A 1,124,889-nucleotide genomic window follows, 5' to 3' on the forward strand; every position below is an offset into this window, starting at 1 on the left:
CGCTGTAGGACGTGTCGCATAGTGACATTTTCCCCTCCCTTAGGCTGTTGGCCACTGGGATTCTCTCTGCACTGTAGCTAGCAAAGGCATTTTGCAGCAAGAAGAAGATGGGGAGCGGGGGGTGGCATAGGATAGAAGGCCCAGAGGAGAAAGAGAAAAGTTTGGAGGAAACAAACTTATTTTGCTTCTAATTTTGACAATGTCATGCTTCTCTGTTGAAAACACATTCATTCACACTAGTTTTAAATCATGAATGCTTGACAGTCCAATTTTGACAAACACACGAGCATCGGTAATGCTAACTTTCTAGGAAAACCAAGGACTAGAATTTTGAGAGAATAATTCTTCACATTACAATAAGACAATGATTTTGAGCAGCCAGGCGAATAAATCTCACACTGTAACAAAGAGTCACAAAAAGCATCGTTGGGAATAAAGACTACACAGCTAAGTTTATGAAATGTGTGTGGCCTGAAGGTTGTCAGTTTGCACATGTTATTTGTTTTCAAGGGGGACCTGGTCTCCACAGCATTCATTCCTGGCCCTGTCCTGCTTTCCTTTCTACCTGCCGACTGAGCAGGTGCGCCCTGGACCTTGAGTATAGCCAGTATCTATACGGCCCTCGCTCCTTTATCTTTAGTTTTACTCGGCAGTTATTTAACCAGATACTTCCACATGGATATCCAATAATATCCACAATGAATCTCAATAACTTTTCCTGTACACTTTTTCCTCATTTTTCAGTCCTTATCTTAATTAATGAAATCCTCAGACTCATCCAGGAAGCTATACGATGCCACAGTAATAAAATAAACGTTATGCAGTCAAACTGCTTGCATTCAAATCCTTTGATTTTCTAGCTGTTACTGAATCTCCATGCACAACTTTTTCCTCTGTGCAATTAGAATAATAAAAATGCTATTCCCGTAGACGTGATATGTGGTCTTCATAGGACGATTTGTGTTAGGCTGAGCACAACAGCTAGGATTCAGGAAGGACTCCATAAATGTTCGCTCTTGTTCCTACTACTCTGCCCTTCTCTTCACTCCTAAATTTGCTCACCAGTTGGTCTATTCCACTCATCCCTGGCTTTTTAATCTGTTTGTTAATCAGTTTGCCTTCACCTTTTGATGAACACATCCCGCCCACCCGTGTTCCAGTACCACTCTCCACATTTGTCTTCTGACTATAACTTAGCCTTGATAATAACTTCTGATGACTCTCATTTACTTAGGACAAAGCCCTTCATATAGTATAGAAGACTGATGTTCAGTTTAATTCTCATCTCCTACCAGTCCCCATCACACCTTCCAGACCTTTCCATGCCTCTAGAACGCTCACCCGCCATTACCATGTCCTTCGTTTTGCCTTCCTTCCACCTGGCACACTCCAACCATTTTTAGGAACCATTTCAATGTCCGTTCCTGCAGGAAGCTTCCCAGAGACTCAAAGCAGAGTTATTCGCCCTTGTGCTTTCACTTCGCACGTATCTCTTTGAGCCTTTCTCACCTCTGTTTATTTTCTTCACGCATTTTGGAGGACAGCATGGTGGAGTGGAAATAGCAGAAAGTCGAGAGCAGCTCCGACTTAGCTGTCCATCTCCACGTGCCTAGGGAGAGGCCAGGCGAGGGCAGGTCGCTGAACACCTCTGACCTCGTCTGTAAAGGGAAATTCTGGCTCCTGCAAAATGGGAGTGTCGTGGTGCTTAACAGTGGTGTGTAAAGTGCAGTGCCTGTGGCTCAAAGGAGTAAGGCGCCAGCCCCACACACATGCTGGAGGTGGTGGGATCAAACCCGGCCCCTGCCAAAAAAAAAAAAAAAAATTGGGTGTGTAAGGTGCCGATTCCATTGCCGGCGACTGCTCCATGGACAGCTCTGTTGATCAATGGAGCTTTTCAAGGGACCAGAGTTTTATTTTATGGCTCTTAAATCCCTCCCTATCATTACAGAAAATCAACAATAATTTTTTGAATGAAAACATACACATGTGTACACACAGAACACAGAGATGCTGTTGTTAATTTTAAATATCAATCTCAGTAACAATGACCTCTAATGGATGGATACCACGAGCAGCCTGTTCATCGGCTTTCTGTTACTTCAGCTAAGAGTCTAGGCAAAAGAAACAACAAAAAACAAATCAACTACAAATTAACATAAGAATAAATTAGAACGGGGGAAAGTAGGAAGTAGAAAGAGGTCATTTGCTACATCTTCATTAAAATTATTTAGGTAATTAACATGAATCCTAAATTATAATTTCAAGAGAAAGGGTTTGCTTCCTGGTGTTGGGCTACTGTGCTACTTCACTAGTCTAACCCTGAGGTGAGGCATCCTTTGAAGAATATTTAAAATAGAATTGCCTATGACATCGGGCCCTCTGAAACATGGATTTTATATGTAACATTTGAAATAACTTAAAACTTCAGGTGGAATTAAGTACTTATTCCTGTTTATTCACAAGGTGGAATTTCCCTCAAAAAAATTAAAACATTCCCAGGTAGAATGGTCTATAATGATATAATTATGTAAATTCAGGCAAACAGTAAAGAAGGCGATGCTGGCCTCAAACTCCAGTGCTCTTTGCGCTGCACCCTGATAAGAGCCACATGTTAGAAAAGAACATTCCTCGGCTTTAGAATTGGAAACCTGGGTTCAAATCCCAGCTCTGCCGCTTCATGGCTGTACCAACTTGCTACATCATGCTTGCAAGACTGAATATGTGTTTCCTGGAAGAAGTGATACTCGTGCCTCCCTTATCATAGTTGTTTGAGGACTGGGTAAGATAAAATGGTTAACACCATGCCTGGCACATAGTGCTCACTAAATGGAAGCTGCCAGCTCTCAAATTACCTCTGTTCTAAACATATTCTTTCTGCCAAAGAACATAGTGTGGTCTGGCCTTAGGAATTTCACCTGCAGTAAAAGAGTAATATACTCACCAGCATAGGATATAATTATGACCCAGGGACTCCAATTTTATTTGCACCCAGATAATCTGCCAGAAATTGATGGCAAGGAGAGAAACCTGAAGCATCCCTTCTCCTCTGACACAAGAGAGTTCCACTCAGGACCTGAGAAAAGTGTCTAAAGAACCACCCGTAACTGTCCTTCAGCAGCTCTGTCCATGTCCACACTGAAGATGATGCTGGGCGTTAAAGGCATCAGGTAAAACACAGTGACGGAGTCTGGGGATCGGGACAGGGACCTGAAGGCTGTGGCGGGGTGCTCAGTTGCACAGCCTCCACCATCGTTACCACGTTATATGATGTGCTATGAAGCAACTTCAGCATCACACGGGCGAAGCCGGGGAGGGCAATGCACAGCCATGACTCTGATCTGAGATCTCAGTGAAGACCAGGAAGTCATCTGGGTGGCAGTTTTGGTAAGGGGCCATTCTGGCCCATGGAATAGCATGTGCAAAAGTAAAATCAGGGAAGACCCCAGGGAGTCTTTACAATAAAATCAGAATAACCTCGGCAGCAAGGTGCCACTGTTCCAGCCTTGGTAAGATCCAGAGGCCCACTGAGCGCTGCTGAGCTGCTGCTCTCTTAGTCAAAGAAAGCAGCCACAACTGAAACGTTTTGACTTGTTTGAGTCACAGACCACCGGAAAACAATGCTGGAACTGTGGCTCCCACAGGTCTATTTTATTATTCTCTTTATGGTCTTCCTAATTGCACAAGTGGGGAAGGGGCTGAAAGTTAGAACTGCCCAGCTTCAGGGCCTCCTACTGCGAAGTGACTTAGAAAACGTACAGTCCCCCAAGCAGGCGGAATCTACTGAAGGTGCTGGAGGAGCCGGAGCAGGACCTTCAGCTGATGAAAAGTGAGTTTTTTAAAACACCAACTGTGACCCAGGTCCGGGGCTGAAGGAAACTTTTGATTTATGAGCTGAGGAGAGCTGCTATCTGTATGTCCTCTTGAAGGCTATGCCAAGGTCAGACCTTTGTCAAGTAGATAGCAGGGGTAACAGAGCATACTGAACTGAAGGGGAGCCAAACTTGGCACCATATTCTTTGAGGCAAACTGTCTTTTCTTTCAGAGGGAGGCCATGAGCATCCTACCTGTCTGTGTGAAAACACACGTCCTTGCCAGGCCTTTTCTGGACACACCTACCCCGGCCTCTTTTTATTCCTACATTAATTATGCACCACACCGAAGTGACCGTCCAGGTATGCCATCTCGTCCTCACCCTTGATCACCTGTCCCCCAAACAGTCCAAACCTCACACCTCCTGCCTTTGTTATTTCTCATGCCCGTGTTGCCTAGAACATTCCCTCATTTACTTCAGACTCTGTCCTCTCTCCTCTCCTCAAACTTTCCCATTATATGCTCTAGAAGCCTACAGCTGCCATCATTCTCCCCTAAATCTTCTTCTCCCAAACATGATCACCTCCTGAAGACGCATTCATAGTCCGAGAAAAAATATCTAAAGAAACACCTGTAACTGTCCATCAGCTCTGAGGACATCCACACCAAGGACATGCCAGGTGTTAAAGGCGTCGGAGGAAACATAATGACGGGTGTCAGGGTATGGACCAGTGAACTGAAGGCTGTGGACTGGGTGCTCAGTTACCCCTCCTCCACAGCGTCACCACATTATATGATGTACTGTAAAGTAGTTAAGGGATCACACAGGCAGCGCAGAGCCATGACTTTGATCTGGTCCTGATGCAGAGTAGGAGTCTTCACTTCCTTCCAGCCTCTCCAGAGTCACTGTTTTCCTTCCCCACAACCTGCCCAGCATTGGCGTGAAAGGGAGGTGGGCCTGGCTTTGCTCTTTGCTGCCACTTCCAGGCCTTTGGCACTCCCTCCTTCCTTCCTCATAACCTCCCTGGAAGTACATGTCTCTGTGTCACTCACCCAACCAGCTGCCCCGCCCACTCATCCTCCATCCACCAACTTGACCACTCAGCTCCTTGACCACCTCTAAAGACCCTTCTCTGCCACAGCCTGAACATCAGCCACCCTCACCCATGGTCATACCTCACGTTACAGTTAGTAATGACGTACCTTACAGGTGCCATTACTAACGCGCCCGGCCGACTTTTCCCTCTTGGGCATTTTACTTTCTGATTGTCACGTCTTTGCTTTCTAGGTCACTCCCTTTAGCACCATCACTCCAATAATTCTCAGATACTCACTTCCACAAAAGTCTCACCCGGCCATTGACTTTGTAAGTTTTCAGTGACTGTCATCCTCTCATGTCACTGTTTCCCTCCTCAACTAGCTTAGTTTCTGTGGTCTCTTATCATAACAATTCTCTGTCTCTCTCTCTTTTTTTTATTAAGTCAGAGTCTCGTTTTGTTGCCCTCGGTAGAGTGCTCTAACGTCACAGCTCACAGCAACCTCAAACTCTTGGGTTCAAGTGATTCTCCTGCCCCAGGCTCCCAAGTAGCTGGGACCACAGGCGTCCACCACAGCATCCACCCGGCTATTTTTTTTTTTTGTCGCAGTGGTCATTGTTGTTTACCTGGCCTGGGCGTGGTTCAAACCCACCAGCCTCCACGTGTGTGGCCGCTGCCCTATCCACTGAGTCACGGGCACCGCCCATAATAATTTTCTTATTTTCATGCTCAGATCCCTGTCTTTTCTCTCCCACCACTGTTTTACTTATTTGAAAATCAAAAAAATCAACCCAACCATGGCTAAATCCAATTTCTGCTTCCCCTTCACCTGCACCTACAAAACTAAGTATGTGCAGCCATGGTGGCTTATGCCCGTCATCCCAGCACTTTGGGAGGCCAAGGCAGCAGGACCGATTGAGTCCAGAAGTTCCAGATCATCCTGGGCAGTGCAGGGAAACCTTGTCTCTACAAAAAAAATAAAAAAAAAACTTTAAAAATATTAGCTAGCCATGGTGCAGCACGCCTGTATTCCAGCTACTTGGGAGGCTAAAGTGGGAGGCCCTCTTGAGCCTAGGAGGTTGAGGTTACAGGTAGTTATGATCATACCACTGCACACTGACAGAGAGACACCCTTTTGCTAACAAAATAAAGAAAAAGAAAATAAATATGGCTGAGAGAAAAAGTCCATTGTTTAACTTGTGTCACTCTATCTGTATTAACGTGGCCCTCTTGGCTGCCATCACTGGTAACTTACCTTCCCACTTTCCAAGGTCAATTTCGTACCTCTCTTCTCAAACTTCGACAAACCTTTCCTCTTCTCATTTTCAATTGATAACCTTACTTCTGTATTTATTGAGAAAAAAAGCAGGTATTACGGGCACATGTCCCATCGCCCCACTTTACCAAACCGCCTTCCTCCGGCCGCAGCCACTGGGCAGCCAGGGCCTCCACTTGGAGCCCATCCCTCTAGACTTTCTCTTCTGCATTATCAATTGTGCTGTTTTTCTGTTAGCCCCACATCAGCATAGACCCCTGCTGTATAAGCCTTTTAAAAATTCTCTGTTGATCCTGCATTTATCTCCAACTTCTAGAGCATTTTTCTCACTTTTTAGAAAAAAAAAAAGTTATCTGAAATTGCTATATCTGTTTTTATGCCTTCAATTTCTATGTTCTTGTGAATTCACTTGAGTCTCTCTTTCTTGCTCAACACTGCACAGAAACTGCTCTCATCAGAGTCAGCTCTGGCCTTCAGAAGAAAGTGAGTCACCTGTCAATCTTCAGTCCCCATCTTAGACCCCTGGTAGCATTATGCCAGCTGCTCATTCCCTCATGTTTTAAAGCACCTTCAAACTTGGCTTCCAAAATATCACACCCTCCTGGTTTTCCCTCTATTTCACCGGACAGTCCTTAGAATACCCTCCTGTTTTTTGATGTACATGTTGGAGTGGTAGGCATCTCCTTAGTCTGTTCTTTTTTTAGCTATGTCTCATAGAGAATCATGGTTTTTAATATCATTTATAAATCCATTATTCTTAGATTTATGTTTCAGTCCAACTTCTTTTAACTCCAGCTATTTTACCTGGATATCTAACAAACATCTCCAAGTGACATTTCAGAAACTAATATGATTTTCCTTCCAAATATACTCCTAACCTATTACTCACCATCTAAGTCAAGTGTACCATCATTTACCTCATGCTTTAGGTAAAAAATCTGGAGTTATCCCAGATCACTTTCTTTCCTATCACAGTATCAACCCACCAGCAAATCTTGTGTATCCTGACTCCAAACCCTTCTCAGCACTCCCTCTTCTTGGTCCAAGCCCCATCAGTCTTGCTGGACTAATATCGCCTCCTACAAAGAATTCATTGTTGCCATTCTTATCTTTCTTCCTAAGATTTCTCTCTAATTAGGAGTCGAAGGGATCCTTTAAAAAGAAAATGTATATCCATTTATCCAGAAAAGTCTGAATGCAATTAAACTTTTAATTAATGTGGTTATTCTCCGCAATAGTTAAGTTCCATGAGTGCAGCTTATTTCTTTCATTTTACTCAATATGTTCTCCTTATTTAATATGTTCTTGGCATAGTAGATACTTGTCAAGTCTTATTTTAACTTAATGAATGAATAAATGAATGTAACTGGCAAAAAAAAAAAAAAAAAAAAAAAGAAAATGTAGATTATATCATTTCCTTGCTCAAATCTAAGCACGTCATCCCAGATTTAGAAGAAAATTCCAGGATCTTGCCATATTCCAACCTCCCCTCTCCAACCTCACTTGCCATCACACCTTCTCCCATCCATTCTGTGCCCCGCACAGGACTCCTTACTGTCCCTTCTTCTCATCCCCTTACACCCGGGACTTTGCACTTGCTTCTCTCTTGGTCTAAAATGCTCCCTCCTGGACACTGACATGGCTCACTCCCTCGCTGCATTCAGGTCTCTAGACAAACAGCTCTTCTGACCACCCCATCCACGCCTTATTCTTTTAAACTCCTCTGTGCCCTGCGGGCTTCCCCCCCTCTTACTGTCCGTGTGTAATGTAGACTACACGAAGGCGGGAAGTTTGCTGAGTTCATCACAACTTTGTGAATCTCGAATAACTTGGAAGATTAAAGGCCTCAATAAATATTTGCGGCATGAATTGATGATTTAATATTTACAGCTTAATTTTTTTTTATAAGATGTTCAGGGATGTTCTGAGTTGGTCCTTTTAATAGAAAATAATAAATGACCAAATTGTACTGTAAGTTATATTAGGGCTCTGACAGGCACCAACAGACCGAACATATTTCAGAGGTTTGGTTTCCTCTAAGAATGCCATTGCAATGAGATTCTAGTACCTACCATGAGGTTGTTTGTTGATTAGGAGATTGTGATGCTTAAAGTATAAGCTTTGAGCTCAGCATGGAGGCCCAGCAACTCTCAGAGGAAACATGTACAAAAGCAAACTTTCCATAATGCAGGAAAGAACACCCGTCCTCCACGTTTTTTTAAATGGTTTCATCTCCCATGATGAGATGAAAAATATATAGAATTCTTTTATGATAATTCATTAAGTGTACTTACAAACAATTAGAAAAAATGAGAACATTGAAAGAGACATCTCCTGCTTTCCTTGCTTTAAGCGAATAATTAAACTTATTCAAGCCACACCACTAATATAAAATTACTATGTTAAAAGAAAATAAATGAGATGAAGGTATTTGGCCTTAACTGCTTAGATTTAAGCGAAGATTTATTAACTTTTTGAGGGTAAGAACCATGTGATACTTGTCTCCTTCACAGAGATATTCAATTAATGTTTTTGAAGTGAATTAAGGAACTGCTTTATGGTGCAGATCAGAAGTTAAACTAAAAATTCAGAACAATCTTCTTAGAACTTGGTTTATGCCCAATTCAAGTTTATAATACATTAACATTAAGAGGTGATTGCTTTTTGAAAATCTTCCTTTTGTAAAAGAAATGTTTTAAGATTATTAGTTCCCTTGGTCTTTGTAAAATATTTGCATTATAAAATTGATTTTATGTATAATTTTTAATAGACAATATTTTCATGAACGTTTTACAAGTGTTAATGGAAGATAAATAATATGTGAGACACTCTTCTGGGTTGACAGTGAAAGATTTTCCAGAAGAATAACATTTTGTACCTGCTCTTGAGTTGCAAACTATCTGGACCATTGGTTAAACAAAAAGATGCCAGATGGGACCTGTAAAGGATGGCACTAGGAATTCCATGATGAGGATGTAAAACCACCTCATATTAAATTATGTAAACCACCTCAATATTAAAGTAAGAAATATTTGACATAGAGCAGGAAACTTCAAAGGGCATTTGACTTGCTTCTGTGACATCACATTGCATTTGTCTGAGAAATGTATCTTTCTACAGAATGTTTTCAGTGCCTTAAAGAGAGCACACTGATCTAAATGGTGGAGAAGTGGAATGCCCTCTGGCCCTGAGCCAGCTGACTTGCACATGTAGTGCTCCTGATGTGGAGCAATCTGGGAAGGGCGGCCTTTCAGTGTGCTTTGCCACCACTTACATATGGCTTCCAAACACACCTTTCAGGAGCCTTGGAGAAAAGGCACGTTACCAGTACGAAACCACCACTCTGAGGACTTGGTAATGCCGGAAACCTTGAAGTCGGCTACGAACCAGGGCCATTTTGGAGCAAGGAGATTCATCCTTGATGGCTGGTTGCTCCTTTTGTTCCTTACAGAGCTTCAAGAAGTATACTGTTGGGTGGTGCCTGTGGCTCAAAAGGGTAGGGTGCCGGACCCTGTAGGTGGTGGGTTCAAACCCAGCCCCCACCAAAAGCTGCAAAAAAAAAAAAAGAAGTATACTGTCCATGAACCCTTTTTTTCTTCTCATTGTAAACTTGGCCAAAATTACCAAATATTTGGTAATCCGTTATGGTATCAGAATGCACCAATAATCCTTCTTTTTCTCTCCATGAGCAATTATCTTTGGAATTCAATTTCCTGTCTTACTAGTATAGATCTTTTCAGATACCTATCATGAATGTTTTTAAGCTTATTTTTTAAAAAGAGCAGAAAGATCTGTGATTTAAATTAGAGTAGAAACTATGCCAGAGATAATGAAGGGATTTTGGTTTCTATTTTCGAACAAATAAAAAGATAAATGTGATAACTCTAAAGAATGTTTTTCTACCAGGCTTTCTAATAGTTATTTGGTTAAATAAAAACATGTTATTTGCAGAAATAGAAGGGCCACTCCTCAACAGTGTTCAGGTACTGCCAGGTAAATTAAGGCACGTGCAGTGACCTGCTCATCAAGCCACAAAAATCATACATTTTAATTCTCCGAGCAGGTTGAAATATTAAAGTCAGCTCCCATGTAGAGAAAGAAAAGGCCTTTTTGCCTTTTCTCTTAGAAAATAATTCAAATGACTAGGAATTTAATAATTAACTTAGGACATTTAACTCTATTCTACTTGTCTAAGATTCCCAGGAAATGATCTTTTTCCTTCATTGATTCTATACCTGGAAGGAAACTTGGTGAATTAAAGCTACACAACTGGTATCTGCAGATAGAAATAAAGGTCATTGTTCAGAAGAAACCAGTCTCAAATGAAAACAGCATTCTACACGGTCACATTCACAACACACACACTTGACCCCAGGTGAGAAAGTAGGCCATTCCTTATTTCTTATTTATTTATTCCCTGGCACAGTCAGACCACATGACATGCTTCTTTCACCAGGTATCAAAGCGAAATCACGATGAGACCTTTCAGAGCTGCTGGGAGAACACGCTACCCAAGGCGACAGCAGCATAATAACCATGGTCAATAGGCAAACTCCAACAACATCTGGGTTTGGATTTGCTTTTATGTTAAGGGAAGCAGATTTCCTCCAACTTTAATAATCCATAAGAAACAGAAATCACAATATATTTAATCCAGTATCCACCTACAAAGAGTTAAAGAAGTCAAAGTTCTCCCCCAGTTCATCCTCTTATTCCATAGACATTTTGAAAATAAAGCGACAAAATAGAAATGAAAGAGTGTGAGAAAGAACACAGAAATGATTCAAATGATTTCAAATCCTTTTAAACATCATCAAGATTGCATTTGATCTATCAGGCTGGCTGCTGTAGTTCTCACCACTAAGACCTTGCAAAGAAACTGGTTGTACGTGGTTTAGTGTTCCAAGGTTAATCTAGATCTATAAATGTGCTCATGAGTGTGTGTGTGCTTTGAGTCCATTCTATAAACAACGACACAGGACAATTCTCTTCACTGGTAATAGTCTCTGGAGTCCAATCGTGCAGACTAGCAGGCAGGTGCAAGTTAGGTCTCATTGCAAAATGGACATGGTAAGGTGAACAGATAATCCTAGAAACGGTTTGGGGAGATTTTTTTCTATTATACTGGCCATTGGTCCCACATAATCAAAAGTTAAATATACAGGAGTCTACAGATAAACGGAGGCCCCCTCACTTCAGTTTGACTGACCAAAGAAGAAGGTCAAAGTGAACCATTTTCAGACAGCTAAAGAACTGAATGCCCAAAAAAATAAAAAAATCTTATTGTTTAATCACAAAGAAAATAACTAATATATCTATTTACATTGTAAATCTTTTTATTGATTTTACAGAAAGGAGTTTTCCCTGATTGGTTTAGTGGTATCTGTGGAAAGTGTTGGACTCTTAAAATTAAAATTAGTATGGGGACTTTTGAGGGGGAAGCGGTATTCCACATCAGACCCAAAGTGTCTGTGATCAAAAATTCCTAGAGCAAATTTACTCCTCTCTCTGAGCTATAAGAGATATATTTTTCAGCAATCATGGCTAACAGCTTACTTTACAGAACATAATGCTTTTAAGACATGGATTTTCATATGTAAAGAGATTCAACTAGGAATAGATTTTGTATGATTTAGGTTTTGCAATGAATATTTAACATTCAAAAAACTGGTATTTTCTCCCTGACAGGTCATGAAAGGGCTCATATATTTTCACATTCTACATGTTCCATCTGCCAAGGCCAATTTTCTTATTTACCAGTCACCTGATATCAGCATCTTTGGATAATATTTTTCTGACAATGATAACAGATTGAGAAAAACTATCCATCTCATTGGACTTCAATTAAATAGTTTACTCCAATTGCTGGGAATTGGCCAGGACCTGGTCCAACTAGGGAGGGGGTGTATATTCCTATCGAGTTTAGTCATCAGATTGTTATGATCAGTTTTTATTCCACAAGAAGAAACTCTGTTGCAAGGCCAATGTATATGTTGCCTTTTAAAAAATGACCACACTGACCCATGAAATGCAAATAAAAAAAAAATAGCAAAAACATAGCTAAGGTGATGGTAGTTTTGCCAGACTCTTCTAGCAATTAAATTCTCCCCGCACATGGGTATACAACAATTCCTCCCGGAAAACACTGCAAAACATTTTATCAAGGATCACTGCTAAACTGATTGCACTGTGGGAACTGACAGAGATCAGGCTCCTCAGAGTGCCAATTTCATGCTCCAAAAGAGAGCTAACCCCAGGCAAGACCTTCACCTCTTCCAGGAATATGGTCCAGGCGACCTGACACTTCCCTACTGAAAAGTAAGAATATTCTTGGGAAGTAGCAGGTGACTACAGAAGAAATAGTATGTTTTTTTTGTTTTTTTTTTTTTTTAAGAAAATAAGACTTGTTACAGAATCCAGTATATTCTGTGAATGTGGTCATAACATAATCATCTCCCAAAGGGATGACGATAACGTAAGACGGTAAAGCCCTGGGGGGATTGTAAAGTGGTTATTCTGTCTGTTTTCTTCTTCTATCTGGCTTTGATCACCTGATAAAATTGATCCTGTAAGAAGTCCGGCCCTAAAGCCTTACCTCTGTTTTTACATGATACTTAAATCCAAAGTATTTGTTCCATTTTTGTTTTTTTGTCCATAAAGGAGTTCTGGCTGTAGGTGATCTGCTCCCAAGAGCCATTCAACAAGAAATGCAATGCTAGTTGAGCTTCTGGAAGGTGACAATAATAGGGGAGGGGCATTGCCTAGTTCATTCCTGGTTTAATCCCAGTGGGAAAAAAAAATCGTCACTTCTGCAGGTGTGAGAGACGGTCTGTGAAGCACTTCTAAAATGCTGGCGGGAGACTGCCTTCTGTGTCGTGGTGGCATTGTGGGGCTGATAACATTCCCCACGCAACTCTCTTTCCAGCAGCCTCTCTGCATCTAATCCCACGTGGTAGGAAGCAGGGGACTAGAGAGGCCACAGATACATCAAGATATAAAACGACAGTGAAAGGAGGGAAGTAAAAAAGTAGGAATACAGGGAAGGGAAGTTAAAAAAAAAAGAAATTAAACAGAAATGTGACAGAAAGGGCAGGAACACATGTGCATGAGGAAACATTTTTAAAGATCAGGTTATCTGTAAGATCAACCAAAGTGAATGGCAGCAAGATGGGGAAGCCGGGCTGGTTTTATCCCAGGGACAGGCTGCAGCGGCTAACGTTTTTCTGTGCACTGTAAACACATGACCTCTGTACTGTGTGCCACTGTGTGGGGCACCCGGCGTGGCAGCGTAGCTGCAGAGTGACAGTGTATGTGGCTGTGGTCCCCTGTTAACTCTATTGCTTGAAGACAGACAGAGCTTCCCTAGCGTTGTGTTTAAGGCAGTTTGCTCTTTGTTAGAGGAGATTCCTTCAGCTAGTCATGTCACACTCATCGGCCATCCGCTTCCTGTTTCACTTCTTCCCCAGGTGAAATATCACCACATTGGTGAGCATCACAGAGGTCAGAGTGCAAATGACGACGGGGGTGGACACGTCACCAGAGTGAGCGAGAAGGGAAGCCAATACCTGCTACCTATTATTGCTGAGAAGTCACCTTGGTGACTTGGATATGACCAATAAGTCTCACAGTGCCTCCTTAAGTGCACAGAAAAGCATTTCCATTTAATTTAAGCTAAATTCAGGGAAGTTTGGTGAACAGTGACATTAATGTTTCATGGCTTTTAAGACAAACTCATATTGCTACAGCTGTGTAGCAGCAGCGACATGTGGGCAGAGTTTCTGCTCTCGCAGCTGCTGCACAACAAAATTCAGATCATCAGCCCTTCTTGGATTGTTCAGACTTACGAAAATAAATAAAGAAACATGAAGCATCAACCACAGAAAGGAATCAGGCAAACCCCTGAGCAATAGTAGAGTCTCCAGAGATGTTTTCAAATGCTAACCTGAGGATCACTCTGTGCTTTGGAGGTTTTATTTTTATTAATTACTTTTTTTTTTAATTCCAGAGAGGAAAGTGGTATTTTTTTCTTAAAAATTAAGTGTTGGCATGGTATGAACTTGGGAAGCAACTCACAAATGAAAAACACAATTCACAATCTGAAAGTGGTCTAAGTGGGCTCATTTTTTGGTGTAAGGAAATCATATGGTGGCAATTTACCTCAACTCTGGGGAGAGATTCTGACCATCAAATATGCACACAATCACCCTGCCACTTTCTCCAGTAGCCTCCTGTTCTGACAAATAATCTGAAAATCACAGATGAGTCAACTCTCTAAACTACGGGTGTTGGTATCTCCTAGGACCTGGGCAATAATCTTGGTCCACACTGCAACACTCTTCTCTCTGTGTCCTACTGTTCACTGGCATAGAAAGACCTTTGCCTGTTATTCACACCTGCCTTCTAAAGGCCAAACCATTTGGTGCCTAAAATCTCTTTCCCCCTCCCCCCCCCTTTACATAAGCATCAAATATGTTCTTTCTACAAATTGGTATACAGGTGCCATTTAATCAGTTCAAATTTGGAAGCTACATCTTCAAGGGTCCAAGAGAGCTCACTCCCCCCGTGTTTCCCCCCTTTACATATTTTTTATAAGACATACAGCTTAATTAATTAACAAACTAAACAGCTTATATACTGGTAATATATTACAGATGGGTTTATGTCAGAGTAATAGATCACATGGAATGGACCAGGTGGTACCCCAGTGCGCGAGGTCTGGGAGCGCCCTGAGGACACTGACAGCAGCGTCTCTACGTAAGTAGCGCCGTGTGAATACAGACACATGCGGGTCTGTATCTACATCCATCTGACTAGGCCAAAGGAGCAGGTAGATGCCAGATAGAGACACACACATGCTGGATGGGGCCACTGCACACCTCGTCATGCCATTTCAAAGGGCAGTTACAGGTTGCTGGTTTTGCAGCCATTGAAATTATACTTTAGGGAAAGGCTTCTCTAATTGTGTGTGATTTGCCTTCTGTAGTTAAGCATCATTGGAAGAAGACCAAAGCGAGAGCAACTAGAAGTTAGACACGCATTGGAGCTTAGCTGTGATACAGGGCTCTGGGGAGAAGCAGGCTGAAAGACTGGTTTTGATTTTAGGCTTGGATTCGCTCCCTTGCCATTTCCTTGATGTTGCGTGTCTGCGTGTGTGTGTGCGTGTGTCTGCGTGTGTGTGTGTGTGTGTGTGTGTGTGTTCCATCACATCATCTCCTGAAGAACGCTGGGTTTCGTAGGCAGGCGGCTAGTCACCTGCAACAACCCAGGGGGCCTGCCGAAGCTTCCAGGCTGCTGTCAGTGTCGGATGCCAGGGTCTGGTCAGTGGACATGGAGGAGATGTCGTTGACAGACGAGGATGGAGGGAGACTCTCGCTGCTGTTCACTGCTGCACCTGTGCTAAGAAAATGAAGACCAACATGACTAAATCTAGAACCAGCCCATGGCAAGGCCACGCAGGATGCACAGGGCAAACCCAGCAGGAAATGTCGGCTCCATCATTTGTATGGCAAACTTTCATAAACCAGTGATGCTAGGGGACTCCACTAGACAGTGACAACCAAAGCAAATCAAAGTGGAGTCCCTGGTCACAAGTTATTCACAGATGAGTGCAAGTAGTTACCAATTTCTCTCTGTGTTAGAAATCATTTATGACACTTTAAAAAAAAAAACCCACTAGTATCCAGTCACACCACCTCCCTAATATTGTAATTAAATTGGCCTTGGGTGACATTAAGGCTCTTGCAATTTTTCAAAGCTCTCCAGAGACTGTCAGGGATAGGAAAGAACTGGTTTATGGGTAAGACAGATGAGCAAAACTCTGAGCGTAACCATCTGAGCCTGGTTGCTTTTACTGCAGGTAGCTTTACAAACAAACAAATGTAAGGATGTTTTCCCAGAAATAAGGGCTGAGGTAAAGTCCAGAAATCGGAATCACTTGGAGACTATAGCTCTAGAGAAAAAAGGCATATAAAGCAAACATTACTAATCATCATTAATATGACATCAAACTTAAAATACATGTAAAAAGCCACGTAGGACTTTAAATAAAAGTAACCAAAAGGAGGGAAGCACACTTTTTGATTATTTGCTTACTTTTCCGCTTACCTGGGAACTCTAATAAGAATTTTTACTTGGAAAAAATTATTTTATTTATCAGTTTTGTGGGACTATAAAGATGTTGAAACTCTGAGCAGAAACTTGCTCATAGTAATCACTCAGCCAAGGCTTGCTGAGAACAACAGAAGAAAGATAAAACAAAAGTATTGTAAAATATAATTAAACCACAGCACCCTGGAAACAATTTACTTTTTCTTTTTATATGTATGTTCTTTATACCTAAACAATGTGAGAGGTAAAATGCTTGCTTCATGAAAGAGTTCACTATCAAAAATATCTGTACTAGAATCACCTAATCAAAAAGATGAGGAATTCTCACTTGAAAGAATTATTCTTATTCGAGTGACAAATAATAAATCCAAAAGAAGTTACAATGGAGTTATCACCTAATAAATCAGAAAAACAAAACTAAACTAAATTAAAGAAGTGGAAGGATTAACAATCTTCCCTGTTCCTGGGGTGGAACTTTCTTGCCTGTGAAATAGTGTGATGAAAATGTGACCGTACTGGAGAGAAGGTAAACACCTATACAAAGGGGGGTTACACGTATTTTATGTGTATTTTAAAACTGTATTTGTTGATTATAAATATATTTATGTAAACTATGAGAAATATGAAAAAATACGGGAAAACCGATAATGATATTCACTGATCTTTAAATAAATGCTAAGCATTGTTAAACTTTTGGTATATTTCTTTCCAGTCTTTTTGCTAGGAAGCTTCCCTAGTTGTGAGAATTTAATACGTATCTTAATATTTTCACATACAGAAAAGCTTAGGCATTTTTCATGCTCATTAAACTCCTAACATCATCCATACTTAATCTTAAACATCTCTGGAGGAGATTTTTAAAGTACTCTTATTTTTATCTTCCTGCCAATAATTACTCTCACTATCAGGACGCATAATATAAAGTTTTCTGGCTTCAATTTATTCCAACTTTACTTAATTATACCCCTTAAAGATAAGGTGCAGACCTAGCTCATTTCCTCCCATGACAAGATTTCGTCTGCTAGCAGACAGCCCTGGATTCTCTCACAAAACCCAAATGCCTAGTTCTCCCCCTCCCCAGTTGGGATTAAATTATAGCAACAGCCTTCTTGTTCTTTCATAAACTCTGGTTTTCATAATTTAATGTTACCATGAGGGACTCTGCAGAAGTCTCTTCAAATTTTTCATATCCTTATTCAACAAGGGTAGGGATTAAAACTGAGCACAGGACTCTAATAAAGGCCTGATCAATGTGGGTCCGATGGAACAAGATTGCTTTTTTCCCTTCCGTCTGTTTGTCTCCTGGATGGTAGACCCCCGTACTGTGGATGGCTTTCAAATCATGTGCTACAGTTCAAATTTAGTTTTGACTTGAGATGTTAAATGATGTCCACATAACTTTTTGTAATCACCTTATTAAGATATAATTCATATATATAATTTAGAAATTTAATCTGTACAATAAAGGTTTTTTAGTATATTCCCAGCATTGTGTAGCCATTGCCCCAATTTCATAGCATTTCGTCACCTCAGAAGGAAATCCTATACTCCACTCCTCGCCTACCCTCTAGCCATAGGCAATGACCAACTTTCTTTCTCTACAAAATTACCATTCTAGACATTTCATACAAATGGAAGCATGCCATATATAACTGTTTGTGACTGGCTACTTTCTTATAGCACAGTATTTTCAAGGTTTTTTCAAGTTGTTGCATGTATCAATACTTCATTTCTTTGCACATGGCTGTGTAATATTCCATCCCATGGATACGTAATATTTTGCTTGTTACGTAATGAGCATTTGATGAACCTTTAGGTTGTTTCAGAGTTTTTTGCTGTTATGCATAATGCTACTATGAACCTTCATGCACAAGTTTTGTGTGGACATGTTTTCATTTCTCATGGGTGATATGTCTAGAAGTAGAATTTCTGGGTTATAGAGTAATCTATTTTTAACAGGTATGGAATTTCCAAACTGCTTCATTAAGTGGGTGTGGTACTAGTTTACGTTCCAACTAGCAGTGTATGAGGACTCCAATTTCTCCACATTTTTGCCAACACTTACTATATGTCTTTTTTATTACACCCATTCTAGGTGTGTGAAATGGGGTCTCACTGGGTTTGGTTTGCACTGCCTGATTACTACCGATGTGGAGTGTATTTTTCATGTGCTTTTCAGTCATTTGTGTATCTTCTTGGCAGCAAATCTACTCAAATCCTTTGGCCATTCTGTAATTTTAAGAGCTCTTTATATGACAGTGACAAGTCCCTTATCGTACTTGATCTTAGGCCGAGAAGTGCTTCCCTTATCAAATACATTATTTTCAAATGCCTTTCTCCTATCTTATGGGTTGTCTTTCTACTTTCTCAAAGGTGTCTTCTGAAGAACAGATGTTTTTAATTTTGATCAAGTCAGATTTATCTATTTTTTTCTTTTGTCATTCATGCTTTTGGTATCATATCTAAAATCTAAGAAATGATTTTCTAACTCAAGATCATGAAGATTTACTCCTATGTTTTTGTTTAAGAATTTTATAATTTTGGACCTGACACTGAATTCTATGATCCATTTTGAGTTCACTTTTGTTCAGAATATGACGTAGGTATCCATCTTTATTCTTTTTCATGTTGGTATCTAATTGGCCCTGGACCATTTACCAAAAAGACTATTCTTTGCCCATGAAATTATCTTGACATCTTTGTCAATAATCAATTGATTATAAATGTGAGACGCTCAATTCCATTCCACACATCCATTTGTGTATCTTCAGATTTGTAGTAAGTTTTAACATCAGGAAGTGTAAATCCTTCCAGTGTGTCCTTTTTAAAGATTGTTATGGCGATTCTGTGTCCCTTGAATTTCCATGGGAATTTTAAGATCAGTTTGTCAATTTCTACAAAAAGATAGCTATAATTTGGATAGGTAGAGTGTTTAATCTGTCAGTCAATTTAGGGAATAGCATCAACTTGACAATATTAAATCTTCTAACCCATGAAGAATAGACTGTCTTTCCATTTATTTAGGTCTTTTTTAATTTCTTCAAATAATGTTTTATAGGTTTCAGAGTACAAACTTCTCCTTTACTTTGTTAAATTTATTCCTATTTTTTCGCTTGCTAGTGCTACTATAAATGAATTTCTATCTGTACATCTGGTTTATTTGAGTAAGACATCCCCGTGGTTTGGAAACTAAACTGATCCAATGATGGCCTATGCATCTTATGAATGTTATAATTAATCAAAGTGCCAGTGGAATAAGCAATATTTTTGCTAGCATGCTTTTTAATTTAAATTATGAGAAAAAAATCATTTTGAAAGTTGTAAAATAAAGTTTTGCCATAATGCAAACAACAAAAAAAAAGTATCTTTACATAATGGTCTTGTATTTCTCTTGAGCTAGGCTTTTTCTCCTATCCTGGCTGAAGCTCGTTATGTAGATATGTTCTTACTGTCACGGTTACAGCTGAGTAATGATCCAAATAAGACTGAGATAAGGCTCACTGAGATGAGGCTCCTTACAGATACACAATTTGATGTTTACAAATAAACACAAGCCACCACAATGACAGCTAGAGAAATTGCACAAAGAACATTGGGGAAATTTCCCCAGCAACACACAAATTTACGTGTATAAACAATATTGAATGAAGGCGGCAAAAAAAAAAAAAAATAGCTTTTCATCTGCTCCACACACACAGAGGATTATGCCGCAGCTTATGCTTATAACATACCCGCCTGCTGCACTTATTTTAATCGTCAGCACGCTTTCAGCACACTTTTAGAATATTCTGAGTATTAAGCCATCCGAGCCAGTCCCCCAGGATATACAGTTTTGCTCTATGGTTACCTCCTGTTTCTATTTCCCTTGTTTCTTTTCACTTCCTTCCTTATCCGTCTTTATTTCTCCTGTGTCCACAGTGTCTACTGGCGAGTACAAAACTAAGTGCTCAATTTAACAAACAGTGTTGAGTGCTTTTTGTGTGTATCTCCAGGTACGTTCTGTGAGGGAAAGCAAGTTTCTCCCTGCTGTCAAGCTAATGAAACTGATAAACTATTTTTGGCCAAAGGGAATCCTTTGGTTTTCCCGTCATTCTCCCTTTCTCTTCAGTCAGCTCTCTGTAATCCATCTCTGTGTTGGAATGATCCTGCCCTCTACTTTACCAATGATGAATGCAAATTAAAATTAAGATTCAAATACTCAAAGTTCACAGTCTGTCAGAGCCTTCATTGTGTGTATGTCCAGGGTTCCTTAGACTACCGTTCCTGGTTTTATACACATATAGCACAAATTTGTTACGAGAATGGCAGAAAGCTGAGCTACAGTCCCTTTGCTATCTATATAATCCTGAATATCTGGGCTTGATATGTTTAAATAAAAAATAAATTAAATTATTGTACTGTGTTAGAGACATAATCCCATGGTGGGGAATAGGGTTCACTTTGGGGGAAGGGAAGGCTGTACATTAAAACCACCTTGTGAGTGGGCGGTGCCTGTGGCTCAAGGAGTAGGGCGCCGGTCCCATATGCCGGAGGTGGCGGGTTCAAACCTAGCCCCAGCCAAAAACCACACACACACACACACACAAAAAAAACCACCTTGTGAGCTTTATCTTTGATTTAGAGATTTGGAGAAAGCTCTGCCCAGCCTGGTGCTTGGCACTCTCGTCATGGTTAATTCATTGTTGCTGTGGGAGCTTCAGTCCTCAGGTGGAAGAGGGGTGGGTGTTTAACGAACTGAGAGTTGATGAATTAGATGACCTCCTATATTTGTTGTAGCTCTCACATTCTGTAACAAACGCTTTTAGAAGAAAATTAATTTCTATTCATGGACTGCTATTCCCTCAGTAATCTTTACAAATCAATTCAGGAAGCAAGCAGCTATGCCATCCTTGGAAATAAATCACTGTGCAAGTGGAATCAGATAGCAGAAGGGAATACAATTTATTTATTTAGAAATGCATTTGAGGTTTAGATTTATTTCTTGTTGATATACAATTCCATCAATAAATTTCGAACATATAAATTATTCTGCAAATGCACATTCAACTTCCTATTTACATTTTAAAAGCATCACTATAACATGGGTCTGAGTATCAGAACCACTTTATCCCTGAGAAACTAAATTAACTTCTTCCTTGCTGCAGGACTCCCCGTGTTGGCGTACCTGAATAGGAAGAGTTTGTGCTGTAAAATTACTCCATTCTAGCTATTTAAAAAACTAAATATGCCAGGCAAACATTAATGGGAAAAGAAGAATGCAAAAAAGCTGATTTTTCCAACACCTTTCATTTCAGTAATTGCTTTTTCTTTCCAGCATGGTCTACTGTGCACACACATAGAGGTGCACCAATACAAATTTAACAATCAACTCTCAAGGAGAAAACAAATGTCACAATTGGCAATGGCTGCCAATTCCTCCATGGCTAATTTCAAGCTACCAATATACCAACCGTAAACTCCTAGTTGAGAAGAAATGTACACAATTGGCTCTTGTGAGTGGGGAGAGTTGGTGTCAGCACATGGCAGCCCTACAGTCTCTCTATCATGCACACAAATATATCATATCGAAATGTCATATAATGTGTGGTACGCATATGATTTCTCAACTTTTTTGCAAATGCACATTTAACTTCCTATTTACATTTTAAAAGCATCACTATAATATGGTGATAGTAATGCTCTTAAGTTTTCTTTCCCTCCCTCCTTCCCTTCCTTTTTTCCTCCCTTCTTTCTTTCCTTCCTTCATTCCTTGTAATGCATATTTTTGTTTTAAAACCGTGTAGTAAAAGATTGAATCCATAATCATTTTAACTCTAAGTTGGTTAAGTCAGTAAACTATTTTTGGGAGCATATCATTCCTACCAGCAGGAGCTAAATGTAGTTTAAGACTGAAGAGAAGTCATCACATTCTCTAAAACTCCTTGTATTCAGAGCATAGATTTTAGGGCAAATATTTTAGCATTAATAAGTGAATGTAGATGTTTGAAGTAATCCTAAAGCACATTATGAGGATCAGCTAAATATGCATATATATGTATAAGAAAGTATGTGAGAGTCTGTAGATAACAAACTAAAAGATTGTTTTAACAAACTAAAACTAAAGATTTTCCAGGCTGACTTTAATTAGACCCCAACGTGGTAGATGCTTCAACTATTGGCACATTAATTTTGAGAAGAGTTCAAACACTGAAAATGAATGAGGAAAGAAGTTTTGGCTGGAGGGATTCCTGACCTCTGCAGTAACCTCATAGTCAAGGGGTCATTATGACTCTTCATTTTGATGAGAAGAATTTACCCTTCAACCAGGTCATGTTGACATTTCTTCAGGATTCATTACTATCTTTAAATAAGTTATGAAAAAAGTTTTGGGCTGAATCATTACAATCAGAATAATTGGAATGAACACCATACCAAATACCAAAAGCAATAAAACTAAAATCATTATAGGGAATCAGTCATGTGATATGGGTCCATATGCTCGATAAGCAATGTTACTGATTGCAACCCTTACACAAAGGTGAAGAAATTGCACAAGTACCGGTTTACTGGTTATTCAATGAGAGTGAGTACCTGAAGGAGAAGGCTGGCCTTTCACTACGCCATTTTTAGTCTTTTCTTCTGAATTCATTACTTCCTTGTAGATAAGTTCTATAAGAAACAATTATCTATGTTATTATAGAAAACAAATTATTCCTTAGTTGATAGAGAAATTCATTAGTTGACGACAAATAATAACATTTTTATAGGGTTAAGTAAATTAAAAACCAAGTGGGATTCCTTTATTCCTCTCTCTCTATTTCCCCGGAATTGACACTGGGCCTGGCACAGGTAGGTGCTCAATACGGTGGTTGAAGAAACACATGTAAGAAGAATCCACATTTCACTTGTTTTCTGAATTCCTTGGGGAAACTTCTGATGCATTCTAGCTTCATCTACTAAGGACTTTAATGGTTCTGTTTTTAGAACATTCATTGTCCTTTTGAGTAGGTAATCATTCCCTAGGAGAGGCACCTATTCTCATGACTTTAAATTATTTCCAATCCCCATAATTTCCAGCTCTTACTGTATCTTTTCCCCAAACTCATAAAATCCAACACATAAAAAGATTTATTTTGCTCATTCCCAAACAAGCATCTGTTTTAGGCTTTCTTACTGCCAAAGTTAAGTTAGATGTGTTTGGTCCTTTTTTACTTTTCTCCCTTTATCTAAAAATCATTTAGCCTGACTCATCCTTGCTTTGCACCATCCTTTACAGGTAGTTATTTCCCAAATTTCTCCCTGTTTAGTCTTTGTCCTCCTCAAATGACAGTTATGTCCTATTCATAAACGCCGAAGGAGTATCTCAAAATTACTCAGACCAAAGCAAGACTTTCTCGTCTGCCGTCCGGCATCTTTTTCTGCTTGGTCCACTTCTGGCATACGCTCGCTTTTCTGTATTTACCAGGACCCTGCCACAGCCTTTGCTGCCTTCATAACATGTTTTTGCTTATTCCTATCCTCATTTTCCCCTTAGCTTCCCATTTGATATTTTCCTTTTTTTCTTCAAACTTACGTTTATTAATTCTTTTAAGATAGCTTAAAAGTTTCTTTCCTTCTGATCTTTCCTTATGTTCCTCCCTCTTTTTTATCTGATCATTTGTTATGGTCCACTTTGGTTTTTTCATATCTACTCTATTGTGTATTAGTTTAACAATTCTCCACAAGCTCAATTTGCTTTCTTTTTTATTTCACTCTATGTATAATCTTCAAGATGCAGTATGTGTTGGGAAACATTTTGCTGAAAAAGGAATTAATGTAATGATCCTTCCTTTTTCTTTTTTCACTTTAAAGAAGAAATAGGAAATAAGCCGCTTAGATACACATATTCTTTATTCAAATTATCAAGACTTAAAAATCCAGTAGCATTCCTGCATTAACTATCTTTTATTTCCTGAAGTCTAAAATAAGCTCAGAATCAACTTTAATGTTATGTTTCTTGTGATAATTTTAGGTACAAACATGGGAAGTTTAATTTTAAAATTCTGAACTGAAGCTTGCCCCCCACCATGGCAAACACTTCAACAATCAGTACTATTTAAAAAGCTGTCAGTAGTTAATTCCCTTCATTCTTGAGCAATTGCAAAATCACTTTCAATATAAACCAAAAGATGAAGTTTTAGAAACTTAAAACTGATCTAAAAGAACAACAAGCAGAAAATCATCTTTTAGTAAATTATTCTACAAGGAAAAGGCTTGAGGATACTTTCTGAGTTTCAATTAAAAAATAGCACAAAAAATTTTTAAGTAGAATCACCTTTCCATTCTTCAATGGTGTGCTCTCTTTCATCCAACTGTTTGTCATATATCTGAGGTGGAGGCTGCCAAGTAAAAACAAACAATCAGCTTTGCACAACCATTGCATGAGAACACCTCCTCACTGACTGGTTTTGGTGGTCATCAGAATATTACATAAATTATGGCATAGTTACAGTAGGTCAGACATTAAAATTTCCACACACACGTATGGAGGATTCATTTGTATTGCAATATTTGTTGCTGACTAAATGAAGCAGCAGAACTCACATTCTGAAAGCTTACTTCCTAACATCTTCTAATCCCTGGTCTTTTAAAAAGCAAACAAGACACTAGATTACCTGGGTCCAGAAGCTGCTATCTACTCCTTCGCCCTGTAATAGAGCTGTACCCAAACTATCCCAAACTGATAGGATTTTATTCCATTTTTAGATCATCCCAGAAGAAGAATCAATCTTTTATTTTTCTTGAAGCATCACAAAATACCTATATATTTTGCTATGTGTCCTATATTTAAATGATTTCAAGCTTTTTTCCCCCTCAGGCAGAGAAAACTGCTAGGTGGCTATAGAGATGGGTCACTTTGAACCCCTGAGTAGTCCCCTGGTTCATCCTCTCCAGGAGAAATGAGGTGACAGGGCCTCCAGTCTGACTTACAAAATCAGCTGCCTTTTCCTCTATGGGGTCAGATATGGAAAAGGAGAAATTTTCACCAACCCACATGCCTTCCAGGAAGGAGGGTCTCAAATAAATTCCCTAACCTCTTCTTCCTGATATTTACTGGGGAGATCTATTGTGGTAACTAGACTATCTCCAATTCAGGCTAAGCAACATGGAGAAGAAAATCTCTTAGAAAAATAAGACACAAGGATACAGAGAAAGATGGTGCTGAAAAGTTACCCCAACTGGCACTGGGTTAAACAGTAAGAACACCTATCAAATCTCTGCTACCAGCACGCAGAGGACCCTAGAACTGGTTCATGTCCAACACTTCAAAAGCAATAGTTTTTGCGACAAAAGAAGAGTCACTCAGTAAGTGTGACTCAAGCCCATGAGAACATGGATCCATAAAAATGGCTATTACGAAAAGGCATGGACAAGATTTTCAAGGCCAGAGGCGCTTCAGCGCATGAGCAGCATCCTATTGCTGTAGTAGCCTTTCTGCAATGCATTGAGAATTTCTGGTAGCCAGAGTCATAACATACACAAACATTCACCTTAGCCCTGGCATGCCGGGGCAGCCTCACATCCTGTATATAAGAAGCTGGTCTGAAAACAGAAGACTTCATCCAGGTGTTCTGAGGCAATTTAGTATAATACTGAGGAGTAGGTAAATAACCACTGATGTGCCAGACTCTCCTTTAGCATCTCTGGTTGCTACTGGGACAGAAGGATTTAAACCAGCTCTTGCAGTTCAGATGCGGCTAACTGAGTACCTCTGCCAACTAACGTTATCCCCCTGACAGCCAAGCAAAATGACCCCAGGACAATTGTAAGAACAAGAAAACACTGACCACAGAAAGGTGAGGGGACTGGGATGATCAAGCACCTTTCTCAGGACCTGACTGAGGAAGGATCTTCCACCTCAAACCAAAAAGGACTCCAAGATCATAGCAATATGATGATTTAAGAGTCAGTGAGTCAAATGAAGTCATTTTTGAAAATCTGAGTAACTGTTATCTAAGGAAGCTACTGCAAAGACAAACTTTGGTTTTGTAAAGATGCTTTGCCAAGTGGTAGATTGGCGGCTTTGCTGCGGTTAGGTCCCTATCCAAGTAGCCATGTCTGGATGCTCACAGGACACCGTGTGCAGAAGCTGCAGAGCCCCCAGAGCTCTGTGCACTGTTGGCAGCTCCTTCTTCTGCTAACAATAGATTCAGCTCAAGAGCGTGCATAGCTGGCTTATTAATGCAGTGGGTTTTTCCATTCAAGTTTTAAAATTGAAAATGGCTCAAGAGGACAGATCCTGCCAAAGTTCATAAATGCCATTTTCTCTTTGCAACAAAGCTAGTTTGAGGAGATTTTCCTGAGAGCTTCAGTGTACAGCTGTTGCTGATACATAGAGTACAAAGTACATGGACTAATCACAAACTACAAAGAGAGAAAGCAAAAATCAAGAGGGGTGTTTCAAACACACTTGCAATTATAATTTGTGTTCAAGGGCTTCTGAAAATGAGCTCTAATTTTCAGATTTGAGTTTGGGATTTTTTTAAAAAGGAGATGTAAATGTCACCTACTGTAAAAGGGTACACTCACAGAAAGATGTCTTTAAATGACAATATTAAATAGTAATTGACCAATAACCCAAAGAGAGCAATGTTCCAATGCATACACAAAAATACACATTGATGTGCTTGGCAGCAATCATTAGCTTGTGGAGTGATGATTGATAACATTCCCTGCCTCCATCTGCTAAGGTTGGTTTTTTATTGTAGAGTAGTTCTCTTTCCCACTTTGTTAAATAGAAATGATTATCTTTTTCTATATAATGACAAACAAAAAATAAATGAGGAGTAGATATAAATAAATGCCTCAAAGGTATTTGTTAAGAGAATATTTTAGGAAAATATAGCACATTAGAATTATTTGAAATATGAGAAATTAAGGATGAAAGGAAATTAAGGACAGACAATATGCAAAGAGTTATTAGGGCTTATGAATCCCAACCCTTTGAATATTCTTCAAGAGACTGAAGAGTCCCTTTACGTTGTTTTACAAGGTCTGGACTTTACTTTCTTGATTGAAATTCTTACAGAAATTGAACCATGGATTCAAATGTATTCAATAACGTGATACAGATTAGATGTATTTTATATTGATGATATTACATATATATGTCCAAATGTTTCAATGAAATGAGAAGGAAATACATGAACTAGTACACAGTCACTAAGTTAGTTAATATTAGAATTAATGTGTTCTTTTATTAAATTAATTCCTTCAAATGGCTCATTCATGGGCATCTGACATGTGTCAGAATCAATTAGACATCAAGATTTCAAAATTGAATGTTACTGCCCACCTCAAGGAACTCACAATTTACTTGGGTTAAGCCTGGTGCAAAACAGGTAATTACAGACAACATCATAAATGCTAGAAATACGTATGTAGTATATGGGAACAGAGTGGTAAGACCCTAACAAACCTGGATTTGAGTCCCTATAGTCAGTGACACTTAACTCAGTGAGCAAAAGATATGCAGAAGCTCATATCAAGGTAAAGGCAGAAGGAGGAAGAAATGACTCTAGGCCAAGGGCACATGTATGATCCAAGGCACAGAGCCCAGGACACAGACTGGTGGGGGTGGGGATATGTATGTGTTTGTCTGTCTGTGTGCACAGAGAAAACTGAAAGAAGTTTTGTGATAATAAAATATAATATATGTGATTAGGAGTGACAAGATACAAGAGCTGTACCTAGAACTCAAACAAAGGCTAGATGACAAATGATGTTCTTGAATATCACCATATGGATGGAACAAAGAGTTTTCCTGAAGAGGAGGAGAAGCCATGGAAGAATGTAAGAGAATGAGATGGCCAAATCTGTGGCTGGGTTGCACAAAGACAATGTGCAAAGAAGGAGAGAGAAGAGGTGGGAGCTATTATATCACCTAGAAAAAATATTAAAAGGTCTAACCAGGGCAGGGAAGGTGAGAATAGATAAAAAAAGAAAAACATATTCAGAAATAATAAAACTGGTAGAATTTGATTTTTAATTTAATGTGAACAATGGGAACAAGTAATGTGAGTTCCTAATATGAGTTTCTAAATTGAGTAGCTGGGAAAAAGATGATGTTGGTGAAGCCATCTAAAGACACAGAGGATGGAAAGGGGAAGTGAGATTGGTAGAGAGGCAAGCCTAAAAGCTATGTGAGCAGGGGTGTCCCTTTGAAAATCAGTATATGATCTGAAGTTCAAAGGAATACTGTTGACTAGAGATATAAACATTGGAGAATGTCAGCAAGAGGTGTTTGTTGAAGCTATAAAAATGGGTAAGGTCACCCAGGGAAGTTATGTAGCTAGAAAGAGTAAGGGTTAATGTGGATCCTTGTCTGATATCCAGGTTTAAAGATAGGAAAGAGGAGGATAAGTTCAGTAAAAAGAGAGAGAGCGAGAGAAACATTTAGAGAAATACACGAAAAATGAGAATTATAATGCTATAAAAGTAAAGTGAACAGATTCAAAGAAGTTTTTAAAAATACATATTGAAGTCATGCGGCTAAAAAGTGATGGAATTTTATTAAAACTCAATTTAAAGAGTAATTCAAGGCAAATGTTAATAGATTTGTATCTAAAATAAAGGATAATAACCCAATATTTAAAGTTAACATCTTTGTAAAACAAGAACTAGAAATACAAAGTTAATAGGGCGGCCATATTTCCAGTTTGTCTAAAACAGTTTGTACTTTCTGCTCACTGCCCGTGTGGGATTAACAGCCTTACCCCTCACTCCTGTAAGTGTTGTGGTTGGAGGATAGATACGGGAGCAACCACATAGTGATGTGACAAGGCAAATTAGGGATCTATAGTACATGGTAAGTTGCAGATGGAGAAAACAACTAAATTACAATGTTTTTCTACCACTGAGGTCTCAACAACTGCACATGTACCCTTTGCTTCTCTAAGACCTTATGTCAGAATTTCGTTTCATTTTCCCCATTTTTAAGAATTTTAAAGACTAAGTTATAAAATATGGATCTTGGTAGAAAATACATAGACGAGTACAATTCTGTATAACAAATCTGGGATTGAAGAATATGATTTCTGCTGGAATTCTATAGAATTCTTGCTGTAGGCCATGAGTTCTAAGTAAAGAGATCTCTTTAAAAAGTTATCTATTCAATTTCTGATTCTCCTAAAGTAAAAGTTGCTCTTTCTTGTGACTTCATTTTATGTCATCTATTTAAATAATACTTCATTGAATAATACTTCATTGAGTAAAACGTGTGAATATTTTTTCTTAATCTTTAAGATAATTCTTTTCCAACAGCATCATATAATGTTAATAATGAAAGAGAATTCAGCGATTATCTGGTGCCACCCTTACTCAGTTTTCAAATGAGAATATATAAACTCAGAGAACACACGTCATTGGCCTATGATCATAGGGTTAATTATTGACAGAGTTAGAAATAAAATCTATGGTCTCCTATGGAGAAAGATGTAAGGAAGGAATTCTTATGAATTGAAGAAACATTAAATTGAATAATTTGATACCTCCTATAAATATTTATTAAAGACAAATTCAAGCCTGTCATTCTTATTTCTGTTCCATTTCCTCTCATTCTACACATGAAGCAAGAGTGGGAAACTATCATACAAGAAGTCGGCACTTATATTCTCAAATGTTTTTTGTCAAAACATTTTAGACATCAAGACCTCTGTACATATGACTCTCAAAAAAGATGAGAACCATATATGAAAAATCTAAGTTGCTTCAAGTTGTTCCTTTTATCCATCCTTGAGTCCCGAATTGACATTTTTTTCTACATTTTCTGTCTCATACGACAGTCATTTACCTTCTGCTTTGTCCTTCCTAACTAGACATCTCTCTGTGTTCTGTTGTCTTGTTGAGGATTTGTTGTTGCTGCTGTTATTGTTTTTAATCTTTTATTTTTAGTTATTATGGGTTCATAATAATTATATATATTGATAGGGTGGATATGATGTTCTGATATGGGCATACAATGTGTATTAATCAAATCAGGGTAACTGGGATCTCCACCATCTTCAATACCTTATTGAAGACGCCAATGAAAGCTTTAATAGCACTGCCTCTCAGTGCGTGCGTTCTCTATTAATTCAGCATCTGGACTCTGGACAAAGTAAGTAATACGGTGTCTTGTTGAAATACGGTTTGTTCTTCTTAAACCTGGCAGTTTGATGATTGAAAAAAGATGCACGGTTTATTAAAAGGCTTTAAGCAAGAAGGATATGTTTTAGTACAAAATTAGATCAGCAGGGTGGTGCCTGTGGCTCAGTGAGTAGGGCCCCATATACCAAGAGTGGTGGGTTCGAACCCGGCCCCAGCCAAACTGCAACAAAAAAATAGCCAGACATTGTGGAGGGTGCCTGTAGTCCCAGCTACTCGGCAAGGGAATCACCTAAGCCCAAGAGCTGGAGGTTGCTGTGAGCTGTGAAGCCATGGCACTCTACTAAGGGCAACAAAGTAAGACTCTGTCTCTAAAAAAAAAACCAAAAAAACAAAATTAGATCAGCAAATCCATTTAAGGAAATAATAAAAATTTTGATTCTATACTTTCATAGAGCTATACATACAGAATAAATTTTCTAAATGTATTTAAAATTTTTGATAAAATAGAACTTCTTAAAATTTTTACCTCTTAACAGGAAAATAAAAAATTAGAGTAACTCCCAAGTAGCACTAAATGATATTTATGTTCATGGTTTTATTTGGCTAATGGCATGGTTCTATTTTTCTCTAAAATTTTATATTCATTTTGAATAAAGAACCAATGTCAGTTCATTATGCCAAATAAGGTTCAATATCTGCTTCACAAATAGTCCTAGCAACAGCCTGCCAACATAATTAAAATGTAATAGCAATATGCACAACTATCAAAAGAATTGCTTAGATGTAATTAATTTCTATAGTTTTTCAATAACATGACCTTACATGCATTAAACAATGACCTGGTTTCCAATTACCAATAACCTAATTGCTTTCAAATAGCAGACAAATGACAATTTATAATGCACTATCAGTTCAGTTTTAGAATTGCTGCAGCAAGGTTTAGGAACTGAGGCTATGATCTCAAAGAGAAATTAAGCAATCAAATGCTGCAGATGAAATAAATGCCTTTTGAAAGTCTGATGAGTTAAGATGTCAGAAAAATAGTAAAATAATACTGAGTTGCATCTACGACTTGGTAATTGTGAATAGAGCTGCAATAAACATTCTGGTGCAAATGTCTTTGTGGTAAAAAGATATTTGTGGATAGAGTTGAAACACATTCTTCTTAATAAAGTATCTCAAGAATGGGAAAAAAAATATCCAATGTACCCAATACTAATATGAAACCAGTAAAACAACTACACACCCAAATGAATGATAAAACACAAATGTAGTCTAGGAAGGGGGAAAGTGGGAAGGAAGAGGGGAGGAGGGAGAATGATTGGCGAGAGGCAGGAGGGCAACCCGCTGGATCTCACCTAATGTGCACGATGTGAGGGCGTTCAGCACACCCTCTGGGAAAAGGGCCCAACTAAAACTTGAAATTCATCTTAGAATTGAAGACAATGTAACCTAAAATCTTGTACCGTCATATTAATTTGAAACAAAAAGAAAAATTTGCCATGGGCACTTAAATGCCGCTGAACACTTAAAATGGTCCAGATGGTAAATTTGATGTTAGTTATATTTTGTTACAAATTAAAAATTTCAATTAAATCTAAAAAAAGTTTAAAAAGCAAACAAAAAATTAAAAGATAGAAAAAGGTTAGAGAATGAAGAAAAAGAAAGTTTTTTTTGTACAGCTGTACAATGTGTTTATGCTTTAAGCTAAGTTTCATTACAAAAGAGTCAAAAAATGAAAAAGCAATTTAAAGTATATAAAGTAAAAAGGTTACAGTAGGCTAAAATTAATTTGTTATTGGAGAAAAAAATCTGTTTTACGCATTCAGTGTAGTCTAACTGTGCCGTGTGTGTGTACAGTCTGCAGCAGCATGCAGTGACGGCCACGGCTGCACATCCACTCACACACTGGCTCCCCCAGAGCACCTGCCAGCCCTGTGAGCTCCGTTCATGGAGCTCTTCACAGGTTCTAGCTACAAATCCTTAGCTGGCCAGATCAAATAAAAATATCCTTTCTAATTAAGAGAAAAAAGCTAAAACCCTCCAATGCTCTTCCCTCAAAGAAAGTCAATTCAAACAGCTATCTGCACACAAAAATGCCTTCGCAAGCACTGAGGAAACCAGATAAAGGATTTCAACACCTGGATTTATATGGAAATAAGAAAAGATGCATTGAAGAGAGTAGGAAGGACAGCCCTCCATTACTTATGTCACTCCTCCCTAACTTCAGGCAGCAGGGTGTGCAGAAAGACACCTTCCATGTGGGGAAAGGGGCGAAAGTCAGCATAAGACTTTGCTTTGCACCTCAACACTGGGCCCATCCCAGTAAAACCCAGCACCAAGCAGGCCTCCATAGCTCCAGACTCCAGGCTGATACCTGTGGTCTGAGCTTCCAGGCCCTCTCCAGAACCAGATAGAATCCTACAGCCCCAGACGCGGGGCCTATGCAGCAAACTTGGTCTCTGGGCCATCCCACTGCCAGGTCTACTTCAGCAGTCCCAGACTCTGGAACTCCCTAACACTGGTTAGCCCCCAAGGCCCCAGGCTTTAGGCCCATCCCAGCACCTGGCAGATACTCACGGCCCTTGTCACCAAACTAGCCCCCATAGAGCCAGCCTTTAAGCCAGCCTCTGTAGATATAGGCTCAAGGCCCACCCAATGTTAAGCCAGCCCCTGCAGTCCCAGTCTTCAGGCCCACTCAGTACCAAACCTGGCACTCCTGTCTTTATGCACTAGGTGTGCACTTGCAGACACAGCCTCTAGGTCTGCTCAATAAAGGTCAAGCCCCACCTTCCAGAATACCCCTTTTGGTCCTACGCTATATAGCATACCCAAGATCCAGCAGACCTCAGTGCCGGAGCCCACAGAACCAGACTCCAGGACCACCACTGTGTACCCAGGTTCCAGACTGCCCCGAAGAACTTAGGACCTAGATTGGACCTCACAGCTTTAGCCTCTGGGCTAGCACCTGCATGCCCAGCCTCTAGGCCAGCATCTGCAATCCTAGGTTCTAAACCAGACCTCACAGATCAGATCCAGATGCCATGCCTGCCCTAGTCCTACCCCAGCCCCAGGCTCCAGGCCAGTCTCCATGGTCCTAGGCTCCAGAGGACCATGTCTAAGGCAACAAGAGTGAAAAACCAAGGAGACAGGGAAGACAAATAAAGAAAGCTTATAGGATTTATGCGAGAATATCCAAAGCAAATTTTCAACTTATAGCAGTTTAGGAAGAGAAATACCAGAGGTTGAAAATTTATTTAAAGAAATAATAGAAAAATTTTCAAATATGGGAAAAGATATAAATATCCAGGTATAAGAAGGTCAAAGGTCTCTAATCAGATTTAATTCAAACAAGATTATACCAAAACTTATCATCACAAATTAAAAACAAAGGAAGGACCTGAAAGTACTAAGAGAAAAGTGAGAAAAATCTTTTAAAGGCATTCCCATAAGGCCAGCAGCAGACTTCTCAGCAGAAACCGCATAGGCCAGGAGACTGGAAGATACGTGGTGTCATCAAAGTGCTGGGATCTGAAAACTATCAATTAAAAAAACTATAACCAGCAAAAGCTGTCCTTCAGAAATGAAGGAGAGATAAAGACGCCAAGATAAAAAAGGGTTGAGGGAGTTTGTCACCACCAGAACTATACGACAAGAAATGTGAACGAGAGTTCTTCAGGCCAAAAGAAAAGGGGGCTAATTGACAGCACAAAAATGTATAAAAGTACAAAACCTACCGGAAAAGTAAGTACATAGTCAAAATCAGAACACTGTAGTACTGTACTGTAATGGCAGTGTATAAATAATGTATATCTTTAGTGTGAAGGTTAAAAGATACAAGTATTAAAAATAATAATAGCTACAATAATGTTCTAAGAGATATACAATATAAAAAGATGTAAATTGTGCATCAAAGATACGAAGTGCGGGATGAAGGATGGAGTAACAGTATAGTTCTTAATGCAATTAGAGTTAGGTTATTATCAGCTTAAAGTAGCCACATATAACTGGAAGATTTTTTTTGTAAGCCTCATGATAACCACAAAGCAAAAATTTACAGTAGACACATTAAAGATAAAAAGTAAAGAATTAAATAATAGCACTAGAGAACATCACTTAATCCCAAGAACAAACAGAAGTAGAGGAACAAAGGAACAATGAATCTAAACAATGAATCTACAAAACAACCAGAAAACAATGAACAAAATGGCAGAGGAAAGTTCTTACCTGTCAATAATTATATTGAATGCAAAGGATTACATTCTCCAATCACCTTGGGTATGAAAATAATTGAGGGAGCAATATAAAATGACTCCCAGATATCTGGTTATATCATCTGGATAGAAAGTAGTGCCACGAATTATAAGGAAGAGGAGGAATAGATTTTGTATGGGTAGGAGATCTACCCAGTTCAATCCTCAACATGCTAATATTGAGTGGCCGATTTAAATGCCAGAGACTGTTAGATTTATAGATCTGGAACTCAGGACAGCTCTCTGGGACAATATATAGACTTGAGTCATTTATGCTAATTAAAATTAAGGCTGTGGTGGAAGATAAGACTTCCAGGAAGAAAAGAATTTAGGGCTATAAGAAGAAAACTCCTGGGATACATAATTCTAAGGGAAGGGTAAACAACTCAGACCCAGCAATGGAGGGTGGAGGAGAACAGGAATGTTGTCACCACATAAATCAAGGGGGAGGTACAGGAAGGAGGGTGTGGTCAGACTGTTCAAATGGGCAGGCATCTCAGTTACTGTGAGATAATGCCGGAAAGGCTATGTTAACCACTGTGATAAAAATGTGTCAAATGGTTTATGAAGTGAGTGTATGATGCCCCATAATCATATCATTGTATACAGTTATGATTTAATAAAAAAATTAAAAAAAAAAAACAAAAAAAAAAACAAATGGGCAGGCATGTGAGATGACAATTTTCTTTATTTTCTTTGGATTTGACACTTTCTGTGCTTTTTTTAGAGAAAGAAGTTTCAAGGTTTGAGAAGTAAATGAAAATAATAGTGAGTAAACAAGGACTAATATTTTACACAGACTTGGTGATAAAGGTGGAGGGCACACTTCCATTGCTAAAGGCAGAGGTATAGTTAAAAAATGTTGGCTTTACATTCCTATCAAAATACCAACATCGTACTTTCAAGATTTGGAAAAAATGATTCTGTGTTTTGTATGGAACCGGAAAAAACCCCGTATAGCTAAGGCAGTTCTCTGTAACAAAAATAAAGCTGGGGGCATCAGCCTACCAGATTTTAGTCTGTACTACAAAGCCATAGTGCTCAAGACAGCATGGTACTGGCAAAAAAAAACAGAGACATAGACACTTGGAATCGAATTGAAAACCAAGAAATGAAACTAACATTTTACAACCACCTAATCTTTGATAAACCAAACAAGAACATACCTTGGGGGAAAGACTCCCTATTCAAGAAATGGTGTTGGGAGAACTGGATGTCTACATGTAAAAGACTGAAACTGGACCCACACCTTTCCCCACTCACAAAAATTGATTCAAGATGGATAAAGGACTTAAATTTAAGGCATGAAACAATAAAAATCCTCCAAGAAAGCATAGGAAAAACACTGGAAGATATTGGCCTGGGGAAAGACTTCATGAAGAAGACTGCCATGGCAATTGCGACAACAACAAAAATAAACAAATGGGACTTCATTAAACTGAAAAGCTTCTGTACAGCTAAGGAGACAATAACCAAAGCAAAGAGACAACCTACACAATGGGAAAGGATATTTGCATATTTTCAATCAGACAAAAGCTTGATAACTAGGATCTATAGAGAACTCAAATTAATCCACATGAAAAAAGCCAACAATCCCATATATCAATGGGCAAGAGACATGAATAGAACTTTCTCTAAAGACGACAGACGAATGGCTAACAAATACATGAAAAAATGTTCATCATCTCTATATATTAGAGAAATGCAAATCAAAACAACCCTGAGATATCATCTAACCCCAGTGAGAATGGCCCACATCACAAAATCTCAAAACTGCAGATGCTGGCGTGGATGTGGGGAAAAGGGAACACTTTTACACTGCTGGTGGGACTGCAAACTAGTACAACCTTTCTGGAAGGAAGTATGGAGAAACCTCAAAGCACTCAAGCTAGACCTCCCATTTGATCCTGCAATCCCATTACTGGGCATCTACCCAGAAGGAAAAAAATCCTTTTATCATAGGGACACTTGTACTAGACTGTTTATTGCAGCTCAATTTACAATCGCCAAAATGTGGAAACAGCCTAAATGCCCACCAATCCAGGAATGGATTAACAAGCTGTGGTATATGTATACCATGGAATACTATTCAGCCATTAAAAAAAAATGGAGACTTTACATCCTTCATATTAACCTGGATGGAAGTGGAAGACATTATTCTTAGTAAAGCATCACAAGAATGGAGAAGCATGAATCCTATGTACTCAATTTTGATATGAGGACAATTAATGACAATTATGGTTATGGGGGGGAATAGAAAGAGGGAAGGAGGGAGGGGGTTGGGGCCTTGGTGTGTGTCACACTTTATGGGGGCAAGACATGATTGCAAGAGGGACTTTACCTAACAATTGCAATCAGTGTAACCTGGCTTATTGTACCCTCAATGAATCCCCAACAATAAAAAAAAATAAAATTAAAAAAAAAAATGTTGGCTTTAAATCTTTGTTCTTTTTAATAAAAGAGCTAGAGCATGTTTACAGGGATGAAGTAATCACTAGTGGAATCTGAATAATAGGGTACACACACAACAGGGAAGGAAAAGACCCACATGCAGAAAAGATAAATAAAAATCATGGGTTTTTCTGGATCTTGTGTAACTAACTCTATCTCAGTATTATCTTTTTCTCCTCAACATCTTCATCTTCCTCGTATTATTCATACCTAGCTGATTTTCATAGGTTATCTTGTTTAATCCTTACAGCAACCCTCCTCTTCTAGGTATGCCGCTGAAGCAGGAAAAGATTGAACAATGTATCAGTAGTTGGTGTGGGCAATACTCAAACCATCTGAATACAAAATCTATGTTCTTTGCATTTTTCTACTCAACTACAATTCAACCTGTTGAAATAAACATATTTAAAGTTTTTGTTAGGTAAACAAAGCAAAAGAAAACAAAGGGCATAAAAGCCAATGCTATTCCCCAGGTGGAGGGAACCTCAAAAATGCTATTAATTCAGAGATACAAATGCTATTAATGTCAGAGATACAAATCTCCATGTCCACACAAGAGAGATGCCAAGATGTTCATTATACCGTGATGCTGCCACCTTGTGGCTGCAAAAAAAATTACGTAAGAGTTTTGCTCGAGTGTGAGTCCGTCATTTTCATCAAATTGCTCTAACCTAGAAATTCTCAACTATGGCTGCACATGGATATCGTCTGGAAACTTTAAAAATACTAATGCCTAGATCTCACCCAAGACATTCTAATTTAATTGTTCTGGTGTTATCCTTAGTTATCAGGATACATTAAAATTCCCCAAATGATCTAATGTGCAGCGACAGTAGAACCTCTGCTCTACCCACTTCTATAGTAAGAGCAGCAAGTTTTGTCATCTGCATAAGTATGCTTCACTTGTATAAGAGGAAAAGAAAATATTCTAAAGAAAGTAGGGCTTGTCTTTCAGTGTTCAACAGTATCTATTTTCCTGGTAGAATTAAATAACTTCTGCACAGAAATATCATTTTAAAGTACAGGACAAAGAAATGTGTGAATTGTAATCAAGGTGGACACAAGATTTGAGTCTCATAAGCAAATGCAGTCTGTAGGCCATTGTAAGAAAGAAGAGTCTCTGAACCTCTTGAATAAGTCACAAGTTTCCTGAAAGGAACAGTAGGATAAGCACTGAACTTGGGGCACCCTTGATTTGGATATCAGTAAGATGAGAAATGGCCAAGTCACTTAGTTTGCAAGGAAAGAGTTTCATACACCACTTTATTTAAAAGGTAACTAATTCCAAATATAGAAAGACTATCATACCAGATAATTCAACAAACCTCTCTTACAAACTTGCAAGGTGCAAAGCATCACATTATAATGTGCTTTATGTGGAAAGCACTAGTGTTGCTTGGAGACGTCATACCACTAGGTGACCAGAGGAACATTTGAAAGTTAGTAATGCAAATTTTAATTATAATGTGAATTGAGCATTATTAGGAAGCTTAATTAAGTAATGCTCTAATGGACTGACAAAGAAGTAAAACTTAGTTTTTCCTATTTTTCATTCTCCTCTATAGTTTTCTCAGAGGCTTGCAAATTTATTAGCCTTAGAACATCAAAAAGTGTATTCATGTCTTGAAAATGGAAATTCTGTTTCCTGTTCCTTGGAAATTAAATTTTTCTATGATTATTTAACTGAAAAGGCTCAGTTATTAGAACACCAATCACCTGTGCCCAAGTCATAAATCTTTCCTTTTTTAATTCATTCTTTTATCACATATTTATTAACTAACTACTGTGTACTAATCTTTGAATCCCATGCCCCTTTAAACCAAATTATTTACAATTCATGTTAATTATTAGGTTCTAATCATATCTTGAATCTTCTGTCCATGTTCACTCTCAAGCCACAATCAGTTCTCGCCTAGATTACTACAGATCTATCCCCTCCCTTCCATCTCCCTTTTTCTTTCTTTTTTTTTTTTTATTGTTAGGGAATAATTGGGGGTACAAAAAGCCAGGTTACACTGTTTGCATTTGCTGCACAAAGTCCCTCTAATAAGAGCGTCCCATCCCTAAGAACTGTGTCACACACGGTGGCCCCATGCCCCCCTCCCTCCTTCCCTCTCTTCGCCTGCCCATTCCCCGTCCCTACATCATGTACTAGCACCAATTGTCTTCATATCTAAATTGAGTACATTGGATTCTTGCTTCTCTGTTCTTGTGATGCTTTACTAAGCATGTATTTCAACTCCATCCAAATTAATACAAACACTATTTGATATTGGCCTGTTTAAGGTTTCTATTTCTTCCTTATTCAAGCTTGGGAAGTTGTGGGTTTCCAGCAATTTATCCATTTGTTGTATGTTTTCTAGCTTGTGGGCATAGAGATTTTGATACTTCTCATATATGACCTTTTGTATTTTTATAGTATCAGTGTAATGTATTCTTTTCCTTTTGGATTCAGCTCATTTGAATATTCTCTCTTTGCTATCAATTTTGTTTACCTTTTCAAAGAACCAACATTTTGTTTCATTGACCTTTGTATTGTTTTTCTGTCCTTAATTTCATTTACTTCTGCTCTGATTTTTTTTATTTCTTTTATTCTGCTAGGTTTGTTCTTATTTTTCTAGTTCCTTGACGTGAGATGTTAGGTTGTTAACTGGTGGTCTTTCAATCGTTTTGATGTAGATAGCTAATGCTATAAACTTTCCTCTTAGCACAACTTCTTTCATTTGTTTTGAAATTTTTTTAATTTTCATCTTGATTTCCTTATTGATCCAATGCTCATTCAGGAGCAGGTCATTTAATATCTATGTATTTGAATAGTTTTGAGAGTTCCTCTTGCAATTGATTCTAGTTTCATTCCACTGTAATCTGAAAGGATACCTGATATGATTTTTTTTTTAATTTATTGAGACCTGTTTTGTGGCCTAAAATATGGTCTATCTTGAAGAAGTTTCCATGTGCTGGTAAGAGTGTTTATTCTGCAGTTGTTAGATAGAAAGTTCTATAAATGTCTATTAGGTCCATTTATTCTAGAATCCAGTTTAAGTCCAGTGTTTCTTTGCTGATTTTCTATCTTGATTATCTGTCTACTTCTTTCAGTGGAGTGTCAACCAACGCCATCACTATGATTGTATTGTTGTCTAACTTCATTTCTTTTTTTTTTGCAGTTTTTGGACGGGGCTGGGTTTGAACCCGCCGCCTCTGGCACGTGGGGCTGGCACCCTACCCCTTTGAGCCATGGGCACCACCCTATCTTCTTTTTTCTTTTTTAGATCAAATAGTACTTTTTATGAATCTGGGTGCTCTGGTGTTGAGTTCATATAGATTTAGGATTGTTATACCTTCTAGATGAATTTATCTTTTATCATTGAATGATGACTTTCTTTGTCCTTTAGTAGTGTTGTTGATTTAGAGCCTGTTTTATCTGATGTAAGTATAGCTACTCTTGTTTACTTTCAGTTCCATTTGCATGGAATTTTTTTTTCTATCCCTTTACCTTGAGTTCATAAAAGTCTTCATCACTTAAGTGAGTTAAATATAGGCAGCTTTCCTATACTATGAACTAATAAATAACAGGAACTAAATCTTTTTATTAACATTATTAGAATTAATGAACCCTCAATGGCAGTATATAATTGAAGCACAATAAAAATTTAGGTGAATTACTTAAGTGAATTTGTTCGAGATGTGATGAGACCTTACGTCCAAGTCTTCTAATTTTTGACCCTAAGTGGTTTCCATTTTGCTCTACTGTTTCCCTCTGTCATGACCATGCTCTCCACACTACATAGTTTTCAGTCCTCCCTGTTACTCAGAGCTCCTGGGTTTGGAAAAGCTACTCACAGAGTACATGCAACCATATTTTAAATTAAGTCATTGTGAGCCAAGTATTTTTGCTTAGAGTTTAGCTAAGCCTTCCATTTGTTAGAGAGCTACTTATTACTGGGAGTGTGTATATGAGAATTCTGGAGAGTAATAAACTCTTGTTTGTTATTAAACAGGAATCACACAGCAGTGGAGCAAGCCTATTTCAAAAAAAGACTTGGTGACAGATTGCTGTACTATGGAAATAGCATTCTGGCACATATATCATGAAACAAAGTCATCAAAAGTGCTTTCTGCTGAACTTAGTCCAAAACAACCACACATCTGAGATAAGAAATATTCACACACACAAAAAAAAAAAGTCCCCAAGACATAGCTATTTTATTCCTTACTTTTCAACTGAGAAACACAAAATTAGTTCAGTTTTCAAAATGCAATTGATGATAGAAATCAGATTCTCCCTAGATTAGAAATTGTGGGAAGTTTCTTTAGGTTATCAACACAGGCATTTATCATAAACAATAAATTTCATTCTCTTTCATGAGATATTGTGGGCTGCTAGTCCACAAACGATCCTGTGAGTCTCCTATTAAACCTCCAGCAAACTTTGGAAGTGGTTTTTATCATTCTTACAACCTCCTTGCCATTAGAAAGGGACATAATAATTTTATTATAGCGCATATTCTGGGAAAGACCATAAACTTTTAATAGACTTGTAAAAAGGGAATGTAACCTTTTCAATATTCTGTCTCATCATTGGCTGAATCTATTCTACCTTCTCCTCACATATAACAAATGCCCTAGGGCCTAAACAATGGTTCATCATTTGGCAAGAAAATGTTCAGATTCAGCCTTCTCCTTGAATCTCAAGGTTACCATGATTTAGCACCCAAGAAAACTTCCTACTTAGCCTTTTTCTGATTTTTTTTTCTTTTGTAGCTCTTAAACTTCCAGTCTATAGTCTGTGGTCTATGTATAGTTTTAATGACATTCTGACTTTATCTCTGTAGTTTTCTTTTGAGGCTAAAAAGAAGTCAACAATAACATCAAAGGGTTTAATAACTTTGTTTTCACATGATCACATGTTGACTTTCACTATCATTAAGGATATGCTTTCTGAGTATGCTCCCCACCCCCCAGAATGTCAGACTTCTTAAATTCCTAACCTTGATAGCACCATCAACTCTAACTGAGACTTCTAAAAGAAGATGTTTGGTTAATTTAACTCTATGCTTTCCTCTGCATAGTGAAGATTTTAGGCCTTTTTATGTTTTTGTTCATTTGTTTATCTTTTTCATCTTTTTTTTATTTTTGCAACATACAACATAACACCTTCTTAGAAAATGGACAAAGAAGCAAATAAAAATCTCTGGAAACAAACATGGAGAGGGAAAGTAGATATTGCAAAGGAAGCAAGTCTTTAATTAGAAAAAATAAAATGGAAGCAAGATGTGAAGAATATTGGATCTGTTATTCTCATGCAACCTGTGTTATCCATTGCAGAAAAATACAACTATATAGCTATTAATATAAAACTGCCAACTTAATCCTTCCAGATCTCACAGCATAAGAAAAGAGTGAGTTACTCAAAAAGTAGATAATGGCTGTCAATTGCTATTTCTTCAAGAAAAGCCATTTCAAAATTGCCTAGGCTCACAGCAAACTATTTCTATAATGTCAATAATTTTTAAATATCACAATAAAAATTCAAAGCATAGTATTTATATTTATAAGTTATTTCCCCTTCCAACCTTTATCTTAAAAATGGAGGACCTTTACAGATGGAAAGGTCTTTTAATATAAATAAAACTTACTCCAAGGGAATAAGATAAGATTTTCTAAAAAGTACATTAAATCTCTTGGTTATGCCTATAATCCTGATGGGCAATTCTCCCAGTAAAATCAGCATTTTTTTACATCCCCTTCACCAAATACTTTCTCTACTAGACTTACTTCAAAATTTTAAAAATAAAATTTAGAGTAAAGGAACTCCAAAAATTTGATAAGACCTATGAGCTGTATCTCCAAGATATACATAATGACAGACATAATTTAAGGACATCTTTCAAAAGCCCTCAGAAGTTCATCCAAGGAATGCCCAGGGGTCATAAGAGAGATCAATGCTAGCTTGTGAACTCCTAAGGTCAAGAAAATGTTCCCCTTGGTTCTGTATCTGTAGCTCTGGTACACAGCAGAGGGATGCCACAAGTGCTTGTTACCTTGAATCGTGCAGGATGGGTATGTATACACTTGGGTATTTTTTAAAGGAGAAAATACTATTAAAAGGTTTATCATGCCATTAAACTTCATTGAATCTGAAAGCAAGGGAGCAAAAACAAACCAAAAAATGTTTCCAAGTAATAAACATAGTACTTAAAGCAAATCTTTAGGAACTTAAACAGGATTAAACACAAAATATGCATCTGCCGAGAATAGAACTAACATAGCCTTGAAATAAAAGAGTTTAAACATAACAATTAACATGTAGGCTTTGAAGAAAACACTGTCACCTCTAAAGAGCAGTTTATCAGAAAAGGTTCTATATTGAAAACACTCAAAATGATATAGGGATGGGTAGGAGTGCTTTAGAGCTGTCCTTCAATTTAATACACATCATGGTTAAGAGAAGATTCTGTTGTGACTGGTAAAGATTTAAGTCTAGTTTGATTACTTTAGCAATGTTATAGGTACTCAAACAAGGCACAAATTCTAATTATCAAAGGAATCACGTTTCCTAGAAATCAGCCAATATTATGTCCTCTATATACTTCAAGACAAAACTGTCTAAGAGATATAGATTCTCTCTTCTGATCCAATTCTATTCATTCCCCCTTTTAATTTTTCCTCTTAGTATAAGAGTATAAGATTTGGTGAATTTTAATTGACAGAACACCTTGGTCCTGCCAAATTCAAAGTTCTCATGTTGACTTCTTTGCTTATCTTTTAGGTTGTTCCTAATGGAGGAAAACATTAACTATTTTTTTCTTCCATGGTTTATGGATTATATCCTAAATATCCCTGTTCTCATTCTGTGGGTGGTGACCCACAGGAACTGTCTTAAAAGGCCATGGCATAAGGAAGGTTGAGAACTACTGTCCTAAACAGATGCCATAACTGGATAATTTCTTTCTTTCCAGGATGAAACATAAGAAAATAAAATACACTTTTTCACAACTGCCTACTATCCTGAGTTAAATAGGTGGATGTCACAAGACTTAAAATACTCCTAGGAGAGAAGAAATAAAATCATATATTTGGAAGAACCTGATAGGACATCCAAGCCCTAATTCATCCTTTTGGAGAGCCTCAGATATGGAATACTCTAGAAAAATAATTCCTGTTCCCTTTTTCTGTTTTAAAAAAAAATTCTCTTTCAGTTGGCTAGCCAAGATATTAACATAATTCACGGTCTAAATAATATATGAAAAGAAAATCTAGAGCATGGACCCCACTAGTCAATAAACCAAGTATCTCCTAAGAATGAACAACTCAACCATTCCAGTTTTTGACCACCTGAGACCCTTACATGTTTGGTGAATTCTGGATGGCACTGAATCAAAATCAAGAGAAAATTTTGCCAAAATGAAGGACAAAGAAATTAGTGTGTCAGTGAAGTACATATTCCTATTACAAGTCACGTAGGGAGAGAGGTTCTTAAAAGTAAGCAGCTAACTCTTTGTCTACAACAAACATTTTTACAAGTTCCCACCAACATAATACATAGCATCAAAACAATTCAAAGGTGATTCAAAAGATATCTTCTCTTTAATAGCTGAGGCATTGGGCAAGCATAATATAATGGAGTCATATCTTGCCTAGAAGGCAATTAACAAATTACTCACATTTTGCTGCTGAAAGAATACATAAGCATGAACAGATGGAAATTCAGAATTCCACAAATGGCAGATATTAGGAATTACAGACATTGATTTAATTCTCACTAAGCAAATGAAAGCTACAAAAATGTCAATTGCTCTTTCTATAATTACGCACATAATTAGAGTGCATCAAATTCATATCCATGGTGTAATCGTTCACATTTCTTCCGCCTTATTTCTAAATTTATATACATTTTAAGTCTAACAAATCTAGAGTTCGACTTCATGCTAAAAGGGTCTTCCATGACAGATAGAAGGCAGTAAACTATTTCTCAAAGTAAGTGTGCCCTGAGTCGCAGGAGCTTCTCCACAGCACAACGCGTGCTACAGTAATAAGAAATCCTGAGACTCAAAGACGTAGTCCTTGTGTTGGGACAGATGGAGAACAGCTGAGGAAGGAACCCAGCCAGTTTATTAACTCCATGTGAGTAGAACAAATCATATTTAAAATAATTCATAGGGACATTTAGCCTGAAAAACAGAATTTAAATGATGGAAGTTTTTAAATGGAGAGAAGAGAATAATATTTCACGTCATGACATCATTCTTTGTCTTTCAACCACCTGAAAACAAAAGGTCAATGTGACCTGCACCAAAGTTATCGACCAGACCGGTGGTGAGCTTCTGGGAAATATGTAGACTGATTGTCAAATTTAACATACATGAAAAATACTGTAACACCTTATGGACATGAAATCACTAACATGTTAAATATTTCAGATATCATTCTTAAGTTTTTTTCCTTGCTGTGAAATGGGCAGTTTGGTTTACTTGAGGAAGTATATAACAGACCTTAGATATTTTTGCTTGATACTCTTAAAATGCTAGGGACAGTCTGAGAAATCTCTTTGAAAATAATGCTTTTTATAAAGCTCCAAACATGACTTCCCTAAGAAAATTTAGCTGGCATGCTTTATCAAATACAGTGAGTGTTGTGTCTAGTAATAAATATGAAAGAAAAAACTCTTTGCAAGCTTTCCATATTGAAATACAAAGTAATAAGCATGATTCAAAAAAAATCTAAAAAACAAAGGGTGAATTGCTTACTTACTAAAAGTGGGTTCACATTAGGAAATACAAGGTTACACTCAGAGCAATAGGCATTGTGAAGGCCTCTTTCCCATTTATTAAAAGGAATAGAGGCTTTTTATACTTGCCAAATATTAGAAGAAACTAGTTTTCTTACTATTCTAATAAAATGAAGTTTTTCTTTAAAGTAATTTGTATCCCTTCAAAACATTTGTACCCCCATAATATTCTGAAATTTTTTTAAATTTTCAAATTCCTACCAAAAAACCCTTAAATAACTCAAGTTTTACAGTTGATTATTTATTTAAATAATTAATAGTTATTTCTACAGTTTATGAGTGTCCACTAAATTTTATGTAATATACTTCATATGCAAACTGACTTTTTTCTCAGGCAAGCAAAATAATGTTTATTAATTATATTAAGCACGTGTCCATATCCTGTGAAAAAAATCAGGAATCCAAAACAGTAGTTTCAGAACTTAAAATAAATTTGTTATTCAAAAACTGTCCTGAGGACATCCCCTAACCTTTTGATGCTACTCATCAAAGGAAAATGTCAATGACAAAGGCTTCAATCTCCTTTCCTCCCTGTGGGAGAGATAAAGTCTGTAAAGAGAGCCGCTTTCATTTATAACTCATTTAAATCCTCCCTTCCAGATAGTTCATGTTTAACTCACAGTGCTAAATTTAATAAAAAGATTATGAAATACGTGAAGCAAGCATGTGTATGCTGTATTGCATTGTTTATCTCCAAAAAATGGACAACTATTGATAAACTATTTGAATATTAAATGTATCAAGGTCATATTCATTGTAGCTCATATTTTTTTCTTATTCTTGCCTAAGTTTATACACAGTGAGTCTGGCAGAGTGTATGTAAATATTCATTTATAATTGAATATACATATTTTTTCTTTTTTTTTATTTATTTTTATTTATTTTTTTATTGTTGGGGATTCATTGAGGGTACAATAAGCCAGGTTACACTGATTGCAATTGTTAGGTAAAGTCCCTCTTGCAATCGTGTCTTGCCCCAGTAAAGTGTGACACACACCAAGGCCCCAACCCCCTCCCTCTGTCCCTCTTTCTGCTTCCCCCCCATAACCTTAATTGTCATTAATTGTCCTCATATCAAAATTGAGTACATAGGATTCATGCTTCTCCATTCTTGTGATGCTTTACTAAGAATAATGTCTTCCACTTCCATCCAGGTTAATACGAAGGATGTAAAGTCTCCATTTTTTTTAATAGCTGAATAGTATTCCATGGTATACATATACCACAGCTTGTTAATCCATTCCTGGGTTGGTGGGCATTTAGGCTGTTTCCACATTTTGGCGATTGTAAATTGAGCTGCAATAAACAGTCTAGTACAAGTGTCCTTATGATAAAAGGATTTTTTTCCTTCTGGGTAGATGCCCAGTAATGGGATTGCAGGATCAAATGGGAGGTCTAGCTTGAGTGCTTTGAGGTTTCTCCATACTTCCTTCCAGAAAGGTTGTACTAGTTTGCAGTCCCACCAGCAGTGTAAAAGTGTTCCCTTCTCTCCACATCCACGCCAGCATCTGCAGTTTTGAGATTTTGTGATGTGAGCCATTCTCACTGGGGTTAGATGATATCTCAGGGTTGTTTTGATTTGCATTTCTCTAATATATAGAGATGATGAACATTTTTTCATGTATTTGTTAGCCATTCGTCTGTCATCTTTAGAGAAGGTTTTATTCATGTCTCTTGTCCATTGATATATGGGATTGTTGGCTTTTTTCATATGGATTAATTTGAGTTCTCTATAGATTCTAATTATCAAGCTTTTGTCTGATTGAAAATATGCAATATAATTGAATATATTTTAAGCCTATTCCTTACTATGTTGTTTTATGAATTTATTATGCATTCAAGAGAACTCTGTAGAAGACCACCGGATGAGCTAAACCTAAGGAAAGCATAAACAATATAAACAGTAACTCATTCATGAAGTAGATTTAATAAAGCAAGTAACACAGGATATTCATCATCAAATGATATTAGTTTTTACAGTGAAATATATTTAAGAGAACTAAAAGTAAGTGGCAATAAGAAATGAGAATAATTCTCTACCATTATCTTCAACCACTTGAATTTGGTTTAAAAGTTTTAGATAGTCAATAGACTTGAATATGAATCTTTAAACTATAAATTAAATCTGTCCATTATGTAGTGTACAATTTAGGACTCTCTGATTTTCTATGCACTTAATGACTAAAACCTGGTCAGGATATTGTTTTATATTCAGAACCAAACAGTTGTTTAAAGATGATAGCCAGAGAGAGATGAGCATAATTTGTTAATTATAATTTAAAGCAGTTGATGCACATCTGGTTGAGGATTAGCAGATTTTCCTAGCAACTTAGTTATAACTGATTAACATTTAGAGGGACAAGTGATTCAGAGGCTTGTCAGGAAATAATGCACTAAGCAAGTTGAACAATCAAATAAAATAGATAGCTCACATTTTGAAAGGGTTTATATTTTTTTCTTCAGGTAATAAATAATAAGTTATCAAATATTCCAACTCAATTGAAATTTCCATTCTCTGTTAAAAACCCACCAATAGCAATGAAAGCAAGGAACTTGTGTTTTGGATTTTGTTCTTTCAATTCAATGCTAAGCTACCATCAGCTAGGTCAGGGTGGGACACAAAGTTTAGGCTTAATAAATAGAACGAAGGGATAATTTACCCACTGGGCAGCAGAAGAACAGAAGGAAAGCAATCTAAAGGAAAAGAGAGAGCTAGATCCTTTCACTCCCCTCACACTCATGCCGCCAGCACTGCTTCAACAAGCTGGGAGGCTCCTCAACAGCCCTGTAGCCAACAACTGAAAAAGTAACCCCGACACACCAAAGGAAGAGAGTTCACACAATGGCAGCCCCAGTGGGAAATACTCTTCTTCAACATTCAGAAATACTCACTCTCTCAGACTGGAAGAGTGATTATGATTTCTTGGGTGGAAACCACAATATACTCAAAAAAAAAAAAAAAAAAGAGTTATTTATGGTAATGTTTCCTTCACTTGACTGGGGAAACCCCTGGGCACCTTTTTTAACTTCCAAAGGCTTCTTCTCCAACATAAGTGTGCTCAGTTCTTTGGTTACTTTTCTTAGAGACTTCAGAGTCCTGAATAAATTAAAAACTATTAGGTAAGCGCCACTCCTGGGCCTGTTTGCCCGCAGGTGCTGTCCTCACCCTTCCTTCAGTCCTCTGTGTCTCAGGGAGCTGATCCCTCAGGCTGCGTTTCCCAGCTTTGTCCATCAGCTGCCTTAGGCCTGGACTCAGCCAACAGGAGTGAGATACTCACCAGAAATGGGGGACAGAGCAGGCCATTTCCTCTCATCCCTGCTCCAGAAGCAGCTGTATTTCGTTTTTTGTTTTTTAGGCCATCATCAGAAAATACTTATTTAGGTGTTTATCTAAGTCAGCCTGAAGCAGGGCAGCAAATGCTCAAAGAAACTAGAAATTCAGGTCTTGCCTTCTAGTTCTCCCCTGCAGGGGCTGGCCCACCCAAACACTGTGATTACTGGGAAAATTAATCAGCCAGGACTCAAGTGCTTTAGGAGGTTGTTGTTGTTTTTTTTCTTTTTCCCCTTAAGTGATTTAATGGCCACTGAAGGTGAAGATGAGTAAACAGTTTATAAATGTGCAAGCTGATGTTGACAACAATGCACCCATAATCACTCACCCCAATACTGGCATAGGCACAGGCACAGACTAAAGGTGACTTTCATTTATGATTAAGAATGTATCTGTGACTCCGGCTCCCACTGGACAGCTTGTCACTCCCATGCCCTGGCTTCAGTAAATTGTCTCCTGGATCTTAGGTTGGTAGCGGCTTCCTATTGGGGCTAGTCACGGGATTGGTCTATGAGTGTCTGCTCCTAGTTTTCGCATTGCAATCTGAGAAAATCCTTAGCTTTGCCAGTGTTTAAATGCCCTCCCAGGTCTCACGTGCTTAGCTTAGACCACATTTCTTCTGACTGCCCAGCTGGTCTTGACTGCTACCCAACCACATTGGTCCACGTATCTGCATCAGCTCTTAGCTGGATGACTTACTCAAACCAAGTGCTGCAGCCTTCTCTGCTTTGACCACAGGCTCCTGACTCCCTTCTCTGTCCTTTCTGATCCCACATCTGGCTCTATTCCATCCTCATCATTTTGGTTTTGTTCCTTTATCCCAATAGCTGCTCATGGTTTCAGAGCTGAGATTCTGAATGTTGATATTGCTGAACTGAAGCATAAAATCACTCTATAATGGTATCTAAGTACTCATTTAAATTTTCCCTTGAACACATTTTCAGACATAGGCAAGATAAAAATTCACATTTATATGTCACAAAAATATTGAAAATAACACATATTTCCTGCATCGCTTGTCATTCTTTCCATGCATTTTCTTTGGCAACATTCAGCAAGATAAAAAGGCAGACATGAGGGTGGTTAAAATAATATTACATAGTAAATCTGCTCAAAGGGTGTGAAATCTGTGATGGCCTGCAATAAAACAGCTTCATACAGTCAGGTTAACTTGTTCTGATAAATTCTTTCACTGTAGGCAAAAATAACTTAATCCCAAAAGTCATGAAATAGTAAACAATAATGTCAATAAAGCATTTAAGACCCCCTTAATTACCTTATGTTGTAAACAAACAGTAAATGTGTAATATTGCTGACAATTCTGAACTTATATTTTCTAAGTGTTATTTCCACTAACACTTGTGTTTCTCTGTTTTCCAGGTTATACTCTCACTGGGAATCTGAACAGCAGGTTTGTGAACTCAAGATCTATATAGGTATAATAAATTCCTGCCCAACTCTGCCCAATTCCCAAGTTAATCTTGAAATAGGTAAGAAATAGTAAGCAAACTCAACCCTGACCCTGTTTTCCTAATCACCCTTCACCCAAACTGTTTGAATTAGTAAACCTTTTCCCTTAGGATTCAGAGATGTCATGTCCTTATATTCTCATCCAAAATAGGCCCAGTCTCTACCCTAACTCTGTATTATAGCCATATGCCTTTCTCCAAGCCTCTGTTCCAGCATTGTCTTCTGGAACTTTTTTTTGGCTACCATGCAGAAAGTCCTGTGTTATCTGTCATCCCTCCTCTGGCTTCTCATGTACCTGGGGTTCACCCACTACAGAAAAGAATTTCTAGATGCCACTGCCTTACCAGTTTAACCTGTCCCTCTGCCCACATTCCCAGAGTAATGTTTCAGCCATTAGCAACTGTATCTGAGCCTCTCTGAGACGGGGCCTTCAACACAATGACGTCTACATCCTTCCTTGTAATCAAGAATCGAGGAACCGAGAAATGTCCTCTAATTTCATAAGCTTGTAATTGGCTTCTTTACGATGATTACTTTGAGTTTTGAAATCTTTGGTTTTGCATACACCTCTCCTTCTTGAATACACCTCTATGAACAGCCTCTCCTGCTCTCTCCCCCCTACCTCCTTGCAAGGCGTAGGAATTACAAGAATCTTTACTAAGGCTGCCGCATTCAGGAGCTTTCTCAGGGTGTCTGGAGATTTTGGTGGAAATAAAACTGTTTTAAATAATGGTTGCACGTTGTTTCTGTTAAATTCCTGTCCTGTGTGCCTCGAGGCATAGTTAATCTACTCTTCCTTGGCTCGGAGTTCACCCAGGTGCTCCTTAAGGGAGCTCTGCAGCCCTACCCTCAGGAGTTCCTTGGTGAAAGCCACCGCTCTACCCTAGCAAGATGCTAAACTCAAGAATCTGGTGAAAAACATTCAACAGAGCCTCCTTGTCTGTATTTCCCTCCAACAGCATACAAGATATTAAATCAAGTTCCCCCAGACAAGTCTTCTAGTTTCCCAAAGTAAAGACAGTTACAATGATGAATTATAGACTCCATGACATGTCTTCCTTAGCCAGGCGTTGTGGCGGGTGCCTGTAGTCTCAGCTACTCAGGAGGCTGAGGCAAGAGAATTGCTTGAGTGTAAGAGTTTAAGGCTGCTGTGAGCTATGAAGCCACAGTACTCTACCAAGGGGGACAAAGTGAGACACTGTCTCAAAAAAAGAAAAAAAAATTAAAAAATGAAATTTAGAAAACCTATAATGTGTCTTCGTTTTGGTTTAAACTGATGGCCCTGGATTCTCTTCTACTTGGCAAAGTAGAGGTGGGTATACACCAGCAAAACAAAAAGATCCAAAACTGTGTATGGGAACTAGATAATTTTCACTGATGATTAAAAAAAAGTTGCAGAATATTTCTGTATTTCTGCAGTTTCTTGGCCCACTAATCTATTTCATAAGATGCATATATCTTTTCCAAATATCAAAAGGTAGTAATATTAATATAGTGGTAATAGTAACAATGATGATAACAATTTATATGATCATGATCAGCATACATTATACTAAGCATTTTCTGAACGTTAACTCTTTAAATTCTCAGAACACTATGTGACAAATATGATTAAAAAGGAGAACTTTACTGGTTAAGAAAACTAACTTGTAGAAAGCTTAAGAAATTTGACCAAGTCCAGCTAGTAATGAGCACAGCTTTCATACCTAGGAAAATACAAATAACTCAGTACATTGAATCTGCATGTAATCTTTGTCCCACTGATTAGCACTGAGACAGAGTTAGCCACTTCTAATTGTTTCTTGAAAAAGTGTTGATGTTAAACCTGGCTTGTATGCAATATTTTGGACCTGTACTTTGTTACTCTGAACACTATTTGAATAAGAACTTGATAATAATTTGAGCATTTGTTACTTCAAAATCTTTGTATATTATTATGCAAATAGATCATTCTTGAGCTTGACATCAAATTTTTTTAATTTTCAAATTCATGTGTGCACCATTAATTTTTCTTCCTAGAGTTATGACAACATTTATGTGCTCTTCTCTTGATTTTGGTACTTTGGTAGTTTTGGAAATATGTAATAAGATAGCTTGTAACATGATTAACAGGCTAGTACACATAGCATTTCTCAACTCTTTTCCAATGTTCCTAAAAAAGTCACATTCTAGACCAGGTGCGGGGGCTCATGCCTATAATCCTAGCACTCTGGGAGGCTGAAGCAGGTGGATTGCCTGAGCTCAGGAGTTTGAGACCAGCCCAAGCAAGAGCAAGACCCTGTCTCTATTACAAATAGACAAACTATCCAGACGTCTTGCTCATGCCTGTAGTCCCAGCTACTGGGGAGGCTGAGGCAAGAGGATTTCTCAAGCCCAAGAGTTTGAGGTTGCTGTGAGCTATGATGCCATGGCACTCTACCCAGGATGAGAGCATGAAACTCTGTATCAATAACTAACTTAATTAATTAATCAAATAAATAAAATAAAAACATCACATTCTCACATGTTTTCTCTGTTATGCCCTGATCACTTGGCTTTATTTTCTCCATTGACATTTATTCTTCTTCCCTCTCATCTTTGACTTTCCTTCCTTCTCTAACATAATGTGAGTTACAAAAGCTGCTGGATCTTGATTTCCTTAATGCAGTCTAATCATGAAAATTCTGATTATTCGATACTTCCATTTATTTGGAATATAAAGATACACCAGAGTTATGTTGCAAAACAATCTTGTCAGCCCTGGCAAAAGACACATCACTTTCCTTATAGTCTTGCCGTGTATTCATGAAGAAAGGTCGTTTTATTTTAAGTGCATGTTCATAAGTAGCAATAAAGATACTAATTCTAAAGCTATTGCAGAAAGCATAGCTTACAGATTTGTCTCTCCCTAGCTGTAACCTCTGTAATATACATTGTAGATTAACAAACTATTCTGGCCCTAGGATCAGAATTCTAACCTATTCACTCCAATGTGTCAGACATAAGATATGTTTGCCTTTGTATGTGTGGGAATCAATGGTCCCAGCACAGATGTCAAATACTTGCTTGTTTTTCTCTGTACTAACTTCTTTTCCTAGACTTTTAAGCTCTATTAGCTCCTCCCCCTAAAATTCACATGTCCTATCTTGATGCTACCCATTGCATGACAATATTGAAATGGTTAGGAAAAAAGGAAAAAATCTCTAGACATGTTAGTATTCTAAGTTCTATCTTTTTATTATACCAAAATTTTTTTTGTAAAAATAAATTCAGAAGGGCAGCCCTGTGGCTCAAAGGAGTAGGACACTGGCCCTATATGCCGGAGGTGGTGGGTTCAAACCCAGCCCTGGCCAAAAACCTCAAAAAAAAGAAAAAATTCAGAAACCCATTGATACTTTTCCATAACATGTTTTTATAGATTCTCAGTAACTGTCTCTTTTACAGGCAGCATAATTATGAGTGAATTACAAATGTAGACTTCATGACTCTAATTAAACCCTAAGCCACAATCCATTAAACAGATCATATGCATTAAATTAGATGTAAGAAAAAATAAATAAACCACATGATTTGAACTATCACAATAAGTGAGAAGCAACAATTTCAAATAATTTGTATTTATCTAAAATTTTTATCAACCTAACCTAAAACAGTTTTTTAAATTTCATCAGAGTTAAAATCCTTATACTTAATTTTCATGTACATGTAGATTGTACTGTCTCTTACTTATTTCATTCTACTCCAAGAAATCTTTGAAAGTATGTCCCAAGTATGAGAGACTGAAAGAGGTTCTATATTTTAGTTGTAAGAAGACATAGTAGTTTCAAGAACATTATCGCTAAACTGGGGTTCAAACCCGGCCCCGGCCAAACTGCAACCAAAAAATAGCCGGGCGTTGTGACGGGCGCCTGTGGTCCCAGCTGCTCGGGAGACTGAGGCAAGAGAATCACATAAGCCCAAGAGCTGGAGCTGGCTGTGAGCTGTGTGACGCCACGGCACTCTACCGAGGGCACTAAAGTGAGACCCTGTCTCTACAAAAAAAAAAAGAAAGAAATATTTAATTATCAAATCAAGCAACTAAGAATTAGTTTGAAACATAATGAAATTTCAACATCATTGTAGAATTGATTAAGAGAGTAAATCTTAAGAAAATGTAATGAAGAATGATTACACCGCAGTTTGCACATTTGGGAGACTCATTTTTTGCTTATGTGTTTTCTCTGAAGTTTTTGAATGCTTAATGATTGGATTACATATGCGAAAAGGAGCTTGTGGAATATTACGTCTATAAAGTTCAATGTACCTAGTTCTCACTGCCGTCTTTCATATCTTCTGTAGTGAAGAATTATGTAAGTTTCGATCTAGCATCTCTGACACGGACAAGCACACAGTGAGGCAGAGGAAAAGAAACTTTAGGAGAGCAAATATATCCTCCAGCAAGAGTATCCCAAGGTAGAGAAATGCAAACAAAATTTCAAATAGAAGATTAAGAACATATTCAAACAAATAATCATGAAGGTATTATGTGAAAGAAAATGAGACACTTCAGCACAGGTATACTAAGAGTTTGAGAAGATTCTGGTGCTTGTGAGAGAAGGTCACATTACTGTAGTAACATGTAAACCCAGCACAGAAAGGAAATTCTAATCAGGAGTCCTAGAGAATACACATCACAGCAGGAGGAAAGGAGAAAGCTGAAGATATAAGAGATTGAAAAGAAGATATTAAATATTTGGAGAATATTGAATAAATAAAAAGTTATGCTTCCAAGAAGATTCTTAAACTATGTCTAGATTTAAGACATGGAGATATGTCATACGGGGATATTCAACCTGAATTAATGTCCTTTTTAAAATAATCCACTTCCTCTCATCTAGTTCATGCAAGGCTTCAGAAGGCATCAATAGTGCAATAACAGCTTTCTCACTGAAATAATCTAGGAATCAAGAACATATCAGGAACATGGAAGCGGAGCAGCATGTCCTCTGTTATGTTTTCCTACTGCTAAGCTTTCATTAGGAGAGGCTGATGGTTACACACAAGAGGAAGCGTAAGTGTTAGACATTTACTAAAAAACATGGTAGTGTGCTATGGAAATCTAAGGCTTGCTGGGCTAAATTTCATAGAAAGTACTGACATAGAAATGCATTTAAAAACACAGGCTGAAGGAAATAAGATTTTCAGGGGGCAGGTAATATGCCTTTGACTTATGAACTTTATGAAGGTCCTTAGTGTGTTCTTTTGACTTCTGGTCCTATTCAGTTTTGCCCACAAGCTATGATTTTTTTTGCAGTTTTTGGCCAGGGCTGGGTTTGAACCCGCTACCTCCTGCATATGGGGTCGGTGCCCTACTCCTTTGAGCCACAGGCGCCACCCCAAGCTATGATATTTTTGTGGAAGGAAAGGATGAGAAGCATATGCCTTACCGCCTCCACCTCGGCAGGGTCGTACCAGACGTTGATGTAGGGATGCTGTAAGGCATCGTCCACTGAGATTCTTTTTGCTGGGTCAATCACTAGCATCTTTGACAACAAGTCCCTGGCTTGGCTGGCTGAAGCATGGAATGAGAAAAACAAGCAGTAAGATTTTGATTTTAGTAAGGAAATTTATTGAAGGGCAAGAGAACTAAGGAAACAAAAAATCGAATGGTATCTCCTTTCTGAACATTAGGTAAATTTTTGATATGCTGGAAAAGGAAACACATTTCACACTGTCTCTGTGTGACTCCAAGTTGAAGGCTTCATTTGAGGTCTTTATGGGCCATAATGCTATGAGCGTATGCATTTATTCAAGTTTCTAAGTAAAATTCATCAACCTAGAAAATGTGTGTAAGTGAAGTAATCTGCTTGGGAAAATAGGATGAAGAGCACAGGAAATGCAAATGCATGATGTTGGATAAAGGTTGGATGGCTGTTTGACACAATGCATGTGTGTTTATATTCTCATTCATACAATGAAATATTAGAATTTGAGTATTTAAATTGACTCAAGAGATCAAATAGTAAAAGTTTCTTTTTTACTTAGAAACAACTTGAAGAACTGATGTAACAGAAATATTCAAACACTGGATTTTATTTGAACATTCTGTAATCATCAGGCATTTTTAATCAATGGAATATGATTTGATGAAATCAAGTAGCTAGGGACTGAAGCCAGTCCAATGAAACACCAGAAACTAATACAAAGCTACATGATATACACGTTATCATGATTAATGTTTTGGCTGTGGGCAGCAATAATTATAAAATTATATGGTAACAATCAGTAATATGTTTATTTAATAACATTGTTAAAAATATGTCATTTTTAATCAGTACAATTATATAAAATTTTATATGAAATAAGGTTTTAACAGAAATAAGTAATATCCCAAATCAATGTTTTTACTCAACTGACTTGAAAATTAAACAATAAAAAAATTCAGTTTATTCCAAATATGTGGTAAAACTATAAATTAAAGAGGATAAAACCTAAGCTGACTTTTTTCAAAGTCAGTGTGTTTGACTCTATGGACATGTATCAATTTTTATCTAATCAGTCTTTTCAGGTTAAGGAAACTGGGTTAATTGTACTGATTTTAAAATTACATAAAATATAAAAATCAAAAAAATAGCCACTATTGCCCCTCTCTAGAAGCAACTACTGTTATTATTGGCTATTTTTCCTAGTACTGTTTGTATTTTTCACACAATTTTGACCATATCACAGTTAAAATGTAGCAATCTTTTTTTACCTATCCTATAAGTATTCTCTTTTATTACACTTTAATAAATATACCTTTGAATGTTCTAAAGTAATATGAAAAGCTCGGCGCCCCTAGCTCAGTCAGCAGGGCACTGGCCACATACACCTAGGGTGGCGGGTTTGAACCCAGCCCAGGCTTGCTAAGCAACAATGACAACTGCAACCAAAAAATAGTCGGGTGTTGTGGTGGGCGCCTATAGTCCCAGCTACTTGGGAGGCGGAGGCAAGAGAATCGCTTAAGCCCAAGAGTTGGAAGTTGCTGTGAGCTGTGATGCAACAGCACTCTACCCACGGTGACAGCTTAAGACTCTGCCTCAAAAAAAGTAAAATGAAATAAAAATAAAGTATATATCATTAATATGAAAAGCCACTAGTTAAATCAGACTTGAGGACTTTATGTTTCTATTAGCCATTTTTTGAGAAACTCAGTCCAAACTTCTTGCAAACTAAACCTCTGAAGCTAAGAGAATAACAAAAAATACAAAAATACTTACACATTAATTCAATATTTAATTTTTCTCATTGTCAATGAGTTCCTAGTGGCCTAACAAGGCTGTGTTTATTTATTCATTGGTTGAAAGATCTCTATGAGTTGTAATACATTTTAAAGACTCACCTACTCCACTCCCATAGATTCTGCCATTCAAACCCATCCATGTATCAATACCTGCTCTTAGAAAAGGGGGGATACCAATACCAAATCATCTCACTAAGAAACAATCATCAATGCCACTTGTAGGAAATAAAATGAGAAAATTTTTCAAAGTTGTATCTTTCATTTGGGAAAATCTGTTATGCTCTTTTCCAAACACAGTAAATACATTTTTATTTTTAGTTATTTGTACATGATGCTTATTTATAATTTGCCAATTTTATATTAAAAAGTAAAATTAAGCCATTATCAATATATAAACTAGTTTATCATTGACAAAAATAACATAATTGTAGAGATTAAAATTAAATTAGAAAGTAAATGCCAGAAAGTTGGAATTACATTATGAAGCATGATATTTTATTTAATAGTTTTTCTAAAAATGTTGTCATCATCATTCAATAGTTTAATGAGAGCTTTCCTGTCTCTGTATTATTACAAGTGCTTTCATAAGAAGGGATGCTTTTGCCTGGCATGTCAGTTAGCATCATGAAGTCACGAATTCTATAAGATCTCTCCTTGGTATGCACACAGGTAATGCTGATCTTAAAAGCAGTAGTTCAGTAAGAATTTGGCCCATTATCATGAAGAAAGTTCATGGATGCTGCTGAAGGAAGAATCACCACCACTGTGTAATATGTGTCAAAAACACAGAAATAATGTTGCACATTTCAAACCCATTACATAAAAGTTTGGAGGAAATGAATAGATCCTGGAAAATTATAGTAGGACCACATTTTAGTTTCTCTGAATCATTTAAGTCTACCTTAGCTATTTGGATTAAGTTTTTAAGTTAATTAATTGTCCACTGAGCATGTGGGGTTAAATGTAAAGGATGTGTCCCCAATTTTTCTTGTTTGATAATTTACAGATACATTTTTAAAAATATTTTTATTTATTATATTTAATAAACACTGAGCATTCACAATGTGCCAGCCATTGTTCTAAGTGCTTGACAAACTATTAAGTCAATTAATGTTCCCAATAATTTATAAAGTAAGCGCTTTTTACATTCATTTTGTGAAAGAGCTCTATAAAAAGGTTAGGTAACTAGCTTGGAGTCACATAGACTTTAAGGCACAGAGGCAGGAGGGAATCAGATTATCAGGAGTGTCCTAAATTATAATAAGAACTTGAATATTATTATTTATATTATACTTATTCAGGGCCAAATTTATTCTGAGTCTCCCAATGAGACCGAGGCATTACTACTTCAATTTTCTGGATGAAGATACTGATATTTGTTACTCAATTACATAACTGCAGACAAAGTGGTAGAAAGAATTACTTATGAACATAGTGTTTATATTAAATATGTAGGTAAAATTCCATTTAGTATTCTAAAATGAAAATTTAGTGGTTAAGTACTTTCAGTGGGCTCCTTGGTGATAGAGACAGGAATATACCAATACCAAATCATCTCACTAAGAAACAATCATCAATGCCATTTGTAGCATAAAAACAAATAGAAGAAACTCAGCTACCTGCATCTCCAAGATTTTACAACTAAAAACTTGTGTCAAAAATATTTTTAGATAATAAAAAAGATTGGAATAATGATTTCACTGTATATTATTTTGGTCTTTTAGGATTTACTTCAAAAAATAATTTTAAGATTACAAAAAATAGACCCCAAGAGATAGTTAACCCACTCTATTGTCAAACACTTATCCTTTCCTCTGAATATACAGACAACTGTAAAATCTTTAGACTACTCCTGTTTGCAAGAAAAGTGTTTTAATAAATACCACTCCTTAACTTGAAATAGTTCAAGTTAAAGAAATGATGAATGGGCGGCACCTGTGGCTCAGTGAGCAGGGCGCCGGCCCCATATGCCGAGGGTGGCGGGTTCAAACCCAGCCCTGGCCAAATTGCAGCAAAAAAACAGCTGGGCATTGTGGCGGGCGCCTGTAGTCCCAGCTACTTGGGAGGCTGAGGCAGGAGAATCGCCTAAGCCCAGGAGTTGGAGGTTGCTGTGAGCTGTGTGATGCCACCGCACTCTATTGAGGGCAATAAAGTGAAACTCTGTCTCTACAAAAAAAAAAAAAAAAAGAAATGATAAATGATTGAAGTGATAGATATGTTAATTATTTGATTTGGCTATTTCACATTGTACACATGTATTAAAATATTTTGTATACCATAAATATGTGCAATTAGTACTTGTCAACTAAAAATAAGCAGAAAAGTGAGAAAGAGAGAGAGAGAGAGATGAATACCGTGTGCTTTTTTAGCCCATCACTGCACAGTAGTTCTCAAGTCACCCCTGAAGTGCATACCTTTGAGTTTATTGTGCTCGGAGTCCGCTGGGAAGAGGGAATCTGGAAAAAGCTTGGGAAAGGTGAGTCCCGCATACTTGGGCCGATTCTCCACATAGTTTCTTACTGTGGGTTGCAATTTTTTCATGAATTCTGGACATGGTGTTCCTAGTTGTTCAATTACCTTATTCCACTGGTCAATATCTGAGAATTGAATCATTAAGGAAAAAGCAAGTACAGAACACTAGCTCTTGCCTTTCAGCAGTCAGGGAGCTAACTCTTCTCAGAATCCTGAACAAGTAACACAATTCGAGTTTTATAAGGAATAAAGAATAAAAATGTAAATCAGAATTGTTAGGCAATGAATACTCTTGAAATTTAAGAACTCATATACATCGAGGAAACTGGAATTATTTAATAAAATAGGATATGAAAGAGTTGGTTTATAAAGATAAAAAGTTATTCAGATAACACAAGAAGAATCTCTTATAATGAGATAAAATTATGTTGTCTATTTTAAATTGCACATAAACTTTATGGACACTGTATAATCATGCAACTTAGAATTAAAAAATAGACTGACATATCACAGTGCTATTTTTATCCTGAAGTTACTTCAATTATTTATATTTTTTAAATGGCAAGTACACAAATATTTTAAATAATATTCATCTAAAGTTTTTTTTTTCTTTTTTTTTTTTTTTTGCAGTTTTTGGACAGGGCCTGGGTTTGAACCCACCACCTCTGGCATATGGGGCTGGCGCCCTATTCCTTGAGCCACAGGTGCCACCCCTCATCTAAAGTTTTTCTAAATTACCTTTAAGACTTTTTTCTTCCTTTCCTAAAACTTTGGAAATTTCACCTATCAATGTTTCAGCTCATATGTATTACACATGGGATCAACATAATTTTAATAGTAAACAACTCATCAGCACTTGCCAAAGACCTAAAAATTATATTTATCAAAGTAGTCATTTATTTCATCCCAATTGTTTCTACGGTTGATATCCCTGAATATTATTTTCAATGCAGTATGAGGGTGAACAGAAGAGATATTCAACTTGAGATAACAGATTTCCATCCAAGTTCATCCAAGTTCAGTAAGTACATTAAGCATGGTGAATTCTACAGGAAAAATATTACCTTTCTGAAAATTAATACCCTCAAAAATTATAGCTAGCATATAATTCATATCACTGATTGAAATTCTCTTTTTCACTATCATTAATATTTGATATATCAGAGCCTTGAGTATGATAAACATCACCCACAAAAACTTTGAAGAATCAGATGGGAACAACTGATTTCAGACAGACTTCCTGGCAATGTGTCAGTGAACACTAGAGACCTTGAAATTTCTTCTCCTGCACGGAAAGCCATCATCACTCCTATACTGTTTATGCTTTTTCAACTCTGATATGATAAGTTAATTAATGTAATATGCAGCAGTTCAAAGATCCTTGCCATAACATTACTTAGTTGAAGTTTATTTGGACTGAGAAAAAAGATGGGTAGTCCTGACCAAAGAGAAAATTAACTACATTAACAAATTAACTATGTTTGTAATGCAAACACATATATAGAAAATTGAAAAAGTTACAATCAAATTAATTCACAAATTCTCTTCTATCTCCCTTATAAGCTAGCTGAATAAAATTTAAATTACTACATGTCATCTCTGTTATTGGAATGAAACTGTATATGACTATGGACTATTAAATGAAATGAGAGTGGGAAAGAACAGAGAACATTCTTTTATAAAATCATAGCAATAATTCAACAAGAACATGTTTCAAGAAAAGTTTATCTAAATTATTATGTGTATGAGAAATATAGTGGTAATTCAGAATCATTATAAACGAAGACACTAAAACATTATGTGAGGTTAGAGTTACAAATTAATCATAGACAAAATCCACATTAATACCACGGATATATGTAGGCTACAGATACTTAGACTAATTTAAATAGAAAACATTAGTGTAGTTAAATAAGATGCAAGTGCTTATCATTGTAAATTATGAAAAGAAGCTCATTTTTTAATACAGTTAGGTTACCATGCCCCACCAAGCCGCCTTTTAATCATTTGTCAAACTTATCAGAACTCTGAAGTCTTAATCTCAGACTTACAATAGAGGCAAAAAACCTCAAATTTTCAGTAACGAAGTCATTTAACAAAATTGGCAAAATAATCCCGACACACTACTGTATTCTAGTTACATTTAGCTAAAGTTATAAAGTTATTTAGCAAAGAATTAATTGCTTTTAAAGTAGCATTCCCCCACAAAATATTTTTACAGTAAAGTTTAACAAGAGTCAAATATTCTAAACTTTGTTAAATAAGAACACTTAAAATGTTTCTTTTAAAACCATAATTATCTAAATTAAGGTTCAGTGTATACTTTCCTACTTTAGATTTCTTTCAAATGAAACACTATTATGCTTGATGCAATGGTTTACAAAAAGAAGAAAAGGAAGAATATTATCAACAATGAAATAAATGTTCATACTGCAAAAAAAAAAAAGAAGGTATAGTTATCTTTAAAAGCCAGTGCCTTTATTTTAACCAATATTAAAGTTTTTTCCTCCCATAAACAGGCATATGTTTAACTGGAAATTACTTGTTTGCCAGATGTTCATAGGCTCATAATAGGAATGACTAGGTCCAGCTTAGTTGAGCACATGATTTCTCTTTATAATCATATTTAATCAAATATAAGCCAAGACTGGAAGTCACACCTCATGTTTCCAAATTCAGTGCTCATTTCAAGCATTTTCTTTCTTTTTTTTTTATTGTTGGGGATTCATTGAGGGTACAATAAGCCAGGTTACACTGATTGCAATTGTTAGGTATTTTTCATAAGAAAAAGAACACATTTGGAATTCATGTAAGAAAATGGTTTTAATTTGGCCATTAAGTTGATGCTATACATTGTCACAGGCAATTTCTGTAAAGAATGTTGCTGAAGCTCCTTCTCTGGCCTATCAGGTCATCATTTTCCCATGAAACACTTACTTTTTTTTTTTTTTTTTTTTGCAGTTTCTGGCCGGGGCTGGGTTTGAACCCACCACTTCCAGCATATGGGGCCAACGCTCTACTCCTTTGAGCCACAGGCACCACCCTGAAACAATTACTTATATTAATATTTTATATACAAAATAAGATGGCTTTTTAAAAGGAAAAAGATCATCAGATTTCCACAATGATTATACTTTTTAAAATACATGAAATATTATCCAGATTTGATGCGTTAAATATGGTAAACTAGTTTTTAAAAAGAATGGCTAAAATTATTTTTATAAAGAGATTTATTTGCTTCAGAATACCCATAAGTCATCATTTTTATTCTACATAGATAAGAATCTGAATATTTATAGATCCTAGGTCTGGGTGGTTATCAAAAGTTATATTTTTGATGTGCTATTTCAGAAACTATCACCCTCAACATAAATTATCAAAGGCATTAGATACAAATAGAAAAAATCCTACATAAGAATTATTTCACAGTAAATTTCCTCATATGATTCTAAATTCACTAAATAAAAAAGTATATGGCAAAAGTTAGATTTTACAAGCAGAGTATGACAAGATACTGTGCAAATGTGATTATTATTAAGGTCTTCATAAATAGCATTGCAATAGGAGAATTAGAGTAAGTTTGAATAGTAAAGATGCATATCTGAAATCCTGAGACTGAAAATTATTAAAGTTAATATTATCAGTTAGCTAAGAAGTTACATTTCAATGTAATTCTCTTACTTTAGCTTCCTTTGCTGGGAAACTTTCTAAAATAATAATACCTTGAACATAACATAAGAAAAGGTCAACCTTTTGGGCTCCTTATTTGCACAGGCCCCTTACACGACCTCACCTTCTCTGGGTGAGAAGTCATAGTTATGAACATAATTTATACTATGCACATTTAAGCCTTCAGAAGCTGCTAAGTAAAATCATAATGAGCTATTTAATGACCTCATTTTATTGGCCCTTTGAATTACTATATCTTCCTTTTTGTTTTTTCTTCCATCATTGACTACTTTCTGTTATTATAAATGTGATTTCCAGAGCTGATATCCTCATAGTTTTTTACTTGCTTTTTACTCTGCTCTCCACCTTAAATCCAATCCTTTGTGCAACAATGTTCTGACCCCTATGTACAACTTAAAATATATCAGTGTTCGCCTCTATATTCTTAGCTATATGTTAAAAATAACATTGCCTAATAGCAATGGCTGTATGGAATAGTTCCAGGAAAGGATATTTTATATTGCAAGCCGACCAGCTGCCTAGGGAGCTGTATGGCTAGCCAACTGTATGGCTTCGCACTAGCTCTGCAGGAAAGAATGCTGTGATCTGCAATTAGTAATTTCTGAAATGAATGTACAATAGGGAAATCGAGGTACAACTGCCATGTGTTAGTCATCATAATATGAAACTGTGTTCCCCCAACTTGAGTATTCATAAACAGGGAACTTAAAAAAAAGAACCCTCTTCCCTCCTCACTAATCCACAAGGATCTGAGTCATTGGTCTGGGCTGAGGTCATAAAACACCAAGGCTAAGTACAGTCTTACCACCATCCAAGGGTGGTCCTTGGATTATATTTTGAGAAATACTAATGTAGGACATACTATCAGTTTCTTGTGAGTTACTAAGTCCAGATGTAAGAATAAAGGACTAGCATGCTTCAGCTTTATGACACAAATTAGAAGAGGTTCAAATTCACTAAACGTTTACTCCACATCTCTTTGCTATGGAAAAGTTGGGGTCATTCACTGGGAATATTTAAGGAAAGAAAAATTCTAATCTTAATTTCTTCTCCCCCTGTTACATTCCTGCAAAGTCCAAGGAAAATTATAGTGGGTAGCACATACAGGCTCCCAGTAGAGGGGGAGGGATTAAGCCATCATCATTATGAGCGAATCTAAGTTCTATACTGCTGTTAACTGTGGACTACTACCCAGGAAGAGTACAAAAGCTATTCAATAGAAAATTCAAAATATTTGACAATTTATGTCAGTAAGTATAGTTCTTCATGATAAAATTTGTTCTTAAAACAACTTTTACTTCTGGGGGCAAATGTGAAGGTAAGGACAAAATATATATATATATATATATATACATGTGACAGAGCCCTGGGCCTTACATTCTCGTGGTTATATTTTGAGCTGTTTGTTCTTTTAAAAAGGTTTTTAGGTTTTTTTCTTGAACATGGAAGTGTTCTATTCCATTCAAACATCCCCCTCAAATTCTGGTACATGAAATATGAATAAAGGACTTAATGTACAATTGTGACTAACATCTGTTTTCATTATAAATAAGCACAGGAAAAGGATCTATTATGAGCCAAAACACATCAAACTCTTAAGGCTCACAAATTAAGTAAAATGCTATTTATGGAGTGGCACTAGCCAATTTCTAGTGTGATCCTATGGAATATGTGATACCCATGAATAGCTTATTTAAGTTCGGACGGCAGCAATCTAAATTAATATGTGCTAAGATTCTTGTATGTTCAAAAGAAAGATGTTTTTAATTGTCTTAATTAAAATAGCATTTTCTACAAATTGAACTTTAGATTCAATACAATTCTGGCATTAATACCCATAGGGATCTTTTCTGTAAAAAATTAGCAAGCCAATTCTAAAATGTGTATTGAAGAGAATGGTGCATTGATAGTCAAGACACTTGTGAAGAAGACCTAAAGGAAAGTTCTTCAGCCTACCTAATTCAAGTGCATTACATGCATTGGTATTCACTAAGAGCCAGTGTGAGTGGCGCAGAGACACACAAACAGATCAGACGAATAAAATATAAAGCGCAGAATTAACATCTCTCTCTCTAAAATGTGGAAACACAACAGAGACATCATTACAGATCAGTAAAGAAAAAATAAGCTAGCCAGTAAATGAAACTGGAGTAAAATAAGCAGGTCCCTCTTTACACACACACAAAAAAATTGACTCCAACTGAGCTGAAGGCTGAAATGTAAAAAATTAAACTTTAAAACATGCATAGTAAAATTACCACGAAGAAACCAAGGGATTATTAAGACAGAAAAATGCATGAACCAAAGAAACAGATTACCAAATTCCAAAATCACTATAATATAAAATAGGAAAATAATCCAAATACAAAGGGGAAACATTAACAAAGATTGAGTGCAAGATCAAGAAATTAAAAACTTCTACTAATTAAAAGGGGAAAAAACAGCACAATAGAAAAAAATTCAGTTTTTTTGTTTTCTATTTAAGAACAGATATTTTACCAAGGAGAAAATATTAGTGACAAATAAACATACGAAAAGATGCTTAGCCTCTCTTGTAGTAAAGGAAATGTAAATTAAATCTCCATTTAAATAGTTCCTTATAGCTCACAACAAATCAAAAACAAATCTGACAATGAAATGTAGGATGACTACATACATAAAGTTACTTTGGAAATTAATCTGGCATTTGTTAGAAAGTTTAAAAATGTGTGTATCTATGACTTCAGGCATTTTTTATTAAGAAAAGCTTGGACATGTGCATTGGAAACATATATTCACAACATCATTGTTTATAAAAGCAAAAATAAAACAAAAAAATCTACATCTATTCCCAAGTCTATTTACAGGAGAGTGAGTTGGATGTAGAAGATTCATAGACTTGAATACCACACAGCAATGAAAATGAGTTGACTATTTCCAATCCAAACACGTGAATACATTTAAAAGTTATTAGGTTAAGGGGGCGGGGTGTTTGTTTGTTTGGCTGGGTTTTGCTTTGTTTTTTTTCTTATTTTTTTGGAGACAAGAGTTTCACTCTGTCATCCTGGGTGGAGTGCTGTGGCATCATTGTAGTTCACAACAACCTCAAACTCCCGGGTTGAGCAATCCTTTTGCCTCAGTCTCTGGAGTAGCTGGGACTGTAGGCCTGCACCACTACACCTGACTAGCTTTTGTGTTTTAGGTAGAGTGGGGGTTTTACTCTTTCTCAGGCTGGTCTTGAACTCCACCCAGTTCAGTCTCCCAGAGTGCCGGGATTATAGAAGTGAGCCACCACAGCATGCCAAATTTGTTTTTCTAACGCAAGTCACAAGATAATAATAACAGTATGGTATATGTAAAATACATAAAAGTAAAGCATATATTGGCTAATGATAAATGTACCTGTGGCACAAATATTAAGAACGTCAAGGAGGTACTGACAAATATTTAGGACTGTATTTACCTCTGGGAAAAGAAGGATATTGCTAGAGTGAAGCACTCAAAAATATTTAAAGGTATTGGTAATGCTCTAGGTAGTATAGTGTGTTCATTTTAGTAATCTTCAAAAGCTATACATTTTCAAAAGCTATAATATTAACTGACTTATATAGTATAAAACATTTTGTAATTTTTTTAAATAAAAATGTCAGCTATGATGAAATTTATTATATCTTTCCCCAAAATTACCTCAATAGTAGAATTCTAATTTTTGTAATTCTGTAGTTAAAAGCATATTTGCTTGAATAAAATTTAATTAATAAATTCTTTAAAATACATCTAATAATAAACTAACATATACATATATCAAATTTTAAAAACTGGCTATCTAAATTTCTCATTACTAAAAATAGTTATGTCAAATTTTTTCACATGAAAGATAAAGGGTATAAGACTTTATTAATATTTTAAGTTTTGCTGTTTAGTTTACATATCAATAAGATACGCATAGCTCATATTGTGAAAAGTTTTAGAAATATGTATTTTGAGAATGCCTTCAGATAAATAAGGATATGTTGATTAAAAATAATGTAACTCCTTATAATGCATTATATAGATATATATTATACATATGCTGTACCACCAGCTACATTTTAAAGTTTCTGTTTAACTAACAGATAATTTTCTTGTCTTTTCAGATAAGTCAAAGAATTAATAATCTGCCTTGCATTTTAAGAGGTTAACTTAATGATATCCAGTGTTCACAATTCATTTACTTTAAAAAGACTGATTGAAAACTAACCAACATTTTTGAAATCATTAAAAACCATGGGCTACATTCAGAAGACACACTTTAGAAAATGATTTCCATTTTCCCTCCTAGAAATTTGTAAATGTGTCCCCATACGAGAGCTCCAGAAAGAATTCAATATCAAAATAGCAAAGGCATCTAACATAACTCTGCAACACCACCAGAAGCATTACTTTTAAGAAATTTTTATACGCAAGTTAAAAAATGATACCAAAGAAATCTCTCCCAAAAAACAATTCTAAGAAATGTTAAACTGTACTCAATAATTCAGTTGTGGAAATTTGTTTTAATTTTCTTTAATATAAAATGTAAGAAAAATAATGGTAAACAATAATTTTAAATTACAGTGAAAGATTCACTTTAGTCATTGTTTATTCAACCACAATGAACCTCTGGAAAAACAAAGAGTAAATTAACAAATTGAGTTAATTTTCATCAAATTCTTCAAAATTAGCCAAAACTTTAAGGCTATTTTATATTCATTCTCGAAAGCAAAACACCAGTCTATAATTCATCAAGAATGCAAATTCCTTGTTTTTTTAGAAATGTGAAGGAATTTTGCCTTGGCTTTTTTACCAAGCCAATATATTGTCATATAGCACTAACACTAATGTGGTGAATTATAGATGTCATTTAGCAAAATGTATACATAGAAGCCAAAATGGTAATATAGATAGAAAGATTTTTAAAAATGTGTGTCATATATGTGATTAGAAAACAGGTTTTAGTATGAATAGTCAGGAGTAAAAACAATAGCTTTATTTTTAACTCAATGAAACATTTTAAGTTCTTTCATTTAACAAAAATTGAGTGCCCATTTCCGTCATTTCCAGAAATGTTTCTTTTATTTATTTATTTTTGAGACAGAGTCTCAAACTATTGCCCCAGGTAGTGTGCTGTGGTGTCACAGCTCACAGCAACCTCCAACTCTTGGGCTTAAGCGGCTCTCTTGCTTCAGCCTCCCGAGCAGCTGGGACTACAGGTGCTTGCCACAATGCCCGGATATTTTTTTTTTCTTTTGGTTGTAATTGTCATTGTTGTTTGGCGGCCCAGGCTGGATTCAAACCCACCAACTCCAGTGTATGTGGCTGGTACCCTAGCCACTGAGCTACAGGCGCCAAGCCTGGAAATGTTTCCTTTAATATGTGTACATACAGAGCGTATATGTATGAAACCATGTGTGTATACACACACACACACACATATATGTTAGATAGATACAAGTTTGCGTGGTGCATTACAGACATGATAAGAAATGTAATCTAGGCATTAGAATCAAGGCAAAAGCTAACCATAATGTGGTATGGGTATACTATATTAGTAATTTGATTTACTCTAGACATTAAAACCCCATTATTATAGGATCAATTATCTTTTAAGCAGAAGTTGTATCTTTAGTAGGATAAAGACATAATGTTTTTGTAAGAGATAAAGTGTAGTGGTATATTTATCTTAAGAGTAAGTTATTTATTTATTTTTTTTTTGTGGTTTTTGGCCAGGGCTGGGTTTGAACCCACCACCTCCGGCATATGGGACTGGCGCCTTACTCCTTGAGCCACAGGCGCCACCCTAGAGTAAGTTATTTTTAATTCTTATAATGGGACCCATTACATATCTATATACTAATCATATATTATTCCTATCTAATACTGTGGAGCCTCTGGAATATTTATTTGGTAATTATTTGATTACTTATACAAGTGATTTAAATATATTCCTTCAGATATTTGATAAAATCATTATTAATTAATGAGGTTTTAATTATTGCTTGTTAATAACATGGAGAAAATATGAGAAGAAATTAAAGATATTATTCCCATAAGCAAAGTGAATGAGAAAAGAATTTTAAAAGGGAATGAAACTCATATGCATACCTTCTGAATTTACATTAAAATAAACCATTTGTATTTGCAGGCAAATATGAATCTGATTAAAGGTTTCTATACCAACTGAATATTTCTTATGATATAAATGCATCAATCTTCATTGTTAAAACTAAAAGACTTTGTTATGTATTTTCCAACTACAAATATATCTCAATTTTGAAACATCTACAACAACAACAAAACTACTAGTTTGATAAGACTGAATTAAAGTGGACCTTTTGAAATCATGTTGATTCTTTCATATTTGATACTGTGTTATTCACGTAAATTCTTGCTAGGAGACAAAGTTACTATACCATAATGCCAACTTTTAAATACTTGACATTGGAGTCTCACAGAAACCCACTAAGGGCAGTGAGCATATACCATCAGCACTATTGCATTTGAAACAAAAAGTAATTAATTAAGAATGATCCATAGATACCACGGGCTGCTAAGAAGGATACGATCAGTGCCAGGAAACAGCACTGCACCTTTTATCATTTCTCCCATGATGCACCCTACTGACCACATGTCAACTGAAAACAAAAATGAAATGAAGATAAACAAGAACACAGGAATAGAACAACAAATAAAACACTGGGCTACCCATGCCATAGAGCCCTAGTCTGACCTTTCCCTGACTGGATGAGAGACGATTCTCATAATCAGGAGTGTTTCAAAACAGTGAAAAGGGGAGAACGCAGACTGCCAAGGCCCTTTTTTGCCCTATTACTGAGCTAACGATGCTACCCAGCGCTACCTAATGTATGATAATAATTACTTTGCAACTACAACTCAGTGATTAATTTTGTTTCTGATTTAAAAGGTCTAATTTGCATTCATCTACTAGAATCCTACTGATTTTTACTGTAAATTATTCTAAACTGTGCTAATATGGGAATCATGCAAATCAGTTTCCTTTTTATTTTTTTGTATACATATTTTAAAAAAACAACAAAGAAAAGCTGAGCTTCCAGCAACCTCAAAAGTGTTTCTTTTGTAAGACACATTTACTGTTATTTATAAAGATGAGTAAGTTTCTGGAAGTGAAATGCCGGTTCAAGAATGAATGCTGTGGAATATGCTGGCTCAGTTTCATTGACTCCCATCAAAGGAGTATATTTCTAAACAGGAAGCTTTTCTTATTCTCATAAATACAGTCGCTGTAAAATGGTAAGAAATGCTGGCTTTTAAAATGGAATGGTTCAACATGAAATAAACAGCATGATTAAAGAGCTGACACTTCTTCAGAGACTGAGAATCAAAAGAAATCTGGAATTTAAGGTGAAATTATAATGGTCTAATTGCTAGATATCATCTAGAACTTAAGATCAGGAGGCCAGAGCAGAGTGGCACCCAGGGAGAGGCAAATTTGGGAAGGCGAAGCAAGAAATGAAATCTTCCATTGAACTATAATGTTACTCACTTGTTCTTACTAGAATAATAAGGGATGCCGAGCATGAGCAAATAGGGAAAGCCATTAAGATAGCAGCACAATATAGTTTTGCTCCACTTACTTTTCAAATTACATCTTGTAATTTGGCAGTGACCTTAAAGAATTTCTCATGAGATTCTTTCCAATGTGAAAATCTCACTCAGGTTAAACCCAAAAGTTTCCATTGTTTGATTTAACACCTAAAAAAGTGATCACTGCAAAGAAATGGTTATAGTTTTGAAGGTAATGAGCACACCCTGAGAGGCAAATTTGTTTTGCTTCTATTTTAGGAAAGCAAGTGACATGCAAAGATATCGGGGAAAGATAGAGCAAACAGTTGCGTGTCCCGTCTTTATTAATGTGTACAATTTCAGGTAATATCTGTCTCGTAAGAAGTTGGTACTGTGAGAATCCCTGATTAAAGAAAAGAAAAAGAAAACATCTCTGAAAACATTTATTTTTAAATTGCAAGTATTCTTATCATACTGTTCAAAATTACCAGACTGACTAAGTTGCTATTTACAGTGTATTTCTTTCTTTTTTTTTTTTTTGGTAGATATTCTGGTAGCGATAGACAAAATACAGAGCTAAAAACTCAATATGCAGTGTTTTCTCCTGCCTGTCTTTATTCAAACATTTGGGAAAAAAAATAATGTTTTTGCTATGAACCTATCTGGGACGTAGAAAACATCTATTTTCAGTTCTTACTTAGTACAAAAAATGTTTTCTGCAATATATCTGGTGGACAATCTTTTCCTGTTCCAGAACTGATTCCACTACTTTCTAACTGTGTAACATTGGCATTTGAGACTCCTATTGGCATAGGAGACTACTTCTCCTCTCTAACCTCAATTTTAGGCCTTAAAATGTCAATGACAAATAACATTTGTAATGTAGAATTTTTTTAAGTAGTTAAAAGGATTATACCCAGTTAAAATCCTTGCACATTGCTTGGTACATGGTAAGTCCTCAATACATATTAGTTATGTGTTATCATATATTAAATCAGTGGTTCTCAACCTGTGGGTCGTGACCCACAGGAACTCTATTAAAGGGCTGCAGCATTAGTAAGGTTGAGAACCACTATGTCAAATACATATAAATTGGAATTACATATGGTAATCAAATATATATGAGAAAGGTTTGTTATACACTTATATAATTATATTTTTCATATATACATATATATTTTAAAAATCTTTCCAGTGATGAAAACTCACTACTCAGTAGGCAATTCATTTTATTGTTGAAATTACTTAGAAAGGTGTCCTACATATTAAATAACTGTTGACTCTACGAACTTCTCTTCACTGTCTAAACAAGCATTACTCTGTTTCCTCATCCAAATAACCTTAAAAATGTCTGAATATAACCTGTAATCTTGAGCCATTCCCCTCGTAAAACTGGATAAACGCCTTTAAACAATAGCATCAGCAACAGACGGCCTAAATGGAATCCTAGGCCCTCAATCCGTTCTAGACCACTGTTAGTTTAATAACTGGTGTTTCTCCCAGTCCTCTTTCATATGGTTCAATGGTATACTGATATTCCAAAGCAAAAGGACAGCATTCTGTGAAATTTATCTATGGATAGAATTCAAAATAGACCTCATAGATCACAGAGCCTTTGCATAAAAATAATTCAGAAATATAAGCTCAGATCTGAAATTCCGATGTACATATTGAACTCCATTTTCTTTATTTTAATGCATATTTCTAGGTGATAATACCCTGGGAATATTTCCAATTCCCATTTTGAGTTTACTCACCATGCACTATTCCTAGAGACTATTTTTATGCTATCTAAGTATGAAGCCTTATGCCTGGAAATGACAAGTTTTGTCATCTTGAATTACATAGTGCAATATACGCACATAAATTTACGTGTATTTTTATGTACTCAAGATAGGATTGCTCAAGATAAAGCCATATATGAAATATCATGAATTGTCATCCCAACCAATAGAAATAGGTAATAAAAGAGTTTGATGCTAAGTCTCGTAGGGCAGGGAGGTGGAATTAGTGGTAAGCCTTCCCTCTACTAATACATGTATGTGGTAGCATATATTCATATTGATATTTTATATATTAGCAAATCTTAATACTATATCTATATTTCTAATTATCAAGATGAGACCAGATTAGTTTAAGAAATTGTCAAGATAACACAGTAATTACTAACTGTGCACATATGTCAGAAGTAATTAGCAAATTTTGTCACTATTGGAAACTGGACTCTGTATTCTCTGAGACAATCTGATACAGTATTTGGGTCGCCATCAGAGTTCTGTGCATTAATGCTGCCCAGGTAGAATTCTGATTGTTTTTATGATTTTGATTCATCACATCCTTCCTCCCGTCATCAGCATTCCCATAGGCAGAGAACACATTGATTTGCAATTTTAACACTCAGATACTGAGCCACTATTTTTTAAGATGACAGGTTAAATAAGTGATGGTGTCACCAAAATGTGGTTATTAATTTTCTGAGTGAGAACTGAAAATCTCATATTACTTGTCAGAAATTAGCTTATACTTAATTATATAAGTCTGAGATAGAAATGATATAATACAGGGCCTGGTAGTTAAGTCTAACGAAGTAAAGAAATATCGCTATTTCATAACCTGAAAGTAATAGCTTGGATCATAATCCATGACTAAATGATTTTTGGACTACATGAACTTCTATCCAGCAACCTGGAAAGTGTTTCCTATCCAAAAGATTATGTGGCTCTTTTAACACAATTTTGGAGATTATGCTGCCTTTCTTTTTAACACACCTAATCATACTTTCATTTAGCACGGGATTTAGAGAAGTGCTTTCATAAATTTTCTTTCACTGAATACCACAAAGTACAATAGCAAGAAGGTTTAATATAGTTTTCTAAAATCAGAACATTTCTTTGAAAATTTTATGTTCCAAAAATAATAAATTAATTTTTTAACAAGATCACATTATTTCAAACGTCAGCTCAAAGATGGAATTATAAAAGACTACCTATGTGTGTAAATAAACTAAGAATGTATATATTTTGCACATGTATATGTAAGTAGATAAACAAGCAACAATTTGTGAAACACAATGCCCAATGTTCTAATGACAGCTCCCATTCTAATAAATCCTCTCTCACTCATAGTTTTCCCAAAATAACAATAAAAGAGTAGTAGGCAAACTAATGGTAAAAATACATATATTCTTTTAAACAGATTTAAAGAAAAAATAAATAACTAATTTTATTTCTAAAAACATGTTTGTTAGCTGGTGTTGTGGTGGGCACCTATAATCCCAGCTACTTGGGAGGCTGAGGCAAGAGAATCATTTAAGCCCAAGAGTTTGAGGTTGCCGTGAGCTGTAATGCCACAGCACTCTACCGAGGGTGGCATAGTGAGACTCTGTCTCGATAAATAAATAAATAAATGCATGTTTGTGATTATCTGCCTTTTGCTTATAGATGTGAAAGTATGCCTAGTAACGTTTTACATCCCAACTTTATGTAAAGCCCTAAGATTTATATTATTTGAGTTAACTGTGTATTGCCTTAATACAAAGGAACAGACTTAGACTATATAGTAAGGTATTAGTTGCAAAGGTTTATTAGGAAGAAAGCAATGTTATTTCAAAGAGACAAAAAGGATTAAGAAATATCTCTGTACTAGATGGATATAACAATCTGTACCCACCAATTTTTGTTCATTTTACTTTGATCCTTCTTAATTTTCATATTCAAACTTTAAAAAGATATGGCATTTGGTTAATTTGAGGTTGTTTTCTTTATTTCCTCAAATATATTTTTGGAAAACCATTCACATATTCCTTAATCCCCTGGCTCCCTAGCAAAGTTTATATGTGTATCTTTTTCGTTCTAATTAAAATTTCTTATTCTTTAGAGTAAAAGGCAAGAGGGGGTGTTTTAGCAGTCCAATTGTCAGCTTTACTTAGAGATACTGTACTTGAGGTCTAGAATCTTCAAATGGGTTCGGTGTGCCTGTCTTCAGCATCACTCAGGTCCAGAGAACTCTGGCCAGGAACTCTAGATTAAAAAACATTACGGGGCTTGTAAAAGAAGGGCCTGCAATGTGAGATAGAATGGAAAAACAAAGGTTGAAGAAAGTAGCTAAAGGAAGCAGGGTTAAGAAAAGAGCTTATGAAAAGCACACTGATATTATAGGAGCTTTTGGTAATCAAGAAGATGGCATGCCCTGGTTGAGGTCTGAAGTGGGTGGAGGATGTGAGTGACAGAATAGTTCTTAGAAAAAAAAACAAAAAATCATTGTAAAACTGCTTACTGTTAGAGTTTTAATGGAAGAAAAAAGTATGTATGAAAGGTAACATCATCGATGTATCTGTTCTTTGCACTACATAAAGAAAAGAATGGCCTGGCATATTTACTACTCTATCTTGAAAGGCCACGTAGGTCTAAGAAGTTTTAATAATACAACATACCACATTATGTCAACATATATGCTAGGAAATACGTTTTAATTATAATACTAGTGAAATTGAGTGTATGATAATATACAGGATGGACATAAAGTTCATGTTCAATTTAAATTAGGTTAACATAGTAAATTACACATGAACTTTATAGACAACGTGCATGTATAATTAAGATACTCTTTATACAATAAAAACAAGGAATCGGTCCCTTGGATATGTGGGTAAATTAGCAAACTAATGCATGGAAATGCAAATATATATTAATTTATTTTTTAAATTTTACTTATCTTGCCAACATTTTAATTCAGTAATCAAGAAAGAAAGCTTTGATACATCTGGATGACATCAATTACCAAGTATCTACAATATTGTTTCTCAAATGCGAAGATAATTTTAAGGTAGGAAAGTAGTTAAAACTTTCATCATACTCATCCAGAACAATTTCATAAGATCTCTGGATTTGTCGAGGCATTTTTCTATTTTTGCTTGGGGTTCAGATTAAAAAGTTTGGCGAAGAGAGAGGAATATGTTGATTATGATAACATAGTATGATCACATTATTTTTCAGCCTGGAAGTAATTTAATATAAATTACAATGAATAATCCTAAGAGAACGTCAAGAAAATCTCTGATTGTTTTTAATTTCTTAAAAATCAGAAAAGTAGTTATGTTGTCAATTAGCATCCACTAAACTTTGATATCACTTTCGAATGATATGAATGTCAAATGTGAGAACCATTTCAATATGCTAAGATATTGGTAAAAATATTCTCCTCATAAATAACCTTCATCAGCCCCTAGCCTTGCAACTAATGGTCATGGTTGAGTGAAGTTAATTCCAGTTGTCTTATCTCTCAATTTTTGGTAGGTAATCCTACTAGTAAAATGATAATTTCATTTAAAGATTAAGAAAACAATTCCACTCAAAATTCACAAAGCACATATAGTCCATGGTTTAATAGGGATTTCTACACTTTATTTATTTATTTATTTATTATTATTATTATTATTATTTTGCAGTTTTTTTGGCTGGGGCTGGGTTTGAACCCGCCTCCTCCGGCATATGGGGCCCGCGCCCTACTCCTTTGAGCCTCAGGCGCCACACTCTACACTTTATCTTTAAAGGTGGCCATAACTTAAAATATTAAATTATGATTTTAATTATAAGTAAAATGAACTAAGAACTTAAGTCAAAATGGAAACATTTTTAAAGAGACAACATTTATTCAAATTATTTCATTGGAAATTATTTACCCATATTTAAGTAAAATTTAACTTAAGCAAAAAGTTTTCCACTGTAAATGTCTTTATGCAACATGGCATTTTATTTTTAGGTCCATATCACATACATCACCCGGTTATCAGAGATTGATATATATGTAATCATCACCTGATATTAAAGAATACAGACTACAAACTGTTAACATAATCTACATTTTTTGTATAAAAGATTATTTACATTTCTACCATTACACATATAAATGATATAAATTTTATGATTGATTTTTATGCAATTTAATTTCCATAGCAAATATTTTAGAAGGACCTCAAAGAGAACAATTTTTGGAAGAATACAGAATTATGAGTGTGGTACTATTATCTTTGTTTATTGAAAGGTTAATTTAAGTTAAAATGGTTTTGATTTTTCCTAATTTTATTGGCTTTGAAATTTAATACTGTCAAAATAGGCACAAAGTAACTCTGACAAATGCTTGAAAAGCTAAATTAGATCTCAACCAACAAGCTTGCTCTGTGGAAATCAAGTGACATGTAACAAAAATGTCACATGGAAATGAGAGACCCTGTGACTTTTATTTTCCACTAACAAGTGTATTATAGAAATGCAGCTGTGGGACTTCATGCTGAGGATTAACTGAGAAGTTTGTCTAAAATGTATTATATCCCAAAGGAATATAGTTTCCTATAACGATATAAGGAAAACAGTTTCTACTTTTGAATAAAATCAGTACATTTAAGTATGAATGTAGATAATAATATTGTTTAACCACATTCGGTATCTAAGTGATCTCTAAACTTTAAATAAGTAATTTAACATAAAATAAATTTTCCTAAGTAGTCCTTTGAAATTGATGGTGAAAATGGAACTTCACGCTATTGGTAGCAAAGGAACATGGAATTAACAGTGATTTAAGACTGTAAGATTGGTTGTAAATAAAAGGCTGCATCTGGTCATCTCACATTCTAGACCAGGACTATCCAAAAGAAAAGTGACAGTCATGAATGCAAATCATATATGTGATTTTAAGTTCAATATCCACATTAGAAGAATAAGAAACAGGTAAGCTAATTTTAATAATATATGTACTTAACTCAATATATTCAAATATTATCATTTTTAAAACATAATATAAAATTATTAGTGATATATTCTATATACTTTTTTAAATATCTTAAAAGTCTTGCATGCATATTGTAAACTAGCTGTAATTTGAAGTGCTGAAATACCATGTGTGGCTAGCAGTTTCCCCAGTTGGCAGTCAATACATTATTAGTGGAATTTAGACAATATCCCATTAATATCCAGCAGAATGAATAAAAACCTAACCTAAATGCATGTTAATTATATCAACTTCTCAGTATCAACTTCTTACTGAGTAAATTTTTTGTATTATTGGTCTTTTTTTCCTACTTAAATAAAAATCACAATCTTTTGACATAACAAAGGCTTCCTTAGTAGAGCTTTCTTATCAATCAAAGGAATGGTTAATGGAATTATAGACCAGATTTGTATTGCCAATTTCCAAAAAATGCATATGTAATAAATATTTTAAGTTCAATCCTGAATTATCATTGCTAAAGTTGCTGAATATTATAATTAGATGTGCAATCGTGTTGTTAACAAGGTACCATTATTTGTGAACGAATATTTTCATGTTAAAACGTAAGCATTAATGTCTGTATGTTACGAACACAAATATGTACCTATTAGAGAGTGAACTTTTGGCCATTTAGGAAATATACTAGCTTATCTAAAATTCCAAATCATGGATGGCCCTTCAAGGAATTTCTAATGGAATCTATTATAAAACTCAATGATGGAACTCAAATCAACAATGTGTTTATAAAATTCTAAATTTGGTTGGAAAAACAAGTATCTATGTTTATGTCACATCTCCATATCAAGTGAGAGAACCCTAAACTCAGCCAAACTCAGCTGGAAGGAAAAATTATAACTATTTAAGGAGAATATGCTATATTGACTGTTAAAGACTCAATACAGTGTCAAGAGTAATTTAAATCAATGAAGCCATAAACAAAAACTTGGGATGTCAGCAAAGAGAGTACCTGAATTTTATATAAGCATAAAATTAGAAAGGAGTTAGAAAAATGATTTGTAAATAATGGCTTCTTTTTCTAGTTACAAAACTATTTTACTCATTTGTGGTCTGGTGGCCTCTATTGTTTAGGGGAAAGAGAGTATTGCTATTTAGAGTTACAGGCAAGGAAGTAATTTAAGAAGAAAAAAGCCCATTGAAAATTTAATTTAAAAAATCATTGCGGTATATAATCTTCAGTACTGATCAGATTATAGAAATCATAATTTTTTTTATTATAATGACACCACTTACCCAACTCTTTGCTTCTATCTTTACTCTCGTGGTAAAATCAGTATGTGTTTAAAGGGAGAGAGAACAAAACAGGTAAAGCTGTAGCAAAAGGCACAAGGATACAGTCCCTTCCTGGAAAGAGGATTTTGTGGCGAACCATTTCTCCCATGATGCACCCCACAGACCATATATCCACTAGAACAGGAGAGAAAGGGTAGTGAAGAAAATGGAGGAAAGTAAAGTTAACTAAGGTAATTGACTTCTGAAGGAGGAAGAAAAAGAACAGTTTGATTAGAAGGTACAATTTTCACCTCCCACCAAAAGTTGGCAAAAAAAAATGAATTAAAACCATCACTATACTATTACATTAACAGTCAGTGTCTAATGTGAAAACACAAGTGAATTTTTTTGTTTATTGAATGCCTTAGATTGTCTCAGTAATGCCACAAAGTGGTAATGCTCGTTTAGCAGTAGCTAAATCAAAAGTATCTCTGTGGCAGGTGACTGAAGAATTTTTAGTCATTTGCCGGACGCAGGAAAAAAACAATACGAACCTGTAAGTCTGGCTGTTTCCATTTCTATTCCATAATCTATTCAGTTGCATGTAATAGGGCAACAAGAGACCACTTTGTTTATCTGATGGTCCAAAATAAGGTACAAATTCAAGAAACTAAAAAATGACTGTGGTTTATAGGCAGAAAAATTGGAATCCCTGGTATTAGCTTTTCCTTCAGAAGTTATTCTTGTAGATAAACATCAGTTTTAGTTTCTATTTGAAATATTTTGAGAAAAAAAGATATATAATGAATTAGCACACACATAAAGATATCATCTGGAAGTAAAGTGAAAAAGTATTAACAGTGTTAAAAATTTGTTATATACATATATTTATTTCCAAATTGTCATACTTGCTAGGCAAACATGCTTTATCTTCTCTTACCAACTATTACCTCCTTCCAATTGGCTTTTTCTCAAGGATAAAGGAAATTTGGGGGCAGCAACATTAGGCTGGGTTGCTCTGAGGGCAGGAAGGGAGGTTAGGTGCGCAGGACAGCGGGGCATGCCTAATGTGGGAGCAAGCAGGGTTTTCTGTCTGATAACCTCCCTCCCATTGCCGGGAGGTCAGCACAGGGCGTGAGGCATGCCTTCTTCACCACCTTGGGAAGCCAAAAGACTGAGACAGCAACTTGCAACTCCTCCCAGTGAGGGAAGAAGAGGGGATTTTAATATCAAAACCAGGACAGGCAAATTCAGACAACTCCCCAGGTCCCCTGTACATTCTTGATTCTTGACTTTTCTTTGTTTCCCCTTTGACTTTTAAAAAATAATTTATGAAGACTGTGTACAAATACCCTCGTTTCTGAATAAATTAGAAGTGGGGGGAAAGACTTGGGAGGAGGACTTGATACATCTCTTCCAAGTCAAAAGGTCCTACAACTTTGACATTGCCCACCAAGGGCAATGAGTTTAAGAGCTGACTTTTTCCTTTCCTTTGCACAAAGGTATTGTCTGTCTTCTACTCTAGAAGTATGCAAAGAAGTTTTTGTAAACTTCTGTGGCCAGAGAAGAATCATAAAAGTATCTTCCCTGTAGCACTTGCATATAAAAATATACTATTTTTATAGAATTTATTTTAAAAATTACTGTAGGAACTAAACAGAATATAAAAATAAGTAAGAAATGTACTTTGAGTACATATGTACAATCCTAATTTGAAGCTATTTTAATTCCTAAGTATTTTAGATATGTTTTTTTAATGTGGCTTATTACTTGTCAGAAATATTAGCATCAAAATAATATATCATAATGCTTTCAACAGGTATTTAATAAATTCTTTATTTTAATCAATAAAATAAAATTATAATATATTTTAAAGATTCTTCTTATATCTTTTCAAGTGTTCTTGAATATTAGATATTATTTATGAAGGCAGAGATATCAAATTTAGTATTTTACCCTCTTCTGGTTTTTAGAATTTATAAAAATTTACTAGGCAATTGCTATGCTAAATATTACTTACAGGGCAGCTTAACTCAAATAATTTGGGTTATTTCAAATTGGCTATTTAGGGCGGCGCCTGTGGCTCAGTCGGTAGGGCACCAGCCCCATATACCGAGGGTGGCGGGTTCGGGCCCGGCCCCGGCCAAACTGCAACCAGAAAATAGCCGGGCGTTGTGGCGGGCGCCTGTAGTCCCAGCTACTCGGGAGGCTGAGGCAGGAGAATCACTTAAGCCCAGGAGTTGGAGGTTGCTGTGAGCTGTGTGAGGCCACAGCACTCTACCGAGGGCCATAAAGTGAGACTCTGTCTCTACAAAAAAAAAAAAAAAATGGCTATTTATTTAGTGTTTATGAAGGATTTGTGGCATCTTTTTACATCTTTCCCTAGGACCACAGCCATCAATCTAAGGAATGACATAAAAGCCAAATGGTTAAATGCCATAGATAGATTTCTTCCTGTTTTCACACTTACTCTGAACAGAACAATTTTCTCCATATCCACAGCATGTGTGCTAATCAGTATTCACTTGACTGTTTAATCAGACTCCATTTACAGTTCCTTTTAGCTTTTAACATTTTAGTGCTCTTCTAGCAAAGCTTACTTCTCAGAAACATTCTTCATATTTTTACTGAGAGATTCTCACCAGTAGTATTTTAAAAACTCTAAATATGAAAGCTGGCAGCTCTATTTTTTAAAAACCATATACGTGAAAGAGAACACCACTTTTGGCTATCTAAAATCTGCATCCATTTTATACATGGCCTTTGATGCTGCTGCTCAAAAGCATCCCTACCGTTCTCCTTGTAGCCCATTCCCAGGATGACTTCAGGGGCTCTGTAATAACGTGTCACCACATACGGAGTCATCATGAAGCTTGTGCCTGCTGTCCTGGCCAGTCCAAAGTCCAGGATTTTCAATGTGCAATCTGACTTGACTACAATGTTACTAGGTTTTAAATCCTAGGAGTAGGAGCAAGAGAAGAAATTAAAAAAACAGCGTCAAATAGAACATGTGATTGCCATCAACTTAATCAACATAGCAGTCTTGCAAGAGCACTGCTGGGGTTTCACTTGCCCGCAAAGCCCTATGGAAGGCAACCAATTACTGCTACAAAGACAGTAACGATTAGTTTTTGAATTTCTTTGAATATCCCCAGAAAGTTTTTTAAGCCCAGAGGAGAATTGTATCACCCTTTTTACAATTTACGCTCACCTCAGGAAAGAAAAAAAATAGAAAAACATTTTATATATAAATATATACATATAAAATATGTTCATACATATATTTATACATACATATAAATATATATGCACATAGTTCTCTAAGGAGAAACCTAAAAGATGATAGTAAATTATATAAATTTATATTTATATATGTTTTATAAATTTATATCATCTGTTAGGTTTCTCCTTAGAGAAATATAAATCTTTCATCTATATTTCATCTCTAAGTTTGACAGAAAAAGCAGATCAGGGCAGCTCTCTTCATGCTCTTAGAAACAAACTACAAAAACTAATTGTCTTATTCTAACAGCATGCATGACCTCTGCCAGTCAAGGAGGTACAAAGCATGAGGCTTGTCAGAGGCTGCCTCTCAATGAGCTGAAACATACATTCAATTTGATTGTAGAAGGACAATATAAATAGAAGTCCTTCTACATATCAGTGAACTACGTGCTAATCCTATTACCAAAGAAATAAGGAAATATATTCTATTTGACCAAAGCCCATCCATAAAGAAAATAATATGCAATTGCTTCTTCTCCTCTATAAAAACACCTTAATTATAATTCTAGAGTGGGTGTTCTTACCCTGTGAATAATTCCAGCAGAGTGGAGGTGCTTGATGCCACACAACATTTGGTATAGCAGGTAAGACATCCGCTCATGGTCTAATTCCATCTGAATCACCTGACATAAGTTGGCATCCATCAGTTCCATTACTAAGTAACTAGAAGGTAAATTACACAATGTTAGTTCCAAGTCACAAGATCGATGAAGTCCTTTGCTTTAGTCAGAATCCTCTCCTAACTCTGGAAGTCTTCTGAACTTCCCAGCTCTGGCTTTGACTGAATCAAGAATATGAAAAATTTCCAAGTATTGTATGTGTGTTAGCTATAGTAACTCCACCACAAAGTTACAAATAGAAGCAGCACTTATAAGTATATGGTTCATGTCCATGTATTTTTTACCTTCATCTTGCTGTCACTTTTCCCTATATACCCTCAACTCTTTCCTGAGTATTAAGATTACAGGCAAGTTGTGATCTATCTTTCATAAGAAAATGTGAGTAATTATAAACTGGTTTCATAGAAGTATTGAGTATATTGGATACTTTTTCTTCCATTCTTGAGATACTTTACTAAGAAGAACATTTTCCAGCCCCATCCATGTAAACATAAAGGAGGTAAAGACTCCATCTTTTCTTAAGGCTGCATAGTATTCCATGGTATATATATATCACAATTTATTAATCCATTCATGGGCACTTGGGCTCCTTCCATGAGTTGGCAATTATGAATTGAGCTGCAATGAGGAATATCTGGTGCAAATATCTTTGTTGCAAAGTGATTTTTGGTCTTTTGGATATATACCTAGTAAGGGTACAAGTCAAATCTACCAAGTATAGAACATAAATGTCTTAACACAATAATTAAGTAACTGAGGTGAAAGCAAACTAATTATTAGTTTGACATAACCATTCCAAATTGTATTTAAAAAATCAACACACTGTACCTCATAAAAGCATAAATGTATTCATGATCTATGTGTATATGACTTAATAAAAGGGAATACAAAACAAAAATAAATGATTAAAATTTAAAAAAAAGATTACAGGCAAGAAAAAATTCAGAATAACTTCTTCCATTAAATTCAACATTGTCTGTGTTAAAGACGACAACGTGCTAAGGAATCACTTCCTCTCCTCTGCTTAGCGTCACTATACTTCTAGGTAGACTGTTTTTGCACGTAATCTAAGGCACCACGAAAATAGAAGTAAAGAACAAAGATAACTTTATCATGTTCCTTTTATTACCGTTTCTCAAAGTGAATTGACTCACTCTGGAAAGCTCATGGAATCAATTAATGATAATAAATAGATAAGCCTCCTCTGATCGAACCAAGAGCATGGCACAATGAAGCACTGAGAGCCACCAGCCAGGAGAAGGCAGACTTATCTTTCCAGGAAGTAACACCACAAGCAGAATCCTTTCCACTATGGTTGGGTCCCTGCCATTGATCCCAGCTCTTACCAACCTTTGATTTCTACCAGGGATTTCATCTATTCGTGTGTATGGGCATGTCATTTCCCTTTGAGCTATCTGAGGGCTGTACTCTTCCTTCCTTCCTCCATGAGTTTTGTTACTTACACATCTTGGAACTCCTCCAGCGTTTTCTGGGGTGTGAAGACATTTAATAAACTAATAATCTGAAAGAGAGAGAAGAAGGAACAGAGGAAAGAGAGAAAGAAAAAAGAAAATGAACAATTTTAAAGGTATATTTGAACATATATTTATTCCAATTCAAGGTCAAGTGCTATGGTAGAAATAGAAAAGTTGAAAAAAATGTCTAGAAGTGTCTTGCAGAACATAGAAAAGTATACTCAGAAAGGTTATAAGATCTGTCTTCAGGTTAAGAATTCTTGGGCCAAGTCAGAGAAGATATATAACTGTTACACTGCTTTGGGGTGTGGTTCTTTAGTAGAATATAGGACTATGAAACATTAACCAAAAAGGCAGTGAACCATGAAGGGAAGCAGCAGTGAGACCCTTGGTCAGACTGGGCAAGGTGACTTTTCTCTTCCATATGAACAAAATGGTATTCTACTCCAAGGTTTTTTGTGTGTTGTTACTGTAATTTCTTTTACTTCTATCTCACACTCAAATATTACCTAAGCTAATACCCCAACAGAGAAAGATAAAACTTAGAGGATATCAATGTTGAATTCAGTGTAAAATTTTTAAAAATGTTTTCTAAATTCAATTCAGAACTTTTTGTTTCTTGATTTAATTATTTTATATATCAGATAGTAAAGAAATTTATCTTCTGAATAAATTCTATAAAAACCCTTTACCACATTTCTGAATAGATTGCATGCATAAATAATTCAAAATATTTTTCTAGCTAAATATTCTATACTAATGTACCAGAACAAAATGAACATAAAAATATACAGATAACAATCTTCCACTCACAAGATAGTTGCAGCCATTTTATGAAAACTGGATAAGTACAAGTTTAAGATTTAAACAGCTTCAAAGCATCAATAAATTTCAGTTAATTTCATGGGTGATATAAAAGCATATGGAGTAATAAAAACAAAACAAAATTATTTTAAACATCTGAGAAATTAGGTCAATTCTATGGGATGTTTTATGTTTGTTTTCACTTATTGAGAAATTACTGAGAAAAAAATCACAATATCATCAAGTATGCATAGACATGGCGATGCTTGTAACATTAGAAAAAAAAAAACCCAAGATCTTTTCCAAAGCAACCTTGCACTATAAAATATTCATATAGAAATAAAATTGTTTAAATTATCTTTAAACAATTTTGTTTAAATTGAATTAAAAATTGCTTAAATTATCCTTAAAACTTGTGATTAAAGTGCCTTGTTCTGTATACTTGGTTGTAGTTAGTTTTCAAAAATGGCTATGAAGTACATCTTTCATTGGAACATCTACAGTAGGTTTGATTCTCTATCAATCTCATAAAGTAATTTATTTCATTTTAATATTTGTCCAGACAAAAGTATTAGAGATTGTGCATAAGGTGTGTGCACATACACACGGTCACACAAACACTCCTTATAGATAGAAAAATGCTAACACACATCATCTGGTGTACAAATAATCTAGATAATCTAAATAATCTAGAAAATAACATTATGATCTTAAATAAATCAAAATGTATTATTTTAAAATATGATTTCTCAAGATTTAGTCCTTCCTAAATGTTCTCATTTTACCTTTCCTATGCTCTTGTTTTACTTTCTCTGATTTCCCTTTGAGAATTTCTCCACTGTTCTTTGTTTGCTCCCTTATGAATTTGAATTCCAACTAAAACCCAATTTAAAACTTTTTCTTTAGAAGGAGATCATCACAGTTATTTCCATTTCAGTTCAACAGTTTCCAGGCAGAAATCTCAGTCTTTTCACTCCAGCATCTTGAGATGCACAAATGCAAATCAACATTTGTCACGGACTGACGATCACATTAGTTGCTAGACATGAGTATTCATTTTTGAAATAGATTCTCCTCACTATTATTAAAAAATTCATGGGAATACATTACTGTTTCTTTCACTTTCCACAGCATTTATGGAGTTTTGTATTCTGACTGACTTTTACTTAGTATTATATGTACTAATGCAGAATTTATATTTGGTTATAAATGTGCTTCTGTAGACTTATGTGCGTACATACATACACACATAAAAGGAAAGTAGCAGGTGGGATGCTATTTACAAACTTCACTGCAATTGTGGACTCCTTTTTAGGTATCATAAATAAGAGTCCCAAACATTTTAGTTAAAAATGGGGAATAAGAGTCCCTAGAATTGGCCACATTAGTGAGCATTTCTCCACAATATATTGCATTACAGAATCTGGAATGGGGATTAAGGAAATATAAACATATGCATGAAAACTTTCTATACAGATACTTCATTTCTTGTATTCATCCATTTTCCTTTGCCCATGTTAAGTTTCATCCTCTTTATACCACAAAAATATATTTGTCATCTGGCTCATATTGCTCCTGCTTGATTTAACATATTGAAAGAACAACTTGCTTTAGTATATGAACCTTCTTAAGAGCCATCTTAAGAAGTCTCACGGTCATATTCATTGCATGGCGATATTAGAGATGGGTGTACACTTCATAAACTTTCTTTTCTTAGTGAAGACTTAGCTACTCAATGCATTTAAAAGGGTTATCCTAGTCCACTCCACACTGATAAATACTTTTTATCTTCTGTTTTTGCTTTGTTTACTTACTAGGACTGATCACTATCTGACAGAATTGCCTTTCTCTCTTCAGAAGAACATAAACTCCATATAAGCTGGGATTTGTATCTGCTGGATCCTCAGCATCTAGACTGGGCATTTAGATCTGTGGCTGATACATTTCATTTATTCAAAAAATATTAAATACATGTCAAATGACTGAATTGAAAAGGCACTGGATTAGAATAACAGAGAAAAACAGAAACACTGCTATTGGTCCTTATTCTCCTTATTTGTATTTCACATATCTTTCAACTAAACACAACATATTTGCTTCTTGTCAGTGCCACGGATAGAGGCTACCCTTAGGGCAAGATCCCTGGTTTATAAAACTGCGCCAATAATTCCATGTATTCTGTGTGATCTTCATACTTAACAAAAACTTTGTGGAAAGTGATGATAGCTACTATATTTTATAATAATCTGATTTATAATAAAATTATTTATTTTATTTTTAATAAAATAAAATTTATAATAATTTATAATGTAGTATTACATATTATGTAACATAAAATAATGTTTATCATACTTTATTAATACTAGTCATTATTAAAATAATGAATTCTCTTTACTTATCCTTAATAAAAAGAACTGAAGTGTTCTTTTACACTTCAGTGGCCTTTGCCAGTAATTAAAGGAGCTTAGACTGTGAAGTGAAGAAAGTCCTATAATGGTTTACCCAGCTGAGTTACAAGGAGAAAATCCTCTTTATGGTCCTATTCTGGGTGGTGCTTTGCAAATATGGAATTGCATCTTTGTCCAAATTGTTGGCTACCAAAAACAAGATGCCAATACATGACGTGTATATGGAAGAATTGGAGGCCAGCTCCAGACTATCACTAACACAAAAAAGAGATACATGATGAATGAAAACCTTCATCTGTTAGTAATTAAATTTAAAATTATAAAGAAATATAACATATTGTTCTGTAGGGTTATCTTATTTTGTTTTGTTTCTTTTTATAAAAACATGAAGTTCTCTCATTAATTTGAAGCAAGATAACCAAATATGGTTAATTTTGTAATGAGGAAATAGCTATAAACTTCATCCCCTCCACATCATATGGTTTTAAGCAAAAAGCTACCATGAAGAAAGAAAATCAAATTTAGCAAATATATAGGATAAATAATCTTAACACGCAGAGATTTCACAGTAAAGAAAGCGTTTCCTACTGAAGTTGGGCAACCTCCCACTGCCAGAGGCATAAAAATAACAAAACTCACGTTTTTATGGTTCACACACTTCATGAGGACCAGCTCCCGGTATGCTCTCTTGGCGTGTGTTTGGTTCTGAAAGGGTCTGCTGAGCTTCTTAATGGCCACATTTCTGTCAAGGACAGCATCATACGCAGCACTGCAGAGACCCAAGAGCAACCCAGAGTTAAGAACAAAAGATGCCTTAGAACTCCTGCCTACCTAACTAAGAGTATGGATAAAGAAATACTGCTGTGGAACCCTACCCATACTCTGTCTCCTCAGGTCACATGCTAATCAGACTGTAAGCAAAGATATGAATGACTTGGAAAAAATATTCCACTTGCTAGGAGAAGAGGAAAAGAAAGGGTAGGAGGAAAAAGAGGAGGAAAAGGAGCTCTCACCAAAAATATAACATATAATTGCAGCAGTCAGTGGGAAGAAAACAGAAGAAAGAAAAATGCTCATATTTCCCATTAACCTTGTGACTGGCAAGTCATTTAATCCCTTTAGGCTTGAGTTTCATGTCTATTAATATATCTAGGTTTTTCTCTATAAAAGTCTATTGCTTTGGTGTTATTTTATATGGACATTTATTCTTTTCTTATTCACAAGAACCGGTTTTTAATATGTGGCATTAATTGCTCTGAAAGCCAGGCGGCATGATGATGGAAGTGCACTCATTAACAATAACAAAGCTCAAAATACAAAATGCAATCAGGGGAACTTCATTTAAATACAAAGACAAAATTAAATGCTTCTATCGTTTGAAGCTTTCCAACTGTTTGGGAATGATAATTTGCCATGTTGTGAAAAAGCAATCTAAGCATATGGTACTAATTCTTTCATACTCAGAATACATGGTTTGGAGGTCACATGAGAAAGTGAGAAAGTCTCCTCTTGCCATTGTACCTAATGATGCATTTTCAGAATATTTACATTCCTATGACTTTGAGTTCTGCTAGCTTTTGTCATAGTTGCCAGAAAGGAATGCAGAACCAGGATCTTATACAATTGATTTATTGAATTGAAAGTGACAGTGACCAATTAAGGCTCATGCCACTGAACTAAACACCAAAAATAGAATTACTACCCTGTAAGACAATGATTAAGAATAAGGTTAAACAAAGTCTTAGAGTTCAGCTGGTTTATCTCTCCATTTAATATTCATTCCTCTCTAAAAATATCTTCACCAAACGTTTGACCAGTCTCTGCTTGCACACCTCCAAAAACACAGAACTCACTCAAGGGAGCTCATTCTGTTGTTAGACAGCTTTGAGAAAAGAAATACCATCATTCTAGCAGGCAGAGTTGTCTTTCTACAGCTTCTACTGACTACTGTTAGCCCTGCCTTCCAGGAGACTCAAAATTCCATTATAACAGACCATAATACATTTGAAATCTATTAAAGGACTGAACACAATGCCTGGCCTAGAGCAAGCACTCAGTAACTCTTAGTTTCTAAGAGTTTCTCCTAAGTCTTTTCATTCTTAAGCTAAATATCCTGCCACCACATTTATCAAAACGTGGTTCCATCACCACCTTGGTCAGTTTCCTCTAAATAAACTCCAGTCTGTCAACATTCTCTGAAAATCTGGATCCTGAACTAAATAAACATTGCTACTGAAGGCATGGAGTGGGCGGCACCTGTGGCTCAAGGAGTAGGGCACCGGTCCCATATGCCAGAGGTGGCGGGTTCAAACCCAGCCCCAGCCAAAAAAAAAAAAATGAAGGCATGGAGTGTTACTGAAGATAAGGCTAGGGCTAGCAACTTCTTATTCATTTCCTTCCTTGTTCATTCAACAATCCTTTTCTGACATGGTTAATGCAGATAAGTCTGTCCTGGCTTCTTTGATAATGACATCATACACTATTAACTCACAGTGAGGCCGCCTGAATTAAAAATACTGCCTTTATGGAAGGGTATATTGCACACCTCCTGAGAGCAGCACTCAACTACAACAAGGACTTTATCTAACAAATGAAACATTGTCACCCAATTGTTTGTACCCTCATACTAATCTGAAATTTTTAAAAAAGGAAGAAAGAAACAAAAAATAAATAAATAAAAATACTGTCTCTTAAAGAACTTGTGCTATCACATTACGAATGTCAGGATTGGAACTTCTGTATTTGTGTTTGTTCTTTTTAACCCACGAGTGGCAGTACCAGTTAAAGGAAAGAGTCAAATGGTAATGTATAATGACAACAGTGGATTTAGAAATATAGGAATTAAACTTACTTTCTAAAGTTAAGTAATTGTATTAGCAGAAAATTCACCTTAAAGAGAAAGACTGAACCTTAAGGTAAAATTAGCTGAAATCATTGAAATATTAAAAGTTAGTACAGTAATCAGTCATGAAGAGATGTAAGGGGTTGAAAAGTCAAACTCTGGCACTGCCTGACCAAACAGGGAAGTACCTCAAATAGGTCCAGCCATCTAGGTAGCCGGACAAACAGACATATCCGTGATGTGATTGTCAGAAACTACAGTCAGTTAGCTTCTGATCAGTCTTAATGGCCTGAATCCATCATCTGCAGTCCACATTCTACTAACCAGGCTCCCTTTCAGTATAAATATTGCTCAGATTTGGTCAGACTTACTGTAACATGTCTTATAATTTAATAAATCGGCAGCTGAGTGTGACATCCCCTACCTCATGCAGAATAACTGAGAAAATGCCACCCTCTGGGGGTTCTTGGTAGGCAAACAACTGGCCCATTTCTCCCTCCCTCTGGTATCTCCTCCTTGAAGCAATTTTAGTTATGAATTTCAGCTCTGCTGCTTACTAGATATGTAGCTATGGGCAAGTTATTTATACTTTCTAGCGATCTGTTTCCTCATATTTAAAATGGAGACAACAACAACCTGACAAGATTGTTGTAAGGAATAAAAGAGTGACTAATGTATCTATAGTGCCTCACCTAGAGTGAGGACTCAGCAAATGGTGGCTACTGCTATTTTAAAATCAATGTTCTTTCTAGATTCATTATGTAATGTAGGGCAGAATACAGTGTAAATTCCTATAGCATATGTAATAATTGGACATCTGTCTGCTAATCAACAGTTTTAAGTCTCTCTACTAATTACAAATCCCTTCAACTGTACCACCATCTTGACCACATTTTTAAAATTTGTCTCATGATATCATAAAAGACAGTGAAAAAGGCAAAAGCTTTGTTAAAAATCTAGATACATTACAGTGATACAGTTCTCTGACTTACCACTTTAATAAGCTATTTGATGTGATTTGTTTTTAATGAACCCCCTATTCCCAGTGATTATTACACCCCATTTTAATGGTTCACAGGGTATCTTTTCTAACCAATATAAGGAATACCGTCAAATTCCAATGTGTCTCTTATAAACCCTTTCTTCCCTCTAAGGAAATAAGAACATTTGTCTGTCTGCAGTTGTGTAGAATGTTGTGGTTTTGTGCATTGAGCTTCCATTTAACTCCATTATATTATTCCATTCTGAATTAGAGAGAAGTCAGAGTTACAGTATTTTGTTGTATATAATGTGCATTTTCATATTTATATTTTCAAGGGTGCCAAAGTGGCCACTCAGTGGAGTCTCCTCTCATGAAGATGCATGAGGCATGGAGTCAGAAGTTGTAGAGAAGTTGGGAGCACCTAAGGCAGCAGGTGAGAGGGATCTGGATGACCTTACCTCCCCCAACTTTCTCCTCCAGCTTACCCTTGTCTCCATATCCTCTCATTTCCTATTCCCACCCATGTCCGTTAATGGGAACATGGCCACAGTCACACGGCTGAGAAGCCTGGTGTGCTTATTTCCTGGGAAGCTGGAGTGAGGGGAAAGGGCCAGCTCTGCCTGCCCTGGGTTCTTGATGGTAGATACCTCCCAGAGGTGTATCTGAGAGGTACACCTGAGAACTCTGGAAACCTATAATGTTCTGCAAGTGCACCTATGAGAGGTTTGTAAGGCAGAAGTGAGGATGGTTGCTATCTTCTGATAGTTTTCATGGAGAAGTAAGGGTTTTGTTTTTTTTTCCTGAAGCAATGATTCTTAGATGAGAAGAGGAGTGCAAACAGAGGTAGCACTGGATTCCAGGTTCCACTCCCCAGTTGGTAGCATAATGGCATAGCTATGGCAAAAGCAGCAAATGCACAGTTCCAGGGCTATGATTCTTAATCACAGCTTTGATTGTATGTTTTGGAAATCTGCTGGTTTTAGGATAGTTTCAGAAGAGGGAGCTCCCTGGTGATTCAGCTCTCTAGTGTCTGGGAGTCATTCCAGGAGACTCAGACTTGAGCTCACTCCTCCACCCTTCCAGTGATTTTGCCAGGCACCCATTCACCATATGTAGTATTAAATCTCTGACTATTTAAAATGTTTCTGTTTCCTGTCATGAACCTTGGCTGACATCACAATCTTTCCAATTTTCTGTAAATCCTCAGTGATTAATGGAAGCATTTTAGCAAATGCATCTGCAAATTGGCATCATTGATGGTATACAGTCATAAATTGATGTCTGAAACTTTTCCATTACTCTTGAGTCTTTTTTTCCCTAAGAATCTTAGTCTATAAAATCTTCATTTTTCTATCAAATTTCCTTTCCTTTATCTTTATGCAGGTGAAATCATAGATAAGTCGATATGAAGATTTGCCAGCAAAGTTTTAGCCATTTTGTTGAAGACTTTCTAGCAATTTCTTGATGTACACTACTAACACACCTCCACCTCTACCAGTTCTATTTCTAAAAGAATGATATGGCCTTTTGTTGTTATGCTTCTATCATTTAATTATTTGGTGCTACTACAAAGCATGTTTAATTCCTTGTATTTATACACACACACAACTGCAGGCAAGTTTTGTTCTCAACTTATTTATCAATTATTTTTTTCTTCTGACTTTCACAAGTAACCTCTTATACAAAAGTTTTTCTTCCGGGAGGGTAGAACAAGATGTCTGACTAGAAACATCTCCTTACTAGCCACTCACAGAGAGGCAAGGGAAAGAAAACTCCAACCACCTCTGGCTGTGGGAACCCATCCAAGGATGTCATTCTGGGGGGCACAGTGGAGGAGAGTACAAAAGTCACCAAGGAGGCCTAGAGCTGAAGGAAACAAGCACAGAAGGCGTGTGCTTGGGAATAGGTGGGGACTGGCCAACTAGCCAGCCCAGAATACTGAGGACAGGAAAGGGCTATCCTGCAGTTTTTGATTGGGGCTAATCCTGCTCACTGGAGTGGCCTTGGAAGGCTTAAATGAGTGGGTGGACTCAATCAAGTGTCCAGCAGCCAAGATTGAATACCAGGTGGGTTAAATCTCCCATCAGCTTGCCTGATAACTGAGTGCTGCCATTGTGGGTAGGCCATGTGGAGAAATGGTCCACAGGGTCCTAGTGCATGTCTGTTTCTAGAGTGCTTGCTTAGCTTGGGCATCCACACTTGGGGGTGAGCTGAGCAGCCCCAGGAATTGTTCTTAGAGGGCACTGTGTGACATGCCTCCTGAGGAATCTGGTGAGAGCTCTGGGACCCCAATCCTATGGGGACTGAATTCTGACAAAGCAACCAGGCTGGGCCCTGATGGAAAGCAGCTAAGTCATGAAGACAGGACCTAATCTCCTCTGCAACTAGAGAGTGGCTTCTGGCCCTAATTTTTAACAGCAAAATCGGGTGTGTTCTCCATTTCTTAATATCACAGCACCACCTGGTGTCCAGGCTACATTTATATGTGTGTGTGTTATTTCTTTGTTTATTTCTTTTTTTGAATTGGTTGTATTTTTATTTTTTCACTTTTACTTTCTGCAATAGCAAGGTCTTCTCCATTTTTATTATGGTTTTTCAGCCCCTTTTATTCTCTCTTTTTCGTTTCTTTCCTTTTTTTCTCTCAATTGGTAGAGAATTTCTACTTTTCTCACCTTTCCCATATAAATTTCTCATACAACATCTAAAATATCCCTGTTTTTCCTTTATCTTATATAATTGTATTTTTATTTTATTTTATTTTATTTTTTATTTTATTTATTTATTTATTTTTTATTGTTGGGGATTCATTGAGGGTACAATAAGCCAATAATCAGGTTACACTGATTGCAATTTCTTTAGTTTTTTTAAAAAATCTTTTCTCTGAATGCTGAAGGGGCACAGCATTAGTTTGGCTGGGGGGTCGTGGCTTTGGTCTGGATCAAGGAGTCCACAAGCTCATGGGCTGGGTGTCCTTCTAGCTTTGGCCTTTGGAAAGACAGTATTGACAGGTCCCCACTGTGACATATTGCTGAATTCTTAATTTATTTTCTCTTTCCATATTTGATGGAGGTGGAGTCCTCTTTTTCCCAGGCTGGTAAGGATCTCCTGACTTCAAGGGATCTGCTCAACCTGGCCCCCAGAGTCCTAGAGTTGTGGGTGTGGCCATAACATGCTGCCATATAATACCATTTATCCTGTCATCTTCTTTCTCTTCTTTTACCTTCCCCCCTTTTTTCTTTTTCTCTTCTTTATCCCTTCTTGCTCTTTTTCCTTCTCTTCCTTTAGTTCTTCTACCAAAAGGCCACTTCACCACCTAAGCTCTGCGACAAGGTAATTTAAAGTGAATGAGGTAGTGAGAAAGAAAAAGTAGGGGAAGGAAGTGAACAAGAAGAAATCACACATAAGGAGGAACCAAAAGAAAAATTCTACCAACATGAAAAAAGCAGAGCACCACCCCAAAAGGACCATGAGGTAGCTACCACAGAAGATCTCACCTGCAAAGAATTAATGGTAATGACAGAAAGTGAATTAAAAATACAGATGACAACAGTAATAATGAGGAATAAACAGGAATTAATGAGAAAGTGGAAAAACAGAACCAAAACATGGATGAAGGATGAATATAGAAAGGATCTGGTGGAGCTTAAGGAGTTGAAGGAGTCAATCAGGGAACTTAAAAATGCAGTAGAAAATATCAGTAATGGATTAGACTATGGAGAATAAAGAATCTCAAAGCTAGAGAATAAAGTTCTTGAGATAGCCCAGGTAGTTAAAGAGGCAGAAAAGAAGAGTGAGAAAGCAAAGCATTCACTGAGAGAATTATGGGACTTCATGAAGTGTTCAAACATACAAATAATAAGGATTCCTGAAGGGGAAGAAGAAAATCCCAAAGGAATGAAAGCCCTACTTGAGGATATCATAAATGAAAATTTCCCAAGTTTCACTAAAGTTTCCAAAACACTCCTTTAAGTGGAATATCTAACCCTGGGTCAACTAAACACAAACAGAGCATCTCCAAGACACATTGCACTGAACCTGTCCAAATTCAAGACAAAAGAGGAAATTCTGCAAACCATCAAGAGTAAGCGCCAAATGACCTACAGGGGCAGATTCCTCACATTGACAGCAGGTGTTTTCAGTTGAAACTTTTTAAGCCAGAAGGGAATGGTCATATACCTTTAACCTTTTAAATGAAACAATTTTCAGCCAGTATTCTGTATCCTGCTAAACTAAGCTACAAAATAGATGGAGAAATCAAATCTTTACAGATATGCCAAAATTGAGAAAATTCACTATCATGAGACAACTAGATATACAGGGCATACTTAAACTTATTCTCCACACTGACCATCACAATGGGCCACCAGCAAACTAAACACCTAGAAATTAAGGGATAAAACCTCACTTCCACAATGGCACAAAGAATAAAACTAAGCAACTGACTTTCACAAAATAAGATGAATAAAACTCCACCACATTTATCAGTTCTCTCAATAAATATTAATGGTTTGAATTCCCCACTAAAGAGCACAGGCTGGCCAATTTAATTTAAAAAATAAAAAGTCATCCATACGCTGTCTCAAGGAAATGCACAAAGGACAAATTGAAGGGAAAATCTAGACTCAGGGTAAAGAGATGGACAACAGTATTTCAAGCAAATGAAAATCAGAAGAAAAGAGGAGTCCCAATCTTATTTTCAGATACAAATGGATTTAAAGCAACTAAAGTTAAGAAAGACAAGGACATCATTTCATTCTGGTCAAGAATAGAACATTTCAATTCTAAATATATATGCACTCAACTTAAATGCACCCAGATTTACAAAACAGACCTTCATTGGTCTGAGCAATATGTTATCACATAACATGATATTAGATGAGGACTTTAACAACTCTCTGGATGAACTGGACAGATCCACTAAACAGAAACTAAACAAAGATACAACAGAGTTAACATGACCCTTGAACAAATAGGATTAATAGACACACAGAACACTCTATCCCAAACCTAAGGAATATTTGTTCTTCTCATCAGCCCATGGAACATTCTCTAAAATAGATCATACCCTAGGATATAAATCAAACCTCAACAAAATTTAAAAAATTGAAATTATACCTTGTATATTCTCAGACCACAAGGTAATAATGATGGAACTCAACCCCAACAACAATTTTCATCCCCACACAAAGCCATGGAAATTAAACAACCTTATGCTGAATGGCAGTTGGGTCAAGGAATAAATAAAGGAGGAAATGGTCACATTCCCCAAACATAAAAACAGTGAAGCAACAAGTTACCAAAACCTATGGAATACTGCAAAAGCATTCCTAGGAGAGAAATTTATCATGTTAGATGCCTATATCCGAAAAATAGAAAAGGAGCAAATCAACAACCTAATGAATCATCTTAAGGAAATGAAAAAGGAAGAACCATCTAATACCAAACCTACCAGAAGAAAAGAAATAACCATAATTACATCAGAAATAAATGAAATTGAAAACAAAATAATCATTCAGACAAATAATGAAACAAAAAGTTGGTTCTTTGAAAAGAGAAACAAAATGGATAAACCTTTGGCCAAATTAACTAGAAACAGAAAGAGTTTGATCTCTAATAACCTCAATCAAAAACAAAAAAGGGGGGAAAGTAACAATAGATATCACAGATATTATCTCTGACTACTACAAAAAACTCTATGCATAGAAATTTGACAATTTGGAGGAAATGGACCAATACTTGGAATCACACCTTCTTCCTAGATTTAACCCATAAGAAATCGAGCTCTTGAACAGCCAAATATCAAGCACTGAGATATACAAAACAATAAAAAAGTCTTCCAAAAAATAATGCTCTGATCCAGACAGCTTCGTACCAAAATTCTATCAAACTTTCAAAGAAGAGCTTTTATCTGTACTACAGAAAGTATTCCAAAACATTGTGAAGGAAGCACAATGTTTTTCAACATAATGCATGAAGCAAACATCATTTGATATCCAAACCAGGAAAAGGACACAACTAAAAAGAACTACAGACAATTTCACTAATGAATATAGATGCAAAAATACATCTTAGCCAATAGATTACACATACACATTAAAAATAAAATCTTAGCCAAAAATACATCTTAGCCAATAGATTACACATACACATTAAAAATAAAATCTTAGCCAATAGATTACACATACACATTAAAAAAATTATACATCACAATCAAATAGACTTCATCCCAGGGAGGCAAGACTGGTTTAACACATGCAAATACATAAATCTAATTCACCATATCAATAGAAATAAAAACAAAGAACATATGATCCTTTCAATAGATGCAGAAAAAGCATTTGGTAAAATTCAGCATTCTTTTCTAACAAGAACACTTAGGCATAGGTGGCACATTTCCTAAACTGATTGAAGTCATCTACAAGAACCCCACAGATAATAACACACTGAATGGAGTAAAACTAAAAACTTTTCCACTTAGAACTAGAATCAGACAAGGATATTCTCTATCACCTTAGAACTAGAATCAGAACAAGGATGTTCTCTATCTCTACTATTCAACATAGTCCTGTAAGTTCCAGCTAATGCAATCAGGCAAGGTAGATAAAGGGCATCCAAATGGGGGCAGAAGAGGTCAACCTCTCGCTCTTCACTGATGATATGACCTCATACTTAGGAAAGGATATGGCCATAACATGCTGCCATATAATACCATTTATTCTGCCATCTTCTTTCTCTTCTTTTACCTTCCCCCCTTTTTTCTTTTTCTCTTCTTTATCCCTTATACTTGGACTCTTTTTCTTTTTCTCTTCTTTATCCCTTATACTTGAACCCCAGAGATTCATCCATAAGACTATTGGAAGTGATCAAGAAATACAGTAACATCTCAGGGTATAAAACTAATGTCCACAAATCAGTAGCCATTATATATGCCAATAACAGCCAAGTTGAGAAGCTAATTGAAGACACAATTACTTTCATAGTAGCTTCAAAGTAAATGAAATACTTAGGAATCTACCTAACAAAAGAGGTGAAGGAGCACTACAAAGATAATTATGAAACTCTAAGGAAAGAAAGAGCAGAAGACATTAACAAATGGAAGAACATGCCATCCTCCTGACTAGGAAGAATCAACATTGTTAAAATATCTATTCTACCAATCTATAGACTCAATGCAATCCCCATTAAAATACCAGCATCATACTTTGAAGAACTGGAGAAATAGTTCTTCATTTTGAATGAAACCAGAAATAACCCTGTATAGCCAAGACAATTTTTAGTAATAAAAACAGTTTGAGGCATCACTCTACCAAACTTTAGGCTATATTAAAAGTTAACAGTGATCAAAACAGTTTGATATTGGCACAAAAATAGAGACATAGACATATGGAATAAAATAGAAAACTAAGAGATGAAACCAGACACTTATACCCATCTGATCTTTGATAAACCAAACAAAAGCATACACTGGGAAAAAGAATCCTTATTCAATAAATGGTGCTGGGAGAACTGGATAACCACATGTAAAAGACTGAAACTGGCCCTGCACCTTTCACCACTTACAAAAATTGATTCAAGATGGATAAAAGATTTAAATCTAAGACATGAAATGATAAAAATCCAAGAAAAAAGTGTGGGAAAAACTCTTGAGGATGTTGCCTTGGGGAAAGATTTTATGAAGACTTCCATGGCAATTGTAACGACAACAAAAATATTCAAATAGGACTTAACTAAACTGAAAAGCTTCTGTACAGCTAAGGAGACAACCAAAGCAAATAGACAACCTTCAGAAAGGGAAAAGATATTTGCATGCTAAGAATCTGTAAATGGTTTGATAACTAGGGTCTATAGAGAACTCAAATTAACCAGCAAAATAAAAGAGCAAACAATCCCATCTATCACTGGGCAAAAGACATGAATGAAACCTTCTCTGAGGAAGACAGACAAATGGTTAGCAAACATGAAAAAATGCTGATCATCCCTAATCACCAGAGAAATGCAAATCAAAACTACCAAATGAGAATTACCCACATCACAAAGTCCCAGAATTGCAGATGCTGGTGCAGATGTAGAGGAACACTTTTACACTGTTGGTGGGACTGCAAACTAATACAGCCTCTTTGAAAGGAAGTATGGAGAATCCTCAAAGAACTCAAATTAAACCTCCCACAATCCCACTAGAAGGCATCTACCCAGAAGAAAAAAATCATTTAATCCTAAAGACATTTACATTACATTGTTCATCTCAGCTCAATTTACAATCACCAAGATGTGGAAACAATCTCAATCCCCATCAACTCAGGAATGGATAACAAACTATGATTTATGTATACCATGGAACACTATTCTGCCATAAAAAAGATGGTGACTTCACATCTTTTGTATTAATCTGGATGAAGTTGAAACACATTCTTATTAGTAAAGTATCAAAAGAATGGAAAAACAAATATCCATTGTACTCAATACTAATAGGAAGCCAGTAGACAGTCTAATTCATTTCCCTAGAGGAGAAAAACTCATTTCAATTCAAGTTCATGGAGGAGGAACAAGGGAGGGGAAAGACAGGAGGAGGGAAGCATTGGGTGCTCCCACTTAATGGGCACAACATAAAGGTGTATGCACACCTTTTCAGTGTGGGACACAACTACCAGAGGGACTCTACCTAACAAACACATACATTATGACCTGGTTGGTTGTACCCTCACATTTAAAAGAAAAAGGTTTTCTTCCTATATCATAATCATTTATTTGATATTTTTTCTTGTTCCCCTTACCCTTCACATTTAAAATGTACTTGATCATATTAATATGTTCATGGGGGGAAATAATCCCTAGGCATTATAAAAAGAACTTTGTTGGGGCAGTGCCTGTGGCTCAAGGAGTAGGGCGCCAGCCCCATATACCGGAGGTGGCGGGTTCAAACCGGGCCACAGCCAAAAACTGCAAACAAACAAAAAAAAAAAAAGAAAGAAAAGAAAAAAGAAGAACTTTGTCATTTAAGCAACAACAAAAACATCATTGGAGCATGTGGAACATCTTAAGCAATAGCCCAGCAAGTACATTCTGTCCAGAGATATACATCATACCCTCAATGCTTTGTTTCTATGATCCCATAGTCTCACGTGACCTTTCCAAAGGCTAGGACTGGAAACTATAGAACCATGTCATTGAACATGCCAAACTCTCCTCTATCTCAGGGCTTTGTTAATTGCTCCTCTTTCTGCCAGAAATGCTCTCCTTGTATCCTCACTTGGCTAACCCCATTTTTGATTCAGTTTACAGACCAAATTTCATCTCCTCAGAGAGGCCTTCCGTAATCACCCCATCAAAAGTTAACAGCCAATACTTTGGTTAGTTATTTTTTCATTGAATGTCTTGGTTGTATCAGTTTGGTTATATTTGCTAGGGATGCTTTTGATAACAAGTAATAGAATTCCGACTAATAACAAGTAATAAAAATATTCACTATATCATATAGCAGAAAGTCTAGAAGTAGACTTATCTAGGCTTCAGGGACACATTGTGACTTGTGTGGGCCCTAGGCACTTTTCTCTTCTTATTTTCTACAAATTGGTTCTCAGTGAGTTGACAACAAAAAGCAACAGCAGAATAACTCCATTAGTGTGTCAAAGGGCAGTATTGTAGGTACTGTGATGCACACAGATTCCCATCAGGAATAAAGGGTTTAATACCTCAGATGTTGGGAGTGCTGCTGGCAGACAGTCCCTTAGCTCTTAGTACTCTTTGAGGATGATCTCAACTGAAAACAGCTGCCTAACCCAGGTTACACTCTCTTCATAGGCCAACTTCGTTCAGTGACTGATGTGCAGATTACAGAAGCCTGGCCAATTCATGCCAACTCAGAACAGATGGTAAGGCTCATTCCATCTCCAGAACTCTCCGTGGGCTCAGCAGAGGTTTTTATTGTGACTGCACTTCAGCTGAACTACCTCTACTTTCTTCCCTCTTGTCTGTAGGTGTTGACCCCAAGAAACACCCTCAATTTCCTGCATGAAATCACTATCCCAAAGTATACCTACTATGGAATACTGACAAGCAGTAACTCATGGCCAAATACAGCAATATGCTGTGGAGCTCATCTGGATGCTTCTCTAAGTAAAAGGCAGGATCCAATTGTGGATAAAGATGGCTTGACTCTAAGCTCTGCATCTAGAAAAGCCATTTGATTTATGTATTCATCTAACCTAGATGACCAAGCTGAGTTATAGTTTTCAATCAAAACCCCTTTGTACTGGATGGACAACAGAGTTGAAGCACGGGCAACAAATACAGTTCAAAGCCAAGTGCTCAAAGACAGTATCAGAAGTAGCAGCTCTTCTGAACACTAGCAAATGCACTAGTATTTTATAGCCCTTCAGCAAACTACTGAAAGACCACTCAAAAGACCTTGCAAAGACTAAACACCTTGATGAAAACTGTGGGGTCAGGTAAACAAGCTCATCACCACAGAAAATAGATGAATAGCCACGCATGATGGCTCACACCTATATTCCTAGCACTCTGGGAGGCCAATACAGGAGGATCACTTGAGGTCAGGTGTTCAAGACTAGCCTGAGCAAGAGAAAGACCACATCTTTACTAAAAATAGGAAAAATAGTAACCAGGCAAAGTGGTGCACACCTGTAGTCCCAGCTACATGGGAGACTGAGGCAAGAGGATTAGTCAAGCTCAAGAGTTTGAGATGCTGTGAGCCACGGTGCCACATCACTCTACCCAGGGTGAAACAGTAAGATTCTAGCTCAAGAAAAAAAAAATTAGAAAATTTAGACAGGCATTGTGGTATCCACCTACATTTCCAGCTACTGAGGACACTGAGGGAGGAGGATTGCTTGAGCCCAGGAATTTTAGGTTGCTATGAGCTAGACTGAGTACATGTTTTCTATTCCAGGTGACAGAGCAAGATTGTCTTGCAGGTAAGGGTTAAAAGGAAGGGGAGGGTAAGGTAAGATAGGGGAGGGGAGGGGAGGGATGAATATAAAAAATAATGCCCGAGAGAAATGGAAGGAAGACTCTGCTGGAGGACTTGCTTCATCTCCATAAAATAGTGGGTGACAGTGTGTGCAGACTGCCTTGCTTGATTTTCTGTTATTTTTGTGACAAATTATCTCATGCCCACTCTGTGTTCCTTTTTGACTATCCAGTGGACCATTCATGTATAATGTAGCCCACATTTTAACATATAAAATCCACAAACCTGCTAGGCTTCTATTTGAGAGGATAAGTTGAAAATTTGGAAAATTAGAATTTGGCTTGACAAAGACTGGTCCATCCTCTTATAAAACATATAAGGAGCAGTCTGATGTCCTTATAACACTGATTTATTCTGTGGCAAAAATCTATAATTATACTTTATTTAGGTTTTTTTTATTTTGGATTATTAAGGGAGTACAAACATTTTTGTTGCATGGATACCTTTCAGAATGCTTAAGTCAAGGTTGTTGGTGTGCTCATCACCCAAATAGCACTCATTGAAGCTGATAGGTAAGTTTTTAACCCTCCCTTCCTCCCCACTCTTGTCTGCTTGATTTCCAATTACTCTTATAACTCTTTGTGCCCCTGTGTGTCCATTGACCAGTTCCCAATTATTAAAGAATACATGTGCTATGTAATTTTCCATGCCTGAGACACTTCTCTTATGAAAATGGTCTCCAGTTTTATCTAAGTTGTTGCAAAAGGTACAGCTAAGGACACAGTCAACAAACCAAAGAGACAACTTTCAGAAAGGGAGAAGATATTTGCCTGCTACGAATCTGACAAAGAGCTAATAACTAGAATCTATGAAGAACTCAAGCAAATCCACAAGAGCAAACAAATCCATTAATAACTGGGCGACAAACAAGAACAGAACCCTCTCCCAAGAAACAGATGAAATGTCCAAAAAAGACATTTAAAAATGCGCAGCATCCCTAATCATCACAGAAATGTAAATGAAAACCACCTTGAGATATCACCTAACCTCAGGGAGAGTAGCCCACATTACAAAGTTCCAAAGCTGCAGATGCTGGCAAGAATGTGGAGAAAAAGGAAGACTTACACTGTTGCTGAAATTGCAAACTAATATACTCCTTTTGAATAGAAGTATGGTGTATCCTCAAAGAATTAACAGTAGACCTTCCATATGATTCTGCAATCTCATTACTAGTATCTGCCCAGAAGAAAAAAAAATCATTTTGCCATATAAGAACATTTGTACTGAAATATTTATCGCAGCTCAATTCGCAATCACCAAGATGTCCATCGAATCACAAATGGATGAACTACAGTATATGTAAACCATGGAATACTATTCAGCCATAAGGAAAGATGAAGACTTTACACCTTTTGTATCACCCTGGATGGATTTGGAGAACATCTTTCTAAGTAAGGTATCGCAAGAATGAAAAAGCAAGTATCCAACGTACTCAAGGGTGGTATGAAACCAATAGAAAAACAACGATATGTCCACACAAGAGGGTGGGGGTCAAGGAAAGGGGAGGAGGGGGGCAGATTGATAAGTTCTCACCTAATGTGCACAATGTAAGGGTATACAGCACATCTCCTGGATGAAGGGCTCAACTACAACTTAATCTTTACCTTAAAATTGCAAACAATGTAACCTGATCATTTGTACTCTCATATTAATCTGAAATTTAAGGGAAAAAAAGAGCATAGTGTCCAGCATACAATTGGTCCCAGGTAAATAATTGCTAAACAAGTAAACTCATTGATGATCAAAGTAGTCCTGATGGTAAAGGAGCATGAATTTGTAGGTTTTAGAGATCTATAGACATGACTCAAATAGCCTCTAAATTAGAGGTTCTCAACCTGTGGGTCATGACCCACAGGAACTGTATTAAAGGGTCGCGGCATTAGGAAGTTTGAGAACCACTGCTCTAAATATTTCTGAAGTTATATTATTCTTTAATATTTATGTGAAATTTGTATTTTAATCCTATATACGAATGCGTGGCTTGTTTTTTTTTTGAGACAGAGTGTCACTCTGTTGCCTCAGGATAGAGTGACATGGCATTAGTCTAGCTCTCAGCAACCTCAAACTCCTGGGTTCAAGTGATTCCCTGACTCAGCATCTTCAGTAGCTAGGACTACAGGTGCCCACAACACCCAACTAATTTTTCTATTTTATTTTATTTCTTTTTATTTTTTTAATTATTTTCTTTATTAAATCATAACTGTACACATTGATGCATTTATGGGGTACAGTGTACTGATTTGATATACAATGAGAAATGCTTACATTGTACCGATTAACACAACCATCTCCTTACTTACTTACTTGCTGTGGTAAGACCTTTATACTCTATTCTCCTTTTTTTCTTTCTTTCTTTCTTTCTTTTTTTTTTTTTTTTTTTGCAGTTTTTGGCCAGGGCTGCATTTGACCCGCCACCTCCACCATATGGGGCTGGCGCCCTACTCCTTTGAGCCACAGGCACCGCCCTACACTTTATTCTTAATAGTTTTGAAATGTACCATTGCATTATGCACATTAGGTGAGGACCCACCAAATGTCCTCCCTCCTCCTAGCCCTCATCCTTCCTTCCTTCTGGATGACAGTTATGTTTTACGATTTATATGAATGTTTTTTTCCATTCTTGAGTTACTTTACTAAGAAGAATATGAGAAAGGGTCTTGCTCTTGCTCAGAATGGTCTCGAAACTCCTGAGCTCAAGCGATCCTCCCACTTTGGCCTCCCAGACTGCTATGATTACAGGTGTGAGCCACTGCATTTATTTTAATATAAAATCTCATTTCCCCACAACCCTTCATTGTCTCATGAAATCTGGATTCCAGGAAAGCTTGCCACGTTTATCTCATGGCTTTGAGGACTCCCAGCACACTGTACCTGCAACCATCCCCAAGCCCCCACCCCCATCTAGCCCCTACCCAGAGGCACAACGACGCCCATTTGAAAGTCAGAAGATTAACAAATAGATCATTTCCTTTTTTTAACCATAATGTGACCATTATTTTCATAATGTGACCAGTAAATGTTTTCCAAATATCAAATAGTTTAGTCCATTCATTTGGGCAGAAGTCAACTGAATTCATCTTCACATTGATACTATCAATGTAAAGCTTAAGTAAACCTAAATTATAAAGATGATAAACTGTTGACTCTAGATCAACATAGAACTATAAAGAAGCAAATTTTTATTTCATTGCAGTGGTACTCAAATAATCTTATAGAAGCTGGGATTTGTTTTTAAAGTTCTTAACACTTGTCATATACCAGTAACTTAATTCTCACTAAAAACACATGAAATAAGTATAATCTTGTTCTCATTCTTTTTACTATTCTTACAACTTTTCTTTGTTTTAAATTACCTAGAAATATTAATAAAAAGTCAATATTTTTACTACATATAGAAAGGAATACAGCATTATTGAAACAATTAAAATATAACTGATAAAACTGCAATTTTACACGGTGAGATTTTTTTAATTTACCTTTGGTTTAATAGGACTTAAGATTTTCTTTAAGTTTGTATTGTCCTCATTATTAAAGCAAAAACTATAAATATTTTGCAAGTCATTTCACTAAGATGGCAGTATCATTCTCATTACAGTGAATTCTGAAAATTAAAACCAGGAAAATTCCTATATGCTCTCTGTTTCTAATTTTATAATTAACTTGTTCTTTTATTACTTTATACATTTGGTCAACAGGGGGATAAATAATATTTATTTAGATGAATAAGAGAGTTGATAAGAGAAAACTTACTTCATGTTAGTAACTAGAATTTGTACTTACTTTCTGGACAGATGTTAACATTAACTTGCTGTATTTTTACAGAAATTTGCAAGCTAGTAGAGATTAAAAAAAACTGAGGCACAGAATGGATAAGCAATGTGCTCATGAAACAATTAGTGCCTAGGTAGAATTTCCTCCTGTTGGTGCTTCGTAGAGCTTTCTTTGTGTTTGTAAAGGAAATAAAAAATTGAGCGTCCAGGAAATACTTAGGAAAATCACAACATTTTTTAAAGAAAATCAATGTCTTTGAGAAATATGTTGTAAAATCAGACAAATGGCTAGAAAATTCTGCAATTGTTAGTTGTGTTTGTTTATTTTAAACAAACATAAAGATTGTTCAGCCAAGATTTGGTCTGCATAGTATTCTTCTTGCATAAACTATTTCCTTCAGGATTTTAAGCCAAGATTGAAAATTGGCACTTTGAGTCTATACACTGGAATATCTTTACACAATTATTAAAAAGTCCACACCAATCAAATGCAAGTATTGATTTTACCCCTAAATGCACGTCCTGCTCTTGCACTATCCACCTTTCTTCCTGTTCGTTAGTGTCATTAACAAGTTTACTGACTGCAAATGGATTTCCTGACCAGCTGGTTTTAACAGTCCTCACCCCTGCATCCTGCTTTTGTGGTATTGTGTGTACTCAGTTTAGGAACACAAGGCAGCAAACACGAATAAGCACCGAAATGGAAAAGAGGTTATTTATGTACCCTTTTATGATGCAGCCAAAGTTTAGAGAATGATCAGAATGCACCAGACTCACTTTAGCAATAATTAAAATTAAGGGGGGGGGGGAGGAAAAGCAGAAAGAGGGACGAGGGAGGGGGGTGGGGCCTTGGTGTGTGTCACACTTTATGGGGGCAAGACATGATTGCAAGAGGGACTTTGCCTAACAATTGCAATCAGTGTAACCTGGCTTATTATACCCTCAATGAATCCCCAACAACAACAACAAAAAAAATTATCTTCTTGTCAATGGTCTTTTCCTTGTCATTGGCAAAAATTAAAATGTTGTGTGGGGGGGGTGGGTATGTGTGTGCATGCATGTGTACATATGTATTTTAATTAACTACCTTATTCTAAGAAATCAGAACTGCTACAAAGGTGAGGTCACTTAACTTCTGTGTCATCTGGGAATATAAGAATAATACCTATCTTTGTCTTTTGGGAAAGTACTACAGGGGAATGGAATTCTACTGTAGAGTTTGTTTTTAATTTAAACTAATACTTTTGAAAATTAAGTTCACTTCACATTGTTGTGAGCCATCTCTTCATGGAACAAAAATTTACTGATATTCTACCATGCCTGTCTTTCTTTTTTTATTGGATATTTTCATTTGGATAAAATAAAAGACTTTACAGAGGTTAAATGTTAACAAATCATGTTACATGTTACAGAATCAAGCAAAAGCTTCCAAGCATTTATTGTAGTAGATACAGGAGAGCATAAATTAAGTTTCTTTTTTTTTTTTTTTTTAATTTGGCCGGGGCTGGGTTTGAACCCGCCACCTCCGGCATATGGGACCGGCGCCCTACCCGCTGAGCCACAGGCGCCGCCCAATTAAGTTTCTTATACTCAAGGAACTGTAACATACTGAGGAATATAGAATAGATTAAAATCAAAGTATTAGGTCAAAAGGAGAACATACTAGGAACTGATGGAAAAGTCTAGTTTCAAAGAAAAATGGAGAATGGCAAAGATAATAATTGCTGGAGAAATGTTCTTGAGGTGACTAAATGAAAGTGAATCTGGTCACAAGTGTAGGATTGACTGACATAGGATAAAACACTGTGCATAGCATCAGCAGAAAACGTAAATTAAATGGGTTCAGACGTTAGTCTGCAGGCAAATGTGGTGGTGGTACAGAGCTTATGGATATTCACTTTTGATGGCTTTTAGTTTTGCTGTGAAATAGGAGGCAATAATTATCAAGTGAGAAAGAGGATGGGGAAAAGCATGTTGGAGATTGAGGGAAGAGGTAAAAGATGAAATTGTCATTTAACACAGGAGGAATGCATATGGACCAGAGGTCTTGAACTCTGATAAATGCTCACTTACTCTTCCTGGGCTTAAATTTAGGAGCCATCAGGCAATGTGAACATTTTTCTCCAGGCTCATTCAGTTATCCTAGCGCTGAGGAGTTGGATTTAACCACCATTTGAGTTTTTTGCCAGAAAGGAAAAGGGAAAGGTAGTGAACGTTTATATGTAGGATTGATTACATGAGGGACATTATGAAAATTTTGAGATACACAACAGTTAAGAAACATAAAATCTTTTTTCTAATTTTTTTACTTCTTCTTTTTTTTTTTTTTATTAAATCATAGCTGTGTACATTAATGCAATCATGGGGCACCATACACTGGTTTTATATACAATTTGAAATATTTTCATCAGACTGATTAACATAGCCTTCCTGGCATTTTCTTAGTTATTGTGTTAAGACATTTATGTTCTACATTTAGTAAGTTTCACATGTACCCTTGTAAGATGCACTGCAGGTGTGGTCCCACCAATTACACTCCCTCCACCCATCCTTCCCCCTCCCCTCCCCTCCTTTTCCCCTTTCCTCATATTCTTAGGTTATAATTAGGTTATATCTTTAATATGAAAGCTATAAATTAGTTTTATAGTAGGGCTGAGTACATTGGATACTTTTTCTTCTTCCATTCTTGAGATACTTTGCTAAGAAGAATATGTCCAGCTCCATCCATGTAAACATGAAAGAGGTAAAGACTACATCTTTCTTTAAGGATGCACATTTTGATTATTCTCTCATAATAATCACTACAACATTCTATGCACTTTTGCATTCTCATAAATCATTTGAAAACACTCTTTCCACTCATTTTCTTCAGGCCCTGTTAGTTCACTTTCATAGGCATGAAAAGCTTCTTCAGGACTAGAGAACCCTCTTCTAGACAAGTGATTTTTACTGTAGGGAAGAGGAAATAATCACATGGGGCCAGGTGAGGACTGTGTCATATATTTAACCTCTGTGGCCTCCGGGAACTGAATGGTGATGTTGGCTGTGTCACTGTACACGCTGTGATGGTGTAAGATGTCCTTGGCTGCCATTCTTGAAGCTTCTCACAAACTTTAGGTAGGCACATTGCTGTGTACCACTGAGCAGTTCCTCCAGATGAACAGTTGGGACATGACTGCAGTTGGAGAAGAGAGTTACCACCACTTTCTTTCCAACACTTGGGGCTGCTTCACTTTTATAGGCAGACTTTTATGGGGTTGGGGGAGATTCGCACTGTCAACTGATGTTTATTCTCTGTGGCAAACTGGTGAATCCAGCTGTCATCACTAGTGTGACTATGTCAGAAACACGTCTAGACTCACCTACATCCAGTCTGACCAGCATTTCTTCACACCATTCAGCACAGAGACACTTATGCTCAGCTGTTAAAGCATGAGGCACCATTGGGATGAAATTTTCCTGACTCAAAGATAATCATGTTGGATTTTGGAAACTACCAGGAATCCAATCTGTAGTGCCACCTCAATGTCTTTAAATGTCACTTCATCGTTTTTGTGAATCAATTTTTCCTCAGTGGTGATGTTTGCGTCAATCACTGCAGTCACCTGACGGCCACTCCTCTCCTTGTCTTTCAGTGAAGTTCGGCCTCTTCTAACATCTTGAAGCCAGTAAAAAGATTGATGTGCAAGAAGGAGTAAAGTTCTTGAAAGCCTGCTGGAAATGCTTAAGCTTTTGAGACTAGTTTAATCCACTTTTAAAATCATGAAAATGGCTGAGGAAAACATCCCCTCTTTGGAAAGACCTGTGGAGAATCTTTAAAGAGCTAAAAGTAGAGTTTCCATTTGATTCTGCAATCCCATTACTAGGTATCTACCCAGAAGAAAAAAAATCATTTTGCCATAAGGACATTTGCACTAGAATGCTCACTACAGCTCAATTCACAATTGCCAAGATGTGGAATCAACCCAAGTGCCCATCAACTCATGAATAAATGAACAAAGTACAATATATGTATGCCATGGAGTACTATTCGGCCATAAAAAAAGATGGAGACCATACATGTTTTGTATTAACCTGGATGGAGTTAAAGAACATTTTCCTTAGTAAAGCATCACAAGAATGGAAAAGCACATATACAATGTACTCAATACTAATATGAAGCCAACAGATGAACAGCTACACACCCACACAAGAGAAAAACACAATTAAATTCAAATTGGAGAGGAAGGGGATTGGTGTGCTCTCACCTAATGTACACAGAATAAGGGTATATAGCACATCCCCAGGATGAAGGGCTCAACTACAACTGGAACTTCACCTAACAAATGCAAACAATGTAACCTAATTATACCCTCACATTAATCTGAAACTTTTAAAAAATAATAAAAAAATTTAAATAAAAAAATTAGAGAAAATCGTCATACAACAGTGTTCTCTTCCCAGATCCACAGCTGATGGCAACTGAGTGCCATGCGGACAGAAATGAATAAGGCCCTCCCAGGAACACCAACAAGCCAGGCAAGTTGAAACTCACGTGGGTGAATCAGAAAGGACCCTGCTATGGACTGTATTTCTTGGAAGTGAAATAATAGTCCATAGCAATGTCTGCTTTCTTAGTGACCTTCATAATATGAGGCACCACATCTAACTGTGTAAGGAAGAAAACAAGTTCACCAGGGTGGACAGAAACACAGAAATGCTGGCAGATTGTAGACTGAAGATATTTTATTTATTGAAAATAAAGTACTAATATCAAGTCAAATGTATCACTTCTAGAAAGAAAATTTTAAAGCTATTGAGATGTTACATTCTGATAATTGAAAAAGATATACCAATAAGATATAGTGGGTGTTTTTCCTTGTTTCGTGTTTATTGTCTAGCTAATAGGCCTACAGAAAGTTTAGGAGTCAAAGAGAAGTAGAGAAGGGAATAAATGTGGAGAATTATTCCTATAGAATGTGGGATTGACTTTGAGGGTTTAACAAAACCCAACCTGCACTTCAAGACTAATACATTGGCTTTGAAAAACATGGTTATGAAAAATCCTACTTAGCTGGGGATTTATTTTAGCACCTGTAATGGTTGCTATATTTTTTACAATGGGAAGTATAATTATCCCCTCATTTTTTATCCCAAACTACGGCTTTGTTTAAATTTTAAGATGGAAAATATGAAGAAAAGATAGAGGTCCCATGAGTTTACAATCCAATTACCGACAGCATGTTGTACCAAAAAATGCAATTAGTCCATTGTTTCAGCATAAATCCTCTTTATTGGCTAGTAAGTAATGCAAAATATTAATGCTAAAAAGTACTCCACTTGACACTAAAGATTTGTAAATCATGTTATTTATGAGTCAATGCAAATAACATTTCACATGAATGCTGACATGGGCTATCAAAATACCACCCTTTTTTTTTTTTTTTTTTTTTTTTTGTAGAGACAGAGTCTCACTGTACCGCCCTCGGTAGAGTGCCGTGACATCACACAGCTCACAGCAACCTCCAGCTCTTGGGCTTAAGCGATTCTCTTGCCTCAGCCTCCTGAGCAGCTGGGACTACAGGCACCTGCCACAACGCCCGGCTATTTTTTTGTTGCAGTTTGGCGGGGGCTGGGCTTGAACCCACCACCCTCGGCATATGGGGCCAGTACCCTACTCACTGAGCCACAGGTACCACCCCAAAATACCACCCTTAAATTATGGAATAGGACTTTGAAATGCTATTCCATATGCTTCCCAGCCAAAAATGTTTGATAAGAGCCAAGAAATACATTGAAATGTACCAGATAAGGAAAGGATTATCAAATATGAACTCAAAAAGGAGTACTTAACCAGTTACCTTGCTCTGCCTCTAGTCAGCAAATGATATACTCCTAGTCCCTAAAGGTCTCAAATAAGTTAATCGCCTGCCCCCCCCATACATACAGGAGACTCTTCCTGTAAGAAGAATTATATTATTCTTAGTTTCTAGAAATATTCATACTGATGCACATTGAGTTAAAATACTGAATAGTGGAATAGCTAGTCTTCTAACAATTTTATACTGTCTCTTACTAACTGTTGAAAAGAAAACTCAAACTGAACACATTTTTTTTGTGTGAGAAATACATTCAACCAAATATCTTTAGAAGACTCACAGGTAATACGACTTTTGAAACTATAGATTGACTTAATAGTCATAAAAAGGCATTTTTAAGACCATAAAGGTCAAACTGATTAATTTTTTTGTGAAGTTCAACAAAAATTTGCCTCTAATATGTTCTGATCCTAACTTCTATGCCAATTCTTTTACTTAATAAATAGCGTAAGATTTAAAAGAGCAGGTCATTCACACACTGTTTGTATTTAAATTTCCACTGTCTCTTTACACTGCAACTTCCCTTTTGTGGATACCCCAGTGTATCAGGTAGAACTGGAGGGGCTGCAGATGTTTTGAGATATGACTAAGGAGAAATTAAGTTGGGAATATGTCTATTTGGGTTCATTGGGTTATTAATGTTTCATAGTCATGCATTTAAATCATTGCAACTTTTCACAGTGTAGGTATGATTTCTAAGGACACATCTACCACCAGGCCTACTTACTGGGTCCCTGATCTTGTAACAGAAAGGGCCAGAGTCAGAAATCATATTACAATATGTAAATAGTAACAGACAACCAAAGTTTGAAATGTATGAAGCCAAAAGATAATCTGTAGACAACTTTTTCAAATATGATAGCCTGTATGCAAATGAAACTAGAAAATGTTTTTTGCCAAATTTGACAACAATTGTTAAGTATGTATATGACATTATCAGTAATGAACTGTGAGGCTGACAAAATGTTTTCTAAACTATCAACAATACAAGATATTCTTACCAACCATGGTAGGGGAGATGCTAAAATTTCTATTTTCTCTCTAGATAATGATATTATAAAAATGGGTATTATATCAGAGTTAAATAAAAATATTATCATTTTAGATTTTATGATTATGTGGTACCAACTTACTTCAATTTGTGATTTGTTATAGTTTATTTATTCTAAATAAATAATTCATTTTCATTCTTAAATTTGTATTCACAATTTTTCTTAAAAAGGGCCCTCCAAAATTTTATAAACTTAAAGCCCAACCATGGTATACATGTTCTTGTCTATAACATAAATTTTCATATGCCTGGAGCTAAAACAGTCTACCAGGTAAAACCAATAGCTAGAACAAAACTATTTGACTTTTCTCAAAGAAATATGCCTAGTCTTAGGCGTAGAGGAGAATTTGAACTGTAAGCAATTTTTTTTGTAGATGTTAACATATTTGAATCCAGCATACTGAACCAGAATTTTGGGTTCAGACTTTGGATGTAAAGCCAGAAATCTTGTTTGTGGCTCCATCTGAGATTCAGTCAGTCCCTACTGACAATGTAATAAATAAATTAAGTTATACTATTTCAGATCTAAACATGAAACTTCCTTGATCACCTTGTAGCAGTAAGTTCTCTGCTTAAAAGTATCCATAGCTTATAATAATGACTCTGAGTTAACAATAAACTACATAAACTTAGAATGGGAAGAAAACTTAAGAATTCATTTAATCCACCATTCCACCAAATGATCTGTGAAATACAACATCCCTAAGAAATGTTTATCCAGCCAGGATTTGCTAGAAAATTACCAGTAACCCTTGCTAACACTTTGGAAAAGAAAAAAGCCCCTGCTGGAGTGCTCTCACTCTGACAAAGTTCTTTAATAGCCCAAATCTACCTTCTACTAATTCAACACATGTTCTCCAGAGTCAAACTGGGTTAAATTTACTTGGTTATTGACACTTTGACTTCAAATATTTGAAGATATCTTCTGTCTCCCCAGAGAGTCAACCTCTCTCCAAATTAAGTATCCCCAGCTTTAATTTTAGTTCATTAATCATTCCTTTCCTATGTATATTTCCAAAAAGGTGGAAGTGAGCTAACTAAATTATGAATTCATAGACCACTAATGAAACCAGTCAGAGAAATTAAAAATGTCTAACTCAAACTTCAGTTAATAAAAATTGATAATCAAATCTTACAAAACTACATTAAAGTCCCTTCCCCTTCTCCCTACCTCATGATTATATCACCATACCACACACATAAACATTTTCCAATCTGTTATTTCTGCCTGATCTGTAAGCTGATAACAACTTTCAGGAGTTCTGAAGTCCCTCCTCCCCCCCTTAAATAAATAAAAGTAGAAAGTTAAGGATATGGAAAAATATTACCTTTAGTAGTAATAATCATTATAGTCTTTCTTGTTATGCAGATTAAATGAAATATATGTACACATTCTGACTTCAATTGTCTGTAGTTTATACACACATGTATACATGGGCGGGTACACACACACACACACACACACACACACACATAAAAACATTGGCTGGTGAGACTTGGCAATTATTTCCCAGGCTCCCAAGTTCTGCTTTCTACCAGGTGCATAATAAATACTTTGAAAAGTATCAGAAGCACTGCGCTTATTAACATTAATTTTCAAACAGGAAGAAAAAGCCAATTGTGCATTTCTCCAAATAGCCAAGAGTCTACAAATTAAGACTGCATTTTTAGCTTGGAAGACCTTTAATCATTGAACCAATATCCTAATTTTATATTAGACATGATGAAATTATGGCCCAAGGAAGTCAATTAATTTGACCAAAATCACACAGCTAATTTGCAAGTTGGTTTTGATGAGGCTTGTCCTGTGTTCCAAAGAGTTTAGCAACATCAAAACATCTAAGTCAAGTTCAGCATGGTTAACCACCTTACAAAAAGGATAACAATGCTGATATCTTAAAAAAAAAATTATTAAAATGATAATACCATAATGAACATGAAATACTTGACTACTGAACAAGATACTAAGAGATATAGGGCATGGCTCAGATGTAGTGACCCAAAATAATCCCCAGAACTTTTGCAACCCAGGAAAATTGTTCCATGAAGTCCACATCTTTGTTCAGGGTGGGGAGCAAATCCTGTCTTGAGCTTTGACAACATTCGCAGTTACTCTTTCTAGCCCACAGAAATTTAAAGCACCACGCTCTTCTCATTATAGCAAAGAGTGTCAGTACAGCACGCAAGGAGAAGCTAACAGAGACATCCATAACTAGATCCTCTCCACTAGGCCAAACTCTGGAAACAGAATGCAGGCCATGATTGCTTTCTGCTCATAATAGTAGCTCCAGCATCCAAAATGGTACTTGGAACATATTAGGTGCTAAAAAAAATTTGTTATATTGAACAGAATAGAATAAAATAGATTAGTTTCCTGACTCTAAGGAAAATGACTGTATTATGAGGAACTAACATGAAACAGAAGTACAAGATGGCTTTCTCTCTCAATATATTATTAATGCATATTCTTCTAATTCTCTAAGGATAATTATGTTTTATATGAAAAAAATCTTGCATTGGCAGAAGTTAAAATTCCTCTGGTATGTTTTTTGATAACCAAAGAAAATAGTTATCAGATGCTAAGCTTATTAGATAATAAGGCTGAAAATAGCATAGAATTGCTAAATTACTTTTTGAATATATATGACAGAAGTTAGCAGTATTTATATGAAAAGGTATGAAATTACTGAGCCCTTTCAGTGTGTGATCTGGGGGCAATTTTGATTTCTGCATGGAGAACATGTTATAAATTGCCACAGAGCATGCACTTAAAAGTTGGATTAATTAAAACATCTTCCATTCCATCACCACCAAACACATGAAAAAATGCTCATTGTCTCTAATCATCAAAGAAATTCAAAGCAAAACCACTCTGAGATTGACCCATATCACAAAATCTCAAATCTGCAGATGCTGGCATTGATGTTGAGAGAAGTTTATAGTTTATAAAGCTGGAATTTTATATTATTTGTACTGCTGGTGGGATTGCAAATTAATACATCCTCTATAGAAAGAAGTATGGAGAATTCTCAAAGAACTAAAAGTGGACCTTCTACTTCATAGCACAATCCCATTACTAGGCGTCTACCCAGATGAAAAAAAAATAATTTTAGCATAAGGACATTTGCATTAGAATGTTTATTCCAGCTCAATTCACAGTTGCCAAGATGTGGAAGCAAGCCAAGTGCCCATTGACACATGAATGGATTAACAAACTGTGGTATGTGTATACCATGGAGTGCTATTCAACCATAAGAAAAAATGGAGACTTTGCATGTTTTGTGTTTATCTGGATGGGCTAGAAACACATTCTTCCTAGTAAAGTATCACAAGATTGAAGAGAAAAGTATCCAATGTGCTCAATACTAATATGAAACCAATATATAAACAACCACATGTCGACAGGAAAGAAAAACACAAAGATAGTCTAGTGAGGGGGGGAAGAAAGGAGGGAGGGTGATGGGCGGGATCTCACCTAATGTGCACAATGTGAGGGTGTTCAGCACACCCCTGGGTGAACTGAACTTGAACTTTACCTAAACATGTAACCTAAACATCTGTACCCTTGTATCAATCTGGAAAACAAAAAAAAGATTTGCATTCCAGTTAAGTGGAGGTTGTTAAAAATAAGCATGTTTTTAAACATATAACAATTTTTTAAATAGCAATTTTACAATGTTCTATGAGTCCAGAAACACTATAGTTTATAAAGCTGGAATTTTATATTATTAATGCAGATAATAGATAATAGCATCTACCTCTAGAGGCATTTTAATGTTTCTGCATTGCTATGGCTCTTGAGCAAAGATAACTGGAGCCTAGTTAAAGGACAAGTCTTGAAAGTTAAAGAATTAAGAGAGGCCTCCAGGGAATATTTTATTTTAGGAAACTTAAATCTTTCTCTCTCTTCCTCACCCTCCTTCTCTCTCAGAAGTTGGCAGCTATATAGCAGTTCCTATATAAACTCTGAGATTCATAATTTCTTCTTGATAGTGCCAAAACCCCTGTGCATCTAAGGACATCTGGCTATTACAGCATTGTCCTGAACAGGATGAAGGGAACATGTGTAACTGATACGGTTATTGCCGTAAGTAACAATACTCTGCCTCTGATCCAGAACCTTTGTGTTTGATTTCAGGACAAAAATAAAAGAATAAGATATTAAAAAGCTATAAAAGAAGCACAGATGTATACACCCCACTGGACAAGCCTGCACACTATAGGCAAAGTAGCTGACTTTTAAGTTTCTATTCCCTACCTGGTAATGTGTTTACAGGAAGAAAAGAGATCAAAGATAAAACACTTCCTCCAATGAGTTTCATCCTTGTCAAAGTACAAAGAAAAAGAGAAGCGCAACATTTAAGAATGACTCTGTCATCAGTGATGTTCTCCGACATTTGTCCAACTTTGCCTTTAATTTCCCTTTTTTAGGTTGCAACATGACCAAAAGATTTCTTGGTACCTTCAAATTTCTGCCTCTATTTGACAATAAAGCAACATTAGTGACTGAACTTTATCCAAGATATCAAACATAGCTTATCATAAGCAAAAATAAGTGGTTTTTTCCCAATTTTCTCCCTTCACAAAGAATTACTGCCTCTTTTCGAAGCGTATCCCATTCTGACCTCCCTTCTTCCGCAGAAACTGTTCTCTAACGTAATGATTTCTCTTTCTGGTCTCGTCAGCATCTATTTCTTGCTGACACTCTCTCAGCTGTTTGCTCGGAGTCCCTCTGTCTTTTTCTCTCTTTCTCTTCCTCCTTTTGGATCTGTCATCCGTTTCTCTCTTTCTTACTATTTCTGTGTATTTTCTCTGTCGCCCCTACCGTCCCTGAGCGTCTCTCTTGCTGTCTCAGACTCTCTCCTGCTCTTTGCACACGCCTCGCCTCCACCATCCAGCAATACCTCTCTAACAGGGCAAACAGACTTTCCAACCACGGACCTTCCTTTCTCTCTGATGTTTTGAGCTCTCAATATGTAAGAGCTCTTCTTTTACCACCAACTCTACAGAAAAGTAGTCCGCCTAGAATTGAGAAGATAAAGCTGAAAACCCAGAGGTGAATTCTGAGGAAGAGAGTATCAAAATGAAGAGGCATGCACCAAAGTAGGCACAAACAAAAAAATGGAGACCAGCATATACTGGCTATATTTGGCATTTAGTTTATTGATAACTTAATATGAGTAGTTTCGGCAAAGCAGTGAGCACAGAAACAGATTCCAGTGGGTTAGGAGGGGATAAAAGGAAGAGAAAGCCTACTGTGCTAGGCACTGTTCTAAGCCTTAGAAATATAATTAAAAGCAAGTTTGACAATCTCTGTTTTAGAATCTCATGGGAACTGAGACAACATAATGAGACGATGTAACACAATGTGACATAAAGTGAACATAACGTTAACATAATGTGACAATGGAAATACAAGGTTATGTAGAAGCTGGTCAGCGGGGCACTGACTCTGAATTTAGGGGGTGATAGACATTCTAGACAGGACAAAGACTGCAAAATCCTGGCCGACCTCTGTTCCTTGTGCACACAGCTCCGCTAGATGATATTTGCAGCGTTCTGTACAGTTAGGCTGTGGCCATGTAGCAGAGTTCCAGCTGATAACTGTAAGCGGAAGGGAAATGTACCTCTTCCAGACCTGGCCCATAAAAGTTCTCCCAGGCTTTTATCACCTTCTGGCTAATTGTCTGGGACCTCAGACACCACAAGGTGAACATGCCTGAGTTTCCATCCATCTTACCCCTCAGATCACTGAATAGAACAGAAACCTTTCCTTTACCCACTCCTATCTCCACTGGACAAATAAGAAATAAACTTCTATTATGACTGAGGTTCTATCATCTTCTATTAGTCAATTTTTTTACAGCAGCTAGAATTATACTAATTTGTAAGAATTGAAGGATGTAAAGGAATGAGCCCAAGAAAAGTAATGGTGTTTGTGTGTTGGTATGTCCATCTCTCCACGAGACGGCAGGGTCTTGACATTCTCTATTCAGCTTTACGTCCCTGTGACACGTATGACAGTGTGAATTAGCAAGGCCAAGAGCTGCCTTCCCAGAGCTGGATTAGCAGCTCAAATAGTTATTTAATAAAAATAAACAAATTAGCTATCTTAGGATGGCATTGAATATTTTATTTTGTATTATTTCTACATTTCGGATTTCTCAACAATGAATGTAGACAACCACCATCATTTGCATTTTATTCTGTTAAGCCTACTCATCTCATTCTTCTCCAAATCCAGTAATGCTCCTCAAACACACAGCACTGATAAATACATCGCTATACTGACCGTAGCTGTAGTAATGGCACTCGTGTCTGATTTGTTATGCATTCTGTGAGGATGCCAGAAATATTAATTCATCGTGACCATCTCTCTGTTTTCATGTCATTTGTACATGAAACTTTGGAGAATATTTTTAGTAAATTTGTGTTGAGTCCTTAGATTCAACGTTAAAGGATTGTTTAACGATTATTTTAGAACACGTCATATTACCTTTGGTATTTAATATTATCAGATCAAATTTAAATTGGCATATTATTTAAAAAATAATTTGAAAAGTCAGTTAGGGTATTACCAGCTCATTCTCTATATTAGCCAAAGGCACAATTATTAGGAAAAGTTACAATATTCTAATTATTACATTAACATTTGCATAGAACAATATCTATTTCATGTAGCTGATGCCGGCCTCTATTTTAAGTGCATTTTATTATTTGCTGTATTACTCCTGGAATTAGGTGGTCATCCTATTTAGCTGGTACATAGTAGATACATATGCAAATCATACATACTAAGCATTGAAAGATTCAGCAAAAAACATGTCAACATTTCGGGTATTTCCATCATGCATCGGGTACTTTCTGAAATCTTGAGACTGTAAGGATGAAAAAGTCAGGATCCTTGTCACAGGAGATCATCACCTAGCAGCAGATGCAGGCAGCCTTAAATAGTACTAAAAAGATGAAGGGTAGCACAGACATGGAGGTACAACGTGCCGTGTCCATACAGAAGAGAGAGCAGTAGGCAGGGAAGGTGACTCAGGCTTCCCAGAAGAAAGGACCCTTGAGCTGAAACTGGAGGAGGAGTAGTGATTTCCCAGGGAGAAGAATAGGCATGTCAAGAAAATTAAGGTGGGGAAAATGACTTCATGTAGATACAAGGAGCATAAAAGTGACCAGCACATCTGAGTACAATCACCACTACGCTATTCTAAAATATTCAATTTTTATACTATAAGCATCTTTATAGGAAGTGTAGAGGATGGCCTACAGGAGGAAGAGATAAAGGGAGGAAGGATATTAGTTAATTACCCACAATGACAGTCCACGTGAGGTACGATGAAGACCTGGAAAGGGCAAGAAGAGACATTCCAGACACAGGAATAATTAGACTCAATCCTGAAAGAGAAAGGAGGTGACTGCGACCCCATAATTTCGAAATGAGGCAACTGAGACAATAAAGATCCCCAAATAAGAAACGTGTAATGAAAAGCAAGTTTGGGTAAAAGATCACAAAATTATCCTGGGCCTGCTGAATTTCAGGTATCTGTAGAGCAATCGGAAAGATGTGAGAGTACAGAAATAAATATATGGGCTGAGAACTTAGATTAAAATGTAGCCAGGATGATACAGAGGTAGAAGAAAGTAGGCACTAAACTGTGAAAGGAGATGAAAAGCCAAAGGAAGAACATTTTAAAAATGCAAATATTGGAAGGATAGACAAAGATGATCAATGAAAGACTGAAATAATGCTTGGTCATAGAGGTAAAGAACCAGAAACACGTGGCTTCAACCCAGTCTAGCATCACTACCACTCTCCCACCAGCTAAAGATGTTCATGACACTTCTCCAGATTCACTACATTGTTCTTAAATTTCTCCCACCTTGATCCAGTTCTGGCTTGGTTCTTGGGCATTTGCCTTCTATCACTCATTTAGAATCTCACTCTCTTTACAGTTGCGAATTGGCACCTGTTTTTCTGGATCCTTTTGCTCTGACTCCTGATTCAAATCTTGCCCTCATTAACTTTAGATTGGATTCTTTAAATGGCTTTCTGAACATCAAACTAGAAAAAGCGGTAACCTATCTAGCCAACACCCCCTAAGAACCTGGCCATGACCCAGGCCAGCTACAATAATGAAAACAAACATGTATTGACTGCTAACTAAAGCCAGGCACTGCATTAATTAATTCAGTTTGTTTTTTTTTTCTTTTTTCTTTTTTTTTTTAATTAAGTCATTTGTACATAGATCATAATGTACAAAGTTTTAGATTACATTGTTCTCACTTTCAGGGTAAAGTTCCATTTATAAAAGAGCCCCTCACCCAGGGGCGTGTTCTATACCCTCACAATGTGCACACCAGGTGAGATCCTACCTCTGCCCTCCTCCCTTCTTCTGCCAAGCATCCTCCCCCTCCTTCTTCCCCTCACCTCCTCCCCCACCCCATATTAGACTATATATGTGTTTTATTGTTCATCTGAGCATGTAATTGATAACATATTTGTTTCATATTAGTATTGAGTACATTGGATATTTATTTTTCCATTCTTGAGATACTTTACTAAGAAGAAGGTGTTTCAGCTCCATCCAGTTTAATACAAATATGTAAAGTCCCCATTTTTTTATGGATGAATAGTATTTCATGGTATACACATACCACAATTAGTAGATTCTTCATGGGTTGATGGGCATTTGGGTTGCTTCCACAACTTGGTAATTATGACTTGAGCTGCAATAAACATTCTGGTGCAAATGTCTTTGTGGTAAAATGATTTTTGCTCTTCTGGGTAGATACTTAGTAATGGGACTGTGGTATCTAATAGAAGGTAAACTTTCATTTCTTTGAGGATTCTCCATACTTCTTTCCAAAAAGGCTAAATCAGTTTTCAATCCCACCAGCAGTGGGAGTGCTCCCTGTACCTATTGCTGCGAGCCCCTTCTTCAGTCACAGGTGAAGAGACTGAGATCATGCCCGGGAAGAGGGGACCAGGATCCCCAGGTCTGCAGTCCTCACCACTGCCTGACATTACCTCTCAGTGTGCTGTCCAGTCCATCCAAGGAGCAGATTTTAAAAGTTCTTAGCTTTAAAATTCAAAGGAAGATGGAATTCAAGAGGAATTGGATATTTAACACTTCCAAACATTGCAGAGAAGCAAAAAAATGGGAGCTTAAAAAAGAAGCCAGTGGATTGGCCACTTAGAAGGTTGATAACTGGCTCTCCAGAGCAACCTACTCCATTTCATCACAGGGGAAATAGTGGAATTGGGACTGTTTGTGAAACAGGATAGAAGAGTATGTGGAGGCACAAACTTGAGACCACTCTACCAAGAAGTCTGATGATGAAGGAAGGAGATACAGTTTGAGGGGCGGGCATGTTCTAAACCATGTTTTGAAGAGGATTTGATGAGACGTCTTCCATAGGCAGAGGACAAGAAGCTTCTGTTGACACCAGTTTCAGTCGATGCCAGACAGAGAAGCTGCTGGGTCCCAGGGCCTGAGGATGGAATCACGAACAGAAGTGGGCATCCTTCCTGGGGTGCCCCTCATGAAGGGACTGATGGGGGGGAAGACTGTAGATGGGTAAGAGTTAGGATTGGGAAGGGGGAATTGACAGCTCACAGCCTGAGGCCATCTGTTTTCTCCGGAAAGTAGGTGGTAAGACCTTCTGGAAAGAACAGAGCTGGTGAAGTGGAATTGAGAGTCTGCATGAAAGTTGTAAAAGGATTATAACAGCCTCCTTGGGAATGGGCTAGGGAGCTGACAAGATGTAAATAAAATGATTGCTAAGCAGAAACAAGGGCCCAGTTCAGGAAAAAGTTAAGCTTATCATGGAGGGAATCAGCTATGATTATGGGATTTCTCCAGCTGGTCTCAGCTTTCCAGCAGGGAAGCAGAGAAAACGGCCATTTGGACTGGTTTGGATGAAAGCTGCAAAACAACAGAAGACAAGGAGATGAGGAAGTCAAGAGCATCTGAAAGTGTCCGGAATCATTCTTCATGGCTCCTGGCTAGATAGGGAAACAAATAGATCCAGCAGGAGAGTGACAGCCTCAGAGAACAAGGCCATAGAAGATGCCGGGAAAGGGCGTGGGAAAGGATGCTGAAGAAGAGGGATACTGTCACCATGACAACAATTTGGCTTCTAATTTTTCTCTGCTCCCTGATTCTTTCCATTTTTTTTTTTTTTTTTTTTTTTTTAGGTATCTTAAACCACCAGGCTGGTGAATTATTCAGCATTCTAGATGTACCCTGTTTCCCCGAAAATAAGACAATGTCTTATTTAAAGGTGTGCTCCCAAAGATGCGCTAGGTCTTATTTTCAGGGGATGCCTTATCTTTCCTGTAAGTAGGTCTTATTTTCGGAGGATGTCTTATTTTCGGGGAAACGGGGTATATTAGCTAGTTAAATTGAATTTCTCTCACTAGTCACTTGAAATCAAAAGTTCATTCAATGTATACCAGCTGCTAGCCCCTTGGGGGTGAGTGTGATAGAAGGCAGCTCTTCAGGGTAACAGTGACCACCCACAAGCCCATGGCTGGAGGACAGGCTAGAGTTCAGCCCCAATAAGTCCTTATGCCCTTGCTTTTGTGCAGGGCACACACACACCCCCAACCATATTCTGCTGTGTCCTGGGAAAACTCAAAGGAAAATTTTAAAAAATTTATTTGGGGTTGTATCTCCCTGGATTGGGAGTAAAATCTTAATTTTATGAAAGGGCATATTAGAATCTGCCATGGAAAATATTTCTAATGATACAAAATAAGAATGAGTAAATGAGAAAAAACATAGCTATGAGATCCCTATGTATACATTTCTAAATAAAAGAAACTCCACATCAGATCAAGTACCTGAGTGCTCTCTCTGATGGTAACGTAGATTCCCCCATCATACACACACGCTTAAAATGCAACGATTCAATGCTGGATTCATAACTTTGGACATGAAAAGTGAAACTCACTTGACAAGGTCAAATATTTTAAATAAATTTAAATCTCATATCAGGAGAGAGTATGAATTCAGGAGTAGAGAGCAGACAAAGGAATGATAGGCTGTCACTCGATCTTCCAGTTATAAGATATGCTCCTTTGTCCTTGGCCCCCACATTCAAATCTGTGATGAGAAAGACAGCTCAGACTCTATAAACAAAGAATGGTCTATAAACAGATGCTATAAAGGGCCAGAAGTATGACTTGGTGTAGAGAAAAGCCAACCACCTTCCCTCTAGGCTTATAAAAAGCTCCTCTAAGCCTTAGTATTTTTAGTTACAATATTTATAACACATACCTGCTCTCTTCATTAAAAATGACCAAAAAAGCTATCTTACCTACAGATGGAATGGACAGGTCTCTTGGAGCAGTAAATGAGAATGATTCCCAGGTTCTAAGGAACAGCAATTGCCATCTGTTATTTAGCATAATTTAATTTAACTGATAAAACTGCCTCCTTTCTGTGAAAAATGTTGGCTTTTCCAAAATGCACTGGAAAGTGCAGGATCAAGCCTTTAGATATTTATATTTGGGGTATAGTTTATTTCTAATGTAATCACAGGTACACTTTAATCTTAACAATTAACCAGGGTTTATACATCTGACAAAATAGTATATGGACCATAAATCTGTCTTATTTTAGCAACAAAAATATCCACTGATGGCCTAGAAGATAATTCCTAAGAGAAATAAGAATCAGTGCAATTAACTATTTAACCTTTCGGATTGGAGTAAAAACTGAAAAATAATGTGTTTACTAATTATTTCTTTGGATAGGGACATTAGCATTTATATCAACAAATGATTCACAGAGAAGACACAATCATCTATAAGTGAATGATCATCCATGGAAATTTAAAAACTATTTTTCAAATCTGCCAAGAGACTACAGACTCTTGCTGTCACTTATTACCACAGGGATGCAAATAAATTACAAATTAACTGGAGAACGAAAGAATTCAGAAAAATGTTCATAATACATTCCAAATAAAACATAATTTTAAAGACTGTGAAGTAACTACCCCTTCAGCACCTGTTATCACATTGACAATTATATATTTATACATATGAACACATGTATACAAAATATAGATATTTCATACACATAATTTTTTTTCTGAAAATACATTGCCATCAAAATTTTACCCATTGCTTTTCAAAGTACCACATCTCTGTGAAGGAAAAAACAAAACAAAACAATATTTACAAGTCTTATTTACTAATCAAGAAATATGGTAAATAAATATTTAGGACCTGTGCTGCACAAAGGGGACCAGAATGAGGAGCAAAAACGTGGAAGGGGAACCCAGTGTCTCTTATTCTGTCTTATTTCACTGGGCCACAACCACCTTAAACTTCTCAGAGTACAAAAGACGGTATTTGAAGCTTAATTGTCCTTAAGAAGGTTACAACTAAGGATCGAAATTGTAAAATTAATAGAAAATACCAGGGCTGAAGAATGTGCTGATATTCCAGATGTGCACCAGAGGATAATCATTTCTACCTGTCAGAGACTAAACGGAAATGTGTGATTAAAGCTGCATCATTTAGCATAATGGCTCCTTAGAAACTGCGAAATGGTCCACAGGAGCTTGAGTGATGTTTCCAGAAACAAAATAAAATCATCTGGAGCCCAGTGATCAAGACTGTTTATTTGGAAAACCCTCTGGTTGATTTAACTTATCTCTCTTTATAGTCTTAGCCTTGTAATCATAAAACGCACACATCCAAGTGATGTGGCTAAATATGGTTAGCTGCGTTTGTGTCACCATATTGCCAAATTTGAAACTAAAACTTATATATTGTAAATAATGTTGGTTGGTCAACTGAAGCCCAGGTGGAAGGATAGAGAAAAATGGTTCGAATTCTTCTTTGTTGGCCTCAAGGATGGAATATTAGTGAAGTCATTTTATTAAATCCCAAGGGCTCAACTATAATACACATACAATATACATAATCTGATGATTAAGCAACTATTACAATCAGATGTCTTCCTGAGTTACAAACGCTGACCTTTTGCAATTTTCCATTGCTAGAAACAAGTAAGAAAGTCTATCTTCGTTGAATCTACTAAAAGTCATGATAATTCCAAATTTAAAAGACAATTTCATTTATATAGCTTGTTGTTCACTCTCTTGAGTCCCATGAGATAATATTATTCTATTTTACAGATGAATGATGCTAGATTCTGAAAGACTGAAAGTCAAATACTGTTATTAATAAAGCACAATGGGGGGCTGGGCACAGTGGCTCACGCCTGTAATCCCAGCACTCTAGGAGGGTGGATTGCCTGAGCTCACAGGTTTGAGACCAGCCTGAGCAAGAGCGAGACCCTGTCATTAAAAAAAGCAGGGGCATTGTGGTAGATACCTATAGTCCCAGCTACTTGGGAGGCTGAGGCAAGAGAATCTCTTAAGTCCAAGAGTTTACGGTTGCTGTGAGCTGTGACGCCACAGTACTCTACTGAGGGTAACAAAGTAAGACTCTGCCTCAAAAAATAATAAAATAAAGTACAATGGGAAACACTTATTTGTTTGATATAAGTACTTTATACCATCATCACTAAAGATGATGGTATAAAGTATCTTAAAGTATCTGTAGCTGAATCTCTAATATTTAAATATGCAAATATTTTACAGACTTCTGAGAAATTACTTCATCAATTTGCCTCCCAATTTTCATCAGCAAGAAATATATATTAAATACAAAAAAAACCCCTTTCATTAAATCACACACCTTAACATGGCCAAGTTTAAATCTCTTTGGTTCTGGTACACACCATTTATAAATGGTCTCTGGCCTTTTCTAGCCATTTTGAAAGTACATGTTATTAATTGAAGGGTGATAAGATCAGAGTATAGATGGCATAGTTCAAATTCATCATCAAGATGGAAAAAATGCTAAAAGCATTAGAGTCGGTAATGCCTTTATTTTTGTAATGAAAATCAGCACATTAAAAACTATTATTATTTGAAGATGATTCTACACAGTGGTTTTCCTATTAATATTATTTTATTAGGCATTGTTGCAGTGCATTTTTGAGCATTCAGACAAATTCAGAGATTTTTTTGTTTGGTTATAGTTTTGTTGGTGTGTTTGGTTTGCATTTGCACAAGTGCACCGCTCTACCTGTAACAATCCTACCTACCCTGTTTCCCCGAAAATAAGACAGTGTTTTATTTTAAGGTGTGCTCCCAAAGATGCACTAGGTCTTATTTTCAGGGGACATCTTATCTTTCCTGTAAAGTAGGTCTTATTTTTGGAGGATATCTTATTTTCAGGGTAACAGGGTACTAGTACTGCAGAGAGGTGGGACGATAAGGATGCAAACTGTGCTCCACAATTAAACTAAAACAACTGCCCTCCCCTCCCCTCCCCACACCCACACACATACCCCTTTCCTTCTACATTCCTAATATCTAAGGCATAGGGGGAGCTTTGCACTCAGCCCTTGAGACTCCCTTGGGAATGTTTTTGACTATTGTACCTTATCACATTATCAATACCCTTAGAGAGACTCTACTCTGAGAACTTTGTTAACCATCAACTCCCCAAAGCTCACCCATGTTAGGTATATAGTAAGTCACATCTTTTCATCATTTTAAATCCTATTTGGGAGGAAACAAAGTTTAAACACATATATATTGATACATATGTACCAAGATAATATAACTGTGGTATCAAATGCTGGGCTAATGAGGGACCTTCCAGATAAAATGCTGTAATAAACTTATTTTCATGTACCACGGCGTTACTTATTAAATGTTTTCTTTCCTTGTCCTTCTTCAATGTAGGTCATATATAGAGAAATTCTAGGCTTCTTTCCAGTCTACCCTTACCTTGATTATACTTCTAGGACATTGCTAACCAGCTCACTATCCCCACCAGCATCCAGTTAGCAAAGGAAGGTCTTATGAGATAAGCCACAAACTATCTTTCACATTACAACATGTGAATGCATGAGGTTCACTGAACATGTATGGAAATTTAAATCTTAAATTCTTTATCTACATAGGGCCTTGTTACCATAGACCACATGTCGAAGAAAATTCCCTGAAATGATTTTTCAAATTTTTGTGAAAAACAAGACATATATATCCTAATATATCTTATATACATATTGAAAATATCATACATGATATCTACCAATTAAGACAAACTAATCCATTGGAGTAGCATGTATATACATATAGAATATGTAATAATCTTTTGTTCGCTACAGATTTGTTGCAGTAGTCCCACCTTATCTGTGTGGGATATAGTTCAAGACCCCCGTGAATGCCTGAAACTGTAAATACTACCAAACACTAAATACGATATGTTTTTTCCAGTACATACATGGATACATGGATACAAGGCTTAACTTACAAATTAGACATAGCAAGAGATTAATAATAATAACTAATAATAAAATAGAACAATTATAACAACAATTCTATTCATAATTTCACTGAAGGAACATTCATTTTTACCAGAGATCTTAGCAAGATCAGCAAAAGATTTGTGTTCTTTCTTCAATAAATTGAGAACGTTCACCTTTCACTTAAAGGAAGACTTTTTCAGCATCTCTTTGGCATATCTGAATTGCCAGCATCCCTACTCTTGAGCCTTGGGACCCTTGTTACATAAAATAAAGGTTACTTGAACACAAGCATGACAGCTACTCTGATAACCAAGACAGCTACTAAGTGACTAACAAGTAGGGAGTGTCTACAGTGTAGACACTCCAGACAAAGGGGTGATTCATGGCCCCAGCAGGCAGAATGAAGCAGGACAGAGCTAGATTTCATCATGCTATTCAGAACAGCAGGCAATTTAAAACTTAAGAATTGTTTACTTCTTTAATTTTTCTTTAATATTTGCAGACTGTAGTTGACCACAGATAACTGAAACTATAGAAAGTAAAACTGAAGGTAAAGGGGCACTACTACACATATATAGATTTATTCATTTAATATTATATATATTTCACGTAAGATAAACTAATCCACTACATTTTTTCCAGAGCATCTTATAACCCTACTTTTTCCAACTGTGATTACTATTTTAAAAAGTTTACTTAAAAAAATATATCACCTTACTTCCAAATATTTAATTTTTTTTTAGAGACAGAGTCTCACTTTATTGCCCTCGGTAGTGTGCTGTGGCATCACAGCTCACAGCAACCTCCAACTCCTGGGCTTAGGTGATTCTCTTGCCTCAGCCTCCCGAGTAGCTGGGACTATAGGCACCTGCCACAACACCCAGCTATTTTTTTGTTGTAGTTTGGCCGGAGCCAGGCTCAAACTCACCACCCTCGGTATATGGGGCCAGTGCCCTACTCACTGAGCTACAGGCGCCACCCCAAATATTTAATTTTTAAGGCACAGATTTTTTACAATTATATGCTTTCATCTGTATTGACCTGACATCTGTGCTGTAAATATTCTGCTCAACATCATCTTGCAAACTGAATTGGGGCCACTAACAAGCTAATGGTGTATGACACCATCAAGAAAAGAACATGGCTTTATTTTCTATCATCTAAAACTATACAACCAGCTCTTTTCAGTCAAAGAGCAGACCAACCTTGGCAAGACTTCTTTGCTAAACTTAGTTATTAACTTTTGCCACCAGTTTGGCTGTCAGTTTGAATCATCTTTGGAGAAATAAATGAGAAAATAGAAAATGTTTCTTGTCTTGGCAAAGAACAGCAGGGTGGAAGTGAGAGAAGATAATGAAAGCCCTGCTGCTGATTTCTTCCTATGCTTATTTTTGTTCTTGAGCTGGCTGTAGGAAAAACACCAATGAAACTCTCTTTTGATGATTGGGAAAATGTTCTGAAATGGTTCTTTCATCTGGATCCTGACCCTTGCTAAAAACTCATCTTACAGATTACTCTACAGTTCTCCACCTACGAGGCTACAGAGGAATTCTTAGCTCATACAGTGAAGCAAAATAATTCTCATTACTTCTGCTTCCATAGATAACCTTTTTTTCCCCTCAAAAGCAGAACGAAAATATTCATTTTTCCCAAAAGATTTCAAATTGGCTTTTATTTAATGGTTCTCAACAATGGCATTTTTGGTCTGTGGGCATGGTGAATGAAAAATCAGTATAGTATCAGTTTCTCTTGAAGGTATGTTATTATTTCCTTTTTTCCCCTGATGATAAGTAACAAACAGTTCAAACAGGGGAAAGAAATTGTAAGAACCAAATGATAAGGCAATTATAGTAGGAATGCAACTCCATTTCAGATATGTTGGGAAGGTGGAGATTCTGTGATACAGGTATCCATATGCCAACATTTACACTTGAAAAGCAAAATTTCTCTTGTATGTATAGCGTACAATTCTACAGTGATATGTGCAAAAAATAAAATGGATGACATCTCTTTTGTAATTTCTTCCTCCTAAATGAGTCACACATGCACTTGGTCTGACTCCCAGAGACCTCACACATCCTCACTTTCCAATTTCAACCAGGCACTATACTTGGAATCGTAGGTAACATTCAAAATATGCAAATCTGACAGTTTTTGTGAACGTAGGAAAGGCCTGAGGATTTCAAGAGCACGTCTGGGAATGATATGTGTTGTATGTGAGGTAAGTCACCATGGATAAAGGCAAGAGAAAGGAAATTAATTAAAAGCAGGTGAGTAGAGAAGATAGATCAATGCAAGGATAGATCTGGGAAAGAGAGCATTACAGATTCAAGCTACGATACGTAAACAAAGACATCTCAAAGTCTAGGTTGAGGAGGAGGGACAAAGGAGAGACGCCCGTATTTGTGTGCTGTAATCACAGTGGTTGTGTACATGGTGGAGTGGTCCCTGGAAGACGAAAGACAGGAATACACAATCCCCTTTTCACTCCTTCACCTTACTCTTTGCTAGGTGATATACCATTTTATTTCCTTCAACTATGAACAAAAAGACTAATAATCTTTGGAAACTCCAAAGCTAACATTTTAAAATTCAGATGTCCTTTTACTGATAAATTTACTGATAAATCCATTCTAAAACTGGATTTAAAATATTACTCAGGGATATTTTATTTATTGAAATGTATTTTCAGTTCCTTGGCTCACGGCCTCACTTCCTCCATCTTCAAACCTATGACCAAAGATGACTTCTGCCTCATAGAAGGAGAAATAGAGGCTCCAAATGTCCTATTTAGTAGAATAAAGATTTTAAAATCTTTCTGTGATAATCTGTTAACTTCCTGGGTAAACTGCTGCTTTGAATTTTAGGAGTCATTAAAAGTCTATCCCTTTCCTTTCATAGGCAATCTGCACTTTCTGTGGTGGTTTTATTTGAAGGAAGATGCTGCTATCCCAAGGAGCATTTGAGCATCTGAACTGAGTATCTTAAGCAAATTTTCTCATGTTAATATTCCACAACTTTCCATCAAAGAAAGGTAACCAGAAATCACTATGTTTTCTCTCTTCCCTGGTAAGTTTAGATTTATAGCAATATCTTAATATTAAAAATTTTACCATACCATGTGCATAGTACTGCTGCCAAAAAGGAAATCATCATAAATGTAGCTGCTTAAACAGCACACATTTATTATTTGATGGTTCTACAGGTCAGAAGTCCTCCAAGGGTTTCACTAAAATCAAAATGTTGGCAGAATGAGTTCCTTTCTGGAAGGGCTGAAGGAGCTCATTTGGATGCTGGCAGATTTCAAGTCCGTTGGGTTGTAGTGCTGAGATCCCCATTTTCTTGCTGAATGTCAGGTGTCAACCATCCCTACATCTAAAAACCAGCCACATTCCTTGGCTCACAGCCTCACTTCCTCCATCTTCAAAGCTAACAGGCAATTGTGTCTCATATTTCTCATCTATTCTTCATCTTTTCCTATTACATCTTTCTGATCCATTTTTCTGCCTTCTTTTTCTACTTTTAAGTGCTCATGTGATTATATTGTTCCCACCTAGATGATTTCAGGATCATCTCCCCGTTATTAAACTATTTTATGCTACAAAGAGGTTCACCTTATACTTATACCATGAAAATAAAATAAAAGTAAAATTGAAAATAAAAATGTCTCTTTTTACCTGTTTAAATATGTTTAGTAGTTGAAAGGTTTGGCCTATTACTAAAAATTTCAAAATGTTTTATCTTTCAAATTGCAAAAACCAACTACCTATTGACATTAGAAAAGATAGAAGTTTTCCAGGTGAACTTCAGCAAAAACCTTGGTATATTTGGCAAATGATATTTAAATCCTAATATTATGATTTATTAAGCACAACAGTGAAATTCTGCATTTGCATCGACTAAGTACTCAGACTGAACTTGTCAAAATGAAGTGAGGCATATTGTCAAATAGGGATATGAAATATAAAACAAAGGTTTAAAAAATAATAAAAATTGTCCATTACTATCATTAAATGTGTTGAAAAAGAGGTTTAAAATAAAAGATTTTTAAATTTTTATTTCATCCTTATCTTAAAAATCTTACCTTAAAAATGTTTGTGTTTTAAATGGACATTGTAAATATAGCAGTAACAAATGAATATATTATAATAAAAATCTTTTAAAAATAAATAAACATGCATACATAAATATAAGTATACATATACAGGCTGCATGTCCTAAATTGTTACTTATCATTGTAGGCCAGCAAAAATATTGAAAATTGCTAAGTTTATATTAAATATAGTTGGTTGCTGCCTTCCAAATTAAACTGTCTAAAATAATACTTATCAATTAACCTGATATCATTACTTTTGCAAGAGTTTTATAACAGCTAAATTAGATCTAGATTTTTCATGATTTCAATCAGCCACTCAAAAAATGTCATAAAAGAATAGTTAATAAGGAGCCCAGAATCTTCTTATTTTGGAAACATTAAGCAAATCTTTTTAAAACACATTTTCTAAATCCATAGCTTGATTTTAAACATTGAACTTAAAAATTGCAGGAATATTTAAAATATCACTAATGTCTCTCCAGTAGGTAGGGGGTTTCATTTGCTCATAAGACATAGCCTCTCATTTCTTCTTGTGAAACATAAAAATAAAAACTTTAAAATACATGAGTAACAACTGTAAACTTCTGGTTGTCTTGATTTCTTATGGCTTTGTATAACACATTTTTTTCTTGTGACAATATGTCATAAGCCAAATTTTACAATGTTAGCAAGTATGTAATGAGTCAACAGATAATTTTTATAATTTTATTTTTTCAGGATTATTTTCCCCTCCCAAGTCATGCTATTTATTTCTTTGGGTTTTATTTGTTAATGTGTTTGTGTCCAGTAGATGCACACTGTATGTTCCCTTTAAAAATAGAGCAAATTCATTCCACTTACCAAACTATTCCCTGAGCCCCAGAGCCAATAGGCTTAAGATTCTGGTAGCGCTTGAGAACTGTGAAGGTTGAGTCTCCCACTTCCACACTGTAGAACTGGTTGTCAACTTTGCTTTTGCTCATGTTGTAATGTTTGGCAATATATGACACATCCACTTGTTTATTGAATCCCTGTCAAAAAGGAGAGCAAAAACATGAACAAGTGAATAAGCAGAATGATAATGAGATGCAGAGAAGCCTATTCTTTTTTTTTTTGTAGAGACAGAGTCTCACTTTATGGCCCTTGGTAGAGTGCCGTGGCCTCACACAGCTCACAGCAACCTCCAGCTCTTGGGCTTAAGAGATTCTCTTGCCTCAGCCTCCCGAGTAGCTGGGACTACAGGTGCCCGCCACAGCACCCGGCTATTTTTTTGTTGTTGTTGCTGTTTGGTCGGGGCTGGGTTTGAACCCACCACCCTAGGCATATGGGGCTGGCGCCCTACTCACTGAGCCACAGGCGCCGCCCAGAGAAGCCTATTCTTATAATGATTACTAGTACTTAGTCATCTATCATCTAGTTCATGAAGTTTACATAGAAAAAAAGTGTTAATCCATGCAAGATTACCTGAAGTAAAAGAGCTTAGAAAAACAATGCAAAGGAATCGTTTGCAATATTAAAACTATTTAAAATAGATTAATCTTGGATTTGATTCACATAATCTGTTCTGAAGTGTTCCATTAAAACCATTCATTTGCAGAACAAACATCTGCTAAACACATACTGTCTCAATACTAGGCATTTCAGAATTTAAGTAAATCAGATGAGAGAGGATTGTGGCTCATCCATTACAATAGTCATACGAGGAAGGACAAATACTGCATCTATTGCCCTTTCTTTAAAAAAAACTGACATACAAACTAACATGAAATTTTAACAATTTTAATTAAGTAAATTTGAATTAAACAGTATTGACTTCTTTTGTTCTTATTAATACTAAAATGTCATTATCCTTCATGAAGTGTAGAGAAAATTTAGTAAAAGATTATTCTAAAATGCCACATGCCACTTTATTTTTTGAAGGCTTAGATTTTAAATATTTCAATTGTTGCATTTTTTGTTTATCTTTAAGATTTTAAAACTTTTTTAAAAAGTGGAAGTGGAAGGTTCCTACACAAAGAAATGATAAATGCTTGAGGCCATAAGGATAATTAGGTAATTATCGTAATTATATTATTATATATAGGGTGCCTATATCAAAGTTTGTCCTTAAAATTTTGAATGATTTTATATACACTATACATAGAATGCAAACATAATTATCCATATTTATTGTTTATACATAAATGATATTATATTGTACTTTAAGACAAATATTTCAAATATTTTGGATTCTATAACTAGAAGGGACCACACAGAATCATCATCCAGCCCATTCTTTGTGGCTCACAGGGAGATATCTACCCAGCAGTGATCCTCTCTTCCTGCAGATATTGTTCAGATTTTGAGCACCCACATTCTCTGTGGTTCCTCCTAAATCCCAGAAATTGGAAATTAATTAACCTAAACCAGTGGTTCTTCTTAGAGATGGGATTAATCCATTGAGGGGTTTAGGGAGATTTGTGGGCACATTTGGAAATGCCACAATGATGAAAGATGTGACTTATACACATATTTATCTGGCATATCAAAGAATGTTGGTGTCCTGAAATGAGCGAGACATTCCTACCCAAGTAGTAATTCCGTACACACAACTCTTGAATGTTCTGCCAAAGCTATAATTGGCAAAATACCTGCCCATAATACTTTGAGCTCAGAATCTAAACCACAAATTTTATGTATGATTTTGACATATAATGACTTGTCTGAAAATCTAATTCTCACATAATTTGAAGATTTAAACCATGTCAGGCTCTGAACCTCTCGGTTAGTCATATAGCTATTTTACTTGTAAAATTTCATCTCAAAATAAAAAATAGAAATAAAAGTACCATCTAATTTTCTCCTATATTCTCTTGGAAAGAACCCCAGGCAGCACCAATAATGTAAGGAGGTAAGTACAGTGGGGACTATATGAATATGGGTGGTGAAACTTGTGAATTCAGTGCAAGAATCTTGAGATTCCAGACAGTGGAGACAGACGTGAGAGTAGAATCCATGTGACAGGCACCGGCTTACGCTTGTAATATAGATGGCGGCAGCATTCGATACAAATGCACACAAAGTTCAGATAAAAAGGACTACAGGGAGTTATGTTGTTTGGTCAGAAAGCTGAAAATTGGATAATTTTTAAATGCAATCACAAAACATCAAAATTTTGAAGGCAGTCTGTGGAGCATGGTTTAGGAAATTAAACAGGGCTATTAAAAATCTGGGCCTTGCAGGCCTATTCAAGGAGACAACAACAGGGTTTAGAATTTAGACAGCAGAAAACAAGAATGCTGGTATTTTAACAATCCTTGATTGCAATTACAATCCTAGGGACCGCTCTCCACACCATGGACCATTTCAATTCTAGACATTTCCACATATGAGTAGAACAGCCTGATTAAAGCCTGCTTTTTTCCTGGCTGAGAAAGGTAAAAAAAGCAACTGGAGCTAGATTTTCAAATGAATTCATTGGCCAAGATTGATTCAGGCTGAATAAAGTAACTGACTTGCCATTTGTCAAGCTCTGACTTTTCTTTACATCTTTTTGTATGTTGGTTTCTGACCACCACAAAATCCTTCTCACATGCTCACCTCATGAAACCTAGGCAATCCATTTCCCTTTCTCCCACTGACCACCTTCCCTTTAGAAGTGTGGCTTTCCCAACTCTATTGCCTGCACGTACTAATCATTTGCAGTGACCTTCATGTTCCAGATGCCTAACTTAACACTGTGTCTTGTCACCACCCTATTCCTCTGGACGTGGCTGTGGCATTTCTAGCTATGTCTTAGTCTTCATATTACACTTGAACTCAACTATTGGACCTCCTCTTCCAACATTTCAGTATACATTGAGAGAAACCAAAGAAGTTTAACAACTCATGCCACTTTTATTTTTAAGGCTTACTCTAAGGCACTCTATTTAACATTGACAACATTTTAACCCAACAACCAAATATACACATTGTATACCAGGCACTAGGTCTGGCACTGAAGATAACAGCAAAGAAGAGGGGATCTCAGTTCAGAATAGAGACAACTGAGCAAGCAAGAAGTCAAAATCTCAGTGTATATTCCATGGCAGAACAAAGAGAAAGCACTGGAAAAAAGTGTCAACCTAATGACACAGAGGGCGGCTCTCTAAAAGAAAATGGTATCTATTCAGTGATGGGTAATTACAATGGGAATATGTGTGCAATAGCAAATTATGAGTGCATACAAGGACACGAGGAAGAAAAAGGGTTTTAAAGAAAAGATGGAGTATTACATAATTGTTTTGAGATAATTATCTTTGCCTACAAAGATCAATAAGAAGGGTGATGCCAGTCCCAGGTTAGATAGGCAATTGCTGGGCAGATGTTATCACAGAAGTAGTTTTTGTGCAAGGTTGAGACGGCCTTTGTGCAAAATTGCAGTTTTTGCAGAATTTCGAGATTGTTTTATTACCAGGCATTTCAGAATCCTTCTTATTCTGGCCTTCTTCTTTTTTTCTAAGCTCTATTTGTCAAGCTTCTTCTTCCTTTTCTTCTTCTTCTTCTTTTTTTTTTTTTAATACAAGTGACTTCATTTTGATTATGGCAATGTTCACAGCAGCAACTAACAGCTTGCATTCATTCATCACAATTCATTCACCTACTACATATAAAGCAACTACTAGATGCCAAGTCACAGATACAGTTGGTAATATTTGAGGAGAGACTAGATCTGAGTTTTCTCTAACGATATCCCTGGACCTGCCTTGTCACTGGTTCTCAAATGTGAATGTGCCACTCAACCATCTGTGATGCACAGGGGAACTGTGACAGGGCAACTTGAGAGGGGAACTTGACAAACAGGCACAACACCCTGGAGATTCTGATTCCAGCATCAGCACAGGTCCTGAGGATCTACAGATTACTAGACAGTCTAGGTGGTTCTAATTTGAGGATCTGAGCATCAGACTTTGAAGGAGATTGCCTTAGAGCGTCATTCTCCAAGTGTGCTTCACGGAACATCAGTGTCAGTATCCCCTGGACACTTGTAGAAAATGCAGAAATACAAATCCTCCACATTCAGAGACTCTGGGGGAGGGGCCCATAATCTGGGTTTTAATAAGGCCTTTCAGTACTCAGAGGCATGTTGAGAGCCACATATCAGGGCGGAGGGATGGCCTGAAGACTGAAACAGAGGACAACGCAGCTGCAGCTCTGCCTGAGTATTTAGAGAGTAGGACCCTTTCTATGCAGCAGAAATAACATGTCTATCTCTGCAGGAAGAAACATAACTTTGTCGCTCTATGAACTGCTAAATTCCATTGCTCATGGCACACAGGAAATGAAATCCAGAGCCCATATTAGGACAGGATTACCCTATCCTACATATCCAATTATTTTACATAGCCCCACTACCCCAGACTCAAGGGTTGAAAAAGTCTCTGTGTTTACATAGGTTGACAGGTAGCCAAGTACTATGAGGAAGTAAATCATCATTTTATCTCAGCAATTGCTCATATTCCTGACAAGTTCCCAGGGATTTTCTAGTGCATACCTAGGACAGAAGTTATTTTATATAATGGGGATATACAAACTTGGTGATATTTTGGAACAGTGATTTGATAACGCTTTGATACAAGGATTAAAACAATCACAGAGGAAAAACACTGGAAGATATTGGCCTGGGGGAAGACTTCATGAAGAAGACTGCCATGGCAATTGCAACAACAAAAATAAACAAATGGGACTTCATTAAACTGAAAAGCTTCTGTACAGCTAAGGACACAATAACCAAAGCAAAGAGACAACCTACCCAATGGGAAAGGATATTTGCATATTTTCAATCAGACAAAAGCTTGATAACCAGGATCTATAGAGAACTCAAATTAATCCACATTAAAAAAGCCAACAATCCCTTATATCAATGGGCAAGAGACATGAATAGAACTTTCTCTAAAGATGACAGACGAATGGCTAACAAACACATGAAAAAATGTTCATCATCTCTATATATTAGAGAAATGCAAATCAAAACAACCCTGAGATATCATCTAACCCCAGGGAGAATGGCCCACATCACAAAATCTCAAAACTGCAGATGCTGGCGTGGATGTGAGAGAAGGAAACACTTTTGCACTGCTGGTGGGACTGCAAACTAGCACAACCTTTCTGGAAGGAAGTATGGAGAAACCTCAAAGCACTCAACCTAGACCTCCCATTCGATCCTGCAATCCCATTATTGGGCATCTACCCAGAAGGAAAAAAATCCTTTTATCATAAGGACACTTGTACTAGACTGTTTATTGCAGCTCAATTTACCATTGCCAAAATGTGGAAACAGCCTAAATGCCCACCAACCCAGGAATGGATTAACAAGCTGTGGTATATGTATACCATGGAATACTATTCAGCTATTAAAAAAAATGGAGACTTTACATCCTTCGTATTAACCTGGATGGAAGTGGAAGACATTATTCTTAGTAAAGCATCACAAAAATGGAGAAGCATGAATCCTATGTACTCAATCTTGATATGAGGACAATTAATGACAATTAAGGTTATGGGGGGGGGAAGCAGAAAGAGGGATGGAGGGAGGAGGGTGGGTCCTTATTGTGTGTCACACTTTATGGGGGCAAGACATGATTGCAAGAGGGACTTTACCTAACAATTGCAATCAGTGTAACTGGCTTATTGTACCCTTAATGAATCCCCAACAATAAAAAAAAAAAAAAAACAATCAGAGTTTATCCACCAATTTTAGCAAATAAGAGAATTCCTAGTCAAAAAGAAACAATGCACACTATCCAAATAAAATACCCAATGCCCTGTCACATTTTCTAAAATATAAGTTATTCAGTGATCTTTCCTCTCAATTCGAGGGCATATAATTTCTCACAATACGATTGAAATTTTTCATTATAAGATTCGTGAATTCACGTACACCAACTTTCTTTCGAGTATCTTCTTTATACCTAGTTTTGAATTAAGCTTTAAGGTATAATCTACAAGTTAGAGAATATACCCTCAGATGCATCTTAAATAATTGGTAAAATTCTGTTTTAATTATTGGTTAAGCAGAGAGACATGAAGATAATAGCATTGGAAATTTCCTTGGATTCATGTCATAACCAAACATCTGATGGCAAATGTGTTGTGTTGAAGAGCTTCCCCCAGATCCCATCTGTGCCCCAAGCTTACAAATCTAAATTGAGTTTTGAAAAGTTCAGGACATATTTAATATAGTATATTTTATACTTTAGTTTCCATATAGTCATCCATGTCATGACTATAAAGTTCAAATATAAACTTTTCTCTATAAAATGTACCTGTGAAAATATGCCATTAAGTGTCTATGGAAAAATACCATAAATCCTAAAAATGGCTTTTCTGTAGTTCTTTGTTTTAGTATTTACCGAGTTTAGGTCATAGGATAAGAGAGCTAATGATTTGAACCCAAGAAGGGAAAAAACAAAAATTCATGTCGGGAAGGCATGACTAGCCAATACTCGTAATAGTTTCAGACAGAGATGCTGAAGTTTTAACAAAGACTAGAACTATCTGGGGTGCTTATAAAACACAGCTTTCTGAGCCTTAGTGGAAAGTTTCTGATTCACTGGGACTAGGGTAAGGGCCAAGAATGTATATTTCTAAAAAGTTCCACCCTTCGAGAAGCTCTGTTTTAGAGAACAGTAGATTTAAGAGATGTCGGCACGCAAAGAGAGCTAACTGGAGAAGCAAAAACAGAAAGCACAGATTGACAAGTCAAGGAAGCCTGTGGGAGTTAAAAATAACATCATGGTAGGGGAAGGAGGGAGCGGGGAGAGGGGTGGAGCAAAGGGGTTGGGGGGTCACAGTGTAAGGCACACCTCTTGGGGGTGGGACACAATTATAAGAGGACTTTACTTAACTAACGCAGTCAGTGTAACCTAATTCTTTGTACCTTCAGTGAATCCCAAACAATAAAAAATCAAATCAAATTTGATGAATAAAATTATGAAAAATTGATTTTAGGTAAAAGGGTCAATTAAAACACCTGTGCCATAAAAAAAAAAAAAGTCACAGGAGACTCTCCTTGCTATCAGTATTTCTTTAATAGGCCCCATCTCATTGATATAATACAATGCCTGATTGATGTTTTCTCAATTAGTTCATGGAAATAAGCATTTCATCTTCTATTCATATTAAATTTATACTAAAACTCTGGAGAGGGATGAATGAAAGTCATGGGAATTTATAAATGTTCATCAAGAGTATCCTTCCAGAAAAGAAATTAATGTGTTGATTAAGAGTTAATTATTAGGAAAGAATATTACACTTAAAACATTATAAACCACCACAGTGGTCACTTTTGGAAATCAGTACGGTCCAGAAAAGCTACATGTTTAGAACAGTCTATTCAATAGATTTAAGTGATTTTTAAAAAACTCATTCTTCCATTTACTATTACATTTGTATTTAAATAATCCAATAATTATTTCGATGTGGATATAATCAAATTTCCTTAGCAAATACTCAAAGCAAACTCATATCTTGCACACTGTCCTCTGTTTGCCAAAAATTTAAAGAGAAATTAAAAGGTTTTATTGCTGCTGGCATTTTAATAGGCATAGAGGAAATGTGAATATAATCTGTTCTGTGAAAAGACTGTATTTTGTACAGATCTGTAACAAAGGATGTTATATAATGAATTCCATCACCAATTCTGTTGCTAGTCTATGGCCATGGAATTTTGCAAAGAAAAATGTTCCATATTACTGATCTTATCCTACAGGTGTCCAAAGCCTTGATTACACTTTTCTCAAATACAATAACCTATATTTGAAGCACTTCTTCTTTGTTTCCATTTGTGGGTGACTGTCCTCTATTACTACTACTCAGTTTCTGAGCTTTTAGAATTTTTAGAGGTTGTTTTCTTAGTTTCTTTTGAGTGATAAAGCTGAAAATAGCACCAAACTGGATCAGTTTTTGTGCCTAATAGCTGTGAAACCTTGAGTAAACCATTTTATTCTTTCATTCATTTATTATTGATATCCTGCACAGTTCCATAAAATATTTGTGCAGTTCAACATAAAAGATATGAAAATAGTAAAGCCATTAAATCCAGTTTCAAGAACAAACGTCATGTAAAACAGGCTTGGAGATGACAGTTTTACCAGAGGACTTAAGTTATGAATATCTACTGCCTTAGGCACAAAACTTAGTGTCATACTTTTGGAAAGCCAAAGAAAAAACTATAACAATAACAACAAAACCACAGTGAGTGGCAAGTTTCAATTCATTAATCTCATAAAATACATCTTATCAATTCATAGGAATGATAAAATTTCTTAAAAATACATTCAATGGTTCTTTATATGTAAACCTGGGATCAAACAATAGCCAGTAAACAGCAATATTTTTAAAAGGAAGACGCAGAATACGTTTTATATGACTTACATATGATACCAAGGTTCAATAAGGCAAGGAGAGAAAGCAATCTACTTTCTGCATATCTACTACAGATGTGCCCTGCGTTCTGCTAAACACAGTAATGTGAATACCCAAAACAGATGGGGAAAGTGGCACAAAGAGAGATCTGTTAATTAACTGGCTCAAAGTATTAGAACTATTAATTAGTGGTACTGATTAATAGAAATTAACATTTTTCTAACTCCAAATAAGTGTACGTTTTTAACTAAACTTAGTTCTTGTTCAGTTAAAATAATTCAGAAAAGTGATAAGGTAGGCCAGAATAAAGCTTAGAAAAATCAAGAGAAATAAATGAATGACGTACCTTTCTCTACAAATTCTTTCATTTATCAGTTGTCTCAGCCTAAAGTTTAAACTTAACTGAACATTAAATAATGCAGCGTTGAAGTAGGCAATTGTGTGGTGATGGAAAGCTAGATTTTCATAGATACCATGAAATTTAAAGAGCCTCATTCCACTTATTTGTTAAATATGGAGCACCTATTGTGTCTGGTACGATTGAAGATTCTTTGGATATGAAATTGATCTATCTCAATAGCATAACCAAAATAATCAGCTACAAAATGCACCTCTAGAAAACCAACAGTATGGTAGGATATTGGCTCTTGAAAACCATCCACCAAAACTCGTGATTCTGCTTTTGGCACAAATGACATGGAGCTATTCCTTCTCATGGTCAACCAGCAGATTGAGTGGCTTTGTGACACTCCAAGATTGTTGCATAATGTCTGTTTGCTGTGGCAAAAAATCATGTGCTCAATCCATTTTAAATCTGACTCAAAATTATTTACCATGAATTTTAATGAGGAAGTTTGGAGACAATCATACTTAATGATACTTGGATTAGATTTTGTTCTGTTAAGAGTACACATCCTCCACTGTTTCTTGAAATGTTACTCTCTAAGGAGGATTACATCACGCGATCTACTTCACTTTTATATTAGTTGGTCCAGAGATCGTTCCTTTGTGAAATCAATGACTTATAAAAAATTAATAAAGCAGCAAAAATGTTAAAAGTTAAGTTTTTTAATCATTATTTTCAATTATCTAAAAAGTATAAAACAGCAAGCAATAATAGAACAGGTATGGCTTCTGCCTGCTTGTTTTTTATGTATAAAGGAAGAAAACTACTACGGCTTGAATAGCTACTAGGCACTCTGAGTGTTAGGATCCGGAAACCTGCTACAGGTCTAATACATCGTTTCATACAAGAACTAGTATTCTAATTTTGCAAATGATAAACTCTAAACTGAGAACTTCAGTCAAGGGGGAAAATTCAGCTTTTAACTTTAACTGTCTAGCTTAGAATCCTAACTGAGACCTGAGGCAAGTTCTTTATAACCTTAGACTTGGTTTCCTAATTTATGAAATGAGGATAAAAACCTACCTCGGGGGTACATAAGATAATCTATGGAAAGCTCTCAGCATGGTACAAGGTTACAGGAAACTCTCAGTTTATCATCATCATCATTACTATAATTATCATGATTATTATTGAGAAGTTAGATACATTTAAAGACACATAGCTAATTAGCAGTTTTAAAAAGCTTTGAACAAAGGTTAGCCTAACTCCTGACCCATAGGCAGCATCATAGAGCCATTCTCCAAGATACTGTTTTTCATCTTTCTCAACATGTACTTTTATAGCTACCTTGACCTTTCGTGGAATGAGTTAGAGATGTATGTAACCAAATAAATACTCAATTTTAGAGAAGGTAAACAAAAGAAAATAGAATGATACACTCTGGAACTGGTTGTAGAACTTAGACGACAGTGGACATTCTTCTTTCTTTGTTGTTTTAATTTCCGAATATCAGGGGGGTACAAAGATTTCGGTTACATGAATTGCTTTTGTGCTGTTTCAATCAGTTATGAGTGTGTCTCTCACCCAGCGTGCATTGTACCTATTGGGTAAGAGTTCAGACATTCTTCTTAATCTACTGAAAAATGCAGCCTATACTTACTCTGTATCCCACCGTCAGGTAATATATGTGTAGAAATGCAAAAATTATCTCTTAATATTTCCAAAGCATCCTATAAGAAAGAGTATTAAATTAAAAAACACAGTAGAAACCAAAATGGAATCTACGAATTAATACTTTTCTCATAAAATAACAATAAACTGAAAAACACAGATAATTCTAAGGTATTTTACAGCACAACTATCTTGAAAAATGTAAGCAATTACTTCATTTAATCTGGTTAATATCTCAACCATAATTAAACATACAATATCAAGTTACATTTTATCTTTTTCTTTTCTATCCTTAAGGGTTTCTATTCTAAAAGTTTTTGTTACATGAATACATTCTATAAGGCTGAAGTCAGGGTTTTCAGTGTACCTGTCACCAGGACAGTATTTGTTGTACCCTATAGGTAAGTTTTTACCCCTTGCTTTCTCCTGACCATCCCCTTTCTTGGATTCCAATGTCCTTTACATCTTTGTACCCATATGTACCCATCATTTAGTTCCCATTTATTAGTGAGAACATGTGTTTGTTTTTCCATTTCTGAGATACTTCACTTAGAATAATGGTCCCTAGTTAAATCCAAGTTGCTCCAAATGACATTATATTCCATATTATGGCTGAGTAACACTCCGTGGCACATATATAATATTTTCTCTATCCACTTATGTACTTATGGGCATTCAGGCTGATTCCATATCTTTGCAATTGTGATTTGTGCTGCAATATATATTCAAGTGTGGGAGCTTTTGATGAAATGATTCCATATGAGTAGATACGTCGTAGAGGGATTGCTGGATAAAATGGTAAGTCTACATTTATAAAATTTCTTTATAGATTCTGGAAATTAGTCTTTTGTCAGATGCATAGTTTGTTTCTCACATTCCATAGGTTGCCTGATTACTTTAATTATTTCCTTTGCTATGCAAAAGATTCTTAATTTAATTAATCCCCATTTATTTGTTTTGTGGATGCTGGATTTGCCTTTAGGGTCTTAGTCATAAATTCTTTGCCTACGCCTACATCTAGAAGAGTTTTTCCTGTTTCCTTCTAGAATTTTTATAGTTTCATGCCTTGCATTAAAATCTTTATTCAATCTTGAGTTAATTTTTTGTGTATGTCATGAGCTATGGGTCCTATTTCATTCTTCAGCGTGTGGCCATCCGATTTTCCAAGCTCCTTTTGTTAAATAGGTCATCTTTTCTCCAGGGTATGTTTTTGTCTGTTTTGTTAAAGGTTTCTTTTCTGGGTTCTCCATTCTGTTCCACTGGTCTATGTCTCTACTCTTATAACTGCACCACGCCGTTTGGTGACTTAGCCTTGTTGTGTAGTTTGAAGTCAGGTGATGTGATGGCTTTCTCCTGTACTTTTTTAGCCAATTTGATGAGTATATGTCTGGGAAATGTCCAATTTACTATGACTCTTCCCTGTGTTCAATGACCAGCCTGTATCTGGATATCTGAATCAACGGTGATAGCAGGGAAGTTCTTGGCAATAATTTCCTAAATAGGTTTTCCATGCTTTTTTTCTTTTTCTTCTTCTCCCTCGGGGAACCCACAATCCATGTTTTGGCTTGCTTTACATAGTCCCATATTCCTCTGAATGGTGGTTCATTCTTCTTTAGTCTCTTTTCTGCACCTTTGACTGACTGGGTTATTTCAAAGCCTTGCCTTCAAGCTCTTAAACTCATCCTCCTGCTTCATCAACCTTATATAGAAGCTTTCTGCTGTATTTCAACATTCCCTAAGTGACTCTTAACATTTAAAAAAAATTCTGTTATATCCTTTGTTATATTGTCTATCTCTTTAGTAACTTTTTAGGTTTTCTTCATTCATGTTCTGAAGTATTTTTCAGCTGCTTTATTTTGACTTTCAACTTTCTCTGTAATCCTGTTCATTCTGTTCATATCCTGCATTACATTTCTGACATTTCAACAATTCCTTGTGGTCTGGATACATTGCTGTAGGTCTATTTTGATCCTTTGGGGATGTTGACCTAGGTCATTTTTTTATGTTTGCAATTCTTTCCCTGGTTTTATCTCATTGGAAACCTCTTCTGTCAGTTCAGGGAAGACAGCTTAGCAGTGTTCTTGTTCTCATTTGCTAAGAACTCTCCTATTTAGTGAGAAGGAGAAGCCCCTTGAGGGTGCTTTTGTGCGCTATGGGGTCAGATGCACAGTGATCTAGTAATGTAGCTGTACCACATTGTCTAATTCCTCTGTGGTTGGCACAGTCCAAGCTAGTGCTAGGAGTTCTTTGTGTATAGTGAGGGGTGAGTTGGTCCCTCTGCCACTGTTGAATCCCCAGCAGGAGGCTTGGTGAGTCACCATCCACAGAGGTGGGCATTTTCCCTGTGGTGGTGGCTTTGGCTGCTTGGTGAAGCTGTCTCGGCAATGGCTGCAGGTGTCAGGGCTGTGGACATTCACTCCACCCAGGTTTAGGTGTTATGGTAGAACACAGTGGGGGGAACTTGTGGCTAGTAGGTCAGTGGTAGACAGCTGACCTGCAGGGGTGACATCATGTGGTGCCTCAGGTGCACCTGTGCACCTGGGGCCTGAGAGATTGTTTCACTGTCTGGCACATGAGGCCGTGGGAGCGTGGCCTACCAGCTGATACCCAAGCCAGGAGGTGTGGCCTGCCACACAATGTGTGAAACCACAGGAGTGTGATCTCCACGTGGCAGACAGAGCCAAGGGCTTGTTCTGTTGGCAAGTGCACAGGGCTGTGTGGCCTGATCTGCTGGTTAACTGGGCTCGCTTCTCACACAGGTCCTGCTGAGGCTGCTTCCATGGGATGTATCGAGTGGCATATTACCCACTCCATTTAAATTCCCTGGTTGCAGTGCAGGACACCTGGCTTCCAGTCACAGGCATACAAAAGCATCTGCTCTATAGGCTCTCTCCCCAGCCTGAGGAGGAGTGATGTGTGCCGGGTGCAGCAAACCTGATCCCTGTGTAGAACGGCGCTCTGGATCTGAGCGCTCAGACCAGTGTCAGCTGCAACAACCTGAGAACAGTGGCAAGCAGGTGCCATCAGATGGTATGGTCTCCAAGCAATTCTCTGACCAGTGCAGAGGCCCTTGGCAGTGAGGAGAGCTCCTCATAGCTCAAGTCACAGTGTCTATGGGGGAGCACAGGGCCTGAGGTTTCTCCTTTATCACTTCCCCAAGTGTAGGCATCTCCCCAGGTTCCTTCCAGTGTTGGCAAGTGGATTCTACCCCCTCATCTCCTTTTCTCTAAGTCTCCTGTTGCTCTTCTGATGATTTACAATGCTTTCTCCAAGACATCCATCCACGGTCAGGCATCTACTTGCAACTTTTAATCCTCTACTTGAGAGCAGTGTGTGAAAGCTGCTTCTATTCTGCCATCGTCTGTCCTTCCATGTTTGTATTTAAATTTTTATTTTTTTATTTCAATAGATTTAGGGGGTGTTTTTGCTATACTGATGAATTGTATTACGCTGAAGTCTGGTGCCCATCCCCAGAATAGTGTACGCAACATAACATAGATAATTTTCTATCCCTCACTCCCCTCTGCTCCCCCTTCTTTGATTTCAATATCCATTAAACCACTTTAAGACCATTTCTATGCATACACATCCACATCATTTAGCTCTGACTCGTGAGAACATGTGGTATTCGTGTTTCCATTCCTGAATAATGGTCTCCAGCTCATTCCAAGTTGCTGCAAAAGACATTACTGCACTGCATAGTACTGCTACAGCCAGGCAGGACTCCAGGGGACAGGCGTGTCACATTTTCTTTAACTACATGTTATTTACATGCAGGCTAAATCTGGTCACTAAGAAGTCACAGTACAACTTTTTTATGCTTCAAGCTAATCAATGAGCCAATATAGAAAATATTCATCATTACAGAACAGAATCCTGGGACCTTCCAATTCTGCAATTTTTAGTTAAAATCTTGAGTGAAACAAATGTACTTAGTTATGTTGCTACTTAATGCAAATAAACTACTTTAGGGAGAAAAGCTTTAGGAAAAACCCAGGGTAAAAGACAGAAATATAACACTATATTACTCTTTTAAAATTTGCAATAGCCATCCTCACATATGAACATACATGGGAAAAATCTACTGTTAAGCAATGTGAAACACTAATCCATAGGCTATCATAATAGTATAGGGATCTTGGTGATTTATTTCATCATATAACATATGTCACATTTTATAATGTTCACCTTGTCTTTGCTTAATAATTTACCCCCTTCATGTCAACATAAGAAGTATATACTTATAAGTATGTGGTTTTAGAAAATTAATTCAAAATTAAGTGTTATCTATCAAAGTAGATTTAGAAGAAAGTCAGAATTGGGTTTCCTTAATTAATACAGAGTGTCTCCCATTAAGAGGAGAAGCTAAAATAAAAAATTATTCCTTCATTATGTGAAAACTAAAATAGTAAAGGAAGAATTTATAGGCTTATATCTCAAAACCATGCCATTTATTTATTAAATCAAATGTCTTCAAATATATCCATGGTCAACCTACTAATCCCCTTAAGTTATGTTTATATCAAGTCAAGAAGCTAAATTGTGTTTTGGGGGAGTGCAGACAATCCCTCCAAAAACCTAAGCAGTCCTTTTATTTCACAGACCACCGAAAATTATTTCCAGTTTATTTGTTAGATCATACAAATTCTTCCTTTGCTCTACTCAGCCAAAACACTTTTTCTTTTGATGCTCTACCCTTCATTTTGGTATAAAAGTCTTCATTTCATCTTGTGTGGCCATCTAATGAAATGTAAAAATGTTAATTGTATATTTTCAAAGTCTTCGAAATAGAAACTTCACAGATCCATCAACTGAAATGAGTTGAAAAATCAAGTTACTTTAAATTTAAAATGTTTAAGCAAGAGTACTATTTTTAAAAACCCATATAATTCTGGAATCATATTTAATCATATTTTTGAAATGCCCTACACACTAGTAATCTGAATATCACTTCAAATGAAAGCATTCCATGGACTCTCCAGATCTCCCTTTTTGTACATCCCCTGGTTTGCTAGTTTCTAAGTTTATAAAAGGCTACATCAGCCCATAAAATATCTGCAAATTATCTGGAAATTTCCTAAGATTAAAGAGGAAAAACACTGTGCAAAAAAATCAGAACAAATCAGAAGTGATCAGTAATTTTGCTAATGAGTAAGTTTGTATTCAAACTGCAGCCAAAAAATTAAATATAATATAAAGCAAATATAGACACATAGAGATTTTATTATCCAGACATTAGAGTAGTAAAATAAAATTTATCTAGTCAACTCATCTAGTAATACTTTATATAAATTAAGAAAACATTGCTATAACCAGAAAAAAAAAGAAGATGCTTAATATTGGCTATCTTATCTTACAAGGTGCAATGCCAAAAAGCAGTTAGAACTTTTTAAAAACTGAAGGACAATTTTGACCATAGTAGCTCCACAATAAGACTGCTATTTTTTTTATGTCTCCAATAATATTTTGGACGTTGAACATCACAACCATCTTTGGAATTTATGTAAAAGGATTTTTTTCTCTACTGGGCTTCTTCACATTTAATCATGGTTTTGTAGTTTTTAGTTAACATTAGTTGCTATTCCCTTCGGACAAAATACCTCACACAAACAGAAAATATTTAAAAGTCCATAAGGAGACCAGCATAAGGGACTTCTGACTCCAGAATAAAATATATCTGGCTTCTGCCTTCTGATAATAGTGTTGTAAAGATCAAATGAAATAAAATCTTAATAAATTTGTCATATATACTAAACATTCATCAAGTATTGGAGGGTTTTGGTTGATTGCTGGGTTGTTTTTGATTCATTATTGTTTATCTCCAAGGTTTTGATCTCTGAGGAGTAGGTTTTCCATACGTTTATAAGCCTAACCACTCTCGACTGTGCTTTAGACTCCAATATATTTTTTAGGGGAGAAACCACCCTCTTTCTCTAGTTCCTATTATAGGTACTTAGTAAAGATATGTTGGAACAATGAGTGGTGAAATCAATATTTAATCAATCAAAAAGTAGATATCTCCTTAGCATAGAAGACATAAACAGCTATAAATATTTTCTGTGGCAAAACCAAAATAAAGCCCAGTCTTGGCTTAGTCCTTTTTATTTCTAGTGCTACTCAAATTATATTTGATTAATTAACTTGAACCCTCTGTGTCTCAGGCTTTCTCAAAATCAGAAAATCATTTAAAATTATTCATAACTAAATCATCAGATATTTAGAAAGGACAATAAATTAATAACTGTTAGGTAAATATTAGGTGATCTGTGATTAGCAAAGTAATATAATTAAACCTATTGACATGTATTTGTAAAATATGAAGATATTGAAAAATTGATTTAATTTTGAAATGCAGCCACACAAATTTCTCCATGGGAAGTAGTATTTTCTACTAAGTTTGTACTTCCCTCTACAAAAAGCATTTATTGAATATTTACTGAAATAAAATAAACTTCTGAGCTTGACAGTTAGGGATAAGGATGCCCCGGTCCTGCCCCAGGGCCAGTACCGCTGAGTGGAGAAAACACAAAGGTAACGCACACAGGACGAGATAAAAGCTGCAGATGCCAGTGGACATGTGTGGCATTTCCAACACACTTTATTTTTTGTGAATATATTTCCTGTTTAAAACCCTGATTCATCTGTTCAGTATAGTCTGCTGAACAGAGTTCCAAAAATAACATTTTTCACAGATTTTTTTTAATTCATAGAGTGAAATGTAACAGCTCTGCACCTCTGGTCAATTGAGAAAACAAGGCTAAGATTGCTTACCTACGTATCAGGAGGATCAAGAATTTTGGTGCTTTACATTCCCTGTCAGTCTATGTTTTTTAAAGGATTCGTACCACCGTAAGCTAAAGATTATTCTTTTATTGTCTACCACGTCAAAGAAAATTTTCTTTCCATAATATAACAAGAAACCTCTTGCTTGCAAAAGCTACTTGGTTGGGTTAAAACAAATTAGTAAGAGTTCCTTAAAAAGTCAATGTCCCACATTCTTCAAGTAATTCAATTAAGAATTAAAGTTAAAACTGTTATAGATAATGTACGTATTTTCTGTTGATAGGTACTATCCAGACAATTTTATTTTCTATATTTTCTGTAACTTCTTATGGATAACAGTGAAAAAAATTGGATATGTGACATAATGAAAAAACTCACAGACTGATACTGAAGACACCTGGACACACTTGATCACTAATTAATTATTGACAATTTACTTAAGATCTTTAAAGTCTGGGGGCAAACAGTTGAAAGCAACCTGAGCCCTGCCGGTGATCAGTTTAAACACCATAGCATACAGAGTACCTGTGAGATGCCCCATGAAATGAGACATTTCCAAGGAACACAGCTTAAAAGTAAACCCCAATAGAGAATCCTCCCTCTAAAAATAAATACATGATTTTCTTTAAATTGCTAAAGAAATAAGCAAGGCACAGAGCTATAGGAAAAATAAAAATAAATGTTATTATCAAGAAAAGTTCTACTTGTACAGTCCATAAAATTCTCCAAGTCATAACTGGAAATATTCTGCTTACTATGACATTTTCTAGATCTTTAAAAATGTTATATAATATGCACATATATTTCTATGCATTAAAAGCTCATGGTAAGCAAGAAAATACAGAGTCATTAACAGAGCTCATGCTTCACTTCTTTCCTTTATTTTTTTGCTTTAGAAAAACTTTCACTAGAAATATTCTGCATCCATATGCAAACCTTGGAAGTTAGTTGATTTGAAAAATAACTTCAACCTAAGCTTTTAATCCAAAACCTTTCTAGATTAAAAAAAGTGGCTGAAATTCAAAAATTATTTTTAATTGGTAATTTTTGAGCTTCAGATTTAATCTTTTTCTTTTTCTTTTTCTTGCTTGAGATTCATTGAGGGTACAAAGAATTAGGTTATACTGATTGTATTTGTTAGATAAAGTCCTTCTTAGAATTATGCCCCGCCCCCAAGAGGTATTACTTACCTGTGACCTTCTTTCCTCCTCCCTCCTCCCCTCTCCTGGCTCCCTCATTTCCCTATCCCCTGCCACACACCTTATATTAGCTCATCTACTGCCTTCATGCTTAGAATCAAGTACATTGGATTCTTACTTCTCCATTCTTGTGATGCTTTACTATGAAGAATGTGTTCCACCTCAATCCAGGTTAATACCCAGAAGAAAAAAATCATTTTATCATAAGGACATTTGCACTAGACTGTTTATTGCAGCTCAATTTACAATCACCAGATTTAATCTTGACATATGCAAAACTTGAACTTCATTTTGGGAGAATTTGCTTGGTTGGTTTATTCAGTGTTACTACTCAAAGAAAAATGGCTAGGATAATGGAGAGTAAGAAAAATAGTGACAGGCCTATTGCTTGTAAGTGGTGGTACCCAGATATTTAACCCAGAAATTCAAGCCTGACCATTTTCCACCAGAGCAGGATTGCAACTGATCACATAAACAAAATATACATTGTTCATTCATTCATTAAGCAATATCTGGTGAGAGGCTCCCCCATACCAGGTACTATCATGAGAGCTGCAGCACAGCATGAGCAAAGGACAGAATTTCCCTGCCGTGCTGGTGAATGTCCAACAACGGTCTGAGGAGGGAAGACGATGGGAAAGGGACTTATTTGTCATATTTGCTCATTTCCATAATGTAAATACTCCTACCATGACACATTTCAAGCTACTAATGTGATATCATTGAACTTGGATTTGGGTAGAGATGTGCATTTTCAACCAGTGAGCCTACGTAAGCTGGCTCCAGCAAGACTCTGGGAAAATTTCCTGTTTGGGTGCAAAAATGCATTGTTGTAGAGAGAGAAGCATCACACCAGACCTGCAATGTACATAGTATGTCAGATAATGGTCAATATTATGGAGGGGAAAAGGCAGAGAAGTTGAGTAGGAAGGGGCAATTTAAACAGAACAGTCAGGAATGACTCCCTTAAAACGACAGTTGAGCAAAGCCCTGAAGGTGATGAGGAAGGGAAGGAGGCCCTACTGCAGGGGGAGAAGATGAGGGGCTTCAGGATTTATTACAAGGATTTTTACCAAGTGACAAAGGTTTTTCTGTTTTGTTTTATTTTTAATCAAGAAGTGACCTGTTCTCATATTTTTCAAAGATCATTCTTGCTGATGCTTTGAGAATAATCCATTTGAGGGCAGACAAAGGTGGAAGTTCTTCCAATAACCCAGGCAAGCGATAAGAGTAGCATGGATCAGGGTGGTAGTGGAGAGACAGCAAGAAGTGGTGATATTCCAGATATTCTTTAAATATAGAGGCAAAAGAATTTGCTGACATGTGGAAATGAGGTATGTCCCAAAAGATGATTACGAGTATTTTGTTGTATGTGGAAGGATAGAGTTAGCATTTACTAAATTGAAGGAGACAATGGGATAAACAAATTTTGGAGGAAAAATCAGGGTTGTTCTGGAGTGTGTATAGTTTGATATGCCCATTGGATAGCTAAGTGGAGATGTTCAACAGGCATTTAGGTATATGAGTCCAGTGTCAGGAAGAGGATTAGATTAGAGATAAAACCATCTGAGTATTCAAGAAAGTGATAATATTTCAAGCACCGGGATTTACTGGGAATGCTAGGAGAGTGAATGTAAATTTATTTAAAATTTAGTCATCTATTTAACAAGCACATGCCAGCACTTTTTTCAATTATTTGCTAGTATAAACTCATGTAATTGTCATAACAATCCTAGGTATTGGGTACTGTTATTTTTTCCTTTTATAAAGAAGGAAACTGAGGCATACAGAGGTTAAGTAACTTGCTCAAGGTCACAGATAAATGGCTAACAAGTGATAGATCTGGAATTTCTAATCAAGGCAATTTAGCTCCAAAGTTTTTGTTAGAGAAGTTGTCTAAAGGCCCGAAGCTTTAGGAACTACAACATTTAGAGGTTAAGAATATGAGATAGATCAGTAAACCTTATTCACAGCAGGCAACACATTTTATTTCCCCATAGAAATTCTAACTCTGCTTGTAGATACAGAGACTAGTGCAAAAACAATGCTTTGTTCCTTTTATGCTTTTTTGTATTTTCTGTAACAAGCACATATTAATTATAGATTCACAAAATATTATATTAAAATAATAGAAATAGAAGAGTTGTTTTTTAAACTTTGTTTCAATGGATGCATGTCATTCTCTGTTTATAGCACAGCTCAATGAGAAGGTACAATGATAATCACTATTAATACTAAAGAGAAGCGCTCTGCTTGGAGTATGAATAGAGTTCACATACATTTACCGTCCAAACTGTAATAGTTCTTGAGCATGAAAGGGGCACTTATCAATTATTCCATGACAACAGGTTTAAGTTAGAACTACTCTAAACATACCTATAGTGACTGTAGTTATCAACAGGCAGCCTCTTCATTAAGGCTAGAGATTGTGCGAACACAGGGACCAGACTCTTATCATACCCATGCACACTACCAAACATTGTACTACCTTCTTAATGTTCCTTGTGGGTTAAATATGCCTTTGTTTGTCATTATTGATATTTACTCTTTTTACTACTTATTAGAACTAGGTATTAAAAAACAAACTGAGCAGCACGTGTTTGTCATTCCAGGTGGGTCCTAGAGATAACTTTATTTGGGGCTCATGAGTGCTTTAAGATGGGAAATAATAATTCAGCGGTCCCCCCTTATCCCTGGAGGATACATTCTAAGATCCTCAATGGATGCATGAAACCATGGATAGTACTGAACTCCGTACATATATATCCAAGTTAAAGTTCAATTTATAAATTCGAGATAGTTAGGGGCTAATAACAATAACTAGTAAAAAAAAAAAAAGAACAATTAAATAAAACAGGAGTTACTTGAACACAACACTATGATACCACGACAGTTACCCTGATAACCAAGAAGGCTTTTAGGTGATTAAAGGGACAGTAGCATCTACGGCATGGCTGTTCTGGACAAAGGGATGATTCACATCCCAAACAGGATAGCATGTGGTTTCATCATGCTACTCAGAACAGCACACAATTTAGAATTTATGAATTATTTCTAGAATTTCCCATTTAATACTTTTGGAAGGTCACCCAGAGTTGACCACAGGTGACTGAAACTTCAGAAAGCAAGACCACAGGTAAGGGGGGATTACTTCAGACTTCAACTATGTTGATGATTAAGCCTCATTTCAAAAATTTAAAAGAAATATGAAAAACTGTACATATAAATATAATTTAATAGGCAATCACGTTACTTAGCTATTAAATATTACATTTATAATCATTCAAAAATTGTCTTTATTCCTGTTCTAACTTAAATGAACTAGAAAAAGTCCAGGCATCCACTTTTACTTCCTTTTTTAAAATTATATACATACTAACTTTAGTATAGAATCGTATGTGCAAAATGGAAATACAAGGGAATATACTGTACCTTGTTTTACCTGTAAGGAACACACACCTGACAAAAGGCAATTTTCACATCCAAGGTTGGTTCACTGCAGTAGTATAAGAAATGGAGGCTCATAAATACCTATTGGGGAAAAAAATGGACGTGAATTTCCAAATCATGAATTTTTCATTACCTAATAGTATAGATTTTAACATCGTTTGAATTATACACATTATGTTGCACACAAAATATATTCAGCATAAACGTTACCTAGACAAGTATGAGGTACTTTTTACAAATTTTAAATATTAAAGAAGAAAATGAGGTAAGAATAGCCTATCTTTTATGGTGGTCGAAGTCATCACAATCACAAAGATGAAAGAAATTGGGTGGGTGCATCTTATTGTGTAGCCTGTTCAGTTCTGGGCATCTAATTATAAAAAACTCAAACATATGCTCAAGAGAATATGTACAAAGATGTTTAATGTAGTATAAAAGTACTATTAAATAAATATAATTTACTGTAGAATTCTATAGAGAACTTGGAATAATTAGATTAGAACTTAGTATGTTCACATAGATGAATTTTTCAAACATGATGTTGAGTGGTAGAAACAGCAAGTTCGTAAAGGGTATGAAGATCATTATATTAGCATAAAATTGCTAAATATACTAATAGGAAAACATAGATCGCTTTTAAGTACACAGAGTAAAGACAATTGGGCACCATCCTAACATCTTTTTAATCTTGGTTAGAAGAATTCAATTATACTATTTTCTGTATCTTTAAACTATTTTATAATTTTGCAAAGTTTTAAGAGGAGGAACAGTCACGTAGCAGTGGTAATGCCAAGTTAGGTATTAGCTTATTTGGGAATGATGCAGCAACATCAGAGAAACCCAGCTAAAATTCTGTTCACTTCAACTAAACACACTTTTCTGAATGCTTGTTGTGCACAAGACAATTCTGTGAGATGAAACCATTTTATAACCAGTATCAATGAGAGACTTCTGTTCCTAACAATATGATTGATTAAATATCCTGAAAATCATTCTCAAAGCTTCTAAAAATGTCCGATGAAATACACAAAACATCTTTTAAAATGCATAGAAGAACTGCCAAAAAAGGCAAGAAATGTTCTAAGGAGCAGAACACAAGGTGAAAGGATGCACACAGGGCGGCAGAGGAGTTGGGCTTCTGCCTGTCCCGGCCACCTGCTGGGGACTGGTGACCAGGACTTCGGTTCTCACAGGGCAGCACAGGAGTACAGGAACAAGGCTTAGACTACCCACAGTGGGATGTCACGCTGGACATACTAATTGAGCCAACGATATGAAGTTATTTCATGAACTTCAGGAGACAGAAAAATAATCCCAAGAGGAAAGAAGTTCTGAATTATAAAACAAAATGTTCTGCATCAAATGTTCTGACCTTGTGCAGATTTTTTTAAAGTTAAGGGAGAATGAAAGGATAAGGATATATAAGACATTCCTAAAGAAGAATCAGAGGAGTGTTTGCCTGGGGTAAGGGTGGGAATTGCTCTATCAGACATCAAGATCTATGGTAAAGCTGCAATATGTAAAAGCATGTGAGATTAATAGAGACAGACGATCAATGAGTAAAACAGGGAGCCCAGAAACAGACACATAGATACATACACAGAAACCTGATTGTGTTAGGACTATATCGCAGACATCTGAGGAAAGAAGGACTGTGCATTAAATCAGGCTGAGAAAATCTATCATTTCTACAGGGGGGGATGAAAGCAGACAGTTCTCTGTGGGCCTCACATTGCTGCACGTCTTTCAAACAGAAGCTCTGGCTGCCTTTGTTTGAGAAGACCTTCTCAAAGATAGCCTTGAAGGATAGAGACAGTAACTTCCTCTGCAGCAAAGGAGAAGTTTGATGACTCTCCAGTATAATAAAAATAAAGTATCTCTGGGGCAAAAGGTAGGCATAATTACCGCCCATTACAAGATTTTGTTTCCCTAAGGTTTCTCTTCAATACTGTAACCCACTGTGTGTGCAGTTGTCACCTGAGCTTTGCATCACCCTGCTGGACCTGTGGCCCCAGGAACTGTATGAAGGCTGACCCTTCAGCTGCTATTATTTCTGTGAGTGACAAAGACCTGTCCCAGGAATCTTACATTTTCCGCCAGAACCTGTGAACCTGTGGCAGACTAACTTGCGAGCCTGCAAGCAAAGTAACTTCTTAGACTCTCCAGAGTTCTTGACAATCCCTACCTCGGGTGGCATACAAAAAAATAATTCCTGACAGATTAATAACTCCAGGAAAGATCAAACTTTAAATAATACAGAGATATAGTTGACTAGGTCTGAGAAATACATCATAAGTAATATATGAATATGTCAAGCTTTAAAGAAAATTATTAATAAAAGACATCAAAATAATGATATATTCATGAGAAAAGAAGTTCACAAATTTGGAAAAAATTTTTGAGATAGCTATAACCAATGGGAAATTTGTTCAGAATCTATAAACAGCTTCTTTTTTTTTTTTTTTGTAGAGACAGAGTTTCACTTTATTGCCCTCGGTAGAGTGCCGTGGCGTCACACAGCTCACAGCAACCTCCAACTCCTGGGCTTAGGCGATTCTCCTGCCTCAGCCTCCCAAGTAGCTGGGACTACAGGCGCCTGCCACAACGCCCGGCTATTTTTTTGTTGCAGTTTGGCTGGGTCTGGGTTTGAACTCGCCACCGTCGGTATATGGGGCCAGCGCCCTGCTCACTGAGCCACAGGCGCCGCCCTATAAACAGCTTCTTAAAAATAAAAAATGACAAATACCCCAATAGGAAAATAGACCCCCCATAAAAGAGGAATATCATGGAAAAAGAAATATAACAAGCCCTGTAAATATATGTGTACAAGAAAACCACATTGAGATACTATTTTATGTCCATCAAATTTGTCAAAAACTGAAGAGTATGATAATATTTAGAATTTACAAGGAGCTTGAGCAAGTGAAAATATTTGTATATTGCTGATAGGTAAGGAAATTGGATAACTAAATTTAGGGGAAAATATAACAATTTAGCAAAGTTGTGCATAACCTCAATACATCTCAACTCAATACTCTACACATATTCCTAGAGAAACGCCTGTGTTTTACTACCAGGATGCAGGCATAAGAAAGCTTATCATAATATGTTTGTAATAGAAAAATTAGTTAATTAATTAATTAAAAATGAACACTGAGAAAAACAAATATTCTTGAAGAGAACGAAGTATAAGTAAATTATAATATATTCCGTTAGTGGAATACCATATAGCAAATGAAATAGCTGAATAGAATAAGTATCGACATGACAAAAATCTTTTAAATATGCCAAACAAGCAAAAACATGTTACGCTTATTCCCATTTATGAAACTTTGAACGTATACACAAATAATTTTTCTTCTCTTGGGGATAATCCCTAGAGAAAAATAGACCACCCCTCTCAAACAGAAGAGCCTAGAAACAGACACATGCAGACGTGGAAACCTGATTGTGTTAAGGGTTAGAGAAGGAATTGTTGGATCACTGGATAGGAGTATGTGTAACTTTTGAAAAGCTGCCAGACCCATTTCCAATCTCCTGCAACAAGATATGCAAATTCAGCTGCTTCACATTCTTGCCAATATCTGATGTTATCAGTTTCATAAACTGTTTTGATCCTCTAGTAGGTCTTTAGCAATATTTTATTGTGGTTTTATTTTTTATATTCCTGAGGACTAATAATTTTGAGAAATTGTTATGTTTATTAGCCATTTATTTACCTTTCCTGGTGAGGTGCCTTTTCAAGTCTTTTACTTACTGGATTGGGGACTGTGGGTAGGGATGGAGGGAGGGGGGTGGGGCCTTAGTGTGTGTCACATTTTATGGGGGCAAGACATGATTGCAAGAGGGACTTTACCTAACAATTGCAATCAGTGTAACTGGCTTATTGTACCCTCAATGAATCCCCAACAATAAAAAAAAAAAAAAGAAAAAAAAAAAAAAAACACTGCAAAAAAAAAAAAAAAAAAAATAGTTTTCTCTTTATTACAGATTACATAATAAATTTTTTTATCTATTCTAGACAAAAGGATGCATATATTATGGTTCATATATTATGAAAATTTTCTTTCAGTCTGCAGCTTAAATATTCAGCTTATTAATATTGTCTTTAAATTCTTAGTATTTGGTAAATTTTATAAAATTTATTTTTCATTTATTTTCCTTTCATGATTAGTTCTTTCCTGGTTTTGTCAAGAGCCCTTTGCCTAACCCCTAGTGCACAGAATACGTTCTCTCACTCTTCTTTTTAAGCTTAAAATTTTTTTTTATTTTTTTTCTTTCTTTTTTTTTTTTAGTAGTTGTTATGGTGTTAATAATCTGAATTTTTAACTTATAATGATCTAGCTTCAAATACTATTATTCCATTTCACATATAATTTAAGAAACTTACAATATCAGCCGTACCCAATTTTTTTGGTACCAGGAACCTGTTTCATGGAAGACAAATTTTCCAAGAATAGGGCAGGGGGAGAATTAAACAGGAGGCAGGACTCGGGCAGTGATGCAAGTGACGGGGAGCTGGGGAGTGGCTGTAAATACAGATGACTCTTCACTTACTTTCCTGCCGCTCACATCCTGCTGTACAGGCCGGTTCCTAGCAAGCCATGGACAAGAACATTTTTTGTACCAGGGACAGCTTCCATTGATTAAATGGAAGACAATTTTTCCACAGATGGTAGGAAGAGATGCTGGAGGGGATGGGACAGGATGCTGTGGGCGTGATTCCTAACAGGTCACAGAATATGATAATTCCATTTTTCTTTCTTATCCTTTGAGCTACTGATGTCATTTACCTTACTTATACATATGTTATAAACTATTTTTACTTTAAATAGGAAATTATATTTTTAAAGAAATTAAGAAATTACAAAGAAAAGTTTTTTAATATTTATTCATATATTCTGTGCATAGTCCTTATACACCTTTTTTAAAGCTTATTTTTAAGCATTTATGAGATTTGATTTTATTATAAATGGTATTTTTATTTTATTTACATTTTCAAAATGTTCATTGCCAGCATTCAAGGTCAGTAATTCCTTTGTTGCTCTGTTGTCTTGTAGCGTGCGTTAGGTGGGGAGTGTCCCAGTCACCATTTGATGTTTCCCTCGGTCTTCTCATAATAGTTTGTTCATGCTTCTACTATGAATATCAGATCATACAGTAACTATTTGTTTATATGTCTGTTCCACATTACATCATGACCTTCTCAAGGAAAATGACAGTGTTTTACTCATGTCTACAACCCCAGGGCCTGATAGCATTCTTAGTATATAGCTATTGTTGACTAAATGTTTATTGAATAAAAGGAGAATCAATTTTTTTTTATTGTTGGGGATTCATTGAGGGTACCAAGAACCAGGTTATATTGATTGCATTTATTAGGTAAAATCCCTCTCATAATTGTGTCCCACTCCTAAAAGGTGTGTCATACATTGTCACTCACCCCCACTCCCTTCCTGTCTTCCCTGTCTCTGTTCTCCCCTTCTCCCACGGGCCTCTCTTCTTCCTTCTGTCTGCTCCCCTAATCCCCCACCTCCCTCCCTCCTTCCCTTTATCTGCTCTCCCATTCCCCCACCACCACCATGTACTAGGTTAACTGTCCTCAAATGAGAATTGAGTACATAGGATTTTTGCTTCTCCATTCTTGTGATGCTTTACTAAGAATGTGTTCCACTTCCATCCAGGTTAATACAAAGGATGTAAGTCTCCATCTTTTTTAATGGCGGAATAGTATTCCAAGGTATACATATACCACAGCTTGTTAATCCATTCCTCAGTCAGTGGGCTTTTGAGCTGTTTCCACATTTTGGCGATTGTAAATTGAGCTGTGATAAACAGTCTAGTGCAAGTGTCCTTGTGGTAAAATGATTTCTTTCCTTCTGGGCAGATGCCCAGTAATGGGATTGCAGGATCAAATGGGAGGTCTCGCTTGAGTTCTTTGAGGGTTCTCCATACTTCCTTCCAAAAAGGTTGTATTAGTTTGTAGTCCCACCAGCAGTATAAAAGTGTTCCCTTCTCTCCACACCCACACCATTGAGATTCTATGATGTGGGCCATTCTTGCTGAGGTTACATGATATCTCCGGGTAGTTTTGATTAGCACTTTCCTAATAGTTAAGGACAATGAGCATTTTTTCATATGTTTGTTAGCCATTCGTCTGTCTTCATTAGAAAAGGTTCTATTCATTTCTCTTGCCCATTGATATATGGGATTGTTGGCTTTTTTCACGTGGATTAATTTGAGTTCTCTATAGATCTCAGTTATCAAGCTTTGGTCTGATTCAAAATATGCAAATATTCTTTCCCATTGTGTAGGTTGTCTATTTGCTTTGGTTGTTGTCTCCTTAGCTGTACAGAAGCTTTTCAGTTTAACTAAGTCCCATTTGTTTATTTTTGTTGTTGTTGCAATTGCCACAAAAGTCTTTTTGTAAAGTCTTTCCCCAGGCCGATATCGTCAAGTGTTTTTCCTATGTTTTCTTTGAGGATTTTTATCATTTCCTGTCTTAAATTTAGGTCTTTCCCCATCTTGAATCAATTTTTGTGAGTGGAGAAAGGTGTGGGTCCAGTTTCAGTCTTTTACATGTGGATATCCAGTTCTCCCAACACCATTTATTGAATAGGGATTCTTTCCCCCAGTGTATGTTCTTGTTTAGTTTATCAAAGATTAGGTAGATGTAAGATGTTAGTTTCATTTCCTGGTTTTCTATTCCATTCCAAATGGCTATATCTCTATTTTTGTGCCAGTAGCACGCTGTTTTGACCACTATGGCCTTGTAGTACAGTCTAAAGTCTGGTAGGCTGATGTCCCCAGCTTTGTTTTTATTACTAAGCACTGCCTTAGCCATACAGTGTTTTTTATGGTTCCATACAAAATGAAGGATTGTTTTTTCCAAGTCTTGAAAGTATGATGTTGGTATTTTAATAGGGATGGCATTGAATCTGTAGATTGCTTTGGAAAGTATAGACAATTTAACAATGTTGATTATTCCTAGCCATGAGCATGGTATGTTCTTCAATTTGTTAATATCCTCTGCTATTTCTTTTATTAGGTTTTAATAATTTTCTTTATAGAGGTCCTTCATCTCTTTTGTTAGGTATAGTCCTAGGTATTTCATTTTCTTTGCAGCTATGGTGAAGGGGGTTGTGTCCTTAATTAGCCTCTCATCTTGTCTATTATTGGCTTATACAAAGGCTATGACTTATGGACATTGATTTTATATCCTGAGACATTATTGTATTTTTTGATGACTTCCAGGAGTCTTGTGATTAAGTCTTTGGGGTTCTCTAAGTATAAGATCATATCATCAGCAAAGAGGGAGAGTTTGACCTCCTCTGCTCCCATTTGGATTCCCTTTATTTCCTTCTCTTGCCTGATTGTATTGGCTAGAATTTCCAGCACTATGTTGAATAGTAGTGGTGACAGAGGACAACCTTGTCTGGTTCTAAGTGGAAAACCTTTCAATTTTCTTCCATTCAGTAAAATATTAGCTGTGGGTTTGTCATAGATAGCGTCAATCAGTTTAAGAAATGTGCCACCTGTGTCTATACTCTTCAGTGTCCTAATTAGAAAAGGATACTAGATTTTATCAAATGCTTTTTCTGCATCTATTGGGAGAATCAAATTTTTTAAAGTACAAATCTAAGTTTTCTGATTATTTTCTCAGATTGAAACTTGTGAATTTTCAATAAATTTGATACTAACAAATTAAGGGTGAGATGTTTGCAGTAGTGAAAGTAGGAAGGAGAATCAAAGTACAGATAACCTCAGAAATGCCACCCAGCAGAGCTCTTTGGCTCTATACAGCTAAAGTGAGTGTGTGGAAAATAATAACAACCCGCCCTTTACCTGAAATGAACAATGTGCTTTAATTTTTAATGAATGTCTTGTTATGGAAAGCAAGCATCCTGACCTGTCCTTATTTGCATGACAAAGACTCCAAACGTAGCACCAAACGTAGCTGAGTAAGTCACCAAGTTGCTGCAGAACCTTCTTGTTCCATGAAGGGACATGAACAGAAAAAGAATGTGTACTTTAATCCCAGGGTGTTACGAAAAACCTGTCTGCTAATTATATTTCCTGACAGCATGGCAGAGAGCATTTTGGCACCATTGCATAGAAATACATAAATGATCAGGACGTTATCTCAATATTATTCTACAGTACAATTAGTGACAATATCTTGGTGCAATATAAGAACTATAAGTACCTTAAAAGGGAAAGAGATGATTATTTGGGGAGTTCCGTGCTTTCAGTCACGAGTTGTTCTTCTGGGAATAGCCCCATGTGTGTGTTCTTTGATATGCCCTACAGTGAGTTTCTCCTTATGTGCTATGGGAGGTCCTGGTCACCCTAGGCAAAGTAACAGGCCAAGTTATATGAATAATTTAGTATATTTCCAACAATAACATATAAACATACAAAGTACTCTCTTAGTACATTGTTCATATGACAAATGGAGGTAAAATCTCTAATTTTGATGAAAAGAACTCATTTTTTTTAAGGCCAAATCTCATTCTGTCACCAAAGCTATAGTGCCACGGCCTCTGCCTAGCTCACAGCAACCTTAACCTCCTGGGTTCAAGCAATCCTGCCTCAGTCTCCCCAGTAGCTCAGACTACAGGTGCACACCGCCAAGCTTGGCTGATTTTTCTATTTGTTTTAGTAGAGAAGAGATCTAGGGTCTCACTTTGCACAGTCTGATCTTGAACTGACCACAGTGATCATCCTGCCTCAGCCTCCCAGAGTGCTAGGATTATAGGCTTGAGCCACTCTGCCAGCCTAAGAATTCTAATTTTGATGACAAAAAAGTAAGTATGATTTGCAAGCCATTGAAATAAAATTAATTTTAATTAACATTAGAATTATTACCAAAAAAGAGAAGCAGACACCAAGCAAGGCAGTTAATACACAAAATATTCCCAATTAGTGTTTATAGATATAGGCAACACAAAAACACAAGCCATAATGTGTGGAAATCTGATTGGAAACAAAAGAGGGACCTCAGAAAGGAGAAGGTCTCAGTTTTGCAAATCAAGCCGAGTTTGCTTGAGAACTTTGAGGGCACTGCAAGCAGGTTGCTGTCATCACTATTTTCCCTCTCCCAACTCTGGTGAGATTACTATAGTTAAGAAATTACAATGGAGTAAGTTTACAGTTCATCTTTCTACTAAATGGTACACATTGTGCATAGCTTAAAACATAGAGTAGAAGAACTCAGTGAGTCATACAAATTGTAGTTTGTATGAGCTGACTTGAGTTACAGCACTGCCAGATTTTTTCCTTAAAATTTAAATGCTTTATTTTGTTATTATTCTTGCCATCACTTTCGAGTGGCAGAACTACTGGGATAGAACACAACAAGAAGTCAACACAAACTACCCTACAGCAACAATAAAAGCCAAAAGATATGGGAAAGAAATAAAAGTCGGAAGTCAGTGAATATCACATTAAATAGAATAAAAGGAAAAAATTCTGCTATGAACTGTCACAACTAAACCATAACATGGAGTTGAAAAGGATTTTTTAAGTGGTGAGGAATATATACCAAGAAAATTTAAACCAGAGAGAGCTAGTATCCTATGTTAATATTGTCAAAAGAGCTTTTAAGGCAAAAGCATTATTAGGAAATACAATGGTTTTTACTTAATGATAAAAAGAGAAATTTACCAGAAAAAATATAACAGTCCTGAACTTGTATGCACCTAACAGCACTGCCTCAAAATGTGTGAAGCAACAGAATTATAAGACTATAAAACAAAACTGAAAAATCTACCATCATAAGATATTTTTAACATATCTCCCTCAGCAATTAATAAAGTATGAAAACTTAAGTACAGTATATAGAAGTATAAATATAAATTTTGTTAACAATTTTATACAGGACTATTACAAAATTACAGAAATGTGACAAATTATTCTGTTCATTTGAGGGTGGCAAACTATCATAAAAAGATAGTATAAGACAAGAACTATTAACCAAAATTATATGTTAAGAAAAGTATACCAAAAAAAAATGGATCTATCATAAAAAGATAGTATAAGACAAGAACTATTAACCAAAATTATATGTTAAGAAAAGTATACCAAAAAAAAAATGGATTATACAATTTAAAAAAAATGGATATACAATTAATGGCAAAGTAGAAAGCACGGAAATCTGCCTTCCCAATTGTGCTGGCAGAATTTGTCTGATGTAACAATTTTGGAATACTGGAGTATATTAAAAGTTAGCAACTTCTAGGCTGATCTTCAGTAGGGAGACAGTATACAGCTATCAAAAACAATACAAAACAAAACAAAAATTAAAAAAATAGTAGCCTGGCTCAGCTCCTGTAGCTCAAATGGCTAAGGCACCAGCCACATACACCAGGGCTGGTGGGTTCGAATCCAGCCCGGGCCTGCCAAAACAACAATGACCACTACAACCAAAAAATGGCCAGGTGTTGTGGCGGGTGCCTGTAGTCCCAGCTACTTGGGAGGCTGGGACAAGAAAATCACTTAGGCCAGGAGTTGGAGGTTGCTGTGAGCTGTGATGCCACAGCACTCTACACAGGGCGACAGCTTGAGGCTCTGTCTCAAAAAAAAAAAAAATAGTAGCCATTGGGAAGGAGAAGAAACTGATTTCCATGGCCACAACATTATTCAATTTAAATTTCTAGTTTTCTTTCTTTTCTTCTTTTTTTTTTTTTTTGCAGTTTATGGCCAGGGCTGGCTTTGAACCTTCTACCTCTGGCATATGGGGCCAGTGCCCTACTCCTTTGAGCCACAGGTGCCACCCCCAAATTTCCAGTTTTCAACAAAAGTCACAAAGCATACAAAAATATGAAGATATTTTAGCTGGGAGCAGTGTTTCACAGATGTAATCTCTGTGCTTTGGGAGTCTGGAGGGCAGGGGGGAAGATTGCTTAAGGCCAGGAATTCAAAACCAGCTTGGGTAACATAATAAGACCCTGTCATTATAAGAAAATTTTTAAAAATTAGCCAAATATCTCTGTGAATATTGATGGAGCAATCCTTTAAAAAAAAAATACTAGCAAACTATCAGCAACAAAATACTTGCAATATTAACAAGACTATAAACCATGACCAAGTGGGATTTATTGCTAGACTACAAGGATGGTTTGACATACAAAAGTCATTCAATGTAATATGCTACATTAACAGAATGAAGAAAAAGTTCATGTGATCATTTCAACTGATACAGAAAAATCATTTGACAAAATTCAATACCATTTCATGTTTAAAAAAATCAACAAACCAGGATTAGGAGGAATCTACCGCAACATAATAAAAGCCATATATGCAAAGCTCACTGTGGCCATGATACTCAAGGGTGAAGATCAAAAGAGCTTCCTCTAACATCTAGATCAATACAAGGCCCAAGGACGTCTGCTTTCGCCACTTATATTCACCCAAATACTACAAGTTCCAGCTAGGACTATGAGGCAGGAAGGCAGGGAGGATTGGAAGGAAGCAGGGAAAGGAAGGAGAGAGTGAGGGAAGGGATGGAGTCCAATTGAAACAGAAGAAGTAAAACTATTTCTGTTCACAGATGCTATGATCTTCTACATAGAGAACCCTAAAGATTTCACATTAAAAAACTTGTTAAAACTAAAAAACAAATTCAGTAAAGTAGCAGTATATGTACAGTGTCATTCTATCTCAAAACTTTCATAGTGACTCATGTGCAAAGTGAACACACAAAAATCAATTGCATTTCTATATATTAACGATACACGGCCTTAAAAGGGAAATTATGAAAAAATTCTATTTATAATAGCATTAAAAATAATAAAATACTTAAGAATTGATTGAGGAAGTGAAAGACTTCCAGAATGAAAACTAAAAACCCTTGCTAAAATATATGTAAAAAGACACAAATAAATAAAAAGACATCTCATGGTCACAGACTGAAAGACTTACTATTAAGATGTCAATACCCGCCTAATAATATACAGATTCAATGCAAACCTTACCAAAATCACAATTTCATTTTTTTGCAAAAATAGAAAAATTCATCCTAAAATTCATATGGAATTAGTAAAGTATCACAAGAATGGAAAAGCAAGTATCCAATGTACTCAATACTAATATGAAACTAGTAGATGAACAACTACACACCCACATGAGAGAACAACTGAATTAAACTCAAGTGGAGGGGAGGAGAAGATGGAGGGGAAAGGAGGGAAAAGAATAACAGTTACAAAGAGGATTTCTAAGCTCTCACCTAATAGACACCACGTAGGGGTACATGGCACACTACAACTTGGACTTTACCTAACAGATGCAAACAATGTAACTTAATCATTTGTACATTCATATTAATCTGAAATTTTTTAAATGTATTTATTATAACACAGATGGGCATAATAATAAGCCTTAAACAAGAAAAAGAAATGAAACTTTGGGCAATTAATTTAAAAGGCAAAATGAAATCTTAATTCCTCTCAACAAGTAGTATTATTGCTTTAATTATGCATCCTTAGAATAACTAGGCCAACAGGGGCTATTAATTAGGTGAAATGTCAACTTGAATTCTGGAGAGGTGCTGAACTTATGCAAACGAATCCATCTCTTAAGTGATTGGACAAATCTAACAATATAATGAGCTGAATAAATTCAGAGGTCACTCCATCTTCCAGTCACTTAGCAACTGATTTGCAGTGAAGAGGGCAAGAGGGAAATGATTTGTAAAAATAATTAACCATAAACTCTGTAGTAGAGATAAGTGAAAAGGAGGCTGGAAATGGAAGCAGCTTTATCCAGGGCTTTAAGCCAACTCCTCCTGTAAGCAGGAAATTTATCATCACATAAAAGCCTCAGATACAAGGTTTACCACTCTTCCTTTTTATCCATCCATCTCTCTGACCCCTCCACTTTCCTTTTCCTATGGATAAACTTCAGGAATACACATGCTAACCTAAAGTGCTCTCATTGTTTCCACACTGGTTTCCATCTTCTGGTTTTACGAACAGATTTCTCTGACCAGCCCCTTTCTCAAGGCATAATTAGAACACATTCTTTCTTGCACAACTAAACTCTTTTAAAGTAAAGCACACACTATAAACTTGAATCACAAGGGCAAACATTTTGCTTAGTTGTTTTTAAATAGCCAATTCCATATCAAATAAAGACAAGAAGGTTATTTGAGAAAGTTGCCATGTAAACTCATCACAATCAAATGCTTCAAGCAGAATAAACCATAAATTTCCATAAGGTCGATGTTTCCTTAATTTATCCTTTTAGCCTACTTGCAGTGGATATTTTCAGAGAATACTTTGTATAATAATAATGTTTATTAGTTCAGGAAATATGGAAATACACTTTATTGTTATTTTGAAGTAATTTAAAAAGCTATCAGGAAACCCTTAACCTTTTAGAGGAAGATCATTTATTTAATGAAAACATAAATTAATAGACAACTTTGGAGATTTTTTAAGGTAATTAAGCATTGTATAGAAAAATATCTTTTATATTTTTAGATATAATATCAATCAATATTCTTGCTTTCAAACGGCTTCAATTACTTCCTAGTATAAACTAAAGCAAGTTATGTATTACAATCTAAGGTAAGGAGACAGAAACAGCCATCTATTGAAAACCATCTATGGATGTGACTGTCTGTTAAGTGCTTTGCGTAATAAATTGTTTTAATATTTTTCTCCAGAAATGTATATATGAATTACAACTTATTACCTAATCGTACAACGTAAAACTGCATATGCTTTTGCAATACTTGTGTTTAGAAATTTTATTCATATCCAATCTAATCATGAGTTGTATGTAAAAATCTGTTTTAAGATGTGGCCTACATAAATGTCAGTTATAAAATTGTAAAAGAAAAACCTATGTAAACAAAAGGAATTTTAATATGGCCCAAGACTAAGTAAAATGTTATGCTATATAAACTTAGTTTGGATTAATTTCACCTGTGGCATTTCATGATTAATTGAAATGTCACAACAACAGCAAACATGAAGCATTAGATGGCTGGCCTGTAATCAACTATCACTTACGAGAGTTACTTGTACCAAATGCTACATCCACAGCAAAACAAAACAAAACAAACACCCCCTCAAGAAAACTCCAAGCTTGACAGTATGTTATCAACCTGCATTTCTATCTAGCATCTGAGCATTTGGATCAAGACAAATGTGCCTCTTTTTGTTTATTTTATCTCTTTTATTTATGTCCCAATCCCTGCGTTCTCTGTAACTGTGTTAAATTTGTTCAGTAGATCCACTTGTGTGTTCATTGTGTCACTACATAAGGGGCTTTTGAAAGAACACTTTGTGGCAAAGAATTATTCTTTTTATTTTATTTATCATTTTCCTCTCCGAGGAACATGTCAGAAGTTCTTTCTAGGCTAGCCTACTGACTTCTACTAAATAGAAGGGGATTGAACAGTCAGAGTTCAAACTCCCAAGAAAAAGTCTTCTAGACTGTAGAAAATTCTGTTTGAAGCTAGAGAAGACATGAAAACAAGTTGTGGTCAAACAAGAGGGGTATGGAGGTGTAAATCCTGCAACATTGCCTGAACAAAACTCCATCCAGCATGTCACTCACTGGCTTTTACAGGTCAGTGGCTCCCCAGGAGTAACTCAAAACGTGTGAGGAAAATGCCCAGTGGATGGCAACTCTGCTAATTTATGCAGAAAACAAGGCAGTGTAGAAATTGCAGTAACTAAGCATATTCATAGATGATAAAACAGGCACATCCCTCACCCAGCCCCTCAGGACCGAGGCACTCCTTCCTCCAGCTGCTGGGAGTTTTGCCTACTGATTAGACACAGCTGAGCCTTTCTCAAACATGGCTTGTACTACAAGTAGCTTACTCTCCCCCATGACTCTGCAAGGCAAGGCATGAAGCCTTTATCCCCACCTCCACAACTGTGCCTCCACTTGGGGCAGTTCCTGGGGTCGTTCACACATGCCCGGGGGTTCAGCTGAGGTCTCCGGTGCCGCTGCACTGCAGTCTGGCTTCACTTCGCCCATGCTGCTTTCCTTGCCTCCTTATACGTCTTCCTCCTAAAAGCACACCCCCGACAAATCCCTCTTTTGCTTAAAATATGTTTCTCAGGGAGTCCAACCTAGAAAAGATGATGCCAGGAATAGTGCTAGGAAGCCAACTTAAACATGGAACTTTTAAGCTGGATAACTTGTCTAAAAAGAAGATACCATCACCAATGACAGGAAGAAAGGGAATAAGACCTACTCTGCAGTCAGAAGCAAGAATGATAGCTTTCACATGTGATGGGCTGGGGTGGCAGGAACAATACACAGGCACCTGAGAGGTTGAAGGGAAGTCATATACTATATAAATAAGGGCATATCACAGAGCTACAAGAGCCAAACCAGAAGAGTGGCCAAAGGTGAAATAATTTGAGCAAAATAATAATGTAGTACTTTGTTATAACCCAGCATATAAAATACATGTGGGCAAGGGACTTGAACAGAAGCTTCTCTGAAGAAAATAAGCACATGGCCTATAAACGCATGAAAAAATACTCATCATCAGAGAAATGCAAATCGAAACCACTTTGAGATATCATCTAACTCCAGTAAGAGTGGCTCACATAACAAAATCCCCAAACTACAGATGTTGGTGTAGATGTGAAGAAAAGGGAACACTTCTGCACTGCTGGTGGGAGTGCAAACTAATACGTCCCTTTTGGAAAGAAGTATGGAGAGTACTCAGGGATCTAAAAGTAGACCTGCCGTTTGATCCTGCAATTCCTCTACTAGGTGTATATCCAAAAGAAGAAAAATCACTTTATAACAAAGATATTTGCACCAGATTGTTCATTGCAGCTCAATTCATAATAGCCAAGTGATGGAAGAAGCCCAAGTGCCCATCAGCCCATGAATGGATTAATTGTGGTATATGTATGCCATGGGATATTATGCAGCCTTAAAAAAGATGGAGACTTTACCTCTTTTGTGTTTATATGAATGGAGCTGAAACATATCCTACTTAGTAAAGTATCTCAAGAATGGAGGAAAAAGTATCCAATGTACTCAGTACTATTTTATGAAACCAATTTACAATCGCTCACACTTTCACATGAAGAATAGATCACAACTATGGCCCAGGGGGGATGGATAGGGAATGGGGAGGTTAGATGGAGGGAGGGTGAACGGTGGGATCACACCTATGGTGCATATTGCAAGGGTACATGTCAGATCTATTAAGTATAGAATATAAATGTCTTAACACAATAATTAAGTTAATGAGGTGAGGGATATATTAACCAGTACGATGTTAACATTCCAAATTGTATATGAAATCAGCACAGTGTACCCCATAAATGCATTAATGTATACATGATCTACCTCTTTATGATTTGATAAAAAAAATACATGTTCGTGAGTCGATACTGTTATAAATAAATGATTAAACAAATAGATGAAAAAGAAAAGACAGATCTCCCTACAGAAAGTTTTCAAATAATTTATAGTGCTGTTTCCCCCTCTAAGAAGTAGAATTTAACTTCCCTACCACCTCATCCTCCTACCTCTTCAGGGTGTCAAAACAAAGATAGGCACCGTGCATCAGTCTTCCCACCAAAGACAATCTTTGTTTCTTTTTCACTGTTCTTAGGGAAACAGAACACCACCTTCAGGTTAGACTTAGCTTCAGTATTAAAAAAAAAATGCAAGGCTGAATTAACAAGAAAAACACAGCACTCAAAAACCAAGCAAAATATGGGCCTTTGCATGCATGATGCCTAAGCAAAGACTAAGATTCCATAATAAAGTACAGCTTGCAGATATAGCCTTTAAACAAGCAAACAACTTTGTTTAAGAATCCCAAAATAAGTGAGAAACAAGGTCCAACCTTCTCTTTACTCTGAACTATTTCTGTTCCCTGCCTCTCATGAGGTAAAATACCTAAGCATGGCTAGTGAGACATGATTGCCCAAGACTTCCTCATCTTGAGGCAGTGTGTAAAGGTATAGGTCATTTGGAGATCACTGCAGTGCTGTCAGTGGGAAATGGGACAGGGCAGTGATTGTAGGTGTTCAGAAACAGCAGAGTCCAGGATCCTTCCTTTCTTTAGGCTCTTGTATATGCTTTGTCTATCTTCGTCCTTGACTGGTCCTCCAACCCTCTGGAAGATCTTTCCACTGCCTAATGTCCTTTTACTAAATTCCTTTCTGCTTAACCTAACAAGAGCAAAAACAAAAACCTTTTGCAGAGTAGAAGTTATAAAAAAACAAGAAAAGATCCAATTAGAACCAATACAGAGACTTTCCTCATTCAATAAAGACTATTGCTAGTTTAAGTTATAAAATATTTTAAATTTAGTATAGGAGAAGGTCCATTCCAATAAGCAACTTCTAGAATAATGGTGCCAAAACACAGATTCAAACTACAAGGACAGAACTGAATAAGCTCAGTCACATAAAGTGAAAAAAGAAAAAGACCTCCATGGGAACTCTTCCTAAATAGGCCCACTGATCGAATGTTATGTTTGACCCTACAAAGAGCAAATTACACATTGTCATCATAGGCAAGTCATAACTTGTAGTGACTGTCCAAAACTGAAGCTTATTTTTCATGCCCTGTCTGATTGATTGGCTTCCTAGCTGAATTCTATAGGAGAAAACAATGAAATTAGGATGGAATTCATGATTTTGAACTAGACTCCAATAGGAATTAAAGTCTGTAATGCTAATAACTGATGTTACAAATCAGTAATACAGTAAATCTTTCTATCAGACAATATAGTAAATCTTTCTATCAGATAATATAAAATTTGAGAATTAAAAAAAGAGAACTAGAAAGTTTATCTCAAGCACAAATTTTAATGCAAGTAGAAGGGACACTTACTTAAAAACAAAATACCAAACACCCCAATAGATCACTCAGAAATACACATGCAGCTCTTTTCCACCTCCTTGTAATAGAGAGTCTGATTCCACTCAAGTTTGATTGGTGACAGCTTCAAAGCCTCTACACCCTCCTCCATCTTCTGCCCCACATCTGGGTCAGGTGGATGCAATGCAACATCTAAGAAAGCTGATAAGAAAACCCAGAAACTTCCCCCTTTGTTGATGACAGGAAGTTCACAACACACAGGCCCCAACCCATGCACACAGGAACCTAAACAAGCCTCATCCCTAGTCCCGATGAATCCCAAACTAGTCTTCTTTTACTGCTCTCTCAAGCCATTTTTGTCCTGCTTAGGAATCTGCCCTTTTCTCCCCAGAAAGCCTCATTATTTAAATAATGAGCATTTCATGCCCTCAGGGTGCATGTGTGGCAGCATCAGTCTTGACGTCTGAAGCTAATTTTGGTTTTGTGGGATGTCACTCTGCAGGGTGACAATAATTGGTGCAGAAGCAGGACGTGTAGACGGTAGCTCCCACCAGCACAGCCTTTCTTCTCTTGCTCTAGCTTGCTAAGTGGCCCGCTCCCTGTTGGAGAGCATTCTCTTTGAACTATTACCTGCTGGCTACCTTGTGCTTTGAGCTGTGTGACTCTGTGCTACATTTGCCGAGTCATCCCAAGCTTCTGTTATGGATATAACTGGCTTACGTCAGAAGTTTCATTATTTGACACTGAAGGACAGAAGCATTGGATCAGAGACCTCCTTAAAAGTGGCCCTGAATTACACATCTTGGCCTGGACCTATCTCTGCCTCTCAGATTAAATCATGTATCCTGATGCAAAATATAAGCCACGAGTGACACTAGGCTCACAAGAAGGATTTTTACCTTGAGACTATTGGGTATATGCTTCAACAAGGCCTTAAAGACACAGACATTCAGAAATCATAGGGAAAAAACCTGCGCCACCCCATGAAATAGCCAAAGGGTTAATTCAAACCCCATAATTGCTGGTATCCTTAAACCCTAGAAAGCAACGAGTGATGTGAAGGAAGTCCCCACCCTTAATATACTGATTATGCTCTCTGAAGTGAGACACTTACACATATAAACAAAATAGAGAGAACCTACTTTCCAATGAAGCATAGGCAGCAACGAACAGTAACAAAAACAAAAATTAATATAGGAGATGGAAACAAAAATTTAAAACAAGTAGATCCATACTTTGATTCAACTGGAAATCCAAATTTTACTAAAAGAATTTATACAAACAAAAGAAACTAAACAACTTTTGTGCTTCTGTAATAGAGGTTTTGAATTAACTTTAATGCATATTGAAATGTACCAAGTTCTAAGCTATCAGGACTTCAATCAATACTGGGACTCACTTAACAGTTACCCTGGCAGATACTACTAAATTTAAACATGGTACACTTTTTACTCTTATGGGAGTTACAAAATATAAAAGAGACAAATGGATAGGCCTCACCTTAATCACTAAAACTATTGCCTTGTCTAAATTACTCAAAGTCACAACATCTGTTGTTCTAAAATATCCTGAGGTGATCATGGACATTTTGACCCAAAGAGTACTAAATTAAAATTAGATTAAGTCTTTGGCACTTGCAATTGGCTTGGCAAAAAGGAATTGCACAGACTTTCCCCTTCAAAGATTATTATAAGACCTACTTAAGAAAAGGGTTATTATTGCCAGTATTCCTCTTTTAACAGCCTAATTTGGATTTTTCTTAACCTAAAAGAATAAATGGTACCTCAAGGGGAATTACTGCGGCCTAATGCTATGGTCCCACCAATTTAAGCCATCATACCCAATATTATTGAAATTATTGACTCTATTCTATCAGCAACTAGTAAACATTTTGCTGTTACAGATTTAGTTAATATGTTCTCTTCAGTGTCTATTGAACAACCTCTCAGCCAGTTTGCCTCCTCCTTTGAAGAGACACAATGCCCTTTTAGCTGGCTATCAACGGCTTACTTCATCAGCCGTGCCACAGTCATTGAAGGCATGTTCTAAATGTCATCCAACTTTCTCCAGGAGTGCAGGGGTTCCATCACATGATGCCATCCTCCTCCAAGCAGCTTCAGTTGAAATACTTATTCAAGATAATCAAACATTCACCAATGAGTTCAAAAGAGGGGATGGGCCAATGCCTCACACACGTGCCACAAAGCCTCATCATATTAGTTATGTTCCTGAAAATTATTTAGTAAGCCAAGGGTCATTCCCATCCTTGACACTGTCAAGAAACACCTGTTCACCCTCACCAACCAAAAGCCCAATAATTAAAGGTCTTTTTGGATATTGGAGAGAACATAGTCCACATTTACAAATTTAGTTAAGCCCATTTATGGTGTTACTCATACGGTATTCAATAGACTGAATTCTCTTTTGTATATAGGAGGTCTCACAATTAAGTTTAAAAACTCATCCTAGAACAAGTGCTATACACCTCATTGACGAATATCACTGTGGTCACCTTTAAAGTACCCCCCTTGGGAAGCTATGCACCAATGCCAGTTCCTAGCCCACCCTTCCAAACAATTTTGGCCACTTTTTTTCTGGAATAGCCATCAAAGCTATTGTTGTATTACCTTTGATGTCCTGAATGTCATCATAATGTCTTCCCTTCAATACTTCCTTAATCTTCAGGTAAAGAAAAAAGCTACTGGGGGACAGAGCAGGTGAGTAGGGAGGGCGTTCCAATACAGTTATGTGTTTACTGGCTAAAAACTCCCTCACGGACAGTACCATGTCAGCTAGCGCTGGCCAAGATTTTCAGATAAGATTTTCCTGTTTCGGGTAGAGAGCAAGATGGCGGCTGAGTAACAGCTTCCTTGCATCTGGGCACCGTGAGTCCGGGAAGATAGGACTCCAGGCATCTCTGGCTGGTGGGATCTGCCTATCATCACCCCTGTGAGGATACAGAGAGTCAGCGAGAGACTGCTGGACCCCAAGAGGAGGACTAAAACAGTGGAAAACCGGCAAGTGGTCACGTGTGTTCAATCGGTCTAAACCCGCCCGCAACTGTAAGTTCAGTAGCAGCAAGACTGCAAACCGGAAAAGCCTTACCTGTGAACTGGTTTAGGGTTTTTGGACTTGGCACTCAGTTGAACTGCCTTGGGGAGAGCCTGAGTGGGAATGCGGAGAACTTTGGCTGTTGTCTAGGGCCCCAGTCTGAGCCCATGAGACCAACGGAGCTAATAGTGTTTGGCTGTGGGCCTCAGGGAGCCATTGTAAGCCATCTGCCCCAGCAAGCTCCGCCCTCAGGGTCACAGAGCTAGAATCAGGTGGGAGCTGGTAACCCAGCAAGTAGCCTAAGGGTGGGGTCTGAGCCGCCTTGCAGCCCTAACCCTCAGGGGCAGAGTGAGACCTGTTTTGAAACACTGGGTAAGTGGATAGCCACTTCAGCAGTGATTCCAGTGACAAGCACTTTCCTGGGAAAGCTTCTGCTCAGCAAGTTTACAAGTTCAAAGTGCCTTTTAAGTGGGCTGAAGAGAGATTTAGGGTGTCAACCTGCTGGGGTTTAAGAAATCAGCAGCCTTCAGTCGTATCAGAACTGTGATTAACATCTCATACCCCAGAAGACCACGTGTTGCCCAGACAATATTCAACAACATATACATACTGCTTTGTTTTTGGTTCTGTTTTTTTTTTTTTTTTTGGTTTGGTTTTTTTTTTTGTTTATTTTGATGTTGTTGATGTTGTTTTGTTTGTTAATTTCAACCTTTTCCATACAGATCTTATTTTTCTCAATCTTTCTAGTTTAATTATAATTTCCCATTGCTGCCTTTTTTAATAAATAGAACTTCATTTTTGCTAGTGTTTCTACCGCTATATTTGGTTTTTCACCCAATATTATCCCGTAAAGTTTTCTGTTTGCTTGTTTTGGTTTGATTTATAACATTTTTGTCTCTCCTCTCTACTTGGTGGAGGTGGGGTACTGTGTCTGATCAGGTTAGCAAAGAGCTGCTGACCTCAAGGGAACCACCCAACTGGGAACCCCAGAAGGTGGTTTTTTTTAAGGTTGTGCCAAAGTACACTACTATACACCTATATTGCTCTGTCTCCCTCTTTCTGTGCCTCTCTTCTTTTTGTCAAAATTCCTTTTACCCACCCCCTCTCCTTTCTCGATTTTTTTTTTTCTTTTCACTCGGTCCTCCTTTCTTTCATCCCTATCTTGCTCTTCAACCTTCTCACCCTTCTGGTCCTGTACCAAAAGGACTCATCTAACCCTTAGTCCACAGGCACAAGAACTTAAAGAGCAAGAGGAAGTGAAAGAAAAAATTAGGGCAAGGAAACAGATAAAAGAAATAACTCATGAGGAAGAATCAGAACAAAACACCAGGCAACATGAAGAACCAGTCCAGAACAACCCCGCCAAGGGACCATGAGGTAGCTACTGCAGAGGATTCCACCTATAAAGAAATGTTAGGAATGACAGAAAGGGAATTTAGAATACACATGATGAAAACAATGAAAGACATGATGGAAACAATGAAGGAAACTGCTAATAAAGTGGAAAATAACCAAAAGGAAATCCAAAAACAGAATCAAATAAGAATGAACGATATGAAGAATATAAAAAGGATATAGCAGAGCCAAAGGAATTGAAACAGTCAATTAGGGAACTTAAAGATGCAATGGAAAGTATCAGCAACAGGTTAGACCATGCAGAAGAAAGAATTTCAGAGGTAGAAGACAAAGTTCTTGAGATAACTCAGATAGTAAAAGAGGCAGAAAAGAAGAAAGAGGAAGCAGAACGTTCACTGTCAGAATTATGAGACTTTATGAAGTGTTCCAACATACGAGTTATAGGAATCCCAGAAGGGGAGGAAGAATGCCCCAGAGGAATGGAAGCCATACTAGAGAATATTATAAATGAAAATTTCCCAAATATTACCAAAGATTCTGACACACTGCTTTCAGAGGGATATCGGACCCCAGGTCTCCTCAACTCTAACCAAGCTTCTCCAAGACACATTGTGATGAACCTGTCCAAAGTCAAGACAAAAGAAAAGATTCTGCAAGCTGCCAGGAGTAAGCGCAGGAGTAAGCGCCAGTTGACCGACAGGGGCAAATCCATCAGAGTGACCACAGACTTCTCTAATGAAACTTTCCAAGCAAGAAGACAATGGTCATCTACCTTTAATCTACTTAAACAGAACAATTTCCAGCCCAGAATTCTGTACCCTGCTAAGCTAAGCTTCAAAATTGATGGAGAAATCAAATCATTTACGGATATACAAACATTGAGGAAATTCGCCACAACAAGAACAGCTCTACAGAAAATACTTCAACCTGTTCTGCACACTGACCACCACAATGGATCAGCAGCAAAGTAAGAACTCAGAAATTAAAGGACAGAACCTAACCTCCACACTGATGCAAAAGATAAAACTAAGCAATGGACTCTCACAAAATAAGATGAATAGAATACTACCACACTTATCAATTATCTCAATAAATGTTAATGGCTTGAATTCCCCACTGAAGAGACATAGATTGGCTGACTGGATCAAAAAACACAAGCCATTCATTTGTGTCTGCAAGAAACACACCTGGCTTCAAAAGACAAATTAAAGCTTCGAGTCAAGGGTTGGAAGACAATTTTTCAGGCAAATGGCATTCAGAAGAAAAGAGGAGTTGCAATCTTATTTTCAGATTCATGTGGATTTAAAGCAACTAAAGTCAAAAAAGACAAAGATGGTCACTTTATATTGGTCAAGGGAAAAATACAACAAGAAGATGTTTCAATTCTAAATATTTATGCACCCAATTTAAATCCTCCCAGATTCTTGAAACAGACCTTACCCAGTCTGAGCAATATTGTATCTGATAATACCGTAATGACAGGGGACCTTAACAATCCTCTTACAGAGCTGGACAGATCCTCTAAACAGAAATTAAACAAAGATATAAGAGATTTAAATGAGACCCTAGAACAACTGTGCTTGATAGACGCATATAGAACACTCCATCCCAAAGATAAAGAATATACACTCTTCTCATCACCCCATGGAACATTCTCCAAAATTGATCATATCCTGGGACACAAAACAAATATCAACAGAATCAAAAGAATTGAAATTTTACCTTGTATCTTCTCAGACCATAAGGCATTAAGGTGGAACTCAACTCTAACAAAAACGCTTGACCCCACACAAAGGCATGGAAATTAAACAATCTTCTGTTGAATAACAGATGGGTGAAGGAAGAAATAAAACAGGAAATCATCAACTTCCTTGAGCATAACAACAATGAGGACACAAGCTACCAAAACGTGTGGGATAGAGCAAAAGCAGATTTGAGAGGAAAATTCATCGCTTTAGATGCCTACATTCGAAAAACAGAAAGAGAGCGCATCAACAATCTCACAAGCCATCTTATGGAATTGGAAAAAGGAGAACAATCTAAGCCTAAACTCAGTAGAAGAAAAGAAATATCCAAAATCAAATCAGAGATCAATGAAATTGAAAACAAAAGAATCATTCAGAAAATTAATGAAACAAGAAGTTGGTTTTTTGAAAAAATAAATAAAATAGATAAACCATTGGCCAGACTAATGAGAAATAGAAAAGTAAAATCTCTAGTAACCTCAATCAGAAATGATAAAGGGGAAATAACAACTGATCCCACAGAGATACAAGAGATCATCTCTGAATACTACCAGAAACTCTATGCCCAGAAATTTGACAATGTAAAGGAAATGGATCAATTTTTGGAATCACACCCTCTCCCTAGACTTACCCAGGAAGAAATAGAGCTCCTAAACAGACCAATTTCAAGCACTGAGATCAAAGAAACAATAAAAAATCTTCCAAACAAAATATGCCCTGGTTCAGAAGGCTTCACACCAGAATTCTATCAAACCTTCAAGGAAGAGCTTATTCCTGTACTGCAGAAATTATTCCAAAAAATTGAGGAAGAAGGAATCCTCCCCAACACATTCTATGAAGCAAACATCACCCTGATACCAAAACCAGGAAAAGACCCAACAAAAGGAGAATTTCAGACCAATCTCACTCATGAATATAGATGGAAAAATTCTCAACAAAATCCTAGCCAGTAGATTACAGCTTATCATCAAAAAAGTCATATATCATGATCAAGTAGGCTTCATCCCAGGGATGCAAGGCTGGTTTAACATACACAAGTCCATAAATGTTATCCACCATATTAACAGAGGCAAAAATAAAGATCACATGATCCTCTCAATAGATGCAGAAAAAGCATTTGATAAAATCCAGCATCCTTTTCTAATTAGAACACTGAAGAGTATAGGCATAGGTGGCACATTTCTAAAACTGATTGAAGCTATCTATGACAAACCCACAGCTAATATTTTACTGAATGGAGTAAAACTGAAAGCTTTTCCGCTTAGAACTGGAACCAGACAAGGTTGTCCTGTGTCACCTTTACTATTCAATGTAGTGCTGGAAGTTCTAGACAATACAATTAGGCAAGACAAGGAAATAAAGGGAATCCAAATGGGAGCAGAGGAGGTCAAACTCCCCCTCTTTGCTGACGACATGAACTTATACTTAGAGAACCCCAAAGACTCAACCACAAGACTCCTAGAAGTCATCAAAAAATACAGTAATGTTTCAGGATATAAAAATCAATGTCCACAAGTCAGTAGCCTTTGTGTACACCAATAACAGTCAAGATGAGAAGCTAATTAAGGACACAACTCCCTTCACCATAGTTCCAAAGAAAATGAAATACCTAGGAATATACCTAACGAAGGAGGTGAAGGACCTCTATAAAGAAAATTATGAAATCCTCAGAAAGGAAATAGCAGAGGATATTAACAAATGGAAGAACATACAATGCTCATGGATGGGAAGAATCAACACTGTTAAAATGTCTATACTTCCCAAAGCAATCTACCTGTTCAATGCCATTCCTATCAAAATACCAACATCGTACTTTCAAGATTTGGAAAAAATGATTCTGTGTTTTGTATGGAACCGGAAAAAAACCCCGTATAGCTAAGGCAGTTCTTAGTAACAAAAATAAAGCTGGCGGCATCAGCATACCATATTTTAATCTGTACTACAAAGCCATAGGGGCCAAGACAGCATGGTACTGGCACAAAAACGGAGACATAGACACTTGGAATCGAATTGAAAACCAAGAAATGAAACTAACATCTTACAACCACCTAATCTTTGATAAACCAAACAAGAACATACCTTGGGGGAAAGACTCCCTATTCAATAAATGGTGTTGGGAGAACTGGATGTCTACATGTAAAAGACCGAAACTGGACCCACACCTTTCCCCACTCACAAAAATTGATTCAAGATGAATAAAGGACTTAAATTTAAGGCATGAAACAATAAAAATCCTCCAGGAAAGCATAGGAAAAACACTGGAAGATATTGGCCTGGGGAAAGACTTCATGAAGAAGACTGCCATGGCAATTGGAACAACAACAAAAATAAACAAATGGGACTTCATTAAACTGAAAAGCTTCTGTACAGCTAAGGAGACAATAACCAAAGCAAAGAGACAACCTACACAATAGGAAAGGATATTTGCATATTTTCAATCAGACAAAAGCTTGATAAGTAGTATATATAGAGAACTCAAATTAATCCACATGAAAAAAGCCAACAATCCCATATATCAATGGGCAAAAGACATGAATAGAAACTTCTCTAAAGATGACAGACGAATGGCTAACAAACACATGAAAAAATGTTCATCATCTCTTTATATTAGAGAAATGCAAATCAAAACAACCCTGAGATTTCATCTAACCCCAGTGAGAATGGCCCACATCACAAAATCTCAAAACTGCAGATGCTGGCGTGGATGTGGAGAGAAGGGAACACTTTTACACTGCTGGTGGGACTGCAAACTAGTACAACCTTTCCGGAAGGAAGTATGGAGAAACCTCAAAGCACTCAAGCTAGACCTCCCATTTGATCCTGCAATCCCATTACTGGGCATCTACCCAGAAGGAAAAAAATCCTTTTATCATAAGGACACTTGTACTAGACTGTTTATTGCAGCTCAATTTACAATCGCCAAAATGTGGATACAGCCTAAATGCCCACAAACCCAGGAATGGATTAACAAGCTGTAGTATATGTATGCCATGGAATACTATTCAGCCATTAAAAAAAATGGAGACTTTACATCCTTGGTATTAACCTGGATGGAAGTGGAAGACATTATTCTTAGTAAAGCATCACAAGAATGGAGAAGCATGAATCCTATGTACTCAATTTTGATATAAGGACAATTAATGACAATTAAGGTTATGGGGGGGAGGAAAAGCAGAAAAAGGGACGGAGGGAGGGGGGTGGGGCCTTGGTGTTTGTCACACTTTATGGGGGCAAGACATGATTGCAAGAGGGACTTTACCTAACAATTGCAATCAGTGTAACCTGGCTTATTGTACCCTCAATGAATCCCCAACAATAAAAAAAAAAGAAAGAGAAAAAAAAAAGAATTGACATGGGCCATTTCTGAGCAGATGGTTTAAGAGTTTTCACGTGGTGTCACCATTTTTCTTTTCTGTGCCACAAGACCAGCATATCCCAGACAGGGCGGGTCCTTTAAACTGGAATGAAAGGAGTCTCAAAATAAGGATTTGGAGCAGACTCAAAGCTGAATGGGATGGACATGTTATGTGAACATAAAATAAACCTTTCTAGTTGTAAAAAAAAAAAAAAAGATATTCCTGTTTCTCTATCAATGTTTACTTGGTCTGCATTGCTTTTCTCAGTCAGACGATAACTTGACACACAATTTGACAAATTTTTGCAATGTTTTCATCAGTTCTGCTTGTTGCTGGCTGCCTTGACCTCTCTTCATCAGTAATACTTTCTCTACCCTCAGAAAAACTTTTAATCCAAGTGTATAATGCCATTTTCTTCATGGCATTATCCCCATAAACTTGGACTAACATGACACTGATTTCACTTCTACTTTTGCCAAGTTTAACAAAAATTTTAATGTTTGCTCATTGTTCTAATTCAAGCTTCGACATTCTCATGGTGATACACAAAAGGATACAACAACAGTAATGAATGCCACACATCAACACGAGCACAGCTGTGAGACACTATGTAAATTCAACTGTTCAGGTATGTCAACAACCTAGGGAAACAAATAATAATTTTAATACCCATGCAAAAATATAAATAGTTCAATATATTTTTTTTCTGTGTGGGCAAGTATTGACAGTAGGCTTGAGCCTGTTACCCCTAGAAAGCCCCGCTTGAAAGTTGGGCCCTTGGTGAGGTATAGGAAGTTGTGTTTGAAGAGAATTCCCACCATCGTCATAACTGATAAGAGAGTGCCAAAACTGTTTGGATAAACAACATGGTTTATGCTAGACATTTTCTTCCCATCTGAGAGTCTTAAATTCTGGTACATGCCAGACAGGGGGTGCCTACATGCTTAGCTACCAATAAATACCTCAGGCTCTAGTGAGCATCCCAGGTAGACATGTTGTCACGATCTTCTGCTGTATGAATGGGGCAAGTCCTGTGGGACTCTACTGGGAGAGGACTCTCGGAAGCTTGTGTCCCGTTTCCTTTGGATTTCATTCCCTGGGACTTCACCTTTTGCTAATTTGCTTTACATCCTTTTACTATAATAAATCATAGCTGGGAGTATAACCAAATTTTGATTCCTGCAAGTCCTGCAAGTCTGGTGGTGGTCTTGGGGAGTCCTCAATACATTTTCCTTATTTTGTCAGTAAACTAATAAGAGAGTGTGAATATATCATTTATTCCTGTTTTAAAATGTTTCTATTCTTGGTACCTACTGATATAAGCTTCATGGTTAAGTTTCTCTCCTATACATTCTGGGTAAATGTTTCTAAAAATATCTTCCCTGATAGATATGTAAATATAGATATAGATAAAAACATTGACATAGACATACATATGCATATACATTTAGAAAGGGAAAGTAAAGATAGAGATGTCTAAGAGTAGATAGAGTTCTCTGAGAATAGATCAAGAAAAATCTTTTTGATTGTGATAGCACGTAGGGTAACGCAAGTGGCATCACACTAATTAAATGTGGGATTTCAATTTGTAAAAGTTAAAAATATTTTTCATTACATAAGGATATCTGGTTTTCAGCATGTACTGACACACTTGGTCCTCACTGAGATGAGCTTGGCAGGCACAATTTTATAGAAAATAAATCTAAGTCTGCAAGGGGTTCACATGACAACTAAGAGGCAAGCTTCTAAACTATCACTTAGGTGTCTAAATAGCCTATATTCACTCCCTATGCAGAGCCAGACTTAACCCAACTTTTGATAGAAAGTTGTATTTCAAGATTATAGCACATTTTAAAATTCTTAGATGATGCCAAATACAATGAGGCATATAAAAAATAAAAGAAAAACTTAGCATGTTATTCGTGACAGGTAAAAAGATCGTTACTTTCAGTGGCCAGCATCACAGTACAGTCTGCCGGAGTTTAAGGTATTCTGAAATTCTTTCATAGGACACACGCTAGTATGGTAAAGGGTATCAAACCTTGAAAATATTTCTTCCTCTAAGGATTTTAACTCAACAATTTGAATTATACATTATTTTATTATATTTCTAAATGAGCTACCTAACAATGTAAAATTCCAGGAGAAAGTCATCACCTAATTTCCCCTCAAGAATTTTGAAGATAGTTCCAGAAAATAAGAAATTATAGATGTGCCTTAAATTTAATTCCTATTCCATGTTAGGAAAATGCAAGGAAGAGTTCCAGGTTCTATATTGCAAGTAGGTTTGAAGGCCATTTCCACAGCGAGAGTAAACCACTGGAGAGTATGATACATCCCTGAACAAGTCTCAGTATCATTTCAAATGACCATGGGCCCTTCATATGAGAACTGTACCTATACCTACCTAAAATCCAATTTACCTGGCTTCACTTGGTAACATATCTTCATTGGATTTGATGGATTACTTTCCTTGATTTTTTAAAAAATACGACTTTATGTGCAATAAAAACATATTGAGAATGTCACAATTTGTCTTGTCAGTCTTGGTAACACAGAGCCCCTGATGAGCCAGAAATAAGAATAGGCTCTCTCACACTGCTGCCCACATATTTGTTTTCCTGGTGACCACAAAAGTGTAAATCATACATTTCAGAATGTATGATTTGAAGAAAAGGATATATAGGTGATATTATTCTCAGGTATCTAAACGTGTTTTCGCATCCATCAGCAACATCAATTACAAGATAGGATCTGCCCTAAAAAACACTTAGACTAGCCTTGGGAATTATGTATAAGCAAACAAAAAGTCTCCAGAAACACGCCAAGAATGGCATTACCACATGAGGACAAAACACACACACGTACACACAACAATACTGATGTGGATCTGCACAGTCTGACCCCTGCCTGCCTCTCTAGCCTTATCTCCTTTCTGTTCTTACCTCACACTTTAATAACTCTATATTGCTTATTATGTCTGTTTTAAAATGTATCCTGGATTTATTTTAATCAGTTATGGTAAGACACATAGACTTGGAAATGACTGTCATAAAGGAAGAAGTTTATATTCACAGATCCTTAGAAATAGGAAGTACAGTGTTGTGCGGAGCCGGCAGAGAAGGAGCAGGGTCAGCTAGGAGGTTCATGCAGTTTTCTCTACCTGAAATCTCCCTTCAACGTACTTCTACTTTTTAACTTATTTTATAGTTTAAGACTGGGTTAAAATATAAATTCATCTCTAATCCTTGTCTGGTCATTCCTGCTATATCTAGAGTAGGAAACTGCCACTCCAGGGTACTCTCAAGATATTATAGATATATTTCTACCAGCTTTTTTACCTTACAGTTATAAATGCCTGATACCCACTGTACAATGAACTTTTTCAGGCAGGGAATACCTCTTAGTTATGTCTGTATCCCTAGCACCTTATACAGTACCAGGCACATGGTAGGCATTAAATATTTGTTGGATGAATAAGACAGATTACCAAGTAAAATATGGTTTCTCTCAACCTAGCTTTATGTCTTAGTTTGCATCCTTCAAGAACAACAATGTCTACAGAACACAGTTTAAATGCATATTTCAACTACAATAATTTTATTAAGTATAAGACTGTGCACAGTTCAGAACAGCAATATCCAATAGTAATTTTACAAGGCCTCTAAATTTACTTTCTTTCAGAGAAAGCAAAATCAAAAATTTAAACAAATACTCCATACTTCAACATTTTCATTGTGAGTTTGCAAGGCAACTTAATGTTGCCCATTGATATCCCATTGATCTTTTGATAATTTTAAACATAAAGATGCTACTTAAATCCCAACAGGAAGAGCAAAGTCACATTCATGACCCAAGCGAAAGTTTAATTTCTTTAAACTCTCATACTCTCAAATACAACAATCATGTACCATTAAAACATTTTACTCCCCACATTCCCAACTACATCAATTTTATACCAATGAAATATTTTCAATGAGCTAAAACTTGGTTATCGTACAACAATGGACTAACCATTGTGAAAAGATCATATGGGATCAATATACATGTGAGGTCATTAAGAAGAATCTACCTCATGCCCACCCTGAAAAGGGGAGCCTTATTACATTAGTAAATGTTTACCAAGTTTCAATCACATAGAAATAACTTTATAAAGCATCCCAAAATCTAGCCCTTTCTTTTTCAGTATCTATCACTATCTAACTTTTTTTAGTATCTATTGCTGTTCATTTTACAGGTAGATAAACTGATCCAGTCTGTGTTATAAAGTTAACGTACTTAATGGGTCACAAACAATGCAGAAAAACAACTGATTTTTAATTGTGAGCATGATTAAAATATTAAATATATAGGAACTAACTCTCTTGCACTCTGTAAAATGATTAATACAACTATTTAGGATTTTATTTTATAAAAAATCATACACATAATGTGCTTTTCAAATTAAAATCAAAACCACATGTTCATAAAATGCTTCCAAATTGTCAAAACTGAAAATAGCCAGTCATGATTTAGCAAAAAGCACTTCCCAGTTTTTAATCTTTAAGTGAGAAAAGCTACATTTATATAGTTTGAGTGATTACAAAAATATTTCCCATTGAGTACCTTCTTTTTGAAGGTCATTAATTCCGTTTTTAAATGGGAAATGAAGCATGTGAACTCAGAGTATTTATTACCATGTGACTTTAAATTACACCACTTAAATAAAATAGCATGTAACACAGAGAAGTTTGGTATATCTCTCTCCAAGGGAATGTTGAAAAGAACGAAAGATACATATATAAATACATCCTGATAACTTATTGTTTGTTACTAATTTTAAAAATAGACCATCTCTACTAATTTTACCTTAGAAAAATTATATTTTTATAGTCTGTTTACATATGAGAGCATTTGTGAGAAATCGTGAGGATAATTAACTGAATTATTGATCTATATTACTCATCAAACTAATACCTAAATACATTAAAAAATTAATGTACTTCTGTATTAAGGAAATTGTACAAGTTAATTTTCCTTAGTATATAACTCATTTATAAACTATTTCTTTAAAACAACCCTTGATTTCTTCACCTTTATTTTTAAGTAATTTAAGTTTCTGCAAGATATTACTACTTCGATGATTTTAGTCCCCAAACATGGTATAACGACATCTAGTCAACATTTTTATCACCAAATTTTATTGGCAATTATAAAGTCTATGCACTTTTAAATACTTGCTCAGTCTGCTTTCTGTTTTATTAATGACCTTTTTCATCTGCTCAGTTAAGAATGGCCGTTAAACAGCTCTGGGAAAAGTGGTCTAAAAATCTAGACGTGAGATAACTACAAAAGGCATGCAGAAGGAATATCACAATTTAAGTTCCATTTGACCATTTCATCAGAAAAATATGAATTGCTAGGCTTTAGAATCTTTAACTAAAACCAATGCTAACAGTAAAGCCAAAATTCAAGGAGGAAATTGTTCATTGTCTAATGAATTATCCTGGTTGTAAAAAATGATGTTTACAGAAGGTCCTATAATTGCATTATCAATATTTATGGTCCATACTCTATTATTGCCCCCAAAGAGATTTTGCCAGACAAAATACATACAATATTTAGAGCATACTTACACTAAAAAATTTATTTGTTGTTTATTTAAAATTCACATTTAAGTAGGCATCCTATATTTGTATTTGTTAAATCTGGCAACCTAGATAAAAGTGTATACTAATTTATTTTTTCCTCATGTAGGAATTAAGAAAAATCTTCATGTTTAAATACTGAAAAAATATGTATTCTTAGGCAAAACTGGCTACCTAATACGTGGAGCCTCATGCAAAATGAAAATCCAGGGCCCTATTCCAACAATTATCATTTCAAGAGGGTAACTGTAGAGCATTAAGCCAAGTGCCCACAAATCCAGCCCTGTTCTTAGAAATTTAGAACCCCAATCATTAGACTACATATAAAGCAAGTGCTGTAAGTTATAGAAAATATATAGATGAGTTCATTCTAACTGAGGTTAGTCTACATCAGGGGTTACAAAGCTTTGTCTATGAAGTGTCACATATTAAATATTTTAGACTTTGAGAGCCATGTGCTTTCTGCTACAAGTAATCAGGTCTGCCTCTGTAGCATGAAAACAGCCACAAACAATACATAAACAAATAAGCATGGGCTGTATCCCAAATGTATCACATTTGATCTACTAGCTGTTTTTATTTACAAAAATATTTTCCTTGTTTTTATTTACAAAAACAGCTAGTAGATCAAATGTGACCCATGGTCTGTAACTTGTTGATGCCTGGTGTACACTACAAACGTAAGTAGTGAAAATTACCAGTTTGTTAAGATTCTATGCAGATTAGCCTCTAAGGTAAAAATTTAGTTAGGGCATTACAATTGTGTCCTTGGGACATGAAAATATTTTTTCATAAATCCATTATAAAACCTATTCTTTATTTACATATCTTTAAACTATATTCAAACACTTAGCTCAATTAAGTCACAACCTCCCTCTTCAAGGTTCCTTAAACATACAGAGATTACCTAATGAAACATGTAGCATGTGCTCCCTTTCTCTTCCTCTTCTTATTTACTTTTTATTAATTCTCATATGCTTTGTTACTGGTAATATAACTTCAGAGTCAAAGGTGAGTCAAAGGGCATGAGGAGAGCCATGGATATGTGGCTATCACGGTCTGTTCTTTACTGAGGTGGAGACTTCACAGCTCACCACATAGGGTTGAAGGGGAAACTGTCTATAAGACTCCAAGATCTTGGTGTTCCAAGAGTTCTCATGCAATATAAGCCCTTGGACAGTAAATAGGTCAGGCAGTTGTTATTATTTCCCTTTTAAAGGTGAGACCCAAAGAGGTTCCATGTCTCGCCGAGGGTCATACATCAGAAATAGAAAAACCAGGCTTATGTTTCAGTCTTTTGAACTTGGTAGTAACTGACCTATATCCTGTAATAGTCACTTACCTTTTATTGAAAGTCTACTACTTGCCAAGCATTGTAATGATAATATAAATATATGTAAGATAAAAATCTTCTACTTTAACATCTCACAGACAAGTAAATAGTTAAAATGCTGTGAAGGAAGTAATTACCCCTGAATAGAAATGCAGCTATGGGGACGCAGCACTCAGCACCTGGCATCTGCTGCCCTGGAGGTGAAGAGTATGCTGAGGGAGAAGTTTCAATAAGAAAGGATGCTTGATTTGTGTCTTGGATTAGTACTGCATTGCTGCTGTAATAAATCACCACAAACTCAAACTTAGTGGCTTAAAACATCATGAACTTATGTACTATCTTACAGTTCCTGGGGTCAGAGGTCCAAAATCAGTCTCACTGAGCTAAAGTCAGGGTATTGGTATTGGCAGGGATAGCTCCCCCCAGAGGCTGTGGAGGAGAGTCTATTTCCTTGCCTCTTCCAGATTCCTTCTGCATTCCTTGGATTAAGGTCCCTTCATCTGTCTTCAAACACGACAGTATGACATCTTTAAATCTCTCTCTCTTTCTCACTTTCTGATTCCACTTTGGTCATCACTTCTCCATCTGCTGACTCCGAACCTCCTGCCACCCTCATATAAGGACCCTTTTGGTTAGAATTATCACCAAGATTATTCAGGACAACATCCCCATCGCAAGATTCTTAATTTAATCACACATGTAAAGTTCCTTTTCACCATGTAAAGTAACATATTCATGAGCTGTGGGAATCAGGATGTGGAGCTGAAGGAAACCTTATTCAGTCTGCCACCGGTCCTGAAAGATGAGCAGATATTAGCTAATTGGACAAGAGAGAAAAGGATATGACCAGAAAAAGGAATCAGACTTTTGATTCCTCCACTTTGGTAAGTTTAGATAGATGACAGCAATAACAAAAATTAATTAATGGAACCTGATTAAATTAAAAAGCTTCTGCATAGCCAAGGAAACGTTCAATAGAGTCAACAGACTACCTACAGAATGGGAGAAACTATTTGCATGCTATATATCCAATAGAGGGCTAATAACCAGAATCTACAGAGAACCCAACAAATCAGCAAGGAAAAAAAAAATCAGTCAAGAGAAGCTTTTCAAAAGAAGATAGACAAATGGCTGATACATACATGAAAAAATGCTGAACATCTCTAAACATGAGGGAAAGGCAAATCAAAACAACAATAACCTATCACCTAAATCCAGAGAGAATGGCTGTTATCAAAAGTCCCAAAACAATAGATGCTGTCATGAATGTGGAGAGAAGGGACACTTGTTCACTTTTGTAGGACCGCAAACCAGTATGACCTCTATAGAAAGTAGCATGGAGATACCTCAAAGAAATAAAACTAGAGCTACCATTTGATACTGCAATGTCACTATTGGGTATTTACCCAAAAGAAAAAAAAAAGCCATTTTATCAAAAAGACACTTGCACTTGAATGTTTATGGCAGCACAATCATGATAACAAAGACATGGAATCAACCCAAGTGCCTGTCAATACATGAGTGGATCAATACGGAAAACCGGTATATGTATACCATGGAATACTACTCAACCACAAAAAAATGATGAACTAACACTTTTGTAACAACCTGGATGAAAATGGAAACCATTCTCCTAAAGGCAATGTCACAGAATGGAAAAGCAAACACTGTGTTCTTACTATTAAATTGGAACTAATCAATCCATACTCACTCACATATGGAAGTAAAACTCAATGGATATCAAGCAGATGGGAGGGGTGGGGAGGATGAGAAAAATCACACCTAACAAGTACAATGCACACTTACAACTTTGAATCAAACTGTACAAAGGCAATCCATGCAGCCAAAACATTTATACCCCCATAATATTCTGCAAGAAGAGAAAAAAAAAAGACGAGTAGGTCAGATGATAAAATCATTAATAACGCCAACCTAAGAAGTTCAGGTTCCAAAATGAACCACAGAAGGATTTTAGGCAAAAGAGTGGCATCTAATATATGCTTTAAAGTTATATTTTGACAATAATACACAAGCTACAAGGGAACAAGAGGGATTCAGAGGAAGACTAAAAGAGGGAGGAGGGAAGAAGCTGTTGCGGGAGCTGAAGCACGGGGTCTGAAATGACAAGAGGAGGGAGATGGGAAGGCAGGCCCAAGGTAAAGAGATACTTAGGCAGTAAAATTAATTGAACTTGATGACATAAGGATATGAGAAAAAGAGGTAAAGAAGACGAATGGTGAATGGTGGCACCATTGACTAAACTCAGGATTCCAGGAAAAGGAGGGAACCAGAAGGTGAAGATGGTATGTTCTATTTCACACATGTTGAGTATGAGGTGCCTGAAAACTTTAATTGGGGAGACATTTAGTCATTCATCATAGACTTGGGTCTATTCTACACATGATCACCAGGGGAGTCTTGTTAGAATGTCACATCATGTCACATTCAGAGTATGGTCTAGCATGCTCAACCTCCCTGAACTTGCTCTCCACTCTTCTCTGCCTTACTCCCTTCCCTCCAGCACACTGGCAGCTTGTCTGATACCTCAGAACACGCCCTCTTAGGTGTTCTTGAACAATGCTCTTCCCTCAGCCTCAAACTCTCTTCTTGCAGACCCTCATGCCTCTTCTCCCCTGACTTGCTTCAAGGCTTAACTCACACATCATGTTCATTTTCTTGTGCTCCTTCACCTCCCCAACTTCCTCACGCAACCACTAGAAAGTTCCTCCATGGCAAGAAATGTTGACTTTTGATTCACTGCTACATATGGAACACCTACAACACTACCTGGCACATAGTAGGAACTCACCAAATATTTGTTTCATTATCAGTCTTGGAGTGTGAGAAAGAAGCCCAAATGGCAATGCTGGTTCAAGAGTCAAGCGGAGCCTGGTATTAGCACATCCCCAATGTTACATGGGTTTATACACTTTGCTAGATGTTTTTTATACCTCTTAGGCTACCAACAAAGAAGTATAAAATGGGATTAGTGAGAAAGTCTGTATGAAAAAGAGAAACAGAAAGAGGGACGGAGGGAGGAGGGTGGGGCCTTGGTGTGTGCCATACTTTCTGGGGGCAAGACATGATTGCAAGAGAGACTTTACCTAACAATTGCAACCAATGTAACCTGGCTTATTGTACCCTCAATGGATCCCCAACAATAAAAAAAAAAAAAAGAAAAGAAATTTAGCACCAAAAAAAAAACAAAAGAAAAAGAGAAACAAATTATTTATATACTTTAAGAAAACTAGAAAAATGACATCAACCACTGTGCACCCCTTACTAATTTGTGAAATTATAACATAGTCAGACAAGATGATTTTTAATTAACAATAACATGAAATCAACCAGAGAATGAGCTGAATTGTGTAAAACCTATGCAGCAGGAAATAGATGAAAGGTAAAGTTTCTTGCATTTGAGATGCCTTCAATTTCTAAAATAGATTTTAAAATATATTATAATTCATGAACACTTACTTGATCTTATGTCTCTATTTAATTATGCATAAAAGAAAGGGCCAGTTCTATTATTTTAGTTCACAGTAGTTCTTAATAGCATACTTCAGCATGAATAAGTGGTCTGCCAGCTGAGAAGCCACCCTAATAAAAGCAGGGTCCTGTAGGAATTGTAAAGTGGCTTATAATGCTTCCAGTGAACATCGGAAAGGGACCATAAAGTGTCACACAAAGTGTGTATGTGCATTTTGTGATTCCTGGAAGACATGTCAGCAAGGCAATAAAATGTTAGCAAGCAATTTAAAAGGCAGCTTTAGGAGGGATAACCAAAGAGCTGGGCTTCTTATTAAGTGCCCTTGCTTTTTTTAGTTTGAATTGCATCATGTGATCCCTTTGAGTCTGATAAATGTTCTTTTAGAGTCTACTGTGAAATTTGGAAAGCTCTAGATTGCTTTCCCATCCTTCAGCATTGATACAATATGTTCTATGTTACACTTTGCAATATCTAACATCTGGAAATTTTATCAAATATGTCTGGATATGCATATTTTCTCCTCTCCATAAAACATCAATACAGCTGTCTCTAGGAAATTTGCTTCACATTCTATGCCATTTCATACATCTAAACTAATGTTTGCCACCAAGTTCCTGGAAAATATGACTTAACGGTAAATCATATACAGTAGCCTGGGTAGCCTATCTCTTTTAATCCTGTGTACATGTCATGATACTAATTGTAAAGACTTTTTGTATAGCTTATGTTCAAGTGTCTCAAAGAGATTGTTTGCTAAGTCCATCTACGTACATGATTCTATACTACAAACTACAGAAGATGCATTAGCACAGATGTCAATTCTTAATAAGGAGAACGTACCTTTATGTTGAATTACTTATGTACTTGAGTATACCCTGAAGGGGAATGTTATATGGACAAGTAAAACAGTATACCAGTGACATTTATAACCATTGCTTCTTTTTTATTATTTATTTTATAACCATTGCTTCTAAAACCAGTTCTGCCACCAATTATACAATTTTGGGCAAGTCTGCTTAGTTCTTTGTGGTCCAATTTTCATATATGCAAAATGAAAGGGTAAAGTATATTATGTTTAAGAATCTAATGAAACCCTAAAATATATTAGTCTAAATTATTTTCTTGATATTTTGTCTATAATTCGTTTGTGTGGCTGTTTGGCCAAATACACACTCTCAGAATAAATGGGTACATATTGTTTCTTACTTTCCAAACACGACTAATAGGCAATTGTATGCTTTTCTACTCTATTACCCTTCCATTTAAAATTTGAAACTCACCACTGTACAGTGTATTCAAAATAAACCAGATATTCAAAAATAGACTCTAAAAGTCAAGTTGTTAAAGAAAGCAAAAACTTATATAATGAACACTTTTGTTTGCTTGCTTTGAATCTATCCCCTGCTATTGCCTTGTTAACACAATACCAATTTGGGCTAAAGAATTAAAAAGTGAGATCTAGCATGTCAATCATGATTACTATGTGTTCTTAGTAGTTTACATCTAATAATTCACTTTAACTTCTACCAAACAGGCTCAATGTGAGAAGAATGGAATGGTCAAGAGTACAAACTCTGGTGACCCACCATCTGCCTTCAAATCCTGTTTTATTTCCCTGCTTTGTGAACTTAAGCCAACTCAAACAATGTTTCCTTATTTTTAAAGGGGACAGTAACAGTACTGCTTCATAAGGTTAATGTGAAGTTTAAGAGGGTCTCTTAATTAGTAAGCCAATCAAGATCATCCCAACCACTTTATCATTAGGTGGTATTCCATGACTTCCATGATGCTCCAGGGTAGTATATAACCTAAATCGGACCAGTCAGACTATAGGTAAGAATGTTTACTCCATAGTGGGAAGTGAGGTTTACTCCACTTTCAGCTAGATGGAACGTGAATGCATGTTACCACCCGTTCTGCTAACAGCCAGCCATCTGCCATCATGAAGGGAGACAGTCTGAGGTCAAAGCCCATATGGATGAAGAAGGAAGGGCCAAAGGAATCATTAAGATGAGAAGCTGGCACCTCTATTTTACTACACCCTTACCCTGCTCTATCACTGCCTTTTCTTCTATGTAAGATAACAAATTCTTATTGGTAAGCCAATCTGAGCTGGGGTGTCTCTTTCTTATATTTGAAAGCACCCTGACAATTACTGTATGATTAAGCACCATATTTACAAATCCTAAATTGTTAGCAATCATTGTTCAATCTAACCTGTATTTTTCCTCTACCCTAATCTGTAGACCTGTTGTAATGCAACATTTATATTAACTCTCATTGAATCTCTACTGCCAAGTCATTTCCTCTCCTGGAGACTCAGTTATTTGACAAAGATTTATTGAACACTTACTCCATCTCAGGCACTGTTAGGCTTTGATTTAGAAAGATAAATGAGTCGTAGCCCCTACTCTCACAGAGTTAAAGTCTAGGAAAGGAGAAATACAAATAAATCAACAAATTACAATGATGGTGCTATAATATATAAAGACCACGAGTGTGTTATTGCATATGTATTTGGGTGTGTGTGTGTGTGTGTGGTGTGTGGCATGTAGGGGTTCTGAGAATAGAGAAAATGGAATTTCGAAGATGCTTTGGAGGACTTTATGAGTGCTTCCTGTAAGATGTGATATTTTCTTTGGGCTTTGAAGAATGACTAGGAGTTTGACAGTAGAGAAAAGGCAGTGGAAAAACCTGGTCAGCAACATAGAACTACGAAAGTGTTGGGAATGCTAGGGAATGGTGAGAAATGTTGATGTGCCTTAAAAGAAAGAAACAAGTGTTAGGATGTCAGACATGGCCCACCTCAAAAGTCCTTCTTCTCCTGTTCTTTTCCCTTCTCCTTTCTCCCCTTCTTCTCCCCACCCCCTTCTTCTTCTTGTTCTCATATATCAAGCAGAATCACACTTTTCTCCACTCCAGCCATCATTATCTCTGTTAGGTTCAAAGCTGTGCTTCTTTGGCTTTTCTATTGCTCCATCTAAGACTAGAAGCAAAAATCTCCAGAAATATTACCATACCATATTTATGAGATCTGATATGTGTGAAACCCTGGGGTTGGTTACTTTCTTAACAATCATATAATTTCTCGGTGCTTCATTGTTATTTCACTAATTATGAAAGTCTGCCTCTCAATCAGTTTTGAGGTATTATTTGAAAATTGCTGGTAGCATAAATTAAGTGTTAAATTAATTTGTTAACATCTTCCTAGATACAAAGTCTATTCTAACCCAAACAGTCCAGAACACTTAATAAGATAACTCAATAAATTTTATTTTCTAAATCTCAATTCATTATTCAACATTTAAACAATATACCTTTGCTGAGCACCCACCATATGCATATTACAAGTACTGGGAATTTTATGAGAATGTAGCCTAGAGCTAAGTGGATGTGAAATAATTAAATATAAATCTCAAATAGTTAAAACCAGAAAATATTTCCTTATGATTCCACAAAGGGAGTCTCATAGAGCTTGACTTCATCAATGAAGAGACCTCTGTGGGTCAAACTCTACAAAGCAACTCTTCGTACTCACTTAAACTGAGAATTGGGACGTAAGATCTGCCTTTATCATAAGGTAGGTTCTCCCCTTACCATAAGGTAAAGCCAACCCCAAAACTTCAACCTTGTAGAAAGAGATGTAGAGAAACAGATTGGAGACCCCAAGAGTAGTGATGCCTTTTTTCTATAATAAAAGCTCATAAATTGCAATCTTATTAAATATTTCAGAAGAGAACAAACCATAAATCTCAGCATTTTAATGCTGGTAAAAACCTAAAAGTAATATCAATAAAGACACTATTGGAAATCTAAATTTCAAACAAATTCAGAAAGACTTAGAGGGCTCTGAAATGGTTTTTTTAAAAGTAAAATTTAGCACAGATGAATATAAAATTAATCTGAATCAGCAAACAAAATAACAAAGAAAAAGTAATCTAAATAGACCCAAGAAAACTTTCTTGGCCATTTTAACCTCTTGCTTCTATTAATTCCCTAGTAAAGAAAACCTGAAGACTAAAATCAGAATGTTACACACACACACCATATGCTTTCAGATACATATAACAAAACCCAACAGTGGCTAAAATAAATAGAAGTTTATTTTTATAACTTCAAAAGACATTTGGAGGTGGGCGGCCGCTGGCACCAATTTAGTGGCTCAGTTATGTAAGGCCAGTGTCTCTGTGACTCTCCTGTGCGGGTTTCTTCATCATCACAAGACAACTGCTGGCCCTCTAGGCATCACATTCTTGGTAGCTGCTAAAACAAGTGAGAGTGGACCTGTGCCCACCAAATAGCCCTTGTGAATCTGGAAAGTGAAATATTCTCATATGCTGTCCCAAAAGATATCCACTTGGATAGAACATTTCACCTCTTTCAGAAAAAGAGGTTAGAAAGACGATTTTTAAAAAACTTTCCCAGCATCTATCATGGAAGAAGTCAGGAAAGAAGAGGGTTTGAAAGTTCCTTAAGGTTCGTTCACCTGAACCAGGTCTGTCTGTCTATACAGGCTGCAGTTTTTTGTTGCATATTGTGGGTTTCACCATTGCCAATAAATAGTGAATAAATTCTTACTGTATTCAATTGCATATTAAAATGTCCTCAAATGTTTTGAAGATAGACTTTGAGGCTAGGTGAGCACCTAATGACAACCTCAGTGAAGATGCTTACACCTTTTGGACTGTGTAGACTGCCTTTAATGGAACCATAATGAGAATGTGAAATAAAAATGCTCCATGACTGAACTACAAAAAGGGAGAAAACCACAGGAAGTGAGGATGGTTTGTGCTCAAACACAAAGCATCTAGAAACAATATCGGATGACTACGTCTCATCATTTTCCTTTGTCCAAAAGCAAGAGGAGAGACTGAATGATATTTCAAGGCCTTTTCATAGTAAATGGTCCAGTTAGACTAACTGAAATGCTGATCTTTACAAACCTTTTAAGGGAGCTTATTACATCCAAGGAGCCATGATCATTGATGAGATAAATCTGTTTGTCTTGGGCTATAAAAAGTTTTGAAGTGAACACTTCTCTCCAATCATCCCAGAGGCAAGTGGTTGATTTTAAATTGACCCTTGTACTACATTTGTGGTACAAAATACCTTAAGTACCCATTCAGTGGTCTTTAAAACATCCCAGACAGATAGTTCTATTCTATTTTAAACATTAACAGAGGGAAATTCTACAACCTCAAGTTAAATATATCACTCTTATTCCTGTTGAGCTATGATTTTGCTGTTAATATTGACTGAAAGTCTAGAGAACTTTGCTGTGAAAAAAATTTCAGAAAGAGGTAACATTTACCCAGCTTTGAAGTGAGGAATCAAATTATCTCCGAAAGTTTAATTAAGTTATGTCTCAATTTCATGGAAGAGTCATCTAGCATTCCCGACTCCTTAAATTTCTTTACTATGGAATAGAGAAACTTGCAAAGAAAGAAGAAAAACTTAAATCACACAGTTTGTGGATATTTAGCCATTGCTGTAAACAAGTCATGGACAATGCTTCCTGGGGCCTTAACAATGTACTACTGTCAAAAAAACATGTTCTCAAGGAGACAAACTGATTAATTTCACCAATAGTCATGAGCCACAGTACAACCAGGGGACATGACAGATAGACTGCAGGAGAAAACTATTCTTTTTCCTCTGTGGCCAATGTTGTAACTGTGAAATCATCGCTCGGAAGAAGTAAATTCAATCATGCAGGTAAAGTGTTGTTTTAAACCAATTGGCCAATAATTTCTCACTGAAATAAAACTTCAGGGAGCAACCCAGAGAGGTGAAGGAATTTCCCATCACCAAAGATGACTGTCCCCACATTAGAAGCCAAAAAACATTCTAAGTCTTTTTTAAAAATGTATCTTGGATTAATATGAAGGTATGGTTGATTAGGTTTCATAGTTTGCATTCATTAGGGATGCTTATTCTTAAAGCCATTGAGGAAAGATTACAATCTCCATTCTCAATGTTAAGTGAAACATCTTTTTTTAAAAGCTTAAAACAAATTGTTCCTTTTTGCAAATATTCTCAGACATACCAAAACACTTGGTATGATCACATTTATTCTTTGACTAAGGAAATGAAAAATATAAAAATGGAGGCCTGGGTAAAATAGAGAGTGGGTATGATGAAGAATAGAGAAATAGAGAAGGTCCTCCCGGCTCAGTTTTGCCTGGGATTATTGCGACCCTTGCAGTTTACGGATCGCAGTTCACCGTGGGTTCCAAAATAGATGTACTTGCTCTATGTACTGTGTATAGTTGTTAAAATATATATTTCCTGGAGTTAATGAAGAGCATGAATAGAATTTGATATGCAGGTTGTCTCTGTGGGCAACATCTCTCTCACTCTTTCTGACTGTCACTCTCCTTCCTCAGTGCAGCATGACCTTTCATAGGGTACTGAGTCAGAGGGAGGCATGCTCAAGTGGAAGAGTTCTTTCCTTTCTCAAGGCATAAATACTCCTGATAATACATTTTCCATTCAGTCTACCCTTAAGTAATGCCAGGAAGGGAACTTTGGAGACTCTTTAGACATGTAATTCAAGCTACAATCTCATTTGAATGTCAAATTTAAAATCTATATTGAGTATTTTTAAAAATCAAGATTCTCCTTGATTTTTTTCTGATTGTTAAATTCTAGAAAAGTTTATCAAAATCAATTTCCTATTTCTTGAGAGAGAATTGAGAGGGTTCCCCTTGCTTTGGCAAGTCCCCAAATATAAGCTAAAATCAGATCGCTAGGTAATCCAGCACTGCCTTGAGTGTAAGAAATAGTGTTCATCGCTTCTTAGATATCTTGGTTTTAATTTTCTCCCCCCTAAAAAAGCAGGTTCTTTAAGGATGGAAAATATGTTTTATTTATTCACAGCTTCAAACAGTCTCTGGAATGTATTTAGTCCTTAAAATATAATCATTCAAATAAAAAAGATGTAAGAGAATGCAAAAAAGGGGGGAGGATGGAGAACACAAGTGGAAGAAAGGAAGGAAAGCAAGTGCTAGGTGACTACTGAAGGAGCATTTATAGGCACCAGATGACATTCTATATTTAGGGACCTCCAGCACACTGGAATCTAGCTATTTCCCCATTTCCCCCACAAGTAATACAATATTTCATATGTGACAATATTGTCAGTGGCTTTTGTCTTCACAGTGAGCTCATCTCCAACTTGATTGAACCAGTGCTTTCACCACAGTGGATGAATGTGTCAGTAGCTTGCTCATCCTCTTCAGAGAATAGTGAAAATATACCTTCAACTAAAATTGCCCTCCTTATTTTAATTGCCTGCAGTCAAAACCTACAGAATTATAGCTATAATGAGAAAATTATAGCTAAAAAGTTATTTTATAAAATTTTCCATTCCTTAAATCTCCTGTTTTGAAAATGGCCAAAATTACCAACATTATGTTTCTGTTTTGCTTATCCTGAGAACTGAGAGTTCCATTACAACTAGAGAAAACAATTATTTCTATCTTCAAAATAAGATATTTATTTCAAAAAAAGCAAGTATTTCAATCTATTTAGTATGTCCCAAAATTTATTTTCTGAGCAAATAATCACATCATAGATAAACTAAAACCATAATTTTCAAATATATACTAACAGATAGCTGAAACTTCATGTATTACATTCCATTTTTAATGATTACATTAGGCCTTTTATAACAGGTGACTGGCCAGGCTCTCCCAGTTCCTCTACTTTTGTTTCAAATGTCTTTTCTTACTGTGTCATTTTAAAGAAGAAAATGTAGAAGATGTAAGACATTGGTATGAGTATATTCTGAACTACATATGACCAATGTTAGCATTTTTACTAATCTCTAATATTAACTTATTATACTGTGATTTGTTATCATCTAAAAAGTATAGTTGAAGAAGCAAAAGCCCAGTTAATTAAGATATCAGTTTAGGACAAGTTGTGTTATGACAAACTAGTAAATAAGATACATTGAAGCTTAATCTGCAGATAAAAATGGTAAGTATATATATGGCAAGTGTACTATATCCACTGTGAATGAATTTCCTAGGCAATCTTCATGAGTCCAGCAGAATGTCTTAAACATTATAAATCTGACTTCAGGGCTTACGTGATCCATTAATCACCTCCTTCTTTTCTTCCTCTTTACTATCTTCCACTGATTTAACAATAACTTTTCACCCAGTTCATAGTGTTCATTTTCATCCCTACCATCATGCTTGGTAAAATTCAATGCTCACATTGCTGACCAGTTCAATAATCTTGACTCATAGTTCTTTATTCTCAGTACCACTTATGACCTACCTCCACTTGACTTTAGGCATCCACACCTTACACCACTTTATATCACCCGTACCAATCAAGTTCATAAACTTGTCACTATGCCCTTATGTTGGCAGCACTATACCAACAACTCAGTAAGGTTTCATAACCTTGGTATATCAGTGTCTCAAATCTGTGTTCGTGTTGAGGTGTGGCGGTGTCTTGCTGAGTGGTGTTCATTATTGCTGTTGCATGTCATCGTAAGAAGTCAGAGCTTGAATTACAGCAATGAACAAACATTAAATCTCTTGTTTAAATTGGCAAGAATGAAGTGAAAACAGAGAGATGTTAGTCCAAGTTTATGGATATAATGCCATGAAGAAAGCAATAGTGTACAAATGGAGTAAATGTTTTTCTAAGGGGAGAGAAAGTGTCACTGATAGAGAGTTCAGGACAGCCACTAACAGGCAGAATTGATGAAAACATTACAAAAATTTGTTGAATTGAGCATCAAAATCATTGGCTGACTGAAGTAAGCAATGCAGATCAAGTAAACATTGACAGAGAAATAGGAAAAGTTTAACTGAAAATCGTGGTATGAAAAAGGTGGGTGCAAAAATGGTCCCAAAGGAGCTCACCAATGAACAAAACCATAGAGCTCACAGAGCACTGTGGGGGAATTTGTAGCCAATAACCAAATAACTGCATTGGAACACCCTCCCAACTCAGCTTATCTGGCCCCAATTACATTTTTCTTTACCCAAAGATAAAGCAAATATGAAAGGAAGACATTTTAATGATATTCAGGACATCAAGAATAATACAACAGCTCTGATGGCCATTCCAGAAAAAAAGAGTTCCAAATTGCTCTGAAAAGTGGACTGGGTACTAGCATTGATGCATAGCTTCCCAACAGGAGTACCTCAAAGGTGACCATAGTGATAGGCAGCAACGAGGTATGTAGCACTTTTTCTAGAATGAGTTCATGAACTTAATGGTCAGACCTCATAAAGTATAAAACTGCCCCATTTTCAAATCTTAAACTCCAAAGTCAAATTCGTTGAACCACATCCTCCAATATCAGTTCTTCACACACATTCCATATTCTCCTCTGCCCTTTAATCTCTCCATTTGGTCCTGATTCGTCAGTCCATTCCTACTTATTCTCTCTCTTTTCTACAACTAACCTAAGTATCATTCTGAATGCACTCTTGGTGAATCTCTGAACTCCCATTCTCCCTATCAGTTCATCACATATACCAGGCAAAGCTTCAGGCCTGGATCAATTCAGCTGTTTATTCATGCCTCTTCTTTGCCTAGACTGATAAGACCTACTAGAAAAAGGCTACCATGTATAGGTATGATGATGCATGGTAGGAAACTTCATGAACAAAATTTCAGCTTCTGCTGGACCCTCAAAATTGTTCTGCAGTCCTAGCCATTTCCTTATTTTTTTGTCCCAATGTAGCCATGTGAAATATCCCAGACTTTCTACCCTCATTCCCTACCTTATCATTTTTCACAAATAACCTTAACTTCTTACCTTGTAAACAAAATGAAAGTCATCATTTGCCTCTTCTTAACACTGGATTATAAACAACTCAATTTGTCCTTATTTATTTTTTGCCAGGTAGAAGAGTTCTTTCTCCATTTATATACCATTCTTCCTTGGCCATTCCATGACCTCAGGTGCCTCCTCCTATAAACCAACAGCCTCCTGTTGAGTCCTAAGTTTTTAACCCCTTCTATATTGTCTTTCATCCTCTACATCAATAATTACATTCAGGTGTCTTACATTTAATAATAAAATGGAGCAAAATATTAACGAACCCGTGTCCCTTCTGGACACCACATTGTATTTTCCTTTCCCCTTCCTACTTATACTGGTAGAAAGAATAGTCCATGCTTGATGTCTTTCTTTTCCCCACTTTACATTTACTCCTCTATCCAATGCATCCTGTGTACTACACTCATCTCATGCCACAAAACGTTGTTTTGTCTAGGTCAACATCAATTCCAAATTTCAAAAATCAAATGGAAACTTCCAGTCAGTATCTTACCTGGAACATATGGACCACTGTATCCTTTTTGCAATTACAGTATAATCTTTATAAGTTAACCACCCAAAGGACTATAATAAACTGATCAACAAATGGAGGTGGTCAACATAAGGAACTAGGCCTATAGACGGATAACATATGATACCATATGTTATGTATGTCTTATCTATGAAAATTAGGTCAAATTAAGGAGGTGGTGGGTGTTGATGTAGAGAGATGGTCGGCTATAGAGGTTGCACTTTATTTATGTCTCTCTCCCTTTACCTCCTTCAAGTCTTTGCTGAAACGCCTCTCGGTGATACTTACCTAGACTACTGAACTTAAAATTGCAACACTGACCACTGTATCTCAGTCTCTCTTACTCTGCTTTACTTTATTATTTTACTGTGCTTATCATCTTTAATAAAATATAGAATTTACTGATTTATTATGTTTTTGTCTTATTTCAGTAGCATATGAGTGAATTTGCTCTTTTCACTGATGTGACTTAATACCTTATATAAATTAATAGTTAGAAAATTACTTGTCAGAAGAATGAATCTCTTTGTTTCCAGAACAACAGTTTCTCTTGGCTTTTCTCCTGATTCTTGGGTTTTTCTTTCTCAGTCTCCTTTGCAGCCTCCTCCACACATCCTTAGCTCTTAGTGCTCTTCAAGTTTCCCTCTGTATATTCCTTCTTTGTTTTCCCCCTGAGAGATCTCATCTACTGACATGGTTTGAACTATCTCTTTCATGTTAGTTACTGAAATATACATATTTCAACACCAAATCTTTCTCTAAATTCAAAACCCATATATCTAACTTATTCCTAAATATTTATACTTACAGGTCCCACAAGAAACACAAACACAACATATCCAAACTCTCTTTCAGCCTCCAATATTTTCTTGATTCCAACCTATGACAGCCTTTCACTTACATGATTATAACCTAGATTTATATTTACATATTTTTCATAAAATACTGGTTCTAAGTTAAGGACAATATCTTACCTAAAATCCTCTGGTAGAGGTAAAAATAATCCTGCGGATTTGGAAGTGCATCCATGTTTATGCAACCAAGAAGTATTCAAACCACATCAAGAGAATTATATTTGAATCATATGAAAGGCAGATATTTCTGAGTAGATCAAGGAAGGCTTTACTTTCATTCCTTAGTGATATTTTTTCTATAACTTTGAATCATCATCAGGTAATTAATGACTCGGTATATTGCATTTTCTGTAATAACTATTTAGAGATAAAACTTTAAAACATCACCCTCCAAGACATTTGCATCTGCAGTGAGAATCATCAACTAGTAGCCATTATCTAACAAATTTAACCAAGATGATCACAGTTCAGTGATAAGCTATAGACTTATAACTAACCAATGCTATCTCTAAATATCAGAGAAAGTGTGATACAGGCAAAATGTGCATCATTCTAAACAAATATCACACATACAGTGGGGTTTAGTGAAAAAAACACTAATGTTGAAAACCAACAACCCAAGTTCAAATTTCATTTCTACCACTCATTGTTTGACTTTCCACAGGTTAATAACAGCCATTAGTGCTTCCAAGAGTTTTATATTTCATAATTCTCACAAAAACCCTATAAAACAAGCACAATCATGCTCCCCAGTTTCCAGATGAAGACACCGAGGAGGCCTAGAATTAACGTAATTTATCTAAGATTACACAGTCACATTTTAAACCCAGGCTTTTTGACTTCGGAAATCATGTTAAATGTCACATTCTGTTTTGAGGTTTTATCACTTATAAAACAGGAGTTTTATGTTTAAAATAGGGTTTTAATTAGAATAGCACACAAAATACTTTGCAAATTTTAAATTACTATGCAATATAAGATACAGAATTCCTAGTCCAGTAAATTGGTAAACTTCAAGCTGTGGTTTCTTATTTAGCATTTATACTGCATCACTCTCTAAATGAATTTCAGATTCTATTTCCTTTTGTAGTGAATGCTCTGAATTGAATTTCATCTTTGAGCCTTAAGAACTACTCTATAGGGACTTTGAAGATAACATTAAAAGTCCACTGAAATTCAGGAGGGGCCTCTTAGTCATCCTAGCAAATATTTTCCTTCATAGTTCACTGTAGGAAAATGTAATACAATTCTAAAGCTGTCAGCATTTTCTAATAATTAATGGGCCAATCTTCATATGTCATCCTTAAAAGGAAACATATGTGATTAGCATTCTATAAAAAATAAAATTCTATAGAAGTCATATTTTACTCGTATTTAACAAAGATATTTGCGAAACTTGGTAAATGTAGAATGTAAATGTTTTGGCACAGTAACTGAGATAACGCCGGAAAGGCTATGTTAACCACTGTGATAAAAATGTGTCAAATGGTTTATGAAGTGAGTGTATGATGCCCCATAATCATATCATTGTATACAGTTATGATTTAATAAAAAAATTAAAAAAAAAAAAGAGATTTAGTCCAATAAGAAAAATTTTTTCCAATGTTTGAATTGACTAGAACATGGATCATAGTTACATTTTTCATTTATTCATTTATCCCAACAAATTTTATTGACTATTTATTATGCAAGACATTGCTTAATTTTCTACAGTTGCAATGATGGGACAGACATGATTATGGTCTGCACAGGGTTTATTGTCCAGTGGGGAAATATTTTTTGATTAAAAAATAAGAGTACAGTGCAACATGAGAAGTAGAGTGTGCTGTAAAAGGATGTAGGAGAAGCAATTAATCTCTGAGATATTTAACACAATATTTGAATAGCCATGCTGATACATTTTATGACACAGAAACATGCCATCTTTTCAAGCCAGATATTAAGATGTCAACTAATTCCAAGGGCTACCTGAATACAGGACAAGACTACCTCATTGTCCTTCACTATAATAATAATTTAACAACAATTCATCACATTATCATGGACCAACTCTTTGAAAGATCCTGTTTGGTCACTTTAACAATTTAAGATCATTTTCTGGTACAAAATGGAACATAGGTTTTCTTTTTTAGCAACAAGAACTGAATTTATCTCTAGATGTACCAATCCCTAGTTCATGTTAACTGTCCCATGTCCTATTATGCCTCTCTCCAGTTTTATTTGATTCAACAAATCACTAATTAGAAGTGTAATATGTGTGGGGAGAGTGTTAACAATATATTTTCCCTTTCTCCCTTAGAATTTGATGTTCAATTCTCTTTCTATATCTGTTCCCTTGACAACCTGGTAAATTAGGTATGTCCACTATACTACTAAGCAGGATTGCTTATGGTAAAAATAATGTCTGATTGGTTAATTATATCTGGAAAGAGAGAAACTATAAATGAATGATAAATACTTGATGATGATACTATAGCTTTAGACTCTTGTAACAGAACATTCCTCCTGTAGAGATATAGAAGCCCTGCCTATGGAGTTACTATAAGAAACATTGGCTCTTGTGTGATATGTGACCCTTTCATACCTCCTCCGTGAGAATCATTCTTTCATTCCCATATTACCCAAAAAACCAAAGGACATAGCTCTTGCACTTCTGCATGGATGGCTACAAGGGCTGCTTCCATGGAAGAGCCACACCTGACCCTACCCTGCTGGCCAACTGGGTTCTTGTACCATGTCTTTCTTAGTGAATGATATGCCATGTGTGATTTGTGGTAATTTTATGAATCTCATTATTTAATAGAATTGCTATGATTTGAATGTGTCCCCCAAATTGCAGATCCTTAATCCTCATGGCAATAGGTTGAGAGGTGAGACCGTTAAGGGATGGTTAGGTCATGAGGACTCTGATCTCACACATCAATTAATGCCTTTATCACATGAGTGGGTTGTTAACATGAGAATGGGTTCTCCTGATACATAATTAATTAATCAGCGGTAAAAGAATAAATTTGGCCCCCTTTCTCCCTCCCTCTCTCTTCCTCTCCTTCTCTGTCTTGCACTCACACACATGAGCTTGCCCTTCTACTTCCACCTTCCACCCTGGAAGGCTCTTGCTAGATGCAGGTTTCTCAACCTTGGACTTCTAAGCTTTCAGAACTGTAAGAAATAAACTTACCCAGTCTTAGATATTCTGTTACAGCAACACAAAAAACAAAAACAAGAACCTAAAATGACTGTCTGGCTCTACCATCAGCGTTTATAATAGAGTAATCGTAGGCAATAGAACAATGCATAATCATTAAACATGCCAGGAAACTTCTGGTTGCCTTTTTTTTTTTTTTAAACATACCTCATGATTAGTCTCATACTGTGTATGCACCTGGTACAATAAGCATATTCCTGGCATATGGTAGAAATGAAGAATGTGTTGTTGGATGAATAAACTCATTCATAAGTGGATAAATGAATGACTTTCACTGACACACTGGATGAAGAAAACTAGAGCCCCAGCTCTCACGTCTCCTTTGAACCTAACCCAGCTTTTCAGTTGCCCAGCTCTGCCTTTTCTTTGCTTTTGAATCAAGTTTATTGATCCTCCACGTAACATCTTACACCAGCTGACTTCCTCTTGCACCTTCAGGTCTCCTCTCCAACTTCATAGAACTTAACGACATACTACCTTGCCCTCCAGCTTCCTTTTGTACCAGCCATAAGAGATTGGAGGAAGGGCATGCAGAAGGTTGGGGTATTTATTCCTCCAACTTCCTTCTTGAGCAGTAAATCAGGATGGTTGCAAAGTCACAGAGATGGCCTCTAAACACTGTCATCTCCAGGTTTCGGGAACCACCATCTTTCACCACTTCGGGCTTTTGAGTAATAGTAGCTGCCTCCTGTCACTTCCCCAGGAGTCGCCCTGCCTTTGCCTTGTTATTTCTCTACATCCTGTCCATGTGTTTAAATTAGTGCCTTTGCTAGTTATTCCTCAAATTACCAAATGTACCTACACTATTGCTTTAAGGCCTTCAACTATAATACCTTTCCTTTTGCTATTTTTCAAATCTCTTGTAATGTATTTTCCTGGTTCTATTGAGTCGTCTTGATTTGACCACAAGCCATAAGCATACCCCTATGAGTGCCCCTATTTTTCCTAGAATTACTCCAACCTTTAATGTTTATTCACTCCACCCCCTAATTCTGGCTGTACTTTCTCTGGTCCAAACTAATTGCACATAATACTGCCACTGCCACATAATACTGACATGACTGATAGGGATTAACTTGTTTTAGGGACATAGCAGGATATATTTGAAAATATAGGCTTTAGATTTGGCTAGATGAGAGCTTGAATTTCAATTCTAGCACTTCACTGGTGCCTCAGTGAATTGACAAAACTATCTGAACCTTCATTTTTTCTGCAGATTTCAAAGATTAAGAACTATCTCCCACTACCTGTGGGATTTTTGATTAACAATAAAGATGATGTACATTGATGTTTGGTATCTAATATTAATATGTGCTGGAAAAATAGTGGTAGATTATACAACTATTGATGACATATTGTAACCCAAGAGCTATTACAAAACACATTCCAACCAAGAAAAAATTTCCGAAGGTCGATTTAGCTATACAGAGAGATGTCAGAACTCTGTTTAGCTCAAAAATTTTTCTACCGTTTATTTCTCTCATGTAAATTCACAATATCAAATGATTAGTTATTGAGTATGATTGGTGCTTACAGAAAAAGGTAAATATTTTGTTTTTTTGAGTTGTTGGGGATAAAAAGAGCAGAAAAAACTGTAAGTTTGAGACCTTTTTGTCTTGATTATTATAAAAAGTGGTTTAATTTTGAAATTTAAGTTAACAAGAAAATACTACATTAATTCTATTCTGTTCCCTATCAGTGCAGTATATTATGACAGCCTTCAGAGTGTATAATTTTCTTTTGCCATTAAAGCTATTTTTTTGTAAAGTTGCCAAGATATCTGGCTCAGTTGCCATTCCAAATTAAGAATATGGTCTTTCAAAGTGCAAACATTCACAAAGTAAAAATCCTTTCCAAGGCAAACGAATTTCACACCACCCAAGAACAAGAAGAGACATGATACTTCTGTTTAGCTTCTTGGCGTACATTAGAAAGATCTTTAAATAACCCTACTAACTGAATCAGCCTCATAGGATGAATAGCTGGTGGGTTGTGAGTTGAGATTTTTAAGGATGCCAGAAGGGACTTTTTAAGTCCTCTTCCTTTCTTTCTAGTCTCCCACAATATCTGACGCTCCTTTGATAATAAAGAAAGAAACCTGATATCTCATAACAATGAATAAGTTTAAAATCCACAAAGTTATTAAAAGTACATTTAAAGTTAGATTTCCTTTTATTTTTTTCCTGATTTTGATAAAGGATGACACCGAGGAAGAAACTGGATGGTTAAGAATGAGGAAATTGGAAACAACCCTGAAAACAAAGATCATGGAATTCACATTTATTCTTCAAATCTTCCATCTATTCTCTTCAATATCAATAGGATTCATTGATAGGGTTCTTTCTGCTAAAAGATGTTCTCTTCTGGTTTTTGATCACCCTGAAATTTGTATGGGGATTCCGAGACTGTTCAGAAGCATTCCTTTGCACAACAGCCTTTAAAAAATGCTGGTATAGAGAATATGGATTCAATGTCACTATTAAACCCCAAGATGGCCTGCCAAGCTGTGGAACTGGTGGGTAACCTCTTTGAGTATTCATTTACATAACTTGAAATGCACTGGCTTTAATGACGATGACAGGAATGCCATTTTGTTTTGTTTCTGGCACCTGGGCACTCAAGAAAGATGTAGAGAACAGGAGAATGCTTATATACTCCTTCAACTCTTTAGGATATATGGAGTACAAATTGAGAGGTGCCAGAGAGGCAGAAGCTGCGGAAACTAATTTCAAGGGATTTTTTTGAAACACTGTCCACCAGCGGTGCTGCTCCTGTGACAAGGTGACAGCATGCCACCCCGTGTGCCAGAGCTCAAGATGCTCTTCTGCGTGATTGCCAGACCTGTTCTGACTTGGGTGAATAGGGGTTTCAGCTTTCTGAGCAGCAATGGAAACGAGGACATCAGCATTTTCACATCAACAACGTTGCTTCAGAAACTGAGACATGGATAAGGGAAAGGTGGAACAGCAAAATGTGGTACATGTGCTTGGCAGATAAATTCAACAGAGCATGTGAAGAACTTTTGGGGTTTCTCTGAAATGCTTCCTAGGCACATGAAAGAAACACCAGGGGAAGAGACGCTATCTGATAAATGAAGAAGAGGTCCAGTTTAGCAGGTAAACTGCTGAGAGTTCTCATGATATGTGAAATAATTCTGCACAGGCATGAAGATTTGTGCTTCTGGAGTCAGAGTCTCTGGTTTCAAATATGGCCTTGGCATCCAGCAAGTTTTTAACAGTCAGTACTTCACTTTCCTCATCCCTCCAGTGAAAGTAATAATAGCCCCTACCTCACAGTATTGCTGTGAGATATTATAGGTTAATACATGCAAAACAGAGTAATAACTAGCAATAATGGCAAACATTTGAGCATTATAATTTGTTCCCATTTTTAAAGACAGGCTTCTGATATCAGACATATCTGGAAATAGAAGTTAAGTAGCATCATCAAAGCCAAATAGATATTCCCTACTTCCTCTATTATTCCAAGTCAAGTATAGTAGCAATTAGTACACCTCATACAAATACCCACTCAAGTCACATAAAAATAAATAAGTAACATAAGAAATTTATTTGAAGCTTATTTGATTTTTGATTGACTAGTATATACTAATAATATCTTAGTAAATCATAAATAAACCAGGATTTTGAGAAGCTTGTGTTCACAACTCTGAAATTTCACTAACTCTCTTGAGTTTTGAATTGATTCTTAAATCCATATCTATACAACTCAGCAGGCCTATACGGTGCAAAATATTTTTAAAAAGCTAAGTAATGTGTTATATATAATATTAATGTTACACATGTATAATATTTATCTGCCAAATTATAATATTTTTATTTCAACCCTGATCAAATACATCTTTGGTGATATGGGTATGTATTCTTGTATTTTCTTTCTTTTTTTCTTCAAACAGAGTCTCACTCTGTCAACCTGGGTAGATGCCAGGCTAAAGCAATCCTCTTGCCTCAGCCTCCCAAGTAGTTGGCACTGCAGGTAACTATCACAATGCCCAGCTAGTTTTTCTATTTTTAGTAGATATAGGATCTTGCTCTTGCTCAGGCTGGTCTCGAAATTTTGAGCTCAACCAATCCTGCCTCAGCCTCCCAGAGTTCTAGGATTGCAGGCATCAGCTACCATGCCTAGCTGTATTTTCTTTTAAATAAGGGTTCAGATTTATTGGAGGAGCCAGCCTTTCTGGATCCTTGGTCTCCAGCCAAAGCTTCTATGTTGACTAATTAAATGAAACTAATTAACAGGTATGTAATTCACATGTAAATATATGCAATCATTTGGAAATAAATTAATGGCTCCAAAATAAATACTGTCCTGAATAGAAAGGCTCAAAGAAGTTACCAAGGCCTTCATTCTCTCCATAAGCTACTTCTTCCTCACCTAAAAGAAGAGATTAACCACTTGGAGGTCTTGAAATACTACTTGGTTTGAGACGTGCAGGACTGATGTCATGGTGCCAGTATCTTCCCATCCCCCTCAGTCACTATCTGAAACCCACCCACCCCAAATCATCTATTCAGTTAGGGAAGTCTCCACACGGCTCTAAGCATCCCCTTATCTCTCTCCACTCTCCAAAATCTTTCTACTTTGCCCTTTGGAATTCAAAGTCTTTCAACAGCAAACTCCTCCACCTGTATCCTCAAATTATTTCCCAACTTCTTGCTCTAACTGACATCTGGATCCATAAATTGAGATGTTTATGTGCTCTATTTATGAGGTTATATCTATGAACTCCTTACAATGTCCTCAGTGGAAGGGCTTTTATTTTATTTCATTTTGGTTTGGTTTTTTGTCTCATACCCCATGTTTCTCAGTGCCTAAATGCAAAATTATTTTGTTCTTTTTTCTCCCTTATTTTTTATAATATACCAAGTCATTAGAATCCTATTTCATTAGGCTTTATCATTCATTCATTTTTGATGCCAGGAATCTACCTCTTAGTCACTTTTCCTTCACATACTGGTGAATTTAGCACCCAGTGTGTCCCTCTTTCGTCTGCTGTCCTATTATTGTTCTCTCAGTGACTTCAACATCCACCAGCAACTATGCTGGCCTCTCAGTTCCTTGACCATCTTAGTTCCAACGACTTTTTTCCACCAACCTCACAAGGTTCTATCATCAGTAATTAAAATACCTTGAAAAATCTCAATTTCAAAATATCTCTTGCATCCAAATCCTTCATCGAAAACACATACTAGTATTTTCCCCCCACACTAAGAATCTCCAATCTTCTACCACTTTCATGACCAACACCCCATCCTTCACTCCATGCCTTTGCTTCCCTTTTATCCAGCATCCCTCATGGCCCAGAATCATAATCACTCTCTGATATGGTTTGATGACTAATTGAATTTGGAGAAGGGGGAGGGGACAAACAGAAAGAGAGAGAGAGGAGAGTCAGTGATAGCAGCAAAGTTTTAGAAGGATGGAGTTGCATTTTTACTAAGATGGGAAAGAGTCTTCTTTCATTGTATCTGCATGGAGAAACCCTGATCCTTGCTAAACACAATTATCCAATCATTCTCACCAGAATCAGAAATGAACACTGCTGGAGAAAATCCTTTCTACACCGATAGGCTCCCTTCCAATTTAAGTTCACATTTCTCAGCATTCCTAGAAGTATTCCATGGTTCTTTCCTCAAATTTTTACATTCCGGGTGGTGCCTGTGGCTCTGTCGGTAAAGGCGCCAGCCCCATATACCGAGGGTGGCGGGTTCAAACTCGGCCCTGGCCAAACTGCAACCAAAAAATAGCTGGGCGTTGTGGCGGGTGCCTGTAGTCCCAGCTACTCGGGAGGCTGAGGCAAGAGAATCGCTGAAGCCCAGGAGTTGGAGGTTGCTGTGAGCTGTGTGATGCCATGGCACACTACCGAGGGCTATAAAGTGAGATTCTGTCTCTACAAAAAAAAAAAAAATTTTACATTCCCACTTTCCTTAACGAAATACACTCCCAAAATCCATCTTCTCCACTATCATTTAATAAACTTACCTCATAACTCAAGAAAAGAGATGCAGGCAGGGTGCAGTGGCTCACACCTGTAATCCTAGCACTCTGGGTGGGGGGCAAGGCTGGAGGATCACTTGAGTTCAGGATTTCAAGACCAACCTTAGCAAAAGCAAGACCCCATCTCTACTAAAAATAGAAAAAAAAATAGCTGGATATTATAGTAGGTGCCTATAGTCCCAGGTACTTGGGAGGCTGAAGCAGGAGGATGGATCACTGAAAGGCTGCTGTGAGTTATGACGCCATATCACTCTAGCATGGGCAACAGAATCTTTCTCTGTCTCAAAAAAAGGAAAGGAGAGGAGAGGAGAGGAGAGGAGAGGAGAGGAGAGGAGAGGAAAGGAAAAATAAAAGAGATGAAAACTTCCATGCTGACAAATCCAATAATAAATTTTCAGTCCCCAAGGACACTTCACCTTGTCACTACCATTTACAGTTGACCATTCCCTCCTTCTTGAGAGTTTCTTCACTTGAGTTTTTGGTTCTCTGCCTAACTGCTCTGTTCTTCTGCGTCTCCTGCCTGACCTCCCAATATTGAAGTGCCCAGATCTCAGTCCTCTGATCTGTTCTCTACTTTCCTTCCCTAAGTTATCTTATTTCGTCTCTTAGCTTTAAATGTGATCTCATGTTAACTATTCCAAAATTCATATCTGTAGCCAAAATTTCCTCACAGAATTCCAGATATATGCATGTGTATAGATACATGTATTCAGCAATGAAGTATGTAGCACTTTTTCTGGCATGAGTTCATCAACTTAACTTCCAGACCTTGTATATAAAAAATATATTATAAAATGTCTGCAAAGTATCCAGCCATGTGATATGACAAATGGAGATATACGTGGCTGGACTGTGTGTGTGTGTATAGATACATATATAGCAGAGATACCTATAAACACACACACTATCCAGCCACATATGTCCCCATTTTTCATGTTACATGGCTGGATACTTTGCAGACATTTTATAATATATTTTTTATATACAAGGTCTGGAAGTTAAGTTGGTGAACTCATGCTAGAAAAAGTGCCACATACTTCATTGCTGAATATCACTGCAGTCACCTTTGAAGTACTCCCCTTGGCCATCTGGTGACTATATATATATATATATATACACATATATCATATATATATACATATATCATATGTGTATATACCATATATATATACAGTCATCCCTCTGTATGTGGGGGATTGCTTCTTGGTTCCAAGGCCCTTGTGTATACCAAAATTTGTACATACTCAAATCCCACAGCTGGCCCTGTGTAACCCATCAATACAATAAGTCATCCCTCCTTCTATGCAGGTTTCACATCCCTCAAATACTATCTTTTCCACTCAATTTTGGTTGAAAAGAATCCAAGAATAAGTGGATCTATGAAGTCCAAGCCATATTGTTCAAGGGTCAACCATATGCATATATATATATATATATATATATATACACATATTCTTTCCACATTGCCAATTGTCAGTCTAATCTCAAAATTAAGATGTGCAATACTTAATGTTTGTTTTTCTCCTAAAAACTTGGCCCTCCGGAGGTCTTTCCCATTTCATTAAATAGCGACCCCACCTATCTAAAACCTTGGAAACATTGATTCTCCTCTTTCTTTCATACACCAAATCTAAGCTGTCAGCAAGTTCTATCAGCTCTACTTTCATTATAAATACAGAATCCAAGCATTTTTCATCAACTTTACTACCTCCTGATCAAAAATACCAATATTTCAGGCCTAAATTATCAAAATAGCCTCCTAACTGGTTTCTCTTCTTCAGCCCTTTCCTTCCTAGAGCTTACACACAGGCAATGGCTAAAGAGATGCTTTTTAAAAATTAGGTCAGTGTATTCCTCTGCTCAGAATCCTCCACTGGCTTCTCGCCCAGAGTGAAAGGCAAATTCCCTCTAATGGTCTACAACATCCCAAGTCATCTAGTCCCTGCCTCTCCCACTGCCATTCTCCCCACCACCCCCAGTTCCTTCACACTCACCTCCTTGCTGTTCCTCCAGTAAGCCAAATATATGCCCACTTTTTGGCATTTGCAATTGTTTTCTCTCTGCCTAGAACTCTTTGTCCTAGATACCCACATAAATGGTTCCCCCCCCACACTTTCTTCAAACCTTGGGTCAAATGTCACCTTTTTAAAATAGCTTTCCATGATCCCACTAAAAAAATAGCAAACCTGCTCCACCTTCAGCACTCTCTATCCCCCTTCTGTTTTCACATTTATTCACAGACATGATCAACATCTAACAAACTAAAGTAGGTATTTATTTAATATTTGTCTCTCTATATATTACAGTAAAAATTCAATGTAGGCAAGTCTTTGTATTTTCATTTTGTGTGTGTCTTCCAACATCTACACAAATGGCTTGATTTGCTCAGGAAATTTTTATTGAAGTTCAATCATTGGAGCAATAACAGCTAAAATGGAACGGGTGCCCCATACATGAGTACATGGACTCATACACACGTACACATACACACAAGCTTCTCCTTTCGCCTGACGGTTGTCGTTGCTTTACATAGCTCCAATACCCCCCAAGTTTCCTAACTGGAAAATTTACTGGTGATCCTTGGTTCCTGTCTTTCTCCCATACCCTACATACAATTTTTGGCAAGTCATGTCCACTCTACCATAAAACAGATCCCACATCATGTCATCTTCTCCCCAGCTTCACTGCCATGACTTTATTTCCAGCTCTATCATCTTTCACCTGAACACTTTCAAGAGGCTCCACGTTGCTCTCTGTCCTAGTCTTACTGTCCACACAGCAACCAAAATGATAATTCTGAAGCATAAATCAGAGCATGTCTCTGTGTTGCTTCCCTTGCAGCTGGAGTAAAATCTAAATTCTTTACCTCAGTCCATGGACTCTGCATTAAAGATCCCTCCCTGCCTCCCAGCTCATATGCCCCCCACCCTGTACTCCTCACACTCATTGTACTCCAATCGCACTGTCCTCCTTAAACATCCAAAGCTCCTCTGCACTTCTGCTCATTTGCTGTTGATGCATACTACTCCACCTGGAAAGACTTTCCCAGATCTTCACGTTGCTGCCTTCTCACCACTTAAGTCTTAACTGAAGGATCATATCCTCCCAGAGGCCTTCCCTGACACTTCTAACTAAAGTGCCTGGCCCAGTCCTGTCACATTCTAATACATCACCTCATTTTTAAAGGCTTCATGGGACTTCTCAATGTACGAGGGAATGAATAAGTGAATGAATGAGTGGTCTGTCTCCTCTACTCTCTCATTAGCAGTAAAATATAAACTTCTTAAAGGGAAGTGACAATTCTGTGTTGCTCTCCACTACTTTGCCAGTGTTCGGAATAGTGCCCAGGAGAGGGTATTTTGTATTCAGTAATGATTTGCTAGTCAACTTCATAGTGTCCACTGACATTTTTAAATGGTTAAAATTCACCTTTCATGTTCAAGACATTGAGGTTATTTGAAGGTGAAAGTAACAAATACCTATACTATGCAATAAAAGGTTAGTAAACAAATGATTGTATGCAAAGTGATATTCTCTGTGTTTCTCTCCACACTTCCTAAACACAAACTACATAAATTATTAGAATCCGCTAGTCTACGAGAGTGAGCTATTAGGCTGCAGAGTGAGTACATTGCCCTGTCATTATGACATATGCCTATACTCCTTAATGTTTTTGGTTCCCGTCATTTTGACAAATTTAAATTTCTCTTTGCTAGACTCACTGCCTCAGATCTCTTCTTCCAGTTAATTCAAATTGCATCTTCTAAAATCTTCCCTTTTTATCACCATGACTATCTCACCACACTCCTTAAGTTCCTTCTCCAACTTCCTAGGTCTTAATAATTCAATTCAGAAAGTGATTGAGCGCCTACAAGCACATAGAGCCTGTACATCTCGTCTCAGCCCTCAAGGCCCTGTGTCTTTGGACCTACTCTCTCGCCTCAGCTCAGCCCCCTCCATTTATTCATTCACATCTGTTTTCCTCCCTCTGATCACTCCCATTCCCAGAGCACTTTTGCTTCTAATACTGCATTCCAATACTGTGCTCCCACCTGCTTAGCCAAACCCAAACTTAGTCCATTTAACAGTACATTTCTAAACAAGCATAGGTTATAAGAAAGCAATTAACCCTCAGCCAATAGGCAGCCCACTATAGCATGGAATTCAGTATTTGATGTTCATTCTTAAGGAAATATAATAGCAAGGTTCCTGTATAATAGTAATAAATATATTTAGTGATAAGATTCTGAATAAAAAATATTTGTACAGTGAGCAGGCTGAAACTTAACAAATTCAAAATAGTCATTTATTTTTTAAAGTAAGATATGTTATCCCTGACACTGTTTACCTATTAAATTGCATATTACAGTCCACAGATTCTGAAAAGTATTTTGAAGATATTATATCTACTTACAATAGAAAGTTTTATATTTTTAAATAAGAAAAAATACAAATATTATAAAAATATACCTTAAAACTAATTTTTATAAAAATTAAAATATTTTAAAAGCATTACACATATTAATTTATGATAGCATCCATTTAGGCAAAAAAAATTGAATGCAAAATTCTACTATGTTCTAATTCAAACTAGGATTTGGGATTTTACTGTTCAAAAGTTGCTCAGCATTCTGACATGAAATGAAGTGACTAGCTTGACTTAATGATATTCAACTTTTCAGTATATTTCTTAGGAGATAATCTTTAGTAACTCTGCTTAAAATAAGAAACAAGTGAAACAAATTGGGAAAAGGACAAAAATGAGTACCATTTCTAATGTGAAAAATACTATTGTAAATCTTGCAATATCAATCAAAATTTTAAAACAACAAAGTATGCCTGCCTAGTGTAACTAGAATTCTGTGTGCAGAAGAATATGGAAACATTAATAAAAATTTCTAGAATCCAGGTAGTTGCAAAATATATAAAATTAAAGAAGAAAATTCAAGTCCTAAGAAGTCTCAAAGGCTTATCTAATTGACTCATCCTAATAAAACAACAGAAATTAAATCAAATGTCTTTTGCATAACTCTGCCTTTAAGACAAAAATGTTCTTAAAACTTTCCCCCCCTTTCTTGTAAAATTTTGGATACACCATATTAAGAATTTTCATTCAGGTAAAATTAACAAAGTGAAATGCACAGACCTTCAGTTAAGTCTTAACTGAAGTATCATATCTTCCCAGAGGCCTTCGCTGACAGTTCTAACTAAAGTTCCTGGCCCAGTCCTGTCATGTTCTAATGTATCACCCCATTTTTAAAGACTTCATGGGATATATCAGTGTTCATGGGATATATCAGTATGTGAGGGAATGATACACACATACACCCTGTAACCACGGCCACAATGAAAATATCTAGCATCTCTGCATCCCAGAAAGTTTCCAAGTGCTCCTTCCAGATCATCCTCACACCCCATAAGCAGCCCCCACTCTGGATTCTGTCATCGTGGATGAGCTTTAGCTGCTCTTCCACTTCATGAAATGGAATCATGCCATGGGTATTCTTTTGTGCCTGTCTGATTTTTCTCAGAATGTTTTTCAGATTTGTGCATGTTGCAAATCACAAAAATAGACTAAGAATAGTCTTTTACCCATTTTCTTCGATTGGTTTGTTTGCCATTTTATTGTTGATTCATAGGAATATTTTTACATTTTGGTGAATCTTTACATTTTGGTGAAGATTGATTTTTATCAGTAGGTAGTATTGCTGTGAATTAATATGCCACAGTTTTTTATCCAAGTGCTTGTTTTTGAAATTTTGGGTTGTTTCCAGTATGAAACAATTATGAATAAAGCTGCTATGAACATTCATGTGCACATCTTTTTGTGAAAATAGACTTTCATTTCTCTTGGGTAATAAATACATAGGAGTGAAATTATTGGGTATATAGGTATACCCAATAGGTATATGTTAGGTATATGTTGAAGTAGGTATATGTTGATTTAATAATAAACCACCAAACTGCTTTCCAGAATTGTGCCATTTTTCTGCCCACCACGGTATATGAGAGCCCCAGTTGCTCCACATCATCACTAACATTACAATTTTTTAATTTTAGACATTCTGGTGGGCAAAAAAATGGTATTTCCTTGTGATTTTAATTTGCATTTCTGTGATTAATAATGTTGATCCTATTTTCAGCACACATTATCATGTCTGGGTCTTCTTTCGTAAAGTGTTTGTCCAAGTCTTTTACCCATTTTCTTCAACTAGTTTGTTTGCCATTTTATTGTTGATTCATAGGAATATTTTTAACATATTCTGAAAACAAATCCTTTGTCAGATTTTGTACTGTACATATCTTTTCCCAGCATGGGGCTTAGCTTTGCCTTTTTCCAACACTATCTTTTGACAACCAGAATCTTTACATTTTGGTGAAGATTGATTTACTATGTTTTTTTCTTTTATAATTAGTTCCTCTCTAAGAAGTTTATGCCTAGCTCAGGGTAGAAAATATGTTCTTTTATTCTTTTATTTTTCCCAAATGGTTTATGGTTTGGGCTTATATACTTAAATCTCTAATCCATCTAAAATTAGCTTTTGTATGGTATAAAATAGGCATTGAGGGGTTTTTCATACACTTATATTAATTATTAAGTTTTAAATGAATGATTTTTGCTGAGAAACATAAAAACACTTCCATACCTAAGATTAGTACTTAAAGATTAATGCCTTTTTTTTAACACTTTGCTAGCTTTTTATTGTTTTTCAATGTAGCTTTTATCAATATAAGAATAGTCAAAAAAGAAGTGAGATAAAAATGGTTCATAGGTCTAGGGAGAACAAACCACATGTGACATTTGTCTGTGACCAAATTTCACATTTTACAGGGATATTCACTAGGTATCCCAAGTCATAGAATGTCGAATAGGAAGATCTCACACATCCTGGAATCTGCATGTACAAAGAGCTAATTACATCATCTGCTGCACTTAGGAAACGCACTAGGCTTGACAAATGATTTGATCTTCCACCCAGACACTCACATTAGCAGCCATCTGCAAATTGTGCAGCTGCCCATTCTGGATAGTGGATCAATGGCACAGATAGTAGCCTTCTTTTCAATAAATATACTACAAAGCAATTTTTGCAGTGCTTTCTAAAAATGCTATAGAATAAAATGAAGTAACACTAAGACTTTAACATATTTAATTATAGAATCTCATCATTTTACTAAGAAATCTGCAATTTCTTTTTAAAATAAGGTATGCACCAACATTCTTGCTTTAGGGAACTATAAGTTCCAATGTAATAAAAGAAAATAAAGGCTGAGTGTAAGAAGAATTTTATATTTCCCAGGGCATAACAAAAGAAAGACTGTTGCTTTTGGCAGTTAATAAAGTTAAAACAAAAACCATACCTAATAGCAAAATTCAAAACTTCTCAAAACAGTTCCTATTTCATCCTTCTCTAAAATTCTGTAAATAAAATCGACCAGGGAATAATAGCAAACATGTTTCATTTTTATATTTATAGCATAGATATTAATTGGTTCATGGCCTCACAGAAGTCAATAAAATACTTCAGGAGAAACCAATATAAAATTTTGCAGGGGGGTCTGCTATCTCCAGAGAATTTACCACCAACAGTCACCAAGTCTAACTTACCACTATACATAAAAACTGCCTAGTAGTTTTTAGATCTACTTTCTGATAGGCCTGCATAATTATCAAATGGCCCTATTTATTAAATTCAATCAGAGGTAGGCACAATATTTGGCTTGTTGACTCTGCCATTGTTTTCAATTAATACCCCTTCCTTACACTCCCTTCCATTAAAATAACCTGGGAGGTAAAATGTACAATGATTTTCCTTACGCAGGAGCTGTAGGTTACTCTGTGTTCAAGAGGCACTGTTTGTGTCATGTTTGAAGAGAGCATTGTACAGTTTAGCATTCTAAGCATAACGAACCACTTGAGTTTCAAACCGAAAGTCAGTATTTGGAGAGCTACTAGTTTTACTGACACTTATCAAAATATAATATTCCAGTTTTGAGACAATCTTTGAAAATATTGTTTTGAAAATGGTTTTCTTCAAGTGGATTTTATTGATTTTGCTATAAAAGGGGAGGACAGATATATTTCACAAGAATTATATGTTAGAAAGGTAAGGAAAAAACACCAATATTTCTAAAACAGAATTTGTCTTAAGATAAATCAGTTTAAGTTATAATAATCTGAATTTTAGCTGGAGATATATATATTAAATTAATACTTGCCAAGACTTTCATGCAAATTAGAGATTCTGAGCAATCATGTATTAACATTGTTTGAAAATATTTGCCTTTCCTATATATAATTTTGATACAACACTGATCTAAGGTATTTTAGAATAGACAGCTAATTTATAATTTTTGTGATTTTGAAGCAAAGCTCTATAGTCAAAGAAACAAAGTCTAGCAATCAGAAATACTTGAAAATAATTCTAATTCCTCATCACAGCTCTTGAAAAATACTAAAGGAGAATCAATGTTTCTTTTAAAAAAAAATTTTTCCCCTCATTCCTATTGATTGCCAATTTTCTCCAACCCTGAGCTTTCTCACATCTTACTTTTAACATTTCCCCCTAAACTTCTTTTGGTAGCTTTGTTTCCTGATGGAACTTTCCCTTTTCTTTTCCTTCTTCCTTTTGATCCCCTGCTATTCTCTTTTTTTCTGAAGACAATATCTTCATGCAAGTACCCATACTTTGTTCTATTGTTCAGCCTCTAAAGATTACGCCAATCTACCTAGAAAATTGGTTAGGCAGGGAAACAGAAAAACATGCCTCCTCACACATTCATAATTTCTGTCCCCTTTACATAAATATCACCTCTCTTCAACAAGTCTCAAGATATTTCAAGGTACCCATCGTCCCAGCACACCTCACAACTAGTAGTTATCTGTCAATCAAACTTAACAGAAAGACTGAGGTGAAGCAATTTTCTCAATTAAATTGGAGATAATAAGGAATTTGGCTTAGAGCTCTGTCTCCCAAATTAAAATATTTCCCCAGTGAACACAAAGCCTTGCTAAGGCTTTACCTGTACTTCAAAACTGCTTTCACTGGCCTTAATAAATTTTATTCACTTTACCAAAACAAAAGATCCTGATTAAGAAAATTACACCTGTATAGGAACCATGTACAGTCCCTAAATTGTGCAACATGCATCCACTTTATCACAGGATAAATACGCAATTCTGATCATGATGGATTCTTAAACATGAAAACCGTTATCTCAATAACTACTTGGAGAATAAGATTATAGCCAATTTTGTGCAAAATGCAGGGCCACTAAGTCTTTCCTTGCCAGAATATAAAGAAGGTCACAACTCAAATATCTATATAATTTTTCAGATTGGATAAAAATGAAATCTACATTAAGGGAACATCTAGACAGTGACCCCAGATACATAATTCTACATGGCTCATGCTGGGAACATCACCCATGAAATCACATGTTATCAATGTGGAAGACCCAAAGGATACTGAATACCAGAGAAAGTTTCACTGTCCCACGAAGGACCACTATAGTGCTATATCTGCCCAGGCCTATGAGATCCTAATGTGAAATACGATTTTACAATAACTAAATACATACATATAGAAGCATAGAGTCAATGACATGTGCTCTGGCTTCCAAAGCATAAATATATATGAATTTTGAGTTTTAATTAAAAAGCCATATCCTTCAGCAACTTTCCCATGATAAAGTTAAAGCATTGTTTCATCTCATTTAGTCTCAATGTTCCTAAGAATATTCCTGTAATAAATATGTTATTTATATCTGATTTGGCAATCAAATATTGCTGGCACTCGATGCCTGTTTGGCCTCTTCAAAGTTGTGCAAGACCATAAGCCATATACGCATCACAGCTGTGTCTGGTTAAGCTTTGTGTAGACGCTAGAAGCACCCTCAAAAGCTGCTCAATAAATACTGTATAATTGAAAATATACTTTTGATCTTCATCATCATGAAATGTTTTTTAACTCTAAGTCTGAAAACTGTAAATATTTTTGGTAGTAATTTTGTGGCCTATATTAAAATTGTTAGGCTTTCTTCTATTTTGTTGAGTTTAGTCAGTTCATATTTAAATCAATCCTCTTCTAGTTCCTCAAGATCATTACACAATGCTTCTGTATTTTTTTATTACCTATATTTATATCATGCCCCCCCCCTACTAGCTATTATAAACTAATTTCAGTCTTTTCAAAGTTTATGCTCTTCTCCACTAATGTTTTTGAGTTTTTTTTGTTTTTTGTTTTGTTTTGTTTGTTTTTGAGACAGTCTCACTCTGTTGCCCAAGCCTACCTCACATTCCTGGGCTTACATGATCCCCCTGTCTTAGCCTCCCAAGTAGCTGGGACTACAGGTGTGTGTCACAATGCCCAGCTAATGTTTTCTGTTTTTAGTAGAGACAGAGTCTTGCTCTTGCTCAGGCTGATGTTAAACTTCTGAGCTCAAGCAATCCTCCTGCCTTGGCCTCCCAGAGCTCTGTGCCTTGCCCCCACTAACTTGTAATTGTCAGAAAATACTTCTCATTATTCACAGAGAAGTATAATCTGACTATACTACTCAGGGTACAGTCTAAGCTCCTACAACAGACAGGCTCTAAAACCCAGTATTTTAAAAAGATACATGCTTATTTGCTTCTAACAGAACATCACAAATGTAGATAAGCCATCAGTCACTGGCAGACGATCAAAACTTCATCTCTATCACCTGTTTGGACAGTCGGAAACCCACAAGTCAGCCCTGACTCTCCTTTCTCCTTCCTTGCCTGCCTACTGAAACATTAATAGCTAATTACCAGTATCTCCTCTATATTGTTAAAGACAACACTTTCTGTGGTCTTTACCGGTACGAGTCCTTCATGTGTATTAACTCCTTTATTCCTCATAACAACCCAGAGTATCTGGTACTATTATTATCCTCAACTTACAAATGTGACACCGAAGACTGGAGAGGTGAACGAATAGCTAGCATCACAATAGTAATCAAGTTGTAGCACCAGGATTGGGGCTCAAATTCTGGCTCTGAGTCTATGGTCTTAACTCTTAACCATTACTACAAACTGCTTCTTTATCCATTTGATAACTCTGAAAATTGCTCACATCTCACCAATATAATTTAGTTCACATTCTTTCTTTCCTGGCTTAAATAGAGTGACCTCTAACTAGTCTCTAAGGCTCCACTCTGCCCTCTCCAACCAGAAAGGTCTTGGAACCTGCTCATATCAGCTCATTAGAGCCAACTGTGTCCATTTCTTTTTATTCATCTTTACATTCACATTCACCAAATTCACCAGTATCATATTTGTGGCTTTAAATCAGCAGGGAGGATGGTGCTTGCAGCATAAAAACAATGAGCAACAACCACAAATTGCAGTTTTCTTCTTCCCCCCTAGTGAGCCAGTTTTTAAAAATTTGTTGCACACCATTCTCCAATGTATTCTTACATACCAGTAAAACATATTTCAATCCACAAGGATTAATTATGGCCTCGTGAATCTGGAATAGATGTTGTTTTTATGTATTCTTAGACAGCCTTGAACTTCCTCATCATATCACCTTGTACCACAATAGTTCCCTTACTTGTTTTATTCTCCTACTAAACTGAAAGTATTTCAGTTACTGAGAGTATTTCTTTCACTGTATCCCGAGCAGCTAGAACAATGCCTGACACATAATTAGAGTTTAACAAATATTTATTCAATAAAGGATTAAAATAACAAGTAAAAGTGCTTTTCCTAAATACTCTACACCACTCCTCTTGGGCAATATCCTCATTACTCTTTAACCCTAAATATATGAACCACACATTCCAGGTCATTATGAGTTATAGACAATCTATCAGAATCCCCAGATCACACTTTTTTTTTAAGCCTGCAATAAAGTTGACTAAGCTCCTAAATATTTGAAATAGCTACCCTCATCAAAGTCGCTGAAAATACTCCTTTGCATTTTATTTGCTCATATTGTACAAATTTGGCTTGGAATAGAATTGCAGCCTCAGCTTCCATCTTATAAAAGCCTTCTGGGAAAGAAAGTAGTTCTTGACAGCTAGTTTCTGTAGCTGGAGAAATGCCACAAAAAATCTAAATATGCTGCCATTCCTAAAAATAAACGCCCTTCCTCATTCACGTAATTAGTGTCGCTTTAGAAGCATTATTTCCACAGATGAGTACAGCATAATTAACGCAATGTACAAATCCTATCTCCATCTAGAATTTTGACATAGTCTATTTCCAAACTCCATCCCCTAAGAAACTTAATAAAAGGTTAATGTCTTTTTATTTACATAAATGATGTAATGTACAAAAAACAGAATATCTATTGTTTGTTTGAAATCGCTTATATCACCATCTGTTTATTTCAACTGGTAGCACATTAACAAACTTAATTTTATCTCATATTTAAATTACTTTAACTATTTCTCAACCCCTATTTTAACTTAGATACCCATCACTGATATAGTCTATTCAAATATTAAATCACTATTTTAAAAATATGTACTAGTAATCTACTGTGAATCTGGCCCTGTTTTAGGCATTAAGAACATAGAAATGAAATTGTCTTAGAAGATTCCTCTCCTCAGGGAATCTACATTCCAGTAGGGAAGAAGGATTGTAGATGTATGGACAAATAAACTACTTTCAAATGATAGTAAATGTTATAATAAAAATAAAGATAGTATTATGGAATGTCAAGGGTTACCAAGTCAAAGAATGGACAAAACAGCATGAGCTATTCTTGGTAGGATAATAAGACAAAGGATGACATATATAATAAATTGGTAGGATAATAAGATCTGAAAGGATGACATATATAATAAATTCCTATGGAAAGAAATTAGCCAAGTATATATTAGAAGGGAAAGTATTTTAAGGAGAAGGAAGAAAAAATTCAAATACCCTGAGATAAATTGGAATATAGTAGGTTTGAAGGACAGAAAGTCAGTAATGAAAGAAGAATTGTGTTTTTAATCCATCTACATCTCCCACAATAATTAATTTATTTTCTTTTTTTTTTTTGACGTATTTTTTTCTTTTTTTTTTTTTTTTTATTGTTGGGGATTCATTGAGGGTACAATAAGCCAGGTTACACTGATTGCAATTGAGAGTAAAGTCCCTCTTGCAATCATGTCTTGCCCCCATAAAGTGTGACACACACCAAGGCCCCACCCCCCTCCCTCCTTCCCTCTTTCTGTTTCCCCCCCCAAACCATAATTGTCATTAATTGTCCTCATATCAAAATCGAGTACATAGGATTCATGCTTCTCCATTCTTGTGATGCTTTACTAAGAATAATGTCTTCCACGTCCATCCAGGTTAATACAAAGGATGTAAAGTCTCCATTTTTTTTAATGGCTGAATAGTATTCCATGGTATACATATACCACAGCTTGGTAATCCATTCCTGGGTTGGTGGGCATTTAGGCTGTTTCCACATTTTGGCGATTGTAAATTGAGCTGCAATAAACAGTCTAGTACAAGTGTCCTTATGATAAAAGGATTTCTTTCCTTCTGGGTAGATGCCCAGTAATGGGATTGCAGGATCAAATGGGAGGTCTAGCTTGAGTGCTTTGAGGTTTCTCCATACTTCCTTCCAGAAAGGTTGTACTAGTTTGCAGTCCCACCAGCAGTGTAAAAGTGTTCCCTTCTCTCCACATCCAAGCCAGCATCTGCAGTTTTGAGATTTTGTGATGTGGGCCATTCTCACTGGGGTTAGATGATATCTCAGGGTTGTTTTGATTTGCATTTCTCTAATATATAGAGATGATGAACATTTTTTCATGTGTTTGTTAGCCATTCGTCTGTCGTCTTCAGAGAAAGTTCTATTCATGTCTCTTGCCCATTGATATATGGGATTGTTGGCTTTTTTCTTTTTTTTTTATTGTTGGGGATTCATTGAGGGTACAATAAGCCAGGTTACACTGATTGCAATTGTTAGGTAAAGTCCCTCTTGCAATCATGTCTTGCCCCCATAAAGTGTGACACATACCAAGGCCCCACTCCCCTCCCTCCTTCCCTCCTTCTGTTTCCCCCCCCATAACCATAATTGTCATTAATTGTTCTCATATCAAAATCGAGTACATAGGATTCATGCTTCTCCAATCTTGTGATGCTTTACTAAGAATAATGTCTTCCACGTCCATCCAGCTTAATACGAAGGATGTAAAGTCTCCATTTTTCTTAACGGCTGAATAGTATTCCATGGTATACATATACCACAGCTTGGTAATCCATTCCTGGGTTGGTGGGCATTTAGGCTTTTTCCACATTTTGGCGATAGTAAATTGAGCTGCAATAAACAGTCTAGTACAAGTGTCCTTATGATAAAAGGATTTCTTTCCTTCTGGGTAGATGCCCAGTAATGGGATTCAGGATCAAATGGGAAGTCTAGCTTGAATGCTTTGAGGTTTCTCCATACTTCCTTCCAGAAAGGTTGTACTAGTTTGCAGTCCCACCAGCAGTGTAAAAGTGTTCCCTTCTCTCCACATCCATGCCAGCATCTGCAGTTTTGAGATTTTGTGATGTGGGCCATTCTCACTGGGGTTAGATGGTATCTCAGGGTTGTTTTGATTTGCATTTCTCTATTATATAGAGATGATGAACATTTTTTCATGTGTTTATTAGCCATTCGTCTGTCGTCTTTAGAGAAAGTTCTATTCATGTCTCTTGCCCATTGATATAAGGGATTGTTGGCTTTTTTCATGTGGATTAATTTGAGTTCTCTATAGATCCTGGTTATCAAGCTTTTGTCTGATTGAAAATATGCAAATATCCTTTCCCATTGTGTAGGTTGTCTCTTTGCTTTGGTTATTGTCTCCTTAGCTGTACAGAAGCTTTTCAGTTTAATGAAGTCCCATTTGTTTATTTTTGTTGTTGTTGCAATTGCCATGGCAGTCTTCTTCATGAAGTCTTTCCCCAGGCCAATATCTTCCAGTGTTTTCCTATGCTTTCTTGGAGGATTTTTATTGTTTCATGCCTTAAGTTTAAGTCCTTTATCCATCTTGAATCAATTTTTGTGAGTGGGGAAAGGTGTGGGTCCAGTTTCAGTCTTTTACATGTAGACATCCAGTTCTCCCAACACCATTTATTGAATAGGGAGTCTTCCCCCCAAGGTATGTTCTTGTTTGGTTTATCAAAGATTAGGTGGTTATAAAATGTTAGTTTCATTTCTTGGTTTTCAATTCGATTCCAAGTGTCTATGTCTCTGTTTTTGTGCCAGTACCATGCTGTCTTGAGCACTATGGCTTTGTAGTACAGACTAAAATCTGGTATGCTGATGCCTCCAGCTTTATTTTTGTTACAGAGAACTGCCTTAGCTATACGGGGTTTTTTCCGGTTCCATACAAAACACAGAATCATTTTTTCCAAATCTTGAAAGTACGATGTTGGTATTTTGATAGGAATGGCATGGAATAGGTAGATTGCTTTGGGAAGTATAGACATTTTAACAATGTTGATTCTTCCCATCCATGAGCATGGTATGTTCTTCCATTTGTTAATATCCTGTGCTATTTCCTTTCTGAGGATTTCATAGTTTTCTTTATAGAGGTCCTTCACCTCCTTCATTAGGTATACTCCTAGGTATTTCATTTTCTTTGAAACTATGGTGAAGGGAGTTCTGTCCTTAATTAGCTTCTCATCTTGACTGTTATTGGTGTACACAAAGGCTACTGACTTGTGGACATTGATTTTATATCCTGAAACATTACTGTATTTTTGGATGACTTCTAGGAGTCTTGTGGTTGAGTCTTTGGGGTTCTCTAAGTATAAGTTCATGTCGTCAGCAAAGAGGGAGAGTTTGACCTCCTCTGCTCCCATTTGGATTCCCTTTATTTCCTTGTCTTGCCTAATTGTATTGGCTAGAACTTCCAGCACTACGTTGAATAGTAAAGGTGACACAGGACAACCTTGTCTGGTTCCAGTTCTAAGAGGAAAAGCTTTGAGTTTTACTCCATTCAGTAAAATATTGGCTGTGGGTTTGTCATAGATAGCTTCAATCAGTTTTAGAAATGTGCCACCTATGCCTATACTCTTCAGTGTTCTAATTAGAAAAGGATGCTGGATTTTATCTAATGCTTTTTCTGCATCTATTGAGAGGATCATGTGATCTTTATTTTTGCCTCTGTTAATAGGGTGGATAACGTTTATAGACTTGCGTATGTTAAACCAGCCTTGCATCCCTGGGATGAAGCCAACTTGATCATGATGAATGACTTTTTTGATGATAAACTGTAATCTATTGGCTAGGATTTTGTTGAGAATTTTTGCGTCTATGTTCATGAGTGAGATTGGTCTGAAACTCTCCTTTTTGATTGGGTCTTTTCCTGGTTTTGGTATCAGGGTGATGTTTGCTTCATAGAATGTGTTGGGGAAGATTCCTTCTTCCTCAATTTTTTGGAATAATTTCTGCAGTACAGGAATAAGCTCTTCCTTGAAGGTTTGATAGAATTCTAGAGTGAAGCCATCTGGACCACGGCATTTTTTGGTTGGAAGATTTTTTATTGTTTCTTTGATACAGTGCTTGAAATTGGTCTGTTCAGGAGCTCTATTTCTTCCTGGCTGAGTCTAGGGAGAGGGTGTGATTCCAAATATTGATCCATTTCCTTCACATTGCCAAATTTCTGGGCATAGAGTTTCTGGTAGTATTCAGAGAAGATCTCTTGTATCTCTGTGGGATCAGTTGTTATTTCTCCTTTATCATTTCTGATTGAAGTTACTAGAGATTTTACTTTTCTATTCCTCGTTAGTCTGGCCAATGGTTTATCTATTTTATTTATTTTTTCAAAAAACCAACTCCTTGTTTCATTAATTTTCTGAATGATTCTTTTGTTTACAATTTCATTGATCTCTGATTTGATTTTGGATATTTCTTTTCTTCTACTGAGTTTAGGCTTAGATTGTTCTTCTTTTTCCAATTCCATAAGATCTCCTGTGAGATTGTTGATGTGCTCTCTTTCTGTTTTTCGAATGTAGGCATCTAAAGCGATGAATTTTCCTCTCAAAACTGCTTTTGCAGTATCCCACAGGTTTTGGTAGCTTGTGTCTTCATTGTTGTTATGCTCAAGGAAGTTAATGATTTCTTGTTTTATTTCTTCCTGCACCCATCTGTTATTCAACAGAAGATTGTTTAGTTTCCATGCCTTTGGGTGGGGTCGAGCATTTTTGTTAGAGTTGAGTTCCACCTTTAGTGCCTTATGGTCTGAGAAGGTACAAGGTAAAATTTCAATTCTTTTGATTCTGTTGATATTTGTTTTGTTTCCCAGGATATGATCAATTTTGGAGAATGTTCCATGGGGTGATGAGAAGAATGTATATTCTTTATCTTTGGGATGGAGTGTTCTATATGCATCTATCAAGCACAGTTGTTCTAGGGTCTCATTTCAGTCTCTTATATCCTTGTTTAATTTCTGTTTAGAGGATCTGTCCAGCTCTGTAAGAGGAGTGTTAAGGTCCCCTGTTATTATGGTATCATGAGATATCATATTGCTCAGACTGAGTAAGGTCTGTTTCAAGAATCTGGGAGCATTTAAATTGGGTGCATAGATATTTAGAATTGAAATGTCTTCTTGTTGTATTTTTCCCTTGACCAACATAAAGTGACCATCTTTGTCTTTTTTGACTTTAGTTGCTTTAAATCCACATGTATCTGAAAATAAGATTGCAACTCCTCTTTTCTTCTGAATTCCATTTGCCTGAAAAATTGTCTTCCAACCCTTGACTCGGAGCTTTAATTTGTCTTTTGAAGCCAGGTGTGTTTCTTGCAGACAGCAAATGGATGGCTTGTGTTTTTTAATCCAGTCAACCAATCTATGTCTCTTCAGTGGGGAATTCAAGCCATTAACATTTATTGAGATAATTGATAAGCGTGGTAGTATTCTATTCGTCTTATTTTGTGAGAGTCCATTGCTTAGTTTTATCTTTTGCATCAGTGTGGAGGTTTGGTTCTGTCCTTTAATTTCTGAGTTCTTACTTTGCTGCTGATCCATTGTGGTGGTCAGTGTGCAGAACAGGTTGAAGTATTTCCTGTAGAGCTGGTCTTGTTGTGGCAAATTTCCTCAATGTTTGTATATCCGTAAATGATTTGATTTCTCTGTCAATTTTGAAGCTTAGCTTAGCAGGGCACAGATTTCTGGGCTGGAAATTGTTCTGTTTAAGTAGATTAAAGGTAGATGACCATTGTCTTCTTGCTTGGAAAGTTTCATTAGAGAAGTCTGCGGTCACTCTGATGGATTTGCCCCTGTAGGTCAACTGGCGCTTACTCCTGGCAGCTTGCAGAATCTTTTCTTTTGTCTTGACTTTGGACAGGTTCATCACAATGTGTCTTGGAGAAGCTCGGTTAGAGTTGAGGCGACCTGGGGTCCGATATCCCTCTGAAAGCAGTGTGTCAGAATCTTTGGTGATATTTGGGAAATTTTCTTTTATAATATTCTCTAGTATGGCTTCCATTCCTCTGGGGCATTCTTCTTCCCCTTCTGGAATTCCTATAACTCGTATGTTGGAACGCTTCATAAAGTCCCATAATTCTGACAGTGAACGTTCTGCTTTCTGTCTCTTCTTTTCTGCCTCTTTTATTATCTGAGTTATCTCAATAACTTTGTCTTCTACCTCTGAAATTCTTTCTTCTGAATGGTCTAACCTGTTGCTGATACTTTCCATTGCATCTTTAAGTTCCCTGATTGACTGTTTCATTTCCTTCAGCTCTGCTATATTCTTTTTATATTCTTCATATCATTCATCTCTGATTTGATTCTGTTTTTGGATTTCCTTTTGGTTATTTTCCACTTTATTAGCAGTTTCCTTCATTGTTTCCATCATTTCTTTCATTGTTTTCAACATGTGTATTCTAAATTCCCTTTCTGTCATTCCTAACATTTCTGTATAGGTGGAATCCTCTGCAGTAGCTACCTCATGGTCCCTTGGCGGGGTTGTTCTGGACTGGTTCTTCATGTTGCCTGGAGTTTTCTGCTGATTCTTCCTCATGGGTGATTTCTTTTATCTGTTTCCTTGCCCTAATTTTCCTTTCACTTCCTCTTGCTCTTTAAGTTCTCGTGCCTGTGGACCTGTGTGTCAAAACTGGTCTCCCTCTGCCCCCGAGGGTTAGGGCTGCAAGGTGGCTCAGACCCCGCCCTTAGGCTACTTCTTATTTTCTTTAAGAAAATGCATACTTGGCTGGGCATGGTGGTTCACGCCTATAATCCTAGCACTCTGGGAGGTTAAAGTGGGAGGTTCCCTTGAGCTCAGGAATTTGAGACCAGCTTGAGCAAGAGCGAGAGGGATCCCATCTCTACTAAAAATAGAAAGAAAGAAAAAACAGTCAGGCATTGTGGTGAGTGCCTGTAGTCTGAACTACTCAGAAGGCTGAGGCAGAAGGATCACTTGAACTCAGGAGTTTGAAGTTGCTGTGAGCTGGGCTGATGCCACAGCACTCTAGCCTGGGCAACAGAGTAAGACTCTTTCTTAAAAAAAAAAATAAAGGAAGAGGAACAGGAGGAGGACGAAGGAGCAGGAGAAAAAACTTATCCACAATTTTAATCATAAGCCTACCAAGCTACCAAAATGAATGCCCATGTGCACAACCAGGACGAGATGCACAGTGGCACATGGTTATATAGATTTTTTAACAATACAGATACAACAAAGGGAAATAACCTTAAGACTGTAAATAAAATAATAGCAATTATTTGGGTGCAGTGGCTCACATCTGCAATCCTAGCACTTTGGGAAGCCAAAGCAGGAGGACTGTCTGAGGCCAGGAGATCGAGACCAGCCTGAGCAAGACTGAGATCCTATTTCTACAAAAAATAGAAAAATTAGCTAGGCATGATGCTGCACACCTGTAGTCCCAGCTATTCTGGAGGCTAAGGAAGGAGAATCACTTGAGCCTAGGAGTTTGAGGCTGCAGTGAGCTATGATGACACCATTGCACTCTACCCTAGGTGACGGAGCAAAATCCTGTCTCAAAAAAAAAAAAAAAAAGGCAATCATAATATGTAATAAAATTAGGAAGTGATCAGACTTGAGATTTTGTTATCTTTATTTTTAATAGTACTTATTTATGAGCTTATATAATGTAATGTTTAGTAATGGCTGTATGTAACACCTAGCTGACAAAATTTCTTAGAATTTTACAAGTGGTTCTTGCAAGCTGGTACAAGTTGTCTCCAGCCCATCACTGCTCCATGCTTTCTCTAAGCAAGGGCTCTTTAATTGGCCAGAAACCAACAAAGATCTAAAGAATATTTAATTTTGCCTCCTGCTTCCTGCTGCCAAAATGCTTCTTTCTGCCCCTTATCCATCACCCACTGGAAAAAAAAATTTTTTTTTAAGGAAATAATAGTTTGAAGACATATCATTAGTGGTATATCTGGAGAAGTAAACTGGCTTATCTTTAATTCTTATGATTTCTTCTATATTAATGTTCTGTTTAAAATCTGGTCACAGGGCTCTATATTAGCTCTCAGCAGTAACAAGCTAATTAAATTGTTTAAAAAATTAACATAGAATAATATAATGAATTTAATACTAAAATTACTAAAATGCTTTTTCAAATGCCTAAGTATTGAGATAAAACTAATGATTATGTGACTAGATGGCTAAGTAGTTGGTGACTTTTTTTATATGTTCTTTTTTTTCAAATAAAAAAATGTATATTTTTTATTTATAAGTATACAGAGAATAAGAGGCTTAATAACCAGTATTACCATGTTCCAAGTTGATAAATCTAAGAGCATTGGCAGAATGGCAGCACATGTAACACTGGCTGGTAATGAGTATGTAATTTTATTTTTCCTATCCTTGGCCACATCTCTGTTATCAACCATCTAACTTTAATTTTGTTAACAAATAGTTTAAACATACTACCAACTTTTACTGTTAGAGACCTGAACAGATGTTACCATTTATTTTGAAGGGAAAACACATACACACAAACATGCAATCCTGCTCCTACAGATGCAAAAAATTAAGGAGAATTTACAGATGCATGTCACAAAAGTATAACATCACAATTTTTAAAAATATATTTACTTATATTATAAATAAAACATACAAATTACAAAAGATAGTGGCTTACACAGGGACAGTTTCCTAAATTTTTTTTTAACAATAGTTTGTCTACATCACTATTTTGGCAAGTGTTTTTGCTCATATCAAAATACAGATGTATGTTTTACATATGCAAAATTGTTTCAAATAAGCAGTATCATAAACCTAGGCTGACAGCCAAATTGCCCTGAGGGTCTTGCTAACAAAGGTAGCTTTCAAAAACAACAACAAAAAAATGGCCTGAATACCAATCAAGTATTCAGAATTGGCTCTAATTCACTGATTCCCTAGTGTGGTAATAATACATGTTGTATCAGAATAAGGATTGCCTTTGGCCATGGAGTCTACTCAAAAATCTGGATATAGTAGACCATTCATCTTTCAATTAGCTTATTATATGTCAGATGGAATATTTAGCTGTGTGTGGTTTAAGGAACCAATTATATTCTAAATCACAGAATCTTAGAAGTGAAAGGCAAAAGGCGTGATATTTAGTCCAAGAATCTGTATGTTGAAAGTTTTGCATTATAGCAAAAGCTGCTGGTAAAAAAATGAATAAAATTTACTAGATATTGCATTATAAATGTTAATCCAACTAAAGTGTCAAATAAAATATTCACTTAGCAACATGTTAAAATGTGAAGGAAAAATATAACTAAAAAACTAACATACATTCACTGTCACTGAGTGATCAATGTTAGCATCACCAGGAATATGACACGGCAACATAGGTACCCCCTGATAGAATACATTACAAATGGCGTTCTTCTCCCAAATTTGCAATCTCTATCTAATCGTGAGAAAAATTAGACAAGTTAAATTGAAGAATGATTTACAAAATACCTGACCATTACTCTTTTCGATTTTAAGGGTCAAAGAAGGACAAAGAGAAAGAAATTATCACAGATTGGAGAGGATTTGGGACATGGGAAGTAATACAATATGGGATCCTTGATTGAATTTTGACACACAGAGAGAACATAGGAGGAAAAACTGGAGAAATATTTAAAGTCCATCATCTGTTAAGTAACGTCTCAAAGTTAATTTGTTTGTTTAGGTCCTTGTACCATGGTTACATAAGGTGCTAACATTAGGGAAAACTGGGTGAAGATTATATGTGAAAACTGTCTGTACTATCTTTGTAAACCTACTAGTTAACATTATAATGAAATTATAAGTTTAAAAAGTACATAAATTTACTGTATAAATACTGTATAAATAAATACTAATAAATAAAATGTAGAGAAAAATAAAATGTGTGTATTTTATCATCACACCAAGCAAATGTTTGATTATTGATTTGTTTGCTAATTTCTTGTTTTCTCTTTTTCTGTCATGTTTCCTTTCCTTTTTTTTTTTTCTAAGCCTCTGAACATTTATCTTTGGTAGGGCTGAGAAGCTGTAGAGCACACACTCTGTAGCTTTGAGCTTCAGATTATATTTCTACAATTTACTCGTGATTTGGGGCAATTAAATTAACTTCTTGTGCCCAGTTTCTTTATGGTACAAATAAGAATAGTATCTGCCACATAGCATTGTTGTAAAAATACATGAGTTAGTACATGCAAAACATATGTTAGAGCACTGTGTGCCCAGAAGGGCCCCATTTGACAGAAGTACCAAAATTGTCAGAGGCAGAGTAATACCAAATAGAAATGTCTCTTACTTCAGAAACAAAATGGGAAAGCTGTTCTCCCAACTTTACCTTCTTATCCCAAAGAAGCTGACATCATTGGCGAGTAGCTCAACTATTCAGACACTTTTGGTTAGAATTTTGATTCCAGAAAATATAATGTGTGAAGGGGCAGCATTTGCAGAATCAAGGGAGCAGAAAATTCTCTGCTCCAACATTCTAGCCAAACTCTCCCTGAGTGGAAATTAGGCTATGTGTTCAACTGCCTATCTTGTTTGTTTCCCGCCCATCTTTCACCCAGGATCTTCAATGTTACTGCAGCTATATGAGCCACCATATGCTCTTCCAACAAATCCCTTTGCTACTTAAGTTAATAAATGTTGATTTGCAGCCAACCATAACCATGCTGTGTTTACCTAATGCCATTATCTGAAGGGAGCAGTATCCCTGAGCCTTGCCTATGAAAATGTGGTCCACAGAATGGACTGTGATTGAATAGAAATGAAGTATGTTGAGTTGATGCTTAAGACAATGGGATAAAAGGAAAGAAAATCCCATTGGATTGTAAGCTTTCTGAGGAAAGGCACACACTTTTTCAGTCACGTCCCAGCTGTTCATAATCCAAGTTCAGTAGTCCCAGTATAAACAGTAAACAAAGGTGAATGTCTATTATTCATGAGGATTTAATTGACTGTTATAATAATATAACTATTGATTAAACTAATGCAAAAAAAGGCCCACGATTTGTCCTTAAGACTACCCATCACACACTAAACACTGAAAGTTCAGTCTGTACCCTTTAAGGATACCTTATAATAAGACCTTGATGCTAAACAATGGTGTTGGCTCTCTTTGTGTTTCAATCTGGTGAAAATTTGGGAAGATGTAATTAATTACTGAAAGGCCTAGATTAGCATTTAAATGTTATATTACTTATGTGATAGATTCAGGAAAATTTGGAGGATCTTACAAGAAAAAAATCCTAAATTAAAACTTACATGATCAAATTATTGACTTACGCTAGTAGCTCAGTTGGGTAAAATTTCATAAGAAACTACAAAATAATTCTTAAATAGTTAAATATCTGAATGTACAAGCGAAATTCTTTACAATGGCTTGTGAAATTTAATGTGTGGCAAACTATTTATGCATTGCTAGTCAAGAATTAAGAATTCTAATGGAGAATCATACCATTGGTATAATAGTAAATGTTATCCTCCCAAGGAACATATTATATTGAATTTTTTAATTCATCTCAACCTAATTCTGGTAATTGTTTGATTTTGTATTTTACTATAGACTGTCTGGCTATTTAGACAACTGCAAACTAGCCAGAAAAAGTAGAAATGGAAAAATTTAAAAACTATACAACTATAAAATAGTCACAAAAAGGGAAACTGTAAGAGTAAAACCAGATCCTGAAAGAAACAATTTAAAATTTTCCCTGTTGTCAAAAGGGAAAGAGTACTCTTCTTACTTTAGGAAACTTGAAATTTTAAATGCTTTCTCTGTCTCTTTGAGACATATGTACATCTTTTTAAAAGCTTACTAAGCCTCTTCCCAGTTCTGCATCCCAGAAATGTATTTCTCAGAGACATTTCTTTGGCTAGGAGGATGGAGATTGTCTTGCCTCCCTGTCTCTGGAGAATCTAAGCCTGGGCACTTGGCTCCACAATGTAACTGTCTGATTGTCATAAAGACACAATCTTTTCTTTTGATAATGAAACATATTTATAATGATATTATAATTTATAATTATTTGATAAATTATATCTGCTTGCTATCCAAAAGAATTAGATTTCTTTCTCTCTTTACAATCTCCTTAGCAGATCACTTGTGCTGTGCATCCTGGTCTGATTTAGAGTTTATTCAATAATAAAACTGCTCTGTTCGTTTCTACATTTTTATAGAGAGGATTCACTGGTTTGGCAGAAGATTTTATATCCTTATATATATTTAATCATATTTCCTTAACCCAGCTTAGTAGTGATAGAGTACAATGGGTATAATTTCTACTTAGCGTCTCTCTAAATAAACTCAAGTCTAGTTTTTGGGAAGCCACATAGGATGTGTCATTTGACACAAAAAGGTTAAATAAAACAAAAACTGTCAATATAATCTACCAGTAGTGCAAGGTAGGGGAGACACAAAACTTCTAAATAGTATGTTCTTTTGATGTTAATTCAGCATTTCTCCAATACCAAAATAGGGCAAAGTAGAGAAATGCAATTCCAACACCCAAAAGTATAGTGTACTTGTGATATTATAGCAGACAATAAAACACAAACAAAAATTGGAAGAATTTGATAAAATAAATCTCCCAGAAAACTGGAGCTATGCCAATTCTAACTCATTTGGGTAGCACTCTAGAAAACTGCTGAGAACATTTTCAGCATTAAAGGTGATGATGTTGACAAGAGTCAGGGATCATAAGGTTTGAGTGAACACACACATGGTTTGCACAATGGAGAAAGAATTGTATTCCTGACGCTTTGTGCTAAAAAGCTCTTTGGTGGTTAGTTGCTTCTAGTGTTGGTTGTCAAAGAAAGACATTTTCTCACCTGTTTTTCTATTCTTATGTATAAAGTGTGTGAAATAAAGAACGTTTCCTAGACAGTGCTCTGTAAAGCACCAGTGTCTCATGAGGAATTCGAATTCCATGGGGAAGAAAGGCGGGTTCTCTGTTCGAATACATCAGGGAATCTCCTTCGTGGAGATTTAATATCTGGGTTAGCCTGCTAAAAGTTAAAGAAACACATTTAATCAGAGCTTCCCAAATTATTTAGCATGAATTCTCCACCCCTTTTTATCAATCATTCAATAATAATAGCTATCATTTATTGGCTATTATTTGTCAGACAGCTTTGTGGACTCTTTTGCACATATCATAATATTCAAGCCTCACTAAAAACATATTATACTATTCTTATTACCTGCATTTCACAAATGAAGAAACTGAGGCTTAGAAGGGTTAAGTACCTTGTTCAGGGACACACAGCTGGGAGAAGAAGAATGTGCATCTGGAAAGCCTTTCTATGGAGACTCCACCACTGCCTTTCCTTCCCTGGTGGTGAGTGTGAAGGCTCAGCCAGTTCCTTGCCTTCCATGCTATGGTTGGTTGGAGTCACCTTTCTTGATTTTCATGCCTATGAGCCTCAGTGTCATCATTTCATTGTCCTTTTTCTCTGCATTTTGACAACGCCTCTTAAATTCACCGTCCACAGAGCTCTGTGCCTCAGTTTCCTCATCTATATAGTAGGCAATTGTGAGCTTTAAATAAACAAGACCTACAGTGAAACCTTCTTTGAACAGTTACTTGCACAAGAGACCAGTAAATACTGATGATGCTGATGGTTATTTTGTGAATTATTGTTGTCATCACTGAAACTCTCCTTTTTTTTTTTTTTTGTTAAGACTGAGTCTCACTCTGTCACCCTGGTTGGAGTGCTGTAACATCACAGCTCACAGCAAACTCAAACTCTTTGGGCTTAAGCAATCCTCTTGCCTCAGCCTCCTGAGTAGCTGAGACTATAGGCACCTGCCATAATGCTGGGCTAGTTTTTCCATATTTAGTAGAGATCGAGTCTTGCTGTTGCTCAGCTGGTTTCAAATTCCTGAGCTCAAGCAATCCACCTGCCCTGGCCTCCCCAAGTGCTAGGATTACAGGCACCGCACCTGGCTACTGATTGTGCTTCTACACAGAGTCAGCCTTTTCAGGGATATAGAAAACAGTGTCTGGTAAGAAATGAATGATAGGATTTGACTGCCTAAAAATATTCTACATATACAGTAGGGGTTATGAATCCCTTGTCAGCATGGCATGGAGTAAGAGAGGAATGAAAGGTCTTCACACCTCTCTCAGAAGAAGCAGTACTACTCCACAAGACTTTTTTTAGTCTCATGCCCATGGCCTTGGTATGAATGCAAAGTCCTTAGAATGTAGCGAAAGTAAGTAGACAATTCTTGTTTTTATTCCTGCTGTGGTTTTTCATGTTTTCTTCTCTTTTTACAGACATGTAAGTTGGAAGGTGGAAATAAATGCATTGGGGTAAGCCAGTGATGTGCTATTTTTAACCAACATCATAAAATCTTGCTTTTAATAGCTATTCTTCAATGAAATTTTCATATTTTAAAAATACTTCTAAGGTTTCTTATTTGAAGAGAACAATTATATGAGTTTAATGTTACTTCATCTGTGCATTTTAAATAAGCCTAACACTTGCATAGCTACCATATTAGTCAGGATTCTCCAGGAAAGAGCCAATAGGATTCGTATATGAGATTTTTTTATAGGAATTGGCTCACATGGTTATGGAGGCCAAGAAGTCCCGTGATCTATCTGTGAGCTGGAGAATCAGGAAAACCACTGGTGTAATTCAGTCTAAGCCTGAAGGTCTGAGAACCAATGAAGCCAATAGTGTAAGGCCCAATCCAAGTCCAAAGACCAGAGGACCGACAGCACCAGCACCTAAACACCTTCTCCTAAGGCAGAAGAAGATGGAGGTCCCAGGTCAAACAGTAACAAATTTGCCCCTTCCTCTGCTTTTATCTTCTATTCAGGTCTTCAACAGACTGGATGATCCCCGTGCACATTAGAGAGGGTAATCTTCTTTACATAGTCTACCAACCAATTCAAATGCTAATGTTTTCCAGAAACACTCTCACAGATACACACAGAAATAATGTGTCAGTGTGTCACTAGCTGTCTGGGTATCCCTTAGTCTAATCAAGTTAACACATACAATTAATATTATATTATTATGGTTTTAAAGAACTGTGTGGGACAACAAATCAAATTATCAGTGAATAATGATGCCATTTACTGAGATGGAAAAAGATAAAGTGAACCAGGTGTTGGTAATGGGACTAAGAACTGAGTTTGGATATATTCAATTCAAAATGAGTAACTGACAGTGTACATGAAATGTTAAGTAAGAAATTGGGTACACAGATCTCGATTTTGAGAAGTGGGTCAGAAATAAAAAATTTAGGTGTATTTAGCCCCTGAATAGAATGAGCTAAATAGAGCAAAGAGAGAAAAGAAAATGATGACTGAGTTCTAGAGTACTCCAAGTTTGGAAATCAAGGGGAGAAGCCAGCAAAGGAGCCATCAACAAGGTAAGGTGAAACCTGGGAGAGTAGCCCTGCACATAGCAGAGCAATCAAGCTACTTGAACAAGAACTGCTGAAGAATATGTAATGTGAGAAGTAAGAACTGGCCACTGGATTTAACATGCTCTTCCTTCCTCCTGGACTGCTATTCCAGTTGTCCACATAAATGGCAGCCTCTATTTCTCCAGGTCTTTACTCAAAAGTTACTTCCTTGGTATTGCTGGCAATGGCCACCCTACCAAATTTCAACTCATTCCTCTTGGTACGTGATCCTCTTTCCCTGCTGTATTTCTTCTCCTCAACACTTCACCACTATGTAATAGATGAGATGTTTTACTTGTTTATCTTGCATTGTATCTATTTCCCTCATTAGGGTGATTCTTCTGAAGATGGCGGACTGAAGCCAGCTTTCAACAAAGGCTCCCGTCCAGAAGGAGAGTTAAGGGACAGGAATTTAGTAAGTATCCTGGTGGACTTGAGCCTCACCAAGAGAGAAGGTTGAAGAACGCACATCAACACCGCTGAGGCAAGTTGTGATCACAAGGACGCAAACAAAAGGTACAAAATCCACCACCAAGCGGACGGGAGTCCCCCTCCCCCATGAGACCAGCTCAAGAACCCCACAATTAAACAAGCGGGCAGAAATTAAAGGCCCTCCCACTACACTCCACGGGAGAGACCTTCTAAAAACTGGACCTACCTCCCCTACTGGGGTGTCGTGGCGTTCTCCTGCCAGGCATAAAACTGAGTAAAACTTTGGGAATCCTTCGCCGGCAACCCTCCCGGCGCTCCCCTCACGCCCATTGCGGTCTGGAGGCCTGTCCCCCAGGAGTTCGGATCCTTGGGTGATTTCTCAAGGGGAGTGGACAGTCCCCGAGTTGCGACTGGTCAGCATTGACTCTGAGGCGCGCGCGAGTGAGGAGAGGGCACCGGGCTGAGAGGGAGTCACGCCTCGCGGCACTTCCCTGCGGTGCAGTGCAGCAACCCTCCCCGGGCATACGGGGCCCAAGACCGAATAAGACTCTAGCCTCCCCGCTGAGAGCTGAGAACCCCTACTCTCACTCGGGGTCTGAGGGCCTATCCCCCAGGAGTTCGGCTCCTTGGGTGATTTCTCGAGGGGAGTGCACAGTGCCTGAGCTGCGTCAGGTCAGCGCTGACTCTGGGACACGTGAGCGAGGAGAGGGCACTCTGCTGAGGGGAAATCAAGCCTTGGTGGCACTTCCCTGCGGTGCAGTGCAGGAGCCCTCCCCGGGCCGTAGTGTTGCGTAAAACTGAATGAAACTCTAGCTTCCCCCCCCACTCCCAATCGGGGTCTGGGGGCCCATACCCCAAGAGTTCTGATTCTTGGGGGATCTCTTAAGGGGTGTGGACCCAGCACAAACTGCAGCCGCTCAGTGCTGACTCTGGGGCGCGGGACAGAGGAGAAAAGGGTCGCCTGAGTGCCCACACCAGAGCAGCAGTTCCCTGGAGGTAGATCAACAGCCGTTTTTTCTTTAACGGCAGAACGCTCACTTCTGGATATTCTGAGGCCACACTCCCTGTCTCCCTGGGCAACCAGAGGAGGCCACCGGTGAGCGGGGGATTTCCTGACACGGCAAACAAACCCGGGAAACTTCCAGGGCGGGGCCGACCCAGAGAGGTGTTCAGACGCAATTCTCCAGCAGCAAAGACATTTGAACTCAAAACAGCCCGTCTTCTGTAGGCGACGACAGGAACAGAGACAGAACCCCGCAAAGTTGTCTGTTCTGTTCTGTTCTGTTAGCAGCATCCATCAGGGACGGGGCTAAGCATGAGTGAACACCTCCTTCCCATCACCTGCATCAAACACTCAAAGATGTCAGGCCCCACCTCCTCCTGCTAGATAGTGGCAGTCTGCGGGGGCCTGGCAGACTTCCTTGTGATTCAGGCAGGTGCAAACCCCTGGAGTGTCTGTTCACTGCAGGCAACTGGGTTAGCCATCTGCAGAGATACCAGTGACTGGGTCCGACGGAGGGGCAAAGTGGGGAAGGAGACGTCAACCTTCCTAGACTGCTCTGTTTGCTGGGTGGCTCCTCCTGACTCCACGCTGCACTGGGGTGAGCCATGTCAGAGGAGTCACCAGGCCCCTGTGATCCAGTTCCCAGAGACCTCTTGAACTCTTCCACCCGAGACAAGAGCCGATTGAGACAGTTGATTCGGACCTTTTGAACTGGGCTAATAGACTGAGGACTTTTCAGGCGGTGCCCTGGGTGTGCAATTGTAGGAAGGTTTGATTCTCCTTTTCCAACTGGGGCCAGAGGTGGGCAGGCGGGGTGACTTAATTGCTGATTTTTCCACACAGCTGAGACTTCAAACCAGAGTAGAAGTTGCAATAGGATCGAACAGAAACCAGCTGAAAACAAGACAGAACCACTTTGCTCCACCACACTAGACAGGGCCCCAGTTTCTCAGGCCACAACACTGTACGGGTCCTTGATAAAACCCCAGGGGAAAAACCAAAGGGAGTAAAATAACCATGGGGCGGAATCAGCGGAAAAACTCTGGTAACATGAACAACCAGAATAGATCAACCCCCCCAAGAAAAGATACGGCAGATGTGATTGAAGATCCCATTCATAAATAACTGGCTGAGATGTCAGAAATCGAATTCAGAATTTGGTTTGCAGACAAGATTAATAAAATGGAATTAGGAATTCGAGGAGAAATTCAAAAATTGTCTCAAGAATTTAACGAATTTAAACACAAAACCACCAAAGACTTAGACACACTGAAACAAGAACTTACAGCCCTCAAAGATATGAAAAATACAGTAGAATCCCTCAGTAACAGAATGGAGCAAGCAGAAGAAAGGATTTCTGACATTGAAGATAAAGTCTTCGAACGCTCCCAATCTCTCAAACAGGAAGAGAAATGGAGAGCAAAAACGGATCACTCACTCAGAGAACTCTCAGATAATTCGAAAAAAAGCAACATAAGGGTTATAGAAATTTCGGAGAACGATGAAGTGGCTGCCAAGGGCACAGAGGCCCTTCTACATGAAATTATGAAAGAAAACTTTCCAGACATGCCTAGAGAATCTGAAATTCAGATAGCAGACAGTTTCAGAACCCCAGCACAATTCAACCCCAATAAGTCATCCCCCAGACATATCATAATTAGCTTCACTAAAGTTAACATGAAAGAGAAGATTCTCAAAGCAGCCCGGCGAAAGAAAACTATAACGTACAAAGGTAAGAATATTAGAATAACTGCAGATCTCTCTGCTGAAACTTTTCAAGCCAGAAGAGGCTGGTCATCAACTTTTAATCTCCTAAAGCAAAAAAACTTTCAACCCAGGATCCTGTATCTAGCTAAACTGAGTTTCATCTATGATGGAGAAATTAAATACTTCAATGACATTCATATGTTGAAAAAATTTGCCATAAGTAAACCAGCTCTTCAGGATGTTCTCAGACCTATCCTCCACAATGACCAACCCAATCCTATACCACAAAAGTAAACTCACTCAGAAACTTCGGATCAAACTCCAACTTCCACACTGGCGAAAGGATTAAAAATGTCCACTGGACCTTTGAAAAACTCGATACCCAAAATTCCACCAGACTTATCAATACTCTCCATCAATGTGAATGGCTTAAACTGTCCTCTAAAGAGGCATAGGTTAGCTGACTGGATACAAAAACTCAAGCCAGATATTTGTTGCATACAAGAGTCACATCTCAACTTAAAAGACAAATACAGACTCAGGGTGAAAGGATGGTCATCCATATTTCAGGCAAATGGTAATCAGAAAAAAGCAGGTGTTGCAATTTTATTTGCAGACACAGTAGGCTTTAAACCATCAAAAGTAAGGAAGGACAAGAATGGTCACTTCATATTTGTTAAGGGTAATACTCAATATGACGAGATCTCAATTATTAATATCTATGCACCCAACCAGAATGCACCTCAATTTATAAGAGAAACTCTAACAGACATGAGTAACTTGATTTCCTCCAGCTCCATAATCGTTGGAGATTTCAACACTCCCTTGGCAGTGTTGGATCGATCCTCCAGAAAGAAGCTGAGCAAAGAAATCTTAGATTTAAACCTAACCATCCAATATTTAGATTTAGCAGACATCTACAGAACATTTCATCCCAACAAAACTGAATACACATACTTCTCATCAGCCCACGGAACTTACTCCAAAATTGACCACATTTTAGGTCACAAGTCTAACCTCAGTAAATTTAAAGGAATAGAAATTATTCCATGCATCTTCTCGGACCATCATGGAATAAAACTTGAATTGAGTAACAACAGGAATCTGCATACCCATACAAAAACATGGAAGTTAAATAACCTTATGCTGAATGATAGCTGGGTCAGAGATGAGATTAAGAAAGAAATCACCAATTTTTTGGAACAAAACGACAATGAAGACACAAACTATCAGAACCTCTGGGACACTGCAAAGGCAGTTCTAAGAGGGAAATTTATAGCACTGCAAGCCTTCGTCAAGAGAACGGAAAGAGAGGAAGTTAACAACTTAATGGGACATCTCACGCAACTGGAAAAGGAAGAACATTCCAACCCCAAACCCAGTAGAAGAAAAGAAATAACCAAAATTAGAGCAGAATTAAATGAAATTGAAAACAAAAGAATAATACAACAGATCAATAAATCAAAAAGCTGGTTTTTTTAAAAGGTCAAAAAAATAGATAAACCTCTGGCCAACCTAATCAGAAAAAAAAGAGTAAAATCTCTAATATCATCAATCAGAAACAACAAAGATGAAATAACCACAGACTCATCAGAAATCCAAAAAATCCTTAATGAATATTACAAGAAACTTTATTCTCAGAAATATGAAAATCTGAAGGAAATAGACCGATATTTGGAAGCACGCCACCTTCCAAGACTTAACCAGAATCAAGTGGAAATGTTGAACAGACCCATATCAAGTTCAGAAATAGCATCAACTATACAAAACCTCCCTAAAAAGAAAAGCCCGGGATCAGATGGTTTCACGTCAGAATTCTACCAAACCTTTAAAGAGGAATTAGTACCTATATTACTCAACCTGTTCCAAAATGTAGAAAAAGAAGGAAGACTACCCAACACGTTCTATGAAGCAAACATCACCCTGATCCCCAAACCAGGAAAAGACCCAACAAGAAAAGAAAATTATAGACCAATATCACTAATGAATATAGATGCAAAAATATTCAACAAGATCCTAACAAATAGAATCCAGCAACACATCAAACAAATTATACACCATGTCCAAGTTGGTTTTATCCCAGGGTCTCAAGGCTGGTTCAATATACGTAAATCTATAAATGTAATTCAGCACATAAACAAATTAAAAAACAAAGACCATATGATTCTCTCAATTGATGCAGAAAAAGCTTTTGATAATATCCAGCATCCCTTCATGATCAGAACACTCAAGAAAATTGGTCTAGAAGGGACTTTTCTTAAACTGATAGAGGCTATCTACAGCAAACCCACAGCCAATATCATATTGAATGGAGTTAAATTGGAATCATTTCCACTCAGGTCAGGAACCAGACAAGGCTGCCCATTGTCTCCATTGCTTTTCAACATTGTAATGGAAGTTTTAGCCACCGCAATTAGGGAAGAAAAGGCGATCAAGGGTATCCATATAGGGTCAGAAGAGATCAAACTCTCGCTCTTCACAGATGATATGATTGTGTATCTGGAAAACACTAGGGACTCTACTACAAAACTCCTAGAAGTGATCAAGGAATACAGCAGCGTCTCAGGTTACAAAATCAACATTCATAAATCGGTAGCCCTTATATACACCAACAACAGTCAAATTGAAAAAGCAGTTAAGGACTCTATCCCATTCACAGTAGTGCCAAAGAAGATGAAATATTTGGGAATTTACCTAACAAAAGACGTGAAAGATCTCTATAAAGAGAACTATGAAACTCTAAGAAAAGAAATAGCTGAAAATGTTAACAAATGGAAAAACATACCATGCTCATGGCTAGGAAGAATCAACATTATCAAAATGTCCATACTACCCAAAGCAATATATAATTTCAATGCACTCCCTATTAAAGCTCCACTTCATATTTTAAAGATCTTGAAAAAACATTACTTCGTTTTATATGGAATCAGAAAAAACCTTGAATAGCCAAGACATTACTCAGAAATAAAAACAAAACAGGAGGAATCACACTACCAGACCTCAGACTTTACTACAAATCGATAGTGATCAAAACAGCATGGTATTGGCACAAAAACAGAGAAGTAGATGTCTGGAACAGAATAGAGATCCAAGAGATGAATCCAGCTACTTACCGCTATTTGATTTTTGACAAGCCAATTAAAAACATTCAGTGGGGAAAAGATTCCCTATTTAACAAATGGTGCTGGGTGAACTGGCTGGCAACCTGCAGAAGACTGAAATTGGACCCACACCTTTCACCATTAACTAAGATAGACTCTCATTGGATTGAAGATTTAAACTTAAGACATGAAACTATAAAAACACTAGAGGAGAATGCAGGGAAAACCCTTGAAGAAATTGGTCTGGGTGAGTATTTCATGAGGAGAACCCCCCGGGCAATTGAAGCAGCTTCAAAAATACACTACTGGGACTTGATCAAACTAAAAAGCTTCTGCACAGCTAAGAACACAATAAGCAGAGCAAGCAGACAGCCCTCAGAATGGGAGAAGATATTTGCAGGGTATATCTCTGACAAAGGTTTAATAACCAGAATCCACAGAGAACTCAAATGCATCAGCAAGAAAAAAACAAGGGATCCCATCGCAGGCTGGGCAAGGGATTTGAAGAGAAACTTCTCTGAAGAAGACAGGCACGAGGCCTTCAGACATATGAAAAAATGTTCATCATCTTTAATCATCAGAGAAATGCAAATCAAAACTACTTTGAGATATCATCTAACTCCAATGAGACTAGCCTATATCACAAAATCTCAAGACCAAAGATGTTGGCGTGGATGCGGAGAAAAGGGAACACTTCTGCACTGCTGGTGGGAATGCAAATTAATACATTCCTTTTGGAAAGATATATGGAGAACACTCAGAGATCTAAAAATAGATCTGCCATTCAATCCTGTAATTCCTCTGCTTGGCATATACCCAAAAGACCAAAAATCACAACATAACAAAGATATTTGTACCAGAATGTTTATTGCAGCCCAATTCATAATAGCTAAGTCATGGAAAAAGCCGAAGTGCCCATCGATCCACGAATGAATTAATAAATTGTGGTATATGTATACCATGGAATACTATGCAGCCTTAAAGAAAGATAGAGACTTTACCTCTTTCATGTTTACATGGATGGAGCTGGAACATATTCTTCTTAGTAAAGTATCCCAAGAATGGAAGAAAAAGTACCCAATGTACACAGCCCTACTATGAAACTAATTTGGGACTCTCACATGAAAGCTATAACCCAGCTACAACTTAACAAAAGGGGGAAGTGGGAAAGGGGGGGGTAGAGGGAGGGGGATCGGTGGGATCACACCTGTGGTGCATATTACAGGGGTATTTGCGAAACTTGGTAAATGTAGAATATAAATGTTTTGGCACAGTAACTGAGATAACGCCGGAAAGGCTATGTTAACCACTGTGATAAAAATGTGTCAAATGGTTTATGAAGCGAGTGTATGATGCCCCATAATCATATCAGTGTATACAGTTATGATTTAATAATAATAATAAAATAAATAAATAAATAAATATTTCCCTCATTAGAATATAAAAATCCATAAAGACAGAGATTTGGTTCTCTTCTATTCATTGCAGCTTTATTATCACCTGGAGCAGTGCCTGGCACCTGGCTGGCACTCGGTAATACTGATCAAATAGAAGAATGAATGAAACCATGAATTGCTATATGGGATGTAGGAGCCTTACAAAGTTGACATTTTTTTCTTTCTCTGTTTTTTTAACCAAAACTTATCCTTGGGTATAAACTCATCTTCCTCTAGTAAAAAGTTAGTACTTAAAGCAAATACTTGCATTTGTCTGGAAAATTTTGGAAAACTGTGCTAAAAACCTTCCAGACACTATGTAAAACATGGTGTTAGACTTTGATGATGCAAGGATATATAAGGCAGGGTTGCCACTTTGAAGAAACAGTCCAGGAGTGAATGAAGACTTGTAAATAGGAGGTACAACATGAGTGCAATTACAGACAAGACCACGAGAAGCTTAAGATAAGTGAGCAGAGGTCCAGACACGTAGAGAACCAGGTCATACTTCAACTATACCTGACAGGGAATATAACACCAAAAAAATCTGAAAAAGTCATTTGTTCACTAAATATTTATTGATTTTTTAGCATCATATTAAGTACTGAGGATATAATAAGCAAAATAAACACAACCTCTACATTTAAGGAATCCAATCTAGCAAGGTTTATAATCCTGGCCTTGTGTGATACCAGAACAGTACTTCAGGAATGCAGCCATCGAAATGCATTATAGGAGGGAGGGAGGCAAGACGGCCGACTGAAGCCAGCTTTCAGCAGAAGCACCTGTCCAGAAGGAGAAATAATGGCCAGAAATAACCCAATAAAGCAGAAGATCGGGCACTGAGCTGAGAGAGAGGATCGATAGGTTTGCATCACCCCTGCTGTGACAGGCTGGGACTCCAAGGAAATAAATTTCAGGTAAAAAAACCTATCCCAAGGAGGATGGGAATCCTTTCCCTCTCCCTCCAGGAGAGCGGCTTGCGGGCAGGTAGAGAACAGAGGATGTTTTGTTTCACCAAAGGGGAGAGAACAACTGAGGGCTGGGATTCCCTCCATGGAGAGATACCACTGCAAGCCCAGGCAATCTCTTGTCAGGGCCAAAAGTTGATCTAATATTCTCCCTCATCTTCCTGAATTCTCAATTCACCCTCCCCCCTCTTCTGGTGGTCTAGAAGACCACACCTGCAAAATCCAGAGTTTTTGGCAGATTTTTGCTAGGATGGGGCACCTCATGAGCTGCGGGACAGTTGAGCTGAAACTATAACTTTAATAGAGGCAGGGAGTCACAAGACAAGACAGACTTACCCCGTTTTGGAAAGAGCATTGCCTAGGTCCCATGCAACTGACCACGGGGGAGGGGAGCTGAGCTCCTGTGACCTGCAGCCCATGGCTGGCGACTCCTGCCTGGCTCCTGTGACCTGTGCAGCCTGTGGCCGGTGACTCCTACCCTGCTCCTATAACCCCTGAGGCCCACCCAGGCTGGGGACTCTGCTCTCTGGCTTCCCGCCCAGCTCCTATGGCCCAAGGCTGGGGGTCAAAGGCTCCATCCTCCAGCTCCCCACTGGCTCCTGTGCCCTGCACACAGCAGTACCCCATACCAGTGAGGCCACCTCCGAAAGTGGCAGCACCGCCCCTGACAGTGGTGGCAGCTCCATGGTCCCTCCCACTAGGGTCAAATTGAGCAGCCAGTGGACCCCCTCTGCCTGGATGCTGAAGGCCTTTTGAACTCTCCCACCTGATCGGTGTTTGTGTCAACCAGGACAATTGGTTTGGAACTCACCTGGGCCGATCACCTGGGGACCCACCAAGTTGTACCCTAGTTGTGTTGTTGTGGGAGTGTGGGATTCTCCCCTTCCACTTATCACCTGTGTGGGGGGGGTCTTAGTTGTTTATATATCTCCACAGCTGAGATTTCAGCCCAAAGCCACTGATTCACTAGGATTGGACAGAGACTAGATGAATACCAGTCAGCACCATCTAGCCCCACCATACCAAGCAGGTGCCCAGAGTTTCAGGCAATAGTTCTGAATGGAACCTTTGTAAAGCTCTAATGGAAAAGCCACAATCACTGCTCCCAGTTCTTTGGTAAAGGGCTGGTTAATTACAACTCCAGGAGGCCTCCATTCAATTTCACCTTGCCAGCTTCTCTAGCCAAACACTGAAAAATAATCATGGGGTGGAATCAGCAGGAAAAGTCTGGCAACATGAATAATCAGAGTAGATCAACTTCCCCAAGGAATGACATAGGAGACACAATGGAAGATCCCATTCATAAACAAATGGCTGAGGTGTCAGAAATCAAGTTCAGAATTTGGATTGCAAATAAGATTAACAGAATGGAGGTAAAGATGGAATTAAAAATTCAAGGAGCAATTCAAAAGTTGTCTCAAGAATTCAATGAATTCAAAGACAAAACCACGAAAGATTCTGACACATTGAGGCAAGAACTTTCAGCCCTCAAAGATCTATACAGTAGAATCTCTCAGTAACAGAATGGAGCAGGAAGAAGAAAGGATCTCTAACATTGAAGACAAAGCTTTTGAACGCTCCCAAATGCTCAAAGAGGAAGTGAAATGGAGAGCAAAAACAGATCATCCCCTGAAAGAATTGTAGGACCACTCCAAAAGAGCAAACAATTGCCTCATAGGAATCCCTGAAGGAGAAAGGGATGATCCAAAAGGCACAGATACTCTACTCCAAGAGATAATTGAGGAGAACTTCCCAAGCATGGCAAGAGATACTGAAATTCAGATGCCACACAGTTTCAGAACCCCAGCACAATGCAACCCAAATAAAGCATCTTTTAGACACATTGTAATTAACTTTGCCAAAGTTAATATAAATGAGAAAATCCTGCAAGCAGCCAGACATAAGAAAATCATAACCTACAAGGGGAAGAATATTAGAATGACAGCAGATCTTTCTGCTGAAATGTTTCAAGCCAGAAGAGGATGGTCATCAACCTTCAATCTCCTAAAACAAAACAACGTTCAGCCCAGGATCCTGTATTCAGCTAAATCGAGCTTCATTTCTTACAGAGAAGTTAAATACTTTAATGACATACACACATTGAAGAAATTTGCCATAACCAAATTAGCTCTTCAGGATATCCTCAGACCCATCCCCCATAATGACCAGCACAATCCTCTACCACTAAAGTAAACTCACTCTGAAATTCTTGACCAAAACCCAATTTCCACAGTGGTGAAAAGATTCAAAATTTCCACTGGACTTTCAAAAAACTTGACACCCAAAATACTACCAGGCTTATCAATACTCTCAATTAATGTGAATGGCTTAAACTGTTCTAAGAGACACAGGTTGCCTGACTGGATACAAAAACTCAGGCCAGATATCTGCTGCATACAAGAATCTCATTTTACATTACAGGATAAATATAGACTCAGGGTGAAGGGATGGGTATCTATAATCCAGGCAAATGAAAATCAGAAAAAAGCAGGGTTGGCAATTTTATTTGCAGATACACTAGGTGTTAAACCAACAAAAGTAAAGCAAGACAAGGATGGTCACTTCACATTTCTTAAGGGCAACACTCAACATGATGAGATGTCACTTATTGGGTGGCGCCTGTGGCTCAGTCAGTAGGGCGCTGGCCCCATATACCAAGGGTGGCGGGTTCAAACCCCACCCTGGCTTAACTGCAACCAAAAAATAGCTGGGCATTGTGACGGGCGCCTGTAGTCCCAGCTACTCAGGAGGCTGAGGCAAGAGAATTGCTTAACACCAGGAGTTGGAGGTTGCTGTGAGCTGTGTGATGCCATGGCACTCTACCGAGGGCCATAAAGTGAGACTCTATCTCTACAAAAAAAAAAAAAAAAAAGAGATGTCAATTATTAACATTTACGTGCCCACTGAGACTGCTCCTCAATTTATAAGGGAGATGCTAACAGACATGAGCAATTTAATATTGTCCAGCACCATAATAATTGGAGATTTTAACACCCCTTTGGCAGTGTTGGATAGCTCCTCCAATAAGAAACTAAGCAAGGGTGGCGCCTGTGACTCAGTAAGTAGGGCGCTGGCCCCATATACCGAGGGCGGCAGGTTCAAACCTGGCCCTGGCCAAAATGCAACAACAACAAAAACAAATAGCCAGGCATTGTGGCAGGCACCTATAGTCCCAGCTACTCGGGAGGCTGAGGCAAGAGAATCACCTAAGCCCAAGAGCTAGAGGTTGCTGTGAGCTGTGATGCCACGGCACCTTACTGAGGGTGACAAAGTAATACTCTGTCTCTAAAAAAAAAGAAAAAAGAAAGAAAGAAAGAAAAGGAAAGAAAGAAACTAAGCAAACAAATTCTAGACTAAACTTCACTATATAACAATTGAATTTAACAGACATCTACAGAATATTTTATCCTAACAAAACTGAATACACATTCTTCTCATCAGCCCATAGAACATCCTCCAAAATTGATCACATCTTAGGTCACAAGCCTAACCTCAGCAAATTTAAAAGTATAGAAATTATTCCTTGTATTTTCTTGGATCATCATGCAATAAAAGTTGAACTCACCAACAACAGATATCTGCATACTCATACAAGGACATGGAAACTAAATAACATTATGCTGAATATAATGAAGACATAAATTATCAGAACCTGTGGGATACTGCAAAGGCAGTCCTAAGAAGGAAATTTATAGCATTGCAAGCCTTCCTCAAGAGAACAGAAAGACAGGAAGTTAACAACTTAATGGGACATCTGGGTTTTTTAATTTATTTTATCTTATTGTTAAATCATAGCTGTGTACATTTCTGCAATCAAGGGGTACAATGTGCTGGTTTCATATACAATCTGAAATATTCTCATCAAACTGTTCAATGTAGCCTTCATGGCATTTTCTTAGTTATTGTATGTAGACATTTGTATTCTGAATTTAGTAGGTTTCGCCTGTACCCATTCTAAGATGAACTGTAGGTGTGGCCCCACCCATTACCCTCTGTCCACCCTGACTTACCCCCTCCCTTTCCTTCCCTTGGCCCTTTCCCCATATTCTTGTGCTATAGTTGGGTTACAGCCTTCATATGAAAGCTATAAATTAGCTTCATAGTAGGGCTGAGTTCTTTGGATACTTTTTCTTCCATTCCTGAGATACTTTGCTAAGAAGAATATGTTCCAGCTCCATCCATATAAGCATAAAAGAGGTAAAATCTCCATCTTTCTTTAAGGCTGCATAATATTCCATGGTATACCTGTACCACAATTTGCTAGTCCATTCCTGGGTCGATGGGCACTTGGGCTTCTTCCATGACTTAGCGATTGTGAATTGGGCTGCAATAAATGTTTGGGTACAGATGTCTTTCTTATATTGTGATTTTTGGTCTTCGGAGTATATACCTAGTAAAGGAATTATAGGATCGAATGGCAGGTCTAGTTTTAAATCTCTAAGTATTCTCCAAACATCCTTCCAGAAGGAATGGATTAGTGTGCATTCCCACCAGCAATGTACAAGTGTGCCCTTTTCTCCGTATCCACGTCAACATCTCCGGTTTTGGGATTTTGTTATGTGGGCTACTCTTATTGGGGTTAGGTGATATCTCAAAGTAGTTTTAATTTGCATTTCTCTGATGATTCAGGATGATAAGCTTTTTTCATGTATCTGAAGAACATGCATCTGTCTTCTTTAGAGAAGTTTCTCTTCAAGTCCTTTGTGCACCCTGAGATGGGATCACTTGTTCTTTTCTTGCTTAATACGTTTGAGTTCTCTGTGGATTCTGGTTATTAAACCTTTATCAAAGGTATAACCTGCAAATATTTTCTCCCATTCTGAGGTCTGTCTGCTTGCTTTACTTACTATGGTCTTGGCTGTACAGAAGCTTTTTAGTTTGATCAGGTCCCAGTAGTGTATTTTTGATACTGCTTCAATTGCCTGGGAAGTCCTCCTCATAAAATATGCACCCAAGCCGATTCCTTCAAGAGTTTTCCCTGTACTTTCTTCAAGTATTTTTATGGTTTCATGTCTTAAGTTTAAATCTTTTATCCAGTGAGAGTCTACCTTAGTTAATGGTGAAAGGTGTGGGTCCAGTTTCAGTCCTTTATAGATTGCCAGCACCATTTGTTAAATAGGGAATCTTTTCCCCACTCAATGTTTTTAATTGGCTTGTCAAAGATCAAATAACGGTAAGTAGCTGGATTCATCTCTTGGTTCTCTACTCTGTTCCAGACATCTACTTCTCTGTTTTTGTGCCAGTACCATGCTGTTTTGATCATTATCGATGTATAGTACAGCATGATTCCACCGGCTTTGTTTTTATTTCTGAGTAATGTTTTGGCTATTCGAGGTTTTTTCTGATTCCATATAAAATGAAGTATTATTTTTTCAAGATCCTTAAAATATGACAATGGAGCTTTTATAGGAATTGCATTGAAATTATATATTGCTTTGGGTAGCATAGACATTTTAACGATGTTGATTTTTCCCAGCCATGAGCATGTTTTTCCATTTGTTAACATTTTCAGCTATTTCTTTTCTTAAAGTTTCATAGTTCTCTTTATAGAGATCTTTCACGTCCTTTGTTAGATAAACTCCCAAATATTTCATCTTCTTTGGCACTACTGTGAAAGGAATAGTGTCCTTGACTGTTTTTTCAGCTTGGCTATTGTTGGTACTTACAAAGGCTACAGATATTTTTCTTTTTTTTTTATTGTTAAATCATAGCTGTGTACATTAGTGCAATCAAGGGGTACAATGTGCTGGTTTCATATACAATCTGAAATATTCTCATCACATTTTTCAACATAGCCTTCATGGCATTTTCTTAGTTATTGTATGTAGACATTTGTATTCTGCCTTAAATAAGTTTCGCATGTACCCATTCTAAGATGCACCATAGGTATGGCCCCACCTTTTACTCTCCCTCCACTAACCTCCCCCCTCCCTTCCCCTTCCTTGGCCCTTTCCTCATAGTCTTGTGATGTAGTTGGGTTACAGCCTTCATGTGAAAGCTATAATTTAGCTTCATAGTAGGGCTAGGTACATTTGATACTTTTTCTTCCATTCCTGAGATACTTTGCTAAGAAGAATATGTTCCAGCTCCATCCATGTAAACATGAAAGAGGTAAAGTCTCCATCTTTCTTTAAGGCTGCATAATAATTCATGGTGTACATGTACCACAATTTGCTAGTCCATTCCTGGGTCGATGGGCACTTGGGCTTACATGACTTAGCAATGATGCATTGGGATACAATAAACATTCTGGTACAGATGTCTTTGTTATATTGTGATTTTTGGTCTTCTGGGTATAAACCTAGTAAAGGAATTATAGCATAGAATGGCAGGTCTATTTTTAGGTCTCTAAGTATTCTCCAAACATCCTTCAAAAGGAACGTAATAGTGTGCATTCCCACCAGCAGTGTAGAAGTGTGCCCTTTTCTCCACATCCATGCCAACATCTCTGGTTTGGGGATTTTGTTATGTGGGCTACTCTTAATGGGGTTAGGTGATATCTCAAAGTAGTTTTGATTTGCATTACTCTGATGATTAAGGATGATGAGCTTTTTTTCATGTGTTTGTAGATCATGCAGCTGTCTTCTTTAGAGAAGTTTCTCTTCAAGTCCCTTGCCCACCGTGAGATGGGATCACTTGTTCTTTTCTTGCTAATACGTTTGAGTTCTCTGTGGATTCTGGTTATTAGACCTTTATTGGAGGTATAACCTGCAAATATTTTCTCCCATTCTGAGGTCTGTCTGCTTGCTTTACTTACTATGTTCTTGGATGTGCAGATGCTTTTTAGTTTGATCAGGTCCCAGTAGTGTATTTTTGATACTGCTTCAATTGCCCATAAAATATTCTCCAAGGCCGATTACTTCAAGAGATTTCCCAGCACTTTCTTCAAATATTTTTATAGTTTTATGTCTTAAGTTTAAATCTTTTATCCAGTGAGAGTCTGTCATAGTTAATGGTGAAAGGTGTGGGTCCAGTTTCAGTCTTTTACAGATCACCAGCCAGTTCACCCAGCACCATTTGTTAAATAGGGAATCTTTTCCCCACTGAATGTTTTTAATTGGCTTGTCAAAGATCAAATAACAGTTAAGTAGCTGGGTTCATCTCTTTGTTCTCTATTCTGTTCCATACATCTACCTCTCTGTTTTTGTGCCAGTACCATTTTGATCACTATCGATTTACAGTATAGTCTGAGTCTGGTAGCGTGATTCCTCCTGCTTTGTTTTTATTTCTGAGTAATGCCTTGGCTATTCAAGGTTGTTTCTGATTCCACATGAAACTAAGTATTATTTTTTCAAGATCTTTACACGATGACAGTGGAGCTCTAATAGGGATTGCATTAAAATTGTATATTGCTTTGGGTAGTATGGACATTTTAACAATGTTGATTCTTCCCAGCCATGAGCATGGTATGTTTTTCCATTTGTTAACATCTTCAGCTATTTCTTTTCTTAAGAGTTTCATAGCTCTCTTTATAGAGATCTTTAACATCCTTTGTTAGATAAACTCCCAAATATTTCATCTTCTTTGGCACTACTGTGAAAGGAATAGAGTCCTTGACTGTTTTTCTGGCTTGGTGATTGTTGGTATATGTAAAGGGTACAGATTTATGGGTGTTGATTTTGTAGCCTGAGACATTGCTGTATTCCTTGATCACTTTTAAAAGTTTTGTAGTAGAATCCCTAGTGTTTTCCAGATATACGATCATATCATCTGCGAAGATTGAAAGTTTGATCTCTTCTGACCCTATTGGATACCCTTGATCACCTTTTCTTCCCTAATTGCAATGGCTAAAACTTCCATTACAATATTAAAGAGCAATGCAGACAATGGGCAACCTTGCCTGGTTCCTGGTCTAAGTGGAAATGATCTCAACTTAACTCCTTTCAATATGATACTGGCTGTGGGTTTGCTGTAGATGGCCTCTATTAGTTTAAGAAATGTCCCTTCTATACCAATTTTCTTAAGTGCTCTGATCATGAAGGGATGCTGGATATTATCAAAAGCTTTTTCTGTATCAATAGAAAGAATTATATGATCCTTATTTTTTAGTTTGTTTATGTGCTGAATGACATTTATAGATTTATGTATATCGAACGAGCCTTGAGAGCCTGGGATAAATCCCACTCAGTCATGGTGTATAATTTTTTCGATGTGTTGTTGGATTGTGTTTCTTAGGATTTTATTGAGTATTTTAGCAACAATATTCATTAGTGATATTGGTCTATAATTTTCTTTTCTTGTTGGGTCTTTCCCTGGTTTGGGGGTCAAGGTGATGTTTGCTTCGTAGAATGTGTTGGGTAATATTCCTTCTTTTTCTATATTTTGGAAAAGGTTTAGTCATATAGGTACTAGTACTTCTGTAAAGGTTTGGTAGAATTCTGACATAAAGCCATCTGGTCCTGGGCTTTTCTTTTTAGGGAGATTTTGTATAGTTCATGCTATTTCAGAACTTGATATAGGCCTATTCAACATTTCCACTTCATTCTGGCTAAGTCTTCGTAGGTGGCATACTTCCAAGTATTGGTCAATTTCTTTCAGATTTCAGATTTCTGAGAGTAGAGTTTCCTGTAGTATTTGTTAAGGATTTTTTTAATTTCTGACAGGTCTGTTGTTACTTCATCATTACCATTTCTAATTGATGAAATTAGAAATTTTACTCTTTTTTTCCTGGTTAGGTTGGCCAAACGTTTATCTATTTTATTGATCTTTTCAAAAAACCAACTTTTGGATTTATTGATCTGTTGTAGAATTCTTTTGTTTTCAATATCATTTAATTCTGCTATGATTTTGGTTATTTCTTTTCTTCTGCTGGGTTTGGGGTTGGAATGTTCTTCCTTCTCCAGTTGCTTGAGATTTCCCATTAAGTTATTAAATTCCTCTCTTTCTGTTTTCTTGAGGAAGGCTTGCAGTGCTATAAATTTCCCTCTTAGGACTGCCTTTGCAGTATCCCAGAGGTTCTGATAATTCCTGTCTTCATTGTTGTTTTGTTCCAAAAATTTGGTGATTTCCTTCTTAATCTCATCTATATAACCCATCTATCCTTCAGCATAAGGTTGTTTAGCTTCCATGTTCTTGTATGGGTATGCAGATTCCTGTTGTTATTGAGTTCAACTTTTATTCCATGATGATCTAAGGAATAATTTCTATTTTTTTAAATTTGCTGAGGTTAGATTTGTGGCCCAGGATGTGGTCGATTTTGGAGTATGTTCTGTGGGCTGATGAGAAGAATGTGTATTCAGTTTTGTTGGGATGAAATGTTCTGTAGATGTCTGTTAAATCCAGATGTTGAATGGTTAAGTTAAATCTAAGATTTCTTTGCTTAGCTTCTTTTTGAGGATCTATCCAGCACTGCTAAAGGGGTGTTAAAATCTCAAACTACTATGAAACTGGAGGAAATCAAGTTGCTCATGTCTGTTAGAGTTTCGTTTATAAATTGAGGTGCATTCTGGCTGGGTGCATAAATATTAATAATTGAAATCTCATCATAATGAGTAGTACCTTTACCAAATATGAAGTGTCCATACTTATCCTTCCTTATTTTGGTTGGTTTAAAGCCTTTTGCATCTGTGAATAGGATTTCAAAGCCTGTTTATTTCTGTTTTCCATTTGCCTGGAACATAGATTACCATCCCTTCACCTTGAGTCTATATTTGTAGTTTAATATAAGATGAGATTCTTATATGCAGCAGATATCTGACTTGAGTTTTTGTATCTGGTCAACCAACCTGTGCCTCTTTAGAGGACAATTTAAACCATTCACATTAATTGAGAATATTGATAAGCTTTTCGAGAGGTCGGTGGACATTTTTAATCCTTTTGTGACTGTGGAAGTTGGAATTTGATCAAAATTTTCTGGGTGGGTTTACTTTTGTGGTGGAGGATTACGCTGGTCTTTATGGCAGATAGGTCTGAAAATATCCTGGAGAGCTGGTTTACTTGTGGCAAATTTCTTCAACTTGTGAATGTCATTAAAGTATTTAATTTCTCCATCATAAATGAAACTCAGTTTAGCTGGGTACAGGATCCTGGGTTGAAAGTTATTTTGTTTTAGGAGGTTAAAAGTCAATGACCATCCTCTTCTAGCTTGAAAGGTTTCAGCAAAGAGATCTGCAGTTATTCTAATATTCTTGCCCTTGTAGGTGATGGTTTTCTTTCATCTGGCTGCTTTCAGAATTTTCTCCTTCATATTAACTTTAGTGAAATTGATTATGATGTGTCTGGGGGATGTCTTATTCGGGTTGAGTCAAGCTAGAGTTCTGAAACTGTCATCTATCTGAAATTCAGAATCTCTTGGCATGTCTGGAAAGTTCTCTTTCATAATCTCATGGAGAAGAGACTCTGTGCCTTGTGAAGCCAGAGATACAGGCCAGAGGGTTGACATATGTTAAAAACTTATTGTCAGAGATCTATAGGTGTTCTGCCCTGTGGAGAAACACAGTTGTTACTTCATGCTGGTAAACTGAGTGAACACTTGAAGGTACTCTTACATTAACTCTGTTCCCCTGTGGCTGTTTTCGTCCCTATAAGACGAATATTGGTTTTCTTTTAATTATCCCAGAGCTCTCTGAGAGAGTGATCTGATTTTTCCCTCCATTTCCCTTCCTCTTTGAGAGTTTGGGAGTGTTTGAAAGCTTTGTCTTCAATGTCACAAATCCTTCAATGTCAATTATTCATATTGACAGAGTTTTTCTGTTGATTTCGCCTCATGATTGTTTTTCACCGTTGCCTCCATCCTCAAATTGGGGTGGTGTCTCTCTGAGATTTTACCCCGGGGGGATCACTCTAGTGTTGCTGGATCTTTGTAGGGAGTGACCCTGTGTAGCTCTTCTGGGGCTGCCCCAAACAGGGAGTTCTGCTTATGGGAGCAGCTACGGAGTTTGACAACCCCGGTTCAAGCAACAGGGCAGGGGGTTCTGGGAGTGCCTGATGCCCAGTGACTTTGGCACAGAGGGCCCAAGGCTCCAGCAGTCTCTGGCCAGGAGAAGGGCTCCATGCAGAGGCAGGAAGGCCTCTGGAGGGCACACGGCTACCAGAGTCCCTGGCCAGACGAGTGGGCCAGTGTGGAGGCAGGGAGGGTACAGGAGGAAGGATGCAGGGTTGCACGGTTCCTGGAATTCCTGGTCAGCGTGTGGGGAGGCCCGGCGGGTGGAGTAGCCTCACGGTGCAGCTCTTACTGTGGTCCAGGCAGGCACAGCTCTTCTGGAGGTTCGGGAAGGTGCTGGCGCAGCTCTTCCAGAGGTCCAAGAGGGTTCCAGCACAGTTCTTACCTGCGTCCAGGATGGTGCTGATTATGGGTCCTGGCACAACTCTTCCAGAAGTCCTGAAGGGTGCCAATCATGGGTCCCAGTGCAGCTCTTCCAGAGGTGAGAGGGTGCTGATCATGGGTTCTGGCGCAGCTCTTCCGGAGGTCTGGGAAGGTGCCTATCACAGGTCCCAGTGCAGCTCTTCCAGAGTTGGGAGGGTGCTGATTACGGGTCCCAGCATAGCTCTTCTGGAGTTGGGAGGGTGCTGATCACGGATCCCAGTGCAGCTCTTCCGGAGGTCCAGGAGGGTGCCGATCGTAGGTCCTGGCATAGCTCTTCCAGAGGTGGGAGGGTGCCGATCACGGGTCCCGGCACAGCTTTTCCAGAGGTTCGGGAGAGTTAATAGGACATCATAAGCAACTTGAAAAGGAAGAACATTCCAACCCCAAACCCAGCAGAAGAAAAGAAATAACTAAAATTAGAATAGAATTAAATGAAATCAAAAACAAAAGAATTATTCAAAAGATCAATGAATCAAAAAGTTTTTTTTAAAAATATTCAACAAAATTGATAAACCTTTGGCCAACCTAACAAAAAATAGAAAATTAAAGTTCATAGTGTCATCAATTGGAAATGACAAAGGCCTAAAAACAACAGATTCCTCAGAAATTCAACAAATCCTTAATGAATACTACAAAAAACTTTATTCTCAGAAATATGTAAATCTGAAAGAAATTGACCAATACTTGGAAGCACACCAACTTCCTAGACTTAATCAGAAAGAATTGGAAATGCTGAACAGACATATATCAAGTACTGAAATAGAATCAACGACATGAAATCTCCCAAAAAGGAAAAGTCTGGGACCAGATGGCTTCACATCAGTATTCTACCAAACCTTTAAAGAGGATCTAGTACCTATATTACTTAACCTTTTCCAAAACATCAAAAAAGATGGAATATTTCCCAACACATTCTATGAAGCAAATATCATTCTGATCCCCAAACCAGGAAAAGACCCAACAAGATAAGAAAACTATAGATCAATATCTTTAATGAATATACATGCAAAAATCTTCAATAAGATACTAGCAAACAGAATCCAGCAACACATCAAACAAATTATACACTATGACCAAGTGGGTTTTATCCCAGGGTCTCAAGTTTGGTTCAAAGTACATGAACAAAGACTATATGATTCTACTAAAAAACAAAGACCATATGATTCTCTCAATAGATGCAGAAAAAAACTTTTGACAATATCCAGCATACTTTCATGATCAGAACACTTAAGAAAATAGGTATAGAAGGGACTTTTCTTAAACTGATAGAGGCCATCTATAGCAAACCCACAGCCAATATCATATTGAATAGAGTAAAATTAAAAACATTTCCACTCAGATTAGAAACCAGGCAAGGTTGCCCATTGTCTCCACTGCTTTTTAACATTGTAATGGAAGTCTTAGCCATCGCAATTAGGCAAGAGTAGGTGACCAAAGATATACAAATAGGGTCAGAGGAGATCAAACTTTCACTCTTCACAGATGATATGATTTTATACCTAGAAAACCCTAGGGACTGGACCACAAAACTCTTTAAAGTGATCAAGGAATACAGAAGTGTCTCAGGCTACAAAATCAATACTCACAAATCAGTAGCTTTTATACATACCAATAATAGTCAAGCCGAAAAAAGTCAAGGACTCTATTCCCTTTACATTTGTGTCAAAGAATATGAAATATTTGGGAATTTACCTAACAAAGGACGTGAAAGATCTCTATAAAGAGAATTATGAAGCTCTAAGAAAAGAAATAGCTGAAGATATTAACAAATGGAAAAACATACCATGCTCATGGCTAGGAATAATCGACATTGTTAAATGTCCATATTACCCAAAGCAATTTACAAATTTAATGCAATCCCTATCAAAGAACCACCATCATACTTTAAAGATCTGAAAAAATAGTACTTTGTTTTATAAAGAACCAGAAAAAACCTCAACCACCCATGAGATTACTCAGAAATAAAAACAAATCAGGGGGAATCATGCTACCAGACTTCAAACTATAGTATAAATCTATAGTGATCAAAACAGCAAGGTATTGGCACAAAAATAGAGAGGTAGAAATACGGAACAGAATTGAGAACCAAGAGATGAGCCCAGACACTTATTGTCATTTGATCTTTGATAAGCCTATCAAAAATATAAGTTGGGGGAAAGAATCTGTTGGTGTAAATGCCAATGCTACAGCGAGACAGTCTTGCAGCCTTCAGGGATAAGCTCACTCCTGCAATGTTAAGAAATGGGGGCAAGAAACAGACTACATAGCATGGGATGGTGTGTAGCAAAGTTCTTTATTCGAGGGTCTGATTTTATATACTTCTAGTCACGTACACACTTAATCTATCATCTGTTAGTTTCGCCATTACCTCATTTTACCTACCCTGTTTCCCCGAAAATAAGACACTGTCTTATTTTAAGGTGTGCTCCCAAAGATGCGCTAGGTCTTATTTTCAGGGGACGTCTTATCTTTCCTGTAAGTAGGTCTTATTTTCGGAGGATGTCTTATTTTCGGGAAAACAGGGTATCTGAAATTAACTTGTTAAGGAAATATCCTATTACCACATCAACACAATCACTTCTGCAGTAAACATTCTTTTCTAGACACTGACTAATCTCTTGGGCAGGTATCTAAATAAAGATCACAAAGAAGAAAACAGCCACAGGGGAACAGAGTTAATGGAAGAGTACCTTCAAGTGTTCACTCAGTTTACCCAGCATGAAGTAACGACTGTGTTTCTCCACAGGGCAGAACACACCTATAGATCTCTGACAGTAAGTTTTTAACATATGTCAACCCTCTGGCCCATATCTCTGAGGAGGGGGCAGCATGCCCTTTGGCCTCAGGCTTAACGGGGTGCACAACTTCAGAGTACTGGCTTGTGGAATTTTAACTCCAGGCAAGTCAGCTCTGTGCATGCCTCAGGGGGGCCCAGGTCCCTTAAGCCTTTGTAAGAATAGCAAGCCGTTTTAAACTCACACTGAGTTCACTTTGTGTGCTTGATGTAGGATATGTTTATTTCTAAATATTATCCTACAGAGTCCCTATTTAACAAATGGTGCTGGGAGAATTGGCTGGCTACTTGTAGAAAACTGAAACTGAACCCACACCTTTCACCATTAACAAAAATTGACTCTCACTGGATAAAAGATTTAAACTTAAGACATGAAACTATAAAGATTCTTGAAGAGAGTGCAGGAGAAACACTTGAAGAAATTGGTCTAGGAAAATACTTTAAGAGGAGGACCACCTGGGTAATTGAAGCAACACCAAAATACATTACTATCAAACTAAAAATCTTCTGCACAGCCAAGAACACAGTAAGTAAAGTAAGCAGACGGCCCTCAGAATGGGAGAGGATATTTGCAGGTTATGCTTCTGACAAAGAGTTGATAACCAGAATCCACAGAGAACTCAAACTTATTAATAAGAAAAGAACAAGTAATCCCCTTTCATTGTGGGCAAGGAACTTGAACAAAAGCTTCTCTGAAGATGATAGGTGCTGGACGGCGCCTGTGGCTCAGTGAGTAGGGTGCTGGGCCCATATACTGAGGGTGGCAGGTTCAAACCGGCCTCTGGCCAAACTGCAACAAAAAAAAATAGCTAGGCGTTGTGGCAGGTGCCTGTAGTCCCAGCTACTTGGGAGGCTGAGGCAAGAGAATTACCTAAGCCCAGGAGTTGGAGGTTGCTGTGAGCTGTGACATCATGGCACTCTCCTGAGGTATCTCCTGTGATAAAGTGAGACTCTGTCTCTAAAAAAAAAAAAAGAAGAAGAGGAAGGTGAAGATGATAGGTGCACGGCCTACAGACACATGAAAAAATGCTCATCTTTATCATCAGACAAATGCAAATCAAAACCACTTTGAGACATCATCTAACTCCAGTAAGAGTGGGTCACATAACAAAATCCCAAAACTACAGTTGTTGGCATGGATGTGGAGGAAAGGGAACACTTCTACACTGCTGGTGGGAGTGCAAGCTATTATGTCCTTTTGGAAAGAAGTATGGAGAATACCCAGGGATCTAAAAATAGACCTGCCGTTTGATCCTGCAATTCCTCTACTAGGTGTATATCCAAAAGACCAAAAATCACTTTATAACAAAGGTATTTGCACCAGATTGTTCATTGCAGCTCAATTTATAATAGCCAAGTCATGGAAGAAGCCCAAGTGCCATCAACCCATGAATGGATTAATAAATTGTGGTATATGTATACCATGGAATATTATGAAGCCTTAAAAAAGATGGAGACTGTACCTCTTTTATGTTTACATGGATGGAGATGGAACATATCCTACTTAGTAAAGTATCTCAGGAATAGAAAAAAAAATCCAACGTGCTCAGTACTATTATGAAACCAATTTACAATCACTCACACTTTCATATGAAGAATAGATCACAACTATGGCCCAAGATGAAGGAGGGAGGAGGGGGGCCTAACAGGGGGAAGGGCGAGGTCAGTTCAAGGGAGGGTGAATGGTGGGATCACATCTATGGTGCATAATGCAAGGGTACATGTTGGATCTATTAGTATAGAGTATAAATATCTTAACACGATAATTAAGTAAACAAGATGAGGTATATATGAACCAGTGTGATTTAAGCATTCCTAATTCTATATGAAATCAGCACATTGTACCCCATAAATGCATTAATGTATACATGATCTATGTGTTCATGATTTGATAAAAAATAAATAAATAAATAAAAAGAAATGCATTATGGTCTGAGCCAGTCAATTCTAGTAGCTGTTCTACGCATCACGCCAGCCTGCCCTGCAGCAGTTCTGCCATGTTCTGGTAAGTGGTTCTTAGTGAAAACAGCCAAGCAAGCCTCACCTCTGCCCTAGTGGTTACAGAAAAAGTACAAGGTTTTATTTGAGCACAGTAGTCAACTGAGCTATACATTTTTTAAAAAAGAAAAACATGTAGCATTGGCATGTCAAAGTGACACAAGGCACTGGAAAGCCAGATGCAGCTGATGAAAATATTATAAATCATAACATATCAGCATAAATTTCTAGTTTTTCAGATAATTCATTTCTAAATACTGTCTGTATCCTACATGATTTATATTGCATTGATGTTTGCCAGCTTCCAAAACAAAGGGATCCCAAGGAACTAAATGCCCTTGGATTAAAGCAGGTTAAAGAGAAATGGACTAATTTTGTAAGGGCTAATGCTATAAATGTCTATAAAAATACAATTTGTGAGTCCAGTGTCAACTAATACGTGAATAGTCATATAACCTTTTCTGAAGAATTTTATAAATTTTGAACTTACAGTGAAAGCAATTTCAGGCAATTATAATACCTCCCTCAAGAGAAAAGACCATCACATTGGACTTTTTCTCACATCTTTCTGAGCCACCTTGTTTTTCCACTAATTAAGTCCATAGAGAGAGATACGTACTTCTCAGATTTTACAGTATTGCTGATTCTGATGAGTATCATAAGGAAGTCGACCACTTTATAAAGAACCTTGCAAGGTTTTCAATATTTGTCTAATTATTAAAGTAAGAATCCTTTTTTAAAATGGTATCTGGTATTTTAAAATAAAAAATTAAGGGAAACATGCAGAAATTTGTGCAACTAAGTGATGTCCAGAAAAATGAAACATAATATAATATCGACCTCAATGGCTACTAAAGAACTCTAATCTGTCCCTCCCCATCACCAGCAAAACTTTTTTTTTCCAGTTCTTTTTTTTATTATTATTGTTGGGGATTCATTGAGCGTACAAAGAACGAGGTTACACTGATTGCCTTTGTTAGGTAAAGTCCCTCTTATAATTGTGTCTCACACTAGCACACCTTTTAAAAGGTTGATGCATCATCCTCGTTTAATTCTGTTGACAACATACAGGAAGAAAAAGCATTTGAGCAAAGGACTGAGTAATTTCCTGGGATCAACTGTATTTGTGATGTAGAAATCATAAAATGCTTTGAACAATGCCAACAAATCAAAGGGCAGGGCCAGCGTTGGGAAAAGGGATGATTTGGGGCAGCGGAGGGACAGAGAAGGCTGTGGCAATCTATAATCTCATCGCTATTTTGTGATAAATCACTATTGTTTCTCTGTCCCTGCTGTCATGCTACAGCCCCTCTCTTATGAGAAAGGTGCACATGCATGAAACTAAGCTGGCAGATACTTTGTCAAGAAAGCCTCCACCAGAGTATACATCTGTCCGAAATTTCTTTCTCTCCACATCTATGATTGCCACTATATCTAGAGTTTCAGTACATCACGTTACATAAAATTAGATCTTCAACAAAATCTAAAACCTATTTCACATTTTCCATTTAAGAAGAGAATAAAAAGTGTGAATATATTTCTATGAAAGAATTAATGTTCTATTCATCCATTAAAAATGATGGAGACGTCACATCTTCTGTATTAACCTGGATAGAGTTGGAACACATTCTTCTTAGTAAAGCATCACAAGAATGAAGAAGCAAGAATCCAATGTACTCAGTTCTAATATGAAGCCAGTAGGTGATCCAATACATATCCACATAAGAGAAAAACTCAAATCAATTCAAGGTAGGGGGACGGAGGAATGAGGAAGCAGGTAGAGGAGAGGAGGGAGGGGTATTGGGGTTAAGGTGTATGACACACCTCTTGGGGCCAGGACACAACTATAAGAGGGACTTTACCTAACAAATGCGAACAGTGTAACCTAATTCTTTGTACCCTCAATGAACCTGAGCCAATTAATTTAAAAAAAAAAACTAAAAATAATAAAGTATATCTGAAATTTAAAAAAGCTCCAAAATGTCATTATCTATGGGTCAAACTTTCAAGTATATGGAAATATCAGATGTATAGAATACATGTATATTCACGGAATGAATGAATGAATGAATGTATATTCACTCATTGTGAGTTCCAGATAGCTTATGTGCCCATTGTACTTTGAGAAATAAAAACTTAAACAATATCCTCTAATTATTATGAAAGAAAGAGAAGATTGACATAAGCCTGAGTCTATTTGGTCAGGCCTATTTAGTCTGCTCAGCTGAAATCAGAGCACACACCGCACTTGCTTAGAATGAGTTTAACTTGCATCTTTTATTTAAGACTTTCACCCATGCTGAGTGCAATGGCATAATCAGAGCTCACTGCATCCTCCCACTCCTGGGCTCAAGCAATCCTCCCACCTCTGCTTCTCAAGCAACTGGGACTACAGGCAAGAGCCACTATGCCCAACCTCACATGCACCTTATGTCTGATGTAGTAACACTGGCACCCTCAGCTATACCCCCTTAGCTTGCCCCTCTCTACTACAAAGGCTTCTCATTGTAAATACCTCAGAATCTCTGCCCGAGGCATTTTCTTTGACCAAAGGGTATATGCCTGCCCCCCACACAGGACGAGTCAAAAGTATACAGTTAACACCCCAAGAAGCAGCTCTTAGTAAACACTGGATGCCGTGTCCATGGACATCGACATGTCACCTGGCTTCCTTCCTACTCGAGGTGATAGCTCTATAATACCCTATAGGTGTTTTCTACCAGAGTGCCCAGAGTTCCTTAGCAGGTTTGGGCCCAGGGTCTATCTGGTGAGTGAGTTGACAACACACCCTTTCATGTCTTCTTTTCCTTCCCTTTCTCAGAGCTCAGACCAGGATGGAAATAGTTTGTTGTCTCATCAGCCAAAGTGGAAGAACTGGCAATCCATGGAACCTAGGGGGAGGTCTCAGAAGGTATCTCCTGGGTAGTACAGTTAAACTAGCCCTAGGTGAAAGGCTTCCCTAGACCCGCCAACAGAAAGCATAAAAGCAAGTCTTAAAAAGGTCAAATGACCTTAAGTCTTATAACCTAAAAGAGTTTAGTTATGCACTAGGACAAAGCCCAACACTCAGATCCTCCTTTCACTTCTATATTACAAAGGAATAAAACAACACAATGTTCAAAATATCCAACTTCTAATTTAAAAAAAAAAAAAATCACTGGGTTGTCAGAGCAGCAGAAAAATATGATCCTAAACAGAAAAATAAAATAAATCAATAAAAATAGACCCAGAAATGGTAAAAAGGATGGAGTTAGTGACAAGTACCTTAAAGCAGATTTTATAAATTTTATAAATACTCATGTACTCAAGTATGTAGAGAAAACATGTAACAATGAGGAGAGAAATGGGAAACATTTTTTAAAAGACGCAAGTGGGACTTCTGATTATGAAAAATATATATATCTGAAATGAAAAATTCAAAGGAAGAAAAGTCAAGGATTCTGCTGACACATAAGGCTGATGGGATTCCCTCTCCCATGTTCCCCTCATGCCCCAGTCCTTGGGGCGTTGGCGTTGGCCTTTTCTCTGCCTAGAGCACAGTTCCAAGATGTCTACTTCACTTGCTCCCTCACCTCCTGAGGTATCTCAGATGTGCCCTTTTCAGTGAGGCCCTCCCTGCTCCCACTTAAGTATGTATTCTCCCCTCTTTCTCCTTAACCTCCTCCCTTGCTTTATCATCATCCAATTTGTTCTACATTTTTCTTTTGTATTTTTGTTGGTTTACTTCCCCACACTATAACCTTCATGAAGGCAGAGGGGTTCTTTTCCATTTTTACTGCTATCTCATCGATATCTAGAACAGTTTCCAGCACATAGTTGAGTGCTCAGAGATTACCTGCCGAATAAACAATGTAGAGAAATAACTCCAGCTCCTGCGCATATTGTCTGCTATGATACAAATTAAATAGAAAACGTGGCTTATAAAAATGCATCCTTGCTTTTAGTGTTGTATCTTCTAGTAGTCATATCTATTTTCAAATATTAATATGTGTATTTTCCTGACATATTCCTCTTCCTTTACTCTCTTACTAATACCCCAAGGACTATTTGTTCCCTCACCTGCTCAACGCAGAAGCCAAAACAAAGAATCTAGCAGAAGTGGCAAACAGAAAGATTTGAAGGCAATGTAAATTGTTCTGTTTTTTTTTTTTTTTCCTTTTTTGCTTTTTGCTCCTAAAGATTAGAGAACACTGGACTTGTGGGAAAGAGGAGGAAGTCTAGCAGTGACTAATAAAAATAAAAGGAGGGGATTAGGCCTCAGAAGGGAAGGGAGAAACAGAACCTCCCAACTGGGGGAGCACCCAGGAGCTAAAAGGAGCCACTGGAGACATCAACTCCTGAGCAGAGAGGTGGAGAATTTCTGTGACAATGGGATGTGAAGAAAAGCTCCATCCCTCTGAAAAAATGGAACTATAAATGGAACCAGGTAGTAAATTTTCTGTCAGAAGAGATTTTTTTTTAAATGTACATATCCCTATGAGAAAAATTATGAAATAGTATTGATGGGCAAACATAGAAGTGGAGTGCAGACATGATTTCCTTGGCCTGTAAACTACTAAGCAACCTAATCCACTATAAGAAAGATGAAAACACAGTAAAATTCCCATTACAGTTAGAATTCTAAACAGTTTCTGTTGTTTCTTCTACAATAAGTTCATGTTGAGAATTTCTTATATCTCAGTCATTAGATGACCCTAAATGTTTCTGACAATTCCTTAAAACAATTTTTTTTTTATTGTTGGGGATTCATTGAGGGTACACAGACCCAGGTTACATTGATTGCTTTTGTTAGATAAGGACCCTCTATTCCTAGGACATCTGCATTTAGATCTACTGATGTCTTCTCCTTAGTATTGGAAGAGTTCCATCTGTTAATCTGCTAAAGCAGTGGTCATCAGAATCCCCTCCAGGGCTTGTTAAATACAGACAGCTGGGCCACACCCTCAGCAGTTCAGATTGGTGGGTTTGGGTTGGGTCCTGAAAATTTGTATTTCTAACAAATTCACAGGTGGTGCTAGCACTCCTGGTCAGTACCACCTTTTAAGAACCACTGACACTTAACACCGGAGATGTATTTTTAGCAAATCCACACCATCTATCATACTAATATACTATTGCTTTGAATTTTATTCTTTTAATTTGATTGGTACTTAATTTACAAATCTATTGGTTTTATAGTTACATAAAAACTATAAGCATAAAGATATTATATAAGATTTTATGTCTGCGGATGTTATAATGAAATGCTATTTAACCTGAAAGAGTCACAAGCATCTCCGGCTTCCTTTAGCTGCTTTGTCTTTCTTGTATGCCTAGTCCCTGACACAGGATGGGCTCTCAATAAATATCTGTGGAATGAATAAGTTAAACTAAAGCAGCCTTCACCATTTTAATTCATACTGAATTTTTTACCAATTATGAAGATAAAAATTCTATATTAGGAAAAGAGTTTGCAAATGAAGGAGACATTTGTAGAACAAGGCTAAGGTTTTTTGCGTTATAACACTTGAATTTTCACATCATAAAAACAATAGGGATCAGAATGCTATTCCTTTTAGTTAGCAAGGGCTAAGGATAAAATTGAACTTAATATATAAATGATGAATTCAGGCCAAGGAAAGAAAGGCTAGTGACAATGATGTTTGAGGTATGAGGTACCGTTCCCCAGGAGTTTTAATGAAAAAAAAAAAAAAGGCAAAATTGGAATATTGGGAGTTGTTACACCACATACAGCATTATAGTAAATATAATATTTATAATAAATATATATAATTATATATTTATAATATATTATAATAAATATATATTATAGTAAATATTGAACACAAAATAACTAAGTTCAGTCATCATCATACACTGTATTTGTTATAAGATAATGTTTTGAATAGATGACTTATTTGTATACATCAACTTTCAATAGCTTTTTAACACAACATGCAGTGGAGAATAGTACTTTATTCAATACTATTTTTAACTTTTTAGAATTTTACTTTGTCTTAAACTGTTAACATTTTGGGGCCATCAAAATAAGAGATTGGTCATTTAAAATTAGTTCCTAAAAAAGACAAAAAGTCAGCAATTATGATGAAGACTCAAATGTGATACACACAGACATCATAAAAAGAATCAAGTAAAAAAGTGAAACACGGGCGGCGCCTGTGGCTCAGTGAGTAGGGCGCCAGCCCCATATGCCGAGGGTGGCGGGTTCAAACCCAGCCCCGGCCAAACTGCAACCAAAAAAAAATAGCCGGGCGTTGTGGCGGGCGCCTGTAGTCCCAGCTGCTCGGGAGGCTGAGGCAAGAGAATCGCGTAAGCCCAAGAGTTAAGAGGTTGCTGTGAGCCGTGTGACGCCACAGCACTCTACCCGAGGGCGGTACAGTGAGACTCTGTCTCTACAAAAAAAAAAAAAAAATGAAACACAAAAATATAAAACTATGTCTTTTTAGCCTAAAACTTAATATCAGGGATGTATTTTTAGCAAAACCACACCATTTATTTAATATTATACTTTGAATTTTATTATGTGTTAATTTGGTTGGTAGTTTGTAAGTCTGTTGGTTTTACCTTTTCATAAAAATGTAACAAAAAAAGTTATATTGAGTTTTATATCTGTACACATTTGAATAATTTTATAATAAAAATGATTGCTGATGAGCATTGTTCCCCTATAATTGGCTGCATACACATTATTCAATTTTAGCATTATTTTAAGTGCTTTTTCTATCTCCCATCTTGCATCTACTCTAATCCTTTCCCTCTGAGTCAGAGAAATGGAAGTAAAACACAAATCTTATCCTGTCATTTCCTTCTGATAAACTTTTCAATTGCTCCTTCTCTTTGTCTGGATAAATTCTAGGTTCCCTACGATAACAGAAGGTTCTTCTTGATCTGGCCTCCGCTTACTTCTCCAGACTCACGGCTGTCATCTCCTCACCTCCACCTCTTTTGTCCAAGTCACTTGGACCACCTGTGGTCCTCTGTGCTCTCTTTGGTATCAGAGCCTTTGTCTGGGCCATTCTGTCTGCCTGAAATGCTATTCTGCTTGTCTCATTTGACCTGCTTAATTCCATGTTTTTTCTAAGACTCAGCTTGGAGTCTTGGCAGCTACTCTCTAAATCCCTGCTAACACCTGAGATCTTGTCCATGTACCTCCTCAGCAGTCCAGATTACCCATCATGATATCCATCACACTCCATTATCAATTCCTGTTTTCTTGTTTGTGCTCCCCAGTAGTTTGTAGAAACTTCTAGAATATTATTTATTAAATTCCTCTCAAAATCTTGGCATACAAAAGACACTAAACAAACTCGTAGTACCACACTCTAATCAACTGACCTAACTGACCAGCCACACAAACTTTTATAAAATATAAGAATGGCACTCAATGAGAGAGTAACTAAGTCTGAATTTTTATAATTTTTAAATGAACCAAGCTACTATCAGATTAACCCCCACTATGGCCCTCTTCTAGCCATCAGGAACACTGGCATGCTGAGCTGTAGGGAATCACAGAAACCAGTTTCTGATGATGACTCGGCTCTTCAAAGACAACACCACAAGCACTTAAACGAAGAACTTCTCCACTCATCTCCTGCCCTGGAAGACAGAAGTCAAGAGACTCTGTCTCATTGTGTCCCAGAGCCAGGCACACAGTAGATGCTTACTGATTGCCTGTTGTAAGCTCGTCATGTCTTTTATCTTGCCATCAGTGTGTGATGAGAGTTCATTCAGATGAGATATTTATTCCTGAACATGCAGTGACTGCCCCAGACATAATTTTTACCATTCCATCGCCTTCCTCCTTTATTTTTATTCTCCTTCTTCCTGTATTCCACTTCCAAAAACTTAAAGCAGATGATAAGCAAAGGGGTTTTGATTTAGTTCTCTGTGGAGAATTAGGTAGAAAAGATGAGAAATACTTTGGGAAAATAAGAATTGGAAAAGCAGAGAATATCCTGCTTCTTTTTCCCTCATGAAGCCAATTAATAGTTGGTGTTAATGTCACCTCTAAACTTCTCCTTAGAAGAAAAGAGACCTGAAGGGCCCAACTCTTATCAGAATACTTGTGAGCTGTATCCTTCTTGATATGTGTTCAAAATTTGAATCAAGTTAGCAGTATAATAAATTAAATGAATAAATAAGACTAAAATAAGGAAATTTGTTTTTCAGTATAAAAGTAGTAACAATAATACTTTGTTTTACAACTTTAGGTATGTGAATATTCGTGAAAGGGAACTTTTTAAGAACTTTAAATAAAAATTAAAAGGGAAAGAGATTATAGACTTGATTTGGGCAACACATATCTAATTCATCTTACTACTTGGTGCTATAGTTTGAATGCTTGTGGACCCCCACCCACCACCACCACTACCAAATTCATATGTTGAAATCCTAAGCCCCAGCGTTATGGTATTTGGAGATGAGATCTTTGAGTAATACTAGGCCATGAGGGCAGAGCCCTCTACAATGGGCTTAGTGCCCTATAAAAGAGGCTGGAGAAACATCTCTCATTCTTTTGCCATGTGAGGTTATACAAAAGACAAGGAAACAAGTTCTCACCAGACAAGGAGTTTGCCACTACCTTGATGTGGGACTTCCCAACCTCCAAAACTGCAAAAAATAAATTTCTCTTGTTTATAACCCACCCAGTCTATAGTAGTTTCTTATAGTACCCAAAGCAGACTAAGACACTTCATAATTATCTTATCCAAGTTTCATTTCTATTGACTAGTCAAGACTAATCACCTAAAAGCAAAGACTAGAAATTACTCTATTATACCATTTACAAAGAAAGCCTCTAGGAAGGGGATTTAATTATAGTATTTGACAACAAAAACACTACCCTTAATCACTGTTCATGAATTTGGTAAATAGGAATACAGGATGGTAAACCATATTTACATCTTTTAAGAGCGATAATAATACATTTCTTATAAGAAGTTATGAAGATTAGTTAACATTTGTAAAGAATTTCAGAGGTGAAATACTTCCATTAATCACATGTCACTGAAATCATTAAACGGTGGGGATGACTATCCAGTGACATAAAATTATCTAACATTTTCATGTCAGGATTCAAAATTTGAGCCCCATAACCATGCATAAAAATACCTATAAAGCCAATGATTTGAAAGACCTATAATAGCATTCAGATTAATTTGGGGTTTCCAAAGGAAAAAAAATGCCAAATCTAGGAATGATATTATTAAGGCTGTTGAGCCACATTTGTTTTCCAGAATTTGATGTAATTCACAAATACCCAACTTAAAATTCCTAACAGTGAAAAAGGTTTATTTAGAACATAAAATACAGTAGAATCTCCAGAGTTGACCACTTCCCTACACTGACCACCTCCTTAAGTTGACCTAATTTCACAGACCAGACATGCACCACATGTATGTATCAGTAGAGTAGGCTTACTTCCTCATGTTGGCCACCTCTGTATGCTGACCAGTCTGTTACAGCCCCTTGGGTGGTCAGCTTACAGAGGTTCTACTGCATTTATTCTTTAGAGAGCAGAATCCACACTCCATGTGGTAAATTGTAGAGTTTTCTTTACATATCTTCCTTATAAGTAATAGGATATTCAGGATTGATTATTCCTAGAATTGGTTTGAACACTCCCCCCCCATGCCCTCCGGAATTTGGGTCAAGATAACTATTTAAGTTCACACACTGGTAGTAAAGAGTAAGAGTTTCTCTCACTCTTCATGACAACATCTGGATATTTTGAGGAAGAGAAATAAAATTATTACAGTATAAGAAAACAAGCTAAGCCTAGAGGAAAAGGAAAGCGACAGCTCTAAAAAAGATAAGCAGGGTATAGGCTGTGATTCAGAACAGTTTTGAACAAGTTCCCTAAAAGATCTAAAGCATGAGAGCAGGGTTTCTCAACCCGGGACATTCTGTGCAAAAAAAGCTCTTTGTTGTGGGGGCTTCCCAGAGCGCTGGGGATGTTTGGCAGCATGTCCAGCCTCTACCCATGAGATGCTAGTAGTGCTCCCTGCCAACCGAAATCAACTCCTGATATTGCCAAATGTCTGGGAGTTAGCGGACAGGAGCAGACAAAGTTTTCCCCAGTTGAGAACCAGGGACAGTATCTGACACAAGGAGAGGACATTAAACATAAAAAATGGCTGCCTAAAACAACCACTGGGAACTTTCACCACAAAGAAGTGGAGGAGTGGCCAGCCTAAGAGTTACAAATGCCAAATGATGTCACCAAATGCTATTATTAACTGGATCTACTAAATGAAGAAAAAATGCTGATTAGAAGAACCACCTAGGAGTGGTGTCTGCTGGGAACAGACACTTGGAGCTGCCGCAGCCGTAACTAACTACTAATAGAAGTCCACATCATATACTTAGCAGTAAGGGTCATGGTAATGGGCTATTATGCTCTTTAATGAAGGAAAGAGTCTAATAGGCTTCTTCCAGGAAATGTGATGGGCTTAAATACCAGGAACTCCTTGCAAGGAATTCACTGAGTTTCATTTGCGTCATCAAATATTTATTGAGCACTCAATGTAAGTCACGCCCTATGCAAGCTATCAGGAATATAATGATGAAAACAGTCTACCCTCAAGAAACTTATGCTCTAGAGCAGTGGTTCTCAACCTTCCTAATGCTGCTGCCCTTTAATACAGTTGAGAACTGCTGCTCTAGAGAAAAAAATAATTATAAGTCTGGTCCTCAGATTTATGGTATAGGGTGTGATCCAGGCAAAAAGGGTCCCAGTTCTCCACACTGATAACAACTATAAAGCTAGAACTTAAAAATCCCAGTACTCTTCATTTTTAAATAGCAAAAACTGCTCAGCTTTTTTCTCTATTCAGATGCTTTTATTTTCTTTTCTCTCATTTTAAATTTCTCAGACATTTCACTGGCATTTCAGGCAGCTGCTTTTTCTCCATTTCAGAGCAATCAATATATGAACATTTTAGAAAGCAAAAACGCTTCCCAGTTGCAATTTCATTTTTCTGCTGGCATACATGTGCACAATCGTTTGGATTTGCATGACGGTGCTAACCAGCCAAAGTCAGCAAGGCTGTCTGAAATAGCAGTTGACTCAATGATGATGGATTTGCTGTCATTTCTCATTTAGGCTTAGTTGCCTAATAATAACACGGCAACATTATTAATAAATTACTGGCAGTGCTTGTCGGAGAATGTGCAATCCAATTACATAATTTTTTTTAATTCTCTGCAGGCAAAACACTCACTACTTTTCCATATATGATTCACAGGCCCATCTTCAGTGGCATTGAACCACAGCCTTTGTAGACTACTTATTAGTATTCAGGATAAGAAACAATTGCTTGGAACAGGAAACACAGAAGCCAGACATTTGGCAACATCACACAGAGTTCACTGCTGAAGTCAGCTGGCGAAGCGATGCTGGACTGACAGCAACTGGCCTCTGTTGCCATAGAAATGGCTGTGAACTGTGTTAGCAAATAGTTTGGGTTCTCTCACCTGCCAGGACATAAATTCAGAATTTATTGAGGAATTTTAAGTCTACTATTTGTAAGTGACCTATTTATGAAGTAAATACTAGAAATCACTCTTTGCTTCAGAAAAAAATATTCAAACATTTGCAAAAATCTTAAGGTATCCAAACACAATTAAAGTTAATTGTGTGGAACATCTGACAAAAGCCACCTATCACTTGTTATAGTTGCTTATTTTGCCAAAAACTAGTTCTTAAACATAATAAGTAAAATAAAAATTGTAAGGAAGTTGATTGAGGTAAAGCTAATCACCAAGAAAAAGACTTTTCCAAATTCACAGTGAGGATTGAAGCTACTTCTAAATTTTGTTTCAAGCCATGTTCACTTTAAATTTCTCCCATATTTACTCATAGCCAAATGAGCCAAGGAAGACCGCCTCCTGCCTACTTTGGACTCAAACATCCCATTACGGGAATTCCTCTGTCTGAGTAATTATAATAATTATCACTGCTAATTTATAAATGCATAAAATATGACAGAAAAAAAATGTCTTTACTACAGCAATTCAGGAAAAAAGCCCCAGTGCAAGCCTCTTAGTCTCAGCTCTTTTAATCCATATCTTTTCTAGGTTATTCTGGCTTCCTTAATTTCTTTCCTCAACTCTTTACAATTTCATGCAAAATTATATTTTTTGATAAAGTCTAAAAGGAAAATATCATTTTGGTTTTCGCTCTATGCAGCCAATTCCCCCTTATCAATAATGCAAAAATACTCCACCTCTTGTGATTTCTACTTCTGTTCATCAATAAATATTTACCAAGCAATATCTGTATGTCATATGCTATACGCTTGGCAAAGGAAGAGGTGACACAAAGATGAATAAAACATGTTTCCTGCTCTTGAAGAGCTGGTCTAGTGGGAAAAACAGAGATATAGATAAATATATAATAATTAGGAAAATTTAGTTGTAAATGTAAATTAGAAGTATGGTTGGAACAATATGAGGTAAAAAGCTAATTTTGCTTAGGGAAATAGGTAATGTTACATGAAATGATATTTTCGCTATATCATAAAGGGTAAATAAGAGTGTTGTACATGTTAAAATGCAGGTACTAAAATAAAATTTTCAAAAAGTTAAAAAACATGGGCGGCACCTGTGGCCCAAAGGAGTAAGACGCCAGCCCCATATACCGGAGGTGGCAGGTCCAAACCTGGCCCCAGCCAAAAACTGAAAAAAAAAAAAAAAAAAAGATTTACATCTTTTGCTGGACAATATTCATTTGCATTTTTATGAACAGAAATCATTTGTATTGTTACAGACAAGAATCATCTGCACCACTATCAGTTTTCTACAACTTAATGTCAACCTCTACAAAGTCATAAAATAGTCCAAAAGGTAACAGAAAGTCAATCAGCTCTGCACACACTTACCAAATAAAAAATCTCCATAGGCTCCTCGACATATACCCAGTAATCTTTTTAGTCCCTTTTCAAGCCTTGAGCCATTTCTCCTGGCTATGAAAAGAGGTGTTCCAGATTTGGGGGAAAATACAGTAAAAATGAAGAGATATGTTTGGTTATGACTAAAGATGAAGCAATGGGAAGAGAAAGAAGTTCACAAAATTATAAAAAGAAGGGATAAAATGGGGTTTGGGGACCAAATTGTGAAAGATGTGACATGGAGAACAGTAAAGATTTTGTCCAAAAATAGTGGAAAGCTATTGAAGTATTTTAAATCTTAAGATGTACAGTTAAAGGATGCTTCTTTGTTTTCTCACCCCTAAAGCTTAACTTATTCAAATATACATTTTCTACTAGTATGCCTTGTTTTGGAATATTTCTTAATTCAATATTTAACTGTTTCCTATTTTTTCTAGACATTTCTTGAAAATGTCTCCATTTCAGACGCATAGACTTAATGATTCAAGGCCCTTGATTCTCCTCTAGCCTCTCACTTATCTCTTGAAGTATTTAACATGTGATATATAGTAGTACTTCTATTATATTGCTGTTTGTCTCATATCAAGAAAAGACTTCCATCCATAAATGCTAACTTAGAAAAAAAAACACTAGACTCTGGAATACTGTATCAATTTTCACTACATTGTTTCATAATCACTTCCCTGAGAAGGCTTATGGTTCTATTATGTAAGATAATAGTTAATTTTCAACAACTAAATAGCAGTTATACAGTAGAATGGAAATTATTAAGAATCAAAGTAAAGGTAGTTGTAAAATATGATGGTAAAGCAGAAAAAAATATTTCATTTTACTGTTGTTTATTTCAAGTTTTAATAAAAACAAAATCAAACAATCACTTCCTTTTTAAGACAAGCAGGAGTTTATACTGATGCACATGATTTTTTTAAAAATCCCCAAAATAGAATCAATCGTCATGCTTAATATTATCACAATTTAAAATAACACAACTGTCAAATAAAAAAAAGATAATGTGTTTTGTAACACTGGGACTTTATTTTACGTATACTAAACAGCAATCATGAAACTTTTTCTCCAGACCCTCTTAAAAATAATTGAGGACCCCAAATAGCTGCTGCTTAGGATCATTACAGCTATTAGACTTACAGTATCAGCAATTAAGCAAGAAAATTTTTTAAATATTTATTAGTTTAAATAGCCCTAATCAACACATTAAATATTAATAAATTTAATGTATTTTTATAAAAAATTACTATATTTTCAAAAACATGAATGAGAAAAGTGAGAGTGTTTTGTATTTTTTGCAAATTTATTTGATATCTGACTTCACATAAGACACCTCGATTCCCGTATTTGTTTTTGTACTCACTCTGTTGTGATACCCCATCTCACGTAGCCTCTGGAAAACTTCACTATGTATTCCTGAAAGGATGAGCATGAAAAAGGCAAACAGTATCTTTGAAGTGTTATGAAAAGACTCCTGGCCTTGCAGATCTCTTGCAAAGTTCTCAGGGATTTGCAGGGGTCCCCAGAAAACACTTTGAGAACAACTGCATTAATACGTTCACTCAAAACTACTTTCTAATCTGGCCATAAGCAAATTAGTTGCATCAGTTTAAGATTTCCAAAGATACCATTACTTGGTTTAAAACTGTTATTATGGTGTACTGTCCCCAGAATCATTATGAAAAATAGAATACAAACTATAATACACTGGCATTTTCTCTTTCAATAGTTCAAAATAAAAAATAAATTTCCTTAGGGATAAAATCAGTTAAGTTGTGGCATATATGCTATTTACTCTCAAAAATCTCAGCTATTAAAAATATATTTAACTTTAACTTTTTTTTTTTGGATAAAAATCCTACCAGGAAGGCCATGAGCATTAAAGCCACAATAATAACAATCCTCTCTGTGTCTTCATGGGGGGAACGTCTCATATTTGAATTATAAGTGTCCCAGGTAAGCTTAGGTTTTATAATTCGAACGTGAGTCTAGTAACCTCCTAAGTGTGTGCAGTCATTCAAATTGTAAACCATCACAAGATGGTCCAGACGAAGAAATGAAGTGTAACTAGGGTGATCTACTAGAGGAAAAAAAAAAAAAGCAAAATCTTTAGCTGACTTATAATGGCATGATTTGAGATTCCGGTTCTCTGTCTGAGCTAAATTTTCTCAAAAGGTTCTTTTAGGTCCATTAATTAAAACAATAAATGTCTTTAATATTGTGACACAAAACCTTTGTGACAGAGACTTCATGGTGTCACATTGTACAAAATTTCAGATGTGTTTTTGAGCATTTCTGATATGCACCTGAGAGGTACCTACGGAAATGCAACCCCTCTCCATCTCACTGGCCTAATAATTTTCACAAGGACCTCATACACATAATCTTGAGTATGGGGACTAGGGAGTTGAACCAGTGTTGTAATAATGACTTAAGGAACTTAAAGGGAAGTGCGAAGGGATAGAGAGATTCAGAGAGAAGGGAGTGCTGCAGGTTGGAGAAAGGGGAAGGAGTTGGCCTTGATAAACAGACATACACAGGCAAATAGGATTCAAAAGGTAGAGATGGGAACTAAGGTTGTTCCAAGAAAAAAGAAATAGCTTTAAAAGAGTGCAAAGACAGAAAACAGAAACATATGACTCATATTCAAGAAATAGTGAGAAGTCAGTTTGTTTGGGACACAGACTTACTGGGCAAATAGGGGACACTGATAGTAGAATGGTAGCATATTACAAAGTTGTTGGATTTCAGGATGAGAAGTTTGTAGGTAACTCTGAGGCAAGAGGGAAGCCTTCAAGATGTTAAGTAGTAGTCCAACAGGTGGCTTTAGAGAAAAGAAATGCAAGATACCAGCAAGCAGAAATTATTCCAGACAAGTCAAGAAACAATAAATGGGTCCTGCACTGGAGCTGGAGCTGTGGAATTATACAGGCAAGAGTCATTTTCCAGGCAGAAACCATAAAATGTACCAACAGGTGAATAGAATCATTAAGGGAGAATGACCTATCAAGTCAAGATACTGACACTAGCCTGTAGGATAATATTTAGAAATAAACATATCCTACATCAAGCACACAAAGTGAACTCAGTGTGAGTTTAAAACAGCTTGCTATTCTTACAGAGGCTTAAGGGACCTGGGCCCCCCTGGGACACGCACAGAGTTAGCTTGCCTGGAGTTAAAATTCCACAAGCCAATTCTCTGAAGTTGTGCACCCCGTTAAGCCTGAGGCCAAAGGGCATGCCACCCCTCTTCAGAGATACAGGCCAGAGGGTTGACGTATGTTAAAAACATATTTTCAGAGGTCTGTAGGTGCTCTGCCCTGAGGAGAAACACAGCCGTTACTTCATGCTGAGTAAACTGAGTAAACGCTTGAAGGTACTCCTCCATTAACTCTGTTCCCCTCTGTTTTCTTCTTTGTGATCTTTATTTAGATACCTGCCCAAGAGATTAGTCAGTGTCTAGAAGAGGATGTTTACTGCAGAAGTGATTGTGTTGATGTGGTAACAGCATATTTCCTTACATGTTAATTTCAGATAGGTAAAATGTGGTAATGGTGAAACTAACAGATGATAGATTAAGTGTGTATGTAACTAGAAGTGTATAAAATCAAATCCCTGAATAAAGAACTTTGCTACATGCCATCCCATACTATGTAGTCTGTTTCTTGTTTACCCTTAATAATTGCAGGAGCGAGTTTATACCCATAACAAAGTTGCTGTTCTTTCGCGTCTTTGGTCACGCAACACTAGTCCATTAGGGAAATGGTGCTATCATTAATATTAAAAAGGAAGTACATAAAAGAAAAAAATTGATTGCAGAAAAGAAAACTGTTATTGAACACGTTCAATTTCAGAATGAAGGTTAAGTAGGCTTTTGAAAATAAGGAATAGGGGAGGGGAGAGACAAGATGGTGGACTGAAGCCAGCTTTCAACAAAGGCTCCCGTCCAGAAGGAGAGTTAAGGGACAGGAATTTAGTAAGTATCCTGGTGGACTTGAGCCTCACCAAGAGAGAAGGCTGAAGAACGCACATCAACACCGCTGAGGCAAGTTGTGATCACAAGGACGCAAACAAAAGGTACAAAATCCACCACCAAGCGGATGGGAGTCCCCCTCCCCCATGAGACCGGCTCTAGAGCCCCACAATTGAACAAGCCGGCAGAAATTAAAGACCTTCCCACTACACTCCACGGGAGAGACCTTCTAAAAACTGGACCTACCTCCCCTACTGGGGTGCCGTGGCATTCTCCTGCCGGACATAGGGCTGAATAAAACTTTGGGAATCCTTTGCCGGCAACCCTGAATCCCCGGCGCTCCCCTCCCGCCCACTGAGGTCTGGAGGCCTGTCCCCCAGGACTTCGGATCCTTGGGTGATTTCTCAAGGGGAGTGGACAGTCCCCGAGTTGCGACTGGTCAGCATTGACTCTGAGGCGCGCCGAGTGAGGAGAGGGCACCGGGCTGAGGGGGAGTCACGCCTCGCGGCACTTCCCTGCGGTGCAGTGCACCAACCCTCCCCGGGCATACGGGGCCCAAGACTGAATAAGACTCTGGCCTCCCCGCTGAGAGCTGAGAACCCCTACTCTCACTCGGGGTCTGAGGGCCTATCCCCCAGGAGTTCGGCTCCTTGGGTGATTTCTCGAGGGGAGTGCACAGTGCCTGAGCTGCGTCAGGTCAGCGCTGACTCTGGGACACGTGAGCGAGGAGAGGGCACTCTGCTGAGGGGAAATCAAGCCTTGGCGGCACTTCCCTGCGGTGCAGTGCAGGAGCCCTCCCCAGACCGTAGTATTGCGTGAAACTGAATGAAACTCTAGCTTCCCCCCGCCCCACTCCCAATCGGGGTCTGGGGGCCCATCCCCCAAGAGTTCTGATTCTTGGGGGATCTCTTAAGGGGTGTGGACCCAGCACAAACTGCGGCCGCTCAGTGCTGACTCTGGGGCGCGGGACAGAGGAGAAAAGGGTCGCCTGAGTGCCCACACCAGAGCAGCAGTTCCCTGGAGGTAGATCAACAGCCGTTTTTTCTTTAACGGCAGAACGCTCACTTCTGGATATTCTGAGGCCACACCCCCTGTCTCCCTGGGAAACCAGAGGAGGCCACGGCTCACAAACCCGGAAGCCTCCAGGGCGGGGCCGACCCAGAGAGGTCTTCAGACACAATTCTCCAGCGGCAAAGACGTTTGAACTCAAAACAGCCCGTCTCCTGTAGGCGACGACAGGAACAGAGACAGAACCTCACAAAGTTGTCTGTTCTGTTCTGTTCTGTTAGCAGCATCCATCAGGGACGGGGCTAAGCCTGAGTGAACACCTCCTTCCCATCACCTGCATCAAACACTCAAAGATGTCAGGCCCCATCTCCTCCTGCTAGATAGCGGCAGTCTGCGGGGGCCTGGCAGACTTCCTTGCGATTCAGGCAGGTGCAAACCCCTGGAGTGTCTGTTCACTGCAGGCAACTGGGTTAGCCATCTGCAGAGATACCAGTGACTGGGTCCGACGGAGGGGCAAAGTGGGGAAGGAGACGTCAACCTTCCCAGACTGCTCTGTTTGCTGGGTGGCTCCTCCTGACTCCACGCTGCACTGGGGTGAGCTGTGTCAGAGGAGTCACCAGGCCCCTGTGATCCAGTTCCCAGAGACCTCTTGAACCCTTCCACCCGAGACAAGTGCCGATTGAGACAGTTGATTCGGACCTTTTGAACTGGGCTAATAGACTGAGGACTTTTCAGGCAGTGCCCTGGGTGTGCGATTGTAGGAAGGTTTGATTCTCCTTTTCCAACTGGGGCCAGAGGTGGGCAGGCGGGGTGACTTAATTGCTGATTTTTCCACACAGCTGAGACTTCAAGCCAGAGTAGAAGTTGCAATAGGATCGAACAGAAACCAGCTGAAAACAAGACAGAACCACTTTGCTCCACCACACCAGACAGGGCCCCAGTTTCTCAGGCCACAACACTGTACGGGCCCTCGATAAAACCCCAGGGGAAAAACCAAAGGGAGTAAACCATGGGGTGGAATCAGTGGAAAAACTCTGGTACCATGAATAACCAGAATAGATCAACCCCCCCAAGAAAAGACACGGAAGATGTGATTGAAGATCCCATTCATAAACAACTGGCTGAGATGTCAGAAGTCGAATTCAGAATTTGGTTTGCAGACAAGATTAATAAAATGGAATTAGGAATTCGAGGAGAAATTCAAAAATCGTCTCAAGAATTTAACGAATTTAAAGACAAAACCACCAAAGACTTAGACACACTGAAACAAGAACTTACAGCCCTCAAAGATATGAAAAATACAGTAGAATCCCTCAGTAACAGAATGGAGCAAGCAGAAGAAAGGATTTCTGACATTGAAGATAAAGTCTTCGAATGCTCCCAATCTCTCAAAGAGGAAGAGAAATGGAGAGCGAAAACGGATCACTCACTCAGAGAGCTCTCAGATAATTCGAAAAAAAACAACATAAGGGTTATAGGAATTTCGGAGAATGATGAAGTGGCTGCCAAGGGCACAGAGGCCCTTCTACATGAAATTATGAAAGAAAATTTTCCAGACATGCCTAGAGAATCTGAAATTCAGATAGCAGACAGCTTCAGAACCCCAGCACGATTCAACCCCAATAAGCCATCTCCCAGACATATCATAATTAGCTTCACTAAAGTTAACATGAAAGAGAAGATTCTCAAAGCAGCCCGGCGAAAGAAAACTATAACGTACAAAGGTAAGAATATTAGAATAACTGCAGATCTCTCTGCTGAAACTTTTCAAGCAAGAAGAGGCTGGTCATCAACTTTTAATCTCCTAAAGCAAAAAAACTTTCAACCCAGGATCTTGTATCCAGCTAAACTGAGTTTCATCTATGATGGAGAAATTAAATACTTTAATGACATTCATATGTTGAAAAAATTTGCCATAAGTAAACCAGCTCTTCAGGATGTTCTCAGACCTATCCTCCACAATGACCAACCCAATCCTATACCACAAAAGTAAACTCACTCAGAAACTTCGGATCAAACTCCAACTTCCACACTGGCGAAAGGATTAAAAATGTCCACTGGACCTTTGAAAAACTCGATACCCAAAATTCCACCAGACTTATCAATACTCTCCATCAATGTGAATGGCTTAAACTGTCCTCTAAAGAGGCATAGGTTAGCTGACTGGATACAAAAACTTAAGCCAGATATTTGTTGCATACAAGAGTCACATCTCAACTTAAAAGACAAATACAGACTCAGGGTGAAAGGATGGTCATCCATATTTCAGGCAAATGGTAATCAGAAAAAAGCAGGTGTTGCAATTTTATTTGCAGATACAGTAGGCTTTAAACCATCAAAAGTAAGGAAGGACAAGAATGGTCACTTCATATTTGTTAAGGGTAATACTCAATATGACGAGATCTCAATTATTAATATCTATGCACCCAACCAGAATGCACCTCAATTTATAAGAGAAACTCTAACAGACATGAGTAACTTGATTTCCTCCAGCTCCATAATCGTTGGAGATTTCAACACTCCCTTGGCAGTGTTGGATCGATCCTCCAGAAAGAAGCTGAGCAAAGAAATCTTAGATTTAAACCTAACCATCCAATATTTAGATTTAGCAGACATCTACAGAACATTTCATCCCAACAAAACTGAATACACATACTTCTCATCAGCCCATGGAACTTACTCCAAAATTGATCACATTTTAGGTCACAAGTCTAAACTCAGTAAATTTAAAGGAATAGAAATTATTCCATGCATCTTCTCGGACCATCATGGAATAAAACTTGAATTGAGTAACAACAGGAATCTGCATACCCATACAAAAACATGGAAGTTAAATAACCTTATGCTGAATGATAGCTGGGTCAGAGATGAGATTAAGAAAGAAATCACCAATTTTTTGGAACAAAATGACAATGAAGACACAAACTATCAGAACCTCTGGGACACTGCAAAGGCAGTTCTAAGAGGGAAATTTATAGCACTGCAAGCCTTCCTCAAGAGAACGGAAAGAGAGGAAGTTAACAACTTAATGGGACATCTCACGCAACTGGAAAAGGAAGAACATTCCAACCCCAAACCCAGTAGAAGAAAAGAAATAACCAAAATTAGAGCAGAATTAAATGAAATTGAAAACAAAAGATTAATACAACAGATCAATAAATCAAAAAGCTGGTTTTTTGAAAAGGTCAATAAAATAGATAAACCTCTGGCCAACCTAATCAGGAAAAAAAGAGTAAAATCTCTAATATCATCAATCAGAAACAACAAAGACGAAATAACCACAGACTCATCAGAAATCCAAAAAATCCTTAATGAATATTACAAGAAACTTTATTCTCAGAAATATGAAAATCTGAAGGAAATAGACTGATACTTGGAAGCACGCCACCTTCCAAGACTTAACCAGAATCAAGTGGAAATGTTGAACAGACCCATATCAAGTTCAGAAATAGCATCAACTATACAAAACCTCCCTAAAAAGAAAAGCCCGGGACCAGATGGTTTCACGTCAGAATTCTACCAAACCTTTAAAGAGGAATTAGTACCTATATTACTCAACCTGTTCCAAAATGTAGAAAAAGAAGGAAGACTACCCAACACGTTCTATGAAGCAAATATCACCCTGATCCCCAAACCAGGAAAAGACCCAACAAGAAAAGAAAATTATAGACCAATATCACTAATGAATATAGATGCAAAAATATTCGACAAGATCCTAACAAACAGAATCCAACAACACATCAAACAAATTATACATCATGACCAAGTTGGTTTTATCCCAGGGTCTCAAGGCTGGTTCAATATACGTAAATCTATAAATGTAATTCAGCACATAAACAAATTAAAAAACAAAGACCATATGATTCTCTCAATTGATGCAGAAAAAGCTTTTGATAATATCCAGCATCCCTTCATGATCAGAACACTCAAGAAAATTGGTCTAGAAGGGACTTTTCTTAAACTGATAGAGGCTATCTACAGCAAACCCACAGCCAATATCATATTGAATGGAGTTAAATTGGAATCATTTCCACTCAGATCAGGAACCAGACAAGGCTGCCCATTGTCTCCATTGCTTTTCAACATTGTAATGGAAGTTTTAGCCACCGCAATTAGGGAAGAAAAGGCGATCAAGGGTATCCATATAGGGTCAGAAGAGATCAAACTCTCGCTCTTCGCAGATGATATGATTGTGTATCTGGAAAACACTAGGGACTCTACTACAAAACTCCTAGAAGTGATCAAGGAATACAGCAGCGTCTCAGGTTACAAAATCAACATTCATAAATCGGTAGCCTTTATATACACCAACAACAGTCAAATTGAAAAAACAGTTAAGGACTCTATCCCATTCACAGTAGTGCCAAAGGAGATGAAATATTTGGGAATTTACCTAACAAAAGACGTGAAAGATCTCTATAAAGAGAAGTATGAAACTCTAAGAAAAGTAATAGCTGAAACTGTTAACAAATGGAAAAACATACCATGCTCATGGCTAGGAAGAATCAACATTATCAAAATGTCCATACTACCCAAAGCAATATATAATTTCAACGCACTCCCTATTAAAGCTCCACTGTCATATTTTAAAGATCTTGAAAAAACATTACTTCGTTTTATATGGAATCAGAAAAAACCTCGAATAGCCAAGACATTACTCAGAAATAAAAACAAAACAGGAGGAATCACACTACCAGACCTCAGACTTTACTACAAATCGATAGTGATCAAAACAGCATGGTATTGGCACAAAAACAGAGAAGTAGATATCTGGAATAGAATAGAGAACCAAGAGATGAATCCAGCTACTTACCGCTATTTGATTTTTGACAAGCCAATTAAAAACATTCAGTGGGGAAAAGATTCCCTATTTAACAAATGGTGCTGGGTGAACTGGCTGGCAACCTGCAGAAGACTGAAATTGGACCCACACCTTTCACCATTAACTAAGATAGACTCTCATTGGATTAAAGATTTAAACTTAAGACATGAAACTATAAAAATACTAGAGGAGAATGCAGGGAAAACCCTTGAAGAAATTGGTCTGGGTGAGTATTTCATGAGGAGAACCCCCTGGGCAATTGAAGCAGCTTCAAAAATACACTACTGGGACTTGATCAAACTAAAAAGCTTCTGCACAGCTAAGAACACAGTAAGCAGAGCAAGCAGACAGCCCTCAGAATGGGAGAAGATATTTGCAGGGTATATCTCTGACAAAGGTTTAATAACCAGAATCCACAGAGAACTCAAACGCATCAGCAAGAAAAAAACAAGGGATCCCATCGCAGGCTGGGCACGGGATTTGAAGAGAAACTTCTCTGAAGAAGACAGGCGCACGGCCTTCAGACATATGAAAAAATGCTCATCATCTTTAATCATCAGAGAAATGCAAATCAAAACTACTTTGAGATATCATCTAACTCCAATGAGACTAGCCTATATCACAAAATCTCAAGACCAGAGATGTTGGCGTGGATGCGGAGAAAAGGGAACACTTCTGCACTGCTGGTGGGAATGCAAATTAATACATTCCTTTTGGAAAGATATATGGAGAACACTCAGAGATCTAAAAATAGATCTGCCATTCAATCCTGTAATTCCTCTGCTGGGCATATACCCAGAAGACCAAAAATCACAACATAACAAAGATATTTGTACCAGAATGTTTATTGCAGCCCAATTCATAATAGCTAAGTCATGGAAAAAGCCCAAGTGCCCATCGATCCACGAATGGATTAATAAATTGTGGTATATGTATACCACGGAATACTATGCAGCCTTAAAGAAAGATGGAGACTTTACCTCTTTCATGTTTACATGGATGGAGCTGGAACATATTCTTCTTAGTAAAGTATCCCAAGAATGGAAGAAAAAATACCCAATGTACACAGCCCTACTATGAAACTAATTTGGGACTCTCACATGAAAGCTATAACCCAGCTACAACTTAACAATAGGGGGAAGTGGGAAAGGGGGGGTGTAGAGGGAGGGGAATCGGTGGGATCACACCTGTGGTGCATATTACAGGGGTATTTGCGAAACTTGGTAAATGTAGAATGTAAATGTTTTGGCACAGTAACTGAGATAACGCCGGAAAGGCTATGTTAACCACTGTGATAAAAATGTGTCAAATGGTTTATGAAGTGAGTGTATGATGCCCCATAATCATATCATTGTATACAGTTATGATTTAATAAAAAAATTAAAAAAAAAAAGAAAATAAGGAATAGGGGCTAAGGCTCAACTGTGTGTGATCTTTAGACATCTCTTTAATACCTAAACCTCTGAGGAGGGATAAGAATAAGTTTCTTACCTAAAATTTAAAAACAAATTGATTTGATCATTGTATCTACTTCCAAAAAACGAAAACATCTGACATTATTCTCTGCTTCTGCTAGAGTTTATTTAACACGAGTAGAGTCTTCCACAAAAGCTGCTGCCTTTCTTTGCCGAACTGCTATTGTGATTTAAAGATTAAAAAGAGGAGAAAGAAAATAAATCTGTAAGAGGCCAGGATGCTATCTCTATGCCTTTTTACATGAATTCCTGTAGGCCACCACCTCTTTTGAGAGTGAAAATGTGTCTTGGTTAAATTTTAAGTATCTATTTAGGTGCATCTATCTGAGAATGATACCTACAAGCTATTTACCTGAAGAATCATCAGGCTTTTAGCTTTGTTTAGAAACAAACTAGGGAAATAATTCATTTGTTCTGCTGATCTAGGAGAAGGATTTCAAAGCTATCTAGGATTGGGAAGGATATGACTTAAAAATGAATAACCAACCATCTCTTATGCCTATTTTGCTAATATGAACTAATATTCTATTGAAGGAGTTATTACAACTCTTTTTTTTTTTTTTTTTTTTGGAGACAGAATCTGATTATATTGCCCAGGGTAGAGTGCTGTGGCATCATAGCTCACTGCAATCTCAAACTCTTGGGCTTAAGTGATTCTCTTGCCTCAGCCTCCCAAGTAGCTGGGATTACAGGTGCCTGCCACAACACCCATCTATTTTTTGGTTGTACTTTGTTGTTTGGCTGGCCCAGGCTGGATTTGAACCTGCCAGCTCTAGTGTATGTGGCCAGTACCCTAGCCACTGAGCTACAGGCACCAAACCAAGTTATTAACACTCTTTATTCTGTTACTTAAACTGTATTCAGTGAACTTCATTTCATAATACTATAAACACTCAATATGGTGATGAATGAATTAACATATGGACAGCCTTAAAACAGCCCTCCTGGAACACAGAAGCTATTTAATTTCTGCTATCATCATCATTATACTCACCAATAAATAAAAACTTTAGACATTGAAATTTCTTTCATTTTTAAAATTGAAATATATATTCCACAATCCTCAGATTAAAATGGAAAAAAGAAATTCTTTCAAATTTAAAATCTAATCTAATGGAAGAATATTCTTTGCAGACCCTGGTATCTGGCCTCTAGTTGTTGTTGTTGTTGTTGTTGTTTAATTCATTTTTTTAACTTGCCTCCTTATTTTAAAACTCTGCTGCATGCTTTGTAGCTAAGATGAAAAATAAACAGAGCTGTAATGCAGTCCCATGCTCCCCACTGATGCTGTTCCACACAAATGTTTTCCCTTCTCCACGATGGCCACAGGCAAATCATGGTCAGATACACAGAGAACAGATGATCTCCTTGACTCCTCTGTGCACAAGCAGTGCATCAAGGTGTTAAGTGAAGGCCCATATGTTCAGGAACTAAAGACCAAGCACCACATGCCTTTGGCCACCTACCACCTGCGTTCATTAGCCTGCACAGTAATTGCATTAAGAATATGCTTCTAGTAGTACTGAAATAAATATAAAATCAACAACTGTGACTTTTGCATTTCTGGCCATGACCTAGAAATCACTTGTAATGGTTAAAAGTTCTGGATGCAATTGATCCCAGTTCAATTCCAGCATTATTACCACAGCGTGTGTGATACTGGTCAAGTTACTAACCCCTTTCTTCCTCAGTGATGACATCATAATATGGGGATAAGAAAGGACATTCTTCATTGAACAATTAAAAAGAATGAAGGAGTTAAGATGTGGAAGGAAGTTAAGGCAGATGCTGGTGTACTGTAAGTGCTTAATAAATGTAGCCTAAGCTTGCAGTGATGTGTGCCAGGCCGCAGGTAGGGTCAAAGATTAAGTACTGTGCCACTGTCCTTTGAACTGTTAGAATCACATGTCAGTGACATCTTTAGCAAATTTTTAATACACTCTATTTTGGTTTTTATTTGAAAATGAAGAGTATATATTACTTGAATATGGGTCATCCATTTATATAACAAGTAATATATAATTAAGTGACTTGATGAAGTGTAAAGGTTTCTGATCAATGACCATAGTACATCAGCTTCATCACTGGTAATTTCCTAATAAGCAAAAAAAAATATGATGCCTATATATACATCTAAAATCACCGGCAACCTGCAAATCCACTGACATGTTTTCACCTTCCTGAACTTGAGTTCTGTTTTCAAAGTGTAGTTCACTTCCTGGAAGTGCCTTTATGATGGCTCGCTCTTTGTCATTTGCGGTTTGTTTTCCTAATTTCTTGATGTGTGTGAGTTAGTGGTTTTTCTTCTCTAAGAAATATTATTTATTCCTTTTATGCTGTGGAATGCTTTTCATGAAGGTAATTTTAATTTTTTATTCCACATCTCCTACCATGACACAGGTCAGAATGTTACTTTGAAGATGGGCTATTACATAAGTTTCTGGTGAGAGTCCAAGGTCAGAGGCAGACCTAGAAATATACACTATGAAGAAACCAAATTCCAACCACTACATGATTACACAGTTTTAAGTTTAAAACACACAAACATGGAATTAATCATGAGGTTGGGTGTATTTATTCTCAAAAAAATATTTCCTAATACGCTAACAAATATAACACATATTACTTGAACAGTATAAATGTATTAAGATCAAAAAATGTTTCAACATTAATAAAGAAGTTTAAAAGATGAAATGTTAAGGAAAAGAAAGATATAAACCAGAAATTCTAGGTTCCCTTCTTATTACTGATTAGTTTTATGGGTAATCCAAGGTGAATCTTCACCTCTTCTGTGATTCTTAGCTTTTCCATCGTGACTGTATAAATTTTTTAAGCAGCACTGAACTTACATTATGGAATGCCTCTGGGAAAACTCTTGCTTGGAGTTAGAAGACGCCTCTCTTCAACTTTTGTCATGAAGAAAAACAATTTTTTTTTTTATTGTGTGGAGAGCAAAGGAAATTTTAAAAGACTATAACTACATTTCATCAGCAAATGATGCCAACTTCTATCTTTCCCTCTGTTAAAATAGACTATCAGGAGTAGGCAAACTTTTCGTGTTGGAGGGCCACATTAATTGGCTGTAATTAAATAAGGCTATATTCAAGAAACTTAGATATACAGTAGAACCTCCATAGTTGATCACCTCTGTATATTGACCACCTCCTTAAGTTGAACTAATTTTCATAGGCTGGACATGCACCACATGTACGTATTAGTACTGTAGGCCTAGTTCCTTATGTTGGCCACCTCCATATGCTGATGAGATTTTTATAATCCTCAAGCAGTCAACTTATAGAGGTTTTACTGTACTTAAAAATGTATATTATTCTGGGCGGTGCCTGTGGCTCAAAGGAGTAGGGTGCCAGCCCCATATGCCAGAGGTGGCAGGTTCAAACCCAGCCCCAGCCAAAAACTGCAAAAAGAAAAAAAAAAGTATATTATTCTATAAAAATCTAACTGGTATATACTTAGTAATTTCAAAAGATTAAACTTTTTATTAGTTTTAAATTTAAGTAGTCTCTTAATGAGTTTGTTTTGTCTGCTTTTTGTTGGAAAGCATTCAAAAATTTGGTTGCAGCATAGAGGACCACCATCTCAGTCATTTGTGATCATAAGGGCCTCTTGGTTAAAGCTTTATGCTATTAAATTTTCTGTGTATGTATGTTTAATGTTTATAAAGAATTCTAACATATAGAATTATTTTTAACCTATCAACCATTAATAAACATTTTTAATTTTTTAAATGTTTACCATGCTTTTTTTAATTTTAAAAGCTTATAATTTTTGTATTATAAATTACAATGGATGAGTATCCCTATGTAGTCTTTCATAACACAAATAAAATGCATTAAGAAAATTAATTTACTACAGAAATCAGTAGCATTTCTATATATTGGGGTAACAGTTAAGTGGAAAGTCAAATCAAGGACTCAATACCATTTACAATAGCTGGAAAGAAAATAGATTTCCCAAAGTCACAAATAGATCACTGGCACATTCAGTAGAGGTTTTCTCCCTCCAAAAGGAGTGCTCACTTCCACCCTTACATAGTATGATGCATTCTCTGACAAAGTTATATTCCAAAACCACATTTTGTAGTGTTTTCTGGGACATCACCATGGGTCTGGGCTGTCTCCCGTTTCCTTTTCTGTTGGAGTCTCTCCTCTAGTCTCAACTGCCCAAACCCCACTCCAAGAGGATCAACCTCCCCCATCTAGGACCTTCTTTCCCACATCTGCAGTTTCATTCCTGCTCTTCCCACCTACCCCAGAAAATGCCCACGGCCCTTCTCTCCTTAATGAGTCCTGCACCACCTGAGGCCAAACTCAAATGCTGTACTTCCAGGAAGCCCTCCTTTGAAACCCACTGTGAAGTCCTCCTTCTCTGAAATCCTACTGCACTATCCCTAAAATAGCATTTTAATAGCTCACTTCCACTAAGACAGGGTGAGTAAAACTTGGGTTAGAGGAAGATAAGTGAAGAGGATCTGAGACATAAGAACTAGGAAACACAGAGGTAAACGGGATGTAGTCAGAGAAAACCGAGAAGACTAGAGAAACAGGGAAGGAGAGGATCCAGAAGTGAAAAAGAACGGAGTGAGAATTAGAGCGAAACTATTGAAAATTAATTCACCTCCTCACTTGACAAAGATGGAGACATATGAGTTCTACATTTTAGGAAATTCATGCAGAATAAAATACTCTGGAGTGAGGAATGGAAAGTCCCATGTCCTCCCATGGCACAAATTTGAAGCAGTGACCTTAGTCACGCTTCTTTCACTTAATCTCCCGGTTTTTGAGCTAAGTGTTGACGTATTTTGGCAGCATCCTGAAATGAGCAGCTACCATACTTCCTTCTTCTTTACAGGTGGGATCTTCTCCAACCCCCCAAAAAAACCTGTTCAGCCCTTGAATAAGCCTAACCCAAAAATGCTGGAAGGGTTAATGCCCCGAGGGGTGACCTTCAACCAATAAGGACCAGCCTGGGCCTGAGGACAGCCAGCACAGAGGAACCTAATGTTTGCCTTCAGGAAGTCTGGCCCAACTGGCCAAAGCCAAGACCTCATCCTCTGTCTCACTTTCCCCTCTCCCTCACTCCCACCCTTTGAAATGACTTTCAAAATACACTACGTATACCCAAGACTTTCTCGGTCTCTGCTGCAGACCAGAATCGGATGCGGTGAAAAGTTGTCTCCTAAGGGGAGGCTCTTGACAGTAAGGAGAAGTAGTCAAATAGAAAGAGCAACAATGGTTAGGCATGAAATGAATGATTTCAGAATCTATAAAATGCAAGCGTCAAACCAGATACCTTATTCTTGTTAATCGTTAACATGGTCTTTAACTTGAAAAATATCTCCCAATCCCTAGTTCAGAAATGATGAGACCAAACAGGTAAGGTTCCACCACACCTAGATTATTGAGATGTATTCTAATCCCAGTCTATATTGTATTTTAAAACTTTAATGACAGCCTCCAGTATGTAATTAGATCCACATTTTCAGAGTTGAAGCATATTTCTAATCCAGTGTATTCTCAAATACACTGATCACCAAATCAAGTGGAATATCTATATTTATTGCCAGAAAGAATGCTATTAGTGCCTCAGAGTTTTGATAATAAAGTATCTATGTGGCTGGGTTTGCTAAATATCCTAAGTGAATTGTAAACTGTTTTGTAACTCTAGGTTATGCATTGCTCTCATATGTGACCTATGTACTTTTTAAATGGAGAGAGCTCTGTAAAAAAAAAAAAAATCAGATTAATTTTAAATGCCATGGTAAATCAAATGTGCATAATTCCATAAAATCATGTTTTAATCTATGATAACTAAAATATATCCCCCAATTACTGCATATGTTTAAGCAGCACTAAAGCATGTTTTGAGTGAGTCACGAGAACTGTTTAAGGAACAGCTTCTGACAATATTGTTTACAGATCAGAAAAACAGGAAATTTTGTGTTTGTCCTTGATATTTCTGTTCTGCTTCAGCTCTCACTTCTCAGGAGACTGCATCTCTTGTATGTAAAATATCTTAGAACATAAGCGAGTCAGCTGGCACACATTCTGCAGAGGTTCTATTTATAACTCGGAGAATAAGGCAGCACCAGAGAGGAGAGGTGAAGTTCTGAATGTCTAACATAAATTAATTGGCGGGGAGGAAGCAAACCAACCTGAATGCTGCCTGTACAGAAGTCTAAAGTCTTCTACTCAAGTCTCCTTGCAGAGTTTAAAAAGGGAAGAAGAGACAGTAATGGGAAGGCACTCCTGTGGCTGAATTCGGCTTCAATTCCATGCGTGTTCACGTGACTACCCTGTTCTCAGACTTCAGCAGCAACAGCAGAGATTTGCTGTTTGTTTCAAAGGGTTTGTGTCAGGTAAGGATTATCACCAATGCCACTGTAGCTTTTTATTACCTGCCTGCCCTTTGGCCTGTGGAAGCCCCATTCTCTTTCCTGTGGAATTTAAAGTCAATGATTGTGGCTTATTATGTTCAAAGTTATTCCAAATTTGAAATATTTAGGCCAGGAAATAGAAAAATGTTACTTTATATATCTCAGAAAAGAAAGGGAGTTATTTTTAAAAAATAGCTTGTATCATAGCAGGAGGTCCAGCAGAAGTCCATTGTACACGCTGGAAAGTGATGTTGACAATAAGATGTAAACTTTTTCTTTGTTCTCTTTTTTACAGTCCATTGGAAGCAAAACCTGTGTAATCCCTAAGTCTCTAAATGTGGTCTCCCAATTTGTTTTCATTGTTAATCCAAGGTAGCCAAGGCAAGGCACAGATCTGACATAAATTAGAAATAGTGTTTGTCAACTGTATGCCAAACATTGAACTAAGCGTTTATGTACATGATCACATTAAAACCTCACCAAATCATGTTGAGTGTCCTGAAGAACTAACTTGCCCAAGATCAAACGACCAACTGTCAAAAGCAGAGTTTAAACCACATTCATCAGATTTCAAAATCATAATCTCTCCTAAAGCAGTCTAACCAAATACTGAAAATTCCAGAGAGAAGATTATTAAAACTAGGAAAGATTTCAACTAACAATTCCCTGTCATAACCTCTGTGACTTTCATGCCTGTTCAGAAGAAATTTATTATTTCACACAATAATATCATCACAAATTATTTTACTATTTTATTCAATAGCATATTGTTTATTATGTATAGAATTGAAAAGTCGATTCTGCAATAGTTAAGGGAGTTGAACCACTAAATATATACATATAATACTCTGAAAAAGTCTGTGTGAAAATAATGCCTTTCTCAACCTGAAGAGAAATAATCTTCCTGTAAGAAATGCAAGTGCTATTACAAGAGTATTTCTTTGGTATCATTAGAATGCAGGACAGAACTAATACTTACTCTGTTACTGAGAAATTCTAAATAGTAAATCAAAACCATTGTACATTTGCTCTTTGAGGTAGGAAGTTCCCAGCAAAGGCTTTGGAGAAGCAACATCAACATCAGAGTTGAAGAGAAGGGCCATGTTTTACACAATAAGGGCTAGTTCAGTGTCAGAATAACAAGATACAAAGACAAAAAACAATATTTATGAATCAATTCGTATATACCAGGCCCCAGAACAACTCATGTATTATCTTAATCCATATGACAACACTGTCTGGTATGTATTTTTATTCCCATTTCACAGAAGAAATTGGGGTTCAATGTGGTTAAAAAATGCTTAAAGGATAAACCATGTAAATGGCATAATCAAGATTTGAAACAAAGTAACAGTCTGTTTTCAGATCCCTTAACTTTACTATGTTAATAATGTTCGGTACAAGGACATAACTTCTAAATAATTACTAGTAGGAAGTATCTAGTAAAAAAACGCAGTAGATACATAGATAACGATTACAGCTGGGAAACTGAGTGTCATTCATTCAGTCCCATCCCTCCTTCCTCAAGAAATTATTTTCTTTTCATTTTGCTCATGCAATAATCAAATAAATTATTATATTAAAAACAATATATTGTATCTCTATAAACATAGACTCACATTATCAGTAAAATTTATTGCATAAATTCTATCATAAAGAGCATTAATAATGAACCTGTTTTCCCCTCATTTCTTAGTCCCTTCGTCAAGAGATCTTCACTATGAATTCCTTGCATCTTCTAACGAATATGTCTTTACATACACTTTTGTGCACACACATACACGCAACCACAGTCTCTACTAAGTTCTCTCTTCATAGCAAAACTTGTCCATTTCAAGATGGCTTTTCTAGTTTATGGTCTGGACAAGCTCTCAGGCTTGAGCCATCACACTTTTTGCACATATTGACTTACAAATTGCATACTGTCTTGGACAAGGAATTGTACACAAAGGAAATAGAGGGTGGCACCTGTGGCTCAGGGAGTTGGACGCCAGCCCCATATACCGAAGGTGGCGGGTTTGAACCCGGCTGTGGCCAAACTGCAACAAAAAATAGCTGGGCATTGCAGTGGGCTCCTATAATCCCAGCAAGGGTGAGGCAAGAGAATCACCTAAGCCCAAGAGCTGGATGTGGCTGTGAGCTGTGACACGGCACTCTACCGAGGGCAACAAAGTGAGACTATGTCTCAAAAAAACAAAAAGGAATAGAGAGCTCAAGTTAGTTGCTAGTTTCCAACTCCCCTTCCAGTATAGTTTTACTTCAATTTTCTTCTACACTTCAGAGATTCCAACTGACTTGATTCCAACTTGAACTGGAAATACTTCTAGGAAGGACACAGTACTCTGCACCAATAATTCAGTAAGTGAGGTTTCACAGGGCACACAGTAAGTTTTCTCTCTTCTGAGATGTGGTAATTCAGGACCAAAAATAATAATAACTACCTTACTTGGTGCTCAAGCACTTTTACATGAAATTATTCATTTAATTCATAAAACAATCTTTCAAGGAAAGTAACCACTATTATCTCCATTTAAAAGAAAAAACTGAGGCACTGTAAAGGTCCCAAGTTTTATCCAACTAGTAATCAGTGGAGCCAATATTTAAATTCAGACAGTTTGGCTCTAAAGTCATGTGTGTGACTACCATACTATGCTGCCTCTCAAGTTTTATTTATTGAATTAACATCATCAACAAACAACATTACTAAAGAGCCCTGTTTATGAGTGCATACTATAAAAATGCATATGTTTAGATCTAGGAAATAGATTAGAGTTCCAAAAGATTTGACTGTATCTAAATTTTAAAATAAAAATTATAATATTGTTATTTTTCTTATAGTTTCTATGTAAACAAGTTTTTAAGTGAAAACAATTTGGTATAGAATATTTTACCTTAAGGCATTTCACTTTAGGCGTTTCCTTATACAATGACTTAGAGTACTAATATATGTGTGTTAGCTAGCAGCAAATGAAGTAAATTATACAACAAAGAAAAGAATAAACTTTTATAAAGCAGATTTTTTTTTTCATTTGTTGACCAGTTGAACACATACTATGTCCATGAAGCTTGTCAGAGAATGGTAAGAAGAAAATAAGAAAATAGCCTTACCCATAAGGATCTCTCAGTCAAAGGTATGTAGACATTTCAAAATTACAATTAACATTAAGGGCTATGCTATATCTGTAGGGCTATGTGGACCAAGAAAACAAAGCAATATTTTTACTGGGTGTGGGGAAGTCACACAGGCAATGACGTTGCAAAATGAATGTGACTTACTTCAGGAGACTAGAATTAGCAGGTATGGAGCATTCCAACAAGAAGGAAATATATAAAAGAACATGGCTTATTCAGGGAATGACCAGGGTCTTGGATTTCTAAGGGCAGGAGTTAAGGCCTGCAAGACTATAATGTGATTTGACTATTCTGTTAAGAAATTTGGATTTTATGAGAGTAAGTATGGAAGGCACACAAGCAAGGAGGAGACATGGTCTAATACATTTCAGAAAACTTCCTCAGCTGTCAATGTGCCTGATGCATTCACACCGTTGAGAGAGAGCAGAGGACCAACAGAGCCGTGATCACAGTAGCTCAGCTGAGAGGCAGTAAGGGGCTGAGCCAGAACCATGCTGGCACAGAGGAGGTGTGACAGTGAGACGGCTCTTCTCTCCATCTCCCAATGCCCCTAAGTGCTGGGAAAGGAGGCTATCTTACAGGCCCCCGGGTAACAGCCAACTTCCCTTCAGAGTAATATGCTACAGGGTCACATATAGTCAGGTCATACCAGATTTTTAAGATGAAATAGCTGAAAATCCAAACAAATTTATATCTCTTTTTATTATTGGGGAACAAATGAAGCAATGACAAATAACAGAACTAAATTACAAGCTACCATTCAGCAGGAAGATAAAATTGCTAATGAAATATAAGAGTAAATTGTTTATGCTAACAACTGTATGAATGTGCCTAGTACTATAGGAAATATATACACTTACTTGATTTTAAATCTACTCTCTGCAAGTATTTAAACACCTTCCTCCTCTTTATATTGCTTTCAGCATTCTTAAATCAACTTTAAGAACCTTTTTATATCTGTGTAGCAGGAGTACATATAACGTACAAAGACTCAAAGTCTTTTTATTTTATATAGTATGTAATCCATCTGGTTTAAAGTCAAATTCTTCATTAAATTTTACAAATCTTGGGAACTTTGAATATTCAAAGTGAAGTTTATCAAATAAGAAAGACCTTGAATTTTTTTAGTACAGATTATCTCACCCCGAGATTTTAAAAATCTTCTCATCTGAGGTTTAAAAAAAAAATGACTCTTTCTTCTTTAATCTGGGACAACTTACTACAGTAAAACCCCATAGAATTCCATCTTGTTCAATCTGACATTTTCCCGTGAATGACCAAGAGCACTACTTTCCTTTGCAAAAGCTTAAACATTTTCAAGTTTCTCTCTTGAATTAAATACAGTTCTTTGAAGGACAACATGATCTCAATATCCTGAGTAATGCTTAATTAATTAAATAGCATACATACCACTAGATATTTTAAATATTATTTCTTCTAAAATCTTGCAACAGTTCAAATGTGTCCCCTTCAAAATTCAGGTATTGCCATTGTGATAAAATTAAGAGATAGGACATTTAAGGTGTGGTTATGCTGTGAGGACTCCTTCTTGGTGAATGGGTTTAAGGCCCCCCTAGAAGAGGCATTGCACAGCATCCAGCCAGCTTGCCCCTTGAACTCTGCCATGTGAGGATTCAGTGAGAAGGCCCTCAACAGACACCAAATGCCAGCACCTTGACCTTGGACTTCCTAGCCTCTAGAATTGCAAGAAAATAAATTTCTGTTCTTTATAAAAGTAGCCTGTTGTATTCCATTACAGCAGCACAAAACACACGGCAACAAATTTCAATATTTATTTAAAGTTCATTAAGCATTAAAAACTCTATTTGTAATAAAACCTAGTCCACAAATGTAAACATATTTAAACATACCTTAATCAGCTGGTTAACGGGTTTTTAACGCAATGATCCCCCAGTTCTTTTTTTCAGATTATTACTAGTATAGAGATTAAAACTCACAGAATCTGGCAGCACCTGTAACTCAGTGGGTAGGGTGTGGGCCACATACACTGAGGGCTGGTGGGTTCAAACCCAGCCTGGGTCAGCTAAAACAGCAATGGCAACCACAACAAAAAAATAGCTGGGTGTTGTGGTGGGCGTCTGTAGTCCCAGCTACTTGGGAGGCTGAGGCAAGAAAATCACGTAAGCCCCAGAGTTTGAGGTTGCTGTGAGTTGTGACGTCACAGCACTCTACCCAGGGTGACAGCTTGAGACTCTGTCTCAAAAAAAGAAAAAAAAATCACACAATCTGGAAACATTAAATTGTGTTGTTATATCCCAATTTTACTTATATAGGGAGCCATCACTGTGTTATAAGAAAAAAGCTACCCTTTACTGTCTACGGCCTATACTATGGGCAAGGGCAAGGTCTTGAGCTCAGTCCAAGCCAATAGAAATGAGAGATCCTAATTTGGGACTTAGAACAGTGCAGCTTTTCTCTGCCTGTTCTTGTTACCTTGTGCTCCACTGCCATGCCCCTACGCAGAGACCTGGAGTATTTTATTCCCCTAGTTTTGCTGAATAACTTCATTCTCTAGTCTTCACAGGTAACCTCATTTCTATCTTCAGAAAGTAAAATCAATCGATAAATAAATCGCCCTTTGGAAAAATCCATTATATCTTAAAAATGTCCTCTATTATTTTAAAATGCAGATACTCAAAGTTATAAATATCACAAGTAATGAAGTCAGTAAAACAATTAAATCTTATTAGGATAAGGACTGGCAGAGGCATCTGTTTTCTAGACTTTTAATTTAGTGGAATTTAAAGTTCCTAATTCAGAAAAGTTCAGTTTGATGAGCCACCAAGGGCCAATTCAGGAATGTGCATGCCTGTGGCTGTGTGTGAATGTGTGCACACAGGTATCCTTATCCCTTAAAATGAGATTCAGCGTATGTTAAGTCATGTCAAGGCATATTACATTGTGCTTGTTCAGAATAATCGGTGTCTTTCTACTGGAATTAACATAATGGTGCTTATTTTCTGTTTTCAAGTAGAAGTTCATAAACTGTTCAGGAACTTGCTAGTTTTATGAGCTCATGCTGAGAATTTACCAAGTGGAATAAAAGCAGATGCAAGCAGCAGGCTTTCAAAATGAATTTCATCTTTGCTACCACTTTTCTCTTTCTGCTCTCCCACACGCAAGAGAACCTCTGGGCAGACTAACTACACAGACCACTGCTAAGGAGTTTTCTTTCATTTCTATAAGTTAATTTGACATAGTCATAATGATGGTAAGAATTTTGAATTTATTTTTGAAATCTTCGTCCTAGATTTATAACATCTAGCATATAACAGATGCTCAATAAATATTTGTTAAATGAATAATGGTTCAAAAAAATACCAGTGAAAACAATAATGGCAAGTATTCTATCAATGCTGTGGATAACCTATAAATCTATAAACTCAGAGTACACATTATAACTACCCATCTTTATGGGAAGCCGGGAAAGGAGTGTGAGGACAGTAAGAACAATGACTTCCTCGCTCCAGTGGACTATGACCACCAGAAAAGTTTTAAAACCAAAGCCTTTCTCAGGCTCTCACCAAAGTATGAGCCAGAACAACAGTCATTTCCAAAGTGGTAGAAATATCCGTACAACGTAGACAACAGTCTGAGCAGGAAAGGAACATACATTATCTCAGTTAGTGGCACACAGGTGAAACTCAGAACACAGGGAAAACTTTCTTCAAATGCAGAAAATTTCTCAAACATGATATACGCCCATTTTAAATATGAGTTCCCGCTGCACACTTTCATCAGCCTATAATTCAACGTAGAGACTCATTGGATAAAAGCCCAGACTAGAAAAACCACATCTCTGTTTCTTTCTCTCAGAAAAGGAAGCTAAGCTTAGAGCGTGAGAGGTGCTCTGGGAGAGCGCAGGGTCCCTTCACTCTGGCAATCTGTCACCAGATGGAAAGGAAAATGTTCTCAGCTGCTTCACAGCCTTGTTTTTCATCCAACTATAGATGCCATGAATTTTCTCAAGCAAATAGTCACTGAATTGTCTTAAAAGAGAAAGACTCAAACACTTCTTATTAAGAGCAATAAATCAATCGTGACACAAACCTCATGAAATATGTTTTATAGGTAATGTGAGGAAATGTGCAACATGAAAAGATTTAACAAGTACAATTATCTACAAGACCTATTTACAAGGAAAAAAAGCTGCCCCATACTGATTTTTTCCCCACAGGTTGTAATTATACTTTTGCTGGGTTTATAACTAAAATCCACTTAATCATTAACTATATCTTTCTGTCATTAATGTTGTTTCCTCTTCCCTTTTCCTTTTTTAAAGACTAAATGAGATTCTGAAGTGACTAACAGATACTTTCACATTTTTTTCCTAAACATGTATGTTTATCCCAAATAGCATGTTTTTCCCCTCAAAATATACTGCAAATATTTGTTTCAAAAAAGACCACATGCTAGAAATACAACAAGATTAAGGTATTAATTAAATGCCTTTTACATTTTAAAAATTCAATAAAACTTTTAAAAACTCTGTTTAAATAACATGTAACATTAAATATAGCTTTACATTTTAATGCATCATTTTTATCAATCATTCTCCCTCATTGGGAAGTTTGAGGTTTTTTTAAATTATTCTAAAAATTAGCACACCTTTAAGCGTCAGTAAAACTGCATAAAACTAGAAGAATTCTAGAAGAAAAGATTGGAAAATCTCTCATAGACATTGGTCGAGGCAAAGAATTTATAAAGATGACCCCAAAAGCAATCACAGCAACAACAAAAATAAACAAATGGGACTTGATCAAATTAAAAAGCTTCTGCACAGCCAAAGAAACAATAATTAGAGGAAATAGATAACCTACAGAACATGCTATACATCTGATAAAGGGCTGAGAACCAGAATCTACAAAGAACTTAAGCAAATTAGCAAGAAAAAAACTAACAACCCCATTAAAAAGGGTACAAAAAAACATGTTCCAGTGACATTTGTGACATTTTCCTAAGCCCTACTTCCTACAGAAAAATAGGCCAGTTTATGCTGTAACTTTCCACAAAAACTTTCAGAAGAGCTTCTTAATAATTTTGAGGTTATAGCAGACATGGTGATCCAACTAACCTAGACAAAAGCCTAGGGTCAAAATTAAACCTGATTTGAAGTTAAAAGGAAAAGTAATTTTTAAGGAAACTTCCTCAAGGCAATTCTTGCCATCTGTAATTTTACAGCAATAAATGGAAGGCAGTGAGCAAATGAAACAAAATGCACTAATAGATGGTTGTCATTTGTCCTGAGTGGAAACACTTGACCTGTGACTAGTTAAAATGTGTAATGTGTTTGTTCTCAAGGTTCTTAAAGAAAAATCACAACTATTATGTTTCTGTCCACGGATTTTTGCATCCAATTTGATTGCTTCTGTCTGATGGGTAATGATAGTAACGGATCATTGTATGGCTGCAGAGATTTTTTTAAGATGGAGTCTCACGACGTTGCCCAGGCTGGCTGCAAGCTCCTGGATTGCAGCAATCCTCCCTCCTCAGCCTCCCAACTGGCAGCTACTGCTCTGGACTACAGAAGTGCAGCCCTGCACCTGGCCATAGAGATCTTAAGGAAGCAACGAATTCTATAATTTATAATCAAGTGTTGCTTTATGATTATTTTAGACCTTACCTGCTTCCTTCTTCTAGAAAAAAAAAGTTTCTCAAGTTTTAATATTCCTCTCATAGAGAACTCTCTCTCTGCTCTACGCCCACTCCAAGTTCTTTCCACGATTTTTTCCTGTCCCGAGGAGTTAAGAATGCCCTGCCTTCTCTCCTCATGTCCCAGTAGACCTCTGGACAGCATCTTCTATGCTTGCTGTCTTCATTTCCTTGTCTCCAGGAGGTCTCTAACCTACTGCAGTTTGCCTTCGCAGTCCACCCACTGAACAGCAAGCACATTCTCATTAGTGACAAATGACAGTCAATCTAATGGACAGCTTAGCCTCGACCCTCCTAACGTCTAAGCAGTGACACAGCTGATGACTCCCTCTCTTCCCAGAGTTTCTGGACTTTGCATCCCCATGGCCTTCAGTAGTGTATGGATAAAAAGCCCACAAATTCTGAAGCTAGAATGCCTGTACTTAAATCAGTTCTGCTATATACTGGTCATGTGACAGTCTGTAAGTTACTTAACCTTCTGGGGCTCATGTATTTTTTTCATCTGTAAAATCAGGGATCACAGTAGTACCAACCTCTTGAGAAGATTAAGTTTATTTAATATATATAAAGGCACATAAAACAGTGCCCAGCATGTAGTCAATGTCATTTGTTTTAGCATTTACCATTTATATTATTTTCCTCCTCCTTTTCTAGTCACTCCTTTTTTTTTGGTGTTCATCAAGATTTATTCCTAGAACATCTCTTTCCCCAAGCTCTTCCCCCGTATCCTTCTACTTAATAATGGGGTCTAAACATAATCTTTAGCCCGTACCTATTTCTTAAATTTTAATCACATATAGGCAACTGCCTGCTGGATACCTCAACTCAGCATATGCATAGCTGAATTCATCTTCTTCCTTCTAAGCCTATTTTTCCTTCCTGTGTTCCCTTCATCTAAAACGGCAACCACTTCCCACACAGTTGTCACACAAGCCAGAAACAGGACTCATGCCTGACTGCAGTTCCACTCATCCTCTGACTGCAAACAAGCCCTGCAGATCCTACCTGCCTTCTGACAATCCCTTGGGCAATCCCCCTTCCAACTGCATTAACCTAATCCAGGCCACCACTGTGCCACTGTCTCTTTATTGTCAGTCTTAACCTTCTCTAAACATTTCCCACATAGCAGCAGAGAACACTCTCTGTATGCTCAAATATGTCATGCCTCCAACTCTTTTTATAAATTTTTCCATGTCACAAATGAACATGGTGCACAAAGCTCTTCACAGTGTACTCTGGCTTGGCAGACTGCTAAAGTGTCATTTGTTATCCCTTTTCCTCTTGCACAACTTGCAGCTCCTCAAATCTCTATTACCACTAGGACTTCACATGCTGTTTCCTGAGCCTAGAACCTTCTCCCACTCCACCAACTTCCTCCCTTCATCTGGCTATTCCTACCCAACCACCTTTTCTCAAGGAGACTTTCTCTGACACTTAAACTATGTTCAGTATACTTGAAATATGCTCATAAAAATAAAGAAAAAACCTAATCCCTCAATAATACTATTTCTCATGCTATATTCAAATATTGTAAGTAAACATATCCCATATTTGCCATATATAATGGGCACTTTTGCCCAAATTTTTGAGGGAAAAACAAGGATGGGCATTCTGCATGGGTAGCCCTAATTCTGTATCTGGATAAATTTTTTTGATTCTTTTATTTACAATTATGCATTAAAAGGTTTAACTCTAGAAATCAATCAAGATATCCATATGCAAAATAATACTCTGAAATATGGTATTCACAGTGGACTTCAAAACCCAAGTTTCTGTGATAGTTGATGGGCCAACCAGCCAACTGCAGCCTCTTGATGTGTCAGTAAACACCTCTGTAAGGCCCTAATGAAGAAAAAGTGGATGCCATGGATATAGTCAGCTGATAATAATTTAACACCTACAGCAGAATCAAGGAAGAATCCATTGCTCAAGTTTGTGACTGGATCCTAAGATCATGGAATGGTGTCAAGAAGGAAGTGGTTATGAAATCATAATGCTACAGATGGAACTGAGGGTGATGAAATTTACTGGAATGAGGAAAATGAATCTTTAGAAGACATCGGCATTGTAGAAATCGAAGATGATGCCTCTGATATTGACAGTGACAAAGAGCTCTTGATCGTCTATAATGTGTAAATATCAGAAATTATTTTACAGATATATAAAACTTCTTTTACCTTGTATTTGTTCTTGTGTTTTGTAATTATTTCTTACATAAAATTTCTTGTTCCATAATATGTAAAAAACAAATCCTGAAATTCTTTTAAAACACAAAGAACAAGCACCCAAATAGAAACAAATAAAAATTTGAATTGAAAGATTAAAACAAAAGATTTTTTTCCTGAAAGTTGGGCCAAAATCTTGGGTCCTCATACACTCAGAAACATGTTATAGTAGATGGCAAAATACAGTAAATTAATTACATAATTCCAAACTGTGAGACATGCTATGAGGGAAAATGTCTGTTTCTCTCATCAGACTATAATCCCATAAAGACAAGACCTTCTCCTCACTGAATGCCTAAAATAATAGTCACTCATAAATCCATAGAAAGAAGGCATATCCTCAGGGCTGACAGGAAGAAGTACCAAGGAAAGAGGAGGAGAGAAGACAGCGTAGTGGTCTGTCAAAACTCACTTGCTATATTCTCTGAGGCTTCATTGTCAACACCCATCTCCACACGCTAACCCTACACCTGTAATGAGATCTCCATAGCTTTGATGAAATGAAAGGAATCCGTAACATGGCTGAGATAATCCCTGATATGTATTTTAATTTGGTCAATAAATTTAATAATTTATACTATGGTAGACATTGAACTCTAGTCAAACTGAAAAAAACCACAAAGTTCTTAGAAGCTAAATGTATATGCAATTATATGAAACATGTATAAGATGTACAAACACGATATGAAAAAATAATTTTTAATGTGTAAAATTTGTCCATAACGACCCTGCCTTTGAGTGCCAGATAATAAAAGATGACCAGATAATTTCACTAAATCTAGAAATGATAGAGTACGAGCGTGCTTATTCTTTAAATCTGTTTGCTTGGTATCATTTTGCTCTTTCTCTCTCGCTCTCTCCTCTCCTTCCACTCTTCCTCTTATTCTTTTTTCTCTCCGTCTTTCTCTCTCTATTCCTGCAATATATAATGTACTATGTTACTCATATAAAGTCAGAGATGCCCCCTGAATTGAAAATTAGTCAAAGGAAATCATACTAGAGTCAAAAAAGATTTTCTAATATAAAAAGAATATTATAATTTGTGTTGAAATCAGTAGGAGAACAAATAATGGACGTACGAACAGCAAATGCCATACAGTAACCTTTAGAAAACAACTAGGACATGAAATTACTTCTATAAATTAATGTCAGATGATTTCTAAATAAGGGCAGAATCAATTTTATGGGAGAGATAACACAAAAGTTTAAAAAAATTTTTTAAATTAATGGTACGTGTATTTTGGTAAATCTAAAGCAGACAACTAACTAGAAATTGGTCTGGGCGGCGCCTGTGGCTCAGTGAGTAGGGCGCCGGCCCCATATGCCGAGGGTGGCGGGTTCAAACCCAGCCCCGGCCAAACTGCAACAAAAAAATAGCCGGGCGTTGTGGCGGGCGCCTGTAGTCCCAGCTGCTCGGGAGGCTGAGGCAAGAGAATCGCGTACGCCCAAGAGTTAGAGGTTGCTGTGAGCTGTGTCACGCCACGGCACTCTACCGAGGGCGGTACAGTGAAACTGTCTCTACAAAAAAAAAAAAAAAAAGAAAAAAGAAATTGGTCTTAGCTACTTAAGGCCCATTCTTAAGTAGAATTAAACCTTTCAACTTAAGCTTGACAACCTGACTATCTGTTATAAGAAATTCTTGAGAACTTATTTGGAGACAGAACCTGGAATAGAGGAAGATATTATCCAAAAAGTGCCTCAACCTATAACAAGCTTTGGAAAGGACAAACACGGAATTTTCGAGAGAAAGGGAAACACAGGTCTATGAAGCCATGCAAATCAGGTCTTTGCTCAGCGACACTTCAGGGAGGCCTTTTCTGGTACCTTATCTAAAATTGTAACCTTTCACCATGCTCCTGAGCCCACTTTCCTGCTTAATATTCTCCTTGACCTTTTCCACCATCTAATATACCACCTATTCAGTTTATTCACCTGGTTTGTTGCCTGTCTCCCTCCATCAGAACATAAACCCCATGGGGTCAGGAATGATTTTTTAATCTATGGTATTCGTTATTGTATTCCTGTACCTAGAGCAGGACCTGGCACATAGGAGACGTTCATAAATACTGACTGAATGAACAAGTGCAGGCACGTCTGTCCTTGCAGTGGTACAGTGCCTCAGGATGCATCCAGATCACCTTCACCTCTTACCACAGGTTAAATTCATAAACTAGTAGTAAGAGGTCGGTGATCACCTTGGTCACCTAGGAAGTGCTAGTCACACACGAGCCGCTTCACATGAACGCCTCAGAAATTAAGGCCTCTATCCACATTTACACGAGTAGATATCCAAAAGAAGGTGCGCAGTAAGTCCCTTCGTGTTTGAGAATCATAAAGTAGAAACCACCTCACACCAGAAATGGAAAGGGGGAATTCAAAGTGGTGGGAAGGTTGGGTCCTCAAAAAGTGGACATCTGCACCCACCACAATCAGATAACCCAGAGCAAGCTGGAACCTAGAAGGAAGGACTACGATAAATAGCCATTGTATCAGTGCCTAGGCCAGGAGCTGAAACACAGGGCTCAGTAATCTGCCACTTCCATTCCACACATACTGAAAGAAAATGTGACTCTCTAATTCTCTAGGGGATCAAATAACTAATGACACCTTGGGCTAAGGCCTGCTGAATATCACCCTGCATCCTCTTCCCTGGCACTCAAGGCCCCACTGATTTGCCCAAATAGCTGCCACATATTCCAATACTATCAGACTGGTCATTTCATCCTTATCATTGTCACCTTGTATGAGCTGTCCATTGCTCAAAATTTTAATTTCCTCCAATCCAATTGATACTCTTTCCTTAAGATACCATGCAAGACCTTATCTTCCCTCTGCCTTCCTTGACTAAACTAATTTCATACTGCTCTTCTTCTCAGATTTCCCAAGAAAATTACGAAAATTATGTCTTAGATTTATAGAGCACTTGAGACTCTGCAATGCACATATCACTGTTGGGTCTCCCAACTCTCCTTCCTTCTTGCTGTGTCTCGACCAAAAACCAAGAGTGCTTTGACTGCTCTGCGACTTGACCAGCTGCATGTTTTTCCCAGCAGACTTGAATCCAAACCAGGCCTGCAGCATTCCCAGGCACTGATTAAAACGCTGAAAGAAACTGGCCCTAGCCAGATTCCTTAAACCCTTACATAAACTCCATACCCTGATCCCCTCACTGTAGACACACCTGGGTAGAACGCCCCTTTCTCTCACTGTCCACTGTGAGGATTGCTGCACCGTTCTGTAAGTTCCCTAATAAATGCTTTGGAATGACACCCTGAGGTTTGGTGCTTCCTTCTTCAGAATCCCAACCATCCCCATCTCAGCAGGGTTGGGGACACTTCCTTATAGAAATCCTCCTGCCACTCCTTTATGTGTGATTTCAGCTGCCCATTCAGCATTCACATATGTCATCTAATCTATGTAAATAAACAGCAGAGTGCTATTTTACAGACCCATTTTCCCCTGTACTTGCCAGCCCCATGCCTTTCCACAGCTTGCTCTTCCCAATCCCGGTAGGAGTCACCCCGGAGAGCACACGCTAATGAGGAAAAAAATGAAATCCGTTTATTTTGTTATTCTGAAAAGTACCCCCAAGCATTTGTCATAATAACAACTGAGTTTCTTTGGTTATTTCAGTGATGAAACTGCTTGGTGATAATCCAAAGCAACCAATCTTTTCATTTTTAGTGTTATAATAACAAGAAGAAAATTTAACTCCCTGCTCTAATCAGACACTGTGCTAAATGTTTTATAGTCAATGCCCTCAAAAACTATGAAGTATGTGCTACATGCCCATTTTATAGATAAGGAAACTAAGTCTTGCAAGTGTTGACTAATTTGTCCAACATAAGCAGGCTGAGAATTTAAATCTGATCCACATGACTCAGAAGCCGAAGACCTTGGGTCCCACACCTGCAGTCAGGCGCTCTGGGCCATGAAGCCATCCAGAATATCACCAGAGATGTGAGGATCTGTGGCAAATGTGTGCAGCTGCCTGGGGCTTCAGGTAGAGCCCTGCAGTGAGTGAGGGAAGCAGCAGGAAAGAAGAGAAGCAGCCGGAGCAAACAGGGCAGGAGGCATCAGGCAGACCATGCTCTCGCCTCAGCCCCAAGACAATACCACCTTTTTCATGGCAAAAAAGACTATAACCTTCACTTCCATGCACCCTACTGAGGCTCCAGGTGTCCCTTTTAAGACATTGACTCACCTTTTGTCTTTAGTACTTACTAATCTTCACTTTAGCCTGATGTACATGTCATAGGAATGGATTCATGGTTTGAAAGGGACAGGACACAGTTATGAGCCTAACAGTCTAACTCCCCTCTCCAGAGACACTATATTCAACTTTTTATTTTCATAAGTAAAAAGGCAGTAGGTTATGGTGGGTAAAGGGACAGATTCTGTTTTACCACTGACTCCCTGTGGGACTTTGAACATGTTGTTTAACCTCTCTATGCCTCAATTTACTCATCATAAACAGAGATAACAAGGGCACCTACCTCCTTGGGAGGTATTGCGAGGAATAAATGAGATAACATGTGTAATGTGCTTGAGATGTTGCCTGGCCAAAATAAATTCTCTACAAGTATTATAATCATTATATAATGCGTGTGCCATCAGGATTATGAAAACTATAGGTAATACTCAATAAGCAACTATTCTAAGTGCTTTCCATTTATCCTTCATATAAACTTTGTAGAATAGATACTATTACTATACCAATTTTACATGAAACGGAGGCTCAGAAAGGCCCCGAAAGAGTTCGGAATTGCCCAGGCAGTAAGTGCTCGGGCGCAGCATCTAACTCCAGAACAAAGCTCTCAGCCATGTGCTCTTTCAACTGGATTAAGATATCCACCAGCAGATATTAAATTCATGCTCTGTGCCAGGCATCATTCTAATAAGTTGATAACTCTTCCCTCAGTTAATTTTCACAACCACCTTGTGAGGCAGGTGTTTTTATTGCTCCCACTTTACAAACAAGGGAACCAGAAGACCAGGCATTCAGTAACTCAGCCAAGATCACACCTCATGCAAGTGAGAGCTTACCCCATACTAAAAAGCAAACACAGCCGGAGTGCTACGTTGCATCCTCTGTGACCTAATGCCAAACAGGGGATAACAAGTTTCAAAAGGGAAACTCCCTCCTGGTATGTTCATCCAAATGGTTTCTAAGCCAGTGTGATTAAGAAAGAAACTCAATACTGTAATCATAAAGAAGGAACTGATTAAATGCTAATATATTCTGATTTGCCTTACTACTCAATCATTTTCCCACCTCTACTAGCAGATATTTTCAGTAGTCATTTTCCATCTGTCCTACACAATTTGAATAGAATAGAATTCACTATTAATAAACATGGATCAACTTTTCATAGGCAGAAATACCATTATTGTCTTTATTTAGTCCCTGACTCCAGGAGTTAGAAAAAATATGGGGAGAGATGGTGCCTGAATATTAATTCTGTGTGACTATGACAGATCAGAGAATCTGCCAATGATACACTCGGCCAAACCCCACATGAATTTACAAACATCGCTAACAATTGATGGGGCACTGAAGAGGACCACACAGTAGCCTAATAGACTCTTGGAATCTTCCTGCAAATTAGAAAAATGAGCTTTGGTTTGGTGAGCAGAACAGAGGCGTTGTCATCATCCAACACCCCCGACCCTCAGAGCTGTACACCAAGGGCTCGAAATGTGTTCCAAACAGCTATTGCTGGATCTGTAATAATATGGGGAGAAATTTTTACAAGTTTAGAGAGATGTGTTCAACAGCAAGGACCAAAACATACTGTTACAGATCTTGAGAAAAGATTAAGCATATGGGTCAAAAAAAAAGATGGGTAGCAAATTTTCTTTCAGGAGGATCGTGTGGGAGGAGAGTAATGTGTCACAGGAAATACTTGGAGATAGTTAAGTCAAAGTTATTGAACCCGTTATATTTACAGCAGAATTAATACTTGGCTTGCTAGGACAAAATAAAACCAATAGGAATATACTGTACAAAGAGACAATGAATAAAATTCAGATTTTAATGGGTTCTTCAGAATGTAATGAAAAGGATGGTGATCAATTGTGTGATCACAAATTAACCATTGAAAGCCAAATAATCAATTAACAAGGAATAGAAAAGGACCCTGATTAAGAAAAGAGATACATATTCATGATAATAGTTATAAAAATTGACCCCCAGAAAAACCTGGCAGTTACTGAGCAGCTGATGCTATCTGCCTTGCAGTCATTACCTTCACGGTAACTTGATGCAATCAGCACCATTATTAGTACCTTTTTACAGATTAGGAAATTTAAGCTTAAAGAGGTGTATGTGACTCAGCCAGGATCTCATGTCAAGTAGTAGTACTTGCACATAAATCCATGCACTCTAACTCAGGAGTTTACATGCTTGACCACTGTACTATACAGCTATCAGTTAAATTAATGCAAGCAGCCAAAACTGGTGAGCTACTGGGAGCAAATGTCTCCACTTGCACGGGGTAAGTTAGGATAATGTCCCTGATAGTAATGGTGTTAAGTGACCAGAATACAATGATGGAAATAATGAATAAAATTTAAATACTCTTAAAATGATTTCTCTACTAAACAGGAAAATATTGATAGTTTACAACAAGGAAGATTCATAATAAACAAAATGGAAGGGTCTTTCATGCCTGGATTCATCTTTCCTCTTTGGAATTGACTGGGAACGAGTTTGCTGTGTTGGCATTTTGTGGTAATGACTTTACTATTATTAACAATGACAATAGTTCCAGGCAGTATTTCATATTTACACAGCCGCCTTCCACATAGGAGAAAAAGCACCTGGCAAACATTCTCGTTTTTATTATTGATGGCTTAGATTAATAAAGCGCCTTTCTGTCAAAGAGCTCATTAATCCTACGCAGACTCCTGTGACACAGACAGGCGAGTGAGCCATTTCTATCCAAATTATCTGAACCCTGGGGGCCTCTCCATCTACCAGACTCCCCTACCCAGATTTCTCCTGCTGCCCCTAGAATTGTTCTCACACCCTCCCTCCGTCTATCTGCTCGTCCTGCCAACATTCTCTCTTCTCTTCAAACCACCTTCACCATCACCGCATGAATCATTTTCTTACATCTGCTCAGAAAACAGCCCAGGCTCTTCATTGCCTGTAGAAACAAACCCAAATTCCCTCCCAGACCATTCAAGGCCTTCCTCGTCTGGCCCAGTCTGTTTTCTCAGCCATATCTCTGACTTTTCTCCTTCACGCAGAGGTCACACAGCCCAGACTTCTGAACTCCAACCCCACTCTGCTCTATGCTCATTATGCTGCATTTTTTCCAGAAATCACCTTTCCAACCCCATCACTGACTACCAAAAATATGTTCTCAGTTCCTCTCCAATGCTCTTTTCTTTATGAATCCTACCTAACACCTCAGCTGAAAAGAACCACTCCCTCTAGCTCCTGAAGCACAAGTTTAACCTTTATTTACAGCACTTCCCACACTCCACCTAGGACTACAATGACTTATAAACGTGCATCTGTCTTGGCTCGGCGCCTGTAGCACACTGGTTACGGCAAGAGCCACATACACAGAGGGTGACGGTTTCGAACCCGGCCCAGGCCTGCTAAACAACAATGACAACTACAACAAAAAATAGCCGGGCATTGTGGCAGGCACCTATAGTCCCAGCTACTTGGAAGGCGGAGGCAAGAGAATCGCTTAAGCCCAAGAGTTGGAGGTTGCTGTGAGCTGTAACGTAACAGCACTCTACCTAGGGTGACATAGTGAGACTCTGTCTCAAAAAAAAAAAGTGCATCTGTCTTATTAGAATGTTGTCATCAACATTCATACAGTCAGGTCTAGTGTCAGGTGATGGGTAAAAATAAAGCTCTCTGCCTTTGTGGAGCTTATAATCTGGCAGACACTCTTGTCTATAGTACCTCATCCAAATGGCAAGATTTTCTCAATTTTTCCAAAGGTTGTACACAACAATACAATTCCAGATGCATAAAAGAGATGTTAATTCATTACACACCACAGATACTTTTCAGAATTGGTTCTCAAAATATAATACAAAGACCCCTGGGGATTCCCATGGCCTTTTAAGGGGCCTCCAAAATAGTCAAAACGATCCAAATAATGTGAAACATGTTCAACATTGTCACTCTGATTCTCTCACAAGTATATAGCAGAGTCTTTCAGAGGTGATGTGTGATATAACAAAAGATTGAAGAATTAAGTATATAGGAGAATTGATCTGTCTTCTGTTAAAACCGTTATTAAGCCGATTTGCAAAAATGAAAAACAATGCAACCTTGTCACTAAATTACTTTCATCTCAGAAAATATTTTTTTGAGAGTTTACACAGAAAGATAACCTTATTTATGTTAAGATTTAATGGGTTTACAATTGCTAATATCTTAATAAATTACATAAATACTTTAAAATATGTATTTTAATTTCTATATGTTAAACATCAGTGGCTATAACAAAAATTCTTTAGGTTTCTCAATAATTTTCAAGAATGTAAAGGGATTAGGAGATCAGAAAACTTGAGAAGTGTTGCCTTGGAGCAGTGGACTTACAGGTCTCTGAGAACCCCATCGAACAATGCCTGCATAGAAGTGGAGTCATTTATAATTGCACTGTTCCCGGACTTCAATCTCCATTTAAAAAACTATCCTATCCTATCCTATGTGTGAGATTCATTTATTTACAAGTTTTCCATCACCACCTCAAAGTCCCCTAGTTTGATAGTGAGGTGTTTAAAGGTAGAGACTAATTCTAACTTTACCTTTTCTACAGCATACAAGGGTGGCACCTGTTGCTCAAAGGAGTAGGGCACTGGCCCCATATGCCGGAGGTGGCGGGTTCAAACCCAGCCCTGGCCAAAAATCTACAGCATACAACACAGAATGTGCAGCCATAAATATTGGAAGGAGAGAAGGAAGGAAGGAAGGGAGGAAAGGAAGGAAGGGGGGGGGAGGAAGAAAGGGAGGGAGGGAGGGAACTATGTCTTACTCAGTTCTTTCAAGATTCTACCACAGTAATCTGCCCATTGAACGTGTCTCTTAACCTACAGTATGCAACACAGAACGTGTAGCCATAAATATTGAGAAGGAAGGAAGGAAGGAAGGACTATGTCTTACTCATTCTTTCAAGATTCTATCATAGTAATCTGCACATTGAACAAGTCTGTTAACCTTCATGTAAATGTGTTCCATTGGTATTACATAAAAGTGACAAAGATATCAATAGTTTCACCTGGAACACTAGTAAACTCACTACAGCTTAAAAATCACAATTTCCAAAGTTTTAAAAGATTCTTCTGATAAGCAAATCAATAAGCAAACATTTGTGCACACTAGTCTTTCAAGTTAAAGATGCAAACTTGGAAATGGATGTAGTTGGTTTGATTGACTGTGTATAAACTATCTTCCTTAAGGACAATAAATTCTCAGTGATTAGAAGTGACTTCCTCTATCTTATCTCTTGAGTTAGAGTAAATGAGAAGTTAGTACAATTAAGCTAAAAACAATAACAGAAGAAGAGTTAAAGTGAAATTGTACATGACAAGTCCATTTTAAAGATCTTTCTGAGCCCTCTCCTTCCCTTACTGCTGTCAATTAAGGTACTTTTGGTCCTCAGGAGTCCCTTTACTGTCTAAGGCTATCCTTACCATGGCGTAACTCTTGAGCTTGACCTAATAGATTTCATCTCCTGCTTTAATTCAATCTGTGCAATTTAACCCACATAATTTTTACAATTAAAAATAAATCTAGACATCATCTATTACAACTGTCTCATACACAGCTGAAGCTCAGCTAGGTTAAACCTTCCCAAGGGAATATTAATTCATGACAGATCATCAAGGTCTCTCCCTTTTCCAGAGACTACATGCTTAAAATTGCTAAATAACTGCTAAACCCCAACAAAGCACTCTGTTCTAGACCACTCTTGGTTCCCTTCCTGTACAAAAACTTTTCCTATATATTTCTTCAGTATCCTGCTATTTTAATGCATCATAGACATTTACCCAAGTGTGGTTATTATCCATGATTCAAAATCGATCGTCAATTCATACCTTATCTCAAGTTAGTTTATTAGGTTAGCAAGCCAAACAATTTTCCTTATAACATTTCTATTTTTATAGGAACAGTTGACGTCTTCAAACAAAAGAGTAAGTGAAAATTTCACACACTATTTCACACACAAGTTTAGAAGCAGAGATACTTGAGAACCAGAATGTGCTTTGGTTCCTTAAATTATAACACAGAGACAGACATCTATGCACAGGACCAAGACTAGAAGAGGTTCAACAAAGGAAATCGCCTTCCCTGTTACTCTCCACATTGTTAACCTGAACCTGGTCGACAAGAGAATAGTCAACAAACAAGTGACATGATCTGACAGACTCAGCAAGGATCTGCAGGGGATTTGTTCCAACTCCTCCCCCAGGATATTCAAATCCTCCGTGCTCAAGTCCATTATATAAAATAAAAATGTTTTTATATAACCTACATACATCCTCCCATACACTTTAAATCATCCATAAATTACTTATAATGACTAACACAATGTAAATTCTATGTAAATGGACTTTATATGATATTATTTAACAATGACAAAAAAGCATATATATTTTCAGTACAGATGCAACAATCATAACCCTAACTACATTTTTGATTTGTGGCTGGTCGAATCTGCAGACACAGAACCTCTGTAGGTACAGAGGACCAACTCTACTGGGCTGAAATTCACAAAAGATGAACTCTAGCTTAAATTGTTTACTACCCCCCATTTCACGTAGTTTATGCTTAACGCATTTTATTCCATCTTTTCAGGTAAATGAGTTTGACAGCATATATATATATACATATATATGTATCTTAATAAATTAAACTCCAAAGCGAAATTATGTCCATTAAGGTCAATAGGTGACTTTCCAAAAGTAATACTGTCAAGGTTATCCACATTCAAATTTGAAGGAGCTTTAAAGTGGGTCTTAGGGTTATAGCTCCAGGGAACCATCCAGGCCTTCCAAAAGTACAAATAGAAAATTTTGAAACATTTGGCATACATAATTTCTGGTATCTGCACTACAAATGATAAATTTTTAAATGTAATGAATGCTGTAAAACTGTAGACTAAATTTCCAACAAGTCCTAATCTGAATAAGTTTCCTATGTTAACCAAGTTTTCCTTAAAATCTTGTACTTTGATTTTATTAGTAGTTTCTCTGACATTGGTTATCAAAATGAAGAAGAACATGAAAGATGATAAAACTTTATGCAGATTGTTATTCAGCCTTCAAATAGGCTCCAGGAAAGTTCCAATTTTTTAAAAGAAAGCATTAGGCGGCGCCTGTGGCTCAAAGGAATAGGGTGCCAGCTCCATATGCCGGAGGTGGTGAGTTCAAACCCAGCCCTGGCCAAAAACTGCAAAAAATATATATATTTTCGTGATCTAACATCAAATTACTTGTGAACTTTAAATGGCAGCCCCAAATCCATCTTCCTAAGAGATACAGCCAGAGGGACAGCCAATCTTTAAAATTTTATCCATACTACAATAGGGGGGTGTCTTGGTCCATTTGGGCTGCAAAATACCAGAAGCTGAATAACTTATAAACAATAGAAATGTTTGTTTGTTTGTTTTTGCAATTCTGGAAACTGTCAAGTTTAAACTTGAAGCAGATGTGGTGTTTGGTGAGGGTCCATTTGCTGTGTCATCACATGCTGAAAGAGACTACTTAGCTCTCTGAATTACACTAGTCCAGATTGCCTTCACCCTCTCTACGTAATCATCTCCCAAAGGCTCCAAATCCTCACAGCATCTCCTTGGGTGTTAGGACTTCAGCCTATGAATTTGGAGAGTACACAAAATTCAGAATATAGTGTAGGGCTACTTAGGTTGGTTTTACCAAGGTTCAATATTCCTAAGGATTTAGTTTCCCATCTTGGTAGCTATGTTTCAACCATTGAGAAGCAAGACAGAATGGCACCCTATAATGGTAAATTACTGAATATTCTCTTATTTATCTCATTGGTAAGGTATTTAGTTTTGCATACCTATTATGCTAATTTCTATCTATCTCTTTTCACTTTGATTACTCTGTTACTATTTCTTGAAATTTTTGTACACTTACCTGGAATTCAAATCATATCAATATTTTAAGGCTCCATTCAGATCTAACTTTCAACTTTAATACCAAGAAGAATATAACATAGCAACAAAAAAGCTTGTGCTCCAAACTTAGACTCCCTGGTGAGGATGACGAGCTGCGTGACCTTAGGCAAGACACTAAATCTTCTGTGCCTCATTTTCATCACTTGTAAAATCAAAATGTTCAACAGAATTGCTGCGAAGATTAAATGAACTGCATGCAAAGTACTATGAACTGCTTGTCATGAAGTAGTCACTCGATAAATGTTAGTCGATATTGTAATTCTTCATTGCATATACAGCATATTTTAATGAGTGACAGAGTATATCAAAGATTCTTCAAGCAGGGCAGTTATATGTTAACAACTGCAGATCAAATAAAAAATCTGGTGGCTTCACTGGTAGAATCCCAGACAAGACAATAATATGCCAGGCTACTTAAACAGACCTGCTAATGATGTGAAAGGGGTCTGGATCATGACTGTGGCAAGAGATTTAAATCAAAGGCAAGTGATGAGAAATGTTTTGGAAATAAACTAGGTTGATTGTACTTTCGCTTATTAATTTTAAAATAAGGCAGTTGTTATTTCTTTGTACTTTTTGCCGGGTTGGTTTCTATTCTTATCCTCACACTTAGTAACATGTGATCTTTTGCTTACCCTCTTTTAGGTGCTTATTCCACATCTTTTTTAAAAAGTGAAGAATTGACCCAAATAAAAGCTGTGTTTTTTTAAAACCCTAAAATATATGAATCTCTAAACTAAATTCATCTCGTATTAAATTATAGAATCACAAATTGTATTCTTAGAAGCTAGCACAGTACCTGGACTATAAATATACATTATATGACAAATATTGAATCTACCTAGGCAATAGGTATTAAGAGTGAAGACTTTTTAAATCCTCCCTCTTCTTCACCCACCACTTCATTACCACAACCGGTTGCTGGTTACTTTGATTTATCTTATTATATTTTAACTGCAATAGCACCTTGACTGTTCTCTCTGGATCCAATTAAATCCTCTTGCAAACACTCTGAAAAACTGAAGAACTGGGAGTCAGACGAGAAAGACTTGGGCTTAGTTTAGATTCTTTATGTTTCTTAATTGTGTAACTCTCAGAAAGTCATGTGACCTCTCTAAACCTGGGTTTATCTACGAATCATGGTGGTGATATGAATTTTAAATGCCTGCAAAGTGCTTATCATAGTGCCTATTATACAGTAATAACTCAAGAAATGTTAGTTATTATTTTAAAGGACAAATCTTGAAAAGATTTGAGCATGCACTTCACAAAAAAGGATAATAAAATGGCCAATAAAAAATGAAAAGATGTTCTTCTTCATTAGTAATCAGCAAAATGCAAATTAATACTTCTGTGAGTACAATTATGTACACACCTGATTAACAAAATTTAAGAACTTAGAAATCAAGTTGTGGTGAGGATACAAAGTTTCTCATACACTGCTTCTAGTGTAAGTTAATGCAACTGATTGGGAAAAACATTTTATAATTATTAAGTAAATTAAAGGTGCACATACCCCCAAACTCAGCAATTTCTGCCCTTGATATTTATCTTATAGATGCTCTTGTATATATGTGACAGAATCTATATATTCTATTAATATATATAAATATAAAATGATTTGGTTCGTATAGGGCATATACTAACCAAATATATAAATGTTATATATCATATGTCATCTATTATATATATTTGGTTAATATATAAATATGAAAAGATAATATATAAATATTTCCATACAATATTTAACAATTCAAATGTCCATCAACAGTAAATGTATAAGTAAATTTTGGTATATTCACAGGGTAGAATACTATACAAAAATGTATATGAACAAACCACATGCATGAACATGGATAAATCTCACACTGTTTAGCAAAATAATCAGGTGAGTGAGAATGCATATGCTATGATTATGAATATGTGGAGTTGAAGCATAGGCAAAACTAAAGTTTATAGTGTAGCGGTGCATCCATAGGTGGAAAACCTACAAAGAAAAGCAAGGGAATGCACGTGACAGACAAAAGGTAGGACAGTAGTTAGAGATTAACTCTGGTGGACAATGAAAAATCTGCAATCTGAAAGGGCACACGGGCTTGCCGGTAGCCTATTCCTTAACACCATTCCTTATATGGTGTTTGGTTTCTAATTATTGTTTAACTTGTACCTGTTTCATACAAGTACAAAGTATATGAGTATATGGTGTTTGCTTTATAATTATTCTTTAACTTGCACTTCGTTTATATGAGTATACTCTTGTATGTGTATGAAATATTTCACAATTAAAAAATAAACTGATCATGGCATTCTTCCACTAAAATCTTTCAAATGCTCTTCACCTTGTAATAAAATCTAAATTCCTTTGTGTAAGAGATCCTTCGTGATTTGCCCTTGTACCCCTCTTCAGCTTCATCTCTGCCATTACCACTTACACTCCTGCACAGAAAATGATACCTAGTCCCCCCAAACAATCATGTTCCCTCAAACTTCTGGTCTATTGGAAAATATCCCCAGTGTGGACTGATCCCTCCTTTCTTCTGGCTAGCCTCTTACTATGCTTAATAGCTCACTAAAATATCACTTGCTCTGAGAAGGCTTCCTTGACTAATCCATACCATGTCTGCCTTAGATTCTCCTCTGACGCCCTTCCAGTGGCACTCTACGTCTGCCCATGTAACAGCACTTTATAAGTACTACCCTCCTCAGAATACATCTACCCCATTAACAGCACATTTTATTGTAATGTTTGCTTAATTAATTAATGTTTATGATGGAGGCAACATAATATATGTTGTTCCATCACTGGGAATAACACATAACTCAACATAACTCACAAGCTATGCGTTAGATCACAAGGCGGTCTATATATCTAGAGTTATATAAGCCAGTAAGCAAACGAAAGAAAGATATTGATTGCTAGTTCAAAACAGTTTCTTTGCAAGTCTTATGAACACCATTGTCATACTCTATTTCTCAAAGATGTTATTTGACAGATTATAATGAGTTCATCTCAGCTGGAATCTATTGATTATTGATTTTCGTGACTATGAGGCATCAAGTATTTGATTTAAAAAGATATTTTGCCTGTATGTGCTAATATTTTATAAAATGAGTTTTTGAAATTACTCCAACTAAGCAGACCTACTAGATCTATTTTTAATATTCTTTCAAGCAAAAGGATTTGTAGGCTAAAATGTTTATAAATTGAATTTTATGAAACTGTTATTTCTCTTCCCTTATTTCTGAAGATCTAAATTCTGTGTAGTGTACGTGGTTATGTGTGTGTGCTCCTGAAAGGAATTGAGCATCACAATTTAACTCAGAACCAATTTTTCTACTAAATGACATGGATTAGAAAAGCCACTTAAAATAATGGTACCCAGCTGTTACTCTGCCACATGAAACTGTGAATTGCAAAGATCATGGTGGTTGTATCACGGTCTTATATGCTGCACCCATCCACCTCAAGAAAGACTTCGCAACACTATCTGTAGTACTGTACTGTCAAACACTTTGTTCTATTGACTTCCGCTCTTTTAGTTGACATTATCTGAAGCAATATTTCTTTAGATACATATACTAAACCATAAGCAATATTTAATTGGTTGTGTCAACAATCATAGTAAAAAACATTTTGAAACTTGTAACTCACCACTGCCTATATGGTTTCTCATCTATAGGAAATGGCTCTAATTCAACACCTTCTTGCACGAGCTGTCATAGCAAAGATCTGAGATGGTCCTGCCGTTGGTGTTTCTCATAGTAGCCTAAAATTAAAGCAAAAAGATAGATGAGTACAATTTTAAGATTTAAATGGAAATGTTACATGCATTTAGAAGACCAAAAGACTAACATCGAAAACAATCGGTTCCTGGGTGGGCGAGTTGCAGGGGGGTAAAATTGAAACATCTCAAAGTAGTTAACACATCATAATTTAATCGCAAGCACAAGGACTTGGGTGTTATCAGCACCAGAACAGCCAGACATTTTAAAATCTGAACATAAACCCAATTGGTAACATAAACCCAAATTATTACTTAGGTGGATATGATATTTGGGATTTCGTGATATGGATTTGGCTAAGACGAAGCATCCCACTTGTCCTTGACGGGGAAGCTCCACTGGTACATGTGTTTGCACATTCTGCTCTTCACATAAGATTTCACTGAACTTTGTGTCACAGTTCCCCAATCTCTTCCCCCCATGACACTTAGCAGGGAACCTAGTGGGCCACATTCACTCAGTGAATATGTATCGTGTCCCTACTGAGTGCCAGGCAGAGTCAGTCCCTGGCAGAGGTGATAATTTAGTAGGGAATACAGGTAATGCAGGACTAGGCAATGTCTATGTTGTTTAAGTGCTGTGATGGCACTTCCTCCCACAAACACTGAATGAACATTGGCAAATAAACAGACGGAAGAGCTCTGCTTCACTACCCATGCTTTCAGAACCTGTTTCCAATGAGCAAGAAAAGGACAATTACTTTAAACAACTCATTTTAGGGAAACACATAGAGCACTCAACCAGGCAGGTTAACATCTGTACAAACCAGGATCGGTTTTACTTCTATGAAGACAAGTCACTGAGATGGATCTCAAGAACTTTTAAATCACTGCTGCTTTTTTATTATTATTATTCCTATCAGAAAAGTAGTAAAAAATCTGTTTATTGCTGTTTAGGCCACTTACAAATGTCTGATTGTCCCGTAATGGAGCTTCACCTTAGACCAGCACTCCACACAGAGTCCAGAGTGCGGTGGTTGCAAAGGCTTCTAAGGAACCTCCGGTCATTTCTTTTTCCATTGAAAGCTCCAATTTCCATTCCTAGGAGCACAATTTCCATAAGCCTATGCATTTTACATCTCACATTCACCAGGGATAGGAAGAGTGATGGCCATGGTGGCTAGCTATTGATCCAAAATGTCAAACTAGAAAATCCCTCACCATGAATAAGTAGGTGTTTGAGGTCTAACTTTTGAAAGCTAAAATGTGTCTATTTATGGAATTTCAATATCACCTGATGTTTCCTCTTAGAGTTTTTACCAAGATTCATAATAATAAATGAAGCTTCTCACCATTAAATACAGAAAATACAGTATCTACAGCATACAGATCTTTCATTTTCCCCTTGATTTGCTTATAGGATAAAATGTACTCTAACTGAAAAATCTTTAGGCAGAACCTTACAGCTTCATATGAACAAATAGGTGAATTTCTAAAACTGCAGGTTCCAATTCTAAATTACATTTTCTCTTTCAAAAAATCAATATGCAGCATGATCTTTTATCTGAATCAGCAGTCCAGTGTCTCATCTCAGACTTATGTAATGCAAGAGATACATGCAATATGCTCAAGAAACAAATGGATTCTCTTCTTCTTTACCAATAAACATCTGTCCTGGTGGTCTACAGGCTCAACTTCTTCCACAAGTGCTTGGTCCAAAGAAGAAGGTACAGTAACAGATATGGTAGGAGGGGGGCACTCAGCAAGCCTGTAGCAAACAGAGTTGTACCCTGTTCTTGTCATTAGTGAACACTTTCTGTCTCTTTTTGCATCATTGTTGCAATTTCCAACCAAAAGCTTAAAAGAGACTATAAGAGAAAATAGAACAATAAGGAAAAAATTTTAAATATCAAATTGTTTGCGCTTATTCTAACTAAATGAAGTCTCTTGCTGTGAGTCCATTACTCTAATTAGCAACCAAGCAATCATTTGATCTGAAGACACCAATCCAAATCCTTTAGATGTAGATGTGACCAAAGCCCAGAATGAAGGCAAGAAGGGAGAACATCTACCCCACTGTTAAACAAACAAGAAAACCCTTAATTTCTCTTTATCTCTTCTCATCACTAAAAAAAGACTTTGTAACTAAGCTTACATCCAAAGAAACATTCATTCACATGAAGCCACAACAAAACTTTAAAAATATATACATATGCCTTTAAATGTGGGAGGCTTTTTCAGATTACTTAGGTTAGGCAAATTATCTTTGCTTATGATATACCTATACGATATACTAACAAGAGAAATGCTGTGAATTTTCCTATACATTGAAAATGATTGTATTTTAGAGCATTCACAATAAACCCGCAGTTAATTACAACCTTGAAAAATATTGACCACATACTATGAAACCATTAAGTACCAACAGCTACAGACGTACCAGACAATGACAGCAAAAACACACTCAGTCCCTCTGGGATCTGTTCATAAACATCCCCTTCCAGCATGGCAAACACACTCCTCCCAACAGCAGATGCTGTTTTGAGGCGAGCAAGCAGGAAGCTGGAGGCAGCTGATTTTTCCACTCTCTTATAGAATTTCTTACTGCCTCATTATCAGAAATCTTTTTTACTGAAACTGCAAAGATTTTCTAAGAAAAGGAGCCCCTCAAATTAAAGACACTTTGCTACAGCAGGAGGAAATGATTATGCAAATGAGGAAGCATGATGACTCTGAGATTTAAGGTCATACCACCTTTGTCATCTGATTCTCGAGTCCCAGTGTGGGGGAGAGGAAAGCCAGTTTGCTCTGTGTGATAAAATAAGCTAATCCAACACTTTACGTCAATTTTTAGAGTAAGAGCAAGGTAGAGATGGGACTACATACCTGAGGCAGCAGAACTGCTACATCCAGACCGTCCAGCCCCTAAAATCCAGTGGTTCCCAAGTGGCATCAGAAGCTCGTGAGCTCATTCATGAATACAATTATCTATATTTACAACATATATGCTCAGATAAGGTGGAAAATTTACAGAAGCTTCTCTGAGAGAAATGGTCATTACTGCAACCATTTTAAATATGTTGATCAGCGCTCTGTGAGCTCTTCCAGGGTCTAACAACTAGCAGATTAGGGACAGAAGGAGATATTGGACCTTGAGCTGGCAATTCCTGGTGCACCATAACCATTTTCCTTAAATCTGAACTATGGCCTGTCCCATATGACTTAGCCTGCTTCTCCCTAGTTCCTTCATAAAAGTTATCTTCCACACAGCAGAAACAGGCAGGGCTGCCGTACATACACCGTCAGGCTCTGCAGCAAAGGAAGCCCATGTAAACAACCTTGTGATTGCCTCAGAGCCTACTGCCTTGGGATAAGCCATTCTTCTTCTGTGACTAAATTGCAGTTTCCTGGGAAGTTATATGTTTAAGGGGGCAAAAGCAGAGACTCAGTCTCCATCTAGATTTGAATGTAGGAAGAAAAAAAGAAAATATACATATGCATAATTTTTTTTGAAATATCTATAACCTGGAAGATCTTCCAGTAAATCACATTTATTTTGCTGAAGGCACAAATATATAAATTCTGATTAAACATATTGCCATGCTCATTTCTGATTTTTTTTTTCCAAAACAGCTCTGACATTTCTAGGGGACACAATATCCCAGCACAAAATACCTGGGAACCTTGCCATTAAAAAAAAAAAAAAAAAAAAAAAAGCTGCTTGCTGTGACTAGATCACTTTCTTAAAGGGACCCCTGACCTATATGACTGCAGTGACAGTGTTTCTTCTCATCTTGAACCTGAGCTCCATTCTGCTTTCCTCTCTCCTCACCAAATTTAGCCTAGAGTCACTCTGCAGGAGTAATGTCATTAGTTTTTCACCTAAAAAAATTGTGTGTGCGCGTGCGTGTGTGTGTACACATATATGCATATACACATATCATTCCAAATATTTTGGAATGTATTTATGCATTTTTACTAATGCATAAATACATTCAAAATATTTAAGTGACAGCTCTCAAGAAGCAAACATATATGCATTCTAAAAGACATTATTTTTTAATGTTTCATGGAACCCACAGCATTTCTCAGATGTGGACCTGAGGTCAGCACTCCTGACAAGCACGGCTGTTTTCACCCCCGCCCCCACCCCCGGCCCCCGGCCCCGCTGTGTGTGTGTGTTTTTCTCTTCCATTCTGGAGCTCTGCATTGGTCTAAAAGCCCCCAGTCACAGTAAGAATGCTCTCTCCCAGCCTCAGCTACCCTTCACTTCAAACAGAAAGGTTTCAACACACCCAAGTCTGGGAAGGGATGCTCTGCCCAGAGGAAAAGCTGGTGGCTCGGAGCCTCAGAGATACTTCACTTCATTAACCCGCTTCCACCCCACCTCTCCCAGCTCTCCCATCCTCCTTCTCCCGCCCCACCAGGAGCAATCAATAGACATCACCCCACCCTCCGAACGCAGATTGCAACCCAGAAGGAGCAAAGAGCTACCTACCATTCCGTGCGGAGAACTGCGATCCTGAGCCGGCAGCGTTTGCCCCAGAAACCCTCCCTACTTGCGTCCCAGTACCCACATTGCAAACTGTGATAAGGAGGAGACTCTTTGGAGATGAGCAGATTGTTTAAAATTAATGATGGACTGGTGATTTCCAAGAAAACACAATCTTAAACTCACTGAAGCCCTTGAGGATTGAGAGGTGAGGAGAAAAAAGGAAATTTGTAAAAACGAAAAAAGAAAAGAAAAAGGTAAGCACAGAACAAGCACCACCCACCCCCATAAAAATAAAAAGAGCAGGGGAGGTTGAAAGAAAAAAGCAGCACAGTGGCTTGCTGAATCACCCTCTTTCACTGCCTGGAAACCATTGTGCAGCGTGGTGCTGCCTGTACCATTGTGGAACCTACCGGAGGAGACGGACAGAGGCTTGGGGAATGGGGTTGCTATGGCAACCGAAAGGAGCGCACTTGACGTCAAAGCCCAGCGAGGTCTGGGAGGAGGAAGCGGAGGAAAGAGGAAGAGGAAAGGTCTGTGTGCTGCTGCAGCTACTGTGTTTCCCGGCGAAATGAGGACCGGGCACAATTGGAAAGGAATAGGTCTGCCAGCAGCTTGCACTACCTGGCGGGACGTTCCCACCCCGTGCAACCTGCAGCCCCGGCCCTACGGACAGCAGCAGCCGGGAACAAACCCCAGCCGACCAGAACACCCTTGGAAACGCAGTCACAGCTGCTTTCCAACTGTCCCACCAGTATCTCGAAATCTTAAACAAGTTAAGAGGTGGGAATAACCTCAGCGGAGAAATAAGCACTGGAGTGTCTCGTGAACCCCAGGGGCCAGCTGCACAGCACTATTCCTCTTCTGTTTTCATAAAAATTCTAAATAAATATCCACAAAACCAAACTCAACAGACTAATATTCAGATTGCAATCTGTGTATAGAAAGAAAATACGGATAACGTGAGTTAACAAATCAGCATTTTTTTTGTTGTTGTTGTTAACTGCAGATAATTTTCTGGAAAACTGTTACAAATTGCACTATTTGGGGAAAATACCTCAATTTTATTTAAGTAATTTTGTCTGCCTTTGATTCATAAGGATATTTTTAAAATCTCCATACAGTTTTAATATCTACACATAATAGTTTCTTGGAATGAGAGCAGATGGAATAGTGGAACAGTGAAACCACTGTTAAAAAAATTAAGTTTATCGATTTTTTGAAACAGGAAATTTTTCAATATAAAAGTTGCTTAAACCAGCCCCAGCTCTTGAACTTCTCAAATTGTATGGTCTAATCCGATTCCTTTTTTTTGGTTAAATACTTTAGAGGTAGGTTTCTGTTTATTGCAATCAGGTAGTGCTGAGTTTTATATGATTACATTTTATGTTTTTGCTTTTTTTCTTCCTTTTTGATATAGAATCTCACTGTGTTGCCCATGCTAGAGTGCTCACAGCAACAACCTCACACTCCTGGGTTCAAGTAATCCTCCTGCTTCAGCCTCCTGAGTAGCTAGAACTATAGGTGCCTGCCACTATGCTGCACTAATTTTTTCTATTTTTAATAGAGACAGGGTTTCAGTCTTGCTCAGGCTGATCTCAAACTCCTGAGCTCAAGGGATCAGCCTGCCTTGGCCTCCCAGAGTGCTAAGATTACAAAGGTGAGCCACCACACCTGCCCCTTTTACGTTTTTGAACTAGGATACTTACATGAACAAGGAGCTTCTTCCATACGTAAACATAAAAGAAATAACATGCAACAGATGTAAACTCAGCAGTGACTGTAGACATTGAAACACATAAACCTGTAAGGGACCACTATAAGGTTTTGTTGTTTCTGTTGTGGACCTTGCTTGTGTTATTTTATTCAGGAAGAAAACTTAGAAAAAGAAAGGATTGGGTGAGTTTTCTGTCATTCTAGTCCGTTGGATAAGTTTGGGGATGTCCTTTTGCTCTAATTTCAAGTTCAACAAGAATCAACCGTAACTTTTAGTCTTCACAGTGGGTCTACCTACAAGGTCACTATCTCATATAAAAATAGGGATTGAAACTGGATGAGGTGCCTCAGGCCAATAATCCTAGCACTCTGGGAGGTGGGAGGATCACTTGAGATCAAGAGTTTGAGACCAGCCTGAACAAGAGTGAGAGCCCATCTCTTCTAAAAATAGGGAAAAAACTACCCAGACAACATCATGGCACAAGCCTATAGTTCCAGCTACTTGGGGGGACTGAGGCAAGAGGATTGCTTAAGCCCAGGAGTTTAAGATTGCTCAGTGAGCTGTGATGACACCACTCTTGCCAAGGCAACAGACCAGGATACTGTTAAAAAAAGGGGGGGCCTATGGGGGTTGATACTCAAACAACTTTTTATACATAATACTTAGCATTCTGGCTTTTAAATTACTATATTTAAGTTCAGATACCAAAGGTCAGTTCCCTAATCCCACTTCTGGGTACACACCCAAAGAAAGTGAAATCAGTATATTGAAGAGATGTCTGTCTGCACTTACATGTTCATTGCAGCATTATTCACAATAACCAAGATAGGGAAACAACTCTCGTACATTATTGGTAGAAGTATAAAATGACAAAAGTATCCGGTAAATGGTTTGGCAATTTTTACAATATTAAACCTACAGTATGACTCAACAATTCTATTGACAGGTATTAGCTCAAGGAAATAGAAACATATGTCCACCCCCAAAAAAAGGTTATACATAAATCTTTATGCCAGCCTATTTTTTAATAGGCAAAAACTAAAAATAACCCAAAGTATATCAATAGGAAAACAGATAAGTAAATTATGGTGTACACTCAGTCCCCCATATTGGCAGGTTTCATATCTTCAGATTCATCCAACTTCAGATAAAAAATGTCAAGGAAAAAAAGCCGGTCATGGTGGCACCTGCCTGTAGTCCCTGTTACTCAGGAGGCTGAGGCCAAGAGTTAGAAACTGCAGTAAGCTGTGATGATACCACTGCACTTTAGCCTGAGCAACATAGCAAGACCTTATCTCTATTTTTAAAAATTAAGTAATATAAAAAATAACAATATGGCAATGAAAAATAAGAGAAGTTTTAAACACAACACAGTATAAACCAGGGGTCCTCAAACCGCGGCCCACGGACCACATGAGGCGGTGTGATTGTATTTGTACATGTTTTGTTTTTTTACTTCAAATTAAGATATGTGCAGTGTGCATAGGAATTTGTCATAGTTTTTTTTTTTTTAAACTATAGTCCGGCCCTCCAACGGTCTGAGGGACAGTGAATTGGCCCCCTGTTTAAAAAGTTTGAGGACGCCTGGACCATTTGCATAGCATTTACATCAAGGTAGATATTATAAGTAATTTAGAGATGATTTAAAATATATGGGAGATACATTACTGTTATGTGTCCATAATAATTAAAAATTTAAAAAATAATAAATATATGGGAGGATGTACATAGTTTAATGCAAGTACTATGCCATTTTACACAAGGGACTTGCACATCCACTGATTCTGGTATGAAAGGGTCTTGGGATCAATCTCCCTGAGGAGACTGAGGGAAAATTGTATTCAAATAATATGTACATAGGTCAATACCAAAGTTTTGAGACAGACTGTAATGATCCATTGTTTCACTGCTAAAAATCATGGTCAACAGCATCCTTTCTGATTTACCGCTGCAAGTTTCAACCTGCTTAGCTTATCGCTGATGCCAGGGGGGCTTCATTTGTTTCTGTCCATGTGGGTTTTACATTTTTGATTTTCGCATATTTCAAAAAACCAATCATCTTCATCCAGTAACTGTCAATTTTATTTATCTTTTAGTTTTATTAATGTCTTTTCAATTGATAAATCATAACTATATGTATTTATGTGTACTTATGAGGTATATTGTGATGTCTGGATATATACATGTGTACAATGCGAAGTGATTAAATATTAGCCGAGAACAATGACCATCACTTCCCATCATTTACATGGTGAGATATTTGAAATTTACTGTTAGCCATTTTGAGATATACACGATTGCTGACTACAATCACTGCTGTATAACAGATCTCAAAACTTACTCCTCCTACCTCTCTGAAACTTTAATCAACTGAAACTCTACTTAACTGAAAATCTTATTAGCCTGTTTTTCTTTTTAGCGTTAGTTACAAAAAGTAATAGATTCCAACCTTGCTTATATATTTTGGGGTGGATTTTACTAAATCGGCTTTAATTCTCAGCCTACTCATTTCAATAATATTTAAATATTATTATTTAATTTTTCTAAATTTATTCTATATACTTCAGGAAAATTAATTTCCTAAAAATTTGATTTAATACAATTTAATTTTTTAAAAAACCAACACCTAATTAGTTCCTTTTCCTTATTGTATAAAATCACCAACTCTTGAAGGTTGTCAATAAGATGATTTTATTTATCATTATATTTCTCTATTGCTATTTCTCAATCCAATACAATATGTTCGAGAGGCTTACTTCCTGCTCAAATAATTTTTTTCATTAAAAAGAGAAAAAAATAGAACAGCTAGCTATAGGGATTATTGTGAAATAGAACAATAATTGTGAAAAAGAACCCCAGGCACAAGGTTTGCATATAATTGCACCTATTATATAAACTCCCACAGAAATACCTAATTCCTTTGATTTGGCACTTACCATACTGTAGTTTGTATTACCATAAGTTTAAAAATATATAGTCTCATTTTATACTTGGCTATTACTTAATCCTCTTTATTTCCCAATGTCTTCACTGAAAATTCCCTTCTCCAAAAACCTAGCAGATCATCTTATATATATGATAGATGAGCAGAAAATATTTATGATTGATTATAATTATCTGTGGTTTATAATTCTTTTTACCAGTTATCAAAACATTTTATTTCAAATATTATTATGGAGTGTTAAGTTTTGATATATCCAGTATTAAAACAGATAACCTCTGTTACAATGTTACATATTTCAACTTTGTGTTGAGGTATAGAAACACTGTTTCAAATTCTTTTCAAAGTGCTTTCAAATAAAATTGTATTTAATATTAGATGTCTGACTAGAATCCTATCAGCACTATCAATCATAAGATTTTTTGAATGAAGAGTTCTAAATAAATAAATCATTATAAGTTTGCATTTTCAAAAGCATACAATATATTTATTATAGCATCTCTATATTCAAGTTTTATTTTATGGCATGTGTATGGTCTGACGTAGGACTAAAGATGTTCAGGAATATTTCTTACTCTCCAAACCAGGAGATTTCCCTTCTTTTATAAATACAAACTTTAAGATATTGCATTTTTCATAATGAACTACTGAAACATGCAACAACACAGATAAATCTCAAAAACACTATGTTGAGTGGGGGAAAAAAGACAAAAAAGAGTATATCCTACATATACCTATTTATTTATTTATTTATTTGAGACAGTCTCACTCTGTTCTCCTCAGTTGAGTGCTGTGGCATCTTAGTTCACAGGAACCTCAAACTCTTGGGCTCAAGCAATCTTCCTGCCTCAGCCTCCCAAGTAACTAGGACTACAGACGCCCACCACAATGCCCTGCTATTTTTAGAAACAGGGTCTCACCCTTGCTTAGGCTGGTCTTGAACTCCTGAGGTCAAGTGATGCACCTACCTCAAACTCCCAGAGTGCTAGGATTATAGCCATGAACCACTGCACCCAGCCAACATATCCATCTATACAAAGTTCCAGAACGTACAAAATTATTCTACGGTGATGGAAATAAGTCTACAGTTTTCTGCCTGATGGAGGCAGATAGTTAAGGACTATCTTGATGGCAAGTAGGATATTTCTGAAGTGATGACAATGTTCTACATCTTCATAGAGGTGTGAATTATCTGGACATGTGCATTTGTCAAAACTCCTCAGAGTATAACTCTTAAGATCTGTACATTTCACCATATGTAAGTTAAATGCCATTACAAAAATCTTTCAGTCAGGTGGCACCTCTGGCTCAAGGAGTAGGGTGCCAGCCCCATATACTGGAGATAGTAGGTTCAAACCCAGCCCCGGCCAAAAACTGCAAAAAAAAATTTCCAGTTAATTCCTAAACAGAAAAACATAAAGTGGAGCCAATAAATTCATGTTGCCAAAACTGCAAATCTGATCCGCTACCTTGAATCTTGATTTTGCAGAGCCAGCAATAAGAAATGCCACACTCAGAGTCACCAAGCAAAACCTCACAGGTAAGTTAGACAACTGATGGAGATTTACTAATGTAACAATGCAATATGGTTTTCCAAATTGGAGATGTTGTATGCGACATTTCTGAACCTTAAATTATGGGATAGTTTTACCAAGGACCAGTATTCTCCAAAGAGAACACGCTCAGGGAAATGTTATATTCCAACAGCATTACCTCACAGGTAAGTTAGACATTTGATGGAGATTTCCATAACAAACTGCTGGTGAGAATACAGACATTTAAAAAACATGCTAAATCGTGGAAGAAGCCCAAGTGCCCATCAACCCATGAATGGATTAATAAATTGTGGTATATGTACACCATGGAATATTATGCAGCCTTAAAGAAAGATGGACACTTTACCTCTTTCATGTTTACATGGATGGAGCTGGAACATATTCTTCTTAGCAAAGTATCTCAAGAATAGAAGAAAAACTATCCAATGTACTCAGCCCTATTATGAAACCAATTTATAGCTTTCATATGAAAGCTATAACCCAATTATAGCCCAAAAAGAAAGGGAAAGGAGAGAGGGAGGGGAGGGGAGGGGGGAGGTTGGGTGGAGGAAGGGTAATTGGTGGGGCCACACCTACGGTGCATCTTACAAGGGTATATGTGAAATTTACTAAGTGTAAAATATAAATGTCTTAACACAATAACTAAGAAAATGCCATGAAGGCTATGTTATCCAGTTTGATGAAAATATTTCAAATTGTATATAAAACCAGCACATTGTACCCCATGATTACATTAATGTACACAGCTATGATTTAATAAAAAAAATAATAAACAGGTTTTCAGAGAAGCCTGGCAATAAGCAGAATCCTGGGTTCTGCTACAGGGACCATCATTCGGTGTGAGGACCCAGATTCTGAAGGATATGAAAGTGCAAAGAATGGTTTCTGAATCCAATTCCCAAGTGCATTAATGGGGCTAACAATAAAACCGGGTAATGCTCAAAGGTCTCCTATCAAAATTTGTCCCAAAGTTAACTATCTAACTTGTCTCCATTGGCCAGGCACTTTTCAGTTTCTAAGACTCAAGTCCTATTTCCCAGGACATCCTTCAATCCCAGGCAACTACTAAATAGAGAAGGTGGTTGCCCTATCCTAGAATCCAGAATGGTATTTACCCCTTAGATGAAAGGTAAAAGCTCCCAGATGTGAAAGAAAAAGTTGCAAAGGAAATGATGAGTTCTTTACAATAGTAATGTCACTAAAGAAGAGTGTCACATAGCTGTGCTCTGAACAATTAGATTTTATGCCATAAATTACAATGGTGGCAGGAGGATGCAAAAGGTTTCCTACAAGCAAGCAAAATTTTCCTGAGATTGAAGGATGTCCTGGGAAATAGGACTCAAATTGACAGAACTTGGTGAGCAACTGAATATGAGGGTGTTATAGAGGGTTGTCATAAAATCTTTGAGTACTATGTCCACTATCACGTCCCAAGGAGGTAAGAACACCTTCCCTCAGAGAATCAGTCATGTACCTTTCATGCTGGTATTCATAAAAAAATGAAAGATTTACACAACCTGAAGAGAAACCAGGGTATCATAATGCTGTTGGAATATAACATTTCCCTGAGCATGTTCTCTTTGGAGAATACTGGTCCTTGGTAAAACTATCCCATAATTTAAGGTTCAGAAATGTTGCATACAACATCTCCCATTTGGAAAACCATATTGCATCGTTACATTAGTAAATTAAAGGTTTTGAGAAGCCCTGAGGTAAAGAAGTAAAGAATGCTATTTAAATTTCTCAAAATTGTTTCTCAGATGTAGCTTTTAATAAATATCTTTTATAATTCTGTTAGAATGGGAAACACATGGTCAACAGCTTACCATGGCCGTAACGATTTTCATGACAGTGAATTTAAAATACTAATTGTTGGCCAGACACAGTGGCTTAAGCCTGTAATCCTAGCACTTTGGGAGGCTAAGGCGGGTGGATCTCCTGAGCTCAGGAGTTTGAAGCTCAGTCCCTAAAACATAGCCGGGTGCTGTGGTGGACATCTGTAGTCCCAGATACTCAGGAGGCTGAGGCAAGGGGATTGCTCAAGCCCTAGAGTTTGAGGTTGCTGTGAGCTGCAAGGCCAGGGCACTCTACCAAGGATGACAAAGTGAGACTCTGTCTAAATAAATAATTGTTCCTAATAAAAGTAAACTTTGCAGCCTTTTAATTTCAAATAAGAGAAAAGGATCTACCTCTGCATTTGCTTTTTTTTTTTTGAACTAATAGATTTTATTTTCAGAGCAATTTTCAGTTTACAGAAACATTGAGCAGAAAAGTACAGAGAATTCCCATGTATCCTGCCCTCCTCCCACAGTTTCCCAGTTAACATCTTGCAGTAGTGTGGTGCATTTGTTACAATTGATGAACCGTATATTGATGCAGTATTAACTAAAATTCATAGTGAACATTAGGGTTCATTCTCTGTGCTCTGCAGTTCTATTAGTTTAAACAAATGCATAACGTCATGTTGCAATCACTTCTAATTTTTTTCTTGCTTAGAAGTCAATTTTACATTCAAAAAATAATTATGTTCACATCTAAAGAAGTAGATAAAATTGGTCTCCTGATAGTTTTTCCCAGTAGGCAGAACACTACTGCTAGAATTCAATGTCAAAAAAAAAAAAATGTACTTTGAAGAAACTTTTATTAAGTTTGTAAAAGCATTGTTTTTTTTTTTGTTTGTTTTTACTGAGAACCCCTATAACCAGAAAAATTACATTCCTTTTCAGCTAGATGTACTTTGATTCTAAATGCAGAATATCTGCTGCGGTGGGAACAGTTACACGCAGTTCTTCAGTATCCTGGTAGCCTTTTTTTGACAGTCTAGATTTAGATCACAAATGACAATGGTGGGGAGAGTCTACTTACAAAGTAATATTAAAGAAGCTTAAGCTTTCTCAGGTAGCAACAGCTTAAAATCTAATTAGTGTATTTGTCTTTTGATTAAGGATGCTAATAGAAAAATTGCCTTTTCTTAGAACCCCCCAGAAGCTGGTTGGTGAGATAAAGTGCTTCAGTCCACACACATCTGCAGCAATTCCAGTTTTCCTTATCTTTGCTTCACTTCACTGTCCCAGAAGCATGACAAAAGCATGAAGATATACCATGGATTACATTTGAGTTTGGACTGGAAACTCAACTTTTTCCCATTCTACAACAACTCATATCTCTATTAAAAGGGCTATTCTTACCTCTAACCCTAATGGTCCATCATAGTGCTCAAAAGACAGCCACTGAGGCAGGCTAAAAGGCAAAATATGAGCCCAAAATTCTGTAATTAATTAAAAATAAAATTTCAGTGTTCTTTTTTTACAGAGATTCACCATCACTACTAACTGAAATTTCAAATATAAACAAACCTATTTGTAAGTATTGTTATGAGAAGACTTTTACAATCACGTTATTAGTGAATTCTGGGTTTGTCTAATCAAACAATAGCATAAGTCATAGTAACACATAGTGGTAGTATCGTAACACTCAGAAGAGTAATAATCAGAGTTAATTATACAATACAGAATTTGGTGTAGTTAGTCATACCTTTTTAAGCCATTTTTAAGTTCATCATCATAAACTTGTCTGGTCTGAAAATCTGCTAAATTTTCAAATCATTGACAAAACAAAAATTCTTAGAGTATCCTAAACATTCCATTTAACCTATATTTTAATGTTATATTTAAGAGAGAGACGAGGGAATGGGAATCTGATTTTTTTAATTATCTAAATTCATGAAGATAGAGCAACACTAATAAAATTAAATTGAACACATGTCTTGTATATGTAAAAATATTTAAAAGATTTTTTAAAGCTTATTGGAGAAGAGAGGAGGGATCGGGAGAGGGAAGGAGGGGAGGGTCCGGTGTGGCACACTTCCTGGGGGCAGGACACAACTACAACAGAGACCTTACCGAACAAACGCAAACATTGTAACCTAATCATTTGTACCCTTATATTCATCTGAAATTTAAAAAAACAAATAAAGCTTATTGGAAAGCAGTATAGGTAGTGAAAAAGGTATTGGATCCATCAGTAGATTTTGTTTAAATCATAGCTATGCTATGTCCTGCCTGTGTGACCTGAGCTGATCACATGGCCTCTCCATTTCCCAATTTAGGAATTGACATAATGCAAATAATAATACTCACTTCACAGACTTCTCATCAGAAACAAATTAGATAATGTATCTCACAGTGCCTGGCACAACCCTGGGCATATGACAGTCACTAATAGGTAGATATTGAACATTCAACTGAATCTATTTGCAATGAGAGATGTGAAATCCAAACTAGATTTAAATTCCCTGGCATAACTTTGTAATCTATGATCATTGTCCAGTCACCCAGAAGCATTCATCTTCTGTTGTTTGATAATGTTCTTGAAGTGTATACACAAAAAATGATACAGTTGATCATATGTACTTGGCAGTGTTGAAGCAGCACTATATGACTAATAATAAACTTGAAGAAATATGAGCCTACTCGCCAGTCTACACTTGAGATACTATTCAGGACATCAGCGATTCTCACTGGAAATTTCCCTGAGAAAATCAACCGCTTGGTCAGCAGATACTCAGAGATATACTCTTTCACAAGAAGCAGAAAACCAGATTTAGGAAAAAAGAAAGAAACTCAGCAAAAATAGTACAGCTGTTGGAGCTGTGTGACACCCTTACATTTTAATTAAAATTAGCTCAAAAAGTAAATAAATCACTGAGTCACACATAAGTACAAAATTCTATGCTGGAGATTTAGAAAAGAAATCTGGGATAAAGTCTCCATCAAAAAAAGCATCTTACAGGGGTATATGTGAAATTTATTAAATGTAGAATGTAAATGTCTTAACACAATAACTAAGAAAATGCCGTGAAGGCTATGTTAACCAGTTTGATAAAAATATTTCAAATTGAATATAAAACGAGCACATTGTATCCCACAACTGCATTAATGTACACAGCTATGATTTAATTTTTTAAAAAATAATAATTCATTATCTTCACTTGGGATAATAAATCTATAAAGCAGTCCTTCAATGCAGAATAAAAACAATGAAGTCTAGTCTGGAGAGGGACAACCCCAACATGATCATGCACGCAGAAAATATGGATCTCAGATCCTATATCTGAAGAAGCTGTACAGTCCAATAAAAATGGAAATCTAACCCTCAGTTCCACTGTCCATGAGATGTTGGGTAGGTAGGTAGCAGCTCTCTAGATTTTGATTTCTTCATCTACAATGTATCAGATCTAGATAGTATGGTTCTGTAACAACATGGGAGAGAGAGTCTTAAGATGATTCTCAGGCAATGAATAAGAATACCAACAGTTGAACATTTAAGAATAGACTTAAAAGTAAGGGAAAACATATCAGGTTTGGGTGAAAGTAAAGAAATAACACTTTCTTACTTGAAGTCAGTAGGAAATTAATGGAATATCTTTGACCAGATTGTCTTCTAGGCCAGACATGCAAAACAAAAATTCACGTTGTAAATGAAAACATGAGGCAGTGAGAACAGCATCTATTTGCTAAAGTCCATTCTGTCTTTTTGAGAAGTTTGATATTTTCTTACAATAAGCAAGTTATAGTTGCTATTATTTTTATCATTAGTATCATCATAAACACATTATTATTTTTGCTACTATCAGTTGAAAGTATAGACTGTACCAGGAACTAGGCTAGATTTACAGATATCCATTCTAATCTCATGACATGTCTCGATCATTAGTGTTTAATATCTATTGATCATCCACTACATGCCCATCCTACACCATAGTTCTCACTATTATACCATAAAGCAGATAGAATTATTTTTACTACTTTATATACAAGCAAACTAACAATTAGAGCTTAAGTCATTTGTTTAGGGTCACAAATGACCACTAGGCAAGTCAGCACGTCTGTGTATATCCTGTGTTCAGAGAGGTTAAGAAAAAAATGCTAATAAACTTAAGTTATAAAATGTGTATCCCTCGTTTAGATCTTTGCACACATGCAGAAAGGGAGCACTGATTCATTGCCGGGTTGTTATTGTAGTCTTGTGTGAAACATATGGAAAACTGGCAGGCAGGGAAGCTACAAGCTTGTCAGTTAAGCTTGGAGAAATCCCCAAACACAAAGGGCAGAAGAAGCCCTTCAAGGATGTGGCATAATACAGCTTTTTAAAAATGTGACGTGGCTGTAAACTGCTGAGAAACAGCAGCAGCTAACAGAACACCTGGAATTACACTATAAGGAATGTGACTACTCTTTTTTGAGCAAAGGTTCAAAAGGCCAACTATGAATTTAAGAGACAAATTCTCAGTCTCTTCAAATACTTGCAGTCCCTAAACTGAACATTCACTTCATATACACAATGTGGAAGGGATATTAGTAGCAGTCTCTTCAACCACAGCTGTATTCATAGATTGGAGACATCATCTATAGAAATGAAATGAAATGATTTTATGAATGTATGCGTATATACACAAACACGCACACAAATGTGTGCATCCAGGCAACAAGTAACTCTTCGAATATCTACTGTGCATAATCAAGACAAAAACTCGTGCATATGTTGCTTCTGCTCTTTCAAGGAGCTCAATGATTTTAGACATGGGATATGAATGATTATAAAATAAAGTTTTTTTAATTGCTAAATCATTGGTGTTGGGAATAAAGCTTAGAGAAAGGAGAAATGAGTTCTAACTAGGGTGTTAAGGGAAGGCTTAGAAATGCATATGCACACACACAAATAGGCAGCAATGTATTCTAAAAGTTTTCAGGAACATAGAGAAGGAATCGGCCTGTGATAATGAAGAGATCACTGACCAAAGATCGATTAATATAACACAAATAAACACCAAAAAATCGCAACATCTTCCAGTGATGAATTTGGGATAGACAAACCAGAATGAATTTCAACTCCAAAAATATATAAGAATCAAGTGGAAACGATTTAGTTTTTTAACAGTCAAATAGAAAACACTCTCTCAATCCACAAACTACCTCCTTATCTTATGTAAACCTCACACAATTTTCTGTAATGAACTCTGGGAACTTATCGTTATAATGAAGTCAACATGTATGTAAGTCCAAATTAATTCCCTAAGTTGCACAACAGTTTAACAGTAAGTAATTGTCTACCAAGGTACCAAGCATTGTGCTACGGCCTTTAACATTTGTTCATTTACTCTGAAGAAACATTTATCAAGAACTTACACAATTAATCATATCCATTTTAAGACAGTTTCCTAAATTTTCCTAGCTTTTGATATAAGAACCAATCACTCACTTTCCCAAGGCTAACTCAGAATCTTTCCAATAAATATATTGCAGAAGAACATATGCTGTCACATCTTTTGAAAATAAAGAAAATTGCTTTAATCCATTCCTAAACTGAATCATTAAAGAGAAAATTATACCATTCTAAACTTTGCAACCATAGGAGACATATTTCCTTTGGGAAATTCTCCTCTTGGATGTCTCCTGGCCCTCCTGGGGGCGAGGGAGGTCTCTGCTGCAGAACAGCTCATCAGAGTCAGAGTGAAACTCAGTGGTTTATAAGCAAGCAGCTATTTCCAGTGCTGAGTATGCAACATGTCTTTCCTGAGTAAAGCCTTTGAACTCATCCAAATTCTACAGCAACTTCCCCATGTGGCAGCTATCTTAAAGAGATTGAAAAGGTCTTTCATGAAGTCTAGCTACTTCTTAAGACTGCTTTTGTTTCATCAAATTAACACTAGTACTCTGATGTGAGGAACATCCAGTGTCTCTATGGTTTAAACTCAACTCCTGCAGGGACCTCTGAGGCCAGGTGCCCACAGCTGTAGCAGCTTCCAGTAGATCTCTGCTTCCTGATTGCCAAAACACCTGGGCTTCTAGAAGAAAAAGTGATTCTTTTGAGTTCTGCAGAGATGCTCATCTGGCAATGAGAACAGCAGCAACTTCTACTGTTCTGTCAGGAGTTTCCCAGTCTAGCCTCAGGCCTTCATGAGAGAGGACCAAAGTCCAAGAAGATTCATAATCTAAAATCTTACAGTGGGGGGGTGAGGGGGTGAGTTTCATTAGAGCAAGGATTTTCTGTCTATTAATGGCTATATCCACCATACCTAGAAGAATTCATAGTAAACATTCAATGCATTTTCATTGAATGAATGAATAATGAGTGAATCAATTATTGACTAACACAGTCACTTATGAACAACATAAAGAGTAAACGTTTTTAAGTCTCCCAGCTTCTGCTGGTCCTCAGTAAAGCTATGATAATAAAATACATTGCATCACCTGTCTTCCCTGTGCAAAACCCCACAATGGCTGACAACACACTGGGAACAAAGTCCACATTCCTGATCATGGCCTCTAAGGCCCCACATGCTCCGAGCCCCATCTCCCTCCCTGACCTCGTTCCCTCTCCTCTCTCCCTCACTGGCCTCCTCGCCATTTCTCAGATGCCTCCACCTCACAGTGATTGCTCTTGCTGCTGCCCCTCTCCGGACACCCCTGTTTAGTGTGCACATGACTCACACCTCAGTGCATTCAGAGCACACTGAAAGGTCTTCTAGAGAGGTTTTGATGAGTCCATCTAAGGTAGTACCCCGCAAAACCTCTATTTCTTACTCAGTGGCTGTTTGGGGTTTTTTATAGCAGTTACCTGCTTCTGACATATTCATGTTCAAGTGTTTATTTCCTGTCTCCTCCTCTGAATTACATAAGGATGGGGGCAATGTTTCGTTTACCAGTGAATTGTCAGTACCCAGAACAATGCCTGACACATAGCAGATATGCTATGTAAGAATTTGGTGATGACAATTTTTCAAATTGGCTCTGACATCCTTGAAGATGGTGTTTCCTTTGTACCTGGCCTGGAATAGGTCTTGGGATAGGTACAGGGGAGACACATAAACCTCTCACGGACCCAATTCTAACAAAGATTGGGGTAGAAGTTAAACATGTCTATGAAGTGCTACAGGCAACATACAAACTATAAAGAGATAACAAGGAGAACAGGATTCTACCTCAGGAGGGGGAAAGACTTCCTGGAAGAAGTGAAATGTTGGCCTGAAAGAACTTTCCATAAGGAAGAGGCCATGTAAACATGTTCAAGGCAGCCTAGAACAGCCTGGAGGTTCCGGTAAAGAGCAGAAGGTAGTACGGTTGGAGCACCAGGGCACAGGGCCACGAGAGCGGCAGTGCACGTGTGGTGAGAGTTGGGGCTTTGTGGAAAAACAAGGAACTGACAGCTCATTTCCCATGTTAAGAATCTGGAACTTTATCCTGCCCATCAAAGACTGCTCCTTACAATTCAGCCTAGCAGGACCATTACTACTTAATGATCTGAAAGAAATGGAACCTAAATCCCTAATTACAGGCATCACAGCATTACTACCAGCATTTCTGTATTGTAAAAATTGTTTTGCATGTGAATAATGCCTGAAAGGGAACACAAAACAATTTGACTCCTTAAAGACTGGAGCTTTGTTCAGTGGGAAAAAGATTCCCTATTTAACAAATGGTGCTGGGTGAACTGGCTGGCCACCTGTACAAGACTGAAACTGGACGCATACCTTTCACTTTTAACTAAGATAGACTCTCACTGGATTAAAGATTTAAACTTAAGACATGAAACTATAAAAATACTAGAGGAAAGTGCAGGGAAAACTCTTGAAAGAACCGGCCTGGGTGAATATTTTATGAGGAGGATCCCCCGGGCAATTGAAGCAGCTTCAAAAATACACTACTGGGACCTAATGAAACTAAAAAGCTTCTGCACAGCCAAGAACATAGTAAGTAAAGCAAGCAGACAGCCCTCAGAATGGGAGAAGATATTTGCAGGTTATGTCTCCGACAAAGGTTTAATAACCAGAATCCACAGAGAACTCAAACGTATAAGCAAGAAAAGAACAAGTGATCCCATGGCTGGCTGGGCAAGGGACTTGAAGAGAAACTTCTCTGAAGAAGACAAGCGCACAGCCTACAGACAAATAAAAATGCTCATCATCCTTAATTGTCAGAGAAATGCAAATCAAAACTACTTTGAGATATCATCTAACTCCAGTAAGATTAGCCCATGTCACAAAATCCCAAAACCAGAGATGTTGGCGTGGATGTGGAGAAAAGGGAACACTTGGAGGGTTGGTTGCTATTTAATGTCTTTGATTTCCTTTTTTTTATTTTTTTATTAAGTCATATACACATAGATCATGAATACATTTATGCATATTGATTTCCTTCTAAAATTTGGTTTGCTAAACATCTGTTAAATGTTGGAGACTATTGTCTCCAATTTTAAAATTGCCACCCCTCAATGTAGGTCTGATTTCCCTGGTATCAGTATTCATGTCACATTTACTTGTTGCCCTTCTATAAAGTAATGAAGCCTTAATCTCTGCTCTGCACCAGTCTTAACAAAGAGAACAGTCCAAACATAGACAAGGACCACCCCTGACAAACTAGCTTTTTTGATAATTTTAGGCTCCAGGCCTTCTGATAATCAGTTTTTCAATCATAAGCCTTGAGTACATTCATCTAGTCTACTTGTTTTCAATTTTTTTAATGAAATCTTTTTTCCTTTTCCTCAAACTCTCACACAGAACCCACTATGTAAAAATCTATAAAGCTTCATTTTATTAATAATAAATACATTATGCACATTCAAATTTATACCCTTTGTTTATAGCAAAAAGATCATTGAGCACGATGTGGCTATTTTTTGAGCCAGATTTTTTTTTTCAATCCTGACTTAATGGATGACAGTTGTGGTTTGTCATTCCCAGCACAAAATTTGTGTCTGTGTTTTTCCTTAGAAAGCATTAAAAAACCAAACTGAATCTGATTCATTGCCTGCTTTCAGAAAAGAAAAAGAAAGAGAGAGACCAAAGCAGAGCTAGAAACTTCTAACCTGTGGGTCATTTACAAAAAGTCTAAGTAGACTGGAGATTGCAAACTCATTGTAGACTCAAGAGTTTGAGCCACATCCCATTTAGTTCATATGTACGTTTTTAAATTAGTTCTCATAGCTTAAAATTTTTAAGATTTTATTTAAAAATCTAGATTTCTGTCTCCTGTGTCTGTTTATCTTTAATATCTGTCTCATCTTTGAACTGAAAATCTTTTGAGGGTGTGGGCCATGAACGCCTGTTCACCAAGCCTCTAGCCCAGTGCCTGGCATGTGGCTCTCAACAAACACATGGTGATAACTGTATTATGAACGAAGGCGCTAACCTGCAGCCTCTGCGGCAGGACAAGTTCTTTGGATTATCATTACCTGAAGACAGGCACAAACTCTTTTCAGAGTTATGCATTTGATTCCTGTCATGATGATTATGCTGCTCGTAATGTTGGAGAACCAGTGTTTAAATTCAGTGCAAAAGGCAGTGAAGAGTAGTACTTGTATTAGAAGCATGGATCTAGAGATGAATCTGTAACCTAAACATAAAATCATATGGCCCCCTCCTGCCCCCGGCCAACTGGCTGAATGGACTGCCTGTTGGCCAAGGGGACCCCAGAGGAACCTGAGAAAGTGAGTTCCCAGCCGTGACAGGAAAGGAGGTCAGACATGGTCGTTATGTGCCCTTCTTTTTGAAGTTCACAACTGACCAGTATTAATATTAAAACAGAGATCATGAAGACTGACAAAACAGATACTCTGTGTCAATAAGATACCAAATTATACAAGACCTAAGGCCAGGCTTGGGAAGGGTTAAGTCATACCTTACAATCTATAAAATCTGGTTAAATAAGTTTGCTTTTTGCTGGCATGGTATCACATGACAGATAACCTTAGCATAAATATTCCTTCCTACTGACTCCAAATTTTTAGACAAAGCTTAACACTCTCAACCAATAGCCAACTAAAGAGTCCCTAAACCTATCTAGAATTTGTAAGCCCCACTTTTTGATGTCCTGCCAACCAATGTATACCTTCCTCGTACTGATTTCTGATTTTACCAGCAATTCCTGTCTCCCTAAAATGTATAAAACCAAACTGTAACCTGACCACCTCAAGCACACTTTCTCAGAACCCCTGGAGACTGCGTCTCCCCTAGCTGTGGTCACTCATATTTGGCTCATATAAACCTCTTTAAAATGTTTTACAAAATCTGATTCTTCAGTTAACAAATCTCTTGTTTTAAATCTCTGCTTCTTCAACTTACAACTTTCTATGTGATCCTCAACAAATTATTTGACCTTCCTATATTTTATTTTCCTCATCAGTAAAACAAGGATAATTAAAATACATATCATAAGATTGTTATAAAAGTGAAATGGAGCTAAGAATTTTAAAGTGCTTAGCACATACTCATCTTGCATAGTTTGACATAGTACTATGTTATATAAAATAAATGTAGTCTCAGGCAAACATTAAATGTCCTTCCCACAAAGTCTTGTTCTTTTGTTTGCTTTTTCTTTGGTGGCTACAAGACTGGAAGAGTCCAAAAACCTAGCAATAAACTGATCCCTCAGATGTGCTGAGTATTTACTCCAGGGCATGAAGCCAGCTAGTGACAAATCCTTCAGCCTTTCAGTGGTGCTAAGAGCCATGTGACCTGGGCATCCTGTTAGGATCTCCCTGTCAATTGAGCAAGCCCTTCCCAGTTAAGGATAGAACTTAACTCATTCTACTCATTAACCCTTTGAGCCCTCCTTTTTCCACTCAGCACAGGATGGATAGATGGATAGATAAATAATTTGTCCCTTTAAACTCCTTTCCTGATTTTTATTTTTATATTTTTCCTTGGAGTATCTTAACATCAAAAAGAAAACAATCATTAATTTTGTGAAGAATATGATATATTAACCAGTAAAATAAAATAAAATAGTATTATACTTTTATATTAATTCAAGATAAAATATTAACCAAGAATAATCTAACCAAAACTCCTAGACTTTTTTTCAAAGCCTAGAAATTTTACTTGTTTTTCTAATAGAAAATATAATAATAGTCCCTTCTTCAATTTTATTTTATCCTTTAAACATAATGTGCTAATGGTAGAAAAATATAGGAAATTCACTTTCTGAAAAAATTAAAACAATTACAAAGAGTTTGGTGAAGTACAAATAATTTATACCAAGAACTTTTTAAAAAGAAAAATTAGATAATCATGTCTAGAGATAACAGAATGTACTTCACACACAGTTAAAAGGCAAAAAGGCAAAATGTTTGACTAAAGTACCTAATATTCTGAAGAATTAAATGGCCTCATTTATCTATCGTCTTTGATTAATTTTTAATCCTTGAAATCTTTGCTCTGATGTCTCAGTAACTTAGGAGACACATCATTCCTTTCATCATTATATCTCAAATCTTCATGAGCTAGTTTGCACTCGCCAATTTCTACAGTACATTTAAACATCACAAGTGTTAGGAAAATAGAAAATCTCTCTTTACCCTTTACCATTATTCCACTTATCAGAGCCATCTCTAGAATCCAAAATGTTAGCTTGATTTTTTTCATTAGACTGTTTTTTTCATTTAATAACTTTTACTGCATGCCACCCATGTGCTGGGCACTATACCAGGAAGTGGGAAAATAGGAAGAAGAGGTCCCTGGTGTATCAAGCTTACATTACAATTTCCAGGATAAACAAGAACTAAAGCAGTTTGCGTATTCAAGGCAGAGAGAAAAGCAAGTGTAAGAACCCTGAGACAGGACAGAGCAGCAAGGAAGCCAGGCGCAGTGGCTCACGCCTATTATCCTAATAATTTGGAAGGCTGAGGCAGGTGGATTGCTTGGTGACAGGACTTTGAGACCAGCCTGAGCAAGAGTGAGACCCTGTCTCTACTAAAAATAGAAAAACTAGCTGGGCGTTGTGCTGGCACTTACAGTTGCAGCTACCTTGGAGGCTGAGACAAGAAGATCTCTTGAGCCCAAGAGTTTGAGGTTTGAGGTTGTTCTGAGCTATGCCACCACAGCACTCTACCCAGGGCAACAGAGTGAGACTATCTCAGGCCAAAAAAAAAAGGCAGCAAAGAGGCCAGTAAAGGATGGGATAATTATAGGAAATAAGGCCTGTAGGTAACCAGGGGTCATGGTAAGGACTTAACGAATTTTATTCTGTGCAATGGGAAGCCATGGACAATTGAGAGCTGGGAGGTGGCAGGACCTTTACTGACAGTACACCTAGGAGCAACAGTTGTGTAGAGACCAGAGTCTAGGGGGAAATACTGAAGGCAAAGAGGCAAATTAGGGCATTAGCTAAGGCAAGACATGACCATGAGTTGGGTGAGGATAGCAGGGGTAGATATATAGAGGAGTAATTGAATTCAGACTATATTTTCAATGTGAAGGTGATGGATTTGTTGATTGTAGGATTAGATGTACAAGCTGACAAAAGAGGTTTGTGTTTTTATTTACAGTGCTTTACAGATATCATGACAACTCATTTCGGAAAGTGTTAGTAGAGCAAGAAATTAAGTAACATATGCCCAAACTAAAAGAAAACAAAGTTTTAACAACTTCCACCAAAGCTAAAGAAAAAACAAATTCTAAGTAAGGACATCTAAATTGTTTCTTTATACATACAATGTTCTTGGGCATATCATTAGAATAGTAGGGATTATTTTGGATTTTAAAAGTACAGAAAAACAAAATTTTCACACTTTGATCTTTATTCACTTTATTTATTCATATTAGTTATCTTTCTCAGTGTTAGAGAAAAATGTTTTATTGTAACATAAAATAAATATTTCTATAATTAATAAGCAGAAGGAATGTCAAGTTATTGATTAGCTTCTGGGAAAATAATTGTCAAATTCCTATTTATTATTCTATCAACTATTTTATCTATCAACCACTGCTGGTTGTTTCTGACAATGTTACCAATCTAACAACCAATGTTAATCTATCATTTTAAAATTTAATGAGGCAAAAATCAGAAATGGCATAATTTTTCCAAAGGATTTCTTTACATTTAGTAAAATTTCAAAAACACTCTATAATTGATTTCAATAGTACTATTTATCTCATCTTACTGCTTTGCTAACATTTCCTATATACCTTTCCTTTTCTTTAAAATATAAACTACAGTAGAAACTCTCTAAGTTGACTGCCACCTGAGGGACTGTAATAAATCGGTCAACATACAGAGGTGGTCAGCACTGACACTGCCATGGGGTGCATGTCTGGTGTATGATTTTCATACAGGCCTTATTTCCTATAAGTCATCCATGAATTGCTGCCCAAGATTTTAAAGCGAGGAAAACAAATCTGAGACTTAAGCTTATAAAAAGTTGCACATAATGAATATGATTAGCTCCCAAGAGGGCTAAATCAAGAGATTTCCTATAAATATGAAACTGAAGATTTCAGAACGTTCAACATTCCATTAAAATTACCTGAGTATAATCTCCATTATGTCAGACTGGAAAGTGATAATTTAATTTATTGTATTCCATTTGGCCAGGCATAGCGGCTCATGCCTGTAATCCCAACAATTTGGGTGGCTGATGCAAGAGGATTACATTAGGCTAGGAATTCAAGACAAGCCTGGGCAACACAGCAAAACCCTGTCTCTACAAAAAAGAAAGAAAATGGGCACAAATAAAAGCCCAAGTATAATAAAGATAGTTTTCCTCCATGTTAGAATTACGTGTAGGGTTCTTGTGTAAGAAACAAAATAAACTTGAGGTGGGGAATAAAGCTATTTTGAGACTGTCCCTTGTGACATTGCTTTATAATTAGAAGGTGAATGCACCTTAAACCAGAGCAAGGATTGATTTGAAAATACCCCCAAAGGAATGTTTGTCTTGTCTTCTTAATTACTCCCTTCCCCTAGTTCACTGACTGGATGCAAGAGTCATCATTAATTTGGGACCCTCTTTGACTCTTGCCAATAATACCTGATGGTAACAAAAGTGTTGTTAGTATGATTCTACACTTTGTAGAATAACATTTGTAGAATAACCCACTTCTGAGAGTCTAATCAAAGAAAATTATCCAAAATATGGCAAGACTTGTGTTTGTGGCTGTGTTTTGCTGCAAGTAATAGAATAAGTATCTAAAAAAAATTCTAGCCAAATCAGAGTTTGTCTCTCATGACTCTGGAGGTGGCCAACTGGTGGCCTGGGTTCAGCTGCTCAGTGATGCCATCGATGTTGGCCTTCTGTTCTGCTTTGTCATTCTTAGCATATAGAAGTCAAAATCTAATATGAACTGATAGAAAAGCTACTTCTGGCCGGGCATAGTGGCTTATGCCTGTAATCCCAGCACTCTGGGAGGCCAAAGCAGGCAGATTGCCTAAACTCACAAGTTCAAGACGAGCCAGAGCAAGAGCAAGACCCCCATCTCTAAAAATAGCCAGGCATTGTGGCAGGCACCTGTAATCCCAGCTACTTGGGAGGCTTGAGGCAAGAGAATTGCTTGAGCCCAAGAGTCTGAGGTTGCTGTGAGCTGTGACACCACAACACTCTGGGGGTTGTGGAGGGTGGGGGGCAACAAAGTGAGACTCTGTCTCAAACAAAAAATACCACCACTAAATTCATCACATTACAAATAAAGTTCTAATATATGAATTTTTAAAAAAAGAAAAGAAAAGAACTACTTCTAAACAGCTCTTTGTGTTAAATAGATGGGTAAATTAGAATGCTGATTCTGACACAGCTATATGACCACATGCAAGTTACTCAACAGTTTGTTCCTCTGTAATCGGAGATAATGACAATATCTTGCCTTCATAGACATCTCTTCTGTGTTTATCCCTTTTGCCAGGAAAGGCAGAATAGGGTCACATATACATCCTATCAACAAGGGAAGCCAAGAAAGCATAAAATGGGATTGCTGACCTCTCAGCTTAGATGCAACATAACCATCCCAAAAGCACTGAGCTTCTGTCAGCAGGAAGAGAGGCAAATGGAGTTTGGATAGACACAGGGACTGCCGATAGGAGGAAGTATCTCCCTTCACCTCAAAAGCCTAAGACCTGTGGAGAAACAGGTTTGCCCTGGTTCAGCACTTCAAGGAGCAGATGGATAAGTCTCCCCATTTCTGGAAGTCAGTTAATTGGCCCATTTGGTTCTTTCAGGAATCTATGACTATGCAGAAGAATGAAACCAAACCCTCATCTCTTGCCATATACAAAAATCAAATCAAAATAGATTAAAGATTAAATCTAAAACCTGAAACCATGAGACAAAGAAAACATTGGGGAAATGCTTCAGGACATTGGTCTGGGCAAGGACTTCTTGAGTAATATCCCCCAAAGCACAAGCAACCAAAGCAAAATTGGACAAATGGGATTGCATCAAACTAAAAAAACATTTGCACAACAAAGGAAACAATCAACAAAGTGAAGGGACAGCCCACAGAATGAGAGAAAATATTTGCAAACCCATCTGACAAAGGATTACTAACCAGAACATATAAGGAGCTCCAACTACTCAATAAGAAAAAAAATCAAATAATCTTATTAAAAAAAATGGGTAATGGATCTGAATAGACATTTCTCAAAAGAAAACAAACAAATGGCAAACCGGTATATGAAAAAATGCTCAAAATCAGAGAAATACAATTCAAAACTACAATGAAATATCACCTCACTCCAGTTAAAATGGCTTTTATCTAAAAAACAGGCAATAACAAATGCTGGTAAGGATGTGGAAAAAGAGAAATCCTTATACCCTGTTGGTGGGAATATAAATTCATGAAATGCCTACGGAAAACAGTATGCAGATTCCTCAAAAACTAGTGACTCAGCAATTCCACTGTTAGGTATATATTCAAAGAAGGAAATTCAGTATATCAAAAAGATATCTGCACTCCCACGTTTATTGCAGCACTAGTCAGAATAGCCAAGATTAGGACTCAACCTGTGTGCTCATCAATGGATAAATGGATAACGAAATTGTGCTACATATAAAAGACTGAAATCCTGCCATTTGCATCAACACAGATGCAACTGGAGAACATTACGTTAAGTAATAGCCAAGCACAGATAAATCTTTCATGTTCTTACTCATATGTGGGAAATAAATACTAAAGCAATTTATCTCATGGAGATAGAGAGTAGATAATGGTTACTAGAGGATGGGAAGGGTAGAAGGGGTTGGAGAAGAATGAAGTGGAGATGGTTAATGGTAAAAAATATGTAGTTAGTTAGATGGAATGAACAACATTTGATAGCACAACAAAATGACTATCATCAGCAATAAGTTGGTGTGTACTTCAAAATAACTGAAAGAGTGGAAATGGAATATTCTTGACATAAAGAATTAATGAATGCCTGAGATAATGGATACTCCAATTATCCTTAGTTGATTAATTCACCTTGTATGCTGGTATCAAAACATCACATGTACCTCATAAAGATACACAACTAAATGCAATCAGTGTAACCTGGCTTATTGTACCCTCAATGAATCCCCAACAATAAAAATAAAATAAAATAAAGAAAAAAAAGATATACAACTATTATGTACCCATAATAATCAAAAATTTTAAAAACACTATAATAGAAAAGAAAATAGTCTAGCATGATGTAAACCCATAATATTTTCTAAATGAATAAATGAACTATTGAACTAATGAAATGAACTATTGAAATGATGTCTCATATAAAGGGTAGCCATAAAGTTTGTGTGCAATTGCACACTATTTTAAATTGCACACAAACTTTATGGCCACCAATAAAATATTCCATAAGTAACAAACCTTCATATTTTATGATAGTTTTCATATATACTTCATTTTCTAAGAGAACAACTCTTGTGTACGTGGAGGATACATTGTACACTATCATCTTTTGTTTTGGAATTACTAGGAGTTGTAAAAATCCAAGGTGTGTTAAAGGAAGATCTCTTGCCAAACAGTTGATTCTGCATTTATAGCTATTGAAGTGATATTGAAAGAATCTCTCTCACTCACTCTTTCTCTCTCTTTCTCTCACTTTTTCTCTCTGACTCTCTTTCCCCTAACCAATTATGAATATAGTTATTTATTCCTTATTTTTAAATGACAAAGAGTTGAAAATATTCCATTGAATAGTGCCTTTTCTTAAATTTAAATTTACTCATTCCAAGTAAGGACAGGCATCTGGCTTTTCCTTCCTCTTCTGGTGGAGCCATGTCTGAGTACTTAAATGCTGTAATATGCGTTATTTTACTATATACATAGAATTTTATTTCTAAATTCATTTACCTTATTTCACAGGTTAGGCATCATATTAATTCTTTGAAAATATATATGTTAGGTAGGTTATATTTTCTACAAAGTTCACTCCAAAGTAGTAAAAGATGATGGTAAAAAGATGGTATTATTAAAAGGGTGTATTGGGTTGGAGAGGATTGAAAACCACTATAATAGATCCTGCCTATCAAACAGAATGAGATGACAAAACAGAATGCAGGATTTATTTTCATTCTTTCTTTTCTTTCTTCTTCTGAGACAGGGTTTCACTCTGTTGCCAGGGCTTGGTAGAATGCAATAGCATCAGCATAGCTAACAGTAACCTCAAACTACTGGCCTCAAGCAATCCTCCTGCCTTGGCCTCCCAAAGAGCTTATAGGATTAAAGGAATGAGCTATTGCACCCTACCAAAATGCAGAATTTTCAAAGACAAAAGAAAGCTTCACAATTCTTTTAAAACCTTAAGTATTAAAAGGAGTCAGTGAAAGCAGAAAGAGGGATGGAGGGAGGGAGGTGGGGCCTTGGTGTGTGTCACACTTTATGGGGGCAAGACATGATTGCAAGAGGGACTTTACCTAACAATTGCAATCAGTGTAACCTGGCTTATTGTACCCTCAATGAATCCCCAACAATAAAAAAAAAATAAATAAAATAAAATAAAAGGAGTCAGAGTGTAGAGAGAAAAGAGAACTTGTAAAATAAATAAACAAGGTTTCTTGGATGAGAACACTATATAGTCTTTAGGGTCCCACCCCCTTTCCCTAGGTGTCACAGGCAGGATGCTACCTCCACTTCTAGTCTAGGGTAGGGGCTTCTATGAGACCACTTGGAAAGCTTCAAAATGTATTCTCTGCAGTTAGAGATGTGTGTGCCTTCCTCACATCTGAGAAAACTAAGGGAATTAGAGGAGACTGCCAGCAGGATAGATTGATTTGCACTCCAAGAGTAGGTGAGAATAATGGAGGCATGCCCAGATATGGGAACAAGGGAGAGACAGCCAACACAGCACAATTTGATGTCCTACTTAGCTGATAGGATTGCCTAAAAGGACGATAGAATTTCAGGGTGAAGGTCTGTGTGGAGTGGATCATGAATGCTGGCTAAGGACTCATGGAAGGGTGAGGAACTATAAGCCTAAAGCAATACATTTGTTCAGTCAAAGAAGCTTTCAATCTTCTGTCCATGTTGATGTTATCTCTGGTACATTTATATACTTGACTCTTTGAGAGATTAGCTCTCAGAGACTGCACCACACAACTGCTATTTGAGAGGTTTTGTTATTTGACCTATTTGCATTACCAGTGTGCAACATTTTTTAAAAATGTTAGAATGTTGTTTAGAAAAGACCCTTTTATTTTATCCATGTTTGATTTCATTCTCAGATATGAAAGCCTACATACAAATCGGTTACATAATTGAGGAAGATGAAATGAGAGATGCAAAATTTACGTTCAGTCCTATTTGTATATTTAACAGCTTATTCTTAAACACAAGTTCAGTGTATAAAATTATATTTGAATTTTCCAAAACTTCATGTCACCACAAGGCTCTGTAAGTATTATAGATCATCACTCTAATCATAGCAAAAAGCTCTGCCTGAAAAATTATCCTTAAAGATAAGAGCAAACAGAAACAAAATCCATTAATACTTTAGGTTCTTACCTTCTATTCATATAAGTCAGAGTAGTTCAGTCTTTAGTCATATCATGCATGGGTCTACATGTAAGTTTTTTAAGTACACCATAATTGAAGAATAATAGATCATCTAATCACTCACATCAAGACAACTGTGAAGTAGAGCATGAACAAAGGCCTGATTCTAAGGCATATCAGGACAGTGAGCAGTATACCTCTTGAAACAGTGAGCTTTCTATCTCTGGTGACACTCAAATGAAGGACATAGAAGAAAAAATTCCTGCATTGACTATGAGATGGCACTGGATGAAGCAAAGACAAATTCATATGCAACAAGATAGATAATATTATATATCAAGATGGAGAGGGTAGGTTGGGTCCTGTAGAGGAAAAAGCAGTGAAACCAGTGACATAAACCGTTGTCTTTTGACTACCCACCATGCATTCCCTCTCATTTCCTTCCAGAACAGGTACTCCTTTCACTTTCTCAGGCCAATTGCTCCAAGTGAAACTAACTCTGCCTCTGGGGTCCAGAACTGATGCACACCACCCCTAGCAGCACATTCAATATCCCAGTCACAGTGGCAATTTCAGGGCCGAGCATCAGACCTCTGAGGCTGGCCAATCGGGACCAGTACGCGCAGGTCCAAAATTCTCTCTGCAGCACCAGGGAAGTGCTGTATCTCTCACACCGGACTGGGTGTTACAATGCTGTGAGCCGGAAGCTCTGCAAGGCCAGCTGGCACAGTCAGAAAACGGAGCCAGCCAAGAGGATGCAGAGTAGAAAAGTGCACTCTGAGGATGCCACTGAGTGCAGAACCAAGACATGCCTGTTCGATGATGTAAGCCATTAAAGTCTTTCTTTATTCCTTTTCATTAAAGCATTTTGAGCCGGATCTTTTCTAATCTGCCCCTCCTCAAAATAAAAGAAAAAGAGGAAAAAATGGAGATGATAGTGTCCCACCAACCCCCAGGCCAACGGACGAGTCAGACACCTAGTAGGTGCTTAATAAATACTTGCTGAATGAATGGATGGAAGCTGTAAGCAGCAGGAAGAACCGGAGATTGGCTCAGAGGGGGAGAGAAAGGAGGAGGAAGTGACTGGTGGACAGTGTGTGGGTGAGGAGATTGCATAGCACAGGAGAGCTTTCTAGCAGCTAGTGCAAGTGTGAAAGTAACGGAGAGGGGTATAAAGAGAACTGTCGCAAAGTTTGCACTAAGGTAAGCTGCATATAGGTTTCCCTATGCAAAGAAAATACGTATGACCTAAAAGTCTATAGACTGTTCCTAAGGTTTTTGGAGGCAAAAATCTTTGACTGTGACCTCTTGAGAGGTGGCTTTGAGGTAGAGCACACTTGCTCTGATGAAGATTACCCACGTGTATCTACATCCTTTAAGTAGAGATCAAATTCAAATGTATTGATAAAAATAAACATACTTTGACCTGTGGTGAAGAGAAAAAAATAAAAGGAACTCCCCCCCACAAGCATACTTTCTTTGATTAGAAAGTTGAGATCACTTGACAAGATAATCTGAAAAGCTTACCCAGCATAGCTGCTGATATTTACTTCAGCTCAACTCAAACATTTGGCTATTGAACTTCATTTCTGACAGGTTCCTCTTCCATAGCCAATCAATGACTTAGCTTTTTTATTAAAAGAAAATTAACTTTTGCAAAGAAAAGGAAAAAGAGGCCAATTAAAGAATCAAGAAACTCTATTATTATACATGTATATTGACAGTGCCACTGATTTTCATAAATTTAGAAAAAGCTTCATGATTACCTACAACTCCTTATTTATGGTGAAAAATAAAGCAACACTTCTAACAGAACCACTGCCAGGCCACCTTTGACAAGCTGAATATTTATATACTCCCCTTACAGCTTTTCTCCCATTAAACTATGGCATTTTTTTCCTGAAGGAAATATATTTTTAGATTCTCAGAAAAGAACCAATCTATGTTGTGATGCATAACCTGAGCATCCTTTCCTTAAACTCTATGATATTGTCATTCACTCTGTGAGTCAAAGACTTTTAGCAAAATGGTAAAAATAAATAAATAAATAAATAAAAAGGAAAGAAAGAAGAAAGAAAGAAAGAAGAAAGGAAGGAAGGGGAAGGAGAGGGGAGGGAAGGGAAGGGAAAGGAAAGAAAAAGAAAAGAAAAAATTGATTGAAGGGCTCTCCATGACACTGGGGACATCAATAGACATGCCTCTAAGTTCCACTACAACTCTCTACATGACTTTGAGTGTCTTCTTTACTTTCTTTATGTCTCACTAAAGCACATAAAGTGAAGGATCTCTTTAAGGCTATTAAAGTATTAAAGACTCATTCTACTGTTGCAGTATCTATAGCATAACATTTAAAATATGTTAGTGAAGAGTAAGAACATCAGATGACTAATTAGAAATTGGAATTGATGACATTCAAACTTACTCCTCTTTGAACAAATAATAATAGGTCCAACTTTATAATGTTTCAGAATGAAAGCATTTGTTACTGGTTATTTTAGGGACAATATATCCCCAAGGGATATATCAAAATTGAGAAGATATGTATAGCTTAAAAATAAAATAGTCATTTATACTTTGTTCAAGTGGATTTTTCTTAGCTCCAAAATATTTGTTTTTACAAATAATATTAAAGAGAATTTTTAATTGTTAACAGTGATTTAATTGGAAAACGTTTATTTTTATATGTTTATGAAGAAGGTAAAAACAAAGCAAACTTCACTTGGAAATCTGAAAGTTCAGAAGATATATTACTTAAGGAAAGGAATGTTAGAGAAAATACTATAACTGACTGACATTCTAGCACATTTTCTGTCTTGAGTAGGATCTCATTTGTTTTGAAAAAGTGAAGTAAGGTTTGGATCTACTATGACAGAGCTTTCCAACCTTACCTAATCTTGGCTCACAAAGAAAACCATGTTTGCACCATGCTCCCAGATAATGGATGAAGTTGCTCCTAGCTGAAGTGACAGCTAAAGTTTCTGGGCCACCCCCTGGCAAAACCCAACCGCTCAGGGGATCAGTATCATCATGCATCGGTGCCCATTGTTGCACACTCTGTGGGGAAACTTTGTTCTCCAAAATTAAAGGCATGTAAACCTTATGCCATTTCTGGAAATCAGCTCAAAGTATATCTGTTCACAGCAATGAGTGACTAAAAATCCACTATGTTAAAAAAAATGATAAATAATAAAAGAAAATAAAAATCTACTATGTTACTGCAACACTATAAATATTCTATATAAGCTGTTTGGGGGCCAAAAAGTACTATAAACTCATACTTGCATAGAAAATCTTGGGCTGATACCTATGTTTTATAATCATACCAAAACAGAAGGTACCATTAATATTATAGCTAAAGTCTAGATCCTTATTTATTGGTTGTTATCTAATGTATTTAAAACTTCAGCTACCTTATATTTGGACAATTACCAAAATTAATCTCTGGCTATGAAATTAATAGAAATTTAATTTATTAAATTTATTAAACATATAATAAATGTTTTCTCCTGGTAATTCCTATCTTTTTAGCTAGTCATTTTGATTTAATGTAAGTATTAACTAACATAGCAACATTTTCTAAACCCATGCTTTTATGTAGCATCCAAAAATTTAAGAAGTGTTGATTTTTAAAAATGCAGACAGGGTTCACTGTCAGAAATATGGGACTTTATGAAGCGTTCCAACATACGAGTTATACGAATTCCAGAAGGGGAAGAAGAATGCCCCAGAGGAATGGAAGCCATACTAGAGAATATTATAAATGAAAATTTCCCAAATATCACCAAAGATTCTGACACTCTGCTTTCAGAGGGCTATCGGACCCCAGGTTGCCTCAACTCTAACCGAGCTTCTCCAAGACACATTGTGATGAACCTGTCCAAAGTCAAGACAAAAGAAAAGATTCTGCAAGCTGCCAGGAGTAAGCGCCAGTTGACCTACAGGGGCAAATCCATCAGAGTGACCGCAGACTTCTCTAATGAAACTTTCCAAGCAAGAAGACAATGGTCATCTACCTTTAATCTACTTAAACAGAACAATTTCCGGCCCAGAATTCTGTACTCTGCTAAGCTAAGCTTCAAAATTGACGGAGAAATGAAATCATTTACGGATATACAAACATTGAGAAAATTTGCCACAACAAGACCAGCTCTACAGGAAATACTTCAACCTGTTCTGCACACTGACCACCACAATGGATCAGCAGCAAAGTAAGAACTCAGAAATTAAAGGACAGAACCTAACCTCCACACTGTTGCAAAAGATAAAACTAAGCAATGGACTCTCACAAAATAAGACTAATAGAATACTACCACACTTATCAATTATCTCAATAAATGTTAATGGCTTGAATTCCCCACTGAAGAGACATAGATTGGTTGACTGGATTAAAAAACACAAGCCATCCATTTGCTGTCTGCAAGAAACACACCTGGCTTCAAAAGACAAATTAAAGCTCCAAGTCAAGGGTTGGAAGACATTTTTCAGGCAAATGGAATTCAGAAGAAAAGAGGAGTTGCAATCTTATTTTCAGATTCATGTGGATTTAAAGCAACTAAAGTCAAAAAAGACAAAGATGGTCACTTTATATTGGTCAAGGGAAAAATACAACAAGAAGACATTTCAATTCTAAATATCTATGCACCCAATTTAAATGCTCCCAGATTCTTGAAACAGACCTTACTCAGTCTGAGCAATATGATTTCTGATAATACCATAATAACAGGGGACCTTAACACTCCTCTTACAGAGCTGGACAGATCCTCTAAACAGAAATTAAACAAGGATATAAGAGATTTAAATGAGACCCTAGAGCAACTGTGCTTGATAGATGCATATAGAACACTCCATCTCAAAGATAAAGAATCTACATTCTTCTCATCACCCCATGGAACATTCTCCAAAATTGATCATATCCTGGGACACAAAACAAATATCAACAGAATCAAAAGAATTGAAATTTTACCTTATATCTTCTCAGACCATAAGGCACTGAAGGTGGAACTCAACTCAAACAAAAATGCTCGACCCAACCCAAAGGCATGGAAATTAAACAATCTTCTCTTGAATAACAGATGGGTGCAGGAAGAAATAAAACGGGAAATCATTAACTTCCTTGAGCATAACAACAATGAAGACACAAGCTACCAAAACTTGTGGGATACTGCAAAAGCAGTTTTGAGAGGAAAATTCATCGCTTTAGATGCCTACATTCGAAAAACAGAAAGAGAGCACATCAACAATCTCACAAGAGATCTTATGGAATTGGAAAAAGAAGAACAATCGAAGCCTAAACTCAGTAGAAGAAAAGAAATATCCAAAATCAAATCAGAGATCAATGAAATTGAAAACAAAAGAATCATTCAGAAAATGAATGAAACAAGGAGTTGGTTTTTTGAAAAAATAAATAAAATAGATAAACCATTGGCCAGACTAACGAGGAATAGAAAAGTAAAATCTCGAGTAACCTCAATCAGAAATGATAAAGGGGAAATAACAACTGATCCCACAGAGACACAAGAGATCATCTCTGAATACTACCAGAAACTCTATGCCCAGAAATTTGACAATGTGAAAGAAATGGATCAATATTTGGAATCACACCCTCTCCCTAGACTCAGCCAGGAAGAAATAAAGCTCCTGAACAGACCAATTTCAAGCACTGAGATCAAAGAAACAATAAAAAAGCTTCCAACCAAAAAATGCCCTGGTCCAGATGGCTTCACTCCAGAATTCTATCAAACCTTCAAGGAAGAGCTTATTCCTGTACTGCAGAAATTATTCCAAAAAACTGAGGAAGAAGGAATCTTCCCCAACACATTCTATGAAGCAAACATCATCCTGATACCAAAACCAGGAAAAGACCCAAACAAAAAGGAGAATTTCAGACCAATCTCACTCATGAATATAGACGCAAAAATTCTCAACAAAATCCTAGCCAATAGATTACAGCTTATCATCAAAAAAGTCATTCATCATGATCAAGTAGGCTTCATCCCAGGGATGCCAGGCTGGTTTAACATACGCAAGTCTATAAACGTTATCCACCATATTAACAGAGGCAAAAATAAAGATCACATGATCCTCTCAATAGATGCAGAAAAAGCATTTGATAAAATCCAGCATCCTTTTCTAATTAGAACACTGAAGAGTATAGGCATAGGTGGCACATTCCTAAAACTGATTGAAGCTATCTATGACAAACCCACAGCCAATATTTTACTGAATGGAGTAAAACTCAAAGCTTTTCCTCTTAGAACTGGAACCAGACAAGGTTGTCCTCTGTCACCTTTACTATTCAACGTAGTGCTGGAAGTTCTAGCCAATACAATTAGGCAAGACAAGGAAATAAAGGGAATCCAAATGGGAGCAGAGGAGGTCAAACTCTCCCTCTTTGCTGACGACATGATCTTATACTTAGAGAACCCCAAAGACTCAACCACAAGACTCCTAGAAGTCATGAAAAAATACAGCAATGTTTCAGGATATAAAATCAATGTCCACAAGTCAGTAGCCTTTGTGTACACCAATAACAGTCAAGATGAAGCTAATTAAGGACACAACTCCCTTCACCATACTTCAAAAGAAAATGAAATACCTAGGAGTATACCTAACGAAGGAGGTGAAGGACCTCTATAAAGAAAACTATGAACTCCTCAGAAAGGAAATAGCAGAGGATATTAACAAATGGAAGAACATACCATGCTCATGGATGGGAAGAATCAACATTGTTAAAATGTCTATACTTCCCAAAGCAATCTACCTATTCAATGCCATTCCTATCAAAATACCAGCATCGTACTTTCAAGATTTGGAAAAAATGATTCTGCGTTTTGTATGGAACCGGAAAAAACCCCATATAGCTAAGGCAGTTCTCTGTAACAAAAATAAAGCTGGGGGCATCAGCATACCAGATTTTAGTCTGTACTACAAAGCCATAGTGCTCAAGACAGCATGGTACTGGCACAAAAACAGAGACATAGACACTTGGAATCGAATTGAAAACCAAGAAATGAAACTAACATTTTACAACCACCTAATCTTTGATAAACCAAACAAGAACATACCTTGGGGGAAAGACTCCCTATTCAATAAATGGTGTTGGGAGAACTGGATGTCTACATGTAAAAGACTGAAACTGGACCCACACCTTTCCCCACTCACAAAAATTGATTCAAGATGGATAAAGGACTTAAATTTAAGGCATGAAACAATAAAAATCCTCCAGGAAAGCATAGGAAAAACACTGGAAGATATTGGCCTGGGGAAAGACTTCATGAAGAAGACTGCCATGGCAATTGCAACAACAACAAAAATAAACAAATGGGACTTCATTAAAATGAAAAGCTTCTGTACAGCTAAGGAGACAATAACCAAAGCAAAGAGACAACCTACACAATGGGAAAGGATATTTGCATATTTTCAATCAGACAAAAGCTTGATAACTAGGATCTATAGAGAACTCAAATTAATCCACATGTAAAAAGCCAACAATCCCATATATCAATGGGCAAGAGACATGAATAGAACTTTCTCTAAAGACGATAGACGAATGGCTAACAAACACATGAAAAAATGTTCATCTCTATATATTAGAGAAATGCAAATCAAAACAACCCTGAGATATCATCTAACCCCAGTGAGAATGGCCCACATCACAAAATCTCAAAACTGCAGATGCTGGCGTGGATGTGGAGAGAAGGGAACACTTTTACACTGCTGGTGGGACTGCAAACTAGTATAACCTTTCTGGAAGGAAGTATGGAGAAACCTCAAAGCACTCAAGTTAGACCTCCCATTTGATCCTGCAATCCCATTACTGGGCATCTACCCAGAAGGAAAAAAATCCTTTTATCATAAGGACACTTGTACTAGACTGTTTATTGCAGCTCAATTTACAATCGCCAAAATGTGGAAACAGCCTAAATGCCTACCAACCCAGGAATGGATTAACAAGCTGTGGTATATGTATACCATGGAATACTATTCAGCCATTAAAAAAAAATGGAGACTTTACATCCTTCGTATTAAGCTGGATGGACGTGGAAGACATTATTCTTAGTAAAGCATCACAAGAATGGAGAAGCATGAATCCTATGTACTCAATTTTGATATGAGGACAATTAATGATAATTATGGTTATGGGGGGGAAACAAAAAGAGGGAAGGAGGGAGGGGTGTGGGGCCTTGGTGTGTGTCACACTTTGTGGGGGCAAGACATGATTGCAGGAGGGACTTTGCCTAGCAATTGCAATCAGTGTAACCTGGCTTATTGTACCCTCAATGAATCCCCAACAATAAAAAAAAAATGCAGACAGGAGGAACAAAAGAATACATGGTATAACTGGATCATTACAAATAAAATGATTAAACAGTAAATCACTAGATAATGATAGTGTTAGAGGTGGGGAGGGATGAGTAGAGTGAGAGGAGGTTATCAGAGAGTAGAGCTAATATTACAGTATCTTAAGAAATATTTATTTCTCAAAGTTCTGGAAGCTGCAAAATACAAGCTGAAGGTGCTGGAAGATCAGTTCCTAGTGAGGGCTCTCCTCCTGACTGGCACACAGCTGCCCTCTCACTATGTTCTCGCATGGCAGGGGAAGGAATCTCTGCTGTCTCTCTCTTTTTACATAGACCTAATCCTATCATGCGGGCTATATTCTCATGGCCTCATAAAAATCTAATTACCTCTCAAAGGCCCTACCTCCTAACACCATCACATTGGGGGTGATGAAGCACTGAATTTTAGGAGAACACAAACATTCAGTTGGTCACACATAGGGTATACCATACTCTCCATGACATCTGTGCACTGGGGGCCCTTGTAGTATAAACCTATGGAGGTAATACTTCCAGTGTAGAGGACCTGGACCTCTTCTAGCCATAGCCACTAACTAGCCACAAGTGGCTATTACAGATTTGAAATGGGACTAGACCAGGTTAAGATGAACTATATGTGTAAACTACACACTGTATTTTAAGGACTTAGTTCCAAACAATGTAAAGTAATACACTAAGAATTTCTATGTTGATTACATGTTAAAATTATAATATTTGAATATTTTGAGTTGGTTAAAATATTTTAAGTTAAATAAAATTAATTTCACCAATTTACTTTTTAATGTGGCTACTAGAAAATTAAAATTAAATATGCAGTTCACCTATGGCTTATATTTTTATTGGATGGTGCCGGCCTAGAGTATAAACAGTGTGTGAGAAAAGAAAAATATAAAATGAACTCACAATAGAAAGAAAAGATGCTATGGAAATAGATCAGGAAAGAAACAGTTTCATTAAACACAATTAAAATGTTTATTAATTTCTGAGTGAAAAAAAATTATACATTAAGAAGCAGCCTCTGTGGTTGGCCTAACCAACTTAACTGTGTATGGTCCACAGCTTATGGATTTAGTCCTTCTTAATGGAACCTTTGGTTGTAACCTTTTTAGACTCCTTCGAATATTGTTACAGATAAATGGATATCTCTACTTCATGGAGTCTAACTGACAATTGCAAAAAATATGCTGGTGAAAAGCACACAGCCACATTATAACTATATATTTCACATAGAATTGCCAAAAAATAGAAGGTACTTCAAGGCCAACAACTTCAACTCTTTATTGTCAAGGGAAGAAAAACTTCATTATTCAAGACAGATAGTTATAACTTCTGTTTTTAAGATTTTCAACGTTGTATAAAGCATTGGTCTTTGGCTTCTTTGCTCCTTCTCAAGATCTTGGAAATTTCCAGGAGTGCTTATCTAGTTGCCCCTGAGCTCCTGGGCAGAAGATACCTTCTATCTCCATTGACTGACTCCACCTACAATTTCCTCCCTGGATAATACCCTCATTCTTGCGCACTTTCTACCTTTTTCCTTTTTCACTTAAAGAGTTGTGTTATCATTTATTTGACCATTAACTTTTGTAGTCAGTTACAATCTATTCAAATTTATTCTGATATTCAATGATAAGGAAAGAAAAGATGGGATAAGTTTGTGGTTTCAGTTTTCCAAACGTATTTCCCAGATAGTTAAGTAAGCTCTGAGTCTGTTATGACAAAAAATAAAACAAAAACAAAGTTCATAGCCTTTTCCTGTTCTAATCAATCACCATGCAGAAAATATGAAGCAGACATAGAGAACTGGTACCATGGGATAGTCTGAAATCTTTGAACTATTTACTTTCCACCCTTTATCTGTTTCCCTAACTATCGTCACTCTGAACACCTTCAGTTGTTCAATTTAGTTCTGGGGAGACAGAGATAGAGAAAATAGAGATAGAGACAGAGGGAGAGAGAGAGAGATGGACAGACAAGCAGAGCAGTCAACAAAAACTTAGTTCTTCAGATAATGAGGAAATATTGAAATTTGGTTTTTTGGGGGGGAAAAATGCCCATAGTATATTATTTCTAAAGACTCTCCAAAAAAGAAAGGTGACCTAAAGATCTTGTAGCTAATTATGACTATTTATTTATTTTATTGTATTTTTTTGATACAGAGTCTCACTTTGTTGCCCTCAGTAGAGTGCTGCGGCATCACAGCTCACAGCAACCTCCAGCTCTTGGGCTTAGGTGATTCTCTTGCTTCAGCCTCCCAAGTAGCTGGGACTACAGGCGCCCACCAAAATGCCTGGCTATTTTTTTGTTGCAGTTTGGCTGGGGCCAGGCTCAAACCTGCCACCCTCAGCACATGGGACTGGCGCCCTACTCACTGAGTGACAGGCACTGCCTGATTATGACTATTTATTACATGCCAGATGCTACTCTACCTTTCTAAGGGGATTAACTCATTTAAATTCATAACAATTCTGTGTGCCAGATAGTATTAGCATCAATGAACTCTTTAAAGTGACTGAAACTGAAACTCAGAAAGTAAAATTCCTTTTCTGCAGTCAGCCAGCTAATAAATAGCAGAACTGAGACCAAACCCAAATATATCTACACAACCCATACACTATTCCACCTCTCTTGAGGATGAATTCAAAGGCAAGTCAAAAGATTCCTATTTATCATGTACTTTATCTTATAGAAGCAATGTTCTTTATAATCAATAAATAAAATACACTCTCCACTTCTGCATTATGACTAGTTTGAGGGCAAGAATTGCAGTTATAATCTGTACCAAATTTGGCTTTATCAATTGGTTCATTCAAACTCACTGCTGAGCATCTAATGTGCTGTAGAAATCATAATAGGCACGGGAGTATGAGATGAACATGACAACCTCTGACTTTAACAGCCTTACAGTTTGAGGTACATTGACTGTACTATAATGTGACAAATCTTGTCCCGGTAGTATGAACCTAGTGCAATAAAGTCACAGAGGAGGGGCTTGGCGCCTGTAGTTCAACGGCTAGGGCGCCAGCCACATACACTGGAGCTGGCCGGTTTGAGTCCAGCCCTGGCCTGACAAAACAACAATGACAACTACAATCAAAAAATAGCTGGGCATTGTGGCAGGCACCTGTAGTCCCAGCTACTCCAGAGGCCGAGGCAAGAGAGTCGCTTAAGCCCAAGAGTTAGAGATTGCTGTGAGCTGTGATGCCGCAGAACTCTACCCAGGGTGACATAGTGAGACTCTGTCTCAAAAAAAAAAAAAGAAAGAAAAAAAAAACACGAGGAAACAGTTAATTCTACTTGGCGATACTAGAAAAGAATGAAAACCTGATAATGACTAAAAAAAGACAGTTAAAATTTTCCATTATACATATAAAATTTTACACTCCCTACCAAAAAGTCCACTTAAATGAGATCTAAATTAGTATGAAGAATGATAATCTTGAAAATATGATGTAGGTAAAGCTTTCCTTTATGGCATATATTGTCAATACACTGTGCCTACAAATATAAATAACATTTATTCATACAGATATATTTTCCATATCTTACAATCACATACAAAGTTAATGCTAGAACTATCACAATTTTGCCACTATGCTGGAACTTTTAATAATATGCCTTAGGGTTAGACAAGTTTCTGACAAAACTCACCTCTTCTCTAACATTATTTACTGATTATTTTTCCTCTTATTTATTGAGTGTTATTTATATTGCTTTTCTACCAGTGCATTTATTTCCCCATTGTTAGTACAGTTGCTCAAGATAAAATGTCATTATTAAGAGAAAGCAGACATTTTTCAGGCCCAGAGAACATTACTATAGTAATGTATTTTCTGCTTCCTCTTCCTCTCTTTCTCTTCCCCTCCAGAGTTTTAACTTACTGGGAATAGTAAGATACCAGAAAGGACACCACAACAGAAAATATCTTTTAATATCAAAATCCATATTAATGCACTCAAACCAGGATATTGTTGATAGCTGACTTGTTTTCTATAATAGATGTGCTTGAATCAATTTACATCTTTCACAAAAATAAAACATGATAATACACTTTCAAATTGCATAAGATGTTACTCAACATATTAACAGATGCTGCTCTCTCAAAGAAGGGTCAATAATGGGATTTTCTCCCTTACAGTTTCTTTGAAAGTCAATTCCTTCTAACTCAATGTCATTGTAGCAACAGAAGTTCAGAGGCTTAACTATAACATCTACTTATAAACTATAATTCTTCAATGAGCCGTATGGATGCTGTTATTCCTTGATTATTAAGAGTTTTATCAGATCTAATAAATACAATATCTGATTTTGTTCTTTCATAAACACAGTAAAAATAGATTGCAAAATCAAATGTGGGTCACTAGGTCAGTTTTCTGAGATTTAATAAATTATGATTTATGAAATTATAAATTACTTAACGTAATGTATATAACTACACACTTTATAAATGGAACTCTTTATTTTCCATTTACTTCTATCTCTATGACAGAACTAAAACTAAAGCAATGTATTGCAGGAAAAGAACTAAATTTTGAGTAAAACAAAACTTGATGGATAAAGTGTACAAAGAGTTTCTCATTGAACTCCAAATATTAGAACAGAAAGGAAACGTGCGTCATATTTTCTCTTTCATGTCTATGAATGATAGGTGTATTAGTATCATTGTCTGTATATGTCTGTATATGATACATATTGTCCGTATATGATATGTGTATTAGTCTATTTTTCACTGCTACAAAGAAATACCTGAGACTGGTATTTAGGTAAGTTACAAAGAAAAGAGGCTTCATGTCCATAGCTCAGTGATTAGGGGGCCAGCCACAGACACTGGGGCTGGCAGGTTCAAACCTGGCCTGGGCCTGCCAAACAACAATGACAACTACAACAACAAAAAAAAATAACCAGGCATTTTCAGAGGCAAGATGGCTGACTAGAGCCAGCTCCCATCCAGAAGAAGAGATAAAGGACAGAAGTTTATCAAATAAGCTGATGGTTTGGAGCTGAGCCAAGAGACAAGATTGAAGAGCAGCACATCATCCCTTCTAAGGCGAGTTGTGACCCCAAGGAAACAAACAATAGGTACAAAACCCATGCCAAGCAGACAGGAGTCCCCTCCCCCATGAGAATAGCTCACAGTGTACTTTCTACAAACAAGCAAGCAGAGTTCCATCTCTTCTTATTCTATTCCATGGGAGAGAGCCACTAAAAACCAGATCTCCTTCCCCAGAGAGGACCCATTAGTGTGCCATGGCACTCTCCCATCAGGCATAAAAATGAACATATACTCTACCCACAATTCTGAACTCCCAGCACTCCCCTCCACTCCCACCCCAAGGTCTGGAAGCCTGTCCCTCATGGAGTCCAGATCTTTGGGCATTTTCTCAAGAGGTATGGACAAGGCGTGGGCTGTTACAAGTCTGTGCTGAATCAGCAGCAGGGGTGTAAAGTGGGGACTGTGGTGCAAGGGAGCCATACAGGAAGGGGAGAAACAGTGCCCCGGGGCACAGCGCAGCGGTGTCAGTGGTGATATTTGGTGATATTTTGGAGAAACATTTCCATCTCTCTAAGCAACCAGAGGGAGCTGGGCCTCTACTCCAGTGGCAGCCAGGGGCAGAACAGATCTGGGATGGAAACGCAGGCCCTGTGAGCAAAGGGTATGCCTGAGGCAGTACCTGCCCTGGCAGGGCACAGCAGGGATGGAAACTAAAATACATGCATGTGCAGATGCAGCATACTCCCAAGGCTGGGCTGAGTTAGAATTGCTGATTTTGTGAGCCCAAGATGCACCCAGCCCCTAGAAGAGCAGAGCTAGGACAAAAGCAGGCATGGCAGTGGTATCAGCCCAGGGAGGAGCAGGAATTGAGATCCCCTTGTGAGCTCTAACTGCACCGGTCCCAACACAGAGTGCAGCAGAGACAGAGACACCAGCTCTGTGAGAATTGGCACAGCAGCAGTGGCACAGGGCAGGGCTGAGTCACAGTTTCTGTGAACTCAAATAGCACCTGGCCCACAGTAGAATACAGCCAGGCCAGAAATGCAAATTCTGTGAGAATATAAGTGGCAGCAACATCAATCTGGGGCAGGGCTGGAACTGAGTGACACTCCCTAGCTTCCCTTAAGCACCTGAGGTAGTCAGGCTTTGCTCCCCCTGCTAGCTGGTGGCAGAGGGTGGCAGTCTGGCTGAGGATACATAGATCACCCCATGACTCAGGCAGGTGCAAATCCCTGGCACATCTGCTCATAGAAGGGAACTGGGCCACATCCCTGTGGTGTTACCAGTGACTGGGTGTGACAGAGATGCAAAATGGGGAATGAGGCATCAACCTCCCTGGACTAACTTATTTGTTGGGTGGCCCCTTCTGACTCCACAGAGCACCAAAGTGAGCCACACTCGAGCTGCTGCTAACAAACTCCTGCTGTCTAGTTGATGGAGACCTTTTGAACTCTCCCACTTGAGACTTGGTGCTGACTGGGACAATTGATTTGGAACTTTTGACCTAGGCCAATCACCCGAGGACCATCCAAGGTGGTAACCTGGTTGTGTTGTTGTGGGAAGATTTGATTTTCCTTTTCCAGTTGTTGCCCATGGGGGACAGTGTATCTTAGTTGCTTGTATGTCTCCACAGCTAAGACTTCAATCCAGAGTTACTGATTCACTAGGATTTGACAGAGATCAGCTGAAAACAAGACAACTGACCACACCAAGCAGGTCCCCAGTGTCTCAGGCTATAGTACTGTATGGGTCCTTTGCAAAGCAGTAGAGGAAAACCTGCAGTCACCAGCTCTTGGGCAAAGGGCTGTTTAATCACTACTCCAGGAGCCCCTAATCCAATTTAACCTTGCCTGCTCATCTAGCCAAATGGTGAAAAATAATCATGGGACAGAATCAGCAGAAAAACTCTGGCAACATGAATAATCAGAGTAGATCAATTCCCCCAAGGAACAACAAGGCAGATACACCAGAAGATCCCATTCATAAACAAATGGCTGAGATGTTAGAAATCAAGTTTAGAATTTGTATGGCAAATAAGATTAACAGAATAGAAGTAAAGTTGGAATTATAAATTCAAGGAATAATTCAAAAATTGTCTCAAGAATCAATGAATTCAAAGACAAAATTATCAAAGATTTTGACACACTGAGAAAAGAATTTGCAGCCCTCCAAGATATGAGAAATACAGTAGAATCCCTCAGTAACAGAATGGAGCACGCAGAAGAAAGGATTTCTGACATTGATAACAAAGCTTTTGGACACTCCCAAATGCTCAAAGAGGAAGAGAAGTGGAGAGCAAAAACATATCATTCTCTCAGAGAGCTGTGGGATAATTCCAAACAAACTAATATTCGCCTTATAGGAACTCATGAAAGCAATAAGGTTGCTTCAAAAGGCCCAGATGCTCTACTCCAAGAGGTAATCGAGAACTTCCCAAACATGGCAAGAGATTCTGAAATTCAGATAGCAGTTTCAGAACCCCAGTGTGACTCAATCCAAATAAAGCATCTCCCAGACACATTATAATTAACTTCACCAAAGTTAATATGAAGGAAAAAATTCTGCAAGCAGCCAGATGTAAGAAAACCATACCCTACAAAGGGAAGAATATTAGAATGACTGCAGATCTCTCTGCTGAAACTTTTCAAGCTAGAAGAGGATGGTCATCAACCTTTAACCTCCTAAAACAAAATAACTTTCAATCCAGGATCCTGTATCGAGCTAAACTGAATTTCATTTATAATGGAGAAATTAAATAATTTAATGACATTCACATGTTGAAGAAATTTGCCATAACTAAACAAGCTCCTCAGGATATTCTCAGACCTATCCTCCATAATGACCAACACAATGCTCCATCACCAAAGTAAACCCAATCAGAAAAATAAAATAAAAAACAAAGACCATATGATTCTCTCAATTGATGCAGAAAAAACTTCTGATAATCTCCAGGATCCTTTCATGATCAGAACATTTAAGAAAACAGGTATAGAAGGGACTTTTCTTAAACTGATAGAGGCCATCTACAGCAAACCCACAGCCAATATTGTATTGAATGGAGTTAAATTGAAATCATTTCCACTCAGATCATGATCCAGGCAAGGTTGCCCATTGTCTCCACTGCTATTTAACATTTTTAACGTTGTAATGGAAGTTTTAGCCATCGCAATCAGGCAAGAAAAGGCAATCAAGGGTATCCACATAGGGCCAGAGATCAAACTTTCACTCTTCACAGATGATATGATTATATATCTGGAAAACACCAGGGATTCTACTACAAAACTCTTAGAAATGATCAAGGAATACAGCAGCGTCTCAGGTTACAAAATCAACATTCATAAATCTGTAGCCTTTATATATACCAACAATAGTCAAGCTGAAAAAACAGTTAAGAACTCTATTCCATTCACAGTAGTACCAAAGAAGATGAAATATTTGGGAGTTTATCTAACAAAGGACGTGAAAGATCTCTATAAAGAAAACTATGAAACTCTAAGAAAAGAAATAGCTGAAAATGTTAACAAATGGAAAAACATACCATGCTCATGGCTGGGAAGAATCAACATTGTTAAAATGTTCATACTACCCAAAGCAATATACAACTTTAATGCAATCCCTATTAAAGCTTCACTGTCATACTTTAAAGATCTTGAAAAAATAATACTTTATTTTATATGGAATCAGAAAAAACCTTGAATAGCCAAGACATTACTCAGAAATAAAAACAAAGCAGGAGGAATCACTCTACCAGACATCAGACCATACTATAAATCGATACTGATCAAAACAGCATGGTACTGGCACAAAAACAGAAAAGGTAGATGAATGGAACAGAATAGAGAACCAAGAGATGAACCCAGCTACTTACAGTTATTTGATCCTTGACAAGCCAATCAAAAACATACAGTGGGGAAAAGATTCCCTATTTAACAAATGGTGCTGGGTGAACTGGCTGGTAACCTAGAAGACTGAAACTGGACCCACACCTTTCACCATTAACTAAGATAGACTTTCACTAGATTAAAGATTTAAACTTAAGACATGAAACTATAAAAATAGAAGAAAAGTGCAGGGAAAACCCTTGACAAAATCAGTCTGGGCAAATATTTTATGAGGAGGACCCCCTGACCAATTGAAGCAGCTTCAAAAATACACTACTGGGACCTAATGAAACTAAAAAGCTTCTGCACAGCCAAGAACACAGTAAGTAAAGCAAGCAGACAGCCCTAAGAATGGGAGAAGATATTTGCAGGTTATGTCTCTGACAAATGTTTAATAACCAGAATCCACAGAGAACTCAAACATATTCTCAAGAAAAGAACAAGTGATCCCATCTCAGGGTAGGCAAGGGACTTGAAGAGAAACTTCTCTGAAGAAGACAGGCGCACGGCCTACAGACATGAAAAAAATGCTCACCATCCTTAATCATCAGAGAAATATAAATCAAAACCACTTTGAGATATCATCTAACTCCAGTAAGATGAGCCCACATCACAAAATCCCAAAACCAGAGATGTTGGTGTGGATATGGAGAAAAGGGAACACTTCTGCACTGCTGGTGGGAATGCAAACTAATACATTCCTTTTGGAAAGATGTTTGGAGATCACTTAGGGATATAAAAATAGACCTGCCATTCAATCCTTCAATTCCTCTACTAGGTATATATCGAGAAGACCAAAAATCATGTTATAACAAAGATATTTGCACCAGAATGTTTATTGCAGCCCAATTCATAATTGCTAAGTCATGGAAGAAGCCCAAGTGTCCATCAACCTATGAATGGATTAATAAATTGTGGTATGTGTACACGGAATATTATGCAGCCTTAAAAAACAATGGAGACTTTACCTCTTTCATGTTTACATGGATGGAGCTGGAACATACTCTTCTTAGCAAAGTACCTCTAGCAAAGAATGGAAGAAAAATTATTCAATGTACTGAGCCTTATTATGAAACCAATTATAAGCACCCACACTTCCATATGAAAGCTATAACCCAACTACAGCCCAAGATGAAGGGAAAAGAGGAAGGGGAGAGGAGGGGAGGGGACAGGATGGAGGGTAATTGGTGGGACCACACCTATGGTGCATTTTACAAGGGTACATGTTAAATCTATTAAGTGTAGAATATAAATGTCTTAACACAATAACTAAGAAAATGCGATTTCAAATTGTATATAAAACCAGCACATTGTACTCCATAATTGCATTAATGTACACAGTTATGATTTAATAAAAAAGAAAAATAACCAGGCATTGTGGCAGGCGCCTGTGATCCTAGCTACTTGGAAGGCTGAGGCAAGAGAATCACTTAAGCCCAAGAGTTGGAGGTTGCTGTGAGCTGTGATGCCACAGCACTCTACCAAGAGTGACATAGTAAGACTCTGTCTCAAAAAAAAAAAAAAAAGTGGGAGGCGGAGCAAGATGGCAGCCGAGTAACAGCTTCCTTGCATCTGGGCACCGTGAGTCTGGGGAGATAGGACTCCAGGCATCTCTGGCTGGTGGGATCTGCCTATCATCACCCCTGAGAGGATACAGGGAGTCAGCGAGAGACTTCTGGACCCCAAGAGGAGGACTAAAACAGTGGAAAACCGGCAAGTGGTCGCGTGTGTTCAATCCGTCTAAACCCGCCCGCAACTGTAAGTTCAGTAGCAGCGAGACTGCAAACCAGAAAGGCCTTACCTGTGAACTGTTTTGGTGTCTTTGGACTTGGCACTCAGCTGAACTGCATTGGGGAGAGCCTGAGCAGGAGTGGGGAGAACTTTGGCCTTTGTCTAGGGCCCCAGTCTGAGCCACTGAGCCAGACGGAGCAAATAGTGTTTGGCTCTGGGTCACAGGCAGACATTGTGAGCGATCTGCCCTGGCAAGCTCCGCCCTCAGGGTCCCAAAGCTGGAATTGGGTGGGAGCTGGTAACCCAGCGACCAAGTAGCCTAAGGGCGGGGTCTGAGCCGCCTTGCAGCCCTAACCCTCAGGGGCAGAGTGAGACCGGTTTTGGCACACAGGGTAAGTGGATAGCCACTTCAGCAGTGATTCCAGCAACAAGCACTTCCCTGAGAAAGCTTCTGCTCAGCAAGTGAACAAGTTCAAAGTGCCTTTTAAGTGGGCTGAAGAGAGATTTAGGGTGTCTACCTGCTGGGGTTTGAGAAACTAGCAGCCCCCAGTCGTATCAGAACTGTGATTAACATTCATACCCCAGAAGACCACGTGTTGCCCAGACAATAGTCAATAACATATACATACTGCTTTGTTTTTGGTTGTGTTTTTTTTTTTTCTTTTGGTTTGGTTGTTTTTTTTGTTTATTTTGATGTTGTGGATTGTTGTTTTGTTTTTTAAGTTCAACCTTTTCCATACAGATCCTTTTTTTTCTCAATTTTTCTAGTTTAATTACAATTTCCCATTGCTGCCTATTTCAATATTTAGAACTTCATTTTTGCTAGTGTTTCTACCGCTATTATTTGGATTTTCCACCGAATTTTATCCCGCAAAGTTTTCTGTTTGCTTGTTTTGGTTTGATTTATAGCATTTTTGTCTTTCCTCTCTACTTGGTGGAGGTGGGGTACTGTGTCTGATCAGGTTAGCAAAGAGCTGCTGACCTCAAGGGAACCACCCAACTGGGCACCCCCAGAAGGTGGTTTTTTTTTTTAAGGTTGTATCAAAGTACCCTACTGTACACCTATATTGCTCTGTCTCCCTCTTTCTGTGCCTCTCTTCTTTTTGTCAATATTCCTTTTACTCACCCCCTCTCCTTTCTCTATTTTTCTTTTTTTTTTTCCTTATCACTCGGTCCTCCTTTCTTTCATCCCTTTTTTGCTCTTAAACCTTCTCACCCTTCTGGTCCTGTAACCCTTAGTCCACAGGCACGAGAACTTAAAGAGCAAGAGGAAGTGAAAGGAAAATTAGGGCAAGGAAACAGATGAAAGAAATCACCCATGAGGAAGAATCAGCAGAAAACTCCAGGCAACATGAAGAACCAGTCCAGAACAACCCCGCCAAGGGACCATGAGGTAGCTACTGCAGAGGATTCCACCTATACAGAAATGTTAGGAATGACAGAAAGGGAATTTAGAATACACATGTTGAAAACAATGAAAGAAATGATGGAAACAATGAAGGAAACTGCTAATAAAGTGGAAAATAACAAAAAGGAAATCCAAAAACAGAATCAAATAAGAGAGGAACGATATGAAGAATATAAAAAGGATATAGCAGAGCTGAAAAAACTGAAACAGTCAATTAGGGAACTTAAAGATGCAATGGAAAGTATCAGCAACAGGTTAGACCATGCAGAAGAAAGAATTTCAGAGGTAGAAGACAAAGTTCTTGAGATAACTCAGATAGTAAAAGAGGCAGAAAAGAAGAGAGAGAAAGCAGAACATTCACTGTCAGAATTATGGGACTTTATGAAGCGTTCCAACATATGAGTTATAGGAATTCCAGAAGGGGAAGAAGAATGCCCTAGAGGAATGGAAGCCATACTAGAGAATATTATAAAAGAAAATGTCCCAAATATCACCAAAGATTCTGACACACTGCTTTCAGAGGGATATGGGACCCCAGGTCGCCTCAACAGTAACCGAGCTTCTCCAAGACAGATTGTGATGAACCTGTCCAAAGTCAAGACAAAAGAAAAGATTCTGCAAGCTGCCAGGAGTAAGCGCCAGTTGACCTACAGGGGCAAATCCATCAGAGTGACCACAGACATCTCTAATGAAACTTTCCAAGCAAGAAGACAATGGTCATCTACCTTTAATCTACTTAAACAGAACAATTTCCACCCCAGAATTCTGTACCCTGCTAAGCTAAGCTTAAAAATTGACGGAGAAATGAAATCATTTACGGATATACAAACATTGAGGAAATTTGCCACAACAAGACCAGCTCTACAGGAAATACTTCAACCTGTTCTGCACACTGACTACCACAATGGATCAGCAGCAAAGTAAGAACTCAGAAATTAAAGGACAGAAACAAACATCCACACTGATGCAAAAGATAAAACTAAGCAATGGACTCTCACCAAATAAGACGAATAGAATACTACCACATTTATCAATTATCTCAATAAATGTTAATGGCTTGAATTCCCCACTGAAGAGACAAATAGATTGGCTGACTGGATTAAGAAACACAAGCCATCCATTTGCTGTCTGCAAGAAACACACCTGGCTTCAAAGACAAATTAAAGCTCCGAGTCAAGGGTTGGAAGACAATTTTTCAGGCAAATGGAATTCAGAAGAAAAGAGGAGTTGCAATCTTATTTTCAGATACATGTGGATTTAAAGCAACTAAAGTCAAAAAAGACAAAGACGGTCACTTTATATTGGTCAAGGGAAAAATACAACAAGAAGACATTTCAATTCTAAATATCTATGCATCCAATTTAAATACTCCCAGATTCTTGAAACAGACCTTACTCAGTCTGAGCAATATGATATCTGATAATACCATAATAACAGGGGACCTTAACACTCCTCTTACAGAGCTGGACAGATCCTCTAAACAGAAATTAAACAAGGATATAAGAGACTTAAATGAGACCCTAGAACAACTGTGCTTGATAGACGCATATAGAACACTGCATCCCAAAGATAAAGAATATACATTCTTCTCATCACCGCATGGAATATTTTCCAAAATTGATCATATCCTGGGACACAAAACAAATATCAACAGAATCAAAAGAATTGAAATTTTACCTTGTATCTTCTCAGACCATAAGGCACTAAAGGTGGAACTCAACTCTAACAAAAATGGTAGACCCCACCCAAAGGCATGGAAACTAAACAATCTTCTGTTGAATAACAGAGGGGTGCAGGAAGAAATAAAACAGGAAATCATTAACTTCCTTGAGCATAACAACAATGAAGACACAAGCTACCAAAACCTGTGGGTTACTGCAAAAGCAGTTTTGAGAGGAAAATTCATCACTTTAGATGCCTACACTCGAAAAACAGAAAGAGCACATCAACAATCTCACAAGAGATCTTATGGAATCGGAAAAAGAAGAAAAATCTAAGCCTAAACTCAGTAGAAGAAAAGAAATATCCAAAATCAAATCAGAGATCAATGAAATTGAAAACAAAAGAATCATTCAGAAAATTAATGAAACAAGGAGTTGGTTTTTTCAAAAAATAAATAAAATAGATAAACCATTGGCCAGACTAATGAGGAATAGAAAAGTAAAATCTCTAGTAACCTCAATCAGAAATGATAAAGGGGAAATAACAACTGATCCCACAGAGATACAGGAGATCATCTCTGAATACTACCAGAAACTCTATGCCCAGAAATTTGACAATGTGAAAGAAATGGATAAATATTTGGAGTCACACCCTCTCCCTAGACTCAGCCAGGAAGAAATAGAGCTCCTGAACAGACCAATTTCAGGCACTGAGATCAAAGAAACAATAAAAAAGCTTCCAACCAAAAAATGCCCTGGTCCAGATGGCTTCACTCCAGAATTCTATCAAACTTTCAAGGAAGAGCTTATTCCTGTACTGCAGAAATTATTCCAAAAAATTGAGGAAGAAGGAATCTTCCCCAACACATTCTATGAAGCAAACATCACCCTGATACCAAAACCAGGAAAAGACCCAAACAAAAAGGAGAATTTCAGACCAATCTCACTCATGAATATAGACGCAAAAATTCTCAACAAAATCCTAGCCAATAGATTACAGCTTATCATCAAAAAAGTCATTCATCATGATCAAGTAGGCTTCATCCCAGGGATGCAAGGCTGGTTTAACATACTCAAGTCTATAAACGTTATCCACCATATTAACAGAGGCAAAAATAAATATCACATGATCCTCTCAATAGATGCAGAAAAAGCATTTGATAAAATCCAGCATCCTTTTCTAATTAGAACATTGAAGAGTATAGGCATAGGTGGCACATTCCTAAAACTGATTGAAGCTATCTATGACAAACCGACAGCCAATATTTTACTGAATGGACTAAAACTGAAAGCTTTTTCTCTTAGAACTGGAACCAGACAAGGTTGTCCTCTGTCACCTTCACTATTCAACATAGTGCTGGAAGTTCTAGCCAATACAATTAGGCAAGACAAGGAAATAAAGGGAATCCAAATGAGAGCAGAGGAGGTCAAACTCTCCCTCTTTGCTGACGACATGATCTTATACTTAGAGAACCCCAAAGACTCAACCACAAGACTCCTAGAAGTCATCAAAAAATACAGTAATGTTTCAGGATATAAAATCAATGTCCACAAGTCAGTAGCCTTTGTGTACACCAATAACAGTCAAGATGAGAAGCTAATTAAGGACATAACTCCCTTCACCATAGTCTCAAATAAAACGAAATACCTAGGAATATACCTAACAAAGGAGGTGAAGGACCTCTATAAAGAAAACTATGAAATCCTCAGAAAGGAAATAGCAGAGGATATTAACAAATGGAAGAACATACCATGCTCATGGATGGGAAGAATCAACATTGTTAAAATGTCTATACTTCCCAAAGCAATCCACCTATTCAATGCCATTCCTATCAAAATACCAATATCGTACTTTCAAGATTTGGAGAAAATGATTCTGCGTTTTGTATGGAACCGGAAAAAACCCCGTATAGCTAAGGCAGTTCTCTGTAACAAAAATAAAGCTGGGGGCATCAGCATACCAGATTTTAGTCTGTACTACAAAGCCATAGTGCTCAAGACAGCATGGTACTGGCACAAAAACAGAGACATAGACACTTGGAATCGAATTGAAAACCAAGAAATGAAACTAACATGTTACAACCACCTAATCTTTGATAAACCAAACAAGAACATACCTTGGGGGAAAGACTCCCTATTCAATAAATGGTGTTGGGAGAACTGGATGTCTACATGTAAAAGACTGAAACTGGACCCACACCTTTCCCCACTCACAAAAATTGATTCAAGATGGATAAAGGACTTAAACTTAAGGCATGAAACAATAAAAATCCTCAAAGAAAGCATAGGAAAAACACTGGAAGATATTGGCCTGGGGAAAGACTTCATGAAGAAGACTGCCATGGCAATTGCAACAACAACAAAAATAAACAAATGGGACTTCATTAAAATGAAAAGCTTCTGTACAGCTAAGGAGACAATAACCAAAGCAAAGAGACAACCCACACAATGGGAAAGGATATTTGCATATTTTCAATCAGACAAAAGCTTGATAACTAGGATCTATAGAGAACTCAAATTAATCCACATGAAAAAAGCCAACAATCCCTTATATCAATGGGCAAGAGGCATGAATAGAACTTTCTCTAAAGACGACAGACGAATGGCTAACAAACACATGAAAAAATGTTCATCATCTCTATATATTAGAGAAATGCAAATCAAAACAACCCTGAGATATCATCTAACCCCAGTGAGAATGGCCCACATCACAAAATCTCAAAACTGCAGATGCTGGCGTGGATGTGGAGAGAAGGGAACACTTTTACACTGCTGGTGGGACTGCAAACTAGTACGACCTTTCTGGAAGGAAGTATGGAGAAACCTCAAAGCACTCAAGCTAGACCTCCCATTTGATCCTGCAATCCCATTACTGGGCATCTACCTAGAAGGAAAGAAATCCTTTTATCATAAGGACACTTGTACTAGACTGTTCATTGCAGCTCAATTTACAATCGCCAAAATGTGGAAAGAGCCTAAATGCCCACCAACCCAGGAATGGATTAACAAGCTGTGGTATATATATACCATGGAATACTATTCAGCCATTAAAAAAAATGGAGACTTTACATCCTTCGTATTAACCTGGATGGACGTGGAAGACATTATTCTTAGTAAAGCATCACAAGAATGGAGAAGCATGAATCCTATGTACTCAATTTTGATATGAGGACAATTAATGACAATTATGGTTATGGGGGGGGGAAACAGAAAGAGGGAGGGAGGGAGGTTGGCGGGGCCTTTGTGTGTGTCACACTTTATGGGGGCAAGACATGATTGCAAGAGGGACTTTACCTAACAATTGCAATCAGTGTAACCTGGCTTATTGTACCCTCAATGAATCCCCAACAATAAAAAAAAAAAAAGGAGAAAAAAAAAAAAAAGTGGTTTATTTGGCTCACAGTTCTGCAGGCTGTACAAGAAGCATAGTACCAACATCTGCTTCTGGTGAGGGCTGTCAGGGAGCTTCCAATCGAGGTGGAAGGTGCTGGGGGAGCAGGTGTGTCACGTGGTGAGAGAAGGAACAAGAGAGGGAGGAGATGGTGCCAGGATCCTTCAAACAAGCAGTTCTTACATGAACTAATTAAGTGAGAACTTACTCTGTTGTGGAGAGGACCCTCTCCCAGATCCCTTCCATGAACACCTCCCACCAAACCCCACATTCAACATCAGGGATCAAATTTCAGTATGAGATTTAGAGGGGCCGAACATCCAAACCACATCAGTATAGTGTGTAGGAACGTATCTGCGATAATGGTCTGAACCTCATTATTCTATCTTCTATCAAGACTGGCTTTTACTGATTTGTACTTTAGATTCTTGGCTCCCATTGAAAACAATGCAAGAAATGGCTTTAAAACACTAGTTGATGGAACGATTTTGCTGAGATTGCTGGCCACAAGACCACTCTATACAAAGATCCACATAATAAATTCCTTTTATATCTTGAAGTCAGAAAAGCTTTACTTCCCATTGGGAGCTGACATATTTTAATGTTTTACTCTTTTTAATCATGTTTCTCTTTTTACTGTGGCTACCTGGAAGCTAATACCTTAATGTGTGACCCAAATTCATTGCATATAACACTATAATTTCCATGTTCTACAGCATATAGCCTAAAATATTCTCCTTGGTTTCACTTTTTAGATTTTTCTCATTTACATTTTTCTATTTTATTATAGATAGATAGATAGATAGATAATATAAGTAAATAAAATAATATATTTTATTTCTACTCAGTCTGACCCTAAACAAATCCCTTAATCTCTTAAATTTCCATTTTCCTATTATAAATAAAGGTAATATTGACAGAATGCTATAACTTGAAATAGGTTATTTATATAAATGTTTTCAAATTATCTTACAAATATCGGGATTTATTAGCTGCCCAAGAAAAGCAGTGTCTCTAACCCCAGTATTGGATATCAGCTACTGTTTTAGAGAATAGTGAAACTTCATTTAGGGAAACTAACTGTCCTCTTTTTCTCACTGTCCATCATCAGGGCCCCAGGGCTGGATGACTGACTAGGACGTGACTCAAAGAGCATCCTGTGCTCTCAACCAGAGTGATCAGTTCTGTAAGGCCACATGTCTCCTGCTATAAAAGTAGTCATAATTGGGATTTTTGCCAGAGCAAAGAGGAAACCTGCACTCTCACTTCACTGAAATTGTCCACAGTGAGATAATCTACGTCTAGCACTGCTAAGAGGATTTTTCCTTTTCACTTCCCATTGAAAATGTGCTTTAGAGTAAAACCAAACCAACATAAAGGAAAGCAGAATTGGGATGGCATTCTGATAATAGAGGTGCATGCCTAATCCAACCATATCTGAAGCCATCTGCACCTCTAGACACAGTATACAATTTATCCTCATGGGCTCTCTAATTCACAATTTCAGTGTAGGCAAATTCACAGAGCAGCAGAAACCTGCTTGATCATCTTGTAATACTATTTTGAAATATGTCCAATCAGTACAGAAAATATTTTTAAAATTTATGGACCAGGATATTGTTAAAAATCAGCAGCCAAACCTATGAGCAAAAAGGTCGAGATTTTTGAGAGAGAAATTCCTTATAACTGAAGTATATTAATCCAGTTTTTCTTAAAAGTTGATGCTGAACAGGGTAACCAAGTTTCACACATCTCATTAGGAGAAACCCCTGTGAGAGAGAAAATGGGGAGAGAGACAGCCAAGTCTAGTCACCTGACTGCACTGTAAGTCTGACCCTGAGTGAGAAAGCAAGAAAGGTGGAAGGGTTGTGTGGAAGCATCCTAGACTACAGTCTGGTCTAAGGAAGGTTCGGCAAGGCCACTGGGGAGGCCTCAAGCCCAAAGTTGGTCCATGTCTCCCTAATTTTTCTGTCACAGTTGGTAATGGGCTAGAAGCTGCCCATTGAAATTTAGCCTGAGGTCAAATGCAACACTGGATTTCAGAGTGCAGCAGCGGGAGCCCTCAGTTAATTATACTCTCTGTAGTTGGAAATTTTGCAATCACATTGCCACGGCTGACACCTATAGTGAGATCATGGCACAGAAGATACAATTAAAGCTACATAAGCCCTAAATATAGTATCAAGTGATTAATATTAAATTAAAAGAAGATAAGCAGGAACTAAATCAATTTTTTTCTGATAATTCGGAAACAAGGGATACTAATATGTTCATATGGAGTTTTGGTGCTGGATGATATGGGAGAGTTGATTACAAGATATAAAGCCTTGCCTAATTCTTAAGATGGAACCTCCCTTTCAATCTTCTTGATCATGTTTTTTTACCCTCCCAAGGTAAAACTTACCACTATGACATATCTAATACCCAAAACCAGTGTAATAATGCTGTCATAATGTCAAGTCTAAACTTGTAATTCTCAGTCGTAATCTATTGTGAACTCCCCAAATCCGAGCCCAGGTTTGCTATTTCTTTTATGTCTCTCCCAAATTCCCAGTCAAGATTTACGAATCAAGGTCCGGAGCCTAAATAATATTCTTTTTTGTTCACTGAAATGATTTTCACAGGGTGGGCACCTGGTAACTATATTTATCTGAACAACATGAGAGACAGTAGTGTATTATTTAAGAGGAAGTCAAGGAAATTGATACCAGTGCATGCTCTCAGATCTCCTCTCTCAATTAACTGTCCCTGTAAAAATTATGCCCTAAGGGAGAATACACAGATTCTAGGCCTGTTTTCTTGAACTCCAGACTTTCATTACTGCTGATCCTTGATTCATGGACTTTCTTTATGCTAATGAACTCATCAACACCTACTGCTTCATGTCAATTTTAGGTAATCCACTAAGCACAATGCTTTCTTATTTTTATGCACTGTAGGAAAGCAGTTTTTTGCTGTTTACAACCTTTATGGTCTCTCTACATTCAATTTTAAAGTTAAGTTCTGGCAATTTGAACCTCCCATTTTAAACCCCCTTTTAAAATGATAAGAAGCACAAATATTTCAGAGAAAGATATTCTTAAGTAGGGAGAGGCAAATCCACAGAAATCTCATCTCACACACTGAAAGGAATATTAAGCATACACCAACCACATAAGCCAGATGGGCAGTCTTGGTTTCAAATTCTGTCTCAGTAGCTAGACAATAAGAGTGGTTACATTGGTGAGAGGCTCCTGCTTTGGAGATCGCATGGTTCAAATTCTCACACATATATTTGGTAACTCTGTAATCTCGAATAAGGAGATAGGATAGAATGGTTTATGTGGATGCAATGAGAAAATCTCATAATCCCAGCAGTTAAGCATGATTCCTGACACATAATAAGCACTCAGTAGGTAATATTAGCAGGTAGCAACAGTTGTACTCAGTTGCTTATTAACTGCTACCATGGTGTCCAAACGCTGAGCTCCTTGTCTCTGATTGAATTTTTCTCCTCTGGGTCTTTCCTGTTTGTTTTTGGTCTGTTGGGTTTTTTTTTGTTTGTTTGTTTGTTTTTCTTTTTTCCTTGTTGCAAGTGTCAAAGAGAATGGGTCTTACCTATTTGAACCTGAAACAATCTAGCTGGTGTTCTTTCTGGGTATGCCTTCACCAATTATGAGTTCAATAACATGATAGGTAATACCACCCCTCATATTTTATAGAGCCACAGACTATGGTGTTAAAATGAAAGGAATTGACTGTTTAATGTGATATAATGTTGAGTGATGTGTGATAATTGGCAAATATCACAAATAACGGTTAGACAAAGTTGACTGTGTTCTATCAAGCATTAGTATGTCCATTTTATTCTCTAAAGTAAGATATTTGACTTTAGCCCAAAGAGGTAATTAGGTTTTGAAAACTCAGCCTCCCAGAAATCTTCTCAGCATTAAAGGAAGCAAACACAAGTTTGTATATTGGCACAATATGTATATATTAATAATTGCTTCCAAATATCCAATATAATAGAAAGCTTACACACAAATATTTAAGCAATTAAAGGTAATTTTCAACATATATCATAGACATAGATAACTTTTAAACCCCAGAATATGTGAGCATCTTATTTTTCACAGACCTAATCACTTTCTTTTACCTAGTCTAGTAACAACAGTCCTCAGTTAGTAGAGATTTAGATTATCAACTCTGTGACCTAAAATAAAAGTCAATTTCCTTGCCCGTAACAAGCAAATAGTAGAATCTCTATTCACAGGTGTCTTGTGAGAATTGAGTGAGGACTAGTCCCAGGAAGTATACTGGAGGGTCATTTTAACCCAATCCAGTGTAGTGGTGAGTCAGATAAATCATTGGGTTTAGTTGGAATCAATTAGATAAAGAGGAATGAAGGACTGAATTAGATTCTAGCTCTCTGCACTGAACACAGAACACTGAACACATAGTTTCAACATAGTTACAACTAACATTTCTTTAGAACTTCCTATGTGCTTGGCTTTGTATTAAATCACTTACAGCTTTATTACCTTTAATACTTAGAATATCCCTATCAGAAAAGTACTATTATTCTCCCAACTTTGTTTAAAAGAAGCTGAGGTTTAAAAAGTAAATGTTCCTGGGAAGATGGACAGAGGAAAATACAATCAAGAGAACAGATGAAGGGATTGGCCTTTAATGGAATAGGAGGCACTTCCCCATGCTTAACAGCAGAGACAAAGATGAATACAGAGTGGGAAGACTCATAGATTTTGTCTATCAATGTCATTCACCAAGTAAAAGGAAATAATAAGATTTAAATCCAGTTAGCAGAGTTGATGATTCCAACTACTTGATTACATTGTCTATCTACACTTAGCATACTGAATTATCATTACCTGCTAATCTGCCTGTCTTCCCTGTTAAGAGGTGGATTCCTTTAACCTCTAGATCCTAGTCAAGACCTGAGTGCATAATAGCACATAATGTTTATAAAATGGGTGAATGAATGAATAAAAAAATGACATTAATTTCATGTGCATGGCTTATTTTAAGAATGAGATAAAAAATATTTGAAATTAGTTGTATACATTTCATTTCATTTTAATTGTTAGGAAAATCTGGCCATAATTTAGGACTATTGAACATGATCTATTTTCAAGAAATGTCTTTTGCATTTTAGTTTTGGTTCGAGTTCTCTGGAAAGAGTGTTTATGAATACAACTGCAAATTTTGGTGATCATTCTGACAACCATTCTATCCCTCATCCATGTTGTAATATCATGTGGATCTAGAGCAGCTGGCTTTAATCTCCAGCTCCAGGAATGGAGTACATAATCTAGGCTAAGTCAAACGTTGCATTCCACCCTCCAAGCACTACTATGGGCTCACCTGTGAGCATGTGATGTAGTCTAGTGAGATCAGAGAAAATCTCAGGTCTTATCCTGGAAATTCTAACACACAGATAATCTTGTTTCTCAAAAATGTGTGATGTGCAGGTGCAATAACTAGAATTGTTCTTGTCACTTTACTGCCATGAAGAAATTCTGCTGAAGAAGAAGATGACATGAAGAGAAGTGTAAAGGCCAAATAATTCCAGGATGACTCAGTTAGTGTCTTGACCAGACTATGCCTGAAGTTCATATCACTGCCAAACTTCTCAATTTTATAAATAAATTCTATTATTTTGGTTTGTGCTGATTTTTTCCTTTGATGCAAGCTAATATTTCCTAATTGAAAGAGTGAAACTTTAAAAAGATCTTAGTTTCTATATCCTTTCTTTTCTAATAATTAAAGCCATAGGTATATTAACTATTGCCTTGGACCAATTTCTTTAGCATAAGGCCAATATTTTAAGACCCTATACAGGTCACTCTCACTTGTCCAACCTCACATCCAAATCTGAAGCCTTCTGCCTCTTCGGGCAACCGAGTCCTTGTCTGGTTTCCCATGCCTAATAGCTTCACAATCATCCTTTTCTGCTCTTATTAGACCATACTTCTCACCAGCATTCTTTAGGGGTTCAGGGTTTTGCCTCTCCACCCTAGCCAGAGCCTGGTGGCCTGCTACAGACAGATATTGCTAAGTCTAGTATCATGCTAGTGGTTGCTAAGATACATTGGCAACAAGTTACTTACACTCTTTCAAACCTTTACAAAGGACATTTCCCCAAAATGCCTCTTGAAAGACTAAAAGGAGCTTTGGCGCCTCTTGCGCCTTTTCTACTTCAGATAAACTAAGTGTGTAAAAATGTAAGACTGCAAATAGCCCAGTCACCAAAAACCAAAAACAGCAATGTAGCTACTATATTAAAAGTAACCGTATTGTTCTTGTTCATAAAACATATTCATCATGAGCCACAGAAATTCTGTGCATAAAAAACTGTTCCTGTGTAATTTTGTATTTTGAAATTTTCTCTAATGTTCCTAATGTATAGAACATAGTTGATATCTAGTGTATTGTATTCTCCCACACAAAATTGTGAATATTTAGAAGACAAGGACTCTACCGTCTGTGTTTTAAACAGAAGTTATTAAATTAAGGCTGACTTGGAGTTAGGAAGCAACTTTGCTGGGGGAACAAAATGTATAAAAATCTTTACCAATTTGTAAAGAGACTTTTGGATGATGTGATATGCCTCTGATAATGGAATTCTTGAGTCGTTTGCCTATTTGCATTTATTAGAAACATCCATCCTCTCAATGAGTGCTCACTATGGATGAAGTATCCACATAAGGAGCACAGTGGGAAAAAGAGCCATGATCTTATCACTGCACGTGAGTTATCTCTCAACTTACATAATTGCTATTCTTGCTTTACCTGCTTTCCAGAGCAAAAAAACTCCAAATGCAAATGGGAAGCTGATGAAGAAATTTGCCAGAACTCTGCCTAGCAGTGTTAGTTCATATTAAATTTTTCTTGGGGCAGAGAGTTTTAACATTAAGAGCTTAAATTAAGGCATTTGTATCTGACAAATGCCTGGTATAATTATCACATGGTGGTAGCAAAATCCTGTGGTCTGTGATCATGCCAATTTAGGAGTGGAAATTTAGTTATCAATAGTCCATGACCAATCAAAGTTGTCAATAAAACAAGAAAACTAAAGGCATAAAAAAGTCAGTTTAATGTTCAATGTCTTTCTTGCCTTGTGACTTCAGAATTATAGTTCTTTTGAAGGCAAATTGAATTCTCCTGTGAAAAACTGTAAGCCAGCAATATTACACAATAGAGCATTTGATAACTTTGAGGAAAAAAGAGGACTGTAAATCTCTGATGCTTTGTTCTCTTCAATAAAGAACTATTACAATCAGTAGAAAATAGGTAGCAAGTATGCATTTTATTTGGAGTAGAATATTCTTGCTGTAATCTGGTAAGATGATACCACTACAGAATCAATTATTTCTCCCCATACAAAATGTGGTTGATATCTGGAGTTAGCTAGCCCACTCAAAATTACTTAGGAGTGACTGCAATTTCTCTCATCTTTTCACAGAAAAACACTCAGGAGACAGAAGAGTAACAACAATTCAAAACAAACTTGAAAAATAAACTGAAGGACAACCTAATGACAGAAACTAGAGGAATTGAACAACAGTTACAAAGTAGAATGGAACTAGACAGAGAAATGTGCACCCAAATAGCATCTCACAACAATGTAGCATGTTGAACCAGAGCATGTGCTCCAGATTAGGCAAAGTTGAGTTCAAATTTCATCACCACCTGGCTGGATGAGCTTGGTAAAATAAAATCCATTTATCTTACATAAAGTGTGGATAATATCAGTGCCACTGTTATAGACTTGTGTTCTGCCCAACACATGAACTGAAGCCCTAATCCCCCATGTAACCATCTTGGGAAATGGGGGCGTTAAAGAGGTAATTGATATTTAATAAGGTCGTAGGGGTGGGACCCTAATTTAATAGGTCTGAGGTCCTTATAAGAAGAGGAAGAGACATCAGGAGTGCACAGGCAAATAAAAGGCCCTGGGAGCACACAGCAAGAAGGCAGCCATCCTGCAAACCCAGGAGAAAGGCCTCACCAGAACCACCCCCAAAGGCCACTTTGAACTTGGACTTCCGCCCTTCAGAACTGTGAGAAATAAATGTCTGTTATTAAAGCCACCCCATCTGTGGTATTTTCTGACAGCAGCCTGAGCAGACTCATCCAACAACCCTCTTTAAACCCTACATGCTTTCTAAATTTGTGTGTTTTTTTCCACTGTCATGAAATGTCCTATTTTCATTCATTAACCACACAGAGATTAAAATTAAGTTTATTAAAAACTTTGGATAAAATATTTGTCATGAAATGTACTAAAGCACTAACTTGAGATTCATCAAGTTCTAATAAATTATAAGGTAAAATTATCAACTGCAGCCAATCACAGCCAAGGGAACAATCAATAGAGTGAATAAAAGACAACCTACAGAATAGGTAGAAATATTTGCATGCTATACATCTGATAAAGGTCTGACAACCAGAATCTATAAGGAACTCAAGCAAACAACTCTCTCATTCTGTTCATGTCTTTTGCCCCCAAAAAGTTGGCAAAAGACATAAACAGAAGCTTTTCAAAAAAAGATAGACAAATGATCAATAAACATATAAAAAATGCTCAAGAAATCTAACTATCAGGAAAGTGCAGATCACCTAATTCCAGTGAGAATGTCTTTTATCAAAAAGTCCCAAAAAACAGATGCAGAGAGAAAGAAACCCTTATAGACTGTTGGTGGGACTGCAAACTAGTATAACCTCTTATGGAAATAAGTATGGAGATTCCTCAAAGAACTAAAAGTGGACCTACAATTTGATCCAGCAATCTCACTATTGACTATATACCTCAAAGGAAAAAAAGTCATTTTATGGAAAAGACACTTGCACTCAAATGTTTATTGCAGCACAATTCACAATTGCAAAAATGTGGAACAAACCCAAGTGCCTATCAAAACATGAGTGGCTTAAGAAAATGTGGTATCGATACCAGGGAGTACTACTACTCAGCCACAATTTTTTTTAAATGGTGAACTAACACCTTTTGCAGCAACTTATATGAAACTAGAGACCATTCTTCTAAGTGAAGTTCCCTTCTTTTGTTTTTAATAATGTTTCCTAAAGGCTAGATCAATTCAACCTACTTATCACAAAACTGTAGTGACAAGAATATTTTCAAAGACCCACTCAATAAGTCTTTACAAATTTGAAAATATATCTCTTTTTTACTGGCTTTAAGAATAGCTGTGGCGGGGAGGCGGAGCAAGATGGCAGCCGAGTAACAGCTTCCTTGCATCTGGGCACCATGAGTCTGGGGAGATATGACTCCAGGCATCTCTGGCTGGTGGGATCTGCCTATCATCACCCCTGTGAGGATACAGAGAGTCAGCCAGAGACTTCTGGACCCCAAGAGGAGGACTAAAACATTGGAAAAACGGCAAGTGGTCGCGTGTGTTCAATCTGTGTAAACCAGCCCGCAACTGTAAGTTCAGTAGCAGCGAGACTGCAAACCAGAAAGGCCTTACCTGTGAACTCTTTTGGGGTCTTTGGACTTGGCACTCAGTTGAACTGCCTTGGGGAGAGCCTGAGCGGGAGTGCGGAGAACTTTGGCCATTGTCTAGGGCCCCAGTCTGAGCCGCTGAGCCAGAGGGAGCAAATAGTGTTTGGCTGTGGGTCACAGGGAGCCACTGTGAGCGATCTGCCACGGCAAGCTCCGCCCTCAGAGTCGCAGAGCTAGAATCGGGTGGGAGCTGGTAACCCAGTGACCCAGTAGCCTAAGGGTGGGGTCTGAGCCGCCTTGCAGCCCTAACCCTCAGGGGCAGAGTGAGACCGGTTTTGGCACACTGGGTAAGTGGATAGCGACTTCAGCAGTGATTCCAGTGACAAAACTTTCCTGGGAAAGCTTCTGCTCAGCAAGTTTACAAGTTCAAAGTGCCTTTTAAGTGGGCTGAAGAGAGATTTAGGGTGTCTACATGCTGGGGTTTGAGAAATCAGCAGACTCCAGTTGTATCAGAACTGTTATTAACATCTCATACCCCAGAAGACCACGTGTTGCCCAGACAATAGTCAATACCATATACATACGGCTTTGTTTTTGGTTGTGTTTCTTTTGTTTTTTATTTTTTATTTTTGGTTTGGTTGTTCTTTTGGTTTATTTTGATGTTGTTGATGTTGTTTTGTTTTTTAAGTTCAACCTTTTCCATACAGATCCTTTTTCTTTCTCAATTTTTCTGGTTTAATTATAATTTCCCATTGCTGCCTTTTTCAATAATTAGAACTTCATTTTTGCTAATGTTTCTACCGCTACATTTGGTTTTCCACCCAATTTTATCCCATAAAGTTTTCTGTTTGCTTGTTTTGGTTTGATTTATAGCATTTTTGTCTTTCCTCTCTACTTGGTGGAGGTGGGGTACTGTGTCTGATCAGGTTAGCAAAGAGCTGCTGACCTCAAGGGAACCACCCAACTGGGCACCCCCAGAAGGTGGGGTTTTTTTAAGGTTGTGTCAAAGTACCCTACTGTACACCTATATTGCTCTGTCTCCCTCTTTCTGTGCCTCTCTTCTTTTTGTCAATATTCCTTTTACCCACCCCCTCTTCTTTCTCTGTTTTTCTTTTTTTTTCTTATCACTCGGTCCTCCTTTCTTTCATCCCTTTTTTGCTCTTCAAACTTCTCACCCTTCTGCTCCTGTAACCCTTAGTCCACAGGCACGAGAACTTAACGAGCAAGAGGAAGTGAAAGGAAAATTAGGGCAAGGAAACAGATAAAAGAAATCACTCATGAGGAAGAATCAGCAGAAAACTCCAGGCAACATGAAGAACCAGTCCAGAACCACCCCGCCAAGGGACCATGAGGTAGCTACTGCAGAGGATTCCACCTATACAGAAATGTTAGGAATGACAGAAAGGGAATTTAGAATACACATGTTGAAAAAAATGAAAGAAATGATGGAAACAATGAACGAAACTGCTAATGAAGTGGAAAATAACAAAAAGGAAATCCAAAAACAGAATCAAATAAGAGATGAACGATATGAAGAATATAAAAAGGATATAGCAGAGCTGAAGGAACTGAAACAGTCAATTAGGGAACTTAAAGATGCAATGGAAAGTATCAGCAACAGGTTAGACCATGCAGAAGAAAGAATTTCAGAGGTAGAAGACAAAGTTCTTGAGATAACTCAGATAGTAAAAGACGCAGAAAAGAAGAGAGAGAAAGCAGAACATTCACTGTCAGAATTATGGGACTTTATGAAGCGTTCCAACATACGAGTTATAGGAATTCCAGAAGGGGAAGAAGAATGCCCTAGAGGAATGGAAGCCATACTAGAGAATATTATAAAAGAAAATGTCCAAATATCACCAAAGATTCTGACACACTGCTTTCAGAGGGATAGTGGACCCAAGGTCACCTCAACTCTAACCGAGCTTCTCCAAGACACATTGTGATGAACCTGTCCAAAGTCAAGACAAAAGAAAAGATTCTGCAAGCTGCCAGGAGTAAGCGCCAGTTGACCTACAGGGGCAAATCCATCAGAGTGACCACAGACATCTCTAATGAAACTTTCCAAGCAAGAAGACAATGGTCATCTACCTTTAATCTACTTAAACAGAACAATTTCCTGCCCAGAATTCTGTACTCTGCTAAGCTAAGCTTCAAAATTGATGGAGAAATCAAATCATTTACGGATATACAAACATTGAGGAAATTCGCCACAACAAGACCAGCTCTACAGGAAATACTTCAACCTGTTCTGCACACTGACCACCACAATGGATCAGCAGCAAAGTAAGAACTCAGAAATTAAAGGACAGAACCTAACCTCCACACTGATGCAAAACATAAAACTAAGCAATGGACTCTCACAACATAAGACGAATAGAATACTACCACACTTATCAATTATTTCAATAAATGTTAATGGCTTGAATTCCCCACTGAAGACATAGATTGGTTGACTCGATTAAAAAACACAAGCCATCCATTTGCTGTCTGCAAGAAACACACCTGGCTTCAAAAGACAAATTAAAGCTCCGAGTCAAGGGTTGGAAGACAATTTTTCAGGCAAATGGCATTCAGAAGAAAAGAGGAGTTGCAATCTTATTTTCAGATACATGTGGATTTAAAGCAACTAAAGTCAAAAAAGACAAAGATGGTCACTTTATATTGGTCAAGGGAAAACTACAACAAGAAGACATTTCAATTCTAAATATTTATGCACCGAATTCAAATGCTCCCAGATTCTTGAAACAGACCTTATTCAGTCTGAGCAATATGATATCTGATGATACCATCATAACAGGGGACTTTAACACTCCTCTTACAGAGCTGGACAGATCCTCTAAACAGAAATTAAACAAAGATATAAGAGATTTAAATGAGACCCCAGAACAACTGTACTTGATAGACGCATATAGAACACTGCACCCCAAAGATAAAGAATATACATTCTTCTCATCACCTCATGGAACATTCTCCAAAATTGATCATATCCTGGGACACAAAACAAATATCAACAGAATCAAAAGAATTGAAATTTTACCTTGTATCTTTTCAGACCATAAGGCACTAAAGGTGGAACTCAACTCTAACAAAAATGCTCGACCAAACCCAAAGGCATGGAAATTAAACAATCTTCTGTTGAATAACATATGGGTGCAAGAAGAAATAAAACAGGAAATCATTAACTTCCTTGAGCATAACAACAATGAAGACACAAGCTACCAAAACCTGTGGGATACTGCAAAAGCAGTTTTGAGAGGAAAATTCATCACTTTAGATGCCTACATTCGAAAAACAGAAAGAGAGCACATCAACAATCTCACAAGCCATCCTATGGAATTGGAAAAAGAAGAACAATCGAAGCCTAAACTCAGTAGAAGAAAAGAAATATCCAAAATCAAATCAGAGATCAATGAAATTGAAAACAAAAGAACCATTCAGAAAATTAATCAAAGAAGGAGTTGGTTTTTTGAAAAAATAAATAAAATAGATAAACCATTGGCCAGACTAACGAGGAATAGAAAAGTAAAATCTCTAGTAACCTCAATCGGAAATGATAAAGGGGAAATAACAACTAATCCCACAGAGATACAAGAGATCATCTCTGAATACTACCAGAAACTCTATGCCCAGAAATTTGACAATGTGAAGGAAATGGATCAATATTTGGAATCACACCCTCTCCCTAGACTCAGCCAGGAAGAATAGAGCTCCTGAACAGACCAATTTCAAGCACTGAGATCAAAGAAACAATAGAAAATCTTGCAAACAAAAAATGCCCTGATCCAGATGGCTTCACACCAGAATTCTATCAAACCTTCAAGGAAGAGCTTATTCCTGTACTGCAGAAATTATTCCAAAAAATTGAGGAAGAAGGAATCTTCCCCAACACATTCTATGAAGCAAAAATCAACCCGATACCAAAACCAGGAAAAGACCCAAACAAAAAGGAGAATTTCAGACCAATCTCACTCATGAATATAGATGCAAAAATTCTCAAAAAAATCCTAGCCAATAGGGTGACACCTGTGGTACAGTGAGTAGGGTGCTGGCCCCATATGCCGAGGGTGGCGGATTCAAATGCTGCCTCAGCCAAACTGCAACAAAAAAATAGCCGGGCATTATGGCGGGCGCCTGTAGTCCCAGCTGCTCGGGAGGCTGAGGCAAGAGAATCGCGTAAGCCCAAGAGTTAGAGGTTGCTGTGAGCCGTGTGACACCACGGCACTCGACCCGAGAGTGGTACAGTGAGACTCTGTCTCTACAAAAAAAAAAAAAAATCCTAGCCAATAGATTACAGCTTATCATCAAAAAAGTCATTCATCATAATCAAGTAGGCTTCATCCCAGGGATGCAAGGCTGGTTTAACATACGCAAGTCCATAAACGCTATCCACCATATTAACAGAGGCAAAAATAAAGATCACATGATCCTCTCAATAGATGCAGAAAAAGTATTTGATAAAATCCAGCATCCTTTTCTAATTAGAACACTGAAGAGTATAGGCATAGGTGGCACATTTCGAAAGCTGATTGAAGCTATCTATGACAAACCCACAGCCAATATTTTACTGAATGGAGTAAAACTCAAAGCTTTCCCTCTTAGAACTGGAACCAGACAAGGTTGTCCTCTGTCACCTTTACTATTCAACGTAGTGCTGGAAGTTCTAGCCAATACAATTAGGCAAGACAAGGAAATAAAGGGAATCCAAATGGGAGCAGAGGAGGTCAAACTCTCCCTCTTTGCTGACGACATGATCTTATACTCAGAGAACCCCAAAGACTCAACCACAAGACTCCTAGAAGTCATCCAAAAATACAGTAATGTTTCAGGATATAAAACCAATGTCCACAAGTCAGTAGCCTTTGTATACACCAATAACAGTCAAGATGAGAAGCTAATTAAGGACACAACTCCCTTCACCATAGTCTCAAAGAAAATGAAATACCTAGGAATATACCTAACGAAGGAGGTGAAGGACCTCTATAAAGAAAACTATGAAATCCTCAGAAAGGAAATAGCAGAGGATATTAACAAATGGAAGAACATACCATGCTCATGGATGGGAAGAATCAACATTGTTAAAATGTCTATACTTCCCAAAGCAATCTACCTATTCAATGCCATTCCTATCAAAATACCAACATCGTACTTTCAAGATTTGGAAAAAATGATTCTGCGTTTTGTATGGAACCGGAAAAAACCCCGTATAGCTAAGGCAGTTCTTAGTAACAAAAATAAAGCTGGGGGCATCAGCATACCAGATTTTAGTCTGTACTACAAAGCCATAGTGCTCAAGACAGCATGGTACTGGCACAAAAACAGAGACATAGACACTTGGAATCAAATTGAACACCAAGAAATGAAACTAACATCTTACAACCACCTAATCTTCGATAAACCAAACAAGAACTTACCTTGGGGGAAAGACTCCCTATTCAATAAATGGTGTTGGGAGAACTGGATGTCTACATGTAAAAGACTGAAACTGGACCCACACCTTTCCCCACTCACAAAAACTGACTCAAGATGGATAAAGGACTTAAATTTAAGGCATGAAACAATAAAAATCCTCAAAGAAAGCATAGGAAAAACACTGGAAGATATTGGCCTGGGGGAAGACTTCATGAAGAAGACTGCCATGGCAATTGCAACAACAACAAAAGTAAACAAATGGGACTTCATTAAACTGAAAAGCTTCTGTACAGCTAAGGAGACAATAACCAAAGCAAAGAGACAACCTACACAATGGGAAAGGATATTTGCATATTTTCAATCAGACAAAAGCTTGATAACCAGGATCTATAGAGAACTCAAATTAATCCACATGAAAAAAGCCAACAATCCCATATATCAATGGACAAGAGACATGAATAGAACTTTCTCTAAAGACGACAGACGAATGGCTAACAAACACATGAAAAAATGTTCATCATCTCTGTATATTAGAGAAATGCAAATCAAAACATCCCTGAGATATCATCTAACCCCGGTGAGAATGGCCCACATCACAAAATCTCAAAACTGCAGATGCTGGCATGGATGTGGAGAGAAGGGAACACTTTTACACTGCTGGTGGGACTGCAAACTAGTACAACCTTTCTGGAAGGAAGTATGGAGAAACCTCAAAGCACTCAAGCTAGACCTCCCATTCGATCCTGCAATCCCATTTCTGGGCATCTACCCAGAAGGAAAAAAATCCTTTTATCATAAGGACACTTGTACTAGACTGTTTATTGCAGCTCAATTTACAATCGCCAAAATGTGGAAAGAGCCTAAATGCCCACCAACCCAGGAATGGATTAACAAGCTGTGGTATATGTATACCATGGAATACTATTCAGCCATTAAAAAAAATGGAGACTTTACATCCTTCGTATTAACCTGGATGGAAGTGGAAGACATTATTCTTAGTAAAGCATCACAAGAATGGAGAAGCATGAATCCTATGTACTCAATCTTGATATGAGGACAATTAATGACAATTAAGGTTATGGGGGGGGAAGCAGAAAGAGGGATGGAGGGAGGGGGGTGGGGCCTTAGTGTGTGTCACACTTTATGGGGGCAAGACATGATTGCAAGAGGGACTTTACCTAACAATTGCAATCAGTGTAACTGGCTTATTGTACCCTCAATGAATCCCCAACAATAAAAAAAAAAAAAAATGCAATTTGACTGCAGTATCTTCAGCTGAAAGGGTTCGAATTCAAACATAATATGAGCACTGGAAATGGCATAAATGTATTTATGATCTATGTACAAAAGACTTAATAAAAAAATAGACGATGTAAAAAACAAAAAAAAAGTATAGTTCTGGCTATGTGTGTCATTTTCTAAGTAAAAATATATTTGTATTTTTATTAATTTTTGGTTTTGCTTTTCTTCTCCTTTTCAGGGTAGTAAAATAATTGAAACGTCAACTTAGTAAACGAAATACCACCTACAAAATGTTGCTATACATACATATTTAACAGTTTATCTCTACACCATGATGTGTATTTGTGCACAAAAACTACGTAAATATCAACTAATCACACAGCATTATCTTACCTAATTACACAGTAGGACTCAAATCAAATGGGCCATCAGATTTGAGGGGCTTGCATTTTAAACAGTTGATTTCCACAAAATTTAATGTACTCATAAGTAGTAAAATTGAATCGTTTTAATTATCACTTAGTATTTAGTTTTTGTATGTACTTGACTTGACTTTAAAATTCACCAATATTGATGGATGATTTTTCAATGAAAACGAAATGAAGTTTCATAAGAGACTATTCATTGACATTAGAGAAAAATCTGTGACACTTCAAATCACCTCTCAGTGTGCCATTCCTGGTATATTTTCTTTTATACTCCTTTCTAGAAATCATTTCTGCTCGGTGGCATCAGCTAAGGTCTGTGAACATTAATTAGGGTATACCTCTCTAAGAGGCATTGGAGTTGTTAAAGAGAGTCTTGCAAACAAAAGAAGTAAGGAGTCAAAGACCATGTGATCCCTGTGGCGGCTGTGTCTCCTGATGTGCGCCTCTCAGTAGAGGTGCCTGCACTCACTCATTCAGTAGCTAATATTCTAAAACTCAGTGAATATGTGACCAGTGCTACACCCTCTCCTGGGATAAACAAAAAATAAAACCTAGTTCCTTCCCCTGAAGACCAAACAGGCTACCAAGGGAATGAGTCATAAAAGCAAACTGCAAACATACTGCAAGGGTTTGGTGAGGAGCTACCTTCCCCTCGAGAGGTACTGAGTCATGTAAGTTTGAACATAAAATACATGCTGAATGCCGTCCCCTGCATTGCTCACGTGCAAAACCAATTCTCCAATCCTGATCTATTTTCCTAAGTATTGTAATACATGACTTATCAAACATAGCTTACTCAGAAATGAACTATGTGCACAACTGAATGCTTGTTTTACATTATTAAGGAAAATGTTCTCCTGTTGATAAAACTTTTATATTAGCCACAGGCACTTCTATTGATGGCATCATCAGTGGCCCACACATCCAGGGAATAATGGTGCCCAGATAACTAATGAAAGACTAAATTTAAAAAACTGTCTTTAGGGAGGTGCCTGTAGCTCAGTGGGTAGGGTGCCAGTCACATACATTGAGACTGGCGGTTCAAACCCAGCCTGGGCCAGCTAAAACAACAATGACAACTGCAACAACAACAACAAATAGCCAGGCGTGTGGTGGGCGCCGTAGTCCCAGCTACTTGGGAGGCTAAGGCAAGAGAATTGCTTAAGCCCAAGAGTTTGAGGCTGCTGTGAGCTGTCACACCGCGGCATTCTACCAAGGGCAATATAGGGTGAGACTACCAAGGGTGAGACGCAGTCTACAGTCAGGCTATTCCTCTGATGAAATCCCATCAGTGGCTTTCTAGTGCTCATAAAATAAAGCCTCAATTCTTTACCATGACTTACAAGGATCAGTTTTTGCCTACTTTGCTGTTCCTGTTATGTGCCACTACCACCACCACCACTATCCCTTTCTCGTGCTCCACTCCCACTTCTCTGTGGCTAATTTCAAGGCTTTTGACGTCACTTTCCAAATATCAGTTTCTCAAAAAGGACTTCCCTGCCCAAATCAAGCCCTCCCTACTTCCTAGCCCCATTGTATTTTTTGTGACACCACCCTGTTTATTCCCTTTATAAGTTGATCCCAACAGTTAACTTTTTTTACATTATTTGTATATTTACTGGACATCTGTGCTGACATTAGAATGTGAGCACTTAAAAGCACTCATCTTTCAAGTTCACAGCTATGTTGTTCCTATCAATAAAGTAACCTACAACATGCGGGTTAGCAATTTTAACTGAATGAATAAATGAAGTGTTAGGGACCATAGTGAACATATTAAAACTCTAAGAGTGCTTGTATTTTTTAAAAAGATAAAAGTAGAAAACAATACAATAGGATGACTCTCTGATGTAAAATTAGCAGGCTTAGTTAATGGATATGCTTTGGGGTACCAGTTCCTTCCTTCCTTCCTTCCTTCCTTCCTTCCTTCCTTCCTTCCTTCCTTCCTTCCTTCCTTCCTTCCTTCCTCCCTTCCTCCCTTCCTCCCTCCCTCCCTCCCTTCCTTCCTTTCTTGACAGAATCTCACTCCATTGCCCTGGGTGGAGTGCCACAGCATCAGATAACTCACATCAACTTCAAACTCCTGGGCTTCAGTGATCCTTCTGCCTCAACCTCCCAAGTAGCTGGGACTACAGGCACCCACCACAACACCCAGCTAATTTTTCTATTTTTAGCAGAGACAGGAGTCTCACTCTTGTTCAGGCTGGTCTCAAAGTCCTGAGCTCAGGCAATCCACCCACTTTAGCCTCCCAGAGTGATGGGATTACAGGTGTGCACCACCATGCCCAGCCAACAGTACCTTTCTTGTACCTTCACTCCATCGATGCCAACGAAGGACCCACATTGAAATAAGAAAAAAATGGCTATGCACTATGTCTGCTTTCTGATGTGCCTATCAAAACAATATAAAAATCAAAATATCTTACTTCTCTTTTGCAAAGTAAATAATACACAATTTTAAACTTTACATATATTAATACCATTGGTACACTCAGTAAGCAAACAACAATATAATTATCTTTAGCGTACCTCCATGCAGGATAGGCTTACTTGTTAAAGTAAGCTTCAAAACAGACTGTCAGGCATACAAACAATAAGGTGAAAAGTTGTAAGGGTATATGATACACAGAAGGGTATGTGAAACTCAGCTGGGAGTGCTTTCAAAATGAGAACAGCCTGTTAATGAAAATTGGAAAATCCTAGCAGACAGGAATTATATTAGGAAGCAAAACACATTAAGGAGAGTATATTTTTAATGGATTTTAATTCTTTCTCCAGTTTTTGTTGTTATTTGCTAATGTGCTTTATGACAATCAAAAACTAAAGTTTATTTCCTCATTAGCTTCATTCTTTTCCACTGGCAGACATGAATTCTCTCCTTTTCCTAGATACTTACTTCAGAGAATATGGAACTAAAAAGAACACAGTAACTATATTTCCCCTGATGGTGTTACATATACATTAGCATCACAATGAAGTCAAAATCCTAAGGGTACAATATTCATCTTATGCAGTTATGAAGAGAAAAAGCATTCGTGGATAGTGACTTTCAAGGAATTTTTCTCGTTATTATAATATAACAGTTCTATGAAAAAAATACATTTGGTGGAACAAGGTGGAACAAAATAATGTAAACAGCCAAACTTCAGTGGCCTTCTTTTTCTTGAAAAGACAGAGCATCAATACAAATAGCAAAAGATAGTAACTGAGCATCTGTTATGCACATGACACTCTGTTTAGTCTCTGAGAACACAAAGAATTCCGTAGTAGTAAATAAGGATTAAATGAGAAATTAAACCAGCTAATGTATGGAAAGTAATTAGCATTTAATAAAGCTGAACAGTTGGTGGCAATGGCTGCTATAGCTGTTGTCCTTAATGGCTATAGCAGTTATGTGGTTAAGTTACAAAAAAAAAGATTATTTTTTAACATGGCCTAGATAGTCTAGAGGCCTTACACTTGAAAAGAAAATTCAGAATGTAATTTTGGGAGGGGGGCCTACTATAGGAATAGTGAGTATGGTGTGAGGCTTTACCTGCTGTGTGTTGTGATTACTAAGTATCCTGTTTCCTTGTGATGAGGGCTCCATATAAGTAATTAATGAGTAATATACATATGTTCAGGAGGCTTTCATTATCAGGCAAAGGATTTATCCCGTGAGGGAAAGAGAGTCAATATAATTTTAAGCAAGGATGAGGCATAGCTAAGTTTTTTTAAGAAAAATAAACTAAAAGAGTTATATACAAGATATACTGAAAAGGTAAAGACTTGAGAGATCTATAAACCAGTTAGAAAACTGTTGTAATGTTTACCTTAAGGAAGCAACTCTAAGAGATTTTTCCCTTTACAAGGGTGAAGGCGCATTATAAAAATATCTATGGTAATGTTCTGATAGTTCACGGAGTTCCACTAGACTTTACCTCCCACCCTCTTCAGACCTCCCACTTCAGACCCATTTTCTCAAGTCTTACATCCCCTGTTTCCATCACTTTGCCTCAATTCAGTTTCTCACACTATGTCCTGTCCCTCTGTGGAAGAGTCCTAGCTAGGCTGGCTGTCCACTCGCAGTCTGGGTTTCACTCGAAGAACCTGCTGCTGGAAACATACATGGTCTCCTTCACCTACCAATCCTATCCTCAAGTCCAAGAAATCAGCCTGGATTCCCTGCTAATCCAAGAAGATGAATCAGAAAAGAGAAAGTGTTAAAAAATAAAATAAGAAGAAGAAGAAGGGAAGGAGGGAGGAATTGTGACTAATTTGATATGAAGACAAAGGAAAGAGAAAAACTAAAGCTGACTTCAATGATTCAACCATAACTGACCATAAGAAATAGGTCTACCTGGCAGATAGAGATAGGAAAATAAATCTCAAAGGAAAATGTCAGAGCCAGGGACATTGAGCAACTCAATGAACCTTGTAAAGACTTTTGTAGGGAAAACAGCAGAACAAGGAGCAAACCCACGTTCAGGGTCAGGAGGGAGAAATATAACCAGCAAGGAGATAGAGGAATGACAAAGATAGGAAGGCATTTGGAGTCGTGAAAATCAAGGAAAGAATCAACGCTGAGAGGGAAGTACAATAGGGAAGCAGTCAACAAGAACAAGGACTGACAACACCCTTTTGTACCAACAGTTTAACTTCCCAAACATCACTTGTTGGTTTAACAGAATATAATACAGTGGCGGTCTCAAAAAATATATTAGTTCCAACATTATTTCTAATCTAGAAATGTAGAAGCTGCATGGATTAGTTTAGCTCATTTTGCAAAGTCTGAAAACATACATAATATGACATTTTTAAATATAGAATGACTCCAGGTATTTTTCTCCTTTTCTGTATAAAAAGAAATTTAGACTTTAGTAATTTCACTAAAATACTAAAAATATACCAATTTTCTAGTTTGGAGATTTCAGATTTTCTAATACCTTCTTTAAATCATACAGTTTTATGACTTAGCCTATGAATTCCCTTCTCTACATGAACTCTTTTCTTTCACAGCAGTGCCACAGAGAGCTTCATTTTAAATACACGTCACAAATAAGGATCCTTTATTCAGACTCAGTCTAAACTGAGCCATGCTAAGATTTCCTCATTTTAAATGCTTGTTTCAAAAAGTTCCGGCAAGGCAAGGCACGGTGGCTCATGCCTGTAATCCCAGCAGTCTGGGAAGCTGAGGTGGGCAGATTGCCTGAGCTCAAGAGTTCAAGACCAGCCCCATAACCATAATTGTCATTAATTGTCCTCATATCAAAATTGAGTACATAGGATGCATGGGGGGGGGACAGAAAGAGGGAAGAAGGGAAGTGGGTGGGGCCTTGGTGTGTGTCACACTTTATGGGGGCAAGACATGATTGCAAGAGGGACTTTACCTAACAATTGCAATCAGTGTAACCTGGCTTATTGTACCCTCAATGAATCCCCAACAATAAAAAAAAAAAAAAAAAAAAAAAAGTTCAAGACCAGCCTGAGCTAGAGTGAGATCCCCATCTCTAAAAATAGCCAGGCATTGTGGCAGGTGCCTATAGTCCCAGCTACTCAGTAGGCTGAGGCAAGATAATCTCTTGAGCCCAAGAGTAAGAGGTTGCTGTGAGCTATGATGCTGGGGCACTCCACTGGGGGTGACAAAGTGAGACTGTCTCAAAAAAAAAAAAAAAAGGTTTCTGTATTCTTTTACTTTTCAGTATTTGGGCCTCTCATTATTTAATATTAAAGAATAAATTAATTATGATCATTTCTTTTGTTTTTATTATTTCTCTTTATGGTATGCTATATTATTGTCAAGTATGCTAATTGTAACATCTATCAAATACAATCCTAGAATTTTCCTTCTCTTCAAAAGTAACTTTTAATTTTAATATCTAAAGTGCTTATGTTTAAGATAATTGTTCTGCTGCTATGGATTGGATATTTACACCCTTTTCAGAATAAAAGTGCAGCCAGAGTGTGAATTCCCAACATGCAATTCCCAACTATGATGCTGTATTCAACTTAAAGTAAATTAAAGAGTTTATTAATGAGTGAGCAGAAAATCTAGCCTCCTCAGGTTTTAGCCAGAGGCTAAAGAAGTTCATCTCCCCTGAATAAATTTTAAAGGGCTGGTGAAAGACAAAAATAAATTTGCATTTGGACTATATCTTAAAAGTTGTGCTGGTTACACATACCAGTTCCACAAGTCTTCCCCCTTTTGGGCACTCAGAAAGTATCTGAAAAACACATCAGGAAAGTTACACACTTACCTTTCTTTCATCCTGTATTTCCCAAAGGGGATGTGAGCACGGATCCCTATCTGTTTCTATGTTAAGGAATCAGATAGCTCTTGTACAAGTCACTTTCCCAGTTCAGCCATCTTTAATATAGAAATAATAGTAGTACACACTTCATATGCTGTTTGAGAAAACGAAATGGTTTAATGAATGTATAGGACTTAGCACATAGTAAGTACTCTGTAAATGTGAAGGGAAGGGAAAAAACATCTCCAGAAAGCCCACATCTAGTTTTTCATTTTCTTTTCAGCTCAATCACTTCTTTTCAAAAAAATGTTAAAGTATGTTAAATGATCAAACATGGTTTCCTAGACAATGAAAATTGTCTCTGTCACTCTCTCCTAAGTACACCATCACCTTTGGTAGCTCAGGGTCTAATGTCCTCCTAAATCTTCTCTGGCTGCCCGTAGTTGCCCCTTTGAAACTCCACTCACATTGCTATGGGTCAAAATGATACCTTCTTTGCCTCAGAATCTTCCTTCCTTCAAAGCTGTGAGAGAGCAGATGGTCTTTGAATTGTTTAGGAAGAGGGACTTTACCTCATTAATTAATCTCTGCATTCACAGCACCCATCTGAGTTCTATTTCATATCAGGTGTTTAAGGAAAAGAAAAAGGGGCAGGGGAGTAAAAGAAGAGGAAGACAGCTAAAATGTTTCATTGCAGACATGAAGAACAGGTTGCACAAAGTTCTCTATTTTATACTGGCAGTTTAAAAGAGGTGAATTAACTTGTATAAATAAATTTCTCACTTCGTATTTCTTCCTCAAGTAGGTTGGAAATTTAAACTCTATTTCTGTTTTTAGTGATTGCCCTAAAATATAAAATGTAAAATGTATAGTTATCTTAACATCAGAAGATATAATTCTTCCCTCCTTTTAATTTTTATAAGGACTTATGAATATTTCACCTCAGGCCACATCTTCCCGTCTTGAAAGTTACTGTTTTGCAGTATTTTAGCTTACCTTAATCTTTTCTGCCCCTGTCGAAAGACAAAATTACAACAAAAAATTACTTGGCTTTTATTTTTAATTCTAGAATCGGACAACACCTCGTTCTGTAAAATGGAAGGAGTGTTCTGATGACCTGAGCACAAGAGGTTGATCCATAAACATAAGAGGTGAGGGAAGCAGAAAGAGAGAACAGAAGGAGGACTGGTCATTTCAAAGTTACTTTCCTAATAGCATTAAAACAGGGGGACCTCCTTATTATGTTGATTCAGGATGATGAAATTTCCTATTTTTTGAAAACTGAATTGAAAGACAAATGCATAGATAGATAGAAATACAACATTCCTCATTTTTTCACTGACAATTATGGCTTGTCCCTCTGCCATGAGAGAAGTGCTACTTTTTTAAAAATAGAAATGGAACATTTTCCACAGTCCTTCCACATTTTAAAGCTAAGGAATTACATTCTTATTAACATTTCACAATTTTTTAACACAGTTTTCCTCATATGAATTTTCCTTACATGGAAGTCATGTTAACAGTAAGAAGAATGCTACTCAATACTTGAATTTATGTACCAAATGATAAGGAAATAGTTGCACATTATCTTCATTCCAGATAGACTGTGGCTTCTTTTTCACTTGTCAAGATGCAAATTTCACCATTCCTTTAGATATGTTCTGAGCATCACACAGCATTTACAAAGGTTTTTCTTTGGGGGGAAGGAGGTTGTTTTTACCATAGCAGGACTTCTGAGGAGAGAATCAGTATATGTGAATAATAATACTGTCATTCAACAAGGACTTTAAAATAACCATTTTTCTTCTTTTCAGTATATTACCAGTATTTTTCTTTTTCTTTTTTTTTCTTTTGAAAGATTATCTGGGCCTGCCACTCGCTTCCTCAGCACAATTGAACACATAATTACTATGTAAATTTGGGTTTCCACATGCTTCCAGAAGAACATAGACCATTTGGTGCTAGATATTTCAAAGCATTAATCATTTGGAATATGGTACATTTGACTTAATCTGTAAAATGAAGATAATTCTTATCTGCCTTGCAGAGTTTAGAATGTGGATTAATTACTTAATTTTGGTTAAGCAATTTAAACATGAAAAGTATTATATAAATGAAGGTAAGTCCGAACATTACTAAAACAGAAATTACGGAGCCTACTCTGCAGAGAAGCACAGAAATATCTTTTCCATTTATTATTATTCTGTTATTTTTATTATCATGCTTACTATTAGGTAATTATCTAATAATTTCTAGATTAAAAAACATAAAACAACAAGCAACTTTTTTTGTCAAGAGCTGATACATATATGTTTTTTTCTCCTTCACTAAAACATTATTGAATATATTACTGCCATTAAAATCTATGGTTTCCTAATACTGTGATACTGGCCTGTTTCATAAAATGTCATGATATGACTCAGACTACTGAAGTTATTTTTGGTTGGGAGAGAATTGTGAAGACACAGCAAGTCTCTTTTAAAAATTATCTGTGCGAAAAAAACTTTTTCATTATCTGCATAAAAGTTAGCTGTATATATTTAATAGATACAGATATATCTCTAAAAACAAGTCCCAAAACCAATGAAGAAAAAATGCACTTCATTTTAATTAAGGATTTAAAGATGCCCTACTATATAACCACATAGATCCCTGGTATTATAAAAGAATATTCAAAAAAATAATAATTGGGACTGTTTTCAAAGGTGACTAACTAGAGACATTGTTTGCCAGACTGCCCCAGAGGGAAGGTAGAATTACAGATGGAGGAGAGGGAAGAAGAGATGTAGATCAGGTGTAGATCACAGAGAGAGACCTCCTGAGACCCTAGGACCTCAGGAAGGACAATTGTGAAGCAGAGAAAAAAGAAAATAAAGGGGGAAAGATATCAGCAAGGATCAAACCCAGAGAGGCTTGGTGCCTGGTGAAAGAGTAAGGGGAAATCAATCTCTCCTTTCCATAAGGCTTCAGTGATCAGAAGGCTACCAAGTTTGGGGGGACTTTCCTACCCCCATGTGTCCAGGCACAGTAGCAAAAATGGACTTGGGGGAGAATCTGCATGATCCAGGAGCTTGAATATTTCATGTGGGGACCCCTCCAATGAGTGTCATGCTAAGAAGCTGGCTTTCTTTCATTTAGACATCGCCTTCCTGCTCCTCCCCTCCACACTGTAACCAGGGAAGCAGTAAGGGCTGAGAATTTGAGCAGGGACTAACTCTTCCCAACAACGGGTGCTACAGCCAGAGGTTTACTGAGTATTAATGCATTTGACATTAATTCATATTCCTGTATATATCAATAGTCCATTCCCTTTTTATTGCTGAGTAGCATTTTGCTGTATGGACATACCAATACATTTTAATCCATTTGTCAGATGAGAACATTTGGATTGTTTCCAGTTTGGGGACAATTATGAAAAAAGCTACTAAATCTATGTGCATATATGTCTTAGTGTAAACAGAAGTCTTCCTTTCTCTTGGTTGAATATCTAGAAGTAGTAGCATTGCTGGGTCACGTTGTAAGTACACTCAGGTGTCTAACATCAAAGAAACTGATGCACAGTTTTCCAAAGTAGCTGTACTATTTTTGCACTCCCACCAGCAACGTGTGAGAATTCTAGTTATTCCACATTCTGATTAGCACTTGGCATTGTCAGGTTTTGTTTTTATGTTTGTATTATGTATTCTAATACGTGTTTAGCATTATCTCAATGCCTGTTCATTTCACTAAACAAGTATTTGTAAGTACTGTATAATCTATGAAAATAATTCACCTTCTAGCTCCAAAATTTCTGTTCAAACATATTTTGAATTTCATATATTTACTTTTATAAGAGAATAAACACAAAAATCTCTAAAGGATATCCTCTCAATGCTCCTCAAAATGTATGTCTGAGAAGGAATTTAAATTCATCTCACTTCCCTCTGATACAGTTTGCAAAAATAAATATTTCAAGATATTTAACCACTGGCATAGCACAAACACTGAAGAATCAGAGTAGACTAAATGTGTCTATAGCCTGTAGACTACAGGCTAGATGTGTACCCCAGTCAGGATACATTAGCTGGACACTAGCGCTTGCTGACAGAACATACCTAAATCTCCAAAAATGTGTATGTACTTTGAACCGTAAATTTCATATTAATAGTTTATTATAAAAAACTAGTTAAGCAACATAAAGATATATATTTATACACACATGCATACCAAAATATGCTTACGTTCATCATAGTACTGTTCATGAAAGAAGAATGTTGAACATAACCTAACTGTCCACTAATATGAAATTGTTGGAATAAAATATAATATGCCCATACAATAGAGTATCATATGGTCATTTAAAATGACATTTCAAGTCTAGGCATGGTGGCTCATGCCTGTAATCCTAGCACTCTGGGAGGCTGAGGCAAGTGGATTGCTTCAGCTCAGTAGTTTGAGACTAGCCTGAGCAAGAGTGAGACCCATATAGTTGGGCATTGTGGTAGGCAGCTAGGTCCTAGTTGCTTGGGAGGCTGAGGCAGGAGAATCACTTGGGCTCAAGAAATTTTTTTTTTTTGAGACAGGTTCTCACTCTGTCACCCTAAGTAGAGTGCCGTGGTGTCATGGCTCGCAGCAACCTTAAATTCTTGGGTTTGAGCAATCCACCTGCCTCAGCTTCCCAGAGTGCTAGGATTACAGGCATGAGCCATGAGCCCAAGAGTTTGTGGTTGCTGTGAGCTATAACACCATGGCACTCTACCAAGGGCAACAAAGTGAGACTCTGTCTCAAAAATAATTAATTAATTAATTAATTAAAATGACATTTCAAGTATAGGTCCACTGATATGAAAAAAGTATTTACAATGAATCACTAAGAGAAAATGGCAGGTCATAAGAAATATTGCATGTTCCTACTTTTTTTAGAACATGTGCATATGATTTTGTTTGAAAATATTTAGGCAAAGAGTAGTAAGTATAATAATTTGTATTTTTTTATTTTCTGAAATGAACATTGTTTTAGCAATCAAGAGGCAAGAAGAATAAAAGCAAGCATTGCAAAGAAATAAAAACTTCATAGTTAATTACTAATAGTGATGGATGAATCACCAAGAAAAAGTTAAAATGTGTTTGGTATACTTATTAAAGAATGCAGATTTATATAAAATATTAAACTATTATGTTTAATTCAGCAAGTTTCATTTGTACAGAGAAAATCTCATTCCTCAGCAACACCAGATGAAGGAGAGAGGGTGTATTTTGAGTGCGTGTTTGCATGTGTGTACTGTGAATGTGTGTTTGACCATCTTTTTTCTACAAAGCAAACCTGGGACTGCCCAGGCTTTTTCACTTAGTCATAGAAAATTTCTGACCTAAAAGGCAATGTTCTGATTCATCCCAAGGCCAGCACCAGAATTGCTAAAATATTTTTATTCTTATTCTGCTACAAGCATTGAGTTCACAGAGGAACTCACGCTTCAACAGATTCCCTCAGCTTAGGTTCAGAGAGACCTACTTTTGCATTACATAGCTGCAGAAACCATACAAACCTTTTAGCCATATAGCACATGTCCCAGAGACATGCTATTTCACGATAGAAATTTCAGACTTCAAACTGCGGCTTTCATAGCTCATATGTCTGTGTAGATTGCTTTTCACTTAAAACTAGAAGCACAATGCCCAGAGGACTTTCTCTTCTTTAAATAGTCTCAGCCTTGCTGACAGCCAGAGCACAGAACAATGAGCATTTACCTAAACAGAAGATAATTTCCAAGTCATCCAAAAGCACTGTTCTTTTCAAAACAATATCAAGGCAGGTCACATCAACCTGATGTGCCATGGAGACTCCAGTGATTTAAAAAACATGGACAAAGTGTCAATCAGAGAGGAAACACCACCCACACTGGGGACAGAGAAGAAGCAGAAGCAACAAGCAGCCTATTCAAGGAGCATCCCAGTTCCCTCTATCGACCCCACTGAAGGCTCTTCCTGCTGCTTCCTGGCACTTGGTTCATGAATACAAACAGTAGTAAATTCCACAAGGATTTTGAAAAGATTACTTTAATCTAGGGACACAAAGGGAGGGGTCTCTTTGTGAGTTATTAAAATAGGGAGACAAAAATCAAAAGGCATAGCAAAAGTTGTTATATTCCCTTGGAAATGCTGATCGAAACCAAATCAGATTCTGGCTCTTTCAGAACAAATGAAACTAATGTTTTGTTTTTCTATTTTACCCTTGATCACTTGATCACCAAAGCAAAAGTATTCGTGGCATTTTTCAAATAAAATGACAGCTAGCGTAAGGAATGCTAACAGGTATATGTCATCTGCTTTGAGATGAATATGGTAGAACTTATAACAATAAAAACCCATACAATGTCATTTTTCAAACTTACCCAAATTCTTCAAATATTTCAATCTTATTTCATAGTAACATTATTATTATGACATTTAAAAATATATAGGTATAAGTTAATTTTAACTTCATAACAGCTACCAGATAAATATTACTGCCCCTATGTCAAAGAAAAGAAAACTAAAGCATGTGGAAATTAATTAGCTTTCCTAAGATCACACATACTTAACAGGTATTAATACTTTGATATATTTGCTTTAAATCTTTGGTTATTTTTAGAGATAAAATATTGTACACAAAGTTGAAGTCCTTGTTTTATTCCTCACTGATTTAATTCTTCCCTAACTCCCCAGAAGAAATTACTATCCTAAAGATGGTATGTACTCTTCGGTTACTTTTGTACTTACACACAATATGTATCCATAAACAATACATAATATTGTTTCATGTGAATCTGTTTTTTCACTCTATGTTTTTGAATACAGCCATTTAAAATCGTGTAAATTCAGTACATTCATTTAACTGCATTCTAGTACTCTCTTAAGTGAATATACCAATTAAATTATTCATTCTCCTAAAGACAGATATTTAGGATGATTCAAAGTTTTCAATATTAAAAATGATGTCACTGAGCTGACTTCCAGTTTCCAGTCCAGCATGTAAGAAGCTTAGAAGTCATTAACTTTATCCTAACAAGTCAGAAGCTAAACAAGTTGAAAGTCAAAAACACTTCTGATTCATCAGAGAAGTCAGGTCACAAAACAAAATGCTGCTCTGGAGAGATAGGTGGACACAGAGAACCCCAACATACTCAAGCAGAAACCTCCAGGGGAACCAGTGCCCAGCAGGAAAACTTAAACTATATTGATGCATTGCTGGAGGCTCAGAGTAAATAAGTCTATGAGTTAAAACCTCCAGGATGGGCCAGTCTTGGGGTGAAGGGTGGCCACTGCACACACTTATGTGAGTTTTACCTCCAGTAGCCCTTTCAAGTTCTCACAGTAGAGATGGAGAATAATCCCCTTGTATTTCCAGCCATGAGAGGAGAATGATTTTGAAATACACTAAAACATTCTGTGCTTCTGATCAAGACCCTCCCCCAGGAAACCTATTTACCAACTCCTACCTTACTATAGTTTCATCAGAGCCTAACCAACATGGAAAAAAACAAACTACCCAGCTCCAGTCTGCTCTAGCCTTCCAAGCTAGAGAAAGGGAAACACCCAACCCCAGCCTGCTCTGGCTATCCTCACCTGTTCCCACCTGAGACAGGAGGTGGAGAATGGACAGAGAAGCACTAGTGAAGTTCACAGACCAAGGACTCAGGCTCACTAAAAGAATGAGACCTAGTAATAGGACTATAGAACACTTTCCCCTACCACAAACACATGTACACACCCCTTACCACCACATCATTAAAGTCCCAATTTCAGGTACACCATGACCAGCTTTCAAGAAACAATACAAGGTATACTGGCTCAGCACCCATAGCATAGTGGTTACCACACCAGCCACATGCACTGAGTCTTGCTGGTTTGAGCCCAGCCCAGGGCCAGCTAAAGAATAATGACAACTACAACAAACAAATAGCCCGATGTTGCAGTGGGCGCCTGTTGTCCCAGCTACTTGGGAGGCTGAGGCAAGAGAATCGCTTGAGCCCAAGGGTTTGAGGTTGCTGTGAGCTGTGACACCATGGCACTCTACCAACGGTGACATAGTGAGACTCTGTCTCCAAAAACAAACAAAAAAAAATATGCAAGTCATACTAACGGCCAAAAATACAATTGGAAGAGACTGAACAGCATCAGAACTGCATGGCATAAATGTCAGAATTATCAAACCATGAATCTAAAACAACTATGACTAATATGCTAAAGGCTATAACAGAAAAACCAGAGAACACGAGAGAACAGATATAGTGTGGGAACAGGGTAATGTAAGCAGAGAGATGCAAATTCTAAACATAATTATAAAGATGCTAGAGATCAAAAACACTGAAACAAATGAAGAATGCCTTTGAAAGGCTGAGGAAAGAATTTCTGAGTTTGAGGATATGTCAGTAAAAACTGAAAACAGAAAAAGACCCCAAAACAAAAAAAAACAAAAGAGAATGATTATTCAAGAACTGTGGGGCAACTAGAAAAGGTGTAACACACATATAATGGGAATACCGGAATAAGAAAGAGAGAAAGGAACAGAGGCAATATCTGGAACAATAATGACTGATAATTTCCCCCAAATTAATGTCAGGCACCAAACCACAGATCCAAGAAACTCAGAGAACACCCAGAAGGATAAATGCCAAAAAACTACAAAAATCATACTCAAAAGCAAAAAACCAAACATAAAGTAAAAAATCTTGAAGAAATGCTTATACACTGTTGGTGGGACTCCAAATTAATATAACCTCTATGGAAAACAGTAGGAAATACTTCAAAAATTAAAGTAAACCTAAAGAAGTCATTTTATCAAAAAGATACCCACATGCAAATGTTTATTGTAGCACCATTCACAATTGCAGAGATGTAGAATCAACCCAAGTGTCCACCAATTCTTGAGTGAATTAACAAAATGTGGTGTATGTATACTGTGGAATACTACTCATCCATGAAGAAGGATGAATTAAGGCCTTTTGCAACAATTTGGATGGAACTGGAGACCATTATCTTAAGTGAAGTATCTAAAGAGTGGAAAAACAAATACACATGTACTCAAGAATCTAAAGAGTGAAAAAACAAATACACATGTACTCACTATGAAGTTGGCACTATCTAATGAGCACACATGTGCACAGAGGAAAGTAAAACTCAAAGAAAATCAAGCAGGGGAAAGGATAGAGGAGGGAGTGGGCAAAAACCACCCTAACAGGTCCAGTGAACACCATCTAGGTGACAGGGACACTTAATAACCCTACTCAAGCATAATAAAATTGATGTATGTGACCAAAAACATTTATTTGTACCCTGTAATATTATGAAATTAGAAAAAAAAAAAGAAAAAAATCTTGAAAATAGGAAAAAACACCTTACCTATAGAGCAGCAAAAATAAGAATTACATGTGACTTCTCAGAAACCATGCAGGCAAAAAAAATTAGGGATGTAAAAGTATTGAGAGGAAAAGAACCACCAACACAGATCCTGCAAAATTATCCTTCAAAAGTAAAAGAGACCTTGGGAAGCCGGGACAGGAGGATCACTTGATGCCAAGAGTTCCAGACAGCTTGAGCAACAGTGAAATCCAGTCTCTACAAAAAATAGAAAAATCAGGTGAATGTGGTGGTGTGTGCCTGTAGTGCCAGCTACTGGAAGGCTAAGGCAGAAGGTTTGCTTGGTCCTAGGAGTTTCCAGTTGCTATGAGTTATGATGATGCCACTGCATGCTAGCTCAAGTGACAGAACAAGACCCTGTCTCAAAAAAAAAGGGAGGGTGATGCCTGTGGCTCAAAGGAGTAGGGCGCTGGCCCCATATGCTGGAGGTGGCGGGTTCAAACCCAGCCCCGGCCAGAAACTGCAAAAAAAAAAAAGGGGAAAAGAGAAATAAAGGCTCTCTCAGACAAACAACTGGGGGAATGTATTACCAGCAGACCCAACTTGCAAGAAATGTTAAAAGAAGTTCCTTAGAGAGAAAGAAAAGAATACAGATCAGAAACTCAAGAGTTACATAAAGAAAGGAAAAGGATTAGAGAGGGGATAAATGAAGGTTAAAAAAAGAACTTTTATTTTTCTTATTCTTAATCTCAAAGACAACATTTTATCCAAAATAATAGCAAAAATGTATTTGATGATTGATTATAATTTATGAATAAGAGAAATAATGACTGTAAGAGGCTGGAGGGAATGATAGAAGTGGTAGGAGGGAAGAATTAGGAATACTTGGTTATTTCAAGATGCTTGCATCTTGTGAAGCAATTAGTATTATGTGAAGCAATTAGTATTATGTGAAAGTGGATTTGGATTAACTGTATATGTTTCTTGCATACTCTGAACTAGAGCAACCACTAAAAACAGTAGGCAACAACAGCAATGCCAATCTCACAGAAGCCATGAATACCAATTGCCAAGTGCTTTAGAAATTCTAAGATAAAACATTTGAGAATCATATTACCTAACAGGTCCAATAGAAATGTTTATTTAAAAAAACAACAAAAATAAAAAAAAAATCACTGTAAATATTCTTGCCCTTGTCTCCCTGATTACATGTGCATGGAACTGTTGAGTCACCCGTCTTCAGAGACGTTTTTCTCTCTGGTAATCACTACCACAGTATTCCCCAAAGTGCTGGCCCAATCTGTATTCCCACCGGTGGGTCTTAGTATATTTTCCCCATCCTCATTGATACTTACCATCAAAACTGTTAAATGTGGGGTTTGAAATGACATAGCACTTTAATTTTCCTTCTCCTAATCATTGATGTGGTTGATTATTTTTTCATGTGTTTGTTTATCATAAACTTTCTCTTCTATGAATTGCCTGTTACTATTTTTGCTCATTTTTTCTATTGGCTTGTTTGTCTTTTCCTTAAGGATGTGTAAGGGTCCTTTATATAGTATATATCCTAGACAGTCTTTTGTCAGTTCTATGTGTTATAAATATCTTCTCTCACTTTTTGGAACTCATCTTTTCCCTTATTTATGGTGCATGTTAAAATTTTATAATGTAAATTACCCTTCTAAGCAGAACCAAATGCATGCTATATAAACCAGGCTCTTGAACTACTCTTCCCTGTGTTTACTAGCTATGTTGTTATTAAATTTCTTTTCTTTAATATGTAGTATATGTACATAGCACAAAAGTCAAAATAAACAAAATAATAAACAGTAAATCTTTCTCCTTCCTCTGTTCCCTAGACACTCAGGTCCTCTTTTTTTGACTCTTTGAAAATAAAATATTTATATCTGTAAATATTTATATATTTTTCTACAAAAATGGCTACACCATTGTATTCCTCGAAGTGTTCCCATAAAATAAATATCTTATAAATACATAGATATGTCCACTGGAGATAATCTAGATTGTCAGTACAGGACATACAGAGTGGATTCCTTCTTTTTTATACCTATCTAGAATTCCTCATCCCTGGGGGGAAACTGTAGCCTAGTGAGTAAGAATGCATCAACTCTGGAGCTGATAGTTCCTCTATTCATTAGGAACAAGTTAATTGTCTTCTCTATGTCTCAGTTTCTCCTTTATAAATTTAAATAATAATATGATGTAGTTCCTACCTCATAAATGTTGTGGTGGAAGTTAAATTAGATTTCCTATATATAAAGAGCTTAGTATAGTACTTGGCACATGTACTATAAACACTCAAAAAACTTAGGCCTTTACTATTTTCACAAACCAATATTCTATTAAAGGATATTTGAGTTGCTTCCAAAAGTTTCTATTATAAACAAGGCTATTATAAATATCTTTATATACACTCATTTTACACACTTATGAGTTCGCTTAGTATCGGTACATAGGAAATATTCAGCAAGATCAAAGGTTATATGAATTTCTTATTTGGATAGATATTCCAGTTGCCCACCAAGGAATTTGCATCAATTGCTCCTACCAGTAAGGTATGAGTACGTTTCCATTAGTCTTGCTAACCATGTACTATCAAATCTTTCATCTTTGCCAACTTATATGTAGTGAAAAAGGTGGTAAATTATTATTTTTTTAATAATAATTAAAGGTGGTGAAGTATTTTTATCTGAGTCATTTTTATTTCCTTTTTGGTGAAAGCACCCCCTTTTTATTTGTTAGTCCATAATATTTTTGTTAATCGATTTATAGGCTGTTTATATATTTTTAAGTGTATCACTTTTTCATAATATATTTGTAATGTTTTTCTATGTTTATATTGTTTCTTATTTTATTTCTTTAATTTTCATAAAATTGAATTTAATCATTTTTAATGGATTTAGGGGCTTATGTCATTTGTAGAAAGGCTTTCTAAATAGCAAGGTTTTAAAACCATCTCTCATGACTCCTGGTATTCTAGTATTTATGGTGTTCACCCATTGTGATTTATTTGAGGGGGAAAAGGGATCACTCATGCTTCTTTCTAGAAGCTATCTGATTTGCCTTTAACAATTTACTGAATAAAACATTTTTTCACCATAAATTTGAAATATCACTTTTATATTAAATTCCAAGTGTGTCTGAGTCTATTTCATAGCTTTCTCTTCTTTCTATTCATTTACTAGTACCACACTTTCATTTAACATAGCTTTATTGTAGGATATACATACAATATTAACATGTGCTCTGCAACTCCTCCCTAAATTTTCTCTTTTTTTTTTTTTTTTTTTTTTATTGTTGGGGATTCATTGAGGGTACAATAAGCCAGTTACACTGATTGCAATTGTTAGGTAAAGTTCCTCTTGCAATCATGTCTTGCCCCCATAAAGTGTGACACACACCAAGGCCCCACCCACCTCCCTCCTTCCCTCTTTCTGCTTCCCCCCACCATAAACTTAATTGTCATTAATTGTCCTCATATCAAGATTTCTCTCTTTTTTTTAAATTTTATTTTATTATGAAATCATAGCTGTGGACATTAATGCAATCATGGGGCACCATACACCGGTTTTATAGACCATTTGACATATTTTCATCACACTGGTTAACATAGACTTCCTGGCATTTTCTTAGTTATTGTGTTAAGACATTTATATTCTACATTTACTAAGTTTCACATGTACCCTTGTAAGATGCACCATAGGTGTAATCCCACCAATCAGCCTCCCTCCAGCCATTCGCCCCACTCCCTTCCATCCCTCTCCCCCTTCCTCATATTCTTAGATTATAACTGGGTTATAGCTTTCATATGAAAGTTTCATAGTAGGACTGAGTACATTGGATACTTTTTCTTCCTTTCTTGAGATACTTTACTAAGAAGTATCCAGCTCCATCCATGTAAACATGAAAGAGGTAAAGTCTCCATCTTTCTTTAAGGCTGCATAATATTCCGTGGTGTACATATACCACAATTTATTAAACCGTTCATGGATTGATGGACACTTGGGCTTTTTCTATGACTTAGCAATTATGAATTGGGCTACAATAGCATTCTGGTACAAATATCTTTGTTATAATGTGATTTTTGGTCTTCTAGGTATATACCTAGTAGAGGAATTATAGGATTGAATGGCAGATCTATTTTTAGATCTCTAAGTGTTCTCCAAACATCTTTCTAAAAGGAATGTATTGTTTGCATTCCCAACAGCTGTGTAGAAGTGTTCCCTTTTCTCCACATCCACACCAACATCTCTGGTCTTGGGATTTTGTGATCTGGGCTAATCTTACTGGAGTTAGATGATATATCAAAGTAGTTTTGATTTGCATTTCTCTGATGATTAAGGATGATGAGAATTTTTCCATGTCTGTAGGCCATGCGCCTTTCTTCTTCAGAGAAGTTTCTCCTCAAGTCCCTTGCCCAGCCTGCAATGGGATCACTTGTTCTTTTCTTGCTTATACGTTTGAGTTCTCTGTGGATTCTGGTTATTAAACCTTTGTCGGAGACATAACTTGAAAATATCTTCTCCCATTCTGAGGGATGTCTACTTGCTTTACTTACTGTGTTCTTGGCTGTGCAGAAGCTTTTTAGTTTCATCAGGTCCCAGTAGTGTATTTTTGAAGCTGCTTCAATTGCCCAGGGGCTCCTCCTCATAAAATATTCACCCAGACCCATTTCTTCAAGAGTTTTCCCCGCACTCTCTTCTAGTACTTTTATAGTTTCATGTCTTAAGTTTAAATCTTTAATCCAGTGAGAGTCTATCTTAGTTAATGGTGAAAGGTGTGGGTCCAGTTTCAGTCTTCTACAGGTCACCAGCCAGTTCACCCAGCACCATTTGTAAAACAGGGAAACTTTTCCCCACTGAATGTTTTTAATTGGCTTGTCAAAGATCAAGTAACGGTAAGTAGCTGGGTTCATCTTTTGATTCTCTATTCTGTTCCATACATCTACCTTTCTGTTTTTGTGCCAGTACCATGCTGTTTTGATCACTATTGATTTATAGTATCATCTGAGGTCTGGTAGCGTTATTCCTCCTGCTTTGTTTTTATTTCTGAGTAATGTCTTGGCTATTCAAGTTTTTCCTGATTCCATACAAAATGAAGTATTATTTTTTCAAGATCTTTAAAGTATGACAGTGAAGCTTTAATAGGGATTGCATTAAAATTGTATATTGCTTTGAGTAATATGGACATTTTAACAATGTTGATTCTTCACAGCCATGAGCATGGTATGTTTTTCCATTTGTTAACATGTTCAGCTATTTCTTTTCTTAGAGTTTCATAGTTCTCTTTATAGAGATCTTTCACATCCTTTGTTAGATAAACTCCCAAATATTTCATCTTCTTTGGCACTACTGTGAATGGAATAGAGGCCTTAACTGTTTTTTCAGCTTGACTATTATTGGTATATATAAAGGCTACGGATTTATGAATGTTGATTTTGTAACCTGAGACACTGCTGTATTCCTTGATCACTTCTAAGAGTTTTGTAGTAGAATCCCTGGTGTTTTCCAGATATACAATCATATCATCTGCAAAGAGCGACAGTTTGATCTCTTCTGACCCTATGTGGATACCCTTGATCGCCTTTTCTTCCCTAACTGCAATAGCTAAAACTTCCATTACAATGTAAAAGAGCAGTGGAGACAATGGGCAACTTTGGTTCCTGATCTGAGTGGAAATAATTTCAATTTAACTCCATTCAATATGATATTGGCTGTGGGTTTGCTATAGATGGCCTCTATCAGTTTAAAAAATGTCCCTTCTATACAATTTTCTTAAGTGTTCTGATCATGAAGGGATGCTGTATAGTATCAAAAGCTATTTCTGCATCAACTGAGAGAATCATATGTTCTTTGTTTTTTAATTTGTTTATGTGCTGAATTATACTTACAGATTTATGTATATTGAAGCAGCCTTGAGACCCTGAGATAAAACTGACTTGGTCATGATGTATAATTTGTTTAATGTGTTGCTAGATTCTGTTTGTTAGGATCTTGTTGAATATTTTTGCATCTATATTCATTAGTGATATTGGTCTATAATTTTGTTTTCTTGTTGGGTCTTTTCCTGGTTTGGAGATCAGGGTGATGTTTGCTTCATAGAACGTGTTGGGTAGTCTTTCTTCTTTTTCTACATTTTGGAACAGGTTGAGTAATATAGGTACTAGTTCCTCTTTAAAGGTTTGGTAGAATTCTGACGTGAAGCCATCTGGTCCCTGGATTTTCCTTTTAGGGAGATTTTGTATGGTTGATGCTATTTCAGAACTTGAAATAGGCCTGTTCAACATTTCCACTTGATTCTGGCTAAGTCTTGGAAGGTGACGTGCTTCCAAGTATCGGTCAATTTCCTTCAGATTTTCATATTTCTGAGAATAAAGTTTCTTGTAATATTCATTAATTTTTCTTTGAATTTCTGAGGAGTCTGTTGTTATTTCGTCTTTGTCATTTCTGATTGATGAGATTAGAGATTTTACTCTTTTTTTCCTGGTTAGGTTAGCCAAAGGTTTATCTATTTTATTGACCTTTTCAAAAAACCAACTTTTTGATTTATTGATCTGTTGTATAATCCCTTTGTTTTCAATTTCATTTAATTCTGCTGTAATTTTATTTATTTCTTTTCTTCTACTGGGTTTGGTGTTGGAATGTTCTTCCTTTTCCAGTTGCTTGAGATGTCCCATTAAGTTGTTAACTTCCTCTCTTTCTGTTCTCTTGAGGAAAGTTTGTAGTGCTATAAATTTCCCTCTTAGAACTGCCTTTGCAGTATCCCAGAGTTTCTGATAATTCATGTCTTCATTGTCATTTTGTTCCAAAAATTTGGCAATTTCCTTTCTAATCTCATCTCTGACCCAGCTATCATTCAGCATAAGGTTATTTAACTTCCATCGTTTTTGTATGGGTATGCAGATTCCTGTTGTTACTGAGTTCAATTTTTATTCCATGGTGGTCCCAGAAGATGCAAGGAATAATTCCTATTCCTTTAAGTTTACTGAGGTTAGACTTGTGACCTAAGATGTGATCGATTTTGGAGTATGTTCCATGGGCTGATGAGAAGTATGTGTATTCAGTTTTATTGGGATGAAATGTTCTGTAGATGTCTGCTAAATACAAATGTTGGATGGTTAGGTTTAAATCTAAAATTTCTTTGCTCAGCTTCTTATTGGAGGATTGATCCAACACTGCCAAAGGAGTGTTGAAATCTCTGACTATTATGGAGCTAGATAAAATCAAGTTGCTCATGTCTGTTAGAGTTTCTCTTATAAATTGAAGTGCATTCTGGTTGGGTGCATAAATATTAATAATTGAAATCTCATCATATTGAGTATTACCTTTAACAAATATGAAGTGACCGTTCTTATCCTTCCTTACTTTTGTTGGTTTAAAGCCTATTGTATTTGCAAATAGAACTGCAAAACCTCCTTTTTTCTGATTACCATTTGCCTGAAATATGGACGACCATCCTTTCACCCTGAGTTTATATTTATCTTTTAAGGTAAGATGTGATTCTTGTATGCAGCAAATATCTGACCTGAGTTTTTATATGCAGTCAGCCAACCTGTGCCTCTTTAGAGGACAGTTTCAGCTGTTCACATTAATGGAGAATATTGATAAGTCTGGTAAAATTTTGGGTATTGAGTTTTTCAAAAGTCCAGTGGACATTTTTAATCCTTTTGCCACTGGGGAGTTGGGGTTTGATCAAAAGTTTCTGAGTGAGTTTACTTTTGTGGTAGAGGATTGGGCTGGTCATTATGGGGATAGGTCTGAGAATATACTGAAGAGCTGGTTTGGTCTGAGAATATCCTGAAGAGCTGGTTTGGTTATGGCAAATTTCTTCAACATGTGAATGTCATTAATGTATTCAATTTCTCCATCATAAATGAAACTCAGTTTAGCTGGATACAGGATCCTGGGTTGAAAGTTATTTTGTTTTAGGAGATTAAAAGTCAATAACCACCCTCTTCTGGCTTGAAAAGTTTCAGCAGACAGATTTGCAGTCATTCTAATATTCTACCCCTTGTAGGTTATGGTTTTCTTATATCTGGCTGCTTTCAGAATTTTCTCCTTCACATTAACTTTTAGTGAAGTTAAATATGATTTGCCTTGGAGATGTCTTATTTGGGTTGAGTCGTGCTGGGGTTCTGAAACTGTCTGCTATCTAAATTTCAGAATCTCTTGGCATGTCTGGAAAATTCTCTTTCATAATTTCATGGAGAAAGGCCTCTGTGCCTTGCGAAGCCACTTCATTGCTTTCAGGAATTCCAGTGAGGCAGATATTACCCTTCTTTGAATTATCCCAGAGCTCTCTGAGAGAATGATCCGTTTTTGCTCTCCATTTCTCTTCTTCTTTGAGAGTTTGGGAGCATTCAAAAGCTTTGTCTTCAATGTCAGAAATCCTTTCTTCTGCTTGCTCCACTCTGTTACTAAGGGATTCTACCTTATTTTTCCGATCTTTGAGGAGTGCAAATTCTTGCTTTAATGTGTCAAAATCTTTGGTGGTTTACTCTTTAAATTCATTGAATTCTTGAGACAACTTTTGAATTTCTCCTCGAAATTCTAATTCCAACTTTTGAATTGCTCCTCAAATTTCTAATTCCAAATTTTCCTCCATTCTATTACTCTTGTTTGCAATCCAAATTCTGAATTTGATTTCTGACATCTTGGCTACCTGTTTATGAATGGGATCTTCAGTTACATCTGCCATATCTTTCCTTGGTGGGAGTGATCTACTCTGGTTATTCATGTTACCAGAGTTTTTCCACTGATTCCGCCCCATGATTATTTTACACCATTTAACTTCCCCCCTGGAGCTTTGCTAAGGACCCGTACAGTGCTATGGCCTAAGAAACTGGGGACCTGTTTGGTGTGGTGGGGCTAAGTGGCTCTGTCTTGTTTTCAGCTGGTCTCTGTCCAACCCTAGTGAAACAGTTACTCTGGGTTGAAGTCTCAGCTGTGGAGAAATACCAGCAATTAAGTCACCCCACCCCCCCACAGGCAACAATTGGAAAAGGAAAATCAAACCTTTCTACAACCACACACCCAGGGCACCACTTAGATCGTCCTCAGGCAGTTGGCTTAGTTCAAAAGGTTCAAATCAATTGTCTCAGTCAGCACCTGTCTCAGGTGGAAGAGTTTAAAATGTCTCTGGCAACTAATCACAGGGGTCTGCTGACAACTCAAATATTACTTGCTCCGGTGCTCCATGTCAGAAGGACCTGCCCAGCAAATAGATTAGTCTGGGAAGATGATGCCTCCTTCCCCACCTTGCACCTCTGTCACACCCAGTCACTGATAACCCCGCAGAGCTGTGACCCAGTTGCCTCCAATGAGCAGATACTTCAGGGGTTTGCACCTGCCCTAATACCAAGGAAATCTATGTCTCCTCAGCCAGGCCGCTACTCTCTGCCTCTATCCAGCAGGGAAAGGTGAGGCCTGACAACCTGGGGCGCTTGATGGAGGCTGGGGGGGTTCACTCAGTTCCAGCCCCACTCCTGATTGATGTTACTGACAGAACAGAACAACTTTGCAGAATTTGTTTCTGTCCCAGCTAAATTCCCCTGCAGAAGAGAAGCTGTTTTGAGTTCACAGAACCTGCACCTTAGGCCCTGTCTTTGCTGCTGCCCAGTAGTTTGTATTCACAGCACGATTAGCTATCAGTTCTAGCCTCCTGCCCTCCTTTGTCTAGGCTGATGATGCCCTGAGGGCCGGGTGCGTCTTAGACTCAGTAAAGCAGTCCTCTGGTTCAGCCCCACCCTGAGAGTCTGCCAGCACTGCACGTGTTTTCTAGACCCCATGCTCCACCCAGGCCGGTACCACCTCAGGCAAACCCTTTACTCATGGGGCCTGCCTTTCCATCCCAGATCTGTTCCACCAGTGGTTGCCACCTGAGAAGATGCCTGGCCTCCTCTGGTTCCCCAGAAACAGGGGGTGTGACTCTGGAATATCCAGGAGTGAGCCCTATTGTTGCCAAAAATGGCTGCTGCTCTGCACCTTGGGGCACCACTGCTCCAGCGTGGTTCCCTCTCAGCTGACTATCCTCTCCTCACTCCTGTGCTGCAGAATCAGCACTGACCAGCAGCTGTCCAGGCCCTGTCCACACCCCTCGAGAAATCACCCAAGAATCTGGACTCCTGGGGGACAGGCCTCCAGACCTCAGAGTGAGAGTGGAGGGGAGTACTGGGAGCTCAGAGTTGCAGGTAGAGAATATATATACAGTTTTATACAGTTTTATGCCTGGCAGGAGAATACCGTGGCACCCTAGTGGGGGAGGTAGGTCCAGTTTTTAGAGGGGCTCTCCCATGGAGTGTAGTGGGAGGACCTTTGAACTCTGCTCATTTGTTTGTGGGGCACTCTGAGCCATTCTCATGGGGGAGGGGACTCCTGTCCGCTTGGTGATGGATTTTGTACCTTTTGTTTGTATTCTTGGTGTCACAGCTCACCTCAGCAGGGTTGATGTGCCTTCTTCAACCTTCTCTCTTGGCACAGCTCTAATCTGCCAGGTTACTTGCTAAATTTCTGTCCTTTAACTCTCCTTCTGGACAGGAGCCTCTGTGGAAAGCTGGCTTCAGTCAGCCATCTTGTCCCCGGCCTCTCTTTTTTTCTAAGAATTTTCTTTCTTTCTTTCTTTCTTTCTTTATTTATTTATTTATTTATTTATTTTATTAAATCATAGCTGTGTACATTTATATAATCATGGGGCATCATTCACTAGCTTCACAGACCGTTTACCAAGTTTCACATATACCCTTGTAAGGTGCACCGCTGGTGTAATCCCACCAATCCCCTTCCCTCTACCCACCTCCCCCATCCCTCCCCTCCCTTTCCGCCTTCCCCCTATTCTTAGGTTGTAACTGGGTTATAGCTTTCATGTGAAAACCCTAAATTAGTTTCATAGTAGGGCTGAATACATTGGGTACTTTTTCTTCCATTCTTGAGATACTTTACTAAGAAGAATATGTTCCAGCTCCATCCATGTAAACATGAAAGAGGTAAAGTCTCCATCTTTCTTTAAGGCTGCATAATATTCCATGGTGTACATATACCACAATTTATTAATCCATTCGTGCATTGATGGGCACTTGGGCTTCTTCCATGACTTAGCAATTATGAATTGGGTTGCAATAAACATTCTGGTACAAATATCTTTGTTATGATGTGATTTTTGGTCTTCTGGGTATATGCCCAGTAGAGGGATTACAGGATTGAATGGCAGATCTATTTTGGTTCCATGATCATTTTTCTGTATGAATTTTAGAGTCAAATTGTCTAATTAAAAAAAAAAAATCTATTGGCATTTTAGCTTCAATTTATGGATTAACATTTCAGGAAAAATGTCAGTTTCACAATATTAAGACTTCCTATCCAAGAACATGATCTTCCTTACCATTTGTGCAAGTGTTCTTTGTGTTCCTCTAGCTTCTTTATGTACATCTTGCAAATTCTTTGTTAATTTTATTCCTAGTTATTCCACCTTTTATCACTATCGTGAATGAGAATTTTCTTCTTTTCAGCTTCTGAATGTTGTGCGTTCCTTGTTTTTGGAGTTTCAATTACTTACCTCCAGATATGATCCTCTATGAACATTTCTTACCCCCATTATTCATTGGAATCATCTGAAACTCTGAGTTCACCAATAGATACTAACCAAAAACACAACAAATAATGCTATGAGTCTTAGCACATTGGAGGCCAAGACAGGAGGACCACTTGAGGTCAGGTGTTTGAGACTAGTCTGAGTAAGAGCGAGACCCTGTCTCTACCAAAAATAGAAAAACTATCCTGGTGGGGTGAATCATGCCTGTAGTCCCAGTTATTCAGGAGGCTGATGTAGGAGGATTGGTGGTCACAAGAGTAACATGGATCTCCTATTTATTTACTTATTTTAGGGACTTAAAACATGGGTAAATTCAAGTCAAAGAGTGTTTTCTTCAAGATCACCAATGAGTTTCAGTGCCTCATAGTCTTTCCATAGTGTAATATTTATTTATTTATATCTGAATTTACCATACTATAATGTGAAATGAAAAAGCTACCTGACCCCAGACAACTTTAACATGATATCTGGTCAAGTTTCATAGTTTCAGACATACTGAGTATGGTGGACCCTCAGTGAGGGTCTCTGCAAAATCCACTTTAGTGTGTAGGAAACTGACTTCTTAGCCAATACAATAGGCCAAAGGCAGTGGGATAATCACTTTCTTGATTAGTTTACATTATACAGGGAAGGCAGGGACATATTCATTCCTATGATTATATTACATTATATAAAACTCCATCCTAGCAGATTGGAGGGAGAGATTCTCCTGATAGCCTTGATAAAGGAAACTGCTATTTTGTAAGAGGGCCACCTGTCAAGCATTAAGCCTCTAGAACTGAGCATTGCTCTGGCTAACTCCCTGCAAGAAAACAAGGACCCTCAGTGCTATAACCTCAAGGACCTGAATTCTGCCAACAATCATGGGAGCTTGAAAGAGGACCCTGAGCTCCAAGAAGAAATGCAGTCCTGCTGAGTCTCTGATTGCAATGTTATAAAGCCTTGAGCAGAGGACCTAGCTAAATCGTATCCGGACTCCTAAACCAGGGAAATTGTGAGACAATAAATGTGTACTTTTTTAAGCCTCTAAGTTTGTGTAATTTGTTATAGTAGCACTTAAAAACTAATATACTAAGTCAAATAGTGGGCCTGAACATTACAACCACTAACAATAAATATCTCTTACAGTTTAGTAAATTTACTAAATGAAGGTTAGTCCTGAGTGAAATATCAGTACAATATAGTTTAATTCTCTCTCTAACTTTACAGTGTTGTGAGTAGAGAATTTCAGAATATGCCCAGATACTCCAAAGCTCAAAATTTTAATATATCCCTTGGATACAACATATCTCAAAATCTAACTTAAACATTATTAATCAGCATTCAGAATTTGACTAAACTGAAACCTTTTGTAAGCATTAATGTAAGATTCTATTTGAAAAAAGTATTACATTAATTTATAACTGAAAAATTGGGGCAAAAACAAGAGCTTTATTTTAGAATAATTTAAATTCTTCAGTTATTTCTACTTCTACCTCTTCAGTTTCCCCTAGAGTATAAATTTTGGTGTTTTTTTTTTTCTTTTTATGGTCAGAGATGTAACCACAATACCCTATACATAGTTACAGCTATAATAACATTTCCATGGAAAACCCAGTTTTCTAGAATTTCACATAATACAGTTATTTGAACATTACAACCCAGCATATGGGTTCAAACTTGACATTTACTGTCTCAGTATAAAAGCAAACTGTTCCATTTCTTTCAAAAGAACACTAAGATGTTGGCCTACAAAATAAAATGTTGGCTGACCGAACCCCCTTAATGCTTATAATCCTACAATTCAAAAGTATTCTTTCCACAAAAGTTATTTTCTTTTCTCCTCCCACATACTGTAAAAAGCTATGAAACTAGTGTCTGACATACTATTTGGATATAAATCCAAACCCTCAATCACTCAAAAAATGGATCATATCCAAATTCAAGTTTATAGAGATCCTGAGAGGTACAGGCAAGTGTTTCTAAAGAGGATAGAGATTTACAAAATCACAAAGACTGAACGGAAATTTTCCCCCACTGACGGCCAGACAGAAGCATAGAACACAAATGAGGGGACCAAGGCCAGATTCTGTTTGCAGAGTCCTCTACAAACAAATAGGGTTCTTTGGGACCCTTCAAATAAGTTATACTTATCATCCTGTTTTTAAGACTATATGTCCTACATTGTTACCTCCAAACCTTCCAGAAAGCCATGGTGATCCATGGAAAATTATTAAGTAAAATGAAATAGATATTTTGGTGTTGAGGTACTGAGGAAAGGGGGACCCTTACCAAACAACCTTGCCTTAGACTAGCACAGTAATAACCTCAATAATCATAGCCAACATTTCTAAGACATCGTACATGCAAAGAATTTTATAACAAGAGTAACTCAAATCAACAGTTGTAAGTTGTCATCTCCAGAACCAGATCTTGAGTCGAGGATTTCTGAGAAAATAATTTAATAAAAAAAATTTCCTGGAGAAGTGGGAGTGAGGAAGTGGGACTGGAAAGGGAAGAAAGCCGGGCAAAGGTGAGCTGCATAGGAGGAAGAGACTCAATTCCAGCAGAGTTCCAGTGTCAGACAAACCTGACTCCCATGTAACACAAGTGCCTGATGCCTGGGGAGCTAGGGAAGAGGAGTATTTATCGTCTATGGTGTCAAAGGAAGCAGGGTGCAGTGGGGAGTGGAGGGTGGTACATAAATTCCCAGGTACTCTTGGGTCTTGAGTGCAAAGCAGATTCTAGCAGCCAAAGGCAGGTGACAAAAAAACATCAGGTAGTGGCTTGGTTTAGACAGTTAATGTGGAGTCTGTCTGCCCAAAAATGGGAAAGAAATCTGAGGCGATATGGACAGAACATCTAATGCATAACCCTCACAACCACGCCATGAGGTAGCTGTTAGCTTTATATCCATTTTACAGATGAGGAGACTGAATGTACAGAGAGGTGAAATGAGATGCCCAAGAGACTGTAGCTGATAAGACAATAGCCTGGACTAGAAACCAGACCACCTGGTTCCAGAGGCACACACTTATCCCTCTAAATCATTAAACCACCTGCCCAAGGGAAATGGACAGAGACTCAAGGCAGAACCAAAGACATAGTTAGGAACAAAATGAAAGAGAATGGAGCACACCAAGAGTGACCAGAGATGCAGCCCAAGTAGATCAATGTGATCTTTGGTGGGAGAAGGCATTTGGTGTTTTCCATTGAGTGATTAGCACCAATCCCAACATTAGATGCTTGAGATACATGTAATAATCACTTTCACTCTAAGCTTGAGTGAGAGAGAGAAATTACTGTAGGCATGGAAGTAAGTGTCAGAAAAGGGCAAGAACAAAAATTTCTCTTCTCCCTTCCTTTTCCTTCCTAACTGCCACTATCTATCTTCCCTTACACACACACACACACGTGAAAGCTTATTTCTGTTTGTTTCTTATATTTATGGAAAATACTTAAAGAAAATTGGCAGAGACAGTAGATTCAACTCACCATAGCAAGGAACAAAGTCAGAATTCCCTATATACTAAGCTCGCCTATCAAAATAGCTTGGACAGCAAATGCATTTTTAATCAATCTCAAAAGCTAGTTGCTTTGATGCATAGTTTGAGATTCCCTGGAAAGATTTTTGTTCCATAAAATATCTCTTTTGTCAATCAGGTTACCACTGTCTACCATTAGATCTCCTTTCAATTGCATATTGCTGATTTTAAACTTACGAGTGTCTATGGGGTGTCAGCAGCAGAGTGGACTAAGGTGTACAGACTCCCCTCAGTTAGCAACATACACATGGATAAAACAGAATCCCCAAATTAGCTCTTCTACATAGCTGGGTGATAATAGTGTTTTAGAAAGTTAAATCTGAAATGCCAGAGATGAAGCAGGGACTCAAAGCCAAAGGTGCATCTGGAGGGCAGGGCCAGGAGAGAGGGCATAGAAAACCAACCCCTGGAACATACTTTATTCATTATGGAAAACCCAGAGCCAGAAGCAGCTGAATATCTGCTATCTTTATGTGCTAAATTTAGCAGCTGATATCACTGACATTTCACTTTGACACTTCTCATTTTATTTTTATTGTAAAGGTACACTCATTCTTTTGAACTCACATTTTGGCTTGTGATTACCTTTCAAATTTGGGAGAGGAGTAATTTTTATAAAACCATGGGTAAGTCAAAAGTTTGTGTTGTTTTCAAATATGAGTTCTGTCATGGAATCAATGCAGTGCAGACAGTCTAAACATCAATAAAGTGTTTGGAAAGGATGTGGCTGATGGACACACAGTACATCATTGGTTGGAGAAATTCCATTCTAATGATTTTAATATTGAAAATGAGCCACGTGGCCAACCTGAGACCATGATGATAGTTTTTCCACTAAAAGCTGCAGTAGAAGTGAATCCATCGCAATCTACCCCACATGAATTAGCAGCCAGTTTTGACATTACTATTCCAACAACATGGGATCACTTGAAACAAATCAGCAGGGTAAAAAAGGGTTCTTCATGAAGTAAACAAGTGTCAGAAGAGAAATCATCTTGAAGCTGGCCTTTCTTTGCTGTCACAACATAAAGGTGAACCATTTCTATACCATGTTATTACATTTGAGAAAAAATAGATTCTTTCTGACAATTGAAAGTGTTTGACACAATGGTTGGATAAAGAAGTGCCAAAACGCAATCCAAAACTGAATTATTTACCAAAAAAAGCTCATGGTGTATGTTTGGCGTCCAGCACTGGCATTTATCCACTTCATGAAACCCGACCAGTCAGTGGATGTCTACTCCAACCACTTGGATGAAATGATGAGGATACCAGAGATTAAATAGCTGAGAATACTCAATACAGACAGGCCAATCCTCTCACAAGACAACCCTGGACCATGTGTTGCACAAACAATGCTGCTCAAACCCTGGAAGCTGGACTGGAAACTCTCTGTCATCCATGTATTCACCAGACCTTGCACCAGCTGACTACCACTTTTCCTCCAGTCTTTGGACCACTTCTTCCAAAGAAAAATATTCAATTCTCAACAACCTTTGAAAAAAACCTTTCATGATTTCATTGCCACTCACTCTCCAGGTTTCCTCGCCACTGGCTTACCCAAGCTGCCCTAAGGTGGCAAAACTGTGTCAATAGTTTAGGCACATATGTTGATTAATTGTACTTCAATGCTTCAGGCAACAAAGCAACTAGCTGTTGAGATTAATTAAAAATGCATTTGTTGTCCAAGCTATTTTGATAGGCAAGCTTAGTATCAAGTATCTCTTGAGTGAGATATAAACTTTAGATTTGAACTCAGAAAATTCATATTAAATGACCTAATAGTTCCCATATAAATGGGAATTGGAGATATGACAGAGATAAAATTTAAAAATTGGAAGAAAAGGGGTGGAATAGCTAATGAATTCCAATAGGGTACTTGATTAACTAAAAAGTAAATGAATAAACTTAGGTCTCCATCTATATTCAAAAAGAAAGATCCCAGACTGGCCAAAAATTTAAATGTAAAATGAAAATCTTTTTTTTTTTTTTTTTTTTTATTGTTGGGGATTCATTGAGGGTTCAATAAGCCAGTTTACACTGATTGCAATTGTTAGGTAAAGTCCCTCTTGCAATCATGTCTTGCCCCCATAAAGTGTGACACACACCAAGGCCCCACCCACCTCCCTCCTTCCCTCTTTCTGTTTCCCCCCCATAACCATAATTGTCATTAATTGTCCTCATATCAAAATTGAGTACATAGGATTCATGCTTCTCCATTCTTGTGATGCTTTACTAAGAATAATGTCTTCCATGTCCACCCAGGTTAATACGAAGGATGTAAAGTCTCCATTTTTTTTAATGGCTGAATAGTATTCCATGGTATACATATACCACAGCTTGTTAATCCATTCCTGGGTTGGTGGGCATTTAGGCTGTTTCCACATTTTGGCGATTGTAAATTGAGCTGCAATAAACAGTCTAGTACAAGTGTCCTTATGATAAAAGGATTTCTTTCCTTCTGGGTAGATGCCCAGTAATGGGATTGCAGGATCAAATGGGAGGTCTAGCTTGAGTGCTTTGAGGTTTCTCCATACTTCCTTCCAGAAAGGTACTAGTTTGCAGTCCCACCAGCAGTGTAAAAGTGTTCCCTTCTCTCCACATCCACGCCAGCATCTGCAGTTTTGAGATTTTGTGATGTGGGCCATTCTCACTGGGGTTAGATGATATCTCAGGGTTGTTTTGATTTGCATTTCTCTAATATATAGAGATGATGAACATTTTTTCATGTGTTTGTTAGCCATTCGTCTGTTGTCTTTAGAGAAAGTTCTATTCATGTCTCTTGCCCATTGATATAAGGGATTGTTGGCTTTTTACATGTGGATTAATTTGAGTTCTGTATAGATCCTAGTTATCAAGCTTTTGTCTGATTGAAAATATGCAAATATCCTTTCCCATTGTGTAGGTTGTCTCTTTACTTTGGTTATTGTCTCCTTAGCTGTACAGAAGCTTTTCAGTTTAATGAAGTCCCATTTGTTTATTTTTGTTGTTGTTGCAATTGCCATGGCAGTCTTCTTCATGAAGTCTTTCCCCAGGCCAATATCTTCCAGTGTTTTTCCTATGCTTTCTTGGAGGATTTTTATTGTTTCATGCCTTAAGTTTAAGTCCTTTATCCATCTTGAATCAATTTTTGTGAGTGGGGAAAGGTGTGGGTCCAGTTTCAGTCTTTTACATGTAGACATCTAAAATGAAAATCTTTTACAGAACAGGTAGTAGAATATTTTTATGGCATTTGGTTAAAGAACATTTCTTAAGTATGGTATAGAAAGCACACACCACAAAGAAAGGGACTGGGACGACTGGTATGGCAGCTTGTACCCTAGTGAAAATATTTGCTATCCTCCCTCCCAGGATAACATGCAGGAGATTACATGCCCTCACCAGAGGTCACTTGTGTCAGCCAAAAAAAAATGTAACGATAAGGTGACATGTGCCTCTTCCAAATAGATGCTTTAAAAGCCTTCCTGTGAATCTGCTGTCTCTCTTTTCTGTCACACGGTCAGCATGTCCAAGATAGGAGCTGCTTCTTTAGCTAAGGTCCCCAGAGTGAAAAAGACATGAGCAGAACCTTCAACCCATGTGAATGTGAGTGAGAAAATACTCTTTTTGCAGCAAATTCTGAGACTTTGGAGTTTTGTGACCACGGCATGACTCAGTTTAAGCTGACAGAAACACTTAGCTACATTCAAATTGTTGAACAAAAATTATGGGACTGAGCCCCTGTACTTGTCCCCAATAGACCAGAGCAAATCAGAATGGAGTCACTTTTTCCCAATTGTCACATAATCAAACTGAACTCTGCAATGGGTCAGTTTTCCTTAAAAACAGGAGAGTCACAGCAACCAATTATAAATGGTTAACTCCAGAGAGAAAGATAAGAAAATAAAATAGATTGAGTGGGTTCACTGTTATTTAGAGTGTATATTTCCTTTAAAAATATTTTCGAAGCAACCATGGAAGAAACTATTGACATATGTTAAATCTGGTAGTAATTAGAGATAATGTAGTGTTTACCTGAGCAGCATAAAAGAGTCCTCCTCTGTTTTAACCCCGTAAAGAAAGTAACTTTATAACAATCAATCTTCTCTTTGCTTCCTGTCTTTCTTCTCTTTTCCGACTATAAAGCCAACCCCCTTCTACTCAGCTCATCAGAATACTCATTCCACTTTATAGAATGAGGTGTTGCACAACTCTAGAATTTCAAATAAAACCCAATTAGATCCTAAACTAAATTTGTTATAATTCTGTCAATTGACAAAATGTAAAAAGCAGTTAGTGGGTGGGTGGGTGAATGGATGGATGGATGGATGGATGGATAGATAGATAGATACCATAGCAAACAGATTAAGCAAAGATATTTCTATGTCTATAGCAACAAAGAATTAGTATACAGAAAAATGAAGAATGTCTACAAATCAAGTAGAAAATAAAAACAACTCAAGAGAAATATGGGTAAAACATACAAATAGCTGTACTACAGAAGTGAAAAGCTAAATGGTCTATAAATACACTAAGGTAAGCACAATCTTATTACTAATCAGGAAATAAAAACCAAAGTGAAAAGATATGCTAGTTCATGTCATGGCAGAAACTTTAGTCTGACAATATAAGGATCATAAAAATGTGGAGCAAAAGTCATGAACTACTGGGTAGGAGGGTAGATATAAATTGCTAACCACTTTAAAGAAAAATTTCACAGTATCTAGTAAATTGGTACAACCACTTTGAGAAGAATTTTACAGTAACTGGTTAAGTTCCAGAAAGTCTACTTCTCTACATGCTAGAGAAACGAAGTTAAAAGGAACATACAAAAAAGACCCTATTGTTTGTAATAACAAAAAAAAAAAATCTAAGTGTCTATGGGAGAATGGATTTTGAAAATTGAATATTCTAATAGGATAATGCCATATTATAATAATTAGAATAAATGATCTAGGGATCAACATGTATAGATCTCAAATACTCACCATTATTCACCATTACTCACCATTGAGTGAAAAAAGTTTAATATACATAACCTGTATGATACCACTCAGCAAAATTAAAACACATCAAACAATACTTTGTGCGTGGGGAAGGGGTGTGATAAGCAACAAAGTTTTAAACCACAAAAAGGAAAGATACATACGCACCTCAGTATAGTGGTTAACCTTGGAAGAAAGATAAGGAAATAAATTAGGTTGAATGGGTTCACTCTATTTGTAGTGTATGTTTCTTTTTGAAAAATATTTTTGAAACAAATATGGCAAAAAAAAAGTGGACATTTATTAAATCAGGTGGTGGGTAGAGACAATGTTGGATTTACCTGAGCCCTGTTATCCTGGAAAACAATAGTGGTTGAAGAGGTACCCCACAGCTACATTGTTGTATTCCAGAAAATGGCTTATTGAAAAGAACCACTAGGAAAAAAAAAAGAAAAATGAAAAATGAAAAGAACCAGAGGGGAGACAAGATGGCGGACTGAAGCCAGCTTTCAACAAAGGCTCCCGTCCAGAAGGAGAGTTAAGGGACAGGAATTTAGTAAGTATCCTGGTGGACTTGAGCCTCACCAAGAGAGAAGGCTGAAGAACGCACATCAACACCGCTGAGGCAAGTTGTGATCACAAGGACGCAAACAAAAGGTACAAAATCCACCACCAAGCGGACGGGAGTCCCCCTCCCCCATGAGACCGGCTCTGTAGCCCCACAATTGAACAAGTGGGCAGAAATTAAAGCCCCTCCCACTACACTCCACGGGAGAGACCTTCTAAAAACTGGACCTACCTCCCCTACTGGGGTGCCGTGGCGTTCTCCTGCCGGACATAGGGCTGAATAAAACTTTGGGAATCCTTTGCCGGCAACCCTGAATCCCCGGCGCTCCCCTCCCGCCCACTGAGGTCCGGAGGCCTGTCCCCCAGGACTTCGGATCCTTGGGTGATTTCTCAAGGGGAGTGGACAGTCCCCGAGTTGCGACTGGTCAGCATTGACTCTGAGGCGCGCCGAGTGAGGAGAGGGCACCGGGCTGAGGGGGAGTCACGCCTCGCGGCACTTCCCTGCGGTGCAGTGCACCAACCCTCCCCGGGCATACAGGGCCCAAGACTGAATAAGACTCTGGCCTCCCCGCTGAGAGCTGAGAACCCCTACTCTCACTCGGGGTCTGAGGGCCTATCCCCCAGGAGTTCGGCTCCTTGGGTGATTTCTCGAGGGGAGTGCACAGTGCCTGAGCTGCGTCAGGTCAGCGCTGACTCTGGGACACGTGAGCGAGGAGAGGGCACTCTGCTGAGGGGAAATCAAGCCTTGGTGGCACTTCCCTGCGGTGCAGTGCAGGAGCCCTCCCCGGGCACAAGACTGAATAAGACTCTGGCCTCCCCGCTGAGAGCTGAGAGCCCCTACTCTCACTCGGGGTCTGAGGGCCTATCCCCCAGGAGTTCGGCTCCTTGGGTGATTTCTCGAGGGGAGTGCACAGTGCCTGAGCTGCGTCAGGTCAGCGCTGACTCTGGGATACGTGAGCGAGGAGAGGGCACTCTGCTGAGGGAAAATCAAGCCTTGGCGGCACTTCCCTGCGGTGCAGTACAGCAACCCTCCCCGGGCATACGGGGCCCAAGACTGAATCAGACTCTGGCCTCCCCGCTGAGAGCTGAGAACCCCTACTCTCACTCGGGGTCTGAGGGCCTATCCATCCGGAGTTCGGCTCCTTGGGTGATTTCTTGAGGGGAGTGCACAGTGCCTGAGCTGCGTCAGGTCAGCGCTGACTCTGGGACACGTGAGCGAGGAGAGGGCACTCTGCTGAGGGAAAATCAAGCCTTGGCGGCACTTCCCTGCGGTGCAGTGCAGGAGCCCTCCCCGGACCGTAGTATTACGTGAAACTGAATGAAACTCTAGCTTCCCCCCGCCCCACTCCCAATCCGGGTCTTGGGGCCCATCCCCCAAGAGTTCTGATTCTTGGGGGATCTCTTAAGGGGTGTGGACCCAGCACAAACTGCGGCCGCTCAGTGCTGACTCTGGGGCGTGGGACAGAGGAGAAAAGGGTCGCCTGAGTGCCCACACCAGAGCAGCAGTTCCCTGGAGGTAGATCAACAGCCGTTTTTTCTTTAACGGCAGAACGCTCACTTCTGGATATTCTGAGGCCACACCCCCTGTCTCCCTGGGCAACCAGAGGAGGCCACCGGTGTCACGGCTCACAAACCCAGAAGCCTCCAGGGCGGGGCCGACCCAGAGAGGTGTTCAGACGCAATTCTCCAGCAGCAAAGACGTTTGAACTCAAAACAGCCCGTCTCCTGTAGGCGACGACAGGAACAGAGACAGAACCTCACAAAGTTGTCTGTTCTGTTCTGTTCTGTTAGCAGCATCCATCAGGGACGGGGCTAAGCCTGAGTGAACACCTCCTTCCCATCACCTGCATCAAACACTCAAAGATGTCAGGCCCCATCTCCTCCTGCTAGATAGCGGCAGTCTGCGGGGGCCTGGCAGACTTCCTCGCGATTCAGGCAGGTGCAAACCCCTGGAGTGTCTGTTCACTGCAGGCAACTGGGTTAGCCATCTGCAGAGATACCAGTGACTGGGTCCGACGGAGGGGCAAAGTGGGGAAGGAGACGTCAACCTTCCCAGACTGCTCTGTTTGCGGGGTGGCTCCTCCTGAATCCACGCTGCACTGGGGTGAGCTGTCTCAGAGGAGTCACCAGGCCCCTGTGATCCAGTTCCCAGAGACCTCTTGAACCCTTCCACCTGAGACAAGTGCCGATTGAGACAGTTGATTCGGACCTTTTGAACTGGGCTAATAGACTGAGGACTTTTCAGGTGGTGCCCTGGGTGTGCGATTGTAGGAAGGTTTGATTCTCCTTTTCCAACTGGGGCCAGAGGTGGGCAGGCGGGGTGACTTAATTGCTGATTTTTCCACACAGCTGAGACTTCAAGCCAGAGTAGAAGTTGCAATAGGATCGAACAGAAACCAGCTGAAAACAAGACAGAACCACTTTGCTCCACCACACCAGACAGGGCCCCAGTTTCTCAGGCCACAACACTGTACGGGCCCTCGATAAAACCCCAGGGGAAAAACCAAAGGGAGTAAACCATGGGGCGGAATCAGCGGAAAAACTCTGGTAACATGAATAACCAGAATAGATCAACCCCCCCAAGAAAAGATACGGCAGATGTGATTGAAGATCCCATTCATAAACAACTGGCTGAGATGTCAGAAGTCGAATTCAGAATTTGGTTTGCAGACAAGATTAATAAAATGGAATTAGGAATTCGAGGAGAAATTCAAAAACTGTCTCAAGAATTTAACGAATTTAAAGACAAAACCACCAAAGACTTAGACACACTGAAACAAGAACTTACAGCCCTCAAAGATATGAAAAATACAGTAGAATCCCTCAGTGACAGAATGGAGCAAGCAGAAGAAAGGATTTCTGACATTGAAGATAAAGTCTTCGAACGCTCCCAATCTCTCAAAGAGGAAGAGAAATGGAGAGCAAAAACGGATCACTCACTCAGAGAGCTCTCAGATAATTCGAAAAAAAATAACATAAGGGTTATAGGAATTTCGGAGGCTCATGACGTGGCAGCCAAGGGCACAGAGGCCCTTCTACATGAAATTATGAAAGAAAATTTTCCAGACATGCCTAGAGAATCTGAAATTCAGATAGCAGACAGCTTCAGAACCCCAGCACGATTCAACCCCAAAAAGCCATCTCCCAGACATATCATAATTAGCTTCACTAAAGTTAACATGAAAGAGAAGATTCTCAAAGCAGCCCGGCGAAAGAAAACTATAACGTACAAAGGTAAGAATATTAGAATAACTGCAGATCTCTCTGCTGAAACTTTTCAAGCAAGAAGAGGCTGGTCATCAACTTTTAATCTCCTAAAGCAAAAAAACTTTCAACCCAGGATCTTGTATCCAGCTAAACTGAGTTTCATCTATGATGGAGAAATTAAATACTTCAATGACATTCATATGTTGAAAAAATTTGCCATAAGTAAACCAGCTCTTCAGGATGTTCTCAGACCTATCCTCCACAATGACCAACCCAATCCTATACCACAAAAGTAAACTCACTCAGAAACTTCGGATCAAACTCCAACTTCCACACTGGCGAAAGGATTAAAAATGTCCACTGGACCTTTGAAAAACTCGATACCCAAAATTCCACCAGACTTATCCTTACTCTCCATCAATGTGAATGGCTTAAACTGTCCTCTAAAGAGGCATAGGTTAGCTGACTGGATACAAAAACTTAAGCCAGATATTTGTTGCATACAAGAGTCACATCTCAACTTAAAAGACAAATACAGACTCAGGGTGAAAGGATGGTCATCCATATTTCAGGCAAATGGTAATCAGAAAAAAGCAGGTGTTGCAATTTTATTTGCAGATACAGTAGGCTTTAAACCATCAAAAGTAAGGAAGGACAAGAATGGTCACTTCATATTTGTTAAGGGTAATACTCAATATGACGAGATCTCAATTATTAATATCTATGCACCCAACCAGAATGCACCTCAATTTATAAGAGAAACTCTAACAGACATGAGTAACTTGATTTCCTCCAGCTCCATAATCGTTGGAGATTTCAACACTCCCTTGGCAGTGTTGGATCGATCCTCCAGAAAGAAGCTGAGCAAAGAAATCTTAGATTTAAACCTAACCATCCAATATTTAGATTTAGCAGACATCTACAGAACATTTCATCCCAACAAAACTGAATACACATACTTCTCATCAGCCCACGGAACTTACTCCAAAATTGATCACATTTTAGGTCACAAGTCTAACCTCAGTCAATTTAAAGGAATAGAAATTATTCCATGCATCTTCTCGGACCATCATGGAATAAAACTTGAATTGAGTAACAACAGGAATCTGCATACCCATACAAAAACATGGAAGTTAAATAACCTTATGCTGAATGATAGCTGGGTCAGAGATGAGATTAAGAAAGAAATCACCAATTTTTTGGAACAAAATGACAATGAAGACACAAGCTATCAGAACCTCTGGGACACTGCAAAGGCAGTTCTAAGAGGGAAATTTATAGCACTGCAAGCCTTCCTCAAGAGAACGGAAAGAGAGGAAGTTAACAACTTAATGGGACATCTCACGCAACTGGAAAAGGAAGAACATTCCAACCCCAAACCCAGTAGAAGAAAAGAAATAACCAAAATTAGAGCAGAATTAAATGAAATTGAAAACAAAAGAATAATACAACAGATCAATAAATCAAAAAGCTGGTTTTTTGAAAAGGTCAATAAAATAGATAAACCTCTGGCCAACCTAATCAGGAAAAAAAGAGTAAAATCTCTAATATCATCAATCAGAAACAACAAAGACAAAATAACCACAGACTCATCAGAAATCCAAAAAATCCTTAATGAATATTACAAGAAACTTTATTCTCAGAAATATGAAAATCTGAAGGAAATAGACCGATACTTGGAAGCGCGCCACCTTCCAAGACTTAACCAGAATCAAGTGGAAATGTTGAATAGACCCATATCAAGTTCAGAAATAGCATCAACTATACAAAACCTCCCTAAAAAGAAAAGCCCGGGACCAGATGGTTTCACGTCAGAATTCTACCAAACCTTTAAAGAGGAATTAGTACCTATATTACTCAACCTGTTCCAAAATGTAGAAAAAGAAGGAAGACTACCCAACACGTTCTATGAAGCAAATATCACCCTGATCCCCAAACCAGGAAAAGACCCAACAAGAAAAGAAAATTATAGACCAATATCACTAATGAATATAGATGCAAAAATATTCAACAAGATCCTAACAAACAGAATCCAGCAACACATCAAACAAATTATACATCATGACCAAGTTGGTTTTATCCCAGGGTCTCAAGGCTGGTTCAATATACGTAAATCTATAAATGTAATTCAGCACATAAACAAATTAAAAAACAAAGACCATATGATTCTCTCAATTGATGCAGAAAAAGCTTTTGATAATATCCAGCATACCTTCATGATCAGAACACTCAAAAAAATTGGTCTAGAAGGGACTTTTCTTAAACTGATAGAGGCTATCTACAGCAAACCCACAGCCAATATCATATTGAATGGAGTTAAATTGGAATCATTTCCACTCAGATCAGGAACCAGACAAGGCTGCCCATTGTCTCCATTGCTTTTCAACATTGTAATGGAAGTTTTAGCCACCGCAATTAGGGAAGAAAAGGCGATCAAGGGTATCCATATAGGGTCAGAAGAGATCAAACTCTCGCTCTTCGCAGATGATATGATTGTGTATCTGGAAAACACTAGGGACTCTACTACAAAACTCCTAGAAGTGATCAAGGAATACAGCAGCGTCTCAGGTTACAAAATCAACATTCATAAATCGGTAGCCTTTATATACACCAACAACAGTCAAATTGAAAAAGCAGTTAAGGACTCTATCCCATTCACAGTAGTGCCAAAGAAGATGAAATATTTGGGAATTTACCTAACAAAAGACGTGAAAGATCTCTATAAAGAGAACTATGAAACTCTAAGAAAAGAAATAGCTGAAAATGTTAACAAATGGAAAAACATACCATGCTCATGGCTAGGAAGAATCAACATTATCAAAATGTCCATACTACCCAAAGCAATATATACTTTCAACGCACTCCCTATTAAAGCTCCACTGTCATATTTTAAAGATCTTGAAAAAACATTACTTCGTTTTATATGGAATCAGAAAAAACCTCGAATAGCCAAGACATTACTCAGAAATAAAAACAAAACAGGAGGAATCATACTACCAGACCTCAGACTTTACTACAAATCGATAGTGATCAAAACAGCATGGTATTGGCACAAAAACAGAGAAGTAGATATCTGGAATAGAATAGAGAACCAAGAGATGAATCCAGCTACTTACCGCTATTTGATTTTTGACAAGCCAATTAAAAACATTCAGTGGGGAAAAGATTCCCTATTTAACAAATGGTGCTGGGTGAACTGGCTGGCAACCTGCAGAAGACTGAAATTAGACCCACACCTTTCACCATTAACTAAGATAGACTCTCATTGGATTAAAGATTTAAACTTAAGATATGAAACTATAAAAATACTAGAGGAGAATGCAGGGAAAACCCTTGAAGAAATTGGTCTGGGTGAGTATTTCATGAGGAGAACCCCCCGGGCAATTGAAGCAGCTTCAAAAATACACTACTGGGACTTGATCAAACTAAAAAGCTTCTGCACAGCTAAGAACACAGTAAGCAGAGCAAGCAGACAGCCCTCAGAATGGGAGAAGATATTTGCAGGGTATAACTCTGACAAAGGTTTAATAACCAGAATCCACAGAGAACTCAAACGCATCAGCAAGAAAAAAACAAGGGATCCCATCGCAGGCTGGGCAAGGGATTTGAAGAGAAACTTCTCTGAAGAAGACAGGCGCACAGCCTTCAGACATATAAAAAAATGCTCATCATCTTTAATCATCAGAGAAATGCAAATCAAAACTACTTTGAGATATCATCTAACTCCAATGAGACTAGCCTATATCACAAAATCTCAAGACCAGAGATGTTGGCGTGGATGCGGAGAAAAGGGAACACTTCTGCACTGCTGGTGGGAATGCAAATTAATACATTCCTTTTGGAGGGATATATGGAGAACACTCAGAGATCTAAAAATAGATCTGCCATTCAATCCTGTAATTCCTCTGCTGGGCATATACCCAGAAGACCAAAAATCACAACATAACAAAGATATTTGTACCAGAATGTTTATTGCAGCCCAATTCATAATTGCTAAGTCATGGAAAAAGCCGAAGTGCCCATCGATCCACGAATGGATTAATAAATTGTGGTATATGTATACCATGGAATACTATGCAGCCTTAAAGAAAGATGGAGACTTTACCTCTTTCATGTTTACATGGATGGAGCTGGAACATATTCTTCTTAGTAAAGTATCCCAAGAATGGAAGAAAAAATATCCAATGTACACAGCCCTACTATGAAACTAATTTGGGACTCTCACATGAAAGCTATAACCCAGCTACAACTTAACAATAGGGGGAAGTGGGAAAGGGGGGGGTGGGTAGAGGGAGGGGAATCGGTGGGATCACACCTGTGGTGCATATTACAGGGGTATTTGCGAAACTTGGTAAATGTAGAATATAAATGTTTTGGCACAGTAACTGAGATAACGCCGGAAAGGCTATGTTAACCACTGGGATAAAAATGTGTCAAATGGTTTATGAAGTGAGTGTATGATGCCCCATAATCATATCATTGTATACACTTATGATTTAATAAAAAAATTAAAAAAAAAAAAAAAAAAAAGAAAAGAACCACCAGTCCTCGTGTATATTAGGTAAGACTCACAGATGTACCATTGTTTATTTTGAGACGAGACCAGATACAGACCCTCCAAATTCCCATTCTCTGAACTACTTGGCCCCACTGATCAGTTGGAACAAAATGCTTGTTAACCAAACTTTGATTTAGCTTCACTCCTTCTTCAGGTCCCTGAACTTTGCCCAGCATACAGCACCTTCCTAACAGACCCGCTTGGGAGGAGGCTGGCCTCAAGGTGAACCGTTCTCTAATCTACTATCTGCTCTTGCCACCCTTTCATCCTTCCTCCCCATGTCTGGTCATTACTAACCTTGTCACTCCTCTCCATGAAAGAAAATCCCTTTTTGTCTAATTCTTGAGATGTTTGCAATTCTTACAGTCAAAACATTCTCCCTGTTGCAGCAGTCCCTTTCTCCAACTTGCAATAATTCTTTCCAATAAAGTCTCTCCTTACTAAGTCTGAACTTGCTTTTTAGTTGACAATGGAGCGTATATACATTTTTGTACCTTAAAATATTTTGTAATACAAAATAGATATTAAAGAGCTTCTTATTAAATAAAAACAATGTTCATTTTTAAAAGTTGAAATAATTTTTTTTAATATTATAGCAATAAGAATAGGAAAAAACAAAGCAACAGAACTCATCTCATGTCTACTTTCTAGCAAAGCTAAGTAGGATTAGAATTCCCAATTGACCAGCTGGTCAAGGGACTCATGTGAAATACAACTAAAGAAAGTGGGAAAGACAAGACTCAGAGGGGCAAAGCAGTTGCCTTCAGATATTTGAAGGGTTGTTATATGGGAAGTGGAATAGGAAGTTTCTGTATGTTGCTAATAGAATTGTAATCAATACATGGAAGCTTCAGGAAGACTTCAGCACAATCTAGTAAGGAGCAGTCTAACAAAGGTGTCCAAAGATGGAATGGGTCACCTTGCAAGTTGTGAGCTCCTCACTATTAGCAGTGTGCAGACATCATTTGTATGCACACTTAGAATAAGAGCATTGGACAAGTTGTAGGAACACATGATCACACAGCTTCTGTGTTCTACAGTTCTGTCTACTGGGTAGTGCAGAAAGCACTTGGTAGTGAACTTTAAGAATCAAGCAATCTAGACCAGGCACGGTGGCTCACACCTGTAATCTTAGCACTCTAGGTGGCTGAAGCAAGCAGATAGCTTGAGCTCAGGAGTTCAAGACCAGACTGAGCAAGAGCAAGACCCAGTCTCTACTTAAAAAAAAAAAAAAAATAGAAAAAGTAGAAAAACTAGCCAGGCATTGTGGTGGGGTATCTGTACTTCCAGCTACTTGAGAAGCTGAGGCAGGAGGATCACTTGACCCCAGGAGTTTGAGGTTGCTGTGAGCTATGATGATGCCATGGCATTCAACCCCAGGGAGACAAAGTGAGACTGTCTCTAAATAAATAAACAAATAAATAAATAACATTTTTAAAAAAAGAATCAAGCAATCTCTTTTTGCCAAGATTTTCCAAATGCTAATAATTTCCAATTTCATTAAGCATAAATGACAAAAGAAGATAATAAATACCTCTTCATTGTGACATATATACTTTAACAATTTTTAAACATATATATTTATCTATTTCCATATTTAAAGTTTACAAAATTTTTTAAAGGGCTGCAAATAAAATCAAAACCATCAGTAAGAGAAAGAAGCCATTCTTTAACCAGAATATGCACAAAGAAAGAAACAAAAAGAACTCTAACTCCCAAACACCAGCTGTAGTTTATGCTTCTGACTTTGATGGTACTGTATCCATTTGAGAGTTTTTCAAAGACAAAGAATCAAAAAAAAAAAGTTAAAAAATGTAAATTCTCCACCAAAGAAGTCTTTGATGGCTGAACATTGGAGAATGCAATAAGAGGCTTTTTCTAAAAGCCACAGACAGAATATTCAAATGGATATATCAGCCAATCCAACATCATCTACAATACAAGGTTCTAGAATTGCAAAAGAAAATGATAGCTGATTTAAGATTTAAGCAACTCTTTTAGACAAAAAATAAAGACTGCTCTGCACGTTTGTTTGTCAGTTATTTTCCTGTTCCAGCCTTCATGACCATGAAAGTCACACAAGGGGTTATAATTACATTTCACAGAAGCTGTTCTTGTTTTAAATCTGCCCTTAATATAAAGCAGCCAACAGAGGAAATTATATTTAATCAGACATCTGGCTTCTAAATGAAGATGCATCCCATTTTTATTCTAAAATAATTTTAACCTGATTTGTAATTGAAACATGATGTTGATGTCATTTGGAGTTTCCTGTCCCAGAGAATGATGACAGAGAAAATATGAATCTCATAATATTTTCATGATTCAATATTATGCTTTTATCTAAACTCTGAAAAGGCTGAATAGATATTTTAACATTAACATCTTCTAGGAGAATTTAACCTTTTTTATTCATGAAGTTATGTTTGATTTAACCAAAATAAATAACATATTTGTTTATCCTATGCTGTCTTATTTTAATGTTTATCTATTTCCTTATCTTTTTAATGCATTCATTTTCTCCAGGCTTAATCTTCTCACATATACCTTTTTCTGTTAAAGTTTCTTTGCCTTGCTCTCATTTTATCTCCCCTATTTTTCTTCCCTTCTTCCTTTTTTCTCATCCTGTATCTTGCTCCTTGATCCTGTCTTTCCAACCAACAGGATCCATAGCTGTCCAATGCCAAGGGAAAAAATTAAACGTGTTGGGGGTTGAAGTCCCAGCTTCCCAAACCCAGTTGACCTGGTTCAATTATTTCGCTGAGCTAGAAAGTTCAACCAAGGCAGGATGGTAATCAACAGTAGCACAGGCAGTCTGAATAGAGAGTAAAGTAACTTGCACAAGTCTCAGTGTGACAAAGAGAAATTTTGTTTAGGAAGAACAAAGAGAAAGTTTAGAGCACTTCCCAAAACAGGTTGAAGTGGATCCCTCTCATGAAAGAGAAGGTGAGTGAGACAGAGCGGCAAAGGCCTGCAGGGGTACAAATACCCTCTCTGCTTCAAACCAGTTGCAAGTATTTCATTGGCATCTTTGGGCCTCCAGGCATTATTGCCCTTTTTTATAGGTCATTGATTGATTGTTTTATCTTGGTCATTAGTTACCTAAGTTACTTCATCAGCCCATCCTTTTATTTTTCTTTTCCTTTTTTCTTCTTTTTGTTTGTTTGTTTTTTAGAGATGGAGACTCACTTTGTCACCCTTGGCAGAGTGCTGTGGAGTGATAGCTCACAGCAACCTCAAACTCTTGGGCTTAAGAAGTCCTCTTGCCTCAGCCTCCTGAGTAGCTAGAATTATAGGCACCCGCCACAATGCCCAGCTATTATTTTAAAGAGGGGTCTTGTTCTGGTTCAGGCTGTTCTCCAACTCTTGAGCTCAAGCAATCTACCCACCTCGGCCTCCCAGAGTGCTAGGATTACAGGCGTGAGCCACCCAGCCCAGCCTCATACCCACATTCTATGAGCCCTCCAAACTTCCTGGTGCAAGTTCTCCTCTCACTCCCCTGTGCTTCTCAGAATGCTAGGTGAAAAATTGACTTTGCATATAGATCCTCTTATACTTCTAGAAAACTTCTATCATACAAGATAGTTTAAAAGTGATACGAAAAAATAATAAAAGAATTTCCAAATATACCAAAGCAAAAACCAGGTGACTCAAAGTCAAGATTGATTAGTTGCTATTACACCTACCAAACAAATCCAGGTATAAGTTCTATTCTTACTAAAATATTTAAAGACATTTTATTATTAATTGAGAATAAAAATACTTAGTACTTATAGTAGTACAATTGCAACAAAAATGTGATGGTATGGAAAAATTACCATTAAGAAAAAATTATTTCATAGCATTAAACTCATCTATTTTTACAAAACAAGATAAATCCATGAAAAGTGAATTCAGTGGATGCATGCATACAAAACAATATTTTCTCAAAATAACTGGCCTCTCATGTTTTCTTTATATTACACATAATTATTCCTGAGTTTATATTTGAAAAATAGAAATACATTTATAATTTAAAATAAAGTTGGTTATGTGAAAAAGGCTTTTTCCTTGAAATATAAAACATTTACCATGTTATTCCAGTTATCCACGTGCTATAATATAGATTTTGTGAAGATCACATGAAGTATATTTGCTAGCATGCATAATTAGTTGGCTTAATTAAAATGTCTGAAAGATGTTTTTACCTGCAGCAGAAATTGTTATATAATTACTACAATGTTTTTATCTTTTTTTAACGATGAAGAACCCAGGTGACTTCTAAGTACTTCTCTAATATGAAATCAAGGAAGATGACTTGAAGAGAGTAGAAACCAAAAGAATAAATAAAATACATGAAACTAGAGTAATTTAAAAAAAAATTGCTTTGAATAAAATTACAGTCCAGTCATTTGCTCTTTACGAATTCGAGTGTTCTGTTGAGGTTATTGAGAAAATTTGATAGCAACATTCATCAGAAATAAACTGATTTTATGTACCCAATTGAGTTAGGGTACAGGAGACTGAAGTCCATCATATATCAAATTCTAATATTATTTCAGCTAGTTTAGTCTTTAAATTAATGAACATTCCAAGTTTAAAAGGTTTTCTTTTTTGAAAAACAGACCTCTAAGAAATACATAAACTTACTTTGATAATAGGAATTCATTTGTGGTTCATTTAAATAACTCTTTTCAGGAGAGTAGCAGTACAGCTTCTACAAGTTTGCATTCCCCCACTGTATTTACACTAGTGAAAGCAACTCTAAGTGACAGTTATGGATCTTGTTGAGAGACCTTTAAGTACTCACAGCTTAACAATTATTCAATTATTTGTGAACATTTGAGAAGAGTGGTTTGGCACTGTACTCATACAATGAAGTAAAGAAACAAAATAAAGACAACAGAAAAAAACATAAAGTTACAAACTAAAAAGACAGGGTAAGATTCCAAAACATGTAAAGTCATTATACGATAAACTATACAGAGAGAAAAATATTCCCCTCCATTTTTCAGGGAAAATAACGTCACTTCTGATTCACTTATATTGGGCAATGAAAATGCTGTTTCTTTAGATGTCCTATCTAGGACCTGCTTAAACTTTAAAGTCTTTTGGTGGGCCTGTTGGCTCACACCTGTAATCCTAGTACTCTGGGAGGCTGAGGGGGTTGGATCACCTGAGCTCAGGAGTTCAAGACCAGACTGAGCAAGAACCAGACACTGTCTCTACTAAAAATAGAAAAACTAGCCAGGCATCATGGCTGGCACCTATAGTCCCAGCTACTCAGGTGGCTAAGGCAAGAGGAGTGCTTAAGCCCAAGAGCTTGAGGTTGCTGCAAGCTAAGACACCATGACACTCTACCCAGGGCAACAGAGTGAGACTCTGTCTCAAAAAAAAAAAATATATATATATAGTGTATATATGTATATATAAATATGTGTATATGTATGTGCATATATATGTATTTTTTTCTGAAACCACAAATACTGTAATTCTATTTGGAGATCAAAACTGGCTGTTTTGGGCGGCGCCTGTGGCTCCGTCGGTAAGGCGCCAGCCCTATATACCGAGGGTGGCGGGTTCAAACCCGGCCCTGGCTGAACTGCAACCAAAAAACAGCCAGGCGTTGTGGCAGGCGCCTGTAGTCCCAGCTACTCAGGAGGCTGAGGCAAGAGAATCGCTTGAGCCCAGGAGTTGGAGGTCGCTGTGAGCTGTGTGATGCCACGGCACTCTACCGAGGGCCATAAAGTGAGACTCTGTCTCTACAAAAAAAAAAAAAAAAAAACTGGCTGTGTTTGAATGGCTATCACCTGTCAATCTTAGAGGATTTTACCTGAGAGCAGCAGGATTGAATTTTTCAAAATGAAGAAATGAGTGACCTACCATAAAAGTTTCCTGAATTAGCAAAAATTCTACTCAAACTAGATTAAGTATTGAAAGATTTAAGTAAGTGAGGAGATGGTTATGTTAATCAGTTAGATGTAAGCATTCCACATTGTATTTCAAATCAGCACATTGTACACAGTTATGCATTAATGTACACAGTTATGATTTAATAAATGCATTAATGTACACAGTTATGATTTAATAAAGAACGTTGTTTAAAAAAGAAAAAGAATAGGAAGTAGATCAAGGGATTCAAAGTCAGAAAGTACAATCAGATTCACACAGCTGGGTCTTATAATTGGAAATGATTAGGAAATAGTCTTTCTCCATTCTCTCTGCTCTTCATGCATAGCCCCAAACTCCCAGCCTCCCAGCTCCAGCACATTTAACCAACTCCTCTGCACTTCTATGTCTCAATTCTCACTCCCCATCAGAGAGAATCTGAACAGGGTTCATCCAGGCAATGGTTTGGCTCTCCTTCGTTCTGACATCCACCCCACTCACTGAGCTTAGGGAGGAGCAGAAACTTGTAATTCATCTCTGACTGCAGAAAGCTATTCTTCAGTTTTGAAAGGGAAGTTCTCCAAGAAGTGAGATCCATTGGGCAGCAATAATGCTTATACTCCAGGGATAAAATACCAAGCTCATCCTACATGTTTCTATGCAAGTATGTGTCCTTTATTATTCATAAATAGGATCATGTACTACGTATAATTTAGCAACCTTACTTGTTTTATAGTGTGTTATATATATTATTTTTTTCCATTGGAAATTCAGTTTTATTAATTTCTGCATGTTTTTGGCATATCACAGGCACACACTATTTGTTAGAGATGAATGAAAAAGTTATAAACCTACATTTGGTTATTTTCCTAGTTAATGTGAAAAGCTTTAAAGGTTGTTGGGAATAACTCTGACAATGATTCAGTATTAATATAGCTTATTGTATACTCTATATTATATAATATATAATAATTGAGACTTCCAAGATTGAATCAATAGTGTTGGAATTAATATACTTATTTTATTTTATTTTATTTTAATGTTTGGGGTTCATTAAGGGTACAAAGAATTAGGTTATACTGACTGCATTTGTTAAAGTCCCTCTTACACTTGTGTCCTGCCCCCAAGAGGTGTGCCATACACTGTGACCCTCCATCCCCATCCTTCTTCCCCTCTCCCCACTACCTCATTCCCCTACCCCACCCCTTGCATTAGCTCATCTACTGCCTTCATATTAGAATTGAGTACTTTGGATTCTTGCTTCTCCATTCTTATGCTACTTTACTAAGAAGAATGTGTTCCAACTCTATCCAGGTTAATACAAAAGTTGTAAAGTCTCCATCTTTTTTAATAAATGTAATGGTATTCCATAGTGTACATATGCCACAGTTTACTAATCTATTACTGGGTCGATGGGCATTTAGGCTATTTCCACATTTTGGCAATTGTAAACTGAGCTGCAATAAACAGCCTAGTGCAAATGTCCTTATGATAAAAGGATTTTTTTTCTTCTGGGTAGATGCCCAGTAATGGGATTGCAGGATCAAATGGGAGGTCTAATTTGTGTTCTTCAAGGATTCTCCATACTTCCTTCCAAAAAGGTTGTATTACTTTGCAGTCCCACCAGCAGTGTAAAAGTGTTCCCTTCTCTCCACATTCACACCAGCATCTGCAGCTTTGAGACTTTGTAATACGGTCCATTCTCACTGGGGTTAGGTGATATCTCAGGGTAGTTTTGATTTGCATTTCTCTGATGATTAGGGATGATAAGCACTTTTTCATATGTTAGCCATTCGTCTGTCTTCTTTAGAGAAGGCTCTATTCATCTCTCTTTCCCAGTGATATATGAAATTGTTAGCTCTTTTGTTGTTGATTAATTTGACTTTGCTGGGCGGCGCCTGTGGCTCAGTGAGTAGGGTGCCGGCCCCATATGCCGAGGGTGGCGGGTTCAAACCCAGCCCCGGCCAAACTGCAACAAAAAAATAGCCGGGCGTTGTGGCGGGCGCCTGTAGTCCCAGCTGCTCGGGAGGCTGAGGCAAGAGAATCACGTAAGCCCAAGAGTTAGAGGTTGCTGTGAGACATGTGACGCCATGGCACTCTACCCCAGGGCGGTACAGTGAGACTCTGTCTCTACAAAAAAAAAAAAATAGCCGGGCGTTGTGGCGGGCGCCTGTAATCCCAGCTACTCGGGAGACTGAGGCAAGAGAATCGCTTAAGCCCAGGAGTTGGAGGTTGCTGTGAGCTGTGTGAGGCCACGGCACTCTACCGAGGGCCATAAAGTGAGACTCTGTCTCTACAAAAAAAAAAAAAAAAAAAATTTGACTTTGCTATAGATCTCAGTTATCAAGCTTTTGTCCAATTCATAATATGCAAATATCTTTTCCAATTCTGAAGGTTGTCTGTGTTGGTTGTTGTCTCCTTGGCTGAACAGAAGCTTTCAGTTTAATTATGTCGCATTTATTTATTTTTGTTGTTGTTGCAATTGCCATGGAAGTCTTCCTCATAAAGTCTTTCCCCAGGCTGATAGCTTCAAGTGTTTTCCCCACACTTTATTCCAGGATTTTTATTGTTTTATGCCTTAGTTTTAGGTCTTTTATCCATCTTGAATCAATTTTTGTGAGTGGAGAAAGGTGTGGGTCCAGTTTGTTACATGTGGATATCCAGTTCTCTCAGCACCATTTATTGAATAGGGATTCTTTACCCCAACGTATGTTCTTGTTTAGTTTATCAAAGATTAGGTGGCCGCAAGATGTTAGTTTCATCTCCTGGTTTTCTATTCGGTTCCAGATATCTATGTTTCTATTTTTATGCCAATACCATGCTGTTTTGATCACTATGGCTCTCTGTGCTCCCTGAACTATGACTCTAGGCAAAGTCCCCAAACCAAGTATGGCTGGGTTCTCTCTTTTTCCCCAGTTGTATTAGTACCACCATCTTGCTGCACCTCCAATATAATTATTTTAAAAAACTAATTTACCTATGGTTATGTGATACGATAAAACTCACATGATATATTTAAATTGGACTTATTACCAACAGATACCCAGCATAGATTTTGTTCTCCAAAAACATAGATATTTGCCAATATTATTCAGCACTTTCCCTTATACATCTCTGGCAAAGTCTACTAAGGATATTTTCATACGTCAAACATTACACTAGTCCCTTAAAATATTTGCTTCCTTTATTATCACCATGGACCAACCTCACCCTACAGTACCCCAATTTAGTGTACAGAGCTGGAAAGTGTGCTGAAGGCAAAGCATTGACTAATATAGCAGCTAAGAAAAGTGAGTGTTGGGGGAGGGGCACAATGGCCAACTGGAGCCAGCTTTTGACAGAAGCTCCCATCTAGAGGGAAGGATTATGACTAGAAAGTAGCCAACAATGCTGAAGGCTGGGAGCCGAGCTGAGAGAGAAGAGTGTTAACTGCACGTCACCTCTGCTCAGGCAAGCTGTGACTCCAAGAAAGCAAATTTCAGGTACAAAACTCATCCCAAAGGAGAAGTCTCCACCCCTTACCCTAAGAGTGTTATTTTTTTCTTCTTTCTGGCTCGCTGTAGGTTTTCTACAGGTGAGCAGCGAACTGAGAACCTCTTGTCTCACCCCATGGGAGAGAGCTGCAGGAAGTGGGGACTACTTAACCAGAGGGACACTACTGTGACCCTGAGCCCTCTCTTGCCAGGCATGAAAGTTGAACTAATGTTTTCCCTGCCATTTTGAACTTCCAGTCCACCCTCACCCCCTTACCTGACAGTCCAGAAGCCTAACCCCTGCAGAGACCGGAATGTCTACGGTTCATTGCCAGGTCCAGGCACTGCAAGGGCTGTGGTAGAAAAGCTACACTATAACAGTGAGCCCAGCAGTAGTGCAGACAAAGTGGGGAGGCTGTAGGGCTTGGCCCTGCTAAAATTCAAACCAGTCATGGGAGGAGGCTTGCGAGCCGTGTGCTCAGCCCCGCTGGAACCCAGTACACCATGCCCCACTCTGCCAGAGCCATGCACCCACCCAGCCAGAGCTGCCCTGCCAGAGACACACGCCCTGCCCAGCCACAGCCACTTGCCAGAGGCACCACGTGTGTGCCCTGCCAGAGCTGCGAGGCGCCCACCCTGCCAGAACCATGCACACCATGCACCCTACACTGCTGCTGGAGCCGTGTGCCCCACATTCCCAAAGCAGCCACCATAGCCACCTCCCTGGCCATGGATGCCACCTGGGAGCTACACAGGGACACCTCCCATGAAGATTCAGCAACAGTAGAGCAATCCCACCAGTGTCTAATCTTGGAGAGACACTGCCCCAACTCTGAGGACTGCCAGAGGAAGCCAGACCTCACACTATAGGGATACCAGTGCTGCAGAGCAGCTGGGGCAAAGGCACAGTGGCTGAGGGAGAAAATCATTTGCTGACTTGTTTTCCTCAGGTTCAGACGGAGCTCAGATAGAACACTCTCCAGTTGCCCTTGAGTACCCGAGGCAAGCAGGCCTCACCTCCCCCAGCCGGAAGGTGGCAGAGGATGGTGGCCAGGCTGAGGGGGCACTGAGGTTCCTTTGACTCTGGCAGACACAAAGCCCTGGCACACCTGCTTATTGGAGGGAGCAGGACCACAGCCCCGTGGGGTTACCAGTGACTGGGCATGAAAAAGATGCAAGGTGGGGAAAGAGATACCAGTCCACTGGTCCAACTCTGCTACTGGGCAGGCCTTTCTGACTCCACAGAGTGCCAGAGTAAGCAACATTTGAGCAGCCAGTAGTCCTCTGCTATCTAGTTGCTGGAGACCTTTCAATTGAGAGTTGATACTGACTGAATCAATTGGTTTGGAACTCCTAACCTAGGCCAATCACCCAAGGACCCTCTCAGATTGTGTGGCAATGAGAAGGGTTGGTTTTCCTCTCCCAGGTGTTGCCCATGGGGGGCAAGGTGTCTTAGTTGCTTGTATTTCTCCACAGGTGAGACTTCGAATCAGCCTCACTGATCCACTAGGATCAGAAAAAGACCAGCTCAATACAAGACAGAGCCACCTACCCCCACCACACCAAGTAGGTCCCCAGAGCCTCAGACTATAATACTGTATGGGTCCTTTGCAAAGCTATAGAGGAAAAAGCTACAGTCACCAGTCCCAGAAATATGGCAAAGGTTCTGGTTAACCACAACTACAGGAGCCCGCAATCCAATTTCACTTTGCCTGCCCATCTAGCCAAACAGTGAAAAATAATCATGGGGCAGAATCAGCAATGGCAATATGAATTATCAGAGTACATCAACTCCCCCCAAGAAATGACAAAACAGACACACCAGATGATCCCATTCATAAACAAATGGCTGAAATGTCAGCAGTCGAGTTCAGAATTTAGATGGCAAATAAGATCAACAGAATGGAGGTAAAGACGGAATTAGAATTTCAAGGAGTAATGCAAAAGTTGTCTCAAGAATTCAATGAATTCAAAGACAAAATCACCAAAGATTAAGACACATTGAGGCAAGAACTTGCAGCCCTCAAAGATCTGAACAATACAGTAGAATCCCTCAGTAACAGAATAGAGCAGGAAGAAGAAAGGATCTCTGAAATTTAAGACAAAGGTTTTGAATGCTCCCAAATGTTCAAAGAGGAAGAGAAGTGGAGAGCAAAAATGGATAATTCTCTCAGAGAGCTCTGGGATAATTCGAAGAAAACTACTATTCACCTTATAGGTGTTCCTGAAGGTGACTAGGTTGCTTCAAAAGGCCCAGATGCTCTACTGCAAGAAATAATCAAGGAGAACTTCCCAAAAATGGCAAGAGATTCTGAAACTCAGATAGCATAGCATTTCAGAACCCCAGCACAACTCAATCCAAATGAAACATCTCCAAGACACATTATAATTAATTTCACCAGAGTTAATATGAAGGAGAAAATTCTGAAAGCAGCCGGATGTAAGAAAACCATAACCTACAAAGGGAAGAATATTAGAATGACTGCAGATCTCTCTACTGAAACTTTTCAAGCTGGAATAGGGTGGTCATCAACCTTTAATCCTCTAAAACAAAATAACTTTCAACCCAGGATCCTGTATCCAGCTAAACTGAGTTTCATTTATAATGGAGAAATTAAGTACTTTAATGACATTCACATGTTGAAGAAATTTGTCATAACTAAACCAGCTCTCCAAGATATTTTCAGACCCATTCTTGATAATGAACAGCATAATCCTCTACCACCAAAGTAAACTCACTCAGAAACTTTTGATTGAACTCCAATTTCCACAGTGTCAAAAGTATTGAAAATGTCCACTGGACTTTCAAAAAACTCAATACCCAAAATACTACCAGGCTTATCAATACTCTCAGTTAATGTGAATGGCTTAAATTATCCTCTAAAGAGGCACAGGCTGGCTGACCGGATACAAAAACTCAAGCCAGATATCTGCTGCATACAAGAATCTCATCTTACCTTAAAAGATAAATATAGATTCAGGGTGAAGGGGTGGTCATCTATAGTCCAGGCAAATGGAAATCAGAAAAAAGCAGGTGTTGCAATTTTATTTGCAGATACAATAGGCTTTAAACCAACAAAAGTAAGGAGAGATAAGAAGGATCACTACATATTTGTTAAGGACAATTCTCAATATGATGAGATTTTAATTATTAATATTTATGCACCCAATCAAAATGCACCTCAATCTATAAGAGAAACTCTAATAGACATGAGCAACTTGATTTCCTCCAGCTCCATAGTAGTCAAAGTTTTTAACACACCTTTAGCAGTTTTGGATAGATCCTCCAATAAGAAGCTAAGCAAAGAAAATATAGACTTACACTTAACTATTCAACAATTGAACTTAACAGACATCTACAGAACATTTCATCCTAACAAAACTGAATACACATTCTTCTCATCAGCCCACAGAACATACTCCGGAATCAATCATATCTTAGGTCACAGGTCTAACCTCAGCAATTTTAAAAGAATAGAAATTATTCCTTGCATCTTCTCGGACCATCATGGAATAAAAGTTGAACTCATTAACAACAGGAATCTACATACTCATACAAAAACATGGAAGCTAAATAACCTTATGCTGAATGATAACTGGATCATAGACAAAATTAAGAAAGAAATTACCAAATTTTTGAAACAAAACAATAATGAAGACACGAATTATCAGAACCTCTGGGATACTGCAAAGGCAGTCCTAAGAGAGAATTTTATAGCACTGCAAGCCTTCCTCAAGAGAATGGAAAGAGAGGAAGTTAACAACTTAATGGGATATCTCAAGCAACTGGAAAAGGAAGAACATTCCAACCCCAAACCCAGCAGAAGAAAAGAAATAACTAAAATTAGAGCAGAAATAAATGAAATTGAAAACAAAAGGATTATACAACACATCAATAAATCAAAAAGTTGGGTTTTTTGAAAAGGTCAATAAAACAGATAAACCTTTGGCCAACCTAACAAGAAATAAAAGAGTAAAATCCCTAATTTTATTAATCAGAAATTATAAAGGCCAAATAATGACGGACGCCTCAGAAATTCAAAAAATCCTTAATGAAAATTAAAAGAAACTCTATTCTCAGAACTATGAAAATCTGAAGGAAATAGACCAATACTTGGAAACACACTACCTTCCTAGACTTAGCAAGAAAGAAGTGGAAATGTTGAACAAGCCTATATCAAGTTCTGAAATAGCATCAATTATAAGAAATCTCCCCAAAAAGAAAAGCCCAGGACCAGGTAGCCTCACATCAGAATTCTACCAAACCTTTAAAGAGGAACTAGTACCTATATCACTTAAACTTTTCCAAAACATAAAAAAGAAGGAAAACTCCCCAACAAATTCTATGAAGCAAATATCACCTTGATCCCCAAACCAGGAAAAGACCCAAAAGAAAAGGAAATTATAGACCAATATCTCTAATGAATATTGATACAAAAATATTCAATAAGATCCTAGCAAACAGAATCCAGCAACACATCAAACAAATTATACTTCATGACCAGGTAGGTTTCATCCCAGCATCCCAAGGATGGTTCAATATACACAAATCTATAAATATAATACATCGCATAAACAAACTAAAAAACAAAGACCATATGATTCTCTCAAGTGATACAGAAAAAGCTTTAGATAATATCCAGCATACTTTCTTGATCAGAACACTTAAGAAAATAGGTATAGAAGAAACATTTCTTAAACTGATAGAGGCCATCTACAGCAAACCCACAACCAATATCATGTTGAATGGAGTAAAATTGAAATCATTTCCACTCAGATCAGGAACCAGGCAAGGTTGCCCATTGTCTCCACTGCTTTTTAACATTGTAATAGAAGTCTCAGCCATCGCAATCAGGCATGAGAAGGCAATCAAGGGTATCCAAATAAGATCAGAAGAGATCGAACTGTCACTTTTCTCAGATGATATGACTGTATATCTGGAAAACACCAGGGACTCAACTACAAAAGTCCTAGAAGTGATCAAGGAATACAGCAGCATTTCAGGATACAAAATCAGCACTCACAAATCTGTAGTCTTTATATATACCAACAATAGTCAAGGTGAAAAAACAATCAAGGACTCTATTCCCTTTACAATAGTACCAAAGAAGATAAAAATATCTGGGAGTGTATCTAACAAAGGACGTGAAAGATCTCTATAAAGTGAACTATGAAACTCTGAAAAAAGAAATAGCTGAGGATGTTAACAAATGGAAAAATATACCATGCTCATGGCTGGGAAGAATCAACATTGTTAAAATGTCTATACTTCCCAAAGCAATCTACAGATTTAATGCAACCCCTATTGAAGTACCTCTGTCATATTTTAAAGATCTGGAAAAATTAGTAGGTCATTTTATATGGAAACAGAAAAAAAAACCTCAAATAGCCAAGACATTACTCGGAAATAAAAACAAATTAGGAGGTATCATGCTATCAGACTTCAGACTGTACTATAAATCTATAGTGATCAAACAGCATGGTACTGCCACAAAAATAGAGAGGTAGATGTATGGAACAGAATTTAAAACCAAGAGATGAACCTAGACACTTACCATCATTTTATCTTTGATAAGCCTATCAAAAATATAAATTGGGGGGGCGGCGCCTGTGGCTCAGTCGGTAGGGCGCCAGCCCCATATACCGAGGGTGGCGGGTTCAAACCCGGCCCCGGCCAAAATGCAAAACAACCAGAAAATAGCCGGGCGTTGTGGCGGGCGCCTGTAGTCCCAGCTACTTGGGAGGCTGAGGCAAGAGAATCGCTTAAGCCCATGAGTTGGAGGTTACTGGGAGCTGTGTGAGGCCACGGCACTCTACTGAGGGCCATAAAGTGAGACTCTGTCTCTACAAAAAAAAAATATATATATATATAAATTGGGGGAAAGATTCCCTATGTAACAAATGGTGCTAGGAGGATTTGCTGAAGACTCGTAGAAGACTGAAATTAGACTTTCTCCTCTAACAAAAATTGACTCTTACTGGTTAAAGGACTTAAACTTAAGACATGAAACTATAAAAATTCTTGGCAAGAGTGCATGTGAAACACTTGAAAAAATTGGTCTGGGAGAATACTTTATGAGGAGGACCCCCCCACACCCAGGCAATTGAAGCAACATCAAAAATACATTATTGGGATTTGATCAAACTAAAAAGCTTCTGCACAGCCAAGAACACAGTAAGTAAATCAAGTAGACAGCCCTCAGAATGGGACAGGATTTTTGCAGGTTATATTTCCAACAAAGGTCTAATAACCAGAATCCACAGAGAACTCAAACGTATTCATAAGAAAAGAGCAAGCGATCCCATTTCATTGTGGACAAGAGACATGAACACAAGCTTCTCTGAAGAAAACAGGTGCATGGTCTAGAAACACATGAAAAAAGGCTCATCATCTTTAATCATCAGAGAAATGCAAATCAAAACCACTTTGAGACATCATCTAACTCCAGTAAGAGTAGCCCACATCATAAAATCCCAAAACTACAAATGTAGGCATGGATGTGGAGAAAAGGAACACTTCTACACTGCTGGTGGGAATGCAAGCTAGTACATTTCTTTTGGAAAGAAGTTTGGAGAACACTCAGGGATCTACAAGTAGACCTGCCATTTGATCCTGCAATTCCTTTTTTTTTTGTTTTTTTTTTTTTTTTTGTAGAGACAGAGTTTCACTGTACAGCCCTCGGGTAGAGTGCCCTGGCCTCACACGATCCTGCAATTCCTCTACTAGGTATATATCCAAAAGACCAAAAATCACTTGGCAACAAAGATATTTGCACCAGATTGTTCATTGCAGCTCAATTCATAATTGCCAAGTCTTGGAAGAAGCCCAAGTGTCCATCGACCCATGAATGGATTAATAAATTATGGTATGTGTATACCATGGAATACTATGCAGCATTAAAAAAAATGGAGACTTTATCTCTTTTTATATGTTTACATGGATGGAGCTGGAAAATATTCTTCTTAGTAAAGTATTTCAGGAATGGAAAAAAAAATATCCAATGTACTCAGTACTACTATAAAACCAATTTATAATCACTCACACTTTCATATGAGAGATGAATCACAACTATAGCCCAGGATGAAGGAGGGAAGGGAAGCGGGGTAGTTCAATAGAGGGAGGGTTAATGATGGGACCACACCTATGGAGCATATTGCAAGGGTACAAGTCAAATCTATCAAGTATTGGGAGGCACCTGTGACTCAGTAAGTAGGGTGCCGACCCCATTTACCGAGGGTGGCATGTTCGAACCCAGCCCTGGCCAAATTGCAACAACAACAACAAAAAGAAATAGATGTAGGGCAGTGCCTGTGGCTCAAAGGAGTAGGGCGCTGGCCCCATATCCTGGAGGTGGCGGGTTCAAACCCAGCCCCAGCCAAAAACTGCAAAAAAAAAAAAAGAAAGAAATAGATGAGTATTGAGGTGGGCGCCTGTAGTCCCAGCTACTCAAGAGGCTGAGGCAAGAGAATTGCCTAAGTCCAAGTGCTGGAGGTTGCTGTGAGCTGTGACACTACAGCACTTTACCAAGGACAACAAAGTGAAACTCTGTCTCTAAAAAAAAAAAAAAAAAAAAATCTATCAAGTATTGAACACAAACATCTTAACACTGTGATTAAGTAAATGAAGTGAAAGCTATATTAATTAGTAGGTACACTCCAATTTGTACAGATAATCAACACATTGAATCCCACAAAGGTATAAATGTATTAATGATCTATGAATATATAACTTAATAAAAGAAAAACAAAAAAACTTGTTCATGTACAAAAAAAAAAAAAAAAAGAAAAGTGAGCATTCCAAAGAAGCTTGACTGGCCAAATAAATGAAGGGATAAATAAATGAGGAAATGCATTTTGACAGTTCTTCAAGAATCTTTATAAACACTCCCTTCTACCCTGGCACAAAATGAAGGGGAAAAAATTGGAAGGAACGATGATAAAATTTGTAGCCACAGGCTTTAAAATTTAATTTCCATTACCCTTGTGGAGTTCAACTTGTCAGGTACAGCTTTGAGGCTATAGGGGCAGAAAAAGTAATACCCTTCCTCACTCACCAAAAAGGTCATGTCCAATACTCTTATAACAAAAAGTAGGTTAACATAAAAGCATAACAACTTTATTTAATTAAAGTTTTACCTGGTTGATCCTGCCATTTAAAAAAGTTTTTAACTTTTATTTCCAAAAACATCTTCAGAAATAAAGCCCCAAAGACCCAGGAAAACCTTCATTTTTATGCTTAGATTTGATGAAGAATGAATGGACAGCCATGTAGAAATGTGATCAGACAGACAGGTAAGGGGCTGAGAGGGGAAATCTAGCAAGGCCTGAATGTTCACATCTTTCTTGACCCCACTGAGCATACAATCCTTCCTCCTTTGTATAGGGTATGACTCCTCTAGAATGAGGATCTTATAACCTACTATTGTTACCCAACAAAGAGAGTCTGGCCACCTGTCATTATCAGCCCATATGCAGAGATGGGGATAGGTCCACTATACTTCATTTGTCAGAAGGCTGGGATTCTGGAGAACAATGAGAGTAGCCTCTCCAAGACTGTCCTGTTTTTCCACTTATAAAATCGTAGCTTTATACATAAAAGTTCAAAGTAAAAATCAAGGCAATCTTTATCTTAAACAACAATAATTGGCATAACCCATGACCCATAATAAACATTAATCAGCATTACTCATGACCCAAAACAAAATTCCAATTCAAAAGTTAATCTGCTAATTCAATTGTCCTAAACTGCTCAAGATAGACACTCTTAGGTTAAAGCTGAATTTACAAAACAGCAAGAACAGGAGACATGAGGTGAAGGTCAGAAGGACCTAAATGGACCAGACCAGCTGTGTGGTCTCAGCACTAGCCTGAATGACTCCATCTTATTCTCACTACAGACGCTTTCACTATCAGACAAGAGAAGACAGAGAATTTCCTTATGGCAAGCTCCTTCCTATATAGAAGATGTGCGGGGGTGGGGGGGTAAGAGTAGTATTTCTAGGTTTTATGGCTATCTCTGGAGGAGAGGGGTTCTAATTTCTATGCCCCACCTTGGGGAAAAGGAACTCTAGTTTATATGACTTGCTGAGGGTAGGGGAAGAGGTAAAAGACAGGAGGGCAGGAGGAAGTCAGAGAGACCTTGCTTCTGGAGCATTCCAGTCTCCTTTAGTTCAAAGTACTCAGTAAGCCAAAGCATCATACTTGAGAGTTTTGTTTTTGTGCCCAAGCAAGCAAGGCCAAAGATTTTTTACTATGAAAGTTGTGGACATGAAGGAATAAAAACTTTTGACACTATTATTCCTACTCTCTAAAATTCTATGTCTACACCATGTCACTGCATAATTCCTCTTATTTATCTCCTAATTAGTCTCTATTAAAAATATTTGGTATTGTTCTCATCCATTATTTGAGCGTTGACCCTAGCTGAGATACTTAACAAACTGTTCTGGAAATCTTTCCCAGTGGTGAGTTAAGTGCTTAAGAAGACTTACTTGTTCTCAAGGCTGAGCAAACATTTAGTTCACTACAATGGACAGAGATTAAAGGCAAGTATGTGCTGCTGGAAACAGGTGCCTAAAAATGTGGTTGTCTTACAGTTTTAAGAAGGCAAGAAATTCAAGTTAATCCCATGAAACCATCTACTAGAAACCACCAATCTGACAAGCAAAGCAATACATACTTTCTGTTCAATCAGGTCTTCTGGATTTCTCTAAATTCCTAGCACTTTGAGTTATTTCCCTTTACTATTTTAAATTCAAGTGGAGGTAAATTGTGAAGGTTTAGCAATCATAAAAGGAAGCCACAGGAAAAAATAACAGTAATGAACAAGGAGGAACTACTGCAGCTTATTAGAAATCAAACTTTTCAAGAAATTTGATTTCACTTTACAATTAAGTACAATATTTCAGGAAGAGAAATTATTTTAATTGATTAAACGTTGACCTTATTTATTTACCAAAACTCTTACTGGCTTAATAAATTATAAAATAGGCATTTAATTGCTGAATTCTGCACTCCTGCCTAGTTCATTTGCAGGGGGACAGGGGATGTAGGCATTTTCTAATGACTTAAATTCTCCCTTGCACCTAGCACAGAAATAGGTGATTATGAACTATGAAACTCTGAATGGAAATTTTTTAAGGTTCCCCAAAGCTTAGTGCCACTGAATTTCATTTCAAATAATAGATCAACAACATAAATCCTACTAGTAGAATGAAATGCTAGGTTCAGTCAATGCCCCAAATACCACACTCCTCTTTCTTTTCCTTTTCTTTTGCTACTCCCTTTCTAGTTAGGTGCCCTGATTTGAAGAACGAGGAACAGAAACACAGGATACAGAGAAAGAAAGAAAGAAGAGACAGTCTGAGACAAAAGGAAGACATGGAGAGTTCCTGACATTCTAAAACCCCATGCCCTTGTTCCAACTATGAGAAATTTATTGTTCCAATAAGCATTGTTTTGACAAAAGAAATGAGCAGAAGCATCTACAGATTATGAAGGACAAGCTCAATAAACTTTAGAACTGATGTATAGCATATCATAATAATACTCCTCACCATTAAATCTGCTCACCCTGCCAGAATGTGTCGTTCAAATTTTACGCATGGGGCCCAAGAGAATAAGCCACAGTGCTCCAGCACTCTAGGTTAATGGCTTCATGAAAAATGAAAGTAAGAAAATTAAGATAAGATAAATCATTGCCACCTAACAGAGATTTGAGCATATTTAATTATAACACTTCCTCATCTGATTTTTTTTTCGCCTTTTTTCATGTTATGTTTTGCGTCAGGCATGCTACGTTCAGCTTTCCAGTGAGCTGATTCTAAGATTTAGACAGTGCTGGAAAGAACTGTGGCTGTCACAGCAGGGGTTAAAATGTGCAAATGCCTGTGGCAATTCACTTCTTTGACTAAGCTGTCAAAACATTTAAATGAAGTCCGGGTGGTTCCTCCCTTTCTCCACTATCCTCTCCCCAGCTGGGGCCCTTGGCACTGAATCTTTGTCAAAAGAGAAGCCCTAGTAAGATTAGCAAACTGTACCTCTCTAAAAGGATTTCCAGCCTTCTTTGTGTTGACTGTCATGTTTATTTCTTTATGTCTCTTTTGCAGAATCTTTGCTGATTATTTTCATTTTGATTTTGTGGAAATGCTCCTATTTCAGGTCAGTTAACAACTTAAAAAAGACATTACTTTTGGTTAGAAAAAAAATCCCAAAACTAGAGATTTCACTTTGTGTAGATAATGAGGAAAGCAAGCAGTCTGCAGAATCACTTTGTAATTACTTCTACTGATAAGTAAGAATATATAGCAAACTAAAGCGGAGAGACGTCACTAAACATGTTGCTGAAATTCTGAAATGTGTACTAGGGAACAAAGAGTATCAAGCTACAAACATCACCCTAACATAATAAATTATTAATAATTAGATATTAAAATAAGATATATCATATAATAAATATCTTGCACAAACATTATTAAAATAATGGAAAATATTCATTAAATGGCCCTACCAAGAACCAGACTCTATTCCTCTAATTATTGCATTTAATCTTGCCACGTCAAGTGTTCACGAGTGCCTACACTGCTAAGTCTTGGAATATCAAAATTAAAACCACCATCTTTGCCCTCTGACAGCTCACACTCAAGTGAGGAAAAAAAAAAAAACAGCAAGCAATTATGACTTGAGATTGTAAAACGGATGTATACACACTTACAATAGCATCTGAGGAAGGTCATCCTTTCTATGACTGAGGGAGGTGGAGATGTTAACCAAATATGGCTTTGTAACAAGGAGGGGTAGAGAGATTAAACTATTAAAGAGTTAGCCATCAGCACCCATAGCACAGTGCTTACAGCGCTGGCCACATGCACCGAGGCTGGCATGTTTGAACCCAGCCCAGGCCAGCTAAACAATAATAACAACTGCAACAAAAAAATAGCCAGGTGTTGTGTCGGGCACCCGTAGTCCCAGCTACTTGGAAGGCTGAGGCAAGAGAATTGCTGAAGCCCAAGAGTTTGAGGTTGCTGTGAGCTGTGACACCACGTACTCTACCAAGGGGGCTATATACTGACACTCTGTCTCAAAAAAAAAAAAAAGTTAGCCAGACAAATGTTGGAGTGGGAGCAAGAGAAGGAAGGGTAATTTTCCAAGCCAAGAAAGCAACCTTATAAAGGCAAAGTTACTGCAGAGCAACGTACTTTGAGGAAACACCAAGTTATTGTACTGTTAAACCTCAGAGTGGAAGATAAAGGCCAGTAATGCAAAGCTTAGTATGTCATGTTAAGGATCAAATTGCTCCAGGAAAATAGGCCAGGTTTAGCTGCAGAGCAATTGCAATAGAAAAAGAGTTGCTCAGAAACACAAAAATATCAGCAAACAGGCAGCAGATACTGAAGATGACAAATCCGCAGTGGAATTACAATCATCTGTCACCCTGGACCGATGACTCTGGGACGGAACTACAGTAATGCATCACTTAGCAACAGAGATGCCTTCCGAGAAATGCTTTGTTAGGTGATTCTATCATTGTGCAAACATCTCAGAATGTGCTTACACAAACCTAAATGGTATATAGCCTACCGTGTAGTGAGATTCTGTCTCAACAACAACAAAAAAAGAACTGCAAACAAATTTTAAATTTTTTCTAGTAAGTTGATCTTTTGCTGTTAACATGGAGATAGCACTTCTAAAACTACCTTTTTGGTATCGCAAATGAGAAAATGAATAATGTTACTGGGGGGCTGGATTCCAACTGTGAAAAAAGAAAGATAAAAATATGGAATGAGCTAAAGAAAACCCTGCAACTATAACAATAGAAATGTATTCAGATAAGAATTAGGAGTGGATACAAAATCTAGGGAGAAAAGTTTTATGAGGAGAGGGATAGTCCCAAAATATCTACTCGCAGATTAGTGGTTGAATGAGGGAAATAATAACTCTACAGTGAAGAAATCACTGATGAGATGATCAAATTAACATCACCAGTAAGGGTCAGATGGACAGTGTGTGCCTGAGACATGATATTCTGCGGACGTATCACTGATGTCACATAAAGCTAGGAAGGCGTGATCTAAGTCCAATCATCAGGAAACATCAGGCAAACCCAAGGTGATAAACATTCTATGAAATACCTGTCTTGTATTCTTTGAAAATACCAATGTCATGAAAAACAAAGAAAAGCTGAGGAGATCTTCCAGATTTGGGTAAAAATCAGTTGTGATAACCAATCCTGAACAGAATTCTATATTAGAAAGGGAAATGCTATGCAGACAGTATCAGGACAGTCAATGAATAGGATTATGGACTATAGGTTGAATTAAAGTATTATTTCGGTGTTAATTTTTGTGAGTTTGACAACTGTACTATGGTAACATCACAAAATATCTTTTTTCTTAGGAAATATACAATAAAATACCAAGAGATAAGAGAGAATGATATTGCAAGCTACTCTCAAATAGTTCATAAAATAAATAAAAATGTGGGGGATGGAAAAAGAGACTATAATAAAGCACATGTGGCAAGGGTTAAAAATTGTTAAATTTGGTTAGAGTATATTGTAGATCTCTATTATTCTTTCAAGATTTCTATAAGTTTGAAATTACTTTAAAATAAAACATTTTTCAAAAAAATCACATGAACAGACAAAAGAAATGAGAGGTAAAAGAGTTCTAAGCAATGTAAAGTTCAGGTCTTGATTTTAAGGTAGATGGCACATTAGTCTGAGGGACAGATGTCATTGTCCTCATTTCACTGAGGGAAAATTGGAGACCAGAGACCTCAAGATCTGAGGTCACCTAGAGAAGAGGGGAGGAGGAGCGAGGGGAGGTAAGGCCCAGACGAGGAAAGAGGAGGCAAATATTTCCCCTGCTTCACTCACGGTCTTCTTTCAGTCCCTTGATAGATGAGCTCACTGAAGGAAACGCAACTCCCTCACACCATCCCCAGCCTCCTCCAACAACCTGAACCTTTCCTCATCTCAGTAAGGCCCCAGTATGCACAATTCAGTAACATCAGCCACAGACATTCTCCTTTCATTGTCTGGGTGCAGCCAATGAAAAGGAAACTATTGTAAGACGTCTACTCTCACCATGGTTTTCCACAACCGTGAAACCATGGTAACTGTGGAGAAGGTGCCATAAGGAAAATACCTTTTTATTAGCATATAGTTTCAGCTTTAATAATCATGATTCTGTCTTTCTCAAGTTCCTTGCACAAAATTTTATGAATTGGAAAATATCCCGTTCCCCAGTTTTGCTATCCAGATAATAGGAAGATAATACTAGCTCTAGATTAGTAATCTGAGTGGAAAATAGTATCTGAGACTGTCTTGTGCAGCATTTTAAAATACTCTTTCAATATGTATCGTGTAATCACCTACACGACTTTATTCTATTAGTTTTACCTTTCCCAGTAACTTCTAACTTTGGTTTTGGAATCCGCCTGATGGATATCTCCAGAGTTCTTTATACTACACAATGACACTTAGAGTTAGGAACAGCCCCAGTAAAAACTGTAAAGCAGACAAAAATGTGCTCCAGCCTTCCTCCTCAGCACTTCTCTCTTCCATCCTCTCCAACCAAAGTCTTCACCTCAGGTTACATTCATGTGTAGATGGTAAAATAACCTGGGTCTTCCCCTCTCTGTGACATTGGACTACCTCCCACTGAGAGACAGATTCCATCTTTCTGCTTGTTGAATCTGGGCTTGGCCACATGACCAGCAAATGTGATATTAGGAAGGATGATGAAAGCAGAGGCTTGAAAAGCGCTTGTGCATTTGGGCTTGCTCTCTTGCTACACATGGAAACCTGAGCCCAGCACTTTTCAGGCCTGTGATAATCTGGTAGAGGACGAGAGGCCACAGGAGGAGAATCAAGATATCCTAGCAATAGCCAGCCAGCCAACCACCGAACCTGTGAAGGAAGCCATCGAGAAATAGTCAAGCCCCAGCTGACCCAGTAACTGAGCCAGAAACAGCAGGTGACTCATGAGTAAGCACAGAGAAGACTAGCTGGGAAACTGGTGAGCTGATCCCATACCTTCACTGGAGCTAAATAATGACCGTTTTTTTAAGCCACTTGGTCTCGAGGTAATTTCTTATGCAATAATAGATAACTGATTATAGACTCAAATCCTCAAAGCAAGTCTGGCTATTCACCTCCACCCCACTGTCAACCACCAACCCAATGACTGATCTTTTCACCACCATCAAAACTCATTTATTTCATATTTTAGGTCCTCAAAATTCTTGATTAAGCTGATAAACTAGTATGAATTAGAAACGTAATTAAAATGTAATAAATAATACAATGTACACATAGTCTCCAAAATAAGGCCCAAAAATAGACCTCCTCACTTCCTGTTATTCTTTCTGTTGTGCAACTTTCTCATGAGACCAGAGGGAAAAGGAAAGGCTTTCTCCTGAAGTAGCATTTTGAGAATTGTTCTCTTGCCAAGGAATAAAATATGCTCATCATTATATCCACTAGAGGTAGAGTCTGTCCAAATGTACTCAAGCCAAGAAATCACTGTTCTAACTCCTCTGTCTCTCTCTCTCTTCCTCCCCTTCTTTTTCTTTTTTGAAACAAAGTCTCAGTAGTCCTGGGTAGAGTGCTATGGCATCATCACAGCTCACAGCGGTCTCCATCTCCTGGGCTCAAGAGCTCCTCTTGCCTCAGCCTCCTGAGTAGCTGGGACTACTGGTGATCGCCATGACACCCAGCTAGTTTTTCTTTTCTTTTCTTCTCTTTTCTTTTATTTTTTTATTTTATTTTATTTTTTTTTTTGAGACAGAGCCTCACTTTGTCACCCTTAATAGAGTGCCATAGTATCACAGCTCACGGCATCCTCAAATTCTTAGGTTTAAGCGATTCTCTTGCCTAAGCCTCCTGAGTAGCTGGAACTACATGCACCCACCACAACACTCTAGGCCTCTCAGAGTGCTAGGATTACAAGTGTGAGCCACTGTGCCCAACCACTAGTTTTTCTACTTTTAATAGAGACAGATCCTCACTCTTGCTCAGGCTGGTCTCAAACCCCTGAGCTCAAAGGGATCTACTCACCTCAGCTTCCCAGAGGTTTAAAGGATTACAAGCATGAGTCACTGTGCCAGACTTCTAACTCCTCATCTCCTTTTCCTCCAGTCAAATCTGAATGGCTTCTGAATTAGTCCATTAATCTTTCTCCACCAAAACCAACATGTCTTGAGTGCTTTCCCACTCGTTCTCTGAACACTTACTCCCTTCAAATGGCCCTTTTTCTGTTCCACTGTCAGTGGTCAATCCCCTCCCCTATCTTCAACATCATGGATTAAAAAACTCTCCAAATAGCAAGCCATTCTGGTTTACATACTCCTGATACATGAGCCAGTCACAAAACATTCGTCTAGCCCACAAAACTTGCCTCCTGGCTAGTGTGCCCTTGTTCTTTCCTAGCTTTATTTACATATAGTACAATAAACAGAGTATCTGCTTCTGTTTAAAATGTATCCATTCTGTGTTACTTAGTTCAATGTAAACATTTCACATTGTATGTCAAATCAGTACACTGAACCCCATAAATGCATCAACATACACAGTTATGATTTAATAAAAAATAAATAAATAAAATGTATCCACTCATTCAGGAAACATTGAGTATTTAAGTCACTGAGAACCTCCTTTCTCCTGTCTTAAGAGTCCATGAGTAAGAAGTTCTGTAACAGTAAAACCTTTGTCCTCCCTCCCCACCTCCCTTCATTTCTTTCACAGTAAAGAAATGAAGTATATTATTGAGGACTTTGAGAAAAAGAATTGAAGAAGTTTGGCAGAGGCTCTTCTGGGTCTCACTGACTCTACTATGTGGTAAGTATGTGGACCAAATCCTAGCCCTAAAAGGAGAATCCTACCACCTTGAAAACTAAGTTCAACTACTGAGACTGGATGGCACATCTATGGAATATGTGTGTACTCTAATTCAATTTTTTTCTTTTATTAATGAAAAAGAAATGACTCCCTTCTACTTTGATCTCCACACAAAGGTACTGACCCAAGAGGCAGGTAGGGACTGGAGTTTCAGCCCAGCTTCTGCACACCAAGCCAGCTCCTTGGCCCCGTTCTTCTAACCCATTCCCCAGAGACAGCCCTGTACAATCATCTTCCAGGAGGGGGTGTTTCTTATAATTTATATGCCCAAAAGAAGAAAAAGAAAGTACCTTTTCTAGTCTGAACAGAGGCAGTGCTAACAGCAGCCTAATGGATTCCTATGTCTCTCTCTCAGTTGTAAGGTAAGGAAAGCGAGAAGAGTTATTTATTCAGCTCTAAAATGCCAACACTGCTATGCACCAAATACTGTGTCAGATAATAGGGGGATGGAAAATGAGTAGGACAGAGTCCCTGACTTTAAAACCTGTCCAGCTAAATGCTTTAGGAGGTCCTCAAAACCACTGTCAGTTGCGGTTTGTTTTGGTTTCTGCATAGAGATAAAGATGTAGACAATGATCTTTGAATGTCTGAATTTTTTGCTCCCCTCCCAGGATCCAAAGGGCTATCCCAGGCCTGAGGTGAGTCGTACAGACCTGAGTGTAGCACAAGGTGGCCTTGCTGTGATTGAGGAACACAAACTATAGACACAGGCAAAGGACATAAACTCCTCAAATGCAGGTGCAATAAAATTGACTTTGCAAGTTCATAGCTACACAGGGCAGGAAAAACAGTGGCACTCCAACACTGAGGTAAGCTGCCTGCTCAACACAGGTGTCAGGTCGTTGAAGATAATCTGAGGACCTGCCAAGGTTAACTGTTGCCATGTCCCTCTAGAACCTCTCTGGAAGCTCCATCTGCCATTGTGCTGGGGCGTTACATCCTCCTGACCCTACCTCTAATTCTGGAGGTTCTGACTATGAACCCACAAGCCCACCAAGATTAAAAACCCCAGACATTCCTGTTTACTGCAAAGCTGGGTGACTCAAAGGCAGTCTCACGGAACATTATTTCCCCACACTTCTGGCTCCAGTGTTTTAGTATAAAGATTCATCTTTCTCCTTAGGCCTTATCTCCCGGTATGAACAACCCTAACTTGAAACATGTAGGTCCATGTAGGGCAGCAGTTAATAATCTATTGCTTCACTTCTCAGTAGGAAGGTATGCCACTTAAATGCTTAAACTTAAAAAACCATTTACTGATGATTATTTACGTTGATTTCTTTTTTTTTTTTTTTTATTGTTGGGGATTCATTGAGGGTACAATTAGCCAGTTACACTGATTGCAATTGTTAGGTAAAGTCCCTCTTGCAATTATGTCTTGCCACCATAAAGTATGACACACACTAAGGCCCCACCCCCCTCCCTCCATCCCTCTTTCTGCTTCCCCCCCCGAAAACCTTAATTGTCATTAATTGTCCTCATATCAAAATTGAGTACATAGGATTCATGCTTCTCCATTCTTGTGATGCTTTACTAAGAATAATGTCTTCCACTTCTATCCAGGTTAATATGAAGGATGTAAAGTCTCCATTTTTTTTAATGGCTGAATAGTATTCCATGGTATACATATACCACAGCTTGTTAATCCATTCCTGGGTTGGTGGGCATTTAGGCTGTTTCCACATTTTGGCGATTGTAAATTGAGCTGCAATAAACAGTCTAGTACAAGTGTCCTTATGATAAAAGGATTTCTTTCCTTCTGGGTAGATGCCCAGTAATGGGATTGCAGGATCAAATGGGAGGTCTAGCTTGAGTGCTTTGAAGTTTCTCCATACTTCCTTCCAGAAAGGTTGTACTAGTTTGCAGTCCCACCAGCAGTGTAAAAGTGTTCCCTTCTCTCCACATCCACGCCAGCATCTGCAGTTTTGAGATTCTGTGATGTGGGCCATTCTCACTGGGGTTAGATGATATCTCAGGGTTGTTTTGATTTGCATTTCTCTAATATATAGAGATGATGAACATTTTTTCATGTGTGTGTTAGCCATTCATCTGTCATCTTTAGAGAAAGTTCTATTCATGTCTCTTGCCCATTGATATATGGGATTGTTGGCTTTTTTCATGTGGATTAATTTGAGTTCTCTATAGATCCTAGTTATCAAGCTTTTGTGTGATTGAAAATATGCAAATATCCTTTCCCATTGTGCAGGTTGTCTCTTTGCTTTGGTTATTGTCTCCTTAGCTGTACAGAAGCTTTTCAGTTTAATGAAGTCCCATTTGTTTATTTTTGTTGTTGTTGCAATTGCCATGGCAGTCTTCTTCATGAAGTCTTTCCCCAGGCCAATATTTTCCAGTGTTTTTCCTATGCTATCTTGGAGGATTTTTATTGTTTCATGCCTTAAATTTAAGTCCTTTATCCATCTTGAATCAATTTTTGTGAGTGGGGAAAGGTGTGGGTCCAGTTTCAGTCTTTTACATGTAGACATCCAGTTCTCCCAACACCATTTATTGAATAGGGAGTCTTTCCCCCAAGGTAAGTTCTTGTTTGGTTTATCGAAGATTAGGTGGTTGTAAAATGTTAGTTTCATTTCTTGGTTTTCAATTCGATTCCAAGTGTCTATGTCTCTGTTTTTGTGCCAGTACCATGTTCTCTTGACCACTATGGCTTTGCAGTACAGACTAAAATCTGGTATGCTGATGCCCCCAGCTTTATTTTTGTTACAGAGAACTGCCTTAGCTATACAGGGTTTTTTCCGGTTCCATACAAAACGCAGAATCATTTTTTCCAAATCTTGAAAGTACGATGTTGGTATTTTGATAGGAATGGCATTGAATAGGTAGATTGCTTTGGGAAGTATAGACATTTTAACAATGTTGATTCTTCCCATCCATGAGCATGGTATGTTCTTCCATTTGTTAATATCCTCTGCTATTTCCTTTCTGAGGATTTCATAGTTTTCTTTATAGAGGTCCTTCACCTCCTTCGTTAGGTATATTCCTAGGTATTTCCTTTTCTTTGAAACTATGGCGAAGGGAGTTGTGTCCTTAATTAGCTTCTCATCTTGACTGTTATTGGTGTACACAAAGGCTACTGACTTGTGGACATTGATTTTATATCCTGAAACATTACTGTATTTTTTGATGACTTCTAGGAGTCTTGTGGTTGAGTCTTTGGGGTTCTCTAAGTATAAGATCATGTCGTCAGCAAAGAGGGAGAGTTTGACCTCCTCTGCTCCCATTTGGATTCCCTTTATTTCCTTGTCTTGCCTAATTGTATTGGCTAGAACTTCTAGCACTATGTCGAATAGTAAAGGTGACAGAGGACAACCTTGTCTGGTTCCAGTTCTAAGAGGAAAAGCTTTGAGTTTTACTCCATTCAGTAAAATATTGGCTGTGGGTTTGTCATAGATAGCTTCAATCAGTTTTCGAAATGTGCCACCTATGCCTATACTCTTTAGTGTTCTAATTAGAAAAGGATGCTGGATTTTATCAAATGCTTTTTCTGCATCTATTGAGAGGATCATGTGATCTTTATTTTTGCCTCTGTTAATATGGTGGATAACGTTTATAGACTTGCGTATGTTAAACCAGCCTGGCATCCCTGGGATGAAGCCTACTTGATTATGATGAATGACTTTTTTGATGATAAGCTGTAATCTATTGGCTAGGATTCTGTTGAGAATTTTTCCGTCTATATTCATGAGTGAGATTGGTCTGAAATTCTCCTTTTTGTTTGGGTCTTTTCCTGGTTTTGGTATCAGGGTGATGTTTGCTTCATGGAATGTGTTGGGGAAGATTACTTCTTCCTCAGTTTTTTGGAATAATTTCTGCAGTACAGGAAAAAGCTCTTCCTTGAAGGTTTGATAGAATTCTGGAGTGAAGCCATCTGGACCAGGGCATTTTTTGGTTGGAAGATTTTTTATTGTTTCTTTGATCTCAGTGCTTGAAATTGGTCTGTTCAGGAGCTCTATTTCTTCCTGGCTAAGACTAGGGAGAGGGTGTGATTCCAAATATTGATCCATTTCCTTCACATTGTCAAATTTCTGGCCATAGAGTTTCTGGTGGTATTCAGAGATGATCTCTTGTATCTCTGTGGGATCAGTTATTTCCCCTTTATCGTTTCTGATTGAGGTTACTAGAGATTTTACTTTTCTATTCCTCGTTAGTCTGGCCAATGGTTTATCTATTTTATTTATTTTTTCAAAAAACCAACTCCTTGTTTCATTCATTTTCTGAATGATTCTTTTGTTTTCAATTTCATTGATCTCTGATTTGATTTTGGATATTTCTTTTCTTCTACTGAGTTTAGGCTTTGATTGTTCTTCTTTTTCCAGTTCCATAAGATCTCTTGTGAGATTGTTGATGTGTTCTCTTTCTGTTTTTCGAATGTAGGCATCTAAAGCGATGAATTTTCCTCTCAAAACTGCTTTTGCAGTATCCCACAGGTTTTGGTAGCTTGTGTCTTCATTGTTGTTATGCTCAAGGAAGTTAATGATTTCCTGTTTTATTTCTTCCTGCACCCATCTGTTATTCAACAGAAGATTGTTTAATTTCCATGCCTTTGCGTGGGGTTGAGCATTTTTGTTAGAGTTGAGTTCCACCTTTAGTGCCTTATGGTCTGAAAAGATACACGGTAAAATTTCAATTCTTTTGATTCTGTTGATATTTGTTTTGTGTCCCAGGATATGATCAATTTTGGAGAATGTACCATGGGGTGATGAGAAGAATGTATATTCTTTATCTTTGGGGTGGAGTGTTCTATATGCGTCTATCAAGCATAGTTGTTCTAGGGTCTCATTTAAATCTCTTATATCTTTGTTTAATTTCTGTTTAGAGGATCTGTCCAGCTCTGTAAGAGGAGTGTTAAAGTCTTCTGTTATGATGGTATTATCAGATATCATATTGCTCAGACTCAGTAAGGTCTGCTTCAAGAATCTGGGAGCATTTAAATTGGGTGCATAAATATTTAGAATTGAAATGTCTTCTTGTTGTATTTTTCCCTTGACCAACATAAAGTGACCATCTTTGTCTTTTTTGACTTTAGTTGCTTTAAATCCACATGTATCTGAAAATGAGATTGCAACTCCTCTTTTCTTCTGAATTCCATTTGCCTGAAAAATTGTCTTCCAACCCTTGACTCCGAGCTTTAATTTGTCTTTTGAAGCCAGGTGTGTTTCTTGCAGACAGCAAATGGATGGCTTGTGTTTTTTAATCCAGTCAGCCAATCTATGTCTCTTCAGTGGGGAATTCAAGCCATTAACATTTATTGAGATAATTGATAAGTGTGGTAGTATTCTATTCGTCTTATTTTGTGAGAGTCCATTGCTTAGTTTTATCTTTTACATCAGTGTGGAGGTTAGGTTCTGTCCTATAATTTCTGAGTTCTTTGCTGCTGATCCATTGTGGTGGTCAGTGTGCAGAACAGGTTGAAGTATTTCCTGTAGAGCTGGTCTTGTTGTGGCAAATTTCCTCAATGTTTGTATATCCGTAAATGATTTGATTTCTCCGTCATTTTTTAAGCTTAGCTTAGCAGGGTACAGAATTCTGGGCTGAAAATTGTTCTGTTTAAGTAGACTAAAGGTAGATGACCATTGTCTTCTTGCTTGGAAAGTTTCATTAGAGAAGTCTGCGGTCACTCTGATGGATTTGCCCCTGTAGGTCAACTGGCGCTTACTCCTGGCAGCTTGCAGAATCTTTTCTTTTGTCTTGACTTTGGACAGGTTCATGACAATGTGTCTTGGAGAAGCTTGGTTAGAGTTGAGGCGACCTGGGGTCCGATATCCCTCTGAAAGCAGTGTGTCAGAATCTTTGGTGATGTTTGGGAAATTTTCTTTTATAATATTCTCTAGTATGGCTTCCATTCCTCTGGGGCATTCTTCTTCCCCTTCTGGAATTCCTATAACTCGTATGTTGGAACGCTTCATAAAGTCCCATAATTCCGGCAGTGAACGTTCTGCTTTCTCTCTCTTCTTTTCTGCCTCTTTTACTGTCTGAGTTATCTCAAGAACTTTGTCTTCTACCTCTGAAATTCTTTCTTCTGCATGGTCTAACCTGTTGCTGATACTTTCCATTGCATCTTTAAGTTCCCTAATTGACTGTTTCAGTTCCTTCAGCTCTGCTATATCCTTTTTATATTCTTCATATCGTTCATCTCTTATTTGATTCTGTTTTTGGATTTCCTTTTGGTTATTTTCCACTTTATTAGCAATTTCCTTCATTGTTTCTATCATTTCTTTCATTGTTTTCAACATGTGTATTCTAAATTCCCTTTCTGTCATTCCTAACATTTCTTTACAGGTGGAATCATCTGCAGTAGCTACCTCATGGTCCCTTGGTGGGGTTGTTCTAGACTGGTTCTTCATGTTGCCTGAGTTTTCTGCTGATTCTTCCTCATGAGTGATTTCTTTTAACTGTTTCCTTGCCCTAATTTTCCTTTCACTTCCTCTTGCTCTTTAAGTTCTTGTGCCTGTGGACTAAGGGTTACAGGACCAGAAGGGTGAGAAGGTTGAAGAGCAAAAAAGGGATGAAGGAAAGGAGGACCGAGTGATAAGAAAAAAAAGAAAGATAGAGAAAGGAGAGGGGGTGGGTATAAGGAATATTGACAAAAAGAAGAGAGGCACAGAAAGAGGGAGACAGGGCAATATAGGTGTACAGTAGAGTACTTTGACACACCTTAAAAAAAAACCCACCTTCTGGGGGTGCCCAGTTGCGTAGTTCCCTTGAGGTCAGCAGCTCTTTGCTAACCTGATCAGACACAGTACCCCACCTCCACCAAGTAGAGAGGAAAGACAAAAATGCTATAAATCAAACCAAAACAAGCAAACAGAAAACTTTACGGGGATAAAACTGGGTGAAAAACCAAATGATAGCAGTAGAAACACTAGCAAAAATGAAGTTCTAGTTATTAAAAAAGGCAGCAATGGGAAAATATAATTAAACTAGAAAAATTGAGAAAGAAAAAGGGATCTGTATGGAAAAGATTGAAATTAAAAAACAAAAGAACATCAACAATGTCAAAATAAACAAAAAAAACAACCAAACCAAAAAAAAGAAAGAAATACACAACCAAAAACAAAGCAGTTTGTATATGTTATTGAATATTGTCTGGGCAACACGTGGTCTTCTGGGGTATGATATGTTAATCACAGTTCTGATACGACTGGAGGCTGCTGATTTCTCAAACCCCAGCAGGTAGACACCCTAAATCTCTCTTCAGCCTACTTAAAAGGCACTTTGAACTTGTAAACTTGCTGAGCAGAAGCTTTCCCAGCTTTCTCGCTGGAATCACTGCTGAAGTGGCTATCCACTTACTCAGTGTGCCAAAACGGTCTCACTCTGCCCCTGAGGGTTAGGGCTGCAAGGCGGCTCAGACCCCACCCTTAGGCTACTTGGTCGCTGGGTTACCAGCTCCCACCCGTGTCTAGCTCTGCGACCCTGAGGGTGGAGCTTGCCAGGGCAGATCACTGACAATGGTTCCGTGTGACCCACCGCCAAACACCATTAGCTCCGTCTGGCTCAGCGGCTCAGACTGGGGCCCTAGACAACGGCCAAAGTTCTCTGCACTCTGTTCAGGCCCTCCCCAAGGCAGTTCAACTCAGTGCCAAGTCCAAGGACACCAAATCAGTTCACAGGTAAGGCCTTTCTGGTTTGCAGTCTCGCTGCTACTGAACTTACAGTTGCCGGCGGGTTTAGACGGATTGAACACACGTGACCACTTGCCGGTTTTCCACTGTTTTAGTCCTCCTCTTGGGGTCCAGAAGTCTCTCGCTGACTCCCTGTATCCTCATAGTAGTGATGATAGGCAGATCCCACCAGCCAGAGATGCCTGGAGTCCTATCTCCCCAGACTCACGGTGCCCAAATGCAAGGAAGCTGTTACTCGGCCGCCATCTTGCTCCGCCTCTTACGTTGATTTCTTATTATTTTATTTTAGAATTGTTCAAACACAGACAAATATTTTTATTTTTTCTTACCAGCAGATAAGAACTGGTTTTTGTTGTTTGTTTTCTTGAGTCTCACTTTGTCCCCCTCAGTAGAGTGCTGTGGCATCATAGCTCACAGCAACCTCAAACTCTTGGGTTCAAGAGATTCTCTTGCCTCAGACTTGTGAGTAGTTAAGACTATAGGCATCTGCCACAACGCCCAGCTATTTTTAGAGATGAGGTCTTGCTCTTGCTCAGGCTGGTCTCAAACCCATGAACTCAGGCCATCTACCCACCTCAGCCTCCAAGAGTGCTAGGATTACAGGCATAAGCCAATGTGTCTGGTCTGGTTTTTTTGTTTTTGTTTTATCTTATACATAAGCTAGGGACCAGGACTACATGTGAATACCCTCTCCGGTTTCTAATTTAGGTCTCTTCCTTTCTAACAAGGATTCTTAACATCAAAACAAAACAAAAAAGTGTAGTCCCAGTAAGTAATTTATTTTACTTTTTCCAGTGGTTTGTCAATAACTAGAACTTCTTTTTTTCTTAGTCATAGTAGAGAAGTTTGCTTTAGACATTCAGATATGCAATTGAGTAAATTGGTTCACAAAATTGTAGTATATGAGGTCCCCTCCACTTTGGGCAAGGAAAATAAGAATCCTACCTTCAGATTCAGAGACCAATTACTAGAATAGTTGGAGAGGGACATGCAAATTACCCCAATGGTAGGTCTTGAGAAGGAATGACAAAGAGCTGGGATCCTGTAACACCCGCAGGCAGCTCAGCAAAGAAAGACCAAGAGTTTTAAAGGAAGCATTTAATACAGGGTATGTGGCAAATTCTTTCCCTCTCCCTTTCCCTTCCCTTAGCATCCTATATTTGAATACACATTCCCTACCCACCTTTAGCAAATAACAGTATTCCTGTCTTCTTGTTAGCTCTGCAGCAAGGTAGTGCTTCACTGTCTAGGCTTTGGAGTCAGATTTAACGAGTCCAAATTTCTGTACCACCATACATGTGAGCTCTGTGAGCTTGACAAGTCACTTAATCTCAACAGACCTCAGTTATTCTTTTTTTTTTTTTTTTAATGAAATCATAGCTGTGTACATTAATGCAATCATGGGGCACCATACACTGGTTTTATATACAATTTGAAATATTTTCATCAAACTGGTTAACATAGCCTTCCTGGCATTTTCTTAGTTATTGTATTAAGACATTTATAGTCTACACTTAGTAAGTTTCACATGTACCCTTGTAAGGTGCACCATAGGTGTGGTCTCACCAATCACCCTCCCTCCTCCCCTCCCCTCCCTTTCCCCTTTCCCCATAGACCTCAGTTATTCTTAAATGTAAAGTGAGAATAAGTTTTTCTTACTTCCTAAGGTAGAGGTTAAATGAGATAATTCAAGTATTTAAACTGCTGAGAACATTGTAGGTGCTCAATGATGGTATGTGCTCTCTTTGTCTCTAAGATTACTATGGTAGATGAAATTTCTCGAGACAATTTGATATTTAAGCAATTTGAACCCACCATAAGATTGTATGTTTTGTTCTTGTTTTAGGAAATATGCTGACAATACCTATTATTTCTAAGAATGAGGACACCTGAGAACTGTAAAAATGAATATTATTTATGGAGGTGCAATAGTAAGTTATTATTTGTCCAGTTGATCTCAACTCCTTATGCTACATCAACTTATCTGCATACACACACACAAAAAAAAATGTTCGAAAAGTCTCTCATCTACTCAAGGTAGTTACTCAGGATCCTCTTCTTTTTGCATTTCTTTTTCCCTGTTTATTTACTCCCAGATGTTAGGTTCTCTTTGCCTGGTCCTAGATTCTTGGATCTCACTCCACTTTAAAACTTGTCTTCAAATTTGATAACCTTCAGTTCAGCCTGTCATTTGGGGCCCTAGCACACTGGTTCGCTTTCCTCCTCAGATGACTAGGAAACCTCACTTCCTCTTGAATTTCTCTTTAGTTTTAAGCACCTATCTATGAATGATTGCCATGGTGGAGGAAGAACAGTTTTATTAGCTTTCTTGCTTGGTTGGAGGTTTTTAAGTTGTTTCAAGAAGAGCATGTTTAAGTGTTTATAGTCTCTTCTACCTCTTTTCGTCTAATATGTGGGTCATTATAAAAGTTTTGAAACCAGCCAGGCACACTGGCTCACTCCTGTAATCCTAGCACTCTGGAAGGCCGAGGCAGTTAGATTGCCTGAGGTCCGGAGTACAAGACCAGCTTACGCAAGAGTGAGACGCTGTCTCTAAAACAAAAACAAAAAAAAACTAGCCAGGTGTTTGTGGCAAGCACCTGTAGTCTCAGTTACTTGGGAGGCTGAGGCAAGAGAATCACTTAAGCCCAAGACTTTGTAGTTGCTGTGAGCTGTGATGCCACAGCTCTCAACCCCAGGACTACTGAGTGAGAGAGACTTTCTCAAAAAATAAAAATAAAAAAAGTTTTAAGACAGACCATGTTCTGGTCCATTATTTCACTTTCTTTTTTTTTTTTTTATTGTTGGGGATTCATTGAGGGTACAATAAGCCAGGTTACACTGATTGCAATTGTTAGGTAAAGTCCCTCTTGCGATAATGTCTTGCCCCTATAAAGTGTGACACCATTATTTCACTTTCAAGAAACATAGTTGACAGCATTATTTCTAATTCATCCATCCAAGTTTCAACTTGCTCAGCTTACAGTGTTGCTGAGAGAACTTCATTTGTTTCCATCTCACAGACTTTTATGTGTCTTGATTTTTCTGTATCTCAAAACTTTCCCAGTGACTCACCTACCCAAAAGAAGTAAGGTGGGAGATAGCCCAGCCTTCTCCCACCCCACGTGCTTTCTACCGGGAATGTTAAAAGTCCCATAATCTGGAAGGGAGAGAAATTTCAAGGCAGAGATGTTTTCCCTGTGCTCCTAAAATCATACCTTCTGCTCATATGTAGGATGAATGTAGACCTTACAAATGTAGGCATCTGGATGCTCCCAAGTGCCGGTAGATACTCTGTTTCTTTCTCCGGGTTCTCTAGGTTCTTTCTCCACATGGGTTGGTAATGGACATTCAGCCTACATCAGCTCTCTATTAGGTGTAAAAATCTCCAAAGAGTCATGGTTTCTTTTAGACTGACATCAGGGTGCAGGTAGGTTCAATCTTATGAGTTTTGGTAGGGAAAAGGAATATGGCGCTACAAGAGGGCAGTGACAGAAATGTGGCAGGACCCGCAGGTCTGCAAGGATGGCATGTTCAGAGCAAAACTCCAGGGAGAGACTAAGAAGAGGATGCGGTACTCAGCCTCCTTAAAGGAGTTAGCACAGTGGCTTTCCTCATGGGCTGAGGCTAGAGAAGAAGGTCATGCTCAGGTGGGTGGCAGAGGGAAGACAGCTAGGTAGGTGGTATGTGCACAAGCAAACTTCAACCCTGAAACTAAGGGAATGTGGACACTACGGTCCATCAATGTCTTGTTCTTTATCATTACTCTAACTTTAAAATGTTTAACATAATTTAAGCATCAATAAATGTTGAATATTTGTTCACTTATCCTCAACTTAATATTGATTAAATCTCAAGAAATCAAGTAATTTGAGTTTATTCCATGGCATCTTCCCTAAGAAACCTTGACCTTTAGTCTAAGATATTTTTTGAATATTAAGTTAGAATTAATATCTAGAAAAAACTAACCCAATTTTTTTAGAGGTCCAAGAAGTCAAGGCTCACTTTGGATTAAGCCTGATTGCTCCGGGATGCTATAACAAGTTTAGGCCCACCTCTAAATGAAGCCTAAAATGAGCTTGGTTTGCATTGAAGAGAGTAGAGAGAACTACTTTAGTAGTCCATAAGCCAATGATGTTTAATGATATGGTAAGATGATCAGTATTCACTTATAGAGCTATTATTAAAGATACTACAAACAATTTATTAATATTTTAAAAGCTTTTGTGGAGAATTTTAAATATACTCAAAAGTAGACAAAATGATACAATGAATTCCATCCAGTACCAACAACCATAAGCCTACAGCCAATCTGTCCTGTACACACCTCCATCTCTTTCTCCTGAGACTATTTTGGACTTTTTTTGTTTGGGTTTTTGGGGGGTTGGGTTGTTGTTTTTTTTTGAGACAGAGTCCCACTATGTCGCCCTCAGTAGAATACTGTGGTGTCACAGCTCACAGCAACCTCCAACTCTTGGGCTTAAGCAATTCTCTTGCCTCAGTCTCCCAAGTAGCTGGGACTATAGGTGCCTACCACAACGCCCAGCTATTTTTTGTTGCAGTTGTCATTATTTAGCAGGTCCGGGCCAGGTTCAAACCTGCCTGCCTTGGTGTATGTGGCTAGTGCAGTAACCACTGTGCTATGGGCACCAAGCCATCCTGAGACTATTTTGAAACATTCCAGATATCATACGATTTCATCTATAAATATTATAAATTTCATTTATAAATAAATTCAGGGTGAATCTCTAAAAGACAATTGCTTATCTCTAAACATAACTAAAATACTATCATCACACAAAATTTATTAATAATATCAAACATCAAGTGTCAACTTTTTGATTGTCTCATAAATCTTACAAATAGGTGTTTTTCATGGAGCTTATTTTAATTAGAATTCAGATAAGAGCCAGGTATAACGAATTCTTGCAGCATTTTAAGTCTCTTAATTTTTAGGCTTCATCTTCATCTCTCTTTTATTATCCTTCTTGCAATTTATTTATTGAAGAAATATGCTTTTATGTCCTGTAGAATTTTTTATAGTCTGAATTTGACTAATTACGTCTCCTTGGTGTATTTTAACATGTTTGTCCATCCTCTGTATTATCTGAAAATTGCTAGTTGAACCTAAAGGATTGATCAGATTCAGATTGAAAAATGTTTTACAGGGCGGCGCCTATGGCTCAGTCGGTAGACGCCGGCCCCATATACCGAGGGTGGCGGGTTCAAACCCGGCCCTGGCCAAACTGCAACCAAAAATAGCTGGGCGTTGTGGCGGGCGCCTGTAGTCCCAGCTACTCAGGAGGCTGAGGCAAGAGAATAGCGTAAGCCCAGGAGTTGGAGGTTGCTGTGAGCTGTGTGAGGCCACGGCACTCTACCAAGGGCCATAAAGTGAGACTCTGTCTCTACAAAAAAAAAAGAAAAATGTTTTACAACATATTAGTTTTTACCGAGTGGCACCTGTGGCTCAAAGGAGTAGGGCACCAGCCCCATATGCTGGAGGTGGCGGGTTCAAACCCAGCCCTGGCAAAAAAAAAAAAAAAAATGCACATATTAGTTTTTACCAAAAATAAAACCAAACTAATCTCATGTTTTGCCAACAACTTATTAACAAATTCTTTTCTCTGTAATCCAGACCAGGAGATAATACATAAAGTGTCAGAAACTTGAAATTTATAACTGAACAAAGAGTTTTGGTTTTTGTGGGAAAGCATGCATACTCACATACACATTCTACTACCACCAAATAAACATAAGGAAAGTTCACATAACCAAACACAAACCCCCAAAACTATAGGAACAACAAATGCAAATTAGCTGAGTATCTTAAGAATAACAAAACCTGAGATTAATAATATGCTTTCTAGCCATAAAAATTGGGGCATATTTGTTCAAAACTCTATGTTGTTTTTTTTTTGTTTGTTTGTTTGTTTTGGTTTTGTTTGGTTTTTTGGAGACAAGAGTCTCACTTTGTCACCCAGGTTAGAGTACAGTGGTGTCATCATACCTCATAGCAACCTCCAACTCCTGGGCTCCAGGGATCCTCCTGGTTCAGCCTCCTGAGTAACTGGACTATAGGTACAATCTGCAACCCCACGCTAATTCTTCTATTTGTAGCAGAAGCGGTGTCTCACTCTTGCTCAGGTTGCTGGTCTTGAGCTCCTGACCTCAAGCAATTCTCCAGCCTGGCCCCTCCAGAGTGCTACTATTGCAGGGGTGAGTTTTGGCACACCTGGCCAAAACTCTATATTTTTTTATTTAGAAATGAGCTTTATATCGGCGGCGCCTGTGGCTCAGCGGGTAGGGCGCCGGTCCCATATGCCGGAGGTGGCGGGTTCAAACACAGCCCCGGCCAAAAAAAAAAAAAAAAAGAAATGAGCTTTATGTTCCAGGTTTTGGGTCAGTTTTCCACAGCTACCACTAGAGGGAGGCCAAGATACATCTGAAAAACCCACACCTAAAAAAACAAGCCCTGAACCTGAAAAATTTACATTTTAAGTTCTTTTTCTTTCTTTCCAAACATAGTGTTTAGCCAATATTTAAAATTATTTATTTGCTGTACTGCACTCATGTGTCTCACACTTTTAATCCCAGCTACTGGCTGAGGCAGGAGGATCACTAGAGGAGTTGGGAGACCTGCCTGGACAATATACAGAGACCACATCTCCAAAACATGAGGAAAAAAAAAAAAGAAAGAAAGCCAGGTGTGGTGATGTGCACCTGAAGTCACAGCTACTCAAGAGACTGAGATGAGGAACCTAGGAGTTTGAGGCTGTCCTGAGCTATGATCGTGCCACTGCACTCAAGCCTGGGAGACAGAGAGATCTCCTCCCTAGAAATATCTTAATTAATTAAAAATAAAAATGATTTGTTTTGTGTTTTCCTAATAAACATCATACTAAAGTAATAATGTGGCCATTGTGTGTTCTGTACAAAGTACATGACACAAAATGTACTCCTGAAGTCTTCCTTCACCTCAGACCTTTATAAGCCATTGAAAGTACAAGAACCCGGGGTGGTATCTGTGGCTCAAAGGAGTAGGGCGCTGGCCCCACATGCCAGAGGTGGCGGGCTCAAACCCAGCCCTGGCCAAAAACTGCCAAAAAAAAAAAAAGTACAAGAACCCAAGTAGAAATTATTTCATGGTGATTGAATTAAGCTTTTTTTAGAGGTTCAAGAATACAACACCCTAATTCCCTTCCTAACTAATTATAATCATAAAACATTAAACTGTAAAATAAGTATAAAGACATCCAATAAACTTCTATTTTTCTAATGATAAGTAATTTATTCTTGGGGTTTGGGAGATAAATAACCTAGTTCTCCCCCTGAAGTAAAGTAAGTCAATACTTCTCTACTAGAGGCCTCAGCACACACTTAGCCTTATAGATAATCCAGCTCTGCTTCTCATGCTGCAAATAATTAGCTAAAAATGTCAAAACTAATCAATCTCTTCTTTTGCCACAAAATATGTACTCTCCTTATAGTGCTATTTCTCACTGCCAATGCCTGGAAGATTCTAAAAGCATCTAAATGACATTCGTGCTTTCCACCTGCTTTCCACCTTGGCAGACCTGGCAATGAACCTGTGCAGACATGCACTGAATGACTAATCTTAGTACCAAATGCAAATCCATCCTCAAGCTCCTCGGCTCTGCCAGGACATGAGACGGAACACAGATGGTGTGTAGACCACAGGGAGCAGGGTCAGTGCACTACACACCTGAGAAGCATACAGATGGTACAGAAGTTGGAGCTTTCTCATGGCAATTTTAAGTGTGCCTATAATCACTGATCATGAACAAACTCATAGGAGGAAGTATAAGCCACAACCTAAGGGAAATAAAATTCCAGTCCAGGGGCAAGTGGTACACTAAAGAATTTTTACCCAGCTCTGCTGGGGAAAGAGAAAGGAAGACTCTGATTTGTAGTCTGTCATTTCCCATGGCATGAATACTCCCACCCTGTCTAATTTCAGTCTACCAAGCATTGCATCATTAAATCTGGACTTGAGAATAGATGCCAACAGTCAACTCTTGCACACCACTCCTTGGTTCCTGTGCTTACAACATTCCTCTCTGGCCCACCCTGTGCAAATATTAGCAGCAGGCCTGATGGGGAAACTTCCTTTTCTACTCCTATGGAATCTGTGAGGATGAGTTTTCCATGAGCACAGCTGGATTCTTGGGCTGTCCTCACTTCTCTCTGGAGGTGAAAAATTGATTTATTTTATTGGTGTGTCAGGAAGAAGGAACTGAGTGCCTTAAGCTAAACCCCTTTCTCCCATTCATCTAGAGAATCTGCCTGGCTAGAGGCTAGAGAATCTGCTTTCTTCTTTGGCTGCAGTCATGAGATAAAAGTCAATGTCCTTATGCCACAATTTTCCCAGGACAGTCTTAGTTTCATTAGTAGTGCCCTCTCTAACTCTCAAAATGTCTTGGTTTGCACAACAAATTGTAAAGCAAAGCCTATAGGCAACCAGAAGAAAGGCTGCCTCTTTCTGGGCCCTGCCTTGGAACACACCCACTGTTACCACAAAACTGAGCCCCATTCTTCACTATCACCGTCAGTGGTCATAAAGCTGACATTTTGATCGTGATCAGCTTGACCCTTTATCTAGCTCTAATTATGTTCTGAACTCAAGCAGTAACCACAGAAGCATTATTATGGTGACCCTTAAAACTTCACCAAATTGAATGCCCTGAAAAATGACTGGTTGTGGCTTCTGGACAAGAAGAAAATGGAAATCTACACACGGAGATCTAAAAGAGACCAGGTCCATTCAGACAGTGACCCACAATCTCCCAAACCTAGGTTAAGGAAATAAAACATTAAAATTTTGAGTGAGATCTGATTCATCAACAACCCTGCCACAGTAAAAAATTTAGAATTAAATTGGGGAGACTTTCTAAATTCTAAGTCACCCTGACAAACATGCTCCATACACCATTCTGTTTCTTGTTGTCTACCTGTATGCAAGCTAGCCACCAGTAGAGGGACCCTCTCACCTCCAAATGCCATCCTTACACACCCTTAACCACACTTTTGCCCCAGGAATAAATTGCAAACTTTCTTCAGCCTCTTATCTGTATATCTATATAAATAAAGCTGTGGAATACCGAAGCAGTACTCAGAGAAAGTAAAACACAACACTCTTAATATCTGTGAAACATTTAAACATGCATTATTTCAGACTGCGTCTTCAAACTACTCTCTCTTCTGTTTTGTTGTTGTTGTTTGGTTGGTTGGGGGAGGATTTTGGGGGCGGGATTTCTGTTGCCCTGGGTAGAGTGCCATAGCATCATATCTCATGGCAACCTCCAACTCTTGGGCTCAAATGATCCTCCTGACTTGGCCTCCCAGAGGGTTAGCATTACAGGTGTAAGCCACTGGGGGTAGCCTACCCTCTCTTAAAGCTCACCTGACCATGTGTTTAATCCAAATGTGGTATTGATCATTTGCTTTTTAAAGGACATATCCAATTACAAAGCATCACAAAATGGATGTCCACATCCTCTTGCAAGTACAATTTTTTTTTCCAGACAAAATACTCCTTTCAAGCTAATAAGCCATTACCTATGCTTTCAAACTTCTCCCAACATCAGTGTCTGGGGAGTGAGGAGAGGATGACACACACACACTAGTAGAGGGCACAGTACAGAAAGCTGTCCACAGGGAAAGCAGCCCTGCATTCCAGACTGTCATAACCAAACACTTCAGAAGAGATTCATGCTGTCCTGGATCTGCCCAACTATAACCAGCAGCAGTTGAGTTGCAAGCACACCAGGAAGCTCAACTTAAGTTCATGACCAAAGGCAGGGCGGGGAGGAACACAGCAAGAACATATCCGGACAATTCTGCTGATGCACTTGTTGGTTCAGTTATTTTCTTGCCAGAGCCACACATACACACCCATAGGCGGTGCCTCCAGCTCACAAAATGCAGTAGAAATGTGTCAGTTCTTCAGTCATTATCAGCAAGATAAAAATCAAACCATACAATTCACTGTCCAAAGAGGATTTATTTTTGCTTTAGTTGTTAATTTTGGTTTCTTAATATAACCAAGACAACTATTCACCTACTCAAGATTCATTCTCTTCATTTTCCTTAAGGATGTGATTTTAATTTTATTCCAAGTAATGATGTATCCAGCTAAATGACTACATTTACCAACCTCTCCTAAAGCTAAGGATGGTTGATGAACAGTAAGTTGGCCTTTAAAGAAAGTTCCTTAAGACAAACAGCTAGAGTTCACTTTTTTGTCTTTCTTGCTTCCCTTCTGGAACGTGTATTAACATCTGGAACCCTAGCAGCCATCTTGGAGTATATGACAATCTTGGGAACAGAAACCACATGCTATGGATGGTGGAGAAAAAAAAAAAAAAGAGCTGGATAGGGTGGCTCATGCCTGTAATCCCAGCACTCTGGGAGGCCGAGGCAGGTGGATTGCCTGAGCTCAGGAATTAGAGACCAGCCTGAAAACAAGCAAGACCCAGTCTCTAAAAAATAGCTGGCATTATGGCAAGCACCTGTAGTCCCAGCTACTTGGGAGGCTGAGGCAAGAGTATCACTTGAGCCCAAGAGTCTGAGGTTGCTGTGAGCTGTGATGCCACAGCACTCTACCAAGGGTGACAGGTGAGACTCTGTTTCAAAACATAAATAATTAATTTAAAAAACCTAGGTCACTGAGACCAACTGAGAGCTACCATACCAGCCTCTCTTTAGCCTTTCCTTATGACAGAAAAAAATAAAATTCTATCTTGCTGAATTCCGGTCTGTATTACTAGTAGTTGCACGAAATTTACAGTTGGTATACCTGCTATCTGAATCACCCAAATCGTCTGATAATTGTTCAATACTACCTCACTTTGGGATATAGAAACAAAGCTTTAAAACTGACTATAATAGTTATTGCGATTTGATTCTCAAAACTAAAAAATCAGGTCACATAATAAGAATAGGTTGAATCCAATTATGGGAGAAGCAGATCAGCTTATTTGAAATCAGGGCTGTGCTGAACACCCAGATCAGATGATTCTATTTCAGTTATTAAGTTCAAGCACATTGCAGTAATCCTGACCTGATTTTCCACTTCATCAGGAAAAAGATAAGTTTGGGCACTGGGTAGTACACACTCTTCTAACCAGGAACTTCAGTTTAATACTTAATCTCTAAAATTAATTTCACAAAATGTTCTGGGTTTCCTGAAACTCACATTCCCCATAAACTTTGGGGGGTTGTAGTGATTACATCTGTGCTTCTTCCTCTGTACCCAGGAGGAAGCGTTACGAGCAACTTTATGCCACACAACTCAGCTCTGTATGTTTAATATTTGCCTTACCTAAGCCCTCTACATCTGTTTCCCCATGAAAGGATAATGCTAACCTTTCCTCCGAGGTATGTTATGATGTTTAATTAATGTTTACAAAGTATTTAGCGAGCCACAGATGAAAGATGCTAAAGAAGCGTAAAGCAGTATCATTTAGTCTGACTCATCGTTACCTGCCTAGTTATACGGAATGAAAGCCATGTTGCTACAGCCAAAAGAGTTATGGATACACATTAGGTCAAATGTAAATCCCAGAGCTACTTAAATCACATCACAAAGTAAATACCTGAAGCCTCTTAACAGACCAATGTGATTTTTTTGTGTACTAAGTATTTGAAACCTCTTAATATTTAAAAATATAAACTGATTACAAGGTTGGAGAAATGGTTAAAAAAAAAAAAAGATGCCTTTAGCAAACATATGAAATTCTTTGCACTTTATTGTGTAGATGAAGATTCAATCAGCAATGATGTGAAACTTTACAAATTGAAAAATTTAGCTTTATTTAATTCACTTGCAATTGAAAATAACAATAATGACCTAAAGTTCACAGGACAATGAATTGGCAGTCTTTAAAGTTTAGTCCAACTGGTATTTCTTAAGTTTCTCTGTGCCCTATGTTGAGGTGCATGTTATTCAACATACAGTCTTCAACAACTTTCGACTAAGTTTACAACTATATTTAATGAGTACATACAAAAACTTTTTTATATTTTCAAACCGAGGAATCATTTACACTATATATTCTATTCTAGAATATAAAACTAAAATTATCATTTATTGTGGGACATGGAACTCTTTTTCAGATTCAAACAGCTCTCTATCCTACTGCTTCCTTGCTGTGTAGGAGAATAAGAATTAGGAAATAGGAACAGCATGCCCACAACAGAGAAAAGTCAATTCAGCTCAAGTTGTGGGCAGGGGGATCGGTGTGGGCACCATGTAAGGGTACGGGCACACTTCCTGGGGGCGGGACACAACTCCAACAGGGACCTTACCTAACAAATGCAAATATTGTAATCTAATTATACCCTCATATTAATCTGAAATTTTAAAACATTATTTCCTTGGATGCAGTAGCCACATTTTATGTGCTTACTTGCTATAGGAGTCTAGTTGGTATTATTATTAATTGGGCAGCAAAAGTCTAGATTAAAGTTATAAACATGATTTTTGAAAGAGATGGTGCTTCAAGAAATGAAATAAATAAGTCAAGTGAGCAATGTAAGAAAAAAAGGAAATGGGAAGAGCCCTGCTGCTCCCCCAATTAGTTGGGGTAAATTTCTACCATCCATCTATATTGTACTCAAAGTATACTGTTCCAAAGAGAACTAAAAGTCTTAAAGAGAAAACAAATGCACACACATACACATATATTACTGAGCAAAGAATAGACTCCATGGCTGTTCCAAAAGCCATAGTGACTGGGTCCATCATGACATTATGTAAGAAAATGAAATCTTGGGCGGCGCCTGTGGCTCAGTCGGTAAGGCGCCGGCCCCATATACCAAGGGTGGCGGGTTCAAACCCGGCCCCAGCTGAACTGCAACCAAAAAAAATAGCTGGGCATTGTGGCAGGCACCTGTAGTCCCAGCTACTCGGGAGGCTGAGGCGAGAGAATTGCTTAAGCCCGGGAGTTGGAGGTTGCTGTGAGCTGTGTGATGCCATGGCACTCTACCAAGGGCCATAAAGTGAGACTCTGTCTCTACAAAAAAAAAAAGAAGAAAGAAAATGAAATCTTGACTATTCTCCACTTAGAAAATGAGTAGTTGAATTTTCTTCCAACTTCCAGATAATTTGGCCAATTTAGGAACTTGTGGCCTAGTCAGGTTTACTGGGAAGGTAAAAGAAACTCACATCTATTTCAATTCCCAAAAGCATAAAGTTTAAATTCTTCTGCATTTAACATAGAGACAATTACAGAATTTGATTAATCCCTTAACAACAACAACAATAACAAAAAGACAGGCAGGGCATTGCATTACAGAACTTTTACTTTTAAAAGTCCCATCTTAACCAGTCTAGATATGAAGGCACTCAATGTTAGGGTTAACCTAAAATCATTTTCTTCTACCTTTTTGATGACAACTTCTATCTCCATTTCTTTTCTTCTTCTAAATATGTTGTGACCCATATGATTACAACCTGTATGTCCCCCAAATACTTGCCACCCACCTCCTTTTACCATAAATTTTTATATCATGTAAATTATAATGGGAAGAATCCCCATCCAGCTTATGATGTAAAACTGGCACACACGCCCCCACCCTCACTCTCAAAATATCTCTGTGAATTCTAAAGCAGCTTACATTACTCTGAGTCACTTCTTCCTGGGATTTCTTGCTTCTGCTGATTTCTCTGGTGTCAGCACTTGTGCATGGTCCTTTAGCTTTACTCCATATTAACTCAACATGCAATGCGTTCCTTTAGACTCTCTTTGAAATTCACGGAACTTGTTTATTTTCCTTTACATCACTTCTAGAGCACTGTGTGCTGTGAGTTTTATTTTCTACTACAAACAGCTCAATAATGAGGTTAACTAAATAAAAAGTTTTGTTTTTGAAGAATTTTCATGATAGCTTTTAAATGTACACACCCTCCTCTCCATATTTCAAATTAAATTTCCCACTACATAAAATTCTTCCAGCACCTGTAATTAATATTCTTCTCTTTTTACATTCTTTCCTTTAGAATTCTTATCCAGTTCAATAACAAATGACTCCCACATTTCAGTCTTCAACTTTTATATCTCTCCTATATTCTGAACTTACATTTCCATTCGGAAAGACATTTTTGCCAAAATTTACCACAGACACCTCAAACTCAGCACATAAAAAATGTGAGGCTCAGTGTTCTGTGTGGGCCACCAGACTACAGAGTCAGGGGACAAATGTTTATTTTAGGAAGGAGAAGGATGTAAAGTGACTTCCTGAATGCCAGAAAGAGTTCGTGGCTTACCAGATGTTTCTGAAGTAGCTGAAGAGGGACTCCTGAGAGAGGATTGAAGAACAATAATTTATAGGTGAAGTTTGGGATCAACCTAGATGTCTAGAACTTCAAAGCTGGTAGGGCACGGTAGCTCACGTCTACAAGCCTAGCTCTCTGGGAGGCCGAGGAAGTGGATTGTTTGAGCTAGGAGTTCAAGACCAGCCTAAGCAAGAATTAGACCCCCATCTCTATTAAAAATAGAAAAAACTGTGTGGTGCCTGTGGCTCAGTGAGTAGGGCGCCAGCCCCATATACTGAGGATGGTGGATTCAAACCCAGCCCCGGCCAAACTGCAACAAAAACATAGCCGGGTGTTGAGGCAGGAACCTGTAGTTCCAGCTACTTGGGCGGCTGAGGCAAAAGAATCGCCAAAACCCAGGAGTTGGAGGTTGCTGTGACTGTGACACCACAGCTCTCTACCCAGGGCAATGGAGTGAGACTTGGTCTCAAAAAATGAGACTCTGTCTCTAAAAAGAAAATAGAAAAAACTAACCAAGCATGGTGGCACATGCCTCTAGTCCTAGTTACTTGGGAGGCTGAGGCAAGAGGATGGCTTGAATCTAGGAGTCTGAGGTTGTTATGAGCTATGACACCACAGCACTCTACCCAGAGCAATGGAGTGAGACTCAGTCTCAAAAAAAAAAAAAAAAAAATAGAACTTCAAAACCATGGCATTCAAAGTCAAAGGCATCATTTTCCCCAGACTCATACTGTTTTCTGACTTTTTGAACTCTGTTGACGGACAATATTCCTAGTCACACAATTTCAAAAATTCAACATTGACTCTTCTGTCTCTTGCAGCCCCATAATCTTCCAATTAGATTGGTTAAAATGAGTACCTAAAATTTTTCTCTATCCTTTGACTTTTTCATCAAATTCTCCTCATCTATTTCTGCTAGTTGATAACTTTTCATAAAGTAAAACAGTGATGATATAATTTCCCTATAAAATCTTCAAAGCTTCTTTACGACCTACCAAAATTGAGGGTATACTCCTTAATAACCTCCCCATTGGGAAATCCAACTGTCAGTTCTCAGGCCTCATCTTATTCAACCAATCAGAAGCATGGGAGAATTATCTCTAGCCTGATTTCTAGAATTGGTCTATTGCTTCAACCCTTACCTAATAATCTATTTCACAAACAGCCATGGTAGTGCTTTCAAAATGTAGGTCAGATTATGTCACTATTCTGAATTAAAATCCCCCAATGGCTTCTTTCTATTTCACTTAGTGGAAATTCAAAGTGCTTACAGTGACCTGCAAGACCCTACGTAACGTAGCCACCCAGTACCTGACTTCATCGTCCACCACCATCTTCCTAATCAGACTTCCGCCTTCCTAGTCTTCTTGTTCCTACCCCAAGGACAGAGAACATGCACCCACCTCTTGTGCTTTGCCATAGCAGTTCCCCTTTTCTCTCTGAGAAACGCAAGGCTCTCTGATTCATTCAAATGTCTATTCAAACATTGCCAACCAGAGTTTTTCCTCCACTCTAATTAGCATTCCCCTCCAGCCTGCCCACATCCCTGTTCTCCATAACACTTAGCATTGTTGGAAATACACCATTGAAAAGATCATAGTAGGGTGGCGCCTGTGGCTCAAAGGGGTAGGGCGCCGGCCCCATATGCCGGAGGTGGCAGGTTCAAGCCCATCTCTGGCCAAAAATTGCAAAAAAAGAAAAGATTGTAGTAATTTGTGTATTATTTTTTATTATCTGTGTCTTCCCAGTAAAATAAAAGCTCTCTAACAGGAAGATCTTTGTTCCCTTTACAGTTATTTTCCCAGATCCTACAAGAGCATTTTGCACTTAGTAGGTGCTTAATAAATATTTGCTGATTGCATGGGTGTCACAGAATGAACCTTCCTATGCAAATCCTATGCTCTTCTCTCCCAGTAGACCCAACCTGTGGGCCAAGGATCTGGGAGTATGTAAAAGGTTCTATAAATCCATATCCCTTCAATTATTTTCTATAAATTAATAGATAGTATTACTTTAAAACATTTATTAATTTAAAGTATATTTTATCATTACATATTTTCTCAGAGGATATTAATAATATAGTCAATTTTATTTAGGGACCTACCAATTTTTTCATTCAAGGGATTCTTATACTCAAAAATGTTAGGAACCCTACTGCCCTAGCCAAATAGAACCACTGTCTTTTCATCAAGTTGTCTACAACTATTCATACCTGTACCTTTGTTAACATTTGTGTCTTAACCACAAAGTTTTTTCCCTCCCTGCTCTCCCCAGCCCACCCTCCCATTACCTTGATCATTATCATCCACCCCTGAGTGAGCACGTCTCTGAGTGAGAGCTGGCAGTGAGGTACATGATGGCTGCCTGAGGAGAGGGGTAGGAGGAAAGAAGAGCCAGAAGGAACAAAGGAGGTGCTGGAAGATTCAGCTGGAACTCCCAAGTCCAACATCACCTGCCTCCAAGTTTGCACCCCATTGGGGGATTAAATGTTCCCAACAGAGCCCTGCCACCAGCAAAGCCCATCCCCTCTGCATTCCTTGCAAATATAATATGTAATTCTAAACTCTCAACTTTTTTTCATTATAGCTAAAGTGCTATGCCTACTGCTCTCTGGCAAATAGCACCCATATCTTCTTTGTTTTGGCTCAGCCTTCACCTATTTCTGGAAGTTTTCCCTGGCTAAACAATACTTCCTCCTCATCATTCCTCGATGGTCCTTCAGCAATTCAATAAACTATGTCTCAAACAAGTTTTCTACTCTTTGTCAACTTGTTTTCAAGTTTCCTTTTTTCATTCATTCTCTGTGAATCCCTACCTAGATGTAAGAGTTCCAAACATTTCTTTTATACATATTTTCCCATTATACTATAATGCCTCCTTCTGGGCCAGGTACAGAAAAGATACAGAAAGAAAGCCTGTGAACACACTGGATTAGCCTTGAGATGGACTCACAAACCTATGGGTTTGAACTATTCAAATTGTTCTAGTTTTCACATTTCTTTAAATCATGAAATAGCCTACTCACTGTGTACATATCTGTCAGATACTTGCCCAATTCATTCTCATGTCCTTCCTCAAGTGTATATAGTAGATGACTTTCTGGCAGAAGACTTTGTCCCTGAAGTTCAATGCAACAGACTCTCTTTGTTCAACTCCTTAATGAAAGACACAAGCGAGGCAGCGTGAAGACACAATCCTTGTTGTCAAAGAATTTATAATTATTCCTTTAAGAAAACATTTTAAAGCAACTGATATGTGTTAGACACTCGGAAAGGATACAACATAGAAAATGATACAAGCACACCTATGAACAAAAGACAGGGTACTAAATTCCACAAGAAAGGCAGGTGGTTATATGGAAATCTGGAGAAGCAAATATTAATTTAGAACTGGAATATAAAATAAGGGAATTCTTTATTGAGGAACTGTCCTTTGAACAGGACCATTAAAGAACAGGAGAATTTACATGAGAAAATGAAGGATATTCTAGAAAGGCTATTGTTTCTCAATCCAATGGTCAAAAATTGGGTTTTGAAAGTCAGAGGGCCTTGGTTCAAATTCCATTTTTGCCACTTACTGAGCATCCCAAGTGTCTTATTTAACTTCCGTTATAAAGTGGAAATAATATAGTTGCACATTTCATAAAGGACTCTTGGCACAGATTCTTAGCCACTCTTAGCACCAACTAAGCTAACTAAAAGACAGTACTTAGTTTGGGTTTTCCCAGAAGCAGATTGTAAGTCAAAGGTACAAGTACAGATGGTTTATTTGAAAGATGCCCACAGGAACCACAGTAAGAAAGTGAGGAAGGGAGTCAGGAAAAGGAGGTCAGCACATCCCTTAGGAACTGGGAACTTAGGAAGCCAGGGTCCACCCAAAGGGCAAGGGGACCAGAGAATTAAACACTAACGACAACAATCAAGGTTAGAATAGCTCCCAGAGTGAGGAGTAGAGACTAATTCTTCTGCAGAACAGGAGAAAGCACTCAGGCAAAGATACACAAATGCTCACAATTAAGGTTGCTGTACTAAGTGGTAAGGCCCAAAGGTATGGAAATGAGGCCCTGACCATACTACTACAATATGCATAAAAATATGAGCATATGCAGGGTGGCCATAAAGTTTGTGCACAATTTAAGTAGTGTGCAATTTATTCCTGCTCTGTTTACTATTATGATTGATGTAATGGTGTCAAAAGATGGATGAAAGTTAGCTAACCTTGGATAAATAGCCCATGGAACCACGTACGTTACCTAGTGAGCCCTTTGCACTCTCCATTTCCGTGAGTTGACTTTTCTACCCTGGGGGATCTCTTCTCAGATTCTTGGACTCCTTTCTTTTAGTGATTTCTTTTTTACTTTATTCAGGGTCTAATTTGGTTATAAGGCCACCTTAAATTAAGGACTTTGTAGCCCTCTTGGGACTAAAAGTTTTTTCTGGGCCAGGCACAATGGCTCACACCTGTTATCGTAGCATTCTGGGAGGCCTAAGGGGGAAGATTGCTTGGACTCAGAAGTTCAAGACCAGCCTGAGAAAGGAAACCCCATCTCTACTAAAAATAGAAAACTTAGCTGGACATAATGGCACATGCCTGTAGTCTCAGGTACTCAAGAGGCCTGAGGCAGGAGTTTCACCTGAGCCCAGGAGTTGGAGGTTGCTGTGAGCTACAAGGATGCCACTGGAGTAACAGAGCAAAAGTGTCTCCAAAAAAAAAAGTTTTTTTCTGGCAAGCCCTTCCTAGGAAAAAGATAAGTGTCCCTCTGGCCTAAGTACTCCGGTTTTTACAGAGTTTATATTCTGTCTATGAAGCATGTCTTTTCTGGTGAATTCAATTTTGGTTCTGTGCATTTGGCTTAATATTTTGTTTGACCTGCATCCCTGGGTTAAAATTTTTGTGAGTACTCTGATTTTAGTTTCATTTTGGTTTGGTTTTGTGTGGCCTATAAATGATTTGGCTATTTATTTCCCTTGTTTGTTTCTGAATATCTTCCAAGAGCAAATATACATATTATATATATATTTTTTTAAAGAGTCTTATTATGTTGCCCTTGGTAGAGTGCCGCGGTGTCACAACTCACAGCAACCTCAAGCTCCTGGGTTTAAGCGATTCTCTTACCTCAGCCTCCCAAGTAGCTAGGACTACAGGCACCTGCCACAATGCCCAGCTATTTTTTGTTGTAGTTGTTATTATTGTTGTTTGGCAGGCGCAGGCTGGGTTCAAACCCACCAGCCCCAGTGTATGTGGCCGGTGCCCTAGCTGCTGAGCTACAGGCACTGAGCCAATATACATATTCTAAAAGGTGAGTATGATATAAAACCCACTAGTATTGTCACCACAATCTAAACCACTAGTCCAAACTCCCTAAAAGAAATAGGACTTTCTTTGCTCTCCATAGATTAAAAAGAAATGGAATAGACGTCTCAAACATTGAAGCATGCCAGGCTTTCTGGGCATCTGGCTGGCTGCATACATTTTCCTCATGTATGTTTTTAAATCAATGGCCATCATAGTATCATTTCAACTCTCCAAGCTTGGTTCTTAGAACTCGATGAGAAACTGCAACCACCTGTAGAGATACATGTAGAGTCTTTTTAGTTTTCTATCTCTGTAATATTTTTCTGCCTACTCTGAAATTGTTGACTTTTTCACTTGTATTAAGAAATCGTACTGTTGCTAATTTCAAAAGCCACGTAAAAGTTTTCCTTAAGGCATTTCAACAAAGATAAAAAGAAAAGTCTTAAAGGGCTTTAAAATTAATGGCTTTACAAATTACAACAGGTCTAAGCAACCAACATCTTAGGTACCTCTTGGAAAAGTAAATTTAGGTTTGCCTGACTAATCTAATAATTGCGTAGGGTTATGAAACAGTTAATTGAAAGATCTATGTTCTAAAAGAAAAGAAATACATAAATGTTTATAAAAGTTAGGCTCTCAGATCAAACAAGTCAAAATCTTGGACTCAAATTAAAAATATAAGGTATCTGTAACTGGCATAAAAATTGCTTTTCCTATTATGCATGGGCCAGAAAAAGCTTTAAAATGCTGCTAAAATGCTGCCCTGCCCACACTAACTAGTCAAGCAAACCAGGCCAGCAAACAAAGGAAAGATTTGTTATTAAAAAAATTTAAGGCCACTTGTATATTTTGTTTTTCTTACACAATTCAGTCAGTTCTAGCTAAAATGTAAACATTTGAATATTACCCTTAACTCCTTTAAAATTGAGAAAGGGGATAAAAGACATTTTTTTAAACCCAAATCCTTAACCTAAAAATTTTTGTCCATTAGATTACCTATTAGCCTTCAACTCCTGGCCTCAAGCAATCTTCCTGCCTCAACCTAGATATTTCTTAAGGAATTTTATTCAGATTGGCTTAGATCAATAAGTGCTCATCTAAAATACGTATTAATTAATCCAAATGCCTTTTAGTTCATGTAACTTAAGGAAATATTTGATAAAAAATATGCTGGTTTCAGGAGCTTAGTGGTTAGGGCTCTGGCCACATACACTGGGGCTAGCAGGTTCAAACCCAGCCTGGGCCTGCTAAACAGCAATGACAACTGCAACAAAAACAAAAAAATAGCCAGGCATTGTGACAGGCGCCTGTAGTCCAAGCTACTTGGGAGGCTGAGACAAGAGAATCTCTTGAGCCCAAGAGTTTGAGGTTGCTATAAGCTGTGACACTATGGCTCTCTACCAAGGGGACATAGTGAGAATGTCTCTCTCTCACACACACACACACACACACACACACACACACAAAAAAAAAATTCTGGTTTGAAATATTTTGATAAAATACAAATGTGACATCTTCAAAAATTTTTTGTCAGTGAATAAAATTGAAGTCCTGGCCAAGTGCTGTGGCTCAGCCTGTAATCCTAGCAAGCTGGGAGACCAAGGCTGGAGGATCTCTTGAGCTCAGGGATTCTAGACCAGCCTAAGAAAGAGTGATACCATGTCTCTACTAAAAATAGAAAAAAATAGCCAGGCATTGTGGTGGGCACTGGTAGTTCCAGCCATTCAGGAGGCTAAGGTAAGACGACCACTTGAACCCAGGAATTTGAGGTTGCTACAAGCTAAGCTGACACCATGGCACTCTAAGGCCTGACCAACAGAGTGAGTCTCTGTCTCCAAAAAAAAAAGAAAAAGAAAAGAAAAAAAGACGAAGTCCTGAGATTTACAGCAATGTGGAGGATGGAACTGGAGGTTATTATATTAAGTGAAATAAGCCAATCACAGAAAAACAAATATCATAAGTTCTCACTCATATTTGAGCATAAAAAAAAAATGGGTCTCATGGAGATCGAGAGTAGAATGCTGGTTATCAGAGGACAGGAAGGGAAGGATAACAAACAAGTTGGTTAAGGGATACAAAAATACATTTAGATAGAAGGAAAAAGTTTTAGTCCTTTATAGCACAGTAGGGAAATTATAGTTAACAATAATGTATTCTGTACATCAAAATAGCTAGAAGTTTTATGATGTTCTCTACATTAAAAAGATAAATGTGGTTTTTTTTTGTTTTTTTTTTGAGACAGAGTTTCACTCCGTTGCCCTCGGTAGAATGCCCTGGTGTCACAGCTCAAAGCAACCTCCAGCTCTTGAGCTTAGGTGATTCTCTTGCCTCAGCCTCCAGAGTAGCTGGGACTACAGGCGCCCACCACAATGCCCAGCTGAAAAAAGATAAATGTTTGAGGCGATCATTATCCCCATTACTTTGATCATTACACATTGTATACGTATCAAAATAATCACATGTACCCCAAAATACGTACATATAATTGTTATATATATCAGTACAAACTTTAAAATACAGTTTTGTTTTGTTTTTGGGACAGAGTCCCACTATGTCACCCTCAGTAGAATGCTGTGGCGTTACAGCTCACAGCAACCTCCAACTCCTTGGTCTTAGGCAATTCTCTTGGCTCAGCCTCCCAAGTAGCTGGGACTACAGGCACTTGCCACAACACCCAGCTATAAAATGCCGTTTCTAATAACTAAAATCAATGAATTACATTAAAAATAAAGAACACTAATGAAGAAACTGAGGAATATATTAAACTACCAATTGGGATCAAGCAAAACGAAAATTAATTACATTAGCTTAGGTGGCATCATGGAATCCTAGCACATTGAGAGGCCAAGGTGGGAAGATCACTTGAGACCAGGAATTTGAGACCAGCCTGACAACAAAGCAAGACTCCATCTCTACAAAAAGGTTCTTAAAATTTTAGCCACGAGTGGTGGTGTATACTTCTAGTCCCAGCTACTCAGTAGCAGAAGAATAGCTTGAGCCCAGGCATTTGAGGTTGCAGTGAGCTATGATGACACCCCTGTACTCTAGGAACCCAGAGCAAGACCCTGTCTAAAACAAAAAGAGAGAGATTTTGTTTTCTTGGTTTATTGAAACTTTGTCTCTTAAACTGCCTATAGTTTACAATTTGGCAAGGTATGCTTTTGTGAACTAAGCAAAAACGTTTACTTTTTCTCCCTACTTGATCCCTCTAAAATTTAAAAATTATTCATGAGTATTCTTATGGTAGTATGTTACTTAGCTCAATAATTTTTTTTATTTGTTCAATAAAAATCATTTTTCTCTTTATCCAGCATACAATTGTACCAAATAATTTCTATGTGCACGTTTCCATGTGTTTACAATTGAAACAATATGCAGAAGTATCCACAAACCCACAACTACAGTTATAGATAGGAGAAACAGGAGATTGCTACTGGGGTGCTAGTCAAAAGAAAACTTAACTATTTTGTCAAGTTTCAATTTGGAGGGAGGAACATTGTTTATGTATTATCTGTGTAGTTTATACTAAATGTAGAAAAATTAATATGCTTTTTTATGACATTTGAATTTAAGAGTTGCTTCTTGAAAGCAGGCACCAAGACTGATGGGTTTGTACTTCCTACATAGCTTCACCAGGTAAACACATGTATGGTTTGCCTGGTAGGTTTTAGTACATGTTTATTACAATGGACATATGAATAGCGATAAAACAAGAGGCTGGAGTCAGATTGTAAAGTGCCTTAAATTCCAAGTTCAGTAGTGTCAATACATTTTATTTTAACATTTATGATCAATATCACATTTTAGTTCTATCCTGTTACATGACCAGAAGATGGAGCTCCAAACATTTAAAATTATTTTTCTTTTTTCCTGTTTTGTTGGAATCTTGATAGAGGTTGTATTTTTGGTCTTTTAGTCTAGTTCCTTTTCTTCCCTATCTAAACCCTTTGATTCTCATTTAGTTATCAGATTATCAAAACTCCCTTGCTGATTGCCAATGGGAGGAGTGACTAGATGAGAAGCTACACCCAGAGTCTGAGTTTTCTACCTCTGGGGACTCTTTCATTTGTGCGTTAATTCATACATATTTTTAGCCAATGCTCCCTAGTTTGTTCCTCCCTCTTCACAATGGAAAAGCCTACTTTATATAGGTACTGACAACCAGTATATCCTCATGGGAGGGAAATTTCCAACCCTACTATATGCAGACTGGGTCACTACGTGTAGGCATAAATGTGTGCATTGAGGAAAGAGAATGTGGCAGGGCTGGGAATATATATTTTTGGACTACCCTCCAGTTTCTATACTTTTCCAACATAAGTTCCTTATCTATAAACTTCTTCTTTGAGACCTCTAAAGACTCAGGGGAAATAATGAATTTTCTAAATTTCCAGAGCAGCCATTCAAATACCCTTATGTTGATCTTAGTATCTTTATTTTGTTCTTACCTGTATTTTGATATAATTAATAGTTATGTCTCTAGCTATTTATTCAACACTCATTCATTTCCCTACTTATTATTTCTACCGGTAAATTAAAAAATGTTTAAATTGAATTCATTTTCTTTCTCTGTTCCTGCTATAGTTTGGATGTTTGTCTCTTCCAAACCTCATGTTGAAATCTGATCCCCAGTGTTGGAGATGGGGCCTGGTAAGAGGTGTTTAGGTTATGGGGGGGTGGATCCCTCATGAATACATTAACAGCCCCCTGCCCCCACTTTCTCTTGCTTCCTGTCCCACCACATGATCTCTGCATATGCAGGCTCTCCTTCTGCTTTCTGTCACAGGTGGAAGCAGCGTGTAGCCCTCCCCAGATACACAAAATTGAATTTTTCAGCAATTCAAATTGTGAGCCAGACTGGGTACAATGGTTCACACCTGTAATCCTAGCACTTTTAGAGGCTGAGGTGGGTGGGTTGCTTGAGCTCAAGAGTTTGAGATCAGCCTAAGCAAGAGCAAGACCCTGCCTCTACTAAAAACAGAAAAACTGAGGCAAGATGATTGGTTGAGCCTAAGACTTTAAGATTGCTGTGAGCTATGATGATGCCATGGCACTCTACCAAGGGCCACAGAGTGAGATTCTATCTCAAAAAATAAAATAAATAAAATAAGTGAGTCAAATAAATAATTTTTCTTTATCAATTACCCAAAGGTAATTAGCCAAAGGCATTCTGTCTTAGCAATACAAAAAAACTACATACACCATGGAATATTATGCAGCCTTAAAGAAAGATGGAGACTCTACCTCTTTCGTGTTTACATGGATGGAGCTGGAACATATTCTTCTTAGTAAAGTATCTCAAGAATGGAAGAAAATGTATCCAATGTACTCAGCCCTACTATGAAACTAATTTATAGCTTTCATAGGAAAGCTATAACCCAGTTATAACCTAAGAATATGGGGAAGGGGGAGAGGGAGGGGAAGGAGGGGGGAGGTTGGGTAGAGAGAGGGTAATTGGTGGGATTACACCTATGGTGCATCTTACAAGGGTACATGTGAAACTTAGTGAATGCAGAATATGATTGTCTTAACACAATAACTAAGAAAATGCCAGGAATGCTATGTTAACCAGTGTGATGAAAATGTGTCGAACTGTTTATAAAACCAGTACATGGTGCTCCATGATCGCATTAATGTACACAGCTATGATCTAATACTAATAAAAAAATATAAAAAAAGAAAAAAAGGAAAAAAAGACCTAAAATATATAATAATTAAAAAAAAAAAACTACGTATAAGACAACCCCTTTCTCACAGAAAGCTCCTCTCAGCTTCCTGGAGATCATTTTTTTTCTTCATTGCTTACTCAGTATATAAATTAAAAACTTGGGTGGTGCCTGTGGCTCAAGGGGTAGGGCACTGGCCCCATATACTAGGGGTGGTAGGTTCAAGCCCAGCTCCAGCCCTAGCCAAAAGAAACCCTGCAAAATAAAAAAATAAATATATAAATAAAATAAAATATAAATTAAAAGCTTTGTAGTAATCACTTTTGAGTTTACTTCTATCTCACCTCTCATATACAGTCACCAATTCCTACCCATTCTACCTCCTCGGCATGCCCCAAATCCAGTTCTTGCACAACCATTTGTCGACTCTTTTCCCACAATATTTTCCGTAGTCTTCTAGTTACCTTAACTCCTTCCTACTTAAGTCTCCTAGAAAGTCTATTAACACAATATTAGGATTGCCAGATAAAATTCAGGGCATCCTGTATTTTTGTTAAATCTGGCAGCTTTGCACCTTACTCATCTTTCTAAACACATGTCTGATCATGTAACGATTACATTTAAACTCTCTCCCCTTTATATTATTGAATTAGTTTTCTTTTTAAGTTATTACTGTTGTTTTAATCTCCTATCCATTACTGAATTAGCCCTACGCTCTTTAGCCTATCACTCAACAAATATTTTATCTGATAACTGCCATTTACAAAATTCTGTGAATTTGTGAATGTTGTAGAGTATGCAAAGTAATTTACAGTCTCTGTTCTTAAGGAGGTTACAAGCTAGAGAATGATCATTGGGGATGAAGACAAGATGGCTGACCAGAGACACCAGCTGCCAGAGATCATCTCAGAAAGGAGGAAAAGTTTTAGATGAAAAAGAAAAAACAATCATAGGTTGGGTGTAGTTCTGAGGGGAAAATGCCAAAACCTACAAGAGATTCCAGAGGAAGAGTAGAAGAGCAGAACAAGAAAGGGCAAGATATCAGCAGAGGATACCACCACCCATAGCCCAAAGACTTTTAGCCCAATGAGAATGGTGGGTAGAGCAGTTCGTTTTTCCCTCCTCCATATCTCTGACATTGGGTGGGCTCCTGAGCTCCTCAAGAGCCTTTCTCCTCACATGAGCCCAGAGGCTGCTGCCACCAGTGAGCCAGGAACTGCTTAGAGTTAGGGCACAGGTTCCCAGACCTCCTAAGGAACTTTCTGCCCCCACAGACCCCAGCTGGGATGGCAGGGGCCATATTTCTTCACTATTCACCATGTACCTTTGTCCTCCCCAAGGAGCTACAACTTCTCAGGTTTTGTCATGCTCATTTGCACATAGACATTTCCCAACTTTTGCCCAAACTGTGAGATCCACAGGGGTCCAGTGAGTCCGAGTGATTTGCATGACTACAGAGACTACAGAGCCTAAACATTCTGGGCAGATGCCTGCCCAACCAGAGTGCTAGCCTTCCTCCATACAGACTATTTTCTGCCCCTTTCTCTCCCCAATCCCTGACCGCTTAGAGAGACAATTGAGCCACCCAACTGAGGTTTCCACAGAGTGTGAGACTCAGGTTTTTCTTCTTGGGGTCCTGCAACAGACCAAGGGGTGCTCAACTTTGAGCTCCCTGCTCACCAGCCCACTCTGGTGCTGTGTGCCCACAGTCCTGGGCAGGGCCCAAGGCAGAAGGATATCAATCCTGCTCAGGAATCTTGTGGACAACTGGAGACAAGTATGCTTCTCCCCAGCATGGTCAGGGATTGACCATCTCAGTCTAGAGAGGTAAGGAAGCCCTCATGGGCAGATCAGTAGGAGAGCACAGTGTGGATCCTAGCTGCAATATGCTGACAGGACAGCCCTTCCCCCATGGGAGAGTTGCACTCTCAACTCAGGCTGGGATCCTAGGCAAGGAACCTCCTGACCCAAATCACAGTCACAGGGAAGCTCAGCTGGCCTGGGCTCCAGCCTGCCAGCAGACACTGAGGAAGGGAGGGAGACTCTGGAGCAAAGAATGGAGAGAAGAGAAAGACCCACTGCAAACTATCAGTTTCTGAATCTCAGATGGACCTGCTTTGACAGGCTTTCTGGTTGGGTGAGGCCTCTTCAGCTTCTCCCTGGCAGGGCTCTACCCAGAAACTAGGAAGAGACTTTTGACCCCTGCTAAAATAGCTAAAATTCCAGCTTCTATAGAGCCTGAGGCAAGCTCACCCAACCCAGTTCCACCCAGCCACTCTCTCCTACTTGCATCTCCTGCAGCAGAGATTAAAAACTCATCTGGAAGCTCCAGGGTTCCACCCACCTCCTGGGGCATTTGAGTGCTTCTCCTGAGGTACTAGAGCTGATCACAGGACACAAAAACAGCCCTGAAGCTTATTCCTTCTGGCAAGCACCACTTGCTAACAGGGAGATCAATTTGCATGCCCTTTACACCATTTACTAACTCAACCTTATAGACTGTGTGTGTGTGTGTGTGGGGGGGGTTGTCCAAAGAGTGGCCATTTGGAGGAGCACCTACCCCTCACCACAGGAAAAACTGTTCTACTGGATCAGAGCCTACAGAAAGCCTAGTGCCTCGGCACACTGGGGTTTAGCCCCTTGCCAGATAGCTCTGCCCATCTGGAGAATGTATCATGACCCTCCTACCAGTGGCTCCCCCAGTAGCCAATAAACCAACATCTGAGCCCTGCTGAAGCTTTGCAAAGCCTTTCAGACTCACACAACCTAGCCATGAACTGCCTTGCTCCGCCTTCCACCTTAGTACTTGTGGAGATCAAGAAATCCTCTCAGAGCAACAGCTCCCTCCTAAAGCTTGGAGCACTCAAGAAATCCTGGAGGATCAAAGTCTACCACAGACACAGAAGAACATCTTGGCAGCCGGCTCATTCATAGAAATATCAACCCATTCATAGAAACATCAACCAATGACAGATTCAACAATGATGTAGCCCACCAATGAGTCTTCTAACTCAAGCAAACAGGGGGTGGCTGGTTCATACTCATAAGTACCACCTGTCACTGAGAGTAAGCTGGGGGACTTAATTCACTATAAACTGTTGGGAATAAGTGAAGACAGCAGGTCAGAAGTAACCCAAGAGGTTCATTAAACCTGCTAGAGCAACCCAAATGCAACACATGACTAGCACTCTTTTCCCTAACACAGTAAGGGACCAGTCTTTGGGGTCTCAGAGATAGGTCCATAAGCCAGCTATAATACCCTCGGCTCTTGGTTAAGAAACTAGAAGGAACCAGCAAAAAAATCTCTGGAAATTTGAAGATTCAAAGTGAAAACTCATTCCCTAAAGAAAATAATGACTCCTTACCAATGGATACCACCCCAAACAAAAAGATTAAAATGATAGATGAAGAATTATGAATATGAGTTATAAGAAAGCTCATAGAAATACAAGAGAAAATAGAAACCCAACACAAAGACGATGCAGGAAATGAATGGAAACTTCTCTAAAGAAATCAAAATATTAAAGAAAACCAAACAATTTCTGGATATGAAAAATTAATTCAAGGAATTGCAAAGCACAATGAAAAGCCTTAAGAATAGGCTTGATCAGGCAGAGGAAAGAATGTCAGAATGTGAAGACAATACCTTTGTGCTAAACAACTCAGAGATAAGAGGAACAAACAAAGCCTACAAGAAATGTGGGAGTGTGTCAAGGGGCCAAACATAAAAATCACAGGCATCCTCAAGGTCAAAAAAGAAAATGCACAAGTGTACTTTATTTGAAGGAATTACTGAGGAATATTTCCCTGGCCTTGCTAGAAATGTAGATATCACACAGGCCTCCTGAGAGAGTCACCCTAGAGAGGCAGTCACCATGACACATAATCATTAGGCTGGCCAAAGTAAACACGAAAGAGGCACTCCTTCAAGACATGAGGTGAATGAAGAATCTCTTCTACACCCCATTGCAGGTAAAAGGCAACACTAGTTTCCAAAGAGTGACTCCCTCATTTCCTCACCAGGAGAAAAATAACTACACAGCTTTTGAGTTTGAGGTAGGTTGGAGAAGATTAAGCTGAATCACCTGGCAGAGGTGGTGTGGAAAGAAGTGGTAAAATCGCCCCTGGGGGAAGAGAGAAGAAGCATCCCAAGGTGGAACGGGGACAGAATTTAGAGTTATCACAGATGGCAAGTCATAGTCTCTCCTGGAGCAAAGAATCCAGGGTTGAGGGAAGGTGAAGCTGCAGGGCATGACAAGGAGGCTGCGTGTTAGGCCAGGGAACCTCAGGAGAAAGATCCCTCCAGCCAGTGGGAGCGGGTGAGAGCAGCCTTTCATCTTCCCACTGGATCCCACAGCTATTAAAGGGAAACTCCAGCGAAAGAGGAGGAACCCTCAGTACAGAATGGTGCTTGGTATTTCCACACCAGCCCCTCATGAGTGAGGGCCCAGAATCAGATTTCGTTCGATTTGGAAAATGAAGCACTGTATTTTTCTTGTGTCAAAACGTTGCAGAAGAATTTTATGTTCCCTGAAGTTTATCCAAACTCTTAGACTGAAACTTATAGGCACTCACTCCTGGTTTACTTGTACAGGTAGCTAATCTACTGCTTGTGGGTGAATTTTATAGGCTTAACTGTCAGTGAGTAATCTTACTTACATATAGCTAGGAACTAAAATGTCTCCATGTGCCAACCAAAATCTTGTCAAATATAATGTTGTTTCCTAAGGTTCACAGACAGCACTGAACACATTCGTGACCAGGCACAATGGCTCACACCTGTAGTCCTAGCAGCTTAGGAAGCCAAGGCAGGAGAATTGCTTTTTTTTGGCCAGGGCTGGGTTTGAACCCGCCACCTCCAGTATATGGGGCCAGTGCCCTCTCCTTTGAGCCACAGGTGCTGCCCAAAGGCAGGAGAATTGCTGGAGCCCAGAAGTGTGAGAAGAACCTGGGCAATAATGAGATTCCATGTTTACAAAAAAATTTAAAAATCAGCCTGGGGTTGTAGTGTATGCCTGTAGTCCCAGCCACTTGGGAATCTGGGGAAGGAGGATCACTTGAGCCCAGGAGTTGAAGGCTGCAATGAGCTATAATGACACCATGGCACTCCAGCCTGGGCAACAGAGCAAGACTCTGTCTCCAAAAAGAAAAAATTCACATTTATAAAGAATCCACAAGTTTAACAAAACAAGTCTAAATAGAAAATGAGAACAGTTAGATTAATTTTTCTTTCTTTCTTTATTTATTTTTATTAAACCATAGCTGTGTATATTAGTATGATCGTGGGGCACCATACACTTGGTTCATAGATCGTTTGACACATTTTCATCACATTAGTTAACATAGCTTTTGTAGCATTTTTCTTAGTTATTTTGCTAAGACCTTTACATTCCACATTTACTAGGATTCACATATACCCTTGTAAGATGCACCGCAGGTGTAATCCCATTAATCCCCCTCCTTCCCCCTCCCTCTCCCTCCCTCCCCTCCCTTTCCCCTTTCTCCCTATTCTTAGGTTATAACTGGGATGTAGCTTTCATGTGAAGGTCCTACATTAGTTTCATAATAAGGGTGAGTGCATTGGGTACTTTTTCTTCCATTCTTGAGACACTTTACTAAGAAGAATATGTTCCAGCTCCATCCATGTAAACATGAAAGAGGTAAAGTCTCCATCTTTCTTTAAGGCTGCATAATATTCCATGGTGTACATATACCACAATTTATTGATCCATTCGTGTCAAACGCATTAGCAAGAAAAGAACAAGGGATCCCATTGCAGGCTGGGCAAGGGACTTGAAGAGAAACTTCTCTGAAGAAGACAGGCGCATGGCCTTCAGACATATGAAAAAATGCTCATCATCTTTAATCATCAGAGAAATGCAAATCAAAACTACTTTGAGATATCATCTAACTCCAGTGAGACTAGCCTATATCACAAAATCCCAAGACCAGAGATGTTGGCGTGGATGTGGAGAAAAGGGAACACTTTTGCACTGCTGGTGGGAATGCAAATTAATACATTCCTTTTGGAAAGAGATATGGAGAACACTTAGAGATCTAAAAATAGATCTGCCATTCAATCCTGTAATCCCCCTACTGGGCATATACCCAGAAGACCAAAAATCACACCATAACAAAGATATTTGTATCAGAATATTTATTGCAGCCCTATTCATAATTGCTAAGTCATAGATTAATTTTTCTTTCTGCTTTACATAGATGGTATTTTAGTGAAAAATACTAGTTTCTATGATTTCAGAATAAAAAAATTATACTTCAGTATGTGAAGTAACCTGTTCAGAATTCCACAAAAGAAAATATGCAGGAGTAACTGAGGTTTCATTCCTTATCTTTTTCTTTCTTTTTTTTTTTCTTCCAATCCTTTGCTTTGGGCTGCCTCTGAAAGGCTACCGGCATGTAAAAACTGAATAATCTGGTGTCAGATTGCTCTTCAAATTCTTCCCTTCTAATAAAGACCCAGTAGAGAAGTTCCATTCTACTTAGTAAGTGGTAACCTCGCTTCATTATCAAAATACCTTCCCCACTCTTCAACCTATCTCCATTTCCCTACATTTGCTCATCAGATTAATCTTTCTAAATTATAGCCTCGACCATTTTACTCCATTCCCCATCAAAACCTCTTAGTCTATTTATCATTCAATTCAAAGAATGTTTAGTGAGTACCCAAGAAGTTCAAGACATTGTAGTTAACATATACTTAACACATAAGCAGCACTGTCTTTAATAAGACAGAGCTGCTTCCAGGCAGTTGATAGTCTCCCCGGAGATACAGACATTTCCCAACCTACTATAAAGCAAAACATGCTAACTATTCTACTAAAGGTCAATGGGGATTGTGGCAAAGGAAAGGACAAAGCTGGTTCATTTTCTGGTGATAGCTATTACTTTCAAAATAATCTGAATCATTTACCTGTCAATAACTTCACTCCGGTCAGATACGGATGCTCACGCCTGTAATCCTAGCACTCTGAGAGGCTGAGGTGGGTGGAGCTCAGCAGTTTAAGTCCAGCCTGAGCAAGAGTGAGACTCTGTCTCTACTAAAAATGGAAAAACTAGTGGTGTTTGTGGCAGGTGCCTATAGTCCCAGCTACTGGGAAGGCTGAGGCAAGAGGATCACTTGAGCCCAAGAATTTGATGTTGCTATGAGCTATGATACTACAGCACTTTAACCAGGGCAACAGAATGAAATTTTGTCTCAAAAAAACAAAAACAAAAAATTTCACTCTGTAAACAGACTCCACTGACCTGCTTCTATCTCCTGCATTCCTTAAAGCCCCAGCCAAACTGATCTATTCAGCTCGAAAACCATGTTGCAGTTTCCACCTGTTTCTCCTAATGGCACCTCCTCTCGGTAAATCATTACTTCAGTCTCCTCTTCCTGACCAAATGCCACCCATTTACATACTACCTTGTTCTTGAAAACTTCCCTGGATCGAACAGCCTCTTGATTCTTTCTCTCCTTGGCTTGTGAGTCAAGTGGTCTTTCCCTCCTCAGTATCTGAATCACTCACTGGAGTCTTCCCTTCTACTGTTCTGAACATATAATAACCTCCATATGGCTCAGCGCCCATAGCTCAGTGATTAGGAAGCCAGCCACATGCACTGGGGCTGGCAGGTTCAAATGTGGCCCTGGCCTGCTAAGAACAACAATGACCACTACAACAAAAAAATAGCCAGGCATTGTGGGGTGCCTGTAGTCCCAGCTACTCAGGAGACTGAGGCAAGAGTTAAGCCTTAAGCCCAAGAGTTGGAGATTGCTGTGAGCTATGACGCCATGGCATTCTACTGAGGGCAACATAGTGAGACTCTGTCTCAAAATAATTATGATAATAATAATAATAACCTCCATATGTACTATTCCCCTGGGGCTCAAAAGTTTACCAGGTCCTTCCCATCTGACAACTCTTCCCCAGGCCAGGATCCCAGCCTCACACCACTGCCTCCGCCTTGTGGCTTGGCTCCTCATTGCCTGCAAGCCTTGCGTATACCAAGTTCTCAATCTCCAACTCTACTTCAGTAGCTAAGGGGTCAGGGCCCTTGTTTTGGCTATCTTCCCGTATTATTGACTCTGGACACTCTTCCCTCCAATGTGTGTTTTGTGTATCGTGCTATTTACCTCAGCCTATGAGGTTTCCTCAGGAATAAAAGTAAAAAATTAGCACAATTTGACTGTGACTACTTTAGGAATATAAGTACAGTGCCACAATATGGATAAAGCTTGATGACATCATGCTAAGTGAATTAAGTCAGACACAAAAGCAAAGATAAGGTACAATTCCGGTTTCACTTATAGAAGGTACCTAGAGTGGTCACATACATAGAGGAAAGCAGGAGCTGGGGGAAGAGAAAGTGAGGAGTTACTTTTTAATGGGTACAGAGTTTCAGTACAGGATAAACAAAAGGGTTCGGAGATAAATAGTGGTGAAAATTGCACAACAACATGAATGTACCTAATGCCAATAAACTGTACACTTAAAAATTATTAGCACATTGACTGCCACACTAGAAGAAAACTAATTTTCTTGGGACCATGATGTTTTATTAGGTTAAGATAGGTCAAGAGACATTTGAGTTACATATGTTTCACAAGGCCCCGGGCTCAAAACTAGCATAAATTAAATACAAGTCACATAGCAGTTAATGTGTCAAATGGTAAATTTTGTCATGTATATTTTACCAATAAATGTTTCAAATGAATCATTCAAAAAAGTACAACACTGAGGGTTTGGTAGAAAACCAAAATGGAGATCTCCACAATTACTCATTCTTTAGAGATTCCTAACAAGCTGGCTAAATATCTCCTTTACTATGATTTCATAAGACTGAGTATTTGCTCTGCATATATGTTTATTTTTTTTCTCTAATTTGTTTTAGGCCACAAAGTGCCCTGACTCTATTTTACTTTAAAATCAAGTATATAAGTGGTTCAGAGCCAACAGTTACTGAACAAATACATTTCACTGAAGTATTGCTTCCCACATTCCTATTGTTTGAATTTCCCACCTCCATGGACTTCATGCCCCATGGATTCAATGTCCTTTGCTCCCTGACTTGTAAGCATGTTCCTCCCACAAAAAAGAGAGAGACGAACCCATTTCCCCCAATGACCCCATTCCCTACCCATCTCACAGAGATAGAACCACTCTCTCTGTTTACTACCTCCCTAGGAGTCCTGTTGCCATTACTACTAAGTTGGTTTACCATACAGCTCCCAAGGCTCTTCATTAGTACTTGTCTTTCCCACCACCTGATGTTGCCTTATATCATTTATTTCCCCAGAAGGCAAAGGCACCATCTCCTATGTCTTTACTCTCTTTATGGTACCTTTGACTATGCATGCCACATTTTTTTGAAATATAACTAGAATGCCACACAGACATTTTCAGGAATCATAACATACTACTAATTCAGAAGAGAAACAAAACCTTAGCATTAAAATTAACCACAGAATTGGCCCAGTGTGGTGGCAGCTCACACCTGTAATACTAGCATTCTGGGACACTAGGAAGCCAAGGCGAGTGGATTGCTTGAAGCTCAGGAGTTGGAAACCAGCCTGAGCAGAAGCGAGGCTAAAAAAATTTTTAAAAACTACCAAAATTGTGGTGGGTACCTGTAGTCCCAGCTACTTGGTAGGCTAAGGCAAAAGGATCACTTGAGCCCAAGAGTGTGAGGCTGTTGGGAGTTAGGACACCACAGCACTCAACCCCAGGGTGACAGACAGAAACTCTGTCTCAAAAAAAAATTAGCCACAGAACTTCTTTAAGTATGAATCTATTTATTACTTTTATATTTTTCTCCTGTTTACCTAAGTTCCAACAAATTTCATGCAAGTTGTTCTCAGCGTCCACTGAATTTCATTTCAGCATCTCTTGAGGTTTGAATCATAAAGACTTAATGTGATGTTGGTTTGATAAATCCTGCTCATTCTAGTGAGAATTTCTACAGTGGTAACATTTGAGTACTGTTCTCCAATTCTATAATTCACTTAAATGTCTTTGATATTGAATGTTATGATGTATTGTAAAAGAAAAATAAGATAAAGTAACTGCCTATGATAGAAGTTTTATAAAATTTCTCCATGGGGTGGCTTCCTGTAAAATTCTTAGACTTTTGACCATGTTGTCAATCACTATTATAATAATTGTCTGAGCTCTACCTGCCCAAGTCTACCTAGGCTTTCATCCATTATAAAAATTCACCAAAATACCATTCTCCAATGAAAGAAATTAGGACTTCTCAGAGAAGTGCTAACTCTTTGGCAGGGGCAAAGATAAAATGAACCCAGAGCACCTTACAGTGCCAGAAAGCTCAAAACACAAGAGGATGGGAACATGTCGGAGGCACACAGAAGCCGACAAGAAAGAGCTACCAGTGGCCAAAGATGGAACAATTTGAGCAACAAAATAAATAATTTAGCCTGGATTATAACCCAAAGTATAAAATAAATACATATAAGTTAATACTAATATAAATGAATAAGTGAATAAATGAATGAAAAAAATGAAGGAAAATAGACAAATCTTTCTTACAGATGAATTTCAAAAAAAAATGTGTAAATATTTTTTCTCCTAGAAGATGAAGATTAATTCTCCACAAGCCTCCTCCCCTTTGAGTAGGTGCTAGAGTTAAGGTGACTTCCTTCCAAAGTAGAGAGTATGAAAATAGAAAAATAGTAAGTTTTACAATGGGGAAACCTGACAAGAGCTTATAAGGTTAACATCCCTAGAATTAGGATTAGTTGTGTAGAGTGAATATACTCCTGACATGATGTTATAAAAAGGGTACTTCTCTCCAAAAATTTCTAACTTCAATTTAATCATCAGAAAAACGTCAGATGCAACAAAATTAAGGGATTTTCTACAAAATATCTGATTAGTACAGCACAAAACTATGTCATGAAAAAGAAGAATGTCTGAGAAACTGTCACAGACCAGAGGAGACCAGGAAATGTAACAACTAATGCAGTATTCAGTGGGAAAACTAGTAAAATCTTAATAAACTCTGAAGTTTAATTAACAGTGATGTGCCAATGTTGGTTTCTTAATTTTGAAGAATGCTCAATGGTATTTTAAGATGTTATCAATAAGGGAAATGTAGTGAGGAGTATGTGGAAATTCTGTACTATGTAATCTTTCTGTAAGTCTAAAATTATTCAAAACTAAAAGCTTATTTTCAAAAGATCTGTTCATAGATTCTCCAGCCATCTTTAGAAAGCAATGATGAAATAGCTGACCCTGATCAGGTACAAAGTAGAAGAGGCCACTTTTCTCTCTGAGACTTATAAAATCAATACCACAGACTCACGTCCGTGTGTATATAGGGCTTAATATTCTTTTTTCTATCCTATTATAATTTTACTTTTAGGTCCATTTTTCCACTGTGAATTATATTGTTAACAAAAAAGAAAAAGCCCTTTGAAATTTGTTTCTGAGAAATTATCCCCTGAGATTCTCCTGCCAAAGCCAGCAAGTTTCAGAAAAGGTTTACAAAATTCCAAAATTTACTAGAAAATAACATGATCTAATTACTTCCTGAACAGATTTAACAGTTCATTCAACCCTTTGACAACCCTTGGGTAACCCACTTGGGACTCCTTCTACTGTGCTGGAGGCCTTAATGTTCTCTCTTTTTTAAATCTGTAATAGCTATAATAAAATCTTTTCTTTTCACTTTACAAAAAGTGGACAACCCAAGTATCACAAGAAGACACAGCCTAAGTTAAACATGTTCCTTTCTATCAACAATATTCTTAATCCAAGAACACATTTAAATGAATGTATGCATTATGTTATGAGACATCTATCTTTCCACATGCTCTTTAATTTACTTTGTAAGTAAAACAATCCTCAGGGGGGAAATGCATAACAAGAAGAGCTAAAAGAATTTGATCTACCAAATTCCCAGGACTACAATTTTGAAATGTTTTGCTTGTCTATTATGATATAGTACAAGATACTTCAAAACATTTTATCAAATCTAGTAAAGATAATCCCAGAAGATTTCTACCAAGTCTGTGGCCATTATGCTCTTAGGGAATAAAATAGACCCAAGGGAATGATGATATGTATCCCAGAAGAAGTCCACAGTGGGTCTCTAGTAATGGAATAAGGAAGAAATGTAACAGGGACATTTTATTTCCCTATGTCCCTAGAGATTAACCATTAAGAAGTTTTCTAGTCAACTGAGAATTGATGCAGGAAAATGGAGGTGATAGTCTGGCTCAAGGCAAGACTGAGGCAGTAACAGTTTCTATTTAATAGTTTAATGATACATAGAAAGGTATAGTCAATACTAGAAAACCTCTTGAACACTCAGCACACGATCTTCTTACACAATAGTTGTAATAGTAAATATGCTCATATAAATCCATGCTTTCTTTGGATAGTTTTTGGTTTTCAATGTCTAATTTTACTTGACACAATTCAAAGAAGTGAAGCCAAGGGTAAGAAAGGGCTTTTTTGTTTATTTTTCTAGAAGGAAACAGATGTGTATTAGAGAGCAATCCTTCATGTGCAGCTAATGTACTGCAGTCACAGAACCCAGATTTTCCTATCCTGAGGATTCATGTTTTAGTGATAGCTTTCACTATTTAATTTTAAAGTTGTCCTAAGCTGGATAGTATATACTTTCTTCTTTGAAGAAAAATTCAGACATGTTAAAATTTGACTTTTTCTTCCTTTATTTATATATGAATCCTCAAACAAATGAGCTTTCTTACACCTAGGGTTTTCTTCTCACCACTATTTTCAAAAATAAAAACATTGTGTATTTTCATTCACAAATGCAAACAATGTAACCTATTTGTATGTGTATTAATTTGAAATTTAAAAATCATGTATTATACTACTCAAAAAATAATTAGAATACATAGAATGATTTAGCAAAGGTTGATTTAAGTAAAATTATCTTTAAATCATATATATATTTTTTGAGATGGAGTCTCATTCTTTCACCCCAGGTAGAGTGCCATGGCATCATTGTAGTTCACAGCAAACTGAAACTCTTGAGCTGAAGAGATCCTCTCACCTCAGCCTCCCAAGTAGTTGGGAATAAAAATGCCTGCTAAAATGCCCAGCTAAGTTTTTTTCTATTTTTAATAGAGATGTTCCTCAGGCTGGTCTCAAACACCTGACCTCAAGTAACCCACCCACCTCAGCATCCCAAAGTGCTAGGAATACAGGCATGAGCCACCACACCCAGCTTTAAATCATTATCTTATTCCCATGGATGAAAGAGATAATAGTAAAAACTAGAACCATAAAGATCCAGAGGTAGCTCTTTTTTTCCCCTCTTCTGCTTTCCTTCTTTTCCAGAACAATTAAGTCCTAAGGCCATGAAGGAGGACAAGTAGGACAGACATTTGCACCAGGATAGGGAAAGACACAGTGGCCTGGAGGGAGGTACAACAAACGTCTTCCGAGGAGGAAGGTCTATTATGGATGTTCAAGGACAAGCCGAGTGAGAAGGGTTCCCGACATGAGTGTGGCCAGGCTCAGGGTGTCTTAGCCTGAGTAGGATGAAGAGGGAGTCCACATGTCCAGCAAGGGCAGCCCTGTAGGGGATGTTAGCACCTGTGTGAGGCAAAGAGGCCATTGTGAAAAAGGTAGTAGTGGCAAAGGTGCATGGTGCATAGAAGGGAATTCATCAATAAGTAAATGCATTAAGGTTAATGAGATCTATGAAGAAAATGAGACTGAACTTTGTGGTGATAGATTGGAACTGCAGGTGAATGGAATGCTTTTCAGTACAATTGATTATAAAATGTTGTTGTTTTCTTCTATGTTTCTAAATTTTCTGTTCTCCATATTGAATATGCATTATAATTATTTGTATTCCGAATATGGAGAGAGATAAATATTATCCATAATGCCCAGAAAAATAACATGAGGAAGCCCAATTAACATTAAAAAGACACGTCGTGGGCCTTTGTCTCCTGGCATCCTGGGCCAGCCACAGCAGCAGGCACGAGCTTGGAGGACAGTGTGGTGCGATGGGAAGAACCCTAGACTGGGCCTGGAGACAAGCTCTGTGGCCCTCAACAAGTCTTTCAACCCCTCTGAACCTAAAATTTCTGCATCAGTAAAATGAACAACTAAAGTCCTTTTCTGGACATGGTGGCACTACCTGCAGTCCCAGCTACTTGGAAGGCAGAGGGAAGACAAGCCTTTGAGACCAGGAGTTCCAAACTGTAGTGTGCTATATGATCATGCCTATGAATAGCCCCTGTACTCCAGCCTGAGCAACACAGCAAAAATTTCATGTCTAAAATAACCCAAACAAACAAACAAACAAAAACTACACACAAACCTCTGATGATATCACACAGAGGTCACCGACCTATCAACCACACCTTAGCTCAGGTTCTCACTCCTAGCAGTTCTTGGATATATGTATGACAAGACAAAATATCCCAGTTATGCCAGCCCAGGTCTTAACTTTCTGAAAACTTTCAACCCAACACTACAGACACTCTTTATTTCGCTTCTGAGACTGTAACAAACCAGAACAAGGTTTTCTACCTTGTTTTCATGCTATCTCTGTCAGAAGGGTTACTACAACATAGCATTGTCTGTCACAGAACAAAAATGCAGCTAGTGGTTTGACCTGATCTCAGCCCCAGATGCAGCCTAAGAACCCAAATGCCATCACACTAGTGGGTTCCCTATCTCCTGCTGCCCTGAGGACACTGCAGTTGGTCATTAAAACTGCAGAAGACGTGGACGAGCTTAGAGGAGAGGATCAGTGCAAGCAGATTTGTCACTGCTCTTTCAATCAGTGAAATCTCAAAGCCAGGGCGGCCCCAGGGGCTCAGTCTGTCCAGGTGGGAGAACCAGGACAGAGTCCAGAGGAAGTAGATGCACATAGAAGCGCACATTAAGAATGAAGCTGCAGGAATAGCAAAGAGCAAACTAGCAACTCTTTCTTTTTTTTTTTTTTTTTTTGAGACAGAGTCTCACTCTGTCACCCCTGGCAGAGTGCTGCATGGCATCATAGCTCATAGCAACCTCAAGTTCCTGGGCTCAAGTGATTCTCTTACTTCAGCCTCCTGAGTAGCTGAGACTACAGGCACCCACCACAACGCCTGGCTAGTTTCTCTATTTTTAGTAGAGATGGGATCTTGCTCCTGCCCAGGCTGGTCTTGAACTCCTGAGCTCAAGCAATCCACTGGCCTTGCCCTCCCAGAGTGCTAGGATTACAGGCATGAGCCACTGTGTCTGGCCCAAACTAGCAACTTTTATATCAGTTCAAAACTAACCATGACCTCTTCAAACTAATTTCTCAGCTCTTTTCTTCCTCTATTCCAAGATCCATGTCTTGTAACTTCCAATGGGGATTTTCTTGCTCTCTGTGTAACATATAATCTGTAAAAGTCCTCCTGGCTTAGATCAAACTTCCCATGCACTGGAGTGATCCAAGACCTAAGACTCTACACTAAACTTAACAAACACTAAACTCTCAAGGCTCTAAGAAAAACATAAGCCTAAACCCTTTAATTCTGTGCACTAAAATCTAACGCCCTGTATTCTGTTCATCTTTAATTTCTAGCCTAAGAGAAAAAATAGAATGGAAATGGATTAGGTAATGTATTTCAAGAAAAACTTGAAATTTTTAAACACAAAAAAGGGAAGAATGCATTTATTCAAAATAAATTCTGAATGTAGAAAAGATACAATTAAGCACATTTGCAACTTTGGCAAGTACATAAAGGGGAGTATGGGGAGTGTAAAAGGAATTAGACTGTGTGGGACTCAAGGTCAGTCCAAAGAAAACAGGGATGGGAATGTTTCAAGATGTGATCTGAAGAGATGGAGTGAGTCACTAAGTGAAGGAGAACAGAAAACACCACCCCCCAAAAAAAGTCATTCCACTAAAACGAAAAAAGCAAATAAACACACACACGGAAAAACCTCAAGAAACCACAAGTAGCAGTGAGGAAGTTTATAGAGAAAAAAAACAAAAAGAAAAACAAAAAAAACCCTCTCCATAGTGGTATATTTCTGGATCCCTTCCATCAGTAGAAATGTCATTTAAACTAAGACAGAAAAATAATAATGAGGGAAAAATGATTTGTCTCTTTGCCCAATTTAGTGTTGCTGATGGGGGAGTATGGGGGTGGGATTGAGGAATTCCAATAAAGAAGGTTGTCATCCTCAAAGAATATCTGAGAAGAATTTTCCCACAAGAGATTAAGTCATTATTCCTAAGCCAAGAGGTCATGCATGGTCTTTCTAGTCTCACTGGTATAATCACTAAGCAAAAAACAATTTTCAAATATGAAGTACGGGAGCAGGAGGTAACAGAAAGGATAAAGATCACTTAAATTAAAAACAAAAAAGCATCTGTATGATTTATGATTTAAAAAAAGTAAAATAACGCTGACGCTGCAGATGAGGCTGACGTTACAGTCTGTATCAGAGTTACTGCCTGCAGATGAGGCTGACGTTAGTTACAGACACTATCAGAGTTACTGCCCGCTCTCTGGTCTTACTGGAAAGGAAGCAGTGTAGGACGCCGCAGACATTTTCTAGTCATTTCTCCCTCTCTTTCTCTCTTCTCTGTCAGTTGCTTCAAGTCACAAATGTAGTTTTAATTCAGTGAATCAAAGCATCATCTGCACACACCCTCTACTTTCATTTATTTGACCAAAATTAATGAGAAATGCAAACTAATTTAATAAACAGAGAAAATATAAAGAAAACTAAATGTAGCCAGTGTGAGAGAAGTATAGTTTAGTGCTTATAAAAAGATCTTTCTGCTGTGTGTGGGGATTTCTGGTACTGGGTCTATCTGATAAACTTCAGAGACAATAGTTCTATTGAACTATTGAAAGGAAGTTGTTGTGACCAGATTGCTTCCTGTGGTGAACAAAGGGCCTTTGCTGATATAGCAGCTTCGTGGTTACAGACACAAGCTGGCAAAACCCTTGTCTTTCCAAACTGAAATTTGATTTTTGTTTTAAATTTCACTATTTCAAGAGAAAACAAAATGTTTAGCCTTGATTCCTAAGCAGAAATTTGAAATGGAAAAAAGGGGGCAAGCAGTGAAGCAATGGTACGACCACGTTCCTGGGTGTTGCTTTTCCCATAGTGTATTCAGAATATGAAGACGTCAGGCAATGAAGGAGCCAAACAGTATCACAAGGCCTGTGTGGGTATCTTTATAAAGCTGAGAACACAGGTATGGCCAAAGATACAGGGTTTTGAATTGAGTGCAAGGATTCATTTGCTTGAAAACTTTTTTTTTTTTTTTTTTTTTGAGACAAAGTCTTACTATATCGCCCTAGGTAGAGTGGGTTGGTGTTACAGGTCACAGCAACCTCAGACTCTTGGGCTTAAGCAATTCTCTCACCTCAGCCTCCTAGTAGCTGGGACTACAAGTGCCCACCACAACGCCAGGCTATTTTTTTGTTGTAGTCCTCGTTGTTTGGCAGGTTTGGAACCAACCAGCCCCTGTGTATGTGGCCAGCACCCTAGCCACTGAGCTATAGGCGCTGAGCCTGAAAATTTTAAAGGAGTAGAGTCAATGCATTAGGTTAAAGGACTGAGTCTTAGGAAATGAATGTGTAAAAGGATGTGACAGTTTATCTCTCCTATTGTTCCTTCCTTTCCCCTCACCCTTGGCATGCAGGAGATCTTTGCTAAGACAGAATAAAGTAAGTATTTTGGTAAGGATAGGAAAGCCTGAGGCACATGTGCTCTCCCCTGAGAACTTTCTTTAAAACCCCAACTTTTCCATGGTGATTAAGGTCACAATTAAAAGACCTCAGAAGAATTACTAAGATGACTTCTGAGGTTGCTTCCCAATGGCACAGTGTAGGACTCAATGGTAATAGAAGAAAACATTGGCATATCTTGATAGGGATGTCTCTAATGCAAACTATGCATGTGTGCTGCATTTTTCATGGTGGGCAAATAGTAGGTTAGTAGGGAGAAGGACTGCAGGAAGTCAGAAGCAGCATGAAGATCTTGACGGGCAGGCGGGATAAGGGAGGTTTAATGGGAAGGAGGAGCACTTCAAACCTTGTTTAGCTTCCACTCTGACCAGGGACATTTTGTCTTAGTGTTTATGATATCATGAGATATATACAAATACATCTCCAATACCTGTTTTTTGTTTTTGTTTGACACAGAGTCTCAGTCGCCCTGGGGTAGAGTGTAGTGGAGTGATAGTTCACAGCAACCTCAAACTCTTGGGTTCAAGCAATCCTCTTGCCTCAGCCTCCCAAGTAGCTGAGACTACACCTTAGGGCCTGCCACAACCCCTGGCTAGTTTTTCTGGTTTCGTAGAAATGGAGTCTCACTTTGCTCAGCCTGGTCTCAAACTCCTGAACTCAGGTGATCCACCCACCTTGGCCTCCCAGAGTGCTAGAAACAGGTGTGAGCCACTGCACCCAGCCTCTATATATGTTTATAAGATAGATACAGGTTTTCATCCACAGTTCCTAGCTCATAACTCCCACGTCCTTGCTACAGTAAACAGAACCTCTCTCTCTCTCTTTCTGGCCTTATTCTGCCCTTCCTTAACCTGCCCACGGCAGGAATCTAATCTGATTCTGAGTCAAGAAATCCTCATTCCAGAAGGAGTCCTGCCCCCTATGCTAGAGGGAAGAATGCTGTGCAGAGAGGGCAAGGAGAATTTCCACAGACGGGTCTTGCTGGGTTTGATCAGACCCTTTTTATCCAATCACATTTTGACACGGTTGTCTACAATAATGTCTATCCAATAGCCTCCATGAAAGGCCAAAGAGGACAGGGTTCACGGGGCTTCCAGAGAGCTGAAGACGTGGAGGCTGACAGAAAAGTGAGCAAGAACTCCACAGCGACAGAGCTCCTGTGCTCAGGACCTTCCAGACCACGCCCTGTGCATCTCTTCATCTGGCTGTTTATTTAAATTCTTTAAAATATCCTCTGTAATAAACTGGTAAATGTAAGTAAGTGTTTGCCTAAGTTCTATGAGCCCAGTAGTAAAGTAATCAAACCCAAAGAGGAGGTCAAGGGAACTCCAACTTGAAGCTGGTCCTTCACAAGTTCCAAAGACCTAGACTTGCCCCTGGTGTCTGAAGGGGGTAAGGGGCATTTTGGGGACTGAGCACTCACTGTGCGGGATCTGACTATCTCCAGGTACTTAGTGTTGGGATGGACTTGGAGGACACCCTGCTGGTGTCTTGCTGCTTGATTACTTGCTCAGTGGTATAGAGGAACCCCCACATATCCGGGGATCACAGAAGTTTTCTGTGTTGTTGTGGGGTAAAAGCAGAGGAAAACGCAGGGTGAGTTTTTCCTTATAGTGCCTAAATACATTCAAATAAAATAAACATTAATCTCATATTTCAAGAAATTAGTCATACATTAGATATGCACTAGAGAGTACCTGTATCATTCTTCCTTTGAAAGTGAAAGCAAACCATTGCAACAGAACTGGCTACATAATTTGTAGGGCTCAGTGAAAAACGAAAATGCAGGGCTCCTTTTTGAAAAACTACTAAGAATTTCAAGCTGGCTAAAATGGAGTATGAAAGCAAGCAAAGAGTTCTTCTAAGTCCTATGTGACTGTACAGGTCATATGCCCTCGAAGCCTGCCTACCCAACATTAAGATCAGGTTTGAATGTGTTCAGTCAAGGATTTAGAGGGGGTAAACCCTAGTTACAAACTTCCATTGTAAAAGTTTACTCTACCAGAGCACTGAGTGAGACTCTGTTTCCAAAAAAAAAATAAAAAATTATAAATATATTGCTAAATATCTAGTACAAATAAAAACTATAATTTTAACCTTACCTTATCATTGTGATAAAAAATTATCCAAAGAGTCCATTATTAATAATAAAGTACTCAAAATACAGTACTGTGTCATCACAGAGTGTACTTACACAAAACCTATTTCACACCTAGGCTACTGAGTATTGGTTCCAGGCCACAAACTTGTAGAGCATGTTATTCTATTAAAGGCAACTGTAATACAAAAGTAACTATTTGTGTATCTAAACATATCTACACATAGAAAAGGTATGGTAAAAATGAAATAGACAAGATAAAATGATACACCTGTGTGTGACACCAGGAATGGAGCCTGGAAGACTAGAAATTGCTTTGGGTGAGTCAGTGAGCAAATATGAAGGCCCAGGATGTTGTTGTACACTACTGTGGACTTTATAAACACTATACACTTAGACTATACTAAATTTAAAAACATTTTTTATTTCTTCAATAATAAATTAGCGTTAGCTTACTGTAATTTTTTATTTTGTAAACTTTTAACTTTTCAACTCTTTTAACTAAATTTAAAAACATTTTTTATTTCTTCAACAATAAATTAACCTTACTTACTATAATTTTTTATTTTATAAACTTTTAGCTTTTTGACTCTTTTGTAATAACTCTTAGCTTAAAACACAAACACTTTGTTTACAGCTCTACAAAATTATTTTCTTTCCTTATAATTTATTCTATAAACTTTTTTCAGTTAAAAATATTTTCAACTTTTTAAACTTTTTTGTTAAAAACTAATATATATTAGCGTAGGCCTAAACAAGGTCAGGATTATTAATAATCCTTCCACCCCCACATCTTTTCCCACTGGAAGGTGTTCAAGAGCAATAACCAGCATGGAGATTTTATCTTCTGCAATAACAATACCTTATTCTGGAATACCTCCTTAAGGCTACTTTGCAATTAACTTTTTTAAAAAAGTAAGTATGAGTACACTCTAAAATAACTACGAAAAAGTATAGTTTCATAAAACACATAACCAGTAATATAGTCATTTATTATCATTACCAAGATTCATGTACTATATGTAATTGTATGTCCTATACTTTTATATGACTGGCAGCCCAGTAAATTTGCTCACCCCAGCATCACCACAAACCACATAGCTTTACATCACTAGGTGATAGTGATTTTTCAGCTCCATTATAATCTCATGAGACTACCACCATCTATGCAATCTGTCATTAGCCAAAACATCATTATGTGGTGTATGATTGTAATGAATTAAACATTATATTCAAGTTAAGATAATTAATAGAATTAGCCATAAAAAGTTGAACTGAAAAATAAACTTTTAATTCAAAGGAATATAAAAACAATGCATTAATTATGTCATGATAGATTCTTGAGCAAATTTTTGCACAATTTTTTTCTACAATAAAAGCTATACATTAGTTGGAAAAATAATGAAAAAATAATTACATGCAGCCACTTCAAATAATTTCCTCTGACCCTTCATTTTCAATTAATTCTATTATTATTTGATAACTTTAAGGTAATCTTTGGGACCACCTTTTTTCCAGGGATATTTTAGTTAGTAATGATTTTATTTTTCTTTTTTGGGACAGAGTCTCACTATGTCGCCCTCAGTAGAGTGCTGTGGCATCACAGCTCACAGCAACCTCCAACTCTTGGGCTAAAGCGATTCTCTTGCCTCACCTTCCCAAGTAGCTAGGACTACAGGTGCCCACCACAACGCCCAGCTATTTTTTTGTTGCAGGTGTTTAGCTGGCCCAGTCCAGGTTCAAACCCACCACCCTCAGTGTATGTGGCTGGCACTGTAACCACTGTGCTATGGGTGCCGAGCCAGGAATGATTATTTTTGTTTTACTGGTATTTTAAATTCCTTTTCATTTTCTTTAATTTAATTTTTTTATTAAATGCTTTAATTTTTAATGTGTAAAAAAATGAAGACTCTTAAGTAGAGTTGCCTATATCACTTTTTTTCATGACACCCTACTATTGAATGCCTATATCATTTTAAAAACTATTATTTTCATATTCGACCTTTATAGAAAATAGCTGAACTAGAATAAAAATTGATTTTGCAATAGAAGGTTTTTAATATCACAATATAACTTCTGTTGAAATGCACATAAACATAAACCTATCTAAAGTGGTAGTGTTTTGAAGTCATCATCATTCATATCATTCAGCATCAAATATTTTTAAATAATAAAGTAGTGGTATTAAATGAATACAAATATCAGAATTTAGGAGATTTAAAATATCCCTACTACAAAAACAGTGGGTTACCAAAAACGAGTTTTCTTCTCATTGTTATGGTTGCATTGCTTTTGTAATCCAACTCCTTCCATCCATATACCCAGAAGTTAGTTTTATTTTAAGAATTTCAAGGTTATCCTTGAGAAAAGTGGAGATATTCTGTAGTATCAAAACCTTGAGGTTAAACTTATAAGTAATGAATTTTCAGATCAATCAGTGACTGATAAATATTTCCATTTTAAAATGGCCACAGTATGAGTCTGACATAAATGACTCTCCAACATTAGTTCATTTTTCATTCTTTGCCAGCACCCAGCTCCGGCTATGACATAACCATAGGAATGGAGGTTCACACACTATGGAACAAGATAAAAACACCCTGGATCCATGACACAGTGGAGTGCCAAATCAACCTTATACTAATTACTTCAAGACATTTACAAGAGAGACAAAAATATTTCTAGGCCACTATTATTTGGAGTTTTCTGCCATTTAGAGTACAAATATAATGCTAGCTAATAAAAGACTCTGTGTAAAAGGAGGGCTTTTTCAAATAGTGTAATCTGAAATATAACCTGGAAAGGTAGCAACACTTTTTTTTGTTTGTTTTTTTGTTTTTTTTAGACAGGGTCTCATTCAGTCACCATGGTAGAGTGTTGTGGTATCTTTGCTCACAGCAACCTCAAACTCCAGGGCTCAAGAAATCCTCTTGCCTCAGCCTCCTGAGTAGCTGGGATTATAGGTGCTCACTACAACACTTGGCTATTTTTTAGTAGCAATGAGGTCTTGCTCTTGCTCAGGGTGATGTCCAACTCCTGAGCTCAAGTAGGAGTCTTGGTCTCCCAGAGTTCTAAGATTACAGTGTGAGCCACTGTGCCTGGCTCAAGGAAAGGTAACAACACTTCTTATGTCTTAATAAAATATTCAATGAAACTGTTAACAATGATAACTTAAAAGGCAGATCACTTGCTAATTAAGAATGTAGTACTTGGGCCAAGTATGGTGGCTCACACCTATAGTCCCAAGTACTCTGGAGGCTGAAGTGGGAGAATTGCTTGAGCCTAGGAGTTCAAGTCCGGATAGTACTTCGGAAATGGTTAGAAAAAAATCAGAATACTGGTACTTGTTGGTTGCATCAAATTCTTACAAGCTTAAACTAGAACAAAGAAAAATTGAAAGGATTTCAGATCTCTCTAGTAAGAGAGGCCTGCCTTGCCTACATGAAAATTGAAAATCTGACAAATTAGAGCCTTCCAGTATTAAAAGCTAAGCCTTCTCTCTCCCAAGAGAAGCAGTTTTAAGCAATGTCTTAGAAACTACAATCTTACATATGCCCTGCCTTAACAAAGCTGAATTAATTTTATATTTTATTTATTTATTTATTGTTAAATCATAGCTGTGTACATTTGTGCAATCCAGGGGTACAATGTGCGGGTTTCATATATAATCTGAAATATTCTCATGAAACTGTTCAACGTAGCCTGCATGGCATTTTCTTAGGTATTGTATGTAGACATTTGTATTCTGCATTTAGTAGGTTTTGCCTGTACCCATTCTAAGATGCACCGTAGGTGTGGCCCTATCCGTTACCCTCCCTCCACCCTGACTTCCCCAATCCCTTCCCCTCCCTTCGCCCTTTCCCCATAGTCTTGTGCTATAGTTGGGTTATAGCCTTCATATGAAAGCTATAAATTAGCTTCATAGTAGGGCTGAGTACATTGGATACTTTTTCTTCCATTCCTTAGATACTTTCCTAAGAAGAATATGTTCCAGCTCCATCCATGTAAGCATAAAAGAGGCAAAGTCTCCATCTTTCTTTAAGGCTGCATAATATTCAATGGTATACATGTACCACAATTTGCTCCATTTGTGGGTTGATGGACACTTGGGCTTCTTCCGTGACTTAGCAATTATGAATTGGGCTGCAATAAATATTCTGGTACAGATGTCTTTGTTATATTGTGACTTTTGGTCTTCTGGGTATAAACCTAGTAAAGGAATTATAGGATCGAATGGCAGGTCTATGTTTAGGTCTCTAAGTATTCTCCAGACATCCTTCCAGAAGGAACGTATTAGTGGGCATTCCAACAGCAGTGTAGAAGTGTGCCCTTTTCTCCACATCCACGCCAACATCTCTGGTTTTGGGATTTCGTTATGTGGGCTACTCCTACTGGGGTTAGGTGATATCTCAAAATAGTTTTGATTTGCATTTCTCTGATGATTAAGGATGATGAGCTTTTTTTCATTTGTCTGTAGATAATACGTCTGTCTTCTTTAGAGAAGTTTCTCTTCAAGTCCTTTGTCCACCCTGAGATGGGATCACTTGTTCTTTTCTTGCTAATACGTTTGAGTTCTCTGTGGATTCTTGTTATTAAACCTTTATCGGAGGTATAACCTGCAAATATTTTCGCCCATTCTGAGGGCTGTCTGCTTGCTTTACTCACTATGTTCTTGGCTGTGCAGTTTGATCAGGTTTGATCAGGTCCCAGTAATGTATTTTTGATAACTGCTTCAATGGCCTGGGGAGTCCTCCTCATAAAATATTCACCAGGCCGATTCCTTCAAGAGTTTTCCATGCACTTTTTTCAAGTGTTTTTATAGTTTCATATCTTAAGTTTAAATCTTTTATCCAGTGAGAGTCTATCTTAGCTAATGGTGAAAGGTGTGGGTCCAGTTTCAGTCTTTCACAGATCGCCAGCCAGTTCACCCAGCACCATTTGTTAAATAGGGAATTTTTTCCCCACTGAATGTTTTCAAATGGCTTCTCAAAGATCAAATAACGGTAAGTGGCTGGATTCATCTCTTGGTTCTCTATTCTGTTCCAGACATCTATGTCTCTGTTTTTGTGCCAGTACCATACTGTTTTGATCACTATAAATTTATAGTACAGTCTCAGGTCTGGTAGCATGATTCCTCCTGCTTTGTTTTTCTTTCTGAGTAATGTTTTGGCTATTCGAGGTTCTTTCTGATTCCATATAAAACGAAGTATTTTTTCAAGATCTTTAAAATATGACAATGGAACTTTGATAGGAATTGCATTGAAATTATATATTGCTTTGGGTAGTATAGACATTTTAACAATATTGATTCTTCCCAGCCATGAGCATGGTATGTTTTTCCATTTGTTAACATCTTCAGCTATTTCTTTTCTTAAAGTTTCATAGTTCTCTTTATAGAGATCTTTCACGTACTTTGTAAGATAAACTCCCAAATATTTCATCTTCTTTGGCACTACCGTGAAAGGAATAGAGTCCTTGACTGTCTTTTCGGCTTGGCTATTGTTGGTATATACAAAGGCTACAGATTTATGGGTATTGATTTTGTAGCCTGAGACATTGCTGTATTCCTTGATCACTTCTAAAAGTTTTGTAGTAGAATCCCTAGTGTGTTGCAGATATATGATCATGTCATCTGCGAAGAAGGAAAGTTTGACCTCTTCTGACCCTCTGTGGACATCCTTGATCACCTTTTCTTCCCTAATTGCAATGGCTAAAACTTCCATTACAATGTTAAAGAGCAATGAAGACAATGGGCAACCTTGCCTGGTTCCTGATCTAAGTGGAAATGATTTCAATTTAACTCCATTCAATACGATATTGGCTGTGGGTTTGCTGTAGATGGCCTCTATTAGTTTAAGAAATGTCCCTTCTATACCAATTTTCTTAAGTGCTCTGATCATGAAGGGATGCTGGATATTATCAAAAGCTTTTTCTGCATCAATTGAGAGAATCATATGGTCTTTATTTTTTAGTTTGTTTATGTGCTGAATTACATTCATAGATTTACGTATATTGAACCAGCCTTGAGAGCCTGGGATAAATCCCACTTAGTCGGGAGAGAGATTAATGATGGTAGCCGAGTAACAGATTCCCTGCAACTGGGAACAGCGAGTCTGGGGAGACAAGACTCCAGGCATCTCTGGCCGGTGGGATCTGCCTATAATCATCCCTTTGAGGATACAGGGAGCCAGCAAGGGACTTCTGGACCCCAAGAGGAGGACAAAAATAGTGGAAAACTGGCAAGTGGTTGTGTGTGTTCGATCGACCCAATCACACCGGCAACCGTAAATACAAGCAGCAGTGAGACTACAAACCGGAAAGGCCTTACCTGTGAACTGTTCCAGTGTTCTTGGACTTGGCACTCAGTTGAACTGCCTTGGGGAGAGCTTGAGCAGGAGTGTGGAGAACTTTGGGCATTGTCTGGGGCCCCAGACTGAGCCACTGAGCTGGGCGCAGGAAGCCATTGTGAAAGAACTGCCCCGGCAAGCTCCGCCCTCAGGGTCTCAGAGCAAGGATTGGGCGGGTCAAAGTAACCTACTGACTGAGCAACCTAAAGGTGGGGACTGACCTGCCTTACAGCCTTAATCTGCCTTAGGGGCAGAGTGAGACGGTTTTGGCACACTGGAGCCTTGGGCTGTTGCTCTGGGTAGAGTGCTGTGACATCACAGCTCATAGCAACCTCAAACTCCTGGGCCTGGTGCCACCCAGACCTCCATAAGAGCTGTGCAGCGACCCCCAACCGGTGACCCGCACCCACCAGGCCTCCACATTCCCTGACCAGGAACTGCGGGAGCCACGCAACCCTGCATCCTCCCTCCTGTGTCCTCCCAGCTTCCACACTAGCCCATTCATCTGGACAGGGACTCTGGTAGCTGTGTGCCCTTTGGAGCCCTCCCTGCCTCTGCGCAGAGCTCTTCTCCTGGCCAGAGACTGCTGGAGCCTTGGGCTCTCTGTGCCAAAGTCACTGGGCGCCTGGCACTCCCAGAACCATGCACACAACCCCAGCCCTGTTGCTGGATACGGGTGTGTCACAAACCGGAGCTCCTTCCACAACCAGAACTCCCTAGCTAGAGCAGCCCCAGAGGAACTACACAGGGTCACTCCCTACAAAGATCCAGCAACAATAGAGTAATCCCGCTGGGGTCTAATCTTGGAGAGACACCGCCCCAACTCTGAGGACAGCCAGAGGCAACAGTGAAAAACAATCATGAGGTGAAATCAACAGAAAAACTCTGGCAATATGATAATCAGAGTAGATCAACTCCCCCAAGGATCAATGGGGCAGAAACAGCACAAGACCCCATGCACAAACAAATAACTGAGATGTCAGATGTTGAATTCAGGATCTGGTAGGCAAATAAGATCGAATTAGAATTCCAAAAGTTATCTCAAGAATTCAACGGATTCAAAGACCAAATGACCAAAGAAATGACACATTGAGACAAGAAGTTGCATAGTAGACACAGTAGACTCCCTCAGTAACAGAATGGAGCAAGCAGAAGAAAGGATTTCTGACATTGAACACAAAGCTTTTGAACACTCCCAAACCCTCAAAGAAGAAGAGAAATGGAGAGCAAAAACAGACCACTCTCTCGAGAGCTGTCGGATAATTTGAAGAAAACCAATATTCATCTTATAGGGATCCCAGAAGGTGACGAAGTGGCTGCACAAGGCACAGAGTCTCTTCTCCGTGAGATTATGAAGGAAAACTTTCCAGACATGCCAAGAGATTCTGAAATTCAGATAGCAGACAGTTTCAGAACTCCAGCACAACTCAACCCAAATAAGACATCCCCCAGACACATCATAATCAATTTCACTAAAGTTAATATGAAGGAGAAAATTCTGAAAGCTGCCAGACGAAAGAAAACCATTACCTACAAGGGGAAGAATATCAGAATAACTGCAGATCTCTCTGCTGAAACCTTTAAAGCTAGAAGAGGATGGTCATCGACTTTTAATCTCCTAAAACAAAATAACTTTCAACCCAGGATCCTGTACCCAGCTAAACTGAGCTTCATTTATGATGGAGAAAGTAAATACTTCAACGACATTCACATGTTCAAGAAATTTGCCATAACTAAACCAGCTCTCCAGGACATTCTTAGACCTATCCTCCATAAAGACCAGTGTAATTCTCCACCACAAAATGAAACCAATCCAAAAAAATTTTGATCAAATTCCAACTTCCACATTCGCAAAAGGATTAAAAATGTCCATCACTCTCTCGAAAGGCTTATCAATTCTCTCAATTAATGTGAATGGTTTAAATTGTCCACTAAAGAGGCATAGGCTGGTGGACTGGATACAAAAACTCAAGCCAGATATCTGCTGCATCCAAGAATCGCATCTTACATTAAAAGACAGATATAGACTCAAGGTAAAGTGATGGTCATCTATATTCCAGGCAAATGGAAAGCAGAAAAAAGCAGGCATTGCAACCCTGTTTGCAGACACAATAGGCTTTAAACCAACCAAAATAATTAAGGATAAGGATGGACACTTCATATTTGTTAAAGGTAACACTCAATATGATGAGATCTCAATTATTAATATTTATGCACCCAACCACAACTCACCTCAATTTATAAGAGAAACTCTAACAGACATGAGCAACTCAATTTCTTCCACTTCCATAGTAGTTGGAGATTTTAACACCCCTTTAGCAGTGCTGGATAGATCCTCCAAAAAGAAGCTAAGCAAAGAAATTTTAGATTTGAACTCAACCATTCAACATCTGGACTTAAAAGACATCTACAGAACATTTTATCCCCAAAAAACTGAATACACATTCTTCTCATCACCCACAGAACATACTCCAAAATCGACCACATCCTAGGCCACAAATCTAACCTCAGCAAATTTTAAAAAATAGAAATTATTCCTTGCATCTTCTCAGACCATCACGTAATAAAGGTAGAACTCAATAACAACAGGAACCTGCATACCCATACAAAAACATGGAAGCTAAACAACCTTATGCTGAAGGATACATGGGTTATAGATGAGATTAAGAAGGAAACACCATATTTTTGGGACAAAACAACAATCAAGACACAAATTACCAGAACTTCTGAGATACTGCAAAGGCAGTCCTAAGAGGGAAATTTATAGCACTGCAAGCCTTCCTCAAGAAAACGGAAAGAGAGGAAGTCAATAACTTAATGGAACATCTCAAGCAACTGGAGAAAGAAGAACACTTCAACCCCAAATGCAGCAGAAGAAAAGAAATAACCAAAATCAGAGCAGAATTAAATGAAATTGAAAACAAAAGAATTATACAACAGATCAATAAATCCAAAAGCTGGTTTTTTGAAAAGATCAATAAAATAGATAAAGCTTTGGCCAACCTAACCAGGAAAAAAAGAGTAAAATCTCTAATTTCATCAATCAGAAATGGTAATGATGAAACAACAACAGACCCCTCAGAAATTCAAAAAATCCTTAACAAATACTACAAGAAACTCTACTCTCACAAATATGAAAATCTGAAAGAAATCGACCAATACCTGGAAGCACGCCACCTACCAAGACTTAGCCAGAACGAAGTGGAAATGTTGAACAGGCCTATATCAAGTTCTGAAATAGCATCAACTATACAAAATCTCCCTAAAAAGAAAAGCCCAGGACCAGATCGCTTTACGTCAGAATTCTACCAAACATTTAAAGAAGAACTAGTACCTATATTACTAAACCTCTTCCAAAATATAGAAAAAGAAGGAATATTACCCAGCACATTCTACAAAGCAAACATCACCTTGATCCCCAAACCAGGGAAAGACACAACAAGAAAAGAAAATTATAGATCAATATCACTAATGAATATAGATGCTAAAATACTCAATAAAATCCTAACAAACAGAATCCAACAACACATCAAAAAAATTATACACCATGACCAATTCGGATTTATCCCAGGGTCTCAAGGCTTGTTCAATATACGTAAATCTATAAATGTAACTCAACACATAAACAAACTTAAAAATAAAGACCATATGATTCTTTTCGATTGATGCAGAAAAAGCTTTTGATAATATCCAGCATCCCTTCATGATCAGAGCACTTAAGAAAATTGGTATAGAAGGGACATTTCTTAAACTAATAGAGGCAGACCCACAGCCAATATCATATTGAATGGAGTTAAATTGAAATAATTTCCACTTAGATCAGGAACCAGGCAAGATTGCCCATTGTCTCCATTGCTCTTTAACATTGTAATGGAAGTTTTAGCCATTGCAATTAGGGAAGAAAAGGCGATCAAGAGTATCCACATAGGATTAGAAGAGATCAAACTTTCACTCTTCCCAGATGATATGACTGTATATCTGGAAAACACGAGGGATTCTACTACAAAACTTTTAGAAGTGATCAAGGAATATAGCAATGTCTCAGGCTACAAAATCAACACCCATAAATCTTTAGCCTTTATATATACCAACAATAACCAAGCCGAACAGTCAAGGACTCTATTCCTTTCACAGTAGTGCCAAAGAAGATGAAATATTTGGGAGTATACCTAACAAAGGACGTGAAAGATCTCTATAAAGAGAACTATGAAACTCTAAGAAAAGAAATAGCCGAAGATGTTCACAGATGGAAAAGCATACCATGCTCATGGCTGGGAAGAATCAACATTGTTAAAATGTCCATACTGTCCAAAGCAATATATAATTTTAATACAATTCCTATTAAAGCTCCATTGTCATACTTTAAAGATCTTGAAAAAATAATACTTCGTTTTATATGGAATCAGAAAAAAACCTCGAATAGCCAAAACATTACTGAGCAATAAAAACAAAGCAGGAGGAATCACGCTACGAGACCTGAGACTGTACTATAAATCCATAGTGATCAAAACAGCATGGTACTGGCACAAAAGCAGAGAAGTATATATCTGGAACAGAATAGAGAACCAAGAGATGGATCTAGCTACTTACCATTATTTGATCTTTGACAAGCCAATTAAAAACATTCAGTGGGGAAAAGATTCCCTATTTAACAAATGGTGCTGGGTAAACTGGCTGGCAACTGTAGAAGATTGAAACTGGACCCACACCTTTCACCATTAACTAAGATAGACTCTCACTGGATAGAATATTTAAACTTAAGACATGAAACTATAAAAATACTTGAAGAAAGTGCGGGAAAAACTCTTGAAGGAATCGGCCTGGGTGAATATTTTATGAGGAGGACTCCCCAGGCAATTGAAGCAGTATCAAAAATACACTACTGGGACCTGATCAAACTGAAAAGCTTCTGCACAGCCAAGAACATAGTGAGTAAAGCAAGCAGACAGCCCTCAGAATGGGAGAAAATATTTGCAGGTTATACCTCCGATAAAGGTCTAATAACCAGAATCCACAGAGAACTCAAACATATTAACAAGAAAAGAACATGTGACCCCATCTCAGGGCAGGCAAGGGACTTGAAGAGAAACTTCTCTAAAAAAGACCGACGCAAGATCTACAAACACATGAAAAAAAGCTCTTCATCCTTAATCATCAGAGAAATGCAAATCAAAACTACTCTGAGATATCACCTAACCCCAGTAAGAGTAGCCCACATAACAAAACCCCAAAACCAGAGATGTTGGCGTGGATGTGGAGAAAAGGGCACACTTCTACACTGCTGGTGGGAATGCCCACTAATACGTTTCTTCTGGAAGGATGTTTGGAGAATACTTAGAGACATAAAATAGACCTGCCATTTGATCCTATAACTCCTTTACTAGGTTTATACCTAGAAGACCAAAAGTCACAATATAACAAAGACATCTGTACCAGAATGTTTATTGCAGCCCAATTCATAATTGCTAAATCATGGAAGAAGCCCAAGTGTCCATCGACCCACGAATGGACTAGCAAATTGTGGTACATGTATACCATGGAATACTATGCAGCCTTAAAGAAAGATGGAGACTTTACCTCTTTCATGTTTACATGGATGGAGCTGGAACATATTCTTCTTAGGAAAGTATCTCAGGAATGGAAGAAAAAGTATCCAATGTACTCAGCCCTACTATGAAGCTAAATTATAGCTTTCATATGAAGACTATAACCCAACTATAGCACAAGACTATGGGGAAAGGGCCAAGGAAGGGGAAGGGAGGGGGAGGTTTTGAGGGAGGGAGGGTAATGGGTGGGGCCACATCTGTGGTGCACCTTAGAATGGATACAGTCAATTGCACTAATGTACACAGCTATGATTTAACAATAAAAAAAAAAGGAAAAAAAATACACAGGGGAAAAGAAAAATCCCACTTAGTCGTGGTGTATAATTTTTTTGATGTGTTGTTGGATTCTGTTTGTTAGGATCTTATTGAGTATTTTTGCATCAATATTCATTAGTGATATTGGTCTATAATTTTCTTTTCTCATTGGGTCTTTCCCTGGTTTAGGGGTCAAGGTGATGTTTGATTCTTAGAATGTGTTGGGTAGTATTCCTTCTTTTTCTATATTTTGGAAGAGGTTTAGTAATATAGGTACTAGTTCTTATTTAAAGGTTTGGTAGAATTCTGATGTAAAGCCATCTGGTCTTGGGCTTTTCTTTTTAGGGAGATTTTGTACAGTTGATGCTATTTCAGAACTTGATATAGACCTGTTCAACATTTCCACTTCATTCTGGCTAAGCCTTGGTAGGTGGTGTACTTCCAAGTATTGGTTGATTTCTTTCAGATTTTCATATTTCTGAGAGTAAAATTTCTTATAATATTCCTTAAGGATTTTTTGAATTTCTGAGGGGTCTGTTGTTATTTCATCTTTACCATTTCTGATTGATGAAATTAGAGATTTTACTCTTTTTATCCTGGTTAGGTTGTCAAAAGGTTTATCTATTTTATTGATCTTTTAAAAAAACCAACTTTTGGCTTTATTGATCTGTTATATAATTCTTTTGTTTTCAATTTCATTTAATTCTGCTCTGATTTTGGTTATTTCTTTTCTTCTGCTGGGTTTGGGGTTGGAATGTTCCTCCTTCTCCAGTTGCTTGAGATGTCCCATTAAGTTATTAACTTCCTCTCTTTCCGTTTTCTTGAGGAAGGCTTGCAGTGCTATACATTTCCCTCTTAGGACTGCCTTTGCAGTATCCCAGAGTTTCTGACAATTCGTGTCTTCATTGTTGTTTTGTTCCAAAAATTTGGTGATTTCCTTCTTAATCTCATCTATAGCCCATCTATCCTTCAACATAAGGTTATTTAGCTTCCATGTTCTTGTATGGGTATGCAGATTCCTGTTGTTATTGAGTTCAACTTTTATTCCATGATGGTCTGAGAAGATGCAAGGAATAATGTCTATTTTTTAAAATTTGCTGAGGGTAGACTTGTGCCCATGATTTGGTCGATTTTGGAGTATGTTCCATGGGCTGACGAGAAGAATGTGTATTCAGTTTTGTTGGGATGAAATGTTCTATAGATGTCTATTAAGTCCAGATGTTGAATGGTTGTTTAAATCTAAGATTTCTTTGCTTAGCTTCTTTTTGGAGGATCTATCCAGCACTGCTAAAGGGGTGTTAAAATCTCCAACTGCTATGGAACTGGAGGAAATCAAGTTGCTCATGTCTGTTAGATTTTCTCTTATAAATTGAGGTGCATTCTGGTTGGGTGCATAAATATTAATAATTAAAATCTCATCATATTGAGTATTACCTTTAAAAAATATGAAGTGTCCATCCTTATCCTTCCTTATTTTGGTTGGTTTAAAGCCTGTTGCATCTGCGAATAGGATTGCAATGCCTGCTTTTTTCTGCTTTCCATTTGCCTAGAGTATAGATGACCATCCCTTCACCTTGAGTCTATATTTGTCTTTTACTATGAGATTCTTATATGCAGCAGATATCTGGCTTGAATTTTTGTATCCATTCAGCCAACCTGTGCCTCTTTAGAGGACAATTTAAACCATTCACATTAATTGAGAATACTGATAAGCCTTTCGAGAGTCCAGTGGACATTTTTTTTTTTTTTTTTTTGTAGAGACAGAGTCTCACTTTATGGCCCTCGGTAGGCCATGGCATTGCATAGCTCACAGCAACCTCCAACTCCTGGGCTTAAGCGATTCTCTTGCCTCAGCCTCCCAAGTAGCTGGGACTACAGGCGCCTGCCACAACACTCGGCTATTTTTTTGTTGTAGTTCTGCCGGGGCCGGGTTTGAACCCGCCACCCTCAGTATATGGGGCTGGCACCTTACTGACTGAGCCACAGGTGCCGCCCCCCAGTGGACATTTTTAATCCTGTTGTGACTGTGGAAGTTGGAATTTGATCAAAATTTTCTGGGTGGGTTTACTTTTGTGGTGGAGGATTATACTGGTCTTTATGGAGGATAGGTCTGAGAATTTTCTGGAGAGCTGGTTTAGTTGTGGCAAATTTCTTCAACATATGAATGTCATTGAAGTATTTAATTTCTCCGTCATAAATGAAGCTCAGTTTAGCTGGGTACAGGATCCTGGGTTGAAAGTTACTTTGTTTTAGGAGATTAAAAGTCAATGACCATCCTCTTCTAGCTTGAAAGGTTTCAGTAGAGAGATCTGCAGTTATTCTATTATTCTTCCCCTTGTAGGTAATGGTTTTCTTTCATCTGGCTGCTTTCAAAATTTTCTCCTTCATATTAACTTTAGTGAAATTGATTATGATGTGTCTGGGAGATGTTTTATTTAGGTTGAGTCGTGCTAGAGTTCTGAAACTGTCAACTATCTGAAATTCAGAATCTCTTGGCATTCTGGAAAGTTCTCTTTCATAATCTCATGGAGAAGAGACTCTGTGCCTTGTGAAGCCATTTCATCACTTTCGGGGATCCCTATTAGACGAATATTATTTTTCTTTGAATTATCCCAGAGCTCTCTGAGAGAGTGATCTGTTTTTGCCCTCCATTTCTCTTCCTCTCTGAGAGTTTGGGAGCGTTCGAAAGCTTTGTCTTCAATGTCAGAAATCCTTTCTTCTGCTTGCTCCATTCTGTTACTGAGGGATTCTACTGTGTTTCTCGGATCTTTGAGGGCTGCAACTTCTTGTCTAAATGTGTCAAAATCTTTGGTCATTTGGTCTTTGAATTCGTTGAATTCTTGCAACATCTTTTGGGTTACTGCTTGGAATTCTAATTAGATCTTATTTGCTATCCAGATTCTGAATTCGATTTCTGACATCTCAACTATTTGTTTGTGCATGGGATCTTGTGCTGTGTCTCCCCCATTATTCCTTGGGGGAATTGATCTACTCTGATTATTCATATTGCCAGAGTTTTTCCTTTGATTTCATCTCATGATTGTTTTTCACTGTTGCCTCTGGCCGTCCTCAGGGTTGGGGTGGTGTCTTTCTGAGATTAGACCCCGGGGATTATTCTATTGTTGCTGGATCTTTTTTTTTTGTAGAGATAGAGTTTCACTTTATTGCCCTGGGTAGAGTGCCGTGGCGTCACACACCTCACAGCAACCTCCAACTCCTGGGCTTAGGCGATTCTCCTGCCTCAGCCTCCGGAGTAGCTGGGACTACAGGCGCCTGCCACAATACCTGGCTATTTTTTTTTGTTGTTGTTGCAGTTTGGCTGGGGCTGGGTTCGAACCAGCCACCCTTGGTATATAGGGCCGGCGCCCTGCTCACTGAGCCACAGGCGCCGCCCTTGTTCCTGGATCTTTGTAGGCAGTGACCCTGTGTAGCTCTTCTGGGGCTGCCCCAGACAGGGAGTTCTGGTTGTGGGAGCAGTTCCAGAGTGTGACACCTCCAATCCAGCAACAGTGGGGTGCACACTGTTCTGGGAGTGCCTGGCACCCATTGACTTTGGCACAGAGGGCCCAAGGCTCCAGCAGTCTCTGGCCAGGAGAAGGGCTCTGTGCAGAGGCAGGGAGGGCTCCGGAGGGTACTCTACCAGAGTCCCTGACCAGACCTAGTGGGTGGGTGTGGAGGCATGGAGGGTACAGGAGGGAGGACGCGGGGTTGCACAGCTCCTGGAGTTCCTGTTCAGGGTGTGGGGAGGCCCCGCAGGCGGGATATCCGTCCTGGCGCAGCTCTTACCAGGTTGGGCAGGCGTAGCTCTTACAGAGCACCAGAGCAGAGGGTGCCAATCGCGGGTCCCAGTGCAGCTCTTCAGGAGGGGGTCCCGGTGCAGCTCTTACTGGGGTCCGGGAGGGTGCCTATCACGGGTCACAGTGCAGCTCTTCAGGAGGTGTGGGAGGGTGCTGATCACGGGTCCCAGTGCAGCTCTTCAGGAGGTGTGGGAGCGTGCCAATCACAGGTCCCAGTGCAGCTCTTCAGGAGGTGTGGGAAGGTGCCAATCACAGGTCACAGTGCAGCTCTTCAGGAGGTGCGGGAGGGTGTAGATCATTGGTCCCCGCTCAGCTCTTCAGGAGGTCTGAGAGGGTGCCGATTGCGGGTAGTGGGGCAGCTCTTCTGGATGTCCAGGAGGGTCCCAGTGCAGCTCTTTCCGGGGTCTGGAGGGTGCAGATCATAGGTCCCGGCACCGCTCTTCCGGAGGTGGATTTCAGATTTTGCATTCTGCATCCATCTCTTTGTTTTAGTTGATTTCAGAGCCTCCATTAAGATGAGAACTAGGCACGAGCAGAACTCAGAGGCTACCAATAAAAATCAGAGTCTTCATGTAAAAATTACATCTAGACAAACCTTTGGCTGTGGTTACTTGTCTATAAAACTAACCATTAGTAAATAGACTGAAAGTCTACTAAATTTTTGACAAAAATTTACTGCAAAGAATTCCCAGAAAGCTAGCCTACAAAAAGGCTGTGATTATTCAACTCTGAAATAACACTGGACATCTAAATCTGAACCAGCACAAAGTAATGAATTTGATATGGTATATTTTCCAATGTTTACCTCAGTTCTGACTATGGAATATTATGAACAAGGAAGCATCTCCATAGGGCAGTGACTGGAGCTATAGAGGATTATGGGCAAGAGATTTCCCTAAGAGAGCCAAATCAGGGCTTCCAAAGGGGGTAGGGTAGGGACAGCTAACTCAGAACTTACTCTTCTCCCAGAAAAAAAGTCTTCCCTATTTCTGTACATTAAGATTGGCTGTGACTCATTCTCCCAAAATGGGAGTTTCTATTTTAGTTACCCTGTTCCTATTTCACTATGGTATAGGAAAAGGGATGCAAATAACTTATTAAAAAATATTTATGGGCCTCTAGACCAAGAGGAACCAAATATCAACCTGATAGAAAAGACTACCTCATTCAAATGTGACTGAGAATTTGGAATTGTCTCTCTTAGAAAGACAGCAACAAATGTATTGTTTATGTAGGAAGGAGAGTGCGTACAGGTCTCAGGTGATCTAAGGAGCAGACACTGGCAAAGAACAATAGCTATACTCTACTAAGCTCTGTAGCACTCTTGATTTTTATCCAGTCCATGGCCACCTGAAATAAAAGTTACATTTCCAAAACCTCCCTTGCAGTTAAGTACATAGTCCTCAGGTCATATAACTAAATTTTTACCAAGAAGATGTAGATGCAAATGATATATGCATTTCTAGGAAGTCACCTTATGGGGAAAAGAAATACATTTCTCTTTCCTCTACCTCCATGCAAACTGGAGGTTTGATGAATGGGGCTGAATCAGCCATTCTACACCGAGAAGTGACCTTGTAAATGGAGGACACACATAAGCAGCCGCGGTCTCTGGTACTGTGAGGTGCCATTTATATCAGTCATGGACCTCCTAATCTTAGACCTGTGCTATTCCATACATTATCCTTAGCCATATGCTATAACTTTTGAGCATTTAAAATATGGTTAGCTCAATGAGCTGTGCTACATAACATACATATCAGATTTTGAAAACTTAGTACGAAAAAAGAGTGTAAAATTTCTCATTAATTTTATGTTAACAACATGCTGAAATTTTAACATTTTGGTTATATTGGGTGAAGTAAAATATATCCTATAATTAATTTTAACTGTTTTTATTCCTATTTTAGTATGGCTACTAGAAAATTTTAAATTGTATATATGACTCACATTGTATTTGTACTGGACAGCTCTTTTCTAGACTTTTATATGAGAGAAGTCTTCTTTCTTAAACCCTTGTTATTGTGGATTTGCTGACACTCACAGTTAACCTTAATCACAACAAATTATCTCCAAATGCATTTTTAAAAATTCTACCTCAAGGCCAGGAGGTAGAGCTCAGGAGTTGGAGACCAGCCTGAGCAAGAGCGAGACCCTGGCTCTATTAAAAATAGAAAAATTAGCTGAGCATTGTGGTGGGCACCTGTGGTCCCAGCTACTTGAGAGCTGAAGCAGGAGAAGTGCTGGAGCCCAAGAGTTAGAGGTTGCTATGAGCTATGATGACACTACAGCAATCAACCTCAGGGTGACAAAGTGAGACTCTGTCTCAGCAACAACAAAATTCTACCTCAAATCTCAGACTTCTCATGTGAGCTCCAGATACATAAATTCAAATGTCTATATTTCCCCTTGGATATCACAAAGGCATTTTGTACTTACAAGTCTCAAACTGAATACATAATCTTTCTTACATATCTCCACCTATTGAAACCAGATTCTTTTCCACTATAACATCAGTGAAAATCATCATCCATCCATCCAGGTATGCAAGCAAGACAGCTAGAAGACTTTCTTAACATTTGCCTGTCTCTCACTCATCATACCCACCCCATCACGAAGTCTTAGAAGTTGAATCCAAAGAATCTCTCTATGAGTACAATTTATTGCACCACCATTGCTATTCTGCTGGTCTTAATCACCTTCGTTTCTTCTCTGACCTAATTCAATGCCTCTTAATTGATCTCCTTTACATTTAATATGGTTCCCTTCCAATCCGTTCCATTCTTCAAGCTATCACCAGAATGTTCTTTTCAAAAACGTAATCTGGATAGGAGGGAGACAAGATGGCGGACTGAAGTCAGCTTTCAACAGAGGCTCCCGTCCAGAAGGAGAGTTAAGGGACAGGAATTTAGTAGGTGTCCTGGTGGACTTGAGCCTCACCAAGAGAGAAGGCTGAAGAACGCACATCCACACCGCTGAGGCAAGCTGTGATCACAAGGACGCAAACAAAAGGTACAAAATCCACCACCAGGCGGACGGGAGTCCCCCTCCCCCATGAGACCGGCTCAAGAGCCCCACAATTGAACAGGCGGGCAGAAATTAAAGGCCCTCCCACTACACGCCAGGGAGAGACCTTCTAAAAACTGGACCTACCTCCCCTACTGAGGTGCCGTGGCATTCTCCTGCCGGGCATAAAACTGAATAAAACTTTGGGAATCCTTTGCCGGCAACCCTGAATCCCCGGCGCTCCCCTCCCGCCCACTGAGGTCTGGAGGCCTGTCCCCCAGGAATTCGGATCCTTGGGAGATTTCTCAAGGGGAGTGGACAGTCCCTGAGTTGCGACTGGTCAGCATTGACTCTGAGGCGCACGAGTGAGGAGAGGGCACCGGGCTGAAGGGGAGTCACGCCTTGGCGGCACTTCCCTGCGGTGCAGTGCACCAACGCTCCCCAGGCAACATTACGGGGCACAAGACTGAATAAGACTCTAGCTTCCCCGTTGAGAGCTGAGAGCCCCTACTCTCACTCGGGGTCTGAGGGCCTATCCCCCCGGAGTTCGGATCCTTGTGTGATTTCTGAAGGGGAGTGCACAGTGCCTGAGCTGCGTCAGGTCAGCGCTGACTCTGGGACACGTGAGCGAGGAGAGGGCACTCTGCTGAGGGGAAATCAAGCCTTGGCGGCACTTCCCTGCGGTGCAGTGCAGGAGCCCTCCCTGGGCCGTAGTGTTGCGTAAAACTGAATGAAACTCTAGCTCCCCACCCCCCACGACTCCCAATCGGGGTCTGGGGGCCCATCCCCCAAGAGTTCTGATTCTTGGGGGATCTCTTGAGGGGTGTGGACCCAGCACAAACTGCAGCCGCTCAGTGCTGACTCTGGGGCGCGGGACAGAGGAGAAAAGGGTCGCCTGAGTGCCCACACCAGAGCAGCAGTTCCCTAGAGGTAGATCAACAGCTGTTTTTTCTTTAACGGCAGAACGCTCACTTCTGGATATTCTGAGGCCACACCCCCTGTCTCCCTGGGCAACCAGAGGAGGCCACCGGTGAGCAGGGGATTTCCTGACACGGCTCACAAACCCGGGAAGCTTCCAGGGCGGGGCCGACCCAGAGAGGTGTTCGAATGCAAATCTCCAGCAGCAAAGACGTTTGAACTCAAAACAGCCCATCTTCTGTAGGCGATTTCGACAGGAACAGAGACAGAACCCCGCAAAGTTGTCTGTTCTGTTCTGTTCTGTTAGCAGCACCCATCAGGGACGGGGCTAAGCCTGAGTGAACACCTCCTTCCCATCACCTGCATCAAACACTCAAAGATGTCAGGCCCCATCTCATCCTGCTAGATAGCGGCAGTCTGCGGGGGCCTGGCAGACTTCCTTGTGATTCAGGCAGGTGCAAACCCCTGGAGTGTCTGTTCACTGCAGGCAACTGGGTTAGCCATCTGCAGAGATACCAGTGACTGGGTCCGACGGAGGGGCAAAGTGGGGAAGGAGACGTCAACCTTCCTAGACTGCTCTGTTTGCTGGGTGGCTCCTCCTGACTCCACGCTGCACTGGGGTGAGCCATGTCAGAGGAGTCACCAGGCCCCTGTGATCCAGTTCCCAGAGACCTCTTGAACTCTCCCACCCGAGACAAGTGCCGATGGAGACAGCTGATTTGGACCTTTTGAACTGGGCTAATAGACTGAGGACTTTTCAGGCAGTGCCCTGGGTGTGCGATTGTAGGAAGGTTTGATTCTCCTTTTCCAACTGGGGCCAGAGGTGGGCAGGTGGGGTGACTTAATTGCTGATTTTTCCACACAGCTGAGACTTCAAGCCAGAGTAGAAGTTGCAATAGGATCGAACAGAAACCAGCTGAAAGCAAGACAGAACCACTTTGCTCCACCACACCAGACAGGGCCCCAGTTTCTCAGGCCACAACACTGTACGGGCCCTCGATAAAACCCCAGGGGAAAAACCAAAGGGAGTAAAATAACCATGGGGCGGAATCAGCGGAAAAACTCTGGTAACATGAATAACCAGAATAGATCAACCCCCCCAAGAAAAGATACAGCAGATGTGATTGAAGATCCCATTCATAAACAACTGGCTGAGATATCAGAAATCGAATTCAGAATTTGGATTGCAGACAAGATTAATAAAATGGAATTAGGAATTCGAGGAGAAATTCAAAAATTGTCTCAAGAATTTAACGAATTTAAAGACAAAACCACCAAAGACTTAGACACACTGAAGCAAGAACTTACAGCCCTCAAAGATATGAAAAATACAGTAGAATCCCTCAGTAACAGAATGGAGCAAGCAGAAGAAAGGATTTCTGACATTGAAGATAAAGTCTTCGAACGCTCCCAATCTCTCAAAGAGGAAGAGAAATGGAGAGCAAAAACGGATCACTCACTCAGAGAACTCTCAGATAATTCGAAAAAAAGCAACATAAGGATTATAGGAATTTCTGAGAACGATGAAGTGGCCTCCGAGGGCACAGAGGCCCTTCTGCATGAAATTATGAAAGAAAATTTTCCAGACATGCCTAGAGAATCTGAAATTCAGATAATAGACAGCTTCAGAACCCCAGCACGATTCAACCCCAATAAGTCATCCCCCAGACATATCATAATTAGCGTCACTAAAGTTAACATGAAAGAGAAGATTCTCAAAGCAGCCCGGCGAAAGAAAACTATAACGTACAAAGGTAAGAATATTAGAATAACTGCAGATCTCTCTGCTGAAACTTTTCAAGCCAGAAGAGGCTGGTCATCAACTTTTAATCTCCTAAAGCAAAAAAACTTTCAACCCAGGATCTTGTATCCAGCTAAACTGAGTTTCATCTATGATGGAGAAATTAAATACTTCAATGACATTCATATGTTGAAAAAATTTGCCATAAGTAAACCAGCTCTTCAGGATGTTCTCAGACCTATCCTCCACAATGACCAACCCAATCCTATACCACAAAAGTAAACTCACTCAGAAACTTCGGATCAAACTCCAACTTCCACACTGGCGAAAGGATTAAAAATGTCCACTGGACCTTTGAAAAACTCGATACCCAAAATTCCACCAGACTTATCAATACTCTCCATCAATGTGAATGGCTTAAACTGTCCTCTAAAGAGGCATAGGTTAGCTGACTGGATACAAAAACTCAAGCCAGATATTTGTTGCATACAAGAGTCACATCTCAACTTAAAAGACAAATACAGACTCAGGGTGAAAGGATGGTCATCCATATTTCAGGCAAATGGTAATCAGAAAAAAGCAGGTGTTGCAATTTTATTTGCAGATACAGTAGGCTTTAAACCATCAAAAGTAAGGAAGGACAAGAATGGTCACTTCATATTTGTTAAGGGTAATACTCAATATGATGCGATCTCAATTATTAATATCTATGCACCCAACCAGAATGCACCTCAATTTATAAGAGAAACTCTAACAGACATGAGCAACTTGATTTCCTCCAGCTCCATAATCATCGGAGATTTCAACACTCCCTTGGCAGTGTTGGATCGATCCTTCAGACAGAAGCTGAGCAAAGAAATCTTAGATTTAAACCTAACCATCCAATATTTAGATTTAGCAGACATCTACAGAACATTTCATCCCAACAAAACTGAATACACATACTTCTCATCAGCCCATGGAACTTACTCCAAAATTGACCACATTTTAGGTCACAAGTCTAACCTCAGTAAATTTAAAGGAATAGAAATTATTCCATGCATCTTCTCGGACCATCATGGAATAAAACTTGAATTGAGTAACAACAGGAATCTGCATACCCATACAAAAACATGGAAGTTAAATAACCTTATGCTGAATGATAGCTGGGTCAGAGATGAGATTAAGAAAGAAATCACCAATTTTTTGGAACAAAACGACAATGAAGACACAAACTATCAGAACCTCTGGGACACTGCAAAGGCAGTTCTAAGAGGGAAATTTATAGCACTGCAAGCCTTCCTCAAGAGAACGGAAAGAGAGGAAGTTAACAACTTAATGGGACATCTCACGCAACTGGAAAAGGAAGAACATTCCAACCCCAAACCCAGTAGAAGAAAAGAAATAACCAAAATTAGAGCAGAATTAAATGAAATTGAAAACAAAAGAATAATACAACAGATCAATAAATCAAAAAGCTGGTTTTTTGAAAAGGTCAATAAAATAGATAAACCTCTGGCCAACCTAATCAGGAAAAAAAGAGTAAAATCTCTAATATCATCAATCAGAAACAACAAAGACGAAATAACCACAGACTCATCAGAAATCCAAAAAATCCTTAATGAATATTACAAGAAACTTTATTCTCAGAAATATGAAAATCTGAAGGAAATAGACCGATACTTGGAAGCACGCCACCTTCCAAGACTTAACCAGAATCAAGTGGAAATGTTGAATAGACCCATATCAAGTTCAGAAATAGCATCAACTATACAAAACCTCCCTAAAAAGAAAAGCCCGGGACCAGATGGTTTCACGTCAGAATTCTACCAAACCTTTAAAGAGGAATTAGTACCTATATTACTAAACCTGTTCCAAAATGTAGAAAAAGAAGGAAGACTACCCAACACGTTCTATGAAGCAAACATCACCCTGATCCCCAAACCAGGAAAAGACCCAACAAGAAAAGAAAATTATAGACCAATATCACTAATGAATATAGATGCAAAAATATTCAACAAGATCCTAACAAACAGAATCCAGCAACACATCAAACAAATTATACATCATGACCAAGTTGGTTTTATCCCAGGGTCTCAAGGCTGGTTCAATATACGTAAATCTATAAATGTAATTCAGCACATAAACAAATTAAAAAACAAAGACCATATGATTCTCTCAATTGATGCAGAAAAAGCTTTTGATAATATCCAGCATCCCTTCATGATCAGAACACTCAAGAAAATTGGTCTAGAAGGGACTTTTCTTAAACTGATAGAGGCTATCTACAGCAAACCCACAGCCAATATCATATTGAATGGAGTTAAATTGGAATCATTTCCACTCAGATCAGGAACCAGACAAGGCTGCCCATTGTCTCCATTGCTTTTCAACATTGTAATGGAAGTTTTAGCCACCGCAATTAGGGAAGAAAAGGCGATCAAGGGTATCCATATAGGGTCAGAAGAGATCAAACTCTCGCTCTTCACAGATGATATGATTGTGTATCTGGAAAACACTAGGGACTCTACTACAAAACTCCTAGAAGTGATCAAGGAATACAGCAGCATCTCAGGTTACAAAATCAACATTCATAAATCGGTAGCCTTTATATACACCAACAACAGTCAAATTGAAAAAGCAGTTAAGGACTATCCCATTCACAGTAGTGCCAAAGAAGATGAAATATTTGGGAATTTACCTAACAAAAGACGTGAAAGATCTCTATAAAGAGAACTATGAAACTCTAAGAAAAGAAATAGCTGAAAATGTTAACAAATGGAAAAACATACCATGCTCATGGCTGGGAAGAATCAACATTATCAAAATGTCCATACTACCCAAAGCAATATATAATTTCAACGCACTCCCTATTAAAGCTCCACTGTCATATTTTAAAGATCTTGAAAAAACTTTACTTCGTTTTATATGGAATCAGAAAAAACCTCGAATAGCCAAGACATTACTCAGAAATAAAAACAAAACAGGAGGAATCACACTACCAGACCTCAGACTTTACTACAAATCGATAGTGATCAAAACAGCATGGTATTGGCACAAAAACAGAGAAGTAGATATCTGGAACAGAATAGAGAACCAAGAGATGAATCCAGCTACTTACCGCTATTTGATTTTTGACAAGCCAATTAAAAACATTCAGTGGGGAAAAGATTCCCTATTTAACAAATGGTGCTGGGTGAACTGGCTGGCAACCTGCAGAAGACTGAAATTGGACCCACACCTTTCACCATTAACTAAGATAGACTCTCATTGGATTAAAGATTTAAACTTAAAACATGAAACTATAAAAATACTAGAGGAGAATGCAGGGAAAACCCTTGAAGAAATTGGTCTGGGTGAGCATTTCATGAGGAGAACCCCCCGGGCAATTGAAGCAGCTTCAAAAATACACTACTGGGACTTGATCAAACTAAAAAGCTTCTGCACAGCTAAGAACGCAGTAAGCAGAGCAAGCAGACAGCCCTCAGAATGGGAGAAGATATTTGCAGGGTATATCTCTGACAAAGGTTTAATAACCAGAATCCACAGAGAACTCTAACGCATCAGCAAGAAAAAAACAAGGGATCCCATCGCAGCCTGGGCAAGGGATTTGAAGAGAAACTTCTCTGAAGAAGACAGGCGCACGGCCTTCAGACATATGAAAAAATGCTCATCATCTTTAATCATCAGAGAAATGCAAATCAAAACTACTTTGAGATATCATCTAACTCCAATGAGACTAGCCTATATCACAAAATCTCAAGACCAGAGATGTTGGCGTGGATGCGGAGAAAAGGGAACACTTCTGCACTGCTGGTGGGAATGCAAATTAATACATTCCTTTTGGAAAGATATATGGAGAACACTCAGAGATCTAAAAATAGATCTGCCATTCAATCCTGTAATTCCTCTGCTGGGCATATACCCAGAAAACCAAAAATCACAACATAACAAAGATATTTGTACCAGAATGTTTATTGCAGCCCAATTCATAATAGCTAAGTCATGGGAAAAGCCCAAGTGCCCATCGATCCACGAATGGATTAATAAATTGTGGTATATGTATACCATGGAATACTATGCAGCCTTAAAGAAAGATGGAGACTTTACCTCTTTCATGTTTACATGGATGGAGCTGGAACATATTCTTCTTAGTAAAGTATCCCAAGAATGGAAGAAAAAGTACCCAATGTACACAGCCCTACTATGAAACTAATTTGGGACTCTCACATGAAAGCTATAACCCAGCTACAACTTAACAATAGGGGGAAGTGGGAAGGGGGGGTGGGTAGAGGGAGGGGGATCGGTGGGATCACACCTGTGGTGCATCTTACAGGGGTATTTGCGAAACTTGGTAAATGTAGAATGTAAATGTTTTGGCACAGTAACTGAGATAACGCCAGAAAGGCTATGTTAACCACTGTGATAAAAATGTGTCAAATAGTTTATGAAGCGAGTGTATGATGCCCCATGATCATATCAATGTATACAGTTATGATTTAATAAAAAAAAAAAAAGAAAGAAAGAGCTGAGTATAATCCGGACATGAGCAGGGGCCTAGGGACCTTAACCTGTACAAGGTATCCTAAAGTTGTTTTATTTTTCTATCAATTTTTATAAAACTTATTTCATTAATTATTAATCCTTTCCACTAAAAATTTAAAGACTTTTACCTTTCTATTTAAAGATATAAAGATGCATCTATGGGTATAGATATGTAACATGCCATATGTTCTAAGGATTATACCTAGAATTTATTGTTCTAGAAGAACCTTATAAAATTCTTATTATTTTTACTCATTTGCCATTAAAATATACAACTACCTGCATTCTAAAAAAAAAACAAAAACCTAATCTGGTCACATTATCTTTCATACTAAAAATATTCCAATGCTCTTAAAATAAAGACTAATCTTAAAAAAAAAAAACTATACAACTCTATATGGTCTGACTCACTTTTTCCTTACCCTATATTCCTGCCACATGATAGATTAATTATATTAGTTGGGACAGGCTAAGTGAAGCTTCAGTTAAAGATAATGTCAGGGGCTTACCTAAAATTTAATAAATGCTCACATAAAGTCCCCTGAGGCTCACGTTCCTCTGTGTGTTGGTCCACTTTGTAGGCTGCTTCAGTGTTACGGCATCTCCTTAGCAGCATATGCTTCCACAAGTACTTGGCAGGGAGAAAGGGCTGCGTACCTAAACACTGGTAATGCATCCTGCTTCCTGAAAGTGACGTGTATTACTTGTACACATTTTGTGGGCTAAAGCTAGCCTAATTTCAAAGAGGCAGTTAAGTGTAATACTCATTTGCCTGAAAATAGAGAATTTAGTAAAATCAGTAACAGTGCATCATGGTCGTCCAGATTTGTGGCAATTTGTAGTCTGACCTCACTCTTCTAATATTTATAGCAAAAAGAATCGGCAGTTAACTAACCTGTATATGTATATATGCTAGCTCATCAAATGAAACCACCTCATTGATATTATTTTTATAGAAATTAAAATAGTAGATCACCACTATTTAGTGATCATACACATAGCATATATGCTGAATGCAGTAATGTCATTTGTTTAAATATTGTTTTCCTTTCTGCCTAAGAATTTTCTAACTAAGTAAAACTAGATAAAAGAATTTTGGTTGTGATTTTAGGAATTGGTTTTACTCATTGGATAATTGTAATTGAGCTTGCCTCTTAACTAGTGAATGAAATTGTTAGAAAGACCATTCCTGATTTTGCATCTTTACTTCAAGTATACTTGATAAAGTATACTCTTCAAAAAATAACATCAGTTAAGTTTTCTTTTTCATAAATTTCCACTTGCAACTCATTGTTGCTATGACAATTTGGGCCTGAATTTTATTTTCATAGGTTTAAAGGTTGATAATTATCTCTGCAAATTTTGTCATTAGAGGATACCTATTATTAAAAATAATTTGAATGGATTAAATTATATCTTAAAAGGAAGCAAAGAGGAAGCAGGTTAAGAGAAAAAAGAAAAGAATACCCAGAACCTGCTTGCTGATAGAAAATTCTCTGTTAGTCTCTCACATTTCTGCACACTTTTTTTTGTGTGTGTGTGTGGAGACAGAGTCTCGCTATGTCACCCTCAGTAGAGTGCTGTGGCATCGCAGCTCACAGCAACCTCAAACTCTTGGCTTAAGTGATTCTGTTGCCTCAGCCTCCCGAGTAGCTGGGACTACAGGTGCCTACCACAACGCCCAGGTATATTTTGGTTGCAGTTGTCATTGTTGTTTGGCAGGCCCGGGCTGGGTTCGAACCTGCCAGCTCTCTATGTGGCTGGCACCTTAGCCACTGAGCTATAGGTGCCGAGCCTTCTGCACATTTTTGTGAGAAAAGGAACTGGCCTTTTTTGCCAGATTATTTTTCCAAGAATATTTGTGTAGTGAATAACCTTGGAAAAAGAGAGTTCCTCTCTTCAGAGAAAAGGGAGGCTTGTTTGTGTCCCAGCAGAATTAAGATAATGTTTCCCTCCTCAGCAAAAGTTGGGTAAGTTTGCTTGCAGCTCCCTTAAAGTCAAAGTTTCCTACAAGGTTTCTTATGGGAAGAGTCCCTCAGCAGTTCAAACCTACTGTGTGCAATGTTGGCCTGGGTCTGCATATCACGTCCATGAGACTTATGGGGGTAGAAATGGCATGAACATGAAGCTTATGCTACCTGTTGTGCTACAAGTAATTAAGTCCTTTTTCTCTGACCCAATAGTTTCATGTCTTTTGCCAATATCCACAAAACTGTGGCAAGCTAACATGACAGCTTTCGGCAAACAGAAAAGGATGCTGACAGACACAGATTTCTGGAAGAGAAAAGATAAGGGATCCTAAGGACTGAGTTAGAGTTTTTGGAAGACTCCCCAGGACCCAGTAGTTAAAACCCAGTAGTGGTAGGCAAGGGCAGATGCGATAAGTAAGGGTCTCCCACTGTCCTACCTGTCTAGAGTCTGAGCAGCAAGAGATGAAATTAAAAAGAGTCACCTAAATCGTATTTTAGTTACTGCTCACCCTCCTCTGAAAGGAATGACAAAGGGTCAAGGAGTCCCCAAAGCTGACAGAAGGCTTAAATGATCCAAAAACACTGGAACTTCGTTCTGGCTGAGCCATGAGTTGCTGCTTGGTCACTCAAAGTGGAAAACAAATGTACTTTGCTTCCTGGTACAGAGCCACTCTCTCCCCACACCTCCCCAGATTTCTCCCACCATCCCTTTTACCCTAACCTTAACTACTTAAAAGACAAAGGTAATTAACAGTAAGGTTAGGGGCTCTCCTTGCCCCAAGGAGGAACAAAAGCTACACGCTCACTTCCACGTATACCAGAGAACTTAAAGGAGGTAAAGGACCCAAAGTTCTGTGCTCTGTTGGATACAGATATCCAAGTTGCACATTCTACCCAGTTCCATGAGGGCAAGCAGTGCTCAGACTCACTTTGTAACGATTTGGTCCGGGTCTGCAGTGCAGATATTATGCTAACATGACCTTGTCTTCTAGGATGTCATCCACTCTTGGCTTTCCTTCTACTTCTCTAAGTACCTCTCAGTTTTCTTCAATGGTTCCTTCTCTGCAGAACACTTCTTAAATTAGAAATTCTTTGTTTTGTTTTTTTCTTTTTTCTTAATTAGAAATTCTTAAAAGAAATACAGGACAAGGAAGTAGTCGGGGGCCTGTAAGGAGAAATATATGAACTGTCACGATCAGAAGTAGGCTGAGATTTTTATATTTTCAAAATGAGGCATGTGTTGAAAATGAATGAAGGATACCATGTTAAATGTTGATGTCTTCCAGGGTTTCAATCGTGGTGGGTTATTCCTTCCACGTTTTTAGATGTATCATTTCACCCACATTCTAGAAGCTATTTATTGCAGACCAGCTTTGCAAGTGCTTGTCAACTTGGCTATCCCATAGGCTCTTCTACCTAATATATTTTTCAAAAAGACTGAAATGATCATTATATTCCTAAATATTCTAACATTTCCCATGATAGTTAATGGAATCAAGGCTCTTAAGTTTTCCAAGTAAGAAACTCATTCTGGAGCCCTGCCTCTTCTTACACCAAAATCTTGCCAATTTTATATCAGAATTATATCCAGAATCTGATCATTCTTTCTTATTTCTATATCCACTAATTCAGGTTCTTATGATTTCTGTCTAGACTATTGCCACATTGTCCCATCTCATCTCTCCCTCATCAATCTCTCCTGTAATCCATCCTTTAAATTTCTGTCATAAGTATTTTCTCACTAAGCAAACATAATTGAACCTTCCCCTTGTCTAAGGATTTTCCCTGATTCCCCACTAGCTACCCTATAAAAGCCAAACTCTTCTGTATGGGCATAGTGCCCTTCATGATGTAATCCCAATATACTGTTCCAATTTCATTTCCTTCCACTTCCCACCGCAACTCTAAGCTCCAAACCACAGTGAACTTCTCACATATCTTTTCAAAACTCTGTGCCTGTGCACATTTTGTTCTCCTTGCCTCAAATGCCCTTCTTCCTCTTCCGTATATAGCAAATTCCCATTCTGCCTTCCAGACTATCCAAAGTTTCCCTACTCTGTCAAGACATCTCTGGCTTTTCCGGAGTCTATTTGTTCATGTGTTTGCTTCCTCCACTAGACTGAATTCTATAAGAGTAGGGATCATAGGTTTTCACTTTTTAATTCTGAGTACCTACCAGAATGTCTTGAATATGGCTAAATAAATATGCTTATTAGCTTAATAACTTAATTTCTTATCTCAAGATTCAATAAATGCCTTAACCTGGAATCAATTCCCAAGTAACTAAATGTTAGTGTTTTATGTATTTGGCATATTCTATATTATATAAATTTTATTCTTTGAATTCTTCTTTCTTTTGGGGGGGGAAGGAGTGAACAGAGTCTCACTTTGTTGCCCTCGGTAGAGTGCTGTGACATCATAGCTCACAGCAACCTCAAACTCTTGGGCTCAAGCAATTCTCTTGCCTCAGCCTCCCGAGTAGCTGACACTAGGGGTGCCCACAACAACGCCCAGCTATTGTTAGAGACAGGGTCTTGCACTTGCTCAGGCTTGTCTAGAACCTGTGAGCTCAGGCAATCCACCCACCTCAGCCTCCCAGAGTGCTAGCATTACAGGTATGAGCCACCACACCCAGCTGAATCCTTCTTTCCTTGACCATCTTCATTGTGCTTATTTAAATAAATACTATAAACTGTCACACAGGAAATAAAACAAGTCAAAGTTTCTCTCCTTATTAAGAGTGTAGGCTGGGTACCCGTAACTCAGTGTTTAGGGCACCGGCCACATGTTCAGGGACTGGTGGTTTCAAACCCAGCCCAGGCCTGCTAAACAAACAAACAAACAAACAAACAAACAAAAAAATAGCCAGGCATTGTGGCAGGCACCTGTAGTCCCAACTACTCGGGAGACTGAGGCAAGAGAATCACTTGAGCCTAAGAGTTTGAGGTTGCTGAGAGCTATGATGCCACCATACTCTACCAAGGGTGACAAAGTTTTTTTTGTTTGTTTGTTTTTTAAGTGTAAGTAGTTGGGTAGGGAAGAATACTGAAGCTATTAGCTAAATTAAGAATGAGAAGCACCTATAATTATCCTTACATCCCTGAAAGTCAGGAAAAATCAAGAATGAGACCATGTGACTAGACATAAATGTAATCTCTAATAATATCATAATATACCATAATCTCTAATAATATCAAAATACCACAATCTCTAATAATATCACTATTTTAATAATAAAACAAAATTATTTAAGTTGAAGATCACAAGAAATAATTCCATCTACTAAGATAATATTCTGTTTACAGTATGGATTTTAATGGTATGAACCATAGCATTGCAACAGTCCATTGCATTTTATCTGGTCATTTTATCAGACTGATCAAACATCTCCAGTACCGTCTCAGAAACAGGCAGGAAATGAGGGGCAGGAAACAGTTCATGAACAAGGATGAAAAAAAGCAATGGAATGTATGTTTTCACATTTAATGTAGACTGGGAGCAGTTTGCTCATGCCTATAATCCCAGCACTCTGGAAGGCAGAGGCCAGTGGATTGTTTGAGACCGGCCTCAGCAAAGTGAGATCCAGAATGTACTAAAAATAGAAAAACTAGCCAGGCATTGTCACCTGTAGTCCCAGCTACTGGGGAGGCTGAGGCAAGAGGATTGCTTGAGTCCAGAAGTTTGAGGTTGCTGTGAGTTATGATGCGATGGTACTCTACCCAGGGCAATTGAGGCAATTGAGAGAGACTTCTGTCTCAAACAAACAAACAAAATATATATATATAAAAAACATATATGTATAAATACATACACATATATATATACACAAGCATGTATATATATATATACACACACATATTTATTTTATTTATTCATTTATTTATTTACTTTTTTTTTTTTGAAGACAGAGTCTGGAGCTGTCACCCTGGTAGAGTGCTATGGCTTCATAGCTCACAGTAACCTCCAACTCTCAGTGTCAAGCGATCTTCTTGCCTTAGTTTTTCTATTTTTAGTGGAAATGGGGTCTCACTCTTGCTCAGGCTAGTTTTAAACTCATGAGCTCAAGCTATCCACCAGCCCCGGCTTCCCAAAGTGCTAGGATTATAGGCATGAGCCACTGTGCTCATTAATATATATAGCGTATATATATGTGTATAAAAACATATATTTATATATATATAGATAGATAGATACATTTAAAGTAATCTGTTCTGTGTCCATAATGAAATTTGAGAAAAATCTGAGTTACCTACATCAGCTACCCTAGAAAATTATAAGTTCCTTAAGGACAGAAAGTTTCTATTTGTCCCTCTTCCTCTTTAGGTAAAGCATTCTAAATATACCTTTGTTGAATTATATTAAAAGGAATGCTTTACTCTTTCTTTATAAAATTCTAGATGATATCCTAATAAACCTTAATCACCTATTATCTGATATAACACACGTCCACCTAAAAGAATAAACAGTCTTATTTTTATCATTATATAATACTGAGCAGAAATAAATACAGAAGTATTTTTAGACAATCTTGAGGCAGAGGAACCTGCGAAGTAATTGCAGATTCAGTAACTGGAGATAAAAATAGCATATTTCTGTTAACTAAAAGAGATAATACATAAAACAGCAGAGAGAGGAGAAATATTTTTGTTTCACAGAATACAGAGCTGTGATTGCAAAAATAGTTGGATGCTGAGCAAAGCAAAAGTATGTTTATTTATTCATGACACTCTTTCAAGTGTTAGATGCAAAAAGAATAACTAAACCAAAAGATTACTTGGAATATGTCTCCTAGTCTTAAAATCTTTAAAATGTTTAATTTTTAAAAAATGAGAAAAATTAGAACCATTTTTTTTAACAACGGCAAAGAAATAGGTTATATGTTCTTACAATTTCATGCTCAGTCTGTATTCTGCTGTAACCTCCACTACTTATTTTTCTGAGTGGGCGGGGCAGTGAAACTCACAAGATTTGCCCTCTGGGACAGAGCCATTTAAAATATAATGTTCTTCCTACTCATCAGACACAAGAAAGCAGTGAATCATTCCACTTCTAACCAAAATCCAAAATTAAGTTGGTTAAGTGCATGGCTATCAACCTGGACAGTTAATGTTTACATTCAAAATTTGGGATAAAGAATAAATGAATTTTTAACAAAAGAAATATGAAGAGGACTACTAATGAAATTCTAACTAAAGTGAAACTAAATCTTTTTTTTTAAATAATGGCAACAGTAAATGTTTTAAAGATGTATTACTGCTTCCTGTTTTCCAGTCTGTCTTTTTCTTGACCACAGCTGGTATAAGATATAATAGTTCTAAAATAACAACCTCTCAAGTTATGTTATTGTAGAGTAGTTTTACAGCCCAACCCAATGCAAAATAAACATCAGTCATGAATTGTTCCCATGAACTAACATAAGCAAAGGGTATTGACTATCACTAAAAACTAGTACACTTTTTAAAAACTAAGAAAGGTTGAACTCTGAGATATGCCAGTTTCATTGCTAATTTATATCATCCAGGATTTTTTCCAACTGAGCAATCACTTAATTAGGAAATAATGCCTTAAGAATCTGTTTGGCTCTAGTTGTAATCATATACAAACTAATGATAAATTTAATGATATTTCAAAGGGTAAAATAGTTCATTTACTCAGCACTAGCTGTTTGTGTTTAAGGAAACCAAAATCCCATTTAGTTTCAGCCAAAAGTAGATGACTACTCTCTCTTCTTATTACAAAATGTAAGATGACTAACTCATCACAATGCTTTTGTTTTCATACTAGTCAGCTGCATATAAGAAACTCGGGAGGGGTGGCGCTCGTGGCTCAAAGGAGTAGGGCCCCAGCCCCATATGCCAGAGGTGGCGGGTTCAAACCCAGCCCTGGCCAAAAACTAAAAAAAAAAAAAAAAAAGAAACTCGGGAATGTTATGGGGAGGGGGGTGATGCAATAGGAGACATTATTTCTGAAAATGAAATTGCTGTTTTCACACATTCCTTCTGTTGGCTCCTAAATGCAGGCACTTTAGAGAAACATACTTCCCTTGACCCTTGATTCAGTACCCTAACTCAGGTAGAATTTAATAGTGTCTTTATTCTAAACCGGATGGTTGGTACCTCAATGCTAAATGGTTGCAACAAGTAAAATGTTTCATTATTTTATGTATGCCCAAGAAACTCTTCTAGACTTAATCATTCTTTTGAAACAAACACCTAATTAGTGTATTGATACATTACAGAGGTGAAACAAAAATTAAACAAAATGCACATTTTTTAATTCTAACTGTTCATAATTTCAATTTTCAAGTCAGTAGTGTCCTCAATTCTTCTATTAGCTTAGGCTAAAAGATTAAATACAAAGCACCTAAATAAAACACATTTGTGAACAAACTCGTAAATTTCAGTCACATAAATTCAAGGAAATGTATTCTTATTCAATGTTTTGGAATTTTTCCATCAGTTAACAAGTTCTCATATCCATCAACTTTAGTCCTAATAATAAGGTTTTGTACTTTGTGTGGTGTCTTTCAGGTTGGCCTTCGAAACCCTTTAAGGGCCTTAATTAGTTCTCACCACACCTCTCTGAGACAGGCTAGTTTTATTATCCCCTCTTTATAGTTGAGGAAATAGAGACAAAAAGAGATTAGCATGAGGTTTGCCCAGTGACGTAGAATAAATCAGAGACATTCATTGCAAGCTACAAAATTGCTCACCACTAAACATGCTGTTATCCTCTTTATTTGTTTTTCCCATCAGTGTCAATGTCTTAACGTCCTCAACACAAAACATTTTTTATTTAGCAACATAGTTGAGTTTTTTCACTCTGAAAAATTTATGTTGCCTGAGGATTTATTTTATTGCTTTCGCCTAGCTACAAAATGGGGTTTTGACATTATTTTGACATGTTGTAATGAAATATACAGGTTGGTACCCTGAGGATATTAGAGTATGCTTCATGTATGATTAGATGTAAAACTTTCAAAAGATGTGTTGCATGCTATATTGGATTGTTCAGAGGGACATTTTTGGTCCACAGAGACTATTCACCTTTAGAAATCTTTAGGTAATAATATTATGATACAACCTCATGAAGTGACTCATGGTGGCTTGTTCAGGCTTGTGTTCTTTGTGAACTGAAGACCTGCCATAAACCCAGTTACAACTAGTTTCTCTGCTATTGCATTACTTCACATTAACTGCTAAAGTAAACCTGCATATTCTTTTTTCTTTTGGTGTTCAGTGGTAAATGTCTGCTACTTAAGGAAAATGAAAAAAAAAAGGCCTATTTATCTATTACTTTCCTTCTTTTTTTGTTGAGACATTTCCAAAAGTTTATTTTCAATGGCTAGTCCCACAGATGACTAGCAACTTTTTCTTCTTTCCAAAGAAATTGTTAAAAAATACAGAAATTTAAATATTACATTTAATTTGTCCTGTCTAGTCTAGAGTAAAAGCTTATTGGGAGAGACATCTCTATTGTAAGATTTATTACAAGCTTAGATTTCTTATGCTGCCTGGTTTTCCTATGATGTCTTATTCCATAAAATTGCATCCAATTATGATACCAGCAAATTTCCCTACCACCTGCTCCACAATGAACTCTATTCTTTCTCCTGTTCTACTTAAAGTTTTGTGTTTTTTGAGATAGAGTCTCACTCTGTTGTCCTGGGTACAGTGCAGTGGTGTCATAGCTCACAGCAACCTCAAACTCCTGGGCTCAAGTGATCTTCTTGCCTCAGCCTCCCAAGTACCTGGGACCACAGGAACATACCACAGCACCAGGCTAGTTTTTCTATGTTCAGTAGAGACAGGTCTCTCAGTTTCCCAGAGTGCTGGGATTACAGGTATGAACCACTGTACCCAGCCAACTATTTTAGTTTTGAAATTAAACTACTCAAATATTTTCTATTTTAGTCTTAATACTCACTCAACTTCTTTATACAAAACCAGACAGTTTTTTACTTAGGATATTCCAGTCATATGATTTCAGCAGCAAATATTTTGTTTTGAAATTCTGCTAAATTAAATCATGATAATTTAAACTTGTTAAATTTCACACACATTACATAGAAAAGCACACATTATTTTAAGGAAAAATGACAAAGACTTTTCAATATAAATGAATAACTTATTTCAAGGTTTAAGATCAGAGTCACATTGATAACTGATGCTAGCAAACCTCAGTTGGTGGGGTAGACTTCCCAAAATCTGCCAGTGTGTGCCCATGTAGCTTGGATATGTTATAATCTTTTCTTTTTAAAATGGAAATATGCTCTACTTTCTTTAAATGAGAGTTTTCAAAGAAGAACCCATCTTCTTTCAATATTTAATGCAGTTAAAATGTAATTCTTCTTCAAAGGTTTGGATAGAATGAGTTACATTCCTGTTTCATATACTCCCAAATATTTATTTTAGGGAGTTGCTAAACCTGCTGGGTCTATCTAGACTCTTGAAACTAGGTCAATTTCACCTTTTGGGGCGAAGCACCATTCATCATCCTTATCTCCCAACAGTTAATCTGAAGTAGTTAAGTAGTAATATATTGGCATTCCTTTTTTTAAGTAATGCAGTATAAACTTAGCTTTGCAAATCAGGAAAAAGAAAATGTGCAGTAATCCTTACTGGCTTTGGAGTAGAAACTTTGAAAATTATTATCAGTTCAAAATAAATAACCTTCAAATCATTTTCACAGACTTAGTAGATCTCTCCTTGAGCAGTCCTATGACTTGATAGAATATATGTTACAACCGATAGCAGGAATGAAGCCTGTTTGTTGCTAGAGTCTGTGTCAGAAGCAGAGCAATGCACCTCAATTTCTGCTCATATGCAGTGCAAACCCTGTCCAATTCCTAGGTGATTCTGTCAGTTGCTGTGTATCATGAGTTTTCATATGAAAATATGAATAATCTAAAACTTATTTGTAATAGTGCTAATATTTCAAATAATCATTCTATCATGCCTTTACAGTGAGACTCTCATGTGCCCCAGGCATATTTGAACTCACTTTCAAAAGTTCTTTCATTTTTCACTAAGAGCAATTCAACAAAACCTCCTCTCTCTTATCCACAATCAACTCTTCATTGTTGCTTCCCCTGTTGATTTACAGTGAATGAAAAACTGTGTTGGTGTCTTAAGGTCTGATTTGTATGGAAAACTCGCTATGCTGGCTATATACACATTAGAACAGTGGTTCTCAACCTTCCTAATGTCACAACCCTTTAATACAGTTCCTCATGTTGTGGTGACCCCCCAACCATAAAATTTGACTGCTATAGCAACAAAAATAATTTTATGGTTGGGGGTCACCACAACATGAGGAACTGTATTAAAGGGTCACAGCATTAGGAAGGTTGAGGGAAATGAGAAAAGAAGGTAGATGGATGAATAGTCTATGCAAGGCATAATTACTTGAAAGTGAACAAGATGAAGGTGGATGAAATAGATAATAAAGGAGGATATTTACTCATCATAAGTACTTCTTTATGTCAAGCAATATACTGTGTATTGGGGAAACAAGAAGCAGACATAGTCCTAGCTATCAGACAATTGACACTCTAGTTGGAAGAAACAGAGTCTTTCTTTTTACAATTCTTGTTGAATCATTCATTTTCCCCTCATTCTAATTTTATCCCCCTAGTTTGGGCATTTATCACTTCCCTCCAGTCTCTGGTAAATTCCCACCACCTGATACTTTCTGGATCGACTCTTCTAGCATCTTTGTTTCTAAAATCAGATGCCAATCTACTCATCAACATTACCTACTTGCCAGGTGTGGTGGCTCATGCCTGTAATCCTAGTACTCTGGGAGACTGAGGCAGGCAGAGTTTGAGATCAGCCTGAGCAAGAGTGAGACCCTGTCTCTACTAAAAATAGAAAAACTAGCTGGGCATTGTGGGGCATGCCTATAGTCCCAGCTACTCAGGAGGCTGGGGCAAGAAATCGCTTGAGCCCAAGAGTTTGAGGTTGCTGTGAGCTGTGATACCAAAGCACTCTACCCAGGGTGACCAAGGGAGACTCTGTCTCCAAAAATCAAAACAAAAACAAAAACAACAAACAAAAATTATCTACTACACTCTCTCCACAGACAGTATGAGTTAAACTATTTTGCAAATCATTCTCTGTATATGAAACACACTTTCCCATATCTCTACCTTGGATTATATTGTTCCTCATGTTTAGAATTTTCTTTGCTGAAATCCTACCCATTCAAGGATAGCTCCTATGCCCTTTCTTCCATTAAGCCCACCTGGAATTCCTCCAGCTGAAACCACTCTTCCTCACCTAAAGGCTTCTTTGTATCACTCTCATGGCACCAAATACTGCCTTATATTGTTAAGTTTATCTCTTTATTCCCAACAAGCATATGAACCCCCCCACCCCCACAGAACCCTCACAATATGTCTTATCTATATTAGTACCCAGTAAATATTTGTGAGGTGTTAAAGGAATACTACAAGAGGAACAAGCAAGTGTGTATAAGATGAGAGCAAATAGGCAGGAGGAGATAAACATCATGAAAATCTTTGTAAACTGAAAGAGGTGAGGTTTAAATTTAATACGGACGAATGGAATTTTATTCATAATAGTATCTTCGTTTACTTTGAATTTCTCTTATAACCATCATTTCATTTGTTTACAAAATACGGGGCAGGTGAAAAACAATTTAAGTCAGTGGATAAAATCTTTGTGAAAATTCCAGGAAATAGGGCCAGACCCAGTGGCTCATGCCTGTAATCCTAGCACTCTGGGAGGCCAAGGCCAGTGAATTGCTTGAGCTCAAGAGTTGGAAACCAGCCTGAGCAAGAGCAAGACCCCATCTCAACTAAAAATACAAAAACTAGCCAGGCATTGTGGCAGGTGCCTGTAGTCTCAGCTACCTGGGAGGCTGAGGCAAACAGGTAATATATACAGAGTAGGGATCTGGACAAAGGCATAGTCATATCCCAGGCCACATAGATTTGGGAGGTCTGAGATTTCATCACACTGCTCAGGTTGGTGTGCAGTTTAAAACTTGTCAATTATTGGGCAGCGCCTGTGGCTCAGTGAGTAGGGCGCCAGCCCCATATGCTGAGGGTGGCAGGTTCAAACCCAGCCCCAGCCAAACTGCAACAAAAAAAAATAGCCGGGTGTTGTGGCGGGTGCCTGTAGTCCCAGCTGCTCAGGAGGCTGAGGCAAGAGAATCGCGTAAGCCCAAGAGTTAGAGGTTGCTGTGAGCCGTGTGACGCCACAGCACTCTACCCGAGGGCAGTACAGTGAGACTCTGTCTCTACAAAAATAAAAAAAAACTTATCAATTATTTCGGGAATTTTCCATTTACTATTTTTGAACCATAGTTGACTATAACTGAAAGAGTGGAAAGTCCAACTGTCAATAAGGGAAGACTACTATACATCTAACCTATTTACTTCTTTTTAACATAACTTTGCATAGCTTTTTATTTTTTTAAGACACTCTACCCTAGGTAGAGTGCCATGGAGTCATAGCACACAGCAACCTCAAACTCCTGAGCTCAAGCAATCCTCTTGCCTCAGCCTCCCAACTACAGGCATGTACCACAACACCTGGCTAGTTTTTCTATTTTTAGTAGAGACAGGGTCTTGCTCCTGCTCAGGTTGGTGCTAGCTGATGCTAGGATTACATGAGTGAACCACTACACCCAGCCCAAAGCAGGTAATATATACAGAGTAAGTACTCTGGACAAAGGGATGGTTCATATCCCAGGTGATAGGGAGTTGGGAGGTGTGAGATTTGGGGTGAACAGTCTCCTGGCCACTGAAAGGTGCTGGATATATGGTGTTTTGAAAAAGAAACACAAGGAAAGAGGAACAGGACTAAAAACTGTAAGTATTGCAGGAGTTGCCATCCCCAAAGCATCTTGTTTCAGAGCCTCTTACTTGCTTCTTCATTAAAGTTGTTCTCCATTCCCTTCCTTGAGACAAAGTATAGAACTTAAAAAGAATGCAAGCACAGAAAGAAGAGAAGGAACATTTGCCTGAAGTATTTATTTCTCCAGGAATGAAGAATTGCTGAGGTATCACCGATGTTTGCCTTTCTCCACACCCTACTTTGAACTGGGCAGGAGTCTGCGTGACCCCATGAAGGTATGGAACAACGGGGAGACTGCTCCTTCCCCTCTTCCATCACCATTGCACGGAGACGAAAAAGGCAGATAGTCTTTAGGCTGGAGTTAGGCCTCAGAGCTCCGAAAAGGGTGCATTTCCAGCAGGGCAAAACAGTCTTGGGGAGGAATTTTTCAAGTGTACAAGGTCAAACCATTCTGGAGAGTAACATAATAGAGTGTTTGCTTACACTTATGGAACAATCTACATTTATTCAAGCATCAGATGGTTGGGGAGGTTCAAGGGCCTCCCACACTGGAAACTGTGTTTAATGATTTGGCATCCTGTGAACTTATCCGACTGGCAGGAGGAAGTCTAACCCTACAAGTGTGCTTCTGTGAGAACTCTTCTGACAAATCCCACTCCCATTGAGAGCGCAGGTAGCAGCACATGTGGCAGCCAGATGGCTCCCCATGTCCACTCAGAACACGAGGTGGCAGGGACAGGGAGAGAAGAGGAATTTGTCTCTTACCGTATGCTAACAATATTTTAACCAAATCAAACTTACCTACATATGACTTTGTTTTCTAATAGTTTCTAAGCAATTCCTTTTTTATTGATGAAATGCTGAGTAAATTTTGAAAGTATACACATCTTTATTTTCCACTTTTCTGAAAAGAATAAATTCATGTTCAATTAAACTAAAAGTTTCAAATTCTGGCATTTTTATTACTTTTTGTAATGATTTTAAGAAAATAATGCATTTAAATCTTAAATATATATGATATTAAATAAATAAAATAATTCCTGACACTCTGGGAGACTATAAAGATGCCTTCAAACACAAATTTTCTCTAAAAGGTAGCATCTCCATGCACCCAAAATATAATAATTGATACAAAAAAAAGAGACATGGAGTAGAGACACAAAAAGATCTTCAAGGTCCTTCTGTTGTTGAAACCCAGAAGGGCGTTCAGTTTAGGTCTGATTCCTCTTTGCACAAAAACCCAACTGTTGAGAAAATGAGGATTTCCAAGGAAGAAAGGAATTTTTAATAGGATAGACTTGTGCCCCAGATGAAAAGGAGAAGCTACCTCAAATCCAACTCTCTGACTAAAGGATATCATGGGCTTTTAAAGAAGGGGCCATGTACCTTAGGACAGGTCACGGGGGCTATAGGCATTAGGGAAGGTTGTGGAGGATAGAAAATCCTGGCTTCAGGAAGTCTGCCTTCGGGCCTTCAAAATCTCAACTCCTTCATCTTAACATAAAATCCATCATTTCTAGAAAAAAAACTCAAAAGATCAAGTAGTTAGCTAAGGGCATAAAAAAGAATAGGGGTCATTGAAATCTGTTCATCTATATCATTTTTTAAAAATGATACTCAATTGTTAATATTTACTTTTAATTTTGTCAATTATAAAATTGTGGAAATTTGTTTTCTCTTGTGTTATATAATATCTTTGATTTTGCACCTTGGCCTACAAATTTTGAAATATTAATTCATTTTTTATTGTAATTTTGACTATTCAATTTTACTCTTATGTGAATTGTCTGTATAAGTACTTTACATCTTTTACATTTACAAAGATGGAGTTGAAACACATTCTTCCTAGTAAAGTATCACAAGAATGGAAAAAGAAATATCCAATGTATACAATACTAATATGAAACCAACATATAAACATCTACATGCTCATATGAACAATAAAACACAAATATAGTCTAATATGAGGCAGGGGGAGGAGGGAGAACAATTGGCAGAAGGAAAGAGGGCAAGTAGTGGGATCTCCCCTAATGAGCATACCGCAAGGGTGTATATAACATGCCCCCAGGGTGAGGGGCTCTTTGACAAATTGTAAGATATCATGGACTCTAAACTTTACAGAAAAAGCTTGCTGACCTCAGAAAAATTAACTGATAATTATAATATATAATTTGGAAAATACAACAATGGCAAATATACCTGTGACCTGAGAATTCAAGTTATTATAAAAAATACTGGGGGCGGGGGCAGTTCCTGTGGCTCAAAGGAGTAGGGCACCGGCCCCATATGCCAGAGGTGGTGGGTTCAAACCCAGTCCTGGCCAAAAACTTCAAAAATAAAAAAAAAATACTGGGGAGGAACACCTAAATCAGGTTGGCATAACGGTTTCAGGGAAGACTTCCTGGAGTAGGTGGCATTGGGTTGAATTTGAAAAGCTAAATAGGAGTTAACAACGCAAGGAAGGTGGGTAGAGGTGTCACTAAGGATTAGAAAAGGGACTTTAGTCACCTGTGGTCAGTTTGGGTCCTGAGATATGCAGATACCAGTATGGGATTAGATCTAATTAGTTTCAGCTGTTAACTACTCTTTCTAGCTCCACCATAGAGTCAGATCCACTTATAATCAGCTGTCTGATGGTGTTTTAACAAGTTGTGGAAGAGTTCTGTGAGCAAGGGGTGTGGTCCCTACTGAGAAGACACCATAATCTCTTCTTCTATGGACCTGGATCCTTATTACATGTTCTCTTATTTCTGTGGGAATGCTTTGTCTTCAGTGTGTTTATTGGTTGTTTTGTTGTTGTTGTTGTTGTTGTTGTTGTTGTTTTGGTTTTTTGCAGGTTTTTTTTTGGCTGGGGCTGGGTTTAAACCCACCACCTCCAGCACATGGGGCCGGCGCCCTACTCCTTTGAGCCACAGGTACCGCCCTACTGGTTGTTTTTTAAAGCTATATTGCAGCCGGTGTGGTGGTTCACACCTGTAATTCCAGTACATAGGGAAGCAGAAGCCTGAGAATTGCTTGAGGCCAGGAGTTTGAGACTAGTCTGGGCAATACACCAAGGCCTTATCTTATCAGGTGTGTAAGTCAGATGTTAGTTCCTGTTCCCTGGTTCTTTGTTTCCAGTAGTGAAGAATGGTTACCAAGTCGACAGAGTAAGTGAGCAAGACACATGGATATAAGCAAGCCAGATAGTAAGATTTATTAAGCACAGGATATAGAAAGGGTCGTATACTCTCAGTGTCAGTAGAGAGCAAACTGCTCCAATAGCAGCTGCCCAGAGTTAGGGTCTGTCCTTTTATGCTAATCCCTACTAATATGCCAAACTGGGGATTAGGGTGGAAATTTCCAGAATGGTGAGTCTTCCCCTTTTCTATCCTTGTGATGCATTTCGAATTTTTTTTTTTTTTTTTTTGAGACAGAGTCTCACTCTGGTGCCCTGAGTAGAGTGCTGTGGCATCACAGCTTACAGCAACCACAAACTCTTGGGCTCAAGTGATCCTCTTGCCTCAGTTTTTCTATTTTTCGTAGAGATGGGGGTCTTGGGTATTTTCAGGCTGGTCTCAAACTTGTGAGGTCAAGCAATCCACCCACCTTGGCCTCCCAGAGTGCTAGGATTACAGGCGTGAGCCACCTGACCTGGTCTATGTAAGGCAATTTATGAGGCTTGCTATGGTATTTATAAATTGTCAAGGCACTAGTTGGTGTGATTTTTACTATGTTAATGAGGATAGTTCATGTAGGGACATTGTCACCTCAACTGTGCACATGTTCCAAAGACCCTCTTTTGAGGCCTTGATGATGTCTTTACTTTGAAGTTTCTCTACTTCTTTTTGGTTGGTCAGTCCTTGAAGACTCCCTGTTGCAGACCAAACATCTGTTCAGTCCTTGGAAGCCACAGACATGTTATCTGTTCCTTTGTAGAAGCCCCCTCTGGTCAATTTGTTCCTCCTGTTGTAGATAAAGCATTTCCTGATGCCATCTGCTCCTCTTCCTCCTTATCCCTACCTAACAGTCTCTACAATTTTTTTTTTTAATTAGCTAGGAGTGGTGGTGCAAGCCTGTAATCCCAGTGAGGCAGGAGGATCACTCAAGACCAGGAGTTTGAGGCTATAGGGAGCTATGATTACACCACTACACTCCAACCTATGAGACCCCGTCTCTAAACAAATGAAGAATATTGTATTGTTTTATATAAAAGAGTAAAACACTTAAGTATCTTTAGTGATAGGAGGCTATAGCAAATAAAATGAATTAAAGAAACAAATCTTTGCAATGACATCCAAAGTTTAAAAATATGTTTCCAATAAAAGATAATGAATAGAGCGCATGAATGTGCTTACCCTTTCTCCTCCTCAAATACCACTACAAAAATGGCAGGAAAGATATTTTTAATAATCTCAAATCTTGAAGAAGAAAAAGAAGGACCAGAGATAAAATAACAATAGAGAGAACCATCAAAATAGATAAAAAGTGAAAAAACATCTGATCAAGTAATAATTGACCTGTTAGCAGACCAGACAAAGCTAAAAGTTAAGTATCTATAGCTGGGAAAGTCAAAAGCAAACTAATTCATTTCTGAAAATTCTCAGAAATTGGTGGTACCTTGTACCTCTAACACAGGGGGTCACAATTGCCAGTGGGGTTACACTTGGCAGGAGGCTTGCATAAAAGCCAAAATACGAAAGGCCATCTATCCCCCAGCTCCTAATAACCTCATGAAGCACGTGACCACCCTTCCACTCACACACACACCCCCAATTCAACAGAAATGAGAAGTTTACTCTCTGAAGATTTTGAACCAAAGGGACTCTAAACTTGAAGTCACCAAGAACAGGTAAGGGGTAGAGTGCTATACTAAAAACAAGAAATTAAAGAAATTTGTACTATGTATGGTGAGAACAACCATCCTCCCACTTAGTTCCCAGAATGGTATATGTAGGCTTGTGGGAGCAGAATACTGGAGTTTTCTATTCTGGAGAAATTAGTGAGATTTCTCTAAGACACTCAAAATGGGTGCCCCCTCTCCCCACAAATGGCTGTATATTTCTTGACAACACTACACTGAAGCCCAACACCTGGGTTTAGGGTCATATGGTAAATGAATAATTTATACAGAGTTAGCTACAACATGTTATAGGTCCCTTGTTCAAAAAGCAGGGAAATATCATTAAACATACTAAAATGTAAAGCTTTTTCCTTTCTTCCTTTGTCTCTCTTCCAACTTCCTTCCTTCCTTTTCGTTCGTTTGTTCGTTCCTTCTTTTTTTGAGATAGAATCTCACTTTCGTGCCCAGGCCAGGGTGCAAGGACATCAGCCTATCTCACAGCAATCTCAAACTCCGGGGTCCAAATGATCATGCTGCCTCAGCCCCCCTAGTATCTAGGACCACAGGCCCTCGGTATGCTTGGCTATTTTTTTCTACTTTTAGTAGAAGTAGGTTCTTGCTATTGCTCAGGCTGGTCTCAAACTCATGAGCTCAAGCAATCCTCCCACCTCGACCTCCCAGACTGCTGGGATTACAGGCATGAGCCACTGCACCTGGCCTATTTTTCTGGGAAAAGAAAAATTTAAATTATTAGTCTGAATTTTACCATCATCCTTATATTGCACAATGCCAGTTTTAAATGCAAGTGAAAGTGTTTAACTTCCATGCATAATCACCAAAATTACACAATTAATATTTTGTAGCTCATATAGGTATTAATAAATCCATTTTGTTCTTGCCAAAAAAGTGGAAATGCTACATGAAACTAACTCAGTTGTTTATTTCAGGTCTTGATATGCATACATTGTACCAACACTCCCTACTTTTAGCTCACTGGCATCATTACTTTCAACATAACTAATTGGCTAATACTGAGAAGTAACAGGAATAAGAAAGAACATGACAGGATTCCTTGTTCACTTGTGTATCTTAAAATGCCATTGTCATCTTTCTGCATTGGAAACAATTCTCATTCAAATAAAAAGCATGGCCTCTAGGGGCTATCGGTGTCCTTACTTACTCACAGAGGTATTAATAACAAGACTACCTTGTACTAGCATTGTGTCACTTAACTGCCATGCACCAACCATTGAGTCCCTTGGAACTCTGTGTTCATGAGGCACCTCCAACAGTATATGCAAGTTCTGGCAAACGAGGCAGCAAGAACTGGCAGACATTGCCCATGTTACGGCATTTCAAAAAACTTTACTTATAAAATAAGTTTAGAGGTACAATTATTAGTAATTTCAAGATAGTAACATTAAGTCAAGAACACAGCTCTTTTGACCATGAGGCCCTATGCAATTGGGTCTTATCCCCAAGAATCTGGGTCTACTTTTATAAGAAAGTGCCCAATGGCTGTACTATATTCCTTTCCTGTAGCAAAATTTGAAAGTTCCTATTGATTTCCATCTTTACCAGTGATTGGCAGTGTCAAATGTTTAAAATTTAGCCATTCTAAGTAGGTGTACAGTGATAGTTTTTTAATTTTAGTTTTAACTTGCATTTCCCTAGTCCATAATTATGCTAACCATTATGTGTTTATTTGCCACCTAGATATTTTCCTTAGTGAAATGTTTAAAGCTTTTGTTACTGGGTTTTGAGAATCTGAAGGTTTTTTATATATTCTGGATGTAAGTTCTCTCCTCTCCTCTCCTCTCTTCCTTTTCTTTCCCTCCTCTCCTTTTTTGAGACAGATTCTTGCTCTGTTGCCCCAGTGGCTAGAACACAGTGGTGTCATCATAGCTCACTGATTGCTTGGAGTTCTAGGCTCAAGCAATCCTCCTGCCTCAGCCTCCCAGAGTGATAGGATTACAGGTGTAAACCACCATGTCCAGCCTCAGTGTAAGTTCTAAACAGATATATTACTCACAAATATTTTATCTCAAGTGTGGCTTTTTAAAAAATTATTTCTGCAACAGTGTCTTTTGATGAGCACAAAGTCTTAATTTTGGTAAACTATAATTTTAAAAAATATTTTTACTTTTAATGATTATGGGTACATAATAGTTGTATATTTTATAGGCTACCTGTGCTGTTTTTTTGTTTTTTTTTTTTTTGGTAGAGACAGAGTCTCACTGTACCGCCCTCGGTAGAGTGCCGTGGTGTCACACGGCTCACAGCAACCTCTAACTCCTGGGCTTACGCGATTCTCCTAACTCAGCCTCCCAAGCAGCTGGGACTACAGGCGCCCGCCACAACGCCCGGCTATTGTTTTTGTTGTTGCAGTTTGGCCGGGGCTGGGTTTGAACCCACCACCCTCAGCATATGGGGCCGGCGCCCTACTCACTGAGCCACAGGCGCCGCCCATACCTGTGCTGTTTTGATAGAGGCATACAAGGTGAGGAGGAAGAGAAACAGGAGGGAGCAGGCTGTGGGACTTTTCATTCTCCATAATCATATAAGCCAAATTTTCATAACAATATCTCTTACTAATAGTATGGAGAAAGAGATCCATTATATTGGTTCTGGTTCTGGGCAGAACCCTACTACAGAAGTAGTTAAAGCAGTAATTGCTTCTTTGTTCCTAATTTTAAGAAAAAAGTAAACATCTTTCACCCTTAAGTATGATGTTACCTTTAGCTTTCTTGCAGATGTCCTTTATTGGGTTGAGGAGGCTATTATCTTCTAATTCTCAAAGTGTTCTTTTTAAATCATTAAAGGATATTAACTTTTTTTCAAATACTAAGATTATTTTTTCACATACTAAGATTATTTTTCTTCCAGTCTTTTGATAGGATGAATTACACTGATTATTTTTCAAATGGCAAACCAACCTTGCATTCGTAGAATAAACCTCATTTGGTTATGTTGTAGTAACTCAGCCCTAAACGTGAAATGGTAGATAAAAATCACATGTCATGGCTCGGCGCCTGTGGCTCAAGCTGCTAAGGCGCCAGCCACATACACCTGAGCTGGCGGGTTCGAATCCAGCCTGGGCCAGCCAAACAACAGCCAAAAAATAGCTGGGTGTTGTGGTGGGGGCCAGTAGTTCCAGCTACTTGGGAGGTGGAGGCAGGAGAATCGCTTAAGCCCAGGAGTTGGAGGTTGCTGTGAGCTGTGATGCCATGGCACTCTACCCAGGGTGACAGCTTGAGGCTGTCTCTCAAAAAAAAAAAAAAAAAAATCACATGTCATATGAAGGAAACTTATATGGAAAACAAGATCAAATGAACAGAAAAAAATGACATTTGGAGTAAACAGAATACAATGAATAAACATGCAAAAGGATCATAGTTACCTTTAAAGAAATAAGAAAATATTATATACTAAGAAAGATAAAATAATACTGTGTATTTTTAAAAGGATAATTCAAAGAACCAGAAAGTGCTCCTATAAATTAGACATATGATGTGAAAATTCAATGAATATAAGAAGGACGCCATTTAAAATATTTCTCAGAAAATATGGGAGAAAAAACAAAAAAAGGAAATTAGTAGGAAAAGCATAAGAAAATTCGTAGTTTGGCATTTAACTAATGGTAGCTTCACAAAGAGAGAGCACAGGTACTAGGTGGGGGTGGGGCAGACAGAGCAGTTATTGAAGCCGAATGACAAGAACATTTCCTAAATGGAAGGCCTGAATTTCCAGTGCCTTGCATAATGATTTAAAAACACCTATCACAGGCTCTTTATTGTGAAATTTCTGAGCACTGTGTTTGGGAGAAACTCAGCTTTGAGTAATTACATGAATACAATTATAAAAGGCTGAATATTAACATAAACAGAGATTGAGGTAATTATATTGAAAAAATGGTAGGGGAATGAGATAGCAGTCTAATGGATAAAACACAAAACTGAAAAGTTAAAAATATTATTTTAGGCTTGGTGCAGTGGCTCATGCCTATAATCCTAGCACTCTGGGAGGCCCAAATGGGAGGCTGACTTAACCTTAGGAGTTCAAGACGAACCTGAGCAAGAAAGAGACCCATCTAAAACTAGAAAAATTAGCTGATGATGCATGCCCCTGTAGTCCCAGCTACTAAGGAGGCTGAGGCAGGGGGATCATTTGAGCTCTGGAGTTTGCAGTTACAGTGAGGTGTGCTGATTCCACTGAGCTCTAGTTTGGGCAATAGAGTGAGATCCTGTCTCATAAAAGAGGGAAGGAAGGAAGGAAGAAAAGAAATCAAAAGAGCAAGCTGGAAGAATTAAAAGTAGTTGTTTCTATGAAGAGGTAACATGGAGTAGTAATAAAGGCCAGTGGACTACTGGACTACTGTTGTGTTTGTATGTGTTGTTTTTAATTTTTCTCTTAAAAAACCTGAAGAACAGTATGAATAATAAAATGTTTATTTTCAAATGTTAAGATAATCGTGAATGTTCAAATCATAGACTATTTTCAGATTAATAATTATTTCTCATACTTAAGAGTGTTTATTAAAATGAAGTTTATAAGAGTTGCCTCTCAGCAAGTGTTTGCAGTCAATGAAAAAAGAAAAATGTTGGGCGGCGCCTGTGGCTCAGTGAGTAGGGCGCCGGCCCCAGATGCCGAGGGTGGTGGGTTTAAACCCAGCTACGGCCAAAACTGCAACAACAACAACAACAAAAAGAAATAGCCGGGTGTTGTGGCGGGCACCTGTAGTCCCAGCTGCTTGGGAGGCTGAGGCAAGAGAATCGCGTAAGCCCAAGAGTTAGAGGTTGCTGTGAGCCGTGTGACGTCATGGCACTCTACCCGAGGGCGGTACAGTGAGACTCTGTCTCTACAAAAAAAAAAAAAAAATGTTTACAGAGGAAAGACTATGAAAAAAGAGAACTTTTGTCTCGATTGACATCTTGTACATCAAGTTCCAACTTGCAGCATAATAAAGCTGTTCAGACAGAAAATCCTGAAGATCCAGATTTGTTATGGAAAGCTATTCAGACCTTATAAGCAAACAAAAAATATAGTTTTACTAGATAATAATAGATTACTAACTCTATCATTACATAGAAAGAAACAATGAAGTCGTTAAAAAAAAAAAAAACAGTGGAAAGCAAGTTTATTCTTACTAACCATTTTTAAATTCAGAAGTATGATGTAATTTTTTAAAAACCCAAATAGAAAATACAAGCCTAACTTGGAAACTTACCCCACCCCCTATATAGTCTATCAATAACAATGTATCTTTTAAAATAACAATGTGTCTTTAAATTAACAGGATATATAGCAAAAAACAGGAAGAAAGTTACTGAACTCCTGAGACTAGTATAATAATACACTGGATCAGCAGATTATCTCACTCTTTACCCTCAGCAAAAGCAGAAACATGCAAGAATCTTTCACATCTCTATTTCCTTCCTCACATCTCTATTTTCTTTCCTCAGGTATCTCTTTTCCTGTTTAAAGTTTGTTTTTTTTTTTTCCTGACTGGGAAATTTCATGTTTCAAAGAGCAAAAAAATAATGAAAGGGTACACAGTTAAGAATGGGGATGCTGTCCCCATTCATTTCATTCTTCCTTGTCCCCTACAGATAACCATTTTTCATAGTAAGCATCCTCTCAGTGTTTTTTTATGTAAATACAAGCAAATATAGATGCATATGCATACACAGTATATAGATACGTATTTACGTATATACAGTTTTTCTTATATGTCTCATGTACACCCTTCCATATCTTGCTTTATTTCACATAACAATAATGTACACCCTTCCATATCTTGCTTTATTTCACAGAACAATGTTCTGAAATAACATTCAGTATGTTAGTTAAAGTTTGGCCACCTGACAGACATTTATTTAACAAATGAAAACATTTAAGTCCAGAGAAATGATATCTCTATTAAAAATATTGACTACCATAATAATTATTTAACAACTTTTTTTTTTTTTTTTTTTTTGTAGAGACAGAGTCTCACTTTATGGCCCTCGGTAGAGTGCCATGGCCTCACACAGCTCACAGCAACCTCCAACTCCTGGGCTTAAGCGATTCTCTTGCCTCAGCCTCCCGAGTAGCTGGGACTACAGGCGCCCGCCACAACGCCCGGCTATTTTTTGTTTGCAGTTTGGCCGGGGCCGGGTTTGAACCCGCCACCCTCGGTATATGGGGCCGGCGCCTTACCGACTGAGCCACAGGCGCTGCCCAATTATTTAACAACTTTTAAAAGTTTTTCAGTTCTCAGATACACTATAAGAAAAATACTTTTAAAATCAGGTATATATTTTCTGTGCTTTAAATTGTTTTTTAAATCTCTAGTGAAGCCAAATTAAAAAAAAATTTTGCTTCAGCAAGTAGCATGTTTAGAAACAAATTCAAAATGAAACAAAATATCCTTTGTATAAAAAGTAAATCAGTGGTCTAAATTTGGCTCAATTTTGTATTATTTTCCATACATTTAAATAGTAATTACTTAAATTTTAAGTAATATGCAGCTCTGTCAAAGATTTTAATTTCTCATATTAAAAACAATCATTCCTAATATAGTCAAAGATCATAAAACAAATTCTAAAAAATCTAGGTTACCACAATGAAATAAATTTTTTTCCAGAAAGATTTTAATGAGAGTTAAGGGGTTTGGGATTATGTAAATAACAAAATACTTCTGCCACCCCATGCAACATGGACAACTCAGCTGGAAACATATTTTTTTGAGCGGAGCTCAGAATGGGACTTGCTAGGGAAGAAAAAGAAAAACCACAGACATAACAATCGTATACCAAGTTAACCCTGTAATACCCTTCTTCCAGGGACTAAATGGTCAAGCAGTTTTGGTCTGAAAACAGTGAAGTCAAAGGAAGGTGAGAGTTTTCCTGTGGTTTTTTTCAAGATTCTTCAAGAGAACAAAACCTACTTTAAAGCCACAGGAGAATCACTAGTTTATGGTCAATGGTCTTTACATAGACCATCTCCTGCTCCAATTCAAATTAATATTATCTTTTGAGTATATATTAAATTAGTTGGCCCCTTTCTATTTTAAATGATAAAAGAAATTACTTTGTCTTTAATGGGTTCAGTTTATTTCCAGAAGACAGGGAGATGAACTAGCCGACAATGAGAGTATTATATCATATCTATCTGAATTTATAAGGCATATGAATGTCACTTGTCTGGGAAAAAAAAAAAAACGAAAAACAAACAAAAAACCACAGAAAGAACTGGAAAGATCAGCTCCATACCCCAAAACAGAGAGAGAAATAATTTCAACATGTATAAAATATTAGAAGAAATGCAATATCTACTGAATAAGCAAAACAAGAAGTCAGCAAATGTCCATGCACACGCTCCAGAGGTTGAAAAATAATAATGTGCTACTAGAAATATGGTAAAGTCTGTCAAATATCGATTATATCAGCTCTCTAACTGAGGAAATTCAAGAAGATTCTTCCATGAAAATTACAAATGTTCACAAGCACAAAAATAACAACAAAGAAAAACAGTAAGTGCGCTTATCAAAACGCAGTGGTATTTCAATCACACCAATTTTTCCTGGCAGGTGCTCACTCTAAATAAATTTGTTATGTTCACTCAATTTTATATAACCAAGTTATTTTTCTTTGAGTTGTGTGTCATTGTGCACGTGTGTGTACTTTCTGGTGAAGATGAAGTACAAGAACTCTAAATTCTTCATACAACTTCTATTTATATATCTTTGAGTAGACTATCAATTTCTTAAAACAATATTAATTGGACATACCAACTAAACTATATGTTCTTTTGTGTTATTAGCTGACATTGATGGGTTTTTAGAAATTACTAAAACATTATAAGTTATTATATATATATATCATCTAACACTGAGGTGGCATATGAATGAAGTAGATTGCACAGTTGATGTCCCTATAGGAATTTATTTTTTGTTAAAAATACTATTTATCAGGTGCCAACTGTATCAGGAATTCTTAGGGGCTTGATAGTGAACTGACAGGCCTTTCTTTGTCATCAAAAGTATAGGAGATAGGGGGTGGTGCCTGTGGCTCAGTGAGTAGGGCACCGGCCCCATATACCAGAGGTGGCGGGTTCAAATTTGACGCTGGCCAAAAACTGCAAAAAAAAAAAGCACAGGAGATAGTTCATCACTTGTCATTTGTAAAAATGAAAGTAACAACAAATACAAAATCCATATAAGAGAGAATAGAAAAGGGAAGCCAAAAGTTATCTCTAGCTCTTTCAAATTTTAAAACAATCTCTTTTGAGAAGAAAAAAATGTTAAGCCCAAAGCAAATTAGCTAATTTTTTTTTTGTTTGTTTGTTTTTTCACTTTGCTAGAAGATGGTATAAAATTAGCAGTATTTTCAGGGGCTATATACCATACTACTAATACAAATACATGCTTTTTAGAGAACAATTACTACAGTAGTATGAAACAGACGAAATCAAGCAAAAGTTTTTGGATGTACCATATGAATATAAACTCAAAAACTTGGTTTTACCAAAATTATACAAAAACCTCAACTTCATTCCTGTTCATATTTAAATACCTACCTTTTTGGATGTACCATATGAATATAAACTCAAAAACTTGGTTTTACCAAAATTATACAAAAACCTCAACTTCATTCCTGTTCATATTTAAATATCTACCTTGGTCCTTTGTTTCCCCTCCCAAAAGAGGCCTCTTGTGCCTTCATGATACTAAATTTTACTTTTCTTTATCTATAACTAGAGCAAGACTGAAATAATCATGTGTGTTATCTAAAAGAGTCCCACACCTATATTAACTACACTGTGGGGAAAGAGAGAGGGAGTGGCCTGGCACTGATAACTGTCAAGCCTAAATTGGGAAGTAAACCGATGGACCCTGGAAAACTAGTAATTTGATAGAAAATTTTCTACGGTAGCTGAGAAACCAATGATACTTTACATAAAATTTAATTTCTTTTACAAGATTTTTGCATATTGATAACTGCCATTTATGTTTTGATCTTAACTACTGTGGTTATAGTTAAACATGTTATTAATATAATTATTGAGGTGATATCAAAATTAATATATTATTTTATTAGAATGTTACTGTACGATATTGTTAAAAAAAGATAATTCATTTAAAATTGTTTTAAATTGGTATACCTCCTGAAGATCTTGCTTATTTTCTTAATTAGAGATTGATGGAAAAACTTACTGTTACTACATCTGAATAACTTGTTCACCCTCCCCTACCCCACTACCCTCAGGCTGGAGATACTACAGTAACAGGGGCTGACAGTGGCCTAGGCAAACCAACACCAATTTTCTACCCCTGCTTTCTGTGCCTCCTATTATTAGAGGCCAGAAAAGTTCAGTACGTGTTCTTTGCTTTCCTTACAATAAGAATAATTCTAGCCAACAAAATGTAAGTGAAAGCATTTTACTGGAGAGAAGTCTTTAAGGGAAATCTTGAATTTTTTTTCTACTAAAAAAAGTAGCAGCCTAGGCCAGACCCACTGTTTTTCCTCATTCTTTTGATCTTGAAAGATGACTGGATGCCTGGAATTGCAGCAATCTAAGAGTGCTGTGGCCTCACACAGCTCACAGCAACCTCCAACTCCCCGGGTTAAGCGATTCTCTTGCCTCAGCCTCCCAAGTAGCTGGGACTACAGGCGCCCGCCACAACGCCCAGCTATTTTTTGGCTGCAGTTTGGCCGGGGCCGGGTTTGAACCCGCCACCCTCAGTATATGGGGCCGGCGCACTACCGACTGAGCCACAGGCACCGCCCAACATATTTCTCTTAATTAAGGGGAATGGTACCCACTCACTCCTCCCCTCATCCCAGAATATTCTAATTATTACAGTCTGGCTGTTTGCTGAAAGTGTTGATGATCTCTCAAAGCATTTATTTGAATGAGTTTATGCACAAAAGTGCTTTCACTTTCAGATAAAGGATAGGGAATGAATGTGTATGTGCGCATGTGCAATAATAGTAAAAGTAAAGGTATGGCATGGTGACTATCTTCCTTCACCTCCATCCACATAAAGTAGTTCATTTCATCAGAGACTTTGTGATATCATGAACACAAGAACCACGTGACAAAGTGTGACACAGTAGTGGGCTCACTTCTACAGTCCAAGCCAGCCCAGCTCCAGCTCTTTAGGAGCCATTTGGGGATCAATGAGAGATAATCCTCAGGACACCAATTTTGATTCTGTCAGGGAGGCTATCAGCGGCAGTGGAAGTAACAGGAAACCCTCCAGCAAGTGATGTTCAGGCATTAGACTTTTAGAGAAGGTTTAAGTGGGAAAACAAAGAAACTGTACAGCGAAATATCTCTTACAGAATCCTAGAAATGTTGGCAGTAGGTAAGAAATTTTCCAGAGCCTAGAGGTCCTATGAGAGCAGAAGGGGCTAAATTTGCATTGTTAATGCAACCGAAATCTCATCCATAGCCCAACCTGTCCAAGCTGGTGAAGGTGACAAAAAAGGTGATTTTTGGCTAATATATAATTTGACTCTTCATCCAATTTAAGTCACCATTGGTGGTATTGAGTAGACTTTCCCATTAAGAGCACTGGAGAAGAGAGGATGATCATTCAAACAACAAGGAGGCAAGAGAATGCTTATTGAAACTTGAATAAATGGAGTATATTCTTTGATCAAAGAGAATAAAGTTTATTCTTCTTTGAGTTCATGTTAATGACATAGTTTAGTAACTGTTTTGTTGGAGGGGTCGAAAAGTCTTTTTTCCCTCCACACTCCCTGACTTTGTATGCAGTATTAGCATCTCTTCTCTTTGCTCTTCCCTGCTGCTTTCTCTTTTTTCCTTCTTCCCCCCTTTTTACAAACCCCCTTTCTCTCTCTCTTTCGCTTTCCCTCTCTCTGCTTTCCTCAGTAAAGTAAAAATAATATAAACAACCAACAAATTAACAACGGTTACTATTTACTGAACACAATGTGTACAAGATATTGTGCTAAGCACTATATGCAAATTTTTTCCAAATAATATCAAAACACTATTATGACCTTTGCTTAAACCATTAGATTGACTAAAGCTCCCCATTCCTTTGTAAAACACACAGACCGATGCTCATGGCTCTGAAATATTTATGGGGTATATTAACGGGGTATATCAAAACCAGCCTGAGCAAAAGCAAGTGTCTGTCTCTATAACGAACAAAAAAATTAGCTGGACATGGTGGTGTGCACCTATAGTCCCAGCTACTCAGGAGGCTAATGCAGGAGGATCGCTTGAGCCTAGGAGTGTGAGGTTGCAGCAAGCTATCATCATACACCAGAGATAGAGTAAAACCCTATCTCAGTAAATCCTTCCCCCAAAACCCCCAAACTAAAGGGGTATGTCATGGTATGTGTACACTTAGGTTTCCTCTAGATGAGTTATAACAAACAAGAGCCATTCATTCATTCCCTTAATAGTTAGTGCCTGAGTGCCTACTATGTGACAGGCTCTGTTCTAGGAACTGGAAATATAGCTATCAATAAAATGGACAAATTCCAGGCAGCGCTTGTGGCTCAGTGAGTAGGGTGCTGATCCCCATATATTGAGGGTGGCGGGTTCGAACCCAGTCCTGGCCAAACTGCAACAACAACAACAAAATGGACAGATTCCTGTCCTAAGGATGCTTACATAAAAATCATTTGTTTTAGGGTGGTGCTTGTGGCTCAGTGAGTAGGGCACCGGCCCCATATCCCAAGGGTGGTGGGTTCGAACCTGGCCCCAGCCAAACTGCAACAAAAAATAGCAGGCATTGGGGTGGGCACCTATAGTCCTAGCTACTCAGGAGGCTGAGGCAAGAGAATTGCCTAAGCCCTAGAGCTGGAGGTTGCTGTGAGCTGTGATGCCAGAGCACTCTACCGAGGGTAACAGAGTGAGACTCTGTCATTTGTTTTAGTTTCCCAAACTCTTAACAGGTTATTCTTGCTAATGTAATTAGGTAACTTAATTTTTAAATACGTTATTAAATGTAAGTGAAAAATGTATTTTTCTTTTTTTGGCCGGGGCTGGGTTTGAACCCACCACCTCTGGCATATGGGACCAGCGCCCTACTCCTTGAGCCACAGGCACCGCCCAAAAAATGTATTTTTCTAAAAAATGAAACTGACACTTAAAAATGGGCAAAGTGGTAAATTTTATGTTATATGTATTTTACCACAATTAAAAAAAAAAAGTTAAATGCTGTGGAAAGACAAATTAAGGTCACAAATTACCATGGCAAGAAAACTGGAATATATTACGCAAAGATAGAAGCATTCTAAACTTACATTGTTTCACAAGTATACTCAAGTTAGACATTCTCTTTAACAAAAATCAAAATAGAAAACTGTAGATTTTGCCTATGAGAAGTGTTTATGTACAAATGACAACCTAGAATTCTCAACAGCAGATGAATGGTCAAAAGGCTTTGGCATAGCATCAAAAGATTGACTAATGAATGTATAATAATAGTTTTTTAATAAAAATAAAATGTGTAAGTCATATACAGGTAATATTTTCTTTAACTTTTTAGAGTAGCTAAAGAACTATTCATCTTGGGCAGCGCCTTTGGCTCAAAGGGGTAGGGTATGCTGGAGGTGGCGAGTTCAAACCCAGCCCCAGCCAAAAAACTGCAAAAAAAAAAAAAGAAAAGAACTATTCATCTTAACAGTTTCAGCTTTCTAAGACAAATCTCTTTTCTTCATGGTATTGCCAAATGGGGCAAGTTCAGCATTTCCCCTTTTTATGTGACTGTCATAAGTCTGGATTTGGCCTTAAACTGATAACTAGTCTCTGTAGATAAGACCATTTTCCACCTAAGTTTTCTATTAGACATTATAGGAAAAAATGTAAAAATCAAGGTAATAAGCTTAAAAAGTTTTTTCTTTTTTTTTTTTTCTTTTGTAGAGACAGAGTTTCACTTTATGGCCCTTGGTAGAGTGCCATGGCATCATACAGCTCACAACAACCTCGAACTCCTGGGCTTAAGCGATTCTCTTGCCTCAGCCTCCCAAGTAGCTGGGACTACAGGCACCTGGGACTACAACGCCCGGCTATTTGCTTAAAAAGTTTTTTCAAGGTGATGCCTTGTTTTATTAAACACTCCAACTCCATCTGACAAAGCCTTTAATGATCAATTTTCTTGCGCAGCAATTCACTCTCATTGACAGTGTGAAATCACTCCTTTTGAAGCACATAAACTAGAAAGCTTAACTTCTGTCTTGGCCTCCATTTCTGGGAACACTTTAAAAAATCAAGATTAGGCCAGACGAGGTGACTCACACCTGTAAACCTAGCTCTCTGGAAGGCCAAGGTGGGAGGATCCCTTGAATTCAGGAGTTCAAGACCAGCCTGAGCAAGAACAAGACCCCGTCTCTATGAAAAATAGAAAAATTAGCCAGGCATGGTGGCACATGCTTTAGTCCCAGCTACTTGGGAGGCTGAGGCAAGAGGATCAGTTGAGCTTCAGGAATTTGAGATTGCAGGGAACTATGATGATGCCACTGTACTCTAGACTGACTCTGTCTCAACAACAACAAAAAATCAAGATTAGCAGCCACAAACCCAAAGGCACGTCCCTATGGATCAGGATTAGAGCATATTCATATTCAATTACTAAGTGTATGTTCTATCATGGCTCAGTTTAAAAAAACAGAAGGGTTATGTTTATTTGCCATATTGCTTTCCCCAAATTGAATAAGCAGTTACATAACTTGCCAGTACAAGTAGTAGAAATGAGTCAGAAACAGGACCAACCCTAGTAAAAGTCGTGAACTAGGCAGTTTGATTTCAGTGCCACACCCCTTTAGTACTATAGATACTTCCCTGATCCCCTCCCTTGGTGTCATCAGCCTGAAGGGGCCCCCTTCAGATCACATACCTCTTCTCCCACCAAATTCCTCTCTCTCTTTTTCTTTCCTCCTTGTCTCTCCCATTCATCACTGAAACTGACTTTCTCTCTTTCCTTCTTCCCTTTCATTACTTAAACTTTGCTGCTCCAGTATCTCTCTCCCTCAGGGTTTAAAGCGACAACTAACCTAATCTGATAAACCAATCCACACTAATGTGTTAAGAGAGAAAGCTAGAAGGTAAAGTGAATTTTAACCATGACCTTTTAAAGATAACGCCTTTGCAGTTTAACTCATTAATGACTAAAAGTGAGAATTTCCAGCCTAGGGAAATGTTTTGGTTCACATAAAGCCTCAAAGCACCTGGAAAATTAAGTAGGAATAGGGGACTGCTTTTAGCCTGATATGTAGCGATCCCTAACTACTTAGCCTCAATTAACTAGCTCTAACCAGTCCTGGTCAGTGTAGGGGCAGTGGGGAGAAAACTGGAAATGAGCTAAGAATCAAAAGAGTGGGCAAAGAAAAGTAGAAGTTAAGAGGAGCACCACAATTAATTTTTCCTGACTCAATATTTCATAGGGCTAGCTAGTCCTGGCACTGAAGAAATATTTTCCAAAGTTTATCTTCAGAATGAAAGAGTCTATTTTCCAAAATTATCTCAAGTCTAAAACATTCACTAATTCCAAAAACCCATATAGTCTTTTGTTCTCATTGTTTGATTTTTTTAAAAACAGTACTTTAAAGTGTGCAAAGAGTTTTCAAACAAACATTTCATTTGGTATTGCTGAATATTGAAAGAACATTGCAGGCTATCAGGTGTGGAACACATTAGCTATTCTCATTTCCATCACTTTATAAATGAGGAAGATACTCAAAGAAGTTAGGCTGGCTTGCCAAGATTTATACTTAGGTCTTTTGAGTACAAATGCTGTGCTCTTTTCAATGTACTGAGCTACCAGGCTGCCTCCAAATGTTTAGAGCTATCTATGCCATGGCTGTCATGAACTCCACATCTTAGGGGAATTCTCACATTTTAAAGAGGGTTCAGCTACTACCAAAAAAAAAAAAATCTGATAGCCCGGCATTGTGGCGGGCGCCGGTAGTCCCAGCTGCTCGGGAGGCTGAGGCAAGAGAATCGCATAAGCCCAAGAGTTAGAGGTTGCTGTGAGCTGTGTGACGCCACGGCACTCTACCCGAGGGCCGTACAGTGAGACTCTGTCTCTACAAAAAAAAAAAAAAAAATCTGTTTATTCAGTGGACCCGAGGGTAATTGTAGTCCTATCTGGTTTCCATCACTGGATATTTTCCCTAGCTAATTCTTGATTCACTTGGAAGTGTTAGTATTACCTCACAAAGTCTTCCTTAAGCACTGTCAGAGTTTGTGCTCCAATTACCTGCTCATGTTTTGATGTGTTAGTTATCTTGCTTCTGCTTCTCATCTGGGCAAATTTCCCATCACAGCTCTCACTCTGTAAGCAAGAAAGGATAATATGTTTCTGGGTTTAAAGCAGAGAAAAACACTAACATAGTTGGGACAAGCCAGAATACAAATATTTCACATTGAGATGAACACGAGAAGCCAGCTGGGAAAACATTACTATTTACAGATTTAGATTAGCCCAGAATTCATTTCAGCCTTTGAGGTAAAAGGTGGTACTTTGAAATCACTGGCATTTAAAGCACACAATCATAACACTTTGGAGAGATACAGACCCCTTGGTGAATTTATCAAAATCTATGGATAAAACAAGGTATAATGCAGCGGTTCTCAACCTGTGGGTTGTGACCCACAGGAACTGTATTGAAGACTGGCGGCCTTAGGAAGCTTGAGAACCACTGGTACAGTGGTTTGGGGCTGTAGTCCCAGCTACTCAGGAGGCTGAGGCAGAAGCATTAGTAGTTCAAGGCCTCGGCACACTATGACTGCACCTGTGATGAGTCACTGTAAGCAACATAGTCAGTTTAAGCAACATAGCGAGACCCTGCCTTTAAAAAGGGAAAAAAAGGTATGACACTTTCCCTAGAAAAAAGCACAGATACATATTTGGAATATTGTCCTGGGGGGGCCATTGGGGGTGGCTTAGGAGTCTCACATAAAATATTCCTGACTGAGAGTATATCACAGAATGTTCCCTAAGTCATGAACATCCTGAGTCCCCATAAGCCACTGGAAGCCCAGATAAACTTCTGTCATAGTCAGCTTCTTAATTTCCTTTGTTTCATTTTTTTTTTTTTTTTAAACAGAGTTTCACTTCGTTGCCCTTGGTAGAGTGCTGTGGCATCATAACTCACAGCAACCTCAAACTCTTGGGTTCAAGCAATCCTTTTGCCTCAGCTTCCGGAATAGCTGGCACAACAGGTGCCTGCCACGACTCATAGCTATTTTTAGAGATGAGATCTTGCTCTTACTCAGGCTGGTTTCTGAACTCCTGAGCTCAAGCAATCCACCTGCCTTGGCCTCCTAGAGTGCTAGGATTACAAGTGTAAGCCATAGTGCCAGGCCCTTTTTTTTACATTTTGATTTTATTTTTATTTTTTGTGACAGAGTCTTACTCTGTTGCCAGGCTAGAGTGCAGTGGTGTCATAGCTCACTGCAACCTCAAATTCCTGGGCTCAAGAGATCCTCCTGCCTCAGCCTCCTGAAGGCTGGGACTACAGATATGAGACACTATACCTAGCTAATTTTTCTATTTTTTGTAGAGATGGGGTCTTTTGCTCAGGCTGCTCTAGAATTCTTGGCCTCGGCCTCCCAGAGTCCTAGGAATACTGGCGTGAGCCACCGTGTCCAACTGTTGGGTACTTTTAAACAGAAATCAGATCACACTATATAGTACCTTGATTTTTTCACTAGATAATGGTTTTATAATTATTGTAAGTAGGATTCTTTCCATATTGTATTTTCTAACTGGTTATGGTTTATACATAGGAAAACTCTTGATTTCTTTATGTTAATTTTATAACTGGTTACCTTAACTCGTCTCTTATTGCTTCTAAGTTTTTCAGTTGATGCTTTTTATATCATTTGCAAACAAATGCCAGTCCTGATGTTTTTGCAGTATTTATTCTTATTTCTACGTCACATCTAATTGCATTGGCTATCGTTTCCATTGTTACATGGTGTGAAGATGAGCATTCTTGCCTTATTCCTGACTTCAGTGGGAATAATTACAATGTTTTATTATAAAGGAAGTTGGTAGTTTTAGTATAACATATATATTAAAACTACCTATTCCAAATTCTAATTTTTTTTTTTTTTGAGACAGTCTCACTTTGTCGCCATCAGTAGAGTGCCATGGTATCATAGTTCATAGCAACCTCAGACTCTTGGGCTCAAGCAATTCTCTTGTCTCAGCCTCCTGAGCAGCTGGGACTATAAGTGCCTACAATGCCTGGCTATTTTTAGAGATGGGGTCTTGCTCTAGCTCAGGCTGCTCTTGAACTAGTGAGCTTAGGCAATCCACCCGCCTCAGCCTCCCAGAGTGCTAGGATTACATGCGTGAGCCACCATACCCGGCCACAAATTCTAATTTTTATTAGCAATGAGGCTGGATTTTCAAAATTCCTGTTAGCATCAATTGAGATGCTCATACTGTTTTTCTTCTTTGATCCTATACTGGATACCTAAAATACTTTTCCTTCATTTTGGCATATCATTCATATTGTAGTGCTAGGTTCTATTTGTTAGTATTTTATTTTTACTTTTACATTATATCGGGAGATTAACCTGTAGATTTCCTTTTTGTGTACTCTTTAACAGGTTTTATTTGAAAAACAGCCTCTCGGCTAGTCCAAAATAGAGGGATTACTAGTGAGAAAGCCTTGAGGGTATCCACCTGAAATGGCCTTATTGCAAGAAAAAAAAATTTTTTTAAAAGCTTACAATACTGTGGCTTTTCTACTTTTGTAGAATTTATAACATTATACATCCTCCTTTCTGACATGAATTCACAAGCTATTGCAGGTATTATGAATATTGCTTAAACTTTCTTTCTGTAGCAAACAAAGGCAGATTTTCCATGAAAGTTTTTGTTCTCCTAAACCTGCCTCTCTCCCTCTCTTTCTCACCTCCATAGTAGTTGAATCAGACCATTTAAAAATGGGGGAATGGCTGGAAAAGGGGCTCCAATCATTCACTTCTGTCTCCAGTCCAATTAGGCTGACCTTCCTGTTACTGTATTTCCTTTCATCATTCCTTCTTGTTGCCACTCTTTCTCATCTTTGCTTCATTCATCCCTCCGCCTACCTTCAAAACCCTTCCTCCATAACCTGACTAATCCAACCTCTTTTGCATGCCAGACTCTCTTTTCTTCTACTGTACTCATAATTTGGCTGCGCATTTTAGCTATAATTGTTCTCAAATTGTTTCAAGAGTGCTAGTTTTCTTTCTTAGGCTCTGTGGCTGACTCCTTGAGGGCAGGGACCTTATCTTAAAATTCTGTCGAGCATTTTCCATTGTGTTTAGGCCTGTGAGTAATCATACCCTTGCAAGGCATATTTTGACTGAAGACATCCATCACAATTATTCATTTAGTAAATGATATAATGAAAACTCAAGTGCTCGCCAAAGGTAAATCATTACTATTAATTCTCTCATTTCATCATACATGTACGGCAGCCTCAGGGGCTAGGCAATTTAGGATTGCTGCTTTGACTTTCTTGGAGAAGCCAGGTAAGCCTCAGATCTCTCCATTTTGGATCCAGCCATGAAATTCAGATTCACCTAAAGGCTCAACATTGGGGGTCCCAGATTACATTTACTCCCACGTTCCCCTTCCAGAGTAGACACATTACCTAATACATCTGAGAGAGAACAACTAAAACTTTCAAAACTCACAAGATACTTGCTTGCTCATGAATTCAGCAAGGCTCCTGAGTAAACTATTGAAACTCCAATCTCCGAGCTTGCAAGAGGGGACTAGCTGCCTGGGATTTACCTCTGCCAAATGGTAGTGTGTATTTAAAAACAGAGGTCATTTCAGTGATTCAGCTAAACCTTTTTAAATTTAAGTTTTAAATTTAAAGGATTATGTTGGTTTCACGAATAAAATAACAAGACACTTTTTTAAAAAAATAGGAGAAGTTGAGTTTTCCTGCGGTCATGTGGGGCTCTGCGGCCGCCACACCTTTCCAGGTCCCTGGGTCACAGCGGCAGAACTCACCGAGCTGTTCCGTCTGCCCCGCCATTTCTGAGCTGCTATCTTGCTGCCCAGAGCCGGCACAGCCCCGCTCTCGCTCTCTCCCCTTCTTCTCACCCTTTCGAAGCCCACATCCCCGGGCGAGAATATGGAGACAAGGCTGAGACGTCAGGGAGGCTAAGGGGGGTGGGGGACAGTTGTGCATTTTTCACTTTCCTCCTCACTTTCCCCGGTCCTAAAGTTACGTTTCTGAAGTTGGAAGTGCGGGTGCTGTCGGCTGCATTTTCAACTTGCCCTAAAAGTAGGGTCCACCCTGCAGGGCTTAGGAACTTCGTCGCGCGGCCCTCAACCGGAGCGTCTACTTTGCCAGAGGAACGCGAAGAACCAGGCCCAAGGCACTGGTTGTCATGGGAACACGGGCGCTGGTCTCCCCAGAGACCTCTTCCCTGGGGAGGGGGCGGGGCTGGAGGCCAGACAAGCCAATGAGGTTGAGCGGAGCTCCCGGTTTGTCCTCCCGGAGCCCGGGAAGGGTTGAGTGACAGGGCCGAGGGGCGGGGCCGGCGCGGCGGCCTGAGGTGGAGCTGGAGCGGTGAGGGCAGCTCCCAGCCGCGGCGCTGAGGCGGGGGTGCTGCACCATGATCACGGTCCCCGGAGACCGTCGTGCTTGTGAGCCGCTCTCCCTAGCTCCCCGGTCCGCCTCAGCCCCCTCGGCAGCTCTCGGAGTCTGCCACGGGAATTGAGCTGTCCGCCGCCCGGGAGTTTTGACGAAGCTCTCGGAGGGGCTCTGAGCACAGGAGGGCGCAAGGGTGCGAGAGCGCGCTGGGGTCAGGCGGTCGGCGGGGTCGCCTCGGGAGGGGCGTTTCCGAGGCGAGGAGGAGGAGGAGATGCTGCTCTTCTTCTTGCCCTCCCCAGGCTCCTTCTCCGGCTCCTTCTGCCCACGCCCGCAACCGCTTGAGGGAGAAGAGGTGGTGGCTGTCTGCGCCCGCCGCGGCTGCCGGCCGCCCGCCCCGACGCCGCGTCCCCGCAGCCCTCGCCCCGCGCGCCAGTAGCAGGACGCGGTCTCTGGACTCCTGGTAAGGACCGGGGCGGCCCTGGGCTCGGGGCAGCGTGTGCAGAAGTGCGGAGCAGAGCACCGCGCGCTCGCTGTCTCCCTGCTCTGCCTGCTTTTTCTCCAGCCCCTAAATCCGACTCTTCTGCTGCCCCGGTGGAAGGAACTTCTCTTTGCTTTTGGTGGTGGGGTGTTTTCGTATTTTGGAGTGGGGGTGGAGTGACTGGAGTGGGGAAGAATGAGATGAAATTTCACTGCTAATTAGATAGATGGATCTCCTCCGCGGAAGAAAGGCGGATTCTTGGGATGAAACCCCAGAGGGGCAGTAAAAGATTGTGGGGTAATTGGGAGTGACATTGCCCATCCTGCTGCTACAGCTCGTCTCTCTGCGTGCTAGGGGAAGGGCTCCCGGAATCTGTTTCTAATTTCTGTAAATGATTGTGGAGATGGTGTGGTTAGAGGCCGCCAGAAGAATGTGTATGTGGAAAGGCTTGGAGAAGAGGGGGTGGGGTGGTGGGGAAGAGTAGGGAAGAGGGGCAGAGGAGCAGAGGAGAGACACTCACTGCTTGACGCAAGCTATTTTATTGCTTTTCTTTGCCTTGCTCGATCTAACACCCCTTACCCCTCCCCTTCCCTCTCATGACCTGATACTGTAAGTGCAGAAAGCTGGAAAGCTAAAGTTAAACAAAAGTCCAGAAAATTCTTACGAAGTTTAATTTCCTTCTGTTGTGAATATAATGAAGAAAGGAGGATGGGGAGAAATACCACTAAGAGAGATTTACAGCAATACAGTTGTCGTTGGCCTTATAGATATCTATGATCCACACCACTACACGCTTCCCACTAATAATCTCTTCCACTGCCTTGTGTCATTTTCGTCTAATTGCATCTTTGAAACAACAAACGCGGTGACTTCATAGGGAGCTGCCTGAAGCTGAGTTTACCTCTCAGAAAATGGGGCAATCGGGTTTGTTTTCAAGGCGGGACCTAAACAAAATGTAGGACACCTGATCTGTGGGATGGAGGGCGCTGGTAACTCATTAGGAAGATTTTATTTTCCCCTCCCTCCAGCAAGATTTTAAAATTTATAACTAGAAGAATTTACTAAAGGGTAGGGGGGAAAGTCTGTGTGTTATGAAACAGGCATTGGTATTTTCCCAATTTTTTGATGACTGGGTTGGCAGGGTCCAGGTGAAATTTTGCCTCGTGTTTATTGGCTGCTTGTGGTGGTGCTATGAAACAAATTATTTCTCTGTATACTATAGCTAGGAACAGTTTTTATTAAGTTACTGTGTATATTGATTCAGTGAGTTCATACAGTGTCCCACTGACTACTGTCAATCCTAATTCATTATACTTTTTTCATAACACTGTGTTCTAACTTTGATGTTAATCTAGAGGCTTTGTGGGAGTATCTGTGGGGAGAGGACAGGATGGAAGCTGGAATTAAAAACAGAAAAGTATCTGAGTTAATCGTTAAAAAAGACTAATTTCATAGTATCTTTCACTTTTACAGTTAAAGAATTATGACTTCCTTTGCCATTATGTAGATTTATCTTTAAATTTACATTTGCCCAACCCAAATTTTTACTTGCACGTAAAAGCTACTTACATTTTGGAATGTGATTACTATCATCCAGAAATATAAATGGCCATCATCCACAAATATTCATGTTACAATGAATATTGTAACACGTCACTCAAACCAGTGTCAATTTAAAGGATAGATTTTAATACTATGATAAGGATCAAAAGTTTTAAAACTTACATTGCTTTTTTTTTTTGGCCAGGGCTGGGTTTGAATCCACCACCTCCAGCATATGAGGCCCGCACCCTATTCCTTTAAGCCACAGGTGCCGCCCTACATTGCTTTTTTTTTTTAATTTTTGGATGGAATGCCTCGTAAATGCAGGATGTGAATATGAGAATTGGCTAGTCGGTTGTTGTTTTGGGGTACATGATATAGATAATGTTCCTCTTTAAATAAATGGAATTGATGTATTCTTTATTGATCATTAAGAGAAACAGGTCTTGCTTTGTTCCACTTTTGATGGGTTAAGGATTGGATGGGGAAGCACTGGAGCTTCTCTCATGGCAACTGAGTGTATATGTTTCCAGCTCATCTTATTGCATTCTCCAAATGTACTTGAGAAAAGGACTGTACGGGTTAAACTACTACTACTACTACTTTTTATTCTTCTTCTTTTGACAAAGTGTGTAATTTTTAAATACACTACAGAACACTTTCTGTAATATAACTAAATTATAGTTAATACCATTTGAAATTGAAAAGAAACACAAACACACTCCAAACCAGTACATTTAGGAATTAACCTTGCTAACATATTATTCTGGGAAAACTATGTGGCATTGGAAGTGTCTTCCTGTTGTCCTCTGACATATCTGAGTATGACATTTGAATTAAAGTCACCTTACAAGGTAGGGGCCCGAGAAAGGAGAAAAGATATTGGATCTCAGGGTAAAAGGATCAGTGCTGATGGAAAGAGTGAGGATCTGTTGCTCTGGATTTGCCTTTTTTTTTTTTTCCTGAAAAAAACCTTTCTCTTTTAATTTGAAAATTAAGATGGGTCCAACAACTCAACATCTAGTATTTTAAAAGATAGCTTTTAATGAGTAAATTGATAGAGGACTTTTAATGACCTAAGTTAAAGTTAAAAGTTTCATACTTGCTGTAAATATGTCACATCAAATCAAAACTACTTTGGGAGAAAAAGTTCCAATACTTTGTATTTCATGGAAAAATGAAAACATCTTTAAGACTCTTCCTTATCTTATTCCTTTTTAGTATCAGTCAGTATGCATAAGCATGTGATTCTATTCGTTCCAACCCTGTTCTCAAGAATGAGTAACTTTCACTAACAGTTTGTGAGGCAGTAGAAAAACGATCGTTTAATTTCTTAGGATAAAAAGATTGCAGCTCCCGAATGATCTGGTAGTATAGAAGCTGGTGTAGATTGGAACTACAAACTTAACTTGTTTTCCCCAGAGTTTCCTATCAGATGCATAGGAAATGAACAGGGACTGGTTCAATAGTTGTGAAATGTGTTTACCATTGAATCCCATTTTTTTTCTTATTTTTGTTTTGTTTCATTTTGGTTTCATGCTGGTAAAAATGGGAAAATTACCTGAAACCAACTGTCTCAAAGAGAATCCTTCTGCAATAGTATAAAGAATGTGGAAGACTCTTACTGTCTAACAAACATGTATACAAGCCTTAGAGACCTTCTTTAAGTTTACGTTTTCCATCTGTAAATAATTTAATAATATCTACCTCCTAATATAATTTGAGTATGAAGTTAAATAATCTGCAAAAGCATGAAGTGCAAGTGGGAAGTCAATATTTAGTTTGCTTTGTCTTTGCTAATCTTTCACAGAATTAAAATCAGCAGTCATAAAAACTGACTATGTACACAGATCATTCCTAAATGTGCAGAATGTGTAACTCATTTTTACGTTTCAGGGGTTTTGACCCTAATCTGGGTTGTCAAAAGTCCCTTTTTACCTACTAACCGAGAAATGTCTTTGGCTCAAAACTGCATCTGTGCTTAATAAACAGTTTCTTATTTTCTTTCTAGTTTAGTGGTATTCAATTCTGGCTATATCTTAGAATCACCTATAACTTTTTTTGTTCATTTATTTTTTTGGAGACACAGTCTCACTTTGTTGCCCTTTGTGAGTACTGTGGTGTCACAGCTCACAGCAACCTCAAACTCTTGGCTCGAGTGATCTCCTTGCCTCAACCTCCAAGTAGCTGGAACTACAGGCGCCCACTACAATGCCTACTAACAGAGACTGGGTCTCGCTCTTGCTCAGGCTGGTCTCAAACTCCTGAGCTCAAGCAATCCACCTGCCTCAGCCTCCCATAGTGCTAGGATTACAGGTGTGACCTGCCAGCTTCCTAGATATCTTTTTCTTTTTCTTTTTCTTCTTCTTCTTCTTCTTCTTCTTTTTTTTTTTTTGAGGCAGAGTCTCACTTTGTCTCCCAAGGTAGACTGCAGTGACACCATAGCTCACAGCAATCTCAGACTCTTGGGCTCAAGCCATCCCCTTGCCTCAGCCTCCCGAGTAGCTGGGACTATAGGTGCCTGCCACAACACCTGGCTATTTTTAGAGACAGGTCTTGCTCTGGGTCAGACTGGTCTAGAACCTGTGAGCTCAGGCAGTCCACCCGCCTCCGCCTCCCAGAGTGCTAGGATTATAGGCATGAGCCATCGCGCCCAGCCTTAGATAGCTTTTAATAATCTTTATGCCCACTTTTCAAACTAAAGCAGTTAAACCAGAGTCATGGTGGGGTGAGACTCAGGCATCCATATTTGTAGAAGCTCTTTGAGAACTTAAATTATAATACAGAGTTAACTTGGGAACCAACGTTCTAGACTCCATTAGAAGGTGAGTATAGAAAATTTAGTTTCCACAAATGCAGTGACATTTTTTTTTATGTTGTACTATAGTTCTTTCCTCTATGTAAACAGCAAGAATTAAAAAAAATATATGTCTCAGAATCATCTATGTATTTATGTCCGTCTATAGCCCTTTTTACTATTTGGATCAGAATTTAAGGTACAAATGTTTCCTTCCAGTTTCTTAAAGCTGCATTATTCAATGTAGTATCCTAGCCATATGGGAACATTTAAATTTATATTTTAATTAATTAAAATTAGATACAATTTAAAATTTTGTTTCTCATTTCCAGTAGCCATATTTTAAGTGCTCAGTAGCTACTTGTTTCTAGTTTCAAACAGCTTAAGTATGGAACATTTCCTCATCACAGAAAATTCTGTATTGCTTAGAGGTTTTGAAATTTGTATACCTATTTCCTATCATCTTGAATATATATATAATTCCACATATTAAGTAATTTCCTTCAGATTTTAATTAACAATTTATATAGTGTTATTTTTGAAAGTCATTTTTTTTTTACTGATAAAAATATGGATAAACAGAGAGATAAAGAGATGATTGATGATAGGCATATGTGGATAGATAATGGTAGTTAGATAATAGGTGGATTGAAATGTTATAGGTCTTTACATTTTCCAATCAGAAATGAAAGTCATTTTTTTAAAGTTAGGAATAATGTCACATTTCTGATATATAGTACCCCTTTCCTCAAATTTTTGTACCTAGTATAAGGTCTTCCTTTTCAGAGTTAACTTCCTTTTCAAGGAAATTTAGTGTCCTTGTTTTTATTACTTATATTGGGATGCTGTCAATCTAAAGGGTGGCTTAATTGCTCTTGTACTACAAAAGTTTTGGGTCTGGAAATGTGATGTCCCAAAACACTGAAAATAGAAATAATCATCATTTCAACTCAAGTACTGGGATTTGATTAAAAGCTTTCCTTTTTGGCAGAGATAGTTTTCTTTTTCTCCTTTATTTATGGAGACCCTTAGTTATAAAATGACATGGTTGAAATTTTCAACAGAAAACTGCTTGTTAATTTTATCCTGAGTTTTCCAGATGCAAGAGAAACTTTATTTTTTATTATCTTTTGAGACAAAGTCTCACTCTGTTGCTCAGGTTAGAGTGCTGTGGCATCAGCCTAACTTATTATCAGCCTCACCTCCCAGGAGGTGATCCTCTTGCCTCAGCCTTCCAAGTGGCTGGGATTACAGGTACCCACCCTAATGCCTTTGTTCTATTTATAGTGGAGATGGGGTTTCAGCTCAAACTGGTCTGGAACTCCTGAGCTCAAGGATCATCCTACCTCCTAGAGTGCTAGTATTACAAGCCACCACTTTCCTACGCACGCCCTTGAAAGAAAATGAGATTCCTAAAAATTTAAGATAATTGGAAGATAACACTGTCATCTGCTTTAAGGGTGTTTGCCACAAGTTAACTACTGATGCCGGGTTTAGAAGAAACTGTACTGTGTGGTTCATCTTAACTCTTCTTTTTTTTTTTTTTAATTTTTTTTGTAGAGACAAGGTCTCACTTTACCACCCTCAGTAGAGTGTCATGATGTCACAGGACTCACAGCAACCTCCAGCTCTTGGGCTCGCGCAATTCTCCTGCCTCAGCCTCCTGAGCAGCTGGGACTACAGGCGCCCGCCACAACGCCCGGCTATTTTTTGAACCACCACCCTCCATAGATGGGGCCGGCGCCCTACTCACTGAGCCACAGGCGCCGCCCTTAAACACTCTTCTTAACACACCTAAGAAAGATGTCTTTTAATCAAAGTTTTCTTAATTTAGTTAATACTTTGAGTAGAAATGAGAACAAAAATTAATATCTTTCTTTCTTTTTTTTTTTTTTGAGATGGAGTCTCACTTTCACTCTTTTGCTCTGGATAGAATGCAGTGGCATCTTAGCTCACAGGAACCTCAAACTCCTGGGTTCAAGTGATTCTCCTGCCTCTGCCTTTTGAGTAGCTGGGATTACATGCCTGCACCACCATACCTGGCTAGTTTTTTCTATTTTTAGTAGAAACAGGATCTTGCTCTTGCTCAGGCTGGTCTGGAACTCCTGAGCTCAAGCAATCTACCTGCCCTGGCCTCCCAGAGTGCTAGGATTATAGGCATGAGCCACTATACCTACCTTCAAAAATTAATTTTAATTAAAAATGTGCTGTCTTTGTAGATAGTACATTTCTTTTCTCATAAACACATGTTTTTTACCTACATAGATCAGGCAAATTTTGCAATAGAACATGTTAAAAGGATACCTGATGGAATTTTTTGTGTACAATATCATTTTCATGTTTTAATACTTTTTCACTTGGTTGTAATGTAGTCCATGGAACAAAAATGAAACATTCTTGTTGAATAATTTAAATTAAGATTAGAATGATTATATAATCTGAGATTGTTATAAAAATATTCAAAGTGGTGTTTTGTTTTGGTCTTTGACAAAGGATATAACCTGAGAATTTTTTTTTTTTTTTTTTTTTATAGAGACAGAGTCTCACTTTATGGCCCTCGGGTAGAGTGCCGTGGCATCACACAGCTCACAGCAACCTCCAACTCCTGGGCTTCAGCGATTCTCTTGCCTCAGCCTCCCGAGTAGCTGGGACTACAGGCGCCCGCCACAACGCCTGGCTATTTTTTGGTTGCAGTTAAGCCAGGGCAGGGTTTGAACCCGCCACCCTCGGTATATGGGGCCGGCGCCTTACCGACTGAGCCACAGGCGCCGCCCAACCTGAGAATATTTTTAAATAAGGAAATTATTTTCCAAAATTTAGTTTCTCTTAGTACCTTGTAATTTTTTTTTGAGACAGAGTCTCATCATGTCACCCTTGGTAGAGTGCTGTGATGTCACAGCTCACAGCAACCTCAAACTCTTAGGTTCAAGCGATTATCTTGTCTCAGCCTCTCAAGTAGCTGGAACTACAGGTGCCTGCCACAATGACTGGCTATTTTTTGGTTGTAGTTGTCATCGTTGTTTGGTAGGCCCAGGCTGGGTTCAAACCCGCCAGCCCTGGCATATGTGGCTGGCGCCCTAGCTGCTGAGCTACAGGTGCCAAGCCAGTACCGTATAAATATTATTTGGCTTCTTCTTTTTCTTCTTCAACCTTCCTAATGCCGTGGTTAATACAGTTCCTGTGGGTCATAATCCCCATCATCACATCACTGCCTCAGCTCTGCCTCCTGTCTGATTAGGGGTGGTGTTAACATCCTCATACCCACTGTAAACTGCACATGCCTGGCATCTAGGTTATGTAGTCCTTTTGAGAATCTAATGTCCCCTTCTTACTCCCAAATCTGTGGAAAATTATCTTCCATAAAACCAGTCCCTGGTGTCAAAAAGGTTGGGGACTGCTGGCATAATGCCCAGCAATATGTAACTTCAGTTATAATTGAAATCAGCATATTCACCTAAATTATCTTGTCTCAGCCTCTCAAGTAGCTGGAACTACAGGTGCCTGCCACAATGCCCGGCTATTTTTTGGTTGTAGTTGTCATCGTTGTATGTCATAGTTTATATCATATAATTTTTAGAGTTACAATGAAAAATCTAGAATATTAAATTTTAACAGCAAAAATAAATAAGTGGAACTTAATTACATTAAAAAGCTTCTGCACAGCAAAGGAAATAGTCTATAAACAGCCAACCTACAGAATGGGAGGGACATTGAAAGATTTTCACAAGTCTCTATATTTTTGTAATTATCTTTTTATACTGCATGAAAAATATTTAAAAATCTATGAAGCAGCAGTTTTTCAATGTTCCATACCATTATAATCTGTAAATTGAGCTAATAATTTTTATATAAACCATGTATCTATATGTTTAGATTGCCTTTCAGACCACAGACCACCTAAATGAACACTGAAAATGGTGTTCACTTAGGAAAAAATGATTTAAAAAATGGAAAGAATGTTAAGGTACTATCTGGATATTTAGTGTGTGTTAGGTGCTAGTTTAAGAAGTTGACACACAGGGTGTTATTCATCTTTACAACAATCCTGCTGAGGTACATGCGTCCTGCAGGGTAAATGCCATTATTCTTGTTGCAGATGAGAAAACTGAGGTTTAGAAAGGTTCAATGAGTTGCCATAGTCCATAGTGGAGCAGGCATTTGAGTCCAAGTCTGTCCTATTCCAGTCAGTTACCTTAACTGTAACTTCTCATACAAATAGTACCTTGAAAGTGCAAATCTTTTCAAAATGTTTAGATGCTCATCACAGCATTATTGTAGTGATATAAAATTGGAGACAACATAAATATCTGACAGATAAGGAATAATTAAAAATATTCTAAACCTTTGCATTAGAATTTTATGATCATCAAAAATTATACAGATAAGAAACTTTTTATAACATGGAAATACAGTGTTAAATAGAAAAAAACTTAGTAAATAAAGCATGATTATAATTGTAGTTTTTGTTTGGCTTTCTTTTTTTATTTTTTGGCCAGGGCTGGGTTTGAACCTGCCACCTCTGGCATATGGGGCTGGCACCCTACTCCTTTGAGCCACAGGTGCCGCCCTCTGTTTGGCTTTATTTTTTATAAAAACTTTCATTTTAAAGGTGCTAGAACAAAACCAAAATCTCCACAATGGTGATACATAAGAGAAAACAAACCTGTTCTAGGAGTAGATTAGACTGAAGAATTCATGATGTACAGAATCTAACCTGTTGAATTTAAAAACAAATGTATTTTGTCTGACTTTTTTTCCCCTTAAATATGGAGGAGGCTTACTAATCTCAATGCATTGCATTATTTCAGCCAATTCTTTAGACAAACTAGAAGGTATACTTGAGGCAGGGTTACATTTTTTATAAGAATGTTTAGGTAGTAATAATGATAGTATACAGTATAAAATGTACTATTTAATATAGTAAAAACTTAATTCCTTAAAACAATCTTATGGCAGATACTATTATTAACTTCTTTTTTTACAGATAATGAAAACTGAGGTGGAGTTAGATTAATCAACTTGTCCAAGGTAATATAGATGGTAGGCAAGAGTTTGCACATAGGCAATCTGGTTCTAAAGCCTATGTGCCTAAACACTACATGTTAAATATTTTAGCAGTGAAAATCATTTATAATTTTTATTTCTGAATTGGCAGTAATGATCTTATTAAGGTGTGGCCTTTAGAAATAGTTTATAATCAAGTCTCCATTCCTTGCTTGGTGCTTATAAAAATTGTGCTTTGATTTAATTAGTTGACAGCTGTTATTTACTGAGCTCCAAACTATTGGTGACTGCTAACAAAGTTTCTTTTCTTCTCTTTTGAATCAACTCTTTCAGTAGGGTAGATGCTTTGTATGTGGTGGAATAAAATGTGCCTGATAGGAGAACTACAAAAGTTTCTAAATTTTAGTTTATCATAAACTAAAATCCATTCAGTCATTTGGTTGTTGTTTTCTCTTTTTTTGGAGATGTGAAATTTGTAACCTACAGTTCTTTCAGGCAAAATTAAAATCACTACTAACCCTTTCTCTCAATTATCTTCACATCCATTTTTTTTTCCATTTAAGAGTTATGTACCATTATCCCCATGCAAATTGTTTAGAAGATCATGCAGTTTATTTATTAAGTGAAGAGTTGTCCTCTGAAGGGGATAAGTTGTGCAGACTTGAGTTTTTTTTTTTTTTTTTTTTTCTTTTTTGTGGAGACAGAGTCTCACTTTATGGCCCTCAGTAGAGTGCTGTGGCCTCACACAGCTCACAGCAACCTCCAACTCCTGGGCTTAAGCGATTCTCTTGCCTCAGCCTCCCCAGTAGCTGGGACTACAGGCGCCTGCCACAACGCCCGGCTATTTTTTGGTTGCGGTTTGGCCGGGGCCGGGTTTGAACCCGCCACCCTCGGTATATGGGGCCGGCGCCCTACTGACTGAGCCACAGGCGCCGCCCCAGACTTGAGTTTTTATAGCAGATAAAGTTTATTATTTTTAAGTATTTTATATTTTTTTAGGTTAAGCAAAAGTTGTATTATGCTTATTGCACAAAGTTCAAAATGTACAGATTACAAGTAAGTCATCTTTCTACTCTTATCTCCAGATCCCTTCTCTACTGGGCCTTTCTGTATCTTTTGTTTTCAATAATGTCACCAAAGCCAGGTGGGAACATTAATGATAGACCAAACTGATGTTAGTCTTTCTCAATGTGAAACTTAGTATGCTAAAAAATTATTGGCTTTTGAAAAAAAAATTATACAAATAATGGCTTCCATTTTATATATTAAATAGCGTAATTCGTTTTTCTGGTTTTCTTTTTTTTCCCTTAAATTACTTTATTAGTCAAACATTTATCCCACTTTTAACCTGTTAATTTCCTTCTTTTATAAGCAGTTAAAAAATCTGTTAATAAAAGTACTAATTGCTATCTTGTTTTAAGTTGAAAATTTTCTTCTAACTGAACTTGATATATTCAGAGTACAATTAAAGTTGGACAATTTTATGATTAGAAGGACAACTATTTTAATTTTTTCATTTTTAGAGTGCTAAGTGCAAGGAATTGAGGTGTATAGTTTTGTTTTGTTTTGTTTTGAGACATTCTCACTCTGTTACCCTGGATAGAGTGCTATAGCATCATAGCACACAGCAACCTAAACTCCTGGGCTTAAGGGATCCTCTTGCCTAAGCCTCCCGAGTTACTGGGACTACAGGTGCCTACCACAATGCCCGTCTAGTATTTTCTGTTTTTAGTAGAGATGGGGTCTTGCTGTTGCTCAGGCTGGTCTTGAACTGCTGAGCTCAAGTAATACACCTGCCTTGGCCTCCTGAGTGCTAGGATTATAGGCGTAAGCCACCATGTGGCCAAGTGTATAGAATTTTAAAAAATATTCGTCATTCAACTTTTCTTGGTATAAGCATAAATACTGAAGACTAAATATGGGATTACTTTTATGTATCTAAAATTTGGATTTTTTTCCTGCTTAAGTGCATTGAGAGAAAAAGTATACCAGAACATAATTTTCTGATAACATTATTTTAGCTTTTGTATATATGCTTCATTGTATGTTCCAAATGTGAACAATAATATCTGAATTGCCTATGAATTTTTAAAAATAAATATTCTGGGATACTTCCTGCATCCCCAGAAATCTGTAGTTTAAAATGTGTCCCAAAGATAGCTTTTTTACTAATAGTAGAAGACAAGTACTCTTTCAAAGTATTTTTCTAGGAATCTTATCTCCCCTTTAAAGAAAGTAGATATTTTGGTCAGGCTTTTATGCAGTTATTAAGTTAAAAATATAAATTAGGGGCTGGGCATGGTTGATCATGCCTCTAGTCCTAGCTACTGGGGAGGCTAAGGCAGGAGGATCACTTTAACCCAGGAGTTTTAGGTTGCAATGAGCTATGATGATACCACTGTGCTCTAGCCCTGGCAACAGAGTAAGACTCTGTCTTTTTTAAAAAAAAAAAAGAGGCGCAATGGCTCATACCTACAATCTCAGCATTTTGGAATGCTGAGATGGGAGGATCACTAGAGCCTAGAAGTTCTAAACTATCCTGGGCAATACAGCAAGACCCTGTCTTTACAAAAATGAAAAAAAAAAAAAAATTAGCTGGGTGCAGTAGCATACTCTGTAGTCTTAGCTACTCAAGAAGCTGAGGCAGGAAGATTGCTTGAGCCCAGTACCTCAAGGCTGCAGTGAGCTATGGTTAGGTCACTGCACTCCAGCCTGAGCAACAGAGTGAGACATTTTTCAGAAAAAAAGAAAAATACAGATTAATTTGTTAGGATATTATTATATATACCCTAGATCAAATGCCATTAGCCTAAATACATGTAGGGGCAAAAAAAGCCAGGGGCAGTTAGAGGGCAGGGAAACAATAGGGAGTTATAGAAACTAGTTAACTAAAAAGTTCAGCTCTAGCTGAAGTGGGCACTTACTGCCTACTTTGAGCACTGTAACATCCAGTTTGTTTTCATATGAAATCTCTCCAGTTTGTGAAGTCTACTAATTTGTAACTGTTTGCCACAATTCATATTTTGTCGTAGCCGTGCCTGGGCCATTATCCTATAAGCCCAACAAAACATGTCTACAGACCAAATACACCCATGGGCCACCAGTGTGCAACCTATACCTTAGATTATCTTAACAACCTTATATTTGCAAGAACTTGTTTTGTTTTGACATATATTAAGAGATAATGGTGATAATAATGATTCCAGCTATCTGCTTTGATTAATATTTCACCTTTGCATATTAGTTAAGTAAATAATTGGATTGTTTTTGTGGGAAGAAAGGAGAACAGAAGACTACTTCCTAAAATATATGGAAGATGATTGTATATATCAGAGACTTGGTTTCCATTATTTTTCTTAGAAAAATTTTATTCTCAACCTCTTTAATTCTCAAGCTTTGCCATTCTTTGTCTTTCTGCCTTCACATTCAATGTTTCTCTGCTCTTCCCATGAATGTTCTTTTCATTTGCAAGAGTTATAAAAGAAAAATCTTTCTTATAGAAAGTCTATGGAAGGAAAATCACTTTGTAACTGACTTAGTTGCACAAACTTCCAGGCATTCTTCCCCATAGCATTAAAATTCCTTAGCCTTAATACTGTTTCTTTCAAATGTGCTTTTTAAACAGAAGAATGACCGCCTTCAAGGCAGTTAGTGAAAAGGCCCACAGAAACAATCTAGAGGGGCAACTTTTTAACCACGTAAGATTTGACCCCAACCTCAATCCATCAGGGATGACCGAACTGAGAAGCCATTTACAGTGACTTTGTACAGAGAAATAAGCATAATAACCTAGTGAAATTTCCACTTCTAGCCAACATGGACTAACAGGGATGAGATTTACCCTTCTGCCTTCAAAAACTGAAATATGGACAAAATACATGAAACAATAATTTTCAAGATAGTTGGCATCAGATAATAAAAGATACCAATTCCTGAGAGGTGGAAACAAGATGAACCCTATGACTGCCACAGAAATTGAGAGAATTTCCAGACTGTGACGCATTGTGGAGAAACCAGATGGAGAATTGTAGACTACTGGCGTTCAGGAAATGGAGCTGAAAGTCCAAGGAGATCAAGGCAGCTAGAGTTAACAGGATAGACTACTGAAGAGATGAGAACTGCAGGGAAAAGCCCTGGGGATCCAGGAGGGCCCCTTTAAGCATTCAGCTGAGTGCTTAATATTATGTGTGTGAAGAAACTACTAGAAGCCTGGGAAGGAACTACACACAAAGATAAGAGGAAATAGTTCTAGTGCTCACACAGCCCTAGGACTAGTGCCTGCTTTCACAAGCAAGACTTCAAAGGCCGCCTGGGCATGGTGGCTCACACCTGTAATCCTAGCACTCTGGGAAGTGGAGGTGGGTGGATTGCTTGAGTTCATGAGTTCGAGACCAGCCTGAGCAAAAGCAAGACCCTGTCTCTACTAAAAATAGAAAAACTGAGGCAAGAGGATTGCTTGAGCCCATGAGTTGGAGGTTGCTGTGAGCTATGATGCCTTAGCACTCTAACCAAGGCAACAGCTTGAGATTCTGTCTTAAAAAAAAAAAGATTCATAAGACCCCATGTAGAGCTTATAAATAATCTTGCCCAATAGTAGGGAGTAATTAGCCCTACATTGCCCTGGACAAGCCCAGCAAGTTCTAAAAATAAGACCTGAAAAGATTAAATGCCACAGTTTTCCATATAACTTCATATCTGAGCAAAACTCAAATATTTACAACCATACGGCACCCAACAAAAGTAGAATTTACAGTGTATGGCATTTGATGATTTTTAGGTATGCAAAGAAGCAGAAATTATGACCTGTAATGAGAATGTAAATCAGTAATCAAAACTGACTCAGAACTGCACAAAGGTTAGAATTAATAATTCTAATGAAATGATTCTAATGAAATAATTTTTATAACTATATTCTGTATGTTCAAAAGTTAAGTAGAAACATATCAAACTGCTAAAGACTCAAAAATGAACAGAATATCAGTGAATTGTGGGATAACTTTAAATGGTTTAGTGTATGTAAAATTTGAATCCCTAAGGAGAAAGCAGGCATGATAGAAGAACTATTCAAAGAAATAATGGGGCTGAAACTTCCATAGATATGGTGAAAACTATAGGCCCACAGATTCAAAACTTTACCTCAAAGCATAAGAGACATAAAATTACACTAAGGCATGTCATATGCAAACTGTTCAAATCCTGTGATAAAAGAAAATCGTAAAGGTAGCTGAAGAAAAAACACATTATGCAGAGGAACAAAGATAAGGATTATAGTACATTTTTTTAAAACAATGCAAATAAGAAAGGGTTGTAACATTTTTAAAGAGCTGAAACAGTCACCTAGAATTTATGCCAAAAGAAAATACCTTTCAAAAACAAAGATGAAATAAAGTCTTTTTTTTTTTTCAGAGGTATAATAGTGAAAGAATTTACAGACAGCAGATGTGCACTACTAGAAATGTTAAAGGCAGTTGTTCGGGCAGAAGGTTACAGACCTACACATTAAAATGAGCACTGGCAAGGATAACTACATTGATACCTTTCTTACTATTTAAATATCTTTAAAAGTAATTGATAAAAGGGTAAGAAAAGTAAATTAATAATCCTTCTTTGTAAGAATCCTAAATTTCAGGAATGAATAATAGCTAATATTTTGAGTACTTGCTATGGATAAGGAATATTACCTATGTTATTTAATACATCTAACAACTCTATAGCTGAATACTATTATTGTTCCCTTATTACCTATACAGAAAGTGATATATAGGAAGATGAAATAACTTGTCCAAGATCACACAACTATTAAATTGATAAACTTGGACTTAAATTCATTCTGTCTGACTGTAAAGCTTGGGTATTTTACCATTTTGCTGTGTTACCTTCCCAGGGGAAAAGGAACTTATATAGCTCAGGGGATAGGCCAAAGAGGATCATCAAGTAAGGGTCAAAGGAAGGAGTAAAGAGGGCTTGGTAGATGTCCTCAATTCCTCACAGAATAATCACAGATTATTTCCTAGTTCGATACTCCAAGGCATTCAAGTTGGCACTTTTAACTATAATATTTTCCTTAATGTAAAATTTACACAGATGCGGGGGCCAGTGAATCCAGGTCTTTGTTCTAGTTTAGCACAGGTTAGAATTTGCCATCTGAAGTTAAAGAAGGGGGAAAAACACGTATCCTCATCTGCCTCAGGGAGGCAATGAACCTCTCTTCTCAGATGGCTGGCCCCTTGCACCATCTCAGCCAGGTTTGTTCCAACTTTAAAAAGATGTTATTAAATGAAACTGAGCATGTTTCTTTTATTTGGCTCATGGTTTTGGAGAAATTTCTAGGGAAATTAACCTTTAAAAAAAAGTCTCAAAGAGTAATGCTTTCAGATGACCTTAATTTTATAGAAAAGTTTTTTTGGAAAGCATTTATAAGGATTCATTGCAAATGATAAAATATCTTATTTTAAAATGTTGAACAGTAAGTCTAAAAGTAGGAGGTTCAAAGGTTTGTTATGAATTTCATAAGGTTCCCAGGTTACTCTTTCTTTTCTGCTTTTTCCCCTCTACAGTTGTTCTGAATATTATTTTGAATTCTTAATCTTTATCCTCAGTAGTTGCAACAAATAATGGCTGCCACAGTTTCAAGTATTGCCTGTGGACATCCCCCTGGTTAGTGTTAACGGTCCCTAAGAATCCCACGCTCCATTCCATGATTTGCAAGAAGGACTCAGCACAACAGATTTATTGGATACAAAGAAGAATCAGCAAAGGGAAAAGGCAGTGGAGCTGTGTCTGAAGGAAACCAGGCACAAACTTGCAAGAGTCCTCTCCCAGTAAAGTCACACAGGATACGTTTAATTCCCTCAGCAATGAGTTGTGATAACATGTGCAAAATGTTGTCTACTGGGGAAGCTCTTTAGAGATGCATTGCTGAAGATTTTTATTGAAGGCTGATTATGTGGGCACCCTCTCCCTACCACTTACCAAAATTCCAGACTCCCATAAGGGAAGCAGGTGTTCAACATAAACCACATTGTTTGCACAACCAGTGTATACACAGTGAGCCACTCTTAAGAGTTCTGGGAGTGATGGGAACCCTTCTGAAATCTTAGTTCCCAGATCTCAGCCACAAGCCAACCTTGTGAGCAGGCCTGCCAGGTTAACTGTTTTCTGCATAGCTATACAAAGAATAAAGACATTTCCTGTCATATATGTTTTCATTAGGAAACAAATCTTTCTCGGTTTCTCTCTCGCTAGATTTCGTCTCAGTACCATTAGCTACTTGCTTATATCTTAACAGCAGTCAGGCTGTTAAGTTTAATATCTGGTCTCTATATTGGAAGACAGATTCTGCCAACAAGGAGGAAGAGCAGGGAAAGTAGGGGGATAATGTCTATCAGGACACTGAATATTTTTCTAAATCATAATTGTCAATCCAAACATTTTTAAAGGTAAATTGGTAAGAGATACATGGCTAGGGAAAATAAGCACCATGGCCATTTACTTTTTGTATAAAACAATAAGAGGATAATTTTTAGCAACTTTTCAGTTAGAGTAGCTTTTGTTGTATTTTAATATTCAGAACAGATTTGCAGAAAAAGTGTTCAAGACAAGCTGGGTGCAGAGGCTTGTGCCTGTAATCCCAGCTACTCAGAAGATTTAGGTGGGAGGACCACTTGAGGTTGGGAGTTTGAGACCGGCCTGGGCAACTGGGGAAACCTTCATCTGTACTACATCATCAGCATCAGCAGCAAACACAGCGGCATGCCCCGGTTGTCCTAGCTACTTGGAAGGCTGAAGCGGGATGATTGCTTGAGCCCAGGAATTTCAGACAGCCTAAGTGACATGGTGAGAACTCGTCTCAAGAAGTAACACCAAAAAAGACAATGTTTAAGATGAAATCTTTATCACCAAACTTCCAAGTTCCCAAATTATCCCCATTTATAAACAGAACAAAGTAACATCTCTCTAAATTGCTCTTAGTTTGACTCATTAAAGAAATTGTTTTTATTAAAACTATAATATTGTTATATATTGTTACTATAATTTTATTTTCACTTAAGAGTTTTTGTCAACACTATTATATGGTTGATTTTTCCCAACTGGCTGTTCTTCAAGAAGGATCACCCCTTTTATCATAAGAAGTTTCACCATTTCTCAACATAATGCTTTTGCCATGGTCGATTAAATAAATAGTTTAAGGCAAAAAAGAATTAAAATTATCAAATGATTCTAAAATGGGTTTTTACCATGAAACAAAAGCCATCAGAATACATTTTCTGATATGAAGGTTGTGCTATTCTGGCTTTGAATTAAAATAAAACATCCCAGTAATGGAGAAGATAAAACTTCCTTATCCAAAACTTGCAGTACTAAAGGAATGCTACCAATTCCAGTAGGCATTGTTTGTTTTGGAAGTACCTCTAACCCTAGACTGCTAATATGTAAGTTTAGGTTTAGCTTAAATGCCCCTCTAAAACTTCAGACCTAAATATTATGCTTGATTGTTGAATTAAGAAAAAAACCTAGTAGGAATATACTTGCACTGATTACCTGAGATATAATTATTAATTGAAATAAGTGATTGTCAGCCGTATTCTTATTCACTAACAAGTGTGAATCTGCTACTGAATTATGTCTACTAGTAATGTATGTTTCACTACACAATTTCTTTTTAGCTGATTTTTCAAGATCCTATTAATTGACCTATTAGCTATAGATACTAAGAGTGATTCATAGTCTACTGATTGGAACTAAGGACTTATGTTTTGTTGGTCTAAGTAAAATTTTAGAAGGCAAATGCTATTGAATTGATTTTGTTTTTTGTTAACCCAGTACTTTTAAGAAATTACATAATGACTATACTAATAAAATCTGACAAGTCATTTTTTTTTTTTTTTTTGTAGAGACAGAGTCTCACTGTACCGCCCTCGGGTAGAGTGCCGTGGTGTCACACGGCTCACAGCAACCTCTAACTTTTGGGCTTATGCGATTCTCTTGCCTCAGCCTCCCAAGCAGCTGGGACTACAGGCGCCCGCCACAACGCCCGGCTATTTTTTTTTGTTGTTGCAGTTTGGCCAGGGCTGGGTTTGAACCCGCCACCCTCGGCATATGGGGCCGGCGCCCTACTCACTGAGCCACAGGCGCCGCCCTGACAAAGTCATTTTTAAGTTGAAACATAAAAATGGTCAATAGCTGGGCATTGTGGCGGGCGCCTGTAGTCCCAGCTACTCGGGAGGCTGAGGCAAGAGAATCGTTTAAACCCAGGAGTTGGAGGTTGCTGTGAGCTGGGTGAGGCCATGGCACTCTACCGAGGGCCATAAAGTGAGACTCTGTCTCTACAAAAAAAAAAAAAAAAATGGTCAAATACTGTTAATTTTTCATATAGTTAAATCTGATAATTGTATGGGTATATTTCTACAAACATAGGTACAATTGATTGTTCTTAGTTATTCAGTAGACTATGTGTTTACTCTGTTTGGATTCTCATTTTCATTCTTTGCTGTCAACCTTGAGAGTTATTACTTATAATAAGCAGGAAGCAACTTTTCCGAAAGTGACTGATATAGGAACATGCATTTATTATAGCATTTTATAGATAGTATAGGTGTTATACTTGGAAAAATATTAGAGGTCTTCTAAGGTCACCCCACTCACTTAATTTAGAAGAATCTCCATGCCATCCCTCTCCAGATGGTTACTTCTTTTCTGCTTAACCACCTCAGGACATTATCTCAAGTATCTACATTATCTTCTGTATTATTAGAAGATCTTTATACTGGACTGAAAACTACCTAATTTTAACTCCTTCATCTCAATTCTGCATTCTATTAGGAAAACCATAGAAAGACTACTTCCAAATGGCAAATGTTTTAATATTAGAAGGTAGACATCGTATCTCCTTCCCCAAGAGAAACAGTTCCAGCTATTTCTGAGTCATAGGCTCAAAATTTTAAGATTTGAAGGACTGTAAGAATTATTCTAGTGATATCTGATTTTCAAGGTCTGAACTAGTTTCAGTTAGGATTCCCTGTGTTGCCTGTTGTAGTATTTTATAATGAGCACTTACAAGTATTTTTTACATGGCTGTGAGACTGAGAGAGGATAAATGAGATTTGGGCTTACTGTTATGCAATAAATATTTGTTGAGAATTTACTTCATGCCAGGAACTGTCCTAGACATTTGGAATATATCAGTTAACAAAAGAGACAAAATTTGTCCTCATGAATTCTACATATTGTAGAATGTGTCGTGAAACACATTCACTAAAGATTAGTTCTTCTTTTTTTTTCTTGAGACAGAGTCTCACTTTGTCACACTTAGTAGAGTTCCTTGGCATCATAGCTCACAGCAACCTCAAACTCTTGGGGGAGAGATCCCTTTGCCTCAGCCTCCTGAGTAGCTAGAACTACAGGCACCTACCACAACGCCTGGCTGTTTGTAGAGGTAGGGGCTTGCTCTTTCTTGTTCAGACTGGTCTCAAATTCCTGAGCTCAGACAATCTACCTGCCTCAGCCTCCTAGAATGCTGAGATTACAGGCATGAGCCACTGCATAATTCTATAATAATATTATCAGGTATTATAATGCTATCAAGTATTATATCATTGGATAATGGTTCAACAGACTGAATAGGCCCAGATTGAAGTGGTCAAAGAAAGCCTCTCATTGAGGTAGCAATTGATAAAAGAGCTGAATGAAGTGAGGAGGCTCAGCCCTGTGGGTCCTTGAGACAGGAGTGTTCTAAACAAATGCTAGGGCTTAAGAGTTAACTATGGTTGGAATTGAGTGTGTCAGGACTGAAGGGGAAAGAAAGTAGCTGAGGTGGTGAGGTAGCCTGAGGAAAAACCATTTAGGGAGCTATAAGCAGGAGTAAGGATATGAGATGTTTTCTAAGTGTGACAGCAAGTCATGAAGCAGAGTAATGATGTGATCTACATTTTTGAAGTATCACTAGTGCAAATAGACTGTAAGGGGATAAGAGAGGAAGCAAAGAGACCTGTTTTAACCCTATTGTCATAGTTTTATAGAGCTTCACTGTCCAATTCATCAGTAGCTACAAGTCTCATGTGGGGTATTTAAATTTATATTATTTAAAATTAAATATGATAAAAAAATTCAGTGCCTCTGTTGTTCTGGCCACATTTTAAGATTTAAGTCTTAAGTGTCTATAGATGGTCCTCTCAGCTTAATTACTTTTTGAGTTTACAATGGCACAAAAACAATAAGCATTCAGTAGAAATCATACTTGGAATTTTGAATTTTGGTCTTTTCTTGAGCTAGTGATGGGGGTAGGATACCCTTCCAAGATGCTAGACAGTGTCAGTGAACCACAGCTCCCAGGAGCCATGCAATCACAAAAGTAAACAACTGGTACTGCACTTGACAGTGTACTGTATTCAGTAAATTACATGATACTCAACACTTTATTATAAAATAGGCTTTGTGTTAAATGACTTTGCCCAACTTAATAGGCTAATGTGGTCTGATCATGTTTAAGATAGGCTAGGCTATCTTAGCCTGTGGTGTTTATTAGATTAGGTGTATTAGGAGCTGAAAAAACTTTGATTCTAAAGAAAATAAATGGAAGAATAAACCCAAATAATTTCATAAGTCATAGATGAAGCATATAATAAATCTATGTATATTACAGTAATTGCAACAATTTCAACTTGATATTTGGAAATAGTCAAAATTCTACTTAAATTGTTCTGTCCTGAAAATGATTTTGGTATTACCAGTTTCCATTTAGAAATGATATACACATTTCAGTTTTTAAACATATAATTTTATATTTAAACAGTGCCATGAAATGTTCATATATACAGAAGCTTTCCATACAGAATCTCCAAATCTTAAGAACTTTTAATTTCCTAAGAGGAGTGGAAAAGGGGGTTGGAGAAGGGAAGAGTTCAAATTTCAATCACCATAACACATTTCCATATTTCTTCTTTTTGGGGTTTTTTGTTTGTTTGTTTGAGACAGGGTCTTGCTCTATTACTGGGGCTAGCGTGCATTGGTGTCATCATAACTTATTGCAACTGCAAAGTCCTCAGCCTGGTGAGGTGGCTCACTAGCACTGTGGCCTATAATCCTAACGTGTGGGAAGTTGAGGCGGGCAGATTGCCTGAGCTCAAGAGTTTGAGACTAGCCTGAGCAAGTAAGACCCTATCAGAAAGAAAGAAAGAGAGAGAGAGGGAGGGAGAGAGGGAAAGAAAAGAGTAGCCACTGTGCTCCAGCCTAGTCAGCATAGTGAGACCCCATCTCTTAAAAAAGAAAAAAAAAGCTTTATCTAAAGACGTTTGGTGCAGTGATTCTTTAACATTATTGTTTATGGGAATTATCTGAGTAGCTACAAACTCCTGAATACACCTGGACAGAAAACAGATCTTTGTGGGGTGGGAGATGGGTATATAAGCAAATACACACATGTATGAAGCATTTGGAACAGATTTTCAGGACTACCTCACCAAACCATTGGTGAGGCCATTAGGCAAGAAGTTTTCCACCTAACTTATTTCCTCCTGCACACATGCTTTCTCCCTTGACTTCAATGGCCAGATGAAATCTCATTGAAAAGGTAATCATTCTTGGGAGGCACCTGTGGCTCAGGGGATAGGGCGCCAGCCCTATATACCAAGGGTGGCAGGTTCAAACCCAGCCCCAGCCAAACTGCAACAACAACAACAAAAACAGCCGGACGTTGTGGCAGGCACCTGTAATCCCAGCTACTCGTGAGGCTGAGGCAAGAGAATCACCTAAGCCCAGGAGTTGGAGGTTGCTGTGAGCTCAAGGGCGATAAAGTGAGAAAAAAGAAAAAGGAAAAAAAAAAAAAAGAAAAGGTAATCGGTAATCATTCTTTAACCTTTAACCTTATCTGTTGATCCCTACCTCCTCCTGTACCTTCAGCGTCTTTACTGGCTCTTCTCCTTAACATATAAGCACTATGTTTCTTACATCTTTAAAATCAAAGCAAATATCATCTAATCCCCACCTTTGAATTTGTTATCCTAACTTTGCTCCTTTCATCACCAACCAAGCCTCTAGAAATTAGTTTACACTTAAGATTCTATTACTTCCTACTCTGCATCAATTTCCCTTCACACCTTCTACTTGACTGAAACTGTTTTTTTTGTTTTTTTTTTTTTTTGAGATAGAGCCTCAAGCTGTTTCCCTGGGTAGAGGGCTGTGGCATCACAGCTCACGGCAACCTCTAACTCCTGGGCTTAAGCGAGTCTCCTGCCTCCGCCTCCCAGGTAGCGGGGACTATGCCACAACGCCTGGCTCTTTTTTGGTTATAACTGTCGTTGTTTGGTGGGCCCGGGCTGGATTCGAACCCACCAGCTCAGGTGCATGTGGCTGGCGCCTTAGCCTCTTGAGCCACAGGCGCCGAGCTGATTGAAACTTTTTAAATATAGTTATCTGTGATACAGCCATGGCATTTCTATGTAGTTTGAGATTGATAATGATGAATAACAATTTTGATGGTTATTCTCTATTAGCCCCTCAACCAAAGATATCACATGCATCTCATTTAAATTCTTGCCAGCATCTCGTGAGATAGGAAACTGTTAATAACTTGTTTTGAGGATAAAACTGAGCCCAGTAATATTAAATAATTTGCCAAAAGTTATAGAGCTAGTGATTTGAATATAGACAACCTGACATAAAAATTCACTTTCTTGGCTCGGTGCCTGTAGTACAGTGGTTACAGCCCTGGCCACATGCACAAAGGCTGGCGGGTTCAAACCCAGCCTGGGCCAGCTGAACAACAACGACAACTGCAACAGAAAAATAGCCACGTGTTGTGGCAGGTGCCTGTAGTCCCAGCTACTTGGGAGGCCGAGGCAAGAGAATTGCTTAAGTCCAAGAGTAGGAGGTCGCTGTGAGCTGTGATGCTACGGTACTCTACTGAGGGCAACATAGTGAGATTCTGTCTCAAAAAAAAAAAAAAAAAAAATTCACTTTCTTAATCATATGTTCTGCTGATCTTATTGGAAACTTCTCTTTCATCTTCTCTAACATAACAATCTTCTGTTTGTTTTTTTTATTTTTCAGATTATTTCTTTGAAGTTACCTTTGCAGGCTCTTTTTTCTTCTCTGACTTTTAAATGGTAGTCTTTAGTTTCTGTATTTGGCCCTTTTTCTTTATACACTCTTCCTGAGTGACTTTGTCTAAACTGTTGACTTTGGGCATTGCTTGCATGCTGGTCATTCCCAAATCTGTCGTTCCTGATTTTTATTATTAAAAAGTTATACTCTATGAGTGAAAAGATCTTTTAAAAATTCACATTTTGTAATTTGATGGCATGACTTGAAATTTGTTAATGTCTTTCCATAGGTTTCAGCGTCAAATCCAAACTACCTAGCAAATCACGAAAATGCCTTTCATGATTCTTAAATACTACTGTAACCTCATCTTTTATCTTCCTTCTCTTTCTCTAAGTTGATCTAAGTAAAAATTTGAATACCTCCTATTTTTACACTTCTCTCTTAATACAGATTATTTCCTCTACATTGATAACCCTTGGTATCTTCTTCATCTATCTTCCTCTTATTTATTCCTTTCTCCCAGGGTTGTCCAACCTGCAGCCCAGGGACCACATGCAGATTATTCGAGGACTGTTTTGCTTGTCTGTAGTGTCAGGGAGAAAAGTATACATAGACCTTTTTTTTGCTTATCAGCTTTGTTAGTATTTTTTAATTTAATGTGTGGCCCAAGACAATTCTTTATACTTCCAATGTGCGGCAGAAAAGAAGAAAGATTGGACACCCGTGTGACCTGCTCTCCCCCTCCCAATCTTAGAATCATTTCTAGAATTTTTCTGGTCTGATTAAATGTTCCTTTTGGAATTCTATGGCACTTCAAGCCATTGTAACATTTAACACAACATATTTTAATCATTTATTCTCTAACCCACTAGATGTTAAGGTACTTTTTTAGCATCAAGCACCACTCTTATTCACCATTCTTATTCCCAGACTCAGTATAAAACATACCATATAAGATGTATTCAATGAATATTAAGTAGCAAGTTAATGAATTTATTGATATGCTTGGAGTTTATTTAGTAATCAGTGTGGCCTTAGTGGAGGTTTAGGAGAAAAATAATGATATGATGACAACTCTGCTTTGAAATTGCTGATTTAGAAGTATGAAGTAGATGGGATGTAATTTATACTAAATTAGTCTTTTTTAGTGAGGCATCAGTAGATAAATAAGGAAACCAAGATAAAAATTTTGTAGTTCTTATTATAACTACTATAGGCTGAATTATGCCCCCCCCCCAATTTACATGGTGAAACTCAAACCCCTAGTATCTCAGAATTTGACTGTCTTTGGAAATAGGACCTTTAAAGAGGTAATTAACTTAGAGTTTAGAGTGAGTTCTAATACAATCTGACTGCTGTCCTTATTAGAAGAGGAGATTAGGACACAAAAAAAGTCAAAGCACAGGGGGTTTGAACTTGGTAGCTATGGTGATAATTTCATTAATCTGTATGGGATAGTAAGAATGACTAATCTGGAGAAAAAGATTGTTTTAGTTTTTAGATTTATAGAACTTGGTACAAGAACATGTTATCTATCCAAGCAAAAATATATAGTACACAGTTAAATTGAAACTCTAGAATTTGGAATGAGGTTATCTAAATAATAGAGATAGTTTTAGGAATAAGCTACCCTAAGATGATTAGGCAAAGTCTTGATATCATATACCTTCTTCAGTAGAAACTGGATGTAGAGAACACTATTCTTATGAGAATGAGTGGAGCTTGTATGAGTTAAAAATATGTTTGATATTGAGTAGCATTGACTAGGAGATGGTATGGTATCAGAAATTAAAATCAAAATTTTGACAAGTGAATTTTAGAGGAGTGTATTTTTCCAATGTGAAATATGGTAATGTTAAATTTGAATAACTTATCATAAGTCATTTTGTTCTTATTTGACTGTTAGCCAGAATTCCTTTATCTTCTCATGTAAAAGGGCTTAATTACTTTTACATATTAGTCATTCTTACTTATGACAGTTGCATAAGGCATAGTGTATTTAATTAAAATGAAAATTATTGGCATAAAAGCTGTGCTTTTAGAAACATAGCTTTTTAGATAGAGTTAATGGGATTGCTACCCAATACCCAGGTCATTACAAAAGTTTTGAGACAGGCTGTATTATAGTCCACTATTTCACTTCCAAGAAATAGTCAACAGCACCCTTTCTCATTCACTTATACAAATTTCAACTTGTTCAACTTACCATTGTAGCTGGGAGGACTTTATTTGTCTGTGTAGATTTTATGATTCTGGATTTTTGTATATCTCAAAACTTTTGTAATGAATCACATAAGGGAGTTCCCACACCATGTTGTTTGAGATTAAATTTATGGTTTCTGCAAATCATACCATTTCATGTCATTATAAGCAACAATCTTAGTTGTCATAATTCTGTGAGATAATACTCAGTATGACTATCTCATGTCACTGCTTAGATAATAACAATTAGATTTTTAGGCAATGCCTATAGGTCAGCAGCTAAGGCCCTGGCCACGTATACCAGGGCTGGTGGGTTCGAACCTGGCCTGGGCCTGCAAAATAATTACAACCACCACAACAACAACAAAAAAGCCCGGTGTTGTGGCGGGCGCCTATAGTCCCAGCTACTTGGGAGGCTGAGGCAAGAGAATCACTTAAGCCCAAGAGTTAGAGGTTGCTATGAGCTGTGACACCAGGGCACTCTACTGAGGGTGACATAGTGAGACTCTGTCTCAAAAAAAAAAAAAAAATTAGATTTTTAAAAACTGAAATTTATAAAACATTTCCTTTTTTTTTTTTTTTTTTTTTTTTTTTTGAGACAGAGCCTCAAGCTGTCACCCTGGGTAGAGGGTCGTGGCATCACAGTTCACAGCAACCTCCAACTCCTGTGCTCAAGTGATTCTGCTGCCTCCGCCTCCCAAGTAGCTGGGACTACAGGCGCCCACCACAATGCCTGGCTATTTTTTTTGGTTGCAGCTGTCATTGTTGTTTGGAGGGCCCAGGCTGGATTCGAACCCGCCAGCTCAGGTGTATGTGGCTGCCACTTTAGCCGCTTGAGCCACAGACGCCTAGCCTATAAAACATTTCAGTATAGAAATTGGGTAATATCAAAATTATTTTTAGAATGGAACAACTTGAGTAGAATTTTAATTGACTTCAAATATTAAGTTAAAAGTTTTGTTGGAATTACTGGAGTACACATAGATTTATTGTGCTTCATCTGTGACTCGTAAAATCATTTGTGCCTTCTCTTTCATTTATTTTCTCTAGAATGAAACTTGTTTCTACTCCTCATTAATGTCAAATGATACCTGCTACTTTATTTTACTGCAGTATAAATTTACCTAAAGCTTTTTAGATTTAGTAGACTTTTAGGAAAGGACAGGAAGAGAACACGGGCATCACTTTCACCTTGAATATTTAACTTCCAGTATTTGCTCAGTAGATAGAATTTGTTACTTTCTGCCTTCTAATACCTCACAGCTGGCTTCTTCTCATCAGTATGGCTATCACCTCAGAAATATTGCCTGATCTTGGGAATGCTAGTAGAAAATCAGAAAAGTAGCAGGCAGTTCATTTATAGGCTGTCAATTGTCTTGTTTTACTTCATTTCGGAGTAGACTGTGCTTCGGTGAACCTTTTTGGACATCTAACATTATATCCCAAAAAATATGTAATTCTCTTTGTCAGTTAAAGCATGAAGTCATAGGGTTGTGAGAGGCTAACTAAAAAAAAATAGCTAAGTTACCCTGATATCTCCTCTTATGAGGTCCTTTAAAATGGTCTGAAATCATTATCTACATTTTCTTTAAAATCTATACCCAAGTTACATTAGTTTTCCATTGCTGATGACAAATTGCCACACATTTAGATTAAAATAACACAAATGTATTATCTTATAGTCTGTGGGTCAGCAATCTGGTTTAGGTTAGCTTGGTCGTCTGTTCAGTCGCACCGTGCTGAAATCAAGATAGTCAGGAAATCTCATCTGAAGCTTTGAGTCTTCTCGGCTCACTGGTTATTGGCAGAATTCAGTGCCTTGCTGTCAGCTGAGGTCTCTGCTCTGCTCATCAAAGGTCTCCCATCAAGTCCTTGCCACGTGGCCCCCTTTAGAGGCAGTTCACAACATGTTATTAGCTTTTTCTTTCTTTTCTTTACTTTTTTTTTAATTTCAGAATATTAGGGGGTACACATGTTTTTTTACACGCTTTGTTTTTGGTTGTTAGCTTTTTCAAAACCAGTGGGAGAATCTCACAAACTTTGACATTCTTTCCAGTTTGCTCTAACAGTCATGTAATGTAACCTCCTGAAGTGAGCGACTGTCCCATGATACTTGTAACTGCCAACCACACTCAAGGGGAGAAGATTATACAGAGTTGGGTACACACTAGGTAGAACTTGCGGCCATCTCAGAATTCTGCCTACCCTAGTCTGCCTTTTGGGCCAAATTATTCATGCCCTCACGAGCAAAATGCAGCCCCTCTCATGATTCCAAGCTTTTCATCTCATTAAAGCATCTGCTCAAGTTTCAGAATCTCATATAAATCCACTAAATCGGGTGTAAATGAAGTTCTTAAGTGTAATCTGTCTGTGAACCTGTGAAACTAAAGAGAATGCCCCAACACAAAGTGTAGAACAGGCATGAGGTAACAATTGTAAACATTCGACTGTCTACAGCAGTGGTTCTCAACCTTCCAAATGCCTCTACCCTTTAATACAGTTCTTCATGTTGTGGTGACTCCCAACCATAAAATTTGTTGCTATAGCAATGAAAATAATTTTATGGTTGGGGGTCACCACAACATGAGGAACTGTGTTAAAGGGTTGTGGCTTTAGGATGGTTGAGAACCATTGATCTACAGGGAAAATGGAAAGTAAAAAAGGAGTCACTGGTCCATTACTGTTCTGAAATCCAGGTGGGCAGAGGCCAGCTGGAATTTGCTTTATTAGGTATCAAGGCCTAGGAATAATATTTCAAGTCTCTCAACTCTGCCCTCTGAGTCTTGACTCTGCCTCCTGAATTATTCTAACTTTTTCTAGAAAGATGACACATATTCAGAGCTGAGGAGTTTTATCACCTTCTTCCTGCCAGTAATTTTTGAAAGTAAGGAGTGTTTGTCAGACTCTTTCCATTTTATATGCTTTCTGTTCTTTTTAGTAGAAGCTAGCAGAATTTGTGTTGTCACAATTTCCTTAAGGACTTGGTTTGTGTGGATTTCTCAGGGATTCATTCCATTAGACAAAAGCTAAACCCATAATTTTTTTCAAAAAATTCCTTTCTCTGTCTTTGCCTCTTGCTGAGATAACAAATTGACAACTCTTAAGCTTAGGAGAGCCCTTTAAAATCTTGAAAGGGCCTTTTGTGTGACTGAATCTTCTAACCTTTCTGAAATTTTAGCAAAAGGTCATCTTTTCTCTATCAAGCTTTTGGCATCCATTACTGACTTTTATCATCTTTTGCTATCTGGGGAGGCTGGTCATGTTCAAAATCATTTAGTCCTGGTTTCTTTCTCTTTAACAACTCTTCCCTCAATTTATTTCCACCTCTACTTGCATTTTACTATAAGCATCAAGAGGAAACCAGACAGTACCTTTAACCCTTCATTTGACTATATAATATGTATAACCAGCTTTGTCACTTACAAGTTCTGCTTTCCATATAACTGTAGAATGTAATGTCACTAAGTGTTCTGCCACTGTATAACAAAGATTCCCTTTCCTCCATTTTCCAATTATCGATTATGTATTCCTCATTTCATTTCCTTCTGAGCCCTCACCAGCAGCATCCTGATTCAAGTCCAGATGTCTATTTAAAAATTTTTCCAGGGAAGTTAGGTTTTCTCTATCATGATTCTCAAAATTCTTCTAGTTTCTTTCCACTACCTAATTCTGAAAACACTCCCTCAGTTTTAACTATTGTTACACCAGCACCCCACATTCAAATATCAAAATCTGGATTGCTTTTCTATTGCTGTGTAACAAATTAATGCTACAAATTTGTTGTAGCAGATTAAAACACGAGTTTATTATCTCACACTTATTGTTGGTCAGGAGTCTGGGCAGAGTTCTCCTTGTCAGGATCCCACCAGCTTGAAGTAAAGGTGTCAGCAAGGACTTCAGTCTCCGCTGAAACTCAGAATCCTCTAGTTGTTGGTAAACCACAGTACTTGTGATTTAGGGCGATTTTCTTGCTGGTGGTTGGCTGGGATCCACTGTCAGCTCCTGTCCTACAGGAGCTGTAGGTCCTTGCCTACATACAACGTTCACAGCATGAACCTTGAGGGACAATCTCTGAATTTTGCCCACCACACTAATTTGTTTTTCACGTCATAAAGGACAAATAAGAATTTTTTTACTTGTTCTTTTGTGCTTTATCTATATTTTGTTTCGTGTGGTGGCTGTCCATTCAGATATTTTAAGTCTGTATTTCTGGAGGAAGATCAAATTAGTGACTAGAAAGGAAAGCTGATGTAGAAAGACAATACGTAACAACAAAAGCCTTCCATTACATTGTTTTTTGTTGGTATCTCCCAGTTGGTGAAGAGAAAGAAAAAAAATGAGGAATTAGGGATTTTCCCCCTTGTTTATGCTTTTCTCCCAAGTTTAAGTGACAAAGACTAAAGAATTTGAGTTTTTCCTTGCTATTTGAAGCTGTCCTTTGAAAGCAGGGAACAGGCATAAATGATTTCTATTTAGATAAGTAGTTGACATGAGCCAGAGGCCCAGAAAGGGAGTTTAGACTTGCATTTATTTTAGTTTCTCTTCTTTCACAGGGAAAGGATAACGGAAAAGTTGACAAATACTAAAAAACTAAACATTGCTCCAACTTCCATAAAAATATTTAATTCATGCTGTTTTCTACCTTAAGGCAGAATTCAATTAAAACTTCACTGACTTTTTACCTCTTTTTCTCCTTAAAATCCCAATTTTCCTTAGTTTTTTCCTAAGTATACTAGGCAATAATTTTTTTCTACTGATAATCCACATCCATTAACTGAATAACAAATTTATTTTCCTTATGGCTTCCTTAATAACATTTTCTTTTTTCTATAATGTAGTATACAATACATAACACATTCAAAATTTGTGTTAACTGATAGTTTATTTATCATTAAAGCTTCCAGTCAATAGGAGGCTATTAGTAGTCAAAAGTTATAGGCAGATTTTTGACTACACAGAGAGTCAGCTCTCCTAATTGCTGTGTTGTTCAAGGGTCATCTGTATATCCAAAAGAATTAAAAGCAAGAACCATATTCATATTAATCATGGAATAATTTATAAGAGCCAAGAACTGGGAATAACCCAGATGTCCATAGATAAATGGATGGGTTATGAAAATGTAGTATATACATACAATGAATACTATGTATCCTTAAAAAAGAAAAAAATCCTCCTTCATGCTATAACATAGATGGACCTTGAGGTCAATTAATCTAATCAAAATAATCCAGTCACAAACAGACAATACTGTATGATTCCACTCATACAAAGTATCTAAAATATTCAAAATTATAGAAACAGAAAGTAAAAAGTTGATTATCAAGGGAAAGGAGGGGAGAATTAGTATTTAATGGGTATAGAGTTTCTGTTTTACAAAGTGAAAAAAGTTCCAGAGATGTATTGCATAATGAAGTGAATATACTTAACATTATTGACCTATACACTTAAAAAGGGTAAGATAGTAAACATAATGCTATGTTTTTTTAACTACATTTAAAAAATGGGAGAAGATAACTTTTACAAAACAAATAGATCATTATTTTTTTTAAAAAAAGCATGCGTTACTTGGGATTTAGAGTTGGGGGTTAGTTTCTTCTGACAAAAAATCTTCATGGGACAAAGAAAAGAATTGCTGTTTTAAATTTGGTTTTAACAGCTTTATTGAGGTACCATTGATATATAACTGTGTACAATTTGTTAAGTTTTGACATTTGCATGCACCTATAAGACCACAATCAAAATAACACATCTATCACCTCCATATGTTTTCTCATACCATTTTTCAACTTTTCCACATCCCTCTCCATATGACAGTGCCAACTTCAAGCAACCACTGATTTGCTTTCTGTAGCTATAAATTAATTTGCATTTTCTACAGTGTTATATAAATGTAATCATGCAGCATGTATTTTTGGGGGGTCTAGCTTTTTTTCGGCATAACTATTTCAGATTTATACATGTTGTTGCATGTATTGATAACAATGGTTATTGCTGATGTGTATTTCACTGTGAGCATATACTAAGGCTTCTTTTTCTACACTGTATTCACCTGTTGATAGATATTTGCTTATTTCCATCTTTTAACTGTTCAAACTAAAGCTGTTATGAACTAAAGCTGTTATGTATACAAGTGTTTTATGGTGACATATGCTTTGATTTCTGTTGGGTAAACAGCTTGGAGTAGAATGGCTAGGTCATATGCTAGATGTATATGTATAAACTTTCTAAGAAACTGTAAAGGGTACCATTTTACATTCCCAATACCAGAGAGTTCTGTTTACTTACATCTTTATCAGCACTTAGTATGGTCAGTCTTTAGAATTTTAGACAGTCTGATAGCTATGTAGCAGTAGTTCCCTGTTTTATTTTTGTTTCCTTAATGTCTAATATTGTAGATCATTTTTTAATGTACTCATTTGCCATCCACATATTTTCTTTAGTGAAGCATCTGTTTGAATCTTTTGCCCATTAAAAAAAATTAGATTATTTTCTTATATGTTCTGATATAAGTCCTTTATCAGTTATGATTTGCAAATATTTTTCCCTAGTTTGTGGCTCATATTTTCATTTATTTTAAATAGTTTTTTTCAAATAGCAGAGATTTAAATTTTGATGAATTCCAGTTTATCAGTTTTTTTCTTTTATAAATCATGCACTTGTGTGTCATAACTACAAAAACACTGCTCAACCTAGGTCACAATGATTTTCTCCTGTTTATTGGCTTCCAAGGTATGATTATGCACACAAAAAATTATTGAAAATTATTTTTAAATGAAAATTCTTATTTTTTTATTGTTAAATCATAGCTGTGTACATTAGTGCAATCAAGGGGTACAATGTGCGGGTTTCATATACAATCTGAAATATTCTCATCAAACTGTTCGACATAGCCTTCATAACTTTCACAGTCTCAGGGTGAGGCATTTTCTTAGTTACTGTATGTAGGCATTTGTATTCTGCAGAAAATTCTTATTAAATTAAAACTCTAAAACCTATTTCCTAAGATGTTAAGATCAATTTAATTATTTTATTCTACTTGTTGAAAATTTTAATATGCACTTTTAAGGGACCCTTTGAGTATATAATCCCATTTTCAAATCTAATCAATTAAAATCCCGTAAATATTTTAAACCGCATTCATACACTTAAAAGCCAATTTTTAAAATATTTTGTGTATCTGACTGACAAAAAAACATACCTAAGTACTTAAATAAGTCTTCTAATGAATGAAGGCTTATAAGACTTATGTCTAGTAAGACTTTAAAGTTCCTTTGTATGTTCCAGTGTCATTCTACTTTTATTTTATTTTTTGAGATAAGGTCTTATTCTGTCACCCAGGCTAGAGTTTAATTACATCATCGTAGCTCTCTGCAGCCTAAAACTCCTCCATTTAAAAAAATAACATGCAAATCTCAAAAGAAATAAATTAATAAAGTAAAATACAAGTCTTAACTATTTCCCATTACACCATTTAAATTGGAATCACAAGGCTAATCTTCTGTTAACTGACCTATTTCTCTTAGCTAAAATATCACATGTGTACAAATTCTTTAACATGAAGAATACTAAAATGCAGGTTTACTTCTTTCTAGACTTAATTGTGACTTTTCTTGAATTAAAGGATGCTTACAACTTTGGGGATTGCCCTCTCAACTTATGATGGTTTCTTAAAGACCAAAGAAATCCTCAGTCGGGATGTTAAGTGAATCCTTGCCCCAAACGGGTAGCATACACAGAGTTCTATTTATAGCTGTTCTGTTCTTAAAACAAGGTTCTCTTATAGCCCTATTTCCTTAGATTCAAGTTAAACATTCCTAATTAGTCTGCCTCCAGACAGGTTATTATATTACTTGATTGGATTCAGTTAATTTGTTTACTATTTCATTCTGTTCTTAATCACTTTTTTTTTTTTTTTTTTTTTTTTGTGGTTTTTTGGCCGGGGCTGGGTTTGAACCCACCACCTCTGGCATATGGGACCGGCGCCCTACTCCCTGAGCCACAGGCGCCGCCCTGTTCTTAATCACTTTTGTGTGCTTCCTATCTGTGAGTGCTACAATCCTGAAGGATTAAAATGACATCTGTTTGAATCTATCTGTGGCTTTGATTCTGTGTGCAATTTTAAGGGCATACCAATCATATGTTTGTTAACAAAAACAATAATTGCGGTTATGTAATATAATTAATTTTTCTCATTTGAAGTTCTTTCCCCAAATGTTCTAGTAATCAAGTAGGACACAACTTTCAAGGGAATAAAAATATATTAATATGGTTATTTTTATTATGAAGCATAACCTCTATGATAGTGAAATAGTGCCAGTCATATTTGTACCTCAGGTTATTTAGTACTATGTCTAAAGGGAAAAATTGAAACAATAAACTTTAACATTTTTTAAATAACTAATTCTTTCCTCATCTCTTGGTTGACTTCAAGCTTTTTTCCCTTCACTTTCTTTTCTTTTCTTTTTGCACTTTTTTCAACGTCTGCATTTCCTTTTTTCCTTTGGAGCTAATGATCTGAAAAGCTGTGGTAACTAGGTATGTAAGTATAACTAAGAGAGAAAGATGGTGGTCATGGGCCTTTCTGTTGTTTCTTTTGCAAGACTACATTAAGTCTTGAGCTTGGATGATCAGGGTGAGGTAGTTCATAAAAAAATCTTAATATTCTTTTCTAGCAAAGCTGTAAATGAAAAATATTATGTCTATGCTGTTACCTTGATAATAACTTTGAAAAATAAGTCTCCATTCAAAGCTAAAAGTATCTCCTGTCTGTAGCTGAGATTAGTTGTGGTGGGAGGCAGTGTGTTTAGCTTGTCTTTTTGTTGTTTATGTCCTCTTGCCTTGGCAAGTTGCTGTATTTAACCCCATCAGGACCTGAACTGAGAGAAGGAAGAGAGAGGTAGCAAGGCAAATGTGATTGTTTGGTTTTGATTTTGGTTTTGGTTTTTTATCAGACTCCTGTTGTAATATGATTTCACAGCTTTCACTCTTTTTGAGCATGTGTTTGTCATGTGTTTGAGGCTGTTGTGTGTATACTTCTGCGGGTTGTTCATAGTCCTTCACTACATCTATACGTACTCCCTGTGAAACTCCAGATAGATTTTTCTTCTAACTGGCCAGTGTTCCCTAATCCTTCTAACCCTCACCCAGGTTTTCTCTCAGGCCATTCTATAGTAATAATAATTCTAGTTCTTCTTCCTTCTTTTTCTTCCTTTTCTTCCTTCTTTCCCCCTACCCCCTTGCTTTCTTTTTCAGGATGGTGCTCTGGGTACTTCAGGAGGTATTCTGGGTAGGATATCTTTTTTAACAGCTTTTTGAGATATAATTAACATACCATAAAATTCACCCTTTTAAAATATACCTTTAGTGGTTTTTAGTATATACAGAGTTGTGCAACTATTACCATTATCTAAATTTTTAGGGCGTTTTCATCCTCTGAATAAGATTTTTTTTTTTTTTTTTTGTAGAGACACAGTCTCACTTTTTGGCCCTCAGTAGAATGCCGTGGCCTCACACAGCTCACAGCAACCTCCAACTCCTGGGCTTCAGCGATTCTCTTGCCTCAGCCTCCCGAGTAGCTGGGACTACAGGCGCCCGCCACAACGCCCGGCTATTTTTTGGTTGCAGTTTGGCAGGGGCCGGGTTTGAACCCGCCACCCTCGGTATATGGGGCCGGCGCCTTACCGACTGAGCCACATTTTATCTAGCTCTGGCTGCCCCTTGTGTGGCCCTGCCTTCTGGTCGCTCTCCTCCCTTGACCTGAGCTGGCTCCTGAGACAGCATGCTCCTTTACTGTTCTGTGCCTCTTTCCCTTGTGGCTGCCTCAGGGTGATAGCCACGTCTTTAGATTCCTCAAGTGTATATCAGGCACCTTCTGCTGCGCTCCCCCAACTCCAGGGAAGAGGTAGCAGGTATTCCACGGGTCCCATTCAAGCTTCTTGAGGAGAAAGAAAGGCAGCTTCCCACACCCTCCCACTCTGGAGGAAACATGAAAATCAGCACAACTCTCTTCAAAGAAATTCTTCTTGTGCAATCCTCTCTGCTCTTTATACTGTGTGTAGGCTTTAGAGCTATCTAACCGGTTCTCAGACATAATGTAATACTTTGGAAATTTGCTACAGGGTAGTCTTTCTCACAAGTCACCTTGGTATCTGATTGCAAATAATATCTTTTTATTTTTTACTTTTTCATTTTTGTAGACAGAGTCTCACTCTGTTGCCCAGGCTAGAGTACCATGGCATCATCCTAGCTCACAGCAACCTCAAATTCCTGGGTTTAAGCAATCTCCTGCCTAAGCCTCTTAACAGTACTAGGATTACAGGCATGCCAGGCCTTGTTAATTGTATCGTGATGCCTCTGTTGAAATTTCAAAGTTATGGGTATGTTTCATATAAAAGATAATAACTCAAATATCTCTTAAAAAGGAATGAAGCTTCTGTTTTCTCCTTGAATAAATATGCTATTGTATAATAAAGAACATAAGAACCTAGAGATTTTTGGTGTAGACTGGGGGTCTAATAATCACACTTCTTGTACAAGTTAAATAAATAAATAAAAACCCTTTTGGCTATTCCAAAAGCAGTATCTTACATCTTCCCTTTTAACTACCACATTGTAGACAGAAGTAGACACCCCTCTGAGGCATGCTTTAAGCATAAAATGTTAAACATTTGGAAAGGAAAATGTAAGGAGAAGGCTGGCCTCACTTATAGCTATAATTGTTTTTTTTTTTCAGTCTAGATTATTTATTGCAAATGTAAACTACAAGGAAATAGCATTTCTTGTTAGTTGAGTAAACAAAGTCAGCGTTTGCCTAAAACAGATGTTTTTATAGGTTAATTTTAAAATTTAATGCAAGATTTAATTATAAAAGAAAATAAGTATTTAACATTTTTAGCTCCCTCTAGCTTTTCCAAATCCATCTGCTTCTGCCTACCAATAGATAAACACTATACATTATGTTTAAATTAGTTTGGTCTGTGTAGAAATCTTAGTAATCGCTGTAGATAACAGTTTTCTTTTTAAGGAGTGTTAATTCAGGAAAATGTGAGGATTTTGACTAGGTGCATTTTTCTCTTCCAACATAAAAGTAGAATTATTAAGCCCATAGAAAATCTTAAATTTTATCACTATATCACCTACTTAATTGAATGCAATTAGAAAAAATTGACCATACCAAATGTCACCACAGAGACACTTTTCTGATCTTTTGTTAGTTCAACTTCTGTAGAGTCTTGATTACAAAGTATGTTCACAGGTATAACCTCTTTGTTTGGCGTAGCCACCCCAAATGTCATTTTTATTGTTATTATTCCCATGTTACAGAAGGGAAACTGAGATTTAAAGGTAAAATGACTCCCAGGGGAAAAGGCGAATTGGCAGCAAAGCAGGGTCTAGAAATAGTTGTTTCCATTTGGTGCAAACTTTATAGTTACAGTGTGTGTGTATTTTTTTTAAGATGGAATCTCACTCTGTTGCCTAGGCTAGACTCACATAGGTAGTATCAGCCTACCTCATAGCAACCCTAAACTCCTGGGTTCAAGTGAGTCTACTGCTTCAGACTCCCAAGTAGCTGGGACTTCAGGTGTCCACAATAATGCCTGTCTAATATTTTTTCTATTTTTAAGTAGAGATGGGGTCATGCTCTTGCTCAGGTTGGTCTCAAACTCTTAAGCTAAGTGATCCTTCTGCCTTGGCCTCCCAGAGTGTTAGGATTATAGGTGTGAGCTATCATGCCCAACCAGTTATAGTATATTTATTGGAGATAATAGAAATCAGTGAGTGAATGGAAGAAATGTGTTGCATATAATTTCCAACTTCCCTTACCCTGACTATAGCGTCTCTTCTCTACCCTTTTTATCTGGGATGGATAGGATGAAACCTGGAACTGAAATCTGAAAAGCCTTCAGTTCAATTAGACTGCTTTGGTTTAATTATCTGTATTTTGGTGCCTCCTGCCACCCTGGAGTTTCTATCTTCTCCCATGAAGTAGTCGCCACCACTATTCTCCAGTTCTGTCACTGGGGTTGATTAGAGCAAGTGATTATTTTGAGAGTTTTTTTACTCCAATTCTTTTACCTTCGGTAAGTTTACCACTACAGGACTTTTTTTTTTAATTTATTTATTAATTTTTATTGTTAAATCATAGCTGTGTACATTAGTGCAATCAAGGGACAGGACTTTATTTAGATCAAAGGCCGTAGTAAGAAATTAGATGGGGCTCATAGTCTGTCATTGATGCAGAGGTTTTACTACTGCAAGTGCAGATAGGTTGTTACACCATCTATTTCCTTTTGTTTCCCAGGTAATATGCACGTGTCACTAGCTGAGGCCCTGGAGGTTCGGGGTGGACCTCTGCAGGAAGAAGAAATATGGGCTGTACTAAATCAAAGTGCTGAAAGTCTCCAAGAATTATTCAGAAAAGGTAAGGGGTTTTTTTGTTTTAAATTGTGAGTATTAGGTAGCTAAAAACTCAGAGATCAGAGTTTTCTTTCAGTATTCTTGTGCCATTGTTTTAACAGCCCCTAAAGGACATTCTGAGGACGTTCTTAGAACCATTTATTGGATAGAACTGCTAAACATGGGGAGGGGGTGCATGGGAACCTTTTGGAAAGATGTAGGATTAACTGCTGAGTACAGGAAGGTGAAGAGCATAAGAAGAGTATTTGGGGGACAAATGATAGAGTTTTGTTGTTGTTGATGTTTTTTCTAATTCAGGGAGAGGAACTTTATTTTTGCTATAACCTAGATATTTGAAGATATTTGATTACAGTTAGGATTAATCTAAGGAATATTTGTTTTTTTAATCTAATATTACTAAAATAATGGCTATTTTAAGTAAGCCCTGTTGATTTGTTTGTTTCACTTTAATTTTTTTAGAAAATTTTTAGAAAATTAAAAAGTATAGACACTCAAGAGTGTAGGACAGGTAGCCATGCTCCAACATGTTGTTGAAGGAGAGATATGTTGGTGGCATTATTCAGTTAATTAATAATAGTCAATTAATATTTAAGAAATATCTGCTACTTGTTTACTATATAGAAGATCCAATAAGTAGATGCCTTAAGGGATTTATTCAGATAAGGCAGATGCATGTGCAATGTTCTCCACTTCCAAACAGTGTGCCAGGTGAGTGACAGAGACAGTAGGTACTACAGATGTTCAGAGGTGGGAGAGAGAATACCTCTTTTTATTATACTAATGGCAAGATCTCTGTGCAGGCTATGACTCATAGAATATAAAGCATGTTGCATATTGTGAGTACCTAACGGTTTTTTTTCTTTCAAATTTCATAATGTTATAGAGATTGAATAGTTGAATATAGAATTCTTGTCATTGATGAGACAATTATTGCATGACATACTGACTTATTACAAGAAAGAGATTTACCAGAGTTGATGTAAAATTAATTGTGAGGTAGCTATATCTTAAATGCCGTCCAATGGGAGCTGGTTATCATAAGACCCCAGTCTAATTCTCAGATTGTCATTAATACTGATACTGATTGAATTTAGCTTCAATCTGTGAAGAGAAATTGAATGTGGCTTCTTTAGCAGTTTAAAGATTACCAACTGTTATGATTGGTAATTGGAAAATTCTATTTATTTGAAGGAAACAAATGCTTATGTAATTTATGTGAAATCTATGATTTTTCATTTCTTGTATTTAATAACACACTGTTTGCCACAGGTTCTTCAGTCTTTTGTATCAAACTGAAATTATATATTTTGGATGAATGGTGGTGGTTTTAGTTTTCTAGTAAACACTTTTATGAATAACCCTGGGAGTGTTGGGGGAGGGGAGATGGGTAAATACAATGATCTCTAAGTTTGTTTGTTTTTCTAAGATGTGTTCTTATCAATGGCTTTCCCCCCACCCCAACCTCTCTCATCATCTTGAATTGTAGGTTGCTCCTGTTTCTTTTTCACTATATGAGTACAAGCATGCTTTTGTCATTTCTATAAGAGAATGCTGGAAAGAAACATTTCTGTTGGAGGATTTTGAACAAAGATTAAGAAAATTATTTGTTTATCTTTTTAAGCCTCCCCAAATTTAGGGTATTAGCATGTTTTCAAACAAGCTCATTGTGGTTATTATTCATGAAATAATGATATCTAAGTATGATCTTGTTGAAAGACACCATCTTCCCAAATGGCTTTCTTTTCAGTGGAAGAGCTATGTAAAACTTTTAAGACTCATGCATTTCCAGACATTTAGATGGTAGTTATGATAGGTGGTTCTCCTTCTGTTGTAAATTTCTTAGTTCTATTGCTTTATGTTTATGAAAACATGCAATCTGAATGACTACTTCTTAGAATTTTTAGAGATTTTCTCATAATCTTACACATGGTCTCTATTCTATGGTTTTTGAAAAGAATGTGTATTTTCTATTTCTAGGTATAGCTTAAGTTTGTTAATGTTTGTGCTTTAAATTTTTTTATATTCTTACTAATTTGTATGCTTTATCTGCCAAATTCTTAGGGATACTTAAAATCTCTGACTATGATTATGGTTTTGTATGTCTTCTGTAATTATGTATTTTTATGTAATTTTATATGATACATACAGTGGCTAATGACTAATATAAATAGAGTAGGTCTTTTATAAATATGCTTTTGTACCTTTTTACAACTCTTTGCATTAAATGCTACATAATCTCTTTTAATATTGCCATGTTTACTTTTTCTTGCCATTTACCAGACCCTTAATTGAAATTCCTCCAGAACTTTCTTTTCCTCTTTCCTTATTTTCACATCCTCTGTGTTTTAACTTAGTTTTGGGAGCGGATTTTTTGTAAATAGTAGATAGCAGAATTTTAGTTTTTTACCTACCTGAGGAGTCACTATTCTTTAATTAGTAAAATAAATATGGTGTGGAAATGAAAGTTCTGGCCTTATAAGTCAGAGATACCATCTTCCAATAAGTCACCAACATGACAAGCACAAAGGGAAGGAGAGGCACCCGATTTATGCTCTCTGGGCCTTTTAGAAAACATGGAGCTGTCCTTTGGCCACATACTTGGGAATCTACTAGAAAGGTGATATTGTAGACATCAAGGGAAGGCAGAAAGTCATACTGCACAAATGTTACCATGGCAAAATTGAAAGAGTCTACGGTGTTACCCAGCATGCTGTTGGTATTGTTCTAAACAAACAAGGACAAGATTCTTGCCAAAAGGATTAATGTTCATATTGAACAAATTAAGCCAGGCGTCCTCAACCTGCAGCCCACAGGCCACGTGAAGTGGTGTGAATTGTATTTGTTCCCGTTTTGTTTTTTACTTCAAAATAAGATATGTGCAGTGTGCATAGGAATTTGTTCACAGTTTTTTTTTTTTAAACTATAGTCCGGCCCTCCAACGGTCTGAGGAACAGTGAATTGGCCCCCTGTTTAAAAAGTTTGAGGACGCCTGAATTAAGCACTGTAAGAGCTGATTAGCTTCGTAAAACGCATGAAGGAAAGTGATCCGAAAAAGAAGGAAACCAAAGAGAAATGTACCTGGGTTCTACTGAAGTGTCAGCCTGCTCCACCCAGAGAAGCTCAGTCTGTGAGAACCAATGGAAAGGAGCCTGAGCTGCTGGAACTCATTCCCTATGAATTCATGGCATAATAGGTATAAAAAATAAAAGACTACTATAAAAATATTTCTCTTCATTGAGTAGAATTGTGGTGTCCCCTTCCCAAAGAAGGATTTAAATCAAATTTTAATTAAATTTTACCTACCTGAGGAGTGTTCTAAAGAAAAGAAAAAAAAGTTCTGAGGAATTTCAAATAAGGGTCTTATTATGTTATAACTTACATATTGTATGTCTCTTAGTTCATCTTATTAACTAACTGAGAGGCATACATAGCTATGTCAGAATAAAACACATGCATTTAAGGTTTTAGTTGTTGTATCATGAAGAACTCATGTAGGGACTCAGCAGGCTTACATAATAAAGAACAATGCTATTCTCCTACTCATTTCTGGATAATCTTTAGACGTGAGGTTATTGTTGCCTTGGAAAAGTTAGCTTACATTATATTGCCCAAAACGGTGGGGGGGTTTATTGTTGTTAGTTGTGGACCTATTGCTTTCTGCAGAAAACAGCTTTTTCGAATCCATGGGATTTTAAGATGTTAGATTTGCTGACTAGTTGGTGCTAAAATGGCCTCTTCATAACTGAGTCTTAATTTTCTTGACTTAGACGAGGACATAAATCTCATATAAATCCCTTTATATATAGTTACTTCTGGTTCCCTGTTTAACAGAATAATAATTAATGAAATGAGTAATTCAAATAAACAGTTAAATAGATAATAGAGTCCCTCTTAGAGTTGTGTCCTTACTCAAAAGGTGTGCCATATACCCTTACATTATGCCCATTAAGTGAGAGCATACTCATTCCCCACCTTCTTTCCTTCTCCCCCATCTTTTGTTCCCCCTCTCCCCAACTTGAAATATACCAAGAGTTTTTAAGGAAACTGGAACTTTAAACACTGCTAGTGGGATTATAAAATGATACAGTTTTATATTTGGAAAACTGTTTGACAACTTCTCAAAAAATTTACACCTGCTATATATATATATACTGTAAGGTACTTATCCAAAAGAAGTAAAAACATATATCAATAAAAAGTTGTACATGAACATTCATTGCACATTTCTTTGCAGTAGCCAAAAGCTGGAAATAATCCAAATGTCTATCAACAAGTGAATGAATAAACAAATTATGGTGTGTTCCATATAATGAAACACTACACACAATAAAAAGGAGTGAACTAATGATACATTCAACAACATGGATTAATCTCAGTATAATTATGTTGAGTGAAGGAAATCAGACAAAAAATAGCATGTTCTGTTTGATTGTATTCTAAAATTCTAAATAAATAACAAACTAAGCTATAGTGACAGAATAGATCAGCGGTTGCTTATGGATGAGAAATGATGGGAGGGAGATAAGTGAGAGATTATAAAAGAATGAAATTTTTGAAGATGGCAGATATGTTGATTTTTCTTGATTTCGATGTATATTCATATGTTAGAATATCAAATTGTATTCTTTTAGTATGTGTAGTTATTATTTGTCAGTTATTCCTTATTAAATCTACTCAAAAGAGTATCATAAAATATTTTCCAAAAAATGTTTAATTTTTAAATTTAGAGCTTGACCATTTTTCTTATTAATTTGAAACTGTTTTTATTTTTTTGTTGTTGTTGCTGTTTGTTTTTTTGTTGCAGTTTGTCCGGGGCCGGGTTTGAACCCACCCCCCTCTGTACACAGGCCCGGCGCCCTACTCACTGAGCCATAGGCGCCACCCTGAAACTCTGTATTTTTAAAAGAAAAATTTTGTCTAATATAATACTATACCTGAATTTTGAGCCAAAGGTTTATTTTTCTTTTTGTAGAGCAAGCAAAATAGATGACTTACTTTTTGTTTTTTTGTAGAGACAGAGTCCCACTTTACTGCCCTTGGTAGAGTGCCGTGGCATCACACGACTCACAGCAACCTCCAGCTCTTGGGCTTACGTGATTCTCTTGCCTCAGCCTCCCAAGCAGCTGAGACTACAGGTGCCCGCCACAACGCCCGGCTATTTTTTTGTTGCAGTTTGGCCGGGGCTGGGTTTGAACCTGCCACCCCATGGTTTGAACCATGGGGCCAGTACCCTACTCACTGAGCCACAGGCGCCGCCCTAGATGACTTACTTTTAAAGATAATACCTAATTCTAATAACAGAATTATCTAATAAGTATATTAAAATTATATTACTGAATTTGGTATATTAAAATGACTAAAAATATTTTTTAAAGCCATGAAAAAAGTCCAGGACACTGAAAATTTTTAAAATAGGCAATGTTATAGGATGAATTGTATTTCTCCAAAATTCATATTGAACTCCTAACCTCCAGTATATCAAAATATGACTGTTTTTGGAGATAAGCTTTTTAAAGAGGTAATAATGTTAAAATGAAGTTAGTAAGATGGGCCATCCCACCTTAGGGATTGATGTCCTTATAAGAAGAAGAAATCAAGACATAGACATAGACAAAAGACCAAGTGAAGATGTAAGAAAAGACGTCCACCTACAAGCCAAGGACCTCTGCAGGCATCTTAACTTTGGATTTAAAGAAACCAAATTTGCAGGCATCTTAACTTTGGATTTTTAAAGAAGTCCAGAATTATAAGAAAATAAATTTCTATAGTTTAAGCCTCCCTGTAGTACTTTATTATAACAGTTCTTTTTTTTTTTTTTTTTTTTTGGCCGGGGCAGGGTTTGAACCCACCACCTCCGGCATATGGGACCGGCGCCCTACTGCTTGAGCCACAGGCACCGCCCTATTATAACAGTTCTAGCAAATTAATATAAGCAGAATGAAAAAAATTAAGTAAACATTCTAGAAATGAAATGTATAATATAACTAAATTTAAAACCTCAATGGAACTCTGCAACAGATTAAACAAATTCTTTTTTCTTCATAAAGTGAAAATTAGTAAACTCAGACAATAGTGCTGAGGAGATCACCTGGATATTAAAAATGTGAGGGGGCTCAGGTTCATGGAGCAGCGAATGAAATGATCCAACATACCTCTAATGAGTTCCAGAAGGGTAGAAAACACAACAATGCATGAAGATACAATGGTTGAGAATTTTTGAGAACTGGTGAAATATATATAGAGATCCTCACGGTCTAAAATTAAGTCGTAATCAAATGAATAAAAATAAGTCCATGCCTAGATTTTTGAGATTGTAAGTATAAAAGATCATAGTCAAGGAGAAGGTTTTTAAAGCAATCAGAAAGGAAAAGAAAGATGAATAACCTACAGAGAAAAAAGAATTAGGTTAATACCAAAACTTCTCAACAGCAACAATAAAATCAGAATTTGGTAGAATTAAAATTTTTCAACTGCTTAATTTAAAAAAACATAAAACTGCTGTAAGAATATTTCATAATTATCTACAAAGAAAAATTATCAATTTAACTCAATATACAATAACATTGATCATAAATAATTTAATATTTGCCAGGTGCTGCATTAAAATTGAAAAGAAACATTGATATTAACTTCAATGATGTATTTTATTAAATCCAATATGTTAAAAACTATCATTTTACTGTGTAACCAGAATGAAAAAGCATTAAGGTATTGTACTTTTTTTTATTACTATCTAAATCTATTTTACCTTCACAGCACATCCCAATTCAGACTCTAAATTTCACAAAAAAATACTTAGTGAAATTTCCTAAAATATGAAGATGAAAAAGTAGATATATATAACCTAAATTGTTGTAAGCATACTTTGAAGTTTTCCAGTATTTTGTGAAATATTCATTTAAAGTTAAAATTAAAAAATCAGTTCCTCAGTTACGGTAGTCACGTTTTAAGTTTTTGAAAGTCATATGTGGTTAATGGCTATTGCATTGGAAAGTGCAGATAGAATTTATTATCTTATTAAACTATGGTTCAAGATTAAGGTCAAAGCAAAAACATTTTCATGAGAAAGCTGAGAGTACTTACCATCAACAAATCCTCATTAAAGAAATGACTAAGACTTTTTTTTCAGAAAGAAGGAAATATAATCTAGAAGGAAGAAGAAAGGTTCAAGAAGGAATGATAAGCCAAGGAATTAGTGAACTTGATGGTAAATTTAAATAATCATTGGTTGTATAAACAACAAAAAAGATGTCAAAATTAAAATTATAAATAAAATAATAATACTACATCTGTAAGACTGGTAGAGGAGCCAGGTGTTAAAGTCTAAGGATTTGATTTTGTTAATAAGAATGATAAGAATATTGACTTTAGAGTCTGCAAAGTAAAATATCCTTGAAAATTTTAAGAATAGTTATGAAAGAAAAAAGAGAGAAAGTGTTCAACTTCTAATCTGGTAGAACCGAAGGAGAATAAATAACATAATTAAATGCCTAAGAAGGGAGACAAAGCATGAACTTCAAATTGGCTTCCTGCATTTTTCTAAGCCTTTTGAGGAGATGCAGAGTGTTTTTATGAGCTAAAAGTTTTTGAGTAAATCTTTATGTAGTGTATGCAGTGTTTTTAAAAGACCAAATTATACTAGTCTTCTTATACTACATTTCTAATTATAGTCATAATTTTGTTGATTAAGAGATTGCATCAGGCCAAGGAAAGTAGCTCACACCTATAATCCTAGTGCTCTGGGAGGCTGAGGCAGGAATACATTTGAGCTCAGGAGTTTGAGACCACTCTGACCAGGAGTGGAACCCTGTTTCTATCAAAAACAGAAAAAATTAGCTAGGCATAATGGCCTGCACCTGTAATCCCAGCTACTAGGGAGGCTGAGTCAGGAGGATCACTGGAGCGGAAGAGTTTGAGATTGCTGTGAGCTATGATGACGTGACTGCATTCTAGCCAAGGCAAGAGAGCAAGACTCTGTCTCAAAAAAAAAAAAAAAAAAGTGGGTGTGTCAATTGTCTTTGACATGCTACATCTCGTCCTGAAATCATAGGCCAGAATTAACAGGTCTTTCAAGTTAAATGTGTTTGAACTAAATACTATTTGTTTTCTAGAAACAAACTATAAAACATAAAGTTAAATTTAATACCTAGCATTCTTTAAATGAATAAGGTATGTTGTTTGGCAAGTGTACAAAACACTATACTAAACTTGCTCTTTCACAATACACGTTTTGTTTAAAATTTTTTTTTTTCCAATTTCTCCTTTTTTTTTTAGGTTTAAAATTATTTTGACTTTAGACGTTCTAAAGAAATAATTTTATAAATTTAAAGAGTTATACAGTTAGAGGGAAAAGTAGCAACAGGTCACTTTCTAATTCCATCTTTGATGATGAATATAATTTTATTCACTGTATTTGTTATTTTAATTTTCATACTTAACAGATTTTATTAATGTTGAAGTATGACATATACTATAAATAGCATTATTCTTAATTGTACAACCTGATGAATTTTTATGAATTAATATACTCATAGACCTACCATGCACATCAAGATATAAAATATTTCCAGTACTTGGAAGGCTCTCTCATGCTCCTTCCTAGTCATTTCTTTGTTACCAAGGGTAATCACATAGATAATTTTTGCCTGGTTTTAAATATGTAAATAGATGTAAGGTGTGAACTCTTATGTGTCTGACTTCTTTACTCAACGTTCTGACTATGAGATTTATTCATATTATGTAACTAAGGTTTTTACAGAAAACATTTTACAATCATTTCTCATTTCTTTTTTTCAAAAATAAGAATTAAAAAGGAGATTTATGCCTTATATCATTTAGTGGCAAGTTAAGATTTTTACTTTCTTAGAATGATATATGTCAGTTATAGTTAACATTTTTACAAGAAATGTATGATAATATTTCTTTTAAAAAAAATCCAAAGAATCTTCATTTCCCTTCACTCTTTGAGAAGGAAAAGATCTTTATAATGTAAGCAGCAAGGGAGTGCAAGAGGGGAGCATATCTCAAGAGCCCCCAAGATTGACATTAGTAATTATTTTTATAAATAACCCTAAAATTTATATGAAACTTTCTTGAGTAATAAACCCAAAGTACAGGCAACCAAAGCAAAATTAGACAAATGGAATCACATTAAGCTAAAAATCTCCTGCACAGCAAAGGAAATAATCAACCAAGTGAAGTGACAACCTGCAGAAGGGGAGAAAGTATTTGCAAACTACCCATCTAACAAGGAGAACTAGAATATAGAAGGAGCTCTAACAACTCAATAGAAAAAAATCAGATAATCTGATTTAAAATGGGCAAAGGATCTGAATAAACATTTCTCAAAAAAGAAAGACATACAAATGGCCAATAGGTATATAAAAAAATAGTCAACATCAACTATCAAAGAAATGCAAATCAAAACTGTAATGAGATAACCTCTCACCTAACTGGGTGAGACTTTTATTGAAAAGACGTTCAGTAATGAAATGAAAAGACGTTCAGTAATAAAATGAAAAGACTTTTATTGAAAAGATGTTCAGTAATGAATGGAAGTGAGGATATGGAGAAAGGGAGCCCTCTTATACAATTGGTGGGAATACAAATTACTGCAACCACTATGGAGAACAGTATGGGGGTTCCTCAAAAAACTATAAATAGAACTACCATATGACTTAGCAATCCCCCTGCTAGGTATATATTCAAAAGAAGGGAATTCAGTATATCAACAAGATATCTGCACCCCCATGTTTATCACAGTACTATTCACAATAGCCAAGATTGGGGATCAACCTTTGTCCAGCATCAGATGAATGGATAAAAAAATGGTGGTACATATGCACAATGGAATTATATATAGCCTCAAAAAGGAATGAAATCCTGTCATTCTCAAGAACATGGGTGGACCTAGAGAACATTAGGTTAAGTGACATAAGCCAAGCACAGAAAGACAAATCTTCCACAGTCTCACTCAAGCATGGGAGCTAAATATTAATCAGTTGTTCTCACGGAGACAGAGAATAAAATAGTGGTTTCCAGAGGCTGGTATGGGTAGTGGGAGGGGAGGATAAAGTGGGGATGGCTAATGAGTGCAAAAAATATAGTTAGATAGAATGGACAACATTTGACAGCACAACAAAGTGACTATAATCGACAATAAGTTACGGTGTACTTCAAAATAACTAAAAGTGAGATTGAAATGTTCCTAACACAAAGTTACGTTAAAATTACATAGTGATGGATATCCTATTTTCTCTGATTTGATTAATTTATGTTGTATGCCTATATTAAAATGTTACATATACCCTATAAATATGTACAAGTATTATGTATCATAATAATAAAAAATTTGAAAATTTTAAATAAAATTTTAAAAATACATTTTTCATAAGTAGCATGATTATGCAGAATCATTTCATCACAAAGTCATTTCCTCCTTGGGAAACTGTTTTTTATTCTGGAAACTAAAAATATATACTATTCTTCATTGACTTTTTCATTCTGTTCTCTAAAAATGAAATAAATTTCAGCCACTCTTGATGTTATTGATTTTTCATCTTTGTATAAATTTTGTGCCCTTGAAAGTAAAATTAAATTATTTAGCTAATTCTTTAAATTTTGTTTTTCCTCCTCCCTGGTTTTTTACAGATAGCCAAAGAAGAGGAAGAACAAGATTTCATTTAACTTAAAACTTACACATGCAAAACAAAACAACACCTTCTATTTTAAAAAGTTCTTTACCATTAAACTTATTGCTATTGCTAATTATCTCTGTTAGTTTATTTTATCTGGCAACATACAATGCGGCAGCTGTATGAAGTACAGAGGCTAACTTGAAGTCATTAGGTGGCAAACAGAAATGGCAACACTTTAAGAGGCTTGGCATTTTGTTTCAAAATTGCAATGTTAGGCGAGCAGTAAGATCAGAGTCTCACTATGTCACCAACCTCAAATCATGATTTGCCATTCATGATTAACATTTTTATGACTACTTAAATAAGATGGTAAAAAAATACATAATTATATTTTTAAAAAGAAACCACCTTCAAGCAAACTATTTCTTACAAGTCTGCAGCTTGAAATATTATGTATATATGAAGTAGTTTTGCTCTCAAAGTTTGATTAATCTTTAAGGAGATAAAAATTGATACTAATACATGAACTTTTTGAGAAACTGGTTGTGTGCCTAATGACATTCATATATCAGACCGGGTAAAAGAGATCAAAGGGGTTCACATCTATGGATATTTATTGTATTTATAGAATGTGTTGGAGAAGAAACAAAATGTGTAGGAAATTAATTTGTATTACGGTTTAGGAAGAAGACAGAAAAAGCCAAATGAAAATATAGACAATGTTTACTTGGGTGGTAGAGAGGAAGAAATACCTGAACTGAGGCCTCTATAAAAAAAAAAAAGATAAATTAACAAGAGAAAAAGCAAAGGTATACATTTATAAAAATTTATAAGTTTTGTGGGACACAGGAGCCTTCAGAAACAAAGACCTAAGTAAATAGATATTAAGTAATTAATTAATTTAGTTAGTTAGTTTGAAACAGTCCTGCCCTGTTGACCTGGGTAGAATGCAGTGGCGTCATCATAGTTCACTACAACCTCAAACTCTCGGGCTCAAGCAATCCTCCTGCCTTAGCCTCCTGAGTAGCTGAGAGTACAGGCCCATGCCAGCATGGCTGGCTAATTTTTTCTATTTTTAGTAGAGACAGGGTCTTGCTCTTGCTCAAGAGTGTCTTGAACTCCTAAACTAAAGGGATTTTCCTGCTTCAGCCTCCCAGAATGCTAGAATTGCAGATGTGACCACTAAGCCCGGCTACCTCACACATACATTGAAGAGATTACTCTTTCAACAGTTTCTGAAATTTTTCATCAGTGTTTCGTAGTTTTCTTTTTAGAGATTTTTTTCTTTTTCTTTCTTTTTTTTTTTTTTTTTTGGAGAGAGAGTCGCACTATGTCCCCCTCGCAGCAACCTCAAACTCTTGGGCTTATGCGATTCTTTTGCCTCAGCCTCCCAAGTAGCTGGGACTTTGTTTTTCTATTGTTGTTGTCATTGTTGTTTAGCAGGCCTGGGCCAGGTTTGAACCCACCAGCCCCAGTGCATGTGGCTGGTGCCCTAACCACTGAGCTACAGGTGCTGAGCTCTTTCTAGATCTTAATCACTTCTTTAGTAAAGTTTATTCCTAGATATTTTTTTTTAGTTTGTTATTAATATTGTAAATGAGATTACTTTCTTATTTTTTTCTTCTAATTGTTCACTACTGGCACATACCGATGTTACTTTTTTGTGTGTTAACTTTGTATCCTGCAACTTTATCATTCCTAGTAGTTTTGGGTAGTGTTTAGGTTTTTCTAAATATAAGATCATATCTGCAGTTATCCATTTTAAATGTCTTTTGTTTCTTTCCCTTGTCCAAATTGAAGATAAAGGGCATCCAAATTAGAGAAGAACTATTTTTACCAATTAAAAAATTCACACGCAGAGAGGCTGAGTAACTTATTTAAGATCAAACCTAGGATTTGAACCCAGGGATTCTGACTTATTCTTGCTGTATTCTCTCTGTTAATTAAATGAAACTACATACTAAATTACTGAAGTCAGATATTAAAAAGAATGAAATGAAGCTGACAATTTTTCTGGTATCTTTCCAAATCTTCTAGAGGAGTTTAGAGATTTGGGAGATTAGTAAGGTCTAGGACTTTATACCAGAATATAAATTCTTGAGAATGAAAGCTTATAGAAGTTTATTAAATGATGTTGAGTGATTTACTATACCAAGAAAACTTACATGATGTAAAATGTCTTTAAAGGGACTGTCATCAATTTACATTTTTATAGATATCAATTCTAATCATTTACACAATTTTATTTTCAAGAAAAGATTGCTATTAGAAAAATAGAATTTTAAAAGTAGTAACAAAACAGGAGGAATTAATAGTTTTAATTTGGAATCAGATTCTATCATATACTATTATATAATTTCCAGTTAGCCTTAAATAATTTATCACAGAACTTACTGTCAAAAAATGTTAAAATACAGGATAATTATTCTAAACCACTTATTTTGTATTTGCACATCATTGTACCCAAATGATTGTTTTAACAATGTATGCATTTTTTAAATTAAATCATAAACACATAGATCATGTATACATTAATGCACTTATAGGTTACATTGTGCTGGTTTCACATAGAATTTGAAATCTTTACCTCACACTGGTTAATTATCATTAAGTAAATCATCTCATTTACTTAATTATTGTGTTAAGACATTTATACTCTATACTAATACATCTGACATGTACCCTTGCATTATGCACCATAGGTGTGATCCCACCATATAAACACAAATGAATTTTTTAGAGAATTCTGTACTGTAGAGTGACTTCATCAAATCTGTCAGTTTGGAACAGTGGCCTCTGTATCGTTTTTTTCCAAACTAATTAATAGAAAATGTAAAATAGGAGGACTATAATTTCTTTTCTTATGTTTGAAGAGGCAAAGGGATTTTTTTTTTTTTTTTTTTTTTTTGTGGAGACAGAGTCTCACTTTATGGCCCTTGGTAGAGTGCCGTGGCCTCACACTCACAGCAACCTCCAACTCCTGGGCTTAAGCGATTCTCTTGCCTCAGCCTCCCGAGTAGCTGGGACTACAGGCGCCCACCACAACGCCCGGCTATTTTTTGGTTGCAGTTTGGCCGGGGCCGGGTTTGAACCCGCCACCCTCGGCATATAGGGCCGGTGCCCTGCTCACTGAGCCACAGGCGCTGCCCAGGCAAAGGGATTTTTAAGGTCAAAACAGTGTCATTGTTGTTCTAAGTCCCAAGACGATTTCCTGATACTTTCCATTAGTGTTCCCTTACTGAGTTTGTTGCCCAGTTACCCTGTAGGTGGAGGGGGTAAAAAAAGGTGTGTGTAGGGGTATAATCTGAAGGAAATGGTAAGACCACTTAGGAAAAAAATGTATGACTATGAAGTGGTGGTTCATGGATTTTAGTTTAAGAGAACTTTGGAAAGATGCTCTAAGTTATTTCTTAGTATATCAAATTTCTGCTTATTTCTAACTTTGCCTCTAGCCACTTGAAATTTTAAGTGGCTTTTTCTGTGGATATTGGTAAAAGTCTATAAATAGAATCATTTAACTATTGGAATCAGTTCATGTCAGATTTACACTTTCATAATAATAGCACTGTTGAGTACAATCAACATATAACTAAAGCATAGGACATAAAGTTACAAGCTTCTGGAATCTCATTTTAAAACATTCTTTTGTTAGCATTCTTTGATTTTGAATACATTTGTTTAAATTCCTTCTGTTAGACAAGAATGGTGAATTAAAGACCCATTCTAAAAAATAAAAAAAAAAAGACTGATTCTAGCCAGAACTCTAAATTCCCTCACTTACAGGTTTTCAGATGCTTTACAATTTTGTTTTAAAATATATTTTATGGTTTGATTATGGTTTCTCAGGAATTCAGTACTTAAATGACTTGTGTATGTGTGTGTGTTGGAAATTGCTATGGCAGGGTAGTTGTCACAGTTGCTTTAGCTTTATTACAAGCTATTTAAAAATCACATTTGAAAATATTTTTGTCATTTCTCTGTGTGGGTTTTTTTAAAAAGCAAAAGTCTGACCCACCTTGGAAATTCTGTTTCTCACTGATCTCCACCATTCCTGAGACCAGAATTCCTGCTGTTCCTTGTACAGACTTAGCAATTTCCTGACCACATGCCTTTGCTCTAGCTTTTTCTTCCCTTTGGAAACCTACTCTTGCCATGGTTAAGTCCTACCCATTTTAATGGGTCATATATAAAAAAAGAAATTAATTATTGTAGTTGAAGTATATGTCCTCTTAACTCCCTTTCGTATTATCTGTTTTTCTCTTAGACACTTTGTACTTCATGTCTTGTATTTATTTATACATATTTTTTATCTCTCCTAATACTTTGGATTCTATTAGCAAATGACCTGTAATGTTGAGAAGAATATGTTAATATACATAGTACTTACAATGATGAGGTACTTTATATATTCAATAAAAATGAACAGCTATTAATAAAGCAAAATTTTAAATATATAGTTCCATTATTACACAATATATGTATCAAAACATCATATTGTACCATATAAATATGTATCATAATTATGTGTCAAAAACAACAAAACTTATATAAAAAAACAAATAGTTCTTTCCAGGTAATAATAATTGTATTGACCTTGGTTGTGCTGGTACGTGAATAAATCTCTTAATAATTTCAGGGTAGGTAATAAGGAATTACAGGTTGCTTTCATCTTCAGCAGTTTCTGGTTTGTGCTAACACGTTGAGGAGGAGATAAGGTCAGTCTGTAGCCAAGGATAAGGAAGAGGAATGGCTTTAAGTGCCATTTATTAAGCCAGTGACTCCCAAAATATATCCACAGTTCTTTTTTTTACAGATATATCTACAAGTCTCCTGTTGATAGTTTAGAATATATATATACACATATATATTTTTCAGGTTAATGTGAGGGTACAAACAACCAAATTTGGATTTGTTAGGTGGAGTCCCTCTTGTAGTTATGTCTTGCACCCAAAAGGTGTGCCATACACCCCTCTTTTCTGCCCATTCAGTGGGTATATCTGCAGCTCTAACTTTTCTCCCACATTCCAGATCAATGGCCTGATATACCCATTTGAATATCTAACAGTTATCTTAAATTTAACAGGTCTCAAAGTAAAGTTCTACTTTCTACTACCACCTCCCAACACCAATCTCAGCAACCTGGCTGAGAATCTTCATCTTCTGTATCTCGGTTGATGGCCTTCCAGCCTTCCAGTTATTCAGATCAAAACCTTAGTGTCATCCAGACTCCTCCTTTCTGTGGTCACTGTCTCTAAAATAAGTTCTATTTCCAAGAGCTTCTTACCCACAGTTACTACCACTGTGGTTGTAGACCATCATCATCTCACACTGGATATTAGTACATTGGCTTTCACTGGTCTCCAAGAGTTTATTCTCCGTAGTTGGTAATTTTGCACGAATTTATTTTAGGCTCTCTTATAATGTCTGTGATGTGAAATCTTTTGTCAAGAAAAGTGTTGTTCTGCCTTGTTTGAGTTCTTTTCTATCTGGATTGTGTATTGTTTGTTCATGAAATACCTAACCAAAGGCTTTTAACAGAAAATGGGTAAACTATACCCAACTATACCTAGGATTACCAGGTAGATGTTGTGATGATTTATTGAAGTATATTTTGCTGTTTCAGCCATCTGATGTATTGTTAGTTGAGTTTATGAGGATCATTAATCTCCAACACTGCTTCATTGCAACATAAGATGTGTTGACTAGTTAAAAGGTGGTATTCATACATATTTTTCTTCTTTAGCACAGTCATTAAGGATATGTCTCAGATTCAGGAGTTTTTTAATCTTTAGAGGAAGAAGGAATTTTAATAGTTTACTTTTTTGTTATTTTGGGGTTTGGGGGCGAGGAATATTTGTTTGTTTTTGAGACAGAGTCTCACTCTGTTGCCCAGGCAGGCTTGAGTTCCATGGCATCAGCCCAGCTCACAGCAACTTCAAACTCCTGGGTTCAAGTGATCCTTCTGCCTCAGCATCCTGACTAGCCAGGACTACTGCCTGGCTAACTTCTCTATTTTTTGTAGAGAGGAGATCTTGCTCTTGGTCTGGCTGGTCTTGAACTTCTGAGCTCAAGTGATCTTCCCACCTTGACCTGCCAGAGTGCCAATTAATAGGCATAAGCTACTATGCCTGGCCTAGTTTCCTTTTTTTGACAAAAGTCTAATTCTGATGATCTTGACCACAGATAGAGATTTAAAAGCCAGAAAATACGATTCAGTTCTGATGAAAGTTATTTTCCAGGAAAGCATAGATATTGTATGTGTGTTTGATAAACTGTTCTATGAACGTCTGTCAATTTATTATCATTTGACATATAGTGATATCACTATAACCTATTTATATTGAATAATATAAATATTGGCAGTCACAGGCCTTTTGTGACTTTTCAATAGCATTTTCTTGAGTCTGTAAATCACTTCACCTAGCAAACCTTAAAGCTTAACTTTATTTTATTATAGGAGGATACAGTGAAGTTCCTTCCAATTAGTCTGTTTTGTTGAGCCTAGCTTTACTTTTAGGAGGAGGTCTCTTGAATTCTAAGGAATTTATTTTCATTGATACTCTTAAGCACAAGCTCTGAGGCAAACATTAAACAAAAAATTAAGAGACCCCATTGATCACATTTGGTAGTACAGAGCAGGTCGCTTGACAGTCTAGTGAAATAATGAACAAATGTAAACAAGGCAAATCCAAATTCAAGCAAAATATATATTTTGACTCAAAAAAAGAAACTTTCATTGAAGTTAGAAATTTTATTTGATGATCCAAATTTGATGCATTTTCAAAGGAACTGATTTCTAATCATTTCAAAACACTATCTTGTAAATCATAGACAGTTGTTTATCTTGGGGTCCATAAGTGGGTTGTAAGTAGATCCACTGAACTTCAGGAATATACAAAAAGAGTTTTACAGTATGAGTAATGTCCTTGAAAGAGAGACCATAGCTTTTTACCAAATTTTCAAAGTAATTCATGATCCAGAAAAAGTTTAACAACTATTAATTCTTACCCATATCTATATTATGACTGTGATAAAACACTTGAACCAAGTTTAATTCCATGACCAACAATAAAAGTTCTCTATTTGTAGTTTCTAGGATCTTCTATTGAGATTTGAAAGGTTAAGCTCAATCAAATGTTGTTAATAATGTTAGCAGTTGTATTTACATGAAACCCATTCTTTTTGTACCATGTTGATTTGATGTATGTAACTATACAGTAACATCTGTATAAATAGGCTGGGATATCCTTTGAAGTGATTTTTTTTCTTCTGATTGTAATTTTAAACAATTATCTTTTTATTCTCTTTGTATGATGCAATTACAACCAGTAAGCATAGCTGATCCTGCTGCCCTTGGCTTCATTATTTCTCCATGGTCTCTGCTGTTGCTACCATCTGGTAGTGTGTCATTTACAGATGAAAATATTTCCAATCAGGATCTTCAAGCATTCACCGCACCAGAGGTTCTTCAAAATCAGTCACTAACTTCTCTCTCAGATGTTGAAAAGGTAACTGTTAAATCTTTTTTGTCTGATTTTTGTTTTAGATTTTGATGGAGGTGGGGTAAGGAAAGACAATGGACTACCCTGCTTGAAAATTTTACTGAATTTCAAATGATCATGTATTCAAAGAAGTTCGTATTTATTTTATCTGAGAATTCAATACAGTTCTAAAAAATTTATGAAATTAAAAAAGTATGAAAAAAGTTAGCTTTTATAAGTATGAAAAAAGTTAGCATGTTTATAAATATGACACACTTATTGAATGTCTGCTGTATATAAAACACTGTGCTCATGAGGAAAATACAGAAATAGGAAGTTGATTCTGATTAATATGTATAGAACAATCTATAATATAGCACAGGCTGAAACAAACACTATTTAACAGGGTAAAGCGTTTTGAGAGTCTGTCAGAGGAACAGTTAATTTTTAGTGTAAAACAATATCACAGAGAAGGTAGCATTTATGTTAGGCTGTGAAGATGAGTAGAATTTAGATAAGTGAAAATAGGATTCTATTCAGAGTCATTTGTGTGGGCGGGGGCAGCCTGGTTAAAGGAAGAAAAGAGGCTGAATGTCAAAATGAAGAAAGCAGATTCTCAGGTCCTTCCCCAGACCTATTGAATCAGACACTTTGGACATAGAGCCTACCAACTTGTGATTTATCAAGCCCTTCAGGTGATTATGACACATGACAAAACAAAGTTTGGGAATAGTTGTTCTGTGCCATATCTGGCAATTAGGAGGCTCTCAACATTCATTGAGTGCATAAAAATGATTAAGGATTTTTTAACCCAGAGATGTCTGTGATTTGTTGCTAATAAATGTGTAGCCATACAAACTCAAAGGTGTGTTGCTAAAAGGAGGTGGGTAGTACACATAAAGCAGCTTTTAGTTCTTCACCAAGATCCAGAGATGAATGTATGGGTGGTATCTGCACATCAGACTGTAGTTTCTCACCAAGCCTGTGTTTTGTGGTCAGTAAGCCAAATCTGTGAAGGCTCTCCATGTGCTTTTTAGAAAATGGATATAGAGGTACAAAGCATTCTGGAAGATTCTCAGTGATAACAATTTTACTATTATCCTATTTTCTTTTCTTTTTTTTTTTTGACTTTTTTGTAAAGACACAGTCCTGGGCAAGATAGCGTCCTCTTGCCTTGGCCTCCTAAAGTTTTGGGTTTATAAGCTTGAGCCACTGCACCTAGCCCAATTTTCTTTTTCTTTTTATCTCTCTCTTTTTTAAAAATTTCAGATTAATATGAGGGTACAGATGATTAGCTTACGTTGTTGGCGTTTGTTAGGTAAAGTCCAAGTTGCAGATGCTCCCCTCACCCTCTCCCCCACCTCCCCTCACTTCTCCCTTTCTTTCTTCCTCCTCTCCCCCACTTGAATTTAATTGTGTTTTTCTCTTGTGTAGGCATATAATTATTCGTCTACTAGTTTCATATTAGTATCACGTATATTAGAAACTTGCTTTTCCAATCTTGTGATACTTTACTAAGGGGAATGTTCTCCAACTCCCAATTTTATTTTTCAACAAATATTTATCAAATGGGGGCTCTGGGGAGAATTCTGGTTTTGTCACTTAAAAGACATATGAATTCAGGCAATTTATTTAACCCCTTTGTGCCTCAGGTGCCTTATCTAGAAGGGTTAATAATTATACTTACCTCATGGGGTAAAGTAAGATAGTTAAGAATAAGAAAGTTAAACAAGATACTGCTTATAAAATACTTAGAACAGTACTCAGCATATAGTAAGCATCCAGTAAGTATTAACTATCACTATTATATGTCAAATGCTATCCTAGGTCAAGGAACAGAGAGGTAAATGGGGCAAAGACTCTCTGTACATGGAGTTTACATTCCAGTATGTTATAACAAAGATATTTTTACATTGATGAACTTCCTCGACTCTCTTCTTTCTTTGTCACATTTTCTTTGTGTTTTCATAGCTGATTCTTCCTCTTTCATATACACACTTAATTGTCTAAATTTCTCAAGTTGATTTCTTAAGTCCAGCTGTTCTGGTCCCTTCCTCTTCAACCCTATTTCCAGGGTTCTCATTAGGCCTCCATTTCTCTTCTCCTACACTTTTGTCATAAATTTTAACCCCGATTTCTTCTTCTTGATTGTTCTCCCAAATACTCTCAAATTGATTCCCTTTATCATGTTACTTTTCTCCTAAAAACATTTGTTAAGTTGCTCTCTCTCTCTCTCTTGTTTTTTTAACCCAATGAAGTACAGTTTCCTTAACCAAATGTGAAAAGTTCTGGTCCCATCTGCCTTCTGATTTTTTTTTTTTTCAGATATATAGGCTGTACCAGTGATTATTAGACAGGTCCTGAGCTTTTTGGCTTCACTCTTTTGCATAGTAATGCTTTTTCCCCTCATTTTCACATGTCCACGTCCCATGTACCATCCATTCTTTCAGTGAGCATCAATTGAGGAGCTATCATATGCCCATGCTATAAAAGGCCCTAGAAGTACTAAAATGAATAAGTGGTCCTTAGTGTTAAAGGACTAGGAGGCTGATAGAGAGTCAGACAAAAAGGAAATAATGGTGATGATGATGATATAGGGAATTATACACAATAGTAGTAGATCTATGCAGAATATTCAGAGAGCAGAGAGAGAGAGACATAATTTATGTTTTAGGTCTCAGCTTAACTCCGTTTTAAGTTTCTTCTGAATCTTCTATAATCAAAGTAATCTTTTCTTGTCTTCAATTTCCTTAGCACAAATTTACCACTTCTAGGTGCATACATAAACATTCATGTATCTCTCCTTTTAGACTTTTAATTCTGGGAAAGATTATACAGATTAAAGTAGTATTTTCAACTAGAGGCAATTTTACCTCCTATGGAAAATTTGGCAATGTTTGAAGACAATTTTGTTGGCCATAATTGAGAGGGTCAGGGTCCTACTGGCTCATGTAAACATGTAGGGTGACAAGTTCCAAGAATTCCAGGGCAAGTTTTCAAAGCCAGAGACTCAGGAAAGCTGATGGTGTAGTTCTAGTCCAAGTCTGAAAACCAAAGAACCTGTGGAACTGATGGTTTAGCTCTAATTCAAAAACTGGCAGGCTTGAATCCAAGGAAGGTTTTAATTTGAGTTCAAAGGAGGAAAAGGCTAGTATCCCAGCTCAAAGACAGGCAAAAAAAATTCTCTGCTACTCAGGGGAGAGTAAGCCTTTTTGTCCTTTTCAGCTCTTGAACTGACTGGAAGGCGCCCATCTACATTAGGAGAACATTCTGCTTTACTCAGTCTACTGATTTAAATGTTAATCTTATCCAAAAATACTGTCATAGAAAAACCTCGAATGTTTGACCAAATATCTGTTCCCGTGGAGTTGATACAGCTAACCATGACACTGTATATATAGTTGATCAGCAAGGGTACAATTATATAACTTAGCTTTAAAAATTATTTTATTAGAGTAATGTTACAGAGTGGAGAGAGTGAGGAGGCTGCATCTGGCTCCCGCTCTCACAGCCATTACAGTACATTGAGCTCCACAGAGACAGCGCTGGGGCAAGTGAGAGCCGGACGGGCACTGTGCAACTCTGTGCCTCGCTGAGGAAAATAACTAAACATGAGCAAAGGAGATCCTAAGAAGCCAAGAGGCAAAATGTCATCATATGCATTCTTTGTGCAAACTTGAAGGAGCACAAGAAGAAGCACCCAGATGCTTCAGTCAGCTTCTCAGAGTTTTCTAAGAAATGCTCAGAGAGGAGGAGACCATGTCTGCTAAAGAGAAAGGAAAATCTGAAGATACGGCAAAGGTGGACAAGGCCCCTTATGAAAGAGAAATGAAAACCTATATCCCTCCTGAAGGGGAAAAGTTCAAGGATCCCAATGCACCCAAGAGGCCTCCTCCAGCCTTTTTCTTGTTCTGTTCTGAGTTATCGCCCAAAAATCAAAGGAGAACATCCTGGCCTATCCATTGGTGATGTTGCAAAGAAGCTGGGGGAGATGTGGAGTAACATTGCTGTGGAGGACAAGCAGCCTGATGAAAAGAAGGCTGCAAAGCTGAGGGAAAAGTAAGAAAAGGATATTGATGCATACCGAGCTAAAGGAAAGCCTGATGCAGCGGAAAAGGGAGTCATCAAGGCTGAAAAAGGCAAGAAAAAGAAGGAAGAGGAGGAAGATGAGGAGGATGAAGAGGAAGATGAAGATGACAAAGAAGATGATGATGATGAATAAGTTGGTTCTAGCGCAGTTTTTTTTTCTTGTCTATAAAGCATTTAACCCACCTGTACACAACTCCTTTTAAAGAAAAAAATTGAAATGTAAGGCTATGTAAGATTTGTTTTAAACTGTACAGTGTCTTTTTTTGTATAGTTAACACACTACCGAATGTGTCTTTAGATAGCCCTGTCATAAATCACAGCAACCTCAAACTCTTGGGCTCAAGCAATTCTCTTGCCTCAGCCTACCAAGTACGTAGGACTATTGGTGCTTGCCACAACACCTGGCTATTTTTAGAGACAGGGTCTCGCTTTTGCTCAGGCTTGTCTCAAACCTGTGAGCTTAGGCAGTCCTCCTGTCTTGGCCTCCCAGAGTGCTAGGATACAGGCATGAGCAACTGTGCCTAGCCTCACTTGAGGCTCTTTGAAAAGGTGTTTACAAACAAGGTTCTTTGAAAAGAAGTCTAAAAAGAAGTGTGATACTCAGATTCTGCACTATAGTATCTTGAACTTCACACACATTTTAGTAGCTAAGAGGGGATAGTAAGATGTGTTTTTAAAAAAGATTTTTTCCTTCAAGGAAAACAAACAAGCACCTAACTATGTAACAAAGTAATATTAGTTAACTGCTTTATTATAAATACAGATGTTTTATCCTGTTTGAAAGTATTTTATGGCATATATGATGGAAAACATCATCTCTGGCTTATCAATGATGGGTAGACTTTCACTGACAGAGATGGAGAAAAAATATCAACGGAAAGAACAGCTCAGGAAAAGTTGAAAAACAGAAGGATGTGTTTTGCCAATAGGAAATTATGTAGTAGTCTTAAGTGTTTCAGTTATGATAGGGAAGGAGTGATGACAGAAAGAAAACTTTAAAATCTCCTCACAAAATGGAAGTGGAAGCAGATCAGAGTAACCCTTGAATGTCATTATAAAAACTTTAAATGTTTAAAAATTAAGAGTCATGAAAATGATTGGAAAGTGGAATAACTTTTATAATTTAGGAAATAATTTAAAGAGTAAATTAAAGTGCTGTGAGATTATAAGATGGGTACCCAGTTTTATTCATACATCTCACTGATTTTTTACAGAAGATTTGAAATACTGTATAGAATTTAAAAATAAAAAGGAAAAATAGGAGCAGAGTGAAATAAAGGCAAGCACATAAGATGAAATCAGAGGAAGGTTGGTGCAAAAAAAAAACACATGATAAGAATTCAGTATTGATAGAGATGGGCTAAAAGTTTAGCTCTGAATCTCTTCACAGAAGGAAAAAGGAAAGATGATTATATATAATTGATAACCTTGCTTCTTGTCTCACAGAGAAAAAGTAAAAACAGTTAGGAGAGACTTTTCCCAAGATACTTTCACCACCTTCCCTCATAAATTCCCACCTTCTCTGCCTCCCTCCTTCCTCCTCTCTTTAACTACCTGTGCTTCTTTGTAAAGCCAGCTACTCCATCTGTGCATTAGCTTCCATCTCCTCTTGTCCACTCAACAGTGTTGCTCCAGAAATCTGCATTCTTTCTCACATTTCCAGATTTCCCTGTTGGATCCTTCCTATCAGCACAATTTTATGTTGTCCCCCCACCCCAATTTTTGAGAAACAAAGCAAACACCACAAAAGGAAAATCCTCTTGATGCAGCCTCTTATCACTGTGCTATGCTACCTATTTGTAGTGAGAGAAATGCTAATCAAAACTGCAGTGAATTTTATTCTCTCTTTTCAGATTGGCAAAACCTCAAATCTTTATAACACATTCTATGAATAAGGCTTGTGGAAAAATCCTTACATGTTGCTGGTAGAAATGCAAAACAGTACAAATTCTATATAGGGGAATCTGACAATATGTATCACAATTATAGATGATTTATCCTTTCATTGATGATCTCTGAGAATCAGCTCAAGAGAAATATTTGTATGTACAAAAAGGTTATCACAAGGTTATTTGTTGAAACATTATTTATAATAACTAAAGTTTGAAAAAAATCTTAATTAAACATTAATGACAGATTGGCTAAAAAAATGCTGCAACCATATAATGGAATTTTATGTAGCAGTTTTAAAAAGATAAGATCTTTAAGCATTTATATGGGAATATCTCTGTCGATAAAATAAAAATACAAAGCATATAGTGATTTATAGTTTCTACTCTTTTATAAAAGAAGGGGGGACAAGAATACATATTCATATTTACTTGAATTTGCATAAAGAAACTTTAAATAAAGGCTTAAAAATGATACTCATGAAGGTTGGGCTGAGAATACCATAGAATTATTATTATTCAGCCATAATAAAGATGAAGATTATGTATCTTTTGCAATAACCTAGATAGAACTGGAGACCATTCTCCTAAGTGAAGTATTACAGGAATGGAAAAACAAACATCACATTTACCCACTGCTAAATTGGAACTAGTAAGTTGATGTCTACATGCTTACATGAGAGAAAAGCTCAGTGAAATTCAAGCAGGAGAGGAGAAATGAGGAAATGGTTGGGTAAATTCCCACCCAATAGATACATTGCCCAGATATGTAGCACACTACCCGGGTGTAGGACACATCTATGAATTGGACTTTAACTTTACAAATGGCAACTATGAAATCTAACTGTTTGTACTCCCACAACCTGAAATTTAAAAAAATAGGATGGGCTGAGGAATTAGAAAAAAATCTATTCCAATAATTTTCATGCTCTTATTTTCTATTTTAAGCTCTGAACTCTTATGCAAAATGTAGAATGATGGTTTTCTCATATAATGTGTTATATTTTCTTTGGAACAAAAATTCTGAATTTATAGTACATACTAAATTTTTTATTTTATTTTACCATAAAATGATTTTTAAAAATTCTGTCCCTAGATCCATATTTATTCTCTTGGAATGACATTGTATTGGGGGGCTGATCACGAAGTACCTCAGAGTCAAGTAAGTCAAGTTTTTACGTTTGTCACACTTCATACATTTACACAATTTTACACTTTTAAAAAAGCTCTTCCACATATTTACATGTGCTCTACAGCATGCTGTCAGACATACGAGCATTTCTGTGTTGGTTGTTCACATTAATAATGTGATACTTTCAGAATGAACTAATAAAGTACTAAAAAAATTAATTTTAAGATAGTTATTCTTAGAATTGTAGCACTTGTTAATCAGGTTTCAACAATTCAGTTTGTGAAATGGAGCTGGCCTCTTCAAAAGTTATAGCAAGAGAAATGAAAGTTTTATTTCCTTTAATTTAATGACTGATAAAAAGGATTATAAATATTTTTGATGATTTACACTAAAAGTATTACCTTTTTTGATGCAAAAACTGTAGGAATAGTAGCCTAGATTTCAGAGTATAGTGTAAGAGAACTTAGTTACAGTATAACCTCTGTAAGTTGACCCTCCCACACATGGGAGTGTAACAAATTGGTCAACATAAGGAACTAGGCCTGCTGTACTAATATGGTGCATGTCCAGTGTAAGAGAATTTAGTCAGTTTAAGGAGGTGGTCACCACAGGGAGGTAGTCAACTATGGAGTTTCTACTGTACCTTTTTCTGTTAGCATTTTGGAAACATACTTCACTACCCCTGCCACAGAAGACCCAGATATTAAATTTATTAAATTAACACTTTTTGAGGTCTTAAGCTCGGATGACCAATGGACTGCTTCTAGTCATTATTTTCTAAAATAATTTCTAAAGATTAATATGATATAGTATAATAATATAGCAGTAAGTAATGATATATGTAATATTACTACTTATAATATAGTACTAAGTAGTAATTAAAAATTTTAAAAAGCTATATTTCATCAGGGCAAAGATATATACAGAATTATATTTTAGGCATTTAGAAGTCAAAAATAAAAATATCTGGCTTTTTATTACAAATAATTAGATATATTTATTCTTATTAAATGTAAGAAATAAGCATTTTAGGCTTTAATTAAAATCAGAATTTCTTAAGATGTATAAAAGATAAATGACATTCTTCAACTTGATTTGGTTTCATTTTACATCATGAAAAATACTGTCAATTTTCATTCTCACTTCATTTTTAATTCTGTAAATACAAATGAGAAAGTTAAATTATTACTGGAAATATTGATGTCATTTATTATGCAACCTAACTTAGCATATTGTGTAAAATATGATAATCGTCTATAATTAAGACTTTATACTCTACTGATAAGTAGAAATAATTCAGTATCAGTAATATATAAATTAGAGAGGAAATATAAACTTGTGTTTTATGATCAGAAATCATAATCATTTAGAAATATTTAATACTACTTTAAAAGTATTTACTGTCTACCTAGTGTCAGACACTGTATTAGACATTTAGGACTATAGTGACCTACACCCTATGTGGGCTATTGGAAGGCAGACAGCTAAACAGGCAATAACAACATGATGCCGTGAATGTTATGTTAAGGAAAATGGAGGTGTGCCTTGAAAAAACAGAGTTGGAGCTTCTGGCTAGACTTGAAGGGTGAGATCCGGTTTCTTAGAGAACATTGCATCTAAGCTGAGACCTAAAGGATGAAATAGTATCCAAATGGATGAGAAGTGGAAGAGTTATAGAGAAGGCATTTATTGGAGCAAAGTGGATAAACCAATTTAAACTACCATTATCATGGATGTGAGTTTCAGTTGTTCCACTCCTTACCAATACTTTGTATTAGTAAACATTTTATTTTTAACCATTTTATCGGGCATGTAGTGGCTTCTTATTTTAGTTGTTTTAATTTATATTTCTTAGTGAATAATGATGCTGACCACCTTTTCGTATGCTTATTGGCTATTTAAGATATAATATTCTATAAAATATGTTAACTAATTTTAAAAAACTCACTTCCTGGCTTCTCTGACCAGCATAATGATAATTTCATTTAAATGATCTTGGATCATGGCAATATTTAAAATCTCCTTTAAGTTATTGTATGAGTATCAAATTATGTAAGTTGAATGTATCACATTTTATTGATTATTAGGAAATAGTTTATTCCCCTATAATGGGGAGTATATATGTGTGTGTGTAGTAACTGTTTATCAAAGTATTTAAATAACCAAAGACTTGTACTTCTTTATCATACCAACAATAACAACAACAAAAAAAAAGGCCTAGAGTTTTTCTCTAAAACTTCCCATCTAGGGATGTGTAAGTTAACCCTCTTCTGTTAATAATTTTTCTGGGCTATGAAAAGGTAAAATGCAGGAAGGTATATATGCTAATAGAAAAGGAATTCATTTCCTCCAAGTATGTGAAGTATATTTAGTGTGCTTCCTGTGATTTCTAGAATTATTTGTCTTATATTAAAGAAAAGACTTACTAATATTTATTTTTTCTCTTTTTTCTTAAATGACTGAGATGAGTCAACACTAATATTTGTTAACATGGCTTTTTCTTTCTTTACATTCAGCCTATCAAGCTTGGAGACCATCTCAATAGCATACTTCTTGGAATGTGTGAGGATGTTATTTATGCTCGGGTTTCTGTTCGAACTGTCCTGGATGCTTGCAGCGCCCACATTAGGAATAGCAATTGTGCACCTTCGTTTTCCTATGTGAAACACTTGGTAAAACTGGTTCTGGGAAATCTTTCTGGGGTAAGCTACAGTTGTAAAAGTAAATATAGTCATATTTTCAAATTTAGTACCATATCACAAAATTTTCTTTAAAGATACCATATAGGTAGCCTCTTCTCAATAAACTCCAGAAATGGGGAATTGAATTTTTTGTTCTAATGTAAATTATTTGAAACAACACTTAAAATTTAGAAGCCCATTGAGTTACTCCTCCTTTAGAACTGTATTCCCCCCAAAATTGTAGAATCATAGCATGTTTAAGCAAGAAACATCTGTTCTGCCTCTTTCTTAGATCTTTCCCTAAGATCTAGCCTTTTAGCAAGTTGTTCTGAGGAAAATTCATTAACATGTTAAATGGGCTTCAGAATAATTAAAATTCCCTTTTGTTTACATATCTTTCTTTCTTGGCCATTCATTTGTCTGATCTCCTAGGTATTCGCCAAACCTTCTCTTACCTTCCCACCTTCTCTGGACACTTGTATCTGGTGTGTAGAGAGGATCTATGCTGCTCGTATCCCTGTCCTGTCATCCCCAGACCTGGACTCTCTCATTTTCTCTCTTGTCTTGGATGTGATGAATATATTAAACTCAAGAAAATAAACACTGTATCTGACAGTCCTACCTGTGCTGTGCATTTCTTAAACTATATTCTATCCTGTTTGCTTTAGTCTGGATGCTCCTTGGTACCTGATCTATATCTGCACTTTATCTGCTCCTACTCTTTGATCCTCTGTCTTTGTGTGGGTTACAAATTTGCCACTGACATGTAGTGTTCTTGTTGGCTTCCTCTCAGTTTTCTTATCACTGAGGGTTTAGTTCCCCTGCATTAACTAAGATATTGGATGGCTGCCAGGAATCTATCTCAATTCCACATATTTTTGCCAGTTTATAGGAAACCAGCCCAGAGATCTTCTAAGTGAATACTTTGTAAATGGTTCTCCATGAAACCTTTGTAGTTCTATAATGAAGGGGAATAGAGGTATTTTGTCATAGGCTGAATGAGTAGGATTCGTTGTTGCCTACTACCTATCTTTAACTAGAGCAGCTCCAGGTTGATTTGATTTATTTGTATTTCTGCATGTGATTTCTTTCAGAACAAAGATAACGCACACTAAACTGTATTACTAACTTTCAAAAGACACAGGCATATGGATGAAACATTTCCCAAATTTATTTGGTATTGGAAATCTTTTTTATCGAACTTCTTATAGCACTAATATTCCAAAACTTCACTTTATGGATGAGGAAATGGAGACCTGAACAGTTGTGGAATTTGAGTCAGTCCAGGGACTTTTCTATTCCACCTTACCCTCTCTAAAAACTTTGTGTTGTTTGTTGATTTTGCTCTCATAGTGAAATTGCTAGCAATGTTATTTTCTGTCTTGGCATAAAGAAATATTCCTCTATAGAAATTGTTGTTTATCCAATAATTGCACATATTAAATAACAAATTTCCATCCCTTAGAGGTTTAGCATTTTGTTCAGTTTATTGCAATGGATATTTATCACTCATCTGTAGATGAAACCTACCAGTAGGGGACAGTGCATAGTGTGTGCCCCTTAATAACAGTGGAGAACTCTGGCACACGTGTACTGCCTCTCAAGTCTTCAGCAAGAGGATTTGCTGCTGATGTTAATTTTATTGTGTTGAAGCTATTCACTTTGGCTTCTCTGTACCTGTTGACTCTACCTTTTTAAACAAATGAAGGTGTTTTTATAAAGAAAAGAAAAAACCATAGAAGATACAAATTTGAATAAAATATGATCTAGGAGCTCTTATCTAAAATGCTATCGCTATTTGTTTGATTATGAAATGCAAAGAAGGCTATGAAGAGTAAGGTAGTAAAAATGTAAAAGCTATGAGAGTTTGAGGGGATTGTGACTACATTGAAAAATAGCACTTTGATCTAGATCCTGTAGGCTTAGAGTAATCTTGGCAGATGGAAGTGAACCTGGATAAATGCTGTGAATTGAGAAAGAATAGGGTATCTTTGGGGGAACCATAATCAGTCTGATGTAGGATGTGTTGTGGGAATATTTAGTGAAAGAGAAGAATAGAGGAATCAGTTGGATTCAGCATGTAGAGAGCCTGGTTTTATAAAGGCCAATTTTTGCTAAGTATAATAGTATTCCACCCTACCTTTCCGATTTTCTTCCCAATCTCCTAGATGTCACTGGACAGAATAACTCCAACAACTACTTTTTTTTTAAGTGTTTACTTTGACCAATCATTGTACTCAGTGGTTTGTGTGTACCATCATATTCATTCATCATAACAACTAGGTTAAAAGACATGTATCCTCGTGTTAGAGATAATGAACTAAAGCCAAGAAAGATTAAATAACTTGTACATAACCACACATATGGTAAATGGCAGAGACATGATCGGAGCCTGAGTATCTCTGACCCCAAAGCCCATGCTTTTAGCCATCATGCTTCTTTAAAGCTGTTGTTGCCTCCAGGAGCTGATCAAATGAGTTAGTCTTTTAGTTAGTATGAAGTTCATTCTAAATGACCATAATTCTTACCTAGTTGAAATTAATTTGTTCTTCTACTGATTTAATATTAAAATATTTTGACCTCTAGTTTACTTATCTGTAAAATAGGAATAACAGTACATGCCACCCCCTACATTACGAACAGTTGTTAAAATAATTATTTCAGTATTGATGAGCTGTCATATGGTTCTTAGACTTTTTTTGCTATTTTTCCTTTTATTTGTAGCATGAGGATAATATCTTCCATATGCGGTTGTTTTGAGGATTAAATAATATAAAGTGTATCATCAAACACTTAAGGCAGTGCCTGATGTACAGAAATTACTTGATGTAGCTATTATTAATAGTGACTTTAATACAGGGACTCCCAAAGATGCAGGATGTTCACTGTCTTTTTCAGTCACTGGTAATATAGTGTAATCTGGCCTAGCATCATTTTTACAATTTAAATGATAACATTATTTAAGTCTTATGTGTAGGAAACAATGCTTGAGCCTTAAATACACTGCCTTAGGTTTTTAATCAGTCATGCTCAAGCAAGTTTCACTAATGGAGTAATATTAAAAATATTTTTTTGTGTGTGTATATAATATATATAAGCAACATGTATACGTGCTTTTGGTTCCAGATTTAAGTAATTTCTCTTCACCATTCTGTCTCCTTCCGTTTATAGCTCCTTGCATTTATATCATTTTTCCTCTGATCGGTCATCTGAATAAATCAATATTCTGTCAAACTTTTCTGTCCCTTATAATGGGACCTATAGTTTGACCTAATTTGACATGCTTATTTTAAACAAATACCCTTGCTTAAAGTTATTATAATAGTTTAAGACTGCTTAAATATTTTATTGTAAAGGAGATTAAAAAGAGCATTGATTTAAATTTGTCATCCCCCAAGGTATAAATTTAAAGACTTAGTATTTCTCAACTGTAATTTCTGGCAGCCAAAACCTGGAAAATTATTTCTGAAAATAATTTAAATCCTTCAATCCCTAGTTATAGTGAGAAAACTTTATTATACTAGAAATAATGTGGTTTCTAAATTATGATTTAACTTGAGAGATGAAAATAGTTATCAGTTTGGCAAACAAAACAAAAAACTTTAAATTTACTGTTTTCAAATGGAACTCATTTTAACTTGCTTAATTTCCTTTTGTTCCCTAGCTTGCAAATTACTCTTTGGTAACTGTTTCTTGCCTTTTTTTTTTGGAGGCAGAGTCTTACTATGTCGCCCTCAGTAGAGTCATGTGGTGTCACAGCTCATGGTAACCTCCAACTCTTGGGCTTAAGCAATTCTCTTGCCTCAGCCTCCCAAGTAGCTGCGACTATAGGCGCCCACCACAATGCCCAGCTATGTTTCTTGCCTTTTGATTTTCTGAAAGTGAATTGGCTGGTATTGGGCTACATAAATCTTATCCAAGGAATACAAATTATTGCATAAAACAGTAGGACATGGAGTCTCTTAATGCTCCAAAAACTGTCTAACTAGTGTCATTCTATAGACAATTACCATGAAAACAAAAGGGAGATTCTTTTATCAAACTTGATTTTTGATTACCTGTGTACAGACCGATCAACTTTCCAGTAACAGTGAACAAAGGCCTGATCGAAGCCAGGCTATTCGAGACCGATTGAGAGGAAAAGGATTACCAAAAGGTAAGAGTATGTTAATAGGAAATTTCTAGGCTTTAATCTTATTCCATTGTTTCCTTCACAAAACTATACTTACCTGGCTTAGAAATCTGATAATTGTGACTATGATTAGAACATAAGCCTGCAAAGTAAAGGCAGGAATAGACATAGCTACATTAGTAAATAACTTCATTAAAGTTTTACAGAAAATGTTATTAATATAGTCAGGACTTCCACAATAAATTATTGCCCTGTCCATCATTGTTATATCAATAATACCATTTGTTCTATCATGGTATTTTATATTAAAAATATGTTTTAAATCATGACCAAATAAACACATACATATATTTGTGAACATAAACCCAACTAAAATAGAAGTTTCAGAAAACAACATTTTCTTGCTGTACTCTGATATTGTCTATTCTATTTCTTTTTCTAAATGCTCGTGACAACCTACTAAATTTCATGACTGACTAATTTTATCACTCGGAGTTATCAAATACTAGGTTATATCATACTTAGTAAATAAAACTAGTGATGAATAGTGGTTTTGCTGTTTACCAATAGTATTATATAATTGAATCCTATGACAATTATTAAATTGATTTTAAAGAAAAGAATGGTAATTCCAAACATTTGAAATAAAAGTATTTAAATAAATGTATATGACAATTTATTTTTTCATGTTAAGTTTTAGGCTTGGCTTATTTATAAAATAAACTTTTGATTTTGCTAATTATCTTTATTCTTCTCTCATCAAGCAATATTGAGAATCATCATGTAAACATAACAAAAATATTTTGTGAATGAACTATTTTATATTTGGGAGATAGGGAAAAGTAAATGTAAAGTTTGCTTAAATATAATCTGTATTCTAATCCAGATGGTCTAGTAAAACAGATTTAAAAATTAAGATGTTTAATTTATCAGACCATTAGAGCACAGCTGTGTTACTCAAAACCTGTGAGAAACTCTCATTGTGAAGACTAAATATAGGCACTTGATTATTTGAACCAAATGGTTTTTAGAATTCAGAACTCTAATACCTGATGGGAAAGAATGTGTCCTAAGCAAGTGTGCTACTTAAGAAGTCAAAGAAAAGCAGTAAAATTGTTAAGGAGTAGTTTTATAAGGATACAACTAGTTAAGTCTGTGTTTTGGTGCTTCCATTTTACTTACTGTGAATAAGGACTATTTTTCTGAGTTATTTTAGCTTTCATATTATCAATATATTAATAACTATTTTGTTCTGGTTAGATAAGGTTTCTTTCCTAATACTATTACTATTTCATAGGAGGGCAAAAAAACACACAGGTGGATTTTTTTTGACTTTTTACAATGCCTTGATGGCAATTAAAAAAATACTTTTATTCATTTTTGCAAATGTTTCCTTACTATGCTTGTGTCACTATATATGGAGACACACTTTCTTCTTATAGATAAAAATCTGTTTCCCTTTATATACTATACTAGGATTTGAGATAGGAAATAATGTGAAGCTTGGTGCTAAGAAGAGCAGCCAATGGTTAATCCATCAAATGTTCAGTCTTCTGTTTTAGAACTAAATAATAATAGAAAATTATAGATGAATGTCAGTAGTGAGCTGAAAACATCTTTTTCAAGGGGACATAATGAACACTTTAATAAGTGAAACATTTAATTTAAAAGATATTATTTATTGGCTGGGCAATGTGGTTCACACCTATACTCTAGCACTCTGGGAGGCTGACGCGAGTAGATTGCCTGAGCTCATGAGTTCGAGACCAGCCTGAGCCAGAGTAAGACCCCCATCTCTAAAAATAGGCGGGCATTGTGGCAGGCGCCTGTAGTCCCAGCTACTTGGGAGGCTGAGGCAAGGGGATCACTTGAACCCAAGAATTTGAGGTTGCTGTGAGCTATGATGGATGCCATGGCAATCTACTGAGGGCAACAAAGTAAGACTCTGTCTCAAAAAAATTAATTAATTAATTAATAAAAAGATTACTATGTTTATGGATTGAAATACCTAATATTATTAAGATTATCAGTACTTCTCAAATTAATCTATAGAGTCAACACAATCCTTGCCAAATTCTGATAGTCTTATTTTGTAGAAATGGAAAAGCTGATCCTCAAATTGATGTAGGGGCCTTACAAATTATAGGGGGCCTTAAATATGGGTAGCCAAAACAAACTTAAAAAAAAAAAAGATATTATTTCTCTTTTTATCTTCTTCCTATTTTGTTCCTCCCTCTCTTTTCTTCCCTCCACCTCCCTTCTTCCTTCCATACCTCCCTTCCTCCTTCTTCCATATGTTTCTTTCCTGTTCTTTGTTTAATCTCTTTCTGGAGTTGCCTGCTATCATCACTTTCTACCATTCAGTGGCCATGTTATAGAATTACAGTTTGATTACTGGACTCTTACTAATATACATTGTTGTTTTGTTTTGTTTTTTGAGACAGAGTCTCACTTTGTCACAGTGGGTCGAGTGGCATGGTGTCATAGCTCACAGCAACCTCAGCCTCTTGGGCTCAAGCGATCCTCTTGCCTCAGCCTCCTGAGTAGCTGAGACTACAGGCACCTACCACAATGCCCAGCTATTTTTAGAGATGGGGTCTCGCTCTTCCTCAGACTGTTCTGGAATTCCTGAGCTCAAGTAATTCACCCACCTCAGCCTCCCAGAGGGCTGTTTATTACTTTTTGATTCAGTAAATATTATCCATCCATCATGGATCTACAGAAATAAAAAAAGATTTCCCCTGCCATATCTTAAATATTAGCAAATGTTAACATAGTTTAGATTATATTACTTTCAGTGATTCAGAGTCTTAGTATTTCAGACATTAATTATAATTAGCATTTTACAGATAGCAATTTTAGAGATTGAATTTAATCTATACTACTGTATAACATATATTAAATAGCAAGTTATTTACTTATCATTTACATTTATACATTATAAACGTTAAGCTTTCTGGATGCTAGGGATAGGAAAAATCTCTAGTACATTAAGTACATTAGTTTTTGTAGGTGTCCAGTGAATATCTATTGATTGAATGCGTGTAAAAAAAGTTTTATAAAAATATTAGATTTTGAAATGTAATATATTTATAATTCTTTAATAGTCTCACTATTGTGAGACTTACTAATATACACGTGACCCTATGACTTATTTATTTAACCTATTTTTTTCTTTTTTTTTTTAATTATTATTAAATCATAGCTGTGTACATTAAGGTGATCATGGGGCACCATACACTGGTTTTATAGATCGTTTGACACATTTTCATCACACTGGTGAAATATTTAACCTATTTTAGACATTAAGTTATTTGCAAAATAAAGAGAAAAACTAATTCACCACTTGGGCTCATATTATTAGGCCATTTTCTTATAAAAAAACATTAGATATTTTAAACCAAATTTTAATGTCTTTTATTTGTGATTTTTGTTTTTAATAACACTAAGAAAGATGTAGCATTATTATCTAATAGTTCTTTAGAATTCTTATGATTAACAGACTATCCTCATACAGCTAATGAAGTATTGACTGCTATGACTCTACAAAATTAATGGAAATTAAATCCTTAAATAGACTGTCCATTGATTTTATCTGATAACAGTCGTATTAGAGAATAAAATCTTTGTTGGAGAAGAAAATCTCCCCTATATCAATACTCAAGAGAATTGTAAGAAATTACTTAAATAAAAGCTTTCTTTGGATCAAGTAATGGAAGAGGATTTTTCAGACCTTCTTAGCCATTGCTTTCTACAATAGTATTACACAGGCACTCTTTTGATTTACCTTTTTTAAAGCTTCATTTCAATCAACAGAATCAAATATACTAATTATAGCCATTACCAAGCAAAAGTAATTAGCAGCTGTAGTCAGTAGCAGACACCAATTTCAAAAGTTTAAGATTGAGTAAAAAATTATCTCTTAAAGAAGAAATATTCTTCTAGGACACTTGGACAGTGCCAGTTCTTGACTGTAAGTGGTGACTTGCTGCAAAGTAACCCTGTGAGACTACATGAGTAGTAAAATATTCTCTTTAATGTGTATCAACCTAAAATCCTAGCCTAGTGACAACATTAGTTTGTTAGGCTCCTAGCCACAGTCATCATTAAAGAAAATGTCAAAATATGCAGTGAGATACAGAATTAGATGAAGTAAGCAAATTTAGGGATGACGCCTGATATCTAGTGATTTAATTGCTCTACTAAAACTTAGTAAAAGTTTTCATGTATGAGTAAATGACCTTAAAAGGTTCTTCTTATATTTTACCTCTGATATCTATCACAGAAACTAAGGCCTAAACTAGTGGGTTGTCTCCCCCAACTTTGTTACTTAATACTATCAATACTGATAAAATGGCTTCAGGGAGCAGAAAGAAATCAAGCATTTCCTGCCAAGCTTAAGGTGAAAACTTACACCATTATCAGATCAGTGTGATGGTGCTTCAGAACTTGGATATATTGGTAATATCATGTTTCGTTCTTTCCTTTTTTTTTTTTTTTTGGTATTGAAACACTTGTGAGGACAGATGGGGAATTGGGGAGCCTCTTTTAATATTGAAATGTCATTTTGAGAGATACTATGAATTTTTGAGTCTGTGTGTAAGGTGAGGTGGATGATGCTGTCCAATTTAGGATAATGTTAATCATGTATAACAAAAACAGTTAAAATACAATGTACTCTTCAAGGAAGTTTTTTTTTCAATTTAAAATAAATGGTATGTGTTTTATTACTAAGACTTTTTATGTTCTTGAAGTGTTTTCCATGGAATACAAAAACAAAATATTTTATTTACAAATAAAGATTATTTATTGTTCCCCATTTAGCTTTTTAGCAAGCTATGTATTCTCTAGAAGGAAACGTTAGAAATTAATTTCAAAGTGAACGCTTATAATTGTATGTAATCTAATGTTGTCTGAAAACTCTCCCTGCACTCAGTCTCCCCAAGAGGTGGAAAATCCACTTACAGTCACCACTTATCCTATTTGAACATTGTGGTGCTCTTTATTACAGAATAAATATAAAACTTTTATGGGACCTCTTCTGACCTCTGGTTTCATTATTTCCTGTAAAAAGAATTTTTAAATCCTCCCTCAGTAGAAAATGATGTGCTTAGAAAAATAAAGCAGAAATAGAAAAGAGAGTCAAAATTTAAGATTTTATATTGCCTTTGTTCAGAAGAGCTCATCATAGTTCATATGTGTTAGTCCATTTATCCTATAATCTCTAAGAAGATATAATAAATTATATCCACATTTTTGTCGATAAAGAAAATGAAAAATAGGAAATTCAGTGGCTTAGGAAACTTATGGTTTGAGTAGAAAGCCAATGTTAAAACCCAGGTCTGTTGACAATAATCGTTCTGGTAGATTATGCTATCTAAATTGGCTTTAAAATGTTCAAAATGCTGTGTAAATAAATCATCCATTCTGCAAGCATTCTTTTGGGATCTATTTTGTTAGGAACTGGAAATACAGAAACAAGTAAGACGCAGTCCTTATATTGTTGCTCCAGGTAGCGGTAGGGGAAGCAAGTGGGGGAGACGACAGATATATAATATAGTGGATAATTTTAATATAGTGAGACAAATATAGTAAGTCCTGTGTGCTCCTTACGTATAGTGGAACTCTTCTTCCAGGATGAGGAACTATCGAGGAATGTTCTATCTGAAATAGTAGCCCCCATTCAGTTTTTAGCAAGCTGCGTATTCTGTAGCTCTAGTAGCACTGCTTTCAGAAAAAGCATTAGTTTTAATTCCTGTGATCAAAATTGGTAGTGAGCACGGCTATTAGATGTGCTCAGTTAATGATTTCAGTGTTATTTATTGCCTATTATGTAAAAGAATCAGAATAGCCTGGACACAGGTTTAGAGAGATTTGGAAAGCAGTTGAAGAAGTTGCACTTTTATCTAATCTGAAATACAGTTATTAAGTGTACTAGTGTTGCTAGTGTTAACAACAGTACATGATCTTGGCTGGTGTAGCAGACATAAGCATCTAATGAATACGAGTCTAGAATTCCATGTTTCTCCGAACTTACATGGCCACATTCTATATTTGAACTCTGATTTTGCATTCCTAGATTAGTGAAAAATTTCCCCTAGTGTGTTGGCAACATAAAAACAATTATGATGCTAAACACATATTATAGCATCTCGTTGTTTAGTGAGATTTATAAATGTTAAAACTGAATTTTTATTCAAAATATTACATATTTTATTTCATATAAAGAAACCTCTTTTGCAGAAGATAAGAATTTTATCAACCTGTGATGTGTTAATCAGGCAATTACATAGTCAGTTGTATAGTTTAAGGTAGTGAGCACCATTAACACGGCAAAATGCACGGGGATTTCTGCCAGTTAGGAATATTTGATTTAAGAATGGTGTGTTTGTACCAGCTGAAATCCACCTCTCTACAATGTACTTACATACCCATACCTACGTATGTGTCTCCTTTTTCCTCCAAAAGCAAACACAAGCAACATTAGGCTAACAGAGTCACTGGAGAAACCATTTAGTTCCAAGTATCTCTTTTTGACCACTTGCTTTTTTTTGCTTCGTTCATACTCAGTTCCTCTCTTTGATGCTTTTATGATTTATAGCTCTTAAAATTTTACTTTAGACCATCTCTGACGTATGTGTGTGTGTGTGTGTATGATACATATATATGTATCATTTTGAATTTTATTTCACACTTTGTCAACTTTTTGCCCAGTGTCCTCAGGAGTATAACTATTCTCCCCAGCTTTCTTCCGTTCTAGCTCCTCTATTTTGCCATCCCTTTCCTGGTCCTGTTGGTCACAGAAGACATCTTAATCATGACTCAAAATCATCTTTTATAAGTTATTATCAAGAGTTTTCATTAGCATTATAATGTTATTTTAAACATGCAGAGGAAGTTGAACCACAGTTAAATTGATGTATGTTGTAGAAAAAGAATAGAAAATTAGTGAAACCTTTTAAATGAAGTACTTTCATTTTAATTTTGTACTGTCTTACAGAATTTAAAATGATAACTTCCTGAACTTTTAATAAACATGGACTGAAATATTTTGATATCTAATTACTTTGTACTAAAACAATAAAAACCCAGCATCTATAAAGCAGTAGTTATCAAGAGCCACTTTATTAGCAATTAGTTTTAGTCTCATATGGCTAGCGAGAAGACTACCTCTCTTAAGAAAACGTGGCCTTAAAGTGAGACTCTGTCTCTACAAAAAAAAAAAAAAGAAAACGTGGCCTATTCATACCTTGTAAGTAAATACTAATGACCTAAAAGACAGTGATCAATTTACCTGTTACAAATGGAATAGACTTGTGATACATTTGGAAAGTGATCTATTTATATTACAATTATGTCAGGGTAGACTTCTTTGAGGAAATCATTAAAAATAAAACTATAGGATGAAAAGAACTATTTATGAAAAATGTCTAGGGTAGATAATTCAGGACAGAGGAAAACTATGTACAAAGTTCCTAATCTATAAGAGAGCTCAACAGAGAAAAACCTGTTACCTGGGTAGAATGAGGGAAGTAGAGATGAGACTAAAAAAATTCAAGTGGCAGACTCAAACGAGTTCAGATTTTATCAAAAGTACAATAGTACGCCTTATTAACACTTATTAAGCAAGGTAGTAGCATCTTGACATTTACATTTTAAAAAGATAATTTTGACTGCTGAGTGGAGAATAATTGGATATGGATACTAGAAGAAAGAGGGAGACCTATTAGGAGGTCATTGCAATGACCTAGTTAAGCAATAATTGAGGATAGGGGATGGCAGAGGAACTGGAAATAATCACATGAAGTAAGATATGAAGTCTGACAATTAAGTTTGCAAACTCACCCTAGAAAAGAGACTGCATACCTCACTGCTGAATATCACTATGGTCACCTTCAAAGTACTGCCCTTGGGAAGCTATGCATGGATGGCAAGTGCCTAGTCCACCCTTCAAAGCAATTTTGGAATTCTTTTTCTGGAATGACCATCAGAGTTGTCATTGTATGGCACACATAATAATGCAACAACAATAATGAACACCACTCAGCAAGACACCACCAACATATCTACACAAACACAGCTGTGAGACTCTGATGTACCAAGGTTATGAAACCAAACCAAGTTGCTTGTATCGTGCCACTAGCATATATGCAAGGTGGCAAGTTCGCAAACATAATTGTCATGTCTCTATGATGACTGCTTTGATAGCATTCCAGAAAGAGAGTTCCAAAACTGTTTTTGAAGGGTGGACTAGGCACTGACATCAGTTCATAGTGTCCCAAGAGGAATACTTCAAAAAGGTGACCATAGTGATATTCAGCACTTTTTTTAGAATGAATTCTCAAACTTAATTGTTAGACCTTGTGTCTTTGAAAATTTAGTTAGCACTTACTGATGTAATTCTTGCTTATTCTATAGTCTTTGATGTTGTTAAAACCAGTAAGCCATTCTACTTTGTTACAATTGAAAAGTATTGATATAGTGTCTGCAAGAGGAAAAAACTATTTTAGTGCATGATGGTCTGCTATGAAAAAATTAAATTTCTTATACAATTTAAACACAATCAAATAATCTGTATTTCAATCCCAATAAAATGTTTTGAGGACATGTCTAATTATAATAAAACCTTGATACTTAAGAATTCCAAATTCTACAATCTTTTGTTTTTGTTTTTGTTTTTGTTTTTTTGGAGACAGTCTGACTCTGTTGCCCTGGGTAGAGTGCCATGGTGTCACAGCTCACAGCAACCTCAAACTCTTGGGTTTAAGCAATTCTCTTGTCTCAGCCTCCCAAGTAGCTGCGATTACTGGTGCCCACCACAATGCCTGGCTAATTTTTCTATTTTTAGTAGAGACAGATTCTCACTCTTGCTCAGGCTGGCCTCAAACTCCTGAGCTTAAGCAATCTACCTACCTCAGCCTCCCAGAGTGCTAGGATTATAGGCATGAGCCTCATACCCAACCATTCAAATGTTGCAATCTTACTTCCACCCAGAATATTGCACAAATTCTTTATGTCTTCTCTAAACATATTTATTTAAAGGACCAGAATACCAGGGCTTTATACTGATGAATGTTTGAGTTATACTTTTAGAAGTTAAAGTAGTTCATTATGCATTCTTTTATTGCCCCAAATCATTTCTTGGGTAAACCAGATAGTATCAGAAATTTCTGCTTATTTTTTTAAACCAAATAAATCACTTTTGATGAATGTAAAATAATACCACTCAAAAAGCAAGTTCAATATATTATTGATTTTATTAAGCGAGATTGGACTAGGAAAAGTTAGGGAAACACTGCATCTCTTCCATCTTTTATTATCACCCTTACCACTATCCTATTTCATCTCTGATCTTCCATTTGGAGAATGTAGGAAATTACCTCCACTTTTATTGTCAATAGTGGGTTACATTCCAATTTATTTTGTAAAAATTCTGTGCATACATGATAGATTCTTATCATTCCAGGAAGAAGCTCTACTTCAGATGTACTAGATATACACAAGTCTCCATTCTCTCATCAGACCTTTCTTAACAAAGGGCTTAGTAAATCTATGGGATTTCTGTCTATCAGAGACTCACAAGATAAGGAAGATTATCTCAAGGACATTTTATCAGATAATTCTGGGCATGAAGAATCTGAAAATATGTGCTCCCCTTACCAGTTCAAAACCAGTGGCCCAGAAAAAAAAGTTATCCCTGGCATTGATGTGCTTCCTAAGAAGAAAATTTGGGCTTCATCCATGGACTTGCTTTGTACAGCTGACAGAGACTTCTCTTCTGGAGAGCCTGGCACATCCCTGTGCTGTCACCCTGAGGCAGTTACAGTGCAGACTTCAACCACTCCTAGAAAAAAGGAGGCAAGATACTCAGATGGAAGTATAGCCTTGGATATCTTTGGTCCTCAGAAAATGGATCCAATGTATCACACTCGAGAATTGCCCACCTCCTCAGCAATATCAAGTGCTTTGGAACGAATCCGAGAGAGACAAAAGAAACTTCAGGTTCTGAGAGAAGCCATGAATGTAGAAGGTCAGTAATTTTGTGTGTGCTTTGAGAGAGAATTGAATTGAATTTGGAATTGTGTTTTGAAATAAAAAAGGGTTATTAAATCATTCCACAAGTCTTATTTTCACTGCCAAACCTTTGAACCCAAATTAGTATCTTCTCTGTCAATTTCCATGTTTCCTTCCACCAAAATCCTGGTCAATGTATTCTGCTTCCAGAAAGTTATCCCTACCAAATATGCCTGGTCCAATCACTGTAGAGCTTCTAATTATTTTGGGTAGTATGTTTTTAGATTGTAAGCTGCTCAAGGGCAGGAGGCATATTTTCTACTTCTTCCACAGAACCATCTGTCATGTAGGCTTCAGGATATGATTGCTTTATGAAAATGAGAAGTTAATCAAAATCAGCAATCCCAAGGAGCCGAAATAGCATGGTGATGGGGAGAAGCTACCAGCTTCACAAAACAAAATTTAGGGCATAATTCTAAGAGATTAGGATCTGCTTAATCTGGAATAAAGTTTTGAATGTGTACTTGTAAAGTATTCTTTAGGTGTGTAGATACAGAGTCAGATAGCCTAACTCTGAATTAGTTACTCCATTTAGTAGCTAGGTGATCTTTACTTGGTCTTCATCTTTCCAAGTCTAAGTTACCCCAGCTATAAAATGGGTTTGGCAAAAACAGATTAATTATGTAATGAATGTAAAGTGATCCATATTATATTATTAGTATGAGGAGCATAAAAGCAGCTTCGTAAATGTTATGCTTCTTATTCCAAAGTTCTGTTTCGAAACACCACATTCACACACAAAATTCAATATACTGAATATAATAAAATTATGTTCTAGACATATAGAGAATATCTTTTGTATAAATAGATACAAGAGAAAACCAATAGGAGAGAATTTTCAGTCTAATTCTATACATCTTTAAGATTAAAACTTCATAACTGCCCTTGACTCCTAGACAAATCCAGGGACATAACTGATTAAAGGAACTTTAAGGTACTTTCCAGTTCAAAGAAAAGTTCATATTCTTCTTTAAAGTTATTGTTTCAGTATATTTTTTATTCATAGACTGCCTTTATTCTTCTAAAAGTCTGTTGTCCCATTACTTACGGTTTTTTTTCCTGCTTTCTGTTTTCTTGAGAATAAATGCAACAAAAGCAGTTGTAAGACATCTTCCACAGTCTCTCATCACCACATCTCCCTCAGACCTGTATCTACCATTACTTAAGTTTTAAGCATAGATCTGAAGCAGAACATACTAAGTTGTGCTTTACTTATAGTAAAAGAGGCAATTTTTTAATTCAGAAATGGCAAATTAGTAAAATATTTTAGATTATGTGCAGAATTATTGACTACTTAATTGATACTATAGGTTTATATGTAACATGCATTTTTTAAAAATTAGCCAACATTGTGATGGTTGTATATAATCTCAGTCTGAAAACTTTCAAAGATAGGAAAAAAAAATTTAGAAATTTGTTTTATGCATAATCTCAATATTTAACTTTTGTAATTGTGACAGCAAAGAGTGGGTATTTCCTATAGCTTAAAAAAAAAAATCTTCCCTTTCATGCCTATTTAGGGTTGCACAACAGCTAGTATATGAATAATGATGAAATCTGGCCTTCTTATGAGACATTATGTCTCATGTACACATTTACGTAAAGAAATTTTATCCATTGTATGTATACAGGGAGAAGAATAGCCCCCAATGATTCAAACAGATAAATTCGTTATGGTTTCAGTGAAGATACATATCAGCCTAGTTGACTATTTCTAACATTTAAAAGGTTGAGTAGTATCTTCTTAAAAATGTGAATATTAATATCATAATTCTCATGTATAATCTAGTTTCAAAGCTTATTTTTCTTAATATTTGGTTAAGAATGTATTAGTAAATTTTGAGGATTTTTTTTACATTTGAACCTTGGTTTGAGAGTTAAACAGGAAGGATATCAAACATTAGTAGAAATATATTTAATATGTTAAATTATGCTATTGTAGTCTTTAATATATTTTTGAATAAGTGGTTTCTTTTTATTACCTGTAACAAAATACATTAGACTGTTGCAGCACATGGTCCTATTATCTTTAATAGGACCTGTGTATAAGGAAAACTCAAGTAGATCAACTTGTTATCAAATATGCTTTATATCTGCAAAGATGATGCATAATCCGCGTAGGGTTTCATTTGTTCAAAATGTAACTACTTATTATATATACTTCCAGGTTTAGAAATTTTAAATTTGTTATGTGATCCAGAAGCAAAGGAAAAGCTTTTTAAAAAAAAATATATATATATATGCTTTGTATTCTTTGAATCAGGAAAATTTCTATCCTCAAATTTACCTTTTGAACAATTTTCAAAAGCATGTACTGTCAAAAGAACCTACCTATTTTTTCCCCTCAAAGGATATTTTATAACCAAGTTAAATTAACAAACCCTAAAAATGATGGTTTATTATGGAAATATGTCACCTTAAATAAATCTCCCATTATTATGTGGTAACTTGCAAATAGCAATGATTATTTGCTTTGGACTAAAAACATTATTTGAAAGAAACATTTAAGGTTTAGAATTCAAAAACTATAATTCTTAGTAGTTATTTAGAGTAACTTGATGGTTTTATACTGTGCTGTCTTTTTCTGAAAGTGAAGTAATTTGTCTTAGCTTTGCGAACAAGAGTGCAGATTGGTAACATATAGATTTAGCTAGTATGCAAAGACAAAAAAAAGCAGAAAATCATATAAATCCCATTTATCTCATTTAATTCTCATGGAGAGTAGGCTCCATGGACCCTTTTTAAGTGTGATAAATCAAGCAGAACAGTGAATGTCATTAATGTGCATTTTATTGTATACATTTCCTTTATAAATATTTGCATTTTAAAACTTTTAAAAATAAATGTTCTGTACAATTTTTGTGATCTTTAAATTTGTCAGTTGCTGATGAGTTTCAGTAATTTTTGAATTAGAAGAGGTCTTCTGGCACGTGTTGTCTACACTTATTGTTGGGCTTGTACAAATTTAACAATTAACCAAAGTCATGGAACTAGTTAATGGTAGAATTGCCATCATTTTGGAGCTTGCAGATTTCCATTATGGATTTTCAGAGATTTAATCAGAGAATTACTACTACTTACAATGTTGCTTCTAAATTTTTTTTTAAAGATGTGTTCCAGTGCTCACCGAGCTCATATAAAAACTAGAAGAAACAAAATTGCTGAATTTCAGTTTGTTCTTCAAAGTGCAAGGAGGGTCATTGAGTTAATAGGAAGGAAAAACAGTTGTCTCTTTCAACCCCTGATACATGTCTTTTTCCTGAGCCCAGGCTCCTTCCTATTGAAAGAGAATCACCTCCATAGCATTTCCTTAGCTAGCAGCAACAGTCAGACAACTAGCACAGGGGATAACAGACCTTAAAATCGTGGAATTTGGAACTAGAAAGAATTTGGATACCATTTAAACCAAATAGATCATTTTCAGAGGTCCAGAGAAGTAGACTAATCGCCAAAGGAAATAAATAATTCATAATTCATAACAGAGCTATGTTTTGAATCTAGGTCTCTAGAGCCCCATAATAAAATTCTTTCACTCTGCCATCCTGATTTCAGGAGATCTTAAACATTTCAATGTAGTGTTGGGAAAACTTTTTTTACCAGCTGGAATGTTGGACATTCAACTAACTGTCTAACAAGTCCCTGAAATCTCTTCTTAATAAAATTGTATCATTTTTAATACAGTGAAATGAGATAGTGTTTATTATGAAAGAAAGGCTACAAATGAGCCATTTTTGGTTCTTTTTGTAGTAAACCACTAAGCACAGGGTTTAAGATGGGTTATGTTTTAGGGCAGCACCTGTGGCTCAAAGGAGTGGGGCCCTGGCCCCATATGCCGGAGGTGGTGGGTTCAAACCTGGCCCTGGCCAGAAACTGCAAAAAAAAAAAAAAGTCATGACAAGATGGTTTATGTTTTATATACTATTATAGGGGATAGTATCTGACAGTGTTCTGCTATGATAGGATCTTTAAGGTGGTTAGTCCTGTAGCTGACAACAGAGGAGTAAACTAGCATTGGTGCTTTGATTTATTTCAGAACAAAAGGAGAATGTTAGGAATAGAAAGGATATCAAGAAAAAAATCATAGTTAAAATTGAAAATTATAAATATACAATTATGATGGTGATTTTTGAGTTAGCACTTAACCTTTCAGATAGTTGTCCACATACAAGACATACAGCAGTAGGAAAGGAATAGGAAGAAATATAACTTAGGTTTCTCTTACAGAAACTTGTTTTAAAATTTGATATCACTTTCTCTGTTTTTGCTGTATTCTTTTAAACCCACTTTCTCCCTGCCCCCCATCAGAATAGGACTGGCCTATTCTTCTCTCTTCCTTTCTTCCTTATTCTCAGTATTTTCTTTTCTACCTTTTTCTATTCCATCTCAAGATCTGTGAAGTTATCTGTTTTCTAATGGGAGTATCTTACAAATGCCTTTGTCTCTCTTGTTATGCACCTACCATACACACCCCATCTCATGCTCTGTGGGTTGGCAGTAGATTCCTTATTATGAGAGATTGACTTGGAACCAGTATTGTGAGTGTAGTATGAACAGTGCTCCCACACCCTGGGTGGGGACCATAAATAGATTTTGGTTCCAACAGTCAAAACTCCTCTGTGTCCTGCATAATATTAGAAAGGAAATTATGAAGAACAGATAAAACTAATGTCTACAAAAGTGGCTGTGGTTAAATGTTACTTATTTAATGAACTGTTAGTCAGTGTACGTCACATCAAAATTAAATATTGTTTCCTTCTTTGTAGTGCTCTGACCTCTAGTCCTAGCCTAGTTTTGTCATCCTGGGACTACCCTGTGAATACGGCTAAAACTCTGTGTTATGCAACTAGATATATGTAAACACTCAAGTATGTGAGCCCATTCTCATTATTGAGGCACCTTCATGTTTCATCTGAGAAGAGTAAATATCAAAGTATGCAAGGGGAAGAATTCATAAATGTTATAGTTCATCATGTGTGATACTTCTAATATCTTACAATTTATGGAGAAAGATACATTTTTTTTCAAAATTTATCTTTCTTTTTTAAAATCCCAAACTGATAAAGATGAACTCTTTCAACTTTTATTTCTTTACCTTATTTCTCTTTGAGTAACAAAAGAGCTAAAATAAATAATACTCAGTTTCTATTTTATTTATATTAGTTCCACAGAAATAAAAACTTACAGAAGTAAATGTGAATAATCAGGGACTTCATGTGATATTGCCAAAATCACATGTCTTTCAGTTAGTGATTGACTTAATTTATTCTACTGAAATGCACGTACATCAGTATCCCTGAAGAACACACTGTTATAGCTAGAATCAACATCTTAGGAAGAATTAAGTGTGTGCTGTTTTTCTAGGGCTGGATTTTAAAGAGATTGATATTTCAGATCAATGTTGTCCAGTAGAATTTCTTCCATGGAGGAAATGTTCTATATCTGCACAGTCCAACTTAGTAGTTACTAGCCACAGATGACTATTGAGCACCTGCTATGTGGGTGGTGCAGCTGAAGAGCTGAATATTTTATTTTTCTTTAAATTTAAGAAAACTAAAAAGATTTAAAAACGAAATTTACATGGCCACAGGTGGCTAGTGCCATCATATTAGACATTGCAGCTTTAGACCATTCTTAGATAAAATTAATCCAATGTAAAATACCAACACTAAAATGGGATAAGACTGGTTTTAGAAGCATTTGAGAAGAGGTGAGCAATAAATCATTCTTTAGGTTAAATAAGAATATTGTTTAAACAACTGAGAATAGACTTGTATTTTCTTCTTCTGTTTTATTCATGTGGGAAAATGAAATTGCATTTTAAACACTAAGAAAAGTTAAAGGTGAAACCAACATGCACTTTCCAATGTCTGTATTCATGATAACATAATAGAGTCTATAGATTTAATATGCAACTTTGTCAGAAATTAAAGACCTAATTTAAATCTACCCATAGCATGATTCATAAATACCCAGGTTGGCTTTGACATAGCCACTTCGACAAGTGTGTATTGAAATGTCTTAAGAAAAATTGAAATAAGTATCATTACAATTTTTAAGACTCATCAATTTTAATATTAAATATTTCTTCATTTTATCTCAGTCCCTTTGTCTCTCTTTTTGTCTCTCTGCCATGCAAGTCTGAATACATTTCTTCTCTGCCATCAGCCATTTAATAATGTCCCATCACCTGAGCGGGATAAAATTCGAGCTCTGTAGGACATCATGCTTAATACTCTCCATGATTCTGGAGATACACACACTGGCATAATTTGTGTATTCACTTACGTGTGCATGGTTCCATTTCAAGGATTTATCTTGACACTCCCTGAGATGTTCCTTGATTAAGGTCCATAAAGTTAATCTCAGAATGGTTGTTTCTGCCCTCACTCAGTGCTGATTATACCTTTTCCCCATAAATGTCAATGTTTTTCTCATGGCATTCAAAAAGGAAAGCAATCAGTGACAGTCAATCTTTGTGTAATAAAAATTCTCCCTGTAATCTTCAGTGTGAGATGTTTTGATGTTCCAAGTTAACTAACATTTTCAAAGAAAACCCCACTCAGAGCAGTGCATATATATGCCCTACATAATAGATGTAGGACTGGGGTGTTTTCCTACATTATATTCCCCTTAGACTATAAAACACTCAGGTCAAAACCAGATGTTAAATAAACTATTAATATTACTAACTCTAGAAGGAAAAGAGTTGTACTCCTAAATTCTGGACATTACAGAGTTAACTCAAATGGACACAAAGGTGATCCCAGAGAGAGGGGATTGAGATCTTTATTCTAACATCCTCTTAATAGTCAGTACAAATGTGTTTACTACCAACTGAAGAAGTCCATCTATGATCCTGGGACCTTTGCTTTCCTGTCTTTCTCATCACTCACTTTCTCCTGTTTGGATCCAAGCAGATACACAGGCAGATCAAACACAAAGCCCCTTGATCAAAACAGCTGTCATTCTCCTACTAGAATAACTTTCCCCCTCTCCCCACCAAAAGGGCTGGTATGAGTTCCCTGTCAGATGTGTCAGTAAGCCTTTACAGGCACCCATCAATTGCCAACAAGAGGTTTTCCAGAGAGAGTGCCGCCTTCAGAAAGGAAGTAGAAACTTACAAAGCTCTAATATAAAAAGTGGTGAGACCCTGACTATGCTATCTGAATCCTATCTGAATCTCAATCTGTACTTGCATAAGGTATAGAAATACAGGAAGGCAGTTTCTACAAAAGCTTTGAAAAAGGGAAATATTTTTTTACTTCCAAAACATGACTAAATGGTTCTTTAAACTCAGAATATCGGGTAGAGAAAGGTTCCCAATGAATTTAAATGTTATTCCTTACAAGATTTTCAGGGAACTGTATCTTACTGAATTTTTTGCTAAGCCATTTGAAATAAAAGCTGTAAGAATCTCAAAAAATATATATACTCTCCATGATTCTGTCTCTCTAGTCTCATCTTTTAGCATATCCCATTTCATACCTTACTCCCACACCATATGCACATTCTCTCTCTCTCCCTCTCCCCCTTTATCCGTCCTCCCTCCTGTCTTCTTTCTTTGTCTCCTTCTCTTTCTCCCTTTCTGCCTTCCCACCTCTGTGTATAGAGAGAAATAAAGAAAATAGGGTATGTATACATATATGTGTATGTATGCCTATCTACCTACCTAAAGGCAATTTTGTTTTATTTTTTTAATGGAAAACAAGGCAATATTTTAATAAGAATTTCATTTGTTTCTAATAATTGCCACCAAGGCAAAAACCAAAGGTATCTAGACTCAGGGAAACTGAAATAAATTCCTTCAATTCCAAATAACCTATTCTACATCATTGTGGTAAAGCTGAATGTACTCATATGTGGTAAAAGTTTTTGCAATTCTATTTCTGAGTAGTATTCTATAATTATACTTTTCTGTTTTTTATTTCAGAATATTAGGGAGTAGATGTATTTTGTTTATATACTTTGGTTTTTGGACAAATTGAGTCAAAGTTATAAGTTTGCCCTTAACCTATGCATTGTACCCAATAGGTCTGATTTACCTGTCCCCCCCCCAGCTTGATTTTCACTGAGATTTACTTCCACAGGTGCACTTAAGTATTGATCGATTAGTTCCAACTTGATATTGTATACATGTGTTTGTTTCCCCTCCTTGTGATGTTTCACTTAGAGGAATGTTTTCCAGTTCTAGCTAGGTTTTCACAAGATGCTAGATCACCATTTTTTCTGTGACCAAGTAGTACTCCATGGTATGCATATACCCATTTTATTAGTCTATTCATGTATCAATGGGTACTTGCCTTGTTTCCACATCTTTGCAATTATGAATTGTGCCACTATAAGCATTTGAGTGTACGTGTCCTTTTTATAAAATAACCTTTTTTCCTTTAAAGGCAGTTTTATATTTCCATGCAGCAATCTGCCTTAAGACTGTCAAAGCTTTCAGGTGTTGCCTGGTTCAGGAATCTTTCTCTCCTTCATAGTTTAGAATGATGGCCTATGTTTTTAAATTGGCCTAATCTAATTAATTAGCATCTGCTACTAGACCTAATGTGTAAGGGATACTAGTTTACTAATATAAACTGAATACTGCAATGTGGCTATTAAAATATACAAAAAAAGACTTTTTGTATTGTTAGGGCCCATATCCTTTAAAATGTGGGGTTTTACAGAAGAACAGAAATCATTTTACCATAAAGATATTTGCACCAAAATGTTTATTGTGGCTCAATTCATCATTATCAAGTCGTGGAAGCAACCTAAGTGCCCATCAACCCATGAATGGATCAACAAACTGTGATATATGTATACCATGGAATACTATTCAGCCATTTTAAAAGATGGGAGACTTTATATCTTTTACATTTACCTGGGTGGAGTTGAAATATATCCTCCAGTGTACTCCATACTAATATGAAACCAATATACAAACAATTGCATGTGCATATGAAAAATAAAACACAAATATAGTGTAGTATAGGAGGAGGGGGGAGGACAGTTGGCAGAAGGAGTGAGGGTTTGTGGTGGGAGCTCAATGTGCACTTAGTGAGGGTGTGTAACATGCCCCCTGGGTAAGGGTCTTTTTTAGAACAGGAACATTACCCTGGAAGTGAGAACAATGTAACCTAAAAATTTGTGCCCTCTTATTAATTTGAAATAAAAATAATGTGGGGTTTTAAAACGCTTTATAGTTCTACACTATAAAATCAGTCATTTTTATTTAGTTCTCTTTGAAACTTGTATGGGTAAAGAAATGTCAAGCTAAGTAGCCATTTAGTTCCTGCTGTTGCAAACAGCTAAGTCTCACTTTCTGCATACTACTCGTCTAATCTTGATTATGTGTTACTTTAAAATAGTGTTTTTAGATTACAGTTTGTGCTGAGAATGACCCCTCAATTCTTGCAGCCCAACATCCCCATTCTGATTTCCCCAACCTGGTTCTTTTGATGCCATGTAACTATTTAATTCATTCACAAGAGATAATTTATTGTGTGAAGTCCCAGTCCTCGGTTTTGTAAACTACCCGAAACGAATTCCTCACCTGCCTTGATTCCCTGCTGCACCTATATCATTCCTCAGATTTAGGTTTTTCTCATGGTCTACTTTCTTTAGTGCCAAGAAAAAGCCATGAAACAATTCTAATTGGTTCCACTGAAATTCATGCATTCCAGCATTTCATATGGTTTTCACTGACCCTTATCGACATTCTTCACAACAGAATTTCTTTTCTCTTCTTAAGCTTCCAGCCAAACCAGCTCCTAGGAAGTCATTAGTCATAGCTATATATATATATATATATATATAGATAATGACTTCCTATAATATATATATATACAAGGCAATTTTCTGACATTAGTATCTTGGGATTCCCTCAGTATTTTCACTTTTTCCTGTGTTCATCATTTATTTCTCTTACAAAGGAAAGATTTTTCCTCCTTGCCAGACTAACTATTTCATGTGTGTTCTTCTTTCCATCTCCTGTTGCCTTCAGCACATTTGTTTTTATTAGTTTTTCCTATTTCCATTTGCAGCTTCAATCTCCATGACTCCACAGACCTATTATTCATTATTGAAATGAGACACAAACATTCCACTGTCCCCAAAAGACCCTGATAACTCTATCAATTTTTAAAAATCTTTTTTCCTTTCCCAAACTCTCAAACTTCTTGAAAGAATAGTGTATTCATTTTCTCAACTTCTTACTATAGTCCTTCTTTAAACCTCTCTGATTTGGCCTCTGACCTGTTTGTGCAATGAAAATAGTTCTCTTGAAAGTCGCTAGTGACCATTATGTAATATGAGGATATTCATTGCTTTACTCAGGAAATATTCACTTTGTGCTTGCTATGCATCAGGTACATGCTAAGTACCAAAATGCCATTTATTAATAAGAAAGACAAAATCTTTTTTGTCACAGAACTTTAGGTAGAAGGAAAAAACAAGTACAGAGAGAACTACAGAGTAGTGGACGAGTTGCAATTTTTAACCATCAAGGAATATGAAAGTAAAAGAGCACTGTCTAACCCAGCCTTTGGGGGTCTTAAAAGCTTTTAGATAGGCAGTGAGGCATCTCTTAAAGGGGCTTCTCGACTCAATCTAACAGAACTAAAAATCTTGTCTCAAATTAAGTATTTGTGTACTTGTTTTCTACCTTTCAAATTCTTTGGGGTTATCTCTGGGTTTTCTATCTTATACATAGTGGCATTTAACAGAGAATTACATATAGTAAGCATTCTAAACCGTTTGCTATTGGTGATGCTTATATAGCATATACTCTGTTTCTTTGTTCTAAGAGCTTTGTGTGTGTTAATTCATTTAATTCTCATAATAACCCTATGATATACACACTATTATTATGCGCCCTTTTTGGTTGGAAAAAAAATAATAAAGTTGTGGAGAGATTTAATTACTTTCCTAACGTCACACTAACTGGTGGTGGTGCTGAGATTCACACTCAGGTATTCTGGCTCCAGAGTCCATGCTCTTAAACAGTACACCAAACATTATTTGAATACAATCCAGCAACTGCTAAATTTAAAGCAATGTGTGAAATGTTCTAGTACTGTAAGATTAAATGTAGTATCTTATTCGATTTATGTGGAACAGCTAATGAGTTTGCTTTGTGATGTTTTTGTTTTAATCTTTTAGAACCAATGCAAAAATACAAGACTTATCACAGTGACATCTTTAGTACCTCCAGTGAAAGTCCATCTATTATTTCCTCTGAATCAGATTTCAGACAAGGTGAGACATATCTTGAAACAAGCAATATATTGTTCTTAAGATGTCAAAAAGAATAATTCTATATAAAATGTTTTAATTGTAAAAAGCTATCAGTTATCTATTAGTAGTATTACAGCAGCTAAATAGCACTTTCACCAAACAACAATTTGTAGTCATTTTCTTTATGGAGGTAATAATTTATTGTCTTTAAAAATAACATAACTGAAGGGACAGAGCAAGATGGTGGACCAGAAGGATCATTTAGCTGAGCTCTCTTAGAACGACTAGGGAAAAAGAGAACCCAGCCATACCTGGCAGGGACCTTACCCAGAGTCATAGCTCAGGTAGCACAGTGAGGATGTGGTGAGCTGGATACAGCGTATAATCCAGAGTGATGGAAATCTGATGAATTAGGCAAGTTATTGGGATCAGATAGCCCCTACAGAGGTATGAGATGAGAGGAAGCCTTTCCAGAGTTTCAGTTGTTGGGGGAAGCTGCACATTGAGCGGAAAACTTGGAAGAGTGGGCAGACTTGAACAGCATACAGTAACTAGATTTGAATGTTGATTGGAGTGGACTTGCCATAGGTTTGGTGGCTGGTGAGGCAGCCATACTGAGAAGGTCTCAGTGGCCAGGGGCTGCCATTGTGGAAAGGTCTTGAGAAGGTCTTGGCAGGGGCCTAAAGCACAGCCATCTAATTCCACCTGCCAGGATCAATTACTTCAATCTTTTGACAGGCTGAAGGACTCCTGCACCTCGGTATCTGGGTTCAGGAGGCACTGTGAGACCTGCCCCTGAAGGATTCTTGTAAGCTTTAAGATCCCAACCCTGCAGCATCTGAATGCAAAGGAAACAATCAGGCGATCACTTTAAGTGACTAAGTTTGGAATAAGGATCATAGAGGTTGTTGGCTATGCTCTCTGTCTCAAAAAAACCCATATTGCAACATATTGTTATCAAGAGGAAGGACTTCTGTTTATTTGGCCATGAGAAAGAGTTTGGCTTTGTTCAAGGTGAGGCCACTTCAACCCCTAATCTCTGAGACAAGGTAATTTGAAGCAAAGGAATCAGTGAGAAGGAAAAAGGAGGACAAAAAGCTGAATTAGAAAAAAGAATACATGAAAAGGAACCAACAGAAAAATTTGGGCAACATAAAAAACCAAAAACAGGAATGCCCCCAAAGAACCATGAAGCAGCAGAAGACTCCACCTATAAAGAATTAATGGACTTGACAGAAAGGGAATTTAAAATATGGATGATAAAGACAATAAAAGGAATGGACAAGAAAATGGAAAGACAGAAACAAAAGTCTGACAAGAGATATGTAGAATATAGAGAGGATATGGCAGAGCTTAAGGAAATGAAGGAGACAATCAAGGAATGTAAAGATGGAGTAGAAAATATCAAAAATAGGTTAGACCATGGAGAAGAAAGAACCTCAGAGCTAGAGTATAAAGTTTTCGAGTTTACCTACATAGTTAAAGAGGGAGAAAAAAAGAAAGAGGAAACAGAACAGGCGCTTCGAGAACTGCAAGACTCCATGAAGCATTCAAACATACAGAATATAGGGATTACTAAAGGGGAAGAAGATTGTCCCAAAGGAATGGAAGCCTAACTAGAGACTATCATAAATGAAAACTTCCCCAGTTTTAGTAAAGACCCCAACACACTCCTATCAGCTGGATATCGAACCCCAGGTCATCTCAACTCAAACAGGGTCTCTCCAAGACACATTGTAATGAACCTGTCCAAGGTCAAGATGAAAGAAAAAATTCTGCAAGCAGCCAGGAATAAGCACCAACTGACCTATGGAGGCAGAGCCATTAAGATGACAACAGACTTTTCAACTGAAACCTTCCAGACCAGAAGAACATGATCATCAATCTTCAAACATCTTTAACAAAGCAATATTCAGCCCAGAATTCTGTATCCTGCTAAACTAAGCTTCAAAATTCAAGGAGAAATCAAATCAAATCTTTTGTGGATATTCAAGCACTGAGGAAATTCTCCACAAGACCAGCTTTACAAGAAATACTTAGACCTATTCTCAACACTGACCTTCACAGTGGATCACCAGCAAAGGAAACACCTGGAAGCTAAAGGTCAAAACTTAGCTTCCACAATGGCACAAAGATAAAACTACACAACAGGCTTTCACAAAACAAGATGAATAGCACTCCACCACACTCATCAATTCTCTCAGTAAATGTCAATGGACTGAATTAACCACTGAAGAGGCACAGGCTAGCTGATTGGATAAAAAAGCTAAGCCATCCATGTGCTGTCTCCAGGAGACACACCTAGTCTTGAAGGATGAATCAAGACTCAGGGTTAAGGGATGGAAAACAGTATTTCAAGCAAATGGAAACCAGAGGAAAGGAGGGGTTGCAATCTTATTTTCAGATACAAACAGATTTAAAGCAACTAAAGTTAAGAAAGACGAAGATGGACACTTTATACTGGTCAAAGGAACAATCCAACAATAAGACGTTTCAACTTTAAATATTTATGCACCCAATTTATTTTTTATTTATTTTTTTTTTTTGTAGAGACAGAGTCTCACTTTTATGGCCCTTGGTAGAGTGCCGTGGCCTCACACAGCTCACAGCAACCTCCAACTCCTGGGCTTAAGCGATTCTTTTGCCTCAGCCTCCCGAGTAGCTGGGACTACCAAGTAGCTGGCGGGCTGTGGCGCCCGCCACAACGCCCAGCTATTTGTTGGTTGCAGTTTGGCCGGGGCTGGGTTTGAACCCACCACCCTCAGTATATGGGGCCGGCGCCTTACCGACTGAGCCACAGGCGCCACCCAATGCACCCAATTTAAATGTCCCAGATTTATGAAACAGACCTGGATGGATCTGAGCAATATGATATCCCATAACACCACAATACTCTGGGACTTTAACACACACACACCCCCCAACAGAACTAGACAGATTCTCTGTACAAAACCTAAGCAAGCAAAAAAAAAACTAAGCAAAGATACAAAGGACTTAAATGTGACCCTAGAACAAATGGAATCAATAGACATTTACATCCCAAAGCTAAGGAATATACATTTTTCTCATCAGCACATGGTACGTACTGCAAAATCAACCACATCCCAGGATACAAATCAAACCTCAGCAAAATTAAAAGAATAGAAATTATACCTTGTATCTTCTCAGAACACCAGGCAATAAAGGTGGAACTCAACTCCAACAAAAACATTCATCCCCACACAAAGACATGGAAAAAACCAAACTACGCTGAATGATCGTTGGGTTCAGGAAGAGATAAAAGAGGAAATCGTTAAATTCCTCAAAGATAACAACAATGAAGACACAAGTTACTAAAACCTGTGAGATACAGCCAAAGCAGTCGTAAGAGGGAAATTTATGACATTAGGTGCCTACTTTCAAAAAACAGAAAGAGGGCACATGAACAAACTTATGAACCATCTTGTGGAACTGGAAAAAGAAGAACAATCTAATCCCAAACCCTACAGAAGACAAGAAATAACCAAAATTAAATCAGAAATGAATGAAATTGAAAACAAAAGTATCATTCAAAAAAATTAATGAAACAAAAAGTTAATAAATAAAAAGGTGATAAAAAATAAAATTGATTAATGTCTGGCTACATTAACTAGAAGCAGAAAAGTAAAATCTCTGATAACCTCAATCAGAAATAATAAAGGGGAAATAACAACAGATGCCACAGAGATACAAGAGATCATCTCTGAGTATTGCAAGAAACTCTATACCCAGAAATTTGACATTGTGAAGGAATTAGATCAATACCTGGAGTCACACTCTCTCCCCAGACTTAATCAATAAGGAATAGATCTCTTGAACAGACTGATTTCAAGAACTGAGATCAAAGAAATAATAAAAAAATTCCCAACATAAAAAACAAACACCTAGATCCATCAGAATTCTATCAAACCTTCAAAGAAGAGTTTATACCCATAATGCAGAAATTATTCCAAAGAATTGAGAAGGAAGAAATCATCCCCAACCCATTCTACAAAGCAAACATCACCCTAATACCAAAATCAGGAAAAAAACCAACTTAAAAAGAAGAATTTCAGGCCAATTTCACTAAGGAATATAAATGCAAAAATTCTCAATAAAATTCTAGCCAATAGACTACAGCTAAACATTAAAAAAAAATCATTCATCATGATCAAGTAGGTTTCATACCAGGGATGCAAAGCTGGTTTAACATACACAAGTCCATAAATGTAATTTACCATATCAACAGAAGCAAAAACAAAGACCATATGATCCTCTCAATAGATGCAGAAAAAGCATTCAATAAAATTCAGCATCCTTTTCTAATTGGAACACTTAAGAATTTAGGCATAGGTGGCACATTTCTTAACCTGATCGAAGCCATCTATGGCAAACCCAGAACTAACATTATACTGAGTAGAGTAAAACTGAAAGTTTTTCCACTTAGAACTGGAACTGGACAAGGTTGTCCTCTATCGCCACTACTATTCAACTTAATGCTGGAAGTTCTAGCCAATACAATCAGGTAAGAGAAGGAAATAAAGGGTATCCAAATGGGTGCAGAGGAGGTCAAACTCTTTCTCTTTGCTGATAATATGATCTTATGCTTAGAGAACCCCCAAAGACTCAACCATAAGACTCTTGGTAGTGATCAAAAAATACAGCAGTGTCTCAGGATATAAAATCAATGTCCACAAATCAGTAGCCTTTGTATATGCCAGTAACAGCCAAGAAGAGAAGCTAATCAAGGACACAATTCCTTTCATAGTAGCTTCAAAGAAAATGAAATACCTAGAAAGAAAATTGCGAAACCCTAAGAAAAGAAATAACAGAAGATGGCTCAGTGCCCATAGCACAGTGATTACAGCCCAGCCATATATACTGAGGCTGGCAGGTTCGAACCCAGTTTGGGCCAGCTAAAACAACAATGGCAACTGCAACAAAAAATAGGTGGGCGTTTTGGCAGGTGCCTGTAGTCCCAGCTACTTGGGAGGCTGAGGCAAGATAATCACTTAAGCCCAAGAGTTTGAGGTTGCTGTGAGCTGTGATGCCACAGCACTCTACTGATTGTGACATAGTGAGACTCTGTCTTTAAATAAAAAAAAAAGAAAGAAAGAAATAGCAGAAAATATTAACAAATGGAAGAACATACCATGCTTATGGCTGGAAAGAATCAATATTGTGAAAATGTCTATATTACCCAAGCAATCTATAGATTCATTGCCATCCCCATATTAAAATACCATCATCATACTTTCAAGATTTGGATAAAATAATTCTTCCTTTTTTATGGAACCAGAAGAAACTCTGTATAGCCAAGGCAATTCTTAGTAATAAAAACAAAGCAAGGGATATCACCCTACCACACTTTCAGCTATACTACAACGCCATAGTGATCTAAACTGCAAGATATTGGCACAAAAATAGAGACATTGACATTTGGAACTGAATTGGAAACCATGAGATGAAACTAGTATCTTACAACCACCTGATGTTTGACAAACCAAACAAGAACATGCACTGGGGAAAAGAATCTCTGTTCAATAAATGGTGTTAGGAGAACTGGATATCCACATGTAAAAGACCAAAATTGGATCTGCACCTTTCACCACTTCCAAATATTGATTCAAGATGGATAAAAGATTTTAATCTAAGACAGAAATAAAAATCCTTGAAGAAAGCGTGGGGAAAATGCTTAAAGATAGTGACCTGGGGAAAGATTTTATGAAGATTGCCTTGGTAATTGCAACAACAACAAATTAGCAAATAACCAAAAAGTCTGTACAGCTAAGGAAACAACAACCAAAGCAAACTGACAACCTTCAGAATGGGAAAGATTTGCATATTATGAATTGGACAAAAACTAGGAACTACAGAGAACTCAAATTAATCAACAAAAAAAGACTCAACAATCCCTTATGTTACTAGGCAAGAGAGAAGAATAGAACCTTCTCTAAAGAAGACAGACAAATGGCTAACAGACATAGGACAAAATGCTCATCATCCCTAATCATCAGAAAAATGCAAATCAAAATTATCCTGAGATATCACCTAACCCCAGTGAGAATGGCCCATATCACAAAGTCTCCAAGTTGCAGATGCTGGCTTGGATGTGGACAGAAGGGAACACTTTTACACTGCTGATGGGACTGCAAACTAATGCAACCTTTTTGGAAGGAAATATGAAGAATCCTCAAAGAACTCAAATTAGACTTCCCATTTGATCCTACAATCCCATTACTGGGCATAGACCCAGAAGAAAAAAAATCATTTTATCATAAGGATATTTGCACTAGATTGTTTATCGCAGCTCAATTTACAATCACCAAAATATGGAAATAGCCTAAACGCCCACCAACCCAGAAATGGATTAACAAACTGTGGTATATGTATACCTTGGAATACTATTCAGCCACTAAAAAAAATGAAGACCTAACATCTTTTGTATTAACCTGGATGGAGGTGGAACACATTCTTCATAGTAAAGCATCGCAAGAATGGAGAAGCAAGAATCCAAAGTATTCAATTCTTATATGAAGGCAGTAGAGGAGCTAATACAGGGAGGGAAGGGAAATGAGAAGTGAGAAGAGGGAGAAGGGTGGGGGGTAACGGGGTATGGCACATCTCTTGGGGACAGGACACAATTATAAGAGGGACTGTATCAAATCTAATCAGTGTAACCTAATTTTTTGTGCCCTCAATGAATCTCAAACAATAGTAAATAGATAAATAACAAAATGAAAGAAGAGAAAAATTATAACTTACCATGTTATTAATTTTATTCTATGAATTTGATTTGTACAATTATATGTCTGGTAAATGCTTGAGTTTAAATGAGATTATTCATATTTTTATAACCTATGCCATTATTTCTTTTTCATTCATAATTAGTTAGAAGAAGCGAAGCCTCAAAGAGGTTTGAATCCAGCAGTGGTCTCCCAGGGGTAGATGAAACCCATGGTCAAGGCCAGTCACAGAGACCTAGGTATGCCACATGAAAAAAACAGTAATAATGTATTCCCAGTGACAGGTGTTTGTTTGTTTGTTAGAGTCAAGTAGTTTTGTTTTTTTTTTTCATTCTCCTCTTTTTTTATTCCGTTCTTTTATTTTTTTTTCATTTTCTTTTTCTCTTCCTTTCCCCTAACTCCCCTTTTCTTTAAGTTCTCAGATTCATCCAATTACATGAAAGACAAGGTACTGGAATGTTTTAAAATAAGAATTGGCTCTGGTTGTTTATAGTTTGTGCTTGATTTTTAAGTTGTGGTAAAATAGTAGGAAAGTTATGGTATGGCATTAAAAAATCAGTGAGAAGATAGTAAACTTTGATTTCTAAGAGAATACTACCTCTTTTGAAAGGTTGAAACAGGCTCAACCAGGAGGCTTTCAGTAAGTATTTATTTGTTGAATGAACAATGAGTAGATTACTACTAAGTAACCTATTATGTAAAAAGTTAATTATTCACTATATCTTTTCTGGCTTAAAAGAGGTTATTTGTTATTTTTTTTAAAGCCCAACTTAACTTGTTTAGAGTTCATTTTCATAGTGAAACACTTAGCAAATTTCTTATAAGGTGTTAGTATTATTCTTGTGCTAGACTTAGAGTGGTAGTATTATAGTTGTATATTGATGTACTTTGTTTAAACTGAAAGGTATAAGTCAGTAGTGATAAGTACCCTTATTGTGTATGCACAGGTCTCTCACCCGAACAAGAGATGTTATTGTTAATGCTAAGCATTATTTCAAATTTTTAATATGATACAGTATGAGCCAGAGGTTACTTCGGAATTTACTCCCAAAGTATGGGTGTCCTTTGAAGTTCTATATTTCAGTGTGTTTAATTCAAGTGCCACTAAATAAAAACAAATCATTTAGAAATTAACAAGAACTTGCCCCTTAGCTAACTAATTCTGCCAGACACCATTTCATACCTGTAAACTATTAATAGATCAGGTAAGCCTAGCTATGTGATTAAAACAGACAATTTATCCATGGTTTAGAGTCCACGTAATTAAATACTTTACACTAAAATTATTTAATTAGTGGTTAAAGTTTTATTAAATTTATTTCTTTTATTTTGGTTTTCTTTTACCTTTTAAAATAGTTGATAGTGTTTTATTTTCTTTGATGAAAGCTCCCATGAGTATTTACTTACCTAAAACAATGTTACATTTGCATGACAGCATTTTATATTACCATTTCCTTGTGATGACCCCATATTGATATTTTGATAATTTTGAACAAAGAGGCAAGAGACCAAGACAGATTTATGCTTGATATTACACTTTTTTTTTTTTTTTTGAGACAAGGTCTCACTCTGTTGCCTAATCTATAGTACAGTGGGATCATCATAGCTCACTGCAATTTTAAACTCTTGTGCTCAAGCAATTCTCCTGCCTCAGCCTCTGGAGTAGCTAGGACCACAGGCACATGCCATTACACATAGCAATTTTTTTCTTTTTTAATTTCTTATGGAGACAAGATCTTACTATGTTGCTCAGGTTGGTCTCACACTCCTGGCCTCAAGCAATCCTCCCACCTTGGCCTCAAGTAGTCCTTCTACCTTGGCCTCCCAAAGTGCTAGAACTAGGGGCGTGACCCACCATGTCTGGCCTCCCTAGAGTGCTTATTGAAGAAATTAAAAAACATTTAGTGTTGAACAGCAATAAGAAACCAATATTCAGTTGCACTAATCTCAGTGTTGAATTGAGGGAGAATGTTTTTTTAGAAGTCACTCTTTTCAATGAATCTAATTTGGAGGAAATTTATGAGTAGTTAATATTATACACTTCATACCTGATTGAAAGCTCCTGTTTTCAATAGAAGCAATAGAAATAGAGATAACAACTGAAAAAAATTATTAGGATTATGTGTTAACAATTGATTTACAGGCAGTTCAGTTTTAAGTTTGCTACGTAAAGACATATTCACTCCCAAAAAATTAAGTCATTTTGTGAGCCTTATTTTAATTTTCATAATAAGGAACCCCAAAAGTGTCAAGATTATGAAAAAATCTTAATTTTCACTGTTTCCAGATTTTATTTAAGGAAATATTAATATTAAGACCACCTTAGGTTGTCAAATCTGTGTTTTAGGGATAAACTATCTTTTGTTTCATACTTTATAGGAGGAAAAACCCTATATGGTGTTCATGGTGTCTGAGTTATATATAAGTATAGATAAAAGACAAATATTTCAAGAAGCAGATTGTTAGGTGCATGTATGTGTTGTCTAATGTAAGTTGTTAAACTATACTTCTTTTAACTACTTTAATCTTTTTTCTGCCCACAGAAATGAACATTAACTAAAATATTGTCTAAATTCCTTACTTAGCTGTAGAATTTTCTGAATGTGTACAAAGATTTCTGATAATATCTTTAACATGCTGGTACATAATCAGGAGGTCCTGTTTTGTTCTTTAGGTCACATATTTGTAAGATCTATAAATACTTCAGTATTTGTATATGTCTCATGCTTCTTTATAAAAATTTCCATTCCCTTTAGCTAGGCAAAATGGCAAAACAGACCCAGAAACTGCTATTGATTTGTATCATAGGGGTGGGGGAACCTTAACAGGAAATTATGAGTCAGATGCAACAGAATGAGTAATTTTTGTATTCTGGGCTATCAAAAGTGTCTTTCAGTGACCAAAAAGGATATTCAAAGCCGTTTTCAAAGAGAATCTCTAAGTCTTTTTATGTGTTCGCTTTTGAAATACGATTTATACATAGCACATTCCCACTGCTTCTTTGCCTCTCTGCTTATTGAAGAAGACTATTTTTTCCTGACTCCAGAGTCAGAGTTGGTTTTGTTTCTTGTGTTTTGTCTCTCGAACTTATAGTAACATCTACCAGATACTGTATTGGGAACAGTAAAATAATTTGAGCCAGAAGGCTAATATACTTGGTATAAATAATAGTTTTAAATTTAATTGTGTGGATTCAAGCTCTTATTATCCTTAAATCTCACCCCTCTTATGTGACACATGAACCATAAAATTATATTCCATTATTTACTGCACAAGTAATTATTGAGTTACTGAGCACCTACCATGTGTTAGGGTAATTTGGAGACTAGAGATAGAGTTGTGAATAACACAATCCCTTAGCAAATTTTCTAGAGATGAAATAGCCAACAAACAATAAAAAAGTAAGTAAGGCATATAGTGATGGTGCTTTGAAGAAAAATGAAGCTGTCTAAGGGGATATGGAGTATAGGGATGTGATGTCCAGATTCTGTTTTATATAGGTAATATGATCAGAGATGGCATCTCTTAAGGGATGACTTTGAACAGAAAGCTGATTGGAATAAGGAAGTAATCCATGCAGATACCACACATCGGCAGGAAGGGTATACTGGCAAAAAGAATAAAAAGGTCGGGCACAGTGGCTCACACCTGTAATCCCAGCACTGTGGGAGGGAGGCTAAGGTAGGTGGATTGCCTAAATTTACAAGTTCGAGACCAACCTGAGCTAGAATTAGATCCTGTCTCTAAAAATACCTTGGCGTTGTGGCAGGCATCTATAGTCCCAGCTACTCGGGAAGCTGAAACAAGAGAATCACTTGAGCTCAAGAGTCTGAGGTTGCTGTGAGCTATGACACCATGGCTCTCTACTTGGGGTGACAAAGTGAGACTCTGCCTCAAAAAATAAATAAATAAAAGGCTTGGCACTATAGCTCAGTGATTAGGGTGCCAGCCACATGTACTGGGGCTGGCGAGTTCAAACATGGACCCGGCCTGCTAAATAACAATGACAACTACAACAAAAAAATAGCCAGACATTGTGACGGGTGCCTGTAGTCCCATCTACTTGGGAGGTTGAGGCAAGAGAATTTCTTGAGCCCAAGAGTTTGAGGTTGCTGTGAGCCGTGATGTCACAGCACTCTACTGAGGACAGCATAGTGAGACTCTGTCTCAAAAAAAGAAAAAGGAACAAGTGGAAAGGCCCTAAGGTATAGGAGATGTGTTGTGTGTTAGAGGAATAGCAAGAAAGGTGGTGTGGCTACAAGAGAATGAGTGAAGGACAGAGTGGTTGGTAACCAAGTAGCTAAGACTCAAATCATGTCAGGCCACAGAAACTAAGGTGAACACTTGAGATATTAGTCTAAGTGTAATGGGAAACCATTGGATTATTAAAAGTTTAGAGAGCCTTGGTCCAATTTGTATTATGATGGGATTATTGTGATTTGTTCTGCAAAGAACAGTTTGTAGGAGTAAAAGACCAGTGAGGAGATAGTTACATAAATCCCTTTGAGAGCCAAGCATAGACTTTAGTGATGAAAAAGAGTCATATATGGAGATATTGAAGGTTATGCCTTTGGAATTTACTGCTCAATTGACTGTAGGATTTGCGTGAAAGAAGAATCAAGAATGACTCCAAGTTGTGACCTAAACAGCCACTAAATGATGGAGAGAAGATTAGATTGGGGTGGGGTGGGGAAGAAGTATCAAGAATTAGGTTTTAGAAATGTTAGGCTAATGATGCATATTAACATCCAAGTAGAACCCTCCTTGGGCAGCACCTGTGGCTCAGTGGATAGGGCACCAGCCCCATATACCAAGGGTGGCGGGTTTGGACCCAGCCCCGGCCAATCTACAGCAAAAAAATAGCCGGGTGTTGTGGCAGGAGCCTGTAGCCGCAACTACTTGGAAGGCTGAGGCAAGAGAATCGCCTAAGCTTAGGAGTTGGAGGTTGCTATGAGCTGTGTGATGCCACAGCAGTCTACCGAGGGTGATAAAGTGAGACTCTGTCTCTACAAAAAAAAAAAAAATCCAAGTAGAACCCTTCCCTAGGCAGGTGAAAAAAATTAGATTCCAGGGAGAGATTGGAGTTGCCAATATACATATTAAAGTTGAGGAAATATATAAGTAATTAAGACCATGTGACCAGATAATATAAAATAAAGAGTGTGAACAGAGATTAGAAAAATCTGGAGGTCTGAGCATTGCCTAACAATAGAGATTAGAAATGAAGGAGAATCCAGCAAAAGGAACTAAAAAGGAAGAATCAGTGAAGTAGAAGGAAAATCAGGGAAGCATGGTTTCCCAGAAGTCAAATATTTCAAGAAGGGGAAGGATTGAGCAAAATGTCATATGATGCTTAGAGGTCAAGTAAAATGAAATTTGAAAGTTACGCTTTGGTGCAAATAACATGGAGGTGAGTCATCTTTGTGACCCATTTTGGTGGGATAGTGGAGTTAGAATTTGATGGGTCTAAGTCCAGGAGAGTGTGGGAGATGAAGTGAAGATAAAGTTTAAATGACAATTTTGAAGAGATTTACTCTAAAGGATGGCACAAAAATGGGGTGGGATGTAAATTGGGATGTGGAACTCAATGGAGGATTTTTTTTATTCTAAGTAGGAAAGTACAGCATATGCTAACGAGAATAACCTATTGTATGAGATTATTGATAATTGCAAGAGCAAAGTCTTTGAGTGGGAAGAAGAGTGGAATCCCATGTACAGTAGAGGTTTTGGTCCTATATGAAAGTGTAGGAGATTTATCCATATGGATATCTGTTTGAGAAGTTTTGTGACGGAAGGATGAGGAAATTATTTCACCAACAAAAGTGAGGAAAATCATCAATTGAGAGAGGAAGAACAGAGTATTGAAGCTTTGAGAGAAGGAAGAAGATGTAAAGTAGTTCTCCAAGACAAAGTGTCCCCAGTGTTGAGGGCCTACTGAGATCATCAGCATGGTTCTGCAGTTTCTTGGGAGGTAGCAATCTCAAAGTCTTGGGCTCAAATGATTTTCCTGCTTTAGGTTCCTGAGTAGCTGAGACTAAAGTGTGCACACCCATACCTAGATAATTTTTCTATTTTTGTAGAGACAGGGTCTCGTTCTTTCTGAGGTTGGTCTTGAACTCCTGGCTTTAAGCAGTCATCCTGCCTCAGCCTCTCAGAGTGTTAAGATTATAAGCATGAGCCACTGTCCTGGCCCAAAATTCTTTTTTTTTTTTTTTTTTTAATTGTGGGGAATCATTAAGGGTACAAAGAACCAGGTTACATTGCTTGCATTTGTTAGGTAAAGTTCCTCTTATAATTGTGTCCTACCCCCAAGAGATATGTCACACACCGTAACCCCCCACCCCGCCCTCCCTCTCTCCATTCCCCCATTTCCCCATTCCCCACCCCCACCATGTCCTCATATCAGAATTAAGTACATATGGATTTTTGCTTCTCCATTCTTGTGATGCTTTACTATGAAAAATGTGTTTCAACTCCGTCTAGGTTAATACAATAGATGTAAAGTCACCATGTTTTTTTTAGTGGCTGAATAGTATTCCATGGTATACATATACCACAGCTTGTTAATCCATTCTTGGATTCGTGGGCATTTAGGTTGTTTTCATAATTTGGCAATTGTAAATTAAGCTGCATTAAATAGTCTAGTGCAAATATCCTTAAGATAAAATGAGGGAGGTCTAATTTGAGTTCTTTGCAGATTCTCCATACTTCCTTCCAAAAAGGTTGTATTAGTTTGCAGTCCTACCAACAGTGTAAAAGTGTTCCCTTCTCTCCACATCCATGCCAGCACCTGCAGCTTTGAGACTTTGTGATGTGTGGCCCAAAATTCTTGATAGAGCTGATGAATTATCTCAAAAAGGGCACTAAAGGGAGTGAGCTAAAATAAAATAAGAATATGTAGAATATGGGAAGATAGAAATAGGAAATTATGGAGGTGGAGCACTTATTGTTAGTAGGCAGCATGACCACGGAAGTAGGTCTTGGGCAGAGGCAGGAAGGAGACCAGAGTGCTAGAAGACTCCTCTGTATATATTACTACCACCACGAATGGTGACAGGATTATTGGTGCTGACTATGTCAGGCACTTAAGTCTTTAATAAGGAGAAATGACCAACAGGACAATAGTAAGTGTTATAATTTCATGTCATGTATTTGAAAAGAGTTGCGAGTTATTGGAAGAGAGTCAACAGTGGTCTGAAAGCTGAAATAAGAATTAAAATTAATCTCTTCCTGCCTCTAAGGCCAAATGGTATAGGCCTGTAAGAATAAAACAGCCCCTATCTGAAAAAAGTACAAGGGAAAAAGTCTTCAGAAAATGCTGGAATATTCAGAGAAGTGGACTATGCACTGAAAATGGGACAGTATTATAACAATACATTAAAGTACAACTGAATGTTACCATGTGCTGTGATCTATTTCTTCCCACAAAACATTTCTGACCCAGTAATATGGGGTTTTTCCTCACATCAACAACCAATTCTCCCTACTCTTTGGACACTAGCTCAGTGTCCTACAATTTAATTCAATTCTGACACTAACAACCTACAGCTAGCATCAGAATTCACAGAGTAAGGGTTCAGTCCAACAAGACTGACCCCATTTCAGATGCCAGTTATAAATTATGAATTCAGCGGTTCCTAAAACCCCTTCCTTAGATTTGATAATATGGTAAAATGCCTCACAAAATTCAGAAAGCACTTCACTTACATTTACTGATTTATTATAAAGAATAGTATGAAGGGTAAAGATGAACAGCCAGATGAGGAGGTGGTGTATATATAGGGCAAGGAAGGGTCCAGAGTGTAGGAGCTTCTGTCCTGTGAAGTTATGGTACATCGGGATTTTTTTTGTTTGTTTTGTTTTGTTGACAGAATCTCACTCTGTTGCCCTGGGTAAAGTGCTGGGGTGTCATAGCTCACAGCAACCTCAAGTTCCTGGGCTTAAGTAATCCTCTTATCTCAGCCTCCTGAGTAGCTGGGACTATAGGCACCTGTTATGATGCCTGGCTAGTTTTTCTATTGACTAGTTTCTCTATTTTTAGTAGAGATACAGTCTCACTCTTGCTCAGGCTGGTCTTGAACTCCCGAGTTCAAGCGATCCAACCTCCTTAGCCTCCCAGAGTGCTAAGATTACAGGCATGAGCCACCATTCCTGGCCAGGGTATGTCATTCTTCTGGCATGTGGATGTATTTGCTAACCCAGAAGCTCTCTGAACCTTGTCATTTGGGAGCTTTTATGGAGCTTCCACTACATGGGCACAATCAATTATTATTAACTTACTCTTCTAGAGATTTGGGGGGCAATAAGGTTGAAAATTGTAGGCTTCTAATCAAGGCTTGGTCTTTCTGGTGACCCCATCTGAAGCTATCTAGAATTCCACCAAGAGTTTCCTTATTAGGATAAAAGAGGCTCCTATCACTAAAGAAATTCCAAGAGTTTTAGGAGCACTATGTCAGGAACCAGGGTTAAATACCAAATATCAGAGCAAAGATTCTCTTAACATCCTTGTCACTCAGGAAATTACAGGGGTTTTAGAATTTCTTTATCAGAAACCAAAAACAAATATTAAATATATGTATTATAATGCCATACTGTGTAATGCAAAGATTCTTCTTAGATGAAAAGATAAAATTTGTTTAAACTCTTGCTACCTTACTTAACATGTAATTTTCTTGATTAGCCTTAAAACAGTTTTTCTTCCCAACCCTTATTCTTCAGACAATATGAAACACCCCTTGAAGGCACCTTGATTAATCAAGAGGTCATGCTAAAACGTCAAGAAGAAGAGATGATGCAGCTGCAAGCCAGAATGGCCCTGAGACAGTCTCGGTCGAGCCTTTATCCAGGAGACACGATCAAAGCTTCCGTGCTTGACATCACCAGGGATCCCTTAAGAGAAATTGCCCTAGAAACAGCCATGACCCAAAGAAAACTGAGAGTAAGCTGATTCTCAAGCTACTACATCTAAACTTGCTCTCACAGGGAACTGTTGGGCAAAGTACTTTTAAAAAAAAGTTCCTATTGGTATCTTAAGGTTGCCTGTAGATGAAATTGAAATCTCTATTAGTTTCCATTGGGATTAATTATCTTGTTGGTTGATGTTAAAATAAGTATTCAGCTGTTTTTATTATTTTGTTTTAGAAATAACTTAGATGGATTTAGAGTTGCAGGGGTGTCTAACCTTTTTTCTTTTCTGCTGTACATGGAAAGAATAAGAATTGTCTTCAGCCAGTTGGTAAATATACAAACACTAACAAAAGCTGATTAACAATAAAAAGATCCATGCATACTTTGTGATATCTGACACCACAGATAAGCAAAAAAAAAAAAAATTCTCACTAAGTCAACAGGTTGAACACCCCTGCTTATGTATCTGAACTGTATACTTTAAAAGTATATTCATGACCATTAAAATCAACTGGCTCTATTCAGCATTGTAGGGAATTATTTTTTAATATTAAGAAATTTATTATCTCACACACTGAGAAGATCAGAGATAAAAAGTTCAAGGTTGATTCGGGAGCTCAAGAATCATTATCAAGTACATTCCATCTTGCTGCTCTACTCTCCTCAAAATGTTAGCAATAGTTTGTTATAGTTAAAAAAGAAATAACATTAGCTCCAAGCATAATATCCTCGTGTTACCATGTCCAAAGATAGGAAGGAACATGTCTATATCTCATATCTTGTGGGAGGATTTTTTATGTTTATTCCTCTAGTTGGGGTCTTTTTCTTTCAACATAGGATCTTAAATATAAATAAATATATATATTTTATATATATATATATGCTCCAAATGAATAGTCTTCTTTTCTCACATAAAACATATTGAATATTTTTTAATTTCTGTAATATTAGCACTATAAAGTTCTTTGACTTTGTACTATAATCTCTTTCATCAGTTTCTAATAATTGGGCATTTAAAATATTGCTAATTTGTTGTTGGTGTTGTTGAAAGCAACACTCTGATGAGCATCCCTATACCCAAATCTTTGCAGATAAATTCCTCTAAGTAGAATAGCCAAGTCAAAGGCAGACGCTTTTTAAGACATTTGATATATATTGTCAAATTGTCCTTCCAGAAGTTTATGCCAATTTACTATTCCTATAATATCATGGCTGTTTTACCATGTTTATACCTACCTTAAATATTATCATTCAGTTTATCACTACCTCACATGTTAAGGTGAGGTAACATCTTATTTGTAATATGACTTTAAAAATAATTATTCAAAAGCAATATAAATATTAATGAAAGTTATAAACTCTAGAATATATTTTTTCTTCTTAGTTCTATACTGAGAAAGTATATTACCCTATTCTGTTTCAATTTTTGTTGATTGCTTTAAAGAATTATCTTGAAAGCACATTTGTATCCCCTGAAATTGATAGAATTCAAATTTCCTTCATAGTATTCTAAGCAGAAAAAAAAGGTATTGGGCAGTGAAAATTCCATTGAACTACAAATTGGAAGACTTGTATTCTTTTCCTTAAAATGCTGTTATGTAACTTAATGTAAATTTTTAAACCTCTGGGTATCATTGTGTTAATTTTTTACTTTTTTTATTTATTTATTTATTTTTTTTTTGTAGAAACAGAGTCTCACTTTATGGCCCTCAGTAGGGGGCCACACAGCTCACACCACCTCCAACTCCTGAGCTTAAGCGATTCTCTTGCCTCAGCCTCCCGAGTAGCTGGGACTAAGGCACCCGCCACAACGCCCAGCTATATTTTGGTTGCAGTTTGGCTGGGCCGGGTTTGAACCCGCCACCCTCAGTACATGGGGCCGGCACCTTACCGACTGAGCCACAGGCGCCGCCCCATTGTGTTAATTTTTAAATGTGAGATTGGGTTGTAATTTATAAGACACTGTCCAATTTTAAGGTTACTAGATTCTAATAAAATATAATTATATACATATATATTAAAAGGAAGAAATTAAAGCAGGTCTCATCAGTTCATTATTATACCAATATGTATGTCAGAATTAAGCAATAGGTCGGATGTCATACAATACAGTGTGGGCTTCCAATATAATAATTCAGTGAACAGCATAAAGGACACACACATATATACATACCTTTTTCCTAAACCACAGTTTTAGAGAACTAACCTAAAACTTTAGTTCATATGCAATTTGTAAATTATAGATTGTACCTTTACAGCATGCCACTGTCGTGTGTCATCTCACTAAAAACCTCTGTTTCCTTTTTAGATATTCAAATTCTGACTATTTCAAAGCAAATATTTCTTTACTAGAGACATGCCATATCAGTGATTAGATAATTTGGACTACTAATCATTAAAGGACCACATAGTGTTCTTTTCTGAAAAGAGCAGGTGGTTACATTTTTGAGGCTCAAAAACAATACTAGTATTTGGGGGAACATTTTCACAGTTGAATTAATATTCTTTCCCCAAACATAAGCATTTTTAGCTCTTCCAACCCCCCACCCCCCACACTTCTTTTTGATATAGACACATTTTAATTTGTTCATACCCTATTTCCCTAATTGATCTGTATTACATTTTGGGCTTCCCATATTATTTTTCCTACTCTGTTTCTATTCTTGTTTAAAATGTGTCTTTTTGGTTCATTGAATATTAACAAACCCTTAACAGTAAACTTTTACTTAACTGGAATCTGTCACATGTTCCACACTCAATTAATTGAATAGAATTCCCACACCAAGCAACTAAATGAGCTGTACAGACAAATGCAAAGAAGAAACCAGTAAAAACAAAACTTCATTAGTTCAAACACATGCATGTACACATCACCTGCCTTTAGCCTCAACATCAGTCTTGATTTCATTTTACCTTTTGCCCATTTGGACATAGATTGAATATCATTCTCTAAAGTATTCAGATTCTGTTCACTATATGCATTTGCAATATTAAAGCTAATCGTTATGAGCTTGATAATTCTATATTACATCAATAAGTAAGACTACTGTTTTTTTTTTCTGAGAGTCTGAGTCTGTCTGAAGGCCAAATAATGAAAATTCTATTAAACGGTAGAAAGTTAGGCCTTATGTTTGACATCACTGGTTAGAAAACATAGATAAGGAAAAACTTCTGTTCAAACTTAGCATAAGCTACAATCCATTCCTATGCTTGATAAATTCTTGTATGCTTCTTCATTAAAAGTTAAAAGTTTCAGCATTTATTTTAGATCATTTTGTTCTAATATGGTGGTTTTATATGTAATTTATTTTTACATTTTTTCAAGGAAATGGCTAGAATAAATATTAAAAACTTTTTTACTTATGTAATTTGCAGAATTTCTTTGGCCCTGAGTTTGTGAAAATGACGATTGAACCATTTATATCTTTGGATTTGCCACGGTCTATCCTTGTAAGTAATAAAATCAATTCATGTCACTCCTAGGAAATAATTTCACAGTTTTATTTTTAAAAATGAGTTAAAATTCTTATAATACTTATTTTAATAAATGCCATTTTGTTTCAATTGCAGACCAAGAAAGGGAAGAGTGAGGATAACCGAAGGAAAGTAAATGTAATACTTCTGAGTGGGCAGAGACTGGAATTGACCTGTGATACCAAAACTATATGTAAAGATGTATTTGATATGGTTGTGGCCCATATCGGCATAGTGGAGCATCACTTGTTTGCTTTAGCCACCCTCAAAGGTACCGAGACATTAAATTCAGAGTACAGCATGAAAACTTGCCAATAAGCAGACTTCCTATACCTGTTATTATACCATCCTTATTTTGGGAAATAGTAACTAAATGAAACTCCCTTCCTTCTCCTAACTATATACATTATTTTAGTAACTGTATTTGTTAAGTACCTTCTGTATCTGACTGTGAAGATTGTTTTTTTAGCTATGGCTATATAAAAATAAATTTTAATCATTGTATTTTAGGAACCATTTTATGTTAGTTGCGTGCATACACACACACACACACACACACAGATTTATATACTCTCCAGTTAGTACCCTAATATGAGTCTTAATATGTAACAGGACCCTATTTCTGAATTTCCTTATCAATTTCTTAGGCTGCTATCCTAAAAGCACACAGTGCCTTTTTTAAAATGATAGTTGATAACTGAAAATTAGTCATTTCATTTATCTTTTAAACATTGCATCCACTTAACTCCATGACATTCATAACCACAGTATTCTCAGAGCACAATTTCAGGAGAAACCTACTTACTAATTAGAATTGCCATAGCAATAGGAAACTCTTTGGAATTAATCTTCTTTCTTTAATAAATCATAATATTTATAAATTACTGTTCAATATTTCAGATTCCTATTTACCTCAAAATTTAACTGGAAAAGCTTAGACAACAAAGTATCATAAATGACAATTGAAGAGTCAAATGATCCTGGAACTCTACAAGATCATGATAATCTTTTTTTATCATAAAATAAATATTTCCTTCAACATAGCTTATTGAATTCATGTGCCTTACAAATGAATAATTTATTCTGTAGAGTCATCTAATAAATATTCAATTAGTACCTACTGATGTTCTATCACTATTAATTTTACTTTTAGACCAATTAGGTAATACCAACTATATAAAGATATTAATCAGAATTTCTATTTATAATACACCTAATTTCTTATACATTCTGGACAAAACAGATTTTATTGAAATATCTTTTTGTTTAGTGAGGCAGTAATAATTCAAAGATGACATTGAGACATAAAAATACAATGGTGACTTTTTTTTCATTCCTCCTATGCCAGCCAATAGGTCAATAATAAACAGATGCTAATATTTATTGAATGCTTAGCATGTGCTATGCTTTGCCAAGTGTTTTGTTTTGGTTGTCATTTGATCCTTATAATATCCCCAAAAAGCAGGAACTATCACTATCCTGATCTTATAGACAAGAAAATTGATGTCTAGAGAAACAACATAATTTTTTCAATGTCATTTAGATAGCAAATGATATAGGCAGGAATTGAATCCAGATCTCTCTGGTCCATTCTTAAAAGACTGAGTCATACTGCCTTTCCCCCTGCCAATATGCACTCCTCAGAGCTTCCTTCCATACCTCTCGACAGTTTTGTTTTATTCTTGTGTGATACTATTTTGTGCAAGTCTGACCCAAAATGAAGAAATCAGAAGAAAACATTAAAGGATTTTATATTTTACCTTAATGTTTTTCTCATTCTGTTTCAGATAATGAATATTTCTTTGTTGAACCTGATTTAAAATTAACCAAAGTGGCCCCAGAGGGATGGAAAGAAGAACCAAAGAAAAAGAGCAAAGCCACTGTTAATTTTAGTTTGTTTTTCCGAATTAAATTTTTCATGGATGATATTAGTCTAATACAGTGAGTGCACAAAAGTTTCTTGTTTGCTCTTTTGACCACTGATCTTTGGACTCTTTAGCTTATTTTTACTCAAGTATTTGATTTTGATCAATGATAATGTCTTTTTTATCATAAAAGAATTATTTCTTTCAACATAATTTGTTTAATCTTTACACCTTAAAAGCTTAATAACAATAATAAGTCTTCTTAGAAACTATATACATATGTCTATAATAAAAATCAATATTCAAAATCAAAAGCTTAGATGTTTGTGTGTATATTTATTTTTTCAGACATACTCTTACTTGTCACCAGTATTACCTTCAGCTGCGAAAAGATATTTTGGAGGAGAGGATGCACTGTGATGATGAGACTTCCTTATTGCTGGCATCCCTGGCTCTCCAGGCTGAGTATGGAGATTATCAACCAGAGGTAGGATCTATGTTTTTCTCCTGAACCACTTTTGTATTGGTGCACTTATACTTGGCATAGTTACTAAACCCGATTGAGGTGTTCGATGTTTAGAAGATTCTTTAGGCTACTTTGGTACTTCAGAGTGACCAAGAATCCTGTGTATATTTGTTATATAAAATCATGCAGCGTGGAATTTGTCTTTTCTGTTGAAAGTTATCCTGTTTTGTAGTTAAGGAATATCTAACACTTAGCACTTCTTCTCGCAAGTTTTAACTAATAGAGACTAGACACAGGAATTAAGAATCAAGTATGAATTAACGGGGTCTTCTATCTTCCACACAAAACCACACATCTATGAGCTGGGAACCCAGCAGGACCCACTATGTGTAGAACTTGCTGTGTTTAAAGCCTAATGTTCCTTAATATAAGTGATCTAAGAGCAATAAAGGCCAAGAGATTGTGCCATTGGAGTGGTGTCCTTTGCAAAATTAATCCTAAACTATAGTAACATAAGAACCTTGAATATCTCTCTTCTCAATTTTGCCAATCAGTTCGGTCATTCAACCTCACTAAAAAACTAATGCGTTTCCTCTAAAACTCATTCCTCAGAGAGAGAATTAGAAATAGTAATATTTCATCTCTTGGCTGAAGTAAGAACTTTAAGACAGGAGGGTAAGTTTACTCTAATAAAAGGCAAATTACAAAAATATTCTTCTTTTTAGGTTCATGGTGTGTCTTATTTTAGACTGGAACATTATTTGCCTGCCAGAGTAATGGAAAAACTTGATTTATCCTATATTAAAGAAGAGTTACCCAAATTGCACAATACCTACATGGGAGCTTCTGAAAAAGAGACAGAGTTAGAATTTTTAAAGGTAAGCATAAATGATTACCAATTATAAGCTTTGTACCTTTTTCAAAATAAGAAGTGTTGGAGGACACATGTACAAAAGTTCAAGTGCCAATCACTGACACTGCATTCTCTCCTCTCAGTTATTGCTGACAGGAACTGTGAGGTTTTAATTTTCATCTTGTAAAAGAGAGAACTGAAGCTCACAGAGGAAATGTAATGTTCCTAAAGTCAATGACTAGTGTATGGGGCAAAACTATGATTTGACCCCATATGTATGTGGCTATGAATTCTATGCTTTTACCCTATTCCACACACTCAAAATCAAAATGCATTATAAAGAAGAAACAATTGAATTTGGTAAATGGCTGAATGTGAAAGTTCGCATCAGTTCTAAAATTATTTTGTTTGTGTTTTCTCAAAAGCCTTAAAATTCAATTGTACCCTTTGAAAATGGTCTTTCCACTAATTGCCAACCATTTACATAGTGGGTAGAAAGTCAGAAAAATTGATTTATGTACAGTTCTGCCACCAGCTTCCTATATGACCTCAGATAAATAGTAGTGCATTTATCATGAAGAAAAACAAATATTATAAGATAGTGGTCTATTGAAGAGAAACTTTTAGAATGTTCTCCTGTTTTAGCTCTCTAGGATGTAAACAGTATTTGCTGCTCCATATTGAAAGGAGCTAGGTTTCCCAGCTCTATAAAAATTTAAAAAGGGGTTTCACTTCACAGACATGTCACCTTTAATCTAGGATTCATTGTAAGAAAAGCAAGGTGGTTTGTTTTGCTTGAGTCTAAATTTAAAGATACTAAATTACGAACTTATGTTTTTCTTAGTTATTACATTTTTATTCTTATAACAAATGTCAAGTTATATTGGTAAAAGTAGAAGGCAGATTAACACAATGAAAAGAATCTAAGGGTTTGCAGGCAGATAATCTTGCATTTGAATTCTTACTTCAGTAATTGGGTGCCCTTGGACAAAATATTTAAAATCTCTGAGTCTCAGTTTTCTCCCTGTAAATAGCATACCTAATGCATATTTTTTTGCTCTACACCTTGTAATAGTATGCTTATTACCCCTTTTCTCTTTAACTTTAGCATCTTTCTTCTAATCCAAGGTTTTAACACAACTTTCTAAGTTTAGACTTTTACTATATATTGAATTGCCTTTGAAATACTTCTGTAGCTTTTTGTAAATCTGCTTTACTGAGGTGTAATTTACATACTATCAAATTTACTACTCTTATCTTTTCAATCCAATGAATTTTTTTAAAATGTATACTGTTGAACAGCAATCTTTTGCTGAGTAGTTTTTCTTTGTACAGATATACAACAATTTGCTTATTCTTTCATTGATAAATATAGAGCTGCTATAACTATTCCAATATGCATTTTGCTGTGAACATAGTTTTTATTTATCTTGAGTAACTAGTTAGCAGTAGAATTTCTAGTACCTATGGTAAATATATGTTTAATTTTTTAAGAACTTGCCAAACTGTTTTTCAAAGTGATTCTACAATTTTACAGTCTTGTCAACAGTGTATTAGAGTCCCATTTGCTCCACATTCTTGACAGCATTGATATTTTTGGTCTTTTTCACTTTTTCCCTGGAACTGTGTGAGTAGTATATATTATTATGGCTTTAATTTGTATTTTCCTCATTACTGTTTATGTGAAGCATCTCTTCAGATGTTTATCATTCATTTATCTTCTTTGTTGACATATCTAATATAATATTTTTTGCTTATTTTTCTATCCAGTTATGTGTTTCCTTACTATTGAGAAGTACATGTATTCCGGACACAAGTCTTTTATCAGATATATGCTTTACATTTATTTATCTCCCAGTCCATGGCTTCCCTTTGTATTTTCTTAACATTGACTCTTGATGAGCAAAGTTTTTAATGTCAATGAAGTCTCCATTTACCAATTTTTTCTTTTATGGTTTATGCTTTTTAATTCCCACTTAAGAAATTTTTGCTCATTTAAGTTACTGAAATTTGAGAAGTAGTAATTACTGATGGTCCCAACTTACAAAAGTTCTGCCTATAATTTCCCAACTTTACAATGGGGATATTAAATGCATTTTTTACTTAAGGTATTTTTGCCAAGAGGTAACCCCATTATAAGCAAAAGAGCATCTGTATGCATGTTTACTATGCATACTTTTGGGTCTCAGAAAAAACACCCAAAAAAAGCTGCTGAGCACTGAACCAAGGCCTTAGAAGCTGCCTCAGAATTAAGGCAGCTCTCCTGTTCTCTCCTGCTTTCTCCTGCCCATACCCCCAGCACAGGGTGAAATTTTACAGTAATATTTCCCTTAGCTGCCTTACAACCTTACACACCAAAGAGAATACAATTGCCTTTCATCTCCTCCCTCAAATTTTATTATCTATCCCAGGAAAGGAGACTAAGGGACATAACCAAACCTGGAGGAACTTTGTTCTGCCTGTTGGATTCATGCAACTCTAAAGAGAAACATTTATAAGTTAATATTTCTATCACTTATTCATATTCCCTAAAATCATTTACTGTCCCCCTAAAAATCACCTACAGCACCTCTCCCGCATTTATGTCTCCTTTTTGAGGAGGGCATTTAAACCTCAATCACCTCACCCCTGTTTGAGTTTCAATTTTATACCTCCCATGTTTATCCACACTAATTATATTCATATGCCTTTTTTCCTCCTTAAAAAAAATTTTTTTTGCTCACCCTAAGATCACAAAAAGTTTTTAAATTTTATATTTTAGCTCCTAAATTAGGTCTGTAAACCATTTTGAGTTAATTTTCCTGTATTAGGTGAAGTGGGGTTAAGTATTTTTTTTGTTGTTGTTGTTGTTTTGGCATGTATCTAATTGTTCCAGCAACACTTGCTGAAAAGACCATCCTTTTCCACATTAATCTGCACTGGGGCAGCTTCAATATCTTTATGTCGCCATTTACCAAAGTATATTGCTGTGGTATGGTATTGTTCCAACAGGTCTGCCAAAGACTGACAGAATATGGAGTTCATTTTCACCGAGTACACCCTGAGAAAAAGTCACAAACAGGAATATTGCTTGGAGTCTGTTCTAAAGGTGTCCTTGTGTTTGAAGTTCACAATGGAGTTCGCACATTGGTCCTTCGCTTTCCATGGAGGGAAACGAAGAAGATTTCTTTTTCTGTACGTCCATCTAACCTCTTTTTATTTATTTTTTAAATGAATGTTATTGATTTCCAATGTAACACATTAACTGACTTTCCTTAAGTAACCTTTAGACTCTGTCATTCAGTAGAGCTAATACTATATATATATTAATACTGTTTAACTTTCCCTTCTTACTTGTAGGGAATTATTGTTGAGATTTTGTTTCTGTTTTTTTCCAGAAGTGGTCTTTGAAAAAGTATTACACATTCCTAGCTGGTTATGTGCTCAATTAACTTTAGTTAAATTACAACCAAGTTAAATTCTCTGTTAAGTTAGAGCTTATTCTAGGGTCATAATTCATTACACGGAGAAATCCCCCTAATGTTTTTAAGATAGGTGATTATTTCAACTCCCACAAACTTAGTCTAGCTCAGTAGTAGATTACCCCATAGTAACTATTATTTTAATCTCAGTAGTCCAGAGATTCACTGGATTTGATAAACTAATCCCAGGACTTTCTATGTTAGATTTTAGTGTATACTATCTATTGGAGGTTGGAGATCCTAGTTCCCCAAACCCAGTTGACTTGATTCAATTACTCGGCTGAGCTAGAAAGTTCAACTGAGCATGGAGGTAATTGAAAGCAAAAAAATAAATGGAAAGTAGAAATAAAACTGTAGCAGCACAGGCAGCATGAATAGAGAGCAAAGTAACTTGCATAAATTTCAGTGTAATGAAGAGAAATTTTATTTAGGAAGAACAAAGAGAAAGTAAAGAGCACTTCCAAAGAGGGTCGGATCCCTCTTAGGATGGAGAGGTGAGAGAGAGATGCACACAAGGGCAGTTACGGAGGTATAAATACCTCTTAGAAATAGGTTGTAAGTCCTTCATTTGTCTCTCTGCACTGACAGTCATTATTGCCCTTTTCTCTTGGTCATTGATTACCTAGGTAACTTCATGCTCACATTCTTTTCCTTTTGAGCGAGAAAAAGTTGAGTGGTGAATGATCCTATGGGCCCTCCAGGCTTCCTGGTTCCACAGGCCAGGTTTTCCTCCCATCCCCTTGAAGCCCCTCTCTTAGTGTCCCTTCTCACTATCTATAAAGTTAGAAAAGTGATTTTTAGAAAATAACATGTAAAGCATAGTGAGCTATAAAAGCATATTTTGAAAAAAAAAACATTTTGATTTGACATAGTTGGGATATCTGAACATTGATGTGTTATTAGCAAACCCCAGAGGCAAATCAAAAATATGTTTTTATATTTGTTTTCCTAATAGTAGTTAAGGACAAGAACTACTGACAACTTTAGTTCATATCTGGGCTGAAATATGCTTTCATCAGAGCAATTTTATAAAGATAGCAAGGTGCTGAAAGACTTTGAATAATCTTTAACCTAGAGACATTTGAAATCAGTTCTAGACCTAATGGTTAATTGATTAATTTCCTATGAAACCCAGAGGTACCACCAGGATTACCAGATAATAATGTGTTCTCTCAAGAAAGCCCATGCCACTCTTCCTAAGATTGCCAAGACCAAGAAATGACCTGAGTTTAAGTTACCTTCTCCCAGGGAAATGTTGGCACAACAAGTATCTAAAGGAAACTTTAAATACAAATTCAATATGGACAAGTTTTGAAAAGACTGCAATCAAATAATTAGCATTCAGCTCTGTGTCATTTGCCAGGTTATCACACCAGCCTCCATACATAGAACTAGCAGTGATTAGTCTTTAAAGTTCTGCAATAATAGAGAAAAGATCACATGCCCACGTAAACTATTCCTATATTTAACTACATTTACTTATCCTAAGTTCTTTCTCTAACATAGAGCTCTTTTTCTTTCTTTTTTATTTTTTTCTATCCTCCTTTTTGTTTGCTACTAACTTCTGGGGAGATACTAACTTCAGCCTTTTCTTCTCTCACAGCTGAGTCCCCTCAGGCACATTTTCTGTCAAGTCCATTCATTTACCCTTAGAGAGAATCAACTATTCTAATTTTTTCAAACATATGCATCTTTCTTACATGTTAAATCATCTGTAGTATCACTTTTTATAATTATTATGAACTTCTAACTGATCTTTGACATTTTTTTGTGTGTGACCTATCCCCCCTTTACTGCTTTTGGGTGTTCTTTCATAGGTACCAGGTCTGGAGTTCTTTTGACTAATATACCTTAAAGATTCTGTCCTTCATATTAATGCTTGGACCAATGAGAGAATTTTACAACTGTGCAGTTCAATGTGCTTATAAATTACTTGACAATGGTTAAGTGCTATGTTTGTTAACAAAAAAAATTCTTCAACTGTTTGAAGAGTCACTAGGCTGATTATCAAGATACTATTTTGAAGCCCTGTCTTTAACTCCTCGCTAAAACTTACTGATTTTCATTTTTAACAAAGAAACCAGTTCAGTCACAGAGATTTGATTGGCAATAGTGTCTAGCTAGATTTAACAATGTTATTTTGTTTCTATTGCATTTATTATATTTATTTTTATAGCTGAATTCTATTTATGCTTAGTGGCATTGGTTTTCTTTTCTTTTTTTTTTTTTTTTTTTGAAAATAACTGGGAATTGGGCGGCGCCTGTGGCTCAGTCGGTAAGGCGCCGGCCCCATATACTGAGGGTGGCGGGTTCAAACCCGGCCCCGGCCAAAAAATAGCCGGGCATTGTGGCGGGCGCCTGTAGTCCCAGCTGCTCGGGAGGCTGAGGCAGGAGAATCGCTTAAGCCCAGGAGTTGGAGGTTGCTGTGAGCTGTGTGAGGCCACGGCACTCTACCGAGGGCCATAAAGTGAGACTCTGTCTCTACAAAAAAAAAAAAAAAAAGAAAGAAAATAACTGGGAATTTATTGAAAAGTAAGCACCTGCTAATGTTATCCCCAAAGGGAAGAGGTACAATAATCAATAATAGCTGAGCCATACTATTTTCAAATGTTAGCTGTCACAAATTAAACATGTTAATATAAAAAACTTCAGATTTACTTCTATTTATAGAGTGTTACAAAGTTTCTTTAAAGCGAATTCATTTAAGTAAAAAAAGTCAATTGAAAAATTTTCAAATAATCAAGACTAGAAACTACGAAGGTGATACCTGCATGATTGACATGTGGGCCGTACTCTATCATTGTATCTTTTGTAAACCTACTAAATTTGACTTTTCTGTACCTATTTTTGTAAAGTAAAAATAAGGGATGTGAAGTAGAGATGATAATCTGCAGAGCAGCCAAGAGCTAGAGTATAATCTAACTGAACTTAAGTAATTCTGCAGAGACATTAGTTTTAAATGCCTGGTGTGTTGAACACTCATCTTTTAAGGAATATGGATCACCTGCAAGCCTCACCATATAGGTCACACAGGTGGGGATGCTCTGTCACCCAAGGGACATTGATTTTTCAAGAAATATCAGGGAGCTAAAACTGATTTGTGATCCTCCCATTTTCCCTATATTTGCTAAAAATATTAATGCATTTTATCTCTCAACCAAGGAGTTATATTATTCATACCTCTCCATTCGCACATTTTCTTCAACTTCCCACAATATCTTTCTAGATATGTGCTTCCCACATTCTACTTAACTGAATCATAGCTCTTATCATTAAATATTATTAAAAGAAAATTCTTGTTGAACTTCAGTTTTTTAAAAACCAATAGAGTAGAACAGGTACTTCTTATCATCTCTATTTCAAATAGTTTTTGTGTATGAAAATATCCACATAAACTCAAAATATTAATAATCTTATTAAAGGAAATTGTTTTCCTTGCTATTGGCTGATATAGGCAATCTTATTTAGGCTATAATTTCTGAAAGTGGAAAGTTATATTAATTTATTTCCTGAATTTGTTTATAATAATATGCCACATAAAGTTTTTGGTCAACTGTGAACCATGTATACAATGGTAGTCCCATAAGACTATAATATTGTGTCTTTACTGTACCTTTTCAGTGTTTAGATTTGTTTACATAAATACCTGCCATTGTTTACAGTATTCTTTACAGTAATGTATAATACATGTTTGTAGCCTCTGAGCAGTTGGCTATAATATATCATCTAGGTGTACAGTAAGCTATCCCCCATAAGTTAGTGTATGTACACTCTGTGTTTGCACAATGACCAAATCACAAACAATGCACTTCCAAAATACATCTTCATTGCTAAGCAGTTCATGACTTGCATACGATTATATTTTCTATACACATATTTATATTAGATGTAGGTCAAAAAAATGCCTCATAATGGGAAATATAAACAATATCTCTACTTTTAATAGATTATAATATTTGGTCATGTAAAAAGATCATAAGAAAGCATTCTAATTTTGAATACCCTTGATTTACATTTCAGAAAAAGAAAATCACATTGCAGAACACATCAGATGGTATAAAGCATGCCTTCCAGACAGAAAACAGTAGGGTGTGCCAGTACCTGCTGCACCTCTGCTCTTCCCAGCATAAGTTCCAGTTGCAGATGAGAACAAGACAAAGCAACCAGGATGCCCAAGATATTGGTAAGGAAAAGCAAACTATTTCAGATGACTTCAGGGGATATGCACAACTTTTTCCAGAAATTTTAAAAGAACTACTGTGTTTAGGACAAAAATATATAATGTATATACATGTTAAATGTCTAAATCAAGCCTATGGAAGTGTCACAAATGAAGCTGAGATTTCAATTTCAGATTTATTTTGAGACAAGCACCCCAGATTATTTAGTCAGTACTTGTTGAAATGTCTGTTTTGTGCTTGGCAGTAAGCTAGTTGATGAAAACATTTCAAAAGTTTGGGACGTGTTTTCTACCCACAGGAAACTTACACACTATTTGGAAGATAGGACTAACACACATGAAATAGTAATACACAACAGAGGTTCAAGATTTTAGTAAGAGCTTATATCATACAGGCTTTATGATCTATACTACAAGATAGAAGACATACTATAAGAGAAGAGAGAAGTCATGGGCTAGAGTACTGGAGAAGTGACATTTGAAGTGGATTTAAAGAGCTTTCTAAGTGAGGGAAGGAACATGGGAAACAAGGCAGAGGAAAGGGGGAACATGCACCCAGGTCAGTGAGAGGACATACCATACATTGTGACCACCTGCTAGTTCTCCTTGAGTGCACCTCTCTTCTGAGACTGAGATGAATAACCACAGCACCCAAAATAAATGCTCAGCAGAGGGGTTTCACATTCTTTTGAAAAAAGGAGCCAGAAGAAGAAACTGATTTGACTCCCAAAAATATATCTCAGTCAGAACTGAAATAGTTATAGTTTACTCTACAATTAAAGATTAAAGTTATATAAAATTCCATTCTATGCAAGTAAGTTCTTATAAGCTTAAGCAAGACACTTTGAAGTATATGATTAAAAAATTTAATGGAATATCACTGATGAGCTTGTGCAGCAGAGTCCTATAAATTCTTAATCCCAAATTTCTCACATTCTAAAATCTCAAGGAAAATATTTTTCTCATTGAATCAGACTCGAGTGATGGCAACCTATGAATAGATGTTTCTCACCTTTTCTAAATCATGATGGGGATGGAGTTTATATGCTTATTTAAAATGAAGATTCCAGGAACCTACCTGAAACTTGAAGAATCTTAATCTTTGGAAACTGGGTCCTTAGAATCTGCTTTTTAACAGGCTTTCCTTAGTAATGATTTTTATGCATGCTAAAATATAATAACTATCACTCTAAAGTAACCTCATTCATTTCTTATACTGAAGAACAATGTAGAATAGCAATTAATAACATGAGCCAAACTGCAAGTGTCAAGCCAGGCTCTATTACTTATAACCCCTAAAACCTTAGGCAAGCTACTTGAACTGTTTTTGGTTACTGCTCTGTAAAATGATTATGATAGTGATAATACCTAAATCATAGGTTATCGTGAAGAGAAAATGAATTCATACATGTAGAGCACTTTAAAAAGCACCTGGTAGAGAGCAAGTATTAAGTAAAATATTCATTATTGTGGCTCAAGCGGCTAAGGCGCCAGCCATATACACCTGAGCTGGCAGGTTCAAATCCAGTCCGAGCCCGCCAAACAACAATGACGGCTGCAACTAAAAAATAGCCAGGCACTGTGGTGGGCACCTGTGGTCCCAGCTACTTGGGAGGTGGAGGCAGGAGAATCACTTGAGCCCAGGAGTTGGAGGTAGCTGTGAGCTGTGATACTACAGCACTCTACCCAGGGCGACAGCTCTGTCTCAAAAAAAAAAAAAAAAGTACATATATATATGTGTATATATATATATATATTCATTATTGTTATTATCATATCAACATTTTTTACCATTACCACAGTAATAGCAAAATAACTGGTTAATCTGTAGGAAGTTCATGGGCTAACAAATGTGCACTACTTTATTAAGTTCACTGAATATTGGTTCTAGAAAGAACCTTAGAGGTCATTAAGTCCAGAATTTTACTGAACTGCTTAGCAATGAAGTTTACTGACTTCATGGTTAGAAGTCATTCTAACCAAGTCCCTAGTCCCCATTCCTAATGTAGTATACTTTATGTTGGATGAGTTTCCCAAGAACTGATTTGCATGGAATTAAATTAAGAGTAATAATCACTTATTATAATACTGTGAGATAACAGAAAAAATGACAATATTAAGAAAGTATATAAAATGGTACAAAGGACTGAATAATAGCAGAAACAAAAATGAGACAGTATGGATTACAGACTGAGTGGGGAACTAGTAAGCCTTTGTGTTCAGATCTAAAACATTTATGCTAGGATACAGGCATGTTCTAATGTCCTTTTCCATACTAATGAACCATAATGGAGTCCTGTCCAGGTGAAATGCAGTAGGACAGACCAGATAAGTGGATGGTTCATGATCCCATCCCATGAGTATATTTAAGTGAGCAATATTTTAAGTGCTGTCCAGAAGTAGGTTTATGAACAAACTTGAACAGCAAGTCCTAATATGTTACCAAAGCAGGCAAAACCTAAACTGAACTAGTTGTCCTTATTCTTTCCAAAGTTTAGTCTACATTTTCCTTAAGGATGAAGAAATCTATTAGATGTAAAGGCATTTCCTGGGAATTGAACCTTCATAAAACTCTGTATTGGTTCTTTGATTAAAAGCTGCTAAGTAAAAGAAAATAGAAATAGTGTTACTTGCTCTAAGAAAAACTCCATTATTTTAAGTTAAAAATGATTCTGGAAATTTTTAAGTGAAGTTCTTTTTTTAAGGTCTTGTTTTAACCTGCTATCTACTTGTACTTCAGAGAAAGAACATTGAATTTTCTTTTTATTAAATAAATAAGATATATTTATTTAAACTTCATTCTGATACATGATTATTACAAATCTTCGATGTTTTCCTACCTATTCATGCCTGAGATAAAATACAATTATTAATCTTCCTAGGAATTAGAAGATAAATGAAACAGAATCTAAATATCTAATCATTTTACATTTTCTTTTTGTTAAGGTGGGACCCTTGAGGGAGTCATTTTCTTTTTAAAAGGAAGTTTCCTCTACTGTTTTACACAGTGTTCAAGATTCATTCCATATAGAATGCATTTCAGGGTTATTACTTCCTAGGAGTGATCAAAGGGAGTGTCTTATAATATGTGCCACTAAATGCATGAACAACTAAATCATTAGACAGTCTCTGCTCCTGTCCTTTATTTATATCTGCCACAGTGCTTTGGTTAACAGTGCAAATGTTAAAATATTGATATGACATTGTTTCTTACACAATAGAATAGCCAAACACTTGTTACATAATGTATTCCTAAATTTAGCCTCAAAAAGAAGACCTTGGATATTTTTTTGGGAGCAAAAGGAGTTGAAGCACAAAGAGTTCTCTATCTCCCTGATCATATTAATTTATAGATCCAAAACAGAGAGGAGCCATTTGGTTCTCCCATGGCTCCTTTGTCTCAATTGAATAATTAAATCAATAAGGTGGAAAGATGAGCTTGACATTGTAATGAAATAACAAATAATTTACCTTAAAAGATTTTTGGGGGAGGGGGCAGCGTTATTAAGATATAATTTACATACCATATAATTCACCCATTTAAAGGGTACAGTTCACCATCACCATACTCTGCCTTAAGCTTTTAAAAGTATAATAATCAAAAAATTTTTCTCTGGGCGTAACTCCTCTGCATAGCTTCTTTTTCAGGTATATATTCACCATGTCAGCCCATCCACATTTCATCTCTCCATCCTTGGCTTGCTGTTATTTTAGCAGAGACACTACCAGGCTTGAAAATTTCTCTGTTAAATGTCATTCTTATTTCTAACTGAAATCAGTAAGGAATTTGGGGTCAGCAAGCCTGAGCCCAAAATATTACTGGAGCTATGAGAATCACTAAAGGAAGCAGGAAACACTGAGTTGGCTGCAGCATTGAGAAAGTTAAAAGGATGGAGAGATGGTATGAAAACCAGGGTCTTCAAACCTTCTTTTAAACAAAACCCTGATTGCCATACTGTAAAAGCTACCTGCTTAGGCTGGCAACCAAAAAGATGAAAAACTGCATGCTGTCTTTTATTTTTTAAAATAATCCTTCTCATAAAGGTACTGTACAGTGTTTCCATCATATAAAGCAATCCTATTTCCTTGTAGAGAGAGCTTCGTTTAGGAGCCTGAATCTCCAAGCAGAGTCCGTTAGAGGATTTAATATGGGACAAGCAGTCAGCACTGGCAGTCTGGCCGGCAGCACCCTGAACAAACTTGCCGTTCGACCTTTATCAGTTCAAGCTGAAATTCTGAAGAGGCTATCCTGCTCTGAGCTGTCGCTTTACCAGCCATTGCAAAACAATTCAAAAGAGAAGAGTGATAAATCTTCATGGGAGGAAAAGCCTAGAGGGATAAGTAAATCATACCATGATCTCAGTCAGGCCTCTCTATATCCTCATCGGAAAAACGTCATTGTTAACCTGGACTCCCCATCACAAACCGTTGCAGAGTTGGTGGGAAAACCTTTTCACCAGATGGCAAGATCTGACACAGAATCTTTGGCAGGATTATCAAAACTTAATAAGTAAGAATACGATTAACTTACCAAACTACCTATTGAGAAATTCTGCATTTCATACATTTGTTTTTGTTTTGACATTTTATTATTTTCACCATATTTTTTTTACATTGACACTTCCCTCCTACCTTCCTTTTCCCTCTTTAGTTCAAAGTCTGTTGCGAGTTTAAATAGAAGTCCTGAAAGGAGGAAACATGAATCAGACTCCTCTTCCTTTGAAGACCCTGGTCAAGCATGTGTTCTAGGTCAGCATAAACCAGCTTACCTTCTTTGTTCTGTACCTCATGCTCAGAGGGAGGTGAATGAGTTTGTGTTAATTATCCAGAAATTATTTTGGATTCTATGTCCTAACTGCCAAAACTGAATATAAACTTTTAGGTTACTTAAAATGCACCAAATCAACAGTTTACTTAACAGGTGATTGCTTCATGGCACAGACTTTCCCTTAGCTGCTTCTTGGTCATGATAGCCAGGGTGGTTGTACTGAGAGAACCCAGTCTTACACCATTACATTGGATCACCTTCTTTTGGCTTTTCCTTACAAGCCTATGTGAGTGGTTTATGGTAATGCTATATTTTTTGAAGAAAGATTTATTTAGGATGCTCTCAGCTTAGCCTGAACAGAATTGTCTCTAAAAACTTAGATAATTTTATGAAGTGTGCTATGGTTGGAGACATAAACTCTTAGTTGATTTACATTTGGCAGATTAGAGGCTATTAATTATTTAAGATGCTGCCTTGTAAGATAAATAATACAGCTTTCCTGTTGCCTGTTGCATCTTGAAAGGGATATACACCATAGTCAATCTTTCAGAAGAGCAGATGTTTAAGCACAGATATCTGAACTACTACTCAAAATATGACATAGAGTGGGAGACAGGGGAAGCAAAGATAGCCCCTTCTGGTGTTTTACTATTTAATTCCGTCCTTAAGCCTAAAATTTGCTAATTTACCCCTAATAATGCAAATTTTAAAAATTATTTTAATCCCACAATTTGACTGGGGGTATGTGGAATAAATGAAGTCACAAGAGAACTCTGTAGTAGATAAATACGTGTGGAAATCAATATTACTTTATTAATATAGGCTTTCACAATTTTCAGAGATTATACTTTCATCAATCTAAGTTTATTGGTTAAAAAAATTAAACAGATAAAAGGCAAGATTTCATCCAGTAGGTAACCCTGTATGTTAGAAATAGTCTAAGAGACTGATTTGCTTTTGTTTGTTTGTTTTTGGAGACAGAGTCTCCCTCTGTCACCCTGGGTAGAGACAGTGGGGTCATCATAGTTCATTGCAACCTTAAACCCCTGGGCTCAAGCAATTCTGCCTCAGCCTTCTGAGTACCTGGGACTACAGGCAGTGCGGGCCACCATGCCTGGCTAATTTTTTCTATTTTTAGTAGAGACAGGTCACTCTTGCTCAGACTGATCTTCAACTCTTGAGCTCAAGTGATCCTCTCACCTTCTCTGGAATTCCAGGCATGAGCCACTACACACCCAACCCAATTTTTTAGGAAATAACTTTTCAAACTATGTTCACATAAAATGGGATCTCATAGATACTAACCTAATCTCATTAAAAAGGCTTTGGTCTACATGAAAATTCATCACATAGCAGAAGAAGGATAGAAAATATTTTATAGAAAGACAGATAAACTCAAAAGGATAATCTTTTGCCTTTTTAATTTAAATTATTCATTCCTATTGAATATTAAATTTTCTTTTAACATTTGGACAAATGCAAAACTTATTTCAGTTTCATCATTTCATATTTGATATAGTAAAATACATTTGTGGGCAGAGCACTGTGGTTCCCACCTGTAATCCTAGCACTCTGAGAGGCCAAGGTGTGTGGATTGCCTAAGCTCACAAGTTCTAGACCAACCTGAGGCAGAGTGCACTTCGTCTCTAAAAAATAGCTAGGTATTGTGGCTGGCACTTGAAGTCCCAGCTACTTAGGTGGCTGAGGCAAGACAAAATCACTTGAGCCCAAGAGTTTGAGGTTGCTGTGAACTATGACACCACAGTACTCTACCAAGGGAGACAAACTGAGACTCTGTCTCCAAAAAAAAAAGAAAGAAAGAAAAAGAAAAACAAAATATATTTGTGTTTAAGTTTGCACTGCAAAACAAGACAATATGCTTAACCATGATTTTAAAATTGTAAAAAATGCCCATTGTGGGAAGACATTTTTCTCAATGTAAATAAAAAATGATGTTGCTGCCTTAATGTTTCAATAAGTTTTTATGAACTTATCAGAATTACTTCTATATCTAGTATCTGACCATCTTATAAAATGTCTAATAATTTAATTTATACCACAGGAATGACTATGCATAGTTCTGGAAATTCTTCATCCCAAGTCCCCATTAAAGATAATGGTACGTTTACCCAATATTTTTCCCCTCGTTTCCATCATATCTTTTCTCTTTTCTTCTACATTATGACATAGGGTTGGACCTAACAATGAAGGTCTTTAATTCCATCCTGAAGGCCAAGAATTTAGACCTTACATTGAAGTCAAAAGAGAGTTGTATTTTTCAGCATTATTTTCATGTGATGGGACCTGAACCAAAGAAATGACAAATTAAAGCTAAGGGAACTAATTGAGAAGCTAAAATAATAGTTCAGGTGAGATTTAATTGAGGCAGTTATTTTAAAGGGATGCTTGAACTGAACCCTAAAATAAGATTTATTCACATAGAACAATAGATATAAGCATTCCAGATCAAAGATGTAGCATGATCAGAGACGTGGAGACTTGAGAGAAGATAACAGATTTAGGGAACTGTAAGTGTGTGAATATGAAGACATATGGGATCCAGGGAGAAGCTTGAGAACTAACTAGAGACCAGTTTTACATCTTATCTGAATATTATGTGGAGAAATTAAAGATTTTAAATGTTGAGATTGAAAGTTGTAGGAAGAAAACCAAAATTTACAGTGACTTGAAAATCAGTGGCTTCAAAATTACCGTCTCACGGGTAGTGCCTGCGGCTCAGTGAGTAGGGCACTGGCCCCACATACCCAGGGTGGCAGGTTCAAACCCAGGCCCAGCCAAACTGCAACAAAAAATAGCCGGGTGTTGTGGCGGGCACCTATAGTCCCAGCTACTGAGGGGGCTGAGGCAAGAGAATCGTCTAAGCCCAAGAGCTGGAGGTTGCTATGAGCTGTGACACCAGGGCACCCAACCGAGGGCGATAAAGTAAGACCCTGTCTCTTAAAAAAAAAAAAGAAAAGAAAAAAAATTACTGTCTCACAACAAATAAAATTCAGGATTTAGGTTGCAGAGTACCTTCATATACGAGTATGTTATCTTATTTGGTGTTTCCAATAACTTTCATAAGTAGAAAAGAATGTTTTGTTACTACCTATTCACTCCTTTCCTCCAAAAATATTTTTGTTTTACTCTCAGATTCTTAAAATTGAAAAGAATCAAAAGCCCAGTGAGAAAAAAGTAAATATGTTAATCAAAATTAGTAATATAGCTAAACTTGGCATAAGTTTAGTTCTGATTTTCCTAATACGCATAGCTAAGGCCAAAAGGAAAACATGAGAGTAAATTGATTAATATGGAATAACTGTTTTTTAAGGTCAGAATTGTCAGACACCTGAGTGCTACTTTGTATAATTTTCATTCTCTAGTAGAAATACACATACAAATTACTTCAAGAAAGAAAAAATTTTCTTAGAATTAAATTTTTTTCCAAAATAAAAAAATACACAATATCTTAAATACTTATAGCAAATGAAGAAGGGTATTTTCATCTTCTTGTTTTTAAACACCAATCTTCAAAAAATGTGAGGTCCTATCATTAAAGAAAAAGTTATTGAACTTATACTTAGACCTAAGTTGCTAAGTACCAGGGTCTTCTATATAAACCCTACATGATATATCAGTTTCAGATGATCAAACTTCTTACATGGACTGAATTTAAAGCACCTAATTAGCATGTACATATCATAATGCTTATTGACTAGCAAGCAATTATTAAGTGCTTACTGTGTACAAAGTACTGTTCTAAGCACTTTATGTTTGTTTCTCACTTAATCCTCACAAAACCCTACAAAGTGGGTACTACTGTTATTTTCTTTTCACAAATGAGAAACCAAATTATAAGAGAGGTTGAGTTGTGCAGAAGGTCACAAAGCGAGCAGGTGGTAGAACCACAATTGGAATGACTGTTTCCAGAGCCCACTCTCTGATGCCCCTGTTAGACCACCTCCTAGTGTGATAATGTCTAACTATTTCTAGGTATTATTTCTCCCTGCTAAACTTTTGAAAGAAGCTGGATAATAATTTATTTAAGAATGAGAATTTGAAACGTGTTTTAACTTAGGTTCTGATGGAACCGAATATGAATTTACATTGGATATCCAATGTGCAGGGTAGTTTCTGTCTTTAAACCTTTAGAAGCCTGATCTCCCCACCTGCTCTGTTCCCATAAGGTGTACCCCAGTCAGTTTGCTGACAAGGCTGTGTTTTCCTCAACATTCTCTCTTGAGTCTGCCCAAATAACCTACATCAGTGCTCTGCTGAAAATCAAGTTTCCACATAATCAAGCATGGCAAATTTGTTTTTCCAAGTAAAGGAACTTAGGATCAGAAAGTTAAATTACTAGTCGATGAGTCAAAGGTAGGATTTCTTATTCTAATTTCAGCATTCTTTCTGTTGATCAAGATTATTAAATGCAAGTTATAAATGAACATCAGTTAATATATTATTAAATTAGCCATCAATTAGAACAAGGATGAATATATTAAATTCAGTCTTAACTTTTATGGCATCCAGAGATTCTTAAAGAATGTGAAACTTGAAAGAAGTTAAAAGAAAAAAGCATGAGTCTTTAGTTTCACATTTTGAAACAGAGATATGGAAAAGATTCTAATCTCTTGATTATGATTTCAGAAAAAAGGTTGCTCAGCTTTTCAAAACACACACTTATAATATTCCTTCATAGGAGTTGATCCTGCCAGTGGCATATGCTTATTTCAGACACTAAGCTATGCACGTTTAAGTACATGTGACTGATTAAAAAAAATACTGAAAATATTTTAAAAAATTTTAAAGTAAGAAAAAATGTAAAACTTATCCAAGAATTATGAAATAGATTTTTAATGCTTTTTTTTTTTTTTTAATGGTTTTTGGCCGAGGCTGGGTTTGAACCCACCACCTCCAGCATATGGGACTGGCGCCCTATCCCTTTGAGCCACAGGCGCCGCCCAGATTTTTAATGTTTCTTGTTACACAGCAATTGAAAATTAAGTTATAGATCAATTTGTCATTTTGCTTCCTGTAGTGTCCAAACCCTAACTTTACAATGGTGCAAAAGTGATAGGCATTCAGTAGAAACTATACTTTGAGTACCTGTAGAACCATTCTGTTTCACTTTCAGTGCAATACTTTATAAATTACATGAGACATTCTATACTTTGTTATAAAATAGGCTTTGTATTAGATGATTTTGCCCAACTGTATGCTAATGTAAATGTTCTGAGCAAATTTAAGGTAGGCTAGGCCAAGATATGATATCTAGTAAGTAGGTATATTAAATGCATTTCAACTTACATATTTTTAACTTATGATGGGTTTATTAGGACATTTAAAACCTAGCAAGGTTATGTACTTTTCTATTCTTAGTTGGGATAAGGAACAATGTAACTCAGGAGCCTTTATTCTCCCCAAGTCATTTTTTCTTTCTTCTTCTTTTTTTATTCTGTATTTACTAAACTAGAATTTTGCTTTTACAGGAACTACATCCCTTCAGACTTATTAAGTCCTATAGAATAATCAATTTCATCAATTTCTAGGTATCCTGATTTCTGGGCAGCAGGTGGTTAAATCTGAAACTGGGAGGAGAAAATGAAAATCCAAAGAAATATCATTTAATCACTTTACAAAGCACATTTTAAAATCTCTTCTCTCATACCACTTCACCAGTGTGGTCACTTAAATACCATGCTGATTTCAGTTTCTCATGTGACCTAACCCTTTTGTTTTATTTTATTTTATGATTTTTATTCTACATTAAGTTTTATTTGTTCTAACTTATTACCTATTTTAGGATAAAAGGGTCTTAAATACTTAGATCAGCAGTTCTCAACCTGTGGGTCGTGACCCCCTTTTTCTTTTTGCAGTTTTGGCCAGAGCTGGGTTTGAACCCGCCACCTCTGGCATATGGGGCCAGCGCCCTAGTCCTTTGAGCCACCGGTGCTGCCTGGTTGTGACCCCTTTTTAACAATGAAAGTACATTGCGGCATTAGGAAGGTTGAGAACCACTGACTTAAATAATCCCATTAAGGTAGCAATTAAATAATGGATGGGCTTTGCTTAGGACTACCCAATATGTAAGGCTCTTCACACCATTGTTCAGTGATTTTTATTATTGTTATTATGAATATATATTCATCTATTTTATGGATAAAATTATTAGAAATGCCAAATTACTATTACTCTTATAACTAAGTTTCAGTCAAAAAGAAATAACAAAACAGGAGCATATTCATTACGGCAGTGGTTCTCAACCTTCCTAATGATACGACCCTTTAATATAGTTCCTCATGTTGCGGTGACCCCCAAGCATAAAATTATTTTTGTTGCTACTTCATAACTATAATTTTGCTACTATTATGAATTGTAATGTAAATATCTGATGTGCAGGATGTATTTTCATTGTTACAAAGGGATCACGACCCACAGGTTGAGAACCCTGCACTAGGGAAACTAGCAAACTTTCACTAATGTGGTGCTTAAGATTCACTCCTGAGAAGAAATTATTGCTGTTATCATTTTCTGAAATTGAATGATTTTATTTGTAGAATATGAAGTACCATACTTAACATCATTTAAACATCATTATATGTTGTATAGGCTCTGCGCCTGTAGCTCAAGCAGCTAGGGCGCCAGCCACATACACTGGAGCGGGCGGGTTGGAATCCAGCCTGGGTCTGCCAAACAACAATAACTACAACCAAAAAATAGCCGGGCGTTGTGGTGGGCACCTGTAGTCCCAGCTACTTGGGAGTCTGAGGCAAGAGAATTGCTTCAGCCCAAGAGTTTGAGATTGCTGTGAGCCATGATGCTACAGCACTTTTCCCAGGGCGACATAGTGAGACTCTGTCTCAAAAAAAAACAAAATATGCATATGAAGCATTAAGGAAATTCTGGCTTTACACCTCAATGAGGCCATAACCTCTAACTTTCAGAAATCTTCATTATCCTTGAGAAGGATATAGTGTTGAATTTGAAGATTCAGTTTACAGATACATCTTTCTGAATATGTTGAACTTACTCCCCACAACTACCACCACCTTCACAAACAGATCTCTTTGAATTATCAAATTGCAGTTGACATTAAGAAGTGCGTGTGGGTGTGTGTGTAAATGCTTGAACTGCTAAGTTTGTGAATTAACTTTATTAACATGGCAATTAAGTGTCAATGTCTATTGGGTTAATTAAGAAGATATTTGGAAAAAAAGAAGATAGTTGGGAATGATTAGCCTACTTTATATAAAAGCTAGTCGAAGTAAGAAAAAGTAACTTCTAATTCTGATGCTGACATTCAATTTATTTATTTAGCATTTGTAAACTATTGACTTTAGACATTTTGCTAGGCAATGACACTAGCTATTATGTTGAACAGGTCACAGACTATTATTCCTCATCTGCAAAACAATTATTAGAAATATCTTTACTTACCTCATGTGATTATTCCACAAATAAATTGTGAAATAAATGAAAGTTCTTTGAGAGTAGATGTGCTGGACAGGGCATTATTAGTGGAGGTTTCAAAAATAGATCCAGTTTCTTCTTATTGCTGTTTTACTCAAGAACTTACTAAGACTATTTTACTAATTATAAATAAAAATGTCAACCGTTTATTAGAAGGAGATTCTTAATATATTGAGCACTGTCAAATTTGGAGTCAGTTATGAAGTAACAGAAAGATACAGAGTGAGAAAACCTAAATTGAAGTTTCAGCTCTGTCTTGTATTAGCTTACTAAGCTCAAGAGGTCAAATCATTTAACCTCTTGAGATTTATTTAATCATATGTAACTGAAATATATTTTAATGGAAATAGTTCATGAGGAATAAATGGGATAATATATAATCACTTTTAAATCTGTGAATCATTATAAAAATATAAGATAATAATACTAGTAACCTTAAAATAAAACTTTTAAGTGACCAAGCAATTTATTAACAATATTTAACATTTAAATTGTAACAAGCTATAATTTTAATGCCTAAATATATTGTGTTTATTTTATTTTAAAATTGTAAATTCTCAGTAGATATACTACGCAAAAGATGGAGCATAGTGTCCTCACCAGAAAGGGAGATTACGTTGGTGAACCTGAAAAAAGATGCAAAGTATGGCCTAGGTAAGTCACTTTGAGTTTCTTGAAGGTCTGTGAGGGTTCATAGAGAAGTCTAGCTTAGCATTGGCATTGAGACACCAGCCACATACGATCAAAATACTGGCTGCCCACCCAAAACCCCATCACTCAAGACGTGTCTCGCATGTGTTATCTGTTAATCGTATTTGATATCAACAATCTCCACTTTTCTGTGTTCTAAGTGAGCTAATCATTAGTCTTTGAAAGCATCAGTATCACGAAGATCTTTTTCAAATGTGGTGTTTTACAGGATTTCAAATTATTGGTGGGGAGAAGATGGGAAGACTGGATCTAGGGGTGTTTATCAGTTCAATTACCCCTGGAGGACCAGCTGACTTGGATGGAAGCTTAAAGCCAGGTATTTTATATTTTGGCAGTTTTCTAAACACTTACTGACAGGCATGAATTTGCAAAGATGGCAAAAGTGGATCTTAAGCCAAACAAAAATACTCAGAAAGGGATGACATTGCTAAGATTTAGAATGAATTTCTCTTTGTTGTTGAAAATCCTGAAATGTCTATTTATACAGGAGACCGTTTAATATCTGTGAATAGTGTGAGTCTGGAGGGAGTAGGCCACCATGCTGCAATTGAAATATTGCAAAATGCACCTGAAGATGTGACACTTGTTATCTCTCAGCCAAAAGAAAAAATATCCAAAGGTAATGTTGCAAATGTCTCTTAGTTATGTTTTCTGTTTCGCCTTCCACAAGCACTTCAATACATTGGCCCAATAAATTAGCTTTAAGGTTCTTATTTCCTTTCTGGCAATTTGATATGTGTAGTTCTAATTGTTTTAATTTTATGCACCAGCGTAACCTCTTCATCACTCCTAAGATTTTGTCTCATTCCTCTTTAGTAACACATGCACAAAAAAAGGATTCATTGTGCAAAATTAATGTCACTTACGTAAATTCTGATTATTTAGTGTGTTCCATCTCTTCTTAAGTCAGATCAGAAATGGAATTCTTTAACATCATGTAGTTACTATTATATAATAGTTATCTATGAAGTTAGCTAATCATTGTGTAGTTAATATTATATAATAGCTATCTATGACAGACTTTCCTGCAGCAAATTATTAAAAGGAAAAAACAACAACAAACCAGAAATTTAAAAACGAGACTGTATCATTTTGTTTCATAATCCCTGTCAGTCTATTGTGGGAGAAAAAGCACTTGATAAGGGTTAGATGACCTGAGTTTGAGTCTTTACTGTGCCACTTATTATTATAGCTGGATGACTTAAGTCATTCTGAGCCACAGTTTTGGTTTTTTATTTAAAGAAGAGACAGGATCCCTGGATATAGGACACAACGACAATTCTGATTTTTGCCTGTCTTGTGTAAAATATATAACCTTATGGTTTGTACCCTCATATTTATCTGAAATAAAGAATAAAAAACTAATATGCATTTTTTTAAAAGTGAGAGAGACAGTAATCTCTGCCCTCTGTTATCTACCTTACACAAAGTTATTAGGAAGATCAAGTGGTAGACAGTGTTTATAAAGAAGTATACATATCCCCTGTGCAGCAGAACAGCGCAGTGGGAAACAGGGAAGGCTGCAGAATTAGTGATCAAATTCTATCTTCACCACTTAAAACTGTGTACCTGGAGCAAATCACTTGCATTTTCTAAGCTTCATTTTGTTTATATATTAAATGGGGACTCTAAAGGTACTTATCTTAGATATAAAAATTAAATGAAATAATGCATAAGAATTAGCACATTGCCTGGTATTAAGCAGTTAAATGAGAGTGCTGTCATTATTAATAGTACTGTTCAAAAACATTGAAATGTTAGATACATGTAAGTTACTTTCATCCCAAAGATACTGAGGAATACCTAAAGGAATTAGAAAAAATTAGCTGGAAAAAAAGTTTAGGTAGTGAATTTTAAGTATAACTTTAGATATGATAAAATAGAAGATAAAAACAAACTATTCATATAATATGTTGTGACATAAAAATTTACTATATTTTATATAGATGAGTCATTTTGACTCATTTCTTCTTTACACTAAATACGTATGTTGTATATATACTACGTGCATATATAAATATACATTAAGCATTTGTTATTATGAATAAACACAACAGAAGGTAAATGTAAGACACCTCCACTACCCACAAGAACCTTATAATCTAGTCACCTTAGGAAAAGGAAGACAATTGCGGTTGGAATGTAGTGTACCTCTGATTCTGAAGCAGCCAAGACCAAAAAAATTTTTTAAGCAGAATGTTGGGCCAGTTGCAGTGCCTCACACCTGTAATCCTACCACTCTAGGAGGCTGAGGTGGGTGGATTGCCTGAGCTCACAAGTTCAAGACCAGCCTGACCCTGTCTCTAAGAAAAAATAGCTGGGTGTTGTGGTTGGCGCCTGTAGTCCCAGCTACTTGGGAGGCTGAGGCAAGAGAGCAGCTTGTGTCCAAGAGTTTGAGGTTGCTGTGAGCTATAATGCTACAGCACTCTACCAAGGATAACAAAGTGAGACTGTCTCAAAAAAAAAAAAGCAAAGAAAATGATAAAAGCAGGATTTTGAGTTTCATTATTCACCATTATTTTAGAAAAGAAGCATGTGGACTCAGAATAAATTTATTTCCCCTAAATAAAGCTCTAAGGGATTTCCATGTTAATTGTGTTTTCAGTAGATGTATTATAGAAATTCATTCATTTGTTCATATTGAGTATCTGTGAGGTACAAGACATAGACATCTGCCCTCATGGAATTTATTTGTCCCCATTTATTAAGGGGACAAGCATTGAACAACTAACAAGACAGATTTTTAATTATACCAATAATAAGTATTATCAAGAATCCAAGATGCCAAGAAAGCATATAACAGAGGAACTTTACCTAGCATGACCAACAGAAGAGGCTTTTCTTCTAGCAGTTTTGTGTGATTATTTTTTTACTATCCATTCTCCATAAAAATTAAAAGCACAATGTTCAAGTATAGTTCTGTGAAATTGTTTCTTCAGAAAGGTAGATTAATTTTATTATGGTATCTAACTATTCTGCAGAGTCCTTTGAAAAGAATTAAAACTTAAAGAACCTGGGAAATTACTGGTGTATAGCACAAACTATCTCTTGCAATTATTGACCACCCAAAGAGGAAGGTTTTCATTTTTGTTGTTCTTGTTTGCCAAGGTCTTTAAATTTATAGAATGCATACTACTTATTAAAATAAATTCAATTTATTCAAACCTAAGAAATAAGAAGTAAAATACCCTGTTTCTTAGGGAAATTCTTTAGTGTGTATTTAGCCTTCTGTGTCTTATAGAAATATGTGATGTATTGCATATCCATACATATTTGACATACCTTATATCTATGTATGTATGATATGCATACTTAAAACAATAAACACACACTCATTTTTTTGAAAGATAATTTGTTTTATACTCTAAATATTCTGTAACTTGCTCACTCAATATATTCTGGACATTCATGAACATACACATCTTTTTAATGTGTGTATATATATATTTTTTTTTTTTAGTTCATGTCTTTTATTAACTCATATATAATTATTTGTCTTCTGGTTTGTTGAAGCAGTAAGAAAGACAACATATAATGTCTATAGAAGTGGCTGCCCATAAAAACTCCAGCACCACACTCATCTGAAGGACAATCTTGACGAAGGGAACTAATTTTGTCATTCTCATCCACCTAATAGTATTTCAGGACAGCCAGCTTAACCTTCTTTCTCTTATGCTTATTCTTCTTGGGAGTAGTGTAAGACTTCTTCTTCCTTTTCTTAGCACCACCACGAAGTCTTAACACAAGATGAAGAGCGGACTCCTTTTTAATTTTGTAGTCAGACAAAGTACGTCCATCTTCCAGTTGCTTGCCAGCAACAATGAGTCTTTGCTGATAGGGAGGAATTTCTTCCTTATCCTGGATCTTGGCCTTCACATTTTTCTGTGATATCTGAGGGTTCAAGCTCGAGAGTGATGGTCTTCCCTGTAAGGGTTTTTACAAAAATCTGTGTCTTGGTGGTGGTTCCGATGGCAGATCGGAAAAGCGGCCTTATATTTATAGATGTATCAAAATTTACTTAACTTTTCTTCTATAGTTATACATCCAAGTTAGCTATAATTCTACTACAAATGTTGCTCCAACAAACATAGTGGTCTATACACTACTGAAAATGCGTAGTTAGAGGTTACATACCTAGAACTAGGTTATAGAATGTATACATTAAAATTTTGACAATTGCCACCAAATTGCCCTACAGACAGTTTTATCAATTTATAGTCTAAGTAAGTATAACAGTGCACTTCTCACACCACCAGTGGTAGTGAAAATGGTCATTCTCATTTTTGTTAGCCAAATAGAAAGAAAATTATATTGACTTGTGTATCTGAGCAAAAGTGAGAATATATTTATTAGTCATTCGTATTTTACTCCAAATTTCCAGTTCACATATCATATATTTGTTCTATGGGAGTTTTTAAAATTTATTTCTTAATAAATTTTATAACTTCTTTGTATATTAGAACCTCTTTGATCATTTTTTGTTGTTACAAATACTTTTTATTTGCTTATTATGCTTTTAGTTTTATCCTTAGTGTTGCTTGCTTTATAAAACTTAGTTTTTTATAAATTCACGTCACTTTTTTCCTACATGTCTCCTGTAGTTTGTGTCTTACTTCATAAAGCTTTCTTAAATGGTTTTGATAAGAACCCTATATAAAGCGTGGCACCTGTGGCTCAAGCGGCTAAGGTGCCAGCCACATACACCTGAGCTGGTGGGTTCGAATCCAGCCTGGGCCCGCCAAACAACAATGACGGCTGCAACCAAAAAATAGCCGGGTGTTGTGGCGGGCACGTGTAGTCCCAGCTACTTGGGAGGCAGAGACAGGAGACTCGCTTGAGCCCAGGAGTTTGAGGTTGCTGTGAGCTATGATGCCACGGCACTCTACCCAGGGCAACAGCTTGAGGCTCTGTCTTAAAAAAAAGAACTATATGTAAGGTATTTGGAGTTGCCTTCTTTAATAATTACTTGGGAAAAAATGCAATCTGGTAGGGCAATATAAAGCAAATGGACAAATAACTGTTTAATAAGTACCAAAGATATTGAAAACTCAAAGAAAAATGTCAATTACCTCTAGGACCAGGAAAATCTTCACATAGGAGACTGGTTTGAAATAGGTCTTCAAGAATGGAAATGGGGAGTTAGAGGAAAAGGTGTACACAGTTCAACAAAATCACAAGAATAAACAGAGAGAGTAAAGGAAATGGAAAGAACCTACTATTTACTGAGTCCTCCCTAGTGGTTTCGGGCTTGTGGGTCAGGTGTTTTACATCTGTTATCCTTGCAAAATCCTTCCAACAATCTGTAGGGAACATTGTGTATGTGAATAAGCACAAGCATGTCTGTCCCTAACTTCTTGTCTTCACTGATGGGTTTTGACTTTTAGTGCCTTCCACTCCTGTACATCTTGCCAATGGGATGAAAAGCTTCATGAAGAAACCTTTCTACATGCAAGACAGTGCTATCGAGTCTTCTTCCGAGGACCACCACTGGCCACGTGGTACTCTGAGGCACATCTCAGAGAGCTCCTTTGGGCTGTGTGGGGGCCTGCGGGAAGGAAGCCTAAGTTCTCAAGATTCTAGGACTGAAAGTGCCAGCTTGTCCCAGAGCCAGGTGAATGGCTTCTTTGCCAGCCATTTAGGTGACCGAACCTGGCAGGAATCACAGCACGTCAGCCCTTCCCCATCTGTAATATCCAAAGGCACTGAGCAAAAGAGGATCTCCACTAATAGCAACCGAAGCAAAACTAAAAAGCCAGGCGTTTCAGATGCAACAGATTACTCTGACCGTGGAGATTCAGACATGGATGAAGCCACTTACTCCAGCAGTCAGGATCATCAAACACCCAAAAAGGCATAGTTTAATCTTAATCTTTTGAGGTCTTTTCACTTAACAAAACAAATAGCAGCAAATATTATAATAGAGCAGAATAATCTACTGTCAGCTTCTTATATTATTCTGTAAAGGAGGAGTAGTTTGTGTCTTCTGCTACTAACTACTACTGCATTTGATGCTAACTTTCAAAGAAATTAAAAACTTTGAATACTAACCCTAAAATGGCTGTTACTCTGTGAACTTGCTACCTGATAACACAAAGGACAAAATATGCAGGTTGTGATTTTCTTACAAAGTGTTCATCTTATGCATATTTAATGTTTATATTAATATGAGAACTTCAATACCTGAAAAAATTATGAATAGTGGTTGAGCCTACTCGTTATAGAGGTTTAAGTTTAAAAATATAACTTGATATATATTTTTGAAGAAAAATGAAAATATTCTGTAAATTTGGGGATTTAGACGGGGACTATGTAAAAGCCAGGTTCAAACTAGGTTCTAGCTAGGTGTTTTCCTTGTCATATCTAGACAAGAAAACTGAAGCAAGTCCTTTACTCTTTGGGCATCAGGGATGCATTGGATCAGATGATCTCTAAGGTCTCTCTCAACACTCATGTTCTTTGCCAAGACTATCCTTAATATCTTGTTTTTTTTTAATTTTTCAAAACACATATATTTGTCTTCTAGTAGTAATTCATTTTGACTCTAACAAGAAATCCTTTTTTGTTTGTTTTTCTTTGTTAAGGAATCTTCCTCTTCAATGAATATATGCAACAAAATGAATTTTAAAACTTTTTCTTCATCACCTCCTAAACCTGGAGATATCTTTGAGGTTGATCTGGCTAAAAATGATAACAGCTTGGGAATAAGTGTCACGGTACTGTTTGACAAGGTTTTCAAATGTTTTCTTAATTTTCAGCAGCCTTTGTATACCAACTTATTTATTGAAATATTTTGCTTCAAAAGGAATACTTGTTAAATATTTTTAGCATTTAAAAATTGAATCATAGCCTAAAGCTTTTTAAAAAATTGGTTGTCCTCATCATTCATTTTCTCCTGCATTTTAAAAGAAATAAGACAAATGCTGCCTCTTATCCCATATATTTCATACTTGCTTAATCTGAATATAAGACTTCCAAAATATAAATCAACATATATGCTTTGTATACATTTGACAGTTTCTGTGTGAACATAGATTGAGATGATCCATCTTTAACCTACAGCATGAATAGTTAAAGACCATGTATATTTACATAGACTCTCTCCATAATTATGTAATACACTGTAAACATGTCTACTATCTTAAAATTAGAAGTTCCCAAGGAATATGTGTGTTTTAAGATAGTTAAAATATGAGTATAGACTACTTCATAAAATTATTTTAGAATTTTACTAATGCATATGCTATTCCCAAGTTGTAATGTTATCTTTATCACATTTGAAGGCCATTAATAATTATGAAAAGCCATTTGGAAACATAGTAGAAATAGCACTATAAATATATTAAGGTCAAAAAGAAAGCCTAATTTTCTAGTACATTTTAAAATATTATAATACTTTTTCTGGTAACGGCACCAGCCACATACACCGAAGCTGGCGGGTTCGAACCCAGCCCAAACCAGCTAAGCAACACTGACAACTGCAACAGAAAAATAGCCAGACATTGTGACGGGCGCCTGCAGTCACAACTACTTGTGAGACTGAGGCAAAAGAATCACTTAACCCCAAGAGTTTGAGGTTGCTGTGAACTGTGACGCCCTAGCACTCTACAGAGGGTGACATAGTAAGACTATGTTTAAAAAAAAAAAAAAGAATGTTATTGTCTTCCTATTGCAAAAGTAGATAAAAGCTGCCTGTCCTCAAGAGATAGAAAATTGACTCATTAGATCTCATCTATATCATAAAAAATTCCTCTACCAAAGCCTTTTTAAAATGAAAAAAAAAAACACATTTTTTTCTTGACTTATGGGATTTGCTTTCAGATTAGCAAATATGATCTAAAGAATATTATTTCATATACTTCTTTTCTGGTAGTTATGTTCTCACATTAATTTTGAATAAATAGTTTTGACTTTCTGCTTGCTATAATGCATGATATAGACTTACAAAGGAAGAGCAGTTCTTCATAGAGTCAAGATTTTGCATGTTGTTTTTTTCTGAATTGAATGCAGAGTTTTGCTAAAATATACTGCTTTAAATTTGAAAACTTAACTACCAATATTCTTAGTTGAAATAATTATACATGCTAATGTGATGCTACCGCTTTGGCTGGCAAATTGAATCCTAAATAGGGCTCAGATTTGAAATAGAGTGTGAAATTGTTCATATTATAAAATAGAATTTTCTTTTTGTTGTTGTTTTCTGTTTAGGGAGGTGTGAATACCAGTGTCAGACATGGTGGCATTTATGTGAAAGCTGTTATTCCTAAGGGAGCAGCAGAGTCTGATGGCAGAATTCACAAAGGTATAATCTTTGCATGTATGTAGGAATTATACAGATGAATATCACAACAAATAGATAAGAAATTACAAAGTTGATATAGACCTTCAAATTCATGTATTTCTTTTTTTTTTAAGGAGTAAGCTTATTTATTTATTTATTTATTTATTTTTGCAGTTTTTGGCCAGGGCTGGGTTTGAACCCACCACCCCTGGCATTTGGAGCCGGCGCCCTACTCCTTTGAGCCACAGGCACCACCCTGTGGTGTATTTCTCAAAATAGGAGGACACTCAATTATAAAACTATAACATTACGAAACTCCTTGATTTCAGAAACTTAATTCCCGTGTATTTTCTAGAAAATATCTGAATAGTGTTTCATTTCATGTTTTGCATCTGCTAAGAAGCAAATTGCCAGAGACTGGGGAAGGGTTAGTGCCATTGTAAAAACATTGACATCTACGTTTCTGATAAGAATTAAGTAGGGTCTTTCCTCCAGTCTCTTGACATTTGTATTTCAAACTTTTCTCATGATTTAAATTGATTTTTGTTAAGATACTGTTCTAAAATACACCTAACATTAGCCATAGAATTGGGAAAGAAATTAAATGATGTATTAAAGAAACTCTGTAACACAATTTTGTCCAGAATTTTTCTGAGACTCTCCTCAAACAAATTAATACGAGATATGGCCACAAGTTTAAAAACATGTAGAATCTTTATTAACAACATAACTTATAGGTGATCGTGTTCTTGCTGTCAATGGAGTTAGTCTGGAAGGAGCCACACATAAGCAAGCTGTGGAAACACTGAGAAATACAGGACAGGTAAGAGCTCACTCTACCAACCTTTTAAGACACCTTAGAAAAACATAATGTATGAACGGTATCAGTTTTGACTGAGATGTCTAAACGTGTTAGTTAATTGGGAAATTAAGCCTGATTCATGTAACCATTCTAAGGAGTTATTTCTCCTCCCAAATTGAGAAGCAGAATTATAAGAAAAGGTTTTTTACTGAGGAAGTTGACTTTCTATATCATATTTAGTTCTTATATTACAACAAAGATCTGATGGGAGAAGAGTAGAGATTGCATTTTTTTTTAATTTTTTGTAAACATCTACTAATTTCTAGTTATTTTACCCTAGTCCTTCATCCCAAAAGCTAAATTCATTATGTTCAAATATATTTGGGGTCAAGGAGTTTACCAAATTATTTACAATGGTTTTTGTATTATAGTATAATGGTGATTTTTTTCAAATACATAAGTTTTCTATAGCATGTTTATGTTATTGTCGTAGATTTCTAAAAAGATTTTTTTCTTTTTAATCATGTATCTTTCCATACAGAAAATAATGAACACCTGATTTTGAAAATTTTATTCTCTTATTTTTGTCCCTTTATTTTTTTCTTACTCTAAATGATTTTATACCATCAACTGTTCAAAGTCCTGAAAACTCATCTATTTTCTAATTCTTCTTAATTAATGAAGTGCTATTCCATTTACTTAGATGGTTCATCTGCTGTTAGAGAAAGGACAGTCTCCAGCATCCAAAGAACATGTCCCTGTAACACCACAGTGTACCCTTTCAGATCAGAGTGCCCAAGGCCAAGCCCCAGAAAAAATGGTGAAGAAAACAACTCATGTTCAGGACTACAGCTTTGTTACTGAAGGTCAGGCTTTGGGAGACTATAATCTCACCTTTAAATTTTACTTATTTAAAAATTGACTTTTACATGTTAGATTACAGTTCATGCCCTAGTTCTTTAATTAGTCTTGTCAAGGGTATATAATAATCTGATGCAGCACCATAAAGCATTAAAAGACAGAAATGTATTTGCAGCTCATAGCGAAGTTATACATGATTAGTCATTTAATAATGCCTTAAAAAGTTGCAAAAATCAAAAGGGAAAAAATAAGCATAAATGATTGCTAAGACAGTTTCAACGCCATGTGAAACCTTGACTCTTAGATTTTCTATATCTCTATTTATCTTTATGGACTACTGGACAGAAATTCACCTAGTAGTTCCCAGATACAGGTCTTTCTTACAAACTATGCTAACCCTTGAATATATCACTAATTGGTAGTAAAATAAGAAAATTAAGAGTGATGTATTAGTGAATTTCTCATAAGGCTAAATGTGTTCATAATACCAGGATACCCTTTACTCTGAGATTCCATCTATCTTCCTCTTACAGAGTCTTTTATTTTATAAGTAATGGTGGTGTTATACAGTCATTATTTCATATTGTATTTTAAATCCCTTTTTGATTACATAAATGTTAGTAACTCTGAATCAGCCCCAAAAATAAGGAGAAAAAATAGCCCAGACAAGATTTTTTCTGGGTATGAAAATAAAATTAACATACTCACTTTATCCCACTGCTCCTTATTTCTTCCATCATTCTTTCTTTAAATGTGTTTTTAAATTATTTTCTGGTTATTGTTCTTTTCATCTATTTCGCTGATGAGAATTTTGTTGGAATACCGTTGCAATGTATCTGGATTAAATTATACCTCACCAAAATACTACAGTGTCTACTTACTTCTGCATCCCCTCATCTAACATTAATTTTGTTCCTTACCATCTCTCTCCCACCAAATAACCAAATTTCTTTTTTTTTTTTTTAAGTATTTCTTTTTTATTTATTTATTTATTTATTTATTTGCAGTTTTGGCCGGGGCTGGGTTTGAATCCGCCACCTCCGGCATATGGGGCCAGCGCCCTACTCCTTTGAGCCACAGGCACCACCCCCGAAGAACCAAATTTCTTTCAGACCTCTCCTGCCCTAGATTTTTCTCTGTTTTCTGTGTTATTATACTGTCTCTTAAAACAGATGGAATTGAAGTATAAATTCTGAAAACCCTGCTTTCAGAACTCTCTGTTCAAAAATTTAGTTCATGCAATTAGTTGATGATAAATTAAGATTTCGCAGTGATAGAAAGAGACTGTAAAATAGGATTGATTATACTATAAAGGTACAATAAGTATATATACAGTTATAAATATTGGGGGGGAATTGGTTTTTTTAAATGTGTCTAAAAATATGTGTCTGTGTGTTCATCTTAAACATAACATATTAAGAATACTTAAATTTTTTTATATCTTTTTTCCCCAGAAAATACATTTGAGGTAAAATTATTTAAAAATAGCTCAGGCCTGGGATTCAGTTTTTCTCGAGAAGATAATCTTATACCTGAGCAAGTGAATACCAGCATAGTAAGGGTTAAAAAGCTCTTTCCTGGACAGCCAGCAGCAGAAAGTGGAAAAATTGATGTGGGAGATGTTATCTTAAAAGTGAATGGAGCCTCTTTGAAAGGACTGTCTCAGCAGGTGAGCCTGTAGAATACATATAGATGATAAATGTATATATATGCAATGCTATATAGAATGTAGCATTTTTAATGATGAGATAGATTGGCCTTTCAGGATGGCTTTATAATGCTGGTTTAACTGTCCCTTCATTTGTCATTCATGGTACCCCCAGGAAGTCATATCTGCTCTCCGGGGAACTGCTCCAGAAGTGTCCTTGATTCTCTGTAGACCTCCACCTGGTGTGCTACCAGAAATTGATACTGCTCTCTTGGTGAGACCTATGCAAACTAATTTATATTTTTGTAGAATATAATTGTAGCAATTAACTAATTCAGGTGTAGTGGTTTCATCATGGGTTGATCTTCTGGGCTTTATATGTAGCTAGGAGTGGTGTGTGTGTATGCACTTAACCTCCTTAAGTATATTCCATATTTATAATATAAAATAATTCAGTTTACTTTCTCTTCTTTCCTTTCCAATTCCAGCATTCTAAGATTTCAGGAATTTGTTTTCTGGTCATAAATAAAAAAAGACAAAGTAATGGTTACAAAAACCTTTTGTCTATTTCTTCATTGAACCAATTCAGGAAAAGTAATTCTCATTCTGAGCTAAAAATGAAAGTTACTTAAGACTTTTAATCTCTGTTGCCCAGCTAGAGGATAGAGGCATCATCATAGCTCATTGCAACCTCCAACTACCAGGCTCAGGCAGCCCTTCTGCCTCAGCTTCCTGAGTAGCTGAGACTGTTAGGCATGCACCACCATGCTCAGCCAATTTTTTCTATTTTTAGTAGAGACAGGGTCTCGCTATTGCTCAGGCCTGGTCTCCAACTCCTGAGCTCAAGTGATCCTTCTGCCTCAACCTCCCAGAGTGCTAGGATCATAAGAATGAGCCTCTGCACCCAGTCTTTAGCCTTTTTTTTTAATACTAGAAGTCACAGAGCAAGGGCTATGTTTACCCATTTCCCTTTCTTATGTCAAGGAATAGCTAAGGGTTCCAAACTAACCTATTTTCATGATAATTTACAAATTGCATACTGACAGATCAGAATCTAAACGTAGATGAATACTAATATAATTAAAGAAATACTGCCTTTAAGTTTACTTAAAATAGTCTTCCACTACCAGTGAATAATAACTTCTGGGTATAGAAGGTAGGATTATCTGGGCCAGAAGCTTCAACCCTTTTATTGGGGAAAGGGAAAGTATTAGGAGAACATTAATAGCAAAGTAACATTTCTGTAAGATGCATTATAAATAGCATTTTAAAAGACTACATTAATTAGAATCTCAGTCATTGAAGGGAAGAACTGAATAGCATTCTCTTGATGAGTATGTCAATTAATATCAGCTTCTAGAAAATAATTCGAAAATATTTAAGTAGGCTTTTTAAAAAAAAAAATCCTACTCACTGAGCCACAGGCTCTTGGAGGGTTCAAACCCAGCCCCGGCCGAACTGCAACAAAAAAATAGCCGGGCGTTGTGGTGGGCGCCTGTAGTCCCAGCTGCTCGGGAGGCTGAGGCAGGAGAATCGCAGAAGCCCAAGAGCTGGAGGTTGCTGTGAGTCCTGTGACGTCATGGCACTCTACCGAGGGTGGTAGAGTGAGACTCTGTCTCTACAAAAAAAAAAAAAAATCCTATGTTCTGACAGTCTAGAAAATTACAGGGAAATAAAACAGGTGAAAATTATAAAGAAGTCCTCCTAGATTTCTCTTAATAATGCAAAGCTAGAAATAATTCTTCAAATAATAAAAGAAGGCTGAAATAAAGATATAGCCATCCATAGGACCATTATCCAGCTATTACATTTGTTTCAAAGCATAGTTAAGGCCTTCAGAAAATATAGATAGAAACCCAAACTTTGAAATATAATATACAACCCTAATTTTGATCTAACTGTAAATACAGTATTTATAGTTAATTTTTAGAAATGAATATTTCCTTTAGTGAGCATAAATTACTTTTAATATCAGAAGATCAATTGAATATTTTAGTAGACAGCACTTGGATTTCAAGAAGTTCATTTTTAATTAAATGCTTCAAAAATTAATATAAGTGTGACACTCTAATCTTTTCAAATGTATTTATTACAGACCCCAGTTCACTCTCCAGCACAAGTACTTCCAAACAACAGTAAAGACTCTTCACAACCATCATGTGTGGAGCAAGGGACTAGCTCAGATGAAAATGAAATGCCTGATAAAAGCAAGAAATGTTGCAAGTCCCCATCCAGAAGAGACAGTTATAGTGACAGCAGTGGTAGTGGAGAAGATGACGTAGTGAAAGCTCCAGCCAAGATACCAAACATGACTTGGAGTTCAGCTCTGCATCAGACCCTAGGCAGCAAGGCATCACAGGAGCAGAGTCAAGAAGAAGCACCCAAGACTCAGGAAGATACTATTTGTGCCATGTTTTACTATCCTCAGAAAATTCCCAGTAAACCAGAATTCGAAAACAGGTATTACCCATATTGTGTGAAGCACTGATGGCAACTAGCTGTTGTTAGTAACTGTTAGCAACAGACATTTCTCTAAGAGTGGAGTACATCTGTCTGTAAACTTCACAGGTGATGACTCTGTTGGATGTCTTGCTGTCATGACTGACAGCTTTAGTTAACAAACCAATAAGCTCTCTGAGCCTTCCTTTCCTCTTGAGTGTATTTACTAGTTATCGAGAAGTTGTCTATATTTCATATCAGAAAGAGAAGAAAGAGACTTATTTAGGTAGTGATACAGTAGGAAAGCAGGAAGCAGAAATATAAAGGGAATAGGGCAGAGATTTTGCAAAAGGTAAACACAGAAGGTGAAATGATTAAAAGTATAGAAGCAGGTTTCTTGTACCCTCAATGAATCCCCAACAACAACAACAAAAAAGTATAGAAGCCAATTGCAATCAGTGTAACCTGGCTTATTGTGCCCTCAATGAATCCCCAACAATAAAAAATAAAAAATAAAAAAAAGTATAGAAGCATATAAAGGGGAAGACTACATCTACAAGTATACTTCTAATAGTTACGCATGCATTTTACGGTTTGGTTGTGTCTGTGTGTATCCAGATCCAGCCTTATTTTCAGGTTTCATCTTTCTTTCTAGTCTTTCATTCGAAGTTACTATAGGAGTAAGATTTTTTTCTTTTCTTTTCTTTTTTCTTTTTTTTTTTTTTTTTTTTTTTTCTGAGACAGAGTCTCAAGCTGTCTCCCTGGTTAGAGTGCCATGGCATCACAGCCCACAGCAACCTCCACCTCTTGGGTTTAAGCTATTCTCTTGCCTCATCCTCCCATGTAGCTGGGACTACAGGTGCCCGCCATAACGCCTGGCTATTTTTTTGTTTGTTTGTTTGTTTTTTGTTGCAGTTGTCATTGTTGTTTTAGCTGGCCTGGGCTGGGTTCAAACCCAGCAGCCCTGGTGTATGTGACTGGCATCCTACTCACTGAGCTATGGGCCTTAACTCTTTTCTTAATTCTTCTTTTCTTTGTTATGTTGAAACACACATTAAGCTTCTGATAACATTAGCTTATCCTTGAATTAACAACTAGAAATCAAAAGTACATTAATTTAACCTATCTTACTGATTTTATGCAGCTTAAAGAACTTCAAAATGTAACTAAAACACTAAATAAATTAATGATGACATTAGCAGGTGATGTGGAGTAAATTTGTAGTGGCTAGGATCCAATCAAATTCAGACAGGCATATTTATTAAGCATTTCCTGTTGTAGCACAAACTTACAGTATTGACATTGAAATGTATCTGAAAGTGGTCTTACTTCTTTGTCTCTGTAGTAATCCTCTTTCTCCTCTACTACTGGATGTACCTCCTGGGCAGAGTTATCAATCCCAATCAGAATCTGCTTCCTCTAATTCAGTGGATAAATACCACATACATCACACATCTGAACCAACTAGACAGGAAAATTTAACATGCCTGAAAAATGACTTGGAAGACCACCTTGATGATTTTGAGCTGGTGAGTTATTTCATTTGTATTTTTAAATTCCACATTTTCCCAAGGAAGATTTAGGCGCACACAGTTTCCCTTTAGTTAGAGAAAAAGCTACTTTTAGAATTGCTTCATATCTGAGTCTATTAAATGAATAACATGTCTGGTATGTTTCTCTGCTGAGAAATTAAGGAAAGGGCAAAAAAACCTGAGTATGAATCCTGACTCTACCACTGATTTGCTGCAAGATAACAGATACCAGTGGACGTATCACTTAATTCTAAGTCTTAGTTGCTTTGGCTATCAAATAGAGCTGGTAACCTTACAAGATTGTAAGTTACTGTAGTATCTGCTACAGAGACTTAATAAATATTATTTTTGTCTGTTTTTAAAATTCTCATTAATTATTTAATTTCTAATCAAATTCCAATGTAATTTTTCTCCTCCACAATTTTTTGGTGTGGCCAAATAGAATTTACATTGTTGTAAGAGCCCTAGAACTTCTAAAGGTACAAATAGATTTAACAACAAAATTTCCAAGTATAATTTTCTTTACATTGATTAAAAATCAGCCTTTTAAAATACTGGGTTTTTTGTTTGTTTTTTGAGACAGAGTATCACTTTGTCACCCTTGGTAGAGTGCTGTGGCATCACAGCTCACAGAAACCTCAAACTCTTGGATTCAAGCAATCCTCTTACGTCAGCCTCCTGAGTAGCTGGGAGTACAGGCGCCTGCCACAACGCTCAGCTATTTTTTTTTTTATTAAATCATAACTGTATACCTTTATGCATTTATGGAGTACAATGTGCTGATTTGATATACAATGTGGAATTCTTACATCAAACTGTTTAACATAGCCATCCCCTCACTTACTTATTTGTTGTGGTAAGGTATTTATACTCTACTCTTAATAGTTTTGAAATGTACCATTGCATTGTGCTTGCTCTTGCTCAGCTGGTCTTGAACCTGTGAGCTCAAGAAATCCACCTGCCTTGGCCTCCCCGAATGCTAGGATTATAGGGGTGAGCCACCACGCCTGGCCTTAAATACTGTTTTTATTATCTAAGTAATAAACATTTATTGCAGAAAAATCATAAAGAAGATTAAAACAACTTATAATCTTACCATGCAAAAACCATTAACATTTTGGAGTTAATCTTTCTAGATACTTCGTTTGCCAATAATACAGGGGTAGGGATAGGATCTGCATCTTCAGTGTCATTCTTAGCAGTAGTGTGGAATAATCTTTGAATGATTTTTCTTAGGAATTGGTCATCACTTAAGTAAATAACCTCTGTGTCTCAATTGAAATCTTTTAAAAATATTTTGCTTATTTATACAACTAAATGAATAAAGTTGTGATATTTAATCACCTAAAGACTTGATATTTTTACTAAAAAGAAAACTTTCTTTGTGCCTCTCAACATCTATCTTGGTTGTTTAGAAATACATGAAGAATTTTTCTGAACCTTACCTCCAAAAAGGATTCTTTGATCATCAAAGTATAACTACCATTGTGTCCTTGTTTATCTTGAAAATATAAAGAATAGAAGCACAAGTAGTTCTGTCTGTGCTATCTCTAGGCAAACACATAATGTACTTAAATCCAACTTGTACATAGAGGGCAGTGGAGGAGCATTCTGTCTAAAGTTGGACAGACCTGCCTTCGTCACTTAGACAAGTTAACCCAACCAAGTTAGGTTTGGCTTTCCCCTTGGTTAACCAGGGGAAATAATAGTCATCTTTTTGTTTGTCTAGGGGGCAAAATTGACAAGCTAAAGGAATCATTGTTTTTCTCTCTTAGGAAGTAGAACTCCACATTACCCTAATTAAATCAGAAAAAGGAAGCCTGGGTTTCACAGTAACCAAAGGCAATCAAAGTATTGGTTGTTACGTTTATGATGTCATACAGGATCCAGCCAAAGGCGATGGAAGGCTAAAACCTGGGGACCGGCTCATCCAGGTGAGACATACAAGATGAATGGAGGATGTGTGCAAACTCAGCCAAAGAGCAAGCTGGGGCTGGAAAAGGAAGAAAACAGTTGAATTAATATAATTCTGTGTTTCTCTCTATTTGGTTTAGGTTTGCCTTCTCTAACACTTAAAAGTAAAAGACTAATATAGTTAACAGTTTTTAATTTGAAAATCCTTTTAGTCTCAGTAAAGGCATACAACAAGCTATCTCATGTCTCAGGGACAGAAAGTTTCTTAAGTTACTGAAATGATACATTTCCTGGATTAGCAAAATAGTGAAACATTTATCAGGGATTTTACATTATTATTTCATTATAATGGCTGATCATTGTGCCTATGATTTCTACAATAAGGGGATTACCAATAAATTAGAAACCACTCTTTAATGTGAATCTCCTGCTTGCTAATATATGTTATATAAAAAGTTAGGGAAATTACTGTATTTTGGGGGCAATTTAGCTTCTTATTTCTAAGAATTGTGTTCCTAACTTGTCCCTTTCTCATTTTTGTAGGTTAATGATACAGATGTCACAAACATGACTCACACAGATGCAGTGAATCTGCTCCGAGCAGCACCCAAGACAGTCAGATTAGTTCTCGGACGAGTTCTGGAATTACCCAGAATGCCAGTGTTGCCTCATTTGCTACCTGACATTACATTAACATGCAACAAAGAAGAGTTGGGTAATGAAAATTCAAGCTTTGTGCAGTGTAATTTTCTTGTCTAGATTCAAAGTAAGTGCTCTCGTTACTGACAAAACAAATATTTCCTGTTCTTTCAAGGTTTTTCCTTATCTGGAGGTCATGGCAGCCTTCATCAAGTGCTATATATCAGTGATATTAATCCAAGGTCAGTTGCAGCTGTGGAGGGTAATCTCCAACTATTAGATGTCATCCATTATGTGAATGGAGTCAGCACACGAGGAATGACCTTGGAAGAAGCTAACAGAGCATTAGATATGTCACTTCCTTCAGTGGTGTTGAAAGCAACAAGGTACTCGGCAATAATTTGTGAGTTGTGTATGTGTGTGTTTTAGGTTGTTGATTATATTTAGGTACTAAACTAGTAGGACTCAGAGTTAGAACAGATTTCTTGGTAGGAAATTCTGAGAACACTAAGTGGATAAGTGTTTGGATGTGTTTGCAGTTAAGAGGGTGGTTACCACATTATCAGTTGGCATGTTTTCACTTGCAAGTAACAGAAAGTACAACTTAACTTTGTTTAAATAAGAAAGGGTATGTGTGGGTTTATATCTGAAGTTAAGAAGTTAGAAGATAAGGTAATCATCAGGAAAAATTTGATCAGGACTCTGGCCCCATTTCTTTGCTATTTTTAGTTCTCTCTTCTGTGCATCATTTTCCTTTATGAAAGTCAAATAACTGCTTCAGTTTCTGCCTCACACCTGCATACCACACCACTTAGAGCAATCTTCAAACAAATTTCACCAACTGAGAATGTAAATCAGAATAGCCACTGTGGAGAACAGTAGGAAGGTTCCTCAAAAAAACTAAAAATAGAGCTACCATATGACTCAACATCCCACTGCTAGGTATATATCACTATATCCAAGGGATATTTACACTCCCATGTATCTTGCAGCACTATTCACAATAGCCAAGATATAGGGTTGACCTAAGTATACATGAGTGGATGAATGAATAACAGAATATTCTTCAGCCATTAAAAAGAATGAAATCTTGTCATTTGCAACAGTGTGGATGGAACAAGAGGACATTGTGTTAAGTGAAATAAGCGAGGCATAGAAGGATAAATTTTGCATGTTCTCACTCACATATGGGAGATAAAAATTAAACAAACTGATGAAGATAGAGAATACAATGATAGTTACCAGAGGCTAGGAAGGTTAATGGGGAGAGGAGTAGGCGTGATTCATGGGCACTAAAATAAAATTAGGTAGAATGAATAAGATCTAGTATTTGGTAGCACAGCGAGGTGACCATATAGTTAATAACCATTTATTATACATAATGTATATTTTTAAATAACTAAAAGGGTAGACTTGAAATGTTCCTAACACAAAGAAGTGATAAATGATTGAGTTGTTGAATATCTTAATTACCCTAATTTAATCATTATACATTGTGTATCTGTATCAAAACATCACATATACCTTATAAATATATATGTAACTTATGAATTTTATTTTTAAGTAAAAATTTTTTAAAAGGGGGAAAAAATCTTACCAATCGCTACTATTAAAGTAAGTATTGTGTTCCAGTTGCCTTAGACCTTAAATTAAGGTCAGTCCCTGAGTTGGGGTGAAGGACTAAGGATACATAGATGGTGCTAGACTTACAATGGAGTTATATACCGATAAACCCACAATAAGTTGAAAATATCATAAGGAAAAAAATGCATGTAAAACCCCTAATCAACCAAATATCATAGCTTACTAGCCTCATCTACCTTACACATTCTCAGAACACTTAGTTTACCTACCTTACCATTAGGCAAAATCATCTCACACAAAGCCTATTTCATAATAAAATGTTGAATATCTCATGTAATTTATTGAATATTGTACTGAAAATGAAACATAGACTGGTTGGATGCATTCTCAAAGTGTGGTTTCTACTGAATGTGGATGACTTTTGCACCATCGTGAAGTCAAATCATCCTAAATCAGGGATTGTCAGTATTAACTAACCTAAGCCTGTCATGGCCCATTCCCAGAGCTCAGATGGAGTCAGTACTACACAAACCCCCGTCTGTCACCGGGGACGCCTGGAACTACCACATCCACTATTACCTCATAACAGTTTCACATTATAAAAAGTGCTAATCTCAACTTTTCTTTCAATTATCATGGAAATAAATTGAGAAAATGTTATGTATTATTTTCCTATTCCTGTAAAAAATTACCACAAGTTTAGTGGCCAGAAGCAATACATATTTATTATCTTAAGAGTTCTGGAAGTCAGAAATACAAAATGGGTCTCACTGTGCTAAAATCAAGGTGTCTGCATGGCTGCAATCCTTCTGTAGGTTCCAGGAGAAACCTGGAGACTGCGTGTATTCCTTGGGTGATGGTGCCTTCCATCTTCAAAGTGAGCAATTGCAGAACCCTCTACTTATGCTGTCACATCCCTTTCTCTGCCTCAAACTTTCCTGCCTCCCTCTTTCTCTTGTTAGGACCTTTGTAATTACATTGGGCCCACCCAGATAATCCAAGATAATTCACTCATATCAGAATTCCTTAACGTGGTCACATCTGCAAAGTCTCTTTTGCCATATAAAATAACGTCTTCACAGGTTCTGAGGGTAGAACATAATCATTAGAATGTAAACATGTAAACATCTGGTGGGGGGCATTATTCTGCCTACCACGATGCACATGAATCCAGGCTTTCTAGATTACAGACTTAAATTATATACAGAGAAATTATACAGTTTTGTTTGTGAATTCTTTCTTTGAAAATATGGGAACTTGATATTAAGTCATTGATAATGAACTAATCTGTTCCTTGTTAACCTTTAAGTTAGATTGTGTACTTTTTTCCTTGAATGTAATCCATGGCCTGACTACTTTGTATATGTCTAAAAATTGGATTGGTATACAGTTATTTTCATAGGTCTGAGTGTGAATTAGTGGGGGAGGAAGTGTTTAAACAAGTTTGAAAATATTTTTGTGAAAATTAACATTTCTGCCAACTGTAGATTTAGTTGAATATTTTGCCTCAAAATTAGTGGAGCACTGAAGTCACTTTCTTCCATGCCTGAATTCACTTTCTTTTGTTCTTCTGCTTTTATCTCAAGTGTAATCACTGAAGATATAGCAATGGCAGTTACAGGTACTTTCCCCTTCATTCTTCTTCTAGCTGTCTTGCCACTATTGTATATATCTGCCCTCTCTTACTAAAGTCCAACTGAAGCAATAGTGGAGGGAACATATGTTTGTGGTAATTATCTGCATGTCGAGAACTAGCGTGTTATTTTTTTTCTTTTTCTTTTTTTTTTTTTATTAAATCATAGCTGTGTACATTGATATGATCATGGGGCATCATTCACTAGCTTCACAGACCGTTTGACACACTTTCATCACACTGGTTAACATAGCCTTCCTAGCGTGTTATTTCATGGATGGTAGCAAGAGAAGTAAAACTCCTGGATTGGAGGTGAAAGACTTTATTACTAATGCACAGCAGGCAGCACAGGCATGGTGTTGGTGTCAGTTGCACTTGTCCTCTAAGTCCCACAAGGATGATGTATGTAGCCTAGTGTATTCCTAGACTAGGTGGGTTGTACTGTGGAAGAGAACTGCTGCAAGAAGAGCCTTGGGAACCTGCCATTTTACAGCAGCTTGTAAGAAAGCTTGTTTTTGTTTGGGGAGAGAAGTTACCTCATTCCTCAAGGTTGGTTACTGCAAACACAACCTTGATAAATAGCCCAGATAAAAAGACATCAGGGCCTTGTATGATTGGGCTACCCAGCAGAACATACAGGGATGCTTAGAACCCATGGCCTATTGCTTCTTACACCTTAGGTAACCTCCCTTTTTCCTCAAGTATCAGCAACAAGATGACATTATAATCCTCTATTTCCAAAGTGCTGTCTTTTTAGCTATTTTCTACTCGAGGTGATATCATTCTTCTTATACTGCTTTGAATATAAATGTTTAGATTTTCACTTTTATCTAAAAGAACACATATCCAGGTATTTATATGTATAAAACTCAACGGTCTGTGACTTCTAAGTTAAACTATCCTTGAACTATCAACTGAGTGACAATGAACTAAGTTATTAGGTCATGAATATTAGCAGTGTTTTAAATGGAAGGGGAGATAGCGTGATGTGTTGAACTGAAGCCCAAATAAAGATTATGCAAAGAACTGATTCTTACCCTTTTTGAGTCAGCAGTCTCTTTATCCAGAAAATACATAGAAGACTGTCCACCTGGTCTGTAGCTCCAGGGAGTGGCTGGACTTCCTGAAGCTCATTCAAAATAAAATTTCTGAAGCTAGTTATCAGATGGTTCAAAGGATATTTAAACAAATATCTTAAATAATTTGTAATTGTCTTTTCTTTTTTTACAACACAGAAATGGTCATCCAGTAATTCCCAGTTCAAAGGGGTCCACCATTTCAACTCCAAAGTCAACCAAAGCCAATGGTAAGGCTATATTCATTTTATGATAATAGATGTAAAAATTCTTACATATGTTTATATTTTATTTTTTATTTATTTTTTTGGCCGGGGCTGGGTTTGAACCTGCCACCTACATCATATTGGGCCAGCGCCCTACTCCTTTGAGCCACAGGTGCCACCCTATATGTTTGTATTTTAGTTAACACATAATTGTACAGATTTATGGGGTACAGTGATTTTTTTTAGAGAATTTTTACATCTAGTATATTAAGTTAAACATGTCCCTATTTGTTTGTTTGTTTCAGATTATTACTGGGGTATAAATGTTTTGGTTACCTGAGTTGCTTTTGTACAGTTTGAGTCAGTTTGTAAGTGTGCCCATCACCCAAAGAGTGTGCATTGTACCCATTTAGTATGAATTTATCCCTCCATTATGTTTTACCACCAGATGTGTACATGGGTGTTCATTGATTAGTCCATTTTAATAGTGAGTACATGTGGTCTTTGTTTTTCCATTTAGGTTTTAACACTCACACAGTATCCGTAATAGGAACTCTCTTTCAGTGACAGGAAGTCAAAATGGTGCAACCATTTTGAAAAACAGCTTGGCAGTTTCTTAAAAATTTAAACATATGCCTACAATATGATTCAGTCATTCCACTCTTACACATTTACTCAAGAGGACAGTAAGTGCTGTACACAAAAACTTGGACAGAAATGTTTCTAGCAATTATCCTCATAATAATCAAAATTTGAAACAACTCAAATGTGCCAGAACTGCTGAAAGGACAAACCAGTTATAATGTATCTAAACAATGAAAAACTGTTCAGTAACAGAAAGGAATAGACTTTTGGATACATGTAACAAAATATTTAAAATAACCTCCAAATAAATATGCTAAGTGAAATAAGCCATACCAAAAAAAAGAGTTCAGATTGTATTATTCCATTTATACACAATTGTAGATAAAGCAAATTATAATGAGAGAAAGCAGATCAATAGTTACCTGGGGATAAAGGGACAGGAGGTAGCAAGGGAAACAGGACGGAGAGATCACAAATAAACTATTGTGTTTCATACGATTCCAATATGATTTTTTTGAACCAGTGGTTTATAATTGAAATACTTTTTTAAGAAGTTTCATAATGTATCTCTTCCAAGGAATATTTGAAGATGTTCTCGGACTCTGTAATAATCACAAAATTATAGAGATTTATCTATAATAATTCCATCTCAACCTTCATCCCTCTTGGTAGAATCATTTTTAAATTATTCTCAAGTAGAAGTCTTTAAATATGTTTACCTGTATTTGTTTATTTCTTTCTTTTCTTTTATACTTTTATGAACTGTGACACATTTTTCTAACGCTATTGAAAATACAATTTAATGAATCAAAAATTATGTTCAAATATGTGACTTTTTTAACTGTAAGAAAAACATCTACTCATGTTTAGTTTATATATTGAATTGCTGTACTGATAGCTAAGCATTAAAATCATCATTTTGTTTGGAAATACATTAAAAGGGGTGGGTGTGGTGGCTCACACCTGTAATCCTAGCACTCTGGGAGGCTGAGGCAGGTGGATTGCCTGAGCTCACAGGTTGGAGACCACCTGAACAAGAGAAAAACCCCAACTCTAAAACTAGCCAAGCATTGTGGTGGGCGCCTGTTAAGTCCTGACTACCGAGGAGCCTGAGACAAGAAAATTGCTTGAGCCCAAGAGTTTGAAGTTGCTGTGAGCTATGACACCAGGGCACTCTAGCAAGGGTGAAAAAGTGAGACTCTGTCTCAAAAAAAAAAAAGAGAGAGAGAGAAATATATTAAAAGTCCTTTTCAGTTGTATCCATACCTTGTTTTCCTGTGTTACATTGATAGTCTTTATAAAATGAGATAAAAGCCTTGCTATCTTCCCTTAAAAAGTCAAGTGAATATAGCTTAGCACCTGTCATATCACGCTCATTCAGCTGGGATAATTTATATTCAATGTCTCATTCCAAACTGACCTTTTTATATAAATAATTGTCTTTTAAGAAATTGGCTTTTTCCTTGGGATAAACCCTTCTTTAACATTTGATTTTAAGTCACTCTGTGATAGGATGTCTTTTAGTGTACTAATGAAAATAACAACATCCCCAGAAATGTGGGTTTCCTTTAATAATTTGGGAGTCTCTGTTGTGGTTTTGCCTGGCTCATTCGCCTACTTCCCTTACGTGCTGTTATCCTTTTAGGTCATCACAGTGTAGATTTTGAGCCTTGTGGCCAGCCTGCCCTCACTTCTAATAATTCATTCTCCAAGGTAAGGAAAAGTCCACCTTCTTTCTTTTGTGTCATCCCTCCTTATCTAAATAATCAGCATGTTTGTGTTTTGAACCAAACTGATTTCATATTTAAATATTTGTCTTTTTTGGATATATGCATTGATAATAAGGATATATTTTAGTGAACTAACAGGATTTGCTAAGTAAATCACCCAACACAGAGCCCTTGACTACATCATATGGCACGCACTCAACTCTTAAATAAGATAACCACTTAAACAGATCACTTTAGTGCTGGAATTTTTGATTAATGTGTACAGTTTGGGGTTGTTTTTTTTTTTCTTTTTGATTGTCTCTTACACTACAGGAAGAAAATAAGAATATAATTAAGAGTGGAATTTCTCCTTTGGTTTATTGTCAGTAGTAACCATCAAATATCAAATCTGTGCAATTTATAAGTAAGAACCGAAGTGGCAAAAGAGATAGGTTTACTTGCTTTTGAAAGACTTAGAAAATACTTCACCACATAATAAAATGAGAGAGCTCACTTCATTTAAGATTAGCACAAAAAATCTGGGGGTGTTTTAACAAAACTGTTTTAATACAAAATTAAATTTCACTTTATGCTTCCTTTAAGTCTACATATGTCTTATTTGGCTAACATTCCTTTTCATGACTTTCTTTATGGCACATAATATACATTTATAAAATGACCAGAGCTGAATCTTCATTTCATGGAATTGTTTTTTCCTACACACATCCCACACAATCTATTCTGAATCTTGTTACTGGAATGGCTTTCCATGTGAAATACAGGGCTGAGAGATTGCTTTTCTAGTAATCTGAAAACATTATCTCAACATCTTTAATGTAGGAGGAGAAAAATAACTTAGTGACCAGATGCCCAAAATTCTATGCCTCTCATCTCGCTATGTTATCTCACACATGTGATTTGGTTAACAAGTCCTAAAAAAATATTGCAACAGCAGGACTTTAAGGCAGAAATTTTTAGAGCACAAAAACAAAAATTTCTGGGCATTTGTGTGTTTTAGAATTGAGCTACAGCAACACTCACTATTCTCTGTTTTAAATATCTTCCATGTCATGTAGCTAAAGCAACTGAGTTCTTTTTTTTTTTTTTTATTAAATCATAGCTGTGTACATTAATGTGATCATGGGGCACCATACACTGGTTTTATAGACCGTTTGACACATTTTCATCACACTGGTTAACATAGCCTTCCTGGCATTTTCTTCATTATTGTGTTAAGACATTTACATTCTACATTTACTAAGTTTCACATATACCCTTGTAAGATGCACCGCAGGTGTAATCCCACCAATCACCCTCCCTCTGCCACATCCCCCCTCCATTCCCTCCCTTTCCCCCTTCCCCCTATTCTTAGGTTATAACTGGGTTATAGCTTTCATGTGAAAGCCATAAATTAGTTTCATAGTAGGGCTGAGTACATTGGATTCTTTTTCTTCCATTCTTGAGATACTTTACTAAGAAGAATGTGTTCTAGCTCCATCCATGTAAACATGAAAGAGGTAAAGTCTCCATCTTTCTTTAAGGCTGCATAATATTCCATGGTATACATATACCACAATTTATTTTTTTTTTTTTAAATTTATTTATTTATTTTTTTTTTTTAATTTTTTATTTATTTTTTTTTTTTTTGTAGAGACAGAGTCTCACTGTACCGCCCTCGGTAGAGTGCCGTGGCGTCACACAGCTCACAGCAACCTCCAGCTCCTGGGCTTACGCGATTCTCTTGCCTCAGCCTCCCGAGCAGCGGGGACCACAGGCGCCCGCCACAACGCCCGGCTATTTTTTTTTTTGTTGTTGCAGTTTGGCCGGGGCTGGGTTTGAACCCGCCACCCTCGGCATATGGGGCCGGCGCCCTACTCACTGAGCCACAGGCGCCGCCCTATACCACAATTTATTAATCCATTCGTGGATTGATGGGCACTTGGGCTTTTTCCATGACTTAGCAATTATGAATTGGGCTTCAATAAACATTCTGGTACAAATATCTTTGTTATGATATGATTTTTGGTTTTCTGGATATATGCCTAGTAGAGGAATTATAGGATTGAATGGCAGATCTATTTTTAGATCTCTAAGTGTTCTCCAAACATCTTTCCAAAAGGTATGTATTAATTTCCTTTTCCACCAGCAATGTAGAAGTGTGCCCTTTTCTCCACATCCACGCCAACATCTCTGGTCTTGGGATTTTGTGATATGGGCTAATCTTACTGGAGTTAGATGATATCTCAAAGTACTTTTGATTTGCATTTCTCTGATGATCAAAGATGATGAGCATTTTTTCATATGTCTGTAGGCCGTGCACCAGTCTTCTTCAGAGAAGTTGTTCTTCAAGTCCCTTGCCCAGCCTGTGATGGGATCACTTGTTCTTTTCTTGCTTATACGTTTGAGTTCTCTGTGGATTCTGGTTATTAAAGCTTTGTCAGAGACATAACCTGCAAATATCTTCTCCCATTCTGAGGGCTGTCTGCTTGCTTTACTTACTGTGTTCTTGGCTATGCAGAAGCTTTTTAGTTTGATCAGGTCCTAGTAGTGTATTTTTGAAGCTGCTTCAATTGCCTGGGGGGGTCCTCCTCATAAAATACTCGCCCAGACCGATTTCTTCAAGGGTTTTCCCTGCACTTTCTTCAAGTATTTTTATAGTTTCATGTCTTAAGTTTAAATCTTTCATCCAGTGAGTCTATCTTAGTTAATGGTGAAGGGTGTGGGTCCAGTTTCAGTCTTCTACAGGTTGCCAGCCAGTTCACCAAGCACCATTTGTTAAATAGGGAATCTTTTCCCCACTGAATGTTTTTAATTGGCTTGTCAAAGATCAAATAACAGTACGTAGCTGGATTCATCTCTTCGTTCTCTATTCTGTTCCAGACATCTACTTCTCTGCTTTTGTGCCAGTACCATGCTGTTTTGATCACTATCGATTTATAGTATAGTTTCAGGTCTGGTAGCATGATTCCTCCTGCTTTGTTTTTATTTATGAGTAATGTCTTGGTTATTCAAGGTATTTTCTGATTCCATATAAAACAAAGTATTATTTTTTCAAGATCTTTAAAGTATGACAGTGGAGCTTTAATAGGGATTGCATTAAAATTGTATATTGCTTTGGGTAGTATGGACATTTTAACAATGTTGATTCTTCCCAGCCATGAGCATGGTATGTTTTTCCATTTGTTAGCATTTTCAGCTATTTCTTTTCTTAGAGTTTCATAGTTCTCTTTATAGAGATCTTTCACATCCTTTGTTAGATAAACTCCCAAATATTTCATCTTCTTTGGTACTACTGTGAATGGATTAGAGTCCTTAACTATTTTTTCAGCTTGACTATTGTTAGTATATATAAAGGCTACTGATTTATGAATGTTGATTTTGTAACCTAAGACGCTGCTGTATTCCTTGATCACTTCTAAAAGTTTTGTACTAGAATTCCTGGTGTTTTCCAGATATACAATCATATCATCTGCGAAGAGCAAAAGTTTGATCTCTTCTGACCCTATATGGATACCCTTGATCGCCTTTTCTTCTCTAATTGCGGTTGCTAAAACTTCCATTACAATGTTAAAGAGCAGTAGAGACAATGGGCAGCCTTGTCTGGTTCCTGATCTGAGTGGAAATGGTTTCAATTTAATTCCATTCAATACGATATTGGCTGTGGGTTTGCTGTAGATGGCCTCTATCAGTTTAAGAAAAGTCCCTTCTATACTGATTGTCTTAAGTGTTCTGATCATAAAGGGATGCTGGATATTATCAAAAGCTTTTTCTGCATCAATTGAGAGAATCATATGGTCTTTGTTAATTTGTTCATGTGCTGAATTATACTTATAGATTTATTTATATTGAACCAGCCTTGAGACCCTGGGATAAAACCGACTTGTCATGATGTATAATTTTTTTGCTGTGTTGCTGGATTCTGTTTGTTAGGATCTTGTTGAATATTTTTGCATCTATATTCATTAGTGATATTAGTCTATAATTTTCTTTTCTTGTTGGGTCTTTTCCTGGTTTGGGGATCAGGGTGATGTTTGCTTCATAGAACGTGTTGGGTAGTCTTCCTTCTTTTTCTACCTTTTGGAACAGGTTGAGTAATATAGGTACTAATTCCTCTTTAAAGGTTTGGTAGAATTCTGACATGAAGCCATCTGGTCCTGGGCTTTTCTTCTTAGGGAGATTTTGTATGGTTCATGCTATTTCAGAACTTGGTATGGGCCTGTTCAACAATTCCACTTGGTTCTGGCTAAGTCTTGAAGGTGTAGTGCTTCCAAATATTGGTCAATTTCCTTCAGATTTTCATATTTCTGAGAATAAAGTTTCTTGTAATATTCATTAAGGATTTTTTGAATTTCTGAGGAGTCTGTTGTTGTTTCGTCTTTGTCATTTCTGATGGATGAGATTGGAGATTTTACTCTCTTTTTCCAGGTTAGTTTAGCCAAAGGTTTATGTATTTTTTTGACCTTTTAAAAAAAACAACTTTTTGATTTATTGATCTGTTGTATAATCATTTTGTTTTCAATTTAATTTCATTCTGCTCTAATTTTGCTTATTTCTTTTCTTCTGGGTTTGGGGTTGGAATATTCTTCCTTTTCCATTTGCTTGAGATGTCCCATTAAATTGTTAACTTCCTCTCTTTCCATTCTCTTGAGGAAGGCTTGCAGTGTTATAAATTTCCCTCTTAGGACTGCCTTTGAGGTATCCCAGAGGTTCTGATAATTCGTGTCTTCGTTGTCCTTTTGTGTTCAAAAAATTTGGCAATTTCCTTCTTAATCTCATCTCTGACCCAGTTATCATTCAGCATAACGTTATTTAACTTCCATGTTTTTTGTATGAGTATGCAGAATCCTGTTGTTACTGAGTTCAACTTTTATTGCATGGTGGTCCAAGAAGATGCAAGGAATAATTTCTATTCTTTTACATTTACTGAGGTTAGACTTGTGACCTAAGATGTGATCAATTTTGGAGTTTGTTCCATGGGCTGATGAGAAGTATGTGTATTCAATTTTGTTGGGATGAAATGTTCTGTAGATGTCTGCTAAATCCAAATGTTGGATGGTTAGGTTTAAATCTAAAATTTCTTTGTTCAGCTTCTTATTGGTATATCGATCCAACACTGCCAAAGGAGTGTTGAAATCAACAACTTTTATGGAGCTGGAGGAAATCAAGTTGCTCATTTCTGGTAGAGTTTCTCTTATAACCAACCATTCTGGTTGGGTGGATAGATATTAATAATTGAAATCTCATCATATTGAGTATTACCCTTAACAAATATGAAGTGACCGTTCTTATCCTTCCTTACTTTTGTTGGTTTAAAGCCTATTGTATTTGCAAATAGAACTGCAACACCTGCTTTTTTCTGATTACCATTTGCCTGAAATGTGGATGACCATCCTTTCACCCTGAATCTATATTTATCTTTTAAGGTGAGATGTGACTCTTGTATGCAGCAAATATCTGGCCTGAGTTTTTGTATCTAGTCAGCTAACCTATGCCTTTTTAGAGGACAGTTTAAGCCTTTCACATTAATGGAGAATATTGATAAGTCTGGTAAAATTTTGAGTATTGAGTTTTTCGAAAGTCAGTGGACATTTTTAATCCTTTCGCCACTGTGGAAGTTGGAGTTTGATCAAAAGTTTCTGAGCGAGTTTACTTTTGTGGTAGAGGATTGGGCTGGTCATTAGGGAGGATAGGTCTGAGAATATCCTGAAGAGCTGGTTTGGTTATGGCAAATTTCTTCAACATTTGAATGTCATTAAAGTACTTAATTTCTCCATCATAAATGAAACTCAGTTTAGCTGGATACAGGATCTGGGTTTGAAAGTTATTTTGCTTTAGGAGATTAAAAGTCGATGACCACCCTCTTCTGGCTTGAAAAGTTTCAGCAGAGAGATCTGCAGTCATTCTAATACTCTTCTCTTTGTAGGTAATGGATTTCTTACATCTGGCTGCTTTCATAATTTTCTCCTTCATATTAACTTTAGTGAAGTTAATTATGATATGCCTGGGGGATGTCTTATTTGTATTGAGTCGTGCTGGGGTTCTGAAACTGTCTGCTAAGTTTCAGAATCTCTTGGCATGTCTGGAAAATTCTCTTTCATAATTTCATGGAGAAGGGCCTCTGTGCCTTGCGAGGCCACTTCATCACTTTCAGGGATTCCAAGGAGGCAGATATTAGCCTTCTTCAAATTATCCCAGAGCTCTCTGAGAGAATGATCCTTTTTTGCTCTCCATTTCTCTTCGTCTTTGAGAGTTTGGGAGCGTTCAAAGACTTTGTCTTCAGTGTCAGAAAGCCTTTCTTCTGCTTGCACCACTCTATTACTGAGGGATTCTACTGTATTTTTCCAATCTTTGAGGGATGCAAATTTTTGCTTTGGTGCATCAAAATCTTTGGTGGTTTTGTCTTTAAATTCGTTAAATTCTTGAGACAACTTTTGAATTTCTCCTCAAATTTCTAATTCCAACTTTTGAATTGCTCCTCGAATTTCTAATTCCAAATTTTCCTCCATTCTATTAATCTTGTTTGCAATCCAAATTCTGAATTCATTTCTGATATCTCGGCCAGCTGTTTATGAATGAGATCTTCCGTTACATCTGCCATATCTTTCCTTGGGGGGGGTTGATCTATTCTGGTTACTCGTGTTACCAGAGTTTTTCCGCTGATTCCTCCGTATGATTGTTTTATACCATTTGATTTTTCCCATGGAGCTTTGTCAAGGACCCATACAGTGCTATGGCCTGATAAACTGGGGACCTGTTTGGTGTGGTGGGGCTAAGTAGTTTTGTCTTGTTTTCAGCTGGTCTCTGTTCAACCCTAGTGAAACAGTTAACTCTGGGTTGAAGTCTCAGCTGTGGAGAAATACCAGCAATTAAGTCACCCCGCCCCCTACAGACAACAATTGGAAAAGGAACATGAACCCTTCCTACAACCACACTCCCAGGGCACCACCTGAATAGTCCTCAGCCAATAGGGAGATTGGCTCAGTTCAAAAGGTCCAAATCAATTGTCTCAGTCAATACCTGTCTCAGGTGGGAGAGTTTAAAAGGTCTATGGCAACTGGATCGCAGGGGTCTGGTAACTACCCAGATATGGCTTGCTCCGGTGCTTCGTGGAGTCAGGAGGACCCACCCAGCAAATAGATCAGTCTGGGAAGGTTGATGCCTCCTTCCCCACCTTGCACCTCTGTCACACCCAGTCACTGATAGCCCGGCAGGGCTGTGACCCAGTTGCTTCTAGTGAACAGATACTCCAGGGGTTTGCACCTGCCTGAATCACAAGGAAATCTATTTCTGCTCAGCGAGGCCTCTGCGCTCTGCCTCTATCCAGCAGGGGGTGGTGAGGCCTGACAACCTCAGGTGCTTGATAAAGGCTGGGGGTGTTCACTCAGTTCAAGCCCTGCCCCTGATTGATGTTACTGACAGAACAGAACAGAACAACTTTGTGGGAATTTGTTTCTGTCCCTGCTAAATTCCCCTGCAGAAGAGAAGCTGTTTTGAGTTCCCAGAGCCTGTGCCTCAGGCCCTGTCTTTGCTCCTGCAGGTTTATATTCGGTTACCTGTCAGTTCTAGCCTCCTGTCTTCCTTTGTCTATAGGCTGACGATCCCCTGAGGGCCAGGTGCATCTTAGACTCAGTAAAGTGGTCCTCTGGGTCAGCCCCGCCCTGGGAACTTCCCACCTCTGCGCGTGCGTTTCTAGTCCCCACGCTCCACCCAGACCGGTACCACCTCAGGCAAACCCGTTACTCACTGAGGCCTGCATTTCTGTCCCAGATCTGTTCCGTCGTGGTTGCCACCTGAGTAGATGCCCGGCCTCCTCTGGTTGCCCAGGGAGACAGGGGGCGTGGCTTCGGGATATCCAGGAGTGAGCCCTATTGTTGCCAAATGACGGCTGCTGCTCTGCACCTTGGGGCACTGCCACTCCCGTGTGGTTCTCTCTCAGCCAACTGTCCTCTACTCACTCCCTTGCTGCAGAGTCAGCACTGACCAGCTGCAGTTTAGGCCCTGTCCACACCCCTCGAGAAATCACCCAAGAATCTGGACTCCTGGGGGACAGGCCTCCAGACCTCAGAGTGAGAGTGGAGGGGAATGTTGGGAGCTCAGAGTTGCAGGTAGAGAATATATACAGTTTTATACAATTTTATGCCTGGCGGTAGAACACCATGGCACCCTAGTAGGGGAGGTAGGTCCAGTTTTTAGAGGGTCTCTCCCGTGGAGTGTAGTGGGAGGACCTTTGAACTCTGCTTGTTTGTTTGTGGGGCACTCCAAGCCATTCTCATGGGGGAGGGGACTCCGTCTGCTTGATGATGGATTTTGTACCTTTTGTTTGTATCCTTGGGGTCGCAGCTTGCCTCAGGGGGGTTGATGTGCGTTCTTCAACCTTCTCTCTTGGTGCAGCTCTAATCCACCAGGTTACTTGCTAAATTTTTATCCTTTAACTCTCCTTCTGGACGGGAGCCTCTGTGGAAAGCTGGTTCAGTCCTCATCCAGCACCGGGGAATATTCCAGGTGGGCCAGTCTTCCTTCCTCCCTCCTGGAGGCTTACCAGCAAAGTCAGCAACTGAGTTTTCATGTATTTCTAGTGTTATTCATGTCATATAGCATTTATTGTATTTTAAAATATCTGTACTTGTTGAAAAAAAAAAAGAATAGTGTTTCCATTAAGTTAACATAAAACCCTAGAAACCAGGACTTTCGCTGTTTATGGCTGCCAACATTTTGTTGTTGAAATTAAAATATTAAAGGAAGTCTATTAGATAATGTTCTGTCCTTGAATATTAATGTCTATGACTATCTCAATAAGAATGGAATTTCACAATCCAGTGAAGCTTATACATTTCTTTTACATCTCCCATGTGTCCTTTTTATCTTTCTTTTCTTTTTTTTTGCAGTATTTTTTGGCCAGGGCTGGGTTTGAACCTGCCACCTCCAGCATGTAGGGCCGGTGCCCTACTCCGTTGAGCCACAGGTGCCGCCCAGTGTCCTTTTTATCTTAATAAAAGGAATAAAAATCTTCAGGGCAAACCACAACCTTTTATTTGTATAAAATTAATTTATTCTAATATCTTAACTTGGCATTTTTCCAAGTTTTTTTTAAATAGGCTATATTCTATGAAATGCTTCACAATTTACCATTGTTTAGAAAATTACATTCTATTCAATAATTATTTTATAATTATGAGTCTGTTATTTTTCCTAGGCTAACATAGGCCTTAAAATAGATTTGAAAATCTATATACCTAGCAGATGGTCAGGTTGCCTGATTGGAGTCTATGTCCATTTAACAGTCCCATAAATACTTTTTTTGATAGCAGCGTCAGTTTTATTTTTGTACATATTTTAACAATTGTCTTTAAAAGTCTTATAAAATTACATTTATTGTAAACACAATTTTATATTTAAATTTTAAATTGTTCTCTTTGTGTTTACATAGAAATTCATTTGGAAGATAAATACTTTAAAAATGATTTTTCCCCTTTCAACTTCTAAAGTTTTTTTTATTCTTTTTTTATTTATTTATTTTAAGACAGAGTGTCGCTTTGTCACCCTCGGTAGAGTGCTATGACATCATAGCTCACAGCAACCTCAAACTCTTAGGCTCAAGTGATCCTCTTGCCTCAGCCTCCCAATTAGCTGAGACTATAGGCACCCACCATAACAACTGGCTATTTTTAAAGATGGAGTCTTGCTCTTGCTCAGGCTGGTCTCTAACTCCTGAGCTCAAGCAATCCCCCAATTTTGGCCTCCCAGAGTTCTAGGATTATAGGCATGAGCCACTGTGCCCAGACACATCAACTTTTATGTTCTATTAAACTTTTTTTTAAGTATATGGAAGACAGGTCTTATAAAATATGACTCAAAAAGAGCTTTCTGCAGTCAAATAAGTTTAAGAAATGTTACATAATAGAATTCTCTTTTGGCAACTCAAAATTTATTTTAGTAAGCTTTGTGAAAATTCTTTGAAAATACTGATTTTAATATTGTTTTGCCTAGTGTTTCAGGACATTTTTGTTGATGCAAATCTCCACCCCTATATACATTTCATTGTACTGATATTTGCTAGAAAAACATTGATCTAAAGGTGGGGAGATGTATTAATAAAATTGATCTTGTATAAGGAATAAAAGGAGAGGGGCGATGTGCAGTCCCTCCCTAATCCTAGACTTTAATTAAATAGTAATCTAATGATTTGCTTTGGTTTTATACTTTAGGTTAATGGGGAAGAAATCATTGAAGTTTTGTACCCTGAAGGAAAACGTTCTGCTTATCAAATGAAGGGATCAGCAAATCTGACTCTGTCCAAAGGTAGTTTTCCAAATCGGTCATCTAATAACTCTAAATGCCCTACTAATTCAGGTAATAAAGATATAGTAGGTATCCTCACTCATTTGCCTTACATGTTACTAAAGCTTTAAAGGGAAAGATTATTAACTCAAAGAAGCAAAAGAACAATGCACAAAGGTCCAGCATTCATTCTCATCTCTGAGACTAAAACTTTTTTTGTTTTTGTGAGACAGAGTCTCACATTGTCACCCTCAGTAGAGTGCTATAGCTCACAGCAACCTCAAACTCTCGGGCCCAAGTAATTGTCTTGCCTCAGCCTCCCAAGTAGCTGGGACTTCAGGTACCTACCACAATGCCCAGGTATTTTTAGAGATGGGATCTTGCTCTGACTCAGTCTGGCCTTCAACTCATGAGATCAGGCAATCCACACACCTCGGCCTCCCAGAGTGCTAGGATTACAGGCGTGAGCCACCACTCCGGGCCTTTAAAACAATTTGTAAGTGATTGAAAAAAGAACTGTTTAATTTAATAGTGTTTCTTATATTTTGTGGAGTAGCATGTTATAAGCTACCAAATAATTTAGAAAAATATACCTTGAAGATGATTTGTCTGATTTATATTCTTAATCCTTGTAACATAACTTTTGTGTTTCTTTCATGGATACTTTGAGATTTACTTAAGAAAACAAACATGAAATTATTAAGTTCTCATGAAAAGGAATATCATCAACTTTGTAAGTTGCATTTGCGTGATCTTTGGTCATAGCAACCAGAGTAGTTCTAGAACTAAAAATGATCGCATTAGCATAAACTACTTTTCCAGTCATAGCTACTTTTCAGAGTGAATACTTAAAATTTTTTTTAAGTTTTGCATTCTTTTTTTACATTTTTTAAATTATTATGGGTAGGTCATAGTTGTAGATCTTTATAAGGTATGTGTGATGTCTTGATACAGGCATACAAGGTAAATTAATCAAAGCATGGTAATTGGAGTGTCTATCACTTAAAATTCGAAAAGACCTAGCAAATTGTGTCACTTTCTTATGCCACTATTTATAAAGTAAAACCTCGTGTGAATTATTGCTTTTCAAGAATCATATGTACAGGAAGATGACATTTATGCAGACCCTCAAGAAGCTGAAGTCATCCAGTCTCTGCTGGATGTTGTGGATGAGGAAGCCCAGAATCTTCTAAACCAAAATAATGCAGGAGGAGATACCTGTGTTTCAGGTAGATGAAACAGATAAATAAATTGGCCCCCTAAGGAGTCCAAGGCCATCTCTAGAAACATTATTTCTATAAATATGCAATGGATTGGTATCTTCCCCTATCTTCATTAGTGGGTAGTATTTCAGAAATAAATTAAGATTTGTTATCTCCTATTTTTCTCTTCCATATTTGTGGGTGGGTTACATTATTAGTGAGATTTTAGAATGTATTATTGACATCACGGCTTTTACTTTTAGAAGTGATAGTCCAGCCATTTTTACCAGTTGATAATAAGCCATTCTTAAGGGATTGTCATTTTAGTAGTTAAGCTGAACCATAACTTTTATACTGCATGTACAGTGTCATTTATCCTAACTGTTTTAGTTAGAACATTGAAAGTATTCATGGATATTGGTCCATAGACTACCTTCATTTGAAGGCAAATGAAAAGTTTTCTACTTCTTTAGTAGAAAAGCAATTTTATTAATTCCTCTTGGCCTATTTATTTCTCTCCCAGATACATTAAAGACAAATGGGAAGTTAACAGAAGAGAGAGCAGAAGATACGGACTGTGATGGTTCACCTTTACCTGAGGATTTTTCTAAAGTAAGAATAATTTCAAAGGGGACAGGGGAGGTTGGGAGGAGGGAGAAAAATTGGTGGGACCTCACCTATTGTGCACAATACAAGGGTACATGTCAAAACTATTAAGAGTAGAGTATAAATGTCTTAATACAACAAATAAGTAAGTGGTGAGAGGTGAAGGCTATGTTAACCAGTTTGATGTAAGCATTCCAAATTGTATATAAAATCAGCACATTGTACCCCATAAATGCATTAATGTACATAGTTATGATTTAATAAAAAATAAGAAAATAAAAAAGAAAGAATAATTTCTAGATAAACAGCATAGACTACTATAACTTGTTAGAATTGTATATCTTAATCGAGAAGGTGATGGGATTATTGTACATTTTACTAAAAAATTACATTTAGGGAGAAAATTGAGATTAATTTTATTTCTTATATTAAAGTGTCAGCCTTTCCCAATGAAAGAATAATAACTCAAATTCCCTCAAATTAAAAAAAGAAAGAAAAATTAAATAAATAATTATTTTTCAAAAATGTAATGCTAAACTTTTCAAATTCTTGTTTAAAATCTTAAAATTTGATACCTAGAAATTATTCTAATGAAAAATTATTAGAGGAAAACTAATCTCTTTGCAAGCCTTTCACAGAAAGAAATGTAAATCATCAAGATAAATTGAATAAGCTAAATAAATGGAAGAATATTCTGCATATGTATGGAAAAGCGAAGGCCAAGGATAGCAAAGACACTTGACAAACACAGAGGAAATTTTTTTTCCCCAAATGTCAGATGTGTTATAAGACCACAAAAACTAAGAGAGTGGTGTTTGTGCAAGGATAAACAAACAGACCAGTGGAACAGAATCCACGCAGAGAGGATTTGTGAATTTGTGATTGTGACAAAGATGGCAGTGCAGAGTAGCGGGGAAAGCGTGACATTATTCACAACCGATAGTGAGTTGATTGTCTATCCATATGGATAAAAAAATAAACAACTCTTATCTTACACTACATACACAAAAATCAATTCCAAGAATATAGCTCCAAATGTGAAAGGCAAAAAATATTCTTGACTTTATTGATGTAAGAATATTTACGACTTTGAAGAAGAATATATTTCTTAAACAGGAGGGGAAAAATGCATCAAGGATTCTTAAGATAAAATGCACTAAAATAAAAAACTCTATTCACCAAAAGACACAATTTAAAGAATAAAGGCGCCTCACAAAGTACGTATTAGAAATTTATGTAACTGACAAACGGTTTGCATATATAAAAAGGACTATAAATTGGAGTGAAGGTCTCGATGTGTGACACATCTTTTGGGGTCAAGACACAAGTATAAGAGGGACTTTACCTAACAAATGTAATCAGCATAACCTGGTTTCTTGTACCCTCAGTGAATCCCCAACAATAAAAAAATAAAATAAAATCTTAAAATTTGGGGGACCAGGTGCAGTGGCTCACACCTATAATCCCAGCACTTGTGAAGAACCTGAGGTCACAGGTTCGAGACCAGCCTGAACCAGAGCAAGACCTCATCTCTAAAAATAGCCAGACGTTGTTGCGGGCACCTATAGTCCCAGCTAATTGGGAGGCTGAAGCAAGAGAATCCCTTAAGCCCAAGAGTTTAAGGTTTCTGTGAGCTATGATGCCATGCACTCTACCAAAGGCAACAAGTGAGACTCTGTTTCACAAATAAATAAATTAAAATAAAATCTTAAAACTTTGGATCTTCTGGGACACTGAACAAAGAAAAAAATATGAAATAGTAGATAAATTATATTTCCAGTTCCTCAAACTCAGCATCATCCTATTTCTACAACTAATCTTGCTTATACTCTAGAATAATCACCCTCTTTATCCTTATTCTTTCTATATCACGTTTTCAAAATTGTCAAAACTACACTGGATTGGGTTCTGACAGTAGTTATCATGCATGCACATACAATCTCATGTAGACATGATTATGTTCATTAACCATTTACAAATAACATGTATATATACAAGAAAGCTTATGGCTGATGAATATGTATTTCTTTTTTTTTTTTTTTTTTTTTTTTTTGAGACAGAGTTTCACTTTGTTGCCCTTGGTAGAGTGCCATGGCATCACAGCTTACAGCAACCTCAAACTCTTGGGCTTAAGTGATTCTCTTGCCTCAGCCTCCCAAGTAGCTGGGACTACAGGCACCCGCCACAACGCCCAGCTATATTTTTTGTTGCAGTTGTCATTGTTGTTTAGCAGGCCTGGGCCAGTTTCGAACCTGCCAGCCTCCGTGTATGTGGCTGGTGCCATACCACTGTGCTCTGGGCGCCGAGCCTGAATATGTATTTCTTAATCTATGAAAATGATTATACAAATATTGGGTATCTCAAAATATGGCATTATCTAATGGTTTTACTTAAGATATTCTTTCATACTATCAGAACATTAATAATTATTAAAATAACGGGCTCTTAATAAAGCTCTCTGAACATTTTGTACTGATGACTTTGTTGTATTTTTATTGATAATAACATTAAAAATGCACCTTAAAATGTATGTTCAGAAATCTCTTAACTAAAAAATAAATAAATAAAAATCTTTAACAGCCATTTCAAATATATCACATCAGATAGTTTTTCTATAATATAGATTCTCATTTATGCTAGGCTATAATAATATTATGTCAAATCAGCTGGGTGCCCGTAGTTCTGTGATTAAGGTGCCAGCCACATACTCAGGGGCTGGCGAGTTTGAATCCGGCCTGGGCTTGCTAAACAACAGTGACAACTAATAACAAAAAAATAGCTGGGCGTTGTGGGGGGCATCTATTGTCCCAGCTACTTGGGAGGCTGAGACAAAAGAATCGCTTAAGCCCAAGAGTTTGAGGTTGCTATGAGCTGTGACACCATGGAACTCTACCAAGGGTGCCAAAGTAAGACTCTGTCTCAAAAATAAAAAAAACAAATTATGTTAAATCCTCATTGTAAAAACACACATCACATAGAATTATTTAAAAATGTAAGTCCCTTTTTAAAACACATTCCTATATTCATTTTAGGTAGCTTCTATTAAAACTTTGGTTTCTAGAAGAGAAGGGAGGGAAGGGGCTTAGTAAATTTCCACCCTAACAGGTACAAGGTAGGGGTATTTGGTACACCTCCTGGGTGAAGGACTCAGATACAACTTGGACTTGTCCTAACAAATGCAAACGATGTAACTTAATCATGTGCACCCTTATATTAATCCAAAATTTAAAAACAATGTTGGTTTCTACCTATCCATTATGCATATAAAAACATAGATAATTGTATACATATGTATTTTTTAATATAAATTTGATCATATGGTTCCAAATTTTCTTTTCATGTAATTGGTGATTACCTTCTTTCTACATGAGTACATATAAATTTAATTTATACTTTCTAATGCCTTCCTGTTGTTTATTGCATGGTTATATTAGGATTTATTAAATTGGCCATCTATTGATGAATTTTAAGTTTCTTATTTATTATAAACCACAGTGGAAAAAAGGGCTTGTATTTCTTTGTTCTCAATTAATTTTATAAAATTTAGGTGGCTGCATCTACGGTGCATCTTAGAATGGGTACAGGCGAAACTTACTAAATGCATAATACAAGTGCCTACATACAGTAACTAAGAAAATGCCATGAAGGCTACGTTGAACAGTTTGATGAGAATATTTCAGATTGTATATGAAACCCGCACATAGTACCCCTTTATTGCACTAATGTACACAGCTATGATTTAACAATAAAAATAAATAAATTAAAAAAAAAATTTAGGTGGCTTGTGTACTATGACCACTTCTCCAGAGACTCTGCCGTTTCCTGTTCCCACCTCACCCCATCCGCATTTTAAAGGTTCATATTATCTGTTTGGTCCCTGTAGGCATTTGAGTTTGCATTCTGCCTTATTCTGCTCAAGTTGCTCTAACAAAATGCCATAGACTGTATGTCTTAAACAGCAACATTTATTTTCTCACAGTGCCAGAGGCAAAAAGTCCAAGGTCAAAGTGCCAGCAAGGTTTGTTTCTGGGGAGGCCACTCTCCTTGTCCTGTAGATAACTGTCTTCTTGCTGTGTTTTCACATGTCCTCTCCTCTCTGTGGGCACCTTTCTGGTGTCTCTTCCTCTTCTTACTATCTATAAGGACATTAGATAGAGGCCCCATTTTTGTGACCTTATTGAACCTTGATTATCTTCTTAAAAGCTCTGTTTTCAAATACATGGAGACTTAGGGCTTTAACCTATTAACGCCTATGAAGAAAATAATAATAAATTTTAAAACTAATTTTAGGGGGATATAATTCGTTTCATGACAGGCTTTGCTTAACAGTTATAAAATATTATTAAATAAAATTTTATTCAAAGTAGTTAACAAATAAAAGTTGTAGGCATAAATTCAAACAAAAATGTACAAGTCCTGTATTGTGAAAACTTTAAAATTCTACAAAGAGATATAAAAGAAGTATTTAGGAAAAACATTTCTTGTTCTTTGATAGAAAATTTAAAATTTAAATTCTCCCTAGATTGACCCACAAATTAAATATGGTCTCATAAAATATTTCAACATTTTTTTAAGGAAAAACAGGATGACTTGCTAAAATGATTCTAAAAATTACACAGAAGAATTAGCATGTCAGATTATTCAGAACAGATCTAAAAACTAAGCTTCATGGAAACAGAGTATTTCTACTAGTTATTAGAGAATATCATATAATTTTTTCCTACAACGAAAGTGCAGCTACATCCTGTAAGTTTGTGCATTGAGAATACATTTTGAGCCTGTCCATCCTTACAAATAATAAATTAGAACTACCTGAATAAATGAGACTTCTGCTTTAGAATCTATTTTAACTAATGGTAAGCAAAACAAGGAAAGTAAGAAAATAAATTTAGGAAAGGAGTAACAAGGTACTTAGATTAAGGCTAGGTGCAGTGGCTCACGCCTGTAATCCTAACACTCTGAGAGGCCGAGGTGGGAAGATCACTTGGGCTCAAGAATTGGAGACCAGCCTAAGCAAGAGCAACCCCATCTCTACTACAAATAAAAAAAGGCTCGACGTCTGTGGCTCGAGCGGCTAAGGCGCCAGCCACATGCACCTCAGCTGGCGGGTTTGAATCCAGCCCAGGCCCATCAAACAACAATGATGGCTGCAAAGAAAAAAATAGCCAGGCATTGTGGCAGGCACCTGTAATCCGAGCTACTTGGGAAGCGGAGGCAGGAAAATCGCTTGAGCCCAGGAGGTGGAGGTTGATGTGAACTGTGATGCCATGGCACTCTACCCAGGGTGACAGCTTGAGTGTCTGTCTCAAAATAATAATAATAATAATAATAAGCCAGGCATCATGGCACATGCCTGTAGTTCCAGCTACTTGGAAGGCTGAGGCTGAAGGATCACTAGAGCTTAGGAAGTGAATGTTAGTAATGAGCTATGAAGATGCCACTGCACTGTAGCTGGGGTGACAAAGCGAGACTCAGTCTCAAAAAAACCAAAATGGGAAGTGAGGGAGGAGAGATGTTGTCAAATGCTGCAGACGATGGGAAGCACAGCTCTCAAAAACATACTTGACCTGACACTCAGGTAGGAGCTGCAGGGATAGTCCTGCACAGAGAAAAGACCATGTAAAGGCACAAAGAGAAAGACGCCATCTGCAAGCCAAGGAAAGAGGCTCAGAAGAACACAGACCTGCCTACACCTTGGTCCTGGACTTCTAGGCTCCAGAACTGTGAGAAAGACATTTCTGTTATTTCTGTTACAGTACCCAGTCTGTACTACTTTGTTATGGCAGCCTTAGCAAACTAACACAGATGAGTATAAAGTCTTCAGATACCGCCCACATCTCCGTAAGAACTGCAACATGACCGCGACTGGCACCCGCCCAGACCTCCATAAGAGCTGCAGCGCTCAGACCTCCATAAGAACTGCACTGCGACTGTGATCAGCGCCAGCCCAGACTTCAGTAAGAGCTGCGCCATGACCCACGACCCATGCCCCCTGGGCCTCCCCCCACCCTGACCAGGAACTGCAGGAGCCATGCAACCCTGCATCCTCCCTCCTGTATGCTCCCTGCCTCCACACCGGCCTGCTCGTCTGGCCAGGGGACTCTGCTAGCTGCATGCCATCCAGAGCTCTCCCTGCCTCTGCGTGGAGCCCTTCTCCTGGCCAGAGACTGCTGAAGCCTTGGGCTCTCTGTGCCAAAGTCACTGGGCGCCAGACACTCCCAGAACCATGTGCACCACTCCCCACCCTGTTGCTAGATCCAGGTGTGTCACACTCCAGAGCTGCTTCCACAGCCAGAACTCCCTGGCTGGGGCAGCCCCAGAGGAACTACACAGGGTTACTCGCTACAAAGATCCAGCAACAATAAAGTGATCCCGCTGAGGTCTAATCTTGGAGAGACACCTCCGCAACTCTGAGGACAGCCAGAGGCAAAAGTGAAAAACAATCATGAGGCGAAATCAACAGAAAAACTTTAGCAATATGAGTAATCAGAGTAGGTTAACTCCTTCAAGAAACAATGGGGTAGACACAGCACAAGGTCCCATGCACAAACAAATAGCTGAGATGTCAGAAATCAAATTCAGAATCTGGATAGCAAATAAGATCGAATTAGAATTCCAAGCAGTAACCCAAAAGATATCTCAAGAATTCAACAAATTCAAAGACCAAATGACCAAAGATTTTCACACATTGAGACAAAAAGTTGCAGCCATCAAACATTTGAGAAACACAGTAGAAGCCTCAGTAACAGAATGGAGCAAGCAGAAGAAAGGATTTCCAACATTGAGGACAAAGCTTTCGAACGCTCCCAAATTCTTCAAAGAGGAAGAGAAATGGAGGACAAAAACAGATCACTCTCTCTCAGAGAGCTCTGGGATAATTCGAAGAAAACCAATATTCATCTTATAGGGATCCCCGAAAGCGACGAAGTGGCTTCACAAGGCACAGAGTCTCTTCTCCATGAGATTATGAAGGAGAACTTTCCAGACATGCCAAGAGATTCTGAAATTCACGTAGCAGACAGTTTCAGAACTCCAGCACGACTTAACCCAAATCAGACATCCCCCAGACACATCATAATCAATTTCACTAAACTTAATATGAAGGAAAAAATTCTGAAAGCAGCCAGACGAAAGAAAACCATCACCTACAAGGAAAAGAATAGTAAAATAACTTCAGATCTCTCTCCTGAAACCTTTCAAGCTAGAACAGGATGGTCATCGACTTTTAATCTCCTAAAACAAAATAACTTTCAACCCAGGATCCTGTACCCAGCTAAACTGAGTTTCATTTATGAGGGAGAAATTAAATACTTGAATGACATTCACATGTTGAAGAAATTCGCCATAACTAAACCAGTTCTCCAGGATATTCTCAGACCTATCCTCCATAAAGACCAGTATAATCCTCCACCACAAAAGTAAACCTACCCAGAAAATTTTGATCAAATTCCAACTTCCACAGTTGCAAAAGGATTAAAAATGTCCACCGGACTCTGGAAAGGCTTATCAATATTCTCAATTAATGTGACTGGTTTAAATTGTCCTCTAAAGAGGCACAGGTTGGCTGACCGGATACAAAAACTCAAGCCAGATATCTGCTGCATATAAGAATCTCATCTTACATTAAAAGACAAATATAGACTCAAGGTGAAGAGATGGTCATCTATATTCCAGGCAAATGGAAAGCAGAAAAAAGCAGGCGTTGCAATCCTATTCACAGATGCAATAGGCTTTAAACCAACCGAAATAAGGGAGGATAAGAACGGACACTTCATAGTTGTTAGAGGTAATACTCAATATGATGAGATTTCAATTATTAATATTTATGCACCCAACTAGAATGCACCGCAATTTATAAGAGATACTCTAACAGACGTGAGTAACTTCATTTCATCTACTTGCATAGTAGTTGGAGATTTTAACACCCCTTTAGCAGTGCTGGATAGATGCTCCAAAAAGAAGCTAGGCAAAGAAATTTTAGATTTAAACTTAACCATTCAACATCTGGACTTAACAGAACATTTCATCCCAACAAAACTGAATACATATTCTTCTCATCGGCCCACGGAACATACTCCAAAATCGACCACATCCTAGGCCACAAATCTAACCTCAGCAAATTTTAAAAAATGGAAATTATTCCTTGCATCTTCTCAGACCATCATGGAATAAAAGTTGAACTCAATGACAACAGGAACCTGCATACCCATACAAAAACATAGAATCTAAACAACCTTATGCTGAAGGATAGATGGGTTTTAAACGAGATTAAGAAGGAAATCACCAAATTTTTGGGACAAAACAACAATCAAGACATGAATTACCAGAACCTCTGGGATACTGCAAAGGCAGTCCTAAGGGGGAAATTTATAGCTCTGCAGGCCTTCCTCAAGAAAACGGAAAGAGATAAATAACTTAATGGGACATCTCAAGCAACTGGGGAAGGAAGAACACTCCAACCCCAAACCAAAGTCAGAGCAGAATTAAATGAAATTGAAAACAAAAGAATTATACAACAGATCAATAAATCTGAAAAGAACAATAAAATAGATAAACCTTTGGCCAATCTAACCAGGAAAAAAAAAGAGTAAAATCTCTAATTTCATCAATCACAAATGGTAATGATGAAATAATAACAGACCCCTCAGAAATTCAAAAAATCCTTAACAAATACTAGAAGAAACTCTACTCTCAGAAATATGAAAATCTGAAAGAAATCAACCAATACTGGAAGTACGCCACCTACCAAGATTTAGACAGAACGAAGTGGAAATGTTGAACAGGCCTATATCAAGTTCTGAAATAGCATCAACTATATAAAATCTCCCTAAAAAGAAAAGCCCAGGACCAGATGGCTTTACGTCAGAATTCTACCAAACCTTTAAAGAAGAACTAGTACCTATGTTACTAAACCTCTTCCAAAATATAGAAAAAGAAGGAATATTACCCAACACATTCTACGAAGCAAACATCACCTTGATCTGCAAACCAGGGAAAGACCCAACAAAAAAAGAAAATTATAGACCAATATCATTGATGAATATTGATGCTAAAGTACTCAATAAGATCCTAACAAACAGAATCCAACAACATATCAAAAAAATTATACACCATGACCAAGTGGGATTTATCCCTAGGTCTCAAGGCTAGTTCAATATACGTAAATCTATAAATGTAATTCAGCACATAAACAAACTAAAAAATAAAGACCATATGATTCTCTCAATTGACACAGAAACAGCTTTTTATAGTATCCAGCATCCCTTCATGATCAGAACACTTAAGAAAATTGGTATAGAGGGGACATTTCTTAAACCAATAGAGGCCATCTACAGCAAACCCACAGCCAATATCATATTGAATGGAGTTAAATTGAAATCATTTCCACTTAGATCAGGAATCAGGCAAGGTTGCCCATTGTCTCCATTGCTCTTTCACATTGTAATGGAAGTTCTAGCCATTGCAATTAGGGAAGAAAAGGCCATCAAGGGTATCTACATAAGGTCAGAAGAGATCAAACTTTCACTCTGCACAGATGATATGATCGTATATCTGAAAAACACTGGGGATTCTACTACAAAACTTTTAGAAGTGATCAAGGAATACAGCAATGTCTCAGGCTACAAAATCAACACCTATAAATCTGTAGCCTTTATATATACCAACAATAACCTAGTACTGCTAAAGAAGATGAAATATTTGGGAGTATACCTAACCAAGTACGTGAAAGTACTCTCTCTCTACAAAGAGAACTATGAAACATTAAGAAAAGAAATAGCTGAAGGCATTAACAAATGGAAAAACATACCATGCTCATGGCTGGGAAGAATCAACATTGTTAAAATGTCTATACTACCCAAAGCAATATATAATTTTAAGGCAATTTCTTTTTTTTTTTTTTTTTATTGGGGATTCATTGAGGGTACAATAAGCCAGTTACACTGATTACAATTGTTAGGTAAAGTCCCTCTTGCAATCATGTCTTGCCCCCATAAAGTGTGACACACACTAAGGCCCCACCCCCCTCCCTCCATCCCTCTTTCTGCTTCCCCCCCATGACCTTAATTGTCATTAATTGTCCTCATATCAAGATTGAGTACATAGGATTCATGCTTCTCCATTCTTGTGATGCTTTACTAAGAATAATGTCTTCCACTTCCATCCAGGTTAATACGAAGGATGTAAAGTCTCCATTTTTTTTAATGGCTGAATAGTATTCCATGGTATACATATACCACAGCTTGTTAATCCATTCCTGGGTTGGTGGGCATTTAGGCTGTTTCCACATTTTGGCGATTGTAAATTGAGCTGCAATAAACAGTCTAGTACAAGTGTCCTTATGATAAAAGGATTTCTTTCCTTCTGGGTAGATGCCCAGTAATGGGATTGCAGGATCACATGGGAGGTCTAGGTTGAGTGCTTTGAGGTTTCTCCATATTTCCTTCCAGAAAGGTTGTACTACTTTGCAGTCCCACCAGCAGTGTAAAAGTGTTCCCTTCTCTCCACATCCACGCCAGCATCTGCAGTTTTGAGATTTTGTGATGTGGGCCATTCTCACTGGGGTTAGATGATATCTCAGGGTTGTTTTGATTTGCATTTCTCTAATATATAAAGATGATGAACATTTTTTCATGTGTTTGTTAGCCATTCGTCTGTTGTCTTTAGAGAAAGTTCTATTCATGTCTCTTGCCCATTGATATAAGGGATTGTTGGCTTTTTTCATGTGGATTAATTTGAGTTCTCTATAGATCCTAGTTATCAAGCTTTTGTCTGATTGAAAATATGCAAATATCCTTTCCCATTGTGTGGGTTGTCTCTTTGCTTTGGTTATTGTCTCCTTAGCTGTACAGAAGCTTTTCAGTTTAATGAAGTCCCATTTGTTTATTTTTGTTGTTGTTGCAATTGCCATGGCAGTCTTCTTCATGAAGTCTTCCCCCAGGCCAATATCTTCCAGTGTTTTGCCTATGCTTTCTTTGAGGATTTTTATTGTTTCATGCCTTAAATTTAAGTCCTTTATCCATCTTGAATCAATTTTTGTGAGTGGGGAAAGGTGTGGGTCCAGTTTCAGTCTTTTACATGTAGACATCCAGTTCTCCCAACACCATTTATTGAATAGGGAGTCTTTCCCCCAAGGTAAGTTCTTGTTTGGTTTATCAAAGATTAGGTGGTTGTAAGATGTTAGTTTCATTTCTTGGTGTTCAATTCGATTCCAAGTGTCTATGTCTCTGTTTTTGTGCCAGTACCATGCTGTCTTGACCACTATGGCTTTGTAGTATAGACTACAATCTGGTATGCTGATGCCCCCAGCTTTATTTTTGTTACTAAGAACTGCCTTAGCTATACAGGGTTTTTTCCGGTTCCATACAAAACGCAGAATCATTTTTTCCAAATCTTGAAAGTACGATGTAGGTACTTTGATAGGAATGGCATTGAATAGGTAGATAGCTTTGGGAAGTATAGACATTTTAACAATGTTGATTCTTCCCATCCATGAGCATGGTATGTTCTTCCATTTGTTAATATCCTCTGCTATTTCCTTTCTGAGGATTTCATAGTTTTCTTTATAGAGGTCCTTCACCTCCTTCGTTAGGTATATTCCTAGGTATTTCATTTTCTTTGAAACTATGGTGAAGGGAGTTGTGTCCTTAATTAGCTTCTCATCTTGACTGTTATTGGTGTATGCAAAGGCTACTGACTTGTGGACATTGATTTTATATCCTGAAACATTACTGTATTTTTTGATGACTTCTAGGAGTCTTGTGGTTGAGTCTTTGGGGTTCTCTAAGTATAAGATCATGTCGTCAGCAAAGAGAGAGAGTTTGACCTCCTCTGCTCCCATTTGGATTCCCTTTATTTCCTTGTCTTGCCTAATTGTATTGGCTAGAACTTCCAGCACTATGTTGAATAGTAAAGGTGACAGAGGACAACCTTGTCTGGTTCCAGTTCTAAGAGGAAAAGCTTTGAGTTTTACTCCATTCAGTAAAATATTGGCTGTGGGTTTGTCATAGATAGCTTCAATCAGTTTTAGAAATGTGCCACCTATGCCTATACTCTTCAGTGTTCTAATTAGAAAAGGATGCTGGATTTTATCAAATGATTTTTCTGCATCTATTGAGAGGATCATGTGATCTTTATTTTTGCCTCTGTTAATATGGTGGATAACATTTATAGACTTGCGTATGTTAAACCAGCCTTGCATCCCTGGGATGAAGCCTACTTGATCATGATGAATGACTTTTTTTGATGATAAGCTGTAATCTATTGGCTAGGATTTTGTTGAGAATTTTTCCATCTATATTCATGAGTGAGATTGGTCTGAAATTCTCCTTTTTGTTTGGGTCTTTTCCTGGTTTTGGTATCATGGTGATGTTTGCTTCATAGAATGTGTTGGGGAAGATTCCTTCTTCCTCAGTTTTTTGGAATAATTTCTGCAGTACAGGAATAAGCTCTTCCTTGAAGGTTTGATAGAATTCTGGAGTGAAGCCATCAGGACCAGGGCATTTTTTGGTTGGAAGATTTTTTATTGTTTCTTTGATCTCAGTGCTTGAAATTGGTCTGTTCAGGAGCTCTATTTCTTCCTGGCTAAGTCTAGGGAGAGGGTGTAATTCCAAATATTGATCCATTTCCTTCACATTGTCAAATTTCTGGGCATAGAGTTTCTGGTAGTATTCAGAGATGATCTCTTGTATCTCTGTGGGATCAGTTGTTACTTCCCCTTTATTGTTTCTGATTGAGGTTACTAGAGATTTTACTTTTCTATTTCTAGTTAGTCTGGCCAATGGTTTATCTATTTTATTTATTTTTTCAAAAAACCAACTCCTTGTTTCATTAATTTTCTGAATGATTCTTTTGTTTTCAATTTCATTGATCTCTGATTTGATTTTGGATATTTCTTTTCTTCTACTGAGTTTAGGCTTAGATTGTTCTTCTTTTTCCAATTCCATAAGATCTCTTGTGAGATTGTTGATGTGCCCTCTTTCTGTTTTTCGAATGTAGACATCTAAAGCGATAAATTTTCCTCTCAAAACTGCTTTTGCAGTATCCCAGAGGTTTTGGTAGCTTGTGTCTTCATTGTTGTTATGCTCAAGGAAGTTAATGATTTCCTGTTTTATTTCTTCCTGCACCCATCTGTTATTCAACAGAAGATTGTTTAATTTCCATGCCTTTGGGTGCGGTCGAGCATTTTTGTTAGAGTTGAGTTCCACCTTTAGGGCCTTATGGTCTGAAAAGATACAAGGTAAAATTTCAATTCTTTTGATTCTGTTGATATTTGTTTTGTGTCCCAGAATATGATCAATTTTGGAGAATGTTCCATGGGGTGATGAGAAGAATGTATATTCTTTATCTTTGGGGTGGAGTGTTCTATATGCGTCTATCAAGCATAGTTGTTCTAAGGTCTCATTTAAATCTCTTATATCTTTGTTTAATTTCTGTTTAGAGGATCTGTCCAGCTCTGTAAGAGCTGTGTTAAAGTCCCCTGTTATGATGGTATTATCAGATATCATATTGCTCAGACTGAGTTAGGTCTGCTTCAAGAATCTGGGAGCATTTAAATTGGGTGCATAAATATTTAGAATTGAAATGTCTTCTTGTTGTAGTTTTCCCTTGACCAATATAAAGTGACCATCTTTGTCTTTTTTGACTTTAGTTGCTTTAAATCCACATGTATCTGAAAATAAGATTGCAACTCCTCTTTTCTTCTGAATTCCATTTGCCTGAAAAATTGTCTTCCAACCCTTGACTCGGAGCTTTAATTTGTCTTTTGAAGCCAGGTGTGTTTCTTGCAGACAGCAAATGGATGGCTTGTGTTTTTTAATCCAGTCAGCCAATCTATGTCTCTTCAGTGGGGAATTCAAGCCATTAACATTTATGGAGATAATTGATAATTGTGGTAGAATTCTATTCGTCTTATTTGGTGAGAGTCCATTGCTTAGTTTTATCTTTTGCATAAGTGTGGAGGTTAGGTTCTGTCCTTTGATTTCTGAGTTCTTACTTTGCTGCTGATCCATTGTGGTGGTCAGTGTGCAGAACAGGTTGAAGTATTTCCTGTAGAGCTGGTCTTGTTGTGGCGAATTTCCTCAATGTTTGTATATCCGTAAATAATTTGATTTCTCCGTCAATTTTGAAGCTTAGCTTAGCAAGGTACAGAATTCTGGGCTGAAAATTGTTCTGTTTAAGTAGATTAAAGGTAGATGACCATTGTCTTCTTGCTTGGAAAGTTTCATTAGAGAAGTCTGCAGTCACTCTGATGGATTTGCCCCTGTAGGTCAACTGGCACTTACTCCTGGCAGCTTGCAGAATCTTTTCTTTTGTCTTGACTTTGGACAGGTTCATCACAATGTGTCTTGGAGAAGCTCAGTTAGAGTTGAGGCGACCTGGGGTCCGATATCCCTCTGAAAGCAGTGTGTCAGAATCTTTGGTGATGTTTGGGAAATTTTCTTTTATAATATTCTCTAGTATGGCTTCCATTCCTCTGGGGCATTCTTCTTCCCCTTCTGGAATTCCTATAACTCGTATGTTGGAACACTTCATAAAGTCCCATAATTCTGACAGTGAACGTTCTGCTTTCTCTCTCTTCTTTTCTGCCTCTTTTACTATCTGAGTTATCTCAAAAACTTTGTCTTCTACCTCTGAAATTCTTTCTTCTGCATGGTCTAACCTGTTGCTGATACTTTCCATTGCATCTTTAAGTTCCCTGATTGACTGTTTCATTTCCTTCAGCTCTGCTATATCCTTTTTATATTCTTCATATCGTTCATCTCTGATTTGATTCTGTTTTTGGATTTCCTTTTGGTTATTTTCCACTTTATTAGCAGTTTCCTTCATTGTTCCCATCATTTCTTTCATTGTTTTCAACATGTGTATTCTAAATTCCCTTTCTGTCATTCCTAACATTTCTGTATAGGTGGAATCCTCTGCAGTAGCTACCTCATGGTCCCTTGGCGGGGTTGTTCTGGACTGGTTCTTCATGTTGCCTGGAGTTTTCTGCTGATTCTTCCTCATGAGTGATTTCTTTTATCTGTTTCCTTGCCCTAATTTTCCTTTCACTTCCTCTTGCTCTTTAAGTTCTTGTGCCTGTGGACTAAGGGTTACAGGACCAGAAGGGTGAGAAGGTTGAAGAACAAAAAAGGGATGAAAGAAAGGAGGACCGAGTGATAAGAAAAAAAAGAAAGATAGAGAAAGGAGAGGGGTTGGGGATAAGGAATATTGACAAAAAGAAGAGAGGCACAGAAAGAGGGAGACAGGGCAATATAGGTGTACAGTAGGGTACTTTGACACAACCTTAAAAAACCCCACCTTCTGGGGGTGCCCAGTTGGGTGGTTCCCTTGAGGTCAGCAGCTCTTTGCTAACCTGATCAGACACAGTACCCCACCTCCACCAAGTAGAGAGGAAAGACAAAAATGCTATAAATCAAACCAAAACAAGCAAACAGAAAACTTTACGGGATACAGTTGGGTGAAAAACCAAATGATAGCGGTAGAAACACTAGCAAAAATGAAGTTGTAGTTATTAAAAAAGGCAGCAATGGGAAATTATAATTAAACTAGAAAAATTGAGAAAGAAAAAGGGATCTGTATGGAAAAGATTGAAATTAAAAAACAAAAGAACATCAACAACGTGAAAATAAACAAAAAAAAACAACCAAACAAAAAAAAAAAGAAAAAAATACACAACCAAAACAAAGCAGTTTGTATATGTTTTTGAATATTGTCTGGGCAACACGTGGTCTTCTGGGGTATGAGATGTTAGTCACAGTTCTGATACGACTGGAGGCTGCTGATTTCTCAAACCCCAGCAGGTAGACACCCTAAATCTCTCTTCAGCCCACTTAAAAGGCACTTTGAACTTGTAAACTTGCTGAGCAGAAGCTTTCCCAGCTTTCTCGCTGGAATCACTGCTGAAGTGGCTATCCACTTACCCAGTGTGCCAAAACCGGTCTCACTCTGCCCCTGAGGGTTAGGGCTGCAAGGCGGCTCAGACCCCACCCTTAGGCTACTTGGTTGCTGGGTTACCAGCTCCCACCTGTTTCTAGCTCTGCAACCCTGAGGGCGGAGCTTGCCGGGGCAGATCACTGACAATGGTTCCATGTGACCCACCGCCAAACACTATTAGCTCCATCTGGCTCAGCGGCTCAGACTGGGGCCCTAGACAACGGCCAAAGTTCTCTGCACTCCCGCTCAGGCCTTCCCCAAGGCAGTTCAACTCAGTGCCAAGTCCAAGGACATCAAAACAGTTCACAGGTAAGGCCTTTCTGGTTTGCAGTCTGGCTGCTACTGAACTTACAGTTGTGGGCGGGTTTAGACAGATTGAACACACACGACCACTTGCCGGTTTTCCACTGTTTTAGTCCTCCTCTTGGGGTCCAGAAGTCTCTCGCTGACTCCCCGTATCCTCATAGGAGTGATGATAGGCAGTTCCCACCAGCCAGAGATGCCTGGAGTCCTATCTCCCCCAAGTCACCGTGCCCAGATGCAAGGAAGCTGTTACTCGGCTGCCATCTTGCTCCGCCCTCCAAGGCAATTTCTATTAAAGCTCCACTGTCATATTTTAAAGGTCTTGAAAAAATAATACTTCGTTTTATATGGAATCAGAAAAAACCTCGAATAGCCAAGACATTACTCAGCAATAAAAACAAAGCAGAAGGAATCAAGCTACCAGACCTCAGATTGTACTATAAATTGATAGTGATCAAAACAGTATGGTACTGGCACAAAAACAGAGAAGTAGATGACTGGAACAGAATAGAGAACCAAGAGATTAATCCAGCTACTTACCGTTATTTGATCTTTGACAAGCCAATTAAAAACATTCAGTGGGGAAAAGATTCCCTATTTAACAAATGGTGCTGGGTGAACTGGCTGGCGATCAGTAAAAGACTGAAAGTGGACCCACATCTTTCACCATTAACTAAAATAGACTCTCACTGGATCAAAGATTTAAACTTAAGACATGAAACTATAAAAATACTTGAGGAAAGTGCAGGGAAAACTCTTGAAGGAGTCGGCCTGGGTGAATATTTTATGAGGAGGACTCCCAGGCAATTGAAGCAGTATCAAAAATACATTACTGGGACCTGATCAAACTAAAAAGCTTCTGCACAGCCAAGAACATAGTAAGTAAAGCAAGCAAACAGCCCTCAGAATGGGAGAAAATATTTGCAGGTTATACCTCCGATAAAGGTTTAATAAACAAAATCCACAGAGAACTCAAACATATTAGCAAGAAAAGAACACGTGATCCCATCTCAGGGTGGGCAAGGGACTTGAAGAGAAACTTCTCTAAAGAAGACAGATGCACAATCTACAAACACATGAAAAAAGCTCATCATCCTTAATCATCAGAGAAATGCAAATCAAAACTACTTTGAGATATCACCTAACCCCAGTAAGAGTAGCACACATAACAAAATCCCAAAAGCAGAGATGTTGGCGTGGATGTGGAGGAAAGGGCACACTTCTACACTGCTGGTGGGAATGCACACTAATACGTTCCTTCTGGAAGGATGTTTGGAGAATACTTAGGGACCTAAAAATAGACCTGCCATTCAATCCTATAATTCTTTTACTAGGTATATACCCAGAAGACCAAAAATCACAATATAACAAAGACATCTGTACCAGAATGTTTATTGCAGCCCAATTCACAATTGCTAAGTTATGGAAGAAGCCCAAGTGCCCATCGACCCAGGAATGGACTAGCGAATTGTGGTACCATGGAATATTATGCAACCTTAAAGAAAGATGGAGACTTTACCTCTTTCATGTTTACATGGGTGGAGCTGGACAATATTCTTCTTAGCAAAGCATCTCAGGAATGGAAGAAAAAGTATCCAATGTACTCAGCCCTACTATGAAGCTAATTTATAGCTTTCTCATGAAGGCTATAACCCAACTATAGCACAAGGCTATGAGGAAAGGGCCAAGGAAGGGAAAGGGAGAGGGGAGGTTAGGATGAAGGGAGGGTAATGGGTGGGGCCACACCTATGGTGCATTTTAGAATGGGTACAGGCAAAACTTACTAAATGCAGAAAAAAGGGAGATTCAAGTGTCAAACAATAATAGCAAGATATTATCCATGTAGACCTGTGATTGTGTCATATACAAAATAAAATACACACCAGTTAATCAAAAAAAAAAATCAAAATGGTACTTAGAAAAAAACATGAAAAGGTTTCATTTGTATCAAATTCTAAACATGTTTAAATAGCTATGGCAATATTCTTCAGCAGACAAATCAAACGAGACAAATAAGATTAATCTCCATAGCTGAAAGGAAGAGCTAGTATTCTGGAATAATGTTGTGTTTAATCTTGTATTTTTTGTGTGTGTGTGGTTTTTGGCCGGGGCTAGGTTTGAACCCGCCACCTCCAGCATGTGGGACCGGCACCCTACTCCTTGAGCCACAGGCGCCGCCCTTCATCTTGTATTTTGAGACTATTACCTACATTTTAGTACTGGCAAGTTTTAAGAATTCTTTAAAACTTCTGAAAATAGCTTAGTTTTTTGTAAGTATATCACTTGGGGATCACCCTAAACAAATTGTAAATTATCAACTGAATTGGTTCTAACAGTCTATTCTATAACCCTGAAAGTTTCATCACAAAAATATAGGAATATCTTCTTAGAAAAGAAAGGTTGTTCCTCTGATAGATGTATATTCCTTGTATTTGTCATTCTATATCATGATTGTCTCTACACTTTATATTTCTTAGTGAAGTACTTTAATGTCAATGTCTTATTTAATGCCAATCAAATGAATGCCAATCACATACATTATTATAAATCATTATCTGTAGTTTCAAACCTATTCATTCAGCTGTTATTGAATTTGTCTGACTTATTTTGCTGGGAATGACAGGGTAAGAAGAGATGTCAAGGTTACTGTCCTAAATGTGCTTTTATAGTCAGAAATCATGTGTACTTGGGAAATGTACACACGTAAATAAGTAAATGCAACTTTTTAAAAGCTATAGAAAATATATTCTCTATTAAATGTATATATAAAGTTCAAAGGGGCTTATAAAAATAAGAGAAATGGTAGGAGCTACGCAGGAGTAGTGAATAAAATTATCAAAAAGTCCTGGATTATCATTTTGAAGGTATTTGATAGGCGAGTTAAAATGGGAAACAGCATTATATGCTATGGCACTGTTTTAAAAAAGGCCTGTATCAGCCTGGAGCAATCAGGGCACTAAATCATTACAAGAAGGGATTACATGGTATCTTAAAAGCTAGGGGTTAGCTCATGAAGTGACTTCTGTGCCAAGGAAACTGGTCCTTTCACAGCTCTAGCCACATGACTTTACTGACTTAATGAAGAGAAGAAAGACATGTCCTCCAAAGATAAGGCATCATTTTGCTGAAATAATGTTTCCTATGTTATTTCTAATTCTGGGGGCGGAGGTGGGTTAATGCTTTTAATTTTTTAATCAAAGAATAATGCAAAACTTATTGTGACTGTCCGTCACCTGTAGGACAATCATGCCTTGACTGTAGGATCCAGAAAGAGCTAGTAATTTGTGCATTCAACAGTGTAATCCCACAGACACCCATGATTAGAAGAGCCCTATAAATTTTTTAACAAAAGAGCTTTTATTTCATTTGGCTCTGTGCACTACAAATTATGTAGCTGGTCCTAGATCCAAGAGATATCTTCTCTACTGTCAAGTTGCTAGATCTGGATTCTTTGAGCTGCAGGATTATAAACCTTTAAATGGGCTGGCCATGATAAAAATCTTATATCATTTCCGTAAGGCAGTACCACAGCTTTCTGCTCTTCCAAAAAGCCTACAATCCAGAATAAGGAAAGAATGAAGGCCAGTCTTCTTAACCCAACCCTCTCCCAATACACAGGTGAACTTTGCAAAAATAGTGGGAATTAGATAATGCAAGTATCGCTATAGCTTATTTCCAATTGTGTTTTACCTCATCACTTTCATTTAATAATTCTCTTATTAAAATTTTCATGTTAAAAATATATGACACGTGGGCGGTGCCTGTGGCTCAGTGGGTAGGGTGCCAGCCCCGTGTACCGAGGCCCCAGCCAAACTGCAACAGAAAATAGCCGGACATTGTGTCAGGCACCTGTAGTGCCAGCTACTTGGGAGGCTGAGGCAAGCAAATCACCTAAGCCCAGGAGTTGGAGGTTGCTGTGAGCTGTGACGCCATGGCACTCTACCAAGGGCGATAAAGTGAGACTCTTGGTGCATTTCAAAATCATTGCACACTTATTAGATTCTTAGAGCAGGACTGTATGGGGAATAAGAAATCCAAATGCCTTTACTTGAAAAAAAAATTGAACCTCAACTAAAATAATCAGCTTCACAAAATAGATGAAGTATAAGAAGCTTTCTTTTAGTTGTCATTTGGTAAAAACAACTTACTTTTTTCCTTTCACCATACAAGTCCTCCCTTTACTACAAATAAATTAAAATTGTTATGAGGATAACTTAATTATAGATACCTTTTAACTGTAAAAGTCAATAACTGAAAAGTCATAATAAAGGTATCACTCATTAAGAAGTGAGATAAGCTTCTGCATAAGCACAGATAGGTACTCAGTAGCATGAAGCTTACACTCTAATGGAGAAAAAAAGAGAAAAATCAAACACAAATAAATATGTAATTTATTACAAGTTATGATAAGGTCTATGAAGTTTGGGGTTTTTATAAAGTGCTACAAAAAAAGAATAGCCAAGGATACCTACTTTAGATTGTTTGGGTAGGGAACATCCTCAGGAAGAAAAAGCACTTAGATTGAGTAAAAATAAAGTATCCACCATCAGATGGGCTTTGTGGTAGGAAAAGATGAATAATTTTGAAGAACTAAAAAGCCCATGGATTTGAAGCCTAGCAAGTGAAGAGGATATTATAGAGGTAGACAGGGGGCAGATATTTCAGGGCTATAAAACAAAAGAATGTCATATTTGTTAAGATAATTTATCCTGCTAAACATTGAAATGTATAATTTACAGACCATTTAAGAACACAACTTGATCACCTAATAATAGTAAACTGCTCCTGCTGCATTGGATCTCTGAAATGCAGTTGAAGTGCATTGAACTGAACTCATACTCAGTTGAAGTGTGAACTGATTGATCTTTGATAATAATTTAACACATTTGAAACTACCAAGATTTTCTTGAGAGCCATTTTCAGATTTTAAAATTAAAGTAGTATAAAAGTTATGCCAAGTGTACAAATATGAATAATTATTAATTCTGATTGTTTTCTTGCTTTCTCTTTACCACACTTTATTATTAAAATCTCTTATATAAGAAATGAAAAGAAAGCCAAAGGCCAGGCACAGTGGCTCTCACTTGTAATCCTAGCCATTTGGGAGGCCAAGGCAGGTGGATTGCCTGAGCTTAGGAATTCAAGACCAGCCTGAGCAAGAGTGAGACCCTGTCTCTACTAAAAATAGAAAAACTATTTGGGTGTTGTGGCAGGCGCCTATGTTCCAAGCTACTAGGGAGGCTGAGGCTCAAGCTACTGGGGGTTGCTTGAGCCCAAGAGTTGGGGGTTGTGTGAACCATGATGCCACAGCGTTCTACCCAAGGTGACAGAGTGAGACTCTGTCTTAAAAAAAAAAAGAAAAAGAGAGAGACAAAGAGAAAGAAGAGAGAGGGAAGGGAAGGAGAGAGGGAAAGAAAAGTTGAGTGTGAAGATGACTAAGCAGGACCAACAAACATTCCTAGGCCACTGAAGAGGCCTCAGTCACTGTTTGGAGTATTAATTGAATATTAACTAATACATATTAAATTGAATGTCATGTGTCTGTGATATGAGGCTGAGCAGTAAGAGTAAATATAGGAAATGATACACAGGAAAAAATTAAACATGAGGTTGTTTGTCTTTTTTGTTACAATGGACTAATTTGATTTTTATTTCTCTTTATTGTAGTCTACCAAAATGAATGGCTGTGAAGAATATTGTGAAGAAAACGTAAAAAGTGAAAGGTAAGAAAATAATTTTTCAAAGTGTCTATAACATTTCCCTTATCTTTTTTCCCCAAAATTCTCTCTACATTTCCATTTTTTCCAATAAAATTAATTATTGAGTAAATTATAGAAGTATGCTTGACTATTCAGAATGTTTTAAATTTTTTTACAAAAAGGTTCTACTGACATGTAAAAATGTGTTTATTATACAATTAGCAATTATCTCTTAATCATGGGGGAAAAAATGTAAGAGTGGTCTAAACAGGAATGTGCCAAAAACAATAATGATAGTAATTATCCTCTTAAATTTTTAATTTTCATTAATAACAAAATAAAACCAAAGGTTAGAAACTTTTTAAAAACCTACAAAAATTTTTCTTTTGGCAGTTTCTAATATAAAATGAGATCTTTTTAGTAAACTTGTATATCCAGGAAAGGTTTTATGTATATGTAGTTGACCCAAAAAAGTGATTGTATGTGAATTTTACTTCATATTAGATCATAATCTGATAGTCAAAAGGTGCTATTTGCATTTTTTTAGAAAAGCAAATTGACAGTGAATTTTTGACTAAGTTAGACAGGGGGTATATGTTATTAATGTAGGAATGCATATACCTAACAATTAGCAAATATCCAAAAGAGGTATCAATTAACAGGGACCTCTTATGCTTTGTTGGGCAAGGAGAGAGGAAGAAAGAGTAAATTAGTGTAATCTCTTTGGGAGGCACTTGAAAACACTACTAAAATATAAATTTTTTGCACATTATTAATTTTTGGATGGACTTTTTTGTTCTAACATCTCTAAAATTATGAAGGGTCTTATATGTTATTTCTTTTTGATGTAAACAAAATAATCACATATCTTACAATAATAGGGGTCATAGGTTCAAAGAAATGCGGCGTATCTCCTTCAACCTAGCCATTTTATTTCTAAGAATCAACCCACTCCCATATATGTGAAAAGACATTTCTATAAGAGAATATTCTTTTAGAGTATTACTATAAACAGTTTGTAATACCCTAATAGAGACAACAAATTAGGGAGGTACTCATGCAATGAAATTCTAAGCAGCTGTCCAAAAGAATGAGATAAAAGGGAATGTGATCGAAGGCCCTTCAGAATACATCTTGCAAACAAAGGATAGCTGCCCTTCAGGGATTCAATGAACTTCAGATTAAGATATTAAAACAAAGATAAAATTTTAAAAATTAAAAGTACTATAACAGTAGAAAATAATACAGTATAAAAACATTACAGTATAACAACTATTAATATTTATAAAGCATTATATTAGATATTAAGTGATATAGAGATGATTTATAGTATTTGAGAAGATCTATGTATATATGTATATGCAAATACTACACTCTTTTATATCAGACACTTGAGCATCCACAGGTTTTGGTATCCACCAAGAGTTCTGAAATCAATCCCATGCAGATACCAAGGGATGGTTATTTAGAAAATAGAATCATTATTGCTTGTAAGCCTTTTGGCTAAGATCAAGTGTAGAAAATAGAATCAACCTCATGTATGCAGAGTTTGCAGATTAAGTGTTCACTGTGACCCCCGGTGAGCTGGAGTAGAGAGAAACATCCATCACAAAAGCAGTGTAATTGCTGCCTGGTTGACATTTTGGGAGTGTTAGTCCATGTCCTGCCTTGATGGTGTACTAACATCCTCAATGCACTCTGCTTTGTTCTCCTGAGTATCAGAAAGTGAAAAATGCATTCAGGCTTTTCCATAATCCTTTTTCATCTCCCTTAGAACTGAACTCCCACCTAGTTTCTCTTTTCTAGCCATCTACCTTCACCAGGGATGGCATCTGCTGTGTACTAAGCAGCTGTTCAAAAGAATGAGAAAAAACAGTGAGAACTGTACAGACTTGCATTACATGAAGTGAGTGCCCAGGGACAGGAGTGTCCTTCTGGCTTTCAGTTGCAGCAAAAGATTGTGTTCATCCACAGGGACTTCTTTAAATAAAGTAAGTTGCATCCATATGATGCAATTCAGGCAGCTACTGAAAGGAAGGAGGGAGAGCTATCCTCAGATACAATTATCATCTCTTATCCACATTGAAAGATGGAAACAAAACTATCACCTTCTCCATCCTAAAAAAGACTCCTTCAGTCTAACATTTAAAGACTTAGGATCTGTTTGAGGGTAAATTTAAATCCGTGTTAAACTATTCTGTTCCTCAGTTCAATTTACATCTAACAATAAACGTTAAGAAGAAGAAGAAGAAAAAGTATCCAATGTACTCAGCCCTACTATGAAACCAGCCCTACTATGAAAGCTATAACCCAATTATAGCCCAAGAATATGGGAAAAGGGGATAGGGAGGAGAAGGGAGCGGGGAGGGTAATTGGTGGGACCACACCTACGGTGCATCTTACAAGGGTACATGTGAAATTTACTAAATGTAGAATACAAATGTCTTAACACATCAACTAAGAAAGTGCCATGAAGGCTATGTTAACCTGTTTGATGAAAATATTTCAAATTGTCTATAAAACCAGCACATCGTACCCCACAATTGCATTAATGTACACAGCTATGATTTAATTAAAAAAAAAAATGTGGATTTGTAGCCGGGTGTCATGGTGGGTGCCTATAGTCCCAGCTACTCAGGAGGCTGAGGCAAGAGAATCACCTAAGTCCAGAAGATGGAGATTGCTGTGAGCTGTGACACTACGGCACTCTACTGTGGGCGACATAGTGAGACTCTGTCTCTAAAGAAAAAAAAAAAAAGAAAGAAAGAATTGTGGATTTGACCTGATTCTTTGTATCCTCAGTGAATCCCCAACAATAAAAAAAAAAAATTAAAAATAAATAAAAAAAGAATTGTGGATTTGGTTTTTTTAATCGAATAATCTATTTTAAAATACTATAGCAATTGTAGAGAAAGTAATTCAAGGCCATAATATTTAAGTTTATTTTGAGGACAAAAATGGACAAAATATTACAAATACGTTTTGTTGTCATAGCTTAATTCAGAAATCCCAAGAAAGGAAGACCGATGATGATGAAGTAACACGGGGAAGTGATGAATTGCCAATAGAGAGAACAAACCACGAAGATTCTGATAAAGGCAAGAACTTTATTAGCAGTTTTTTCCTCAAAAACTATGGATAGGAAAGCTAAATGTTTAAAAATGATAATTTTCAGAATTATATGTATCTGATATTCTAACATATGTGTACATTATTTGGCACAGAAGGTTAAATCACTTAGACAAACATCAACATTCCTTGATATGACTAAATATTACTGGAAGCCTAAAATTCTCAGTGACTGGGAGTAAAACATATAAATAAATTTTAAATACTTTCAGTGGAAACATGAATTCACAACTTTCCTATCCTGGAATGAGAAGTCAAGGGGCACATTTTATTTATAGTAAAATAGAATAGCTCGAAGATACAGAATTATTATTATCCTTAAATTCCCAACCTCACCTTTTAAGATCAAGAGATTAAGATTTGGTCTGTTCTATTACTGCCTTTTCATTTTATTACTTAGCCAGAGAGTAAATAAAATTCTACCTAGTGTTTTATTTATTTTGCATAAGGAAATGTTATATTAATGTAATCAAAGAACATGGTTTTGTCTTCTGAAGTGTTTGTTTTTAAAAGAAATCAACAAAGTTGAATTAACGTTCCTTGACTTAGGTAGACTGTTAGTGTATGCATGGTGTTCTTGCCCAGCAATGCAACAAATACTCATCTATCCAGGCTTTGAGCTCCTATTGCATTCAATTTATCTCAGCTGCAAAAGCTGACAGTCATTTCATATGAGTGAATTTTTTATTTCCAACTAGCCTTTGTCCCAGCTACATGTTAAACTTCTTAATGTGTCTTGTACCACAGTGCCTAGCATCATTGTTGCCTAACATTAGCTGCATCTTCAGAATGCTTTAATCAGGCTCGGCACCTGTAGCTCAAGCGGCTGGGGTGCCAGCCACATACACCAGAGCTGGCAGGTTCGAATCCAGCCCGGGCTGCCAAACAACAATGACAACTATAACCAAAAAATAACCAGGCATTGTGGTGGCCAGGTAATCCCAGCTACTTGGGAGGCTCAGGCAAGAGAATTGCTTAAGCCCAAGAGTTTGAGGTTGCTGTGAGCTGTGACGCCGTGGCACTCTACCGAGGGTGACATAAGAAAGAAAACGCTTTAATCAACTAACAGACAAAATTAAAACTATGCTTATGCAGGCTCTAGCAAAAACTTTCTCCTTCTAGTTTTTTCTAGGATAATAGTTGCCTTTTGTTATAAGTCATTTCCATAGAGCAGATACTAGATTAGACCCATAGCTCTTCTAAGATACTTATTTGACTCAACTCCTGAAGAACCCAGGGGAATTTTTCATTTGCTTGGAGAAAACTATCAAATGCCAGAGCTGCCAGCACTGAGTGCCAAAGTTGGGTGGTGAGGAGAGAAATCATTGTTCCTAGAGCAATCTTCCATGGTAAGAAATTTCTGAAGTCTCTCTCTCCATCTTTTCCCATGTGGATAGAAGCTAATTTAAGTACAAAATAACAACAGGGCTATTTTCCTCATTATAACAATGCCATCTGAGTCAAGAGAAGTAAAAAGGAGCAATATAAACTCCTTTAGAAACTATAAATAAATAAGAGTCAAAAGCCTTAAGAACTTCTGAACAGCCAGTGTATTATCTCCTTAAAAGTTGGGTACATTGATTCAGCGCCCATAGCACAGTGGTTATGGTGCCAGCCACATACACTGAGGGTGGCAGGTTTGAGCCTGGCCCGGGCCAGTTAAACAACAATGACAACTGCAACCAAAAAATAGCCAGGCATTGTGGCAAGCATCTGTGGTCCCAGCTACTTGGGAAGGTGAGGCAAGAGAATCACTTAAGCCCAAGAGTTTGAGGTTGCTATGAGCTGTGACATCACAGAACTCTACAGAGGGCAACATAGTGAGACTCTGTCTCTAAAAAAAAAATTAAAAATTGAGTATACAAGTCATGTCACAGCAAAGATTTCCCTGTGTTGATTGTGTTTGTCAGCATACCTGTTACTCCTATTGCCTTACTAATCTAATTCTGTCATATTTAAAGATTCCCCCTTTTTAAAAATAGATAAGGTGAGAGTAGCTGAAGTCATTTCATGTATCAGTCAAGTATGTTTTGGAGGGAATGGTTTTTTAAGAATCAGTTGCTGCTGTCTTTCTGTTAGATCACCCCTTTCTGACAAACGAGGAGCTCGCTGCTCTCCCTGTCATCAAAGTGCTTCCAGCTGGTAAATACACTGGTGCCAAGTTGAAATCAGTCATTCGAATGTTGCGGGGTTTACTAGATCAAGGAATTCCTTCTAAGGAGCTGGAGGTAAGTGGCTTCTGCCCATGGTTCTCTCTCAAACAAAGTTTATGGACTTATTTGTAAGGAAAATGTGTCTTGACTAGCTCAAGATTAGGAGAAATTTTGAAAATGTCTACTACTTTCCAATTCTACCTTCCAACTATAAAAGCACCAACTTATCATACTTAATTTTTCTTATTAGGATCCTAATAATATTAATTTAAAAGGATCACACTTAGAACTTGATGAAAATTTTCTGAAGATTATACTCCCTGCTTTATCTATAAGGATAAAAAGTTAAAAAAAAATAAAAGCCAAGTATCGATTTCAAGCACCCACCTACTTCCCGATTAATACGCAATCAATATGGTTCATCATTAACAGCAGTTTCTAAATTAGTACAGCTCTAGGAGTATGCACCCCAGTTCAAAGCAGCATTAGTTCAGAGCTCTTGCTCCTGAGATCTGTGGCATCGTCCATATGTACCACTAGGCAAAAGAGAAATGCAGAACTGTGGTTTTGAGGTTGACCTTGCTCCTCTCCTTCAAACCATCTATTTATTTGCCCCCTTCCTGAGCTTTGAAGCCAGTGTCCAAATTTTTTAGTGCTTCTGCCATGTGCTTGTTGCTTTCTATATATTCTTCAAATTGTTAATTCCATCATACAGATTTGGAAACTGAAGCTCACAGTAATTAAGATATAATCTTCCTCTCCCCAAATCTCCATTTTGCAGAAATGATTGCCACTTTAAGTTCTTGGATTTAAATGTCACCATCAGAGAACTTCCATCACAACTCTTACAGTTTATAAGGGTTTCTCTATCATAGCAGCTTATTAATTTCTTCAAGACATATATTACAGTATTTATTTACTTCTTCATTGCCTCTTTCTCCCAATAGTCTATAAGGGCCATGAGAGCCAGAATCTTATCTTCTTGCCCACCACTGTATTCTTAGGACTTAGTATAGTGCTTTCCAGGTGATGGGCATTCAGTATTTATTTTTTGAGTAAGTGAATGAATGAAAAGTGAGAAAGAGTTGACTTTAGAACATAGGACTATCTGACTACAACACTACCACATGGAATTTTCTCTGACCCCCGGAGACAATACTGTCAAGAAATTGTGCTCATCACTTTAAGGCAAAGTTGTTTTTATAAATCGTACTTTTTTCTAATATATAATTTCAAATGCTTTTAAACTGATATTAAAAATTAAGACACAAAGTGCTATCTTATAGTTGACTGAAACATGTTCAATTAAAGATACTAGCAAGTGGCTTGGCACCCATAGTACAGTGGTTACAGCACCAGCCACATACACTGAGGGTGGTGTGTTCAATTCCTGCCCTGGCCATCTAAACAACTATGACAACTGCAACCAAAATAGCCGGGTGTTGTGGCAGGCACCTGTACTACTCGGGAGGCTGAGGAAAGAGAATCTCTTAAGCCCAAGAGTTTGAGGTTGCTGTGAGCTGTGATGCCACGGCACTCTACTACCGAGGGCGACATAGTAAGACTCTGTCTCCAAAAAAAAAAAAAAAAGATACTAGCAAGAATATATTTTAACACTACTTTATCAAATCAGTATTGATTTTAGGCTTATTTAGGACATCTCTATTTCTTTTTTTTTTTTTTTTTTTTTTCCAAACAGAATCTCACTTTGTCTCCATTGGTAGAATGCCATGGCATCATAGTTCACAGCGACCTCAAACTCCTGGGCTTAAGTGATTCTCTTGCCTCAGCCTCCCAAGTAGCTGGAAGTATAGGTGCCCGCCACAGCACCCAGCTATTTTTAGAGATGAGGTCTCGCTCTGGCTCAGGCTGGTCTTGAACCTGTCAGCTCAGGCAATCCACCCACCTCAGCCTCCCAAGGGCTGGATTATAGGCATGAGCCACCATGCCTGGCAACATCTCTATTTCTTAACACTAAAAATCAGCAGCTAAGACCACTGCCACCTCCTTCTGCCACTCCTGGTGGTGCTTGTGTGCTTGTTCAGTGCAAACCTGGTACCTCTTTTGTGACGTGGCAGCTGAGGAGACTCAGACGTTTGCCACGGCAGATGAAAAGCCTAAGGAAGGAGTCAAGACTGAGAACAACAATACATAAATTTAAAGGTGGCGGGACGGGATGGTTCTGTGGTGCAGTTTAAGATTAAGAGGCATACACCACTTAGTAAACTACTGAAAGCCTATTGTGAACGACAGGGTTTGTCAATGAGGCAGATCAGATTCTGATTTGATGGGCAGCCAATCAATGAAACAGACACTCCCACATGGTTGGAAATGAAGGATGAAGATACAATTGATGTGTTCCAACAGCAGACAGGAGGTGTCCACTAAAGAGGGAATCTGCTACTTTACTCCAGAACTCTGTTATTATAGACCAAGATGACATTCTCAGTTACAAACTGCAATTTGGTTCAACCGCATCCTGACTACTACAGTACAGTTTTCTCTATTCTTTTCATTTTCCCCTTCCCTATTCCTTTATTGTACATAAAGTAACTGGTGTATGTGCACAAGCATATTGCATTTTTTAAAAGCTAAATGGCCAACAATGTGTTTTGATTGACATCAGGTGAAGATGGGTTGGGGAAAAATATTCGTTCTGGGAAAATATCCCCTTTTCTCCATTCGTGGCACGCTCATCTGCTCTTATCTTTACATTCCATTAAGTTATTTTGCTCTCACTGTTTTAACAAAACAACATGAAAAACCTTTCAGACCTTGTTCAGTTGGAGAATTTTAATGTTTTTGTTTTCATTTATCATTGTAAAACCAAGGACAATTTTATAACTTTTTTGTGCGTAGCTGTTACATGTAAGGCAATCTGTCTTTAAGTAGGGATAAATTACTCTAAAAAAAAAAAAAAATGAATCCTAGATAGTTTTCCCTTTAAGTCAAGCATCTTATTGTTTAAATAAACTTCTTGTTAAAAAAAAAAGTCAGCAGCTAATTTCCACTCTATACATTTAAAGCATAAGCTGAATTACTGCTTATTTCAACAAATTTAATTTTATTGCCATTTTTGCTTATAGAACCTTCAAGATTTAAAACCTTTGGATCAGTGTCTAATTGGACAAACTAAGGAAAACAGAAAAAAGAACAGATATAAAAATATCCTTCCATGTAAGTTTCAATTTTGTTTCAAGTTGAATGTGTGCTTAATATAATTTAAATTGATTTAAAATTTCCATGCCAGTTTAACCTACCTATCCCTCATGTAAACATGTGCATAAACACACATTCAAAGATTCGCATCGGTAAAAGATAAATTTAGATATTTAATATTAATTCCCTTTTAAATTATATGTATTCTGAAAGTTAATTATTCTTAAATATCTGTTAAGATATTCCTGAATTTTTACTATTATATTTTACTTTAATATTAAAGATTACTGATACCATATCATTAATTTTAAAGTCTTTTTTTTTTTTTTTTTAAAAGTTGGCTTCTGGATGAGCAATTTTTTTTTTTTTTTGGATTCTTACATCACAGTTACCATCAATTTCTTCACTGATTTCTAGAGAAATGTCTACAGTGATTAATTGCTGTGCACATGCATATACATACGTGTGCAGTGATACCACCACACTATATTACACTTTGAATCATTTCAGATACCAGAAGGAAATATAAGCAATTGTTTTTACCATGTTTTATCCATTTCTCCAACCAACAGTGTGATATTTTTAAATTATGTGTGAATATATGTGGCCCAGTAGTTCAAGGCCAACATTGGCAACATATAGCAAGAACCCATCTCTAAAAAACAATAATTAAAATGAGAGGGAAGTGTTTGTAATTTCATCTATGATTATGAGGAATTTCTCAAGATCTTTGACTCATGCTATTTTTAAGACTCTTATATAAAATGCGTAATTGATATAGACCACTCTGTTTTGTGGTGGGAAATTCACAGATGATGCTACAAGAGTGCCTCTTGGAGATGAAGGTGGTTATATCAATGCCAGCTTCATTAAGATACCAGTGGGGGAAGAAGAATTTGTTTACATTGCCTGCCAAGGACCTCTCCCCACAACTGTTGGAGATTTCTGGCAGATGATTTGGGAACAAAAATCCACAGTGATAGCCATGATGACCCAAGAAGTAGAAGGAGAAAAAATCAAATGCCAGCGTTATTGGCCTAACGTCCTAGGCAAAACAACAATGGTCAACGACAGGCTTCGACTGGCCCTTGTGAGAATGCAGCAGCTGAAGGGCTTTGTGGTGAGGGCAATGACCCTAGAAGACATTCGGGTAAGCAGATTTAATCTTTCCATTTAGCCAGGTGTATCTTGGACTGGATTCCAAGGCTGGCATATTCCAGGCCTGGAAGCTTTCTGTGATTATACCACCATTATTTCTAGAAAGACAGTGACTTCCCGGGTCCCAATGCAACGGAACTATTCTTTCTTTATCTAAGTTTAAATGTGGCTCTCTTCATATATTCTGCCAGATAGTTTCCTCCAATATGTGCTGTATTAAAATGAAGATGAAAGCGCAGGACTTTTAATGTGACCATTCATCATCCTTTGCTTAGTGATAACACATAATGGCTCAGAAGCTACCTGCTAGAAACTGGGTGTTTTTTTTTTTTTAAGGTCAACCTCTAAATAAACTCAATAAAACTTTCTAAAAACCTATAAGTAGAAAATATTCCCTCATAAAGACATATTTAGGTATATTTGAATAATTGTAGCATAAACAGTTGTCATTCAGGTAATTCATACTGAATTAATTGAGGCTGAATTAGATAAGTGATCATACCTTAAGTGAAGCTGCTGCTATTTCCTAACCTCCCACACTCCCTCTCCTTACTGCACTCCTGCCCCCCGTAATCCTAGTTAGTTGTGAATGGAGTGTTCCCTATTGGATTGATTTTACTTCTACAGAAACAAAGCACATCAATTCAGTTCTATTGGTGACATGTAGAATTGGTGTCCAATTCTATTGGAGTCTGAGAATTTCCTTCATGATTTTTGATTTGTGATTTTACAGTATATTAAAATTTTTATTCTTTTTATTGATTTATACTCTTTTTATTGATTCACCTATTAGTCTGGCACTAATAGGCAAATCATTATAACTCAAATGATTTGCTTGTTTAATCCACACATTTTTATAGAGCTCAAACTTTGTTATGGGCTCCAGGGATTCAGCAGTTAACAGCACAGACAAAAAGAAATTCCTGGCCTTAGGGAGCTCACTTTCTAATGAGAGATGCTAGTGTAGATAGTGCTGTAGAAAAAAACACAGCAGGAGAGGAAGATTGGTTGGGGGAGAGTGAGAAGTGTCTATAATTTTCAACAGGGAGTGAGGGAGGGCTTGAGAAGTAGTATATGGGAAAAGGCTAAAGGAGTTGAAGGAGCAATGGAGGGGTTTGGGGGCAAACAGGCCATTCAGAAAGAGAAGTGCAAATGCCCTGAGATCAGACTGTGCCAGTGTATTTGAAGGACCACAGAGAAGGCCATTTGGCTGGAGTCAAGTGTCCATGGGGGAGAACAGGAGGTGATTAGGTCTGAGAGGAAACATGGCCAGATTATGAAGTATGCGTAGGCTATTGCAATGACTCTGACTTTCGTCTGGGGTAGATTTGGAATGGAGTCACCAACAACAGTTGTTATCTATATTAAAATGTAATTTGTTTTTAGGGCTTTCAAAAAGTAGTTTTTAACCAATATTTAAAATGTGAACCTAGCAACCTTCTTGATAAAGGCCCTTTGTGTGTTTCTTTTTTTTTTTTTTTAAATATGGAACGCTTCACGAATTTGCGTGTCATCCTTGCGCAGGGGCCATGCTAATCTTCTCTGTATCGTTCCAATTTAAAAATATGGAACGCTTCACGAATTTGCGTGTCATCCTTGCGCAGGGGCCATCTTTGTGTGTTTCGTAATGGAATCTTTTTGTCTTGCCACTTTTCCTTTGATCTAATCTGATAGACAAGTCAAAATTTGAAAGGAAAAATAGTAAGAGCTAATTGTATGAACAATGTAACATGCCAATTATCTACCTATTCTGTTTACAATTTCAGACAGGAGAGATACGACCTATTTCTCATTTGAATTTCACTGCCTGGCCAGACCACGATACACCTTCTCAGCCAGATGATCTGCTCACTTTTATCTCTTACATGAGACACATCCACAGATCAGGCCCAATCATCACTCACTGCAGTGCTGGTATCGGACGTTCAGGGACCCTGATATGCATAGATGTAGTTCTGGGATTAATCACTCAAGATCTTGATGTGAGTACTTGATATAGGCTGAATGAGCATTTGGTAGAAATAATAATGGAATCTAATTTTTAATAATATGTTGTCATCTTGAGATTTTTTTAATGAGTTCAATACCTTCATTTTCTCATTATTTAAAATTATATTTTAGTGAACATTGTTATTCAAGACTGCATAGGCTATAATCAAGAAAAAATAATACTTCAATTTTATATTGTTTTACTGGGGTTTTTTTTTAAAACCATGTATTCAAGAACCCCTTAAGCAGTATTACATTTAGCCCTATATAGTGTTTAGGCTATTATATAAGATAAAATCAATATTGTTATCCCACTTTAGGGATAGAAATTTTTTTTTTTTATTTTTTTTTAGAGACAGAGTCTCACTTTATCACCCAGGGTAGAGCGTTATGGCAAGAGAATCACTTAAGTCCAAGAGTACATTGAATACTTTTTTCCTCATGCTTGAGACGCTTTACTCAGGAGAATATAATATGTTCAGGGAAATATTCAGGGAACATAAAGATACTTTACTCAGGAGAATATGTTCCCTGAATATTTCCCTGAACATATTATATTCTCCTGAGTAAAGCATCTCAAGAATGGAGGAAAAAGTATCCAATGTATTCTTGGACTTAAGCGATTCTCTTGCCTCAGCCTCCCGAGTAGCTGAGACTACAGGCGCCCACCACAATGCCTGCCTATTTTTTGTTGCAGTTTGGCCGGAGCCGGGTTCGAACCTGCCACCCTCAGTATATGGGGCCGGCACTCTACCCACTGAGCCATAGGCGCTGCCCAGGGATAGAAATATTGAAACATAAAAGAAAGTATGTTTTTAAAATGGAAAGCCTTGGGGGTAGCCAGGCATTGTGGCAGGCACCTATAGTACCAGCTACTTAGGAAGCTAAGGCAAGAGACTCGATTGCTTAAGTCCAAGAGTTTGAGGTTGCTGTGAGCTGTGACACCACGACACTCTACCCAGGGCAACATAGTGCGACACTGTCCCCCCCCCAAAAAAAAGCCTGGCAGGGTTTTGTTGTTATTATTTATGAGTACTAAATGTATATTGTTATGCAAAATAATGCTAAATAGTCTATCTCTAAACAATTATTCTCAATTTTAAAAATTACTGAAAGAATATAATCTTACTTTTGAACTTAAATTAATATAAACCTTACTTAAAATGCTAGAAAAACTTACTGTATAAATATATAATTAAAGTTATTGTTGCTTAAAGGATTTTTGTTAAAAGCATTTCTATCTTGTGCTTTATTTTCTATTATATCTGCTATAATAATTTAAGTAAGACAAAACCAAATAGTCTGTTTCTCCCTTATTTCAAACTATTAAATGTCAGTTAAAGCCAAAAGATCTGGAACTTTATTCTGAAAACAATGTATAGGGATGTAGTTTACATTTTTTATTGTAATATTAGAAATTAGTCAAGTTTCCGGGAAAAAAGAATTTTTGTTGGTGATTTTCAAATAGAATAACCTAATTCTAATTTAGGCACCCTAACCTAATCCTAATTCTTAGAAAGATTAAAAATAAGAACACCAAGGCCGCGCCTTTGAGTCAGTGAGTAGGGCACGGGCCCCATATACTGAGGGTGGTGGGTTCGGACCTGGCCCCTGCCAAACTGCAACAAAAAAATAACCGGGCATTGTGGCGGGCGCCTGTAGTCCTGGCTACTCAGGAGGCTGAGGCAAGAGAATCGCCTAGGCCCAGGAGCTGGAGTTTGCTGTGAGCTGTGACACCATGGCATTCTACCGAGGGCAATAAAGTGAGACTCTATCTCTACAAAAAAAAATAATAAGAATACCATTCCTCTACTAGGAGTATATCGAAAAGACCACAAATCACTTTTCAGAAAAGATATTTGCACCAGATTATTCATTGCAGCTCAATTCATAATAGCCAAGTCATGGAAGAAGCCCAAGTGCCCATCGACCCATGAATGAATTAATAAATTGTAGTATATGTATACCATGGAATACTATGCAGCCTTTAAAAAAGGTGAAGACTTTCCTCTTTTATGTTTACATGGAGGGACCTGGAACATATTCTCCTGAGTAAAGCATCTCAAGAATGGAGGAAAAAGTATCCCATGTACTCAGTACTTCTATGAAACCAACTTACATTTACTCACACTTTCTTATGAAAGATAGAACACAACTATAGCCTAGGATGAAGGAGAGAAATGGAGTGGGAAGGGAGGGGAGGTGGGAGGTTTGACAGAGAGAGGGTAAAAGGCGGGACCAAACCTATGAAGCATAGTGCAAGGGTACAAGTCAAATCTGTCAAGTGTAGAACATAAATGTCTTAACACAATAATCAGGTAAACGAGGTGAAAGCCTTGTTGATTGGTTTGATGTAAGCACATCAGATTGTATAAAAAAAATCAACACATTGTACCCCACATATGCATAAATGTATTCATGATCTATGTGTATATGACTTAATAAAAAAAAAATAATAAGAATACTAAACATGGGCGGCGCCTATGGCTCAGTCGGTAAGGCGCCGGCCCCATATACCGAGGGTGGCAGGTTCAAACCCGGCCCCGGCCAAACTGCAACCAAAAAATAGCTGGGCATTGTGGCGGGCGCCTGTAGTCCCAGCTACTCGGGAGGCTGAGGCAAGAGAATCGCTTAAGCCCAGGAGTTGGAGGTTGCTGTGAGCTGTGTGAGGCCACGGCACTCTACCAAGGGCCATAAAGTGAGACTCTGTCTCTACAGAAAAAGAAAAATAGAAAAAAACTAGCTGGGCATGGGGCACATGCCTACAGTCCCAGGTACTTGGGAGCCTGAGGCAAGAGGATTGCTCAAGCCTAGGAGTTTGAGGTTGCTGTGAGCTATGATGCCACTGCGCTTTACCGAGGGCGACAAAGTGAGACGCTGTCTCAAAAAAAAAAAAAGAATACCAAACATTGGCTTGGTGCCCGTAGCTCAGTGGTTAGGGCACTGGCCACATGCACCAGGGCTAGCGGGTTCAAACTCGACCCAGACCTGCTAAACAACAATGACAACTACAACAAAAAAATAGCTGGGCATTATAGCAGGGACCTTAGTCCCAGTGACTTAGGAGGCTGAGGCAAGAGAATCAAGCCCAAGAGTTTGAGGTCACTGTGAGTTATGACACCCCAGCACTCTACCGAGGACAACATAGTGAGACTGTCTCAAAAAAAAAATACCAAATGATGACTAAGTGATCAAGTCACTTTGTCCAGGACAGTGTCCTTAGGAGAAGAAGGAGGGTAACAGCATTTTACATAAGCCATCCCTCTGTGATCTTCTTGAGGTTCAAATTCAATTGCCCTTTTTATCTAACATACACTCTGTTTCCTTTGGCAGTTTGATATCTCTGATCTAGTGCGCTGCATGAGGCTACAAAGACACGGAATGGTTCAGACAGAGGTGAGTCTTGGTTGGGTCTCCTAATGAGGATTTTTGTAAAGATTCTAATATTTTTAAAGTTCCTATTAAACTATTTCTCTTTTTTGAAGGTTCTTATGTTTTATCATAAAACCAAACATTTATTTCAGTAAAGGGTAATTTTTTAAAGCATGAAAGTTAATTAGGAAAAAACATTAAACTTTATCATGTCTTTTTAAATATTCCCCTTTAATTTAAAAAATGAGGAAATGCAATTTCTGCACTGAATAGATTACAAAGAATGGGATAGCAAGCTGCGGCAGAGATTGGGAGTGGTACAAAATACTATATAATTAATGGCATTCCTTCCTAAGAAATTTCCAACCTAAGAAAGAGAAGGTAACAGTCTTGCCACAGAAATTCCCCAACAGGGAGTGGATTTCATCACCATTGGCTAGAGAATAGCCAGGAAGGCTGCAGTTTTTAGCTTAGAGAAGATGCTCTGTAGACAGGGTAAATGGGTGGGGCCGCATTTCCTCTCATTTTCATTTCCCCTACTTGAAATCAAACCATGGAATTTATCAACTGCTGAGGTGTTTCCTCCACAGGGAATGTGTTATTTAGAGTGTCTGTCTTCACTGAAGAGTTCCACCATCCTTTTTTCTTTTTTGTTGGGTGGAGGGTGGGAGTTAGGGGAGGAGATGGAGAAGCTATATTCATGTATCTATAAATTTGTGTTTTCTGCCTCTTAAAAAATTTAGAAGTTTGGGTGGCACCTGTGGCTCAGTGAGTAGGGTACCGGCCCCATATACCGAGGGTGGTGGGTTCAAACCCAGTCCTGGCCAAACTGCAACAAAAAATAGCCAGGCATTGTGGCGGGCGCCTGTAGTCCCAGCTACTCGGGAGGCTGAGGCAAGAGAATTGCCTAAGCCCAAGAGTTGGAGGTTGCAGTGAGCTGTGACTCTGTCTCAAAAAAAAAAAAAAAAAAAAAAAATAGAAGTTTATATCTTTAAAATTAGAATTTGCCTCCTTTCCTTTTATATCAGCCCATAAAATTTAATTCAAATTAAGTCTCCTAAATATTAAGTTGATTTCCCTGAAGTAGGGAAAATACATCAACTGGTATAAGCACCTCTTAAGACTCTACAAGTTCGTTTGTTCATTCATTTATTCAGCAAATATTTACTGAGTGCCAGCTATATGCTAGGAGCTCTGGTAGATCCCTGGAACACATCAGTGAGTAAAATAAAGATCCCTGCTAGAATGATACAGACACTGTAGCTGGGTGGTGATGAGGATGACAGACTATAGACACATTAATATGAGATCTCTGAAGGTAATGAGTGCTTTGGAGAAAAGAGAAGTAGAGATTAGCTGAAGGAATCCATCATTGCAAATTGGAGGGGCAATTTTAAATAGGGTGTTGTACCACTGAGAAAGTAATGCTTGGGCAAAGATTTGAAGGCGGTGAAGATGGGGTTCATATGGATACCTTCTAGGCAGCATGGACCACCCATGTGGAAGTCCAAGGTGGAAATAGGTCTTGTGTGTTCAACAATAGTCACAGTCAGTGTAGTTGGGGAAACAAGAGAGGGGTAAGGTTAGAGAGGAGGTGAAAGGGCCATGACTTTCCTCCAAGTGAAATGGGAGCCAGGGTAGGATTGTAGCATGATATCACGTACATTTTAAAGCACTACTCTGGCTGCTGGGTTAAAATGATACCTGATCTGGGGAAGAGAAGGCAAAATTAGAAGCAAGAGGTCAGTTAGGTCAGTTAGGAACCCCGCAGGGTGGCTCAGTCTGGAATGGTAGATGTGGACATAATGAAAAAAAGCTTTATGTGAAGTGGATTTGCTAATGAGTTGTATGTGGTGTAAAAGAGAGAATCAAGGATAATGTGGAGAATGTGCAGAAAATGTGGAAAAGTTACAATACAGATAAGCAGAAAATAAATTGAAAAGACCACTTATATTCCTATTTTCGGAGAGCTTGTAATGGTTTGGGGAAATATTTTTATATCTCTTGTCCAAAATACATGGGTACACACATTCAGGCTTACACATACATGCATGCAACTATTATAAGTTAGATTTAACTGTGGTTTATTGTGATTTTTTTTTTATTTATTTTCAGATTCATTAATTACTTGCCAAATAACAGAAAAACTCAGATCCCTACACCATTAACATAATAAAGAATTTCACCAAGAGTTCATTTTCAAAAACTTAGATTTCCATACTTTTGGCCCAAAATATCTCAAAAAAGTTATTTTACTAGCCTCAACTATTAGCATTTTGACATTTTAAAACATCAAGTGAATTTAATAAAAGAAGAAAGTTTTTTAAATGGTTATTTTTCCATTAAATATTATCAAAGCATAAAAAAATTGAAGTAACATACCAATCTGAGACAACTTCAGTTAACACTCTGGGATAGTTCCACCCTACCCCTCAACCTTTTTCCCTCCTCATTTAGTTAAGCTAATTTTTATAACACCACACAATTCTATATGCTGCCTTTTATATCTAGCATTCCAGCAAAATTTTTCCATATTTCAAAACCCCTCAACCATCACTTCAAATAATAGTATAGTAATGCATATGTCTATGTATACGTAGACCTCTATAGTTGACTACCTCCCGACATTGACTGCCTCTTTAAGTTGAACTAATTTTCTTTTTTTTGTAGAGACAGAGTTTCACTTTATTGCCCTCGGTAGAGTGCTGTGGTGTCACACAGCTCACAGCAACCTCCAACTCCTGGGCTTAGGCGATTCTCCTGCCTCAGCCTCCGGGACTACAGGCGCCCGCCACAACGCCCGGCTATTTTTTTTTTTTGTTACAGTTTGGCCGGGGCTGGGTTTGAACCCGCCACCCTCGGTATATGGGGCCAGCGCCCTGCTCACTGAGCCACAGGCACCGCCCAAGTTGAACTAATTGTCACAGACTGGACATGTACAGTATGTACTTATCAGTGCAGTAGGCATACTTCCTCATGTTGACCTTCGCATGTTGACCAGTTGGTTACAGTCCCTCAGGTAGTGAACTTACAGGGGTGCTACTATATGTTAAAAGAACACTACTTCTACTGTGTTTTCATATTTTTTTTTTTATTAAATCATAGCTGTGTACATTAATGCGGTCGTGGGGCACCATACACTGGTTTTAACATAGCCTTCCTGGCATTTTCTTAGTTATTGTGTTAAGACATTTACATTCTACATTTACTAAGTTTCACCTGTACCCTTGTAAGATACACCACAAGTATAATCCCACCAATGTGTTTTCATATTTAATTATCCCCAATGAGTTCATTCCTGGGCTTTACTTAAACTCTTAATATATAAATTACGTATATTTACTATAATAATATTCACATTATACATCTAAAGTCTTCTATCTCTCTTTTTTAGGATCAATATATTTTCTGCTATCAAGTCATCCTTTATGTCCTGACACGTCTTCAAGCTGAAGAAGAGCAAAAAGAGAAGCGTCAGCTTCTGAAATGAGAGGAAAAGAGCCTTCTGAATGTTTCTACTCCCTCCTTAGCCTCAGTAGACTCCTGCTCTCTCTCTGAAATAACGATCACAGAGCAGCAAGTCCATACAATATCATTGTGCTTACTCTCTTCTTAGAGGAGTATTTTTCATTACAGTACATAATATTGAAATGCTGTATTTTTACAGCTACTTTAACCTCTGATAATTATTGAAAAACATTAACACTAACTGAACAATGCGATCTTAGGGATAATTAAAGGCAGCATTTGATTATAGTGGACATTGTTACAAGGACATGCTGAGTCTATTTTTCATGTATTATTCTTGTTTATAGCAAAAATTTTTCCACTATTTTAATAAAGTAGAGTTATTTTATAGGGGACACTTGAAACCAGTATCTAAGCTTTAAATGACAATAATATGGCATAGAAAAAAGTAGCAAAAGTTTACTGTATCAATTTCTAATGTTTACTATATAGAATCTACTGTAATATATTTATATACTTTTTCATGAAATGGAGTTACCAGTTATCTGTTTGTAACTGCATCATCCATTTGTAATGCATCATCTCACTTTGTAAATAAAAATACACTTTAAAACACAACCAAAGCTGACTACAAACAAACATTCTCAATGTGGTTTTTGTTTGGGGGGTTGTTTTTCATTTTGTTTTATTTTGAGACAGAGTCTCACCTTGTCACCCTGGATAGAGTGCTGTGGTGTCAGCACACAGCAACCTCAAAATCTTGGGCTCAAGCAATCCTCTTGCCTCAGGCTCTGGAGTAGCTTGGACTACAGGTGCCGCCACAATGCCCAGCTATTTTTTTTTTTTTTTAGACAGGGTCTTTTGCTCAGGTTGGTCTTGAATTCCTGAGCTCAGTGTGTTATTTCTTAACAACACCCCAGCTTCCCATCTGCCTACTCATGCCAGCCACAGGAAGTGGGGGTGTTCTCAGAAATCCTGGTAGATCTCCACTAAGGGCCATATGAGGGTCACCTACAGCCTTAACGGTAGCTAAGAAGAAATTCAGACCTGTCTTCTTCCATCTACCTCCTTGGGAGTGACACCAGCTCATCTGAGGCCAACTCGTATAAATCAGAGTACTTTCAAGTCCTCATCTCAGTCATACTCAGATGACCAAGGAGTAATCAAAGAAAATGTCATACTACCTAGCGGGGTATATTTGGTTCTGCCAAATGGGAAGGAAAAGAGGTCAGCCTCAAAGACCTTAATGGTTCTCTGATTCTCAGTACTGAACTCTAAATTTCACAAATCCCAACAGTATTTCTCCAGTCAGCTGTGAGTGACATTCCAAGATCCAGGAACTCTTTAGGATCATTCTCATAAGATTTTGCACCAGTTCTCAGGTAAGTAACATGAATTTCTGATCTTACCCAATTGCAGCAACTTGCTGAGACCAATGCCTGAGAATTTGGGGCTCTCTGAAGGCAGAAAACACTATCAGTAAATATACAAAGCTCTGTGGTGACATGTTCAACTCCCCACTAGATAATGGGTTTGAATCTTTACCTTGGAATTGGCTCTGAATCTGTCGGAAGCTTCACCACCACCATTTCCACTTCAACCAGAGGAGTTGTTTTGTTTTAAACTTAATTTTTATTAAATCATAACTGTATACATTTATGGGATACAATGTGATTTGATAAACAATGTGTAATGGTTAAATCAAACTAATTAACATAATCATCACTTTCACTTATTTTTGTGGTAAGACATTTATAATATACTCTTAGTTGTTTTGAAATGTACCCTTACATTGTGCACATTAGGCACCTTCAGGAATCAGAGTTTTTATAGACTGAGTTGTAGCTGAAGCTTTCATTTGGTGGGGGAGATTTCTGTTGCCTTAATGGCATTTGGAAATTCCTGCTCTGAGTGAGTGAGAATCACGAGACCTGTTTTCCTGTCACAGGCACATGAAACTAGGCCAGCAGAGAAGGAGCCGCACAGCTGGAGGTGATTAGCCACCATCAGGAAGTCGACACAGAGGAGAGAGGGCAAAGCTGGAGGACACTGCTGGAAAGAATGCATCTAGGAAATGGAAAGTGTGGGGAGAAAATGCAGGTTTGGGTTTACGGCCCCTGAATGGAAACTTTATCATAGCAAACATGTTACTGCCCTTATTTGAGATCTGGATTCACCGCATGGAGTGGTGTGAGTCATTCTCCAGGGCCACTCTGATTAGAAAGGAAGGCAAGGGCACAGAGCCAGGGGTGGCACGGGAGGCAGTCAAATATCAAATAAGTAAATGAAACTCAGCTCTTAACACACCTTATATTAGCTAAGTACTAAACGATATAAACCCAAAATATATAATGGCTCAAACATAATAGTTTATTTCTAGTCTATCAAACTGTTCTGGGAAGGTAAACACAGCAAGGCAGCTCTCCTTCCCTCAATTTTTAGGAACCCAAGTTAATGGGGGTTCTTTAAACACAGAGCTTCCACGGTCTTCTGAGAATTGAATGGGAATTGCCTTCTTCCCCAAGGAGGACCACCTGTGGAGAGGTTTTATGATCTGGGCCAGGCCTGGAAAAGAATCATCAGTGTCATCATATCAGCAAGGACCTGACAAATGATGGCTCCTGAATACAAGCTGGAAAATGTTACTGGCTATTTACTTGTTTCCCTGTGACAAGCTCTATGCTGTAGAAGAGGAAGCACAAATTATAATGGAATATATTTATGAAACTGAACTAAACTATATATTCCAAAGAAGGGTATCTTTGTACAGTCCTGAGCATTGCAGAGTGGAAACATAATTTTATCCCAAAATCAAAACTTTAGCATATGTCATGGGCAGAAATATTTCTGAGTTATCATGATAAACAGGAAAGAAACAGCTGCTGAGAAAAGATCAGATTCTTTTACATTTGTGGTTCCAGAAAGCTTGCCTGGTCTTTCAGTTTAAAAATTATTAGTTATCCAAATGTAATGTAATAAATTCAAGAAATTAAAAACTATAGCTTACTACAGATATATTCCAGTCATAGATAGATTAATAGTGAAAGAATGAGTTCTCATTTAATTCAGAAACATTCAAAGTATCTTATCTTGTTATGGTGGTGATAAATGTAACAAATTATGGGCTGGCCTGTATAATATTTTAAATACAATCTAAATTGTACTGTATCAATTTTGGGTTGTATTTGACTGCAAGTAACTAAAACTCAAACAGGCTTACAGAAATCAGACATTTCTTTTCTTAGGAAACAAGTTCAGAAGTAGGCAGTTGCTGGGATTGATTCTATAATAGCTCAAGAATATCAACAGTTTATAATTTTTCTGGCCTTTCCTTCATGGCATGGATGTGGCTGCTGCAACACCAGCTATTATACCTGGATTCCAGAAAAGGAAATAGGAATTAACAAGGAGAAAGGATCAGTCAGGGCCTAGGCAAAAAGCAGAATTTCCTAGAAAGAAGCTATCTTAGCAAAAACTGTTTGCATGCCCACCTCCAGCATTAAAGAATTTTTAGTTAGGCATAGTACTTTACCGACCAAATCTTAGTCAATTCATAAGCACAAAGAAAGCAATGGATATGGGTAGCAGTAAGCAGTGTGTGCCTTTCCAGTTTTGTGTCAGGTTCCACAATTCCTTAGTCCAGTGATTTTCAACCAGTGTTTCATGAGAGGTGTGCCATGAAAATTTTTAATGATCATTAATTAGATTATTTTTGAAAGAAGTTCAAATACAGTAAATATATTCTTTCATTAAATTTTTTTTTTGATCAACATAATTTAAGTGTGCTGTGGAAATTTAACTGCAGGATCAAGTGTGGTGTGAGATTAAAAAAAAAAGGTGAAAACACTGCCTTATTCACTAACACTGTGTTAATCTTTTAAGATCTTCCTAACCCCTAAAGTTATCTGACTTTGTACCTGTTGAAGAGAGTCAGAAATAAGAAGTATTTGAAAGTCGCCTTCAGTTTGGGACAGGTTTAGAAACAATTTTATTCATTCAACCAAAATTAGGTACATTCCAAAGGTTATGCCAAAGCCTCCAGACACTGACCATGTTGCCAATGTATTTGCTTACAAGGAAGCTTTATCCAGCAAAATGAGGATGACTGGACCTTCGGGAGGGGCTCCTCATGATGGGTAAAGTACATGCAAAGGCTGGTGACAAAGATGTGATTCCCTAAACTAGGTTAGGCTGAAGAGCCCTTTCTATACAGGAGTATTTGGGACTGCACAAGAAAAGAGGAGGTATAACACGTACTGATCACTTCTCGTGCCTCTTATCAGATGTTTTCACGTTACCTCCGTTTCAGCGTGTTTGGGACTGAATGTATTATCATCTTTTTTAAGAAAGGAAACTGAAGCCCCGAGGATTGTCACTTCCCAAGGTTACCCAAATGACCAAGGTAAGGGTTCTATTCCAGCTCTGACCAGCTTTAACCCACAGCTCCAGAGGTGTCCTACTATACCAACATTTCAGTGGAATCCAACCAGGAGCCCTGGCAAAGCATGTTCTTTCTTTTTTTTTTTTTTTTTTTTTGTAGAGACAGAGTCTCACTTTACTGCCCTCGTAGAGTGCCGTGATATCACACAGCTCACAGCAACCTCCAGCTCTTGGGCTTATGTGATTCTCTTGCCTCAGCCTCCCGAGCAGCTGGGACTACAGGCGCCCGCCACAACTCCCGGCTATTTTTTTTTGTTGTTGCAGTTTGGCCGGGGCTGGGTTTGAACCCACCACCCTCGGCATATGGGGCCCGCGCCCTACTCACTGAGCAACAGGCGCCGCCCCGCCTGTTCTTTCTTCACTCTGCTGCCAGGGCTGTCCAGCTGACTTCTCCAGACGTATGCACTCTGCTTAACGTTATTGCTCCAGCCCCACTCATGAGTTTTATAAGCCCCCAGTTTTTGTCAACTCATGATTATTTATACCAGTTATAATGCTATTTATTCAAGGAATCTTTTTTTACTTATATATATATATTTTTTTTTTTTTTTGAGACAGAGTCTCACTATGTCACACTTTGTAGAGTGCTCACAGCAACCTCAAACTCTTGGGCTTAAGCGATTCTCTTGCCTCAGCCTCCCAAGTAGCTGGGACTACAGGCGCCCACCACAATACCCAGCCATTTTTTTTTTATTATTATTAAATCATAGCTGTGTACATTAATGTGATTATGGGGCACCATGCACTGGTTTTATAGACCGTTTGACATATTTTCATCACACTGGTTAACATAGCCTTCCTGGCATTTTCTTAGTTATTGTGTTAAGACATTTATATTCTACATTTACTAAGTTTCACATGTACCCTTGTAAGATGCACCACAGGTGTAATTCCATCAATCATCCTCCCTCCACCCATCCTCCCCTGTCCCTCCCCTCCTTCTCCCCTTCCCCATATTCTTAGGTTATAACTGGGTTATAGATTTCATTTGAAAGCCATAAATTAGTTTCATAGTAGGGCTGAGTACATTGGATACTTTTTCTTCCATTCTTGAGGTACTTTACTAAGAAGAATATGTTCCAGCTCCATCCATGTGAAAATGAAAAAGATAAAGTCTCCATCTTTCTTTAAGGCTGCATAATATTCCATGGTGTACATATACCACAATTTATTAATCCATTCGTGGATCAATGGGCACTTGGACTTGTTCCATGACTTAGCATTTATGAATTGGGCTGCAATAAACATTATGGTACAAATATCTTTGTTATAATGTGATTTTTGGTCTTCTGGGTATATACCTAGCAGAGGAATTATAGGATTGAATGGCAGATCTATTTTTAGATCTCTAAGTGTTCTCCAAACATCTTTCCAAAAGGAATGTATTAATTTGCATTCCCATCAGCAGTGTAGAAGTGTTCCCTTTTCTCCACATCCACGCCAACATCTCTGGTTTTGGGATTTTGTGACATGGGCTAATCTTACTGGAGTTAGGTGATATCTCAAAGTAGTTTGATTTGCATTCTCTGATGATTAAGGATGATGAGCATTTTTTCATATGTCTGTAGGCTGGGCACCTGTCTTCTTCAGAGAAGTTTCTCTTCAAGTCCCTTGCCCAGCCTGAGATGGGATCACTCGTTCTTTTCTTGCTTATACATTTGAGTTCTCTGTGGATTCTGGTTATTAAACTTTTTTTGGAGACATAACCTGCAAATATCTTCTCCCATTCTGAGGGCTGTCTGCTTGCTTTACTTACTGTGTTCTTGGCTGTGCAGAAGCTTTTTAGTTTGATCAGGTACCAGTAGTGTATTTTTGAAGCTGCTTCAATTGCCCGGGGGGTCCTCCTCATAAAATATTTGCCCAGAGTGATTTCTTCAAGAGTTTTCCCTGCACTCTCTTCTAGTATGTTTATAGTTTCATGTCTTAAGTTTAAATCTTTAATCCAGTGAGAGTCTATCTTAGTTAATGGTGAAAGGTGTGGGTCCAGTTTCAGTCTTCTACAGGTCGCCAGCCAGTTCACCCAGCACCATTTGTAAAATAGGGAATCTTTTCCCCACTGAATGTTTTTAATTGGCTTGTCAAAGATCAAATAACGGTAAGTAGCTGGGTTCATCTCTTGGTTCTCTATTCTGTTCCATACATCTACCTCTCTGTTTTTGTGCCAGTCCCATGCTGTTTTGATCACTATCGATTTATAGTATAGTCTGAGGTCCAGTAGCGTGATTCCTCCTGCTTTGTATTTATTTCTGAGTAATGTCTTGGCTATTCAAGGTTGTTTCTGATTCCATATGAAACGAAGTATTATTATTTCAAGATCTTTAAAGTATGACAGTGGAGCTTTAATAGGGATTGCATTAAAATTGTATATTGCTTTGGGTAATATGGACATTTTAACAGCCATGAGCATGGTATGTTTTTCCATTTGTTAACATTTCTTTTTCTTAGAGTTTCATAGTTTTCTTAGAGTTTCATAGTTCTCTTTATAGAGATCTTTCACGCCCTTTGTTAGATAAACTCCCAAATATTTCATCTTCTTTGGCACTACTGTGAATGGAATAGAGTCCTTAACTGTTTTTCCAGCTTGACTATTGTTGGTATATATAAAGGCTACCAATTTATGAATGTTGATTTTGTAACCTGAGACGCTGCTATATTCCTTGATCACTTCTATGAGTTTTGTAGTAGAATCCCTGGTGTTTTCTAGATATACAATCATATCATCTGCGAAGAGCGAAAGTTTGATCTCTTCTGACCCTATATGGATACCCTTGATCGCCTTTTCTTCCCTAATTGTGATGGCTAAAACTTTCATTACAATGTTAAAAGAGCAGTGGAGACAATGAGCAACCTTGTGTGGTTCCTGATCTGAGTGGAAAAGATTTCAATTTAACTCCATTCAATACAATATTGGCGGTGGGTTTGCTGTAGATGGCCTCTATCAGTTTAAGAAATGTCCCTTCTATACCAATTTTCTTTTTTTTTTTTTTTTTTTTGTAGAGACAGAGTCTCGCTGTACCACCCTCGGGTAGAGTGCCGTGGCGTCACACAGCTCACAGCAACCTCTAACTCTTGGGCTTACGTGATTCTCTTGCCTCAGCCTCCCGAGTAGCTGGGACTACAGGCGCCTGCCACAACGCCCGGCTATTTTTTTTTGTTGTTGCAGTTTGGCCGGGGCTGGGTTTGAACCCGCCACCCTCGGCATATGGGGCTGGCGCCCTACTCACTGAGCCACAGGCGCCGCCCTGTACCAATTTTCTTAAGTGTTCTGATCATGAAGGTTATGCTGGATATTATCAAAAGCTTTTTCTGCATCAGTTGAGAGAATCATATGGTTTTGGTTTTTTAATTTGTTTATGCTGAATTATATTTATAGATTTACGTATATTGAACCAGCCTTGAGACCCTGGGATAAAACCGACTTGGTCATGATGTATAATTTCCCAGCCCAGGACAAAGAACATAAGTAAAAATAAAGAAAGACTTGGCACCTGTAGCTCAGTGGTTAGGGCACTGGCCACATACACCAAGGCTGGTGGGTTCGAACCTGACCTGGGCCTGTCAAACAACAATGACAACCACAACAAAAAAAATAACCAGGCATTGTGGTGGGCACCTGTAGTCACAACTACTTGGGAGGCTGAAGCAAGGGAATCATTTAAGCCCAGTATTTGGAGGTTGCTGTGAGCTGTGATGCCATGGCACTCTACTCAGGGTAATAGTTTGAGGCTCTGTCTAAAAAAAACTCATGGTAATGCTCATTTTAGCTCTGGGAATCTCTGCTAATGTGCAACTCTACTAACCATGTTCACTGCAGTTGTCTGTTCTCTCCCTAGACGACATACTCTTGAGGGCAGGGTATGAGGACTACCCTCACTACTTCTGTGTGTCCCATGTGCCTGTGCATAGCACAGACTAGCTTCTCAATACATAAAGATTTATCAGCTGGATAAATGGGAAACTCCAATAGCAAAATAGCAGTTGAGACAATCATGTCATAAATCTGCATAGTTCACTTTTATATAAAAAGTGCTTGTGGAGCTGAAATTTCACAGGGCTCCTTCTGCACTGCCACCAAGGCTTCCTGAATAGTTGTGAAAATGCCATAAAAATTATCATCATATTAACCTATAAGTCATTGGGAATACTTAAATTGTAAAACTTTAAATCTCAGACAATACACCTTCTTACACATTTCAAAACTTACATATAAGAACAGGCACAAAACAGCCAGGCACAGTGGCTCACACCTATAATCCCAGTACTCTGAGGGGCTGAGGCAGGAAGATCACTTGAGTCTGGGAGTTTGAGGTTGTTATGAGCTAGACTGAGGCCACGGCACTCTGGCCTGGGTGACAGAGCAAGACCACATGTTAGAAAAAAAAAAGGCACAAAATGGAACCAAACAGAGTTCCAAAAGAAACATATTATAGAAGAAATTATGGGGCAGTGCCTGTGGCTCAAGGAATAGGGTGCTGGCCCCATATACCGGAGGTGGTGGGTTCAAACCTGGCTCCGGCCAAAAACAGCAAAAAAGAAAGAAAGAAAGAAAGAAAAAGAAAGAAATCATGGGATAAAGATGGTATTTCAAATCAGTGGAGAAAGATAAATGGTTCAATATATGATGTTTGTATAATTAACTATTAAAAAAATAGATTCTTAACATCATACTGAAAAAATAAATTTCAAACGGAATGAACACATTCATATTTGGTCCCCAAAAGCAGTAGAAAAACATGAGAAAATATTTTTAATAATATCACACAGAGGATGGATTTCACCTACTGCCAGGTACCATTTATTGCATGGGAAGACAAGAAGTACAAACAGCAGCTAGTAAACATGCTACATAAGGCCCCCAAAAGAACTCCCTGAAAGGGGGCAAATAATTCTCACAAAGAGATCCTATCACAATTTACAATCAACACAAAAAATATAAATATTCTAACATTTGGTAGATATCAAGGTCAAAAAATATTTTTTAAGATTAACAAAGTTGAATATGTAAAAATTATAAAACTGCAGCAAAAGACATTATAGAAAAACAAAAGATAAAAGACAGAGTGAGTAAAATGTTGATGATACATAGGACAAATACATAGTCACTATCAGGTTAAAATCTATATATTAAAAAGGAAAATATCCGATAGAAAAGCAGGCAAACACATGAACAGGTAAATGATAACAAAAAATACTCTACTTCAATCATTTTTAATGTAATTTTAAATGAGATGTTTCACCAACTCGAAATCTGTCACTACACTGATGAGACTGTGGGAAAACTGGCCCTCTGGGTGGTGTAGCACAACCATGGTTCCCAACTCCACAGCTAGGACCGGGCGGCCCAGCACCACAGCCTGAGCTCCACAGCCTGAGCTCCGCCCCCTCTCCCATGCCTCTATGCCTGTCCGTGGAAAAATCATCTTCCATGAAACTGGTCCCTGGTGCCAAAAAGCCTGGGGACTGAGGCAGTACATTACCAGACAGCAATTTGTCCAACATTTCAATGAGGAACTGTCCTGGCAGTGCAGGCTGTGGGACGTGCGCCCATAGAAATGTTGGACACAAGTCAGAGCAGTGTGGCAGCACTGTGAGTTGGATGCTATCCCAATGCTTGTGAACAAGGGTGGATTAAATAAGTTACAGTGCTTCCGTGCAATGCAATAATTCTACGTAGCCGCTATTCTAAGGAATGAGGTAGGTCACTGGACAAGTAAAGATGTTCTATAATATGTCATCAAGTGAATTACTGATGGTAATATACAGGATGATCTCAGTGGTTTTTAAATGATACAGGTATATACATTGCTTAGAAGAATATGCATGTGTTTATCTCTAAACAGTGAAAATACCAAGCGTTCAATTTTTGACCGCCTATCTTATTTAAATTGCCTCTAAACTTGAATTGCACCTACAATCAAGAAAAGATTTTCAAGCCCTTGAAAGCTGTGTGTTTCCTCTGCAGTCTTCCAAAGCACCTGCCCAAAGTAAAGAAGCCAGGTATTGTTCACCACATGGGAAGACAAGAACACACAGGCAGCTAGTAAATATGTTGTGTAAACTCCCAAAGAACTCCCTGAAATGGGCACAAAATATTCTCAAAAAGTGATCCTATCACAATTCACAATCCACACAAAAATGTAAGTCATCTGACATTTGGCAGTCACACAGGCTCTACCAAGGACATTCACACATGGGCTCCACGCTGTCTTTACTGGCCACTGAGGAGGAAGGAACTCGGTCTACCCTGAGGAGGTAGACCGGTCTACCCAGGAAGGAACTCAAGTCCCCACTATTCACATGAAGAGAGGTGCTCAGCTGCCTCAAGAGCTGTGTGGCAATCCTCTGGCCCCGATGGCCCGGGAGTTACAGCACCTTCTTCTTTCACTTCCAAGAAAGAGCTGGCCTCCTTGGAAAAAGTGGACTTCTTCTTAGAGCAGACTTCTGCACAATGTGGGGTCTTTTTTCTCTGTTTATTCTTCAGTCTCCTCTTGAATGTCTGATATGCTAGGTGTTAAAACATACAGTCTTGAGAATCATTTTAGCAAACAGCAAAAGTTGGTAACGTATGTATACTTGTCAATGCTTTGGGGATCTGTTTGCTTTGTATCATGTACATAAACACACAAGGAGGAGAGAGAAAGCTGTGCAACAAAATGATTCTGTGTATCAGAAGGGCTCTTTCTGTCTGGAAGGGGCCATTTGTGATGAGACTGACTCATCAGGCTGCTGCCAGCTCATTCATTCACCCAGAAAGCAGATTCCTGGGTTGCTTACTGAGCCCAGCATTCTCCTGGAGCTGGGACAGAATGGGAAGGAGTTGGACATGACTCTTCCCTCACAGCCTCACGGAGGCAGGGAAGAGAAACAGGGCCCTACAACCAGGAGCTTGACTCTGCTAGGATTTCACTCACCTCATAGGAAAATTAAACTCCAAGTATTCCTTACATTGTTATACCAATTGTCAGATCTGTGATCAGTATGTAATCAGCCATATCAACAATCATTGAATCACTCTCAGAGTTTGCTCTCTGACAATAGTAAAAATTTACAGTGGCCAAAGATTAAAATATGTATGCATACGTATACATATAGTTTTTAACTTATTTTCTGTGAACCTACATTATGACTGTCAAATCAATGTACATTTGGTTGCAAAGACAGGTAAATATATATCCTAGATGTGTGTATTTATGTATAGTACTTCAATACATATTTGTATTCGTATCGTATTTAAAAAATATTTCACAGCTATTTAGCACAAATCTTAGTTACGGAAACACTGAAATAACTTGACATTTGGCAGACCTCAAGGCTTTTAAAGAAACGTAACAAATAAATGCTTGAGTTCATTAAATGTCATTTTTGAGATTAGTGATCACTCATGGAGACCTTGTCTAACATGGCCTGAAATCTAAGTTCTGATAATGCATTGATTTTTGTGAAGCATGTTTATTTATAATTATAAGCTCTCTTTCAGATTTTTAAAAAGTATTTTTCTGTGAAATTCCCACTTGTGTCAAAGTATCCTGTGCATGTACTTTATCGTCCCCAGAAATATCAGGCTAAAAACGTATCACAAGGACAGTGCACCGTAAGTTGAGACCAAAAAAAACATCATTAATTTGGGCTGACCAATTTTCAGTAAAGTGCACACAATGGAAGTTCACCCACCTACAACAATGAGAAATCCATTCAGCAGTTGGAATAGTCCGTAGGCCAACGGGAAGATGTACATCTGGGCCAAGTGCTCAGCACTAAAGGACAGCTGGAGCATGGTAATGCACATCTGGATATTCTGAGCTCCCGTCTCTAAGGAAATCGTCCTGCACCTACCAAGGTAAAAATGTTCAAGAGTTATATACTAGCAATAAGAACTATTCTTAAATTTTCTGATATGTATTAGAACAAACATTAGCTACGGAGCTCAGGCCCCTCAAAGGGTTTCCTCATTCAGTAGCTATTTGTTGAGTCCTTCTCTGTAGGGGGCCTTCTGAGAGGCACTGTGAAGTAGGACTTTGCAAACCCTTCCCTAAAGAATCTAGGTAAAGGGCAAGATGCACACACAGGAAAGGTTTAGTAAAGGTTCGGTAACAATAAAAAATATATAAAAAATAAAACAATACAAATTAAAAGGTTCAATAACAATACAAGTAAAATTTGATTGAGGGCCAGGGAGATGCTTTAGAAATTCAGGAAAGTGGCAGACGTGGTGGGAGAAGGCGTCACAGCGGAGGAGTGAGTTTAAAGGACAAAAAGAGTAGAAGTTTTAATGTGAGGGACAAATGGTTGAAATTAAAGTTCCAGGGACAAGAGTCATTGCATATACCGTAAGCCAATGTGCATGGAGTGGTAGGCTGGAAGAGCTGAGAACGGAAAGTTGAGTTAGAGATACGAAACAGTACAAACTGAACAACACTGGAAAACAAACACACAAAAGCCCTTAAATAAAAGACAAATGTATAAAATCATTGTCTTTGGTGAAAAGGTTTAGTAATAACTTTCCTCTACTTTGCGTATTTCATTGGTTTTCTTTCTGATAGTGGAAAATTAAATCTCACTTGAAAAAAACAAAGGAGAAACAAGTGGGGAGACACAGAGGACCATGGCATCTGGGTTAAGCAGTTACATCTGTCTCCAGTTTATAAAGGGAGTCTGCAGGGTTTTCTATTCGGAAGAGAAGGGATAAGACAGGTGTTTCAGAAGATGAACCAGCACCTACTGAGTATGCGCAAGCTGGATCGGAAGGCAAAGGTGACTAGCATGTGGGAGTAAAAACATTGTCAGTGGTACGGGGCAAGTTCATATTTATTCCACTTACCCTATTCTTTGCTACCCTTTCCTCCAAGTACTCTCATTCCTTTCAGACCCTTGTCAATAACTTAATGTGATTAAGCTACAAAGCCAGAACTCACACTTGGACCACTCACAAGGCAAATGATGTATGTTGGGCCATCAGGTAAGAAAAGACAACACTGTTGTCTACACCTTGCCACAGGAGTACTTTCTCTCCAGATCCAATTATATTTCAACCTCTCAATAGTCTGCGTTCCTATTAATTGACTTTAGAAACAAACTCAGGTTCTAATCCTAACTCCACGTTTTTCTAGCTCTATGAACTTGGTCGAGTCTCTAAGGATTTGCTCAACAGTATAAAGAGGACAGTGACAGTATCTTGGGTTATAGTAAAAAAATCCATGAGATACACTGGATGGAGCCTTCCCCAGAGCTTGGTATAATTGTAAATGTTCTTCCAGTGGTTTGAAAGTAGCATAAAACCAAGTAAAAATTCGCAACCTCCACCTTTGGGATTTAACTACATATTTTTCTTGTCTTTAATAATTCTTTTCTGCTTTTAAATGTTGTACATCTTATTGAAAAACTTAGATAATATACCAAGGATATGTTAAAGAAATAAAATTAATCTCACTACTCCTAATTAAACACTTTTACCAAATGGTGTACTTCTTCCAGTATTTCTCCATGCATAGAATTCTTTTTGCTTTCTTCTATGGTTTGATAATAAAAATGCATACCCTTTTCTATTCTTTTTTAACTTAAATTTATCTTTTGAGTATTTTCAAAAATCAATAAAACTGATGCATCTTACCTATCTCATGGCTACATACATTGTGAATCAAATTTAAGTAACTCCCTACTGTTAGATATTTAAACTATTTCCATATTTATATTTATAAATAACACTGCAATTAATGCATTAACATATTAATGTTTGTGTGCATATCTGATAGTGCTAGTCTCAGAACAGATTTTTTGTTTTGTTTTGTTTTGTTTTTGTTTTGTTTTTTTTGGTGGTTTTTGGCCAGGGCTGGGTTTGAACCCACCACCTACAGCATATGGGACCGGTGCCATACTCCTTGAGCCACAGGTGCCATCCCCAGAACAGATTTTTTTAATTAAAGTTACTGAGTTAACAATGATAAATATTTATAAGGCTCTTGATATAACACTGAATTGCCTTCCAGAAAGTTTACACACACACCTCTTGATGTCTCCTCTGTCACTGTATGTTAATGCTCACCTCATTATGGGCATACCAACATGGAGTATTATCACTTTTGATATTTCACAGTCTTTATAAACTATAAGCCCCCAACTTGTAATGATAATGTTTAAGACAAACTCATATCTTAATTCTCAAGATAGTCTCCCTTCTCTTCCTGCCTCTTGTTACTAGAGGTTTTTTGTTTTGTTGGGGTTTTTTTGCAGTTTTTGGCCAGGGCTGGGTTTGAACCCGTTACCTCCAGCATATGGGGCTGGCACCCTACTCCTTTGAGCCACAGGCGCTGTTGTTCATAGTTTGGGGTTTTTTTGTTTTTTTGTTTTTTTTGGTCTTTAATTGGTTCAGGTTCATTGATGGTACAAAGAATTAGATTACACTGTTTGCATTTGTTAGGTAAAGTCCCTCTTATAGCTGTGTCCTGCCCCCAAGAGATGTGCCATACACTGAGACCTTCCATCTTCCTCCTTCCTCTCCTCTCCCCATTACTAGAGGTTTTTAAATATTTAGCACAAACAATAGATAAGGACTTAATCCCCTGAAACTTGCTCATGCCCTAGAATAATCTCTAAATTTAATGAAACAATCTCACTCCTCCTAGTTAATTATTGGAATAAGAAGAGAAGTGTATCCAGATCTCAACAAGTGATATAAATACCCAATTCCTAACTTCACAAATTACAACTTCCCATCAATTTGGCCTTTGTTTTATTTGCATAAAGAATGATCATAATCTTTCTACCCTCCTCATGCTTAGTCGTCCTGTTCTGCAGGACAAAACTCTCCGTATCTTCAAACACAGCTGCCGCAAAGGCTGCCAGTGGTGGTGTGTTTAATTTACCTTTCTCAAAAAAGTTTACACATAATTTAACTGTACCTTTGCCAAGACTGGTGGGTAAGAAGTGCCAGCAGAAAGCCTGCGATATGGCCGATCAAGGGAAAGATGAAACTGATGGTGAGAAGGGTGACATCCGAGTTCCAAAGTCCTTTCGCTAGCAGTGCACCAGCGACTGTGACCACCAGGAAGAGGATCCCACCGACGATGGCCCCAACCTGTAGCAGACCAATAAAATGAGCACATGCAAACATCACAGGGGGCGGGGGGTGCCATCAAGGCTCTAAAATTCTTGGAGCCTAGAAATATTTGAACAAGGAGAGGACTTAGAGACAACTGAATCCAATTTCACTTTATAGAGGAGAAACCTGAGTTCCAAAGTGGTCAAGTGACTCAGCTACACTAGACATTGATGCCATAAATATAAATGTTATTTTATGATCAATATCTTTTCCCTTCAAGCAAAGGTTTTTCCGAGAAGGACTGGACGATAGAGTCTTTCACAGATATGACAGAATTGTGAAATAACTGGGATCTGAGAATAAGCTTCTAACACCCTCACACCTCCAAGGCCTCTGGATGGAAACCTGTCACCTGAGTCCACACTGCCTGATAATATTGGCTGCTGCTCCCACCACCCCTTCAGTGGAGTCCGTTTTATCTGTTACCTGCCCTTCTCTCCCTGCAAGGACTTCACCCTTTCTTCATTAGACAATCTGAGCTAAAGTTCATGTGACCCGAGAAATACCAACAGAGACCTCTATCTTCTCCCAAATAGATACTGCCTCTTACTTTTGTTGTTCTACAGGGAGAGGAACAGAAACAAAAAGTCAACAACACCAACAGCAAAAATGCTAATAGTTACAGTTTTAGATCAAAGAGGAAAGCGTAGCCTAGGATATTTTGAGAAAACCAGGATTTTGGCAAGCTCCCATCCACGCCATGTACACAGCAAACCATGTCCCTAGTTACAGCGTCATCCTTGATTTGAAATGATTCAGAGCGTGAAGAAAGGTGGTCATGGGGAACTAAGCAACCAACAAACAGGCGAACAAAACAGCCTCAGGTACCAGGGCCCATTCTCACTGCTCACATACAGACACCAACCAACAACAAGGCCTCTCCCAGCAGGAAGGCGCTGAAACACAAGAAAGCCACTGAATACCAAATGCCCTCTTCCTCTTTCCACCAGAAAGGGATTTCAAAGTTTAAAATTCATGAAGTGCAAATGAGCAAAACCAAAGTTTGTTCAGAAAATGTGGCAGATCTAAAATTAATATAGGACCAAGAGCAGAGAACAAAGATGTACTAAAAAATTAAATTAGCCTAGTGTTTGCTAAGGTGCTGTGGAATATTTATGCATATTAGAAAATACTTTTGCCACAGATACTGTGAAATAGCCAAAGGAAAGAGATTTTATATCTGCTCTTTACAGGTAATAAAAGAGGCATACAGAAAATTTATCTGGGTTTTTTCCCTTGACACTGACAGAGGATCTGGAAACAACAAAATGGTGATTTTTTTTTTTTTTTGTATGTTGTTGTTAAATGGCCTTTTAAGAAAAGTAATCAAAGATAAAGTGTTTGAAAAGTAAGGAGTTTTCATTGATCACAGGAGGGCTGTCCTGAAAGTATCCAGCTAAGCAATAAGAAAACTAGAAGGCCGGGCACAGTGGCTCACGCCTGTAATCCCAACACTCTAGGAGGCTGAGGCAGGGGGACTGCTTGAGCTCAGGAGTTCAAGGCTAGCCTAAGCAAGACTCAGACCCTGTCTCTACTAAAAATAGAAAAACTAGCTAGGCATCATGGTGGGCTTCAGTAGTCCCAGGTATCAGGAGGCTGAAGCAGAAGGATCACTTGAGCCCAAGAGTCTGAGGTTGCTGTGAGCTATGACACCATGACACTCTAGCCTTGGCAACAGAGCAAGACTTTGTCCCCAGAAAAAAAAAAAAAAAAGAAAGAAGGAAAGAAAAGGAAAACAGAGATATACATGGCCAGATACTTTCCAGAGTTGACATCCCTAGTACTCTCTCCTTGTTTTATTAAAAATAAAAATCATAAGCAAACACTGCCACCTTAGAAAATTTCTTCTACTGAAATAATAGATATGGAGATGAAGAGACTGTATTCCATGAGTACAACTAAAAAGGAGACTGAAGATCAGGTGTGCACCATCAACATCAAAGTCACCCACAGGCAACCCAAGTGCACGGGCTCATGCCTGCCTCCTAGAGCCCAGTTGGCATGTCTCTTACAGCCCCTCTCCTCCTCATCTCATTGTTGGTCTTCTGGAAACTGAGGAAGCAGAGCCCCCTGGTGCCAGCACAGAGAGTGGCCGTGTTCTGTCCCATGGAGCCAAACAGGAAGAGTTGCAACTGAGTCAGACCATAAACCTCAAACTAAAATCAACAGAGATTTACTTGCCAAACCTCCAAATAACCCCAAATGTTTTAGTCTTCATAAATGTAAAATACTCTTCAACTCTTCCTGAAAGTGCATAGTATCATCGTCGATGCTTTAAATGACCCCATATTACAAAATGCCCCAGGATTCTGACATCATGATTGAGCATGCCTCCTCTGGAGGTATTTTTAAAAGCCATTGAACAGGAACATTTGTTTATTTGTCCAGCAGCCCTGCAAAGTCAAGAGGAGGCAGGAAGTTGAGTGACACCGCTCCACAGCGAGGCCGCTCAGGGCTCTGCACACCATTTCCCTTAGAGTCTTACTCACATGGTCTGCAGCCCTGCTCATGTACAAACTACCACTTTAGAGATGCCCTCAGGAATTCATCTGCAAGATGGCCCTTGCCCCTACTTTTCTAAGAAAACTGCCATATTCCTGAGCCCTGGGGTTCCATTGGAGAGCTGATCCAAAACAGAGACATGCGAGGAAAATTGCTGGGTGTGGCGCTGCCTCTGAGCAGCTCCCTGATTCCAGCATTGCCTACTCTGCCTTCCAAGTCCCTGAGTCTGAGGATGTGCTGGCAGTGATGTGGAGTTGCTTACCTTGAGAATGATTTTGGACTGTTTAGGCCACCTGTAATTCACGTAGATACCGATGGCCACAGGAATGATCAGGGACGCCAGGGTAATTCCTACAGAGAAGAAAAAGCCATCAGCCGGTCTCCCCTCTCACCTAAGGGCCCAGCCTTTCTCAACAATTTCTATTTCAATTAGATTACAGCTTTAACTGAAGCTGCATTTTATTACTGCATCACCCTTCAAAAGTAGAGCAGATTTTTTAATCTTGGAAATAGTCTTTGAAGGGTATATGATGATATCCATAGTTGCCACCATCCCTGGACTATCTTTTCTCTCTCAGAATCCCTCTGTCAATCACACGGAATTTTAAAGACAGATACAGAAGGGTTAGAAAACAAGAGGACCATTTTAAGTCCATGAATTACTTGGTTGCCACGTATGAATGCCACCCCTCTATAACCGCAGCTATTATTTCCCTAGCTGAGGTCAATGGGTCATTTGCTTCACTAAGTAAAGAATATCTATTGCCAGGCACAGTAGCTCATGCCTGTAATCGTAGCAGTGTGGGAGGCTGAGGCAGGTGGATTGCTTGAGCTCATGTGTTCGAGACCTGCCTAAGCAAAAGCAAGACCCCTCTCTCTACTAAAAATAGAAAAACTCAGGCAAGAGGGATTGCTTGAGCCCAAGAGTTGGAGGTTGCTGTGGCTATGCCATGGCACTCTATCCAGGGCAACAGCTTGAGACTCCATCTAAAAAAAAAAAAAAATCTATTACTCACACCCGTAGTCCTAGCATTCACTCTGAGAGCCCAAGGTGGGTGGATCACCCGAGCTCAGGAATTTGGGTCCAGCCTGAGCAAAAGCAAGACCCCATCTCTACTAAAAATAGAAAAATAGAAAAATTGTGGTGGGCTGAAGTCCCAGCTACTCAGGAGGCTGAAGCAAGAGAATGGCTTGAGCCCAGGAGTTTAAGGTTGCTATGAGCTATGACACCATGACACCCTACCCAAGGCACAGAGTTAGACTTGATCTCAAGAAAGAAACAAAAAGAATATCTATTACAGACATAGGAACAGTAATTGTTATACTACCAAAGCAGTTTCTCATAGCCAGGTAACCCAAAGATGGAATAAAGAATAAAACACCTTTTGAATTAGCACAAGCAGATAAAGGCATTGACAGCAGCGTCAGTAGAGCAGAGGAGACTGCCCCCTGGCCAGCAGGATCCATACTGACATTCCCAGTGCCTCTTTCCAAATCTGGCCAAAGGTCTACAATATTAGCTGCAAAGTTACATGAGTCACTCATAACATTTTGAGTATAATTGTTTATGATTGTCTTTCAGAACATATCATCAAAAACAGGATATGTGGGGCGGTGCCTTTGGCTCAACTGAGTAGGGCGCCAGCCCCATATGCCAGAGGTGGCGGGTTCAAACCCAGCCCCGGCCAAAAACTGCAAAAACAGGATATGTTATATAACTTACTAATCAGAAAAAGTGGCACATAAGATCATGGTTTCTACATTAAGGCTTCACTCAAATTTTACAAATTCAATGGTCTCCAGCTATTATCAATAGATGATTCCAATTATGGTTTTGAACCCTGGGCTATAAGCCCTCAAGCTGCTGACTTGAGCATCCAGACTAACACTTTTAGAGATTTTGTTCTAAGAATTAATAGTTTCTATCCCTTCTCCAAAGACTCTGACCACACTAGAATAGGCAGATCATTTCACCACGTTTCTCTTCCAAGCCTAGTAAGTCCACAGAGATCTTTAGAGAAAGGGCAGAGTTTATGTGACATAACACTCAGGAGAAGAGGCAATGAAACAGATCTGGGCATGGCTGTGACATGCAGATGAGTTTTGATCGTCAGGAAGAATCATTCACTGTCCATCTAAAAGGAAGTCAGGCTGACAGGCAGTGTGGCAGGCAAAGGCATGGGAACTCAGTCTAATTAGAGCCACAAGATCCAGGTAACGTTGGACCAGAAAAAGTCCAATTGCTTCATAGTCTTAACTATATAAGGGTGTGGCTGATTTATTTTTTTTTTTAAAGTAAGTTCTCTGAGTCTGGGTGTGGTGTCTCACACCTGTAATCCCAGCACTCTGGGAGGCAGAGGCGAGTGGATTGCCTGAGCTCACAGGTTCAAGACCAGCCTGAGTAAGAGCAAGACCCTGTCTCTAAAAAACTAGCCAAGTGTGGTGATTGGCACCTGTAGTCCCAGCTACCTGGGAGGCTAAGGCAAGAAGATCACCTGAGCCCCAGGGTTTGAGGTTGCTGTAAGATATGATACCATGGCACCCTACCGAGAGTGATAAAGTGAGACTGTCTCAAAAAAAATAATGAAAAGAAATTAATTACTCTGGCTTTCTTTATTTTCAAAAAAAAAAAAAAAACTCTTATAGGGGTTAAGAACTTGGACTTTGCAGGCAGATTCCCAGGTTAGAATTCTAGGTCTGCACTAACTGGCTTTGTCGTCTTGGTCAAGTTACTTTAACTTCTCTAAGCCAGAAAATCTAGGAAATTGGAAGACTAGTAATAATAGAATCTATACTTGACAGTTATTTAGTGAATTGGATTTGATAGTATGAAAAAAAAATCCCTACATAACAAGATGTGTAATTAACAATAGCTATTACTGTGAGTACTCCACTGCACAAGCCCAGTACAGACCTATGTTCTGATACGGAATGGTGAGATTCTGCTGAAGATTCCAGGATGAGGAGTAGACATAAAGGCAGAGTGGCATCATTCCCAGGGCAGCCACCGTGGAACAGGCTGTCATACTGATGCTGAAAGTAAAATTAATATGATTCTTAGGAGGGAGAGTTGGAAATTAAGAATTTAGTCTTCAACAGAAGCAACTCCTAGGATAGAATTTCTTTGAGATTATATGAGGTAAGCTCCTTGGAACTTCCTTCTCTAATATTATTCAACAAATAATGGCTGTCTTTTTGCTCTAGAAAACGATTTTCAGCATTATTGCCATGTATAAATTAACTCATATTTATTTAAGTATCTATTAATACCTGTCCTGAACATTCTGCCAGGCACTGTAGGATTCTTTTCTTATATACTTCTTTTTATTGAGATATAATTCACAGATCATAAAATTCATCATTTTGAAGTATACAATTCAGCAGTTTTTAATATAGTCACAAGATTATGCAAAAACGGCACTATTTCCAGAATATTTTCATCACCCCCAAAAGAAATCCCATCCCCGTTAGCAGTCACGCCCCTTGCCCTCCTTTCTCCTTCCTCCTTCCCCAGACCTTGGCAAACATGAATGCACTTTCTGTCTTTATAGGGTTACCTATTCTAACCATCTCCTATGAATAGAATCATACAATATGTGGCTTTCTTTTTTTCTTTCTCTTTCTTTCTTCCTTTTTTTTTTTTAGACAGAGTCTCACTCTGTCACCCTGGGTAGAGTGCTGTGGTGTCAGAGCTCACAGCAACCTCAAACTCTTGGGCTTGAGCAATCCTCTTGCCTTGGCCTCCCAAGTAGCTGGGACTACAGGTGACCAGCACTATACCCAGCAAGTTGTTTTTTGTTTGTTTGTTTGTTTTTTCTATTTTCATGAGGGACTGGGTCTCACTCTTGCTCAGGCCAGTCTCAAACTTTTGAGCTCAAGCAATCTGCCCTCCTCAGCCTCCCAAGGCGATAGGATTACAGGTGTGAGCCGCCACACCCAGGTGTAGGCAGCCTTCTTTAGGTGTCTGGCTTCTTCCCTGAGCACGATGTCTTCCAGATTCATCTATATATCAGGTCTTTATTCCTTTTGTGTCTTTATTCTATTAACATGCTGTAGTGCATTGATTTTTCTGCATATTGAATCAACCTTGCATTTTGGGATAAATCCCACTTGTCCATGGTATATAATCCTTTTTCTGTTGCTAGATTTAGTTTAGTAGTATGGTAGTATTTTGTTGAGGATTTTTGCATATATTTTTTAATTTTTTTCTTTATTAAATCATAACTGTTGTACATTAATGCATTTATGGGGTACAATGTACTGATTTGATATACAATGTGTAATCTTTACATTGAACTGATTAACATAACCTTCACCTCACTTACTTATTTGCTGTGGTAAGACATTTATACTCTATTCTTAATAGTTTTGAAATGTACCATTGCATTAATTTTTGCCTATCTATTCTGAAGGGATATTGGCCTGTGGTTTTCTTTTCTTGTGATGTCTCTGTCTAGGTTTGGTACCAGAGGAATTAGAATAAGGCAAGTTAAAATGCCACAAAGCTAGTTAAACACCTGCCTAGTGTGAATTGTTATTAAGTATCTGTTAAGAAGTAACCCAAAAACCATATGCCATAAGATTCCCAGTAGAGTAGGGATCTATATTCATTGACCCTCAGACAGGGTAAGGTGGATAGAGCAGGGATGGGTTGGAGCTATCCTACAGAAAGGGAATAGATGTAAGATACTAGACTAAACTAAAAATCCTCTTCCGATTTTGATATCATATGAGCCTAGATTAGAAATTAGAATTGAAGCAGAATGATGAGTTCGAATAAAAAGTAAGACTTGAAAATAATAGTGTAGCGGACAGAAGAACTGAGTCACTTAGCACCAGTTTGAGGGAACACATTAAGTTAGAAGTGATAGTGGGATATCCAGTCTTTATTGAACAAGCTTGGAATGATTTCTAATAGACAATTGGTCTATTTATCGTTATCATTATTGAGATTGTTTCTAAATTTAAAAAGCTGTCACCACTAGACACACAAATCTGGCCACATTGGGAAGTAAAATATGAGTTCATGAGCTAAATGAACCAAATCAAAATGGTGTAGCTGATAACCTTGCGTAAACATAGCTTTACCAAGAAAACAGGGGAGAGAATCAGAAAGGAGCCTTGGTCTTTGTGAATAAACCATGAATAGTTCCTCACAGACATTTGGTTTGTTTATTTCTGTCATTATTGAGATGAATTGTCTCTGATAAAAAAGCTAACACATTCTAAGTGCCACAAATCCTGAGGATTTGCAAGCAACTAATGTCTGGAAGAAGAGTGGTTTGGTTTAAAGCCCTCAAAACTATGTATCTTGACTACTGCTATGGTCTGAAAGTGTCCCTCACAATTCATGTATTGGAAACTTAATCCCCAATGTAACAGTGTTGGGAGATAGAGCCCTTTGGGAGGTATTTAGGTCATACAAGAGCCATACTCGTTAACGGATTAATGCCATTATAAAAGGGTTTGACCAGGGGAGTTCTTTCTTTTTTGCCCTTCCACCTTCCATCATGTGAGGACAAAATAAGAAGGCCCTCGCAAGACAATAGATGTCCATACCTTGATCTTGAACTTCCCACCATCCAAAACAGTGAGGGAATAAATGTCTAGTCTCTATATATTACCCAGTCTCAAGAATCCTGTATAGAAGCACAAAATGCACCAAAACAATCATTATGCTTGTATTGCATTATATGAACCAAGTTATTCTTCATAAATTTATAATAGATCCTGTTTTTATTTTTTCCAGATATAATACTATTTAAGTCCTTACATTTTTAATTGAAGAAAAGGATGAGGTGGCACCCGTAGCTCAGAGGGTAGGGCGCTGGCCACATACACCGAAGCTGGTGGGTTCGAACCCTGCTAAACAACAATGTCGACTGCAACAAAAAATAGCTGGGCCTTGTGGCAGGCGCCTGTAGTGTTAGCCACTTGGGAGGCTGAGGCAAGAGAATCACTTGAGACCAAGAGTTCGAGGTTGCTGTGAGCTGTGACACGGCACTCTACCAAGGGCGATGTAGTGAGACTCTGTCTCAAAAAAAACAAAAAAGAAAAGAAAAGAGAAGAAAAGCACTTAGCGGGCAGTGCTTGTGGCTCCAAGGAATAGGGTGCCAGACCCATATACCGAAGGTGGCAGGTTCAAACCCGGCCCTGGCCAAAAACTGCAAAAATAAAATAAAATAAAATAAAATGGATCAATAGCAAAACAACCATTTAAACCCTTAAAAAAAAAAAAAAAAAGAACAGAAAAGCACTTAACGACGTTACTAATAGTATTTTAAGGCATCCCCAGCTCTGCACTGGGGAGGGGAAGAGGAGCCCATGATACGTGCAGAGACAGAGCAGAGAAACGGGTGAGCAAAACATCATGTTCTACACTATACACATATATAAGTTTTAACTTGTCAATTAAAAATAAATTTTTTAAAAAGTTGGTGGAGAGTGAGCCTTGAGGTTATATTTCATGAAAGCTAAGAAAAGCTCCCAAAGGCAGGCTAAATGCCAATAAAAGACCAGGGAGGACGGGAACCTACAAAGCAGATTTAGAACCATTCAACCTTCCCCGCTGTGTGCTGCTTTCCTCCCCGTATCTATTCCTTCCATCTCTTCGTTCCCACTGCTGACTCCCAAGCTCAGGCTGTGTTCTGTACCTATCTGGGTGATAGAACCAGTAAAAGAATACATGAGTAAAATTAGAGGAAATAGGATAAGTAGAAAAGAGATACCTTTCAAAACAAGAAAATATCTTCTCTTTCAATTGCTGGAAAAAAACCATACAATCTGTTTAAGCACATATAAACTGTTTGCAGACGCTGTGCTCAATCCATGCTCATGGCACAACTGAGTGATAGAATGAGAGGTGGATAACCCTCCTGTGCCACCAAGGAGAGGAAAGAGACTTTCCATGTGTCTAAGGGCTATGACCAAGATCACAAGCATCCTCCAGCACTTCACTGGGTCCTCAAGTCATCTGTCAATCCCCCTTAGAATACATTAACACCAATGGCTCTGCCTAGAAAACAATATATCTATGATTACCTTAACATTGTCTGCCAGAAGAATGTTTATACTCTTGGCAAAGCAGCATCTGTTTTACTTCCATAATATTAAAAATACTCCTGTGTGGGCAGCGCCTGTGGCTCAGTCCGTAGGGCGCCGGCCCCATATGCCGAGGGTGGCGGGTTCAAACCCCGCCCCGGCCAAACTGCAACAACAACAACAAAAAATAGCCGGGCGTTGTGGTGGGCGCCTGTAGTCCCAACTACTTGGGAGGCTGAGGCAAGAGAATCGCTCAAGCCCAAGAGTTGGAGGTTGCTGTGAGCTGTGTGAGGCCACGGCACTCTACCCAGGGCCATAAAGTGAGACTCTGTCTCTACAAAAAAAAAAAAAAATACTCCTGTGGGCTTGGCGCCTGTAGCTCAAGCTGGCTGGTTAGAATCCAGCCCGGGCCTGCCAAACAACAATGACAACTACAACCAAAAAATAGCCGGGCGTTGTGGTGGGTGCCTATAGCCCCAGCTACTTGGGAGGCTGAGGCAAGAGAATTGCTTAAGCCCAATATCTAATTCTCCTAGATATTGCCAGATTTCTAGAATGGCTTGTCTTTTTCACTAGCAATAAATGAGAACATAGGAGTTTTTTTTTTTTTTTTTTTTTTTGAGACAGAGTCTCAAGCTATTGCCCTGGGTAGAGTGCTGTGGTGTCATAGTTCACAGCAACCTCCAACTCTTGGGCTCAAGCAATCCTCTTACCTCATTTTTTCTATTTTTAGTAAAGACAGGGTCTTGTTTTATTGCTCAGGTTGGTCTCGAACCAATGAGCTCAATCAATCCACCTTCCTTGGCCTCCTAGAGTGCTGGGATTACAGAGCACGAGCCACCACACCTGGCGTTAAGAAGCAAATATTTAGCTGATTTTCAGAAATCCAGACTTTGGCCAGGTGTAGTGGCTCACGCCTGTAATCCTAGCATTGTGAGAAGCCAAGCTGGGAGGATCTTTTGAGGCCAGGAGTTCAAGACTGGCCTGTACAACATAGCAAGACCCCAACTCTCCAAAAAATAAAAAACATTAGCCAGGTATGGTGGCACACTTCTGTAGTCCCAGCCACTCTGGAGGCTGAGGCAGAAGGATCACCTGAGCCCAGAAGTTTGAAGCAAGCTACGATTGTGCCACTATATTCTAGCTGGGGTGACAGAACATGACTCTGTCTCAAAAAGAAAGAAAGAAGGAAGAAAGAAAGGGAGAAAGACACAGAGAAAGAGAAAGAAATCCAGACTTCTAAAATTTACAAGTATTTGTCTACACTCCTCTCTTTTATCTTTTTTTATAAGCAGTCCTTATATTTCATGTTTGCTAATTCAATGAATACAATTTTTCTTTCATTGTTTTTCTTTTTAAAGGACACATATGATATCCTTTACAACTTGGTTGCTTTTTTTCCCCACTTAATCTATCACATACATCCTCTCACATCAATGCATTTAAACTCATTCTTTTAAAAAAAACTACAGAGTGAGCCATAAGCAAAATATGCCTTAATTGCTTCGATCACTTCATTAATGATAGATAAGTTGCTTTTAGTTCTTTGCCATTAGAAATAATGTTACAATAAACATTCTTATAAATATTTCACTTGAAATGATTCTTTTATTTCTGTAGATTCCCCAAAGCGGAATCACTATGTAAAATGCTGTATTTTTTATTTTAGTAGATACTGGCAGATGACTTTCTAAAGAGATTATTGCATTTCACAGTTGTGTCCGGTGTGGATGTGACCCATCCCATCTGATCCTCATGACAGCATTCAGAAATTCGTCTTGCTCTTGTTTTGCTGCACTCTGACAGCCTCATAGAGAGAAGACTCTTTTCAATAAATGGTGGGGGACTGTGGTGCATCTTACAAGGGTATATGTGAAACTTAGTAAATGTGGAATGTAAATGTCTTAACACAATAACTAAGAAAATGCCAGGAAGGCTATGTTAACCAGTGTGATGAAAATATGTCAAATGGTCTATAAAACCAGTGTATGGTGCCCCATGATCGCATTAATGTACACAGCTATGATTTAATAAAAGTAAATAAATAAATAAAATAAAATAAATGGTGGTGGGGAAATTAGACAGTTTTTTTGGAAATGAATGAAAATGTACTGCTATCTCTCTCCATATACAAAAATCAACTCAAGATGGATTAAACTGTAAAAATACTAGAAGAAAACCTAGGGAAAACTATTCTGGACATTGGCCTAGGTAAGGAATTCATGACTAAGACCTCAAAATCACAAGCAACAAAAACAAAAATAGACAAATGGAACTATATTAAACTAAAAAGCACAGAAAAAAATACAACAGAGTGAACAAACAGGTGCTTTGTGCTTTTCTTCCAGCACAAAGGAAGAAAATATTTGCAAAGTATGCATCTGACAGGGGCTAACATATAGAAATGATAAGGAACTTGAAAAACTCAACAACAAAATAATCCCATTAAAAAGTGGGCAAAGAGGTGGAGCCCATAGCTCAGTGGGTAGGGCACTGGCCACATACACCAAGGCTGGTGGGTTCAAGCCTGGCCTGGGCCTGTTAAACAACAATGACAACTGTAACCAAAAAATATAGCCGGGCATCATGGTGGGCACCTATAGTCCCAGGTACATAGGAGGCTGAGGCAAGAGAATCGCTTAAGCCCAAGAGTTTGAGGTTGATGTGAACTGTGATGCCACAGCACTCTACCCAGGGCGACACGATGAGACTCTATCTCAAAAAAAGAGAAAAGAATAGAAAAGAAAAAGAAAATAAACAGACATTTTTCAAAAGAAGATACACAAATGGCCAAAAATCAGATTAACATGAAAAAATGCTCAACAGAGAAATGCAAATTAAAGACACAATGAGGCTTGGCAGGGTGGCTCTCACATGGAATCTGAGGTAGGAGGATGAGGTGGGAGGATTGTTGAGCTCAGGAGTTGCAGACCAGCCTAAGCAAGAGGGAAACTCTGACTTTACAAGAAAAGAAAAGAAGAGAGGAGAGGAGGAGTGAGTAAGGAGAGGAGAGAGAGAGGAGAGGAGGTGGGAGGGGCGAGGAACAGGAGAGGGGAGGATGGGAGGGAAGGAGGGGAGTGGAGAAGGGGAGAAGAGGTGAGGAGAGAGGAGAGGAGGGAAGGGGAGGAAAATCATCCAGGCATCATTGCATAGGCCTGTATTTCCAGCTACTTGGGAGCCTGAGGCAGGAAGATTGCTTGAGCCCAGGAATTTGAGTTTTCTGTGAGTTTTTTGCAGCACACTGCACTCAAACAAACTAAAGAAACACAATGAGATCTCATCTTACACCAGGAAGAATGATTGTGATCAAAAAATAACATACTGGAAAGGATGCAGAAAAAAGGGAACGCCCATACACTGTTGGTGGGAATGTAAATTAGCACAGCTTCTGTGGATAAGAGTCTGGAGATTGCTCTAAAAACTAAAAATAGAACTACCCTTCAATCCAGCAATCCCATTACTAAGTATTTACCTAAAGGAAGAGAAACCATTATGTCAAAAGCATGCCTGCACTGGCAAATTTATCGAAGCACTATTTGATAGCAAAGATGTGGAATCAACTGAAGTGTCCATCAACAGGTGACTGGATAAAGAAAATGTGGTGTATATACAAAGAACAGAACCCTATTCAGCCATAAAAAAGAAGGAACTCATGTCTTTCACAGCGACAGTTCCATCAAACTGAGGGTCATTATCTTAAGTGAAACACTCAGAAATAGTCAAAGACCACATGTTCTCACTTATACGTGAGAGCTAACTAATGTGTACACATGGGCATAGTGAGTGGAATGATGGACTCTGCAGACTCAGGAGGGAAGAGAAGGCATGAGAAATTACTTAAAGCATACAATGTACATTATTTGGGCTCCATCACCAAATAATGTACCCCAACTTCATCAGTATGCTTTATATCTATGTAACAAAGCTGCACTTGTAACTCCTAAATTTATACAAATAAAAATAAATAAATAAATAAATAAGTTTTTAAAAAGCATTTTCTGGGCTTGGCACCTGTAGCACAGTGGTTACGTCACCAGCCACATACACTGAAGTTAGCAGGTTTGAACTCAGCCAGGACCAGCTAAAATAACAATGACAACTGCAACAAAAAATAGCCACGCGTTGTGACAGCACCGGTAGTCCCAGATACTTGGGAGGCTCAGGCAAGAGAATCACTTAAGCCCAAGAGTTGGAGATTGCTGTGAGCTGTGATGCCACAGCACTCTACCCAGGGTGACAGAGTGAGACTCTGTCTCGAAAAAAAAAAAAAAAATATATATATATATATATATATAAATGGAAACTCTACTCTAGACCATCAATAAATAACTTTCTTTTTTTCTTAAGCAAATACCAGACTGTTTCAATTACAGAGTGTTTTCACAATGTGTTTTCCTGTATGATACGGAAAATAAATTTTTTGTTTAGCAGGCCTGTAAAGGGGTGGAACCCACAAGCCCTGGAGCATGTGGCTGGCACCCTAACCACTGAGCTATGGGTGCTCCTGGAAGGGAAAATACCTTACATAAATTTTCCTTTTCTAATTTTTCTTAGCAATTCTTGCATAAATTTCATTCGTATGAGATCTAAAATTATTTATTTATTTATTTTAGATCATTCTGTTAAGAATGTTTACTTTAAGGAAAGACTCCTTCCGGGCTAGAGGGTGGTGTACAGGAAGAAAATCATTTACCACAACTTTCAAACCTCTGTATCCATGAAGAGGGTGTCTGGGAAGCTTTTCTAAAGTCTTAGCCTATGTTAGTGCCACATTCCTTGGTTCTCTCTTACCAAATGCTGAACAGAATTCCGTAATTCACCACTTTAATCTTGAACTTCTGGAGAACTAGCACAGAGTTCCTCCCTCTTCCCCTACTGTATGACTTTCCCTCAAAGGGCAAAAAGGGAATAGTCATAATTATGGGAAGCAAAGAGATCTATATTAGATTAATTCTATATTCTTGACTCCCTAGGCTATTTCTTCCATCCTTAATATAATCTTTTAGGTCACAATACTCACAGTAATGGTAGAGGATAGCAATAGATAACCTGGTACAAAAAAAAAAAAACCCCTGGTACTCTGCCAACTGTTACAAACACCAACAAAGCTGGAAAAGTACCCAGCAGATGTGTGTGAGTACAGGGAAAAGTCACATCTTTTATTTTCTGCCCTGGAATGCCACTGTAGCATAAACAGAGGACATGCCTACCTGGATCTCTCGACTGCTCACATACAGCAAATTTGCTGGCAAAATATAACTTCAATATAACAAGATTCCACTTGCATTAAGAAGAATGGCATCATCATCTCCAAACAATTACAGAGGACAAGGAGACAGATACAGCAAGTCTGGGCAAACAGGTAAATCCTGAACCCTCCCTTTTAAAAGGGAAATTACATACAGGCACATTACATTGAAATGCACTGTCAATAACATTTTGCAACTGGGTTTTAAATTATTCAGATGTTGTTGTTCTCATTTCAAACCCATTAAATCACCATTTGGATCATTCCCCTTAGAGGCAGCGCTGGGGAGGCAGACAGGAAAAGCAGAGGTCACCAGAAGCAGAAAGAATGGAAAGAAAGGCAGATAACAGGAAACAGGCAAAAGGGAGACTAGTGACGTGGGCAGTCAGCCAGGCCGGTCTCCACACTGACCTGAATTCTGTGCAGAGCTGCCCCAACGGCCAGAGCCTGTCATACAAGGTCTGACAATTAAGTTCAAAAACTTGCCACCCACTGTGTGCTTATGTTGGTAGCACTGTACAAACAAGGTTGATAACCTTGGTATATAAGTGTCTCACAGCTGTGTTCATGTCAACACAGGCTGGTGTCTCACTGTTGCTTTATCATGTGGGCCTTTGTGGTTGCTGGGCTTTGACTTTCGTTTCTAGGGAAGTTTTATTTTGCTGGGAGTCTGTGTACAAGGTCTGACAATTGGGTCAGAAGAGATCAAACTTTCACTCTTTGCAGATGATATGATTGTATATTTGGAAAACACCAGGGATTCTACTACTAAACTCTTAGAAGTGATCAAGGAATACAGCAGCATCTCAGGTTACAAAATCAATGCTCATAAATCTGTAGCCACTATATATACCAACAATAGTCAAGCTAAAAAAACAGTCAAGGACTCTATTCCATTCACAGTAGTGCCAAAGAAGATGAAATATTTGGGAATTTACCTAACAAAGAACATGAAAGATCTCTATGAAGAGAACTATGAAACTCTAAGAAAAGAAATAGCTGAAAATGTTAAAAATGGAAAAACATACCATGCTCATGGCTAGGAACAATCAACATTGTTAAAATGTCCATACTACCCTAGCAATATACAATTTTAATGCAATCTCTTTTAAAGCTCCACTGTCATACTTTAAAGATCTCAAAAAAATAATACTTCATTTTATATGGAATCACAAAAAACCTTGAATAGCCAAGACATTACTCAGAAATAAAAACAAAGCAGGAGGAATCATACTATCTGACCTCAGACTATACTATAAATCGATAGTGATCAAAACAGCATGGGACTGGCACAAAAACAGAGAGGTAGACGTATGGAATAGAATAGAGAACCAAGAGATGAACCCAGCTACTTACCATTATTTGATCTTTGACAAGCCAATTAAAAACATTCAGTGGGGAAAAGATTCCCTATTTTATAAATGGTGCTGGGTGAACTGGCTGGCGACCTGTAGAAGACTGAAACTGGACCCACACCTTTCACCATTAACTAAGATAGACTCTCACTGAATTAAAGATTTAAACTTAAGACATGAAACTATAAACATACTAGAAGAGAGTGCAGGGAAAACTCTTTTTTTTTTTTTTAGAGACAGAGTCTCACTTTATGGCCCTCGGTAGAGTGCCGTGGCCTCACACAGCTCACAGCAACCTCCAACTCCCGGGCTTAAGTGATTCTCTTGCCTCAGCCTCCCAAGCAGCTGGGACTACAGGTGCCCGCCACAACGCCCAACTAGAAAACTCTTGAAGAAATCACTCTGGGCAAATATTTTATGAGGAGGACCCCCCGGGCAATTGAAGCAGCTTCAAAAATACACTACTGGTACCTGATTAAACTAAAAAGCTTCTGCACAGCCAAGAACACAGTGAGTAAAGCAAGCAGACAGCCCTCAGAATGGGAGAAGATATTTGCAGGTTATGTCTCCAAAAAAAGTTTAATAACCAGAATCCACAGAGAACTCAAATGTATAAGCAAGAAAAGAACGAGTGATCCCATCTCAGACTGGGCAAGAGACTTGAAGAGAAACTTCTCTGAAGAAGACAGGCGCACAGCCTACAGACATATGAAAAAATGCTCATCATCCTTAATCATCAGAGAAATGCAAATCAAAACTACTTTGAGATACCATCTAACTCCAGTAAGATTAGCCCATATCACAAAATCCCAAAACCAGAGATGTTAGTGTGGAAGTGGAGAAAAGGGAACACTTCTACACTGCTGGTGGGAATGCAAATTAATACATTCCTTTTGGAAAGATGTTTGGAGAACACTTAGAGATCTAAAAATAGATCTGCCATTCAGTCGTATAATTCCTCTACTAGGTTTATACCCAAAAGACCAAAAATCACATTATGACAAAGATATTTGTACCATAATGTTTATTGCAGCCCAATTCATAATTGCTAAGTCATGGAAGAAGCCCAAGTGCCCATCAACCCACGAATGGATTAATAAACTGTGGTATATGTACACCATGGAATATTATGCAGCCTTAAAGAAAGATGGAGACTTTACCTCTTTCACGTTTACATGGATGGAGCTGGAACATATTCTTCTTAGCAAAGTATCTCCAGAATGGAAGAAAAAGTATCCAATATACTCAGCCCTACTATGAAACCAATTTATAGCTTTCTTGCTATAACCCAATTATAGCACCAAAATATGGGGAAAAGGGAGAGGGAGGGGAGGAGAGGGAAGAGGATGGGTGGAGGGAGGGTAATTGGTGGGACCACGCCCACAGTGCATCTTACAAGGGTACAGGTGAAACTGACTAAATGTAGAATATAAATGTCTCAACACAATAACTAAGAAAATGCCATGAAGGCTATGTTAACCAGTGTGATGAAAATATTTCAAATTGTATATAAAACCAGCACATTGTACCCCATAATTACATTAATGTACACAGCTATGATTTAATTTTAAAAAAAAAAAGGGTCTGACAATTAAGTTCTCCTAAAAAAAGTGCTACATATCTCTTTGCTGAATATCATTATGTCACCTCCCAAGTCCTCCCCTTGGGAAGCCGTGCACCAACGCCAGCGCCTAGTCCACCCTTCAAAGCAATTTGGAACTCTTTTTATGAAATGGCCATCAAAGCTGTCATTTATACTTGACGTCCTGAATGTAATTAAAGTGTCTTCCTTTCAATATTTCCCTTATAGTCAGGTAAAAAAAAAAATGTCATTGGGGGCCAGATCAGGCAAGTAGGGAGGGGATTTCAATATGGTTATTTGTTTACTTCTAAAAACTCCCCCACAGACAGTGTCGCGTGAGCTCTGTGCTTCAGTTAGTCACTGAGCTCCTTCGGGACCATTTCTCCACACACCTTTCTCATGCCAAGATTTTCAGTTAAGATTTTCCTGTTCCAGAGCAAAAAAAAAAAAAAAAGATTTTCCTGTTCCTCTGTCAATGTGTACTTGGTCTATTATGCTTCTCACATCAACTGATGATTTTGACGCACAATTTGATGAATGTTTGTGATGTTTTCATCTTTTCATCCCATTACTGGCCACCCTGACCTCTCTTCAGCATTGGTTCCTTCTCTCTCTTAGAAAGATGTCTAATCCATTTGTACACTGCTATTTTCTTCATGGCATTCTTGCCATAAACTTGGACCAAGATGTCCCTGATTTTACTCCAGTCTTGCTAAGTTTAACAAGAAATTTAGGGCGGCGCTCATAGTACAGTGGTTACGGCACCAAGCACATGCACCAAGGGTGATGGATACGAACCCAGCCCAGGCCAGCTAAACATCAATGATAACTGCAACAACAACAAAAAATAGCCAGGCACTGTGGCAGGTGCCTGTAGTTCCAGTTACTTGGGAGGCTGAGGCAAGAGAATCGCTTAACCCCAAAGAGTTTGAGGTTGCTGTGAGCTGTGATGTTACAGCACTCTAGAGGGTGACTCTGTCTTAAAAAAAAGAAAAGAAAAGAAATTTAATGTTTGTTCCTTCCTCTAATTCAAGGTCCAACATTCTTGTGATGGCACACAACCACATGCAACAACAATAATGAATTCCACTTGTTCAGACATCGCCACACACTGACATGAACGCAGCTGTGAAACACTGATATATAGGTTAGAAAGCTTATGGAGTTGTTTGTCCAGCACTGCTTACGCACAATGAGACAAGTTCATGAACTTAATGGTCAAACCACATATCAAGTCTAACTATTTCTGCACCCAACTTAGGCGCTCCAAGATTTATAAAGGAAATTCTACTTGCTCTAAACAAAATGATAAACAACAACACTGATATAGTCAGGGACTTCAACACCCCACTGACAGACTGGACAGATCCTGCAAGCAGAAATTAAACCAAAAGAAATTTGGACTTAAACATGACTCTACAACAAATGGGCTTTTCAACCCAATACTACTGAATATTCTTTCTTCTCATCAGCTCATGGATCATTCTTTTTTTTTTTTTTTTTTTTTGGCTGGGGCTGAGTTTTAACCCGCCACCTCCAGCATATGGGACCGGTGCCCTACTCCTTGAGCCACAGGCGCCGCCCATCATGGATCATTCTTCAAGATTGATCATATCCCATGTCACAAAACAAGCCTCAACAAATTAAAAAAACTAGAAGTCATAGCAAGTATCTTTACAGACCACAAGGGAATAAAAGCAGAAATCAATTCCAACAGAAACATTCATTCCCACACAAAGTCATGGAGATTAAACAATTTATTGCTGGGGCGGCGCCTGTGGCTCAGTTGATAAGGTGCCGGCCCCATATACCGAGGGTGGTGGGTTCAAACCCGGCCCCTGCCAAACTGCAACCAAAAACAAAAATAGCCGGGCGTTGTGGCGGGCGCCTGTAGTCCCAGCCACTCGGGAGGCTGAGGCAAGAGAATTGCTTAAGCCCAGGAGTTGGAGGTTGCTGTGAGGTGTATGATGCCATGGCACTCTACAGAGGGCCATAAAGTGAGACTCTGTCTCTACAAAAAAAAACAATTTATTGCTGAGCTATAACTGAGTCAAGGAGAAGATACAGACAGAAATCAATAGATTCCTTGAAAAAAATGACGGGTAGGCCACAAACTATGAAAACTAGTGGGATAGTGCAAGAGCAGTCCTTAGAGGGAAAATCATTGCCTTAAATGCTCACATCCAGAAACCAGAAATATCACAAATCAACAATCTAATGAATCATCTCAAGAAACTAGAAAAGGGGGTGTGGTGGCCCACACCTGTAATCCTAGCATTCTGGGAGGCTGAGGCAGTTGGACTGCTTGAGCTCAGGAGTTCGAGACCAGCCTGAGCAAGAGCGAGACCCTATCTCTAAAATAAAAACAGCCAAGCATTATGGTGGGCATGTGTAGTCCCAGCTACTCAGGAGACTGAGGCAAGAAGATCACTGGAGCCCCAGAGTTTGAGGTTGCTGTGAGCTGTGACTCTGTGGCACTCCTACCACGGGTGACAGAGTGAGACGCTGTCTCAGAAAAAAAAAAAAAGGAACTAGAAAAGGACGAGCAATCTAATTCCAGACCCAGAAGAAGAAAATAAATAAATAACCAAATCAGATCAGAACAAAATGAAATAGAGAACAAAAAAAACTATTTAGTAGATTAGGGAAGCAAAAGGTTGATTCTTTGAAAAGATAAATATAATTGATAAACTCTTGGCCAGATTAGCCAGAAACAGAACTGGAAGATCTCTAATAAGCTCAACTAGAAATGAAAAAGGGGGCTTGGCACCCATAGCACAGGGGTTACACAGCGCCAACTACATACACCCAAGCTGGTGGGTTCGAACCTAGCCCAGGCCAGCTAAACAACAATGACAACTGCAACCAAAAAATAGCCGGGTGTTGTGGTGGGTGCCTGTAGTCCCAGCTACTTGGGAGGCTGAGGCAAGAGAATTGCTTAAGCCCAAGAGTTTCAGGTTGCTGTGAGCTGTGATGCCACAGCACTCTACCGAGGGTGACATGGTGAGACTCTGTCTCAAAAAAAAGAAAGAAAGAAATGAAATGAAATGAAAAGGGGGAAATAACATCTAATACCACAGAAATACAAAATATCATCACTGAATATTACAAAATCTCTATGCCTAGAAATTTCTTTTTATTGTTTGGGATTCGTTGAGAGTACAAAGAATTAGGTTACACTGATTGCATTTGTTAGATAAAATCCCTTTTATAATTGTGTTCCACCCCAATGCAATACACTGTGACTCCCCCATGCCCTTTGCTCCTCCCCTCTCTCCACTTTATGCCTAGAAATTTAAAAATATGGAGGAAATGTACAAATTCCTGGAATCAACTACCTCCTGAGATTCAACCAGGAAGAAACAGACCAATATCAAGCAATAAACAGAAACAATAAAAACACTTTAAACAAAAAAAGTCCCAGACCAGATGATTTTATACCAGAATTCTACCAAACTTGCAAAGAAGAGCTTGCACCTATATTGTAGAATCTATTCCATAATACTGACAAAGGATGAAACCTTCTCCGATTCCTTCTATGAAGAAAAATCACTCTGTTACCACACCAGGAAAGGGTACAACAAGAAAGAAAGTTACAGACCAATATCTTTAATGAAGATGAATGCAAAAATAATAAAATCTTAGCAAGCAAAATTCAGCTGCACAACAAAAAAATAATTCATCACAAACAGGAGGGCTTCATCCTAGACATGCAAGGCTGGTTCAACATAAGCAATTCTATAAATGTAACTCATCACATAAACAAGAGTAAAAACAAAGACCATCCTCTCAAAAAATTCAGCAAAAGCATTTCATAAAATTCAGCAATCTTCTTTGATGAGAACTCCTAAGAAAACTGGCATAAAATAATTGAGTATTGTGGCAGGCACCTGTAGTCCCAGCTACTTGGGATGCTGAGGCAAGAGAATCGCTTAAACCTAAGAGTTTGAGGTTGCTGTCAGCTGTGACACCACAGCACTCTACTGAGGGCAACATAGTGAGACTCTATCTTAAAAAAAAAGAAAGAAGGAAAATTGGCATAAGTGGGACATTCCCTAAATTGATAGAAACCATCTATAAAAAACCCACAGCCAACATCAAACTGAACAGAGAATAGTTGAAATCATTCCAACTTAGAACTGGAACCAGATAAGGATGCCCACTATCACCACTACCATTCAGCCTAGTGCTGGAAGTTCTAGCCAAAGCAATCAGACAAGAGAAGGCTATTAAGTGTATACAAATGGGGCTATAAGAGGCCAAACTACCACTCTTTGCTAATGATATGATCTTTTACCTAGAGAACCCCAAGGACTCAACCAAGAGATTCCTGGAATTGATAAAGAAATATAGCAATGGGCTGGGCATGGTGGCTCTCACCTGTAATCCTAGCACTCTAGGAGGCTAAGGCAAATGGATTGCCTGAGCTAGAGCGAGACCCCGACTCTAAAAATAGCCAGGCGTTGTGGCAGTCACCTATAGTCCCAGCTACTTGGGAAGCTGAGGCAAGAGGATCACTTGAGTCCAAGAGTTTGAGGTTGCTGTGAGCTAAAGATGGCCATGGCATCCTACAGAGGATGACAAAGTGAGACTCTGTCTCAAAAAAAAAAAAAAAAAATACAGGAATGTCTCAGAATATAAAATCAATCAGTAGCTTTCATATATGCCAACAACAATCAAGCTGAGAATCAAATCAAAGACACAATTCCCTTCACAGTAACGTAAAAAAAAAACAAAAACTAAATACCTTGAAATGTATTTAACAAAGCATGTGGAAGATCTCTATAGAAAGAACTATGAAACACTGAGAAAAGAAATTGCAGAGGATGTTAACAGATAGAACGCATCATGCCCATGCTCAGGAGAATCAGTGCTGCTAAAATGTCTATACTACTAAAGTGATCTGCAGATTCAAGGCAATCCCCATTAAAATAGCCAAGTCATATTTTGCAGATTTTTTTTTTACTGTTATTTGCATTTATTTTATGTTGCACCTATTCTTGTGCCATTAGTTTTTGTTTCTTCGCTTTCTTCTGGGATATCTTTTTCTTCTGTGCTACCTCCTCTACTGGTTTGGGAATAATTTGCTCCTACTCATTGAGGATCATCTTGATGTGGTGGGGGAGCTCATATATGGGTTAATGCGAACATGAGCTCTGTAAGTTCAGTGACACATCTCGGGTACTTTGTTCACCTACGTTTGTTCAATGACCAGAGAATCTACATCTAAACCCTTAAGTTCAGCATTACTCTCCACATTTTTAAGCATGTGTAGCAAACTTTCAGCACTCCTATTGGGCCACCAACCCCGTGTCCAGCCCCAGTGTTTGGCCTGGGCACACCTACCAACTCTACCATTGTAACATCAGAATGGTACACACTGTTCCTTTAAAATGACATCCTTCAGATATTTAGTGGTTTTTCATATATGCATACCCCTGATGATCTGGCAGTTTCATGTGTGTTCTTAAAGTAAACACGAAGATTTGAACCTCTTGACTTACATGACTTTGTGGGGTTTTCTGGGTCAAGTGAATAGCGAACCATTTTCACAGATCACCTGAAGCCACTTAGGGGAAGAGATATTTTGCAGATCTTGAAAAAATAGTTCTACACTTTGAATGGAATCAGAAAAAAAAAAAAAAATAGGCCAAGCACAGTAATCTCAGCACTCTGGGAGACCAAGGTGGATGGATTGTTTCAACTCAGGAGTTGGAGACTAGTCTGAGCAAGAGCAAGACCTCCATCTCTTAAAAAATATAGCCAGGCATTGTGGCAGGTGCCTGTAGTCCTGGCTTCCTGGGAGGCTGAGGCAAGAGGATCACTTGAGCCAAAGAGTCTGAGGTTGCTGTGAGCTGTGAGCCATGGCACTCTACGGAGGGGACAAAGTGAGACTCTGTCTCAAAAAAAATGAAAAGAAAAGAAAAGAAAGAACCAAATAGCCAACACAATTCTACAAAAAAGAAAAATCCAGATGCATTACTTTATAGACTTCAGGATATACTACAACTCCATAGCAATCAAAACAGCATGGTATTGGTATAAAACATAAAGAGACCTATGGAATAGAGAATCTAGAGATGAAACCATTTTCATATTGCCATGTGATCTTTGACAAGCCAAACAAAAGCATACACTGGGAAAGGAATTCCTGTTCAATAAATGGTACTGGGAAACCTGGTTAGCCACATGTAAAAGACTGAAACAGGATCCACACCTACCACTCACAATGGAGAAAAGATTTAAAACAAAGGCATACAACTATAAAAAAAAAATTCTAGAAGAAAATGTGGGGAAAACTCTTGATGATATCAACTTAGGGAAATAAGAAGACCCCAAAGGTAATTATAGCAACAACAACAATAAATAAATGTGACCTGATCATTTATTTATCCTGCATAGCTAAGAACATAATCGACAAAGCAAAGAGACGACCTTCAGAATGAGAGTAGATACATGTGCATGCTACTTATCAGACAGAGGGCTCATAGCGAGAATATACAAAGAACGCAAGCAAATCATCAAGAAAAGATAAAAGAACCCCGTTAAAAACATGAACAGAAACCTTTCTTATGATGCTAGACTAATGGCCGACAAACACATGGAAAATGCTCATCGTCCCTAATAATGCAAATCAAAACCACATCGAAATATCACTTAACCCTAGTGAGAACACCCCATCATAAAATCCCAAAGCAACAGACGCTGGTGTGGATGCAGAGAGAGAAGAACACTCAGACACTGTTGGTGAGACTGTGAACTAGTACAACCTCTATGGAAAGTAGTGTGGATAGTCTTCAAAACACTATAAGTAGGGCGGCACCTGTGGCTCAATGAGGAGGGTGCCAGCCTCATATTCCAAGGGTGGCAGGTTCGAAACTGGCCCTGACCAAACTGCAACAAAAAAATTGCTAGGTATTGTGGCAGGCGCCTGTGGTCCCAGCTACTTGGGAGGCTGAGGCAAGAAAATCGCCTAAGCCCGAGAGCTGGAGGTTGCTGTGAGCTGTGATGCCACAGCACTCTATGGAGGGCAACAAAGTAAGACTCTGTCTCTTAAAAAAAAAAAAACTATAAGTAGACTTACTGTTTGATCCTGCAATCTCACTAGATATTTACCCAAAAGAAAAAAAGACATTTTATCTAAATAAAAACAATTGCACTCAAATGTTGATAGCAGCACAATTCGCAATCACAAAGATGTAGGAACAACCCAGGTGCCCCTCAATATATGAATGAGTTAATAAATTGTGATATATGTGCACCATGGAATATTATGCAGCCAGAAAAATATGGAGATTTTGTATCTTTTATAACAACCTAGGTGGAATTGGAGACCATCCTCTTAAGCAAAGTATCACAAGAATGGAAAAACAAACACCAAATGCAGTACTAAATTGGAACTAGAAGATTAACAACTACATGCTCACATGAGAGAAAAACTCAATTAAATTCAAGTAGAGGGAAGAGGACGAGGGGGTGGGTTAATTCCCACCCAACAGGTACACTGCATGGCATATTGCATTCTTCCCGGGTAAAGGACATACCTACAACTTGCACTTTAGCTCTATAAAAGCAAACTATGTAGCCAAATAGTATGTATCCCCATATTACTCTGAACTTTAAAAAATAAAAAACATACTAGCAATCAGGTAAAGCCTATGATGTGTCTCTTCCCAAATTCATAATTACAAATAAAACCAATTATATTTCAATTAACATATCCAGTTATTGAACAAGTGGAGGCCATGTGAATATGTGTACTTTTTAACAGAATAAATAACAATATCCGGCGTCAGGTCTAATTGCCGTGAATTGAAAGTAGTTGCAGGAAAACAGCCTACTGCATGACAAGAGCCATCCTGAAGTGAAACTTCCACATGGCCACTGTTTGACTCCTGCATACCAAGGGGATCTGCAGTGAGGTCCTTAAACCATGCCTGTAGCCTGGATAACCCCTCATAAAGATGATTATCTAACCTCCCTGTGGTCACAAGGTTCAGCAAGACAGTAGTGAGATGTGACCTTTACCCTGGAAGTTTGCTTATATAAAGGATACTTTCAAGGGGTTAGGTGCAAAGATCCACCATCTTGAGACCACTCAAAACATGGCTTCTGTTCTTAAGTCCCTATTAAATATGTCTGAGAAACTAGAAAAAAAATTGTAATGGAGAGACAGAAGGTGCGGAGAAGAGTTATGAAGAAACAGCACTGGACACAGAAAGAGATGGTGAAGGCCTGAGGTCAGGAAGCGGCCCTGGAGACAGACAGGAGGCAAAAGCCATGAATGGCACAGCACGAGCATGGGCCACGGGGCTCAGCAGTGGATTGAGTGATCAACTGAAGATGACAGCAGTCACAGGGAAAGGGAAACACTAAGCTGACAAGCCCAGGTGACAGGGAGAAGAATCAGTCCTGGCATCTGACGCTCAGATGCAGAACTCAGTCAAACCTGGTTCTGAAATGCCCATGTGGGGTGAGCTCGTGGAGGACTGGAAGCAGACCAGATGAGCATGCAGGGAAGGCGTCAGAAGCACGTTTGGGGTTGTCCTCAGAACCGTATCTCAGTTTCCTCATTTGTGAAAAAAGATGTTGCATTAAATGCTCACTGATTTCACCCAGAATCAAAAACAGAATTACAAGCAATGACTATCCACTGAGTTTTGCTGAAAAGTGATTTGCGCCAGGTGTGGTGGCTCACACCTGTAATCCCAGTACTTTGGGAAGCCAGGGCAGGAGGATCACTTGAGGCCAGAAGTTTGACACCAGCTTGATCAAGAGCAAGACAGGTCCTACAAAAAAATAGAAAAATTAGCCCGGCATGCACCTGTAGTCCCAGCTACTTGGGAGGCTGAGGCAGGAGGATCGCTTGAGCCCAGGAGTTTGAGGTTTCAGTCAACTATGATTATACCACTGCACTTCAAAAAAAGTTATTTTATTGGTAATCAATTGTGAAGAAACATAATGAACTTAGTTATTGCTTTATACAACAATATGGAATGTTCTCCTCTTTGAAAATTTACTGAAAACTAAGATTTTGTTACTTTTGTTTCTATAAGCTTTTAAAAATCTATTGTATAGTCCCCACTTTAAAACTTCATTTTCAGGTGGCGCCTGTAGCTCAGTGGGTAGGGCACAGACCCAATAAACGGAAGGTGGCGGGTTCAAAACCAGCCCCAGCCAAACTGCAATAAAAATCAGCGGGGCACTGTGGCAAGCGCCTGTAGTCCCAGCTACTCGGGAGGCTGAGGCAAGAGAATCATCTAAGCCCAAAAGCTGGAGGTTGCTGTGAGCTGTGATGCCATAGTACTCTACTGAGGGTGACAAAGTGAGACTGTCTCTAAAAAATAAAATAATAAAATAAAAAGACTGCATAAAAATTTTTTTAAAAAAACTTCATTTTCTACAGTTTATGTTTTGCTTGATTTTTATTTTGTTTGTGAGACTCAATTAAAATTTAGAAAGAAAATATTTATTGCATGCCTACCATATGCTTTGCATGCTGTAGGTGTGTATATATTTTTTTCTCCTAAAAATATAGTCTTGTGAGCAACAAATTTAACCCCATTTTACGAATGAGGAAATGAGGCTTAGATAGGTTAAATAATTTGACCAAACTTAAAAGCTAATTAGAGTCGTTGGCAAAGGAAGTAAAATCAGCTTTATCTTTCATTTACTTCTTATTCATTAGTATGTTTATTACAATATTGACTAGTAAGAGATGAAGGTAATAAATGTCCTCTTTCCCAGAACAGAAGTGTTTGAGAGCACTGTTTAAAGATATATGCTTCTGCCAGGCATGGTGGCTAATGCCTGTCATTTTAGGACTCTTGGAGTCCAAGGCAAGTGGATTGCTTGAGCTCATGAGTTCGAGACCGGCCTGAGCTAGAGCGAGACCCTCTCTCTTCTAAAAATAGAAGGAAAAAACTAGCCAGGCATCATGGCAGACACCTGTGGTCCCAGCTACTTGGGAGGCTGGGGCAAGAGGAGCGCTTAAGCCCAAGAGTTTGAGGTTGCTATGAGCTGTGATGCCACAACACTCTACTGAGGGTGACAGAATGAGACTCAAAATAAAAAAAAAATAAATAAATAATATTTATGCTTCTGCTCAAAACAGAAGATCTAGTTGCTAAATATCAACTTATTTAGCTTGCTGCTAAATACAGACTGATGTAAAACAGATGTGAATTCAACTCTGTGTCCTGCCATACTCATTTGTAGCAGCTGGCAAGCTACTTAACAAAACGGAATGACAATTTTCTCAGCTATAAAATACAGGATAATAAAAGGTCACTTACAAGGTTATTATGAGAGCAAAGAAGAAAATATGCATGAGAGCATCTATCCCATGCCTACCAGGGCATTTAATAAGTATCGGTTTCTTTTTTCGTTCTAAAAACTTTCAGCTTCTGAAATTTTTCACTGGTATATGAACTTCGTGCAAAGAAGATTTATCGTTTCCAAGTACATTAATAATCAAGACTATTGAATTTGAATTAGCAATGCATTCAAATGCATCAGCCCTGGTGGTAAGATATTTAACTCATCAAGTTATCTTTTTTCCAAATCTCATAGTGGGTAACTAAAAGGCATTGCCTCATGAAGGTTAATTCTTAGTCCACACGGTAGGAGCCCATTAAAATTTACAGGTGACATACGTTCCAAATGCTAAACATCCAGCACATTCAGGGAACTAGAAACCCGTCCCTGCAGCTGACTCTCACTGATGTCAACTCCCAGATCCGTCATGACCTCTGATTCATTCATTCATCATACAGTAAAGCTCGACTAAATGGCATCCACACAAAATGAAGATCTAAGTGTATATGCAGCTCTTCCCCTGGGCAGGAGGCAGAACAGAATGTTCCTAAGTAAGCAGAGAACCTTAACAGACCATCGTTTTTACCTCTTTCTTTTCTCCAAAGCTGGTCCCTCTATTCTTTCCTCAAATGCTCTTTTTCCTCCTATCAAAACATGTGCTCCAAAATGTATGTGATTAATTTGCCTCATTAAAGTGTAGATGAATGATAAAGCTTAACGTCTCCCAGGGCACTTCTCTGCACCATAATGGGGAGTAAGGTCAGTGGGAATGAGAGTCAGTGATGAACGCCGAACACCCACAAAGCTACAGGAAGGAAGGGTCGTAGTCACGGGAGCCTTCGTGTTGCTCCCAAGTCAAGCTGACAGACCAGCACTGGCACCTAAAGCAGGATATGTCCATCAGACGCCCTGAAAGCTCCTTGATCCAGCCCCCAAAATACTTATTTCCTAAGGTGAATATTCTGACAGCACGTCCTGATTAAAGTTAACAAGGCCCTGGTCCTGTTATGCCACCAGCATGATGACTGCTCCCAAGCCACTACCACTGACACCCTGGGAGACTGCTGTTAGAGACCCTGTGTCGGGGAAGACAGGCTCGTGCTCAGCGAGGGCCATTGGTGAGATGGAGACCTGCCTCTGCTATTACGCAGGGACAAATCCCACCACTCAGAACAGTTTGCTAACAAAGCAAAAGATGAGCACAGCAAAGTAAATTTTGAGCTCAAGATGGAGCTCAACACGTCTCTGTTGTGTTTGTAATGTTTCCTACTAGAATCTCCACCAAAAGATGGGAAGAGTTTTTAAACTTAGAGGGTCAGTTGTTCCTCCCAGGCGGGATCTGGGAAGATGTGCTTCCCCAGCTTAGCTTACCTGAGATCCATATCGCCACCAACCCAGAAGCTGAAAATGTTGGAGATGGTTCCCCCTGGGCAACATCCCATGATGAGAACAGCAATGGCTTGCACCGGCTTCAGAGTGAAACTGGTGGCCAAGAGATAAGCTATAAAAGGCATGAGCCCAAACTGGCAGAGCAGTCCCACGGCGATGCCCCAGGGTCTCCTGATGTGCGACCACAGCTTCTGGATCTCCACGGAGCATCCCAAAGAGAACATGAGCAGTCCCACCATCACAGCCGACAGCACAGTGAAAACAAATTCAAGGCTCCCCTGTGCCTGCAGCAACACAGGCAGCTCCTCCTCTGAGCTGTTGGCAGAGCACGCTGAGCTGCTGGAACAATTTACTCTCATCTCCTCATCTCCTTAAGGCAGCGTTACAAATGAACATCAGCCAGGACGTCTGGGCAGGTCTATCCAGCCACATTTTGTAATAATGCAACAAAGTCACATGTGAAGAAACATTCCAGTAGCTATTGGCCAGCCAGGTGATTCACCTAAATCTGATCGATTCATTCACAAGCAGCATCATGAAAGTCATTATCAGGCACACAAAACACAACAGACTGTGGTAAGTGAGACTTTCTACTTCTGTTCTTAACTCACCACTGAATATTTACGTGAAATGAGACACACAAACACATTGTCAAGAGGAGTGTCCGGGATATGTCGTCAGCAACGCATTGTGTTCCAGGAAACTGGGTTGGATTTGTCAAGACATAATTTCTCCAAATTCAGTAGGGATTTCAAAGAACCAGGATGCAATGTTATGCAGAGAGAAAGACTAAGTCTGGGGGGAAAAAAACCAGGCCCGAAGCCAAAGCCATGCCTCATAGCCTTAGCGAGCATTTCTATTGGAAATATTAAAGCAGAAAGAGGCCAGTTAAGGAAAAGCCAAGAAGGACCAAGAACCATTTCAAAAGAGGGTCGGAATGAGTCTCAGTTTTTCTTCTTTCTATTCCTATTAGAATTTGTGCCTAAATCCAGTCAGTAAACACCTATAAAGGCCAGGTGCAGAGGCGCTGTAATCCTTGGGCTCTGAGAGGCTGAGGCAGGAGGATCCCTTGATCTCAGGAGTTGGAGACCAGCCCTGCAAAAGGGAGACCCCGTCTCTACCAAAAAGAAAAGAAAAAGGGTGGCGTCCGAGCTCAGTTGGTAGGTTCAAAGGCTGGTGGGTTCAAACCCGGCACGGGCCTGCTAAACAACAATGACAACTACAACAAAAAAATAGTCGGGGGCGGCGCCTGTGGCTCAGTCGGTAAGGCGCTGGCCCCATATACCGAGGGTGACGGGTTCAAACCCGGCCCTGGCCAAACTGCAACCAAAAAATAGCCGGGCGTTGTGGCAGGCGCCTGTAGTCCCAGCTACTCGGGAGGCTGAGACAAGAGAATCGCTTAAGCCCAGGAGTTGGAGGTTGCTGTGAGCTGTGTGAGGCCACGGCACTCTACCGAGGGCCATAAAGTGAGACCCTGTCTCTACAAAAAAAAAAAAAAAAAAAATAGTCGGGCATTGTGGCGGGCACCTGTAGTCCCAGCTACTCAGGAGGCTGAGGCAAGAGAATCGCTTGAGCCCAAGAGTTGGTGGTAGCTGTGAGCTATGATGCGGTGGCACTCTACCCAGGGCAACAGCTTGAGACTCTGTCTCAAAAAAAAATAGAAGAAAAGAACTAGCTGGGCATCATGACAAGTACCTGTAGTCCCAGCTACTGGGGAAGCTGAGACAAGAGAAATCACTTGAGCCTAAGAGTTTGAGGTTGCTGTGAGCTATGATGATGCCATGGCACTCTACCCAGAGCAACAGAGTGAGACTTTGTCTCAAAAAAAAAAAAAACTGTAAGAATAATATGATATTAAACACCTAATTATGTCTGATGAAACATATAAACTCATTTCTTCACCCAAATAAATTCAAGAAAGCTGCTCCTTTCTTTTAGAGGTTAGATTCTGCTTTGAGACCCCTACCCCTGGGCTTCTGGGGGAATCTTGGGAATTCTTCAAGGGAAGGCAGTAAAGAGCGAGATCTGGAACCCAGACAGGGTCTGAGGGCAGCCTCTGACTGCTGAGTCCAGGGGCCCCTCGGTGCATCCTGACCAAGCACCATAGGTGAAACCAGGCAAGAACAATATGGTTCCATGAACCTGAACCTTTGAAAAAGCAGGTGCCACACCCTATCTAAAAGACAGTAGAAAGCTTATTGTGGGGCACAGGCTGGTAACAAGGCACACTTCATAAATGCCTCTACCTGTCTGGAGAGATCTAGCTAGCCATTGTTTATTCTCGGATTGGCAAATTCTTTTCCATGACAGAATGCTCAGGGCACTTTGACTGTATAAAAACTACAAGTTGAATACAAATGTAAAGTAAATTCTATCTACTGAGGAAAGGATAAGCTGCCAGAGAAAAACACACCCTGGAAGCAACTCTTGACCAGAGAACCTATGCAGAGGTGATAAATGGTCAGCATGAGAGTGTATGTACAAAGAGCAAGCAGAGGGTGGCTCAGTGAGTAGGGCACCAGCCCCATATACCGAGGGTAGCGGGTTCAAACCCAACCTCTGCCAAACTGCAACTGAAAAATAGCCGGTGTTGTGGCGGGCGCCTGTAGTCCCAGCTGCTTGGGAGGCTGAGACAAGAGAATCACGTAAGCCCAAAAAAGCTGGAGGTTGCTGTGAGCCGTGTGACGTCATGGCACTCTACCGAGGGCGGTAAAGTGAGACTCTGTCTCTACAAAAAAAAAAAGAGCAAGCAGAGAATGGTCACTGAGGGGTGGGAGGGGTCTCTGGAAAGCTAGGGGCTGCCAGTTTGGATTATGCAGAGGTGTGGTCAGGCTGAGAGGAAGGAAGGAAGGAGGGAACTGACATTTTCTCAGCACTTGTGGGTAACAGGGAAGGGCTAGGTGCTTTATACATATGTGGCTGTGTCTGGTAAGATAGAGCATGGTCTCACCCAAACTGCAGTGCAGTGGCACAGTCATTGCTCACTATAACCTTGAACTCCTGGACTCAGGCAATCCTCCCAACTTCACCTCCTGAGTTACTGAGATTTCATGCATGCACCACCAGACCTGGCTTATTTTTTTCTTTTTCTCTTTTGTAATGACAGGGATCTCACTATGTTGCTAAGGCTGCTCTTGAACTCCTGGCTCAAGCAATCCTCCCTCCTCCGCCCCCCAAGTGCTGAGATTTTAGACATAAACCACCAAACCCAGCCTATTTTTTTTAATTTATTTATTTAGCAAGAGAAGGTATCAAGATACTTCTGTCTAGATAATGCCAAAGCTTCCCATAGCAGACCCTCTTTGCTTCTAGAAAGAGTTGTGTGAATGGCCCTTTTTAGTTATACAAATTTAAGTTGATAGAAACTTTTGTGGTTTGCTGAACACTAAGTGGTCATAGCTGAGGACAGAGAATTGTACAAAATACATTTGCAAACTGGCCTTAGGGAGCCTCCTTGGGGAAGGTAGAAAGGTGACCTTGGCCATTTCCCTTTTGAAATTTAACATCATCAGAATTTCCCAAGTTAATGAGGATGCTTTCAGTGGAAGTCTTCTGGCAGGAAAAGATGCTACCATGAAAGAAAGGGGCATCTTGATGGGCAACTGGTTCCTCTGTCTCCAGTCACTGTCACAGGATGATGCAGGACACAATGACTGAGCATGTGGATGTGACATGAAGAGGAGTCATCTGGAGAGCCTGAGCTTGGGTGCCACCCTGTGTGCAAGGATTGGGCCAGAGAGGCTGGTGGTAACTGTGGCACACTGGACTAGGAGGAGGGGCACAATGCATCAAGAAATCCCAAGAGAAGCAACAGAGGTCTTTTCAAGGAGACCCCAAGGATATACCTGCCTGGTCCTCTCCATGGTGACGCAGCTTTTAGGAATTTGTAGACTTAACTTCCTAGGACCTGGAAATTTCCACTTCTGTGAAATCTTGTAGTTCTCTTGGGGCTGGAACAGCTTCTCCCGCTTGATTCAAACTGACCAATGAGAAAGGTACCCATGGGTTGGAACGTTTTGACTGGAGGTAAAAAGGGAAAGATCAAACCAGTCGGGGAGTGCAGCCATTTTGAATTCTTCTAGGTCGTTTGCTCCGTTGGCTGAAATAAAGCCCTTCCTCTTATACACTCAACATCTCAACCCAGTAAAGCTGCTCTCTACACTTCAAAGGCAAAGCAAAGGGCACAGGGGCGTCTCTGTGCAGCCTCTGTGACCCCGGCCAGAACCAGTTTATGGTCAGTGGTCTTTTATCAATAAGGAATGCTAGTCAGATGTTGTGTCCAAACTGGAAAAAAGAGGAGTCCGGCGCCAGGTGGTCGGATGAAGTCAGTGGTGGAGCAAGTGTGCCTGACCTTTCACCCCATCATGGTTGGGAATTCAGTTGGTTGGAGGGCTTAGAACCTTATGTTTATTTCTCACGGCTAAGAAGTGACTCAAGGACAAAATCTCAGATGCGGCAGGTGGGACAGAAAACTCACACGACTTTTCTGGGAAAAGTCCAGCAATATGTACTAATAACCTTTGTTACTATAAGTCTAAGCATTTGTCTTAATAAACAAGCTTCAATACTGGCTAAGATATATTACTTCTTTGGGACAGATGCTCCTATTTATACTGGCATTGTTATCCATAAAGATGTTCTTAAGAGGGACTTTACCTAACAAATGCAATCATTGTAACCTGGTTCTTTGTACCCTCAATGAATCCCCAACAATTAAAAAAAAAGAAAAAAAAAAAAGATGTTCTTGTTGCTGGGTCCAGTGGCTCCCACCTGTAATCCTAGCACTTTGAGAGGCTGAGGCAGGAGGACTACTTGAGGCCAGGAAGTGGAGACCAGCCTGGGAAACATAGTGAGAGCCCATCTCTACAAAAAAATAAAGAAAAAAAATTAGCCTGCCATGGTGGTGTGCACCTGTAGTCCCACCTACTTGGGAGGTTGAGGCAAGAGGATCACTTGAACTTGGGAGTGCAAGGCTGCAGCCTGAGCAACAAAGAGAGACTCCCACCTCTTAAAAAAGAAAAGCCATTCTTATTTATTATAACGTTTTAAAAGCAGATAACCTGGAACAACCAAAATCTCCAAAGACAGATTGATGAAGTAAAATATGGCACAACCATACGATGAGATGTTATGGAGCTATTTAAAAAGTAAACGTCAGGCCAGGCATGGTGGCTCACGCCTGTCATCCTAGCACTCTGGGAGGCTGAGGTGCTTGGATTCCTTGAGATCAGGAGTTTGAGATCAGCCTCAGCAAGAACAAGACCTTGTCTCCACTAAAACTAGAAAAAAAAGCCAGATGTTGTGGTGGGCACCTGTAGTCCCAGCTACAGAGTCTGAGACAAGAGAATCACTTCAGCCTAAGAGTATGAGGTTGCTGTGAGCTGTGATGACAATACGGCACTTTAACCAGGGAGATGGAGTAAAACACTGTCTCCAAAAAAAAAAGCATTCGTGGTCCTTTTCCCTGCAATCGTTTCTGGTCTAAACTTATCAGATGAAATGTTTTTAAGATCATAATCGTATTGGCAGGCCAAGGAGGGTGGATTGCTTGAGTTCAGGAATTCAAGAGGATCTCTTGAGCCCAAGAGTTTGAGGTTGCTGTGAACTATGACACCACTGCACTCTACCAGGGCAAGAAAGCGACACGCTGTCTCAAAAAAAAAAAAGTCACTATCATAAGTTTTCATTGCCTGTTTAAATCCTAGGATTACGAGAACATTTATTACACGTGATAACAAATGAGATGAATGGAGTCTGTTACTCATGAAGACAGATTATTGATACTGATTTTCTTTTTTTTTTTTTTTTAGAGACAGAGTCTCACTTTATGGCCCTTGGTAGAGTGCTGTGGCATCACACAGCTCACAACAACCTCCAACTCCTGGGCTTAAGTGATTCTCTTGCCTCAGTCTCCCGAGTAGCTGGGACTACAGGCGCCCGCCACAACGCCCGGCTATTTTTTTGGTTGCAATTCAGCCGGGGCCGGGTTTGAACCCGCCACCCTCGGTATATGGGGCCGGTGCCTTACCGACTGAGCCACAGGTGCCGCCCGATACTGATTTTCTATGCTAATAACAACTACCATACATTGAGTCCTTCCTATGTACCAGGCTCTGCGATAGGCCTCTTAGGGAATTCACTCCATCTTCCCAAAAACCCTATCAAGTAGGCACCAGGATTACCCAGAAGGGAAGAGAGGCTCACTGCCATTAAACAACTCTCTGCAGACTAAGCTAGTAAACAGCAAGGCAAGATGACAGACACTACTCCCAAATCCACACACTGTCTGTGAAAAACAAAATAATATGAGTTCATGAGTTCATTTAATTAAAATATTATTCTTGCCACTCAAATGAAACATCCCAGCCCTTCACTACTATTTACCTTACTAAACCTTTAACTCATGTGCTCTACAAGGTGTTCAACCCAGGTGCACAGTAAATATGTTAACCAGTGTTCTGGAAGAACAACATCCATGCTGAAAAGGACAATATTTCAATTTACATGTCTGAGTAACTCTTTTCAGAATGTTTGATTCAAACATTCACGATCCTAAACACAAAGAATATTTCCCATCACTTAGTATAGCTTCTAAACTGCTTTACAGCAGCCTCTGTAAGGAACACCTAAGCAGAACAGATCCTCGGACACATCAGCCAGCTACTGCCCAAAAGGAGGATGGAACCAGGGCAATTCGGACAATTTACAATAATATCTAAGTGGCATTTCATCCTTTCCTCATACACTGTCAACCACAAGTTAAACCTAACGGCCATAGCTACAAAGCATCAGAAGTGTTTTTCTCCACCCTCAATTGCTAGGCCAGAAGGACACATGCCTAGTCCTCCAGCCAAAATTCATCAGAATAAAGAGTGTTGTTGAGCTTAAGCATTTCATAGGAAAACCAGAATTTTTTTTTTTTTTGTAGAGACAGGGTCTCACTTTATGGCCCTCGGTAGAGTGCCGTGGCCTCACACAGCTCACAGCAACCTCCAACTCCTGGGCTTAAGCGATTCTCTTGCCTCAGCCTCCCGCGTAGCTGGGACTACAGGCGCCCGCCACAACGCCCGGCTGTTTTTTGGTTGCAGTTTGGCCGGGGCCGGGTTTGAACCCGTCACCCTCGGTATATGGGGCCGGTGCCTTACTGACTGAGCCACAGGCGCCGCCCGGAAAACCAGAATTTAATACGAAGCATCTGGTACTAACCTCTGGCCTTCTGATCGGACCATTTCTAGCTACAATGCCTGGGGCACTTTATGTGCTTAGTAAATATTAGCTATTGTGGTGGTGGTTGTTATTAATAACATCTGTTGCATCTATCCCAAAAAATAACAATGTCAGGATCAAAAAAATAATTCTCCTGCTTCCAATGTTCTGATTTGTTTTTCAAATCCTTTTTTTTTCTTTTTTAGTAAAACCTAAAAAATTATTTTAAATACTACAAGGGTCTGGAGAAGACAAAAATATATACGTGAAGGCTGTCCAGAAGCTATCTAGCCATTTATGTCTGTTTTTCACACTGCATGGATGAGCACTTTCCGGGTAGCTTTCATATACTTATCATGTGATCCCATGATAGAAGAAGACCGTCATTAGGAAATAATCCTTCTCTCATTTCGAAGGCAATGGTGTCAGCTGTTTGCACTACTTGTGTAAAATCATCTCAGTGCTAGAATTCTGACCATCACTCTCCTGCAGTCCTAGAATTCTAACGTGGGTTTTAAACCAACAGAGAACCTAGAGAAGGAAGTGATGATGTAGGTAACTCAGGGTAGGAAGAGTTTGGTCATTTGTTGGCTTCGAGGTACTCTCGTCTTACCTGCTCTACACAGTTGGTGAGAGCAGGCGAGTGAGTTCCTACCGGAAACAGCCACCTGATGAGGAATACCTACAACCATCAGGGAGGGGGAGTCTCCTTCCGGCACTGGGAAGAAGCTGCTTTGACAGAGAGTTGAGGTGATGGAGTTGATCTGGTGTAGGGAAAAATAGCACCTGCAACGGAAGTCTACAAAGGAGATTCATTTTAATGCTGTGAAAGTTTCAAAGTGAAAGCAAGTGCTTGGAGAGGAGGTGGATGAAGAGAAGCAACGGCAGGGACTGACATGGAACAGGGTATGAACGGGAGGTAGGAGCCTCTAAGGAGGAAAATTCCAAAATAGGGCGCGAGGCTCCTGCGAGAATGGCCTTATACAGCCTTCGTAAGTTAAATTTTATTTTTTTAGAGCTGGAGTTCAGTGACATGATCATAGCTCACTGCAGCCTCAGACTCAGCCTGCCAAACAGCTGGACTGAGGCATACACCACACACTTGGCTGACTGGTTTTTTTGTGGAGATGAAAAAAATGTTGCCCAGGCTGGTCTCCAAATCCTGGTCTCAAGTGATCCTCCTGCCTCAGCCTCCCAGGTAGGAGCTGGGATTATAGGTGTGAGCTGCTGCACACAGCCGAGCTTTCTCCTTCTATAGGGATCAATTAAGGGAAATAGGTTACGTCCTTTGTTACAAATAAAGGAAGACAAGGTCACAGAGTTCTTTCCAGGTTTCAGTACACTGGAAATGGTCCTTCTTCCCAGAAGGCCTGCTGCAGCTCAGGGCTGCCAGAGAGCTGACAAAGAAACCGATTTTATTCCACAGTTTAGTAGGGAGCCTGCTTGCTCCAAACAAGCCATATTCTTCAGTGTTATTTTTCTCAGTAACAAAGCTGCTATTTGGATTTCCTGTTTGTTCTTTTGTGTCATTTAACGTTTGGTTCAAATCCTAGACAGGGAACAAAGGCATTGTGGTTTTGGTGTCCCTCAAAACATCTGACACATGTGACCAGAAGGCCAAGGTACATGGCCGTGGGCCTGGTATTCAAGAGGTGGGCAGAGCATTTGCACCTTAAAAATTTCCAGAAATTGGGCAGTGCCTGTGGCTCAAAGGAGTAGGGCACCGGCCCCATATGCTGGAGATGGCAGGTTCAAACCCAGCCCCAGCCAAAAACTGCAAAAAAAAATTTTTTTGCCAGAGATTATTATGAGGTAATGGTGCAGTTAGATTTTTAACTACTTTACAGTGGTGCAGTTAAATTTTTAACTACTGTGAGCTGCGGGAAGACACGGATGACACGTGATTTTCACATTGGTTCGTCACTGAAGATATGGCAGCTCTTTGGGGAGCTTCTTTTTAAAGAAAGAAGCTTGCACTGAGCAAATAACACATAGGCCTCACCCACCTTAAGTAAAGTTTTTTTTTTTTTAATTGTTGGGGATTCATTGAGGGTACAAGAAACCAGGTTACAGTGATTGCATTTGTTAGGTAAAGTCCCTCTCACAATTGTCTTACCCCCAAAAGGTGTGGCACATACCAAGGTCCCACCCCCCTTTAAGTAAAGTTCTTTATCAAAGATACAGGTCTCACTTAGCAAAATGCAAGCTGAAAGTGGGCTCAGCAAACACTGGCTGCGTAAGGACCAGGTAAGCAACACCTGCTAGTCTTAGTGAACAACACAAGCTCCCTAGGTGCCTGAGGCCTCAACAACAGCACACAGTCTACACAAGTTCTCACCAGATACCAACAGGCCACACAAGCAGCCAGGTCAAAGGTGGGCCAGGCAGGTCCACACGAGCTTACCAGCACAGGCTTCCAGAAGAGGATGAACTTTGAAGTCTCAGGCTTAACTGTCAGTTCCATTCCTTTAAAAGCTGTCTTACTTTTGATAAATTACAAATCCTTCACCCAGCCATTTGCAAATGTGCCTGCGTAAACATGCACCGAGAAGCCAGCCATTTCTCTCCCTGGAGTATTTACGTCACAGAGAGGACAGCACATGCCCACACAATGCTCAGGACAGCTTCCTGTGTGAGCACTGAGAGCTGAAAACAACTCAAATATTTACCAGTCAGTTCATGGATAAGCACAGTATGGTTTATCCCCACACAATAGAATACACTCAGCAATAAAAAGACACATCCACGCAACAACATGGATGGATCTTAAAACATAAGAAATCAGACCAAAACAACAGCATATACTGAATGATTCCATTTCTATGAAATTCTCAAAAATGCGAACTTATCCATAGTGCAGATAGATATCGGGTGCAGTGGCTCACGCCTGTAATCCCAGCACTGTGGGAGGCCAAGGCGGATGGATTGCCTGAGCTCACAGGTTCGAGACCAGCCTGAGCCAGAGTGAGACTCCCTCTCTATTAAAAAATAGAAAAACGGAGGCAATAGGAGTTGGAGGTTGCTGTGAGCTATGATGCCACAGCACTCTACCCAGGGCGACAGCTTGAGACTGTCTCAAAAAAAAAAAAAAAAAAGATTACAAGGGATACAAAAAACTCTTGGGGTGACAGTCATATTCATAGCCTGATTGTGAGTATAGTGCCACAGATGTAGACATCTGTCAAAACTCACCAAATTGTGTACCTTAAACAGGTACATTTTGTGTCACAATTATACACCAAGAAAGCTGACAAGGTATGTCACAGAGCATATAAGAAGAGAATAGCAAGAATTAAATCCCCTGAGCACACTCTTTAGAAATAGCACCTTTTCGACAATTTTTTGTTTGTTTTTTGAGGCAGCGTTCTTGCGCTCTTGCCCAGCCTGGAGTGAAGTAGCTCAATGACAGGTCACAGAAACCTCAGACTCCTGGGCCCAAGGGATCCTTCTGCCTCAGCCTGCTGAGTAGCAGGGACCACAGGTATATGCCGCCATGCCCGGTGAATTTTTCTTATTTTTTATAGAGACAGGGTCTTGTTATATTACCCAGGCTGGTCTTGATCTGCTGTCCTCAAATGATTCTCCCACCTTAGCTTCCCAAAGCACTGGAATTACAGGCATGAGCCACTGCTCTCAGCTACTTTTCAATAATCTCTAAGGTAGTAGGTGTCCAGTCATTCATTCAACGGATACTGACAGAGTATCTATCTGGGTAGGTACTACTGCAGACACTAGAGACACCACAGAGAAATGAACTGCAGACAGTGACCTGAGGGGTTAAAACAGAGTGTTGTCGCTGAAAGTGCCTGGGTAGAAGGAAGGGCCAGTTTACCCAGGGTGGTGCCAGGAGGCCTCCCTCAGCAGACACTAAGACCTCAGTGATTAGAGGCAGCCCTGCGAAGATCCAAGGGCAGAGAATCTCAGGGAAAACACACGGCAAATGCAAGGGCTCCCAGGCAGGAGCGAGTCTGACGTGTCAGAGAACAGAAAGTAGGCCATGTGCGCCCAGCGGGAGGCCGCGAGTGGAAAGAATGAGGTCAGAAAGGCAGGTGAGTGTTGGACGGCACAGGAACTGCAGGTCATGGGAAAGGGTGTGACTCTGGGGAGGACAGGATCTCTTGGGCAATGCCATGACTGCCATTTTTAAAAGATCACTGTGACTGTTGAGGGTAGGCCATAGGAAAGCCAAGCCTAGAAGAAAGGAGGTCTGGTTTTGTTTTGTTTTTGAGACAGAGTCGTACTCTGTCACCCTGGGAAGAGTGCCATGGCATCATAGCTCACAGCAACCTCCAACTCTTGACCTCAAACAATCCTCTTGCCTCAGCCTCCCAAATAGCTGGGACTATAGGCATCTGCCACTGCATCCTGCCAGTTTTGCTATTTTTAATAGAGACAGGGTCTTGCTTTTGCTCAGGCTGGTCTTGAACTCCCGAGCTCAGGCGATTCACCCCCCTCGCCTTCCCAGAGTGCCAGGATTATAGGCATGAGCCCTGCCCAAGAATGTCCATTAAGAGGCTTTCTCTGTATTGTAAACAATAGATGACAGTGGCTTAGATGAGGGTGACAGAGGTAAAGAAAGAAATGGGGACGTTTGGGACATACTCAGGGTACAGCCCATGAGAGCTGCTGACAGATTGGACTGAAGAGGAGGTGGGCAACACAGAGGAATCACAGATGACCCCTCAGTTTCTGGCCCAAACAATGGGATGGAAATGGTGCTGCTCCGCCCTCTCACTCACTCGCATCCTTAAACTCGGCTGTCCTCTGATTTCTATCTGTCCATAATGATTGAGTCAGAGCTGTACTTCACTTCCTTAATAATGTCATTTGTAGTACTTCATCACACCTGGATTACTGTTAGAGCTTTTAACATGAAAGACAGAGAAAAATAAACAGAGGAAACACATACTCCCATACACAGGGAGAAGTTTACTTTGTATCCTCAGAGAGATAAGAGAAGAGAAGTGATCATGAATAAAATGGGTTACCTTTAAAAAAAAGAAGGGCAAAAATTCAAATAAAAATATGATAGCAGAAATATAAAACGTATGATGGTTAAGTCTTGGCAAGATCCCAGCTCTACAAAAAATTAAAAAATTAGCTGGGCATGGTGGGGCACACCTGTAGTCCCTGCTACTCAGGAGGCTGAAGCAGGAGGATAATTTGAGCCCTGGTGTTTGAGGCTACAGTGAGCTATGATGAGATGCCACTGCACTCTAGCCAGGGCAACAGAGACCCTGTCTCAAAAAAAAAAAAAAAAAATACAGCGGTTAGAAGATAAAACAGAGAATCTCCCAGAAATTGGAGGAAAACGTAAAAGAATTTTTAAAAGGAAAAAAGTGAAGGGTAGAAGGTTGAACACTACATATATGAATAACAGTACCTCTAGAACAGATAGTAAAAAAGAAAGAAAGAAATACCTGCCATTTCTATATAATTCAAGGTTGTTTTCTAGAACTGACGGACCGCAGCTCGGTGCCAGCCACATACAGGCTGGCGGGGTTCGAACCTGGCCCGGGCCAGCTAAACAATAATGAACAACTGTAACAAAAAATAGGCAGGCTTTATGGCGAGCACCTGTAGTCCCAGCTACTTAGGAGGCTGAGGCAGGAGAATCGCTTGAGCCCAAGAGTTGGAGGTTGCTGTGAGCTGTGACACCACTGCACTCTATCAAGGGCAACATAATGAGACTGTCTCAGAAAAAGAAAAGAACTGAAGGGCCGAGAGGGTACAAAGAGAGTCAATTCCACTGGATAAAGGGGAAGAGCGAGTGACACTGTGTTAGGGCTTCCTCCCTGCCAGGCCCTTTCCTCACTGCTGCACATATTTGACCCATTTACTTCTCAAAACCATTATTATCTACTTTTTACAGGTATAGAAATGAAAGCCAGGAAAAATTAAATAATTTGCCCAAGACAACACAGCCAATAAGTGATAGAACTGGCATTCAATCCCAGGTGGCCCACAGCCTACATCCAAGACTCTACGTCACTTGCCGCACTGGATGTGAACAGAGACACACCACAATTCCTACCAGAATACCGGCATCTAGAAGACGACGCCAGATAGGGAAGATAGGGAAGGTAGCTACCAGAGGGAAGAGGGGCTCCAGGAAAGGATCCAGAGTAAAAGGGACTTCAGAATGCTAACAATGATAAAAATGAAAAAGAAATTAACAAAGCCTTCAACATTTCATAGGTACATTATTCCCAACCTATAATTCTATATTCAGCTAAGCTATCGATGACATCTGAGAATAAAGACTTTAAACAATAAGATCTCAAATTTCTTTTTCTCCCAAGTAGGCTTTCTCTGGTAACTACTGAAGAACGTGTTCCACCAAAATAAAGGAGTATATCAAGAAAGAGGATGACCAGACACACAGGAAACAGAGGCATCTTCACAGAAGGGAGTAAAGTGAATCCCAAGCAGGGAAAATGAGGAAATACATAGACATTTTGCTCTGAGTATGGAAACAAATAGTCCACCTTAGAACAGGACAGACTTCTTAGCGGACATCTCAGCAAGAAGTGACAGAAAGCATCGGAATGTTTCGGGAAGACTGACAATTGGTAAAGAGCTTGATGTTAATGAACAGACAGGGTGGCCATAAAGTTCGTGTGCAATTTTAATTTGCACACTATTTTAAATTGTGTGGGCACCCTGTGCAATGTATTTCATGACAAATACATTGAAACTAAGCAATTACTCAAGCCAAAAATGTCTAAATCCTGCAAAAAAGAAAATTAATCATAGTTTCCTACATGGCTCAGTTGTGAAATGTTTACACAGTGCTATGATGTTTATGTCTCCCCTAAATACATATGTTACAATCGTAACCCCCCAAGATGATAATATTAAGGTGGTGGTTAGGTCAGGAAGGTGGAATCCTCATAACGGGATTTAGTATCCATATCAAAGAAGCCCCAAAGAGCCAGCTAGTCCCTCTCCCTGTAGGGACACAGGACACGGGAAGAAGGCACTGTCTGTGAGGAACAGGCCTCCACCAGGCTAAATCTGCTGACTCCTTAATGTTGGACTTCACAGACTCCAAAACTATGTGAAATAAATTTCTGTCGTTTACAAGCTACCACGTTTATAGCATTTTGTTATATCAGCCTGAACGGACTAAGACACATAGTCACAAGTTGTTAACATTTAGGCTCAGCACCCATAGCTCAGTGGTTAGGAGCCAGCCACATACACTGGGGCTGGTGGGTTCGAACCTGGCCTGGACCTGCTAAACAACAACAACGACAACAACAAAATAGCCAGGCATTGTAGGGGGGCACCTGTAGTCCCTGCTACTTAGGAGGCTGAGGCAAGAGAATTGCTTAAGGCCAAGAGTTTGAGGTTGCTGTGAGCTGTGACGCCATCGCACTCTACCCAGGGCAACATACTGAGAGTCTGTCTCAAAAAAAAGAAAAAGAAAAGAATGTTAACATTTAATACTGATCTTAGGAAAATTATGACATAATTAAACTACATATTTAGAGGGAGAAGGAAATGTTACACAAGTGTACAGACATTAGGGGAAAGAAAAAAATACTATCTTATATAATGGGAAGTCAATAAATTATGACTAAAAAGAAAAAAAGCAAGCAGCAGCAATAGCAGTTTATTATTTGTGGACAATAAAATAGGTAACAAATAAAATAAAAATAATTTTTAAAAAGTAAAATTGACTCTGTAAGAGGAAAAAATGTGTGGTGGAGGTATAAGGAACTACTGTTTTCAAAAACAAATCTTCATTTAAACTAAATTTATAACTGATAATTTTTAAAAAGAGAAACAAATTGAGTTCCATCAAAATTAAGAGATTTTCTCAAGGATATACAACTCACAGGGAGTGAAGAGAATAGAACCCAGATATACTATCTAAAATCTAGTGTTTTCTTTCTATGACTACCTTACCTAAATCTGATTTTCTAAAAATTAAGACAACAACGTCAGATGCACTGTTCAGTAGACTTGTATATTTTAGATATGGAAATATTTACAGTTTCCAGGGTAATGACTGTAGGTGTTAACCCTGGTAGTAGATGAATTAATAACAGTGATCCTAAAAGAATATAGGCCACTCAGTGGGATGTGAACTACGAAAATAAATATACAACATGAATCTCTTTACAGACCAAAATGTATGTTGATACAGCTGGATATTGTTAATTTCTTAAAGAAAACAATGAATTGGTTTTGATTTCCAAAGAAATAAAAACATGCTGAGATTTTTGCTGAAGACTAATCTTTGGCTGTGTAATCACAAAATGGACTTTTCCCACATTTTAACCAGTTAACACCTCGGCTGTCAGAGTATAATAATAATAGCCTAGGTGGAGGGAAAAAATTAGTCAAAATAGCAGAAAGGAACAAACAAGAAAGGGTACGTGTGTAAACAAAGTGGGAAGGAAGGGTAGACCAGGAAGACAGTGAAAGTTCCAGCTCCCCAGACCTGTAGCTGAGAAACTTTGGGAGTGTTCCTGGTTGGCAGATAAGCATGTCTCCTACACAAAGCACACTGGAATTTAATGAGGGAAATTTGAACTAGGAATGTGGAAGTTCCACGTTCTCAGAGTCACTGAGCCATAGCTACATACCGAGCCTGGGTTCCCGATAATGGATCACTAAATCAAATGAGTCACTCGCATGAAAACTCCTGAGAGCAAGTGCTCTACTTTTGAGCCCTTGTGTCGCAGGTGGAAGAAAGTATCAGAATAATCCAGATAATGGCTTCTATATATTTTAAAGCAGCAACTACCAGACTTAATTCCCTAATTTAAGGTCCAACTATGGCCCCTACGGATGATAGCTCCCTAGGTATGCTTCAATTGGTCCACAGCTTTATAAAATTAGAAATATTTATAAAATCTGCATTTCTGTAATTACAGATGAACTCATATGATATCCCAAATTTATTTCAAAATAATCCAGTGATAGAGACTGAGGTGAAAAGTGATTGAACATAAGTGAAATAAAATTGGCTGTGAGTTGACAAATATTATAGCTCAGCAATGAAGACATGGAGGTTCATTCTTATTTTTACTGCTTTTGTAATGTTCAGAATTTTCTTTCTGTTTTTTTTTTTTTTTTTTTAGAGGCAGTCTCACTTTGTCACCCTCAGAAGAGTGCTGTGGCATCACAGCTCACAGCAACCTCCAGCTCTTGAGCTTGGGCGATTCTCTTGCCTCAGCCTCCCAAGTAGCTGGGACTACAGGCACCCGCCATAACACCCGGCTATTTTTTGTTGCAGTTTGGCTGAGGCCAGGTTTGAACCTGCCACCCTCGGTATATGGGGCTGGCACCCTACTCACTGAGCCACAGGCGCCACCCAAAGTTCAGAATTTTCAACACTAACAAGTTGTTTGTGCTCTTTTTCATCTTTTTTCCAGCTTCTCTTGAAAAATTGGAGGATTTTCCCTGATGCCACTCCAGCATGGCATGGACAGGCCAGAGCCGAGAAGCCACTGCCCCTTTGGAAGAAGGACGTGCTCTCCACTTCTCTAACCCCTCTACTCATTTTATGTCTTCACTGGTCCACTTTGTTCATCTGTGCCACTTAATTGATAGAGGATGCATGGGTTTGCAACCCCGAACTTATCCATAACCCTAAATTCCCAGAGTGATACCAACATATCAAAAATTGTATATTTGCCTGTAATCCCAGCACTGTGGGAGGCTGAGGAGGGAGAATCGCTTGAGCTCAGGAGTTCGAGACTCGCCTGAGCGACAGTGAGACCCCGAGTCATGAAAAAAATGGAAAAACCCAGCAGGGCGCCGCGGCCAGCACCTGTAATCCCAGCGGCTTCCGGAGGCTGAGGCAGCGGGCTGAGGTTGCGGTGAGCTACCACGCCCACTGCACTCTGCTCAGGGGCATAGGGTGGGACCCTGTCTCAACAACAACAACAAAAAAATGGCAGAACAGGAAGCCCCAGATTCTCAGTCCTCCCCCCCAAAAAAAGATACCAGTTGAACAGAAAACACAAATCAAATTGCTTTTATAAGAAATCCAGAAACAAGTTAAGAGGTTACAGCATCCCAGGCAAGTGTAAAGTTAAGAAGAGATGCATTGAAGTGAGTAGAAAAATGTATAGCATTTTACCTGCCTTAGCACTTCCTCTCCACTGCACAGGGCAGCAGAGTCAGGAGGAAAATCCCAAGCCTGCTTTCTCCCAAAGGAGGGAAGGAAAAGAGCAGAGTGTGAATCCAATGTTCTGGTTGTTCAAGGGCTGCTCAAGTAACTGGATTCTGTCTTCCTGACTCAAAACACTGACCGGAATGGCAGTTTTGATGCCAACTTGGGGGTCACTAAGAACAAAGACGAGCACCACAGTTTATCAGAGCACCAGAGAGACTGCAGGACAGTCAACAGGAAGGGTCAACACAGACAACAGGAAAAGCAAGAGGTTGAGATTATGTGGCCCTGTGAAAAAATGCACAAACATTTTAAACTGGGAAATTACACACACAAGCCAGAGAAGATACATTCCCAGAAAGATTTGAAAAGTCCTCTTGTATTTTAGTCAACCTGATTGATAAAGATCTTCCCCTGCTGAAGCCAGTCTCCAAGGACTAGGAGAGGTGGCTTCTTGTTCAAATGCTGAATCTCAACAAAAGATCACAAGGCATGTGAAGAAATAGGAAAACATCAATCAACCAAGAAAATTAATCTCTAGAAACCAATCCCAAAGAAAGGTAAGTCTATGAATTATCTGACAAAGAATCCAAAATAGCCACCTTTTTTTATGTTTTGTGATATTTCTTATTTCAAATTAATATGAGGGTACAAATTTTTAGGCTGAATTGTTCTCACTTCCAAGGTAAAGTTCAAGTTGTACCAGAGCCCTTTACCTAGGGGGCGTAGCCCTTCACCCAGGGAGTGTGCTGAACACCCTCAGCTTTGGGCACATTAGGTAAGATCCCACCAACTTCCCTCCCTTCTCCTGCCAATCATCCTTCCCCTTAAAGACGCTCAGTGAGCTAATAGAGAACATAGACAAGAAAATCAGGAAAATATGCATATACAAAATTAGAATATCAACAAATAGAAACTATTTTTTAAATCTGGGAGCTAAGAATACAATCTGAATTTAAAAATGCACTAGAAGGTTTTAACAACAGACTTAATCAAGCAGAAAAAAGTCAGGGAAATTGAAGATGGCTCCTTTGAAATTATTGAGTCAGAGAAGCAAAAAGAAAGAATGAAAATGAAAAAATACTAAGGAACTTAAGGAATGCCATGAAACAGACTGATATGTGCATTACAGGAAACCCAGAAGACAGAAAGAGAAAGGAATTACAAGCCTACTTGAAGAAATAATGGCCAAAAACTTAACTTCCCTAATTTGATGAAGAAAATAGACATAAGAATTCAAAAAGCTGGCGGGGCGCAGTAGCTCCCGCCTATAATCCTAGCCCTCTGGGAGGCCAAGGCTGGTGGATTGCCTGAGCTCACAGGTTTGAAACCAGCCTGAGCCAGAACAAGACCTGGTCTCAAAAAATAGCCAGGCGTTGTGGCGGGTGACTGTAGTCACAGCTACTCGGGAGGCTGAGGCAAGAGAACTGCTTAAGCCCAAGAATTTGAGGTTGCTGAGAGCTGTGATTCCATAGCACTTTGTTGCACCGAGGGCAACAAAGTGAAACTCTATCTCAAAAAAAAAAAGAGGACGGGGCCTGTGGCTCAGTGAGTAGGGCATTGGCCCCATATACCAAGGGTGGCAGGTTCAAACCCAGCTCCAGCCAAACTGCAACAACAACAAAAAAAATAGCAGGGCTTTGTGGCGGGTGCCTGTAGTCCCAGCTACTCAGGAGGCTGAGGCAAGAGAATCGCCTAAGCCCAGGAGTTGGAGGTTGCTATCAGCTGTGTGACACCACAGCACTCTACCAAGGGCAATAAAGTGGGACTCTGTCTCTACAAAAAAAATAAATAAATAAAATAATGCTTCTGACAAGGAGTTTCCTCTTCCTTTGCTGTAATTTTATAAAAATCAAAATGAATAGCACAAATGACTCAACTCCAAATGCATTTTCATCTACTTACAAGGCTGTCACTCCTGGTACAAAGGAACTAGAGCACAGCATGGAACCCAAAGATCTGTTGGAGCTGTCCACTAACCACATCAAAGGGCACTGGCTTGGCCACCCGTGGGCATTCGTACGTCTACACTGAACTTCACATAGTGAAAGATTCAGAGACCCTCATCCCTTTTTAATGGAGGAAGCAGAGTACAGATTTGATTACAAGATGATTGTCCCCAAAGTGGAAGAGGTCTCCTCAAACCAGCTTGACTTTCCCGTAGGCTAAGTTGCATTTCCTCAGATGCATCTTTTTCATGTTTAAGTTCATTCAGGCGCTTCAGTTCATATTCCCTTTCAAGTTTGATGGCTGAAAAATAAAACACACAAAACAATCTGACTGACATTTCTCACCAGACATAATTAAGCCCAAACTGAGTATCATGCAGCAAAATTCACATTCTTGAAGGATAAACAAGATGTCAGGGCTACAGATAGGAGGTATGGGCATGCATGTTTAAGCATTTCTCTGCTAATAAATAAATGGTACATGTGGTTTACAATTTATTAAAGCAGAACTTAAGGAACTTACATTCTGCTGAAGGGAGGAAACCATTCCCCTTGGCCTTATGACACGCAAGCTTTATAGGGCTACCAAATGCAATTTCTTCCAAGAAAGGCAACTTGATGGTGGCTAGGTTTGTGTACCAACTCTTTGTAAGCAGTGCGAGATCCCATGGTTCCTGTCTGGATGAAAAGTTCATTGAGGGCGGTGCCTGTGGCTCAAGGAGTAGGGCGCCGGTCCCATATGCCGGAGGTGGCGGGTTCAAACCCAGCCCCGGCCAAAAATCACAAAAAAAAAAAAAAAAAAAGGTTCATTGAGACATCCACCTACTGCATGATATACAGAACACATCTTTTAATTTTCAGTTCTTTTTGTCATTAGACATTTTGGTTTACAGGGTATCCAGGATTTTCCAAAGTTGTAACTCCAGCCAGGAAAAGATACCTTATACTAATTAACATAGAGATAGATTGAAAAATGGCCAGAAATTATGCTGAGAATTCTTTTTTCTTTTTTTGAGACAGAATCTCACTTTCATAGCTCATAGCAACCTCAAACTCTTGGGCTCAAGTGATCCTCCTGCCTCAGCCTCCCAAGTAGCCAGGACTATAGGTGCCCGCCACAATGGCTGGCTAGTTTGTTTTTTTTTTTCTTTACAGATGGGGTCTCGCTTGGCTATGCCAAGAATTTTTTTTCTTTTTTTTTTTGGTACAGTGTCTCACTTTGCCACCCTTGGTAGACTGCCGTGGTGTCACAGCTCACAGCAACCTCAAACTCTTGGGCTCAAGTGATTCTCTTGCCTCAGCCAAGTAGCTGGGACTACAGGTGCCCACCACAACACCCAGCTATTTTTAGAGATGGGAGTCTCACTCTAGCTCAGGCTGGTCTTGAACTCCTGAGTTCAAGCAATCCACCCACCTAGGCCTCCCAGAGTGCTAGGATTACAGGCGTGAGCCACCTCCCCTGGCCCATGCTAAGAACTTTTGTTCACAGTGCAGCCTCCCTGGAATCAACCCATTCGTTCCATGTAAGAAAATATAGATAGGAACTGTAAACCCCTAAGTCTTTAATGGCTCATCAAAAATATAGTACTGGGCTGGGTGGGGTGGCTCTCACCAGTAATTCTAGACCTTCGGAGGCAGAGATGGGAGGATCCCTTAAGCTCAGGAGCTCAAGACTAGCCAGAGCAAGAGCAAGACCCTATCTCTACTAAAAATAGAAAAATGAGTTGGGCATAATGGCCAGCACCTGTAGTCCCAGCTACTTAGGAGGCTGAGGCAGGAGAATAGTTTGAGCCCAGGAATTTGAAGTTGCTGTGAGCTAGGCTAACACCACAACACTCCAGCCCGGGGCAGTAGAGCAAGACTCTGTCTAAAAAACAACAACAACACTATGAACCTTAAATTGTTTTATGTCACTTAATTCTGAAACAAAATATGTCAGCTCTGTTTTCCAGCTGCAGTCAGCATGAGTTGCAGCCTCACACACAGGAAGAAAGTGAAGTGCTCTGGTCTGAGCAGGGGGAGCGACCGAGGTACACACAGGCCGCCTCTGTGTCTGCCTTCTCCACCTCTGTTGGTGCTTTTTCATGTAACTTTCAGGAGTGACTTACAGTCTACAATTATTACAGAGGTACCACAAAAATGAGTTTATAAGGATGTTCATTGAAGCACTGTTTTACAAAAAACATGGAATCATCTTGAGTGGCACCTGTGGCTCAAGGAGTAGGGTGCCAGCCCTAAATAACAGAGGTGGTGGGTTCAAACCCAGCCCTAGCCAAAAACTGCAAAAAAAAAAAAAAAAAGGATGAGCAATTAAACAGTTAATGTTTATATAGCAGATACTATATATCAGGCCCCATTTTAAGCAGATCTGCATTTCATTGCTACAACCACCCTAGGAAGGAGGCAGGGCTGTTATTATGCTCATTTTACACATTAGAAAACTGAAGAGCAGAGAATAACTTGCCTGAGAGCACAAAGCTGTTGACTGTGAAGTTGTAATTTAAGCCCAGAAAGTCAGAGTCCAGAATGGGTGCTCTTATTCACAAAGCCATACAAGATACACAGGGGTGGGAAGGATATGGGAGGAGCAAAGTTTGACATGATTCCATGGGTCAAAAAGATATACATGTGTGTGTTTATACGTGTATGTGTGTGTGTGTGCCTTATACAGCAGCAGAAATCCTAGAAAAAATATAAGACATTTTATCTCTGAGTGATGCTCAGGAATAAGAATGGGTATGAGAAATAGTATTCTTATTTTCCTTTCAAATGCTTCCATAGTGCTTGAATGTTTTTAATGTATTATTTTATAATTTATTAAAAACATTTAGCCAGGCTCGGCGCCTGTAGCACAGTGGTTACGGCACCAGCCACATACACCAAGGCTGGCGGGTTCAAACCCAGCCTGGGTCAGCTAAACAACAATGACAACTGCAACAAAAAAGTAGCCTGGCATTGTGGCAGGTGCCTGTAGTCCCAGCTACTTGGGAGGCTGAGGCAAAAGAATCACTTTAGCACAAGAGTTTGAGGTTGCTGTGAGCTGTGACATTATAGCACTCTACTGAGGGCAACATAGCGAGACTCTGTCTCAAAAAAAAAAAAAAAAAAAATTTTTTTTTAGCCAGTGGCTCACACCTGTAATCCTAGCACTCTAGGAGGATCGCCTGAGCTCATGAGTTTGAGACCAACCTGAGCCAGAGTGAGACCCTGTCTCTAAAAAAAAAAAAAAAAATAGCTAGGCATTGTGGTGGACACCTGTAGTCCCAGCTACTTGGGAGGCTAAGGCAAGAGAATCACTTGAGCCCAAGAGTTTGAGGTCACTATGAGCTATGATACTGTGGCACTCTACCCCAGTTGACAAAGTGAGACTTGGTCTCAAAAATAAGTAAAATAAAATAAAAACATTTAACCAAGGAACGCCCAAGGTAAGGAGTTACTTTATCAAAGGAACCCCATAGAGTGCTACCACCGTTCTGTTCCTCTTAACACAGCTGTTCTTATAAGTAGTGTGATATCAAATATTTTTTTAAGAAGATAACAGAGAAAGCCTTAGTACTGCAGAGATTATTGATGATATAAATAAAATTCTATAAAAATCAAATAATCAGTGCTTTAAATCATCCTCCAAAAACAGGAAAATTTTTACATTAAAATTATGTTTATAATGATAATTAATATAATAGGATTTGCCTGTCGTTCAAGGTCTAAACACACACTGCACTGACAAAACTAAACAAAATGCAACTGCACTGACAAAACTAAACAAAATGCAACAAATGCGGTGGCCCACACCTGTAATCTTATCACTTGGGAGGCCAAGGCGGGTGGACTGCCGGAGCTCACAGGTTCAAGACCAGCCCAAACCAGAGAGAGACCCTGTCTCTAAAAAATAGCTGGGCGTTGTGGCAAACACCGGTAGTACCAGCTACTTGGGAGGCTGAGGCAAACGAATCGCTTAACCCCAAGAGTTTGAGGTTGCTGTGAGCCATGACACTACAGCACTCTACTGAGGGCCACAAAGTGAGACTGTCTCCAAAAAACAAAAACAAAACCATAACAAGTCCTCTCTGATTTTCCTATAGCTCCAGTTTTATAACTTTGTAGGGAAATTCCCCTTACTCCTTAGAATACTGTCAGTAAGAAAAATTCAGTTGACTCATAAGGGTAAATATGTCATAATCTGGGGCAAAGGTATTAACAAAACAAAACAAAATAAAACAAATCCCAAAATTTAAAAAAAGAAAAGGCAGCACAATGCCAGAGTGAAACTACAAGGTGATAGCAACATGTGCTCACCATAAGCCAGGCCATGTGCAAGTATGTTACACACATCACATACACAGCCATGGTGACATCCATCCTACAGACGCAGATCAAGACCCAGAGAAGGTCCCCTAAAAAGCCAGAGTAGGGTCAGGCTTGGAGCCCAGGACTAAGTCTTGATCAGAAATCCCGTGCTGGGCGGAGCCTGTGGCTCAAAGGAGTAGGGCGCTGGCCCCATATGCCGGAGGTGGTAGGTTCAAAGCCAGCCCCGGCTAAAAACGGAAAAAAAAGAAAAAGAAAGAAATCCCATGTTGTCTGTACATGCCAGCTAAAGGGTATAGAAAGCAAAACTGACCCTTTGTGCCAGCTCATTAAGTGCTCTGTTAGGACACCTAACAGCAGAGCATTTTAGGTAGATTTGGCCTCTGTAAAGTATTTTCAGATAATGCAAGGAAACAGAAAGTGCCATGTTGTCATACAAAGACAAACTCTTTCTCCCTAGTACTTCTTTTCTTTCTTTCTTTTTGTTTTTTTTTTGTAGAGACAGTCTCACTTTACGGCCCTGGGTAGAGTGCCATGATGTCACAGGACTCACAGCAACCTCCAGCTCTTTAGCTTCCACGATTCTCCTGCCTCAGCCTCCCGAGCAGCTGGGACTACAGGCGCCCACCACAACGCCTGGCTATTTTTTGGTTGCAGTTCAACCGGGGCTGGGTTTGAACACGCCACCCTCGGTATATGGGTCCGGCGCCCTACTCACTGAGCCACAGGCGCCACCCCCTGTACTTCTTTTCTAAAGAACTTTGAAAGTATTGTTTTTGGCCACGCAGATGGATCACGCCTGAAATCCTAAGCACGTGGGAGGCTGAGGCAAGTGGATTGCTTGAGCTCAGGGGTTGGAAACTAGCCTGAGCAAGAGCCAGACCCATCTCTGCTAAAAATAGAAAAATTAGCCAGCCCCGAGGGTGCCTGCTAGTCCCTGCTACTCAGGAGGCTGAGGCAAGAGGATTGCTTGAGCCCAAGAGTTTGAGGGTGCAGTGAACTATGATGACACCATGGCACTCTACCCAGAGTGAGGCTCATCTCAAAAAGGAAAGTGTTTTGTTGTAAAGATGACGTACTAATTTATACATTCTTATAAAAACAGTTGCCTTTTAAAAATCAATCCCAGACATCTGAAAATACCTCATATAGTCCAATACCTCATGGGGAGCATGGGGTGTCCAGTACTTTGATTTTAACAAGGACGTTTCCCTCCGGAGTCAAGGCTAATCGTAATAAAAATACTTACACCTTAGGGCAGTGCCTGTGGCTCAAGGAGTGGGGCGCCAGCCCCATATACTGGGGGTGGTGGGTTCAAACCCGAACCGTGCCCTGGCCAAAAACTGCAAAATAAAAAAAAAAAAAAAAAAAAAAACTTACACCTTAAAGCAACTGCCCCGGAAAATGTTTTTCACTGTGTTCTTTCTTGGCAAGCCGTACGCCATGGTGAGTTGTTGTCCGGTTTCCTTACATAGGTGCCTGATGTAATGTCACAGATATTCGGCTCGCTTTGCCTGAAATGATTGCAAAGCATCTAATTAAGGGCTTTCACTTGAATATTTTCATAGCCAAATAAAAAGATTCAGGAAAAAACATTTCTGAATGTCAGAAAGTCCCTAACAAGTATTCATTGAACTTGAACCCCATGTGTAAAACCTGCGTTCTCTTTTGTTTCCCACGGACTCGGTCTATCCTTTCTTGCCACCATAGGAGGAGAACATGCCAAGTAAGATCTGTCATGCTAACACAGGTTTCGGTGTTGTGTCATGGTATTTTGTCCTTGCCCGAGCCTGCCAAACCAGCTCAAACTCCGCACCACCAAATTTTGTCGGATCTAGGCGACGTTGAGCAATAAACGGCTTAGCCTGCACAGTAACTTTCAGCCCCAGTTCTTTAAACAGAGCAATTCTTCTCCCTCCGGTTTTCCCTCATTCAAAAAACTGAACTTATAAAGTGGCAACTCCTAGTACCCCTCCCGCGACCCGACCCCGCACAGGCTATGGGACGAGTCCCTCCCCTTCCCGGGCGTGCAGGTCTCGGCGGGAACCGGTTCCCCGGAGGGCGGAGGCTCCGCCACCCGCAGAGCCCGCGGCGAAGTCGCAGAGGGGCGGGTTCCAGCCCCCGCGCCTTCCCCCGCCGGCCTCATTCTTCCACCCGCGGGCACCGGCGGGCCCAGGGGAAATCCCCGCGCGCGCGTCCCCGCGGCCTGGTTACCGCGGCTCGTGCGTGTGGGTGGACCGCGGCCGCGCGGCGAGGGCGAGAGCGCGCCCGGCTAAGGGCACATGGCCGCGCACGCGCCGCGGGCCCGCGCACGGGCCCACGCCTCCCTTCGGCTCGGCGCCGAGGGCCGGGCGGGCGCGCGTCAGCCGGGGCCGCGCCATAAAGGGCTTTGCGGGGCCCGAGGTGGGGGCGCCAGGCCGGGCAGCGAGCGCCCCACCGTCCGCCGGAGCAGGACCGAGGAAGGGCGCGCGCTCGACGGGAGGCGCCAACGAGCGGAAGAGAGGGCCGTAAGCCAGGCCTGTCCTCAAAGGACAGTTACAGACGTGAGGGGTTGTATGAAGCTTCCCTTAGGGGCGCCACTTAAAAAAATGTGCTCTGCCGGGCACGGTGGTTCAGGTTTGTGATCCTCGCACCCTGGGAGGCCGAGGCGGGTGGATTGCCTGAGCTCAGGAGTTGGAGTCCCGCCGCGGCAGGAGCACGACCGGGTCTCTACCAAAAATAGAAAAATCAACTAGGCGTTGTGACGGACGCCTGCAGTCACAGCCGCTTGGGAGGCTGAGGCATGAGGATCACTTCAGCCCAGGAGTTTGAGGTTGCTGTGAGCTGTGACGCCACTGCCTTCTACGCAGGGTGACAAAGTGAGACTCTGTCTCAAAAAAAAAAAAAAAAGTGCCCAGTTTCGATTGGTGACCCTTGAGAAGCAGAGGCCGTGGCGTTGGTGTGCGCACAGAGCCCACATGTGGAGCTTTACGTGCTCATGTTGAGAGCAAGACAGGAGCAGGAAACGTGGGCTGATGACACTGTGTTGACTCAATGTGAGTCTGTATTTTAATGCATCAGGTGGCCACCACTTAACGTCAGCATTTCCGTATTGCGTGAGGAGTCAGAACTGGTTTGGAGTTTTAGCCCTGCCACGTAAGATTCAACCCAAAGATTTTGCATATGTCACTTCTCTAAGCCTCAGTTTCTTCATCTATAAAACAAGGGTAATAATCTTCCAAGGTTGTTGTGACCTTAAAGATCAGGTCTTTAGATTCTCTGCCACTTAAGTGCCTAATTGCCTAATTGTAAGCCCGGGAACAACTTTATGAAATAGGCAAGGGGGATACTGCTTATTATGCCAATTGTAGAGAGTAAGGAGGAGCTCGGGGAGGTTAAGAAACTGACAAGCTATCTCTGTTACTAGCTCCTGACTAATTAGGATAGGCTGGCTGGCAGGGTTGACCCGCCTTTACAACATGATTAAAAAAAAAAAAAAGTCCTTTTGTTCCTCCCAGAAACTTGTAGGTTAGGACTCAACTTGTTTTTTGGCATTCTCTTCTGGTATCAATGGAAAATGAGCAATGAAGGGGGGAAGTGGGTGTTTTCTCTTCACAAAGTTAATGGTAAAGCCTTTAATGGATTATGAGAATAATATAGTAGATTTCAACTTGAATTTTTTAATGAATTAGCATAGAATAGGGAATAAAATGAGAGCACATCACACTAGTAAGTATAAGCAAACATTGTTTTGTGGAACTTTCCTTTCTGTTGTGTGTATATAAGTGTGTGTTCAGGTTTGATGTGAAATATAGTTCTTACAGTGGATTTAAAAAATTGGAAAGTTGGGCAGCGCCTGTGGCTCTAAGGAGTAGGGCACTGGCTCCATATACCAGAGGTGGCGGGTTCAAACCCAGCCCTGGCCAAAAACTGCAAAAAAAAAAAAAATTGGAAAGTCACTGTTTTAGATCATTTCACTTTAGAAATAGAGATAAACAGAGAAAGGTATTATCTGTGATCATATCCAGATAGAAAAGAGAAAGACCACTTTAGAGGTGAAATGCCTCACAGATCTATGGCCTGTTCCCTTTTTAGAGATGAAGAAACAGGTCCAAACCTGCACTAAAAGAGATCAGACAGCTATGATTTCTGTATGTGGGAACTCTGTTTCCTGTATACATATAGAATTTCTGATAGTTTAGTTATTTCCTGTGACTCACTTTGAACAAATATGGTGGAAGTTACAGTATATGTCTTTGAAATAATGTCATAAAAAATATTGTGGCTTCCTTCCTGCAGTCTCTCTTTGGTCACTCATGGTAGAAGAGACTGGCTGCCATCCTGAAAGGACACTCAACCTGCTTAGAGGACAAATTCATGTGTAGAGGAATTGAGGTCTTTGGCCACCAATCATGAGAGTGAGCCATGTTGGAGGCAGATTCCCCAAGGCTCAGTCAAGCCTTTGAATAAGGCCAGCTGATGCCTTGACTGAAACTTCAGGAAAGACCCTGAGCCAGAACCCCACCCCCACCAGCCATGCTATTTCAGGATTCCTAGGCCTAAAAAAATTTAAAATAATAAATGTTCCTCATTTTAAGCCATCAAACTTTTGGGGTAATGGTAATATAGCAAAAGACATCACTTAACATACCACTAAATGTCTTATTGTGGAAGGAATGTTATACAGTGAGGAAATGGCCATGTTTTTATAATTGAGATTAATGCTAAGATAGAAACGAACAGCAAAACACATTATGCTTGGCTCGGCGCCCATAGCACAGGGGTTACAGCGCCAGCCACATACACCGAGGCTGGCGGGTTTGAACTCAGCCTGGGCAAGCTAAACAATAATGACAACTGCAACTAAAAAGTAGCCAGGTGTTGTGGTGGGCATCTGTAGTCCCAGCTACTTGGGAGGCTGAGGCAAGAGAATCGCTTAAGCCCAGGAGTTCAAAGTTGCTGCGAGCTGTAACACCACGGCACTCTACCAAGAGCAACATCGTGAGACTCTCTTAAAAAAAAAAAACACATTATGCTTTACAGACATTTGCTGTATTGCTAATTCGGCTAAATTTGATCCAGAATCACTTAAGATCCTTAAATACTATCAACACACACACACACACAAAAACTGGTACTCAAAAACACAAACACCAATAAAGAACTGATTTGTGCCCACCCTCCCATAATGACTGTTTCACTATTTTCTTTTGAAATACCAAACTCTTGGGCTGGGTGAGGTGGCTCACTCCTGTAATTCTAGCACTCAGGGAGGCCAAGGCAGGTGTATTTCCTAAGCTCACAGGTTTAAGACAAGCCTGAGTCAGAGTGAGCCCATCTCTGAAAATAGCCAGGCGTTGTGGCAGGCGCCTGTAGTCCCAGATACTCGGGAGGCTGAGGCAAGAGAATCCCTTTTGCCCAAGAGTTTGAGGTTGCCGTGAGCCATGAAGCCACTGCACTCTACTGAGGGTGACAAAGTGAGACTCTGTCTCCAAAAAAACCCAAAGAAATACCAAACTCTTTCCAAAAATTATTTTCTCTCTCTCTCCCTCCTCTTCTCCCTGCATCCCTTTATATCTCCATCTCTATCTCTGTCCATCTCTCTCTCCCTGTTTTGCTGGAGCCCTACACACATTTTCCACATTGACCAAACTCACCTATTCCAGAAAGTTAGCAAGTGTCATTTTAATTGGTTAAGAGAGCATTGCTGCCACCTAGTGTTAAAATTAAGGTATGAAAAAGAAGGCAAAAGAGATGCTAATCCTAACAGATAACACAAAAACAGTTAAGAGTGTGATAACATTCACTATATCTTGGGTACTGTTCAATGTATTTCATATACAGTGCCTCATTTCATTGTCACACAATAGATGCTACTATTAATTTAGTGATAGGATTGTAGTTAGAGAAGAAAACATTGAGGCACCTCAAGCATGAATAACTTTATATATATATATATATTTTTTTTTTTTTTTTTTTTGAGACAGAGCCTCAAGCTGTCACCCTGGGTAGAATGCCATGGCATCACAGCTCACAGCAACCTCAGACTCCTGGACTCAAGCGATTCTTTTGCCTCCACCTCCCAAGTAGCTGGGACTACAGGTACCCGCCACAACGCCCAGCTATTTTTTGGTTGCAGCCGTCATCGTTGTTTGGTGGGCCTGAGCTGGATTCAAACCCGCCAGCTCAGGTGTATGTGGCTGGTGCCTTAGCCGCTCGAGCCACAGGCACCAAGCCATGAATAACTTTTTCAAGGTTGTTGAATTTGAAAACAAGACTGCCTGACTCAATTTTTTGTACTCTCCTCATCACACTACACTACACATTCTCCCAGGATTATAATTAGGGCAAGGTTGTAGGTTATACATTTGTGAATATTTTTGTAAATTCTCTTTTCAAATATTCTGATAATTTCTCCTGATATACATACATACATACACCCTGTATATGTGCGTGCAAGTACTTAGTCATTCTGATTTCATTTCTTTTTTTTTCTTTTTTCATTGAGGGTTTCATTGAGGGATTCATTGAGGGTACAGTAAACCAGGTTACACCGATTGCATTTGTTAGGTAAAGTCCCTCTTAAATCGTGTCTTGTCCCCAAAAGGTGTGGCACACACCAAGACCCCACCTCCCTCCCTCCTTTCCTCTCTTTGCTCTTCCTTTCTGATTTCATTTCTAAGAGTGATGTTTAATTTCCTTTTTTTCTGTTTGTTTTTTTTTTTTTGAAACAGAGTCTCACTCTGAGACCCTGGGTTGAGTAGTGGCCTCATCATAGTCACAGCAACCTCAAACTCCTGGCTTCACATGATCATCCTCCTGTCTTATCCTCCTGAGTAGCTGGGACCACAGGTACCCACAATGGTGCCCAGCTGATTTTTCTATTTCTAGTAGAGAAGGGGTCTGGCTCTTGCTCAGGCTGATCTCAAACTCCTGAGCTCAAAGGATCCTCCTGCCTCAACCATCCAGAGTGCTAGGATTACAGACATGACCCACGGTTGTTTTCTTATTTTCTTTCCTTTTTTTTTTTTGAGACAAGAGTCTCATTTTGTCTCCCTGTATTGAGTGTCTGGTGTCAGACCTCACAGCAACCTCAAACTCCTGGGCTCAAGCAACCCTCTTGCCTCAGCCTCCCAAGTAGCTGGGATTACAGGCGCCTGCCACAGTGCTCGGCTAGTTTTTAGAGATGGAGTATCAATCTTGCTCAGGCTAGTGTTGAACTCCTAAACTCAGGCAATCCACCACCCCCCCTCAGCCTCCCAAAGTGCTAGAACTACAGACATGAGCCACTATACGCAGCTCTATTTTCTTTCTTTCTTTCTTTCTTTTTTTCTTTTGAGACAGAGTCTCAGTTTGTCACCCTTGGTAAAGTGCTGTGGCATCTTAGCTCACAGCAACCTCAAACTCTTGGGCTTAAGCCATTCTCTTGCTCCACCCTCCCAAGTAGCTGGGACTATGGGCGCCTGCCACAACTCCTGGCTATTTTTTGCTTCTACTTGTAGTTGTTTGGCAGACCTGGGCTGGATTCAAACCCCCCAGTTTAAATCATAGACATAGGCCAAGCACAGTGGCTCACACGTTTAATCCAAGCACCTTGGGAGACGAAGGCAAAAGGATCAGTGGAAGCCAAGAGTTGGAGACTGGCCTGGTTAACATAGCAAGACTCTGGTGGCGCCTGTAGCTCAGTGGGCAGGGCAGAGGTCACATACACCGAGGCTGGCGGGTTTGAACACGGGCCAGCTAAAACAACAATGGCAATTGCAACAAAAAAATAGCTGGGTGTTGTGGTGGGCACCTGTAGTCCCAGCTGCCTGGGAGGCTGAGGCAAGAGAATCACTTAAGCCCAAGAGTTTGAGGTTGCTGTGAACTGTGATACCACGGCAGCTTAAGACTCTATCTCAAAAACAAACAAACAAAAGAAAAACATAGCAAGACCCTGTCTCTACAAAAATAAAAATAAAAAATTTCAACAGGGGCTCAGCATCTGTAGCTTAGTGAGTAGGACTCCAGCCACATACACCAAAGCTGGCAGATTTGAGCCCAGCCTGGGCCTGCTAAACAATGACAAGCCCAAGAGTTTAAAGTTGCTGTGAGCTGTGACACCACAGCACTCTACCAAGGGTGACATAGTATGAGACTCTGTTTCAAAAAAAAAAAATTTCACTGGAGTGTGGTGATGTCTTTGGTAGTCCCAGCCACTCGGGAGGCTGAGCCTGCAGGACTGCCTGAACCCAGGAGGTCCAGGCTGCAGTGAGCTGTGCACCACTGCACTCTAGCCTAGGCAGCAGAGTGAGACCGTATCTCAAAAAAGCAAGTAAATAAATAAAATTTTTAATTAAAACAAAAGACAAGTTTTGCACATTGGCAACATCATGAGGTTTATCCAAGGCAGGATTATTGCTAACTGAAAACCCCACCGTGACAACATGAAATATAATCAGCCATGGTAATTTTTGGCAATCTCTGCGGAGACTGAAAATAAGAATGAATGAATAAGTAAATAAATAAAACAAAAAACCGTTGCAGCTAACATTTTTTTCATGGCTGTTTCCAAAATTTCTCTAGTAAGGACACCAATTCTAAGATAATGATAATATATCTGCAAAAACTTTAATATCATCAAATAACAGCACCGAAAGCCCTCAGGATTCTTGACCCTTTTCTACCTGCACCTTTCTAATTCTCTCAGCCCTCTTGCCACTCTGTCACTTATTTTCTCCGTTGTTTCCTTAACTTTGTATATTCATGGTCCATTCACTCTACTTCCGTGCTCAGTGGCTCTGCTCTCACCACCATGTCTCCTTGGATGGGTCCCAAATTTGATTCCCTTCCAGCCTTGGCTTCTCTCCTGAATTCCTATCCTGCATTCCCATCAGTCTGTGGGACTTTCCTACCTATCTTGTTCAAACAAAAATTTCAATGTAACCAAGATGTTAATTCATCTCCTACTCACTGAACTATCTCCTTTGTCTTTTCTCTTTTTGGGAATGGCCCAGAGTCTCCCATGAGCCAGGCTTCAAGCAGTGGAGTCTTTTTTTTTTTTTTTTGAGGCAGAGTTTCATTTTGTTGCCCTTGGTAGAGTGCCGTGGTATCACAGCTCACAGCAACCTCAAACTCTTGGGCACAAGAGATCCTCTTGCCACAGCCTCCCCAGTAGCTGGAACTACAGGTTCTCACCACAATGCCCAGCTAGTTTTAGAGATGGGTCTCGCTCCTGCTCAGGCTGGTCTCGAACTCCAGAGCTCAAGCAATCCACCCACTTTGGCCTTCCAGTGAGCCGCCTCACCCGGCCTGGAGTCCTTTTAAAGCATATTGCCAGCACCTACTCCATACTAACCATCATTCTTGGCCACTCTACATGACATCGGATCCTCACAAATTAGAGAGGGAAGAAGATAATTTCCCTGGCACAGTTAAGGGGACAAAAAAGAGTTTAAAGGGCTATAAAATGACTTGTAATTGTATGACTAGCAAGTTGCAGAGCCAAATTTGAACCCAAGTCAGTTTCATTCCTAAACTACCTCCTTGGAGTTCCTGGATCCCCTGACCTGCCTGCAGTTCCTGTGTCCATCAGATGCCTATCACATCCTTACAGTAACGTTCATCCACCCTCCCATTTTGTTCGTGCTAGATGGAGTGGGTTTCTGTCTCTTCAAAGAACAGAAAATAACAGCTGCAGCCTGTCTCTGGGCTTCTCCATTCTTCCTAGTGGCAGAAGTTATAATCTCCCAAGTGCCGCATACTTTGGGAGCCAAAGCAAGTCAGAATTCATTACCTTAATCTAAGAGCGTGGTATGTGATTAACAGCCTAGGATTCTCCAAAGGACAAAAGCTGGAGCAGCAGGAATCCCTGGCTAGACCTCAGCCCGGCACCATGAAACCTGCATCTGTCAAAGAACATCTCACACCAGGAGAGCTCGGCCCCTCACCAGTACATTTGAACTCCTCCACTGGGCAAGCACAAAATATTAGTTCTAAGAATAGGGAAAAGGTCTTTCTGTACACATCTTAATATAGGAGGCCTGTGGGGTGTTACAACCCCAAAGGGTACTTCATCCTATAAAGGACTAATTAAAACAAAGGATTTGTCTGCTTCAGTCCAATTGAAGTTTTGATTTCATGCTGACTTATAACATTAAGAATGTATCATGATTGAAACTGTATTAGAGCAATTAGAAAGCTGAGATAAAAATCTCTATTTATTAACTCAATACTTTTTAATGAGTAACTTTTTTTTTCTTATGAGACAGTCTCACTATGTTACCCTACTTAGAGTGCTGTGACGTCACAGCTCACAGCAACCTGAAACTCAGGCTTAAGCCATTCTCTTGCCTCAGTCTCCCAAGTAGCTGGGACTACAGGCACCCAGCACAATGCCCGACTATTTTTCTGTTGCAGTTGTCATTGCTTAGCTGGCCTGAGCTGGGTTTGAACCTGCCAGCCTCAATATATGTGGCTAGCACTGTAACCACTGTACTATCAGCACTGAGCCAAGGAGTCACATTTTATTGATTTTTAAAATACATTTTAGATCACATTCAGCCAACTGTGCTGATGCATGTCTGTATCTCAGCTATAGGTGAGGAGGGAGGATTGCTTGAGTCCAGGAGTTCAAGGCCACACTCCAGCCTGGCCAACATAGTGAGATTCCTGTCTCTAAAAAATAAAAGATTTCCAGGCAGCACCTGTGCTTCAGTGAATAGGGTGCTGACCCCATATACCGAGGGTGGTAGATTCAAACCCGGCCCCAGCCAAACTGCAACAAAAAAATAGCCAGGTGTTGTGGTGGGCGCCTATAGTCCCCAGCTCCTTGGGAGGCTGAGGCAAATGAATCTCTTGAGCCCAGGAGTTTGAGGTTGCTGTGAGCTATGATGCCATAGCACTCAACCAAGGATGACAAAGGGAGACTCTGTCTCAAAAAAAAATTTTATAAGCTAATTGCAGTGTTGCTTCTCTGGGAGCTAGCAGGAGAATTACTTGAGCAGGAGTTGGAGGCCAGCCTGGACAACATAGCAAGACCCCTGTCTTTAAAAAATGATTTACATTTTTAATGTAATGTAATGTAATTACATTTTTAATGATTACAATAGCAAAATGTACAAAGACCCATAATTCCCCCAAAGCCACAAAGCAGCAACATGCCACATATACCTACTGTTATGGACTGAATTGTATCCCCCCAAATCATATATGAGGTAATATATGATCATATATATACACATATATAATCATATTTGGAAATAGGGCCTTTAAAGGTAATTAGAGGTAATTAAAGATAAGTGACGTTTTTAAGTGTGGGACCCTGAACCAATAGTACTGATGTCCTTATAAAGAAAGAGATCCCTTGGTGGGCACGGTGGCTGACACCTGGAATCCACCACTCCAGGAGGCCTCAGCGGTGGATTACTTGAACTCAGGAATTCAACACCATCCTGACAAAGAGGGAGACCCTATCTCTACTAAAATAGAAAATTTAGCTGGGCGTTGTGGCAGGTGCCTGTAGTCCCAGCTACTTGGGAAGCTGAGGTATGAGGATCGCTTGAGCCCAAGAGTTTGAGGTTGATGTGAGCTATGATGATGCCACAGCACTCTACCCAGAGTGACAAAGTGAGTGAGACTGTGTCTAAAAGAAAAAAAAAAAAAAAAAGGATGCCAGGAGTGTACCAGTAGAGGAAAGGCCAGGCGAGGACATGGGGAGAAAGCTGTCGTCTGCAAGCTGGGAGACAGGCCTTGCCAGGAACCAACTCTGCAAGCATCTCAATCTTCGACTTTCATCCTCCACACTGTAAGAATGTGTATTTTTGTTGGTTAAGCCACCCAGTGTGGTGTCCTGTCCTGGTAGCAGACTGATGCAGCTACCAACTCACCACTCTCTTTTGTTCCCATTGCTCTGTCCCTCCTTCTCTGCTTTTGTCCCCTCCCCTCAAAAACACTAATGTGTGATAAAGAAGTTAAGTGATATATAGGAAGGGTGATTTTAAAAACAAGTCCACCAGTTCTTGGTTACATTTCCCTTTGAGAAGCTTAATTTCCTCCCCTTAAGTGGGGGCCGGACGTAGCGACTCCCTTTAACAAATAGAACAAGGCAGAAGTGACAATGTAAGACTTACAGACTCAGACATAAAAGGCGCTGTGGCCATCTGCACATTCTCTTCCAGTACTCGCTTTGGGGGAAGCCAGCGCCATGTTGAGCCATGCTACAGAAGAGCCACAGCGACAGAGGCCTCCAGCCAACAGCCACGTGACTTAGCTGACTCAGAAGCAGATCCCCCAGCTCCACTGCAGCCTTCAGAAGACTGCAGCGCTAGCCAAAATCTTGACTGCAGCCTCGTGAGAGACAGTGGGCCAGGAACATGCAGCCAAAATGCTCTCAAATTCTCGGCATATAAAATCTGCAAAACAGTTTTAGGCAGGTGTGATGATGTACACCTATAGTCTCAGCCACTCAGGAAGCTGAGGCAGGAGGCTCCCTTGAGCCCAGGAGTTGCAGTGAGCTATGATGGTGCCACTGCACTCCAGCCTGGGCAACAGAGCAAGACTCTGTCAAATAAATAAATAAGGAAATAAAATGTTTAAGGCAGCAAATTGGAGTAGTATGGTATTCCCATAGACTACAAACACAATGGGCTAGATTTCTCTTACATAAGAAAGAGATAAGATTTAGAAGGAAAGATACGGGAATGAAGAGGAGCTATGAGGAGAAACGCAGGAATAGGACGTAGTGAGAAGCCCAAAGGCTTTTACTCTCGGAAAGACGAGGTTAGCAACTGACAGAGACTGTGGAGGACAAAGGGATGCTAAAAGGTATATGAGGAAAAATTGCTCCGCTCGGCGCCTGTAGCTCAGTGGTTACGGCGCCAGCCACATACACCGAGGCTGGCGGGTTCAAGCCCTGCCCAGGCCAGCTAAACAACAATGACAACTGCAACAGCCGGGTGTTGGGAGGCGCCTGTGGCCCAAGGAGTAGGGCGCCGGTCCCATATGCCGGAGGTGGCTGGTTCAAACCTAGTCCGGGCCAAAAAACAAAACAAAACAAACAAAAAAAAACAAATAGCCTGGTGTTCTGGCAGGTGCCTGTAGTCCCAGCTACTTGGGAGGCTGAGGCAGGAGAATCACTTAAGCCCAAGAGTTGGAGGTTGCTGTGAGCTGTGATGTCATTGTACTCTACCGTGGGCGACAGAGACTCTGTCTCAAAAAAAAAGAAAGAAAAACTGCTGCCTTCTATGGGAGAAACAAACCTCTTCTCCGTTCCATTGAAACTTTAAGATCTCTATAGTTCTTAAAAAAAAAAAAAAATCCAACTCGTCCCAGTCCTTTAATGCGTGCTCAGACTAATGAAACACTTGTGCGGTGTTTTTGCTTTTTGTTTTTTGTTGAACACAGTCCCACTCTATGCCCTGAGCAGAGTGCAGTGGCGTCACAGCTCACTGCAACCTCAGACTTGGGCTGTGGGCATCCTGCTGCCTCAGCCTCCAGAAGCCGTTGGGATTATAGGCGCTCGCCATGGCGCCCAACTGGGTTTTTCATTTTTTTTAATGAGTTGGGGTCTCACTCTCTCTCAGACAAGTCTCTGTACTCCTGAACTCAAGCAATTCTCCTGCCTCAGCCTCTCACAGTGCTGGGATTACAGGCAGGAGGCACTGCGCCAGGGGAAACACTTGTTTGAGTCATCCCTAGTATATTATTTTTCTTTACCAGATATTCAATATCCAGTTTGCCTTACCACTGGATAGGGGGGTGAGGATGCCTAGACAAAATTTTGGCCAATGGACCTAAGAGGAAGCTTCTGGGAATTATCTTGTTTCCTGCTGAGTACAGAAACACTGCCCCTTTCCTTTCTGCCTGTCTTGAAAGGTAGTGTGAAGCCACCAGGCCACCGTCTTGTGCCAGTAGGAAAACAAGGTCAAACACGGAAAAATACCATTAGAGGATGGCTGTGCTGAAGGACAGAAAGTACAGAGATCCTTGAAGGTATCACTCAGAGGCTGCAGCAGGCCTGGCTGGCCTAGCACTGCTCTCCTTGTTAAGTGACAGTGGTACACATTCTTTTTTGCTGTTGCAACTTAAGCCATGATTAGTATAGTTTTGTGTTATAAAATTCCTAACTAATATAGTCAACATTTGCTTAAAAGTGGTACACTCAAGTGGGGCAAGATGGCAAGTATGGCCTGAGACATGCTCAAAGTCCCCTTCCACCCCGGCTAGGAGACCTCCAGCCAGCCAGGTACTGTGAGCCTCAGTTTCTCATCTGCAAGATGGAGATAATTATACTGAGGTCACAGGACTATCACAGTCATTCATTCATTCATATATTAAGAATGCCTTCCCTGTATTATGTAACAAATATTAATCCTCATTATTTGGATTTGGAAAGTGAACACTTAGTATTCAAAATCTTCAAAAGCAACAATCTACACAAAGATGTGAAGACCACATGTCAACTATCTACTCAGAGTTTACAGTAATGTGCTGCTGTAATCATGAGATCTTGAGCAGACATGAAATGAATGTGGGGTTTTTTTTTTTATTGTTTTGGGTTACTTTGAGGATACAAGAATTAGGTTACGATGTTTGCATTTTTTAGGTAGAGTCTCTTATAATTGTGTCCCACCCCCAAGAGGTGTGCCATATCCCCTAACATTGTGCCCATCATATGGGAGAATTTGTTTTTAATTCTTCAATGAAGAAAATTTTAAACAGATACCAAAGCAAACAGATTCATATGATGAATGCCCATCTACCTATGACCCAGTGTCAGCAATTCTCAACAAATTTTTAATCTTGTTTAATGTGTTACTTGCCCCATAAATGTGACTTTTTTAAACTCCTTGATTGTCGCTTTAATTCTACAAAAAATTAAATATGTGTGCATATCTCCAGAACCAGCTATTTTTTGTGTGTGTTTGTTTTCCTATATTTATTCTGAATGTAAGACCTCAGGCTGAGGTCGTAATAATTGTAGTTGGGAAAGCATGGGTTCCAGTTCCACACTTCCTAGCTCAGGTAAGAAGCAAGTTGCTTACTTTCTCTGAGGCTGGGTTTTTTCATTTTCAAAGAAGAGGTGAGCAACAGTCTTGACCCACTCTGCAGGGTTACTGAAACAGCATAACAAGGGTGAGTAATAGCTCCACAGCCCTGACTAGCTGGGCACTGCCCAAAGCACTTTTCCTGCAACACTTTATTTGGTTCTTGGCACCTGGCTCTTGCTGCACATTCAGTAAATGTTCCTTTTTTTTTTTTTTTTTTTTTAAAGAGACAGTCTCACTTTTGTCACCCTTGGTTGAGTACTGTATCGTCACAGCTCACAGCAACCTCCAGCTTTTGGGCTTAGGCGATTATTCTTGCCTCAGCGCCCCCACCCCCATAGCTGGGAGTACAGGCGGCTGCCACACTTTTTGTTGCAATTTGGCCGGGGCCGGGTTCGAACCTGCCACCCTCTGTATATGGGGCCGGCGCCCTACCCACTGGGCCACAGGCGCCGCTCAATGTTCCCTTGCAGTCCCGGAGGCAGGTTTGGCTGCTGTAGAGGTGACCGGGAGCAACGCCCTCCTGGGAAGGGCTGAAGGCACGGAAGAAGGCCTTACCAAATTGAACGGCCTGAGTGCTGGGCGTAGCAGGGTGAGCGAAGAGAGGTGGCCGATGTTAGGGGGATAGGCGGTGTCAGGGAGAAAGGAAAGCGCCGAGGGTCCAGCCCCCTCACTGGCCTAGCGCAGGCCCGGCCCCTTCGCACGGCGCCCCCTGCCGGCCGTGTGGCCTGCTGCCCTCCCCGCGCCGCCCAGCCGCAGGTTTAAGCGCAGGCCTAGCCCGGCTGAGGCCAAGATCTGCATCCGTGCCAGGGTCCTGCTCCGTTCGTTCCTCGCAGCCACATCGTGCCCCTTACAAAATTGGCATCTGTTAGGAAATGTCAGGCCGTGGGGTGGGGTGGGGAAGCTGGCTGGTGACCTGAGGTTGGCCCCAGAAAACGCGCTACCCCCTTTATCCAGGAAGACAAGCCCGAACACCTGATTCCTGTTTGACCCTCCTGAAGACAACGCTCAGTCTGTAATTCAGGACTAGGTTGGGTGCACCGCTCCGCAGTTCTCACCACCGCAGTGGGGTGAGGGCTGGCTGACCTGGAAACTTACCCGCTTCTCAGGAAATGCTCAGGTCAGTCACGAAGAACTGGGGATGGAATCTAAGGGTGAGGAAGGGACGATTTTAAAACCAATGTGTGTTAGAGAAGGGAACATTTGCTTTTTTCTGTTTCTCTCTCCAGGTTTTTGTGGGCTTTAATGTAGAGTAAATTGAACGATACTTCTGGAAGGGAGATCTCTGGAGTCTGTAAGAATCGATTGGGGAAATGATTCTTTTTTTTTTTTTTTTTTGAGATGGAGTCTCGCTACATCACCCACCATAGAGTATTGTGGCGTCACAGCTCACAGCAACCTCAAACTCTTGGGCTTAAGCGATTCTCTTGCCTCAGCCTCCCAAGTAGCTGGGACTACAGGTGCCCACCACAACGCCCGGCTATTTTTCTGTTGCAGTTGTCATTGTTGTTTAGCAGGCCCAAGCTGAGTTCTAATCCGCCAGCCTCAGTGTATGTGGCTGGTGCCCTAACCACTGAGCTACGAGTGCTGAGCCAGGGGAAATGATTCTTAAAATGCGTATTCCCAGGCCCTGCCACCAAGTATTGTGATTCACATATTCCGGGATAGCAGCCAACAATCAGTTTTTAAAAATAAGTGTCCCAGGGCGGCGCCTGTGGCTCAGTCGGTAGGGCGCTGGCCCCATATACCGAGGGTGGCGGGTTCAAACCCAGCCCCGGCCAAACTGCAACCAAAAAATAGCCGGGCGTTGTGGCGGGCGCCTGTGGTCCCAGCTACTCGGGAGGCTGAGGCAAGAGAATCGCTTAAGCCCAGGAGTTGGAGGTTGCTGTGAGCTGTGTGAGGCCACGGCACTCTACTGAGGGCCATAAAGTGAGACTCTGTCTCTACAAATAAAAAAAACAAACAAACAAATAAGTGTCCCAGGTGATTCTGGTTCAGATGTTTTTGGACATTTCTCCAAGAGTCGCCCCAAGATGCCTGGTATAAAATGATCAGGAAGTCTTGAGAAAAACACAAAGTCCCTGGGCCTCCTGAATTTTAACTGGGGTGGGGGAGGTGGAGCTCAGGATTCTGCATTTTAAAAACCCTTCCCAGGGCAGCACCTGTGGCTCAAAGGAGTAGGGTGCCGGCCCCATATGCTGGAGGTGGTGGGTTCAAACCCAGCCCCGGCCAAAAAAACTGCAAAAAAAAAAAAAAACCCTTCCCAGTTAAAGGTTTATTGGTAAATTTTAAGAACCACTTGCCTAAGGAATAATAAAAGTTCTCTGGGAGGGGACCATGACCATGACCATGACCATGACTATGACCTATTTCTGCTGAATCTCATTAAGCTACTCTGGGGGTATGTTCACAACCCCAAGACTCAAGTGAGGAAGGAGAAAGAGATGGGATCCTGAGAAGACCTGCTCCATTCTTGCTTTGCCTTAAGCACAATCTTCTTCACACAGAGATGTTCAATAAATGTTTGTTGAGTTGTTTTTAATGTATTTTCCTTTGGAGAGCCATACTTTCAACATATATATGTATATTTACATGTATAAAGTTGGTGGTGTCTGGACAAGCATGTATGTGTGTATAGGGTCGGAAGCAAATGAGGTGGTAGCAAAAGAAAGTGGGTTTGTTGCATGGAATGTTGTTCAAAAGAAAAAGAAAATAGTTTTGACAAAAGGAAGTGAGTTGCTGAAAAGACTTGAGTTGTAGTTAGGTTCTTCTAGAACTACAAGTTCTAATTTTGGTTTACTTCCTCTCTTGCCCCAGGATCTTAAGCAAGCTACTTTCGTTTCTCTGTTTGAACAAGACATTTTTTTTTTTTTTAAGGAATATGCCTTGTGGAATTATTTTAAGAAGTAAGTAATAAGAGATTGGAAAGCAGCTCTTCCTCTTAGCCAAAAGTATGCAGAAGAGAATTTCCACCATCTGGACCAGTTCAATAAAAGAATATTTCTCAGATCAGCACAGTGGCTCATGCCTATAATCCTAGCACTCTGGGAGGCGGAGCGGTGGATCTCCTGAGCTCACAAGTTTGAGACCAGCCTGAGCTAGAGCGAGACCCTATTTCTGAAAATAACCAGGCATTGTGGTGGGCGCCTGTAGTTGCAGCTTGCAGCTACTTGGGAGGCTGAGGCAAGAGAATTCCTTAAGCCCAAAAGTTTGAGGTTGCTGTGAGCTATGATGCTACAGCACTCTACTGAGGTTGACAAAGTGAGACTCTCCCTAAAAAAAAAAAAAAAAATGTTTCTCTCTCTCTCTCCACTAAAAATCATTAATTTAGTAAATGTTCATTGGGGATCCATTATATGCTAGAAGCTGTGATGACTTCTGAGATAGCAAAAAAATACAGTCACTACCCACTATTATTGGAGAATCTAGAGAATTCAGGGTCTGAAAACAGAATTTGGAGAGAAAATCACTAACCAGCCGTCCTAAAGCACTAGCACGGGTAGGCTGGTTCTAGTCTGGGATCCAGCTGGAAGTCCAGCTGTCAGAGTGGAACCTTGCAGCCTAGGGTCGCTCTTGGGCATCGGGGCTTGTACTTGGATGAAACAGAGAAGAGCAAGGACATATGGACCCCAGCACCACCTTTTTGCCTATCTCTTCATATGGTAGAGAGTGGAGAAAAGCTGCCATATGCAATCTGTCTTTCTGCCACAACAGTGCTGCTGGTTTACTTCTACCCACCAAATCACATGCAAAGCTTCCCTTTTTCCAACTCTAACACAAATCATAAAAGGAAGAGGATTCTGGGAACTGTAGTTCCAGCTTGGCCAAGCTGAAAGATCATTCCCAGGAGGCCAGTCTGAGCAAGAGAGCTTGTTCAGATCCCAAGCTATTTGCAATTCCTCACAATCTCTGTAGGTGATCCCCTAGGTCAGCATTAGAACGTTCCACCTACAAAAAACTGGCTGCGTGAAGGTAGAAGTCAACTGGTAAATAAATGCACGACTGACACCCTAATACAGCAGCCACAGGGGCAGGGGCAGCAACTGAGGATGATCACTGAATGGCTTGGGGGGTGGGGGAGTTGTTTTTCTTTTTGTTTTGTTTTTTTTTGAGACAGGGTCTCCCTGCGTTGCCCAGGTTGGAGTGCAGTGGCCTAATTATAGTTTACTGCAACTTTAAACTCCTTGGCTGAGTATGGTAGCTTACACCTGTAATGCTAACATTTTGAGAGGCAGGACAGTAAGATCCCTTGAGGCCAAGAGATTAAGACCAGCTTGAATAACGTAGCAAGACCTCAACGAAATACAGGGTGTCCAGGGTGCAATTTTATTTTTCTTACTTTTTTTCTTTTTCTTTTTCTTTTTTTTTTTTTTTGAGACAGAGTCTCACTTTGTCACCCTTGGTAGAATGACATGGCATCATAGCTCATATCAACCCCCAACTCTTAGACTCAAGCAAGTCTCTTGCCTCAGCATCCTGAGGAGCTGGGACTACAGATAACGCCCACCACAATTCCTGGCTATTTTTAGAGATGAGATCTTGCTTTTGCTCAGGCTGGTCTCGAACTCATGAGCTCAGGCAATCCACCTGCCTCAGCCTCCTAAAGTGCTAGGATTACAAGTGTGAGCCACCATGCCCAGCAAAAATATAATAAAAAAATGATTTAGGAGGTCTGGGATGCCCATCTGCTCAAGTATTTATGAAGTGCTTACTATCTGCCACACAGAGTGAGACATCCTACTAAACTCTTCATGAGCCAGACACCCTTCTACCAGTACTTGCTTACACACCCCAGCTTCCCTTCCCACTTGTACCAGATTCCTCACAAGATTTCCAATAAATAAAAGCTGGTGATAAAGGAGTAAGAAAGGGCCCTGAGCCTTGTGACAGTCCCAAACTCTGAGGTTTTATAATCTTAGTCCAGAAGGATTGATCATAACTCTTTAAGGTGATTTTATTAAAAATAGAATTTTAAGGAACTAGTTTAAACCAAAAGAGCCATTAGAATAAGGATACTGGCTTCTGCCAGGGACACGAGAGCAATAGCGCAGCCCGCCCTCAGGCAGGGTGTGAAGCAAGACGGAAAGCCAGGAGCGTCCAGCAGTTTCCTTTCTGCCTCTCTCTGCATCTGCTCCTTCTCCTTCAAAGCTGGGTTTCTCTTTTCTCCAAAGCACAAGATGGAGTGTAGCTGTCCCTCCTGAGTCTAAAGTTATGGTTTGAAGCACATGGAAACTGACTTTCAGTCCTAATGAACTTGGGTTCAGTGTCTTCTCCTGAACCACTTAGACTTGATGGTGAAGGAAAGAGAGAGGGGGAGCTTCAGAGCAAGCCTGCAGCGCCGGGCCCATCCCCAAGGGGGAGAGGGGAGGACCACAGACTTCATGGACATTTCCAAAGGTGTCAACACTCTGGCTGGCTTTTTGCTTGCTTGCTTGCTTTTTTTTTTTTTGAGACAGAGTTTCACTTATTAACCCTCAGTAGAGTGCCATGGGGTCTGTCACAGCTCACAGAAACCTCCAAATCCTTGGGCTTAGGCGATTCTCTTGCCTCAGCCTCCTGAGTAGCTAGGACTACAGGCGCCCACCACAACGTTGGCCATTTTTTATTGTTGTTGCAGTTTGGCCGGGGCCGGGTTCGAACCCACCACCCTCAGTATATGGAGCTGGCGTCCTACCCACTGAGCCACAGGTGCCGCCCAACACTCTGGCTTTCTTACAGAGGATACAAGGTTAATCTAACATCAATCAAGTGCAGAGAGATAAATGACTTCCTTGGGAGACTCCAAAAATCAAGCTTGCTCTTCAGCTTCTTAGAGAGAGTGACAGGAACTGCAGGAGACAGTGCTGTCAAAGGCCTAAAAACATGAGCAGTGGGGAACTAAGTCAGGATCAGTAATGAAGCAAAGTATTTCCACTAGTACAGCTGACTTTGTTCATGCCCTTCCCAAACCATTTCTCCTCTTCCTTGCTGTTACCGCTCTAATTTCATTCATCTTTTACTTGGTCATATGCTTGTTATTTTTGTTTGTTTTGTTTGTTTGTTTGTTCTTTAGACAGCCTCACCATATCACCCTCAGTAGTGTGCTGTGGTGTCACAGCAATCTCAAACTCTTGGGCTCTAGAGATTCTCTTGCCTTAGCCTCCCAACTAGCTAGGACTACAGGCACCAGCCACAACACCCAGCTATTTTTAGAGATGGGGGTCTCACTTTTGCTCAGGCTGGTCTCGAACCCATGAGCTCAGGCAATCCACCTGCCTCAGCCTCCCAGAGTGCTAAGATTATAGGATTATAGCCACACCTGGCTTGGCCATATGCTTGTGTGGATACTAGATACTTTCTAAGCCCCTGAGCAGGAATAATGCCAAATACAAGATTAGTCCAGCTAGTGAAGATGGTGCTATGCCCTTAGGCACACTGAGTCAGGCTTGCACAGATGATATACTCTCTGTGATGAGACATGAGGTAAAATTGACCAGAAGCGTCTGGAAAATGTTTGCTCACTCCTAAAAAAATGATATAAGGCTAGGTGTCATAACTAATACCAATAATCTCAGCACTTTTGGAGGCCAAGGCAGGAGGATCACTGGAGGTCAAGGGTTCAAGACCAGCCTGGGCAATGTAGTGAGACCATTCTCCACAAAAACTTAAGGAGACTGGTATGAAGGCATCGTCCCCAGGAGTTCAAGATTACAAGGTTACAGTAATCTATGACTGTGCCACTGCACTATAGCCTGAGTGGCAAAGCAAGATCCCATCTCTGTAAAAAAAACAGATACAGGACAGATGTAGAGATTATCCCTTTTCTCCTCTATACCAGATTTCTCTGGATATTGGACCCATCTGGAACTGCTGCAGCCCTCTTGTGATCATGAGGAGAGGTACTCTAAGGAAAAAAAGAGGAGAGGAAAGCTGGAAAATGGAAAAAACAGGGTGAATGACAATGTCATTAATTGAAGTAACCATCTTAGGTGCCATTATACATTTATACTTCCTATGTGAGATAAATTTTCATATTTTTCAAGCCAAAATGATGCTTCTGAAGGCATCCTTACTAAAACAGAGGGTATGGTGCAAAATAGGAAATAAGGCTACAAAGGCAAACAAATCTGATCTCATATACTGAATGGGAGGTAGACTTCCTCATAAGAGCCCTCAGAGCTAGCTGACAAAATTATGAGGAAAGATATTTTCCAATAAAGACTTTTTTTGCCCAGCCAAATTATCATTCAACTGTAAAAGTAGAATAAAAATATTTTAATGGCCAGGTGTGGTGGCTCTCCTGTAATCTTAGCACTCTGGGAGGCCAAGGTGGGTGGATCACTTGAGCTCATGGGTTCGAGACCAGCCTGAGCAAAAGCAAGACCCTGTCTCTACTAAAAGTAGAAAAACTGAGGCAAGAGGATCGCTTGACCCTGAGTTGGGGGTTGCTGTGAGCTATGACGCCATAGCACTCTACCCAGGGCAACAGCTTGAGAAAAAAATATTTGAATGCATACAAGGTCTCAAAAAACATATCTACATTGAATTCTTTCTAGGAAGCTCCTGGAGAATGAGTGTCTCCAAAATGAGGGAGTAAACCAAAAAAGGGAAAGATGTGGGACCCACTAAACAAGACCTCTACTGTGAGAGGACGGTAGCTGTGAATGAGGCTTTGAGGGAACTTCTGTAAGGGACAAAACATAAGGCCGGGCTCAGTGGCTCATGCCTGCAATCTTTACACTCTGGGAGGCCAAGACGGGTGTAGCTTGAGCTCAGGAGTTTGAGATCAGCCTGAGCAAAAAAACACAAAAGCAAGACCACATCTCTACTAAAAATAGAAAAACTGAGGCAAGAGGATCACTTGAGCCCAAGAGTTAGAGGTTGTTGTGAGCTATGATGCCACAGCACTCTACCCAGTGTGACAGCTGGAGGCTCTGTCTCAAAAATAAATAAATAAGTAAATAGACAAGGAATAAGTCTCCAGAGGTATTTTTTTTGTTTGTTTGTTTTTTAAGAGATGGAATCTTTATTTTTTTTTTTTTTGTAGAGACAGAGTCTCACTCCATTGCCCTTGGTAGAGCAACCTTCAATTCCTGGGCTTAGGCAATTCTCCTGCCTCAGCCTCCCAAACAGCTGGAACCACAGGCGCTGGCCACAATGCCCAGCCACTTTCTTTGTTGCAGTTTGGCCGGGGCCAGGCTCAAACCAGCCACCCTCAGCATATAGGGCCTGCACTCCACTCGCTGAGCCACAGGCACCACCCAGGAGATGGAATCTTAAAAAAAAAATAAAAAAAAGAGAGAAGTGGAATCTTGCTGAATTGTCCAGGTGGGTCTTGAACTCCTGGTCTCAATAGATCTTCTCATCTTGGCCACCCAAAGCACTAGGATTACAGGTGTGAGGTAACGTGCCCAGCCAGGAAGTTTCTTTTCTTTCTTTTTTTTTTTTCAGAGACAGAGTCTCACTTTGTCACCCTTGGTAGAGTGCCATGGCATCACAGCTGACAGCAACCTCCAACTCCTGGGCTTAGGTGATTCTCTTGCCTCAGCCTCCCAAGTAGCTGGGACTACAGGCACTGCCACAACACCTGGCTATTTTTTTTGTTGCAGTTTGGCTGGGGCCAGGTTCAAACCCGCCACCCTCAGTATATGGGGCCAGTGCCCTACTCACTGAGCCACAGGCACCACCCAGGAAATTTCTTTAAGAAGACAAAATGATGTAAAATATCTGATGCTTGTGAAATGATGAGAGGTGTTTTACAAAACCGACAGAAAATCTGAGGAAAAAGAAGAGTTAAGCAGAGTTAATACGCTACATGAATGAACTTGGAATATAATTTACATATTTATAAATACTTACAAATGTAGATTTGCATAAAGTTGTGATATATTTTTACTGACAGAAAATCTTGATGGGAGGGTGGCGCCTGTGGCTCAAGGAGTAGGGTGCCAGCCCCATAGGCCAGGAGTGGCAGGTTCAAGCCCAGCCCCAGCCAAAACTGCAAAAGAAAAAAAAAAAAAAAAGAAAGAAAGAAAATTTTGAGGGGAAGAGTGTATGTGACTGTTAATATAAAAGCAAGAAATCTTCTGTGGCTCAATGGAATAGGGTGCCAGCCCCATATGCCAGAATTGGTGGGTTCAAACCCAGCCCTGACCAAAAACTGCAAAAAAAAAAAAAAGAAAGAAAGAAAGAAATCTTGGCCAGGCGTGGTGGCTCACTCCTCTAATCCTAGCACACTGGGAGGCCGAGGTATGTGGACTACCTAAGCTCATGAGTTTGAGACCAGCCTGAGCAAGAGCAAGACCCCCGTCTCTAAAAATAGCCAGGCATTATTGTGGCAGGCACCTGCAGTCCCAGCTCCTCAGGAGACTGAGGCAAGAAAATCACTTGAGCCCAAGAGTTTGAGGTTGCTGTGAGCTGTAACGCCACCAGCACTCTACCCAGGGTGACAAATGAGACTTGGTCTCAAAAAATAAAAAAATAAGTAAAAAATAAATAAATAGGTTCAGTGCCCATACTCAGTGGTTAGGGTGCCGGCCACATACCCTGGGGCTGGCGGGTTCAAACCCGGCCTGGGCCTGCTAAACAAAAATGACAACTATGACAAAAAAATAGCTGGGCCTTGTGGTGGATGCCTGTAGTCCCAGCTACTTGGGAAGCTAAGGCAAGAGAAATCACTTAAGCCCAAGAACCGTAATGCCATGGCACTCTATCCAGGGCGACATAGTGAGACTCTGTCTCAAAAAAGAAAGGAAGGGAGGGAGGGAGACCGGGTGTGGTGGCTCATGCCTGTAATCCAAGCACTCTGAGAGGCCAAGGCAGGTGGATAGCTTGAGCTCACAAGTCTGAGACCAGCCTGAGCAAAAAAGCAAGACCCTGTCTCTACTTAAAAAAAAAAAAATAGGCTCAGTGCCTATAGCTCAAGCAGCTAAAGCACCAGCCACATACACCAGAGCTGGTGGGTTCGAATCCAGCCCAGGCCTGCCAAACAACAATGACAACTGCAACCAAAAAAAATAGCCAGGCATTGTGGCGGGCATCTGTAGTCCCAGCTACTTGAGAAGCTGAGGCAAGAGAATCGCCTAAGCCCAGGAGTTGGAGGTTGCTGTGAGCTGTGATGCCACGGCACTCTACCCAGGAAAGCTTGAGGCTCTGTCTCAAAAAAATTAAAATTACAATTAAAAAAAAAAAGAAAAACTGAGGCAAGGGTGGCACCTGTGGCTCAGTTGGTAGGGCACTGGCCCCATATACCAAGGGTGGCGGATTTAAACCTGGCCCAGCCAAACTGCAACAAAAAATATCTATGCGTGTGGCAGGCACCTGTAGTCCCAGCTACTCAAGAGGCTGAGACAAGAGAATCACCTAAGCCCAGGAGTTGGAGGTTGCTGTGAGCTGTGACAGCACAATACTTTACCGAGGGTGAAAAAGTAAGACTCTGTCTCAAAAAAAAACTGAGGCAAGAGGATCTCTTGAGCCCAAGGGTTCAGGTTGCCCTGAGCTGTGATGCCACAGCACTCTACCCAGGGCGACAGCTTGAGACTCTGTCTTAATAATAATAATAATAATAATAATAAATAAAAAAGAGAGAGAAATCTTCAGTCATAGAAAATCCTTAATTTGGGCAGCGCCTGCGGCTCAGTGGGTAGAGCTCCGGCCCCATATACTGAGGGTGGCAGATTCAAACCTGACCCTGGCCAAACTGCAACAACAAAAAAAGAGCCGGGTGTTGTGGCAGGCACCTATAGTCCCATCTACTCGGGAGGCTGAGGCAAGAGAATTGCCTAAGCCCAGGAGTTGGAGGTTGCTGTGAGCTGTGACACTACAGCACTCTACAGAGGGCATTAAAGTGAGACTCTATTTCTAAAAAAAGAAAAAAAATCCTCAATTTAAGAACTGAGAGCAGGTACAGTGGTGCGTGCCTACAGTCACAGCTGAGACACGAGGATCCCTGAACCCAGGAGTTTTGAGGCCAATCTGGGCAACATGGCCAGACCTCATCTCTTAACAAAACTAACATACAAAAAACAGCAACATAAAAGCATTTTATTTAGAAATGCAAGATAAAATACAAAAATAATCACCAATAAGAATGAAAGTTGCAGCCTCCAAAGGCGGGGTAATTGTGATGGGCAAGGGACAGGAGACTACTATTAATAAGTGATCTTTGGAACTTTGTTTTTCTATGGGTGTGTTCAGCTATGATAGAAAAAGTTTTTTCAAGGACAGTCTATAAAAAGCATCAATCTTTTGTAAAAGGGAAAAAGAAAGGAGACTTAGTGTTTAGAAATGTGAAACTACCATCCCAAAATACAGGGTGGGAATAGTCTCTATTGATTGTAGTAGATTATTCCTCAGGAGGGCATGAAATGCCATCTAAGGAATGCAAAGTTTATCCTCACAGCAACAGGATTGAGGAATCAGTTTGGTGTAGCATCACCAGATTTATGCATAAGAAAAAGGAAATCAAGGCCAGATGTGGTGGCTCATGCCTAAATCCTACCACTCTAAGTGGCTGAAGCAAGAGGATTCCTTGAGCTCAGGAGTTTGAGCCCAGCCTGAGCAAGAACAAGACCCCATTTCTACTCCAAATGGAAAAATTAGCCAGGAGTCATGGTGTGTACCTGTAGTCCCAGCTAAGGCTGAGGCAGGAGGATTGCTGGAGGCCAGGAGTTTGGGGGTGCAGTGAGCTATGTTGATGCCACTGTGCTTTCCCTAGCTCATTAGTTTTGCGGAATTAATCAGATTGGCATAATTCCTCTTATCCCACCCCCATCCTACTCTTCCCATCCCCACTCTTGGGAATATCCAACACACAGGTCATAGATCTATGTCTATGGTTTAATTAACATAAAAGTGCTGCATATTAACTTCCCTGCTGGTATATGGGACTGGAAAGCCCCTGGAATGTCACCAAATCCCTGGAAAGTTTTCAGAGCCCTTTCTTGGTTTTGTTTATTTCTGTGAGTGATTTTCGCTGCTCCAGCATGCCTTCTGACCTTCCCGGTGAGAGGTCTGAGTGCTCACAACATGCCAGATGCCAGACTTTTCACTTACATTATCTCTTTTTTCCTTAACACATCACAGTGTGCAAAGGAGAAGCCAAGGCTCGGCAATGTTAACAAAGCTCTTGCCCATACCTTACTTACCTAGTAAATCCAGAGCTGAAATCAACCCTTTTCTTGGTCTTAATCCAAAGCTTGCTTGGTGCCTGAATCACTACAAGTCCTGTGCTCTCACTATAAGCAGCACCACTTTCTGCCTTCCTTGAATTCATACGTCTCCCAAATAGTCAGTGCCTAACTTTGTCTGTAAATTGCATTGCCTGTTCTTAAAATGGTATTCAGAAACCCATATCTGGGCACAGTTTTGCTCATTGCTATTGAGATGTCACTACTCCCCGTTCTTCTCAAGGGACAGTTAATCAACATGAGTGTGTATATATATATATATTTATGTGTGTGTAGGTATATGAATATGGATAAAAGTTTGTAGAGGCTGGAAACAGTGGTCCATGCCTGTATCCTAGCACTCTGGGAGGCTGAGACAGGTGGACTCAGGAACTGGACCAGCTGGAGCAAAAGCCAAACCCCATCTCTACTAAAAAATAGAAAAATTAGCCTATAGTCCCAGCTACTTGGGAGGCTGAGGCAAGAGGATTGCTTGAGCCCAGGAGTCTGAGGTTGCTGTGAGCTAGGATGCCATGGCTTAGCACTCTACCCAGGGTGACAGAGTGAGACTCTGTTTCAAAAAAAAAAAAAAGAAGAAGAAGGTCGGGTTCTGCACCCATAGCTCAGTGGGTAGGGCACCGGCCACATTCACTGAGGCCAGCCACTTTGAACCCAGCCCAGGCCCAGGTAAAAACAACAATGACAACTGCAACAACAACAAAAAAATAGCCAGGCATTGTGGCAGGTGCCTATAGTCCATCTACTTGGGAGGCTGAGGCAAGAGAATCGCTCAAGCCCAAGAGTTCGAGGTTGCTGTGAGCTGTGATGCCAGGGCAATAGCTTGAGACTCTGTCTCAAAAAATAAAAATTTTAAAAAAGGTCAGGCTCGGCGGATAAGGTGCCAGCCACATACACCTGAGCTGGTGCGTTCGAATCCAGCCCAGGCCTGCCAAACAACAATGACAGCTGTAATCAAAAAATAGCCAGGCGTTGTGGTGCGCGCCTATAGTCCCAGCTACTTGGGAGGCAGAGGCAGGAGACTCGCTTGAGCCCAGGAGTTGGAGGTTGCTGTGAGCTGTGATAGCACACCATAGCACTCTACCCAGGGCGACAGCTTGAGGCTCTGTCTCAAGAAAAAAAAAAAAATAGCCAGGCATTGTGGCGGGCGCCTGTAGTCCCAGCTACTTGGGAGGCAGAGGCAGGAGACTCGCTTGAGCCCAGGAGTTGGAGGTTGCTGTGAGCTGTGATAGCACACCATAGCACTCTACCCAGGGCGACAGCTTGAGGCTCTGTCTCAAGAAAAAAAAAAAAATAGCCAGGCATTGTGGCGGGCGCCTGTAGTCCCAGCTACTTGGGAGGTTGAGGCAGGAGAATCACTTGAGCCCAGGAGTTGGAAGATGCTGTGAGCTGTGATGACACGGCACTCTACCCAGGATGACAGCTTGAAGCTCTGGCTAAAAAATAAATAAAGGTGAGTAATATAAACTTTATTTTTCAACCTAAGCTTCATCAAGTTCAATACACTTAGGTATGGAATGACATAATCCATTTGCTCTATCCCTAAAAAACTGAGGGTGCTGAGAATTTAACCATGTCCATGCAGCCTTTTTTACTTTATGAACTGAAGAAAATTGGGCTCCCTTTAAGTATGTTTTAAGATTATGAAACAGGCCAGGCATGATGGCTCATGCCTGTAATCCTACCACTCTGAGAACACAAGGTTGGTGGATTGCTTGAGCCCAGGAGTTCGAGACCAGCCTGAGCAAGAACAAAACCCCGTCTCTACTTAAAAAAAAAAAAAAAAGAAAAAGCCGGGTGTTGTGATGGGCACCTGTAATCTCAGGTACTTGGAAGGCTGAGGCTAGAGGATCACTTGAGTCCAAGAGTTTGAGGTTGCTGTGAGCTATGATGCCATGGGAGACAGAGTGAGACTCTGTCTCAGAAGATTAAAAAAAAAAAGGGATTTAGATATTCCACCTAGAAGTGGCTGCCCTAACTTACTGAAAACTTATTTATGGTGCCTGTTTTCATCTGCTTAAGTCACAATAACAAAATGCTATATAGACTGGGTGGCTTATAAACAACAGAAATTTACAGTCATGATCACTTGCTGATGCACACATCTGAGAAATACATCATTAGGTGATTTCATCATTATGTGAACTTCATAGAGTGGTCTTACACAGGCTAGATGGTACAGCCCCACTGCACACCTAGGCTGTATGGTGCAGCCTGTTGCTCCAGGGCTATACACCTGTATAGCATGTTACTGTACTGAATACTGTAGGCAACAGGAACACATTTACAATGGTGAGCATTTGTGTATCTAAGCATAGAAAAAGAACTGCAGTGCACTAAGATGTTTGATGGCTATGACATCACTAGTTACAGAAAATTTTCAGCTCTATTATATATATTATATTATATCATCATTGTCTATGTGGTCTGTCATTGACCAAAATGTCCTTACATGGTACATGACAACTCTGGAGGCTGAGAAGTCCAAGATCAAGTGCCTGTAATCCCAGCACTTTGGGAGGCTGAGGCAGGAGAATCGCTCAAGCTCAAGAGTCTGAAACAAGCCTGAGCAAGAGTGAGACCCCGTCTCTAAAAAATAGCTGAGCATTATAGTGGACACCTGTAATCCCAGGGCAACAGAGTGATACTCTGTCTCAAAAAAGAAAGAAAAAGAAATGTAATGTGTGGTGAGGTCTCTCTTCCTCAAAGACAGTCTCCTTTTCACTCTAGCCTCACATCACAGAAGGGGTCCTCTTCTATTTATAAGGGCATTCATTAGTCCTATTCATGAGGGCTCTCTCTTCATGACCTTACCATTAGTCAAAGTCCCTAACTCTAAATACCACCACCTTGGGGTGAAGATTTCAATCTATAAATCCGAGGGGCACACAAACTTTCAGATCACAGCAGTCCAGCTGTGAGACATCTTTAAAGGTGGGGTTGTGACTTGCAAGATGCCAGATGTGCTTTGAATGTGCCGTCTCCTCCACAGCCAGATACGAGAGTCCAGAGATCAAGGAGTGCTGGTGGGAGTGGCCTCTCTCACTATTGTATCATACAACCCACTCAAAACATTTTTGCTTCTCATCCTGGCAACTCTGAGATTTGCTGATTTAAAGATCTTTGTTCTAAAAAGAGGAATGTTTCCACCAGAGACACCACAACGTATCCACTGAATCTGAAGACAGGGGTATAACTGGCCATCTTGAGGTGCTTGTGTCCCAAACCAATAGGCATAAAAAATGACCTCTATACTGCTGGAGCGATTGATTTCATTTCATTTCATTTATTTATTTATTTTGTAGAGACAGAGTCTCACTTTATGGCCCTCAATAGAGTGCCGTGGCCTCACACGGCTCACAGCAACCTCCAACTCCTGGGCTTAAGCGATTCTCTTGCCTCAGTCTCCCAAGTAGCTGGGACTATAGGCACCCGCCACAACACCCGACTATTTTTTGGTTGCAGTTTGGCCGGGGCCGGGTTTGAACCAGCCACCCTCGATATATGGGGCCAGCGCCTTACCGACTGAGCCACAGGCGCCACCCTGGAGCGATTGATTTCAATAGCCAAGAAGGGAACTATGTTGCTGCTAAACCATGAGCACAAGAAGACTGTGTATTGATTTCAATAGCCAAGAAGGGAACTATGTTGCTGCTAAACCATGAGCATAAGAAGACTGTGTATAGGACCCAGGGGATTTCCTGGGGCATTCTCTGGAAGTCCCATAGCAGGCTGCTGGCAAACTGGAAACCCTGGAATGCCAATCCCATGGCTCAGTTCAAGTTCAAAAGCCTGAGAACCAGGGAGGCTGATATACAATTCCCAAAGGCCTGAGCACCTGGAATGCCACTTGTATAATTCTTAGAGTTTCAAGGTCGGAAAGCCTGGAGTTCTGATATCCAAGAACCGGAGGAGGAGCGTGTCTCGGCTCCAGGAAAAAGACAGAGAAAAATCTTTTTCCCTTTTTTGTTCTATCTGCATTAAACTTCTCAGCAAGTGGTCAAATGGCCACACCATTAGTATTCTGTCTCTCACTTTTTCATTTTTTACACAACCAGGCTGAAAATTTTCACAGTCTTTCTGTTTTGTTTATCATTTAATTGTAAATTCCATCTTTAAGTCATTTCTTTGCTTTCACATCTTACTGCATGTGATTAAAAGTAACCATATGGCCGGGCATGGTGCCACACGCCTGTAATCCTACCACTCTGGGAGGCCAAGGCGGATGGATTGCTTGAGCTCAGGAGTGGAGACCAGCCTAAACAAAAGTGAGACCCCCTTCACTACTAAAACAGAAAAGCTAGTCGGGCATCGTGGTGGGTATCTATAGTCCCAGCTAATTGGGAGGCTGAGGCAATAGGATCTCTTGAGCCTAAGGGTTTGAGGTTTCTGTGAGCTATGACGCCACAGCACTCAACTCCAGGGAGACAGAATGAGGCTATCTGAAAGAAAAAATAAATAAATAAGTAAGCATAAATAAATAAATAGGGAACTCTCTTCTACCAAATATCTTATTTTTCTACTCTTAAATTCTACCTTCCATAAAGCCCAGGACATAGGTATAATTTAGCTACTTACCCCAGTTTCTAATAAGATGATCCTCTTTTCCACCTGAGCCCTCGCCAGAATTACCTCCCACCTTTTTTTTTTTTTTTTTTAATAGAGACAGAGTCTTACTTTATTGCCCTCAGTAGAGTGCCCCGGTGTCACACAGCTCACAGCAACCTCCAACTCCTGGGCTTAGGTGATTCTCTTGCTTCAGCCTCTCGAGTAGCTGGGACTATAGGCGCCCACCACAACGCCCGGCTATTTTTTTTGTTGCAATTTGGCTGGGGCCGGGTTTGAACCCACCACCCTTGGTATATGGGGTGGTGCTCTACCCACTGAGCCACAAGCGCCGCCCCAGAATCACCCTTGATTTTCCATTGATGGCAAGGTAGGCTTTTTCTATCCCGCTCCTCCAGTGTTTTTTCTGTTTTTTGTTTTTTTTGTAGAGACGGAGTCTCACTGTACTGCCCTCGGGTAGAGTGCCATGGCATCACATGGCTCACAGCAACCTCTAACTCTTGGGCTTACATGATTCTCTTGCCTCAGCCTCCCAAGCAGCTAGGACTACAGGCGCCCACCACAACGCCCAGCTATTTTTTTGTTGCAGTTTGGCCGGGGCTGGGTTTGAACCCACCACCCTCGGCATATGGGGCCGGCGTCCTACTCACTGAGCCACAGGCGCTGCCCTCCTCCAGTGTTTTCCAAGCTCTATCCATTACTCAATTCCATAATCACTTCTAGATATTTGTCAAGGCGACAACCCCACTTGGAGTACCAATTTTCTGTCTGAGTCTGTTATGTGCTGCTATAACAGATCACCACAAACTGGATAATGTGTAAACAGTAGAGGTTTACTTAGCTCACAGTTCAGGAGGAGGCTTCATCTAGTGAGGGCCTTTTTTCTGTGTCATACATGGTGGAGTATCATGTGGTGAGAGTGTTTGTTTCCTCAAGAACAAGAAGGGACCAAACTCGCCTTTGTAACCAACCTACTCCTGCAATAACTAACCAACTCCTTCAATAATGACATTAATCCATCAGTGAGAGCAGAGGCTTCATTACTTACCTGTTATAGGCCCTATCTCTCTTTTGTTTGGGGGTGTTTTGTTTGTTGGTTGTTTTTGTTTGTTTGTTTGTTTTGAGACAGTCTCAAGCTGTCACCTAGGTAGAGTGCCGTGGCATCACAGCTACAGCAACCTCAAACTCCTGGGCTTAGGCGATTCTCTTGCCTCGGTCTCCCAGGTAGCTAGGACTACAGGAGTCCGCCACAATGCCCGGCTATTTTGTTGTTGTTGCAGTTGTCGTTGTTTTAGCTGGCCCAGGTGGTGTTCGAACCCACCAGCCTCAGTGTATATCGCTGGCACCCTATCTACTAAGCTATGGGCGCTGCCTGTCCTTTCTTTTTTTTTTTTTGAGACAGAGTCTCACCCCATTGCTTTAGGTAGAGTGCCCTGTCATCACTGTATCTCACAGCAACCTCAAACTCCTAGGCTTAAAGATCTTCCTGCCTGAGCCTCCCAGGTAGGTGGGACTACAGGCATTCACCACCACGCCCAGCTTGGTTTTTCTATTTTTTGTAGAGATGGGGTCTAACTCTTGCTAAGGCCACTCTGGAACTCTGAAGCTCAAGCAATCCACTCACCTCAGCCTCACAGAGTGCTAGGATTATAGATGCGAGCCACCACGCCTGGCCAGGCCCTCTCTCTTAACACTGTTGCATTGGGGATTAAATGTCCAACACATAAAGTTTAGGGAACAAATAAACCATAGAAATATCCAACAGTAAACAATAATAGGCAACTATAACAACAACAAAAGGCAGGAATATTGAAGACTCAGACACTTCAGGGGTGAAAGTTTAGGTCACTCCAGAAAGACACAGATCAGCTGAGCTTCTGGGTGAGAGCAAAGGAAACACAGAATAGACAGTAGAAGAAGATTATAAATATCACCTGCGGTCTCATAGTCAGTTACAAAAACAAAGGCTCTGATAGCTTTGCATGTTTTTTCTTTATTTATTATATGAATATGTTTATTTGTAAATATTAACCATTTCCTTTTTTTTCCATGGTATTATGTCATATACAAGTTGTAGGTTAACTTTACAACTTAAACTGTAGCTAATGTAATTTTTTTTTTGAGACAGGGTCTCCCTTTTCACTCTTGGTAGAGTGCCGTGAGATCGTGGATCAAAGCAGTGAGCTATGATGACATCACTGCATTCCAGCCTGGGTGACAGAGAGTCTGTCTAAATAAATAAATAAATAAATATTTAAAAATAAAAAGGTAGAGGACAGGCCCAGTGACTCATACCTGTAATCATGGCACTCTGGGAGGCCGAGGTGGGTTGAGCTCACAGATTCAAGACCAGCCTGAGCAAGAATGAGACCATGTCTCTAAAAATAGCTGGGTGTTGTGGTAGATGCCTGTAGTCCCAGCTACTCAGGAGGCTAAGGCAAGAGAATCGCTAGAGCCCAAGAGTTGGAGGTTGCTGTGAGCTATGATGCCATAGCACTCTACTGAGGGTGGCAAAGTGAGCCTCTGTCTCAAATAAATAAATAAATAAAAATAAAAAGGTAAATCATAACTCTCATACAAATATAAAATAAATATGTGCGAGAGGTGAGAGGTCTTATTTATGTCATTATTGAGGGAACCAGAAAGCTGTTACAACTAGATCAAAGGAGAATCCAAAGAGCCACACATTTATAGACAATAAGAAATGCTGGAATGTAGCCGGGCGTTGTGGCAGGCGCCTGTAGTCCCAGCTACTCGGGAGGCTGAGGCAAGAGAATCGCTTAAGCCCAGGAGTTGGAGGTTGCTGTGAGCTGTATGATGCCATGGCACTCTACCGAGGGCCATAAAGTGAGACTCTGTCTCTACAAAAAAAAAAAAAGAAAAAAAAGAAATGCTGGAATGAATTTATAAAAATAAAGCAAAATGGTCTAATCACAGGGAAATAATCAGTTATCCTCCACCAGACACAGTGAATTTCCATTTCCAAGGACTAAAATCATTTACATTATTATTGCTTGTCTATAAATTACAGAGCTATAAAATAGCCCAAAAACCAATGAAAGGAAAAGATTACCAAAGTGTGTCCAAGAGAATATTTGATAACCATACACATAGAACATGAATGGATACGGACAGAACGGCACTGAGTGAGAAACGAGTGGAGTGGCACTGTGCCAGTCTGTTGCTTCTTAGCTCCCGGGCATCCTTCTTTTTCTTGCTTTGAATAATTGATCTAGATCTGGACCCCGAGAACATTTCTCATTCGCCAGCGGATGCGATGTTAGGCCTATCAGCAGAGGGCACTGGAGGGACACTGCAGTCACAGCAGAGGCGGTGGCTTCCCCTCCTAGCTCTGTTTGTTCCTGTCGTGTCTCCTAGGGGACTCAGATCCCAGCGATCTTCCACCACACCAGTGGATGGCTTCCAGCTCACCCTCCCGGCATACGGCTGCACACCACCTCTGAAGCATTCCGGTGAATTTCTCTGCCATTAGTGGACTGCAGCCTCACCCTCTCCAAGGAGATCTGAATTGTGGCCTCAGGATGAGGCCTCTTCTAAGTTTGTTCTTCCCTTGGGCGTTCTCCCTGAACCTGAAAGGTAGTAGTGCTATTTACATTGGCTTTCTTTTTTTATTTTGTTATGATTAATGAATGAGGTACCTGCATAGATTTGTTACCTGGACATATTACAGAGTGGCAAAGTCTAAGCTTTTTGTGTAATCTTCACCAGATTAGTGTATCAGTATCCATTAGGCAATTTTCCATCCCACACTGCCCTTCTGCCCTTCTGAGTACCCAGTGTATACTATTCAACTCTTTTTTTTTTTTTTCTTTTTGAGATAGAGTCTCAGTCAGTCACCCTGGGGTTGAGTGTCATGGCATCACAGCTCATAGCAACCTTGAACACTTAGGCTCAAGTGATCCTCTTTCCTCAGCCTTCCCAGCAGCTGGGACTACAGGTGCCTGCCACATGCCCAGCTATTTTCAGAGACAGGGGTCTCACTTTTGCTCAGGCTGGTCTCGAACTGAGCTCAAGTGATCCACCCAGCTAGGCCTCTCAGAGTGCTAGGATTACAGGCGTGAACCACTGCGCCTGGCCCCAGTTCCACTCTTTATATCCATGTGTACTCATTTACTCAGCTCCCACTCACAACTGAGAACATATGGTATTTGAATTTCTGTTTCTGAGTTGTTTACTTAAAATAATGCCCTCCAGGGCGGCGCCTGTGGCTCAGTGAGTAGGGCGCCGGCCCCATATACCGAGGGTGGCGGGTTCAAACCCAGCCCCGGCCAAACTGCAACAAAAAAATAGCCGGGCGTTGTGGCAGGCGCCTGTGGTCCCAGCTGCTCGGGAGGCTGAGGCAAGAGAATCACATAAGCCCAAGAGCTGGAGGTTGCTGTGAGCCGTGTGTGACGCCACGGCACTCTACCAAGGGCAGTAAAGTGAGACTCTGTCTCTACAAAAAAAATAATAATAATAAAAAAAAAATAATGCCCTCCAGTTTTATCCATGTTGCTCCAAAAGACATCTCACTCTTTCTCAAGGTTAAGTTGTTATTCCACAGTTTTCATGCATGTGTGTATCACCTTTTCTATACCCAGTCATTGGCTGATGGACAATTAGGTTGGTTCTATATCTTTGCTATAGTGAATAGTACTGCAATAAACATATGAACTTAGGCTTCTTTTTGATATAATGATTTCTTTTCCTTTGGATAGATACCTAGTAGTGAAATTGCTGGGTTGGATGGTAGATACATTTTCAGCTCTTGGAGAAATCGTCATATTTTTTTCCATACAGGTTGTACTAATTTATATCCTAACCAACAGTGTATAAGTGTTCCCTTTTCTCCACATCCTTATCAGCATGTTTTTCTTTCTTTCTTTCTTTTTTTTTTTTTTTTGAGACAGAGTCTCACTTTGTTGCCCTGGGTACAGTGCCCTGGCCTCATCATAGCTCACAACCACCTCAAACTCTTGGGCTCAAGTGATCCTCTTTCCTCAGACTCCAACTAGCCCACCACAACACTTGGCTATTTTTAGAGATGGGGTCTCTCTTTTGCTCAGACTGGTTTCAAACTCCTGAGCTCAGGCAATCCACCCGCGTTGGCTTCCCAGACAGCTAAACTTACAGGTGTGAGCCACCATGCCCAGCCCTTTTTTTATTTTTTAATAATGGCTATTCTGACTTCAGTAAGACAGTATCTCCTTGTAGTTTTAATAAGCCTTTTTTTATTATTAGCAGTGTTGAGCTTATTTTCATATGCTTGTTGGTCATTTGTTGTTGTTGTTTTTTTTTTGGCAGTTTTTGGCCGGGGCTGGGTTTGAACCCGCCACCTCCAGCATATGGGACCAGCGCCATACTCCTTTGAGCCACAGGCACTGCCCTTTCTTATTTTATTTATTTATTTTTTTGAGACGGACTCTCACTGTGTGGCCCTCAGTAGAGTGCTATGGCATCACAGCTCACAGTAACCTCACATTCTTGGGCTCAAGCGATTCTCTTGCCTCAGCCTCCCAAGTATCTGGGACTACAGGCGCCCACCACAGCACCCAGCTATTTTTTTCTTGTAGTCATTGTTGTTTAGCAGGCCCGGGCCAGGTTTGAACCCGCCAGCCCTGGTATATGTGGCTGGCACCCTAACCACTGAGCTTTGGGCCCTGAGCCGGTCATTTGTATTTCTATTGAAAAATGTCTATCCATGTCCTTTGCTCACTTCTTAATGGTATTCTTTGTTTTTTTTCTTTATCTTTATCTTTTTTTTTTTTGAGACAGAGTCTCACTATGTCCCCCTGGGTAGAGTGCCATGGCGTCATAGCTCACAGCAACCTCAAACTCTTCGGCTTAAGCAATTCTCTTGCCTCAGCCTCCCAAGTAGCTGGGACTACAGGTGCCCACCACAACACCCGGCTATTTTTTGGTTGTAGTTGCCATTGTTGTTTGGCAGGCCTGGGCTGGGTTCAAACCCACCAGCTTCCATGTATGTGGTTGGCACCCTAGCCACTGAGCTACAAGCACCAAGCCTCTTTAGTTTTTCTTTCTTTTTTTTATTGGTGAGGGGGAGAGTTGCAGCCATCATTGTTGTTTGGCAGGCCGGGCTGGATACGAACCCTCTAGCTCAGGTATATGTGGCTGGCTCCTTAGCTGCTTGAGCCACAGGAGCCGAGCCCAAAACTTAACCAGGTTTTATTTATTTATTTATTTATTTTTGCAGTTTTTGGCCAGGGTTGGGTATAAACCAGCCACCTCCAGTATATGGGGCCGGCGCCCTACTCCTTTGAGGGGCTGCCCCTCTCTTTGTTTTTTTCTTATTGAGTTCTTTCAGTTCCTGGACTCTGGATGTTAGTCCTTTGTTGCACAGTTGTAAATATTTTCTTGCATTCTACAGGTTGTCTATTTACTGTGTTGATTATTTCTTTGTTTGTGCAGAGCTTTTTACATCTTTTGTGTGTGTGTGTGTGTGTGTGTGTGTGTGTGTGTGTTTTGGCCGGGGCTGGGTTTGAACCCGCCACCTCCAGCATATGGGACCGGCGCCCTACCCGCTGAGCCACAGGCGCCACCCTGTGCAGAGCTTTTTAAATTAAGTCTCATTTGTCTTATTTTTGTTGCATTTGCTTTTGGAGTCATAAATTCTTTGCCTAGCCCAATGTCCAACAGTTTTTCCTAGGTTTTTGTCTAAAAATTTTATAGTTTCAAGTCTTACATTTAAGCCTTTTTTTTTGAGACAGAGTCTCATTATGTCGCCCTCTTTAGAGTGCTGTGTCTTCATAGCTCACAGCAACCTTAAATTCTTGGGCTGAAGTGATTCTCTTGCCTCAGCCTCCCTAGTAGCTGGGACTACAGGGGCCTGCCACAACACCCGGCTATTTTTTTTGTTTAGCAGGCCTGGGCTGGGTTCGAACCCTCCAGCCCTGGTGCACGTGGCCAGTGCTCTAACTACTGAGCTATGGGCCCTGAGCCACATTTGAGTCTTTGATACATCTGAAGTTAATTTTTGTATGGTGAGAGGTAGAGATCCAGTTTCATTCTTCCACATATGGCTATCTCTTTTTCCCAGCATCATTTAGTGAATAGGGTGTACTTTCCCTAGTGTATGTTTTTATTTGCTTTGTCAAGTATCAGTTGGTTATAGGCTTCATTTCTGGGTTCTGTATTCTGTTCATTGATCTGTGTGCTATTCTTTAGAGTTATGTCTTAACCTCTCTTAATAGTTAATTATGTTTTATTAGTTAATAACCTTTATATTAAACTTTTCCTAATAAGTTATGGATGTAGGCTGGGTGTGGTGGCTCATGCCTATAATCTTAGCACTCTGGGACACCAAGGCAGGTGGATTGCTTGAGCTCATGGTGTTCAAGACCAACCTGAGCAAAAACGAGACCCTGTCTCTACTAAAAATAGGAAAACTGAGGCAAGAAGATCGCTTGAGCCTTAGTCGGAGGTTGCTGTGAGCTATGATGCCACTGCACTCTACCTAGGGCAACAGCTTGAGACTCTATCTCAAATAAAAAGTTATTGATATAGTTTTGTCTTCTTACTGATACAACCATAAACTTTATTTTCCCCTTATTTATTTGTTAAAGTTGTCAAATTTGTATTATTAGCCTAACAAAATAAATACATTAGCATGCTTTTAGGTCTTATTAATATTTTCTAGGATTTTAGTTCTAAGGTTTTTTTGGGAGGGTGTTTTTTTTTTTTCTTTTTGAGACAGAGTCTCACTGTGTCACTCTCAGTAGAGTGCTGTGACGTCACAGCTCACAGAAACCTCAAACTCTTGGGCTTAAGGCTTAAGCGATTCTCTTGCCTCAGCCTCCCAAGTAGCTGGGACTACAGGTGCCTGCCACAACACCCGACTGTTTTTGGTTGCAGTTGTCATTAATGTTTAGCAGGCCTGGCCCGGGTTTGAACCCTCCAGCTTTGGTGTATGTGGCTGGTGCCCTACTCACTGAACTACGGGCGCCAAGCCTTCATATAGGGCTGGTGCCCTACTCCTTAAGCCACAGGCGCTGCCCCTTTCTTTCTTTCTTTTTTTTTTAAGGTATTCTAAGTTTCTCTTTCTCTTTTCTTTGGTCCTATCTGATTTTTCTTTTTTAAGGCTGTAACAAATTTTACTTAGATTCTTGGTATCTTACCTCTGATGGCTCCTATAGTGCACCTTGATTTTTGTTTCTCTTCTCATTTCAATACTTCCTCAAAAATGCTTTCAGTGTGGGGCCTTGTGTTTCAGATTTTCTGAGAACATGTATGCCTGAGCCCTAATGTCAGTTTTACAATGCCTTTATATTTGAATGAAAATTTAGCTTCAAATGACACTTTACTATTGGTGGAGGGTAGGGGAATCAGGGAGCGGGGAGAGGGCAGGAGGATGGAGGTCATGGTATATGGCACTTGTCTTGCGGGTGGGACACAATTATAGGAGGGACTTTATCTAACAAATGCAATCAGTGCAACCGACCTCTTTGCACCCTCAATGAACCCCAAACAATTAAAAAAAAAAACACAGGGCCAGTGCAGTGGCTCACACCTGTAGTCCTACCACTTGGAAAGCTGAGGAGGGTGGATTGCCTGAACTTACGGGTTCAAGACCAGCCTGAGCCAGAGTGAGACCTTGTCTCTAAAAATACTGGGCGTTGTGGCAGGCACCTGCAATCACAGCTACATGGGAGGCTGAGGCAGTGGGATCATTTGAGCTCAAGAGTTTGAGGTGTCTGTGAGCTAAAAATGCCATGGCACTCTACTAAGGGTGACCAAGTGACACTCATTTACATTTGAAGAACTATTTATTTAGAATTTTAAGTATAAAATTCTAGGTTCAAAGGTTTTTAGAGGGGTACTTAATAAGTATTATTCCTTTGTCTTGTTATAGCCGGTATGCTGTTGAGAAATCCAGTATCAGCATGCTCTTGGTTCCTTCATGGATCACATATGCACACTCTCTCTTTCTAGAGGGTCTCAGAATTTATTCTCTGTGTTACAATTTTTTTTTTTTTTTTTTTGAGACACGTGCTCACTTCATTGCCTTAGTAGAGTACAAGGACTACAGGTACCTGCCACAACTCCTGGTTATTTTTCTTTTAGGAACACAGAAATTTTTATTCTTAAAAAGGATTCCATTTTTAAGACTGTTCTACTCTTTACGGATAAACCAAGGGGAAATTTGTAGTTTGGTGTTAGTATGATTTAACTCATCTGTCATTTTCGCTGGTACATCTTTTTAATAAAAAGAGTAGACCTCAGGCTCAAAGCCTTACTATTGGTAGCTCTTTTTTAAAAAAAATTTTTATTGGGGCGGTGCCTGTGGCTCAAGGGAGTAGGGCACCTGCCTCATATGCCAGAGGTGGTGGGTTCAAACCCAGCCCCGGCCAAAAACTGCAAAAAAAAAAAATTTTTTTTATTAAGTCTTTTGTACATAGATCATAAATACATTTATGCCCATTTCAGTGTGTTGATTATTTGTACAAATTGGAGTACATCATACAGCATAGCTTTCATCTCATGTACCCAATTATAGCATTAGGACATTTGTGTTCTACACATGATAGAACCAACTTGTACTTGCAATGTGCTTCATAGTTGTGGTACCCCTACTATTCCTCCCACTTTATTTTCTTTTTTATATTAGAGACAGAGTCTCGCTTTGTCGCTGTGGTAGAGTGCCGTGGCATCAGAGCTCATAGTAACCTCCAGTTCTTGGGCTTAGGCAATTCTCTTGCCTCAGCCTCCTGAGTAGCTGGGACTACAGGCACCCGCACAATGCCCGGCTATTTGTTGTTGTTGTTGCTGCAGTTTGGCTGGGGCCAGTTTCAAAAACCTGCCACCCTTGGTATATGGGGCCAGCGCCCTACTCACCAAGCCACAGGCGCTGCCCTTCTGGTTATTTTTAGAGACAGGGGTCTCACTCTTGGCTTACTCTGATCTTGAACTCTTGAGTTCAAACAATCCACATACCTGGGCCTCCCAGAATACTAGGATTACAGGTGTGAGCCACTGCACCCGGCCTTTCTGTGTTACTCTTAAATTCCATCATAAGGAGCTGGATGCAGTGCTATAGGCCTGCAGTCCCAGCTACTCAGAAAACTGAGTTAGGAAGATTGAACCCAGGAGTTCAAGGCTATAGTATACCATCATTGCATCTGTAAATAGCCACTGCACTTCAGCCCAAACAATAAGCAAACCTCCTGCCTGAACCTCCCTAGTAGCTGGGACTATATAGCATGTACCACCATGCCTGCCTTCTTTTGATTTTTAATTTCTTTCTTTCTTTTTTTTTTTTTTAGAGGCAGAGTCTCACTTCATTGCCCTTGATAGACTGCTGTGGTATCACAGCTCACAGTAACCTCCAGCTCTTGGGCTTAGGTGATTCTCTTGCCTCAGCCTCCCGAGTAGCTGGGACCACAGGCGCCCGCCACAACACCCGGCTATTTTTTTGTTGCAGTTTGGTCAGGGCTGGGTTTGAACCCACCATCCACCCTCAGTATATGGGGCTAGCGCCCTGCTCACTGAGCCACAAGCGCCGAGCCTCAGACTCATTGTTTATGTACTGTCTATGGCTGCTCTTGTGCTCTCCTGGCAGAGTTGAGGAGTTGTGACTAAAACCATGTGGCTCACAAAGCTCAAAATATTTGTTATGTAGGGCGGTGCCTGTGGCTCAAAGGGGTAGGGCGCCGGCCCCATATGCTGGAGGTGGCAGGTTCAAACCCAGCCCGGGCCAAAAACTGCAAAAAAAAAAAAAAAAAAATTTGTTATCTAGTCTTTGTCTAGATAACAAATATTTTAAGCTTTGGTAGGAAAAAGACTAGATAATAAATATCTTCAACGCCTATTCTAAAAGAAAGAAATAATGTTGGCCAGGCATGGTAACTCAGAGTGTTGGCCAGGCATGGTAAATCCTAGCACTCTGGGAAGCTGAGGCAGGAGGATTTCTTGAGCCTGGAGTTTGAGACCAGCCTGAGAAAGAGCAAGACCCCCAACTCTATTAAAAATAGAAAAATTAGCTGGGTGTTATAATGGGCACCAGTAGTCCCAGTTCCTTAGGAGGCTGAGGCAGGATTGCTTGAGCCCAGGAGTTTGAGGTTGTTGTGAGCTAGGCCCAGGCCATGGCACTTTAGCCTGGGCAACAGAGTGAGACTCTGCCAAAAAAGACAAAAAGAAGGAAGGGAGGGAGGGAGGGAGGGGCGGTGCCTGTGGCTCAGTTAGTAGGGCGCCGGGCCCCATATACTGAGGGTGGTGGGTTCAAACCTGGCCCCAGCCAAACTGCAACAAAAAATAGCTGGGTGTTGTGGTGGGTGCCTGTGGTCCCAGCTACTCAGGAGGCTGAGGCAAGAGAATCGCCTAAGTCCAAGAGCTGGAGGTTGCTGTGGGCTGTGACGCCACAGCACTCTACCAAGGAGAGACATAATAAAACTCTGTCTCGAAAAAAAAAGAACATGTCCTTTAACCATAGAAGAGCTAAGTTCATATTCAACCTCTGGCTGGGCATGGCACTCTACTGAGGGTGACAAAGTGAGACTGTCAAAAAAGAAAAAAAGGGCGGCGCCTGTGGCTCGGTGAGTAGGGCGCCAGCCCCATATATCCAGGGTGGCATGTTCAAACCTGGCCCTGGCCAAACTACAACAACAAAAAAATAGCCAGGTGTTGTGTCGGGTGCCTGTGGTCCCAGCTACTCGGGAGGCTGAGGCAAGAGAATTGCCTAAGCCCAGGAGTTGGAGGTTGGTGAGCTGTGACTTCATAGTACTCTACAGAGGGTGACAAAGTGAGGCTCTGTCTCTTAAAAAAAAAAAAAAAAAGAAAAGAAAAAGAAAAAACACAAACAAATTCTACCTCTGCTATTTATTTGTTGTGTAATCATGATTAAGATGATTGATCACTCTGAGCTTATTCTTTCTTTATACATGAACTAGAAAATATACATACTTTTCAAGGGGATTCAATAAAATCCTTTTTTTTTTTGAGACAGAGTCTCACTATGTTACCCTTGGTAGAGTGCCATGGTGTCACAGCTCACACCAACTTCAAACTCTTGGGCTTAAGTGATTCTCTTGCCTCGGCCTCTGGAGTAGCTGAGACTAGGTGCCTGCCACAATGCCCAGCTATTTTTTGTTTGCAATCATCATTGTTGTTTAGCAGGCTCAGGCCAGGCTGGAACCTGCCAGCTTCAGTGTACGTGGTCGGCGTCCTACTCACTGAGCTATGGGCACCAAGCCAAATTAAATAAAATTGTATGTGTGAAATGTCTGACAAATACTAAAAACTCAGTTAAATCCATTTATGTGTATATATACACATATATAAACATATATATGTGTGTATATATATATATTTGGGGAGAAATATGAAAGTTGTGCTCACATTGTATTTTGCTTCATATTCACTGGAACTTTGCAAATTGCTATTTTAAATGTCAAATTAGTTTAACAATACAATTACATGACTAAAAACACTCATACGGGCGGCGCCTGTGGCTCAGTGAGTAGGGCGCCGGCCCCATATGCTGAGGGTGGCGGGTTCAAACCCAGCCCCGGCCAAACTGCAACAAAAAAATAGCCGGGCGTTGTGGCGGGCGCCTGTAGTCCCAGCTGCTCGGGAGGCTGAGGCAAGAGAATCGCGTAAGCCCAGGAGTTGGAGGTTGCTGTGAGCTGTGTGACGCCATGGCACTCTACCCGAGGGCGGTAAAGTGAGACTCTGTCTCTACAAAAAAAAAAAAAAAAAACACTCACAATCCCCACTGGGATGGGATTGAGCCCTAGTGTGAAGCAATGAGGAAAAACTCACACACTCATATAAAACTCATATTGTATTTGTTAGAAAAAATGATGTCAGGTCACCAGGAACCAAAGTGTTCATCATAAAAGAAAGACAGCTTTTTAATTATAATAATTCTGCTCCTGGCTCTTACAGCACACTCACATTTGCATAGCTGTATCCCAGGTACAGACATATAACTAGGAATTTCTCTTTTTTTTTTTTTTTTTTTTTTTTGTGGTTTTTGGCCAGGGCTGGGTTTGAACCCGCCACCTCCGGCATATGGGACTGGCGCCCTACTCCTTGAGCCACAGGCGCCGCCCAACTAGGAATTTCTCTATCTGCCCACAGTCTAATCCTGGCTTTCTGTACATTTTCTTCCATGCCCTCAGGGAGATTATAACTGCAGGCTTACTGTCTCCAATCCATTTTCATATGGCAACCACAGTAATCTTTCTAAAATGAAACATGATCAAATCAATCTCCTGTGAACTGCATTTAGAAGGAAAGGAAACCCCCCCAGGTTGGCAGGCAGGGCCCTTGTCATCAGTTTCTGGTTGACCTTTCTTGGTCTTGTTTCTTATCACTGCCCCTCATGATTTTTGCCTTGAAGTCTTGCTCTGCTCTTGGTTCATGTTCTTTTTTGGGAACTGGCTCTTTCCCCACTTCCCTTTCATACTTCCTCCTTCCTTTTCAGTGCCTGCTCCCTTTCCCATCTATCCCACCTTCCCCCAAGAGTAGTTGGCTATGTTTTCTTTTTTCTTTTTCATCACAAGTCTATGCTCTGCTTACTGTTTGGTCAGGATTTATTTACACTTTGGGGAAAGTAATGAATGCCCTTTGAGATACACATGGAGTCATTTTGGAGCAATGATTTAAAGTGCTGGTTTGTAATGCACAGGTCTTGCTGACAGCAGAATCTGGGAGGACCTCAGGTTAGTCAGGCGACCTGTGTTGTGATGTTGGGCACATTCCCCCACCTTACCTCCACTTTAGTGTTATGTTCTCTGTCCTTGGACTGATTAGGTGCTCTGAGAATACATTCTATGAGCTTGTATGAGTCCTAAGGGTTTTATTTGTTTGTTTTGAAGTTTTAAGTAAAATCAGGGCTGACAATTATCTGGTAACATCCCAGGAGCCTTCACAGGAAGAAGCAGGTAAAAAGTACCATCATTGTTTTAAAAAGGGAGATTTTTTTCCCCTCAGTTCTGTTTTCTTTCTTTTATTTTTTAATGTTTAATTTTTCATATGCATTTTTTTCTTGTTATGAAGAGGACACATTCCCTAAACAATTTGGGGAAAAAAAACAAACAAAAAAACAAATGAAAACTGTCCATAATCCCAATTTCCAAAGAGCCAGTGTGAACATTTTGGTGCATTTTCTTTCAGTCTTTTTAGATATATCACAAATCATAATTCATATTGTGCATAATAGTTTTGTATCCTCTATTTTCTCCTAAGCTTGCCTTTGTGTCTTGTCTTCATGAACATTTTTTTTTTTTGAGACACAGTCTTATTTTTTCACCCGTGGCATCATAGCTCACAGCAACCTCAAACTCTTGGGCCCAAGCGATCCTCTTGCTTCAGTTTTCATTTTTAATAGAGTTTCACTCTTACTCAGGCTGGTCTCAAACTCATGAGCTCAAGCGATCCACCCACTGTGGCCTCCCAGAGTGCTAGGATTACAGGCATGAGCCACTGTGCCCGGCCTTCTATGAACATTTTTTTTTTTTTTTTTTTTGTAGAGACAGAGTCTCACTTTATGGCCCTCGGTAGAGTGCCGTGGCCTCACACAGCTCACAGCAACCTCCAACTCCTGGGCTTAAGCGATTCTCTTGCCTCAGCCTCCCTAGCTGGGACTACAGGCACCCACCACAACGCCGGCTATTTTTTGGTTGCAGTTTGGCTGGGGCCGGGTTTGAACCCACCACCCTCGGTATATGGGGCCGGCGCCTTACCGACTGAGCCACAGGCGCCACCCCTTCCATGAACATTTTTAATGTGCACATAATATTTCATTGAGCAGACATATCTGGATTTACATAACCCTTCCTTGGTTTGCAGGCATTTTGACTGATGCCAGCTTTTTTTTTCTTTCTTTCTTTTTTTTTTTTTTTTAGAGACAGAGTCTCACTTTATCGCCCTCAGTAGAGTGCTATGGCGTCATAGCTCACAGCAAACTCAAGCTCTTGGGCTTAGGTGATTCTCTTGCCTCAGCCTCCCAAGTAGCTGGGACTACAGGCGCTGGCCACAACATCTGGCTATTTTTTTGTTGCGTTTCGGCCGGGGCCGCGTTTGAACCCGCCACCCTCTGTATATGGGGCTGGCGCCCTACTCCCTGAGCCACGGGCACCACCCCAGCTTTTCTTTTTTAGAACTACTTTTGATGCATATCTTTGTTCATGAATCTTTCTCCATCTTTTGATTTTTTTTATGTCTATGACTCTTTCAATGGCTCTATCTGTATTGCCTGGGCAAATAGGGATAAATGCTCCAGAAACTTGCTGAGTGGCTTCATGAATTCTTCCTGAAATTAAAACTTACTCTGTCTTGCATAACTGAACTGATCACGTGTCAGAGGGAGGACAGTGGCTGGGTGGTAACTCTGACTTTCAGTCCTTATTAAGTCTTCACTTGCCTGCAGCCTCCTTTCTTTTAGATGTGACCTAATTTTCATTCTGTTCTTTTGTCTGCATGGCTAATAACGACATTGTCATCAACAATAATAACACCAGTTCAGCTACTGTTGAATGAACTCTTACCATCTGCCAGGTACCGTGCCCTCTCTCCTTCCATCCTCACAAGAATCTCTCTGAAGTAAATATTTTTGACATTTTGCAGATGAGAAAACTAAGGCATAAAGAGGTTAAGTTCTCATCTCAAGATCAGGTAGGAAGTAGGATTTGCACCCAGCTTTTCTTTCTTTTTTTTTTTAATTTTTACATATACATGTATTTATTAGGTTTCCATTTTTTTGCCTTCACAAAATTAAAAAGGCTTAAATTTTAATAACAATGTTTAAAATAAGGATTAGAAACAAAAACCTCTTAAAGAACAAATGAACATAAATAGTTCTGTTTTCTTCTTTTAAAAAAGGCACTAATGTCAGAGACATTCTTCACCTTAGCAGAAACATAATCTGAAATGTATATAACTAAGTTGTCAAAGATTAGGAAAGAGCTAAGGGGGCGGTGCCTGTGGCTCAGTGAGCAGGGCGCGGGCCCCATATACCGAGGGTGGCGGGTTCAAACCCGGCTCCGTCCAAACCTCAACCAAAAAATAGCCCGGCGTTGTGGCAGGCGCCTGTAGTCCCAGCTACTCGGGAGGCTGAGGCAGGAAAATCGCCTAAGCCCAGGAGTTGAAGGTTGCTGTGAGCTGTGTGACGCCACGGCACTCTATTGAGGGCCATAAAGTGAGACTCTGTCTCTACAAAAAAAAAAAAAAAAAAAAGAAAGAGCTGGCGGCGCCTGTGGCTCAGTGAGTAGGGCGTCGGCCCCATATGCCGGAGGTGGCTGGTTCAAACCCAGCCCTGGCCAAAAACTGCAAAAAAAAAGGAATAGCTGGGCATTGTGGCAGGTGCCTGTACTCCCAGCTACCTGGGAGGTGGAGGCAGGAGAATCACTTGAGCCCAGGAATCAGAGGTTGCTGCGAGCTGTGATGCCACAGCACTGTACCCAGGGTGACAACTTGAGGCTCTGTCTCAAAAAGAAAAAAATTTCCATAATAATGGAGGAAAATGTAGCTAACAAAGCTAAATATCTACAGGTCTATTATGTAATTATGTTGGTTTATGTCTTAAAACATACATACATACAAGGTAATCACTAGTACAAATAGCCTGTCTATGAACAATTTATATAATGTGGGCTCGGCACCTGTGGCTCAAGCTGCTAAGGCACCAGCCATATACACCTGAGCTGGTGGGTTCGAATCCATCCTGGCCCGCCAAACAACAATGATGGCTGCAACCGAAAAATAGCCAGGTATTGTGGCGGGTACCTGTAGTCCCAGCTACTTGGGAGGCACAGACAGGAGACTCGCTTGAGCCCAGGAGTTGAAGGTTGCTGTGAGCTGTGATGTCACAGCACTCTACCCTGGGCAAACAGCTTGAGGGTCTGTCTCAAAAAAAAAAAAAATTTATATAATGTGAACTAAAGAAAAGGGAGAAAGTCCCTTGGTGTGTGTCACACTTTATGGGGACAAGACATGATTGCAAGAGGGACTTTGCCTAACAATTGCAATCAGTGTAACCTGGCTTATTGTACTCTCAAGGAATCCCCAACAATAAAAAAAATAAATAAATAAATAAAAAGAAAAGAAAAGAAAAGGGAGAAAGTCAACATTTAAAAAAAGCTCACTGGTGGCTCAGCACCACACCGACTAGGGTGCCAGCCTAGAGCTAGCTGGTTCGAATCCAGCCCGGGCCTGCCAAACAACAATGACAACTGCAACCAAAAAAAAAAAAAAAAAAAAAAAGAAAGAAAAAAAAATAGCCAGATGTTGTGGTGGGAGCTGAGGCAAGAGAATCACTTAAGCCCAGGAGTTGGAGGTTGCTGTGAGCTGTGATGCCACAGCACTCTTCCCAGGGCGACAGCTTGAGACTCTGTCTCAAAACAAAAAGCCAAAAACAAAAAAAAAGTAAAAAACTCACTGGACTGTAATCCCAGCACTCTGGGAAGCCTAGGAGGGTGGACTGCTTGAGCTTGCAGGTTCAAGACCAGCCTGGGTAAGAGCAAGACCCGGTCTCTAAAGATAGCCGGCTGTTGTGGCGGGCGCCTGTGGTCCCAGCTACTCGGGAGGCTGAGGCTTGAGAATCGCTTGAGCTCAAGAGTTGGAGGTTGTGACGTCACACCCTCCACCCAGCGCGCGCCAAACCGAGACTCTATTAAAAAAAAAAAAAAATCACTGGAATGGCTATTGCACTTTTTTATTATAAGAAAATTATTATTACTGTTATTTTTGAGGCAGAGTCCCATTATGTCGCCCTCAGTAGAGTGCTGTGGGGTCACAGCTCACAGCAACCTTCAACTCCTGGGCTTAAGCGATTCTCTTGCCTCCGCCTTCCAAGTAGCTGGGACTACAGGCGCCCGCCACAACGCCCGGCTATGTTTTTTTGTTGTAGTTGTTGCAGTTGTAATTGTTGTTTAGCTGGCCAGGGCGGGTTCAAACCCGCCAGCCTCAGTGCATGCGGTCGGTGCTGTAATTACTGTGCTACGGGTGCCGAGTCAAGAAAATTAATATTGATTTCAGAGTTTTGGTTTTTTTTTGTTTGTTTGTTTTTTGCTGGGGCTGGGTATGAACCTGCCACCTCTGGCATATGGGGCCGGCGCCCTACCCCTTTGAACCTGTCACCATTCAGGAAATAAATCAATAGAAGTGTTCACTGGAATAACTATTTTTTATTTATTTATTTATTTATTTTTTGAGGTAGAGTCTCATTATGTTGCCCTCGGTAGAGTGATATGGCGTCGCAGCTGACAGCAACCTCCAGCTCTTGGGCTTAGGCAATTCCCTTGCCTCAGCCTCCCTAGTAGTTGGGACTACAGGCGCCCACCACAATGCCCAGCTATTTTCTTGTTGCAGTTTGGGCGGGGATGGGTTCGAACCCCCCACCCTCAGTATATGGGGCCGGCGCCTTACTCACTGAGCTACAGGCACCGCCCACAATTTTTAATTTTTTAATTTACTTTCTTGTTTTTGCCACCACACTGGAATCTCATGACAACAGGAGGCTTGCCTTTGTCATTGGTATGACCCATCACCTAGCATATTGTCTAAAGAATATTCATATACATGGAATGGACTACTTCCTGAATCAAAGCTAAATCCTCTTCAAAAATTTCCACAATTGGGCAGCGCCTGTGGCTCAGTGATTAGGGCGCCGGCCCCATATACCGAGGGCAGCGTGTTCGAACCCGGCCCCCGCCAAACTGCAACAAAAAAATAGCAGGGCTTTGTGGCGGGCGCCTGTAGTCCCTTCTAGGGTGAGGCAAGAGAATCACCAAAGTCCAAGAGCTGGAGGTTGCTGGGAGCTGTGACGCCACGGAACTCTACCGAGGGCGATAAAGTGAGACTCTGTCTCCAAAAAAAAAAAAAAAGGGGTGGCGCCTGTGGCTCAGTGAGTAGGGCGCCGGCCCCATATGCCGAGGGTGGCGGGTTCAAACCCAGCCCCGGCCAAACTGCAAAAAAAAAAAAAATTTCCACAATTGTATCCCTCAACTGCAAAGGCAGGAAAAGTACAATTATCAAACTTCCAGTGTCACCATCATTTATGAAGTTGACTACAGTTTGAAGAACATTTCAGGAGGTGCTGTGGAATGATACAGAAAGAATATAAAAAAGGGAAATGTTTCAGATATCAGTAAAAAAAAACTTTTAAATTATAAAATATTACTATGCTTATACTTTTACAAAGAAATGTGTGTCATACAGTAAAAAGGTTAAAGTATTTGTTATTGATTAGCATAGTGTCTGTTAGAAACCTATGAGAAGTTCACAGACAGCTGTCATAGCCGACTCTTCCCACCCTGCTCAGGGAGGAGGTAAGCTTTCATCTCGAGACACCACTGAGTTCATCAGGGACACTTTAATTACTTTAGCTGTTAAGGGTACTCTAATCCCCCACGGGAGCAGAGGGAGTAAGGACAAGAGTCATATTTTGGAAAACAATCCATTGGGAAATAAGTAGCCCAGGGTTTAATTTGGAAATGCAAATATCTATCGATCAAATTTTCAGTTATGTGGACAATAAAGGGCAAGATTAAGTAGCGGCCAAAAAAAAAAAAGAAAAAAAATTAAAAAGGAAAGACCGCAGAGGGCACAAAGAAGGGGCTTATTTTCATACATTATATTAGTTTACATTACTTGTATTTAAGTAAAGTGACTCTCTTCACTCAAATAATTTCACCCATTTTATACCATAAGATACCGAGAGAAAAAAAAATCCCATCTAGGCCATTTGATGTAATCTTTCTGCGTCTCTTTGAGGAAGGAAAGTACCGTAAGGTAAGGACCGCTTGCTGCTTTCCTTGGTGTGTTCCTAGCAGGAATCAGGCAGCAACTAGAATTAGGTTTCCCCTTCTTCTTTCGGCTCTGTCTGCCACAGCCACCTATACCCGTTAGAATTTTCTAGGATTGGGTTGGTGGAGGGCAAAAACCTGGAGGCTGGATTCGGAAGACGGTTTCCGGTGCCGCTTTGTAGCTTGTGACATTTAATACATGTTTTTTAGCGCTTCGGTTTCGTTATTTGGGAAATGGGAACAATATATCTGTTTTATAAGGGTGTTGTGAAGATGAAACGGGCCTGTGTGTGAAAAGCCCTTTATAAACTGTAAACCGCTCCCCAGATGTTAGTTATTATCTTCTTTAAAGGGCACAGAATTTGTTTCAATTGTGTAGGAGACTGCAAAACGGCTCCTTGACACTTGTAGTCAGAACTTGACCCTGAGCTTAATCTCGCTGTAAAGCGAAAGGATTCTTGCGCCCCACAGCAGCCTGGGGCAGGGTCACCCGCGAGGCCGGGGCGGTCACTGCCATATTCCATCCTGAGCCGCTGCTCCCCCACAGTCCTCCTACCAGTCTCCTGGGAAAGCCGCGACGTTCCTCGCCATTTGGGTGGCGCCAGCTAGAGGGCGTGGGCCGGGGAGGAACAGGGTCCAGCGTCTCGGGGGTGGGAGGGGCGGGCCAGAGGGCGGGGCCTCCAGCGGGGGCGTGGTCTCGGCCTCCCCGCGTCTAGGGCGGCCGGCGCGCTGAGCTTGCGAACCAGCAAGCGAGCAGAGAGCGAGCGCGCCCCCTGCGCACTCGTCCGCCGCCTGTGCGGGTCGCGGGCTGAGCTGCACTCTGTTCCCGCGGCTACTGAGCTGAGCCTCGGCAAGACGCAAGCCCCTGCTCTGTCCGTACGCACTCCCCTTCTCCACCTCAACAGGTCAGGGAAAGGCTGAGGTGACGAGGGCGCACGACCCGGGACGGGAGGAAGGTCTGGAAGGTAAGCGGATCCCTGCGCCCCCAGGTGGGGGTCGTCCGCCGGGCTCCCCACGCGCAGCTGCGGACTTCTCGGAAGCGGCGGCTCTCCCCGCCTCGCTGCGGGCTTCCCAGCAGGCTGACTCAAATCCCTGGCGTCTCCACTTTTCCGGTGGGAACCTTCGGAGAGAATGGGTGAAGGAGACGCAGAGCTCGCGCCACCCCTACTTGCAATTCTGTGGCAGGTAGCGTCTAGGAAAACCGGGGACGGGAACACGGGTAGACACCCATTCTCTTCCCCCGCCCCCCTCAAGTGAAACATCTGCCCATGCGCCCCGCGTTTTGCGGAAAGATGTCCCGTTGTTGGAACCTGGTCCCCGAGTTGCGTAACGGAAGAGTCCCAGAAGTTTCTCAAGGGGTAAAAGCGGGGCTCTTTCTCTACCTCGAGACCCCTCCCCCATGCCTCTAGGAAAGGCAGATAGATGGGTGGTTCTAGTCCCATCCAGGGAGGTTGTGGGGGCGGCGTGTGGCGGTGGTCTTCAGATCCGTAGAGCGAGGGGGAAAGTTGGAGGCGCGTTCTGAGACTAGCTGCGAGGGCAGGGGAGAAGCGCATTCCCAACATGGTACTGGTTAATTTCTCCTGCTAGTATTTTTTTTCCTCGGGTGTCTGATCCTCTGTTGCTCTGCAAGCTCTATGAATGACGGTGCGAGGGTGGGAACCGACGCAGGGGTCCTCAAACTGCGGCCCGCGGGCCACATGAGGCGGTGTGATTGTATTTGTTCCCGTTTTGTTTTTTTATTTCAAAATAAGATATGTGCAGTGTGCATAGAAATTTGTTCATAGTTTTTTTTTTTTTAACTATAGTCTGGCCCTCCAATGGTCTGAGGGACAGTGAACTGGCCCCCTGTTTAAAAAGTTTGAGGACCCCTGAAGAGGAACTGGGAGTTGTTGTATGAATCGTGCATTTTCTCTTTGTAGTGATAGATACATTCATAAAGCTTGCGAGGGGCCTGAGCGTCATGATACTTTCCTGCAGTGTTTCTCTTCCGCGAGTTTCTCCTGCGCCTTCACCCCCAATCGTTATGCAAATTGTCCAGGAAGATCCTTGGCTTTGGAGGTGGAAATGTGTTGGGGGAAAGACTTTGCTGCCAGTGATTTGTTTTGTTTGAAGGGTGGAGTGGGGGTAATTTTAACGCTGTTGTTGCACGTTGTGGGGAACGTGACATTTAAAACCTTCGATGCGAAACCGGGAATTAAAGCGAAGACCCGGTGTTCCCTGGGACAGTTGAAAAGTGAGCAAAGCTCAGTAACTGAGGCACAGAGACATTAAGCGGAGGCTTCTGAGAGGTGTGGGGAAATTTTGCTTGTGCAAGATTGTTTCATAGCAAAATCAAGGAGAGTGTGTAGATGGTACGTGGAGGTGGGATATTTCTCTTAGACCTGCGTGGTGTCAGACCCTAGGAGGGATGAAAGCAGGAAAAGAAAGACTTTTGGACTCTAGAAGTCTAGTTTTCTCTGAGGCTTGAGAATACCTTGGCAAGGCCCCGTTTCAATGTTTACTTCCTCTGTCTAATGTATTTCCTTAGGTTACCTTTCATCTTTAGTGGAAAGGGTTTCATGAGTGGATATTCTGGAAATAGATTCACAGGAGAATTAAATTCTGGATGGTTTGCCTTTTTAAATTTGAAGGTGTTGTCTCTTGACAGTGTCGTAAAGAGTTGTATTTGAAGATAAATATGTAGAAAAGCAATGGCTAGAGCTAAAGGGTAATGATCCAAGGGAGTCTAGGAGGGAAAACAGGAGAGTAGACAAGTAATATGGCAAACTAGGAAAACCCATTTGAATTCCACTATTTGTAAGGAAAAAATGAACCAAGGAAAGAATTTGGGACAGATCTGGTGTCTTTGAGACAAGGCGGGATTGAAGAGTGGGACTTTGGGGGGAAAAATGAATTTAGATTTGGGTGCTGTTTTCTTTTTTTAGGTATAACTTACCAGCACGAGGAGGATGGGGATGTGGGACTTCAGGTATGTTGTGGTGAATTCTTTGCATTCCACCTGCAAGAAGAAAATGAATTGTTATATATTAAAATTAATGTATCTTATTCATTCACTGTAGCAACTGAATTTCTCTAGTCTTTGAATTTGTCATTTGCATAACTTCTGAACTTTGCAAAAATACAATTTTGAAGAATCACAATGTGTTGAATTAGAATACACAAGTCACACAGAGATCAAAAATTTATGGCAAAATAAAATCCAGGTCATTTTAAACATTGCTCTTTTCTAGAAAATGCACAACATGAATGCATTTTTTTGCCAGCAGAAGTCACTATTCCACTACCAGGTATTAAGAATATATCAGAACCAGTGGCTATCTCTCCTGTTTCCTATATACTTTAACTGAATCTTGCAGAGAGCTGATTGAGCTAAAAGTTACTTTTTCTCTTTCTTATTTATTATTATTTCTTTTTTTTGTGGAGACAGAGTCTCACTTTATGGCCCTCGGTAGAGTGCCGTGGCCTCACACAGCTCACAGCAACCTCCAACTCCTGGACTTAAGTGATTCTCTTGCCTCAGCCTCCCAAGTAGCTGGGACTACAGGCGCCCGCCACAACGCCTGGCTATTTTTTGGTTTTGCAGTTTTGCCGGGGGCGGGTTTGAACCCGCCACCCTCGGTGTATGGGGCCGGCGCCTTACAGACTGAGCCACAGGCGCCGCCCTCTCTTTCTTATTTTTTGAGACAGAGTCTCACTTTGTCACCCCTGATAGGGTGCTATGACGTCATAGCTCACAGCAACCTCAGACTCTTGGGCTCATGCGATTTTCTTGCTTCAGCCTCCCTAGTACCTGTGACTACAGGTGCCCACTGCAATGCTTTTTTTTTTTTTTTTGCAGTTTTGGCCTGGGCTGGGCTTGAACCCGCCACCCCCTGTATGTGGGGCCGGCGCCCTGCTCTTGAGCCACAGGTGCTGCCCTTTTTTTTATTTTTTTGAGAGGTGGGTTCTCCCTCTAGCTCAGGCTGGTGAACTCAGGCAATTCATCTGCCTTGGCCTCCCACCAGGGTGCTGGGATTACAGGTGTAGCCTCCATGCTCAGTCTTTTCTCTATCTTTTAAACTAAGATACTTGCCCAGTTGAATTTTGGGTTAAATTTGGATGAGACTATACAATTAAAATACGTAACTATGAGTTACATCTTTTATTAAACTTCTACAGATCACTTTAGTTGTGTGATTGTTCATTTGATGTTACATATTAGCTTTAAAGTTGAAAAGATTGATGAAAAATTAAACTTGTAAAAGGTGAATTTGTAGGCTAGATGCTGTGTCTCACGCCTGTAATCTCAGCACTCTGGGAGGCTGGTGTGGGGAGATCCCTTGAGCTCAAGAGTTTAAGACCAGCCTGAGCAAGAGGGAAACAGGTCTATACTAATATTAGAAAAATGAGCCAGGTACTTGGGAGGCTGAGGCAGGAAGATCACTTGAGCCCAGGAGTTTGAGGTTCCAGTGAGCTAGGCTGATGCCATGGCACTCTAGTCTGGGCAACAAAGTGAGACTCTGTCTCCAAAAAAAAGAAAAAAAAAAGGCAAACTTGTTTTCAGTATTTTTGAAAAGCAAGTGGAAGGGTGAGGTGGCTCACACCTTTAATTGTAGCACTCTGGGAGGTTGAGGCAGGTGGATTGCTTGAGCTCATGAATTCAAGACCAGCCTGAGCAAAAATGAGACCCCGTCTCTACTAAAAATAGAAAAACTGAGGCAAGAGGATCGCTTAAGCCTGAGTTGGAGGTTGCTGTGAGCTATGACACCATGGCACTCTACCCAGGGTGACAGCTTAAGACTGTCTTAAAAAAAAAAAAGCAAGTGGAAGGAGTTTTATGCTCAACTCTGTAATTTGTGGTCTTTAATCAAGCAAATTTGCATAATCCCTTATGAAGTTAGTTGAATGTTAAAATTCCAGATCTTGAGGGAGCCTTTTGCTTTCACTTTTCAAAAAATAAAGCTAATTTATATATAAATATTCCCATTAGTATAAGAGCTACACAGAGGACAGTATACCCTGCCGATGTCTCTTTTAAGGTATGATAACATAGCTGGGATTTTCTCCTTACTATTAAAGCCCTGCATTGAAAGCTGCCCTTGAACTTAATTCATTTGCTCTCAGATACTGTCTGTTGAATCTAAAAGCTCAAAGTTCCTTTATTTCAAGGCTCACTTTCAGGAGATTGAAAAAGTATGTTGGAGAGAGTACAAATTAGGGAACTGCATTTACCATAAATATACAAAGTTTTATAAATAAATTATGTTTTCCTCATTAAATTATAAATTCAACAATTGTTTCTCTTCCTAAATGACATTTAATTGGAAATGGCTTTCTAGTCATCTCTCCTTTTGAATACAGTAGTAGCTCATTTAATATTATTGATTTGAGCCTAAGATTTTATTCAAATCGAGTACATAAACCTTGTTCTACCACAGTGTGGAAATAAATGTAAAATGTATGGTTCTTTGTAGGTACACGTCTTTATTCTTGAGTAATTGTGTGGATGTGCACAACAGATTCTTGTAGTCTTGATGCCATGAGATGCCAAGGCCGTCAAGGTTGCTAAGGGGAGTTTCTGTCTCATGCCTTAGGACAGAACTCCTTCAGTCATTCTCCAGGGGAAAGAAAATCAGCTGATTTTCTTAAATTATCTGGCCCATTTTAAACATGACTAAGTAGTTTTTGCTAGAGTGACTTTTTCCTATTAAAAGACTGAGGTTATTGTGACAAGTAGTGCCTGCAGGAATCAATTACATCATTATTATAATATCTCATTTTCATTTCTATTGTCTCACAAGTATTGAGCATAGTCTATGTACCAGACAGTACTCTAAATATTGGAGAGAAAATGTGATGATATTATGATCAAGAAGAGAAAGGGCCCATGTGGGTGGAGTTTATATTAATACTTTACTGTTTACCAGCAGCTTTACCAAGACATATTATTTAAGCCTAATTGCAGGTCTAAAGCTGGAGTTCATTCTCCATTTTAAAATCAGGAAATTGAGTTGAAGAAGTTAAGTGACTTGACGCTGTGACTCAAAGCCTGGTGCCCTTTCTACTATGGTACACTGTGTTGGCTATGTTGATATGTGGTTTCCTGTTTTTCAAGAATTACAGCTTGACTCTAAAATATAAATAGTTTCTCTTTGGCTAAGTAATTCTTCCTGATCATTATGGAAATAGAAAAGCAAGTATTTTCATTTAGAATTCTGGACATATATTTGTGCTTCCTAAGGAAAATATAGATAATTTAACATTTTAATTATTTGCATTGGATAAGTATTGATTCTTCCTAAAAATTAAATTCAAGTCCTTATAACCTGGTTCCCTTAGTGTCATGAAAGTTCAGTTTATAAACTTTTGACAGCATATCCTGGGGTAATACGGGGTATACCCATTCAATCTTACAGAGACAGTGAATATATGCAGTGTAGCATTAGAAATTTTCGTATTTATAAATGTACATCACAATCTCCTGGAGGCCTTATTAAAACCTGAAAGTGCTACCCTGTCCTCAGAGCAGCACCAAGTTTCTAGTCCAATAGGTCTTGGGTAGTGACCTCAAATTTGCATTTGTAAGATGTTCACAGGTGATACTGCTGCTATTTCTGAAACCACATTTTGAGAACCACTGCAGTGTAGCAGAGAGTATTAAAAAGGTTTCTGAACCAGACAGCTTGGGTTTGAATCTTGGCTATGCCACCTATTAATACTTGCTTCTAGACTTAAGACAAATTACTTAACTTCTCAAGAATGGTGAGGGTGAGATTTTGCTAACAAGCTAACCTGACAGAATCGGTGGACTCCTGAGTTAGAGAGGAGTGACTTTGTCACTCGTCGTAACAGCTGTAGCCAGAGTATCAACATTTTCTTAGACTGATTTCCTAAGCCAGCTTTCCAAAAGGCGATGTGAAGAGAGCCAGGTGACACCTGCAAACAATTTACCCATGGCTCTGTGGCATGTGTGTGGGTAATGTACCCCAGTGGGTTTCATTAGAGGAGAGGGATCCTGAGTTTAGGGAATCTCAGTCTTTTATAATTGCAAGCATGGTGCTCTTCACAGGAGACCTTGTCTTGATTGTACTGCATAGTAAACATGGTGGTCATAGTTCCGGATGGTAACGGTCTGTTTTCCAAGGCTGTTCAGCAAACATCCTTAAAGACACTCTGAACGAAGGTGGTTGGTGCCTCTGCTTGTATAACACGGAGATGTGCCTCCATTTCATGGGTAAATTAAATTGTCTCCCTGAGTTTTCCATTCCTCAGTTTTCTCCCTTATGAAATGGAGTAAACAACGCAGTAGCATCACCCTTACTGAGAAGTTGAATTGAAGGTACTAGGAGCAGCGCATAATAAGTGCTGTGTAAATGTCCTTTGTTATTATTCCTGGAGGAAGAAATTGATTGTGTTCCCTTTTTTAAAATAGTAAATATTGCCTTATGAAAGAATTGCTTTGAGTAAATTGTAACCTTTCAGTTTGTTCCAAGAAACTTTTAATGGGTCCAAATTCTAAGATGGGGATTATGCATCATATGGTATTTTACCGGCCCATGGGAAATGCGGCAGAGACATTTCCTAACAATGTTCACGTGCTTGTCCGTGTTTCTCAACCTCTTCATCGTTATTCAGAATCATGTGACTAAGTCTGCCCAGGGACACTAACATGTCACTTCACTTCTGAAGGCTTTTTTTTTTTTTTTTGAGACAAGAGTCTCATTTTGTCAGGCGGTACCTGTGGCTCAGTGACTAGGGTGCCGGCCCCATATACTGAGGGTGGAGGGTTCGAACCCGGCTCTGGCCACACTGCAACAAAAAATAGCCGGGTATTGTGGCAGGCACCTATAGTCCCAACTACTTGGGAGGCTAAGGCAGGAGAATCGCCTAAGCCCAGGAGTTGGAGGTTGCTGTGAGCTATGATTCTACGGCACTCTACCAAGGACAATAAGTGAAACTCTATTTCTAAAAAAAAAAAAAGTCTCATTTTGTTGCTCTCAGTAGAGTGCCTTGGCATCACAGCTCACAGCAACCTCTAACTCTTGGGCTCAAGCAATTCACTTGCCTTAGCCTCCCAAGTAGTTGTGACTATAGGCGCCCGCCATAGTACCCAGCTATTTTTTTTTTTTGTAGAGACAGAGTCTCACTTTAGGCCCTCGGTAGAGTGCCATGGCATCACACAGCTCACAGCAACCTCCAACTCCTGGGCTTAGGCGATTCTCTTGCCTCAGCCTCCCGAGTAGCTGGGACTACAGGCACCCGCCACAGTGCTCGGCTATTTTTTGGTTGCAGTTCAGCCGGGGCTGGGTTTGAACCCGCCACCCTCGGTATATGGGGCTGGCGCCCTACGCACTGAGCCACAGGTGCCGCCCGTAGCCAGCTATTTTTAGAGATGGGGTCTCACTCTGGCTCAGGCTGGTCTGGAACCTGTGAGCTCAGGTAATCCACGCGCCTCGGCCTCACAGAGTGCTGGGATTACAGGCATGAGCCACCGCACCCAGCCTCAGTTCTGAAGCATTTAAGTGGCTATTGTAAGACCTTCCAACAGCTTGAGTATCTCAGAGTAGAGCAAATCTCCTCACCCTTCTCCCTACACAACATATCAATATACAATAGATGTAAAGATTAAAGCATGAAAAAAAGCCCTTGTTCTGTCAAGCCACTAAGATTTGGTGATTTGCCACTATAAGCATACACAGCTATTCTAACTATATTCCAGAATCTGTAAGGCTTGCCTACCATGGAGAAGGTGACGGCCATTTATTTATTTATTTTTTGAGACAGAGTCTCACTATGTCATCCTTAGTAGAGTGCCGTGATGTCACAGCTCACAGCTTGGTGGAGATTGTGATCTGCTTGGGGTAGAGTTCTGGAGAATCAGAGTGAAATAGTGTGTGACCCCTGACTCACCCTTGACACATTGCTTGTTACCAAGAGATTGTTATTCCTGGAAGGTGTGTGTGGGTAAAGAAGTAGAGATGAAGAGCTGACAAATCCAAGGGTCCTCTGGACAAAGTCATATTTCTCTCTTTTTTTTTTTTGAGACAGAATCTCACTTTGTTGCCCTCTGTAGAGTGCTGAGGCGTCACAGCTCACAGCATCCTCCAACTCTTGGGCTTAAGTGATTCTCTTGCCTCAGCTTCCCAAGTAGCTGGGACTACAGGCACCCACCACAATACCCGGCTATTTTTTGTTGCAATTCTCATTGTTGTTTTAGCTGGCTGGGTTTGAACCCGCCACCCTTGGTATATGGGGCTGACACCCTACCCACTGAGCCACAGGCGCCACCCCAAAGTAATATTTCTTAAATATTCCTTTTTGGGGCTTGGCACCCCTAGCTCATTCCTTTAGCTCAGTGAGTAGGGCTGGCCACATACACCAAAGCTGGTGGGTTTGAGCCCAGCCCAGGCCTGCTGAACAATGATGTAGTCCCAGCCGCTTGGGAGGCTGAGGCAAGAGAATCGCTTAAAGCCCAAGAGTTTGAGGTTGCTGTGAGCTGTGACGCCATGGCACTCAATCGAGGGTGACACAGTGAGACTCTGTCTCAAAAAAAAAAAAAATCCTTTTTGGAAACAGGGTCCTGGGGTTTTGAGACTTACTAGCTCTGTCCAGTTGAAAGCTTTTCTAATGTGTGGACTCTGCCAAGCACATGGTTGGTTGACTAAATAAAAAATAACTAGAACAACAACTATTACCATTTATTGAGTGTTACCTTGAGCTATTTATGCTAAAAATCTGACAAACGTACATAACCTGAGAACAACCCCATGGAGCCCCATGATACTGAGAAAGCTGAGGCCTTAGAGAAGAACAGTCATTTTCTTGATGTCTCCAGCCTTCTCGAAAGGCTCCTGAGAAGCAGGTTTCCCCAGAATGTGCTAAGTTTTGGCAGCACTTAATGACAAGAACAGAATATCTGAAAACATCTTAGATGATCTTTCTCCTTTTTCTTTCCCTCTCTGTATGTGCTATGTGGTAGGAGTGTCATACAGTTTTATAGATAAGTGTGTGTGTATGTACATACATATGTATATACATGTTCAGTGCACACTTCAGTTGTTTTACCTGCTATTTGATATACATGACATTTTAATTGCTGAATAAGTTTGGAAGGCATGAGAATAGAAGGACCATAGCGGGGTGGACTTGGCAGGGTGCATTCCTAAATGAAATATAATCGGCATTACCCACATAAAATTTAATGTGGGTATTGCTGACTTAAATAATAACAGAAGCCTATGATGTGTCAGTGTCCTAGGCATTTTAGAGAGGTGATATAATTTACAGTTTTCAGTAACTCTGTAAGGTGGGGAGTTGTCCATTTTATAGGTGGTAGCACCGAGGCTGTTAGAGCTCAATTTGCCCAAAGTTATAGAGCAGCTTACTTGGGCCCAGCTCATAGCACTACTCTTTTTTTTTGAGACGGAGCCTCAAGTTGTCACCCTGGGTAGAGTGCTCTGGTGTCACAGCTCACAGCAACCTCCAACTCCTTGGCTTAAGCCATTCTCCTGCCTCTGCCTCCCAAGTAGCTGGGACTTACAGGTGCCTGCCACAACGCCTGGCTATTTGTTTTTTTTTTTTTTTGGTTGTGGCCATCATCATTGTTTGACAGGCCTGGGCTGGATTCGAACCAACCAGCTCAGGTGTATGTGGCTGGCACCTTAGCCACTTGAGCCATAGGTGCCAAGCCAACACTACTCTGTTTTTTTTTTTTTTTTTGTAGAGACAGAGTCTCACCTTGTCGCCCTTGGTAGAGTGCCATGGCGTCACACAGCTCACAGCAAGCTCCAACTCCAGGGCCCAGGCGATTCTCCTGCCTCAGCCTCCTGAGTAGCTGGGACCACAGGCGCCCGCCACAACGCCCGGCTATTTTTTTGTTGCAGTTTGGCGGGGGCCGGGTTTGAACCTGCCACCCTTGGTATATGGGTCTGGCGCCCTACTCACTGAGCCACAGGCACCGCCCCCACTACTCTGTTTTTAATAGGCCCAGGTTTGTATCTTCCCACTTTCTTTCTTTTTTTTTTTTTTTTTGAGACAGAGTCTCAGTCTGTCACTGTAGGTAGAGTGCCCTGGCATCATAGCTCACAGCAACCTCAAACTCCTGAGTTACAGCAATTCTCTTGCCTTAGCCTCCCCAGAAGCTGGAATTACAGGTGCCCATCACTACACCCATTTTTTTTTTTTTTTTTTTAGTAGAGTTGGGGTTTCACTTTTACTCAGAGTGGGTTTGAACTCGTGAGGTGTCAGGGAATCTACCTGCCTCGATTTCCAAGAATGCTAGGATTATAGGCGGGAACCACCTTTCTGGCTTCCCCACTTTCTTAATGGGAGGATTTTTAACTGCCCTCCAGCCAGTTATTCCTTTTTTCCCCTCAATTTAATTTGGTGAAATTAATAGAGAAATGTATAAAAGCCTCAGGAAGACCTTATGATTACAGCATTTGTAGGTCAGTACATTTTTGAATATAAAGAAAAAATTAAAAATTAAATTTTATAAGGTAATAGATTCATAAAAGATTATAATGAAAGATTCATAGCATACAGAATAAAAGGTGAAAATGTCCCTGTTCTGGCTTTTTTACTCTCCAGAAAAGCTACTTTTTTTTTTTTTTTGAAATGAAGTACTTACTGCCAGTCACTGCAGCAAGAGTGTAGTGGTGTCATCACAGTTCACTGCATCCTCAAACTCCCAGGCTCAAGCAAGCCGTCCTCTTTCCTTAGCCTCCAGCGTAGCTGGGGGTGCTGGCATGTGCCACCATGCCTGGTTAATTTTTATATTTGTTGTAAAGATGGAGTCTTGATGTTAGGCTAGCAATAAAGTGAGACTTTGTCTCTTTAAAAAAAAAAGCATTTTCTTTTAAAACAAATTGGCTCACATTGTACATTTCATTCAGATCTTGTTTAGATAAGCTTATCTCATTCCTTCTGATGTTACATTGCATCTTGCTATGATACCTACATCTGTGATGGTATGTATTAGGTTGTTACTGGTTTTTCTTATTATTATAAACAGTTTTGTATTGCATGTATCTCCTGTACACATGGGACTGCTCCTTTTCTTTTTTTCCTATAAGGAAAAAAAGATATTCCTTTTAATATCTAAGGTATGTGTGTCTTTACTTACCACCTATTGTATGTAAGCGCAACAGGCCAAGAATTTGTCTTCTTTACTTTTTTTTTTTTTTGTAGAGACAGAGTCTCACATTGTCATCCTTAGTAGAGTGCCGTGGCGTCGCAGTTCACAGCAACCTCCAACTCCTGGGCTTAGGCGATTCTTTTGCCTCAGCCTCCCGAGTAGCTGGGACTACAGGAGCCCGCCACTACACCTGGCTATCTTCACTTTCTTTATTCTCAGTACGTGGCTTATGCAGATGTTCAGGAGAGATTTATTGGTTCCAGAATAAAAGAGCAAACAGGGGAACTCAGTACCCCTGTCTCAGATGTAGGTCCATCCACAGCCCAACCTATCCCTGTCCATATGGTTCTCACTCTCCACCTAACCTTTTGGGTTGCAGACAGCTTTTGAACATCTTCTTTGGGAGGGCCGTGTAGGAAGGTGCCACCAGGGGCTCTTCAGATGCCTTCTTCTTTTTTTTTAATTTAAATTAAAAAAAATTTTTTTTTTTTTGGAGACAGAGCCTCAAGCTGTCACCCTGGGTAGAATGCTATGGCTTCACAGCTGACAGCAATCTCGAACTCCTGAGCTTAAGCGATTCTCTTGCCCCAGCCTCCCAAGTAGCTGGTACTACAGGTGCCCACCACAACACCTGGACTTTTTTTTTTTTTTGGTTGTAGTTGTCATTGTTGTTTGGCAGGCCCAGGCTGGATTCGAACCTGCTAGCTCTGGTGTACGTGGCTGGCACCTTAGCCGCTTGAGCTACAGGCACCAAGCCATTCAGATGCCTTCTTAACAGAAGTGTTATGAAGAGCCAACATGAGTACAATACTGTTTAATCGATCATTTACTGTGTGCCAACTCTGCACATGGGAGAAAGTGAGAGCCTCAGAAGCAGGAGGGGAGGGGAAGGTTGTGGGTGAGGGCAGGGGAAGGTTGTGGGTGAGGGCAGGGTGTGGGGTAAAGAAAGGGGGTAGAGAAAGAGAGGGAGGAAGTGAACAAAGAAAGTGAGTTATAGTGAATGGGGAGGGCAGGGCGAAGAGTGGGGATGGGGCTGGAGAACGTGGGTGACTCTGAAACATAGTTGACCCTGAGGGACTTAGAGCTCTGCTAGTGTGTGAGTTTAACTAAAATATTTGCAACATCCTTGTTGCAATCTTTTGGAAAAGGAGATAGAATGGCAAATGGTATCTGCTAGTATGGAAACATTGTAGTTAGCAAGCCAGCAATGTAAATTTCATGTAGAGGGAGATGAAAGACCTTATCAGGACTGCTAAGGACTCTATTCAATGTTTCAGCTTGGCTGAAATTCTAACAGCCTCTTAAAATAACAGGCAAGTTAAAATGGTTACAAGTTTGATGCAGTTGTTTCTATATATATATCAAATAGTTTGTTAAATCTGTACTAAGATGATTTAGTAATATACCTTTGCCTTAAGGATGTTTGAAAAATAAAATAGAAACTAAGCAAGTTAGGGTAAGTGTAATAAGTTGATACTAGAGAGAGAAAAGGAAACAGCTGGTTATAGTGTTAACCGTAGAGACAGATCGTTTCTAGAGATACGCAAGATAGGACCAAGGCCATCTGCCCCTGATTGGGTAGTATTTTTTTTCTCTCTCTAAAATCCAGTACTGTTTTGAGGTAATGCTCAACCATTGGGCTTTTTGTTTTCTCTCTTTTTGTTAAATTAGGTAGCTTTTATGAGTGGAAGGGAAATCTTAAGGTTGGTTGTTACTGGGCCCCACAGAAATATCACGTTCTTAGGTGAAGATCTCCTGTGGCTAATCCTTTCTCTTGCGCACTGACATTCTTAGTTTTCTTCCTTTTAATTCTAGTGAGGATATTGACACAACCTGTGACCTCAGGCAACTTAAAACCAAATCTTTTTTTTTTTTTGTCTGTAAGATGGTGTTATAAGAATATCTATTTTGTAAGGAATTGTAATGAAATGTCACTTTTAAAAGGGCTTATTTAACAGAGGGCATGGCGCAAAGTAGACGCTAGGGAAATGTTACCTTTCCTTCTTGTGATGAACTTGAGCATATTTTTTCTTGCTGAAATGGCTTTGAGTTGCAGCCTCAAAATTAAAAGTGCATTTGGCCTTTGATAATATGCTAGCTGGTTTGTTCATACAACTTGGGAATTGTTGAAGAACTATTCTCTAATTCAAATGAGAACTTTGAATTCTGTCTCCATTGAGATTTCTCACAGGTTGTGTGAAGTTTATTTATGGGCTAACAATATTCACAGGCTGCTGTTCTCTTTCAGATGAGCGGACTTGCCTCCTTCCAGTGACTGGCAGCAATGGCGTTTACTGAAAGAGTGAACAGCAGTGGTAACAGGTAAGCACAGACTCTGATTCAAAGATGTGCTGGTATTTAATTTTACAATATGTTTTCACAGAATTAAGTTTTTGTCATTTTACACTTAGGAAATTACTGGTGCTGGGACATGTTTGAAAATTTCAGTTTTCCCTAAATGAATTCAAACCTGTTAGACAAGCTAGCTACATATTATTTTTAAATCTCGCAATTTCTAAGTTTCTTAATGCATTTCTTTAAAATGTGTTACGTGACATTGGCATCCTAGTTCTGTGTTCAAGACACTGGTTCATATGGCACTGATATGGGAAAAGGCAGACTTGTTCAGCCTGTGCTGAAATGAATGTCATGGTGGATTGACCTCATGAGAGCCGTGAAGGAGGGAATTCTGACATTTTTATTTTATCCCTTTCATGCCTCTCCTCCTCCTTGCACTCTGCATGCACAGTGCAATGTCTTCTAGCACATACCAGGTACTAGGTGATCAGCATGGATGGAACAAGCATAAAAACTCTTTTTTTTTTTTTTGAGACAGAGTCTTACTTTGTCACCATCAGTAGAGTGCTGTGGTGTCACAGCTCACAACAACCTCAAACTTGGGTTGTCTTGCCTCAACATCCCAAGTAGCTATGCAAGTGCCCACCACATGCCTGGCTATTTTTAGAGACTGGGTCTCACTCTTGCTCAGGCTGGTCTCAAACTCCTGAGCTCAAGCTATCCACACACCTCGGCCTCCCAGAGTCCTAGGATTACAGGCATGAGCCACTGCACCCAGCCCATAAAATATTTTGAAGGAGATTAAAAGAACAAGTCATCTGACACCCAGAGAGAATTCTTATTATCACTGATTGATTTTTTTTTTTCTTTTTGTGGTTTTTGGCCAGGGCTGGGTTTGAACCCGCCACCTCCGGCATATGGGACTGGCGCCCTACTCCTTGAGCCACAGGCACCGCCCTCTTTTTTTTTTTTTTTTAGAGACAGAGTCTCTGGGCAGCACCTGTAGCTCAAGGAGTAGGGCACCGGCCCCATATACCAGAGATGGTGGGTTCAAACCCGGCCCTAGCCAAAAATAACTGCAAAAAAAAAAAAAAAAAAAAAAAGAGAGAGATAGAGTCTCACTTTGTAGAGTGCTGTGGCATCACTGCTCCAGCAATCCCCAGCTCTTGGGGTTAGGTGATTCTCTTGCCTCAGCCTCCCGAGTAGCTGGGACTACAGGCACCTGCCACAATGCCCAGCTATTTTTTTTTTTTTTTTTTTGACAGAGTCTCACTTATTAACCCTCGGTAGAGTACAGTGGCGTCACAGCAACCTCAAACTCTTGGGCTTAAACTATTCTCTTGCCTCAGCCTCCCGAATAGCTGGGTCTACAGGCGCCTGCCACAACCCCCAGCTATTTTTTTGTTGCAGTTTGGCCGGGGCTGGCTTTGAACCTACCACTCTCGGTATATGAGGCCGGTGTCCTACTCATTGAGGCACAGGCACTGCCCCTGATTGATTTTTTTTTTTTAATCTAAACTATTAGCTATTGAGAAACATATTTACGTATAAAAAGTGTAGGCTCAAACTCAGCTAGTATTTATTGAGTAAATGGATGGTGGTAACTACAATTCTAGGCTGGCCTGAATGCTTCCTTCCTCACCCTTTCTGATCCATTTAGGAATTTCTTCAGTTTCTGGTGGCCATGGTGGGGCTATTGTTAAATTTGGTATACACTCCTCCCCCACCAAAGGGAAGAGGGACCTGCTGGGGGTGGAGGAAGGAGCCCTTATTTGTCTTTAAGTTTGGAATGTTGAGTTACACATAGTTTTAATGGTGTTTTTTGGAACCAGAATCTTAATCTGTTAGCCCCTACAGTGGCCTCATCATAGTTCACAGCAGCCTCAAAATCCTGCGCTCAAGTGATGTTCCTACCTCAACCTCCGGAGTAGCTGGGACTACAAGTGTAGGCAGTGACGCCCAACTAATTTTTCTGTTTTTTTTTTTTTTCTTTTTGTAGAGACAGAGTATCACTTTATGGCCCTCGGTAGAGTGCCGTGGCATCACACAGCTCACAGCAACCTCCAACTCCTGGGCTTAAGCGATTCTCCTGCCTCAGCCTCCCGAGTAGCTGGGACTACAGGCGCCCGCCACAACGCCCAGCTATTTTTTGGTTGCAGTTCAGCCGGGGCCGGGTTTGAATCCGGTGGTATATGGGGCCGGTGCCTTACCGACTGAACCACAGGCGCCGCCCTAATTTTTCTGTTTTTAGTAGAGACAGACTCTTGCTCTTGCTCAGGGTGGTCTCCAATTCCTGAGCACTCTTGAGCCTTGGCCTCCCACAGTGCTAGGATTACCTGTGTGAGCTACCACTGCTCAACCTAAGTTTTGTTGTATTTATTTATTTATTGAGATAGAGTCTCACTTTGTTGTCCCAGGCTAGAGTGCCATGGCATCAGCATGGCTTACAGCAATCTCAAAATCCTGGGCTCAGGTAATCCCCTGCCTCAGCCTCCTGAGACTACAGGAAAAAACATTAGCCACCATGCCTGGCTAATTGTTCTATTTTTAGTAGAGATGGGGTCTCTTGCTCAGGCTGGTCTCAAATTCTTGACCCTTAGGTGGTCCTCTGGCTTTGGTCTCCCAGATGACAGGTGTGAGCCACCACACCTGGCCCAAGTTTCACATTTTTGTATAGTTAAATGTCTTGTCCTTTATGGATTCTGTCTTTGATTGTGCTTAGAAAGGTCTTTCCTACTCTAAGATTGTAAAATAATGTCATGTGTTCTTTGCTGGTACTTGTATAATTTCATTTTTGCATTTAAATCAGAATTTGTAAGCCAGTGGACGGATCTGGTCCACATGTGGGTTTTGACTGGACTCTCACAGTGTCCTGAAAGAAATTATCTGCCAGTGCTTTTTACATAACAATCTAGACTTCTGTCTTCTCATGAAAAACTGACCAACACTGGACTTGGCATATAGCATATTGCTCAGATAGAATTGAATAGCCACCGCTGTTTTAGATAGAGCATGGACTTTCTAATTCAGACCTTCCCATGTGGTATATGCTATCACATAAATACTTTTCAGGTATACCAAGATGTCTACCCTGCTCCCCAGTTCTACCAGAACTCCCACCTAATTTTCTCCAACTGACATTTGTCCATTTGCCCCAGAGAGACTTGATGTTTAAAAAAATAATAATAGGGCGGCGCCTGTGGCTCAAGGAGTAGGGTGCTGGTCCCATATGCTGGAGGTGGCGGGTTCAAACCCAGCCCCGGCCAAAAACCATAAAAAAAAAAAAATAATAATAATAATAAGCTGGACGTGGTGGCTCATGCCTGTAATCCTAGCATTCTGGGAGGCTGAGGCAGGTGAATAGCCTGAGCTCACAAGTTTGAGACCAGCCTGAGTAAAAGCAAGACACCATCTCTACTAAAAATAGAAAAACTGAGGCAAGAGGATCACTTGCGCCTGAGTTGGAGGTTGCTGTGAGCCATGATGCCATGGCACTCTACCCAGGGCGACAGCTTGAGACTCTGTTTCAAAAAAAATAAAAAATGTTTTGAGGCAGCACTCAGATGCTTTCTAGTTCATTAGAATTTTCCACACCACTGGATTCACACATTTAGTTAGCTGTTCGGCCCTCTTGCAACCCAATTTATACATCTCTGACACTTTAGTATTTTGATCCATCTCTAATTAACTGGGACATAAAGTATATGCTGTACATTTCCATATTAATAAGAACATGAAAAGATGGGGGATGTAAGTGAGCCATTTTTTTTTAAAGCAAAAAGCTATCGTTATAACATAATTTATTAAATCATCTATCTTTTCTCCAGTGATTTGAATGCTGTGTCTACCACACTCTTGGGTCTATTGTTGGACCGTCTTTTATACCAGTGACTGTGTCTTTTGGCAGTGGTGTCATGCTGTTCACTGTATCTTTATATGCCTTAATATTTAGGTAGATTTTTGATCATTGCCTTTTAGTTTTAGAATTTTCATGACTATTTCCATCTAATTATATTTCCCAGTATACTTTAAATTCGTCAAGTCATTAATCATTTTCTAGAAAAATTATTTTTTGGCATTTCGATTGGGGTTCCTTTGAATTCATCAGTTAGGGAAAGTGGACTTCTATAGACAATTAAAACTGGGTCTTGGCGGCGCCTGTGGCTCAGTGAGTAGGGCACCGGCCCCATATACCCAGGGTGGCGGGTTCAAACCCAGCCCCTGCAACCAAAAAATAGCCGGGCATTGTGGCGGGCGCCTGTAGTCCCAGCTGCTCGGGAGGCTGAGGCAGGAGAATCGCGTAAGCCAAAGAGCTAGAGGTTGCTGTGAGTCCTGTGAGGTCATGGCACTCTACTGAGGGCGGTAAAGTGAGACTCTGTCTCTACAAAAAAACAACAACAACAAAAAAAAAAACTGGGTCTTCTAACAGGAAAAAGTAGATATCAGGTTGGTGAAAATTTTAGGGGATGAATATAGTTTAAATTTCACTTGTAAGATTTTTGTGGAGTTATGATTTTTCAAAAATTTCTAGTTATTGACATTGTATCCAGTGTAATATCTGGTAGGTGAATTAGTTATTAATATAATGGTTAAGACTACTGTCAGTGGCGAGATTAAGATGGTATTTTTTTATTTATTTATTTTTTTGTAGAGACAGAGTCTCACTGTACCGCCCTCGGGTAGAGTGCCGTGGCGTCACACGGCTCACAGCAACCTCTAACTCTTGGGCTTACGCAATTCTCTTGCCTCAGCCTCCCCAGCAGCTGGGACTACAGGCGCCCACCACAACGCCCGGCTATTTTTTTGTTGCAGTTTGGCCGGGGCTGGGTTTGAACCCGCCACCCTCGGTATATGGGGCCGGCGCCCTACTCACTGAGCCACAGGCGCCGCCCCCTAAGATGGTATTTTATAATCTATTACTTCCATATATTTTTTGATATTGCTAATAAGTTTTAGGGAATAACTACTCTTTGTAATAACATTCTAGCAATTGCAAAGCTGTTTATATTATTTGTATTTATTTTGCCAGCTCCTCACCTGCCTGATCTGCTCTTTTTAATTTTTAATTTTTTTTTTTTAGTTTCAGTTTGTTGCCCTCAGTAGAGTACTGTGGCATTGTAGCTCACAGCAACCTCAGACTCTTGGCCTCAAGCAATTCCCTTGCCTTAGCCTCCCAAGTAGCTGGGACTATAGGTGCCTGCCACAATGCCCAGCTAGTTTTTTTATTTTTATTTTTTTTATTTTTAGAGATGGACTCAGGCTGTTCTCAAACTAGTGAGCTCAGGCAATCCACCCTCCCTGGTCTCCCAAGTGCTAAGATTATGGGCATGAGCCACCTTGCCCGGTCCCCACCTTTTAATTTTAATGTATAAATAGTAAATTTGGGGAAATCATAAATAGGACTTTATTTATTGATTTATTTATTTTTATTTATTTTTTCGAGACAGAGTCTCACTATGTCACCCCTCGGTAAATGCCATGGTGTCACAGCTCATAGTAACCTCAAACTCTTGGGCTTAAGAGCTTCTCTCGTCTCAGCCTCCCAAATAGCTGGGACGACAGGGACCTGCCACAGTGCCTGGCCATTTTTCTGTTGCAGTTGTCATTGTTGTTTAGCTGGCCCGGGCTGGGTTCGAACCCGCCAGCCTCGGGGTATGTGGCTGGTGGCCTAACCCCACTGAGCTACGGGCATCAAGCCACGATTGTATTTTTAATATACACCAATAACTCACTTGTTTAAATGTTTAATTATGATAGGTATTTAGTCTTTTAGTTGTCCAGAAAAACGTCAAATTCATGTGGAACTGGTCCAAGATTAGAACATATTTGCAAGGGAAACAGATGTGTGTTGAGTATGCAGCTCTAATCACTCAAAAAAATGAATAAAAGTCTGAGCATGAACCCTTATTTTGCTCAGGGGTATCAAAAGTCAAAGGTGTGGACAGAGTGTTAATGTCATGCACAAAGGTAATATTTATTTTAGTTCTTATAAATCATAAGCTTGTTATGTGAATTCCAGGTTTGTCAGCACTAGACACTATTGAATTTGAGCTCACTTATATTTCTCACACCTTCCCTTCTCCACCTTTTCTTTGGTTCTTCCTAAAAATTGTTATTAAATTATAAAGACAGACAAGGACAGACATGATTAACACAGTTCAATGCATTTTCAGAAAGTGAACAAACACACTTGTATAACAGATGAAGAGACAACAGTACCAGCTGTCCAGAAGCCCTGTCCTGTCCCCTGTTGGCTGCTATTTCCCTCAAAGGTCACCACTATTCTGATTTCTAGCATCTTATATTTACTTGTTTTGCCTGCTTGTCAATCTTATTTAAATCTAATCATATGGTATATACTCTTTTGTAAAAAGGTTCTGTTCAGTTTTGTTTGTATTAGTCAATCCTTTAACAATGTGACCAGGGGGGCGGCACCTGTGGCTCAGTGAGTAGGGCGCTGACCCCATATACCAAGGGTGGTGTGTTCAAACCCAGCCCTGGCCAAACTGCAACAAAAAATACCCGGGCGTTGTGGCGGGTGCCTGTAGTCCAGCTACTGTGGAGGCTGAGGCAAGAGAATCACCTAAGCCCAGGAGCTGGAGGTTGCTGTGAGTTGTGATGCCACAGCACTCTACCAAGGACAATAAAGTGAGACTCTGTCTCTACAAAAAAACAAAACAAAACAATGTGACAGGGAAGGGAGGGTAGGCGCCTAGAGGACCCCTCTCCCACCCCTTCCATGCATCTCTCTCCCAGGAATGGGGGAAACCCCAAATTTAACTACTAATCATCACTGTTGACTGGAAGCTTTGCTAATAACATAAACTGTGGATTAACACATTTTGTATGTTAAATGTATTATATACATTTTTTTTTAGAGACAGTCTTACTTTATCACCCTCAGTAGAGTGCTGTGGTGTCACACAGCTCACAGCAACCTCCAACTTCTGGGCTTAGACGATTCTCTTGCCTCAGCCTCCCTAGTAGCTGGGACTGCAGGTGCCCATCACAATGCCTGGCTATTTTTTTATTGTAGTTTGGCTGGGGCCGGGGGATTGAACCCACCAACCTGGGTATATGGGGCCGGCACCCTATCCACTGAGCCACAGGCACTGCCCTATATACTATATTTTTAAAATAAATTAAGCTAGAAAAAAATAATAAAATAAATTAAGCTAGAAAATAAAATGCTATTAAGAAAGTCATGGGCCAGGCTGCAGTGGCTTACGTCTGTAATCCTAGCACTCTAGGAGGCCGAGGCCAGTGGATTGCTTGAGCTCAGGAGTTCAAGACCACCCTAAACAAAAGTGACATCCCATCTCTATAAAAAATAGAAAAATTAGCTAGGATTGTGGCAGGCACCTATAATCTCAGCTACTCAGGAGGCTGAGGCCAGAGGATCGCTTGAGCCCAAAAATTACTTTTTTTTTTTTCCAAACTCTTGTGAACCCAAGTGTTTGTGCTTGCTGTGATGCCACAGCACTGTACCCAAGGTGACAGAGTGAGATTCTGTCTCTAAATAAATAAAATGATAAGGGAGAGAAAGGAAGTGGATTATTATAAAGGTCTTCACTGAGGAGGAGGAAGAGGAGAAAGAGGAGGGGTTCGTCTTACTCTTGGGTGGCACAGTAGAAGAAATCTGCGTATAACTGTATCACGGGACCCATACAGTTCAAACCTGTGTTCAAAGGTCAGCTGTATTTTCATTTCTTCTATCTAGTAAATTTAAACATCTCCATTTGTGTGTGTGTGTTTGAGGCAGGTCTCTCACTTTGTTCCCCTCAATAGAGTTCCGTGGCATCATAGCTCACTGGAACCTCAGACTCCTGGCTCGGGTAATCCTCTTGCCTCAGCCTCCCACGTAGTTCAGACTACATGTGCATGTCACCAGGCCCTGCTCATTTTTTCTGTTTTTAGTAGAGCAGGGTCTTGCTCTTGCTCTTGCTCAGGATGGTCTTGAACTCCTGACCTAAAACAATCCTCCCTTGTTAAGTGCTAGGATTATAGGCTTGAGCCACCCTGCCCGGCCGAGTTTTTTTCTTTTTTTTTTTTTCATCCTGGGTAGAGTGCCACGGCATCATAGCTCACAGTGACCTCAAACTCTTGGGCTCAAGTGATCCTCTTGCCTTAGCCTCCTGAGTAGCTGGGACTACAGGCACCTGCCACAGCGCCTGGCTATTTTTAGAGATGGGGTCTGACTCTGGCTGAGGCTGGTTTCAAACTCTTTTTTTTTTTATTATTATTATTAAATCATAGCTGTGTACATTAATGCAATCATGGGGCACCATACACTGGTTTTATATACCATTTGACATGTTTTCATCACACTGGTTAACATAGCCTTCCTGGCATTTTCTTAGTTATTGTGTTGAGACATTTACATTCTACATTTAGTAAGTTTTACATGTACCCTTGTACGATGCACTGTAGGTGTGGTCCCACCAATCACCCTCCCTCCGCTCATCCTCCCCCATTCCCTCCCCTCTCTCTCCCCCTTCCCCATATTCTTAGGTTATAATTGGGTTGTAGCTTTCATATAAAAGCTATAAATTAGTTTCATAGGGCTGAATACATTGGATACTTTTTCTTCCATTCTTGAGATACTTTGGTTTCACACTCTTGAGCTCAAGCAATCCACCCACGTAGACCTCCCAGAATGCCAGGATTACAGTTGTGAGCCATCTCGCCCCGCCTCTGGCTGAGTTATTTTGATTGAGAAGTGAAACTAGGGCTGGGTGTGGTGGCTCACACCTGTAATCCTAGCATTCTGGGAAGTCTAGGCAGGTGGAATGCTTGAGGTCAAAGTTTGACAACAGTTTGAGACCAGCCTGAGCCAGAGTGAGACCTGGTCTTTACAAATAGCTGGGAGTTGTGTGGCAAGCATCTGTAGTCCCAGAGAATCGCTTAAGCCCAAGAGTTTGAGGTTGCTGTGAGCTGTGCTGCCACAGCCCTGGGCAGGGTGACATAGTGAGACTCTGCCTCAAAAAACAAACAAAAAAGAAGTGAAACTAAGATGTGTTTTGTTTCCATGGGTTTACAAGTCAACCCAAATGCCACTTGTAAGAGAAGGTTCAGATTGATCAGGATAAACAAATTATTACCTGTTGATTGAGGAAGGATCTTGTTCTGTTGCCTGTGCTAGAGTGTAATGGTTTTATTACAGCACAGTGCAATCTCAAACTCATGGGTTTAGGGAATCCTCCTGCTTCAGTCTTCTGAGTAACTGGAACTCCTGCCACTGTGCCTGGATAATTTTCTATTTTTTGTAGAAAAATGTTTCCCAGGCTGGTTTTGAACCCCTCACCTCAAGTGGTCTTCCTGCTTTGGTCTCCCAACGTGCTGGGACCACAGTCATGAGGCTGCCTCAGCCATCTGTTACCTTTACCTGAATATATTTGAATTCATGCTACATTTTAAATTGCTTTATCTGTGAATAGTGTTCCCCCCCTTACAGTTTCCAATTACTTTTCTTTTTCCTTACTAAGAGAGAGAAAGTGCCTTTTTGCCATTTCACTAACATATTCCCCTTCCTACCCTTTTATATCAATTGCTGGAAATTTCTCATTTTCTTTTTGAATTCCTGAAACCAAAATTAATTTTTGCAAAATATGTGCTACATTATGTTCTTATGAAATTGGGCCCAGGTAATTGAAGGGAGAGGGATACATTGTGGGAAATTTTTACTCAACAATTGGGGAAACATGCTAAAATAAAGAGCATGAGAGAAATTTGATGTTGTGTTATACCACCAAATTAGTAGGACACAATTTTATTCTCTTTGGCCATTAGGGTGGGTATTTTCTTATAAGTATTTTAGGGGCGGCGCCTGTGGCTCAGTTGGTAGGGTGCCGGCCCCATATACTGAGGGTGGTGGGTTCAAACCCGGCCCCGGCCAAACTGCAACCAAAAAATAGCCGGACGTTGTGGCGGGCACCTGTAGTCCCAGCTACTCGGGAGGCTGAGGCAAGAGAATCGCTTAAGCCCAGGAGTTGGAGGTTGCTGTGAGCTGTGTGAGGCCACAGCACTCTACCGAGGGCCATAAAGTGAAACTCTGTCTCTACAAAAAAAAAAAAAAGTATTTTAGGAGATTTGCTGATATGCTTTTCAGTATTTGGGAGGATCTGACGGACTGAGTTTTGTGAACTGTGAAACGTGTTGTAACACTGTAGCCCTCTTCTTCCATTGGAGAATCTGAAATAATATTTGACTTTCCTAATTGAGAAGAGTCCTCAATTAGTGAGGAAGCCACAAGGTGTTAAACAGATTAACACCTATTACCTGGGCAGGGTTTCTTTGTGTGAGTAAATAAGGGACCAACTCCCAGATGCTTATTGGACAGATTAATGGCTGAAGGCCATGTTTTCCTGAAATAGCGATTGGTCTGGGAATCGTAAATAATCTGCAACTGGAATTGTGAAATGGGGCAAGAAGGTGGTTTCCTATATTTTCTAAATGAAGTATTTTCTGGCCTAACTTACAACTGCAGTCATGTTTCTTATACAAAGCACCTTGTTTTCCTTTATTTTAGAAAATGATTGCTGTTTGTGTCACTGTCACGTAATTGAAGTTCAGCCACTGATGGGTTTAGAAGAGTTTAGCTTCAGAATTATCCTAGAACGAAGGAAACTTTTTTTCTTGAGCTAGTTATATCCTAAAAGAACAGTTAAATCTTGAGAGGAAAAAAAAGAGGAAACCTTAGAATTAATTGCGGAGTAATTTCAGCAGTAAAATTCATTGTCCTATCATTATATGTCATGATATAGCAAGTTAAATATGAGACTCTGGCATCAGCTTGTGCTGAGACCTCTTCTCTGTCATGGTTAACTTTTAAAGTCTCCTTAAAATGGGAATAAGGAAAATGATGCCTGTAGGGCAGCGTCTGTGGCTCAGCAGGTAGGGCGCTGGCCCCATTTACCCAGGGTGGCAGGTTCAAACCTGGCCCTGGCCAAATTGCAACAAAAATATAGCTGGGCGTTGTGGCAGGTGCCTGTAGTCCCAGCTACTCAGGAGGCTGAGGCAAGAGAATCGCCTGAGCCCAGGAGTCGGAGGTTGTGTGAACTGTGTGACGCCACAGCACTCTACCGAGGGCGACAAAATCAGACTCTGTCTCTTTTTTTTTTTCTTTTGTAGCGACAGAGTCCCACCTTATCGCCCTTGGTAGAGTGCTGTGGTGTCACACAGCTCACAGCAACCTCCAAATCCTTGGGCTTAGGCGATTCTCTTGACTGAGCCTCCCAAGTAGCTGGGACTACAGGCGCCCGCCACAATGCCCGGCTATTTTTTTTTTGTTGTTGCAGTTTGGCTGGGGCTGGGCTTGAACCCGCCACCCTCGGCATATGAGGCCGGTGCCCTACCTGCTGAGCCACAGGCGCCACCCGAGACTCTGTCTCTACAAAAAAAAAAAAAAAAAAGAATGATGCCTGTAAATTACTTATCACAGTGCCTGGAACATCATAAATTCCTCAGTAAATTATTAATTTTGCTACTCAGGTGATGATGGTAGAATGGTGGGTTTCAGGGGAGACAGTAGCTTCCTTAATTCTACCTCAAGGGGGAAGGCTTTGTGTTGAAGAGCTCCCTTTGTGAGCTTCTCCAGGAATAGCAATTTATAGGAAGGAGAATGATTGGGAAACAGACCTTAAAAAACAAGACAGAAAGTGTGTGTGTATTTGCAGTGCAATGCCCTTAAAAAGGTATTCCTAGGTTGTATTTTACACTTAATATTTGCTATGGGATTGTCCTAAATCACAACATATGAGAAAAGACTGCTACATAGTATTTACTCTTCTGCAAGTGGCATAGTTCTGTTTTTTTTTTTGAGACAGTCTCTCAAGATGTCTGTCCCCCTGGATAGAGTGCTGTGACATCATAGCTCACAGCAACCTCCAACTCTTGGGCTCAAGTGATCCTCTTGCCTCAGTTTTTCTATTTTTTAGTAGAGATGGGGGTCTCAATTTTGCTGTGGCTGGTCTCTAACTCATGAGCTCAGGCAATCCACCCACCTTGGCCTCCCAAGTGCTGGGATTACAGGTGTGAGCCACTGCACCCAGCTTCTTATATGCTTTTTAAAAATTTTTATTTATTTATTTTGAGACAGGTTCTCACTCTGTTGTCTGGGCTTTTTTTCATCATAGCTCACTGCAACCTCCAGTTTCTGGGCTCAAGCAATCCTCTGTCTCATCCTCCCAAGTAGCTGGGACTACAAGCACCTACCACAACACTTGGCTATTTTTTCTATTTTTAGTAGAGATGGGGTCTCACTCTTGCTCAGGCTGGTCTTTGAACCCCTGAGCTCAAGCAACCCATCCACAGTGTTAGAATTATAGGTGTGAGCCACCTTGCTCAGCCTAAGTATAACAATTTAGTGACTTTTTGTAACTTGACTGAGTTCTATAATCCAATCTTTTTTTTCAAAGAGACAGAGTCTTATTTTATCACCCTCGGTAGAGTGCTGTGGCATCACACAGCTCACAGCAACCTCTAGTTACTAGGCTTAGGCGATTCTCTTGCCTTAGCCTCCCAAATAGCTGGGACTGTAGGCGCCTGCCACAATGCCCGGCTATTTTTTTGTTGCTGTTTGGCCTGGGCCGGGTTTGAACCCGGCACCCTTGGTATATGGGGCCAGCCCCCTACTCAATGAGCCACAGGGGCCACCCTGTAATCCAATTTTAGAACATAATAGATGAAACTATAAATTTATAGTTAATCCTATTCTCAGTGGGGGGTGGTGACTCACCTGTAATCTTAGCACTTTGGGAGGCCTAGGCAGGAGGATTGTTTGAGGGTAGGAATTTGAGTGAAACCCTTTCCCATGCTCAAACCTGGTAATCATTAATCCATTTAATATGTCTGCCTATTCTGCTCACTTCCTATAAATGCAGTCATATAAGATGTGAGTTTTCGTGACTGGCTTCTTTTTAGCATCAAGTTTTCTAGGTTCATCCCTGTTGTAGTTCATATCAGAATTTCTCTCCTTTCTTATTGCCAAACAATACTATTTACCAGTTGATAGACTATTAGGTTGTATTGACTTTTTTTGCTATTATAAACAATGTTGAATATATGATTTTTATTTTTATTGAGTTTAGGAGAGGAATTGCTTGTCAGGTGTCTGTTTAGAGTCACCGTGAGGTTATTGTAAGCTCACAAATCAGTGTTCCCATGGGTCAGTTATAAATTTATTTGCATGTGTTTTTTCTCTGTCTTTAGCCCCTGTCCCTCTATGAATACCGAAAGTCAGAGGAGAATGAATTAGATTAGTGCCTTTAGTAAAATGTCAGCTAGTTGGCACTGTATTGTTTTATTTTATTTTTTTTGAGACAGTCTCACTATGTTGCCCTCAGTAGAGTGTGTGGCATCACAGCTCGCAGCAACCTCAAACTCTTGGGCTTAAGCAATTCTCTTGCCTCAGCCTCCCAAGTAGCTGGGACTACAGGTGCCCGCCACAACACCCAGCTATTTTTTTGTTGCAGTTGTCATTGTTGTTTAGCAGGCCTGGCCAGGCTTGAACCCACCAGCCTTGGTGTATGTGGCTGGTGCCCTACTCACTAAGCTATGTGCGCCCAGCCTGCACTGTATTGTTTTAGGTGACACCTTGGACCAGGTGGTGGATAAGATAGACATTGGGTTGAATTACTTAGCATTCCTCTGTCTTTGTAGGAATATCAGCTGTGTACTGTCTTGGGTGGGGAAGAACCTTTTTCTTCCTTCTGGAGGGCTTCAATTGTAAGGGCTTTTCTTCTGAACCTATAGCAGTCAGCCTCTGGAATCTGTGAAACAGGGTTAGGAAGAAGAGAATTTCAGTTTCGTTTTCACCTGATTTTCAGAAGCTGGGTTTTTTTTCTATGCCTCACAATGGCCCTGTGACGTATTCAGATTAGTATCCTCATTTTACACTAGAGGTAAAATTCACATGGCTGAATGTGTGAATCAGACTGTAGGGAATTACTGGGGCAACTAGTTTGGGGGTTTGAGGAGGAAAATTTTGATTTCTACACTAAATAACATTAGTTTTGTTTCTGTGTTTAAACCAGTCCCGATACTTTCATCAGAACCTGTCATGTAACTTCATTTTTATTGCTTTTATAAGATTTTAAAACATTGCTAGAAGATTGATTGTATATATTTATCTAGGTAAAATGTTATTAGATATAGTAAATGGACAGGTTTCATTGTAAGTATTGAAAGCATGAAGCGGTCTAAGATTTCTCGTTAAGGAGAATCAGGTCTAGAAGTTATGAAAGAAAGAAGGAAGGAAGAGAAAAAAATCCCATGCATTATAGCAACAGTAAAGACAGCACAAATACAGGCCCTGACTGGGTGCGATAACCTAACTTAGTACAGGGCTGAGCAGTTATTACTCCCTTTTTTCCCTCTTCTTCACTTTACAAGAAATTTTTTTTTTTTTTTTTTTTTTTTTTGTGGTTTTTGGCCGGGCTGGGTTTGAACCCGCCACCTCCGGCATTTGGGACCAGCACCCTACTCCTTGAGCCACAGGCGCCGCCCTACAAGAAATTTTTTTATGATGGAAATACTCAGGTATTAGTAGAAGTAAGGAGACCATTTAGCTAATATTCAAATACCCTTTTCTCAAGATTTTGCCCTACTTTTAAAAAATGCTATTCTCTTTCTTTTTTCCTTCATTTTTCTGAAGGATGTTAACTCCTGCGTATTTTTTGTGCCTCTCTAAACATATATGGATATTTATTTATTTATTTATTTATTTTTGTAGAGACAGAGTCTCACTTTATGGCCCTCTGTAGAGTGCCGTGGCCTTACACAGCTCACAGCAACCTCCAACTCCTGGGCTTACGCGATTCTTTTGCCTCAGCCTCCTGAGCAGCTGGGACTACAGGCGCCCGCCACAACGCCCGGCTATTTTTTGGTTGCAGTTTGGCCAGGGCTGGGTTTGAACCCGCCACCCTTGGCATATGGGGCCGGCGCCTTACCAACTGAGCCACAGGCGCTGCCCCATATATGGATATTTCTTTTCATAGCTATTTCTCTGCATGCCAGTTTTATACCTGATAAAATGAGCATCTAGGATCCATCTATCACCTAGCCCTTATCGAAACTTTTCAGAGTTTTAAAGTCTCTTAAAATTGTTTTCATCCTGATTCAAGCAAACCAAAGTTCATGTGTTACATGAAATTTTGTCTCGAGTCCCAATCTAGAGCATTTGCCCTGTGTGCGTGTGGGGTGGGGGCCTTGACCAGCTGAGGAGGCTGAGCTGAGTGTATCTTCCACTGTGTGGATTTCTTTGATTCCTGTTACTGTGTTTAACTCGTTATTACCCTAGGGAGTGGTTCTCAGTTGAAGGCAGTAGTGCCCCCTCCCCCGCCCCCTTCTGGGGAGCATTTGGCCATGTCTGGAGAGATTTTTCGCTGTCACAATCTGGATGCTGCTAAATTGCTGACAGCACCCACCCCAGGGAATTTTCTGACTCCTAATGCAGCGGTTCTCAACCTGTGGATTGCGACCCCTTTGGACTGTATTAAAGGGTTGCAGCATTAGGAAGGTTGAGAACCACTGTCCTAATGTCAGTAGTGTGAAAGCTGAGAAATCTCCAGTTCTCCTTCCTGCATTTCCTGAAGAATGGAAGTGAGCTCAAAAGCTTGGTGAATTTATTTATTTATTTATTTATTTATTTATTTTTCTTTTTAAAAAATCCATTTATTTATTTATTTATTTTTGAGACAGAGTCTTGGCTATGTTGCCCGGCCTAGTGCAACAGCAGCATTAGCTCCACTGCAGCCTCAAACTCAAGCCATCCTCCTATCTCAGCCTTCCTAGTGGCTAGGGCTACAGGCATGCACCACCTGGTTCAGCTACCATCATTTTTCTGTTCTTTGTAGAGATTGGATCTTGCTCAGGCTGGTTTCAAAGAACTCTTGGCCTCAAGCGACCCTCACACCTTGGATTCCCAAAGTGCTAGGATTGCAGACATGAGCCACCTCCCACGCGACTGAGATTTAAGACAAATCTTTTTGCTTAAAATAGTTTAATTGTTCACGAGTGCTGCTGCTCTTGTATCTTGGTCTGGGTGCTGGTTATAAGGCTGCATTACTTTGTGAAAATTCCTGTCTGAGCTGTGTACTTTAAAAAGTATATTTTGTATTTAAATTTTTAAAGTTTACTTTATAAAAAACTAACCCCCTGCTTAGTTGTTTGACCACCAGCTAACACTTCTTAGATACCTCAAAAAATCTTTATATTCTCTTTACTTTTTAAAATTTTCTTAATACTCATTTCCTTTTAACATGAGAGGCTGGTAAAGATGCGGAGAAATGGGTGCCTGTTGACCTCATGGATGGGATGTTGACTGTTGGTTTGGGCTAAGTCAGAATGCTGCTACATTCTCTGCTCCGGGCAAAATTGCAGCGTTGCCCTAAGGGCAGGGGACACCTGAATGCTAAGTTATATGAGGCCACTTGGGCTTTCTCTGAATGCTTAAAGGAAAGAGAAAGTCATTCCAGATGGGCTGGTTGAAAAGAGGAGGTTGCCTTTCTCGAGCGGTGGGGTTTGAGAAAGGGAAATCTGGGCAGAAAGAATCAGTGAAGGTGAGGAATGCTTGAGGGGTGTGCTGGGAACCTTTTCCTGAGAGATGTCTTAAAGCCAGCTTCTCTCTCCTGTCTCTGATAAATAATTGGAAGGAAAGGCGATGAATTTTTTTCTCCTGACAGTTGGTTCTTACTGGGGGCCAGGGCCTCGTTTGCAAATGAAAGGGCTGCTGTTGAAGAAGTGGCAATCACAATGGGCCCTGACTCTTTTCACATCAAAGTGTAAAAGAATCTCCCGGGGTGATAAATGGGCGCTGCTGGACTCATTACTAGTAAACAAAGCTGAGGGATGACCTCTACATTTTTTTTAATTAAAAGAAAACAGGGTTTCCTAGTGGTGAGTGTGGGGCTGCTCTTCCTTTGAATTTTGACTGTTCACACTGGAAAAGATCTTTGTTAAGATTATGAGGGAGCTGTTACCGGTACCCAGGGTTCGCCCCGAATGTCAGATACCACTGGAAAAAAATGTGTTGTGCCTAGGGGTCGCCGCACAGGTGTCCTCGTGTTGAGAACTGAAGTGTTCTGGGTTCAGCTGTGTTTTAGTTACAAGGAGGAGGGACAGGGTGGAATTTCTGAGCCCTGTTCCTCTGGGGAGACTGAGGGCTTAGATCTCTCCTTGGCTCCCTTTCCTACCCAACATCGGGAGGAAAACTCCTTTACCTCTGTGCAGTGTAGAGAAAGGTCAGTTTTGAAGTAAATTCTTCGCTCTTCATAAAAGCAATCCAAAGGCAATTGTTTTAAGATTTACATTTCAAGTTTAAAGATAGGATTCCTTTTATTAGTTTAGTTACAGGGCTTTGCTTGTAATCAAAACCTTTAACCATAACTATTGTGTGTGAACACTTTATCATATCAGAAGCAACCGAATTAAAAAATAGCATTTTATGGAATGCAGACTTGGAAGCTGCTGTCTAAGTCAGCCCTGCAGCTGAAGGTTCACCGTCCGCAGACTCCCCTCTTTGTGCAGTCACCTTCCCACCGAGCTTATCTCTTGCTGTTTTTTTCACTTGGGTCCTCTGCTGCAGTCTGTTCAAACCCTAACCAGATTTCAAACAACTGCCCTTTGTAACCCGAGTGGGGGTAGTAAGGCGTCAGGCACCCAAGAATTCTAATGTGTTTACTGACTTTCCAAATGTTTGGTAATCACCTTCTGAGTCTCTCTTCCAAACAAGTTGTAAGATGTGGGAGAGGCAGAGGTCACAGCCGGAGAGGGGAGAGGAGCACAGCAGCCCTCCTGGTTGGCAAAGAGACGCCATCCTGCAGCTGAGATGTTTTCAGCTATAGATAAGAGAGTGTTCGAGGCCTTCCATTCCCCTTTGATAGCAGAATGTTGAGAACGTGGGAGACAGTTTGTGAGCACAGATGCCACAAGAATAAAGCGACTGGTATCTAATGAGCACGGTGTCCAGACTGTGCTAAGTATGTGACAGGCATGCTTTCATTTTAATCTCACACCTCCCTGCGAGGTTACATTTTGTAGATGAAGAAAGGAAAGGAAAGGTTAACTGACTCATCAGGGGCAGTTAGGCCGGGTTCCTTCTGTCGCTGGCTGACAGTCCTCAAGCCTCTGTTTCACATTGCCTCCTGAGAAGCTGGTGGCAGGCAAATACTTTCTGAGCTCTGGTTTAAAACTCGGAGGCTTGGGCCAGAGATCCTCTCTAGTTAACTGTTTTCTGTGCTGATGTCTTAAATTAGATAAAAGATCGTTTCTGGAGATGGTTCCGCGGAGGCTGTAGTAGTCAGAGAAGCGGCATCTTTTCCAAATAGTGAAGGAACAAGGTGATTTCCTTACCATGGATAATGGAGGGGGGTAGGCAAGAAAGGATGGCAGGGGGTAAGGTGGGTGACTAACGAGCCATATGGCAGGAAGAAGACTCAAAGGTTGGTTAATGAAAAGAATTTTACGGGATGGAGGTGGTGCCCATCCTAAGTTAGACTCTTCTCGGAGCTGTTTCCATCCCTGCAGTGAGAGGATCTGTGCTCTTGGACAGTGCTTTGTGATCTGTTACAGCATTGCACAGATGTCAGGTGGTGGCCCTGCTAATAAATCAACCTCTCAACAGTTAGAAGTTGTAGCTGTAGCAGTTCTTATTTTAGATAATCTCTCAACATCCGGCAGTGGCTTACTGTCCCCGCAGTAAGTAATTGATGCCCAAGATCTGAAACTGTCCTTAAAGAATGAAGGTGTTGATTTTCTGGTAGGACAGAATATTTTATAAATGAGAGTGGAGGATAGATCTTATTTGTCTAAAAAATATATTTAAAAACACATGTCCTTTAACTGTGTGTCATGAACAAAGCCAGAGTTGAAAGCAAAGGGAATGAATGGAGTGAGATGGGAGGATATTTGGAATTCTTCTTGATATTATTGTAACTTTTCCTTTTGGTCCTCATGTCCTCAACCTACAGGAGTGACTGTGGTGAGTGGAACACTGGGACCTTATCACTAAATTTTCACCTAGAGAGGCAGGTAGACCAAGTTCAAGGGGAAGAGAGTGTGCTTTTAAATCAGACCTGGTTTGAATTCTAGTCCTCCTAGACATGCAGTGTTGGGCATGTAACCTCGCCAAACTTCAGTTCCCTCATCTGTAAAATAAGAATAATAATCCAGGGTGGCGCCTATGGCTCAAGGAGTAGGGCCCTGGTCCCATATGCCGGAGGTGGTGGGTTCAAACCCAGCCCCAGCCAAAAACCAAAAAAAAAAAAAAAAAAAAAGAACAATCATCCAAATTAAATGCACTTTAAAAAAAACCCCACAGAGTGCCTGGTGGCATTGACGTGTTGCTCAATATATATTAATTTTCTTCCCTTTGTGTTGACCTGCCTTTGATAATTTCAGTGATTAGGGCTTGGACAATTTGAACCTTATGGATGTTCCTAAAACTGAGAGGTTTAAAGTGGAAGACATTATTCTTAGTAAAGCATCACAAGAATGGAGAAGCATGAATCCTATGTACTCAATTTTGATATAAGGACAATTAAGTTTATGGGGGGGAGGAAAAGCAGAGAGAGGGAAGGAGGGAGGGGGTGGGGCCTTGGTGTGTGCCACACCTTCTGGGGGCAAGACATGATTGCAAGAGGGACTTTACCTAAGAAATGCAATCAGTGTAACCTGGCTTATTGTACCCTCAATGCATCCCCAACAATAAAAAAAAAACAAAAAACAAAAAACTGAGAGGTTTAAAAGGCTGGATTCCACTTGGCAGTATGGGGAAAGCAGCCGTCCTGTGCTGAGCCCAGCTCTGAAGCGCTGTCTGTGGTCAGTGTCTGGCAGGGCGTGTTGATTGTTTAATCACATGTTCCTGCAACCATGGCTCAGATGAAGAAATATGATTTTTGTTTGTTATTATGGAACTTAAACACACACACACACTTTTTATTTTTTTAAACAGAGTCTCATTTTGTTGCCCCGGTAGAGTACTGTGGTGTCATAACTCATAGCAACCTCAAACTCCTGGGCTCAAGCAATCCTCTTGCCTCAGCCTCCCAACTAGCTAGGACTACAGGTGCCTACCACAATGCCTGGCTATTTTTAGAGGGGTTTCATTCTTGTTCAGGCCTGTCTCCAACTCCTGAGCTCAAGCAATCCACTCTCCTTGGCCTCCCAGAGCACTAAGATTATAGGCATGAGCCACCTCGCCAGGCCATGGAACTTATATTATTAAGCATTTGGGAAATTTAAAATGATAGGTGATGCTGTGAATTAATTTGTGAATAAGATCCTTATTTCACATTCACTATTAAAATATTACATTAATATATAGTTTAGGGTATACATCAAAAGTATGGATAACTATGTATAAGGAAAGTAGTACCCTTTTAAGTAAATAGAAATTATGTATTTGCCTCAGGTTAGCTTGATTTTAAATGGAAGTTCTCTATTCTCAAGATAATCCAAGATTCACCTATTCATTCAACAAAGACCGGGGGAGAGCCTTTGATGTCAAAAGTATATCTCCTGGGCGGCACCTGTGGCTCAAGGAGTAGGGCGCTGGTCCCATATGCCGGAGGTGGCAGGTTTAAACCCAGCCCCGGCCAAAAACCAAAAAAAAAAAAAGTATATCTCCTAGGAGTTGGGGATGGGATGGGAAGAGAAACTGGTACTATAGGGAGGGAAGGAAGTGGGGTGGGACTGAGCTAGTCCACCAGGAGCTCACACTAGAACTTGCATCCTAGTTATTAAGCACAGGTGTTACCATCAAGTGATTTCATCTAATGCTTTAAACTTTTTCAAAGCTTATTCATAGTCAAGTGTATTTTATGAGGTAGGTGAGGCAGCTATTTCTATTTGCAGCTTAAAGGGGTTAATGATTTTCCTACAATCCAAGGTTAACAATAAAACTGTTCTCTCAGCCTGAACGGAGTTTTTTTTTTTTTTTTCTTCACTCTATCACCCTTGGTAGTGTGCTGTGGCGTCACACAGCTCACAGCAACCTCCAACTCCTGGGCTTAGGCGATTCTCTTGGCTAAGCCTCCTGAGTATCTGGGACTACAGGCCCCTGCCACAAGGCCCGGCTATTTTTTTGTTGCAGTTTGAACCTACCACCCTCAGTATATGGGGCCTGCGCCCTACTCACTGAGCTACAGGCACAGCCCCATGGAATGAGTTTTCTCCCTTTCCCAGCTCCCCAGTCTGTCAAAATCTTACTCATCCTTCAAAGTTCAGCTGAAATACCCCTTACCTCCCCAAAATACCACCTCTTTTTACTCTAGTCACTCGAAAAATTTGTTGTTCTTTTTGTGCTCTCCAACTTTGCCTTTTCTTCTGTGTCAGATTTCAGTGTAATGCATCTCTGTTCCAGATTCACCCTTCAGTACCTGCTTTGCGATAATGGACTCTACGCATTTCCGCTTTACAGTGAGCACGGTGTTACGCTTTGCCAGTAGAGGGTGCTGGAGGGATGTTGCTGGGGTCAGGGTTCTGGGTGCTGCCTTTCCTTGTTTATGCCGCACAGTCCGCCAGTGTAGGTAAGGAGTGTGTACATCGGTGGTGCTCTGCCCAGCCAGGTACCCCAGAGCACGCAGTCCCTTGGTGCTCTTGGATCCTCCACTGGGGTTCCGCAACCACTTCACCTTGGGACTCCCAGTGCAGACACACTGGTGCGCTCCAGCCTAACAGAGGTGCCCAACTCCCTTGTGCACCTGCTACCAGCCTCTGCTCACCTGCACCCCAGAGGGGCACGTCCTGCAGCTCAGCTAGTGTAGACCTGTTTTTGTGACCTTCTTTCCATCCAGTAGCTACAACCACAACCTGTCCAATTTGGAGGAGGGACCCTTTTTTCTTTTTTCTTTTTCTTTTTTTTTGAGACAGAGCCTCAAGTTGTCACCCTGGGTAGAGTGCCATGGCATCACAGCTCACAGCAACCTCCAACTCCGGGGCTCAAGTGATTCTCCTGCCTCCACCTCCCACGTAGCTGGGACTATATAGGCACCTATCACAGCACCTGGTTATTTTTTGGTGCAGTTGTCATTGTTGTTTGGCAGGACCGGGCTGGATTCAAACCCACCAGCTCAGATGTATGTGGCTGGTGCCTTAGCCGTTTGAGCCACAGGCACCAAGCCAGGGACCCTTTTTTCAAAGTTTGCCTTTTCTTAGGGTCCTTTCAGTCCTTGGGCCCCTTGAGAGTGCTTTTAACATCTTTAAGGCTATTTCCCCCATTATCATTTATTTTTTTGTCCTTTTGTTGAGACAGAGTCTTACTCATTGCCCTGGGTAGATTGCTGTGGCATCACTGCTCACAGCAACCTCAGACTCATGGTTCAAGTGATTCTCTTGCCTCAGCCTCCCAAGTAGCTGGAACTACAGATGCCCACCACAACTCATAGCTGTTTTATTTTTATTATTTTTTTTTATTCTTTTCATGGCTATTTTTAGACGAGGTCTTACTCTTTACTCAGGCTAGTTTTTGAACTCCTGATCTCAAGCAATTCACCTGCCTTGGCCTCACAGAGTGCTAGGATTACAGGTGTGAGCCATAGTGCCAGGCGCTGTTTTTCACATTTTTATTTTTTGAGACAGAATCTCATCTGACTTTCTTGACCACAGTAGAGTGCTATGGCATCATAGCTCACAAAAACCTCAAACTCCTGGGTTCAAGTGATTGATTCTCTTGCCTCATTCCCCAAGTAGCTGGGACTACAGCTGTCTGCTACAACACCTGGCTAGTTTTTTTCTATTTTTAGTAGAGTTGGGGTTTTGCTCTATCTCAGGCTGGTCTCAATTCCTGAGCTCAGGCAATCCTCTCACCTCAGCTTCCCAGAGTGCTGGGATTATAGGTGTGAGCCACCGCGCCAGGCCTGTATTTAATACTTTTTGACATTGAACATCTGTTCACATTATTATGTGGTTTCTCTCTCCTGGTTAGACTTGGACTACTAGAACCTGTAGTGCTTTCCTTCATTCGGATCATCTGTTTAAATTGTCAACTTTACATCAGAAGCCTCTTTAATCCTTCAGCATTATAAATCTGTGCTTTACAAAGAACCAGCAATTAATGGGGTGATTTAAGTTTGCTGCCATTAGAATTGCTGTCATAAAGAGCCTGAGAAGTGGTGATGTGGAGGGTGGTTGTAATGGGTATTTATTTAACCTTTCTTGGAAAAACAACCCAAAGTTCTTGTTCTATAACCAGTGAGTTACTTGGTGTTTCTGTGAAAGCCTGTAACTGTTGAGACAATTACTTGTTGTTGACCCAACTGTTGAACACTACCTTCTAAGGCGTTCATATAAAGTCTTCAGAAATGTGTAAACAGTGATTTATGGCTGCCTATTTGTCCTCATTGACCTTTTAAAAACAAATTGGTTTAAAGCACAGGCAAGCCGTGTAGCTAGTGGTGCCTAAAAGTTACCTGTGTTTCACTTTTCAGGCTAATTTGCCAATGCTATCTCACTGCAGCATTCTGTCTATTTGAGCCGGGGTGTTCAGGGTTAATGCTCAGTTTCTACAAATACTTGCTGAGCCTTTCTCTTACCAGCTCATGAGCAAAAGAGAAATGAAGGATAGGATTCTCCCCTTCATTTGGCATTGTAGCCAAAAAAACCAAGAATATTGTCTGTACTTTGCAGATACTTGCTTCAGGATGGCTCACGGGGGATGGTGGGCGACCATCTCCATAGTATTGTTGTTAAGCTGCTAATGGGTTCCCTGAATCCTTAAGAGTTATTTGGCTCAGTGGGCTGATGGAGCCCATGGTATTTGCACAGGCCTCCCTTAAGGCCTTTCTCCTCCATCAGGCTGCCTGTTTGCACCCGATTCTTTGCATCTCTCTCCACTCACACCCACTCACACTTCAGCAAGATTTTCTCCTTTATGGAGATAAGATGTCTCAAACTTTTCAATTCAGAAAATTATAAGGTAACTATTTGTATGAGGGAAAGTGTATTTTGTTTCTTTTCAAAAGGACTCACAACTCCCTTTGAATCAGGGACTGAGTGTGGCTTTGGGTGTGTTATATTCTTCCCAACTCCCCCACGGCGACAGTTTCTGTAATAAGATAGTGACTTAATAATATGAGAAGTATGCACCTTTGGGATATGTACAACCTCAGTGGAGGTGCTACAGTATGTTTTGTATCAGCACCTACTATGTATAGAGTAATATATAGTGAATTTCCCACCTGATGCAATCAGCCCTTTTCTCCTTTGATTACTAGGATGCACCCTGGCTTGTGCACCATAACATTCCCATCAGGCCCCTTTAATTTCTTACCAAACTTTTTTTGTCTTGATTGATCAAGACTGGCGTTTCTCAGTTCCTCTCCATGACTCGCTTACTTCCTACACTACACATTTTCTCTGTATAATCTTTCATAGTGGCTTCACCACCCCTAACAGTGATCATGGCTTTCTAAACCACAACTGCTTCCAAAATGCTTTCCTTCTGCCGTGTCCCTGTATCCCTCTAAATATCAGGGATTATCTCCCTATCCTAATTTCATTGTTTCTCAGTATGAGAAACTTCATTATATTAGAGATTTTCCTGTACATTTATTTCCCTTTTCCCTTTTTTTTGAGACAGAGTCTCACTTTCTCCCTGAGTAGAGTGCCACAGTGTCATAGCTCACAGCAACCTCAAACTCCTGAGCTCAAGCAATCCTCTTGCCTCAGCCTCCCAAATAGATGGGATTACAGGCACCTGCCATGACACCCAGCTAGTTTTTCTATTTTTAGTAGAGAGGGGTCTTGCTCTTGTTTAGGCTGGTTTTGAATTCCTGAGCTCAGGCGATCCACCTGCCCCAGCCTCCCAGAGTGGTAGGATTACAGGCGTGAGCCACCACACCTGGCCCTCATTTCTGTTTTCTACTTAAAAAACTTCCAGGGCTCCATATCACCTACAGTTTAGAGTTTGATCCCCTTAGTGTGTCGTTCAAGCCCTTTTCTCCTCTGGGACTAGCTTGTTTTTCAATGTTTCATCCCTTATCCCTACTGCCCTTCCAGAAACATTGGTGTCCAGCTGTCCAGAGGCCTCACGATTCCACATACAGGCTTTGGTCTTGGGAGCACCATGCCACCAGGCATGTGCTGTGCCTTCCTCCCGTCTTTGCTTTGTGTGTCTTCATCCGTAAAGCCTATCGGGGAAGCACAGGGCTTTACAGGGACCCATAGGGGGTAACTCAGTTGAGATTTAGGTATTAATCAGGGAAGACCTCTTGGAGGAAGAGATAGTTAGGCAGAGAATTGATGTGTGTTTAGGAGTTGAAAAAGTTGGGTGGTCGAATGGGAAAAGAGATGTGTTCCAGGTAAAAAGGAACCATACCTGTGAAGACTTGGCTAAAAAGAAAAGAAAAACAAACCCCTAAACCTTGGGGCCCTTTTGGGGAACTGAAGGAGCTTAGTAGTCTGGGACGGAGAGCACCAGGCTGGGAATGTGAGCTGGTTCACCATGCTAAGCAGTTCGGCTTTACAGTTAAGGAAATGGGAAGCCATCAGGAAATTTTAAGTAGATTAGTGGTTTGCTGTGATTACATAAGGTCACTTGTCAAGTGGAGAATGGACTTCAGTGGGCGGTGCTGGGACATAGCTGGAGGAAGCCAGTGAGAGGGGCTAGGTAGTGCCTGGGAGAGCTGGAGAGAACCAGGTGTGTTCTGGGTCATTTTAATAAATAGTGAAAAGGCTTTGTTGTTAGGTTAGTGTGTGAACAAGAAGGGTTAAGCAATTCTTATATTTTGGCTTTGTCGCTGGGAGATGCTGTCATTAAAGAGGGGGAAGACGGAGGGTGGTTCAAGTTGCATTCTGAGTATCGTATGTTTGAGATGCTGGTGAAAAGCTTTGCCAGTGGAACTGTTAGGCGGGCAATTGGTTCCTAGAGGAAGGTCTGGGCTTAAGACACACTTTTTTTTTTTTTTGAGACAGTCTCACTATGTTACCCTGGGTAGAGTGCTGGGGCATCACAGCTCACAACAACCTCAAACTCTTGGGCTTAAGCAAGTCTATTGCCTCAGCCTCACAAGTAGCTGGGACTACAGGCGCCTGCCACAACACCTGGCTATTTTTTTGTTGTAGTTGCTTGGCAGGCTCAGGCTCGGTTCAAACCTGCCAGCCACCATGTATGTGGCTGGTGCCTAGCTGCTGAGCTACAGGAGCCGAGCCAAGACACACTCTTGTTCCATAGAAAATGAGTCACAGTTGGGCAGGAGATTTCCCAGTGGGATTGGGAAGATGAAAATACCCAGAAGGTTGAACCAAGTAGAAATTTAGTGGCAACTAAGCAGCAAGGAGGCCCAAGAAAGCTGAGAAGGAGCTGCTAAGGAAGTGAGGGGAAACCGGGAGAGTGTGGTCTCAGGGGCCAGGGAGCACTTGCTTAGAGCATCACATGCTGGTATGCGCGGTTCAGTCGTCTCCTCTATGAAGCTTCCTCTCTCACCCAGGCAGTAGTGGTCCTCTGGTCCTCAAAGACAGAACCTTTTCATTTAAATGGCAGTTGTTTCAGTCCCAGCTACTCGGGAGGCTGAGGCAAGAGAATCGCTTAAGCCCAGGAGTTGGAGGTTGCTGTGAGCTGTGTGAGGCCACCGCACTCTACCGAGGGCCATAAAAAGTGAGACTCTGTCTCTACAAATAAATAAATAAATAAATAAATAAATGGCAGTTGTTTCCAAAACTAAATTGCTTTTGTGTCTATTTTCCTCTCATGAACCTGTCATTGGACAGCCAAGGATGAGCTGTCTTTGTGTCTCCAAGGGCTGGGATTCTCCCTAGACTCATTGTAGTAGACATTCAATAAACTAATACATCACATCATTTAAAGAGGAGTGAGAATTGGCCTCTGCCATCAAGAAATAGTTACATCTTCTTAGTGAGTTGGCTGATTTTGTCTCTCTAAACTTAGGATGCATTTTCTTTTTTCTTTTTTTAATATCGACATTCCTTCCTATCCCTCTGTAGAGTTTTCTGCACTCACAGTGACAGCAGTATGGCATTTTGACCATCCCTGATTCTTATGATGAATGAAGACCTCAGGGAACAAAACTCCTGTGACTTTCCATAGGGGCTTACCTAAGGGAGTATGGGAAATGGCAAGTCTTGTAAAAATAAGCTGGTCCGTGGGTGGTGGGTGAGCTGAGGGAAGAGATTTATGAGCAACATCCTGTTCTGGGATCACTGCTGGGGACGGAAGAGGGGGAGAAACTGCTATATAAATCACGAAGGCAGCTCAGGAAATCGAGTCTGCCAAGGGAGGGTCTCCGGGGGACCCTTCATGGATAGCTTTTGTGTAACACATGGGTGAAGGGGAACCAGAAGGTGCCCCTCAAGTCCATGTGGGGCTTGGTGCTGAGCTGGGTCAGTGGGGGAGGGAGAAGGCACAGAAGAAGACAGGGATGGCACAGGGACGTTAGTGTCATCTACAGTTTTATAATTGCTTGTCGAATTGTGAAGAAAAAAGAAAGGACCATTTTGTAGGAGCAGAAGATTGAGTTCATTGGTCTCAGGTCTCACGTGGTCGTCTCTGCGTGGAGGGTTGGCTCCTTTTCTCCGTAACAAGCATCGGTTCCCGTTCCGTTCAGGATGTGTAAAGTGACATCCTTATATTTTAAGCATAGGGTGCACTTGCCTTGAGTTTTTTTTTTTTTTTTTCTTTTCAAATGAAAGACACTTGAATCAGTAGATTAAGACTAGGTGTATAATTCTAGAACTTTGGGAGGCTGAGGTGGGAGGATCACTTGAGCCCAGGAGTTGGAGACCTTCTTGAGCAGTGTAGCTAGACTCCCATTTCTACAAAAAGGAAAAACAATTAGTCAGACCTAATGGCATGTGCCCAGAGCCCCAGCTACTCAGAAGGCTGAGGCAGGAGAATCTCTCGAGCTTAGGAATAAAAGGTTGCGGTGAGCTATGGCTGGCCCTCTGTACTCCAGCCTGGATGACAGAGCAAGACTCTGTCTCTAAAAGAGGGGAAGTGCATTTAATTCTATGTTAGGATGTACTTATAAAATGGAAAATTAAGTATCTACTAAAAAGCATAAGATCTGTGTGTATCAAGATGGTATGATAACAAATTACAGAATATAATCAAAGATAACCTATTTTTATGGGTAGGAAGATACAGCTGTATTTATTTAGAAAATGCATAAAACAGGTCTGGAAGGACATGTACTAACTCTTACAACATTAATGTTGTTGGAAATAGAATTTGTTTAGGTTGTTTAATGGGTTAGCTTTTTAGAAAATTTACATACTCTTTGTGTATTTTTTTACATCATCTTTGTGTATTTTTTTCCTTGATGTACACATACTGATTTTGTAATTAAGTTTAAGATATTAAAGTGGAAACACTTCTTCAAATGTTATTTGGAAACAGTTCCTGAAATTATTTTGAAAAAAGTAAAGAAATGAGGCCCCCTTCTGCTACTTCTTTTAGAAAATAAAAATGTTGCCCATTCACTCATTCAGTCCAAAAACCTCTGAGCGTGTGTACTGTACTCCAGGCCTTGTCCTATGCAGCAAGCATACAGTAGCAAACAAGACACACAATATCCTGCTTTCCTGGCGCTTATGTCTTAGTGTGGACAGAAGGTAAACACATCTCATATCAGGGTTATAAACAGGGTGCTGAGGGGAAGAGTGTCAGGTATGAGAGAAGATTGTGCTATTTTGTATCTAGTTATCAGGAAAGGCACTTCTGGTAAGGCCATGTTGGAGCAGAAACTTGAGGGAGTGAGCTAGATAGATGATTGGACCTGGGGGTGGAGGGAACTTTGCAGGCCAGATAAGCATAGCATATGCAAAGGCCCTGAGGCAGTGTGTACTTTGCTGGTCTGAGGGAAGACCAGGTGTGGCCAGTGAGGCAGGATGATAAGGGGGAGAGTGTTTGGGATGAGATGTGGGAGCTGGCAGAAGGCCAGGATTGTCAAGGGCCTTGTAGGCCACTGGAATGTTTTGGAGTTAGGTGAAAAATGAAAGGTTTTGACCAGAGGAGGAGGACTATCCAAATGTCTTTTTTTTTTTTTTTTTTTACTTTTTTATTTTTATTTATTTTTTTGGCCAGGGCTGGGTATGAACCTGCCACCTCTGGCATATGGGACCAGCGCCCTACCCCTTTGAGCCACAGATGCTGCCCTTTTTTTTTTTTTAAGACAGAGTCTTGCTTGCTGTTGCCCGGCCTGGAGTGCATCATCACAGCTCACAGCAACCTCAAGTGATCCTCCTGCCTTAGCCTCCCAAGTAGTTGGGACAACAGGCACACCACACCACACCCCACCTTGCTAATTTTTCTATATTTGTAGAGGCAAAATCTCACTGTGTTGCCCAGGCTGGTCTCAAACTTCTGGCCACTATTGATTCTCCCACTCCAGCCTCTGAAACTGTTGGGATTACAGGCTTGAGCCACCTAGATGTCTTTCCACCAAGAGCTTTGTGGAGTTTACACTGTGATGGGCATAGGAAAAGCAGTTTAGGGGAAACTGTCCCTGCATAGGTGGCTATTTTACAAATGGAGAAAGTCAAATGTTTGGTACAGAAACATAAAACATTATAGAGCAGGGACCAGGTCTTGAGTTTTCCTTGTCATTTTAGTGCTCTATTTTCTAGAGAAAGCTATCTAACCTGGGAATTTCCATTTTCTAGCATGTCATGACATGTTAATTTTAATAGATCCCTGAGTGGTTGTTGTGAATATTGCGCTTGATGCCCAGATGCTGAAGATGATGCTTCAGATCTATGATAGTTTTCTAGAATTCTGGTTCAGAGTGTGAGCGTCACATTTTCCATGACAGGGTTGGGATGTACCCACGCATTCAGTTCTTGTGTTGCCAGCAGGCATTAATTAAGCAGTACTTAGCCTACCGTGGAACCAGCTGTTCTTTAGCTACTCACGCTAAGGGCACTTGTCCGTGATAAGGCTGGTGAATTAAAGAGTTCACTTCATCAGAAGCTAATCAAGGGTCTTGCTCCAGGCACAGCACTGTATTACATTCTTTCAGAGCTGTAAGATTAAATAGCAACACTGTGTCTTCAAGGAGTCTACCGTCTGCTGGACACCACAGGCAAAACACAAATGCTACGGAGTTGCAAATTAATATAGCAAAGGCTGCACAGATGAACTGGGAGTGGAGAGGGTTGGAAAGGCTTTGTGAATGGGGTTGCACTTCCATTGGCTGGTAAAGTGTGGAGAGGAACAGAAAATGTATTTCATGCTTAAGAGTCAGAGGAGTGACATGGAAGGAAATGGGTCTGCCATGTTTCCTTCTATTACAGAAATGCTGTTATGCTGATCCTGTTTTTTTTTTTTTTTTTTAGATTATGAGAGCTCCTCAAAAGCTTTTATTTTTTTGTTTCCCTTTCAACCGTCACATTGCCTGGTACACATTGCCAGGTAGATATTCAAAACCCATTTTTTTTAAAAAATAGGTGATTTATAACAGCGGGAGGATTTCACTCCAGTGTTTCAGAAAACATGATAATTCTTGGAAAGGGTGGATTCCCCCTTAACTCTGGATCATAGAGGTTTTACCTTAATTTTTATAAGCCACTTTAGACAAAGACATTGGAACACCTTAGGTAAAACTTAAGTGCTTTGGAAGAACAGTAAAATAGTCCCCTGAAATTCAGGAGTTGTTATTGCTGGGAAGACTGTGGCTTCTGGAGCTCAGGGTGGCTTCATAGTAGTCAGAGGACACAGCACATCTTCTGTGTCCCAACCCCTCCAGGGGTCTCCAGGACAGCTCCCCTGGTGGATTCTTACAAGTCTCCCTGCAGAGAACAGACCAACAAAGAAGGACTAGGCACTCCTCCCACCTGCCCAGGTCTCAGTGGCTGGTGTTGCTGACCCAGTGCCAGCAGTTTACCTACCAAGCATGTCTCCTAGAAGTGCCTCCTCCCTTGGTCCACCCAACAGTGCAGCAGGGAACCAGAATCAAGCATTTAGGACCATCCTCAAAGAAGTGACCTCTCCTCTCCTTCCAATTAATTACCTGGTATTCGATGTGCAGTATACATGGATAGAGTTTTTACAAATTAAATTACTTTCTGAAAATTCAATAAAACATCATTACATATAATTCTCTTTGAGAAGTCTTTCCAATTCAGTTCTTAAAATTAACTTACAAAATATTGTGCAAAAACAAACACTGACCTCAAATAGGAAAAAAAGTAGGAAGAACAAAACAAATTTTGTTTTTAAATTAAAAGTTAAAAACACCAACTGCACTTCAAAGTATTTGCAGGATGAAATGCATCAACAACAGCCCTTGGGGTCAGAGTTGCATTTCCAAGTGAGATTTTCTGTGTTCAAAATTCCGAATAGATGCCTCCACTGAGATCTGTCACCACTCCCTCTCTGACCAGCTTTTAGGAGAAACTTGGTCTCAGTTGTCACATTATGCATGGTCTGCGAGTTCATGGCGCCCATGCACTGATTGTCAAAGGTAGTGCAAAGGAGTTCTGCGTTGACTGAGATTATATCCAAAAATCCACCAAGCTGACTTCATCACACAGATATGTGGCTAAGACCACAGCAATGGCACTGATAGTGGGACGCTCTGATCTTGACCCCAGAACCTTAACCGAGGCTCTGAGTACTGAAGGATGTCAAAGGCAGTCTCTTTGATAATAACTGGATTCAAAATCCTGAAATGTTTTGGATGTAGAGGGATCTTTTCTGCCACCTGCTTCCAAAAGAAGAATCTCACCCAAAATGGCAGGGTTTCGTTTTTTAACATTGCTTGAAGCCAGTCAAAGTCAACACTCTTAAATAATACAGCCACAAACAAGTCATTGGAATAATATTCAAGGTCAGACAGTGGCGCACCCTCTGGGTAGGTCATCCTTATAGTAGTTTTATTTCCAACATCCTCCAACTATCCCTTAACAGGTGCATTATTTAACCTTATCACAACATGGAACCGATTCAGGGCATAGCCCAGTTCTAGTCCGTGTAGTATCCCACCACTGCCAATAACCACACAATGCTGACAGCTCTTGGCTTTCAAGTGTTCTGGAAAGTCACGCTCAGGCAACAGTTCCAAAAGGAGGGACTGAACTTCACTGGAGAACGTCCCGAATCCAAAGGGAGGATGATACTTGTCCTTAGCTTCATTTGCTTTGGGGGCCTTCTGCACAAAAGGCTGTAAGTCTGTGCTCAAACAACCATGCCATTGATGTTTCTGCAAACTTGGGCTGACAGTCCTTTTGTAAAACTTATTGAGCATATTTCTGAGCTCTTTTTACGCAGTCAGGGTCCACATAATGCACTTTTTTAATGTCACATTCTTCAGTAGGATAATTTAACATGAGAGTATAAATGATCCGCAGTACAAACATAGGCAATAAACATTTGAAGAACTTTTTTAACAAAAGGCTGGGTCTTTTCATCTTGTTTTGAGCTTGTAGCATTGCAGGGAAGGCCTGGAGCAATCACTTCTTAGTTTCACAGTTATTCTCACTTGGCATTGCTCAGACAGCAGGTGCTGCTGCCTCCTCTGGTTGCGGCTGTAGGGAACGCCGCTCCACGCAGCCTGTGGACTCAGTCCTCATGCTAGAGAGGGGGCACGGGCCAGCCGCCAGCACTGGGTCCCCCTACTCTCCCCCATGACTCCGGCACCGCACTCACGCCCATTCAGCCCAGGGCCGTCCGCCATGCTGATCCTATTTTTAAAAGAAGAGGAGGGAGAGAAGAATGGAAAAGTCGTTGGGGACACCACACTGCCGGCTAAGCCTGAGCCATCTAGTATGGCAGCCATAGCACACATGTGGCTGTTGGTTGAACACTCGAAATGTGGCTGGTCAGATTTGAGAGGTCTGGCAGTGTACTGTACACATGGATTGCAAAGACTGGGTCTGGGAAAAATTTTAAAATATGGCATCAATAATTTTAGTTACGAGTTAAAATGACATTTTGCAGGATATATTGCTTGTAAACAAAATGGTATTAAAATTTATTGCATTGCTTTCTTTTTTTTTTATCTTTTTAATGTGGCTACTTGCAAATTTAAAATCACAGGAGTAGGCTTTGTCATATTTTTGTTGGTTGTGGCTGTTCTGGGTTAGGGCTAGTAGCTAAAGAAGAAAGAAAACAGATTGAGGGTGGTGCCTGTGGCTCAAAGGAGTAAGGCACTGGCCCCATGGGCTCATATGCTGGAGGTGGCGGGTTCAAACCCAGCCCCGGCCAAAAAAAAAAAAAAAAAGAAAACAATTGAATGAGAGAAAAGTGAAGAGAGAGAAGAAGCTGAGGAAGGAGAAATCTCTGGGACCTAGGAGTTGGTGTGGGAGGGGTCGGAGAGACCCCTGAGGGCTTCTGACCTGAGTGTCGCAATCAGCCTGAGGAGTGTGCTACTGCTTGGAGGTGGCCAAGGGTGGAGGTCAATGATGATTTCATTTGGGGCCCCACAGATCACAGGCTGCACCGTGGGGAGAGTTGGCAGCACACTGTGGCGCGGATTAGCACTGGCAGGGCTGGAGTGGGGAGACCTGTTAGGCTGGGTCTCTGGCCATCACACCTGGCTGCAGCAGCCTCCTAGAGGGGGCAGGGTGAGAGAGAGACTTCCGTGTGGCTCACAGTAGAAATTACCTGCAGCTTTGCTTGATAGTTTATGCTTTGGTTTATCTCAAAAAATTCCCCCTATTACATTATTATACTGTATATAGTGGGGGGGGGGGAGGAGAAAGGAAGTATACAAATTATGATGAGGCCAAAAATTTTTAATGCATTATAGAGTGTGGCCATAAAGTTCGTGTGTACTTTTAAATTTTAAATTGCACATGAACTTTTATAGCACCCTGTATTTAGACAGGAATTGCAACTTGTCTTTCCTTATTTCTGGAAGCAGAATTATTTGGGAAGGAGAAAGGAAGTGTACAAATGACAAATCTGCTGAGCTTTATTTCCTAGAAGCAGAGTGGGGAGGCACTAAGTTTTTATTTGGAGGGCCCTTCTTTTTGAGAGCTAGTGTTTCATTCTTTCATTCATGCAGCAAGTGCTTGTCGAAGTCAAGTGATGCATTGAAATCTGATGTATTGGAGGCGATGAAGATGGGGTCCTTGTTCTGTTTAACTAGGGAGATAGGTGCACAGATAAATTGTGAGTCAGTGTGATAAATGCCGCAGAAAAGCAAATAAAATGTTAATAGGCTCATAGAAGGCAGCAAGATGTCATGTGTAAGATCTCGCTGATGAGGACCATGCTATTCCAATTCTTTTCCTTTTGGGGGACTTGGAGTTATACCATGTTGCTTGAGGCTGTGGTAGAATTCAATTTGTCTGTTTATATTTCGTCCTACTTAACCTTTTGAGTTTGATTGAATGCAATTATTTACATTAAATATATTCTTCTTGTGGCTTCCCCACCATTATAATTTTAGTTACTCTGAAGTTGCTCTTCTAAGATTTTAAATTCACCGGAAGGTATTGGGCAGGAAATGCCATAAAAAAATTGCTAACTTGTGATTTCCCGAAAGGATAGTGTTTCTTCTAATTAACAATATTCATATAAAATGTTTCAAAGGCTAGTGATGTTAAATCACAGGGAAGGATGTAATATGTACTTTAAAGAAAGACTACATAATGCTTTGGTCAGAAAAGAACTTTGGCGCCTCATCAAAACGGGCCTCGGTAACACAAAGGGCAGGCTTTTGGTCTGCGGTGTGGGATATTCTGCCATTCTTTCTGGTCTCAAGAGTCAAGGCCCTCTCTTTTGTCCCTGTTGCGTCCCTTCAGGGGCACTGATGATGCTGCCGGCACTTCTGTAGCAGGCTCCAGTTCTCTGTACCTCCATTTAACTGCTGCCTCCTCTGTACCCCTGCGCCTGATCCAACGCTATTCATAAATCACAGCTGCTTTAAAAATATTCCAGTAGATCCTTGGCTCCTGAAGAAGCATATGCCCAGTTACCTCTTCTGTTCTTTCCCTACTTCTCTCCTGTGCACCCCAGAGTACAGCCCCGTGTTTGCTGCTTTACCCCCAAACCCATGTCTTCTACACCTTACGTTTCTGACTATATCTGTCCTTTCCAATACTACTTTGTTTTCTTGAAAAAATTCTATTTTTTTTTTGTTGTTGTTGCAGTTTGGCCGGGGCTGGGTTTGAACCTGCCACCCTCGGCATATGGGGCCGGCACCCTACTCACTGAGCCACAGGCGCCGCCCTGAAAAAATTCTATTAATCTCCCCTTAACCTTTATTTGGTTTCAGTTCAACACACATGTAGTTGAGGTCTTCCCACATGCTGTTTACTGGGGATAGAACATTTATTAAGACGGTCTTCTTCCCAAGAAACTATTAGTACAAAGAAGCAAGTGTACAAACACTTCGTAATAGTTTCTGTGGACCAGGATTAGGTGTTGAAAATCTAGTGACCGAAAAATAGACAGCTATTCTCCTTGCCACCATGAAGTATATGTTTTACAGGGGAAATGGAAGTCAAATTTTAAAAATTGACCATGAGAAATACTGTGAGGGGGGAAACTCCATTGATCCAAGAAAGCAAGTAACTTGGAAGGGTGGGAAGACCGGTTTTAGATAAGAGGAAAGTCAGGATTGGCCTCTGGAGGAGGTGGCACTGAAAAAAATAAAATAAAATAAAAGACATTTCAGCCTGAGCAAGAGCAAGAGTCTTTACCAAAAATAGAAAAACTAGCCAGGTGTGGTGGTAGGTTTTAGGTTTTTCCATGGTTTTAGTTACCCATTCGCGACTACTCAGGAGGCTGAGGCAAGAGGATGGCTTGAGCCCAAGAGTTTGAGGTTGATGTGAGCTATGATGCCACGGCACTCTACCCAACACAACATTGTACCCAAGGTGAGACTCTGTCTCAAAAATTAAAAAAAAAAAAAAAAGAAATAAAAAAAGATGTTTAAACAGTAATTACAATAGCGTATCATATGGGTTAATTATTACAGGGGATAAGTGTAGCAGACCTGTGAGAAGAAATGCAAGTGTCAGTGGGTAGTTATGACGCATCGTGGTGAAGCTGGTGATGGTGGGACCCAGAAGGGACCTTCTGCAATGGGAGGGCCACACAAGTAAGGTTTCTACTGCCAAGCAGTGGAAGGGCTTGGTGAGGGCTGGCTGGGGCCTTTCCGTGCAGAGGCACAGAGGTTTAAAACCATTTGGATTATGTTTTATGCTAGAAGGAGCCTTGAGCCAGGAAATGAGGCTGAGAGGCAGGTGATTAGGAAGGGGGCTCTGCAGTCAGAACTGGGCTCCTTTCTCCGCTTCTGGCATGCCCAGGCCTGAGAGCTAGGACAGGGCTTTTACATCTCTCTCTGCCTTCCTTTCCTCATCTGTAACTCTGATGAATGATAGCACCAACCTTATCTGGTTATTATAAGAATTAAATAAGTTAACACAAAGTTCTTAGAAATATGTCTGGCAACCAGCAAGTGCCCAGTAATGCAACAATGGTGCCTGTGGGCTTTTTATTGCATGGGAATAAGCTTTGACCTATGGCAGACCCACAAAGGCTTATATACAATGGAATAACTTGATCATGCCCATGGGGTTATGTTCTAAGACCCCAGCGGACGTCTGAAGCCCCAGGTAGGACCGCTATACAGGATATACTGTTTTATCAATGTCATAACCAAAGTGGCCACTAAGGGACTACCAGGTGGGTAGCATCTGCGGCCTGGACGCATGGGACACAGGGATGATTCACACCGGGGATGGAGTGGACACCAAGAGAGTCCATCCCAGGCTCAGAATGGTTCACAGTGTAACCCTTAGGGATCGTCTGCTTATGGAATTTTCCATTTAATATTCTCAGGCCTTGGTTGAGCGTGGGTGACTAAAAGCATGGAAAACAAAGCCAAGGGTAAGGGAGTGTGTGCGTGTATGTCAGGGAGGAGGGGGCTGGGATGGTGCTCCTGTGGATTACCCAAACTCACTCACCACACGCAACTCCCTGGGCCTTCACCTGTGTTCCCACAGCATCTTATCTTGGCTGAGGGTTTTCCCACTGCACTTTGTACGTTGTATTTCTCATCCTTGCCTGGGTCCCCGCTGGGCATTCAGGGCTGTGTGACTCACCTGCCCATCCTGCTGCCAAGAACGGTGCCTGACACTGGCACATACTGGGCACTCCAGACATGTTTGCTGAATTTATTTGCAAGGTTTGCTGGGGAGTTGCCCTAACTTATAATTCAGGAGGAAAGTCCTCCCATGAGAAGTCCGGGCATGTTGCTACGGGAGGCTGTTTTCATTCTTTGCACACCAAGTATTTGAGCGCCTACTGCGCAAGGCTCTGTGGAAGGTGCAACAATGACTCAGACGTGTCCTGTGCCCAGGGCTTTGTTGACTCTTACAATCATAATTGTGGGTGTCAGGAGAACGGTAAAAGGTTGCTGATAGGTTTCATGAGAAATAAGCTATGAAGTGGTTTAGCTGTCGTAGGGCTTTTAGTTTAGACGTGTGATTACCTCCAACAAAGAACCTCAGAATTATTGTTTTAGTGATTATCTCATTGGTGGTAGGTTATTTCTCATTATTATAATCATTTTTATATTATGACAGAACCAGACTAGGAAATTGTACAGTGTAAAGTTTCACAGGAAGCCTGCTTTTTGTCAGATTTTAATCCTGAGGAGAAACGATTCCAGCTGTGTGTGAGAGGGATGTATCCTCGTCCTTAGCCAAAATACTCTTGCTGCTTTTTCTTGGATTTACTCTATTAACAGGGTTAGGTGTTTCCTTTGAGAGGTGTGTAATTACAAGTTTTTATTATGTTTTTAAAGTTTTGGTCATTCTGTCTCTGCTTTTCTTATCATAATTTTCTGGCCTCCTGTACCTTGCTCCCTTTTTAAGTAGAGGGAGCAGGCCTGTTCTATTGTGGCCTTTTTTTCTTCTCTTTTCTTTTTTTTTTTTTTTGGAGACAGAGTCTCAGGCTGTCATCCTGGGTAGAGTAACGTGGCATCGTAGCTCACAACAGTCTCCAACTTGGGCTCAAGCAATCCTCTTGCCTTAGTTTTTCTATTTTTAGTAGAGACAGCGTCTCGATTTTGCTCAGGCTGGTCTTGAACTCATGAGTTCAAGTAATCCACCCGCCTCGGCCTCCCAAAGTGCTAGGATTACAGGCATGAGCCACCACGCCGGCCTGTTGTGACTGTTTATAACTGTTTGCTTAGATCATCTCTAAAGCCTAGAACACTTTTCCTCTTTGGTCCTTTGTAGTACTCCCCACAGTGGACTTCAAACCTCTGGGACCAGCAAACACTTCATCTCCTTTGCCCATGCTTCTGTTAGCACACAGGGGCCAGTCCCAGTCCAGCAAAACCCTCAGAAAATATGTGTTGATTAGCTTAACTGTGTGAATAAAGACTTTGTGGAAATGAGGGGATTTCTTAGTCACTCTTATTTTTAAGAAGTATGTTAACAGTTCTTTTTATCTTTGTGAAAAATTTATTTGAAAACACTCTAAAATACCAAACTTGTCAGAACAGTACCATTTTTTAATGTTCCTTTAATATGAAAAAGTTACTCAGTTATGCCTAATGATAAGAGAGGTGCAAATGAAAACTACACTTAGCTATCGTATTTTGTCTATATTATTTTAAAAAGTAAGGTGCAGAACAGTATGTATAATAATTATACCTTTCATTTAGTAAGGGAAGAAGAGTACGAAAATGTGTATGGATTTGCTTATATGTGAAAATAATAAAGGATAGAAGATAAACCAAAAACTTCAAACAGATTAAAGAGGGGCTGCGCCTGTGGCTCAGTGGGTAGGAAGCTGGCCCTATATACCGAGGGTGGCGGGTTTGAACCTGGCCCCGGCCAAATTGCAACAAAAAAATAGCCAGGCTGGGCATTGTGGCAGGTGCCTGTAGTCCCAGGTTCTCTGGAGGCTGAGGCAAGAGAATCGCCTAAGCCCAAGAGCTGCAGGTTGCTGTGAGCTGTGACATCATGTCACTCTCCTGAGGGTGACAAAGTGAGACTCTGGCTCAAAAAAAAAAAAAAAAAAAAGAATTAAAAAACTGATTGAAGAGAACAGATGGTGGGGGGACAAAAATGGAAGCTAGACTTTCCTGAATGTATTTTTCTTTGTGGCTGATGTTAGAACTATTAAATGTGGCACATAATTATAAAATAAAAATCAGGGGAGGAGCTCATCCCTTAAAAACTGAAAGTAACAGTGAATGAATAAACTTACTAGTGTTTCAAGTGGGTGGTTTGTGTTCACTGAGAATTATAGGCAGGCCTTGCTTTGCACAGTTCTGATGTGCACGAATTTCAGTCATCACGGTTTAAATGGCACAAGCCCCCCAAGGCAGTGGTTCCGATCGTAGGGCAGCATATTCACTGCGTGCAATTCCATAAAGTACAGACTTTGCTGCTAGCAGACTCACCAGTGGCCAGTCATTTGCTTCTCTTAAAGCACACTGGTGGTTGGACACTGAGCATCTGCTCGTCATTTCATACGCAGACAGCGAAGCGTGTAGTTGTCGCCTTTTTCTCTCCCAATGACAAGATAAACCCATGTGGCATTCTATGTAAATTGATCATCAAAAAAGGGAACTGGGCAACAGAGATGAAAGTGTGGGGAAGAAATGCAAAGTGATAACACTAGAAGTAAGGTTCTCATAGAGCATTAATAGAGTCACAGAAGAAACAGCTGACTGTGGAAATGTGCAGCCAGGGGAATACAGGGTGCCGAGGTAAACCCGGAAACTATGTGGTTGTCCCAGAGGCAGTGGTGGCTCGTGCAGGCTGCACATTAAAGAAACTCGCAGACATTTCACCGCATGGAAGTTGGTTCAAAATTAGAAAGGAATTTGATAGTTTGCTAAGGCATAGAAAAGATTCATTTAGTGCTGGAAGTTATGTGGCAAGAAAGCAGTTATGTTAAAAAAAAAAAAGTTGCATTTTTTACAAAGTGCTATAGTCCGAATCCTCCCAAATTCATATGTTGAAATTTTAACCCCCAAAGTAACAGTATTAAGAGGAGGAATCTGAGGGTGGTGATTAGGTCTGCTCCTGCATAGGATTAGTGCCCTTATAAAAGAAAGAGTTTTCCTACCCCTTCCACCATGTGAGGGCACAGCCAGCAGGTGCCATCTGTGAACCAGGAAGTGAGCCCTCAAGCCAGACACTTAATTTGCCGGTGCCTTGACCTGGAGCTTGCCAGCCTCCAGAACTGTGAGAAATAAATTTCTGTTTATAAGCTACCCAGTTTATGGTCTTTTGTTATAACTCTGAATTGACTCAGACACAAAGAAACAAAAAACCTTAATAGTCAACTCATCTAATGTTTTAAATCACAGTATATTAAATACATACATGTTAGTTTTATTATTTTGTTCACTTCTTTATAAATGTATAACTGACAGAATTATTAGTGTTTTTTTCCCTAAGACAGAGCCTCAAGTTGTCGCCCTGGGTAGAGTGCCATGGCATCACAGCTCATAGCAACCTCCAACTCCTGGGCTTAAGCGATTCTCTTGCCTCAGCCTCCCAAGTAGCTTGGACCACAGGCACCCGCCACCTGCCACAGCACCTGGCTATTTTTTGGGTGTAGTTGTCAATGTTTGGCAGGCCTGGGCTGGATTCAAACCCACCAGCTCTGGTGTATGTGGCCGGTACCCTAGCTACTGACCTATGGGCGCTGAGCCTCATGAGTCATATCTTAAGGATAAAAGGAAAAACAAATCTTAAACTGTTCCCAGCAGACATGTTTACCAATGATATTGGTATTATTGTACTTGCTAGGAATCAAAATTTTCAGCATAAGAGAGGTACAAACCAAATCAAAGAGATTAAATTTTGCTGTAATCCCAAATCTATTTACTTTTATTTTATTTTATTTTTTTAATTCAAGACCAATTTATTCTCAAGTTTTGCCAACATAAATACTATCCTTGAAGTGCACCAAATCCTTCCATAACAACTCTAAAAATATGACCGTGTCACGAATTTGCGTGTCATCCTTGCTCAGAGGCCGTGCTAATCTTCTCTGTATCATTCTAATGTTAATATATGTGCTGCCGAAGCCAGCACTATAGTCCCAAATTTAATTGAAAATAAAACAAACAATGGATATTATCTTAAAAAAATTTTTTTTAATCCTCATATCCCTTATAAAAAGCATTTAAGTGGCCCCCAGTAGCAGAACATATCCCCAGGTTCCACAGAGTGGATTCTATGCATCATGCCCGTTAGAAGGAAGCAGGGGTCAGGCGCAGTGGCTCACACCTGTAATCCTAGCACTCTGGGACGCCAAGGCAGGAGGAGGATCACTTGCCATGAGTGCAAGACCAGCCTTAGCAAGAGCAAGACCCTGTCTCTGCAAAAAATATACACCTGTAATCCCAGCTACTTGGGAGGCTGAGGCAGGAGGATTGCTTGAGCCCTGGAGTTTGAGGTTGCTGTGAGCTAGGCAGCCACCACCTCACTCTAGCCTGGGGCAACAGAGTGATAGTCTGTTGCAAAAATAAAAATACATACATGCAGGCATACATATAAGGAGCCAGGGCTCTTTGGAGTAATGCTGACTCTATCTTAGGTCTCGGTCTGAAAATGAACAAGATGAGCTAGGATTTCTTTTCCTTGCCAGAAAGCAAAGAGCTATCAAAGGTGATTCCGTAATATAAAAAAGACTCCAGAAACAACTTGAATGATTTCTAGCCAGCCGACAGGGAGAGAATAAAAAAGAATAATAATTGCAGTGGATTAAACTGTGTGAAATATGTTTAAAACTGTGAATTTAAAATGATACTAAAACGGTGGCCCCTGTGGCTCAAAAGGGATAGGGCGCCAGTCCCATATGCTGGAGGTGGTGGGTTCAAACACAACCTCAGCCAAAAAGCACACACACACAAAAAAAATGATACTGAAACAACAAAACCCATTATTAGTTACCTTTGGAAAATGGAAGGGAACCAATTTATAATTTTAGAAAAACTAAATATAAAGGAAGGGAGCATTTATCTTAGTTTTCCAAATAAACTGTAACTCCAGGTAACCAATTAGATAATGAGGACAAGTTATTTACAAGACAAAATTGGCTGATGAAGAGTAATAGCATTACTATTTTGTATTCTCTCTCTGAATAAGTAAATATTACCAGTAGGTTATAATACCATTAGGTGAGGACCTTTGAGAAACTTTATAATGGGATAGCTAAGGGGGGTTGACAGCATCTGAATCCATTATTTAACGGTAAGAATTTTTATTTTTTATTTTTTGAGACAGAGCCTCAGGCTGTTGCCCTGAGTAGAGTGCCGTGGCATCACAGCAACCTCCAGAATCGCTTAAGCGATTCTCTTGCCTCAGACCTCCCAAGTAGCTGGGACTACAGGCGCCCGCCACAACACCCGGCTATTTTTTGGTTCTAGTTGTCATTGTTGTTTGTCAGGCCTAGGCTGGATTGGAACCCACCAACTCTGGTGTATGTGGCTGGTGCCTTAGCTGCTTGAGCTACAGGCGCCGAGCCAAGAATTATATTTAGAAAGGTAACCACTGTTATGCGTCCTCCTGTGATTCATTGGGATATGGACAAACCCTCTATAAAATAGTCTTTCCAAAAGTCTGGACAGAAATTTGATCAAGGTTTTTATAGAAAAGACACTGGACTGAGAAATATGTTAAAGGGCACTTCATGAGTACTGTCAGCAAAACTCATAAAGTGAGGCCAGGTGCAGTGCCTCACACCTGTAATCCTAGTGCTCTGGGAGGCTGAGGTGGGTGGATCACCTGAGCTCATGAGTTCAAGACCAGCCTCAACCAGAGTGAGACCTGTCTCTAAAAAGAGCTGGGTGTTGTGGACCACCCTTCAAAGCAATTTTGGAACTCTTTTTCTGGAATAACCATCAGAGCTATCGTTGTATTACCCTTTTAAGTAGCTGGGACTACAAGCTTCTGCCATGACGCACAGCTATTTTTCCATTTTTTAGTAGAGATGGGGTTTTGCTCTTGCTCAGGCTGGTCTTGAATTCCTGACATCAAGCTATCCTTTCTTTTCTTGGCCTCCCATGAGGCACAGTGCCTAGCCAGAAAATTTTGTAATATAAAATTAGTGTTAAGTAGTAATATGGAATTAATTAATTGTAAAAACATTTTAGATGGGTTAGTAGTATTGTGGTTATGTGTATTTTTTTTTAAAGCAACTTCAAACTCTTAGGCTCAAGAGATCCTCTTGCCTCAGCCTCCCAAGTAGCTGGTACTACAGGCGCCCACCACAACATCTGACTGTTTTTAGAGACAAGGTCTCGCTCTTGCACAGTCATCCTGAGCTCAAGCAGTCCACCTGCTTAGGCCTCCCAGAGTGCTAGGATGCTAGGATTACAGGTGCAAGCCACTGTGCATGGCCTGTATTTCTTTTCTTTTTTTTTTAATTCTCACCTTCAAGCCAATTAAAACTAGAAAACCCTGGTCCTTGGATTTCTTTTTTTTTTTTTGACTTGGAAATCCAATTTTATTTACAAATAAACAAAGATGCCATTCAACCCCTTTAAAATATTATAACTGAAAATTTCCACAAAATCCATTTACATAGTTTCAACCTTTCTGCATAAAACTGTATTATGGGATGGGCAAGTAATCTCACAAGATGGTCTAAGGCATAAAAACAAAACAAAATAAACAACTTATCCAGCGTGAACATGCTATTGACAGAGAGAATGAAGAATTACATCTTTCAATGTGACACTCCACCAAGAAATGGAAATGTGATAATTTTAGGGGAGGTCAATGCTTCATGATAAATCATCTTCTTTTCTAATATAGTTTGTGATTGTTTAGGATTGTTCTTGCAGGCTAATATTTATGCTAATTCTTTCGAAAAGTCATCATTGTAAAAAGGGTACAGACTTTTCTAGACACTGGTCTGGTCTCAGTATTCAGGCCAATTGATAAATAACAAATGCATGAAAATAACTTAAATAAAAACTAATCATCATGTGACTGACTGACTTACAAAATGAGAATTCTCCCTGAAGTCAGAAATATTACTCCTCAATAGTGTTTATAAATTTGAATTCTTGATAACTGAGACAATATATAGACAAAATGGTCAACCCAAGAATTTAAAACCATCCAAATTACCTATTTATCATTTCATATATAGTAAATTGCTTTTTTAAAAAACCTTTAAATTTTATCCAAGCAGATAATCACTCTCATGTCATGGCTAAGTCATAAGGAACCTCAAAACTTTGAAGAAAAAAATTTATCCCTGAGAAGTGAGAGATAGAAAAATATCTAAACAAAACAGAAGCAACAGTCCTGCACCCTTTTAGTAATCTTTACCAGAGCATTAACTATTACTAACAGTCAGCAACCAAATGTATTCCAGTCCTCAAAAGTTACTGCACCTGATGATCTGATCTTTTTATAATGAAAATACAAGTGCAACATCAAAAAAAAAAAAAGATAAAAAGGAACTCTGGTTTTATTGTCTGCTTTACGTTTTTGTCAAGTGCAAGGTCAGCCTGCTAAGATACAAATATTCCAATGACTGAAGTAGTAACTTCTGCCGACGCTTCTTCTGAGTCTCCATTTCCTCCACTGATGTTTACCCAAATAATAAAAGTAATACAATTGCAATTGAGTTTACTATTATCAATGGCACTCTCATCACGGTTCTTACAGACCAAATAAGGTTCACTAGCTGAGATTTAATTCCTGGCTCCTCTCCGAATCCACCAATTGCCTGGTCTGTTCCGCAGCCGATGTTCTTGAGGAATTGCTCCTCATACAGCACGGCGATGGCGTTGATGCAGAGTAGGGCTGCCTGCAGCAGGGAGTACAGGGTGAAGGCCATGGTTGTCCGGAGCTGCCCAAAGCTTAATTCCCCGATTCCTCTCTCGCCGCCACCACCACCACCCCTGAGGACGTGGCGCTGCCACAGCCGGTGCTTTTCGGTCCTTGGATTTCTTTTTTTCTTTTTTTTTTTTTTTTTGGTTTTTGGCCAGGGCTGGGTTTGAACCCACCACCTCTGGCATATGGGACCGGTGCCCTACTCCTTGAGCCACAGGCGCTGCCCCGGTCCTTGGATTTCTTATCTGTACAATAAGGAAGAGGATTAAATGTCTTCCCTGCTTTCTCTTTGCTCTGGCTATTATGTAATGGCCACTCCCTTTTGTTTTTGTTCTCAGAATCGTATCATGTTATTACAGGGTGCACACAGTGGTATTGCTTGTGGGTGAGACTTCATCTAATCCATGTGTGTCTGGGGCCAGGAACTCCAGGGCTCAGGGTGGATGGCCTGCCTGACCCTAGAAAGCTGCTCTGTGCTCTTTCCCTGACCATTGGTCCCCTCCTGAGCAGGGTCTAAACACAGCAGTGCTGGATCTTAAGTCAGGGGTCATCCAGGGGATTGACAACCAGGAATTTATAGACTGGGGTGAGTCATACTTGGTGAAGAGCCAGGTCTCTGTGTGGACATTCTAGTTCCTCAAGAGGTGATAACTGATTAATACCCCTGTGGAAATCAGAGGCAAGAACCACACAGAATAGTAATGATTTACATCTTTTTTTTTTTTTTTGCATTAAGTTGCTTTTGTTGTTGTTCTAATTTTTCTTTCTTTTTTTTTTTGAGACAGAGTCTTACTATGTCACCCTTGGTAAAGTGTTGTGGCATCACAGCTCACAGCAATCTCAAACTCTTGGGCTTAAGTGATTCTCTTGCCTCAACATCCTGAGTAGCTGGGAGTACAGGTGCCTGCCACAATGCCCGGCTATTTTTTTGTTGTAGTTCTCATTGTTGTTTAGCAGGCCCAGGTTGAGTGCGAACCCACCAGCCTAGGTGTATGTGGCTGGCGCCCTAACTGCTGAGCTATTGGCCCTGAGCCTGTGGTTATTTTAATTAATTATCCATACTTCCCCACCCCCAATCCCCCACCCCCATCCCCTCTGAGACAGTCTCTCTTTGTCGTCTCCCTCATCCCCCCTCAGAGTACCCTGGCGTCATAGCTCATGGCAACCTGTAACTCATGGGCTCAAGTGATTCTCTTGCCTCAGCCTCTCAAATCTCTGGGACTACAGCACCAATCACAACACCTGGTTATTTTTAGAGACGGGTTCTCTAGCTCAGGCTGGTCTCCAACTCAAGAGCTCAGGTGATCCGCCCACCTGGACCTCCCAAAGTGTGGGGATTACAGGTGTGAGCTCCTGCGCTGGGCCTAATTATCCATTCTTTTTTTTTTTTTGGAGACAGAGTCTCACTTAGTCACCCTGGGGTTGAGTGCTATGGCATCACAGCTCACATCAACTTCAAACTCTTGGGCTCAAGTGATTCTCTTACCTCAGCCTCCCGAGCAGCTGGGACTGCAGGCGCCCACCACAACGCCCACCTATATTTTTAAAGATGGAATCTTGATCTGGCTTAGGCTGTGATTATCCATTGTTAAGCTGGGGTCATGTTATGTTTTCCTCCCAGAGTTTCTGGTTCAGTAGTACTTTTTTTATTTATACATAATAATTATACATATTGTATGGATTACATGTGATATTTCAATACAGGCAGAAGATGCATAGTGGTAATTTTCTTTTTATTTTATTTATTTATTCATTTGAGACAGTCTCAAATGAATAAATATAAAATAAAATAAATTAAAAAAACTTACAGCTCTGTAGATTTTTACTACAAAAGATGTGGGTGCAGTGGATATTCCATAGCTATATCTTTTATCTGGCACCTCAAATATTTACCATTTCTTTGTGCTGGGAACATTTCAAATTTCTTCTAGCTGTTTTGAAATGCATGGTAAATTATTAACTATAGTCACCCATCTGCTGTTGAACACTGAAACTTATTCCTCCTAACTAGCTTTATTTCTGTACCTTTACCCAATCTGTCTTATTCCTCCTCCCCGAATCCCTCCCAGCCCCTGGTCACCATCATCCTACTTGCTACCTTCATCAGGTGAATTTTTTCAGCTTCCACATGTAGGTGAGAACATGTGGCGTTTGCCTTTCGTAGCTTCAGACTGTGTCACTGGTAGAAGACAGACCAAGAGTCCTTCAGGATTAATGACCAGCATCTCTGGTAAGGTCCAAAGAACTTGCATTAGCTGTTGACATCAAAGAGATGAGGAGAAAACACAAGGCCGTGGGACTCATCTCTGGAGAGCTCCACACCAGAGGGCAACACACCTTCTTGTCCTGGGGGCCCTGGAGCAGTTTTGGGGCTCGTATAGGGAGGGAACTGTCAACACGGCTGCCCACCACCAATGCGTGAGAGGAGAAAGGAGTTTCTTGCCCGTGGTGTCTTGGATAGTGATACTACAGTTGCCATCAAAGTTTATTAAAAAACTAGGGCTTAGGCAGGGCTTGGTGGCTTGCACCTATAATCCTAGCACTCTGGGAGGCCAAGGTGGGAGGATCCCTTGAGTTCAGGAGTCTGAGACCAGCCTGAGCGAGAGTGAAACCCCATCTCTAAAGAACAGTCGGGCGTCATGGTGGGTGCCTGTAGTCCCAGCTACTCTGGAGGCTGAGACAAAAGGATCATCAGAGCCCTAGAGTTTGAGGTTGTTGTGAGCTGGGCTGGCACGCTAGCCTGGGTGATAAAATGAGACTCTGTCTCAAAATAAATAAATAAAATAAAAACAAACGAGGGTTTAAGTCTTGCATGTAGGCAGTGTGAGGCTCCCCTAAATAATGTGTTTCTCAGATACTTAATTCAATTCTGAGAATAAATCCATGAATATTTGGGGGAAAAACTGGGTGTAAAATGGTTTTTTGCTTTTTATCTTGGTCCTTCAGCCATGATCCACTTATTTGAGATTGTTGGAAAGTTTAACCTAGATATATGGCCTCTGGAAACCAGAGATTTGTTTTAAAAGAGGAGAAAGACAAATGCTGTTAGTTGAAATGTTTTGGCCAAAATTTGTTCTTCTAAAGATTGTTCTAGATGGCACCAGCCTCAATAACTGTGTTGCTACCACCACTAAGACTTTAGAACTTTAACTTACAGCTTTGTAGGCTGGGTGCAGTGGCTCACGCCGTAATCCTAGCACTCTGGGAGGCCAAGATGGGTGGGTTGCCCTGAGCTCAGGAGTTCAAGACCAACCTGAGCCAGAGCAAGACTTTGTCTCAAAAAAAAAAAAAAAAAAAAAAAAAGGCGTTGTGGTGGGCACCTGTAGTCCCAGCTACTCGGAGGCTGAGGCAAGAGAATTGCTTACGCCCTAGAGTTTGAGGTTGCTGTGAGCTGTGACAGCACAGCACTCTACTGAGGGCCATAAAGTGAGACTCTGTCTCAAATAAATAAATAAATAAAATAAAAAGAAAATTAAAAAAACCTTACAGCTCTGTAGATTTTTACTACAAAAGATGTGGGTGCAGTGGATATTCCTAACTATATCTTTAATGTGACTTGCTAATCACTATGGGAGACTTCAGTGCTCCTGGTACCTAAAACATCTGGTTTAAAAAACAGATGTTTTTCCATGTTTATTTTATTGGCTTTTCTTATGTTCTTTTTTTCTTTGCCTTCTTCAGCGTGAAAAGCATTCATCTCTTTCCCTTCACTAGCAGAAATGGACAGAGTTTTCATCCTAAGATTTTATTTATTTTTTTTTTGTAGAGACAGAGTCTCACTTTATTGCCCTTGGCAGAGTGCCGTGGCGTCACAGCTTACCTCCAACTCCTGGGCCCAGGGGATTCTCTTGCCTCAGCCTCCCAAGTAGCTGGGACCATAGGCACCCACCACAACGCTCAGCTATTTTTTTGTTGTAGTTTGGCCGGGGCCGGCCTTGAACCTGCCACCCTCGGTATACAGGGCCAGCGCCTTACCGACTGAGTCACAGGCGCCACCCCCTAAGATTTTTTTTTTTTTTATATCTTCAGTCATCAGAATATGGTAGATGCTCTGGCTTTAGGTATTTGTATATCATTTCTTCCTGACCCCAGACATTTCTAGAGGAAACCAAACCAACCAACTATGATAATACTAAACTATTTGTCTTTTGTGGAAGCCATCTAGCTGAGCTCTAAAGTAATGTCAATTTGGGAGTGCTGTGGTGAAACATAGCTAGATATCAGGAAGGCAGACTTTCCAAAGGACTGGAAAAAGTCAAGGGATACTACTGCAACTGATCTTCAAGAATGTAACAGCAGCTTCTCGAGAAGCTGCGCAGCTCTCACAGTTAAGATCATGAACCCTAAAATGCCAGGGTGCTATCTCCCTGCCACCACTCCTCAGCTGCATGACTTTGAGAAAATTGCCCATCTTCTAGGGCTGCATTTTCCTTATCTCTAAAACAGGGATGGTGATGCTGTAAGGGCTTGGCGTAAGGGCTTGTGGTGGAAATTAATTTTATGGGGGTGAAACACTTAGAACAGGGATATATATATAGTTGGTGTGCTGTAAATTCATAGTACTTAGAAAATTATTCTCAATACTTCACTTGCCATTGTGATGGAGCTTTAGTATCTAAAATAAGTATTGAGTATCTTAAGCCTGTGTACTGAGGGAAGGAACATTATTATGTTTGGGAGAAAGTCATCTTTATGTGACTTTCCAAGTGAGCTTGGAGGAACCCATTGAGTTGTTGTTATGCATTTTAAAGCATGAGAATAGTGAGCTTTGAGGTGAGCTTTGAGGTGTCAGTGCCAATCTTGTCAGCCAGGAGCTGTTCTCACCTTGACTTAAGCTCTAATTGGCTTAGCAGGGGAAGTCCCTTCTTTTCTGAGAACAAAGGAAATACTTATGAACCTCAAGTTCTACAACTTCTGTAACTTTCTTTAAGGAATCCTTAGACTTAATGCCTAAAATGATGGTATAATCTGCTCATAGTGTATTGATTCTTGATTATGAACATGTTTAATCATTTTTTTGTATTTATTTATATTTATTTATTTATTTTTGAGACAGGGTCCCAGCCTCTGCACGTTGTCTAGCCTGGTCTGAAACTCTAGGGCTCAAGCCATCAGTCTACTGAGTACCTGAAGCTGTAGGCATGAACTTCACTTTGATTAGTTATTAATCAACTTTTTGTTCTTTAAATTTTATTTTCAAAATTATTTAGGACTTAGAAAATGGAGTAGCCCTTTATCTGAATTAGTAAATGCTTAGGGGAAGAAAAGATTAAAAAAAAAAAAAATCTCTGCAATAGGGTCACACAGGGCTACGTAATCCTAATAAGGTGCTTAACAAATGTTGATTTAATTAATTAATTAATTAATTTTTGAGACAGAGTCTCAAGCTATCACCCTTGGTAGAGTACCATGGTATCACAGCTCACAGAAACCTCACAAAACTCTTGGTCTTGGGTGGCTCCTGTGGTTCAAAGGAGTAGGGCGCCAGTCTCATATGCTGGAGGTGGTGGGTTCAAACCCAGCCCCAGCCAAAAACTGCAAAAAAAAAAGAAGAAGAAAACCTCTTGGTCTTAAGTGATTTCTTGCCTTAGCCTCCCAAGTAGCTGGGACTACAGGTGCCTGCCACAATGCATGGCTATTTTTTGATGGCAGTTGTCATTGTTGTTTTAGCTTTTTAGCTGGCCAGGGCTGGGTTCAAACCCACCAGCCTCCGTGTACATGGCTGGCGCCCTACCCACTGAGCTACAGGCACTGCCAATTTAATTTAGTTTTAATTATCCCATTTTGCATGTGGCTAGGTAGGAAGCAGAATCCATAACAAATAAACCTAAAATAAAAATTCCCTGAGGTTTTAGAAGAGAGGCTCAGTCTTTAGATGAAGTATAAAATTTTTACCCCAAATTAGGTTTTCAATTATTTGGATTCAAACATATGCTGGGGAATAAAAACAGCAGTAGTTGACATTACCTCTTTTGTGTGGGGGGACAGGACAAATCTTAGTGTAACTTACAAGCTGCAATTTACTATGATTGTGGTTTGGCTGAATTTATTCCCCCCACAAAAGGAAAAAACATCACTGCAGAGACTGGGGAATATCTATCCTCCAGTTCTTACATCCTTTTTCTTATGTGTGTTAAGGAAAATTTGAGGGTAATTTGAAGAATGGAAAAGCCCCTACTCATAAATGTTCCACGACAATGTCATTTACAGGTTAATAGACTGAATAATGGACTTATACTGGTCATTTATCTTAGAGAGTTTACAGCCCTTTTTTTTTTTTTTTTTTTTGAGATAGCCTCACTCTGTTGCCCTGAGGTAGAGTGCTAGGGCGTCATAGCTCACAGCAACTTCAAACTCTTAGGCTCAAGCTATCTAGCCTCCCATGTAGTTGGGATTGCTGATGCCCACCACCACAATGCCCGACTATTTTTTCTATTTTTTTTTTTTTTTTTAAGTAGAGGGTGGGGTCTCACTCTTAGAGAGAGAGAGAGATCAAGGGATCCTCAAGGGATCCTCTGCCCTGGGCCTCCCAGAGTGCTAGGATTACAGGCTCCAGCTGCTTTTCAGATTTTAATGGGTGAATCACCTGGGAATTTTGTTCAAATGCAGATCCTGATTCAGTAGATTGGGGATAGGATTTAAGATTCTGCGTTTATGGGTGGTGCCTGTGGCTCAAAGGAGTAGGGCACTGGCCCCATATGCCGGAGGTGGCGGGTTCAAACCCAGCCCCGGCCAAATACTGCAAAAAAAAAAAAGATTCTGCGTTTATAACAAGCATTGTATGTTAGAGAGCTGCTCTCTGTCTGGTGGCCCTCACTTGGAGCAAGAAGGCTGGGTTCTCAAACTTGGCTGCACATTAAATTGCCTGAAGACATTTAAAAAACACTAATACTGTGTCCCGCCCCTGGAGATTAATTGGCTTGAGGTGTGGCCTGAGAATGCCAGGAATTTATAACTCTCCCCGGTTAATTATCACTTGTAGCCAAGGCTGTGGAGCGCTGCTTAAACTAAAGGATCTGGATTGTTTTCACTAGTTCCCATTTGTGGGAAAGCACCTGTCTTCGTGCTGTGTCTGTGTTTTTTAAATTATTGTTTTCTGATTTTTTTTACTTCTTTTTTGGACCCGTGTTTTGAACGAGCCTCTCTACTGAACCAACTACATTCAGACAAGCATTTGTTTTCTTATTTTAAAAGGAATCAATGAATCGAAACACATGAAATTGCCAGTTAGACTTCCTAAACAGCATGAGCTGACGTTAGTGCCCTGAGTTGGCATAACCTCCTGAAAGTCCCAGAATCCTTCACACACTTCTCATGCTCAAATATGTGGTTTCTTTGGATTTTTTGAAATGTCCAAAATAGCTCACTCGTCTTGATTTGCTCTGTTTGTGGATCCAGGCCAGAGTGCGTTTGTTATATAAGGAGAGAACCCCTCAGATGGTGCCACGCCTGGGGGAGATCTTACTTTGGAACTTCCAAGAGGAAGTCCACTGCAGCTGCAGGAACACTGCTCTTCCCAGCTCTGTTATAGTAATTATCTTTTGGCTGCATTATTTTTTGCCTGCCTTTCTGCTAAAGCAAGCAAAATTCCCCTTGATCCCATCCAGCCTCATGACTTGATAAGCATGAAAGCCAGGAGCTTGTGGTAGGCAGGTGAAGAGCGAAGGTTACACTAAATAGTGGTAGAGGGTCTTCAGCTGGAAAGGGTAAGAGAGCATTTCAATGAACAGAAAATATTCTCTGCACAGGTTGGCATTACAAGAAAATTGTTGTGCTGGCAGTGTTCATGATAAAGGGGCAGTGAAGGGGTGAAGGAGTTTGGTAGGATGCATCGCTTTGAGGGGGGGAGTTAAGGGAGTAACGTCTGACGTGTATTTTAGAAATTAGATAGTCTGTATTCTGGCAGTATTGCTCAAGACCAAGGAGAAAATATTGGAAAGACAAATAATTCTCATGAAACTATTGGAAGAGTGTGGGTGATGTAAGAGAGTGGTAGGGAATTTGGAAAGATGAGGAGACTTTATAATTCATTTTAAACAGAAATTAGAAGATAGATGCATCTGTGAGGTGATATATATCGACTGTGTTAAGTGTGCATAACGTTAGCCCTAGAGCAGTGGTTTCTGAAGTTTAGTGAACAGGAGAATCACCTGGTGAGTCCGGAAACTCTAATTGCTGGATTCTACCCACAGCTTCTAATTCCCTAGGTTTGGGTGGGGTGTGAAAATTTGCTAAGGAATGCAGGGAAGGGGCTAGGCGTGGTGGCTCAAACCTGTAGTCCCAGCACTCTGGGAGGCTGAGGCAGGTGGATTGCTTGAGCTCAGGAGTTCAAGACCAGCCTGAGCAAGAGCAGGATTCTACTACTAAAAATAGAAAAAACTAACTGGGCATCATGGTGGGCACTATAGTCTCAGCTGCTGGGGAGTCTGAGGCAAGAGGATCACTTGAGCCCAAAAGACTGAGGTTGGTATTAGCCATGATGATTCTAGGGCACTCTACCCAGAGGGAGAATGAGACTGTCTCAAAAAACAAACAACACCCCCCCCCCCACGAGAAAACAGAATGAAGGAAAGGAGCAACAGAGAAAAAATTGGGAAGTGCAAGTGGAAGACAGCAAGTTGGTAGACTTTAAATCCAAACAAATCAATAATTAAAGACTCAACATTTCAATTACAAGGCAGACTGTGTTTTTCCTCAACACAACAGTCTGTTTACAATAGATGCTGCTAGGGTTTGAATATTTGTCACCCCCCCCCACCCTACACCCCCCCCCCCCGGAAAAAAGACGCCTCATGTTGAAATTTAATTGGGTCATGAAGGCTCTGCCTGCATGAATGGATTCATTTGTCCCTGGACTCATGGGTTAATGGATTACTGGGTTATAATGGGAGGAGAACTGGTGGCTTTATTAGAAGAGAGACTTGAGATTTTACGTTGCCATGTCAAGCCCCTCTCCATGTGATGTGTCATCTCCAGACTCTGTAGAGTCCCTACCGGAAAAAAAGTTCCCACCAGATCTGGCCTCTTAATCTTGGACTTTTCAGTCTTCATAACTGTAAAAAGTACATATCTTTTTATAAATTACCCAGTTGCAGGTATTCTGTTAAAAGCAACAGAAAATGGACTAAGAGACATGAATTTTAAATATAAAAAATATGTTTAGTTAAGGAAAAGGGACAGAGAAAGATAAACCAGCAAGCAGTAAACGTAATAAGCAGAGTATGTAGTTATGATAGAATCAAGAGGGCAGAGCTGAACCAGTGCAACGGGGCTCCGGGGAAGCCCGTTTTAGCTCTGTGGAAGACAGAAGTTTCCGATGCTTGACCTCAGCTGCTGTGGAAGGGGTTGCCTTGCAGTGACAACAGATGTCCCTGGAGACATGTACACCAGTTAGTCTCAGTAGAGAAAGCGCATTCTTGCGTGGAGAAGTGGATTAGCTAGGCCCTTGTCTCCTTCCTGGAGCTAAGAGTTGATTATAGTTGTTTTGTTTTTACAACAGTTGTGATTCTCTTTTTTTAAACGACTACAAAAACAGGTATGTGTTCATTTTACAATATTTAGAAAATGTTTAAATGACCAAAAGAAAGTAAGTCACCTAATTCTTCTATCCAGAGATACCTAGTGCTAGCATTGTTCTATAGAGGCCCAGTCAGTTTCTTTAATACATGTATTTCATTTAGTTTTGATCAAGTGCGATCCCAGCAAACTCACTGTATTATACCTGCTTTAAAAAAAATAAACCAGGTGCAGTGGTTCACGCCTATAATCCTAGCACTCTGGGAGGCTGAAGCAGATGGATTGCCTGAGCTCAGGAGTTCAAGTCCAGCCTGAGCAAAGCAAGACCTCCGTCTCTACTAAAAATAGAAAAACTAGCTGGGTCTTGTAGTGGGTGCCTGTATCTCAGCTACTTGGGAGGCTGAGGAAGAGGATTAACTGAGCCCAAGAGTTTGAGGTTGCTGTGAGCTGTGACGCCACAGCACTCTACCCCAGGGCAACTGAGTGAAATTATTTCCCCCTCCAACCCCCCCCCCAAACAAACAAACATACATACATATATATGGGGGGGCGGATATACTTGTCACTGAGTATTCTTTATAAAACAGGGCAGTGGTGGTGGGAAGAATTAGGGATCAGTTGTATAAACTAAAAACCTTAGGGAGGAATCTCAGGGGAGAATTTGCCTTTAAACACCCCCGTGCTTTCACTATCCCAAGAAATGTCTAACCTGTCTTGAGTTTGGACAATTGGTAACTGGTGGATAAATAAGGGACTAAGGGTAAAGGAATGGATTGGCGTTGAGGCCGGGCGGGTTAACTCTGGCCCTCTCTGGCTGAGGTGGTTGGGGCTCACCACCTGGCAGGCCAGCGCTCAGGCTGCCTTTGCTCCTCTCCCTCATCTGCTTCCCTTTTCTTCATACACACTTAGTGTTCCTGATTTAAAAAATTTTAGGGGTTTATTGCTGATCATTAGGTAACAAACACATAAGATAAGGACTTTTAAATTGTGGAGACCTTGTGAAGACAAGGTCTCGATGTGTTGCTCAGGCCAGTCTTGAACTCCTGGTCTCAGACAATCTTCCTACCATGGCCTCCTGAAGTGCTGGGATTATAGTGTGAGCTGCCAAGCCCAGCCAAGATTCAGATATGGATGTCTTAAAGATTTTTGTCATCCAAGTTTCTCCTGATCTGATCTAGGAGACCCTCTTTGAATTCTGCCTTCTGCTTTTATTCTGAAACATGGAATTAACCGAGCACTCTCCTCCACCCAGTGCTTTCCTATCTCTTCTCTGGTGAAGTAGTTATTGTCTCTCCTGTGTGGAGAAACCATTCTTTGCAGACCTAAGGAGCAGCGAGGCTGATGATAGGCATCTTTTAGCATCTTCTGTGACTGCATCCAGATATGGTAACACACTAAGTGAATGGTCCATTTGGACGTCTTCCCAAGTACCTTTTCATGCCCAGGAAAGTGTCTGGGGGCAGCTGTAAAGAACTGTCTTGGAGTTGTGGAGAGAAGTTAAGGCTAGAGTTACACATTCAGAAGAGAGTCACTGATGACATTGTGTAAGGCAATATTGAGATTCAGAGGAGGGGACAAATGAGGATTTCTAGGATTTTATCCTAGATCCTAGATTCATAAGCAAAAAGACTTGTAAAGAGGATGAGTCGCCCCCCCCCAATAGAGCAGTGTCCTATAAGTCCACAGAGAGCTTTTCTTTTTTTTCTTTTTCATTTTTATTTTTTTATTGTTGGGGATTCATTGAGGGTACAATAAGCCAGGTTACACTGATTGCATTTGTTAGGTAAAGTCCCTCTTGCAATCATGTCTTGCCCCCAAAAGGTGTGGCACACACCAAGGCCCCACCCCTCTCCCTTCTTCCCTCTCTCTGCTTTTCCTCCCCCCCATGACCTTAATTGTCATTAATTGTCCTCATATCAAAATTGAGTACATAGGATTCATGCTTCTCCATTCCTGTGATGCTTTACTAAGCACAGAGAGCTTTTCATGGGAGAGGGTCACTGCCATCATGAAGGAAGCAGATTTCTCTAGGAAATTTGGCTGTGATGGCAGGAGATTGGATGGTGGCTTTATTTATTTATTTTGAGACGGAGTCTTACGCTGTTGCCCTGGGTAGAGTGCCATGCAACTCACAGCTCACAGCAACCTCAAACTCTTGGGCTTATGTGATTCTCTTGCCTCAGCCTCCCAAGTAGCTGGGACTATAGGTGCCCACCACAAGGCTTGGTTATTTTTTGGTTGCAGTTGTCATTGTTGTTTTAGCAGGCCTGGGCCTGGTTCAAACCTGCCAGCCCAGGTGTATGTGGCTGGCACCCTACTTACTGAGCTACAGGTGCGGCCATGGATGGTGGCTTTAAAGGAAAAGAAAGTGTGTTGTGAGAAATGGTTAGTTCTAGGTAGAGAAAATAGAAGATGGGCCTGGAGCATCTTGTAGAAAGTAAAGACTGGGAAAAACCCAAAATGTTGGAGTGTGTCGAAGAGCTTCCAATGGCCAAGGCTGGAACATTTGGACTATAAAATAAATCATGTAGTATCAGATTGTAACTCATATATCAAAATAAATATTCATGAGACCACATTGATATAAATGATTAAATAGAGAAGAGGCAAATCTTTCTTACAGAAGAATCCCAAATATGTATAGCAACTGACTCCCCTCCAGCTCCCCCCACCCCCATGCTTAGGAGGTAGAGCCTAATTCCTTCCTTTGAAGGGAAGAACATCTGACAAATTCAGATTGAGAGATTTTCTACAGGGTACTCAGCCAGAATGCCTCAAAATTAATTGTCAAGGTCATGGAAAACAGAAAAAGACTGAAACTCTCACAGACATAATGCAATGTGTGAAATCCTGGGCTGGATCTTGAAACAGAAAAAGGACTTTAATGGAGAAACTGGTGAAATCAAAATAAAGCCTGAAGTTTATAGTTCCTGGTAATATACCAATGTTGATTTCTTTACTTTGATCAATGACAAATGGTAGTTTAGGAGTAAACAGTGGGGAAACAGGCTCTGTGTGTGTGTGTGTGGGGGGTATATAGGAATCCTTCGCAACTTTTCTATATATCTAAAAGTTATTCTAAAAGAGTTTACTTAAAAAAAAAAAAAAAACTGTGGGGCAGCACCTGTGGCTCAGTGGATAGGGCGCCGACCATAATACCGAGGGTGGTGGGTTCAAACCTGGCCATGGCCAAACTGCAACAACAACAAAAAAATAGCGGGCATTGTGGCAGGCGCCTGTAGTCCCAGCTACTCGGTAGGCTGAGGCAAGAGAATCACCTAGGCCCAAGAGCTGGAGGTTGGTGTGAGCTGTGATGCCACGGCAATCTACCGAGGGTGATAAAGTGAGACATTGTCTCTACAAAAAACCAACCCAAACAAAAAAACACCTGTGGGTTAGGAGGGAGTGGGGGAACTTGAACTTGTTTGTAGTTTGAGTTTGAGAATACGATATTGGTATGGATGGACAGGGACAATGAGGAGGTGCGAAGGGATTAAAAAAAAATAGAGGCCAGGCGTGGTGGCTCATGCCTGTAATCCCAGCACTCTGAGAGGCCGAGGAGGGCAGATTGGCTGAGCTCACATGATCCAGACCAGCCTGAGCCAGAGCGAGACCTCATCTCTAAAAAATAATAGCTGGGCGTTCTGGCAGGCGCCTGTAGTCCCAGCTACTTGGCTGAGGCAAGAGAATCGCTTAAACCCAAGAGTTTGAGGTTACTGTGAGCTGTGATGGTCACAGCACTCTACCCAGGATGACAAAGTGAGACTCTATCTAAAAAAACAAACAAACAAACAAATAGAATAGTGCCTAGGGAACAAATAACTTTTTAAGGACCATCTAATGGAAGGTTGTTTGCATTGAGGTCACAGCTGAGGGGAGAGCCAGTTAATTTCAGATGCGTTTATTAGCACTGTTCACCTACTATCTCTGCCCTCTGGGGAGTGCCTGCCTTTTATTTCTCCTCCCTTTTCCTGTGTCTGCTTTGAGATCTTCTGGTGGCAACCTTGAGCATACTTTTGGCAAAGTGATTTTAGTGGTGTCCTCATTGAACATTCTGTTGAAATAAAGTAGCAGTTCTTAGGTGATTTGAACTGTGCAACTTTTGTTTGTTTTTTGGGCCAGAGTCTTACTAGAGCACTATGGCTTCTTAGCTCACAGCAACCCCAAACTTCTGGGCTTAAGCAGTCCTTCTGCCTTAGCTTCCCAAGTAGTTGGGACTACAGGTGCCTAGATAGTTTTTTTATTTTTAGTAGAGATGGGGTCTTCTGCTCAGGCTGGTCTGGAACTCCTGAAGTGAGGTGATCCCTTCTGCCTCGGCATCTTAGAATGCTAGAATTATGGGCGTGAGCCACAGCTCCAGGCCCCATATATTCTTATATATATGCAAGGATCATTCATAAACTCATTAATTTAAAGAGCTAGTAAAAAGGTACTCCTGTGATTCAAGAACCCATTTTAGATAGTAAAATAATCTGTCACACTCACCTTATATAGTCTGCCCTAATTGTTAGATTATGTCCCTTATTCCTTTAGTTTTAGCAGCCCTTGATGACACAGGATTCATGAATTAAGAAACTGAGGAGCAGGTTAGCATGTTATCACTGCACAGGAAAACTTGTGTCAATGAAGATGATGTTTTCATCATGCAACATCTTGCGATTATTTTCATGAGAAATTCTTCACCATAGTAGGCAGTTACTAAGACAGCTCTAAGTTTTGAAATGGGTACTAAAAGTTCATGGGTGATCTTACTCCTTATTTGGAAGATAAATTGGGTCTGTTACCTGGATGAGGACCCAGGCATCCTTCTTTACCCTGAGTCTATAGAGCATCAGGTGCTTCTTAAGTGGGCTCCAGGGGAATCATAAACCTCACCAATGAATTGTAGCGAATGTTGTACATGTGATTCTATATCCTCAAATTTCACGAGAAAGCAAAGAACCCCCCAAAGGTTAAGAATGTCATTTGTTCATTTTCAATGTTGAACAAGACTTGGGTTGGGTACAATGGTGTTTTCGGTACAATTGGAATTAATAATGCCCATGTTTACATTGCGGTACTTCCTTAGCCACATGTAGTATCCTAATTTGAGTATAATTTCTCCCATACTTACCCCTAGTATTTTTAGATCTACTACAAATCTAGTGCAATCCTGCTTCTGTGTCAAATTACCCTGGCTAATTTACATTACAATTTTGAGAGCCCAGAGAATCTCAGGTGTAATTCTACTCTGGTGTTGATTGCATGTTTCTTTTGGGGTAAATATTTGCTGTATTTTTTCATGTATTTAAATGTTGCTATATCAAAATATAACAACACAGTTTACAGAGAAAAAGTGTTATTAGCAATGTTACATTCTAGCCTATGATAAATGGAAATTTTACGAGTAAATGCTTTTCTGAAATATTTTTTATGTCTGATACCAATTTGTTTACAGTGTAAATGATCACAATGTGTAGATAAAACAGCAACAGAAAAATGGGGGGAAACACCAATCAAAAAATTCTTGGGAGTAGACTCTTGCCTAAATTTATACTTTATTTCTATGAAAACTTATCCCTCTACTATTATAAAAGCACATATGTGTACAGTGATATTTTATTGTCTGATATAGATTTCTTAGGAACAAAAGTGAATGCTGCCCAATTATGGTCCTTAAAATGATGCAGGGATTATAAACCTTACTACATCAAAGAACTCTTTACACTATTTTCTAAAGATGCATGATTTGGAGAAGTGGTTCTCAAATATAAGCAGACCGCAAGCATTCCCTGTAGAATATGCTGAAATCCATATCCCTGGGACCTCACCCTAACAGGGATTCTGATTCAGTAGTCCTGGATAGGATCTGGAGTCTGTTAACACATGCCCCAGATGGTTCGCCCACATTTTGCCTGAACTGATTTAAGTGCCAAAAGGTTATATGGGAATAGCTATGATATATAATATTCAAAGAAGACACGATGAGTGTGGAGAGGTGAGGGAGACGTAGAAGTAGTAGCAAATGACATGGAATAATTTTGCACTTCAAAATTACTAAGGAACCCAAAGAGCTTTTGTATATGTGGGGTTATACATTTATATTAGATATATTAAAAATTAAAATTGAATAGCCAGGCGTTGTGGCGGGCACCTGTAGTCCCAGCTACTTGGGAGGCTGAGGCAAGAGAATCGCTCAAGCCCAAGAGTTGGAGGTTGCTGTGAGCTATGTGATGCCATGGCACTCTTACCTAGGGCCATAAAGTGAGACTCTGTCTCTACAAAAAAAAAAAAAAAATTAAAATTGAAGTAATGAAAATATTTATTAAATTATTAAAAAACCCATACCATGTAACAAATAACATTTTTATTCAAAAAACATATTTTCCAAAATTAAAAAATTAGCAAGAAGATGGGGCGGCGCCTGTGGCTCAGTCCGTAAGGCGCCGGCCCCATATACCGAGGGTGGCGGGTTCAAACCCGGCCCCGGCCAAACTGCAACCAAAAAATAGCCGGGCGTTGTGGCGGGCGCCTGTAGTCCCAGCTGCTCTGGAGGCTGAGGCAAGAGAATCCCGTAAGCCCAGGAGTTGGAGGTTGCTGTGAGCTGTGTGAGGCCACGGCACTCTACCGAGGGCCATAAAGTGAGACTCCGTCTCTACAAAAAAAAAAAAAAAAAAAATTAGCAAGAAGAGTTGGCATTATTTTACATTTATGTAACTCTTTTTACTGTGTAGCTCAATGTAAGATAGCTAGGTTCCCATACAGGTTGAGGCTCCCTTATCCAAAATGCCTGAGGCCAGAAGCGTTTCTGATTGGGGAATACTTGGATTCTGTATGCTTGATCCAACAATCATTTTCCTTGAGCATAATGTTAGCACTAGAAAAGTTTTAGATTTCAGATTTTTGGACTTGAGATTGCTCAACCTGTATCTTTCTGCTTCTCTATTCAATCTGTTCCAGGGTTGTTTTTGTTGAAGTTTATGAAGAGAATTCAGCTTCACACATATTGAGTCCAGTATTTTAATACCTTGATTGATGCAGCCAAATTCCACATGGTTAATTGCATTGTGGAATTTATAATGACCTTTTTTCTTTCTTTCTTTCTTTTTTTTAAATTTTGGTACATTAAAATCTACTGTCTGTCCTGTACTTTTTCTCTGGATCTTTTACCCATGCATGATTTTGTTATACCATAGGTCATTTGGAAACTTAAGTTATGCAGATCTACTAAAGTCACATTCATTACTGTCACTCTGATCTCAACAGGAAAGTCTTTATTAGGAAGTTGTCAAACTTACAGGGGCAAGCGTAAAGTCTTCCAAAATGTGTGAAAGCTCAGATGTTATCATTGGAAATAAATACTGTCAATTGTTTTCCTTTGTTCATTTTTAAGTAAAAGTCTGCCAGATACTCAAGTCAGAACAACCACAGTTTGTGGAGTGTTCCTTCAAGTAAAAATGGTAGTCTGTGAAAAAACAGCTAGTTTGGCTTGCAACTCAATTACACAAGTGCTTTTCTTCCAGACAGCCATTGTACTTCAGTGTGCAGCCGAGTGCTTCATGGCACTTCCCATTTTGTCCCAAACAACATCAAAAAAACCCTGTGATCAAGGGTCAAGATTTAATGAAAGTAATAATTCTGACCGCCTGCTTCATTAAAGACCTTCATAAAGGAAACTGGCTTTCTTTTTTTTTTTCAAACTGCTGATGTGTGGTGGTGAAGAATGCAGTGACTACTGGTTTCATTTGCTGCACTGCCTTGATTAGTGCTAAGGCGCCAGCAGTTTCCCCATAATTGCTTTTGCACCATCAGTGCAAATGTCAGCACAGTGAAAAGACAAATAATGTCTTTGTGTTATTCCAGAAATAGCACTGACCTCTGGGAAGGTCTTGGGGACTCCCAGGAGTCCACTAACGACACTTGGAGAACTCCTGATAGGGATGTAGTGGGCCTCCCTCACACCCCTCCCTTCCCCAGCAATGTCGCTTTAGTGCCAAGACGTTAACATATGCCTGTATTCCAGGACTACTTAGTAAATACAGTCTGGATCTCTTCATGCGATGGGCAACATTGTCATGATTCTAGGTAGAAGAAAGGGGAGTCCACAAGGCAGGCGTTCACTCACCATTCATCTCAGAGTGTTTCGCTCATACAGTGGCCCTTACGAGATGCTGAAGCACATTTTCCTACCATCTCTGCCCATCGAAGTATTTTCCTGCTTTGTTTCAGGCACGGTTTAAATACCTTCCCAGGTCCTTTGAGTAGGACGTGGTTCCATTTGTACTTCTTAGAACGCTTACTGTAACTGCATTTTCAGGTTTTCTTATTTTTTGGTGTCACTCCCTTCATTGCTTAAGGACTAAAATGAGTTACTTTTCTTTATAATCTGCGTGCCTCCAAAAAAGGGAAGGTGTTTATAAATATTTGTCTCAAGGTAAGGAAATCAAAACTGAAAGCAAAGTAGAACAAGCAAGTTGCGTTAGTTGCCTGTTTCCTAAGTGGAAAGGAGCATTCATGGGAATGATCAAAAGTGGCGAACGAGGTTTACTGCTGCTGTGTTCCCTGAGGCATCCGAAGTGCCAATATTCAACACATATTCTAACTGGAGCTGGAGTTCTGAGCGGTTGAGTACTGTGTGTTCCGGGCGGAGTGTGTTCGTACATTGTTAAAACCTGGCAAGCGAGCACCAGCGACCAGCCGGCAGGCGGGGCCGGGCGGCGGACGAGCCGGGCTGCGTCGGTGCCCGCGCCCCCTCCCGGCCCGGCCCCGCCGCGCCTCCCTCTGGCTCGGGCCGGCAGAGCGCTCTGCCCATTTAAGGAGGCGGGCCGTACCACCGGAACTTTACGGACGGGGGTATCCCGGCGAACTCGGGCAACTTCAGCCGAGCCAGAAGGCGATTCCTCTGCCTTCCTCACTTTGGCCCGAGTCGTGCCGCTGCTTAGAGGGAGCTGGGCGCTGGCGGGCGTGGAGCGGGGGCGCCTTTGCGTTCCCGGCTCAGAAATCGCCCCGGGGGCGGTCGCGCGCTCCGCCTCCGGACGCGGCGGTCCCCTGGCTGGTCTGTGGTGTAGCTCGCCGGCCGAGGCCCCGGTGCCCGGATGTCCATCGGGATTAGCGCGAGCCCATACGGCCCGCGCCCGGGGCTGCGCCGAGGAGGTCCGGGGCTGGGAGCAGGTAGCCCCGCAACCCCGCCGAGTCGCTCTGGGGAGCCGTCCCCGCCCGGCCCCGGCAGATGGTGAGCGCAGCGCTGGCGGCAGGACCCGCGGGGTGAAGGCTCTAATGGACGGGAGACGTTGGGCTCTATAAACTGAATTATGGCAGCCCAGTCCAGGTAAGCCAGGCACCGGGAGAAACTTTTCGGAATGTGTGAGTGGCTGCGGGGGCGGGGAAGGGTTGGGGTGCTGGGGAGAAGACCGGCAGGAAGCAGCTTTGTCATCGCCTCCTCATCATTCCTGATGCTGTGGCTGGTGACTGTCAGCTACAAAACTGTTCGGAGAACGTACCAGACAGTTTCTGCTCAGCGCAGAGGGGGATTGCGTTAAAGTTGAGATTCAAGTTAAACATCCCTCTTCTTCCCAAAACAACTGTTATTTTTCCGGCAATATAGTTCGTCTCCCTTGTCCGCCTTTGCCCAAGTGTCCATTGGAGGGTCTTTGTGCACCGTCCCTTTGGTGCTCTTGAGGTCACTGGCGTCGCGTGCGGAATTTTAGAACTACGGGTGGTGTAAAGCATAGTTCGCCTTGGAAAGGGTGGGTGAGAATTCCATAAGTGAAAATTTCACCCCTAGAATGTACGATCCCTCGTAAAACGGCACCCCTTGCGCGAATCTGCTGAGTAGGCACAGACGGGGCTGCACCGGCCCTGGTGGAGCGGAGAGGGTCGTCGCCTGCAGTCGCTGTCAGAGGAGCCCGTCTTTCCAGGACCGGCTGTAACGGGCTTGCTAATGAGCCTTAAAAAAGAGCGATGACAAGGCATTAGTGATTATTAGATGATTCGAACTATTGTGTGTGGTTTCATTTTAGTTGTGACAGCAGTTGGTGCTAATGGAAACTTCAAGTGTCAAGTGAGCCGATAGGCTCCTAGGAGTTAAATATGAATTTCTTATTCAACTTTCAGTTTACTAGAAAGCAGTTTGGTCTCACGTATTTAAATTAATGACTCTTCAAGCTGATATTTGATGTGGAATAGTGGCCCGGGGATGTCTCAGAAGGCGAAACAAATTTCAGGTCTGAAGACTCTAAGGTTGCTTAAGTGTTGAAGTTTAGGTTGGATGAGACAGAATTTTTTTACTAAAAAAACTTTCAAGGAAGAAAAGAACTCTTTATAGAGCACCTCATCTGTGCTACCTGGTTTTTACTATGTATAATTTAATCCTCTCAACTCTGTAGTTTATCCTCTCCCTCCATTTTATAGATAGTTTTAAGAAAGTGGTTTTTATCTTGGAGCCAAGTAGTTGGAGAACTTGGATGACAAACAAAAGTTGGGTCTTTATTTTTGTTAACCTTTAACTGAAACTTAGTATTTCTTTTAGTAGGAATGTAGACAAACCTATAGTACCAGTACCTGCGATGTTATCACAATTAGAAACTACATATATTTTCATCAGCTAATTGCAGATGCCTTAAAATATCTTTTATACTTACCATTCTGATGAAATTAAGGAGCTGTTTAATCTTGTTTAATTCAGTAGTAAAGAAAAAGACAAGTTGTACCCTCAACTTGTCTTTTAAATATTTGATATGTGTGTTCCTGTAAAATTTGTTCCCTTTGTATTCTTATGTTTTTTACTCAATGTATTCGAAAACATTCTGAATGTGCCATTATTCATCAAACTGCTAGAAGGGTACAATATAGATTGTAGGATATGTTGAGCTAATTATTAAGTAAATGTTATCTCACAGAGCTCAGTATTACAGCCTTGGGATTTGAACCCAGGTGTGAGTGATTCAATACCTGCACTCTTAAACTAATAATAAAAATAAAATGAGATAAACTCTGAATTGAACACTGCTGTGTGCCAGGCATAGCATTAAGTAGCTTTAATTGATTAGCTCTTTCACTCTTCTCCGGCACCTAAATAGGTAAGTACTTTTATTATCTACATTTGGTAGTTAAGGAAACTGAGGCCCTGCCAGGCTGTTTCTTGCCTGAGGTTACAACAGTGGAACAATGCCTGACTTCAGATCTGCTCTGCAACATTTTCTCACTCGCAGGCTGCCTCTCTCCTGCTGAGGTGACATGTTAAGCTGCAAAGCATCAGGGTAAGAGCAAAAAAGCAATTTCTGCTAAAATTGCTCTGTGGCATGATGTAATAATTGAGTTATCAGTGTGGTGCGTCACCTTTCCAAAAATTAGGAGGACTGTGCATACTTCTGGCCTGTAGTAGGAACTAGGAACAAAGCCACAGGCCCTTGTGTTTGTTGTTGTTTTAGCCTGCATGTTGGGAGTGTACCTCACATCTGTAAATGTCCGTGGGAGAGTAATCTTTGAGGTTCAAAGAAAGAATGAGCAGAAAAGATTCAGGATATTTTTGAATTTCAGGGAAACCCCAAAGCTGGACCAGGTTACCCTGAGTAGGGCTAAGAGAAACTGAAAATCACCTGTGAAATATCATCTTGGGTAGTAAAATCTTGAGCATGTGCTACATATAGTATTTAGTCTTGAGACAATTAATTTAGACTCTTAGACTGATTGGACTTACAGATTTATAGTCCATGTTTAACCACGGTAGTTTCATTGTACATTGTTTAAATTTGCCTTTTTTTTTTTTTTTGTAGTAGAGAGAGTTCAGAACTTACATGACAACTGAATATTGTAGCAGTGATAGTGACTATAGAAGCCAACCTGTGGCGCTTTTTCTCTCATTATTTGGCTTTGCTATAAGGTAGTGTCATTCTTGAGTTGATATTGATGGGTGGTATATAGCTAATTATTTGCCTGAATAGGTTAGGTAATATAGTTCCTTTTCTCTAGTCAGTATCCCTACATATGTCAGAAATACTTTGAATGAAGGGGAGGGACTACCTGAGTATTTCTTGACTTTTGAACTTTTATAAGTTGAGACTATATATTCCTTTACCTCATTTCAAAACCTAAAAGGACATTACTTTGCTTTTTGTGGTTGATTTCTCCTCTTAGAATTGGAAGACATTTATTAAATAAAATGCGAATTGTCTAACTTTTAAAAATGAGGGGGGTTTGTCAGTAATTTGAAAACAATGACTATTTGGTTTATCAAGCTGTCAGAGTGGTGAAGAAAGGTAGTGAGAAATGCAACATCAGTTAAAGCAGGACATAAGCTCTGCCTTAGTGCTCAGATACGGATGTGCTTTCTTTGAAACCTATCAATACAACAGATACATTGAATACACTTCCTTTTGGGAATTGTAACAAACTTGCCTTTTTAAATGTGAAATAGTCACAGATTGTGGCTTTGGTTTCTAGACTCAGACCTAAAGTACATGAAGACTATTCTTTTATGGAACTATAAAAACTGGCATTCCCTCATTTTGAGAACAAGGAAGCCTAATGGCTTACAGATCTTTTTCTACAAAGATTAGGTTGCTTTATACCGAGTAGTGAGTACCATAAAAAGGAGGGCTTTGTCTGATTCTCCATCCCTCGAAGCAAATTTCTGATTTCTGGAAAGGAATACATATATACCTTCAACTACTGTCAGGGATTGACCAGGTTTAAAACTCACCCTGTGCTACCTGAGAGTCCTGGGGAAGGAGTGCATAGGTAGGACTGGGAGAGATGAACTTTCTTGGAAGAGTTGCATCTGGGGGCTGAGCAGATATCTTCTCAAAAGAAATTGTTTATAGATATCTGCAAAAGGAAATTAGGTTTTGTCAACTCTCCCACTTTTACTTTTGAATTTGGTTAAAGTTAATGTGCATGATCAATAAAGAAGCAAAGTCAGATTGTCACTGAGATTAACGTGAAGCTGGTTTTTGGTGGATTGTTTGTACTCTGGTGAGAGAAGAAACTTTTCCATTGCAAAAAGCAGTACTCTCAAACTGGTGTAGAACCAGTTTCACTCTGCTCTGCGCTTTTTCCTCTGATTTATGAGCTACTGATTACCTTGGAAGAAAATTCATGAATGCAAAGCGACTCAGATTAAATAAGAGCCAATATCAAAGAAGAATGCTGTGGTGTTTTACAAAGTACAGTTCAAGAGAGAGGTTTTGAGAGAGAGAGACTTTATGCAATATTTCCATCCAGTGAATATTCTCATTTCCCCCCCTTTACACCATTGTAAACAGTGTCTTTAACAGAAGAGAAATACAAACAGGTCTCTTAAATGATTCTTTCTAGTTCATCTTGAGAGTCCAGCTGAGCTTCTTGACTCACTAGAGCTGCCTCCATGATAAAGACTGAAGGAGCAATGACTCATTCTTTTTAAAGTCAGCTGGTTTATACCATGGTGGTTTTGCCAAAATTAATGCAAGTGATTTCCCAAGAGAATTGGGGTTCTATCACATACCATGAAAAGATATTCCAAAGCTGAACTTATACTCTTTTTGAAAATGGAATTTAATGAAGGCTACACTTTTTTTTTTTTTTTTAAATCTTTTTTTTGGCCGGGGCTGGGTTTGAACCCGCCACCTCCAGCATATGGGACTGGCGCCCTACTCCTTGAGCCACAGGCACCGCCCATGAAGGCTACACTTTAAGAAAGTGTATATGTGTGTGTATATATATATATATAAAATCAAGAATGAAAAATATTATCTTAATCATGGATGAGGGAGAAACCTACTCTCTCATCTTGGTCCTGTTATTTGTTTGTGGTCAGCATCTGAGTGTGTGCATTACCTCACAGCTGTAAGATAAAGGCATTGTAATGCTGGTTGGCTTCACTACTGCTCCCCCCCCCCCCCCCCCCAATTTTTGGCTGTGGCTGGGCTTGAATCTGCCACCCGGGTATATGGGGCTGGTGCTCTACTCCTTGAGCCACAGGCACCGCCCCCTTTACTACTGCTTTAAAGTATAACACACAACTTGGTTGCTCCTTCATATGTAACTTAGTCCCCAGTTAGCAAACCTCCCCATTTCATTAATTCCCAAGATTGGCTAATAAACGTAAGCTAATTCTGCATGGAAGAGGTAGTGGCGATAGAGTTGTCACCTCCCAGGACAAAGCTTCTTAGACATGTTTCTTGGCTCAGAAATGCAAGCATATAGTTTGGATATCATTCCTTGTGGTTCATTTACATTTTACTGATACAAGTTGACTGCATAACTTTTACAGGGTAGATGATGACCTATCTTTTTTACTATTTTTTTTTTTTTTTTTTTTTTTACCAAGTCTCTTACCCTGTGGTCCTGGGTAGAGTGTCATGGCATATAGCTCACAGCAATCTCAAACTCCTGGGATCAAGCCATCCTCTTGCGTCAGCCTCCTGAGTAGCTGGGACTACAGGTGCCCGCCACAATGCCCAGCTAGTTTTTCTGTTTTTAGCAGAAATGGGGTCTTGCTGTTGCTCGGGCTGGTCTCTAATGCCTGAGCCAGACTCAGCCTTCCAGAATGCTAGGTGGGGCGTGAGCCACCCCACCTGGCCTTTTTTACTTAAGTGGAAAAAACTGGGGGGAGACCTGAAGTGGTAGTTTTTACCTTTGCTTCAAGTTGTTAATTCATTTAACCATCAATATAATGTAAATTCATTTGCTTGAAATAATACATCGGATAGAATGCACAATGTCTGGCTTCAGTGTATCAGATGAAGTTTTGATTTACACCTCAGGATAAGATAAGATATATAACTTTTGGTGCTAATGCCCTGGGAAACTAAAAGTAAAGATTCACTTTAAAAACCTTCCAGTGCTGACTTTTTGTGTGTTGGCAGTGATCAGTGTTGAGAACCCTTCTCCTGTGCGAACTTCTTTTTCCCTGTCTATTCACAGTGAGTTAAAGCTTAACATGATGGCCATTGAGCCAGCAGACTTGGTATCCTGAAAATCTTGTTCTTTGCTGAATGTTTGTTGTTTTCTTGTGTTTATATTGGCTTTTTAATTTAAACAGATTGAACGCCTATGAATTCTTAAGGCTGTTACTCAAAGCTGTAATTTGGTGTCAGATTTACCATATTAACAGGAAACCCCAGTTGGTGACATCTTATTCTAAGGAACTCAAGCAACAGAGGAAAAAAATTTTTATTGACACCTAAACTCTTATCTTGGCATTAGGTATTTTATCCACATTCTAAAAAGTACCAAGAATTGTTTTCCATCTGCAGTGGCTCATAAGATAAATGCTAGGAGACCAGTCTGAAGGCCATATATGATTGTTTGGGTGGGCCGGGAAGAGTTAAGGTTGTGACTGCTTGCCTTCCTTTATTTTACCCATAAAGATCTTAACTTTTCTTTTCAGAATTACTTACTGCTGGATTGGCATTTAAACAAACGAAAATAAGTATTTTAGGAATAATATGGTCATATGGGGTCTCAAACTTGATGAGATATAAGAATCATCATGGGCTCTTGTCCACATGCAGATCATGTTCTGCCCCCAGCCCCCCACTCCTATTCTGACCCCATAAATCCAGGGAGGAGCCCAGGCATGAGGCTAGAGGCCCATGGACCGCATTTTGTGAAGTGTGTGTATGAGTGGGAATGTTCCCAAGAGAGATTGTATAAGCTGTGTAGTGTAATGAAATTATAATTTGACTTAATATATTTCCTGTATATGCATGTCTTTTCCTTTCTGTTGAAACAGACTGGAGATTGATAGAAAGGGTAGATATTTACCTCTTTATTCCCATATTACACACTATTAAGACATACCTATGTTTAAAAAATACAAGATAACAAGAAGTAATACCCAATGTTTGGTCATACAGCATTTTCCCAAGAACTGTTTTTTTTTCCTCAAAGACCTGGATGTTTGTTTTTACCCTTTCCTTCCAAAACTACTAAGCATGTCTCTCTCTACCCCCAGTTTATCAGGCAGCAGTTGTTTTCATTCCCAGGGAAAAGTTACAACTGTGAATTGGTCATTCGTGTCCAAACTTCATGAAACTGAAATGGAAGGATTAAAAACAAAACACTTTAGCTGGGTACTGTAGCTCAGTAGTTAGAGCACCAGCCTAACGCTGGTGAGTACGAACCTAGCCTGGGCCTGATTAAAACAAAAAAGAAAACTTTGCCTAGGTGTACTATTGTTAAATAATGTTTAAGAAATTTTATATGAGACTCCTACTGGGAAGTAAATGTTAAAATTACAGCAGATGTCACTTCCTGTAACAAAATTCAGGAAATAGTCTTTGGTATGTGAGTGTTGTAACTTTTCAATTCTTGGAACTTTTCTTCAGGAAACTGTCTTGTCAAAGCAAAGTAGTCAATAAAATATGAAGCACAACTCCGTTGTGCAGTGTAATTAAATTTTGATTTGATGCATATGTTTTTGCCGTCATAACAGTCTTGGGATATCAAGTGACTTTTAACCTGGATAATGTGTGTCTGGATAACTTGTTAAATTGTTTCTCCCCCTTTTTCCCATTCTTGTTGCTAAAATTACAGGTGTATCTGATTTACTCTGGAGGTGAATTTATGGAAAGTGGCATAAAATTATATAGTTCCCCTTATTTTGTAAAAAACTACGAAGCCCATTTCTTACTCAGTTTTGCAGAAGTTACTTCATTTTGTCTCTCAGTTGACAGAATGTCTTGGACATTTCTAAGTGAGATGGCCTATGTATGTATCAAGTTGGTAGCTTTGATAAAATTTGAGTCCATAGTATGATTTAAAAAGAAAAAAAATTCCATAAAGGAAAACAGAATATCTCACTGAGTTAATATGCTGAGTTTAAATAGGTTTTTTATTGAGCGAAAGTATATTCATTGGTACAGTGTTAGCTGATGCTTCGCTGTTTTATATATTTTTTTCTATTGACTTCAACCTAGCAATTACACTTGTAGGAATTGTTTTTCTTGTCTTTTTTTTTTTTTTTTTGTGGTTTTTGGCCAGGGCTGGGTTTGAACCTGCCACCTCCGGCATATGGGACTGGTGCCCTACTCCTTGAGCCACAGGCGCCACCCGTTTTTCTTGTCTTTTAAAGTCTGTGTCTCCCCTTCCCTTTCAGTCCCCTTTTAGAGAGCCTGTACTTGTGCAAACTCTCCCTTAACAACGGTGTAAATGTAAACTTTTTACTACCAGGAAAAGTTTACTACCAGGAAACAATTAGGCAGTAACCTTTACTAACATTAGAATAGTAAAAGGATAAAATGACACTGAGAAATTATATTTATAGTTGAGGTCCTACCACCTGAATATTGTAAAGAAGAATTAGTGTTATCAGAGTAATGTCTTCTCATCTTGTAACTTGGTTTTAGTAAAATTCAAAGAACCAATTAAATTTTCTTTTTTTTTTTTTTTTTTTTTTGTGGTTTTTGGCCGGGACTGGGTTTGAACCTGCCACCTCCGGCATATGGGACCAGAGCCCTACTCCTTGAGCCACAGTCACCGCCCTGTTTTTTTTTTTTTTTTTTTTTTTTTTTTTTTTTTGAGACAGAGTCTCACTGTGTCACACTCAGCAGAGTGCCGGGGTGTCACAGTTCACAGCAACATCCAACTCCTGGGCTTACGCGATTCTTTTGCCTCAGCCTCCCAAGTACCTGGGACTACAGGTGCCGGCCACAACGCCAGGCTGTTTTTTGGTTGCAGTTGTCATTGTTGTTTTTTAGCAGGCCCGGCCCAGGCTTGAACTCACCTCTCTTGGTATATGTGGCCGGCGCCCGAACTGCTGAGCTACGGGCACTGAGCCTAGTTTTTGTTTTTATGTGGAAACTATGCCCAGAAGACAAAAAGCTCTTTACTCAGGCAGTTAAAAAGATTTGATTTGATAATTCTGTCCTTGCTGATAGTGTGGAGTTTTTATTTGGTCTTACCCTTATAACATGGGCCTATTCTTACAAACACCTTTATTTCTTATTTTCCCAGTCATGTTTCCTTGAGTATAGAATAAAAATCATAAGATTTCTTAATTCCAAGTATTAATTTGTAGGCATTTAAGAAAATTCTGACAGTTTTCATGCTAAGCCTAGTATAAAACTTGTTTTTGTTTTTCCTTGAGGTCACCTATGTTCTGTGATGACACCTGTAAAATATTGATACGATGCATTAATTAAAGAGTATTTTAAAGAGGGAAGTAGAAACTTCGTTCTTCTGTGGTCTGTTGGTAGCTTGGTAAATGATCTTTTTAGGGGAAAGAGGGAAGGGAGTGGTTACCTTTAATCAAGATACATTCCTTGTCACCCAGATCTTTTATGTTATATCTCATTTTATGATTATTCCCAGCCTCCTTTTTAAAAATGAGTTTTGTTTTTTTCTTAGACAGCCTCAAGCTGTTGCCCTGGGTAGAGTGCCGTGGCATCACAGCTCATGGCAACCTCCAACTCCTGGGCTCAAGCAATTCTCCTGCCTCTGCCTCCCAAGTAGCTGGGACTATAGGCGCCCGCCACAATGCCTGGCTATTTTTTGGTTGCAGCTGTCATGGTTGTTTGGTGGGCCCGGGCTAGATTTGAACCCGCCAGCTCAGGTGTGTGTGGCTGGCGCCTTAGCCACTTGAGCCACAGGTGGGGAGCCTAAAAATGAGTTTATTGAGATAGATTTTAGATGCCATAAAACTCATTTCACGTGACAATTGAGTGATGTAGTTACTCTACTGAATGGTACAACCATCACAATAAGTCAGTAATAGAACACTTTATCACCCCAGTAAGATCCCTCCTACCCATTTACAATTAAACCCTGTTCCCAGCCTCATGCACCCATTAACTTACTTTTTGTCAATTTGCCTTTTCTGGGCATTTCACATAAATGGAATCATAAATGGAGTGTTGTGGTTTCTTGCATCTGACTTTTTTTACTTGCCCATATATATGTATATTTAATTTACTAGCTGTGGCACATTCTGGCCATACACAAATAGCTTTTGAGGTCATCTCTGGTGTCAGTAACTCTGTGATTTTTTTTTTTTTTTATTGCCAAATAATATTCCATTGTATGGATGTGATAGATAGGTTTTTTTCTTTTTTTGTTTACTGTTAGGAATAATCCTGTTATGAGCTTCAGCATGCACATCTCTGTGGACATATGCTTTCCTTTTTCTTGGTTAGATACCTAGGGATGGAATTTGAGTCCTTTGAGAGTTTTATGTTTAAATTTTTGAGAAAATGCCAAACTGTTTTTGTAACTATATGCCTACCCCAGCCCACATTTGAATTGACTTAATTTGGTTAATTTCTTGAAAGTTATGTAATATCTTCATAGTCATTTGGGCTATGAAAGTTGTGGTTCTGAGGTCTGACCAATTTTGCATTTTATTATTAGAAAATGTTTAAATTAGTGATTTAAAAACACCCCCCCAAAATCCTTTATATGCTATTTCTTAAATTGGTTGGTTTTTTGAAGAAGAAACTCATTAAGGAATGTTTATGGAAAAGCAAATTATGTTTACAATACCAGTGCATGAGAATCATTAAAATAGTAAATAAAACACTTAACCCACGACTTAGCCCATGACTTAACCCTTCATAGCAGAAATTTAAATATATTATTAAGTATAAGTCCTCTATTTCATAATTACAAAATGGCCCTAGAAAGCATTACTTTAGGATGCTTTTTAAATAAAAACATTCAGGCAAAAATAACTGTTCTCATTCATTAGAGCCTCCCCGGCAAAGATATGTTATCTAAGTGAAGCTTCTGGAAATTATCATTAAAACTTAGAGTCCTGCCTGAGAAGGTGGTGACTGTGTATGTGGTGTGTGCAGAGCTCTAAGTTAGTTAAGATAAACACATCTTTTCTCTTCCTTTATGGAGCTCATGGTTTGGTGGGGGCCACACAAATAAGCAGACAGACATATAAAAGAAGTGCAAATTGTGGTAAGCATTATGGCAGAACACAAACAGGGTAACAGAATAAGAGATGTGGGGAACAAGTTGGTCTTGGTGTGGGCCAAGTGTTGTACCTGTGAGGAAGGTGACCTGAGGTGGGAAAAAAGCAAGCCATGATGCCTTAGAGAAATACAATTATCCCTCCATGAAGCATACGGGAATAAGTGGTGATGGTGGGGAGGATGGCGTTTTTAAACAGAGTAACTATGATGTTAGGAAATAAGGATCATGTAGCAGTTTCTTGAAATAAAAATTTGATTGTTTAGTGGATTACAGGTCTACCAAAACTTAGCTCTGTTTAGTTTAGTTTTAGAGACAAGATCTGGATTTGTCATCCAAGCTGAGGGGTGTAATCTCAAACTCCTGGACTCAAGTGAGCCCTTCTACCTCAACTTCCCTAGTAGTTGAGAGCACGGATATGTACCACCATACCTGGGTAATTAAAAAAAATTGTCTCAGTGGGAGACAGACAGGATCTCACTACGTTATCCAGGCTGTTTTCAAACTCCTGGCCTCAAGTGATCTTCCAGATTTAGTCTTCCAAAGTGCTGGGATTACAGGCTATTACAATTACCTTATTTCATTTGTTTAAATTGAGGCAAAATGAGTACCGCAGGAGTACTCATATTTAAGCTTCATTCGAAGTTTAAAATAGAAGAATATAGTTTCTAAAAGTCAGCTTTAATTGGCACACACATATAGACTTACAAGTGTTGAAATTTGAGGGGACATTTTTCTTTGGTGGCCGTCTAGTAAGGGATGTGGTGGAATTAGGTCTCAGGCCAGTGAGTACAGTCATAAGGAAGTAAGATTTAGATCGGAAGGAGAGCAGTTACCCTGGCTGTTAAATAACAAGGTTAATTTACAAAACAATGCTTTATATAGGTGAAGGACTGCTATGGGGAGTGGGGTGAAACAGGCTTCTATTTGCCAACAGCAGATCATGAAGAGATAATTTATATATGAAGAAGTTTGAGCAAAACCCCCGAAATGAAATTCTCATTGGAGATCATTAAATATGAACACACAGTAGAAGTGAGGTTCTTTTAATGTATTTAGAGATAGAAAATAATCCTCTGCCTTGGATATTTCAGGAAGTAGCACATGGTTAAAGTACCTTTTTCTCAAGGGATTCTGTGGCTTCTTGAAAAAAATGTGATCACAACAAACTATTACAGGAACTGAAAGTTGCTTCAAGGATCTTGCATTCTTTGTCATCTCTGTTTTACCTCTGATTTATAGTTAGTTTCAAATGAATCTAAGAAGTGTAGACGTTTTCTGTTACAACATAGGATTGTTCTTATGAATGTTGTATGTTCATATAAAAAGTATTTTCTTTTTTTTTTTTTTTTTTTCACGTTTCCCTATTTTTATTTTATTTTTTTTTTTTTTCTTTTTTTTTTATTGTTGGGGATTCATTGAGGGTACAATAAGCCAGTTACACTGATTGCAATTAAAAAGTATTTTCTTTATTTTCAGGGTTCAGAGTTAAATGTAGGACTGTGCATTAGACTTGTGTCCTATTTTGGCCATTTGATTTGCCATGGACTTGAGACATGAATGAAAGTCTCATACAATTAGTAAGTCCCTATTTCTCATACTATTCTGAGTCTTTTTTTTTTTTTTTTTGCTTTGCGATGTTGATGCAATGATTTTGATGTGTAGATTCTGATAATTGTTAATGTCTTTTAAAATTGCTCCTTTTGGCAGTATTAGTTTTATTGTATTCCTCCAGAAGATTTCTTTGAGTGTGGGTGATGTTTTAAAAAAGATTTGTCTTAAAAAATTTGTGTCTTTACTGGGAGGCCAAGGCAGGTGGGTTGCTTGAGCTCATAGTTTCAAGACCAGCCAGAGCAAGAGTGAGACTTCATCTCTAAAAATAGCCAGGCATTGTGCCAGGCACCTGTAGTCCCAGCTCCTTGGGAGACTGAGGCAAGAGGATCACTTGAGCCCAAGAGTTTGAGATTGCTGTGAGCTATTACGTCACAGCACTCTACCAAGGGTGACCAAGTGAGACTCGGTCTCAAAAAAATTTTTTTGTGTGTGTCTTTAAATCTCTTATCCATGTGGACTTTGTTTTGAGGAGAAAGGGAGGATTCAGAACCCTTCTTCGCTTTCCCCTACACTAGCTATTCTGTTGTGATCAAAAGCCATATCAGACTCACTGTACTGTTATAATACAGTTTAACATGGGAAGAACTGGCCTCCCTTTTCTCTTCTGAAGCACTTTCAGAATTTCCACAGCTGTTTTCTCAGGACTTGGAGTATTTTGTCAAACAACTTGTGGTTTTTTAAACAGGATGACTTCCTAACAAATTTGTAAAACCTCATCCTGTTTTTTCAGAAGTATTAAAGTTTTAAATGGGACTACTGTGTTCTTTGTAGATTTTCATGGAGTGGAAAAGGCTGAAGTAGAGTGCAGCTACGCCAGAGGCCACTCATTTAATCTTGTAGGCATTTGAGAAATCCCGTTTGCCCAAGTTTCTTCAGAAAAAAAGTGAAGGTGTACATTTGCTCTTGTCATAAATGAATATATTATTCATGTAGCTCTAAGAGTGGAACCTATTTCTGTAGGTGATTACATCTGGCTTTAGGCACAGGAGCATGTCACAGTCTCACTGCCGTGGGTAGTCTAATGTCATTTTCTAGCAGACTTTATTCAGTCACTCTGCCTGGACAATAACAGATAAAATTTGGTTGCTTTAAAGTATTATTTGTAGTTCAGTAAAACAAAAACAATTATAAAGTTAATTGTAATTAAAATGAAAAAACATTTTCATTCAACAATTTGTCCATTTTCTTGCTCTTTCAGCTTTTTCTTTACACATTACATACTTAGTGTTTTCACATAGTTTAGTTAAGTAATGTAGTCAACACATCGAGATAAAAGGGTTTGAGATTACTGTAGACTTAAGATTTTAGGGATTGTCATTTTGTCTTAAATTTGAAGGGGAACAGGTAAGTCATGCAGATTTTTTTTTTCCCTTTTTTTGAGACAGAGTCTCCCTATGTCACCCTTAGTAGAGTGCTGTGGCGTCACAGCTCACAGCAACCTCAAACCACTGGACTTAAGTGATTCTCTTGCCTCAGCCTCCCAAGTAGCTGGGACTACAGGCACCCACCACAACATCCAGCTATTTTTTGGTTGCAGTTGTCAACTGTTGTTTAGCAGGCCTGTGCCAGGCTCGAACCCACCTGCCTTGGTATATGTGGCTGGTGCCCTACTCACTGAGCTACGGGCGCTGCCATCATGCAGATTTTTTATGCTTAGAAATGCCATGCTAAAAATACATGTTTAAAAGGCAAAGGTAGCCCAGTTAATATTGACTAAGCAGGGTATTATTTTATATGATACATTGTATTAGGAGCCATCAGAGCTACAGAGATATTTAGCTCAATAAATGTCACTTAGGCTTAGTAGATGTCACACTTTGTTCACGGTGCTGGTGAACAGAGGAGCTTCACTCATTTATGTTCACTTATAAGATTGTTGCAGCATATTTCACAAAATCCTAATAAATGAGGACCCCTTCTGGGATGTTTTCTATATTATGCACGTGTGTGCTAGCACAGAACGCAAACCTTGCTTCAGTAGGATAATTTGAAATCATACATGCAGACTGAAATAATTTTTAACTGTGCTTTAAATACTAGTTTAAAATTAACTGATGAAAAATTGTATCTTTTGTGATATCACTTAAAAATTGACAAAAGAAATGAGCAAACTTGTGGCAATTGTCTTTAACTTTGTGAATTTTGAACTTTGTTTAAATTATCTTAACTGGGAGTAGAAAATTCAGATACTTATATATTTTTTTTTTTTGTAGAGACAGAGTCTCACTTTACTGCCCTCGGTAGAGTGCCGTGGCATCACACGGCTCACAGCAACCTCCAACTCTTGGGCTTACGCGATTCTCTTGCCTCAGCCTCCCGAGCAGCTGGGACTACAGGCGCCCGCCACAACGCCCGGCTATTTTTTGGTTGCGGTTTCCAGATACTTATATTTTTATAGACTTCCTTTAAAAATTGTACATAAACTGAAAGAAAAAAAAATCACTGAAATTATTTATTTGAGGAGAAATTTTCTATTAGTGAAAAACTTGACTTTTGAATTATCTGTTCATAGTTGAACTAATCAAAGTAGGTGGTTATTTTAATAGGTGTTGGAAATTTGAAAAGAAAAAATGTAGATGGTTTCCAATTCACTGACAGGTTTTCTTCCAAAAATGTGTTTAGAGCACAGAAAATATTTTGCAGAAGCAGCACTGAAAATCATGTGATGAAGGTTAGGCCCTAATCTGGAGCCAGAATGTTTCTTAACTTGTGCCAAAATGTCAAACATTTGGAACAATAACAAAAAACTGCAATTGATGAAACAAACCATAAAACTATGCTTGAACAAGAGGTTTCTCTGTACTTATTTTAATTTTTTGATGTTTTTTGTGTCTTCCTGTTTAGTTTTTTGCTGAAGGGAGGAGGGGAGTGGTATACAGGATGTTTGGTTTTAATTGGGAGGAGAATGTGGGGAAAAAATGGATCCTGGGGGGCGTTGATATTTCTGGGCACTTTGAAGGACAGAAGTTTCATGTATGGTTTTGATCTATGACAGTTGCAGTCTTTTATTAAGCAGTAGTTTATTGAGCATTCTGTTATGTTGTGAGCTCTGAGCCAAAACTCTGCATGTTTGGAACCATTTAACCTGCAAGGCAAAGATAACACTTCCATCCAACAGATGAAGAAACTGAGGTTCCTGGAGATTAGTTGACCAAGGTCACCCAGCCAGTAAGTGACAGCTAAAATACAAGTTCTGATCTACTCCAGACTTACATGTAAATGTCTCTGTCCTTCATACACTTCGGAAGTATGGCCAGTGCTCTTTGATTTACTGATGGAGCAGAGGAAAGAGAAAATGGAATGTGGGTGGGGTGTCTGTCTGTCTCTAACCTTAGTTATGACTGTGAAACAGGAAAAGGGTATGAGAGTAGTGAAACATATGGGTAAAATTCCTTTGTAAGCGACGAAATGTGAGGTCCGTGTTTCCCAATTCTGGCACTGGGAAGAGCCTTTCCCCGCTAGCTTAGCCTGGGGGGTTTGAGAGAAATGATGCATCTTTCTGTAGTTCTGAGATATTTGTAACTCGCTCTAGTGACAGTTGGGAAGAGGGATGTATATGAGCGAAAACTTTTTCTATAAAAGATGTGAAATCTCTTTTACCCCTCATCTTCTTTAAGGAACCTGCTTCTTTAAAAGAAACTGATTTCAGAATGAGGCAGATATTTTTCCACCCCTTCCTTTTTACTGTGAAATACATGTATTGCTTGACCTCTGCTGTGAGACAACACATTTCATGTTGGCCTTCGATCCCCATTTTTCTTCAGTTCTCGTGTCCTGCTCCATAGGCTGCCGGTTCTGGGGATTATCATACTGAGTTTAGTACTGAGCTGTGCTTCTCCTTAGGGAGGAAATGGATGGGATGGGGGGAGCATAGAACAGGAGAAGGGCTACCAGAATCTGCGCCTCTCTTCTCAGCACTTGGATAGTAGCTGTGCGCTATTAATAACGTTGTTACCGAACACTTTGTGGTGGGCCCTGGGCTCAGCATCAGGTCTGTTTTAATTAGTTAATTCTTGAAACAGCCCCAGATCTTTAGTCTGATCATCTCAATTTTAGAGAAGAGGAAACTAAGGTTTCAAGTTTGTTACTTGTCCTGCTGGCTGTATTTAGTAGTGACAGGATCTCAGAGGTACCTGTCACAAATGCAGTTACTCAACAAGATTTCCTTTGTTTGTTCTTTCCATCCTGCAGGATTGTGGTAGAAAAGTAGCACAGTAACTTGGGGAATATTTCTCATTCTCTGCAGCAGTGGTCCTCACCACCGGAAGAAATTTTATCTCCTCCCCGACTCCTATCTCCCAGGAGATATTTGGCAATGTCTGGAGAAATGTTTAGTTGTCAAAACTGTGCATGTGTGCGCGTGTACACTACCGTTATCTAAGATAGAGGCCCAGGAATGCTGCTAACATCCTACAACGCACAGGGCCACAGACAGTTATCTGGCCCCAAACACCCATAGTTGAGAGGCCTTGCTCTGCAGGCTGCCCTAGTTCCTGTGCAAGTGGGTGTTTGTGCTTCAGAGAGCACCTGTACATTGTAATCAGACCCTGAATCACGCTGGCCCCAGGTGTCAGTTCCTTGGCCTATATTTGCCTAGGACACAACATGTGCAAGACATTACAGGGTGTTGCATTGGTTACACGGCCCTGCCTGGTAAAAAGGGAGAAGTGGTCACAGGAGAAAATGGAAGAAACACACCTGCGTGTGGTGGGGAAGAAGGGTTTTGCATAAGCAGAAGGCATGTGGGGTGGGCAAAGGATTAGGTAGAGGTTGAATGGGATAGATGAAGCAAGAGCTGCACATTTGGAAAGTATAAAAACCTGAGTGGGATGGGGACAGCGCACACTGTTCCTTTCAGGGGTGGATGTGCCTTGGGGCCGCTTGTACCTTCTGTTGCCCACTTGAGTGCTCTCTGCTGTATCCTGCTTTGTCATTAGCTCTCCTAGTCCTTACATTGACTTTATGGAGTTGCTACTATTATTATCACCACTTCCTTTTAATGGCCTTTAACATTTCCCCCCTTTAATGGGTAAATGATTTGCCTGGAGAACCTGAGCTAGGAAATTGCAGAGCCCAGGTTCAGACCCCCACCACCTCCTGAGAGTGTGCTTTTCCCCAGCCTGCTGTGCTGTGACCAGAACGTTTCCTCCTGTGGACTGTTGCTCAGCCTCTCTGCCTTCCTCACGCTCAACAAAGCCACAGTAGGAGTCTGACAAACAGCAGTGTCAGTTTGCAGGCCTTGAGTGGCCAGTAAGTGGCTCTGCAGTAGGAAGTGCTGGGGGACTCAGAGGTGAGGGCTCCTTTGCAGAGAAGGGAGGTGAGCCTTCTAAAGGAGCCAGGAGGGAATTGAGCATGTCTGCAGGAGGGAGGTGGACTGCAGCGGCATTTTGCACTAGCTCAAGGGAGACATCAAGCAGGAAGAGAAATTGGTACATATAAGGTGACCTATTATATTACACATTTACCTGTGTAAAATGTTTTTCTAAGATCTAGGCCTTTTGTATTTTTGATATCAGATGTAACTCACACTCAGTAAAATAGAACCATAGGCTCCTCCCCACCTCTGCCTTGGTAATTTCATGAGGGCAGGACATGCAGGAAAAGCACTTTGAAATAGGAAGGAGGAAATGTGATTCTGGTGGTTTCTTTATAAGCACTAAGTCAGTACAGGAAGAACTAGGACAAGACCCAGAGCAGCTCAGCCTCTGAAATCTCACGAACACCTTCATCCCAAATAGGAAAAATAATGATTTTTAAAGGAATTTGGGGAGACGAAACAGGGGAAGGTGTATTGTCTTCACAAGTGGCTGCTGAGGAGATTGCCCTGGAAAACTTTCCAGATGGCAGTCTGAAATCTCCTACAGATGTGTGTGTGTGTCTCTGGATCGTTTGTAGTTTCACAGTAGAGAGAAAGCAGAAGCCAGAGCAGGATTTTCAGGTGTTAGGTGAGGGCTGTAGTTTTGCTCTGGGAGCACACACAGATACACACGCTATGTGCACACTTCAGCTATTTTAGTTCTGCCGACTGCTGATGAAATTGTGTGTCTTGCAATCCAGGATCACTCTTTAGTTCTTTTCCTTCTAAAGATCTGCTGCTTGACACATAAATTTCTGCTTCCAAATTACTCCTTTCTTTATTTCTTTTTCTTTTCTTTTTTTGGCAGGGCGGGGAGGGGGAGGGCAGAGGACAGAGTCTGGCCCCGTTGTCCTGGGTAGAGTGCTGTGACATCATCATAGCTCATTGTAACCTGAAACTCACTGGCTCAAATGGTCCTTGTCCCTCTGCCTCCTGAGTAGCTGGGACTCTAGGTATGCACACAACACCTGGCTAATTTTTCTCTTTTTGATTGAGATGGGTCTTGCTCTTGCTTAGGCTGGTCTTGAACTCATGAGCTCAAGCAATCTTGCCTTGGTGTCCCAGAGTGCTAGGATTATAGATGTGAGCCACCTCACCACCCCCCACCCCCCCATTACTCATTTCTAATAAAACCTGAGATTTAGCAGAAGCCTCTGGATACCTCAGAGGAGAGTCTGATGGAAGTGAGGGCACCTGGTGTGCGACAGGCAGCCTCTCAGATCTGCCATAGTGCTCTGACCAAGTTTGACGGTTTATTCGTGTGACCACTTTTCCTAACATTAAGAAAAATTTCAAACAGAACATGAATGAACCTCACAGTAATAAAAACCCATATTCTCAGATTGTAACTACACCTTGAGTATCCCTAATCCAAAAATCTGAAATCTGAAATGCTCCAAAATCTGAAACATTGTGAATAATGCCTTGATACGGAGTCTAAGGAAACACTTACTGGGAGCATTTTGGATTTTGGATTTTTGAATTGTGGGTGCCCCTAATGCAAATACTCCAAAATCTAAAATACTTCTGATTTCAAGCATTTCGGTTCAGAGACTAACATTTTATTATACTTGTATCACCATATAGTATTTATTAATGTCTTCATTGCTGTCTCCCTCCATTAATTTATTTTTGTGCTGCTTATATAAGTTTCAGATATCAGTGTATTTCCCCTTAAGTAATTTGTATTTCATTAACTAAGGTCCAGTATTCATTAATAGTTTCTTTTTCTTTTGCTATAAAATGCCATGAAAGGCACAAAACTTAAATGTGCCACTATGTTTGGCAGTACATATATCTGTGTAATCCAAATTATATCACTATTTGGAACTATTCTTTGGGTTATGTTTTGGTGTCTGTGTAGGAGGATAATTAGAAGACGAATAAACGTACACATACCTGTTCATATTTTTCTTCAAGATGTCACATCTATTTTAATACTATATGATGAGTTGTATGTGCTTAATAATATGTCATTATGTAGAGATTAAGTGATTTCTTGAGATCTCAGACCAAAACCCTTCCATTAAGGCCTTCCCACAGGAAGATGCTTTGTGGGGGGCAGAGATCCCTGCTCATTCCTTAAGATTTCCCTGTTTTTAGGTAATAATAAAAGGCATGTGGCAGAATGTCACTAAAAGGCCAAGTGCGGTGGCTCACACCTGTAATCCCAGCACTCTGGGAGGCCACGGTAGGTGTAGGTGGATAGCTTGAGCTCAGGAGTTCGAGACCAGCCTGAGCAAAAGCAAGACCCTGTCTCTACTAAAATAGAAAAACCGAGGCAAGAGCCTGAGTTTGAGGTTGCTATGAGCTATGACACCACAGCACTCTACCCAGGGTGACAACTTGAGACTCTGCCTTAAAAAAAAAAAAAAAAAAAAAGAATGTAACTAAAGCACCCCCTGCCACTTCGCGTTCACTAGAGAACAGCTAAGATGAGTGGACTGTGTTCTTCCCACGATGTGGGCAGGTGGGAGGAGGTCTGCCCCGAATCAGGTGCCATTTGTTAGTGTTGGTCAAGGCCACAGTTCTTAGTGCTTCCCTTTGGGCCAGAGTGAGAGCAATTTGGGGATGATTGATTGTCCTCCCAGATAACCTAGTGGTGGATGGTGAATCCGTAGATAAACAAGGGCTCTAGACTGACGTTGGGCAAGTTGTAATTTGTCAGTCAAATTTTCTGGTTGCCTGTCATTTCTTTCTATTCTCCACCTTTTAGAAAAATCTACTATATATGTTCTAGCCATTTCTTGCTACTTTATTGTAAGGGAATAATTGAGAGTTTTTGTTTAGACTAAAGTTGTAAGGGAAGAAAAGTCCCCCTAAAGACAGATGGGATGTAGAAGTTTTAAAATGGAAGGAGTAGGCTGTAAGAATGTGAGAAGGTACACACACTGTTCACTGCCATTTGGAGGTAGAAGTTTACTTTTGTGACGGCTCCCAACCTGTTTCCTCCTTAGACCATCAATCTGACCGATATCCTTTTATTTAAATAAAGGTATTAAAATCTAACAGTGCAGTCTCCCACTAGACTTTTAAAGTATTACGACATTTGAGGAACAGTAAGTTCTGACCTTTAATAGCAACCACTGGCTTAATTCTTCATATTTTCCAAAAACCACACCCGCCTGCTGAAGTAGATATAGTTCAGGGAAATTGGATGGACTCACTGTGCCTTGGGAGTTTTTAATCCCAGAGCGTCTCTTAATGTTTTCTTTTGCTCTGCAGTCTCCCTCATATCCTGTCCCTTTCACTTATTTCATCCCAAAATAAAGAATTTTAGTGTGAAGTCCATTATTCTGTTTCACGTGCAGCCAGGAACAGGGACTAGAATGGCTCTATACCTCACATCTGTATCTCCCATGCTCCCACCAACACGCTCTTCACAGCCCCTTGGAGGTTTGGGAATGGGGAAGTCGAGGCCTAGGATGTTAATAACTGTGAGTGGAGGCTGCCAGCTTGGCACACGTTCCACCACACTCATTATGCTAATCTTTTGGGATATGGGGGTAAGGCATTTAAATGAGACAACTGGAGATAAGAATGGAGATTTTCAATTTTTCCCTCAGGTCAGGAAAACAGATAAGGGGAAACTCATTCCTGAAAGACTTCATTGTCTAGAAGAAATTATTTCTGAAGCGACCTCTACTCCTTTAGGGCTCAAAATGAACTTAAAACAAAACAAAAAATCCCCATGTTTTTCTTTTTTAATAATTTAGGGTCTAGTCCAGGGTCAAAAGCCTTTTCTGTAAAGGACCAGATGGTATATACTGTAAGCTTCACAGCCTGTGCAGTCAGTCTGTGTTGCAGCACTCAGCTCTGCCGGGGTAGGAACAAAGCAGCCACAAACCAATGTGAGCAGACAGCAGCACCGTGTTCCGGCAGCTCCACCTGGGGATAATTTGCCACTCCCTGGCCTAGTCCATCTTTTTATTTCTTGTAAGCTTTTTTAATGTACATTTTCTAACTTGAAATTTAAGCATTGGTCAATATTAAGTCAAAAATGAATTTTAAAAAGAATTTTCCCCTTTACCACTGGAAGTCTGATTCTCCTAGAGCTAATTTTACTTACAAGTCTAAAACTTCTGATCCAAGCATATCAGAAAATTAAGGAACAATTTTGGGGACTAGTTAACTAAATGTTCATTTAAAATTTACTACTAAACTTCCCTCCCCTCCCCATCCCACCCCAATCCGTTGGATTGTTGCTGCTGACTCACACTTGGAGGTCTTGAAAATGTTGTAAAATCATTTTAATTGGGAAATCAGGCCAGACTTTGCATTGCAAGGCCCTGAGAACCTGTGGTGCCCTGTGGAGACCCTTTTGGGCAATGAAGAGTAAAAGGCTCCTGGGAGTAGTTATCATCTGAGGCTCACTTCAGTCCACATTATATTCTAAACTCCCACCTGCACGCTCTGTTCATTTCCTAAAACTGACAGCTTTCCACAGCACAGTAATCTGAGATCATTCGTTCAGGCTGAGGAGATCCCACAGGTCCTTGTAGGGGGATTGTGAGGGCTAGGCCAGCCCAGCAGAGTGAGTGGCTCTAAGACTTTAATGTCCTCATGATGGCAGGGATGCTGTTGGATCTATCCTGGGAAAAATTTGAGTGGAGTGAGATGGCTACAAACACCCCATGGTGAAGGATTACTCCCGACACCCTAAATGCTTTGGCGAGAACATGGAGGTCCCTTCCCCTCTTGGAAACTTCTGCTCATCCTTCAGCTCAGATGTCATGGTTCTTATTTACTTGAATCACCCAGGCTCCTGTCCTTCGAGTCCTTATTTTTCTCCTTAGTCCTACAGTTGTAACCAACCTCTACCATCACTTCTTCCTTGGTGTAGCTTTCTAGATTGTGGAATCCTTACTCTCTTATCCTTAGGCCTAGCACATGAGGGGGAGTCAGTGTTTACCAGATATAAGTGGATTTTCCAATCTCATTCTGTCAGGCTTAAGACATTGAGTTAGGCTACAGAAAACCATAGATAAATGCATTCATGCTCTTAAATAACTTTAATTAAGTGACTTGAATAATATTTCAAAGTGCAATTCTGTTTGAAGAAATTATTTTCTAATCAGAGGTCTTGTAAACTTTAAGTTATTGTCCACATATTTGGTGATTTGGAATGTTTGCTTTTTACTTACAATGAATAAATGAGCTTCTGCTTTTCAGAGAGTAAAAACAAAAACGTTAGAGCATTATCGAAGACACGATCCCTCCGAATCTTCAAGTGTACCTTTTCTCTTTTTAATTAATTGAATTCTCAGTTTCTAGTTTTCTAGGTTGAAGAAGGTCGAGAGATGCGTTAAGTTTGATAAATATCCTTCATTTTATGCAAGTGAACTTTCTGTTTGTAGCGATGGGGAAAAGATACTATATTCTGCATATAAGTGTTGATGGCTGGGCCAAAATCCAGCTCAAAGAATCCTGACAAGCTTTGTAAGGCTCCTAACACCGCTTAGCAGAGGTCAAATGAAGGGAGACTTCTCCAGAAAAACAATGACTTACTGTTTAGCTCTAAGGAGATGCCAATTACAGTGGGTAGTAGGAGGTGAGCTGGGGTTATTATGGAAATGAGAATATTTAGAAACATGTAATTGTTGCTTGTTGCCATATAAAATACCAATACATGTCTCCAGTTCTCTTCTCCTATAATAATATCCCTGTTCCTCCTACTTGAGATGTCTGTGGAATGAAATGAAATAGAATGTAACTGCCCTTAGTTTTTATAACATTAAGCTTTCTTTCTGTGGAAACAAGTGTTGTTTATGTAATTAAATAACCAAAAGGAGAGATAAATAAGTAAAGATGTAAAGAAAAGAAATGCTGATGTTTCTTTATAAACATTTATATGGATAATTTATTCCATTTTTGTTGTAGGCTTTGTGTGATATGCAAATAAGGTTAGATACCTGCTTTGCGTTATGTCCATGTGTTTGCTGGGGGCCTGAAAAAAAACTTTTCATTTGCAGGAAGTTTATCTCATTGTGCTAATGTGTCTACGGCAGCCTGTTTAACTAGGTTTAAAACATCACTGACAGTAGTTTCTACTATTAATTGTGTATTGATGGAAGTGTGGAAGAGGAACTTATTTATTTTTGGAGACAGGGTCTCACTGTCATCCAGGCTGGAGTAAGTACAGTGACATAATTGTAGCTGACTGGAACCTCTGTGCTCGAGATATTCCTGCTTCAACTTGCCAGTAGCTGGGACTGTGTGCCACCATGCTCAGATGATTTTTCTGTTTGTTTGTTTTTTTTTTTGTAGAGATAGAGTCTTGCTATATGTTCCTCAGGCTGGTCTTGAACTCTTGGCGTCCGAAAGTGTTAGGATTATGGTAATGAGTTACCATGCGTGGCTGAGGATCCTTGAATTTAGTTTTGGATATACTCTCCCACCCAGTAAGTGGAGAGGGAAAGAGATAGTATTTTTGTTTTTTTCTGTAATTGAAAAATCTTGATGGGTCCCCTGTATTCATTTAAAGAATAAATGTTTCTTAGTAGTTTATTCTTTAGAGATATAAATTGCATCTTGCCGGTCTCCTTATTATCCCATTGTTCCCCACCATTCTTATCAATACGCAGACATTGCTTTTCCTTTCATTTTCCAAGTGTAAGCCTTTTCCTGTTGCTTTTTAGCTGCTGGTTAGCAGGTCTGAACGCTGAGCATTTGTTCTGGCTGAAGCTGTGCTTGGTACATTGGCCCAGTTTCAAACAGTTCTCCTTATTGTGTGCTGCAATTTGTTCTCTGGAATGTGTGTGTGAGAAGTTCAGTTGTTGGGAGGGACGCTTCCTTTTGGAATGGCAAATTTTGTGCTATTTTCCACACTGTTGTTCTATAGGATGTACCTCATTCAGTTTGGTGTATGTTTGAAATCATTCGATGATTACATTGTAAAGTGACAAAATATATCCACTTAGTACATTTGATTTGTTTCGGATTGTGGAGTTGTTTCTTCTCTCTCTCTGAGACAGAGTCTCCCTCTCTTGCCTGGATTGAGTGCCACAGCCTCAGCCTAGTTCACAGCAACCTCACCTCCCCAGCTCAAATGATCCTGAGCAGCTGGGACTACAGGTGTGTGCTACCACCCCTGGCTAATTTTTCTATTCCTAGTGAGATCTGTTGCCTTGCATTGCTCAGGCTGGTCCCTCAAACTCCTGACCTCAGCTGATACTCCTACCCCCACCTCCCAGAGTGCTGGGGTTATAGGCGTGAGCTACCATGTCAGGCCTTGTAGAGTTGTTTCTTTTTTTTTTTTTTTTTGTAGAGACAGAGTCTCACTGTACCGCCCTCGGTAGAGTGCCGTGGCGTCACACGGCTCACAGCAACCTCTAACTCTTGGGCTTACGCGATTCTCTTGCCTCAGCCTCCCGAGCAGCTGGGACTACAGGCGCCCGCCACAACGCCCGGCTATTTTTTTGTTGCAGTTTGGCCGGGGCTGGGTTTGAACCCGCCACCCTCAGCATATGGGGCCGGTGCCCTACTCACTGAGCCACAGGCGCCGCCCTGTAGAGTTGTTTCTTAAAAACATACTTGCTCCTGAATAATTTGTTGAGAGAAGAGTTGCTTTTTAAAATCTGCTTGGGGACATTTCAGCAGTTCTCTTGAGACACAAGACGAATTTGGGGAATGATTTGTTTTTCTCTTGCTTTCTGTGTGGTACTTGAAAACTTGTTGATGTATTAGTTTAGAGAATGCTGTTCATACTGCCTAGTTTTAAAAATAAATATTATGAAAATTCTTATGTTCGCAATGTATGATTTAAACAAACAAAAACCAAACTATTCTTTGGGTCTCTGGGTCCACATGGAGAGTAGGTCTGCAGACTTCCGTCCATTCAGCCAGTATCCACATGGCCTAATGGGTTAGTTAGTGCTGGACACGTAAGGAGGAGCCACATTCTCCCTGAGGATGAGTGTGGGCACTCAGGTAATTGAGCAGATAAACAAATAGACGAGCTCATTTTAGATAGTGATAGAAGGATATAAAATGCTGGCTCACACCTGCTGGTATAGGGTGGGGACTGATAGGAGCTGATATCTAACCTGGGGTGCTAGTGAGGAGAGCAAGCTGCAGTGCTCAGCTCCAGGCGCGGAGCCTGTAGACAGGGAGCAGCAGTGCACAGGTCACCCTGTTCCAGGCATGAAGAGGCGGCCAGTGTGTCTAGTATTTGAGGGAGGAAGAGGGAGGACAGTGTTTCTGGGAGGTTACAATTAAGGGAAAGTATGCTGGGAATGGGGCCTCATAGACCAGGCTTTGGGATTTTTAATTTCAAATGTTCTGGGAAGCCTAGGGCTTTCAGCAGAGGAAGGAGCCACTTAATCTGGTTTCTATTTTAAAATTATCTCTCTGGATCCTTTATTTTCTTGTGTTTTTTCCCTGTGATGCATTTTTAGCAACATGGACAGATTTTACGTGTGTGTGTGTGAGAGAGATTTTTGTCATTGCCAAAGTTTTCATCCTAGAGGTAGCTTTTAAAAATTATTCTGAATCTGTTGATTTTGAAATTACAGGTGTATTTGCTTTTTTAAATGTTACCCAAACCTTGTTTCTTTTTTATAGTACACTTTGAGTTGTATGACTAATTAATAAGTGTGTAAACTGAAGAATAAAACCTTCAACATTAACTGATAAACACATGGTGTTAGCTGAGGCTGCTTTCTCGGCTAATCTAGAAAAGAGTGATGTCAGCTTCCTTCTAGGTTTTGAGTCATTTGATGGGTAAAACAATTTGGTAAAGTCAGTTTTATAATAGGCATCAGACAATGAATCACATTTTGTCATCAAATGATAGACTGGCAGAATTCTACAGAATTCTAGATCATTTGAATTTAAATGGTGCTTAAGTGTGATCATTTCAGTGAAAGATCTGTATTAAGCTTTGCATTTTGCTAAGCAGGGTGCTCGGTTCGGTGTCCTCAGGAATAGTCCTTACCTTTGAAGAGGGGCGCTCACACTCTAGTAAAGAAACTCAGCAGGCACATACAGAGTCCATCTGGTTTTGGTGAGTATAAACACAGCAGATGTATCCTGAGCGGTATCCTGAAGACTTCTGAAAGATAAGTGAGGAGGTGGAGCTCTGGGAGTTAGAACACCTGTGCTTCCCAGAGCCTCCTTGTGCTCAGAGGACCGAGAGGCCAGTGCTGTGCAGAAGGAGCTTGTCTATGTCCTTGAGAGCTACCTATGCCATAGCTTGGCATACCTAGCCACGAGTTTTCAGTAGGTGAATAATAGGATCAGATGGGTGGTTTTAGACAGATCTGTGAGGCAACTGTTTGGCGATACATAACCCGGGAGGAGCTGGGGCTATGGGATGCATTCCGAGTGAGAGTCATAGAAGCCCACAGGGCAGTTTATTTAAATTTTTTTGGACATTTTATAGATAGTGCCCAAAATAATTTCTTAAAGTTGGGGACAAATTAAATGAAGTAAACATTAAACAATAGACTTTAATTTTGCTTGTCTGTTTTCTTTCTTAGTTTGTGACGGCAGGATTTTGCAAATTTGTGACTGTAATGAGACTTCCACAGCCTTGTCGTTTTATAGGTATGTGGTGTGGCCCTTCCTGGTCAGTTGAGTGTGTGTGAGAAGCATGGTGTGGCAGTGAGGCCACTTCTCTGGTTGATCATAGTTTGCACCAGAGCCTACCACTTTTGTCTGTATTTCCAGTTGGTGCTGAATGAGCAGTGCCAACAAGGCGGGTGGGAGAGGTGGCTTGGCTCCCCCAGGATCTTTAACATCAAAGAGGGGACATAACCATGCAGGTGACAGATTTCATCTCAAGCGAGGCTGTTGCCATTATGGGAAGTAATTTCTATCTCTTCACTTGACTACAGGGCAAGAACCTGTCTCAGAGACCAAGTTTTCTGGCATTTATCAGTAATATTAATATGTTCACATTTCATGTAACATTAAAAATATATTTTATCAACTCCTAGCTGCAGGTTGTCAAACCTTTGAGGTCAGAAGAGATGTCTTTTCACTTGTGTGGTTTCTGTCAGTGTTTTCCTCTAAGCCTGGTCTTGCTCAACCTTGCTTTAAAAAAGGTTTTTCTTTTTAAAATATCTTTGGAAGACACGTGACCCGATGTCGTGGGGCCACGTTTGTTCCTCTCCTTGTGTAGCTTCTCTGCTGGAGTTGTAGACTCCCACTGACTGTTTCCCATGCTCCCCCCCTTAAAAATCAGTTGATGAGGAAGACAAGTTCTTGTGGATTTTCACATGTAGGATAAGAAAAGTATCCCTCAAAATATATGCTCTATTAAGAGAAACTAAATGGGTTATGCTGACTACTCCAATTAGAATCATCAGCCACTGGTGTGTGAATGTTGGAACATATTCTCTAAAGTACTCGAGGCAGTGAAGTCCTGCATTATGCAGATGGCTTTGTAATTATTTGGTAATAATCCAAGACTGTCTAGGACCCCAAAATCACTTTTCATAGGCTCTAATGAGAGTTACTACAGGAATGATTACCACTCCGATATTTCTTTGTCCGTGGTCTGATGTTGCTATATGTACATGAGGCTCTTTTGCTTTTAGTCAGAGTTTGTATACAAATAATAATAAATGAATACTTTCTTGGGGGTGTTAAAGCAAAACAGAACGTTAACAAAACACTCTGCAGACCGAATTACCCCTTAGCCTTCTGTGCCCTCATTTCATGCCCTTCTGGTCGGTTTTTGTGATGTGTGTCCTTTCTGTCAGACGTGTGCAGGGCACCTGGCAGGTTCATTTTGAAAGGTAAACTCGCATGTCTTTCATTAGAATTGATGTGACTTAATTTTTATTCACATTAGCCCAGGTGGAGTCTGTCCCAATTTAAAACTGCAGTGTAGACTTAAGATATGCAAAATACTATCTTAGTGACTAGAGAGTTTATGATGGGTAAGAAGAATGTAAATTTCACCGTTGCCTATCACCTTCTCAGAGGAGAGTGAGTTGGCAAGGAGCTGCGTGAGCAGAGTTTTCAAGGTCGATTTAATTTTGCAAAATGGGGCCACATAAAACTAATTTTTAAGTATTATAATAAGAGCAAACCTTCTGTGGCGAGCAGAAGTGAACAGCAGAGAGTGCTAATACATTGAGGTGATCCCCTGGGGGCTCCTGCAGGAAAACAACTGACATAACGCTATTTTGTCATTGCATTGATTTTTTTTGTGTGTGTGTAAAATCAGATTGTAAGATTTTGTGTTTCAGGATTAATTCCTTGATGTGCAAATTAGGTGGTGGGTGAGGTATTGAGAATGAAAACCTTGGAAGATTTAGCTGAGTAATATTTATTATGAGAAAGCCTATTGCAGATTCTTTCACAAAAAAATTCTCTATTCTTTGAAGCAACATTTATTTTACCTTCAAACACAGAGCCACTTTGATTTCTCATGTTTAGGTTGTATTTGGGAGTGATGTCGTTTAATGACAAACTAATATTGTGCTTTGAAGTATGTTGACGTTCTTTTCGTAAAGCCAATGTGTGAAAGATGTTTCTCCGTGGTAGATAGCTAGACTAGAGGAACGTGGAGATAAAGGGCCAGAAGATGGACTTAAAAAGTTGAGAAGTGACTTTCAAAATAATTACCTGGTGGTAAGAACCCCTGGCATCTTGCCCTTTTGCCTCATCGCTTTGTGACATATGTATAAACTCACCATTGTCTGGGTGAGAGTTGCTCAACTTTTGTGAGTTTTAAGTGTTGCTCTATCCTTCGTACATTCAAATCGGTATGGTGTAGTGCTTCCAAAACGGTAAGACGACGCTGTCCTTTCTAGAGTGAATGTACACTGTTGACTTTAGGATTTTCTCCTTCCTGCCTGCCAGATGTGTCTTCCATGCCTCTGAAGATAAATGTGTAGGGGAAATGACAGTCTGTCCTCCAAGGGAGAGTTACAATTTTGAACTCAATAGAGAGAGAGTTAGTGACATCTATCAGAGGAGGGCCTATGTGAAGTGACCAGTCAGGAGTGATAAATGGGTAGTCAGCTGTGCAAAGCCAGCCCTGTGGGCCTCGGAGTTGCCATGGAAGCTCCGAATGGCATTCAGAGGTCCAGCGTGACTAACCCAGTTCGGCAGCAGGGCCCATGGGCTCCAGACTGGGAGAAGGTGCTCACGGCCAGTTGGGGCCAGAGCCAGCACTTTGCCCTGCAGCTCAAGCCCAACTTGGGCCTTTCTGTTATTATACTGTCCTTTCCTCATTCACATACGCTGTTTCCTTTTTTAGTGGAAGGAAAAGAGAAGAAAGAATCACCACAGAGTTGTGGTTTCTTACATTTTATCATAGTGTTTTATACACGTCCTTCCCCACCCCCTACCAAGGAGACACATTTGAAAAGTGAATGTGCCCTGGCAGGCTCTCGTCTGGGGTTGACTAAATGCTCGTGTTCAGGGATGGAACAGGCAGCCTGAATTCCTCAGGATTTTCACCACCCTCCGAACGTGAGCATCCTGGCATGGTATAGATTTGTGGAGCTTCATTCAGGCTCCTGTGCTGAGTTAGGGTGGGGAATCCAGTCAGTGAGGGCACAGTCCAGCTCAGTGGGCACTGTGGGCTGAAGGGGGAGTGCTCGCTGTGACTGTTCCTACAGGCCCCCACTCTAAAGCCTGTGGCTCCTCCTTTGTTCTTTCTAGTTCACTGAACTATCAGAAAGGGGTGGGTAGTGGTGAAGGTGGTTTGATGCATTCTGTGAAGATGTTTGTGATGCATCAGGTTGGACCTGAAGATGGTAGATGGCAGTGATCTGAAAGCAGGAACTTGGCTAGTGAAAGAAAAGTCTTTCTCTGTACAAAGAGATTTTTGCAAACTTCTGGTAGAACTCAGTGGGGTGGTCAGACTTTGCATCCTACCCCCAGGGGCACTTCAGCATGTGGACTTGTTTTGTAGGCAGTCAGCTGCTCTGAGTCACCATGTGACTTGGTGTTTTTTCTCCCTAGGTGGGGACTCTGGGCTGACCAGAAAGTTGGCATGGAGACCTAGGAACATGGCCTAGCTCAGCCTGCCAGAAGTTAATGGGAGCAGAGCCCAGTGTTGGGCGTATTTTGGCTACTTTGGTACAAGTTTTACAGTCTGTCCTTAAAAGAAATTGTATAGAACCCCTTAGCACATTAGAGATGACTTGTGAACCCAGAGGTTATGTTGGGGCCAGTTACCTCAAATCTGTAAATTTTAAAAAGCCTCCTAAACAAGAGTTCTAGCACAGTTTTGCTAACTTGAAGAGAAGCTGCGTACTGTTAGCAGCCACCCTTCTTCTAAAGGGACCCTCTGTTAGGTCCTCAGTGGAGGACAGACCCGTGTGGATACATTTAACCAAACGCATATTTTGTGGCTCTGAGAGTGTTCTGTTGAAAATCGTAGATGTGTACCTTCTGAAACTAAAGAATTATGGTTGATCGTAAGTTAGCACACTTCAGAACGCCTTCTTTGTCAGAGTTGCCTTGTTTAACACAGCCTGAAAGCTTTGCTAGCACACCCGTGAGGGAGACCACAGGCTTTGTTGGCAGGCATTTAAAAGTTCAGGTCTGCCATTTATTAGCAAGTCTGTCTCTGAGCCTTGTTTTTGTTTCACTTGGAAAATGAAATCCCGTTGTTGCAGGCTTGTCCTGGAAACTAAATAGGAGGCTGATGTGATGTGCCTAAGTCAGTGCAGACCCAGGGGCAGGTGCTGAGTGGTGCTGGTCTGGGCCAGGCTGCTGCTGTCTTCAATGTTCTTGTGTTTTGGTGAACTCCAAGAGATGCATTCCACTGTGCTCCTCAGAATCAGGGAGGATTCCTATTCCACCTCAGACCTACTGTATCAGGCACTCTGTAGGTTTCTATAACATGTGTTTTAACAGACTCTCCAGGTGATTCTGACTCCCACTTAAGTCTGAGAACCTCTTATATCTAGTGCAAAGTGTTGTGTGGAAATCAGCTATGGGGAACTTGTACCTCACTGTATATTGTATATGGAACAGTGAGAAAGTCGAGTCAGGCTGATTTTGGGATGAGGTTAATCCTGGGTTGTCATGAGAGTGAAAAAGGCACCATCTTTAATTAAAAGTGATAGTTAACTTGTAACTATTCAAGGGTAATAACAGTTTGTGAATCATGTTGGACATTTGCTGCTTCCTAAAATTCCTTCATTTAAACATTCTTCCATCCATTCCTTCCTTGCTTACACCTTGGTTTACAAAACAATGATGTGTGTAGGCTGAACAGAGGTTTACTCATGCTATGAATGGTTTTTGTTTTTATTTTTTTAATTTGCATTTCCCCTAATCTCAAAATGGAACCAAGAAAAAATATTCATGAAAAATCTTGTCTGGAAACTTGTAACAAATCATTCTCTAAGCTGTTTCAAATTTGCAATAAGCAAAAGCCTGTGTTCCTGGCAAAAGTGTAGTTGCAAGGAGAAAGGAGACACCCAGAATAAGGTCTGACAGCTCACCTCCTGTACTTCTGCAAACTTCCTGTCTCTGGAGCTTTCTCTGCCCTGGCCAGGAGCCCTGATGAGTGAGATGAAGATGGAGTCGCCCAACAGACAGTGTGGGTGAGAATGAGTTTCTTTGACAAAGTCTGGACCTCATAAAACTTATTCTGCCAGTGGTAGTCATGATGTCTTTTACCTCACTACTACTTTCAGGGTTTTCAATTAAAGAGTGATGGTGAATAAAAAAAAGAAATTCGGCATCTGTGTCAAAATTGCTAGAGAATTACATGTCTGCCAATAAAATCTTGGTATGGATTTTTAATTTTTTTTGATGCTAATGAAGCAAAACTTTAACCAGAATCCTTAACTTAATAGGATTTCCTCCCTGTAGGAGGCATCTTGATTTTAGTGTTTTTTTTTTTTTTTTTTGGCCAGGGCTGGGTTTGAACCCACCACCTCTGGCATATGGGACCCGTGCCCTACTCCTTGAGCCACAGGTGTCACCCGCATCTTGATTTTAGGATCACATAGTAATAAACTAGTGTTAGGAATTTTGTGAAAGAATGGTCTAATTGGATTCTTCTCGTTATTTCTCTAGCAGTTATTATTTTGAAATGAAAATCTAGAAGTGTGGCAAAACCCAGCTGATGCTTTGGTAAGACTGACAGAAGGCTGAGCTAATTGATTTAGAAATAGTTTAGTAATCCTAAACCTGTATAACTCTAAAGCAGTGGCTCTTTTAGCGTCACGACCCACAGGAACTGTATTAAAGGGCCACGGCATTAGGGAGGTTGAGAACCACTGTTCTGAAGGATCACTGGGTATGTGGAATCACTGGGAAAATTAAGCAGCCTGTTGGTTGAGGTGCTATTCACCTCACACCCTCACTTTTCAATCTTATACTGAGAGAATTTTGCTGCCTTTTCTGAGACGGAGGTTGTGAATATTTACAGGTGTGCAGAGCTCTGTCCTGTGAAGCAGAGCCACAGGCTGTGAGCACTCACTTGCCAGCTATAGGGACTCTAGTGTTGAAACTGGCAGTGTGAGAAAGGGGAGGACTCCCTTAGTGATGATGACAGCTAAGCAGGTGCTTTGGTAAGCCCCACTTCCCTGTCCTGACTGTCCTAAGTTGTGTGTGTGTTCTGGGAAGCCTTTGAGAAGAGAATCCTAGGGGCTCAGGTTGTTCAGAAGATATTTTCATGCCCAACCGCTCCCTGCAGATTGACTCACTGTGGCTATAAAACAAGCTTGAAGGTAAAAACAGTTATTTTCTTAATCAACCCTCTTACTTGGTTTCCATGTTCGTATTCTGCTGATGTTGCAATCTTTTGAAGCAACAGTTGCAGGAATCCTTGAGTGATCAGTGGAGTCCATTGTGCTACTGCCAACCTGCCAATCAGTAATAAATTTAACTGTCCCAAACACGAGTTAGACTCTGTTATGTTATGGCCAGTTTCTGGTTTAGTTCCTCCTTATTTTCAATATGGTGGCCAACATTAATGGCTAACTTTGTGGTCGTAAGAGTTCATTTAAAAACTGACATTGTGATGTCTACCATTTAGGGAAAGTCTTTGTACAAAGGTCTCAGCAGATGATTCTTTTAACGCATCCTAGCAGAGATTCAGTCAGGTAGCCTTGCTTCCCACCCCCTAGCTTCTTAGGGAGAAAGGCTCTGGAAATAGCAGGTTATTTTTAGATGGTTATAATTTTTTAAAATTGTGTTTGCTCTGGTCTTCCAGAGTTAAATCCAAAAAGATGTAAGTTTATAAAAAAAAAAAATGTATGTGTTGTGGCTGTTTTTAAATTCCATTTCAAATATTTAATGATTAGCTTTCCACACAAAGGTTTCATGCCTTAGCTAGTACTAAGAGGTAAACAGGAGAGATTCTATTGGATGGAGCTCACATTCTAGGTGAGAGGGGAGGAGGAGAGAGACTTGCTATGTAAGCTGAAAATCAAAATGAGGGTGTGTGGTTGACAGGAATTTGTGATCAGAATGAAAGTAGCATCAAAGTCTAGGGTATCACTGAGGAGCATGGAGTGGTCTGTGTGACTGGAATGTAGATGGTTTGTAGAGAGTCATACTCCCCAGGGAAGCTGCTCCTGGAAGAGGTGGTTATCTCTCAGTAAAGAAGGGTCTGTGTTGGGGTGAAAGCAAGAGGTTGTCTTACAGGGTTTGTTTGAGGAACAGACATGACTTGCTATCAAAGTAGAATGTGTGTGGCAGGCCTGCAGGGGGACAGTGGGATAATTTCTAGAGACTAGATCTGTACTAGATTATGGGGGAATTTTGATGGCAAAGCAAAGGTTTGGAGTTTGTTCCACAGTAGTAAAGAGCCATCAAATGCTTGTTATTTTAGAATATGGAGGGTGACACAAGAACCAGGGCTTTTTAGAGCAGGTTCCTTTTCATAAGAAGACTGAATTAGAAGGACAAGATGTGGGGGGAGGTGAGGGGAACAGTAGGCTCTTGTCAGAGAAAGTCTCCAGAAAGCCCAGAGGTCAGGAAGAGTGGGTGTGGGTGGGAGACTTATTCAGGGCTAGGATTTCTAAAGGTACCTACAGTCTTACCTAGACCAATTAATATTTTCCTTTTTGTTTGAATGGCATTGGGGAACGAGATTCAGTGGATTCCCTAGAAGCAGGTCTGTGGGGCGGTGCCTGTGGCTCAGTGAGTGGGGCGCCGGCCCCATATACTGAGGGTGGCGGGTTCAAACCCAGCCCCGGCTGAACTGCAACCAAAAAATAGCTGGGTGTTGTGGCGGGCACCTGTAGTCCCAGCTACTCGGGAGGCTGAGTCAGGAGAATCGCAAAAGCCCAAGAGCTGGAGGTTGCTGGGAATCCTGTGACATCATGGCACTCTACCGAGGGTGGTAAAGTGAGACTCTGTCTCTACAAAAAAAAAAAAAAGAAGCAGGTCTGTGAAGACAAAAGTCTTTTTATAGTTCTTATTTTCATTATTTATTTTGCTACATACATGATATGTGAGGCTTGGGGGGTGGCCCACCTCAGTTTATGTGCCGGCTGAAAAGTGTACGTCGGTTAGTCTCCACCTCAGATTTCCCTGTGAGTGCACTTTAACCACTTTCATGCCAGTGCTGATTTAGGACATGTCTTTATGTGGTTTAAGTAGGGCAGTCAGATTATAAAATGTTCTTGGAGGGTAGAGCTGATATCTATAATTGCATTTTCTCATCCTTGACATTTGAAATGAGAAACAAAAGTCATCTTTTTGGGGTTTACATGCCAAGGCACTGCCAGCAGAGTAGGCTGAGAATAAAGTAAATGCTGTTTTGGGTACCTGGTAATCTTTTAATTATGAAATAAGTCTTTTGATTTTAATCTTTCAAGATGTACACTTACTGATCCAGGAAAACAGCCTTTTTAAAGTTCACATCCTGCTGACTCCTTCAGATGAAAAGCTTCTACCTCTACCCCATATTTTGCAAGCTGAAAGTAAAAAAATATCATTAATCTTGTCTCAGTCCTACCACTGCCTATAAAAGTCTGTTCAGTTTGTGTTCTGTCCTGAGCCAGGAGGGAGATGGCCCAGAATAAACGCTTGGGTTTCCGGGGCCGGGACCTGCGTCGACTCGAGGGTCACAGACCCAGGCCTCCGTGTAGGAGAGGGTTAATGGACCTGTACCATCACTAAAGCATGACTTTTGTCATCACTTCTTCCTAGACCCTTGCCTCTCTCCACGCGTGTACATACGCACAACAAAACTTGGATAAATACTGATAAATTTTACTGTTTTGGTTCTTTTGCGGCATCTGAAACAGTTTGTACAATGACGACAGAAACCTGCTTCGAATTAGAGAGAAGGAAAGACGCAACCAGGAGGCTCACCCAGAGAGAGAGGCGTTTCCTGAAAAGATTCCCCTTTTTGGAGAGCCCTACAAGGTATTTACGTATACTAGAAGTGAACATCTGCTTTATCACGATATGGATCTCTGGGATGAGACGATTCAGTGTGATTGAGTTGGAACAAGGACCACAACTGTGAAAATAAGATAACTTACTTTAGAAATTATTTTTGAAAACAAAATATCAGAATTCTTTGAACATTGTTAGAATTGCCAAAATTGGTAGTTTTCTTTTGTAGTGTTAGCCTCCTGTAATTAGTAATATGTCTCCATGACAGGCTTTTCAACAGAGGAATTGAGTTAGAACTGCACGTTAAATTCTATGTTACACATTAAATTGAGGATTTTTTTCCCCACTAATGATGTTATGTAACATAGTTTATTATTAAATGATAATTTTTTTCAAATTTCCATTTTTAAGAAAACTATTCTCTAACTCTGCTGTCTTTTTTTTTTTTTTTTTTCTTCAGACAGCAAAAGGTGATGAGCTGTCTAGTCGGATACAGAACATGTTGGGAAACTATGAAGAAGTGAAAGAGTTCCTTAGTACCAAGTCCCACACTCATCGCTTGGATACTTCTGAAAGTAGGTTGGGAAAGCCGAAATACCCTTTAATTCCTGACAAGGGGAGCAGCCTTCCATCTGACTCCTTCCACGCTGGTGTCCACCACCAGTCCATTCACACTCCTGCCTCTGGACCAGCTCCTGTCAGTAACATGAGCCGCAACCCAAAGATGGCACACCAGAGAATGGAGCCAGCACCTGTTCTCCACACCAAAAACTACGGCCCGCTGGACAGTCAGCACTTGACTCAAGATCGCCTTGGCCAGGAGGGGTACAGTTCTAGTCATCACAAAAAGGGTGACCGCAGAGCTGATGGAGACCATTGTGCTTCAGTGACAGACTTGGCTCCAGAGAGGGAGCTTTCACCCTTAATCTCTTTGCCTTCCCCAATTCCCCCTTTGTCACCTGTACATTCCAACCAGCACACTCTTTCCAGAATGCAAGGAAGCAGCAAGGTTCACAGCAGTAGCAATAGTAAAGGCTACTGCCCAGCCAAATCTCCCAAGGACCCAGCAGTGAAGGTCCGTGATAAAGAGACCCCTCAAGACAGTTTGGTGGCAGTTGCCAGCCTTGGGACAGCCCCTCCCCAGCCGCCTTCTCAGACATTTCCACCTCCCTCCCTCCCCTCAAAAAGTGTTGTGATGCAGCAGAAGCCCACGGCTTATGTCCGGCCCATGGATGGCCAAGACCAGGCTCCTAGTGAGTCTCCTGAGCTGAAGCCACTGCCGGGAGACTACCGACAGCAGAACTTTGAAAAAACAGACTTGAAAGTGCCTGCCAAAGCCAAGCTCACCAAACTGAAGATGCCTTCCCAGCCAGTTGAGGTGAGTGGGGTTTCTTCTCACGGACAGGTCCAATCTGAAGACAGATTTGAAATCAAAAGTGCCTGAAGATTGAAGATGGGGAGGTCAATCTGTGACTTTGGGGTAGAATTCCTTTTTGGCTTTTGGATCCCACAAAAAACTCATGGCCCTAAAGCCAAAGGGAAAGGTGCACATACCTGTAGAACTTACAACTTGGTCAAGGTAGAGAGCATGTTTATTCCCAGAAAGTTTCAGAAAGGTTTTCCTGTCTTTTGTCTCCAGAGACATTGGCTTAACAATGTGCAGAAAAAAACCCTTCTGATCACACTTCTTCAGCCCTGGTTAGTTTTTCCTGAGATTCAAACCACAAAAAAGTAAAAACAAGAAGACAAAATGTTGAAGGTGCAGAGCATTTTATTTTTATTATTTTTAAGATTTGTTCCCTCCAAATTGTAAAGAACATTGAAACTAAAGGTCTATCCTCATTTTTTGTTTACCACCTAAAACAGAAGAGTGGGTGTGCAGTGATGTCTCATTTGAGAGTGAGCCACAAATATTACACAGACTGTTATTCAACTTTGGGTTTTAAAAGTAACCCCAATACAATATTTTTTAAACCAAGAAAAATATTTATTTTTCTGTTCTTTTGGTAAATGGCAGTATTATGTTTGAATGGGGAGAATCAAACCATATGTCTTATCACTGAAAACTTAAAAGTCATACCAGTTTCTCCAAAATTAAGCTTAGTAGTACAAAGTGAAATGCTTGATGTGAATTTTAAAACTCACCTGTTGATGGAAATTTGGTGACTTATTACATCTGTTGTATAAACATTCTAATTTGTACATCCATTGCTCACAGATATTTGTGCCCTCCAGATACCAGTCTTACATAATGCCGGAGGGTAAAATTCTTTAGGGTTTAAAAAAGAAAAGATTGCCACATCCTTACCTGGAAAGATATCCTTTAGATTCCTGGAGAAAATCCGCTCTTTTCTGATGTGAGCTTTTGGTTTAGAAGAGGGAAGTTAGGGTTCTGTCCTCTGTTAGCTCTGGAGCTGTGAGTCCCTCCAGATATCTCCAGAATGGAACTTGTTTAGTTGCTGAGGATAAATGAGAGAAGGGAGTAAATCAGAACTGCGCCTCTGGCCCTAACATGGGTAGATTCAGTGCAGTGTTCCATTTACTGAATGTTGTGTGCTGCGGTGGAGGGACGGATGGGGCTGAGTGATGGCAAAACAAAGTGAGCTCCTCCCTTCTCAAAATGGTCAACCAGCCTGTCTTCTAATTCAGACAAAGAACTTCATGAGGGTTTCTTTGGTTTATTTATCAAATAGAGTTAGATGTATGTTCCTAGTTTACAGAGAAAGAAGAATTTAATATCCTTTCTAAAAACAACTGAGAAAAAGATCGTGTTAAAACAGTTTTAAGACAAATTAGAAAACACCCAACCATATGCCTAAAAGTATAGAGCTGGATGCCAAGGAAATGTTGGTTCCTGCCCCAAGAGAGATTATAATCTAGTATAGATCAGTCTGCTCTCATGAAACAATTACAAAATAATTGAATGCAAACCATCCACTACTAGGTGCCGAGAGAAAGTTTCAAATGGCAGCTGCCAGACAGTGAACCTGTGCTCATTTCCACAGCACATACACTAAGAAAACCAGACCGTGAACCTGAGTAAATTCAACCAGCAGCTTGGTTTCCCAGTAGATGGTCCAGGGAGAGGACCTTGGTAAACTTACCACTGGGAGTAATGGGGTGAGGGAAGAATATGCTGAGTTAAGATTTTTCCAAGGCCTTAAAGTCCCTTGTAGTTTATTATGTATTTCATACATAGGACTATGTGAGATGGCCTTTGCATAAATGGGTGTTTGGAGAATGGGGTTTTCTTGGCACCAATGCATCTTCTGTCAACAACTGAGTGGATGTAAACCTTTCATCTACATCCTCTGTTTGCAGTCAGCATTCCTTTTAATATAAGGGCTTCCCCTGGTCTCAGCCAGAGTTCCCGTGTCAGTGGCAGCTGCAGTGCCAACTACCCGGGAGCCCCGTGGCACTGTTGGTGAGTGGGAGGATGGCACTTGGGAGTCAGGCAGATGGAGGGCTCTGGGTGGCCCATGGGAGGGGCATTAGGAGGTAGGAGTCTGGAATGAAGGGGGCATCCATCTAGGAAGCAGGGATATTGGTGCTCTCCAGCTAGGTTTTGGATTTGATTTAGCTCTTTTAATGAATTGCTCACATTTCACATATTCAGCATTAATTTTCTGTTCATATGTCTGACAAAATGGGTATTTTTTTGAAAGGTTGTTAACTAAAATCTTAACTTTCGCTATTCTGATTAGTCAAGGAAAGTATGGAGATGGGGGACACAAAAAACAGGGAATTCACCCAGAGCAGATACACTGTGGAGACCAAAATGTTACAATACTTGGGGTTCTCTATGGAGTTGGTAGGGAACGAGGGGCAGAAGAGGAAACTGACTTTTGGCAGAGCTGAGCGAAGGAGGAATACAGGTAGCCGAGTCGTTTGCCATTATTTGCTTAATTGATCTTAAGTGTCTTTCCTGGTACTTTTAGTGTGAGGATGGTTGAGTTTTATACTTTATTTCATTACCACCACCCTCCTCCAGTTCTGTGAAAGAGTATTTTTAAAAATGACCCCAAATAGGAAAGTCTTTTTTTTTTTTTTTTTGGTGGGGAAGAGGTTCTTCTCATCTGGATTCCTTATGCTACTCTCATGGGAAATACATGGTTGTATATTTTAGTTGGTGCCCTAAAGAATGATAATTCTTTTCTGGGATAAGTCATTCTCACAGTTAAAACTTATTTTTTCCCCTAAGATCCTAAAGGAAAAAATGATTGTAAGGTCAATATTCTGGCTAAATGGAGACCTGGACCACAAAATATGCACTGGGTTTCCTCTGGGAATGTCAGCCTTAGTTGCATGTCACGTGGGGACGAACAGCCATGTGAAGTGACCACTGTGAGGGCAGGGCCAGAGCTCCAGGGTCCACACAGACACCTTCCAGCTGTAGAGCTGTAACATCAGAGATGGCCCTGTCCAGTTGGGAGGTTGAGATTTCTTTTATATCCCTTTTTTTTTGTCTAGAGGTAACAAATGAGTGATGAAACGTGGCATTTCTGTGCGAGAGTTCATGACACGCGCACCCTGAGGCTGGTGTGTGGGCCGGATGTGGTGGAGAAGTGTGTCTGGATACAGATTTTAGATACAGGATTTATTTTATAGATAGGCCTTTTATTGAAAGGGAGAAATGGAATAAGCAGAAATATGTATACTAAATTGTATACTGAATTTAGAATATCAAAAATTTATTTATTTTATTTATGGAGACAGAGTCTTGTGTGTTGCCCTCAGTAAAGTGCCGACAGCTCACAGCAGCCTCAAATTCTTGGGCTCAAGCAATTCTCTTGCCTCAGCCTCCCGAGTGGCAGGGACTACAGGTGCCTGCCACAATGCCTGGCTATTTTTCGAGATAGGGTCTCGCTTTTGCTCAGGCTGGTCTCAAATTCCTGACCTCAAGTGATCTGCCCGCCTCGGCCTCCTGGAGTGGTGGGATTACAGGTGTGAGCCACCATGCCTGGCCTAGAATATTAGAACTTTAAAGCTAAACACACGGCCCTTTCATTCTGTATCTAAAATTTTCAGGGGTGGGGGCGGGATGGTTGGGGAAGGAGTGACATTGCTACGCTTTGCTAAAAGTTGTAGTTAGTATCAGATCCAGAATTGGAATCGCCAGTTTTCTGGTCTTTTTACTTGGACATGTTTGGTGGCAGTGAGATGTTATGTGTTTTGACCAGAAGACTTGAGACTTTGTGCTGAACCTACAGAAGGGCCTGGAGGAATACATTTGGTTTCATTCCTGTGTGTTCTCAACTCCAGAATTTCTTTCATCCTTTCTCCTTATTTCCTTTTTATCCATTCAAAACTTTGGTATTAAATCTCTAGTGGGTGCCATGCACTATATTAGTTAGGACCTGGTAGTGTAGCTGAAATTGAGCTAGACAGGTCCCCGCTCTCACGGACCTTCTGTTCTAGTTGGGTGCATTGATAATTGAAATATAAACAAAAATTACAGGCTTTGGTAAGAGTGCTGCAGGAAGTAAGGAGGGAGACAAGAAGGAAAACCACTAGAGGAGGCCGCTTTAAAATGGGTGGTCAGCATAGGCCCTTTGTGGAGGAGGCTTTCTCGGAGACTGGAGGACGAGATGAGTCATCCAGGCAGAGGCAACAAGGAGTGGCTTCTCTAGGACAGAAACGGGGCAGAAATGATTGGAACACTGAGTGGAGGGGACAGTGGGAGACTCATCAGAGGCACACGCAGCAATGAGACCAATCAAGGCCTGCTAGGCTGTGGGAAGACATCCCCCCGGGTGTTATGTAAGTGTGGATGGAGAGATTTGAGCCAGCGAGTAACATGTCTTTCTTTTTTGAAAATAATCCCCCTGCTAGGTGGAGAACGGATTAGAGGGCAGGGTGGATGCAGGGAGACCAGTTAGGAGGTGAGAGGCTGGTGTCTTGGAGTGGGACAGTAGCTGTGGACGTGGTGAGAAGTGTATGTGTGGGATATATTTGGCGGGGAACTGATAAGTCCTTGTGATTGGAGATGGGAGTGGCCTAAAGTAAGGGAAAGCGAGGCATCATAAAAGGTCTGTTGGGCTTTTTATTTGAAAGGTGGCATGACAACAGCTACTGAGATGGACACAACCAGGAAAACAAAGATGTCTGGTATAATCAATATTAAGGTTGTATATTAAATTTGACATGCTGTTATGTACATGCAGGTAGAGAGACAACAGCAACCCAACTTTGGGAAAATATCAATGAATTAGGGATTTCTTTGTATGTTGTAGGAATTTAAAGCTTTAGAATTGGGCAGGTGCATGTAGGACACCTCATATGGTCTCTCACCTTTCTCCTTCCAGAAAAGTCTGGCTTCGAGTCCTGATTTTTGATGGATTTGTGCAAAACAACTGCCCTTTTCCTTGTAGCCTCTCATGACATCATGCAGAAATATTTTGTTACCAAATGCTTACATCTAATTTCCAAGACCCAAGTGTTACCTGCAGCTGTGAATTCGTTGCTGGGCCACTTTGATTCATTGCAGCTCTAAGTCTTGCTTGGGTTTTCAATAAACTGGCACCCTAACAACTGTGTAAACTAACCCACAGTGGAAAACTGTGTGATAGTGACTCACTTTGCATTCTCATGTGCATTCTTTCCTACTTCCATATTTAGCTGGCCTGTTATCTTAAACCTCAAGAAGAGGAACTTCCCTCTCATACAGTGACCTAAACTGGTAGTTTGCTTGTGTGTGTACAACGTGCACATCCCACTGGTGCACTGCTCAAAGTACAGTTATGCGGCTCATTTTCTCACAAGTACATCATCAAGTTGGCAACTTTTATCCAAAACATCTTGAGCACCTCTTGTGTGCTGGGGATGGGGTTACGATGATGGGCAAAGCCAGATGGTTCTGTTCTCTTGGACCTTAATTGTCCAGTTAGAAACTGATATTATTCACATAATCACTGAGATCGTGGTGGAAGAACTTTGACAAGTGCTGTAAGGAAAACCATGAGCTGTTAGAAAGTCAGTAAGAGGGGATCATGACTTAGAGCTAAGGAGCTCAGGGAAGTGGCTCTAAGGAAGCTCTGTGGGAGTGAGATCTGAAGGTGAGCAGGAGTGACTGTGGTGAGGGGTCTGGGGGTTAGCAGCATTGGTGTTCCAGCCCGAGGGAACAGTGTGTGCTCTGAGAGTCTGGAGACCTGCAAGAAGTCCTCTTGGGTTGTGAGCCCAGTACCGTAGATCAAAGGGACTTTTTCATTCATTCTGAAATTTGGCAGCATATCAGAAGCACCTGGGGGAAAGCCTGTTAAAAGTACAAATTGTTAATTGTTAAATTCTGAGACCCCTGCCCTGGGTGGGCTAAGGAATCTGTAACTGTGATTCTCAGGAAGTTTGTTCTATAGCCTGGAAATGAAAACTGTTCCAGAAGAACTGATAGGCTACAGGGAGTTAGAGAGGGGTTCCTTCCTGGTGGCTCAGGCAGCCCCCATGTGTATCTCTGGCTCAAGATTGTGCTGACTCGATGGGGCCTTTTAGTCCTTAGGATGTCAGAGAAGCTTCAGGGAGAAACATGGGATGAGGGTGTCCCCAAGACTGCCCTCCTCTTCTTTTCCACAGCTCATGTTTTCCTTTTCTTTTGTCCCCAACATTTTCAAGCTTGTGGGGAAAGTAGAAGATTCTAATGCCATCTTCTCTAGCTTCTCAGTTTCTGTTTTCTTAAAAAAAAAAAATATATATATATATATATACTATAACATAGTTATTAATATATAATATAAATATAATATAGAGTTACTGTTATATATAACTCTGTATATAATACTATTATATATAACTATATATAACAGTAACTCTATTATAACAAATTTAGATTATGTTCCATGAGCTAGAGCTCAAGTCAGCTTGGGTAGACCTACGTGACTTAAATATTTATTAGGAAATCAATAGCAAAGCAAGGTCATCTGTGTGTAGAATTCCCTGCTGGGGCTGGGCGCCTGGAGCAGAAGACTTCCCAGCCTCCTGCAAGAAAGCAGAGTGAGTCACCTGCATCAGCTTAGGGGCCAGCCCAGTTATAGACTTGAAAAGATCTAAATGTAGTAGTTTAAAAATAAAGCTGGCTGCAGCATGTGCCTGTAGTTGCTGCTACTCTGGGGAAGAAGGTGGAAAATGGCTTGAGGGCAGGAGTTCGAGACCAGCCTGGGCAACATAGTGAGATCCTGCCTATGGAAAAAACAAAGCGAAACTTTTTAAAGTAGGGAATGACTGACAGGTCTTTTAGAACAGAAGCTACAGACAGGCATCCTGAGGGGTGAATTGGGCCCGCAGACTATTTTGTTTCGCCTGTATAATGTGTTTTGGCTTTCCTTTGAGCCAGTGTTTACAGAACTGAGAATTTGGGTAAAAAAATCACATTATTTGTTTTATGAGAAACTGTTAGAGCTGATTACAAGTAGAAAGCATGAAATTAAAACTGGAAAAACTTTTTGGGTGATATTTTTCATTGGAATTGTTTTCTTGTGCTTCTTACTTTCTATTCCTTCTCGAAAATGTCAGAGGTACATTTGGTACCAGGAGGCAAAATTCCCATTCCTCCTGTTGTTTTCACACTTAGGATGTTTGTGGATGGTTATTGGATCCCCTCATGGGTCTCAAGCTGTGATTTTGCCAAGATGCAGACATCCAACTCCTTCGAATCTTCCTGATTGCGTGTGCGTTCCAAGCTTTCACATAGCCACACAAGTCATTTTAGCTTTTCTCTAGATTAAATGTGTTTTATTTTGAGCCAAGTGATAATCTTCAGGTACAGAAACCCAGATATTCCCAGGGGAGTCCTGCAGATGGTTGAGTTATTGGTTTTGATTTTTGGCTATTTTGGTGGGGATGACCAACACACATGAGATTTTTAACAGAATTCCTCCTGAGAGAGGATCCTGGTTCATGTTATTACAACAAACTTTTTTTTTTTTCTTTTTGGTTCTTGTAGTTCTTCTCTCCAATTGCCAAGAGTGATTTGAAAATGAATATTTTCCAAGGTTAACTTTGCTCACATTTTCTAAGAACTCTGTCAGCAGCTGTTGTTTTTGCATTGATTTTGTTCCTTTCTTTGTTAAAATCGGTAGAATGACAGTTTTTCCCCCCCCCCCGACAGAGGTTTGGGATCCACACACACCATTTGTTTTCTCTTGAACTTCATTTCATTCCCTATTTAAATTTGGCCTACTTTCTTCCTGCATTTTTTCCCCTAACCCCGTGGTAATTTCTCAAGCCCATTCTAAATCTCCTTAATCCCTTTGGCTGAAGGGTTTTAAGGTTTAATGTTTTAATCTAGAGGCCTCAGTATTTAAGTAATTAGAGGACCTATTTCTAACTCTGTCCTTCAGATAAATCACTTAAGGTTTTTTGTTCCAATTTACAAATAATAGAACTCTGAGAATTAATATCGGTCAAGGATCTGGAGCTTCGAATTGAACGGCATGAATTAAGAAAGGAGAGCATTCCTTGTGTTTCTTTTTCCCAGTCATTCTTGCAATCTCAAGCTTTATGGAGTCGCCTTTTCCTCAGAGCCCAATTTTAAAATACACTATCCCAAAGCTAATATTTGTTGTTGCCTTTTAGAAATTTTAAAAATAGAATTCTATGATATAATTAGAATTTCTGATGTTACTTATGACATTTTTTTCATGCTTGAGAATGTGAACTTGTGAAAAAAAAATTTTTTTTTTCTATTATCAAATATTCTCAACATTCTTACAGAATGTTAACGTTCAGGAATAGTCATAAGATTCACATTTTTCCATTCTTTTCAATTAACAAATATTTGAACTAGATATAAAGGAAGCTTATAAGGGAGAAAGACACATGCACAGTAAATTTATTATGACATAGTAAAAATGCAAAGTACATTCACTGTGGGAGAGTAATACGGAGCTATTAATAATAGTAATGTAATGCTGGCATGGTTCCCTGTTCACTTGGTGGTGGAAACTGTTCTGGAGGCTTTATACATACTAACTCGTTTAATCCTCACAATGATCCCAGGCTGTAGGCCCTGTTAGCCTATTTTACTGCAAGGTTAACAGATGGACAGAGAGATTCATTGGTCCAAGCTTCCCAAGGCCTTCCTGGGGGGATCGGAATCCAGGCCCAAGTAGGCTGGCTCCAGAGTTCATGCCCCTAACTACAACACCTGTGTTATATTTTCTTTCAGAAGAGGTGGCTGTACCTTTTTTTTTTTTAAGGGTTGTCTTTTGAAGTGCTTTGGGTACTCCTGAAAGTAAGTTCCAAGCTGGAGGTTTAGGGAGAGAAAAGCCATAGAGGCAAGGCGTGATGGCAAGTCAGGTGGGAGCTGGGCCTGCGGTTGAGACAGGAGGTTGGGCATAGGCAAAAAGGAGTAATGGTGCACTGAGCCTGCGTGGTGAGATGTGGCTAGTCTTTTTTTTTTTTTTTTTTTTTTTTTGTAGAGACAGAGTTTCACTTTATCGCCCTCGGTAGAGTGCAGTGGTGTCACAGCTCACAGCAACCTCCAACTCCTGGGCTTAGGCAATTCTCTTGCCTCAGCCTCCCGGGTAGCTGGGACTACAGGTGCCGCCACAACGCCTGGCTTTTTTTTTGTTGCAATTTGGCCAGGGTCAGGTTTGAACCCGCTACCCTCGGTATATGGAGCCGGCACCCTACCCACTGAGCCACAGGCGCCGCCTGAGATGTGGCTAATCTTTGAAGTTCTTTCATTACTTACTGAGTAATTTAGACAAAAATAAGAATCGCTAAGGAAAAGAAGAAATTACATTGGCTTTACAGCAGGCAGAACAGCATGGAGTTATGATTCCATGAGACTTTGAACAAGGAACTGATACTGTATTATCAGTTTACTCCTCTGTAAAGTGGGTCCAGTGGGTGGAAGTGATTGATCCACATGAAGAGCACGGAACAGCGTCTTGTGCATAGTAAGAATTCAACAGGTGATAGTGGTGTGAGTGGTAAGAGCTGAAACTTGTACTGGGCTTTCAGGGGATGGAATTTGGACAGAGGGCTGTCAGAATGAGGGAGTAATGATGCTGGAGCAGCAGGAAGTCTCTCTGCGTGTGTTAACTTGTTTATTGAAGCATACTTTAGAAATGCAGGTAGAATCAGAACAAGGGGGCCATAAATTCTCAGAATTATTTAGGTAAATAAGGCCCCCCAAGATTTAATACTCTAAAAATTATTAAAAATAAATAAATGAAAAGTCCAGGGAAAGAAAACATTTGTTGGTGTTTTATGAACTGGTTTGCACCCCTGCCTTCTGTGCTTCCCCTGCTGACCCCTGCCTGCTGGTGCAGGAGCCAGCTGAGCTTACCCTGAATGGCAGCCTCTTCACGGCTTAGCAATCGCTAGTGTAATGGTTTGCTTTGTAAAAGCTTTTGCACTCTGAAATATTTTATTGTGCCCCCACCCTTTAATTTCCAAAGCATTTGCTTATTTGTTTCTTTCTTGATTGTCACAGCTATCTTGTGAGTTTAGTAGGGTAGTTGGCAAGAATCACCATCTTACGTGCCATGAGACCGAGTTTCTAAGAAGTTTAATGATTTAACCTAGTAAATGGCAGACACTGGGGCATGAAACCCACATCCCCGGCTCCTACTCCCAGTGCCGCATCTGTCACAGAACAGGCTTCTGTGGAGTAATGATGGCTTGCGTAGCACTTTTATTTAAACCACCCAGAGCTCTTGTTTTTCCAAGATCAGACATTGTTTTTCTGTGTAGCCATGACTTCACGGTGGCATCTGATGAATCATGCAGGTACTCAAATAAGATGATTCAAATGAGGAGGTGATTAAAAACTCAATCTTGGTCTTGGTGGCCTCGCAGTTTGCTCCGAGGCCCTTAACTTTGCTTTTTATCTTTCAGAGAAGGAAGCACCAGGTATGAATTCTCTCAGTTCTTTCTGCCCAAGTGGCCCCCAAATAAACAGACCCCCCTGACTATACCCTCCATTTACCTCTTTCCTTTTGGTCTCACAGAAGAAGGTGTTCTTCCTGCCCTTCCATCTGTACCCCCCTTTCCCTACTGGTTACCTTAAACCAGGGGTCCTCAAACTGCAGCCTGTGGGCCACATGAGGCTGTGGGATTGTATTTGTTCCCGTTTTGTTTTTTTTTTTTACTTCAAAATAAGATATGTGCAGTGTGCATAGGAATTTGTTCATAGTTGTTTTTTTTTTTTTTAACTATAGTCCGACCCTCCAATGGTCTGAGGGACAGTGAACTGGCCCCCTGTTTAAAAAGTTTAAGGACGCCGGCAACTATCACTATCCCCTATCACTTACTCAGAGTTCTTTCCTAATCATCTGTGTTACACTTAGGCCTTTCCAGCTTAGAGCAAAACAGGCCTTCTTCACTCCTGTGCCTTCTGTAATTACTACTTCTTGTTCCTCACAGCCACAGCTCTGGACACAGAAGTAGGTAAACATGCTGTGCCTGCTTCCTCTGCTCCCACTGGCTCTCCCCCGGCCTCTTGTGCCCTCCCGTTCCTCTGCTGCTGGCAGGAGCTGGCCTCCTAATGGAGCAGTCTGAAGCACACTCTTGAGGCCTGTTTGACATCTCTGTGGCCAACCACTGTCACTGTTCCCGGGGTGATCCGGATCTCTCCTCCCTCTGTGGACATGCAATGGTTGCCTTTGAAGCCGTCTCTCCTGCCCTTCCCCCAACCACATGTTCTGGTCCTATCCCCGGTGACCTCATCTGTGCTTGAGGCTTCATTTGCTGAAATGCTGATGACCACTAACGTGGTTTCCTGGCCTAAAACGCGAAACTTCTCTGAGCTCCAGATCCTTTCTTTCTGCCTTCTCTTGACTTTTCTGGTCAGTGTTGTGCGAGCACTTTCATTCAGCTTGTCTAAAGTGGGTTTCCTCGTGTGTTACTTTCCCTGTCCCTTGTCAAATGCTTTTCCCCTCCCTCCTGGTCTCAGTTCCTTTCCCTGCCACCTCTGCCCATTTGGCAACTCAGTTCTATGGGTATCACTTCATACGTATTTCTGAAAAGTCCTTCCTTTCCCTTTCCCTCACCGCTATGTCTTTAGTTCAGATTTTATCATCTTGAACTGTTACAACTTACTTCTAACCTGTCCTCCTGCTTCTTTCCTTCCCTTCAAACTGTCTGCCGCACTATTCCACGAGTGATGTGATGAAATGCAAATTGGATCAAGTCACTCTTGAGATCCCTCGGTACCTCTCCACTGCCTTCAGGATAAAAGCCCGAATATCTCCATTTGCCATCTCGATGGGGTTCTCACCTGTCCATCCAGTCTCAGGTTGGGGCCCCCTGCTGACCCTGCCTTGTTCCCTCCCCACCCCACCCCCAGCCCCTCAGACACTTAGGGGGAGACTTTCTGCTTGTGCTCCTGCAGCTGACGCCTCAGGTTTCAGCATGTTCCCTTGGTATCACGCGCTGTTATCCTCCAGGTGGTAAACATTTTGAGGTTAGAAATCAGATGTGTCTCCCATGCCTGTTTGACCTTTGTGTTTAGGACAAGTGAGGATGGGGGCAAATGGGAATTTTGCTGCACTGTGCTCAGCTTGAGAATTTCTTACCCCATTCACTTTTGTCTGGAGTCTGAAAGGTAATCTTTTTTAAATGTTTGGCTAAGAGGAGAACACTATGATGTGGGACTGGATTAACTATTTAGGATACATGGCTGGGAAACAGGCCTAAAGTTCATTTTTATTATTTGTTTATTTTTGGAGGAATTTTTTTGCCATTTTCTACCTGAGTATTTTTGAAGTAATTTGAGACATTCCTACATATGCGTCTGAAAATAAGCAGCCTGATCTGTTCATAGGAAGTTCTTAGTTCTGACCTTATAATTGTTGTACTTTTGAGTTTGGAGATTGATCAGATTGTTTTGTGTATGATAAAACCTGAAAAGTAAAGATTTTTATGTATCTGTCATGTATATAGGTTTTCTTTTATATTAAAGCATTACATTCCTTTAGCATATATATAAATATATTTCTTAGAAATGGTGCATATAATAAAATTGCTGTTAATATAGAAAAGGATTCTCAGTCTTAAATATTTTGATATTAAACGAATCACTTTTTTGGCCAAGCAAATTGGGTGGAGCATTTACTATTCTAGGCCACAAGGTATCATTAACTGGTATCCTAGTAACTTAAGAATTATTGACCTTGTAAATGCCTAGCTAGCAACCTGGGCTTAATTTTCTAGTAAGATAAGTGATCGTTCAGTAAAATGTAAAACAGAGATGAGGATTCTCTATCTCCCTTACATTCTCTCAAGATTCTTGTGAACTAGTTGCTAAGACAGGGAAAACATTGGCATGTTGTTTTGAACCTAATTGAGCCTTTTATTATGTTATGACTCACCTATTGTTCATAGATTGATTCCATTCCAGTCGTGTAAAATAGCTACTCGGTGGTTTGTTTTGCTTCCTTTGTTCATATTTCTAGTGATCTGTCAGGTGTCATATGCCAGTCCGCTGAAGGCGGCTTTGCAGGAACTTGTGCAGCAGGGTGGGGACCATAGATAGCAGTTAGTGAGGGGATTGCCCCATACCTGTGCCCCTGGGCAGAGGGCCTACTTAGCATCTCTGTGAGGGAAATGAAGGTAATAACATATAGGCCATGTAAAGCAGGGCCACATTTAGCATAAAGAAAGAGTCTTCTTTTAAAGAATATAACTCTTATCTCTTACTTCCTCATTCCCTCACTTGTGGGGGAAGGAAGCTCTAAAGCCAGCATTAGGGCAGGAGTGTTTGCCTCTCGAACAGTATGTTGCCAACATCTAAAAATTGGTAGATTTCATACCAAAATCTGGATTTTGGTTTTTTTCCCATTGAAAATTGGAAGCATCAGCAACATAGGACTTGGCATTCTTGCAAAGCAACGGTTGGATGACCCCTGTAGACAGGGTGCCCACTTGTTCTCGCCCCAGTCCTCGGTGGGCCCTTCACTCCGCCTGCTCGGCTGTGAGTGTTGCTGGTCTCTGCTGCACGTGACAGTTCCTCACTTAGGGCAGACCTGAGATAAGAACCCAGACACTCAAAGACATACCTTTTCGGTAAGATTTGTAATGAAATGTCCATGATATCTAGTTCAAGTGAGATATACTTGATCTTAGCAATTTTATTCCTTTAGTTATTTAGACAATTGATGTTTAAGTTTCTGTTATGGTACAATGGGGTATTTACTATTAATATGTAATGGCTGAGAGGTGACTAGAAAATGTCTGAACTGTTCTTGTTGGGTATCATTTTTTCTCTAGAAATATAGCTGCTGAGAATTTTGATGTGTTGACAATACTTACTTATTATCGATGAATAATAAGCATGTAATAAAACATGTAATGTAATGAAAGCTAAAGAGTCTTTGGAGGTTGGACAGGCATGGAAGATATACTTTAGGATTTTTTAGAAAATATTAAGATGAAAAAAATGAGATGAGGCTTTCAAACATTATATATAGGTATTAGTTAATAGCATGAATGTGGTATTAAGGAAAACTTGGGTTTTAATTTTTGTTTGCTACTAGCTGTTATGTGACAGGCAAATTACCCTGTTAAAACCTCATTTCTTACCTGTAAAATAAAAATGATAGAACCTTCCTCCAAAGGTAGTTGTCAGGTTTAATGAAGAAGATGTATGAGGAACCCTTAGATCAATGTCTGGCATATACTAAGTACTTAATTATTTTCACAGTTATTTTAACATCATCTAAGTGTATAAGTGTAGGGGATTTATCTCTTTGGCTTTGAATCTGAAATTTTGAGAAATTTAATAGTTTTGAGTGTTGAGGCTTTAACAAAATACAAATAGGAAGTATTATTTCTTATGGATGGATCTGTGGTGTCAGAACATGTAAGTTCATTTTCCTTCACATTTAAATGGGACAGTACTTCCTGAACCACAGGGCTGTTGTGAACATTGAATGGGACATGTTTGCCGACTAGACTGGAATTTATGTTTAAGTTTCTGTTAGGGTACCATGCATGACAGTAGAAGAAAATTAACATAGCAGAAAAGTGTATAATAGTCATCTTCGAGTTGTCTCTATCAACTTCACTATTCCTAGAAGTTGCCAGAATCCTGAGAAGTATCCAAATGTTTTATGTTGGTTTGATGTGTTTCTCAACTATTTTGGTCAAGTAATGAAATTCTGTGCTGGCAAATTTTAAGTATGATGCCAATTTATTTATTTATTTATTTTGGGGACAAGTCTCACCATGTCACCCTGGGTAGAGTGCCCTGGCATCACAGTTCACAGCAACCTCAAACTTTTGGGCTCAAGTGATTCTCTTGCCTCAGCCTCCCAAGTAGTTGGAACTACAGGTGCCCACCACAACACACGGCCATTTTTTTGTTGCAGTTGTCATTGTTGTTTAGCTGGCCCAGGCCGGGTTTGAACCTGTCACCCTCGGTGTGTGTGGCTGATGCCATAACCACTGTACGATGGGCTCCAAGCCACTATGATGCTTTTTAAATAAGAGTCTTGAATAAATATTTTGTGCTGCTATGTAGTGCTGAGTACCTGCTGTATTTTCAGGATTTTGGAATTGTATTGTGAAAAATTTATGGGGCTAGATCCAGTCTATAAAGGGCTTTTAGTTGTATTTGGGCATCATGACAAACATGGAAAAAAAATCCTGGTGCTGAGCTGCAGATCACGAAGTGTTAATTATTTTTTGAGACAGGGTCTCACTGTTAGACTGTAGATTCTGTAAAGGGACAGCCGTGGAGAGCTGTAGTACTGACAAGGCCAGTCCTTGCTTTCCTCTCCCAGCCCTGGAACTCTCCACAGGAGAAGCTTTTTTGTTCTTTCTCCTTGTCTAACAGAGAGCTTAACTTGAGAGGCATCTCAAGCCAACCTTGCAGGCTTATCAGCCTTGCCTAGTGGACAGGCGCCACAGCCCTGACTCTAATTGCTCTCTTCACCCCTGTACTCCAGAGCCAGGATCCCAGCCTTTATACATTGAGGTGTTTCTTCCACATTCATTGAATTTATTGGAAACATATTGCAGATGTAAGTGTCAAGTAGGTGATAGCATTCTCATAGTTGAAGAGACTGTGGCAATGGAAGATTAATTTAGTTGGATCATGCCTGAGCCTTAGCACTGTGGGAAGCAGACACAGGAGGATTGCTAGAGGCAGGAGTTTGAGACCAGCTAAACAGGAGCAAGACCCGTCTCTACAAAAGAAACAAAAATTAGTTGGGTCTAGTAACGTGTACCTCTAAGCCCCAGCTACTTGGGAGGCTGAGGCAGGAGGATCATTGAACCCAGGAATTTAAGGTTGCAGTGAGCTATGATGCCACTGCACCTGATACTGGGTGACAGAGCAACAGTGTCTCAAAAAAAAAAATAGAAGAAGATGTGCAATCAAAGGTTATACTACACAGTTACTAGAAGTTTGTGTCATTCCTTCAGCACTCCCTTACTCCTCCAGAAGTTTCCATAGACTTTCATTAAATGAAAGTTGTGTTTGGTTGATAATGTGGGAAAAATTAGTAGAAAGGCAAGAAAAACTAAGGCTTTTGCGTTGTGGCAAGATAGTGTAATGATAAGAATAACATACACTACTCTGTGCAGGAGCTGTTTTTAAAGCTGTTTTTGTGCAGGGAGTTGAATACACTTGGTCCTTGGTAGAGCCATGGCTGGAAGCTTATACGTCTGACTCAGAATCTGGCACAGAAGTAGCCTGCATAGTCAGAACCACTGTGAATGACCTTGACAAACATCCCTTGAGATTTTTGAGAATTCCCCAGTTTGCAAAGTCTGCTCAAGTTGGTCCCATAAACTACCACAGAGCACAACTTCCCAAGAATTACTGTAAGCTGTATGCTGCAAGCAGAGAAGGGTAGACTACAGTGAGAAGTGAACTCATGTTGGTGGCTAAACAAGATTATACATTCGTGAGTGTTGTGGATTTCAGGGCCATTGTTAAATGCACAGAGTTAAGGATGTGCTGGATGTATTTTCAGTAGCAGTAACTATCACCCAGACTTCTGCTTCTGTAAGCTTTCAGGTACAGATCTGAGAGCAAAAAGGTCAGCTTACCCTTTGTAGCTGAAACTCAGTTCCTATAGAATTACTTTGAAAACATGTGTTTCTAATATGTCAAAATTGGCTTGGCTTAAGCGAAAAAGAAATTGTAGCCTGATTTGTTTAAAGGAACAAAAAAAGTTTATATGCCAAAATTTGAATACACAGAGCTTTGTTCAGTTCTTTTATGTGTTTTATTACTCTTGATTTTTATTTCTCTACCATGGTACTAGTTAAAAAGTAAAATTACATGTAGAACTAGAATACTACCGATAAAGTTGTATGTGTAGCTTTTTCTTATATATAAAACTTAAAGTGTTGTGAGCTACTTTAAAAAGTAACCTCAGTAAATTACTGAAGTGACCATGTTGGGGATAAATAAGAAACTTAGTCATTTGTTTTGAAATACTGGAATTAAGCGAATATTTTTCCCTCCAGACTTTAAAATTCCATTGCCACGGGGAGGTGTATGGGTGTGTCTTTCTATTTTTGTTTTGGAGGTTGGGCTATAATGTGAGCTTGAAAATTGCCCTACTTAGTCCACGAATATTATCTTTATAACTTACCTAAGTAATGATATTTATTTACACATAATGCCTTGAGATGGAATTAGTTCTGAAGGAAATTGTTAACTAAACGGGATTTTTCAGACATGTCCTCAGGTGTAATTGCAGACACACTTATTAGGTGGCATTTATTAGGAACTCCCACTGGTGGCTAAAATATTTTGCTTATGTGCTGTCAGCTGCCTTAAATCCTGTAGGTTTTTCTATTGGCCTGGAAGGCAAAGGTCAAACCATTTTGGGGTTTGCACATCCTTGATTTGCAGGGAAGATGGAGGCGTGGAGGGATGGCCCATTCCATAAAGCCCCGTATGATTCAAAGTGTGCACATGGCACTTTGCACTAGTCAAAACTGCCGAAGGGACAGATGTTGCCAATTTCACATGTACAGGGGGAAGGCAAACATTGCTAAGCAACCGTGTACTTGAGAGAGCATTTTTAGGAGCAGAGCCAGGGGAGTTGTGCCTGGGAGCACTCATAGCTTCTTAAGGCTCAGAACAGGGAAGAGATTCGAAGTTCTTTCCTGTCACGGCTGCCATTGCAGCCACCAGCACAACAGATAGTGACCTAGTGGCACCAATTAGGTCTGGCAAGGGGATGTATGAAAACAGGAAAGCTCTTTGGCCATGTGGGAAGGCAGTAAGACATGTTCCCGGAGGTGAGTGCCCCACAGGTACAGCTGGCCGGCAGTAAGAAGCCAGCCAGAGGCGCAGGTGGGAAAGAGGAGGGCAAGGACGTCAGCAGGAGGGGGAGGCCTCAAAGGAAAGTTTGTGTGTCTGTCTTCCCTCCTTCCCCTGCTGTAAAGGGCTAACATCAAAGAGAAGAGGGGGATCAGAAGGAACTCTGGAGTTCAGCGCTGTGGTGTGCCTGGCCTTATCAACTTGGTAAACAGGCTTTCCAGCCACAGGTATTCAGCCCCTCCCATGTCCCCTCCCTTTGTGTACACTTGATAGGTAACAGACAGGTAGTGTGGTGTAGGTGTAGGTGGTGGTTTTTTTTTTTTTTTTTAGCTACCACTAGAGACTTGGCCTACCTCTTGAGATTTGCATGGTTGTTAGTTTGGATTTTCTCTCTCCCTCTATCCCTCGATCCACACTACCTCCCCTTATTTTTCATTCTTATGAAAGTAATGATGGGAGTTAATAGGAGAAAAAGTGTAACATTATAGTTTTGTATTTGGAGAAAATCACAATTTTGGTGATACATTTTAAAGAAATTAAAAACAAATATTAAATAAGGTATTCCTTACAACTCAAGATTCTTGTTCTGGGCTTGAATTTCTAGATGACTTAGCAAATGTTGATGGCTTCTTTTATCTTTCTGAATTAAAGCTATAAACTATAAAGATATCAGGAGTTCATCAACTGAGTGTGTGTATATCCAAGATCTCGTTTTTTTTTTTTTTTCTTGCAGCAGACATGTAGAATTTAAGTTAGTTTTAACGTATAAGCAGTATTTTCACTGGCATAGAAAATTTCTAAGTAGTCTTACTTCCCTGAGGCCGATGCGCTGCAGAAACTTTAGCACACTTCAAGCTTTATGGTTCTTATTAATTTATTCTGCAGAGGTTGTGATCACATAGGCTGTGTCTGTCTGGAGTGTAAATTTATGTGATGAAAAGCTAATAAGAGAAGATGACATTGTTCTATTTTTCTCCCTCAGGAGACAGTTTGTTTACTTTAAGGTTAAGCTATAGTGATTCCTCTTCTGTCAACCACAAGAGAAATGAGAAATTGGCTAAAAGCAATGAGAAGGGAGGGAGGAAACCTCCAAGTTATTACAGTGTAAATTCTTCTTTGGTTGATTTGAATATAAATCGTACCTTTTTGGCTTCTGCTAGTAGGAACTGTGTAATAAAATGAGCTGGAGGCCCTGTCACCACCAGACTTAGGAGGCAGTAGAATTTTCCAGTGACTTAAGTTCCTCACAAGTCTTTTTTTCCCCCCAAAGACAAGGTCTAGTTAAGTCCAGAAAAAAACTAGTATATTTAAAAAACTGGTATATTTTATTCGGCACGAAGCTTCTGAGAGATTTTTATCAAAGAAATAACTGTTTGGCATTAGGATGCCTCTTAATGGTTTATCTAGAAGAGATAATAAAACAGATGAGGTCTACCTGCTCCGGTGCCAACCTAAATCTTTTTAGGTTTATTTCATGCGTTGTTCGAACCAATGAGGCGTGATAGACAGCGTGCTATCTAACACACACCTCACCCCCTTTTTGAGACAGGATCTCTCACTGTTGCCCAAGTAGCTGGGACTGTAGGAACCTGCCAACATACCTGGCTAATTTTTATATATTTTTTGGAGACAGGGTCTCATTATTGCCCAGGGTGGTCTTGAATTCCAGGACTCGGGTGATCTTCCCTCAGATCATAGGTGTGAGCCACACTGGGCCAGCAACACTGATGCTCATTTTTCTTTTTCTTTCTTTCTTTTCTTTTTTTTTTTTTTTTTTTTTTTTAGGGACAGAGTCTCACTTTCTCACCCTCAGTAGAGTGCTGTGGTGTCACAGCTCACAGCAACCTCCAACTCCTGGGCTTAGGTGATTCTCTTGCCTCAGTGCCCCACCCCCCTCACCCCCCAGTAGCTGGGACTACAGGCGCCCGCCACAACGCCCAGCTATTTTTTTGTTGCAGTTTGACTGGGGCTGGGTTTGAACCCACCACTCTCGGTATATGGGGCTGGCGCCCTACCCACTGAGCCACAGGCGCTGCCCACTGTTGCTCATTTTTATGGAGGTTATTACTCTAAATGATTAAAGATACTCAAGTTGAAAGGACCTTCTAAATTTTTAATGGCACGTGCCCCTTGGCACTGTGTCTGTGAGGCCAGAAAAGAGCAGGGGCTCCAGAGTGTTTTCCCATGGGCTGTGTGCCAGGTGTATGAAGCAGCCAGCAGGGCCCATGGTTGGATTTATGTACCAGCGACGTATCTTTTTTACTTCTGGTTTGACCCTCCCATGTTCTAAAGTCAATTTTCAAAGGCAATTGTTTCTGTTACTATTAGAACGCTTGCACGTTTTACGTATTTATCTCTTCTTTGGCATGTAGATTCAGTATTCTAGAAAAGTGTAGAAAGAAAGGGAGAAAACAGAAGATAGTAAATGCAACGAACAGTATTGGGAACTGTGATGAATGTAATGGAGCAATATTGTGCCTCAAGTCACTCCAAAGGTGGGGATCTAGGTTCAGGAGCCCTGGAGTAAAGTCCAGAGAGCACTTTTTAAACTTCATTGCATGTGTGCATGGGTGTGTCAGTGTGGGAAGGCACAGCCAGAGGCAGATGGTGAAGGAATAATATGAGCCAGAGGAAGATTTAAGGGGAGTTGCTAAATTCTTCATGTTGACAAAATGGGTATAAGCCTATTGTTCCTTAACTTTTAGAATCGTGGTTGTGTATATTATACATGCTTAAAATGCTTTCAGTTCAGAAGGTATTTGAGTGCCTTTATTTTTTATTTTATTTTATTTTTTTGCGGTTTTTTTTTTGGCCGGGGCTGAGTTTGAACCCGCCACCTCTGGCATATGGGACTGGCGCCCTACTCCTTTGAGCCACAGGCACTGCCCTGAGTGCCTTTATTTTATGAGCATATATTAAATACTTAAATTAGAGAGTAACTCTTTTATATATTTATCTACTCTGCTCTTTGTATTAAAAAAAATAAAAGCTGACCTTTGTTGAGTGACTAAGTATCTATTTAAAACTTGGTTGTTAAGTATATTTTTACTTTCACCAGTTCTGTAAATCATTTTATCCAATGAGCATTGCTGGAACTCTGTGGTTTGTCTATACTTTTAGGCTAAATTTATGTGCAAAGAAAATGCAGGAAAAGATTATTTAACCCAAAATTCAATGAGATTGTAAAATTTCCCCCCTTTAAAAATAATGACCGAGTCTACTTTTTGATAGATAACAGAAAAGCAAAATTGTCTCTTAAATTTAGGTGTCTCTGTGATAGGATTTAAAACCATTCATAGTGTACTGACAATAAATGAATTATACATTCCCAGGATGGACGTGAGCCTTCTTTCTGGACCCTAGCAATTAACCTGATTGCTTGTTACTCAACAAGGAATTTATTTGCTTCGAATTAAGATGTTAAGGGCAAGGTCATCTTTATTTGCCTTCTTTCTTCTGTGTTTTTATTATGGTATCAGTAATCCCCAGGGTAGCTTGAAGCGCAGATTGTTTCCTCAGGGTATATATGCCTCTAGCCTACCACTTCAGTAATTTTCTTTCCCTTTTTTACCCTGGGTTATGTTTTTTGTTTTTAAAAATAATGGATGCCAGGAGACAGACAAAGAACACATAGCCCAGAAGAGACTATTTGAGATTACTGTTGGAATAAGCCCAGGATAAAATCTTTACGTCCTGTCAGACAAAGCGTGGATTAAATGGTTTATCTTATTCCTATGACTTCAGTTTCTTTCAACCCCATCCAGAAATCAACAGAAAGGGTTTGTTTTTGTGGGTTTTTTTAAAATTTTGTTTCGTTTTTGTGTTTTTGTTGGTGGCTCTGTAATCTTCATGAAAAATCAGCTATGAAAAAATATGTCCATTTACCCTATGAAATATAGAATTGGACATAGTTCCTAAACATTGTTTGCTGCTTGAATTTGATAGATACACATGCTTAAAGGAGAAGATCTGCAGGTTTCTGTATCTATAAATCCTATGGTGGCTGCAAAGTAATTTACTAGTGTTGTTTTAGACTCAGGGCCGTCCATTATTATGATTTGTGAGAGATGGGGCTCCTCAGTGAGGGAGCACACAGGGCAGGAGGGAGCCTAGTGAGCAGGTGACAGCACCAGGTCCTGCTTTCCCACCCTCCCTGCAGTGATACATTTTAATTGAAAGGCTACTTCTGCTTTGTAAACAGATGTTCTCACTCAAAAAAAAAAAAAAATTAAGTCCCTTCCCCAAATGCTCTGAATGTAGTTTTAGTGAGAAGAGTTTGTTATGGTAGGAAAGATAGATCGGATAGTTTGGGCCACTGGAGTGTAACCAGTGTCTACACTTGTTCTTTGTGATGCCTTTTAAGCCATTCTCACTCACTCATGGCTGAGACGCCCACAGTGGGCCTCGTGGGGCCACGTGTGATTTTTCACCAAAGGCACAGTGTTTTAAAGTCTAGGCCACTGGCAATTCTGATTCCCCTTATTGCAGTGCATGGTTCACAGCCACTAGTTAGGAAGTTGGTAAATTGTCTGAGATAAGACGTACTGTCAAATGGTATGTTTTCTATATTTGTTTTCATCCAGATACTTTGTTTTTAAGTGAATTTAAGCCCATCCCAGGCATACCCCACCCCTCTTGACTTTTGGACTAAAAAGCTAGTTGACAGGTTGTCATAATATGTGCTGAAAACATTTCTGTGTACACTAAATGGTGTTTTTTTTATATCTCACTGTTTTATCTCACTGTATAGAAGCCTTACAAACGTTAAACATTACAAGCTCACAGTCTCAGGATATGTATGATAAAATTAGTGAAACCAGCATTTTTATTACTTCTACTATATTATTTGCACATTTATATCAAGGGACTGTTTATAATTACATATGGGGAGAATGACTTTCTTTTTCTTTGTTTAAACCTGATTTCAAGAACTGGAATCATAGGTTTCATAATTAAAAGGTGCCTTCTTAATAGAGAAGAATTTCCAGAATGTTTTAAGTAGTTCATAGAAATTGAGACTTGACAATTTTTTTTTTTTTTTTTTTTTTTTAGAGATAAAGTCTCACTTTATCACCCTTGGTAGAGTGCTGTGATGTCACAGCTCACAGCAACCTCCAACTCCTGGGTTTAGGTGATTCTCTTGCCTCAGCCTCCCAGTAGCTGGGACTCCAGGCGCCTGCCACATTGCCTGGCTATTTTTTTGTTGCAGTGTGGCTGGGGGTGGGTTTGAACCTGCCACCCTCGGTATTTGGGGCTGGTGCCCTACTCACTGAGCCACAGGCGTGGACCAATCTTTCTTTTTTTTCTTTTTTGAAATAAGAGTCTTACTCTGTTGCCCCAGGCTAGAGTAAAATGGTTTCAGCCTAATTCACAGCAACTTCAAACTTTTGTGTTCAAGCCATCCTCCTGCCTCAGCCTCCCAAGTAGCTGGGACTACAGTTTTCCCACCACGTGACACTCGGCTGATTTTTCTTTTTTCAGCTGAGACAGGATCTCACTCTTGCTCAGACTGGTGTCCAACTCTTGAGCTCAAGCAGTCATTCCCCTTTGACCTCCCGGAGCATTACTGGTGTGTGCCATCATGCTTGGCCTTACACGTTTTTTTTATGCTGTAGAAAAATAAATTATCTTTATGAAACTAATTAGAGTAAATTACCTCACTGATATAATCAAAATGACTGGAAAGAAATAGTAAATGTTCTAATTATTCATATTGATCTTTAAAGAACTGATATTTCAAAATACTACTACTTCCTGTAAGGAAAGTTGAGTAATGTTTTAGAGTTTGGGTGTTTTTTCCCCCTTCCATTTTTAGCCTGTTTTTGCTTTAGTTGGCAAAAGGCAGAAAAGAAGGTAATATATACTTTGCTTATAAAAGAGCCAAATAGACTTAAATGAATATCAGATATAGATAGGGTGTCCATAAAGCTTATGTGCAATGGACATAAAATAGTGGTAAATTTTAAATTATATATAAACTGAATGGACACCCTATATAGGATATATTATTAGACTCTTCTTTATATGTATTAAAAAACCTAGGGTGCTAACACATCATCCAAACCTCTGGCATATTCTCTCTCTCTCAGTATTTCCTGATCTCCTATCTTGAGACACATACTCTTCCTTTACTCCTCCTGAGCATGCTGTCTGATACACCTTCACCCCATTGATGTGCTGTTACTCTCACATCTGAAACTTTGTTCTCTGAGAAATTTATGTCCCCAAACTACACTTAGACAACTACTTCTATAGGTGAAAACACCTGACTGTAGCAGTGTCGATTGATGGATTGTAGTTACAATAGATAAAATAGATAGTACTTTCTAAAAAATTGAGGATTTCTGTGTCCTTAAAAGTAAAAAAACCATTGTTCTGGGAAGTTCTCCAAACTTTTACAAACATGAGCAAACATATGTTGCTTTCCAGGAAAAAAATTGACAATTCATTATACAGCTATAATTACTTTTGGGGTTAACTCATGAATTTCAAGATGCTATAAGATAACAAAATCAAGGCCGTTCATTTCACAAATATTAATTCCATATCTGTATGAGTCTAGAGTTATGCTAAGGGCTTGGGGGATGGATCGTAGAGGTGACTAAACCCTAGTTCTTGCCTGTAGGAGGTTGGCCTGGAAGACACAGATTACAACCCCGAGGGTGATGGTGCAGAGTTGAATATGGCTGGAGAGTCAGGGTGATTGTAGATTTCCAGAAGAAGGCAGCCTGTGTGTGTGATGTCTCTGTTCCCTCTTCTAGATTCCCCCAAAATGACTGTAATTGTTTGGTCTTTCCATAGTAAATCTCTTGGTGACCTAGAGATTCCTCATCATTTTATTTTATTTTACTTTATTTTTTGAGACAGAGTCTCACTGTGTCGCCCTCATTAGAGTGCTATGGCATCACAGTTCACAGCAATCTCGAATTCTTAGGCCTAAGAGATTCTCTTGCCTCAGCCTCCCAAATAGCTGGGACTGAAGGCGAGTGTCACAACACCAGGCTGTTTTTTTTTTTTTTTTTTTTGTAATTGTCGTTGTTTAGCAGGCCTGGCTGGGTTCAAAGGTGTATGGCAGCCTGGTGTATGTGGTCGGCACCCTAACCACTTAGCTATGGGCGCTGAGCCTCCTCCTCATTTTAAATAAACTATTGCCCACCTCTATCCTGTTATTCCTGAAAAATTTGTTTATAGAACTATAGAAATTTCTACAATTAGCTAATATGTTGTGTTAGCCTTCCTGTCTGGCAGGCAGTTTGACATTGAAAAGAGGCATTCAGGGAACATGTTAACAAATCATTACTTATTTATTGGAGCTTATCACTTTTAAGAAGCTATCCAAAACTTTCCCATTACAGTTGAACCTCCATGGATGACCAGACCTCCCTACATCGCCCACCTCCTTAAAGTTGATCTAATTGTCATACACCAGACACGCACCATGTGTACCTACTAGTTCTTTATGTTGACCACCTCCAAAAGTTTGTTATAGTCCCACTGGTGGTCAGCTTTCCCACTGTGTGGGACGAGATGATAGGTAAATAGTAGTTCTTTCAGGAGAATTTAACAGTTGATTTTGCAACTTTCATAATGACACTATTACTTCGTGTCTGTCATTCACAAGAATGGTCATTCAGGGTGCATTATATAAGAAGACCATTCAGGGTGCTTTATTCCTTGTCTTCTAACCTAGTATCTCCATTATCCTTTCTTTCATATTAACAATTTCTAGCCCCTTCCCCTCTCCCTCCTTCCCTCCCTTTTTGACAGGGTCTTTTGCTCAATTGCCTGGGCCAGAGTGCGGTGTCATGATCATAGCTCCCTGCAACCTCAAACTCCTGGGCTCTAGCAGTCCTCCTGTTAGGCCTCTCAGTAGCTGGGACTACAGATGTGGGTCAGTATGCCCAACTAATTTTTCTTATTTTTTGTAGCAGCAGGGTCTTGCTACCTTGCTCAGGCTAGTCTTGAACTCTTGGCCTCAAACGAGCCTCCAACTTCAGCCTCCCATGGTGCTGAGATTACAGGAATGAGCCTCCGAGTGAAGCTTCTAGCATGGGTTATTGTTGTTGTTGTTCTTATTTTAACTCTTATCCTAAAATTCTGGGGTGGAGGTACATATGCAGATAGTTGCCCAAAGGGTACGATGCTTCTGAAGAGGTAATGCTGGTCTCTTTACACCTTTTCCAACTGAAGCAGGTACTCCCAGGCAGTGTGAGCCTGTTCTTGGAACAGACTTAGCTATTTAGGTAATTTACTGTGTATTCACAGAATACAATTAATTTTATGTCAAGGTTTTTTTCATCCGGGCCTTTTGGTCTCCTCCTCTCTTCTGTCTCTTAGAAATGGTGATTATAGTATTTTCATATAAATGCCTGTGTTTATTTGCATGGCACTAGCTTTAACATGCTTTTTTTTTTTTTTTTTTTTTAGCTTTAACATGCTTTATCTTCTTCCTCAGAACAATCATGTAAGACTTTGTTTCAAATGTGTCCGCTCAGTGTTTAAGAGTGATTGATTAAGAAAAATAGAACCAAAGATGGTTCTTTCACAGAGTCTGTAGTCTAGTTTGGGAAATCAGTGACATTGTCCAGGCCTGGTTTGTAAATACTGCAGCTTTCCACAAGCACCTCAAAGTCTCTTAGTGAAGGCGGACTGTAAATGTGTAAAAAACAAAACAAAAATCATGGCAGCAAAAATCCAGTATGGGGTAGGTATCACATCGAGTGAGCCTGGAACACTGAACAGGCGAGGGACAGATTGATACAGCTATGTGTTTGGAAGGAGGAAAGTCAGTTGCTGAGGATGGTTAGCTGTACTTTGAGAAAGTTTTTTATCTGTTTTTTTATTTTAACCTAATATTTCTTTTTATTTATGAATAGATAATATATTCGATGATTCATAAGTTTAAAGGTAAATAAAGGATATATATAGTGAGAACCTTCTCCCTACTCTGTTCCCCAGCAACCTGGTTCTTTCTAGAAGAAATTGATGTTATGAATTTCTGTGCATTATTCCCACTGGTATTTTATGCAAAATAAGCAACTTTACATACATGCTGTCTTTAAAAAAATTTTTTTTACATATACATGTGTTTATTAGGTTTCCACTTTTTGCCTTTACAAAATTAAAAAGGCTTAAAAATTAATAACAATAACAATGTTTAAGATAAGGACTAGAAACAAAAACCTTGTAAAGAATGAACGAAGATAAATACATTCAGAAAAGAAATCAGATGATTGCTGCATCGAAATATTAAGCAATAATAATAATAATGCAAAGAAAGTAACAGTCACATTGTCAAATAAGACATACATGATGTCTTCTTATACTCATTTGTAAAATTGCTGACATGTAATACACCTTGTTTTTTCCTACTTAGCTCCAAGATATATCTTGGAGATTGCCCCAGTCAATACACAAAAAGCTTCCTCATTCTTTGTTATAGCTGCATAGTCTTATAGTAGACCCTCTGTAAGTTGACCACCTGAGGCTCTATAACAAACTGGTCAGCATACAGACGTGGGTCACCATAAGGAGCTAGGCTTGCTGTACTGATACGTACATGTGGTGTATGTCCAGGTTATGAAAATTAGTTCAGCTAAAGGAAGTGGGGAGTATGGAGAGGTGGTCAGTGTGGAGAGGTGGTCAACTATGGAGGTTCAAGCGGATTACATTTCCTTTGTAGGGGCCATGTGCCATAGTTTTCTTAGACATTTAGATTGTTACTAGTATCTTGCTATTTACAAACCAGGCTGATGTCCACAATCATGTACATATATTTCTTTTGCTTTTTAATTGAAAAGTAAATTTATTTCAGGTTAACGTGAGGGTACAAACAACCAGATCAAAATATTTGATTTTGTAAGGCAGAATCCCTCTTGTGGTTATGTCCTACACTCAAAAGGTGTGCCGAGCACCCCTACATCGCTCCCATTTACTGAGAGTACCCCACCCCTCCTTCATTACCCCTCTCCCCTAACTTGAAACGAGTCTTTCTCCTCTGCAGGCATGTGTTAGCTCACCTGCTGGCTTCATATTAGTATTGAGTACATTGGATAATTGCTTTTCTATACATATTTTTCTTATACATATAGAAGTCAGTGCTAGGAGTCACGGTACCATATACGTAATTGGAATTTGGTGGCTGTCACCAAATTGATGTCTTCAGAAGTTGTAGTGCTTTACTCCATCTCACCCCCACCGCCAAGCACAGTTTAAATGCTATTTCCCCCTCATCTATCCCGTAGATACAGCATTGTCGGCCTTGTGGTTATTTGCAGCCTTATATGGGAGAAATTAGTTTCTCAGAGTAGCGTTAATGTTTCTAAGAAGACGGTGCACACCGTTTCCTTTTTGTCCTTAGTATGTTTAATTGTCAAGTAGTTTGTTCTTTAAGATACTGCTTTGTAAGTCAGAAGGCCTATATCTCTTAAGTATCTAAAGCTCTAAAAGTTAGGAACTTACTTTCAAATTTTGAGTTCTGGGACTAACACATACCAGCAAATGTTTGCTGGTTGCCTCTGTGGGGCAGGCAGCACGTGCCTGGTGAGGCAGTGAGGTAGAGCTGGCCCAGCTGGCCCGAGCATGTCGCCTGGAAGCAGCTGAGAGGATGCACGACACAGTGCGGGCAACCATGGGAGCATCTGGAAAGATTCTGGAGTAAAGGAACAGCAGGGAATGTTTTCCAAAAGATGTCTTTTCACCTGCAGCCTGAAGTCTGACCTGACACAGGTGGGACAGGGAAGGTGGGGCAAGGACAGTGTGTCTCGTCCAGGTGGTTGGGGGTAAAGGAGCAGCAAACAGATACAGAGACAGAACAGTAATCCAGGAGATTATACGTTTGAAGAAAAACAGCATGGACATTTATTTCTGTCTTTACAAAATTTAAACTTTACATAGAGAACCTATTATTTTAAAGCTGTCACACTACTAACCTTGATGGTGTTGGCCTGTGTGTTACCCCACACACCAGTGTCTTCTGATGGTTTTTGAAGTTGCACATGTTTACATTTGACCTTCATACCAACCCTGTGAAATGGTTAGGTTTGGTAATAATATACCTATAACAGTCCCCAAGAGGCTGAGGCCCAGCATGATTGCAGCACCAGCCCTCAGCAGAGCCAGATCTTGAATCCAAGAGATTTTGGATCCCCTCTTCAGCACGCTGCCTTTGTGCTCCCTGTATTTCCTGGTTAGTGATAACTAAGCCTTTTTGAGAATAGCATTGTTATAAAAATGCAGCTCTGTTGAAATTTGAGAGACTTAAAATACAATATTGCAAGGGCCTCCCAGTCTCAGTGGCATGGTCCTTCAGCCAGCTCTTTTTAGCTTATTAAAACAAACTGTGACATACTGCGAAGACATTCACTAACATATTTTATTTTCTATCAGTGCATTTCCTTGTGATTACACAATCTCATTCCAAGAGGAGTGAAAAATTAGACCGAGGCCAGCATCGCTGCCTTTTCTGGTCTGAAGCACTTATAATAAGAGGCAGTTAGATATTGCTTTGTAGAAACAAAAGAAAAACATTGCTGCTCTCTAAAAAATGTTTTAGATCACATATAGGACAAATGAAATCACACCCCCCTTCCAAAAATGCTAATCTATTTGTCTTTTGTATGAATATTGAGGGTTTGGAAAAAACACTATCAATAGTATTCCAAAGCCAGATGCAGACACTTCAGTGCTTTTGACTGACCTTGGACAGGCAACTTAATTTCTCTAGGATTCGGTCTCCTCATTTTAAAAACTAAGGCATTACCTACCACAAAAGTTGATGTGAGAATTAGAGACACAGAATTCCCTTAGATGTTGTTTCAGTTTTATGTTTCTGTAACAGGGATGTATCTTACAGTAGATGGCTACATTTACCGTTGTAGTTCCCCCGCCCCTCCAAGGTTCTGAGGGTGCTTCTTACGATCAATTATCAAATTGAAGAAATAATAGCATGTAAAAAGGTTAATGCAATGTGCATTCAGCAAATAGCTGCTATCATTCTTTTTTAAAAATTAAGACAGAATAATGGTTCCTTGTAGGGGGGAAGCAAGGCCTACCCTGGAGGGTCAGTATACATACTGGAAACCAGGTGTGTTGAGGTAGCCACGTGTAAGAGAGTTCATCTTCTCTAGGAACCTAGATATTGAAGGTGTGAGGCTGCAGTGAGACTTGTTAGTGGAACTAACAAGCGTCTATACCAGGGGTCCTCAAACTATGGCCCGTGGGCCACATGCAGCAGTGTGATTGCATTTGTTCCCATTTTGTTTTTTTACTTCAAAATAAGGTATATGCAGTGTGCATAGGAATTTGTTCATAGTTTGTTTTTGTTTTTTTTTAAACTATAGTCCGGCCCTCCAATGGTCTGAGGGACAGTGAACTGGCCCCCTGTTTAAAAAGTTTGAGGACGCCTATATACCATTTAGGGAGAGCCATATGGAGAAGGAATGAAAAGTAGGTCTTATTAATCCATGCAACTATCAAAGATGGTGGTGGTTGTCACTTTTTTCTCTTGTTTTTTAAAGAAGTCTTACCTTGAATGTCTTCAGACTAATCACACCTGTGTTGCACAGAGATCTGGCCAGGACTGATTGTTTATTCTTTGTCCACGGCCTTAAAGGGAGAGCCTGGCTCCTTTTCATAGGAGTAGCAATACTAGTTGGAGACCCTCTGGGAAAAGTGAATTTTACGAAAAGAGATTGGGAGCCAGGCCCACTGGCACATGTCTGTAGTCCCAGCAACTAGGGTGGCTGAGGTGGGAGGATCACTTGAGCCCAGGAGTTTGAGGCCAGCCTAGGCAACATAGCAGGACCCAGGCTTTATTTAAAAGGAAAGAAAGAGGGAAAGAGCGAGATTAGGGGATTAGGACATGATGTTTTGTTCAGCCGTACCCTCCCCTTTTGGAAAGTTTCCTTCCAGTGGAAGACTTGAAGGTGCCAAGTTACACTGTATTAAACAAGGCAGCAGCCTGTCCTTACAGATCTTTCCCTGCAAACCCACGTGAAAGACCTACACTCTAGTTTAAGTGTCTCTAACGTGGGTGAGGAGAGTAGAGATGTGAATCTCAGGTAGGTGTAACATAAAACAGGCGCATACTGTACAGACTATTTTGTAGCCCCCTCTCTTTTAAATATAGATTTAAAATGTGTCTTGATATACGCAGAAGTTAGGGGTAAAGGGACATTAACTCCCAACTCTTTCAAACATTTCAAAGTATATTTGGGCGGGAGGGAAAAATATAAAGCTAATGTAAAATGCTAACATTTGGGAAATCTGAGTGAAGGGTTTTGTGGGAATTCCTTTTACTATGTTTATGTTGTAAGTTTTTCTGTAAGTATAAAATTATTTTTAAAGAAAAAGTTAAGAGCATCTTCTTGAGCATCTTTCTATGCAAGCATGTATTTTATGTTATTAAATCTTACTGTATGTATGCCCTGTGAAGTATTCAGCTAGACTATTGGTTATTTGATCATTTCCAATTATTTGCCACCATAAACAGTGCTATCTGGAGATCCTTAGATACATATTCTCAGGTAGTTGGAATGAAATCCCTGTTTTCCTTTGAAACACCTGCCACTCCCGTAACAGACCTGATAGAAAAATTCACAGTAAATTAACCAACTAATGCTTAAAGTGAAGTCCTTAAACAATAAAAAAAAAAAAGAAAGAAATTTAAATGGGCTAAATGGTGATTTTATTTATTAGCATCTAGGTGAAACAAATGTTGCCAATCTACAATAAGATCTAGAAAAAATTCTTCACCCTTGACTCATCTCATGTAATGAAACTTCTTCAGGCAAATAAATTTTTGGTGACATGACTTGAAACATCTTGGCTGAATGTTGACTGCTTGAGTAATTCTGAAGAGCAGAAGGAAGTCTTTTCTTGAAGGCATAGCTTCTGACCTCATTATGTTGGAAACAGTGGTCAAATAAATGTTTGCCCTCATTCCAATCTGCTTCACTATTTTCACTGATTGTCAGATATTTTGATTAGATCACCATTCTTACTCCAGCAGCAGATAGGCCCAGGGGATGTTTTTCCAGAGTCAATACAAGTCATATGCTTTGTTCTGTTGATTCACCTTCAGCTTCTAATGATGCATGTAAAAAATTGAAACTATAGAATACAATTCTGTTTTACCCTCGGGAAAAAACAGCATTAATTTCTGTATGTGACATTTGTGCTAAAGTAAAGCATTAATGTTTGATCCAGTTTTTAAGTGCCCCCTAATGGTTTTGAGAAACAAAACAAAATATCTTGTCTAAAGATGGGTTCAAGGGATCCGGGAGATGTAAGAGACACCCTTGATTCTTGCTGGCTAACCCTCCTAACTTCCTGGCCCTACCTCAACCATAACAAACTGCAGACATTTCAATAAAACCATTTCCAGAAAATTTACATGTTTCAAAAACAGACTGAGGTGGGTCAAATTGCATTTGCATTTGGCCTGTCCATTAGGTTCAAACACAAGACAGTGTGTGTGCTGATTTCCGTTCAGTAAACTGGAATGAAGGAAAGGGTGGATCCATAAACCTTAGATTATAAATTAGCAATCAGTGCTGTGTTATACACTTCATTAGGACTGAGAAGAGGGTAAAGACCCGTTTTCCATCTAATCTCTGGTTGTGAGGTAGGTACTGGGTCAGCGATGGGTGCGTGTATACTGTACAGGGCTTGCTACCCTGTCCCAGGACAGTCCACATACAACATATTCAACATACAACATATTCCACATACAACATATTCGCCATTCAGTTGAAAACCACGGAGTTGCGAATATGTTTCATGTCTCTGCTACAGAGAATAAATAGCGTTGTTGACCTGAGTTTTCTCATTTTTTTCACTTAAAAATATGTAGGCTGTAAAATGACACTTTCCAGGTGCTTGCTGTGATAGGGATACTGGTAGCGGGAGCAGTGGTCATCGTTTGTTTAGCTAGGAATGAGGAAAAGTTAGAAATAGTGGATCTTTTCTTTAAGACACTCATCAATCTCCTCTAACCTTGAAGACTTTCTCTGGGAATTTTTTGAATATACATGTGTTTGTATATGGTGAAAATGCTGACTTGAAGTAGAGTTAGAAACATTTTTAACTTTAAAATGAATTTTGGTAGATTAAAACCTAAGAGCTGTCCTCCTCCTGGCCCCACATTGCTCTGTCACCTGGGCTGGAGTGCTGTGGCATTATCAAAGCTCACTGCAACCTCAAGCTCCTGGGCCCAAGTGAACCCTCCTGTCTCTGCGTCCCAAGGAGCTGGGAGTACAGGTGTGCATCACCACACCTGGCTATTTCTTGTGGAGACAGGGGCTTGCCCTGCTGTCCAGCTTAAGATCTCTCCTTGATTGAACATAGGCCTCCTTTCTGTGAAGGCCTAAGTTCAATAAGGAGAGATCTTAAGCTGGGATCTTAAAGTCCCTTTAAGTTCCTAAAGCATTCTGATGATTACCATCTTGTGTTTACTTAACATGGTTCATTGGTTAGCTGTTGCTATAAGGTAACTGACCATGGCAACTATTTTTTATCTCTTTTGCTGCCATTTTTGCTAAATCCATTATTCTCCTGGATTTACTAATATGCTAATATTCTTTCCTTTGGAAAAATTTTCACCTAAGGGTTGCAATTAGTATGTCATTGTCTGCGGTGTTTCTGTTTTCCCCATATTTGTCCCCAGGATGGTGTCAAGTTAACTGCTTTGGTTTTATTTACATCTAAATGAAAAGTTTCTAATACCTGGCTAATAAAAGGTTGGCTCTGAGGTGCCTACCTCTGAGAGTGCCGCTGTATTCCTACAAGTACCTACTAATACCCCACTCATGACTATTTGTTTACTAATCTTTTCTTTCTTGCTTTTCACTTTTAGCAGACCTACTCCAATGAAGTCCATTGTGTTGAAGAGATTCTGAAGGTGAGTTTATTGTTACTGTTTCTGATTTGAAGAAATCCTTAAGTAGACAGAGAACACTTACCATTCCCAAATCTCTTTAAACAATTTTTCCCCTCCAAAAGCAAAGTAAACCAACATAGTAACAAAAGAAGTCTTAGAACATAACTGAATTCTTTAACAGATTTTATTAATTAAATTGAAGTCTACAAACTGCAGGGCATTTGGACCAGAGTTTTATGGTACCTCTCACGTTTTTCTGGTTGTCTATAAAGACCCAGGAGAGTTAGTTGCTCACTTCCCAGAGAAGAACCATGTTGATGTGGCACCAGTGGTCACACAGAGCTTGATGTATGCCAGTCGGTGTGGCATCTTCTTCCATGAGACCATGACCTGTCTGAGGAATTCAAAAACAAAAACTTAGTGGGAAGTGGGCATCTTTAGACTTAATTTTAAAGGGTTATTTTTTGCTTTTGTTCCTAGTTCAGTGAACATTTGTCCATCTTGTACAAATATATCATAGACTGTATTACCCATTTGTTCAGTTTTTCTAGCATATGGATGACCAATTCCTTATACAGTTTAATTCAAGGACAAAAATATAAATTCTCCTCATGAACCAGCATGCTTTCTTTCTATCAAAGAAGAATTAGATAAATTATCATGTTTCCCATTTGGGCTATAATTTCTAGGAAATATGGAACTTGATGTTGATGCTCAGATATAGTAATTGTAAGACCTGAGGATTTTGTGTATTTATTTCTTATCTTTCCTCTCTGGTTTTTAATTTGCTTCTAGGTCGATTTTTTTTTTTTCTAGGTCGATTTTTAGTGATATTCTTAGTATCCTTTACTGTAAGGTTTCTGATTTTTTTCTTTCTTTTTAGTTAGTAGGAGAGGTGTCTCTTGACACGTATGCCTGTTACTTTGAATCTCTGCTGCTCATGTTTTCCTTCAAAATATACATCTATGTAATTTTTTCTTTAAAACAAGTTTCATTGTAAAGTATTAAGTGATGGTTGTCCTGAAATTAGTAATTCAATGTGGTTATCTCCTCACTTATGAAATTTTTGACAAAAGTACTATCTAGGGTGGGAGCTGTGGCGCATGCCTATAATCCTAGCATTTTGGGAGGCTGAGGTAGGAGGTTTGCATGAAGCCAAGAGTTTGAGACCAGCTAAGTATCTAATCAGATGTTTGGAAAACAGATTCATGTTTGTTTTATAGTCTTTTGTCCTGTCTTTTGTAGTTAGGGCTTTCTAAGAAAGAAATAGCTCTAAAAAAAGAACTGCTAAAAGCAAGAAAGTTTTGTCAACTAACAAGTGAGATTAATTACAGGTTAATTACCTTGATCAAGGTTTTGTATCATCCTTTTCCTTTTCTATTTCTGAAGTTCTTTGGTTTAGTGAGTCATGAAAATAATAAATGACTAAATTATAAAAGATGGTCTTAGCATTTTATCTGAAATTGTGTATAATTCTGTAGTTACTTAGAATGTAAATGCAGCATTGTAGATTTGTTGTCTTCTGTGTATGTCAAATGCTTCTTAGATTTTTTTTTTTTTTTTTTTTTTGTTGAGACAGAGTTTCACTGTACTGCCTTCAGGTAGAATGCGGTGGCATCACACGGCTCACAGCAACCTCTAACCTCTCTAACTCTTGGGCTTACGCGATTCTCTTGCCTCAGCCTCCCAAGCAGCTGGGACTACAGGTGCCCGCCACAACACCCGGCTATGCTTCTTAGATTTTGATGTAAAGACGCATTGCATTCTTTATTTAGGAATGATGACATTTTAACATTAGGCAAGCATTTTTAATTTAAAGAACCCCTTTATCCTCTCCTTACCCAGTATTACCTTAATGAGTTATTGCCTTCCTAGAAGTGCTTGCAACCAACTGGTTAATGCAAACAAAGGATGGATATTTTCTTTTTCCCTTTTTTTTTTTTTTTTTTGTAGAGACAGAGTCTCTCACTTTATTGCCCTCGGTAGAGTGCTGTGGCATCACAGCTCACAGCAACCTCCAACTGCTGGGCTTAGGCGATTCTCTTGCCTCAGCCTCCCGAGTATTTGGGACTACAGGTGCCCATCACAATGCCCAGCTATTTTTGTGTTGCAGTTTGGCCGGGGCCGGGTTTGAACCTGTCACTCTTGGTATATGGGGCCGGTGCCGCCCAAAGGATGGATATTTTCATTTAGAAATCATAGATATTGGGAAAGCAAAAAGAAGTATGTTTAGGATTGACGAGGCCTTTTTCACAGTGGAAACTCAGTCTGTGACTTTCTCTCTGACCTCATTGAAGTTGTGTGGCCTTCCTGGGCTTTGGCGTCCCCGCTGGTAAAGTGAAGGCCTCAGGCTGGTAATGATCGAGGGTCCGTGTCAGCTCTCTCTCACGGAAGCTGGTCTAAATACTCTCTTGCCTTATGGTTCCCGTTCTGATCTTGTACCAGCAATTCATTAAGATTGCCAGGAATCCAAACACAAATCTTTCTGATGAGCAATAAAGGCAGTAAATAGTTTCCTAACAGAGAAAATCAATCATAGAAGATATTATTTGGTTCTCTGGGGGCAATTTTTTGGGTGGAGGTGTCCTAATGAAGGGGAAGTAGTAGCCTGTAGCTCCCACAGCTGGCGGGTTAAGAAGAGAGCAGACAGGCATTGCTGGCTGCCAGGAATGGCCTTGCCCCAGGGCCCAGAAAGGGCAGCGCTCCTCTGGGGTGTACAGAAACAACTCAGGTTTTCTGCTTTCAGTGTCTTGGGCTCTTGGGGAATTGATGTAGCATTGGCAGACGCTGCCTTATTGCAGCATTTCTGTGATGCTACTACAGGGAGCAGTGGCAATGTTATTTGTGTATGCGTTTGTTCATTTATTCAACAATATCCATTAAACCTCCAGATAGCTTTCTAGGCACTGGAATGTCATCGTGAAGAAGACAGAGTCCTTGCTGTTGCAGAGATGATTATGGGGAAGAAAATTGTATAATTTTGGGTTTTGATGAATTCTATGAATAATGTGACAGGCCAGTGAACAGAGGAGTGAACAGAGGATTCACAGGGAAGAGTTGGTGGAAAAGTCTTGAGGTTGGAAGAAATTGGTATATTAGGGAACAGCTATAACTGGACAGTGTGTCCATTGCAAAATGAGCTTTGAAGGACAGGACAGAGCCAAGTGATTTGGTTCATTTGTAAGTCACTGTTAAGGTAGTGAGTGAAATCATGGCCTCGTGGGTTTTTCTGGACAAGCTCCTCCTTCGTAATGGCCCCAATTCTTCTAAGGCCTAAGTTCCTCTAGTAAGGTAGACATTTAGGGAAGTATATAAATCCTTTCATACTACCAGGGAACCACTTAGGGGCTGAAAGAATTTATGTGCTTTCCAATTGCCTGATTTGATAGCCAGGGCAGCCTTAGACATTTGAGTACAATGGAGGTGGTTTGGGAATAACTGGTGACCTAAAAGTCAGAAATCACTGAGATTCCAAAGAAATGATTGAAAACATAAGGGTGATGCTTTCAAAGACCTTCTCTATTAATTATTACGTTTTGATATTGTAGCATTATGCTAGTTCTGTGCCTTAATGTATTATCAAGTAAATAAAACAGGGTGCTGACTTTGTAAATGGACTTTTAATTAAAAGTTGTAGTGTTTTTAATTTATCCTTTGTGCACCATGCCTTCAAGTACTTTACATAAAATACTCTTGCAACACTTTGAAAAAAGTAAGTAGTCTGAGCCCACCTCTTCCTGAGAACTGAGGCTTAGTTCAGACAGTTTCCTGGGGCTGGCAGGGCTGGTGAGTCAGTGAGGACTCCTGCCTGGGCCTCGGGCTTCAGAGCTGTTACTCTCTCCAGGATGTCTTAGTGCAGGACTCCTGTTGTGTCCTGAACAAAGCAGGACACTAGCCGGTAGACCAGGATGTGATTTCTCTTTGAACTGATGCTGGCTGTCTGCAATAATTTTTGTTATGTCCCTTGTCACCATAACCAAGTCTCTTATGTGTGTCCTGAGGCTATAATAACTCACATCGCAGCCAAGGGGAGCTGTGCCCGGAGGGTGGCAGGGGAGTCCTTGTTGGAGCACCATCTGCAGGTGTAGTGCAGATCAGAGGGTGTTTCTGCGCAAGTGGAAGACGCGCAGCCCTCCTGAAAGAGTGGAGGGTCAGGGTACCTGATGTCTTCCTCAGGGGGCACCAGTTCCGTTGGTAGAGTTGCTTGTGGATTGTTAAGCCAGTTTGCTTGGTGGGTCTGACAAATGTGAGAAGGAAAGGACTTCTCGCCCTTTGAGAAGACAAAGGGGACTTTGACCTGTGCTCTAGCAGCCTTCAGCTTCCTGCAGGACCTTGACCTGGTCACTTTGGACCTCAGTTTTCTCACTGTAAAATGGTGAGAGGTTGAAATTAATGATATCCAGTGCCATTTTAGCCCTTTAAAATGTGTGTGCACGCACACGTGTGTGTATACATGTGTATGTATTTGTGATTACCTGACATGCCTGTTTTCTACAAAATTCTTTTTTTTAGCAAAGCAAAATAGAATTCGTGAATGTGTGAATTGTTAGGAGGGAAGAATTCATGTCAAGATAAATAATTACTTTGTAAGATCTAGAAATCTCCAACTAAGAAAATAGTAAAAATGAAACTTTTCTTAACAGAAAAGAAAGGTAATTTTTTTTAAGGCCCCGTCTTGCAAAAGTTCTTATGTGCTAATAGTATGTATCAGGGAAGGGTCAAATCCATTAAAACTCTCCCAAGTGGAACAAGTGACCTGAATTACTTATTTGCTTAAGTCAAACAGGAAAGTTCTTCTTCCTTTGAACTGAAATAATTCCAGGAAATGCAATAAAGCAGCTGAGGGAGGAAGAAAGCCTCCAGCAGGGGCAGCTCTGCCAGCCCAGCCGGGCGCCTGCAGGCTGCACAGCTCCACAGACTCTGGCAGGGCCCACCTCAGCGTGTGTGCGTGACGACACTCCGACTGTTGCGTTCATTCACCATCTACACTCTGGTATTGCAAACTGAATTTTCCCCAACTTTTGTAAGTTGGAGATCATCTGTTTTTAAACATAGCCCACTAAAGTAGGGATTTAAAAAAAAAAAAATAAATGAGCTGACTTTTGAGATTGTACTTCTTTCATTTACCATCAATCCATACTATGTTAAGTAACTGTGACTGTTCTGTGTATAATTTACCTTTTCTTCCCCTCCCAAATCTCTTTCCAGGAAATGACCCATTCATGGCCTCCTCCTCTGACAGCAATACATACGCCTAGTACAGCTGAGCCATCCAAATTTCCTTTTCCCACAAAGGTAATTCATTAAAAGCAGAGCAGGCACTGCGTCCACCCACCTTAGTGCAAAGTCAGAGGTGTTGCTGAAAGCCAGCTTGGTAAAGTACCTCTTTAATTTCTGTAGTGCTTCGTAATGCTTCCAGACACTTCATTCTCCAACTTAAATTAATAAGAACATCTTGGATTTGTATATTAAAGCATTCAGAACTTTCTAATACATTTTCTCATGGTAGGGTCCTGACTTTAGAGGTGGGAAAACCAGAGGTACAGAGAAATGTCTGATTGCTAGTTGAGAATTTAGGCATATACTTGTACACATCCTACACATCCCACATTCCCTAGATTTTCTCAGAGTTTGCGATCAGCTGCACAATGCTGATTTAATACCAAGCAAGTAAACTGCTCACTTGTGTGTTTTCGTGATAGCATTTGTGAATAGTTAATCTCTCTTTTATTTGGTTTATGCTTGTGGTAACCTTCAGAGTATAGGAATTATACCTTCAGATCTGTATTCTGTTCAGCCTGGTTTGAATCCACATTCTTATATATATTTAAATATGTAAAAAAGTATTTATAGTTAATTGCTTTCCAAGATACTGTTTTCAGAATGCATATCTGTAAGTTACATCTATAAGTTATCTATTTTGCCTATTTTATAAGGATAGTCATTTTCAAAAGATGATTTCATTAAAGGGTGATTTAAAGTAAAGCATTAAAATCTAAAAATATTTTTGCTCAACACCAAAGAAAAATGAACTCTAGGAAAGAAGCAATTAAAAGCTGTTTTATATAAAAAAGAAATTAATCACCGTTTATAATCTGTGCATTAAAAATGGGATTGAATACAGAGAGATGGATAGCTAGAAAGGTCGTGGAGGGGACTGTTAATTACAGGATGGGTATGGTGGGGAGTCTGGATATTCTCTGTACTATTTCCATTTTTCTATCTTTCATATGACTGTCCTTTCAATATTTAAAGCTCTGTACTTTTGCCCCTTATATTTATAAATCTTAATGTTTTCATGACTAGAGACTTTTCATTTTCTTTCTAGGATTCTCAGCACATCAGTTCTACAACCCAAAACCAAAGTAAGTAAATGTCTGTTTATTACATTGGGAGATAAAGCATAGTTTTTACCGATTTAACATAAACATATTAGTGGACAGGGCCCCAGCAGAGATGTGGCCTTAGAAAAGAAAGCAAACAGACAGCTTATTCTCATTTGAATTTCAGATTGTTCCAAAGAGTTAATGAAGATGTTTTAGTAGACATAACTTGGTATTACTGACATGGGATCAGTATCTTAAATGTGACTCTCAAAGGAATTCTGTTTAAAAATAGGTTATAGTATTTTTTGGGTCCCCTTTTAAGGGTTGTAAATACAGTACTAAACTCAGAGGGAAACAGAAGAAAGCCAATGAGCTCCATATTTTTCTGTTTAACAATAACCCCTCAGATCAGTAAATTCTTTGTGTCCTGACAACATACAAGGCATGTCTGGCCTTAGGAAAATGACTAGGGTATTTATGGTCATTTAGCTCGTTAGTATGGAAGGGGAGTAAGAAGCACAGGTGATTTACATAAGGCAGGATGGTGATTGCCGAGGTGGTGAAGTGTCAGACAAGGAGGTCACAAGCAGGGTGGAGAACGTGTCTGCACGTTGGGGAGCAGAGTTCAGAGATACTCCATACAGGTGACTTTTCCTTCTGGTCTGCTCACCACATTCTTTTCTCTCACTTACATATTTTTTTCCTTGATTATATTGTTGTTTGAATTGCAAGGATATGAGGTGAGGAAAAAAGATTTAGAAAAACAAGAAATAATATCCTTTGTCTAGAATAGATAGACTGTAGCCTGAGAATCAAATCTGCCCTGCAGCTAGTTTTTGTAAATAAAGTTTTCCTGGGATATAGCCATGCCCACTCATTTATTATTCTACAACGGATAGCGCACAAAACCTAAAGTACTTACTGTCTATCTGGCCTTTGTTAAAAGAAAAAATGCTTAGCATTTCTTGCTCTAGAAATAAGGAAAATCTTACAAAGAACCTATAATAAATTTTTCCCAAATATAGAGTAATAAACCTGACTATTGCCACAGTATTGTATAATTATCAAAGTAAAATTAACTAATGGCTGCTTGGGGAGACTTGGAATCTTTTCTCTCAGTATCTTGGCAGCCAGTCTGAGGATGGATGACCAGAGCAAGAGGACAGTCTGGAGCTGGAGTTACTTTCTTGCTTCCCCTCCTCTATCTGACTGGGCTGTCAATCATGTGGACTCTATGCCTTCCATGGGGTTGCCCATGGCTTGCATGATTGCTAACTCAACTTTGAAAAGAACCCTTAATCCATTAAACTATTTGAGGTCCCCTTTTTGTAACAGAGTTGTAGATGGACTGGTAAGCACTGTCTCGGCTAGGGGGTCACCACCTTACCCTGTGAGGCAGTGTGGGCTGGTTCCTCCTTATTGCCATGAGCAGGTGCTAGTCCTGGCGGGTTTCCTGCAGGTCACAGATCACCAACTGCTACTTCAGGGTCTTTGCTGCTGCCACCACTTTGTCTCTTGGTGTTCAGGGAACCGTGTTTATCTTTATGAGGATGTAGCCTTAGAACATTCTCTTACTCCCTGCCTCCATGTCTAGTTGGATGTCAGATAAAGAGGGGTGGGGTGTGGATGGATGTAGTTTTCAGGGAAATGTAGAGTATGGAACACATTTGTCAAAGTCTGCCCTGCAAGTGAATTCTGACTTCTTCAACACTGACCTTATGGAATCGGCACACATGTTTTGGAGTCTGCGGAGAGGGCACGTGTAGGGGCTTTACTTGGATGCCCCATTGTCTATGTGCACATTTGCAAAAGGGGGCTGTCTAAGGAAAACCAGAGCCTGTGGAGCTTAGAACCAGTCAAGGTGGTCATATGAGAGTCCCTGTGGGTGATCCGGAGAGTGACTCGGCCCTCTAATTTATAGTTCTGGCCCTAGTTCTCTAGGCAGGAGGGAGGCAATTTGCAAATATCATATAACATTGCTTCTCAGCCTTTTGGCTGAAATCAAGTGAAAATATCACATAAGAGCTGCTGCCACCATGAGGATGAAGTGATTAATCACAAACACGCAAGGCTCTCCGCAGGACATCTGTGGGAAATAGCACTGACCCTGCCTGAAAGGTGCCCGTACTTCCCTTCCACTTCAGTTCTGTTCGAGGTTCCTGTTACTTCATGTCTAGACAAACACAGATGCCTCCTGACTGGTTTGTTGCCTCCACACTTAAAATTTCCTGCTCCCTTCTTGGTTACGTGTGGCAGCCCCACCAGATGAATCTTTCTGAGCAATCACTGTGTCATCTCCCTGTCTAGGTCATCGGTGGTGTCTCATTGCCCAGCAAATAAAGTTGTAACTTCCCATCTTGGCATTCAGAGCCCTCTTAAATCTGGCCTCCACCTGTCTTTCAGTGCTGTCCACTACAGATTCTGCATCCCTCTCTTCTCTTTTCCAAATCTGGGGCCATTTTCTTTACATTTGCTCACCTTCTCTTCTGCCTGAGGAAGGCCTTCCCTTTGTCTCCCCCCTCTCTCCTCCAACAGTGATTATGCTAGAATCTTGTCCATCCTCCTCGACACATTTTATTTTGTCCTTTCTCTGATTTGCTGCTTTTGGTCATGCCAGCAGACTGACCATTCTCTGGATTCCCAGGACAGTTAATTTATGCATTTGATTTGTGGGTCAGTTTCATGTCCCCTGGTCAACTGTAAACTCACTGAGGACAGGATCTGATGCCTTAAACATACTGGTATCTGCCAAGCAGCCTGTCAACAACTGTTGAGCAAATGAATTGGGGGCAGATGATGGTGTGCCAGGAGGGAGGGAGGGCACGGTCAGCCAAGAGCAGAGGCTGGAACAGGGGAGTGGCAACAAGTTGCTGATACGTCTTAAAACACGAGGGGGTGAGAGCAGCCCTGTCCTAGTGCTGCCCTAAGAGGCTCCTCAGGTGGCCTCAGGCCAGCAGGGTGTCCTAACTATGGGGCAGTTACTGGCAGTGTAATAGTGCTGCTACAAGCAATGCTTTGCAACGTGGTTTTTTTGTTTGTCTGTTTGTTTTTGACTATTAAAGGAGTTTCTCCATTCTGAGTAAGATTTCTCCCTAGTAGTGACTTAGGTGTTATAATGGTGAGGTGACACCAAGTGCCGTATACTTAGCACACTGGTTAACAGAATTCATCCTAAGTAGAGGGAGGGCAAAAAAGAACTTACAACTAATGATCTTATAAATATGTCATTGAGTGGCTTTGATGTTGTTTCCCTTCTCTCTCCACAGAACAATATGATACATCTTCAAAAACCCACCCCAATTCTCAGCAAGGAACATCGTAAGTAAACTGCTTTTGTTTATTAAGTTTGTGTTTGTCTTTGAGCTTTATCATGTTGATCCATTGCTTTTTTTTTTCCGCTTTTGAGTGGTAACAGTTATAAAATACTATTGCCTTATAGAGGGAAGAAATGACCCACATTAATATTTGGATTATGTTCATCTATTAAAGTTTATACACCACAGGAGAGTTTGCTAAGGGGTTTTATAAAAAGAAAGATTTCTGAGCCATTAAATAGGTTTAGATTTTGGTAACAAGTTTTAGAGGATGTGCACAATTTAAGATTTTTCTGCCATTTTGGGGGCTAACAGGAGCTGTCCTGCTGCCCAGCCATTCTTTATTAAGGCCAGATGTTTGGGGGGGTTTGGGAGCATTTTAACTCAATTTGTCGTTTCTCAGTATTATTTGACTATTACTCCTTTCCTTTTATACAGCGAGGAGTGGTTATTAGGGACTGGGGGGGGGGACGGTTTAACTTCTTCAGTAGCGAATCCATCATGAGCACTCCTGAGTCGCTGCCTCAGGATTTCGGGTGGTTCTAGAGTCCAGGCTCCAGCTTTCTTCTGTTTGTAGACACCGTATTTGTTGGGTGTACTCTGGAAGGTGAGGATTATTATGGATTGTTTTTAAAACCACATAGCTGAGCTGAAGAGGTTATTTTATCTTCTTGTCTGAATGTGTGGCGGGGGATAAATCACTATCTCCTGGGTGCCAGCTCTTTGCTGCCATTTGTTTTCATTTCACCATAATAATGAGAGAAAAAAGAATAATGAGTTTTTTCCTAAAGATTATTATAGATTGAAGGGTAGGTTTTTGCATGTGGTAAAAATGTATTTTATTTGTAGTACTGGTAGATAAGGGGTTTGGGTTTTTTTGGGATTTTTTTGGTTTATTTATTTTTGCAGTTTTTGACCGGGGCCGGGTTTGAACCCAACACCTCTGGTATATGGGGCCAGTGCCCTACTCCTTGAGCCATAGGCGCCGCCCTTGGGGTTGGTTTTAATGTCCTTTGCTAGGAAAAGAAGTAACCTATGTCAGTAATCTTCCTCCCCTTTTTTCTTCTCACCTCTTCATGTTGTTGGAAATTTTACTGGTCCCTAAATTCTGGGGTCTACAATCACTGGCTTCACTACATTTAAAGATGAGGTTTGTTAAACTGGTAGCGAACAGAGGCCACAGATCAAGAATCCAGGACTGTAAATTTCTGTGGGTGCTGCTTTGTCATAACTGGTAGTCAAATTGTAAAAGGCCCTGGGCATTGTCTGCAGGGCAGCCAGGAGGTGGGGACTGAAGCAGGAGCATTGCACTGGGCCGGGGAGAGGAGAGGGGAGGAGGAGAGGAGAGAGAGAATTGAGCACCCCCCAGTAAGGGCAGAAAGGTGCTTGGTCTGGCCCAGACCTGCGGGTAACCTCAGACGGAGCAGGCAGAAGTCACACCCTCCCACTCCACTTCCCTTCAGCTTTCTGGCATGTTAGGGACTTCGACTGCCTGTGATGACTCTGTAGTTAAATGGCTGAAATCAGAGGTGCTGGAATTTGGCAATCAGTGCACTTACATCTCATGACATATAGTGTTCCCTTTGTAAGGACTATTAATTGACTATATATAAAGCTGTCTGGGAAAGAATATTTGTGGTAGGGCGGCGCCTGTGGCTCAGTGAGCAGGGCGCTGGCCCCATATGCCAAGGGTGGTGGGTTCAAACCCAGCCCCAGCCAAACTGCAACAACAACAAAAAATAGCCGGGCGTTGTGGCGGGTGCCTGTAGTCCCAGCTACTCGGGAGGCTGAGGCAGGAGAATCGCCTAAGCCCAGGAGTTGGAGGTTGCTGTGAGCTGTTTGATGCCACGGCACTCTACTGAGGGCAATAAAGTGAAACTCTGTCTCTACCAAAAAAAAAAGAATATTTGTGGTAACTTTTTTTTTTTTTTCTTATTCTTGGGGATTCATGTAGGGTACAAAGAACCAGGTTACATTGATAGCATTTGTTAGGTAAAAGTCCCTCTTATAAGACTGCGTCTCACTCCCTGTGGTGATTTTTTTATATTTGTATTTTATTCTAAACAAATTATCATTCATAAAGGGTTCATACAATAATATCTGAAAAGTCTGTGTAATTGCCAATTACCTACATTTGTTTCCAAATTGATATAAGACATATTTTTGAAGCATAAAAGCGAATGTTTCTGCTAACCAATTTCAATCAACTATAACTTTCTGACAATTTTTCCTCTAGCGCCACTTAAAAATGCCCATGTCTAACATCTCCATTAAATTCTCATATTCAGTAGAAAATGATACTTGTGGTGATTTTAAGAGATTTAGGGAAGGATGAAAGTGGACTTTGCTGAGGTGAAGAGAGAGAAAGCGTGCTGAGGCCGGGTGGATAAGGAGATGTGCACGGGTGGACATCCGTGGTGTGCAGGGCCCTGGGCTGGCGGTATTGATAAGTGCCAAAACGAAATGCACCTCGGGAGAAAGGAATCACTTTATAAACATACTTTTAATGGAGTTTGGATGAAAGTGGTGTCCCAGTTAATTTGCAGAGTGCAATCATTGTTTCAGACGTGGCGTGGCAAACCTCTTAGTGCTCGCCAGTTAATAGCGTCAGTGTTAGGGTTTGTTGACATGCAGTTAAGCCATTTGAGTGGCACAGAGCGCTAGGGAGATAGTTTAATGCACTTTGAATGTCAGAAAAATTATTCATCACGGGGTCATTTATGCTTTTGGCTTAAAAATCAATCTAGATTTTATATGGGGGCAAGACATGATTGCAAGAGGGACTTTGCCAAACAATTGCAATCAGTGTAACCTGGCTTACTGTACTCTCAATGAATCCCCAACAATAAAAAAAAAAAAAAAAAATCAATCTAGATTTTAATGCTTTTTCAGAGTTACTAGTACCCAGGAATTCCTAGAAAGGTGGAGTAGGACATAGAAAAGGTTGAATGAGAGGCCTCACAGCAAAGATAAGCTTGTCAATGGTCTGTGAACTCTTACATCTGTCTAGACTTGGGGGAGGGGTCGTAAGTGATAGAAGGATGTGAGTGTGAAAGGGATATATGCTAAATCTGTTACTTGTAATTTAATCCAATGTAGTTTGAGCTCTGGGTAATTCTCAGATAAAGAGATCCTTCTGCAAAGCTCTCTGGGTAACTGATTAGCTCCCTGCTGCCGTGGAATCAGCCTAACCTCAAACTCCTGGGCTTAAGTGAGCCTCCTGTCTCAGCTTTCTGAGTAGGTGGGACTATAGTGCCCACCAGAACACCTGGCTAAGTTTTCTATTTTCAGTAGAGATGGAGTCTTGGTCAGGTTGGTCTCCAACTCCTGAGCTCAAGGAATCCTCCCATCTCTGGCTCCCAAAGTGCTAGGATTACACCTGTGAATCATCCTTACTACTAAGGATGAGATTTCTTTGAAGGAGTTCATTTGTATGTACAAAACCTGGTTTTAGGGAAGCTCTCAAGGGTCCATTTGAGTATCATTTTTAATCGTAACTGCTAATTTACAATAAGTGACCCTAGATTAATTTAAACATAGATTGAAAGATTAAATAAAATGTTTTAATTTGCTAAGAATCTGGTAGCCTTAAGGGCGGTTTGTACATGTCATCCTCTCTGTGGGGTGCTGGGCTCTTAAACCTACAAAGCGAGGTCATCACAAAAATATTTATGCATACCCCCCAGGAAAGGCCTCCAAAACACTCCGAAACATCCTCCATCCCCTCCCACTCCCCCGCTCTCCCTCCACCACAGGCAGGTTCACTTTCCAACCTGGCGGTTCAGCCTCCTTCCTATTTTGGGTGCCCTGCTGACTCTACACAGAGTTGGGCTGTGCGTCCTCCCTCCTTTTGGGTCTCTCCTTGGATGTTCCCGTGTGGTTTTGTCTGTCTACCCTTGGCGTCCTTTCTCTCTCATTCTTCTTCCCCCCCTGTAGGCTTGTTACCATGAGAAAGTATGTAGTTTAGCTGTTTATCCCCCTCCTTTAGAGTCCACCTGCCCCACTGCGGAGGTTGTCTTCTGCTTAGGGTTGTAGCCACAGGATTCACAGTAACACCTGGCATGTAGTGAGTGCTCAGAATAAATGCAGAAGATTCCACATGTGAACTTGATTACACATCTGTAAGCAATATTTAATAGACATGGTAGACGTGATTTTAAGTAATGTTTTTCCTAGACTTTGTTTCTAGGTGAAAGTGTGTGCCTCTTGTACTAGTGTTTTATTTGTCATACTTACTTAGTCTTATTGGTTTAATTTCACATTTTCCCTCTTTTATACTCCTTTGATTTTTGTCACCTCAGATGACACCTTTACTTTATCCATGGGGTTTAAAAATAATCCTTGGTACCTCTGGCAGTCATCTTTGCCATATCAGCCAAAGGTCTTTTCCTGCAGTTAATCGTGTTCTGAGTCAGTTTCCTCTCTATCCGTAGATAGTCTCTCCATGAATTTGAATTCTGCCTTCTAAGTACTGTCACGCTGTTCATGCTTTGTAACCCGCCACTGTCTTTTATAAGGATTTGCAGTCCTTATTTCTGCCCTGATTCCAAAAAAGGAATCAAACCTTGACTTAATTTAAAATGTTGGGGATTCTAGACATGCTCTGGAGCCCAGCCCCGTCTGCTGTCCTGTGCTTGATTGCTCACACCATCCCCAAATCAGCTTCAAGTTTGTGGGGCCACGTGTGCTTGTTAGCGGTTCCTGAAATGTGTGACTTTTCTTACCATTTTAAACTCAGCTGATGCCATGGTTATGACTTACTAGTTGGAAATAACTAGTGTGTGTGAGCTTATCTTCACTTGTTCTTTCTCAAAAAAAATGATCAAAAGAAACGTTAAGCCAGGAAATAAGGTTATATAAATACTTTTGGGGGTCTGAATTGAGGTGTTGCAGAATATTAGCAGTGAAATCTTTGGGCCAGCCCCATCCTAAGAAATGGAAAAGAAATAAAGGTTTATCTCATGTGCCGTCATGCAGTAACGATTGGACCGACTCGCGGAAGCATGCGTGCCAGAACCCGCACACGGCTCTGTAAGCTTTGCTGGAACAGCTGCCTGAAAAATGCATTTGTACAGTGGGTTTTTTTTGTTTTTGGCTGGGGCTGGGTTTGAACCCACCACCTCCGGCATATGGGGCTGGCACCCTACTCCTTTGAGCCACAGACGCCACCTGTACAGTGGGTTTTGAGAATTGTTTGTAACCTGTGAGTAAAAAGTTTACCTCACTAGTAATGTATAATAAAAGGGGGTTAAACCTACAGGTTGGTTCAAAGAGTTGCTTTACTTGGGCAGTGTGGCTTCTTTTGAACCATGTCAATGTAGCCCTCTGGTGCCATATGCTTTGAAATAACTGCCTTGCCTTGCAGTTAGGAAGTGAAATCAGCTATTTGACCAGTTAAAATATATAAGGTTTAAAGTTAATTTATTTTCATAAGGGAAAAATAATATATCCACTTTATTTCAGCAGGATAATTATCTTATGTCACGGTCTTTGGTGGGTTCTGTAACTTAGATTCAATTATGTTTTCTAACCTCTGTGTCATATATTGCCCAGAACAAGGGGATCTTGTATCGATGGGATAGATTTTGCATCCTGGCTCCAGCATCTGTGAGCTTCAGGATCTTAGGAGTGTTAGCTGGCTGTTTCCCTAACCTTTATAATGTGAGAGGATAGTCACAGTCACCACTCAGGGCTGTACAGATGACGCCTGTGGCATTCTGATCACACATTGAACACAGCGACATGATACTGCTGCTTCGCAAAGGGGTGCAATTCATCCTGCCTTGTAAGGGTGCTTGCCAAGTTCTAGACAGAGAGAACATGACTTCCTTGATCCTGACTCAGAAAAATTCAAGTTGGGAAGGAGGAAACACATCCCTTGGGCCTCCCTATTCTCCTGACTGAGGTCTCATTTGTACGGATGAGGTTTTGATTCTCTTTAAGTGAGTGCTAAGGTGTTCATGCAGGGGCACCGCACTTCATCTCCTCACTCTTCATATTCAGGCACCAGCTCTCCACATATAGTTTGTGCTTGATGGCAAGCATGCTTTTTGAGGAAACAGGCAGAGAACATTAGCAGATGATTCCTTCAGTATTTTTCCTTAGCATTGAAAATCCTTCACCTGTCATCAGGTTATATTTTCCTCAACTATATAGATTCTTAAAAAAACAAAATCACAAAGGCATTCGTGATTAATTTTCTATCTTAGGGCTTAGTTATGATTTTTACAAAAGTAAAACCTTTTTTAAAAACTGTAGTGGTAATATATATTTATCAAAAAAATTAGAAAATATCTTTTTTCTCATTGCCACTCCCTCCTCCACTAATAACATGCTGGTTTGTGTTGAACCACCCATTTCTGGGAAGCCGTGGTTTCTGGAAGATTCTGTGGTAACTGTTAGCTCAGTCAGCAGACACTGACAATACACGATTCTGAGTGTTTTTGGAGATAGCTTTGGCAATCTTCCTGCAGAGGTCATGATCTTATCTCTGTAGAGGTCTTGAATGGGTTTTGTACCTCCGGGCTTGTTTTGTTATTGTGTACGCAATTCTCTGAAGGGGAAGTTTTCAGAATCTGGCATGGCATTTTAGGAATACTTGTTATTCTCAAAGGGTATGTATGGCTAAAAGTCAGAACTTTCTCACTTTAGGAGAGTGTATTCACAGAAGTTAGACGTTCAGTAACTTGGAGAAAATGTTGTGGGGTTTGTAATCCTATGCTCACAGCAGGAAGCGAGACTGGATTACATGATCACTATTGTTACTGGAAATTAAAGTAAATTGGTTTTTTAAGAAAACAAACCCAGTAACTGAGAAACAAAGAGGTCAGTTTACTAGAGTTTTGTTGGTGGTAGTTAATAGTGAATACACTTTGCTAGATTTTTTTTTTTTTTTTGAGACAGAGGCTCATTTTGTCATCCTTGGTAAAGTGCTGTGGCATCACAGTTCACAGCAAACCTCTAACTCTTGAACTCAAGTGATTCTCTTGCCTCAGCCTCCCAAGTAGCTAGGACTACAGGCACCTGCCGTAACACCCGTTATTTGCCAGTTTTTTTTTCTGGTTGTATTATATGTGTGTCTTTAGGAAAGTTTTGAGATTCAAAAAAGTCCAGAATTGTAAAATCCATGTGGGTGGAAACAAATGAATCCCTCCCGGCAACACTGATCAACCCAGCAGGTTGAGACTTGCATGGAAGAATCAGAAAGAACACTCACTGCCAACTGTGTTTATTGGAAGTGAAATAATGGGCCATAACAGTCTGTCTCAAAACTTTTGTAGTGACCTATATGCTTTATGTTTACTCCAGAGATCTACTGTCTTGGCTTGTGTGTATCCCAGCCAAGCTGTCATTTCACAGTAAACCTGTCGAGTGACTTTCTCTTGTACACCATTGTGGTTGCAAACGGATGAGTCCTATGACTAAAGGCTGTATTTTCTAGGCTTGCTAAAATATGAATTTAAATTCTGTTAGCTAAATACTGAGAAAGCTCTACACTTACAAGTAGCTAACAGTTTTCATTTTATTTAGAAACTTATCATTGGATGTTTTTAGTACATTTGTTGATGAAGTAGTTCCTTGGCAGAGTTACCATGTTGCGTGTAGGCGGTCATTTACAAAGAGCCAAATTTTATCATTTATTTATATTAGAAAATATAGTGATTTTTTTATACTAAGCCTTCCCAAAATGACCATGCCTGATTACTTCAGTGGTAGGTAGTGGTTTTGTAATAAAAATTATTGGTCAGATTATTTATAGGGGTATATTTAGAAATACTGGCGTATTTTAACCTCTAATAATTTGCCTTTTGGAGCATCAATAATACTTCAGATTTTTTTTTTTCCTTTTCTGTTTTACTTGTAGCATTTCCTTAAACAGTCACACTCATAAAATTCGGTGGTAGTAGTTGATTGAAGGTTAGGGGGGAAGGGTATTAAAATATGACAACATAGGTACAGATTGGAAAATGTTGGCTTTACTATTTAAGTTTGTCAAATAGTAAGTTTGGCTTTACTATTTAAAATGCCTAGAAAGAAATAAGTATTAATATAAGTTTGAAAATTATTTATTCTAGTTCAGTTAGAGCAAGGGTGGGGAACCTTTTCATGTTGGAAGGACAGATTAGTTTAGCTGTAACCAAATAAGGCCACGTTCAATTAGCTATACCTGAAACATCAATTAGCTATACCTAAAAATGTACATTATTTTGTAAAAATCTAACAACTGTGTACTTAATAATTTTAAGAAATGAAACCTTTAATGACTACTGTGTGTACTTTTTGTTGGAAAGCATTTGAATACAGGTATTTGGTTGCAGCGTGGCGATACAGTTTCAGTTGATACTCTGAGTGGGTATCAGTCATTTGTGACCTTAAGAGTGTCTTGATTTGGGTTAAGTAAGAAAACAGAGATTCCCAGGAAAAGTAGTTGGAAAACAAGAAAACATTTTTCAAGCATGTTCCTAAAGGTGTGGGTATTCTGCATTTTGCCTTATTTCAATTGGATCTTTCCTAGAATCAAACAGTGACTTAAAAATGTCATCTACTGAGAGCCCGGCCAATTCCATCTGTAGTTCTTTAGGTGCCTTAATGATGATAACAACAACGAGGTGAGGCTGAAATACTAATTCTAGTGTAATGTCCTGCTTCTCAAAATCAGTGAACCTTTCATTGTATTCGCCAAATTAAAAGTCAGTGACACTGCATATTCTTCAAATGATTCATGTATATCATCCTCACCATTGACCTTTGCCAACTCAGGAAAATGTTCTCACTCAAAATTTCATTTTGAAAAAGTGTTTTCAGGCTTGGCACCCATAGCACGGTGGTTATGGTGCCAGCCACATACACTGGGTTCAAACCTAGGCTGGCAGGTTTGAACCCGCCCCCGGCCAGCTAAAACAACAATGACAACTGCTACAAAAAATAGCCAGGTGTTGTGGTGGGCGCCTGTAGTCCCAGCTACTTGGGAGGCTGAAGCAAGAGAATCGCTTAAGCCTAAGAGTTTGAGGTTGCTGTGAGCTGTGATGCCATGATACTCTACCGAGGACAACATAGTTAGACTCTGTCTCAAAAAAGTGTTTTCAGAAAAAGTAGCTTTTTTTTTTTAATTTGGATTTAATGTTTGGAGGGGCCACATATCTTATGTAGATTTAGTCTTACCTTGCAAAGAAATGATTCAAGTTAATCAATTTGATATATCACACAGAAATGCTATGTTTCTATAAAAATCTTCTTTCAGTCATTCTCATTGCAATAGGCAAAAAGCCTGTATGTCTGTGTGCTCACCAACCTGAGAGTGAACAGAAACATATTCTTACTTGGCACTGTGCAGGTGGAACCAGGGCTGGGACCACCCAAACGCCCCTCACACAACATACTGCCAATTCTGTTCTTCATAAAATTTAACTATCTGTTCTCATAGAGATTAAATTTTGGATAACACCTGTGTCTGTGGTAGCCAACAAACTTTAGAATAATGATGCAAATTCACACTGAATAATTCATTGCTCAACATTAGCATGTTATAGAACTGACAGTGCCCTGTTGTATTTGCATAAATTTAGTTAACAAAACTTAGAGCCTTTTGCAAAGTGTCACTTAAAATAGTAGCTTTAGCACAGAAATTTTGCTGATGCAAAATACATTGTAAATTCATAATTGCCAAGTCATGGAAGAAGCCCAAGTGCTCATCGACCCATGAATAGATTAATAAATTGTGGTTATATGTATACCATGGAATACTATGCAGCATTAATAAATGGAGACTTTACCTCTTTTATGTTTACATGGATGGAGCTGAAAAATATTCTTCTTAGTAAAGTATCTCAGGAATGGAAAAAAAAATCCAATGTACTCAGTACATTGTGAAACCAATTTATAATCGCTCACACTGGCATATGAAAAATGAAACACAACTTTAGCCTAGGATGAGGGAGGGACGGGAAGGGGAGGGAAGTGGGTTGATGGAGGGACAGTAGGGGGACCACACCTATGGAGCACATTGCAAGTACAAGTTGGATCTATCAAGTGTAGAACACAAATGTTTTAATGCTGTAATTGGGTAAATGAGGTGAAAGCTATGTTGATTAGTAGGATATAAGCACTCCAATTTGTACAAATAATCAACACATCGAATCTCATAATGGCATAAATATATTTATGATCTATGTACAAATGACTTAATAAAAAAAGAAACATCATATTTAAACTGCACCAGAGACCAGTTGGACTTACCAGGCGTGCACGCGCACACACACACACACAAATATATTGTAAAAGAAATGAGAACATCTGGCTGTGTTAATAGTTTTTTAAATCTGCTCAATAAATCCTTCATATTTTCCTGTCATGAAAGGTGCACTGTCTCTACACACACTCACCAAATTCAGTCCGACTAAATCACATTTATCTTGGAAGTTGTTAAAGGTACCTATTGCCCATGTTCTGTTTCCAAGAGTGCCCAAAGTAACTATAAAACCTGTGCTGAGTCTGTAGTATCAGATGATTTCATCCAGAGTGATTGAATAATATTTATTTTCCGTTTGAAGTATTGCGCGAAGTTGTTCTGTTAAGTTGAAGGCTAATTCACGCAGCCAATCAGTATGGTTCTTCTCGAAAGAGGCAGTTTTTCTATTTTGAAATGTTTTGGGGTCTAAGTATCCTATTATCCTGACAGTGCTCCTTCACAACTTCTACATCCCTGGTGGCTTCTCATCACCCCACCCCTGGAGTATTTAGGCTACTTTATAAGATGCTTCGGTGACATTATTTCTGGGTCTTATTGCTACTTGAAAGAAAAGTTATCTTTGCTTTTGCTTTTCATCTTTTAATTTTTGCAATACAGCCTTGTCTTTCTTTCTAATTTAAAAAAACAGCAGAACTTCTGTAGTTGACCACCTCTTTAAGTTGACCTAATTTTCATAGACTAGACGTGTACCACATGTACCTGTCAGTACAAGAGGCCTGGTTCCTTATGTTGACCAGTTTGTCACAGTCCCTTTGGAGTGGTCAAATTAAGGTGTTCTACTGTATTTGTGGTCCTTATGAGTGTTATAGTGCTGATGAGCACTGGATTTCTTTAATGTTGATATTGCAGTATCACAAAGCAAGCAGATCATTTTCTCTTTAGCAGAAACAAGATAATATCACAATTCCCAATCCTCATTTAAAACTGTTTTCTACCTTTAGCGTTCTCTTAGTCTTCTTTGATTAAGATAGGCTGTTAAGCAGACAGAATTAAGAAATACTGTCTAGCTGTGCAACTCTTCACAAATTCTAGTTCAAACAGAAACACAGTGCACCATTGTCAAAAGCTGAAAACAGATGGATGTGCTCAACCCCCATAAACTCTTACCTCTGCAGTAGTGGCACCAGCCAGGCAGGGGAAGTTAAAACCAAATCATGAGCATAGCAGCGGGCAGTTTAGCTATTATGGCTTATTTTTGGCCCGAGCTGGGTTTAAACCCACCACCTCTGGCCTATGGGGCCGGTGCCCTACTCCTCTGAGCCACAGGCGCCGCCCTGGGAGCATTATTTCATTGAAATTTTTTTTTTAGTATTTTAAATATATTCATTTAAAAAATAAAAATTTAAAAGACAAATAGAAATGTATTAATAAAAATAAAATGATTTGTTCTGTAAGATTTGGATAGAGTTAAAAGGCTATAGGTTTCCCACCCGAGTGTTAAAGACTATGGAAGAAAACTATTTGAGTATATTGTGTGTGTGTGTATCTTTTGTTTTATTTGTTTCCACGGACCCCCATCCTTATTGACTTGGGGTTGGGGGCTCTAGTCTCAGCACTGGCAGCAAACCCCTGCCTTGTGGTAGTTCTCTTTCAATGTTGGGAACATGTGAACAATTTGTTTTTGCAATGGTGAACAGTTTGCACAGAACTGGTTTTGTGTTATAATAGTACAATTATAATTACATATTGTAATTGTGTGACTATAGAACTATCATTTCCAGGAAAATAAAGCATTTGATAAAGAAAACGTGTACCTACTCTGTCCCTCTATTGTATCATTAGGCATTTTTTCTAATTTTCTATTTATATGTAAAATTATTTCACATTCTGCACTGTCTGTCCCTGCCCTTTCCAGCATGCTTGAAGACGACCTTCAGCTCAGTGACAGTGAGGACAGTGACAGTGAACAGGTAAGTTTTGCATGCCCTTTAATGCCAGGAATCGTTTTATATCTGCTTAACATGTCTGAGCTGCTTATTCTAACCTGTTTTTTGTTCTTTCCCTGGTCTTTCGTTCCCTTATTGTGAATGCCTAGACCCCAGAGAAGCCTCCTTCCTCAACTGCACCTCCAAGGTACCGTGTGGGTTTCTCCCTGTCTGTTTAGAACTTTTTTTTTTAAACCAAATCAGAAAAATAAACCCTTATTTAGTACTTTCATAGTTCCTTCATGGCGAAGGAGATGGAGGATCACAGTAAAAGTAAAGTACCTGTTTACTATTATTTTGGAAGGTTAAATCAGCCACAAGGAGGTTGTAACCCCTATAAAAGCAAAGTCCCCACATCCACCTATATCACAAATTTAGATGGTAAAGATTTTTGAGAATTTAAAAATTAGCTTAAAATACAGTTTACCATCAGTACTATCTATCCCTATTTGAAAAGTTAGATTGAAGGGCCCAGTATTTTTATGAAGGTGACAGATTTGCTGTGTTTCAAAAATTATAAAGTTGAATTATTTCTAGAACTTGTTTTCCACTGTGCCTATTTTCTTAGTTACAAGAATTTTCAAATTGTTTTAGCTACATTTAAAAATGATCTGTGGTACATACTAATGTCATGGAAAATGGAGTCGTTCTCATTTTCTAATAAAGAAGCCAGACATGTTAGAAAATATGAAGCTTTAATTTTTGGAAATGGGAACTATTTGAACTACTTTTATAATAATTGGCTTCTGGTCCAAAATGATTTTATATGCCAAGTACCTGCCTTTTTTGGACAAAGAGTTAAATTCTTTTACTCTCTGAGATATGCTTGTCATTCAGAGACAGCTCAACAATAAAAAACCTTGTCGTATGGGGATGAAGACCAAGTCATTATGCGAAGTCTTATGGGTTCATTGATTTGCTTGTTTACTTCTATCTCATTTTGTTCAGTAACTTCTGGTGGGTTCTGACAACTCATAAAACATAACAAGGTATCCTACCTTTGAAAATTGAAGGAAAAGGGATTAAAAAAAAAAACACACACAAGAAAACTAAGGTAGGGATAAGTTCAAGGCCAGAGTAGCTTTGGGAGTGCACCCATTCCATTCTGATCATCATCGGGTTACACTCCTCAGCTACAGTGTAGAAAGGATTACATACTTGATACAGCATTTTTATGAGGAAATGACGTAGTGGTCTAGTGTTTGTTTTAAAATTACCTCAACTAGTGATTGTGATTTTATTTATTCATTTTTATTATAACATGTATCATTTAGCAAAAATGCATTTTTAGACTATTTTAGGTAGATGTAGAAGCTTCCGAGATCATAATTAATGATTTACTGCTATAATACCATCTGTGGCAAGGTTTTAAGATTATGTATGTACATGCTTTGAAATTCTAGGTATGTCTAATAGTGTGTATGGTAAAGATGTGTTTTCTCAGTGGCCTGGAATTAGTGCCCCATTCTTAAAAGTTGGAGTAATTAATGTCCACTTTGGTTGATTTTTCATAGTTCCTCACCCGCTCAAAAAGAATGACCCATTTTGGGGCAGTGCCTGTGGCTCAAAGGAGTAGGCCACCAGCCCCATATGCTGGACGTGGTGGGTTCAAACCCAGCCCTGGCTAAAAACTGCAAAAAAAGAATGACCCATTTTATAATTCTGCCCAGGAGGTGTGAATGGATGGCTTTTGAGCTTACCTTCCAAAGGAGCACCATTTTATATTCAGTGGTCTGTGGCTGAATGAACTAACCAAATAGTTCTCGTGTAGAGAATATAAGGAGATTTTTAGCTCATTAGCTTTTCTTTTATAAATTAATTTCTTTGGTTGTGTATAGCAAACTTAAAGCACCAGATAGTATATACTGTAGGATTTGTGGGCCATATAAATATTCCAGCATCGTGCTATTGTTGAGTAAAAGCAGGTATAGTGCACGAAAGAATGGGTATGGGTGCTTTTTTTAACAAGGCCTTTTATTTGGTGGTTTTGAGACAGAGTCTCAAGCTGTTGCCCTGAGTAGAGTGCTGTGGAGTTATAGCTCAGAGCAACCTCCAGCTCGGGCTCAAGTGATCCTTTTGCCTTTCCTTTCTTTTTTTTTTTTTTTTTTGGTTTGTTTTTCTACTTTTAGTAGAGATGGGGTCTGGCTTTTGCTCAGGCTGGTGTCAAGCTTGTGAGCTCAAGCAATCCACCCGCCTCCGCCTCCCAGACTGCTAGGATTACAGGCGTGAGCCACCAAGCCTGACCTTAATAAGACTTTAGAAAGACAGGCTGCCAGCCCAGGCCATGGTTTACCAACCCTTGTTATAAAGTACCCAATTTCTAACTCAAATTTTTTAAAGTTTGAAATGTTCTTCAGATATCTGATGAGTTGTTTGAAGGGTTTTTCCACTGTTTTTAAACTGCAGTGGGCCTCTCTGTCCACCGGGTGATACAATAGGTTGGTAGTAGTGTCTAATACTGAGACGTTTCCTTTTGAGGAGCAGATGAATGGACAGGGGGTGAGGAGGGAAGAAATCCACCTTGCCCGGTGTCTTCTAATTTTACCCTTCGGTTGCTTTGCAGTGCTCCACAGTCGCTTCCAGAGCCAGCGGCATCAGCACATTCCAGCAGCGCCGAGTCAGAGAGCACCAGCGACTCCGACAGCTCCTCAGACTCGGAGAGCGAGAGCAGTTCAAGTGACAGTGAGGAAAACGAGCCCCTAGAAACCCCGGCTCCGGAGGTACCGTGCCCCCCTCGCGATGGCCACCTCACATGGCATGTTCTGTCCTTTGTCCTTTAGGCTAGAGTCTGTACTGTGGGCCAGCACTGACACAAGGCTGAGTAGTCCGTTCCCCTGTGCCACAGAGACATCTGTTTCTTTTTACATGCTTCTTACCAAATGTTTGGTAGTGGAGAGTTGGGAGAGATGTCTTCTCTCCCCTGTTTAAAATGTTGCTGACAGTTGTTTTGAAGAGCAACTCATTAAAAATGCGTGCACATTTTCTTTTCCTTTCATTAGAAAAAGAAAACTTGTTTTTAGTAGGCCACTGTTTTAATATTAATCAGAATTTTTTGAAATTTCAGGAATGTGTGAATTAAGCAAAGCAAAAGGAGATTGTCTTATTAGCAAAGGGCAGGAACATGAACTAGATATGTCATCAGGAGTTCTATTTTTGAATCACTAGAAGCCAAGCTATTAAATTGATGGCAAAGCGATTTTGCCAGGGCGCTCTCCCTTTTTTTTTTCTTTTCCCTTCTGCTCCATGTAAAACAGGGATAACCATTTGCTTGTCATCCACCATCAGGAGATACTATAAAGGTGAACAAACTGAGACTGGAAATCTCAAGCACTATGTTTATTGGAGGGGGTGGTGGTGGTGGTGGTACGCTCTTTAACTGAATTGCTGAGTACAAGAGATTATTAGTAATAATAAAAACAGTTGGCAGATACCCTCATAATGCGGGTAGAAATGTAAAAATTACACTAGGGAAGGAAAGTAGTGAAAAGGGGAGAAGGCATTCCTATTTTATTTTTGGTGAATGAGACCAGCTGACATAAAGAATTTAGTCTGCATATGTAAGATAGGAATGCCAGGAAATGAAGCTTTCTGCTGAGGAAGACATTGAAGTTTTCTGCACTTGTCTCTAGTTCCTAAGCACTCTCACTGGACCACGTATCTGGAGCTTGTGCAGTGAGGCTTAAGGACAGGGGAAGCTGAAACAAATCACTGGGGATCATTTTCTGTTAGATGAGAATCTGTGTCTGGCACAGGATAAGTGATTGATAGTTTTGGGAATGAATGAACAGGTAGCAGCATTAACTGCACATGAAGTGCCTTTCAGATTTTAGCAATTGCTCTCTGTGTTTCTGGGACTCTCCACTTTTTCCTTATATCATGCTAATTACTATTAATAAGAGTTTTTCTGTGCGGGTGGGGGATGCTGAATGTGCTATGCGAAAAGATGGCATGGTACTCACTGCTGAAGCTTCTGAGATCTTCATTTTGTTTCCTGGTGTTCAATAAGAGCAGTCTCCTTGCTTGTTTGATTATTGGTATGAAATAGATAATTAAATAATAGAATTCCATTAAAATAAAATGGAAATGGTATAGATTTGAGTGAAGAGGTGAAACTTGAAAAAAAGTGTACTAATAAGACAGTTTATTTTTAAATATATATATATATTCTTTCTTTCTTTCTTTTTTTTTTTTTTTGAGACAAAGGTTTCAAGCTGTTGCCCTGGGTAGAGTGCTGTGGCATCATAGCTCACAGCAACCTCTAACTCTTGGCTCAAGCAATCCTCTTGCCTCAGTTTTTCTATTTTTAGTAGAGACTCAGGCTGGTCTTGAACTCATGAGCTCAAGCAATCCACCCACCTCGGCCTCCCAGAGTGCTAGGATTACAGGTGTGAGCCACTGCGCCCGGCCAAGACAGTTATATTTTATTGACAGATTAGATTTAGACCTCTCAGATTTGAATTAAAAGCTCTGGCCAGGGACAGTGGTTCACACCTACAATCCTAGCACTTTGGGAGGCTAAGGTTGAGAGGATCACTCGAGGCCAGGAATTCGAGGCCAGTGAGACCCTGTCTCTACAAAAATAGAAAAATTAGCTGGGCATGGGGGTGCACATGTTTAGTCCTAGCTACTTGAATGGCTGAGGCAGGAGGATTGAGGTGTTTGAGACTACAGCGATCTGCCGTAACTCCACTGCACTCTTAACTGGAGCAGTAGAGGGGACCCTGTCTCAAAAAACAAAAGCAAAAAAGGAAAGTTCCCATGTGCCTTATTTTTTAAAATCTTTACCTAAGGCCATGTGTGGTGGCTCACGCTTGTAATCCTAGCACGCTGAGAGAGCAAGGCAGGTGAATTTATTTTAAAATATATTTTTAATCAACCCCTTATACAAATATTTCCCCCATCATTACACCCAAATAATATCTGACCTTAAGTGAATTTTATCTACTTATTATAACTTTTTATGGATACACAGAAAGGATGACCCCTTGTCTGGCACAACAACTCCATTTCGCCCTGAAATTGGGCTCTTAAGTTCCCTCCCGGACATTTTTAGGACCACAGTGGAAGAAAATCTTTTATTTCTGTAACCAGGACATTCCTTCAGGGACCACTAAGTGTATCTCAGTACTGCCCTGTTTTGGGGGGTAGCAGGGAAAAGCTGTGTTATTTTTACCAGGAACAACTTGCCTTTTTGGTTCACACATACTCTTCTGAAGAGCATGTTGGCGATGGGTGTGCAGTTGTGAACACAGCTGGCAGCTGAGCTACGTCCTTACCTTTCCTGAGGAAGGGTGTGAAGAGCTGTTCCCAATCGGACTGACAAGTAATGTCTCTCGCTGCCTCGTCCCATCAGTTAACCACTGGTGTTACTATACCTCTGAGCTCTTGCAGGAAATCATGTTTGACAAGACACTGTGTGCTAATCTTTTCTCTACCACCCTGCACTATCATCCTGCATTGTAGAATACTGAACGCAGATTTAGATTGTAGGTGACAGAATGCCTGGCACCTAATAGTGGTTTCCGTCTTTCCTCCCTCCTCGCCCCGAGATTCAAATGAGGACAGGGCATACAGCTGATATAAGTGAAGGAAGCCACAGAGGAGGTGAATTTTCATAAGTAGCAGTTTGGGGTAGGCAATAAAAAAGGGAATTATACAGTCTTTTTTGGTCCAAAGTGTGGTCCTACCTGGTTTCTTAAAGTTCTCTTATCTCTATTCTGTTCCAATCATACTAAGTCCAAACTGCCAACCTGATTTTGTTGCCTAACCCTTTTCTGACCAAAAAAGCCTTTATGTCATATCCACGTTTTGCATATGTTTTGAATTATTTAGGTTATTCCACTTAGGAAAATGGTCAGCAATTTTCCCCTTAGAAATCCTCCACCTCCTGGATTGGTCGCCTTATTCATAATTTAATCAGCCACATCAGTATTTGGGTTGTACCCCACTGAGAGGATGGGGGCAGGGGTATCCCTATGGAACTTCTTTCAGTTGACTTCCTGCTGTGTTCTGTGTATGATGTACAAACCACCTGTCAGAACAGATCTTAAGAAAAGCATGGGCTCAATGAGCTCAGTGAGTATGGCGCCAGCCACAGACATCAAGGTTGGTGGGTTCGAGCCCAGCCTGAGCCTGCTAAACAACAATGACAGCTGCAACCAAAAAAAAAAAAAAATAGCTGGGCTTTGTGGCAGGCGCCTGTAGTCCCAGCTTCTTGGGAGGCTGAGGCAAGAAAATCGCTTAAGCCCAAGAGTTTGAGGTTGTTGTGAGTTGTGAGTTGTGATGGCATGGCACTCTACTAAGGGCGACATAGTGAGACTCAGGAGGCTGAGGCAAGAGAATCACGTAAGCCCAAGAGTTAGAGGTTGCTGTAAGCCGTGTGATGCCATGGCACTCTACCCGAGGGCAGTACAGTGAGACTCTGTCTCTACAAAAAAAAAAAAAAAGACAGAAAAGCATGTACACCAGTGACGTACTGCCCTTAAAATAAGCACAGCTATCACTCACTGTTAGATTAGTTGCCTGGAACAAGAGATTTAAATGCTCAACTTTTAAAGAATTCAGGAGGGGGTGGGGCAGCGGTGGCTCACACGTATAATCCTAGCACTCTGAAAAGCCACAGTGGGCAGATCCCTTGAGCTCAGAAGTTTCAGACCAACATGACCAAGAACAAGATTGTACTAAAAACAGAAAAACTAGCTGGGTATTGTGGTACATGCCTGTAGTCCTGGCTACTTGGGAGGCTGAAGCAAGAGGATCTCTTAAGCCCAAGAGTTTGAGTATGAGGTTGCCATGAGCTAGGCTAACACCATAACTCTCTAGTCTAGGCAACAGAGTGAGACTCTGTCTCAAAAAAAAAAAAAAAAAAAAAAAAAATCCAAGCAGGACTAATGCTTAGCTAATGTGACTCACTTTATTCTTTTTATCAAGATATAAAATGTGTCATACATTGATAACCTTGTCTCATGTAGATGTTTACTGTATAACATTTTCAAAAAAAGAACTAATATTAACTCTTTGAAGAGAAGTCATTTGTGGTTGAAAAGTATGTTTAAAAAAATGACAAAGCAGGAAACCCATACATAATCACAAAAACTTATTAGCCACCTGAAAATCCTTGATAAAAGGATTTTTCATTCTTTATTTCCTCCTGTTATTCTCTAATAAAGCAATTTATGAGTCAAGATATGTCCTGTTTAGCTTGAGCTGTAACCACTATTAGAATGAAATACTTACATTACAAAGATTTCTCATCACGTGTGAACGGCCTATCAGTCAATTATGCCAAAGTTCACAAGTTACAAAAGAATTGAAGATTATTTTAAGAGCTAATGTTATAGTATTTAACTTATTTGTGGAGCTTTGAAATGATTCCAGGACAGTCCTGTACAATGAATGACTCAACACAAAAGCATAGTTTATCATCATTGGTCAGTTAACACTTTTCTCTATTGTTTTCAGCCTGAGCCTCCATCAACAAACAAATGGCAGCTGGACAACTGGCTGACCAAAGTCAACCAGCCAGCTGTGGCAGCAGAGGGCCCCACCAGCACCGAGGCCCCGCGCCGACGTCAGGAGAACAAGGGCAGCAGCGATGGTGGTTCTGTGAGCCAGGAGCGTTCTGAATCCAAAGATCCTCCCCTAAAAAGCTCCAGCAAAGCTCCCCGGGTCCCTGCTGAAGGCCCCCACCTTGGAAAGAGAAGCTGTCAAAAGTCCCCTGCACAACAGGAGCCCCCTCAGAGGCAAACCGTTGGAACCAAACAGCCCAAAAAGCCCGTCAAGGCCCCTGCCCAGGCCGATTCACAGGCCAGCTTGCAGGTGGAAAGCGAGCCCGGACCTCTTCCCTATGGCTCAAAAGACCAGACTTCCAAAGACAAGCCCAAGGTGAAGACGAAAGGTAGGCCTCGAGCTGGAGGAAGCAGAGAGCCGAAGCCAGCAGCACCCAGCGCCAGTGAAAAGAAGAAGCACAAGAGCTCCCTCCCAGCCCCCGCCAAGGCACTCTCCGGCCCAGAGCCCACGAAGGACAGTGTGGAGGACAGGAGCCCGGAGCACTTTGCTCTCGTGCCCCTGACTCAGAGCCAGGGCCCACCCCACGGCGCTGGCAGCGGGACTAGTGGCTGCCGCCAAGCGGTGGTGGTCCAGGAGGACAGCCGCAAAGACAAACTCGCGTTGCCTTCGAGAGACACCAAGTTGCTCTCACCGCTCAGGGACACTCCTCCCCCGCAAAGCTTGATGGTGAAGATAGCCCTAGACCTTCTTTCTCGGGTACCCCAGCCACCTGGGAAGGGGACCCGCCAGAAGAAACCAGAAGATAAACAGCCCCCAACAGGGAAGAAGCAGGAGTCTCAGAAGAGAAGCTCGGACAACTCTAACAAGTTGGCCAAGAAGAGAAAGGTGAGTGTGGGGAGACTGGCCTCCCACTACAGAGGGAATGTCCCTGCTGCTGGCGTGGTGGTGGCGGCTCCGGTCCACCCTTGATTCCAGCCCAACTCTGAGTTGTCTTAGAAGAGGCTGGAAACTGGCTTTGATTACATGTAGCCTTTGCGCCCTCTCCCAGAGTCGCGCTTTCTCTGGACTTTGGATGTGTCTCATTCTGCAGACAGGCGTTAACCCGTGTCGCATTCTTTCACCAGTCTTGTTCTAAAATTATGGCTTCCTTTAGGTTAATGCAGCATTTTTAGATACATTTTTATTCTGATAACATCGGTGTTTACCACCTGGCCTATTAAGGTTTGCTCTAAAAATTAAGATCTCACCTGAACTGAATTTTTAATTACTATTTGGAATTATTGAAAGTACTGCCCTGTACAGGTTTTACTCTTATGGTGTGATCTTTCATACCAATATCACATCCATATTTTAACTCATGGTCATATAACTTGCATTAGAATCATTAAACATGTGATTAGCATATCTTGTTGAGTAATATGGGCTGGTGTGGCTACACTGCTAATTAGTGAGCATCTGTGCCTTTAATTTTTGGAAATATCATTTGGATGTAGAATGGGCATAGTAAAAAAGAATTACTGCATTATTTCAGACCCTCTGTTACTCGGACATACTGCGGTATTAGTCTGTGTCCTTTATTCTGAATCATTGACCTCTTGATCTGCTCTTTTCTTCTTCAAAGGAAAGAAAAGTAAGTCTTTTCCCCAGTGGCATTTAAGCCAACTTGCCCAAAACACAAAGGCATAAGAAGGGCCACCTCTGAGAAGGAATAAAATTTTTAACACACTTATAAGTACATGAAAATCTTTCTCAGCTGTGGAAGCTGAGCTAAGAATAACAAAGGAAAAAAAGATCGTGAAGCCTGCTGTCGTGTCTGAGATTCAACTGATTAATCCACTAGGTTAAAAATATAACACAACTTTACCCAAGTAGTGAAGGGTGACTTCTCTCAGAACTGTGTTGCAGGAGCTGGGAGGGATGCACTGCTGCTGTACCTACGGTGGGTGGGTCAGGTGGGTCAGGTGGGCTAGGTGGGCTGGGGCCGCAGCTGTGTGCTGATGGCTGGTGCTGTTGCAGGTAGAAAAAGGCATATTTTCACTCCAGAAACCTTAAGGTTTTTTAGGTAGGAATGTTTGTGAAAGATCCAAACTTTGTGGAGGAAATTGCTGGACCTGGTGAGGAAAAAGATATCTGCATCTGTTTCACCTGAGACAACTTCAAGAGGACCCTCAGTGCCCCATCCCGTCTCCCAGAAAATCTTCTGTCACCTGGATCTCCCAGCAGGACCATGGTCCTGCATGGTCTCTGGTGCTCACTAACCATGTGTATTAGCTGGAGTAGGGAGAAGTATTTGCGTTTTTTTTTTTTGAGACAGAGCCTCACTGTATTGCCCTGGGTAGAGAGAGTGCCGTGGCGTCAGCTTACAGCAAACTCTTGGGCTTAAGCGATTCTCTTGCCTCAGCCTCCCAAGTAGGTGGGACTACAGGCACCTACCACAACGCCCCACTATTTTTTGTGGCAGTTGTCATTGTTGTTTAGTAGGCTGGGGCTGTAACCCTATTTGCTTTTTAAGTGTTTACCTGCCAGGCGGAAATGCTAGAAATTTGAGAATCCCCCAGAGAGTTCTCAGCCCAGTTCATGCCCCCTCGCAAATGTAGAAGCGTTGCTAGAAAGGGAAGCTTCTAGCTCTCCCTGTGGACTGTCAGAACAACGCCCCCACAGGCAATTCCCAGGCTTGGCAGGGATGCCTCCAGGGCAGCTCACTTATCTCTCTGTGCGGAGTGTGCAGAGACACTGATCCCTCCTCTTCGTGGAGTGCGTGATTTATGTAAAGCTCTGGCAAGCAGCTGAGAGATCAGGCCCAGGGAACAGTCACCTCTGCAGTACTGGCAGGACTGATATCTGCCCCTTTAGCTCCACACCCTGGCTACCCATAGTAGTCACCTGGGCAGCCTTTAGCTCCAACTGGAGGAGGAAAGGGTTGGTTCCCATCCCCCCACTGGTATTTTTTAAATTCCTCCTGTAATCCTAGTGTGTATCAGAGTGGGGAAGTGCTGAAGCAGGACCTTACTACAGGACTCAAGACTGTGCAAAGCTGGCTCCTTGGATTGAAAAACCCCTCAGGTGTGCAGTATGTAGACGTCATTCATCTAGGCAGCCAGAATTCCTTTCCTTAAGTAGGCTATTAGTTAGAAACATTACTTAGAAGCTTTCAGATAAATAAATACAAAAACCAGTCAACTACATACTTATTTCATCATCCGAGAATCATGTGTCCTTTGCATTTTTTTTTTTAACTTTCACTGAATTCCAGGTAGGGTGGGAGGCACTGGACACGTCAGTGTTGAGCCCTTGTCTGTGTGGTGCCATATCCCCTTTCCTCACCACATGGTGGGGGCTCCAGGCAGCCCGTGGCGGGCCGCATGTGAGCCTGCCTCTGTGACAGAGGCAGGGCTATCAGGCATGGGTGCTTTTTCTTACATTTAGATAGTGAAGACTTTTTCTTTTTCTTCTTTTTAAGTGAAAGCTCTCTGAGGATGTAGTCGGGCCAACTGAAGAATGTTCCTGATCCTTCACATTAGTGGAATTTTGTGTTTTTATTTGAAGGCCCCTTAGAGTCTGTCCCCCTCATGGCACCAAATTTAACAAACACTTTCAGGAGGTTGACAGATCCTTGAAGTCATTTTAGACTTTAAAAAGTATGTAGTGATGATCACAGAGTTACTGGTAACAGACAGCTGGGATGAAGCCAGCAGGTGTGGCACCTATAGAAATGGATCCATATTTTTTCACCACTTTAAAGGTGTGGGTAAGGAGAGGTTCATGAGGAAAAGTGGAGAGACTTGTCAGGGTATGTAGGCATACACTCACATAATGCTCCTTACAGATGCTACTGAACTTCAGCAATCTGATTACAGTTTAGATTTTTAAAATGCCAACATATATTTTTTATATAATTCTTAAACCAAGCCTAGGGTTTTTAAATTTGGAAGAAATATTGAAGCTGAGAATCATACTATACAGTAAGATGATCAGGCCACTGCAATTGTGAGCGTTCTAAAAATGCATCTACTGTGCATAGAAGTCTGTGTGAGCTTCGGGTTATGGGCCCTCTGGTAGGTGACACCCCCTGCGTCTGTCACCTTACAGATAAATGCCTTTCAAGGAAATGGGTTGTGTGTCTTAATAGCTGCATAAGGAGGTCCCTCCATTCAAGCCCGTCTTCTTCTGAATGACTGCTTTCTGACCAAGCACTTTAACATCTGTAGGAGATAAATTCCAGTGCCATCCCTTATGTGTGTTTCCAGGAGCAAGGAAGGCAGGTTCTGGAATGTGGTAGGAAAAGTGCATTTTTTATTGCTTAGAATGGTTGGTTCAGTCCTTCTGAGATCTGACTGGTTTTCTTCCTTGGGTTATTTCTCCAGATCAACACTCCCTAGTTATTATCCTTCAAAATCAAGGGTTTGAAAAATGAACACGTATAATTTCCTGGAGCTACTTGTATATAATTTCTTCATGTCTGGTAGTTACCAGTTACCCTAAGAACCATGTCACAACCATAGGCCCATCCATGTTAGCCGAGTCTGTGTGTATTCCTTCACCAAAGAGAAAAAAAGTGGATTAGTTTTCCTCTTCTGCAGTAGTGATCCCAGTGAAAATAACCTGCCTTCTCAGGATGCCCCTGTCCCTGCCCCTGTTTTCGGTGTGAACTTAGGGTCCCTTTGTGTCTTTTTCTTAAAGAAGAAGGCGAGTTGCAGGGGAGGATCTGCCCTGCTGCTTCTCTAGTTTTCTGTGCTGCATGAGCCACCAGGCTCCTTTGCATCCCTCTAGGAGAAAATGGTAGAGTCAGAATGTGGATGCTGAAAGAACCTTAGCGGCCACTCAGTCCGCCACCACCTTTGCTCCAGGATATCTGGAAAGGCACTAGCATCTCCTGGCTGCCTGGGAAAGGTAGGTCTGTAGCCAGGCGCCGCCGCCTCTTCCCAGCCCAGGGTCTCTGTCTTTTCCATGTATATTTCTGTGTCTGGTGTCTGCCAAAAGGGCTCTTGAGAACGGCACAGGGTCAGTGCACTGCCTGGCTTCCTTCAGGGCCCCACGGTCCTCCCTCATTTCTGCTTCTCTGTCAGGGGCTCCCATCTGCCCCTCTCCCAGCCAGGCTCCTTGTAGCCGAGTCTACATAGAGAGACTGCATCTTTCCACCTGTTAGAAACTCCGTAGCACAAAGTGTCAGTTCTGGGAAAAGCTGCCATCATTTTCCCTGCCACCTACAAGTCCCTACTCGTGAGCCAGCTGCCTGGCAGGCACCAGGCTGCCCCCACAGTGTCTCTCAGACACGACTTGGCCCCACACAAGGCCCATCTCTTCCTTTTATGGCCTTGGTACTTGCCCTTTTGCTCCATTCTGTGGGCGGAGCAGGACTTGGCAGATAATCTGGGGCTGCCTGACCCAACAGGTTAAGAAAAGCAAACAAGTCAGTTAGGACCAGCCCGTGAGCCAGCAGCCTCCTTTCGTGGTAAGTGCAGGCACCACCCTAGAGACACTTAGCCTTGTGGAGAAAGGGAATTTCTGAAGCCCAGACCTTAAACTGGATTCCCTGAAATGAGGGTGATCTGGGGATAAACCACAGGGCCAGGGGAGAGTGTGTCACTCTCATCTGCCCTTCAGATGACTTTTTGACCCAGAAAAACCTAAAGCGTGCCGTGCCTCCTGCTTCTCAGCAGTCTGGCTCCTGGACTTCGGGTCTGCATTTCCTAGCACCCTGCGCTGTGTGGCCCCCACTCTAATGACCCTTTCCTAAAGCCGTCCACGTAAAGTTACATAGTTCTGCTTTCAGGAATCCCAGCAGTCCCCTTGAGCTGCTGAGCTTCGTTTCTGTGCCAGCTGACAAGTCCTCATGGAGTGCCTGCTGAGGAGACAGGTCTGTGGGCCAGGCAGAGGCGACAAGCGTTCCCAGTGCACAGTGTACAAAGAAATCCTAACCTCAGGCCCACAGGCTCAATCTCTGCAATTAAGCAGAATCAGCAGAGGGGATTTTTGCTTTCTTTAGTTGAATGGCATCGTTTCTTCTAGCTTACAAACTGTTATCAGCTTCTCGCTTGCTAAATTTCGGTCCAAAGCAAATTATGCCAGGAGGTGCCAACAGAGCTGTTAAGCGCTAGCGTGAAAGCTGGTGTTCCTTCTTTGTCGGCTGTTCCCTTGAGTCACCGATTGGCACGGCCAGTGCTATAACCAGTTTGTGAAGATTGACTCACTGCGACTAGTATTTTCAGGTGTGGTTTATAACGTCTGGACGCTTTGGTTTACAGTCACAACTGCCGTGTCCTAAGGAAAATGAAAACACACAAACATCAACTCATTCCACTTCTGGACTTTGGTGTTTTCTTTAAGCAGCAGCCTGGTGGGTGGTTTACACTTACTTTTGCCTTGGGGACCTCTGTGTGTCATTAACTGCCTGGAAATAACTCCCATTTTTAAAAGTATGCTTTTTTTCTAGCCATCAAAACTACATTGAAAAAAAAAAGTTATGTTTTACTAACTACCTCACATGCAAGTTAAAATTCATCTGGATGTTTTAGCCAATTTTGACCTTTCTCAAAGATAAAGTTCCCATCTTCTTAAAATGTTAATAGACTTGCTACACAGCCTGTCATCTGAAATTCAAGAGACATCAGTGGGCCTGTGGTGACAGGGTGCCCTGGGCACCATTCGGTGTCCAGTTGACAAGGTGTTTGCCAGTGCTAGTGATCAGGTTTTACTTTAACCTCACAGTTTCCGATTGATTCCTTTTCTCTCACCACCATCGACTTTCTCTCAAGTGTTACTGCTGAGAATTGTTGAATAGAGGTCTGTGCTGGTGCAGAGCCCTGTCACGGTGCTCCGGCAGCATCTCTGAGCCTGTGCTGAGCCCTCTACTTTCCAGGGTACTCCAGGACTATGCTCCTGAGCCAAGTTCCCAGGACGAACAGCTGTATGGAAGTCTAGTTGTGCGTTCAGAGCGCACTTGCTTGCCTCAGATGTTGTGTCCTTATTTGCTTCCTCAAGATACATTTTCTCCAACTTCTATAATGAGTAACTGATTTATTTTTTCTAACCAGAGGATAATTTCTTCTTTGCATTGGCTAATTGGAAGTTCAGAACCCATTTTGCAGATCACTTCTAACAAACACTGAAACCGTGCTGTCCAGTAGAAATATAGGGTGGCCATAAAGTTCGTGTGCAATTTAAAATAGTGTGCAGATTAAAATTGCACACGAACTTTATGGTACCCTGTATAATGTAAACTATGTACATAATTTAAAATTTTCTGGTAGACACATTAAAAACTATGAAAGGGGGAAAAGTGGAGAAGAAAGCTAAAGTAATTTATTTTTAAAACTTTGATATATTATTTTAAATAATTTTAATAACTGTTTAATCCAGTACATCTAAAATACAATATTATTATCTTCTACAGAAAGATGGCTACAAAAGAAGAAAAAATTTCAGCATTTAATTGACTCAAGAATACGTACATCTGATTATCAATAACAGACATTTGTACAATATAAAAATTATGACATCCCCTTTCTTGCACTACCTTTGAAGTCACATTTGACTTCACACAAGGCCTGTGAGTTCATGTGCTCCCTGGACATGGTGTGTGCAGGGCCGGGAGAACCGAGAGCCTGGTGGTTTGAGCCTTGCCTTAGTGTAACTTCTCTACTCCTTCCGTATTTCCCCTTCTGACTGTTCTCACTGCTGTGCACACCACGAGATTCAAAGCAAGTATCTCTGCATGCCACCTTGCATGAACTCTTTGAAAGAAGACAGTGCATAAATTAATAAAGGTGTTTTTCTCAAAGAATCCAGGAAGGGCTAGAGGGAGGTGCTTGTCAGGCACATCGCTCAGCAGGACACCAGAAGGGAGGGAAGGTGTTTTGTTTCCCGTTGCTGTGTAGGTTGCTGATGGGTGTCTGAGCAGACCTTGTCCCTGCACATCTTAATTTACTGACTGTTCTTGGAGAAATTCAGAAGAGGAAGCTCTCCCACAGTTAACTTAAAGAATTTTTTTTTTTTTTTTTTTTTTACAGCTTAAGGGAAGATTGTAGGCATGTTAGATTGTCCTAAATTGATTGGTGGTGTCCCAGATTCCCAACTTGGTGACCTGACACTTGGGGAGTTTTGTTCTAAATGCACATGAGAATTAATTGAAGGACTCCCACCTGTCACTCACCTGCCACTTGCCAGACAGTGTGTGGGCTCCTCCTTCCTGAACCCGGACCCGTGGGAAGGAGGCTGCTGTGAAGTCCGTGGGTGGGACTTCCTGTACAGCTGATGTACATGTTGGCAAGCGAGGCACAAGAACATGGAAAAGACTTCTGCCAGGAAGACTTCTTTTAATGACTAAATGTATTTATTTGCACCTTGGTTGGTATAAATGGGTGCTTCCTCAGAAGCACCCTTTTATTCTGTAGTTACAAATTCCCTTCCTTGTCCTTACTCTCACATTGTTTGAAAAATAAAGCCACATAGAGAGAAAAACAATACTGAAAAAAGAAGTGGGAGGATTGCTTAAAAAGCTGGGATTCTAGGCCAGCCTAAGCAACCTGTGAGACTCATCTCTACCCCAAAACTAAAATAATGAGCCAGGCATGATGGTGCAGCCTGTAATCCCAGCTACTCAGGAGGCTGAGGCAGGAGGATCCCTGAGCTCAGGAATTTGAGGCCACAGTGAGCTCTGATGGTGCCACTGCTCTGCAGCCTGGACGATGGAGTGAGACACTATCTCAGAGAAATAAATAAACAGAAAGAAAATCAAATCCATGGATGCGAACAAGTAATGGCCAGAATCCCAGAGCAATTTTTTGGGGGGTCATCATTATATATCTTTGTAGTCCTTTCTATAGGATATACAGATTTTGTAGCCTGTTTCTTTTTAACAAGGTACTTATTTTTCATTAGAAGACAAGTAAATTTCAAGTAATTCACTCTGAATTTCATACAAACAATAAATTAATGGATGTAAGTGATGGTCTTTAGATAAAATGGGGGGAGGAACCTCCTAAATATCATCTGTATATTACTTGATGTGAATATGCATGTTTTATTGATTCTTTTATATTTAGAAAAAAATCAATGAGAAGTTTTGATGTCTAATTATTTTTCTTGTAGTCAGCTATTACTTTTTTCCTGGGTATCAGGAATAGTGTTTCTTTAGGCAAAAATCTGTCTCAGTGGAAGTTATATCAGTCTGTCCCTGCCCTCCCTCATCTGGCACACTTGTGCTCACAGGTTCTCCCCCCACGCACACACTGTAAACACTAAGACAGTTGCTGTGTGTGCCTAGATGTCTCTGAAACTTGGATGACCCTCTTTGCTTTTTCTGTATTTTCTTTCCTTTGGGGGCTGTTTATAACAATTTGCTTTGTTATAATAATAGGGTGAAGCAGAAAAAGACTATGATAATAACAAAAAAATCAGACTGGAGAAAGAAACCAAATCACAGTCCACTTCATCATCATCCTCTTCTTCCCACAAAGAATCTTCTAAGACAAAGTGAGTATAGAGGTCAGGAACAGCCTGATCTCTGAGGTGAGCAGGGCTTTTGGGGTATTGATGTGACAAAAAAGTTTTTCTTCTGCAGTAGAATCAGCAGATCTGTCTCGGTGCCAGTAGCACAGTGGTGAGGGCACCAGCCACATACACCAAAGGTGGCAGGTTCGAACCCGGCCCAGGCCCGCTAAACAACACTGGCAAGTGCAACAAAAAATAGCCGGGCATTGTGGCGGGTGCCTGTAATCTCAGCTACTTAGAAGGCTGAGACAAGAGAATTGCTTAAGCCCAAGAGTTGGAGGTTCCTGTGAGCTGTGATGCCACAGCACTTTACCGAGGGCGCCATAAAAAAACTCTGTCTCAAAAAAAAAAAGAAAAAAAGAGCAGATCAGTAAATGTTTTAAGGTTCATTTGGATGATATATTGAGTTCGTGTTTTTGTCATCGATTTTTCATTTGGCAGCAAACTTTATCCAAAGCATTTTCACTATGGACAATTTTCTAAACATATAGAAATATTTTTTTCCAAAGGAAAATGAGAAAGGTGCTATTATTATCCCCATTTTTCAGAATTGGCAACAGAGACAGAGAGATAAAATTATTTGGCTAAAGTCAGAGTTCCTCATGGGTGGTAGAGTCTGGGTTCCTTATTCTCTTTAGAGATGAATAAAAATCTATAGGACCCAGGGTGGGCCGGGGAGGGGTGACAGGTGAGAGGTGGTAGTGCCCTGACCGTGTGAATGGAAAAAGCAGCTATTATTTTTACTCTGATTTATTCAATAAATTGCTTCTCAAAATGACTTGGCAAAAACAAGTGCATAGTGTCCCAACATGGAGCCGACAGAGAAGGGTCAGAGTGGAGCGCGCAGCCAGGCCTGCCTGCTTGTCGGGCAGTTGTACAGGAGGGTGAGCCACTGAAGCAAGAGTCAGGACCAGTTAGGGAAAGTGACCACCATGGGCAGACTCTGTAGGCTTGATGAAAAATCATATGACTTCATTTATGAGTAATGTATAGGGCTAGACTTTTTCAAAGGCATCAGAAAGTCCCTGAAATTCAGCCTTTTTCAAACACAATTTCATGTACAGTCCTTTGTGTCAGTCAGTTTGTCCTTTATAACCGAGTGGCTAAGCTGTATGATTCATGTTCTGCACCAACTTGGTTCTGCACGCTGTCTCACTCCAGAACACCCAGGCCCTCCTCAGACCCCTCGAAGAAGGAAATGCTTCCTCCTCCACCCGTGTCCTCCTCCTCTTCGTCCTCCCAGAAGTCAGCCAAGCCTGCACATAAGAGGTCAAAGCGGGAAGCAGACGGCTGTGGCCAGGACCCTCCCAAAAGTGCCAGTAGTACCAAGAGCAACCACAAAGACTCTTCCGTTCCCAAGCACAGAAAAGTAGAGGGGAAGGGCTGCGGAAGCTCCTCAGAGCACAAAGTAAGTGGGATGCAGTCCTTACATAAGGCGGAGTATACTTAGTCTGTGCTCTCGTTCCCCAAATAAGATAAATTCCTCACCATGGTATCACATTGGTGCAGAAGTGAGTGTGGTTTTCACATTGTTGAAATTTGCCATTCTATACTGGAATACGTTCTTATTAATGTGGTTATTTTATACATCATTTTAATGCACATTTCTCACTTTATTTTTGCTAGTGACTTATTACTTGCTGTTTATATTTATTTTGGACTATAGAAATGATGTTAGACAAAAAGCAGATTCTAGTGATTTTCTTTTCAAGTTCAAAATGGGTCGTAAAGCAATGAATGAAGACAACTGGGAACATCATCAATGCTCCTGGCCCAGGAACTGCTAAGGAGCGTGGGTGCAGTGGGGGTTCCAGAAGTGTGGCTTTGAAGATGTGGAGCGCGGTGGCGGCTGCTGGAAGCTGGAAACAACCAGTGGAGAGCAGTCATCGAAGCTGACCCTCTGACAGCTACATGAGAAGGTGCTGAAGAGCTCAACGGCGACCATTCTGTGATTGTCGGTATTTGAAGCAAATTGGAAAAGCTTGGTAAGTGGTGCCTCGTGAACTGAGGGAAAATCAGAACAATTGTGGTTTACAAGCATCATCTTCTCTTATTCTCCTCAACAACAAAGCATTTCTTGGATTGTGAGGTGCAATGGCAAGTGGATTTTATATGATGGGTAAATATGATGATGGGTAGCTCAGGAGTTGGGCTGACAGGAACCTCCAAAGCACATTCCAAAGCCAAATTAGCATTGAAAAAAAGGCCACAGTCACTGTTTGGTGGTCTGATCCACTAGAGCTTTCTGAATCCCGGCGAAATCATCACATCTGGGAAGTCTGCACAGCACATAGGTGAGAAGCACTGAGAGCTCCAACGCTGGCAGCTGGCACCGGTCAGCAGAAAGGGCCCAGTTCTTCTCCACAATGACACCAGCTGCACGGCTCACAACCAACACTTCCAGTGTTGAACAAATTGGGTTGCGAAGTTTTGCCTCATCCGCCACATTCACCTGGCCTCTGACCACTTCTTCGAACATCTTGACAACTTTTTGCAGGGAAAACACTTCCACAACCAGCAGGATGCAAAAAATGCTTTCCAAGAGTTCGTGGAATCCTGGAGCACAAGTTTTTAGGCTACAGGAAGAAACAAAGTTATTTCTTGTTGGCAACAATGTGTTGATTGTAATGGTTCCCATTTTGATTAGTAAAGATGTGTCTGAGCCTCGTCATAATGATTTAAAATTCATGGCCCACAACCGCGATCGCTTTTGCACCAACCTCATAGTTGCGAACTATTCATTAATTTTAATAACTCAATAATGAATTGTTTGTGTTTAAAACTCCACCTTTTGTGAAAAAGGTAGTTAACATTACCCCAAAATTTAAGTGTGAATATATTCATAAAGAGATTCAGAGTTTTCTATTGGGTATTTTGCCCAAGTAATGGTTACTCCAGTTCTTAGTTTGAATGTTTGATCTCAAATACTTTCATCAACAGTTAAATGAGAAAAAAAAAATACTTTCTCAAATGTTCCTCTGCTCTTGCTAATCTGGGTGTGTGTGTGTTTTGCTTTGTGTGTTATTCACTTGTGAATATTCTTAACATCTTTCTGAGTCCCTGGCACAATCAGAACTTCCCACTTCAGTTGGGAAAGTGTTTCATGACAAATTGTGTAGTGTTCACTCTTTTTTGATCTACTGTTTTGGACTAATTAAGCGGGTTGATTCTTCCAGGACAGTGATCTTAAATGTTGGCGTGTAATCTGTATATTCATTCTTTTTCTTAAAGGGATCTTCCAGAGATAGTGGAAATCCATTTCCAGTGCCTTCTTTGCCAAATGGTAACTCTAAATCAGGGAAGCCTCAAGTGAAGTTTGACAAGTAAGACTTCTGATGCTTTCCTCCCCCTCCCTCCTCCCCCTCCCTCCTCCCCTACCTCCTCCTTTCTCCCCCCTCCTTTCTCCCCCCTCCTTTCTCCCCCTGCCCCCTCCCCTTCCCCTTCCCCTCCCCCTCCTCCCCCTCCCCTTCCCCTCCTCCCTCTCCCCTCTTCCCCCTCCCTCTCCCCTCTTCCCCCTCCCCTTCCCCTCCTCCCTCTCCCCTCTTCCCCCTCCCCTTCCCCTCCCTCTCCCCTCTTCCCCCTCCCCTTCCCCTCCTCCCTCTCCCCCCCTCCGCTCCCTTCCCCTCCTCCCTCTCCCCCTCCCCATCCTTCCCCTTCTCCTCTACCTCCTCCCTCCTCCCTCCTCCCCCTTCTCCTCTACCTCCTCCTTCCCCCCTCCTCCTCTACCTCCTCCTTCCCCCCTCCTCCTCTACCTCCTCCTTCCCCCCTCCTCCTCTACCTCCTCCTTCCCCTCCTCCTCCCTCCCCCTCCCCTTCCCCTCCTCCCCCTCCCCCTCCCCCTCTCCTTCCCCTTCCCCTTCCCTCCTCCCCTCCCCCTCCCCTTCCCCTTCCCCTCCTCCCCCTCCCCTTCCCCTTCCCCTCCTCCCCCTCCCCTTCCCCTCCTCCCCCTCCCCTTCCCTTCCTCCCCCTCCCCTTCCCTTCCTCCCCCTCCCCTTCCCCTCCCCCCTCTCCCCTCTCCCCTCTTCCCCCTCCCCTCCCTCTCCCCTCTTCCCCCTCCCCTTCCCCTCCTCCCTCTCCCCCCCTCCCCTCCCCTCCTCCCTCTCCCCCTCCCCTCCCCTCCGCCCTCTCCCCCTCCCCCTCCCCTCCGCTCCCTTCCCCTCCTCCCTCTCCCCTCCTTCCCCTTCTCCTCTACCTCCTCCCTCCTCCCCCTTCTTCTCTACCTCCTCCTCCTCTACCTCCTCCTTCCCCCCTCCTCCCTCCCCCTCCCCTTCCCCCTCCTCCCCCTCCCCTTCCCCTCCTCTTCCCCTCCTCCCCCTCCCCCTCCTCTACCTTCTCCCTCCTCCCCTCACTTCCCCTTCCCTTCTCCCCCTCCTCCCCTCACTCCCCTTTCCTCACTCTCTCCTCCTTTCCTCACTCTCTCCTCCTTTTTCACTTTGTTAGTCCTCTTGTCCCAGTCTACTGATTTTTCAGTTCCTATGACTTATACTTTATTTTTCCTCTTTTTCAGACAACAAGCTGATTTTCACATGAGGGAGGCAAAAAAATTGAAGCAGAAAGCAGAGTTAATGGTCAGTCTTAGCTCTTCATCCCTTTGGTAGAAGGTCCTCTGATGAAAAGTCTGTCGTCTCTATTCTGCCGCATCACTCCCCAGGGGAGGTGGGGGCACCACTGCTGGGGTTGGGGGGCCACCTTGGGCCACAGCACATGGGACAGGCAGGATCCCAGGGACTAAGGGGTAGGGGAGGTTCTTGGTTCCGTTATTATTGTCTTTGGCTCCATTGATCCAGTCTGATCACAGGCAGATATACAAAGTCCCCAGTCGCAATTTTGTGTATCAGTGAATCACAGTCAGTCTTCCTGGTGGTGATTTAATGCATGAGTGCTTTTTGTTCCACTGAATCAATTCTTTGGATGTGAAAAATGAATCCTGCTATTGAAAGTCAATTTGTGTTCACTCTAAAACATCTCACAAGGTGAGGAAGCCTGTTTGCATTGCAGATTATCTTAAAGCTCCAGAATGACCTGAAGGAATGGTTGAGTGCAGGTGGTTAGGGTGCAATTTTAGATGAAGGCAGTGATTGTACTGTTGGTAAACATGGTTAATGACACGAGCTCTCTTTACTCTGGTGGCCTTTGGACTTTCTGGAAGGTGGTGGTTTTGTTGTTAATCCTATACATAATTAAATATGCTGTTACATCTCTGCTGCAGTATAATGAGATAACATTTGCCCTTTGTCATAATTAAACATCTAAGACTCCGAAGCTCTTATTTATTTAGTGTGTTCCCCAAACCTAAGCCCTGTAAATGCAAGAACTTCCCTGGAAAGCTATTTATTTGCTGAACTTTGTACCACAGGAGAAGAGCATGGGTTGTCTTTATTGTTCCACATGCAAACGAAACCACATGGTTCAGAGGCCCTCCGGGACCTGAATCAGATGGTTCCACTGTGGCCACAAGCTCTTGGCTCTCCAACCCCAGACTGCAGGCTCACATCTGTTCTCAGACTAACGGCTAGGGAGGGTGGACTGAGACTCGTCAGCACACAAATGTTTATTGATCCCTCACCATGCTGGATGCTGCAGGGGTCCAGGACATGCCCCTCCAGCCCTATCTCTAAAGCTACTGCACACCAGGGTGACCTGAGTCAGATTAAGACTCTAAAATTTAGAGCCGTGGTGCTATTTCAACCATTTCGCTCCAGCTGTCCAAGATTGTGTCTGGAACTGTATGAATCTTTTGAATTTTGGAAAAGAGTAAACATTTAGCACCATCAGCCAGTTATCTAAAACTTACCTTGAGATAGGTTGCTTTTAGCACTAGATCCCCATTATTCAAACAAGTGAGATTAATTTTCCAAGGAACTTTGTTTACTATTTTCTTTTTTTGCTCTGTCTCTTGGGCTGGAGCACAATGGCATGGTCATAGCTTGCTGCAACCTCAAATTCTTGACCTCAAGCAATACTCCCACAGTGGCATGAGCCGCCACGAGCCGCCACGCCAGGCCCGAACTTTGTCTTTAATCTGTACGTGTGTGTATCCTCCTCATACCCGAGGCTGTCATGCAGCCCCGTGTGCTAGGACAGTCCTTCACGTCTGCTGCATCCTATTTTAATAAAATAGTCCTTCACTCACAAAATATGCTGGTTTGAACAATAACCCCATATGGCCCAGGGCTCTCTCCATAATATTCTAATTGTGTAATGTCTGAATGACGTGCGCCTCGCGTTCCAGATAATCGGGTGCAGGGCCGTGTGTGGGGTGCCGGCTGTGGGGGGCTGTGTGCGGGGGGCCGTGTGCAGGGGGCCAGGTGTGTGTGGTACGGGGGCCGGGTGTGTGGGGCCGTGTACGGGATGGCGGCTGTTGGGGGCTGTGTGTGGGGGGCCGTGTATGGGGCTGGGTGCCGGGGGCCGGGTGCAGGAGGGCGGGATGTGTGGGGCCGGGTGCAGGAGGGCGGGATGTGTGGGGCCGGGTGTGGGGGGCTGTGTGTGTGGGGCCGTGTGCAGGAGGGCGGGATGTGTGGGGCCGGGTGTGGGGGGCTGTGTGTGTGGGGCCGGGTGTGGGGGGCTGTGTGTGTGGGGCCGTGTGCAGGAGGGCGGGATGTGTGGGGCCGGGTGTGGGGGGCTGTGTGTGTGGGGCCGTGTGCAGGAGGGTGGGATGTGTGGGGCCGGGTGTGGGGGGCTGTGTGTGTGGGGCCGTGTGCAGGAGGGCGGGATGTGTGGGGCCGGGTGTGGGGGGCCGTGTGCGGGGTGCCGGGTGCTGGGGGCCGTGTGTGGGGCCGTGTGCAGAAGAGCGGGATGTGTGGGGCCGGGTGTGGAGGGCGTGTGTCAAGCGCGCGTTTCCCCCCCTGCATCACAGGCAGGGCTGAGCAGGGGCACTGGGACTCTGCTGCTTTCCTACTGTCTCTGAGTGTGGTCATCAGCCTGACCAAGGACTTATCTCAAGGAAGTGGGAATCGACCGACTGCTGGGGCAGCGCTATATTAGTGTCTTTCGTATCTACTAAGACCAGTATTAATTTTGGAAATTCCATGGAAGAGATGGTGTTGAAAAAGCAAATTTGGAGAATTAGATTTTCATCAGCGAAGCAAAGTGATCAGGCCCTAAACTTCTGATTAATTGGAGCATGCTAATTTGATTTTTATTCCTTCTATCATTGATCTTCTGAGCCTAGGTTTTCCCAAAAAAAAAAAAAATCTTTAGATTAAGTTTTCTTAAATTAGAATTTTAGAAAAATATTCAATATTCTGAAATATACGTATACATATATGTGTGTGTGTGTGTGTGTAAAACAACCCAGTTTGTTCCACTGCTGGTAAAACACAAGCCCAGGATACACTGGAGTCATTCTGTTGTCAGGTCACTGAGGGGAAGAGCTCTTTTTGCCCCGGCCCGTGGAGGGCAACAGCCTGCCTGTGTACACCAAGCAGCAGCCCGGGACCATCCCTGGGTCCACTTACTGCTTTACTTTTTCTTTTTAAACACACCAAATAGAAAGCATTTTCAGCAGAAATGCCAAACAAACTTGTCAGTGTCGTGTCAATCAGCCGTTCTCACTGTGTGGTAGGGATATCACGTGTAGATTAGAAGTGAGTTGCGTTGATCTCAGTTGAATTTGCCATATGCCACTCATGGGAAGAGTGACAAAGTGTTTGTTCAGGTTTAAGGTGAACAGCACTACTTGGTTTTATTAGTATTTCCACATCCCTTTAAGAGATTCTGACATTGTATTCTACCAGCCTGGGGGTAGCCTTGCACACGAAACCTGGAGAGGCTGAGGAGATTAATCTGTGAGGCTCTCAAAAGCATCCGAAATGATTGTCGGGTAGTACATCTGTAACCAGATGCTCAGAAGCCATAGTAACTGCTTTCTACTTTTAATAAGATAAACATACACAGAAAGCTGTCTCTGTTACTCTGTACATAGAAGATGTTTCTCCAGAAAGTCCCATGACGAGCAGTTGCTCACAACATGTGACAAGGGAAGTGCGTGCTGGTTGCCTCAGCTGGGACGTGTGCACGCTTGGCTCTGAGAGGGTCGTCTTACTGTAGAATCCTTTTCTTTTTCCGAATGAACTTTTGCTGAAAGAAATGTTCCAGTGGGCCAGAGCTGGCCGGCTCTGGTCATCACTTTGGTTTGTTCTCACACATCTTTCCAGCTGTAATCAAAGGGTGGGTGAGAAACTGAATAAAAAAGTCTGTCTCCCGCCTAACGATGACCGTGTTCTTCTTCTACAGACAGACAAGGTTGGAAAGGCTTTTAAGTACTTGGAAGCTGTCTTGTCCTTTATTGAGTGTGGAATCGCCATGGAGTCTGAAAGCCCAGTGTCCAAGTCAGCTTATTCTGTGTACTCAGAAACCGTAGATCTCATTAAGTAAGTGCCAAGGCATTTTGCGGTCCTCTTTTAAATTCTTGCCTTTCCTCAACCTTTATTGCTCTAATCCATTTGAACCTGAGTGTGAAGACAGTTCAGTACGGGAAGCCTTAACAAACTGATTGGTCTAAGAACCGTTCTTTTATCCTAGACTGTGTTCTAGCTGAAGCTAGAATACTGGGTCCAAATCTGTCATTTTGCCGCCCCCCCCCCCCCCCAACACACACAGAGAAATGCCAGACCTTTTAGGGAAAGGTTGGTTTTTCCAGTTTAGCTTTCTTATCAGATGCCCTTTCCTCTCAGTTTAAGCCTCTTTTTAGTTTATCTGCATTTCATCCGGGAGCTCAGTAAGAACAAAGACCGCTTGGTTTCTGGAGGTAGACTAGCCTGGAGCCAGGTGCTCATCTGGCTCTCGGGAGAGCCCGGTTTGTTTCTGTGTGGCTCTCCTGTCTTCACACCTTCAGGAAAAATCAATAGAAATCCGAGACAAGCATCGTAAGATGGACTTGGGTCTGGGATAGTTCAGCTGTCGTTGTCTAACCTAATGTACTTTTATGTTCTCCTATAGATTCATAATGTCATTAAAATCCTTCTCAGATGCCACCACATCAACACAAGAGAAAATATTTGCTGTTTTATGGTGTGTACTTTTTTCTATGTCTGAATAGTAGTAAATTTGCTTTTGCATCTTTTAATATTACAAAAAGATTTTGAAGTTTGCTGTCTTAACATAAAAATTATGCTGAAAGGCAAATCGCTACCTTGGTCACTGGGTAATTCCACTGACAATTATGAAATGGCGTATCTGCTGCCATTTTACTGATGACCAGTAGACGCTTTGGGCTTGTGATTTAAACCATGTCCTTCTGCGTTTGTGGTTTTCCGACCATACTCACTTTCGGTGATAATGTAACGGTACGGTGAGATTCTCCACGTACTTATGTAGATGGGGAGAACTCCGTGTGACCGTTAGGCTCTAAGAGGTTAGAAGGCCGTTCCTTTCTAGTAGTGGTTGTTATGTCCACAAAGCAATAAATACTTCCCTTTTTAACTTTTGCTTTTGTTCATAGCATGCGTTGCCAGTCCATTTTGAACATGGCAATGTTTCGTTGTAAAAAAGATATAGCAATAAAGTATTCTCGGACTCTTAATGAACACTTCATGAGTTCTTCCAGAGTTGCCCAGGCACCTTCTCCATGCATTGCAAGGTAATTATAAACCTAATATAATTCATTTATTTGCCTTTTATTTTTGCAAGCATGTAGGTGGGGGGAGGGTGGCTTTTGCTTTTCAAAAACTATTGGCTTAATTTGTATGCTGATTACTCCTTAAACTTATTTGGTTTATTTTTTTTTAATTTTTACTCCTTAAACTTAAATCATTAGCATATTTCTGCCTTTTGAGAAACAGTTATAACAAGGTTGTTGCTGGTTGGATGACATGCAGAGGTAATTGTAGAGAATATAGAGTTTGAGGGTCTTTAGATGTAAGTCAAAGAACACAGAACAGGAGGCAGAGCCAAGGCCTCTCTCCTGTGTGATGACATGTCTCCTGGGCATCAATAATCAAGAACTTTCCAGAGCCGTATACTCTCCACCTTCTCCAGGATCTACACCAGTGAGACTGAGAATGAAAGTTAACTCTCTCGAGCAAAATTCTCTACTCCACTTTGTGGATTGAAATTGTTAACCCATGCTGTAAGGTGTTGAAAACCAGAATCCCCGTGTAGGTGTTTTTAAAATGAAGATAAAAGGTTTTTTGCCTTTAGTCCTTGCCTAGCATTTTTAAAATTTGTTATACTCCTTGTGAAGTTTCTAGTTCTGATAGGTTTTGCTATTTTAAGAATATCACTCACATGACTGCACCATTTACAGCACATTCAAAAGATGAGACACTCCCATATGGCCTCTCTTAAAAAAGAAAGTCCTGACGGAGAAGTAACTTCTTCCCTCTAAAAATTTTCACAACTCCTGCCTCTGAAATTTTATTCCAAGCTAATAAGTTGCCACTTTATTGTCACGTCTCAGTGGCTTCATTTTCTTTCTTATTAGATCTGCATGGAGGCATATTTTAAGTCATTATGTCCAAATATTATGCACAGCTCCCTGCCCAGTGTCCCATAGGCCGTCTTGTAGTAGTTCAGTCACCAAGTCAGCCTGTGTTCATCAGGAGCCACTGCGACAGGTAATAGTGAGACATGGTCTCTGCTCTCATGGCGCCGTGACCTGTGAAAAGGAATAGACAGAAGATAAATGCAAGAAAAAGGTTCAAGTGGTAGCCGAAAGGAAGCTGGGATGTGTCCATGGTGCCTACCGGTGCTCACTTAGTGTTTACGGAGTGGATGAGAGAAGGGGGCAAATATATGTACATGCTGGGAATTGGGTGTGAAGAGATTCCAGTGGAGGAAGCAATTCTGCAGATGGTGGGGGAAGGTATATTTGGAATATGGATTAGCCCAGTGGGGTGGGTGACTGAACTCGTAGGAGTGTTTAGCAGTGATTATCATTTTGATGGGTACATAGTAAACTTTGTGACTTGGGCTGTAGTTTCAGGGACAAGAGAGCCATGATGGGGGCCTCAGTGACTGACCCATTCTTTCTCCTCTCCCAACCCTCAGAAGCACAGGTGCACCATCCCCTCTCTCCCCGATGCCTTCTCCTGCCAGCTCCGTAGGGTCCCAGTCAAGTGCTGGCAGTGTGGGGAGCAGTGGGATGGCCGCCACCATCAGTACCCCCGTCACCATCCAGAATATGACGTCCTCCTATGTCACCATCACCTCCCATGTCCTCACTGCCTTTGACCTTTGGGAACAGGCTGAGGTCCTCACAAGGAAGAATAAAGGTAAGTGGCTCCGTGGAAGTAATTTTGGGGGCAGGGGGATCAGGAGAGAGTAATACTGGTTTTATGTTCGGTTTCTTGGAGAAAAAGAAGTGTGTGGCTATTTTTATTCTTTTCATAATTTCTTCTTTCTGCCTCAACCTCACTGCAATTCTCCCTTGAGCTCTGTGGCACGGAGCTGGATCTCTGCGGCTAAGATCTTAGCAAAACCAAATTAGAAGCGGCTTTAGCACCTTGCCCCTTTAGAAATTCTGCTGTTATTATTTCAGCCTGAACTAACACGCTAGCAGGAGGGCACAGGAAACAAAGAAGGAAAATCACAGGCTGTTCCTGGGCTCAACGCATTTGAAATCTAAAGTAGCATAACCCAAATACTGAGTTTGTTGTTGGCTTTCAGTGTATCTTAGGAAAGACCAGCTGGCTATGGTCCGGGAGATATGGCACAGTAAATGTCCTGGGAAACACCTGTCGGTGCCCGTGCCAGTGACCACCAAGGACATGCTTCTCTGTGGGAATGCCAGAGAGACCATTGCATGTATTTCCCTTTCTGTAGGGAGGAAGGCAGCTAGTGAGCTGTGGGGACTTTATTTCCCCCTCACCTCTTTGAGCTTTGTCTTAGCAAACTAATAATGCTTTTAATTATCACCCCCCCCATTCATGTTCCTATTGACCCAGAAGTATCAATTAGGTATTTTCCAAGTGTCAGCCACTGTGCTAAGCATAATGGACTCAACTCTAAAGCAAACCTGGTTTGCAGTCTAGTGGAGGCAGGTGGAGAATTGGAAAGCAATGAAGTGGATAGTGATTTTTGTTTGTTTGTTTGTTCTTGCTGTGATAAGTAAAGTGCACAATATTGTGAGGGTATAACCTCTGCAGTTTTTATTTATTTATTTGGTATCCATTTTTATTTTTGTGCATGTGTATTTATTTAATTTTTGTTTGGTTTTGTTCGCAGAATTCTTTGCTCAGCTCAGCACAAATGTGTGCGCCTTGGCCCTGAACAGCAGTTTGGCGGACCTGGTACATTACACAAGACAGGGTTTTCAGCAGCTAAAATAAGTAGCCAAACACATTAATGGAGCCTGAAGTTGATTCAATGCCTTCGGAACATTTTTTGCACATTGGGAAGCTTCAGAAACAGCCTGGACATTTGTCTCATCAGGACACCAAACTAGAAGAGAAGCATCCTGAGATGGCCAGGACAACTGTCCGTTAAAGCCACTGTGTTTATGCAGAAGCCAAGATGAGGCAGTCGACCCCAGAGATGATCTTGCCTTTTCCCACTGAAGGACAGAAGTGCAATGCAGCCTAAGTGGGTGTATGCATGGTCTAGAAACATTTCTTCTTCTTCTTCTTCTTTTTTTTTTTTTAAACCAGCAGGATGCAAGTTGAAAATGGAATGAGAAGCAATTTCAACTCTGAAAGCAAATGCTTATCATCTCAGTAGCCACCTAGTCCATTCCCAGAAGGAAATTTTTTTAAACAATTATTTTGGGTGAAGGGTTTAGGGTTTTGTGGATGATTTCTTTTTTCTTTTACATTTTTGGGGAAAATATTTGTTTAATAAATCACAACCATCTGTAAACCGTTAAGTTGTGAAGGACTCCACTCTGCCCCACTTTCTGCCAATGAGCAGTGGCTTTGATAATACCAAGTGTTGTCATTTATAAAATTGAAGATGACCCCCCCATTCTCCCATGTTGCCTAGAGTGCTGCACATTCAGCCCAGTTCCGATTTCCCTCCCCCTCTGCTGGAAGTCAGCCCAAGTCGGAGCAGTGGGGAGAGGCGCCACCAGCACCTGGGGAGATCGCCACGGGGAGACTCGGACTGCCGCCCCCAGCCCCACTGCAGTGGAAGGGGCTGTCTGATAAGGCAGTCACTGTTGACTGTATTTTGAATTACCTACCCTGGGGAAGAAGGGAACCAACATTTATACCTGACAAGATGGCTAAAGTGCTTTTTAATTTTTAATGAGAGCTGGAATTTGAGGTGCTGATCTGTGGTCAACAGTTACATGGTAACTCATGTTGTCTAACCAGCTCAGTTCTGTCAGTGAACAAGAAACATGAAATCTACTTCTTAGAGAGGCTATATTTTTCTGCTACAAATTTATATTTATAGCTAAACTAGATTTTCAGAGTCCTTGATTGTCTAGGGGTAATTAACTCCCTGAGAGGATGTGGAGATTTGGGATGGTTAATTAGACTTAAAAAAAAAAAAATTATATATATCATCACCACCTGCCTTCACTCAAGAGTGTTCTCAATCAACTAGATTGGCTAGGTTGAAGAATTGTGGCCTTCCCATAAGCTATTGCCATACTCTACATTAATTAAACCAAGTCCATTTTGAATGCCCTAAAATGAAAGAACATATCAGGATTGCCACATCCATAAGCACAGATTTTCTTCTTCATTGAAACTTTCAAGGTTGTTATTAGAAACATTTTGAGTGCAGTGTTTTATTAAAAGTCAATTCTTTTCATCCCTTTTGGAAAGAAGTAGGATTTGCACATGTATTAAAATTAAGGAGGAGTATCATCTCTCTGACTGGTTCGTATTTTCCCCCTTTACCACATTCTGTCCCCTACATGTCTCCTACCAAGCATGTGTCACATTTTCATATTTATTTACTAGTGAAGAGGAGAGAGCCATCCTTATTTATAACAAAGATATCTAAGATCCCTGTGGTGAATGTGAGAACTTTCTTGGTAGTTTGGCAAATCTATAAAGAGACATGCGGGGTGGGAGCAGAGCCCATCCAGGATGCCCTGTGTGGAGCTGCTCTAACAGAGAGGTCTGCCCCTCACGTTCAAGGGGAAGCCAGGGAAGGACGCCACAGAAACACCTGAGCATGAAACCTTCTGGTGTGATTCTGATGAACCGATCCGAATGCTGGGGTCTCCTCCTCAGACTACTACCTTAAAAACCTGTTGAATGAACAGTAATTGCCTGGTAGGCTGGATGCCTGGCACCATGTATGGTGTATGCAGGGGAGGGGACAAGGCACTGGAATGATCATTTGGCATTTTTTTCCTTACTGTTTTCACTGTCCCCTTCCCCTTTGTACCCTCCCTCCTTAAAACAAGCCACCTGTCTGTGCTCTTTATGACAGGCGCTGACCTGCACAGACTGCCAGAGTGCATGTCTCTCTTGGCAAGCCACAGCACTGCCTTGACTTGAGACGTTTCTCGGTAGATTTCCAGCCAATTCTAAAAGAACAGATTGCTTTTTCAGTGGTCTTATTCTTTGTGGGGTTTTACCCCCCCACCCCCGAACTCTACATTAAGGTTATATTTGTCCTTTGAAAAACAATTTGGTTTGTTTTTTTGAGACAGAGTCTAGCTCTGTTGCCAGGGTTAGAGTGCAGTGGTATCATCGCAGCTCACAGCAATCTCAAACTCCTGAGCTCAAGCAATCCTCTTGGTTCAGTCTCCTGGGTAGCTGGGACTACAGGCGCCTGCCACCACACCTGGCTAATGTTTCCTGTTCTTTGTGGAGAAGGGGTTTTGCTCTTGCTCAGGCTGGTCTCAAACTTGGGCCCTCAAGTGATCCTCCTACCTTGGCCTCCCAGGATGCTAGGATTACAGGTATGTGCCACTGCGCCTGGCCAAAAAACTAACAAATTTACATAGATCAGCTTCTATTACTTTGGCCATTATATATTTCTGATTCTTACTTTAAGCACTCATTGTTCCTTAAAGAATTCCTGATGGCTACATTTTTCATAGTGTAGTTAAAAGGTAGTGGCTGAGCAATCCTTAATCTTCATAGGGTCTTTTTGCCATTATGCTTGTATATAAGGATCTAAAGGATTTTTTAATCATTCACACTTCTCTGCTGCATGCTTACAACTCTCAAAGGCAAAATTTATACCGAGGTAGATTATTTTGAAAGGACTAGATTATAAAAGTAAGCCTTTGAATATGTGAAGTTCCTTTAACAGTAATAGCACATATTTCACAGTGAGACAAATATAAAACTTCTTAAAGAGTGAAAAAAGAGTATAAATCTTGCCTTTAGCGTAACTACAGTGTGGTGTGTGTGTGTGTGTGTCTTTAATAGGAAATGAAAGAACACTGTTTTACTTTCAAAAGTGCAGACTATTTTTGTCCTTTCTAGAGATAATTAAAATGTTAATCAGTGAGCATAAGAGGCCTGCTAAATAGTGAAAAACACTTTACTGAAATTGATGGAATTACACTGGGTAAAGACTGTGAAAACCCGGCCGCACAGTAGTGCCCGTGAAGGGGGTGGGGATGTGGGGCCCAGCACACAGTTACGGAGAGTGGGATTACAACTGGAAGGTCATTTCTGTGACATCATGACTTGATCACAGTGCCGAAGGGGAGAAGCACCTAATATTTTTTGACAAAGGACATTTATTTTATGGATCCTTTTTGATCAAAGTGTATACTGTTTCCCCTAGACAAATCCGGACTGTAATTCTCTCTCTCGTCCTCTGACCTTTAATCCCAGATCTCAGGATGTTTAGAAAGCTAACAAACTCTACCCTTTTCTGGTTTGAAACTTGCCTTAATTGGTACCTTTACATGGTGATACTAGGAAGATCAGGAGCTTACTGTTGTATAATTGCAGTTCAGTAATGTTTAGAAGCAAATTTCCTCTACAAAACCGTTACCTCTGATACACAAAGGGGTGTGTACGTGCACACACCTGTGCAGAGGAAAGGCTGACTGGATGTATTTGTGCCTTTGCCCAAACTCAGTTTTGAATAATGCTGTCCTTGTTTTGCCGGAGTGTCGAGTGATGTTACATGGTTTCTGCGCCTTTTTACCTCTGTGCTTTATGAAGTTTGAGGTGCATTTGTGCATCTTTAGGTAAATAAGGTTTAAGGTTGGACTTCTGGGGTTTTTTTAAACATGTTTCAAAAAAATCTCCCTGCCTCCTACTACAGATTCTGCTTTTATTAATGATTTATTTTCCACTACAGAAAGCCTTTGAACAACTTTGCCATTTCATCTGTTGCCCTCTTCACCACTGATTTTCAGTATTTAAATCTCGCAAGAATATTTCGGGGCTTCTTTTAGATTTTCTCCCCGGGAAGTGAGAGTTGCGCGTCGTGGCTGTGCAGTGTTGTCAGAAGGAGTTACGGCAGTACTTGCTTTTTGCCATTTTCTCTAGTAGGTTGCCTCTTGTTGTTCCACTTAGAATTAATGGATGTAAGGTATTTTCCTGTGCTTTTATTTTTTCTCCTTTTTGGGGGGTGGTGGTGGTAATAGTGACAGCTCAGCATTGGGGATAGGGTTGGGGTTCCTTCAAACATTGTTAAGTGGTATTTCCACCATGTCAGCCCCAAACATGCAGTCCCGTTGTGCTGGTTCCTCAGTGACTGAGAATGCACATCTCTGCCTCGGTCGTGAGCGCTGGCCATGCTCTGTAGTTCTTATTTATGATGAGTTGACACATACCACTTGCCACATTTCTTTAGATGGTTATAAATTTCTTGCTGTCTGGGGGAAATCACACTGTTCCATTGTGTGTCAGATATTGAAAGGTACTGTGTTAGATGGGGAAGTGCCTCTACTTCTCTGCCTACGAGGGCAGCAGGGAGCCTACAGCTTTGTGGGCCTGTCGAGTAACACGTCGGCCTGGGAGAACGAGGGAGTGAGACCACTGACGGGGAGGCTGGCCAGGCGGCCCCCTTGGACGGGGCAGTGGCTGACTTAAGGAAGCCACCTTGCTCTGCTTCAAAGAAAATATTTAAGTGATGCTTAACACAGGCAGTATTATTTTTGCCTTTTGTTCAGGCCATCAATTTGTACTGTTAAAGTTACTGCACATCCCCCCGCAGATACCAAGTACACACTGTCTGTGTTGGGGTGGGGTGTGTGCGTGGGTGTGTATGCCTGTGCTCCAAATCTTTATGATTCTTTTTCTTTCCTGAATGTGATGTTTTGAACGATACCTGAGCAGGGTTGCCTTTTTTATTTATTGCCATTATATATTATATTATATTATATATTTTTTGCTTTCTTATAACTTTAGAGGAAAGTCATATCTTGGTATTATTAACATTGTTTAAAAAAGGAATAAAGTGTCCAGCTGATAAATGAAAATCACTGGTCTATCTTTAAAATAATGAGTTTTTCTTTGATCACTGTGGAATAATGTGCCAGCTGTCGTCAACACAATGACTTTGGAGGAGAGGGGCGGCGCTGCCCTCAGTGGGCAGATGTGCACCGCACGGTAGTGGGGGGACTCTCTGTATTTTATTTACTTCAGCAATGGAACTGCAACCTGGGGCTTTGTGAATAAGGTTTAGCTGCCTTGTGTAGTCTTTTGAAAAAGACGTGATCTGTGAGAATTATAGCTTTTTTTTTTTTAGAAGAAAAATTTGCAAAAAATGTTTCCAAAGACAATGTGCCACAGATCTTTTTTGTTGTTGTTCTCTGTAATAAGGGTTAATTGCTGTTTAAAAAAAATGTAATTGACTTGTTCATCTTCAAATTCTTTCTTTTTCACAAGAGGATCAAGCTGTAAAATAAATAAATAAATAAATAAAAATTTAGAGAACTCATTGATTTTGAATCTATGCTTTCCCTTTGCCTGAATAAAGTAATTCCTAAAATTTCTGTAAGAAATTGCCATTTAGGCTCAGCACCTGTAGCTCAAGCAGCTGGGGCACCAGCCACATACACCAGAGCTGGCAAGTTTGAATCCAGCCCGGGACTGCCAAACAACAATGACAACTACAACCAGAAAATAGCTTGGCATTGTGGCGGGTGCCCGTAGTCCCAGCTACTTGGGAGGCTGAGGCAAGAGAATGGCTTAAGCCCAAGAGTTGGAGGTTGCTATGAGCTGTGACTCCACAGCATTCTACCAAGGGCAACAGCTTGAGACTCTGTCTCAAAAAAAAAGAAAGAAATTGCCATTTATAGCTAAGGAGTTTGACGTGGAATAATGTGCTGTTACAAAGTATTTGTTGCCGAAATGGGGAAAGAAATGTGGTAAGAAAGTAGCTTATCCTTCTATTCAGTTTATTTTCAAGATTGTAATCACAAATTGCTGAACATCACCAATGTGGCTTCTTATACTGACATTAGCTGGAAGGTACCGCAGTGACCAAGTTTGCTGGGTAGACAGGTTTGTACAATGTCAGTATTGAAAGGAATCTAAAAGTGGTTTTCTCCCTTTGCTACCCTTAACCCTCAGTGCTTTCATGAAATCAGAAAGGACCTCAGTGTGCTGAAACCTGGCTTCCCAGAACTTGAATCCCAGCTCTCCAGTTTGCTAATTATGTGACCCTTGCAAAAGTAAGTTACAGCTCTCTGGGTTTCTTTCCATTTATAAACTGATAGGGTATCTATCTACCCAGTAAGATTGCAAGGATCACATTTGACGGTGTGTTGGGAGTGGTTAGCGTAGCACCTGCCATAACATCATCTCTCAGAAACCGTTGCATCCACCCCCCTGCTACTGCACCACAGCATCCCCACTGCTGACCCTCCCGTCTCTGCCTGAACACCGGTGCTCAGGTCCGGTCGCCTTCCTCCACTTTTACTAGTCCTGATGAACAGGTGTGTACTCAACCTCTGTGAACTTACTGTGAAGTTGGGGCACGCAGTAAGTAACAAGTGTAGGGCAAGGGAGTATTTTGGTTCTAATTGAAACTATAGAGAAGAGAGTCACTGGGTCATCAAATCTATTTAATAATCTTATGCACAGAAACTTTCTCTGTCATGTCTTATATAACTTGAAATGTCAGTTATTCAGGTGTGGTGGTTACTAATTTATATAATCCACTACCTTGTTAGACATTGAGGTCATTTCTAATATCAGGATATTAAAAGAATGTTTCCATGACCATCCCTGGAATAAAATATTTGGGCAAATTCAAACTATGTCCTTGGGATAAATTCTAAGAAGTGGCTTGTAAGACTTCAAAAATTTTCAAACCTAGAAAAGCAAAACAGTTTGTTTACATATTACACCTACCATCTGGAGGCAACAATTTCTTACTTTTTTTTTTTTTGTAGAGACAGTTTCACTTTATGGCCCTAGGTAGAGTGCCGTGGCATCACATAGCTCACAGCAACCTCTACTCTTGGGCTTACGCGATTCTCCTGCCTCAGCCTCCCGAGTAGCTGGGATTACAGGCGCCTGCCACAACACCCGGCTATTTTTTGGTTGCAGTTCAGCCGGGGCTGGGTTTGAACCTGCCACCCTCGGTATATGGGGCCGGCATCTTACCGACTGAGCCACAGGTGCTGCCCTCTTACCTTGTTTTTTAATGTAAACATACAGGTGTGTACATTTATGCTGAATATTAAGTTGCAGACGTATTTTACTCCTAAAAATTTCAGCATGTATCAGGACATTCCAGTGTAACCACAGTATTATAGCCTCTAAGATAATTTAATACCTAATATTCAGTCTATATTTTAATTTCTGTAATTGTCTCAAACTGTCTTACAGCTTATATTTTGAGCATGGATTCAGTTTAAGCTTCAGGCATCACATTTGGTTTTTATGTCTCTTTAGTTTCTTAAAAACAGTCCTCCCCATACCCCCTTTTAATTTTTTTTGTGTGTGACAGAGTCTCACTATGTCATCCTCGGTAGAGTACTGTGGTGTCACAGCTCACAGCAACCTCAAACTCTTGGGCTTAAGTGATTCTCTTGCTTCAGCCTCCCCAGGAGCTGGGACTACAGGCATCCACTACAACGCCCGGCTATTTTTTGTTGTTGTTGTAGTTGTCATTGTTTTTTAGCAGGCCTGGTCTGGGTTCGAACCCAGCAGCCCTGGTGTATGTGGCCGTGGTCCTAACCCCTGAGTGATGGGTGCTGAGCCCTGGGACTATTTTTCCTTCACACATCCAGCTGTCGTTTGTGGCCAGTCCCCCAGACCCCATTCAAATGCCCATCTTGGTGTATTTGGCAAAAGTCTTTTTCACCAAAGTCACATGGAACCAATTCACTAAAGGCAGGGTCTTTTAATGAAAGAGGAAGGAGATGCTGATCGATACAGAACAGATTATCCATCCAG

At 38.9% G+C, this 1,124,889-nt stretch overlaps 6 protein-coding genes, 2 non-coding genes and 5 pseudogenes across 24 annotated transcripts; 3 read left to right on the forward strand and 10 right to left on the reverse strand.

Annotated features, from left to right (window-relative positions):
- Positions 1 to 14,608: 14,608 nt before the first annotated feature.
- Positions 14,609 to 584,580, reverse strand: MAPK10 (mitogen-activated protein kinase 10). Of its 10 annotated transcripts, XM_053600878.1 has the most exons (15): positions 584,256 to 584,580; positions 580,491 to 580,565; positions 324,092 to 324,206; positions 155,921 to 155,992; positions 133,940 to 134,109; positions 88,800 to 88,929; positions 84,937 to 84,995; positions 83,378 to 83,516; positions 82,361 to 82,526; positions 79,692 to 79,763; positions 60,284 to 60,466; positions 56,035 to 56,159; positions 24,524 to 24,587; positions 22,801 to 22,878; positions 14,609 to 15,514 (listed from the first exon to the last, which is right to left on the reverse strand). In XM_053600878.1, the coding sequence occupies exons 4-15, from the start codon at positions 155,984 to 155,986 to the stop codon at positions 15,372 to 15,374; spliced, it is 1,395 nt and encodes a 464-aa protein (XP_053456853.1). In that variant the 5' UTR covers positions 155,987 to 155,992; positions 324,092 to 324,206; positions 580,491 to 580,565; positions 584,256 to 584,580; the 3' UTR covers positions 14,609 to 15,371. The 10 variants fall into 10 exon arrangements, with proteins under 10 accessions (XP_053456853.1, XP_053457371.1, XP_053456851.1 ...); XM_053601396.1 differs by lacking the exons at positions 79,692 to 79,763; positions 580,491 to 580,565; positions 584,256 to 584,580 and adding exons at positions 70,592 to 70,663; positions 328,660 to 329,224; XM_053600876.1 differs by lacking the exons at positions 580,491 to 580,565; positions 584,256 to 584,580 and adding an exon at positions 328,660 to 329,224.
- Positions 584,581 to 584,868: 288 nt separating this feature from the next.
- On the forward strand, positions 584,869 to 797,537 carry PTPN13 (protein tyrosine phosphatase non-receptor type 13). Of its 4 annotated transcripts, none has more exons than XM_053600624.1 (48): positions 584,869 to 585,304; positions 623,209 to 623,328; positions 641,291 to 641,469; positions 648,517 to 648,582; positions 651,069 to 651,254; positions 655,302 to 655,389; positions 664,832 to 665,395; positions 676,588 to 676,683; positions 683,551 to 683,644; positions 692,124 to 692,343; positions 695,688 to 695,762; positions 695,883 to 696,057; positions 697,574 to 697,727; positions 698,000 to 698,138; positions 698,843 to 698,995; positions 701,962 to 702,144; positions 706,452 to 706,614; positions 710,704 to 711,121; positions 711,263 to 711,360; positions 713,442 to 713,498; positions 719,411 to 719,503; positions 719,769 to 719,876; positions 720,048 to 720,179; positions 724,945 to 725,411; positions 726,142 to 726,273; positions 727,766 to 727,859; positions 728,576 to 728,661; positions 729,344 to 729,506; positions 730,956 to 731,170; positions 731,325 to 731,423; positions 733,245 to 733,609; positions 734,934 to 735,117; positions 736,896 to 737,054; positions 737,578 to 737,749; positions 737,849 to 738,059; positions 742,126 to 742,196; positions 744,403 to 744,470; positions 754,672 to 754,765; positions 755,836 to 755,973; positions 756,470 to 756,558; positions 778,456 to 778,511; positions 781,482 to 781,585; positions 783,696 to 783,844; positions 786,856 to 786,946; positions 787,741 to 788,078; positions 789,853 to 790,068; positions 793,409 to 793,471; positions 796,842 to 797,537. In XM_053600624.1, the coding sequence occupies exons 2-48, from the start codon at positions 623,214 to 623,216 to the stop codon at positions 796,935 to 796,937; spliced, it is 7,476 nt and encodes a 2,491-aa protein (XP_053456599.1). In that variant the 5' UTR covers positions 584,869 to 585,304; positions 623,209 to 623,213; the 3' UTR covers positions 796,938 to 797,537. The 4 variants fall into 4 exon arrangements, with proteins under 4 accessions (XP_053456599.1, XP_053456675.1, XP_053456816.1 ...); XM_053600700.1 differs by having other exon boundaries at positions 719,414 to 719,503; XM_053600841.1 differs by lacking the exon at positions 726,142 to 726,273.
- On the reverse strand, positions 723,049 to 724,178 carry LOC128587652 (ubiquitin-40S ribosomal protein S27a-like; annotated as a pseudogene).
- Positions 784,837 to 786,349, forward strand: LOC128587662 (small ubiquitin-related modifier 2-like; annotated as a pseudogene).
- LOC128592293 (uncharacterized) lies at positions 789,566 to 789,663 on the reverse strand (annotated as a pseudogene).
- A 9,181-nt stretch (positions 797,538 to 806,718) lies between the features above and the next one.
- On the reverse strand, positions 806,719 to 842,511 carry SLC10A6 (solute carrier family 10 member 6). Its single transcript, XM_053601515.1, has 6 exons — positions 841,867 to 842,511; positions 817,867 to 817,985; positions 815,215 to 815,303; positions 812,251 to 812,426; positions 809,027 to 809,184; positions 806,719 to 807,859 (listed from the first exon to the last, which is right to left on the reverse strand). Exons 1-6 carry the CDS (start codon positions 842,241 to 842,243, stop codon positions 807,645 to 807,647), a joined length of 1,134 nt encoding a protein of 377 aa, XP_053457490.1. The 5' UTR covers positions 842,244 to 842,511; the 3' UTR covers positions 806,719 to 807,644.
- LOC128593530 (60S ribosomal protein L17-like) lies at positions 835,173 to 835,725 on the reverse strand (annotated as a pseudogene).
- An 18,764-nt stretch (positions 842,512 to 861,275) lies between the features above and the next one.
- On the reverse strand, positions 861,276 to 866,921 carry C1H4orf36 (chromosome 1 C4orf36 homolog). Its single transcript, XM_053597149.1, has 3 exons — positions 866,857 to 866,921; positions 861,695 to 861,849; positions 861,276 to 861,472 (listed from the first exon to the last, which is right to left on the reverse strand). Exons 1-3 carry the CDS (start codon positions 866,919 to 866,921, stop codon positions 861,276 to 861,278), a joined length of 417 nt encoding a protein of 138 aa, XP_053453124.1.
- Positions 866,922 to 917,713: 50,792 nt separating this feature from the next.
- On the forward strand, positions 917,714 to 1,122,421 carry AFF1 (ALF transcription elongation factor 1). 5 transcript variants are annotated; one of them, XM_053601835.1, is made up of 21 exons: positions 917,714 to 917,939; positions 931,338 to 931,411; positions 1,030,661 to 1,030,781; positions 1,031,215 to 1,032,132; positions 1,065,836 to 1,065,877; positions 1,071,065 to 1,071,151; positions 1,072,185 to 1,072,221; positions 1,075,449 to 1,075,500; positions 1,087,601 to 1,087,655; positions 1,087,781 to 1,087,818; positions 1,090,234 to 1,090,390; positions 1,095,132 to 1,096,064; positions 1,104,538 to 1,104,653; positions 1,105,833 to 1,106,079; positions 1,107,903 to 1,107,994; positions 1,109,178 to 1,109,238; positions 1,112,906 to 1,113,042; positions 1,113,611 to 1,113,682; positions 1,114,113 to 1,114,250; positions 1,115,660 to 1,115,883; positions 1,116,836 to 1,122,421. In XM_053601835.1, the coding sequence occupies exons 2-21, from the start codon at positions 931,374 to 931,376 to the stop codon at positions 1,116,937 to 1,116,939; spliced, it is 3,669 nt and encodes a 1,222-aa protein (XP_053457810.1). In that variant the 5' UTR covers positions 917,714 to 917,939; positions 931,338 to 931,373; the 3' UTR covers positions 1,116,940 to 1,122,421. The 5 variants fall into 5 exon arrangements, with proteins under 5 accessions (XP_053457810.1, XP_053457721.1, XP_053458062.1 ...); XM_053601746.1 differs by having other exon boundaries at positions 917,717 to 917,939; positions 1,065,833 to 1,065,877; XM_053601920.1 differs by lacking the exons at positions 917,714 to 917,939; positions 931,338 to 931,411 and adding an exon at positions 994,455 to 994,940 and having other exon boundaries at positions 1,065,833 to 1,065,877.
- On the reverse strand, positions 962,646 to 963,318 carry LOC128593919 (lactosylceramide alpha-2,3-sialyltransferase-like; annotated as a pseudogene).
- LOC128592495 (U6 spliceosomal RNA) lies at positions 972,252 to 972,358 on the reverse strand. The gene has a single exon (XR_008381897.1). It is a non-coding gene; the product is annotated as a U6 spliceosomal RNA (small nuclear RNA).
- Positions 975,740 to 976,198, reverse strand: LOC128593979 (immediate early response 3-interacting protein 1-like). Its single transcript, XM_053602475.1, has one exon. It carries the CDS (start codon positions 976,119 to 976,121, stop codon positions 975,873 to 975,875), a length of 249 nt encoding a protein of 82 aa, XP_053458450.1. The 5' UTR covers positions 976,122 to 976,198; the 3' UTR covers positions 975,740 to 975,872.
- Positions 979,792 to 979,860, reverse strand: LOC128593129 (small nucleolar RNA SNORD38). Its single transcript, XR_008382265.1, has one exon. It is a non-coding gene; the product is annotated as a small nucleolar RNA SNORD38 (small nucleolar RNA).
- Positions 1,122,422 to 1,124,889: the final 2,468 nt, after the last annotated feature.

Source organism: Nycticebus coucang, chromosome 1 (assembly GCF_027406575.1).
Source record: "Nycticebus coucang isolate mNycCou1 chromosome 1, mNycCou1.pri, whole genome shotgun sequence".
Taxonomy (NCBI): domain Eukaryota; kingdom Metazoa; phylum Chordata; class Mammalia; order Primates; family Lorisidae; genus Nycticebus; species Nycticebus coucang.

What these genes read in the sequence shown, in the direction of transcription:
- MAPK10 (XM_053600878.1), bottom strand. Translation starts at nt 155,986, where the DNA reads ATGAGCCTCCATTTCTTATACTACTGCAGTGAACCAACCTTGGATGTG. An exon ending in CTGCTGGAATTATTCACAGG is followed by an intron (nt 82,527 to 83,377) that starts GTAAGAACACCC and finishes TCCTACTCCTAG; the next exon opens with GATTTAAAACCTAGTAACAT. An exon ending in CGAGCACAATAAACTCAAAG is followed by an intron (nt 56,160 to 60,283) that starts GTATGCACTTCA and finishes TCCATGCTTCAG; the next exon opens with CCAGCCAAGCCAGGGACTTG.
- PTPN13 (XM_053600624.1), top strand. Translation starts at nt 623,214, where the DNA reads ATGCACGTGTCACTAGCTGAGGCCCTGGAGGTTCGGGGTGGACCTCTG. An exon ending in ATTTGCCACGGTCTATCCTT is followed by an intron (nt 695,763 to 695,882) that starts GTAAGTAATAAA and finishes TTTCAATTGCAG; the next exon opens with ACCAAGAAAGGGAAGAGTGA. An exon ending in GGATTATCAAAACTTAATAA is followed by an intron (nt 711,122 to 711,262) that starts GTAAGAATACGA and finishes TTCCCTCTTTAG; the next exon opens with TTCAAAGTCTGTTGCGAGTT.
- SLC10A6 (XM_053601515.1), bottom strand. Translation starts at nt 842,243, where the DNA reads ATGAGAGTAAATTGTTCCAGCAGCTCAGCGTGCTCTGCCAACAGCTCA. An exon ending in GGTGGCGATATGGATCTCAG is followed by an intron (nt 817,986 to 841,866) that starts GTAAGCTAAGCT and finishes TTTTACTTTCAG; the next exon opens with CATCAGTATGACAGCCTGTT. An exon ending in ACCCACCAGTCTTGGCAAAG is followed by an intron (nt 809,185 to 812,250) that starts GTACAGTTAAAT and finishes TTACCTTGGTAG; the next exon opens with GTGCAGGACGATTTCCTTAG.
- C1H4orf36 (XM_053597149.1), bottom strand. Translation starts at nt 866,921, where the DNA reads ATGGCGTACGGCTTGCCAAGAAAGAACACAGTGAAAAACATTTTCCGG. An exon ending in CGGGGCAGTTGCTTTAAGGT is followed by an intron (nt 861,850 to 866,856) that starts GTAAGTTTTTTT and finishes CTTTTCATCCAG; the next exon opens with ACAGGAACCATGGGATCTCG. An exon ending in TTTCCTCCCTTCAGCAGAAT is followed by an intron (nt 861,473 to 861,694) that starts GTAAGTTCCTTA and finishes TTTATTTTTCAG; the next exon opens with CCATCAAACTTGAAAGGGAA.
- AFF1 (XM_053601746.1), top strand. Translation starts at nt 931,374, where the DNA reads ATGGCGTTTACTGAAAGAGTGAACAGCAGTGGTAACAG. An exon ending in TTTTTGGAGAGCCCTACAAG is followed by an intron (nt 1,030,782 to 1,031,214) that starts GTATTTACGTAT and finishes TTTTTTCTTCAG; the next exon opens with ACAGCAAAAGGTGATGAGCT. An exon ending in AAAGAATCTTCTAAGACAAA is followed by an intron (nt 1,104,654 to 1,105,832) that starts GTGAGTATAGAG and finishes GTCTCACTCCAG; the next exon opens with AACACCCAGGCCCTCCTCAG.
- LOC128593979 (XM_053602475.1), bottom strand. Translation starts at nt 976,121, where the DNA reads ATGGCCTTCACCCTGTACTCCCTGCTGCAGGCAGCCCTACTCTGCATC.